Source organism: Barbus barbus, assembly GCF_936440315.1.
Source record: "Barbus barbus genome assembly, chromosome: 39".
Lineage (NCBI taxonomy): Eukaryota > Metazoa > Chordata > Actinopteri > Cypriniformes > Cyprinidae > Barbus > Barbus barbus.
This window is the reverse complement of record NC_136717.1, coordinates 14,093,750-15,077,723: the sequence shown is the minus strand read 5'-3', so window position 1 is coordinate 15,077,723 and position 983,974 is coordinate 14,093,750. Positions and strand designations below refer to the sequence as shown.

Genomic DNA, 983,974 nt, shown 5'->3' with positions numbered 1-983,974 from the left:
GATAGTGAACTGTAGATCGGACGATCTGTGAGTGAGTGGCGCGTGGCTTTATAGGTGGCTTGATTGGAGATCGGCAGGTGCTGAGGGTTAGAACACAGGTGATTATGATCTTGGGGAGGTGGTGACTGATGACTGTGGTGACTGAGGTGACTGAGACTCACTGACAGTCTTGTCAAGTCACGATTATTTATATAGCGCTTTTTGCAATACAGATTGTGTCAAAGCACCTGTACAGTATTAAACAGGAAAATAGTGTGTTGAAGGAACCAAAACTCCATCATTCTCCTCTGGCCAGACGAAACCAGCAGTTTAATTAATCTCATCTGGACTTATCTGGTTCCTGTGTTCTTGTGGTGATGGCTGTCTAGGTGCTAAGATCTTTGCTGGGGATCAGTCTCTGGTGCTCATCTGGTTGTCATGGTCTCCACTAACATTCAGGGTTGTAGTGGTCGTCTCTAGGTGCTAATCCACCATTTGATCTAGATACAGACTGGATCTGGGTGGCTACGGTGACCTTGGAATAAGAATGTAACAAGTGCATTCGGTGTTATGGGAAGTGTTCCTGGTTCGGTTGACCTAATTAAAGCAGCCTAACAAGTCTTTGAGGCAAAAACTGAGGGAATAGGTTGTAGCTTAGATATATTTTTGAGATGGAAAAATGCAGTTTTACAAATGCTAGAAACGTGGCTTTCGAAGGAAAGACTGCTATTAAACAGCACACCTAGGTTCCTAACTGATGGCGAAGAATTGAAAAGCAGCCATCAAGTGTTAGACAGTGTTCTAGGTTATTACATGTGGAGGTTTTTGGTCTGATAATTAACACCTGTTTTATCAGAATTTAACAGTAAGAAATTACTAGTCATCCAGTTTTTTTATATCAACTATGCATTCCGTTATTTTTTCAAATTGGTATGCTTTGTTGGGCAGCAAAGAAATATAGAGCTGAGTATCATCAGTATAACAGTGACGGCTAACACCATGTTTCCTGATGATATCTCCCAAGCGTAACATGTAAAGCGTGAAAAGCAATGGTCCTAGTACTGAGCTTTGAGGTACTCCATATACTGCATTTTTGATTGGTATATGATACCTCATCATTCACTGCTACGTTTTTTTTACGCTGCTACGCTGTTTATACAAACTGAAATTATTAACAACAAACCAAAATATTTTCTGTGGTAACTAACTGCATTCCACAAATACTGCCCATAGAGGTCAAGTTGAATTTACCCAGAGCATCCCTTTAACTTTTAAATCTAATAACACAGAAATGTTATTGCTCTTTTCCTGCTTAGATTTGGTTTAAGGGGAAGGGTGCGAAACCACCACTGCCCAGTCACACATGAACACTCACCCTCAGACAATCAGGGATCAGAAGGGATGATTTGAGTGACAGGAGAAAGTGATGGCAGTGTGCTGAGAAAACACCTTTGTGTTTGCTCAAGAGAGGATGGAGGGACGTCCCCGGCCACCAAGCCACGTTCAGCAGCCCACGTCCCTTCTCCACTGGGCTCGTCAGGTAGCCGTCACGCTGAGCGCACTCTAATGCCCAGGGGAGTGTTACGTCACTCCTTCTGCTGATTATTACTCAGACTGACCACAAAAGTGCTGCTGGTTCCTGTCAACATTCATGCCCTGAGGCTAGTAAACCCTGTATCTTATCTCTCTTTCTGTCTCATGCCTGCACCAACGTTGTTACTTTCAAACTGTCAGACGGATCACAACTGAATAGAACAAGGTCTGGAGATTTAAGTTTTTTAACTCAACATGCTTTGTTAAAAATGCAATGCTTTCACTGACTTTGGTTAAGCTAGCCACAGATTGAAAGCCAAATTAAACATGTATTACGATTTCTGATTGTTATATTGAATTTCTATGACAGTTTAGTCAACAAGAAGTTCATATTAAGTACTTTGTGACACAGTACATTTACATTTAGTCATTTAATTGTATCTTACAAATGAGGACAATGGAAGCAATCAAAATCAACAAAAGAGAAGTGCTATAACAAGTCTCAGTTAGCTTAACGCAGTAAACATAGCAAGTTTTTTTTTTTAATTATATAATAAATAAAAAGAAAACAGATAGAATAGAAAAAGAATAGAGCAAGCTAGTGTTAGACTTGGACACCTCACCTCTCCAAGATACCTTGAAGGACCTATCTGAGAGGTAAGACTCAAACCACTGGAGTGCAGTTCCTGAGATGCCCTTTGCCAATAGGGTTGACATGAGGATCTGGTGGTTAACCGTGTCAAAAGCAGAAGACAGATCCAGCAAGATAAGTATTGAAGATTTGAAATCCGCTCTTGCCAGTCTTAGGGCTTCAACAACTGAGAGCAAGACAGTCTCGGTTGAATGTCCACTTCTGAAACCAGACTGTTTGCTGTCGAGGAGGTTGTTCTGTGTGAGACTTGGTTGATCACAGCTCTTTCAAGTGTTTTTGCAATGATGTAATGTATGACAATACAGTATTGTCAGTTACCAATGAAAATAGTTCTAGACCAAACAAAAGCAGAACACTTTTATGTCTCAGAGTAGCTGTAGTGTTTCATTCCTCATTGAATCAGTTTTTTTGTGATTCAATCAGTGACTGTGGCTGAATTCAGAATAACGTACTAGCATAATCTTGGTATTTCTTCCATATCGTTATGTAGTAAAAGTATGCTAGTATGCGCTTCCGAATTCAGCTAGTCAATTCTTTCGGTGATGAATAAATTAGTGTTTTTAAATAAATCATATGATTGGATCAATGGCTCACTTAAAAAGAGTGTGGCTGAATTGGAAGAGCATACTAGCATACTTATATTGTTATTGGTTATAGTAAGATAAGTATGCTATTTCGAATTCTGCAAGTCACTTGTTTTGCTGATGAATGAATTAGTGATTTTAAATCAATCAGTTGAGTGAATTAGAAGACTGGCTGAGTTCTGAATAACACAATAAATAAATTATTTGTCACATACACAATTATACAGGGTATAACCAGCAGTGAAATGTAGGTGTACAAAATAACATATATAACACACTGCTCTTGCTATTTCTCATGAGATTGGTATGCTATTCCGAATTCAGCAAGACACTTGTTTCATTGATGAATGAATTAGTATTTTTAAATGAATCCACTGAGTGAATCAACAACTCACTTAAAAAAGACTATAGGTGTATCCCAATTTGCAAACTTATGCACTATTCTATTCTATTTTTAGTACAAACAGTGATTAGTGTGTTTACACTGAAAATTCCAAAAAGAAATGGGCACTTCAACTGCCCAGATGATGCACTTAATTAACTGAAAAAAATGAATAGTGGAATGTTGGACACTTCATACACCCAACACTCCATTGTTGGAGTACATAATGCATAATGTAAGTGCATAGTGTGTAGTGTGTCATTTGTGGCTGAATTCTGATTTACACACTACACTTGCGATTTCTCATAGTAAGATTAGTATGCTATTCCCAATTCTGAAAGTCACTTTTGGTTGATTAATGAATTAGTTTTTTTGTTTGTTTGGTTGGTTGTTTGTTTGTTAGTTTTTTTTGCAAAAAAAAAAAAAAAATATATATATATAATAATAATAATAATAATAGTAAAAATTATAATAAAATAATAATTAAATAACTCTCTTTATAGAGAATGAATCAGTTGAGTGAATGATTAAATGACTCACTCGTAAAGAGACACTTGTTTAATTCCCGAATTAATTAATTCACTTACCTGTACTGATGTAACCTGCAGAAAGAGGCAATGAAAAATTCAATGAATGCACAGACCGACAACCTGTCTGAAATAAATACAGACAACCAGAGTGACACAAACAGTGAAACGGACTGTATATCAGCAAAGAAATTGAGAACTTGTACTAACTGTTGCTTCACTGTGTTTACACAGTAGAGCTGAAGTGGGTGGCACAAGTATTACAGACAACTAAATAGAGCACTGGAAATAAAATAACATATAATATTACTGTTTACTGTTGTTATTTATTGAAGAAAAACTTTAGATAAATATATTATGAACATGTTTTGACCATTTTCCTTTGATTTCCCCTGTTCGATATAAGCTTTGCCCAACAACATGTTGTCATGTATCATGCTATTGCAGAAAAACACTTGTGTCTGCAAGGAAAATGTGCTGGATTTATTTCCTCCTGAAAGTTTTGTTCATCTTAATTAGCATTCCTTCTCTTCCTCTCTTCTGCATGGCCTCTGGGTGAGCGTGATCCTGGGAGAGAGGCTGTCAGGGCCACGTGTAGTGGGGGGCACCGCGCTGGGTGTAAAATTTGATTAAGCGGTGGGCAGGCGTGTCCGAGCGTGGCTGTTGTGTGGACCAGCTCGCGCGGCTGTGGGTTCCCAGCGTGCCGTTTGGAGGTTAAGTGCCGCAGAAAAGACTCTCATTATCCCGAGTGAGAACTGCCCATGTGGCTGCCCGCTCAACCCCCCGCTCTCTCTCTGTTTCCTTCTCTCCACGTCCCTCTCTGTCACTCCCTCACTCATTCATCCTTCCTTCTCGAGCTGCGACGCTGAAAGCCTCCAAAACGTTTCATTCACTCTCCCTTGACCCCCTTTCGGCTCCCCTCTCCTCCGTTGTCTCTCTCTAGTCTTTATGTGTAAGAAAAGAGCTCATACAATAGTAGAGGAAGGGCCAGTGCAGATTCTTCAGCTCCCCTGTGGACTCTGAGCCGAAGGCTGTGAGACAATCCACATGTGGAGCATATGCACAGGAGTTGTTCCTCATCCATCAGTCAAAACAGAGTTCACTTTAATTCTCTCAGTCCCTCTCATAGTCTTCCTCTCATTAAAGTGAGTTATGAATGCACAGATCTATTGTGTCCCTTATTAAGACACTGTTACTGTTATGAATGCATAGATTTACTGTCCCTTATTAAGACAATCTCACTGTTACTGTTGATTTTACTTAGAATTTGTTAGGTTTGTTCAAATCCCTAACCTTAAAGGGAAAGTTCACCCAAAAAAGGTAAAAATCTGCCATCATTTACTCACCCTCAATTTGTTCCAAACCTTTTTTTTTATTCTTTTAGGCACAAGAGAATATATTCTGAAAAATATTAGTAGCCAAATAGTTGACAGTAGCCAATGACTTTCATAGTTTTTTTTTTTTTTGTCTACTATGGAAGTCAATGGCTACCGTCAACTGTTTAGTTACCAGCTTTCTTGAAAATATATTCTTTGTGTTCAACACAAGAAAGAATTGCATACAGGTTTGGAACAACTTGAGGGTGATTAAATAATGACAGATTTTTCATTTTTGGGTGAACTATCCCTTCAGTATTACACTTTTGCACTTATGTACATTAATATTATATCAAATAGCAGAAAATTTTGCTATAACCTTTAATGCTTTTCTGAGTGATTAGAGATACAGTTTTAGAATTCTTTGATTTACAGAAAGTTCACAGTAATTATTTCAAACTGACATTTTTGGAACAATGTAAACATCTTTACTGTAACTTTTGATCAATTTAATACATCCTTGCTGAATGCAAATATATATATAAAAAAAACATCACTTTTGAACAGTAGTGTTTTGTCATGTAACATGACCTTTACCTTTGTCATGTATATCAGTTTATCTTTTCCGTTTATGTTACAGTTTATGGGTTTCTTTTGCCTCATATAACAGTCAGTGACAGTGCACTAATTTTCCATTGAAATACACATACTGAGCTATAAATAAATTAATGAAATTTTACATTGAAATATGTAAATGTTGAATGTTCAGGAACTGAATCTAAGCTTATAGTCACTAGCAATAAATAAACGTAATGAATAAATAAATGAATGTAAGCATTTGATATACTAGGCCAATTTATTTAGGCTTTTCTAGAAAGAAAAAAAAAGCTGCATACACTGACTCGGGGATAGATTTCCATTTCAGGTGTATTTAAAGCCTGTTGTCACGAATCCGGTTTGTGGTCTTCCGTCCACTCGCCATCAGAGGTCGCTCTTCCATCATATTGACTCTCACACCATACAGACTGTTACATATTACCCTGGACTGCATTTCATTGCACTAGGTACACACAGCTGTCTCAATCACACGCTCACACCTGAGAACTATAACACAATCACACACCCTACATAAACCATGGACTTCCTTTCACAGATCACCGAGTATTGTTCTGCGTTTAGCACTCTCCAAGTGTTCGCTGCCTCACTGAGCCATTCTGTGTTTATGTTTAGCTCCAAGTATTATTCTGAATTTATCATTCTCCTAGTGATAGCTGTTTTACTGAGCCATTCTGTGTTTGTTGAGTTCCAGTATTGTCTAGCGTTTATCGCTCTCCTAGTGATAGCTACATTACGGAGCCCTTCCGTGTTGTCTAAGTTTAGTTTATTTTGTTTATAGCCTCGTTTTCTGATTCCTGCCTGTATATCTTGGATTAAACCTTGTCTCTCCATTTGGACTCTGTTTACACCTTGTTTTGATTATTGTTCAGGTTATCGGACTAACCCTCTTCTCAAGCCCTCTGGATATCGTTTGCCAAAGACCCACGCTTGCGCTAGGATTACTCTGTGTCTTGCCCATGTCATACTTGTTTGCTGTTGTTCGACCCTGCTTGAGTTTATGACCACGTCTCTGAATAAAAGCCTTGCAAATGGATCCACATGTCTCATTCACCCCGTTACACCTGTAAAACTGGTTTTATCTTCTAATGTACTGCACTGTCATTGAGAGTAAAGCTTCAATTCAGCGCACCAATGACAATTCATTTCATTTAACTTTGCGGTTCAGATCATTAGAAGGGGGATTTTTTCTAAAGCAATGCTTAAATGTCACAGAGCACATCTGCTAGGGCCAAGAACTTGTGAGAACAGATCCTCTGTGTTGGACCTTCATTGCTGTTCTCAATGCTGTTGTACATTCAGACGCCTCAACTATAGACACGCGATTGTCTGTCATTAATGACTTTTGATTACACTGAACCCGAAAGTATACAGTATTTAATGGAAAAATAAGTGTCGCATTGACTGCATGTAACAGCTGGGCCTTGAGCTGAAAACACTGAAGTGGCCAGATAAGGATTCAGGGAACATAGTCTCTCAAAGAAAAGCATATTGCTGGAGTTTTATTAAAGGGCTGCCCTTTAAAGCCAGTTTGAAGCTGGGAAGTTGCTTTGTTCAGTTTCTGGCTTGTGAAAATGTCTTTAAGGCATTTGTGTGATGCATATGGGGCACATCTTGCCTGAATATTCAGTACTTCTGAAAGCAGGTAATCTGGTCTAGAGTGCTCCTACAGGAAAGTACAAAAGACAGGCATTAACTGTAACGCTTGCTGAGACATGGAAACATTAAACAAGCAATAATGAAATCTAGATATAAATGTATAAAAAAAATTCAAGTCAGTTCCCACATGGGACTAAAGGAATTGTTCACGCAAAAATAAAAATTCACTGAAAACTTACTTCAGATGAGTTTGTTCGTCATTAGAACAGATTTAGATAAATTTAGTATTACATCACTTTACCAATGGATACTCTGCAGTGAATGGGTGCCGGCAGAATGAGAGTTGAAAATAGCTGATAAAAACATCACAATAATCCACAAATAATCCACACAGCTCCAGTCCATCATTTAATGTCTTGAGAAGCAAAAAACTGATTGTAAGAAAGGCGTCATTAAGGCATTTTCTTACATCACTTCTTGCCAAAATACATGTCTATAATAATGCTTTCTTCAGTGAAAAATACACCCAGTCCTCTAACATTAAAATCCACCGACATTTTTGTTTAGAACTGTTTTAGACTGTTTTGCTGCTTGATCTGTTTGTATTTCTCTACCGATTAAGACAAGACTTGTTTTTCTTTCTTTTTTTTTCTCACAAATCTGTTCCATTAAAGAAACAAACTCATCTTCATCTTGGATGGCCTGAGAGTGAGGAAGTTTTAAGTGAATTTTCATTTTTGAGTCAAATGTTTCTTTAGTAATCTACATTTTTGTGTAAATGGTACAGGGAGAGGAAATATCCTAGTAAAAGGAGGGCTGGCAGGAAGACTTATTTTAAAGAGGAGACATTTTTCTCAGGGTCTGTGGATCAGGATAGGCATTTGAAATTATTTATTGGTTTTAGAGCAGCCTCTTGTGGAGATTGATATCATTGCAGCTAAATACATTTTCAGCAATATATACTTGAGAGGATTAAGTGTATACAACTATTATACTGTAGTCCAAACAAGTGAAGAAAATTATGGATAGTATAGTTAGAAAATATGGCACCAGCAGTCCTGCAGCACTATAACATAGACGGAATGGAAGATCGACAGATGATTTCATTGTGTTGTTAGTAAAGTAAACCACATTGGCATGACTTAATTACAGTTTTTGTCACTTGCTTTAGCTCATTTTTCAAACAGTTTAAGCATTATGTAAATTGTTTTATGGGACACTTTTCATGTCTACAAAATGCATTAATTCCCCCAAAACATTTAATTCATGCATTTTTCTTTGTCATTGTTCATTACACACATTTCATTTTTGTTTTATTTATTTTTTTCTTGACACTGACTGCTTACTATACTATAGAAAACAGTTTTGTCTAGCTGAATGCTATTGTATAAGCTTTTTGATACAGATTTCAACAGTAGGATAAAAGTTTAATGTGATAAATTATTTGTAATGTATACAGAACATTTATTTTTGTAGCATTGTTTTACATATACTGTAAATAGAAATTAACATTTGCATATATGTCTGACAGATTTTGATAACTGAATGAATGATTTTGCATGTGATGGCAATGCTTAAAAGTAATTAAGATTGCATTTGGTTACTGTGCAAATTGTAGTTACTGTTTTGTATGCATGTGCCAAAACATATGAACTTTGCTTAAATGAATAACAAATTCAAATCTGGGGTGAACAAGAAACTAATTGTTTAGAGATCTGAAGCTATTGATTAAATAATAATAATAATAAAAAGCTATTGAGAAAAACTTATATTCACCCACTTACCTTAACTGCATGCAGGTACAGGTTGTGTTTTTGGTTCAGATACAACTAAATGGAGCAAGTTAATATTTTTAACTTGACATTTAAAAATTAGCATGACTTTCATGTAAAAAGGCTGTATTTGCGATTGTATACACACTGACATCGTTGTAAAACTAAATAAATAAACTAGTGAGCATGTAATAAATGTTTTCAAGAATTTATTGTCTACTGTCCAAGTCATTCACAAAGCAATATACCGACTTTTATTTTGAAAAATGAAAATCCACTTCCTGGTCTCCTATGTTTAACAGTACCGACGGTGTGAATAGTTTCTAAAATGCATTACTTCAAACCAATGTACTAACGTTACCCACAGTAAATATTCCTTGAAACGCATAAATGATTACATGTAGCCGTAGTTAATCAGTATTTGTGACAGGACTACAGGAGGATAATTTTTCTGTTGCTCAGGACTCTTGTCTCGTCTGGACGCTTGTATTTCCAGTCCCGTGATTGGTCAATTTCCCGGTTAATGGTCGCGTGGGGCAACGAGGACTTCATCTGGTGCAAACAAGAGAAAGTGAAAAGACTTATGATCAATCAGGGGTGAGTTACCAGAAATGCGTTTCCATACACATGGTGTGTTATTCATAAGTGTTGAAAGTGACTCACGACGCGCTTTTGATGCTTGAGTCGTTCAGACACATGGCATATGTGTATTCCATTTCTTGTGTCTATTATTTATTGCAACTCTTAAAGTAAGTTACATGACTCAGTACAAACTTGTCGTAATAAAGATAGTCTGTGCATGAAAATGGCTGGCTGGTCTCATTGCCTTCAGTCTTAATGGGTAGTGTATTGATAAAAGATACTATACTGTTGAAATAATGCATCTACTATTACAAAATAATTTTAGTTTTAGTCTTATTTTCCAGAAAAATATACCTGAACCTCTTTAAAATGCTTTTAAACTAGAATGACACTTTTCCTGTGAATAAAAATAAACTTGATTCAATACATAATCTCTCAAATCTTCTTTATTTATATATTTTTCCTTACAACGAAAGCAAAAATACTGATTTACTGTCTCCAACAGTCATCCTCATCTGTGATCTTGAAGAACCGCATAAAATGGCAAATAATCTTGGTGAGTGTCTCTTTGTTTTTCCGACATTCATTATATTCACTCTTGTTATTATACACACTTGGTTATTTGTAATGTATTATTATATAATATATTTTGAAAGTGAGAAGTATGCATTTGAGGGGATGAATTAGACTGGAAGGATGTTTCCTAATGCTCCCTTGAGCACATACTGGTGTGACTTTCATCATTGCATCTCTCTGTGAAGCTTGGCTCATTAGAGATGCAGAGGTGAGAGACACAGGGAATTATACAGCAGTGGAACCTTGAATCTCAAGGGAATACTGTTAAGGGCTTGTGTGTGTTTTGTAGAAAATGAGTGCATGGAAAGGCTACATGCTCTCTAATAAATGCGCACAGGCTTTTAGTTAGAGAGTGAGACTCAAGAAAGTTCTGTTCTTCGCAGATGATGCTCAAGCAGAACTGGATTCGGTGGAGGCAGAGTTGGAGATGGTGGAACTGCAGATCTCTGAGCTGCTGGAGAAACAGACGAAGCTGAACTCCAGGAAAAACAAACTCCTGCAGATCCTGGAAGGAGCCTGCAGCTCGGCCCAGCCCTCTGGATCCAGCAAACCTCCCAAACCATCATTCAGCAAACAGGACCTACAGCACTATGAGGAGTCAGGTATCACTCACAGCTAAAATAACTAGTATAGTGCTGTTCGCAAAGCATTTTGTTTCAAAGCAGCTTTGAACCAAAGGTGATTGTAGCAAAGAAGAAGCTTTTGAGGTGAATGAGGGTCAAAACCTCTGGAATTAATTCAGCATTGGCACATTAATACGATCAGACAATAAAGACATTTATAATGTTACAAAGTATTTTTGTTTCAAATAAATGCTGTTCTTTTGAACCTTCTTTTTATTAAAGAACACAAGAAGAATTATCTCAGTTTCCACAAGAAAACCTTGTTTTCAACACTGATAATAAGAAATGTTTCTTGAGCAGCAAATCAGCATATTGGAATGATTTCTGAAGGATCATTTGACACTGAAGACTGGAGTAATGGCTAATTTTAAAATATTTAAATTGTAGTAATAATTCACAATATTACGTTTTTTTATTATGTTTTTGAACATAAAACCATGGTGAGCATACAATAAGAGACTTCTTTCAAAAACATTAAAAAAAATCTTCAACTCTAAATTTTTGAGCAGTCTAGCCACCATAGTATTAATTGTAGTGAGTAATTTTTTTTTGTTGCTTTGTCACCAGATTTCTCATGGTCTAAAGAAGTTCAGTCGAAGCTGTGTAGCGTGTTCCAGCTCTCCAAATTTCGTCCCCTGCAACGGGCAGCCATAAATCTCAGCATGTCAGGGAAAGACCTTTTCCTGGTAATGCCCACTGGACGAGGAAAAAGCCTGTGTTACCAACTGCCAGCCCTCTGCTCTAAGGGTACATGCTCGCACACACATATTTTAATGAAGAATGATTTTGAGTACTCTAATGTGAATTCCTGTGCATGTCTTTGTATGGTTGCATTTATCAGGTTTTACATTGGTTATCGCCCCATTGGTGTCTCTAATGGAGGATCAGCTGATGTATCTGAAGTCCGTTAATGTCCCGGCAGTAACACTCAATGCCTCCAGTACAAAGGTACAGTATGACAGATGTACTGGACAGATTTGAGTCACATATGATGCTGATGTTTATGTTCATCTGCAGGAGGACTCGAAGCAGATCTTGGCAGGGATGATCGATAAAAACAGCCCCTTCAAGTTGCTCTATGTAACCCCGGAGAAAATAGCCAAGAGCAAACTACTGATGTCCAAACTCGAAAAGGCCTACAACATGGGTCTATTGGCACGCATCGCCGTTGATGAAGTTCACTGCTGCAGTCAGTGGGGGCATGACTTCAGGCCAGGTGAGATTCTGTTTCACCCAAACGGAGTAAAAATCATGTCCCATGATTGAATTTGTCATTTATTCCTTTTTTTTAGATTACAAGCTCCTAGGTATCCTAAAGCGCCAGTTCTCCAAAGTCCCATTGGTCGGACTGACTGCCACAGCAACCAGCAACGTTCTTAAAGATTGCCAGAAGATTCTGTGTGTTCAAGAACCCATCACTCTGACAGCACCGTTCAACAGACCAAACCTTTACTATGAGGTATGCTTATCAATTATTCAGCTCAAATCTCTGCTAGAAAAGTGCACAATAAGCCAAACAGATCAGAATAATTTGTCATCTCACTTCTACAGGTTCGTTTTAAAGATAACGAAGACTGTACCGACCAAATTGCACAACTGATTAGAGAAAGATACAAAAACCAATCAGGTAAATCATTTTAATTGCTAAAGGAGTAAATTTCCCTTCACCCCAAGAACGATAACTATAAAGATTTAATAATTGTTCTATTCCTGTGAGAATAGGGATGTCCACAGATATATTGATAAACACACAGAGGAGCAATATCATTGGAATCACTTTCTGACTGACTTTTTCCAGCTGATGAACAATGAAAATCAGACTGCCAATCAGAATGCAATAAACTTTAAAGAGCTTGAGCATTTAAAGTGGTAGACAACAAAACAGCAGCGTGTGGCCGTAATATTGATGTTTATACAGTTATTGTTCTTGGAGTGAATGGGTCTTTATGCTGTCCAAATGTTACAAATTATTCAGTATTTATTTGAAAACCACTTAATCAAAATGCACAATATATGTTATATTTGTAGGAATCGTGTATGTGTTCTCCCAGAAGGATGCAGAAGTTGTGGCTACAGACCTGCAGAAGAGAAACATTCTTGCTCAACCATACCACGCCAACATGGAGCCTTCAGACAAGTCTCTGGTGCATCAGCGGTGGTCCTCCAAGAAGATCCAGGTTGCACCTGCAGAGCTACTGTTGTTGTGGCCTGTTTTTGTAATTGCCCTCCTGTAATGTAATGTTTGTGTTTGTGTAGGTGGTCGTTGCCACTGTGGCTTTTGGGATGGGCATTGACAAGGCAGATGTGCGATTTGTTATCCATCACACCATCAGCAAATCTATCGAAAATTACTATCAGGAGAGTGGACGTGCAGGTAGGCAACAATTCATCCACGCATGTTTTATTTTATTTTTGTCATTTTTGGAGATCACATTTTTTAATATAAAGGTCATAATTTGGTGTCAGACTTCTCCGATTATTTTGCCCTTTTAAACCCCGCCCCTATCTTGCATTCAGATCAGCCTCCATCCAGTCAACAACTGATGGATAGAACAAGCCCTACATATTAAGACAAAATTCAATAATCTGTTTTACTCTGATACAATATGCTGATATAATCTGTTTTACTTTGATATATGCTGCAATGCGGAAGGAAATATTTCCATTAACATGAAATCCAAAAGTAATGTTTGTACTTTATTCATTAATTAATCATTAATTTTATTTGTATTCCAGGACGGGATGATGGCTCAGCAGACTGTATTGTATTCTTCAGGTTTGCTGACATCTTCAGAATAAGCACAATGGTGGTGATGGAGAACACTGGGCAGCAGAAGCTACAGAATATGGTGGCATATTGCCAAAATGTGGACCGGTGAGTCAAAATACACAGAATATGCAGGATACTACTGTTGTGTTGGTTTCTGAAATGAGGGCCTTTTCTGCCTCACATACTAAGCAATTTTACATGTAATCTGTCAACTTGTCATGAGACTGGCTAGACTGCAAATCAGTGCTAAAGTCCAGACTTTATACATTACTTCATCTTCATGTGGCTTGTTGGTTATATGATTGTTTATTTTAGGGTTGTATATTTATAAGATATGACTCTCGTGTATAATATAGGTGTCGTCGTGCTATGATGGCCATTCATTTTGATGAAGTTTGGAATGATGAAGAGTGCAACCAAATGTGTGATGTTTGTCGGCATGGCAACGGTAAGAGTCTCTCACATTCCTTTTTACAAAGCTAACTCTACCAGTTTTTGTCAATCGGGTGAATTATTAAATGGTTTGATTTATTTATTTACTTTTTCAGACTACATCACAATGGACATCACCAAACATGCTCAAGATGTTGTTACAATAGTAGAAATGGCCAGCTCTATGGATGAAAAGTTGACCCCTCTGAAAGTCTGTGATGCTTGGTTGGGAAAAGGGCCTGCTAAGCATCGCAAAACGATAAAGGTCACGTCACTATCACGCTTGGAAGTGGAGTCCATTATCATCCACCTTTTGTTGCATGGCTACTTCAGGTATTTTCAGACCGGTTTGATGGCTTAAGTAGAACTAGATAAGCTACTTTGCCTTTGTAATTTTGTTCTTTAACTCTGTTCTCTTTCATTTACAAGTGAGGACTTTAGCTTCACTCCCTACACAACCCACTTCTACTTGAAGCTGGGCCGTAAGGCAGCTCTCCTGAAGATTGGCAATCACTCCATCACTATGAAGATGAGGAGGAGAGTGATGTCGCACGCTACTGTAAGACAATCAATAAACTCAGCAGATGTTTTCATATTTCATGCGCAAGCAGTCCTGTTTTTTCATTGATTCTAGCAAATTTCTAGATTTTTCTTAATGGTTGTATGAGTGCCAATACTTTCCTGAACTTTTTTCAATAGTGACAATCGGCCAGATTCAATAGAAAAAATCCTCCTCTGATTTTTTTCTTTGTTACAGTTATGCTACTTGGTAATACAAATATTTATTGTGTTTGCTCAGTTTTAACTGAACATTTCTTTAATTCAGTGTTGTGTATCAAATTTAAGAGTATATGTATTGAATCTGGCCTTTGGTCTCTGTTCTGTAGTATTTGCTGATCTTTTGTGTTTATCTGTTTATTATCTTTATCTTCCAGTCTTATTGTGTTTCAGGTAGATGCCATCAGTGTTTGAGGGCTGCAACACAGTTCACTTAGTTAAATTGCTTTTAGTATCTAGTAACTAACACATTCATAGTGTTTGCTTGATTTGATTTCCAACACTGCAATTTTAACACCAACCTACTGTAAAAAAAATAGTTTGTGCAGTTAAATCAAGGAAATCTTTTCCACACAATGAGGTACTGTTTTTACACTATTAGTTACAATTTATTTATTTTAGACCTATACTTATATTCTAAGCTTCTATGATTAGAAAAACTTGAGAAGGCAGAGAAATCAGAGAAAATCACTCCAAAAGAATATTGTCTCAAAAAAGGGAGGGATTTCAGTGTGGCCCAGTTGATGCAAAACCAAACTGAACTTCCTTTCAGTTTAAATGGCTCACAGATGATGCATTTATCACCCTTTAAACAACCCCGTCCCAGCAGTCAAGGTGGAATTGGATCAGCTACAAACAGCGGCCCTCTGTGTACAACATGCAGTGCATGCCTTTTTCCTATCATTAGTACCTTTTCTGTTGGAGGTGTCACTTCAGCTACATGATCCCTCATTGAACATGCAGTAACCCCTTGTATCTCTTGTGTTCCTACAGTTTCTAGTGCCAACCTATTCAAATGACTTTTTTATAGTGCCCATCGACAGGTAAAGAGCTGTTGTGCCACCCCACAGGTAAAGAAAGTGTCAGAAAGTGCTGGGGAGAAAAGTAGTGCCAAAGTAGAAGGAAAAAGACCGGCTGACAGTGACGACAAAAAATCAGTGGCCAAGAAAGTCAAGACTCTTCCCTAGTTCGTAAGGAAAAGAATCAAAAAGTACAGTTGATTTATTCCATATTCACAAAACAAAAGCATGTAGACATTGCCTAAGAAACATTCAAGAATTTAATGAGGGGAAACGTCTACCACTTTGTCTTTTTTTTTTCTTGCTTGTGCTCATGCTTATGATAGTCACCTATTTTATTTATTGCATCAAACCTCACATATTATTTCTTGGCTATGAAATATAATTTGTCTATTCCATGGTGTTTTGATTTGCATGTTGTGTTGTAGACAAAATGAACATTACAGTACAAACTAAGTATCTTTAGGAGACAGTTCACCCAAAAAATGAAACTTTTCATCATTTACGCACCCTTAAGTTGTTCCAAACCTGTATGACTTTCTCTCTCCTGCTGAACACAAATAAAGATATTTTAAAGAATGTTGGAAACCAAACAGTTAATGGTGAATATTGACTTCCATACTGAAAAAAAAAAACACTTTGGAAGTTGATGGCTACTACCATTGTTTGGTTACCAGCATTCTGCAAAATATCTTTGTTTGTGTTAAGCAGAAGAAAGAAAGTCATACAGGTTTGGGACAAGTGGAGGGTGAGTATATAATGACAGAATTTTCATTTTTGGGTGAACTGTCCCTTTAATTCTTTGCATGGATCATTAACCCCCTCTCTAGTTCTGCATTTCTCTTAAAGACAGCTCTACTAGTAATAAAAACTAGTAATTTCTTTTTTTTTTTTCTAAGGATGACACACAAGAGGACATTGAGACAGCCTTGATTGACATGTCCAACATGGCCATTCAGAAGCATAACAAATCTAAAATCCATAAGAATCACCAAAACATAGAGAAGAGACTAGCTCAAAACCACATTGAAAGTCTTGCTTCGGAAGCAAGTGAGTATGTAAAGCCAACCTCAGTATTTGAGGTTGATGTCGAGGTCAATCTTGTAGAAGAACATAATAGTGAAAGTGAAGAAGAAACAGGTCTTAAAAACTCTCCTGAACCGCAATCTTCACCGAAAAGGAGGCAAAAACAACCGTTAACTCAGAACTGCGCTGCTAATGCTGACCAGGTGAAGGTGGATCTGGTTAGCGCTCCTTCTGAGCTCTCTATCATCTCTGCAGCTGCTGTGGAGGAGCTACATCATCTGCGCAGTTACTATAGCAAACAGTTAAGACGGATCAACTACATTTCCCATGAGCGCTTGCAAAGCTCCCAGCCTGGGATGCTGACCTGTATGAGAGAGCCCTTCAAAAGCCTCAGTTTCCCATCGAGGACAACCATAGCCAGAGGTGCCAGGAATTTATGGACTCGTGTTAGTATGAGGAGGAAGCTCATACAGTGAATTATGTTCCCTTTCTGATTTCTGTTGCGTAAGCCTGCTTTTTTTTGTAGTTTGAAGATGTAAATAATCTTTTAGGGAAATAAACTTTAGTTGATTTTGACAAACACTTTTAGTCGTGTTATTTAAGTCATTGTAGATGAAAAAACAGCCAATTGTAACTGCTATGGTGATAATTACAGAGACTAAACTTACTCTCTAAAAGGTGATGATTACAATTCTACCCTTATAATTCACATACTTCAAAGAACCATGGTTGGTTGCTGGATTTAATTTCATTAAACTTGATTGCTTAGGATTTTAGAAACAATGTTGCAGTAATGAAATAAAATAATCTGTAAGTATAGGTACCTTTTTGTAAAAATATTAATATATATTAATAATCTATATTTTTGTTAGTCAGTTAATTTTTTTTTATTTAGCCAGTAATCACTTTGGTAATGTTGGGAACATGGGAAAATAGTACATTTATATTACAAACCTTTCTTAAATGTCACTCATTGTCTATTATTTTTGACATAGTATATTCAGATACACATGTACAACTCGCCAAAAGAAAATCAGTGACTGGAAAATATAGAAAATATTTTAAACAAATAATTTTTTTGTTACTTAGTTGTGACCAATTTTTGTCAGTAATGCATTAATAGCAATGAGGCGCTCAGTGGCTGTTATGCCACTTGAGGTCTAATGCAGTGAAAGAGGTTTTGAGATGCCATTTACTTCAATTATTGTGAGTAAATGTTAATGAAATTGCACATTTTTGAACATGAACTACTGTTCAAGTTTTGGGATTGGTAAAAGTTCCAGTGTTTGAAAGAATTCCAAAGCTTAGCATAAGTTATTTAATCAAAGATACAATAAAACAGTAATAATGTGAAATATTGTTATTTAAAATTGCTATTAACATTTTTTTCAGCAGCCATTATTACACCAGTCTTCAGTGTCACATGATCCTTCAGAAGTCATTAAAATATGCATATTTACTATTATCATCAATGTTGAAAACATCTCTGCTTTTTTTTTCAGGATTCTCTGGTAAATAGAAAGTTCAAACGGACAACATTTATTTGAAATATAAATAATTTATAAGATTATAGACCGTCACATTTTTGTCAATTATTTAATGCATCCTTGTTGAATAAAAATCTGTATTTATTTACTTATTTTATTTTACTGACTCAAACATTTGAACGGTACGGTAATATACGTTTACAGCATAAGGGTCAGGGCACAGACACTGACTTTTATTTTGAAACGAAGCCCGGTCATGTGCATTTGTTTGTACTGAATGGGAGGTGTAGCTTCACTGCTGTTTAATCAATTTTAATCGTTAGTCTACAGTGTGTAGAGCTGAGAGGCCATGCGCTCGGTCAGTTATGTGCAGCGCGTGAGTTTAGACTTCACAGGAACAATCTTTCCTCACGCCATCTGTCTTGGAGATGCAGATAACGACTCAGTAAGTTCCTTTGTGTGTGTGTGACAGATGACTCTGTTTATCATCATACTGTAATTACCAGGTGTCTGTCAACTAACTACTAGTAGCCTACATTTTTGTGCATGAAGTTAGTCATGTTTTTTTTTCTTCTGCAGTTGAATGAGCTGGTGGTGGGAGACAGTAGTGGGAAGCTGTACATTTATAAAAATGATGACCGGAAGCCCTGGATCACGCGGACATGTGTGGGCATGGTGAGCAGCATGACCTTTAAGTTGGGAATTTATGAATAATGAACAATGTCATGATTTGATTGTAACAATTAACGTTTTTTTTCCTAGTTAACATGCGTAGGAGTGGGAGATGTTTGCAACAAAGGAAGGGTAAGATTCTCTTACTCAATTTTTACCTTTACAAAAAATAAATAAATACTGTATTAATGTTACTGAATACTGTATTAATACTGGGAGATAGTCCCAGATCGACTGAAACCTTAGCTTTTTTGTGCACAGTTACAGTTTTGTTAGTACACTTTTATGTTTGGTTTATTGCTTTATTGTGAACCTTCAGTAATATTTTAGAAATATAATTGTTTTTTATTGTTATTATTTATTTATTTAATTAAGGCTTTTCTTCATTGACTTAGTCATCCGATCTCATTCAGTAAGGGAATGAGACCCATAGATACTAATACTATTACTGTTAATATCTTATATATTATATTATTACTGTTATATATCCTAATATCCTAAATCTGTGGTATGATTGACTGTATATAATTCACACACACAAAAAAATATATATTAATTTATATAATTGATGAATATAATTATCAATATTTATTTGTTTATTGACGTGACCCTCTAGATTCACCATTCATAATGCCACTAAATTCAGAAAATGCCATGGTACATTTTTGTTAGTGTTCTTTTGGTTTAGCTGGGGGGAAAAAAAGTCACATTTGTAACCTGCCTTTCTGTGTGGCAGAACTTTGTCGTGGCGGTAGGTGCGGAGGGCTGGTTTCACCTGTTTGATATCAGTGCCGCTGCAGCCAAATCAGACTCCTCAAGTCAGCAGGACGGCTCGATCGGGGATGAGCAGAAGCCCAGTTACACCCAGCACATCCCTGCCAATACCAAAGTGATGCTCATCAGTGATATTGGTGAGGAGTTTGCGTATGACATTCTCAAATATTTCTAAACCTTTTTAATTCATGCAAATATTGAAGTGTTTGTGCACTTATAAGACGGAGACGGGCGCTGCGAGCTTGTCGTTGGCTACACAGACCGGGTGGTGCGGGCGTTCAGGTGGGAGGAACCCTCTGATGCTTCAGATTTGAGCTCTGGTCAGCTGGTCTTACTGAAGAAATGGCTTCTGGAGGGTCAGGTACTGAGGCATCTAGAGGCATCAAACATAATGTCAACATGAAGTCAAATGATTACAGCCTTTTTATGCGCTTTGACCAGGTTGACAGTCTCTCGGTTAATCCAAGTCCAGAAGGTCTACCTGAACTAATGGTGTCTCAGCCCGGCTGTGGCTATGCGATTCTGATGTGCTCTTGGACACAAGAGGGCGCCACAGGACCCGGGGATGAAAGCACAGCAACTCCTAGCAGGTGAGAAAATCACAATGAGGATTAATGTTATAGCTGTGCTAAATAATTCAGAGCAGAACTGGCTTTTGGAATAATTCAGTTTGTGTATGTGTAAACAGGGAGGGTCCTTCCAGAGACGTCGTCCTTCATCTTACCACTGGACGCATCCATAACAAGAATGTGTCCACTCATTTGATAGGCAGCATTCGCAGAGGTACTGAGAAAGCGTGCTGTCACACCTTTAGATTGCATACAACACATGCAGCACGCATATCCTTAAAAACTTTGCAGCTGGCAGAATAAAGTATGCAGATTAAATAAGATTCAGTCAGTAGTAGTTCAGATGTTTACTTGCTTCGCCAACATATTCACTGGCTCACCACAGAAATAAACATATCAAGACTGTCATGAATAGGGATTCACAGCATATTGGTACCATGTTGGTTATTGAAATCCTTTCATTTTTTTAATCCGTTTAATTTTATTAGTCATTATTTGATGTGTAATTGTTCATGCTAATTTACCTCTTTTGGATTAACTTTGCTGACATCTTACAGTTAACACTTAATTTTATCTTGAAAAATCTTTAGATTTTTTCTTTAGAAAATCTCAAAATGAATATCCATTTTTCATTCTGTACGTAATGCGATACCTAAATTAAAAAAATGTCTACTGTATGTGTGTGTGTGTGTGTATATATATATATATATATATATATATATATATATATATATTTGTATGTATATATAATACAGTATAAACCATAATATAAACACAATATACATATCATGTAAACAGACTTTTAATTATAATTTTAATTACATTAAATCATTTTATAAATAATTAAGATTTTTGCAATTTTATATCTAACTAAATAAATGTCAAAATATATAATTATTTCGTTTATATTTTAATCAAATGTTAAAATGAAATTGTGTATGTAATGTATTTAAATTAAGATGTATTTTATTTTAATATTGGTCCATGGCTAATCACAAATAATTTTTCAGCAAACCTTATAGAAGATCTTGTTTTTGTTTTCTGTAGGTTCTAAGGATGATTCATCTAAAGGTGGCTTGTTCGCTCTTTGCACTCTAGACGGTGAGCCCAGATATTAGTCCACCACCTCATGTCAAGGGTTATTTGGTGTGGGGAGGACATGAGCCCAGTGTGACAGACCAAAGCGCATGCAGTGGTTTTCCACAGGAGAGTTTTTGGTCACTCTGGGCTCAGGTGTGTATGAAGATTGGCTTTTTACTCTAAAAGTGTAGGCTTGTTCTTCACGTCTTTCTCCTTGGACACTCAGTTACAAAGGACAAATTCAACCCTAGTGTTTTTTTTGTTTGGACAGCAGTGGATTGATTTTATCGATTGGTTAGCTGTTGTTGTTTTTCATTAGCTGTTGTGGTTGTTTTTCTTTGAACGGTGGTGTTTCAGGAACGCTGAAGCTCATGGACAGCTCTGAGAAGCTCTTGTGGTCTGTGCAGGTGGATCACCAGCTTTTTGCCCTCCAGAAGCTGGATGTCACTGTAAGTGTGATAATGGCACCAAAAACTATTTAAGTCAATGTTAAATACACTTAAAATATCTTATATTATTGCATTAAATACAAAAATTTTCATCAGCAAAGAAATGATGCTAGAGCTTTTCTATGTACATGTAAAACCTGCTTTACCTGATGTGTTTTTGTGCATTTATTCAGGGTGATGGGAGAGAGGAAGTGGTGGCCTGTGCTTGGGATGGCCAAACTTACATCATCGATCATGCACGTATGGTGGTCCGCTTCCAGTTTGATGAAAATGTGAACGCATTCTGTGCTGGTGAGCTTCTCTCGTAGTCTTTATCAGGTTGAATCTTACCATATCCGTCAGCATTTTGTGATCATACTCGCCTTTAAACTTGGAAAAAAAGATAATAATTGAGCTCCGAATCAGCATAAAATGATTTCTAAATGATCATGTGACACTGAAGACTGGAGAAATGGCTGCTGAATATTACACAAGAATAAATTACACTTTAAAATATTCAAATATCAAAAACATTTATGCTAAATTGTAGTAATATTTTAAAATACCTCTGTTTTACTGTATTTTCAGTCAAATATAAATGAGACGTCTTTCAAAAATATTAAAAAAAGTATTCATTTTAAACTTAACAATCATAAAAATTGCATTACATTAATCTTTTCTAAAAAAAAAACTAAGCGTATTTGTGAATGTACTTATATGAATGTGAGCACTTAAATGTAATGAATATATTTCTATAAAAAAGTTTCTTTAAAAACTGCATAATGTGAGAGAGACTGTTTTTCTCTTAATATAAATATGTTGTTAAAGAACCGTCATATCACTTTATTTCTGTACCTCTCTCTTTCACTTCTGCTTGCACCTTCCTGTTCTTTTTATAACCTTTTCCCCTCTCTCTTTTTCTCATTGTGGTGCACATCGGTGATGTATTGAAATTGTTGCCTTAAGAGGATTAAATTGATGGAGAGATGTTGCACACAAAAGCATCATGACTTGCATTCAGGTTGACATTGAAAGGCACTGACTCATGTACAACAAAGCCTCACACAGTACTATAATGTTTATCAGCTCATACACCTGTGTCTTCATTGTCGTGTTGTCGTGAAAATGCAAAAAGCAAATGTGGAGGCAGTGTGCGGTCATTAAAATTCAGCCCCAGTCTCAGTGAGTCTGCTGTATGATGGGAATGTCGAGGAGAGGTGCTGTGCTTTCACGCAAGGTCTCTCTGGAGAAAAACACATTCTAATGCTAAACAGATCAGACGCCGTGGGAAACGTTACATGGCCTTGTCCATACAACCCTAGTGAATTCCCGATTGGTAATTTCCATTTAGAAGTGTAAACAAAATGCAGCTTATCAGCTTGAAACGTGTTGGTTGATGTTTTTATATTAGCAAGTATAGTAAACAGAGTATTTGCATAAATTTACATATTTGATACTTTGGTTTTTGTCCAATTTATACATTAAGCAACAGGTGTTAACTCAATTGGCTATCAATGTCTACCACATGACCATGTTCATGTTATATTGATGTATCTTGGTGGTTTTTAAACCATAAAACTGATTTCTGGTAACCTTTACATTTATTTTCTTACGCTTACATGTAGGTAGTAAAGAACAAGGATACATTTTGTTAAATATTTATTATTTTATTTTATTTTGAATGTGAAATATTAAAAACAAATCTCTCTCTCTCTCTATCTATCTAAAACTAATGTTTTAATAATTGTTACTATAATTGTGTAGTTTAGCATTACTGAAATTCTGTATTGACCAATTGCAATCCAAGACTGGAGATGTCTGTATTATAAAATCAATTATACTGAAATGCATAATTATTTGCTATTATTGTCTTAATCCTTGTTATGTTATTTACTGGTTGATACCGGATATTTAACATTATTATAATAAATGTAATTTAATTTAATTAATATTATTTACAATAAAACATTATATAAAATATAATATGTTAACATTTAATTGTATTATTAATTATATTACTTAATTTATTAAGTTATTTAAACACTGTTAGTTTATATTTTTGACGTGTAGTAATATAGGGCCATATTTACTAACTGCTTGCATCAGAGCAAACCCTGGAGTTAAAAAGCTTTCTTTACTAGTTTTAGTATGCAGTAAAAAAATAGGAATGAAAAGACATGGACATGGTTATTTTTGCAACTGACATTATATTTCATATGCATTTGTAGGAGTTTCCTTTTCAGACACAATATTTATGGGAGGAGAGCATTTAAATAAATCAGTGTTATATACAGAGGTTTTTGGTAGTCAATTTACTGACATTTGCGCCATTTATTTAACACCTAAAAAAGCTTGTCTTAACTGATTTTACGCTCAACATGAATGCGATAGTTGCTAATTTGGTTTTGGTAGATTATGTTGGTCATTATGGAAATGTTCTGGCTGCGTCTGCGTTCTTTAATTTGTGAATCGTCAGTAGATCACCTGTAGAACTTTCCACTCCTATTGCCACTTTTATGGGATTTTGACTCTCATTTATTCTAGTCTTTAATGTAATATGTTGTCTTTATCATGCTTTAATTATTCTCCATTAGGCCAGTATGCATGTAAAGATGGGAGGAACAGCCCCTGCCTGGTCTACGTGAGCTTTAACCACAAGATCTACGTGTACTGGAGGGTGGAGCTGGAGAGGATGGAGCCCACCAACCTGCTGAGTGTGCTGGAAGAGAGACCCGAGTATCCAGACCTGCTTCACAGACTGGGAGTGGGTGAGTGGTCGTCTGTCTGTGTGTGATTGTTTGTAGAGCTCAACATTGCTCACAATAACCATCTGGAGGAGCCGGGGAAAGAATAGGATGTATAAGCGAAATCAAGTTTCTGAGTACATTTATAATTGTACAAAATCAAAACTGTGAGTAGTAAATACACATCTACAAAGCGAATGCCATTATATAGTTTTGAAACGCATGCAATTTAGTGTTGAAACTATGACTGGTTAAGAGAGATGATATTATGAATCAATACTAATTTTGCTTTGAACTCTAGTCTAGAATTTTACTATATAAAATGGCAACCTGGCATACGAAAAGATCTCTGGTGTAAAAATAACCTGGCACAGATATCGTTCTTCTGAAAGTCTTTAAGTGCGAATTCCACCCCAGAGGCTTAAGAGACACTTGAACTCGTGTTCTTGTGCCACATCATTTCAATTTCTTGAGACGCGGCATAATTCGTCTTCGTATTTGAAAGCATTTGACTGGGCCAAAGGGGGTCAGGTCATTTTGCTCACTCAGACTCCTGCCACATGCACAGTTGTTAATGAAAAGCCAGCTTGACTTCCTGGGGCCACTGTTAATTATTCATCTTCTGCTCCCACAACGTGATTTTCAAAGCGTGATTAGCTTACCATGCCACGGGACGCAGCCGCTCTGAACGCCAGCAGGTGAGAGGAATCACGAAAGATGGAGCGGTATAGTTGGTAGACAATTCGTGATGATTGTAGGATAAATTAGGTGGAGATTCATGCCAAACAAGGCACATAAGGTCAAAGTGTTTACCAATAAATGAGTAATATGAATTTTTTTTCTATCCTTTTTTTTTATTTATTCTGTTATTTATACTTGTAGTTCATTTTGGAATGTTTAACAGATGTGTTTTTCTGTTCAAGACATCTTTTATTTCTAGATTAATTACTGACTTTTTGATTCCCATCAGTGAACATTTAAAAATTATGGGTTTATCACATATTAAGTAGTAGTAAATTGAAGTTAGTTTTAGTTGAATTTTACTGAATCTGTAAAATAACTATTTTATGCAAATGTATTCAAAGGGATATTTTAAAAAGGAGGCATGAATTAGTATTAAGGCTTTTTGGAGCTCTGATTAATGTTCCTCGTGGCATTTCCAAAATCTCTTGATGAGTCTAAAATGGATTCTGACAAAAAAAAGGGCTCAGTTCGTGCCCATTTTTTGAATCTATAATTAATTTACGCAGTGCTTTCAGCACATTTCTATTCATAACACACCCACATACACACACATGCTGGCTTGAAATATGCTTTTGTTTGTTTCTACACCATCTTCAGTGTTTTGCATCCTGCAGCAAAGCTGAGAATCATCACCAAATGGGCATAAAAACTCTGGGCGTGTGTGTTTGTGCACCTTACAGATATCAGTGATACAGTAGCGGTTCGGAAACTCCTTGGAGACGTGCTCTACGGGAACATAGCGAAAGACGACACCGAATGAATCACGACTCATGAACACGACTCTTCATTTCTGTAAATAGACTTTTAATAAAAGTACATCAGGATATTTCCTCTGTCTGTAATTTGCTAATATTGCTTTTCAGATCCTTCATTTGTCCTTTGATCAGGAGGTTGTACTGAAATTGGTGGAATGCATGCAGTCTATCTTCATAATTCCTCACAAAATAATTATTGTTATACAGTATGTTACATTACATTAATGGTAAGCTGATTTGTATAAAAATCCCATTATAAATGTATAATATTTACATATATTGATTTAAAATCAGAAAGTTATATAATTAAGTTGTATAACTATTATAAAAAATATTACTTTTTATATTAATAATTCCCCCATTAATTTCCATACCCCCATATAATACATACATTACATAATACAAGTATTATTAAATGTAAATAATATATATATATACATATTTTTTATTTTTACCACATCTCTAATATAATTTCCTTATAAATTGTTATTCTTTTGTAATATGCAAAAGGAAGTGACATCATTATGATGGTAAAACAACAGCACAAACATCTGCATTAGCAATCTTTGTTGTTTTGTGTTCATTTGGTTTACTTAATTTTAAAACATTCTCTACATTTAATAAGATTACAGAAAGCAATGTTATATAATAAACATTTTTAAAAAGATGCTCAAAAATAGCACAAGGAACTTTAAGTTGACATTCTGACGCAAGCGAGTTCCCTCACTGGCCAATGTCTAACTTTAGCTCTTTATTTTTAGGTTCCACCCTGTTAAATTTCTTGTCATTTTGTAAATAAATAATAAAGTTGGAATGTCTGACCAGACTGTTTCTGAAAGTCTGTTGAAGTCTTTCAAAAGGTACTGTGTAATAGAAGAGATTTATATAGTTTCAGTTTTATAAGTATTGATTATTACTGAGCAACGTGTAACTCCAGTTGATGAGTAATAGCCAGGAATCGAGCAGTAGGCCTATGCTTTCCAGGGAAAGACTGGAAACCTTGTGTCTGTAGTGTAGGAGAAGCCCAGGGGGTGGATTCAGTGTCCCACCACCTGCTCTGATCTTGTGGAGCTTCATGCATTATGAAGATACTTTGCTTTAGGGAGTAGAGGAAGACACATTGATTTCAGCTTTTTGTGTTTGTGTGTGTTTACTTCAGGGCAGGAACAATGTTGGGCTCAGGTGTCATCATGCATTTATGGGGTTTCTTGCTGCTGAGGAGGAAGGACAGGTTGAAGCGTATGTCTGTGTCTGTATATTCAGTTGCACTGAAACATTGTCAGTCCCATGTGTGTCTGCCCTTGAGGCGTATCTGCAGTTCACCGCACAACACTGGGGATTCATGAGCTCTCCAGACACAGCTTATGTACTTCACTGAACACAAACATGACTTTACCCTTTCTAGAGTTTACACACTGGCGGTCAACAACTGAGAATCTTGTGAAAGCGAATTAAACTGATTATTAAAGACTGGAAACTATAAACTTAATGTGTTTATTGGGATTTTACCGTTAGGATTTCTCCAATGGTTATTGACAAAAACATCGCCAACAATTGTCAGTATACCCTACAACAATCTCTCAACACTAAATAAATTAAAAGAAATTATAAGTGTTTTATCATTATAATTGATTATATTTAATAATAATATACAAAATTAGTAAAAAAAAAAAAATTTAAGTGAACAGTTTTTTATTATTTTATAATTTTCATTATTTTTTATTATTACTACTTAGGTTTAATTTACTTTTTTCAGTTTTAGTAATTTTAGTCTTTCGACTTTAACATCACTTATTTCGGTTAGTTGCCAAGTCAACATGTATAATTTTCATTCAAGATTTAAGTTTAAAGTATTTATATTTTATTTTATTTCAGCTTTATTTCAATTGCTGAAAATGATTTTTAATAACAACAACATTTGTCTTGTGATTTCAAAATGGCTGTCCCCATAAGGCGACCCACTCCATGTAAAATAAAACATGATGTTTATGGTTTTAAACAATGTTTTTCGAAAAGTACTATTCATTTTTCTATATGAAACTTTTTTAGTAAGGAAGAAATTAATCTATCTAAAGATACTAAGTGTCTATTACTGTTAATCTATTCTGAGAAATATGATAGCAGTTCAGGGACAGGAATTTAGTTTGATCTCTCGGCCACCTAAAAAAGCCATGCACAAAATTATTTTCCCTTAAAAGCGCAGAGTAGGGAAAAGACTCGAATGGTCAGCACCCGTCAAAGCTACTTCCTGTTTTACCATATATGGGCACAGTAGCATCAGAGAAACCTACTTCTCAGGGTCACACTGTGAATTTAGTGGCATTATGTGACGTGGAGTCTGTGGTGGCTTTGGCTTGTGTTATTGATAGTTTTTAGCATGGAAACTGTCATCTTAAATTCTAAATGGGAGGTGTGTTTGATTAATTCCGTGCGATTTGAACTCACTGCCCAGCTGTAAGAAAACATTGGGTAAAAAAACTAGCTGATGTAGAGCCAGCAGATAGCTAACCCTGGGAACAGACCACCCATGGGATTCTCCTCTGCCAAAATATGAAAGTTGGTTGTGCTTGTTTGTGCTGCAGGCTTCAGCAGGGTGTCTGTGTGTGTGTCTGAGTTTATTAGAGGTTTGAGGTGTTAGTGATTGTGTATTTGCGCAAAGAAAAGCAAAGAATTCCTGTCATTTACACTGAGAATCCTTTATACCGGGTGTGTCTCAATCCCAAGTGCACTTCCCAGGGAGTCGAACTTTTCTAGGACTGTTCCGCTGTCAAAATAATTCCAGTGCAGTAAAACATTCCCCATAACTTCCCAGAATGCACAGTTCAAACCAGCGATCATCTGCCAAATGCTATATTTACGGATATGTGCCAGGAAAAATGTTGTCATTGAATTAAGCCATTGGCTTAATCAACTGTTAATGGGTGCTTTATTCAATGTCAAGTAAATAAAAGTTGTTCAAGTAAATAACACGATAGTGAAATTAAAATAAAACATTATTAAATACATTTACAAACTTATTTATTTTTTTGTTAGCTTTGATTTTCCTGGCTAACCGCTAAGCCTATAGCATATGCAAATGTTTAAATTAACCTGTTAGCTTAGCCTATACACTTTACAAGTTTTTTTAGCTTAGCTAGACCCCTCACAAACGTTCAAATTAACATTTTAGCTTAGCCTATACCTTATGTAATTGGTCAGCTTAGCCTATAGTGCTCTTTGCAGATACTGAATTTAGACACTTAGCTGTGCCCTCAGACTATTGTTCAAATTAGCATTTTAGCTTAGACAATAAATAGATAAACGAGTCTGTTAGCTTGGCCTATAAATGTTGAAATTAGACTGTTGGCATACATTACGGAAATGTTGGGACGTTTTTTAAATTGTAATAAAATGAAAACTAAAAGACTTTCAAATCACATGAGCCAATATTTTATTCACAATAGAACATAGATAACATAACAAATGTTTAAACAGAGAAAATTTACACTTTTATCCACTAAATGAGCTCATTTCTAATTTGAAGCTTGCTACAGGTCTCAAAAAAGCTAGCACGGGGGCAACAAAGGGCTGAAAAAGCAAGACATTTTGAAAAGATTCAGCTGGGAGAACATCTAACTAATTAAGTTAATTGACACCTGGGCCCGTATTCCTAAAGATTCTTAGAATCCTTTTAGAGAGCTCCTAATTTAGCTTAAAAATTTCTAACTAGGAGTTTTATCTTAAAAGTGATTCAGGACCAATCTGAGAGCAACTAGCTCTAAGCGAGGAAAAGACAAAAAAACTTTTATCTTAGTGAGGAGGTGGGGCTGAACCCGTTGCTAGCTATGACACATTCTTTTGATGACTGTGATTGGTTTGTTGTCAAGAAGGAAATAAAAGAGTGCTTTTAAGAGTAGGGTATATTATAAGCCTTCACTTTGAAATTACTGGCATAATTTTCTGTTTTACCGTACTCGCTCACTCTCTCTCACACACACACACTCACACATTTTGTATGTATATATATTCTTTATTTTTTATTTACCATGCTGTCATACCGTATTTTATAGGAAATTAACAGAGACATAGCCAAATAAGTGCTGTAACAGACCCAAATCATCACTGCTGCATAGTTGCATTTTTCCATTTGCCAAATATGTTAATGTAGTGATTACTTCCATTTCTGGCCCTATGGCATTTCAGCGCGGTGTCTGAGATGTTAGCGTGTCTCTAATAAGATCGGTCAGAAACATGATCCCTGCACAATCTAATGTGTAGCGTCTTATTAACTGTTATGCATTGTGTGCAACACATTTCTTCTCCCTCTTCATGTTTTGTCCATTTTCTCTGCTGCTAAAGAAACTCTTAAGCCCCTTAAAAGTCCTCGTCCGTACGCCTAACAATTTTGGACCTTAAGACCTCTTTTAAGGGTTAAGATGCTTTCTGAATGACTTTTTTTTTACTAGGATCTTTTCTTTAATTTTAAGAGGAAACACCCACATTTCTAAGAATTTTCTTAGAATTTTGTTACTAGGAGCAACTCTTAGCACTAAGATTTTCATGAATACGGGCCCAGGTCTGTAACATAAAGGGGATGTCTTAGAGAGGCTGAGTCTCTCAGAAGAAAAGATGGGCCCAGGAATACTTCCAGAAACCACTGTCGGTAAAGATAATCTGCTGTGCCATCTGCAGATGCCAACTAAAGCTCAATCATGCAAAAAGGACACCATATGTGAACATGGTTCAGAAGTGCCATCTTGTCCTGTGGGCCAAGGCTCATTTAAAGTGTTCTATGGTCAGACGAGACCAAATTTGACATTCTTGTTGGAAATCACGGACACCGTGTCCTCCGGGTTAAAGAGGAGGGAGACCTTCCAGCGTGTCATCAGCTTTCAGTTCAAAAGCCAGCATCTCTGATGGTATGGGGGTGTATAAGTGCATACGGGATTGGCAGCTTGCATGTTTTGGAAGGCACTATGAATGCTGAAAGGTATATAAAGGTTTTAGAGCAACATATGCTCCCCTCCAGACGACGTGTATTTCAGCAGGACAATGTAAAACCACATACTGCAGCTATTACAACAGCATGGCTTCGTAGTAGAAGAGTCTGGGTGATGAATTGGCCTGCCTGCAGTCCAGATCTTTCACCTGTAGAGAACACTGGCCCATCATTATACGAAAAATACTTCAAAGACGACCACAAACTCTTCAGCAGCTAGAAACCTATATCAGGCAAGAATGGGACCAAATTCCAACACCAAAACTCCAGAAACTCATAACCTCATAACCTCGAATGCCCAGACCTCTTCAAACTGTTTTGAAAAGAAGAGGAGATGCTACACCGTGGTAAACATGCCCCAGTCCCAACTATTTTGAGACCTGTATCAGCAATTGTAAAACTTCAAAAAAGTTTAAACATTTGTTATGTTATCTAAGCTCTATTGTGAATAAAACACTGGCTCATGTGGTTTGAAAGCCTTTTAGTTTAAATTTTATTCAAATTTAAAAAAAATGTCCCAACATTTCCAAATGCTCAAATTAGCATGTTAGTTTAGCCTATACCCTACACAAATGTTCAATTATTATTTTGATGTGTTACACATTTTTGTTTGACGGGTCTAACAAAATTCTGGAAGATCAAATTATGTTGCGGTGTTTAAATGTCGCTATGTATTCTTATGTAGTTTGACACATTCACAACATACGCAACTAAAAAAACGAATTAGCCTATAATTAATGTCTTTATGTGACAAAGTATAATAATATTGGCTAATACCGATAAGCTCAACGTCATATTTACTTTCAGAAAAAAAAGGTACAAAAGCTGTCACTTGTGCTGTACCTTTTTAAAATTTAAACTTCTGAACCTTATTTACCCCTAAATGGTGCATAATGATACTTTCATTATCTTCATTACCTCCACAAGGTTCATATTAGTACCTAAAGTGTAAATATTAATACCTAAATAGAGCATATTAGTACCTTTTGAAAGGTGCTGCCCTAATAATATATTTTGTACCATTTTTTTTTTTCTGAAAATGTAGTCAAAACCCCTCAGACTATGCCAGACGCTGTTCTTTTGAAGTGTTTTTGTGTGAATTCCACCACAGAGGCTCAAGAGACTCTTGTGCCACGTAGCTACACATCATTTCAATTTTTCTGGGCACAGCACAATTTGCTTTCATTTCAAAACCGTTTGAGTGGGCCAAAAGAGGTCAGAGAAGATTACTTTGTGAAGATAAAATGAATGCACATGGGGAATCTCCTGGAAAAGAGTTAAAAAAGTGGTGTGCTGTCTTCGTACTGGTCTCCAGAATGGTGTGGCAGATTTGGTTAAAGCTAGACGGATTAGTCCAGGGTTGTCAGCTGAATTGGAGACTATGGCAACTGACAGCCAGGAGCTGTGCTCTCCAGAGGCTCGCTGGCTTATTTGCACATAATACAAGGACTTGTGATGGTGCGAGTGTGTCTTCATGTGTTTGTGTTCATGCTGATGCTGTTTGTAATACATCAAGGTTAATTGCATCAATGAACGTCTCCTGACTGTGGTGCTTGAATGTGACTCATGTTATGTAATTGATTGTACATAATTTAAATTTTGCTGGGTCTTATGACTCGGCATACACATGCTCATTTATCATGGTTTAGTCTTGTTGAAATCTAATGAGGAATGCAAATGGGTCTTTAATTTTTGGGTTTATATTGCCAATGTAGAATTAACTGAAAGTGTGTATACACTACTGTTTGAAAATCCTTTCATTCAGCAAGGGCATTTGAATTGATCAAAAATGACATTTAAAGACATTTAAAATGTTACAAAATATTTGTAACATTAAAATCAATCTCAAATTCTACTCTAGTCATCATGGTTTCCATAAAAAAATATTGGTAACACTTTAGTATAGGGGCCAATTCTCACTATTAACTAGTTGCTTATTAGCGTGCCTATTATGGCTGTTTATTAGTATTATAAAGCACATATTCTACATGACCATATTCTACATCCTAATCCTACCCAATACCTAAATGAACAACTACCTTACTATTAATAAGCAACAAATTAAGAATTTACTGAGGCAAAAGTTGTAGTTAATGGTTTGTTAATAGCGAGAATTAGACCTTAAAATAAAGTGTGACCAAAATATTAAGCAGCACAACTGTTTTAAACATGGATAATAATAAGACATTTTCTTGAGCACCAAATCAGCATATTGGACTGATTTCTGAAGGATCATGTAAAGTCTGGAGTAAAAAGACTGGAATTATCAAATTATGAACTCTGAATTAGACAAATAGTAACCCATTATCTTAAAACCATTCTACTTATAATTGTGAGGTCATAGTCACAAGGTTTGCTCTATTTTATAGGTATTCTGAAGCTTTGTGTGAGGAGCAGACAGACATTTCAGTGAAAAAACCCCAGCTTACTCACTTATTGTTACTTCTGCTGCATCTCTCAAATCAAATTATGCTTAAATCAAGCTTATACCTCAAGTTGGACATCAGTATCATAATTCAACATCAAACAAATATCATTGGGTTGTGATACTATACAGTATGATGCTTATACAGTATTTGATTTGAGAGCTGCAGAAGAGGTGAAGTTTATTGGTTCAAATGAAGCAAGCACTTATTAAAACATGTTACTTGCTCCTCCTGTGCTGTTCTTGTTATTAACCTCATAATATCTACCCAGAAAAATTAAGCCAGATAACCCAGGATTATGTTAATCAAGTGCGAAAAGTCCAAATGTATGTCATGAAAGATTATGCCTCTCCAAATCCCTGTAACTAATGCCAGTGTCTGTCTTCCTCCCTTGCATCCGTGCGAGACAGAGAGGGATTCCAGCCCGTTGATTGACAGCGAGGCGGCATCTTCAAGATGCTCCACACGCCAGCCTCTTCGTTCTCTGTTTCCTGCCATTTTCTTAATGGACACTTAACTCCTCTAGCGCTGGTCCTAATAGTCCCTCATTCTATCATTTCATCAGCCCCCTCAGAGGCGCTCCTGTCGATGGAAACACAAATGGCAGTTTTAATAAGCCCCTATGTTTATCCCGCTAGCAGCGGGGTTGCTGTTTAATGCGTTCCTCCATCGCTTGTGCCGTTAGAGGTGCAAAGCTCATTAGATCTCGATATTAAACACCGCTGTGGTCCTTCCGCTGTGATTCTCTGAAAAGTCCAAGCTCTTAGCTGTGTTCATTACGGACAGGAAGATGTCCTTTCCTTCTTTATTCCTCCTTCGCTTCATGTTGGACTTGCAAATCTGGGCCCGTATTCATGAAAATCTTAGTGCTAAGAGTCGCTCCTAGTAACAAAATTCTAAGAAAATTCTTAGAAATGTGGGTGTTTCCTCTTAAAATTAAAGAAAAGATCTTAGTAAAGAAAAAAGTCATTCCGAATGCATCTTAACCTTTAAAAGAGGTCTTAAGGTCTAAAATTGTTAGGAGTACGGACGAGGACTTTTAAGGGGCTTAAGAGTTTCTTTAGCAGCAGAGAAAATGGACAAAACATGAAGAGGGAGAAGAAATGTGTTGCACACAATGCATGACAGTGAGTTAATAAGATGCCACACATTAGATCGTGCAGGGATCATGTTTGTGACCGATCTTATTTGAGACACGCTAACATCTCCAACACCACGCAGAAATGCCATAGGGCCAGAAATCACTACATTAACATATTTGGCAACTGGAAAAATGCAACTATGCAGCAGCGATGATTTGGGTCTGTACCTGACAGCACTTTCAGAACCTTATTGAGTCGCTGTTCATTTCCTATAAAATACGTTAAGTATGACAGCATGGTAAATAAAAAATAAAGAATATATATACATATATAATGTGTGTGTGAGAGAGAGAGAAAGAGAGAGAGAGAGAGAGAGTACGGTAAAACAGGAAAAATTACAAGTGAAGGCTTATAATAAACCCTACTCTTAAAAGCGCTCTTTTATTTCCTTCTTCGACAACAAACCAATCTTCAAAAGACTGTGTCATAGCTAGCAAAGGGGTCAGTCCCGCCTCCTTACTAAGATAAAAGTTTTAGTCTTTTCCTCGCTCAGAGTTGCTCTCAGATTGGTCCTGAATCACTTTTAAGCTAAGACTCCTAGTTAGAAATTTTTAAGCTAAATTAGGAGCTCTCTAAAAGGATTCTTAGAATCTTTAGGAATACGGGCCCAGGTGTCCAGCATGCCGTGTATGTGAGTCTTTGCTTCTAATCAATGCTTCTCTTTCCACCTGCACACTCGAGGCGGTTTTTTTCCCGATCCCTGTGGGGAGAGCTCGGCAAGGGGACGGATATATCACAACGCCTTTGAAGGTGGATGGGATTGGTGTCGAGAAGGGGCTGGCAGACTGCCCACGCACTGTTCTGTTTTTTTCTGTGGTTTTCTATCAAGCTTGACCCCTGACCCCACCTGTGTACTGTGAGGAAGCTTATTCCCTACCTCTTAGTCTCATACATCTGCTGCATTCCATAGGGAATTTCCTGTTCACATTTTAAATAACAGCCATACAAAAAGTATCTTATCTATCTGTTGAGTCAGTGAATAAATCAGCATGTTACTAAAGTTTGATTCCTTTTAGGGTAGTACACAAGAATTTTGGCTTCTATGTAATATTTATTTATCAATGTACATACAGTATATAAATTAAACTACTATTTTCAAATTAATTATATTTATATTATTATTAAAATATATGTATATTTCGCAGTTGTATTGTGATTCTAGAACCAATAGTGAACTCTATGCATGTTACTAGTTTGATTGTATGTAGTGTGTGTGTGTGTGTGTGTGTGTGTGTATAGTGTATATATTGATGTACACATATTGTGTGTGTGTGTGTATGTATATATTTACATGTATATGTATATATATATAATATATTTCTAATAACATATTTTTAAATATTATAATATATTAATGCAGTAGTGATTATATATACTAAACTATAATAAAATTAAATATATATTATTTACTACAAACACACACATATTTATATATATATATATATATATATATACACACACACACAAACATGTATAAGTGAATAAATAATGTTAATTTAATCATTATATTTTAAGTAGATTGTGTTATAGTTGTATAAGGATAACCAGTACTAAATTTTATGCATGTTAGCGTGTTACATTTATTTTGACTCTTATGCAAACATTATTATAGGCAATATATAAGTTTGCATAAACACCGATACTCTTTGTTGTAAATTTTGCAAGCATGTCAGTTCCTACAACTACATGTCAGAGGTTACACTGCTGTTCTGTAAATCTGCGGCTTTTTAGTGCGCATGTACGATAAGACGTGTCTTTTAAAACTGTGACAGGATGTGGCATGTTCACGGAGTCAGAAGAAAACGCCACAGGCCCCCCCGTTGCACAGTGGGTTATAAAGCAGCAGAGCCCATCTCTGTGTGAGCACAGCCTGAATCATAAAAACAAAAAGCATTCTGTTCTCTTCTGTGGCACTTATACATCACTACTGTCTTGTTGTGCTGTAGCAAATGTGCTCATAAAGTGATTTGATTTTGAATTTCATCCTGTTTCTCCACAAAAAGGCATTTAGTAGACATATATCTGAATGAAACAAATTTTCGGCGTAAAATAATATATGGATGGATGCAAGTGTAACATGGATGCTGTGACACCATTGGGTGTGTATTTTACCCGTCCTGTATGGCTTGTTACATTATAGCAGAAAAAATCTTTCGGTTAGAACGTATTTAAGGTTTAATATAGAATTATGAAGAGTGAAATAATGAGGTTTTACTGTGGCCAGTACTTCGTAAAGCATGTAAATTTTTATTATAATATAATTTCAACATCATTTTATATATTTTATGATATATATATATATATATATATATATATATATATATATATATATATATATATACATATATATATACATATATAAAGAGATAGATATGTTAATTTTATTAAGAAAACAATATATATTTAATGTAAATGTCTAAATATTATATATTAGAGTATCGTTCCATTGCTTTTTAAAATAATTTTATGTTTTTTTTAGACTGATAAATAGAGCAATTTTGGGCTATGTTCTCAGTCTTCATGCTGGTTGGAAGAGGAGCAGCCTACCCTCAGCAGTGGGTCAATGATGTCATCCCATGTGGCTCTGTATGGTTGTGGGAACATCGTTTCCCTCCATCATCAGATGAAAGAAGCTTAAAATAGCTCGTTTACTGCCCTGGGCAAACCAACATTACAGCCACGAGAACTTCTGCGTGGAACCTTCAAGTGCAAAATTGAGGAACAGCACTGTGTTTTCACTGTTTTTGCTAGCGCAAGTGCATTAAGGACAACCAGAGACCTTCATAGCCAGAATACATATTTATTTTGTTTAGGCAGAGAAAATACTGTTCAGAGAAAAGGAAACGAAAAAAAAACCCCACCAAAAATAAACTCTTTTTCGTACAGTTGGCCCTCACACAGCGTAGAAAGAAAGAGAACATAAAATGAGCAAATATATGGATGTCCTTCACTGAAAGGTCATCCATAGTGTTAAAAGGCCAGATGATTAGGGTAATTGAGCATTGTGCCAACAATTTAATTATCCGCACCGTTTAGGGTGAGTTTGTTTGGGACATAGATGCCCTCTAGGTCATCAGCTGGCATTTTAGTGGGAGCTTTTGGCTGTAGTAAGACAGTCATAGTTGTGCTTCATGAGCAAACAAACAGAACAAGAAGCAAAGTGTGGGCGGTGGAGAAAATGCCTCTGGTTATGAGGACAGACTGAGCAACAACAGAACAGGGTTTCTAAACTGGGCTCTAGATGAAGAGAATTCAACCATTCTAAAAGAAAACACTTGTAGGTGACAATTGTTCCATTTACTCAGTCCTACACACCAAAAACAGAAAAATACAAGGGGGAAGTCTATAAAATCATGCAGATGAAGTGTTTTGGTTGGTTTGGGGTTCATTGAGTGAGATTGCGGCCCAAGGGCTCAATTAACATTTGATTGGGTTGGCTGAAGTCCTTCTTATCATCTAAGGGCAGAGTTGACTTTCTAAAGGGAAATGAGGTTTGAAAACAGTCTTTGTTAGTAAAAGGCAGTTTCGGGTGAGAGATTTCTAGCTAAATTTGAGGTTTTTGCGAAAGAAACTTTCTGATTAGTTTTTTTTGTTTGTTTTTTTGAGACATTTAAAAGTATAAAATCAGGTTGGGTGATTGTTTAGGAAACACTCTGTTACATTAATGTATAAGAATATAATTTACTTTGATTGTAATTAAAATCACCAGTTAGAGAATATTACTCATCAATCTTCAAACAGTTCAATTTCTTAAGAATTAGCTGTGTACCCCATTTTTCATTTCGATGAAGGCAATTTTAAAATGTCAGAACACAATCTTCCTCCTCCTGAGCTTTATTACATTTAATTAAAACTATTTCAGCACAGCATATAATAATATAAAATCATAGTTGGCAGATTTCTGTAATAGCACAGAAACAAACAACGAAGAATAAAGAAGGAAAGATGAGAGAGGAGAGGCCTTTCTATGTTGATCTGGCACAAGGGAACACTACAGTCCAGATGCAGGCATCCTTCTGGCGACTTCCTCTCTGATTACATGGTATGGTTATGGCGGCTGTTGGGCACATAGGTCCGAGGTCACATGTTTTTGTTGTTGTCATGGTGATGGCACTGGCTGCAAGCAGGTGGATCCAGGAAGGGAAGCTCCTGCTCTGTGCTGTGGAGCCGGAGCACTCTGGAGTTTAGATCCACACAGCACTGCAACAGAGAGCGGATCACTGCATCACATCCAGTGTATTATTTGAGTTATTATATCTATCTGTCTGTCTGTCTATCCATCCGTTCATCCGTCCGTCCGTCTATCTATCTGTCTGTCTGTCTGTCTGTCTGTCTGTCTATCTTTCATTCTATCGTTCTATCTGTTGTTGGTTCTAAGGTTTTATCATTTGATTGTTCTGTCGTTCTCTTAATACTGTCTATCATTCACTCTGTCTGTATCTGCCCTAGCAACCACTTACACCTTAGCAGTCACTTAGAAATACCCTAACAACCAACATCTTAGTAACTGCCAATCACCCAGTTAGAACACCCACGCAACTGCCTAGCAACCTTGTGAATCTCTCTCTCTCTCTTTGTCTGTCTGCCGGATCTGCATAAATTTCAAGCTATAATCTTTCAAGCTTTCAAAACTATTGTAAACTTGTAAACATCAAAGTTGGCCTAGATGAACTCTCTGTTTTAAGATTTTTGATAAGAATGCGCAAGGATGTTTCAAGACACCGTAACTACGGCAACACTGGAACTGAGAACAGTGGCTGTGTAAATTCAATTTTGATTTATTTGATAACATTTTTCACAGTCTCTCTTCTCTGAATCTGATCACAGTTGAACCAAACCTGTATATCACAGGACAGATCATAGTCTAAACGCCTGATTTCAGCCACAGCTTAGTTCTGACAAAGTGTAATTACTTTATTGTGCCATTGTAGAACAAAATGTCGAAACATGTTATTCTGTTTATTAGCTCTACATAGGCCTGCACTAGTTTCATGGATCCTTGCATACATTATCTTTTCTTCTGACAAGAATAGTAATTTGCATATACTTGTACAGATACTATCCTCGCACTTTCATTCTCTCTCTCATACCCTCACTCTATCATACTTTTAAAAGGATTTTCTCTTCTTTTAATAGCATTTAGCTTCCTCCTCATAACTCATGTAAACCTCAAAGGGGAATTTTCCCCTCTGGCATTTGAAATAATCTCAAACCACATTCAGAGCTGATTCAATATTTAGATATACAGTATGCTCAAAAAAATCACTCCCCCATCATGTACAAACCCACTTAGTGTCAGAAACCATCTAACATAGCCTCGGAACTTCTTTGCTGCTTGTTTCATAATTCGATGTCTATAATGGCTTCAGCTTTGATTTACTGATAAAACTGATACTTTGAATGCACGTCAAGTCACTTTTGATAATGATCACAATCATATAAGTCACTTTTGAACAAGTCATTTTGCTAATTGATGTAAATATCTTTGAAACTGGCAATTAAAGTATGATTATAAATTAGTCAATTACACTATGAATATAAAAATGTAATTTGCATTTATTAAGTCTTAATTTATATGTATATTTTATGTAATCTAGATCAGGGGTTTTCAGACTGCGGGCAAAGGAAAAAGTTGAAAAATGTATTAAATAACAAAACCTTAATATTTATTATTGTCAATTATTATTCATTAATAACAAAATATGTTTAAAATGTAAAAAATTTGACGTTTTTATTCTGCTTTGAAAGACTGTTTGAAAATCATAGTTTATGCCACTCTTAACCAATATGAGAGGGTGAATATTTCACACATATTTGTAATATGTATTTATATTTTAATATATATATATGCACTCTAAAAAATGCTGGGTTAAATACAACCCATTGCTGGGTAAATATTGGACAGAACACATGCCGAGTTGTTTTCAACCAACAGTTGGGTTAAATGTTTAACCCAACCTTCTGGGCAGTAACCCAACTGCCGGGTCTAAACAACCCAATTGCTGGGTTGTCCATATTTTAAAATAAAATATTGTCCAAAATCCATATTTTACTCAGCGTTGGGTTGCATTTAACCCAGCATTTTTTAGAGTGTACTGTAAAATTTTAATGTACATTTTACAGTATAAAATTGTTCTTATACATGAAAATATACTCAAGGGAACCATCACATTTTCAAGATTCAGTGGCATTAAAAGTTTAAAAACATCTGATCTAGATTACCAACACAATTTGAAGCAAGTGGTTTTCAAAAAGACTTTTATCCATGCATTTTAACCTCAAACTGAAAAAGCTAAACTTTCAAAAGCCAAAGACTAGAAACCATGCATTACAAGACTCTGAAAATGAGGTTAATAAATGCAGGACTTACTTTGAGTTCCAGCAGAGTCTGTAGACCCAAACACACCTCAAATGTGGCATCCTCTGTGAACAGACAAGAAATGAGACTCGAAATGTGGCAGACAAAGAGAATATGAATCCCTTATCTAATTAGTAGAGCACATGAGAAGGCTTGATTAAAAAACCATCATTAGTAGCTTTATAATATATCTGTATGCAATGCATGCAGGAAACATGGGCGGCACTGTGCCCAGGTCATGTACTCTTCTGTTTTGAAATTCCTCTCTGTTGCCCACGTTTCTTTGTCCAAGTATTCCCAGTCTGCTGTCTGAATTGGGAAAGGTCAGTGGCTCAGTCTGAAAGCTGAATGCAAATACAAGCTGAAGAAATGTATATGAATAACTCATTTTGCACTCTCATAAGACTTTTCTGTTTGCATTGAACTTATATTTAGACATGACTGGTTGAAACCGGTTCTGTGAGTACCGAACTCTTAGAAGAATGTCCTGGATCTCTCTCAGCTAATCTATGAAACATGGTGTAATCATTGTATGTGTATGTTGTTTTGAACAGTTTTTTAAAAGCAATAGGCAGTGCATTTTCAGAAGTGACTGGAGAAACTTTGAAGCCTGACCTATGACCTGGGCAGTGCATTGCACTCTTTCTCTGCCCAACTGCAGGTGCAGGGACTTCACTGTCTCCACTGTCGAATCACTGTCATGAGGTTTGTCTTCTAGGTTGGTTTTCAATCTGCAGAAAATACAAGTGCTTAAGATGAGCATTGATTTGAAATAGAAATCTTTTGTAACATTACAATATTAATAATAGTAGTAATTATAAATGTTTCTCTTGAGGACCAAATGAGCACATTAGAATGATTTCTGAAGGATCATGTGACACTGAATACACAATTTTACAATATATTCCAATATAAAAGAGTTATTTTAAATCATAAAAATATGTACCAATATTACTGTCTTTACTGCATTTTTCATAAAATAAATGAACCCATGGTGAGCATAAGAGACTTTTTAATTAAATAAAGATCAAGTTCATTATTTTTTTTTTAGTTTCTTCAGTTGATTTCAGTAATTATGGATAAAAAAATGTTTACAGATAACTGTTTCACTAAAACAAATTACTTAAATGGATAATGACTGGTGGGTTTTCACTGCAAAACAACAAAAATAACCATTTCTGAGCAAATTCAGTCATTTTGGGCTACAGAATTTTGAAAACTGTTTATCGTGTGTGTGGAATACACATACCCAAGTCGTCTGCAACATGTTTTAGAGATGTGGTTGTATTGGCACCCTGTGTTTATGGATAACACCACCTCTGCATCTCCGCACTGCAAAATAAACATTTGGTCTTTACTCGGATGAATTCCCTGATTAAATCTTTTTCACCTTATTATGCCTTTTCCACACCTTTCATGTGACAGGAATTTTAAATAGCAGACCACATTATCAGGCACAGTCTGCCAACTAGTTTCACACAGATGCCAAGTTGAGACTACAGTATTTTGAAGCACAGATATAAGCTTTTGGCCTTTTAAATAGATAGTGCGAGGTTTTGTTTTTGTATTGTCTGACAGTATCAGTAATTGATAGTTTAATACCGTCTGAGGATAATAGTTCTGGTTAATAATGGGCTGTCACTGTCAAAGGTACTCCTGACGTTTCGCTTCAGTGAGTCGTTTTATTCTCAGTCTGTCCTTTCACCTGAAATTCCATCAGTGCTTGCAGAATTCAGAGCTCGTCAGATGAATAATGACCCTGTGCTTTTGCAGCATTGGCTCTTTGGAAGCTCTGAGTGCCTGTTCATGCTGCTTGCTTGACATTTATGTGTAAATAATTTGTTCGGTATTAGCAGAATCCGTGTATTTTTAACTCATTAGCCATCAGCTTGTCTTCTGATGGATCCTGTCACATGTTTTGGGTCATACCACATTAGCAATTGTGTAAACAGTGACAGCAGTGAATAACTGACTCCAGCTATTAATATGTGCTATTTGTGACATTTTTTGTCGTAGATCAGCAAAAATTGAGGAAAACAAAAAATGGTATTGTTTGTTTGATTTTTATTGAGGCTTTTCTTACTTCCTATGAGCAAAAATGCACATTTATAAAAAAAAACACCTAAAGTTGTGTCAACGCTGTTACAATCTTAATTGCACGTAAAATTATGTACAATTAAACATACAATATTTAATAATGTAATAATTGTAATAATAATGACATCCTTTCAAGTAAATGTGCCCTTGATAAATATGGCCATTTACAAAAATATTTAATCTGGATCTGGAATTAAGTATTTCTGAGAGTTGTGTAATTATAATAATGATAATACTGTCAAGTGTTGGTTTCAGTTTAGTTCCTGTTTGTCCTTATTTGGTCGGTTTCCTGTCATTAGCTAATTATCGTTTATTCCATTCATCTGTATTCTATTAATCATCTTGTTTGTTGCTTTATTCCAGTCCCTTTATAAGTCCTCAGTTCTCCCTTAGTCTTTGTCTTGGTTTATAATGTGTTTATAATGGTCAATGGGTGTTGAAGCCTATTAAATACTCCTTTACGTCTACTCCTGTCTCCGTGCGATTTTCCACAACCACATACCGTTACAAATAAAATGTATTTAATACGTTTAATATATAATAAATAATACATAATACATTGCATAATAATAATAGTAACCACAAACAACAAGAACAACAATAATAATCAGTGTAAGTATTAATATTAGTATATTTCAGTATAAATATTTTACATTTAATTAGTGTCATGGGAGCCTGGAAGGGAGCCTCAGCTGAGATATTTTGAGGGATTTGGAACCTGTTTGTGGCATATGGTCTCTCAGCATGCATGAGGACTTAAAGACAATATGGCTCCACCTACACACAGCTAAAGCGCTGTCAAGCTTTGGTTTTGCTCTTTGCCTGTTTTCTAACGACATATTTAATGAGTGAGGGATGAGGTCTGAGAGCTTTGTTGCAGCCTCTTTGAGTTTCCTGTCACTCAAGGTGAGCCGTCACCCCCGCAACTTTCCTACCACATAAAGGGTGGGACCAGAGCGTCAGTCTGTCAGCGAGCAAACGTGGAGGACCGTTAAGCCCCTCTCACACATTGTTCCGGCCCCACTAGTATGTTCCACACACACTTGCACAGACACGCAGGTTTCCTTGCATTATTCACACTTGTTTCTTCCTCTGCTAGGTTTTAGTGCTCTGTTGCAAGTGTTATTGTTGCAGTGCAAGACACCTAGAATGAAATGCGTCCACATAAGCACATTGAGGTAGCAAAGCGCCATATGATACAAACTCTCAGACAAATCTCTGTCAGGTTCATTCTAGCTGTGACTGTGTAAGTCTTCATTACTTTCTCAGTGTCTTCTTTCCCTGCACCTTGTGGTAAGGATATAAAAGTGATAGAAAAAAATGACAATGCAAGATGTAGATGAGTTTGCTTCATGGGACCAGATTTAGAGAAATTTAGCATTACATAACTTGTTCACCAAAAAGTCATCTGCAGTGAATGGGTGCCGTCAGAATGACAGTTCTGACAGCAATTATCCACACAACTCCAGTCCATCAATAAACATCTCGTGAAGTGAAAAGCTGCATGTTTGTAACAAACAAATCCATCAAGACATTTTTTAAGTTTGAACTGTTGCTTCCAGCTAAAATGTCCTAATATTGCTTTATCCGGTGAAAAAGCCATCTTGTCAAGCACTGCTTACAAGCGAAAAACAGTTCTAAACAAATATGTCAGTGGGTTTTGATGTGAGAGGACAGACGTTTTCACTGGAGGAAGCGTGTTTTTATGGATTATGGACTGGTAATTTGGACTGAAGCAACAGTTTAAAGTTAAATGCCTTAATAATGCAATTGTGCCTTAAAAACACGCAGATTTTTGCTTCACAAGATGTTAATTAATGGACTGGAGTTGAGTTAATTACTTGTGAATTATTGTGGTGTTTTTATTATCTGTTTGGACTCTCATTCTGACGGCACCCATTCACTGCAGAGGATCCATTGGTGAACAATGACACATTTGTAACATTAATGATATCTGTTCCAATGATACTCTTTAACATGGCCTGAGGTTAAGTACATTTTCATTTTTGGGTGAACTATTCCTTTAAGTAAAGAAATGTGTTTCTGTAATGTATTTTATTATTTTTTTCCAGAATAAATATGAAATAAGAAATGTGAAATGGAGCAAAACTCCTAGCTGACACTGTAAAAACAGTTGAACTCAGTGAGATATTCCTTTTATGAGTTGTCTTATGTCTTTATTTGATTGCCGCTATTACATATCTGTGTATATGGGTGCAGTGGTGCGTGTGCGATACATTTATAATGATGGCAGCTCTGCGTGGAGCAAAATCATGCATGACTTCGCTGCCTCAAAGTGAAACTTATCTTTCCAGAAGAGGAGGCATGAACCACTACGGTGGATTTGCTATGTAAAACGCTGCCCCACTTAACTGGGTCTTCATTATTGTAGCTTTAATTAGATTCTAATGGTTTCCTTCCATCTTTCAGCTCACCTATGATAACACGACTGCATGTGTATTCCAGAACATTCAGTTCATTTGAAATTCAGATGACAATTTTTCATTCATGTAACTAAAATCTGAGTCTTTTCACACAGCTTTTACTTCATTATGGCAAAATATTTGTTGTATGGTAGCATTGTTTCCAGCAGTAGCTTTCTTTTGTAGTTGTGCTAGTTTAATGTCTCTAGTATCTCTTTATAGTCTCTTTCTTTTCACATAATAATTGTATAATACTATTCTTATACTCGTCACCAAACACCAATAACTTGTACATAAGGGTACTGTCATTTTAGACACGTCCAAAACTGTTGCAACAGAGATGGAAATACAATTTTTAAATACATGAATTATGTTTCCATCTTTGTTTCCACAGTTTTGTTAGTGCCTTTTTCTGTTCTAAAGAAGGGGGTGTCCCGACACTTTTGTCCTTATAGTGTCTATACAAGTCATTGGTGTTTGGTGATGAGTGTTTGGCTCAAGGTCTGCATATAAAGTCACACCAGAGGAGTTCAGCTGGGATCAGGACTTGGCTTTCTGCAGACCAGTCAAGTTCTTCCACACTGACTGAATCAATCATGTCTTTTTGAACCGTGCCTTATACACAGAGGCACTGACATGTTAGAATAGAAAAGGGTCCTGTCCAAACTGTTGCTATAAAATTAGAAGCACACAATTCTCTAGAATATCATTATATGCTTTAACATTAAGATTTGTACTCATAGAAATTACTAAAGTAGTCAAACATGTTCATTAGCAGGGGGTGACCCAATACTTTTGGCAATATAGTGTACATTACATTTATACCACTTGAAGTGTTAAAAACTGTATTTGTAGTTGTAGAAATTAACATTAACCTAGGTTAATTTATGCTGTAAAACTGTTTACTTTTCATTCATGTTACCCAAGGTATTAACTCATGTTAATGAATTGAATCTTAATTTCAAATCAATTAATTAAAAAAAACAACTTATTTTAAGTTAAATAAACTACAGTCAGCTGGCCATAATCACAAATTAAATTCTGCTAACGATGCATTTTGCCTTCATTATTAACTTGCTGTGAGCTGGACAAGGTAACATTGCATCACATCAGGTAACAGATTTTCTCGATTGCCTAATTTGAGATCAGTGTTCAGTTGATTTGTCTGCTTGTTCTTGAATTGTCAGCTGACATGAGTAGGCTGAGGAAATTAGCTGCTGTTTGGTTCACACCCAACCCTGTGGTTTAATCTACTTTAATTTAGGGTCTATTTTTACCGCACTCAATCAATGCATGAATGGAGAGTGATGGAGACGTGTCTCGCAAGATGGGTTATTTTGAAGATGTTCAGTCTGCTCTAATTAAACAGAGAAAGCTAGAAATGGATGGTTCTGGAAAACCTTGAAATATCAGGCATATTTTAAATTGTTATTTCCAGGCCTAAAGTAATGATTTGAAAAAATAATCATTAAAAAATTTTTTCGTAACCTTGAACATTTGGAGAAGTCATGGAATTTAAAAGAATTGAACAATTGAAAGGTTTTTTAGCTATTTAAAAAAAAAAAAACATTTGTTCAGGAACCTCAAACTAATGGAGAAGTACAAAAAAAAACATTTAATAAAAAAAATCTATTTCAGTAACTTTGAACAGCTGGAGAAGTCATTGGAATTAATTATCCAGTCTTATTCCTCTCAAATACCATTCAAAAGTTTGGGGTCAATAGTAATTTTAATGTTTTTTATTTAGCAAGGGCACCATAAATTGAAGAAATGTGACAGTAAAGACATTCGCAATGTTTCAAAAGATTTCTGTTTTAAATAAATGCTGTTCTTTTGAACTTTCTATTCATCAAATAAATCTGAGAAATATATGTGGCCCTGGACCACAAAACCAGTCATAAGTGTCAATTTTTCAAAATACATAATCTGAAAGCTGAATAGATAAGCTTTCCATTGATGTATGGTTTGTTAGGATTGGACAATATTTGGCTGAGATACAACTATTTGAAAATCTGTAATGAGAGGGTGCAAAAAAATTTTATTAAAAATATTGACTTTAAAGTTGTCCAAATTAAGTTTTTAGCAATGATTATTACTAATCAAAAATGAAGTTTTGATATATTTACAGTAGGAAATTTATAAAATATCTTCATGGAACATGATCTTTATTTAATATCCTAATGATTTTTGGCATAAAAGAAAAATCTATAATTTTAACCCATACAATGTATTTTTGGCTATTGCTACAAATATACCCCAGCGACTTAAGACTGGTTTTGTGCTCCAGGGTCACATATATTGTGGTTTCCACAGATATATTAAGCAGCACAATTGTTTTCAACTTTGATTATAAAATTGTATTTATTTACTTATTTATTTATTTAGAGCTGCAAATCAACATATTAGAATGATTTCTAAAGGATAATGTGACATTGAAGACTGGAGTAATGACTGTTGAAAATTCAGTTTTGCATCACAGGAATAAATAATTTTACAATAATTTCAATTTTAAAATAAAAAAAATAATATTACATTTTACAATATATTCAAATAGTACACAGCTATTTTAAATTGTAAAAAAAAAAAAAAATTTGACTGATATGTCTGATTTTACTGTATTTTTGATCAAATGAATGCCTCGATGAGCATAAGAGACTTCTTATAATATCTTATCAACCCGGACTTTTGAATGTTCCTTGTGTCTTATGTTAAAGCTGCTGAAGCTTTGAAAATGATAGGTCAGCTCGATGTTATATCACCATACAATGAGTCACTTGCACCCCTGTTACATCATCTGTATTGTAAACTTGGCATGAGGTGCTTCACTGATTTGGGCTTTTTAGATGCATACTGGCCCCTCTAAAACCCTCTCAAACCCGAGCATCGAGAACAATCGGCTGCGATGAAAATAAAACCATGAGTCATAGGGAGCCAGAGCTTGCATTTTGCCATTATGGCAAGCTGTTATAGCTTCTATTATGGGCACAGACAGCCGAGAAAGGCTGAAAAGAGCTCAGCTCATCAGTGTGAATGCCTACCTTACACTGGACCACTAGAGCTGAGAGGGAGGATGCTCTCTCATCCTCTTTGAGGACTTTCTTCCTCTCCTCTTCCATTTTATTTTTCTGCTTGGACTCTGTCTTTCCACCTGCATCGCTGCTGTCCCCTTCATCTTCCTCATCCTCATCCTCATCAGACCTCAGGCTCTTCTCGCTCTCCTCTGGAGACTCCCTCTCCTCTGTGGAGTCATCCACCGTGCTCTCGCTCCTCTCCTCTGGCTCGCCGCTCTCTTTGCTGTCTGCCAGGGGTGAGCGAGCATGAGATGGGATGTCCCGGGCCTCTCCACGCAAACGTGGAATGTTGCCCTCCAGGAGACGGCGCTGAACGATGTTGTGGGGTTGCTGTATGGGGCACAGCACAGAATAGGAAATGATGTCAGTCATTGCCATGGCTGTGTTTGAAATAGCATAATACTATAATACTGCATTTTGTATGTTTTTGACAGTATGCTGATTTTTTGTACACATGGAGAACCTGGATTTTCTGCTACATTTGACAAATATTGTACCCCACAATGCAATGCACTAGACTTCAAATTAAACAAAAGTAATGTCAATCATTTTTTTTTTCCACTCATTATTTGACACCAAGGTGGATGTAATGCAAAAAATTATTGTGCTTATTTATTTATTCATTTATTGCATCCAATCTACGTTGGTGTCAAATATTGATTAAATTAAATTAACAATTTAAATTATTAGAATATTTTTAAAGAATGTATAAAAATATAATAAAAGATTATCATTTAAAAATAAAAATATAACAAATATATTAGAAACTATTTTAATATTTAAATAAATGTTAGTAAATTAATCAATTGTGATAAATAACAAATAAAATGTAAAATATGCACAGTATAATTATTAAATTAAGTTTTAATATTAAATTAAATTAAAATATAGAATATGTATAATATTAAATTAAAGTATAGTGTGCACAGTAAAAATATTAAATTAAATTTTAATATTAAATAATAAATTAAAATATAGAATATGTACAATATAAGTAAAATAAAAAAATATAGAATATGCACAATATAAATATTCAATAATGAAATGAAATTAAAATATGGTATGTGTGCAATATAAAATAAAAATATTACATTAAAATATAAAATATCTCAATATAAAGATTACATTAGGTTTTAATATTAAATTAAATATTAAAATAAATTGTTGTCTTTTGAAAACAACCCATGGTTTTTGTATTTTTTTTTTCCTGTCAATAAATCTATTGGGGGAAAATATTTCTAATTCATAAGAAAGCAATTTTTATCAAGGATCACTAGGCATTATAAGTAAGTACCAGTGGAGCAATTTTGTCGAATATTATTTGGCTGAGCACTTTAAAGATTCATTTTAATTGTTTTTTCCTGTTACATTGCTGCAGTTTGGAGGCCTGTGGGAAATAAAACGAGTTCATGGATGTTTTATCAGTCAGATTTTCATTATTGCGGAGTTAGGCAGTAAACAAGTGAAGTAAACAGAGAGTCATTGAGTGCTGAAGTTAACTCCATTAACAATCATGACGGCGCCAGAATGACTCCCATCACTTTAATTACTGCTCAGATCTGTGTCTGCTTTGGCCAAGAACATTGTTCATTCCCGAAAGACATCATTAACTTCCAGCTTGTTTCCTAAAGGGGAAAGTCAACCTTCTTCGAACAATTGTGCAATTTTATTCAAGTCTCCTTTGACAGACATATTTTATAAATGCCAGTGTAACACTAAAAGTAAACTACTCAAATAAAAATTTCTCATAACTTTCTTTGGTTTCTGATGCAGGTGATGTGGAGAAGAAAAATTAATGCCTTTTATTCAATTTTTTTTTTGGCCTTGTGATGTTGGTGATTCTATTATTCTGCTATATTTCTCTTGGCTGGGTAACATAATATCGCACTCGGATGGCCGTTAGTAAAGTGGGTTAGTGTGGGTAAACAGAGAAGCTGAAAGGTAAATGAAAAGGTAAATGCCAGCGTCAGCGCTGTTGCTCTGCTGTTGGTTGGTTTGTATTGATCTGCTCTCAATTAAGCCTGTGTTGAGTGAGAACACAGGTGAAGTGAGACTTGTGTAAGATGCCAGAACAACTCTAAATTTACTTACATGCACAGTAAGATCTGGATAATGGACAAAAAATATATGTTGAGTTTTAGGCTGTGCTAAAACTGGCCGTATGACCTCAATCCTAAAAAGTACACTGTATAGGACACTGACCTGATAGTTAACCATAATCAGTGTAAGATCATGCATGTCTAAAAGTGAAACAATGCCATTGTTTGATCACAGCACAATACAACAGTGCATGTTGGGTATGACGCAACACTTTTAGCCTAAAAAAACATCCGCTCTGCATCATTTTCTGAACTGTGACAACATCGGCCATCTTACACAGAGTTTGTCTTTGACCTAAATTGGTCTTATTTTATTTTATTTTAGTAATTAATGTTAAAAACTAGTGGAAAAAACTGGCATCATCTAGAAAGATGCTTTATTCATGAAAATAATCTTATGAAATTTGTAGATCTCTTTTGGAATATCAGCTGTAATCACTTTCACTTATTCTTCCATAGTCTAACTTGCATGTTTATGTTAAGGAAGAGACTACAAAATACTTTCCCCAATAATAAATTATTTCAAGTAGACCCAATGCTACTCAATATGATCCACTATGTTTGTTTGTCAGCTGCATGTCGTTAGCTAATTTCCCCTTGTAACCATCAGGGTTATTGTGCTTTAATGAACATCATTACAACACTCTTCTTTTTAATGAGGTATGTGTCCATGCATCTGTACGTGTGTAAATACACAGTCAGGATCATTCATATTCAGTGTGGTTGGGAGGGAGGGATATTGCAAAAGTGGAAGGTTAATGGAGAAGTGAGGATGGATGGATGATGGAAGCTATTGAGTGTTTCTGACCTCAGGACTCTTCTGATTCATCCTTACATCTGAGAATGAGCATTATGGAAAGTCCACCTTTCTTTGCTATGTATTATTTGTGGAAAACTAGTGTCACTAATCACCATAATTAGCCATAAATGGATTTTATGTTATTTTATTGAAAAGAATAATGTTGAATGTTAGTGTCACTGAATATCATTAAAGGATTTTATTTTATTTATAAGACAAGAGGGTTGAGACAAGAGTATTATGGAAGGTCCACCATTATTTGCTATGTATATATATGTATCTTTTGATCTCAAGAGAGTGCTAACTACGGCTACTCACAAATCAGGGAACCAGCTGGACCTTATTTACACACGGCACTGCTCCACTGATCATGTGCTGGTTACTCCACTGCACACCTCAGATCACTTCCTCCTTACTCTTAACCTCAACATGATTCCTGACACATCACATATCCCTCCACATGTCAATTTTCGACGTAACTTGCGTTCACTCTCACCCTCCCTGCTATCTGCTATGGTTTCATCTTCGCTTCCTCCCCCTAAACAGTTATCCTCTCTTGATGCTAACAGTGCTACTGATACTTTCTGTTCCACTCTGACGTCTTGTTTAGATACTTTCTGCCCCTTTTCATCCAAGCCAGCCCGTAGTACCCCTTCTGCCCCTTGGCTATCTGATGTTCTCCAAAAACATCGTTCTAAACTCAGGGCTGCAGAAAGGGTATGGCGCAAATCACAAAATCCTTCTGACCTTAATTTATATCGATCACTCCTCTCTGACTTCTCTGCTAATGTTTCCACTGCTAAAAGGACATACTATCATGACAAAATTAACAACTCACCTAACTCTCGCATGCTATTTAAAACATTTTCCTCCCTCCTTTGTCCTCCTCCTCCCCCTCCTTCATCATCTCTAACAGCTGATGACTTTGCCACATTCTTCATTAATAAAATTACAAACCTCACTGCACAATTTTCCACACCACAATCTATCAAGCATATCTTACCAGCAAACATACACTCGTTCACATCCTTCTCTCCACTCTCTGAGGCAGAAGTCTCTAAACTCATCCTTTCCAGTCATCCTACTACCTGTCCGCTTGATCCTATTCCATCTCATCTCCTTCAAGCCATTTCACCTGCAGTCGTACCTGCACTCACTCACATCGTTAACACATCCCTTCACACTGGAATTTTCCCCTCTGCATTTAAACAGGCTCGTATAACTCCACTTCTTAAAAAACCCACTCTTAACCCAACTCTTTTTGGGAACTATAGACCGGTTTCCCTTCTTCCTTTCATTGCAAAAACACTTGAACGAGTTGTGTTCAACCAAGTCTCTGTCTTTCTCACACAGAACAACCTCCTGGACAGTAACCAATCTGGCTTCAGAAGTGGACATTCGACCGAAACTGCCTTGCTTTCTGTTGTTGAAGCCCTAAGACTTGCAAGAGCGGCTGACAAATCTTCATTACTCATCTTGCTAGATTTGTCTGCTGCTTTTGATACAGTCAACCATCAGATCCTCTTGTCATCCCTATTGAGAAAGGGCTTCTCAGGAACCGCACTCCAGTGGTTTGAGTCTTACCTCTCTGATAGGTCCTTCAAAGTATCTTGGAGAGGTGAGGTATCCAAGTCGCAACATCTAGCTACTGGGGTGCCTCAGGGCTCAGTTCTTGGACCACTTCTCTTCTCTGTCTACATGGCATCACTAGGTTCTGTCATTCAGAAACATGGCTTTTCATATCACTGCTATGCTGATGACACTCAACTCTACCTCTCATTCCATCCTGATGATCCGACGATAGCTACTCGCATCTCTGCGTGTCTAACAGACATTTCTTGCTGGATGATGGACCATCACCTTCAACTTAACCTAGCTAAGACAGAACTGCTTGTAATTTCAGCTAACCCATCGCTTCATCACAATCTCAGCTTCCAGTTAGGCTCATCTACCATAACTCCTTCAAAAACAGCCAGAAACCTTGGAGTTGTGATTGATGATAAGCTGAATTTCTCAGACCACATTGTTAAAACTGCCCGGTCCTGCAGATTTGCATTATATAATATTAAGAAGATCAGGCCCTTTCTCTCGGAACATGCAACACAACTCCTTGTTCAGGCTCTTGTTCTGTCCAGACTTGACTATTGCAATGCTCTCTTGGCAGGTCTTCCAACCAATTCTATTAAACCTCTACAATTAATCCAAAATGCCGCTGCAAGATTAATCTTTAATGAGCCGAAAAGAACGCACGTCACGCCTCTGTTCATCAATTTGCACTGGCTACCAATAGCTGCTCGCATTAAATTCAAGGCATTAATGTTTGCCTACAGAACCACCACTGGCTCTGCACCCCTTTACCTAAATTCTTTACTTCAGACTTTTGTGCCCTCTAGAAGCTTGCGTTCTTCAAGTGAACAACGAATTATTGTACCATCCCAAAGACACAGAAAAACACTTTCAAGGACTTTTTCATTAACTGTTCCCATCTGGTGGAATGACCTGCCCAACTCGATCCGAGCAGCCGAATCCTTACCCATCTTCAAGAAACGGCTAAAAGCTCATCTGTTTCATCTTTACTTGACCCTCTAACTCTAGCACTATCTATTCTAATTGTATTTTATCTATGTCTTTTTATTAAAAATAACAATAATAATAATAATTATCTGTACTGCGTTAGGCTAACCAAGACTTGTAATAGCACTTGCACGTTGTTGCTCTTTTGTTGGTTTTGATTGCTTCTTATGTCCTCATTTGTAAGTCGCTTTGGATAAAAGCGTCTGCTAAATGACTAAATAAATAAATAAATAAATATATATATATATATTACAGTTTTTCTTTCCCCATTGAAAAGATTAATGTTAATAATTGCACTGAACCTTTTCAGTTTATTTTGTTTTGTTTTATTTATTTATTTCCTTATTGGCTTCCCCCTTTTAAAACATATAAATAAAGTAAGCTACAAATAAAAATTGTATTTATTCATTGCATCCTAAGTCTTACAACTACAGTACAAATATACTGATTAAGGCAACAATTGTTCATTGTGTACATGTAAGGTGAATTCAAATAAAACAGCTTCAGTCTGGTTTTATATATCTGGTAAATATATATATTTAAATACCAGACTGAAGCTGTTTTATTTGAATATGCCTTACATGCAAACAATATATATATATATTTATTACCCATGTTTCTCTGTATCTGGGTTGACTCACAGAACGGACGAGATTGATTTTGACAGGATTGATCATAGCATTATGTTCCTCTGTCTCTTTTGCCCTATTTCCTTTGAGAGCTGACTGTCACTATAGCCACTGAGTCATGGTGCCTTGATAAAGCCATGCTCTTGTGTTCTTCTGGTTTTAGATTTGAAACGATCGGTGACCTTGTGCATCAGATTATATAAAGTCATTGACACACCAGATAAAAAAAAAATTAAATAAAAACAAATCTGGACATAGAAATGGCCACCTTTCTTAAAAAGACTCCTATTATACAGTCAAGGTAAAACAGTCATGTAAGGGTGACATAATACAGTAATGAAACATTACGCTTACAAGAAATTTTGCAACTGCAAAAACTGCATGTAACTGCATTATTCTTATATAAAGCCTTCTTAATTTTAAAGTCAAATATGCAATGGACAAATTATGATCATATGCAAATCTCCCCTCTAAATCTATTCAGTCCCACTACAAGAAGTATTTAAAAATCCATTTTAACTTCTGGATGCTGCGAGGGCTTGTATGAATGATTCATGATTCATTTGTGTAGGTCTGTGAATTAGATGCACATTATTTCTAATTCAGGGGCGATTGTCATGCCTGGTCTGAATGAGGAAAATCTCTGCCCGACCCGTTAGATCTGAACATTGTATTTTTAGAAAGCATGTTTGGCCTAGAACAGCATGTCCAAAACCACTGTGCTGTTGAATTGTGTGTAAATAGAGGTCTGTGGCTATTAAGGGTTGAAATGACTGGGGTTAGCAGCATGGGTCATGGGGCATTGCATTGTGTCCTTTTCACAGCATTTGTGTTCCGTAAGTTTATATTGTTGCCTCTAAATGAGCCTTTGTGGGCCAGTTAGATTTGTTCAGGTAATATTCCTTGAGTTTAGTCACCTTTGAGAGAACCATATTAATGGGTGAATCTCACAAAACCTGTCTTTTATATTTTACTGTTAAATACTTTTACTGTATAAAAGAAATAAGCAATTGTTGCATTGAAAACATTTAAACTTATATTAAGTGCAATGCAGAGGATATTTTGAAAAAAAAAAAATTGTCCATACACTGAAATTCAGTGAGGTCTATTGTAGTTTTGGTCTCCATTGACATTCATTGTATGGTCAAAAACAAAGAAAGTCAAGGTATACAGGTTTGGAATGACATGAGGATGAATAAATGATGACAGAATCCTCACCGAGAATTGTAGGAAATACTAAAAAGTATATTACACTAGTTAATCATTTTAATATTATTCATTATATTTATTCATATTCATTATAACCATTATGCATTTGTTTTTGTGATAGAATATGTATTGATATTACCTGAATCAATTAAATATTTTGGCAATAAAAAAGGTTCTATATAGATGGCTACTTCTTTTGATTGAATGCTTACAAAAAGTTCTATTATGGAAATTAATGAGGGAAATGAAGCAAATAATTGAATCCTTTATGGTTTTATAGAATATTGTCATCAAAGAACGTAATGAAGATATAGACTCCAGTGTAATGAGAACAAATGTAATTGTCATGTAAAAAAATAAAAAACAGAACAGCCTTATTTATTTTATTATTATTATTTTTTTTATGCTGTTTATTTTCTGATTTCTGGGGTGAAATGTGACCTGGGCATGACTTAGGCCTTTGCCCAAAAAGAGCTTTCTCTCTTTCTTTCTCTTTGTGTGATTATCAGCTAATAGCTAATTATCAGATGGCAACAGGCTCCTCTTTCTCGTTCAGAGTCCTGACCTGCCTAATGGCTGCTCTCCCCTTCTGATCTCCCACCCCAGCACCAGACCTCCTCTGACACACACAACATGCACAGCCAGCTGCTCTCTCTCTCTCTCTGTTTGTCTTAACCCTTTCCCTTGCCTTCCCTTCTGTGAAGCTATTGTACAGCTGTTTATTTCCCCCCCCTGACACAGGTAGTATTTTTAGCATCTCTCCTGAAGGAACATTTTGTATCTCAGCTTCTGTCAATCCCCAAGAGATGGAGAAGAGGGATGGAGGTGAGAAAAAAAGGCTCAGCCATTCATCAAATAACCCTAATAATTAGTGTTAATGTTTCTCATTAGCAAAACAGGAGGCCTCCAAGGGGTTATAGTTGGGACACAAAGCTCTCATTACTCAATTTTACACTGTTTTGTTTTTGTATCAATAGTAGGTAAGGGATAATGCTTGACAACATAGCAGATTACGTTGTTGGTGTTTTTTTTGCAATGTTGAACGGATAACTGTACATTTTCTGGCTTATTACATGGCTTCTTACCAAATTAATAAATAAAATAGTAATTTTTTAGGTCATTATACAAAAATACTTGACTGTAAATTGTTGCATTTGACCAATCAGAATCAAGTACTCTAGAGCACTGTGTAATTAAAGATAATAATTAACTTGATTAGCAAGTGCACTAGACATTGTACTTCATAATAGCTTGGAGCAGTGGTACTGCCCATTGCTAAATCCTCAGATTCATAGTAAAATAAATCAGATTTTACCTGAGTTATGAATGTAAGAATCTATGAATGTATGAATCTTTCTACTGAGCTGTTCTCATGGGATACATGCAGAAATGTACCATAACAAGTATGCAATGAGCGACTGATGATGCAATGACTCACTTTTTTCTTTTTTGTGAATCACAAACATTCAGCATGAGCAGTATTGCCTGATTCGCAAACTAATGACTCTTAGGAGCTGATTCTTTTTTTGTGAATCAAAAACATTCTGTATGACCAGTTTAGTCTGGTTCCCAAACTAATACCTCTTAGGAGCTGATTCTTTTTTGTGAATCAGAAATATTTAATGTGATCAGTCTAGTCTGATTCCCAAACTAATGACTCATATGAGCTGATTCTTTTCAATGAATCATAAGCATTCAGCGTGACTAGTTTAGTCTGGTTCCCAAACAAATATCTCTTAGGAGATGGTTTATTTTAGTGAATCAAAAGCATTCAACATAACCAGTTTAATTTGATTGCCGAACTAGTGACTCTTAGGAGCCAGTTCCTTATAGTGAATCACAACACTGCACGACCAGTGTAGCCTGATTCACAAATTACTCTCATAAGCTGATTCTTTTAATGAATGCTTTAAAAAGATGAGTTACCATTTTTTTTATCTGTCTGATGATGAACACTAAACTGGATCATACAGTGGCTTATTGAATCAACATCTGTCTCACTATGTTGTTTTAAGCAATGTCCGTTTTGTGTCATTTTGTATCATTGCTGATACACATTTAACATTTGAATCTTTTTTACATTTATTTTCTCTAATTATTGTAGGAATATATATAGATTCTACAGAAAACACTGGCATGTAGTAGGCATGCATCCTGTGAGTCACATGCTAAAACTCTTTTACACACATTCAGTCATTGTCTGCCCACATGATTTCTTTGAATGGTGAGAAATGTGCAGCCTTGGACTAATTCGACAGATAGCAGCAGCATAAACAGCGCACAGTTTTTCAGTGCATTAGGAACCAGTGTAAGGAAGATCTCTCTTTTTCACTCCATCCACATCTCCTGCGCATGAGTGCCGATCTGAGTGTGCCCTTTTCATGCTCACTGCTTTGCTCTCTGCGTTCACGGCAAGAGAGAACAAGGGAGTAGAGAGAGAGAAGAAGGGGTTGCAAAAGGCCTAAGGGCCAAAGAGCTGAAAAACAAACCTAACGTTACATAACGAGAACTATTTCACGTGAGAGCAGCAAACCAGGGGGACTTGAGTACACTTCTACTATCTTTGCCCTCGCATGTTCACACACTTCATAATTTCATTAGTAATTTTATAGGATATGACTCTTTAAAACTGACTCAATGGCAGTTGCTTGGGTGGCACAGGTCTGTGCCAGCCAAGCAACTGCCATTGAGATAAATGGCTATGAAATGGCATCCTACAGGTATATAGACCTCCTTGATTTGGACTCTTTTGGTTATAGAAATGCTATTGAAATGCTGTGGAAATCTTTTCACATGCAATACATACAATTATACTAATTGGACTTTGTTTGTGAGGTGGTTCAAGCTTTCTCCAAACTTCTCTGTTTTTCGCACCCTGCGCTTCATCTATCTAAACACATACTGTAGGACATAATCTTCATTTTGCCCTTAAGAGGTACACAGCCCACTGTAGAGTGCAACAAGGCAGTACCATCTGTCTAACTGTCAGTAGGTATTTGTCTGCCCATCTCGCCACGGCAGGACAAGCGTGACATATCTGTGCCATCAGAGAGCGTCAAGATCGAATCTAGTGAATAATTGCTTATGACAGCTTCACAAAGCAGGCAAGAGACAGTGAAAGAGAATTGTTTCATTGTTGTTGTTGCTGCGGTTTTTTGATGTAATACAAGCCAGATGGTGATTTGAAAAACAGCTGCAAGAACAGTAACATGAAACAGAGTATCATATTCCTTGAGAAACATTGAACATTTAAATTGGTTTGTTAAGACAAACCATTCCACTGCCTGTGACAGCCAGTTATCTTTAGCTCACACTTTTTAAAGGTTCTGGCATCGTAAGCTGTGCACACAAGCTTCAGCTCTTCCCTGCTGTGCACGGAGATCATTTAAATGCATTCTCTAATCATAGGCACACATATAAACACACGCATGCGCACTAATATTCTGAAGGTTTCTTAGAGTGTGCCCTGGGGGTTTGGGTATGTGCCATCTAATCAGAGTAGTGGCTAGAGGTGACAGCGGGACAGTTATTATACTGAAGAGACAGAAAAAGTACAATTCAATGACTGTTAATGAGGGAGAGGATATCAGTAATTGAACAGAACATTTGCTCTTGGTTTATTATTGGTACATTGTTAGGAAGTAAAAATTGACTTGCTTACATTGTGGAGACTTTGTGGTTCTGCTGAGACTTAGTAAAGGGACTAACATGGAAAAGGGTGTTTTTAAGTATTAGGATTAGGGGTAAGATATTATAATTATCTTGCCATGAGGTAAACCATTATGTGTGTCCACCCATATTTCTCTCTAAGCTTCTGATGTTGATGACTTAAAGTATGTGGGGAAAAAGCTAGAGAGCTTAAGCTGTGAGAAATCTTCTGTGGAAATACGTGGCTCTTATTAATTCATGAGAGGATTAATTTGTGCACCGCTACGGAGATTTCAACTCCATAGCTGCGCAGAAGCTCATAGAGGCTATATATTATTATTGCTCTGCCTTGCTTATGTAACCTCAACAAAACAAGTTTGGGGTTTTTTTTTAGGAAAAAAGTACAAAAGTCAATAATGTCTAGATAACATTTTATTATTAATTATAACAATTAGTTCTAGCCCCCAATCAGTATGCATTAGCAGTGGTCATTGTCAGTGACTTTTTCTGCAGGCTAAATTGTTACACCAGTAGGTGGCGATAAGTTTAATCCTTCCCTGCATCCAAATATGTATACTATAGAGTAGTCGAAAACAGTTTGACCGAATATGTAGTGTTTTTAAATCAGTTGGCGAAAAGTACCCAGATGACCTACTGCTTCTAGGGAGATTCTGAAGTGCGCCTGATAATGGACACTTTACTATCCCATGAGGCCATAAAAGAGGAGTTGTGAATGACAGTGAAGCAATGCTAATTATGCTGTAGTCTCATGGCAATAACAACATGGCGGATCTAGTATGTTTGGATTTTATTCATACTACACCCTCTCAGTAATATATGCAACCGGGTTGGGACATTATTTAAAATTTGAATAAAATGAAAAGTAAAAGAATTTCAAATCTTAATATTTTATTCACAATAGAACATAGATAACATAACAAATGTTTAAACTGAGAAATTTTACAATTTTATACACAAAATGAGCTCATTTCAAATTTGATGCCTGCTGCAGGTCTCAAAATAGTTGTTGCATCTCCTGTTCTTTTCAAAGCAGTTTGAAGACGTCTGGGCATCAAGTTTATGAGTTTCTAGAGTTTTGGTGCTGGAATTTGGTCACATTCTTGCCTCATATAGGTTTCCAGCTGCTCAAGAGTTCGAGGTCGTCTTTGATGTATTTTTCATTTAATAATGTGCCAAATGTTCTCTATAGGTGAATAGATCTGGACTGCAGGCAAACCAATTCAGCACCCAGACTCTTCTAAGCCATGCTGTTGTTATAGCTGCAGTATGTGGTTTTGCATTGTCCTGCTGAAATACACAAGGCCTTCCCTGAAATAGACGTCATCTGGACCTTATAAACCTTTATATACGTTTCAGCATTCATAGTCCCTTCCAAAACATGCAAGCTGCCCATACCGTATGCACTTTTGCACCCCTATACATCAGAGATGTTGGCTTTTGAACTGAACGCTGATAACACGCTGGAAGATTTGACGTTGAGGAACGTTGTTTTTAAAGTATTGCACAATCTTTTTACGCACTCTTTCACAGATTGGAGAGCCTCTGCCCATCTTTACTTCTGAGGGACTCTGCCTCTCTAAGACATCTCTTTTATGTTACAGACCTGATGTCAGTTAACTTAATTAGTTGCTAGATGTTCTCCCAGCTGAATCTTTTCAAAATTTCTTGCTTTTTCAGCCCTTTGTTGCCCCTGTGCCAACTTTTCTGAGACCTGGAGCAGGCATCAAATTTGAAATGAGCTCATTTAGTGGATAAAATTGTAAATTTTCTCCGTTTAAACAGTTATGTTATCTGTGTTCTATTATGAATAAAATTTTGGCTGAATAAAATATAAAAAATGCTGATTCAAGTCATTGAATTATTCAACCAGCTGTTCGATTTGTTTAAAACAGTGATTTATTCAGGAACAGAGCACTGATATGTACGACAGACAGCTTTGTTTGGCAAAATTTTCATTCACAGAGCAAAAATACAGAAGTGGACATATTATGTAAATGTAAATAACTCGATATTAACTTTTTGTTTAATGAACTGTACATAAAAGTAATGCCACCCTTACAGTTGTGTTGTTGGTCTAAGTATAAGCACAGTTGTTATTCCTTGCAACCTCCTGCATATTTCTGAATCACATTCATAACAGCACATCTGTAACATTACTTATTTATATATTGTAACCAGTTACATATGTGATCATATATTTTTCATTATTTTTAGAATAAACATATACATAAATAAAATGTTTCATCTCAGGTGACCAAAGGGTCCACCTAATAGAAACAGGTTACACTCAGAAGGATCAAACTTGTGGTTTTCAACATCACAACATCCTCATAAAGAGACAAATTAATCACTTAATGTCACATAAAAATGTCAAAAGGTTTTTCAAAGCGGTAGATTTATGGTGTAGTAATTATATTAATTATCTTGAGTCAAGTGCAAAAGAAGTCAATGGGAGGTCCTCAGACTCCTCACCATCATATAAACCATGACATGTGTGTACGTGTGTGTTAAAGTGTGTGATTCTCATCTAGCAGCATGGAGGGGAAGCTGAATACCGGATCTACTGATGTGTCAGAAACATTCACTGCCGTGCCTGGAGCACTAAATAATGCATCGTGAATCCATTGCGTGATGGGATGCAGAAACATTTGAAACTGCTTACTGATTTGCATATATGTAAAACTGCAAGCATGCATCCTTTCGCGTATTCACAGTAAATTCATAACTGCCTCAACCATTTTATGGTTAAGCAAAACAGCCACTCACCAGGTCTTTGGAGGTTCCCATTCTCTTCAGCCCATCCAGAGGCAGAAGATCTGCGGAGTCCTTGTGCATGAACTGGGTGGCCTGTTTCAGTCTCCTCTGCTGGTGCATGATGGCTTTGTCCCTCATTTCTAATTCCTTCTTGCCCTCACTCATGGTTTTGTTGGCTAAAATGCTAAATAAACAGAGCTACCCACTAAAACGGGATCTACTAAAGCTTATTGTGGCACTGCACTGACGGGTGACAGCCAGTAAGACTGTGACCCTGATACACAGCAAGTCAACCTTGTACACACTCCCCCTAAAGCACACACACGTGAACGCATGCAGGCGTTCAGTTGAGGGATCAAAAATTGCCAATTTCCCTCTGGATTGCAACTTCTAACCAACCATAAATTGGAATTACTCCGCTTAAGTCCCTTATTAGCTTGTAATCTCTCCTGTAGCAGGTGATCCTGATAATCTTCTCCTGTCGATTGACAGCTGTCAGTCCAGTGCAGTGATTGGCGTGGTTGTCATGGTAAAGAGCGTGTGATTGTTGAGAGCTTTGGTCCGTCTGCGTCCCAGAGATGTTCACTCTGTCCTTGCAGTGCTGCAGAGGCGAACTGTCCTCCCCTGTTTCCCTCTCGTTCTCTATCTCTCCTCCCCTCCTCTCTCTATCTCCACCTCCCCCTTTCTTTCTCCACCTACCTCTCTTTCGCACTCTTTTGCTCTGTTCCATGTGTCTCTCTTCATCTTGCTCTCTATATCATATATTTTCAAAGTGACTTCTTTCAGTAAGTAACATTAATTAGCTTGGAATGATTAAGCCTCCTTTGAAATACTGTGTTTAGCCTTCAACTTTGGTCTTCTCATTCTAACTCACAAGTGTGGCACAATTGTAATAGAATTTTTTTAGTTGTAAACCTACTCAGAGTGCAAAAATAGTTTTATATATAGGTATCCAAAATAGGCTGCATTGATTTGATTGATACAGTAAAAAAATAAATGATATGTTGTGTTCGGAAAATAACTGTTTTCTATTTTAATACATTTTAAAGTGTAATTTATTTTTATGATGGTAAAGCTGATTTTTCAGTTGACACTTTACTATCAGTATATATATTACACACCTTTAATCCACCAGTTAATTAATTGTTAAGTTGGTTAAATACAGTAGCAAAATATCTTTACTGTCAATTTGAGTGTATATATTACAGACCTTTTCCACTATTTATTTATTTATTTTCAAAAGTACTTAAAATACAGTAGCACAAAATATCTTTACTATCACTTTTGAGTATATATTACAAACCTTTAGTCCACCATTTATTGATCGATTGATTGATGATCGATCGATCGATTCATTTATATTTAAAAATACTGTAGCAAAATGTCTTTACTGTCAATTTTGAGTGTATGTGTTACAGACCTTTTCCACTATGCATGAATTTATTTTTAAAAATACAGTAGCACATTATTGCACATTATTAAAGTTAGTGGCAACCAAAAGATCACACTTTGAATCACAGTGATGTGTGTGTATATATATATATATATATATATATATATATAGATGTGTGTGTGTGTGTGTGTGTGTGTGTGTGTGTGTGTGTGTGTGTGTTGAGGTATTGTGTGTGTGTGTACAGCTGTATAAAGCTACATTGAGAGTTGCGAGGCCCATCATTAAATCAGAGCAGATGTGACTTGTTAAATCAGTCATTGAGGTAGAACAAGCTGTTTCTGCTGCATTTCTTCCAGCTTGAGACCTGTGATCCATCAGAGAGTCAGCGCTCTACAGCAGTGACACATTAAAGGCAACGCTAGGCTCATTTCTTGGGTTCTGATTTGCTAGAGATGCTATCAGTGGGCCACATGGTGTACAAGAGAAAATCAGTAAAAGAGACACTCCCCTCACTCAACCCCCAATTCCCAACCAGAACAAATCATGCTGCTGGCTATTTGAAAAGAGGTCACTGTAATAACAGAAGAATCACTACTCTTTGCAGCCTGTGCTTTATCTGGGTGCTCGATATATATTGTGCATGTTTTTGATGTGTTTTTATTGGTATTTATATTCTTAATGGTTTTAATACGTAAATACTCTATTCTTCTGCATGTGCATTTGCAATGAATAACAGAGCTGTGTGTGTGCATGTGTGGTGAAAATATATATTGTGTGTTAAGTTAAGTTGCAGCGCCTCCAAGTGGCTGTATTATTATTACACAGATGTAAGGACAATCGGGATCGAGGCTGTTTTGGTAGAACAGATGATTTTGATATTTTGCCTCCAAGTAATGTAGAAACACTAATTTATGACTAATAAATTGACTAATTAAGTAATGACTAATTTATAAAATTAAAGTAAACATCATGATGTCACGATTTGACCTGAAAATAAAAATAAAATAACATATTTTGCTTATAGAAAATGTAGCCACCCCACACCCTCCCCAAATCTAATTTAAGGCAAAAATACTTGATATATACACACACTTTAGTTTGAGGACCATTTCTCACTATTAACTAACTATACTAATTTTGCCTCAATACTAATTAATATACTAATTTTTACTCCTAATTTCCTGCTTATTAATAGTTAGCAAGATAGTTGTTAAGGTTGGGTGTGGGGCAGGATTTAGGGATCTAAAATGTGGTCATGAACCATAAGGTATTAATATGTGCTTTATGAGTACTAATAAACAGCCAATGTGTTCGTAATATACATGCTAATAAACAACAAGTTAATAGTAGGAATTGGTCCCTAAATTAAAGTTGTTACCTTAACTTTTTTTATTTTATATTTTGTTTATAGGAAACAATATTTCTTGTGATTTGAAATAGAAGTCAGAAGTATATATATATATATATATATATATATATATATATATATATATATGTATGAAGAAGCTTATAATATAATATAATACAACATATAAGTGTATAGTTTGTGTGTGTGTGTGTGTGTGTGTGTGTATACACAACATATACAACATTTGCATTACATTGAACGTCACAGTTAAAAAAAAAAATCATTGTCCTAAAAATAAGCTACATATTCATTTGGCAAAAATCTTACATTATTTCTTAGAATTACTATTTTCTATACATTTCACAGTGTAATATGACCTAAATATTTCTGATATGTACTAATAAACTTTTGAGGCAACCTATTTGATCTATGCTGAATTCCTTAAGGGATTGGTACTGGCAATAGACAGAACAACCACTTTATAATGTATGTAATTAATTATATAATTTATTCATTTCTCTTCAGTTGGCTTTAGTCATCAGTATGCAGTAAAAGTCCAAAGCATTCTGAGAGAACAGTCAATAATTTTTTTTCATAGAACTCTGCTGATGCTTTTCGAGTCGGTCGTCATAGAAACAAATTTGCATATGCAGAAACAAATTTGTATACGTTCAAATCAAATTATCTGCTGTATGCCTGTAAAACATGGATGAAATGTTCTTCTAAATCAGGTAAGAATCTCTTAGTTTAATTTGATTCAATTCTATTTTATTAAAAATTATTTATAAAAGCATTTATATCATAAGCTGCATTTTTAATATCCGATCATCTGAATCTTGTTGCCACTTACTAGTTTAAAAATGTATTTCTATCAGTATGTTTGATAACTAATTTGTCACACTTAACCAGCAAATCACTGGCCATCCACTGTCCCACCATCGTGGCTTGTCTTTGCTGGGACATCTGCTCAACTTTAAGACCCAGTGACCAGAGTCATCCCAGGACATACACATGCTATGAGACACAGGATAGAATCTACAGTGCAGATGCCAAGACAATGAATGAAGGACAGAAAGTGGACAACGGTCTGATTCAAAGGCAATGAGTTCGTCCGATGCATCTCACCCATTTGCTGCAACAATGACACAGCTGATCTTATAGGACGCTGCAGTATGTCTATGGACAGCCGATTATGCATTGACTTCCTCTGTGAGGACAGAATGACAGAAGGTGACAGTTTGACATCTGCCTAATGCATAAAGGTAAAACAGAGACACAAAAAGAAATAAATAATATAAAGCCTTTTATTTGCTTCCCTGAACATTTTTTTTAACTTACTCCTTTACACTTTCAAGGCAACTTGGGAATGCTCAACAAAACCATCCATTTTGGCTCGACGTATGAAAAATAATCAAAACGTTATAGAAGCAAAAGTAAATGGAACACAAGTATAAAGTACTTAACACTTAAAATAAAATGAATCTCCTTTTCTTTCAAAATAACATCTCAACAGATTATCTCACTCAACTTAATGCAAAAAAACAAAAAACATCACAGCGGTTAGGTCAGGCGCTTATATTTGTGCTTCATTTGTGCAGCACATTTTAAGACACTTCTCCAGATATACAGTATTTGTAATAAAATAATTCAACTAAAGCTGTGTCTCATTTAGAAGACTGCGTCCTCCGGAGGTCGAATCCTCTGGAGGGTGCATCCTCTGTAGGATGCGTAACGTATACGAAGTGTCCTCAACCTACAATTAAACGAGACGGCCTTCATAGGACAGGCGGAAAAGGAAACAGGAAATATCACGTTGATTTGCCAACACATTTAGAGCATCGTTGCCATATATCTATGATCATTGCGCTCTCAAACTACTTAAATGATGGAAAATTATTTCTAAATTTGGAAGTAATTTGAGAAAGAAAGAAAAAAATGTTTTATTTTGCTCAATCAGGAGCTGCAGCGTACATACAACAGACATCTGTTAGAGGAAAAAAAGGAGGATATTAAGAACAAAAGTTTTGTACGTTTTTACTGGAGGCACTTTAAGTTAAGTTGAAAACAGCATATCTCCGCTTGTGTGTACATCGGCCGGCAACGCAATGAATTGTGGGTTATCTGTAGCAGCGAAGGAGACACCTGATGCATCCTCCGCATTCGCATACTTGCTTTTCTGAAATGAGACAGCCTCGATGACGTATGCACCCTTCGAATGAGACCTTTGGAGGACGCAGCCTTCTAAATGAGACAGCTTTTGACTGTTGAACGTGTAATTAAGTCAAAAATCAACGACTTTTTCAGGCACAGATAATCACATTTTCAACAATCACCATTTAGTCTGGCACATTGGATCTTAAAGGCACAGTTCACCCAAAAATGCTAACACTGGGAGTATTTACTCACCCTAATGTTTTTGCTTTCATTCCACTGCAAAACACTTATGTTTAGGGTTTTGTCCATTTAACGGACGTCACTGTGGTCCAAAATACCATTAGACCCAACTGACTTTTAATTTTATGGACAAAAAATGGGTGAGACATTTACACCGATTTGGAATGACATTAATGTGAGTAAATGATAACAGAATTTTCATTTTTGAGTGAACTCAAAGTCTCTTTAATGTCTTTAATTACCCTTCATGTTAAGTTGTTTAATCAGCATATACAAGTTTAGTGTTTTCATTTCATCTGCAGGCTTTATAAATCTGAAGCCTTCACTTGTGCATCTGTATATTAGTAGTAGTAAATCTTGTCATGTAATATATCTTTAAGGTACTGTTCATGCATTGGCATTAGAAGATTCTGTGCAGGCTGAAAACGTTTGGTGCATCTCTTGTAGTGTTCTTTCTCTCTGCCAAGTTAAATAAAATTATACATATATATTAAAACAACCTTTGAGTACCTCAACAGACCTTCTGATGGAGATATTAAAGGAATAATTAACCGAAAAATGAAAATTTGCTGAAAATGTACTCACCCTCAGGTCATCCAAGATGTAAATGAATTTGTTTCTTCATCAGAACAGATTTGGAAAAATTTTGCATTGCATCACTTGCTCACCAATGGATCCTCTGCAGTGAATGGGTGCCGTCAGAATGAAACTGATAAAAGCATCACAGCAACCTATGTGACTCCAGTCCATCAACCAACATCTTGTAAAGTGAAAAAAAGCTGTTTGTAATGAACAAATCTATCAAGACGTTTTTAACTACAAACTGTTGCTTCTAGCTAAAGATGAGTAGTCTATCTATAATATTGCTTTCTCCAGTGAAAAAGCCATCTTGTCTGAATCAGATCAAGCACTGTTTACAAGTCTAAAACAGTTCTAAACAAATATGTTTTGATGTGAGAGGGCAAGAGGGAATTAACTTTTTCACTGGAATAAGTGATTTGGATTATGGACCTTATAATGTTCTTTGTTTATTACAAACACAAAGCTTTTAGCTTCACAAGATGTTAATTGATGGACTGGAGGCGTGTGAACTACTTGTGGATTCCTGTGATGTTTTTATCAGCTGTTTGGACTCTCATTCTGACGGCATCTATTCACTGCAGAGGATCCACTGGTGACCAAGAAATGTAATGCTGAATAAATTCCTCTGAATCTGTTCTGATAAAGAAATAAACTCATGGGAATCTTGATTGGCCTGAGGGTGAGTGAATTTTAAGCAAACTTTCATTTTTGGGTGAACTATTCCTTTCAATATTGAGGCTTTTTGACTTCTGATTTTAATGATCAAAGTCAAACTGTTGACCTGAAGTAATTTTCTTACCTACATGTTGTTTCAAACCTATGTGACTTTTTCCTTCCATGAAAAATGTTTCAGACACTCTCTTAAGTCACACAGTTTGAGGGGAGTAAATAATGACCAAATAAATTTTTTTTGGCTATATTATTCCTTTAATGTCTCCTGCAGGTTCTTTTTGTTGGTTGATCAATCCGATCTGGTAAAGCATTGTGGTAAACCTCTAGCAAACGTGCCACTTCTGACCTGGCTGGGCTCGCTACAACAAAATCTGTGTTCCCCAGCAGTCTGCAGTCTTCTCTAGATGCCCAGAGCTTGAACAATGTGGCTCACAGGACATTGGGTAGGTAGAGAGAGCAAAGCAGCATGTTCTGTCCCAGAGCAGGAAAACGTCTGAAAGCCTCCCAGGCATCTGAGAAAATGTTGTACTTGAGGAAGACACGGTGCTCCAGGCTGGTGGGCAGGCTGACATCTCTGCTCATAATGTAGATGCCGTCGTTGTGCAGTGTGCAGGTGAGGTTTAAGCCAGACTTTGACGTGTTTTCCTTAAGTTGCAACCATTCTCCCGTCTGCACGTTGTAGGACTGTACCGTCAGCATGTCCTCCGTCTGACTGAGTCTCCGCCGCCCCATTTCTGCAGGTTCTAGCTCATGCGTGTAGCCACCCACCAGGTAGATGGTGTCCTCCACTGAGAGCATCTGCTGCTTGCGCACATGAGCCGAACAGGAACGGAACACGGACCATGTGTCTGAGGTGGGGCAGTAGCGCAGTACATTGGTGTTCCTATCTGTCAAACATTAGGAGAAAAACACTGATGATTCAATCATAAAAGATCATTTTAATGTAGTAATTTAAAGTCGGAATGAAATGGAAATTGCAGTTGCTTTTCTTCCCAACTAAGATGTATATACAGCATCTGAAAGTAACAGCTTCTCAAATGTAGGACCAGATTTTGTTCATCAAGAACTGATTGAATCGTTGTTGTTTGCTAATGGTTGTGATCTCACGTGAGTGACAGGTTGATGGAAACAAGGGATTATTGTCCAACAAAAATTACATCCTTTATAATAAGCGTAGTATTCCATAACAAATAAAAATAGTAATTTTTAAGTTTTTTGGTGCAATATTTAAGACGTTTTCACTGTCAGACGCACAATATACTGGTACCATAAGGCTATTTAACAGTTATTTGTCATAATTAATAGTTATATTATCTTTCCCCTGGTTTCACAGACAAGCCTTAAAGGACAAGTCCCAGTCTAAAATGTAAGTCTGAACTGTTTCAACTGAAAGTAACTTGCATTGACTGATCTTAAAATATATCAGGGCCTTTTTTTTCTTTCTCAAGATGCACACCAGTAATGTTTTTTTCTAAGGCACGTTTATAAAAATTACTTAAATGTCCTAATTGCACTATGGCCTAATCCTGGATTAGTCTAAACCCAGTCTGTGAAACCAGGCCTTTGAGTGTTAGATGATGGCAAAAATGATCAAAAAGTAAAAATAGGGGAAATGAGAAAGCACAATAAAATATATTTGACATTGGCCAATGCTGTTAAATTGAATAATAATCATTTAATATCATTTATTATCATTTTGCTGCTACCTTTACCGTAATCTAATACTCACTTAAAGGTAATTTTAATTTTATACCTTTACTAAAATTATGGCAAATAGCGAAAAAAAAATTTTGTTATGATCACTAACTGATAAATGACCGTGTAGTTATAGCATTATAATATACTATATATATATATATATATATATAGTATATTTTATATATTTATAATGCACGATACATAAATGGATATTCATTTTGTGATTTGATAAAGATTATAATTAATGTTGTATTATAAAGTGGAAAATGTAATCTAAATGTTAGAATATCTTAAATAAGAGGATCAGATATCCTATGCTAGTTGATGCAGAAAAATAGGAGAAAAAAAATCTAGTTTAAAAATAAGAGAAACGGGGAAAAAAGTTTCACAACTAAGGTAAGTAAAGACAAGCATTTTTCCTTTGGAAAAAACACAGAGATGAATTAAAGGGATCTTCCTTTGTGTTCGGCAGAACAAAGAAATTCATACAGGTTTGGAACTACTTGAGGGTGAGTAAATGATGACAGAATTTTCATTTTTGGGTTTACAATCCCTTTAACTACAATAAGACCAAGAACATCAAGGTGTGTGTGTGTGTGTGTGTGTGTGTGTGTGTGTGTGTGAGAGAATGAACCCATCTCTCAGTAAAACACACCTCTAGAGGTATAACCGCCCATGACGTAGATCATGCCCTGACACTCACAGGCAGAGAACTCAGCGAGAGGATCTGGCAGAGATGCCACACACGTCCACCAGTCCTGCTCTGGACTATAACACTCCACCGTACTCAGACAGTGACCTCCAACCGCATACAGCTTCCCACTCACGGCCAGGAGCTTGAAGTTGGATCTGGACACAGAAAGAGCACTTGCGGATCCCTTGCACTGGACAAACCACAACAAATGGACAGATCAAGAGTGAACTGTACCTCTTCTGGTTCAAAGGTGCCACATGGTTCCACTCATTCTTGCAGGGGTTGTAGCAGTGGGCCATCGAGATCTCCTGACTTGTCATTCTGTATCCACCAACAATGAACAAGTAGTTGTCCAGCACAGCAGATCCGTATCCTCGGACATTGATCATATCCTGTGGAAGATTGTTGGCTAGAGGTTTCCAGCGTTGTTCTAACTCATTATACCTCAACATAGACCAAGGCTCGTCCTGATTTGCCAGGTCCAGACAGGTGTCAGTGAAATCTCCTATTGCAACTAAAGTGGCCGTGCCTTTCATGCGCATATCTCGAATCTGATCCCGCAGAGGAGCTGGCAACATCCTGAACTCCGGCCTGCGCAGCATGGGATGATAATAGCAGCTCATGAATTTCAAACAAGCTTTTCTGAGATCATGCATCCCGTAGACTTCAGAAAGCTTGAAGAGCTCGACGCAGTTCTCCTGCTTGATTTCAGACAGCAGCAGCTTTAAAATGGAAGTGACCTGCAGGAAGGATGCGGTTTCGATCAGGTCCTCCAGAGTCTCGTTGGCCACCTGAACTTTGGAGGTGTTGATGAACTCCAGCACCAGCTCCAGCCCCGGCGCGCTCAATCCCCGCAGCTGCACCGAGTCCTCCGCAGACTCGCGCATCCCGGAGCTGTACAGCGCGCGGAAGTAATCGCTCTTCTCGATCAGTTTGCTTTTACTCACGTTGTACGTTTTGTCATCCATCACGATCTCGATGATCTGCTCGGGGGATGTCATATCTGCCGTTCTGGGATCAGAGGTTGTTCAGCTGCGATCCTCCGATGCCAAAGCCTATATATGGAAATGTCCAGCGCATTCAGCTCATGTGCATGCATATGTTTCATAAACAAGCACGTCATTTGCAAATAAGATCTGCGTTGCAGACGCAAACAAACGGTTGGTCTACATACACTAAAGGAATAGTGATTTATGAATTAATCTGTCTGTTTAAGATATATTGAACTTGGCAGGTTTATACAGTCAGATAATTTGTATTTGCTATCCATTTACACTTATTTAAACGCAGCTCTTATAGAAAACGTTGTTGTAGTTTAAATAATACGGCAGTTTATTTTCGTTTATTACATTCTGCACTTCGGTTTTCAAATGTAAATCACTTCCTGTTTTGGTCTTGTGTTGCGTCCTGCTCGCCCCAGTTTTGCGCAGTGGTATGTGTTTTAATATATATGAAAATGTTAGATTAACGCGTTAGAAGAACATAATTTAGGTTGTTTTGTTATATGCATTATAACCGTTTAATTTAACGGATAATATTAAACTATAAAGTGATAATCGCTGGCGCTGATATTGCGAATAACGTGCGCATACTTGAGGCGTTTAATACGCTTTTACTGTGCCAGCTTTGTATTTCCTCCGGAGAGAAACTTGATGCTGGTTCAGGTTTGTAATTTATTATCGCGTTTATAAATTCTATACTTTATATATTATAGTTGCTCAAATGTATTTAATAATTTATAGCACCAAAAAAACGTAAAGTTTCACCTTAAGGCGTATATCTCATAAATAGGCGGCCGAAATCGTTTACTCTCTTTTCTGACAGGGTTTATTTTGTCGACGCACACAGTTTAACGCCAATGCCCAGACACAAGAGACATTCATTTTAAGACTCTTTAAGAACATTTATATATTATTCGGTATGGGAGATAAGCCTTTACGAGTGTAAGTGTTGCTTTTGGATTAAAAAGGGGCATATATGAATGTTAGTTGGCTCGTTACCTATGGTAATCCGTGATTTACTGTGAAAATAAACAGAATAGATAGAAGCGTGCGTGTAAAAGACTCACGTGTTTTTGTGTGCCCACGCTGTTTTTATATTTCATTCCCTCTCAGACTCGCATGTGGTGACGTTGAAGGAAGAATAAATGCTTTGTTCAACCGGGTGAACGCCATTCAGAAAAAGAGCGGGCAATTTGATGTGAGTCTGCACGTGTATCCCTTATTTTAAAGCCATAAGCAGTAGAGAGAGTTATGGGTTTAACTTGATAATGTTGTTTTTCAGTTGCTGCTGTGTGTTGGTGAATTTTTTGGAAATTCTTCTGAGGCTGAAGCAGAATGGGAAGCATATAAATCTGGTGCCAAAAAGGGTAAGGTTTCCTTTTAGGGTTGAATATAATTTTTTAAATCACACCAAGCACTATACTGAATTAATTAGTGTTCTTTCTAACCCCCCCAGCACCCATTCACACATACATTCTCGGCGCAGCCAGCCAAGAGACTGTGAAGTATTCCCCAAACTCTGATGGCTGCGAGTTGGCAGAAAACGTCACATGTTTGGGTAAGATTGATCTATTACCTTCCATAAGTCGAAGACATGTATTTGCAATTTTGTGTTGGCTTGTAGTGTGTAAATGTATGTCTATTGTGAGGCTCCAAGTTGCTTTTTTCCTTATATGTATGGAAAAAAGCAACTTTTATTTATTTATTCAACTTATCTTCTTTCTTTGTGGTTCTGGTAGATGTTCTTGATTGCAAATAATTGAAAATTAATTTTAAAAACATGGATTCATAACAGGCCTGCGTCTTGATTCAAAAAATGCACAGATTCAAAAAATGTCTAACCAATATGATAATGCTAAAGTCAAAAACATAAGTTTTGCAAGCTTTAATGCACTTATAAAAATACAAAATCAGACAAAATTTACACTCCAAATGTAACATTTAACTTACAGTTTGTAAAGGAGTGAAAAAAGTTCAAATATTCCATTGAGTGCATTCAACTTTACATAAGTTTATAAATGTACAAGCTTTTTTCACAAAATCTGTACTTTTATGTCATTGTTTTGATGCAGTAAAACACTCACAGATGCAACTAAAACATCTGGGCAATATTTGCATTTTCTTCTGTCATTGGCCAAAATTCTAACCTTGAACTCATGAGTAGGCATAACATATTGTCTTGTGAATCAATCATAATTTTAAAAATCTTTGTGGACGTGGTTCTGGTGATTAAGGGATAACACAAAACTACTTCACCTTGCAAACGGTGGTCAAAAGCAAAAATGATATGAAATGCATATCATATTTTGTGAGAATGTGTGACATGCTAGAGCAGTGGTTTTCAAACCTGTCCTGCAAGCACTCCTGCCCTGCACATTTTGTATGTTTCCCTTATGTGTCTGATAAGGGAAACATACAAAATGTGCAGGGCAGGAGTGCTTGCAGGACAGGTTTGAAAACCGCTGCTCTAGCATGTCACACGTTCTCACAAAATATGATATGCATTTCATATCATTTTTGCTTTTGACCAAACAGGCAATATTTTTACAGTCAGCATCCCAAAATTAGTAAGAAATAAGTATTGGATTTCATTTAGCAAATATTGTGCAGGGTTGTGTAATGCTTAAATGAAACTCTCAATTTGAGTTAAACAAGTATGCTATTTAACAAAAAATTGTACAGGTAGAAGAGGCATTTTCACAGGGGCATCGGGGCTTCAGATCGCTTATGTCAGTGGCAGAGAAGCTCAACAGGAGCCTGCTCCCTCACACTGCTTCACCTCTAAAGACACCTCTGCCCTGGTGGCCCCACTGCTGTCTAACTCCAAATTCCGAGGAGTGGACATTCTCCTGACCTCGCAGTGGCCTCGAGGCGTATGGCAGTATGGAAACAGTCCCGTCAGTGCTTTGTTGTGCTCCTTTAACACATTTGGATCAGTTTTGCTGGTATTTCCTGAATGTGTGCTCAAGGGTCTTTTACTTTTTTGCCCTTTTGTAGGAAACCGATACAAAGTTTTGTGGGGTTTCGTCCATCGCAGAGCTCGCTGACAAGCTGAAGCCCCGCTACCATTTTGCGGGACTGGAAGCGGTACATTATGAGAGGCTGCCCTACAGGTGTGGCATTACAGCATTAGGATATGTTTTGCTTTTCAGATGATAATTGTTTTATAAAATGTGTATGAATTTGCAGGAATCATGTGGTCCTTCAAGAGAATGCTCAGCATGTCAGTAGATTCATCGCTCTGGCTGCTGTCAACAATCCTGCCAAAAAGAAGGTGCGTGTGTTTTATTGTTGTTGGTTTTTGTTTTGGAGGGGGTAAAGTTTTGCTAATTTTGTTGTTGTAATTTTGTGCTTTTGTCATTTTTTATTAGTTTTGGTTGTATTAAATGTATATTTTTAACTTTTTAATTTTAGAAGTTCATTTCAGTTAGTTACTGAATTTTATTTCAGCTCTATTTCAAATAATAGAAATGGATTTTTAAAAGTTTAACAATAACAACATTGCTTAAAGTTAATATTTAAAGACAGCACTTAATTAACACCAAGTATAATGTTTAGATAAATGTCCATATTTCATACTGCATGTAATATTATGATAGCTGAATTCACTTGTAGCCTTCATTTTAGGTTTTAGTGTTTAATTTTAAAATTTTATAGAATTTTAATATTAGCCTTAACATGAAACTAATTACTAGAGAGACTTTGAGTTTGTGGTTTAACTGTAAAGTTGATCTTCTCTTATAGTATTTGTATGCATTCAACATTGTCCCAATGAAAAACATGGACCCTGCCGAGTTAGTCAAGCAGCCTCAGGACGTCACAGAAAATCCCTACCTGAAACCTATGAAAAATGGGAAGAAAGAAAAACCGCCACCCTCTATGACAGGAGCAGAGGTTTGTGTGTACAGTTTTTACTTACATATAGTTAATATGCAGGTATAGTTTGGGGTTATATATGTATGTATGTATGCATGTGTGTGTGTATATGTATGTGTATATGTGTATATATATATATGTATATGTATGTATATGTGTTTTTGAAAGAAATCTCTTGCATTTACCAAAGCTGTATTTATTTGATCTAAAATAGACATTTTGTGAAAAAATTATTAGAATTTAAAATAACTGTTTTCTATTAGAATATATTTAAAAATGTAATTTATTCCTGTGATGGCATTCCATGGCACTCCAGTCTTCAGTGTCACATTATCCTTCACAAATCATTCTAATATGCTGATTTGCTGCTCAAAAAACATTTATTATCAGTTTTTGTGGAAAATCATGATGCGCTTTTTCAGGAATTTTTTTGATGACTATAAAGTTCAAAAGAACAGTATGTATGGCGCTAATAGCCTCGTGGGCAGCGCACCAACATATAGTGCTGTTGCACTTCAGGCGTCCCAAGTTCGAGTCTCTGCTTGTGGACCTTTCCCGATCCCGTCTCCCCTTTTTCTCTCCCACTTTGCATCCTATCTCATATACTGTCATAATAAAAAGGCAAATATTCCAAAAATAAATCTTAAAAAAAAGAACTGTGTATTTGAATGGAAATCTTTTGTAACATTATTATTGTCTATACTGTTACTTTTAAATAATTAAATGCATCCTTGCTTTCTTTAAAAAAAAAAGAAGGCTCTTATTGACCCCAAATTTTGGAACGGTAGTGTACCTTATTTCAGTGAAAAGATCATTTGAACTTCTCCTTTTTGTTCAGGAGGAACCAGTATCCCAGTTCTTTTTTGATCTGGGCCAGAATAAACCACAGCACCAGCAGCATCACGGCAGGAAGAGGCAAACAGACGGAGACAGACCTAATTATCCCAAACAGCCCCGAAAACCCCGTGAGTCCATTCACCTGCATTCTTTCCACTGGTCTAATGGATCAAACTGGACTGTTTTATTACCTTATGTAGAAATATTCAGCAGAACTTATTTCAAGCCTTGTTTTCTTCTCTCACTACAGCACAGCCCACTGGACCCTGTTGGTTCTGCCTTGCAAGTCCAGAAGTTGAGAAGCACTTGGTCATAAGCATCGGAACACATGTGAGTCCACAAAATCTGTATTCTGTAGCTCAGTGTTACTTTAAAATATGTCAACTGATAAGTTATTGGTCAAGTATTGACACATCATCTGTTGTTTTTCCATTATGCTTTAACATAATCTGTTTCCAGTGTTACATGGCTCTCGCTAAAGGTGGTCTCACTCCCGACCATGTTCTCCTGCTGCCCATTGGACATTACCAGTCAGTGGTGGATTTGGCATCAGAGGTGGTTGAAGAGATGGAGAAATACAAGAGTTCCATCAAGAAATTCTGTAAAAGCAGAGGCCAACGGTGCATCCTGTTTGAGAGGAACTACCGCAGCCAGCACCTTCAACTACAGGTCCATTCAAAATTTTATCTCATTCATAATGCGATTGTGGTGTCTGCCTGAATGGACTGATCTGTACAGATCCCAGGTCAGTCTAAGCAGCACCACATATATGAAAAAGAAAGTCTGGTAAACTGATAGCAGCGTGGAGAGTGTGAGAGACGCCCAGCCCTCCACCAATCACAGACTTCAACATAATTTCATCAGTTTAAGTCTGAGCAGATAGACAATCTGTCTGTGCTGAGGAATAACCATTTCTGAGGGACGTGTTCCCAGTGATGACCAAATACATGATTTCCCAAAGACCTCGTTATGAGAAAGCAACATAACGGGTTTAACGGAAACTTCATTTCTCGTCCTCAGGTAGTGCCGGTGGCCATGGAGAAGTGCAGTACAGAAGACATCAAGGAGGCGTTCATGACACAAGCTGAAGAGCAGCAGATGGAACTGATGGAGATTCCAGCTCATACAGACCTCAAACAGGTACACGACATATGTGTCCTTCTCAGACTGAACACGCAAAAACTTTGTCAGCTGTGGTTGAGTACACTTTTTCTTTTTTTTTTTTTTAACTGTTAATTAGTTATCGTTCATTACTTAAAATGTAATCAAATATTTTTTAATTGTATGTACTTGTTCACTCAGTTTAGTTTATTCTTGTGGTCTAAACTGTGAAAACGCATCCAAAATTTACAAGGCACCTTGAAATCATATCTGAATGTAATCTAAAATAGAATTTAACAATTAAATACGTTTTAAATGTTTTGAGAGGATTTCAAGCATTTTTTTTTCATTTTTGTGCTTTGGGTTTGTGCACTGTTGTTGAGTGCTGTCAGATTACACTCATTTTCACTCTCTCTGATATACTGATCTGTAACATTATCTATGAAGTGAATGAGAAAGGAAGTCATGAGGAGACCAAGAGGATCTGTTTTGCACTGTGACAAACTCTAATATCCCCCATTACAGATTGCTCCACCAGGAACGCCCTACTTTTATGTGGAGCTGGATACAGGCGATAAGCTGTTTTATCGCATCAAGAAAAATTTCCCTTTGCAGTTTGGCAGGTAAATGTTACGCAGACAGTTCTTCACCATGAGTTATAAATATTTGAAAGTTTATGACCTGCCTTTAAAAACCTGCTTTGCATAAGTGCCTATACATTCTGTGTATATGTGTGTGGCCTCAGGGAAGTGTTAGCGAGCGAGGCGCTGTTGAACATCCCCATGCGTGCCGACTGGAGAGAGTGTAAATGTACAAAAGAGGAGGAAGAGGATCAGGCCAAACAAGTGCGCTCTGACTTTGGGCCCTTCGACTTCGCACTCGATGACTGAGCAACATTTCAGATACATCTGACTTGATCCCTTCATGTTAATGAACTCAATCAGTGTGTCAACTGCTTATTTTTTATCATTTTATGCTTTTTAAATTTTGCACCATATACATTTTCCTCTTCCTTTCATTTGCAAACAGTTAGGAAATGGCTGTTGTCACAGTGGTCTTTCAAAAGATAACTTTTTTGGTGATGTATCTCATCTGTTATGTACAATTAAGTGTGGAATTTTGTTGTAACTCCTAATTAAAGTCATTTTTTCAGATTTGTAAAATCTGCATTTCTCTTGTGTAGTAATAGTGTGGTGTCCTTTTGAGACTTTACTGATGTTTGTACTATTGTGATTAAGTACACAAACAACCGTGTCCTCTCATTGCCTACAAAAGAAGACGCTTATGAAACAAAATAGTTATGGAAGTTAGCAATGAATTATGGAATGTTGAATTGTTTATAATACTATAAATATTAAAGCAATATTTATTACTTTACTTTAAAGAAAGCAGAAATAACCCAAGTGTCATTATTTGCTTACAAATAAAATAAAAACGTTAAAAATCAAGTTATGACCATTACAAGGTAGTGCCTTTATAGCGGCAGTTACATCGTTTTAGTAAATAATTATAAATAGTAAGAATTATGTGTAACCTAACTACTCACGTGATATTTATAAATGTTACTAAAATTAATTATAAAATTAGTCTTTCAGCATTTGCTCGAATACTAAGTTGAATTTTCGTTGTTTTATGACAACGTCATAAAACAAAAAACATTTTTCGTATTTACTTCCACCTTTTATAAGAAAACGTGGAAGTAAATACTTTTATTGTTTTTTATTTATTCACATCACAAAATATGTAAAACACTGTTTAAATACTTATAAATATAATAAAATGACCTGTACTTAAAATACACAAAATGTATTTACATTTCAAATAAACGACTCTATTTTGAGGGGTCGGGGACTTTTATGTTCAGAACGCGGAAGTGCTGCAGGAGGCACAGAAGTCACGTGAGGAGTTATTTTCAACTATGCAGTTGTTGAACAGTCCTGACCATTTTAGCACATTTAAAGCATAGAAATCTGTGTATCTGTGACAGTTAAAACACAAGCGAGTTGTTGACATGGATGAGGACGGATTGCCCATCGTGGGATCAGGAGTAGATCTTACAAAGGTTAGTTCAACATTACAACATCAGCTGCTGCTCACATGATCGTCTCACATTCTAGATAACAGTGACCATTATACTTTCTTTCTTAAGGTTCCAGCCATACAACAGCGAAGAATCATAGCTTTCCTCAACCAGTTCATCGTCCACACCGTCAGGTTCCTGAACCGCTTTTCCACAGTATGTGAGGAGGTATGTTCACATGTCAACTCATCATTCCCCTCTTTACCTTCACTTATACACAGTGCCCTCCAAAAGTATTGGAACAGTAAAGTCAAAATTGCTCTGTTGGCTGTGGAGTAAAGACATTTACAAATATGATTAAAAGATGAATATGAGACAAAACTACAGAATGTCACATTTTATTATAAGCCGTTTCAACACATACATGTTTTAGCAGCTAAGAAGAACAGCACTTTTAGAGTTTCATCCCACTATCTGATGTGAGCATAAGTATTGGGACAGTTCCCTCACAGGTCTTTCTAAGTGATCTGCTGTGTCCTGTTGCATTCATTCTTCAGATATTAAAAGCAGGGAATGTGTCGTATCAGTTATATCCATTACTTCTGTATTCTGAATCTTGCATTCGATGATGACACACACAAACCAGGATGAAGATGAAGGAGCTGACTTTGAGAGAAAAGCAAGCAATTTGGATCCTAAAAGAAAAGAGGAAGTCAATTAGAGCTATAGCAAAAATAAAGGGCATGGAGAAATCAAGAGTTTGGAAACCACCAGCAACCAACAACGACCTGATCAGCCGAGAAAACAACAGTAGTTGATGACAGACAAATCATAAAAGCTGTGAAAATGAACCCTAAAAGACGTGTCTGTAAAATCACCAACAACTTCCAGAAAGCTGGGGTGATGCTCTGACAATCTACTGTCCTCAGGAGACTTTGACACAGAATTACAGATGCTACACAGCAAGATGCAAACCTCTGACCAGCACCAAAAATAAAAAGGCAAGATTAGAGTTTGCAAAAAAGCACAAAGGTGAGCCAGAAGAGTTCTGGAACTGTGTTTATGGACCGATGTGACAAAGATGAACCTTTATCTAAGTGAAGGGAAAGCAAAAATGTGGTGAAAAAGAGGTAACTGCAAAAGATCCCAAGCATACAGCCTCATCTGTAAAGCATGGTGGAGGTGGTGTCATGGCATGGGCATGCATGGCTGCCTCTGGAACAGGCCCTCTCAACTTTACTGATGACTTAATGTATGATGACAGCAGCCGAATGAATTTGGAAGGGTACAAAACCAACCAATATTCAAGAGAATGCCACCAGATTCATTGGGAAGTGCTTCATATTGCATCAGGACAATGATCCAAAACACCCTGCCAGTTCAGTCAAGGAATTTATAAGGGCAAAGAAATGGAAAGTCTTATATTGCCCAAGTCAATCTCCAGATTTAAATCTGATTTAGCATGAATTTCACCATCTGATGAGGAGAGTAAAGGCAGAAACCCCCCAAAACAAGCAACAATTGGGATCGGCTGCATTAAAGGCTGGGAAAAGTATTTCAAAGGATGAGACCAAGAGTCTGGTGATGTCTATGGGTCACAGACTCACTGCTGTGATTGTGCGCAAGGGATCTGCAACTAAATAATAGCTTTTCATCTTTTATATCTGCCTTATGTTCAACTGTCCCAATACTTATGCTCACATCAGATGGGGGATGAACTCTAAAAGTGCTGAACTTCTTAGCTGCTAAAACATCTGTGTGTTGAATCACCCAATAATAAAATGTGACATTCTGTAGTTTTGTCTCGTATTCATCTTTTAATCATATTTGTAAATGTCTTGACTCTACAGCCAACAGAGCAATTTTGACTTTACTGTTCCAATACTTTTGGAGGGCACTGTATTTCTTGAAAGTGTCAATGACCTGAAGATATTTTTTTCTTCTTCAGAAACTAGCAACAGTATCATTACGGATTCAACAGATTGAGACCACACTAAGCATTTTGGAAGCAAAGGTAAATCAAGGCAGGGGTTTTCAGACTAGGGACCACAGTGGAGTGCTAGGGGATCAGTTTGAGAAAAAGTGTAAAAATAATAATTATTTAATTAATAAAAAGGAGTAGGTCATATTTAAAAAAAAAAAATGCAGTATTATAATAAAAAGTAGAAAAAAAATGTAACAAAGTAACTCAATGGAAACCACTATTTTAGGCTTATCCTGGTTGATTTTGAATTTGCAGTTAGCTTCTATTCCTGGTTTGGAAGATGTCACAGTGGATGGCGTGCGATCATCTACAGAGACAAACGGCCCTGCTGTGGCTGGCAGTCATGCCACGGGCCCCTCTTTGGGTCCCCCTGTTGAGGTAACAGTTATTCTGCGATATCATTGTCATAATTCATTTATCCCACTGCGTTTTGAGGTATTTATAACCGTAATGGTAATTCTTTGGTATTAATACACAGTCTTTGTCCATTCAGGCATCTCAACAAGCACAAGTGGCCCCCCAGGAGCCGAAAGCAGAGGCCCCAGCGGAAAATGTGATGACTGTAGCCAAGGACCCGCGATATGCCAGATACCTGAAAATGGTGCAAGTGGTATGTGTGTTTTAGCATTATATCTGCAAATTTTCATTATATCACATGCTCACCTATGGATCCTCTGCAGTGAATGGGTGCCGTCAGAATGAGAGTCCAGTTAATAAAAACATCACAGTAATCCACAAATAACTCCAGTTCATCAGTTAATGTCTTGTGAAGCGAAAAGAGCATGTTTGTAATAAACACAGTCATTACTAAGGTATTTTAACTTTAATCCATTGCTTCTGGGAAAAATACTAGTCTATAAATTATAATAATGATACCTGCATTACTTAAAAAGTACTTGTGGATTATTGTGACATTTTTATCGGTTGTTTGGACTGTCATTCTGACGGCACCCATGCACTGCAGCATCCACTGGTTAGCAAGTCACATAACGCTAAATTTCTCCAAATCTGTTTTGATTAATAAATAAACTCAACTTCATCTCGTCATCGTGGATGTAAAGTTTCAGCAAATTTCCATTTTTGGGTGAACATCTTCCTTTCAAATTAAATCATAACCTGAGTTTCATCATTAACAAACTCAAATATTGTCTAGACATGACTAACTAAAGGAAGTTTATGTATATGCCAATATTTTGCTCTTTCGTACAGGGTGTTCCAGTCATGGCCATTAAAAATAAGATGGTAATGGAGGGTTTGGACCCCGGTTTGCTAGAGTAAGTGTAAACGACAGTAAAAATATGATGCACTATTTATGCATGTGTATTGTCACTATATGTGTGACAATGCAGTGTTTATATTGTAGCTAATAGATTTATTGCATTTCCCTTTAGTACCCCTGATGCACCTGTTCCAGATGGAGGTAAAAAAGGATTGGAAGAGCAAGATGATGACAGCTCAGGCAGCGAATCATCTTTCAGCGACTAATCAGCTCCACCCCTCACGGATAATGAGCAATTTGTTGGACTTGTTGAGCCTTGCTCATCTCAAAGGAGGGTAAATGCACTTGAATGTCCTTACAGAGGACAGAGACGACTTAGTGATGGCACTAAGTTTGTTTTAGATCTCAGAGATGGCATACTTGACATCTATAGTGGTGGTTTCTGAGGGCACTTGCTCACTAGGTGAGATCGCTAATGATTGTGATGATAATTGGTCCATTTAAGTCTGTTTAAGTGCTACTTTCATGTGAATTATGAATCTCTCATCTCTTGCCTGACATGTACATGTTAAATGCGTAGTATGTACATCTAATAACAATACAAAGAGTGTTTTTATGAAGTAGACAAAAGCAGCCTTGTAAATCTATTAGTCAAATGAATAACCGGGATTAATCACATCCAAAATAAAAGTTTTTGTTCACGTAATATATGTGTGTACTGTGTATATTTATGTATATATAAATGCACACACATGCATGTATATATTTAAGAAAAAGGTTAAGTATATATATTTATATATTATATCAATTATATGAATATTTTCATATGAAATATTTTCAAAATATATGCTGTATGTGTGTGTATTTATATATACATTATAAATATACACATGTAAACAAAAACTTTTATTTTGGATGTGATTAATCGCAATTAATCATTTGACAGCACTAATATCTATTCATAAATTGAATGTAGCGGAGTAATTTTTTTTTTTTTTTTTGTAAATTTAACTTGCAACAACCTTAAAACTGACTTTGAATCACAGTAATATGAATAACAACAATGACTTGTGTTTTAATAATGCTTATTGTGTTGCACAGTAATTACAGATTTGCTTATATTGTCTTTTCCAAATCTTACTACTTGTTATTAAAAGTTGTTCTATCTGACTTCAGTGAAATGAAGTTACTTTAAAACCATTTACTACCATTCAAAGTTTGGGATTGGTAAGATTTTTATTTTATTTTTGAAAGAAGTCTCTTATGCTCATCAAGGCTGCATTTATTTGGTCAAAAAATACAGTAAAACCAGTAATATTGTGAAATTTACATTTATGCATTTAGCAAATGCTTTTATCCAAAGCGACTTACATTGCATTCAAGTTACAGTTTATACATTTTTATCAGCTCTTGCTTTCCCTGGGAATCGAACCCATGATCTTAGCGGTTGCTAGTGCCATGCTCTACTATTTGGTAGTGTATGCTGCTATTCTTATCATTACAAATATTCAAGCAATCCTTTTTCTTTAGTCATGCACATCATCATCATTTGTTTTTATTTCACAATTACAAAGTCAGACACACATTGTGCAAGCATGGACTTTTTTCACATTCCACTTCATAAAGTGCAAGATTAAAACACACCTGTTGCTCACTTTCAGCTGCACTGAATTTTCAGAATGATTATGGAGTAAAACAACAAGGCAAGAAGTTCAAACTATAACCGAAGCAAAGATTGATTGACATTAATGCGAATAAGAATTTGCTCAACTATTCTGTCTTGGCTGATCATAAATACTTTCTAAAATAAGAATCAATATGAAGCAGCTTTATGAATTGTTTGGCATCAAGTGGTTATATTACATTTCAAGTACATCTTTATGCCCTTTTTCTAGAACAAAATACAAGCTACAAAAATATACACTGCCAATGATTACACTGTACTTTAGCAGATCTTTCAACATGAAAAAAGGTAGTAAGTTGTATAAAAATACAATTCTATTAAAAATGCACAATAACAGTGAAACATACTGTAACGGTATGATGTCATAGTCATGAATACTCCATTAAATTAACAGTCAGTTTCAGAGTGAATTGCTGTAAAAAGAAATAAAAGAAAAGTTAATATGATCTTGGAGGCACTAAAAAGAATCTGAATTAATATAATACTGATTTGGAACAATGTGAAAAAAGCTGGGGGTCAGTATTTATTTATTTATTTTAATGTTTTTGAAAGAAGTCTATTTGGCTTACCAGGGTTGTGTTTATGTGATACAGTAAAATTGAAAATATTCTAAAATGGAATTTATTCCTGTGATGGCAAAGCTGAATTTTCAGCAGCCATTACTCCAGTCTTCAATGTCTCATGATCCTTTGGAAATCTTTCAATATTTTTTGATAAATAGAAAGTTTAAAATAGCTGGGTTTTTTTTACATTATATATGTATTTACTGTCACTTTTGATTAGTTGATTAGTATCACTTTCGATTATTTAATTAAAAATTACTGACCCCAAACTTTTGAATAATAGTGTTAGTCTAATTTTATATACTCACCTGGAACTCTCTGATGTATGTTAAAAAGAAGAAGACAAAACTGAAAGTAGTGATCCATTCACACGCGACACTCACTTTATGAAATGTGTAGTCCTTCAGAAGCAGGAAAACAACTTTAAACATTCAGCAATACATTTGTGCTTCAATTTAAGTACTGGAATGTGGTTAGTGACATGAACTGTACCTTATCGTTGGTGTCCCAGTGAAGTTTGCTTGTTCCGACAGGAATTGCACAAAAAATTGCTGGAAGGAGGCGTTAAAGACAATCTGTTTGATCTGAAATATAAACAGTACACGTCTTTACATGCAAAGCCAGCACGCTGTGATCACAATACTGGATTCGAATGACCAGCCATGTAAGCAGATGCAAATTTACACTAGCAAAACTACGTTCTGAAGGTCAACCAATGGCACATATAGTACCGCTGAGAAAGGATACTGGGTATTACAGCTAGAGCAGCCAGTCCAGCGAAGAACACACGGAAACGGCAAATGGACTTAGAGCATCCATAAGGATGACCTCGGTACGATATCACGCTCTGGATGACAGCGTATATAACCCCAGATAAGAAAAATAGTAAAGCGCCGAAATCATGGACTGGCATCACCGTCGTCTCCTAGAACACAACAACACACATGAGCGCCATTAAAGAGAGAGTTATCATTTACTCCCCTCATTTCCTTCCAGACCTGTATGACTTTCTTTCTTCTGTGAAGCACGAGGAGATATTTTGTTTTCATCTGTTTAATGAAAGTCAGTGGGGTCCAAAGCAGTTTAGAATCTCAACGACTTTCATTATATGGATAAAAACACACTAGGACATTTTTTGAAATATCTTTTTTTGGAATGTTGTTTGGAAAGACAAAGGTAAGTAGACTGAGTAAAAAAAAGAAAAAAAGAGTAAACATTTCTTGGTTGAACTAGATATACCTGAAATGTAGCCACCAAACACATGCCGACACAAGAGACGATGCCAAATGCAAAAGCAACCTTGTTCAGACAAGGGGACACGGCGCCGGGTCTCTCATAGACTCTCTCCACAAATTTATATTCAGCATACATAGTAGCAAAGGCTGGAAAACAGTTGATTTTACTGATTAAAACTGCAGTGGAAATTGATGTGCAATACAGTAAAGAATATTCACTTATGCATTTAAACAGAATTCAATTACTTTATGCAGGATAATGCACTGAAAATATAGGTAAAAAATGAATGCAATAGAGTTGCCATGATGGTTGTTGCACTGATAACCTGTGATTTGGCATTAAGTTTCATTTCTGCAGTTTTTTGAGGTTTTAGTTGTGGTGCTGTATTATAACACTGGACTCCAGCTGTGTCACGGATGGGAAAAAATATGTTTTCGTTTTCAGCAGAAAGAGAAGTGAGACCCGAATGAGTGCTATTCCATTGTTACTAAAAAAAAAGTACACTCGAGACATTCCCACTGCTTTCCTCTCACATGTCAAAACCAAGCCGTTTGCGGCTGACTGCAAATTGTGCAATTTCCCATCGGTTTTGATACACAGAAAGTCTAACTGTAAGGAGTTTCCTGAAGCTGCTGGTGGGGAATTTGCACTCTCTGAAATATGAGCTGGAAATCAAATCAAATTAAACTGAAATCAAATGACTGATTGTTAGTCATACCTGCAAAGGCAGTGATTGTCGACATGAATCCAAACACACAGCTCTCAGGTGGAGTGGCCCCTGTATCGCTTTTCAGAGACATTCACAGAAATAATAATAAAAAAAGAACATTCATATTTGTGAAGCAATTCAGAAACATTTAATCATAAACTTGCAATATTTTATATTTAAAACACACACACACACACAAGTTCCACAGTTTACTTGACACTTAATAAAAGTGAAGCCTCGCCCATTACAATACATTAATATGACTTTGACTTAAAAATATTTATTATTAATTAGTATTGGGTGTTATCATGGTTATGTATATATAAAGAATGTAATATAATATAATGTGTGCATATTAAATAGTGTATAATATATATTATACACCATTTAATATGCACACATTACATTCTAGAGTTTGACCTGTTTTCTGCTCTGAATACTGATTTTGAACTCGAGCCAACATTCAACTTATGAGTAGAAAACGAAACTAAACGAACTTTGTTCAGATTCTTAAATCTAGCAGCTGTATATACATACCCGGTTAAACCTAGCCTTTTTTTTTTTTACTATATTATAACTTTATAAGCTATTTCTGGTTTATGTTATTTTAAGAGTTGTGAATTCGTATAGTCCAGATGTGTAGCCAAACTAAAATGCTCAAGATAAAAAGACGAGTGACATACCTAATATAAGGAAGGATAACATCAACATCTCGTCGAAATAATGCGATGATGTAAGATATTATGAAGGTGCTCGATGACCAGATGACCAGAAAAGAAGGTAAAAAGCACATTCCTTGCATGAACCAAAACATCTCTCCTGAGGGCTTGGTGTAATCGGTGCATCACCATTCACCGAGACTAAAGCAAAGTGGACAGCAGAGGTCAGACAAAGAGACACGGACACTTCACTGAACACATACCGTATGACCTATGAACAATAACTCGACGTTTATAACTGTATCTATAGTATCACGTGTTCACTGGGAATCTTTCTCTTCCTCATTGTTTTACCCATAGATTACCACCAGCACATGTGAACAGTGAACAACTCACAGAGCAGTTCTTTCTTTCTTTTTTTCTTTTTTCTTTCTTTCTTTCACTACATAATTACATTTTAGAGAAATCTCTCTGTTCACTTTACTTTATTATTTTTTTTACATGCATGTAAAAAACACTTTGTCATGATGGCCAAAGTAATGAATTGTATTTTGATGGGACCACTACATGCAACATATTGACTATGAGAAACTTTGCAAGTATATGTCAACTTATTCTAACCTTAAAGCTAGCTGAGAGTTAGTAGACATGTAGTTACACATTTACTTATATTTAGTAGAATGTCTAAAGTGGACTATCGAAATAAAGTATAACCACATTTGATAATATTTTATGTAATTATTTATAATGAAATGTAAATATAGGCCTATTATTTTCATTCATAAAGTGATCGTCCTCCTAATCAATAGAGGGCGGCAGCGAGTCTGTTATGTCCATAGATCCACACGAACTGAGCGTCGTCTCATCACCTGATCACTACCAATGAGGAACAACAGCGTTTGATTGTTGAGCATGCGATCATGTGACGGTATGTTTTAGTGTAATGAAGCTATTTTTAATTTCACCGAAGGAAACATGTGTCCTCGTTAAGTGTTTATGGAGGAAGAGATGTTGATGGCCGGGGAGAGTCATGTTGATCATTAATTCGGTGTTTAAACTGCTGCAGCGGCAGACATACACCTGTCTGTCTCATCGCTATGGACTGTACCTGTGCTTCGGAGGACTAGTCCTCATGATAGTGTCTGCTTTTCAGTTTGGGGAGGTATGTACACTAACTAGGGTAACATTCAGAAGTATACTGTCTTCATAAGATTCGCATTCAGGCCATGCATGTATCCTCTTATCTTTGCATACTGTATCAGTCACTGATTACTGATTAAAGCTGCTTGTGCAATCTGACTCTGACTTGTTACATAGTGGCTGCAAATCAAACTAAGACACTTTTAGATAGGGTTTGGTGTTGTGTATTAACTGGCTGGGTTTGTTTTGTTTGGTCTGCAGGTTGTGTTAGAGTGGAGTCGAGATCAGTACCATGTTTTGTTTGATTCCTACAGAGATAATGTTGCAGGAAAGTCCTTTCAGACCAGGTGAGCAATGGATCAATGAAGCCAGCTTCATTCGTGCACAGTAATAAAGTCCTGTGTTAACTGATCACTCTTTAAGGGGCGCAGTTATCTCATGCATATTTTCTGAGAATGACTCAAATTCAGCTGATTATGTTAGTCTGTCATTACTGTGATATGTTTTTTTTAAATGCATGATTTAAAAAAAATACATATTTTCATAAATATGTTCCTGGAATCACGTACCTACCTTGGTTCATCTGCTTGTATAATTCCAGGCTTTGCCTACCGATGCCCATTGATGTGGTTTACACCTGGGTAAACGGCACAGACATGGACCTGCTGAAGGATCTTCATTCTGTGAGACAGCACCTGGAAGAAGAACAGAAGGCCTTGAGGTACCCCACCCATAAAACACACACTATTAGTGTAGTATTTATTTATCCTCATCCGAGGAGACACTGGGATTGAGGAGAAATTGATGGTACTTGTTTAACCGCTTGAAAGGAAAATAAATCATAATGTGTCCTTTTTTTACTTTAAAACAGTATGATTACTATAACTGCTACTACTGATTTATTTTGGTATTTTATTCAAAACAATGTATTTTGAATTACACATGGTTCACAGTATCCTACATGGTGGGAATATGATGGAATCTATTTAACCATTTGATTAATGGGTTAATAAATCAAGGAAAAGCTAGGAATAAAGGAAATAAAACCATTTTTTTTACTTTAGAAAATGATTACTACTATTATTCATTTATTTTATTATTTTAATTTTATTTTATTAAAAACAATGTATTTTGAATTACACATTGTTTACAACATTCTGAATGGTGGGGATTTGATTGTATTTATTTAACCATTTGATTAATAAATCTTAAAAGAAATAAAAATAATAATGTTTGTTGTTTCTTTATAACATAATTATTGTTATTACCATTACTATTATTATACATTTATTTTATTATTTTTATTTTATTCAAAACATAATTTGAATTACGCATAGTTTTAAACATTCTGCATGGCAATATATTATTGAATAATAAAGCAAACAATATATAATGTTTCTTTTTACTTTAGATCAGGATTAATATTATCATCATCATCATCATCATTATTATTATTATTATTATTATTATTTCTACTACTACTATCACCACCACCACTACTAATCATAATACTGTATTCATGTATTTTATTTTGTTCAAAACAATATATTTTGAGTGACATGCTTTGCCACATTCTGCATGCTGTTAATTTGATGGTATTAATTTAATTGTTTGATAAATTGATTATTAAATCATATATTATTCCTTTCTTCTCGAACAGGATTGCTACCAACACAAATTTATTTTATTAAATATGTTTTGTTTTTTTATTCAAAACAACATATTTTTGATTGCACACCTGTCTATTGCAAAAAAGATTGTAAATATTGAATTTTGAGTAAGGGTCAAAGTTTTAACATCTCGTGTCCACTGTATCCACATCCATCCAAAGCTAATCAAATAAAAATGCAGATGTAATATTTGTATGTGCAGTTTCTATTCAGTCTATTCTGTCCTGTATGTTTGGTATGATGGGACACACCCATGTTTATTTGGCAGAGCCGACAGTACAGTTTAAAAGTGTTTTATGTGCTGTTTTTTAGGGAGCGTCTTGGAAAAAATGCATCTGAAATAACTGAAGCTCCTAAGGGAAGGTGAGTGTTTTAAATAAGTAGAATTAAGCCAAAGTTAATTTCATTCTTATCCTATTCATGTGTCTGCAGGACATGAAGCTAACTAAATATTGTGCGGTTTATACATTTCCTGTTTCATAGCAACCACTGCCTTTGTCACAGCCACAGTTGTTTTTTATGCCACCAGAGCTTTCCTGTGTCAAAAGCAACTGCTGCACTACAGAATAATAGTGTGAATGGCTGTATCTCTCATAAAGATTAGCTCTAGATCAGAGCTTTAATTCAGTCTGTGTGCCCTGTGATAGGCCAGAATGTCTGCTGTCCCACTGCATCATGGGTCCTGTGCTGGTGCTGGATCCATCCCTTCCTGCCAACATCACATTGAAGGAGCTGCCAACACTTTCAGCAGCATTCTCCACTGCTAAACAACTCTTACAGGTGGCCAAACCTCTCCACCCCTCCTCAAGCGTGTCTGTTCTTCTCTTCCACTCCCACAGTGAAGGTACAATTATGACCTACTTCTCACTATAATAGAGTATGACTCTACATACTTTACAGAGTAGACTCGCATGCTGTCTCACACTAAACGAAAGTTGTGAATAAAAATATAACTTTATATAATATAAATTTATAAATGGTAAATATATTATACATATAAGCAATCTCTTAAGAATGACACACATTCAACATTTATATACTTCAACATTTATTGTCCATTAACAGGGCCAAAATTGATTCAGTGTTAGTCTAACATTAGTTTTATGTCCTGCTACAGCTGAAAAAGCCCATACAGATGCTTTGAAGGAAGCATTGGCGCACTCCATCAGCAGAGGTTATCTGGTGAGAAAAATAACTGCTGTACTAACACTTATTGACTAATTCTGCTTCCCATGTCACTCTGAGAGCGTTAGAAATTCCAGCTTGCTTCTTAACAGAACGACACTCGGGACATTTGAAATTCCAGCTTCACCAAAATGTGGATATATATGACATCACAGAAACTTAGAGAACAAAAAGTTTGTACAAAAAGTACTACAACTAAAACTGAAGTAAACATTTAATTTAATTAAAGCTAATAGCTAAGAAAAAAAACTAATAAAAATGATAAAATCACTTAACAAAATATTAAATATGCAAATAAAAGGTATTATATTAATAATTATATATATATATATATATATATATATATATATATATATATACTACAAAAGTATATAAATAATTCTAAAAGTACACTGATTTTGATAATCAAATAATTGCCATGTCACCTTCTAAAAAGTGGGCACATGAGAAGAAATATCCCACACAAAGTCATTCACCGAAAAGGGAACTTTTTTTGTTGTTGTGATGTCTGCTGTATGATATCTACAGTAAAGCTTTAACCAATAAGAGGAACTTTGTTTTTTTTACAACTTCCTTTTGATGAATGTTTTATTAGCATTCCTGAGCCTGTTCCTGGCAACCCACATCACTGTACATTTTGTAGGTGACCATTATTTGACACTCACATGTTATTAATAATGGATTACATCATATTTCTGTGAAACGCAAAGTTTTCTGTTTTAAAACAAATCCTTGTGAAACTCAAGTGTATATTTCTGTGACAGACGACTGATAAAGAGGCTCCGGGGCTGGTCCGCATGCAAACTCTGGCCTATTTGAGCGGGTTCCCAGCGTCACTGAAGGAAACTGAGCACCTCAGGGTCAAACTACCAGCTGTGGTGACCAGTAAAATCAAACAGGTAAAACCTCTCAAATAAGGCAATCAGTAGAATGCAGTGCTAGAAATGATCACAAGATGGCACACAAGATCCGTTAGAAAGACAGCTGTCTGCGTATTTCCAGTTTGAGTCTTGCAGAGAACTTTTTAAGGCCTTAATCCATCAACAATCCCAATGAAGTTACTATATTTGTCTTATTGAACTATTACTTGCTGTTGAGCTGCATAACCGTTGGCCATCCATTGATCTATAAAATAATAATCAGTGTTTTGTGTGTTGTGGATCTCAGTGTTTATCTCATTGGTTAGGGCAATGTTTGGGCTCCGTCCTGCTGTCTGCGGTCATGTGATAAGAGCTCAGGGTATTACAGTGACACTTGAGCGGCCTGATGGAGGGGTTAACAGTACAAAAACTGTTTGAAATGGCCTGGCGCCAGCCTGCGCTTGGAGAAGGCATCAGGGTTTAGATAACCTTCTATCTCTACCTCTCTTCTATTTCCCCGCAGAGCTCTGTATATCTCACAATACTTTATTTGTTTGCTTTGTACTTGCTTGCTTTTGTTTATTTTTGCTTTAGTTTGTTTCTTTTCTTTTTGCTTTAATTAGTTTCTTTCTCTCTTACGTTCTTGATTGCTTTTGTTTGTCTTTGCTTGTTTTTGTTCTTCCTTGATTTTGTTTGTATGTGCTGTTGTTTGTTCTTGTGTTCATTCTTGGTTAGTTTGCTTTCATTTATTCTTGACTGCATATGGTTGTTCTTGCTTTTTTGTTTCTTTTGTTTGATTTTGCTTGATTTCAGTCACTTTTGTTTGCGTTCATTCGTTCTTGCTTTTGTTCAGCTTTGCTTGTTTCAGTTTGTTTTTTTTATTTGTTTTTATCTTGCTTTGTGTGTGTGTGTGTTCTTGGCTTATTTAGTTTTGCTTGATTTTATAAATTTTTCATTCTTTTTGCTTGCTTTTGTATTTGTTTTCTTTTTCACTTGCATACCTTCTTATCTTAAACTTTTTTTGTCCTATTCCCTCCATCTAACAGAAATTTCCACAGCTCCACAACTTTCGTTTCATGTCTTGTTCTGCTCATTATTGTATTCCTATCGGAACGATGGGGAGTCTTTTTGTAGGGTTTTTTTCTTTTTGTATTGTATGTGTCTACAATCCAAATGTGGGTCACATCAGGTAATATAGCAAAGGATGACGCTGAGGAACAGATAAAGAAAGAGAGTGAGCGAGCGAGAAGTTGAGTGTTGAGAGATGACTAGTATTTATAGTGCGTGTTAGCATGTTTGCAATGTTGATGAAAGCTCTCCCTTGACCTCTGTCCAATGCACTCACTGTTACACAAGAAATACTGCCAGTGAAGTGTGTGTGTGGGCAATCTACTTAGTTATAGGTTGGGAACAAATTTGTCACCAGAAGTAAACTAAATCTAGCAAATTGTCCTCTTGGGGATGTCCTCAATTGGAAAATCTATTCATAAATAATGTCTTGGTTATAAATACGCTGAATTTTTTTTGGTTCAGAATAGTTTGTTGTAATAAAATATTAACTAATTAAGCTTAAACCATTGATTTAGCCTGTTGTCTATATTGTACATAAAATATGCACCTATAAACACAAACACTCCCCCTTAACTATTTGGGTTCTGCAGGTTGTTTTTTCTTAATGTGAGGATGGCAGTGTCACTACACTTCTGAAGGCCTTTTCATTCAGGCAAAGCACTGATGGCGTTCCTGGAAACAGATTTTCTGTGTAAATGCTATTGATAGATAACTATTTTGACTCTCTGCAGTCTTCTTTTGGCATTAACTGGAGGAATGGGAACGGTAACAATGAAGAACCTCTGCTTGTAAACAGCATTGTGACAAGTGCTAAAACTTGTTTTGAGGGAAACCTGATCGTACAAGCAAACTCATCATCCCATGAGTTTGGCTGCATGCTGGCAGTCACATGGCTGTGGTGTGTCTCTAGAACCTAATAGAGGAAGTTAGAAATGATGGGAAAATTAGCTTCATCCAAAAGAGTAAAAGTAGTTCTGTGCGATTTACTACGTGTCTATTACTACTGTAGGTTTCGCAGTGGCTTGGGAATTATTTGAAAAGGGCACAAATTGTCGGGCTGTGATGAGCAGCAACTCAAAAATAAAAAAGCAAATAAGCAGCTTTGCTTATTGTTGAGTGACCATTTGTATATGTGTATATCTCAGTTGCAGCTGTACTCGGAGGCCAGTATTGCTCTTCTCCACCTAAACACAGCGCAGGATTTTACTGACCTCACCCAGCAGGCCAAGAAGAACCTGACGTTGGAAGGAAAAGATCTCACAGTCAGTCCAGCGTACCTGTTCTGGGACCTTAGCGCTATCTCACAGGTACACAGTTTACAGCAGTTTCACACACAGGTGGAAACTAAGCCAATGTGTGCTTGATAAGTGATCACTTAACTAAAAAAATGAATAAATAACTTCATAATAAACGGTCTTCCTCTTTTTTAGTCTAAACAGGATGAGGATGTTTCTGCCAGCCGCTTTGAAGACAATGAGGAGCTGCGTTATTCACTGCGTTCTATTGAAAAATATGCACCATGGGTGCGGCATATCTTTATCGTAACCAACGGACAGATACCGTCTTGGCTAAACCTAGATAACCCACGTGTTTCAGTGGTTACTCACCAGGTGAATGATGCTTCTAAATGATCTCCTTGTTTATTAGTGTGTGCTGTAATGCATTCTATGGGTGTATTTATGTAAACCCTACAGTAATTGACAAAGTCTTCTGTGTCTTGTTGACGTTTGTGTTTGCCTCTCAGGACGTTTTTCAGAACCAAACCCACCTGCCTACATTCAGTTCTCCTGCCATAGAGACCCACATTCACCGAATCCCAGGACTCTCTCAAAAGTTCATCTACCTCAATGATGATGTCATGTTCGGGAAGGATGTGTGGCCTGATGACTTCTACAGCCACTCTAAAGGTCAAAAGGTCAGAAAGACTGCCTATCTGTATCTGTAAGAAAGACTGTTTATTTGAACCGCATGTCTAACAGTGTATGCACATCTGAAGTTTTGCATACATACAAAAGATCTATGAGTACATACACTACTGTTCAAAACATTTGGGTTCTTTTTAAAGAAATTATTACTGTTATTCAAAAGACCCAGTAAAGACCCTTTACATTGTTAGAGATTTCTATTTCAAATATATGTTCTTTAGAACTTTTTATTCATAAAAGGGAATAAATCCTGAAACAAATATATCATGGTTTTCACAAAAAGCAGCACAACTGTTTTCAACATTAATAATAATTAGAAATGTTTCTTGAGTAGCAAATGAGCTTATTAGAATGATTTCTGAAGGATTATGTGATTCTAAAGACTGGACTAATGCTGCTGAAAATTCAGCTTTGCATCACAGGAATAAATTAACATTGTAACATATTATTAAAATAGAGACCAGTTTTGTTTTTGCAGTATTTTTGAGCAAAAGAATTTCAAAAATCGAAACTTTTGAATGGATGTGATTTATATTATTGAACGAATAATCTTTCCATTACATTACATTGCCTTGATAATCACCTCAGATGTTTTCTCTGTTCACAGGTGTATCTCACCTGGCCTGTACCAAACTGTGCTGAAGGCTGCCCAGGATCCTGGATCAAAGACGGCTACTGTGACAAGGCCTGCAACAACTCTGCATGTGATTGGGATGGAGGAGACTGTCAAGGTACTTTGACACCGTCATTTCACCCCAGAATTAAAATTGTTAATATTCATTCACCCTCACGTTTACTTTCATGAACCAATTGCATGTTTCTGATCCCATCTTTATATCTGTTTCAAAATTTCTTGATTTTTCCTTGCAGGCACTGCAGGCAGCAGTCGTTTTGGAGGAGTGGGCGGTGCTGTGATTGGAGGTGGGCAACCTTGGCAGTTCGGAGGTGGTCTTGGAGGATTGGGAAGCGTGTCCTTCTGTAACCAAGGCTGCGCTAACTCTTGGTTGGCTGATAAATTCTGTGACCAGGCGTGCAACGTTCTTGCATGTGGGTTTGATGTTGGTGACTGCGGACAAGGTGAGTTGAGTATTGAGACAAGGTGAGTATTCTAATATAATATAATATGAATAGAACTATCAAAGGTGTAGAATTTAGTTCAAACTTACCCATTGGTCCAATTCATTTTTAATATTAAAAAAGTGATGTGGTGTCATTAAGAAGACTCCCCACTTTAGATGACATGAAATTGCTGCCAAACAAATTTAATGGGCTGTTTTATGTTCCCACCACTGTCAATATCAAAGCCACATCCCTGATCACAACAAATTGAACTAAGTTAAATGAATAAAAGACAGATACGGTGTATTTTTTAACTGTTCTATGTATGTGGCAGACTTCTTTTGTGAGCCTTTAATGCTGAACTCAATGTTTCCTGGCCCCCTGGTTGAGAACCACTTGAGTATTTCTTATTAAGTCTAGTAGTAATTGATTGAACTAATTTTCTGTTTGTTTGTACATTTATAAGATCATTTCAACCAATTGCACCGTGTCATCCTTCGGCGAAACAAAACGCTTTACACTCTGCCTCAGGGAGAGCTCCGACCATATTTTAGCTTCTCAGGCCTGGCCAGCCGCGTGTCCGAGGCACAGGTCTCTGATAACCCAGTGCTCCGTCACACTTCTGTCGCCAACAAATGGAAGACCATCCACCTGCTGCTGCTGCCCGGACACAATGCCACTCGGATCCACTACAACATCACCTTTCAGGGTGCCAACAACCACGACTTCACCATGACTTTCTCCATAGAAGTGGATACCCGAGAGCTGCCTAAATCAAACGTATCTGATCCGGCACAGGAGAAAGACGGGGAGCCCAAACCGACCCTGTTGACCCCAGAACCAGTGATCATGTTTGAAAATGTTCCCAAAGAAAAACAAGGCCCAAGAGTTAGAGAGAATGCCCACGGCGGTGTAGAGATAGTACAGGTTCCTGCGTTAAATGAATCTCTTTTGCCTGAGGAAGTGAAGCTTGAGTTACAGAAGCTGAACGAGAAGCTAATATTAGGTGACATTACTATTAAAGGCTTTAATTTGACCAAAGCAGTGCTGCTGGGCCCGTACAAAGACAAAGCTAACCTTTTACTAAACAATAAAGACCAGGACATACAAGCAAAACACTCAAATGAAGACCAGAAGCCTCCTGTAATCAGCCAACACCAGGCGGAAAGAGGAGTGAGGGTGAAACGAGCAAATGAAGATGAGGAAAGAAGCAAAAACTCTAAATTGGAACCAGGTGTTGCTCCGTCTCTTGTCCCAATCCAGATTGATGGTGTTACACCGAAGGCTCCTTCAAGATTGTTTGGCATAGAGAAGCCCCTCGCATCTAAGCTTCACAGCACCCTGATGGGGAACATGTCTAAGGAGAGAGATTCAGAAAATGAAGCCCACCTCCGCGGGCGGCCAGTGGGTCGTAAACTCCAGTATTACACTTCCAGCTTGGACCGGGGTTTCCTTCCATGGGAGAAGAGGAAGTTCTTTCTGGATCTGCTGGAGGTAAGACATGGTTCTACAACTTTTTTTTAAACTGAAGGCCTCACAAACATATACACTCACGCAGCAGGTATAAAAGTGTACACACCCCTGTTAAAATAGCAGTTTTTGAGTAAAAAAAAAAAAAAAAAAAGTGATTAAGTAAATTTCCGCCTTTAATGTAATATTTGTAACCAAAACATTAATGCTCTTTAATTTAAAAATAAAATAACTAGTAACGGTAATTTATTCCAAAAAGTTAATATTTATATTTATAAAGTTAATATTTCTAATAAATATTAATATAAATGTTAAAGTTAGTTAGTTAGTTGGGGTGGCACGGTACATGTATTCGTACCGAATCATCACGGTACGGACATCTCGGTTCGGTGCATGAGGCCTTACGACGAATACAGGCAATTCACCCCCAATCCAGCAGGGGCGCCCGCAGTAATGCAACGCTGTTTGATAACCGCCAGCAGAAGAGCAGCGAATGCCATGAGTTGCACACTTGAAAACAAAGCCCAATTCTGACTTGATTCTTGCAATTCCAAGTTATATCCGACACATCTGGCTTTTTTCCCCCTCAGAATGGACAAACTCGCTATTGTTGAGTTAAATCGAGTTATAAAGTCCGAAATACGAAATAGAAAGTTGAATTTGGTAGGAAAAAAAGTCTCAAAAAAGAATTGAGACAAAATAGGTAACGTTAAAAGTAAAATGTTATAGGTTTAAATAGTATTTCATGCTGTAACTGTAGGGCAAATATAATATATTTCCTATGAACAGTATATGTGAATATTATGTAGACCAATTTTTTAAATCAAATTTATTCTTTAAAAGTAGAGTAATCATAGCAGGTTTCATTCATTAGTTTGTCCGTTTAAACGTCTGCGTTTAGCTTCAAATGGCGTTTTTGACGACAGTGTTCTATAAAAATTATTTGCATTCCGATTCTGACAAACAAAGGCACAACAGTACATTTTATCTCTTATTCCGTGGATTTTTCCCATTTCACTCCGCTTGTTACCGTGTGTTTCTGCCACTACAATGCGCGCACAGCTGCGAGTGACGGAACTGTGACGTCTACATGAAATTGGTCTATACGTGTGACATGTCTTGGGTATTCTATAGTCTTTGACAAAGCCCCCTAGACAGTGACCACCTGCTGATTCTGAATGCGTCTCTCACATTGACTGACAAAGGAGTATACTTTAAAGGCTTGTGCACTCAACTGTTTGCAAAATGGGTCTTTGAGCTCGTGTATCCTACCTCTCTCATTCGTCACAAATCCAGATATTCCATAATATTTCCATATTAGCCTTTGTACTTCAGTCGCGTTCCAATGGTGACCGATGCGGGCGCCCTGATGTTTGGCTCACTGTGTTTCATTTTGATAAAGTACCAACTGCGCTGTCAAGTTAGCAATGCTGGAACTGATGTGTGTGTGTTTGTGTGTGTGCACGATCAGTCCGGCGCGATCACTGCAACTGTTTCCTTATACCAGCAGAATCAACTTTAAACACTTATTGTCTTAATAATCATTGGATAAAGGTCTGCTTTTATTTGTGTACACTCACAATGAAAACAAAACAGATTTTTATATATATATATATATAACGTAATAATATTTAGTATTTTTACATCTAGATGGAAAAAATAGTAATTTGCACTACTGTCTGTTCGAAATAAATGAAAAGAAACTGAGCATAGTACATTTCTTTTTTTTTTTCTGTTGTACCGAAATCGTATCGAACAGTGACCCCTGAACCGAGGTACGTACCGAACCGTGACATCTGTGTACCGTGCCTCCCCTAATCGATAGATAGCTATTATTTTTTGTTATATAAATAGATAAAACAGATAAATATACAGATTAATAGATAAATAAATAAATATTTTTATTATTATACTTGATTATTAATATCATCCTGCAGTCCCATTGGACGTTTTCTGTGGCCCCCTTGTGAGTCCTGGCCTCCTGGTGGGGGACCACTGTTCTAAAGTAAACAAAAAGCCAATTAGTTCTTGTATCTGAAAGGCAGGACTTCTTGCTGCCACATTGAGTATTGCGTTCATTGATCTTTGTACCTTTTTTGTGCATCACAGGAAGAGGAGCGTCTACAGAGTGAACTGCAGTATGCAGCGGACGGGGCGGCCACTAGACGCAGGTTGCGGGACACTTTTGCTGATTCACTCCGCCATGTCAACAGGCTCTTGAATGCTCAGTTTGGCTTCACATCCCGCAAAGTGCCCGCCCACATGCCTCACATGATTGACAGACTCATCATGCAGGAACTACAGGACACGTAAGAATCCCAACACATACACACAGACTTGTGTATCAATTCAGTGTTAGTCTATGAAAAGTTTGGCCACTGAAATTCAGATGTCTTCAAAAGTTCCTTGAGTGTGACCGTAAATGAATGCATCTTTTTTTTTTTTTTCTTGATATCTTGCTCCTTCAGCTTCCCTCAGGAGTTTGATAAGACTTCGTCCCACCGTGTGCGTCACTCAGAGGACATGCAGTTTGCCTTTTCTTATTTCTACTTCTTGATGAGTGCAGTGCAGCAGCTCAATATATCTGAAGTGTTTGACGAAATTGACACCGACCATTCTGGCTTGCTGTCTGATCGTGAGATTCGCACGTTGGCCACACGTATCCATGAACTCCCCTTAAGCCTTCAGGTACACACCAAATGACATGATTTTTACATTAGAAAAAAATTATAATTTTAAATTTAATTTAAAATGTAGTATTTTAATATAGTATTTTTTTAAATGTAAATTTGTTATTTAAATATAGTAGTAAATATAATTTATTTTAATTTGAAATTCAGTATAATTTAATTTAAAATGTAGTTACATTTAATTTTATATAGTTAATATAATTGAATTTAATATGTACTCTAAATTGTTTGAATTTAAAAGGTGGTTTATTTTCATTTGAAATACAGTCAAATATATTTTAATTTAATGAAGCCTAATTTATTTTTAAATTTGTCTAATTTATTTCCTTTTAAAAATGCTATTTAAAAGATTTTCAAGTAAATTGTGATTTTAATACATTTATATTAAATATGTTTAAAGACGTTTTTGTTTCAAAATTAAACACTTAACAATAAAGCAGGAGAGTCAAATATGTACACAACAGAACTTCAGGAAGTGGTTTTGAGAAGTGAACACAAGGCATGTATAGCTATTTTTTTGTCACCACATGATTGTCTGTCTTACCCATGTGTTGAGGAAAGGCACATCTGTTTATTTGACTCTAAACAGGATTTGACCAGTCTGGAGCAGATGCTAATAAACTGCTCAAAGATTCTTCCATCCAACCTTACGCAACTCCATACAGCCAGCCCCACCCAGGAGGCCTATTACGACCCCAGCATGGTGAGAGCCACTGTTCACAGTCTTAATAAATATTCCAACACAAGTATACAAGTCAAATATTAAGACCGTAATATCTCACAAAACATTTAAGTAATCAGCACTGTAGTAATCTTTTAAGCTCAAAAGGGAATTGTATATAAATAATTATGATTAATTACAGTTATTTATATCGGCTGACAGTAATAACTGTAGCATAAATAAATTGCTATCAACTAATCTGTTCGTCCAGCGAACATTCAGTGTAAGTTCATATCAACTCTAAGAAAGGATATTTTCTTGGCCACAGAAAATGCTTTCCTAAGTATTAATGCATTAGAGCATGTAGTAAGGATCAGAAATCGTAAAGGGACATTAATATGCAAGGCAGAATCAGAAACTCATGTAATTTGTGCACAAGAGTTTTATTAACTAAACACTAACTTAAACTAGTCTAACAAACAAACAAACAGGCAATCACTCATACATGGGGAAAGGGCAAAGTGGATGAATGAAGCCATTAGCGAAACCAGAGAATGCAGTTATGAAAAGAGTCAGTTAACCACCTGATTAAAACCATCAGCACCATTTATAACGGGGTCTATAACTTATACTAAACCTCTGTTTCGTTTAGTTTATGTAGAATACTAGCATTGCCTTGTGTGTCCGGATGCAGTCTCGGATGAAAGCTCTGATGGTTTGAATGTTTAGTGGTGTTGGAGTTCTTAAAGTTCTTCCGGGTTTAAAGGGTGATGAACTCCAAAAGATGTTTTTCTGGCTCGGTGGTAATTGGGAGTTTCTTCCCAGGTAGAAAGGGAAAAAGATCTAAGAAAGAGATCTGCTGAGATCCGAGGATCCTTGGTTGAATGGAAAGTCAAGGCTGCAAGGCCTGGCACAAAACTTAAGGGTCCAGAAAAGTCCTAGCTCTGAAATCCTCATCTTCTCAGAATCTAAAAGATCTGCAGACTGCAGGGGCGTCACTTACGTGAGAGCTTTATCTGTTATAGAGGTCACACCTCTGGGGAGTCAAAGAGCCTATGGTGACTTGATCTTTTGGAGGGAAAGTTTACGACTCTTTCTCTCCATGCATGGTCATTTGCATATGAACTGGATTGGAAGTTGATATACAAACTATTAAAGATTCTTAGAACACTTATATGTTGCATAGGTATCGAGATATAATATACACTCTCAATTAGATCATCCGAAGACAAATTGATAGAGACCAAACATGGTATAAGTCAGGTAAAATTAACTAGTGTTCTATCATAAGCATGCATAAAACAGAATACAATACACAAGATCATATACAAGAACAGTAATAATATACACAATGACCTAAAGATATGTGTGTTCATTCAAAGAAAGTTTTTTTTTCTATGAATTATTTAGAGAAGAGTCCATTTTTATGGCATAATGTCTTGTAGTATTGTACCATTGGCAAAGTCTTGTATTATCAGCTCTTCTGTCTGTGTATTTGTTGGTACTGTTAATAAAATCTGTTTTGATGTTCCTGTTCCTGCAGCCACCTGTCACAAAAGGTTTAGTAATCCACTGCAAACCCATCACAGAGAGGATCCACAAAGCCTTCAAAGACCAGAATAAATACAAGTAGGATTTTCATTACCACTTCAGCTGGAGCTCTTCAGCATCTCTTATGAGACCGGGTTAGTTATCCAGGCTCTTGTTCTTTTCAGATTTGAAATTATGGGCGAGGAAGAGATCGCCTTTAAGATGATACGGACCAACGTCTCCCATGTGGTGGGGCAGCTCGATGACATCAGGAAGAACCCTAGGTTCGTTCAGGGGCTTTTGTTCCTGTTTTTTGCACAATTTGGGAAGCCTAATCTCACTAAACCCCCCCCCCCCCCCCTTTTTGGCCTACAGGAAGTTTATCTGCCTGAATGACAATATTGACCACAGCCATAAGGACGCCAGCACAGTCAAAGCTGTACTGAGGGACTTCTATGAGTCAATGTTCCCGTTGCCCTCTCAGTTTGAGCTGCCCAGGGAATACCGAAACCGTTTCCTCCACATGACAGAGCTGCAGGAGTGGTAAGAATTTAGTCACTAACAATCATACAGTGCATGTTTGTGTAAAAGACAGAAACTTAACTGAGCATTTAACAAAGACGAGTCAAACAGGTCTGTGTACATACCCCAGGGTTCATTACTGAATCTGACGTATGAACAGAGCAGATCAGAACAGACCAAGGCTGGTAGGAGTAGTTTAGTGAAACCCTCAACAGAAAGAGCTTTAATAGTTGAATTTGAAACTGTAATGGACCTAATCGACATGAAAAATAAAGAACCCTTGTGTTGTTCCAAACCTGCATGTCTTCCAGTGGAACAAAAAAAGGATAATTTTTAAGCAGTGTTGTTATTGTTAATAGAAGCTATTAAAAACATGTTCATTAATTGAAATAAAACTGAAATAAATTAAATCTTAGATGAAGAACTTAAACTCAATGAAAATCAGAAATGTAATGGCAACTAACAAATATGTTGAACTACTAAAATTTCCAAAGCCAAAACGGAAATAAAAAAATAAAATAGAAATATTTAAATATTTCAAAAAATATTATTTTTAAATTACAAAAACGTAAATTAAAATAAATTTTAAACTGAAAGTATACAAATTAAAACTATTTCAAAATAATAAATAATACTAGAACTTTACTAGAACTTTCAAGCCTCAAAAATACTGATTGAACTAAATTGATTTAAATAATTAAAAGTGCTCACATATGTACACGATGTACTCAACAAGCTTATGAAGCCTCAATGAGGGTGCAAAAATGCCACAAAAGTACTCCATATGATTTATTCACTATAATTCAGATGTCATGTAAAAGCTTTGTGTAAAGAACAAACAAAAGTTTCAGTCTTTAAGCCTTTTTAAGTTTCACTTATTGCATGAAAAAAGCAGCCGGCACATTGTTCATGGAAGTAAGCCATCTGGGAAAGTCATATGGGTTTGGAACAACATGAGGGCGAGTAAATTGAACTACTGATTGATTCAGCCATCATTTTGAGTAAACTTTAAACTTTCAAATGGCAGTGTTTAAACCTGATGAGATTTATAATGTCTCCACAACTTTTCAGATCGTTAGTCCCTGAGTATAATGGTTTATTGGTGTAGAGATATATTTGGTTTCGTTGTAATGAGTTTCACAAGTCTGTTTACATTTAGCTGTGTGAAGTTGTGTGTGATTTATAGCCTGTTTCTGTTGCTTTCCTCCTGTGAATACTGGTAAACATTCCTTCCTGTCATCGCTGTGTGAAGTTGGGTGATAGCTGTCAACACAGTCTGGAATTCTGGGAATGGGGAGGTGGTTGAAGAAGGGTTTATGTATCTGTCGCTCCTTTTGGAGGGTTACAGGCTGGAAATTATGACTAGTGCATTTGCCATTCATGCTCAACCAGCCAGAGCGGCTCTCTGTTACACCCAGATGCACCGAGGGACAGGGTGTTATTTTGGGCACTGCCAGGCTTGAGCAGCCCCTTAGGCTTATTTTAAGAGCTCCGTGTCTGCAGATTGGCCGGTGACAAAAGGGTAACGGACCGTGTTCCTCACAGATGATGATGTCACCTTGTCACCCTCTCACCTCCGACAGCCTGCTGCATGACATCAGGACTTGAATCACTGTGAACTGTCAATCACAGTTTTGATAACACTTGCCAGATTCAAAACGGTATATTTAAGACAGCATCACCATTCCTGCCCTTGTACGCTGACAGCAGTGAATGAGCTCACCGTTGTGCGGGCATGTTTTTAATGATCTATTATATAATTAATCTTGTCTATCCATCTATCTGTCCATCTATCCTATTTAATTTATTTAATGTATTTATTTTATTTATATTTTCCTTTTTAACTAAATTTAGTTTAACTTGTCCACCAAACCAAAGTCATAAAATGTATGAGTGCAGAGCTGCATGTCAAGGTCAATATTTATGTACCAGATAATTTGATATGAAATCTGATCATTTGATAGGGATATTTATGAATGTAAAAATTGTTTAAAAATGTTTTACCTTCAAAATAGATTTTAGAATAGAAAATAGATTTTAGAATTTAAATAAAATTGATTTACCTTGGAAAAAATATTATTAAATATTAATATAATAATAATATTATTATTATTATTATATGAAAATCATATGTATTATTGTTTTTTAAATAATGAACAATGATTGGGGTCTGTACACTGTATTAAAGGTGCTACTTTTTATTTAATAGTTGACTTTTTTTTGTCAGGACTCGTTACAGTTCAAATGTTCTGAAATGGTTTTTGTTTTGATTTTGAATATTTCTTATTTAATATTATTTTATATTGATACTTTTATTCAGCAGTGCTGCATAAAATTGATCATGAAAAAGATTACAAAACATTACTTTAAAAGAAAAGCTTAAGCAACTAATAATAGTTTTACAAAAAATATTAAGTGACTGTTTTCAACATTGATGATGATAATAATAAGAAGAAATGTTTCTTGAAATGTTTCTCACAATATAACTGGTTTTACTGTCATTTTTAACAAATAAAGACCGCCTTGGTGAGCATAAATGACTTAAAAATAAAACCTTTGCCCCCAAACTGTTGCACAGTAGTGCATATTTTAGTATACATTATATTATATTATATATATTTGACATTGACTCTTGTATTTCTACAAGGCTTTGCAGTTTCCTTCACTTTTGGAGTTTCACAGCAATGAGTTCTATACTTGGAGATCTATTCAAAATGTTCTGTTCACTCTGGAGCAGCAGGAAAACAAAATGACAACCATTCAAAAATTGTTGTGCACACTGATGAAATGCATATTTTAGCTACAGTGCTATCAATGTATAATGATCCAGGTTGTGTAGTTATAGCATCTACCATGTAACAGGCTAACCAGAGTTAATCTTCTGTTTCACAGGCGAATATACAGGGACAAGCTGAAGTTCTGGACCCACTGTGTGCTGGTGACGTTAGTCGTCTTCACTGTCATGTCGTTCTTTGCAGAGCAGGTCAGTTAGTTTCAGCTTACATCTCCTTCGTTTCACTTTGTCTCACACACACACACAAACACACTGATTCCAGTGGAGTCTGGTTAGTCTCATTACCTTCAGCAATTAATATATCAAATTTTACCCAGCAAAAATATCATCCTGATGATTGATCATGCAGACAGCTATTAGCTATACAGCACACTATTAATTGCGTGGTCAGGTTTCTGTTTTTTGGAGAGGTTAATGGTCACGGTGACCTTTTAAAAGACCCGTGTGTCTTCATCTGTCCTTAGTGACAGAACAGTAATGTGAACACTCACCAGAAGTACAAATATGGTGATGATACAATATCAGTGGGCGCTTCCTCTGCTGCCGTACATGCATGTAGATGCATTTCATGTCTGGCTGCATCCTCATCTCGGGCAGACTAGCACATTAACAGGCTTAATTACGATCTTCAGAACAGATTTACAGCCTCCTCATTAACTCATGTAGCCACATTCCGTTTCTCTTGATGGAATTCCTGCTGATATGCAGCACTCATTTTTCTCATTATGTTTTTAATGTAGTGTATTATTATTATTAGTTAGGGGTTCTGAAGTGCCACTTAAAATACAATGAAACTAATCATTAATATATTAATTTAAAAATATGTTTGTTATATATTATAAATTGTTTATAATGTGACGAGTCGGCTGCCTCCCCCCTTATTGTCATCACCACCCCGTCCCGTATTCGCCGCCCTTCACCAGGCTCCCGACGGGAGTGGGTGTGTGAGAGAGGAGGGGCGCTGAAACAGCCAGGGCTGGCGGCGTGTGATGAGGCGCACCTGATGTGAATAGGGCCTCATCACCGCCGCCGTTTAAATGCCGAGCGCGCCTCTCCTCGGGAGACCGGTCTCTTCCCCGTGCATGCACGCTGGTGTCCTCGTGGGTCCAGGAAGGGAGCGTCGAGTAGGAAGACTGCCGCACCCGTTAGACGGCCGACGGGCCTGGATGCCGGGCCGTCGAGTCCCCCAGAAGCTCCGGGGGCTTAGGAGAAGGACGTCGCCACTGAAGGAAGATTTTTATTTTTTATTTTTAAAAAGCATTGCTCCATGAGAGGTGGGGGAGGGGAATCAGTTCACTGATGCATGTTTCTTTGTCAAACTTTTCTGAATCAATTATCAAAAGAAAAAAAATGTAGTGAATTTATAAAGATTAATTAGAATCACAGTTACTGTCTGAATCTAAACTGAATACTGAATAAACTTTATTCTAGAATTAGTCTTTATGGTATAGTCTTGTTGATCTTGTTTCTATATTGTATGTGTATCACGTGTCTGTCAGAAGTTGTCCAGCAGCATTCATAACAGGTTTGGTTGACACTCCTTCCTCTTCCTTTTCTTTCTGTCCCTCAGCTGATCATGTTGAAACGACGGCTTTTTCCCAGACGCAAGGTCAGCAAAGATGCAAACCCCGAGCGGGTATGAGGTTATTCCTCTTTCAGAGGTTGTGTTGTGTGAATATGAAGTGCCACAGCTGTACTTCTGTTAATGCGGTCAGATAAAATTGCCCATTTGGAGGTGACTGGATGAAGTTGATGAGGAAACTTCGAAGTGCAGGCCTCCTCCACAAAGGGGCATTAGTGAGACACACTGCGGCCCTTGAGGCAAGCGATTTTCTCTCGGCCTGCGATCACACTCCAGGTTGTGCATTAAATGTGAACTGAACTCAATGGCCCAAATTGAGTGTGTTGGCATATTACCTTACATGTTTGAATTGTATTCATTTGAATTTTAATTTATAAGGGAATGTCAAGGGTAAGGGTTGTTCTTCTTTCTCTTGCCCTCTTTGTCCTGTCTTTCCTTGCAGTGCCTTTCTTTTCCACATGAATGAAAGCAGTGGATTCTGATGCACGGCTGGAACTCTTGGCCTTGCGATTGACTTTTTGCATTTGTCTTAATCTGTCTCTCACTCTTGCTTATTCCAAAGTGGCACAAAATGTCCAGGAGCATATTTAAAACCAAATAGCAATCCTGATACTTGGAAATTTGGGCTAGGATCATCAAAAATGAGCCATTTCCTTCTCTTTCTCTTTTTAACTGCATGTTGTTTTTGCTTGAAGTCCTTCACGTGATTGTCTCTTAGTGGGACATTAAATACTGACTTTGTCTGAAATTCAGATGCCACCACCTGTGGCCCTGGTGTGTATTAATTAACTCCTCACCTTCACTTGTCTTTTAAAGGGAATCATTTTTTGGTTTGCTCAAACAATACAACTACTGACCACGAACCTTTGCATAATGCTGTTCTGGGAGGAATTTCCCTGTTTACTTTTATTTATCATGTTAGAAAAGACATAATTGTAATGTACAAGCATATCTTTGTTTTATTTTGAAAATGTATGTGGCTAAAATCTGTCAAAATACAGTTAATAGTTACTTTAAATTACACTGACAGTTTACCAGTTTTGTGTTCATTGTAAATTCAACCAGGTGCCAAATTTGATAATGAAATAAGAACATAATCTGAACGCCCAAGTGTAATGAAACAGCCAAATATGTTAATTAAAAATCGTTCATGACTGAATTGATATGCCTTGTTGTTTTGAAATGTCATTGACTGGGTTAATATTTATTGGTCAAGCAAATGTAGCTGTTCCTGTTGAGTCACATTCTTTGCTGTTAGGTGTCATTGATTCTTGCTTCCAGAAGGAGGAAATGTAGCTAATATCGTAGAAAGACCCCAAAACACGGAAAGAAATGGGTTTTAGACTGTGCTCTATTCAAATCACACAAAATGTATTGTTTTTATTAGCCCTTTGGGAAGAGATGATTCTAAGCAGGCAGAGAGTGCATCATAAGATCCCCCCCCCCCCCAAATCCCTCAAAACAAAGCTAAAGGCAATGCCCAAAAACTGTTTGTGCTCAGTTCAAGGTGACTTGGGAGGAGGTGGAGAGATGAGTCTGTTTTCAGCACACAGCCACAATCCTTGACAATTAAGTTCTTTCAATTATTATTTTGTTTTTAAACAGGCTTGACTTGATTTCACACTAAATTGTGTCAGATTATTAAAATAAATACACTGTAATCACTGGACAATCACAAAAGGTTTGCATAAAGCTACAATGGCTGTTTGGGCAGTTTTCTTTTATAAAGTGTCACATGATCTACAAATAGCTGCTTTTTTTATCAACATTAAAAATTCTGAATGGTATAAAAGATTCTGTGGTGTAAACTATTTTTGGCAGTTTGGAGACTACATCAGGCTGAGAAATATGTTTGTAATGCTTTCTTTTGTTGTATGTATCAAGACTAGACATATAAAAATGGGCCTAAATTAAATAATATATATTAAGATGTAGAAAATGGACTTGGTTTTAAAAAAACAGCAACTGATGCCCAAACTGCAGTTGTAGCTTTCCTTTTTTGTTAAAAATTGACAAACATGATCAACCCCAAAAAACAAAGTACATATCTACTCACTGTGATAAATACTGTTGTGAAACAAACATGTTCCCTCCATTATTGTTTGATTCTTTTGCTCATCTCTATCTTTTACCGAATTGAGGAAATTATTCTATGCAAACATTTTTGGCCGATTCAAATTAAACGCTTGATTTTCCCACCAATGTTCCTTCTTTATCCATTGAAAAAAATAATAATACTAAGTATCTCTAATGTGCTCCTGCACAGAATTAACCATTTCAAGGCAAGGGCCGCTCTCCGGCCCCCAAGGCCACATTTTGTACATTTGTTTTCATCCAGTGATATATTCTAGTGTACAGTAGTTTGGTTAGAAAACAATATGAGCTGGTCTAGTCAAACCTGGCAAAACGTTCAGTTCTGTTAGTCTGTAATGGTCACACTGTCAAGGCCGTTGCGGTTTTGGTTGGTGGGGCTCTCCTGCTCTAGTTTGAGAAACGGGACAATGTCTTCATCCTTAGATCCCGCTTCCTCCTCCCGCCGGGCAAATTGTCAGTCTCTATGCGCGTGGCCCTGCGGGGTGATACTAAAAACCCGGATTCGCAGGTGGGAGGCGATTTGCAGGCACAGGCCTGTGCAGTAACGCAGCAGATCCACCAGGGACAGCACCTAAACATCGGGTTACAGAAGAGACCGCCTTGTTTAGTTTTGACTCCGAAAACAATTTGCTATGTGGTGCATTTGAAAACACAGTGGTTTGACCCACTAATGGTTATGGCTCACCATGGCAATCCAAAGCACGATGTGTTCATCAATGTAGCTGTTGAAATACTGATTCAGAAAGAGGAGTCCAGGACCAATAAAGGCTGTGTCAGGCAGATGAAGCTCACTCTTGGTCATGTGGGCCACCTGTAGAAGAAAGCATACCTGATACATTTTGGATAACTGTTTATGGAAACGATGAAACTCATGATTGCAAGGGGCAAATAACAAATTTAACTTGTCATATAGGCATCAGCAGCACTCACCACCAGCTTATTCGAGATCTTGGCGATCACCATGCCAAATGTAAGGATGTAAAGGCAAGGATGGTGCTCGAAAACCTGACTGGAGGACTTTTTAAAGATGATGAAGGCCAGAGAGAGGACGAGACCGATGTGTAGACCAGGAGACAATACACTGGTGTCCTGAGGGAGACATGTGCACTGTTACTCTATCACCCTAAAGACACCATCTTTAACTTTGCCTTAAATTAAATCTGGTAACTGAGCTACCATAAGCAGAAGTGTGCCAAAAATGTGACTGCAATAGCAACAAAAACAACTACTTTGAAGACTTCACTGCTGGAAAGCACTTACTGCAACGGTTGAGCCGTTTTTGCCCACACCACCGTTCAGGATGACGTAGAAGTAGTTATAGGTTGAATACAGAAAGCCACCAATAATGCCGAGAATTGGAAAGGTTTGCAAATTCACACCAAGAACAGGGACCTAGGTGAAAGAATGAGAAATCAGCATCTTTAATATGAGAATAGCTGTTATTTTGTGTCTCATGTGAGCAGGGGTGCTGGGAAGAGGCGAGGCTGAAGCTCTGAGCATTCTTTTTAAAATGGGGAGAGGTTAGAAAAGATTCATGAGCGTGTTGACATCTGCCTTTTTTATTTTGCCATGTCTATGGGTGACTGGTAGCCATAGTAGCAGTTTTTACCTATATTTACCTTTTCAGTCTGTTTGTCCTCAGAGAGGAGGCAGAGAGCAAAAGACAAGGTCTACTTAAAGAACACACTCAGAAATGGGGCTCTTGTCATGATTCACAGTTTTAGAGGATTTGAAAGTTTTCTTTTTTTTAATAAAACGTATGAAGTCTGTAGAACCCCTTTAAAAGACTTTTCTGACACTGTGTTTACACTGGAAGTGCCGACTGCATGTCACATCGCAACTGAGGTTATTATATTTATATATAACATTAGAATGTTTTTATTGTGAATAAACATGCAAAACCCCCAAAGATTAAAAAGATGTTATATTTACTCAAATGTATTATGTTAGTATTGTGAATAAACATAAATAAACAAAAATATTAATAAAAATGTGATATCTTCGCTGAAATGTATAATTATTTTTATTATGAAAAACGTAAATAAAATTAATATAAGATGTGATATATTTACTTTAATATATTAATATTATTTTCTTATTCTATTAATATATAATATTTACTTTAATATATATTAATATACTGCATGCATAATTATTATGCAAGTCAATAATATTCTGATCATATTTGTTTAATAAAAAGATGTGAAATCATGAGGAAAAAGAATTACAATATGTATTGATGATTGTATTGACAGCCCTAGTGTGCACATGAATTAAAGCAAAATTTTGATTGATTGATTTTTAATTAGTAGGCCAGCAACATCACAAGCTGCCTTTGATATAACAGTCACAAGTTATTTAAATATATATATAAAATAAAATAACAGTCAGTTCATACAATATGATACTTGTAATTAAAACCATATCTCTGCATCAAGTCAAAAACAGACAGTGTCCATCATTTGAAAGCACTTTGTGATTGGCCACAATGGACTCTTCCAGTGTAGACCGCTTCAGTGATTTATAATGGGAGTGAATTTATAAACGTGAACGAGAAAGAGGCTCAGTGTGATGCTAAAAAAGGTGAATGACATACCGTAGTCTCCCAAAGACTCACTCCTCCAAATGCTGTCATCAAATACATGATTATAATAGCAATCTGGACTTCTGTCACGTCAACCCTTCAGAAAACATTCGAAAATACAATACAGTTTAAAAAAGAATCACACAAACAGGTTCAGTAAATTCAGTCGAATGAGCCGTAAATGCACTCACAATCCAAAGCGGAGTGTCCCAGACACGTATGTCTGCCAGTGCGCACAGAAAAACATGAACATCCCCACGTAGCCACAAAAAAACATCCAGTTAGGGTAAACGCCGATCCCACAGGATATACACGTTCCCACGGCAACAAACACTAAGAGAGCAATCCAATTAGAGTGTTGTTAATACATACTATAAGTACAGATGTTAATAACGGCTTAACTGCTAATCAATAAAAGTATTAGCCAGTGTCCAATAAAAAAAAACTTAAATATAATTATTGTAAATATATAAAAACTAGTTGTTGTTTTTTTTAACTGATTTTGAATGGTAGGGAGTTGCTAGGTGGTTGTTTACTAGTCTGAAACAAAAGACGCTTATTACAATCACTAACTGTACGTGTTAAACAATATTAATGATGCTTAACGAACACACTACTAAATATTACTCATAACTAAATGGCGAAAGGTTGTCTAGCTGGTTATACCTGTAGAAACGGCGTCACAGCCATGGTCAAAGAGCTCCCCAAGAGCTGAGCTGCTATTGGTCCGCCTGGCCTGCTTTCCATCAATGGCGTCCAGTGATTGGTAGATGAAGAGACCTAAGGCGCTGAGAAAGAAGGCCCAACCTGGAGCCTGGAGAAAGTAGATTTGAAAGAAAACATAAAGACCAGGACACTGACCAAGACTAATTTAATAAGACCTGGGGCCGGTTGCATAAACTGTTTAGACTAGTCTTAAAAAGTCAGTCACCTAATTTTTTCTCTTCAAGACTGGTCATAACTTTTTTAATTCAGTTATGAAAAGGTAGATTGTTCTTATTTGTATTGAAAAAGTAAGACTGATTACCCCTTGGCAAATGCCAGTTGGTCGTCTTGTTTGACTGGGCTCAAAGTCAATGAGGCATGAAACAAAACCTTAGACTAAACTTTGACCTCTAACTGTAGATATGGATGGCTTGTTTTTTTTTTGTGTGAGACCGAAAGGAAAACTTATCAAGGTTCACAAATATGGACACAAAGGAGCCGTTTTATCTCCTTTCCTTTAATAGATATGGTTATCACTGCTATTTTGCCATAATTTTGTTTGCTTTAGAGAGGCAATTTTGGAAAGAAGCACTTCAGCCATACATATTATTCAAAGGTAACTAAGCAGAGTGAGAATCAAATAATGTGAAAGGAAGGAAAATGCACAGTAGCTACAAATGTGAAATGATTTAACTCCTTCGAGGAGTCTGGTGTAATTGTCTGCTCTAGATTGTTGCGTCCTTTGTATTAATGCTCAGTTTTTGCCTTCTAATCTTCTAATTTTCATTGAAAACCTCTAAGACACTTAAATTAAACTGGAAATATAACATTTGGTATGTTAACAGAAGTGTTATAGAGTAACAGATATAATAATAAGTGTTAAAAGATGACCCTGAATAAATAATATAACATTGTGGACTGTTGTAAAATGACTTGTAATTTTGGATAAAGATAATGAGAAAACAATGTATAAATTGTTTTATCAAGGGCAACGTGTCTGTGTGTGTGTGTGTGTGTGTGTGTGTAATAGTTTGATTTGGGCAAAAGTCCATGTGGCCTAGTAGGTCGATTTCCCAGAGAGACTACATGTAGGCCATCTGGTTTCACTGCACATTCACAAAACAGAATAAGCCCCTTGTGTGTTTGTGTTGTTACTTCAGTATTTTTCATTCAAAAAACTACAAAAGGCCTTTAATATATCAAATACTCTCACTGTTAAGTCTGCTTTTTGTTAGGAGAAGAGAGCAGAACACACAATTACTATCAGGCCTATGCAGTTAAATGTCATGATTAATGACATGTACAGTATAATTTATATTATATAGATATTGATGCTCGATACCAAGTGATCATTTGCATTATACTGTTAGTTACTGAAGAGGATGCTCTATAATTGGTTGTCAGATAAAATGTGGGCCTAAACAAGAAGTATGTTATGGAAGAGCCAATATATATTTTTTAATATAACTCAGATTGTATTTGTCTGAAAGAAGAAAGTCGCCTAGGATGGCTTGAGGGTGAGTAAATCCTCTGATTTGATTCTTAGCACAGTTGTGACTACCCACGGCCTTGTGCTGTTATTCAATACAGCAGCACTCTTCATGCAAATATTACTTAATTGTAATTACGTTATAATAATATTTTGTAATAACTGTATTATTACTATGGCTGCGTGACCTATTCAAGCCTCTCTGGGTCAAAGTTCACTCAAAACAACCTTTATCTGTGTTCCAGCCTGGCAACAGGTGGGTTAAAGTTGTGCATTCAGCAGCAATCTCCAGAACTGCATAGCAATAAACAGAGGAATCTGGACTTTGTCAGTGGACTATAGTCTGTGACTCTGGAAATATGACACGGGGTATGTCCACACACACCGTGACATGGGGTCACAGTGCAGCCCGGAATCAAATAGAGCGGGTCAATAGCTAAAATAACAAATAGTAATCTGCATGGTCTGCGCAGTCAATAAATCTGATAAAGCAGTGTGTCATAATACATTGTTGTCGTAACGTGAATCAATAAACCAATGCACTACAAGAAACAGTGAGCAGAAATGCACAAAGATGAAGCCACGAAACGTTACTTGAGTGTATTTACAGCCTTTGTTCAGCACCACCGAAGGTAACGAGGTTCGAAATGTGAATGTTTATTTTTAAAACTGACGTGGCAGGGCATTTAAATAGAACAAAACACGTCACGCTGTCACTCAAAGTTCCACTGGCGTCTGAACTCACCTCCTCCGTGGCGGTGGGGCTGTAATACACGAGAATGACCGTCGTTAGTATGTTAATAAGGAGTCCAGTGATGGTCAGCGTGTTCGGCGCGACCCACGTCGGGATCTGCTGGACCAGCCAGTTCCAGTATATCTGACAGGGCGGCTCGAAGAGAGAGCGACCGGCCGCGCTGTACTTGTGTTCCTCCAGGCGCTTGAGCTGGACAGCTGACAGCGGCTCCGGACAAGCGCACTGAGACATTATGATCGCTCTTTTAGCAGGGTTAATGCAATGCTTTGGTCCGAATTCCCAGGTGTCCACTTAGAAAAAGGCATTAGAATGCGGCGGTTACGTGTGGAGAGTCATTTTTGATGTGCGGAACCGACGGTCTCCTCTGTTCCTAATAGTTGAGAGCAGATAAACGGAAAGGCGCAGGAAACTGCGGTCCGGAAGAGGAAGACGCAACCGGGAAATTTGAACGAGTGCTATACCGCGGCCGACCACCAGGGACTTCCTGGGGCCGGTTGCATAAACTGCATAGACTAGTCTTAAAAAGTTATTTTCATCTATTTATTTTTTCTTCAAGACCTGTCATAAGTTTTTTTTAATTCAGTTACACAAATATAAATTGGTCTAATTTGAATATGAATAGTAAGACTGATTGTCTATTGCTAGTTGGCGAAATTAGTTCTTTACATAGTGACTATGTTCATGCAACCGGCCCCAGATGTTGATGTTGTGATTTACATTACTGAAAGTCTAGATATTGTTAACTAAAACTAAAGCTATTGAAAAACGTTTTCGGTAGTTGAAATAAAGCTAAAATAAAATATTAAATTAAATTAGATGAAAAGTCTAAAGACAAAAACGAAAAGGAGAAATTTTGCATTTATCAACTTACTGAAAAATGTTGAATTAGTTTGGAAATGTTTCTATTTAGCTTTAATATATTAAAAACCCTAATTCTAATAACAAAAAAACATGAAATATACAAATAATATAACCCTTTAATGTATAATGTGTCATTTGGGACACAATGTCTATTTGAAATGCTGTACAATTTGTGCACTAATATTTATATCTAACTCAACTTGCGTTTCCTAATGGAAATTCCAGTGCTTGCAAGGCCGCAAAAAAAATAGGATTTAGTTTTTATTAAAATATATTTAGAAATTATTTAAACATAAATATAGACGGAGATGGAAATGCAGTATGCAAACATCTTTTGTGCCCAAAAAACAGTGTTGCCCAATCATGCCGTCTTCATCAAAATAATATAGGCCTAAAACAAAAAAAGAAACCATTGTTTTTCGTACAGAGACATTTATTGAACTGTCATGCTAAAATGAACATTGGCTTGTACTATCAAGTATCCTTAGACAAATGCAACATTTTCTGTAACCTTCAGATCTCGTCTCATGTCTGATGATAGTTGCACAGTATTGATATTGCATATCTAAGTGGATTTCAGCACATTCATTAAACAATGAAGGAAAGGGGTTGTGGAAACTCGGGGAAATCAAACAAGAAAAGAAAATAAAGACAGAAACAGCAAAACCCAGACTTGTGTTCATTTCGGACCACCCTTGTCTCCCAAACCCAGAAAAACGTAAATGAACCACATTACCATATCTGTAACTGACTGCTCTAGATTTTCCACAATAAAATGTCTATTTGTGATATATTTTGAAGCAACCGTCCAGTTTACTGAAGTCATGCATTTGAGTTCCAGTGGCATTTCTTAAAACACAGCTTTACATGATCGCAGTGACAGATGCAGAGTTTTCTAGAACTATAGATCCATGTCTGAACACAGCATACCATGCCAAAGTTTAGACACATGTGCCATTATTTGTAGTAGTGACAGGGATTTCTGGGTAATCATTGGGTGAGTCAGCCCTCAGATGGATCCCTTCTTCTCTGACTCTGACTTCTCAGAGGTCTTAGACTCGGTCATGTACTTATCAATGAGGTGTAAGGGAACGCCTCGCTTCATCAGCTCAAAGAATGTAAAACCTCCTGAAAAAGGGGAAAGATAGACTGTCAGAGTGGTGACACTGAAAACAATGACATTTTGAAATATGTATTTGTTCTTCATTACATATAGCAGCCTTGAAAGTATTTGGACATGTAAGCCACATTTAAAAATGTCTAAATGTCTTTGCACTATATAACAAAATATCACCTAGTTATAGAAAAGACAACACACTTTTCAAGCAGAACATTTCACAAAAAGGTTTATTTAAAAAAAAAAAAAAAAAAATAGATAGATAAACTAGCATTCGCCAAGACACCTGTGTGAACTTGAGGAGAACTGACTTCAAACATCCAACAGAAAAAAAAAGCCCAAACATAATTTGTTTGAAGATCACTGCCCTTGTGAAAAAGAACATTATTTTTAGCATACTAAAAATAAATTAATATACTTTCAAATAATATATCTCAGTGTAAACTGAATGCAATGTGTTCTGGTATTCTGACATTTAATTACATGTTACTTGCATTAAATTAAAATGTATAATAGTAAATATGTAAATTAAATGCAATTAGTTGAACTTAGTTGTGCTCTTTTGACTCACTTTGGTAGACTTAAGTACATCTTTATATATAATTTCATAATTACATCTGTTGTCTTTTAAATATAGTAAAAGTGTATCTCTGAATGTACTGACAAAATATTATTTTATGCCATTTCTATTGAAACGTATGAATTTAAATATATTTGTAAATATACACATTTGTGAAGCTGCAATTTAGTACATTTAAAATATATTAACTTTAAATGTAATATTGAATAATGCACAACAGTAAAAATCATAACCAAATAGTTTGAAAATACACTTGAAAATAAGTGTACCTCTTCAAAGCACAACATATGATTATTAAAACATAATGATTAAAATCTACTTTAAAGTAAAATATTTAATTACAAATTGCACAGTTTAAAAACTTTACTTGTGTTAAGAAACACTCTCTTTAATTACACTTAAGTGGGCTTTTATTTCATTATTATATGATCTATAAGTATTTTTTAACATATACTTTTAAGATTAAAAGTACAGTACAAGCACACAGTCAATACTATTAAGTAAACTAATTTTTTACAAGGGTTGGTTTGATATTTTCTAATATAAAGACATTCAAGATTTTAAGTATGAATTAAGTGTCCAAAAAACTTTTAGGCCACTATATACAGAGAGAAGAGGTAGAGACGGACAAAAAGTGTGGAAAAGAGGAGAAGGAGAACATTGAAATCAGGACAGGAATTTGTCAGTGTTCGGCAGGTGCAGCACAAATGTTGAGGCAGTGAGTACAATCATCTCTGCAAGCTTTTGCAGCTATTGAGGCGCTCATAACTCATTTAATCATTGCATGTCTTGTCATTTCTTGCTGTAGCACGTTGAGCTGCATGGAGATTTTGTTGTATGTGCTCTAAATTAGACTGCATTATGCAGTATGACCACCGCTATAAATATACAAAGCATATGTTCACAGTGGAAGCATTTGCAGAAATAAATAATACATCAGAGTTGAGTGTTTCTTGAGCAGGGATGCTAGTCTTGACTTTGTTTTGAATCTGACTGCTTGGCCTCAAAGGAAAGAGATACCACATCCTATTTTGTGGTAGTTTTTTCTAAAATTGCTAGGTTTTAACTTCAGCAAGTTTACACTCTGGTTTAACCATGCATTAAAATATCTTTCATGCTTCCTTGACGTACAGAGCGCAACACTTTTTTTTTTTTTCACCTACACCAAGATTTATGGTTTTAAAACATCAAAATAATGCTAGTAAATGAAAATAAAAAGTCCTTTTGTGGTATAGTATATATGTCATTGCATGCAAATTATGTTTGGGGGGACAAACACGTAAAGTAGCACATCATAAAGTAGCATTTCCAGTGTAAAAATGGCTGCAAGCCAAGCATAGAGCTTCCATTCTGGAGAAGAAAGAGTCTCAATTAGATGCTGTTGAGAAAAAGTAACAAAGTAATTTAGCACATATTCATAATTAGTTTTTGTAAAGAGTAGCGCAATATTGTAACATTCCCCATTACTGGTTGACTTTGTCAAAAGCATGCACAGTATAAATTCTGTATGGATAAAGCAGTTAAACTGGTTTTTGGAGTTGTTGTAGAATCCTGTAAAACATTCTCGAGTCAGAAATATAATATTCTTTAATATATAGGGCATTACACAGCAGCAAAGAGCAAAAGCAGGATTACTGGCAACCAAGGGATGCAGAATGAATGAAAAATAAGCTTCATATGTCCGAAACCATATGAAAGCTTACCTTGAATGAGAACAACACAGTAACTATTCCTGAGTGATGACTGGGGGAGAAAAGAAAATACGGATTAAACCCAAAGTTTACATGAGGGAGTTATATGTGCCTCAGGGTACATCTCTGACTTAGTCATTATAGATTTAACATGAAGGAGTTAAAGGACATACCACAGTCTACCGAGAGGGAAACACAGCAATATGGCAATGACAGAGTATGAAAACATGTCAGCACATGATACAAAATGCAAACATTGGCATGTAATCAGAGATTTTATCAGGTCCAGGATTTTTCTGTGACTGCGTGTTTCTGCAGCCTGTTGCATTATGGGATGTGTGGTCCAGTGGCAGTAATGAGATGAAATTGCTGTGGATTTGCTGCATGCTGTTGCAAATTCTCAACAACATACTGAAATGGTCATATTTTGTTGAGAGAGGTCTTGCAAAAAGATCATGGCTGCACACAATATACAAATGTGGCTGGAGATGGAAAAAAAAGAAGATATTTTTATCTGTTTTATGTAAATGTATCTACTGTATTTATCTTACATTTTTATTTTTAATAAAAATAATAATATTAAAAGGTAGAGAGCAATAGCTTCAAATGTAAATGGCATTAACATGGCATTTATTTTATTTATAGTTTTTTTTATTAATATTATTTTTTATTAAATCAGCCTGATATGATTTAATAAAATATGACAATGTTAAGTTATCTTTAGCCTTTTTATGGTAAGATTTTATTCTCATTAATCCTCAAAATCTAAATTATTGTGAGTAATGTGTTAATTAAATGTTAATAAGATTGTAATAATATAATAATATATTTTAATATTATTAATGAATTACTTAATTATTTATATTGTTTAATTGCCATGCTAGCATATTTGTCTATTGCAGAAAAGAAAAGAGTCTTGCCATAATAAAAGGCTGTTTGTTGTAGAAACTAAATATGACAAAAAGCTGCACAGTACCACTATACAAAGTGCAGATATTGACCAAAAAGAATAATACTGTACATAAGATAAATATATATGAAAGGAATAGATAAAGAGTACTTAATCTTTTAACAAATGGCTTCCACGCTATACTCACCCAGGAAATCCACAGAAGACATTGAGAATGTTCATATTACCATTTAAAAAATAATAATAATAAACAACAACAATCTTGTGCATATTAATTGGTTGGTTAGCAGTGAATACAGTGTGTAGGTCAGAAAGATTCAAGATTCAAGATTTTATTTGTCACATACACAATTATACAGGGTATAACCTGAAAGGAACTCTTGACAGGCTATTCCTCTTCAAATCAAGTATAATATGCTGTAATGAAGCAGTTAATTAGCCATACAGTACATCCTCATAAAGCAGTGATCTTAGGACGCTGTTTCCACATCTGAGGTGCAAGATCAGGGGTGCCCAATCCTGTTTCTGGAGATTTGCCTTCCTAAAAAGTTCATCTCCAACCCAGATCAAACACAGTTGAAGCTGCTAACTACTATCCTCAGAAGCACTTGATAATTAAAAACAGGTGGGTTTGATCAGGGTTGGATCTGAACTCTGCAGATAGGTAGGTACCCCTGCTAGATGATCATTTTAATGCACAGACTAACCTTTGATCTCTAGTTTGCAGTCCACCTGAGCCTCTCCGAGGTCATTGACAGCCTTGCAGGTGTAAACACCGCCGTCAAACGGGCTGGGCTTGCGGATCTCAAGTGTACACACACCCTGGTTGCTGAACATGCGGTAACGTGGGTCGTCAATGATGGGAATCTTGTTTTTCATCCATATTACTTTAGGCTGTGAGCAGTAATGGAATAAAGTGTGAGAACACGGTAAACAACAGATAACATTACTGGTGAAGAGGAACCAAAGCAACATCAGTCCATCAAGCACGTTGAGTGAAAGCTGCTGCTCTTCTCACATGTGGCTGCAGTAGAGTCTTGAGTGACAGAAAGACAATATGCTCAAAGATTATAACAAGCAGGTGCTGTTAAGCTCATTGGGACACTCGCAGGTCAGGCCACAAAAAGCTAAATACAGGTGTAATACAAAGCCATGAGCACATGATTGGAGCCCAGCAGAATCAAAGACTTTCTCAGAACTTGAAAGAAAGAGAGCGATATGCATCAGAACCTTGTGTCAGCCAATAAGTTTTCATGGGATCACTGACATTCATGCATATTTTTTTTCAATACATGTCATTTTTAGTCCCTTTTATTAGTCCCACTTCATATAACTTAGCAAGGATTGAGTTTCTTTGACCCTGTTTATATCTGGTATCAACATCTGTTTCAGTGAAAAGCACTAAATATAGATTTAAACAACATCTAAAATGTTTTGTGATCTGATTACTCAAATTATATTCAGAGGTTGTCAGAAACTCATGTGACCATGTTGCATTTGAATGCTAATGAATACATCCTAATGTGTCCGTGAAAGATTGAGTACTCATATGTAAATCAACGTTTAGCTAAATATAAGGGTTTTAAACTTTGCAGTTAAAATGCAGCTTAAATTACTGGACCAAGTATTCCTTAATATCTTCATTATAATTGTTTTATTTATTTATTATTTATCTATTATTATTTTATTTTAACATTATTCATATTGTTATTTTACTTGATTTCCTTTTTTCTTTCTGTCTATGTGTGTAGCACGGAATAGTATTGTTTGCTTGTTCTGTTTAACTTTGAAAAATCCTTAAAGTATTTTTAAAATGCAGCTTAAGTAGAAATAAACAAACAATAAAAAAAATTGATGTTTCATTTATACAAAGACTTATGCAATATTCACTAGCACGGATCATTTGCTTTGAAAAAAGACTTTATTTTAAGAAATGAATGCTTTTATTTAGCAAGGACACATTAAGTTGATCAAACAGGCTATATTTAGCCATTTTTTGTGCTTTATAAAATGATGGTAAGTGATCAGGTGTAAACAGGGCATTCCTGTCTTGTGATCTAAATTGAAGGGTGCTTGAATAATTGAATAAACATGCAACATGGACTTTCCTGTCAGAGCAGGTGTCAGAAAAAATCATGAGGCAAAGGAACACATTTGAAGTAGCTTTCTAGTGGAGTGTCCTGTCAGCCACCTACCCGAGGATTGGCGCGCACGCTGCAGTTCAGGGTGGCGTTGTACCCAGCGATGGCGAAGGTGTTGATAAGCGGCTGAGTGAAAGTGGGCGGCTCGGTGAAGTCACGGTCATTATACTCTGGGATTTTCAGTTGCAAGCCTGATTGAGAGTGAAAGTGAGAGGAAGAGGAGGAGGAGGAAGAGTGAGAGGGGAAGGGAGAGTGGGACTTTGCATGATGCGAGCCGTGAGCTGTATCATGGGGGAATTTCCCTTATGTGATGAGGAAGAGACAACATTTATCATCAGCATTGGCAAAGCATGACACACACAGTCTGTTAAAGATATAATCTGCTCTTGGTTCTTGTCTCTCCAGTAATTTGTGGCAAATAAACAAATCTTTGTGTTTGTAGCTTATAGGGAGAGTCTATGTAGACATACCAGGCAAAAGTATCAAATTTGTGAAGTTACTACGAATTGCAGATCATACCTGTTAACCTTCGCCCCCATTTGGGGCCTCACAGGTGAAAATAACCTACCTAAATTAAAATGGTAACAGTTCGTGACAATGTGTGCTACACAAACAAATTAGGTATCTTTGGAAAGAAGACACTCTGGGCTTTACTATCTATCATCCAGAGTTGATAATGTTCAAAAAGATAAAAAGTTATAGACACTGACGTGCCTTGAAAAATATTTTTTCCACACTGAATGTTTTTTTATTTCATATACAAATACATGAAATAAGTCCTGGAGCAATCCAGAAAAGTAATGGATCGAAAGCCACGCGTCTCATGAGTTCATATTTCAAATTTGAAGAAGATACCATGAAAAATGAGATTCCTGCAATATTTTTTCTGAAACTATTTATAGTCCCCCCCCCCCCCCCCCCCGTTTGAGGAAAAATAACCACCAAATGGATTGCAGAATTATACAAACTATTTTAGTCATTATACATATTCCTGCATAGTTTTTCAACTATAAAATAATAGACAGATTTATTTGAGCACTAAAAAATACAAAAATAATTATTTGAGTAATAAAAAAGGAAAAAAAATTGAAAAAAATTGCTTTGTATATAGTATGTATACTGAAGTATTCTGATTGCCAGACATGAAGTGATATTGGCAGACATGGTCATACAGTCAGTAATCACACGCTGATGTGCGTCCATTCAGATGATAATCATACAGATGGGCCATATAATCAATAATAGCTGATGAATCACAATGATAGCCGTCATAGAGTCAGTAAACACACGCTGATGTGCTTCCATTCAGATGATAATCATACAGATGGGCCATATAATCAATAATAGCTGATGAATCACAATGATAGCCATCATAGAGTCGGTAATAAACACGCTGATGTTCGTCCATACATATTATAATCATGCAGATACGGCCACATTCCCCACACAATACACACACACACATATAAAAAATGTAGAAGAAAAAAAAAACTGTTTTTTATGGATCAAGCAGATTGCTAAGTTACGCCCCGCTCAGATGACAGCAGCGTCATAGCGTGCGTCACGGCTGGCAGGAGGGAGCGCCAAATTCAAATAAACTATATTCCGCTTTTTTGAGACACTTTTTTTCCGTGGACGGTCTCATTCTGTTTGTAAAACTGTATCCTACAACACCGTGTTGTTTTTTTTACCACCAAGACGCTGTTTTTGAGTGTAATTTACGCGAACAATAACTCTCCGGAAGAAATGAAATGTAAACAAAGGAATATTCATCCTTATTACAACGTTATTGTTTCGTTGGACTAAAAGTGCTCGCTGGGATGTTGTTCTGTGGACCCTTACCTCTCTAACTAAACTGGGATTTCAGCAGTGGACGCGTTTGTGGCTCGTTATTACAATGATAAAGGTACGTACGGCTTTTTTATTCTGCCTGTTTTGATTTGTAGCAAATACATTCCTTATAAGCTTTCCATCGAAAAACGGTGATCTGTCGTCGATGCTTGAGGCTTAGACCTTCAGAATGATATATAGTTTGCCAAGATTAATGATATTCTTTCACGTTAAATTCATTCATAAACATTAAACTAGTGGGGGAAAAAACGCGTCAGTGCGCCGTCGCTCTGGTAAACGTTAACAGGTGCATTCCTGTAAAGCCTTTAAAGGTCCCTTGAGTCAAAACTCAGACTTTACACCAGCGGTGCGCAATCCTGCTCAAACTCCAAACCTTGATTAGCCTTGTTTAGTTGATATGCAAACTCTGCAGGAATGTGTACTAATTTCAATAAAGTACATAAGACTAGAATTAGTGTTTTTACCTTTATTTATAAACTATTATAGTTTTTATAAAAAAATATATATATTTTTTTATTTCATATTTAGTTAAATTTTATATCATGTCTGCTTCATTTCAATTAAAAAAAAAGTTTTTTAATAGCTTTATTAACAATAACAACACTTGTCAAAAATCATAGTTATGTTAAAACATTTCTAATATTTCTGTCGGATTCTGAAGTGTGCATTTGTGCTAAGAAGCCAATATTCCCCACCATTAAGTGAGGATTTAAGGCTGTGAATTTAGCTATTGCTTTCATATAAGTGGTATGCAGCAAAGATCTTGTCCTTCTAAATATTCAAACAATGTACTTTCCCGTCAACATACATGCTTTTAGTGTGTATTATACATATTCATATTGGGACAGAGCCTTCATTTTAAGGAGCAAGACTGAACAACCCTTCTTTGCACCATTTCCAGGGACATGCATTTCAATTAAACCCTGACTAAATATATAAAGACACACCAAGCAGGATGTTGATTACTAAATTAGTGTTAATTAGGACAACAGCCCTCAGGTACAAAGGCTGTAAATGTCCCTGTGATTTCTCAGATTATAAAAAAAACATAATGCAGTTTCACATCATCCAGGCCTAAATTAGTACTAAAAAGCAAATTTGTCAGGCTTAAGAACACTGTTATAAGCGATTTCTGCACCAGTAGAGAAAGCACCACTAGAAAAATAAGGATTGTTTTCGTTTCCATTCATTCTTTTAGTATATAGTTTTATCCAGATCAGCTTAAGGTGCATTTAAGGTTTATTTTATTTTGTTTTGACATTGTGAACACCGTACCAGCTACACAGGAATGCAGAAACACTCCCTCCAGTAGTCCCGAAAGACGGCAAGTTTTCTGATTGGCTAAAATGTACAGATTCTATTTTGCTGTTTACTGTGCTGTGACATAGTTTAATTCTCAGGACACCAGGACATTTTATAAGTGGTATTCCATTAAAAACAAAACCCAAACCAAAATCACTTACTGCAGCATTGAAAAGGATTTAGACAAGCAGTTAATTTACAAAGGGTTAGAGCGGAGCAGAGCCTTACCTTCTTTCACGATCAGAGCACTGTCTTTAGTGGCAGTGGCACTTTCACTTAAGCCCACCATGTTCTCTGAGTAGATCCTGAAGAAATACTCATTACCCACCACCAGATCTGAGATTGTGATGCAGGTACGATGGTAGTGCTCTATACATGTGTACCACTCCTGTGACACACACACACATACACACATACAAATATACTAATCAGACTTATAGGTAAACCATATAGTAAAATCACTACTACATTACGAAAAAGTTACATTATTGGAAAAACAGCAGAATATATATGTTAAATATGAGTATCATGGCGGTTTTTTCAGACCATTGTCTTTTTATCAGCTTTCTGGATGGTGTAGCCTATAATAGGTGCATTGCCGTTGTCCTTGGGTGGGTTCCAGTCCAGTGCTACATTATTCCCCCAGACCTCTTCGATCTTTACAGCCTGTGGTGGGCCTGGAAGATCTGGGACAAGCAGCAAAAGAAAATGTTCAACGGTGCTTCGATGGAGAACATGGTGGACTTAGGTTAGCTTTACATCATGTATTTCTTAGAATTATATTTTAAATATCACATATTTCTTATTAATACTTTAGCATTGTTAGCAATATATCTAGCATTAGCACAATATATTTAACATTTAGCAGTGTTGGTATTGTTAACTAAAACTTACATTGTTTCATGATTGAAATTAATCTTGAAACACTATTCAAAAAATATTATATAAATATTAATATATATAAATATCAGATGTTTGTTAAATAAACTATACGTCACCTTGACAATGAACTTAAAATAAGTTTAATTTGAAATACTAAAATTACTTCAAAAACTGAAATAAAAATGCATTTCTTTAAAATTTTATAATAAAAATTAAAATGACAAGCATATAACAAAATTACTAAAACTTAAATAAAAATAAAAATGACTATGAGACTTATGAGGACTTATGTGTTTTTTATGCATTTTTCTTAACTAACCGACTATCTGGATGTCCAGCGTGGCCGTGTCGATATGATTCTCCACTTGTACACTCAGTTCGTATTTTCCAGAGTGTTTGCGCTCAGCTTTGCGGATGAACATGATGCTGTCACAATCTGAGTTGCGAATGCTGATGGTTGGTTCAATCGGCTGACCCTCCTTCAACCAATTGACTTTTGGCCTTGGTTTACCCTAAAAAGACAGAAAAATATTTTGAAGTTTTCTTTTGTGACCCAGAGAATTTGTTCAAGGGTTTGTCATCATGATCTGTTGGCTCACCACAAATGGCACAACGAGGTTGACGACTTCGCCAACCTTTCGAATGTACATCTGCTTTAAGTGTCGAGGTATGCGAATCTTAGGAGGCTCTGCCAAACAAACAAGAGTGCATGACCAGAACCAGCTTAAAACATCTATCTGTATAACCATAAATAATTGTTATTTCTCAATTATATATGCTATTAGTTTAAATCCACTGTGAAATGTGGCAGCAGGCTCTCACCGATAACCTCTTTGACTAGTATGGAGTGTTGGGTTGTGCGTGGTGGACTGGCCCCAGCAGCATTTATGGCCTTGACACGCACCAAGATCTTGGCCTCCACTGGCAGATCGGTTATAGTGTACCTCGTTTTTTCAATCAGTTCTTTATTAGCAAGTATCCATTCATCAGCTGTCAAATAGAGTATTGCACAAGCACAAAAACGCATGAATACCCACCAGAGAACAACTTATGCAAAGCATACAGTATATGTTTGTAGACTTACTTCCTTCAATGCAGTATTCAACTTGGTAGCCATCAAGTCCTGCGGCACCGATGGTGTCTGGGGGTCTCCACTTCATGGTCACGGTGGTATCTGTGACGTCATCCACCACCAGCATTGTAGGTTCACTGGTCACAGCTAGTGAACGCATTAAATGAAGGTAGTGATTAGTGTGGCTGAATATTTTGTCATATTTTCAGTTCATTTTCTAATCATAATTTTTTTTTTTATTGTAAAACAACTAGTGTAAAAAATGTTTAAATGCATCCTTAGATATGAAGAATTTTATATTTTAATTTTTCCCTATTTACTTTTGATAAATGTTGTAAGTCTTAATTTTTTTCAGTTAATATTCTTGGCATAATTTGTTCTACAATAATACGTGTAAAATATATTTTTCAAATGTATCCTTAGAGACATGATTTATATTATTTAAATTTTTTTATCCATTTTTATTCAGATTAATTTCACAAGTGTCTCTAAATGTTTTTAGCCAATATTTTTGCAGATTTTTTTCCTGAACTGAAATATATTTTTTTCTCAAATTCAGCCTTAGATGCTTAATTTCTTTCTACATTTTTATTTTTAATAATTAGTTTTACTGTATTTAGACAATATCTTTGCATAATCTAAAATCTTAAAAATATATATTTCAAATGTATCATTACATTAATATTTTCAGTTTTTTTCTAAATTTTGTTAATTAAAGGGGTCATATGATGTTGCTAAAAAGAACATTATTTTGTATATTTGGTGTAATACAATGTGTTTATGTGGTTTAATGTTCAAAAAACACATTATTTTCCACATACTGTACATTATTGTTGCTCCTCTAAGCCCCGTCTTTCTGAAACACTTCGATTTTTACAAAGCTCATAGTTTTGAGAAGCAAGGCGTGCTCTGATTGGCCAGCTATCCAGTCCGTTGTGATTGGCCGAATACCTCAGGCGTGAGACGGAAATGTTACGCCCCTCACCGTATTGTGATGCCGTTTCAGGGGGCGCGACCAAACAAAAACAATAAAACCCATTACAAACGAGGCATTTGTTGCATCCAGTGGGGACATAATTACATGGACATAACCACATACACATTACCATGTCTGCATTTGTGATCCGAGAAACGACAAACAACAAGCACTACTAGGGCTGGGCGATATGGCTGAAAACTGTATCACGATATCAGTGTTTCATATCGGTCGATATCGATAATTATTATTATTTTTTTTTAAGGTGGTACATCAAGTTCGTGGTATTACCAGTCTTGGCGGGGACGACGGTCTTGAATAATTTGCAGACGACATTTGGTCTGACTACGGTCAGACTTATAATATCCAAAAAACTGCCATACTGGTGAGCTGACTTTCTCTTTTATTTACAATTTCCTCACATTTTTTATTGATATCGTTCACGTGTCTATCGCGATACATATTGTTATCGTTTTATCGCCCAGCCCTAAGCACTACTCTACACTGCTGAAAACTCGCGTTTGAATCGTCAGTGGCAGAAATGTACTTACAGGCTGTGAGCCAGAAGTGCCAGACTGTCCTTTCAAAGTTGGAATTGCCCCACTTTATAGAAACAGCCTTTGTGCGAGCCAACGTTGTAGCTTCCAAGTTCATATTTGGGTTGAACTGTTCTGGAACAGTGTTGTAAATACAACTTAATCACTGATTTCTAGTTGTGTCCTCTTTTGGAAGCCCAAACAAAGTAGTTTCACAAGGAGAAACAGCGTCTCCAGGACAAGGTGCCAGCGGCAGCAACAACACTACAGCAAGAATAATAGTTCCGCCTTCTTTCATTGCGTATATATTTGGGCGGTGTTATGAAAATCTCCCCACATCGTGATGTAGACATGTGGGGGCGTGTTTGAACAAGCCGTTTTAGGGGGGCGTGACAGAGTTTTAACTTTTATAAAGAATATCTCTTTGGTTTTGAGACTTTAATCTTTGCAACTTCAGGGATCTTATCTATGTACAATCAGCTTGTAACACTCCAAAAAGAAAAGAAAACTTGAAATAGCATCTTATGACCCCTTTAAATCTTGATTCCCACATTCAAGAGTCTTGCATAAACTCTCAAGACATTGTTTAAATGCATCCTTAGATGTTAATTCTTGTTTTTTCATCTCTGTTTATATGAATGAACAAGTGTAATAATAAGTGTTACTGAATGTTTACAGCCAATATTTTCTCAAAAGTGTTTAATACACTCTGAAGAATCTATAAAATCTATACGTTACACTATTGCCACTGTGACCCTACATTATTTCAAATCAAGCTTTAGATCTTTCTGGTTGAAGGAACTATTTATCCAATTTATAATTTCATCTTGTTCTTTATTTGTTCATTATTTACTAATATTACACATTTTTTCCCCCTGAAACACAAAAATGTTTTTTGAAGGATTTTAGTGACTATTCCTTTAATCCATACAATGATGGCCACACATGTGTACCCCCGAACACAAAACACACGTGAGAGAAGATCTCTCATATCTCACTGGTATGTCATGAATTTCACAAGGGTTTCTCATTAGTCTGATTTCTCACGCAACTCTTCATGTCTAAGCTGTGACTGAAGCAGAGACTGCGTCTGATCTCATAACATTATAATCCACAGATGGTTTGGCAGCCATTATAACGTCGTACTCCGTATCTTCTAAATCTCAGGCCTGTCCTGTGGAGGTCACAGACCGAATGTTTTGGATGCTGGTGTGAGCACATCAACACCTGTTGCATAGGAACTCGAAAGGGAACGGCAAAGCTCTGATGTCTCTGCAGTGTCTTTGTCTCTCTTAATGGGATATGCGTAAATGATCATGCTATGTGTTATGTTACATAATAGACTCAGGGCTCATGATATAACTGATTTGAAGAGACACAAAATCCCATTGATAATTCAGATGGGCCACTGGTGTACTCACCCAGGGGAATGAAAGGTTTGGAGGGTTCACTGGGTTTGGAGACGCCGATAGCGTTAACTGCAAAGATTCGCACCTCGTATGGCACACCTTCAATCATCTTTTTTGGCATGAAGGTGGTCTCTTTGCAAAGGTCGAAGTTCAGCCTCATCCATCGAGAGCTCTGTTTCTTCTTTCGCTCAATGAAGTATCCTGTGTTATGTCAACAAAATGTGATTTATCACAATGTGATCGATGATTCCAAAGTTGTTGTTTTATTATTTAATAAATTTAATTACATTTTTCAAAAGTGACAGACTTTTGTTACAAAAGATTTATTTTTCAAATAAATGCTGTTCTTTTAAACTTCCTATTTTTCAAAGAATCCAGAAAAAAATGTCCACAAAAATATTATGCTGCACATCCGTTTTTTAACAATAATAAAAAGAAAGGTTTCTTGAACACCTACCATATTAGACTGATTTCTGAAGGATCATGTGACACTGGAGTAATGACTGCTAAAATTTCAGCTTTGTCATCACAGTAATAAATTATATTTTAAAACATATCAAGATAGAAAACAGTCATTTTATATGTAATAATATTTCACAGTATTATGGTTTTCACCAAAAAAAAAAAAAAGTCTTAAACAGTCATTTGAAAAAAACTCAAAACCTCAAATTAGCAGGCTTCTAAAATATCAATAGTATGCATTTTTTTAATGCACAGGAAGTTGGTTTACCAAGGATGGGGGAACCACCATCATAGCGTGGCGGCTCCCATGTCATAGTGCACCAGTCTCCACCCACATCAGTAACCACAGGAGCCTCAGGGGGATCTGGGATATCTAGATAAAACAAAATATGGTACGATTTACAGTGCCATCACCTAAACAAACATTGTTTTTTCAAGGTAAATTGTCTTACCTACAACTTTGATTTTAACACTAGCTGTGTCCTCTCCAGCTTCGTTCTGAAGGACGATCTTGTAGTTTCCGGTATCTTCTCTTTCTGCGATATCAATAGTGAGGCAGGTGTGGTCTGCAAATGTCTCTGCACGAACCCGATTTCCTGAGTCAAGGATGACCTGAAACAACCCATGAGCCCAAGTGTTATATATTTGTATTTTTTCTTCAGTCGTCGTTTTTGTACTCCCCTCTACTCACCCGTTCTCCCTTCATCCATACGACTCTCGGTGCCGGTTCTCCACTAATAGGGATCTCCAGACGGAGTTTGTTTCCAGCCACAATGGTCACCGTGTTGTCCTGGACATCCAGTGCCTCTAAATGCACCCTGGGAGGATCTGCAGAGTTGATCCAAATGGCATTCTTTCAGAGAGCTTATTAGCATAAATATGATATGCATTAGAGAACTTTTGGATTGGTGCTGTACCTATAATGTGCACTTTGGCAGACAGCGTCTGTGTGTATCCCTCAGGAACAAAGGTATAATCGCCGGCATCCTGAATAGTGGAGCTCTCAATGTCAAGGCTGTGATTCCTGTAAGTTGAAAGGAAAGCAAAAAAGGAAAAAGAAATCTATGGAAGCCCATTTCCACCACAGAATTAAAAAAAAGTAATTGTGTCTTTTATTATCTCACAAATTTTCTCACAACTTATATATTACAAATCTGACTTTTTTCCTCACAATTCTGGGTTGCAGGAAGTAAAATTCAGAGAACTCCAATTGATGAGATATATATATATATATATATATATATATATATATATATATATATATATATATATATATATGGTAGCCAGGTAATGCACAACACAATGAAATCTCCACAAGACAACAAATAGGACTAATTTCATTGTGTTGTCTAATTTCACTGTGTTGTGGCTTGTTTCAGTTGTGCTGTGCTAATTTCTTGGTATTGCAGCTTGTTTCCATTGTATTGTGCTAATTCTGTTGTACTGCACTAATTTCGTTGTGTTACGGCTTGTTTTCGTTGTCTTGTGCTAATTTCATTGTTGTACGAATTTCTTTGTGTTGTGTCTTGTTTCCATTGTGTTGTGCTAATTTCTTTGTGTTGCGGCTTGTTTCCGTTGTGTTGCGCTAATTTCGTTGTGTTGTGGCCTGCTAATTTCATTGTGTTACAGCTTGTTTCCATTGTGTTGTGCTAATTTCTTTGTGTTGCGGCTTGTTTCCGTTGTGTTGCGCTAATTTCGTTGTGTTGTGGCTTGCTAATTTCATTGTGTTACAGCTTGTTTCCATTGTGTTGTGCTAATTTCTTTGTGTTGCGGCTTGTTTCCGTTGTGTTGCTCTAATTTCGTTGTGTTGTGGCTTGCTAATTTCATTGTGTTACAGCTTGTTTCCATTGTGTTGTGCTAATTTCTTTGTGTTGCGACTTGTTTCCGTTGTGTTGCGCTAATTTCGTTGTGTTGTGGCTTGCTAATTTCATTGTGTTACAGCTTGTTTCCATTGTATTGTGCTAATTTCTTTCTGTTGCGGCTTGTTTCCGTTGTGTTGTGCTAATTTCTTTTTGTTGCGGCTTGTTTCCATTGTGTTGCGCTAAGTTCTTTGTGTTCTGGCTTGCTAATTTCATTGTGTTACAGCTTGTTTCCATTGTGTTGTGTTGTGTTAATTTCTTTCTGTTGCGGCTTGTTTCCTTTGTGTTGTGCTAATTTCTTTGTTGCGACTTGTTTCCGTTGTGTTGCGCTAATTTCGTTGTGTTGTGGCTTGCTAATTTCATTGTGTTACAGCTTGTTTCCATTGTGTTGTGCTAATTTCTTTCTGTTGCGGCTTGTTTCCGTTGTGTTGCGCTAATTTAGTTGTGTTGTGGCTTGCTAATTTCATTGTGTTACAGCTTGTTTCCATTGTGTTGTGCTAATTTCTTTGTGTTGCGGCTTGTTTCCGTTGTGTTGCGCTAATTTCGTTGTGTTGTGGCTTGCTAATTTCATCGTGTTACAGCTTATTTCCATTGTGTTGTGCTAATTTCTTTGTGTTGCGACTTGTTTCCGTTGTGTTGCGCTAATTTCGTTGTGTTGTGGCTTGCTAATTTCATTGTGTTACAGCTTGCTTCCATTGTGTTGTGCTAATTTCTTTGTGTTGCGGCTTGTTTCCATTGTGTTGCACTAATTTTTTTGTGTTGTGGCTTGCTAATTTCATTGTGTTACAGCTTGTTTCCATTGTGTTGTGCTAATTTCTTTCTGTTGCGGCTTGTTTCCGTTGTGTTGTGCTAATTTCTTTGTGTTGCGGCTTGTTACCGTTGTGTTGTGCTAATTTTATTGTGTTACAGCTTGTTTCCATTGTGTTTTGCTAATTTCTTTGTGTTGCAGCTTGTTTCCGTTGTGTTGCGCTAATTTCGTTGTGTTGTGGCTTGCTAATTTCATTGTGTTACAGCTTGTTTCCATTGTGTTGTGCTAATTTCTTTGTGTTGCGGCTTGTTTCCGTTGTGTTGCGCTAATTTCGTTGTGTTGTGGCTTGCTAATTTCATCGTGTTACAGCTTATTTCCATTGTGTTGTGCTAATTTCTTTGTGTTGCGACTTGTTTCCGTTGTGTTGCGCTAATTTCGTTGTGTTGTGGCTTGCTAATTTCATCGTGTTACAGCTTGTTTCCATTGTGTTGTGCTAATTTCATTGCGTTACAGCTTGTTTCCATTGTGTTTTGCTAATTTCTTTGTGTTGCAGCTTGTTTCCGTTGTGTTGCGCTAATTTCGTTGTGTTGTGGCTTGCTAATTTCATTGTGTTACAGCTTGTTTCCGTTGTGTTGTGCTAATTTCATTGCGTTACAGCTTGTTTCCATTGTGTTTTGCTAATTTCTTTGTGTTGCGACTTGTTTCCGTTGTGTTGCGCTAATTTCGTTGTGTTGTGGCTTGCTAATTTCATCGTGTTACAGCTTGTTTCCATTGTGTTGTGCTAATTTCATTGCGTTACAGCTTGTTTCCATTGTGTTTTGCTAATTTCTTTGTGTTGCAGCTTGTTTCCGTTGTGTTGCGCTAATTTCGTTGTGTTGTGGCTTGCTAATTTCATTGTGTTACAGCTTGCTTCCATTGTATTGTGCTAATTTCATTGCGTTACAGCTTGTTTCCATTGTGTTTTGCTAATTTCTTTGTGTTGCAGCTTGTTTCCGTTGTGTTGCGCTAATTTCGTTGTGTTGTGGCTTGCTAATTTCATTGTGTTACAGCTTGTTTCCGTTGTGTTGCGCTAATTTCGTTGTGTTGTGGCTTGCTAATTTCATTGTGTTACAGCTTGTTTCCATTGTGTTGTGCTAATTTCTTTCTGTTGCGGCTTGTTTCCGTTGTGTTGCGCTAATTTCGTTGTGTTGTGGCTTGCTAATTTCATTGTGTTACAGCTTGTTTCCATTGTGTTTTGCTAATTTCTTTGTGTTGCGGCTTGTTTCCGTTGTGTTGCGCTAATTTCGTTGTGTTGTGGCTTGCTAATTTCATCGTGTTACAGCTTGTTTCCATTGTGTTGTGCTAATTTCTTTGTGCTGCGGCTTGTTTCCGTTGTGTTGCGCTAATTTTGTTGTGTTGTGGTTTGCTAATTTCATTGTGTTACAGCTTGTTTCCATTGTGTTGTGCTAATTTCTTTGTGTTGCGGCTTGTTTCCGTTGTGTTGCGCTAATTTCGTTGTGTTGTGGCTTGCTAATTTCATTGTGTTACAGCTTGTTTCCATTGTGTTGTGCTAATTTCTTTGTGTTGCGGCTTGTTTCCATTGTGTTGCGCTAATTTCTTTGTGTTGTGGCTTGCTAATTTCATTGTGTTACAGCTTGTTTCCATTGTGTTGTGCTAATTTCTTTCTGTTGCGGCTTGTTTCCGTTGTGTTGTGCTAATTTCTTTGTGTTGCGGCTTGTTTCCGTTGTGTTGTGCTAATTTCATTGTGTTACAGCTTGTTTCCATTGTGTTTTGCTAATTTCTTTGTGTTGCAGCTTGTTTCCGTTGTGTTGCGCTAATTTCGTTGTGTTGTGGCTTGCTAATTTCATTGTGTTACAGCTTGTTTCCATTGTGTTTTGCTAATTTCTTTGTGTTGCAGCTTGTTTCCGTTGTGTTGCGCTAATTTCGTTGTGTTGTGGCTTGCTAATTTCATCGTGTTACAGCTTGTTTCCATTGTGTTGTGCTAATTTCTTTGTGCTGCGGCTTGTTTCCGTTGTGTTGCGCTAATTTCGTTGTGTTGTGGCTTGCTAATTTCATTGTGTTACAGCTTGTTTCCATTGTGTTGTGCTAATTTCTTTGTGTTGCGACTTGTTTCCGTTGTGTTGCGCTAATTTCGTTGTGTTGTGGCTTGCTAATTTCATTGTGTTACAGCTTGTTTCCATTGTGTTGTGCTAATTTCTTTGTGTTGTGACTTGTTTCCGTTGTGTTGTGGAGATTTCGTTGTGTTGTACACTACTGGGCCACTGTGATATAAACTCACAATTGTGAGAAAAAATTCAAAATTGTGAGAGAAAAAGTTTAGCGAATTAATTTAGGCAAATTTTGAATTTAGGGGAAAAATGGCAAACCTGAGATATAAACCTGAGTTTATATATCGCAATTCTACGTTCCGTTGTTTAGGAATTAGGAGAAACAACAGTAAAATTAATTTATTAACAATAATATTAATGTCAATTCTGGTCATTTTATATTATATTATTATCATAATTATATCAAGTATAATTATTATTATTATATAATTTATATATAATGGAATTTGAAGTTGAGAACCACTGTTAATTACATTCTTGGGCCAGGAACAAACCAACTTAAGGTATGGTTTTTAGAATATGATGGTTGATTGTCCATCTAGTGACCAGTACTTTTATACATGGTATATATTTTTATAGTTTTAGTTACATTTTATATATATATTTATGTGTAGTGTACTATATAAGTCGATGAGCGGATGTGATTGCGATTAGTTTAATATTGAATGAGTAAACTGGTGTACTTGGTTCTGTGTATAATGCTGAGGCGTTCGCTAGGCTGGATGAGCTGGCCGTTCTTGTACCAGCGGCCCGGGACGTTTCCAGGGTAAATCTCACAGTTCAATTTAAGAGGCTGACCCAACAACACTGTCACACTCTGTAGATCCATTAAAATCTTCAGAGGCTTCACTGAATCATCCAGTGGAAGGTAACAGGAAACAAAAGAAAAAGACAAAAATTAATAAACAGGAGAGTACGGGTGAAATAAAGATGTTTTGGTTTTTGATTCAAATAGCTTTAGAAAGTTCCTTAAGGCAAATAGCAATATTATCATACAATCAACTTGAACGTGAGCTTCAGTGGTGCCCCCGGTGGCCATCAGGGAGTAGGTGCCAGTGTCGTCCTTTGTGGCATCGTCAATGATCAGCCAGTGTTTGGTCCCCTCGCTTTTCACACGGTACCGTGAGCGCACCCCTGTGGGGACCTCCACCCCATTCTTCATCCTGTACCAGGCAGTCAGCAAAGAGGTGATGTCATTTTGCTTTGCTTGTTTAACACAAAAAATTGGGTATTATACACCTAAAATCTCCATTGCACATACCATTTAACTTTGGCTCCTTCCTCAGACACTTCACACTCCAGTTCAATTCTCTCGTTCACTGTGGTTTTTACAGGCTCCAGCTTTTTCAATATATTCACAGGCAGTTCTACATGGGAGGACCAATGGGAGTACGTCATCAAATCATTGGCAGACAGTGTTCAGGAAAGATGTTATAAATCAATCAGCATTTATCAGTTCTGTCACTTTTTGACCTTTATGAAATCATAGGCTGGTCGAGTGGACGCACCTTTCACAAACAGTTCAGTGGTGCACTTCTCTTCTCCTGCAGTGACTGAGTAGGCAGCATCATCGTTTGTCTGACAGTTGCTAATAACCATTATCCGCTGAGTGCCTTTGTGCTCAAAGATATACCTGCACAATCAATTCATTAGTTACTGGAAGTTAAGAGGCTGTTTTTACTTCACATCCCATCCATCCATCCATCTTTCTTTCTTTCTTTTTTTCTTTCTCTATTGATTATATTATTTATTCATTCATTTATTAGTTTTTGTATTGTCTTTATTTTTGATTGCTTTATTTCATTCATTCTTACATTCTTTACTTTATTGATTGCTTTAATTCACTCTGTCTTTCTTTTCTTTTCTGTCTTTAATTCAGTCAGTCATTCTTTTGTTTATTAATTGATTTAATTGATTTATTCTGTCTTTTACTCATTCTTTCATTCAGTCTTATTCATTGATTGCTTTCTTTCTTTCTTTCTTTCTTTCTTTCTTTCTTTCTTTCTTTCTTTCTTTCTTTCTTTCTTTTACTTATTCTGTTGAATTCCACAATTAAAAATCTAAGTTAGAAAAGAGAGAACAGAAGTAATGTATATTGTACAAAAGTTAATTCTGGTCCTTTATTGATCTGATTGTACTTTGCTCATAAATACACAAAACTTGACCTTGCTTTGGATTGTTTTGGAAATTTCTTCATTGGCAGAGAAAATGTAGACAAAATAACTGGCCATATTGTATCTAAGTTGTGTGTGTGTGCTGATATTCAGTACAATAACATTCTTGCTTTTGTGATTGCTGGATATCTTATAGTTTGTTATTCCATTCAACATATGTAATATATTATACTGTACATACAATATGGCACTAAAAGCATCTGAATAGACCTATACAGCAGAAATGTGCTTACTCCTTTGGTTCAGATATACAAGACAGTCCTGAGGACTGGCTGACTTACTTCCTATTACTTTATGGTGAACAGAGGAGCCAGAACAGCCGGAGCACAGGATGGAGAAGGTGGAAGTGGAGGTTATGGCAGACAGGTGGAATCACCATTGCATAACAGACAGAAAGGATAGATAGACATCATGCCTAGATCAAACAGGGCTGGAAGAGCTATTAGTGTTACAGTTACTGTTTATATAGAGAGGGAGAGAGAGAGAGAGAGAGAGAGTAAAATTGGAAGAAGATAAAGAGAGAGTCCTCCAAAAAGCAGGGAACACTGGGATAGACATCATTGAAGATAAGCGACCAGAAAACTGCACCGACCACCCAAATGGCTTTAATTTAGTTGCTCTGAGTTTGAAGAATCATTGAGGAAGTGGGTTGAAATATGCTTTTCTTTCATTTTCAAATAACTTAGTTACAAATCATTGTCTCTTACAATTATTGATAAATTAAGTAACATGAATACTGTTATAGAAACTATACACTTGTGTTCATTTACTCCTTAGCATTAAATGTTATGTTTAATTTTTTGTAGCACTTTAATACACATTATTACAAAATATTTTGTAATATTTAGTAAATGTTATTTATTACAAAGCTACAAATGATTAAAAAACAATATTTTGGTGTAAAGTTTATTTTGTCTTATATTTATTATGCCAAATAGCGGAGGAGTGACTACACTCTAAAAAATGCTAGATAAAATATGGACAAACCCAGCGACTGGGTTGTTTTCAACCAACAGTTTGTCCATATTTTACCCAGTGCTGGGTTGTATTTAACCCAGCATTTTTTAGTGTATTTGTGCTATATTACCATAACATATTTCTCCAGAGCATTAGAGGTAAATATATACATTTAATGTACACCTTTCAGGTAGCTTTCACAACTCTATTAAAGTCCTGTGAGGGTGTTGGTGCCTTTTTCCTGTACAGTTTTCTGTTGTTAATTACTCACTGTACACTACATTTAAAACTTCAAATGTAGCTCAAGAGCTTCACATTGGCCTTCAATCACATAACGTCCTTTAAACATTTCTGGAAGTTATCATATGGCACAGATTAATGTTTAAAGAACGTTGTGTGTTTGCCGGGTATGAAATGCTGATGGTTCACTTGTGTGTGCAGCAAGTGCGTTTGCTGCAAACAGAGTCATTTCTGAATCCCCTGTGACCAGCAAGCCAAAGAACACAATAAATGAAGGGTTTAAGCAGGTTGGTGTATACAGAGGGTTTCACATGAGTGTGTTTCTGAATGTAGTTGTAAAAATTAGCATGTAAGAATAGGAGGTGACATACTTTGGAGTAGGGCGGATCTCTTGTCCATTCTTGTACCATTTTAACTCCACGGTCGGGTCAGCAAGGTCCACAACTAACCGGATTTTTCCGCCTTTGTCTACCTGATATGCAGGATCCAGTCTTTTGGCAAATGCTGCAGTGGAGAGTTAAAGGAACAGTTTACTCAAAAATTAAAAATGACCGATAATGCACCCTCAGGTCATCAAAGATCTAGATTACGTCATCATTCATTAGAACAGATTCGGAGAAATTTAGCATTACATCACTTGCTCACAAATGGATCCGCTGCAGTGAATGGGTGCCGTCAGAAGGAGAGTCCAAACAACTGATAAAAACATCACAAGTAAATCACACGACTCCAGTCCATCAATTAATGCCATGATGTTTCTTAGAAGCACACAGCTTTTCACTTCACAAGATGTTAAATGATGGACTGGCATCTACATATTTATTGTTATGTTATTATTAGTTGTTTGGACTCTCATTCTGACGGCACCCATTCACTGCAGAGTCTTCCAAATCTGCTATGATAATTTAAAGAAAAAAAAAAAAAAAACTACATCCTAGGATGACCTGAGAGTGATTTTAAGCAAATTTTTTAGTGCCAATGAATTTGACATTTTACATGTGAACTGAACGCTGCACATTTATCAAGCAAAATAAACATAATAGAGTTTAAATCAGCACCTTCACTCTTTTTCTCTTCCTTTTTGGTTTTCTTCAGTCTTTTCAGCAGGCCTCTGAGATCGGTGATGCCATACGTAAAAGCAATCTTCTCATATTCATCAGGTCGGGCATTTTTCAAAATCTCCCACACATCCACCTCAGGAACTTCCTCTTGCTTGTGCTCCCTGACATCACAGAGCAGTAAGACAGTAAGAGGTCAGAGGTCATGGCTAGGACTCTTCAACATGTGTTGAGGAACCAGATCGTTATGTAGGAATGTTCATAGTCTTTAATATGAGAAGAGAATGATGAATGTTCCAGTGTTGTCTTCCTTATTTCTAGTTCCTCAAGACATGTCACACAAAGAGATGGGCTGGATAACCTCCTATGTTACGGTAACCTGTTACATGGAGAGATGCCTCTCTAGTTTTTAGCTACACAGGTGTTGACATGATCAAGGAAGGGATGGTTCTGTGTTTATGACTGGGGTCATAAACTATGAGTGTTTATTTCAATTTCTCTATGATTGGAAAGGATAAGTTCAGTAAAAAGGGGAGAATATTGTGTTATCGTGGTTAACACATAATCGTGCTCATGATGGATCAACAGGCTAAAATCATTTACTAAAAGCGAAGTGTGACATTTGTTTGAGTGTATTATAATGTCATTTATATTAGGAAGATTTATAATTACGGCTGTCAATGTAAAATTACTTTAGTGCAGGTCTCAAAATGTGTTTTAAAGGTTTAAGTGTTTAAGTAACTTATCGTGGCATAAAAATGAACAAAGGAAATACATCAACAATAAAATCATGTGGAAAGTACATAATTAAGTATTACATAAATATTTAGTTTTATTGTTGATGTTCCTCATTTATATATAAATATACCAACAATAATAACACAGACAAAACATAATTATGGATGGATGGATGGATAATTAGATTTTGATCGACAGCTTTAATTTCAATTCTTCATTCATTTATAGTATTCTGTTGACTCTGTCCTATAGCTAAAAACTGTACCCATCTCTTTGCAGGAATCCTATCTAAACACGAGGCAATGTAGTTGTTTTCTTTAATATTAGTGTTAGAAGTCAGGGTTTATTATTAGCAGTGAATATTGTTGTTGTTATACATGATCACAGTCGTTAATGATCAGGGTGTGAGATGGTTAAATTAGTCATCATCAGTTTTTATCATTCAGCCCTCTTCTTACACAGACATTTCCCTGAATGTCTGGAGGTAACATTATTATTTTCACGTTTTAATGTGCGTTTCAAATCTGTAGTTGTTCAGGCAAGTATTAAAAACACTGAAAGTTTGCAGTTGCAGTTGTGTGCCTTGTTTCTCGAGTATAAATCAAGATTCCATTAACAAAAGTAGTGATAACACTATTTCACAGCTTCATGTAGAAGTGCTCCATCAACAACTCGTAAATGAGTGGAAAACATTCCCTTTCCATCAAGTTCTGATCTTTAAAGGGTTGTTTCCATCATTTCTGAGCGTTGCTGAATCTTTTATGAATGCTGTCTTTAAATAAAGTGTTACCGGACTACAGTAGGCCAACACTCTTGCTTATACAGTTCCTGTTCAGGTCATGCTTGGGAAGCTAAAGGATTATAACACTTACCAGTGATAACGTCTAATCGATTAATTACCTACGATACTAACCTGCCTTGTCTGAAAGCGTAGGGAAGAAAAAAAGAGACAAGCCAAGATAATTTTCTCACTTTTCTTTTTTCCCATTATGCAGGAGTTTAACTTCTGCTATTAGCTAACAACAGAACACTAAAGCAAATCCTCAAGGAAAAAAAAAGATGCTTCTAGAGGCAAAACTAAAAAAAAAAAAAGGATGTGTAAATGAAGATACTGTGTGTGAATCAAGTATTTCATTGATGTTGGCAACAAAATACTAGTGTTTGCATTGATGCACTTTTATTTATATGCCAAAATGGGTATTCATGATAATAATGGCACATAAATTTTGTTTTCCACATTAAAGAATAGCTAAATATTTTAACATAAACCAATCATTACTTTAAGAGTGTAAAAAGATACTGTTGGATTGTAGCAACAGTGTAAAAGAAAGTATGAAGAAAAAGACCCCCCGTCAGGGCTTAAGAAAAAAAAAGTAAGAATTGGTCCCATTGGAGGACCAGACTGGAGTTCTCACCTATGTTTGAGAAGCCCACTAAAGTCAAGCTCGCCTGCATCGTCTTGGCCTTCACTGCTGTTGTTCACAAGAGATTAATGGAAAGTGAATCAGACAAGTCACAAACATCAGAATCAAACAATGCTAAAAGAACAACGCAAGAGCCTGCAATCTCTGCATCCGAACGAATGTAGGATTGAGGTGTACACAAGAACCTTTCGCTTCGCGACCGAGTGCGAAAGCACTGGCGTTGGGCGAACTGATTTGTGCACAAGCTACCAAGGGTGATCCTAGTGGTCTCATGACTGATTCTCCCAACGGTACTTTGGGAGAACAGTATGAGCTTGGATAGTTTGCGTTGCTTTCTGACACATTGTTGGGGTGGAAGTTCCCAGTGCAAGCGTTGGCCTTTTGAACAGTTCAACACATTGGTTTGGTCGACGGGTGGATTTGATGATAAATATTTTTGACATAATGGTTAACTGAGAAATTTCTGGTTACCCAGTCCTTCAACAAACCATGTATATGTACATCGCTTTGTTGAGGATTACTGGAACAGAAGTCCTGGTTTAATTGAGTAAACATTTACAGAGAAGATTTTAATGCAACGTTTATGCTGAAAATGAATAAAATATCAGCATAAATGTTCCATTGAATTATTTATGTTACATATTATTTATTTTTAATCCTGAATGATATTGTATCTCATTTAATTGATGTATTTCTAATATAAATGAATCAAATATCATTATATATGCTAGATCACTGATAAATTTAAACTGTTTGTTTGCTGTGGAAAAAATTATAAACTTCTTAATAAAACCCAGAATTTAAAAATGATCTAATAGCATACAGTAACATTATCATTTTTATTATTGATTTCATTACTAAAAACACTTTTCTTTATTCTGAACATTGCTCTACATTTCTCCTTATAAAAATCTTTTTCAGGGAGGATGTTCCCTCTTTACCTTCTTTTGAAAGCTGAGCGGATGTCAATGCTTTGGGAACTGTCTGAGACTTCTGAGGAAAAATAACAAAAAAACACAGCAAAGAGATTAAAATGAACACTACCGTTCAAAAGTTTGAGTTTAGTGTGTTTTTTTTTTGTTTTTGACTGTTTATGCTCACCAAGACTGCATGTATTTGATTATAAAATAGAGCAAAAAAGACAGTTGTCACGTGTCGGTTTCCTTTCAGTTCTGTTTTGCCCTTATTTGGTAGTTCCTGTCCTTGTTTAGTTAATGATTCATCCTATTCACCTGTCTTGTGTTAATTATCTCGTTTACTCCTTTGTTCCTGTTCCTTTACAGTATAAGCATTCAGTTTTGAGTCTCAAAACTAAAGTTATGTTTATGCTGTTATTTCTGTTAATACGTTTGCATGATTAAAAGAACCTGTTTATCCTGAATCCCTCGTCTTCCTGCCTCTTACGATCAGCATCGCATAACAACAGTAATGTTGTGAAATATTATTATAAATAGCTGTTTTCTATTTGAATATATTTTTAAAGTGTAATTTATTCCTGTGATGCAAAACTGATTTTCAGCAGTCGTTACTTCAGTCTTCAGTGTCACACGATCCTTCAGAGATCATTCTAATACGCTGATGCTGTATGTTTGAAATCTTTTGTAACATTATAATATTAGGTTTTATTAGATTTAAAATCATGTATTTGAACGGTAGTATTGGTGTCTTTGATTATGTGTCTGTCGTGTTGAATCAGAAAACAAACCTTTGACCTCCAGGTCAAAAGAGCAGCTATCAAATTTGTCTTTGTAGTTGACCTCACATCTGTAATTCCCTGCATAGTTCTCCTTCGCCTTTATAATGTGCATCTCAAAGGTGTGAATCTACAGCAGAGGGAAACCAATGCCAAATATTGCTAGAAGAATAGGAAAGTTATGCAAATGCTTCTTCCCAATACATTGTTTGAGTAGGATCACCTTGGTAAAGCGATCGAAAGATTCTTTAAGCTGCAGATGCTTCCCAGTCTTGCTAGCCAGATCCATCCACTTGCCCTTGAACCACTTAATGGTTGGTTTACGAAGCAAGTCTTTGGCCTCCACCTTAGCAACGAAGGTGATGTCTCCACCTTTCAAACAACAATAGATGGTTTTGTTGAATAAATGTTGTGAGATCTAAAAGATGTGCATAAGAGCCTGAGATAAAAGCTGCAAATACTGACCTACATTGATGGAAGCACTCTGAGGCTTTTCAATCAACAGAATTGAGAGCGGCAGAGTATCAATCTGTTTGTCGATCTCCTCGGGAGCCTGGCCGTCCCCCAGAGACCACACTGGCCAATTAGGAGAAAGAACACACTTACCGCATTCGTACATTTTTGGTTACTTTATAATAACTTTCATTTTTATTAGCATATTATAATAGGCAATTACAGTTAGTGCACAGTCAAATATTAATATATCTATATTTCTGAATATATTCATATGCATCAAATTTCTTAATGAAAGTTATTATAAAATATTTGAAATCCATATAGCTTTGACTGGCACGCACACACACAAGTACTCAACAAACACACAGTGACACATCGTCACCACACATTGCTGCCACAAAGCAACATGGAAAGCATAAAGACACTGAACAATGACCTTTAAGAGGGAAAAGAGAGAATGGGTTAACATGTAAATATATATTGTGTAGCAAAATCATTTCGGAAGATATTCAGATTGCTCAATGAGATTTCACAGATGTTTTTAGTCAATGATCAATGATGAGATTAAATCTTTACCGAATAATATTATGACCTGTGCCATTCATTTTCCCATGGAGTGTGAAGATGATCTCCAAAACCCCTCAAGTTTCTTTCAAAATGGGGGTTGGGATTATTACACCGCTCTGGCCAAATGTACCCATGTGCCGGTATCATTTGGCTGTCCATTGTGGGAAAATTAGGCACTAGAAAGCATCTTACTACTAAACATATTTTTATTGCAGCCTGTGTTTCTGGCTTCTAGGGATCAGTTAAAGCATCTACAGTAGTTTTAGAATTACCTGAGTCTTTTCTCCCCCTGGTTGACTCAGGGTCGCTATCATCTAAACAGAGACAGAGAGAAATTTACAGCATATTATAAGAAATATTACTGTAAAGTCCATTGCGGCCAGCACACCATAACACACAATGGCACACAATTCCACATATAAAACGTGAACAGAAGGCAGGAACAGATTGTTAATGGCACTCTATTTAGGGAAATATGACACAATGGTTGCATCGTTCCATACATGTTCAATTGTCTTATCAGGAAACATTGTGCTTAGAATATTTGTGTATTTACATACAACTGTCAGCCTAATTTTTTATTACTTAAAATATAAAAGCTGTCTTTCTTTAAAATGATTAAAATATGATAAATGAATGTTATAATATTCTAACAACTATTATAATGTTTTTGCAATGCTTATGTCATAATGTTTTGTTTTTTTAATGGTGAAATAAAAGATGGAATTAGCTATAATTTATGTGTTGGAGAGTGTTACACTGGAAGTAAATGTAAATTCAAAGGGCAAGGCTCTACTGTAAATAACTGTATTAGTCTTCAACCTGTTTGCTCAAATTAATATTCGCATATAATCTAAAAATAACATATCTCTGGGTAGAAAGTAATAGGGGGCATTAATTAGTGAAAGACTCTTACTAGGAAGGTCAATAGAAAGTTTCTTGGGAGTGCTGCCATCCTCTGTGAAAGAAAACAAAATATTATTTATTATGAGTATGTGTTTTAGCCAAGTGAAGGGCTGCTTATTGACCTAAAACTATGTAATGATGAAAAGTTCAATTTTAATAATATGCTGCATATTTTGACCGAGCTTTTTTTAATTAATGAATTTTCTTCCTTTATGAATTCCCTTTTTTTCCTTAACTTTGCATGTTTTTTACTTTAAATTTGCAATACATATAAAACATTGTATTATATGCAAAAACATGAATTATGCATTTCTGTACAAGCATTGTGTATAAATACTGTATACACATCAGATGTCTTCTGCATCTCTTCCTTTATATAGATATGATCATATATTATATAAAGGGTCTAAATGCTTGTAGGAATCAGGCAAAAATCACAAACGTGAAGTGCATGTGTTTTTGCACATATGTTCCTTTGCGAGTTTCATCTAGAGCTGTAAATATTAAGTTTTAGTCCAATCTTTAGCTGGTTTTATTCTTAAATTCTAAAGTATTTGCATTTTGAATTTCAAAAGCTCACCTGGCATTTTTATTGCAACAACATTAGTAAAGAAGTGTAAACAGTGATTTGATGAGGATGGGTCGTCATGGTTACCAACCTGCTGGAGGTGGAGGTGATGGAGTGCTGGCGGTGACATCATCATCTTTATCTGAAATAAAGGTGTGATTGACACATACACCAACCTATCACTGACCTCCATTTCCAGCCGTAGACCAAAGACAGCATGCATACATGAACTTTAAATTCAACATGAACCCGCTTACAAGTAAAAGATGTAAAGCTGGGAATGTGTCTTGGACAAGCATGACAGGAATGGTATGTGACTTTGTTCTGGCTGTGTATGCGTGTGTGAGGATAAGAGTGTGTTTTGCAAGAAAGAAGCGATATGTGTACAACCACAAGCTTATCTGATGGCCCGCCAGGCCATGAAGCAACACACATGTGGATGGAAGGAAGTGTGAGGTTTTATTTTGACTTGCCGGTGAAACCCATGAGCATTTTGCAATACACAGAGAAAATCTATGCTTTAATTACTGCAGAAGATTCGTTGTTTTACTACAGGAACAGATTCAGCAATGCGGCCTGAATCTCCACACAAAACACACACTGACTGAAATACTTCTCTGTCCTCCGTTGTCATACAATACCTTTTAAAGGAGTAGCTTTTGTATCAGCAGACTTCTTCAGTGAAGGTACTGATCAGTATAAATTCAAATGTTAGTGGACACAAATACAAATAGTCTATGTATAAACTAGATTACAGCATCTTAGTGGACTTTTCTTACTCTTTTAGACTTGCTGTGGGATTTACTGTACATCACACACATGCATGCTCGATATCTTACAGGCACTGTCAGTACAGAGCTTTAAAGACCACAAAAGTGGAATTAAATGTAACATTTGCATTATAAACGAGAATTTCTTTTGAAGGACTTTCCTGCAGGTTAAAGTGAAAGAGACCTTTGAGCCTTTGGATGGTAGTGAGAGATTTGTTAGAAACACCAGGGTCAACACGTGTGGTGCCGATGAAACATTACAGATCTGTAGATCAGATCAGGGATGTTAGACGGTTAACGTTGGACATCCCTGATGGGTTCAACAAAACTAAATATGATGGAAACTACTGGTTATTAATGCTTCTGTTGATATCAGTGATTATTAAAGTTTTGGCTCCACATCTACTTGACCCAAACTGTAAACAACTTGCAGTGTTGAGGAGAAAGTAAATCAACATAGCGGATTTCAGTTGTTTTTTTTACCAGCTAGAATTGATGTAGTGTAAAGAAAAGAAGAAAAATACTGTTACTGTTGTTTCTGTATGATTTGTAATTGTAAATATGTTTTACTCAAGAATGAAGACTTAAAAAAAATGTAATAAGGTCATATTACATTCGTCACAGTATTAAGGTCAAACGACCAGATGAATGCCTCGCATCTCATCTCAATAGCCTCCCTGTTTTTACATGTAAAATATTAGCTGAATGCAAACTGTGCTGTGTGTGTGTGTGTGTGTGTGTGTGTGTGTGTGTTGCATTCATGCCAATAGTGATCAATATAAAGTCCACTGTAAAAAAAATAACTGAATGCTGAAATGCTGCTTTCTTTATTTAATTATTGTATCGTTTTCATTTTTTTAGTTCATTTAAATATGCTTTAATATATCTTCTAAAGTTGTCACTTTTTATGTAGCTTGTAGCTTTGCAAACTAGTTTCAAAGTAGCTTCCCAACACTGACAAGTTGTTATTGGGGTTTTATTCTTTGCAATACTCACCGGGAACTTTAGAGGTGCCGGGCTTCTCTTCTTTTACCTCAGTCACCTGGACATGCTTCTTAGCCTGTGTTGGCTTAGGTTCACTGTGCCCGTTCTCTACAGGCTCTGTCACTATTGGCTGTGGGTCTGTGACCTCACCCTCTACTGGCTCTATTTCAGTCACCACAATTACTACAGGCTGTGGCTGAGGGGTCTCTGCAGCAGGCATGGGCACGGCTGCCTCTGGTTCTGTCACAGTCACTATGGCCTCTTTGGTTGCCACTTTAGCCTCTGTACAGCAAACACAGCCAGGCTAGAGCAGCAAGACTTCAGGGAGCCACCTTCATCTCAAATGTTTACACATGCACACACTCACATAGATATAAAGTGACTAAACTGGTCAAATATGTGCATTACAAATATTAGCAAAACTGGCATATGTGGTTTGATATAAATATTTATTTAGATTTCATGGCATTTTTCAAGTCAATTTGAATATGGTCCATTGTTCAAAACAGCTCTAGTCACTGTACATCTATGAAACTGTAAATCCCAAAAGAAGCAAAGTACAGCAGGCTCTGCAAGCATCTACTTGTGGAGAATTAAAAATAATTTAAGATTATTCTCATGTACAAAATGTCTACAGATGTTTGAAGGATATTTTAAATATAAAATAATATATAAATGTTAATATATTATTGATCTGCGTATTTGTACTCAATAACTAGTAAATAATGAGAACGCATTATTCTCATGCATAAATTGAATATGGGTTATGTATAGTGTATATTATATTTATTTTAAAATATTTATATTAATAGTAAAAATGATAATATAACAAATATTCATATTAAAATATTACACATTTAACAGTTTTTCTAAAATATCCATATAATTGTACACAACAACTACAGTCAATGATGAGAATGAATTATTATTATATATTATATTTAAAATACATACTAATAAAAATATATAATATAGTGTAGTATAATATAATATATGTATTTATATATTATTGTATATATATTTTTATTAAAGTATATATTTTAATATTTTAATATTGTGTATAAATACTATAAATTGAAATCTATATTTTTACTATAGTCAATAATTAAAATTTCTCTTGCACAAAAGGTTTATAGATGTTCTAAGTTTAGTCTATATTTATTTAAAATATATATTAAAATATACTTTAAAATAAAATATAGAATATTAGTATAAATATACATTTAAATGTTTAAATATCCATATAATTGTACATAACCACAGCATGAATTTTGCATTTCTACTGACTGTCAGCTTGATTTTGAAAGCTCAGTAAACAGTTGATGACTGCACAGGTGTCTTTCTGTGGGTGTCCTTTGCTTCTTTTCATATACTATACCTTCACATCAAACTTCTCCACAGACTGCTGTGCATTTGCACAACAAAATACGGCCATCCATAAACCAGAATATGGTATTAGTACTGACGCAGGTGTGGGCCATTCATTTGTGTATGTGCGCGTGAACCTTTATAAGCCCATAATAAGGTGTGTGTGTGTACTGTAGCTTGTACACTTGTAGTTTGTGTGCTGATTTACCTGAACTGTTGTGATCACAAAGTGATAATTTGGTGGAAATCACAGTGGAACAAACACAAACACTCTCACACACGTGAGGTAAGAGTGCCGTGGGTGAAACTGAGAAGCGAAAGAAACCAAAGGGAGGGGAAACACATGGTTGAACACCTACCTTTAGGGGGCATCACAACTGAATTCTCAGATGGGGCGTCACCAGAGTCTGGGGCAACATTCTCTGAGTATGTGACAGACATAGCGGAGGAATGCAAGTGCCTCTTTCAAAGCATGAAGCGTCAGCAACACATACAGACGCACATATATGCTGAAGGACAGGAGACGATACAATATACACACTCGCATTTATATACAGACATATATCACTCACTCACACTCACACACACACAATGGGCCTCGTTCATAAAACACAAGCAAAAGAACCTTCTGCTTGTCTTTCATGAAAGATGTCCGCTGTCAGGACAGAAGAAAATGGAGAACTCCCCAAAACATTGAAAGAAAATGAAATGATCTCTGCAGCGTGAAATGGACATCATTCAACATTTTTTGTATATATAAATTATTTAGGCTGTTTCTTTCTATCACTGGCTGTACATTGAACTAGTACTATGTCCAAACGCTATCCATGTATGGGAAACCATACTTGTACAAGCCAGAAGCTCTACAAATAATGGCTCTGGAGCAAAAAATCATTCTAGAACCTCAAATGAGAAGTGTAAATATATTATCAGCGTGCTGTTAACACGGGCCTTATCCTAAATGTCATCTGAATCAACAACCCATGATCAGCTGGGCAGAATACAGGGATTCAGACCATCTGGCTGATATATGAAAACTCATCTGGTGAGTAGCCTACTTCACATTTGTGCTCACTATGTTTGCACACAGTACTGTGCGTTTATTGGCTTTACCGAATGTGTATACTTTGTTGCTTAAAGCGGAAATTGTGTCATACAAAACATGACAACATCAATACTTCCAGACACACTTATGCACTCACAGAACTCATTCAACTGGTGGTTTATTTGTGTCAGGCCAGTTTATTAGATCTTTGTTGTTGCAAATTAAGCAGTTATTTTTTGTATTATGGCCTACTTTAATTTTACTGTTGCCCATAGCAACATAACATCGCTACTTAAACTGCAAATTCGCACAGAATTGTAAATGCCCCTTGATGACTTGAGTAGGCCTATAAAATTAAATGGTAAGAATAAAGGCGCGGTTTACTTTTACTTCCCATTCTGTGAATTTTCGTTTGCAAAAAATCCGGTTAATTCAATAAGTAAGCTCTGGAATTTCACTAGAGGCCGAAAGATTTCTCCATGCAGATTTCGCAACGTGTTCAGATTGTTTACATGGGTTTACTACATCGAACAACAGAAAACTGCTTGGTTTGACTGTTTCTGTTTAATAAACTGTGCTACTTTATTTAAAGTTTTGGAATGACAGATGATCAGTGTTAACCATGGCAACATTACCTTCTTTTTTCATACCATTAAGAGTCATTTAAAACACAGCAAGAACAGCTAATTATTGCCATGTTGTGACTCAAAACCCATAGACTACTAAAATGCTATTGGATTACTCGTTATATTAATATGGTAAGAATATATGGATAGACGTCTAGAAAAGGTGCTCCCATTTAAAGCAAAAAAAAAAGTCATTTGGCCCAGATGAGAGTGAAAATTGGAAAATTTAGCCTATAAACATATAGGCTCCACTTCGCGTCGTGCCTAACAACGCCCTTCAGCCGTGATGTATTCATGATACAGCATGGCCTCTCGTACCTTATTGCTTACATATAGAATAGATTGCTGCTATTTATTGTTATATGTTGTAATGAACATACGAATGTTTTATTATTAAAAGCGGAAGCTAATATAATGCCACATGTACAGTATATTAATCTGATAATTTTATTAAAAGGCTTCAGTAACTGGCTGACTGTTTTCATCAGACCACGTTTAAAGATGTTTTTCCCCTTCCCAACCAGTGAGTCACAATTAACATTGTCCATTCACTCGTAAAAAAAAAACAAACTGATCCAGGATTAAGTTTATCTGAAGAAATTCACCACTCACCTTCAGGTTGGCCATCATCTGTCAGGAAAGAAGAAAAATAGCTGCATGAAGTTTCCTATTTTTTGGATAAGGAGGCTTTAAATTGTCTAAAATATTAGTGTGGCCCCCAAAACTAACAAAGTTGCTTGTGCTGTCTTTCTTTATATAAATGCCACTTGGTTTAATATTTTGTTATCTAATATAATGGCATTTTAACTCTGGATACTTTTTTAGGCCACTGTATAATTTGTATATAGAATGAGGAGTGCAGCTTTGTCTGTCTTTAAAGCATTCATTTAAAAAAATTAAACTCGGTGTAAGTGTGTAGTATTGTGTTAGTTGCGGTGCACATGTCTAGACATATAGCAAACAGTTTAAAGAGGCACGTTGACACAGCGTTACAGTAAACCCAGACCCAGCAGAGCATGATGAAAGTGCTCTTACAGACCCTAATGTGATTAGAGGAGTTAAACAAAAATCCTAACAAGATCAATGAGGGCATGCATTACTAAGCATGACAGTTCTAAAAAAAAAAAAAAACCAGCTGTTGTATTTATAGATTACCATAGCATGGGCACCTGACTCTTTTTATAGAGGGCAAAGCTTTAAATTAACTTATCTCATCTTTGATTTTACTTAGAAAACCCTGATGCTAAATTTATACCCAAACAGAAAACATGAGGTCATGTGATGGGAAACCTGAACATATTGAGATATATTTAACATCTGCTAGAGAGGTTTCTGCTAGAGAGCAATAATTGAAATCGAGTATAGAAATCGAGTATTTGGAGTATCCTGCTTCTCAGATCTACACCATTTAAAAGATTAGGGTCAGTAAGTTTTTTTTTTTTTTTTTTTTTTTTTTTTTTTTTTTTTAAGAAATTCATACTTTTATTCATGAAGGGATCCATTAAATTGATCAAGTGACAGTAAAGCCATTTATAATGTTACAAATAGCTGTGTGCTCATCCAATAATCCTGCAGAAATGATTTCCCCTAAATATATTAAGCAGCACAGCTGTTTTTAACACTGATAATAATGAAAGAAATAGTTCTTGAGCAGCAAATCAGCATATTAAATCATGTGACACTGAAAACTGGTGTAATGGCTGCTGGAAATTCAGCTTTACCATCATATGAATAAATTACATTTTAAAATATATTCAGATAGAAAAGTTATTTTAAATTGTAATAATATTTCACAATAATACTGTTTTTACTGTATTTTTGAGACTTATGTTGAAAACATTTAAAAAAATCTTACCAACCCCAAATGGCGATGTATCTCCTGTAATCTCACATGTCTTTCCTTTAGAGTTTCAAAAGAGATCTTAACTATGTCTCAAACTGTGCTTGGAAATCTGCTTCCAAATTATGGGTTTATACTGTATTTATGTCTGTATACCTGTAGACCTTCTAGGTGAGGTTTAGGAGAAACATATGAGACCATGATGAAGTTGGACCATTACTGAGATCTCCATTAGGTCTCTTACAGAGCAACCTCTGAGCAACAAAACTTTCTCCACTCTATACATGATGTAAATGTCAGCAGCTTTGTCTCGGCAACCCGCTTCTGTTGCCTTGGCACGGGCTGTGAATTCTGTGAGGATGCCAGCTTAGGCTGAACATGGCACAGAAGGATCTCTGTGAAGCGTTCTGAGCGTGACCGCTTCATTCCTGCCCCCTGCTGTCAGGAGCGCATGTGAGGAGGGCCAATGCGAACACCTGTGCGCTTCTCTTTGTTTAGTCTCTTGATATTTTTGACATCTCTCAGCTTTCAGCTCCTTCGTTTTGTTTGCTGTCTCTGTCAGTCCATCTCTCCTTCACTGGGTGTTTTCTACAGTTCATTATCACTCACTATAGCCTCTGTTCTGTGTGTTCTGTAGCTTCATCCTGTCTTATGTTGCGTAATTTCCTTGGTCATCATTATATATAAAACTCCTCAAAAGTCTTGTCAAAATGCATGATATTTTATAATGATAATGAATCAAACGTGAAATTGCTTGAATTTATGAGACTTGGGATAAAATTATATGAGACCTTCAGCAATGTAAAAAATAAATAAATAAATTAGTCGATCTCCTCATCTGATTTTGATCACTAAAAATTATAACATTTGTAATAATAATAATATTAAGTCTTTGCATATGAATTAGTCTTTTGAGACACCTATTTTTTAAATTAATTTTTAATTAATAATAATTTATCTCTCTTTTTTATCTTAAGAAAAATTCAATAATAATTATAATAATAATAAATAAATCTTGATGGAATTAGTCTTTTAAGACACCTAATGTTATTTTTTTCTCTCTTTTTTGTTGTTTTGTCAATCCCATGAGAAAAGCACTACATTAATGTAACTAATAATTATTATTAATATTAATCAGTCAATTAATCATTAATCTTTTTTGCCTAAATTAGCCTTTTGAGACCGCTAATCTTTTTTTATCTCTCTCTTTTTCTATCTTGTGGCTGTTGTTAGAAAATAATTAATAATAGCAATAATAATAATAATTAAAAATCAAGATGTGTTTACCTGTTAATTAGTCTTTTCAGAAACCTGATCTTATTTTTTCTCTCTCTTCTTTTGTCTTGTGCATGATGCCTCCCCAAAGATCACGTCTTTTGAATCCCTCAGCTCAGATTTGGCAATGACGTGGGTCCTTCCACCCATTAAAGAGCCATTTATGTCACGGCTGAGCTGGCTGGTGTGGCATTCTGCCTGTTTCGAGATCCCCCTGGCTCATCCAGCAATAACGACAATTTTGAAAGATATTGTTTTACCCTCGCAGCGCAGCACAACAGTATGCAGGTATGTTCAGCTGTCCTTACTGCTGCCGTGAGGACAGACAGGCTCATGTTGACCCACTACACAACAACCGTCGTTACTAGCCGGCCCTCCAGCTTAATATAGATAGAATTCAAACTCAATTATTAAAGAACTTTTTCAGTTACATGCTTTTTGTCTGACAAGTGAATGCACTGCAGCTAAAATTTTATTGTCACAACCAACACAGACTAAAAAAGATTCATAATAGGTTCATAAAGATTGACAAAAACGTGTATGAGAGCGTGGATACAGCTTTAAGTTTGAGAATCAATCTTTTATAATTGTAAAACTGTAAAAAACAAAGTACTATTGTACGTGGAAGTCGTGCAAACTTTGCTGGTACTGAGAACATCAGGCATCAGAGAGCAGATGACAGCATGAGTGTTTTATTTCTCTTGCTGTTGATTTATGAGTGATCTGACATGAAGGAACGGCACTTTGACTTCTTTGACTGAGAAAAGAAGTCAACACTCACACAAGTAAAAGTTGCCAGTTGGCTGGTAGCTGTATAAGGAACCGCAACATAATATGATAAAGTAACTGAAGTGCATAATTAAAACGTATGACATACAGACCTTCTACAAATAAAACATATGAAAAATGTTTTGTAGAATATAATGCCATTTTCTCCAAACTATCATGGCAACACATAAGCGAAATATTTCTTACATTATAACCACTATAATAACAATAAAACAGCGTCTATATATATACAAACAAACCTAAAAAGTTTAAATTTTATATGCTTAATAAAGCATAATAACTATATCTCTACCTCTAACTCAATTTTAATATAAAGCAATGCATAATTCATAATTGCAAATAAATGTATTTATTTATTCATAATGGTTTGTGAATGGAGCAAATTTAGCTTCATTCACAAACCATTATGAATAAATAAATATATAAATAAATTAATTTGCAGTTTACTTCTTTGGAAACCATTAGCTGGTGAAAAGTTAATTTTGGGTGCTGGAAGTAAATTTTGGCCACCCCTTGTAATGTAGGGTGGGTTTGACCATAGGGATTCTTTGACCTTTGACCTTATCTGTAAGTCAGTAGTCAAAGGCCAGCTAATTATCATGATATGGCTCCAGAGATAAACTTTCACTGACTTGACACATCAAAAGTTTGTTTCCTTCCATTGTTGTTTTCCTGAGGGATGCTATTTGTGATGCTGGCCTATGTGGATATAGGTCATAACCTCCATCCTTTGATATTATTTATCGCAGAGATCAAAGTTCAAACAAACAAGGGCTCAGGATTCTCAGCATGATAGAGACATAAAGTCACTGGATGAAAGATAGGAGTAACAGAGAGAAGAGAGAGAGTGAGAGAGAGAGAGCGAGAGAGCAGTGGGGATTAAAAGTCTGCTCATTCTGAACTATTCCAGGGGTCTGGAATCCAGTTCCCTGGGGTCCAGCCCTGTTCATACCTCATCCAGCCTTTTAAAGCCTGGAGTCAACGCTCCACGGCAACCCCAACCGCCCCCCCCCCCCCCCCCCCCCACTCAGCTGTTCCCCCAAATTTATGAGAACAATCTTTTTTTTTTTTCAACTAGACATGGTCACAAAGTCTAATACTCACTCTCTCAAGGTTATTCATGGAAGGCACCTATTGTATATGGAACCCATTGTAATTAAACATTACAGTTGGCATGTCAACTCAAACTAAGTTTTCATCTTTTAGAGCAACCAATTGTTTGTTACTTAAGAAAGGACAGTTGCACTGCAGAATCATTTGTCTTGTTTTCTGAAAAACAAATTTAATAAAGTATTTTTCTCTCACCACATTGGCAAATTGTTAATATTTTTTTTGTTTTAAACATCAATCATCTTGATGAATTTCATAAGAATTATGCTTAAAATGTCAAATAAAATCTTAATGTCTTATCCAGGTTTGTTTTCAGGTAAATTTATGTTGTTTCAAAGATGTATTTCACCAAAAAAAGAAAATTCTGTAACATAAAAGATGATATTTTAAGTTTTTTTAATTGTCCATACAATGGAATTCAATGAGCACCAAAACTGATTCGATACCAATATTCTTCAAAACTCATACAGGTTTGCAACGACATGAGAGTGAGAAAATTATGACAGAATTATTATTTTTAGGTGAACTAACGTTAAAGAATGTTTAGACGTATTCACTGGAAAACAAGACAAAATACAGAGTAATACAAATATTTTATGTATGTTTTCTTGATAGACAGATGGTTTCAGTCATCATATGCATCTTTTCATTCATTTTTCAACCCACAAAAAACATCATGATCAACCAGATGGCAATTGCAACGGGTGTTGGGCGCATCTGCAAACCCTGTACTGAAATTGATCGCGCCACCTGCCTGTTTATGACCATGTTTATCATCTCCCAAATCCCCCACATTCTGCATCATAATCCCCATTGTCCAGAAGTGGACGGATCCCATCCTGTGTGGATATGTTTAGAGGCCGATATTAAAATATGAGTCATCCTCGGAGGAAAGCCATAGCCTGACCAAAATTAAAATTTAAATGTCACTGGTGCTTGTCACGAATGATAAAATCTCACAGCTGATCTGCTTTCATGACTCTCCAGTAAATTAAAGCCAGTCTTTTCCATATAATAATAATAATAATAATAATGCAATGTAAGTCAAAGAGCAAACACAATACCGCATCCTCATATTTCTCCATCCATCCATTAGGCGGTGGAAGCTAATATCTATATCATCACCCCTGAAATATTTGTCCATCTGAAGGCGTAGCATCCCCACCGGGCCATCAGCATTGCATCATCCATCAGAAATGCCTCTGGCACCACAGTAAAGCTGGGCTCCATGGCTTGAAACCCAGAGCCGAGTAAGTCAGCACCATTCCATACCCAGAATCCCGTATAGCTCAGCTGACTCTGCGCTCCTAATCACCTTGACTATGCACCATCCATCATAGCAACGGGCATGACAATAGTTGCTTTTTATAAAGTTGCCTGGATCACCTCATCATCCAGCACATTGTGAATTCCAAAGTCGCTCCTGATCATCCCTGAACTTTTTATGTCTGCTTGAGTCATTTTGTCCTTCTCATGACTGTAGGGATGATGCAAACATCTTCACCTGCTTCTATTTCTACCAACCACCTTGACCTAACATTAGGTTATGTTTTATGTTGTATAAACTGTCAATTTCATCTCGTGCATTTTTTGCTTTCTTTCTATAATGCAGCATTGTATACTGTGTAGGTTTGCCTCATGCAGTTGAGAAAACTCTGCAAGGTGAAGTTAGTCCTTGTCGGTTCAAGCCTATTCGGTTAAAAAACATAATTCAAATTCAGATTAGAATGAAAAAAAGGTGAAACAAACCAGCAAAACAGAGCGGCTAATTTGTAATCAGGATGTTTGTTAGTAATGCTGAGGTGATATCACTGATAATGTTGTTGTATATCTTGATTTGGTCAAATTTGCCATCCTAAAAATTTCTCTACCTTTTGTTCCTTGATCAACAGATTCCCCATCAGACTATGTGTGGCATAATGATGGACAGGATTGCTTCTCACCTTTCTTTGTGGGCTCAGGCATGTTGAGCCGTTCTCCGGTGGACCAGGCACCAGTTGAAGGGGTTCAGAGGTGAGTCTGGGCTGCCCAGTGTGTGTGGCAAGGGGTGTCCTTTAGCCAAGGGTTGTTATGATAGAGAAACGGTGGTGAGGAAAGTTGCACCAGAGAGTTTAGAAGTCAGTGAGGATGAGGGCAATGCAGGAACGTGAAGGAGAAAGTAACAGATATGGGGATGATGAATAAATGGGGTTTATATAGCGCTCATCTTAGCCACTCCTCTCTGTGTTTGATAATAGAGCCCAAAAAACCTCCCTAACATCTCCCTCCCCTTTGCTCCTTAAATCCTGGGATTAGATGTGACTCGCTGTGCCCTGTCTCCTCACCAGCTGGAGTCAGACAGCGAGAGGGGCTTTGGATAACATTGCACTGCAGAAAAAAAGAAGGTATTTCTGTTGACAAGGCAGGCATTTCTTTGAATATATCAAAAAACTTCTGCAGAATATTTTTATGCAGAATGCTCGACCCTTCAATCATTGTAACATATATATATATAAAAATGTGGAACATTTGAAATGTGCTTGTCTTTCATAAATTATAAAAATATAGTATAATAGTAAAATATATTAATAAAATGTAATAGAATATAAAAATGTATGGATAAAAAATGTGTACATTTGACAATTTATATATTTTATAATTCATCAAAATATAATGTAATGATAAAACAAATAAAAATCAATAATAATAATAATAATAATAAAATGTATAGAAATGTATACAGTGTATATATCTTTCTATAATTTATAATAATTATATTATATTATATTTATAATATGTAACCCTGGACCACAAAACCAGTCATAAGGGTACATGTTTATAATGTATATTTATACATCATCTGAAAGTAATAAAGAAGTTTTCCATTGATGTATGGTTTGTTAGGATAGGACAATATTTGGCTGAGATACAACTATCTGGAATCGGAGGGTGCAAAAAAAAAATCGAAATATTGAGAAAATCACCTTTAAAGTTGTCTAAATGAAGTTCTTAGCAATGCATATTACTAATCCAAAAATTAAGTTTTGATATAATTATGGTAGGAAATTTACAAAGTATCTTCTTGGAACATGATCTTTACTTAATATCCTAATGATTTTTGGCATAAAAGAAAAATCGATAATTTTGACCCATATAACGTTTTGTTGGCTGTTGCTACAAATATACCCCAGCGACTTAAGACTGGTTTTGTGGTCCAGGGTCACATATAATATAATAATAATAATAATAAAAAATACAAAAATAATTTTTTTAATGTAATTTTTTTTCATAAAACATTTTAAATAATATACTACATATTTATCTATATGTGTAAATATATGTACATATTCAAACTTTAATACTTGATCTTTATTCCTGCCAATGAGGTGTTTGTAATGAAGATACGACCCTGCCAGTCAGTGATTGATGTGACAATGTGACCGATTTACTATAAAGCTTGGCAAGGCCCATGTCAAGGGCATTCACTATAGGCTGAATGAAAGAGGTATTAGAAGGTGATGTTGTCATCTAGGGGTTCCCAGTGTCTAAGCTCCACCCTTTCGCTAGAAAGACTCTGGGTGATATTTAGGGCTTAGTGAGAAAAATAGGAAACATTTACTTCACCTTTCAGCCAAGAGCCAGAGATCATTTTGCTCTAATGTGGATGAGGGCCAAGGGCGGTGATCTGAACAACCAGGGCTATAAATTCTGTTAAGATGCCTGAGCAATGCTTTTATACTCTATAATTAGAATGCCAACCTGAACTCTGACATTTGACATAACTAGCATGGAAAGACGGTGGAAACATGGGATTGTTGCCATTGTCAAGACTCTTATTATCCTGTTAACACTTTAATTCTCATTATAAATCAGGCCCTGCTTCTTGCAGACATAACAGCAATTTACACAGTGAGGTTTAATAGTGAGCAATTACATGTCATTTATGATCATATATCTCAAATAAGAAAGAACAATTTTAAATCCATTTGTTTGAAACTAACATAGAGGTCAATGACATGATGCACATTTTTTATTACATAATTTATTACATAATTTCATAAAATACATTTTTAATCAGAAATACATAAGTCATACTGAGTTTTTCCTTTTTTTTTCTGTCCCAATATTGTAATAGGGGGGGTTGAGTCTGGATTTAAATGTGGCTAATGTTTTAGCACATCTGATCTCTTCTGGAAGCTGATTCCAACTGCAGGCAGCATAATAGCTAAAAGCAGACTCCCCTTGTTTTGTGTGAACCCTTGGTATTTCTAACTGACTCAATCCTAATGATCTGAGTGGTCTGTTTGGTTTATATTCATGATTTATAAATGAGTAACAGTACTTTAAAATCAATCCCAAATGTAACTGGAAGCCAGTGTAAGGACCTGAGGACTGGTGTGATATGCTCTGATTTTCTGGTTCTTGTCAGAATCCTAGCAGCAGCATTCTGGATGAACTGCAGCTCTTTAATGGTCTTCTTTGGAAGGAGACCATTACAATTGTCCACCCTGCTGGTGATAAAGGCATGAACAAGTTTCCCCAAGTCTTGACTGGAAACAAAACATCTAATTCTTGCAATGTTTTTGAGATGATAGTATGCTGATTTAGTTACTGCTTTGACATGACTTCTAAAACTAAGGTCTGTCTCCAGAATCACTCCAAGATTTCTGACTTGATTTTTAGTTGTTTGACCCCTAGAGTCAAGGTATGCATTCACCTTGAAAACTTCATCTTTGTTTCCAAATGCAATGAATTCAGTTTTCTCCTTGTTTAACTAAAGAATGTTTTGGCACATCCAACTGTTAATTTCATTAATGCATTGGCAGAGGGAGTCAATGGGACTGTAGTCATTTGGAGATGAGGCTAAATCTGGGTATCATCAGCATAGCTGTGATAGGCAATTTGGTTCTTCCTCATTATCTGACTTAGTGGACTGGGAGCATATGCAGGCTAAACAGGAGCGGTGCAAAAATTGAGCCTTGTGGGACTCTGCATGTCATAGACGTCCACTTAGACTTATGCTCTCCTATACTCACAAAATAACCTCTCCCTAAGTATCTCTCAGGTCTAAGTATGACCTGAACCATTTGAGTACCATCCCAGAAAGCCCAACACAGTTTTCTAGTCTCTCTAGAAGTATGTTATGATCTACAGTGTCAAACGCAGCACTAAGATCTAGTAGTACCAGCACTGATATTTTGTCAGAATCAGAATTAAAGCGAATACCATTTATTATCTTAATGAGTGCTGTCTCTGTGCTGTGATGCGCTCGGAAACCAGATTGAAAATTGTCCAGGTATGCATTTGAGTTTAAGTAGTTGTTCAGCTGATTAAAAACAACCTTTTCAATAATCTTGCCTATAAAAGGAATATTTGATATTGGTCTATAGATGCTCAATATGGTGTTATCAAGATTGCTCTTTTTCAGAAGGGGCTTAACAACTGCAGTTTTCAGGGATTTCAGGGAACGGCTTGGGATCGTTTTTAAAAAAGGACTCGTTTCAATGATTCAGAGTCGACTCTTTCTTTTGAGAGACTAACACGGTGCACTTTCAGATTTTACATTAAAAACTGAACATTAATGTGTAATGTATGTCAAGGTGTAATAAAAATATCTATTTACTTAATGGTTACAACACATGACAGTTGACCCAATGTCTGTGAACTTTTAGTTGAACTGCAGACATGACTATGCCAGAGATTGAAAATGTCAGCCTCTCTGAGGGTCATATGAATGACGTTAAGTAATATTATATGGTTCTAATGCTCCTGTAACATTTATTACATATTAATCCAGGACTCTTCTTAATTTCATGCTGCTGTTCTGAAACACTCTGACAGGAATTAGTCAGCAGTCATTAAATCCGTAGCTGAGCAAAATTAATTTGAAATTGCTTTTTTAGTTGGCAGTGTGTGATGTACAGTAAGTACGTTATGAATGACATGCCATACTCTTGCATAACTAACCATCTTGACTGAAAGTGGATTTTAAAGGGATAATTCACCCAAAATTCTAATTGTGTTATACTCACCCTCAGCCTGTTCCAAACCTATGTGAGTTTCTTTCTTCTGTTGAACATAAAATAAGATATTTTTGAAGAATGTTTCGAACCAAACAGTTAACCGAATCAATGGCTACCGTCAACTGTTTGGCGGAAACTAACACAGGTTTGCAACAACTTAAAGTGCCCCTATTATGAATTTTTGAAAATGACCTTTCATGCAATGTGTAACACATCTCTAAGTGAATGAAAGCATCCTGCAAAGTTTAAATCTGAAAGTGCACCATGTATAAAGTTATTGTCTCTCTTAAGAAAGAGTCGACTCTGAATCACTGAAACGAGTCGTTTTTAAAACAAATCCCAAGCCATTATATGCTGACTTCAACATGAAACATTAGCATATTGCCCACTTGTTGGTCTTTTCAAGTTGGTCTGAATTAAAATGCAAATTCATTCTTTGCCACTAGGTGCCACTTTTGGAGCAGTAAAAATAGCGGTTTCCCCAGTAACGCTGTACACAAAGCAGCACTGCATTCACAAACGCTGCATTACAGGCATGATGAAATGAAAATGAGACCAATCGGACCAAATCACCGCAGATTAGCGTTACGCAAAGGAGGGGTTTGGAAAAATGAATCGTTGAGCAAATTTTTTTTGAGTCGTTGAGCAAGTAAGGTCAAAATAAATGCATATTATAAGACAATGAAAGTGTTTTTGACCTTGCATGCATGTCAACCTGTTGTTGGGGACTCCCAAAACCAAAATATGAACCTTTCATTACCCATAATACGGGCACTTTAAGTGTGATTAAGTGATAACGGAATTTAAATTTTTCCCTAATGTTTTTTGGCCTTTATTGGTATTGGAACCTCCAAACGAGGGCCCATTTATTACCCTGTGTGTATGGCTCTAAAGGCAGGGTGCTGGGGAACTATCATGTGGGCCTGCCACAATGAACACAAAAACATTTGGACCATGGGGATTTAGCTCTCATGGTCACCATAAAAAGCTCAGGCTAGAGAGTCAGAGTGGCACCTGCCTGCACTAATGCAGATACACACACACACACGGGAACCTAAACAAAGAAGAATCGATATCCCCTCAGAATTTCAACATCTCATTAAGATTCAGTGCGTTCAGTAGAATGGAGCTTCTCCTCGCAGAGCAGGCAGTGCTTTAGATGTAGTGATCTAGCATGGAAAGCATGAATACTCGCTGCAGAAATAGATTCCATTGCTCCCTGTGAATAAAACTCTGTGGGACTATAAAGGGAGAGAAAAGCCATCTCTGAATTGCACAATACCATGTGTGAGGAGCACCCTGTGGCCAGTCAGTCAGTCAGAGAGACCAAACCAAGAATCTGTCTTTTAGTAGAGTGTTTTTGATAGCTCTGGGTCCAACTTCAGTATCCACAATGATGCCAGTTCACAAATCGACCTCAACAGCTGCTTACAGTGGCCCCAAAAAGCATTCAAACACTTAAGCCATGCTTAAAAATGAATGCAATGTATTGCAGCATGTAACAAAATCTCAAAGCAAGTGGCATTTATTGTAAAGAAAGACAGCACATGCACATTTAGCGTTTCACGAAAAGAAGTTTGTTTGGTTCTAAATGGTAAAATAATTGTGCTCAAAATGTTTGGCTTCATGCATTCACTAAAATATACTAATTGCAAAAATGGATCAGAAAAGTGAAGCAATTTCTGAGAAAAGCAAAGCAGAATTTGTTTGTGGATGTCATTTGATTTGAGATTTTGATATGCCATTCAATGCCAATTATGCATTTTAACCATTATCCAGGTTTCCAAATACATTTTGTGAGTAAAACTAGAATTAAATCTTTAATTGAAAATTACAAATGTTGCATTGGCAACTAACTGAAATAAAACAAGTTGAAGTACTAAAAATAATAAAACTAAAAATATAAATTAAAGCTAAATAGACAAAAAAAATTTGACTTACATAAATTAATTACATAAAATTGCATCAAACTAAAACAGAAAAAACCTAAAAATATAAAAATAGAAGTTAATTCAAATAATGATAAATACTATAATAGTATATAAATAATACTAAAACATTGATTTGCACTTTAACTCTGTAAAGACAAAAAGAAAATAGAGATGTTAGAAATCACAATCCAATTTGTAATGTTCAACATCAGCTTTTTGCTGTTAAGTTGTTAACAATTATGTTGTTGTCCAGTAAAACAAGAAAGAAAAAAAAAAAGAAAAACTGTAACGAACAACAATCAGCAAGTGACAAAATCAAAATGAAAGCAGTGTAGCAGCTTTGCCACCTACTGGGAACAAATGAGCAGTGCGGGAAGAAGATATTTAGTCTGTTTTTATTTGTTTTGGCTCTTTTCAAATGCCAGCTAAAAAAACTGATAAAGAAATTGAAAAAAAATATATAAAGAGTTAAGTATATACGAATGTTTATTTTTATAAAAGACATGTTTTTAAAAGATATGCTTTTTTAAATGCATCACAATATGCAAAGGACAGCAAAAAAGTAAATTATTTTGGTAAGATTCTGCTATACAAAACACCACGGTTCATCACCTTCCTTGAGCAAGAAAAAATAAAAACTAATTTTACCCTCCTCCTGTTACCAAGGCAATTAAGATATCACGAGAGTAACAATTAATGACCGTAACACACTTGAGACAATCATTCAGCTCTCATTTCGATCCACATGCTGCTTCTTTACACCATGTTGGCTCTGTAAAGTAGATAGGGTTACTAAACTAAACTGATAAGTCAGTTTCTTTTTCACTTTAATGATCTCCCCCGAGCGGGCGTAATTTCGCAGGGCACGGGACATTTTCTGGTAGGTCATGGGCATCCGGTTGCCCTTCCTCTGGCCCCATAGCTCAGCCACGCGCTCCTTGTGCCTGGCAGAAAAGCGGAAGACGCCTGCCGAAGCCGGCACCCAGGACACACAGTGGGCCATGCCTGGGTCCTCCAGCATCTCGAACAGGAAGTGGAAAAGACGTAGCTTTTTCCCTGCAATCATAGAGATGACTGCGGTCAACGTTCAAGTGTGTGAGTTTGTGCATGAAGGGGATTGGCAAAGACCTATGGAAACTATTTCCCATAAAAACAGGCTTGTATTATGATAGGCATAATTAAGATAAGCATCTCTAAAACATCAATGGTGTCCAAGAGCAGAGAAAATGAGGGAGAACTGAGATTCTATTTGGCAGTTATGGGTAGGACGGGCCGCTCCCGTGCTGCAGTTCCTCTAGGTTATTCCTCACCTTCGAGATAGCATCAAAATAAACCACAAAAGCAGAACTGACCTTTCTCAGCAGGTGTAATGCTGGGCAATGATTCGGCACACTTTTCAGGTGTTGCATTCAGAGTTAAAGGTCTCTCTGGTCCGTTTAGGGCGTTTAACACTTGCCCGTCGGGTGCATTGTGAAGGACCGCTGACTGATCGACGGCGTTGCTGTTGCAATTCATTCCACAGTCTGTATATGAGCCAGATCCGTTTGCTTTGGTCAGAGATCCCATGACCTATTCATTTGACAAAAGAACTTGGTTTTAAAATGGAAAAGAACTGGTGCAAAAATGACACAAAGTGTTGAACTGAATGGTTTACCTGCTGAGCTGTAGGTGCAGGAGGCTGCAGCTGGGACTTTTCTCCTTCTAACACATTGTTAAAATATTCTCCAGCAGGTAGCTTCTCTCCAGATTTGTCCACATCTTCACTGGTAGACATGACAGAAAGATCCCTTGCTGCCAGTGATTACAAAACCAGTTTAGTGATGATACACAGACTGATCATAGGGTCCACACACTATTCCCTTGTAAAAAAAAAAAAAAGAAAAAAAAAAAGTAGTGCACAGAAGTATGCATACTTTTTAAAAAAGAGTACTGGTTATTAATAATATACTTTAAAGGAAAAAGTGTGAGCTGAAAGTACGTTTTCAGACACTCAATTGCATGTTGCATTTAAATTAAACTGTATTATCATTTAAATCAATTTAAAATGCAATGAACCAAACTTTAGAGTGATTTTTGACCCACTTAAGTACATTTTTATTTGTTAATTTATAATATAATTTCGTAATTATATTATATAATTCTATTGTCTTTTTGAAATGTTTTCTTAAAAGTGTACTGACCAGCATTTATAGTCAGCTAAAATATATGTTAATGTAAGTTCTATTGAAACTTGTATATGCCATGTATTAAAATACATTTGTAATGAGGAAGCTAAATGTATATCGAATAACACACTGCAGTAACAAAATGAAATCAAGTACTTGTGCTTTAGTATGTTAGTCAACACACCAAAATACGTGTGCTTATATACTTTTAAGATTTGAACAAGTATACACTACACAACAAGTGCACATTCAATACAATGCAGCACTCCTGATTTTGGGTTGACTTTCATTGCACTGACAAAAAGAGTTGGGAAAACAAAACTGTGTCCCACAGAAGAAATAAAATTATAGTTTTGAAAAGACATGAAGGTGCATTGAAAAAAAAGTTGTAGGATATACTCACAAATTATACAAAGTATATCACAAATTATACAAAGTATATCACAAATTATACATTATATAAATTCACAAATTATACAAAGTAACACATGACATTTGGATGTAGAAAAATAATTCTATATATATATATATATATATATATATATATATATATATATATATATATATATATATATATATATATATATATATATATATATTACGAGTAAATGATGACAGAATGTTCAATCTTTTTAAGCTTCCTTCTTACTGTTCCATAGGGCTTTTCTTCGAGATTCCTGTCTGTAATGCTCCTCAAGAAATTCCAGAATCACCTCCAAATCAGTCTGATATTCCTGCGGACTGTTCTGGTAAGAAACAACTATTTTTAACTTGTACACAACAGTGGCCACTAATATAATGACACTGATACATTTTGAATTGTCCAAATATGTTTTGGGGCCACTGTAGGATAAAAACAACATAACATAACAAAACTGTAAAATTGATCAGTTCTTACCATGTCAGTGTTACGAATGTGATCCTTACTCTAGGTATAGCTGTTTCAAGTGTCGTTGTATTAATGAATAGCCAATAATTTAAGAAAAGAACAATTTGTTACTATTAGTGTGTTTTCCACAAAACTCTGTCTCGTTGAAAAGGTGCAGATGTCTTTTTATCAATAGCAAGGGGCTGTGGGAGTGAACAGACCTTTCTCAAATGATCTACAATGTACATAAATAACCAGCTATTTTTTGACCCAAAACCACAGTTTCTGTCGGCCCAAACATACACACCCTGATCTCGGTCTAACACACATCTCTAGCGTCCACCTTTATGGAACCAGTAACCACATCCTTTTCACTCTTACAGATAACAACCACAGCCACCTAACAATGACACGCAGGCTCCGCATAAAAAACACATTCATTTGTGCTCAAGTGATCACAAACTTTGGAATGCTGAAAAATAAAAATATGAAAAGCAACATAGATGAGAGAAATACAATGTTTAAAACTTCAGTCATAAAAGAGGACAATTGTTATGAGACCAGTGTTTATTGTCCAGTATGAAAATTATACAGCAGCACTACATTAGTGTTTGATTGCTATCTTACAAAGAGGAAGGTGATTTGAGATCGGTTTGTAATATGACACAGAAAGCAGTCACAAACAATCTTCTCTCTGTGAAATTAGATAAGCTTGGCCCAATGCATTTGCAAAGAAATCAGCGCCAAAGTTTATACAGTGGCTTCAAGCGTATGTGTTTTACAGTGGACAGTTTAACAAACAAATTCATTGGGATTTTCAAGACAGGACACTTTATTTGAGTGATAAAACAAATGATCTTAAATAAACAAGTTGAGAAGAGTAGATAAATATGAAAACAGACTGTTATAGAAATAAACAGTAGAGCGATCCCAAAAAGTATACGGATATAAGACATTTGCTTAATAATAATGTTATAGAATTGCATACAAAATATACAAATATTTTAATTATTTAAAAACTTTTTATGAAATGTTTTGCTTTAAAAAAAAAAGCTCGCTCTGCTGTCATTTTAAAAGAAATGTTAGTTGGTTTGATATTTTTTAATGCAATAATTAATATATTTTGAGTGTCCAAATATTACTTTACATATGTTCAAAAGTTTGGGGTCCAATTTTTTGAAAGAAGTCTCTTATGCTCATCAAGGTTGTATTTATTTGATAAAAAAAAAACAAAAAAAAAAACAGTAATATTGTAAAATATTATTTACATTTAAAAAAACTGTTTTCTGTTTTAATATATTTTCAAATGTAATTTATCCATGCAATGTCAATGCTAAATTTTAGCAGGACTTTCTTAAAAATGATTATATATTTGATATAGAAATCTTTTGTAAAATTATGAAAGTCTTTGCTGCCACTTTTGATCAATTTAATGCATTCTCGCTGATAAAAGTATTAATTTCATTCAGAAACCAGTATAACATCCTATTTACATGCATTTTACTTTCTCAAGATTTATTTGAAAGAATCTCCCTTGTAAAAGACAGAAATTTCAGAATTCATGGCATGACAGGAGTGGGCTTTTTTGAGAATCACTGAGTTGACACACCAATTTTGGGGTCCTCATGCATTGTCAGAACAGTAGCAAGATCGTAGTCGCCCTGGTAAGAGTATTGGCCGTACCAGTAATGGCAGTCCGGGAGAGGAGAGCTGTAGTAGACGTGCTCCGCAGATCCTTGCTGATGAAGTGCCATGTCTCTGGACGAAGGGCCCGTGCTGTAGCCTGACAGTGAGCTCAATCGCTGCAGTATAGCTGGGTTAAACTGATAGGTGAGCTTGCGACGCACTTTCACAATCTCACCCGTGCGGCTGTAGTTGCGGAGAGCGCGTGCCATTTTCTGGTAGGTCATGGTCTTGCGGTTGCCCTTGCGCTGACCCCAGCATTCGGCCAGTTTTTCTTTATTTTTTGAGATGAAGTGGAAGATGCCGCTCCCTCGGTCCGTCCATTGGATGGAGTCGCCCATGTTGTCGTCGTGAAGAGCCTCGTGCAAATATTCATATAAGCGTAACTTCTTACGACCTAAAGAGGAAGAGGAATACACCATGCATTCAGCACTTCTGTATTATGAAGGACTCGACTTTGTTGAAAACTGTGAACCGTGAAAATCCTGTACAGTCAGTTTTAGGAGTATATTAATTATTATTTCTGAAAAGCATTTAAGTGATTTTACTTATGCAGTACCTTTTGTGGTTAGAGAGAAAAATCCAAAACATTCTTTTAACGTTAGCACATACTTTCCCACATATTGAATTATTACATTTTCAAACACACAGAAAACAAATTATGTTGTACCTTTTCCGTGGCGCTGTGGTAAATTTGAGTAAAAAGCTGAAGGCTCAGTAGAACACAATGGCCCCAGAGACACATCTGGCACGATGTGAGACCATGACTGCAGATACAGAGAGACAAAACTTGAGTAAAAGCATCGCAGTATAACCATTGAAACAATTCAAGTGACAAATTAAATGAGTTGTAAACCTACTGAGGATTCATTCCAGTCATACATCGGTCCTGGAGGCTCAAAATGAGGTGTGAACTGATAGTATGAGATGGCATGCCTCACAGAGGACTGCTGACTTTCCAAATTCTCATAGTATTTATTTTCTGAAAGAGACAGATAGAAGAGAATGAATAATAATAATGATGATAATTTATACTTAATAGTATTGCATAGTATATTTAATTTTTTTCTACATTTATATTAATATTTTATATTATGGTACCATTGTCACATTGTCGTATCTGAGAGTGACGCTGAATTACATCAATGGCATCCTGAAAATCTTGATTGATGTCATTTTCAAGTGATCCCTGTAAGAAAGCAAGAAAACATATATATATATATATTTGTGAAATAATGACTGTATTAGAGCTCTGTCTTGTTTCTCGTCAGAATCTTATAAATGTAGAATGTTTATTAAATATGTGCCTGGTTTCTAATAAATAAATAATCAAATAAACCACACATATAATATAATATGTTATAATTTAATATGATATACATTTCTGAAACAATGAATGGTTTATCAAGTTTCAAATAATCGAGCAAACAAATACTACATAAAACATTGCGTAAAAAGACTGGTACATGTTTGAGTCAAAAAAACTCACCATTCTGGCCTTGGAAAACCTAACTCTGCATCTATGTAGAGCTCGAATGTGTTCAACTGGATATGTCCTCTATGTCTCAGTGATTATATGTGGACAGATATATTGTGGAACGACTACTGTTTTACCGTCCAACTAAGCAATGTGGCCTGTTTTATACATGGGTCCATTTAAATGTGCCACGTCAACATAACATGGATCAGTCAATGATACTCTACTTCTCTTTTTGGAAATGAAAACCAGGTAGGACTCATAGTCACTCTATTCTATAATCTCCATATCTCCATCCATGAAAAAAGATAGACAGCGGGAAAGAGAGAGAGAGAGAGGGACTAACCACTAGTTTATCCAGGATTCCTTCTCCTTTGTGAAAACATTTGCATTTCTGGTCAGAAGCTGTCAACGGCACTTTAGTTTATTGGTCCTGTAAAAATATGTTGAAAAGCACCAAACAATAACTGATCTGATAATCACAGCAAGAGAAAAAGCTGCAGAATGCTGGGAAATTTTGTCTAAGGTGGGATGTTTCAAAAAACAAGTGTGACAGAAACCTTTTTCTTATTATTATTTTCATGTTCCTTTCATGCTTATCTAAAAAATGGCACCAATTCAAGGCTGTTTCATTTATTTTAGCCAGATTCTGTGAGTGTGAATAAGTATTTCCAAAAATTCTGTAAATTCTGTAATGCATCTTTAATGCATTTTATTCCTTTTTGCCATGTATTGTTGTTCTAAGCTCATAAAACATCAGTTAAAAAGAATCACCTTCTCATGACACAAGTTTTAAATATCAACTGACTGGCTCCCGTAGTTCCCCTTTCAGGTGTGCAGAGAATGAAAGCAAAGAGGCTTACTGATAAAAGAACCAGGTACGTTTTATGAGACCTCAGCACTTCATTCGACTGAGATTACTGCTGAGTTCTGGCAAATAATCAATATGCTAGAAATTGTTCGCTGTTGGGTGGAACTTTATGGCCCCAAACTGTGCAAACAACTAATCTCTTTGAAAATAGATAATAAGTTATACTGGCAAAATGGCAAATGATTTCTGTGGTCATTTATATCAATATATGCTGTTATTTTTGTTGTATCGGTACACTTAACATTCATTGAAACTGTCAAGATAAATGTCTTGCATTTGATTATATAAGGAATACTTTTGTCTCTTTTTAGTATGGTTTATGAATAACAAAAATTAACACTTGTCAAGCATCAAAAGTGAGTAAGAATGGGCTTTGGCAGGTATGTTTTGCTTAATGAACAATTCAAACAATATACAAATCATCTACTAAGATCTGTCACAACTTGCACGTCTTCTAACAACTTTGTCCTGGCACATAAATCAATACGCTATGTGCGCTGGTGGGTGGAAATGTATGGCTCCAAACCGTGTAAACATCTAATCTCACTGACAATAGTTAATCAGCTATATTTTGAATCATCTGGCAAATGATTTCTGCTGTCATTTGTGTCAACAGGCTGTTATGATTCACTGAAGCTGTCAAGATGAAAGTCTTGTAAATGTCAGTAAAAATCTGACAACTTTTTGTGGTAACTTTATTAGGGACTGTAATAATACATGGTTTAAATCAAAATGTACTGTATGATTTATAGTCAGACTTCCATGAATTAAAATGAAAAATGTTCTGACAATGCATGAGGACCCCAAAATTGGTGTCAACTCAGTGATTCTCAAAAAAGCCAAAAAATACTTTACATTCAGAGGTTTGGGGTCAGAAGATTGTTCATGATATTGAAATAAATCTTTTAAGCTCACCAAGCCTGCAGGACCTAGTGAAAAATAAATATAGTAAAATGTAATAAAAATACATTTATTTCATGCTAAGTATACTACAAATACATTTACACATTAATGTACTTAATAAAATAGTATACTATACTGTTATACTTAAAGTCTGCTAAATTGGAACAACTAATTTTGTACTTAATGCACTTTGGTGGAAGAAGTGCTGAAGCAACTAAAGATACGCTGAAGTATATTTGATTGTGCAAAAGTGGAACTATTATACTTTACTTTATATATTATAGTATACTTTAAATATCTTGCATTTAAAGACTGATATTATTCAAAGATCATACAATCCTCATCAGTAGTGACATTAAAACACATTTTGATTTAATATTAAGAAATGTGCATTGTGCACAAGTAGTGCTCCAAATAAACTTATTTTCATATCAAAAATGACTTCTCAAGTGATATGGCAGTAAATATGTTTATAGATGTGAACTATACTTTGTATGAAATAAATGTATTTTAAATGTAATTCTTTTTTACTAGGGGGTATTTGATCCAACATACAGTAAAAACAGTAATATTGTAAATTATTATTGCAACATAAAATAACTTTTCTATTTATTTTAAAATGTAATTTATTCCTGTGATGGCAAAGCTGAATTTTCAGCTTCATTTCTTATGATTGACAATTTTTCGTAAACATACTAAACAGTTGGACTGTTTCATATTTTTATGAAAACCACAACACATTTTTTCATGAATTCTTGATGAATAGTTTTAAAAAGCAACTTTTTTTTTTTTAATGTTATACATGTATTTACTGTCACTTTTGACCAATTTAATGTACCGTTGGTGAATAAAACTATTAATTTGTTATTAAAACTATTAAAATAAATCTTACTGACCCCAAATGTATCAATGAAATTTTACACACACACACACACACACACAAGGGCATAAGGAAACACAGGGAGCACGTGGAAACACAAGACACAGGGAAACAAAGTCTGACACACACACACGCACACACACACACAAGGGCATAAGGAAACACAGGGAGCACGTGGAAACACAAGACACAGGGAAACAAAGTCTGACACACACACACGCACACACACACACACACACTACCATTCAAAAGTTTTGTAAAAGTTTTGGGTTGGTAAGATTTTTCGTAATGTAATATATAATGCAAAATAGTTTCATTGTTGGGAAATATTCTCAAGAAACTTATGTTTGTACACTCCACATACCTGTTTATGTTTTTCTAACTTTTTGTTTTCCTCTGTTGACAGGGTTTAACTGTTCTGCAACATCTGTGGCAAACCTTGGAATTGTTTCCTGTCTGCTGTGGATGATAAAATGTGGCAAACTGTGCTTGAAGGATATGAAAACTCACAAGGTAATTACATTTGCACTTTAATCTTCAGCATTAAAAAAAACCTGTTTAGCAGTACAAATGTTAAATATGTAAATTATAAATGAATGATTAACTCTGAGGTTATATTAAAACAATCTGTATGGCCTTTAAATAAGCCATGTTTTGAATCTGTCTTTAAATGTTTGTGTACATTTTTCCATTGGTTTATGAATTTATGTATGCATTTCACGCTTGCCAAAGTATTTACATTTTCTGCTGAAGCAGTAGCGAGGGCTTTATCTTTTCAAACAAAGAGCTGCTTTCCTTCCCCTTCTCTTCAACCCCTATTCAAAAGGACCATTAATACCAAACCCAATGAGGGAAGGGCAGTATAACCACAACATAGCTCCTATTCAACTTCTTTATTTACTGGCACTCAATCAAAATAAGTTCCCAAAGTGCCTGCACAGTAAACAGATCACTTAAGCTGTCTGATGAAGTTAACCTCTATAACGTGGCTTACTGATTCTGGGTAAGAAAACAATACTGCTGTAATTGTTGTTGTTAGGCCTAGCTTGAGTCCTTTGTATATTAAATAACAGAGCTTTATGGCAAAGCATTTGTGGTTAGAGAAGGTTAACAGCAGGCCCAAACCTTAACTTTTGTTGCTTTGATTGCAAAAGCAAATAATTTGTATTCCTTTTAACCTTAAGAACAGCTAAAACATTTTTTATTTCCTTGTTTGTTTTGATTATAAATGCAAAAGAGTTGCATTACTTTCAAACATAAGGGCAGCTAAAACATTTATTTATTTATTTAATATTTATTTGCCTGTTTTGATTGTAAAAGAAACTTCTGTTCAAACTTAAGAGCAGCTAAAATGTTTTTGTTTGTTTGGTCAGCTGTTTTCTATTTGTTTGTTTGTTTGTTTTACAAAAACAAAGATTTGTATTCATTTCAACCTTAAGGGCAGCTAACATTTGAATTAATTATGCTTGTTTTGTTTTGTTTTGTTTGAGTGTTTGGATCACAATAGCAATACATTTTTATTCCTTTTAAGACAAGTTATTTATTTATTTATTATTAATTACTTTATTTATTTGCTTACTTTTAAACCAAATTGTAAAACAAATGCAATAAACCACATTTTAAAATGTTTGCATGCAACTGTCACATAATTCCATAACTGGAACACACCCAGTTGTCTGAGAATATTTTTTATGGTTTTTTCCAGTTCCTGATTTTTGGATGGATTTCATGAGAGTAAACAAAGTATTTAATTTTATATACCCTGGTCCCTTGACCTAAACAGCATACTATGATGTCATAGTCAGTGAAGGGTATGTGTATATCTCTGCATTTAGATAAATAGGCATCTTCCTATCATCACATACTGCCTTACTCAGATTTCAGGCACATCCTTAACCCTTGTGCACCCTTATGGACATTTTTGTCCATTTTAGTTTTTTTTTTTTTTTTTTATATACTTTTGCCTGTGTTAATGCTAACTGCATAAATTTTTGGCTCAGGTGTGTATTTTTATTGGGATTTTAATATTCCACCCTCATTTCCTTTAATAAATCTATTTTACACCAGGTACAAAAAAAGTGAAACACTCAGCACCTTTTGGACAAAAATATCCCCATTGAAACCCATTAAAACTGCTATTTTTAACCGCAGTGCCGTTTAACTGTAAAATGATGCATTTTTTGTTAATGGGCTTTCATTCTGTTGGTGAGGCTTCAAAATTTATTTATTTTTACAATTATTTACCAGATGGTGTCATTTTTGTCAGGTTTGGTCTATAAAGGGTCTATAAAGCAAATACACTTTATTCTTGTTTTCTGCTTCTGCATATTATAGAGCCAATTGGATAAATAATGCAGCTATAATTGTGTGGGTGTGTTGGTATAGATGTCAGAGTGTGGTTTGTATGTGTGTCATAAAAAAATTGTGTGTTTGTAATATTTGAGAAATAAAACTCTACTGTAAATCACAAATCCAAGCAGTGTGTGCACCAGTGGAGTTTTGTTGGCATCTAATGGGGAAAAGTTGGTACTGCGCCCAAACAAAATCTTACTGAAAGCTCATTTGGAACACAACTTGTTTAGATTTATGGCTTTGATTTTTTTTTAGCAGGTTTAGAGTTCAGCATGTAACATAAAATATATCTTTTATATAAAATATTGTTCATAAAATTAAACTTCAATAACTTTTTTTTTGGTTTCATTTTTTTTTTTTTTTTTTTTTACTTCAGTGATAATCTGCCATGAGTCTTCTTTAAAATGAGACCAAACTTAACTCTGTGCTCCCAAGTTTAAAATTTGTATGAACTAGGTACACAAAATAGTTACACTCAGTGCCTTTTGGATAAAAAATGTCCCCATTGAAACCCATTAAAACCACTATTTTTAATCGCGGTGCCGTTTAACTGAAAAATTATGCCATTTTTGTTAATAGGCTTTCATTCCGTTGGCAAGGCTTCAAAATTACATTTTTTACCAGATTTTTTCAGGTTTGGTCTATAAAGGGTCTATAAAGTAAATACTTGCTTTATTCCTGTTATAGAGCCAGTTGGATAAATAATGCAGCTATAATTGTGTGGTTGTGTTGGTATGGATGTCTGAGTGTGGTTTGTATGTGTCATAAAATAAATTGTGTGTATGTGCATGTGTGTTCTTGTAAAATTTGATAGAGAGAAACTCTACTGCAAATCACAAATCCAAGCAGTGTGTGCACCAGCAGAGTTTTGTTGGCATCTAATAGGGAAAATTTGATACTGCGCCCGAACGAAATTTTACTGAAAGCTCATTTTTTGAGATGTCATCCTCAAATTTGGAACTTGTTTAGATTTATGGCTTTGATTTTCTAGCAGGTTTAGAGTTCAACATGTTTCATGTATAAAATTATCATAAAATAAAAAATAAAATATTGTTCATAAATCATTTTCATAAACTTTTTAAACTATTTTTACTACTTTAATCTGCCATGGGTCTTCTTTAAAATGAGACCAATGAGTCTGCTCCCAAGCTTCCAATTTTTATGACGTTTTTTTGACATGGACATTTTTGTCCACTATGGACCTAAGTGTAACTTTTTTTTATTGATAAAAAATGTTTTTTGATCATTAAATTGTTCTGAAACATTCTTTGGGTTGATATGAATATTAGTTTATGATGGAATCAGCTGCTCTGTTCCATGTTTTTCATTCCCAAGCATGTGCTTGCTTATATAAAAAAAAAAAAAAAAGTTTTCAATACAAAACATGAACACCATTAGCTTTCCATTATGTTCGAAAATAGCAAATATATAAGGTTATTAATTCTGCTTTTCATTCTGACTGTACACAAAGCTTCAACATGAGGTACTTGTTTATTGGCACAGAAATAGGAGTATTCAGATTAAACTAACTGACAAAAGTGTCTTGCTATAGATCAAATCTTTGGAGAGCCAAATAAATATATTCACATTTACAGAACCACAGGGAGTGTACAATATATATATTTCAATAGTTATTCAAACAAAAAGTATGATTATACATGGTTTTTTGTACAAGTGCCTCAGGTAATTGCTCAAAACATTCCATTCACATGGAAATTTAACATGATACAAAACCTGAAACAAAATAGTAACCGTTTTTAGCACGACACTTCATTTGATCATATACATATTTTTGTTTTCCTCAGGAAAGCCCTACAGCTAACAGGATCCCCCAACAGCAAGATCTTGATCATTATTGCACATGTGAGGGAATTCCCCTTCAAAAGAGCCACTTGCTTTGGTATCATGTTAACCGAGATGGAAGATATTCAAATTCTGTTAAATGCTTGTTAAGGACATGACAGCAAACAACATAAAAAGGTAATTAAATGACATTGTGCAAAATCAAGCAAACCAAACTTTTACACGCTTTCAGGACTTTTTAACTTCTAAACCACTTTAAATGTCTTCTAGTGATCACTGACATGTCTTAAACAGGTTCAAGGCTCTTTCAAAATAACCTTTATGATAAACACTTATGATAAATGCAATTATGTGTTTTAAAGGCATCGGATGTAAACAAATGCGGAAGCCCTTTACCCTAAAAATTAAATGTGCTTTTAAGGACCCTAAATCTTGACTTCATAACAAATGATAGATAGCTTAAGAGCTGATAAATAATGAACAATTAAAGTGCTATTTCAACCCCCCCCCCATATTGGCTACATATTCTTTTTTCTGGCCAAAATATATTTCAGATATATTTAAAATATATGCTAAGAATTGTATATGTTTACAAGCCTCGGGAAATGTTATTATAAAATGTAAATACATTAAATTATTATAAAATGTAAATACATTTATAAATTAATAAAATGTACTTCAAGGGCAAGAAAATACATTTCTAACTTTAAAATAGATTTTGAGTAAATGCAAAATATTTTTGTTTTTTATATATATTTAGAACAATGCAAGTAAATGAATTTAGACTCTATATATATATATAAATATAAATAAAGTGGCCAAAAATATATGATGAAATAGTTAACTATAACTATTATAACATTATTAATATGTTGTAAATGGTGAATTTTGTATAAAGTCAGACTTAGGATCCTTAAACTGAGGATGTTATGCCCAAAAATAAGTGATTCTTGCAGACGATTTTATAGAGGTCATCAGAACTGATCCAAAAACACAAAGAAAAGCAAAACAGAATTAAATTACAGTTTCAGTCAACACACCTATTAACTCAAGAGCAGTCTGTGTATGTTGTAACCATGTTGCCCCTTCGCTGTGTGACAGTCCTACACTGCTGCCTTGTGGAACTGTGAAACTGGCTTTGAGTCCGAGTCTGGTGTCCATTAAAAGAGAACATCCTCTCCATATCCTCAAACACATCATCGAATATGTCACCACCAAAAGAGTGCTGAAAGTGCCTCCTGTGCCTGCTGTGTGCTTCTTTGTGCGCCTGAAAGTGCCTCTCGAAATGTCTTTTATTATGCATATGAGGATTGTGTCCAAACTTGTCAGAGTCTTTGAATATATCATCGAAGTTGAAGCTAAAATGTTGATGGAAGTGGTCACCGCCTCCTCTCGGGCTCTCTCTGGAGAACGGACTGCTCCTCATCTGATCGTACTCCTTTCTCCGATTGTCATCTGATAATGTTTCATATGCTGGGAATCAAAAATACATAGCCTTAATAACTGATCAACACATAAAATGTTCAGAAGGGTGTGTCGTGTGTTGTTTTACACAGGTATGCTGACTCACCCTCTGCGATCTCTCTGAACTTTGCCTCTGCGTCAGGGCTTTTGTTTTTATCAGGGTGATACCTCATGGCTAATTTATGGAAAGCCTTTTTGATCTGCCGGTCAGATGCATCTTTGGGCACACCCAGGATCTCGTAGTAGTCTTTTTCGGCCAGAATGAACTCTGTGATGAGCAGAATGCTCACAGCCAAAGTGAACACTGACTGAGCTGTTGCCATGTCTGTGGTCAGAGCTGGTAACAGGAAACAAGAGGCGAGATCACAGTTCATTTGTTGCTTTTGTGTCATGAGGAGCATTTCAGAGTAATAATAATAGTAACATTTTAATCAGCATAAATTATATAATGTGTAGTCCATCTGCATTTACTTTTATGGCATGTAAACGTTTTAACTTTTAATCAACATAAAGGCAGGCAATAAAATAAATGGTACCATAACGTACAAAAAACTTTATCATTCTAATTTATTATTTGTTTGACGGTAATGAGAATATGTGCCACAATTAATCCTAAAATTTGCTTGTGAGGTTGACGTGCCTAAAAAGAGATGCAGGTATATTTTAAATAGTTGTCAACTATAACTAATAATAAAAAAGAGCATCGTTTTCTTAAAGCAAAATATGATTTCCTATTTCTTTTGTTTTATGATCTGGACATGTTCTTGACAGCTTCAAACTGAGTTATTTAAACATTATCCTCAATACATGCGACAGAACAGAGTGATTCTCTAACATATCTAAACAGCTATATGTATCAGATATTATTTGTAAAACATTTTAGACAGGGTAAAAGTGCTGGTGTTTACTTACCCGCTGCTTGTTTCCGTCGCAAAGTTACATCAAACGCAGAACAGCTGATCGTTTTTCTGAACGCTGTTACAGCGCTAAAGTTACTGCTCCACGACTCGCAACGTGATTGGCTGATTCCCGCGATGAATGACTACGAGCGTTTTGATTGGTCCACATCGGGGAGCATATGGTACGCTTGCCAGAACGTTACTTCCTGTTTCTGTAGCGGGAATGAGCTGTCATTCTTTTGAAGGACCGCAGTCAAGGTGTTTTTATCCGTAAGACATCATTATACCTGTTTTAAAAGTATATGCGTCTGAAATATAAGATTTTCTTAAAGTACATCCGGTTTAAAGTTATAACATAAGGAGTTTGTATGTTAATTTGTGTTAATTTTGTTCATTTAAGATAATGTAACATTTACATTTTGGCCAATAATTATGGTTATTTACAACAAGCAATGCATCCTATTTCTCAAAGTGGGGTCTCAGACAGACAAGGTTCCTTGAAGATAGTAAATCCAAGAAAATTCCTTGAATTATCAAAAATCTCACTTTTCCAGTTGGCTGGGTTCTGGAAACATTTTTCACATTCTTTTGTTTTCTTTCTTTCTTTTTTCATTGATAAAATTAAATAAAATAGTAAAACAATAATAAAATAAAATAAAAAAAACTTTCTTTTAAAATATTAGAAAACCACAGAAACCAGACTGTGTATGTTTTTAAAGATGGACATGAATTACTCATCCTGGGTTTTTGTAAACCTGCTTCATGAGGGACCTGCTGGGGGTTTGAGAGTTAATGAAAAGCTAATAATTAAATAATAAAAATGTAAAAATAAATTAAATCATTTTAAAATACAAAACTATTTTAAAAACAAAACACATTTTAGGTGTTGACCTGCATGTCAAGTGACCATTAACCTTCATCAGATAAATGTCAGTATGCGAATAGGTTCTTAAATTATTGAAATATTTACTATTAATTGTGACCCTGGACCACAAAACCAGTCATAAGTGTAAATTTTTCCAAATTGATTTTGAATTTGAGAGATTTATACATCTTTGAATACATAAGCTTTCCATTGATGTATGGTTTGTTAGGATAGGACAATATTTGGCTGATACATTTGAAAATCTGGAATCTGAGGGTGCAAAAAAATATAAATATTGAGAAAATCGCCTTTAAAGTTGTCCAAATGAAGTCCTTAGCAATGCATATTAAATATCTTACCTCACAGAGGTTCAGACAAAAAAGTATGTCAATCCAAATAAAATTAGCAGTGGTGCAGTACAAAGCTTTTAAATATAGATATAGTGAGCTAAATGAGATATGAATTAACTCTAAACACACTTGTTTTTCCATTCATAAGCGTAGGTTAAAGCTTTTTATTTTAGTACCTGTCAGTAACACTTTATATTTATTGTTTTTGTGTTGTGGCTTTGCAGAAGTGCGAGGATATGAAATGGATTTAATAAGACCCGTCTTTTTTTCCATACATGCATGGCCACATGGTGTCAGTGTGGCAGAGGTCACCTCATTGTTAAAGGTGATGTTCATTCACAGACTGGCAGAGAGTGCTTCAAAATAATTATTCGTTCGGTATGACTTTGACCTACAGTAAATAACAGGGTTTGGAACGGTAATAAACAGCACAAGCCTTGAGGGAGAATTATTGATGGAGCAAAAGATCAGTGCCTTAAAAACAGCTAATAGTGCATTACAAACAAAATAGACTCATTGAAACATTTCAAGTGGCCCTCTAAAAACTGTTTATTGAAGAGAAACAGTACAATTTTATTGATCAGCATAACTCTTAAGTATTAAGTGCACTGTTCTTTGGATGTATATGGACTTTTGTCATGCTTGGGAGGTCAGACCGTATCGTTTTTTTTGTGTTCTATGATGCTGGTCTATTCAATTTTAAAATAAATCTGCTGTTTTTGTAATATTTTCCAATCTAATGATCTTATTGCTCATATTTTTCAGAGGCCATTTCCTAAATGACGTAATATACACCGTATCAAATTTGATAAGGGGCATAAAATGCTGTCATAAAAAACTTTTGCCTTCCCTCCTGCCCTTCGGCAACAATGGTCTCCACCATTTTTTATCAGCCTCTAAATGCTCTAATTTCATTTCCCAACAGCTACCTTGGATACAGTTGCCTTAGGCTTCCATTTTGCCTCAAATCCAAACAAAGTTTGTGTAGTGAAAAGGCAAACCAATTATGTTGTGTCATTCGGCAATTCCATAAAGGTTAGATGCTCTTTACTATTGTAACTCAAGCACATTAACCAAGACCCTTTTGTGAGTTAATTTACTTAATTGTTTTTCATATGAAGAATGAAGTCTTTTTTTTTTTTTTTGGTGCATAAATGAGATTTAATTTTTTTAACATGCTACAAGTGCGCAATTATGGCCTAGCTAAATAAATAAATATATAAATAATACATATTTTGAGAATAATTAAACCCATATCAGACTCCTCATACAAAAAGATGAACTGATTTTAATCTACAAATGTGTGAGGAACTATATTCAGGTGCATTAAATATTCAATATTGCTCTATTATTTATGGGAACAGAGGGAATAGCTGATTGCTGAAAATTTTGACTGATGATTGTGTGAATCCTGTTTTTTTAGTAAAGGAACATTCTCTTTTCATTTCACTTTATTTAAGGAATTTCAAAATGTGTGAAGGCATTCTCTACACAGTTACTTTGACAGAAAACAGGCTTTGCAATACAAAGACATTTGTGTGTGTGAAAGTACGAGAGCAACACTGTGACTATGAAAACCGTCACACATCATTTTAATCCTATAGAACTTTTTATACACAGGCTCTTTTGTATTCTCATTTAAATGAGGAAAGGAAAATAACGTTACTTTAATCACATTAAATGGATTGCAATTTACATAAGTCACGTAAACAATTCACAGTGCTTTATAAATGAAACAAAAGACAGTATGTAATAGAAAAATGTGAACACCTGACCAGCTAATCAAAGATCTCTCTCTATATTTATACTATGACAATCACATCTGCAGCTCATTTTTGTGCTAAATATCTATATTCTATACTGGAAAATATTTATAATTATACCTTGACTTTCTTTAAATAAGAGCCATTATTCTTGATACAAGACTTTATGATGGTAATGAGTCACTTAGTGTAGAATGGCCGGTTCTTTACCTGTAAATCACAGGGGATATTACCACACAAAGCCGAGGTGCCATTACTCATATCATCTGTCAGAAACTCCAAGGAAACCTCAGTCTACGAACATCTACAGTTTAGCACATGCACATGCAACAATTCAAAGGAAACAGATCTCCTTCAATTTATTTATACAAGTATTATATTTCTTATTTTAATAGGAACAAATGGCCCTGCCAAATTATCCAGCAGCTTTCCATAGCCAAAATCTCTTCACTTGTTAGAAAAGGCTTGAAAATTGGGTGTATAATGATTTGCTTAGACCATGTCTTCAGCAGCAGGAACGGTGGGTGATCAGTGTCCATGAGGTTCTAGCTGTAGTACAGGTAGATCCATGGGTTTGTGCAGCTGTTAAGACTGGCGAGGAGCATGATAGTGACAAACACTGGCCCTGTAGAACAGTTACGAGACTAAATTAAGAATCACACACAAAATAACAAATTGCATATATATAGGATGTGTTCAGACTTGGAACCGATTGTGTGCTCTGTGCAAAAATATTGCCTGTGTGCACCATCTGGTGTCAAAACATGATTCAGTTTAATCTGATCAGCTCTTATGTTGGCTACTAACTAATGAATGGTTTTTACTAATGCCTATGTATCTGCTAGATCTGCAGCTGAGCGGAGATGGACTATTCTCACAACAGAAAATGGTTGTGAGTAATCATATATACATGATGACTTATACACATTAATGGGCCTTCAGTCACATCTGTTATCATAAGAGATAAATATTGCCTACCACACTGTAACCATGTATGGAGACATACATTTTTACTTTTTGTTATTTGATATTGTTTTATTCATCAATGCCTAAAAAAAATTATTATATAAAAAATGTATATATGCAAAAAGATTTATGGACAAACTGATGACAAAACCTGCGATGTGAAAAAACCTGTCATTAAAAAAGAGTTTCTTATTAAAAATAACTTTTATGCATTTAAACATAGAAATGTTTTAGAAAAATAATGGAGGGACATGTGTATAAATATTTACAAAAATAATATTGAAAATATTTAGTAATCTTTTATGATAAACTTTCAAATAAATATTTAAGATTCTAGTTGGTTCACATAATTACTCAATAACTTGTACGGAACAATGTTTTACTAAGTCAAATATAAATGCCAAACAGAAGCATATCAGGCTTTTGAACAGCAACTTTGACAAACCTTGCGTTGGCGCACTGTTTGGACTCCAAGCTGACCAGAGCTGGACCACGAAGAACGGGCTCCAGCAGAGGGTGTACACCAGGATGATAATAAAAGTCATTTTGACAGTCTTCAGCATTGCGCTTGATATCCCTTTAGAGCTGGAGCACCCATCACCTATGCTGCTCTGCAAGGCTTTCATCTTCATGTTGAAATAGATCCCTGTGCAAATCTTTATCTGACAATACATCAAGATTACGGCCGGCAGAGCAAACACGGACAGAGTGATCCACGTTATGTATATTCTGCCTCCCCAGGGCTCAATAAACGTCGCCCAGCAGTCGAAAACATTCTTCTCAACTTCTTGGAGAGAGAAGATGAACATCTGCGGAGCGCTGAACACCAGGGAGATGAGCCATGCTGCGCTTATGGCAACATATCTGCGGAAAGACCCTCTAAAGAACGACACCATGGGTTTGCAGACCGCGTGATAACGATCTATGGTCATGGCCACGATCATGTACGTGGACACGAACATCCCGACCACTTGAAGATACTTAACCGCTTTGCACACCAGATCGGAGCCTTTGAACCGGTGCGTAATCTCCATGGATAACTGCGGCAGGACTTGGAAGAAAGCGACCACCAGGTCAGCCAGGCACAGGTGCAGAAGAAACAGCTGAGTTCGAGTTCGTCTTTTCCGTCTTTTCCAAAGGGCATGGAGGAGGAACAAATTGCTAAATGTTGCCAGCACGAAAATGCACCCAAGAACTGCAGCTTTCACGAGCGCAAAGTGTCCCTCGGATAAACCAAACGCTTCCTGCTCACTGGAGCAATTACCGCTGCTGCAATTAAGGTTATCAGCCATTGTACAATAAATCCCACCTTAGAAAGTGAATGTGACCGTTTAGTGTGTTATGTTAGAAGGTGTTTGACCGCTGCACTTCAGCGCTTACGCACACGGCACGGTGAGCTATGGCGCAAATTGGTGCTGAGGACTCCAACGTGACTACCGGTAAGCTACCTGTGTTCACGCACGTCAGGCATTCAGTCATATATTCAATTACGCGCTGAACAAACACTTGACATAATTTTTCTGCAGTTGCTCATTAATATTTTTGAGGTCAATCGCAACCTGACATCACCAAATTAGCCTTGTGATTTAATTCCCATAAGGGTTTAAGCATTTAAATATAATCTATGATTTAGATCTTATTAACCATGAAAAGTGACAAAAGAGTGCTGCAGTGTGCTTAATTATCTATAAAATGACTTTCAACTGCATTTTCTATTTATATAATGCATATTAAGATGAATTTGTTTCTTCATCAGAACAGATTTGCAGAAAACTTTAACATTTAACTTTAAAATCTAACTTCTGGCCAAAATAAATCCACTTGCTCACTATTGGATCCTCTGCAGTGAATGGGTGCCGTCAGAATGAGTCCAAACAGGTGCTTTATCTGTGATATTTCTCTCCCAATTCAGATGAGAAGACATTAATTGATGTACTGGAGTGGTGTGGATTATTGTGATGTTTTTATCAGCTGTTTGGACTCTCATTTTGATGGCACCCATTCACTTCAGAGGATCCATTGCTGACAAAATTATGTGATGCTATTTCTCCAAATCTGTTCTGATGAAGAAACAAACTGATGTTTGGTGAACTATTCCTTACAGAGAGACTGTTTGTATCTTTAAAATGCATTTTGTGTTGCATTACAGGACTATTTAAGTCAACAGCAAACATTATATATTAAAAAATATAGCCTATTACCAGCCCCACTGAATGAATTATGTCAGCTTTTTAATTCCTTTTAACCTATCCTGCAAAAACATCCATCATATACTGTAAAGTGTGTGAGAGACATCCAAATAACCAAACCTTCAAATATGGTTGTATTTCTAACAGTAAAGTTCATGTTGAAATGGCATATTCTAAATAATAAATTATAGCATATTTCAGATTTAATTAAGCAGACCATTGTGGTGTCCCTGAAGTAAAGTCAAGCTTTTGATCAGCATTCTTTTATGATTTGTGTGTGTGTGTGTGTGTGTGTGCATGCATGTGTGTTTTAGATTAAAAACACTGGTAATGAATTGACTTTCATATTTGATGATGCTTTGACTAAACGAGCTTGATTTATTTGCTATATATCGTTTCAAGCATTTTTTTTTTACTTTACTACAGCAGCAAAGACTTGTAATAAAGCTGATACAATGCACAAATATACTCTATTCAAGTGTATAGTCGTATTATTGTGTTTTGTACTTTTGTATTTTATTGTAGACAAAACATCTCTAGCACAAGCATCAAAACTATTTAAATATTTTTACAGATTTCACCTAAGCACCATAAAATAATAAATTATTTGATCAAACACTATAAACTTTGACCAATTAAAAACAAAAGAACAATTAATATTAACATTTATAATATTACCAATAACAATTAACAAGGTAGGCTAATTAATGCATTTTACAGGGCACTATAAAGGCACACAATGGAAATAATTGTAAAAAGTTTGAAAGACTAAATTAGAAATCTTAATAAAAACAGATTTGGTTATAGGGCATAATCTCTTTTTATGAATTGAATATTTACCATGCAATATAAAAATAATAGCCTACCATAGGCCTCCATAAATATAGAATTTAATGTTCTTATTATTTATTTACACTACATAATGATATATCGCGTAAATTATAGTTGTATTGTCTTGTGAAAAAAAACCGTTGTTTAAAGTTATTTCTGAAGGGACTGCATGCGTTTATTATTTTTTTTATTTTTAATGGACTTGGGGTTATCTGCCTAGTTACAACTCTGCATTACCTCAGCGTGTCACGTGACTACATGGCGTTTCTCTATTGGTCAGCACCGTACCGGGGACGTTGTTTGTGTTAAAAAGCAGGAAGCGCACACTTTAGTTTTTTTTTTATTATTAACTGGGTTTCTTTGGGCTATCATACTGAACGTCATTTGTCTCTGTTTAGCAGGAAGTGTTATCTCATGTCTTTCTATTTTTTTCTCTATTTCATTCTCGAATATCTGTAAGTATCACCATACCTTTTAAAATTCATTTAAATTTGAACTGATCAGAAGTCAGTTATTAGCACTCAGGTTACTATAACGTTAGGCTGATTAACCACACCTGAGTCTGTAAATGAAGTGTGTCTTCTTCCTAGTCGTCCGAGTAGTTGCTCCGCTGGACTAATATAAGGTTAATTATGTGTTTTGGACGCGTGCGCTTGTTGGCATGAATTATTCACATTTTTTATTTTTTACATAGAGAGAGATCGTTTTTCTTCTTATTCAGTGACATGACCAAAACTAGACTTTATTAACAAAAATACAGATGTGGATATGCTGTTATATAAATAAAAAGTCTAGTTTTGGTTTAAGAGCACTTGTTAAACAGGTATGCTACTGGTATTGTTCATAATCTTGTGACCTGTTATGGGTTAACTTGTATGTGATATGTTTGATAAGACCTGTTATGCACTACCAGTTAAAAAGTTCAGACTGAATTTGTTGATAATGGTTTGAAGGAGGATGTTTGTTAGGCTAATATTAAAATCCCTGTAGTCTATGTAGCTTAGAATTTGTAGCTATGACTGAATTTACCATACAACAAGGCCTGAAGTTGCATATTTTTAATGAAGTAATAATAGTCCAAATATCACGGACAAAATATATGATTATTAAAAGGTTGGTTCATTAATTCGTTCTTGTGGCATCTTTCCGCTGGATGATGTAACGCTACTGAATATTGTTGAGCAACACTGCTGCTCAGCCGTTAGTATTTAAGAGTATTAATTAGTAACAGCATTTATTAATAGCACATTAATTATTATTATTATTATAAAACCGTTAGTTTAATAAAATTCATCCTTCTGCTAGAGGATGTAGTACGTGGCCTGTAATTGCAACTGTTACCATTTAGTGGATTTTATGTGCTGACCAATCAGCAGCCAGGATCGGGACTATAACGTTTAAAATCAATAAAGAGCAGGTTGTTGCCTAAAATATTAATTTCCAAATAAACCATAGGTACATGTGCGACTTTTGTTTGACCTGAGGCAGCGTTACATTATTCTCCCACCCCAATGGCCTGTTCACACCAAGAATGTTAACTATAAAGATAATTATATTAGTGTCCACACTAATGCACAGTAACGGTTTTTATAAGAACATGCTGCATTTGTTTTTTTTTTTCCTTCCACAAACCGTTACACTTCCACAAATCGCTCTGAAAATGGTTCCAACTATATTGTTTCTGTTCTCGTTACAGTTGTAGTGTGGGCTTCTCTGTTCTCATTAAATTAGAACAATTATTGAAACTTGGTGTGAACAGACCTCAAGTCTAAAGTTAGGATGTGAAAAATGAAATGTTGTAAATAAGACTCTAACAGAATTTACCATGGTTACTAAACTAGTAGTTGTTAGGAGTTTAATTTTTCTGAATTATGGCCCCAGCTTTAGTAGTTAAAATGCTTAATTTGTATGTGTTTTCCCACATAGTTCAATGTATCCAGTCCTGTTGCACTAAGTAACCATCAGTTAAGTGCAGTGTTCCTCAGAAGAGCACCGCTGCTTATGCAGAGATGGAGGAACGCGCTCGTAGCTGCCTGCTGCGCTCCAAAACCACTCTGGAGCAGGACATCAAAGCCTCCTACTTGATGGACCACATGGTCAGCGACGGCGTCCTGACGAATGATGAAGAATCAAGGGTGCTTAGCAAGGTTTGTTGTGGTGTTTAAACATGTTCAATTTTAAAAAGTGAATGTAAGTCAAGTTTACCTTTTTCTTGCTTGTCCAGCCTAATAGAAGAGAGCAGGCCACAGCCCTGCTAGAGGTGCTATTGAGGAAAGACAACAGGGCCTACATCTCCTTCTACAATGCGCTGATCAGGGAGAGTTATGGCGATCTGGCCAACCTCCTTCATAATGACCTGCCGCTCCTCAGCCCTGAGGGAGAGAGGAGCTTTGCTGATGGAGTGTCTCCCTCTGGTAACCACTTGGACATGTATGAACTTGTTTTTGAAGAAGGTTGGTATGAGATGCTGGAGTTTTTGTTTTTTTATTCTAGTCCAGGCGATTCTAAGTGAAGGTGGCGTGCCTCAGAGACCTGTGGTGTTTGTGAGCCGACCTGCTCTGCTCAACCTGATCCGGGAGAAGCTGTACCGACTGCAGAATACGCCGGGCTGGGTCACTGTGTTTGGCATGGCAGGCTCAGGGAAGTCTGTGATGGCTGCCGAGGCTGTTCGAGACCATGCCCTCATTAAGGGTAATGACTTTAGGATTTTGTGATTTTATTAAAGAAGGCTTATATATTTTTAAATGTTAAGCTTTCTAATTTATTTTGTTTGGGTGTTTTGTGTATTGTTTTGTGCATTTTATTTGAATTATTTATTGATTCTGTCTTTTTGTTTTTTGTTCATGTTTTTGATTTTATTTTTTTTACATTTGTTTTAGCATATTTTTTATTTTAAATTAGTTTTTTTTTGTTTATTTGCTTTTTCTATTGTGAATCGTTAATATATTCTACACTGAGTGAAAATCAAAAAGAAAAATAATGGAGGACAAATTATTTCAATTAAAAGTAAATAAAGGTATGTTTTAAGAGTTTATTTTCTAAGAGACTACAGGGCTTATAATTTATTTATTTTTCTCTCTGTTGCTCAGAGTGTTTTCCAGGTGGTGTTCACTGGCTTTCTGTTGGCCAATGTGAGCGGGCAGACCTGTTGGTAAGGATGCAGTCTTTATGTTTCCGTTTGGAGCAGGGTCAAAGTTCAGAAACCAGTCAGCGGCCACCCTGCTCCATTGAGGAGGCCAAAGAGCGCCTACGGTTCCTAATGCTGCGCAGGTTCCCCAGGTAAGAGCTGGAAGGATATGGTATTAGTTCACTTTATTTACTCAGAACATCAGCCCCTTTCTCTTATGTTCATCCATCAGGTGCCTGCTTATTCTGGACGATGTTTGGGATAGCTCTACTCTCAGGTCCTTTGATATCCAGTGCAGAGTTCTTCTGACGACTCGCAATCGAAGTCTGGCTGACTCCGTAAGTGGTGAGTAGTTCATCTTAGTTTGCAATGCATAGCTGGATTCTGGGCCAACTACACCGAGTGGATATTCTATAAAAAGGTTCTAGGTTAGTCCGTGTCTAGGTAGATCTTGTGCCTGCTTGCGTCTGAAATTTGAAAAAAAAAATCCAAGGCAAATCCTGAACTAAATGAAATTACATAAAACTCTGATAATGAAGAGCAGCTGGTCTTGGAGATGAGCTATTTTCAGCTGAGGTTATGAGAGAAATGTTCCTTTGTCTATATTGTTGTGGTTATCTTGCATAATTCATTTAACATCCTAATTTCATTCAAAAGTAAGGGTTCATGTTTGTGTGTGTGCTTCTCTCTCTTTGTGTGTAGGTACAAGCTTTGAAGTGCCTGTTGAGAGTGGTCTAGATGAGGAGAAAGCCCTGGAAATTCTTGCTTTGTATGTTAACGGGAAACCACAGAAACTTCCAGAACAGGCCCGCAGCATTGTGAGCGAATGTAAAGGTACGAATCAATCTTTATGCAAAACTGAACCTGAACCTCTAGGTGCTGGGTCACGTTTGATAATTTTTTAAAGACAGCATTTTGAATAGCAACAGAGTAATAGTACTTAATACTATGGTTATAGTAATGAAGTATAATTAGTTTAGTCCTTTACACACCTGACCATTGTAAACTCTTTTTATGTTAGGTTCTCCTCTGGTTGTTTCTCTCATTGGAGCTTTATTAAGAGAGTTCCCTGACCGCTGGAGCTACTACCTGCGACAGCTTCAGAAGAAGCAGTTCAAGCGGATCCGCAAGTCATCGTCCTATGACTATGAAGCTCTGGACCAGGCCATGGATGCCAGCCTGCAGGTTTTGGAGCCCGGACACCGAGATCTGTACAGAGACCTGAGCATCATGCAGAAAGATGTCAAAGTGCCTGCTAAGGTCAGGCTTAAAATCTGTTGCCAACTACTAAAGGAGTGCTAGATACAGAATCAATGCCATTAAAATGCTTTGTTATATTGTACTTGCAAATTTGACATAAGGATGGATTTTTTTTAACTTTTTGTTGTTGGATTTTATTTGTTTTCTGTCATGTAGGTTCTGTCGGTGCTGTGGGATCTGGAGTTGGAGGAAGTGGAGGACGTCCTACAGGAGTTTGTGAATAAATCTCTGCTGTTTCGAGACTGTAACAAGCGACCATACCACTATTACCTTCATGATCTGCAGCTGGACTTTCTCATCGAACAGAATCGTGATCAAATTGCTGTGAGTTATGTTGCATGTCTTTTCATGAGAGACCACCAGAGAGGAAAGTCTGAATTGTCATGTTTCCTGTAGGAACTGCATAAAAAGTTGGTCCGTCAATACCAGCAGGTCTATAATGAAAGGCCACCCAGCTCTGGAGAAATAGACTGTTCGTATTGGTACCGCTTCCTCCCGTACCACATGGCTAAAGCAGGTCTGTCTAAGGTAATGTTACAGTATGGCCTAACATATCTTATGTATAATCTTCTAATTATTACTGGTACATCATGAACATTCAGTTCTCTCATTTCAGGAGCTTTATTCACTGATGTTTTCCTTGGACTGGGTCAAAGAGAAAGCTCAGTTTATGGGATCCGCCCATCTTATCAACGACTTTGTAGAATATGGTGAAACACTAGACAAAGAGGTATTTATACTGTTAAATTTGAATTTCTATTGATATTCCTTACAATTCAATGTCTTAATCAGTTTAGACTGCTCAAATAAAGTATTTACATGAAATTGGCACAGAATGCAGTTTGTATTAACAGGCCAGATTGGCAAAAGTCACTATTTGATTGTTGTGCCTCAGTCTGGACACCCATACATATGATACAAATTTGATAATGGCTTGTTTTTAAAAGGGTTTGTGTAATTTAATTTGTAATTTTTTAAATATATGTATTTTAAATTAAAGTGGTGCATTTCAAATGTTCTAAAATTCTAAAAGTTAACTTAAAACTAAGAAACTTTTGCACTTAACTTTTTGCAAAATCTTTTAATTAGCAAAACCATATGAAAGCAATAGAACATTTAGAATTATTACGTGAACATTTTATGGCTAATAAAATCAGTTGTGATCTTAGCCACAATAACACACCTCCTCCTGTTCTGTTTAATGATAAATTGTGGCGTTTTCACACAGAACAGTGAGGTGAGACTGCAGTTTCAGGAGTTCCTGTCTTTAAACGGACATCATTTGGAGCAGAGGCCGTTTCCTGACGTAGTGCAGTTGGCTCTGTCTCAGCCCGTGTGTTCAGAGGTTTACAGACAGGCCTTGATGCAGGCGCAGAAGGCGGCCAGCAGAGAGCAGCTCTATCTGGACTGGATGTATGCATCTCTCACTGCCTCACAGTAACTTTCATGTAGTAGATCAGATTGAAAACAGATTGATTTTGCTTAAAAGCGTGTTTTGACTTTTTAGGAACAAAAATAATAAGGACAGTTTGTCTCTGCTGGTCATGCATCCTCACCAGGGGTCTGTCTACTATGCTTGCTTCTCTAAAGATGGGAGTAAAATCGCCTCTTGTGGGGCCAACAAGGCGCTGCGGGTAAATATCCATGTGTCTTGCTGTTTGTCTTGACGCTGTGTTCAGTATTATGTGATGGCCAAATTTGTCTTTTTGTACTCAACAGGTGTTTAAAACAACCTCTGGAGAGAAACTTCTGGAGCTTCAGGCTCATGACGAAGACATTCTGTGCTGTGCCTTTTCTCCAGATGACCGTTACATTGCAACCTGCTCCAGTGACAGGAAGGTTAAGGTTAGCCCACTTTATTTGTTGGTCAGAATCTTTCTGTAGGGGAATAGTTTGCTCCAGGTTTTAAATATTCAGCCTCATACTCTTACAAATGTGTAAACCGTTTCTTTTCCTTTTTGTTGCTTAACAGACTTCAGACTCTGTACTGTTATCATGTGGTAAAGTTCTGTTAACATTGATCAAAAATCTGTCAGGAGGATGAAGTTTGTTTTGTGTGTTGTAGTTGTGGAGTGTTGAGCGAGGTACTCTTATCAGAGAGTTTGGGGAGGAACACGAGGAGCAAATAAACCACTGCCAGTTCACCAATACAGGCCGACGTGTTCTGCTGGCCACCTGCTCAAACGATAAAGTCACCAACACTAAGGTGAGATGCTTTTAGTGTTTGAAGTTTTACTTTTTAAAATGTTAGTTTTTTTTTTTGTAATGTACAGTAGGATAGTAGTTTTTTTTTAGTTCTTGAGTTTTTTTTTTTTTTTTTTACTTTTAGAATTTTTAGAATTCTTCATTATTTACTGTTTTTGATTTTTTTTCCCCCTTAATGTTTATACTTCTGAAGTTTTAGATTTTTTGTTAGACTTTTTAGTAGTTTTATAATTTTGTTAGAATTTTTAGTATTATAATTTAGTAGTATTGTAATTTACTGTTTGATTTAGAATTGTTTATATTTTTGCTATTTCAGGAGTTTTTTAATACTAGAATTTTATTCATTCATTACATTAAGTACGTTGTTGTATGAGTACTTGGTAAGTATATTCTAATGAACTGATTTTGTGTAACACTTGGCATCTTCCTTTTGAGTCACGATTTGCTGAATAAGTTACCAAGTTATTTCTTTAGCCACTCCAGTGAAGCATTTTCTCAGAATGATTCAGACTGATAACTTTAAAATTCTTTAATAAAATTAGCTTAAAGGAATGGCCAGTGCATAACGGTGCAGAAAGCAGGTGTGTAGTAGTGGCGCTCTGAGTTTGATAATTAAATCTCATCTGCACTTTTTTTTTTTTTTCCTGCACCCTCCATTTCCTCTTTCCACACTTAGAGGCAGATTTGGTGAACATGAGTAATGAGAATGACAGCTGGTAGGACGCTCGCTCAGAACAGCAGAGGAGGGGAACGGGGCAGCCGTGCAATTTTACAGCTTGTGAAATTAGCAGAGAATTGTGGGAGATCTGTAGGAGTGTGACAGCAGGAGTTTGAAGGTGCGAAAATGGAGAGTGAGTGAGCACGGGTGTCAAAAACGTAATGAGAGCACCCCCCCGGTGGAGGCGTGAGCACAAAAGGGGCATTTCGTGGAATATCTAGGCATGAGGAGTGAAAGAAACACCCTGAAATGAGATTTGGAGAATGTAACCGCAGATGTGTTGAACACAATACGTTTCCTGCAGACTAAATATGTTCTTCTCTTATATAGGCTGTCCTGTTCAATAGACCCTGACAGAGTGATCAAGACCCCTACACAAAGCATACTTTGTCCCTTTCCTCTATTCATCTTACCTTTTTGCCATCTTTCACTTCTTTCCATCTCTTTCTTGCAGCTATGGAACCCCAACAAGCCGAGCTCTCAGAACACTATGTTTGGACACATGGACCCTGTCAATCACTGTTGCTTTTCTCCCAGCGACACCTACCTCGCCACTTCATCCAGTGACGGCACCTTGAAGGTTGCTTAACCGTTTCTTTGTTTTTATTTATTGGCTGCCTGTTTTACTTCCATTAAATAAGCAAGCAAATTAATAATCAAATACAATATATATGCATGTTTTTAATATTTTAATTTTAATGCATTTTTTTTTATCGAATTAAATATTACTTATATTCTATAGAATATAAAAACAACTTAATCTACATCCTCCCATTTTCACATTTATAAGTGTCAAACTGCTGGATCATCTTTGTTCAGTACAGGTGTTCTCTTATGTTTCTTGCACTGTTGTCTTTTGTATCTGTCAGCTGTTTGAGGTGTCATCTGCGAACGAGTGGAAATCAATTGATGTCAATAGTTTTTTCCCAGAGAGTGACGATGAAATAAAAGCCATCGTGAAATGCAGCACTTGGTCGGCCGATGGCTCACGGATCATTTGTGCTGCCAGAAACGCTGTGTTTGTAAGTGATTTTGTGAGTAGTGTTGTGAAATGAGAGGAGTTGGCATCGCCACTCAATATTTTTGATTTGGTGCCTGTAACAGCTTTATATATATATATATATATATATATTAATTTGATTCACATCAGTCACACAAACACTTAAATTTAACAGGCATAATCTTATGATAATGTACTTTAATGCACCAATTCAAATAATAGCATTCATAAAACGCAAATTCCTCTATCAGTTATCTACTGAAGTTGTTGGAAGATTTTTTTGTATATTGTCTGTATTGTATGCATGTAGGTGTTTGATGTGAAGACGTCAGACATGCTGTTGGAGATGAAGACGAGTCGTCTGAGCACAGTGCAATACTGCCATGCGTGTCCCAACAGCAGTCTGCTGGCCGTTGCACTCTCTCATTACACTGTAGAGGTACAACACAAAGTGAAAATATATTTGAATTATTCTGTAGATATAATTTCCAAACACATTTTGCCTCTTCACTTAACTCTAGGTTAGCAATTTTGTTTCCATATGATGGTTTTGTGACCAAAAGACTGAATTTTTTAATATTCAGTTGAAATCTACTTAAACTCTTAGACGTTGCATCTGCTGTAACCCCTTAGTTGTGTTTTAGTTTGACCAAGCAACGTCGAAGTGTTGTGAGAGGTTTGTGAGGTGTATGTGTGTGTATATATATATATATATATATATATATATGTATATGTACAGTAATATTGTGAAATTTAGTAACTTTTCCTATTTTAAATGTTACTTACTACTCTGACAGCTGATTTTTTTTTTTTTTTTTAATGTAGAAACCATGATAACAGGTTTCTTTGAATGGAAAGTTCAAAATAAATGCTAAATTATTAGTTCAGTAAATTAGTCCTAGTAGTTCAAAAGTATTAAATTTATTTGAAAATCATTTGTAATTTCTTAAGTGTCAGTTGATCAATTTAATGCATCATTGCTGAATGTAGGAATATTAGTTTGACCCCAAACATTTGAACAGAAGTGTAGAAAACATGGAATATGGTAATCTTGATTTGTTAATGCTGGGGTTTTTATTTATTTATTTTAAGTTGTGGAACTTTGAGACCAGTAAAAAGAGAGCCGAATGCAATGGTCACCTGAGCTGGGTTCACTGTGTCCAGTTTTCACCCGATGGCTCACTCCTGTTGTCCTCCTCTGATGATCAGACCATCAGGGTAAGCTAGCTTTGGTCGGTCGCTCTCTTCCTGTAGCGTGACAGTTTTTTTTTTTGCAGTTATTGTTTGTACAGTATTGACTGTATTTATCACAACAAGTGTTAACGCTTGTCTAGCTGTGGGAGACGGATCGGGTTCACACCTCCTCTGCTGCGGCTCTGAAGAGGGATTCTGATGTTCTCTTCTCCCACAGTGACATTACAATAGTGGCACCAGACAGCAGAAATAGATTACAGGTACGGTCCACCAGAGACCTGCGTATCTACTGTTAGCTTGCTGCTGTTTTTTTGGTTGATTGCATGTACAATATATGACATCTAACTCTGCAATCAGGTACGGACTGGATCGGCAGGTGATGTTCTGTTCGAGAGCGAAGAGTTGCCATCCAGGATTCGCTGTACTTGCATCAGCAGAAATGCTTCGTTTGTGGCCCTGGGAACTGAGGACGGAACTGCACAGGTATTTCAGCTCACCTGTGGGTTATTATCATCATCGCCAATGCTCTCTTCCTAATTCTCTACTCAATTTCTTGGGTTTTTGGATGAGCATGCAAAGCACTCTGGGTAAAAATAGCCTTCAGGATGCTTGTGGGTGTTTTGACTCTCCTCCAGCAATGAGATTTGCCATGGCTGTCAACTGCACTCAGCCCTCTAATCTCTCGCCCTTCCTTTCCCAAACCAGTCCCTTCCCTTCTCTTCCTACTGAATGTCGTCGTGCTGGAGGCGAGCGTTGTCCTCCTGTGTTGCACAGTGTGTACTGTAGTGTAATAGATGTGACTGGTGCATCGGGGACAGCGGGGACGCCTAGAGGTAATAGCTGACTGATAAAATAAGCAGTGTTCTCTCAATCTTACGTTACACATGTTTACTGCCAAACAGCCATTTATTTAGATTGCTCCTCTCCATCTCTGCCTGATTGTGTGTTCACCTGAAAGAGAGCTGGACAGATGGATTTAGAAAAGCAGTAAAATGAATTTAAAATGAAAAACTTTAAAGAATGTACCTGGTTTAGTACAAATGAAGTCACTATGACATACTGTTTACCACGGACAATTACAACACACTTTTTTTATATATGTATTTTGTTAGTGTTTTTGTTGTTGTTTTTTTGTTACATTTTACTTTTAAACTATTTTTTAAACTAATGGAACTATTTTAGTGGTAATTGTGGGGTTGATAGAGCTGGCCATTTTATCTTAACTTTAAAATGTTTGATGTAAGGTTTTATAGTTATTTGTAGCTTTTTTTTATGTAAGGCTCTCCTTCGTCTGCAGTAATGTTGGTAACATTATGAAACACCAGAGGGCACCAAATCGTTACTGGACTGTGCAGAACATGGCATATGTGAACAGCTCACTACTAAAGCAATTGTCTTTCAGTAAATGCAGTTAGTCTGTAATGGTGGGTTTCTTGCATCTCACAACCTGAAGCTGATTTTCACTGCATTTGATCATGGGCATGCAAGACCAGAACACCAGCTCCGTAAGCAAAAATACATCAATATTTTTGAGGGCCGATAGTCAGTCTGGCATTTCTGAATGCCAGACACAGAGGGGCAAACTAACCCATCTTTAAGTGTGCACTTTCTTAATCGCATTTACATGATGTATTGCTGCTGAAGTTTGAGATTACAGCTGAATATGAGTGTCATTAGTAGTTCAGGCCTATATAGTTATAAGGTTATTTATATCTATATATTCGAGTCTTTTAGATAATGCTTTCATTACTTAGTTTTTATGTCAGTGTCAAGTAGTTGTGTAAAGGTTTGCTGAGCATTTTGCAGTCACATTATCTTTTTCTTATTTGGTCACAATATTTATTTTCTCACTTTTTAAAAGGTTAATTTTTTTCTCTCTAAATTTCAGTAGTGCTATGCAAAATAACTGTACACAATTAAGTAAATGCAAATAAAATGAAAAGTTGCAGTTGCATTTGAACAAAGTTTTACATTGTCTGTCTGTCTGTCTGTCTGTCTGTCTGTCTGTCTGAAGGTGTTGGAGGTTCCATCTGGAAAAACATCACCGACTCTCACTGGTCACACTAGGACTGTTCACCACTGTCAGTTCACTGATGATGGTGAAACCCTCATCACATCCTCAGAAGACACCACTGTCCGGGTAATTGACTGTTTCTCTTAGCAAAGATGTGGTCTATTATGTTCAGTTCTTTAGTCAAATACAAATAAATTTCAGTTATCACGTTTTTTTAACATAATTAACCAAACATTCATGTTTATGTAAAAGCTTATGTGGAATCATACTCGCACTTTTTTTTTTTTTTCTTCTCCTGGAAGTTTGGTCTGTACCTCATGCAGAATTATTCTTTCAGTGAGGACAAATTACTGTTTTTGTGTTAGAATGTGGGGATATTACATTATTTTTTTTTAAATAACCTTATGTGCATTATTTTCTGGCTGTGAGGAGAGTTGAATGACAAGTCTACCAATTTGCAGTTTAGTAATTATGCCACATGCTCACAAACTTCTGCTGCAGCTGTTGTGTTAGTTTGAGGAGTTTTAGGCATTGGGTCATTACAGGGCTCATTGATTCATTGTGTCGTTGATGACAAGCTGAGGATGTATGTGTGGGGGGGGGGGGGGCTGTTTAGTAATTGATAGTTGTGAGCTGCTGCATGGACATTAATATTCTGTAAGAATGGATAGTAGCCCGTAGTACTAAGAAAGTTTATCACTTCGAACCAAAATCAATACTTCAATGCTATATGCTTGGCAAGATTTCAGTAGATTGGCTCAGTTTCAGTAGACCTTAAATGTCAATGTTAACCTTTGAGAGGATGAGCATTGTCTTTGTCTGCAGGTGTGGAAGTGGAGGACAGGTGAGTGTGTGGTGCTGGAGGGCCATAAGGAGCCAGTCAGGAAGTTTCACCTGTTGAACAACTCTACTTCCTCTCACCTGTTCTCTTGGTCGTTTGATGGCACTGTTAAGGTAAACAGAACCTCTGCTAATTTCTCTGTGTTTGCCAATGAATAAATCCAACTAAAGCGCACAGAGTATGAAAGATGACGTGTAGACCCCATTTAACTCTTTTCTATAGACTGCATTGCTTTCGGTGCAAAACATGGTTATCAAGACCAAATTGTGGACTGAAAGCAGTCAATCATGATAAATAGGTGATGCATGAGCTTAATCACTTGCAAACAGCTTTTTTAGGATCTCATCAGCAGTAGTCGTTACACTTCACCCCAGTTGTAATCGGAGCTTCTGTGGGAAAGACTGTTTACATGGTCCACAACTTCCTGCCACTTTCCACAAATAGGGTACAAAAATCTGCCAGAACCATTTAAATTTGGTCTATAAAAAGAGGTGCATGGCCTCGATTCAAAGTCTCAGTGAATTATAAAAGCTTTTTTATTTTCTGTTCCATTTGTATGAGGTCTAAATAGTTTGAAATAGATTTTAGGTATTTGTGTAATTATCTTGGAATAGAAAAAGAATGGAAAAAAATGAATAAAATTACTGTTTTTAAAACTGACTACACCTAACTGGTTAACAGGAGGGCAAATTTAGTATGAATTAGGCTTTAACTTTGTAGGATCTAGATTTTTTTTTTATTATTATTTTTACTACGATAAAGGACTAAGTAAAATTCTTTTTTATTATATATATATATATATATATAGAATTATATATGAATGCGGCTTTTTTTTGTAGTCATCTGAGGTGAGAGGCCAAAATATGTACTTGAATGTTTAAAACTATAGCAACCTTTCATATCAGAGTTCCCTTGTTTTTTGTTTAGGTACATTTATAATTGTCATGCATTTCAATTTTCAAAGTTTTAATTATTTAAATCATGTCGTGGTACACTGAAGTGTATTATATTAATGCAATGCTCCTTCCATTTTCAGAAAAGCAGTCTGTTTCTCTTTGCAGGTCTGGGATCTGAACAGAGGTCAGATGCTGCAAGACCTTGAGTGTCATAAGGGTGCTGTCCTGTCATGTGACGTGTCCTCTGACGGATATCTCTTTGCCACCACATCAGCCGATAGGACTGCTAAGGTCAGAGAATAGGCACAGATTCATACATCAGATCAGTGTCAGCGGACAAGATATTGTTCGCACTAAAATCTCAGAGCTTTGGCCGCCTCTGTGTTTAGATTCTGGACTCTGACTGTGTGAACACCTGCTCCCGTTACACTGTTAGGACTGTGCTAGGTGACTATCTGGAGTATCTTTACTGAGCCCTGGGTGCTTGCCTTAATGATGGCATTGTACAGCCAAATTCTGACTAATTAACTTTGCGTGAGCGCAGTACAAAAGCTCACAGATACACGTACACACACGCATGACGTCCTCTGTTTGTGGTATCAGAGGTCAGAGTCCATTCTGCTCATCTGAGAGCGTAATGAGATGAAGTTCTCTCGCTCCATATGACACCGCCTATACCAGAAGAGCTTTCTAATGAGATGCCATGTTCACGTCTGTCTGCCAGAACTTCTCACTGATGAGAGAGAGAGGACGGCAAAGTGAATTTGGAGAGCTGATCAGAAAAATCATTCATGCCAAATGGACCCGCCACAAATAATGACTAACTGACTAAAATTAGAGATGGAAAAACAAATTTCAAGCAGCAGTTTGGATTATTTGCTCAGCTTTGTTCTGATTCCATTTATTAGATTAACAATTTCACAAAGAGATCTATTAAAAGTGACATTAGAGCTCTTCAAAATATTTTATAGCACAAAATAGCAATGTTATTAGATTTGCTCTTGTTCAGTTCATGCAGTAAAATGGCTGCTGATTTTGTTCCCTAAGGTGTGGAGCAGTACCCCGTGGGAGATGACTTTTTTGCTGAAGGGACACAAGGACTGCGTCCGTAGCTGCCGTTTTTCTTGGGACAACAAGCGACTTGCGACAGGTGACGACAATGGAGAAATCAGGGTAAGTATAATCTTAAGCTGCTTCAAACTGTGAATCATCTGTTAAAAGCAGTGAAGATCTGAATGTGGCCTTGATCAAGCTTCAGAAAGATTTTGGTATGCTGAGGATTTTTGATATTTGTGACCCCATTCCTATTTTATTATTACTTTTTTCTTTTTTTATTTAAACCAAGAAGCCATTAATGATGCCGAATTAAAGTACTCTCAGATCTTTTTGTAAAAAGAAGAAAAAAACCCCAACAACTTACAATCCGTTTGTTCCTGGTAGTTGTGCTTCCCAGTCACTTTTTTTTGACAGCTGTGTTGGCAGCAGTTCTACATATTAACTGCACACTTTTTTTTTTTAATTCTACACATTATAGGTGACAATAGTTTCTCTAATTAAATAATCACACACATACGGTTGTAAAGAAATTGTAATGGCAAAGGTAATCTACAATGGTGAATTTTGGATAATTGTAAATGTGAGCAGACATTATGGCCACATTGAGAGCAAATAGAGATGTTAAGAAAAGTGATGTAGGAACAAATACATCTTGAAACCTCAAAACTCAGCTTACCATCTGTCAGTTTTGCCAAGCCTTCTTTCGAGTTTTTCTTGCGGTGAGACAGGCCCAGTGCTCAGAACTGTAAAGAAAAAATCTACCTCATCAATTAAAGATGCATTTCGCAAAGAGAGAAAGTGAGAGAAAACCACAAAAAGAGGGAAATGCTGTGAAGTTATAATTCATGGCCTATGGTGCTTTTTCCGAAGCTCACGTCTGTTTAACACGCCTTACTGCCACGGAGAAATGGCAAGTGCAAAACACACACATCACATATCTGTAAATCTGGCTTTAGTGCTGTAAATAAGGATATATATATTGGTATTTGGTGTGTTTTAGCTTCTCACAAGTGATTTCTGATTGTTACAAGAAGCACCGATGCATTATAAATACACTTTTGTGAAATCTACGTTGTGTTGTATGCGTTTTGATAACCCATTACTTTTGTAACAATGTTGTATTGTTTTGTGTATCTGAAGCTGTGGAGCATGCTGGATGGAGCTCTTCTGAAGATCTGTTCATGGAACACTAAGGACTCCATGGACTCTTTCCATGGTGGATGGGTGACTGACCTGCACTTCTCCCCTGATAACAGAGTACTGGTCTCTACGGGCGGATACATCAAGGTACACAGATTATACAGATGACATCACTGTATACAGGCAAACGCTTAGTGGCGCACCGTGGAGAAGAGCTGTTTTTTTTTTAATTAGTTTAACCTGAGAATGCTGCATGTGCAGTTATGATTTAGAGCTGGGGAAAACACTTAACACCCAAGAGTGTCTGAGATTAGGAATAATTTACAGCATTAGCAGCTATTTCATAAATTAATACATTTATACAAATTAAAATAAACAGTTAATTATTAAATTAGAAAATTATTTCCATTTATTATTATAATTTTTTTAATAATCATAATTATAGTAATTCTCCATTGCCCTGCATTCTTTGAGGCGTTGTGCAGTTCTGCAAAAGCGCAAACAAGATGAAGTCTCGCCAGTCTCTTGTTTGTGATGTCATGACCATTTCATCTGTATTATCATGCAGACGTTTGTCCGATCGCTCATGTCACAGAGAAACATTATCATGTCAGGAACGGAGCGAGACTAACTTCCATCAACACTGTCAGCCATTATCCATCACGCATTGAGACTTCTTTATTAATATACTCGGAGCCATCTGTACATTGTGTAAGTGTCACAAGCGTAATGATGCTTCATCACACATCAATCTGTCAGTTTATCAAATGCATCTGCATCAGGCTGACCCTCCGCTCGAGCGCGTGAGCGACGGATCCGTCGGAGGCCCGATAATAAGCTCTGATTGATTGCCGGCTGTCCTCACACTCAGGATCCCGCTGTCTGTAATATCAAATGATAAATTAATCAGCGTACACGTTGGTGCCAAACCTCTCCATCAGACCGAACCAAACCTGCCGTAAATCTGCTACGACCACACAAAGGAAGGAGGTGTGCGAGACGTGAGTTGTCACGCTGCGCTTCCTGCACTTCTGTTGTGATTTGAGAATTTATGTCGCTTGTAGGATCCGGTTATATATCGGAGCAGATGTTGTGTGAAGTCAGTTTTTTTCCATTGCAATAGTTGATCCTGTGAAGGATCCCTGGGTATTTAATTTCCTGGCCATGTTGTCTCTTGCTTTTATTGTGATTATAGACAAACACTGACATTTTCAAAGCAAAATTATGGTCCTAGCCGTGACCTAGCAGTTTGCTCATTGAGTCGCGGTGATTGTGTAGCAGCACAAGTTTGAATTCAGCCTGCGACATTATATCCTGTTTTCACCATCTTCTCCTCCATCACAAATCGTGTTAATAAAATGATCAAAAGACCCCAAAAAGATTGAAAAGAATAGCACAGTAATGAAATGAAGCTGAATTTTGTCAGGTGTCATAATGCAAAGGGACAGCAGCCTCGTTTGCTCCATTAAACACTCAGTGTAGCTTATTCAGACAGCAGAAACAGTCTAGTATATATTGCCATGCTTGAGCTTGTTCAGCACGGCAGCTCTCTGCGTTCACTTTGAGGTGATCTGCCTCTCAGGCACATCTGCGTCTTTTGATGTCTGCCTTCTGCAGTTTGTCAACAACATGTTTCTATTTGTATCGAGCCGTCAGCGACACTTGTTCTTTGACACCATTTGCAGTTCAGTCCATCGGAGTACAAAAACAACCGAGTTGACTGGCCTGCCGCCATCCACGTTTAATCTCACGGTAACAGATCTTAGTTCATCAAGAGTCAGACGGCGAGTCTGGGATTCATTAGTAATAGCATTAGTAAATGCTTGCAGATTCAGTCATTCTGACTCAAACTCATTTGTGAGGCATGCGTATAGTTTGACTTTTGCTTATTAGCTGGATCAGACTTAATTTTTATTAAAGTGTTTTTCATGATGGAGTTCAGGGAAACTGCCAAGTAGTACAGCAATGAGTTATTTAATGCCATTTAAAAGTCAGATTTTCACTACATGAATTTTATGACCAAATTAATTTCATTGATTTTTGATATTGTAGTATGTATAGAATTTGTACTCTGATCAAAACTTTTTTTTAACTTTTGTCTTCAGTGTTTTTTTTGGACAATGAATCACACAAAATGGGTTTAGGGAGGTGGTAAGAGTTTGTAACCATAACTGTACAAAAGTGTTCTAAAAGTATTTGCTTGTTGATCAGCACTTCCTGCAGACTAGGATGTCTTAACGCCATATAAATATATATTATTATTATTTAATATTTTTTTTATTTTATGGAATCCAAAAAAACTCCCATACTGGTGAGCAAACTTATTTTGGGTGCAGTAAGAGCATCAATCGCTTTACCTTCAAGATTTTTATTTGTCACATACACAATTATAGACCAATATTAAGAAAAATAAAAGTAGAAAAAAATAAAAAGAATAAAATATAAATGTGCAGGTCAGTATGTTGTTGACATGCATAGTAATATAACAGGAATGTGCAAAAAAGTTGTACAGGGTATTTAAATAGCAGCATATGAGGTAGAAAAAATTATGAATAGCTTATTGATATATTGATATTTACATGGAGTCAAGTGATGTTATGACACAGAGTTAGAGTTTAGGAGCCTGATGGCCTGGGGAAGAAGCTCCTCCTAAGTCTCTCAGTTTTTGCCATCAGGCTACGGAAGCGCTTACCAGATGGAAGCAATGTGAATAGACGGTTACCAGGGTGATTTGAGTCCTTGATTATTTTAACAGCTCTATTTTTGCAGCGTTTGAGGTAGAGGTGAGGTGTTTACAGTCCTGATTGGAGCTGTTTCCATACCACACTGAGATGCACTGAGTCAATACACTTTCTATGGTCCCTGAATAGAAAGTTTTCAGGACTTTAGTCTGTCTTCTCTGACGTTGTGTAATTTTGAGACAAGTTGTTTAGGTGCAATAACGGCACCTATGTTGAAGCGTCAACCAGATAATTACTGGAGCTGTTTGCACTATTATTGTAGGTGTAGTATTAAAGGGGTAGTTAATGAAAATTGTCATTACTCACCCTCCTGTAGTTCCAACCCCGTAAGACCTTCATTCATCTTTGGAACACAAATTAAGATATTTTTTGATGAAATTCAAGAGCTTTCTCACCCTGTATAGACAACAATGCAACTGACACCTTGAAGGCCCAGAAAGGTAGTAAAGACATTGTGAAAGTAGTTCATGTGACGTTAGTGGTTCAACTGTAGTGTTATGAAGCTACGAGAACATTTTGAGTTCAAAGAAAACAAAAATAATGACTTTACTCAATTTCTTGTTCCGTGTCAGTGTTTGAGGTGCACTGACGACAGTGCCACGCATGCGTTATTTTTGTCGTCTTTGTGCACAAAAAGCATTCTCATAGCTATTTTAATGATGTCCTTGCTACCTTTCTGGGCCTTGAAAGTGTCAGTTGTGTTGCTGTATTTGCAGGGTCATAAAGCTCTCAGATTTCATCAAATACCTTGATTTGTGTTCCGAAGATTAACGAAGGTCTAATGGGTTTGGAACGACATGAGGGTGAGTAATGACAGAATTAAAATTTTGGGTAAACCATCTCTTAAAAACAACATTTTCATTTAAGCATCACTTTTCTCATCGATACCTGTCGACATCCCTAACTGAAATGGAAAACAATATTAATCTGTTATTATAGGAGCATTCTGTCCTTTTGTCTCTGTCTGTCCTCGTCTCCAGTCCAACCCAGTTTTATTTGCAAAGGACAAATCAGCAGGACATCTGTCTTTTCATACCGTTTCCTTGTCTGTTTTCCTTCAGCTTTGTTTTGTCTCATTTGTCAGGATGTCTGAAGCCTGCATCAGGCTATCGTGTCACCTTTTGTATTTATTTTAAATCAAGGCAACATTTGGATGGCATGCAGCAAACATGCATGAAGAATGGTGCTACTGTATGAGTCTAAGTAATTTTGCCCTTCACTCTGAGAGGTAAATGTTTTGTGTGCTTGAGTGATTTATAAAGGCTGCTTTCAGTTTAGCTTTCACTCATAAAAGACAAATGGTTGTTGTAGCTCTGTGCTCGAGTGACAAAGCGTTCCTCCGTGTGAAACCGAAATATTTCCTGGAGGAGAGGAGAAACGGATGAGGAGGTCAGCCAGGATATTACACCTTTAGTGAGGAAGAGGCTCACGCACATTAAATCACACCGCCCAACTCATTTTCGTTCTCACACGTACAGTGTTGTTTGTCCTCTGGAGGATTTGGCTGCTGGGAGCCTCGTAGTAATTCACACACGTCAGCTCCGGGGCATCCAGACCTTCACCTCTACCAGACAGAACGTTTATATCACTGCAGTTTATTGCTCCGAGTCCCACCACAGCGTTCACCTGCAAATAAGAGAGTCTGTATTTCCTTTGTTTCTGCTGTCGAACAACAGTGAGAAAAAAGCTGTTTGATTTGCAGCAGTAACAACTCTTTACCCAACGGTACAAACAGAGTTTCACAATTCCTCTGAGGTGTCTGGATGCGTATGTGAGATGGGCTTGTTCTCGTCCCGCTGTCACAACTGTCGTTTCTACACAACGTTCACACCCATCTTGACGGTCATTAGACAAAGAGTGACTGGAAGAGGAAATGAAGGGAAAAACCAGGGTAGATTATGAGACGATAGGTTTTTGTTGTGGAATATGCAAGAAGTAGTTGATTAACTCAGCTGAATTGAATACTAATGCGCACAGAGTTGTCAGTGATGTAGAGTTGATTTTATTTAGTGTTATTTTGCAATAAAATGGTTTGGAGACAATTAGTTTAAATGTACAGTTTATTGTAAGTAGTAGAAGCAGTTTGTCACTGATTAAAGGTCCTTGCACACGGAGTCTGAAATTTTCGTGTGCGCTTTTTCCTTTTTTTTTTTAATCTTTGTCATCCTTTCCTATCAAAATGCTTGTTACGGATGCGAAAATGCAGAAAATCCAACCTGATCCAATTTTTTCTTTCATGATGGAGGAAAGTTTTGGAGGCAGTCTGTTAACATGATTGACAACGTGAGGTTGTATTTTATTTTTTAAACGTGCAAAAAGTTTTGCAGAGAATTTGGCACTCGGTGTGCAAAGACCTTAACTTGTATAATATTTATGTAAAGGTAGGACTGTTCAATTTTTAATGCACTTTGCAATGCGAAATGGATAGAAAAATCTGTTTAGAATGTTTAATCCAAATTAAAGTTAGACAACTTGTTTGTAGGTAAACAAGCATTTCTTTTTAAAGCTTTTTTGTCTGCCACTTCTGGTTGTAGCCTTTATTTAATAGTTTCTGAGAGAATTCACTCAATCCATTTGTTTCTCTTTTCTTTGTTTGCCAGCGGCAGAACAAGCACTTGTACTGCAGGAAAGCTTGACACAGATTGTGTCACTCGAAGGCTCTGCTTTCTTAATTTCTCTTGCGCACCCGTAGCGCAGCGACGGGAATGGCCGCATTGCCCAACTATCAATTGCCTTTCTATCCTGTGGCTCGTACATTACATTCCAAGCCTTTTGAAACCGTATGACAGGCTTGTGAGTAACAGACCAAAATAGTAACTTAAACGGTTCAAGCGACGTTTAGCCAAGTAGACTTTTCATCTTTTGATGATCGGCCCCTTTAACTTGCTATTAAAATATAGTCTCGTACCCCTCCAGTCTTATACTTGATGAATTGTCCTGCATTTCAGTTTGTCCAGAGGGGAGATGTTAAATGCCTTTTTGTCAGACATCGGCCATTGAGAGGACAGCCTTGAGTGTAGATGTCTTTTATGTGCTCACAGCACCTCATAAACTTCCAAAAGTTTGCAAACGCCACAAGTTACGATTTTCACTGCCCGTAATGACTCAGCTTTGACTTTATCTGGTTGAAAGCGATCTGAACGTTTAGCTCAGGGCGGGGGGCAGACACGCACGCTGGTGCCTGACTCGGTCCTGACTCCTGGCAGATGACCCGTCAGAACGGGTTCACACAGGAAAGATGCTACTGAGGGCTGGCAGCACAGCGCACACCCCCGTTCCTCTCGGAGTGGAGGATTCCTGCATTAGGGCAGTCGTAGCCTAATGGATATAGAGTTGGACTTGTAACCCGAAGGTCGTGGGTTCGAGTCTCAGGTTCGGCAGGGATTGTAGGTGGGGGAGTGAATAACCAACACTCTCTCCATCCTCAATATCATGACTGAGGTGAGACCCTTGAGCAAGGCACCAAACCCCCAACTGCTCCCTGGGCGCCGCAGCATTGGCTGCCCATTGCTTCCGGGTGTGTGTACACTTGGATGGGTTAAATGCAGAGCACAAATTCGGAGTATGGGTCACCATACTTGGCCACACACCACTTCCCTTTCCCCTTTTTTCCTCTGCTCACCGCAGACAATGGAAAGAGCGAGAACAAAGTACAAAGAAAGAGATAAAGAGATTGTAGGAAAGCAAGAAAAGGGATTGTGCGCGCATTAATATTTCAGCCTTTGGTGTCTTAAATGAATAATTTAGCTTTGAAGTCTTGAGGTGGGTTCCCCTTCTTCTCCTTGTTTTCCCCATGCTCCTGTGGAAGTGTAGTTAGACAAGGTATATGGGGTTATCGTTATGTAATATGGCCTGGCCAAGTGCTTATTTTACTGCAGGCCAGAGAAGCATGATTTAAAAAGTCTATTTTGAGTTGTATGTCACAGCATCCATTTTTGACTCTCCCAGATATTTCCATGTGACGCTGCAGAGGTGACACTAAATAAAGACTGCGCAAACTGCCGTTACAATTGTAGATTTTAGATTACAAAAGAGAATAGAAACGGAAGCGTTCCCTGGTTTGGAATATCTGGTTTCAAATTGAAATTTCACTTTTAAAGTCAAATTGTGTTTTTGACAGTAGCAGCTGTAGACTGGCCAACCCAATCACCGTACAGCGTCGTTGGCAGTCAACAACCCCAAATATTCAGGGGGTGAGAGTGAAGAAATAACGGCCACTGCAGCCACTACCTCTATACCCTCGGGCGTCGCTCAACTTCACAGCGCCCCCGAGGTCAGAGGATGACAGCTGACCCTTGATCTTCTGACCTGAACCGTCCCCATCTGCTTGTGTGTGTGGAAATGTGATGTCTCGGGAGGAGATCTCCAATTCTTGACAAAATTGTCCCTTTTTTTCCTGTCTTATTCATGCAGCACACTCTCCTTAAACCCTTTCCCTCACTCTGCTGACTAAGACACTGAGGTCCAGTCTCTTGTTCAGGTTTATTTTTTTTTTAATTTGTTTGTTTTCAAGAACCTTGCAGAAACGAGTGTAGTCTGCTTTGGCTGCATGCAAATGTTTTTTTAATTGCGTTGCATTTAATGTGCATGTGTTTGGAGACGAGTAGAGTGGACGAAGCAGAGCAAGGTCAGGTGTGTGTTTCCAGACTGCACTGTGCTGTCCATTGTGTGTAACAGACATGGCTTTAGCCTGGTGAATAATTTGAGGACTTTTCTTTACTAGTGCCATTTTTTTACCCTGGTTGCATAACAGCACTTCTTAGCCTGAATGTGCAGATATTTTATGTGCCCTATGAATTTAGTTTTTTTTGTTTGTGGTGCCAGAATGTGAAGTTTGTGTTTTGAAAATGCTTTCTCTCCATCTGCTGTCGCGTTTGGGCCTGTTGCCTTTATGCTGATGTAGGGACACTGAGTCTCAATGCAAGCATACAGCAGAAATGTCCTATTTATCCATGCAATGCTATTTTAAGTGATTCCGACTTGCACTAGCACTAAAATATCAGTGTGTTTGATTTGGCAGATGTGGCGTTTAGACGTACGAGTCCAAAGTTTGTTTCCTTGACACAGGGCTACTTTCTTAACTTTTGAAAAAATAGAGCACGCGTTCTTCCAGCGGAAAGAATAAATCTGTGTTAAATCCTTTTTGGACAGAATTAGTTTTCCACGAGGAGCTCAGGTGATTTTTGTCTTAATCCCGTCCGAAAGAACTACAACTGCGTTTACAAATGTAATCTTGAGTAATTTTCCTACTGGCAGTCTACGTGTTGCTTGCTGTCACACAAGCTCCTTTTTGTAAGTAGTTAAAGCCAAGTGGTGTCAAATTGTCTAGTACAAAAGCGATCCCATCTGCAAACGTTTCGCTTTACGTTGAATCACACCCATTGAGGGCGGGAAACGGATGTTCCAAACAGTGTTAATGTCGTTGACGAAGACGACAACGAAAAATATTCGTCAACGAACCTTTTTTCTGTGACTAAGACGCAGGGCTTGAAAACGAAAAAAAATGTCAATCGGTTCACTCTGAGCAGAATCGATATTGTAACGTTTCCGTTCCTGCGTTCCTCTGTATTATTTCCATTCCGAAACCGGTTTGAGTAGAAAAAATAACGGTCAATACCGTTATTTTTAAAATTGTCTTTGCCTATAATAATAAAGTACTGTGTTTTCTTTACACAAAAAGAAAAATAAATAAATAAAAAAATACAGAAAGAGATGGTATCTTAACCCGCTGCGCTAATAGGCTATACAGCATCATCTTTTCTAGATTTTTACATTTCTAAATGTAGGCTACTAAAGACATTGCTTTAAAGACATTAAAGAATTTTTTAAAGATGTTTGCTGCAAATTGTAAAAAAAAAACAAAAAAACGCTACTTGTATAAAATGTTTTGAGGGGGAAAAAAAACAAAGGCTAAGCCTGCATTTTATTAGCCTATTATTCAGAAATGATGTAGGCTAAAATGCCGGTAAATCAAAAATGTTTACAAACATTATAAACACTAGGGATGTGCGCTACGACTAATTTGACTGTCGTTTAAACGTAAGTTTTGTATCCGACTAGTCGACTTGTCTAAAAGCTAGAAACCCCCAAAAAATGGCAAAAAAAAGTGCGTGTGTCTATATAACAGCCTACACTTGAAATACTTAAATCTTTGAATCACACTGTCAAATCCCTCAATTAATTCTGCTAAAAATAGGTCATGATTATGCTTGCCTCGCGTTATCATCATTTAATATTAGGCGGTCGTTAAACAGAAAAAAATAAAGAGCATACACTCAACAGATCCCTGCACGGCCCTCAAATTTAGGCCCTGTCCCGGCCCTGGCCCGAGACGCTAGCCTATATCTGAGTTTGTGCGGAGAGTGGAAGCTAAAGCGCGCTCTGCAGGACATGGAGGCACCAGCAAACACTTGCATTGCTTTCAGTGGAAACAAATTAAAATAGCCTACGCCGTCATTTTTTGTTTGTTTGATAAAGGTAAGAATAATACATCATTCCGACCTGTAAAGGGTCTACTTGTATTTGTGCGTACTCACAATACCAACAAAAGGTAGTTCTTTTATAAAACAAAGAAAACAAACATGATGTGCTTTCTGCCGTCTCGTCTTGAGCGCTTCATAAAAATGAACCGAAGCTGAGCGAATACATGCCTCACAGACATGATAAATATATCTATAGAAAGCTTTAAATTATCACTTAACGAAATAAAAAATTGAAAACAAACTCTTTTATTATAATCTTAATCATAATCAATAAAGATGCATTTCTCTCTAAAGGCGCGTCTAATGAGGAGACGGCGAGTCAGGATCAGCAACTTCATCCTTGCGACACGGACTCAGAAAACATTAGTTTATTAGTAAATAGTTCAAATATCTCCTTACTATTTCCCGCAGACACATTCATGGTTATGTTTGCTGGGGTTTTGCAGCAAGCTTTAGTCTATTGCGTGCATTTGAACGCAGAACTATTCAGCTGCGCTGAAGTCACCTGCTGCTGCTGCGGGGCACTAAACACCATGGAGCTGCTCTCAGTCGTGTGGTCTCCTGTTGTTTCCACCAGCGCGGTGATTTTTTTTTTCATCACTAATCGATAGATGTCTACAATATAAAAATAATTTTGCAGGGCTCTAACACTCAACATAAACCGGTGCATAGCTTATTTATTCAGATCGGCTGGAGCAATGCAGAAATGGAAAATCAATCAATAGACAGAATTCTTAATTTTCATATAAAGTTAGCCAACATATAAAAACAAAAGTAAAAAAAAAATAGGAACGTTTATCAAGGAATAGCATTAAAATGGCTTTAAAAAATTTACTTCATGTTGGCTATATTGTCTAAAAACAAAAGAATGCTAGTTTTACTTACTCGGAGCATGCACATTTGTTAACGTGGTCTGGCGAAAGACTGGACTAGACGATTCTGCACTTGAGAAAAAAAAAAAACTCGCTCGGAACTGAAGTCACAGGCACGCAGAGAGTTTCGAAAAGAGCCTGGAAATCCCGCAGCACCACCGAAGTGGGTCTTCGTTTAGAAGAATAGATCGCGTGCATGGGATCACGGACCGCAGCGACGTATGAAAGATTGACATTGCTGGCTTTGGCTAGCCTCCAAGCTAACGCATAGGTCTTTCGTGTGGTCATTCTAAGCTCGCCGCAACTGACGTGAAGACAAGGCATGAGAGGTCTGAGGTAAAAATGTAGTTTCTGCCCAGATGTGCTTTTAAAAATATTTAAATATTTTGATATGTATTCTTTTTCAAAAGTTTTATTTTAACTTGTTTAAAAATGTAACGTTAAAATGATGGTAATTTGAATGATAAAATGTTTTTTTGGGGGGTTTTTTTTCTCTCGTGTAATCGACTATTGTTTTCAGTGTCGACTATTAGGAGCTGTACCGTTTAGTCGACTAGACCCGCACATCCCTAACAAACACAGTAATTAGTTTCTCTCCACAACAAATCCTCTAAACTTAAGGATAGCCTATAGGCCAGGGGTTCTCAAAGTCTACATTCAAAGGTCCAAATCTGAATTTTCATCAGTGTCAAAGGTCCGGAACAATTGGTTATTACAAAACGTGTTTTTAATAAACATACATAACATATAACAAACAAACACTAATTTAAAAAAAAAAAAAAGGTTCCCTTTGCATTCAAAATACTTTAACAAGTGCAAAAGTGGTAAAACTATTTAAGTGTCAGCAGTAGAAGTCGACCTATAATGTTTTTTCTCTGGCCAATGCCGATATTTAGAAATCAGGGCAGCCTATGGCCAATATATGATGCTGATTTTTGGGCCGATTTTCTCTTTTTTTCCCTTTATATCAAAAGAGAGTTTGCGTAAATGGTTATTGCAGGGCACAAGATAGTAATAGTAGTAGTAGTAGCCTAATTCATAGTAATAATACATGGCTCAAAACTTAAGCACCTCCTCAAAACAGTTCTGAAGCATGCTTTTTTGTTTATGTTTGCTGACAGACACCAGTGTTTCCCGCAGACTAGCAAATGCAAGTTGATTCTCTGCCAGCAGGAGGCGCTGTTGGAGCGTGATATATAGCTGTTTCCCCGGTAACGACTGTAATCAAATAAGCGCTACTTTATCAGCCATTACAGGAAAGACCAAATGAAAATTGACATCAAAGCTTTTCTGAAGAAAACGGACGGTTCTTTTAAAAGATACATTCATATAAAAACACCCGCGCAGCATTTTATTCAATGAAGTATAAGCCTTTTGGAAAATCTATTTGTAGCGGTCAGTTTTGATATTGTGACAAGCCGCCACAAATAAATGTATACACTGGGCACTGCTATAAGACAAATTGCCATAATATAAGAGATAGCAAAAAAAAATTAAAATATTAGCGGTGAAATGTCGCCCGATTATGTCAAACGTCATACGCTCACTGGATGTCATGATGACAACAAATGTTATGAAGGAAAAGTTTCAATATCTCGCCTGCAATTTCGGACCTTCTCCAAAAAGACATAAAAAAATAAGAATAAATAAACAAATGATTTACAAGTTTAACGTGCGTTTATCAAAGTAGGATAATTAGTGTTCTTGAAATATGAAATAGAAGCGGGTCCGGATTAAATTCCCTCCGGGTCCGGACTTTGAGAAGCACTGCTATAGGCTATAAAAACGTCATTCCAAAAACAAATTAAAGGTGAAACTGATGCCTACCACTCGGCACGAATCCAAATGTTTACATATTCTCGACGTTTAGCCTACTAAAATATTATTTATTTGCTTTTACTTTCATCGAAGCACTGCTGGTGTGTAAGATCTGTTGAATCCATCTTACACTGACTGACGTCGGATAAACGCTAACGCCGGTGTTCTGACGATTTGTGCTACCCTGTCAGATTTTCCATTTAAAACAGATGGTAGCAGAATTCATTGCCATTGCGACTAGGGTTCACAGCTGAGCACGGGCGGGCATTTCACTCGCTGGATGCGTCAGCATTACATTTGTATAGTCTGTACTACTTGAATTCGTGATTGGTTGACAGCAAATTTAAAATATTAAATGGAACGATAAAATAACGTTATTAACCGGTTAATGGCCATTTCAAATTTTCGATTCTGTTTGGAACTATAAAATTTGATTTAGTTTCTGTTTCCGGTTCTGTTCCAGTCAAAATTTTTTTTGTTTTCGTTCCTTGAACCGGTTCAGAGCCCTGCTAAGACGAGACGTTGACAAGCTAAAACTAATATCTGATGATAAAAACTATGACGAAATTTATGCGCGTCTTCATTAAGACGAGACGGGACTAAAATGTTATTTGAGGACTACCGGACATTCAAAATACATCCTATAGGCTAAGTTAACTGTCTTGTCTTTCAAAATGTGCATCTCTGTCATTGGATAAGGTGCGTTTGCATGGCAGCCGCAGTGGACGGATAGGCTACCAAAACGCGAACTAGCGATCTGAAACAATGGCCTCAGCACCCGAAGGGTTAGGGAGTGGGTGACCAGACGTCCCGTTTTTCCCGGGAGTCACAATTCATTGTCGATTAACTTAAAGTTAGTGAAGGTGCGATAGGCGGAAACGCGCTGATAGAAGTGCTCTCTCTCGCGCACGCTCCACTTCTTCAGTTCTCATACAGCGCGCGATCAGTTCGCAGTGTTCAAATACACACACAGCTGCCCAAATGTCTCTCATGTAGAGCATCTCACAGAAATACAGTCCGTTATGGTTTAAAGGATTAGTTCACTTTTAAAAAAACTTTTGCTGATAATTTACTCACCCCCATGTCATCCAAGATGTCCACGTCTTTCTTTCTTCAGTCGAAAAGAAATTAAGGTTTTTGATGAAAACATTTCTCAATATAATGGACTTCATTGGGACCCAAACGGTTCAAGGTCCAAATGACAGTTTCAGTGCAGCTTCAAAGGGCTTTAAACGACACCAGACGATGAATAAGAGTCTTATCTAGCGAAACGATCGGTCATTTCAAAAATAAATAAAAAAGTTTAAGTTTTATAAGCACAAATGCTCGCCTTGCTCTGTTCTGTGATGCGCGTTCGTGACGTCACGTAATACGCAATTACGTGGAAAAGGTCACGGTTGACTTAGGCGGAAGTACCGAGTCAGTAGGCTTTTTAATATTAAAACACCCAGGATACGCACACGAAATGGGCATTTTAAACGATAAACTGACACAAAGACATTTGAATATGTGTATATGGTCCTCCTTCCGCACATTTGTAAACACTGACTCGGTACTTCCGCCTAAGTCAACCGTGACCTTTTCCACGTCATTACGTGACGTCACGAATGCGCATCACAGAACAGAGCAAGGCGAGCATTTGTGCTTATAAAACTTAAACTTTTTTATTTATTTTTGAAATGACCGATCGTTTCGCTAGATAAGACCCTTATTCATCGTCTGGTATCGTTTAAAGCCCTTTGAAGCTGCACTGAAACGGTCATTTGGACCTTGAACCGTTTGGGTCCCAATGAAGTCCATTATATTGAGAAATGTTTTCATCAAAAACCGTAATTTCTTTTCGACTGAAGAAAGAAAGACATGGACATCTTGGATGACATGGGGGTGAGTAAATTATCAGCAAAAGTTTTTTTAAAAGTGAACTAATCCTTTAAGTGAGCTTAAACAGGTGGGTGAAAACTGAATGTATGTCAGTAGGCTATTACATACATACCTTCCGTCTTAAATGGACAGCGTTCCTAATTATCTGTCATAAATGTTAACCAACAAAAGATGTTAAATAAATGTATACTTAAGTAAACCTACTGTATCTGAAAATGAGTTTAATTTATATCTCTACCAAAAAATTAAAATGTATTCCAGTTTTTCCAAATTCAATCCTTGATTCAAATTTCTCATAACTAAGCTTAATTGATTTGGTCTAAAGAGAGAAGAATTAATGACTATTTTTGTTTGAATACTACATATAAAATAGCTACCAAAATAAATGTTGGTAACTGCAGTTTGACTAAAAGTTGACAAAAATACAATGACGTTTCGTCGACTAAAACTATGATGGACTCAAATGACTAAAATGTGACTAAGACTATTAAGCATTTTCGTCTCAAGATAAAGACTAAATCAAAAATGCCTGCCAAAATTAACACTGGTTCCAAACATATTAAGGTAAAAGTAATCAAGTGGGGTATGTATGAGCCTCCTGCATGGTAGGCTGTGATCTCTTAACACAATTCAATGAACGCTGTGCTGCCTACGTGGGCATGAACGAATGAGTTTGGTGTGACTGACTGGGTTTTTTAAACCAACCATATGCATGCGCAAACGGCTGGCTCACCCTTTAGTGCTGACTCTTTGTTATCATCTTGGGTTTTGGAGTGTAGAGGTAGAGCAGACTATCTTAGCTAAGAACGCAGGCTATCAAGGAATGGAAAAAGGTATTTTTCAGAAACCGTACGAGCGAAGCAATGTGCGGTATCTGCACAATGCAGTCTTGTGCCTCTGTTTGATACACCGGGCAGAAAAATCTGTCTCTGCTGGTGTGAGTTTTCAACACCCAGCCGCAAGTTGTGGAGAACGAGCTTGTTAAATGCAAACGAGACCCGTTAATTCACCGAAAGGGCCGACTGATTAACGAGTCTGTCAGGGGCCGTGTTTTTGCGCATCTGCACGCAGAGACCGTGAAAACAAGCACTGTGGTCGAAGGCATCTGTCGTCGCTGACGGTTTGGCCGATAGCTGCGTGGTGGCCTCATTTTCTCAGCGTGGCAAACTAACGACAATCACACCGCAACCCTCCGGCATTCGCACTCATTTGGAAGTTCTATTAATATGCGTTTGACATTTCCTTTGCTGCTTTTTCTGCGTTTCCGAGTAGCTGAAGGGAACCCGAGACCCTCAGGTGTCATTGTCTGCATTGTGTTGTTGAAAAAGCTGTAACTATTACAATGATACTAAGGTAATGTAGCTCATTGGAATTTTTTGGGTTTTTTTCACTGTTGCAGTGGTGGAGCGTGGAGACCGGAGAGGCCTTGCAGACATTCTACACGATGGGAGCCAATCTGAAGAAGCTCCATGTGTCAGCCGATTTCACCACGTTTGTCACCGTGGACAGCATTGGAATCCTTTACATTTTAAAGAAGGTGGAGGGAGGAAGACATTAGTGTGCTCGGGTGTGTTAGAGCAAAACTGCTGCAAAGTGAATGTCGTGAATCAGATGTGTGACTTGTGCCTCCCTTTTTATGTGTAAGAAAAAAAAAAAAAAAGAATGGAGAGAGATATACGTTGTTACTAGTCTCCACCAGGAAAAAAAAAAACAGCCCTACCTGTAAACTAGTGCTTGTCAATTCCAGTCGTGGGGGGCCCTGCTCTGCACATGTAGCTCGTCTCCATTACAGACCTGATTGAGGTGATGTGCTCATTACTCAAGGTCATGGATCTGTGTTGTAATGAGCAGATGATCTAAATGGGGTGTGTGAAAAGGGGGATGAGCAAAGTGTGCACAGGCCCCCAGGACTGGAATTAACGAGCACTAGTTTACAGGTAGGGCTTTTTTTTTCTTTTTTTTCCTGGTGGAGGCTAGTAACGACTTATATATTATACTGTGTTTGATTGAATAAAATTTTTTGTTTTTTTCCTGTAATAAGAGCTCTACAACCCCTGCTTTTCTGTGTGCTTTTGAAAGGGAAAACGCATACAATGCTATGCTCACATTCAGCCCACACACAAGCATGTGCTCTTTTCACATTACAAAAACTACAATACTGCATGGTCCGCTCAGTCAGGCATACACTGCAGCCCCAACTGCTACTTTATTCTTGACCTGCCTGACATATGAGCCAGCCATCTCTGATGCAGAGCTGACACTTATTGCTACATGCCACCCCTCTTTTACTATGTGTGCGCCAGAACTTATGGATCGCTACTGTGATAAGCCTATGCCTCATAATGACTACCGCTCATTTTGGTACATTGTGATCAAGTCTGGGTTTACGTAGAACAGGCAATACATTAGCCTGCCAACACACCTACGTGCCTGCTGTCGCCGTCATGTCCCAGGAGCGCCTTTACTAGACGCGCCCATCGGACAAGAACTTTCTCACTCGCCACAACAAGCCACTATCCCGCATCACAGTAGACCAGGGGTCACCGATCCTGTTCCTAGAGAACCACCTTCCTGCACAATTCACTTCTAACTGGGAAACGTAACGCAAGGGTGCCCAATTAAAGGATTAGTTCACTTTTAAAAAAACTTTTGCTGATAATTTACTCACCCCCATGTCATCCAAGATGTCCATGTCTTTCTTTCTTCAGTCGAAAAGAAATTAAGGTTTTTGATGAAAACATTTCTCCATATAATGAACTTCAATGGGGCCCAAACGGTTCAAGGTCCAAATGACAGTTTCAGTGCAGCTTCAAAGGGCTTTAAACGATACCAGACGATGAATAAGGGTCTTATCTAGCGAAACAATCGGTCATTTCAAAAATAAATAAAAAAGTTTAAGTTTTATAAGCACAAATGCTCGCCTTGCTCTGTTCTGTGATGCGCATTCGTGACATCACGTAATGACGTTGAAAAGGTCACGGTTGACTTAGGCGGAAGTACCGAGTCAGTGTTTACAAATGTGCGGAAGGAGGACCATATACACATATTCAAATGTCTTTGTGTCAGTTTATCGTTTAAAATGCCCATTTCGTGTGCGTATCCTGGGTGTTTTAATATTAAAAAGCCTACTGACTCGGTACTTCCGCCTAAGTCAACCGTGACCTTTTCCGCGTAATTGCGTATTACGTGACGTCACGAATGCGCATCACAGAACAGAGCACGGCGAGCATTTGTGCTTATAAAACTTAAACTTTTTTATTTATTTTTGAAATAACCGATCGTTTCGCTAGATAAGACCCTTATTCATCGTCTGGTATCGTTTAAAGCCCTTTGAAGCTGCACTGAAACTGTCATTTTGACCTTGAACTGTTTGGGTCCCAATGAAGTCCATTATATTGAGAAATGTTTTCATCAAAAACCTTAATTTCTTTTCGACTGAAGAAAGAAAGACATGGACATCTTGGATGACATGGGGGTGAGTAAATTATCAGCAAAAGTTTTTTTAAAAGTGAACTAATCCTTTAACAGGCCAGGTCAGCCTTGCAATTGGAGCACACATTCCATCGCCCGATCCAGCTCAGATGCGGTATGAACAAGACTTCCCTCCTTACATTTTCAGCTCTCCCTTTCTGCTGAAATGCTGTTAGAGGTTCAGTGAAAACGCTCCTATTCCTCTAAACTGTTACATAACCCATCACAGCATCCCCAGGCTGATGCCACCTACGGTCAAAGTCGTCTTTGTTGTGCCCTTTTGCAGATGTAACGCAACTAATTCTTGGAATAGGGCAGCTGCTTTTCTGCTCTATCCTTTTTCTTACCGTGTATTGATTGCAGAGGAAAAACTGGTAAAAATTCTCAACATGATTCTGAAAGACAACAATGATCATAAATCCTAAAAATCGGACAAGTCATGAACATACATACAAAAAGCACTGTGTAAGTGCAAGACACTTTTACATACTCAAACCCTCTTAACTGTATGCAAAGCACATAATCGGTACCCGCCATTCTCATCCCACTACTCACTGGACGCTCTGTTCGTATGAGGCTAGTCGTCTCTGACTCGTGTGCGCCTGCATCATCTGTCTTCTGCCCCTGCTCCCCGAACCTTGGCCTGAGAATGGTTCCTGTCAGCTGCTCTCGCTGTTGGTGCCGACTTTATTGCTCGCTCTCGTCAGGTCAGGTGGCTCGGAGCCAACTGCACACATATGAATAGCAGAGAACAAGAATGTCTATTGTTATATAGCAGAATAGCAGAGAACAAGACAACGGACACCAAAGCCACAGGTCAGCGTGCCGTTGGTCTTTCCTGCCGCATCCCTCTCGGCGTGGCGGCGTACACCGCTGTGACGGGTGCTCGTGGAACTTTGGATGTGATGCCTCTCCTGAACGCCATCCTAGTCCTGCTGCGAGCAAAGCTAACTTGTGGAGGAAATACATGCCATGTTTGTTGTTACAAAAATACTTTACCCGAAACCCAAAAAATCCCATTCTCTGTTATTCGCCCCAAATGACTGACTTTCTTCTCAAGGACACAAAAGAACCACCTTGAGCAGGGATGGCCCTCTCCGGTCCTGGAGTGGTCTGTCCAACTTTGGAACTACATTCAACGTCTTCTAAAGCCAATTGTTTTGTGTTGGCAACACAACAACACCACAGTAGCAGCTTACAACTCAATTCCACACATTGCAATTGTATGACCGTTTTGCTACTTTTTCACACCTCTACAGTGCAAAATGCTGTACTGGTGTTACACTAAGTGTAAACCTTTTACTGAACTTTTTCTCCCTCGCACAAAACTCCACAACGTGTAGATTGTTCTTGGAATGGCTAATTTACCCACGCAACTTCATAAAGTGACAGTAAATGTAACTACACCTTAAACCAGAGGATTTCCAGCCAACTTTAACTCCACACCTAATTAAGCACACCACAACCAGCTAATCGAGGGCCGCTCCCAAAATTACATACTGCCCTACTATATAGGAGACCAATTCACAGTATTTACAAAACATGAAGCAAATAAAGTACTCGGAAGACTACTTCCATGCAGCAACATTCTTCAGCGTGCGTCCAATGGACATTTTACTATCCAGTGATGCCACAGGAGATGAGTTGCGAATGGCGTCAAAGCAACGCAACAAACAGGTACAGGTCAAGGTGACAAATTTAGTATGTCAACATTTGTACTACGGACATTCGTACTATGCGCAGCATAGTTTCTCAAGGACAAGAACAAACAGTTGCAAAGTAACTGCTTATTCAAAACGAGTGGCTATTTTTGGGGACAGCCTCTGTCTTCAGGATAACTACCAAACAGGTCACTTGGAGCTAAAATCTGTGGGAAAGCGGCCCTCCAGGAGCTGGATTGGACACCCCTGGTCTAAGATGAACATTACACGAGGCCTGATTTTGGGGGAAAAAAGTCTCTAACCTGGAATCTTTTGATGGCAGGCAAACTTGTTTGTGCAAGTGTGTGGAAAAAGGTGGCTGTTTAACCACCAATTGTCAGGAAAACACGACTCTCGCAAGCGACCCGCTAGTGCGCCACAGTGCAATGTGGTCTTACAGATAAACATTTGAGGACTTGGTCTAAATGTGCTTGTCCTTACGCTGATAGTAACCATCTGCATACCGTTTTGTAACATTACTATCTGTTCCTGAGATTGGGTGTACTTTTTGCAAATGTAGTGTAACAAAATGGGAACTTGCCAATATAACCACATTTACCGTTAAGCATGCAGTCATACCACGCTCGTCTGCCACAAAAGTTCAACCTAAACGAGGATGTGTGACATTGCTTCTTAAGCTAAAACTTTGCCCCCTCTCGAAACGCATCTGGTCTCGTTGACAGATGAATGTGGATCGTCGGCAGGTGTAATTTCTCTTTCGCCTTTCCCATCATTGACTGCAGGGGAGGTGAAGCCCTAAACAGGCTCGTGGCCAGTGTTGCCATGGCAGCTGGCTTTAGGATGCTGGGCATCCTCCCAAAAATGTCCTTTAGTCTCACCTCCGACAGTGGTGGTGGGGTACTCGATGAGTTTGACCCCGCAATAATAACACTTATCTTCGCATCTGAACTTTGGGGGCGCACGTTAACGTTTTCAAAGGTAATAATGGGTCAATGGAACCGTGGGATCGGGTTCAAAATATACAAAAACAACCCTTACGTCAACATTTTCCACTGCCTACAGACACTGTGGTTATGAAAATTATTGTCTGTTTTATCTTTTAATGGGACAACTTAGAGCTACAGCATGTAACTTTTTTTGGGGTTAAAATTACACTTCAAAAAAGAATTTGCAGCATTGGGTCTGATTTTGCAGAAAATTTACATTATTTGGCTGTTTGACATCACTCGTGTTTGCATGCTTCACATTCGTAAATGGCATTTGTACAAATGTGGGGCATTTGTATCTTATTCTTACAACAGTTGCTTAGAAGTTAAACTTGTCATCTCATTGGCTGCTTTTAAATGGCAAAATTCTAAACTGCAATTGTGGTTCACATCTGGGGAAATCACCGGTTGCCGAAACTAAAACATCTCAAACTGCGGAGAGTCTGCGCTCAAAAAGAGAACGTTTCAAAAGTCTGTGGTAAAACAAGAGTGAATGCTGAGTAACTTGCGATTTTGTTTCAAACAGACATGGCTGACTCTGCATACCCTTACAAGAACCTTTATATCGTCTGTCTTCACATTAGTATGGCAAGCTTTGAATAAGAGTCTGAGGTTTAGATTTAGGTCTTGCATCATCTGGAAATAGTTTCTTAAAGGATTCAAACGTATTCAAAAATCCAAATGCATACGTTTACAAGCTAATTTCACTTCATTATTTTATTTTTAAAGGGATAGTTCACCCAAAAATTCTGTCATTGATTACTCGCTCTCATGTCGTTCCAAACCCGTAAGACCTTCGTTTACCTTCAGAACACATTTTAAGATGTTTTTGATTAAATCCAAGATCTCTCAAACCCTCCATAGACGGCAACACAACTGCAATGTTTCCAGGTCAACAACGTAGCAAGGACATCGGTAAAATAGTCCACATGACATCAGGGGTTCAACCGCAATTTTACAAAGCTACGAGAACACTTTTTTGTGTGCAAAGAAAACAAAAATAATGACTAGTCAACAATTCTTCTCCACCTCTTCCAGTCTGCAGCGGTGCACCGCCATTGTGGAAAGAGTATCAGGACACATGCACTTGCTTCCGCTTCATGTAAACCACATGGATTTAATAAAAAATAAAATCACAATTTTTGTTCCGAAGATGAACAAAGTTCTTTCGGGCTTGTAACGACATGAGGGTGAATAATTAATGACAGAATTTGTCATTTTTGGGTGAACTAACCCTTTAAGCAAACGTTAAATCTTTCAAAACAAATTCCTACCGAGATGTTGCACTCGTATCTCAATCACTGCTAAAATTTCCTATTACGGTGACAACAGATATCACACAAATTGAAGGGTGCTCATTCCTGCTCTTGTATATTGCACTTTTGATCCTGAAGTCTCTGCTGAAGCCCAAGTGCTCAGTTACCTAGGAGAGTTTATTTAGAGATGCGGCTAAACTTCAGCTTCTTTTCGAGCACAGTCGCAACATAATAAACAGTGTTTCTGGCAAGGAAATACATTAAAACGACAAAACTAGAGTAGGCCTACATAGTATCAGTGTTTTATGAGTAGCTCATTACTTACCTTACATTTGCATTATCTTTAGCATATTTTTACACACAGACCTACCTTCTTTGTGCAGTACCTGTATGATCAAGTCAACGTGAAATCAAGCAAATCAATTTTACAGTCTTAATACGCATGCTTGGTCATACTGTGAATGTGAAAATCAAATTCTTAGCAAAATAAGCAAATAAATGACATACAGGGATTTTCAAGCCGCAAACAAGTTACAAAATACAGACAAAATAAAATCTCTATAGCAACTTTAGTTAGAAACTTTGGTAACACTTTAGTTTAGGGACCAATTCTCACTTGCTCATTAGCATGCATATTACTAGCGTACTGGCCAATTATTTTTCTACATGACCATACCTAAACTTAATAACTTACTATTAATAAACAGCAAATTAGGAATTTAATGAGGCAACGGTCATAGTTAATAGTGAGAATTAGTCCCCAAACTAATGCGTGACCTAAACCTTTTACAAAAAGTTTCACTATTCAATGTAAAAAAAAAAAAAATTATATACAGATCTGATTTCATTCAGAAACAGAAAACCGGCATCCTAAAAACCCACTGCCAACTCCAAAGGGAACCCCAACATCGAACATGTTGGTTAGCAATCACAGTTGTTTATCGCAGGACTAAACAATGTTATTGTTACAACTAAGGCAAAATGTTCACTGAATAAAATGGTAATAAGTGCATAAATAGTTGAAGAAATAGGCTGCTACTTGTTAGATCAGGACTGTAGCCGCCACACCGAGCGGGTCGCTTCCCGCCACTGCGTATTCAGATTAGCTGCCGATGTAACTTAAAACTGAAACGATCCTAAACGTCAATATTTGCTGACATTGTTAGGTAAGTACGCTTTGTTCTTTTTGGTAGAGATGATAAATGCATGGTGAGGGCTGTTTTTGTTCCCTACAGCTTGATTTTGTGTGTTCCTAAAGCTCTGGCCCAGTTCTCGCTTATATTCTCAGCCCTCCCGCGTCTCTCTTTGTTCTTTTTATATCAACATGACTGAACTGGTTGAACGATCGTAAGCCTCCTTTATTTTGATATCGCGGCAGAAATCTTTTTGGCACATTCTGTAAGTGTTAATTAATTTATCTGTAAGATAATTACATAAATGGTTATCCCCTGATGCTTAATTTAGTCAAAGGCTTCGGGATACGCGCTATCTGGGACGTAAGACTACAGTTATCTCATTATCTCTCATTCTATCTTTGTTGTGAGAACATGATGAAATAGAAAGTCACGGATATTTGATAAAAGGTTATGTCAGTCGGATAGTCTCACCTCACAAACGTATCTTTCTGATGTAAACCGCCCTTGAAATGTTGTCCGATTTATAAGGCTCGGCGAGAAAGATGCTGTAAACATTTTACAGATTGGGAAATAAAACGCGCCGCAGGTCAACCCGAGGCTATAAATGTCTGGTGGATGTACATATCATAGTAAAGCTTTACGAACTTCTCTATTGTTTTATTTAAGGTATATAAAAACTTTAAAATAAGTAATCCATCAATGTAACAAGCAGCTTTTCAGTCTACGATTTAGGTTGTAGTACCTGAATGTCCTTCAATTAGCGTGCCGTGAGCGTTACGGTGTTCTGTCGATTTGTGCTACCTTGTCAGATTTTGCCACCTCCCATTAAGAGTAGGTAGTACAATTCGACAACCAAAAATGCTACCTGTCAAATTATGGATTATTAAAGTCTACACCTACCCCAACCCCAAATCTACCCTTACAGTAACGCCAATACAGTAATCGTTTGTTGTTCAGGGTTGTGGCTAGAACTCATACAGCTATGGCCAGAAACCAACAATAAATACATTTTTCTACCAATTAGATTGTTTTCTTAACATATACACCTACCCCTTACAGTAAAATACTGTAAATAGCAAATACAGTAATTATCGTTGTTCAGCGTGAGAAAAATTATGCAATATTGATGTGCGCATCAATCAGCAAGCCCTGGTAGGACAATTGACGGGTAGGATAAAATGTCAGAGCACCGGTTCGTTAGGTGCTGGTTGTTCTGAGTCATTTTCTTACACTAGCTGTGTAGTTTTCCTCCATCTATAACTGCAACGTAACAGAGTAGTGTTAAGCAACCTATCAAGAGAAAGAAACGAGCTCCATGGAAACAGAGTGCTCAAGAAGTGAACCGTATGTCACGCCACCTGAGGGGGATATTATCCTGAAACGCACGTCCTTATCAGAACACATCTTTTAACATGATCTCTGGCTTTACAGAATCGTAATATGTTGTAGCTCCCCAGAGGCCACTAATAAGTACATACACAAACAACACAAAGAATCTTTAGATATAGACACAGAGCGACAGAACATCAGGTAGATAGAACAGAACAATAGACAAAATAGATATATAGACAGGTGTTATGCTTTCTGTATACACCAACCAATTTTATAAAAAAACAACTGTGGGGTCTGCCTTGAATCTTCTGTTAAGACACAAGTCTGCCAATATACAGAGTACGTTAAACTCCACACGTAAAACCACAGTAAATACAGAGAGAAAAGAAAGGAATACGGCTCACAGAAGGAACAATGGTTCTACAATTTGGATTTATTCCATGTGCTTTGCAAGAATATAAATAAAGACCAAACTTACAAAATCTGTGTGCTGGAAGCCCAAGCCTATCTACACATATGTTAGTCAGCAATGATGTCACAAATCCACCTGTTGCTCATACCATTGTTTTGTTTTAATGTGTCGCACTTTGACCTGCCAAATTTGGTACCTTGCATACCAATGCAATTTATTGGATTTTTTTTCTGTCATTCTTTATACATGTTTTTTTAATTACATATATGAACGAGTCAACAAAATATTTATTTACAGAACTGTGGCAAAATTCTACAGTGACAATGAGTGAAAATAAGACATCTGTTTTTATACTTTAATTTGAAACGCATGTGGACGTTCGCACGCTCTCCGTAGTACTAGAATAATATTTTTTTGTTTTCTCGGATGGCTGCGTATTTGAGCTCGACGCGTCATATAAAAATATTGTAACGTTAAGACGACATCAGACGAGAATTGCACGATAAGAATAATAATTAGAATAATTGTAAATATTACAGTAATGGTAATAGTTCTCTATTAAACAGTAAAATTTCTTGCCAATATATGAATATTAATCTGCATGGCATCGCCAATTATGTCAACAACCGCTCCGTAATGATTTTGGCATGAGACGTGTCCATTTCGTGGTTGTCCAGTGCAATGAGTCCATTCACATTGTGCATATTCATATTTTTAGATCAATAACCACAAACAAATGAAATAAAGAAAAGAAGAAACAAAGAAAAGAAGAAAAAGAAAACGGAAAAGAAAAAGAATACAGCAATTCATGTAAATGTCCATTTTTATCCCAGTCCAGACATGCCATGGTATTTTGGACTAGATATTCAGTGAAAAGTCAGTGTAGTCCGTCCGAGTCGCCGCAGCGACAGTCTTTCCCAAGTCCGTCTCTCGCGCGACAAAGTCTCGTGTTGGCCGCCGTCCTTCGGAACATGATTCAAATCTTGAAAAGTGTACATTCCAATTCCACAAATTCCACAGTCTCCTCCTATTGTTTTTTTATGCAGTGTGTGTGCGAGTGCATGCGAGTGTTTCGTTAAAAGGCCACGGGTCCATGTCAGCGGTCCTTGTACGCGTCCTTGTGCGAATCCTTACACGTTCGATACGAGAGGCTCCGGTGACGCTTTTAGGTTCCGTATTTGCGGTCCGTTTTTGCAATGCGTGTGAGAGTGAGGGTCCATGTTAGGGGCAGGCTACATTCTCTGAATTCCACTGTAATAGACATGGGCGTCCGCCATTGCCCTGTGAATGAAATCACATCACTTATCCAAAGTGTCCATCAAAAAAAAGCCCCCCCTTCTCCAGTTCACATGGACTGCATGCTTTCCATCAACTACACTGCATGTCTCAGGACTGGCTCAGGTTTTCGTTCATAGGCAAAACCAAAAAGGGAAAGAAAGAAAATACGACGGAAAAAATTTTCGGAAAGTAAGGAACGCACGATTCAAGAGACAATTTTTGGCGAGCGTCTCATCGTAAAGCAAGCCTTCGTTAAATGCTATCTGACAAACTTCTCCGTCCACAATTTAGTTTTATGCTTTGACTGACTAAAACAAGCTTGTAAACTGTGTGCTGTTTGAGAAAAAACAAAACATTCTCCCCTAAATAAGGGAATTTAAATCACAGCAGACTTATTTTTTTTTTCTCTCTGACAAGCGCTGGTACTAAAAATTAAAACTTCACTACGAGACGAAAGAAACAACACAAGCAAAATATCCTTCGTGTGAAGTCCAATCTCTGCTTCTATGCCAGCCGTTTCGGATGCCCCACCTCGCAAAAATCTCTCCATTTCCCTCCCACCTTGCTAACCCTACGCTGTCTAGTCAGAAAGCAAGCAAGCAAGCAAATTCCCACTCTAAAAACAACATGTGTTTATAAGGCTTGTAGCAGCATTACGGTTTTAAGTTGTCATTCAAGCAGTCGAGGTCGGCGGTGGGGAAAGGCTGAAGTGGCACTTCCCAAAGAAGCCGAGGAAAGAATAGCGAGGAACGGAGGGAAGGAGAAATCAAAAGAGGAGAGGGGGAAAAACTGAATGAAAAACAACCGCTTGCAACACTTTTTTTTGTGTTTTGGAGGAGGATCGGCAGCGTGGCGGCACTGAGGGCTGAGCGGGACCTTCCCGTATCGTGCTGCGGCCAGAGAGGTGGGGGTGGGGGTGGGGGGCGAGTGAGATCAAGAGATAGAGAGAGAGAGAGAGAGAGAGAAAGGCAAAAGATCGAAGGAGAGAAAAGACAGCGGCAGCGTCATCATGCAGAAGCCACGGTAAACGGGCGGGCTTGGCCGGGCGGAGAGACGCGGGCTTGTCACAGGTCACTGGGCCCGTGGCTCCGTGGGGGGCCTCTAGAGGGCGCTCTCTGTAAGGCACACACACAGGAGTGGACAGTATTTTGGGTGTATATTAGAAAATAGTGGTCTCATACTTGGTGTTGGCTCCTCTTTTGGCTTCCTGTCCTGGCTCGACTATCCAGGGGACGTTGGCATGCCCCTTTTGATCCATTGAGGGCTGCTCCATCTGGGGTGCACAAAGGATAAAGAAAGTGAGTCAGGATGCGCTAATAATTTAGGGGGTTTAAGGCGGTCACGCTAGATCTTGCGTTCCGCTCGTTTTTGTTCGTATGCACAGAATTTGCCTTTTTTTGTACTAAAGTTTGACAACAGGATGTCACAATTTAACTTCCTGACTAAGAATCAATCATGGGTGTAATTCAATTACCACAAATTGAAATGAATATTATCATGGTAGCACTTGATTCAAGGTTCAACTAGTTGGCATCAGTTAAACAACAGTCAACTATTTTTTAGGTTGATGGTTTATGTTTATTTTATTTGTTAATTCATGTTCATTGAAAATACATCGGCTACAACTAATTAAAAGTTAAAATACAAAACATGTAGAAATGAGCATAAACATTAATAAATGCTGTAAAATTAATAATAATAATAATAAATAACATACCAGTAATAAAATCATATGCAAAATTATTATTAGTAGTAGTATTAACTGCATTATTTATGAACAACAGAAGCCCTAAAGTATATCACATTCTGTTACTTCTATTTATTCACTTATTCATTAATTCATGTTCACTTATAATAATTCAACTAATTTATGTATACAAAACATGTAAAAATTATCATCTTAATAAACAATTACTGTAAGTTCAAGTTCAACACAATGTTAAGTTAAAAGTGTTTTATTAATTAAATATTATTGAATATTACTTATGAAAACAGAAGAACGTCATATTTTGTAATTCAAATATGGAATATGAAATCATTTGCATGCTTAAGTCTAGTGTGACCACCTCTTAAGTCAGAGAGAGAGAGAGAGAGAGGTGTAAGGTGATTGGTTAACCACATGGACTGTCACACCAACACAAAAACAGTGAATTAAATCCACATTACATAATTCTTATTTTTAAACCATCAAATTCTGTTATATTAAGTATCAGTGACATAATATCCATCTTGCAGATCTGCTGTGGTCAAAACTACCCTACGACTAGTACATCTTTATCAACCAATCAAAACACTGTTCCTTGTTGCCACGGCAGCTCAGCCTTGCTCCACATAAAGCTGAGCTATAGATGGCTCGGAACGAGCGCACGCACTCACAAACGCAGAGTCGTTTACGTCTGCTGTTAGCTTGTCTTGAGTTCTTTATCAGGTTTTTCCATATGCAGCTGTATGAATATTAAATAACATAATCCTCGCTCTGCACACACACACACACACTACTCCCACACCAACTTCATTCTTCATATCCAAATGCTTTAAAAAAGGAAACAGACGCTAATCTTACGCAATAAACCTCTAATATGAGGCATCGACCTGAAAAGGAGCTTAATGGTTTGTTAACACAGCTCAGGGAATGGTGAGTTGGTGTATTGGATAACCAATCTTAAAATAATTCTAGCCGCGTTTAGTCAGCTGATGTTCAGGACGGACAGACCATCACAGGACGACAGGAAAGAAGGATTCAGATGAAGAGGAGATGAACGAACAAAACAAAGAAAGTCAAATAATGAAATGAAATCAGTTAAAGGAATATTCTGGGTTAGAGAAAAGCCCTACAGTCGATTACCGCAGAAAATTATTTTCTAAAAGACAATTATGTATTTAATGTGGGGCAATTTTACAGCCATTTCTGTCCTCCCCCAAAACTAAGGAATGAGTTACAATTATGTTCTCTAACTTTATTTAACCTCGACTTTTCCTTACCTCTTTCCCCCACCAGCAGTTTTGAAAAAAGTTGCCAGGCACCACCAGCATTTTTTTTTTTTCATCCTTTTCACTAAAATTTCATGGACCCCAGAATATTTTCATGCATGAATATCTAAACATGCAATGCATCAAAATGATCCAAAAATCCATTTTATTCTAGCTTCAAGCACTTGAATGTAGGGAATTAAAAAAAAAAAAAAGCAACATTTTGAGCAAAAAAATAGTTTTTAATCAAAGACTACATCTTGTTGATCGCATTCATTTCCAAATCCATCTGCTTGTATATGAGATCACTAGTTTCTGCGTCTACCTCGCCTGTGCTTTTGATCGGGAGATTCTGGACTCATTCAGGACATGAGTTATAGCACCCCCTAGCACGGTGAAAACATGGAAACCCGGAAAATTATGTGTTTGGCAGGGAGAGAGTTCAAAATTAAGCGCAAAATAAAAAAAGACAAAGAAAAATGACAAAACAAACGAAAACATTAGGGCTGTCAATTTAACATTAGTGTAAATAATAAATAATTAAATAAATAATAAATACATATTCACAACTTTAAGTAACCGCCCTAAAAATAAAAATAAAAAGGGGGAAAAAGAAATCAAGGAAAGGGAAATGTAAGAAGACCTGAAATTGAACTTTGTGTGGATGATGGAGTCGTGAGGTAGGAGGAAGAGGAGAAGGATGAAGAGGAGGCCTGTGTGGGGTGAAAATATGCCCCAGGGACCAGCGGCTAGAGGGGGGCATGACCTAGAGGCGGAACAAAGAGGTCACAGAGGTCAAAGCTAGGGAAGGTCAACACGCACGCATGTATATAGGTAATTCTTTAATTAGAGGATTTTTTCTTTAAAATTATAGACTTAAAAGACAACTGGCAGGATCTCACTGTTTTGGGCCTGCCCCCAACCCAGACTTCTAGACTAAACTACCTATAGTAGATAGTAATCCAGGTGTTAAAAATGGTTAAAAACTGCCATTCAGTTTTCTCTTATGTGAACTTTAATTTTTTAAGTCCATTTAATGTACTTACAAACGTAAAAATACCTACAAAGTTAAGGCAGCAAGTGAACTTAAGTACTTATGTTGAAATAGGTGTAATAAGGATTTATTTTTGTCGATATAGTTATATTTAGAGTATTTATCTGTTCAAGTTTAATGCTGTCCCCCGAATAGAGATTTTCATTCATCTCAAAAGTCATTCAGCTTTTTTCAGAGCCAGAAAAATGTCTAAATTATAATATTGGATAGTTATATATTTTTTAAAAATACTGCCTGTTTAACTAGCTTCAATATATTTAGTGGTACTTTCTGTTAGTACTGTGTCATGTAACTACTTCAAAAGGCTTGACTCTAGTATAATCACTTTAAATTGAGCATCATGTAGTTAACTTGCCCAATGCTGTGAAACATCGGAAAAAAATACATATACAGCGTATTTTTTATTTGAATATATATATATTTTAGTTTTTCAAATAGTAAAAAGTCCTTAATTGAAGAGTCACCCATATGCATTCAAACGCAGGAGTGGACACACGGAAATGAATAGAACAGGAGGAAAAAAAGAGAGGGAAGGAATCTGTTCTAATGGAGCAACACAGTGTATCGTGTCCATATGGAGAGGAGGTACCTCCACATAATGAACAATTTCTCCTACACAAGGGAAAAATCAATATCCGAGTACACCACACACAGTCACAGAGGATGCTGTTAGTGTTCAGGGTAACAGCACGCGCGCACACACACACACTCAGACCAACAATGGGCCTTATTCACAAAAAATGAGCAGAGCAAATGTGTGTAAATCATTCATAAATCCATTCTTACATAAACTGTCACATCAGCAGTATTCAGACGGGATTAGTTTTCTGAAAGCCTTTCGAGTTATAATTATGAACACAGGATGTCTGTGATTTCCGGTACTGATTTAAACGGGATTGGGATGTCTGTAGCTGTTAGCTCAGGGTGCATATAATCCGGATGTGGGCAATATGCAAGGTCATGTGCATGACTGTGATGTGATACATTTTTCTACGCATTGTAATAATATATATATACATATATATTAAGTGATTACAAAAAGGAATTAATATGAAGATCCTCTTTTTGTTTCAGATGAGATGCCAATAGTACCACAGGACTACAGGATTGGAAAATGTTGTAAACCGGATTTGAACCTACAAAGCCCATTTCAGCCACAACTCTCATTGCTACACCAAGGTTCCATTTAAAGTGCCAAATTGGCCCAGTATTTGCACAGAGATATACTCCAACATAGACGCACATTTTATGTGGCCTTTAAAACTGACAGTGAAACGTCTCAAAGTAGGGTCATTTCTGCAAGCTGGACTCAATAATGCAACTGTTTATTTTCAACCAGGCATCCGTCATTTCTCTCCTGCACGTAATCCAAGTCCAACAGGCAGGGTGTGTTTTATTTTTATGATTCTGGGCCTCTTCCAGAGAGTGGTAATATCCCTGTTGGTGGCAGGGGGGAAGCGAGGCACTGTGCCCGTTCTAGGGGTACTAGGACGAGGGCAGATGGAGAGGAAGGATGCCCCGGAGGAAGCGACTTGCTGGAGCTTCATGCAAACGGCTCTCATCAATCTCTTTCATCCTTAAACGCACTGAAGGGAGAGGAGATGGAGTGTGCTGTTTACAGATCAAACACTCACCTCTCTGTCTCTCAGGACAGGCTGCGACGTGCTGGTGTGCGTGCAAACAAACTTTCGCTGAGGGGAAGCAAATACTGCCGAACATACATTTCTCAATATTGATTTTAAATATATTGGCATGCACGCCTCTAAAAAGATGATTGCATGAATGTCAAAATCAATAAATGGCTTATAAATTCAAGTTCATCTGTGCTGCTTTTAATTAATAAACTCATTTTAGGTTGAGGGCCAGATCGGATACCACATTTTTAGGCCTTCAGATAAGAGGAAATACTAATCAAATTACAGCATTGACAAGAAAAGCGCCCTCTAAAACAATAAAAACACAGTTAGGCCTAAAAGAATTTAAATGACAGCAATTAATAAATTAACAAACATTATGAGATTCTAAGTTGTGAACTATAATGTGCAACACAACAATTTTAAGTATTTATCAATCATGGTGTTGTTAATTTTTATATTGTATCATTGAGGTACTATTATTAATATTCTGAATTAGTGTTCATTTTTTTGTTTTCATTTTAATTTTACTTAATGTTTTAGTAATTTTTTTTATATGGGTATACAGTTTTTAGTACTTTTTATTTCAATTTAATTATTCTAGTGAAACTAAATGAAAATGAGAAAGGTTGTTTCTTTAAAGTCTTTTCAACATTGATAATAATAAGAAATCAGCATAGTTCAATGATTTTGTTGTTAATAACAGTTTAACTTTTGACACACAGCGGATCAACATCAGGTTTAAATCAAAACACTAAATCAAAATTAAATTCTGCTCACAGCTCAAATCAAAGGCTTTGTTTCCCATGATGCATCACTCAGCTTGAGCACACACAGATAGTGTTGAAGGTGTGCAGGCAGCAGTGTAGGTATACATATGTGCAGATGGATGAGGTGAGACAGGCTGAGGTTAGAGGCTCAAGTCAGTGCTTTTGTGTGTTTGTGCGTGTGTTAGTGCTGAAAGTCACTCACAGATTTGCGTATGTTGACGCGAGGTTTAGGGACAGGTTTGGAGGGTTTGCTGTCGAAGCTCTCTGGCAGAGTGGACGACCCGTGGCCGCTCTTTCTGGCCTGGAGGGCCAACTGATACGCCACCTCAAACGCCTGGCCCAATGTCAGGATAATCTCATAGGCCAGATTCTATATGAAAACACACAGAGATGATCAGAGACGCTCTTTCAAAAATCAACTCACAAGTCACACTTGTGGGGGATCTACGCTGTTACAAATCAGTTGAGAAAATGACGGAAATGCCTTCAAGAGTTCAATTTAGTGCTACTACATTTGGCAGCATTTTACTGGTTTTCTTCCATAATTTCAGAGCTTAGTGATTTTTAAATGATTAAAAACATGCTTTAAGCATATTATAAATTATTCATGTGTTGTGACTAGCTGACGCAGAGACAGCTCTGTGGTGTTACTGTGACAGACGGTAACACAGAAGACATCAAGCATACTTAACCGACAATTTTAAATAAATACAATGCCACCAAAGCTATTTAAGAAAATGTGTAGTTTGTACTTAAAATGACTTGCATAGGTTCTATAAAATGTGACATGTCAGACCTACCAAGTGATTTCACACATACATCTATACATATATATACATACACACACATATATATATAGTTTTGACTATTTTGGACTTAATTAATTTGGTCACATTAATTTGATATTATTGACTAAACTAATACTGATCTTAAAGTAGTAATCAAATATATCTTCATTAATATTTTAATAATTTTATTTTTAAAATGTAATATTCCATTTTTTGCAACACTTGCAACTGTGCTTTTTTGTCTCATTTTCATTTATGCTTCTTCAGGAAGTTCATAAGTGCATTTCTTGATGATGTGTTACTAACCACATCAAAAGCTGTAAACACATGGCAGTAATGATGGCTGGATTTCAGGTCCTTGGTGATGTACGCAAACGTGGACAGATCTTCGGGGTCCTGCGCGGCACACGAGATATTCCTGATCTCATGCTCAGCTATAATGTTCTACACATCAGACAGGAAAAAAAGAGGGAAAGAAAATCAGCATTTAGTCATCAATAATATTGTTCTTTTCTACATTTCTAGTAGTAGTAGTATATTTTTATTTAATGCCATGTCAGTATCTTAGGCTATTTTCATGGCAAAAATGATACCACCCCCCCCCCAGAAAAACAAGTATAACAAATACAATAAAATATACATTTCTAACATAGACTGTCAATATAATGTGATTTATATATATAAAAAAAAAAAAATAACAGGCCAACTGAATACAATGGGGGAAAAAACAATAGATTGACTTAATAGATAATAGCACATCTTGTAATATCTATTCAGTGCTTCTTCAGAATTATCTAATGTCCTTTAATGACATGCAATTTATTGTGATTTCTTAATTCAGCTGCATTTTAATTGATTGACAGCCCTAATTTCAGTCTTATTAAGGGAAATGAAAGTTACTATTACAATCTAAGTATAAATTAAAACTTAAAATAGATGAGTACCTTGTTGGTGGCATCAATAAACTTGACACCCTTATAGGAGACAGACAGTACTATGGTGGGGATCTTTTTCATCTGTTCTGTAGACTTCTTACAGAGAGGATGAGAAGAAGAGAGATCAGCAGACAGTCTTACTCCGACATTCACATTCATGAGGCCCCATCACACACTGACTGAGATCTGCTTAATACAAACTCAAACACACACTAAATTATTTACACATAATGTCATTCAGTCCCCTGCAATAACCCAGATATTGTGCCATCTCATGAGACAAACAAAAAAGGGTCAAAATAACATTGTGCGCTGTTTAAAGTGTGGCCTTATTGGGTTTGAAAGTTACTTGTTGTCATATACCACAAATAAAGATGCTTATACAAAGTGGTTTTAGCTGGTCTCCCGGTCTGCTGTTTAGCTGGCAGGCCAATGGGAGACAATCTGTTAAGTGCAAAACCAGCAAACCAGGTTGGAAGACCACCTCAGGCTGCAGGGGCATAAATGACATGCGGCCGAGGATGATGATGAACTGCAGAGAATCAGAATTAATTTTCATATCTTCCTAAGTTGTCATATCAGTTGTCAGAGTGGAATATATATTCATCTGGACCTCATTTCCCCCCTCGCTCTCTCTCTGTCAGCGGTTTCCTGTGCATCGGCGGGTCTCTACTGTTCTGTACCTGTCAAAATATACTGCTTAAAACAAAGAGCGAGAGACGGCGGACCTAAATTTACACCCTCTGAATGTATTAATGTGTTTGTGTAGAAGCGAGGGGCGGCAGGTCTCAAACTCTCTCGGTCTCATCAGAATTGAGAGAGATGGAAAACAGATGGTGTTTTACATGCATACAAAAACAGTGCGGCCGAACTGTCCTGCCATGTTGAATAATCTCACGAGAACGGACTGCCAGGGGGCGTTGAGCTAAGAGAAGATGTATTCTGAGGTAAAGCAAGGTCACTGCATTCATATGCTGTGGGAAGTAGGTTATTTATTGCGATTATGAGAAGAGTCGTAATTGGCCTTAATATTATTTCCCTTCACATCGCCTTGCGTGCATGTTAATCGCTAGTACACCGTGTTCTCACGTAGTCTTTTGAGAACAGAGAAATTTCCTGTTTTCTCAATGACTGTGTGTCATAGTGACCTAAGGGCAGCAGGAGCATGACTAGACAGATCGTTTAGTGGTTGCCATGGCGACACAACTCTTACCCTCATTTTTGCACAGGCGTCATGCGTGGACTCTGTACCGCGCAACTCCTTCACCAATATAGAGCCCAGATACTGCAGAACAAACACACACAATCAGAAAGTGAGAAACATTCATTTTTATTTAAAACAAAAATAGATAAAAAGTAGACTTAACATACTATCATGTAACTATTATTATTATTTTGAACGATTTTAATATTTTATTATAAATAAAAAAAATAATTATTAATATAAACATTTCTTATTATTTTAATGCATTTATTATTACTATTGTTAAATTTATATTCTATATTTTTATATTATGTATTTTTAAAAACTACACATTTTTATTTATAAAGTATGGCTTTTCACAAAAGCTAGTTTATAATATATATAAAAAAGTTACATACTGTACAACTTTACTACTATTTTGATTATAAATATTAAATTATTGATTATTATAAGTAATAAAGTAAATAAAAAACTAAAAGCTCACTCTATATTAATTTATAAATGAGAAATTTTAATACTATATAAATTTGTTACAATTTCAAATATTATTAGTATATTCATTATATATTTAAAATTAAGTATTAAAAAATAGACATTTATATCTTTTTTATTTTTATTACAAAATTAACTTTAGTTTTACACAAGCTTGTCCATGTAAACGAGCTCTTTTATAATTGGCTAACTTATTTGCACGTAAAACTAGAAACAATTGTAAATGTAACTGGTCATTTATTTTACCACCTTCCCTTGCTTTTAAACACACGATTGGGGAACTGGAGATTTACATGTCTCTTTTATTTTAAAGGAGCAACAAAATTCTGATTTTAAGGTGTTTCTTTCCCAATGGTAGGTGTGCACAGATTGTCCATCATTGCGAGTACAACTGTCAGCTAAATCAATAACTGAATGGAAATGCAGTCGTGTACAATGACGTGTGTAGGGAGAGATTGGTCGGAAAGAGCTTGGTTAGTGCTATGATCTGGTGAAGTGTTACGCTGCACTGCTGGGTATCGGACAAGGACAACCTTGAGAGCCAGCGGGCTGTGTTTCACATGAAAGCAATCTGGCATTTACCATCAAGACACGTGACAGTATTTTGTAAAGCACTGAGTGTAAAACCCAGACAGTCAGATATATGAGATCCTCAATTACTTTTGTTTTTGTAGTTTAATTTAAGCATACAATTTCTCTGTATCTGAAATTCTTAATTATTTATTACATTTAATGTTTTAAATATTTACATTTATCATTTGAATAATTTTTATTTCATTTTATTTTAATATTTTTAATTATTTTAATCCATTTTATTTTGTAATGTTTCATTTCATTTTTTATTATATTTTTAGATTTAATGTATTTGATCATTTAATAAATGAATAGCAGTTTTAAATAAAAGAATAATAATTGTGGTGTTCATCATGCTTGTCAGGGAAATGTCTCATGACTGACTTAGAGTCCCATGAGAATCAGGAACATCACTGTTTAAGTGAAATATCAATTGATTTTGCAACATATTTTACTTCTAGCAGAATAAGCATTGATCCACAGAACTGTCCGTTCCTTGACAGCTTAACGCTGGGAATAAACTCTTGACCTTTGGCCTCTGCGGGTCAGTCACACTTGCACGCAAGGATTCTGTTCATAAACTCCATCAGTGTTTTTGGCACAGGAGAATAAGCCAATCAAATTTACACGGCTGTTGCTAGGAAACAGAGTGGGTTTATGTAAGCTAATACTAGAGATGCTCGGGCCCAGTGAGAGCTGAAAGAAGCTGTATTGATTGAAGGTTAAAACACCATTATTCACCACTGAATAACTAAAGGACTCGCAGATAGCTTTTACGGCCAAATCCACATCTATATTCTTTGTACGCTCGCATCGAAAGTGTTTTTTTTGGTTCCTTGAGTTTTTTTTTTTAAATCTGAGAAACATTCATCATTTCTAACACCCACACTTACATATGCTTCATAGTCACATGACTGGAATATAAGCTTCTCTGGATGGTGCTGCCAGTACTGCACCGGCGTTGATGACGTCGCCTCGTTTGGAGGCCGTAACGTGATTGGCTCGCACCATTCCCCTTGCTGAAAAGAAGGGTAGAGGAAAAACAAAATAATTAAATTAAGGTCCAGAGTTTAGGTTGCAATAAAAAAACTGATGGTATTATTTATTTTTTTAATACTTTATCACTTAATCAGGTACATCTATGATAATCATAGGGTACGTTTACACATCACCTTTTTGAACTAAAACGGAAAACTTTTAATGCTTTAAAGCCCTGTTCACACCAAGCACGATAACAATTAAGATAACGATGAAGATTTAGTTCTAAAAATCGTTCTCAGTATTAAAGAATAGCAGAGTCCACACCACAACTATAACGATAAAGGCACAGAGAAACGATATAGTTGGAATCACTTTCAGAAAGATTTTTTTTCCGGCTGATAAACGATACAAACATTTACAGCCAATCAGAATCCATCCTACAATAACGAGCTCAGACACGAATGCGCTTAGAATAAACGGACAATATCGTTTGCCGGTGTGGACGCTGATATCGTTATCTTTATAGTTATTGTTCTTGGTGTGAATGGGGCTTTATGGCAGTTCATTTACGTGACAGTGGCGTTTTAGGGGCCTGAAAAGGCGAACTTCAGAAAACGAGTTTCAAAATGCACGTTTTTGGAAACTATAACATTATCATCTCTGTGTACAACTACAAAAAATCTGAATTTGTGAAAATGGTACATTTTATGTATTCAATCTATAGGTATGTAGTGTTTCTTTACAAAGTGACATTGTCATTTACTGGCGTGGCATGCATAATACAGCATTTTTAGTAATTTTCGCGAATCTGTGTAAAAGGGGATAATTTTAACAAAGCTGACGTCTGTATTGCGTAACTTTGGAAAAACTTTGCATATGCACCGATATGAAAATTTTGGGCTGCAATCAAAATTTCTGGACGCACTTGGGCAAAAACCAAATATGCGTTTTAATAATTATTTATTATTTTATTAAATATTATAAAATAATTTTGTAAGACTTTCAATTTAACTCAATTTTAATTATACTGATTTAAAAAATAACAAAAGCCAATAAAATAACTCACACACAATGCACATTCAGTATATCGTTATTGTGTAAATGTACCCATAGTTTTCTACCTTTCTTCCTCCAAGGTTTTTCAATTTTTTCAACTTCAAAATTTGATATTTAATTCATTGTTACTTGCTATTTCTTTGTGTGAAATTTACTAGCAATTTCTGAGTGAAAATTGTTTCTTTTTTTCAGTTGCTAAGCAGTTCAATTCAGCTTTTTGTAATCGGTCTAAAGCCTTTTCGCCCCTCTTTCTCTCTTTGTCTCTCTCTCTCCCTCTGTGATGATATATGGAGCCACAGGGCAGGAAAAACTGATACAGTGCAAAAGAGGAAGAGGACGTAAGGGTTTATGTCACCTTTTGTCATTACGTTTTGTGCAATAACTCATTCTATTCACAATCACTGCAAAACACAAAGGCGCACACGTCACTGATAAGCTCACAATGAGAGATCACAGCCATAACACATTAACAATCGCTAACGCGCACACACGTTAACACGCCTCGACGCTGATTTATTGAGATGCTATCAGGACATAAAGGTGCATGAAGCACAGTTGATCACACCAAAGCAGGAGGACAGGGGAGAGTAGTGCACTTGACGCAAGTGCACTAACTCACCATACTGACTTGTGCCATCTGTCTCTCTAGTTTAGAGCGCGGCACGTCCTCAAAGTAGTTGTCATTGCGTCTGCGTCTGGCGTCGGCCTGCATGATGAGGTGCTGGACGTCCAGGGAGCCGGCGTTGGGGTAGGCCTGACTCAGAGACGGGGACAGCTGAGGTGGAGTGTGGTTCCCGGTGGGCTCCTGCGGAAAAGTTTTTGGGTGGTTAGTAGAGCAACTGCCTTTGAGATGAATGGGAATGCTAACGGATATCTTTCTCGAGGGATTTTCTTATTGGAGGTCTAGCTGTGTGCCTGTTTTTGCTTTGTGTTTGAATTAGTTATATGGCCCACTGTTTCTACATCAGACTGCCCTCGTCCTTTGATTAAGAAGGAATATAAGCTGTGGCCCTGATAACTCTGATTTCTGATGCTCTGGACTGGCTTTTGTATCGATTGGACTCCTGGAAAAGAGGCCTTGCAGTTTGAGAGCAGCTGTCTGATCCAGCCTGGAAGATCAAGTTAAATCCCTGGAGCGGCTCAGGGCATAAGACTGCCATCGGATAAGACCGAATCGCACAGAAAGTGAGCACATACATGCACAGGATATATTATGGGTGACATTTGGGATGAGCATTACATTTATTGTTGCTAGGAGAGTAAAAACATAGACATAGTGTGAGGGGAGATTTTGTTGGAGAAAGAGGAGGATTTGTACTCACCCTTAGGGAGATGGCCCGTGGTGGTTTCTGTGGAGGGTCTTCGTGCAGTCGATCTCCAAGTGAAGCAAGTATTCTTTTCCTGTGGCCGATCAAATTAATTTTAAGAACCTGAAAGATAGAAAGAGACAAGAAAAGTGAGTGTTGTGTATTTATTCCTGTGTGTTTAGTCCTCTACAATTTGGGGCAAATTCCCTAAACAGTTTTGTCACTTTTGTGCAGAGTATTACAGCGCAAAAAACTTCTCTCAAAATAAATCAAATCAAATAAAAAGCTTTAATAAAATGTAATTTGTTCCAGCACATAATAATAATAGTAGAAGAATTAACAACAACGATAATAATAATTAAAGATTTAAAATAAAATACAATGAATAAATGAATGTTTTTATAAATTTTAATAAAATTTTAATTGCTCCTGTGCTGAATAATAATAATAATAAGAAGAAGAAGAACAAGAAGGAAAGAAAGTCAATCCATGTTTTATTAAATTTTAATAAAAATGTAACATTAATATAGGGATCATTATATTGGAAAATGCTAACTCATTTGGTTTGCAATGAATTTTGCTGACTTTCAACATGTACTCTGGCGTATTTCACTTTAATAATTTTAATTAGCTCACTGCAAATATGCCGCCTTTCCATAAATCCTTCAGTGAATCGGGTGCTAAAACCACACAGACATCATGTGCAAATAAATCATGCTGCCGTTTTATATTTTATGTGTCTGTTCTATGGAACTTCGGTTTTTTTTCTGTCCACAGGAGCTTTTGTTTTACTGTCTGAGGTTCATCAGGGGTGTAATAACAGTAAAAGATGGTCACTAAAGAAACCCGGTCAATCTGATGAAACTTAAAGAACACACACACGGAAAGAGACCACAAGCACAAAAAGATCAATAACATCTATAAGACTCCTCCTTTTTCATTCTGCCCCATTTCTTTCTCTCTCTCACACACACACACACACATACTGTATAAATACTGCAACCTCGAACAGGGAATTACTCCACCCAATTAATGAGCATACATAAACACTGTTCTGTCACTCATTTGAGCCATTACTGTAAACCAGGTTGCACAGAGGCATCAAATGCATGTTAAAAAGCTGCTTTAGTCACAACACACATGGTAGCTTCTCATTGGCCGCATCATTCCTGTCCCTATAGCAACAATCTTTTCTAGCTTCATTTATAATGATCATCACTATTTTATCCTGGAAAATAAAATCAATGGGAGGCTATTTCCTTTCAGCACAAATCATGGTTTTCAATTACAACATAGTGTCCGGAACTGACAAACCAATGCTGAGATTATGACCTGCAGATTAAGGAGAAGGACTCTTCCATGACCTTCCCAATTTATGACTACTGGAGGAAGATTTTCGACAATAATTTTGACACTAATCTACCTACATATTGGTAAATGAATGGACTGAATTAATTCAGACTAATTTGTGTTTTTTAATGATTCATGGGGGGGGGCAATTTATTTAGCCAATTAAATATTTTAGAGCAGATGCTATTATTGTCATTATTACTATAAATTAAACATTTTCTGCATTTTAATTGAATTAAAAATTTATTTACTTAACTTTTCCAGACCTAAGAAAGACAATTTTTAAATTTTCCTGATTGATTTGGAGACTTACAAAAATAAAAAAAAAAGCAGTCGAACATACTGAACATTAACTCATTCCTGTGTGAAGGTGTGTGAAAGAACAATATATATTTAGTTTCACAGTTACCAACTGGGAACACCTTCACTTCCCCAAGTACCAAAACCATACCTTGCCAATCTAATATAATACCAGAAACAAAAAGTACCTAATCCAAGAAAAGAAAAACAAATGTTTGTAGGCTAAACAGATGTTCATACTGGCTAAAATGCTTCCATCTTCATGGACAGTACTGCTTACAGGAACCACACATTTGACTGCTTTGGGTTAATGATCCCCTGTGTTTCTCTTTAAAGCGCCTCATGTCTAAAATCGATTTGTGTTAAGGAGGTTTAGGATTGTGTGCACCAGAGGCTCATTAACCCCGTTTAAACCCTCTGGAGATGCCACAAACAAGCCAGTCTGAAGCAGCCAGCAGCCGCTCTCCCTCAGGCCCACGCTGGCCAGATTACAGGTGGTTAGGGCAACAGAGGCTGGAACTGGATGGAAAACCCTTCAGGACTGCAGTGTACTGAAATTAGACAGTCTGCTTGAGATCATTTGCCAGTTTGGGAGTTTAAACCACACAAAATGTGATTTCAACGTGCCTGGAGGTTTCACATTAGAAATGAAGAACACAAACACACAGCTATGCTTGTCTGAAGTAGTCAGACTTACGTTTTTGACTATGAACATTAAGTCTGCTCCACTTTGTAGGTTATTCTGGCCAAGGCTATTCCTGCTCAGTTCTTAGTAGGGTTGGCCGATATACAGTAAAAATCTAAAATATATGTTTTCTATCTATCTATCCATCCATCCATCCATCCATCCATCCATCCATCCATCCATCTATCTATCTGTATATTTACTTTTCCACACCATTGAATACACATATTCATATGCATTTAGTCTGAAATACTAGAAAACTAAAAATAAATAATACAGTCAGTACCATATAGATTATCTGTGAATATGTGAGTTTTATTTATATTTCTGTGTTTTTGGGGGGTGGGGGATTTGCGTTGACAAATAGCCTACTATATATTTAATTGTGAATGCTCATTTCCCCTTTTTATAATTTAGATTACCTTTCCATTTAACACTTTAAATTAAAGACTAAGTAAAGCCAGCAGTAAAGCCAGCCAATCAGATTGAGGCTTGCAAACTTAAGAATGCTCATGCTGTTCTTGCAGCCAGTATGAATCAGTAGGTCTTTAAATCTGAATACAGATATGCAGATGCTAATATGAGCTATTTATATTCCCGCTTGCATGCCATTGCAGCAGGAAATGGACAAACAAAAGGAGAGAAAACAGGAGGAAATGAACAAAGAGAGGATGCTGAGTGTGTAAGGTTCAGCTTTGCCGTACTGCATGACGGTAAAAAGCAGAGGAGATTGAATTTAATTTAAATGCAAATGTGTAGAGCGGGCTGCAGTGGAGATGCAACGTGCCATGGAGAAATACTCTACAGACTGGACGACAGCGCAAATGGCTCTATCAAACGAACGGCGCTCGGATGATACGCATAAGCTTCGCATTACACATGCAGCAGGGGTGATAAAGAGAAGCAGCCATGTGTTTTAATCACTGCGACTGCTCGCGAACATAACTGCACCGCCGGGTACAGTATGCTGACTGCAGTGTAAGAGCACCAGAGCTGCATCCTAATTCTCATTCTAACTGTACTGTACGTAAGATTAGGATTCATAGTGCACTAAAAATAGTACGGCAAAGTGCCTGGATGGTATTTCTGGTAGATTTTCAGGCATTTGGGAATTATTTTGGCGAATATTGACTAAAATCTCATTGAAAAAGAAGATTCTCTTTCGACTTTTCCAGTAACCGTTCTTTTTCGGTAACAGTAACAGTGTCTGAATCTAAAAATAAAGATCCCACTCCTGCATAAAACCTGAGCAAAATGAGCAAAAATCTGCTCTAACTGTTCATCAAACCACTATTGCACAATCTGTTGCATTCAATTCAATTTAAACTAATTTGTTAACTTGCATGTTTGAGGTCTAGTGATTACAAAGGTATTTCATTAGCTAGATGCTAATGCTACATACAAATGCAAATGGTACACGAAAAAGAGCTAGGTGGTATAAATGTGTGGTGGCACACTATTAAAAAATGTTTTTGAAATAAACTGAAATAAAGCTGAAATTAAAAAATAAATATTAAACAAAAAATTTAACAGTAAAAATTTAACTACTAAATTTACAAAAAATTCAGCTAAAAACTATGAAAAAGTTAATAAACTAATAACATAATGATAAAAGCACTCTATATAATTACTAAATCAAAACCAAGTTATTTTCGTAAACGAAAACTAAAACGAAAATGATTGATGAAAAAACAATTTCGTAAACTGAAATAAAATAAAAATGTCCAAATATTTGAAAAACTAAAACGAAACGAAACTAACAACAGTTATTGAAAAACTAACTGAAATAAAATAATAATTAACAAAAATAAATAATCGTTTTCGTAATCATTACGTTCTCACCCCTTGGCTGAAAAATATATGAGCTGTGTGGCGGTTTAGGGAAATACCTGTAAATGGCGCATCTCTGACGGAGAGACGCAAAGCGGTTTAAAGCAGAGTCCTGCAGTCCTGCACGGGTAAACGTGCACCAGCAGTACTTAACACAACACCCGACCCGTTATCCGTCAGCAGCACTCATTTATTTCTGTAGCCTACCAGACCAGAACCGTTTGACATAAAGACAGAGAGTCCGACCCGAACCGGACCCGCATTAATCTACAACATCAGGAAGGAAAACTTATTTTCTCATCTAACACAAGCAATCAAACCAACATTAGGCAAGTTGGTGTTTTGAAGAATAACAGACACGCAACATAATTAACAGAAAAAAAGATGAGAACGCACCTTTCTGTAAACAATACAGAACTATCCCTAGCATTTTGTGATCACTGCCAAACTTTCGAACAAATAAATATGCATAGGCTAAATCACATCCTACACACGCTTATAATTCTTCATAAATAAAGAAAATAACATATTCAAATGTGAGCCTTTAAATAGGCCTACGATTGCCGTTATTATTGAATTTCATTAGTCCCACACAGTTATGATTTATGTGCGGATGTTCACGGAAAAGTGCGCAAGACAAGACAGTTACAATATCATGATTATGGTTAAATAAGAAAAAAAAAAGAACCAAATTAGGCTAAGTTTATTTTCATATTAAATATCTCAACACACCATTAGATATGACATTAAGCGCAACTTGTGTAGATTTATGTAGTAAAAAGGCTTACTTCCTTTGGTGTATATTTCTATACTTTTACCATCTATCAATCTCAGCATGGGTTCATTTTGTCGCTAAACGATTTCCTCACTAAGGTTAAATTAAGTTTTTGAAAACGATATTGAAAACGATATTAAAATAAAACGAATTTAAAAATTCAAAACTATAATAACCTTGATCGAAACAAAAATTAAAAATAAAATTAAAACTGAACATTTAAAAATGAAAAGTTATTTAATAATAATAATAATAAATACTATAATAGTATATACATTTTTTTGTGATAGTTTTGTTGTAATATGTTCTTTCTACAATTTGCCTACCAATAAAATGCTAGGGGCCGGATTGAATAAACAGGGCAAATTAGCGCAAGAGCACAATTCCAAAACAGTGCCGACGGGCGTGGATATTTCTGCAGGTGATTTTCTGACAACGCGCAAATTCAATAACACCGATGCAACATCTCATTTACATATTGACCAACGCAATATACCAAGCGCAGAGCAAATTAGCGTAGTCGCAAATAATCAGATCCGATGCTCAGCAGGTGCGGGTGATCTACTTATGACACAGAAACAATAGTTTAAGACATTATTTTTTGGATGTTAAATAATAGCGCAAACACCAGTAATTTGACGAGCGCAAACGTTAGTAAATCTCGTTGCGTGATTCTTATTAATACTCTCCTCCCATAAATTTTGCGTCTGAAAGGGAAACTCCTACAAATGCATATTCAATAAGGTCAGGCGCAAAAATAACTGTGTACACACCTTGTCAGCGCTAATTCACTGCGCATCTTTAGTAAATCCTGACAATACTATTTTAATGCCAAAAGAGGGTTTGCGCTGGTGCAAGCTGTTAGTAAATCTGGCCCTAAGAATAAAAACTGCAATTCTCCTGTGAAAGACAGTCCACTTTCTTTTATGTAAAGCACTTTGAATTACCACTGTGTATGAAATGTGCTATATAAATAAACTTGCCTTGCCTTGCCTAAAGGGCAAAAAATGAAAGCTGTTAGTTTGTAAACTCTGATTGATAAACACCCAACTGCATTAGAGGACAATAAAGTGCAACTGAAGTTATCTGACAGCACACTGCTGACCTTTCAAATCCAAAAAATTAATTTGCGACAAATTAATGCAGTCAAATTAGAGTGTTTATCTGCCAGGCTATTTGACACCTAATCAGGCAGATCCTCATTGTGCATTCATTGGACAAAGAAAATCAGGGAGTGTGTGAAAGATTTGGGTGCTCTGTAAAAAGAGAACAGCACAAACCAGAGACCATTGACATTTTAACACAATAATTGAAGTGGTGTTAAAAACATTCAGCCGTTTCTTGTGTAATGGAGTCTTTTGAAGTCTCTTCTTTTCTGTGGGTGTAATTGCTGCAGTGTTGGATGTAAAATGACAGTTAATCCCATTAGATTAGAGAAAGTGAGCAGGAAGCAGGTCTGAAGAGGGATTAACCTCAGCGGTCCAGTGGCAGGAGTGTAATCTCCACACCAGACGCGCACATGGACATACTTTAAGGGACCGATACACACACACACACACTTTTTTTTCTATACCAGTTTAATATGCAGGGACAACTATACATATAGCAGTTCATTCCCCTAAACCATTTCTCACTTCCCCAGATAGCTTGACAAAGCAACTTTGGCTCAACCAATGGCTTGAGTTTGGGGGCGGGACTCTCTGTTTATTGACCGATGGAAGATGGAGGGAGTATTTGGGAAACCTGTTTGACACATTGATTATTTCTCTGAGAGCTGGTTTTACAGGGGTTATGGACACATTTCCATACATCAGGCCAAAAGACCTGCTGGCCACTCAAATAAACCCACTAAACACCAGCTTGGCCAGGCAAAGAGACAGATGCTGATTGGATCTTAAAACAATTAAACCCAACTAACTAAGACCTACAAATGACCCTAGGCTGGTTTAAACCAACCATTTTCAAGCAGGGTTATAATAATGAATAAAAAATAAATAACAAAAACTTTTCTAAAATACTGCAAATTGTTAAAGCAATTTAATGTTGGTTAACATGCAAACCCCAAAATCCCAGTCGATAGTGGTTGTCGCTTTTTTTTTTTTTTTTTTTTACACGGCCCTTAAAATAAATAGACCAAACAACTACTTTGGAAAGTCCAAGTTGTCCTTGGAGTTTTGGTTGGAGTGTTTAATGTTGAAGTTTCTGTGCATCTGATTAAATCTTGATTAATTTATTCATTTTTAATTGTGTAGATGAACAAAGAGAATTTTCATAACTATAATAGATTTCAAATTCTGCTTCATATTGGTGTTGAATGAAGAGGTTTTATGCTCTTTTGCCCAAGCCCTTGACTGCAGCGTCTGCACACATCCACTTATTTTCCACTTATTTTCTTTTATAATGTTCACTTTTCACAATCTATAATCCAATTAAGTCCCGCCTTCATTTTTTTGCCTTTTGACCATCCCAATTCACTCGGAAATACATAATCTAAGTAATATGGGTTTGCGAATGCCATCTGAAGACTGTAAAACGAAAGGTTAAAACTCCATACGTAAAATGTCTTCATAGAAATCAAGCTCCTCTTAAAAGGTCAGGTCAGGCCAGAGCAATACTTTTCAGCCACATAACTCTCTATGATCTCATGCTTGAGGCACCAGCAGACAGAAGTAATAGATCTCAGAATGAGCTGTGGTATGGATGAGCAGTTCCTCCTAATTGAGGAAGCGGAGGCGCAGAGGCCTGTCTGATGAGGAGGATGTGAATACAGTACTGTTCGTGCTTACAGCAGCATTCGTGCATTGGATTTTAATGACCAGGGAAACACAAAGTCCCTCTTTTATTCACACGCTCACTCTGTTTTCTCCTCTTTTTACCTCCATCCCACAATGCAACACTCTATGGCCCAGCAAATATTTCGCTAGTAACCAAGATCACCATCTGACCATTATATCATTAAATTCAAGATCATTAAATAATGTCAACTAGTTAATTTGTACTTTTTTTTGCGCTTTTAGTTTAAATATATTTTAAAGAGGGGAGAGAAGCAACGTCTCTGAGAGGGGTTTAGCATGCTAATGTCTAACATACTAATGGTGCATTCACAACCAATACCAACCACAACCAGTGATGCAGACTAGTTTATTTCCCCCTATTTTTGTTTTAGTTTTAATATTTTTAGAATGACTTCTTAAAGAAACACAACTTCTCTGAGAGGGTTTTAGCAGGCTAACATGCCAACAGTGTATTCAAAACCAATGCCAACCACAACCAGTGATGCAGACTAGTTTATTTCCCCCTATTTTTCTTTTAGTTTTTAGCATCACTACTTTAAAGAGGATGAATTAATCAACAACTTCATGATTAATCAATCATGAACTTTTTTAAGAAAGTGTCAAGTTACAAATGTTTCCTTTTTAAAACGTAACTTCTACGTATGTTCGATTGCAATCTGCTGCCTTCTTCCTTAAGACTGACTGGTCAGAAAATCAACCCACTGACTACTCAATTATGAAAAAAAGTCACTTTGCACCTACCATCCCCATTTCTTCTATTCTCTTTCTCTGAAGGGTAACATGCGAAGCACATTGATTGGCTAATGAGCTGTAAAGCTTACACGACTGGTCGAATGACCTTTAAGCACACAAAAACTAGCCGTGAGCACTTTGGTTTCTTCTGCTTGACGTTACCCTTGCAATCTCTGTCAGTAACTCAATATTTTTTTTTTCATATGGAATAAAATCTTTTCCGTGAAATGCTAAATACCATGTGGCGTGTCTGCCTTGCCACAGCGGACGGAATGTAGAGAGCCAATCACCGCAGACATAACAGGTTTTTACTGCCAGGATTAGGATTACTGCCAACACAACCCACACAGTGAACGTAATGAGGTCTAGTATATGTGCGTGTACAATGTGTCCACAAATCTTCCTGATCTCTTGCGTTCTGGGGATACTTTATCGGTCTACACGGATTTTCTTGGAACAGCACTAATTTGTTCATTTTTCATTACTAGTATTGGTGGTTTTCAGGTTGCTAAGGGACGTCGGTCCAGTGGCTGATGCGGATTGGTGTCCAGTCAACAGCTAGCCACCTCAGGAGCTAAACCCAGTCCAGCCATAGCAGGTACAATTCAAACAACCCCAAGGCCACCATTGTCAACTCGCCGTTATCCATCTCAGATCCATTTATAACCAGCGCCTCCCAACCAGGGGACAACTGGAAATGAACCAGAGCCTGCCAGTTACCTAGCAACTATGGAGCGAGTGCTGGTGCTATGCGTAAAAAATCCAGCAGGCCTCTGAGGCAATGTAAAGGAGGATATACAGCAGTGCACCGGACCAATGCTGTGAGGTTTGACTGTGAGTGAGGACGTGATTAGCCAATGAGGGGACACGTCATATTTCTGCCTTTACCAGTGATAATAAGGGATTGCAGCGGCGTGAATCCTGCTCTATGCGGGGATCAGAAGCAATCAAGAGAAAAAGTCAGCCTCCAATACAAAGACGAGGAGAAAAAAAAGATGACAGTTTCTCTCGTTTCTCTTTCAATTTCTACACGCGCTCTCACTCTTTCTCTCACACACTCCTACTCATTCTTGCACACAAACCCACAGACATGCCAGACCAAGAATAAAACTGGAACAAAAACAAACAAAAAATCATGCAGTATGGAACATTTAGTGAGAACAATGTGATTTGACTGAACAGTAAAAGTGTGCAAAATTACATAGTCAAAATTGATTAGTCGGTGGGTTGTGTGAACAAAATAGTCAACTTATCACCTGTTAGGAAACAAACAGGCAGACTCGATCACATACACTTCTTATATAAGGTGCAATCTTGCTTTAAAAGAAATTATAGATATGACAAATTACAAACTATATATATATATATATATATATATATATATATATATATATATATATATATATATATATATATATATATATATATATATATATATATTATTTATATATTTATGTTATATACTCACTACCTTTAAAAAGTTCGTAATCAGACAAACTGCATTTATTTTATTAAAAATACAGACAAAATTAGATTTTTGCCATTTAAAATAATCATTTTCTAATTTAATATATTTAAAATGTAATTTATTCCTATGATGCAAAGCTGAATACTCCAGTCTTCATTGTCACATGATCCTTCAGAAATTATTCTAATACGCTGATTTGCTGCTCATTTCTTCTTATTTTCAATGTTGAAAACAGTTGTGCTGTTTAATATTTCTGGGAAGACGTGATATTTTTTTTTTCAGGATTCTTTGATGAACAAAGTTCACAAAAAAAAAAAAACTCACCCCAAACTGTAACAGTACTGTATATAAGTTTGATATATTTCTTGGACAACCGTCATGAGCCATCTCCACTAAATAGGCCACTAAACTTTCCATATAAATGAATAAGAAATGCAATTCTTTAATCCAATATATTTCAAATCACTAAAGCATGCATGCAACGCATAGTACATCAAATCCATTCCAAAGTAATCTCATAAAGTGATCATCTGAAATAGGCTTGCTTCTGGTATTAAGAATCTAGTTTAAGTCAGCACTCGCCGCTGTCGACAGTGCCATAAGGACCAACAGCAGGCAGATCAACGGCATTAGACCGGCAGCACTGTCACATCCCGCACAGTACCAGGCCGCTGATTGGATCCAAGCTTCAAAACGCCACAGGATAAAACAGCAGAGGGCCCAGAAGTGTCCTCACATGACGCCTGCACCCTACACAGAACGATAGATCTTGCTTTTATGTAAGTGAAAAGTCTTAACTGCACAAAGTCTTATGCTGGAGTGGCTCGAAAATGCCAATGTCTGTGACAGTGAACAGAATAATACAAGTGAGACATGACTACTGTACCCTGTTAATGTGTTGTAAAATCACTAGCTAAGACGACAGGAGATTTACGCTCAACTGACTGATGTCAGGTCTGATATGACTGTAGTGTTGAAGGATCTGATCTGTGCAGATGCTGCAGTCAAGGGCTGCATGTGTAAAAGAGCATAAAACCTCTTCATTCAAAACCAATATGAAGCAGAATTTGAAATCTATTTTAGTTGCACAATATGGGACGTTTCTGAGTGATTTCAAGTTGACTTAAAATTCTCTTTGTTCATCTACACAATTAAAAATGAATAAATTAATCAAGATTTAATCAGCTGCACAGAAACTTCAACATTAAACACTCCAACCAAAACTCCAAGGACAACTTGGACTTTCCAAAGTAGTTGTTTGGTCTATTTATTTTAAGGACTGTGTATTCCTCCTTACAAACTGCAGATTTGATGCTTCAGATTTAATAAACTTCAGTGCAGTGCTGTAAGAAAGCAAAATAACTTGCTCTCTGGCTGGACTGTGCAGACATAGCTGAATAATTGATCAAAAGATAAATGCAATATAGGTTGCTGTAAATACACACACACAAACAGGCAAAAATGGAATATAAGCTCAGTATTTGACACTGGAAGTGCAACTGCGAAGACGCCACAGCCAATTCACAGCCAATCAGAACATATTTGATATTTCACAGTTATATAACGCAAGATTACGCACCAATGAGATTTCACAAGACATTTCTGTGAATATAAAAACCATTAAATGAACTTTTTTCTCCTTATTTTGACTTTGTCTTTACAGCACTGGATACTAGCTAGTGAAGGGTTAGGTACTTAGCCAATCAGCTTAGGTCACGATGCCAATGTCATTTATCTGTAGCTAAAATAAATAAATAAGCAATTTTAAAAAGTCACAAATTCTAGTCGACGAGTCTGTATTACAGACATGATCGTAACTTGGTTTATATTCACCTATCAGTTGTAGTTGGTGTAAAAAAAAAAATTTAAACTATTCTAGAATTTACCTGAATCTGTAAGTGTGCATTTTCAGGCCACACTGCAGTGCTGTACCCTCAAGACTCATTATTGCTAATTGGTGTAAGGTGTGCGAAACTAGAGCATCAGCAAACAACTTTCTTCATTCCACTGACGGGAAAACCATCTGGAACTGTAGTGAACTACATAAAAGCCCCACCCTGGTAAAAACCGGCCCCAAAAAAAAAATCCCAAATATCTAGCCTCCGGCAAAGTTAAGGAAGAAAGAAAAGCTCTGTGAGAACATTTTGGCGCACCCTCCGAGACTTCAAAGCTTATTGGCAGCTTTATTTGTGCTATGAGAAAGCTTACACCTCAAGCCCCATCCACATGTGGACGGCGTAGCTGTGAGATTACATCTAATACACCAGGGCTGATCCGTAGCACAGTGGGTCCCACTTTCATTATGTAACACCGCCTCACTGCTGTTCCCTTCTGATCCTCCGTGACTCTTTCACTGCTGACTGCAGAACTAAACTAATGCAGCCTAACGGAGACGTCTGCCTGCCTCTTCATCCCAAGGCATAGTCATCCTCACCGCTGTGCCATCTACAGATTACCTGAGCTGTGACGTTAACACTTCGGCCTTAGAAAGTCCTAGAGGCAAGCATACACGTGAACACAATGACGAGGAATGTATGATGCATTATAGGGTAACAATTATATGAATGTATCACAGAAAGTGTATATAAGTTCTATAAAGTAACCATTATTGTTGTTCATAATTTTTTAGGCATGCACTGTGTGTGTGTGTGTGTGTGTGTGTGCGTGTGCGCATTTCAATACAAAATACATAAACTATATTTAGAGCTTTTTTTTAAAATAAAATAAAAATATTTTTAAATAAATACCTACACATATATAATTTATAAAATAACATAAATATAAAATAAATGTATTTATACATAAATCACAATAAACAAAAAATTAAAATATAATACAATAACATTATTAAACAAATAATATACATTAAGTGTATATACATATATAATTTATAAAATAATATAAAATACATTTATTTATAAATAAACAAAATATTTATTTACAAAATAAATCATAAGAAAAACAAAAATGCATGAAATATATGAAATACGGATATTCTTAAGTTTTGCAAATATTACATTAATTTATAGTCATTTTAAAGATTAACTAAAAAATTAGCATGCACAATAAAATATTCAATACTGTTTGATGAAAAAAATTAAATGTGAAAAATAAAACAAAAACTAATATCGGCCGATAACTGTCACTGTATGGTTTCGATATAATACAACTCTAAATATTTTTTTCCTTGACTATTTTATTTTAATTGTTGCTTCAGTGTGACAAATTATTATTTTATTTTTTTTACAATACAAATATTCCATGTAGCTCAATTCATATGTGCTCATTAAAAACTGCATGAACGATAATTCCAAAAACAATTCTCCTGGGAAACCGACATGTCCTGCGGTATGAAAAGCAATGTTCTGTCCAAAACTATTTGAAATGTCAACCTACCACATACACAAACTCAAACTAAGGCATACACCACTGCATGTTCACATACGCACATCACATGAACCGAGCAGCGTATATTCAAGCGCGATGCGTAAAATCACCAAAGTAATAAAGAAACTACAGTTTGGTGCACAGTAGCTGGGGATGACAGATCACTCACTGACACATAAAAGACACATAAAAGCAACAGCAAATGTTTAGCTGAAAAAGCAGGTGAAAAAGCAGGAAACAGCGGCTGGTACTGCAGCAAGTGGAGAACAAAAGCTTTAACAGTGCATTAATCTAAAAAAACAACTAGAGGCAGCACAATCCCTTCTAATCCACCTTTTGCTCCACTCTTCCTTTAGTGCCAGCGACTTACCCCGAGTTTGGCCGCTCATCCGCACAGTCAAGTCCTCCGCCCCCAAACATCCAAGAGCCCTTGCGAGGGTCCTGACCTCCTTTGACAAGCCACCTCAACTCTCTGGCTCATCTACAGAGCATAAAAGCTCAAACCTACATGCATATTTCTACAAGAATAAAGGATTTTTTTTCACTCTCCAGTCTCCTCAAGCTATCAAACGGCAGAGGTTTGTACTCCAGCAGCTGCGCTCTGTGTCTGAACACGTCACCCTCCTCCTCTCGCTCCTCGTTTGCGCTCTCTGCCTGGTTACTATGGATACCCTGCTCCCATCCAGCGAGGAGCCGCTGCGTTCGCGTGCCGTAGCGGGAGTGCAGCGCAGGTGACCGTTTCCTCGACTCGTGAAACAGCGCTAGTGCGAGACGGGAGACTGAACGTCCTTAACTCACTCTCTGCTTTCTCCGCCTCACTCTCTCGTATCTGTTTCCCCTCCCTCTCTCTCTCTCTTTCCTTCTCTCTCTCTCCGAAGCTTCATTGTTTAACGTGAGATCCGGAGCTCAGCTGCCACACACTGCAGTGAGATCGCGATACATTCATCCTGGTCTCATTTGTACCTTGTTTAAAACATCTTAAGCCCGGCTGACAACGTTTCAGAGTTGGCTGTTGTTAAACATGACTGTTGTTAAACATGACTGTCATCCAACAAACACCAACAGGATTAACAAACTGATCCAGCGTTGAAGTTGTTGTTTGTTGGGGCAGCGGGAAATAGCCTTAATTCAATTGGCTTATGGTCTGTCTTACACCTTAAGGCTGGTAGTGATATACCAACAGGACAGTTATGGCTTTCGACATTCAAAATATACACGATATACATGTATGTACATATACTGTAGGTTATATAAAGACACCTGACAGAAATAGATACTGCAGCAGCGCTCCTTACTTGACTCACTAGCACAAAAAAAAATTTGCATCAAAATGTGCTTTCACAATGTTTCTGTACCTATTGGTTATCGGCAAATAATTAGAGTTTTGTGTCATTATCTATTGGTATCAATCAACCAATATTTAATAGCTAATGCTTATACTCATTTTCCACTATTTTATCAAGATCTCTTTGCTTAGAATACCTCTAATGCTTAAAGTTAATCATTAACACCAAGTCAAAGTTAATCTTTACCAAATTTTAATTGACTTCATTGTTTCTATGCTATATATTGTAAAGTTGTGATGGCTACATTTACTTGGAGCATTTAAAACAATTCAGTTTTTTTTTGGACAAAATAAATGTTTATATTGGATATTTACTGGTTATTGGCCAAAATATTATTGATATAGTACATCAGCTTGAAGCATGCTGAATTTTTACCCAAGATTCAAGGCATCTGCCAAAAGTGTGAACAAATTAATATTCATCTTTTGTTTCATTACAGGCTGTGAGAGTGTATGCACAAATTATGTACCTACGCATGTGTGGCAAATATATACTACCATTCAAACGTTTTGGACAGATAATATTTTTTTATTTTGAAAGAAATGAAGACTATCAAAGAATTTCTACAACAATATTAAGCAGCACAATTGTTTTCAACACTGATTATAAAAATAAATATTTCTTGAGTACAAAATTAGCATTTCACAAAGATTTCTGAAGGATCATGTGACCCTAAGGACTGGAGTAACGGCTGCTGACAATTCAACACTGCTATCATAGGAATAAATTATATTTTAAAATATATCCAAATAGAAAACTGATATTTTAAACTGTAATAATATTTTAGAATATTAAAAATTTTTACTATATTTTTGATCAAGTAAATACAACTTTGGTGAGCATAAGAGACTTCTTTCAAAATCCTACCAACCTCAAACTTTTGAACAGTAGTATAAAACAAAGTCACCCAGTCATTATCACAAAATAAATCAGTTTATAAATCAAAAGCAGTTTTAAAGCAAAACAGATACACTTATTACATGGCTAAAAAAACAAACAAAAAAAAACGGTTGTCTTGGACAATGGTCAATTATACAGTTCGGTGATCATTACACAAAAATATCTGACCGCAAAATCACCAATCAGAATCCAGTATTCCACTGAGCCGTGTAATAAATACATTTTACTGTTTGAAACCCAAGCCTCCTCCATGAACGTCACGCTTAATCTATTTTTATGAGGGTGCTTGGTGGCCGTCCTTAAGAAACAGGCCTCTCACGGGCCGCTGGGGCGTAAGGGGCCACTGGATCATCTTGATACCCCTCAGCAGGATCTGTAGTGGGGGAATAATCTCAGCTCCCCCTCCACTGCGAGAACGACACTCACATGGTCACAGGCCAAAAATGTGTGTCAGTATGCGTCAATTCAATGCATGAACCCACAGGCCTACCCACCCACATGCATAAACACACACACACACACACACACACACACACACACACTTACATATACAGAACAGCCCTCAATGTGTCTTTTGATATTAAAGCAAATGTTTTATCATCGTTGAGGTGTGAGGGAGTGTAATACAGGTGCCAAAAGGAAAGAACAGATAGACAGAAAAAAAAAAAAAACCGGGGAGACCGTGTGTGTGTGTGTTTGATGGGCCTGCTGTGTTAACGAAGGCAGTAGCCATCTGCTAGTGTAAGAAAAGACAATTTGCAATCTGTGCGTTTGGAGAGGTGACAGGAAGTAACGGGAAGTAATGAAAACAGGAATGCAACACAAAGGACAAGGAAACGCATTACAACACACACACAAGAGTCTGCGAATCGTAAGTGTCGGACCACGCACACTTAAAGGATACATGCCCTTACACACTTACTCACACACAAACACAAACACGTCATTTTTGAATCATTCGTACTTCACGCAAGCTGTCACTATGGTAACTACCGCCAGCAGTCATGGCAACTGGGTAACAGTTGTCAAAAAACCGAGCTAAACTATTATTACGAGCTAAATGACTTCTGACCGCCTACCAACACGGCCCAAGCACGGCAAACATAAACCAGCGGCTGCCGAGAAACACAACTTGGCACAGCATGTGACAAGTAAGAGCAAGCGCTATTTAAATACATTAAATGCAATGGTAACAAACAGAGCTGCGCTAAAAATACAGACCGTACAAGTCGTAAAATTAAATTTTAAGCACTTTATGTATTTCTTTCTTGTATCCAAAAGCATTCACGTAAACTAATGGAGACTGGCCTTATTCAAGGTCCAACAGAAAACCACCGCGGCTCAAACCAGACATTTTTTGGATTAAAACAAAAACAACCAAAATCACTTTATCGTAATATGAGCGTGCTTTAAAAAGCCACAGAAAAAGCTATGAGCAGCCAAATGATCCATTTGGTTTTAAAACTATTCCAGACTGGTTTGGACACAGTTCGTTTGGAGCTTAAGCTCATGATGTTCAATCTACATCTAAGTGATAAAGTCATTAAAAAACAATTAATATGAAATAATGAATGTAACGTATGAATATGGATGTGAGAAAAGTAAAATCAATATTTTAATATTAATCAATTAAATATAATAAAAAAACTAATATTTATTTAAAAAAAATGTATATAGTTCGATAGATATGCATTACATAGACTGCTGTTCAAAAGTTTGGGATCAGTAAGATTTTTTATGTTAATGAGTCTCTTATGTTAATCAAGGCTGTTTTTATTTGATCAAAATACAAAAAAACCCCAGTAATATTCTGAAATATTATTGCAATTTCTAACATTGGTTTCATATTTTAATATACTTTAAAATATAATTTATTTATGTGATGCAGCGCTGAATTTTCATCAGCCACTCCAGTCTTCAGTGTAACATGATCCTTCAGAAATTATTCTAATATGCTGATTTATTAGTGTTGAAACTATTGTTTTTTCCTTTGATTCTTTGATGAATAAAAAGTTGACAAGAACAGCATTTATTCAAAATAGAAATCTTTTTTTAACAATATAAGTCTTTACTATCACTTTTTATCCATTGAACACATCCACACTGAATAAAAGTATTAATTTCTTAATAAAAAAAATCTGACCGTAAAACTTTTGAATAGTAGTGTATTTTGGAACACAAAAATACTGTTCTTTTTAATTTTTTATTTATCAAAGAATCCTGAAAAACGTATTGCGGGTCCGAAAAAATATTAAGCAGCTCTGTTTCCAACATTGATTATAAATCAGCATATTAGAATGATTTCTGAAGGATCATTTGGCACTGAAGACTGGAGTAATGATCCTGAAAATCAGCTTTGCTTCACAGGAATAAATTATATTTTAAAGTATATTACAATAGATTATGTTATTTTAAATTGCAATAATATTTCAGAATATTCTGTATTTTGGATCAAATATATACATCCTTCATGAGCATAAGATACTTCTTTAAAAACATATATACATATATAAATTGAACATAATGAATCTATTAAAATCAGCAGATTAAAGTATTATTGCAAAAAGAAAATCCATTCACAAGTCCATTTTCATGAAAGATTTTTTTACAGTGATGGTCATGTTTGTATGTGTGTGAGAGAGCAATCACTGAGCTGCTTGGGAATGCAGACATGTTGAGCCCTGTTATGAATATTATCAGATGAATGCCTGTGGTAACCCTGAGGCCGGACACACTCACTAATGTGCTGTATACACACTCATATACAGGCTCTTACATGCATGGAATGACACTGTTGAGACATACAAGAAACATACAAACACGAAAGCTTTGACGACTGACATCAGCTGCCTTTCTTTAAAGAGGCTGTTTGCTTTACGTCAATGTCTCTGCTTGCTCACACTCTCCTTTGGGAGGCAAGACCTGTCAGAACTGTTCAAAATCAAAATACGGTCTTAATTATGTCATTTCTTAATATTCACAATGAAACTAGCGCTACTCAGAAGTCACCAGCCTGTTTTTCCAAATTTCTGAAATGTAAACTGAGAAAAACAATTAATTGTCATTTCTACCAGCTGAAAGCTAATGCAATTCATGCCAGGTCCATGTAAAAATAAATGTGTGCTTAGAAAAGGAAAACAGGGCTGAAAGTGACATTACACTGTTTACATAGATGTAATATTATATAATGTGTCCCACATAGCTTGCAAATCCAACTTACAACACATAGATACTTTTACTGTTATCATATATTTATATACTTAATACATAGTATATTTATGTATAATATTATCAATATCTTGGCAAAGCAAACCTTCTTTATCACACCGGTGTTTTATTTTAAATAGAACATCTTGAAATAGTTAACTGGCAAAAAAAAAAAAAGAGTGATGGAGCCACCTAGTGAACAGAAGGTGTATTACAGCTTGAGAAACAGCTGCAAACATTCATGACATCCATAAAGTTGAATAAAGAACAGGCCGAGAAGTGGGATTTTGGAATAAAATGAATAATGGACTGGTTTCAGTCGATCCAATTGCGAATTCAAAATTTGTTCTCTATGAATAGAATCAAGCAAACAGCAGTGACATATGAGACAGTAAGCAAATAAATATATAGTGATATGACAAATACCGTAATATTAGATATACAGTATAGTGACATTATATATAGACACTTAGTACATTCAAAAGTTTGGGGTTAGTAAAATTTTTCTAAAGAAATTGAACACTTTTATTCAGCAAGGTTGCATTAAATTGTTCAAAAGTTACAGCAAGGACATTATAACGTTACAAAAGATTTTTATTTTAAAGAAATGCTATTCTTTTGAACTTTCTATTCATCAAAGAATCCTGAAAAAATCTAAAATATTAAGTATCACAACTGTTTTCAACACTGGTGATGATGAATGTTTCACAAGCAAAAAGAAATTAGCATATTAGAAAGATCTGAAGGTTAGCGTGACACCAAGGACTGAAAATTCAGCTTTGCCATTAAAGGAATAAATAACATTTTAAAATATATTAAAACAGCTATTTTAAATTGCAAGAATATTCCATTATATTCCTGTTTTCTTTTCAATTGAATGCAGCCTTGGATACTTCTTTTTAAAAAACTTATTAGGTGCATAATTTGGTATAAAATGAACGTTGACCTTACTAAGCCACAGTGTGCTTGTGTAATTGTGTTTGTGAACAGCAATAACACACATCTAGTCACTGTCTTGTCCAGCAGCCCTGGCATCTGTTGCCCTGAGCGTTTATGAGCTGATTTAATCTGGCTCCCTCCACAGATGCTATCGCTTCCATTGCCCTCTTTCTCTCTTCTCCCCTGCCTCTCTTCACACTGTCGCTTCTCAATCTCTGGACCAAACTGCTACTGCTGTGCTATCGGTCACCATGTTTCATTTCAAGGATGACATTCTCTAGGAAAACTGAAAACAAGGCAGTATTCTGTCCTGTCTCCCTCAGTGGCTTTCTCTCCCTTCCTCCTCTTGGCTTCAGACGAGGGCACTGCTGTGTGCTACACTGCATAAAGTGTCTTCTCTTTCACTCTGAGAGTCTCTCTCAGTCTCATTTACAGCAGAGAGTTCAGGACAGCGACCCGGGAGACAGAGGCGCTCTGTGATCTGTCTGAAGCGAGGCTCATTAGGGGAAGTTCAGAATGTCCCATTCCGTGAACAACTCAACCACTCTCTCACACACACACACACACAAATAAGATCCTTCTCTGCATATCCACCTGCTTTTCGCTCTTTTCAGATAGTCTGAGCTTGTGTTAAAGGGATAGTTTTTCACACAATAATAAATGTTTTGTCTTAATTTACTCACCCACATGGCATTGTAAACCTGTATGACTTAATTAGGACATTTTGAAGAACATGCTTCCATTTAAGTGAATAGGGTTGCAGGCTATTTAAAAGTATCGTCCATATGAATAATGTGCTATATCAAGTCTTTTGAAGGTAGATTTTTGTGAGGAACAGACCATAATTTATTCATCAAAAATGTTTCTTTTACTTGCATTCATAGCTTTGACATAAATATGATCAGTGACTAATTGCATGTGGAAAACTGTGCTATCTTAGTATTATTTACTTACTATTATAGTATTTATTTTGTTGTTGATTTAAAGTTTCATTTAAATGTGCTTTTGTTATTTTTATTAGTTTTTTTAAAATATATATTTAGTTAGATTTAATTTATTTTTATTTCAGTTTTAGTAATTTTACTACTTGGACTAAATTTTTTACTTAATATTTATATGTGATCCTGGACCACAAAACCAGTAGCATGGGTATACTTGTAGCAAATAGCCAACAATACATTGTATGGGTCTGAAATATCGATTTTTCCTTTATGCCAAAAATCATTAGGATATTAAGCAAAGATCATGTTCCAAGAAGATATTTTGTAAATTTTCTACCTTAAGTATATTCAAACCTAATTTTTTAATCATAATTCGCATTGCTAAGAACTTCATTTGGACAACTTTAAAGGCAATTTTCTCAATATTTAGATTTTTTTGCACCATCAGATTCCAGATGATCAAATAGCTGTATCTCGGCCAAATATTGTCCGATCCTAACAAACCATACATCAATGGAAATCTTATTTATCTCAATTTAAAAAAAAATAATACTTATGACTGTATTTGTGGTCCAGGGTCACATTTGTACAATAAAAAAAAAAAAAAAACAGTATTTGTAGCCAAGTTGTAAGTTTTACTGATTTTATTATGTGCTTTTGTCATTTTTATTATTTTTTCTTTTTAATATTTATATTATATAGAGAAAAAATGACATTTATACAGAAACAATAAGAGAGACCGCACCGGTGTGAGCTTCGACCCCAGAGGGTTAATGAAGATAATTCTTTATAGTTTTAAATAACACTGGTGGAAATGCAAATGAGATAGAGTTTATAATCACACAAATTTATCATATGGCTTCAGAACACTTGGAATAGAGAGTACCATTCTTTTTTTTTTTTTTTGGAGCTTGACAGCTGCAGTTTCCATCAGTGTCCATTATATGGAAGAGCAGCATGAACATTCATCTAAATTTCTCTTTTTGCATTCCACAGACAAAACAAACAGGATTTGAACAACAGGGTGAGGAAATTATTTCTGAATGAACTTTCTTTAAAGTCGGTACTTATTCACCATACAACAGCCATAAAATGGAAAACTTCCTATATATGTACAGTGGTGTAAAGCAAACATTCTGCTAACATCAGTGTTAATAAAGTTGTGTGTATTAATTAAACACTGAGCCTGAGGGAATGACAATGTTAACAAAACACACATGCATACTGTGGTAGTGTGTTTCACCACAGCCACATAGTCACAGCTGCAAACACAAACAATCAGAATTCCTCCAACAACGTTTTGCTAAATGTATTCATTCAAAACTATAAAACACTAATGGTAATTACTCTGGCTCCCTCTTGTGGCCAAACCATGTGTCTATTCGAACTGCAGCATTCCAGTTACTTTCCACAGCGAGTAGGTGTGTGTGTGTGTCTATTTTTTTCGAGAGCTAAAGAAATCACATCCCACATTATTATATAATCTGCTCATTCCTTTTCTGTGATTCTCTTTCTCTCCCTCGGCTGAAAGTGAGTGAAATTAGCATACGTGAGGCTGTAATTAGTCATTTAACACCATATCTGTTAAAGCAACACATCACATGATCTCACTGTCATCAAACATCCCATTTATCTTAATCAAACATGGGAAAAAATCCATCAAGCATTCACTATTTCTGTTTAACCACATGGGCTGCAGGAATAACTACTGAATTACAGGTAAAGATGCCTTTATTTAGCTGATAAAGACTTGAGAGCTCAATCGGTTGCATTAATAACAGTGTGCGGATATTTACTGTTAAAATATTTTCCAAATATGCAGGCTACACTATAAAATCTCAAAAACAGATCAAGTTTTCCGGACATTTCTTCTGTTCAGTGTCATACCAGAGATGCTACTATTATATCTGTGGTTTCGCTGCAGTCGAAAGCAAGACAGATTGGACAGGACTGTTTATCAAACAAACAATTACAGGCAAGATTCAGAGCCAACCCAAACTCTATTACCACAAATCGGCCAATAGGATGTCAGAATGATTCAGGATGATGTCTCAACCTCTGGTTGTCATTTCAAAGATCCTCTAGCAAATCTTGTTAATAAAAGACAGCTTCATTCCAACAGAACTAACACAACAAATATATATATATATATATATATATATATATATATATATATATATATATATATATATACACACACACACACACACACACACACACACACACATATATATATATATATGTGTGTGTTTAAATAATTTTACACTGAAAAAGAGTGATTTATAGCCAATAAAATATTATTATATTACATTATATTATAGTATAGTATCAATACATTTGTTTAATATTTATTCACAATTTACATGATTTTTCCCCCATTTTTATTTTATTTCCCTAATATTTTCAGGTTTCCCTTGACTGTGGCCCTTACAATTCAAACACAAATGAATCTTTTAGAACTCAATTTCAACAGAACTTCAGAAGACAGGAAGTGAGGTAAGCGGGACTTACATTAATGAGCTCGATCTCCCAGATCTTCTTGACCAACTCCATGGAGGTGTAGCCGTTGATGAGGAAAGACTTGGTATAGTCTCCCAGCTCCAGAGACTCCAGCCATTCTGCCACTGAGGTGGGGTTATTTCCATCGTAACCAATGGGCCGCACCTTAAACATAGAAACAACTGTGAAACTACCACATCAGTAACAAATCCGGAGGCTGGACACAGTTTGGGTTATAAATAAAGAGGTCTAGCAACAGGAAATATTGTTATTCTGTGCTGGAAACACCTGCTTTGACTCCTAGCATGCATTTCCATTCTGGTCCACGTTGATTTGACACTGGTCTAGCTGATAAATAGGGGACAGATAGGCTAACAAAACAAAATTGTGTGTTTTATTCCTAGTGAATCGTTCCCATATTTACTGATAAAAGTACATATATTGAACGCACGGGCCTTGGATAAAAGCATCTGCTAAATGCATAAATGTAAACGCAGACAGAGAGAGGCTATCAGCTAAAACGGAGTTCGAAAGCGCTGACTGCAGATGAAAAGTTGAGTTTTTATAGTGAGCCCTCATATCTCTCTCTCACACACATACCATTTCATGTCCTTAATCTTAAAATCAACTTCTTTTTAAAGCAATAATTTCATTTTTAACCTAAAAATGAAAGTTCTGTCATCCTCTACTTTTCCATATAATGTAACTTAATGGGCATCCGGTCCGTTGAGCTCCAAAAATGACAATAAAAGCAGCATAAAAGTGGAAAATTATAGTGAAAAGTGACTTTTGAAAAAGTCTAATTGGATCTTTTCTTCCCAAAAAGCTATTACATGGCTTCAGAAGACGTTTACTGGTGTTTTTTTGGAGCCTAAATTCACATTCACTTTTCTAATAAGAGCAACAAGAACATTCTATTCTTCAAAGTATTTTTTTTGAGTTCCACAAAAAAATAAGTCATACAGGTTTTTAACAATTGAGGATGAGTAAATAATGACAGAATTGTTATTTTTGTCTGAAATATCCCTTTAAACTCACCCCTTTCGGCTCATGTTTGAGGTTTTCACATCTGTTTGAATAAAAGCAGGTTTGCACATTAGTGTGTGTGTGTACAAGTGTGTCCTTTCTATCTTATCACAACACAACCATTCCCCTCTGCGGTGTCCTTTCAGAGATTGTGAAGGAGAAAGGGAGTGCAAGGTTGTTTGGGACACAAGTGAGATTTATTTGATGTCGGGTCTCCTGCACACACACACACACACACTCAATTCCAGAAGCTTTGCTGGATTACTCTAGAGAGGGTCTTAAATGGACTATTCTTGGGGGAGGGTGCACCCTGGAAAGTGTGTGTGCTAAATGTGGATACCATGAAACCTCATTTAGTAATGAAATCCATGACACACGTATCACATGCGTAATTTCAATGATCAGCACGTGTTTGGTAAGGCTACATTTCATTACAGTGCTCTTCAGTTCAGTGTCTTTGTGTCACTGAAGTCAGTGATGCTCCCATCAGGATTGCCTGACCGTAACTTATCAACCTTTTATGAGTGAGCCATTACATTTGCAATAACCGAGAAGTGAAGCCTGAGTATATCATCTTTAGAGCTTCACAGGCACTGGTTACTATTTCCTGTCGCTCAAAATGAGTCATTGTTTTTCATGGAAAAAAAGAAAATCCTGAGGGAATGATTTTTGGAATTTGCTTCCAAACACATTGTTAGCTGATATTTTTGGAGATGCACCCTGTGGGAGCCTTAGGACGTCCCCGATGTATGTACTCACCCTGGGCAACAGGCGAATAGCCTGAAGTAGTCGCTGTCTGTGGGCAGAGTTTAAAATCCCGATCTCTAGCAGGTCCTGGTCCTCCACGACATTACTACCCTACAGTAAAAAAAAAAAAAAAAAAAAAAGTTAAAAATCAAATCATTGTACTACTATAAAGGTTCAACAATAACATCTGTTTAAATAGTAGCAAAACATACAAATAATAATAATAATAATAATAATTTGGACTACTTTGTAATTAGGTTTACTGTAACAATGACACCTGTTGAAGTAGAAATAACAGAATCAAATAAATAAATAATGATAATAATAATACTGCCCAGCAAAAAATAAATAATAAAATTAAAAATCTTTAATTAAAATATGTGTAATAATTTGGACTACTTTGGAATTAGGTTCACTGTAACAATGACACCTGTTGAAGTAGTAACAACATCAAATAAACTGTTATAATTATTATGATGCTTGGACAGAATCCATCTAGTTTACATGGACACATAATAAATAAGGCATAAGAGACTATTTTCTCTAATTAAAAAAATTGCCCTCTTCAGATTCCACGAGCACCCAATCAGGAGATCCACAAGCCCATCAAACATTATTCAAATCAACAATCCACAACTTGATGTGCACAGGTGCAAAGAACACATGCTGTCTCTCTCTCTCTCGCACACACACACACACACACACACACACACACACACACACGTGTGCATACACACAAAGCACTATTAAGCAACTGCTGTTTCATGCTGGTTTTCCCCTTTAATGACCTTTCAGTTACTCCAATCAGACCAATCAACCTCCTATCCAACAGGGCTAGAGATCTGAAAAAACACTCCTAACACACACATGCGGCTTTCCTCTTAGGATTAATATGATCTCATTTCCACCATGTGATTCCCCTATCTACCAAAACACAAAACACACATGCACAAACAAAGATACACATGGAAACATAAGGTGAATGAAAACATGCTGACAGACAATGCACTCTGTGATGTGTCTATCACTCCACAAAGCTGGATAACCTTGATGATCCCACCTAAGTATAATATATAGCTGATGAAATCACTTCTGAGCACCAGCATCTGCTCCATTCACAGCACCACAATCCAGACCAGAATACTGGCATGCCGAGAGTTAGATTGATTGCAGGTGTCCCAAGACATTACTAATCAGTCACAGCACAGACCTGCTGGAATCACACTGCTTGCTGCACACTGCATACTGCCTGCTATTTTTTTAATAGCACAATATGAATTATGCAAAGATAAACGTTTGTAAGGGTATTATACTTCATTGCTGTCATATTACACTGCATGTTTAATTCAGCAAGCGGCATTAAGTTATCATCATGGAAATTAATACACATTTAATCCAAGCTTGTGTAAAAACGTCTGAACTCTTAGCAGTTTGGTCAAATAATGGGTCAGGAAAAATATGTTTGAAATTACAGTTGATAATTCCAGTTTTGTAATACAAAGGTCAAGTTGAGTCTATTGCAATTTGAATATTTCATACTCTGCAAATTCTTCTTTTTTTTGGCAAATGCATTAGACAGCATTCGATGCATAATGACAATTTGGAAGCTTTGCACGTTATACATACTGCATACAGCAGAAATAGCATGAGCAGTGTAGTACAGAGAATTCATTTATGCATTTATATGTAAAAGTGCACCAAACATAATACCATTTCTGATTAAATGTGTTTAACATTATGAAATGTATTTAAATCAATGCAATCTTTCACTGTTTAGCCCTAAAAAAAGGAAATAATCTGCATTCTTGTGAGTAACTGTCTGAATGCAGATGTGCTGAACATTATTAGTAAACCTCAAAAATAGTTGTGTACACAATTCAATGTTTAAGGGATAGTTAACCCAATAAATAGTCATCATTTACTCACCATCATTACTCACACTCATTTTGTGCAACGTGTGTTATATCTTTTATCTTTTATTATCAAAATGCTAATTACTACAAAATAATACTACAGTGTGAATGTTGTATCATTCAAAGAGTGTGAAGGTGAAAGATATAACAGCTCATGAACCAATAGCATCTCAAACCCTCATAGCAAGTTCAGAGTAAGATAAATGACCGGCACCACGACGCTAAATTGTTCGTCTCAAAACTCCCCGAAGTCCTGAAGTGAGGTACTGCTATCATCTCTCCAGCACTTAACTCGCTCTCAGGAAATGCTGTTGCCTGGCTCTTTCAGACTGAATGCACTGTTTAAATTTGAACTTTTAAAATGACACATGGTTACAACTAAATGTTTCAGGCCACTGCCGTATTCACGCTCTTCCTAATACCAAGGGAACAAGCGACTACACACTGCAGTCTGTCTTATATATCAACTTTATCTGAAGAAAAAGAGAAGCAATAGCATTCGAGAAGAGAAACTTTGCAAGCCCAACACATCAGAAGGAAGCAGCAGACCTCCATCTAATATTAATTGTATCTGAAGGCCTTTCAGAAGCTCCATCCTACAGAGACCAGAGAAAAAGGGAATGTGTGCCTTTGTGGTTCATCCAGATGTCCCATTCATCCGGAGGAGATACTTCTGCTAGAGGCATAAAATTACATAGTAATGAACTGCTGACTGGACTAAAACACTTAAAGGTGATGGGTGCAATTTTTTGCATTTTAAAACACTTATCCAAGTTTAATGTGCAGAGACAACACTGACTCAACCAATGGCGTGAGTTCGGGGCGGGATTATGTTTGACTGACCAATAGCAGATGTAGCAAGTGATCGGGTAGTTTATTTGTCATTTTGTTCTGTAAAAAAAGACTGAAAAGGGATCGAGGTGACAACACTAATACCTTTAAACTTCGATGACTGCATTGGGAAATTTTTAGGCTTCATTAACACGTTTTCCACAGTATCACATGGTCAGTAAGATTTTTTTAATGTTTTTAAAAGAAGTCTCATGTTCATCAAGACGGCCTTTATTTGATCAAAAATAAAACACTAATATTGTGAAATAATTATTATAATTATTAAAACAAAAATAATGGCTTTCCATTTTAATGTATCTTAAAATGCAATTTATTCCTGTGATGGCAATGCTGAAGCAGTCCAATCTTCAGTATCACACAATCCTTCAGAAATCATTCCAAGATGCTGATCTGGTGCTCGACATTTCTCATTATCAATGTTGAAAACAGTTGTGCATGATACTTTTGTTTCAAGATTGTATGATGAATAGAAAGTTCAAAAGAACAGCATTTATAAAAAAAAAAAAAAAAAAAAGATCTGCCCCAACTGCCCTGTGAAGGAGCCTTTATGTGCAGTTTATATGCCCCTAAAATTCTAAATACTGGGGCCAAAGCGCCTCTGTATGAGATTTTGTCTCATATTTATATCATATTAGCTAAGCAATATCACACGAGCAATGAGTGCAATATCACACATGCGCCATTTTTGTCCCAAGTAGCATGAGTGCAAATGTGATAATACTGTTATATTTTAGACACAATATTGTCTGTTTTTTTGTGTTTTGCCAACACAAATATTACCCATATTAGCCACAGCAGAACTGTTGTGCATCTCCGAGCAACACACAATTTCTGAATGAATCCGCTTTTTGAATAAATCAGGTGAACCAATGAATCATAAAGACAGAATTTACTTAATTCCTGATTAATTCAGCCATCTGAACAATCAAATGAATGACTCAATGACTCAACTGGAAGTTTCAGTTTCTTATTTATAAGCATCATTTAATTACAAAATAATTTTATATATACACGTTAATTAAAAAAAATATGAAAATAACTAATAAAAAAAACAAAGCGATAGTTCACCCAAAAAAAAAAAAAAAAAAAAAAAAAATGTATCTAAAGCTACTTTTATATCTATTTCATGCTTTTCTCATGTAATACAAAAATGGCTTTAAATGATCTTTTGTGGGTAATTTCTCAGCCAAATTAAATTTGTGATTAATAGGTGATTAATTTGAATAATTTATCATTAATCAACACATTGTGTAATTAATTAGATTAAAAAATTTAATCAACATACGGCCCTAATTTACTTTTACTTTTACTTTTACTTTTGTCATTTAGCAGACGCTTTTGTCCAAAGCGACTTACAAATAAGAAAAAGTAACTAAAACTAAAAAGTTACAACTCTATAAATACTATCTACCCACATATTTAAGAAAATAAAGAAATTAAATAAAATTAACACATGCATATAACAACAACATTTCAATAATAAACATATCAATGAAAAAATTAAATAAAAAGCTACTACTATCCCTTGCCGGTGTCCCTGCCCGGTGGAGTCGCACGGTAGAGTCGATGGTCTTTACACTCTTTGGTCTTCACACTAAGAGGGCTTCACACGACGACTGCCGCGACCGCTGCCGCGGTATAATAACCTTTATTATACCAAACCAACAAATGATCATTTCAATTCAGCTGGACCCACTTTCCTGTTTATCAACTACAAATGGCCAAGCAAGTGCACACACTGACAAGATACACGATACAGTACGAGACCAAACGCGATTTCAGCAACTCTCATCCTAGTAAACAAAATAAGCGTTTCCTAGCAACGGCAAATGCGCTAAACACTGAGACAAGTAAATACACTTACGAGCTGATTTTAAACTTCCGCTGATAGACTGCTTCTCTTAAAGACCACTTCATTACACTGCCTTCTGCTGGCGCTTGAACCCACTTTCCTGTTTATCAACTACAAATGGCCAAGCAAGTGCACACACTGACAAGATACACGATACAGTACGAGACCAAACGCGATTTCAGCAACTCTCATCCTAGTAAACCTAGTAAATTAATTTCATAATGTAAATGTCTTAACTGTAATGTTTGACGAATTTAATGCATCATTGCTGAATAAAACTATTAAAAATGTGGATGGCAGTGTATAAACAGTATCCCCCGGTTTCACAAACAAGACTTAGGCCTGATCCCAGACTAATATGTAAATCTGAGCTGTTTCAACTTAAAGAAACTTGCACTAACTGATCTTAAAATATGTCAGTGCCTTTGTTTTGTCACAAGATACACATCAGTATTGTTTTTTTCAAAGGCATGTTTATGAAAAGTACTTAAATGTCCTAACTGAACTATTGCCTAATCCTGGTTTACCCTAAGCCTTGTTTGTGAAAGCAGGCCTATATATGTTATTAATAAGCCTTACTTCAAAGTCTGAAAAATGTGCATTATAGCTCAATATAAAAAAAGCATATCTGGCTAATGTGAGGTTTTAAAACACAATCATGTGTAGCTTAAGCCTATACAAAAGCTATTTATTCAATTAAACATCATTATATCGCAATGTTTGCACCTGTACAGGCGAGGTTGGCCAGAAAGCCCTTATATGGAGATGGTTAGGCTTGTATTATACTAATATCTAAACGCAGGCACACACATTCCTGCCTTTAGAATAACTGGGATTCATCAATATTATAACCAAAAAATTGTTATGCTAATGCACCTGTCGTGAATCCAGCAGAACTTTTAGCATGAAAACAATGTAGAACTGTGAGCAATTATTAATTAATGAGAACCAACGTGAGCATGTTTATAAATAGAGTTTTGATTGTCATACCTATTGGATAAGGTCACGTTCAGTATTTTGTATTGCTAGCAGGTAAAGCTCTCAATGCCGGCACTACGAATGGGTGCTGACAAATCAACACTGGCTTCGGGAGGTTTTTAACACCCTATTAAAAAAAATGTTCTGCGGGGAAACAGCATAATCCATTTCCTTGACAACAGTTGGGAAGGAAACACAGATTTCATAAAAATTCTATAGCTAAAATACTCTGTACTCTATTCTTTTCTCTCTGCTGTTGCCTCGGCAACCACAGGAATGGATGCAGGTCAGAGCTGGGGGAGGGTGATCAGCATGAGCAACTAAACACTCGCAAAACGACTCATTACACACACAAACGTATGCATGAGCATCCGATTCAGTCACACAATGTATAGGATTTAGTCGCAGCTCCATTACCCATCAGCTCAGTGCAATTTATGGCTGCATGTGGACTACAGCTCACATGAGTCTGTGGCTCACCTGTAAACGTCACCTGCTTTAGTAACTAAATCTGCACTATGACAGTCATTTAGAATAAATGCGTCCTTCTGAAAAGCGACAGATAGTTTAAGCAAAGCAGCAGTAGTTGTGAAATCAAGTCTTTTGGTAGAGCCACAGTCTGAAACAAATAAATTTGAAGTCTAAAAGCGTAGAGCTATACACAATGCAAGAGAACAAACAGATTGCTTTGAGTCGCTGTATCTACTCAAAGACATTGTTCTAGAAGCTTGCAGGGTGAAACAAGTGATCTTAAAAGTACATTAACAATAGCAATTTCACTTAGGAGTTTCTGAATATTGTACACTTAATCAGTATGTGTGTCTTGTATTCAAATCTTAGACCTAATTAATTGACTTAAAGGAATAATTGTTCATACAAAAATGAAAAATTTGTCATCATTTACTCACCCTCATGTTGTTCCAAACCTGTATGAGTTTCTTTCTTATGTTTTACACAAAAGAAGATATTTTGAAGAATTTTGTTGGTCCCCATTGAGTTCCATAATAGAGAAAGAAATACTATGGAAGTCAGTGGGAACCATCAACTGTTTGAATACCAGCATTCTTCAAAATATCTTCTTTTATGTTCAAAATAAGAAAGAAATTCATACAGGTTTGGAATGATAAACCTAAATGATGACAATTTTTGTTTTTGGGTGAACTATCCCTTTAATTCCAGACATATTCTTGAAAATTAGGTTTTTCTTACTCCTCAGGCAATTTTTTCCCACTAAATTCTATTAGATTTGCACTTAAAACAAGTAAAACAATTTGCCAAAGGAGTATAAAATATTCAGAACATATCTTAATATCAACAATAAATAATGCAAGTTTGTGGGCGGGTAGCACACAACATCAGAACTCCGATAACAGTTACGACGCATGCGCTGATTTGTGACTGCGTGTTTTGAGTTTGAGCTCCATCAAGTTGATTCTTTATCGTCTATTTTCTATCTTAAAAACAATTTTATACACTATCATTTTCGTTTCTATAATGTGTGAATATATCCCCTATAGCATTATAAAACAAAACCAATCAGAGTGCCTTGTTATCAGTAGTTTTATTTTGATTTCTCGAGTCTGCTATTAGCTTATAGCCCGTTAGCATCGGCAGCGTGGCTGCCGCTAAACTCGCTTAGATTGCTAATACTCTATTCACATACATTACCATTGTTTCACTGTTACTTGCTTAAATGGCGGATTTGTGTCTACCTTTGAGTGCAGGTGAGGACACATTCGAGCTGCATTCGGTGCAGCTGGAGCTGGAGGCCGTGGAGAAGCAGATCCGCGACCTGGTGGAGAAGCAGGCCCAGCTGAGAGAGCAGAGAGCGCTGGAAACATCCCAGGCTGACGCTCACAAGTCCGGGGTAAGTATACAGCACGCTGCTAACACTCCCACCACCTCCACTCCGTGTGTTTCTCTGCACAGACCCTGTGCACCTAGGACGCGATCTTCCCAGATGTCCTTCACTCTGGCGCCGGGACGCCACGGACCCTGGGTGCACCAGCAGCGGAAGACGCGAGCCAGGCTCCGGGCGACGACCTCTCTGCCTCCAGTCTTCGAGATCTCCACCCGGAACCGCTCCGCTCCCCTCCGCAAGACGGAACGCAAAGCTGTGATCGTCGGAGACTCCATCGTCCAGCACGTCCGTGCTACGTTAGCTGAAGGTAAAGTGCACACTCACTGTTTCCCCGGTGCTCATGTTCTCGATGTTTCTGCGCAGATTCCCGCGATCCTGAAGGGCGACGAGAGCATCGGTGATGTCGTGCTGCATGCGGGGGTTAACGACACCAAGCTGCGGCAGACGGAGACACTGAAGAGGGACTTCAGCACATCATCCGCGACGACGATCATCGTGTCAGGACCGCTTCCCACGCATCGACGAGGACACGAAAGGTTCAGTAGACTTTTTGCTTTAAACGAATGGTTATTGTCATGGTGTAAAGAACAGAAACTGCTCTTTGTTAATAATTGGAATCTTTTCTGGGAGCGTCCTAGGCTTTTCCGTGCTGATGGCCTGCACCCCAGCATCGTGATCATGGTTAAACCAGAAAAACGCAAAATAAATGAACAAAAACTATTTTTAAAGCTTGGGCTCCTAAACATTAGATCCCTCGCACCCAAAGCAGTTATTGTAAATTAAATGATCACAGATAATAATTTTTATGTATTCTGCCTGACTGAAACCTGGCTTAAACCAAATGAATATTTTGGTCTAAATGAGTCTACTCCACCAAACTACTGTTATAAACATGAGCTTCGTCAGACTGGTCGTGGCGGCAGTGTTGCAACAATATATAGAGATATTCTCAATGTTACTCAGAAAACAGGATACAGGAGGTTTAACTCATTTGAAATACTTCTGCTTAATGTTACACTGTTAAATATGCAAAAGAAATCTCTCCTGTCTCTTGCTCTGGCTACTGTGTATACACCGCCAGGGCCATATGCAGATTTCCTAAAATAATTTGCAGATTTCCTCTCAGATCTATTGGTCAATGTTGATAAAGTGCAAATTTTGTCGGAGATTTTAACATTCATGTTGATAATACAAATGATGCGTTAGGACTTGCGTTTACTGACCTAATAAACTCTTTTGGAGTCAAGCAAAATGTCACCGGGCCCACTCATTGTTTTAATCATACGCTAGATTTAATTATATCGCATGGAATTGATCTTACCGATATAGATACCGTACCTCAAAGTGATGATGTTACTGATCATTTCCTTGTATCGTGCATGCTGCCTATTACTGATATTAGTTATATGGCTCCGCGTTATCGTCCGGGCAGAACTATTGTTCCAGCCACCAAAGACAGATTCACAAATAACCTGCCTGATTCATCTCAACTGCTCTGTGTACCCATAAATTCACATGAACTAGACGAAATGACTAGCGACATGGGCACTATCTTCTCTAATACATTAGAAGCTGTTGCCCCCCTCAAATTGAAAAAGGTTAGAGAAAAACGTACTGTGCCATGGTACAACAGTTATACCCATTCTCTCAAGAAAGAAACTCGTAATCTTGAGCGCAAATTGAGAAAAACTAACTTAGAAGTTTTTAGAATTGCGTTGAAAAACAGTATGTCCAGCTATAGACAGGCTCTAAAAGCTGCCAGGGCAGAGCATATCTGCAAAATCATAGATAATAAGCAAAACAATCCAAGGTTCTTATTTCGCACAGTGGCTAGATTAACAAATAAACACGCCACCCAATCTAAATATTCCCTCACAATTTAATAGTAATGACTTTATGAATTTCTTTACTGATAAAATAGATAACATCAGAAATACAATATCAAATGTAGATTCTACTGCGTCTAGTATTTCAGCTTCATTCATCGCACCCAAAGAAAAACTGCAGTGCTTTACAACTATAAGACAGGAAGAGCTAAATAAATTTATCAGTGCATCTAAACCAACAACGTGTTTATTAGATCCTGTACCCACTAAACTATTCAAAGAGTTGTTACCTGTAGCAGAAGAACCGCTTCTTAATATTATTAACTCATCGTTATCTTTAGGTCACGTCCCAAAACCATTCAAGCTGGCGGTTATTAAGCCTCTTATTAAGAAACCACAACTAGATTCTAATGAACTGGCAAATTACAGACCCATTTCAAATCTTCCGTTTATGTCTAAAATTTTAGAAAAAGTTGTGTCTGCTCAGTTGTGTTCCTACTTGCAAAAAAAATGATCTCTATGAAGAATTTCAGTCAGGTTTCAGGCCTCACCATAGCACAGAAACTGCACTTGTTAAAATTACAAAAGACTTGCTTCTTGCTTCAGACCAAGGCTGCATCTCATTGCTAGTATTACTTGATCTTAGTGCTGCGTTCGACACTATAGACCATGCCACACTCATAGATCGATTACAAAACTATACTGGTGTTCAAGGGCAGGCTTTAAGATGGTTTAGATCCTACCTGTCCGATCGCTACCACTTTGTTCATTTAAATGGGGAGTCATCTCAATTATCACCAGTAAAGTATGGAGTACCACAAGGATCTGTCCTAGGTCCTCTGCTATTTTCAATATACATGTTGCCCCTTGGTAATATTATTAGAAAATACGGGATTAGTTTTCATTGTTATGCTGATGATATTCAACTATATATCTCAACAAGACCAGATGAAACTTCTCAACTATCTAAGCTAATAGATTGTGTAAAAATGTAAAAGATTAGATGACCAATAATTTCCTCCTATTAAATTCAGATAAGACAGAGATATTACTTATTGGACCAAAAAAACAGTACACAGAATCTCTTGGATTACAATTTGCAACTAGACGGATGTACTGTTACGTCCTCTAAAGTCAAAAATCTGGGTGTTATATTAGACAGCAACTTGCCCTTTGAAAATCATATTTCCCATGTTACAAAAACAGCATTCTTCCATCTTAGAAACATTGCCAAGCTTCAAAACATGCTACCTGTTTCTGATGCAGAAAAGCTAGTTCATGGATTCATGACTTCTAGACTGGACTATTGTAATGCACTGCTAGGTGGTTGTCCAGCATCTTCAATAAACAAGCTACAGATAGTCCAAAATGCAGCGACTAGAGTTCTTACCAGGTCAAAAAAGTATGATCATATTACCCCAATTTTACAGTCTCTGCACTGGCTACCTATTAAGTTCCGTATCATTTACAAAATATTATTACTTGCCTATAAGGCCCTAAATGGTTTAGCTCCTGCGTACCTAACTCGTTTTCTACCACGCTACAATCCAACCCGCTCCCTAAAGTCGCAAAACTCTGGACTTTTGGTAGTACCTAGGATAGCAAAGTCCACTAAAGGAGGTAGAGCTTTTTCACATTTGGCTCCCAAACTCTGGAATAGCCTTCCTGATAACGTTCAGGGTTCATACCCACTCTCTCTGTTTAAATCTAGATTAAAGACACATCTCTTTAGCTTGGAATGTGGTAGAAATGTAGGAGAGACCTGCCTTTTTGATTTAATCCTCATTTTTCATGATGTTTATGTTTAGGGTAGTTTAGGTAAGGTTGGTTGTATTTATTTTTTCTTTTCTTTGTGGTAGGTTATTTATATTGCCGTTTTATTTGATTAGATTGGGTTTTGTTTGTTATTTTGGCTTTGGGTCTCTCTGACGAAAAATGCCACTTCATTAATTAATTTTATATTTAATTGTATTGCTTTAATGATTTTCTGGTTGGGTTGTGGGTCTCTTTGGGAGATCCACTAATTATTGGTGTTTCTTATCTTCTTTTGTAATCCATAATAAATTTACTTTATAATTTATTGTGATTTGTTCGGGTTCTTTTTGATCTGACGGCCTGCTGGAAGTCTTTTTGTTTTTTTTGTTTTTTTATTTATTGCGTCTCACCCCTAGCGGACGTAATACAAGCATTCACATAATGCATTTTATAATCTTATACTGCAGTTATATCTGATCAAATGTACATTATTATTATTCTTTAGCTTGGGTTGAACAAATCATTTTTGCTTAGATGGAACAGCAGCTAAACTAATTATGTCTCTATTTGTTTCTCTGTTTCTGCCACAGGATTAACATCCCGTGGTAACTAGGAATTACAGAAGCTTCAGTCTGGATCCAAACCTTAAAAGATCTGAGATGACCGAACACCTGAGAAAAGATAATGCCAACCCCTCAGAGGACCTCAGAGGATGCCAACGCTCAGACAACATACAGAATTACCAAATATTGCCATAAGTTAAATATATTAAGGTTCTGCAATATATAAATATATTGTGGAAACTTAATTTCCTGTAGAGCTGCTTTGCAACGATTTGTATCGTAAAAAGCGCTATACAAATAAACTTGAACTTGAAGTTTGACTCATTTATGTGGGTTTAAGCACATTTAGACATTTCTACTACAAAAAGACGTACTGTTTGTTTTACACTGACCACTGTGTGTGCATAGAAAATTAGTTAATGGGTCACTCATGACAACTTTTGTGGTTTTCAGTGCACTTTCAGTTCATTGCACTAAGCTGTGGAAAAACAGCATAGGCTGATCAACAACAGTTTCTTAACAAGCAATATTTCCTTGGCCAACCAGCAACACCATGCTTGTTGACCAGCTAAAGCAGTTAAATACACTATTCTGATCCATCAGTTATACCAGCACTAACAACACCTGAGCCTAGTATGATTTTTCCAATTCTGCTTTCTGAGCTACATTTCAATCAAAACTGTGATCGCTCTGCAGAAGGATTTACTGGTAATCATAAAGCATTGATCGACTCTTCCCGGAAACAACTTCTTCCAACTTGCTCCTTCATCTCTACAGGTGCTCCTAAACAACTATGATTGCTTTGGTAGTTGAAGATGGATTGCCTTGACACTTTCTCCCCCAAACACACAACACAAACCAGGCAAACGCATTCATGCATTTGAACACGCCCACGGTGGAGGACATGTTTTCTGCATTGTCAGAGGAGTGACGTTGACCACGTGTTGGAATGCAATGTATCAATGAGTACCCATGCAGCACTGCACAAACAAAGGTAATCATGAAACAAATAATATGCAATTTATATATATAATTTGAAATGTATTTCAATTTCTATCATATATTCTTTATTTCTATAATATATTTTTGTTTCAATTTCTATTTTCCTATAATTTAGCTCTGTTACAGAACACAGTTACTAAAACTTCTATAATCTTCTAAACTAGACATGTTAGATCAAATATTTATAATGAAAATGTATAATGAACTGAATCTCTTTCCAAAGTTCCCAAAGTGCTGATATGGCAGTACAGATAGGAAACATACAGGCCAGGCAATGCTCGCATGTGAAACGTCACAATATTCAAGGAAATATCATAGTGTGATGTAACAGGAGACCAACAGATTAAGATACTGCACAACTCACATAATCACAGAACAGCTCACCTGAGAACACAAACACTCAAGTACACATGCAAACCCACACCACCCACAACAAGTAACTGATGATGAAAGAAAAAGAAAAAAAACACTCAGAAAACTGGCTGCAGGGAAAGACAGAGATGGAAGTGTGAAGGAGACACTCACCATAAACTGAACGTTGTCGAAGCCATTAGACAGCAGGTGGTTTTCGTACTGCACGAGACCGATGTTGTCCAGCCACTGTCCCACGGACTGGACGGGGCAGCGGGGGCCTATTAAGGGGTGCAGAGGGAGGCGTTTGAGAAGTGAGTAGCCATCCACTCGGTAGCAGCGACAGTCCGGCTGCGAGAGCTGGCACTGCCACATCATGTTCCGTGCAAAGTGACTGTCAAACGAACCCGCCATGCTCAGCAAGCCACGGAGAGCGCGAGTGGAAACGGTAGAGGCAGAAAGAGCGAGAAAATAGAGGTAGGAAAGTGATTTCAAGGAACAGAAGAAACTAATGTTCAGAAAACAGTTGAGAAAGAGAGGAAAATTTAGAAGAAGAGGGTCCTCTCAGGAGAGTGAGCGTTAGGGTCCATGCTGGTGGAGAAGTACGCTGGCTGTGGAGGTAGACATGCTGAAGGCTCCAAATTACATCCACAAGAGAGGCGAGAGAGATGCGGATTACCAACGCTGTGCTGCTAAACCTGTGTCTCAACGTGTGGAGAGTGCAGGCATGTGCGTGTGTGCGTGTTTGCGCGTGCGGGAGGAAACGAGCGAGCGTGCACGAAAGAGGATAGGAATGACAGTGTGCAGCTTGCTTGGTAGATTTCTGTTTCTCCAGCACTCCCACACTCATTTGTATGCCTCTGCATCCTGTGCCACTGTGCACTCTCTCTCTCCCTCCCTCTCGGTCTCTCATTCTCCCTCCCTTCTTTCCACTAGCTGTACCTCACATTGCCGATAATAGCCATCAGATAAACCCCAGCCTCTTTGTCTGAGTGCAGAAGCTGCTGTTGCTCCCTCCCACACGTACACACACACTCTGTGGGCGTCTGTGAGCACTGGTGGAATGGCAACACAAATGGGCTTTCTGTGGACAGAAAAATGAAGGACCACTGCAGATGAGAGGAGAGGCAAAAGTATAGGAGAAGCGAGGAAAGGAGACGAGACAGGAGAAGGGGAGACGAAAGAAGAGGTGAAAGGAGAGAACGGGAGGGTAAAGATGAGAGGAGACGAAACAATAAGATGCAACATGAAAGGTGACAATTGAGGTGGTGAGCGGAGAAACAAAGAGAGAGGAGAGGCAAAGTGGAGGTGGTGAAAGTAGGGATAACAGGCAAAAGGTGAGACGACAGGTGAGGAGAGATGTGGGAAGGATGCAGGGATGAAAGGAGAGAAGGTGAAATGATAGGGGGCAAGAGTAGAGGACAGAAAAAGTGAGAGATGAAGCAAAGGATAGGAGGCAAGAGGAACGCAAAATCAGACGGTGCAAATGAGAGGAGAGAATGGGGGAGGTTTGAGTAGAGGCAAATAGTGCAAGGGACAGGAAAGGAGGCAAGAAAAGATGAGAGGAGAGGGAACAGGAAGAAGTGAAATATGCCTGTATAACTTGTTCGCTGTTTATTGCTTTGGCAACATTGTGCTATTCCGCAGTCATGCCAATAAAGCTCATTTGAATTGAATTGAGAGGAGAGGAGAGGAGAGGAGAGGAGAGGAGAGGAGAGGAGAGGAGAGGAGAGGAGAGGAGAGGCAAAAAAGGGAGAGGAGGCAGGAGAAGAGTCAAAAGGAAAGTGGGTAAAAGTAGAGTAGGAGAAAAGAAAGCATTAGAAGAGGCAAAATAAGGTCAAAGGAGAATAGAGGAGGCAACAGGAGACAAAATGAGAGCCAAAAGGAGAGGAGAAAAGGAGGTGAGAAGAGAAGAGAGGAAGGGATGGGAGAAACAAGAGAAGTGGCAAAGGGAGAGGGGAGAGGAGGCAAGAGAAGATCGAAAAATACAGGATGTGAGATGACCGAATGAGAGGAGGCAACAGGAGGCATGAGAAGATCCAAAATGGGAGGAGAGAGGACAGGAGATGAGCAGAGAAGAGATGAGGTGAGAGGACAGGCAATAGAAGACAATGTTATTGTCTTCATTATTAGCTCTAGCGATTTGATTTTCACTATTGATCATCACTGAGAGAATCTTAGTACACTGATCTCCAGTCAATGAGATGTTCCTTTCGCTCCCACTGCGAACAAAAAACTGTCCCAAGACCAGTGCTTAGAGTCTAAACTGTCCATCCACTTCCTGTCCCCCTGCTCTCATTACGACTACAGGAAGAGCACAGTGACGAGAGGAGAACGCACGGTAACCATGGTTACATCTCAAAAAGATCCCCGTCTATGAGCGGGTCTTTGACACTACTGAAGGAAACCCTCCAGTCTCACAGTGCTGCACACTTCACAGCCGTTAGTTAATATTCATATCATGCCATGAGTTCCCTATAGTTATGGATATATGTTAAACGTAGTGGGATGACTGACTATATGCATCAACACCACACACACAGAGACACAAACCTGAGTAATCCTCCGTAATCCCCTCCAACTCTGTGCCAATTCCAGCACCTATGGAGCTCATAATCTTGTCAATCTGTGGAGAGGAAAAGAGCAAGATGAATTGCATGTTTGCATAACGAAAGGCCCTCATCCCTATTTTTATGTCCTTATTCCATGGCATTTCCCCACAGGCTTCTCCTCATTGCTCTTTTCCCACAAACCCACTTTCAGTTTTTCTTAAATGTCAGTAATTGCGCTCCAAAACCGCTTAATTGTTTGCTAAAAGCTGGGGGAGGAATGGGAATTTTGGGAAGGCAATTTATCATGATCAGCTTCGTTTGAGAACATGTCAGTTTGGAGAGAGCTGGGAGAGTGTTCCTGTATGTCTCCTCATTAAAATGACAGTGATGTTCAGAGTGAAGAAAGTGTCGTTTCACATCCGTAAAGCTGAACACCTGCCTTCAAAGAACAGCCCTTCGCTGTCTCCCAGCGGACCGTGTTTTTCCTCCAAAGAGAAAGCCGCTCTGAAGCCCCAGATGAACGGATACAGAACTCTCCCCTCTGATCAGTTATTTCTAATATATTCTCTTCTGAAGACCTGACAGCCGGGTGAGGCTGGGAAAGAAAATGCTGTGACATTAAATTTATTGAGTGTGGAGATTTAGATGTCATTCAAAGCGGGAAGCCTCTGTGTATCTAAACAGAAGCGCTGACCTGAAAGAGATTTAACTCTAAAGAAGAATTCAAAGAAGAGGAGGAAATTTGAGACTGTCAGTTGAGTTGAGGCAGACATAAAATCTCTTTTATCATCTGTGCTTTGTTCCTTTTGATCTCTAATAAAATGTAACTATAAGATAAATCTCTCAAGACACCTAAGATGTTCGGGTCAGACTCTTGACATTATTGTAATGATAATTGACCCTTTGAGGGAGTTTGATTGATAGGTGATCTGACCAATCATAACGCAGACTCTGCCATTTTTGTCCGACAAACAAACCGGACAGGAGAGTAGAGTAATTTGAACTTGAAAAATGGTGTGTATTGACGCCTTTCTGGGGTTGAAACAAGATTTCTTCTGATGTTCATTCATGTTTATTTCATGCTATGACTATTAAAGAGGAAGAGATGATCGGTTGATATGCAGTTTGAACTGAGGCACTACACATTAAAGAGTCACAAAACTGTATTTATTGTTTGAATGTCTCAAAAAAAATTATAATAAAAAAAAGACAAAATTTGAAAGCTGAGACTTTTATACCTAAAGTAACCTGCTCTGTCTTGTCTTTCGGTGTTGTCAGTTGCCTCTTTGCTCGGCGATGTATTTTTCACTGCGCGAGAACATGATGTGTGGCGTGAGAGCGGCACGGCTTGTCAGACATTGCGGTAACGGAGGGGGCGGGTCTTTGCGAAGAGTCAATTAAGCACATTATCCACACAAATATCTCTACTGTAAAAAAATTAAATAAAATGTAATATGGAAAAAAATAAAACAAGATTTGTAATTAAATTATCATTTAAAAAACATTTATTCAATATTTTTATGACGTTAAATCTAATGACAATCAAAAAACAAACTAATTCTTTTAAAAAAAGTTAAGTCTAGACACATTATGATAATGAGAATTTTGGATTAAATGTGCTTAATTGTCATGAAAATAAGTAATTAAATACTGTTTTCTTTTTGCAAACAATAGCTTCTTATTTATTATTTTAATTATGACCTAGACATGTTTTTGTTTTGATTTATCAGTTCACTCAGTATAATTAGGATGTCATTATTCAAAGGCACTTCCTCTATTAATTGACTGATTGCTTGACTTTTAATATGCCACATTACCCTGGATAAAAGCTGCTATAGTGAAAAACAGATCACCGTCAGTGCAAAAGACAAGAGAAAATCGTGTCCCGCGCCCATCATAATGCATATTTAATATAATAAAGAAACGCATTAAAAATCATTTAGCTGCCATGACAACATTATTGAATAATTTAGGCTTCCTGGCGAAAGGGTATGATTTTGCATCACACATCAAAAACATACGCTGAGCCCAAAAGAAAACCTTTCAAGCCAGTCAGCTTGGTTACTTCAAGCTAAGTGAATTAATTAAGTGGAAATGATTCTGCAATTAGCTGGTAATTAAAATGTTATTACCTCTTCCCACTCTGCCGTAAAGGAGGGGGTTCTCTCTAGTCTGTTGGGGCTGCTTTTACCAGGGCTGTTCTGCCCCCTGGAACTCCACTGCTCCTCTTCGATGGGAGACACGGCCACCAAGTTTGAGTCTGATTTGGAGAAATTTCTGGACAGCTGAAGGTCCAAAACGTTTTTGGGTATAGACCTCATCCTCCCAAGAGTGCAGGCTCTTTCCTCGTAGCCGGTATTGCTGCTTGCTGGGCTAGAGCCGCCTGTGCTTTTGCTCCGGACCTCCCCGTTCCTCACATGCACCCCGGTGGTCTTGTCGCCTGATTTGCTGAGAGTTAACGGGCCTTGGTTGACCCGGGTGTGAAAAATCGTCCTGTAGACTATCTGCGGTTTGGCTTCTTTCTGGGTCTTCAGGGCAGACGCCTCGCTGCCGGTGCGAGGAAACGGGGGCGAGTACTCAGGAGCTCTGAGAAAATTTCCATGCCTGAGCGGAGGCTCAGGAACACTGAACTTTCGCACTTTGCTGTAGAGTTGATAAGGGTTGTCAGGGGATTCGCAGGCAGGAGACGAGCCATGGAGGAGGCCGGCGAATTGCTCGGGAATGTGGCTGTTTCTCCGGTCGTCTCGCTCTATGCACTCCTTCTGGTGTGCCGCCTCATCTGCAAGGGGAAAAAAAGAAGTGTAGGAATCAGTAAAATCAGATTCACACACATGAATAACAGCATAAACAAACCATCTACAACATGATAAACCCAGAAGAAACACTGAGTCTTTTTGAGTGCCTGGAGTGTCCCCCTTTACACAAAAAAGATACAAATGTGTCCTCGCTCTGTACTCCATACACCGGAGTACTTGAACTAGTGTTGTGTATGTATATATGTCATTCGGTTGACTAGCTGTGTTGAGACAAGCACCAAATGAACGCCTGATGCTGGGGGCAAGCCAGTCTGTTCACTGGGGTGAGAGAGACCCTGTTCTTGTCCTCCTCTTGTTTCCTACGGCCCACCAAGAACTGTCTCTTGCACTGCCTCATGTAAAGAAGCCCAAGACCCCTTCACTAAAGAGCTCTTAAAAGCATCAGTCTTCAGGCAGTGTGTGATCTGTAGTGTAACTGAGGACAGATCTCAGTTCATGGAGGTCACTGGGTTTATTCAGGTCTTGATTAAGATGAGCAGTGTCTATATTTATTATTACAACGGCTATGATGTTTGGATATGGTGTTTGATTATATTTATTTGGTGGTGTTTGATGATGTATGATGTTTGGCTATGATGGATGGAACGGCTATGATGTTTAAATTCCAGTTGGGGCGTCTGCATTCACCAAGATGTAGGTGTTCTTCCAGTTTCTCAGAAAACAAATTTATTCTGTGCAGTCATGAGCATATGCGGTTTTGGAGGTTGTTTTTGCTTTCAAAAAAGTAAATGAATAACAATAATTGCTAGATTTTTAGATACTTTAGATTTTTTTTCAGAAGAAAATATGAATTGTCCTTGCAAGTGGTCGGAACAGTCGCCACCTCAATGCAAAAGTGTTTTGGGTGGATGCTTACAGTACATACTGTTTCATGTTATCGTGTTATTATATTAAAATTAGGGGTGTAGCCATACACATTTGTACTGAACCGTTCGGTACGAGGCCTTCGGTTCGGTAGGCATTACAAACCGAACGATTTGATTTGTTGGACTAATCCTATTACATTTAAAAATAAAACAGTTTTTTAAGTGTGTGAAATATAATGTTCTCATTGCCACTGCCCTCAACAAGGCAGGCCAAACAATGTAACAGGCAATGTGCTGTCTTCCAGGGCACGCACTGCGAAAGGCCCGCGATAACCTCCCCTTGCTGGGTTGCGTTGAAAGACGATGATCTTGTATTGACGATAGCCAGAGATATTGTCAAAAACATAATTTGTTGGCAATATTAAGATATTTGCCATTTCCAATTAATGTAGGCCTGTTACATTCCTATTTTTATTAAGCCTTTTATTGTTATTATGAAGTTACTTTTAATATTATATTAAAATTACAATTAATTTGCCCTGCAATAATTACCAAATAACTGACGTGCTGCGAGGATAACAAAAGATTAGGCTATAGCCTATATTTAGTCTACAATTAAAATATTAACACATCCGTCATCAGTGAAAATCAATGAAATAAAAGCTTTTATTTGAAGCACCGACTTTCAAAAACAACCTGTTTAACACGAAATAGGTTTCTTCTCTTTAGGAAATAAATGAAAACAGTGAGCTATATAGGCTACCGTTATCAACATATGTGGAAGTAGATTCATCTTTCGTCATCTCTGAGAAAATATTTCGGCACGTCAGATGCCGAAAGCTCCGTCATTACTCCATCATATTTACTTTCATTTAAGATGTTCACCGGCATAACTCTTGAACATCACCAGACAGTCACATGAGTTGCCTTTTATCTCCTTGCACATAAAGCAGAATAATCAACTAAACGAAATGTTCTGCTACAGGCCAAAATAACCACCAGAATTGAGGAATCTGAAAGGAACACAGAGAAAGCTGCTATTTTTATTTTGCATCAAAAAAAGCGTTGATCTTGCATAAAGCTCACAGCACAAATCAACAAGACTAAATGAAGAGCGAGCAGATTCAGCTTTGATGAATAACTAAAACAGCTCTCAAAATGCATTTCTAGTCTCGTCCCAACTCCACACATCCCCAAAAAGGCTCTGAATGAGTGTTTTAAACCTCATTAAAACGTGCGCCTATAAGCAACACACTCATGGCATGTAATATAAATCACAGGAACACATCCACATACTACATCGCCTCTCTCATATCTGGCGTATTAAGTGAAAAGGCAGCATCCCGAGTGATAAATACGGGTGTGGACGGTGGAAGACATGCAATGCTTAAAAGGTTTTTGATGTGTACACCGGATTGGACTCCAGCAGTCAGATTTACTGAATGCGGAGAAACATGACGCTAAACAGGATATCAGTATCTATAACACTCGGAGGGAGACATCAGAGCTCCCTCATACGGTCCTTTCCTAACGCTCGTGTAAACAGCATTTTCAACCGATAAAGATCAAATTACACTCCTGCAGGCAGAGGAAGAGCAAAACAGGTGGAGACAACAAGTGACTGAGTAAATCTCACACACAAACAAAATCAGTTTAAAGGGAGAGGTCACCACAAAACACACTTTTGAAAGCTACAGTTCCATAATAGCATGGAAAAGAGTGACTGCTACATTTAAAAAATGTCATCTTTTATGTGACATGGAAGAAAGTAAGTCATACAGGTTTGGAGCGATATTAGGGTGACTGAAACAATCCTTTAAAACAAAGTCCCAGATTAGCTTATGACCCTGAAGAGAGAGGATAATGTGTACAAAAGGGCCCATGTCAGTTTTGATCAACTAGAGCGAAAGGACCGCAAGTTAAACGCCATGATGAGTTAATCTATTGAGAGAGAGACAGAAACAACATGAGCTATCAAAACAGTAGTAAAGGTCACTGCCATCTCAGACAAAACAGCGGTTGGCATACAAAACACAGAGAGGCCTTGACCGTCAACTGCGAGAAGCCAAATACAAACACACTGCAGGAAAAACTCACACTGAAAAGGATCAAAAGAAAAAAAAAAGGTCTGTCTGACTACAGACATTGTGTTTACATTGCAAGAAAGTGTCATGGCTCAACTGTTCCAATCTCATTTCCGCTATTTTTCCATTACAACTTCCTCCGCCCTCTTTACCACATAATAAAGATGCAAATGAGCCTCCCAAAATGGACAGTATCATAATACTGATTCTGAAATAGGTCTAATATCAGTGTAAATAGTTTAAGATCATACAGTTTTTGATCAAATAAAAGACTTGAAATGAAAACAAACTCAAGGACCTAAATAAGAGCATACAGTGAAGTTGCATGTTAAAGAAAAAATGAGTGTGTTCACCAGACTCACAGCAAGGCAGAAGTGGATAACCATCTACAGTATAGAAACCACTCAGCACACCTACACAGCCATAATGGAAAGTTCACTTCAGTTTCTGGGAAACAGATAAAATAAAATGCACAACTTATGGGTAATATAAAGGCACGAGTGCTCCGAGATCTTTGCCATTACTGAGAGAGATGTGTCACAAAACTACGAGAGGTATCAGGGGAAAGAGATTGTTTTGTGTGTGTGTGTGTGTGTGTGTGTGGGGGGGGGGTGGTGTTTAAGGTTTTCTGAGAAATCGAATCTGCGCAGTTATTTTTGAAAATGTCGGAAGTGCTTTGAGATCTGAGATTGGAAATTTCTTAATAAAATAAAAACATGAAATGACATAAAATGAAGTAAAATGAAATTAAATTAAACAAAAACTAGATTATCTATATAACATAATATAGAATTAAATGAACCAAAATTAGCATTGATGTATTTTAGTGTTTCCCCCTCTATTGTTTCTAATATCTGTCATTTTTTCCACATTCCTCTCAGGTCAGATCTACATCTGCAACCGCAACAGGTGACATCCGGTAGTCATAGAAACAGCACAGTGGCTTCCTAAAATCATGGGCTCAAAGCTCTTGGCCTTCAGAAGGGGAGAGGAAACAGAGAAAGTAAGACAGACAGACAGATACGATCTACTGCAGATTGACTACGGCGCCATCTGAACTGACCCACAGGGCAAAGAATCAGAGAGATCTCAGCAGAAATGCTCAAGTCTTATCTGAGCACAGCAGAGAGTGCATCAAAAGCTCACGCAGGGTACAAAAGGCTGATCCGGGGTCAGCGGGAGGAAATCTATCCCGCAGCACAGCGTCTGAACTCTTCCCACGTAATTAGATCGCTTGGGTTACTTGTCGTAATTTATGAAGACACATACGAGACGCTGGAGCTTTGAGGCGAAAACAGTGGGGCAGAGATCATGCCCTGATAAAAACAAATCCATCCTGTTCAATTTGATGGACTGACAGGCCATGTATTCAACAAAGCGAGCAGAGAACAGATGCAAAAAGCAATTGAATAACAGCTGTGGCAAATTTCTCAGGTTTAAAAGGATTTTTGCACAAAAAATTAAAACTGTGTCACAATTTACATGTTCCAAACTTCAAAAGATACATCATTTTATACATATTATATAGCCTCTGATGAAAAGATTGAAATAATATATTAATACCATAAAGTCAACTGTATCATATTTGATACAGATTTCCTGTGATCAGAACTTTGCTGAAAACTCTGTTGTAGGTTTACTTCAGTATCCATACATTATTTTTTTTTATTAAAAATAATGTTAAAATGTATCATATATGATACAACAGGAGAAACGATTGTTTATTCATCTCTCAATTATCATTGTATTACATTGCATTACCCAACCAAAAAGTACAGAGTTTTAATCCTAAAATTACTATAAACATTTAAATATCATCTTACTAAGACCTATTATTGGGAGATATAGAGTGACAACTGATATTTATATGCAATTTTATGTAAATAGTCTGCTATCCTGTTAAAGATAAAGATCTCATTTATTCACATTATTATTGTGTCAAATTATTATATAAATATCAGAAAATTACGTATCTTTGCTCAGTTTGGGCCTTTGAAATTATGGGGCAGTATTAAGGTGTTTTCTTTGTATGAGCACCATAGTCTCCTATATCATACTATATGAGCCATAAAATTCTTGTGCATCAAATATGACAACATGCATGCAAATTTTTGTTTAAAGGTTCAATAAACAAATCCAAAAAAAGGACTATTATTTCATGTAAGGCTTTACAAGGTTAAATCTCATTTGCACTTGCACATATTCAAACTTGGCACATCAAGAATGACTTGAACAAGAATGATACATCCTATTTAACATACTTAAACCCAAATGAGATTTGAGAGAGATTTTCAGAATATAGAGCTCAAGTCATATATGGACCACTTCCTGTTTTGAAAGCATAGTAAATGAGGACTGAAGTTTGATTTCAGGTGACTAGACGGCTGGGGTGTAAGAGTAACTTACGGGGGTCTTGTTGAGATGATGGGCTTACGCTGCTGTATTTCTGACTCACTAGTGCGAAGAGCTTCTCCAGAACATGCAGTAAACAGCAGGGAGGAGAACATCAGCCAGAGCAAGTGATATAACAGGAGCTGCAGTGCATGCTGGGCTGCCAGTGAAAAGCAAATCTGAAGCCCGATAGGGGTTAAATTAAAAAGAGTGGATATTCCTAAAAAAAGTTGTGAATCTCCCCTCCCCCCATTAAACATTTCCATGGAGAACAATCCATGGCTAAAAATACCACATGCTGCAATAAAGCTACACCACCTACCTCCTTCTTGAAAACCTCTATCACACTCGTTTTTACCTTTGCAGGACGGGTATGAAGCAGCAAAACAGCCAGCAGAACTTTCCAGGAGAAAGATCTTGTGAGGAATGAGGCTCTCACCTCTGAGGTCACACTCTCACACCTTCGTTTACATGTAGCTTTTCATTCTCAAAGATCTGATAGGGCCACTGTTGTACCACAAAACATTCCAGTGATGTTTTTGAGCACACACACTCACACACGCTCATCTGTGCACATACTCGATCACACTGTCATGTCTTGTCATGTCACAGCTTTGGAGAGAAACTGAAAGATAAGTATTCTGCACATATGTATTTGTGAGCTGACATATGTGAACTTGTGGCTCACTGTGTGTTGAAGTTATCTGTCTATTTAGATTAGTCTGAAATTCATAATCAGGGTGGGGTTGTAGACGCAGGAGGAAGTAATGGTGGAGAACAGTTGAAAAAGAGCAGAATGGGCTGAGCCTCTTACACACACACACACACACACACACACACTCTGAGCTGATGGCTGTCTTTGCAGTGGATTAAAGGCCACATGTTTAATTGCTTGTTAACAAATGTTTACTGCGCCGTATTGAACTGCACCCATTTCCTGCCAAAAATAGGGCCAGAGATCCTGCCAGACCTACAGCAGCTCACAGAGAGAGAAAGAGAGAAAAAATTTTCTGTACCCATGCTTTTTACATTTAATAATATATGACTGTAATATTCTAATAGTGCAGAGAAAAATCTTCGCAGTGCTTGCTAAGGCAAACATCAATATTACTATTGCTCATACTTAGGGTCTGGTCTGCAGGATACAGTAATTAAATAAAATCTGATTTTTTTAAAATTAAAGATTTTTTTTACTATAATTATTCAGCAAGCACACAAAAATTTGACCAAAAGTAAAAAAAAATAATAATAATTCAAATCCTGTTCATCAATACTAAGCAGCACAACTGTTTTTCAAATTTTGATAATATGAAGTGTTTCTTGAGGACCAAATCAGCTTATTAGAATGCTTTCTGAAGGATCATGTGATCCTGAAGAGTGGAGTAATGATGCTGAAAATTCAGCTTTGCCATCACAGGAATAAATTACTGTACATTTTAAAATATTTCACAATATATTACTGTTTTTCTGTGTTTTGGATCAAATAAATGCATCCCTAGTAACAGTGAGACTTCTTTCAAATGCATTAAAAAATCATATAACAGTATATTGGGGGACAGACAGGAGTACTCTAAGTTGGGTGAGAGGCGAGAGGATCAAAGTAAAATAAACATTTAAAAATTAAAAATTAAGAAAAAAGAAGAAAAAAAAGATACAAAGAATTGATCAGACTTGTGATTTTCACCTGGCAGATCATGAAAAGGGTGAAAAATGTAACAAATTCCATAGAGACATTGAAGGAGGGACATATAGAGACTAGAATATCACAGGGAATTTGGGCTCTTTTGATTTGGGACAGTAAGTAAAGTCCTAGCAATCGCATAGCATCGTTCTAAAAAACACCAAAACACATCGCAACCAACCAATAAATCAATCACCGTGAAGAGTCAAAACATTCCTTTCCTCAATGTACTGCAGTGTACTTAAAATTTGAGCTTTGTTCATATCACTAACACAATAGTATGAGCAATAGTAATAGTGATGCCTTATCAAACATCTCAACTCAAGCATTCAGCATAAAATCCCAATAGCCAAAAAACTTGTAGTGACATTAACATAAATTAGCACAAAAAATGAGCTTGTGTAGCCTACAGACAGTCATAAAGCAGGCGTGTACAAGTGAGAGCGCTACATCGGCAGGGGTAAGTTAGGTTATGCTTGCAAGCAAGGGTTCAGGATCACGTCTGGTACAATCTTGTTTCATTTTCTGTGCTGTTCGTCTTTGACTCACTCAGATATTAAAAGCCACAGAACAATATCAGAGCTGTCAATCACTGAACATTTTAAAGGGCCTGCTGCCCAACGTCTACATGCACATGGATTCAAATCAGTCTATGAGTCTGTCAGTCTCTCAGTTCTCATGGGCGGCACCGGCAACCATATACTATTCAATATACCCTTTCTTATACGGAATTGCCATGTATCTCTCCCTATATGCCCACAGGAATCATAAACAATTATGAAATATTGAATTCACTGTAGCTTTCCCACTTGTCTCTAACTGCAGATCTCCCAGGCAACCAGCATCGACAAGTGCTGTGGGGTCTGCATGCTGTCAGAAGAGTGATGTTAGATTGGTGTTACATTAGAAACCAGAACTGTTCAGATGGTACGTGTGTGTTTGTGTGAGTGGTGTGTGTTTATACAGTTGTAACTGCACATATATTTGTACGTGTGTTTATGGGTGGACAATAAAAACATACATTTTTATCTAACCCCTCAACAAACAAGACTGTGATCTCTGAATCCCTGTGGGTGGCTGCACTACAGAGAAAACACACACACACACACACATATCCTCTAATCAAACTCTCTTTAATGGAATGATGGTGTTTAATTATGCCACAGAGCCCCGTTAGCACACTGAGTCATAAAGATGAGTAGAGCGCACAATAATGCTTGCATGAGTGCATGGGCACACACCAAAAACACTCCATTAATACGGTGACCAGCATAAGTGGCCAAGAGGTCAGTTTATAGTTCTTAGATGTTTGAAGAACTCTATGAGGCAGTACAGAAGAAGACAGGAAGACACTCTGGACAGTCCACCTTTCAATTATGAGAGACAGTCAACTCATATAGGCAATATCTATTCTTATTCTAGATTAGTGGACCAATAATTCTTTTTAAATAAAATGTATTTTGGGACATGATTTATTGATGATTAGAGGAAAATTATCAACAAAGTGGGATCTAAAATTCTGCGCTCAAACTGAAACTAGGAAATTTTGTCAAAGTTTTAGGATTTAAAATAATAATAATAATAATGATGATAATAAAGAAATAAAATAAATACATATAATAATAACAATAACAATAATATTTAAAAAAGGGCTGACAACATACAGAAGAAATATTTAAGATTCTGCACTATTTATATAGAACCAATTAAATGTCCACTACCTTTCAAAAGTTTTGTGTTGGTAAAACGCTTTAAAGTTTTTGAAGAAGTCTCTTTTGATCACCAAGGCTAAACGTATTTGATTAAGAAGTAAAAACAGTGATATTGTGATATTATTACAATTGAAATGAAATGTTTTCTATTGCGATATATTTTAAAATGTAATTTATTCCTGTGATGGTAAAGCTGAATTTTCAGCAGCCATTACTCCAGTCGTCTGTGTCACATAATTCTTCAGAAATCAAGAAATAATGTTGAAATAATAATATTTTTGTTGAAACCGTGATACATTTTTTCTGGATTCTTTGATGAACAGAAATGTCAAAAGAACAGCATTTATTTGACTTTTTTTGTAACAATTCACAAGCCTTTACTGACACTTAATGAATTAATGCAAAATCAGTAATCAGTAAAAACATAAAATGTGGTAACACTTTAGCATAGGGACCAATTCTCACTATTAACTAGTTGCTTATTAGCATGCCTATTATTAACATATTGGCTGTTTATTAGTATTTATAATGCACATATTCTGCATGACCATATTCTACATCCCTAAACTCTGACCTAAGCTCTGACTTTTCAATTTTACATTTACAATGTAACTCAATTTCTTTTGCTTATAATTTAAATATTATAAATTCTTATTAAAAACGCATATACTGTATATATATACTGTATATATATATATATATATATATATATATATATATATATATATATATATATATATATAGCCGTCAATTTAAGAAATTTCATTGCTTCTCCATTCAAGTAGATGTGCTTTCTTGTCTGGAAATAGCTGCCCAAGGGCGTTACCAAGATGCCTACAGACTAGACTGATGCTGCCATTAAGTGATGAATGAAGTAAGTCAGAATGGTCGTATTTACTGGTTGAATGCACAAGAACGCCACCACAATGTTGTAATTGCCTGTGGGAAACCCAGTATTTTCTTTAAGCCCTTAAGTTCAGAGTTGGGGAACTCATTTAAAAAATCATTGTTGAAGCTACTGTAATTGTTACTGTATTATAAGTTACAACTAATTTACTTTAGTAGTTTGTACTCATTCATTCAGTCACTGCACAATCTGCAAAAACGTCCAAAAAAATTGCAAAATGCATCAAGTGTATTCCAATCAGAAGAATTTATTTCTAAAGTCATAAGTAGAAGCTTGCAAAGAAAATCAACTATTAAATATTAGAACTATTCTAATATTGAATTCTGCCATCACCGATGAAATCACTGCTTAACTTTTCAGTTGGGTGGGGGTTAAGGATGCAGGTTATTATGCCTGGGACCAAAAAGAGAACAACTTGACTGTCTCTCACAGCTGAAAGACCTCTGTGTTTCGCAGTGCTGCAATCTCACTCATATCTCTCCACAGTTACAAAACGCCACATCAATAACGCTTGCACCAAGCGCAACTGGATAAAAATACACCACTTTTGGTAACCCAAAGCGATGAGAACTTGTCTCTCCATCTCTCTCGCACCTACTGTAGGGAAACGACAGAACTTCATTTCATTACCTATGAAGGCATGGCATCAAAGAAACTACAATGCGCTCCTCACTCAACACTAGTTGCCAAGGCAACAATACAATGGACCTTATAAAGCTAATAAATAGTGAGGAGGAGGAAGATGGAAAAAAAAAGAAGATGGGGTGAACGAAAGCATGAAAATGTGAGATCTATTCCTGGAGCTGCAGAGAGAGGACTTCAATGCCTTTACTGTGATTTTGCTCTGATCCGCGACTTCAATCGCAACAGCGCTTGGAATTCATGTCTTGGACTCTCAGAGGAGATGCTAACATGTGATTCCTGTGATGGCCCTTTTTTGTCTTCGTATGCCAGCAGAATTAAATAAAAGTACCGAGTCGACTGAACGTACTCTGAGATCTCAGTGCTGATAACCCAAAAATCTGCTTCTGTTCAAGGCAAAGAATTTCAGAACTTAACGTCACCGGATGAAACAAGCTCAAAAACCCCATGAAACGCCACCATTACAAAGTCCTGCGATGGTGGGACACAGGACACGTTTATTAGGGCAGACCGTCAGGGAGCCGCCATCAAAGAGAAGAGCAGAGGACCCCTCCATTTGAAAAGCCCCCTGTTAGACTGGAGAGTGACTGAGATGAAAAGGCCCTTTTCACAGTAGAGACCTGGCAAACAGAGATATAAACTCCCCTGTAGCGCCAAAAGGGTTTTGTGTGCTGCAGCGACATTTCCTTCGCTATCTATCACCGTTTGCCTTCTTTAAGAGATCGCTTGTCTTGTACAGAGGGAATGGTGTGTAATGTGGCCAGGGAGAGTCGTGTAACTCACAGGCCAAATGAGGCTTTGGTTAAAAGGTTGCCAGGTCCTCCTGTGACACCCGTTGGGATCTATACGAGTGACTGAGTTTAATAAATGGTTGAAAAGTTTGACAGCTTAGCCCAACAGCAAAATTCTAAATTAACTTTTTGCCACACCTGTCAATGGGGAGTGAATTTACCAGCAATAAATCTTTCTTTCCAGCCATGAAAAGCACTGTGCAAAATAATAAAATAAAATAAAAATTGGGGCCAGAACTAAATACATATTTTCTACCAGCCATAAAAAGTACTGTGCATTATTTTGTGAATTTTACATTTTACAATATATATATATATATATATATATATATACACAAACAATATACTGTATATATACCTGAATTGTTATTTAACTAATTTTTCCTTGCATATTAGTGACAAATAGTGCTAACTGTGTAACTGCAGAGAAGTAACTGTATCTGTCGCAAAAACGTAAAGACACATCATTATTTTGTTTCTCATATCAATTTATTTAACGAGAGTTATTTCACATCTGGAGGAAAAATAACATATTTAGTCCTCCATGATAAACTACTACTGGAAAAAGCTGGTCAAATCACAAATAAGTGTTTTATTTACTTGCCAACTACAACTTTAACTAAAAAGTGGTGGGTGTTAATTTTGGATGCTGCCTGACTGAATGAGCAAAGTAAAAATGGGGGGAAAAAACTTTTAACAAAGGTAGATATTGCAACATCCCCCACTGTTACTGACCGTATCTAAACTGAAAACAGCAAACTTGGCAAAAGTGAATAAGCAGTAACTCTTCTAATTAGATTCTCTCTCTCCCTCCTTGCTACTTTTCCCCATTTTCTCTGAACACATGCGCCAGGGGATCAGGGTGCCAGACAAGCACGTGCACAGCATTAGTACAAACCAACAAAGTACACCAGCATCACCATGACTACCCCACCTTAGCACCAGGAATGACATCGCCATGGAAACAGCATCAACTGCCCACTCGGCCAGCAGTGCCGTAGGTGGATGCTGAGGAAATGACAGGCAGGAAGTGGCGGCCTTGGCAGTGAAACCGCCCGTGCCAAAACACTGACGTCTGCTGAAATGGTGCGTTTGCAGCAGCCCTCTCTGTGTGCAACAATTCAGACCGAGGACATTCCCACATGCCGGTTTCATACAGTGCCGAGTAGCTGAGCGGCACTTTAAAACGCCGTTCAAGCCATTAAAAGGTGGTTTGATGAGTAATTTAGTCACACTTTTACACTAGCGCTGCTCAAAGCAGTGGGAATCACTCTGTTGTTGGCACAAGCACTCTGAGCCAATCAAGAGAGAGGCCTCCTGCTGAAATTAAAATGTCTATATGAGAAACGTAAGGGGGGGTCAGGTTGTTTTATCCAGCTTGTGATCTCATTGGCTGAAATGCCAATAGAAACAGTATCCCTGTGAACAGACAGCGAATGTATCCCAAAGCTTCCATTATTTGTTCACTCAGACACTTTTACACCTCCATATTCTTACTGCATGTCAGCAGTTTTCTCAAATCATGTCTTTTTTATTTGCCGTAAGGGATTATATTTGAGAAATCTTGTCCTCTAGACAACAAGAGGAAATTAAATGCTAAAGAAAGTCGTACCAGTGAGGCCGTAGTCTTCGGCGGATCCGATGGAGCAGTTGGCGGGGCTGATGGGGGGGCTGGTGCTGAAACTGGCGTAGCCAAGTGATGAACTGACCTCTGAAGGATCACCGCTGTGGTTCTGCAGGGGTTTCTGGACGTCCTGGGAGGAGGACAGTGAGGTCCGTTGCTTTGGCTATGACAGGAAAGAGTGTAATGTTAGCATCAGTCACTTAAAGAGGAGATTTTTATAAGCCTATTTTATATTAGCCGAGTCTCCTGCAACAGATCCTTATGTAATTCTATCTAAATTGTAATGTAGAATTTACACTTCAATAAAATGAATAAACTGAAGGCCTTTTGTGAGGCAACGTAGCCCACGTGGAAAGCAATGATGTGCAACATAACCAATTACTGGCTGCTGGAGTCACTAGAAAAGAGTGGTATCACATTTCTGGACTGTGAAAATGAACGACAATGCATTAATGTGCAGAAAATTAAGAGTGGCAGACTGAGGGTGGTCATGTTTCACTGAGCAATGTTCATGTTTAAGATTCACCAGAATTTTATCAAACTTGTTTTTAAACAAAAGTAAAATGGAAACCCATATCTAACTTAGGTAGGTAAGTGTGATAAAGTTTAAAATATATAAATTCACACTATGAGATATAAAGTCACATTGTGATATTTGAGATGTGATATTGCAGTTATTAGTAATAGTTGCAATTGAGAGATATAGCATCACATTTTGAGGTACAGAAAGTCTAAATTACGAGAAAGTGTCAAAAAAGTGAGAAATATGAAGTTAAATTGTAAGAGCTAAATTCACAATTTCGAGAAACAGTCGCAAATTGTGAGAAAGTCACAAATAAAAATAAAGTCAAATTTGTAAGATACAAAATTGAAGTTAGGTGTAAAGAAGTTGCATTAATAAGAAATAGGCGCAATTATATTATATAGCATTTATATTTATATTAATTATATTAATAATTAATTATATAGCATTTTGCAGTATAAAGTTGCAATTAAAATATATAGTCACATTTATGACATATAAATTCGAAACTGCGAAATATAAAGACAAATTGCGAGATATAAATTCACAATTATGAGAAATAGTTACAATTGTAAGAAAGTAGCATTCATGAAAAATAGTTGCCATTGTGAGAGTCACAGTTACGTAATATAGTCGCAATAAAACAAATTGCGAGTCATAATTATGGGAAGCAAAGTGAAAACTTGTTTTAATTAATTAATTTATTTTTTAGTTTTGTTTATTTATTTGCTAAAAATGAGTTTTCATAAATGACTTGAAAATCATAGGAACCTCTTTTTTTGCGCATGGTGCCCAAACAAAACTCACAGCAACAATGCAAAAATGAGGTGAATTTGTTGCTACACAGTTGCTAAGGTGTTCTTTCTGGTAGATAGAATTTTGCTGTGCACATGCTAGATGACCTGCATAGTAGATTACTGGCTCAAATCAATAGATCCCACCTTCAAGTTTGAATGATATTCTGAGGCATTCCTTCACTAACAATCTCTGCAAAGACATCCCAACAAAAATCCAATGCACTATGCAACAGAGTTTGTCTGCAGGAGAGAAGAAAGTTTTCAAAAAGCCTGAAAGTAGGAGGTGGAATGGATGTGAGATACATATTGCTCAGCGAGAGGGAGAGACAGAGTGAGACAGGGAGAGAAAACAACAAAAAGAGATGACTAGAGTGTAGAGTCAAGCAGTTGTGTAACCACAGGAAGCCTTACATAAGCATCATCTTCACTTCCTGTTACATCACAGGTGTCCAAAATGCCAAATTAATTCATTTGCATGAGAAAAATGTCTCTGATTTAAGTGACTTCATTTCACACACGCACGCACTTGGCAGAAACCTGGCACCACTTGAAAACACAGATGAAATAAAGAATACTAAAACACTGAAAGGAGAAAATCTGAGAGAAATTGAAAAAGATGGTTTTGGAGAAAAAGCAAAGAAGACTGAAGTAAAAAAAGAGGGTGAAAGCAGGTATAACTGTTGTCTATGCTCTATACAAAAAACAACTTTTCATATGTAATAAATCAGTTTAAATCAAAAGCTCTTTCCCGTACATGCTTCATCCACCCTTAAATCAAGTTTCTTTCTTCTGTTTATGTCTAATAATGTATAATACGACTGCTGCTTACCTCTTACGGCCTCTGGCCAATTTATAACTTATCACCTCCCTAACAGCCGTTTCCTTTGACAATTTGACAATTTTCAAAGATGTTTTTGGCCTCATGCTCACTCAGACTAGCTCAGTATACAAAATGGATATAAGATCATATTTAGACAAAGTTTCTTAACATACTATTATACTTAGTTTCTTCTTTGTTTATTTATTAATTTTGTTTAGCATTTGCTCCCTCTGCTTGTATTCTGCTCTCCTGTTTGTGTAACTTTTTCTATTTATTTTCTGTTTGATCCTTATCTGTTTGTATTTGCCAATTTTATGCAAAGTATATAAATAATAATAAAAATAATACAAAAATAATAATCATTATTAGTAGTGTTAGTATTAGCATACTGTTGGTTGGTTGGCGTTTTAAAGCAACTACCAACTTCCTTTGCTATTTTCATGTGGAAATATTATAAAAAGATCCATTTAAAACCTTTATCGGTTTGCTTTAGATAAAAACTCTATAATGGATTCAAGGTTGACTCTGCTTAAAATTTAAGAATACTATAATTTCCTTAGAGAGCGTAAACCAGCACAGTTTAATAAAATACGTGTAAGAAATACTGCACTGGAGGATCTTCATTTAATATTAAGAATCGTGTATGATTCTGGAACGTCCTATTCTGCATTGTATATATATCCGATCCCAGCGATTACTGAAAATACCAATGCTATTATTATTATACCAAGCAGATATTTGACCTGTTTTTGATTTCATGTATACTTTATTTAGAAACCTTACTCACTATTACTGCTTTTCAATGCAGACTTTTCAAAAACTCTGCAGCACTTAATTGCCCTTTTCTGATGGAAAATAGGTGAAAAAGACAGTTAAGCAAATGTGTTGTTTGACTATTCACATCTGCCACAGTTTTGCCCAAAATCAGCAAATTTTCATTTTGTTGTCAAACACACCTTAGTGTCAGGAACCGCTGCTAATGAACTTGTTACTCACACACTGACAGTCTCACACCATGAACTCCTAATGAGTCTGTCATGGCTGACTGTAGTTAAATTAAAAACAAAACATACCTGTTCATCAAACACACCCACTGTCTCCTCTAATAATGTTGTACAGCAGTCTCTCTCTCTCACACACACACACACACTATCACACACTCACCCTTTCCCCGAAATGAAGATCAGATAGGAGGAACAGGATGCACACCTGCTTCACTTACATACACATGCACGTGTGTGGTTGTGCGTTAGCTCACTAATACTACCTTGATTATGCTGGCCCATTATTCGGAGAGCGAGTGCAGAGTGAGAAATTGTGCACTAATTTATGGATGGTAATTATGATAATTATTCAGTGGGCTCTGGGATCGTGGGGCAATAAATGCCACTAACGTGACTGTTTCACCTCCCAGTGGGGCATTCAGCACATTCAGGAATGCAGTACTGTCAATGCATATGCAGATCACATTCAGCTCAAACCTCAGAGCGAGAATTTATAATTCCGGAGATTCATTCAGCGCTGATTTTATATGCTCATCTGGTTTGGGAAATACAATCACACTGAGTGACACAGACTATTGATCTACGAGGATCTCAGAGTGACTCTCATGACACTTGTCAAGAACGTGTTCAAATCCAATGCTCATTACCATAATGTGCAACACAAATATAATGGTTAAACTTTATTTTGATAGTCCACTTTAGACATTCTATTAACTATAAGTAACTTTGCAGTTACATATCAACTAATTCTCACTAATTTGCTACTACAAGTCTAGTAACTCTCAGAGTAGACTGTTAGGTAAGGTTTAGGGTTAGTAGACATATAGACATAAGCTGACATATAAGTTTCTCATAGTCAGTATGTTGTATGTTGTGGACCCATCACAACAAAGTATTGAGAACTTGGGAATTTAGAATTTATAAAATGTGTGTAATTTTCATAACACGAAAATGACAAAATAAAACAATGAAAATGTATTTATTATATAAAAAAAAATTGCCTGAAATTTGACAAACAATTTGACTAAAAAGACTGCACATTCACAAAATATGAAAAACACCTTGGTCATATTTCATAATCTCTGAGACACTATAACTTTGTATATGCTTTGTATTAAGATCTGTTTCTGGAGATCCAATCAGAAGCTTTTACTTTTACAGCGATAAAGTCATCTTACAATTAGGGGTGTGCATATGACGATTTTTGATCGTGGACGATAAAAATGTCTCCACGATCTGCTTTTGAAGAAATATCGTAGTATCGTGCTACAGCGCACATTATTTTAAATACAGTTCTGGTGCCTCCGTCTCTATTTACTGTACAACAGGACATATAGCAGTAGAGTTACTCTGACAGGACACTGCACTTATTCGCGATCGCATAAGTACATTATTTGCATACAAGCCTTGCTGGTTAAATGTTTCATTCGCGCGCTGGTCTGACATGCGCTTTTTCTGAGCGCATACACCTGAAGCACGCGCACTAAAAAGCCTGTCTAACAGCGCCTGATTACTCAACTAACTTATCTTTTGTGCTAATACTTTCAAAACACACAAGGTTTACATACAGACTCAGTTGGTTATCTCTAAAATGAAAGTAAATAGTTAAGAGAGAAACGGATGCGTGCCTGTATATTAGATGCGTGCAGGTCTTAAAGAGACAGGACACTAAACATGCTGTCGACTGTCATTAAAGGGATAGTTCACCCTAAAATTAAATTTCTGTCATTATTTACTCACTCACATGTTGTCCCAAACCTCTATTAATTTCTTGTGCTGAACCCAAAATAAGATATTTTGAAGAATGAGGGTAACCAAACAGTTGCTGGTCCACATTGACTTTGATAGGAAAGAAAAATCCTATGGAAGTCACTGAGGACCAGCAACTGTTTGGTTTTCCACCTTCTTCAAAATAGCATTTATGTTCAGCAGAAGAAAGAAACTCATTCAGGTTTAAAACAACTTTTGAGTAAATGATGGTATAAAAATAAAACATTATGACAGAATTGACAGACAGATGACAGAATACTTATTTTGGGGGGAACTATTCATTTAACGTTAACAAAACAACAAAACGCAAAGAGAAAAATCACTCACTTTTCTTGACTGAAAAACTTTAATACAGTTGCTTTAGGAATCAGTCTATCTAGTGTTTTATTTTTATATTTGTTCATTCAATTTCATTGAATGCTCTGCTAAATACACCTATTGTACCTGAAAATAAAGCACTGCTTGTTTTATTTTTATGTGTATTTGTAATGTGTATCTTTGTTCTTATTTTTTAATAAGAAAGATAAAATAATGACAAAGATTTTTATCTTCGCCCACTTTGGCCTAAATATCTGCCATATTTTTTGTTACCTTGAAAGGCTGTGTCTTTCTAGTTTGGCTGTAATGCTCAGACAACTTGTAAAACCAAAATAGTAAAACTAACATGACAAAGAATCGTGATAAAATCGTGAATCGTGATAATTCTAAAAAAAATTGTGATATGATATTTTTCCCATATCGCCCACCCCTACTTACAATGTTATAAGAGAACTGGTGTTCTTTACAAATCTATGTTCTCTTTTGCACACTAGCTGATCCACTGAGGGTGTAGATGTGAATTTGAAAGGGCACCAATAATTCATATGAAACATAGCCGTTTTCAAGGCTGGTTATAATACTGAGTGCCGTAAGCAGTTTATTCATCCAGATAAAGATACAGATTGAGGTGTTGAACAACCTTGATGCATAGAGCAACACTTTATCAACATTCCTCTTGCTCGCCCTCCTTCTCACACTCACACACTTTCACTCACTTCAATACAACTGCCATCTCCATGACAACGGAGGCAAAGCTGCAAGAACAGGAGCACCGCAATAACAACAACATTACCAAATACATGTTGCTAAAAAAAGGCAACAGGAACACACTCAGCAAAGGAGGAGGGGCTGCTGTTCATTACAAAATGAGACACCTCAGAGCAACCCGACAAGCAACTGCAGGATTTTACAACACCTGTTATCCTTAAATGATCCTGAAAGAAGCAAAACCAGAAGAAATCATGGGAAATTAATGGAAAAGTTCAACCAAAATTACCTGAACCTCTACAACAAAATGTTCATGCTGCTGCATCTTTTTTTAAATACAACAAAAAGTCTTCTGGACATTTTGATGTTTTTGAAAAAAGCTGCATTTATTTAATTTAAAAAAATAGTAAAAACTGTAATATTGTGAAATTGTATTACAATTTAAAATAACTATTTTTATATTTGAGGTCAGTAAGATTTTTAAAAATTCTCTTATGTTCACCAAGGCTGCATTTATTTGATCAAAAAATACAGTTAAAACAGTAATATTGTAAAATATTACTACAGTTGAAAAAAACTGTTTTCCTTTTTATATATTTTAAAATGCAATTTATGATGCAAAGCTGACTTTTCAGCATTTGCTTTAATATGCTAGTTTGGTCCTCAAGACATTTCTTATTATACAGTTGTGCTGTGCAATATTTTTGTGAAAACATTGATACATTTTTATCAGGAATATCTGATGAATAGAAAATTCTAAAGAACAACGTTCCATCTTTACAGTCACTTTTCAATCAATCAATTTAATGCATCCTTGATAAATAAAAAACATGAATTAATATTCAAAAAAGCTTAACGTTTCAGATCACCATTCACTTTAATTGTACTAAAAAGGGCAGCATGAACATTCTGCTAAACATCTTTTAGGTAAATGGTAAATGCTCAAGAAAGAAAAGTAAAGGAGAGTTATGAAGCTTGTGCTTCACGCTGTGTTTGTTTGTATCACACACAAAGAATTACATGATATTAGCATCATTAGCATGACAAACTCGAAACTCAAGGGGCCGAGGGCATGAAATATGCAATCTGCATCATTTCGCTCGTCACCATTTCATCAGCAGTGTTACAGTTTAATCGTCAAAGTGGTTCTCAACTTCCAGCTGGGCGCATGAAATGATCTTTTATTCCTGAATTGCTATTAAAGAGAAAATGCTGAATATGTTATGACCACAGAGCTTTGAGAGCCTATGGGAAGATTTCAACAGAAGACACATAACACAAGGTCACTGGTGAGTGTGTGGGGGCTACACGTTTAGTTCGTTCACAGTGCAAACACACACACATTTGTTCACACCACCAATTAAACACTTCTTAATCTAAATTCTCTGTTTCTCACAAGTACACACCCACACACACTTTAAAAGGTCGATAAAAGCTGAAAAGGACACATCATAATGTCACGACCCTCTTCAACCATCCGTTCCAGTGGTTGCTTTCACAGCTCCTCTAACACACTGTCATCAAATTTCAATTCTGAATTTTAATTTCACAACAGTTGTGAGGGAGAACTAGCAGGTCGGTGGCTGGAAGAGTCCTCTGTACTATGTGAATTATGCCCAATGGCTGCGCTTCACATCAAGAGGCATTTTGACAGCTTTGAGTATCTCTCTCTCTCTCATCAGAGGCTGATATACTCTCTTCTAAAAGACTGATGTCTTCTACCGCATTCGTAATGCCTGTCATTAAAATAGACAAAAGCTATGTAGATGCGAACGCTGTCAGTTGTAAGTCTTTGAAAATGACGCATATTTCAAACGCAGCCTGAACTTCTTTTAGATCAGAGACTTGATTTTGCATAATTGAGTGTGCATAATTTTTCTACAACTGAGTGTTCATAAATTGTGTTAATAAATTTACACAACCACTGCAAAATCTGTATATTTATTTTAAAAAATAGGAAGGGTCATATAGATAGATATATATGTTTTCTCTTTCTTATCTCCATCAGCCAAGAGAAACACAGGGAACATCATTCTCCAACATCTTGCACTGTCAGAAAGGGCAGCGAGATTATCAGAACCACTTACAGCTAAATTAATCACACACACACACACACACACACAAAGCACCTAAAGATGTGTACCTGTGATCTTGTTAAAAACAGATGTGGAAGATAAAGAAAAGGACTTCTTGAGGTCATTTAACAGGTTCTTTTTCTGTTTTCGGATCTGAATATCAGAGATATTTGTTATCAAAATCAGTTCAGCCAAATGCCACTAAATGTACATTGAAGTTGACTGAATAGGCTTAAACCAGTTATGACAGGTTTATATTTTGTTTCTCTTTCCTGCAACCTGAGTGAGAAAGCACACACTTGAGAATAAAGTCATGCAGTCTTTCAGCTTAGCTGTATCACAGTGGTTGTGTTTATATATGTGTGTGTGTGTGTGTGTGTGTGTGTGTGTGTGTGTGTGGTGATAAAGCATCAAGAGGTTTAGCTGTCCCCACTAAAGCTCAAGAGCTTCTACTGTCCACATTCAAGCACACAAAAGAACACATTTCACTGTGTCCTGCTTTTCTACAAAAGGTTAATTACATTTTTAACAAATTTAATTACGCACTGTCCTCTGCCAGGCAGATGCAGATCATGAATCAATTCTTGACCAGAAAGCCTTGTTAAACAGAGATTAAATCAGGTAAAACAATTGTTGCAGTGTCCGAAAACACATTTTCAATTAATACACTACAGCTCTCCAAGACCTACTGTTGTAAGCTGCCTGCTGTCTGTCCTTCTAAGGCAGCATCTTAACCAAAGTGGAACCTCATAAGTGATCCACATTCAAAATGCTCTGTATCTTAATGCTTAAAAGGGGATTGTTGCAAATTCTACTGGGATCAAATAATTCCAATCAACATGTTAACTAACCAAAATCCTAATAATATGCATAAACTACATAGCAGATACAAATATTCAGTTATATGATTTCGTTTTGGATAAAATTGATTAAATCTTGTATTTTGTATTGATCACTAAGGGCTAGTTTTAGTAAACAGGCAAATTAGCGCAAGAGCGCAATTCCAAAACAGCGCTGATGGGCGTGGTAATTTCTGCGGGTGATTTACTGACAACGCGCAAATGCAAGAACACAGACGCAACATCTCATTTACATATCAACAAACGCAATATACCAAGCGCAGCGCAAATTAGCACAGACACAAATAAATAATAAGAACTAAAGAAGCCACAGTACAATGAAAAGAACCGGAGGCCAAAAAATTAAGGGTTGCAAGAAGTTTTGATAGACCTGGTATTGCGTGACTCCTAATTGAGGGTTCCAAGTGGTCTTTTATTTCCTGAAGCAAATTAAAAATAACATGGCAAACTATACATTCGTGTTTTTCTTGCATTCCAATAAATGAATACATGTGGAAAAAATCCTCTCCCTTCTACCACACGCTCTCTCTTCTCTGTGGTGCCTCCTCCTGGCAACAATAATTGCAGCCATTTCAAGCGCAAAATATAAGACATGCCTTTTTTGGGCGTTAAATAATGGCGCAAACACCAGTAATTTGACGAGTGCAAACATTAGTAATTAGTATCTTGTTGCATGATTCATTTGAATACTCTCCTCCCATAAATCTTGCGTCTAAATGGGAAACTTCTACAAATGCATATTCAACAAGGTCAGGCGCAAAAATATCTGTATCCACGCCTTTTCAACACTAATTCGTCACTGCGCGTCTTTAGTAAAACCTGACAGTATCATTTTAACGCTAAAATATGGTTTGCGTTGGCGCAAGCTGTTAGTAAAACTGGCCCTAAGTGTGTTTCAGTGCTTTCTGGGAGAGTCTTCATCACAAAGGTTTCTTGATTGTGCCTTAGATTTTGACTAAAAGAATGCATCATAATTTTGCAGTCATTAGGTAGGCAGCTCCATCATTTTTAGAATAGAGCTTTTATCTGCAGAATAGAACAGCCTGTGCTGCCTAAAACATCTATCTAGGATGATCACTATGTTGGAACAGACTTTATATGTGTAATTACAATAGAATAGAATAGAATAGAATGTCTATTTGTCCTATGAATGCGTGCCAATAAAAAAATCACTGCCTAATATGCTGCCTAAAAATGTTGTCTAGGTGGGCAGCTCACTAGATTGTGGAAAATAACTTGTGAATAGAATAGAATAGAATAGAATAGAATAGAATATATTTGTGTTATGACTGTGTTTCTATGCAGCTCACTAGATTTTGGAACAGAACTCGTGTATGCAATAGAATAGAACAGAACAGAACAGAGCAGAACAGAATAGAATAGAAAATCTATTTGTCATATGACTGCATGTCTAGGCTATCTATGCAGGCAACTATAGGTTTTATATATGTAATGGAGAGTAAAGTAGAATAGAATAGAATGTCTATTTGTCGTATGACTGCATGCTTATGTTGTCTAAAAATGCTGTCTATGTAGGCAACTCACTAGGCTTTTTTAATAGAACTTATATACAGTAGGTAACAGAATAGAATAGAATAGAATAGAATAGTTGCCACATTATTCTGGCTAGTTTATTTTTTCAAGCAACTTGCAGTATACAAAGTCACAATAGGAGCAGCAGAATTTTAAATTAAAGTGAAGATCTCCCTGTAGTAACCTGGGGTTAGGTTTCTTGCTAAATGAGGACAGCTCAATGACCAACCCTTTCAGGGTTTGAACCTACAACTTTTCAGTTACAAGCTCAGGCTATTAACCCCTGGGTGATTTCTCTTTATGAACAGACACTTCATCAATGGTGCCTTATGTTGAGATTTAAATGCAGCTAGAGGCAAATGATCCCTCATCAGTCTATTCCTTTCTCCCAAGGGAACCAGGGGCACACCTGGATGGGCCGTAGAGCTTATGATTAACAGACGTGACTAGACTCCTCTCCACTTGTGCATAGAGCAAATGAGGAGCTCAATTGGCCCATCAGTGTGCCGGAGCCCTCGTCAGTTCTGATGGAAGCCCACTTTAGTGATCATGAGTGCTGTGTGATGATTTAGCTACCACTAATATAGACTTGCTGTGTCATGCATGCAGAGTTTTGATGCATGTGCAACATTTTTTATAACCCATATTTATTGGAAATCAAATTTCATTTGGTACATTTGCGTACATAGCTTGGTGGCGGGTTCTATTTTGCGATAATGACCATCTGGTTCTAAATTAGCATTATTTTGAAGTTTTTTCGCAGAAAAGATAAAGATAAATAAAAAGGCATAAAATAAGTAAGAGAGAGTCACATGTGACTTGTTCACCACCAGTTGAAGATAGACTGCACTTAGCACCACTAAAGCACAGTTTGAAATGAAGAAAAAAAATGAAATCAATCTTTAGTAAAGTGCACTGCACACGTCATGAGCCCGACTGGAGCATTGTGGAGTTTGTTGTTGAAGATAGTGGGGAAGAATGTGCACAGTTGTGTCTCTTTCTAATCCTGCGGGCACTCAGCATGCAGACAACACAGCCCGAAAGAGGGCCAGCGCAGATAAACGAGGGATTGTGGTTGACTGAAAAGAGGACAAACATGACTCTGATAGGAAGCACTGAGCACTCTGACGGGGATGAAAAAGGGCCCATTCACACTCTTCTAAGAGAATAATAAGTCACAAACACAGAGCAGGAAACCAACAGAGAGAAAGAGACTTTGCAGAAAAGAGACAGCATCATACACAGTGGCCTCAAATAGATAACCTAAGCCACAGTTTCAAACATATGAATATCACGTGCATTAAATATAAAATATCTAACCAAGTGGTAACTGTAAACAAATGATGCTGAAGCTTTTCTCTGAAGTCATTTGACTATTCTGAGCCACATTATCTGGTCCCAATTGGTATTATTTATTCAATAACCACCTGCAATCCAGTTTAATCAGGCCCTATCTGCACTGATATAGCACTAGATAGAGCCTAATTTGCAAAGGTCAGCGCAACTCTCATAAACGTGCCACTATTACCACACACAGAAAACAGGCAGTAAACAGAATTGGGTTAATTTAAAAAAAGATGTTTAGGAACATTTTATAGCAATCCTATAAAATTATATATCCATTTCATTTCTTTTATGCTCATGAATTGTGGCATATTGTTAGTGAATAATCTTCTAAACACTGAAAAAAAGCTATTGCAGGATGAATTTTCAATTAGACTTTGCTTGCATATTTCAGAAATAATTACAAATAAACTGCAAGTAAATTGCAAGTAAAACATTGAATTAAACGTGAAGTTTTAGAGTAGAAAAAAACATTTTACATTGTACATTTTGTAATTTAGAATTATAAATAACAATTAATATTAATAGAATTGTTTTATTTACAACTTTACAATGTACGTTTTGTAATGTATAATTAATTTAGATTTATAATAATTAATAATGAATATAATATATTATTAATATTCATTTATTTGGATGCGTTTTTAATTGTCCAGGCACTTTTTGGGAACACTAAAGCTTGATCTTACTATACTGTAAGTGATGCTAATCAAATAAAAACCCTCAAGTTTGAAGAAAGAGTGAAAATGAGGACGGCTTGGGACAATTGCATATCAAAGCATGAAGAGAATCCGCCCGTCGGGCATGTGCATATTTATAATAGCCGTATAATTAAGATGAAGAATGCTCAGTATCTAAGCGTAGATGTAAGACAGTACTGCTCTTGTGTGTGTGTGTATCTATGACTCCCACACACAGATGCTGCGATAGTTACTGCCAGACTATGTTTTATCTAAAAGAGCACCATTAACCTTGAGAGCAGAACAACATAATAGACTATGTGTGCACGTGTGTCCCTGCGTGTGCGCGCTTGTGTACCTGGGGGCGGATAACTCTCTCGATGTTCCTCAGGGCTGTATCAGGTGAAGGAGGCGAGCAGTCAGGAGTCAGGCCTGTAGAGTCGTCACCATGGTTACCTCGCTCAGCATCACTGACCGACACATGTGAGAAGTGGCCTTCAGTGAGACAAAAAAACAGAGCGATTGAGCTACACTGAAATTAAAACCACATGATTCATACATTAAAAACAATGAGCCTGAAGTGACTTCTAGGACAAAATTAGGCAGACAAATGTATTACAGCCATTGATTTTAAAGTCACTGGCCAGAAGTGCTACTTATGGGAAGCAAAAGGGCTTTTGGAAAGAAACTAAATGATGCAGAAGTTGAATGAACGCACTTCCAGCATTAGCTGGAAAAGTCTCCGAAGGGGACCTTCAACACTAATGAAATGGCAGAACACTGAGCATTTAACGCAGAGCCTTTGCACCATTACCTTTAACACTCTGAAATCCAGTGTGTGACACACAGAGGTGAAAGGTTTTATTAATATGTGAGCTTTTGTCAGTGTCAGTTAACATAGAAAATAATTTCAACTCATCTTAGTTTGTAAAATCAATCAAAATGTTTGTTGCTCTTACATTGTTATCTATGTGTGGTCCATAAGGTCAGTTTATACTGATGAGAAAAATCTAACTGGGTAAATGTGCATGCACAGACTGAAGACAAGGTAGACAGATGAAGTTCCAATGTGAGTATTTAATAAGAATCCACATAGAAGAAAGCAGCAAACACAAGAATCACCATCAGATACCAATAAACTCCAACCAACACAACAGACTCCATCAGATACCAATAAACTCCAACCAACACAACAGACTCCATCAGATACCAATAAACTCCAACCAACACAACAGACTCCATCAGATACCAATAAACTCCAACCAACACAACAAACTGCATCAGATACCAATAAACTCCAACCAACACAACAGACTCCATCAGATACCAATAAACTCCAACCAACACAACAGACTCCATCAGATACCAATAAACTCCAACCAACACAACAGACTCCATCAGATACCAATAAACTCCAACCAACACAACAGACTCCATCAGATACCAATAAACTCCAACCAACACAACAAACTGCATCAGATACCAATAAACTCCAACCAACACAACAGACTCCATCAGATACCAATAAACTCCAACCAACACAACAAACTCCATCAGATACCAATAAACTCCAACCAACACAACAGACTCCATCAGATACCAATAAACTCCAACCAACACAACAAACTGCATCAGATACCAATAAACTCCAACCAACACAACAGACTCCATCAGATACCAATAAACTCCAACCAACACAACAAACTGCATCAGATACCAATAAACTCCAACCAACACAACAAACTGCATCAGATACCAATAAACTCCAACACAACAAACTCCATCAGATACCAATAAACTCCAACCAACACCAACAAACTCCATCAGATAGAAATAAACTTCAACACAACAAACTCCATCAGATACCAATAAACTCCAACCAACACCAACAAACTCCATCAGATAGAAATAAACTCCAACACAACAAACTCCATCAGATACCAATAAAATCCAACCAACACAACAAACTCCATCAGATACCAATAAACCACAACCAACACCAACAAACTCCATCAGATAGAAATAAACTCCAACACAACAAACTCCATCAGATACCAATAAACTCCAACCAACACCAACAAACTTCATCATATAGAAATAAACTCCAACACAACAAACTCCATCAGATACCAATAAAATCCAACCAACACAACAAACTCCATCAGATACCAATAAACCACAACCAACACCAACAAACTCCATCATATAGAAATAAACTCCAACACAACAAACTCCATCAGATACCAATAAACTCCAACCAACACCAACAAACTCCATCAGATACCAATAAAATCCATCTAACACCAACAAACTCCATCAGATACCAATAAACCACAACCAACACCAACAAACTCCATCAGATAGCAATAAAATCCATCCAACACCAACAAACTCCATCAGATAGCAATAAAATCCATCCAACACCAACAAACTCCATTAGATAGCAATAAAATCCATCCAACACCGACAAACTCCAACCAACACCAAAAAATACCAACAAACTCTACCCAACAAAACCAAACACCAACAAGCTCCAACAAACACCAAACTCAGCCATATAGGTAAATAATGATTACAATTTTGGTTAACTGAATTACCTTACAAATACCATGAAGCATGACTATTGCAAACATTGAGCTCAATGGTTACCATCTGACACCATTACTGTATCATGGTACCACTATTGTACTTTTTAAGGGAAGCATGCATTGTACAATGTCATAACTTCTGTTGCATTGTTCTCAATCCTATGAGAAAAATCTATTACCAGTATAGTTATAATTAACAATGTTAGTAATAAGATCTCATCCCTCAGATCAGTTTGTATATGTGCGTTTTGGTTTCAAGACACAATCTGAAAATAGCACGTGTACTGTATATACATTCACACACACTGCAGTGTAGGAGTGGGATCACATTATCGTCTGAGCAGATTTCCCTAGAGTGGGATCACTCTCTGTGAATGAGGGATGAAACAGAGGAAAAGAGAAAGAAAGAGAGTAGAACGAGGTGAAGGTTGGGTTACATCTGACTCCTCCACCAAATTACTGAGAAAAACCTTTCCATCAATCACACACAGCTCATACTGTGTGAAAGCCATGCTGTTCAGAAACGGTAACTTCATCCCTGTAGGTGCAATCTCTGTTTCTCCAGTCCTGCATGAAGGAATGCAGAAAACAGTATGGCATGATTATGTTAGCTCTAAATGAGTGACTACCAAGTGAGTCAATAAGCCCTACAGCATGCATGCAGCTGCATTCATTTATTCAACACCCTCCTCATTTTCCTTTCCTTCTGTTTTCAAATCAGTTGATTGCCAACTAAAAGGCAGGAGATGAGCAACAAGATTTGCCATAGTCAAAACACTAGAGACTTAAAGCAAAAAGTATCATTTTCCCCTGTATTCCACCGTAACAGTAAACAAGCAGGTAATTAGGCAATAAAACACATCAAATCCAAGCATGCACATATGTTTACTTAGGGACACAACAGTCCCCGAAAGCAATCCTAATCTAACAGAACAAAATAGAAAAAAATTATTTATATTCATTTCATCACCTTTATCATCAGGGTCAATGCAACCTTGTATAATTTTCTTCTATTGAACACAAAAGGAACATTTTTAATATTCCATGTAGAATCAGAGCTTTCCAGATTCAAAAATGATCAAAAAGCACCATAAATATATTATAAAAATTGTTCAAATTATAGATTGGTACCTCAATACTATGGTGCTATGTGGCAACAAACTGAAATTTAAGTCATTATTCACTGAACATCTTCCTCTCCGGTGAGTTGGAAAAGATTATTGATTCTGTGAGTCAGTGAAGTCAAGATCAATCGGGTTGAGAGTGAAATCAGACCATTCACTGTTAAAAAAAAGGCTGCTGCAATTAGTTATAAGAACTTCTCATTTGTTGAGATAATTTAAGTTTCCAACTTAAGTAACCGAAAAGGTAAAATTTTAAATCACTTACTTAAAACACATTATTATTTATTTTAATGTCCAGTGTTATGGATGCCCGTTTCCGCCACTGAATAAAAAATTTAAATAGGTAACTGAGTTTTTATCTCGCAATTCTGACTTCATAACTCAATTGCCAGTTTATATCTCAATTCTGTGAAAAAAGTCAGAATTGCGAGTTTATTTCTCACAATTCTGACTTTATAACTGCAATTGCGAGATGTAAACTCTCAATTGTGAGAAAAAAAGCCAGAATTGTGAGCCCCCAGGAGAACTCCAGGAGAGCTCCAGTATTTCTTTCCCTTGAAGACCTTATATATAGTGCACAAATTATATGAACCACTTTCGTAATGCATTTAGCAGATTTTTTTCAACCTTTTGGAGAGGTGATATTTTAGTATTATTTAAATATTATTATAGTACTTATTTTATTTATTAATATTTTAATTTTATTTGTTTTTGTATGTATTCTATTTAGCTTTGATTTACTTTTATAGCAGTTTTAGTCATTTTAGTACATTTCTAATTTTCGTTCTTTAAGTTTTTAATCTAAAATTTATATTTTTTTACAGCTTTATATAAATTACCAAAAAACATTTTATTTTAGCAACATTGTTCTGGAGTTTGGCAGTCCCAGTCCCTATTCACTTCCATTAAACTGAAAAAAGCCATGATATTCTTCAAAATTCCGCGTTATGTTGAAAGGAACAATGTATATATTTAGGTTTCATGCATATTCAGAACAACCTAAGGGTGGGTAAATAAGACGTACTTACAACTAGCTTTATATAAAAACAATAGATGACTATGGTATGTCCTCATTTAGTTAGCTAGGTAAATGCATGTCTGGGAAAGACAATAACAGAAACCATCGGCGTTAAAGCCATTTAAACGGGCCTTGGGTAATCATAGATCATGCTATTTCATGGTGTTTTTTCCTGTCTTCGCACACATTTGAAACCTTAGCATGTTTCACAATAAACCCACCACTGTGGCTCAGCGATAATACACACTCTTTTTTGAATATTTCACACTTCACCTCACTCATACGCAAGTACTTTAACCAACATATGTCAGCCTTATAGACTGACACTGAAATTATATGATAAAATTATATTCTGTATTCATGGTGAACGCTGAGCAGACTAATGAATTACAGAAATGCCATTAAGTCAGTTGGGTCCACACGGACACACGGCTCATTTCTTCCCTTCAAACACCAGTGTCATGAATACTGACGAGCTCGGTTCCTCTAGTATGCAAATGATGGTGGAATATTCATGAACCACTAAACTAAACTGAGCGGCGTTAATAATTGAAACAAAATGGCAGACTCGATTGTCGCTTGCACACATGCTTATATTTGTACTTTCTTTATTAACGCCTGTCAGAGTCCCATTTAAAAAAATGTTCGCGGTGGATCAAAAAACCTGTCCTCGCTGGGGGGGATCGTACGAGTGCATGTGAGAAAGAGAGATCCTAACGGAGCTGGTGGGAAAGAGTGTGACTGTCAAAACTGCTCTCAGCTGTTTTTGCGATAACAGCGGGCGGATCTGTAACTGCGGTAGGAAGCTCAGTGGGGCTTGACCCTGTTGGTAATGGGCAGGAAGCCGGGGATGAACTCGACTTGTGTTTTACTCTTTCAGCCATTAGCCATTAACCTTTCTGAGCTGCAGTACTGAGGGAGAAATGAGGCATGTAGGAGCCATGGGAACACCAAGACTCTTCAGACAATGATACTGAAAGATTAGCAGGCCATTACTCCAGCTGCACAGAAATATAGATATCCAAACATATTATTATGTGCAGTTTTGGTGGTACAACTACCAAATTTAATGATGCAACTGCCTGAGATTCTTGTACTATATTGTACATTTTAGACTGATGGATTTACTGAATGACACCCTGCCTGGACTCGGTACTTCCAGTGAATCTAGAAGAAAAAAAATAAAACAATAATTCAATACATTTTGTATTTATATTGAATAAAGTAATATATATAAATTGAATTTGTTGAATTTATTTATATTGTATTTAAGCCCATGTCTTCACCCCACCACATTGGTCAAAGCATTTTTGATTAACTAAATTAAATTAAAATAATGTTGAATTAAATATTATGATATACATATATACACATATACATATATCAATTGATTAAAGAATTAAAGAACGATTAAATAATTAATATATATGTCAATTGATTAAAGAAAATAATTGATAGCACATTTTTTCTGAAATTAATCACAAATAATCCCACCTAACATTACTGTTTTTAAATATACTTTTATATTGCAATAATTTCACAATCTACAAATTAATGTAGACAATCACATACTGTAAAGACAGCATGTTTTTAATATGTTTTATAATGGTATCTTTTTTATTACTGAAGGCAAGTATGACTGATACCGATACTATGCTTCTATGAAATAGTTTTACCCCTCATATTTAACCATTGACTACATCCATTCAACACCACAGTATAACTGAGAGCTATCAATTACATTTATTATACTTTAAAAACAACAACTTCAAATTTAAGTGAACTTAAAACAATCTTCATATAAACCCATTGTAATAAATGTCACATTTACTTGTGCCCTTCAACAAGTAGAAAATATACATAAATTGAATAAAGTTACCAAATACTAAATTCTAAATTAAATATAGATGAATCCTTTAATTTACAAAAGTTATTGATCGCCTCTTTTTCTTTTGTTCTTTGCTTAAAAGACATCACAACAGCTGGTTATTATCTTATTTTGGCTGCTTTAAGAGCTCACCCAGCCATATCAAAGTACTGAAACAAAAATTATTCTTTATATTCATGCCCATTTTGTCTTCTTTCACACCACCATAATTTCACAATTGATTTTGTACATATTTTGATAAACACTTGAAAGAAAAACAGACATATGATTTGCTGAGGTATGTTAATGTTGGATAAGAGTGGACTGGAGACAGCTAAACTACTGTAATCTGAGGCCACATACTGGAAAAAAGTCTTACATTAGGCTCATCACATGAGCACGACTTGCTCATTTAAGTAAAAAAAAAAAGAGGAAGAAGACAAGGAGGGGACAGACAGAAGATAGGGACACAGAAGAGATAAATAAACAGGAAAAGACACACCAAAGCAGATGTAACGGAACTTATGCTGAGCCACGTCTTGATTCTTTCCACCTAAATCCTGTTTTTGACAAGCTGTCACTTAATAAATCCTCAGCAAATCCTACACAGTCAGTCTGATCTTAACACAATATTGTTGCAAAACCTGGGTGGAAATGGTTACCTAGACGACACCTAAAAGACAACAGCCGGTTAACTAGTTTCCCACCTTGTTTCCTGTTGCCTGTTGAGTTTAAAAGTTAGCTTTCATGATCATCTTCCATGATCTTTTCATTTTAAACACATATTGCTTTAGTCTTACCAAACATTGCACAATCTCTTTGTTGGTTGCAAGTCATTATTTACCAGTCATGGTTAACATTCTTGCATAGACTCACACAGGATATGGCCAAGAGAGGTGAACTATGAGCACAAATTTCTGTTTCTCTTATTACTTGTACATTCAACTGTGACAGAAATGAGAAAAACTGCAAACTTCGCCTTTAGACAACATGAAATCAAAATGCACCCTAAGAAATTTGTCCTTGGACACCATGAATTCATTCAACCCAACACAGTGATTATCCTGTCATAACGGTGATGTTCAAGCATCTCTGTTTATTCTTGGATGTACCGGTGCGAGTGTTTTGATTGGTCCTGTGCTTTCCTGCAGTGTTGACTATAATCAGGCAGAGAAAAGAGTCCTGCAAGCTGTGATTCCATGCTTGTGGAGATATCGAGAAGCCAAAAATAGAGCTGGTCAAAATCCACAAATGTTCACTCAAACATCCGCACAAGCACCAACAGAGGGTTACAGTACAGTAGCACAGGAAATAGTTTCATAAAACACACACACACACACAGATGAAGTGAAGTCCCGCAGGACTGTGCTGCTACATTAATAGAGTAGTCTGCGAGATAAACAGCGACTGCATCAGGTGTGAATCACTGGCCTACAGGCAACACGGCTCACTGTCTCCATGACAACTTGCAGGTGACTCACCAACCTCTCTGGGTAAGGCTAAAGCTGTTTCCACGACAACCCTAACCCTTACTGCAGGAATGATGCCAGAGGAAAGAACTGCGGCATCCCAGCACTACACTCATCTTCCTAAACACTACCACAAGAGGAGGAGGGGGGTGCCATGGGGCCCAATGTTCTTATTGGTCTAAAAATAAAGCATGGACAGCTGTTTTGTGAAGTATTTATAATATGCTAGAATATCCCCAGTAAAAAAGTAACATATTTAAAATACATTTATTTCATAATAAGTATATTTCAAAACTATTAACACACTGACATATCGCTTGAGACTTACTGATATAAAAATTATAATTAAACTTTATTTGAAGTACTACTTGTGCACAATGTATATTTCTTAATATTAAGCCTAAATGTGTTTTAATGTCACCATTGATGAGGACTGTATGATCTTTGAACAATAACGGTCTTTAAATGCAAGATATTTAGAGTATACATCTGTCACGGTTTGGTTTCAGTTTAGTTCCTGTTTGTCCTTATTTGGTCGGTTTCCTGTCATTAGTTAATCATCGTTTATTCCTTTCACCTGTCTAGTATTAATCATCTTGTTTCCTCATTAGTTTGTGTTCCTTATAAGCCTTGAGTTCTGTAGAAGTCTTAGTCGTGTCTTTAAGTTATGTTTATGCGGTTATCTCTGTTGTGGAATACGTTCGTACTATTAAACAACCTTATTACTCTGAATCCTTCATCTTCCTGCCTCCTACTGCAGCAACACGTAACAACATCTTTAGCCCAATCAAATATACTTCAGTATACCTTTAGTTGAACTTCAGCACTACTACAGCGTAATTAAACAACATTAAATACAAAATTAGTTGTTCCAGTTTAGCAGACTTTAAGTATACCAATTTAGTATACTAATAGTACAACTGCAGGCTATTTTTAAGTTCATAAATATGTAAATGTATTTGTAGTATACTTAACATGAAATAAATGTATTGCAAATACATTTTAGTATATTTATTTTTCACTAGGGATAAGTTATAATACAGGGGTGTCCAACTCAGTTCCTGGAGGGCCACCGTTCACTGTCCAAACACAATTAAATACACCTGAACCTACTAAAGATGGTCTTCAGGATTACTGTAAACCTCCAGGCAGGTGTTTCAGAGCTGGTTGGAGCTACACGTGATAAAATATAATAATAAATGGTTTGTGAAGCATTTATACATATTTAGAATAAGAATCATTATTATTATTATTGTATCCATTGTCAAATTAGTAGATTGTGAGAAGTGCAAAAATTATTCATAAATATTTATACATTATTTTTTATTATAATTATAAATTATGTTGGTTATCATTCTTATTCTTCTTATTATTATTAATAACAATAATACTAAGAAGAAGAATGCTATTATTATTAGCCGTAGTAATAGTAGTAGTAACTTCCACTTTGACAATCCAATCAATTCCCAAATAATACAATAAAGTCCTGCCCATTTTCTGTTATTTAATATTTAGTTTGTCCTGGAAATACCTCCTATAATGAAATAAAAATGCACTGATAATGACGTTTTATATTTACTGAATGGTGCTGAATTTACTGAGGTGCATGAAGTATCTTTTTTTTTTTTTCATTTTAGTTTTCATTGATTTTCATTTAGTTTTCATTTATTTTATTAGTTTTCATTGATTTGAAGTTACTAACCGTTGCGAGGACAGGCGTTGTGGAGGTGGATGTCCAGAGAGCTGGGTTTGCGTGTGACAGCTGTAGCCACTGACTCGTAAGGGTTGTCCTCCTCCTCTGGTAAAAACACATCCAGTGATGGAGAATGGGCAATTTCAGCACATCGCTTGTCCTGCACACAAACAACATAACACAAACCAGAGTCTTTAGACAGACAGATAGTCAAAAGATGGATGGATAGATAGAATTAAAAACATTACACATCAACTATAAAAAGGCACCAAGTTTTTTCTTGTGTGAAAAAAAACACTCAGCATCCAATTGAGAGCTTCTCTCAATGAAGATCGACCGTTCTATCTCACGCGCCAAATGACAGAGATAAACATCCACCCATGACACCCTGCTCCATCATCTTCAATGAAACATTGCCATCACCTCCTGCTGCCTGTTTGTCTTCATGGGTGCAACACAGCAGGCGTGTGAGGGCAACCATCCCTCAAAGTAAACACAGCACAGGCCAAGCTGCCCCCATTGTCATCGTACTTATTTCCCATGAACCCCATCGATTTCTTCTCAGATGACTATTACTCTACCTGTCAGTCCCAAATGCTGCATCACCCAGCAAGCATTAGACACATCCATCATGCGCCGGGTACAGGGGCAGAGCGATTTATCACATGGGATTGAAAGAAAGACCTTTGTCTCTTTCTCTGTTTCTCTTTTGAGTTGTCTACAATACAGCCGATCAGTTAATTCCATACAGACACTCAAGATCAGGTCTTGGTTAAGAGTAAATTAAACACTCACTCTCCATACACACTCAGATGCAAGTGGTTTAAAACACATATAAACGTGGTTCAGCATGTATTAGTGTAGGCATGTTTATTCATAAACACAAAGCTAATTAGCGTCCAATTAGGTTGTGTGAAAAAAAGGAAGTTTATAGTAGTAAGCAGGATTGGCGTTTGCCCGTGCAAAAGTTGCCTCCAAGACATACATTGTTGTAGGCAGCTGCCAGGGCATTGCTAGATATTTGCGATAGTGTTGATCGTCATTACTACAGCATTACTAGGGTGTCTACTGTGGTTTGTAGGTAGTTCCTATCGACCGGATTTTGCAATTTCTGGTTGATTGCTAGAGTGTTGTTAGGTGATTGTATCAGAATCGGAATAAGCTTTATTGGCCAAGTATGTTAACATACAAGGAATTTGTTGTAGTGACAGAAGCTACACAGTGCAACAGAAAGACAGCAACAGGACAGGACACAGATAATAAAAGAATAATATACAAATATCCAAATAGGCAATGTACAAAGCAGCAAAAACACAATATATAATATAGACAACTATGTATGTACAGGTGAAGTATGTACAAATTAGAAATGAGAAAATAAAAATAAAATAAGTGAGTGTGGTGATTGGATAATGTATTATAGTTGTGTGTTCCATGTTTATTGTTGAGTGTTCATGAGATGGATTGCCCGAGGGAAGAAACTGTTCCTGTGTCTGGTCGTTCTGGTGCTCAGAGCTCTGTAGTGTCGACCAGACGGTAACAGTTTAAAGAGGGAGTGTGCTGGATGTGAGGGTCCAGAGTGATTTTACCAGCCCTTTTGCTCACTCTGGATAAGTACAGCTCTTGGAGAGTGGGGAGGGTTGTACCAATGATTCGCTCAGCAGTACGGACTACCCTCCGTAGTCTTCTGAGGTCAGATATGGTAGCTGAGCTGAACCAGACAGTTATTGAAGTGCAGAGGATGGATTCAATGATGGAGGAGTAGAACTGTTTCAGCAGCTCTTGTGGCAGGTTGAACTTCCTCAGCTGGCGAAGAAAGTACAACCTCTGCTGGGCCTTTCTGACAATGGAGTCTATGTGAATATCCCACTTCAGGTCCTGAGAGATGGTGGTGCCCAAGAATCTGAATAACTCCACTGCAGTCACAGTGCTGTTCATGATGGTGAGTGGGGGGAGATCAGGGGGGTTTCTCCTGAAGTCAATGATCATCTCAACAGTTTTGAGCGTGCTAAGCTCCAGGTTGTTAAGACTGCACCAGACAGCCAGCTCCTTAACCTCCTGTCTGTAAACAGACTCGTCACCGTCCTTGATGAGGCCGATCAGTGTGGTGTCGTCTGCAAACTTCAGGAGCTTGACAGAGGGGTCTTTAGATGTGCAGTTGTTGGTGTAGAGGGAGAAGAGCAGTGGGGAGAGTACGCAGCCCTGAGGAGCTCCAGTGCTGATGGTACGAGTGCTGGATGTGAATTTACCAAGCTTTACTAACTGCTGTCTGTCTGTCAGGAAGCTGTTGATCCACTGACAGACAGAGGTGGGGATGGAGAGCTGGGTTACTTTATTCTGAAGGGTGTCCGTGATGATGGTGTTAAAAGCGGAGCTGAAATCCACAAACAGGATCCTCACATAAGTCCCTGGTCTGTCCAGATGCTTCAGGATGAAGTGCAGTCCCATGTTGACTGCATCATCCACAGACCTGTTTGCTCTGTAGGCAAACTGCAGGGTGTCAAGTGATGTCCTTCAGATAAGCCAAAACCAGTCTTTCAAATAATTTCATGGCTACAGACGTTAGAGCCACAGGTCTGTAGTTATTAAGTCCAGTAATTTTGGGTTTCTTTGGGACGGGGATGATGGTGGAGCGTTGCGCTTGAGGGGACGTCACACAGCTCCAGTGCTCTGTTGAAGATCTGTGTGAAGATGGGGGCCAGTTGGTCAGCACAGATTTTTAGGCAGGCTGGTGACACACCGTCTGGGCCTGGTGCTTTCCTTCTTTTGTTCTTTCTGAAGACCTGGCAGACATCATCTTCGCTGATTTGAATTGTAGGTGTGGGGGAGAGGAGGGTTGCTGGAGGTGTTAATGGTTGTGTGGAGAGGTGTTCAGGGCGGATGTGGGGTGATTTTTCAAAACGACAATAAAACTCGTTAAAGTCGTCTTCCAGTTGTTGATTCTCCAGAGTGCTGGGGGATGGTGTCTTGTAACTGGTGGTATCTTTCATACCTTTCCACACTGAAGCAGGATCACTGGAAGATAATTTTTTCCTGAGCTTGTCAGAATAATTCCTCTTTGCCACTCTGATCTCATTTTCCAATGTGTATTTGGCCTGTTTGTACAAGACTTTATCCCCCTTTCTGTAAGCATCTTCTTTGGCCTGACGGAGCTGTCTGAGTTTTGCAGTGAACCATGGTTTGTCATTGTTGTAGATTAGATGAGTCCTTTTAGGAATGCACATATCCTCACAGAAACTGATATAAGATGTTACAGTCTCTGTGAGCTCATCCAGATCGATGGCAGCGGCTTCAAAAACAGACCAATCAGTGAGAGAGAAACAGGCTTGTAGATCCTGCTCTGTTTCATTAGTCCATCTTTTAACAGATCTTAATATAGGTTTTGCTGATTTAAGTTTCTGCCTGTAGGTCGGAATAAGTGGTGTTGTAAGTGGTGCTTGCCCATGCAAAGGTTGTCTCCATGATGCTAGATTGTTGTGGGTAGTTGCTAGGGCATTGCTAGGGTGTTTGTTGTGGTCTTTGTGTTAAGTGTCTTCATTGTGTTCACAAGGATATTATTGCTAAGTGGGTACTAAGGCATTGCTAGATGATTGTGAGTGGTGTTTGCCTATGCAGAAGTAATCTTTATAATGAAATGGTTATTTTTATGGGTGGTTGCCAGGGTGTTCTCTGTGGCTACTGGTTTACAACAAGTTTTTTTTTTATGTTTTCTGAAGAAATTTTGAGTGGCGTTTGGAAAGGTCACTTCCACGATGTTAGGGTATTCTGGGTGGTTGCTAGGTGGTTGATTACAGGCCAAAGTCAAAAAATCCACCCACAAGTGAGAAGTTACATGCTGAAGTTTAAAACTTAGGGTTAGGAATGTGCCTTCAGATCTTTATCTCATCTTCCATTGCCCCTTTCAATGTAAACTATCTGCGCATTTCTGCTCTTCTAACAACCCCTCTAATGATGGTTTTCCCCTCTCTCTTAATTTGTGAAGGCACACTGAACGAAGCTCGTCAGGAAGAACAGAATCCCTCCAGAGAGCCACACAGAGAAATCAACAGACAGAATATTAGAGAGGTGAGAAAGAGAGAAAGACAGAGAGAGATCAAAGCCGCATTCACAAGAACTTACTTTTGGACTTTATGTGTCAGTTTTAATAGTGTGGTGGGGCAGGAGAGAGGAGTCGGGCACACACCGAGGAAAATACTTAGAGAGCAGGAAGGAGGGGAAATGGTCAGCCTTTGAATCAGTGGTTTCCTGCATTGTACGCTAGCATGCACACGCTTACACAGGAAACTACCCACTGGCCACATAGAATGAGAAAAAACTACAGTAAAGTTATGGCTGACGATTCTCAAGTTACAGCTGGTGAAATAATATGACTATCAAATAACCCGGAAGTCAACTTTTAGCATTTTTAGAATTGGAAAAATTAAATAAATAATTAATAAATAACGAGAATGCTTGTAATAACAATAAACAATATGATAATCTTAATAAAATAAAATATATATTAAAATGATAATTAATTTTGATAATTATGTTTATACTCATTTAAAAAACAATAATACTATTTGTCAAAGTTTTAGGCCTCTTCTACAGACAATGTTGACAATGTTATAATTAAGCTCATACACACACAAAGCATAGACTTCACACTTAGAATAAAATAGACCAGTACCTGTTTATCTCTTGCAGATCCGGGTTTTCTTCACAGTAACTGTAAAAATTTCAACCCTTCGGCGTACAAACAAAATAACCCCGCAGCGCCTGACTGTCCGAGGACACTACAACTCTTGTTCTCTCTCTCTGACAGCAGAGACAGGAACTTAATTTTTTTTTTCTCTGAAAAGGAAGACTACAAAACAAACAGAAGCGGTTCAGGTCAGTAATTAGCGTGCTGATGCAGGGCTGCAGTTGCACTCTGATCCAAATAGGAAATCTGCCTGGACGGCCCTCAGTCCCGTCTGTAATCTTCAGGCGCACGTGACTGGGGCCTGACAGGCTTTACAGTCGGCGTAACTCCTGTCTTCCTCCCTTTCTTGTTTTCTTCTTTAATTAGCTATTTTTGCTTTATTCCCTTTGGTTTTCTTCACATTTATTCAGAGTTCTGTCACTGCTGTTTCTCAGTTGATACAGTATCTGATCTGAATGGCCACTGTCATTTCCTGTGCTGTTCTAATCTGAGCTCTGCATATTTTGGAGGAGGACCCCACAGCATAAAAGGCCCTCGGAGACCTTCTCAGAACAGATAGAGGGATTGATATAAAGCGAGAGAGAGAAGATAAGTTTGGTCATGTGCTTCAGAGGAGGGCTTTGCATGCAGAGATGATACCGGTGGGGGGAAGGAAGTCACAAAAGTTCACTGATACAGACGAGCCTCCGGCTTACACAATTTTGTTGCAATATGCTTCACAGCGAGGCTTCATTATAAACCGAACAAACAATAAGCGGGAAAATGAAGGAACTACAAATAAATAACATCAGCAAGATAAAGTAGCCTGTTCGAGACAGCCATTTTCTCACTAAAAACTTCCAGCCAAAATAATCAATCTCACTCTGCCTGATATATAACAGTGCGCGAGATGATAGAAAGAGGGAGAAAACAGAGTTAGTGAAAGAGAATGCAGGAAGAAAAGAGAAAATTAGCAGACGGACATGGAAATCCATTATGACTTTCATTAAAATGGTTGACTTCTGTTATTCTCTTCTCCTAATAAACACCTTTACACATTTAGCACCTGCCCCCGATGTAACTATGAACTATGATATGCTTTCCCACAGCACACCAGCTCAATCCACAGGGATGAGAAAACACAGAAGGGTGCATCCGCAGGTCAAAGCCCAAATACTTAAGAGGACTACCGGTTTTGAAGTCTTGTTTAGTCAGTGAATGCTAACAACTAGGATCCAAAATTAACCTGCCACATTAAGAAATAAATCTGAAAAAAAAGAACAATTCCACAGTATACTTGTGACTATTGTGTTACAGCATTGTACATTAGCCAGTCTATTTGTCACAAGACCCATCAAAACAGCAAGACCAGTCATTATTTTGTTCCTTATGTTTTTGTTTTTCAAAAGACAATGTTTTGAGTCCACTTGAGTATCACTGTTTTATCACATTTCCTACTGAAACAGGAAATCTGGCAAGACATAATTGAAGGGGTTAAAAACAGGCAATGAGACTTAGGTACATTAATTTTAAAAAGCAAACTATAGATGGATTAAAAGCTAACAGACATAAAATAAAATAGCCATACTGATTTCTTCAAATCAGGCATAGACTATATTACTTTATTTTTATTTTAAAAGGGACAATGCACATTGGGTGCAAAAGGTGCCAGATTTAGATTTAGATTTAATTCACATCTGCAGTCCCTGGCAGGTTGATGGTGAGAACCAAAGTCCACAAACACACAGAAAACATAAAAGCTAAAAGCCAAAATTTTGATTTCATGGAGTCTGTAAGGGCTAAAGCAAAAAAAAAAAAAAAAAAAAAAGCTAACGCTTTTTACCTATATTTAGTGTCTGATATATTAATTTTGCTAACATGATCAACAAAATATAAAAATAAAAATACACAATGTTTTCCCACTTGCTAATCACTACAACTAGAGAGCCTCTGATTGGACCAAAATCTGTTTAGTGCAGGGTGAGTCATCAGTAGTTTCATTCTGTTTTCTTACATGAGAGTGAGGACAGAGTGACAGATAATCTAAAAAAGCCAGACAAGTAGGAAAAACTCAGCTAGTTAACCAAACACACTCACAAAGGGCCAGTAGGGAGACTGGAGGCATTCTGAGCTTTGAGTCCTCATGAGAACTTTCTTATGCAGGACAAGCTGTCATCATTTTATCACGCACAGCCTGCAAGAAGTTATAATTCATTAGCTGCCCTAATTATCTCTCATCACCTAGGAGGAAGCGCGGAAACCTTCTCGGTAGATGAAGCCACCGCTGGGGTTCTGAGATTTTAAACATGAGTCACGGATATACAAAAGAGATTATGCCACACTGTGGGAGAGGAAGAGGAGGAGGATGAAGATTAAAACAAATATGACAGAGGAAACATTTAATGCAATCACTCGAAGGAGCCCGCTGCTTTGGAATAACTAGTCATGGCTTTCCTTTATATTATCACAGTGCCCGTGTGAATAATCCAAGCTCTCAACAACGATGGCGATTCAGAGACGACATCAAAGCACAACAACAGTGGAAGCAATCATGGTGGTCGTTTATACAATTTTAATGCCACACACTAAATTGGTTTCAAGAGCACAACTGCACAAACAAAAGCATTCACTTGGTGGTAAATAACTTTTATTGCTCAAATCACTCTTACAACTTTATATTTGTATAACTCATCCATTAATAAAAAGTGAAAGTGACGTAACATATGGCCAAGTATGGTGACCCATACTCAGAATTCATGCTCTGCATTTAACCCATCCAAAGTGCACACACAAAGCAGTGAACACACACCCGGAGCAGTGGGCAGCCATTTATGCTGCGGCGCCCGGGGAGCAGTTGGGGGTTCGGTGCCTTGCTCAAGGGCACCTCAGTCGTGGTATTGAGGGTGGAGAGAGCGCTGGACATTCACTCCCCCCCCCTACAATCCCTGCCGGCCTGAGACTCAAACCCACAACCTTTGGATTACAAGTCAGACTATCTAACCATTAGGCCACGACTTCCCAAAGACGTTCATATTGAATCCAGCTTTGTGAAGGCTGTATATTTATATGCAGTATAACCCGTCCTCACTCCATCTCCTCCATTTGGCTCTAAACAGCTCATAAAATACAAGCAGTCGTTTAGGATTCTTATCCCGGCACTGAGTGATCTATTAAACACAGCGAGCAGCGGACCGGCTCGGCTCCTAAATCACACTGGGCAGTCAGTGAGAGCCAGGGACATACGTTTACTCTAATACAAACTCACACACACATATAAAGCCATTCTGTTCGATTAAAACGGACAATACGCATGAAAAACTTCACTTCCCGGAGCTCTTAATTAGCTATACTTAGTGGCTTTTGTAAAAGCACAAAGTCATTGAGCTGGACAAGACCAATGAAATTACTCCTGTAAAAGCAATGAAATGCAGTAATTTAGGTGTAATAGAGATGTTTTATGCAAACTGAGGATAACAGTAGATAAAATTATTAGGATAACAAGCAACCGGAATTCCAGATCCGTTGGAATAGTGATGGCAGTCATTAGTGCTATGGTTTTACTGATCTGTTTTTGTAGCATTTTATATACATTACTGTTCAAAAGTTTGTGGCTGATAAAAATGTTAATGTTTTTAAAAGAAGGTTCTTTTGCTCACCAAGCCTGCATATATCTGCTCAATAATACAGTCATATTGTGATTATTATTACAATATACATATGTGATATATTAAGCAAAAATACCTATTGTGATGTGTCTTAAGTTTAACTTTCAGATTTAATCAGACTTAACTATTGTCTGTAAAAGATACTAACTACATGAAGAAAGAATGCAATATTTATATTAGTATTGCATGATATTTATTGTCATATCTATGCCTAAAGAGTCAACACATCCATAGCACATATACCTGTATATATTGTAGTCCCAACCTAAAACAGCTCTTTTCCGGGTTGCCAAAACAATCCAGAAGTGTCACCGCAGAGTGTTTGTTTGTAAACAGTAATTTCATCTGCAGAGAAAACCACTGCAAAGCAGATGCTACTGATGGGAGTGCTTACTCTGATCTGGAATCACAAGACGTTTTCGGCATAAACATTAAAAGCATGTTTGCTGACTGCAGCATTGGGAATAAGAGGCAGAAAAAAAAAAAAGAAAAAAAAACAGTACAAACCGATGAAAAACAAACACAGGCCCGATTTTGCATACGCAAATACATGACATAACAGCAAAAGACGAATGGTGAAAGCAAGAATGGATAGAAAAATAAAAAAAGGGAGGCAGAGGAATGCTGGAGAACAGCTTGAATGAGAAAGCAGAGGCCGATAGCCAGTTTCTCTCTCTCTATCTCTGGATGTTTTCTCTGGATGTTATTGCGCAGTGCTGTGACGCACCTGTTTTGATGGAGACTCAGATCTGTCAATTGGGAAGTGGGTGGATATCCCACGCCTTGCACTTTATGAATTCTGTGTCTCCTAGCAACTACGAGAACCCCTCGGAATCCGCGTGCATCTCTCTCCCTGCGGAGGAGAACCAGTGACGGAGTTCAGGACTGGTTTGTGGGTGCAGAAATATGACTCGCAGTCCAAGGAACCCCAGCTCTTCCTGGAGCTGAAGTCTCCCCTACCTCAGCCTATGCCTGTTTCCATGGTAGCGGGAGGTCTCCTCACATGGCGCAGGTGGGCGGATCAGCGTGTGACACGATTACGCTTCCTGTGGGATAATTAGACTTCCTGTCTGAGCGACGGGAATCCCTCTTGCTCATCCTGGCATTATGAAAGCCAAACCCTCAATCCAACCATCAATATTTCCTTATCCATCCATACCCAGAATTAAAGATTAAAAGTAAATTTTTTTTAGATGCCCAGGAAGTCTTTGAAGACCTTCACGGTTAGTTGGCTAAAGTTTCCATAGCAACATGATACTTCATACAATGAACGTACCTGTTTTATCTTGCATTTGGCCGTGAGAACGAGCATAAATATTAAAATAAACAAGTTAAAAAGCTTTGATGAGTGAAATAATAGGAAGAGTATGGCATTAACCAATTAATTAATTTGTCGTAAAATATTTTAAAATGAATAGAAAACAGAAATAAAGTTTGCATTCTATATATTTATGCAGTGCCTTGCAAAAGTACCATTCATACCCCATTAACAAACAACTGTGAAGGCACTATATATATATATGGCTGGCGGCGTGTGATGAGGCGCACCTGATCAGAATAGAGCCTCATCACCGCCGCTGTTTAAATGCCGAGCACGCCTCTCCTCGAGAGACCGGAAGAGAGCGTCGAGGAAGGATCGCGTTCCACACCCACAAGACGGCTGACGGGCCAGGATGACGGGCTGTATAACCCCCGGAAGCGCCGCGGGCCAAAGAAGGCCGAAGCCGCTAAAAGAAGCCGCCGCCCCTCGTGCCCCGGTCCCGATAGGGGAGCGCGTGCGACCACCGGACTCCGCCCCTTACCTGCACCCTTCCTTTCAGAACACTGCCCTCCTTCACAAACCCCGCAGCATGACAAGGACACCAGACCCCCGTTTATTTTTGGACACTTTAACCCCCTTTGGACACTTTATTTTATTATTTTGTTTAATAAAAGCCTCTCCGAGGCCTGACGCCACACCCACTGTGTCTGTCGTTTGCTCTTCCCACCACAACATATATATATATATATATATATATATATAGATATACATATACACACACACACATATGTATGTGTATAAATATGTATTATATAATTGATATATACAGTATTACATAATCATGTCATTTATATGTATAAAAAATATAAAAATCTATTTATATAGATAAATACCAAGTATTATAAAAATTTGTATAATTTTTAATACTTGGTTATTTTGTGTACTTTATGCATACAAAATACAGAAATTGCAGAAAATGCAGAAAAATCTACTAAAAATAAAAATAAATTAGGAATGAATCACAAAGTGTACAAATAACCCGAATTAAACAAACAATATCGCTAAATAAACAATTAGAACTAACAATGAATAAAATATCACATTATTTTCATATGAAATAAATAAATACATTTTATAAATTAATTGACTGGTTTCTGTATTATTATTATTACATTTTAATAGCTACAATATTTACAAATTCTTTATCCACTAAGGGGTCCATAGCTGCATTATAAGGATGGGAAGTGTGAGTGTGTGTGTGTGTGTGTACCTGAGAAAAGCCCAGGTTTCTGCAGCCGTTGCAGGGAGTGAGTGCCTCCCACAGGCCTGATGGTCCGCAACTCTTTTCCTCCTCTTCCATCGCTGGGGGCAATGGGGGAGTGGGCCGCTACAGCCGGGTGGAGAGAGATATACAGTTGCATACAGTTAAGAGTAGTACACACAGACTGAAGTACAGATGCAGATCGAGAACATAACTGGATGTTCCTTAAGTAAATAGGAACGGTACTGTACAAAAGTGAACTTAATTTAATTGGACTTTTGAAAAGCATCTGTTTCACTCTACAGTCCAACATGAACACTTGCTTTGCTTGTCTGTGACTTTTGGACAGTGTTTTTGTGACTTTTTAGAGGAATCGCAATGTGATTCATGGCTTAAATATGTGCTGATAATAGTCTGACTCTCCCATTCCGTCTGATTCTTTTGCTGAAAATTAGAGTTTTGTAGCTGCAGAACTCCATGTAGAAACACGTTGTAGTGTTGAGACAGTGTAAACTGAAATATATGACCATATACAAGTAGCACAAATACAATGTGTATTTAATTTATGATACTAGTATGTGAAACAATGATCGTTTGCTGCAAATATCTAAATAATTACTCAGACATCTGCAAAAAATATGTCATTATTAATTAGATAATAAAAAAACACTTTTGTGACTGGCAGGTAAAATGTATAGCCAGTAATTGTTCCCAAAATCCTTTTACAGACCTTGCAAACAACTCCAACCCCATTCGGTCAAGTCTTAGGGGTTTTTGACATGTGACTGGAATCGAACGGAACGGCTCAGAAGAGTGTTTGTGTGCGTGCGTGTCTTTGCTTGGTTATCTGGGCTCTGCAGAATTTGATTGATTGACCCGAATCCACATTTAATTGTATTGATCAAACAAACGCAGCAGAGTAAACTGTGATCCAGTGGTCACTGTGACAGCAAACCATGACACCTTCAGCAATTCTATCCATTACATAATGTTGAATTCACAAGCCAGCAATGTGACCAAAAATATGAATTACGTCAGTGATTAAATCAGGGGCTGTTTTAGTGCTATAAATATGTATTTTTGAGATTATATAAATTGAAGGGATACCCCTGCAATGCACACAGTGTTTAGTTCTGCCCTCTGCTGGTCACAGTGAGATACTGCATCAACAGTGAAATACTCATTACTCAAAGCTCATTAGGACCTCTTGATACCGATCGTCTGATGTCAATTTCATTTTCTTGGAGAACAGAAACATTTTTGCTATTTTAAAGGGGCATAATCTGATGAAACATTGCTTTAACTGCATAAAAACTGTCCAAAATCAGCAAAAAAGCCATTTACGGTAATGCATTTGCTTCTCAATGCACACCTTGTTTATTCGAGTGAGAGTGCCGTTCCGTTCTTCGTCAGACAGCCGCCCACTGCTGAAGCTCTCCATGGACTGAGAGTGAGAAGAGATGGTCTGACACAGCTCCTCAAAGGAGCAATCCTTATCACGGCAGATCTTTATTTCATTCAGCAACTTGGACAACTCCCCCGTTACTGCGTCATCTACAAAGGGAAGGAGAAAAAGGGAGAGAGAGCAAACCATGAATTTAAATGATAGAATAATGAGTTTATGGTAAAACATCGAAGAGCTGAAAAAATGAAAGAAAAATTCTCCTTCTTATTAATGGATAGCAGTATAGTACATCTCAGCCTGCCGCAGTGTGAAAGACTTGAATCTGTGTAATGTGGCGATCTTCATCCCTAATACTTATTTTATTCATTTTCCCTCTAAATTACTAAATTCAAATGATATATTTTTACATTTACTATTTAAATTTTTTATAAAAACATTTTCACTTAATTTATTTTATATATTATATCCCCATAAAATTATGCAATACAACTGTACAGTTTTTGTCAAATCAAACAAGCACAATATTATTCAATAAAATTGAGGTTTTATGTAACTATGGACATATCATTACACCAAAAGCACGTCAAAATTCTCTACAAGAGACTCTACTCTTGTCTGTTTTTCAATATTTAATGAACAATGGGACAAATGCTTGTTTTCTGGCATGGGCACAGTGTGCTGATGTGTACTGACTCTCAGATTCACCTGTGATCATTACCAAAATGCTGCCCCAGCTGGAATGAAAGACGCACATCCAGCAGTACACAGACCACAAAGGGACCAAATGAAAGTGGACTGCACTGCAACATCTGGCCACTAGGAGCGCTGCTGACTGCAATTTCTTTATAATGAACATTCACTAATCAAAACATATAGTCTTTTGTCACTATTTGTTTTGTGTTATGAAAAAAAAAAATAGATTTATTTTTAAATTAAGAACAGGATGATGAATGGATTATGTGATTTATGTGTTCAAACATTGGATTAAACCGTAAAACCTTTGCCAGAGGAAGACAAAGCAGCTGTAATACTATAACCTGACCACTGGGTGTCGTACTGCACAGTAAAATATATGAAACATGGCAGAACTCATTCTTTTTGAGAGAATGAGCATGTTTACTGTTGTTCTAAATTACATTTAGGCATTAAAATATCATATTTATATATGTTAAATGCAATTATTCTGTGATGATTTTATTTGAATGCATTAAGAATTTAGATTTCATACAAATATATTCACACATACTTTTATGCCGTAGAGACGGGGAGGGCACAGGTGAGGGTATTGATGTGCGTGGTGTCGGTATTGGACGTTGACGGGCAAAATCTTTGTGGAAATTCCCTTTGTCACAATCCGACATCATATAATCTAGAGAGATACAGATAAATTAATTTACAGAACACCAACAAACACAACCATAAAAATACACTGGAGATGTATCATATTTGAAAAGCAAATTTCTAAAACCACTTATTTCCTAACTTAAGATCAAACTTTGATGAAAAACCTATTGCATGCCTCTTGTCATCTGATTACTAGTTTATAATTTTTCAAATGTCTCCTGATTGTGGTACACAAATTTAGATTTTTACAAAGTAAACATCAGAATAACTTTTATTCTGTTAATAATATTTCAAGAAAGACATTTGCTGGACTGAAGAAACGTAGGTTTATTTGATTATCCATACATCTTTTTTAGAAAAATCGGTAACACTTTAGTATAGGGACCAATTATCACTATTAACTTATTAGCACTTATTAGCATGCCTATTATTAACGTATTGGCTGTTTATTAGTACTTATTAAGCACATATTCTGCATGACCATATTCTACATTCGTAATCCTACCCAATGCCTAAAATTAACAGCTACCTTACTAACTATTAATAAGGAGCAAATTAGGAGTTAATGTTTGTTTGTTTTTTAAGAGCGAGAACTTGCCCTTAAAATAAATATTTGGCAATATAAATATTAACAACTGCAACAAACTGTATTTTTTTTGCTCATATTTTAGACTAAAACTGAGATGTTTTTTCACTCCTTGAGTTTAAGTTCCATGTTCTCCTATTATATACTTAACGGGCTATAAAAGGCGGATGTATCAAATATGAAACTCAACAAAAAACACATATGCAAACTTTGTTGTTCAATTAAAAAAAATACAAAATTCTGATCATTTCATATGTCAGGTTTTACACAGGGTTAAAGAAAAGCACTTTAAGTTGGTGAAAACCAAAATGTGGCATCTGTAATTGAAGCTCTAAACAACTATAGGCTGCACAAGCCACATGGTAAACTTGTAAACAATAGTTTCTGAGTCCCATTTCTGAGTCCCGTCAAAGACTGAAGATTATAAAACCACAGCAAGCTTGAGTCTGAAATTCCTATCACGCTGGGGATTCTGGTTCATTGCCCACACAGAAGCAGGGAAGAGAACTGTAATGTTGCCTCTGTCCTGTAGGATGGCGGGTGATTTAGACTTCGCATGTGTCAAAAAGAAACATTTTCGAGCAGTACGGCATTTCACAACCCTCAGAAATGTAGAACCCTTGACATTAAGTGGATGAAAACAAGAGAGCTAAATTGAATTTAATTTCAAAACCAGATAACCACATCATATTCTTTTATGAGGGTGTGTTTTTGAAAACAGAGATGGAACATTGGATTCAAACACCCAACGTCTTCTGTGCTGTACGATGAACTCTGCTGGAAAGAATAAGTTTAGTTGAATCAGTACATGAAGGAAGACAAACAAACTTTAGAATCATCGAGAAGGAAGATGGCGGCGCGATCGATCGCTGCGGCTGCTCCGGGTCCCAAAGACGGTGCTTTTATGTCGTTTAATGTCGTCTGTTCGTCTCCAAATAGTGTCAGTTTACCGCTAACTCTTAAGGAAATCACCCCAGAATACATCTATGATCGCCAAAGTCTTTTGGATATCAGCAACGCTTACGTACACCAACTCTCGCCGGCGGCTACTGAGAAGCTACGAGGCCTCTGTTTACTGCTGGAGCCGGACCTCGAGACCGCGGCCTCGCCTACTGACGCTACCCGCACAAGGCAGCGTCGCAAGCGGTGTGAGAGAGGACGGAAACGCGGTAAGCGCGGAGGTATACGAGCTAGGCTAAGAGCTAACCCCTCAAGACCAGCTCTTCCAACACTCATGCTCTCAAACGTCCGCTCTCTGGAAAACAAACTGGACTTAATTCAACTCAGTCGATCTACACAGCATGAGGCAAGGGACTGTTGCGTGTTTGTTTTCACCGAAACATGGCTAAACGACAACATCCCGGACTCCGCCATTCAACTGCACGGGCTTTCCAACTTCCGAGCGGACAGAGATTCATCACTGTCTGGTAAGACACGCGGAGGTGGCTTATGTGTTTATATCAACAAAGACTGGTGTAACAATGCTGCGGTATTATCAAAACACTGTTCATCGCTGGTGGAGTTTATGGTTGTGAAGTGTCGACCGTTCTATCTGCCGCGGGAGTTCACGGCCATTGTTATCGTTGCGGTCTACATCCCCCCGTGTGCAAACGCTAAGGACGCGCTTCGTGAACTGTATAGCGCCATCAGTGAACAACAAACAAATAACCCCGACGGCTTTTTCATCATAGCCGGTGACTTCAACCACGCAAACTTAAAGACAGTTTTGCCAAAGTTCTACCAACATGTGAACTTTGCAACAAGGGGAAACAACACACTGGACTTTGTTTACACAACAGTTAAGGACTCTTACAAGGCTGAACCCCGCCCCCACCTCGGGTACTCAGACCACATCACTGTTATGCTAATCCCAGCATATAGACCACTTCTCAAACTCACCAAACCGGTTGAAAAGCAGATCACAGTATGGCCAGACAATGCCACCTCAGCACTGCAGGACTGCTTCCAGGACACAGACTGGAATATGTTTAAAGAGGCAGCCACCTACAACAACCACACAGACCTGAATGAGTACACTGAAACTGTGACTGCTTACATCAAAAAGTGCACTGATGATGTGACAGTCACCAAAACCATCACCACACGTGCAAACCAGAAGCCATGGATGACAGCAGAGGTTCGTGGGCTGCTAAAGACCAGAGATGAAGCATTCAGATCAGGAGATAAAGCAGCCCTCAAAACAGCAAGAGCCAATCTGTCCTGTGGCATCAAAAAAGCAAAACGGTCATATGCCCAAAAAATCAACAACCACTTCACAGACAGCAGAGACACACGGAGCCTGTGGCAAGCCATTCAGACCATCACTGACTACAAGCCCCCGCCACAGGCCTGTGATGAGGACACATCCCTCCCCGATGCACTCAACCACTTTTATTCACGGTTTGAAATGCAGAATGACACACCTGCACAAAAACTGCCCACACCTCCCAACGACCGGGCGCTCTGTCTGTCCCCAGCCGACGTAAGGAAGACCCTATCTAGGATTAACCCACGCAAGGCTGCGGGTCCTGACAACATACCTGGCCGTGTTCTGAGAGACTGTGCTGCACAGCTGACAGATGTCCTAACAGATATCTTCAACACCTCGCTGAGTCAGGCAGTCGTCCCCACGTGTTTCAAATCCACAACAATCATACCGGTACCAAAGAAATCACCTGTGTCCTGTCTCAATGACTACCGTCCCATAGCACTGACTCCAATCATGATGAAGTGCTTTGAGAAGCTAGTCATGCATAACATCAAAACCAGCCTCCCCAACACACTTGACCCGCTCCAGTTTGCATACCGTCCAAACCGCTCTACGGACGATGCAATTTCCTCCACCCTCCACCTGGCTCTTACCCACCTAGAAAATAAAGACTCCTATGTTAGAATGCTGTTCATTGACTTCAGCTCGGCATTCAACACAATAATCCCACAACAGCTCATAAATAAGCTAAACCTGCTGGGCCTTAACAATTCCCTCTGTAACTGGATCCTGGACTTTCTAACTGGAAGACCTCAGTCAGTCCGTGTCGGCAACAACACCTCGAGCACTACAACACTGAACACAGGTGCCCCACAAGGCTGTGTGCTCAGCCCGCTGCTCTTCACACTGCTGACCCACGACTGCACTGCCAAGTTCAGCTCCAACCACATCATCAAGTTTGCTGATGACACAACAGTGGTAGGTCTCATCAGCAACAACGATGAAACGCACTACAGAGAGGAAGTGGCACAGCTGGCTGAATGGTGTGGCACAAACAACCTGTCCCTCAATGTGGAGAAGACAAAGGAGGTTGTGATGGACTTCAGGAGAAACTCCGTTGACCACCCCCCACTGACCATCGACAGCTCGACTGTGGAGAGAGTCAGCAGCACTAAATTCCTGGGGGTGCACATCACAGAGGATCTCACCTGGACCACCAACACCATGTCACTCTCCAAAAAGGCACAACAGCGCCTACACTTTCTCCGCCGGCTGAAAAGAGCAAGTCTCCCTCCACCTATCCTCACCACATTCTACAGAGGCACCATTGAGAGTGTGCTGACCAGCTGCATCACTGTCTGGTACGGGAACTGCAGTGCTGCTGACCGCAAGACCCTCCAGCGGACAGTGAACACAGCTGCAAAGATCATCGGTGCCCCTCTCCCCTCCATCCTGGACATCTTCCTTACACGATGCTCCAGCAAAACCAACAGCATCGTGAAGGACTCCACCCATCCCTCCCACAGTCTCTTCCAGCTCCTACCATCAGGAAGACGGTACCGGAGCATCAGAGCCCGCTCCGCCAGACTGCTCAACAGCTTTTTCCCCCAGGCTGTGAGAGCCCTGAACTCAAACCACCCCGCCCCCCTCTGAAACCTCATGCAAACCCCTACCTCCTGAACATGGACCACCCCCCACCCCAAACCTTACCACACCAAAGAAAAACTGTATGGAACTTTTATATATTTTTTTATTTATTTTATTCTTATTTTTCTTTACACTATGGACACTCTCCTCTATGTGCACTATGGACACTTTACACTATGGACACTCACACTTTACACTATGTGCACTATGGACACTTACACTTTACACTATGTGCACTATGGACACTCACACTCTACACTAGGTGCACTATGGACACTTACACACACTGCTGCGTGTGCACAATCTCACAAAAAACTCAGCAATATATGTATGTTATGTTTACATGCTCTTGCACTACAAATCATCCTGCACTGTTCCCCAACCAGCTGCTGACTCAAATGTCTCTCTTTGCACATGTACAGTTTGTATTTTTCGTCTTCTATTTTTTAGTTTGTATAGGATAATATTTATGTGAAGCATTCGTATAGTTATATTTTTTATCCTTTATTCTTTTAGTTTGTATAGGGTAAATACTTATATATAGTATACTTATAGTTAAATCTGTTAGTAGTGTATAGGTTTATAGTGTTTTTTCTTACTTCATTGTTGTATGTCTGTATTTATGTAGCACCGTGGTCCTGCGAGACACGACATTTCGTTCCACTGCATGTCCCCACATGTAGCGGAATGACAATAAAGCTCAACTTGAACTTGAACTTGAACTAGATGTTATAATGCTGAAAATGGCAATGTAGTAATAATATGTGTATAACAATGTAATAAACGTAATTTCTAAACTGCATGTAGTCAAGTCATTGTGAACCTAAGATGGCGGCGCACGCAGTCGCAGCAGCTTCTCTCTCTCCCGACAAACCGGTGTTTTCATGTTTTTTGTCTTGTAAGTCGCAATGTTTTTGCACATCTTCGTCTCGTCTACCTGTGTTTAAGCGCGCATACAGTCGTGAGTTTCTGCTCGATGTCGGCAGAACCACATTTTTAGAGTTAAACTCCGCGCACGCTGAAGAGCTGCGGGACCTCGGTCTGCTCCGAAGGCCTTCTCCATCACCGACCCCCACTACTGCATCTCGCCCACAGCGGAGGAGCTACAAGCGGCGTGAGAGGAAGCAGAAGAGGGGTAAGCGCGGAGGTATCCGAGCTAGGCTAGCGGCCAACCCACACAAGCCAGCTATCCCCACCATCGTACTGGCGAACGTACGCTCTTTGGACAATAAACTGGACTACATCCGACTACTCCGCTCTACTCAGAGGACTGTAAGAGACTGTTGTGTTTTTGTGTTTACGGAAACATGGCTTAACAACAGCGTACCGGACTGTGCCATACAGCTCAACCAGCTAACATGCTATTGAGCTGACAGAGCTCTCGTCGAGGGAGGTAAGATCCGCGGCGGCGGGCTTTGTGTTTACATCAATGATGCGTGGTGTCGCGACGCTGTTGTGGTCTGCAAACACTGCTCACCCCTGGTGGAGTTTATGATTATTAAGTGCCGGCCGTTCTATCTACCGAGGGAATATACAGCCATACTGCTCGTTGCTGTATACATCCCTCCCAGCTCCAACAACAACATCAGGAGTGAGGCGCTAAATGAACTGTACCAGCACACCAGTGAGCAGCAGACAGCCCACCCAGATGCCTTTCTTATCTTGGCTGGGGATTTCAATCACGCAGACTTAAAGAGTGTGTTCCCAAAAATTCACCAACACATAGACTTTCCAACAAGGGGAAAAAACACTCTGGACTTTGTTTACACCACCCAGAGAGGAGCTTACAAGGCCCTCCCCCTCCCCCACCTCGGAGCCTCAGACCACATCACTGTCATGCTAATGCCTGCATACAGACCGCTCGTTAAAGTCACCAAACCAGTTCACAAACAGATTCAAGTGTGGCCGGAAGGGTCGTCAGAGGCACTCCAAGACTGCTTTGACACCACTGACTGGAATATGTTTAAACAGGCTGCCACATACAACAATACTACAGACCTCCAAGAGTACTCAGAGACTGTTACTGCCTACATCTCCAAGTGCATTGATGATGTAACGGTCACAAAGTCCATCACTGTCCGGGCTAACCAGAAGCCGTGGATGACAGGGGAGGTCTACAGACTTCTGAAGGCTCGGAACGCTGCCTTTAGAGCTGGAGATGAGGAGGGCCTGAAGACAGCTAGGGCCAACCTATCCCGCGGCATCAAAGAGGCCAAGAGACAGTACTCCAGGAGGATAGCCCATCGTTTCAGTGACAGCAGAGACACGCGGAGCCTGTGGCAGGGGATACAGATCATTACGGATTACAAGCCCCCACCACAGACCTGTGACAACACCATCCCCCTGCTGAACGAGCTGAATGCCTTCTTTGCTCGCTTTGAGGCACAAAACAGCACCACTGCACAGAAGACTCCACCTCCTCCCGGTGACCAGGTGATGACGCTGTCCCCGGACAGTGTGAGGAGATCCCTCAGCAGGATCAATGCACGCAAAGCTCCGGGTCCTGACAACATTCCTGGGTGTGTACTGAGAGACTGTGCAGTGGAACTCACTGAAGTCTTCACAGACATCTTCAACATCTCACTAAATCAGGCTGTTGTCCCCACATGCTTCAAAGCTACCACCATCATTCCAGTCCCTAAGAAGTCATCTCCATCCTGCTTCAATGACTACCGTCCAATAGCACTCACTCCCATCCTCATGAAGTGCTTTGAACAGCTAGTCTTGCACCACATCAAGTCTGTCCTCCCCCCCTCACTGGACCCCTTCCAGTTTGCATATAGGTCCAACCGCTCGACCGATGATGCCGTCACCACTGCCCTCCACCCAGCCCTCACACATCTGGAGAAAAAAGACTCATATGTCAGGATGCTGTTCATAGACTTCAGTTCAGCATTCAACACAATCATCCCTCAACAGCTCACTCACAAACTGGACCAGCTGGGGCTCAATACCTCTCTGTGCAACTGGCTGTTGGACTTCCTGACCGGGAGACCTCAAGCAGTACGGGTCGGCAGTAACACATCCAGCACCATCACACTGAACACTGGGGCCCCCCAAGGATGTGTGCTGAGCCCCCTCCTCTTCACTCTGCTGACCCACGACTGCACACCATCACACAACTCCAACATTTTAATTAAGTTTGCGGATGACACGACTGTGGTGGGTCTCATCAGCAACAGAGATGAGACAAACTACAGGAGCGAGGTGAGCCGCCTGGCCGGGTGGTGCAGTGACAACAATCTCTCTCTGAATGTGAAGAAGACGAAGGAGATTGTTGTTGACTTCAGGAGAGTACACACTCAGCATGCCCCTCTGACCATCAACGGTGCGACTGTGGAGAGAGTGAGCAGCACCAAGTTCCTGGGTGTGCACATCACAGAGGACCTCTCCTGGACTAACAACACTGTAGCACTGGCCAAGAAAGCACAGCAGCGTCTCTACTTCCTCCGCAAACTCAAAAGAGCCAGAGCCCCGACCCCCATCATGTGCACCTTCTACAGAGGCACCATCGAGAGCATCCTAACCAGCTGCATCACTGTGTGGTATGGCGCTTGCAACGCATCCTGCCGCAAGTCACTTCAACGAATGGTGAGAGCAGCTGAGAAGATCGTTGGTGTCTCTCTCCCCTCCCTCCAGGACATCTACAGCACCCGTCTCACCCGCAAAGCCCTCCGCATTGCAGGCGATCCCACCCACCCGACACAGCTTCTTCAGTCTGCTGCCATCAGGGAGGAGACTGCGGAGTCTCCAGGCAAGGACCAGCAGACTGAAGGACAGCTTCATACATCAGGCTGTCAGGAAGCTGAACTCCCTCCCGTCCTTGCCCCCCCTCCCTCTTTCACCCCCATTTAACACAGCAACACACTAGGAACTCTGACTCTGTGACACCCCCCCCCACCGACCAACAAACTGTGACCGGCACCTGTCACTTGTGCAGCATTGGCTGATCACTACCTATCCAACATTGACTGCAAATTACCTCTTCGGATAGTCTGACAAAAAGCTATCCGAACTTGTCACTTTAACAGACTGATCAGCTCTTCTTGCACTACACTCATAACAAAACAAAACAAAACAAATCTGCACAGTTTTGTTTTTGTACATTCAACTGGTTTGCACTCCATCTATTCTGCCATGTGCCTTATGCACTTTATCTATCTCTCTTTTTTTATTTTCTACAATGTCCTCAGACTGATAAGCTCTTTTGCACTACAAATATATCTACACAGTGTTGTTTCTATTTAACTGGTTTTGCACTCTACCTGCCATGCGCCTTATGCCACTTATCGATCTAATTCTTATTTTTTTTCTACAATATCCTCATTTGTATATTTGTATAGTTGTATGTACATATGTTTAAACTGTATTTATCTGTATCTGAACGTGTTTAATATTAACTGTATGCACCAAGGGTCTGAGAGTAATGCAATTTCAATTCTCTGTATGTATGTGCTGTACATGTGGAAGAATTGACAATAAAGCTGACTTGACTTGACTTGACTAAGGGCTTTATTTGCTTTAAAAAAAAAACAAGTTTAAATGTGTGCATGTCTAGGAAATACTTTACCTTGTATGAGAGAAGCAATTTGTTGTGATTTCTGCGACGGATGTTCTCTTAGAATGTCTAGAGCAGCTCTTCCTTGGCAATCTCTGATGTTGGCATCAATCCCTGAGGAAAAAAAAGTTTGGATTTTTAATTTTAGATTATTTTTAATTAGACATAAAAATTCATGAATGTTTTGAATTTGCATGTTGTATATTTTGTATAATAATATTTCATTATTTTATTCCTGATAATGCAACACCACAAAACCAACCACTACATCTGCCTATAATGACACAAAACACTTTATCTGAACATTTCTAATTCATTTTGATTTATTGTTAAAAACAAAAAAAGAATAAAACGGGACAAAGTTTAATTTTTTTTTTTTAAATAATCAAAATTATAAATAAAATACTCAAATTTAATTTCAATCAATATTGAATGCTCTGAATTGAATTAATATTCCACTGTGTTCTATAATATTTTATTTATTAATACCAACACAAAAAATGCATCAAAAATAAAACAGCTGAAACAAATTTTAAACATAGTTTCTGTCTTCTGGAAATTATATAATAGAACAATCAAGGGTGACACCTTCCCACAAACCCTCAAAAACATGACAAAACACAAAACTAAACATTGTTCCCAGAATAAAACTTTCCATAACAATAAAACCACAACAGAACAATCACATCACCCTTTCCCTATGACAGGAAGCTTCCAAATCTCAAATTCCTGTTCCACAGCTGGAACCGACAGGGAAGCTGTTAGGCCACAGGTCACACAAGTAGTTTAAACAAACCATGGCCATGCAACATCCTCATCCTAACCCCCCACACACACATGCACTTCTGTAAGACATACCTGAGTCGAGCAGTAGCTGAACTACATCCATCTTTCCGAAGAGAGCGGCTTCGTGGAGAGCACTCCCTTTCTCCGTCTAGAGAGAGAATGATTTTAAGTCAATATTTTAAGCTTAATGCCTCACATAAAGAAGTAAATGGCAGCTATACACTATGGCATCTTTACTACTGCAGCCCTCGCAGTCTATCAGCCATCTACTGGGGCGACTGGCAGTGTGTTTTATATCATGCTCACTGTGAAGTACTTAACTACACCCAATTTAGCTCTGGAAACATTTATTCAGTGTACTACAATTAACGGCAATAGCACTGTGAATTTATGAGGCTGACTGACGGCAGCTTGAAAGAGGGAAAGAAACGGGCAAATGAGACCGATCGGAAGTCGAGACAGATCGTGAGAGAGCTTCTTGCACAGTTGAGCGTGGTCATTTTAATAGGCCACCGGGAGACCGCATACGATACCCAATCAAATCGTCAGCCTTCATTAGTCCAGAGGAATGAGTGCAGAGCCGGCACTTGCTCTTCTCCCTGAACTACTGGATCTGTGTGATGATGCAATACACATTAAACAAGAACTACAGGGACTTACTACTGTGATACTTAATCCTGCATTGTCATATCGCTGCAAAAATAGCACTTACACTACAGTCTGGGAGAGCCAAAACTACCTCAGTGCAAAAGTTTGAGACACTGTTTTTGTCTGGCAATGGTGACACAGCATTAATCTGGCTCCTGGACAACAGAGACTCTCCAGAGTGCTGAGTTTATGTCTGTGTAACATTGCCAGGCATTCTTACATTCTGTTTGTGGTTTTTTAAGTAAATGTACACACTGAATTTCTTCTGTTTTTTTCTGATTCTGAACCAATGTCTTTGGCTACTGTATAGCTTCTCTGTTTATCACCAATGGAACTGTGGGTGCTTACACACTAGAAAAATGTTTGGCAGGTAGGAATGCACTTCTGCTTTGATGGTACAAAAAAACAAAAACATTTTTTAATCTGAAATCAAGTGAGAACAGCACATTTCTGAAATTGAACAACTTTTGGGAAGTTCTCATTGATCAACAAATGTCTACACCAAAGAGTTTTCACACCCCCATGCAATTTTTTATCTATACTGTACGTCCTAGTGACGCATCATTCCTACTGAAATCCTTTTGAGGCACCACACCATGCCTCGTTAGAAAACACCAGTGCACACTGGACGTATTGCGTTCAGTTCAAGGCAGCTGTCCAAAACAGTGAATCTTATCACCAAATAGGCAAAAATTAACCTCAAGAATGAACAAAGAATAAATTATGAGTTTGAAGTAAAAAAAAAAAAACAGGCATTATGTATACTTTAACAATGATTTAGGGCAAACATAATGGATTTTAATGAAGAACTATCCCTTTAAGATAAAAGAAGTTTGAATTTTTAAAAATGTATCTCAAGACCATGTTTTATTTTCCAAATAAACCACCCTGCACATCATGTGTTTATACGCAGTAACTTGTTCTGTACGTGTGGCCTTAAGAGGATAAAAATATTCCAACATTTCTGTTCCGTTCAGATGCAGCTTATCATAATGTTCTTGAACACAAGAATACACCCTGTGAACACCCCGCAAGTCTGACAGTTATCAGAGAGAAGTTGAGAGAAAATAAATAAATAAATGAGGCATACACCTACATGAAGTTTGCAATAAGAAAAGTGTGTAGTCAGTGCTGGTACACTGTCAGAAAAATTATGTGGAAAGACTGTACCTTAAGGAACGTTTTTGGGCCATTTTAACACGTGGGATTATATTAGTCACTTAGGTTAAAGGCCATGTTTCAGGGTTCTAAATTTCTTTTTAATGTATGTACTCTCAACCCTAAATGCAGAGCATCTAAGGATACAAAAGTAAAGCTTACATAAAGTTGTACCTTCAATGTCTATAAGACACACATGCAAAATGAGATCTCGTTTCCTCTGTGATTACTTACTCAGAGAAAGCACACTCTCTAAGACCAAACATAGTTGCAGGTAAGATATTAATCCTTCACCCTGAGGTTAAACTCCAGTCCAGATCACTGAATGGTCCAGAATGACTAAAAAGAGTTGAACAAGGTGACGACTGCAGAGCACACTGTTCTCCTGATATGTTTAACTCGGAGTTCTGTACTGTTTAGGATGAGCAGCGGGTGCGCCCACAATGGGACGGGAAGTGGGACCCCCCTCCTCATTGGATGAGGACCACTTCCTGTCGAGTTTCCCATGGCAATTAGCTATTGATGTCACCAGGAGGAGGAAATCGATTCACTCTCACTGTGCTTCCAGGAATTGAGAAGCAGAGAGCAGATTGCCTTCATCTCTTTTTCTTGCTGTTCTACTGCAACTGAATGTTCTTGTAAGTTAAGCATTGACAGAGTGTCTTTCTCAGAGCAGGAAAGAAGATGGAAGACTAGAGAGATGCATCGCAAAAGATACATTTACTTTAGATGAAATATTCTAACAGTAAAGTCATGTGATTCGACATTCCATACCACATTCTTGGGAATAAATTCTGTCTTTTTTTTTCCATTGGTGCAAAATTCAGCTTATCATAACTATATATTGAATATAAATAAACAAAATTGTTCTCATTCACAGTCGGCAGACCAACTGGAACACTTCTGGTTAGGGCACTTTGTCGCATTGTAACTATATAGGGTTTAAAATATGTGTGTGTTCAAATAATACCGTATCTCTCTTAGAGCCAGAGGATGGGGAATCCATGCTTTCTGAGATCAAAGCTTCCTCTGATCATTCTCTCTCACACACAGAACCATTCAAACGCAGACAATCCTCCAGCATTCCATCACACACACACACACACACAATGCCTAAAAAGACAGTGTCCATACAAACAGCTTTATAGGCTGACATATAAGACAAATACATTCCATACTAACAAAAAAACAACCAAAGCTTTGAAGCTATATTAGTGAGGATTTATCACTAATATAACAGCTTTCATACTTAGATTATGATACATACTATACACTACTCCAATGTCTAATGACATTGTTGAGTGTAAAAAGCAGAAGACTAAAGGAAATCGTTTTAAAAACTTAACTAGTTTTGATATGTGGTTATTAAAGGGTTCTGTGTGAAATTTACAGGGCTGTGTATCGACAATGTGACGATATGCAACACGATACAGAGGCCACAATACGATACGTATCTATTACCCCTTCAATAAAATATTCTTTACATTGCTGGTAAGTTATCAATAAACAAATTAAAACACTCTCTACATATAAGAAAAAAAAATTTAATTAGAAGCGTTCTAATCTAATGTGCTGTCTTCACTGAGACACAACGCTGCCCCACAATTTGTATCAATAAAATAGCTTCACCACTTAAGAGCTATTATATTTCTCAGCAATGCATTGATAACATCACTGTTTTCAAAGTAATTAAACTCACAGTTTCACTGTTAATAGTGAAAAATGGTGGCACAGATGGAGGTAATTCATATACACACACACACACTCTCTCTCACTCCCGGGCCTATGAATGAACACAGACTAGATTTATTATACTTTTCTGTGAATGGAATATCAAACTGGAGATCGCAAAAATGCAAGCTTTCTGGTGTTTTCAGAAAGTCATCGCTTTTTCCCAGAGTGGAGGCAGAGTATTTGCACATGGTTGCCAAGTTGAGAAAAATAATAAAATCTCTTATATTTCAGCATATATTTCCGTATTGCACTAATGTAATGCTCTGATTGGGGATTACGTCTCTTGATATCAGGCAACCCAATTACATTCGACCGGCGAGCCAAATCAAACCGTTTTAGCCTATATATTATATTCTATTTATTAATTTTGGAAACCTTGCTTTTCACTTTTCCACTTTGTTTTTGACATTTCTCTTGTATTCAAATTAAGCACGACCCACTAACGCACACATGCTCAAACCATGTTAATGCAGGCCCTTACATTAAGTCACATGAGAACTAAACTAAAAATCCATTTCCACACAAACAGCATTTTAGTTTGACAACCACATCCCATATAACAAGAACACAGACCCAAAACTTACATTAATGAGGACCTCTCATACACAGAATATTTTTTTCATACTAACACAACATTTACTATTCTCTATGCCTAATCCTAATCCATTTTTCATTTATTTTCCCATTTATATTTTTAGCTACGAATTGTTTTTGTTTTGCTTTTTTTCAATTGCGGACGTCCCCAGATTTACCAAAATGTTTCCAAAGGGAAGGTTTGTACGATTTAGGTCACTTCTTGGTACAAAATTTGTCCCTAAAGTATAACAAAGTAAACACACACTAGGTTAGCCTGAGGAAACCCTGGACTGAGAACAGAGTGTTCCTCTACTGCGTTTCACTTACTCTCACAGCTAGATTAATTATTCATCCATTTGAGCCCTTAAACCATTCACTCTCTCTCTCTCTCTCTCTCTCTCGGAGCGTGACAACTGAGATCTAGAGCGAAAAGGGTGCGTGTAAAGTGTGTGGAGTTCTAGAAGAAGATGATATCGTGCCCACACACACTGACCTGTGTGTTAACGTCCATGTCGGCCTCCAGCAGCACTCGAACGGTGGTGTGATGGCCATTTCGTGCGGCCAGATGTAGAGGTGTGTGCTTGCGTATATTGCAGCTCATGAGGTTGGGGTGGGCGGTCAGTAGCATTCGGACCACCTGTAGGCGGCCGTACAGGGCAGCCAGGTCCAGCGGTGTTTCTCCTCGACTGTTCCTCATGCTGGGGTCTGTCAGCTCCTGCAGCAAAACACGGACCACCTCGGAGTGACCGTACTGAGCCGCACAATGCAGAGCCGTCTCCTTTTCATGGTTCTACATCAGACAGAGAGAGACAGAGTGTTACTGTAACAGCACTGTAAAGAAATTCCCTCTGAAGCATACATTATCAAAACATGAGATGCAAAATAACCATGACAACTTCCAGTCAATCACTTACTGCCCTAAATAAGTCCCATAATGCATTGCAACTGCCCTGAGGCTACTGTCAGGTTGTTTTTACACACAAGACGATATGCAGCAGCACACCCTGATCGGATCTCTCCATTACATGAATGAAATTCAATGCTATTTAACGATAAGACAAATCAAACACAGCTGGTTAAAACTGATAACGAAAAATCACTTCAAGGTGAATGCATTTGCAGATTCATGAACTTACTTCGAATACTTACTTACTGTTAAAAAAGCATGTTTTATATAATATGAATATGGATAGTGTGAATGACATACTACATCCGCCATATTGTTACTATCACCTGACCTATCAGCATCAGTTGCATTGCTTCACTGACATTCATAAATCCTCTTCCATAGTCTCATGGGACAGTAAAGTGTCCTTCAAATGCGCAATTCATAATTACAGCGGAAGTAGTTGGTCATACACATACTTTTTGGCTACTGTCATATGAATACTAAGAATTCTGACATACTACTCTTTTGCCGTGATGTTTTTCACATACTATATATTTAGGAAAGTATTTGATTTCAGACGCAGCGGTGATGTCGTTCCTGCTTGTGTGCCAAAGTCCTCTGAAAGCACAGAGTGGTAAATATTAATATCATAAGCATGTGACTAGTCGACTAATAGCTTAAATGAATGACTAATAATGGTCGACTAGGAAAGTCTTAAGTCAGAGGCAGCCCTAGTGTTTTTACTGACCGAAATATAAAGAAATACTCTCCTTTATCGTCTTTTCATTTTCATTGACTGCCAAGACTTCCAAGTCTGATTGTTTATAAATGTAAGCACAACCCTCCCTCCAGGTGGTGTGGGATGAGTTAGCGGTTTGTTAAACCAGGTAATGAGAATAACACCTAACAAATGAAACTGGAACTGTGCATTGACAAACAGGCCATAAGCCAAAGATAACTCAACAGCGCCCTCTATTGCCACAACTGCACACCGCACTCATTATCTGGACTGTGTGTGTGTGTGTGTGTATGTGTGTGGGGGTGTGTGTTTAGAGGGGTGCTCTAACAAACCCATGCGAGTGAAAAATTTGTGGTTTTATCTGTGGTATGAAGACAGAAGGAGCATTCGTGCAGGTCTGTCAATAAACAAGAGAACTGCAGAGAGTGGCCGCTTTAACTGCAATGACTTATTTCAAGCAAATGGGTTTCTTAATTAGCCAGACATGATTGAAAATGATGATAAGAGACTTCCAGTCCCTGAAGCACAAAGAAACAGACCTGATACTGCCGACATATCTCACGCTCTCTCTATCGCTCTCTCATACTCTATGCCCTGCCTTTCTTTCTTTAATCTCCTTTTTTCAGCCTTGAACACCAAACAAACACACACACACACACAAAGAGTAATTTCCTGCATCTATGAACGCAGCCTCCATCGTGTATCTGTATGTTGGCCAGACAGTGCAATATCCAGAGAGACAGCAGGCCGCTTTCCCACTTCATACTGTTCACGCCCTATCCAAAACGGGCTGTCATGATAAAACAACAGAAGAAGCAGCGTTCGCATTCAATCAATGAAATGACACATAATAGCGATGGCGTATCTAGAGCTATCAGCACTTTAAACGACACAAAACAAATAATTAAAGTATAAAATAGAAAAACAGACACAACAACAGTGCTTTGTTCACAGATGAGGACCTCGTGAGTCTCATCTCTTAGTGGAGCACTAAAGCAGATGTACAGACAGACAGTACGGCCCACGGGAGCATAGAGGAGGTGTGGAGGAGCACATTAATCTAGTCTATCCTGTACAATCCAGTGCAGTTTAATGTGGATTCGGTCTTTGAGCCAATATTGTAGAATTAAAGGAATATTCTGGGTTCAATACAAGCTAAGCTCAATAGAGAATAGAGCATATAATGCTGATTGACGCAAAATAAAATAAAATAAAAAAAAGACATCCATCATTTTCTTAAAAAAATTAAAATAGAGGTTACAGTAAGGCACTTAGGATCCTATTTACATAGGATTTAAAAGCCAAAATGTGAAGCTTATAATTCTAACTTTTTTTTTCTGTCAAAACTTGTGTATTATTTGAGCTATAAAGGTGTTCAAATAAACATTCTTACTGCCATTTTAAGGTTTTAGGGACTATAGCAATACGGTGTAATGAAAAAAAGTTGTAAAACAGGATATAAAGTAACAGAAAATGACTAAGCAATTTTTTCAAACCTGAAATCATTTTAACATGAGTACTGTTTACATCTTGTTGCTTTATGACTAATATAGTATCTAAATGTTAACTTCTATTGAAATTGGCCCAAATTTTTGCATTTTTCAAAGAAAAGAAGAGACAAATAAATATCACTTTCTTGCGATAATCAACATTGTATTTCTTTATATAAGCCACCATGCCATTCCAAACACAGGAAACTAGGTACAAAGGTGACCATCGTACTATGAAACACATGGTTCAACTTATTCTCACACATATGCTTGTTTGGCTAACGCAGGAAGTGACCTCATACTACTGACCTGTGCTAAAGAGAGCTGGGTGAGAGTGTTAACACGGCGGATCTGACACCGGGACTCACAAACACATCTGGCTAATTAATGAGTGAGTGAGTGAGTGAGTGAGTGAGTGAGTGAGTGAGTGAGTGAGTGAGTGAGTGAGTGAGTGAGCGAAGAGAGAGAGAGAGAGAGAGAGAGAGAGAGAGAGAGAGAGAGAGAGAGAGAGAGAGAGAGAGAGAGAGAGAGAGAGAGAGAGAGAGAGAGAAAGAGAAAGAAATAGAGGAATTGAGAGGGCCGTCTCTTGTGGGCTCAGAGGAGCTGGAGTCAGAGAAAATGGTGTAACCTTTCGTCCTCCCAACCAGAAAACAAAACATTCCAGAGTGACGCACAAAACTAGCCATTTTCTCACACTCCCGTTCTCTCTGAAACACATAGAGACTTCTTCCACTAAGGATATGTCCATATGCTCAAACATACACGCTAGCTATTTAAACACTTCCTATTGGATTTTAACATAAAACTATTTAGTATTTTTTAATATATTACACGACTGTTTAAAAGTTTGGGGTCAATAAGAATTTTTTAATACTTTTATTCAGCAAGGATGCATTAAATTGATCAAAAATGACAGTAAAGACACGTGTTCCAAAAATTCTATTTCAAGCAAAAGCTGTTCTTTTGAACTTTCTATTTATCAAAGAATGCTGAACAAATGGTTTCCACAGAAATATTAAGCAGCACAACTGTTTTCAACATTCATAATAATAAGAAATATGTTTCTTGAGCAGAAAATCAACATATTAGAATGATTTCTGAAGCATCATGTGATACTGAAGACAGGAGTAGTGATGCTGAAAATTCAGCTTTGCCATCACAGGAATCAATTACATCTTATATATATATAGAAAACAGTTATTTTAATATGTTCTAATATTTTACAAAATTACTATTTTTACTACATTTTCATCAGATATTTGCAGATTTAGTGAGCATAAGAGAAAGAATTATTAATAAGCCAAAACCTTTAATATAAAATTGATCTAACTGCTACAGAATATCCATACCCTAATTTAAGTTATTTTTCTAAATACGGACATCCCTAAATGTCCCAAAGGAAGGTTTCATCAGATTTGGCTCACCTCTGTGGACAGATTTGTCCCCAAAGTATAGTTAACACACAGTCACACAGAGGCCTTTCTCATTCCATTTTATTAGAGTCGAGCAGCTTTTGGCTCTCTGTAATTGGTTAATAACTCCAACATCATTCTACAAATGGACACCAACAGCTTCTTTATACATATTTGAACAAAACAAAAATCGGTCTAGTGCACTTATTAACATATAAATTTATCTTTTGTGTTTGAAGAGACAAAGAAATTGGCACTTGGAGAGACATGACAGTGAGTAAATGCTGACAGAACTTTCATTTTTGGGTGAACTGTCCTAGTTCACTCAGCTGAGTAATATAAGTAAGTACTCTTCAAATAAATTAGCAGAGACTTCCCTTAATATACGGTCATATGCTGTAAAATGGGCCTGTCACAGGCTGTCATGTTCTTTTCTGAGAAGATGCAGATCGCTGAGTGACAAATCACCTGCAGGTACGTCTGACGCGGACCTTCAATATGAACACGGCAGAAATGCGCTGAGCATTCAGATTGACTTTATGTCCTTTCAGATGAAAGAATATAGACACACACACACCAAAATCTTCCAATACAGCACACAAATTCACAAAACTCGACATTCCTTATTGGAAGGTTTACAACCCTTTTGTGTGTTTGTGTCAGCATAAAAACACTAGCTTGAAATGATGGGGCTATAAACAGTCTCTATATAGCAGTGCTGAAATAATAGCATACCCCCTGACACGAAATATATGAATATTATATTCGGATATGAGTAATGTCCAAGTCATAAAGAGCTTAGCATCCCACACTGCAGTGTAATATACGCCATAAAGTCCGTGCCACCGGCTGTGTGTGTCCAGGTATATGTATCATCACTATTGCATCGCTTATAGCTCGTAAAGTGCTGCACATATCCGTTTAGAGAAAAGGATGTAAAACTGAGTGAAAGTAACATTTTTTAATCAGTCTAGATTATGCAGCATTCATAAATGACTTGAGAAAGCCCAATCCAGTTCCTAAAATTTTGTTGAATTCAACATTTTGAGCCAATTCCAATCAACTTGAAAACTCAAAAACAGGCCCTAATCATTATTAACAGACTGACAGTGTAAATGAATGCCGTACACTGTCTTTGTCTCTCCAAAACGCACTCATGCCAGCGGCGAAGGTCTATCCATCAAGCTGATGGTTTAGTGAGTTGAGGAGGGCTGAAGATTGGACGTAATTGTTTCTCTGGCTGGTGTGGTCATTAAGAGCGAGGCAGATGGCAGGAGAGAGAGCAGCACTCTTACCTGCACTGAGACAGCATTTTAACTGCAGGTAAATACAGGCCTTTCACAGAGCTGCTCTGATTCTGCTCAACAAACCCTCCATCAGCCCATCAACACGCTGAGATGCGAGGAACAGGTCTGAAACTTTTAAAAACCTGTCAAAAGTGTGTATGTGTGTGCCTGGTTGAATACATGGGGACTGTGTACAGGTGTTTTAAGTGTTTGTAAATGTGTACTATTAGCAGCAGACTAGTGTAAAGACTCATTAGCGCTCAATACTAGTGCTTGTTATTGCTCAGATTTGAACAAACCGCTAAGTATTAAAATTCAGCTCATTCTCCACCATTTCAAACATGGATGATACCATAACTTCAGGCAGTTTGTTGAGGAAAAGGTATGCAATTACTTTTGTACCATTTTACAATTTTTTGCAATTAATTTCGTGCCAGATGTACCAGTTTTATCTAGGGCCCTGTAATTGCAGAAAATGCAGATGGAATTGCGGAATCCAGTCATAAAAATTGAATTTCCTAGGCTATAAAGCTGAATGTCATGAAATTTTTTAAAGTTTGGATGAAAAAATCAAAAGTAGATCAGTACACTTCAATCAAATTGTGATATGGACTAGTATCTGTAAAAAAGACTCTTTAAATATGAATCCTGCACGTTCTGCATGTCTCTGTGTGTAGGAATGGGGCAGACGCGCGGTTTCGTTTACTACACACATACTGAAGCGCACGTGATGCTTGAGATGTTTCCAGCATCTGCCTTCTCACTAAATGAGGACTTAAATACATGAACAACATCCCCAGAACTAGGGATGCTTGATTATGACAAAAATCATAATCACAATTGTTTTGGACAATATTGTAATCACGATTACTTAACACGATTATGAGTGGGCCATATGACCAAAACTTTATATGAATGATTTATTTAAAGGTAGTGATGTATATCAAATATATATTTTCTTTAAATAATGTTGGGCAATTAGGCTTGTTTATTGATTAATAAATTTAAATTTAACCATTAAAAAAGAAACCTGAAAAAAAAAAAGTAATCTAGAAAAATTTAAACAACAAAAAAAATTAATTTGGAAAAAAAATAAAATGGAATTTTGGAAAAAATTTAATGAATTTCATAGGGCCCTATTCATCTGCCACATGATAAAATGTGTGAAAATAACCCATTGACTTACAGTGACGAAGAAACCCAAGTCACACCTAAAAAACTGTTTTTACAGATTTCACGGTGGCCATGTAAGCAACCTCCTAACAACCACACAAAATTCCTTAGCAACCGCCTAGCTGACAATCACTCACAAGAAAATTCAGTTCACCCATTGTCCGCCTAAGGCCCAAAACAAATCTTACCTTATCTAATATGTCAGTTAATGTTAGTTGATGCATTGACCAACATTACCTAACTAATGGGAGCTTATGGTAAAGTATTAGCATAAATTACTTGAAGTATTTTGTCCAACCTTACTTATGCATTACTACAATTAATGTCTTTTAAATCATTACATATGAATCTATCACCAAAGCTACAGATTGTACAATTAAACATTTCTCATTTGATGGGTTTTTTGTTAGCTTACATTTTGCTTAACATACCGCAAGCAAAATGTAACTCTACACAAATAAATTGCCCAATTTGTATTCACAGTGATTACGAAAAAGATTAAGATTATAAAGATTACAAAGACAAACATCTTTTTCTCTGGATTTATTTGCAGTTCACCACAGGACTAGTGATGTGTATTAAAGTCAATTTAGATTTTTGTAACTGACTTACATTATATTGGCAAAGTTAGCATGCTATGCAAAAGTTATGCTAAGATAGTACACTGAGGGGTAAACAGTACATTTGCTGTAAGGATGGGAGTGTGTACCTGCTCATTAACTCTGCTGTGGGATGGCCCGTGGTGGATCAGTATCTGGACTATGTCCACGTCACCTCTCCATGCAGCCAGATGCAGAGGAAAACAGCCCTTACTGTCTGCCACATTAGTAGAGGCTTCAAACTGTAACAACTTCAACACCACGTCCCTGAGAGAAAGACAAATAAGACAGATTTCATGTAATTGCATGGGCGATTTTCATTCTTAAACACCAAAAATCCAATAAACCTTCTATGGTACTATTTAACTTCATGAAGCTTTTTGCAGGCACAAAATGAACAGGGTAATTGTGCTCTAATCATAATACATAATTCAAGTTACATGAAATCCCTCTCCTACTCTGGCCTCTTTCTTACGACAAACGTTTAAACCACCCAAACACCCTGAGATATTCTAATTCCATCCTGCTTTAAAAAAATCAGATTAATCTGACACCGCCTCATCCCATAAACCCCTCATTAGTCGAATACAACTCCACCCACCTCATATACCTCACACTAATCTGTCTGAATCCAGATTCACAACCCCGCCCTAATCTGACATCACAGCCTTCTGATTCTTATGTATGTGAGCTGGATTACAAACATCTATAAACGTCTAAGTAATCCTGACGTCTAGCGCTTTCATTTTTAAATCTATAACACCCTGTTAGGAGGAACTGAGATGTTCGGGTGTGAAAGTGTGAGAAAGCATAATCTCATTCATTTTAAATCAGCTATTAACTTTTCAAGAACCTGTAAATGAATGGTAGAATATGAGTGTTACCTGTGTCCGTTCAGAGACGCGTGGTGCAGAGGTGTATATCCTGAGCCGTCAGCACAGTTCACATTGACGCCTCTCCACATACTGCAGAGGAGAAGAACATCAATCAGTACAGCTCAGTAAAAAAGACATCAGTACAAAACTACTAAACACCTACAACAAAATCAAATACAGAGTTATTTCTACACAGAACTGATACAGCAGAGTTTGAGCAAACCACACTCATGCCAAGAATGCTATGGGACTCTGTTTCTCACGATCTCCACAGGACCTTAAATGCTGCTTAGAGAACACACACACATACACATTTACCTTAATATCTAAATAAAGAAATACCACAGATCAAGCGCTTCCACACTTATTGTTGCTGAAGAATCCCTTTGTAATTAAAACTGTCTTCGCTTTGTCTGTGATGGCAGAAAAACATCATTCATTTTCCAGTAAATCATTTTTGAAAAACGTCATTTATTCTCCAATTCTCCAATACAGAAATAACATGGTTCACACTCTGAGAATGTGTTTCAAGATTGGTGATTTAACACTTTTATATAATTTCTCTCTACTTCACACACACGTTAATGCCTGAAAACAGTTGCAGCTGAAGTCCTTAACTAGAACATGAGCAGTCAATAGCACTGATGTCTAGAATGATAAGGAGGCTCACCCCAGACAGACATGAGGAGGACATAGAGACCATGACCTACGATATGACTCACAACATGACTGACCAATCACAGGACAACAGGAAACACACACAGAGAGAGTGTCCCATGCTGCCATAAATAGACATTCCAATGGTCTGCAGAAACAACATTAGACAGGGAGCATGAGAAAACTTCTTAATCTAGTTCAGAGAGCAATGGCTGGGAGTGTGTGAGACTATGAAAGAGACCAGAGCTATCGGGACCTTTAAAGGAATATTTTGTGTTTGATATAACTCAACCAAACATAGAAAAATATTAGTTTTTCACTAAATTCTACTTATTAATCAATAATGCATGTTACAAATATCATAAATTATTAATTCATGAATATATGAGTTGGGGGAGGGGACAGGGGTGTCAGACCACGTGACATTTTACAATCTGAACTAACCTTGCCATGGCATTTTTTTTTTAAAAACTGTAGTGATCCTCACTATATGACCTGATTTCAGCCTTTTTTTTGGGGGGGGGTTAAAAAATCTCATTAAGCAGTGAAGCAGTTATGTTAAATATTAAATTTTTCTTACACATAATAAAAGAAGATTAGCATTGGTACAAAAAAAAATTCAAAAGTCTGTTTTGCACATCAAAATTGCATTTATTCCAGTAAAATACAGTAAAAATAGTTATAAACTTTTTAAGTTTTGATAAGGTTTTCTTTTCAGGAATGTTTGATCAAGACAATTGTTTGATATTTTTGACTTTATGAAAAAAGTAATAAATAAACATTCTTGGTCCATTACTGCAAGTGTGATTTTGGTTTGTTTTTATCAATTAAATGACGAGTCAAAATATTTTCTGGTATTTGACAGAAGCAGCCATTAGATCTGAACTTACACCTATCCCAAAACATTCATTAAACATCAAGAATACAAAGCAAGCACTTAAGCACAGACACCATCAAACATCATTTACACTCAACCTGCAAGGCTGTCAATTTAACGATAAGTGAAAACCCTGTTTCATCCTAACAGGCTGTATTTAGTCCACACACACCAGATGAGCTCCTCGCTTACTCTCAGATATCAAGCATTTTAGTATTTGTTTGTCACTAATGTGTCTCTGAAAGACCGTTGTGCACCCATACATCTCAAAGGAACAACAGAGAAGGCTCAAATTGAGTTAGTTAACAGCATTAGATCGAGCTCCAAAACAAGGCCGATCCTCAACAGATTAGGCAGCTATGCAGAGTATTTCCTCCACATACTGAGCATCAACTACGTCAAATGTTAATTCCATTCGCATTCAGCAGAGGTCATGGTCTGCAAGAGTGCGACTGTGATGTGGTTGGATGAGCGTCTCACATTGATCATTCTGGTAGGATTGAGATAAAAGTATAATATTGTGACAAACAGGAATAAAATCTGAGCATCAGCTCAGAGTGAGGGAAAGCCCTGCCTTTGCTGTGAGTGTATGACTCATCCTGTGTGTGGAGAGCACCGGGGTGCTGCACTGCATACAGTATATCAGTATTACCCAACCTGCCACACACACACACACACACACACACAGACGCTCACACACACACTCACAGCAGCGCAGAACTAATTGGCACGGCTACACACTCTGGAATCTTGAGTAGTTGGAAGCGCATGAGGGAGGGCTACTGAAGAGGAGGATATGAATAGACGTGGAGAACGAAAAAGAGAGAGAGATGCTCAAATAAACTCCAACTGAGCACTGACGATTGCTTTCTAGACTATGGAATTATTTTTGTGTCTTTATTATTCAAACAAAAATTCTGTATTTGAGAGCAAAACTAATTATTTTGTAATTAAAAATTAAAAGTTTGCAAAAAAAAGTCTTCTTAAGGTTCAAAATTAAAGTAATTGAAGGAAAAATAATTTGCAGTGCGTGTAAATCTTTAAAAAATATATATTTTTCTTCGTGCACTTTAAAAACTTTTCATCACTAATCCACAAATGTTGCTCTCTTTCCTGACTTCTTTTTTTGCGGGTCTAAAACTTTTGTTTGCGAGTTGAAAAGTTTTGCTTGCGATTCAAGCTGTGTGTCAGTGGGCGGTCTCTACGCACCAGGATGAAAGGCCCGTTTCTATTGGCCACTCTCGATTGAAGTGACAGGTTGACCACGCCCACTACGCTTTCACGCCACTGACGCCAGTCTGACAGAAGAGCAGCAATGGCTAGCAACCGCTCCTTTACTGGGTAAGTTAACTAATTTAACATCTTAAATTCAGTGACTAGTGAACTGAATTATTCTCTCTTCTCATGCTCCCCCACCTAAATACATAACGTTAGCTAAGCTTGTCTGTAGTTGGTGATGGCCAATAGAAAAGGGCCTTTCATCCTGGTGCGTAGAGACCGCCCACTGACACACAGCTTGACTCGCAAGCAAAACTTTTCAACTTTTGCAAATTATTTTGTTTTCAATTACTTTAATTTTGAACCTTAAGAAGACTTTTTTTGCAAACTTTTATTTTTTAATTGCAAAATAATTAGTTTTGCTCTCAAATACAGAATTTTTGTTTGAATAATAAAGACACAAAAATAATTCCATACTAGACACACTGTCACAAAAACAAACTTAAAATATCTCACACTAACAAACCATGATAAAACGCTACGCATTAGGCTATTTTACACAAAAAAAGCTAGATTCATACACTACTGTTAAAAGTTAGTTTTATTATTTTTGTGAAAGTCGTCAAAGCAGTCATGCTCAAAGCAGTAGTTGTAGTAGTATAGCAAAATATTACAATAAAAAAAATATTTTAAAATGTATTTTGTGAGGACAAATTACATCCTATAATCCCACTTTTTTATATACTTATTTTCTTGGTGCACAAGAAACATTTCTTATTATTATCAAAGTTGAATTACATGTTGATTGATTACGTTGACACAGTGAATGTCATATAATTCCCAATATTAGGAAAAAGTGATTGAAACTGAAAAGAGTGTACTCTTTGTATGACATAACAAGCATGTTACTTCCTAAACGACAATCACATTTTAACATTCAAACTGAAATGCATTTCAGATTTAAAACCAAATCTGGGTAACGATTGTAAACTGGATCCCATGTGGTTTTTTGCTGTCACAGATTTGATGTACTATACTCTGTGTACTACACACAATGTTTGTATCTTGTGCATGAAGTGGAAGAGAGCAGCAGCATCTCGAACCGAATAAGCAACATTTTCCAGTTAGCCTCATTAGCATATTTACCCTCTACTCTTCTACTATGAACTGAAAGCTACGAATGTTGAGTGCATTAAGTGTTTAACATTCAAAATTTTAATGTGTCATCTGGATACACACAGTGCACTAAACCTGTTTTTTTAGTGTTAACAGTGTTCACACTACTAGGCAAAAAATGGTGATGAAAAGTGCAGATAAATCACACAATTTGCTTATCAACACTGACCGTGACAGTGCAGGACATGTTTAGGCAGTCACATTTACCATTGTTTAAATTTGTACCAAATGTTTGCCAACAAATTTGGTCATTTTAACAGAAATGCACACAATTGTGAAATTCACAAAAGATTTTCCCACACAGATTTTGCAACAGGTTCAAGTTGGACACTGAAATTTTCCTCACTGACCAACAGAAAGCTGCTTGGTTTGAAAGTGACTTCATACAGCAACACTTTTTGCAATACTCTTTTTTTTTTTTTTTGCCAAAAATACTGCCAAAATGTGACTGACCTTTCTGTGCCAAAAGTTTAAAGGAAAACTTCACCCCAAAATGACAATTCTGTTAGCATTTACTTGCCCCTAAGTTGTTCAGAGGAGGCCAGCAACTGTTTAGTTACCAACATCTTTCAAAATATCTCCTTTTAATGTTCAACAAATGAAAGAAATTCCTACATGTTTAGAACTTGATGAGTAAATGATAAAACAATTGTCATTTTGGGGTGAACTTTGCCTTTAATACTTACAGTAGTAACAGACATGCTTGCTTTAAAACACACACACGCCCTCTATTGTGGAAGGTCAAACCAAAACGTCAGGATCCTGCATTCTGATTGGTCGATGGGCCCATATTGTTTGAAGTGCCTCAATCAGATTGTGCATCAGATTGATTGGCAGGGTCTACTGATTCCCCTCTCCTTTCATTTCCACTGGAGGATAATTAAAACCAGACACAAGCAATCAATAACCGCACCGTACCCCGAGGGCACAGGAAATGCACTGATGTCATTGATTCTCCCATGAGCCCTCTGAGCATTATTGGGCGTGTGTGGCGTCCTTATGAGATGTCACAGACAACACACTCGACAAAGTCTGGCACGGCTCAGCTTTGGTGTTAATTACACTTCGTCAGATCTTTCACATCTACCTGCAGTCTGTTTCGTAACAAGCATCCATTTTTCACTACAATCTGATAACAGAAAATCGTTTTGATTAATGCTGGAGCAATTTGTTGTTACATACATCAGTGCGGGAAACCTGACACGAGCGCAGCTAATACATCAGCCCACGAGGAAAGTTTCTATGTCTGTGAATGTGAATGTGATAAACAGATTTTGTATATGAAGTGCTGCCAAACGATCCGCAGAAGCTGAATTTAGATTTTAACAAGCTGCTCTCCACGTAAGCAAAGCTTAATCGGAAAGCCCTACACAAGAGAACAGTATGAATCCCTCAGGCCTACCACAGACTTAATCTCTTCTTGAAGGACAAACAATGACTAAATGATACATAAGCGAGCGTATAGTAGGAACACAAGTGTATGTGTGTGTGCTTGTGATGTCTGTGTTACAGGCCATTTGAGTGTGGAGTGCTGTATTTTCTGTGGTTACTTCCTACAGTAGTTCTCGCCAATGTTTGACCGCTGTTATCCCACAATGCATGCTGCCTCCTTGACCAGCAAGTCACAAATGTGCTTTACTTTGAACCACATTATGTGTTTACATTACCTCTGTAGCAAGTAAGCCCTGCTGTCTAGCATCACTCTAAGATAAAAAGGTACAAAAGCTGTCACTGAGGCGATACCCATTCAAAAGGTATAGATTTGTACCTTATTTACCCCTAAAGAGTGCATATAAGTACGTTAAAATTATGTAATGGCAACTAAAGTGTACATTTTAGTACTTTAATGTTAAGTGTTTGTAAAGGTACAAACACTTAAAAAGGTGACAGCTTTTGTACCTTTTTTTTTTCCTGAGGGTATATATTTTCACTCAAAGTCGCTAATTATTCCTAAGCTAACTATGTGATACTCGAATAAATATAAAACTACATTCATACACACATATATTAAGTTACATACTGTATATTAGGTTAATAAGCAAGTTTTCATACTATTAAACAATGTTTTTACAACTGGAGTTGATACTCAAGTACAAAAACACAGTACTTTACAGAACAGAGAATGTGAAGTTGACATCACACCATGTTGCATTCTGGGTAACTGTTTTATTAGGAGGATCGTGCTGCCTTTCTGTTAGTGGGTTTAAGGAAGTGCTTTGCTTTTCTGTCATGATTGTGAAAAATGTTGCCCTTCCTGCTATATTTAGAATTGCCTTAGGAACATGCATCATTGTTCAGGGAGAAAACTAGACAATATAATAGTTTTTTCACCTTTTCGACGTGTAAAAACAGGAAGGGAAGCAAGCTCAGGTGACGAAGATGCTGGATAGCAAATCTATTAATAATATCGCTGACTGAACCTCTCAATAACAATCACATTGCTGAGTGTTTCAGAACATTTTGCATTTCGTTCGGTTTAATAATTAACATTACCTTTGCGAGTATTCACAGTTTGTCGGCTTGTGAATTAGCAAAACTGTTTACAAGCTTCCAGGGATTTGATTTTGGTTGCTGTGTGTTGAAATAAAGAAAAAACAGTGTGTCATGTCATGTAACCCACAATCTCTATTTCCCCCCTGTGGCCATGGGAAAGTGAATATGACATAAATATGACAACAAAACAACTTCAGTTACATTTAAACTTTTACAACTGAGAAATGGATCGAAATGGATTCTGTGTGACCTTTGTAGCAGCAGCGAGCACCCAGCTCTCTTCCCATACCATGAAGAATGTGCATATTTTATTTCAAGGCAAAAACAAAACAAAAGGAAAGCAGATATCACTATTAATTTCAGTATTTTCTTAGTAGCAGAGGGCGATCCTCTGAAGATGGAGTGCAACACGGTGTGATGTAGCTTCATAGACAATTTTTCAACATTTATTTGTATTAAAAGCTAAAATGTTAGAATTAGAGTTGCTAAGCAACACTTTTTTACTCTTAATAATTACAAAAATACATAAACATGTATTTGGTTAAACAGATTTTCTGTCATTAGATTCAAATATTTCTGGGGAATAAAATTATCATGATTTCCACAAATATTATAAGCAGCACAGCTGTTTCCAACATTCATAATAAGAAATGTTTCTTGAGCACCAAATCAGGATATTAGAATGATTTCTAAAAAATCAAGTGACACTGAAGTGGAGTAACAAGTACTGAAAATTAATATTAACACATGAATAAATTACACTTTAAAATGTATTTAAATAAAAAAAATTATATTACTATATTTTTGTTCAAATAAATAGAGCCTAAAGAGGCTTCTTTCAAATACATAAAAAAAAATAACCTTTTGAGCAGTAGTGTACATTTTTTCATATAAAATTTCATTTTTCACTGGTTCTAATGCACAATCGAATCTACACAAAGGATGGATGAGACACTGGATTTTGGCAGCATAATTATGTTGTCCATCTTTTGGAATGGCTTTTGTCATTGGAAGTATGCCAGTGATGCCTTAAAAGGCAGCCTAATGAGGCAGCTTACTAAATTTCAGAGTAGATCTTCAGTGTTTTTGCACTGTGGTTCTTTAAAAAGCCTAAGTGATAAGCAAGCTTACATTTACAGCCTAATTTAAAATCACCAGCATAAACATACAGCAGAAACACAGTTTGTTGATGCACTGAACTGTAGTGGACAGGACAGATGATTAAACTCCAGAGTCTTAATCCGAATTTAGCTTTGATCTACTGGAGAAGAAAGTGTGGGGAGAAGAACCTGGTCTGACCACACCAGGCACTTGTGAGCCTGACCTGACCTTATCTATTGATTACTGATCTCAGAGATGAAGAGAACATGCTCTCCTCTACTTTTGGTCTTAGTGTCCACCCTCCCGAGGATCAAACGGATGGTTCTCCAGGGCATCAGTGGGGTCAGTCATCCTTCACCTCACTGTAGTTACGTACAGTAACCTGGAGACTGATTACTGAGAGTGATCCGGCTCATCATTCAGTCACAGACGGTGATGTGCTGACATCCTGTCTGCTTAACAACGAGCTTATCTGAGCAATTACAGGCCACAAGATGATACACAAACATAAAACAGGCGCACACAAACATGCCTATAAATGGACTCTGTTATGCTGTTGCATTTCTAAAACAAGCTTTACTTCTCTAAACACCTGTAAACATGCATGGGAACTTCTTTTGTGTATGTATACCAGTGGGGATTTCTTTAAGACTGCAAGGGAAACTCGGCTTCCCCTATAATGTCAAAAAATTAATGGTCAAATATGTACTATTGTGTTAACATTTTATTGATTAAAAATGCGTTAGAACACGTTCATCTCGAAGACTTCGTTCAGAATCAGCTACATATAGCAGGTGACTCGATTTCCTTCTCATATATTCCCGTAGCGTCTAAGTGTATTTCCCTGTTGAAGCCCAGCGTCCGTTGACTTCTATGGGGCTGCTTTGAACAGTTGTTTTCAGTGCTTCGAAACTAGACGGGGCTGGACTCCGGGCTTCTGCGTGATGATTGGAGGGTCTATCGAAAGACTGCATCTCCTTTTGATTGACAGCGATTTTGTCCTATAAGAAGTCATTGAAGCTATTCGAGCTCAGTCCCATAGCAGATTTTTGCAAGTGTAGTCGAAAACTCCTGCAACCTATTTCTTGGTATTTGCTTGGCGAAATTGCCAGTTTTCATCATAACAGGAGAAAGCTGTGTGATTACTTGGTGTTCCTTAACCCACTGGTTTCGCTTTTTCTTTGATGCGAAACTAACTAAAATACTCCACGAGTTTTGATGCTGTTCTTCTGAACTTTCTATTCATAAAAAAAAGAAAAACAAACTTCTTAGCTCTTTTCAACAACAATAATAATAAGAATAATATTTTTTTTTTCAGCAAATCAGAATAGAATGATTTCTGAAGGATCATGTGACTGGAGTAATGATGCTAAAAAGACAGTTTTGATTGTTCCTAATAAAATGTTTAACTGCACTCACAAGTGAATCTCAAGTTATTTTGTGTGATAGCTAAATATATACTTAAACTACAAAAAAAAAAAAAAATATATTTTGTCCTCATATTCCTTCTTGTAACTCTTCCCTCTCAGTCACATACTTGACTAAATGGCTCATTATGAAGCTCATTGTGCAGGCCTGTCTTCTCAGGTGTGAATGTGAAGGTTGACACCTTCTCGCATAGACCCTTTTTACTCAAAAAGTGTCTTAGGAAATTTAAATCAATATATTGTTTTCTGTGAGCAAATAAACAAGATGATTTTCACGTTATTTTGAAGCAAAAATTCTAGGCTACAAGATCCAGTTCTCAGAAGTCTTCTGAACAAATGTTCTGTATGTGTTTTATGGCCTTATTTTAGTGACGTCAAAAATTTAGTTTTTCACTAACCACACATAAACGTTGCTTTCTCGAAAACAAAATCAAGTACATAAGTGCTGCTAACACTGGTCAAGTCACTGGAAAAGACGCCTAGTTGGTACGACAGGGTCACAGAGCATTTTCATGAAAAAGAATGTAGGGCAGAATTTACGTATAAATAAATGGACAATTTGTATGATGTAGGCCGAAAATGAGCTTCCCCTCTTTGAAAGACCAGCAGCCGCCACTGATGTATACATATAGAAAACAAGTATCTTACACCTGTGTCATTCACTATGGTAACCAGCTGACAGCAGAGACATGATAGTGTCTTACCAATATAACAAACAGCCGACATGAATACATGATGTTACACTGTCTAGGACTGGAGACTGTCACAGACATAAAACATCTCCCCACGCACAGGAAAATGTGTCAAAATGAGCCATCTAGCTCATTCTGTATTGATATTATCTATTCCAGAAAATCAACATGGCTGTGAATCGGAAGCCGAGTGACAACATGCTGATATTCGGTGAAAAAACAGCACGGTTGAGCGTGTTTTGTTGCCTTTATACAGCAGTACAATTAACAATAAGTTTTTATTGAGAAACTTACATTTTAGGCACAATATTGCCTGTTGTTTTGTCTGTTTTTGCTGCACCGACGCAAAGAGCTCCAAACGCAGCCGCAGAAGAATCGAAGCAAGTCTCCGAACAACTCAGTATGGAGTTCAGTTCATGAATCAGCGTTCGGAGAATCGGTTGAATAAATGATTCAGTGACTCAATGAAATGCAAACTTGCCCTGCGTCCCAATGTGCATACTATTCACCCTATCTGCCCTAAATAGTATTGAAAATTACTAAGATCACATGGAATTTAGGATGGATATTGTGCACATTGGGACGCAGGCTTGTTTAATTCCAGAATGAATCAGCGTTTTTGAACGAATCTTTTAAATGAATGCTTCAGTGACTAATTTGTTTCGTTCCTGAATGAATCAAACCCTGCGTCCCAATGTGCATACTATCCACCCTATCTGCCCTAAATAGTATTGGAAATTACTACTATCACATAGAATTAAGGATGGATAGTATGCACATTGTTACGCAGGCTTAGTTTTTGAACGAATCGTTTGAATGAATGATTCAATGAGTCACTCGTAAGGGAAAGTTTCTTTACTGAATGAATCAGATTCAATGACTCACTCATAGACTCAAGACTTGCCGCCACCTACTGGCGTGATGTAACCTGTTACAAGAGTAACTGAAAAATATATTAGCCTATAAAATATTAATGTACAGTATTTATATATGTTCTATATACATTCTTATTATTTTTAATTTTCCAAAGCAAGCATTACTAATGTTCATATAACTCTGTCTCTGGCATTCTGTTTGTGCAACAGATATGATAGGCCCACCTAAACTTAAGCAACTTTTGTTACCTCAAATACATCTATCTATCTATCTATCTATCTATCTATCTATCTATCTATCTATCTATCTATCTATCTATCTATCTATCTATCTATCTATCTATCTATCTATCTATCTATCTATCTATCTATCTATCTGTCTGTCACATTTTGTATAAAACAATAATGCCAATAAAAAGCTTTGACATTAAAATGGCAAACAGAGAGAGAAAGAGCAAGAGACGCCCATCTGGGATGACAGATCATCATGTGACTTGCTCTGCCAAATGGGTCGAGTGTGAAGTTGTTTACACACAGCTGGGTGCAATTAACTCCCCACAAGAAAGTATTTTAAACACTAGTAGACTGTTTGGCCTTCTACTCTATCAAAATAGCTCACCCATAAAAACTCTCCCACTAGAGCCAGACTTTCTGATGCTCACATTCTCACAAACAGAAAATAACAGGAAAGGGACTAAACACCAAAGAGAAGACAGAAGGAGACCACCTATTCTGATTAAAATGATCAAAAGGGAAATCTGCATGAGTACATGAACCTTGTTAGAATTCATTGCTTCTCTTTTTCTGTCAGTGATAAAAACTAAGCAGGAGATGACAGGTGCTGTGCGCGCCTCAAGCGGATATCTGTCACCGCTCCACTTTAATGTTAAACATCGCGAAATAGGATTTTCCTCTCTGGCTCTTTTGATCTAGCCGCTTATAAATGCAGTATGTGTCTCAGATTCACATGCCCTCTTCCTATGGAAAAAATCAAATACATATGAAGGTGTAATAAAGAGGGTGTGTCTCAATCTGTTCCTTAGGTTACTAGTACAGGCTGTTAAAATCATACTAGTGCACTTAAATGTTCACTTCTGTAATTTATTGTTATTATTTGTATTATTATTACATTTCAGTTACTCTTTAATTTATATTTTAAATTAACTATATTATATTTTAATGTCTTTTATTTATATATTTTAATTGTCTTGCATCCCATGCTTCAAAGAAAATAATATTGGAAGTGTTTAAGTATTACGCAGGAATTACAATATGTTATGTTATGCAATTGTATTATATTACATTATATTATACATTCATTTGTTTATTTAAATACATTTATGTGATATTATAAATATGTATACACACACACAGTAGATTAACAGCAAATAATAACATAATACAGTTCATTATACAAATATATTTGACAGAAGAATGTCACAATATTTAATATAACATATTTAATTAATTTATTAATTATTTTTTTATTCCAAAAATGCATGTTTTATTGTAGGGTTTGTCTATAATTAGCTTTATATAAAAAACAATAGAAATCTAAGATACCCATTTAGAGTTTGTGTGTGTGTGTGTGTGTGTAATCATTGCAGAATTATGTGTTTATTTATTTTTTATATATATTTTTTAAAATGTCTGAATGTTTTTATACATTTTTTTTTTGCAAATTAACTGGATAAATGACATGCTTCATAATGGCACTTCATTTTTTAGCAGCTATAATGAAGATGCATGATGAATGTTTTTGATGAATACCAGTTTAATTTTAATGCATGACTTCATAAATCAACGTAAGTCGCCAACGTTTAGTACATCAATGCCATTATAGCACCCACATTCATGTTTACGATGTACCGATACACAACATGGAAACTGGAATAAGGCACACCCAGAATCTGTGAGAAGTCAACCAAAGTGCTAGGAAGGTTAGAGGTTGCTGACCACAATAGTCGCCCTGCGGTCGTCCTAAATTCCTCAGACAGTGCTCAAATGGTACGTTAACATGCGTGCTGAGACACATGAGTAAAGCCTTTCAGTCACAAACTGAGCAGAAGCACTGAGCTCTGATGGTTTAGAGGTGAAGAGAGATGTTTATGCCACAAACAAACACACAAATAGTACAGCGAGACAGCAGTGCATGCGCCCTTGTGTAAGGACATGATATGATGCATAAACAAATATCCAGAGGTTTGAATAGTGAGTGGTGAGTTGGCTGTATGTGTATAAACCATTGGGTTTTCTGTTGTATTATGAGTTCCAAATAGTGGGCGCGTGCTGTGATGATGGTAATTACAGATCTCTGCTCAGCTGCACCGCAAACACTGGGCTGATGTCACACTACAGTCCATCTGCGGTGTGCGTTAGACGAGTGTGATCACAGAACAATTCAACCGTTATCCACATATCAAAGTCCACACTGCCTAATGTATTATGCATCAGAATTGCTCAGAGTATCAGAGTACTTTTTTGTACTCTCATTTATCTCACATGATTAGTACCATTACAAGGATAGTTCACCTACAAATGAATGTTCTTATGAATATTCATTTACCCACCCTCATGTCATTCTAAACCCATGTGAGTCTCTTTCTACATTATGAACTCACATGAACTGCACTACTGACAGTCTAATTCATCACATGAAAGCAAACCTATACCCACTCAGGCAGCAAAGGCATTAAAGCACTGTGTCTAAGCTGTATCTCTGACAGTGAACAGCTCTTCATGTCCCAAAATGCACCAGTCCCCAAACTCCCACCGTCCACCAGACATCACTCAGAGTGAAAAAAAACTGAAAACTGAAAACATAAAAAAAAAAAACCTGTACTTCACTGTACTCTGCCCATACTGTATATAAGCATATTTTGGCAAACAAATTAAATAAAAAACTTTATATATACAATGCCCTCCCAAAGTATCGGCACAGTAAAGACAAAATTGCTCTGTTGGCTGTGGAGTCAAGACATTTACAAATATGATTAAAAGATGAATATGAGACAAAACTACAGAATGTCACATTTTATTATTAGCCGTTTCAACACATACATGTTTTACCAAATAAAAAGAACAGCACTTTTAGAGTTCATCCCACTCATTGATGTGAGCATAAGTATTGGGACAGTTGCCTCACAGGTCTTTCTAAGTGATCAGATGTGTCCTGTTGCATGTGTCCTGTGATAGACATCACCAGACTCTTGGTCTCATCCTTTGAAATACTTTTCCCAGCCTTTAATGCAGCCAATTCCAATTGTTGCTTGTTTTGGGGAGTTTCTGCCTTTACTCTCCTCTTCAGCTGGTGAAATTCATGTTCAATCAGATTTAAATCTGGAGATTGACTTGGGCAATCTAAGACTTTCCATTTCTTTGCCCTTATAAATTCCTTGACTGAACTGGCAGGGTGTTTTGGGTCATTGTCCTGATGCAATATGAAGCACTTCCCAATGAATCTGGTGGGTTTTTTTGAATATTGGTAGGCAAAATGGTTTTGCACCGTTCCAAATTCATTCTGCTGCTGTCATCATATATTAAGTCATCAGTAAAGTTGAGAGGGCCTGTTCCAGAGACAGTCATGCATGCCCATGCCATGACACCACCTCCACCATGCTTTACAGATGAGGCTGTATGCTTGGGATCATTTGCAGTTCCCTTTTTTTCATTTTTGCTTTCCCATCACTTAGATAAAGGTTCATCTTTGTCTCATCGGTCCATAAACACAGTTCCAAAACTCTTCTGGCTCACCTTTGTGCTTTTTTGCAAACTCTAATCTTGCCTTTCCATTTTTGGTGCTGGTCAGAGGTTTGCTGTGTAACATCTGTAATTCTGTCAAAGTCTCCTGAGGACAGTAGATTGTCAGAGCATCACCCCAGCTTTCTGGAAGTTGTTGGTGATTTTACAGACATGTCTTTTAGGGTTCATTTTCACAGCTTTTATGATTTGTCTGTCATCAACTACTGTTGTTTTCTCGGCTGATCAGGTCGTTGTTGGTTGCTGCTGTCGCTGGTGTTGTATATTTGGTTGCATTGTTATTTAACTACAGCACCCAGAATGCACTGTTACTTTCCGGAAATGTTCTGGTTGAAGTTGGTATATAAAAAAACGAAGTAAACATAGCAGTTGAGCAAGCTAACTTGTGTGTCATCTTATTCTTATTGCAACGTTCATTTCTTTCACAAAGACACGACAAAGTGGCGACGAGAACTCAAGCACTCATGCGTGTGTTATGAGAACGAGGGAAAAAAGCGGTTTTGTGTGAAACGAGAGAAAATACGAGCCGGCTGCTTTTTCACGTCTGGTAAAGGGGGAGGACAGACAACGATTCAGATAAGTGACTAAATTGATTGTTAACGACTGGAAACGGAACAAAATGGCATCAGTTTTCGGCTGTATGGGGCCGTTTGATGAAAGCAGTGAGCAGTGGAGTTCTTATACAGAACGTTTTGAGTACTTTGTGGAAGCAAATAATATTGATCAAGATAAAATGGTACCCACATTTTTAAGTGTGATGGGTCCAAAGACATTCACGCTGCTGCGTAACCTCCTACAACCAGAGAAACCGGGAGAGAAAACGTATGAGCAAATAGTGAATACTCTCAAAGCTCATTTCTCTCCAAAGCCATTAGTAATTGCAGAGAGATTTCGGTTTCACCGACGAAATCAACTAGAAGGAGAAACTGTCACAATGTTTGTGGCAGTGCTAAAAAAATTAGCTGAACATTGCGAATTTGGTGATACACTGAATGACACACTTCGGGACAGATTAGTGTGCGGACTTCGCTGTGAGGGAATTCAGAAAAGACTATTAACTGAGAGCAACATAACACTACAAAGAGCAATAGAACTGAGCGTGGCTATGGAATTAGCTGCTAAGGAAGCTCAGCAACTGAGCTCAAACAGCAAAGTGTATAAAATGGACACTGAAACACAAATGGAAAATAAAGGCCCATGTTTTCGCTGTGGCAAGACTGGGCACTCACATGCCACATGCTGGTTTAAGGACGTGGAGTGCCACAGTTGTAAAAAGAAAGGACACATAGAGCGTGCATGTAGAAATAAAGCAGAAAAAGGGAAAATGCAGCAGAAAACAACATTCAGAAGGAAACAAAAGAAACAAGTATTCACAGTTGACCAAGAGTACAAGAGGGGTACAGACACATCGGATGATGAACTTCCTTTGCATGTGCTTACTGTGGCAGGGGAAACAAAGTCATACAAAGTCACAGCGCTGCTGGAAGGACAGCCAGTGAAGATGGAGATTGACACTGGTGCTGCGGTGTCGCTTGTGTCGGATGTGGTATACAGCAAAATACTGAGCCACCTGCCACTTAAACCACCCGATGTGACCCTTAAAACGTACACTGGCGAATCAGTGACCATGAAAGGGCTCCTCCAGGTAACCGTTGAACTAAACAAACAAACAAAAAAATTGCCATTGTATGTGGTTTCAGGTGATTACCCCTCACTGATGGGACGTTCCTGGCTAGAGAAACTGCAGGTGAACTGGCAGGCCTTACACATGATGACATCACAAAAACTGGATTTAGAGGGTGTCCTTCGGAAACATAGCGACATTTTCAAAAAGGAGTTAGGCAGCATGGAAGGGATCAATGTAAAATTGACTGTTGAGCCGGAATGCCAGCCAAAATTCTTAAAGTCCCGACCTTTGCCATATGCACTCAAACCCCAAGTTGAGGCAAGCTTAAATGAACTTGTGAAGGAGGGTGTGCTGGAACCAGTCAGTGTAAGCAAGTGGGCAACACCTATTGTTCCAGTTTTAAAGAAAGATGGTGGCATAAGAATTTGCGGGGATTTTAAAGTCACGGTGAACCCAGTGTTGTTTGCAGAACAATACCCCTTACCCCTCATAAATGACCTCTTTGCAGGACTGACCGGAGGACAGAAATTCAGTAAAATTGATCTCAACCAAGCATATCTGCAAATGCATGTGGAGGAACAGTCAAGAGAACTACTGACCATCAACACACACAAGGGCCTATTTCGGTATAAGCGTTTACCATTTGGAATCACTTCGGCTCCGTCCCTGTTTCAGCGAGCGATGGACCAGATCCTGGCGGGCCTTCCAGGAGTAGTATGTTACTTAGATGACATTCTTGTGACTGGAAATGACGATGAATCACACCTGCAGCACCTGGACGCTACCCTCAAGAGACTGAAAGAGTACGGATTGAGAGTACGGAGGGACAAATGTGAATTTTTCCAGCCTGCAGTTGAGTACCTGGGCCACGTTATCGATGCCTCTGGTCTGCATACGTCCCCAGCTAAGGTTAAGGCCATAGTGGATGCTCCAACGCCCAAAAATGTCAGCCAGCTGCGTTCTTTCCTCGGTTTGCTTAATTATTACGGGCGGTTTATTCCAAACATCGCTACTTTGCTGAAACCTCTACACAAATTGTTGTGTCATGAGAAAAGCTGGAGGTGGACTACTGAATGTCAGGAGACATTCAACAGAGCGAAAGAGACTCTGTTAACGTCAAAAGCCCTCACCCATTTTGATCCTTCCCTTCCAATTCAGCTGGCCTGCGACGCTTCTCCATATGGTGTGGGAGCTGTTTTGTCCCACATCATGCCGAATGGTCAAGAGAAGCCGATCGCATTCGCTTCGAGAAGCCTGAACAAAGCCGAAGCAAATTATGCTCAGATTGAACGTGAAGCATTGAGCATTGTGTTTGGAGTGCGTAAGTTTTACCAGTATATTTTCGGAAGGAAGTTTACACTTCTGACCGATCATCGCCCGCTGACTGCGATTTTTGGCCCTCACCATGGCATTCCCTCTCTGGCTGCAAGTAGGATGCAAAGATGGGCTTTGTTATTATCTGCTCACACCTATGACATCAAATACCGGAAGTCAGAATCGCATGGAAACGCAGACGGACTGTCCAGATTGCCTCTTGCTGACCAAGTAAAAGCGACAAAAGCAGCTGAAATTTTCTATTTCAGTCAAGTGGAAAGGACCCCAGTAACAGCTGCACAAGTGCGCAAGGGAACACGAAATGACCCTGTCCTGTCTAAGGTCATGGATATCATCATGTCAGGAAAAGGTGAGAACCATGACCTAGAGCTCAAACCATACCTCACTCGACGTCATGAACTTTCGGTGCAGACAGGGTGTTTGTTGTGGGGAAGGAGAGTGATCATTCCACCAGCGTTGCGCAAATCAGTGCTGAAACAGCTGCATGCGGGACACTGTGGAATGGTCCGCATGAAAGAGATTGCCAGGAGCTACTTTTGGTGGCCAGGAGTGGACGGACAAATTGAAGAGAAGGCAAGAACATGTACGTCATGTCAAAGCATACGCAACGTACCACAACTGGCACCGCTACACCCATGGGAATATCCAGAGAAACCGTGGCATCGCATTCATGCTGATTTTGCAGGTCCAGTCGAGGACAAAATGTTGCTGGTCGTCATTGATGCACACAGTAAGTGGCCTGAAGTGGCCATCATGAAATCTACTTCAGCAGAAAAGACAATTGAGAAGTTGGGAGAAATTTTCAGTAGATTTGGACCACCAGTGCAGTTTGTCTCAGACAATGGACCCCAATTTATTTCGCATGAGATGGGCACATTTCTACTTGCAAATGGAGTGCAACATATCAAGTCATCACCCTACCATCCTGCAACAAATGGGCTAGCAGAAAGGTTCGTTCAGACCATGAAACATGCTTTGAAAGCTTCGATTGGACAAGGCACCTTTCATCAACGCCTTCATGACTTCTTGCTGTCCTATCGCAGTACTGCGCATGCAACTACCAAAGTGTCACCAGCTTATTTGTTGTTCAATCGGGAGCTCAGGACAAGTTTTGAGCTACTTAAACCAGCAACCCTCAAGGAAACTGTCCTACAACAACAAGAAAATCAGGTACAGCGACGGAAACTGCGAGCCAAAGACAGAACCTTCTTGACAGGCTCATCAGTGCTGGCCCGGAACTATGGCACCGGTCCGAAATGGGTTCCAGCTACTGTGGAGACCCAGACAGGTCCCGTGTCCTACAGAGTTAAAACTGCTGGGAATCTTCTATGGAGGCGACATACTGATCAGTTGCTGAGCGGAGTCAGTACATTCACTGACCTTCCTGAAGGTATCGACGATCATGATCAAGAAGGTGCCAACTCACCAGCTTCTGTGACCGTCCCTACCGAGCCTGGTGAGACCCCAAATTCCCCATCTACTAAAGAATTGTCATCCCCGGATGTTTCGACAGAAAATGGAAATCAAGTAGGCCGCCGATATCCAATGAGGGAGCGGCGTCAACCTCAACGGTTTCTGGATTATACTTAGTTAGGGGCTACCCTTATTGCATCGGGGCAGAATAATCCCCTAAGGGTAAGCTAGGGTATGAGGTAGTCCACCCTCATTCCCAGGGAATTAGTTGTGTTAATTTACCAAGGACATTTAACAAGGAAAACTGAATGTTCTGAGAATTTCTATATATATAAAAAAAAAATTTAAAAAAAAGTTCATAGAATGTTAAGGTGAAACTGTATGTTATACATTCATTCTGCATGGTGCTAGTTCAAAGTTACTAAGCTGACCTTAAAAGTAAGGGGGGAGGAGATGTTGTATATTTGGTTGCATTGTTATTTAACTACAGCACCCAGAATGCACTGTTACTTTCCGGAAATGTTCTGGTTGAAGTTGGTATATAAAAAAACGAAGTAAACATAGCAGTTGAGCAAGCTAACTTGTGTGTCATCTTATTCTTATTGCAACGTTCATTTCTTTCACAAAGACACGACAGCTGGTGGTTTCCAAACTCTTGATTTCTCCATGCCCTTTATTTTTGCTATAGTTCTAATTGACTTCCTCTTTTCTTTTAGCATCCAAATTGCTTGCTTTTCTCTCAAAGTCAGCTCTCTCATCTTCATCCTGGTTTGTGTGTGTCATCATCGATTGCAGGATTCAGAATGCAGTAAGTAATGGATATAACTGATACAATATATTCCCTGCTTTTAATATCTGAAGAATTAATGCAACAGGACACAGCTGATCAGTTAGAAAGACCTGTGAGGGAACTGTTTCAATACTTATGCTCACATCAGATAGAGGGATGAAACTCTAAAAGTGCTGTTCTTTTTATTTGGTAAAACATGTATGTGTTGAAACGGCTAATAATAAAATGTGACATTCTGTAGTTTTGTCTCATATTCATCTTTTAATCATATTTGTAAATGTCTTGACTCCACGGCCAACAGAGCAATTTTGACTTTACTGTTACAATACTTATGGAGAGCACTGTACATGCAAATATACATACTTTTTTTCATAATATATACTGTATATGTGTGTATTTATATATACATAATAAATATACACAGTACACAGACATATTATGTAAACAAAAACTTTTATTTTGGATGCGATTAATCGTGATTAATCATTTGACAGCACTATTTAAATATACATTTTATTAGCGATTATTATATTATACAAATACACTTATTTGTTTATTTTATATTTAAATACATTTATTTGATATAAATATGTTTACACAAAGTAGATTAACTGAAAATAATCAAATAATTCAGGTCATTATTCAAATACATTTGACAGCAGAATGTCACAATATTTAGTATTACATATTTAATTAATTTATTCTAAATATGCACATTTTATAGTGCCTTTTTACCCCTATTCGATACATATTATAATCAGAATCAGAAAGAGCTTTATTGCCAAGTGTGCTTACACACACACAAGGAATTTGTCTTGGTGACAGAAGCTTCCAGTGAACAGACAGGATGACAAGTGACAAGACACAGATAACGAAATAAACAAGTGATTAAAAATAAATGTGTGAAACACAATACATATTGACAAGAAGTCAATAGACAATAATTTAATGTAGAGGTATGCTATATACAAATTATGCAAGAGAATTTGGATAGATGTTAAATCAATAACATGTATAATAAATATAGGAATGGATATTGGGTATTGCACATGTTTTATTGCACAGAGGGGAGACAATTAACTGTTCGTGAGGTGGATGGTCTGAGAGAAGAACCTTTTCTTTTGTCTGGCTGTTTTGGTGCTCAGTGCTCTGTTGTCTCGACCGGACAGCAACAGTTCGAAGAGGAAGTGTGCTGGGTGTGAGGTACCTTTGAGAAGTAATACGTACTCTTTAGGTACAAATATGTACTTAATGGGGTAAAAAAAGGTACAAATATGTCCTTTTGGGTACCCCAAAAGATACGATTCTGGCTCCTTTTTTTCTGTGTGTAGCAATTATAATAAGCTTTATATAAAAACAATAGAAGTCTAGGGTCCCCCATTTAGTGTGTGTGTGTGTGTGTGTGTGTGCGTGCGTGTGTGTGTGTAGTCAGTGCAGAATTATCTTTACTCAAAAGATAAGAAAAACGTACAAGCGGAAATTCTGAGAGAATAATTGAACATTTCTCCAGGTGAATTTGCTGATGTATGCAGACACTGTCATTCTCTATCTTATTCTCTGTTCTCACTAAATTATCTTCACATTAAGTGCAAGAACAACCCTAATTTATCTACAGAAGAGTTAGTCACTCTAAAGATTGAAGAAGAGAGGGTTAGAGAGAATGAATTCCTCAAAAATTTCTCAATGACCACCCACAACCATACATCCCCACTGTCAGTCTGTTGCAATATTGTTTTCAGTGTAAAAGCAGATGACAGACAGGCCCATGCTTAAACAATAGATACGGTAATGACAGACAGGCACTTTTATAATAGGAAATCTCAGACAGACAGACGTTTTCGTGACAGATAGACACTTCAGTGACAGACAGATGCTTTCTCTGCGGTGACAGACATCACATGGGCATCTTCTACGCTTGCTGCAATGACCGAAGAGCATGTTATCGCAACACAGCAGACATACTGAGAGAGAGAGAATGAGAGAAACATGTCAGCTAGCTTTAAGATGGAAATATGAAAGTAAAATTTTTAAAAAAAAAAAAAAAATAAAAATAAAAAATAAAATTAAGAGTGGAAAAAGCATTAACTATTCAAAAATAATATTACGGTAAAGTGGGCTATATAATCAGATGAATGAGAAGAGTCTCAACTGAACAGCTTTTCAATTCTCTTCCCACAATCATTAGACTTAAAAATAAGTACTGTGGTGTACCTAATTTTAAAATAAACATTTAATTTAAATGAAAAGTGTCAAACAAAATGTCATAATAATTTCGGTATATGATGTCTTATTGGTATTTTATTTTTATTTTGTCTGTATGTATATACAGTTTTCATAATGTAAACTGTAATCATTAATGGACTACAAATTGTAAGTAATCTACCCATCTCTCTCTCTCTCTGTGTGTGTGTGTATGTGTGTGTGTGTGTGCATATATATATATTAGTGGCGTCAAGATTAGCGTGTTAACGCAGGCGATTCTTTTTTTCAGATTAACGTGTTAAAAATATTTAACGCAATTAATGCAGGGGCGGGGCTAAGGTTGGCCACCCCATTCACAACTGCTGCCTCTGTCTCTTTTTTCTTGAAAAAAATTGCATTTATTTAGATGCAGAACTACATCCATGCAATGTCGCATGAACAAAAGAAAAAATAGGAAATCAGTAACTTTTATAGCTTTCAGGGCTTCATCTATATTAAATTTAGAATTTAGTGTTTGGTAACTATTCATTTTCTGTATATTTCTGCTGAAGGGCATGTAATTTATTATAATGGGTTCGTTTGAAGATTGTTTTAAGTTCACTTAAATTAGAAATTAAGTCTAAAAATGTTCAAATTGATAGCTCTCAATTATACTGTAATGCTGAATGGCTACAGTCAATGGTTAAATATTCAGGGGAAAAAAAACTATTTTATAGAGGCATTAGTATTATATCAGTGATGCTGGCCTTCAATCACAAAAAAAGATGCCATTAAAGAAATATAAAAAATATACTGTCTTTATGTTGTTTGTACGTTGTACATTTGAAGATTGAATGTGAAATTATTGCAATATAAAACTATATTTAAAAACTTTAAGGTTAGGTGGGATTAATCACGATTAATCGCAATTCATTTAAAAAAAAAAATGCAATTAATTAGTTAATTTTTTTAATCAATTGACAACACTAATATATATACATGTATATAGTTAGTAACGTAATCTAGGTTACTAATTTTAGGTAAAGTATTCTGACTACTTTTAGATTACTTTTAGATTACTTTTTTATCTAAGGTGTTTTTAAACTTAACAAATTGATATAAAAAGCAAAGACAAAAACAATATATTCCATTTTTTTATATCAACGTCATAAAATGCTTTAAATATTATATTACACAATTTTCCCATAATGGGGTTAATGCAACAACTGTAGTTGGTCTATCAGTTTATAAAAATACTAATGATCAATAAAATCATAAAAACAGTAAAAACTGATTTTTTAAAATTTGTTTACCTGCATTTTACACTGTAAAAAAAAAGTTAAGCCAGCTTAAAAGTTTAAGGCAACCAGCTTCAGCAGATTTTTGAGTTTTCTCAACTTACGTTTTTAGGAAATTTCTCAACTTTTTGTTGTATAAACTTAAACCAAGACGTTGAGAGAACTCAAAAATCTGCTGAAGCTGGTTGCCTTAAACGTTTAAGTTTGCCCACCTTTCTTTTTTTGTTTACAGTGTAGTGTGACCATTAAGTGACACTGAACTGTAAACATGGAAATGTGATGTTAAATGTATAAACTTCTTCAGATATTTCAAGCAAATATTTCATGTCAAAGGGGTTTGACTGACAAAAACGTTTGGGAATCCTTGCATTACATGAGCAAACATTAAAAAACAAGCAAAACAACACATCCAAACTCTTTCAGGTTTGAAAAAAATTTGTCCAGAGCTCAAGAATCAACAATTACTGAAGGTCGATGGATATTATGAAGGTAATGTTTCACAGCTCACCAGCGTTTAGTAGCTCAATTATTTGTTTCATACATCTTCTAATTGCTTGAGAGGTGCTTTTTTGGTTTGTAAATGAATTTACATGACATTCACATGACCATTTAGATTGTGGATATAGTCAAAGCTAAATGGTATGACACACAGCAGGATTAAACTTTGTTTAATATTATTGTGAGATGCTTGGAAATGTCAAGGATTTATGTAGTCAGTTTAATTGTAATCAATTCTGTGTTTATAACGTACAAGTGAATGTGTTTACGAATGTATTTATGATATGATTATATCAGTGTCAAAGACGAATTTCTGCTCTGTAACAATAACGTTAAACTAAAAAACTAAACTCAAAAATCCTAGTGTCCATTTGCATTTAGCCACATTTAGAGCAATTAGATGTAAAGTAAATGTCCATTTGCATTAGTGGATTCACTGAGTGAGAAAATCTCTCATTTATCTCTCCCACTAACACACTACAACTAAATTACATCTTTAAACACACCACTGCCAAACCAATAGCATAATTTGCTTGTTCCTGAGGGACTGCAGGAAATATTAGCATACTAGCGCTGGAGAAACACCTCAAAATAAACACTTCCCCTACGCATGCACCCTTGAGTCAAGGCCCTTGTGGCTTTACGAGTAATTACTGTATGCTGCAGTTTCGTTTCCAAGTGTGTATTGCAGAGTGGTTTAAAACGTACAAAATACACACATACACAGAGCAAACAAACATACACAAGCTCTAATTACATCTATATTAGCAAGCCATTAGCCTGGACAGTAATGCTGCCCTAATGAACTCTGTGCCCACACACACACACACACACACACACACAAGCACAGAAAGGCCATGTGATGAGTCAATTTGTGGCGAGGGATTCATGAAAGCAAACCCTGCTGAGATGCCAAGAAAGACCACTAATACAGACTAAACAGATAAACTAAAACACTCTCGGATGTGAATGACACCTCGAATCATGTGACTTTTGCCTGGCGAGTGATAAAACTGCTGGCTGCTTGGAAATGAATCTGTAGTGGTGAGGAATGGACTGTCACACCTGCACTAGTGCACTGTTATATTAGAATCACAAACACATGCAGATACCCGTGTAATCACGCTTTCCTCGTCACTGTCAGCGCTTTGATAGATTTTCCACAGCTCCTTTCAATCATGACGGTAAAAGCACACACGCCAAAATCCCATTTTTCCTTTCATCTGCTGCTCAAGACTATACAGGCTGATCTGGGGTCTGCGGGGTTCATGCTCTCTTCTTGTTTGAGGTCACAGGTGAGTGTAATCAGTCTGTTCTGGGATCAGTCACATTCAATCTAGAGCTTTTAGCTCATGTTTGGAGGTACTGAAGTCATCTATGTGCTAGAGAACTCATAAAAGTTGACAAACATACTTTTATATGATTTATGCATTTAAAAGGATAGCTCACCCAAAAATGAAAATTGTGTCATTAATTACTCATCCTCATGTCATTCCAAACCCGTAAAAGCTTTGTTCATTTTCTGAACACAAATTAAGATATTTTTGATGAAATCCGAGAGCTTTCTAACTCTGGATAGACAGCAATGCAACTGACACGCTCAAGGCCCAGAAAGGTAGTAAGGAAATTTTAGTATTATTTCTATACTATTATAGTATTTTTTTTATATTTTGAATTTGTATTTATTTTAATATATTCATTTTTATTTTAGTTTGTCTTAGTAATTTTATTTGCTTTGTTGGTCATTTTTATTAGTTTTTGTCATTATTTTTATTAGATTATTAGTTTTTATTAGTTTTTCATATTTTATATTGTTTTTTAGTTTTAGATTTAGTCATTTTAGTACTTCAACTTATTTTTCTAATTTTTCTCAACATTTTTTCATTTTAGTTTTTTTAGATTAATATTTATATTTTATTCCAGCTTCATATCAGATGATGGAAATGATTTTTATTAGTTTTACTATTAGTTAACAATAACAACATTAAAAACAGAGTAAAAAAATGATTGATTACTCATTCAGCGTTACAAATTTTGTCTAATCATGCTCTAGAATGTCCCTCCCTCTACTGTCACTTACTTTTAGATATAAATTGCCTATTATTTTTAGATGTAGAGCTTTGTTTTACAATAAAGATATTAATATATTAGACACACACACACTTTGTGTGTATTTCTGAGGGTACTCTCATGATTCAGTTCCTCTCACTGTAATTTCAATCCTCCCCAGTGAAATGCTCAAATTTCTTGGTCCTCTTTTATGAGAATACAAGCAGCATTCATGTTGATGTCATTCTTTCCACAGCCAATCAATGACTTTATTATTTGTTTTGGAGACCTATTTGTTGCTATTAAAAATATCGTAGGACTTCTTGCTTATGACGTAGCCATGGCTTAGCAGTTATATGCTCCGGCACGATGAGACATGGTGCTGACTGCTTACAGGGTCGGTACAAAATTGAATTTGGCTAATAATTCAGACCCTCTATTCTCCATCATTTTCTGTGCTATCTTTAACCGTATGCCTATAAATAAACATGGTAGGAAGGCCAAAAAAGGATTAGTTGCTAATTTAGCCAGTTGTTTTCCCATGATTATTAATTGAATTACACAGAATAAATATGATGGGACTGTGTGGCCTCAAAAACTATTAAAGACAGACACATACTTAATGCTAAAACAGATGTATAAAATAAAATTAAATAAAATTAAATTAAATAAATATATTATTTAAAAAAAACATTACAGGTACATGATACTGTGTTCATTCTGCAAGGACTGTATGAACTTGAGGACAACTACATTCGTTCACTTGAAATCACCTTGAAAACAGATTAAAGTAATTGCAAAATAATGACTCAGAAAAGTGAAGAGAAAAGCTCTAGCATCATTTGTTCATGGATCCCACTTGGTTTAAAATTCAATCAAGTATGGCTCAAGTATCCAAATTCTTGAATACACAGAGCAAAAACTTGTCCAGACGCAGAACGTCCCCAGAGCATGATCGATTGTGCATGCTGTGAAAGAACAGCATTATATCACTGTGAATAAGTGCGAGGAGCAGGGTGAAGGACGCCTCACTCACATAGTCACAAAATTCAAATGCATAGAACATAAGTAAACGCAAATCTCAGCTGCATAAACTCACAGATTATTGTGAATGTGCTGGATGGTGGGGGTTGGTCATTTAGTTGATAGGCATTGCAGGGTCTCGTAATAAAAAAGTTTCCCATGCTATTTACAGCCTTTCCAGGCAGTCCAGAAGGAGTGCTCCCAAAACACACACACTCCCTCACGGAAGACAAAAAAGTATTTTTCCACAGCAAGAGATTTTTAACCAGTGTTATACAGTTTACTGTATTATACTGTCATATTTATTCATTTTTTTAAAAAATTGCTTTTTAAAAACATTTTTTATATTTTATATTTATTTATATTTAGTCATTGTTTGTAAATATTTCTGTTTTTTATTTGTATTAAAAATACGAATTTCTAGTTGTAGTAATTTTTTTTGTAATTTTACTACATTAACTGAAACTTGTTCATTTCAATTTCTAATTTTCATTTAATTTTTTGTTATTTTCAGTTTTACACCTAATATTTATTTTTTTATTTAATTTCACCTTTATTTCAGTTACTGAAAACAATTTTAATATTTTTAGTTAACAACACACTGCTTTTTATCACATGACTTAAAATATAATAGAAACATGCAAGGTCATCTATCAGTTCTATCAGTAAAATCTCCACCTAGAGGAGTTTCTGCTTATTCAATAAATCCAGCTGTTCCCACCCTGATACACCTTCATTGCAACACAAATCTGCTCTAAAGGAACAAACTCACTCATTCTTTTGTTTTCTCACACACCCTCAAATATGCTTTAGACCAGCTGAGGAGGAGAATAATTAGGATATTAGAGCCATGTTTGGCTTTTCATTAGTTCCCAAATAACCTTACACAAGGCCCAAATGACAGGAAAGAACAAGAACAAACAAACAAAAGAAGGCAGACTACACCTTGCAGTCAAATCTTTGTTTGAGTGACCCAACATGGATCCAACTTGTGCTTCAACCAATGTTCAAACAACAAATAGAGTGTATATTTATGCTGAAAAGGCCACAACCAGTCCTCTGATGTTTGCGTGTTTAACCATAAGGACTAACTAAAATGGGGAACAGCATTTAGGATGGCCAACCAGCAATACACACATGAATTAACTGCTGCTATTAGCACACGCCCACATGAACACACACAGACAGTCTGAGGCTGGTGTACTGTAGTTTTAGTACCGATGCAATATGATGGTATCATGAGGTTAAGTGAGTGTTTCACAGAGCCATTTGCAGCTCTACTTTACGGGGCCTTTTACTGCTTCAGGCCTGCGGGAAAACAGGCACTCAAACGCTGCAACAGAAACGACACTCATGTGACACTCGCACACGTTTAACTCTGAATTTCACAATGACTCATCATTTAAATGAATACAGCGCACACTATAGCTGAGTTGTGTGTCCATTATGCAGTGCCAGGTGAGTGACAGCTAAAAGGGTCAGTGGGTTTAATTAAAGACTGGATGAACAGACCAGCTTAGGAGGAGGAAACCAAAAAGTGGTCTTAATCATCACTGTCTTCTACTTTCTAAGAACTCCACATTCTTGCTTAAAAAATCTCTATAGTCAGACACACTAAGGTCAAAAAACACACTAAGTTTGGGGTCAGTAAAGTTTTTTTGTTTCTTTGTTCCTTGAACTAACGACTTTTATTGAGCAAGGACGTAATAATTGATCAAAAATTACAGTAAAGATATTTATAAATAAAAACATTTTATTTTTTCAAATAAATGCTGTTCATATGAACTTTCTATGTATTACTAATTCCAGTAAAAAAAACTGTTTCCCCCAAAAAAATATTAAGCAGCAAAACTGTTTTCAACATTGATAAATTAAGAAATAATCATTTTTAAAAAAGTGTCATGTGACACTGAAGACTGGTGTAATGGCTGCTGAAAATTTAGCTTTTCCATCATAGGAGTAAATTACGTTTTAAAATATATTCAAATAGAAATCAGTTGTTTTAACTGTATTTTTGATCACATAAATGCAGCCTTGGCGAGCATAAAAAACTTCTTTATAAAACATAAAGATCAAAGGACTCAATCTACCTAGCAGTGCAACATGTAAACACAAAACTGCTTTTGTAAACAGCATGTTAGGGTTTCTGTTGTATCTAAATCTAAAAAGAAGATGAAAACTGTTTATTTAAAACATTTTTGTAAATAAAATACCACTGAACAAAAACAACTAAGACAAAAAGAATGCAAAAACTGTTTGAAAAACAAACAAATACTGAACATAAAAATAAAACAAATACTGAGTAGATTAAGGAAGATGTTAATAAAAATGGGTGATTATGGGCCCCTGTGGTAGAGTAAGGGACACTTGACATACTCTGATGACACTGATGGAAAGATAGGCTCACTTGATGTGTTTTGTTTTGAGGAGTGGCCATTTGATTAATAATGACGAAACAATGCATGTAAATTTAGGGGCCCGTGAGCATGGTTGGGACCCATTGTTACATATTGGCTTCCAATGCAAACAGGGGCCACTGTATTGCTCTAAATGGTTTTACTGACATTAATGGAAGGGGTCTTTATTCAAATGGTAGGGGCAGGGTCTCATTTTTTGGGACCCTAGGGAGTCAGAAACCCCGCTATGTGTCAGTAAGTACAACCTACACAAGTACGACTTCAAAATTCATAATGCAATGCAAATAAAAACTGCATTCTCAGCTTTACCACAAGGGGTGCAAGTGATAATTCACAACATTTTTTTTACTTTACATATATCACTTTACTGCTTTCAGTCCTGGAGTACCAACTGTCCAACTTTGAGGGTGTCTCTATCACCCCCTTGAGTTTAGTTGTTTATTAGCAACAATGCAAGGACGAATGTACAATATAAGGTATTGCAAGCTTGCATACATGCGTTATCTTTCTTTCCTAAGAATAACAGTGAAGATGATGACAAAAGCTTTCTAGCTTTCCAGAGGAACAATGGCTCAACTGATTTATCGAATGTATTCCATTGTTTCTTCACTCTGTAGTGGTCTCTTTATACTTGTGGAGACGTCTGTGAATGAGTTTTTGAGGAGCATAAGAAGTATTGATGAAACGTCCCGATCGTTCCCATCACATATACTAACAGCCACATATTTCAATAGCTCATTCACCTCCCTTAATCAAGCATACATCAGACAGATAGAGAGGGAGAGAGAGATAGAGAAAGAGAGGAAGATAGAGGGATTGGCTCCAAGCCTAGAGGAAAATCCATACCACTCTGTTATTGGGCATATAATTGGTTTCCTCTCTCTCTTGCTCGCTCTCACTCTCTCTCTCAACCCATCCCCCGATTTAGGTAGGGTGTACACTTCTAGGATTTCATATCACAACAGTAAGTGAATTTGTGAATACATGTACCTGTGCGTACATGTGCTGGAGTGTTTGTCGACATTTTACAATTTATTTCAGGCCCTTTATAGGGGCCATAAAATACATGCTACACTCGCAACCTCTGCACACAAAAATGGCCATGTCATGGTTATGAATTAACATTCTAAAACATTAGCCAATCATAAAAGGGGTCATTTACATATACGAGTCTTAAAGGTACAGAAGCAAAAAAAAAAAAAAAAACATTTACAGTTTTTCTCAGTCGCTTTGGTACATTTCTCAGATCAGAATTGAAATTCTCAAAACGACCTGTTCAATCTTCACATCATTGCGTCACTTGTGCACATCAAAAAAGCAGTTTCTCATTTCTTTGAACAAATTGCAAATGCTTTGGTACATCCATGCAAATGATTATGTACAATTCTCTGCTGTTTCCTACATTGTTAACTGCTTATGTCATGTTGCTCAAAATGTATTATATAGATCTCTGTGCTATTGTCTTACCCCTCAAAACATCTAGTCATTAGTTCATCGTCATTAAAGTCATTAAATGCAAAATGGTTGATCTAGTTGTCATAAACTGTCAAGCATATTTTCTACACATCTCTATTAGACTTTTTGTAAATTTGCCATGAATTGTGCAAGTGAATCTTGACTCTCACTAATGAAGAGAATATAGATCAACCAATTATAAACCAATTCTCTGAAATAGCTCAAAGGTGCATTTCATGACCCTTCAATTGGAAAGCATATATAGACAGAGGACAACACAAAATTTACAAATTCTGACGATGGATGAACATCCAGAAAATGATCAGGGACAACAGCCGAGAGGAAGAAGAGGAGTAAGGATGCATGGAAGTGTACAGAGGCACAACAGAGGAAGAGGAAGAAGAGGCCAAGGACAGAGGTGCATATCAGATTAAATAATGTTGTCAATCATGGCCTTACAATGGCTGAAGGGTGCAGCTAAAAATTGGGAGATCGACCATATCCTCAATTCAAACATTTTGAAACAGTCTCTTTCAATCAATATCCCACATTCAGTAATGTGTAAATTTGTACTTTTGAAAGGAAATATGGCATACATAAGAAGTGCAACCTTCTGCATTTCAGTACAGTAACTGTCATCTGTAGCCATATGTTTACATCAGAACATCCCTCCAGTGTACACTGTTATATTGACAACATGACTAAGCAATTTGACTGTCTTATCCGTACACAATGACACAAGGACTTGTCATTCTGATGGCACTGACATGTTCATTGACACAGATATTTATTTTTGAGAGATGAACTAAGTATTTTGAGCAAGAAACTGGCTTTTGCAGGTAATCCATGGTGTTTTGCTATTTGTACGAGTTGTTTTGAGAAATGCACTTACTGTTATGCAAATGTCAAGGATGATTTGAGAAATATACCAAAGCGACTGAGAAAAACTGTAATTTGTAAGCTCACAGAGAGGATAGGAAATAGTGAGGTAAAATTTATGTCACATTAGTGAAATTTTTGTGACATTTCTCAGGCAAATAGGGTCGATAGTGTAGCGATGTATATGAAGCACAGGTTACACTGAATTCACTTTCAAACTAAATTACTTTAGTTAGTCAGTGTGCCATATCCATGTGACCAACTTGAACAGGTTATGAAATCTGCACGGGGAAATTGTTTGCCATCACATGGAAATCGCAGTTGTGTTGATTCCTATCAAAATGTCTGGATTTTGCCCACAAAATTAACTGAGCAATGGTAAATGTGACTGCACAGTAACATTGCAGGTAGAGACATGCTCCCGTCATGCATTCACATCCTTTTCTTTGGACCTTTGACCTCTGGGTGAGCTCAAAGATGCTAACAAACCAATTTCTTGTCAATCAAGTGAAATAAAAATGATCACATGAATTACATGATATGTCAATGAATTGATCAAATGAATCAAATACATCAATATTTGCAGAGAAAAGTCCACAAATAAAACATTATTGTGGATAAATGAATTAATAAACATTACAGAAAGTGGCTTTAGATGTTAATACTGCATATTGTAAGAATAAACCACCCATCTTGTTCGCTCATACATTCAAAAATACATCACTTAAAACTTGAAATTTTAGTTGTTCATTCCACGTCAAAATATGATTCCAGCAGCAGTGATTGCTCTCACACAAGAGCGGGTTTTGCCCAGAGGGCTCTCTTAGCGAAGCGTATGTGTGTCTGAGCTTTAGTCTGACAGAGGAGCTCCCAGCTAAATCATCCAGAATCCTGTCTGGGAATACTCTTTCAGAGCATACGCCTCTCTTTTACAAAGACACTCACGCCCTACACTTCCAGCTGTGCCCTATTTCAGGGATCAGAGCTCTGGCGAACTGAGTCAGCAAAGGTTGCCTTCCTCTCAACCACACACAAAGAGAAAAACACAGCTAGTCCTCTCTATTGGTGGGTCACGACCCAAAAATGGACTAGATGCCTGTTCAGATCTCAGGAGAAAATAACAAAGCTAAAAACACATAATAAAATGCAACTGACCACATAATTGTGCCTATATGGAGAATATTACTGGACCTATTTAAGATTAAGGTAACATTAGGAAATTAATATTGTATTAAAATATTAATATTTATTAATATTATCTATAATAAATACATAAATATTACAGAAATAATACATTTCAGAGAGGCACCACTGATCTACAATAAATATAGAGATTAGTGGGATGTGCCAATTTTAAAATTCTGAAATTTTAAATGATTATTGATGATATATTCATCAATAATCATTTAAATTCATCACTTTTACATGGTGTTTGCACATAAATGTGTCTTAGCAGTGCGTGGACAGAACCACCATTCACTCTTTTTTTTAATGCTCAGAAAACCTAAACAGTCACAATTATAAAGTCGTTTTGACTTTAACGACCGCTGATAGACTGTCCTGTATTAATATATTTGCGCCCTCAGTCAGTTGTACGCTATCTACCATTTTCTCTGCATTCAAGCAGCTGTAGCGACAACAATCTCTCGTAAGCACTGCATGTATTTTGTAGTTGGTTGTAAAAGTGAACATAACTGTCTTCATTTTCATGAAGGATGCAGTGGATTAGTTTTGTTTTTGATGATAACGCACCACCGAATATACAAAAAATGCAAGAGAGTGGTGGAGTGAGCAGTAACTCATTAGCATTTAAAGATACACAGGTCGCTGTGAGCAGAGCAGTTTTTGACTAGGTAAAAAGGGTGTTGCTTTACACGACCATTAAAGAATTTTAATCAAAGTAGGCCTATGTTGCAGACATTTCATGAAGACCCTAAAGAATCATACCAGCTTGTGGAAAATGGGCACCGATTTCCCCTTCAAAGGATTTTTTGTACGTTAAACAAATTTGGTGCTGTTTTCAGTCTCCACTTGATGTTCAATGTAAATTCTGGGTTTTAAAGCAAAACATCTAAGATCCACTTAGCTAGACAGACAGAGACAGAGTGAGATGGAGTTCCTTTGCTTGTCTCGTTCCTCCCTCTTTCCTCTCTCTTTCTTTCAGCTGTGATGTTTGTGTGATGAAAACAGATTGCGCAGAATAAGGCACACACTGAGGTTTGTGGGAACTTTATTTCTCTCTATCTCTCTCATGTAGTTTTTCTTGTTCAATATGCCACTAAACCTCTATGAAATTGCCCTTCAATGTGCTTAAAATTAATGGGGCCGAAAAAAATAAGAGCACTGAAAAATGAAATAGTGTTCATTTGTCATTGCGCTTTGAGGGCCATGAATATTTCACAATGTTTAAAGAGAGTCATTTCTCTTGTGCTACTCACATCTGAAGAAAACACAAGAAAACCAGGCGACTGTTTAAAAAAAAATCCTGATATGGATAACTAGTGGATAACTAATTTACTTGTCAAGAAGAGTCTCAAACAAAGCTGTCTCTCCTATAACCTGGGAAACGGTTTTATAAACTGTTATGGACAAGTTTTGACATGTTTAGAAAGAAAAAAGCAAACAGATGATACATGTAAAAAGACTACATAAACTTGTTGAATTAATAATGGAGCATAATGAGGTCACATGACATGGAGCATAGAACTATCACTGTCTTATTTCATACTGCATGCTGTTCACATACTATTTTTAGTAGACAGTCTGTTCAGCAAGCAGTAGACTGGCATTTTGTTTCGAACACAGCCAGAGATTTTGAGAGATTGTGTGTGTGTGACTGGTTAAGAATGGTTCATTTGTTTCAAATGGCCTGAGAGATTGGTCTTCTTTGCTCTATATGAGCCTATAGTGAATGAGAACAACACACACACTAATGGGTGAAGAAGGTGCACTAATGTGATATACTGTATACATGCATGTCCTATAGTTTATATTCTAAATGTGCATGTGCAATACTCACAGGTCAGTGGGTCAGAATTACTGTAAATCCTGTTCATTACAAGAGTAAATAATTATGATTTACTGGGATTGCAGCAAATAACCATAACCACAGTGACCAGCCATACAAGCCCATCAGTACTATACAACCCATAAACATTTCTGTAACAATCTGCCAAGGCAGTGTAAAAACAGAGGAGAACAGTCATATATCACTCTCTAACAGTTCTGAACACTCTCACAAATCACACAACATTCAGATTTTCCCATGAGACTCTGTTCCCCTATGGGTAATCACTGACAAATAACACCAGCACCAGCTATGACCTTGCAGTAAATGCCAGTCTCTAGATACGTACCCAAAAACAAACACAGACAAGTAAAGGCAGGAATTTAACCGGGTAATGAGTTATGAGTTATATTAATGAGTTAATGAACATGCAATCAAAGCAAAGACTCAAAGCTATTTTTTTTTTAAATGTCATGGTTTTATTTTTAGTAAGGAAATATTTAAAACTATATTGTGTTTTTTAGAAGACAAGTCAGGCTTAAGGAAGAAATGTACTAAAAAGACTTTCTCAAATCTGAGGAGTTTGAGAGTTTAAAGGTTCAATTGCCTTTAACACAATATAAAGAATACACAAGATCAGATGTCAAATACAATTTTTCACACATTTATTCTCAACACCTTGGGATGCTAGTTTGTGTAGAACATGTGCAAATGTGTGTGGCATGGGGAAATTCAATAGTGAGTCAGTGTATCAGTGGTCTGCTAAAAAACTAAATACATACAAAGAAATGTCCTGTGCTATTCTAGTCACTACTTCTGAAGCAATAACAAAATTTCCCATCACACCGATGAAAAAAGAGAGTTCTCATATAGGAAGAATTTGGGTGTACTAGCCTGAATTGTAATATAAACCAAACGGATGTTTTAATAAAAAATTAACATCCTGTGCTCTCTTTATAGAGTGATCATTATCAGCATGTGTGTGTGCGACTGTGCCAGGCCAGCTCATCTGGAAGGAAATAGCATCATGGGATATTGCGGTAACCCTGGCCTGTCATTTTACACACACAACACATCATCACTGTCACTAGGACATCCTTTGGCTGCGCACAAACACTGGACAATGATCAAGGCTGCATAATGTACACAGGACAGGCTCTGAAGCGGAGATACTTACATCCGTTTAAATATATGACTCTGCAACTTCCAGACCACATTTATACTGAGAGCATGACCAGCCATTAATGTTGTATTCAATGCTAATTGGGTTACACCAGTAAGCTGGTGTTAACTCAGCTTTAAGTGGATTTTACTCAGGGACTGGTACATTCTTCTGTCAGACTGACCAACTCACTTCATAAATAACACATGCAAAAAGGTTATTCTTACAAACACTGTCAAGAAATGCCTGGGTGTTATTTCACTCCAAAATAAAAAGAAAATTGTGTTTTGGATAAATAAATAGAAGAATATTCTGCATTCTGGCAGTGTATATATTCTTAATTATGGTATTATAATTGTGGTCATGATATTAGATTTAATAAATTAAATTTATATTGATTTTAATAAAATAAAATAAAAAATAAAACAAAACAAAAATTTTATATAAAAATAAAATAAAAAATAATATAACAAAATAATAAAATATAATAGTATTTTCATATAAATAAATGAATGCAAAATGAAATAATTATTAAAATTAAATAAATTAACAATATAAAATAAAAAATAATAAACAAGAATTGAATGTGTTAAAGTGCCCACTACAAAAATTTTGTTTTATATATTTAACAAAGCAAAATACATTTTTTGAATATTTAAATACCTCCTGGTTTGCAAACACTGTAATACAGTAATAAGAATGTGAATTTGGGGTACAGTATTCTTAATTGGCATGTAGCCTAAATAATTAACTTTATTGACCAGAAAAAAAATGCTTTATTTTCATTACACAAAATATATTAAATATACATTTTAATTTTGGGTATTTCTTCATTAGACTCACTCTGAAAAATCTTCCATGAACATGTGCGTGTATATATCAAGAAAATGGAAGGAAGTGTGATAGAGTGTGAAGGAGGAATAGAGTAATTGAGCTCTCTTGGCACCCGTTGTGTTTCTCTTTAGTTTGGCAGGCAGTGCTGACCAGGCCTCTAATGGGACTGTAAGCTGAGTCTTAGGTTCAATCAGGAGGGAGCGAGAGAGCGAAGCTGATCGATACTAGAGTGGAAGCCCTGCTACCAACAGCATAGATATCCCAACTGAAAAAAGAGAGCGAGGTAAGAAAGGAAGAGTGGAAAGAAGAGAGAGATTGAAAGATAAGATGGGGATTTGTAAAAGACAAGAACCAAAAAAGAGAAGAGGGACTTTCTCTATTCACACTTCTTGGCGCCTGGCTGAACAGCTAAATTTGACACATCTTGAGGGGTCTTGTAAAGTGGAAAGTGTCCACACACATATTTCTCCAGAGGGAGGGTCAAAGGTCAGTATTACTACTTTTGTGCTTCTTGTAAAACACCAAAACATCCTCACACAAATCCATGAGCTTGTTAATAAGATCCTGTGATTTGGGAATGTCAGAAATGCCAGGTATGTAGGTTACATTCTGTAGCATACAGAGGCATGCTGCCCACAAAAGGCTCTGGGTTGTTGATTTAAAAGCACACTGGTGTAGTATGAACTTGAAAGTATGGTTAAAAATGTAAATTTGTGAGGTTTGTGACACTTAAATCAGTCTAATTCTGAGTTGTTACATCTGGGCTTAAAGCAACACTGGTATTTTCTATCCAAATCTCCATGAAACCAGCTAATCCAGTGGTCATGTGTCCGATCATGTGATTGAGAACTTTCCAGGGAGAAGACGAGATATCTAAGCCCTAATACCAGAAGGATACTCGTCTAAACAGTGCCGTTATGGCCATTCATCAGCACAGAAAACGCTAGGTCATAAACTACTCTAAACTAAAGGATGAGGGCCTGAGAGGTTGATTTATGACAGCTTTTCAAACAAAAGGCAAGCATGCTCCGAGGAGTAGAACAATCACTGGCAGAAGCATTACACAGAGCCTAAGCTAATCAAAGGCCGCCCTAGCACAGATGGGTTCCCTCCACGGAGCAGTTAGCCTTAACACGCATTGCCACAGCTCGAGGAGAAAGTGCTAAACTGATCAGGGAACAGGAGGGATGCATGTTACATGTAACATGTTTTGTCCCATGCTAAGGACACAGTGTTTTGAATGATGGTTCCCATCATGCAGTGCTGTTATGAAGCTCTTTTAACCTGTGAAAAGGACTGAGACCGTAAATGATATTTGCAACAAATGTGTTAACAGAATAATGTGTTACATGTAACACTTGATACATCCCCTGCTGAAAAGTTTGTTTTGAATGATGGTCCCCATCATGCAATGCTATTATGAAAAGAATGTTAAGACTATGAAATGTGTTTTTAAAAGTGTAAATAAGATGCGTTACAGTACATGTAACACATGTTACGTCCTGTGCCGTCCTAAAAAGAGTGTGTTTAGGATAATGGCTCCCATCATGTAATGCATTTGTGAAGCTCTTTTTGAACATGTGAAAAGAGTTGATTGTGAATGATGTTAGTAACAATTGTGTTAATGAGATAATGTTATATGTAACACGTGTTACACTCCCTGCTAAAACCAGAGCATGTTTTGGAAGATGCTTCCCATCATGCAATACCGTTGTGCTTCTTAACCACTGACATAGGTAAACCAATTCCAACATGCAAGTTATCTAGCTTAACCATGTTTTGCTGGTGAACAGCATGGCTATTACTTATTTGTATTTATTTTTTACTAATGGACAAACACAATTGAATGAACATCCTTCAAGCAGTGCACATGAGCTTTCCCTTATCATATTAGTATTGAAGTAAATCGAGCTTGACAGTGAAGGAAAAACCTACAGCATCTTTCTAATCTGCTTCAAACACTGAAGAACCTTTCTAGCATGTTAATGCAACAAATAAACATGTTACTTTCCATGAAAAGTACCAATGTAGAATTACTCTACTTCAGACAGCACACCCACACTTCTTTCCCCTATTACCTGATGCGTACTGCATACAAAAATAGCAAGACCTTTCTGAAATTTACATGTCCTATACATTTATTCATGCACAATAGCAGACGTTTTTATCCAAAGCAACTTACAAATGAAGACTTGCAAATGAAGAGCTACACTCAAATGGGATTGCTTGGACAAATAACTTCCTGGATTCAAAATAGAAATATTTATCAGTACATGCAGTGTTATTATTTATATACTATTCATTTTTTAATACTACTTTTTTTTACAATTTCAATTTTAGTAAGTTTTAGTAAGTTGTTCTGTGCTTTTTTAATCTAATATTTCTATTTCATTTTTTTTCATTAGCTTTATTTCAGCTAAAGAAGTTTAATTTTATTTTAGATAACAATACCAACTTTGGTCCACTGGGAAACAAAATTGAAAATGAATGTTTTTGAGGTTGAACTAACAAGTGGATTTAAAAATAATATTTTTTTTTCTTTAATAAAAAAAAAAAACTCATGTTAACATATAGTGGTCATCTGTGCTGTTTGTACAAATCATTGCCAAAACTGTTGTGGCATTATTTGAGTGAGCTACTGTACCACATACTAGTCAATTACTGAGGTAAATTGAATTTCATATTTTCTCTAAACAACACATAAACTGAGTATAAAACATGGCTGGTTGCTTTACATGATGGTCACAAAGCATTTCATTTGTCTAAGTGGGCCATACTTATCCAAAATAAGCCACAAAGTAGACCATACTGATAATTTAAAGTCTGGCTCTGCGAGTCTAGTTTGCAATTGTCTGGTTCCCATGCTGAGTCACTGTGCAAAGTGAAACTTTCTTGGAAAGGGTCATTTTTTTACTCGCCGTCACATTGTGATTTATGCAGACTCACACGCAAGTGAACACTTAGAAGCAGACAGAATGTGTCTCAGACAAACCCACTCTTTGACACGCGCACACACAAACAGAACACACTCCATTCCCCACAAATCTGAACTTTGACCCCAATACGCCACCCCTTCCTCCCCTGTCCACTCGTCTCTTAATGGATGGTGATATATAAACGCCCTCCTCCCTCTTTCTCTCTATCTCAGAACACTCCTCCACACTAGCTGACGGCTGCGCTCCAGACCAGAAGGTTTGGTAGCGCTCCATGTTTTTAGTATGCGGCTCTGACAGTGAAGTGTGCATGACTATGTGTGGTGTGCTCAATGGCACTGCAGTCTGTGTTGCTCGGCGGTCTGTTTCTGTGCCTGATAAGACGGGGGATAATGGCGCTGAATGCTTATTTTGATAAACCGCAGGGACATGACGAATCTGTGACTGCCCTAGACCGGCCAAGATGGAAAACAGATGCTAACTGCTCTTTTCATATTATTAGTAGCAAGTATAGGATAAGTCACGATGGCTGACTTGTCATACAACAAATAACTGGTCAATTTGTTTTATATTTTAGTGTTGTAATTAGTGTTTTGTGCCTTAGCTGTTAGCCAGTTTGTATAGTAACTTTATATATTAATATTTATATAGCTAGTATGACTGACAGAAACTTTAGCTGTGTTCCAAAGTTAGTTAGCTGACTTGCTGTCTACATAGGGAGCAAAAATGGAGGGCCCACCCCTAACGAAAATTAACCATGGTTTTGCTACAAATAAAACCAAAAAATTACAGTTAAACCATGGTAACCACAAATTAACCATGGTTTTGATCCACTACCTATAGATTAACCATGGTATTTGTAGTAAAACTATGGTTATACAAAAAACATGGCAAAAAAACATGGTTACTACACATTTACTATACAGCCATGGTTAATTAGCATTAGTGTGTTAGCACATTGCTAAGCTAACAGTGCAATACCTCTATAATCACAATTAACTTTTTATAGTATTTTTTCAGTATTGAACAAAATATGAGAATTCAGTCAACATTTTTCTCACCTTATCTGCCATCTTGTATTTATATTTTCACTGAGATTGTGAAAAGTGCATTCTGGGATTGCCCTATCTGTGTAGAGTACATGCAGTGCTGCCTTAGAATCAAATAAGGTATCTTAAATGGCAACATAAATTAAGCTAACAGCCTTCACACCAGCAGTGTGTCTGCAAAGAATGATTGACATGCTGAATGACCAATCAAATTAGAGAACAAGGCAATCAGCAAAGTGACTGGCAGCCAAAAAGAGATCATCCCATCTTGTTTCCCATAACCAACATCATCATCAATATGTCCATGATGGTGAATCAATGCCAGTAATTGATGCTTTATGTATCTATGCTTTTAATAAGATTGCAAAAGAATGGGAAAAAATAACATTCAGGCCTAAAATACATCCAGCTACTGTCTCACAAGTCCAAATCATGACTCAGGCTCTTTAATAGAGAAACAAATGATCACTGCGCAATCTAGTTTATCATTATCATATTAAGCACCGAGCTTATGAATGTAGTATCATTTGAAGTCATGTTGAAATCAAGTGCTGTGCTGCCTAATGCAGCATTAACAGTGTGTCATTATTGATGGGTTAATCCATTAGCACTATGAGGGCACAAAACATTGATCGTAAAGCAGTGGGTCCTGTCCCACGTGCAACAGTGTATGTGTGTCAGAGGACAAAGCCACAAACCTATGTCATTGGAACATGCTTTATTTGTAAGCCTTTTACCTACATAGAAAATAGCAGCCCAGGGCTTTTCCAAACTCACTTGCCTTACAGGGATTTTGACAGTAGGATAGAATATTAAAACGACCTACAACTACTTTTGCCAAAACGGGGAGAATACAACAGAGCACACTGCATGGAATACTGTATCCCAACATGCAAAGCGCTCAACAATATGCTATTAAACTGAAGAGATACATCAGTGATTTTTGCCATATTAAGGTATTAATTTTCTACATTGTTTCTGAATAAAATATAAACTAAATAAAAACTAAAAACTGAAATCAGTGACTGTAAATGCTACAAGTGAATTGAGGCATCACAACATTATAATGTCCAGTATTAAAAATGGATATTAATTTTGAGATGTGTTAAAAATTATATTTAACAGCATTATGAAATCAGTGTTTTTAAAGATTGACTTCAAGTAATCGCTAGATGACAGCAAAGGTAATCTAAATGTATAACCAATGGGGGACTGATATACTGTTCATCCTTAAAAATTACTGTTTAAACTTACAATAGAGCACACTGCACAGAATACCGTATGCCACAATGCAATGCACTCAAAAAAGTTTTACGCTCACTTGAGGTGGTTTTTGACTTGTGTGAAAAATAGTTAATGCACACAATGGGAGATGAAAACACATTTGCCGACATAGCAAAACATTAAAATAATTCACTTCACATTTGGATGGAAACCCAGCTGCAGAAATAGAAGTCATTACAGCAGTGATTTAGAAGACATTTTGACACAAAATTGAATTAACATTGATAATAACTGGAGATATGCAGGCATTCAAATGGCCATTAACGATATGCCTATAATTATCATCATATTAAATAACTAAATTCGTAAGATACTGACTGAAATTCTTGATGTTCTGCTTGTTTTTGTGTTTTATTTTGATAGATAGATAGATAGATAGATAGATAGATAGATAGATAGATAGATAGATAGATAGATAGATAGATAGATAGATAGATAGATAGATAGATAGATAGATAGATAGATAGATAGATAGATAGATAGTACTGGAAGCTAGTTTCCCATTCTGAACATTCTAAACATGCTGACCATTCTACGATTCTTCAAGTGACATTTGACCTGTCATAGACCCGCCCTCATTTTCAGATAAGGCCATGTGAATCCTCCCTGGGCAATGCTTCCTCACTAACTGTGACGCTGCAGAGCTCACAGAGAGAAAAAGGCACAACTTCCAGCACTGTGGACAGATGGACAGAGCCAGACCCCCCACCATACTGCACGGTCCCATTCCTCCAGCCAACAGTCCTGACCCAATAAGAGAAAAATAGAAACACAACACACTTCCCGCCTTTCAACCACACAAACCTCAAGGATCGACCACAAAACAACAGAACAATGCCTTCTGTGCACTAAATTATAGGAGCGGTGAGATTCTGTCAGCCGTTACTGTTGGAAAAATGCCCTATTACCAGGCAGAGGGATCTTTTGTCCAGGCAGCACACACGCAGCATTGATTGTACTCGCTGTTTTAACCAGCGAGGTGGCTGATGTCTGAGCCGGGCGGCACACTTCTCTGCTCGATCAGCCTCTCACTCTCACAGATGCGAGCAGGCATGTCGTTCCCAGGTGCCCTTCCCCCCATCTCTGCCTGGCCATTCCCGAAGCATACGCTTCCTTCTCTCTGCTCCACACAGTTGTCACTTTACATACTAATGTGGAGATGAACATGTTCCTGAAATCATATACCTGAGAAATGCGAACACATGCGTGCACAGCTGATCAAACGTCCCACATCAATCATGCAGGGTGAACAGAGCAACACACACTAGGTACAGGAGAAATCGTTCTGTATTACGAACACTACAGAGTGCTAAAGTTTATTCTGAAGGAAAGATTTCTTCTTTTATGAGGCCTCATTAACTAATTAATTAGAATTAATTCCAAAGGAAATTTTATTGCTCAGAGGTTTCCTTAGCTGTCATAGCTGGAAATTGGCCAATATATTTAATCAATCAATCAATCAAAAAAAATATGGTTCTTTAAGTTTTTATTTTTAGCACTATAGAATTAAGCTACTCCTTTGTTCCCCATGATATTATTTTTTTATTTTATTTTTTTATTTTACATCACGTGAACTTTATGCTTTTGTATGGAAAATATTTCATTCATAAACATAATTGTTTAAGTCTCTCACTGTCTTAAACTCACTAATTTCATCCCTCTGATTTATTCAACAGCAAAAAACAAGATTTTTACTGCTTTATGAGTAAAATAAAATAAAATAAAGAAGAAGAAGAAGAAGATTTTTTCCCCCATATAATTAAAGTCAACTGGGGTTCAAAAATGGATCTTGAAACACACTGACTTTCATTGCATGGACAAAAAACTATTTTACTAAATATTTTCTTTTGTGTTCCACAGAATAATAAAAGTCAGGATTGGAATGACATGAAGGTAAATGATTGTATTTTTAATTTTTGAAAGAAATACCTTTATGTATCGATTTAGTCTCAGATGTTTCTTATAAAATGACTTAGGAGACATAAATGAGACAATCGTTGGCTGTCATTACATGGGGCCTGGGACAAAATTTTATGGGTGGGCTCCACCACCCTCCACCAGGCCAAACAAGCAGGACCATGGTGGGCCCCCCCTCATTGCGTTCCCATCTGATTCCCCGTTACACAGAGCTATGAAATGAATGTGGACAGTACTGTACAGCCCAGATCATTTGGTCTTGGAAGTATTTGATGAGAAATGCTTGAGTTAAAGGGACAGTTCATCTGAAAAATTACATTCAAAATGACAATTCAACATTACACACCCTGATATCTTTGCAAACCTGTATGACCTTCTTGGACACAAAAGATGATGTTTTTAAAAATGTTGGTAAATAAAAAACTTTGGTTCTCGTAGACAAGAACACTAGGACATGTCTCAAACTATCTTATGTTCCACAAAGAAAGTCAGTCATACAGGTTTGGAACGACATGAGGTTGGGTAAACAATGACAGAATTTTCATTTGTGAGTCAACTATCCCTATAATACCATAATCTCAGACTTCTGATTGCAGACTTTGGTGTCTTGGCAAGACACCAAAGCTCTCCTCTGCAACTCCAGAAGACACACATGTGAAATTTTCTCACAATGAGAGCATGTTAGGATGACAAACAACAGCACTGCTTGTAATTGACATTAATGCGCACACTTTAGGGACGAGTTGTGGATTTCTAAACCGCTTGAACTTGTTTCAGACAGATATGCAAATTTCACATCAAAGTTTGAGACGTGTAAAGCAAAAACACTGAGTTACAGACGTTGAAACTAAATGTGTCACAGCGGTCACCCCTATATATCCCGACACGCCATGCACCGTGCATGAGGGGCGCAGTGGGTCGGGGATGCCTAGAGTGGGTGTGTGTGATGTATTGCATTGCTCAAGCAACTGCAATCCCTCTGTCTCTATTGATATAAACAGCACGGAACCGGTGGACTCCCGGTAAAAGCCCTTTTATTTCGGACACACATATATAAACTTGTCCGCTACGGTCTGTTTTCATACCTGAGTAACCCAGGCAGTGGTATGGAGCCAGAGCCCGAGCCCAGCAATCCTTTCTTCCCACTCAACAGCTTCTCCACCAGCCCCACATTCCCGGTCCGCGCCGCTTCCAGCAGCTCCTGCTCCTTCCCCATCCCGGACACAAGTTTAATCCACGAGAACAAAAACAATACAGACTGAACCGCGAGGTTTCCTTTTAGGATTTCTGCGGCATGTTACCGACAAACAGACGCTCCGCCGCGCGCTGCTGTATGAATAAAGCCGCTAGTCCATACCGGAGCTCAATGATGGAATGATGCACCGGATATTTACTGTAACACGGTCCCGGTGCAGCTGTGCTGAACGGGAGGATGGTGGTCCTCCAGACCGGCCGGTTGCCTGGAGACGCCGGTTAAATCACACTCACCAGCCGCTCTCCAGTGCGCTCTCGGTCACCGAACACACGCTGTTTTCCGCGCGCGCGCGCTCGCTCTCTCTCTCTCTCTCGCTCTCTCTCTCTCCGTTTGTGTGTGTCGTTGTACTGACAGCAGGGCGGACCAGCATCAGTGTTTCTCTCTTTCTGTTCCTAAATGGCAATCTTTCGTTACGAGAGGAGAGAGTTGCTCCGGCTGGGCGTGGAGTCACGGATACCAAACACGGTTACTGTAACCTTGTTTTGATTTCATTGGCGCACGAGGAGAAGATATCGTATCATATTTTAAGACACGTTTACATCCTACTGTGGTGGAGAGATGGTAATATGGTACTCAATGTTTGCCATGTAAAAATTAATGTAAAAAATATCATGGCACAAAATTCATGGTAATTCATTCAGTATTTATTTATTTATTTGCTTGTTTAGAATATTACTAATTAATAATATTAATATTGATGATGAATCAGAATATAAACATGGAAAGAAAGTGAGCTTCAACATGTTTAATGGCCAAGATAAAGCCAATATTCCCGTTTTGCAAGAGGGGGAGAAAAATTGCTGGATTTAACAACATTTAACATTCCACTAACATTAATATTTGATTGGGGGGGGGCTTGTGTAGAACATACATACATAAAAACCCAGAGAATGTTACCCTAACATTTTGGGGAACTAAATAATAATGTCCTATAGTTTATTTTAGCCTTTGTTTTTTACAACCATACATAATATACCCAGAATGTTCTGAGAACAAAAATTTGGGTCATATAAAGAGCTTATTTTGAATATTCAGTTTTATTATTTTACCCATTAACCTGAACAAGGATGGCCCCATCCTGAATTTTACCAAATTTTACAAACATTACAAGATGTGCCATGTCAGTTCGTTGTGCTTTTTTCTATTGTCAAGGACAGGAATGAGGATTAATTACTGCTCAGAATTAAATGCAGCATAATAAATACAGAATATGCTCATAACAAGCATAAATGAATATTCTAAAATCTGTGGAGCATGATGTGCATGTAAACAGCCACTGACTGCATTTACATGCACAATAATATTCCTAGGTTATTCTGGTCATATTCTTATTTCATGTCATGTTTTCATTAACCAGATTTCAGTTTCATTTGCAGTGAAAAGCCTTATAAATAGCCTATAAAACTGGTCCCTTAATTTGGTAATGATTCAGTATCATCAAAACTCATGAAATCCCAATCTCATTCCATAATTTACATGGAACCACCACTGTACTTTTTTCTAAGAGATCATATTTTTTCTGTGCTATAATTTTGAAATATGAATGAACACAGATTGCAGATTTTCTCAGGTTTTGTTTACAACTTCACTAACAACTCCACTGCATTACTTCCTGTGCCGTTCAGCTGTGAAGTCTTGAAGAGATAATAAAACAGTGCTAAAGACTGGAGGAGGAACACAAGAAATGAAAGAGATGATCTGTTGGGGGTGTGTGTGTGTGTGTGTGTCTGTAAGAGAGAGAGAGAGGCAGCTGCAGGCCAACTGGGTGTTGGGCAGAGTCAATAGATTTCAGCTTTGCCAAGAGACAGAAACAACCGGATCTTATGAGGCAGTTGTGTGCAAGCTCTCTGCATTACTCACACAAAAACAAGCGGGTGTTCAGTGTCTATTTAGTTTCTAACTCCAGGAATAAACTCCGCCATAGAGCAGCAAACAGACCAGTATTCATCTGCCTTAATAGGCAATGCACAGAATGGGAGCACACTCACACACTTGTGGGCCTGACTTTACAATTCATGAGAGCACCACATGAGATTGAGGTTGTACGGAGGTGAAGCCAAACCAAACTGAGATTACACAGACTGAGACCTTTTTTTGGAAACCCAGGGAAAGATTTACCTTTTAAGTAGCACCTAGCAAAAGTGATTCATCCCCCCATAAGTCAAAAGTTCATGTAGAAAATGTCAAAACATTGTGGAAGTAAAAGCATGATGCACTGGACCAAGTGTTATGGATTGTGGAGTGGTATTTAGGCCAGAAGCAACAAGTTAAAGTTAAAATGCCTTATTGATGGATTTGTTTCTTACATACATGCAGGTTTTCACGTCACAATATGTTAATTGATGGACTGGAGTCATGTGGAGTACTTGTGAATTATTGTTATGTTTTTAGCTGATTGGACTCTCATTCTGACGGAACCCATTCACGGCAGAGGATCCATTGGTGAGCAAGTGATGCAATGCTACATTTCTCCAAATCTCTTCCCATGAAGAAACAAAATCCCTAAATCTTGGATGACCCAAGTTTGAGTAAATAAATTTGAGCAAATTTTAATTTTGGGATTTACAGAAACTACCAAACAGTTGCTGGTCCCCACTGACTTCCATATTTATTTCCATACTGTGGGAGTCAATGGGAACCATAAACTGTTTGGTTACCCACATTTTATAAAATATCTTCATTTATGTTTAACAGAACCAAGAAACTCAGTTTCTTCAGTATTATGACACATCAGAGTGAAACAGATAATGATCTTCCAATGTTGTTTCATAGGAAGACCAAGTTATGATATTTTAAGTAAAATAAATAAAATTCATGCCAACTTCATTGCTAGGTAAGCATCGAGTAAGAGCATATTTTTCAGCCCAACAGGATCTGACACATATGGATCACCATTTAATAACTAAAGTTTGTGTAACTAAATAAAAAAAGATCAGAGCTTATACTCATAATAAAACCTTTTAGATTTTATTTCCTCATTTTATTTCAGATGTCTCAGTACTTCAGCAGCTTCTGATGGACACAAGGAATAACAATTTCACAAGTGTGCTTAATTGAGCATCATTGTTCATCATTTGTGCTAAAGAGGTGGGCCTCCATCTATAATGGGCGTGTCTATTACATATTGAGGTGGGGCTAATGTGGCATAGGGGTGTGGCCTGGTACTACATAAGAAAACTTCTTGTTTCCTACAATCAGGTGCTTGCCATCCAGCTCTCCATGTTCAAGTCCTAACATCTGAAAAATGTTCTCCAGATGGAAGCTTGTGTTGTGAAGAGCATTGAAACATTCATTTAGAGAACAAAATGTGAGGGAAAAATCAAGCAGGACCTCTGGAGAAGGTGTGCAGTCACAGGCACTTGTAGAGGCCGCTGTAGAGAGAAAAACCAAGCCGGAAGAAAACAAAGGGAGGAGAGAGAGTGAAGCAAAACCAAGAAAACATTTGAATATTTTTTTCCATCATATTTCATCAGAAAAGAGGCCCTTCTCTGTTAAAGCATAAATAAGAAAAGCCAAAAACAAAAATTAACTAATACAAACCCTTAGATTTCATTCATCAGTTGAGTGGTTTTCACCCAACATCCATCCATGCGGTTTTTTTTGTTTTGTTTTTTTTTTGTGCATAAATGCTGGTAATCAGATCACCAATGTGACAAAGCATCAGTTAAACATTCCATGTTCAGAATGAATGCTATTTTAACAGAAACAACCTCTGCAAATCAATAATTAATCTCCTATTTTGACTGTTGCAGTGCAAACATTCACATAAAAAGACAAACATGGAATGACAATGTGTTTAGTTGCAAATACTGAACTAATATTAAAGTGTCGCACTGCAAAACACAAAATCTGTCCACATTGTAAGAGAAATCAAGTCGTGCAATGCAAATCCTGTAGTGTGTTCGTGAACATAAACATATTCCCATTTCAAGACGCTAACATAATGAAGGTAAATTCTGACTACACCAATTCAATCGCACTTAACAAAACATTCTTGTGTAATCACAATTACTATACATAATCACAAATTTATTCATCACTAATTTTTTTTTTTTGTTATTGTTAAACAAAAGAGTTTGAAACAGTGCAAATCATTTTTTTAAGACATTCCTCCAAAGATATGACATTCAACATCACACACCCTGACACTGTGTAAGACTGTCTTGGGGTTAAAGGTCAAGGGTGGAATGTGCTCCTACACTGCATACGAATGATTAGAAAGAGAGAGATAGTGAGCGAGAATGTAAGTTTATCACCCTTTTACACTTTCCCATGATAATTTAAAGGGGTGCTCGCTGACACGCAAATAAATGAAGTGAAAGAAATAATAAAAACAGAACGAGAGCAAACATCTGTGAAATTCCACAGGCTATCTGAAGAGTCTTTTCACTTGATTTTTTCTGATGCTAAAGCTTTGTGTGTATACTATAGTAAAGAACACTGTTCTTTAAGAGCAGATGCCACTGATTGCAAAGTCTGGATCCCGAGGTGAGATCACCGTCACGGCACACATACCATCCTCTTCTCGGCTGCAGAGTTGGGATTTTTTATGCTGCAGGGCCCCTCCAAGCACTCTGCTGCCCCCCTGTGGCAGGTGTCAGTCCTGTATGCACACACACATGCACTGCCACTAGCTGTTGCTGCCCCCGCTGGTGAGTTTGAGGGTCTTCATTTGATGCTGGAGAGAGTCTTTCTCCATCTGGGCTTCCGCTAGCGCCATCTTGGCTTTGGAGAGCTCCAGTTTCAAGCATTCATTCTCCTCCACGAGCAGCTGTGTGGACGGAAAAGATCATTAGCTTGGCACACAACGCGTTTATTGTTTATCAACCTGCTTTGCTTGAAAGATAATTGCCATTGTATAATTGATGTTAAAGGGGTCATATGTTTTATAACTTGACATTTTCCATGAGGTCCACTTACAAACATTGGTCAAGCTTTTTGCGCCAACAACTTCATAAAAATGTTTTAGTTATGACCATTTTCTATACACTTTCTTTGGCCCTCAGAATAAGGGGTTATCCAAGCTTTAAATGGCAAGGAAAGCCCCTTGTGTAGTCAATGCTTGTGTAAGCGGCCACATGAGGTGTTTTTTTGAGGTTATAGTACATTAAAGTATGATCATGTGACTTTTTACGTACTCCAGGCGACCTGTACATGTGAAAAAACGTTTCCGTTACAGTTTTGCAAAATATTCCTTTATCGAATTGCCTGAAAATTCAGTAAAAAGGTTTTTGCGATATATATGGGATTTTTTTGGAGAAATTGACGTGTTTCCATCGGGTGTATTTTCAATTCGCAAATTCAATTTTCACAATTGGATGGGTAATGGAAACGTGGCTATTGATGTGTAACAGCACGCAAGTGTTATAGGTTTCTGGCTTCAGATATTTTTGGACCGGGGAAGTTTGGAGTTGTAAAATTTTTTTTATAGTACAGTATGTTTTCACAGCACCTAGTTTTAACAAAATAGAAAGTTGAATTTTTCATAAGGATTCCTTTAAAGGGGTCATATGACCTTGCTAAAAAGAACATTATTTAGTGAATTTGGTGTAATGCAATGCGTTTATGTGGTTTAAGGTTCAAAAAACACATTATTTTCCACATACTATACATTATTGTTGCTCCTTTATGCGCCGCCTTTCTGAAACACGTCAATTTTTACAAAGCTCATCGTTCTGAGAAGCAAGGCATGCTCTGATTGGCCAGCTATCCAGTCCATTGTGATTGGACGAATACCTCAAGCGTGTGACGGAAATGTTACGCCCCTCACCGTATTGTGATGCCGTGTCCTGGCGCAACAATACAAAAACAATAAAACCCATTATAAATGAGGCATTTGTTGCAGTCAGTGGGGAAATAATTACTGATGATAATGGCTTATACTGCATTATTACACGTCGCGTTACATCGCTCCACGTAAACATTACCATGTCTGCATTTGTGATTGGAGAAACGGCAAACAGCAAGCGCTACTCTAGACTGCTCAAAACTCGCGTTTGAATAGTCAGTAGCAAATTCTTTAAATATGAAAACATACTTACAGGCTGCGAGTCAGAAGTGCCAGACTGTCCTTGCAAAGTTGGAATTGCCCCACTTTATAGAAACTGCCTTTGTGCACAGCTGGCATTGCAGGCTAATGTTACTCTCCCAGGTTCAGGAAATAGTCTTCCGTAAAATGCGCTGCACACACTCTAATATTTGGGTTGAACTGTTCTGGAACAGTGTTGTAAATACAACTTAACCACTGATTTCTAGTTGTGTCCTCTTTTGGAAGCCCAAACAAAGTACTTTCGCTTTCACAACGAAACACAGCGTCTCCAGGATATGGCGCCAGCGGCAGCAACAATACTACAGCGAGAATAATAGTTCCACCTTCTTTCATTGCGTATATATTTGGGCGGTGTTATGCAAATCTTCCCACACAGTGACGTAGACATGTGGGGGCGTGTTTAAATGAGCCATTTTAGGAGGGCGTGGACAAGCCTTAACTTTTATAAAGAATATCTCTTTGGGTTTGAGACTTTAGTCTTTGTAAGGGATCTTATCTATGCACGAACAGCTTGTAACACTCCAAAGGGAAAGGAAAACTTGAAATCGCATCATATGACCCCTTTAAAATTTAAATAAACCAAGTCACAAACAGCATTCTTGTATCTCCGTTAAAGGCTTACAAACAATCATGGGTATTTAGATCGCAAACTGAAACGTTCACATAAAGCTGCAATTTTACAGCATTATGTGGACGTACCCTGTGATGCATTACATCATGCAAAAATTTATTACATATCGCAATTTTTCCTTGTGTACCTGTTCTCTACTTGAGGGGGTGGGGCTTGTGGGTGACAGAGGTGCAGTCTGAGTGGCTTTCGGCTCACTGGCCACACCTACGGGAACTTCAGGGACAGAACTGAGCCTGCTGTCATTCACAGGCCCCGCCTTCTGAAGCTTTGAGTCCGCAGCACGCTCAGCTGTCCGAGGGGAGAGAGGGGGAGGGATGTGTTTAGTTCGTGCTTTCCTGAGGTTCAATCCTACTTCAAAATAATTCAAAATAGAGGCAAGCTTCAAAGTAAAAGAGAGAGTGCATGCATGTGCCAGAGGGAAGGGAAATTATGATATAAGAAACAATTATAATTTAGGAGAGAAGGAGGTAGCAGGAAGAGAAAAACAGGAAGTAAGGGACATGAATAACCTCCTCCGATGCTGAATGAGCCGTCATCTTGGCGATGAATAAGAAGATTATGAATATGCACGGCGATGGGCGTGGCCTTGGGCTCAGACGCATTGTCACGGGGACCATCATCCTGATTTAAACACATATACATGTATTAGTACATACATGCTGGTTCTGGTTAAATACGTGAGCTGTGTACAATCACGCATAGTATGTACCAAAACATTGCTACTGCTGATAACCATGATTTAAAAAAAATTAAATATCCATATCATGTTAATACTACATATACAATGGTTTCAGAAATAACCCAGCACCAGAAGCTACTGCTGTCACACAAAATCTTGTCAAGGACATGACACATGAAAGCAAGACCCACATCCAAAAAACTCCCGTCTTAAATGTGATTCATTGGCCAAAAATATGCCTAATGACTCAATGTACCTTCAAATTGACGTGTGTATCTTTGATGGTGATCTCCATGGGGAGAACCTGGGAGGCCGAGTCATCCTCCAGGAAGAGAGCGAGGTTTCGCAGCGATGCCATGAGGAAGTCGGCACTGAAGGCCTGTAGGTGGCACTGCAGGAAGCCGTTCTGTTCGGCCAGAGGAGAGTGAACCGCAGCTCCTGGGCCGCTTTCAAGCCTCACCTGCACCTCTGGATTTAATAACACTGTGCTGGGGTCCGACCCTGACCCAGAGCCTGGGAGAGCGAGAGATTGATAAATATCAGAAATTAAGTAATGTGCTAATATTTTCCCTAACAGACTTGTGCCATAAATGTTCTGTTGGTTTAAATATTCTTAGTTTGGATCCATGAAATGCTTTATTCACACTGACAGAAGTGTTCTTTAAATGAGATATACTGTAATTATGATTTCCGAGCACATGACCAAGCAAAGTCTTATTTACAAGTATTAAACTCAGAATTGTAGGTGATACACAAGCTGCTAATGTCATAAGGGGCGTGTATACTTGTCTACTAGTTACAAGGCTACTTGCCATAAACTAAGTCAATAACTAGACAAAATATTGATTTTACTGAGTTTAAATATTTTATTAGTTCACTAAACGCCATACTTCAATGAAGAGAAACGGTTCCTAGCAAGCGGCTTTAAGGGAAGATGAATGAATTAGTTCAAACAAAATCTACATTTAAATGAGAACGAAAAAAACAAAACTTATCCATACCTATTTATTATCTAATAATCGATTGTAATGTAAAAAACAATCATCCTGGCAAGAACAATACTGAAATAATAATACATTAGTGTTACTACTGAAGTCCTCCAATTTTATTTTCAATACAATCAATAACTATAACGGAGATGAAAGATGGCACCAGCTGCGTTTGGCTAAAATGAGAGGATAAGTCCATGGTGTGACATACAACAGACACGAAAGAAGCGCTGGCTTCAGATAGGAGTGGTCTCTTATACAGCTTTTCTAATGACAACAGTCTTAATCAGGGAATAACAGACTTCAGAATACTGCGACTGACCAATCAGAATCAATTATTTCAGACAGTGTCATAACAATGAATGACAAACTCAAAGATACAAGCTTATCAGCTGCACTTGAAGGCAGCAAGAAATTTTATGCCGATAGTAAGTGTTCCTGCTTCTGGATAGCCTAATGTATCACTGATTATTTACATGCCATTAAACTTTTTCAACTATAGGTCCTGTTGCTCTCATTAATAATGAATCATTCCAACCGCATATCACTGTCGGTATGAACGCCCCTTTATATTTTAGCATAGATGCCATTATACAAAGTACACATGATAGTAATGAAGATCCACATGATGAAAACACCATCTACTCCATGTTACTCCATGTTTCTCAATGCAACGCAATAAGCCTTGGAACTATGAGGCCACATGAATGTGTACACATTCATGCAGGAAACCAATGGATCACTAATGATTGGGGCCTGCTGCACAGGCTGTGGAACCAGACGGCAAAGCAGGACACGGGAGACAGCCACCGGTCTAAAAATAGACAAATCCAAAACATTGAAACCCTGCATTTAAATTATGCATTGAATCCAAAATGTCAGCGCAACAATGCCTGCGGTAATGAATAGAAATCTCATTGAAATTCATTGAAATTTCCTACAGCAGAGGGCAGAAAGGAGACATCAAATGATATCGGAGCTGCGCAGTTCAGCGGTCCCAGAGGGTCTCGTGGCAGAGGAGTCCACGGTATCTACTATACTTCACTGGCTGCCCTACATGTTCTTGCTTTCGAGAAGCGGCAGCTCTGAAACCGAGACTGCATTAACATCCTCACTTCCTCTGCCCAGAATAGAGAGAAAAACACCAAACGCAGATGCTGATTCAGCAGAACTGTTAAATAAGAGATATAACAGAGTAAAGAAATGGGGAGACAGAATAGGCGACCAAGATGGCTCCTTACAAAAGTACTGTGGCATTACAGTGCTAAGATGATTGTAGCAGATACTAACATAGTACGCCAGTATATACTGATGATAATCATATTTATACTCGGTGGTATTTGCAGTATTCCAAAGCACTTCAAGGAACATGCATGGTATTATCATGGTATATGTCCAAAAAAACTTAGTGCCTTGTGCTTTTGTAAATTCTAAGAGTTTAATACAAATTCTCTGCATAAAGAACTTGACTTTTTGAATATCTTTGAAAAATAGTTTTTACGAATTTCAACTTATGAATATTTATAATGTTTATTTGAATAATATTGGTCTTTGCCATTTTATCATTTAATTATAATAGAATAGAAGTGTTATGACTCAATTATAATCAATTAATTTGAATTAATTATCTTTAATACATGACAAACAACTTCTTATGCAGTGCATGTACATTATAATTGAAATATTGTAGAAATATTGTAGAAAAAGATAGGGGTGGCTCTAGACTTTTGTCCATGTGCATAAAGTTCAGTTTCAATTACTTGAAAGGACAGTTAAAGTGATAGTTCACCCAAAAATTAAAATTCATCCCTTCATGCTTCCAAACCAGCAAGACCTTCGTTCATCTTTGGAACACAAATAAAGATATTTTTGATGAAATCCAAGAGGTTTCTGACCCTGCATAAACAGCAACACAACTGGCATGTTCAAGGCCCAAAAACATAGTAAGGACATCATTAAAATATTCCACGTGACATCAGTGGTTCAACAGTAAAGTTATGAAGCTACAAGAATATTTTTTGCACAAAGAAAACCAAAATAATGACTTTATTCAACAATCTGTCAGTCTTTGATGCACATTCACGAGAGTATCACAACTTTCAAAATAAGTATTCTTGTAGCTTCGCAACATTGTGGTTGAACCACTGATGTCACATGGACTATTTTATCAACATCTTTACTACCTTTCTGGGACTTGAATCTGTCAGTTGCATTGCCGTCTATACAGGGTCAGAAAGCTCTCGGATTTCATCAGAAATATCTTAATTTGTCTTCCGAAAATGAACGAAGGTCTTACGGTTTGGAATGACACAAGGGTGAGTCATTAATGACAGAATTTTCATTTTTGGGTCAACTATTGCACTTCACACGTTCATCATCCTGTGTGAATATGATGGAGTTGGAAAGGCTCAGACCCCATTGCAAGGAGAAGTAGCGATCCGATCACTGGTATTCCTGTCATTTCTGACTGAACTTCTTGATTAACCCTTGAACAGTTGTGAATAATACAAGCAAACGCAGCACTTTCTCTCCCTAGTGAAGAAACAGAAGAAAAGCAAAAATACTGCAGGAGGAAAAAGTGAATAAGTGAGAATAACTGAAAATAGAGAACATGGGAGCAGATACAGAGAAACAGACTGAAAAACAGAGGCAAGCAGAATCAGTCAAGAGAAACTGAGCAGAGAAAAGCCTAGAGATTAATCCTTGGAGAGGAAAGAGGCAGTGCTCTGAAACAGCCCAGATAGATGAGAGTCTGTATGTGTGTGTTTGTGTGTGTACAAAGTCTCCTGAACCAGCAGTTCTGCTACTGCAGAACCCAGTGGTCTGTGACAGTAGAGAAACGACAACACAATACCAAAACAGTTATAGGAGAGAGAGAACGAGGAGGAGGAAAGCGAAGAGCAGGGACCAGTGAACGAGAAAAATGCTTCATTACAATTCACATAACAGCACACACAACCCTACCATACTGCTTCAAAACAACTCTTATTTACATACTCGTCCACCAACTGACTAAATGTTTTCAGCCAAGGTGCTTTAAAGAGGTTCATACCAGAAGCACAAATTTTTAGAAAGGTCTGTAGTGCATTGAAAGCACGTTGTGCTTATGCGTGGTGTTAGACTGTCAAACAGACAGTCAAATAAACTCTTTCCAATAAGCTGCTTCTCTAAAACATCCCTTTAAAACATTGCTACTAAAAGCACTTGAAGCTAAATTTGACATGTTTGTATTAAAAAAGCTTAAGCTTAATATGCAGTGGATGTGTAACAAATACAACACTCTCAATAATATGTAGGAGAATTATTGTTGGACTGAATTAAATTAATTAGTTAACACTAATCATGTTCACATTATTATAAATAATCAGTAAGACTCATTTTAGTGAGGGCTATGATAGTTTCCATCTATCATAGATGCTTTAGCTATTAGGCTATTAGCATCTTTCTCAGTTGACGAATACAATTTGCTTTCCACATTAAGGCTTCCTTGAGACTAATCAGTTGACCAAACCACCGACTCGTTGTTTATAAAAATCTATCAGTATGCTACCGTTCAAATGTTTGAGGTCGGTTCATTTTAGGTCAGTTGGTTTTATTTTTTTAAATTGATCAAATGTGACAGTAAAAACACTTACAATGTTAAAAACAGTAAATGTACAATAAAGGCTGTTCTATTGAATCGCTTGAAAAATCCTGAAACAAATGTATCATGGTTTGCACAAAAATATTAAGCAAATATTATGTTTTCAACACTGATAATAATAAAACAAATCTTCAATGAGCACCAAATTTCTGAAAGATCATGTGACACTGAAAACTGGAGTAATGGCTGTTGAAAATGTAGCTTTGCCATCACAGGAATAATTTTTAATATATATATATATATATATATATATATATATAAATAGAAAGAAAGAAAGAAAGAAAGAAAGAATAGAAAGCAGTCATTTTAAATTGTAATGATATTTCACAATATTACTATTTTACTGTATACTTTCGATTAAATGCTGTAGTTGCAGCCTAGGTGATCATAGGGAGACTTATTTAAAAGAAAACATACAGAACCCAAACTTTTGAACAGTAGTGTTCTCGCTAAACACAAAAAGTGCTGAAAGAGTGATCATAAAACACACAACTCAGACTCATGCAAACTCACAGACAGCATCTACACTCACAAACATGCGCACAAACACACACACAACGCAAACATATGAAGATACACACTTAAAGTACCTTCACCACTTTGAGCGACTGATGCTGTAGACACTAAACCTGAAGAAACGCAAACAGCAAGTATTTATCAGGTGTAACAGCAACACTTACACACACACACACGCACACACACACACACACACACACACACACAGCTGTCAATCAGTCTTACCTAGGCTGCGGTTGCTAAGATACTGCCGCAAACTGACATTGCCGAGCTGGTTGGGTCGGATCCGTCCTACCTCCAGAGCAACTGCTGTATCATCACCCTTCAGATCCAGAGAACAGCAGACCGAGTGAATCTTCAAAATCAGCACAGACACCTGCAAATGCATGTAAGGCAGATATTTTATACATAGATACTAATAGATCATCATCACATTGTTTTCTTTCAGGAGAAGAGAAAAAGTTAACATTCAGCAACCAAGTTGAGCATGATATAAAAAGGAGAATGAAAGAATAAAGAAAAAGAGTTTATTACCAGGTCTTTCGTGGGTTCATCTATGCTCTGTGAGGCAGCGCTGATGGCGTCAGGTGACTGGGCCTCATCTGCCTCCTGAGCTAGAGTCACATTAGTCCCTTCTGTGGAAATCTGTTCATTTAGACCCTCCTTAAAACCTGAGATTGATACGTCATCTGTAACAAAAAAAACATTTGCATATTATTTGATAAGAACAAGAGAGTGTAACAGTATATCCAGAGCCATATTGAGTAGCATAGCCCATCACATTTGGGCCTGATGTTTAGCCTGTACTAAATGGTAAATCTGAATGAATTTCTGGTTATCAAGATATTTTCAACATTGCTCCATCAATGGAACAGAAATAGCACAAAAAGATAGAAGATACAATACTGCTCTCTTGTGGTCATAAACCTAATACAGCGCTTGAATAAAAGAAAACCCACAAGTAGAATATGGTGTTCAGGAGTGCATGTACCTCTCTCAAGCAGGCTGTAGCTGTCACAATCCTCTAGTGAGTAACTGTCTATGGAGAGGTCATCCAGAGACTGTAGCGAAGGGCTTTTCTTCATGTTCTTATAGGCCACTGAGAAACTCGACTGCGACTTGCCCTGAATCAAACGACCACTGCAGAGTACATGCACAAAAAGTAGCAAACCGTGAGTATGAGAGTGGATGAGCATGTCAGTACCAACATAAATGATACGAAGAAGGAAAAAAACAACGGCAAAACATTTTTGTCAAAATCAAAACACCAGTCAGAGACAGAGTCGGCAAACTCTGCGCACGTCCACAGTCCTACACATAACACAACAAAGGACAAGCTAGTGTGAAATGATCACAATCACGATACCACAGTTTTTTCCACAAACATTCACACATACACAGATGGGCACAGAGTCCTAAAGAGGGTGTCTTACATGTTGGACATGGAATATAAGGAGGTAGACCTGCTGTGCGTGGAAGTTAAGAGGTCAGAGACCACTGATAAACTGCCTTTCCTTCGGAAGAGAGAAATTGAACAAACACACACACACCCAGAGGTCACATTCAGAGCAAGGAAGCAGTTGTGCCATATACACACACGCATACTCTCATAACATTCAATGCCATTATTTCTGCAACAATCCCATCTACATTCAGTTATAACATTGTCTCTTCTACACCCATTGGTGAAAAGTGCACCGCTTTGTGCCTCACAGGCTGATGAGGCCCTAATATTAACCTCATTGAAAACTGATAAGCCCATCAGGCCCAAAGCAGGACACCTAGCATACAGCAGATATTACATTTACTTCAGCATGGGCCCCGTCCCACTTGATGTGGACTTGCAGTCTTGTGGCCTTCATATTTGGATTTTCTGGATGTAATGTCTAGATCAGGGGTATAAAACTCTTGTTCTCAAGTTACACTTTCCTGCAGAACTTAGCTTCAACCTTAAAGGGATAATTCACCCAAAAATGAAAATTCTGTCATTACTTACTCATCCTCATGTAGTTCCAAACCCATAAGACCTTCATTCATCTTTGGAACACAAATTAAGATAGTTTTAATTAAATCTGAGAGCTTTCAGACCCTGCATAGACAGCAACGCAACTGACATGTTCAAGGCCAAGAAAGGTAGTAAGGACATCATTAAAATAATCACTGTGACATCAGTGGTTCAACAGAAATGTTATGAAGCTACGAGAATACTTTTTGTGCCAGAGAAAATTAAAATAATGACTTCATTCAACAATTTCTTCTCTTCCCTCTCAGTCTTTGACGCACTCTCATGACCGTCAGCAGCACGGCACACGTATGCATCGTGGTACTGTCGTGAATGTACGTCAAAAACTGACAAGAAAGAAAATAAATTCTTGACATTATTAATTCATTACTTTGTTTTCATTGCGCATAAAAGTATCCTCATGGCTTCATAACATTACGATTGAACCACTGATGTCACATGGACTATTTCAACAATGTCGGGGCCTTTTTGAGCCTTGAATGTATCAGTTGCATTGCTGTCTATAGAGGGTCAGAAAGCTCTTGGATTTCATCCAAAATACCTTAATTTGTGTTCTGAAGATGAACAAATGTCTTACAGCTTTGGGACAACATGAAGGTGAGTAATTAATGACAGAATTTTCATTTTTGTGTCAACTATCCCTTCAATCAAAAATGCCTGAAAAATCTAACCAAAGTCTTCAATATTACTTTTAAAAATTACAATAAAAGCTGGAGCTAAAGAAACACTGCAGGACAGTGGATCTTGAGGTGCAGTCTTGTCCACCCTTGGGCTGGATAGCAAGTCTCATGCTGTGCATTTGCTGCTACCAAGGGTGTATGTTTAAGGTTATGTTTAGTGAAGGGGTGTCCTGCTCCTGGAGGTATACCTTCCAGCAGAGTTTAGCTCCAACCTTTTTTAATACAAATGCCTCAATATTTCTAGTAATTCTAAAGAGCTTGATTAACTGATTGAGGTGTGTTTAAATAGGGTTGGGGCTAATTCTGCAAAAAGGTGTCCTTCCAGGTCTATACTGGGTTAGACCAAAGCTGCCCATCCCTGATTTAGTCCAAGGGTAGCCAACCCTGCTATAGAGGGCTATCTTCTTGCAGCATTTAGCTCCAACCCTAATCAAATAAACCTGAACCAGCTAGATATTCATCATGACTTGAACATTACAGGCCAGTGCCTGGGAGCAGGGTTGAAAAAGACGTTTGCAGCAGGGTAGCCCTCTAGGAGCAGGGTTGGATTTCCCTGTCTGTCTGGCCCACAAGACCTTATGTTGTCCCATTTGTACCAAAGTGTGTACTTTAAGGTGGACCACATAAGCTTCATAAGCTTATGTCAGCATTTGATACAGGCCTATGCAGCTCTACTTGCATCATCAATTTCCAAAAACAAAGCAGGAAAGATTGGATAGTTGTGTTCTAAATACACAAACACGGTAATACCTGGACATGGACTGAGGTAGTCTGCCTCCCTGACTCTTGTCGTTCCATTCCCTGGAGGAATTGTCAGACATGGGATCTACCACCATGGTTCCACTTTGTGAGGTTTCACTCTGCTGCCCTTTGGCTTCAGTTCTGTTGCCCTCCCCATTGGGAGATCCTTCTCTCAAGTCCTTCTTCTCCTCAGTCGGCACCCTCCCTCCAGATCCCACGCTACTCCTCTCATCCACAGATGCCTTTCTCAGAGCAGGAGATGAGGAAGGAAGGAGTGGAGATGCGTTGATGGCATGTGTCCCTGCACAAAGGAGCTGATCCACGTTTTGAGTTCCCTCTCCTGCAGCCGAGGGCCTCTCGTGCCCCTCGCTCACCTCACTCCCGGCTTCCAGAGTGGCCCTGCTTTCTGAAGGATACGAGTCCAGGGGGCTGGTGTTCAAATCTGGTTGAGGAATGGGCTTTAGGAGAAGTGCAACTTCTGCACTTTTCATAAGCATGCCCACGCAGGCACTGAAGGGTTGCGTGGGACCCTGGCGCTTGGAGCCGTACTGCTCCAGATCTTGCTGTAAAGTGCGCTGCAGAGATTTCACAGCATTTTGCAGTCTGAGCAGGAACACATACTGCCCATGGCTCACCTGAGCACTCAGGTGTTTCTGAACGTGCACTAGCACCTGCAAGTCTACTTCGCTGGACGAGGATGAAGAAGCAAGGGAAAGAGACGAAGAGGAGTCGCTGAATAGGCCATCCAGAGAGTGTGGTTTGTGGAGGCCATTGCTTGGCGTGTTGCTGGGAGATGCATCAGTGCTGTAGTACTCCTTTAGAAGCTTCTTCCTCTGCAGACGACTGACTATCTCCGCTGACTCACTGCGAGGCAACAGGCCTGACCCTACACCTGCTCTGAGCCTCTCGTGGTGCTGAGTGTATCGGGCGGGGTGGCATACCCAAAGTGTCAGAGGGAAGGAGTCCACGCAAGGTGTCGGACGACCTCGCCCACTGCGTGAGCCCTCATAGTCCACCCAGAACTGGGAAAAATGCACGGCCCACAAGTCAGTGGCTGCTGGTGTTTTGAGGGCATTGGTGGAGAGAGATGGTGGAGCAAGGCCCCTGTACACATCATGAACGCGTGTGTCCTGCTCATGAGCGTGCCACTGGAAGACAGAATGCAGCACAGAGAAGGAGTTTTGGGAATGAGGAAAAGAAGAACAGAGGGAGGTGAAGAAGGGTTGCTCCTGGAAGGCCAGCAAGAGGGCTTCCAGACTGGACCGAGTACATCCGGAAGAGTGACGTGTGTTAGTGGCTACCATCTCTGAGGTCTGCACTGAAACTGAGCGGGGTTGGTCAGGCTGAGTCTTCTCCTGGTCTGCAGGGATCACCAGCTACAAACATGCAAACATAGAGTTTTATATTAAACTATAATACAATAATTTTAAAGGTTCCTTAAATCCAGACCTCCAGGGCCACTGCCCTGCAGAGTTTAGCTTAAACCCTGATCAAACTCACTTGTAAGTTTCTAGTAATTTTGAAGACATACCTTGCTCAGGTGTTTTTTGGCTCGTTTCCACTGAGCGGTACGGTTCAGTACTGTACGGTGTGCAATTCTGTCTGTTTTCATTGTCAGAAGTTGTAAATGGTACCAAAATAGCAAACTGTACCGCATCACTTTTTGGGACCCTTCCGTTGGGGTACCTAGCACAGTGGTTCGGTACCTAAAGGGTGGAGCTAGACTCACTGCAGAATGCTGACTGGTTGACAGAGAATCGTCACTTGTGCGTGCTACAAGGGGAATGACAACACAAGGGGAATGAAGCGTCTCCTTCACTTGTTCCTCCATGCTGCGTATGCATGTTGGGCTTGTTTACATCAGAGTGCGTTAACAAAGAATTATAACAGTGTATTTTATAATTTTATATTTTCACACACATACACACAGAAATTGTTGCGCTTTTTTCTTTGCGCAAGAAAGACGTCGATCGCTACTTTCCGGCATTCACCACGTCTATCAAGTAAGGGTACTGTTGCCAGTGAAAACACAAGCCTGATCAAGGTGTATCGCCCTGAATCGTACCGTATTGTACTGTACTGTACTGTACTGACCCATACCGCTCAGTGGAAATGAGCCATTTGATTAGGGATGAAGCTAAACTGTGCAGTTTAAATCAATGTAAGTAAGAACTACCTTCAGCATGAGTCCGTCCACTCTGATATCTACATGTTCGTCAGGTTTCTGCGAGTCATTGAGTTTGTACAGCTCCATAAATTGTTCTAAGCTCTGACGAAGGTCCAGCGCAAACAGATTGAGCCAAACCAGACTGCGAGAGTCAAGCACCAGCTGTAGAGCGTTCAACTGCACATACAGGTTGGGACAAGGGACTGCAGAGAGAGAGTTTATTCATGTCAATTCATGGAATGCTTGAGTTGAACTTAGATATTAAGTGAATATTCTGATTTTGTCAGCATTTATGATGGAGGTTGTCACTTCTGTCTTACTAGGATAGTCTTTGCCATCCGGGAAGTAGTACTCTGTGAATTCAGCGTGGATAGCCGGCATCTCTTGGGGGAGGTAGAGGGATTTCTTATTGCAGGAGATCATGCTTTGAGGACTTGAGCGTGACTGGTCTGCTGTAGACACCTTCAACAAAGCAGAACAATCAACTTTTAAAGGGTGACTTATTAATAAAAAAATCATCACTCAGTCAATGATGACAGCACTGATGCATCTTGATGAAACATTTGAATTTTAAACGATTAAATATTGTATGTGTATTCTTCCATAAAAACCTGGTAGATGCTGAAATCTGCCATCCGTAGCACAATTGAGCTGGACATGAGTTGGGTTCTCGGTGCAGGTGGGGGCGAGAAGGAATTGCTGGAGCTGGTGGAGATCTTTCCTGTAGGAAACACATAAGCTCAGACATCACAAACATAGTGGACCATCTGCACAAACCGCAGCCATGTGTTTGTGAGGCACCTCAAACGCACACCAGAGAGGTACCTGTCTCCAGACACCAGCAGCAGTTGGCCGTGGGGGAGAGCGGCCACAAGCCATCTGGGCCTGAGTCCAGCTCCCTAACCATTATCCCTCCACCCTTCGCCTCTAAGACAATCGACTGATGGACTGGGGACACAGAACCCATTACGCAAAAAACCTCTCAAACTAGGACAGGTGTTAGCTGCTACCAGGACACGCTTAATGACCACAGCAAAACACATTCCAATGACTTCAAAATTAAATCCATAATCATAATATACTCTTAAACATTAGTTGTCCTATGCTACAGAGATAAAGACTGTAACACTTTATCTAAAGGCCCTTATACAAAGACTCTGCTATACTTTCAGAGGCCACATGGAAGACCTGTCGCTAGCCATAAACACAACTACAACTAGGGATGTGTATCATTAAGGTTTTAACGGTATTACTACTCTTACCGATACTGCTTATCGATCCGGTACTTTAACGGTATTCTTATCGGTACTTTTTGTTTTACTTTGTTTCTTTGTTCATATTCTTACAGTATCTTATCTTATGTATATAAAACACTAAAAATGCCTGCACTTCATCAATTTGTAAATGCACCAGTGTGCAGGTATTTTTAGTGTTTTATATACATAAGATAAGATACTGTAACAACATGAACAAAGAAACAAAGTAAAACAAACTGACAAATACAATAAAACAAACACACAAACGAAATGAAATAAACAGTGCTTTCATTTTTCCATGAAGGTCTACTAATATTAATGTTCAGGTAAGTAATAGTTACAAAAGTAATCAAATGTAAATGAGCACTGCATAGTTTTCACTGTATGTACTGATAGATTTATGTTTATTAAAGCTATAACGTTGTTCAGATTAAGAGCTGTGGGTGATTTTCTCTTTGCATTTTGTTCTTTGATTAACATTGATGGCTCAAGCTCCAGTCTGACACTTTAAGACAATATACTGACACGCATCGGATTTTCTCCCAACTGTTCTCGTCCACCTAAAACATAAAAGTGAAGACTCTCATAACCGGCCATTTTGACACATTGTGTGTGTATTTTTTGGCATATTTTTGTGTGTTATTTCGACGCGCCCGAAGCTCAAAGTGTACTTTGCTTGTCCGTTTTGGAGCACGCCGCCGCGCAGGCACACGCGCGCACACACATTTCAGCCTGGGGAACAGCAGATTGTACTTTCAACGTTTTACTATCAAATATGTCCTGCAATGTAGCAACAGTAAAGACGGCATTTTATAACAATCACTGATTGAGCTGATTCAGATGTTAAGTTTTGGTTCGGAGGAACGAATCCGCGCCGCTATGAAGGGAAGGGAGTTGTGCTAGAAGAAATGCAGCTATAATCCTTGGAAGCCAAAATCGAAAAAAAAAAAAAATACTTAGCTTAATATAACAGCCACAGGCCTTTGAATAGTTGGTTCTCTCTTCTATCATAATTAAACAGGACTTTCATGTTGCGTGTGCTGAAGCTCCTCCGCGTGAGCGCGATCTGGCTTCTGAATTGCGCATAGCAAAAATGCATCATAGACAAATGTTTGAATATTATTGCACATAAAAACAGCTGGCGACATTATATATATATATATATATAGAGAGAGAGAGCAACAATAAATGTATGTGTGTTTTCTTAATTTCTCCAATACCGACAGAAGTACCGATAACGTCAGAGCTTATCGATACTCCGGTCTTTCATAATTTAGCCCCGAGACCGATTTAATACCGAGTTTCGGTACCCATCTCTAACTACAACCCAAAACTAAGTAGTCAGTGTCATCTGAAAGTGTCTTTGTGAAGAGCTCTTAAAATAAAGTGTCACAAATTCTTGCTATATCAGATGTATGGATGAGCAGATATCCAGATCTATGAATCTATTAACAACAGCTGTCAATTAAATAACCAGTGTCCTATCACATTTGACCCAAAAATCCCCCCCAAAAATAAATGAACAAACAAATAAATTAATGAAACTGAATACTGATTGTATTATTTTCATGACATTTTACGCACTATTTCTCATTACCATAATGCATCCAGTTGTCTTTATGCATATTTTTTTATGTAAATGTACTGTAAAAATGAATGTTAGACATACATACATACACACATATGGGAAAATGGGTTTTAATAGTCAATAATGTAAGAAGTTCTGATTTATTTCTTTTGATTTTGGGGTCAAATATGATCCAGACATGTTCTCGATAGGTTGCATGAAATTCATCCATTTCAGTTACAATGAGATTAAATCAGCCAATCAAGGTATTAACGGGCAGGATGTTCTCACCGTGCTGAGGGGAGATCTGGTTCTGGCCACTGACTGCATTTTTGAGCATTTCCACATTAGACTTAAACTCGTCCAGGAGAGAACGGGCCCAGGTCTCACGAGACTTTGTGGCCTCGCCATAATGCATCCAGTGCATACAGGTCTCACCTGAGAGAGAGAAAGAATGATGTTTTCATAATCTGAACATCTTCCTGTTTAACAGGTTATTACAGTAAGCATCTAATGTGTTTGAGGAGTTTACCAGCTTTGTGGTAGGGATAATAATCTACGCTGATAGAGCTGAAGGACAACTGCATTGCACCACCATCTAATCTCTTATTAATTCCTGCAGAGTGAAAAAGACATATTTCAGCTTAACATGGAACTCTGTAACACACTTTGGTGTTAACTAGGGATGCATCGATCCGATACTCAGGATCAGTATCGGCTCCGATACGGTCATTTTCTGCGGATCGGGTATCGGTCAGACGAGACCGATCCAAATCCGATATTGTGTGTATAATATTCTGTTATTGTTGAGCCTCACGAAAGGCACAAAAACATTATAAAGCATTATATTTCAAGTGTTCTGAAGCTGTTCCATAGTTTAATCTGAGGTACAGATGAATATTTATCTTCTCTCCGCCGCGGCTGTCTGTCGTCCTCCATTCAGCAATCAAACTGCGTGTCGCGTTCAGTTACTACAGTCAAACTACAGTACAGGTTTAAAACTGTTAAAAGAAAAGGCTTAATAAACTTACACACAGATTTAATACACTACGCATCAATATTTCTTCCCTTTGTACTTTGAACGTTTCTATGTGGCTGCGCGCTGTGACTCCGTGTCGCTTCAAGCGCATCATTCTGCGCACGGGATGCGAATAAGCGCTTTCTGCTGCTCTATATCGGAGCCTTACATACTATAACACTTTTGCGCAATGAAAGATTATTAACAGTCTTTCTTGTTCTGTCCTATCTATCATATGTTGCTGCCTTCATTACTGTGCTATAGATTTAAAAGAAATGTCTTTTAATTTTATAGTAGCCTATATATTTATATATAAATGTATTTGCTTGTTTTTTTCATGACTGTATTTTACAACAATTCAAAGAGCAATGTGTATAATTTCACCAGATTTAGTCCTACACTTATTCACTTTTAATTGTAAATAAAAATGTTTCACTGGGTTTTATAAAATTATTGTGCACCCATGATTTTTCTAGAGTATCTTTTGCTGTATTATAAACCAAGATTATAATAGTATTTTTGTCATAGATTATGATTATATATTTTTTCAATTGCTATTTTTCATTAAAATTATGTTATCTAGTAGATTGTGTTTAACACACAAAAGAGTAACACACACAGACACACAGAAGTATAGATTCTACATCGTTTAAAAAAAACTGCACTGGTATCGTATTGGATCGGTATCGGCAGATACTCAGAATTTTCCGGATCGGATCGGTTCTGAAAAAATGGTATCGTTGCATCCCTAGTGTTAACAGTATTAAGTGTGCATATGTGGTACCTCTGTCCTTGGCATTGGTGTCGTCGCAGATATGCAGGTCTAGATGTGTGATTTGGAGGTGGTGTGAAGTCTCACGAACATCATAGGAGTTAAACAGCCGTTCCATAGAAGCGCTCTGATCTGCTGTGGCTGAAGCCTGCTGTGTGCGCACCTGCTGGGCTGAGGGGGGTGCCGGTGTTACCTAAAAACACAAGAAATTTGACACATCACCAATGTAAAATCTAAGACTAAAATGTACAACCAGTAGGGGGCACCAAAATACACTTTTTAGAATAGAAAGCAAAATTTAAAAAAGAGGTAGTCTGAAACAGGTGGTGTGGCTGATTAGTGAAGGAGACGAGGAAGTGGCATGAAACACACCTGTGTGGTGTCGGGGGCCATGCTCTTCCTCTGAGCAGCTGATTTCTCCATGGCTTCACTAAGAGATTTAGCATACTGCAACATGGCCTTGAGCTGAGAGTCCGTCAGCACCCACAGCAGGTCGTCCAGGATCAGAATCAGCTTTGATGCAATAACATTACAGTCTTTCATCTGGAAAAAGCATGGACATACAGCCGTGAGGCACATACTGTGGGATCTCACACAAGTAATCATATTAATCATTAGTAATGTTTTTTTATTAAAAGAAGTCTCTTTAGCTTGCCAAGACTGTTATTGCAATTTTAAATAACTGTTTTACATTTCAATACATTTTAAAATATAATTTATTCCTGTGATGGCAAAGGCGAATACTAGTCTTCAGTGTCACATGATCCTTCAAAAATCATTATATCCTGATTTGGTGCTCAAGAAACATTATTACCAAAGCGGAAAACAATTGTGCTGCTTAATATTTTTGTGGAAACCGTGATGCATTTTATTTTCAGGATTTTATTTTCAGGACGTTCAGAAGAACAGCATTTATTTACTGTAAAAAAAAGTTCTGACATCATCTAGTCTTTACTGACAGTTAATAATCAATACAAAAATAATTCTGTTTAAAAAAAGAGACTTTTGAACAATTGTATTTATGCTGCGTATATTACATTGTTGTATGTCTGTATTATATTGTTGAATATCTTAATATTTGGTTTTTGGTTTAATGACGCCAGCATTCAAGCTTTAGCCTATATTGTTTAGTTTTATTTTTATTTTTATTTTATTTTTTAACACAGTTTAAAATCTTCAGTTCTCCTCTTACTGTTACATCATGATGTTTTATTGACTTTTTTTAAACAATTTTTTCCAGGTTTATAAAGGAATTCAAAACCCAGATTTTTCAATATGCTCCCAACTGCATTTCATTTGATCTTACATAATTTGAACATACTAAATGTTCAAAAAAAATAAAATAAAATAAAAACCCACTAATCAGCTGCCAATATTCAGACTTCCAACAGAGAAATGTATCCCGGCTGCCCGCAGAGCTCAGAGCTGATCCGCAGAAGAATGAGTGCTACACACACTCTCAAAAATACACACGCTAGTACAGTGTCATTAAAAAATTGACCGTTTGGATCTAATTTTGAAAGGAGCATGTGTGCATCCTTACCCTCCTCTTTAAAGCGACTCTGATCTTTGACTGGTTGGTGATGAGGCGTATGGGGGCGCTGACGACCTCATGTTCTGTGTTCTGGATGGCATCCGCTTCAATCCTGATCATCTGCCAGCTCACTTCCTTAAATGTTAGGATCTAAAACAAATCATGGTGTTAAAATATAAACGCATACTTCATATACTCCACAACACCATAGGTATCTGTTGTCACCTCTCCACGTGTGGGGTCCAGGATGCGTGTGTATCGGAGGTCACCGGTGGCCCAGCTGGTGTTAACGCTGTAGACCTGGAGCTGCGAGAGCTCGAAGGAGGCGTTAAAGGCTTTGGCGCTGATGCGGATAACTATGGAGTTCACAGAGAGAGAGATGCCCTCCACAACCTTCTCCGCAAAACCATATTCACTGGCAAAGAGAAAATAAGATTATAAATAAACATATAATATTATGCTTGTGAGCAAGTTTTACACTATGACAAGTTTTCACCAAAAAAAACTATATCTAGCTCTCACAACAAACAAACAAAGACAAATACAAAAAGGAATAATCTTTTCCATGGCTTTTCAAGGCACATTTTATATACCTCCAGGTTTTCCATGACAGAAGGAACCATCAAAAACAGAAAGCAGCAGAGGAGAGATACAAATCAAGGCAGATAAAGCTTATCAACTGAAACTGACCTTTGACCCGAGGCTGTTGCAATGGGTGATGGGCCGTTGGGAGGGCGAGGCTCGTCACAGGTGCTCATCTCCATGATGACTTTATCCAAAGACTGAAAGACATGATTTACAGTTGCAATAATTAAGCGGCAGAAAATGTCTTTTATGCCTTTTAATCAAAGAAGTGCCTCGAACAAAACAACAACAAAAAAACAACAAACACGACAAAGACAAAAAAAGAAAACCAGAACAGCATAAAACAAAAAAGCAAAACCAGCGAAACAAAAACAAATCAACATAAAACAAAAGCGAAAAGCAGCAAAAAAACAAACAACAAAACGACATGGCAAAACAAAAAAACAGCGAAACAAAAGAACAAAAACAAAACAACATTACAAAAATAAAAACAGCAAAAGAAATCAACATAAAACTAAAAATTTAATTCAATTGAAAATTAAATTAAATAATAAAGACAAAATATTTTTAATAAAGTGTTATTACCAGAGTGATTGGATGAGTCTTCAGCTTGGTCCATGGGATCTAGCACACACACAAAGGAAAAATATGTTTATAATATATGCAACATTGTCCTTCATAATTAAAGCACACAGCCGGTAATTAGGCACTGTTTGCAGTACCTTTGCCAAGACATGATGCATGTACTCATGTCTGTGTTGGTGTGTGTTAATAATACTGCTGTAATTTTCTGCATAAAACAAAGTTTAAAGATTGGCCTTATTGTATTCCTTTTATGGTTATATTTGTGACAGCCAAACACTCTCAGACATCTAGTGAAACATGTCAAAAATCAACTTGAGGATATTTCAAAGGCTCATAAATCTCGTCCTTCAAATCTAATAATCTCTACCAGTTTGCTGAGTATGAATGCCACTGCATCAATGAAAGGCCCTCACTAATTTAACTTCTTAGGTGTGTGTGTGTGTGCATGTGTGTGTGTGTGTGTGTGTGTGTGTGTGTGCGTGAGAAAGAGAGAGGGAGCAGTTTTTTCCAGTGTGCGTCAGTGAGCATCCACAAGCACCTGGAGCACAGCCAGAGGCAGAAACATGTATGTTATGTTCCTCTTAAAAAGAGTCAGAAAGGGACAAGAAACACACATGCACTCATTTCTAAAGAGAAGAATATAAAAAAAGCTGTATTTCATTTCCTTTGCACCCTGAATATGGATGTGAAAGTAGAGAGTTAAAAAGCTGCAGCATGAATATTAGGCATTGAAATGTACTAAAACTGATGTTAGGAGATCTTAGGGAGGAATAATAAAGGAAAAGACTAATAGAGGTAAAGGAATAGGAAAAGAAGCATTTCAAAGGCTAGATCTATTGGTGAGGTTCATCATAGACACCATCTCTGTCAGTCATTATACAGGTGTGAGCTTCATTTAACCAATCAGATTGCTGCACAAGACCCTGACTGACCCTCAGAACAGCTGCGGCTATCGTATTTTATCAATACACACAATGACATCCATTGAGGTTTCATTAAACAACTACGTGGCAGAGCATGTCTAGACAAGAATGAAGGAACGGCCAATAATGGTTGTGGAAAACTGCAGCAGACTACTAGATAATTGATGCCAGAGTGAAGGATGGAAAGGTCTGCTGGGGCCAGAAAGAGGAAGAGAGAAAGGAAAAGCTCAAGTAGAAGTAGAAAGTAAAACTACAAGATCAGCCTGTCTTGGTTTAGCTCTATAGACTGAAATAACAGAACAGGGAAATGATGTGGTATTTGTTCCTGTAACTAAAACATCATCTATAACGTCAGGTTTTAATTACTACAATGCTTCCTGCAACTGTCGAGTCATTGTTATTACAATACTGAGCCATTCAAAGTAACATTGTGTCTTAGCTCTATTGAGGGCTGTCATAGATTTGCTGTAGAGATTGCAGAGCTCAGTCACTGTCTTTCCTCACCACAAACATGCTGTCTGGTTTCCTAATGTTATCATATGTGGTGCAAGACTTTGCTTAGAGTGTATTGCAGTGGTGATGTTAAAATATGTACGTATAAATATGATTAAAGCCGCTGTATAATATTGTTTCAAGAAAAAATATTATGACTATTATTAATAGCTATAATAATAATAAATAATACAAATAATAAATAAACAGTAATAATAATAATAGTTATTATTATTTATCATCATTCTTGTTTTTATTACTACTGCTATTATTATTAATACTAACAGCAATATGTTCAAATGCGACTTCAAAAGACTCTGCTTATGTGTATTGCAGTGATGTTAAAATATGTACTTTTAAATATGAAAGCCTGTGTATAATATTGTGTCAAGGACAAAAATAGTATTACTAGTATTAATAACCATAATAAATAATAATAAAATAAATAAATAATAAAAGTAATAAAAACAACAACAGTAATAATAACAATAATTTTTATTTTATGATTATGATGATTCTTCTTCTTCTTCTTATTATTATTATCACCATCATTGTTTTTAATACTACTACTGCTTTTAATACTAACAGCAATACTATAAAATGTGACTTCAAAAAACTCTTGGAAAATGGTAAAACTCTTGGTAAAATATGTACTTATAAATATAAAATAATAATTATTATTATTATTATTGTTATCATTATTGTTTTTATCACTACTACTGCTTCTACTACTATTATTAATACTAACAGCAATAATAATCACAAATTACTAATTACATTATTATTATTATTTTAGTAATAATTAAAATGATATCTTCAAATGAAGGCTTCTGTAAAGGTAAAATATTTTAAATATATTTATTTTAAATAATAAAAAAAAAACTGAAAATTAAAATAAAGCATTTTAAACACAAGTGAATTTACTTAGACAACATTATAATTTACTTTATGAATGTTCACTTTGAGAATTGCAAAAGATTACATGTAATGTAAACAACTTATTATCTTTAAGTGAGTATTACACGACGACAATATTATCCTATACAATGAAATCTCTAATAACTCTCTATGCAGTCTAATAACTGAGTACAAGTCTAGAGAGTTGAGCTTAATTATCTTCCCAGCTGATTCTACAATACTGGTTTCAGAGGGACTCATGGTGATGACGTCATCAACAAGCAGGGGCGTCTCTTACCCGGATGGCGGCCTTGTTGCAGAAGACTTTATTAATGGCGAGCCAGGTGGGCAGATCCAACATGTTCTGCAAAACCTCCTCATCCAGCTCCAGGTTAGTAAGCTGGCCCTCCCCTTTCAGAGTGCTCAGATTAATCTTATCTGGGGAGAGGTTCTTAGCAAACCTGCAGAACAGAGAAAGAGAGAGAGAGGAGGGAGGCAAAAAAAAGCACATTGCAGTTTTTCATTATGGTTTAATGGCTCTTTCTCTTGACTGTAATTATAGCTTTACAAGCAAGCAGACCGGTGAGCTGTGCTGTTACCACCACCGCTTGAGAGGTGTGAGTTTGTGTGTGTGTGTGTGTGTGAGAAATGTTTCAGATATGCTTATTAAGTTCAATAATGGGTGATTAAAGACATTACTGGCTAGAAAAAGCTCTTTTCACTGAATTAAACACACACACACTTTTCATTTTCAATGGATAGTCACAATGTGCTCAACATTAATACAGCCTTATATAATTTGAACAAATTATGAAAATGTTAAAATAATATAATGCTAGCATTTTACTATAGGGACCAATCCTCACTATTAACTAGTTGCTTATTAGCATGCCTATTATTAACATATTGTCTGTTTATTAGTATTTATAAAGCACATATTCTGCATTGCATATTCTACATCCCTAATCCTATACCTGTACTTAACAACTACCTTAATAACTGTTAATAAACAGCAAATTAGGAGTTTGAGGCAAAAGACATCAGTTAATGGTTTGTTAATAGCAAGAATTAGACCAATATTATAAAGTGTGACCAATATTATTAGTTTAATTATTAAAATAATCAATATTTTAATCAATATGACTAGACTACTTTAATATAACTATTATTATTATTTTTGCAGAGTAATATTTCCTAAAAGAGCTTAAACCAGCACAATATAATAAAATATGTTTAAGAAACACTGGACTCTGCATGGATCTTCAATTAATATTAAGAATGTGTGTGTGATTCTGGAATGTCCTGCTTTTAAAAATATTTTGACAAAAGAAATTAAAAACAAAACACTACAAAAAAAACCATTTAAAATGAATTTACTGGAAGTCATTAATTTTTAATGGAGAGTTATAGATTCAACTTGAACGGTGTACTGTAGGCTGTGTGAAATTATTTGGTCTGATTTCATCCTAAACACATGCTGCTTCTGTAGAATAGACGGATAATGTATAAGGAATCAGAAATTATTATTTACGTCATTTAACACTGTAGCCTCAAGCAATCCAGAACTATTGCTGGTCATTTGTCTTACACTGGAAGCTATTCATTCATTATTCATTCATCCAGTCATCCCATCATGGTCCTTTAGCGGAGGATAAATGCTCCCACTGTTGTGCTCATTTATTGGAGATGTAAAAAATGATCTCATGGGTAAAAATGCGACCCCACAAACACTTAAAAACAAATATGACTGCCAACGGGGGAAAGTTGTTACATTTGTATTTGGAGGTCACAGACAGGCCATGTTTTTCATCTATGCACTGCCGATAAATTCTATCAACAATGAAATAAATATATTTGACGTGTTCTATGATGTTCTTCACACATGTAGCCACCCTGAAGATCTAAATGCACATCGGTTTCAGTGACCCAGGGAATCTGAGGAGAGCTCACACAGAGGTCATGGCCTTCTGTTTCTAAGCGCATTGATTTTTCAGTTAATGTTTAAGAGTGTTCCCGCAAGTGCAATGTTCTCCGCACGGCTCTCAGCACCGGGTTGATATCAGAACTCATTTGTTATCATTTCCTTCAGCTGTTTTCGCTCGCCGGGCTAATGACACAAAAAGGTCAGGGTGTGGAAAAACCAGTCACTCAAAGCCAATGATGTGGCCAAGGTCAATGCTAGTCTGGGCAAAAAATGTTTTTGTGTGTCATGAATAGCTTGATGTTGGATGGCCTGTTCAGTTGACCTTCAGCCCAGTTTAAACACACTATCACACAAAGTCGCAGTTTAACAGCAGCGAACAGTTCTCTCTGACACAGATTAAACCAAAATCTAGACTAAAAAGGATTGCTCCTTTGAGAGTCACCGTTAACTGTGTAATTAGGTCCCAGACTAGGTGTAATCTGCATTTGAGAGAACACCCTTAGATGACCGGTTAATCCTGTTTCACAACTATCTCACTCTAACTGAATCAAATAAAGAGCTCTATATAGAGAACTACAAGTGGATTATTAAAGCCTAATTACTGAGGGACAAAACACCATTAACCACTTCAATAACTTCAAAGCTTCAGATACAGAGGCAACAAGTTTAAAAGCTGCACTGAGGTAAACCACTGGCCTGGAAACCTAGAAACTACTGTACTTTAGCTCATGTAGGTAAAGTTAGAAGAGATAACAAAAGTTTCCAAAGACTGAATAAGGATGAAAGTGGCACTCACCGTGGCACTCACTTTCCTATGAGTCTCTTTTAATAATCCTTGGACCTGTATCATAGAACAAGCATACCAAATAAGACAGGTTTATTTCAGTTAGTCTGACTTATTGTCAGTTGATTTGGTTCAAAACAAGTCAGACTAACTGAAATAAACCTGGTTTATTGGGTCTTTTTTTTTTTTAACGGAACAGGCCCCAGCTTAATGGAATAAGAAAAAAAAAAAAAAGAGAAAAAAAAAAAAGTAATTAAAATAATAATGTAATTATTATATTATTGTTATATTATAAATAATTAAATAAACAAAGGTCTGTTATAAATAGAATTAATAAATTAAATTAAATATAATAATAAAATAAAACAATACAATTTGAAACAAATTGTAAAAATTAATTGAAAGTAAATAAAAAAAATAGAATTAATAAATTCAATTATATGTACTTAAATTCAGTTCAATTTAAAAGAATGAATAAAAAGATTAAATAAAATTTAACATAATATAACAAAATCATATTAAAAATATAATAATAATAATTATTATTATTATTATATATACAGACATATAGTATATATTTTGAAATTATTTACATATATTAACATACATATATTTATATTCATATAATTTATATCATATAAATATATAAATGTAACATTTTTCTTATGGCTGTGTATTTATATAGACATAATAAATACACACAGTTCACACACACATATACAATGTAAACAAAACTTATTTTGGATGCAGATATTTTATGGATATCATTAATCTGTTTTGTGATTTCTTTTTGTATTGAATGATGGAAGTGTGGAGGAAGCAGCAAAAAAAAAAAAAAAAAAAAAAATTGAATGGTGATGAGGCAGACAAATTTCCTTTATTCTGAGCCTCCACAGAACTGTGGTGAGAATTATTAAACCGCCGCTGTGCAACGAGCCATGCGTGGGCTTGTTCATCACTCTGTGTGTGAGAAACAAAACCAAACTTGAGACAGAGAGTGTGAAAACTTCCATAGACACGCCAGTTCAAAACGAAATGTGAATAGTCTGGCCTCCGCATTACGTAGCCATGCTCTGCAAACAGTTAAATATTCATTCAGACATGGCCTACCTTCATTCTCTGATATCAGATATCAGGTCAGTCCTAAGAATGCTCCATCACTACAGCGAAGAGATCGGACAGATGCCAGCCAGGTGACATCATGTATAGGCTCAAATTTAACTACACCTGGATCATCTATTAGCAAAACTGAGGTAAATACAACTTTATTTGGTTCTAATAGACTATATTTGCTTTTAAAAATTATTTCAGTGTTGAAGAAGGTCAGGTACAAATTACAAGTTTATTTCTACAACTGCATGATGTAAACCAAAATGCCATTGAAAAATGATAACCAGCCTCCTACAAAACGAGCAGTGTTTTAACAGTCAACACAATCTGTCCCAGTGATACCAGCACTGTTGAACTGATATGAGGGCGGTGTTTGGCCTAACAGCACAAGACCACACTGTCATTGCACAGACACCAATTCATACCAACATCTATCACATAACATTCACATAGCTCCAGAGAATGAACTCACACATTAGAACATGTATGCAGGATCTGAATTAATGGGTTTCATTTTGCTGTGCACATTTAAATATCGCTACATGTGTTAAAAAAAAAAATATTTTAACTTCAAACCTTTGCTTCCGGTTAAAATACAAGTCCTCTATCCATAATATTGCTTTCTCCAGTGAAAAGGTTGAATCAGGTGAGAAATATGCACAGATCAAGCACTGTTTACAAGTGAAAACAGTCCAAAACAGTTCTGAACAAATATGTCGGTGGATTTTGATGAGAGAGGACAAGTGATGGACATCTTCACCATTATGGACTGCAATTTTGGCCAGAAGAAATTTTAAGTTAAGAGGCCTTAGTGATGAATTAGTTTTTTGCTTCTCAAGATGTTAATTGATGGACTGTATGTGGATTACTTGTGGGTTATTGTGATGTTTTTATCAGCTGTTTGGACTCTCATTCTGGCGGCACCCATTCACTGCAGAGGATCCACTGGTGATCAAGTGATGTAATGCTAAATTTCTCCAAATCTGTTCCAGATTGAAGAAAAGTAACTCATCTACATGGCCTGTAGGTGAGCAAATTACCACTTTTGGTTGAACTTTTCCTTTAACATGTGGATGAGGCACATTCAAAATTACTGTAAATAGGTATAAACTACATGAACTGAACATTTTTAAATTCTGATCAGAATGTAACTGGTCTATTTTAAATTGCTACGATTTCATAAAGTCACTTAAATTGTGCTATATTCACCATACAGCAATTAAGGGCGTTTAATCACTGTAATACATGGCCTCAAGTGACATATTGATCTTATGAAATGGCAGAAACAGCAATAAAATTGAAAAGACCAATACTGAATTATTAATCACTAAAATACTGTCAAGAAATTAGACATCGAGTTAAGACAAGATACAGTGTCTTCTTGTGAGAAAAAGATTCACTACTGTGTAGGCACTTTTGAAACACGATATTCAGAAAGGAAAACTCAACGCCTGCACTCATTGGTTGAAACTTATTAATTAACCTTGATAATGTCACTTGAAATTGAACGTTGTTTGAAAGGTCAAGCGTTTAGATGATAGATTACAAAAACAAACATTTTTGTTCTCTTTTGGAATACTGTGCACTGATATGCAAAATATAACCAGAAAAATGTATTTGAAAAAGTACATTATTTTTAACATATCAAGTAAAAAAAACTTGTCATAATATAATAGCAACCATAATAGCAGCTTGTATCTCTGCACTCACTGGATGAATTTCAAAGTGTGGTCATCTCTTGAATGAGATGCTTGAAGGAGATTATGCTCCAGTTATGGTGATTTACTAATCTAATGCTTTACGCCAAGGACACAGAAGGAGAGCTCTGAATAGCCCAAATGCAGCAGTTATTCATAGGATGCCAGACGCCCTCATAGACCCTCTGCAAATGTCACAACGATACACACAAACACAAGAGCCACGAGAGAGAGTATTCGGCCTCATAGAGCCGTCCTGAAATCTCCTGAGCATCTACAACATATCTCAGCACAAGGTTTTAGACTAGCCCCAATCAATAGAGGCTCGTGGACAAATTCTGGGCGAGAAAAGAAATTAGCGTCCAATGGGAGTCATTAGAAAACAACAGCTGAGGGACAGAACCTGAAGAAGGTCGTCATGGCGATAACATCAGCAATAGCAAGGATAAACAGCAAAGAAGTGGTAAAAGAGAACAGACGGTTACTTCACTTAGGGTGTTTCCTGCAGACAGAAGGAATTATTGCTTTTTTATGACCTACAAGCACTGATCAACCCAAGATATGGAACAGAACTAAATCGATTGCTATTTAAACAAAGACCTAGGCTTATGCCCAATAAATCATTTCATTAACTTCTCAGAGGACATAACATAGCATATTTGTGATTCATTTGGGTATATACAAGTTATAATGTTCACTGTAAAAAATTGACCTCTCTGCTAATACTGTAAATTATATAAGGCAGTGTTTCAGACTAATTCAAACCATTAACTTAGCTTTCTGAACTATTAATTAAAAGAAACAACTCCTAGGAATCAGTCGCTGTATGAGTTTGATTACCTGAAAAGAGACAGTTTATAAGATTCATTTGTTTATAAATCAGACCAAACTGATTGCGTTTTATGTTTGTTTTGCATGCAACCTTATTTTAGTATTATTTACATTCTATTACAGTATTAATTACCATTTTGAATGACTTTTTAAAACATATTTCCAGTTTCAATTTTTATTTTAGTAACTTTATGTGCTTTTGACATTTGAATTAGGGCCTAGTTTTTTTTTTATATATTTCTATTTAATCTTAATTTATGTTATTTCCGTTTTAGCTTTAGTAATTTTAAAGTGCCCCTATTATGGATTTTTGAAAATGACCTATTATGCAGTCAGTGTAACACAGCTCTAAGTGAATGAAAACATCCTGGAAAGTTTTAAATCTGAAAGTGCACCGTGTATAGAGTTATTGTCTCTCAAAATAAAGAGTCAACTCTGAATCATTGAAACGAGTCGTTTTTAAAATGAATCCAAAGCCGTTTCATGTTGACGTCAACATGTTGCGCGAGCAGACCTGGTCTGAATGAAAATGCAAATTCAATCTTTGCCACTAGGTGTAAAAATAGCGGTTTCCTCCATAACGGCTGTACACAAAACAGCACTGCACTCACAAACGCTGCTTTATCAGGCATTACAGGCATGACGAAATGAAAATGAAATCTGCCAATCACCGCAGACTCAGGTCACGCAAAGGAGGTGTATGGAAAAATGAATCGTTGAGCGAATCGTTTGGGAGTCAAAACGTTTGAACGCAGTTGCGCTATATGTTGACGCACTAACCTCAAGGCTATTGGCGCTGACAGCTTTAGTAATTTTTGTACTTCAACTTAAATATATTTTATTTCAGCTAGCTGCCAAAGCAACTTTTGTAATTCTCGTTTAAGTTTTTAATCTTTTATTCATATATCATTTGAGTTTTAAATCATTTCATGAAAACAATTTTAAAAGGTTTTAGTTAATTCTGAAGAAAGATTTATTTTATTGCACCGTATTCAATACAGTCTATGATGCAAAATCAGCCTAATTACATTGGCTCTTCTTAAGGCTGACTAGTTGTTCAACACATTCGACATTTGACAACCCACCAACTCCCCAACAATTTTGAAAATATGTAGGCCTAGACTTGCATTTCCTTATAAGACTGTGAAGCTAAACACCTAAGTCTAACTACCAAAGGGTGAATCAAGGGGAAAGTACACAAGCATTTTCTCGAGTGCGCAGGTAGATCAACTTCCTTTCGGCTAAATGATGATCAAGGCTGAAAAAATCCAATGAGGTGCTTTAAGTTTCACTTCAGTTCACGTGAAAGCTCAGATTCGTTATGTGGAACAAACCCTGTGTCCTGATTCTGTTCTGAGTCCCGGCGTAACAGGAAGAGACTGCTCTCGACATAACTGACCAAAAGCTGCTAAAGTGCCACATGTTGCTTGTCAATTATCTTGCAATCCAGCTGATCAATGCTAAAACGCAGTCACCGTTAGTGACAGCTGCTGTAGAAAATGCACCTGTTCAATTATGTCAGACAGACCACTACATTTTTTCTTTGTAAATATTGATTTTCTACACATTCTTCCACTTTCAAACACTTTTGGCAATGAAATGGTGAATGGTGACTAAAGCTGTCAGGAAAAAAAATACTGACTTCAATTTCAATCTATTCCTCACAGAGACATCTTGCATGGCTTTAGAAAACCTAGAATATGACATTGGACTTTTAAAATACTTTTAAGGTTTTTTTTTTAACCTTTTGAAGCTTGACTGTCCCTGGTTCCCGTTCAGTTCAATTATATAGAACAGAGAAGTTTTTTGGGTCTTTTTTTTTTTTTTTTTTTTTCACTTTTTGAAGCTTGACTGTCCCTGGTTCCCGTTCACTTCAATTATATAGAACAGAGAAGCTCTTTTGGGTCATATAGGTTTAGAACAACATGATGGAAAGTAAATGATAACATTACTGAATGAACTATTCCTTTAGATAAACCCTAATCTCAATTATTACGGAATATGGAAATATTTTCTCATTTTGGCTTGGAGTTCATGATGCAGTATCCAGAAAACTAGTTATAAAAGGGTAAATACAGCCTCATTGACCACCGCAAGAGTTTCTACCCTGATTTTACAACAATTAGCCATGAACACACACTAACAGACAGACAGGTCTGCATTATATGATTTATCCTCTAAAATGGGGGCCAGAGACTAGAAATACAGGCCAAGCATGTTTCATTCCTTTGACAACTGCCTACAGACGATTTTCACTAAATCAGATAAAACAACAAAACTATACAAGAAAGATTATTATATGTTTAAATATAGTTCAAATTTAAATACTATATATTTAGGTAATATAATATAATATAAAGCTCTATATTCAAAATAGCTTCACTGCTTTAATTAGAACCACATTTTATGTAGCACTAAGGTGGTGCACAAAGACTGGTGGGTAAATTTCCCTTTCCACTTCTTGTGAAGTGCTATGTTGACTTGTTGCCCATGCTGTTTTACACTCTCTATGGTTTGAAATCGAATGCAAGATAGCCGCATACCCTCTTAAGTCCACTTTGTATCAGGCGATTGGAAATTACCCAAAATGTTTGATAAGCTATAACAACAAATATGAGACGTTTACAGATTGAAAAAGTGCCAGCGCAAGAGGAAAACTTGATTTTGTGGAGGTCAAAGTCTGGGTAAAAGTCCCTCAGTGGTAAATTCAACACAACGTCATAAACAATAAGTCAAGGTCCACAGAGTGCACAATCCATTTTTAGGGGGCCTTGAGTGCCACTATTCCTTTAGAAAATGCAGTGCGCGCAACCAACACCAACCCGAAGGGCACTGTCTAAAGTTATGACCCTTATGAGACGCCATCCCACACCATCTTTATTTTATCACGCTGACTGGTCGACTTCTTGGACCTGAGCTACTGCTTATCAAATGAGGAACACCATGAGACACATTTCACCATTTTACCAAATGGCCTCTTTTGTCATTTTGAATGAATAGGTGTAGCATTTCATCTGGATGCGCTCCACTGAGGGAATAAATAATGCAGGTAGGTCTCAAGAGCTGACACAACAATGGCACACAATAGTGAAACCATTTGGCACAATGTGCACTCGGCTGTAAAGGCAAAACATTGTTTTTGTTGAACCCAGGCCGTATCCTTACAATCCACCCAGTTTTAATTCAAGTTTCCACAACAAACTTTACAGAAATGAACTGATGTGACTCCTCCAACCTGCTAAATTGCAGAGTACTCCATCTACAGGGCTGACAGTTCAAACAACAAATATATATGATATATAGCTGATGAATGGTAAAACCATAGGCAACCAATCATAATCTATCCAAATTTGACAGGCTCAAGTATTTAAAGCAGCAGATGATAAAACTGCAGTGGGCACTTAATAAAATAAAATAAACAGAAAGTTACCATGTATTGGTGTGCATGCTAATATAGTTATCTTTCCCACAGATTTCAAAAGAACTGGAATGCTTGACATTCATAAAGTTCTACATATCTCCTGAACATCCATGTCTTGTGTATTAAAGGAGGTCCCATGTTGATTTAGAGGCCAAGTTTTTCAAAGTATCTTCCATTTGTGAAAGCCACACAAATTTGGAACAACATGGTAAATGTAAAATATCCAAATGAGTAAATATCTATTGAATGGCTGATTTCCATCTTTAAATACTTTAGCCAATTTGATTATTCAGATCTCTAATCTCTTGAACCATGCTTAAATCCAATATATCCAAAATAAATCTGAGATTAGCATAAAAAAAGTCAAATTCTGTCTATCTGGGCCTGGTGAAATGAAATCACCATAGACACACAAGGGGACAATATTATGATTTAAAGTTGTGATGAAACTTAAATAGCGACAGATTTTTTCTTCTGTGTTTAGATGTACATCCAAGTATAATGACATATCAGAAAATTAAAAATGTAGGGCGGGTCTAAGCATTGGTTGCTAATGGAGGCAGATTAATGTGAGTTTGCAGCGAATACGTTTAAGACTGGAGAAGTCCTGCATACATCAACAGAGAAAAGTCTAATTTTTCACCTGGGAGATCCGGTTATGACATTTTAAATTAAAAATGAAAAAGAAAAAAAAAAAACGCATGGATGAATCATTCACACTAAAATCTAAAACATACATGTGGAAAACAGATTTTATTTTTACATGCCAACTTCAGACTCTAAACCTTTCATTTATGTCCCATAATCATATTAATTTGTATAAATTCTTAGTTCACATGGCATCCTACTAGACTATTTGTTGATTAACTGACCTTTAAGTGTCAACCAGATACACCACAGGGCTAGAAATGGGGTCAGTCAGTCATGCAATGTCATGAATCCACTTAAATCTGACCAAGGCTCGAACCTGTCTGAATGCGATGAGGGGTGGTTTCCCAGGCAGAGGAAATCTAAAAAAAAAAAAGATCCCAAGCCACGAAGCACCCTCTCTATCACACTGACCCTCAAAAAACAACATTAAGATGAGAGCAGAAAGACTCGTTTGGCTGGAGACAAGACACCCAACGCGTGTTTTGACATCAACCCAGTGCAACAGCATTTTGTCTGGCAAGCTGTCAAACCCCAGTTACGACCCATCGGCATGTGTCATCCAGCACAGCCACATCAGCAGGACTCATCTCAGCCTTTAAAACACGATTCGTGTTAATCGAGCATCGAAATGTATGTAAAGCCCGTCAGGAAGGGCTCAGCTCTGACCTGGAGAGATGTTTAAGGATCTGTTTCTTGATCAATCCAGCCATGACCGGTCTCTCAACAATCACTTATCCAAGGACGGGCGGCAGATTTTGGAAGCTGTACATTGTAGGTTTCCTCCGGTCAACCGGAGTGTCTTCTTCTGAATAATGAAGCGTCGTAATGGGAGAATATAAACATGACTCGTAGAGGCGTCCGTCTCTACCGCTTCACCGTCGGGTCCATGTTGAATGCGCAGTGACGCGTCGGTGGACGAACGCGCATGCGCAGGAGCACCCATGAAAATGAGGCTCGCCCAAATCCCTTCAGCCAATCGGATTCTGCCTTGAAATTTACGTCACACCATGTCATTGCGGTTGTTATAGATATATGCGCATATAATAAAAAATACATAAATTTTAGAATGATATAGAATGTATATTTTTGGTATTATATTCAAAGTATAGAATTGTATAGAATTTCTTAATTATTTTCTTATGGAAATTTATTGTAAGCTATCCCCTGTAGTTTCCCCCTTTTTCCTGTTTGTTCCTTTGATGCTAATATGAATGTAACTGATCTTTGTGTTACTGTTCTTATGCAATAAAAAGAAAGAAAAAAAGGAGTATATATTTAGTAAAGGTTAACTACTTTTTACATTAAAAGATATTGTTGTGCATTATGAAAACAAAATTAACAAAGGTCTTGAATACATTGTCAATTTATTTTTATTGCTGGCAAAATGTTATATACATAAGCAAAAGTGTTTAAATTCATCCCCATTGTTTATGGTGTTTGTTGGTTTATTATATAATTTGATTGTTTTGTGTCATCTTTGAAATTGAAAAAAAAAAAGTTTGTTTAAAATATTACAATATTATTTTAGGATAACCTGTTACCATTTACACTATTATTTTATGCTATGCTTTGTTGTTTATGCCTTTAGTTAAAAAAGAAAGAAAGAAATATAGCCTATACATATTGATTAAAAAATATTATTTAATTTAATATTGTTCTGAGCAATAATATTTGACTAATTATGTACATCATATTTATAAAGTTACCCATAAAATCAAAAGTTATGCATTAAATATAAAAATGTATTATTATTATGGAATATGGAATTATTATGGAGTGTATTGTTTGTTTATTTGTTCAACTAGATATGGTATATGATGTGTTTCATATTAATAAATATAATTTTAGCCATTTTATAGTTTATAGTTTGAATTAAAAATGTTGTTGAAGTCTATTTTCCTATATTGAATAAACACTGATCAAAATGGTACAATTATAATTAATCTATTTATTATTGATTGGACATATTCATAAACTGAAATGGGCAAATAGTAAACCTAACATCCGTCAATGTATCCTAAGTGATACATTAGATTTAAAAAAAAAATTAAATTAAAGGAAAGGAAAAAAAAACTACAATCAAAATTATACTGTTTCTATATACTTTCAATTATTTCCTTTAACATTTAAAAATATATTGGCAATTACACCCATTATTTTTTGTTTGGCATTTTTCTGAATGTTACTCCTTATGGATAATGTAATTCATTAATACATCTTTTCTGTCCTGAAAAAAAGTCCTTGTTGTCTAGTTGGTCTCGAAATCGAGTAATAACTAGTATAACCAATAGAGGGCGACAAAGGAACACAGATTAACGGTGACCACACTGTTAGAAGCATCTCTTTACATAAAACTGCACACATTTTATTAGTATAGTGCAGACCTGTACAATGCTTGACCTGGCAGATTAATGCAATAGAGGCAAATTAAAAAATAATATCTGATTTAGAAAGCAGAAAAATCTAATTAAACCATATACATCAACAAGTTTTGCATTGCATTACAAAGTCATGGGTTTGAGATACATTGTATAGACAGGTCAGTGTTAGTCCAATATATGCTCAACAACGAGCTCCTCTCAAACTCTAAAATTCATCAATATAAATTACATTCACTTGGTCTCTACAATGTCCAACAAACAGAAGTGAATCTGTCTTCTCTAATATATGGCTGATAATGCTGAGAGTCTTTATGATGGAGATGCACCCAGTTTAATGACTACCTTAAAAAACAAAACAAAATGCAGTGTAAATACCCATATGAATAACAAGGTCAGAAATTTCAACTCCAAGCACCTCGCTTCATGTTTTCAAAAAGCTCCTTGACGTTTTGCATGTCCTCTTTCAACCTATCGGGGGCGTCTGTCTGTTCCAGCTTCTGAGAAACCTGTAGAGGCAGAGTATTAAAAAAGAAAAGTCATGCTGTTGTATAATTACTTTGCTAAATCGGAATACTTCATCATTCCTGACCACACAACTTTCAGATGATTTCTAGGGGAATACACAGTATCAAATCCCCTTTCAAAACAGGTTTTGAACAGCCTGAACTAAAACAGGATGTGAAAGTGTTTCATTAAAGTGGCAAAATAGGTTTCCTTTACAGAATTTCTGTGGCTTTGATGTGCCTGAAAATCCTGTGAAAATGTTCTGTGAAACTGCCACAAATGCACGAAAGAGTAGATGTGAGATGATAATGCAAGATTCGTACCTCGCTGAAGTAGCAGAGCATGAATTTACAGAGTTCTCGCAGAGCTGCAGATTCATTGAACTCATTTTGATGTTTCTGATGAAGAAGGGGAATTAACATTTAGGTAATTAGCGTTACAATCATCTTCCTATCAATACAGTTTCTTTCATTTCTAGGTAGTGTTTGGCATATTGTACCTTTGACTCCCCTTGAAGAAATATTTTCAACTCTTGGCTGCCAACTGAAGACTGGTCCTTCACTAACTTGTAGTAAGACTTCACTTCCTGTTTGTACTGAGGGATGTCTTTGCCATAGAGTAGCTTATTGGTTGGTGAATGCTGTAGGAGAAAAAGAGAGTCAGTAATCTCTGTCATATTCTCAGCTCTCCATGTTAGGTTTCAGTGGTTACCTTGTCCAGGTGTAGCTCGGCTAGCGAGAAGGAGTCCATGAAGGCCTGAGCGATGACGGACAGACAGCCGTCCAGGTGAGGCGTCTTTTCCATGTCGCTGAACACAAAGTCAGGGTTCTTCAGGATGTTCACCCAGAAACGAAGCGGAAGGCTGATAAGGAGGTTTGAAAATATATGCATGAACATATAAATGTTAATAAATCTTGTGCAGCTGCTGCTGGTGGAGCTGTGCAAAGTGTACTTCAATAATAGTGTGTTGTCCATCACCTGTTTGTTTTCCAGATGTGGAGAACATCAGGATCTGAGATTTTTTTTCTCTCTGCTTGTGCGTCCAGGAAGTCGAAAAAGTACTTGATGGCCAGTGGGGCCCTGCTGTTAGGAAATCCCCAGATACTCCTGAACAGATTCTCCACAAAAGAATGGACTGCTACCTGGTGGACACAATGAGCACATTTTTCATATATATAACGTGTACACACTATGGATGGATAGATCTATTCGTTCTGTTCTATTCGCCGGAGGAGTTCTGCTTGTTCATTCTCGTGAGTGTCTACATTCCACCGCAAGCGCACGTGAGCACAGCTTTAAAGAAACTCGCTAATATGATCACAGACCCGGACTGTTTTAATAATTCTCAGGGACTTTAATAAAGCAAATCTCTCCCGTGAACTGCCAAAATACAGACAGCATGTTACATGTCCCACCAGAGACAGTAATATATTGGATCACTGTTACACAACAATAAAGGACGCATATCACTCGGTTCCACGAGCAGCTTTAGGACTCTCTGATCACTGTTTGATTCATCTTATTCCAACCTACAGGCAGAAACTTAAATCTGCAAAGCCTGTATTAAGATCTGTTAAAAGATGGACTAATGAAACAGAGCGGGATCTACAAGCCTGTTTCTCTCTCACTGATTGGTCTGTTTTTGAAGCCGCTGCCATCGATCTGGATGAGTTCACAGAGACTGTAACATCTTATATCAGTTTCTGTGAGGATATGTGCATTCCTAAAAGGACTCATCTAATCTACAACAATGACAAACCATGGTTCACTGCAAAACTCAGACAGCTCCGTCAGGCCAAAGAAGATGCTTACAGAAAGGGGGATAAAGTCTTGTACAAACAGGCCAAATACACATTGGAAAATGAGATCAGAGTGGCAAAGAGGAATTATTCTGACAAGCTCAGGAAAAAATTATCTTCCAGTGATCCTGCTTCAGTGTGGAAAGGTATGAAAGATACCACCAGTTACAAGACACCATCCCCCAGCACTCTGGAGAATCAACAACTGGCAGACGACTTTAACAAGTTTTATTGTCGTTTTGAAAAATCACCCCACATCCGCCCTGAACACCTCTCCACACAACCATTAACACCTCCAGCAACCCTCCTCTCCCCCACACCTACAATTCAAATCAGTAAAGTTGATGTGTGCCAGGTCTTCAGAAAGAACAAAAGAAGGAAAGCACCAGGCCCAGACGGTGTATCACCAGCCTGTCTGAAATCCTGTGCTGACCAGCTGGCCCCCATCTTCACACAGATCTTCAACAGATCACTGGAGCTGTGTGAAGTCCCCTCAAGCTTCAAACGCTCCACCATCATCCCCGTCCCAAAGAAACCCAAAATTACTGGACTTAATAACTACAGACCTGTGGCTCTAACGTCTGTAGCCATGAAATTATTTGAAAGACTGGTTTTGGCTTATCTGAAGGACATCACTGGACCCTTACTGGACCCCCTGCAGTTTGCCTACAGAGCAAACAGGTCTGTGGATGATGCAGTCAATATGGGACTGAACTTTATCCTGCAGCATCTGGACAGACCAGGGACTTATGTGAGCATCCTGTTTGTGATTTCAGCTCCGCTTTTAACACCATCATCACGGAAACCCTTCAGAATAAATTAACCCAGCTCTCCGTCCCCACCTCTGTCTGTCAGTGGATAAACAGCTTCCTGACAGACAGACAGCATTTTATTTATTTTATATTTATTTTCTCATTTCTAATTTGCACATATTTGACCTGTACATACATAGTTGTCTATATTATGCATTGCCTATTTGGATATTTGCATATTATTCTTTTATTATATGTGTCCTGTCCTGTTGCTGTCTTTGTGTTGCACTGTTGCACATCTATCTATCTATCTATCTATCTATCTATCTATCTATCTATCTATCTATCTATCTATCTATCTATCTATCTATCTATCTATCTATCTATCTATCTATCTATCTATCTATCTATCTATCTATCTATCTATCTATCTATATATCTATCTATCTATCTATCTATCTATCTATCTATCTATCTATCTCTGCATCTGTCTATACAATATACAGTATATAATAAAAATGTTTCTGTGTGTCAATTATTCTCACCTTGGTGGAGAGCAGCTTGGTGAGGTACATCTCTTTGAACTTTAGTGCTTTTTTCTCTGGATGTTTGCTCAGGTCTGTGTCAATATCTGGATCGACCTAGACCAATCAAAAAGTCCAGTTACTATGTGCATTTAAAATGTCTTTCATAAGTTATTTTCCAGCAATGTCTTCTTATATATACTGACAGTGGTTCTAATAGCAATGTTTAAGGTTATTATGCCTCATTATAAGCAGAGGCAAAATGCTTGGTGTATCTTTCAACAACATCAACAACAAAAAGATTAGGTTCAGATTTACTTAAAACGTTGCTTCCTTTCATTTAAACAGGAAGAAGGCAAAACCGAAAGTATCACACACCCACATTCACTTCACTGCAGTGTTTGAATGCAATAGCATCTTGATATAACATATGAAACACAACACAGTCACTTGACAGATCATTAGGTGTGTCAGTGCAATGAGAAGGACACACCAAAACAAACACTTTACAGAAGTATACATGTCCTATGGCAACTCACCAGATGGAAGTACTTGACAGCAAAGTTCTCATCATCTGTGAAACAAAACACCATAATGATGAGTATATAGGCAAGCAATGTCAAGCTGATACTGGCCCTGTGGCCCAACAATCATTATTGTTGTGCTTTATGCAGGAGATAGGATGTGTTATAGTACTGAATCTCTGCTGTGGTTACAGTGAGTTTGAGTGGAACTTAAAATGGCCACATGTCAGCATAATGCAGTTGTGCTCCAACATATACTATAAACAGACATGCAAACATAACTGGATGTGAACAATGCCTGTGTTTAAACATACATTTTGACATCTTGGACCTTGTCTGACATTAAACAACATTATTACACTACAAACAGATCATTGATCACTAATATACACTCAAACTTAAATGTTGGGGATTCATTTATATTCATATTTTAATGTACAACAATCACTGATCTCTTAAATATTATAAAAACTATTATAAAATGTAAATATATAACTTCATGAAAGTTATAAAAGGCTACCAGAAACTGTCTGTGGTACATATACAGGAAAAGAGACTCCACCGACAGATATAATGCGCGGTATAAAGAGACAAAGGCAACAAATACCACCACTTCCTTTACACAAGAACAAATTTAATCCTTGTGCTTCAGTGTGAGAAGTTTGCCTTAGAATCTGAAGTTCAGCTTGACAAGTTCAACAGAAGGGATATTTCACCCAAAAATGGTAATATTCTAATTATCTACTCATCATCAAGTCATTTCAAACCCATATGACTTTATTTCATGTGTGCAAAACTAAAAGGGATTTTTATCAGACTGTTAATGCTGCTCTCTTTCGTATAAAGAAATTAGATGGGGAACCAGTGTCTGTCAATCTCCAAGAAGCACTATAAAGCATCATAAAAGCTCTATATTTATATATCTGATGTCATGGGACAGCTTGTGTGAGGAATACACTGAAATTTCAGACTTTCGCAATGTTTCTTTATATCTCTGGCCACCATTCCTTTTTATTGTATTGAAAATTAAGCTTGGACATAAACTACTTCTTATATGTTACAAGGAGATAAAAAGGCCTACAGGTTTTGAAAAAGATGAGGGCGAGTAAATGATGACAGAATTGTCATATTTTGGCTGAACTTTCTCTTTATTTGAATTTCTCTCAGCTGATGTAATGGTGTACAGAACACATCTGGTTGCACTGTTATGAAGAAAATATTTTTTTCAGAACACTTTGTGTTGCAATGTAATACTGAATGTTTTGTAGAGGGGATGGGGTGTTTGTAAAGCTACAATATTGAGGTGAGTGTAGTGAACTAGCGTGGGTTGTCAGTTATACAGGAATTAACACTCAGAATGCAAACCTATTTTAAGTACAATAATAAAGTAGCAACAACTGCAACAGCAAAATAAACCACCCAAAATGTATTGATTGTGATACTGGGCATGGCATTGTATCAGTTGGTGGATGATGGGGGGAATGTGACTCACCCTTTACACTGCTCTGAGACCTCAATGGTGCATGTACTTTTGTTGTGATAACTTTAATGCATGCTCCATCTCCAACCTGGATTGAAATACATAATTAAAAACAAACCCTGGAAAAGTTGAGAAAATGACTACTGTGGTGCAGTAGTCTATGGGTGTATTATAGGTTTGCACAACAGTTGAGCATAATCTGGGTTTATTTGGCCTTGTGATACAAGCTTTGCAAGTGAAAGGTCAATCTCAATACTGTACCTTGAATAAAGCCAACAGAGAACATAAAAATACTGAGCAAAACAGTAAGACAAACTTCTTTTGTAGTCGTTTATCTGTTAAATTTCTATTCACACAGGACTATTGTTTTATTTTATAGAGATATGAACTATAGTTTCGAAAATGTGATTGGTCATTCCGTTTTGTCACTGTTTTTACGGTGTTGCTATGTGGCTGCTGGGGTGTTCTGAGTGGTTTCTTAACGGTCCACTGAAGTGCCTTAAAACGTGCAGCACTACTCAATGGGTTGATGCAATTTAAACTGAAACAGGAAACCCCTTTTTTAAAATAGCCAGTGGCATTTCATTTATATCACAGCTCAGCCAGAGCCATTGGTTATAAGCTGGTTAAGTTGACATCCACAGTGTAATAACTCCTTTAGATACAATATGAAACTGATATTAAAGACAAAACATGATTGCAATGATGTTATAGATGTGTAGTTTAGTTAGAAAATTGTGTCATTTATGTTGGTGCATGGCACCGGTGTCATCTCTTCTACTCGTCAATGCTGTTTTCTAAGTTTGTCTAATCGTTTCGCCTCCTGATCTCATTCATGTCACTTAAAATATAGCATTTTGTTTAAAATACAAATGTCTGATATGTTTTCTGGTCTGTGCTGGCTTGCGCATATGATCCGCTCTGTGCTATCGTGTGTCTCTGCGCCAGAGCTGTCTCTGTGACACAACGCGAAACCAGACTTTATTTGCTCCAATGGAAAGCAAACTTACACTGTCTGAATCAATCCCTAACCACTATATAGCACTGTCCATGCCATTCACCATATAGAAAATAGTCATTCTGTTAACAAGTGGCCAATTTCAACAGCATCTTCAGCATTTATACTGATGCCTCAGTTTCTATAAAGAATTTGACTGGACAGAAAATCTGATGATTTTCGTTGATCATATGTTGATTGTATGTTGAGCATATTGGCGGAAGTGAGAGACTGTAAATTTTTCATAGTTTTGGCTCACACTAGCATAAGGCTAACATATTCATGCTAAAAGCCAAAAATTAATTTGATGGAGACTTTAATAGCTTAACGATAATGACAACTATAAACTTCTAATTCTATGAGAACAGTGGATTCCATGTCACAACTATAACAATAACAACACAGATGAAAGATATCATTGGAATCACTTTCAGAACAACTTTTTCCAGTTGATTAATGATCAGCCAATCAGAATGCAATAAGGTGTTTCTAAAGGGGTCCTGTACTGCCTTTGTTTTTATTTTGTACTTTTCTCTGAGGTACACTTCTAAAGTTATCAAGATTTGTACATAAAAAAATATCATAATTTAGAAGTAATAGCCTATTTTCTGTCCTGTTATGACCCCTCCCTTATCGGAATGAATAGGCGTGGCAGATTGTAGACTTGGAAGTAAACACCCACTGCTATGATTGACTTACAGTACATTATTTACCTACTACATGTGCAAATCAGTGGGCGGGGCTAAACAGGCAGTGATATCTAAGCAGGCATTGATCTTCTTCTGCGGAGGAGGTGTTTAGCCACACTATTATGTCATAAAGTGGCACATTCCACAAGCTGTCGTTTTGGCAGATTGGTTTCAATATTAGATGTTTTTAGACTAACAAAAAAGTTTTGAGTTCTGAAACTTTCTGGATGTTTTTATAGTACCGTGACCTCTTATATGTGACCCTGGACCACAAAAGCAGTCTTAAGTTGCACATGTATATTTGTAGCAATAGCCAACAATACATGGTATTGGTAAAAAAAAAAATAATATTTTATGTCAAAAATCATTAGGATATTAAGTAAAGATCATGTTCCGTTTTGTTACTTTTGTTATGGCTCTCCTGTAAAGTTGGTGAAATGTCACTTAACGTCTTTCTGGTTCTCATCCCTCGATATGGCCCATGTGGGATTTTTGTTTTATCGGTTGTCTGTTTGCTTAGAATATAGTCCACTTCTCAAAAAATATGTTTACAGCATTTTTTGTGCTCGTGCACTCACCTGATAATGTTTTAGAGTGTTCAACATGGTAACGTGCCCCCGAATCTCTGAGGACTCGTCAACTTCCTGTAGCATGACAAACCTTCCTTCCTTTTCATATTCTGTGAGTGCACAACATAAAACAGAGAATATAAACAGGAATTAGTTTGGCAGATATTGCAACTGGCAACCTGAAATTGTGTGTTAACAACAGACGTACGCTCTATAGGGAAGTTTTATGAAATATTATGATCATCAACAGTGAGAGAGTGAAAAACAGAGAATCTACTAACCGATTTCTACATCCCTGACCTGCTGGAAGGGAAAGCCAAACTTGCGCTGGAAGGTCTGTAAGATTTTCTCCTTGACCTGTTGTATTGTGTCACAGGTCAGTGCGTTGACCTCTAAGGGTTCACTGACCTCTCCTCCAGTCCCCACAGCAAACACAACCTTCAGTTTCTACAGGGGGTGAAAACATAAACCAAACAATTTAATGACTACTGATTTTATATGTGGCACATAATATATCTATAATGTTTTTTTTTGTTCGTTTTTTTATGAGAAGATGCATGGAGAAGCAAACAGTTTAAGGAACAAAATAAAAATATGACCTGTAATCTTCTTCAGAAAACACTGAATGTTCAATTTCAGAGATAACTTAAAAAAAAAAAGTTGCTGCTATTACGATGGAATTTAAAAAAAAATTATTCCACTCATAATGTCTTTCATATCACTGGGGCTGTTCATACAGACAATATTTAATAAACCAGTAAAAGAAAACATTATGTATAGACCATTTTCTTATACACTTTTTTATTTTTTACTGTCAGATAGATCAAAACATTTTAAACTGTCAAACAAATTATCTATATGATATGATAATATTTTATTTAGTTTATTTGCAAAAACATATAACTTTTTTTTTTTCAAAATCATGTTTTTTATTGTTATCATGTTTTTATTGTGTTTTATTGTGTTAGTTAGCTGTATTTTTTAGTTAACCTAATCAAAATAACCTAACTGCAGTTTGATTGAGATTAATTGGAATGCACAATACAAAAAAAAAAAATTATTGATGAAAATTGTTTATAGTTATCTGTTTTTGCAAATGAACTCTTCATATGTAACAATGAGTCAGACTTGTAAAAATGCTGTATCGACTTAAATATCTTAGAATGGTAGTTTTAAAAAATACACAATTGCATAAGACTATGCAGTTTAAACACTTCTTGTGTTTTTGTGACTGTAATTTCCTGTAAAGCAGCAGAATACAGTTTTGTATAAGGGTACAGTCATTTTAGACACTTTCAAAACTGTTGCAACAGAGATGGAAATACAGTTTTTAAATACGTGAATTATGCTTCCATCTTTGTTGCCACAGTTTTGGAAGTGCCTTCTTCTGTTCTAAAGAAGGGGGTGTCCCAACACTTTTGTCCTTATAGTGTCTATACAAGTCATTGGTGTTTGGTGATGAGTTTTTGGCTCAAGGTCTGCATATAAAGTCACACCAGAGGAGTTCAGCTGGGATCAGGACTTGGCTTTCTGCAGATCAGTCAAGTTCTTCCACACTGACTGAATCAATCATGTCTTTTTGAACCGTGCCTTATACACAGAGGCACTGTCATGTTAGAATAGAAAAGGGTCCTGTCCAAACTGTTGCTATAAAATTAGAAGCACACAATTCTCTAGAATATCATTATATGCTTTAACATTAAGATTTGTTCTCATGGAAATTACTAAAGTAGTCAAACCTGTTCATTAGAAGGGGGTGACCCAATACTTTTGGCAATATAGTGTACCTTCCTTTGGAGAAATGGCATTTACTGGCTTGTCAATACAGGTACAGTCCAGTTTTGTGAGAGGAAGGCTTGTGCAAGACTGATATCATTGCAGAAAGCAGAATGCAGAAGCACAACGGTCGCACCAGTCTGACTGTGAAAGCCTGCTGGTGATTTTGGGGGGGAAGATGGCCTTGTCACATGATTCTGTCCACAAACTATCATTAATCTTTCCTGTTTTCTTGTTCACACAATTGTGTTTATGAGCAAAAAAACAACCATCCAACCACATTCAATACGAGAATTGCACATCAGGAAGAAATCAGGAACAAAAAATTATGGGAAACAAAACAATTATAAACGTAATTCTCTATGGCCCAGCATTAAAGGTTACATTAGTTCACGCAAAAATGAAAATTCTGTCATCATTTGCCCACTCTCAATTTGTTCCAAATCAATTTCTTTCTTCTGACTAATAGAAAAGAAGATCATTTGAAACATGTGGGTAATCAACCAGTTTCTGCCCCACATAGACTTCAATATTTTTTTTCCATACTATGGAATTCAATGGGGACCAGCAACCTTTTGGTTACCAACATTCTTCAAAATATCTTTGTTGATGTTCCACAGAGGAAATAATTCAAACACATTTGAAACAACTATTAGTGCAAAAAAACGCAACAGTCAGAAAATGTTGCTTGAAGAACTTGTGCAAGAAATGTTGTGCAACGAAGCTACAGGATGACTTTCTGTGGTTTAAGAATGGACATGATGGTAACAGAAAAAGCAGAAGCTTATGAGCATCTAATGCAAGAGGTTTAAAATGTACACAGCTCATCAGAGTGTTCTGTATCAAATGTCACGGTTTTAACAAAGAAATATAATCACAGGAATAAATTATATTTTAAAATATATTTTAAATTTTACTATGTTTAGATCAAATAAATGCAACCTTAGGGAGCATAAGACACTCAATTCAAAAACAATTAAAAAATTGCAACTTTTGAACGGTTTGTGTGGTAAGGGAAATATTTGGTGTTTTTGATTAAAATGGGGAATTTTATCAAATGTGAATGTGGCTTGCAAATTACAGAAAAGCATTTCTAAAGTTAATACTTTCCATAACTGCTTGTTTTTGCAAACACTTCCTCATTGCATAAAAGAGACAGTAAAAGAGGAAAAACTGACCAAGGCCTCAAAGTCCTGTGCTTGGCAGAGAAGCCAGTCCTCGCTAAGAGTGTACAGAGCTTTCTCTGTCACCGAATCCACCGGCCCTTTCGAGATTTGCTGAGTCAGAGCTGACACCAACAGGAAGAGAGGCTGTCCTACTGATTCCTATGGAGGAAACATATGCATTCTTGAGTAGTTGAAGAGAATATGTGCTTTCTAAATCCCTAACAGAGTGGATGTATGGACAGACCCTGAGGAAGCCGTACAGACAGATGGACATCCAGTTGGTAAGAAGCTTCTCAACTATGGACTCTGTGCGGCGCAGGAGAAGTTTGGGATTTGCATTGCTGGACTGGTCCATCAGACTCTGCAGAAGGTCCTCCATGACCTCTGTGAAATAAACCAGGTCTCCATGGAGGGCCAGAGTCAACAGAGATGCCACTTTACATCTAAGAGGAAGAGGAACAGACAGAGAGATAAAAAGATAGGAACAAAAACACAAGTTAGACAGAACAGAAGAAATATGAGTATGCAAATAGTGTTACTGGCAGTTACGCATCTGTTTGCAAACAGAAACCAAGCACGGCTTCATTCATTCATTAATTTTGTATAATATGTACAGTATGTTGCAATTTCTTGTATTATGTTCATTTTATTTTATTTTTGAAGATTGATGCTTTGAAAAATACTTCTATACTTTTTATTGGTTTATTTTCTTCATTTAATTCATTTAGTTTTATTATTAATTAGGAATGCATATACTGGTATCGGTATCGGCCCGATACTGAGCTCATGTCCTCGTACTCGTAAAAACACTCCGATACCAAAGACCGATACCCCGTGACGTCATCGACAGAACTTTCAGTGCACAGAGGCTCCGGCAACAGCGACAGAATGTCAGGCTCAGCGGTGTGGAAATATTTCAACATTAATGCAAAAAATGTCTGTGGGAGAGACAGCCACACCTGAGACACATGCTGCACCAGCTGACAAAAGGTCTCACAGCGACAAGCCACGTAGCAGTCTGGACAGTGTTTTTGAAGAAATTGCAGATGAATGTGCATCTGCATCTGAGAGCAGAGCTCCAGCATCCACCACCATACAGCTGGAAGCATACCTTGGAGAGACCACTGTGCGTCATTCAGAGAAACCCTTCATGTACTGGGCAGTTAATAATCTGCGATTTCCTGCTCTGGCTCAAATGGCACAAAAATATCTTTCAGCCCCATGCAGCAGTGTGGAAAGTGAAAGACTCTTCAGCTCAGTGTCACACATTCTGACTGACAACAGAAGCAGGCTTGTAGCTGAACATGCAGAGATGCTTCTGTTCCTTAAAAAAAACTGCCACTTACTTTTGAAAAATAATGTGAACTGATTGACGGCTTTTTGTAATTTTCATCTTGCAAAAATTATTGCAGAAGTAAAAACATGCTGTATAAATGCTCTAATGAACATCCTTAACTAATGGCTTATGAGCACTTAGACTTACAATTATTGTGTTGCTCACAATGGTTAGACAGTTCACTGTTATATTTCACCGTGAACATTGCTACACAGTGTTATGTTATAAACATTTGTTCAGTGAAATTAGTTTGTAGATTTTTGACAACTTTGTGACAGGTTGATAAATCAATGTTTTTTTTATATATTATTGTTATTATTATTATTAATAATAATATTATTTTATTATGACCTTGGTTTGGTTATGGAAGTTATTAGATACTGTGAAAATTGTTTGTACTTTCACAACCTTGTGACAAGCAGAATTTTTGAATTACAGTTGTTTATAATTACAGAGAAGCTGTCCTTAAAATTATTAGTCTCACTGTGTCATTACTTGGAAAACTGGCACATAACAAAAATCAGGTATCGGTATCAGTATCGGCGAGTACCAGGAAAGAAATATCGGTGCTCGTACTCGGTCTTTAAAAAATGGTATCGGTGCATCCCTATTATTAATCTTTTTTTATTACTTAGAATTTGATCATCTATAACATTTAATACTTTTTTTTAATTTAAGACATTTTTATTATATTTTTATATTACTTCTTATTTTCTTGCCCTTGCAATGCTTACTATTGTTGTTTAATCTTTAATCTAAATGATTGTGGGGTTTCATGGAATATTTGTCTTCATGAATAAGAGATAAGAGGGAATGTCTCCATGTCAAGGTTTTTTGAGATGTCGTTCTGAAGCAGTTTGATATAACAATTGTTGGATTTGTGCTGCTCAGATGAAGTCTGGGCATTAAAATATCTTCTAACGGGATCTAGGTAAGAGACTGAATGCATTATTCCTGTGAGGAGATTCAATCTAACACCATCAAACTAATACAGTACTTCGAATATAAAACTAAATTTATTAAGTACATGATCAAACACATATCTGTGTTTCAGTGTGGAGGTAATTTTAAGGGCAGACACTTTTGAGTCCCCTAGAAGAGGAAGATCTGCTATTCTTAAAAAAAAAGCACAAAATATTATCTGTTTACACTTCTAAACAACAGGCATCAAGCCAAGGTCTCAAAATTACTGTGACCAGGTTCATCAAGTCATCTTCAAACAGAGGTGAGAATATGTTCAAAGTGTCTTCTTCCTCTTTTGTAACTCGCTTTGGATAAAAGTGTCTTCTAAATGCATACATTTAAATGCCTTTGACTCACTTGTCTTTTATGCTGAAGTTTTTCTGTTGCTCTAATGCATGAACGAAACAACTGAGAAACTGCTTATCTCTGATCAGCGCAGCAAAGGCCTGACATTTCTCATCTACAGTTGGCTTCTCAGAGTCCTAACCATAAAAAATACAGATAAAACATTTAGTTTTGTACAATGTGATATATACTACTAAAGACACTGCAGCTTCTTACCTGCCCAATGTCTCTGATCATGACTGCTGCCAGAGGACCAGCCTAGAGAAAATGAGAAAATATATATTAAACAAACAAACACATATAGCAACTCTACAAGAAAAAAGGGAATTTAAGAGAGATAAAAGTATTAAACCTCAGGAAAGAAGATTTTTGAGGCAAAGTGTTTGTAATCCAGGAAGGGTATGGCTCCAACATTATCAATTAAATCAGATTTTTCTGTTTGCAAGTCAACAAAGCCTGTCCAAACAAACAAACAAACAAACAAACATAAATGCATAGTGAAATCACACACAACAAGACAGGAAATATTTCTAAAGTATGGGTATAATATGAACATTTAAGGGAGTAATGACATTTTCATGTTCACAGCAGCATGTTTGCCTGCAAACATTTACATAACCTGCATATCCTGTGGTGGTTATGTAGTTACTTACAAGCTCAAAAGAAAAAAAAACCCCAGTCTCCATGACATTCTGGACCCTAATATTGCTTGTGATCCTTGTTCAGTGTAAGTAAGTTTTTAAAAATGTTTTATTGACTGCCATGCATATTGCTTAGAAAAGTAGTTGCATGATTTGAGGCTTTATTTGTGTCCTGTGCACAAATGTGCAGGAGGAGTTAAACACCAAAGTTGAATATTTAGGGTTAGTTTGTGTTTGTAACTCTAACCTTCAGTATGTGGTATAACCTTCTAACCTTCAATACCACAAAGACCAGTATTTCAAAGATGACCAACCTTGTCGTATGTCCCTTCTGATGTTGCTTTCCAGCATTTCCAGTTGTTTGTTCATTCTCTCATTCATTTGTCTCTGGCTCTTACGGTGAATAATGAACCCAACTAGACAGAGGAGCAAACACATTCATACCTGCAGGACGATTGTGAAAATATGTGATGTAAATCTGAAATCACTTACCAGCAGCACCCAGAATTATGAGCAGAATCAATGCAGCAAGGATGAGTAAATATATTAAATGACCTTGAGGCTCAAGGTTTTTAGAAAATTCCCCAATATTTATCTGAAAATTATAGTAAAAGATAGAAGATTTTGTATGTAAGATATATAATTGTAGTAAATAATTTACAATAATTAATTAAAACAATTTGCCTAAAGAAATGAATATTTGAACTCACAATGAGTGAGTCCACTGCATTCACGGCTCCTGATTTAATCTTACAGATGACGGCATTGGACTCAATCTTCTCCAGAACACACTGATACTGCTCATCTCCCTGTAGACCTGTCACAATCACCTCACTGATACTCAAGTTCAAATCATCCTTCATTTTCTGAGAAACAGAGAGTGTGGGATGGTTTGTAAGTTGTAAGTTTCACAAGCTGATGTGCAGACACATAGTAAATTTACTGAGAGTTTTTAAGACCAGGGGCCACAATGCATGCCAAAAATGCAGACAGTAGACTAAAGTTAAACTCACTGTATCATTAAACTCACCTTAATGTTCACCTGTACATCATTTGCCACATGTAAGGTGGTGAATCCAGTGAATTCTGGATCAGGCTTGTACGACAAATCCCCACAGTCCACAGTGGTGTTCCCAACATTCAACAACAAGCTAAACTGACTACTGCCATCATAGGGGGTTGAGTTAAACCACATGTCCTGAGAAAGAGAGACAATGAAAATATGATGCTAATACATGTGACATTTAAAGCTGCATGTAAGCTGTGAATACAATTAAAGTCTTCAGTCATTAATAAAATTCTGACAGAGACAAGCTTATATTTACTTTCATGTTAACTGACAATCAATATTAAAATGATTAAAATCTAAATTTAATTATTATTAAATATTAAAATTCTATAAAATTAAGTTTAAAATGAATTAAAAATAATAATAAAAACCTCCAACCAATTGCTTGCAATGTTTAGGCATCATAACAGTTTGAGGTCAGTAAGGTGATGGATGTTTGAAGACTAGACTTAAATAGCTGACCTCTATGTATCAGATAAAGTTCTGTGAGCAACTGCACGCGTAATAAACACATCTTACCCCTGAGCTTGTGTTGTATTGTGTTTTCAGCACTTTATTAGAGGGATGGGCAGTGACTGACTCCACTAATTCCAGATTGCTGCCCTGAACATAAATCTTCCTTCCACCGCTAAATGAAGAGATTAAAACAACTTCAGCCAGTAATACATGATAATACATTTATTCATCTATTTACTTTTTATTTATTTATTTACATTTGAATTCCCCCACTTATTTTTGCATATGTTGCTTTTGCATGCACACACAGACACATAATGCCATGCATTCCTACAAACAATGGACATGAAACCCACCAGAAATATTAAGAAAAGCCAGGCAGTCAGAAAGCAGGTTGCTCTTACTAAACCTCTAACAGTTTAAGCAAGACTAAACTGCAGATTTCAGAAACATGACAAAACATGCAGGAAATGACCTAATGATTCTCATTTCTGCTTTCATTTTTTCCTGTCTCACATATGTTTTTCCATCTGTTCTAAAAGTATCTCTGCAGATCATTGCAAATCTTATTTTTCCACATTAACAGTACTCTTGAAAATTTCATGATTAAAATGTTCTGTATGACATTAGATTTGCTAATTAAAATGTGCAGTAGACATCTTAAGGTGTTGATGAGGTGTGGAAGCTGTCTGACCTGCTCCAGGTGACTGTGGGCTGTATTCCTATGCAGCTGGGCTGAGAACTGTAAGTGATGGTGCTGTTACCATGACAACGGTCGTCAGGAGTAACAACACACACTTTCACTGTTCCTTTAGTTGCACTGGGAGGAATGTGGAACCTTAAAGTGTCACTGGAGCGATCCAGCACTGGAGATCTGAAGAGAAACATTCATGTCCAGATATACAGTATCATTTATCTGAATCTACACACATTCATATATACCACTAAACAAACACACAGTCTCACTCTTTAGGAATGCACTCCAGATCCCCTCGAATACGGATTTTAGTGACAGATTCCAGGTTCCTTCCTCTTAGTAAAACATTGTTTCTGCCATTGAAAGAAGCCTTGCTCGGCTCCAGAGACAGAATCTCTGGCTCCTACAGGATACCAAAGGTTGCACCCAGTTACAAAACAAAACAAAGTCATAATGTAAAGTCATATTGTTTGAAATAGTTACATACAGAAAAAAACAATATCCCTATTTTGTAAAGTTGGGCACATAATCAGTATGACACTTACATCATAGCCCATCTCAGAGAGTAGATGTTTACATGCATCCTAAAGAGTAGAGAAAGAGCAGTTCATGTACTTCCTGAGTTCCCATCAGTCAATGATAATTTAGCTATCAACAATGATTTAATATGAATTTATTAAGGTATGCTATTTCCCAATACATGTATACTGAATCACTGGATTATAGGTTACACATCATCTCACCTGTATGTTTAACTGTGGTCCAGGTCCATGTGTCCAGTCACAACGCTGGGAAGAAGAGGACCAGTGACACCCAGACGAGATACACTGAACACACCTGCATTTAATTCATATTTGTAATATTTTATTAAATAAAAGTTCAAAGAAGTCTTCCAAAATTATTTTAGACTGTGATTTTCTCACTGTGCATAAGATGCATTTGGTGAATTTTCTGTGATACTGGAGCAGTTCCTCAGCGTCAGCATCTCTGTGATCTTCTGATCCTCAATAGTAACTGTAGCAGAAACTTTTAAACCTGAACAGATGTTTATGATTATAAATAATCAGATTCCGACTACATAAACGCACTGTATGTTAGTAAATATACAACTTCTTTGAAGGAAAACCAACCTCTAGTGTAGAGCATCTGGTCAGAAAAACTACAGGAGCAGTTTGGGAAAACTGCAGGTGAACCAGACCCGTCACACAGGTTTACACTCTCTTTAGAGAAGGTGCATGAGAAAGCAGGATTTCTTGGGCTCTCCAGACTCAAGGAAAGATGTAGAGTAATCTGTGTAGGAGAGGGCAATGGCTGGTAAAGAGTAGTCTAGTTAGTAAATATTTTCCAAATTATAATTGAAAAAATTGTTTTAGATATTGATGTCTACCTTTCTAGAGGAATTCTCTGTCATCTGAAAAGAAAACAGCTTTGTCTGAAGAGAGTTTTTTGGGATGGACACCCATGAAGTGTCTGAGCATTCATCTTGAGTAGAACATCTAGATAAAAACAGCATCAACCAATACATAACTACAGAATTGTTTGCACACTGCTCATCATGTCCATATATATGATAAGAAGTTAATATGCTGTTCTACAATTCGGCACATTAATTGTAAATGTAGCCCGCAGTAGATATCGTGTGTGAAGTGATAAAGGCAGGCTGACCTGTGTGTGTTCAGACACCAGCCGCAGACAGGATCCAGGGAAGCTCTGCAGGCTTTCAGAGTGCTGTAATTACCACACTGAACAATGGACACTCTTCTTAACTACATCAAAAAAACATGAGCAGAAAGAGACAAGTATGATGATTCGATCTAACACACAGTAAAGGATACTGCCTGATTTACTTAGTTTAATTTAGTGGTTCTTGAACTGTGGGGCATGGGAGAATTGCCTTTTCTGGCGGATAAAAACTATTAGGCAAACTATTCCTTTCATGTTGCTTCTGAAAAGCATTATCACTTTTTACTTATTTATTTTAGAACACTGTAAAATAATTTTTGTGTAATTAAAATGTTATATACAGAAACTTCATTATTTTCAAGATTTTTTTACTACACTAGTACTATATATACTATATTTTCATTGTTTGTAAACTGCACATTTTTAACCTCACCTGTTTCTTCAGAACAATGTAGATATGCTTGAAATCTACTGGATCAAAATGCATTCTGGGAAGCACTGCTCGTTCATCATCAGATTTGAACAGCACTATTGGACAGCCTGGTGTGAATTTCTCATCCAACACTAGCTAAAGAAACAAACAGAAATACAAATCATGAATTATGACTGCAGTTGAAAAGCAGAATAAAAAAAATAAAAAGAGTTTAGAGCTATATGTGGGAATGGAAATGGTGGTCATGTGTTTAAAAATAAAAACTCAGAAAAAAAGAATAGTGAAAATAAAGCACATGTGTATGAGAGAGAGGTGACGGAGACCTTTATGAGTTGTCCATCACTGGTTCCTATGAACAGCACAATCCAGGGTCCATTTCTATCTGCTGCCACTGCTGATATTGAGCTGTACTTGAACACCACAGAGAGCGGCTGAAGTTCACTACCTCTCTGAAACACAAACAACATAATTCAACTTTATATGATTGTAGTGAATAGTACAACTATGTTTATCAACATCAATAATGTGAAATACTTTTCTTTTTTTCCTTTTTTTAACGTGTATGAATGCAATTTCCAACCTCAGATCCACATGGTTTTTCCCCATTAGCGCAGAAGCCCTTCACTTGTCCTTGAACGTTACTGATGTCGTACAGAGCCAGCGCGCTGTTCTCCGGATCCTGCTGATTCTGCGCACTGAACGCACCTGCCCAAATAACACCGTTCACTGAGGGAATAACGGTGGAGGCGACGAGCACTGGACGAACTTTATCACTGCAGCATCTTATGGTTGCAGCCTGTAGAGATTTGATAATATCTGCCTTTTTCCCTTTAGAGCTGTTCATACACAGGACGAGCACTTTCCTCTCAGAGTCAGTCTTTGCGTTGAGAAATAAATAGGATTCTGAGGGCGAAACTCTCTGGAATCCATCAACAAACTCCACATCTCTCACTGTGCTCTGAATGAAGGCCTCTGATGATTCTGCTGTTCTTGAGAAAATCCCTCCTGATTGATTTTGTAAAGTGCTCAGCAAGCTAACAACAGAATACCTGCTATCCTGAGGTTTTGCATCCTCATCCTTTTTCCCAACCAAAAGGTACCTACCGCTTATGAAGGCAACAGATTTTCCATTTTGTCGCAGTCCTGCCAGTATATTACTTTCATAGTAAATACTGTTTGTAATGTCATTTATATCAAGAACTTCACAATATCCATCTTCAAAAGTCCCACACGTTATCAGGGTGCCGTTGGTGTCAAAAGGCACCAGAATGTTGACTCTGCTATGGTGAGTAGCATTAGTGATGTCTTTCCTCTTCTCCTCATACAGATCGTGTCTCATCTGATGTAGTCGATGTTCAGTAAGAACAAATAACTTACTGTTACCAACTACAAAATCCTTGATGTCTCCATCAAAGTTCACCACATCACCGCAAATGCAGTATTTCAAAAGTACAAGTATTCCCAGTAAGTATCCTCTCATCCTGCATGTGATGAGCAGCTGAAGTTTAGAGATCTTGTTGCAGCGATCAGCTGCGCTCAGACGCGTCCACTCGTGAAGTGGATGGAAGTGAAAGCAGCGGCTCTGAGGATGCAGATGACTTCCGCGCAACACACCAACAAATCTGTTGCCCTGATTGCAACATTTAGACGTTTTGAAAGTTATACCATTTAATGATGAAAAACATTTTATGATCAAACACAAAAGAAAATACGAGTCAGGAACAAGTCTGTACTCTTTTGGATTCATTTTACTGACAAACTTTATATTTAATAGTTCTAATTTTGTGAAGTTCTGTAGTTCATTAGTTACTGCTGCACCCTTGTGGTACATAAACAGCTTCATATTAGAAAATAATAAAATACACAAAAATATAATTTTTTGCCATCTAGATGTAGTTTGATATTTGATGAGCTTTAGTGAAACTTTTTATCTGTTTATTTCTATTTTCTATCTAATTAGCTTCAGTGAACTAGCATCATTGTTAATTAGAGATTAACATAATTTGGACATCATTTCTGTTGACATTGGTGCACCATAACATACAAAAAAATTTTAAAAAGACTTGTCGCTGTCACGACACAGGCTAGGAGACACAGAGGAATGTGGTCAAACGACGTTCTTTATTTAAGGAACTGAGGAGAGAAACCAGGAGGATTGCATGAGTGAAGCCCAACGTGACTAGGTGCTGATGGCTGGCCTTGCCATGACTGAATGACGGGCTGGGATCGCTAGCAGGAATCCGGGGAGCAATGGAAAGCAGGAACGGTGGAGAACAGGATCTGTGGAGAAACGGGAACTCTGAGGTAAGGAAACACACAGGTAGGTATATAGGTCTGGCTTGGTTCTAGGTGTGAAGTAGACCGGACGAGGAAGGAGTGTGGAGAGTGAGTAGATATGGTGGAGGTTGGCTGGCTGCAGCAGGTGTGGGGAATCAGAATGCAGGTGACTGTGATCTTGTAAACGAGGGTGGTGATGACTGCAGTGACTGTGGTGACAGAGACTCGCTGACATTACCTCCCCCTACCGGAAGGTGCGTCCCGCACCGTAACAGTCACATCTGGGAGGGGGGGTGTGCGCCCTGGAGGCCCGTGCAGGGCAGGGACACAGGGGAAGCCTCCAGGGCGGATCCAGGGACTCGGGAGACCATGGCAGATCAGGAGACTCAGGGAGCCATGGCGGGACTGGAGACTTGGGAGGCCATGGCAGGACAGGAGACTCAAGAGGCCATGGCGGGACTCGGATCTGTGGGCTTGGATGGCCATGGCGGATCTGTGGGCTTGGACGGCCATGGCGGATCTATTTTTTCGGAGGGCTTACACGAAGAACCATAGTGGCCATCCCCCTGGCCACTAGGGTTATCCCAGACAGGGATATATAGCCCAACCTCAAAACAGGGTGGTGATGACTGCAGTGACTGTGGTGACAGAGACTCGCTGACAGTCGCCATACAGGTTTGAATATTGTATTTATAAGCCACAGAAACAGACACAGAAAAACCCCATTAATAGAGGATTAATAGCGTAGCCTACTAATCAATGACCAGAGTTAACTGATATTTATGAATAGTAACATTTAGATTTATATAAAGTCTGTTAGATGTTTTATTTATAAAACAGTAGCTTTGGCAATAAGTATCTAAAATGAAAGTGAAAGATTTAGAAATTTTAAGGTATTAAAATATCACCAAATGATAACGTATATTATGGGCAATAATTTAGCTTATAATATTAGTTATATTACCATAAACATTTAAATAATAGTACGTCCCAAAACTGGTATACTTTATTTTTATGCACTGTAAACTGTTGTGATTTTTACTGAAACCCCTCATCTTGCCAATTGTAACAAATGCATGTAATCTCTTTAACTTAAATTAAAAGTTATTTCAATGAAAGAAACTGTATTGTTAGCTGTACATGACAAGTCAACATAATGCACTCCCCAACTGATAAACACAATGCAAGATGTCCCCTTATGTATATTTGACATCAGCGACTGAAGGACAGGGTAACAGTAATGCCGGTGATTATGAGTGCAATTATTTTTTTACACAGCTTATACTGATTATTATTAGTCATGTGAGCTTATGGAAGACTGGAAAATGCACTGAAAATTCTTGTTCAGTTTACTTCATTAAAATGAGCTAAAATCACACAGTTACATTTTATCACAACTTTATCATGTTCAGTCTGTCACGGTTCAGGGTGCCTTCTCGGCTCCTCGTGCTGTCTGTGTTGTCCTGTCATGTTCGGTGGCTCGTGGTCTGGGCAATCAGTGCTGATCGTGCAGCGAGAGGGCACGGATCATGAGCTGACTCTCCCCCACCTGTCGCTCATTCCCCCACTCCCACATATGTCCCTGTTTTTCCGTTCCTCGTTGTGAGTAGATTGTTTTGTCCTTGCTCGTGTTGTGTTTGAGAATCTCACTTCTCTACTTCTGACCCTCTGTTCCCTTCTGCTACAGGACTCGAGATCCAGCAGGTTGTGTGGTCCACAGACGCTGCCAGCCAGCTCTGGATTCTCATCTTCCTTAAGCCGCTGTTATATATTGTTTATGTTATTTTGTGTTTTGGTGGCGAAAATAAAAGTTTCTCCTGCTCTACTCTGCATCTGAGTCCTACATCACTCATACCGTGACAGAGTCCACTTAAAATGTAAAACTGGATGTATACTAAATTGATTTGTGTTTGGATTACATGAATCATTTGGATTTTTAGTTCCCGCAGCATGCTTTCCATAAAGATTGAATTGGGAGAGTAAAAGTTAAAATTAAGTTTTAGGCCTATGTGTTTTTAAGTTAAGGGGAAAAAACTGATAATGTTTAATGCTCAGCTACAGCATGTTGGACATTTAAAAGATTTCCTGTTGTTGGTGTTTTTGTGGTTAGCATTGTTTTAAAAACTCTCAAAAGAAAAGGTTCAAGAGCTGTCACTGGGGATTTACCCTTTCAAAATGTACACGTTTGTACCTTATTTACCCCTAAAGGGTACATATTGGTACCTTAGAGGTATGAATTAGTACTTAAAGTATACATATTAGTACAGACATGGTACATATTAGAACTTTTTGAAAGGGTACAAAGCTTTTGTACCTATTTTTCTAAGAGTGAAGAGCTTGTGGTTTGGTTGTGCGATAGTTATAGAGTTATGGTGCTTCATGCATCATTCAAAACTCAGATTTATTGCAGTTCAGTGACAATTTATTTGCATTTGTATGGTGACGTGTTCTTTTAGATACCAATATTAACTTTTAACTAACTCTGTTTTAAAATTAATTGATTTTGAGACTGCAACTTTGGAGGCCCCTCCTCCAAAGGACACTCAGATGTGCAAGCCAACCACAAACTGAGCACAAGCTCCTCTCTTCACCACAAATCATAACCAAAAGACAGACATATAGCTGCATATACCCAAATTTTGTTTTCTAATTTTATCATAACATTTTCAAGTAAAAAAAAAAAAAACATATTAGGGCATTAGCCTACATACTGTATGTAAGGCACTGGGAAAAGTTTAATAAAACACAAACATTGTACTGGTTTTAATGGTTGCTTTACAAACTTAATAAATCTCTATCTTAACCTCACTGGTTAATTTAGAATGTTTAAGTTTGGCTTTAAATACGTAGGTGACTCCAAAACAGTTTTATTTTTTTTTACATGCACACATACACTTTAGAACACTTTGAGTAAAGGTCAACACAATAACCATAGCAGCCAACAATTTTTTTCTCTGTAGTTTTTAGACTCCACCCCCCACCCCCACCCCCCTCTTCTCACTCTGCTGCTTTCACTTCAATCCACTTTATGAGTGGATGCATCTGAGTGCAGTTGATCGGAACTTCAGCTGCTCATCACATGCAGGATGAGAAGATACTTACTTGGAATTCTAGTACTTCTTAAATACTGCATTTGCGGTGATGTGGTGAACTTTGATGGAGTCATCAAGGATTGTGTAGTTGGTAACAGTAAGTTATTTGTTCTTACTGAACATCGACTACATCAGATGAGACACGATCTGCATGAGGAGAAGAGGAAAGACATCACTAATGCTACTCACCATAACAGAGTCAACATTCTGGTGCCTTTTGACACCAACGGCACCCTGATAACGTGTGGGACTTTAGAAGATGGATATTGTGAAGTTCTTGATATAAATGACATTACAAATAGTATTTACTATGAAAGTAATATACTGGCAGGACTGCGACAGGATGAGACATCTGTTGCTTTCATAGCCGGTAGGTACCTTTTGGTTGGAAAAATGGATGAAGATGCAAAACCTCAAGATTCTCTGTTTTCTGTTGTTAGCTTGTGGAGCACCTCAGAATCTCAACCAGGAGGGATTTTCTCAAGAATAGCAGAAGCATCAGAGGACTTCATTCAGAGCACAGTGAGAGATGTGGAGTTTGTTGATGGATTCCAGAGAGTTTCGCCCTCAGAATCCTATTTATTTCTCAACACAAAGAAGGACTACGAGAAGAAAGTGCTCGTCCTGTGGATGAACAGCTCTAAAGGAAAAAAGTCAGATATTATCAAATCTCTACAGGCTGCAACCATAAGATGCTGCAGTGATAAAGTTCGTCCAGTGCTCGTCGCCTCCACCGTTATTCCCTCAGTGAACGGTGTTATTTGGGCAGGTGCGTTCAGTGCGCAGAATCAGCAGGATCCGGAGAACAGCGCGCTGGCTCTGTACGACATCAGTAACGTTCAAGGACAAGTGAAGGGCTTCTGCGCTAATGGAGAAAAGCCATGTGGATCTGAGGTCGGAAATTGCATTCATACACGTTTAAAATAAAAAAAAGTATTTCACCTTATTGATGTTGCATGATAAACATAGTTGTACTATTCACTACAATCATATAAAGTTGAATTATGTTGTTTGTGTTTCAGAGAGGTAGTGAACTTCAGCCGCTCTCTGTGGTGTTCAAGTACAGCTCAATATCAGCAGTGGCAGCAGTTAGAAATGGATCCTGGATTGTGCTGTTCATAGGAACCAGTGATGGACAACTCATAAAGGTCTCCTTCATCTGTCTGTCAAAAATGCATTTACTTTCACTAGTCTCATTGAGTTTTAATTTCTAAATACCTGCACAATATTTCCATTTACACATGCAGCTCTAAGCTGTTCCATGTTTAGCTGTGCATTTAAACTACTTTTGTTCGGTTTGATTTCTTTAGCTAGTGCTGGATGAGAAATTCACACCAGGCTGTCCAACAGTGCTGTACAAATCTGATGATGAACGAGCAGTTCTTCCCAGAATGCACTTTGATCCAGTAGATTTCAAACATATCTACATTGTTCTGAAGAAACAGGTGAGATTTAAAAAGGTCATTAAAAAGTGAGACTCAATTTGGAAAATAATTTAGCCACAGGGATTCAGGGGACATGTCTGGCTGTTTATTAGTACTTATAATAAAGCACATTTTAAAGCATTATTCTACATGACATTTTTCTAGATCTCTTAACCCTACTCCATGCCTAAACATAACTACTACAAACAACTACCTTACTATTAATAAGCAGCAAATTGAAGGAGCTTAGAGAAAACTTTCATAATGAACATGTTCACTAATCTAAAATATTACCACGTAACATCATTCCCTGCACGTTTTCACTGGATAAATTTGTTATTATGTGCAAATGTTTATGTATAAATCTAGATTTAAAATTCATTAATGCATTCATTTCACGGTGGCTATCTGGTGGAAAGAAATATATCAAATCAAATGTGATACCGTGGGTTAAGCACTAGATGCATGTTTAGCCCTATAAACAGACACCATTGTGCAATCCCTAGTTGCTGAGAAAAAGCAATTTCAGACATATTTACATACTTTAATTAGGTTTAGCATTGAAAATATGGCTAGAGATAATTAAAATGTACTTTTATCAAAGTTTAGATTTTTTATGTTTTTGAGTCTTCTGGTTCAACTAACTGGTAAACAGTGTCAAACACAGCCTTTGATCTCACTTTGTCTAAAAATTAATTTTATATCACTCTGTCTAAAAACTGATATTTTGTTCTTTTGGCTGCAAACCAGAAACCATAAAGAAAATGTTATAAAGAGCTTGATATAAAAAACATCACTCAAACCTAAATGACACTAATAACACAATGTTATTGTGCTACTGATCCAGTATAAGGTCTCCTTACCATGACATGTTTGTCAGTTCAGTTGAATTATATACACGCATCTTTTTGTAATAACATTTTCATTTTTGTAACATTTTTATTTCTTACTTAAACCTGTAGAATAGAATAGAATAGAATAGAATAGAAACGTGCATTAGAGTAGAAATTCTCTCCCCCTAACTTATAAAATAATGGCTACACCCTGATCACAGCACACAAATAAATATTCAAATGAATATAGTTGTCCACTTTGTGTGTTAGGATATTACACTCAATTGGACAGTTTTGGAAAGAATGCTTAAAATATTGCAGAAATTAATATTAAATATTAATATTATCAAAAAGGAAAAGCTGGCATGGCAGAATGAGTCTAGACGTGTCTTCTGCTCATATTTTATGTTTATGTTATGATGCAGTTAAGAAGAGTGTCCATAGTTCAGTGTGCTACATACAGCACTCTGAAAGCCTGCAGAGCTGCTCTGGATCCTGTTTGCGGCTGGTGTCTGAACACACACAGGTCAGCCTGCCTTTATCAAGTGTGATTTTTCACACATTAGACATGATGTCTGCTTTAGGCTGCAGTGTGCAAACAGTTCTGTAGTGATATTTTGGTTGATGCTATTTTTATCTAGATGTTCTACTCAAGATGAATGCTCAGACACTTCATGGGTGTCCATCCCAAAAAACTCTCTTCAGACAAAGCTGTTTTCTTTTCAGATGGCAAAGAATTCTACTATAAAGGTCATATAGACATCAATGTCTAAAAGTATTTTCTTAATTATCATTTAGAAAATATTTACAAGACTACTATTTACCTGCCATTGCCCTCTCTTCTGTACAGATTACTCTACATCTTTCCTTGAGTCTGGAGAGCACAGGAAATCCTGCTTTCTCATGCACCTTCACTAAAGAGAGTGTAAAGCTGTGTGACGGGTCTGGTTCGCCTGCAGTTTTCCCAAACTGCTCCTGTAGTTTTTCTGACCAGATGCTCTACACTAGAAGTTGGTCCTCCTTCAAAGAACTTGTACATGTGCTATTATGCTATTAGTTTATGTAGTCAGAATATGATTATTTATAATCGTAAAAAATTGTTGGTAATCTGTTCAGGTTTAAAAGTTTCTGCTACAGTTACTATTGAGGATCAGAAGATCACAGAGATGCTGACGCTGAGAAACTGTTCCAGTATCACAGAAAATTCTTCTTACACACAGTGAGAAAATTAAACGCAGTGAGAAAATATCACAATGCAGAAATGATAACACAGAGCTTATCATCTTCATATGTGTATTTATGCAGGTGTGTTCAGTGTGTCTCATCTGGGTGTCACTGGTCCTCTTCCTCTCAGCGTTGTGAATGGACACGTGAGCCGCAGTTACACATACAGGTGAGACAATGAGACAAAAACCTACAATTCAGTGCTTCAGTATATGTGTATTGGTAAACTGCACAATTTTCATAAAGAGTTAAGATGATATTAATGCATTGTTGGTAGCTGAAATATTGCGTTGGCTGAAGTGAATTCAGTAAATAAATACATAACTCAGAGTTCTCTCTCTTTCTGTCTTTTTTAGGATGCATGTAAATATCTACTCTTTGAGATGGTAAGAACGATTTGCTTGTAAACTTCATATAAAACAATAGTTGTTTTCTCATATATATCATATCAGCAACAGATGTGTCACAATCACCTTACTTTTTAAATGATGTATACAGTATATTATTCATGAGTAATTACAATTATATTTTATTAATGTATATTTATAATTACATGTTATTATTATTAAGTTACTTTTAAAGTCTATTTTTCATCAAAAATACTGCGGTCATATGGAGTTGATATGGATTTTGTGCTGGTTTATTGTGTTTCCTTAATGAGTCAATTTTTTTGTGTTTTGTTGAAGCCGGAGATTCTCTCTCTGGAGCCGAGCAAGGCTTCTTTCCATGGCAGAAACAATGTTTTACTAAGAGGAAGGAACCTGGAATCTGTCACTAAAATCCGTATTCGAGGGGATCTGGAGTGCATTCCTAAAGAGTGAGACTGTGTGTTTGTTTAGTGGTATATATGAATGTGTGTAGATTCAGATAAATGATACTGTATATCTGGACATGAATGTTTCTCTTCAGATCTCCAGTGCTGGATCGCTCCAGTGACACTTTAAGGTTCCACATTCCTCCCAGTGCAACTAAAGGAACAGTGAAAGTGTGTGTTGTTACTCCTGACGACCGTTGTCATGGTAACAGCACCATCACTTACAGTTCTCAGCCCAGCTGCACAGGAATACAGCCCACAGTCAGCTGGAGCAGGTCAGACCATTTCAGACCAACTTTCATGCTCATGGTAGTCATAAAACTTGCAAGAACATTATTTGCATGGAAAAAATAAAATTGGCAAAATAATGCTCTGCAGACATACCATTAGAACAGACAAGAAACAGTTTGATGGCAAGTCCATTACATGGCTGACTAGTCTTTCTTAAAGTTTAGTAAGAGCAAACTGCTTCCTGACAGCCAGAACATTGTTAATACTTCTGGCAGGTTTCACTTTCACTGGTTGCGGAAGTGTTGTATTGTTAGACTATGAAACTCACATACACTAAGGTGAGTAGTTGGAATTAAAGCTTTAATACTGTGCTTTAATATTGCTTCATTTCATGAATTACTGGCTGAAATGGTTTTCAATCTCTTCATGCAGTGGTGGAAGGAAGATTCAAGTTCAGGGCAGCAATATGGAATTAGTAGAATCAGTTACTGTCCTTCCCTCTAATAAAGTGCTGAAAACACAATTTAACACAAGCTCAGGGGTAAGATGCATTTATTACTTTTGCTGTATTGGACACAGATGTCAGCTATTACTTTTGCTGTATTGGACACAGATGTCAGCTATTTATAACTTGATTTTTTTTTATTAGTTTTGAGTTGTCAGGATGGATTTTGTGGAAAACTGCATACTTTATATACGCTGTTTATCCACTGGTGTCATACCATGCACTTTTTCAGTAACGTTACACAAATAAAAGTACCTCCAGCTGTGGGTAGTGTGAAGCTGAAATTTTGTGGTCACAATAAACAAGAAAAAATGGATCATTCAAGACATCAAACGTCCCACGAACCACTGGTTGTAAAAACAAGACAATGTTGTTAATTTGTTCATCCGCACAACCAAAGCATGCAGTTATATATTTTTTAAAGGAGTCCTATTATGCTCTTTTACAAAGTCTTGATACTGTTTTGGGGTGTACTAGAACATGCTCTCATGCTTGGTGGTTCGAAAATCGAATTATTTTTCACATAATTTACATTATTACAATACCTTTCTCCCCAGCCTGACACAAACGACTCAATTAGTTCAGTGGACTTTGAGTGGACTTGGAGTGGACTTTGAGATCTGAACTTTGTAGATCGTTTTATGCCCAAACATACACAATACACACTGACTAAAATTCAAAAAGTGAAAAAGCATAATAGGACCCCTTTAACCACTACATAGTGTAGCTTTAAAGAAAATTTGATTCCTCATGTCATAATGCCTTTAATATTTTTATTTAAAGCTTCACATGTATTAGAATCATATGTTCATTGTCTCTCTTTCTCAGGATGTGTGGTTTCACTCCCACTCTTATGATGGCAGTGGTCAGTTTAGATTGTTGTTAAATGTTCAGAACTCTGCGGTGGACTGTTTGGGTTATTTCTCCTACAAGCCTGATCCAGAATTCACTGAATTCACCACTTTACAGGTGGCCAACGATCTACAGGTGAACATTCAGGTGAAAAACCTCTTTAGACGAGCAAGATCTGCCCCTTAGAATTAGATCTGGCAACTGTGCATTAATGGGACTAATTATTCTTTTGGGTCTCTGTTTCTCAGAAAAAGGCAGATGTGCTGAATTTGAGTATGAATGAGGTGACTGTGACGGGTCTACAGGGAGATCAGCAGTATCAGTGTGTTCTGGAGAAGATTGAGTCCTATTCTGTTATCTGTAAGATTAAAGGAGAATCAGGAGCCGTCACTGCAGTGGACTCACTCACTGTAAGTCTGTTTTTTGATACTGTTAATTCTTTGGTAAATCTATAGATTATATGGAATTTCATAATTTGACTTGATAATACTGCAGTGTTAAGTTTAATGTAAATCATAAATTTACAAAGTTAATATTTACATTAAGAAAAGAATCTACTTTCATTGTCATTTCAGATCACGGTTGGGAATTATGTTCTTGGGATGAGTGGTACAAAGTATCTGTTCTGCCTCAGTCCACAGAATATAACTGGCCGTGTATATGGAGGAGCAATGGAAACATAAATGATTCTCAGCATCTTCCAGACTGAAAAACTATGATTTTCTATTCCAACTACTAGAGAGTTCTAGAAATTTTAGATCTAGGTTTTTATGCAATTATACATTTGGGCACGTGTTTTTTTTTTCTGTTGCATTTTCTTTACACTATATAATTAGTATTTTAATTAACAGTTCAGCTTTAATTAACATATGTATTAGGTTATGATCTCTTACTCACTGTTTCAGACACATGCAAACATACAAACTTTCTACTAAAAAATATGACAATGTTTACATTTACAATGAGTCAGCAGCACAAGAGATCACCAGTCAAACATCTCCAGAGTCATTCTGTGGATGATCAGCAGGTGGCGCTGTCTACTCATTTATTATAGACCGCACAAACAATCAAGGTTCCTACAGAGGACAGGTCTGTTATTAATACTGCAGTACAATTATTTTGTTGTCAAAGACTTTGGTTATAATTTTTTTCCACTGTACACCTATACGATTATATTTTCCTGTTATTAATCTGATAACTGTTATCCATATACTGCATTAAACAGCATATTTATTAATAAAAATGGCTAATATACAGTATATCTAATCTATGGTCTGGTCTGTATTTAAATGGACAACCACACATAAACACATAAGATTCTCTCACAAACATGCTTCTTAGTTCTGCAAGTCATTAGAGCACACATTTCAGAGCACACCTCACAATGTGTGCTGCATTATTAATCAGAAAGCCTAAATTTTAATATGGCTAAACTCCTGTTCAGATTATTACTGTAGTTACATGACTATTAGCCCCTTCAAGCACAGAATTCCATGTAAAGGCATAAATAGTATTAAACATCAAAATATTAATGAGCAATCTATGGCTCGAGATCCATTTTGTGTTTATTTTTTAATATAATAAATGTTACCTCACATACAGAAATGTGTGCAAAAATGGACCTACTTCAGCAGTGAAACAACATCTACACCAAAAGCTCCTGTGGGCTAGGCTTAGACTATATCAGCTTCTACAAAACTGACTAACTAGCCTACCTCAAAATTTCACAAAATGGAAATATTCTGAAAATGTGAATAAAAGAAATTAGGGGCAGAACCTGCCCTAAATCTAACAATGGCACATGATTAATTTGATGTTAGACATTATTCTGCTATTATTCAGTTAATCTGAAACGGCTTCAAAGAACTAAATTCACCTTGATTGTTCTGGCAGAAAGGCTCTGCACTGATGATAGAGCCCACACATACACAGAGATGCACACTAATACAGTTAAAGCTCATGCTTTGAGACACAATCCATCAGACAGTGATAAAGTATGGAAAGACGGTTGCAAAACTGGTTGGCACAGGCTACTCTCTGTGTCTGCGAAGCAAATTATTTTTGCATATATACTTACAGGTAATAGGCTTTGTGATGTAGGCAGTAGGGTTTTTTTCTGCAGAATTATTCTCTGTACTTCGTAGACCTCTTCCCTCATCTCAACAGATTTGTTGGTGTGTCGCGCGGAAGTCATCTGCGGATTTTATTTTTATCCACTTCACGAGTGGACGCGTCTGAGCGCAGCTGATCACTGCAACAAGATCTCTAAACTTCAGCTGCTCATCACATGCAGGATGAGAGGATACTTACTGGGAATACTTGTACTTTTGAAATACTGCATTTGCGGTGATGTGGTGAACTTTGATGGAGACATCAAGGATTTTGTAGTTGGTAACAGTAAGTTATTTGTTCTTACTGAACATCGACTACATCAGATGAGACACGATCTGCATGAGGAGAAGAGGAAAGACATCACTAATGCTACTCACCATAACAGAGTCAACATTCTGGTGCCTTTTGACACCAACGGCACCCTGATAACGTGTGGGACTTTTGAAGATGGATATTGTGAAGTTCTTGATATAAATGACATTACAAACAGTATTTACAATGAAACTACTTTATTGGTAGGACCGCGACAAAATGGAAAATCTGTTGCCTTCATAAGCGGTAGGTACCTTTTGGTTGGGAAAAAGGATGAGGATGCAAAAGCTCAGGATAACAGGTATTCTGTTGTTAGCTTGCTGAGCACTTTACAAAATCAATCAGGAGGGATTTTCTCAAGAACAGCAGAATCATCAGAGGCCTTCATTCAGAGCACAGTGAGAGATGTGGAGTTTGTTGATGGATTCCAGAGAGTTTCGCCCTCAGAATCCTATTTATTTCTCAACGCAAAGACTGACTCTGAGAGGAAAGTGCTCGTCCTGTGGATGAACAGCTCTAAAGGGAAAAAGTCGGATATTATCAAATCTCTACAGGCTGCAACGATACGATGCTGCAGTGATAAAGTTCGTCCAGTGCTCGTCGCCTCCACCGTTATTCCCTCAGTGAACGGTGTTATTTGGGCAGGTGCGTTCAGTGCGCAGAATCAGCAGGATCCGGAGAACAGCGCTCTGGCTCTGTACGACATCAGCAACGTTCAAGGACAAGTGAAGGGCTTCTGCGCTAATGGAGAAAAGCCATGTGGATCTGAGGTCGGAAATTGCATTCATACACGTAAAAAAAAAAAAAAGTATTTCACCTTATTGATGTTGCATGATAAACATAGTTGTACTATTCACTACAATCATATAAAGTTGAATTATGTTGTTTGTGTTTCAGAGAGGTAGTGAACTTCAGCCGCTCTCTGTGTTGTTCAAGTACAGCTCAATATCAGCAGTGGCAGCAGATAGAAATGGATCCTGGATTGTGCTGTTCATAGGAACCAGTGATGGACAACTCATAAAGGTCTCCTTCACCTCTCTCTCATACACAAATACCTTTGTTTTCACTAGACTCAGTCATTTCTGAATAGCCTACCTAACAACCACGTTCACTAGCTCTAAGTCAGGGGTACTGAAGTTCAGAGGCCAAGTGGGCCGCATTTAAATTACATAGGATGTGAAGGGCCACAAATTACAATTTGCACCATCAGACTTTATTAAAGACAATATTTGCAGATTTACTGATTTATAAATAGCCTACAGTTTATTACTTATCTAAGTCTTGCTTGTCCTTGTCCTATTTAAAATGAGACTGAGCATGAATATATATATATATAGCTATATATATATATATATATATATATTTATTTATTTTTAATCTGGAACAAAAAATTGGATTAAATGATTGTTTTGCTATATTGAACAGAGTATTAAACTCAAAATGCTAAAACTAAAAACATTCTTGTGCAAACATAGTTCACAAAGTACTTTAGAAAGAAGTATTTTTCATATTTATATTAACTAGGCTATATTATCAATATTTTATTTTTAAAATAGATATCAATATTCTCCCACCATGATTGTGAAAAATAGACAACTAAACAAAATAACATATAATTTACTAGAGTTTCTAGAAAAAATTGCTGCTGTCTATTTTAAAATGCAATATTCATCGAATTGTTGAAAAAAAAGGCTGACATATGAATCCTGTCATTTATGAAGAAGATTGCGTGGGTGATTCAGTATACGACAGTAAACATACGACGCGACAATATATGGTTGAACCGTGTTCTTCAAGCCATCTCTGGTATTTTCATAATAAAGTATATTTATAATCCAATGATAATCGACATTGCCTTTACCGTATAAAATATATTATCTGCCTCATTCTGTGACAAAAACCGCACATCAGCTCACAACAAGAAGTTATTTCAAACACTCGACTGCTGTTGTGGAGTAAAATCATGTCCTCATGTTGTTGGACAACGCTTCTCTTTTAAGTTAGTTGGTGGTTAGTTACAGCGCTTGCAGAGATCGAACAGCTTTTACTACTGCGATTATATAGGCTACATTTAATTAAAAATGACGCGGGCCGCCTGTTGAGTTCCCCTGCTCTAAGTGTTATGTTGTTTGATTCTGCATTTGAAATGCTACAGCGGCCATAATTTATCTTTTGTATTTCTGTTCTATTTGATTTCTTTAGCTAGAGTTGGATGAGAAATTCACACCAGGCTGTCCAACAGTGCTGTACAAATCTGATGATGAACAAGCAGTGCTTCCCAGAATGCCCTTTGATCCAGTAGATTTCAAACATATCTACATTGCTCTGAAGAAACAGGTGAGATTTAAAACTGTCAACATGGAAAATATTTTTTAATTGCTTACTCCCTAAAAGTTGTACAAGAGGACAACTCAGTGAAACCATTTATTCATACAACAAATCTTCAGACTAATTTTGCAAAACGGCAAGCACATCATGTAATTTACACTTAATTTAAAATTGTAAAACAAACTTTTTACAGAATACTATAGATCTTGTGTTTAATTTGGGAAACAAATAAAAAAATGCCATCCTTATTTACTGAATACCTATGATCATGTGTGAAAATATGTATTCATCATATGTTCGCTTAGAATATTAAATATTTACTCAGGTCAAGTCACTTTATTTCTACACTTTCAGAAAAAAAGGTTCAAAAGCAGTCACTGTGGCGATACCTTTTCAAATGGTACATTTATATCTTTTAGGTATCTTTAAGTTACCAATATGAACAATTATCAGGTGTACCTATTGAAAAGTGACAGCTTTTGTACCTTTTTTGCTGAAAGTGTGTAACGATTCCTACAATAGAGATTGTTTCAAAGCAGCAGAAACAAATTCAAATTGACAAACTCCTGTGTGTTCCACTGCACACTGAACAAGCAAAAGACACAAGATAGTATCATATCCGTCTGCTCGTCTTGTATATGGCTAATCATTTGATGTTTGTGTGTAGAGTTACTGTGCTAAAACAATTTTTGTTAAAACAATTTTGAAAGAATTATTCCCTTTTGCAAGAGAGTATAATGTTTTGCATGTTCTGTGCATTTTGTGGTTTTGTGTGTAGAGTTCAGAGAAAGTAATTTTTTTCTTTCTGCTCATGTTTTTGATGTAGTTAAGAAGAGTGTCTGTGGTTCCATGTGCTAAATACAGCACTCTGAAAGACTGCAGAGCTGCTCTGGATCCTCTCTGTGGCTGGTGTGTGAACACACTGAGGTCAGATTGATATCTGTTGCAAGTAAAAAAGAATTTAATGTGCTAGCCAGTTTTTAAAAAAATCGATAACCATCCTTGCATGACAACCCTAAATGATATATTTCTGCTTGTCTAGATGCTCCACCCAAGATGAATGTTCGAAATCGTCATGGGTGTTCACCCCAAAAGACTCCCTTCAGGAACTACTGGTTTCTTTTCAGGTTTGGGCAGAGAAACCTTTCAGCAAGGTATTGTAATATTAGCTTCAAATAAAAATATCTTCAATGCACTGAAAACACATCTGCAATTTCTATTGACCAGTCAATGCCCACTCCTACAGATTACTCTACATCTTTCCTTGAGTCTGGAGAGCACAGAAAATCCCACCTTCTCATGCACCTTCACCACAGGAAGTGTGAAGCTGTGTGACGGGTCTGATCTGGATGCAGTTTTCCCAAACTGCTACTGTAGTTTTTCTAACCAGCTACTATCTATTGGAGGTTGGTTCTCTATCAGTGCAGTGGATTGGTGTTGTGTGCTTTGTATTCAATGTGCACACGTACCACACTTAAAGCAAGATTTTATTGTCCTCAGTACAATCCAGCCACTTTATTTTCCCTGGCTATCTAAATATATTTACAAATATGATATGTGTGCATTGATGGCTATCGATTTCATTTATAAATATCTTACTGTTGCATCAAAAGCACCTATAGTCTTTAAATGCATGCAGCTGACATGCATAACAGCAGCATTTGAATGGAAAAAGAGCACAGTTTTACAAGCCTCTGACACCACAGCACATATTTAAACAGACAGAGCAGAGTTTGCCATGGCATTAATAGACAGAGAAACATCATCAGCTGACAAAACGGTCATTTTCTCATACTGTATGCGTTCAAACTACTAATAAGCCCAAATTCTGAAACAGAAACAACGTCAGAAGCATCTTACCTGGGCTAAAGAGAAAAAGAACTGGACTGATGCTCAGTGGCCCAAAGTCCTCTTTTCAGATGAAAGTAAATTTTGCATTTCATTTGGAAATCAAGGTCCCAGAGTCTGGAGGAAGAGTGGAGAGGCACAGAATCCATGTTACTTGAAGTCCAGTGTGAAGTTTCCACAGTCAGTGATGATTTGGGCTGCCATGTCATCTGCTGGTGTTGGTCCACTGTGTTTTCTGAAGTCCACAGTCAACGCAGCCATCTACCAGGAAATTTTAGAGCACTTCATACTTCCTTCTGCTTACAAACTTTATGGAGATACTGATTTGATTTGTACCTTTGGCCCACACTGCCAAAGGTACCAAAAGCTGGCTCAATGACCATGGTGTTACTGTGCTTGATTGGCCAGCACACTCGCCTGACCTGAACCCCATAGAGAATCTATGGGGTATCGTCAAGAGGAAGATGAGAGACACCAGACTCAACAATGCAGATGATCTGAAGGCCGCTATCAAAGCAACCTGGGCTTCCATTACACCTGAGCAGTGCCACAGGCTGATTGCCTCCATGCCACGCCGCATTGATGCAGTAATTCATGCAAAAGGAGGCCCAACCAAGTATTGAGTGCATAGAAATGAACATACTTTTCAGAAGCCTGACATTTCTGTATAAAATATCCTTTCTTTATTGATCTTATGTAATATTCAAATTTTCTGAGACGCTGAATTTTGGGTTTTCATTATCTGTAAGCCATAATCATCCAAATTTCAAGAAATAAAGGCTTGAAATATTTCACTCTACGTGTAATGAATCTATATAATATATTGGGTTTCACTTTCTGAAATGAGTGACAAAAATATTGACCCATTTCATGATATTCGATTTTTTTTCCGATGTACCTGTACTCCCTAAAAAAATCAAGCAGTGACTCCCAAAATCTATAAGATTTCTTGAAAAAACTAGCTTAAAGTCACTTATACTGTAAGTGAACTTGACAACTCTGCTGCTATTATCTTAAAAATAATAGGAAGCAAACGAGTACAAGCGAATACTAAATAGCAGGAATAAAGTGTAAATACCCAACAGAGAACTCATAAATCAGCAATACATTACTTATGATGACAACATACTGTATATGTAACTTCCATCTAATTGAACTACTGATCAGTAATGCACAACTGAGGTTTTACCTTTGACATTTAGGACTATGATTTCTCACACAGGGACTAGTAACATTGATTCAATAATATGAGTGTGTCTGTATGTTGTAGGGAGGAAATTATTTATAAATTATGTGACCACAGAGCATGTCTACAAAACTGTTATTTCCTTTCAATCTCTCAGCAATCGTAACCATGGTAGTAAACGTCATGACACATCATAAAAGTTTTCTTTTTTTTTTCATTCTCCTAAAGCGAAATCTAAGCAAAATAAATTAGGCAAATTTGAACTAATAGAATATAGCTGTATGCAATGTAAGCCACATTGGAAGTCTGCTAAATGCAAAAATGCATCAATGTGAGAAATCCTGATAAGACTGTCTGGGTTTATTTTGTACTAATGACTATTTGTATCCAGAAAGCCATGTAATAAACTTTTTAAAAATCATTACTTTTTTATAATCCATTCAGGTTTAAACATCTCAGCTGAAGTGGCTGTTGGGGATCAGAAAATCACAGAGAGGCTGGTGCTGAAAGACTGCCTGAATATCAAAGATAATTCACCAAGTGCTTCTTATACACAGTAAGAAATGCAGAGCCTAAAAGTAAATAAATTATTAATTAAAAAAATTCCATGAAGTGGTTTAACACATTTCAGGTGTGTGTTGGCATCACAACGTAACATTAAATATATGCAGGTGCGTTCGTTGTATCTCAGCTGGGTGTCACTGGTCCTCTTCCTCTCAGCGTTGTGAATGGGCACATGAACGTGGACCAAAGTTAAACATACAGGTGAGACAAGGTGTAACCTACAATCCACTAATTCAGTATATGTGTACTGGGAAATAGTATAACCTTCATAAAGTGTAAAGAGATATACTTTTTAATCTCATAAAGAGATTAATTTATTGTTGATATCTAAAATATCATTGCACTGGCTGAAGAAAACTTAGGAAGTAAACAAACCACTCTTTCTCCTCTCTTTAGGATGCATGTAATGATGTGCTCTATGAGACGAAATATGAAGTAAGTGTCATACCGAGTACTGAGGATTTTACCAAAGGAAGTACAAAAGGTCATTTTAAATGTACGTTTAAATTTTTTTCGCTGCATCTTACATATTCACCAATTGGTATCCTGTAGGAACCGGAAATTCTCTCTCTGGAGCCGAGCAAGGCTTCTTTCCATGGCAGAAACAATGTTTTACTAAGAGGAAGGAACCTGGAATCTGTCACTAAAATCCGTGTTCAAGGGGATCTGGAGTGCATTCCTAAAGAGTGAGACTGTGTGTTTGTTTAGTGGTATATATGAATGTGTGTAGATTCAGATAAATGATACTGTATATCTGGACATGAATGTTTCTCTTCAGATCTCCAGTGCTGGATCGCTCCAGTGACACTTTAAGGTTCCACATTCCTCCCAGTGCAACTAAAGGAACAGTGAAAGTGTGTGTTGTTACTCCTGACGACCGTTGTCATGGTAACAGCATCATCACTTACAGTTCTCAGCCCAGCTGCACAGGAATACAGCCCACAGTCACCTGGAGTAGGTCAGACAGCTTCCACACACATACATGTGCTTTTCTATCATTGTTGGGACTTTTTATTGACAGTTTTTTTCATGATGGTTTTTGTTAATCAGATATATATAGATTTTCATTAAGACATTTGTAGTATGATTAATAAGTAAACATTTTTTACTATCCTGTCTCCAAAATGTACAATTTAAATTTCATTTAAATATTGCATATTATTTCATATATTACTTATTATATAATATCTGACTTATTATTATTTATAATATTATTACTATTATTTATTTACATATATTATTTTATACCATATATTACTGATTTGGCTCCTCCCTGATTCTGATGTCTGCTTTTTGATTAAATTGTCTAAAATGTCTCTTCAGTGGTGGAAGGAAGATTCATGTTCAGGGGAGCAATCTGGAAGTTGTGGAGTCAGTTATTATCCGCCCCTTTGATAAAGTGCTGAAAACACAATACAATACAAGCTCAGGGGTAAGATGTGTGCTTATTACTTCTACATTAGGCTAAAAATGAGCTTTACCCGAAAAGGGATCCAGTGTAGCAGCTAACAGCACTGATTCTGACATATGGACATCAACAGTCAAACAGCCCACTTTCAGATGAGTTCTAGTTTGGCATATTGTTTAATTACTTTGCTAGTATAATTTTTAAATGTACTTCATTGACTGTTGGTGCTTAATAATTCCAACAAGACATTGTTTATTCTTTTCACAGATTACATGTAGCTTCACTCTGTACATGTCACACAATATATTAGTTATATTATCATTGTCTCTCTTTCTCAGGACATGTGGTTTCATTCCCACCCTTATGATGGTGGAGGTCAGTTTAGATTGTTGTTGAATGTTGGGAACACCACTGTGGACTGTGGGTATTTGTCGTATGAGTATGATCCAGAATTCTCTGGATTCACCACCTTACAGGTGGCCAGTGATCTACAGGTGAACATTAAGGTGAGTTTAACATTAGTGTACAGTCTGCATGCGTGGGTATTAAAAAATCTCAGTAAATATTATTATTTTGAGCAGTCAGGGTTTCTGACCATCAGCATGTGAAACTTACAACCTCCAAACCATGCCACACTCTCTGCTTCTCAGAAAACATTAGATATGTTGAATTTGAGAATAAGCGAGGTGACGGTGACGGGTCTACAGGGAGATCAGCAGTATCCGTGTGTTCTGGAGAAGATTGAGTCCAATGCTGTTATCTGTAAGATTAAAGGAGAATCAGGAGCCATCATTGCAGTGGACTCACTCACTGTAAGTTTTCTTGTAAGTAATCTTGGTCATCTTTATGAGATGTTTTATGAGTAGAACATTTCTTTTATTGTCATTTCAGATCAACATTGGGGAATTTTCTATCTTCCTAAGTGGAGAAAGACCACCATATTTGCCAATTTTTTTAATAGTATTTTTTTTTATATTCTTTTTTCTTCTCTTTTACATTTTGCTATTAATTTTTCTGTTCAATGGCCACTGCAACGGCCACTGGTGAATACAAAAAATAATTAAATAAACGTTTTTGCATGATAATTTCAAAGGCCTATTCAGATTATTACTGGTAGTGTGATGGTCTGGGGCTGTTTTGCTGCTTCAGGACCTGGAAGACTTGCTGTGATAAATGGAACCATGAATTCTGCTGTCTACCAAAAAATCCTGAAGGACAATGTCCGGCCATCTGTTCGTGACCTCAAGCTGAATCGAACTTGGTTTCTGCAGCAGGACAATGATCCAAAACACACCAGCAAATCCACCTCTGAATGGCTGAAGAAAAACAAAATGAAGACTTTGGAGTGGCCTAGTCAAGTCCTGACCTGAATCCTATTGAGATGCTGTGGCATTAAAAAGGCGGTTCATGCTCGAAATCCCTCCAATGTGGCTGAATTCCAACAATTCTGCCAAGATGAGTGGGCCAAAATTCCTCCACAGCGCTGTAACAGACTCATTGCAGTTGTTGCTGCTAAGGGTGGCCCAACCAGTTATTAGGTTTAGGGGGCAAGCACTTTTTCACACAGGGCCATGTGGGTTTGGATTTAGTTTTCCCTTCATAATAAAAAACTTCGTTCAAAAACCGTATGTTGTGTTTACTTGTGTTATCTTTGATTAATATTTAAATTTGTTTGATGATCTGAAACATTAAAGTGTGACAAACATGCAAAAAAATCAGGAAGGGGGCCAACACTTTTTCACACCACTGGGACTGTCCTTCACCATTATGGAGAGTGTCACGACACATGCACGTGCTGCTGCTGAGGTAGAACTCGCAGTACTCCCCATAATGGATGGAACGAGGAGGAGACAAATTATTATAAAATGATTGTGAAAGTTATTTTTGTTTTCTTTGGACACAACAAGTATTCTCGTAGCTTCATAAAACTACATTTGAACCACTGATGTCACATGTCTATGCAGAGTCAGAAAGCTCTCGGTGTTCATCAGAAATATCTTAATTTTTGTTCCGAAGATGAATGAAAGACTTACGGGTTTGGACTGACATGAGGGTGAGTAATTAATGACAGAATTTTCATTTTTGGGTGCGAGTGCAAAAATAAATAAAATAAAACATATTCTAAACTGTCCTTATTCATATACACTTTAATAAACCAATAATAATGTTTTTATTATTATATTCTTTTGCAATAATTTTTGCAATAGGACAGTATAGACTTACAAGAAGCAAAGTGGTAGAGAGAGACTTGAACTCAAGTTGCCTGAAGCACAATTGTGGTACATGCTAGCATGATGTCCACAAGGCCATAGGCTTCAACTATAATGCTTTTTTTTATGATTTTTGAGCTGTCAAGATGGATTTTTGACTGATTTTTTTTTTCATGGGTGCCACGTCATGCTATTCCTGTACACAGAGAAAAGTAGCTGTGGCTGTAGGTAGTGTGAAGCTGAAATTTTGTTGTCACAACCAACAAGAAAAAAATTATCATGGATCATTCAAAAAGTCAAAACCTATGGTGAATAAAGACAATTTGATTTAATTGTTCATCTGTGTAGACAAGCAGAGCTGAAGCACAACAATAGCATGCAGTTTTATTTCTTAACAACTACATTGTGAAAATTTGATTCCTTATATCATGACTGCTTTTAATAATTATATTTAAAGCTTCACATGTTTTAGAGTCATAATTTCATTGTCTCTCTTTCTCAGGATGTATGGTTTCAGTCACCTCCTTATGACGGCCGTGGTCTGTTTATATTGGTGTTAAATGTTGGGAATGCCACTGAGGACGATAGGTATTTGTTCTTTGAGTCTGATCCAAAATTCACTTGATTCATGGTAAACAATCTACGGGTGAACATTCAGGTAAAAAAAAACAAAAACAAAACTACTTTAATGAGCAAGATCTGCCCCTCAGAATTTGAGCTGGCAACTGTGGACTAATTATTCTTGTGGATCTCTCTTTCTCAAAAAGAAGTAAACTCAGGAACTGGAGGAAGCTCGGAAATGGTTTGCGGGAATCAAGCGGATTCTGGAGAAGACTCTGGGTCTAGAATGGACTCGGGAGCAGATTCAATGTCTAAACCCATCTTTGTACAATGCTCAGGAGCTGAAGCCATGACTAGACTAAGGTCAGGGGCTAGAGCGAACAATGAACTTTGTTCCGAGGCTGAAGCAGACACAAGACTGAGATCAGGAGTGGAAACGGACATTAGGCTGTGGTCAGGGGCTGGAATCATCTCTAAGCTAGAGAGCGCTGAGACTGCGTGGCTTGAGAGTGCTGAGGCTGTGTGGCTTGGGAGTGCTGAGACTACGTGGCTTGAGAGCGCTGAGGCTGTGTGGCTTGGGAGCGCTGAGGCTGTGTGGCTTGAGAGCGCTGAGACTGCATGGTTTGGGAGCACTGATGCTGCGTCGTTTGGGAGAACTGAGACTGCGTGGCTTGGGAGTGCTGAGGCTGTGTGGCTTGAGAGCGCTGAGGTTGTGTGGCTTGAGAGCGCTGAGACTGCGTGGCTTGGGAGCGCTGAGGCTGTGTGGCTTGAGAGCGCTGAGACTGCGTGGCTTGAGAGCACTGAGACTGCGTGGCTTGAGAGCGCTGAGACTGCGTGGCTTGAGAGCACTGAGGCTGTGTGGCTTGAGAGCGCTGAGACTGCATGGCTTGGGAGCACTGAGACTGGGTCGCTAGTGAGTGTAGAGTCTGCATTGCTTGGGAGCGTAGAGTTCCAGCGGTGGATCCTCCAAGTTGGATGCCAGTCTCGAATGCCTTGGGACTGATTTTGTGTTTCCAGACATGGTAGACATGACAGGACGAGACTCTGTAATGGCGGCCATTCTGTGGAAAGTCTCTGGGCTAGCAGCCATTTTGCATACAGTCTGTGAGCTGGCACCAATTTTGTGAACAGCCTCTGCGTTGGCAGCCATCTTGTGGAGAGACTCCGGTGAAGCAGCCATCTTGGGAAGAGACTATAGGTTGACGGCTGTCTTGGGAAGAGACTGTGAGCTGATGGCAATCTTGGGAAGAGACTGTGAGTACATGCCCATGTTGTGAAGAGGCTCTGGTGTGGAGATAACCAGGCTGGAAGGTTCTGAGAGTACACGACTAGCAACCATTAGAATGGGACATGCTGGTGATCAAGGTGGGTCAAGTTCTGTGGCCAATGAAACTTGGTGCATTGTTTCAAACACAATCCTCCACCTCTCCCACAGTGAAGGAGGAACCAAATGACAACAGAGCATAGTCCAAAAACTCCTCGAGGACCAACACAAGTGAGAACAGATTTCAATGATTCATTCAGTCCATAAAAGACAAAAAAACAATCGCATAGTCCGGGAGATCAGAGAAATATGCAATGTCCAAAAATTCTTTGATGTGGTCCTCGAGGGAATGCGTTCCCTGTCGGAGGCCAATTAACCTTTTTACTGGGTCCTTGTCTGGACTGGGTTGCTCAGTAAAGCCGCTGGATCTGGGTATGACTGAGTATTTTGTAAAGTGGTGAAGTGACAATAGAGTTGACGATCCAAGTGCAAGGCTTTATTATGAGCATAGTCAGAACAGGTGTGGTGAACAATAGCAAATAACAATGGCCGAGGCAAGGCAAAAGTGTAATCCAGAAAACAGGTAGTGGTCAGGGCAGGCAGCAAACAATCAGTAACAAGGAAAACAAGGCAAAAACGCAGACAAGGCAAGAAAACAAAGAACTAGGAAATCACAGGGAAACACTGAAACCAGGAAAACAATGGAAGGCTAAACAATGCTCAGCAACATGTGTCTGTGAGTGTGAATATTTTATAGACCCCCTGATTGATAATGGGAAGAGTCTGTAATTGGTTCCTAGGCAGGGGATTCTGGGAAATGCAGTCCGGGGTGGAGTAGCAAAGGAGTTAAATGAAGTGCCCTCTAGAGGAGCTCATAGGCACTCCAGCTAGAGATTTTGACAATAATAATTTTATGGTAATTAATTTATCTAGATATAACATCAACAATTAATCAACACTCCCTCTAATGCTGTTGTGTGCCTTTGGATATGTGCACAATAGTGTAAAAATTGTCACAACATTAATAACTACTGCAAATATAACAAGTGGTTTCTTTTTAAACTGAAACAGTTCAGAACATAATGATGCAAACTTTAAAAATGAGGGAAATCCAAATTCTGCTATAAAGCAGTTGTGGAAAAACAATAGTGTCATTATTCAGCTCAGTTCAATAAATGTGTAAAGTTCAATTCAGCAATAAGCAGCTCTACTTAAGACAGTAGTGTCATTATTCAGTTCGATGTTGATTCAGTTCAGTTCAATAACAGTGTTGATGTTGCAAAATTCATCAGTTATGAACAAATTTAATTCAGCTCTAAGTCAGCTGAGTCATCATTCAGCTCAATTCAGTTCAAGTTTTGTTCTCATCCGATAGTGTCAGTGCAATCGATAATATTGTTGCATATTAAAGGGTTAGTTCACCCCCAAATTAAAATTCTGTCATTAATTACTCTCGGATACGTTGTTTTCGTTCAAATCAAAGCGCAAACAACATAGAAAACATGTCCGCATGACGCAGCTTACCGATCTCCTTGCTACGTTTCTGGACCTTGATCATGGTAATTACATTGCTGTCTATGGGAGGGTCAGAGAGCTCTCGATATTTGTGTTCTGAAGATGAACAGAGGTCTTATGGGGTTAGAACGACATGAGGGTGAGTAATTAATGACAGCATTTTAATTTTTGGGTGAACTATCCCTTTAAGGGTCTTCTAGAGATAACTCAAGTAACACACAGTAGCTGGTCAGAAAAACTACAGTAGCAGTCATGGGAAAAACTGCAGCAGAATCAGACCCATGACACAGGTTAATAGTCCGTGAGGTGAAGGTACATGAGGTAAAACTCCAAACCTAAAGCGTAAAACTTCAATTGTGAATTGTCAGTTGTGCAATTAGTCAAGTCAAGTCAAGGCACCTTTATTTATATAGCGCTTTTAACTATGTAAATTGTGTCAAAGCAACTGCACAATATCCAAAAAAAAAAGGAAATAATGTGTCAATAGTGTAAAATGAAAAAAAAAAAAAAATTGCAATCAGGTCGACGATATCGCTGGAAATGAATTGTCCCCAACTAAGCAAGCCAGAGGCGACAGTGGCAAGGAACCAAAACTCCATCAGAGACAGAATGGAGAAAAAAACCTTGGGAGAAACCAGGCTCAGTCGGGGGCCAGTTCTCCTCTGGCCAAACGAACCAGCAGTTCAATTCCAACTGCAGCAAAGTCAGATTGTAAGGTCTCAACTGGTTCCAGAGGTCATTTGGTAATTCTGTACGTTGTCTGAGCGTTGGCATCCTCCGAAATCCTCTGAGGGGTTGGCATTATCTTTTCTCAGGTGTTCGGTCATCTCAGATCATTTAAGGGTTGGATCCAGACTGAAGCTTCTGTCATTCCTAGTTACCACGGGATGTTAATCCCGTGGCAGAAACAGAGACAAATAGAGACATAATTAGCGTAGCTGCTGTTCCATCTATGCAAAAAATGATTTGTTCAACCCAAGCTAAAGAATAATAATAATGTACATTTGATCAGATATACTACAGTACAAGATTATAAGATGCATTATGTGAATGCTTGGCTAAAGAGATGTGTCTTTAATCTAGATTTAAACGTAGAGAGTGTGTCTGAACCCCGAACGTTATCAGGAAGGCTATTCCAAAGTTTAGGAGCCAAATGTAAAAAAAAAAAAAAAAAAAGCTCTACCTCCTTTAGTGGACTTTGCTATCCTAGGTACTACCAAAAGTCCAGAGTTTTGCGACCTTAGGAAGTGGGTTGGATTGTAGCGTGGTAGAAGATGAGTTAGGTACGCAGGAGCTAAACCATTTAGGGCCTTATAGGCAAGTAATAATATTTTGTAAATGATACGGAACTGAATAGGTAGCCAGTGCAGAGACTGTAAAATTGGGGTAATATGATCATATTTTCTTGACCTGGTAAGAACTCTAGCCGCTGCATTTTGGACTATCTGTAGCTTGTTTATTGAAGATGCAGGACAACCAGCTAGCAGTGCATTATAATAGTCCAGTCTAGAGGTCATGAATGCATGAACTAGCTTTTCTGCATCAGAAACAGGTAGCATGTTTCGAAGCTTGGCAATGTTTCTAAGATGGAAGAATGCTGTTTTTGTAACATGGGGAATATGATTTTTAAAGGACAAGTTGTGGTCTAATATAACACCCAGATTTTTGACTTTAGAGGATGTGACGGCGCATCCGTCTAGTTGCAAATTGTAATCCAAGAGATTCTGTGTATTGTTTTTTGGTCCAATAAATAATATCTCTGTCTTATCTGAATTTAATAGGAGGAAATTATTGGTCATCCAATCTTTTACATTTTTTACACAATCTATTAGCTTAGTTTAGAAGTTTCATCTGGTTTTGTTGAGATATATAGTTGAGTATCATCAGCATAACAATGAAAACTAATCCCGTATTTTCTAATAATATTACCAAGAGGCAACATGTATATTGAAAATAAAAGAGGACCTAGGACTGATCCTTGTGGTACTCCATACTTTACTTGTGATAACTGTGATGACTCTCCATTTAAATGAACAAAGTGGTAGCGATCGGACAGGTATGATTTAAACCACCTTAAAGCCTGCCCTTGAATAGCAATATGGTTTTGTAGTCGATCTGAGTATATCATGGTCTATAGTGTCGAACGCAGCACTAAGGTCAAGTAATACTAGCAATGAGATGCAGCCTTGGTCTGAAGCAAGAAGAAAGTCATTTGTAATTTTAACAAGTGCAGTTTCTGTACTATGGTGAGGCCTGAAACCTGACTGAAATTCTTCATAGAGATCATTTTTTTGCAAGAAGGAGCACAATTGAGCAGACACAACTTTTTCTAAAATTTTTGACATAAACGGAAGATTTGAAATGGGTCTGTAATTTGCCAGTTCATTAGAATCTAGTCAAGTTCAAGTTCAAGTTGAGCTTTATTGTCATTCCGCTACATGTGGGGACATATAGTGGAACGAAATGTCGTGTCTCACAGGACCACGGTGCTACATAAATACAGACATACAACAATGAAGTAAAAAACACTATAAACCTATACACTACTAACCTACTGACAGATTTAACTATAAGTATACTATAAGTATTTACCCTATACAAACTAAAAGAATAAAGGATAAAAAATACAACTATACGAATGCTTCACATAAATATTACCCTATACAAACTAAAAAATAGAAGATAAAAAATACAAACTATACGAATGCTTCACAAATACTGTACATGTGCAAAGAGAGACATTTGAGTCAGCAGCTGGTTGGGGAACAGTGCAGGATGATTTGTAGTGCATGAGCATGTAAACATACATATATTGCTGAGTCTTTTGTGAGATTGTGCACACGCAGCAGTGTGTGTAAGTGTCCATAGTGCACATAGTGTAAAGTTGTGGTTTACACAACTAGTTGTGGTTTATTTAGCTCTTCCTGTCCTATAGTTGTAAAGCACTGCAGTTTTTCTTTGGGTGAGATGAATGAAGCTGAAATACTGGACGCAGTAGAATTTACATTTGCTATTTTATTTCTGATGTTATCTATTTTATCAGTAAAGAAATTCATAAAGTCATTACTATTAAACTGTGAGGGAATATTTAGATCGGGTGGTGTCTGTTTATTTGTTAATCTAGCCACTGTGCTAAATAAGAACCTTGGATTGTTTTGGTTATTATGTATGATTTTGCAGATATGCTCTGCCCTGGCAGCTTTTAGAGCCTGTCTATAGCTGGACATACTGTTTTTCCACGCAGTTCTAAAAACTTCCAGTTTAGTTTTTCTCCATTTGCGCTCAAGATTACGAGTTTCTTTCTTGAGAGAATGGGTATAACTGTTGTACCATGGCACAGTACGGTTTTCTCTAACCTTTTTCAATTTTAGGGGGGCAACAGCTTCTAATGTATTAGAGAAGATGTTGCTAGTTATTTCTTCTAGTTCATGTGTATTTATGGGTACACAGAGCAGTTGAGATAAATCAGGCAGGTTATTTGTGAATCTGTCTTTGGTGGCTGGAACAATAGTTCTGCCCGGATGATAACGCGGAGCCATATAATTAATATCAGTAATACGCAGCATGCACGATACAAGGAAATAATCAGTAACATCATCACTTTGAGGTACGATATCTATATCGGTAAGATCAATTCCATGCGATATAATTAAATCTAGCGTATGATTAAAACGATGAGTGGGCCCGGTGACGTTTTGCTTGACTCCAAAAGAGTTTATTAGGTCAGTAAACGCAAGTCCTAGCGCATCATTTGTATTATCTACGTGAATGTTAAAATCTCCGACAATTAGCAGTTTATCAACACTAACCAATAGATCTGAGAGGAAATCTGCAAATTCTTTTAGGAAATCTGTATATGGCCCTGGCGGTCTATACACAGTAGCCAGAGCAAGAGACAGGAGAGATTTATTTTGCATATCTAACAGTGTAACATTAAGCAGAAGTATTTCGAATGAGTTAAACCTCCTGTATCCTGTTTTCTGAGTAACATTGAGAATATCACTATATATTGTTGCCACACCGCCGCCACGACCAGTCTGACGGGGCTCATGTTTATAACAGTAGCTTGGTGGTGTAGACTCATTTAGACCAAAATATTCATTTGGTTTCAGCCAGGTTTCAGTCAGGCAGAGTACATCAAAATTATTATCTGTGATCATTTCATTTACAATAACTGCTTTGGGTGCGAGTGATCTAATATTTAGGAGCCCAAGCTTCAAAAATTGTTTTTGTTCATTTATTTTGTGTTTTTCTGGTTTAATCACGGTCAGATTTTTTCTAGACCCTGCATTAAATTTATATTTTGACCTCGCTATTCGGGCAGTTGAGGAAATTCAGGGTCTCACCAGCAATCCTGAAAACTTTCTATTCAGGGACCATAGAAAGTGGATTGACTCTCAGTGCATCTCAGTGTGGTATGGAAACAGCTCCAATCAGGACTGCAAAGCACTACAGAGAGTTGTGCGCTTAGCTGAGCGCATCTCAGGGTCTGCTCTCCCCTCTCTGCAGGACATCTACCTCAAACGCTGCAAAAATAGAGCTGTTAAAATCTTCAAGGACTCAAATCACCCTGCTAACCGACTATTCACTCTGCTTCCATCTGGTAAGCGCTTCCGTAGCCTGATGGCAAAAACTGAGAGACTTAGGAGGAGCTTCTTCCCCCAGGCCATCAGGCTCCTAAACTCTAACTCTGTATCATAACATCACATGACTCCATGTATATACCACTATATCAATAGCTATTCATAATTTTTCTCTACCTCATATTGCTGCTATTTAAATACCCTGGACAACTTTTTGCACATTCTTTTTGCACATTCCTCTTAGTACTATTTAAGTCAACAACATACTGACCTGTACTGACCTGCACATTTATATTTATATTTTTTTATCTTTTATTTTATTTTATTCCTCTTATTTTTTCTACTTTTCTTTTTCTTAATATTTGTATTCTATATAATTGCACTGTCCTTGGAGCGGACCTGACCTACATTTCACTGCTGGTTATACCCTGTATAATTGTGTATGTGACAAATAAAAATCTTGAATCTTGAATCTTGAAGTACCAGATCGAGTGGTACTTCAATATAGGTACTACCTAGTACACGAGAGGTACTACCTCCCCCCAAAAAAATAATTGGGGGAAGTAGTAGGGCTCCTGCCGAAGAGGTAAGTGACCGGGTTGACTTGTTTGGTTATGGTGAAGGGGCCAACAAATCTGGGACTTAGTTTCTTGCAGGGTAGGCGCATCCTGATGTCCCTGGTTGACAGCCAGACCTTCTGTCCAGGTTGGTACTGGGGAGCTTCAGATCTTCAAAGGTCAGCTATTATCTTGCGCCTACGCACTGCTCGCTGAATATGGTGATGAGCATCGTCCCAGACCCTCTCGCTCTGTAGGAACCAGTAGTCTACTGATGGTACATCCGACGGTTCCCCAGGCCAGAGGAACAGGGGTGGCTGGTAACCGAGTACGCACTGGAACGAAGTCATACCGGTGGCAGGTTGGCGCAGGGAGTTTTGGGCGTACTCGGCCCAGCCAATGATCTGGTTCCAAGAGTCACGGTGGCCATGGCAGAAGGTTCGAAGGAATCGTCCTACTTCCTGGATCTTTCTTTCTGTCTGCCCGTTTGTCTGGGGTGGTATCCCGAGGACAGACTGATGGTCACACCTAGAAGTTTGAAGGAGGCATTCCATACCTGTGATATAAATTGTGGTCCACGATCAGAGACGATATCCTCTGGGATGCCATAATATCGTATGATGTGGTTGAACATCAATTCCGTGGTCTCCATTGCTGTGGGCAAGTCTTTGAGGGGAAGAAGATGACATGACTTAAAAAATCGATCAACGACCACAAGGATGCATGTGTTACCATCGGATGCAGGTAGGTCAGTGACGAAATCGACTCCTAGGTGTGACCAGGGCCAGTTGGGAACGGGCAGAGGAAGTAGCTTGCCTGCTGGCAAGTGGCGTGGACTCTTGGACATGGCACAATCTACACAGCCTTGGACGAACCTTCTTACACCTCTAGCAATATTGGGCCACCAGAAAGGATCTCTTAGCAGCGAGAGGGTATTGTTGGCCCCTGGGTGGCCAGTGCCCAGAGATGCATGAATTGACTGAATGAGAGATGTACGTTGAGTCCTGGGTACATATTGCAATCCGGGTGGACAGCCCGGCGGAGTGTCCGTGGAAGCATTGGAGGAGGTGAACGGACTAGAGTTCCACTGAAAGGGACTTACGATGATTTTCTTGGGGAGGATGCTTTCTGGTTCTTCACTGATTTCTCATGGAGGCGAGACAGAGCGTCGGCTTTCACATTCTTGGGACCAGGTTGATAGGAAATCGTGAAGTTAAAGCGTGTGAAAAAGAGGGCCCATTGGGCTTGGCGAGGGTTAAGTCTCTTGGTTTCTCTCAGATATTGCTAATTCTTATGATCAGTAAGGAGAGTGAAAAGATGTTGCGCACCCTCCAACCAATGCCTCCACTCTTCTAGGGCCAGCTTGATCCATTTGCAAGGCTTTATTAGAAAACATGGTCGTAATACAGGCAGGGTCAATAGGAGCAAACAGGTATGGCATAGGCGAGACACAAGAGCAATCCTAGAGCAAGCGTGGGTCGACAATCGGCAAACAGTATCCAAACAGGGCAAGGCAGAGAGAATAATCCAGGAACACGGGCAGGAATCAAAACACAGAAAATCAAACTAGATATACTGGGAACGCTCTGTAAGGTAGCAAGGCTAAACAATACTCGGCAGTGACACAGAGAAAGTGCAAGGCTTAAAAGTGCGTGTGATTGGGTGATGGTGATTGTGAGATGGTTCTCAGGTGCAAGCGTGATCAGTGTGAACAGCTGTGTGTCGTCAGTGCAATGTATAATGGGAAATGGAGTCCAATGTGCTGTGTAGTGTGAAAGTCCATGTGGTAAGCAGGTGACCTCTGGTGGTGAACAAATGGAAGTTGCATGGACCAGATTCGTGACAGGTAGCGATGTTCGGCCATGCTCCGGGAGTAGATGAGGATGTCATCTATGTAGACCAGCACGAACACATGCAGACCAGAATATGATATGTATCACATCATGTAATGCCTTACACTTGAAGAACCCTAATTTTCATCAAACATAGAATGCTTTCCACTTTTTTGCTATGTGAAATGGTATTTCCTGCCTATGCAAGTGTTTAATGGATTAACAACCACATTTCTCCAATATTCATAGTGGTTGCTGTGCACAGAGTTGTAATATTTTTTTAATGCCATTACTGTGACAAGTTTTCATTCTGTACATACAGAAACACGCAAAAATAAACAAGCTGAGAAACTACATCTTACTTCCTGTTTGCAACTATTTCAGTGCCATAAACAACAATCGCAATTAATTAATCTACACTTCAGAGGCTATAAACGAAAACAAAATGACGAGTGATGACCACACAAATACACAAAGACACACTATTACAATTACAGCTCGTGCTTTCAGACACAATCCATCAGAGAGTGATAAAAATAAAAGATTGGAGAGACTGCTATTTATAGCTATATATTTTTGCCATGTGTTGCATGTACTGAAAAGTTAAAATAGTAATTTTCATAGTAATTACTTTTGCTTTATAAAACAGGGTCAACAATTAAAGAAGTAGTAGTATGTCCCAGAACTATTGGCCTAATTTGTTTTTAACATATACAGATGTATGCTTTTTCCCTTGTCTGCAAAGTGAGTTATACAAGATGGGTGACAGGTTTTGTGATATTTGCATCAGGACAAAAACTAATATGAATATTATTATTAAAAATGTTGATCTTTTACTTCGTAAAAATCTCCTTTCCCTTGATGTCATAAGTTACATTTTAAAACGATTAAGCATATTTTTTCATTTAATTTAGTGTCTTTTATGAGTATTTTTATTTATTTATTTTTAACGTTCACTCAAGTAACTGTATAGAAAGTTTGTCTTCGTTTTATAAATCAAAATGTCTCTGTTGTTGCTAGATCTCCGCCTTCATCTCACAGAGCTACTTCACATCCACCCACTTCACGCTTACACTCATCTGAGCGCTGCTGATCTCTGTGACAAGATCTCCTCATCAAATACACTAGTAGGCCTATCCAACTGCTCATTTACTTATTAAATAAGATGGGAAGATACTTACTTGGAATACTTGTACTTTTGAAATACTGCATTTGCGGTGATGTGGTGAACTTTGATGGAGACATCAAGGATTGTGTAGTTGGTAACAGTAAGTTATTTGTTCTTACTGAACATCGACTACATCAGATGAGACACGATCTGCATGAGGAGAAGAGGAAAGACATCACTAATGCTACTCACCATAACAGAGTCAACATTCTGGTGCCTTTTGACACCAACGGCACCCTGATAACGTGTGGGACTTATTGTGAAGTTCTTGATATAAATGATATTACAAACAGTATTTACTATGAAACTACTTTATTTGTAGGACTGCGACAAAATGAGAAATCTGTTGCCTTCATAAGCGGTAGGTACCTTTTGGTTGGGAAAAAGGATGATGATGCAAAAGCTCAGGATAACAGGTATTCTGTTGTTAGCTTGCTGAGCACTTTACATGATCAACCTGGAGGAATTTTCTCAAGAACAGCAGAATCATCAGAGGCCTTCATTCAGAGCACAGTGAGAGATGTGGAGTTTGTTGATGGATTCCAGAGAGTTTCGCCCTCAGAATCCTATTTATTTCTCAACGCAAAGACTGACTCTGAGAGGAAAGTGCTCGTCCTGTGTATGAACAGCTCTAAAGGGAAAAAGTCAGATATTATCAAATCTCTACAGGCTGCAACGATACGATGCTGCAGTGATAAAGTTCGTCCAGTGCTCGTCGCCTCCACCGTTATTCCCTCAGTGAACGGTGTTATTTGGGCAGGTGCGTTCAGTGCGCAGAATCAGCAGGATCCGGAGAACAGCGCTCTGGCTCTGTACGACATCAGCAACGTTCAAGGACAAGTGAAGGGCTTCTGCGCTAATGGAGAAAAACCATGTGGATCTGAGGTGAGAAATTGCATTCATACATGCTTTTAAAAAAGGAGAACAGTATTTTACCTTGTTGAGACATTGATAAGATTTGTAATAGAATGTTGCAAGATAAAACATTTATTTTTTATTCACTCTTTAAATAAAAGTTGCTTATGTAAAGTTGTATTATGTTGTTTGTGTTTCAGAGAGGTAGTGAACTTCAGCCGCTCTCTGTGGTGTTCAAGTACAGCTCAATATCAGCAGTGGCAGCAGTTAGAAATGGATTCTGGATTGTGCTGTTCATAGGAACCAGTGATGGACAACTCATAAAGGTCTGCCTCGTATTCTATTTTTCACTAGTTTCTTAAATGTTATCATCTCTAGTTAAAAAACTAGAGGGTATAAGTAGGTTGCATTGCACCTGTGAATTTGTGGGGCTTGTTAAAATTATAAGGCTTATGGATCATGAAGTATTGTTAAACACAGTAAGCATCTTTAATGGCCACACAAATATTTTCTCTGACTTATTTTCTGCATTTCCACGTTTGTGGAATTTGTGAATAATATGTAGTTGATAGCCCAGCAATGAACAGCGAAATTAATCAGTTGCATGAATAAAGCACCACAGTCATATAATGATTTGGCTAAAGTTTGGATAATGCTGTTGTTTATATTTTTAGCTGATGTTGGATGAGAAATTCACACCAGGCTGTCCAACAGTGTTGTATAAATCTGATGATGACCGCGCAGTGCTTCCCAGAATGCAGTTTGATCCAGTAGATACCAAACATATCTACATTGCTCTGAAGAAACAGGTGAGATTTACAAATGTACAGTCAATAAAAAGTGTCAACACTTTATTTTAAATTACTTGGTATGCTTACTCACTAAAAGTTGTACTTGAGGCACATTCAGTGAAATCATTCATTTACATACTGAATCTTCAGACCACGTTTGAAAAACCTTTCACCCTTGCATTTCTGTTTCAGGTCATTTGTAAATATATTTTGAATATTAATACAGGTCAAGTCACCTTTATTTCTACACTCTCCGAAAAAAAGGTACAAAAGCGGTCACTGTGGCAGTACCTTTTTAAAAGGTACAATTATACCTTTTATACTTTTAAATATGGACATTTTAAGTACAAAGGTGTACCTATTGAAAAGTGACAGCTTTTGTACCTTTTTTGCTGAAAGTGTGTAACGATTCCTACAATAGAGATTGTTTCAAAGCAGCAGAAACAAATTCAAATTGACAAACTCCTGTGCGCTCCACTGCACACTGAACAAGCAAAACACACAAGATAGTATCATATCCGTCTGCTCGTCTTGTATATGGCTAATCATTTGATGTTTGTGTGTAGAGTTACTGTGCTAAAAAAAATTATGAGTTTAAATAGTTTTAAAGAAGTATTTGCTTTTGCAAGAGAGTTGAATTTAAGAGAGAATTTTTTTATTTAAAGTAAATTTCTTTATGCTTGAAGCATAACAGCCTACTATCAACCTGCATTTTCACAATTATTAACAGTTATCATAAGTCTAATATGCAATGAATATATTAAAAAATCTGAGTGCTTTTCTTTCTTTCTTTCTTTCTTTCTTTGTAAATGTGTGCACCATAGCTTGTTATATTACCCTGGCATTTAATGATTCTATACTGTAACATTGATGCAATGTGTTTTAATAGAGCTGCAGAAGGAATGACTGTAATTTTGACATCTTTTTTTCTGACTGATTTCTCTGTTTTTTTGTTAAATTTTCCTTATTTTGAAAAGTCATGCAAACTTTTTTTTTTTTCTGCTCATGTTTTTGATGTAGTTAAGAAGAGTGTCTGTGGTTCCATGTGCTAAATACAGCACTCTGAAAGACTGCAGAGCTGCTCTGGATCCTCTCTGTGGCTGGTGTGTGAACACACTGAGGTCAGATTGATATCTGTTGCAAGTAAAAAAGAATTTAATGTGCTAGCCAGTTTAAAAAAAAAATTGATAACCATCCTTGCATGACAACCCTAAATGATATATTTCTGCTTGTCTAGATGCTCCACCCAAGATGAATGTTCGAAATCTTCATGGGTGTTCACCCCAAAAGACTCCCTTCAGGAACTACTGGTTTCTTTTCAGGTTTGGGCAGAGAAACCTTCCAGCAAGGTATTGTAATATTAGCTTCAAATAAAAATATCTTCAATGCACTGAAAACACATCTGCAATTTCTATTGACCAGTCAATGCCCACTCCTACAGATTACTCTACATCTTTCCTTGAGTCTGGAGAGCACAGAAAATCCCACCTTCTCATGCACCTTCACCACAGGAAGTGTGAAGCTGTGTGACGGGTCTGATCTGGATGCAGTTTTCCCAAACTGCTACTGTAGTTTTTCTGACCAGCTACTATCTATTGGAGGTTGGTTCTCTATCAGTGCAGTGTATTGTTGCGTGCTTAAAGCACACTAAAAGCAAGATTTTACTGTCCTCAGTATACTCCAGCCACTATATTGTCTATATTTTATTGAGAAATTTCTTACCGTCATTAAATGCAGCTATAGTATGCATGCAGCTGATATGCATAACAGCAGCATTTCAATGGAAAAAGAGCACAGTCTTACATAGCTCTCACACCACATGCATAATTAAACAGACAGAGCAGGGTCTGCCATGGCATTAATATACAGAGAAACATCATTAGACGATAAAGCAGTCATTCACTACTAACAAGGCCAAATTCCGTAAATAAGCCCTAAAAAATGCCAACAGTAATTCCCAAAATCTAAGACTCTTGAAGAATCATTTGTTTAAGTCAATGTATAAGTGAACGGCAACTCTGATGCTGTTACATTAAAAATAATGCTAAGGAAATTAGCTCAAGCAATTGCTAAATAGCAGGAAGAAAGTGTAAATCCCCAACATAGAACTCATAAATAAAACATAACTTATGATGACAACAAAAGTTTTTGCCTATAATTTCACACTTACACAAGGGGACTAGTAACATTGATTCAATAATATGAGTGTGTCTGTATGTTGTAGGGAGGAAATTATTTATAAATTCTGTGACCGCAGAGCATATCTACAAATCTTAGTGTTATTTCCTTTCACTCTCTCAGCAACCGTAACCATGGTAGTAAACCTCATGACACATCTGAAACCAATTAATTTTAGAGTAAAGTTTCTCATAAGCTGAGAAACCTTTTTTTTTTTCCAAGTATCTCCTAAAAAGAAATACAAGCAAAATAAAGGAGACTAGCTGTATGCCATGCAAGCCACTTTGAATGTTTGCTAAATGCATAAATGCAGTATCAATGTGAGAAGTCCTGATCAGCCTGTCTGGTCTATTCTGCAGTATTGACTATCTGCATCCAGAAAACGTTTTAAAAAATGTTGTTATCTTTTTGATAATCCATTCAGGTTTAAACATCTCAGCTGAAGTGGCTGTTGGGAATCAGAAAATCACAGAGAGGCTGGTGCTGAAAGACTGCCTGAATATCAAAGATAATTCACCAAGTGTTTCTTATACACAGTAAGAAATGCAGAGCCTAAAAGTGTTTCAAAATAAATTATAAATTTTAAAAATGCCATGTATGGGTTTAACACATTTCAGGTGTGTGTTGGCATCACAACGTAACATTAAATATATGCAGGTGCGTTCGTTGTATCTCAGCTGGGTGTCACTGGTCCTCTTCCTCTCAGCGTTGTGAATGGGCACATGAACGTGGACCAAAGTTAAACATACAGGTGAGACAAGGTGTAACCTACAATCCACTAATTCAGTATATGCTTACTGGGAAATAGCATGAACTTCATAAAGATTCAAGATGTTTAATTTATTGTTGATATCTAAATTATCTTTGCACTGGCTGAAGAAAACTTAGGAAGTAAACAAACCACTCTGTCTTTCTCCTCTCTTTAGGATGCATGTAAGGATGTGCTCTATGAGACGAAATATAAAGTAAGTGTCATTCCCGAGTACTGAGGATTTTTTTTTTTTATGAGGACCAAAGGTTATGTTAAATGCCCTTTTAAATACATTTTTGCTGCATCTTACATATTCACCAATTGGTATCCTGTAGGAACCGGAAATTCTCTCTCTGGAGCCGAGCAAGGCTTCTTTCAATGGCAGAAACAATGTTTCACTAAGAGGAAGGAACCTGGAATCTGTCACTAAAATCCGTGTTCAAGGGGATCTGGAGTGCATTCCTAAAGAGTGAGACTGTGTGTTTGTTTAGAATGTGTGTAGATTCAGATAAATGATACTGTATCTGGACATGAATGTTTCTCTTCAGATCTCCAGTGCTGGATCGCTCCAGTGACACTTTAAGGTTCCACATTCCTCCCAGTGCAACTAAAGGAACAGTGAAAGTGTGTGTTGTTACTCCTGACGACCGTTGTCATGGTAACAGCATCTTCACTTACAGTTCTCAGCCCAGCTGCACAGGAATACAGCCCACAGTCACCTGGAGCAGGTCAGACAGCTTCCACACACATACATGTGCTTTTTATTGACAGATTCTTTCATTATTATTTTTGTAATTCAGATATTATATATTATTTTATACCATATATTACTGATTTGGCTCCTGCCTGATTCTGATGTCTACTTTTTGATAAAATTTTCTTAAATGTCTCTTCAGTGGTGGAAGGAAGATTCATGTTCAGGGCAGCAATCTGGAAGTTGTGGAATCAGTTACTGTCAAATCCAGTTATAGTTACTATAATCTGAAAACACAATACAACAGAAGCTCAGGGGTAAGATGTGTGCTTATTACTCCTGCATTAGGCTAAAAATTAGCTTTACCCTAAAGAGGATCCAGTCTAGCAGTCTATAGCACTGTATCTGATTATGGACATCAACAGTCAAACAGCCCACATTCACGAGTTCTAGTTTGACCGATTGTTTAATTACTTTACTAGTATAATTGTTAAATGTACTTCATTGAATATCAATATTTATTAATTCAAACATCACATGTAATCTGTGAATAGATTACATGTAATGTTTGAATTAATAAATATTGACAGTCAATGAAGTACATTTAACAATTATACTTTTATAACAAGTAACAATTATAGCTTCACTCTTTACAAGTCACATGTATTAGTTATATTTTCTCTTTCTCAGGACGTGTGGTTTCACTCCCCCAAATGCAGTTATTATGATAAATGTGGTTCTTTAAGCTTGCCTGTGGGGAACTCCACTGTGGACTGTGGGTATTTGTCCTATGAGTATGATCCAGGATTCATTGGATTCACCACCTTACAGGTGGCCAGTGATCTACAGGTGAACATTAAGGTGAGTTTAACATCAGTGTACTGTCTGCATGTAGTGGCATATATAGGTATTAAAAAAAAAGGTATTAAAAAAAAAATCAGTAGGCCTAAATATTATTATTGTGAGCAGTCAGGGTTTCTACACATCCGTATGTAAAACTCACAACCTCCGAACAACCCACACTCACTGTTTCTCAGAAAAGGGCAGATATGCTGAATCTGAATATGAATGAGGTGACTGTGACGGGTCTACAGGGAGATCGGCAGTATCAGTGTGTTCTGGAGAAGATTGAGTCCTATTCTGTTCTCTGTGAGATTAAAGGAGAATCGGGAGCCATCCCAACAGTGGACAAACTCAATGTAAGTGTGTTTTGATATGTATGGTAAATGTAATGCTGTCTCTCAGTAGATTATGGGAGGGAGAATCTCTACACTGTTAAGTTTATTATAAATCTTTGTCAACTTTGAGATATTTTATGAGTAGGACATTTCTTTCCTTGTCATTTCAGATCAGTGTTGGGGATTTTTATATGATCCTAAGTGGAGAAAGACCAAAGTATTTGCATTTTTTTTCTATTGCATTTTCTTTAATATTCTTATTCTTTTTTCTTATCTTTTGTAATTTGTTATTTATTTTACGGATGTAATATAATACCTAATCTGTTCTCCAGACAGCAGGTGGCGCCTTATACTTACAGATTATCATATGCTGCAAAAACTTAGCCATTTAATGCTCTTATAGAGGACTGGTCTATTATTTATCACTGTAGTACAATTATTTTGCATTAGAAGTCTTTGATTGTATCTTTTTCACTGTTCTCTTATCAACCTAATATTTTGATGTTATCAGTATACTTGTAAAACAAAGTATAATTAAATAAAAAAAATTCATGATCATTACAGAGACATATTCAGAGTATTACTATAGATACATGATTTAACTCAGCTATTAACCCTTTCAGGCATATCATTTTATTTAGACATCACTGGCATGAATTGGTAATACGTTTTATTATCAAAATAACTCCTAAATGCAATATAAATATACTTTATATCTAAATATCTGAATATAATACAGAAAACTCAGCATAAAATGTTAAGATTTTATAGTTGTGCAATTATTGTGGTACATTTTCATTCTGTAACATGTAAGGCTGTGTGCAAAAATAGACCTAGTTCAGAAAAAAAAAAACACTACATCTCCACCAAAAGCTTGTGTGTGCTATATTTACCAGTGCCTACACAACAATCAAAATTTCACAAAATGGAAATATTCCTTCTGAAAGGGTGATAAAAGAAAACCAAATGAGAGGCAGAGCAAAGAAAAACACCAAAACCTAATACCTGCTCTGAATGTAATATGGAACATTATTCTGCTTAATAGAGTCACTGAAAATTACCTTGGAAAAGAAGAACTGCTTCAAAGAACTCAATTTACCATAATTATTCTAGCAGAAAAGCATCACTAGTGCACTGATGATAGAGCCCACAAATACACAAAGAGACACACTCATGCAATTACAGCTCATGCTTGAGACACAATCCATCAGACAGTGATAAAAATAAAGTTATGGAGAGACTGTTATCACTATAGCAACAAGACGAGCCGCATTCCTGAGTTCTTTGCTTGTGAAAGGATCAATAGCACATTACCTACTCCTTCTAACGTTCCAGGAAACCTGAAGTATTTTCCAATAGACAGAACCACTTCTTCTTAATTATGTATTTTTGCAAGTCTGAGGGGGTACATTTTTATTTCACCCTTAGATTCTATTAAGATTTTTGTTTTAAAATAAATCTCTTATGCTCACCAAGGCTGCATTTATTTGATTAAAAACAGTAGTTTTAAAATGTAATTTATTCCTGTGATGGCATTTTCAGCAGTCATTACACGAGTCTTCAGTGTCACATGATCCTTCAGAAAATTATTATTGGTGCTCAGTTATTAATAATGGTTATTATTATTATCAATGTTGAAAACAGTTTTTGCTCTTTAATATTTTTGTGCAATTTTCTTTCAGAAATCTTTAAAGAATTGAAGGTTCAATAAACAGCCTTTATTTGAAATCGAAATCTTCTGTAACATTGTCATATTTGATCTTGCGGAATAAAAGCATTCATTTCTTTCTCTCATTTAAATCTTACTTACCCCCAACTCTTGAATGGTGGTTAATCACAGTTCTAAAAAATATATTAAGCAGCACATCCATTTTACCCATTTATAATAAGAATATTTTTCTTCAGCTCCAAATCAACATTTTGGAATGATTTCCAAAAAATCATGTGACACTGGAGACTGGAGTAATGGCTGTTGAAAATTCAGCTTTTTCATGCCAGGAACTTTAAAGCTTTTAAATAGAACGTTTAAATAGAAAACATAAGAGACTTCTTTCAAAAACAGTAAAAAAATAAATGAATTAATTAAAAATTAAATATTCAGTCTTTTTACTGGTGGTATATATATATATATATATATATGATTACATGAATTTACTGATTCAGCTTTCACATCAGCAAAAGCAACGCATCGGTTGGTAAGCCCTTCAAGGAACTCGAGCATCATTCACAGAAAAATCACTGCGCTCACACACACATAAACACTCCCCTCGATCACAGCAGAGAAAGAAGCAGTCCTGAACTCCCAGAAATGAACCCTGCTGAGGCTTTTGGGAAAAGGGCATCTGCTTCCAATAAGCCCCGGTTAATACTTGTTATCTGCACATTCAGGGGTATATGGAGATTTCTCAGAATCCTCATCTGAAGCTCCCCTCACAGACACAGAACTACAAGCGGTCACCACGTCCCTGAGGAGACCCCAAGAGATTTATGTGCAGGAATAAATAGAAATATGGAAGCATTTATGAAACTGAAAAATAATTATGGAATGAGCGTGAATATGTTTTATAAGCCTAACAGAGGCATAGGACAAGGTGTTCTGTGGAAGGACTGTGCATGTTTTAATGAGCTTGTTTACCAAGAAGGAGATTTTATTAAAGTAATAATACTATTTTTAATACTAAACCTATCATCATGAAGAATTTCCGTTTCACCTCTAGTGTTTTTATACTGAGCAAATACTATTTTTTATTTCTTATTTTTGAAGCTGTCATATTGTGAATATTTTGCATTTTTATTTGTTTATTATTTTGCAAATGCGTTTTGTGTTTTCCACATGGGAACTCAACACAATATAGGTGATTTCTGAAGGGACATTTGGTCCCCATAATAAGCAAAACCTGACATAAACACACATCTCACTTCTCAATTCACGTCTCCTTTTTGTGTATGTGTGTGTTTGTGTTAGAGAGAGAGAGAGAACTGAAACAAACTGAACAGTTCACACAGGCGGCCTATTCAACCTCTGGCTAACATGACAGGTGACAGCTCTGTGCAAAGGTATTCTGTTCAACTCTTTATAACGCCCTTAAACTATCTGTGAGCAAACATTCTTGGAATTAAATGGTTCATTAGATATTTAAAAACTTCTTGTCAAGTCATTTGAAACACAAAACTTCGACTGAATGATACTGCAGTGCTTCTGTTAGGCTCAGTTCAATGTTTAGAGACAATTCCCTCAGCCTGACTAAATACAAGTGCCAAAAGCATGTAAAGACAGTAATCAGAGAGAGACCAAACTGCAAGGCAAACAAACTGGCTTCCCCAACACTAATTTAGACTCAATAAATCTCATGTGACAAGGTGAGCTGAAGCGAAAGACTGAAAGAGAGTGAGAAACACAGACAGAAAGAGACAGTGGATCAGTTAAAACACTGACAAAAATGTGACATAACAACAAGTGTATAAAATGTTATGAATGAGAAAAAAAATACTTCACAGTAATTAGCAATTTGATCATTATTACAATCTCTTTCCATAAATATATACATAAAATGTAATCTATGCCATTAATGAGAAAAACATTTCAAATTAACAAGTTTAACATTCTTAGTTAAAATATATACATAAAATAAAATAAATTAATGTATGATTCATGATAACATTCAAAAATATTCAAATTCATGATAACATTCAATAATTCATGCTCTAGCCATAAATGAGAAGAAAACAATGCTTAACATTAATGAAAAATTTGATAATTCTTTAGTCTCTTTTAATAAATATATGCATACAGTATAACACAATAAAATAATTAATTCATGCTCTAGCCATGTTTCATTTATGCTCTAGCCATAGAAAATAAATGTTTCACACTAAGTAACAATTTGATAATTATTACAGTATATTAAATATATAGAAAAAGTATAAAATCTGCCCTAGTCATGAATGTGGAAAAACTGATGCTTTACCTTAATTATCAATTTGATAAGTATTATTATAGTCACTTTCATGAAAATAACAATAAAACAAAATAAAATCAGTTTAGGTACCTTATTTCACATCCATTAAAATTAATAAATGATTTTGAACCGTTGCCAATCTAATTTATGCCATTTATTGTAATTTGGGGCATGGTGAGAGATCTTTTCTGAGAAATCACTTGATTGAAATGAGCAGACATTCTCATTCAAGCGTTATCTGTATTCAAGTATCATGTGCAATGCATGTTGGAAGTCTTAGGAAAATGTTATCAATATGGTAATAATACAGATAATAATGTAATGATACCTTAGTACTGTCCCTGAGTTAGCAAGCATTTTGATAGACAGAAGAAGGGAGGGAGGGAGGGAGGGAGAGAGAGAGAGAGAGAGAGTATGCATCAGAAGGGAGAGAGAGAGAAAGAGGGAGAGAGAGAAAGAGGGAGAGAGAGAGAGAGAGAGAAAGAGAGAGAGAGAGAGTATGCATCAGAAGGGGAGGAGCTGCTGATGGGTGATCCTACTTGTCTGGCGTTCTGCCATTTCATTCTAATCACCACTTCCTAGAAATCCATTTCCTGGTGCGAGTAATTCTGGGAAGCCTGCTGTACTGTAGGTAATCCCAGAGAAATTCCTCTCATCTCCTTAGACCATGAAAGGAGACACTCTCCTGCCCTCACTCAGTATGCACATCAAGGTTGTGTGTCCCCACTTTTCAAAACGCTTATAAATCATACAGAGTGACTATTTTTTGGGGGGGTAGAAATGCACAGTCTCCTGTGAGGGCTAAGTTTAGGTGTAGGGTTGGTGCGGGGCAATAGCACATACAGTTTGTACAGTATAAAAACCATTGCACCTATGGGATGTCCCCACTTTTCACAAAAACTAGTGTGTGTGTGTGTGTGTGTGTGTGCATCATGAGGGAAAAGACAAATGATTTTCAAATGATTTTCAAATGATTCATTATGCTCCATCTACATTTCAATTGAGCACAATGATGCTGAGAGAAAAAGAATAAGAAAGAGAAAAATGAGAACGACAAAAGCTAAATCTAGCCGCATGACAACCAAACCTATTAGTGTGATGGAAACTGACTAACGGACAGGTTTAGAGAAACAGTTCACCTAAAATTACTTTTTTGTTTTTTTAAAGGAGCACAAAAGGAGATATTTTGAATAAATGTGCTAGTTGCTCTTTTCCAGTGATCTTCAAAAGGAATGCAAAAGCACTTTAAATGTATCATAAATATGAGCTCTTTTCTAAGCCTTCTTAAGTCATATGATAGTTTTGATTGAAAAGCAGATTGAAATTTCACAGTTCACACTGGTTTTGTGAATCAAATTAGCTGATTCATTAAAACGATTTGACTGAAAAGAATGACTTGTTCACAAATTTGGAATTGCTGCTGCTCTCATGAATACTGTCATTAAATTATGACCCAAAGCTATCATGTTGACTACTTTACAATGTTTTATAGTGTTTTTTTCAATCCTTTTTTTAAATTTTGAATAATGTGTTCATCACTCTTTTTCATTTAATTACAGTAAACAGGGACTGGAGCTTTCAAACTTAAAAAAGGATGCAAAAGCAGCGTAAAATCACCATAAATAATATTCATGAGTTGCAGTCCAAGCCTTCTGAAGTCATATGATAGTAAATCAATCAAGAGTTCTTGAAATTTGTGAACAAATTAACATCAGTTTTGTGAATCATATCTATCGATTAATTTCAAAGATTTTAGTCAAAAGAATGATTTGTTTACAAATTGCCATTCTTCCATGAATATTTTCAGTGAATAATGGCCCAAAACTAGTGTGCTGACTATTTTCATGATGCTTTTATGATGCCTTTGTGGCCATTCTGAAGCTGGAAACCCCATTGTAACTGCAAGAAAAAAGCAACAGAGAGAGTTATGCTGGTTAAGGCAGTGTGTTAAAGGTGTTATGTAAGTCTGTCTGTTCACACTCCAACCTCCACTCCGTGTTCACTCTTTCACACACTCCGTTTCTGCTCCTTTAGTTAAAAATAGCTGCTAAAGGTTAACTGGCGTGCATTATCATCGAGCCCAGTGCTGACCCACCGGTCAGCAGAATCAATGCAGTGTTGTTGCCTTCATCTCATATGCCATGAGCCATGTGGATCTGCTCGCGTCGGCATAAATGTGTGGCTCAGGCCAGGCTCACAGAAATCTGTTTCTGGACATATGGTGCTTTATTATCAGCTTGTGTTTGTGTGTGTGTTGCATGTCTGAACAAACAGGTGTGGGAACACAGTGTCCAGTTGTGCTGCACTTAGTATACTGAGATCAAGGAAAATTTAATAAACAACTGTCAATCACAGAACGCACAAACAGATAAAAAGATAGTTCTAGAGCTGCTTGACAGCAATGAGATTAAATAGCAATAATATGATACATATGATTTATCCTATCTGGGTTTTTTTTTTTATCTTTATCTTATTTAAAGCATGAATTAGCTTCTTTTAAGGTTTTTATAACTTCTGGACAGTAGTTTATATATTACATACATATATATATATATATATATATATATATATATATATATATATATATATATATATATATATCTTCATATATATTTCCGATTTCATATATATGTATGAAGTGTAATATATATGCAACATGGCATATCTGTAGCATTCAAATACTTGGATCAACAAGATTGGAGCTGCTGTAAAACATGATTTACTATGTTGGATTACAGTATCCAAACAGCCATAATTGTAGGCCACTCTATAGACAAACAAAGAAATAGGCAAGATATGGAGAGACACCTCTTAGCCATGTCATTTGGGGGCAAGTTAGTGGCTAAACACACACACATTCACACAATAACCAGAGATGTTATGGCTTTGGAACACAGTCTCACGGAATACACATCGTTCCCTAGACACAAACACCCAGAGCTCACAGTGGCCACATTGACCCCTACCGTAAATGCTAAGTGTCTCTCTCTCACAAATACACACACAAAGGATATGAACGTCGAGACCCCACCCGCTTATTACTGTGCAAGCAAAAACAACCACAGTTTAAGAATAACAGGACGTGAATTGAAGGGAGTAATCAGAATCTGTGAACACGACTGTAAGGAAACAAAGGAGGTTCCACTGTCTGGACCAACACAGGAAAAATACATTTATTGAATTTATATATATAAAAATTCAAACATACAGAATGAGGGAAAATAAAAAATGTATTACATTTTTATTACATAAAAAATAAAATTTACAATGCAGCTGACAATGTTTTTCATTTCATTGTATATTTGTTTGTTTGTTTTGTGAGCACAGCATATTACAAATATGTTTTTTGAATCATAAATGTCATGATGTTTTCTTGGACATTAAAATATTTGACAACATATATAACTACTCTGCCAATATTGGTAGGCAAGATGATTTTGTACCCTTCCAAATTCATTCTGCTGCTGTCATCATATATTAAGTCATCAGTAAAGTTGAGAGGGCCTGTTCCAGAGACAGCCATGCATGCCCATGCCATGACACCACCTCCACCATGCTTTACAGATGAGGCTGTATGCTTGGGATCATTTTTGTTTTCCCATCACTTAGATAAAGGTTCATCTTTGTCTCATCGGTCCATAAACACAGTTCCAAAAACTGGCTACACCTACAGGAGTAATGCTCACAGTATGATGAGATGTGAGAGGAGAGGAAAAGGCCACTGATTCATAACATGCTTACAAAATGCATAGTTTAGCATTGCATCTATTGTATATAAGTAGCGTGGTATGCATTTCTGAGAAACATCTCTGTCCTGTTATAGGTTCAAAACAATGCCTATACAACGCTCACCGCTTATGTACAAATCTCAAGAGGATTATTTTCGTTGTTTAACATGCCACACATGGCATAACAGCTGATTGCATAATACATTACAATCCCAGTGATTGTTTATCACTTTATTTAGCATATAGCGTATCTATACTGTATTGTATGTTAGGGAAGTCCTGGTCTGTTGTATTGATATTTTAGCTCTGATAATGATTAGGAATTTTTGTCGATTCACAAAATAGATCACAACTGACACAAATGACCCTTATGATTCAATCTGGTAGAAACACAACATTTTTCCTATTTTCTAACGACAGACATATACACGTCCACTGTGTCTCCACATCTTCCAATCAGATTGCCTTCTTTTACCACACAATCTCACAAACACACAAAATCCCCCTTTACCAGAGCGTTATATGTCATTGAAACTGACATCTGGGCAAACACTGTGTGGCCTGAAACGCTACACTGCCGAACACAGGGGTGAGCTCATTTCCACAGTAATGCACAGAGTCAGATGACTGGGGAACGGCAGGCTAAAACTAAAGCTCAGATACAACTCTTTGTTCTTGCATTCATTCACTGCAGCTGTTAGTCTAGCTTTAAGGCTATACGATGTAACAGAGCAGCATAATGTTGGATAAACTGTGTCTGATCTCAGTGGCAGCCAGAAAGATTATAAGTAGCAGTGACATTGTTCTGTTGTTCTGTCCATTTAAAAAAAAATACAGTGGTATCAGTGTTAATACCATAGCGTTTTCATACATACAGTACAATGATGGGCTATTTGATATATTTATCTGCTACTCCAGTGTAGACGCGACTTCAAATAAATACCTACATGTCCAGAGAACTTACTTTTTTTAGGATATAAATGGGGAAGATACCCACCTTAAGAACAATGTAGATTTACTTTTAAGTTGTAACATACATACGTTTAGCATGTGCAGGGTGATGAAACATCAGTTGTTACTATAGGAAATAAATAGAAACATTTGCTAATGTAGTTGTTATAGCACAAAATATAAAATATTAAAAGAGGGGTAAGATGGCCCCTACCTGGCCTAGATAAACTTTTATGGAATGTATAAATTACTCTTATTACACCATTTCTAGATTTTTAAAGTGACATTAGTGTAAAATACTAGATCAGATATTGTATTTAAAAATTTATGTTAACAATTTAGTTGAATAATTTAATAACTGATGACAGAAAAGCAGATTCCCAGTAAATGAGATTCATCTGCACTGTAAAAAAAAAGAAAGAGTTGAGAAAACTTAAAAGTTTAAGGCAATCAGCTTCAGCAGATTTTTGAGTTTTCTCAGCTTGTTGTTTTCAGTTTATAGACCAAAAGGTTCTTACTCAAAAATCTCTTACAAAAACAAGTTGAGAAAACATATTGCCTTAAACTTTTAAGTTTTCTCAATTTTTTTATTTTTTACAGTGTGGAAGGTTAAATTATTCTATGACCACTGGCATATTTACATATTTAACGGCCCATATTTGAATTGAAGATATATCATAATAGCAACACTGTGAATGCAAATCTAATGATTTCACTAAATTAACCTATAGGTTTTAATGAAAGTGAAGATGTCTGAAATGTACAACTAATTTGTGACCCTGGACCACAAAACCAGTCATAAGTAGCACGGGTATATTTGTAGCAATAGCCAAAAATACATTGTATGGGTCAAAATTATAGATTTTTCTTGTATGCCAAAAATCATTAGGATATTAAATAAAGATCATGTTCCATGAATATATTTAGTAAATTTCTTACCGTAAATATATCAAAACTTCTTTTTTGATTAGTAATAGGCATCGCTAAGAACTTCATTTGGACAACTTTAAAGTAAAATAAAAACTATAACTTTTACTCCACAAACATTACTGTGTCCACAAATCCATCATTAACAAATAGAAACAAAAACATTCAACAATACAATGTCATAGATCATTACTTTCCGGAGATGCAAAATTAGATAAATTAACTGCAATACAGTTTTGACTGACTACATTTAATAAATGTTGATATTCAGGTGAAATCAAAAATACTGTAGCCATTCATCAAAAGTGCTTAAATGGGATTGTGTGCCATCTACGGCCAAGAAAAAAAAAATATATAGGCTACTGATCTAATAGGCTAATATCTGCAGTAGGCCTAAGTGTATTAACAATTATTGAATTTACTTTATTTTACTGACATTTTCAGGACTCACAACGGTATTGTTGGCAAGCCTGAACTGTGTAAATGTAACCGTAAATGTAACCGTACTAGACAATGGTCACGTAATGCAAAGCTAGAGTCACGTCTCGTGTGTTTCATGTGTGTTTTGGTAACTCACAGAGACAGAGATATACACTGTGTGTCATCCGAAGAAGGTTCTTCTAGATGCAGTTGCTGTCTTCCAGAGAAGCTGCCCCATCGGTCCAAATGCTGCACTTTAAAGCTGCTGTCTGTTAATTAAGATTTGTTATGGACGTTACGGTCAATTAGCTATATTTACTTTGTTGACACTATGGTCACAAGTAATTTTCACACCTAATGTAAAAATAAAACGGTACATCGTTTAGTAGGCCAAGTGGTTTGAATACTGTAGCCTACCTATTTGCTGTTGAATAAACAGAACAGTTTGCATTGTTCAAGTTGGAATGAATGACTCTTTTGAATCAGTGTTTTTTCCCTAATTAATCGATTAAATTTGCCTAAAAAAAGTCGACGAGCAACGAGTGAAATACGACGATGTCACGGTCTCTTGCGCCCTTTGAAAAATACTCTTAATCATATCTCAAATATTGATAAATGCAAAATGTAAAAACACACAATCCTACAAAACCTGCAGTTGTTGCTGTTCTTTTAATTAAGTAGCCTATCCAGGCTACAGTAAGGCAGTGGTACGAAAAGTGTGATGTGAATTAAGCATTGCTAATTTTATGTGGATAAGCAAGAGACACTTTTGGGGTAACCACATTAATCACACATCATTTATGGCTCAGGTGATGGGCTCAAAATTTCCAGTGTTCCAAAGATGGTAAATTTCACATACTTCCATCATCATCCACTGAGATGAATAACAGAAGGCTTTCTCAAGGTAGCCTATGGAAACCCAGAAAAACTGCAAGGTGATTGATATTATGGTGACCCATAATATCTTAGAACAAGTTAGGCATATCTGAAAAATAAACATCAGCTAAACTGAACATTTTGCATTAAACCTGGTAGAAGAGTCTGATGCTTTTCTCATGTTATGGGAACACAGTGTTAATCCATTACAAAGAGACAAGACTTCTTCAGAAGGTCACTTGAGGATGCTATAGACTGTGACCCAGACAACAGAAGAGAGACTTTGGCCTTTATCATTCATCTTTATGCTTCATTCATGAATAGACCATTAAGCCATACAAACACAGGATCAGGAAACGATAAGAGAGGTATCCGGATTTGAAGGTGTGGAGCAGTGATGGTTTGCTCTGATAAAGTCTCCCCTGTGCATTTACTGTATAGTTGACTAGAGAAGGATGATGCACAGGTTTAAATGTTCTTCCTGACCTCTTAATTTCACTATTATCTCACATTTAATTTACTGCTGAAGTCTCTGACCTCTGGTGCCTTCACTAAGTGCTCAATCTTTCCTTTACGTACAACCTTCAGCACTTCCACATATTCAATTTCAAACATTCAAGTCAAGGGCTTTGTGAATGACTAAATACTGCTTTCTAGAACCTGTGAAAGGAGCAGTGTTTTTATCTTGTGTTGATGTATTTTCTATTGAAACAAGAAGTTTGGGTCGGGTATAGAAGCTCCTCTTTTAAGTAGTCTATAGCCTTTAGTTTACATCACAGATGTAAACCATGATTGTGAACCCTCAGAGACAACTGGTATTAAGGGGAAGGATGTTGTCATTCAGAAGGGTATTTGATTAGACAAAAATATATATGTGTCCCATCATCAATGCTTATTTTTACCAAAAGAGAAATGTATATCTGCTAAAAGTAAATTTGGTCAGCTTTTATGTTGTATAGAAGCCTGTTTTCACATCACGGTAAATAAATACACTTTTGCAGCTTCATCTTACAAATTATCTTGTTATTATTTCTTGTATATTTGCAATTTTATATCTTGTAATTGGGACTTTATATCACGCAGATTAATTTTTTTCTCATAACTGCAACCTTAAATCTCAGAATGTAACTTTATATCTCATAACTGTTCTTTATATCTCATTCCTTATATATCACAGGTGCGGCTCAGAAAATTAGAATATGGTGAAAAAGTTCATTTTTTCTCGTAACTTATTTCACAAAGTGAAATAAGTTTTTTTTTGTTTTAATTTTGATTATTAGAGCTTACAGCTAATGAAAGTCAAAAATCAGTATCTCAAAATATTAGAATATTTAAATTTGAGTTTCAATAAATGACCATTGTCGTGGAAATTCCACCTACCTGTACATTTCATTGACTTCACCACTGACAATTCGAACAACCTCCAGTTGTCAATAATAAAATACAATACTACAGTTCCAATACAGTACTACAGTACCTTCGAGGTAATTGGATAGGAAAATGTGCACAAGCAACAGGGATGACCGCAAGCTTGAGAATACTGTCAAGCAAAGCCGATTCAAACACTTGGGAGAGCTTCACAAGGAGTGGACTGAAGCTGGAGTCAGTGCATCAAGAGCCACCACGCTCAGACATCTTCAGGAAAAGGGCTACCAAGCCACTTCTGAAACAGAAACATCATCAGAAGCATCTTACATGGGCTAAGGAGAAAAAGAACTGGACTGTTGCTCAGTGGTCCAAAGTCCTCTTTTCAGATAAAAGTAAATTTTGCTTTTCATTTGGAAATCAAGGTCTGGAGTCTGGAGGAAGAGTGGAGAGGCACAGAATCCAAGCTACTTGAAGTCCAGGGTGAAGTTTCCGAAGTCAGTGATGATTTGGGGTGCTGTGACATCTGCTGGTGTTGGTCCATTGTGTTTTATCAAGTCCAAAGCAAAGCCGTCTATCAGGAGATTTTAGAGCACTTTATGCTTCCATCTGCTGACAAGCTTTATGGAGATGCTGATTTCCTTTTCCAGCAGGACTTTAGCACCTGCCCACAGTGCCAAAACCACTTCCAAGTGCTTTGCTGACCATGTGAAGTGAGTGAAGAGACATTCAGCCAATGGTGACCCATACTCGGAATTCGTGCTCTGCATTTAACCCATCCAACGTGCACACACACAGCAGTGAACACACACACACCGTGAACACACACCCGGAGCAGTGGGCAGCCATTTTATGCTGCGGCGCCCGGGGAGCAGTTTGGGGTTCGGTGCCTTGCTGGGTATTGAGGGTGGAGAGAGCGCTGGACATTCACTCCCCCCACCTACAATTCCTGCCGGCCGGGGACTCGAACCCGCAACCTTTGGATTACAAGTCCGACTCTCTAACCATTAGGCCACGACTTCCCCATGATATTACTGTGCTTGATTGATATGGAATCTATGGGATATTTTCAAGAGAAAGATGAGAAACAGTCAATCCAACAATCCAGACGAGCTGAAGGCTCAATAGTGCCTCAGCAGTGCCACAGGCTGATCGCTTCCATGCCACACCTCACTGATGCTGGAGTTTGTGCTAACGGAGCCCCGACCAAGTATTGAGTGCATAAATGAACATACTTTAAAGAACTTGAACTTTTCTGTTTTGCAAATCCTTTATTTGATTGATCTTAGGAAATATTCTAATATTTTGAGATACTGGATTTTTGACTTTCATGAGCTGTGAACTCTAATCATCAAAGTTAAAACAAAAAAACTTTTGAAATGTTTTACTTTACATGTAATGAATCTAAAATATTTAAAAGTTTCACTTTTTGAAATAACTTACAAGAAAAACTTTTTCACCATATTCTAATTTTTTGAGATGCACCTGTTTGTCTCACAAAGGGACTATAAATTGCCAATGTGACTTTGATTCTTGTATAGCCTATGTGAGACTTTATATCTCACAACTGCAACTATACAGTGGGGAAAAAATTATTTGATCCCCCTGCTGATTTTGTACGTTTGCCCACTAACAAAGAAATGGTCAGTCTATAATTTTAATGGTAGGTTTATTTGAACAGTGAGAGACAGAATAACAACAAAAAAAATCCAGAAAAATGCATTTCAAAAAAGTTATAAATTGATTTGCATTTTAATGAGTGAAATAAGTATTTGAGCCCCTATCAATCAGCAGGATTTCTGGGTCCGAAGGTGTCATTATACAGGTAAGGAGCTGAGATTAGGAGCACTCCCTTGAGTGCTCCTAATCTCAGCTCCTTACCTGTATAATGACACCTAATCTCAGTTTGTTACCTGTATAAAAGACACCTGTCCACAGAAGCAATCAATCAAACAGATTCCAAACTCTCCAATATGGCCAATACCAAAGAGCTGTCCAAGGATGTCAGGGACAAGATTGTAGACCTACACAAGGCTGGAATGGGCTACAACACCATCGCCAAGCAGCTTGGTGAGAAGGTGACAACAGTTGGTGCGATTATTCTCCTCTGTCTGGGGCTCCATGCAAGATCTCACCTCGTGGAGTTTCAATGATCATGAGAATAGTGAGGAATGCACAGTTGCAAATTGTTCTTGTAATTTAAACTACAGTGTCCCAAGTAACTTTATATTTAACAATTACGACTAAGTTTTTCATAATTGCAATTTGACAGTATCTCACAAAGTAACTTTACATCGCACGATTGACAATCTCACAAATATGCCTTTGTTTCTCATAACTGCAACTTTATATTTCACAAAATTATAACTCAGTTGTAACTTTTATGACTTTTGTCACTATTGATATCTTTACAGTACATTTTACAAGTGACTTTATATCTTGTACTTGAAACTGCAACTTTATGTCTCAAAAGTGTGACTTTTCACTTTTTACTGCATCTATATACTGTATTCAAACTTTATCTCACAATGTTTTATTACCCTTCTCTGTAGCTCAAACAATAGAACATGGCACTATAAAGCCAAGGTCATGAATTTGATTCCCAGGGAATGCAGAAACTGATAAACAGTCTACCCTGAATGCAGTGAAAGTTGCTTTGCATAAAATCGTCTGCCAAATGCATAAATGTTCTGTAAATACAGACAGCAATGGACTTCCTTAAAGCATATATATGACCTCAAGGCTAAATAACATGCACTACACCTTTTCACTCACTGCTGTTTTGAGGGATTTCACATTTTTTCTTTCATAAAGCTACTACCTTGATTACCACACACACACACACACATCTTGTTCCAGCAGGTAAAGAAAACACCAGGACCTGGTAGATAATTACAGCTAATTATCACTCATGTCACAAAATGAGTTAAACTGCTAACATTATTCAAATCAAACTGAATGCAGGATAAAGATAATTGCATTTTATGTCATAACTCAGCATCAGGAAAAAAACATCCCTGTCTTAGCCTTCCTATCCAGACATCCATTTGCAGAAACCAAAAGAGGAACAGATAAGCAGACCAACCTATCAAGAACCAACAGGGTATAGAATGCCACACCATCCAAAACCGGTTTCCACGGCAACCTGAGCCGAAAAGCCCGCCACAGCATTTACAGCAACCCTCAAGTATATATTTCCTCCAGAGTTCAGGGAAGGCGGGTGACCACTGCTATAATTCAATGCAGTAAGACATATCGCTCGCTGAAGAGCTGCTTTAACGCTTTGCCTTCGGCCACCTTTAAATCTAGAACAAACACACTGTAAGCCCATGGAGACTATCTTTTATCTGCAGAGGAGATGCTTTTACAGGCACTGGTGCGTTTCTTGCCACCACACGTGAATTTTCTGAACCACTGAACCGCACACACATCACTTTATATGATTTCAACCGTCCCAACTGAAGGCTGTGATTACAATACCCTGCACATTTCTGAGAATCACCGGAACAAAAACGTACGCTAAGCTGAATTTCAAACGCTTCCCTGGAATTAGGGAACTGAGAGGACAGAGGGCCTGTGTCAGACAGCTCTGTGTTTGTGCACATTTAGCGAGACAATAGTCAGTTATTCAGAAAAGAAAAATGCCACAGGGGACGTATGTAGATTACTTTATCAATGTTTCTCATCAGAAGATGAACATTCATCACAAACCATCAGTTTAATACCACAAAAATCGTCTGTAATTTCTTAGACATGACATTATTAGATCACCTCAGGGACAATGGGGCTGTTGATGGCCATTTATATTTAACTTGGTAAGTCAATTATACATCAATGTAAACTCTTTCACGCTCAGATTCTAGAAAAGCATTCAAAGTCTCATAACGTGGCATCTGGGAGACAAAGCTGAAAACAAAAACGTGACAATAACAAACGCAGAGGGAGTGGGTACTCACAGGAGAAACTGACTGGTACAAATGTTTACAAATGATGGCATGCATTACACACACACACACACACACACACAAATGCTCTCTGATTAATAAGTGAGAGATTAGGAAATGACCTGTGTCATATTACAAACACCTGATCTGTAAATATTGATTACGCTTTGAGTAAACAGCACTGAATAAAAACAGCAAGTGACAGATGGAGAGAGAAAAAAATAATAGAGAGCAGACCAGATGTAGTAACCTGAGATTATACTGAAAACAGTATCTCAACAAACATGTGTCATACAAAATGTCATTTTTTTTTTTCTTCAAATGTTTCAATTCTTGTATATAATTATTATACATGCAGTTGAGCTAGTAATAACTTTTACTTAAATATAAGTGAACTGGGTCACACTTTATTTTAACAAACCATTAACTCCCACTTTTGCCCTCATAAACTCCTAATTTGCTGCTTATTAATAGGTAGTTATTAAATTTAGGTATTGGGTAGGAGGACTAGGGATGCAGAATATGGTCATGCAGAATATGTGCTTTCTAAGTACTAATAAACAGACAATATGCATGCAAAAATAGTGAGAATTGGTCCCTATACTAAAGTGTTACCGTGAATAGCATAGAAGTAGTGTTTTAAAAGTATGAAAAAAGAATCGGTAACCAGTCCGAGAACATAAATCCCATGTGGGCGTATCAGAGTGTTATTACTGGGTGGAATCAGTGGGCAGAACAGCTTGTTTATGAATGAGAAATGAAACGCATGACCCCACTAAGAACGTCACATTATCAGCAAGCAGCTGGTAAATAGTTTCAAATAAAGATTGCAGAAAGTGTCTTAACTCATCTCACCTCATCAAGGACACACATTATCTGGGACAGGAAACAGTGTTTACCAAAACATTATAAAACAGTGTTTTTCTCATAAATAAACATAAAATTATTGTACAACTGCATAAAATGTTTTTCTTAATTCACCATTGGTGGTAGCAAGGCAATATCTGCATTACAAAAATAGGTATAAACTGTATTTAAGGGTAATTTCTGTGCCAAATCAAACAAAAAAGGACAAATTAAAGGGCAATACAAAAGATATTTCGGAAACATAATTAAGAAAAATTATTTTAATATTAAAAGGCATATATATAAATGACATGATCATGTTTCATATTTTTTCTAGCCATATTAGAAGCATGATGGAGTTTCAGTACAGTCCTGCAACAAAATACAAAAAGTCACGCAAGGACACTGTCTGTTTCTCTTCCTCCGGTGTCTGTCATGTGTTTTCCACAGCTCAAGAGCAGTATGAAGTCCAGAAAAACACGACTTGTTATGTCACACAAACACCTGTTGGAGGACAGATGGCGGGATGTCTGCGGCCTGCAGGCTCTGGAGCAGTCGCCGCACTGTGGCTTCTCTTCCATTCCTCTGCATCCACATCACCAGCCCAGCGAGCACCTGACTCTGAACCGCAAGGGGGTGGTCGGCGCAGCAACGGTACAGATCCGCAGAGGACAGGCCCAGGTCCAGCAGTACAGACTTCCACTCTGAACTGAGATGAGCGGCCAAGCGGTTCAGATGCTGCGTGGTTGGAACAGTCGGAAGGATGTGGTCAGGAACACCACACTGATCTGAAAACAAAGAAACAACGTATGATTTTAGAAGTACTGTAAGTCGTTACACAAGCACAACTCATTGAAATAATTACAGGACAAAACCAAACAACAAATACTGTAAGGAAATTGACCCTTCGCAGGGAGTTTGATTGACAGGCGATCTGACCAATCATAATGCCGAATCTGCCATTTTTGTCCAACAAACAAACCAGACAGGAGAGTAGATTAACATCAGTGGACTTGAACTTGAAAAATAGCGTGTATTGACATCTTTCCGTAGTTGAAACAAAACACCTTCTGATGTTCATTCATGTTTATTTTGTGCTATAACTGTAACAAGTGGCACGTGAACTGAGCCGCTACAGCGATCTGTCACGACACATTAAAGAGCCACAAAACAGCATTTATTGTTTTCTCTTTGCTCCACGCTGTATTTTTCACTGCGTGAGAACATGATGTGTGGCGTGAGAGCGGTATGGCTTGTCAGACATAGCAACAGTAATGAAGAGGGGCAGGTCTTTGCGAAGGTTCATTTGGGATTATTTGCATTCAGAACTGGTTCAATTGTTCGTAACCGGATGATTTCTGTGATGTTCAGTTCTGTTAAGGGTTCTTTAACATTTCCTTGTGTGTTGTCCTTTTTGTTTGCATGCAACAACTAACATGTCCAATTCTGAAACAAATGGTTCTTTTTAACTACAAGACAAGGATTGCATTTATTTAGATGCAGAATGTCTTTAGGACCACATGAAACAAGAGGTTTTCAGATGTGCATTCCAACTTCACCTCAGCGCCAGGCACTAGTCAAACGAGCGTGGAAACAGTACAGGTGATGAATCAGCTTCAGTAGAACATCAATGAACTGCGTTCAATTGTAATCAGTGAACAACAGTAATGTATCAGTGATACTCGCCTTCAGTCATAAAAATGGCATTAAACAAATATTAAAAATATACTGTCTTTATGTTGTTTCTATATTAATTTGAAGATTGCATGTGAAATTATTGCAATATAAAAACATACTTAAAAACTTTGATGTTAGATGGGATTAATTGTGATTTTATACAGTACACAGTATATATATAGAGCCACATATATATATATATATATATATATATATATATATATATATATATATATATATATATATATATATATATGCTGTTTTTGCTATTATATTTCAAATTGTTTTGGCTGAATCAGAACTATCAAATTTACACTGAATAAAATAAATGAAATAAACACTGAAAACAAAAGAATGCAAGTACAGCATGTTTTATTCATATATGCTTTGCTGTTATAATGCACTAAACAGCTTGAGATGACAAGCCATGCATGTGTAATTCTGACCTCAATAACAGAAGTTTGAGGGGGTCAGGGGATAAAAAAAGTAACATCTCTAATATGATGTAAGCATATTTATTTGAATAAAACATGCTCCATGCACTTGAGTGGAGCAGATAAAACTGATGAATAAAATGTAACATCAAATGTGACATCAACATCCAATCTTTCTGTCCCTGTGCAATAAAGATACGTCATTGTTTTCGTCCCAAGAGAATAGAGATGTTTTATTTGAGCAGTGGGGATGAATGGAGCAAAGGTCGGTTTGAGAGTTTGTTTTAGTGTTCCCAAATTCTTCACAAAATCAAGGACATCCATTGATTTCTGTCATCAAGAGACAGGAGTGGCCACACCAGGCCATGAGAATAACAACTCTCTATCCCTACGGCAGGACATTTTAATAACTTGTGAGCAGAATCTAACACTTTTGCCATGAACATTTCATTTCATTTCCTATAATCTTCTATAAAGGATTCAGATTGTTCAGAAACACATTTAAAAACAGTCATTATTTTTGCAATTACACTTGGTGACACTAAAAGGTGCAGAAATTGCCCACTTCAGCTTTAAGGGAGCAGAAAAGATTCAATTCAGTTCCTTTTCACTGTTACAAGAGCTCAAAACACCAAATGCAGTAATTCTCCACCATGGATTTGGACACTTAGCGGTAGTTCTTCACAGCTTTAAAGCTTCTAGATCCCTGAGACAAAGATTAATGTGTTGAGGTTGCCCAACCACCAGCAATAAACACCACAAAGAGGATTTCACACAGCAAGTGCTGGTTTAGTAAACAGGGGAGAGCTGGTAAAGATCCAACAGAGCCATAATATGTCTGTGGCAATACTTTATCTGATTAATGCAACACGGTGGTGGAGGTACACAAAGGAAAAGCGGAAAAAAGACAGTCAGAGACAAAGAGAATAAAGATAAAGTGCAGAAAAAACATTGGGAGTGAGCACAGAAAAATGGTAAAAATCAATCCATAATAGTGGTCAAAAAAAGGCCAGTGATTGTTTTAATGTTTTGTATTAAAATAAATGTTTTTAAATATTAATATTGTAATAATATTATTACATTCATGTTATTATTACATAAAAATATAAAATATGAATACTATTTTTGATATTAGCATAAATTCATTTAAATATATTCTTAAATATAAAAATAAAATAAACAATAAAAAAATCTTACAAATATTTAAGTACACATTGTCATATGAACAGTTAGTAGTAATGATAGTGAATCAACAGAAATTTAAAAAATGCTTAATTCTGACAAGGAAATGACAAATTTCACAGATTTCATCTTGCTGTTCAATAAGTTTATTAACCACTCTGATGGATTCATTTAGTTAATTCAGTAAAGGGATACTTTAGATGGATAGTTTCTGACTCATAAAACTTCCGTGGTCACATTCTGTGTTTGTTTTTGTGTACAGTTGTGCCTTTGTACTCAATATATTCGCAGGCATATTTATGACCCGTTTAATTTATTTTGCTGACAAAAATGTCTGATACTATACGGGTATTTCAGTGACATTTTGAGAATCAACCTGATGATTAAAATGGTTAAAAAAAAATGCAAAACACAAGTCAGTTATGTTACGACAAACTAATGTAAAATGTGTATAGCAATCACGATTAAAGTTGATGAAAACAAGGAAGAAAAAATTTGGTAAAGTAAAGGTGTTTTACTTGAATTTTTAATAAATCAAAATGAATCTTAAATGGATAAAAAAATATAGTATAGGAAGAAAGAACAAAAACAGAGAAAGAGGGGGTGCTCTGCAAAGAACATTGCCTGGGTTTCGGCGAAATGCTTAACTTTTCTCAGAATTGTTTCTTTTTTATAGGATGGAGCATTCCAGCTTCAATTTCCATGCGTACATGTGGACACTTAACTCCAGATTGCTGGAGGGAACAGATTGTGCACTTTAAGAACGTAAAGTATGCAGAAGCCTTGATCTGAGGGGACAGCTACAGTACCTTAGTCTTAAGAGGCCGTAAGGAGACACGTGTAGCTCTGATGTACAATATATAGCCTATCCATCACGCTTTTGTTATAAGAAGTGTCCGTGAGTTCATTCATAACAGCAGAAAGTGTTTACATAATTAATTAAACATCCCTGTGAGAGGATCCAGTAAATTTGAAGGACTAGGAATATGTTTTTTTTTAAAAGGCAATAAAAATACCGACGTAAGCCAGCATGCATGTGTGTGTGAGTTTGAATTTGCTAAAACAGGTCACTCTGTCTCTCTAGGGAAAGTAAATTCGTTAATTTTGGGCAGGGTGATAGTGAACCGCTCACACACAGGCTCTAGGGAACAGCAAGCTGTGTCGTATCTCTGGAAAATTCCAGGAAATCTCACAATAAACCCTGCTTTTCAACAAGCGTGACGTCGCAGGACCGGGCTTGTTTATGTGAAGTTAAAAAGAGGGAAAGTCACAGGCGTATATAAATATACACCATAATATACAATATAAACCAGAGAATTTCACATCTAACCTCACATAAACCTGCAGGATACCATCACAATGTGACATTAATGTTCCTGTTTCCTCTTGAAGAGAGATGGAGACCGTTAAGGAGGGTTCACTGAGGACATTTAGGCTCAATACAGGTGCTTGTGAAGATTGATCATGATGACACAGAACAAACATGATCAAGCTAACAAGCCACAAATGACTTCAAATTAGCCTCAAATTAAATATAAGCACAATTTCTGATCCTTAAAATTGATTTTTTTAAATTAAAACGGCCTGACTTTGGTGGTTTGATGTGATTGACTTCCTCTGACATTGTACATTTCATACATTCAAATGTACATCTACAGAAAAAAAGAATGGAATGAATAAGTTTACGCATGAAAATACATCCTTTGTGGAAATACACACTGGCACAAGGACTATCAGACCAGAGCTATTAATGTGAATTAAAAACATGATAAACTTGTTATTTTTTTAAATAATTGTAATTAAAACAATTAATACTAAAAATAAAAAACATATCAATGTACATAATATATTATATAAAATATAATTGTGTGTGTGTGTGTGTGTGTGTGTATATACATACATGTAAACACACACACACACACATACATATAAATTCTATTTTATATATATTTTATTTATACAGAATGTATTAAATTTTATATCATTATTATTATTTTATATATTAAAAATATTACAATACTTTACAAAAGTAATAATTGATTATGTTTTTGGTCGGCTCTGGCCTGACAACTTTGTTGTCAGTAATCAGGGCTGTGTTTCCCAAAAGCATCGTAAGCCTAAATTGATCGTAGATCCATTGTATTTAGGATTACGATGCTTAAATTGGGAAATACAGCCCAGTATCCCTTCCACAAAGAATAGATTATCTTGGGTAAAATTACATGTTTGCCATTTATAACTTAGGTTATTATTTACCTTTTTTAAGCAAGTAAAAAAATAATAATTAAAAACTAAAAAACTAAATTGTATTGTGTTTTGTATCGTATTTCTCAGTAAAAATATAAGCAGGGAAAGTACAAATCTGAACTGACTGGGCCAGCATAAAAGCACTTACTGTGGTTTGTTAATTTTCAGATGACTGACACAATCAGTCGACGTCATTAATCCAACTCCATATAAATCAGAATGGCAGCAATGCATGCAGACACAAAATCTCTCTGTTGTTGAGCTATAAAGATTTGTCTAGAAAAGCAACTTGAGACGGTTGGTTTGTGTTATGAAGTGGCTCAAAATGTTCTATGGAGCATAAATCTAAGACCTATTAATTGTCCTTAATAGACCCCATGTGTAAACCTTGGCTTTGGGCACATGAACAAAAAACAATCTTGTGTGGCTAAATTGGCTCTGGACGCTCAACATCTGATCTCGATAAACCTCCCAATCATCTCCAAACTGCACCAATATGAGCGTGTCATCTCTGTTCGTCAATACAAAACATTCCTAACAGACGCAGCACATCAAGGAGTCAGTCCGAGTGTAGAGTCCATCTGGAACAGCCGAGCGCTGCAGCCCGCTTCCACATTCTGACAGGAAGACTCTCCTCAAGCCAACGTTCCTGGAAATCAGACTGTACTAGAGATGGGTGGAGGGAACGGAGGAGGAGAGTCAATGTGATGTTCCAACAAAAACAAGTGAACAGCACTGTGCTGGCTTGTTTCAAAAGCAAATTATTAAAAGTGCCTTCCTGCGTTCGTCTGTGGGTAGAGGCAGAGAGGTGACAAGTCGGACGAGGAAAAGAGTCCGGCTTAGCCGACACTAATGTGATTGTTACTAGGAACAATCTTGCTTGCTATTATAAATTACCTTGCTTATACGTTTTATATGCGTCAAGCGTTCGGTTAAGCATGTTTTCCTACAATAAAATGACCCACTCGTTGAATCTCTTTTTTTGCTATGTAGCTGACCTGATCCGTTCAGTTAGCTCACTGTAATTATATCAAAAATGGCTTTGAAAAACCAAGATCTTAGAGATCGATCCCGCATGTTACGATGGCTTTACTGTTACCACATCCTAGAATGATGCTGATGAAAATGGTGTAGCTTTATATACATAAGAAATTAGAAATTAATACTTTTATCACAAATTATATTGCCATCACAAGAATGAATTAAATCTTAAATTCATTCAAAGAGAAAACTTTATTTTACACTGTTATCATTTTCACAATATTATTGTTTTTACTGTATTTGTAATCAAATAAATGTAGCCTTGGTGAGCATAAGAGACTTCTATCAAAAACATAAAAATACTTAAAGACCTTAAAGTTTAGAATGTTGTTAGTGTATATTAAGAGTTGGAACCATTCAGGGGTTCTAAAAATATATATAGTACATCATGTACAACTTTTTTTTGTACTTTTTGGAGCTTGACATTGCCTACTCACTATGAACTCAGGATCTCTTAAAGGGATATTCCACCCAAAAATGAAAATTCTGTCATTAATTAACCCATTTTGTTCCAAACCCGTAAGACCTTTGTACATCTTCAAAAGCAATTTAAGAGCTTTCTGACCTCGCAGCTACGCAACTAACACTTTCAAGGCCCATAAAGATAGTCTGACGTAGAAGAGAAGAGATTGTTTTTGTTTTCTTTGCTAACAAAATTATTCTCGTAGCTGCATAAAATTATGGCTGAACCACTGAAGTCACATGAGCTATTTTATCGATATCCTTACTACTGGGCCTTGAATGTGTTGCGTTGCTGTCTGTGCAGGGTCAGAAAGCTCTTGGATTTCATCAAAATAAGATGACTGATTTGTTTTTGTTTTTTTTGGGGGGGGGGGGGGGGGGCTGAACCTTTAATTCTTAAAAATAAAAAAAATTGTGTCCACTTAAGAATAAAAAAGGTTTGAAACGACAGATTTTTCATTTTGGTTGTACTCTATATGTCCGTCCAGCAGCCATATTGTAAAAAAACAAAATTCTGTGCTTCTGTTATACAGAAACAGGACTGTATGTGAATGTTTTACCATATGTATGCCATATGCCGTCTGGATATCTACTTTAGCTCTCAAACTTTTTTATAGTCTTTGTGGGCGACACTGGCATACACTGTAAAAGTAAACACATACAGAACGGTGGAAAAGCTCTTGATATGAATCGGCAGCTGCTGGGTATTACAGAGGGTGAATAACAACGTATAAGGAATTGACCTGAAGATATAAAACACACGCAAATGCAGCTGTGCAAAAAACAGATACTACAGTCATCATAGTCTGATGACTGGTAGCACCAGTCTGTTGGACACATGTTACTGATCATGTAGAGCAGTGTTTGTCATCTTCCTAGACATTCTGTTCTTATTGGAATGCAAAAACAATGCTAAATGAAAACAATGAAAAAGTAACTAAGTTTGAAAAACTAGTGTAGCATATGGTCTTGCAGAATGTGCTTTATAAGTAATAATAAACAGCCAATATATTAATAGGCCTGCTAATAAGCAACTAGTTAACAGTGAGAATTAGTCCCCATACTAAAGAGTTACCATTAGTTAATTAATACATTTCCATTTTTGAAAGTAAAAAAACAAAACAACTACAAAAATATGGCCTTTTGTCTGATCAAGGTCTCATACAAGCCAATTTGGAAAAGAAAGCTCCCAGAATGACACACAACTGCACTAACACGCAGTCACCAAGGGTTCTGAGCATGCTAACTTCTGCTATAATGGAAGCTAGTTGTGATAAATTTGTCTGGAGGCCTGCCACAGAACATTTAGCCTTGTAAACAACTTAAAATTCAAAACCTTACAGCATCAGGTACGATAATTCCCAGAACCTGTAAGTGAAGGCTTAAGGAACCATTTGCATAATGTTCCTTAAAGCGAGCATCTCATAAAAACATGCAAATACACATGACTCGCAGGTGTGCAAATGTACTTTAAAACGAGAATATTGTGTCCCCACCTGACTGATCTCGGTTTAAAAGTAGGCAATAAGATCATAAGGATGGTGCTTTGTTAAATTCAACCAGAACATGCATCTCATTTATTAATGTGTCCGTGACACTGCAGATTCAGAGCCTGTCACAACGAAAGCGAGTTGAAGGAAAAACACGTTCCCATGCCAACAGAATGACATCATTGGTGTGAAGATCCAAATTCATAGTGACATGAATATTAATAATATGAGCAGTGGATGACAATAAAAGCAGGAAAGGAAGAACAAAGCACCACAACCCTTTGTGTCCCTGAACAACCCCTGACGACTCAAACCTATTAAGCTAAGAAGAGCTTAAAACTAAAGCGAGTACTTAAGTGTGAAGAATGCTTGCTCAGAGTAGCGCTCGTCCTCGACTTCCAAGAAATCTGCAAGCACACTTCTTTTTTTTCCTCCGTTTCTTTTATGCTTTCTTTCTAACCCCACCCCATCCCCCAATTTATTACCAACTGAACCACAGTAAGTCAATAAAATCTTCAGCTCAGTAACTGGAGACAGGAGGGAGAGGGAGAGCAGCCAACAAACGGCTTTGATTATATTTTTCCTAGAAAGGAGGATGCTCAGCGAGAGTGCTGGGCCGCAGCGCTAGTGCCAGGAATTAATGCAGCTTTCATGGAAAACCAGGGCAGCGCACCAAGCCGACCTGGCCTTGAGAGACTCAAAACACAACTTCAGCTCTTGTTTTTTTTCTTTTTATACCTCGCTCTCCTTCTGTTTTTCTTTTTATGTCTTGTTTTTCTAGGAGGGAAGGGGTTGGGTTTTTTCAAAGGTGTTCTGGGGTTCGGTTAACTGACTAAAAAGGGGGATGCGGAGTGGATGTTAGCACGGGAAATCAACAGAAAGCAGATAATAAGCCGTCTTTTAGCAAAACGGCAGCTGAAATATACGTGGTGCATGCAGAGAATTTCTTTGTTTTTAAAAACGTCTGAAACCAGACTGGTGTGGATGTAAATAAGGCATTTCACAGACTGTAAATTGGCAAAAACATTAGTTTTCAAATCATATCAATTTGCTATGCTTTAAATGAATTTGCTGTAGGTTCTCTGCTAGAATTAGTAACAGAGGGTTTAGTGTTAGGGATTAGAGCAAGGGCAATTAAAGCACTTGTTATTTAACACTCCGGTCAGAAACGGGAGACGTAATTGCTTGACCTCTAGCTTTCATAACCTCATCTCAATTAAAAAATGAATAGTCTCATTATGAGACAGAGAGTGAAATCAGGTGAAACTGGGAGGGAATACGAGGGAACAGAAAGACATCTAACAACAAAATGCTTTTTTAGCGCAACTGGTGCCTTGAAATGGCTTAGAATAATGTTGTTTATTTTTCATATTTTATTCGTATATTATTATTTATATATAGTATTTTTATTAAAAGCTATACAATACAACTATAACAATATTAATATCTATTCTATTTTATTCAAATAAAATTTTATTTTTATATTATATATATTTATTTTCTTCACACATGTGAGACATGCCTGCCTCAGTGTCTGGAGACATTTGTCCAAACAAAATATTTTTGTCCAAATTTTTGTTGTGTAGGTTTACGTAGCAACCTTACAGTCATGGCCAGAAATATCGGCACCCTTGGTAAATATGATCAAAGAAGGCTGTGAATATTAATCTGCATTGTTATATATATTTTTTTTAAATCTGAAAAACCTAACCTTTCATTGGATAATAAGAATTTAAAATGGGGGGAAATATAAATAAATGTTTTTCTCAAAAACATGTTGGACACACAATTATTGGCACCCCTAGAAATTCTTATGAGTAAACATCTCTGAAGTATATTCCAATTCATATTCAACATTTAGAGGACTCCAGGGTGATTATGAACATGAAATTATCCACCCATGGCTTCCTGTTTCACAGAAATATAAATAGGAGGGAAAACAAAGCCCAAATTCCCTTAATCATCCATCACAATGAGAAAAACCAAAGAATATATTTCTGATGTGCAGCAAAAGATAACTGAGCTTCGCAAATTAGTGGTTTTAAGAAAAGAGCTAGAGCAGGGAAAATTCCCATTTCCACTATCAGGGCAATAATTAAGAACTTCCAATCAACATAAAATGTTATGAAACTGCCTGGAAGAGGACGTGTGTCTATATCGTCCTAATGCACGGCGAGGAGAAGAGTTTGAGTGGCTAAAGACTCTCCTCGCTCATCCAAAAACAAACTCCAGCATATTCAGATATCAGACACGACTGGAACTTCAAATGGGACTGGCTTCTATGGTCAGATGAAACTAAAAAATTAGTTTTTTAGCACTCAAGATGGGTTTGGTGAACACAAGGATAAAAAGCACCCCATGTGTACAATGAAATATACTGCTGTATTTTTGATGTTGTGGGCCTATATTTCTGCTGGAGGTCCTGGACATCTTGTTTAGACATATGGCATCATGGATTCTATCAAATACCAACAGATAAAAAATCAATAAGTGACTGACTCTGTTAGAAATCTTATAATGGGCCATGTTTGGATCTTCCAACCGGACAATAATCCAAACACAAAAATTGGTCACTGAGCACAAAACCAAACTTCTGCTATAGCCTTTCTAGTCCTCTGACCTGAACCCTGTAGAAAATGAGTGAGGTGAACTAATGTAAGCTATTTTCTGTGAATATGTGAGACTTCATTAAGAGCTAAAGTGTAGATAAATAACTAGAAGATGCAGTGCAGTAGACTATATGGTAAAACAATATGCACTACAAATTCATGTTTTTATGATTACGACAATAAAATAATGTGATAACAAATAATAGTTTGCAATAGCAAGAAAAAAAACAAGACACTGGAAGCCTTGCACATTTACAGTAAGTTACAAATGGCCACACACACTCTTATGTAAACAATAAGGTTCACACATGTTTGTGTGTGTGTGTGCACCTGGTATTTTCTATGTCATGTCCCCTCAAGTATAGTAAAACCAGTCAAATTTAAAACAAGCTTATAAATTAGACAGAATAGGCTATTCTTTTCTGAAAATCTACCAATGCAGAAAGTTTTGTGTGAGGGAAAATTAAGTTTGCACAAAATATAAAAACAAGTATGCCTATGGTATGCAGCTCTCAAACTATAGCCAGGTAACTTACACCCACGCAGGACTCACCTGTGAAGGACGGAGGAGGAGGAGACTCGTTGTCTTCAGCATACAGTCGCAGTAATTTGTCTTTAATCCAGGGGAAATCTTTCTCTAAAGACTGAATAAAGTGATGGAAGGCGTGCGAACCCCGAGTGGGCAGAATATCCAGCAGCTTTAGCGTTTTTTTCCTATTAGACGACTCAGACTGAATCTCCTCTAAATGACTCTCCGTTAAGATCTCCTCCTGAAATAAATACTGTATGATCATGTCGTCCACTAAAAGCTCCTCGGCCAGAAAAAGCCGCTGCGATCGGAGCAGTTTTTTGTGTTTTGGGTCCATATTTGAACCCGATGACCCAGTAAAAAGCAGTCTATGACTGAACTCTGAACTACTACAGTAGCCGGGAAAATGTCGGCGAATTCTTCCTTAACCTAACAATAATTGTTAGTAAATGCACATAAAGGGGTGTTTGTGAATATATCACATGAATATCATAAGTTTGCGCTGTTGTGTGTAATACATTGTGAGTTACACATGACTTTTCCGCGTAATGTCGCATTTATTTCTACCGGCTGGAAACGAGGAGCAGGAGGAACTAATATTTGGCATCATTGTTCCCGCATTTGTTTAATGTATGTAAGTAAATTGGGTAATTTAGGCTAATCATTATACAGAAATAATGATCCCAAATAAAATTACCCTGAGAAATTGTATTATAACCTTACCTAACATAACATAACACAGCTGTTTTTATCCCTTTTATTCAGGCACAGAGACACCCATCCAGAATATAAAGCTGGATTTTCTAGGTAGGCATTCAAATATTAACAAGCGTTCTGTATTATTAATGCAACACTTATAAATCTTTAGAATGTGTTATGTCTTTACTTTCAAATACATATATAGTTTATTGTGGTGCCAAAAAACTCTGAGCAACTCTGATATTTTAGTTTAAACTGTAGTTACCACAACAACGTTTGTGAAGGATTACAATTACAATCCTTTTTTTCTGTCTCTCTTTCTCTCTCTTCTGATCACATGATGTAGAGCGAGAGATATTATTGAGTGATGCTCTTGTTTTTCCAGTTTGTCCTGTGATGACTCTTACAAAAACATTGTATATAAAGCTGCCTATTGCTGACATTGTCCCCTGATTAGGAAAGTTCTGTATATATTTTCTTGTCCTCATGACGTTCGGTTAAACCACTTGTTTGAAACGCTAAGCTTTCTTTTGCCCTTAAAGTGGCTTTAGTGTTTCAAACACTGGTTATGATTTTGTAGAGCAACAGTTGTTCCAGGAAGAGCGGATTATTTAAATATCATGACATTTATGAGCTGCAAGAAGTTGGATGTATCTATGTAAATCCCCCTTGGTATTATATGTATAATCCTGAGGGTCTATACCAGCGCTGCACCCCGTGTCCTCACACAAATAATGCCCTGTGTGTTCAATTCATTACATTTATATCTTTTTACAACCATACATAAGGCCTGCTTTATCAACAAGCATGCTTTACACTAAGCCTTTTAAAATCTGTTAGAAGGGATTTTCCCTTCAGAGAATACATTATTTTTGAGGCTTAAGGACTTAAATAAGAAGCATCTACCGGGCCGAATAAGGACATGGATATTTGTGTAAAACTGTACTGTACAGTCACTACATGTTTCAAACATTTTCAATTTTAAGTTATTAATCTTATCCATTTAATCTAACGTTTTATCTTTCTGATGTTAATAATCTATTTCATATTATCATCTATAGCTCTGAAAGCTCCATATGTTGTTTCTGAACATGGCACTGCACCTGCTTCAAATTTGAATGAACAGTTTGTTATTATCATCATCTGGTCTAGATAATGGCATAATGAAACAAAAGGTGTCACATGCACTTTAGCGAAGCGTGCTTTGCATTGCAAATTTGAGCTGAAGTAGTCCTTTGAATTGTTTTGTGCATGTGATATGAGGTGAGATTTCATTAGCCCTCGCCCATGAACTGACCTTTTAAATCCTGTTTACTTGACCGCATGAGCTGTTAAGACGTTCACCAAACCAGTGTCAGATATTATGGATATTAAAACACATTAATAAAATATAAATGATAAATTATGCTAACTGTAATGTGTCATTGGCCCTATATGATCACAGACCAAAATAACTAATACTGCTTCCCTTAAAAACTATATTATATTCCATATTGCTTGGAAGCTTTCTTGTGAAACTGCATCCAACTTTAATTTCATGTGGTGTCTTCAGAAGTAATATATTAAAAACATAATAATAAAATATAAATATGAAAATACATTAACTGTATCATCATCATTGGTCTTATTAATTATCACAAACATAAAAATTATATTGCAATTTATGAAACTTGCCATGGTAACAATAAGGTTAAAATATCAGATAAATTTTGTCAAAAGATGTCAAAATATCATAGATAAAATTACTTTCTTATGTATTATGTATTCTAGGTTACACATTATAGTATATAAATTATACTATAATTTAGGTACGACATTTAAAAAAACGAAGTCCTGCAAGGAGTCATTAAAGTACACACACACACACACACACACACACACACACACATATATATATATATATATATATATATATATATGTGTGTGTGTGTGTGTGTGTGTGTGCATACTTTAATGACTCCTTGCAGGACTTTTTTTATATGTATAGGATGTCAAGTTTTTTGGTGTAACTTTAACATTAAGTGTCTTGTATAGTAATTCAAGTAATTTGGATAGGATGACGCTGTTCTTCTAACATGCTGAAGCCAACACTTAAATGTGTTTGTGACTGCAGAAACTGTGACGGTGCACTCGTGGGGTCAATTACATCCAATTTCCATGTAAAATCCAGTGAAGTTTAGATTACCTGGAAAACAGTGCTATCTCCACGTTATCTTTGACTAAACAACTCTTTTGTGCTGTGACAAGGAGAACTCTTGCTTTTAGCAGCTCTTTCTTGGGAACGGTGTCAATATTTAACAGAGAAATAGTCACTTTCTTGTGCTGATCGGCTAGTCGGTTGCCTCTCAAGGAAACGTCTGCAAATATACAGCCTTTGTACATACAGTTCACTCTAAAAATCCCTGGAAAATGACTCAAATTGTTACTCAGAATTTCCATGCTTTGGTGCAAGCTAAGAAAAAAAAAACATGGAGGGGACAAGAAAAGCTGTAGAAATGGAAAATGGACCGAGGTATTGTTGTACACAACAAAAATACTTGGAAATTCAATATTATGAAGTGCTAGCATACATGAAACCATGCAAAATTCTTGCAAACACTGTTTGATGGATTAAAAAGTGAATCTTCTAAACAACCAAACCAAAGATTTCCATACAAACACCAAATAAACTTGGATTATCTGTAAACTCCATTTAGGAAGTGGGTTTACTAAAGGTTTGAAATGTTGCCAGGTTGTGGGTGTGTGACCTTGATGATGGGTGTTATTATCTGTTCTGCACATGATTGGCTCATTTAGGGGCAGGAATAAAATAAAACAGTAGTTGTAGAAAACAAACATTGTGGACAATTATTATTTTTTTTTTTTTTTTACTTTTTGCACTAAAATGAAATCATATTTCATAAGTCCTCTATCAGACATTACCAAAAACATACACAGAACAGGAATTAAATATATGCTTGCTTTTATTTCTCACTCTTTGGGAGACAATCCATTCACCCTTGATGCAGCACAATGCTGTAAAATGATATTAGTGGAATTTTGTAGTGGCAAAGAGATCTTATCAGACTTATTACCATAGATATACCATGTCCTCAAGGAAGACAACGAATAATATTGACAATAGTATACTGGATCTTAGAGATGTTGGCATAATTACCTTTTATGCTGATCTGAGATCAGCCTCCCAATGATTTAAGAATTTCTGTTAGATTGGTTTATTAAATTAAGTCACATTAAATAAGGAACTTCTTAATTTAAAAATAATGGCAAAATCAAGCCACCAATCTGTAATCATTTTTAGCGCAATGCATTTAAGATAATACTATTCGAATGCTTTAACTGAAAGACTAAGCATAGAGAGAAAATGCATGAATTTAGCACCCAAGCACAACGGTGAATAGAATACATTGAGCGACCCATTCTGGAAGGGATAAAATTATGTATGTTTCATTAACCCAAAATAGAAAGGAGGTCAGATTAGTGAGGAAGGTAATCCTATTTTCCTTATAATCGCTCCACAAATAGCAGTGAGGAGAGAATAAAAAGCTTCTGACCTCACCGAGTACGTCTTTTTTTTTTTTTTTTTGGTCTGTGTCAAAAATTACAATTTAGTATAGAATGAAATATTCTCCAAATACGGCCAATCAGCATGCAGGTTTATCATGACGCCCTCCTGAGGTAGGGTTAACACAGGCCAATACTTCTTGACCATATGCAACAGCGGAAACAAACCATGCTGCTAAATTACCTCTTGTTTCAAAATGTGCAATAAAATACTAAGTCGGTGGTATATTTTATTTGCAAAGTACGCACCCTTAAATGTTGGGGAATGGCGAGGACTTGTTTAAGCAAGTTTGAGCTTTTAAATGAAAAGGTTTCTTTATATATATACACTGCCATTCAAAATTGAGTATGTTAGGGGTCAGTATGTTTTTTTCCAATATTTTTGAAAGTCTCTTATGCTCTTGTGATAAGGTGAATTTTCAGCAGCCATTTCTCCAGTCTTCAGTGTCACATAATCCTCCGGAAATCACTGTGCTGCTTAAAATGTTTGATGAAACTGCGCTACATTTTTTTTTCAGGATTCTTCAAAGTTCAAAAGAACAGAATTTAGCTGTAACGGAAATTTACTGACACATTAGTTCAATTCAATGTGTCCTTGCTGAATTAAAGTATTAAAAAATCTAACCCCAAACTTTCAAATGGTAGTGTATATGTTTTATACATTTTTTGTTTCAAATTGACTTTAAAAGGGCTATTTTTTCATATATTTTTTCAGTAGGTATTATGCTATCATGATGACATTGGGATATACAGTATATCATATCGCAAGGTACTTGCCAGTTCTCAGCAGTTCCTTGGGCAACCATGACATCAAATGATCATCTATGACTACAGTACAAAAATATAACATGAATAATGAGCAAATAAAACATAGTCAAAAAGCATACAGTTTCAATTTCCCATGTCTCAAACATAGGATGCAGAACATCTCAGACACCTGCAGCAATAAAAGCATAGCTCCACCAAAAATGAAAATTCTGTCATCCTTTACTCGTGTTACCCTCATGTTGTTCCAAACTCATATGGTTGGCTTCCTTCTGTGGAACATAAAAGAAAATAGCTCAAACATCAGTTAACATCCCAATGAGGTTTGACATCAGTGGATGTTTGTGGCACCATAGTTAATGTGGTCTGCGTTTGTGTGCTTTGATCAGTGATTGGAGAGTAAATAATCCTTATTTAGTATATGCCAGATGAGTTGTATGGATTTATTTCATGTTAAAAATAAGGACTCTTTTTGTATGGTTTCACAAAGAACCTTTAACATCCATGGAACCTTTTCAGTTCTTTGTAGTGGAAAAGGGATCTTTAGATTATTAATATGAAAAAAACTGTTCTTTGAAAGGTTCTTTGGGGAGCCCAAAATGGTTCCTTTATGGAATCCCTGCAAAACTCCTTTTGGAACTTTTGACTTCAATATATGGACAAAGACAGCTACAGGATTCTTCAAAATATCTTATTTTATGTTCTACAGAATAAAGAGCATCGAGTTTAAGGTTGAGCTATTCATTTTTGTTTGAACTCTTTAAAAGAAACCCATGGTCACACCGTGAGGCGTCCTGTATATCAGATATACAGTATACCAGCATATCACAGGTAGAAATCCACAGGTGTCAGTGCAGGCTAATGCTCCTCACAGATACTGCTCACTCACGCATTAAAAACTGACTGTAGAATATCTACAGGCCGTAAACTTGTTAAGTGCGCAATGAAGGACACTTAACGCTGTTACGATATTAATGGGATAGTTCAGCCAGAAATTTACATTCTGTCATTATTTACTCACCAAATCTGGAAATGGAATATGTTTTGAAAAATGCTGATACAATGAAATTCAATGAGTACAGTGTTCTTTTGGACCCCATTGACTTTCATTATATGGACAAATTGGAATATCTTCTCTTGTGTTCCACAGAAGAAAGAAAGAATGTCAAACAAGTTTGGAACATCATGAGGGTGAGCAATTCATGGCAGATTTTTAGTTTTTGGGTGAACTATCACTTTAAAGTAGTCCTTGGGCACAAGATGAGGGATCCCGCAGACAAATGATCCTAGACGGGACATCAGCACCCCATTATCACTGGGTCTATGATCCATAGAACCTCAGCACTTATGGTCATCATTGTCCATCTGGTTCTATACATTATAAGTGTAGTCTGTCAGGTAATCCTTCAGCCGGTTCGGCAAAGGCAGTTCTTGTACCCGCCGTGTGGTTTTGTTGATGGCAATACGACACAGATGCTGTAGAGTCGGTGTGGCTGTGTACACCGGAGTCATGAGCAGCAGCTGCACAGTGCCATTGGATGGGGCGAGAGGCGTAGTCCTGCCCTTAGAAGACGTCCGGGACAGCTGCACATAGTGCTCCACGAGATGGACGACGCTGTCGAACTGCTTGAGTTTGGGTTTGATCAGCACCACAGAGTCCAGCTTGAACTTTCCGTCCTTGTATTCAATTCGCAGGTTGGTGGGTCCTGCAGATGTCATGGCAGAGATGGTGAAGAGATAGTCCCTCTGAGAGCTGTCTCGGACCAGAAACGTCCCCTCCGACGTGTCCTGCAGGATCTCCTTGGCTTCATTGGCTGTAAGGCTGCCCCAATACCAGCCTGCTTCCAAGAAAAGAAGACACAGAGATGGTCATACGTATCCTCTTCCACAGTATCTGTTTCAGTCGCTTGCTTGTGTAACATGAGACCCATAACGTGTCCCTTTAAAGACACGCTCACACGCATCACAGTTACAGTCATATCCTGGCTATCTGGCTGTTGTTTTATCAGGCGTTTCACTGCAGCAATTTTGGCTTTTCAGAAGAGGATGCAATGCGTCTTTCAACCTCTCAACTCTGCCCTGATTTAAAGAGCTCATTCACATCTGATAATGCAGCAGAAACCAAGCACCTCCGAAATGAGCTGTTAAATGAACGTTAATTGAAAACATTATGACAACTGTGGCGTAGCAAGACTAAACAAGACGGCAGAAATGTAAACATAAATTACATATTTTTCCGGAAAAACTGAACTAGAGCATCTTACATTTTTGATGGCAGTTGCTTGACAGATGTTCCCAAAAGCTGCTCACATTGTTTTTCTCAGCAACAAACAAACCTAAAAATGGATCTGGCTGCAGCATCATAATGTTGTGTTTCTCTTTTGTACAGTCAGTGCAGTGCTGGGCTAAATTTGCTCATGCACTTTATACCAGAAAGGGATGTGACAGAGACGCAAACCATTGAGGACAAATGTTCCAGCCAGACCAGGAAATATAACAAAAGTTTCATAGACATGATAATTTCACTCTTTTGTTGCACAAAAAGCAAACAAAAAATATAAACAGTAAAAGCTTTTTCAGGAAATTCACATAGTTCCTACTTAAATTCACTTGCATACTTCATATCAGGGTCAGAAACGGGGACTTGTTGGACAAAAGCCACAGAACGCAAAAAAAAAAAAAAAAAAAAAGTAATTGCAATGTCTGCTATAGTTCTCAATATTCTTTTCTAGTTGAGGTTGAATTAATTTTAAATACACTTCATACATAATATCTAATTATTCGGATTAATTCATGTATTCAATTCAGATAATGTCATACACCAATGAAAAACTGTATAATTTAATCTATACATGGTGAAAATTGCCCCTGAATGTATAAATTAATTACTGGATTTACTACGTTTTTGTTGACTTTCACTTCTCTGATATTTTCATTATTATCTTCTGCTCAAACAACAGCCCAGAAACAACACACCAGATGCAAAGCATGTCACACAATTGACTAAAAACATTAACAGCAGTCCTGAAACAACATTTTCAACTATTTAACATTCATAAAATCAAATCATATCTGCTTTGAATATATCAACAAACTCATGCCAAAGGTATGATATAGTGTAGACCTGCTGCTAGTTTGATTTATGAGATTAAAGTACACTTAAAACGACCTTTAAACATTTTATTGAAATTTTATATAGAAGGTTAATCTTTTTAAAATCGACTGTTATCACCTTTAACATCAAATTTGACGCATTATGATCATTCTTTTTAAATATATGAGTCACTGCCTGTGGCTGCGTTGCATACAACATTAATTCAGTGAGTGTTACAGGAGCAAATGAAGTGAGTATGTAAGTAAAACGAGCAGTTTACCAGTGTTTTTAAGGTCTCTCATGGCAGTGGCGATGCGACTCTGCTCGGACTCCGCGACTTGGGTTTCTGTTTGCGATCTCCTTTCATTCTCGATGCTTTCCGTGGAGTCGGATGAGTGACAGGTCATTGGAGAAAGGCGTTCTGCATCCAGTCAATGTCTATAATTATCCTTCAAAGACGACTAACTCTTACAATCGACCAAAACATGTGAGAAGTCATTTTGTTTGGTTGCGCCGATCTGAAAATACAAACATAATTTTTAACCCCACGTTTTGTTTGACGCTTTTTGTGTTCTTTTTTTCAATGCTGACATAATATTTCCATATTTGCCTGCTGCAAATTTGTTGATGTTTAAAAACTACAGTGTATCCATAAAACTGTGTTAATTGATGTCAAGTACAAGGAGTGCTGGTGCTACAATCTTCCTGAGTCTAAGACTAGAAAACGTTGACATGCATGCATTTATGCATTTATGGTAATCAAATTTACTTCTTCAAAATAATTATGTCATCCCACGTCACCCTCATTTCATTTTAAACATTTAAGTCAATAAGGCCACCGTATAGGAAAGGTTAAAAGCGTTTAAAATAACATAAAACAAGACAAATGCATGAAACAGCTAAACGAAATAGTGTGTGTTAGTTGCGCACTCACACAATTGTGGTAAGCGTATAGCAACACTGTCCTGTTTTGTTCAATATTTGTGTCTCCAGCAGAATAGAAAATGTTACAGCCCTTCCCGTCTACTCAGACATGGCATTTATAGTTTTCTTAACACGTAAATGAAAAGCTTGTGAACGTTATATAGCTATCACACTAAACAATAATGATACCTGTTCTGTCGTTTAACATTCATGATCAGAAATTGAGTTGAGACAGATATGAAATCATTACCTTACCTTAAAATTGGTTTGTCCTGCAAATCCTTAATATTTTGACAGTCTTCTGTCACCTCAGGAGGGTGGTCCTCGCATATGATAGTCATTTCACCCCTGTAGCTCATTTCTAACTGGTTATTTGAAATACTCTCATAAAGTGATAAATTAAAGTGGCCATGTCGTGTTAATCTCTACTGAATAATCCAAAGGTGTTCAGAAAAACTAATTTCTGTTGTTGTTGTTTTTAATTGGATAAAAGAGCGAAATGACAATCTTCATAAGCTTCATTAACATTAAAAACGTCTGTATTCTGTGTGAATGGCTCATTGCGCACGTGCATGAAGAATAAAAACAAAGGCTGCCTTTGAGAGACGCCAAAATACGCAGAACTGCCTTTACTAGGAAACTGCAAAGATAGTGTGACATATAAGATAAACGAGTGCATTTTCTCCTGAACGTGTAAATGCAGATACTTTTAATCTAAATGCACTAATCATATGATGTAGCTGCTATTCTGAGGCATAATGAATCTGAGGAAATAAAGCAGAATATATTTCGAACATAAACTTAAGCCTGAAAGGCGACAGTCGGAGAAAGCGCACAGCACTTACCTTTTGTCTAAGTGAAAGCAGTAAGCAATCAAGTCCAACGCGTTTCACGTTACAGACGTTCAATGGCACCATGGTTTAGATCCATCATTTATTATTAATGGGAAACACTGATCGGCTCACTGTCAAACGACCAGCACCCCCTGATGCTCAGCAGATCGGGATGCGTTTTTTCGTGTATTTGCATTGATTCTTTCCGGAGCGACACTCCACAAAAGGCGACACTATATGTCTCGCGCTGTCTGCAAGCGCACCGCGCGCACCGCGCGTCCAGACGCGTTCCAACGCGCGCCAAGCGAGCAGGACACATATAATTACTTTATACAGCCGTTTAGTGATATTCCAACGAATCTTTTTCTCTCTCTGTGTGTGTGTGTGTGTGTGTATGTGTGTGTGCGCTCGTAGTTAACTACTTAATCCTCATTTAAAAAGACTGGTATACAAAAGACTAATTTCCAGGAACTTTCCAGGAATCGTATCACGTGGTCAGATGTGCGAGCGCTCTCTTAAGGTCGTGCCAATTGGCTATTTTGTTGTTGTTTATTTGTTTTTGTTGAGATCTGCCAGACACATGTTTATATCACAATCCAAGCTGTATGTAATTATAATTTTATTATATTTAATATTTATTTTTGTTTGTTTTTACATGGAGGTTTTTCTTGTAAGGATGTTTTCATTAGAAGACTAATTTAAATATTTATTTTTATTTTATTTTTTTACATAAAGGCCTAATATCACAACCAGCAATGAAATGCAAGGGACAGACGAAATATAGTGCAATATGTTCAATATAGCACATTCCAAATCTATTTTATTGTTTATTATTCGTTTATGTTGTATTTCTGTAATAAAATGTTTATTTCTTTATAAAACATCTGTGATGGCCATGTTTTTATTTAGAATCTGTTACAGAATCTGTACAGGTTTTAAAGAAATTTACAGTTGTTGCTTTTTGAGATATGTGTGTTACAGAACTCCTCTTAGCCACAGTCACAACATGACAAGTGCTACCTTAAACTAGGAATTTATTGCCTACATATGACAATTTTGGCATTAGTGTTTGTGTAAAAACCCCATATTCACAATAAACTACCTATGACAGACAGACAGACAGACAGACAGACAGACAGATAGATAGATGGATAGATAGATAGATAGATAGATAGATAGATAGATAGATAGATAGATAGATAGATAGATAGATAGATAGATAGATAGATAGATAGATAGATAGATAGATAGATAGATAGATAGATAGATAGATCCTTATATATATTCTTGTATAAAGACAACATTAAAGGGCTAGTTCACCCTAAAATGAAAATTCTGTCATCATTTACTCACCTTCATGTTGTTCCAAACCTGTGTTAGTTTCTTTTTTCTGTTGAACACAAAAGAAGATATTTTAAATGTTGGTAACCAAACAGTTGACAGTAGCCATTGACTTCCATTGTATGTATTTCTATATGGAAGTCAATGGCTACTTTCAACTGCTTGCTATCTATTTAACACAGTGCTCAGAGCGGACTGTAAGTGCTCTGATGCCTTAGATGACCTTGCTCACACTCTTATGAAGACAGTTGGTATGCTTGTTAGTTTTAAGGACAGGTCATGTTACTTGTGTTTGTAAACCAATTAGTTGCTTTAAAACAAATAAAAGTGTGGTTCAGCATCCTCTTCTTTAGATAAAATTAGAAGGAAGCTCTTGGCAGATTAGCCTCAGATGACACATGGGCCTGTGTCCTCAAGTGGGTTCAGTCATTATCGATGTGTGCTTGCCACTAATTTCAATTTAAAGTAGTACATAACGCTTATATGTCAAAAGTCAAATGAGCCCAAATTTACCTATATATGCGTAATAGCTGTCAATGTGCTAAGGGTTCACTATTCAAATGTTCTGGACTATTGGCGGTCTGTATTTAAGCCTCTTTCAGCAGTTCTCCAGTGCAGGTTACCAGATCCTCTTGTAGCAATTAATGTTTCCCCATGCAGAAGACTCACCATCAATGGGTAAAGTCCCATAAATTATCACCATCAATGGGTAAAGTCCCATAAATTATTACCATCAATGGGTAAAGTCCCATAAATTATTACCATCAATGGGTAAAGTCTTTGCTTTTTCTTACTTGTTGGAATGCAGAGAAATACTACTAAAGTGGAAGGAGGCTGTTCCACCGGCAGCACTTTATTTTACAGTATGTGTACTTCCCTGGTATACATGGTAAATATCTTGTACCTACAGGCAAATGAGTGGTAACACAAGGTACTTACCTGAGGTGTATGTACATGGTAACAAATAAGAAACACGGCTGTACTTAACAGTCGTACATGCATGGTAATTAGTTTGTACATACAGACAAGTGTAGGTATGAACGGTCACTTACAGGTGGTGCCTGTACAAGGTAATTAATCAAATACTTTACTGTACTTACTAATGTATATACATGGTAAATATGTAGCACTTATGGACAAGTGGGTACAAACAGGCAGGTCCTTACAGTATCCGTATATGGTAACTAATAAGATACAGTATCCGTATATGGTAACTGCTGCCGTTCCACCCATTTACATCCAGTGGATCAGAGATCTTGCCTCCACCTTGCAAAGATCAGGTAGACTACTTATAAAGAGGATCTGAAAAAGATCTGGCACCCCTTTATTAATTATTTAGATTGTTCTAAATCATGCACTATTATTGACTAAATATTCCTGTGTAGCCCTAAATGGATGTAAAACCAGTTTATTTGTTTATTTATTAGCCTGTATACATGTACATAACTGAGTGTATGTGTGCATATATTTATATACATTCATATTTTCAATTACCAATTATTATTTTTTTACTGTAATCGTTCGCCTTTATCTTGGTTATACATCTCTGGGGTTGTTGCCTTATAGCGACCTCTTTTGGATGTTGTAAAGTTTACGTTAGTTTTCCCGCAAGATAAATAAATAAATAAATTATTGTGAAGTGCAAAGAATTGTTACTGTTGTTTTATTTATAACTTTTTGAAACAAATAAATAAAAATTTTTACTTATATTTTCGTTAAATTGTTTGACCACATTTTCTCCCTCTGTATGTTTTTTTACTATGCAATATATATAAAATAAAGCATATCTGTGGTCTTCATGGCGGATCAGAAGCTCCTCCTCCAGGCCGGCAGAGGGCAGCGCTTCACTCGCTGACCAGTGACTCCGATGTGACGTAACGCACGCGGCAAAAACAAAAATGACGTACGCGCGGGATTTCCCCAAAGACTAGATTTATTTTTTGCTTTTTGAGACAGGAGCTGCAAGAGATTATTTTTTTATCCAGCAACCGTTTCTTATTCGCATACTAAAGGTGAGTATATTGGTATTTAAGTTATATTTGACCGTCGCGCTGGAGCTTCAGTGCTGTGAAGCTGTTATTGTTGTTTAGCTGGTTTAAATTAAATATAGCTTACAGTTTAACAGTGCTTCCGACTTGTTACAAAAACCACTTTACATTTAATGGTGATATTCAGGTCTATTTATTATGCGTGTAGTTACTAGACAGCTAGCAAATCTCCTGTTTACACGTAACTTACTGTGATTCAGTAACAGCGGAATAATCGCTTCTTTCAGATGTATCTGGGTTTTGTTTTTGTGTTTTGACTGTACAGTACAGTACCGTAATAAAACAGAGCTTATAGATCAATCAAATACAACATGCAGCTTTTTTTCCTTTTCTAAATGAAGAGGTCTTGTTTTAGCTAAATCATTCTTGATATATTTGGTGGATGGTAGTTAATTAGACGTGTTAATTATAAATTATCTGAAATATTGTTTGCAGGGTATTTTGGAAATACATGGTCATGGATTCTGCAGAGACGAGATATGGCCATCTGCTGCAGCCCCTGCGAGACCTCACCAAGAACTGGGACATTGACCTGGCCAGCCAGCTTGGAGAGTATCTTGAAGAGGTGAGAAAACAGACTGATCAAGAATCAACTTCATTTATTTAGGTAAAGCTTCATTTTCTAGCCTAAGTATCATATTGTTGATGTTGTCTGTGTTGACAGCTGGACCAGATGACCATTTCATTTGATGGTGGGAAAACCATGATGAACTTTGCAGAGGCTGCACTTTTAATCCAAGGATCAACATGCATCTATGGCAGAAAGGTAAATTATTTGATGTTTAATGTGTATGTTACAGTGATTAATTTCACTGAAATATAAATTTAGTGATTTTCAATAAAGTAAAAATTATCTCCTCTACCTTTGAAGTACATTGTCATTTATTTTTTATTTATTTTAGTTAGTTATTTTAATAAAGTTTTTATGTGTATCAGAAAGATTATTTTAGTGTTTACTCCCCCCCCCCCCCCCCCCCAAATTAAAGGAATAGTTCACCCAAAAAAAATAAAAATTCTTAACATTTACACACCCTCAGGCCATCCAAGGTGTAGGTGAGTTTATTTCTTCATTGGAACAGATCATTACATTACTTGCTCACCAATGGATCCTCTGCAGTGAATGGCTGCCGTCAGAATGAGAGTCCAAGCAGCTCATAAAACCATCACAATAATCCACAAGTAATTAGTAATTCACATGATTCCAGTCCATCAGTTTACATCTTCAGATTCAAAAAGATGCATGTTTGTACATTATATTGTTTTCTCCAGTAAAAAAAGTCATCTCGTCTGAATCAGGAGAGATGTATGCACAGAGCAAGCGACTTTCTCACTGGAGGTGGCATTATTTTATTATTGCATTGGCATTATTTTATTATTTCTCACTGGAGGTGGCATTATTTAGTCTTGTATTTTGGCCTGGTATTAAAACGCATTAATGATGGATTTGTTTCTAACAAACACACAACTTTTCACGTCAGTAGGCATTTATTGATGGACTGAAGTTGTGTGAATTACTTGTGGATTATTGTGATGCTTTTATCAGCTGTTTGGACTCTCATTCTGACGGCACCCATTCACTGCTGAGTATCCACTGGTGAGCAAGTGATGTCATGCTAAATTTCTCCAAATCTGCTAGAAGAAGAAATAAAATCACCTACATCTTGAATAGCCTGAAGGTAAGCAAAATTTTATTTTTGTGTGAACTAATCCTTTAATATGTCACAAACTTAAATTTATGATGGCAAAAGACTTTTTCTTTACAAAATTATCTGTTTTGAATTTTTAGGTAGAGCTCCTTCACACTCTGGTGTTTCAAACATTAGATTACATCTCTAACAAAAACAAGAAGTAAGTGTTATTGTTCTGGATCTTTATATTCTGTTGAATCGGAGGGTGGGTTTGTTGTCATGCTGTTTGTCTTTGTTTCAACAGACGTGACAAACAAGGTTCTTCTTCAGATGGTAACCAAGAAAAAGACCCTTCAGGCAATGAAGGAGATGATTGTGAGGTGCGTAAATCAGCAATAATACTTATTAATTCAAACAAAAAAAATATAAAGTTTATATATATCTGTGTGAATAATTGAGTATTTTTGATGCAGTTTGATGAGATTGAGCAGGATGAAAACGTCAACTCTCAGAATATAACGATGAAAGATCCAACAGAGGTGAGTTGGTTTTCATTTCAGAAGTTTTTATTTCTACAACTCAATGTGTATACTGGACATCCATACTATTCAGTGTCTGTGTCTTTGACTGGGAAAAACTGCGAAAAATTATAAAAAATGAAAAATTGTGATATTGACTAATATTAAAAAAAAAAAAAATCTATAAATGTTCTGCAGATTAAGTTGTTGCATAGCACGTGAGTTTTGGTTTGTCGTTTTGTTTTGTTTTTCAATGGGGACTAATTCTTTGATATTCTTTTTTAGCCAGTGAAGATTATCCGTCTCCCTCCTGAATCTCTCATTCCTGTAGAATCACTTGAGAAACAGAAATACCCCCTTCTCAGGTAAAGACACTGACCCACGCAAACAAAGAAAATGTTTGCACACTGTTTAAATTGTCTAAACAAGTGACTCATTTGCTGGGAATTAAGTTCATACTCAGAAAGAACTAAAAATGCTTTACCAAAATGTTTAAATGTTATCCTCTAGCCTCAAAGGGGAGCTTCTTGGCAGCTGTAAGGATTTTCGAATGAATCATTTCACCATGGACGAATCGGGATTGATGCGTCTGGGCTCTTCCTACACTCACTTCCTCAAGGAGGTCGCAGAAATCCAGCACAACTTCTCTGTACATGAGCCTGCGCCCTTAGACAATGGTGAGGACACATACTTCTTGTGTGCAAATCTCTACAGATATTTTGCATTTATTACATTATTATTAATTTTTGTTTTTTTATGTTTCAGTAGTGTCTAAAGGTTTGAGATCAGATGATTAGAACTTATTAAAAAGTCACTTTATTTTCATCAAAGAATCCTGAAATAAATATATTACAGTTTTCTTAAAAAATATGAATTGGCACAACTGTTTTCAACATAAAAATAAGAAATGATTATTTTGTACCAAATCAGCATATTAGTATGATTTCTTAAGGATCATGTGACACTGAAGACTGGAGTAAACGCTGCTGAAAATTCAGCTTTTCTATCACAGAAATAAATTACATTAAAATAGAAAACCCTTCTTTTAAGTTGTAATTTTATTTCATAGTAAATATTATATAAATATAATATTTACTATATTATAATATTTATAATATTTTTTCTGTAGTTTTAATCAAATAAATGCTGCCTTTGTGAGCCTGAGAGACGTCTTTCACATTTTAAAAACTCTTACTGACCCCAAATTAAACCTGAACCTTATTTCTATTTCAAGATTAATACATTACCACATTGATCTATTTTGTTTTTGTCTTATCATTGTTATGTGGTGTCCAGATGGTGTAGCTGAGATTAATGGTGGAGAAGATGAAGAAGATGGTGGCGCAGAGGTTCTTCCTCCACTGGAAGATCATGGGATGGAGGTGGAGTCTGAAGAATGGGTGGAAAGACATCAGGTACCAAAACAGTTTGTGTGATTTAAATATTGATATATTTAATTTGATAGATCTGATGAATATAATTATTAAAGTTTTCCCTTTTTTAATTGTTCTAGGCCCCTAGTGAGGGGAGGATGTTAAGACCGAGACCTGCAGTGCAGCCAATTCCAGAGGAACCCAAGCAGCTCAAGGTATAGAGCGATGCAATGACACAAAATATAAATTTTTTCTTCACACTTACACTAAATCAGTCAAGTAAACTCATTCACATGTAGTACATGTTAAAATGTCAATATGATCTTGGTATGTTATGTTGCTTTCTGTAATACATGTTGCATTATCATGTCCTTGTGAAAGTAGTCAATTGCATGTGCATATATCCAGGAAATTGTGGACCCTTGGAAATGGCATGATTCATATGCTGCATTTGGGGAGGACAAGCCTCTCAAAACAGGTGTGTGCTCAATCTAATGTTCTTCTGTGTGTCTTGATGTTTTTCCATTAAAATAACTAATTTATAATGGCTTCTTGCTGTTGGACTTTTATTTTCTTCTCTGCTCTCTAGGGAAGTGTTATAAAGTGCCAGCTGGTCTTGAAGAGTCTGGAAAGAGGAAGAGGAAGGGTCCTTCAAAACTTCAGGACTTTGGGAGCTGGTACTCTAAAGCCTGTAAGTTGTTATCAGGCTGTTGTTTGAAAAGGAATGTATGGCATTACTGTTTGGATGAATTAGAGTTGTTTTTTTCTTTTACAGTTGAGACTGCCGATCGCAAGCTTAAGAATGGACCTACTTATCCTGGTAATGCTTTCAGACCTTGTGCTATATAAAATAAATTTTCTCTAAAACGGTGTTGAAATTTATACAAATAATGTTTTTTTTTCTAACTGTAGACCTTAATTACATCTTTGTGAGTAAAATGGGTCAGCGTCTGAAAGCACAGAAGCAGATTCTCAGGAAAAGGGTAAGAACAAATTTAAATTACTTTTCTATTTATCTACTTGTTTTCTTTTTATTTATAATAAAAAAGCCTTGCTACACGTACTGCGTTAGGCTAACCGAGACTTGTCACAGCATTTACATATTATTGCTCTTTTGTTGGTTTTGATTGGTTCTGTTGTCCTCATTTGTAAGTCGCTTCGGATGAAAGCGTCTGCTAGATGACTGAATGTAAATGTAGTATCAAGTGACTGAAGACTGGTGTGATAAAATTTAGGCTTTACCATTATAGGAAAAAACAATTGTTTTAAACTGTGATCAAATTTCACAATATTACTGTATTTACTATATTTTCTATATCAAATAAATGCCTTGCTGAGCATAAGAGACTTCTTTCAAAAACATAAATCTAACTGACCCTAAACTTTGAACAGTAGTGTATTTGTGATGTGTCATGTAATCTGGGGTATTTTCTGTTTTAGGGTGTTTTTGTCTCCGATGAGGAGTTAAAGAAAACTTACTTGGAACCAGAGAATATTGAGGACCAGGTCGAGGTTGTCCGGCATCCAGACGAAGAGGGTGAGATGCACACACTAAAAATGATCCAGCCCTAGATTTTTCTCCTACACCATAAATTGGCATTATTTGCCTAGAACCATTGATTAAAATGCAGCAAACATAAACATTTTGTGGTTATTCCCTCAATTTTATTCAGGTGAGGACTTTTCAGATGAGGAACATGACAACTTGGTAGATGATCTTGAACCTGCGGAGCACCTTGGTGAACAGGAGCAAATTTTCCATGACTTGCATATGAGCCGGATGAGTTATGAAGATCTGGTCAAGAAGAGTGTGGTAAGAAAGCTTAAGATCGATTTCCAGGAAAATAATGATTCATGAATTGGACAGTGGTAGTTTATTCTTTCTGATTTTTGTCTGTATGTAGGACCTGTTTCTGGTGAACTCTCAGAAGTATGCGCAGGAGACTGCATTGTCTCGAAGAGTCAAAGAGTGGGAGGATGGAATCAACCCTCATCTTGCTGCTCAGGTAATGTGGGATGATTGCAAGGTTTCTGTAAGCGATTCTAATGTTTCTAAAAATGTTCAGCATAAAAAATAAATAAATGTTGAGCAGAGGTGGGTAGTAACAAGTTACATTTACTTCGTTACATTCACTTGAGTAAATTGTTTGGGTAACTAATACTTTTAGAGTATATTTAAAAATGGGTACTTTTACTCGTACTCAAGTTCATTTTTAGTGAAAAAACGGTACTTTTACTTAGTTACTGTGGGCGACGCTCCTCTCGTTACTTTATCTTATTGCAATACGTAATAATAAAGTTAAAAATGCTTCAGTTTATTCCAAACGCGCCGTCTACTTTTCTCTGGGCAATGAACGATGCCCATTCGCAAATGATTCATTCTTTTGAGTCAATTCTGTTCGAAGGCTCGAACAAACCTGTTGGCAAACCAGTGAATCGGTTCGTGAATCAGTTTGAATGATTCGTTCAGTGTCGTCTGAAGCGGTTCTCTCTCAGATAACAGAAAGTTTAAGAACATCAAGAGCGATGAAGACGTGGCTTTGGATCTACAGTCAGTTGAAAGCAAATCTGCAAAGGCTACGGTTTGCTAGCTATGAAGATCTTTATTAGATGAACAGTGCTGTCGGTTCCACAGGTATAGATTCGATTGCACTGACTACACGATACCACTATGACATTACCAATTAGTTATAAATGCACCTTATACATTAAATACAATCCGGAATTAATTAATTAAATAAGCTGTCACAGAGTATGAAATGAACACCCGCCAAACCCGCGTTAGTTCCAGTAGGAATGCCTTTGCTTAGACACAATTAATATTGATATTTTCACAATATTTACGCTTGCAGAAATAAAGGCCACATTTGTTTACATTTTGCGGAAACAGACGGAAGAAGATCCGTCATATGCATTTATTTCGTTATGTTCAGATGTTCTGTAGCGGTCTTGTGAGGAGATTTCTGTCTTCTCCGTATCAGAGGTTATATACATATATAAATAATACATAATAATTCATTAATAACAATTAATATACTTTAAAATATAATTTAATTCAGTGATGCAAATCTGAATCTTTATCAGCTGTTACTCCAGTTTTCAGAGTCATATGATCCTTCAGCAATCATTCTAATATATTGATTTATTATCAGTGTTGTTGAAAAAAACAGCATATGCTAGTTAGGTATGTTATGAAGCTGGGATGCTGGTTTATGCTGGTCATGTGCTGGTCTTAAGCTCAAACCAGCATCCCATGCTTCAAAACATACCTATACCAGCATATGCTGGTTTTTTCAACAGGGATTTGCAGTTTTTTTTTGGAACATGTGACATTTTGTTAAGGATTTTTTTTTATGAATAGAAGGTTAAAAGAACAGCATTGATAATAAATCAACATATTGGAATGATTTCTGAAGGATTATGTGACACTGAAGATGGCGTAACGGCTAATAAAAATTAAGATTTGCATCACTGAAATAAATTACATTAAAAAAATATATATTTTGAACGGCAGTGTGTATGTATATATATATGTGCGTGTGTGTGTGTGTGTAAATTGTATCTAAATATCTATCTATATATCTAAATAAAAATAGACTATATTCAGTATATGATCCAAAGTAACTAGTAACTAACTACTTGAGTAGTTTTTTTTTATCCGATACTTTTTTACTCTTACTCAAGTAACTATTCAGACTATTACTTTTACTTTTACTTGAGTAAATATTTCTACAAGTACTTTTACTTTTGTAGTTTTTGGCTACTCTACCCACCTCTGATGTTGAGAAATATATAGGTTGAAGTTTAACTCCATTAAATGAGTGTCTTACATTTTGTGTACAGGAGACCCGTCCAACTTTTGACATCCATGAGTATGGAGACAGAATTGTCCAATCACTCTGTAGCGTGGGTGTGAAAAAATCATTTGCCTTCATCGTCAAAGGCAAGGAGAACACAGAAGCCTGCAGATACATGCTTGCTGCGCTACAGCTGGTGGGTATAAAAAGCAATGACTGCCGGTACTATTTACCTGAGGCTGAGAGTCTAGTTATACATTACCAGTAAGATTGTTTGTGCCATTTTGAGCAACTTCTATTTCTTTGACTGAGATTTGTATCGATATTTGTGACATTTAAGTTAAAACATAACCTTTTAAAACAAAAATGTCACCTGATGCTACTTTTGTGTTACAGGCTAATGATTACACAGTGGAGATTGACAAGAGAGATGGGCTTGAAGAGAGCGTAGATACTATGGAGCTCACGTTGCTTACTACAGAGAGGGCTCATGAACGTCTCAAAACCTACAACGCACCCTCTGCTACAGATATTCCTTGACTTTGTATTTTTGTTTATTGCTTATTATCTCTTACCTTTGGCCCCAAGCAGAAACTATTTATCACCGACAATGTCAAAGAGATCAAATCCACACAAAGAATTTCTATGCTTTTCTATTCTAGGTCTTTTTTTTGTCTGGTAATTCCTGTATTCTGATATCCAGCACTGTACTTAAGATTTCAGTTTGGCCTTTAAATATGCTTGGATGAATCGGAGTCTTGAGATGAAGAAATAACAGGTGTTTGAGACCGGCTTTGCATTTTAAGAAGCTAATATGTCACATTTCATCAGCTAAAATTGTGATAAAAGTCTGTAAAATGGTTAAAAAGGTCTGTTTCTATGCATTCTTTGAAATTTGGACTTTTTTCCCCATTTTCATCTCTTAAGTAAACTGCATGTCTGTACAGTTTCTAAACCAATTTTATAGAATTATAGGCGACAAAAATAAAATAAAAAACAGTGCTGTACTATTTAAAAAGTCATTTTGTGTGTGATGCGAGTAAATAGCAGGTGCAACTAACATTTAGTAGGAGTAAGGTATATGAGAACTGTTTCTGGATTTTTTTTGTGAATTATAGTTTAGATCAATAAAAGTTTTTATATGTACTATAATTATATGTACTGTAGTTTTAATCAACTGCACAACCTGAGTTTAAATCAGAAAAAGAACATTCCCTCTACCAATCTTTTTTTTTTAAATCTTTATATGCTATTATAGCATTTATTAATGTTTTATATTTTTTATAGATTTTTCCTTTTCATTTTAGTAATTTTATATGCCTGTCGCTAAAATATTTCTCTGTAGTTTTAATTTGTTTTTATTTCAGTTTCAATTTAGTCATTTTAATACTTTATTTGTCAACATTTCCAATTTGTCAAGTTTAAGATTTTCCATATATTTATTTTATTTCAGCCTTATTTCAGATACCAAAAAAAAGATAAGTTTATTTTTACTTTATTAACAATGCTGTTATTTATGCACGAGGAACTAGGATATAGCTGATACAGCTTTATTGTGCAAACATTCCCCCCCCCATTTAGATTAATCTGGAAATAATTTAACATAGTTTTTCATGTGATTACGTATACTCTCTGCAATCTGTACATCGTTTTTCATTCTATTGTAGTAGTCCAGAAAGAGTCCGTCTGGGTTAACTAGGTAGATGATGATGGTGTGGTCCACAATATAATCTCCATCCTCATCTTTAGGCCCAGCACTGGCGTAGACCCTATAATCCCGTCCTGCTTGCTTCACTTCCTCCGCAGTACCCGTCAATCCAATCAGCCGGGGGTGAAAATCTTTCACGTACTTTGCCATAGCAGCCACATCATCTCTCTCAGGGTCAACGGTGATAAATAATGGCTGGACAGGGGGCAGGCTGGGGTCTTTATCAAGAATACTCACCACACTGGTCATTTTATCCAGCTCGTCTGGGCAGATATCCGGGCAGTGGGTGAAGCCAAAATATAAGAGCACCCAATGGCCCAGGAAATCATGCTTGGTCCTTCGCTGTCCTGTGTGATCCAACAGACTGAAGTCTCCTTGTCCAACAGCCACTTTTCTCAACTGCTCCAGTCTTTGCATCTGGATCTTCTTTTGTTTCTCCTGAAAAACATACCACCAGGTACCAATAATACCACCTCCAAAAAGCAGTGTCACCACCAAGCGTGTACGCAGTTTGATCCCTGCTGATGAGCCTGGGTTTGGCGTTTTAGAGGAGTCTTGAGAGTAAAAAGCTCTTTGTTCTCCAAGTAACCATGGTAGACGGCAGTGTGGTGGAAAACTTTGAGCTGATGTTCTAATATGGGACATATGTATCTTTTTGAGAGATCTGCATGAGGGGAATGTGGCTTTTGGGATACGACGTGAAAGGTTATTTGTTTCTCTCGTTGTTGACCGTAGGATGCTCCATGACGTCACATGCCAGTCCAGTCCTCTGAGGCAGCCGTGTCTCAACATCCTCAGAATAACTGATGAAGACAAAAAATAATGGAGTGAGCTGAGCAATCAAGTTCAAACTATAGTCTGAATCAAGGTTTTGAAACCTGGAGATCTGTCTTCCTACAGACGGACATATTTTCATTTACAAGTGAACAGACCTTGATAATCTTGTTCATCTGGTGTGTTTATTCAGGGTTTGAGTTTAACTCTGCAGGCAGATCTCCAGAAACAGGATCACAATTGGTTTCACAAATTATATTCATAATAAATTATACAGATCTACAACAGAAGAATATTTGAAAACATAAATCGTTACTTTATAAATATTCAATATATAATCATCGATATATAAATAACATCATAACACTATAAAGTCCTTTGTTTCTGATCCTGTTAATTTAGCCTTGATTGTTTTGATTTTTGTTATTTTGAAAACAAATAAATTAAGGCATGGGACACTATATATACATGCATTCCATCCCATAGTATGCAATAGCCTTCTATGGCAGGTAAATGACAATATTAGCAAAGCTAGCCCCTTGAAAATATGTCTGATTATAACACTATCTTTGGTTGGTGCAAATACAGCATTTGTAATATGAACACAAAATTACAGTTAAAACACGTTTAAATGTTACTAACCCTGAGGTTACAGTCGTCTGTCCTTCTCGATATAAACTTGAGCTCCACATGTACCATGTACAACAGTCAGGTGGTGTCAAGCTTGAGTTTCGAGGTCGCAGATTCATCGTGTCGACTTGTCGTGACTATAAATAATATAATTATAAATGACATATGATTTTTTCAGCATTTTATATTACTAAGTATTATACATTACTACGTACTATGTATCAATATTTGCTGCTATACACATTTTGCGGTAGATTCGTCATTACTGAATGGCCAGTAGATGGCAGGTTGGTGGAAATCTGTCAAATTGGCGCAGTTTAAAGCTGTCCGTTTTCATTTATTATTTTTTGGGAAATGGTATTGCATATAATTATGCTTTACGCCCAACGCCCAAGAAAAAAATAAATAAATAAATAAAACAAGCAAAAAATAAAACTCTGTTCATGTTCATGATATGTGTGATAAAGCCATTTTTGATTAAAGTGCATTTCAATGTATTAAAAAAAAAAAAAGGAAGAAGAAAAAGAAGATTGACATGGGACACACGCACGCGCACGGTCGTGCCCCAAAAAGAGTGCGCGCGTCATATCCATAACAACGGAGTCAAAACACAAAGTGCCTTTCACGCGCTGCTTGAAACATGGACCCTGCACCAGCAACATACTACGGACCCCTGGATAAAAACAACCCCGTTCTGTTAGCTTTTCAAAGTGACCTAAAAGAGTTTAAAGCGTATATAAAGAAGCTTTCAGGCTCACCGAACTACGACTCCCGATCCTACTCTAGAGGGTAAGAGATAAACAGAAAAAGGCTAAAAACTAAAATATTTTGTAGTGCTTTGTTTTTATATTACTTTATTGAATTTTAAGTATACTGAATTAATATACAAAACATTTGTGTTAACTGACAGGTCCATTAAACTGTTTGAAACATGGAACAAATATAAATCTCGCCTTCCTCCCTCTTATTTCGAAGAGCACCTGTTGCAAACAGCAGATTTCCTCATTAACTCCAAGGTAAATAAAACTGTATCTTACCCTTTTTTAACCACAGTTATAGATTACCAGTTGGTTATACCAAATATATTTTGCTAATGCACTCAATCTTCATCCATTGATATATGTGACCATGGACCACAAAATCAGTCATAAGTGTAATTTATTTTTAAATATATATAATAATAAATAAGCTATGGTTTGTTAGGATAGGACAATATATGGCTGAGACACAACTATTTCAATATATGGAATCTGAGGATGCCAAAAAATCTAAATACTGAGGAAATCGCCTTTAAATTTGTCCAAATGAAGTTCTTTGCATTGCATATTACTAATCAAAAGTTAAGTTTTGATATATTTATGGTAAGAAATTTACAAGATATCTTCATGGAACATGATCTTTACCTAATATCCTAATGATTTTTGACATAAAAGAAAAATAGATCATTTTGACCTATACAATTTATTGTTGGCTATTGCTACAAATATACCCGTGCTACTTATGACTGGTTTTGTGGTCCATGGTCACATATAATCACATGTCCTTTATATAAATATTTTTCATCATGTCCTATAAGCTTTACAGGCTTGCTCTCTGGCAAGGGTACAGACTCTATCTGCAGCAGTTTTGCACACTAAGCATAGAAAGCATACGAGACGTGGAGCACTTCAAGCAGTCTTTCTTCTCAGACGGCTTTGATTCAAAAAGAGCCCGACTTACGGTTAGGGATCCTGCCTGAAGTGCATGTATCATTTTTGGTTCCAATATCACTTTTAATGACCTTTGAACTATGTATGTGTAGTTCCGTGCTCTTCAGGGAGAATGCCAATGCATCTTCTATTTGGAGAAAGAGAGAGGTGCACTGACAGACAAGAGTGGGGTTCAAAAGCTGCTGAGCATCCTGGGATTTGTGCGCATTCTCATGCAGGCTGTTCTGCCTGATGAAAGTTTATGCTGGATCCTCTATAATGGTACCTTCAGTAAGACCTCTGGATGTAGTATATTACACTGACAATAAATTGTGACTGTGACTGTTACTTGTTTTCCATATTTCCTCAGGCTCATTACACATGTACAACATATGCAGATTCCTGATGTCAGCAGGCCATGCTTCACAGGTTTGCAAAAACATGCCTTTATCTATGATGCTTTGTAACATTTTTCAGAATAAACAATACTGTTGTAACGGTTCGTGGTTGTAGGGAAAAGGAGCGCTCGACGAAGAATAACAAAAGAGATATTTATTTAGCATCAACTCACATTTACCATATGTTAACTTAAGATCAGACAAACACAAAGGCAGAACTGAGGACTTATAAAGGGGCTGGAACAAACGAGAAAACAAGATAATTGAATCAAACACAGGTGATGCATATAACTAATTAACAGAACTAGGTCAGAAACTAAAACAGGAAGAACCAAATAAGGACAAAAAGGAAACTAAACAAACAGTTCTGTTACAGATATCGCCCCCTCCCGGAAGGTACGTCCCGCACCGTAACAGTAACATCGGGGAGGGGGGGCGGGCGTCCTGGAGGCTGGAGCAGGACCAGGATAGAACAGGGAAGCCTCCAGGACGGATCAGGAGCCTTGGGAGACCATGTCAGGACTGGAGATTCGGGAGGCCATGGCAGATCTGGAGACTCGGGAATCCATGGTGGATCCGGAGCCTTAGGAGGCCATGGCAGGACTGGAGATTCGGGAGACCATGGCGGATCTGGAGACTCGGGAGTCCATGGCGGATCAGGGGCCTTGGAAGGCCATGATGGATCAGGGTCCTCGGGCGACCATGGTGGATCTGGGTCCTCGGGCGGCCTTGGCGGATCGGGGTCCTCGGGCGGCCTTGGTGGATCGGGGTCCTCGGACGGCCATGGCGGATCGGGGTCCTCGGGAGGCCATGATGGATCTGGGTCCTTTGTGGCCTTGGCCTTTGGCCTGGCCACACAAACTGCGGCAATATGGCCCCCCCCCAAAATTTCTTTGGGAAAGTTCCCCTCTGGGGGCCACATTGGAGGAGCGGGTTCTTGGGGGCGCTCTGGAGGAGCGGGCGCTTGGGGGCGCTCTGGAGGAGCGGGCTCTTGGGGGCGCTCTGGAGGAGCGGGCTCTTGGGGGCGCTCTGGAGGAGCGGGCGCTTGAGGGCGCTCGGGAGGAGCGGGCGCTGGAGGGCGCTCTGGAGGAGCGGGCGCTGGAGGGCGCTCTGGAGGAGCGGGCGCTGGAGGGCGCTCTGGAGGAGCGGGCGCTTGGGGGCGCTCTGGGGGAGCGGACTCTTGGGGGCGCTCTGGAGGAGCGGACTCTTGGGGGCGCTCTGGAGGAGCGGACTCTTGGGGGCGCTCTGGAGGAGCGGACTCTTGGGGGCGCTCGGGAGGAGCGGACTCTTGGGGGCGCTCGGGAGGAGTGGGCACTTGGGGGTGCTCTGGAGGCGCGGAGCTGGACGGGACCAGCGTAGATGCAGGAGGGCGCTCTTGCAGCGCAGACACTTGAGGGCGCTCTTGCGGCGCAGACACTTGAGGGCGCACGGGAGGCGCGAAGCTGGATAGAACCAGCGGAGACGAAGGAGAGCTGGACGGGACCAGCGGAGACGCAGGAGGGCGCTCTTGCAGCGCGGACACTTGGGGCCGCTCTGGCAGCGCGGACACTTGGGGGCGCTCTTGCTGCGCGGATTCAAAGGGGCGCTCTTGTAGTGCGGACACTAGAGGGCGCTCTTGCAGCGCGGACATTAGAGGGCGCTCTTGCAGCGCGGACATTAGAGGGCGCTCTTGCAGCGCGGACATTAGAGGGCGCTCTTGCAGCGCGGACGGGACCAGCGGGAACTCAGGTGGGCCGGACGGGACCAGCGGGAACTCAGGTGGGCCGGACGGGACCAGCGGGAACTCAGGTGGGCTGGACGGGATCCTCATCGCCGTGAATGGCGTAACGTTCATCGCCTCTTCAATAGGCGGAATTAACATTGTTGCGGACGGCAGAATTTTCCTCGCAGCGGACGGCGGATTAGTTCCGACTCGGGCCCGGATACTTCCCAGACACTGGAAAAATCCCCATTCTCCAACATAATCTTGTCGTGTCTGGGAGGTCCATAGGATAGAGGTAACTGGTCCCGAGCCGGAACAGATGGAGGATGGCTGCATCGTGCAGGTCCACTGCCGCTGCGAGCTTGCAGAACTCCTCAGCATAACCATAGAATGAGGGGTTCTGCTGAATTAAAGAAATAAAACGGTCGACGAACTGCATCCTAGCAGGCGTCGGCTGCGTCTTCAGTTTCGGTCTGATCTTCTGTAACGGTTCGTGGTTGTAGGGAAAAGGAGCGCTCGACGAAGAATAACAAAAGAGATATTTATTTAGCATCAACTCACATTTACCATATGTTAACTTAAGAGCAGACAAACACAAAGGCAGAACTGAGGACTTATAAAGGGGCTGGAACAAACGAGAAAACAAGATAATTGAATCAAACACAGGTGATGCATATAACTAATTAACAGAACTAGGTCAGAAACTAAAACAGGAAGAACCAAATAAGGACAAAAAGGAAACTAAACAAACAGTTCTGTTACAACTGTTCACTACTGGGGTCAGTATATTTTTTTAACTCATCAAAAGTGACAGTTAAGATTTTCACATTGTTACAAAAAACAAAAAGATTTCAAATAAATTCTGTTCTATTTATAAGAGAATCCTGAAAAAAAATCTCCTCAAAAATACTAAGCAGCACAACTGTTTTCAACATTGATAATACAATGTTCCCCTTCAATTCGGTCACTCTACATTGCTATGGGAAATACCTTTTCCTCGAATACTACTGAAGCCTTATTGAATCACGACAGTGAAACTAGCCAATGGCATTCAAGCGCGCGAAATATGAGCGGGAATCCCACCCTATATAAGGCAGTGCTTGTACGTCATTCATTCAGAATCTTTTCCTTCAGCCAGCCTTCTACTAAAAGCAAGAAATCTATCATCGCTTGGGGGGTCAGATTGCCCCCACTGCGGAGATATGAGTCTCCGGACTCTCAGGCTCCGTTTGGCCATTGTCCAAGGCGATGAACTCGCCCAACTAGCTCTGCCGCACTCTTCCTCTGCAGCCTCTTTCGAGCCAAGGAGGAAAGTGCCACGAGTTTCTGATGCGGATCTGTCAGGATCAGGTGACGAGCCTGCACCAGCTCAGTGCCCACACGCTCCTCACCCCACCGCTACAGCAGGCCCCCTCGGAGCGTTCACGGAGCGCTTCGTTGAAGCGCAGAAGCAGTCGAAGGCCATTAGCCACTTCCTGCCAAAGTGCGCCGATGCGAAACCTCCTGCACGTTCCCGCTCCTCTTCAGTGCAGTGCGCGGGAAGACCGCATGCCTCTTCTGCTGCTCTTCGGCGCGAACATGAGCCGGCGGTGAGGTCAAGACAACCGTGGCCGAAGCGCCATCAGGGCTCGAAGGGCCAGAGACCCCGCCCTGACAGAAATGGCGGCCCACCGGCACTGGAATCAAAACCGCGTTCCTGATGCTTTCTCTCAGAGGAGGAAAGCTGCACCCAGCGCCGAAGACGAGCCACTGAAGAAGTCCCCCTTCCTGTTGCGGGTGGCGAGAGCAACTGTCATGTTTGTGTTTTGATTGTTCCACTATGCAGTACAATAAAGGCGAAAAAAATCCAAAACTCAGGGCAATTTTCCTCCTCTCACTCCCCTCTCCCCCATCACTCACACACTTTCAATGGTGTGTTAATGTCCACTGTACGGGAGCAATACCTCAGTTCTGCGGAATGCCTCAGTTCTGCGGAATGCCTCAGATACACAATCTTCTCGCAAAGCGCACTGTGGAGGCAGTACCCCTCATAGACCGCAAGAGCGACTTCTACAGTCGTTATTTTCTGGTGCCAAAGAAAGACGGCAGACTCCGCCCAATCTTGGACCTGAGACAGCTGAATTGCGCGCATTCAAAGTTATTATGCTGAGATAAATCCTCTCACATATCAGGTCGAGAGATTGGTTCCATGATTTAGAGGATGCTTATTTTCACATTCACACACAGAACGCATGGCGCACGGGCAACTTGCGCATCAAAGTGACGCACAACTGTTTGCATATGCTGACCCCTTGGCGCAATATAACTCTGTATCGCCGGGGTGTTCGTATTGGCCAAGTGATCAGGAGAAAGAATGTTATGACAGATGCATCGAGCACGGGCTGAGGAGCCGTGTGCGATGGCAGACCAGCCTTCGGGACATGGTCAGAAATGGAGAAGTCATGGCACATAAACTGTCTGGAGCTCCGTGCTGTAGACCTAGCGCTCGAGTGCTTTCTCCCAGACATTCTTCACCGTCACATTCTCATCAGGATGGACAGCATGACAGTGGTAGCGTTTATAAATCACTAAGGTGGTGCGAATTCGCGACCACTGCTGTGGCTGGCGAGAGACCTTCTGTGGGCAGATCGACACCTCCTCTCCATCCAGGCAGTACATGTCCCCGGACGCCTGAACTATGGTGCTGACTTACTGTCGAGGGGCAGAGTAATCCACGGGGAGTGGAGATTACACCCTCTGACAGTCAAAATGATTTGGAGTGTATTCGGCAGGGTGGAGGTGGATCTCTTCGCATCAGCGGAGAACACTCACTGCCCGCTGTTTTATTCACTGACACACTCTCCCCTGGGAGTGGATGCACTAGCTCACAGCTGGCCGAAAATACGCAAGTATGCCTTTCCTCTAGTGAAACTTCTGCCTTGCGTGCTTTGCAAAATCAGAGAGGAAAAGGAATCTGTTCTGTTAGTGGCACCAAAATGGCCCAATCAGCCGTGGTTCCCAGAACTGGTGGAGCTGCTGGTAGCCCCCCGTGGACTATCCCATTGAAGAGAGACCTCCTCTCTCAAGCACAAGGAACGATATGGCACCCAAATCCGGAGTCATGGAGCCTTCATGTCTGGCCGCTCAACAGAGCTTGCCAGTAACAAATGCACTTCCTCAGCTTCCATCTCTGAGGCTAGGGCTCCTTCCACGAGGCGTCATTACACACATAAATGGAGAGTTTTTTCAAGTTGGTGCATATTGCGGGGCGAAGACCCAATCAACTGCCCAATACTGCCTTCCTCCAAGAGCGATTTGATAGTGGTCGTATGCCATCCACATTGAAAGTGTATATGGCCGCTATAACAGCCTTTCACGTGCACGTCGAAAATCGCCCGATCGACAGAAGTGACCTGATCATACGATTTTTAAAAGGAGCAGGAAGGCTGATCCCTCCTCGCCCTTCTACTCAACCCACTTGGGACTTGGCGCTTGTGCTTGACCCTCTTACGGGACCCCCGTTCGAGTCCATACAATCAGTGAGCTTGTGAGCGCTCTCTCTCAAGACAGCGCTCCTGCTCGTGTTGGCCTCTGTTAAGCGAGTTGGAGACCTGCAGGCGCTTTCAATTGACGACTCGTGTATTGAATTCGGGCCAGGTGATTGCAGATGTAACCGGTTCTACTTCGCCTCGCTCCGAGCGGGATTCGAACCGCGGTCTCCGGCGCGGGAGGCGGGCGCTCTAACGAGGAGGCTAAAGGCCACGGCCTCTAGCGTCAGTTGCTAGAGCGCCACTTCTTTGAGATCAAGGGAGTGAGGTTTACACGCACCAGCACACTTGCCTGCGTCTGTTACACAGACTCACCTTGAAGCCTATAAAAGGATATGTGCCTAAAGTGCTTTCGACTCCATTTAAAGCGCAGGTCATAACACTATCTGCTTTCCGCCCCGAAACACAGACCGGGATAGAGCCGCTTAATACACTTCTGCTGTGCCCTGTACGTGCGGTGCGTATTTAAATCGAGCACTCTAAACAGGTCAGACTCTCGGAGCAGCTATTTGTATGTTTTGGTGGACGCACAAAAGGACTGCCTGTGTCCAAGCAAAGGCTGTCACACTCTAAGGGTGCGGAATGTCCGATAGGGGTTCGGGCCCACTCAACCTGTGGACTCGCGTCATCCTGGGCCTGGGCAAATGGCATGTCTATTCACGACATTTGTATGGAGGCAGGTTGGTCGTCACCCAGCACTTTCGCGAGGTTTTATAACCTAGATGTGATGTCGCTTGCCTCGCATGTGCTGTCAGTGCGAGCAGCGCACGCGCCTATTCAGCCTCAGCTATGACCTGAGATGTGTGTCAGTGGTTTCAACTAGGTTGTATACACCCTGTATTGATGCACCACCAATCCAATGCTGTCCCTAACAGTTTATCACAATGTTTTGATATAGTTCACCATGTCTTTTAGGACTTGATCACCATCATACTCTGCTTATTGAGCACCGCTACTGCCGTGCATCATAACACATGATTTCATTTGAATTAAACAATTTAAATTAATCTATATGTGAAAGCGCCAAAGCCGCCGCCATTTCACATTCTCTGTTTCACCAGAGTTAACTCCGCCCCTGGCATCGTGTAGTTGCCGTGACCCCCCTGACTTTTACATGGTTTTGACTAGGTCCTGTAGACCTGAGCTGTGTTTACCAACAGCGGCAAATATCACTTCCTTATATAGAGTGGGATTCCCGCTCATATTTCGCACACTTGAACGCCATTGGCCAGTTTCATTGGCGTGATTCAATAAGGCTTCAATAGTATTCGAGGAAAAGGTATTTCCCATAGCAATGTCTCGTTCCCTCATTTCGGGGAACCGAGGTTACGTGAGTAACCGAGAGCATTCCCTCATTTCGGGGGAACCGAGGTTACGTGAGTAACCGAGAGCGTTTCTCAAGCACCAGATCAAAATATTAGAATGATTTCTGAAGAATCTGAAACCTGTAGTAATGGCTGCTGAAAATTCAGTTTTGCCATGACAGGAATAAATTACATATTAATATCTATACAAATATAAAACAGTTATTTTAAATTACAATAATATTGTAGTGTTTTTGATCAAATAAATGCAGCCTTGGCGAGCATATGAAACTTATTTCGAAAAACATTTAAAAAAAAATCAAGCAACCCCAAACGTTTGAAAGTTAGTGTACTTTATTTTTATGTATCAGCTGTTATATTCCCATGTCCCTCTGCCTCAGGATGTTATACAATACAAATATACATAAATATAGAAAAACGTAAAAGAGGTGAAAAGAGTAAAAAAAAAACTGCAAATAACAATAATAATAGTAAATATGTTGGTAGATACATAAAACAACAATATACTTGCTTAAAATATAACTATCAACGTATTACATATATATGAATTAAATTCCTTCATGTTTGGAGCAAGTACTTGATATATTTATGTATTTATTTTACTGCTGTCAAACGATTAATTGCGATTAATCGCATCCAAAATAAAAGTTTTTGTTTACATAATTTATGTGTGTGTGTACTGTGTATATTTGTTATGTATATATAAATACACACTCATACAGTATATATTTTGAAAACATTTACATGTATTTAAATGTATATATTTATATAATTTAACATATTTTTCTTAAATATATACATGCATGTATGTATATTTATATATACATAATAAATATACACAGTACACACATATATTATGTAAACAAAAACTTTTAGTTTGGATGCGATTAATCGCGATGAATCATTTGACAGCACTAATTTATTTGTTTGTATTTTTCACAAAACATATCCATTTAGTATATTTTGAAGTCTTTTTATGTCTTTGTTCAGGTTTTAGAGTACTTACTATGGGCATGCACATGCCTAGAGACCTCTGTTCCTCTGTTGACTGCCAACTTCTTGCCATGGAGGGCCACACTTTACTGTGCTGTGTGCGAATGTTATTTTCATGACTGTGCTTCAGTTCAGGCAGAGGTGAGTTCACATAAAAAAAATCAACTTAGCTTTATTACTCAAGAGCCCATAGGCAATCTGTCCTTCTTGCCTCTTGTTGTGCAATACTGTAGGTGTTTGCTCGCCGAGCCCTTGGGAAGATCAGTGAACTGGCCAAGCTGGAGGAGATGACTGGCTCCCAAGTGTCATTGGAGACCCAACAAGCTTATAAGGAGGCCACAATAAAAGTGAGGAAATGCTGCCTGAATGAAACATGTTGTTGTTTTTATCATTCTTGTATTATAACTACCATATTTTATTACTGTTATTGTTCCATTAATGGAGAGAAGCTTGCAGTGATGGTGTTTAAGCGCTCGGTGTATGAGCCCCGAAGGAAACCGAAAGGCCTCTTTAGACCCAAACAGAAGAGCAATTTGAAAGAGCTACAGCTAGTGAGTATTCACTTTACTAATGTAGAATACTGCTTTTTCTTAGTTCTTCTGTAATATCTTTTTTTTACTCTTATTCTCCCCTTATATCTCTCGGTAGACCCCATGGCCTCGCACACCAACCGAGCGTATCCTGATGGAGATGTTCGAGGGCAATGCTGCTCGGTTTCTGGCAGTGCTGGAAGCTCTACAGGACAGCTCTATCAGGCCTCTGCAGACCGGCATGCCTGAAGAATTCGAGGTCCAGGATGTGGTGCTGGAGCTCATTTCGGCGGGGACTAGCTTGTTGTCTGGTACACTTTTTCGTCCTTTCTGCCTCAGTGCAACTAAATGTAACTTTTAAGGCTTGTTCACACTAAGGACGATAACTATAATGATCACAATAACTATACATTTTTAATAATCTTTCTAATTCTATGATAACAATGGAGTCCGCACCACAACTATAACAATAACAAAACAGATGAACAATAGCGTTGTTATTACTTTCAGAACATTTTTCCCAGCTGTTGAATTTAAAGGGATAGTTCACCCAAAAATGAAAATTCTGTTGTTAATTACTCACACTCATGTCGTTCCAAACCTAAGACCTTCGTTCATCTTCGGAACACAAATGAAGATATTTTTGATGGAATCTGAGAGCTCTCTGACCCTCCCATAGACAGCAAGGATCCTTACACGATCAAGGCTCAGAAACGTAGCAAGGACATTGTTAAAATAATCCACGTGACATCAGTGGTTCAACTGTAATTTTACAAAGCTACGAGAATACTTTTTGTGCGCAAAGAAAACAAAAAGAACTAATTTATTCAACCATTTGTCTCCTCCCCGTCGCCCTATAGTGCCATTTTGGAGAGTATCACATACATAAACAATGTATGCAAAGTATGTACGCAGATACGTTGTTTACATTCAGATCAAACTGTAAACAATGTAAACAGCGTATCCACGTACAGTGCTGCTGACACAGAACAGGATATGTTGTTTATGTATGCGAATACGTAGCTCCAAAACGGGGCTATAGGGTGACGGGAGGAGATGAATTGTTGAATAACGTCGTTATTTTTGTTTTCTTTGTGCATAAAGGTCTTACGGGTTTGGAACAACATGAGAGTGAGTAATTAATTAACAGAATTTTCATTTTTGGGTGAACTATCCCTTTAAAGGGGACCTATTATGCCCCTTTCTACAAGATTTAAAATAAGTCTCTCATGGCCCCAGAGTGTATATGTGACTTTTTAGCTCAGAATACCCCACAGATAAATTTTTATAGCTTGTTAAAATGCCCACTTTTAGGGTATGAGCCAAAATGCGCTGATTTTGAGTATGTTGCTTTAAATGCAAACGTGCTATTGCTCCCGGAGAAGAGGGCGGAGCTTCAAGAGCTCAAGCTCCGTATTAGCAGTGCTAGCCTTTACAATTAAACATTCCACTATTAGTACAAGCCTGTTATCTTTACAGAAAACGTACTCGGTTTCAAAGTCATCTGATTATACTGTGCATAATAAACTTGTGTTTATGAATTACACAGACGGGGAGCACGGTGGGATAAAAATAACAACATAGCTGGTGTCATGCTATCACAAACTTTATAAGTCCTACTTTTGATTATGAGCTCGACAACTTCAAGCGATCGACTCACATTGCTTTCATATGCAACTTTTAACTACCACATTCTTATTCACAATCATTCTGGTAGCACTTAAAGGCAGTATCGGTGAAAACAGGCAGAGACAATGATAGCTTTAGCAATGAACCTTACAGAGTGCCAAGAAGCTCTTTTAGAAAGGCAATTTGGAAAACAAACGCGTGATACTTACTTTTCCTGGAGCTGACGTTCGTGCACGAAGCGTTGGTATGGATTCCTAAACATTTAGGGGACTTTACCGATTTTTTCCGGCCACAAAACTGCAGTTTTTATGATGAATAGAACATTATTGTGGATTGGTGTCAAGCTAATAATTTTATTGTTGTAAACTGGACTTTAGGGCTTAAATATCCTTTCTTTTGCAGGTTTTGGTGATTCTGACCACACTTTTAATGAGAGCCTGCCTCCCTCTGTGAATGCAGTCACTTCTGCCTCCTCTCTCTTTGACACAGCTGTTGCTGGTGAGTGCTTGCATTTAACTTGCCATTTAATTTTTTCAATCTTATTTGTGTTAATGCGTTATATGTCACTCAGGGTCTTTGTTTTTTGTCTCTCAGCAAAGAGTAAGATTGCAGTAGATGCTGCGGTGAAGTTTGTGAAGCAGCTCTTCAGATATGAACAGTGGAGCATGTTCAGCTCGCTCTCTACGGCACTTATGTCAGCACTAGCTGTGAGTACATCTGTGATATGGCTTAAAATGTCAGCCAGACAGCTATCTTGTTCTTTTTTCTTGTACTGTCCACAGAACATGGAAGGCCACGCATTTAGGAAGTATGAGATGGAACTGAGGATTTTGGAAGCTGCGGAGCGTTTGATATCCACTCAAAGAGTTAAATTTATCATGAAAGATGCTGCTTTTGATGGTCAAGCCGGTACTAATCACATAATTTGATTCACTCATAGAAAAAGACAAGCAAATGATAAAAAAATGTAAACAAAGTTGACTCAGGATTTATTTATTTATATTTTTGGGCTTATGTAAAATTCTTAAACCCAAAATAAACATAATCCCTCTTTTATTGTTTTATTCCCTTACAGACAAGAACATTGTGGCAGCAATCATGACCGAAGAATTTTTCAATCTTATTCGGACACTTCATGCTTGTGTCTGCAGGACAGACAAGGTCAGGTCTTTCTCTCACACTCTCTGAATAGCTCATGGAGCTGTCATAGGTAACCTGACAATGTGTATGTTTGTCCAAATAGGATATCCAGCCAAATGCAGACTTGGTGTTGGACATTGTGCTCTTCTTTTGGGCTAAATGCAAAACTGTCTTTCAAAGAGCACAGTCGAGACACTATGAACCTGTGCGCTACCTGGGAAGGATAGCAAACCAAGACCAGGTCATTATTAAAAAAAAAAAACAATAAATCTAAAATGCTTATGATGAGAGTCTTTGTCAATTTTAAAAGCAGTCATGGAGGCGCTGCTTTATAATATTAGTTGCTGAAGTAAGTGTTTTTTTTTTTTGTGTTTTGTTTTATTCAATAGTGGGTGGAGACCCTCCTTTTGCTGTATGAAGTGGCCCATGAGCACCAGCTGGCTGAAGTGGACTTCTTACTAGTGACTGAAATGACTCTGAGACTAGCCATGGTGCTAGAAAGCAGTGCAGACGCCCCACCACAGTCTGGGAGAAAGACAGGTACCATGTGCCACAAAGATGAGATTTCACACAGCAACAGTCTATATACAGTCATTTAAACATATATTACAACAGAAAACAATTATTTTAAATTGTAATAATATTTCACAATATTACTGATTTTACTGTTTTTGAATCAAATTAATGCAGCTTTTGTGAACATAAGAAAACATTTAAAAAATCTTACCCATCCCAAACTTTTGAACTTCTTTGTGTTTTTCTTTCTGTAGCCACCACTGAAGATAGCAGCGAAGAGTCCATCCCTGTTAGAAAATCTGCAAGCTCCCTGTTTATGGTATGTTGTCCCATGAGTAGAAATATAAGATAAAACCCTACTGAAAGTTCATATTGTAGCATCGGGGAAGTTGTGGCTTATGGTTAGAGAGTCGGACTCGTAATCCAAAGGTTGCGGGTTCGAGTCTCGGGCCGGCAGGGATTGTAGGTGGGGGGAGTGAATGTACAGCGCTCTCTCCACCCTCAATACCACGACTGAGGTGCCCTTGAGCAAGGCACCGAACCCCCAACTGCTCCCCGGGCGCCGCAGCATAAGTGTGTTCTTGGTGTGTGTGTGTGTGTGTTCACTGCTGTGTGTGTGCACGTTGGATGGGTTAAATGCAGAGCATGAATTCCGAGTATGGGTCACCATACTTGGCAGTATGTCACTTCACTTCACTTCATAAACGGTTCAGTGGCATCAGATTCAACATTTAGAAGTAAAATTACCTTAGAATCTGAGGTGGCATTCAAACCAACAAAATCTAATGCAGTTTTATGGAATTGTGTCAGGGTTTAACCATAATAAAACTATATTTTTAACATGTGTGCAGAGGTCCAAAACTGAACAGCTGCAGACTGCGTTGGATGTGGTGGAAAGAGGTGTGGAATGTGTGTCCAGAGGAAGGGCCAGGTCACTTTATGGGGATTCTGCTGTCTTTGACGAGGTGTTCAAGCAGGCAAGAAGAACATACCATGTTTTACTTACGGCAGCACATGTTCTGTTACCTCCTGTTACTGTTGATACAATAAGCTTGCTTTATAAGATTATACATTTCTCTTAATCACAGAAGTTTTGTGACACTAAGAGTACCAAGAGCAACAGAATGCCAGAAAGCAGCAGTACCCCTGACCTTGCTGCCCTTTCCATGGATTTACACCTGGAATTGCTGGTCTTCCAGCACAGACTTGCTCTCAAATTATCTGATTCCTGGTCAGGTCAGAGAAACATGCAATCCTTCAACATATTAGTGAAACACATTTTTATGCATGTCACTGAATCTGTCATATTTGTTCTGCTCAGATGAGATGAGTTTGATGGAGTTTAAGAAGTCACATGCTATCCAAGCCTCAGAAACAAATAGACCTACAGGAGGTGAGTTTCAGAACAATGTAATATTAACATATCGGCACCAAAACAGATGTCTGTTTTACACAGATTCACTCTTTAACAGATTCTGCGGTACTTGAACAAATCAAAAAGAACAAGATCTCTAAGTGTGTTTTCCTAGCGCAGAAGGCCCTGTTGGCATTTAGGAAAAACCAGATGAGCCGAGAGACCAAGAAAATACTTGAGGTCAGTATTTCAATCGGTTTCACATCACATCAGCATAACGTGACGTAAACTCTGTTTTCATTTTTCCAGGAGGCCATAACGCTAATGGAGAAAGCTGAGCTTGAAGAGAGGAGGCTGGTTAGTTGTGCATATCCTTCAGAGAACAATTTAGGAATGGCAGAGAAGAGACAGCCACCACCAGCCCCAATACTCCTCTCACGCTCCAACTGGTCCATGACGTTCAAACCTGCATCATATGCCCTGGAGGAGGAGGTTGTCACATCTTCTCTATAAGCATCACTTTGATATCTGTTGATTGCCCTTTGAATTTATTCATTGATGTTCAGGTGTAAATGCTGAAGAACACAATTTACTATTATCCTGATCTAGGTTAGCTGGTACTGTATTTATGGAAGAGAGGCAGAGGGTGTCAACCTAAAAGTACGACTTAAAGACTGCTACTTGTGTGGCACTGGAGATATGGTAGGGTTAATGGTGTTTTGAAATATCAGATCATGAATTTACCTTACTTACATTTTTAATGTCTGTATTGTTTATTCATACTCAGTACCTGAAATGAAATTTGTGTCTCAACCAGATTCCTGCCAGAGGTGAACGTTTATTTCATGTAGACAGGTTGGAACCTAATAAGAAGTACATTTTTGCAGTGGCTGCTTTTAATGCTCGGGGCAAAATTGTGGGGGATGCCATTGGAGAGACCACCAGGCCTCTACTAGCCTCCCTGCCTCTACCATTACTAACAACCTGGGCCCACATAGCACAGGTAAATGGATCAAATGTTATTGTGTGCCACGCAAAATAACCATCCACTTAATGTTAGGTTTTATATTGTTTAGGTAGCTTATCAGACAGGACTCTACTCCCTTGCCAAAAGAGCTTGTAATGAACTTTGGAGCCACTTTACTCTTCCCCCAAACTCAAGTCCTGAGGGTCCAGAGACAGAACAAGAAGCCTGTCTTGAAAGACTGGCTCAAACAAGGTTTAATTCAATATAATGTAATATAATATAATATAATGTACTGTAAGATCATGTGTCTTATCTAATATCTGTTCTGACTGTTTGACATCTATTTTTATTTCATGTAGACTCCGCCCAGAGGCCATGCAGCTTTCTTCTCCTCTCCTCCAGCAGCTGTTTTTTTTCACCATCTTCATTCAGACAGATATTGACATTCAAGAGGGTGCACTATTCTGTGACAGTCTCTGTGATGGAGGGCCTTTGATCTGGGGCCAGGTTAGTGAACAAAGTGAATAAGATGAAATCAGCTTTATGGTGGGTTATATACTGTATTTAATCACAGCTCATGATAATATAGCCCAGTCTTTCTCAAGTAATTCATCCTTATAAAGCTGATCCAGCTGCACATCCATCACAGGAGGCCAGGCTTGCAGAGTGTGAACGGATGCTGGTGGCCACTGATCTTGCTCTGCACCTCAATGACAGCAGCGGTGCCCTGCAGGCTGTAGTGAGCTGTTACGGCCTTCTCACTCCGTTAATCTTCAACCAGATCTCTTCTGAGCCTGTCATAGAGGTGGCTACTTTCATAAATGTACTTGATAACAATAAAATATCAGGAGTTCCATAATTTCATGATTAAATCAGCTGTTTATATGAGGGCTTTGCCATAGCAAAGGTGACTTTAGATGCTTCAGTGCATCTGTGTGTTTCAGGTGCTGCTGAAGTGCTTTACGGTGCTGCTGGAGATTCCAGAAGTCCTCAAGCAGAAACGGACTGTTGCCACCACAGAGTCCCTGCAACACATGGTTGCCTGTATGACATATTATTTAGCCAAGGTATTAATTACATATACTGCTCACCTGTTAAGAAAGAATATGTAAGGAAGAAGTCTTTTGTATCATTCTAAATATCTTTACTGCCACTTTTGCTCAATTTAATGTGTGCTTGCTGAAGAAAAGTATACAAATTTTCTTCTCCAAAATAGGAAGAAAAAAAAAAGTATTGACCTCAAATTTTGATCCATTTCTGTGTGCTTTTAGAGCTTGAGCTCCAATCAGGAGAGTCGTATGGCATCATCTGTGTTTGAGCTGGGAATGAAGCTTCTTCAGGAGATCAATGAGCCCCCACAGCAACCTGCCAAAAAAACATCATCAGTGGAGCTGGACGGGGTGTGTGATGTCTGATTTGTCTTGTTTATCATAGAAGAGATATTTTAGAAATATGCTTTAAGAATATGCTTTAAGAAATATTAATGTCAGTGCATGTGTGTTCGATTTTCAGAAGAAGGCAGCTTCCATCCATGATGTGGGGCCAAGCAAGCTGCTAAATGTTTTAGAGGTCATTGTCATGAAAACCATGCATACAGAAACATTAGGGAACCATGATGTCACTTCCTGCAACAAAACAGGTCCTTCTTTTTTCTCATATCTTAATCAGGAAGCCAATGTTTAAACAAAAATATAGTAAACAATCAGTACAAAGTATATTGTATGGCCTTTGATGCAGGGTCTGATGAATGTGAGCTTACTGGACAGGAAGACCCAGTTGTACTCTACATGGTGATTGAAAACAGCCCCCTCGAGCATGCCTTTAAAGAGGGTATAACAAAAAAAAAACAAATATAGAAAAATCTGATTCACTGAATGTGGTATCATGTACTCATTTTGTGTATTTGCATGTGTGTGTGTGATTGATCTAGTGATGAAGTTCAAGCAGAAGTCTTGTTTTCTGGAGTTTGTTGCGCACTTGCTCCAGAAAGCCCTGCTAGAAGATGAGCTGGATCTTGTGTTGCAGTGGGAGCAGAACATCACAAACTGGCTTAGCAGGTGTGTTTTTGTGCAGTCCATGCTTGCAATGAGTGTGTAGGTGTTTGGAGTTACATTTCTTTGCTTTCTGTAATATTTCTAGACGTGATGAGGCTTTATTTGGGCTAAAGAAGAACTCAGGTCTACCAGGGGAGGAGTTTAAAGACTTCACAACCTCTGTGATTGAGTACAATACCAAAGTAAGCTTTTGTTTTGTAAAATGCGTTAACATATTGCAACACATTTTAACATATTTGCACAAATTAAATGCATGTTTTTTTTCAGTTTATAAATACTCTCTGAATCTATGTTTCAGAAACAAAAAGATGGCACATTTTGGGATGGCAAGAAGTTGCTACAGAAGAAAATTCTGATTGTATTCAAGAGCCAAAACTCTCAAAAGTAAAACAATATTAGCTTGCAAAATAGTGAAATATTCCATCTTTAAAATGTATTTTTAATATGCAGTCATGTATACTAACATTCAAAAGTTTGGATTCTGTAAGTTTTTTTTATGCTTTTGAAATGTATGCATTTATTTGATCAGAAATACTATAAAAACAGTAATATTGTGAAATATTATTATAATAAGAACTGTTTTCTATTTGAATATATTGTACATTTTAATTTATTCCTGTGATAGCACAGCTGAATTTTCACCAGCCATTACTCCAATCTCCAGTGTCACATGACCCTTTAGAAATAGTATTATAAAGTACTAATTTCTTTAAAAAAAAAAAAAGCTTACTGACCCCAAACTTTTGAACGGTAAAGTATGTGATTATATCTTTAAAACTTTATCTGTATTTGCTGTTGTGTCCCTCAGAGAGGTCAGAGCTGTGGACGTCCTGCTAAGTCAACTGGCTACTCTTATCAGAAGACATCAGCGCCGCTGGAAGCTGAGGAAGATGCGCTCTGAGGATTCACTGTGGCGTTGCCATGTCAATCTGAGTATGGCTTGTGCCCACCTAGGCCTGCTGAGGAGGAACCTGGGACCACCAAAGCTCTGGTACTCAGATCTATCAGCAAAACTGAAAACCGAATAATGCTAAATAATACATTGCGATGTCAGTTTGGGTCTTCAACCTCAAGCTTATCTTAATATCAAAACTTTTTTCTGTTGTGTTAATACCTTTTGATTATTATTTTCTCTGGACCTGTTGGATTGAAACTTGAGCTTTTTTCTATCCTTTCCAGTCTCAGCCATCTTTCGCAGTCTTTCTTTTCTCTGGCTCACTGTGGAATGCTGATTATGTGGAAGAATGTTCCACAGCACATTAGGCCACCTGAACTGACTCTTCCACATCCCAAAGCTGTACCCCGTCCTAGACGCAGTGCTCACAAAAAGGAAGTGAAGCACAAAGTTAAATATACTAATAAAGGTAGGTTAAAATCTCTTTAGGATGACAGCTCTACACTGTTGTGAGTTGTGACAGAATCGATACTGTTGTTCACTGTTGTCTCCAGCGTCACATGATCCTTCAGAAATCATTATAATATGCTGATTTTGTGCTTATGAAACATTTATAATTATTATCATTGTTGAAAGCAGTTTTTTTTAGGATTCTTACTGACCCCAACCTTTGAATGGTAGTGTAGATCGTTACATGTAGATGCAGTATATGATTGTCCTAATTTGCATTACATCCTCAGAAGAACCAAAGAGCAGTGACGAGGAGTTCAGCTCTGCAGAAAGTGACATTGAAGGTGAAGTGGACTTTGAGCACACCCATGACCCTAAAGCTGACGGCACTCCTGTTCATCAAACCACGTCTCAGTTACTGGACACACTTAACAAAGCCTCTGTACACATGCGCAGAGCTATGGTAAATGCGGTTTTATTTTAATAGCCCTAATTTGCCATGCCCTTTATCTTGTGAGCATCTCCCATTTTTTTCCACTAGGTGCTGGCACATCGCTGGGGTCACTGGACAACTTTACAATGGGCGTGTCAGACTCTCTGGGACCAGTTCAGCACATTGGCCCTGATGTTAGAGCGAACCCAAGGCCCTGATGCCAGTGCCAGGCGGCTGACGATAGAGCAGCTGTATACAGTGATCACTCCCCTACTAGCACTGGCCTCAGATCTTCTCATGAACATGATGGAGAAGCTGAAGGTTAATCCACATCACCTCTAGAGCAGTGGTTCTCAGTCTTATTGACTTGAAGGCTCACTGTCCAACACATTGTTCAAAGGCCCTCTAAATAATAAAAGTGGGGGAAAAATATGTTTTCAAATTTAATTTAATTTAATTATTTTTAAGATTTTGAGTTAGCTACTTAAAATGATTCATATGAATTATTTTATTAAATTAATTTAATTTACAGCTCTCTTAAAAGTTACTTGATAATGACTGGTCATTTGCACCATTCTGCAGTCAAATATTTTTATTTTTAAGATATCTTTCATATTTGTTTTCTTTTTATTCTGTAGCTGTGGAATGTTTATGATGATCAAGATGTAGAGCTTGAGGCCAGCCTGTACTTCTCTAGCCCAATGGATGACGGGACAGTTATAGATTTGCGCTGGCTGAGGACTCTGGTTCTGCACACATTAGAGCTTCTGTACTATCAGGCCAAGTGGGAGAATCTCGCCCGTCTTGCCATACTTTTCAATACATATACTCGGTATGCTGATATCTCACTGATGCTGGTGTAGCATTAATTTGTATACTTGCTGAAATTAAACAAGTAATCGAAATGTTCATGAATATAATTTATATCGCAAAAGTATAGCTATTGAAATGCAATGCATCATGGGTTTCAGGGAGCGTTACTCTCACATGGTAACACCTGTTCTGGTGCATGCGCAGAGGAGGTTGTTGGACAGGATCAGCTGTTTCGGGGGCCCTCCAGCCCCTCAACCTCACTTCACCTACACTGAGATGATCTCTGGAGAGAAGGTAGACAGAAATGATCACATACACACCATTTTGATTAACTTTGACAAGAGCTGCTTAAAATTATGAGTTCACAGCCTGTTCAGTGCTAACCTTTATAATGGATATTCCAGTTGTGCATCCATTAGAGTTGGAAAAAAGTCTACATTTTGTAACTGACGTTCATAGGTGACATGCAGGAATTATGCAAGCAGACAGTTACTGTTTCCCTGTGGAGGAGGCCAGATTATGATCACTGACCCAGAGCCCAAGAAACTTGCAGGTACAAAAAAAGGGTTGCCAAGTCCCATTTATTTTCTAATTAATTTACCATTTTGTGCATTTTGCATGTCATATTTGGATCATGTATAATGACCCAAATGTATAATGTATTTTTTAAAAAGACCATAATTAAGTCTTACGTGCATGCTTTATAATTTACTGCAGATGTGAAGAGAGCCATGTGTCTGGTGTGTGTACCGTTGGATGTAGAGGACACACTGCAGTGTTTCAGAGAGACTCTGGAGAAAAGACATCACACATTGCTGACCTTTCAGCACAGCCGAACTCTACTCCTGCTCCTACTGGCAGACACACAGCACTGTAAATCTTACACACAGCACAAGTTTGGGATCGGTACTTTTTTATCTTGAAAAAATGTAATTGTTATATTTAGCAAGAACACATTCAATTGATCAAAAGTGACAGTAAAGACATTTTTCATTTCTGTTCCTCAAAGAATCCTGAAAAAGTTAATCACGGTTTCCACAAAAATATTAAGCTAAATATTAACCAAATTGGCATATTATATTTTTGATCAAATCATCAGCCTTGGTGAGCATAAGAGACTTAAAAAAATAATCTTACAAACCCAAACTTATTTAATGAAACATATGTTAAATATAACAAAGCGCTTTGTTTTTAGGCCTTGTCCTGCCTCTGGAATTTCTAATAGTTTTTTTAGAATGGTAGTTTTCAATTTGTGAGCAAAAGAAGGTCTGTGGTGAACATAACTTGAAGAGAGTTTCATATTAAATTATACATAAATTAGAAAAAGTTAGAACCACAAACCTTATTTTACTTCTAAATTGAAAATTGCTATTTTGAAAACCATTTTAGGAACTCATGGCATTCAAAGTCTCGTCTGTGTTTTAGAGCTTCAAACTATAATATACAGGTTACAGCTATACATATAACTCTACTTTGTTTACACTTTCAATCACACCCTTTATATGTGGCCTCAGCGTATGTTGAAGTGCCATTCTCTAAAGAGAACAGCGGCATTCTGCAGGGAAAAGTGGAATTCAGCATGGCAGCCAGCACCCCGCTAGGCATCAGCCCTCTAGACCTGTCTGCAGAGGACTTCAGCTCTCTGGGCTCCATCTACAGCACCACCCTGCCTCTAACACAGCTCCAGACTGTTTTCTCTTCCTACAACAATTCTATTAGTGAGAACCAATCTGAACTTTGAGATCTTGCAAGCCAAATTTGTTCTAGAACATGCTTTTGCATTACAGATTTATGTTTTTTTGTTGTTGTTGTTTAATGCAGAATATCTTCAAGCAAATAAGTACAACTCCCTCCAGGTGCAAGCACTCCATGACCTTGGAAACCTGCATTTCTACAATGGAAATCGAAAGTATGATGTGTTCTTATTAAGTATGAAGTATGATTATTAATTAGAGAAGTTGTACTGTATATGTTTGCATTACCTTTTAGAAGTTAGTGGTTGCTAAGATTTTTTAATGTTTGTGAAAGAAGTCTCATATGCGCACCAAGGTTGCATTTATTTGATCAAAAATACCTTAAAATGAAGCAATATTGTGAAACTATCATTGCTCAACTAACTTTTCTATATGAATATATTTTAAAATGCCATGTATTTCTGTGATGACATTGTGTGTGATTTCAGAATTCTTTGATGCATAGAAAGTTCAAAAGAACAGCGTTTTTGTTTTATAGAAATCTTTTGTGACATTATACATTTCTGTACTGGTATTTTTGGTAAATTTAATGCATCCTTACCAAATAAAACTATTAATTTCTGTAAAAATAAATCTTACTGACCACAAACATTTGAACAGCAGTGTAGGTAATCAGATGTTTTGATTTCACACCATATAAGGGCAAAAAAGTATTTTTTATTAATATGTGTTTATGTTTGTGTCTAGATCTGCATACTCTTTCTGGAGAAAGGCTTTGGACTGTGCTCTGCAAAGCTCTGGAGTTCTGGACTCTTGGGATGGTGACTCTTGGGGCAGCAGCTCCTCTCAGGAAACCCTGCGGCATGCTGGGATATGGGGCTGTCTTCAGGGAGCTTTGCTTTCTGCCAAGATTGCACAGTAAGTGAGAAACCATAAGGTGAATTTGTGACTGTGCTTCATTACAGCTGTATGATTTCTCCTCTAATGACAGGCACATCCTGACTTCCAACATCGATCAGCGCACAAAGTGCTGCCTTCTCTCTGGCAAACTCTTCAAGGTGAGAATTGAGTCACTTTCATAGAGTTGAAAAAGTACTCTATTTTGAACTCAGCTAATGAGGAAATTATGACCAGCAGTACCCATGTCAACACTCAAGAGTTCAATAAGGTCATATGCTCCGCAGTGCCTACTGATGGCCTCTATGCCCCATCCGATGACGGACCTGTCCTACTCCATGTACTCTGTGGAGACGGAGCTAATCCCAGGTATTGACCTCTTCTCTGAACCGGATCGGGGGAATGTTGGCACCACTGTTGCCTGTTTGTCTTTTCTCTGCCACTGGCTGTATACTTCAGGACACCTTCTCAAGGTACCAGAGCAACACTCCTTGACGCTTAGTGTATATTAAGATGGTTACATTTGTGCATTTTACAGTTGATGTCTGATCCATCTTAATATTCAACACATCATACTGCTTATTTCAGGTTCTTCCTGTACTGGCTCTGTACCTGTATATTGCCAGAACAGTGTGTCGGGATCTACACCTCACTGTCACATGCAGAATACTGAAGGTTTGAAAGACGTTGTCTGTTTTTGTAAATCTTGTAAATCTATGTTTGATTGAATGTATTTGTCTATTTGAGTCTTATGGGTTTATATTAAGTTTGTTTGTGTATACAGGTAAAGGTATTGACAGAGTTGGGGGCCTTCAGTCAGGCGTTTAAAGAACTCAGCAGTCTCACATTTGGCAGGGAAATCCCTATACCTCATGCAGGTCATCACAGAGTGGAGAAGCCGTTTTGGGTAAAGCAGCATAAACAATAAAAAAAAAATACAGAGTTGACAAAGCAATGCATGCAATTATTTTCTTTACAGTAAAGTGTAGAGTTGATATGTTTCGGTAGCACCAAATCAGCATATTAGAAAGATTTCTGAAGTATCATGTGACACTGAAGACTGGAGTAATAGCTGCTAAAAAAAATTCACATTGACTCCCACAGGCCAAGGAAATATTTAATGAAGGGAAACCGCTGTTGGATCCTACTAATCTTCAAGTAAGTTTACCTGTTTTTACACATGTACATGAAGTCATTGACAACATGCTGTACTGTCTGTAAAAAGCATAATGCTTTGTGTGATCTTTTTCTCAGGTTATGGAGGAAGTGGTTAATAGGAGGCCATGTAAAGACATTGTGGCTCTTTATGGCTCAAAATTGACCAGGCAGCTCCTGATGGCCAGAGTTCATCTCATCTTGGCTGTATGTAGCACTATACATGACCTGCCTGAGCCACCGACAGCAGGTATCATTTCAGTTCTATCTTATTATGGACAATTACAGATTATAAATCTCCATAACACATTACTGAATTATTTTCTTTAACACACAGAGTTATCCGAATCTCAGGAGAAATGCTCCAGCACTTCCTGTTTGCCTGATGTCTCCAGCTTTGACGAGTCCAAGGGTCTCCAGCTCAGTGCCAGGAAACTCACATTAGGAGAAGTCAAGGTGCTCCATTTTACCGTGAAAGCTGTCCAACTTTTATTTCTGTTAAATTGTTCTTCCAGATCTAGGCCTATAAAAGCGTTTTAACATTATTAGACCCTATAGCATTAATAGCTGTAAAGTATAAAGTTATAAACAAAAATATAAATGCATCTACCGAATGCCAAGAACATTAAGGACAAAGTGAACATAATGTCTCTTTATTGCCCCTTTCAGGCCATACTTTTAAAAGAAGCACATGCTCTGGTTAGTCCAGAGCTCTTCACCCCACATCCTCTGAGCACCAATCCTGAAGAAATGGAGCTGGCAGTGGAGATCAGACTGTTAATGTCTAATATCAACATGCAACAGGGCAGAATGTCTGCCAGGTAGTACAGAAACTTAAATCATGAGGACAAATGCATGATTGTGAAGTTGTGTGGATGTCTATATGAACACTACTGTTACAAAGCTTGGGATCAGTGTGATTTTTATTCAGCAAGGATGCATTCATTTTTTCAGAAATTATGAGTAAAGACTTGTTCCAAATAAATACTGTTCTTTTACACTTTAAATTTACTGAAGAATCCTGAAAAAGTTTTATCACGATTTCTACAAAACTGTGAAGCAGTAGGAGTTATGGCAGCTAAAAATTCAGCTTTGCCATCACAGAAATAAATTACACATTAAAATAGAAAGCAGTTATTTTAAATTGTAATAATATTCATCAATATTACTTTGTTTTTGATCAAATAAATGCAGTCTTGGTGGGCGTATGAGCATATGAAACTTTCAAAAATGTTAAAAAAACACAACTTTTTTATGGTATTGTTTGTTCCTGGGGATGCATGCTTGTCTTTGTTTGAATCCATTGTAAATCTAAACATCTTTCCTCTCTATTGTAGTGCAGATCTGTCAGTGTCTGCTTTGAGGCTCCTCCAGAGGTCTCCTGTGTTTCAAAGTGATTTCCGCCCACAGCCTCCTCACGAACCACCCTCCTCTGCTCTCAGACGACCCAGAGCCAAAGCACATCAGGTAATAATCAACACTGAGCGTAGCGTTAGTTCTGGCAGGTCACGTTAGTCAAGCTCGCGTCAACTGACTCTCAGCTGATCCCCATCTACCTATAGGAATACGACACCTATCTAAGCATCCATATATAAGGTCCCCAATATTATCAGCAGTTCCCTCTCATAGGTCACTTCAATGCTGCGGTGACGTCACCGTATGAGAACACCCTTTGGTGTGATGAATGTCTGAAGCCCTGTACCATCCCGCCAATCCTATTGGCCAAATAGCGCTTGGAACCGCCTTAAATATGCGTAAGCATAGTATACCTGCGTGCCGCGCGCTATTTCACTCATATTTCATTTCCTTCAGGAAAGCGAAAGCGAATTTTTCTGTGCCCTTGAAAGCATCCCACGTTCTCAGCGATATTTTACTTCTCGAGCAGTGTTTAACTCCTCTTCGTGGACGTGATGAGTCATCGGAGATGTAAGGATCCGTGTACCAGGTTTATCACAGCGGGGGACACTCATGACAGGTGCGTTGTGTGCCTGGGCCTGCATCACGTGCAGGCGGCGCTTAGCGGCCTGTCGACATGTTCCCACTGTGACGGCCTGCAACTGAAAGTTCTGCGCTCGAAGGTAGAAATTTCCTCCAAGGTCGCCCCCGCGTCCAACCCCCGCCGTGTCGCTTCTGCGGTTGCCAAGGCGCTGCACGAGGCGATGGCTTGGGGCGACGTGTGCGACCCGGACCGTGAGGACAGCGATGCGCTGGAGTTATCTCTAGCTCGCTCGCTCTCCCCCAATCAAGTGCAAGAGGTTAGCGAAAACTTTGTGGAGCCCGTCGTTTTCGCTGACAAGGATCTACGGAGGCCTACGGTGCAATCTCCTTTGGCTGCGGGCTGTATGACGACGACGTTTTGTCCACCGCGGCCTCAGACTTACTGGCCGACACATGCGGATCTCTCCCTCTTGGCGGACAGGAGAGACGCAGCTCCCCGTCCTACAGTGAGCTGTTGGACGTAGTCACTCGCGCGGTGGATAAGCTGGGGCTGGATTGTGAGGCGGACGTGGCCCAGGCCCAGTCCCAATCTAAGTTGGACGACCGTTTTTTAACTAGTCGTGCACCTGCTCAGCCCCGTAAACCGCTCCCCTTCTTCCTGGACCTCCACCAGGAGGTTTCGAGGTCCTGGAAGCAACTGTTTTCAGCGAGCGTCACAAACGCCGCAGCCGCGTATTTCGCCACCATTACTGACATGGCGGGCCATGGTTATACAACGATGCCGCCGGTGGAAGAGACTTTGGCTGAACATCTCGCGCCGAAGTCGGCCGCGGCTTGGAAGTCTCACCCCCTCCTCCCGTTGAAGCCGTGTCGAGTCACATCTTGCCTCGTCGGGAAATCTTACTCGGCTGTAGGTCAGGCGCAAAGCTATTGAAGGAGCTCGACGAGGGAGAAGGCATCACACTGGAGGCTGTGAAGGAACTGCGGCGGGCTACGGATTTGGCACTACGTGCCACCAAGCACACCGCTTGAGCAGTCGGCCGTTCGAAGGCGGGGATGGTGATGGTTGAGCGCCACCTGTGGCTCAACCTCACTGACATAAAGGAAAAGGACAAGTCTTTTCTTATGGATGCCCCGATCTCCAAGTCGCTTTCTGCCAGCTGATTCCGCGCAGGCCTAGGGAAATAGAGCGACGTTAGACGCTGATGGCGCACTCGCGCTTGTCGTCTTCACACCGCCAATGGGGTGCCCCACGAGAAGAGCCATCACCTATGGCACCCCCTTGTAAGGATTGGGGTCCTAGGGCTTATCCACTGGCTCGCCAACGCCAGCGGAAAAGACTAGACCTGAGCTCGATGGCGAAAACCTCTAGTCCTCAGGCTCCTAATAGCAGTTCCTGATCATTCTGCTGTTCGTCGGGGACTGTGCCCTCCCCTAGAGAGCGCTGTTGGACCGCTAAAGCTTATCCAACCCTCTCACTGCAGTCCCCAGGCTCAAACATTGACTGTCTCGCTGCAGAACGCGCCTTGAGCAACATTAGAGCGAGCCACCACTCCGAGCACCCCCTCAGACAATCTGCGCGCTTCAGCCTTCAGGGTTCGAGGGACGGCCCAAGAGTCTGGCAAGGATGGCCTGTTTATGACGGCCCACAAAGGTTGGGAACATGCTTAAGCTACCTGGTCGTTATTGGGAACATGCTTGTTCCGGAGCAATCCAGCACGTCACCTGTAGGAGAAAAAAAAACAATCCGTGGCGACGGTTTTGCAATCCGTCCACTCCGTTAATAAACCGTACTCACAAATTCTTAAACCGTTCCGTCGGTTTAACAAATCGTGCCCACGGATTAATAAACTGTACCCACGAATTTCCAATCTGTGCGCTCAGATTTTGTAAACCGTACCCTCGGTTTTTGAATCCGTACCCACAAATTCATAATCCGTGCACACGCTTTCGCAATCCGTTCCCGCGGGTTTGAGAAACGGATCGCCCCTCACAGTCTCCCCTGAGGATGATCTCGCCAGATCCACTCCAGACCCAGAGCCCAGCCCACCATCTCCCCGCGGTGCGGAGCACCAGCCCGACCCCACCGATGACGGAGAGCCATTTCCCACCGCGATCTGCGAGCCAGCGCGAAGTCGAGCGACTGAGCGGATGATCGCCCCGGAAGTTAAGCCCAACCCGTCAGACCAGGTGCGAGAGCCGGCGTCAGTGCCCATCACGAGGGAGCAAGCCGTGGACGGTGTGAGCACGGAGTGGAGCTCCGCCCCCTGCACCGCAGCTGAGGGTGAGCTGAAGATAAATCTGGGACTGCTGGACAGAGAGGGGGCGTCCGATCGCCCAGTGCCCGCTCCTCGAAAATGCCCTCCTGTGCCTGCTCCTCGCAAGTGCCCTCCAGTGTCTCCGCTGGTTCCGTCCAGCTCTCCTGCGTCTCCGCTGGTTCCGTCCAGCTCCGCTCCTCCAGAGCGCCCTCTAGTGCCCACTCCTCCAGAATGCCCTCCTGTGCCCGCACCTCCAAAATGCCCACCCTCCCACCCTCTCCTGCCTCCTCCACCGCTGTCGTCTGGCAGCCCCCCCCCCCCGCTCACCTGCTGGTCCCGTCCAGCTCTCCTGCGTCTCCGCTGGTTCCGTCCAGCTCCGCTCCTCCAGAGCGCCCTCAAGTGCCCGCTGCTCCAGAATGCCCTCCTGTGCCCACACCTCGAAAATTATGATTATGAATTCATGAGCACGGTTTATAAATTGAGGGGACGGATTGCAAAACAATTCTTTACAAAACAATTCTCAATTTTTCTCTCCTACAGGTGACGTGCCAGGCTCCGTAGGAACATGCTTGTTCATAAAGCTGTAGTTCAATTGGAAACATGTTTTTTGATGTTTAGGTGTCCGTATAGTGATATTAAAATATGTGTTCTGAGTTTGTCACACAACAGATGTGTTATTAACCACCAGCCAAATTTGAATGATAAAAAACCCTGCCAAGTAACTAAAATAAGTTATCAAAATCTTTGAGAAATAAGCAGGACTCTGCTCTCAAACGCTGGGGGCGTGTCCGCTGTCGGCGCTGAAACCACGCCCACTCGCGGGAAAGCGGTCGTCTCTCTCAACTGTCAAATACGCTATAACTTGAATGGATGCTACTGATACTACCTCTATTAGCTTAATTGGATTTATACAGCCATACATGTTTGAGCGTGCAAGTTCGTTATTTAATTGTAGACGCGTGTCAGCCCTGCAGTGAGTTGAAAACCTCCTAGTCGTCAAGGCCATAGATATATGGTCAAGGCGAGCGCGGCTCATGGTTGCTTAGCAACGGCAAACACCACGAGAGCGCGAGCTCCGGTGCACTTTGAAAGAAGAGAAAGCGGTACAGCTGTATTCTGCCACATATTGATGTCTCTGGGCTAAGAACAAGGTGTCCATGCACCCTAGAACCGTCCCTGCCTAGAATCTGTATATCTAACATCACAGACATTCAAAACGACAAAGTAAACTAAGAACTTGACCTCTCAACATAGTGTCAAAAAAATCCTGAACACAGAAATGGTGAAAAACTGTTTAACGGTTTAACTACACAATTCAGTACTACATAGAGTCTTTGTAATGTGTTTAAGCAATACATTTCGAACATTTGTAATGTGTTTAAAGTGAAAGTGAAGTGACATACAGCCAAGTATGGTGACCCATACTCTGCATTTTAACCCATCCAAAGGGCACACACACAGCAGTGAACACACACACACCGTGAACACACGCCCGGAGCAGTGGGCTGCCATTTATGCAGTTGGGGGTTCGGTGCCTTGCTCAAGGGCACCTCAGCCGTGGTATTGAGGGTATTGGCAACATTCATTAGGCCATCTGTTGATCGCAACATGCTTGTTGCTACAGGTTATGTGGGTTTTGCAGAATATTTGTTTTGGTATTGTTAAGGGCAACATTCTTGTTGCTAAAGGCTTTGACATTTTGCTATCAGTTTGTGTTGGGGGATATCAGCATATGGTTTTGTTTTGGGGGGTTATTGCTGCGCTCCCTGCTCTCATCCATGCTAGGCTGCATGGATGCGCAGGGAGTTCTTGCCCAGAACAGAGCCATTCCGCCAATCCAAACTATATGCTAATTGTCAATCATCTTTGACGATAGTGGTCCTGACAGAACTCTGATTTACTTCAGATCTTGCGTCAGTTTCATTAGGTTTTTATATTTCTGTCTTTTTTTCTGCAGACAAGCTCCCGGGACACAAAGTCTGTTCTCGATCTCCATAGCGGAGATGTTCCAGAAGAAGTGGAAGCAAGAGAACGCATGGATCTATTTTTCTGGCTGCGCTGTAGGCTGGCGGTAGTTCGCTCCCTCGTTGGCCATATCCCTGGAACTGCAATCTGCTCTGGTTAGCTTCTTTGCAAAGTTTAATGTGGTGTAAATGTTGCTGGATGTAACTGGTATTTTTTGACCACTTGCGCATGTTTGTGCAGGTGCGGACAGCAGTGCAGAGGCGCTTCGACTGCTGAAAGAGGGTCTGGAGGAGGCCGAGGCCTGGGGAGACCCTGACTCTAAAGCCCTGCTGCTCCTACAAGGTGTCCAACTCAACACACACCGTGGCAGACCCAGAGAAGACAGTACGTCCATGCTACAGGTCAGTAGTTTGTTATGACAGTTGATTTTGATTTAGTGTATTTGACTGTTTCTGTTGGGTGATGACATGTGTGTCTGTTTAGGATATTGTGAGCTTGTTATCTGGGCGCAGTGCTCTATCTCTGCGCTCTCAAATGACTCTAGCTGAGGCTGTGTTACTTCTTAGTGAGCTGAGAGGAACAGGAAGCCAGACTCTTCACCTGCTCACACAAAAACTACTGCAGCAACAGGTTTTGGATATTATCATGGTCAAAATGTTTGTTGAAGCATGAAACAAGTAGATATTCATGTGAACTTGACCTTTGTTGTTATCTAAAATGTGTTAAGACATTAAAGATCTGATAAAGATGTATAGCTCCCAGATCAGGTCATTTTGAACATATGCGAACAACAATATAAAATTTATGTTTTACATTTTTATAGTGATAATATTGTTTTTTGTTTTCAGCTCTGTGCCTTTGGAGAGTCCATAGGTCTCAAAAAGGTAGGCGAGGTGGAACTACTAGCTGGCCTAAAGAATATTTACCTTCCACAGCTTCCCCTGCTGGCAAAGACAACCATGCGGATTGGTATGACAAGAGCAAAAAGGCAGAACTGTATAGATATTCCTCTAACATTCTGATTAGGGGTTTGTTCTAAACATAACTCGGATAATTCAGCTGCTTAGAAACTTTGTTTTGTAAATAGCCGTGGTTGTGCTGTTTGTTTTGTTTGTGTTATATTTTGTTTGTTTCATTTATTTATTTATTTATTTTTTTGGGGGGTTTGTTTTAGATTAATGCATGGAATTCTCCTATTGACTTACACTGAAATAATATTCAGAATTGAAAATGTTTTTCTTATATCTTTATTACATCATTTTGCACACTGAGTTGTCATTGGTCTTGTCTTACATTTATTTAAGCATTTCATCTACACAGAATCAAATGTCAAACCAAAACAATTCTTTTGCTAAGCCATGGCTATTTCTTTCTAAAAATGGCTCAAGCAGATGCTGTTATGATGAATATTGATTCTGTCTGTTCTAGGTCACTCTTTGGCATTGCAGGCTTTGTCAAGTTCCTCTGAGGGAGGTGAGGAACCCTGGAGGCCCTTATTATCTGCTCAGGAAGTTCTGCAGTGTGCGCTCAGCATCTCTCAGGCCTCTGCCAACAGAGACCACCAGCTGGAGGCTGATATCCTCTACTGCTCAGGTGACCAATAGGGAGTGATCTTTACATCTAGAGTCTTGTCTTGTGAACCAGTACTAACTGTAGATAGTCGATCATTTGTGTTTGCAGGAATGATGGGCAGACATCTCATTTACATGAAAAAATCTGATCCCCAGAAAGTCATAGAGGCCTTTTTTGGCTGTTTAACCACATTTAATCATACTCTTAGCCAAAGCTTGCGGTAAGTAAGTTGTTTTATTAAAGTTCTGCTCTAATTCTGTTCAAACATGACTCACATTTTTATGCATGTGTGTATTTCAGGTTGACACATAGTTGTTACCTGGATATGGCATTGATATACTTGCAAGAGTGTGAGCAGATTATCTCACCCCCTGAAAATCCAACACCTCCAGCACCTGACGAGACCAAAAAGGTGCTATGAAATGTGACAGAATTTGAGAATAACAGTAGAGTACTTCTGTAATATTTATGCATATTTATGTGTTGTTTCCTTAGGAAACACTCAGAGAGACCTGCCTTCTGCTCTGCTGGATTTGTTTGAGGATAGCTTTAAAGGTCTGTATGGACATCATCCACACATCTGTATGAAGTGTGTTCAATATAAATGATTTATCCTTGTTTTATCCTTTTGTTTTCTAGATATCCGAAGTTATTGGCAAATGTGGCCATTTGCACAGATTCACTGGAGTTACTGAAGGCCCTGTACCCCTGTCCTTAATAAAAGCCCTGCCTGACTTTGCATTGAATGATCTCTTCCACCCCTGTGGTAAACTTTAACCCAGAATCACTGCACAGTGCACACATTGCAAAAATTCTGTATTTATTTTTGCATTAGACATAGGATTTAAAGTCTTGTATTGGATTCAAATTGGTGTTATTTTAAATCAATTTAATGCATCTTTGCTGAATAAAGGTATTATTTCTAAATATGTACATGTGCTGATCGCATTGGCAGGGGGGCTAGAAAATGCAGAGGACTGTATCACCAGTCCTGAGGCATTCATGAATGCCGAGCATGAGATAAACAGCAGCAAATGCTCTGAGCTGACCTGGGTTCATATGTCCCGCTACTACATGCACTTAATCAACCTGCTACAGGTCTCTTCACAATCAGGTACGGCACAAGTAACTATTAAACTAGGGTTTTTTTATTCAGTTCATTCAACAATTAATAAATCTAAAATCTGAAAACCTTTGTACTTCGTATATGTTTTTATGTAATGATGATTTAATTGGCTGTTATTCAGGAGCAGTGCAGGGTGTTGATGGGCTGTTGTCCATGTCTGGTGATCCTAAACTTGCTCTCAGACTCTCCCAGTTACACACCTTCTTTAGCCATCACCAACCCTCTTACAGAGAGCATTGGGCCATTCCTGAGCCCCCTGCAGCTGTAATACTGAGGCATCAGAGAATACAGGTTTCTATTCACACATGCATTACCTTATCACCAAATGATAATAAAAAAAAGAAAATCATTATTGTTGTCTCTCTCCTAACTCCTGCCAGCATGACCAGCTGTTGTCAGATCTTTACCCCTGGGCCAGCACTGACATGCAGGAACTGAGCATCCAGTGGTACAGACCCATGTCAAAGGACCACACGGTAATCAGACCTTCGAATTTTTTCAAATTATGTGAATTAGGTATCTGTCCTTTATTTAAATTAAATGGTTCTCTCTAAAATAAATATCGGTTCCTGAGCAGAGTTGTATTTGATCTCTTCAGATTCTGCTTCTCTTTGGTGTAAATAATGTTCCTCTATCAGCAATGAGCACTATTGCAGATGCAGTGGCAGCACTACAGGCTGGACAGAGAGCGATCTGTTTGGACAGGTACATTTTATGTTTATCTATCCAAAGACGAACCTTATTTTGTGTTGGATACACATTCACTGTTTTTACAGAGTACATTATTGTCAGCAAGGGGACTGTGGTTTAGATTTACCCCTCTCTTTTTGTCTGTTTGATTTAAGTGGTAGTTAATTGAGTTTTGTTTACTCTCATTGCTCCATCCAGGCTGAAAGCTGTTCATGCATTGCTGAACACAGCATGTGTAGAGGTTGATGGGCATGTTTCACAATCCCCCAGCTCAGCCTCCTCCTTCAGCCCAAAACAAGAAAAGGAACAGAACAGAACGGCTACGTCCACCCCTCACCTACAGGTGTCTCTGAGTCCTAAATCACCATGTTGTACTTTGCACTAACCCTAAACGTAGAGCACACTGAATTTACTGCTCTTTGTCATTCATCTACAATGGTTTCTTCTAGAAAATGCTTTTGGAGAAAACTACACACATCTGCTCTGAGATCAGGAATTTACTGAAGTCTGATTTCAATTTGGCACCCATCACAGAGGTAAAGTGTTTTCTAAATAGTGTTTAATTTATATACTATTATAGTATTTAACATTTTTCATTTTAGTTTCATTTTATGTGCTTTCTTATTCAGTTTTTTTTATACATTTCTATTTAGCTTGAATTTATTTTTACTTCAGTTTTAGTAATTTAAAACTTCAATTTAAACATTTAGTTAGATACCAAGGCAACATTTCTAATGATTAAAGTTGTTTAGGTTTAAGTTTTTCATCTAATATTAATATTTCATTTTATTTTCAACTAAAACATTTTAATAACAACACAGATTCTAAACATGTATTTATGATTGAAAAAAAACCTCCTGACAGATGGGTGTATGATTTTGTCACAAATATGTGATTGTACCCATGCAGATGCCCTTTGACCCAAGCATGCAGACTCTTCTGAATCTGGAACGCTGCTTTAATCCTGCAACAGGTGGCACATTGAAAGATACAGCCCTCATAACATGGCTCCTCTCTCTTCTGAGATAAAAACCCACAGCCTTGATCTGCTCTAGATTGATGAGATAAAACAAAATACCCCAACTACACATATTTAATGTTATAAAAAAATTTAATGTTTTATTTAACACCAAATAAAGAGGACAGCACTAAAACATGGAATAATTTATTTGTTTCTGCTGAATGTTAGCAAAAGCTTTTATTTTACATCAACACACTCCTCATAATTCCCTTCCCTTCAGTTCACTTTAAATAATGTAGCTCAGCTGATGTTGATATTTCATTCAGTCATATGAAATATAACAGGTGTTTTAGTGCTTGTTATTGGTTTGTTAGTGCTGCTTTGGGTGATTTATGATTGGTTGAGCCAGGCTGAACGGAGGTTGAGAAGGATCTGCACGTCACTGGGGGCCAGCTTATAGACTCCCAGCTCATTGAGCGCTGATTCTGGACTGGGCTGCTGATGTTTCAGAAGACCATCATCTTCCTCTGACTGCTTCAACACATCACACAACAGCAGCGCCGGCCCAACCTTAAGAGTTAGGATGAGACAGGCCTCCTTCACACTGAGACGAGGAAACAGAAATTAGAATCAGGTTTTTCTAAATATTAGCTCTGATTAAATACACTTACTGTTTGAAGAAGTTTTCAGGTCTCTTGCAGTAGTGTCCAAACAGAGGGAAGAGGTTTCTGGTCATATCGTATTGAAGCTGTGCCGCCCCGCCTTCATTGAAATGGTTATACAGGATCAGCTAAGAGCGAGAGCAAAAAAAACAGATCAACAACACACTCTCCAACAAACTACTACATGCAGACTTCAAATACAGCTAATCCTAACTAAAATATGAAAGGTTTTTCTTTTTTAAATATGCCTCTTTGTTTAACCATTCTACAATTTTAAGTTTGATTTTGAGGCTTTTAAAGATACACTTCCGTTAAAAAGTTTGGGGTCTGTAAGATTTTTTTTTTTTTTTTTTTAAGAAATTCATACTTTTATTCAACAAGGAAACTTTTGATCATATAAAAGCAGCCTTGTTGAGTATAGGAGACTACTTTCAAAAACATTTTAAAAATCGTACCGAACCAGCATTAGCTAATCCACATTAACTTATAATAAATTAAGGTTTAACAGCGAAAAAGTTGAAGCAAGAGACTGACGTCTTCGTAGATTAAGCTGTCGAGCCTCTCGGCGAGGCCCTGCCAGAACATCTGAAACAGAGGAAGACACAGCATCTGCTGCAGCTGGAGCAGGTGATCCCTCAGACAAAGCATCATGGGACATGCAGAGCTGGATAATGACATAGTGGCTTGGTCGCTCTGTGAGGGCAAGGAGATCCACCTGAAATAGATCAGATTCACTTCAGACACTTGCACTTCAAAACCTGGTACAGAAAGAGCCCTGAAATAATTCTACTATGCCCCCAGCTACCCAGAGATCACTGCTCAGATTGAAACCATCCTAACTAATTTTCTAGTTTCTTAATTTCGGTTAACTAAAGAGCCATTTAGCAGCTCTTGAGGCCTAAAACTAAACATGGACAAAACACACATCCTCATAAGGCATCTATTAAATTTACTGTTACCACAACTGTTTTTAAGCTATTCCCACCCGTACCTGTCCTTGCAGTATGGCTGTGCCTTCTCTTTGACGTCTCTCATGACTGCATCCAGTAATCGTCCCAGCATGTCTCCTCGTAACCTTTCCAGGAGGGCCAACAGGGCCTCAAACAAAGATTGTTCCATAGAGGCCAGACGCCCTGTCTCCATGGCCCCAAGAGGACCTAGGATCTCCTCGCCAACTGATACTACAGCCTGCTGCAACTGTAAGAAGAACTGAGAGAAAACAAAAGGAAAGTTTTGTGCATGTATGTGCTTCTGTTCTCAATCAAGACTTTGAAAAAATATTTTATAATTTGATTTATTAATGGATCAAGGATGAATAAGAGGGTACAAAACAAAAATAAGGAATAATCTTTAAAAAAAGTCTTAGAAATGTACTATTTGTATTCATGTAGGTTTAATACTTCTATTTATTTTTATAATTTTAAAGAAATTACATTTAATAATGCTAAAAAAAAAAAAAGTAGTTTAATGTGGTTTAACCATTATAATAAGTCATATTTAGCTCACACGTTGAATACATGTGAACGTACAGTGTACACTACTTTTTAAAAATATTTTTCAAAAAAATTTTAATTAAAAAAATTATATATATAGTTATATTTGATTATTAATATAAAAATTTTAAGTAGTCGCATCACATGGCATTGTACAACCGGAACTAAACTTTCCTTTCCTGTCATAAAAAGGTCAAAATATCTGATATTTTAAGATACTTACTGACTTGGGAAATTTGGTGGACAAGACTTCTTCAAATATTAATAAGCAGCAATTTTTTTTGTCCCTCATTACCCTCATAAAGGGGTGTCCAATCCTGCTCCTGGAAGGCCAGTATCCTGCAGTTTTTAGTTCAAACCAGCTCCAACACGCTTGGAAGTTTCTAGTGAATCTGAAGACCTTGATTATTTTGGTTCAGGTGTGTTTAATAAGTGTTGGAGCTAAACTCTACAGGACAGTGACCCTCCAGGAACAGATTTAGACACACTTGCCCTCATACAAATTCCTGTTAGCCTCAGTGTGACTCAAAAACACTTACAACATTGTCCCCCCAGTCACTAAGAACAGTGGAGATGTAGTTGGCAGCATTGAGGATGGCGCAGTAGCGAGGGCTCAGCGGCTGTCGGGACTCCTCTTTCATGACCTGCGTGAGGCGGATACGGAAATCATCCACCAGCTCCTTCTGCAAAGCCAGGAAACTGAGCTGAGCCCGCGGACATGGCAGAGAGCGGTATCGTTCTAAGAGACGGATGGCGGAGAGATTTAGAAACAAGTTTTAACCTTAAGAATCAAAAATGAGGATGATTTTTTTATTATTGATACCTGTGATGACCAGCAGAAGGGTCATGAAGGTCTCAGCACAATCTGGTGCTTTGAGCTCATCCATATCAGTGATGTCTTTGTACTGAGAGCTCCAGGCTCCCTCTGCAGACAGCATAGTGTCCACTTTTTCAACAGCCACTAGAGAGCAACATACAAAATTTAATTTATCGTAGAAACTGAAAATTTGACATTCAAATTCGTAGCATTTACACTCACTCTTTCTCTCCACACTGAGCCATTTCTGGAGCAAGGTCTCCTCCAGTAGTATGTGCAAGATGCCAGGGTAGGCTCGCGGGTAACTGTGGGTGCTGCGGAGCTCTTTTTCGAACTGCAGAACCTCGTCCACTAGGTGGCAGAAGAGAGCATCGTCGTAGAGCAATCGAGGAGCATCATGGGCGAGCTTCTCCTGCGCCAGAGTCAAGAGTCCTCTGCACAGCTCCACCTGGAGGACAGATTGATAAGATTTTAAGGCTTACAGATGGCTTTGATGCACTAAAACGGAATTAGCTACAGATCTTCTCGTTCACATTGTGATGTACATTTAAGTGAAAAGTAATATAGAAAAAAAATGGTTCTATCAATAGGTTGTTGACTGGATAGAGGCTGAGCTTGCATTAAATTGTAAGAAAGGGATGGGGATTTGAGAAATCTGCCGCACGTCACCAAAGAGAAAACAGTTGCTTTCCTGGAAGACTGAGTTATGAAATTCTGATTTAAAAAGTACAAGGTGAAATTTAAAAAAATCAATAATATGCATTTAGAAAATAGAATTTAACCAATGCAATGATGAACATACCCTTGCATTAACTTTGGCTCCAGCACGATCCAATATAGGCTGAATCTTCTCGTCCATAAAGTTGGAGCTGTTTCCCATCCAAATGAGGACTTGGGTCAAATACCACTCTGGCTGTAAAGGTGAAAAATTTAAGTTAATATCATATCATTGATGTACATATGATAATTTATCAGTAGTTTGCCTACTCACACAAATGTGTAATTGCTAACCTTATTTAAGTTGTTGGTCTGTCGGTTTCCAGTGAAGTGATATCTGAACCTCTTACTGAGGGGAAGCAGCATGATCTGAATGGGCAATGAGAGTGGAGGAGTCTGGGACTGCCCAGGACGAGACGGTGTTTCTTTCTTCTCTGATATAAGATCATCGCTTCAACACCTATTAAGGAAAATTACCAGCTTTGCACATAAAAAAAGAGAAATAAACAAATAAAATAATTAATAACCTAAATAAATGTAAAAAAATAAATAAATAAATAAAATAGTTGGTCTGAATAGCATCTTGTGCAGTTTATCATACACTTTAAGAAAATAAATAAATAACAATAATATAGTTGGTCTTAACAGCATCTGGTGTAGTTTGTCTTGCACTTTAAGCAAATCATTGTGACCCCAGACCAAAGAATCCAGTAGAGTTTATTAAGAAAATGAATCTGTATTTAATAACTAAAAAAAAATAAAAAATACTTTATAAAATAATTAGTCCTAACAGCCTCTGGTGTAGTTTCTCACACCTTAAGAAAAATCTTTGTATAAAAAAAATGACCAGCGTTGTCTTTAAAAACATAATAATAAATAATTATAAAATAATCAATAATACTCCAAATAAAATAGAACAGCATCTCATGTAGTTTGTCTCACACTTTAAAGGATTAGTTCACCCAAAAATGAAAATTCTGTCATTAATTACTCACCCTCATGGCATTGCAAATCCCACGTGATCTTCAATCGTCTTGGACACAAAAATGTAAGATATTTTTGATGAAATCCAAGAACTTTCTGGCCCTGTATAGACAGCAATGCAACTGACATGTTCAAGGCCCAGAAAGATAGTAAGAACATTGTTAAAATAGTCCATGTGCTATACTCTCATGAAGGCAACACAGAAGAGAAGAAATTGTTGAATAAAGTCATTATTTTTGTTTGTTTTTTGCACACACAAAGTTTTCTCGTAGCTTCATAACATTGCGGTTGAACCACTGATGTCACAGGGACTATTTTAACGATGTCCTTACTACCTTTCTGGGCCTTGAATGTATCAGTTGCATTGCTGTCTATGCAGGGTCTGAAAGCTCCTGGATTTTTATTAAAAATATCTTAATTTGTGTTACGAAGATGAACGAAGATCTTGCGGGTTTGGAACGACATGAGGGTGAGTAATTAATGACAGAATTTTTATTTTGGGTGAACTAAGGATATTGTTGTGACCCCAAATCAATCAAACCCTTCTGATATGGACACTGAAACAATCCAGTATTGAGTGTATTGAGAAAATGAATCTATATTAAAGTGGATTTAATTCCAGAAGATTAAGGATACGAGGTCTGGAGAGAGACAAGTTGGGAGACCAGTAGATCCAGCTGGCTGTTGAGCTCCTGTGCGTTGGCCGGGGGAGAGAGGGTCTGTGTTGGGGGCGAGATGAACGGCCAGTGGAACTGCGTCAGGACTTCCTCAAAATCACTGAAACAGAACCAAACATTTAGCGTGAACTTTTAAATATTTATACATTTAAACATACAATTCTAAATAAGTCTAATACCTGGCCAGTTTGTCTTTAAGGATCTTGTGCCAAAAGCGAAGTGTTTCTCTGAGGAAAGCCTGCAAGTGGCTACAGCCTGACTCCCTCAAACCCATATCCAGAGAGGCCATCCTGTCTATTGCACCAACCGCATCCCACACGCTATTGGTCATCAGATACTGCTGGATGCTGTCACTAATGCAACACAAAAGAAATGAAGTGGAAGTGAACCCAGTGTAAAACCTTCAGTGCCCTCCAAAATAGCTGGACACACAGTTTAGAGTTTAACCCTTACCTGAGCTCCTCAATACGAGCCAGATATTGAAGGTACTTCATATGCCTCTCCAATGTGTCTAGCTGACCCAAGACCTGCCCGATGCTGTCGGCCCAGACCTGTGCACCCTGCAGATGCTGCTGCAAAGTGTTGGACAAAAGTCTCTCCTTCTCCACTAAAGACTCCAGCTTCACTCGAGACTCCTCTGCCACGGACAGAGCAGCCGATACGCGCAACGGCACTGAAGAGGACACAGTCAGCACCTGCATGCAAACAAAATTGCTGGTTTACAAATAAATACAAGTATTCCTAAAATAAGTAAATACACAAAAATCTGAATTTCTATAATTTTAGAAATAACACCAAAATAATTAAGAAAGGAGCTATAAATATATAAAACAAAAATACTAAATGCATAAATTCTACATATAAGGGTCGAAGAGGAAAAGGGGTTTTCAGGCATCAAAACGGCTTTCATTTGATCTGTACATAATATTATTTTGTTTAATATTTGTTTTAGCATAAAAAATGACTATCATACATTTTTACCATGATTTACAGCAGACACTCACTAAAATGTCATTCAGTGTAAAAACTGTACCGTGCAGCCCCCAAAAACTAATTAATTTTAATTTTAAATCTTTACCAGTCTTTACCACTATCCTTCAACCTGCTAGAATTTTTAAATAAATTAAAATTTAATCAAATTTAGAATTATTTTATATATTTTATTAAGTACAGGTCAGAATAAGTATGGGTTTCATTTCTACATAAATATCTATCTGAATTGACGATGGAACATAATTTCACCAATATACTGACATTTTATTTTCACAAAAGTTATTTAAATCATTAAAGTAGATAATTCCCTTGCATTTAATATGCTTTCAGCGTATGCAAAATCACTTTTGTATAATTAATTTCATGCAGTCACAAATAACAGAAATACTAAATAAATAAATAGTCAAGTTTGTCTACATTTTAAGCCAATCGAAATACATAAATAATAAAATGGCTTAGCTCTTTTTTTATTCTTTACAACAGGAGTTGTAAAGCAGTTCTAACGGAGTCTGTGTGACTTTATTTACCTGCTCCTCCAGCTGCTTGTTCTCTAATGTCAATTTCTCTAAAAGCCCTGAAACCTTCTTTAGCGACTTAAGATCGCCACCTATCTCTTTCTGAACAAGTGCAACTACACCAGCTGTAAAGCTTCCATCCTCTGAAGGATATTCAGAGTTACTGCTGTCTGTTCGTTGTAGATGAGAAGGAAGCTCCTTGTTGTGCTCCATCATGAGCGCTGCCATGTTGCTCGACACGTCATCAGTGGATTTTGTCCGCTGCTCCCTCTAGAGGCAGAAAGCACTCAAACATGTATTTTGTTTTATAACTTTATATATTTTTTTAAATATTGTACCTCAGCTAAAATTATAACAAAAATGCCTTTTCATACTTTTCATGGACAGAAACTAGGGCTACCAATAAGCGTTAATCACATTATTATGATAATAATCAGGATAAAATAACGAATCGTGGTTAAAATCGTGATTTTAAGACGCTGTACACTTTTTAGAGAAAAAAGCAGCAAAGCTGTTCTTACTCTGCATTCGACAGAAGTAGACCTTTACATATACGCCTCTATTTAACATATATAATATTTAATTTATTAAATCATTCAAACGCAACGTAATTGACTTTAAATCATTGTAACAATTTTTAAAATGTAAAAATTTAAACGGTTAAAAAAAAAAGTTTGGCTCATGAATATTAATATGCGTGATTACGTAACTCACACAGGCACGTAATCAAAACCGTTTGCGTAATCTAATTAACATTCATGAGCTCAATCTTCGACGACGTTGTTTGTAGCGTTTCCAGTTTATCTTTCTGGAAGGCATGGATAAATCAAATATATACGTTAATTCATAACAAAACGACATGTATGCGTTTAGAAACAAGTTTATACTAACGTATCACTATATAACAAAAATGTAAGACAACGTAGACGCAACAGCTTTAAGACTCAACTCATCAAACAGATGGAAACAATGGAAAAAGAGCAGTTGATACGTCCGTTTTTAGTAAACAACCGTCAAATTTAAATATCGCGGAATAGGTGCCTCTGTATTTACATTTTAATCGAAAAGTGTCTAACCATTTGCCAAACGTATGCTTTTTTTGTGCGTTCCTGCATTGATAACATTAGTTTTGGCTTGCGTGCAGCAACGGAGACACAACTGTAAAAGCAGTTATACAGCATTTCATGTCATTTCCTAGTATTGTGGTCGTGCAAAAGACATAAATCGCCCAAAAATGTTATTTCTTGGCTCATTTAGTGCCTGCAGGCCTCTGTGATGCACTCCTCTGGTTTGAGGTTTCCTGACATGACTGACAGGGCTCTGCTTGCCTTGGATGGCAGAGAGGACATAAGTTGTTAAGGATCTTGAGGTTTGAGAGTGTTTGCCAATTCTGGTCAATTCTGGCCTGAGCAGCAGCTGTATGAAGTTTCTTAAACTGGCACGTTACACCAGTCCAGATTAGCATGGCAGTCAGCATCACACAGTGCCTTCAAGTTTACATATAGCACCCTGAAAACCGGACCCCTTCTTGTGTAACAGTACCCAGATGAATACTGGTGAGTCTGTGTGTTTTGGGCTTTATTTAAAAAAAAAAAAACAAAGAAACAAACAAAAAAAAAAAAAATTATACACATTTATACATATAATTTTACAAATAATAATATTATCTGTAATACTGCACATATAAAATTGTGATAAAATATGAATTATTGCAATAAAAAGTGTTTTTTAACAAGTTAGACATATTTAATTATTTATAATATTAATAATAAAATTAAATTGTGTTATTGTGTTTTTAAATAATTATATTTTAATTAAAAATTTTAAATATGTATGTTTTAAAATATAAGTAATGTTTATATGTGCATCTAGTGTATATATTCACATGTGTATATTTAAAATACTTAAATATTTATTAAAAATAAATAAATATATGTATTATTTATTTTAATATTTAATAATTGTATTTATTTAATTTTGTAGAGTTTATTTTTTTTTGAACAGTCACTGTATATTACAAAAAGCTTTGTGAAACATATTCTCTTTCCCTGAAAAGCCTATTGATAAGTCTATTCCTATTTTAACTACGCACAATTGCGTGGTTTATTCAATTCAGCTTGTTGTTTTCTTACTAGGTCATGACCTACCAGTTGAAGCACTAGCACCCTAAAGGCATTTGTAACATATTTGCATTTTCAAGCTGTCAGAAGAAAATGAAAAATGAGTCAGCCAAGTGTACCACAGCCAGACAGTGTTATCGTCTGGGGAGGGGGTGATTGAGAACTTTGTCCCGGGACCGTTGATGAGCATAGCCTACTCATTTGGCCCCAGGGGAGAGGCAGCCCACCCATCAAATTTTGGTTCCAGGCCCTGAGCATTTTAGCGATGACAACGGCAGGGTGACAACCTTGAGCTCCCAGTCTGAGTCAGAGAGTGAAGCCAGGCAGTGCTGACAGCCCAGGAAAATATGACTAGGGAGACGTAACCGTTTAGGGAAGCTTTTGCACCATCCCAACCAACTCAGCTTCTTTTGTACAGTTCATACCAAAGACCTAAAACAAAATTTACGTATTTAGTTCTAAGTGACCCCCCCCCCCCCCCCCCCCCCCCCCCCCCGCAAAAAAACAAGACTAAAGTTGTTACTGCAATGGATGCTATCTGATGTAAAAAAATGTGGTTGGCCAAGATTCAGAGTTACCTGAGGGTGATATATCACTATGTCTTTCACCATCCTTGTTGCTGAAACAAGATGATTGATCTCACTGTGAGAAAAAGGTCTAACAGTCTTTTATTGTTATGTTTTTGTCATGTGTACCCATGGATACATATCTCATGATTTTTTTTTTTTAAACAGGTCCAGTATGCATGATATGGATCCATATGCACAATCATAAGGTACAGTAATCTCTCTCACTATAGGACAAAGGTCATGTTACTACAAACATCCAGCAGCACTCCATAATCCCACATTACAGTCTGTCTGTGAAGTATCAAGAGTCCTTCTGAATGCTTCAAAGTGGCAGTGGGTGACCAGTGAAGTTATTGCTATTCAAAACAGAACTGGGAGCATGTTTTTCCCACATTCCTCACCCAGCTGTTTGCGTGTGAATAGAGGGGCTGCACAAGTTTGCGTGAGAGATTGTGTGTGTGTGTGTGTGAGTGTGAGTGAATGCCCTTGTGTGTCTGTTTTCCTGTGTCAGTTTCGCATGCAAATGCCACTGATTTAAGAACATTTTAAGTTCTGTAATATCTCAATCAATTTTTAACCCTCAGAGAGATCAAATAATGTAGAATGTATCAAATAATGTCAGTGCAATCAAATAATGCCTATTTTCACTAAATATAGCTCACACTCTGAAATATATTATAGTAACAATATAGAAAAACGTCTCATTTATACAACTTTTTTTGGAGAGGGGGATTTTGCAATAAATAATTTATATAATAATATAACTATTATTATATGTGCACTTTGCAATTAAATAATACTATTAAATATGATTTAATTAGTAATTGTAATAATTGTATCACACTCTGAAATAGATTATAGAAATAAGAATAATGTCCTTAAATATAGGAATATTGTTTCTCATTCATGTTAGTTTTTTTTTTTTGGGGGGGGGGGGGGATGTAAATACGTAATGTAAAGATTCATCATTATGTGCACTTTGCAATGAAATAATATTAATATTATTTAAATAGTAAGTGTAATAAGTAATTTTTGGTGCAATTAATTTTCAATAAATATGGGTTGTAATTAGATACATTATATACGTTACATACGAAAAAATAATATATATATGTATATATATATGTATATGTGTATATATATATATATGTGTATATATATATATATATGTGTATATGTGTATATATATGTATATGTGTATATATATGTGTGTGTATATATATATATATGTATATGTGTGTGTGTGTGTGTGTGTGTATGTATGTATATTTGTAACATTTTTTGCAGGAATGTAGGGCTCAAACACCATGTCTACACAGGACATCACTGTTGTTGCTTGTGACATGTAAGCTGTAAACGGTGAACGTGACAAAGCACCTGTTGCAAACAATTTGTGTCAGTACATCAAATAGAACGAAGCAAAAACAAAAAATGTACAGTACTTGTACTCTTAAAGGGATAGTTCATCCAAAAATGAAAATTACCCCATGATTTATCCTCAGGACATTTTTTTTAATATAACTCTGATTGTATTTGTCTGAAGGAAGAAAGTTATATACATCTAGGAAGGCTTGAGGGTGAGTAAATCATGATGTAATGTTAATTTTTAGGTGAACTATCACCTTAATTATAACTAGCGATGTTTTGCAACATTGAAGACTCATTATTCTTCACAAATTTACTGCAAAATATGCTTTAAAACCAATTACTAAAAACACTATCAATCTGAATGTCTCTGAGGATTGAGAAGTAATGGGGTCGTTATTCCTGGTATGTTTGTGTATGTGCAGGGGTATCGTGTGTGTGTGACTGGAGAATTCACTTTTGGGGGCAACAGTCACACTGAACGGTGTTATGAGTTAGAGGCACTCCTGTGGACAGGTCAAAAGAAGACTGTAAAGATCTCTAATAATGTGGCCCTTTGAACTAGTAGTGCTCCTTTGACATTCCTCTTTAGTTAATAAACAGGCCAACAAATCATCATGAAAGCCGAAACGTCACAAAATCAACAGTAAACCTTTTTTTGGTAAAGCCTTTATTGTTGGAAAAAGCCACTTTTTATTGGCTTGAATCACAAAGGTTATGATGCCTCCTTTGTTTGTGGCTGTTTTAATGAATGTATAAATGGAATTTCTATACGAGTTTAAGCTACTCTTCTGAGTACAAAGTAATCAGTTAGCCCTTGGTTGGTGACGAGGTATTCGGCATGTATGTGTGTGTGTGTGTGTGTGTTTGTGTTTGTGTGTGTGTGTGTGTGTGTGTGTGTGTGTGAAGACCAGCCCGTTTCTCTCCTCCTGCTCCCGGGAGCTTGTTTTCCCAGATTTGGGAGTTGCAGGTGCAGCGTCCAGCTGCAGCTCTGCTGCGCACGCCAACAGCATGAATCATTTTCCCTCCTTTCAGAGCAGTGAAATCAAAGTTTGTGGGCTGCTTTCAGATAGGGAGAGTAGGGCAGTGAAAATCAAGCTCTTACAGTTGAGTTCACAGTCGAGTTCACTTGATTGTTTTTCTTGTATTGGCTCATCTTGGGCCGTCACTGTTGTCATATTGTCCATGTGCATGGAGGCACACAGGCCCAGAGAGAAACAGAGAGGGACCACACATGGAGAGCGAAGCCCCAGAGAGTATCAGGCCTGTGTGGAGTGCTTTTATATCACATTTGCTGTCATCTAACAAACCTTAAGTTACTCTTTACACATTACACTTTTCATTTTAATCTTCACTCAGAAATAAAGGCACAAATACTGTCACTGGGGCGGGTCCTTTTCATAAGGTACACTTTTGTACCTATGAGGTTCTAATATATACACTTTAAGTACTAATATGTTCTTTACGGTACCAAAATGGACTCTTTAGGTACAAACATGTACCTTTTGAAAAGGTACCGTCCCAGTGACAGCTTTTGTACCTTTATTTCTGAGAGTGTTCAATGAATCTCACATTGAATTTCTATTCATTATACTGTGCATTATACTGTTGTGATGCCTAAATTCACCAAGTTTTTATATATTTTTTCATGTTTTTAATTTTGTGATTTATTAAGACAAAGTTGTTGTTGTTGTTGTTAATAGTTATAATAATAATAATGAAAATTATTTATATAAACCCTTAATACTGTCTATAGTTATTGGTTATGATCCCAAATGTGAAAATAATTATCAGCTTTTTTGCATTGAAATTTAATTTCTGTTAATTACCATTAATTTATTTGTGTAAACTTTTAAATAAGGGTAAAATACTAAGGCACACCTTGTCATGTTAACGTCAAGTTCAACCAGTGGTGTAAGTTTGGAGTGTGGGATTTCCTATTTTTCCAAACAATATGAAACATTTTTTTCAACTTTGTATGGTTTTTGTTGTATGGTTTACACACTGTAACTTTAATATGTAGCTGTAAAACTTAAGGCCCATCTGTATCATACACATTCATTGTGCTTCATGGGAGTCTTCTAGGATTATTTATAGTCGAGTGAATAAGACAGACCTGTGAAATCACTCCCAGCCTCTCTGATTGCTTTACAATGTCTGAAACCTTATAAAGCTCTGTGAGTGACAATTGCAGTCATTTATAATGCCCATATGTTTCTCTCTTCTCAATTATGAATGAAATGGTTTTTGACCCACAGTGCAATGCTTTTACCATCAGACAGGTTAACTGCAGTGATGTCTGGCACTCGAGTTTGGAGTTATTTCAATAAAGTGCTTGAGACAACAAAAGGATGACTGAATGACTGAATCAAAGAAGGCTGTAAATATTTGTGACACACCACCAGACTACGTGGCACCTGGTGATGCCTGATAAGCCATTGCAAGTTGATGTTAACTCTAATAATCTCATTTTAAGCAGCACTTAATCAGCTCCATTCGTCACTCGTTATCTTTTAAATGTAAGATTAGCAGTCCTTATCCAGGCTTATTAACTTTTGTGTTTATGTTTGCACTTTACGTCTCTCTCTTCAAATGGCCTCATCGGCTCGTGCTGCTCAAGACGTCCTAGGACAACAGCACTCTAAAGAACGTGTGGCTGTCTGTCATCAGTCATCATACACTGCCATTTCAGACCTGTTTCTCAGCATGCTGTTTGTCTTCCTTTTAATAACCCTACACACGCCGACGTAAGATGTGCTTACCTTGAGTCTGCTGCGTGTTGTCTGCTGGCGTCCCACACCCACCAGCCAATCAGATGTGTTTTTCCAAACCATGATAAAACAGTAATACACCAGAACTGTTTACAGTTATTTCTGTAGCCGAGGGACCTTTGGCACAGTAATGTACCTTAAAATCTCCCACTTGCTTCCTTTAAAGTTAAACAAATCCCTTTTTGTGAGAAAAATTTGCTTGTACCAAATGTATTTCTGTGGTGTTTGAAGGTATAACAGCTAATTTCTCTTACATTTGGTTTCCAGAGCTGCAAATGAAGCCACAACAACATCTCTAATCGCCGTCACCTGTGAATTCTGGGGCTGATGAAAGAAAGCAAACTTACCCTTGTAAGCTGGAAGAGAGTCTGGTAGGCATAGCCATTGCTTTGATGCATTAGGTTCGGTATAAGGCTGTCAACTGGTGAGTCACAGTTCAACAGCTGCTGCTTGTAATGTCTGACACAATATATAAATATTGATGTAAATTAAATAATATAAATTTTAGCATATAGATTATGTACATTAGTTATCCGATTCTATTAAAAGTGAAAGTTTTAAATAGTTTTAAAACAAATATCAAGAGATTCATTTCAAAAGATCAGATTTAGTAGTAATAAAATATAGTTAATATATAGCATATTTATATAATAAAATATATTTTAATATATTATTTATATCGGTAACATTTAATACTTAACTACTTTTTTAAATAAATATGTATACATTACCGTTCAAAGTTTTGGGGTTGGTGTTTTCTTTTTTTATATATTTGAAAAAAATTTTTTTATATATATGTATATATATATATATATATATATATATATATATATATATATATATATATATATATATATATATATATATAAAAAAATAATTTTTGAAAGAATCATGTGACACTGAAGACTGGAGTAGTGGCTGCTGAAAATTCGGCTTTGCCACCACAGGAATAAATTACATTTTAAAACATATATATATATATATGTTTTAAAATGTAATTTATACCTGTGGTGGCAAAGCCTTCCTGTGGTGGCAAAGCCGAATTTTCAGCAGCCACTACTCCAGTCTTCAGTGTCACATGATTCTTCAGAAATCTTTCTAATATGCTGATTTGGTGCTCTAGAAACATTTCTTATTATCATTTTTGGAAACAAGTGGAAACATTTTTGTGGAAGCCCTTTTTAAGATTCTGTCTTGAATAGAAAATTCAAAAGAACAGCATTTATTTGAAGTAGAAATCTTGTGTAAGAGTACAATTTTAGCAATTTATTGCCTTCGTACCCAAACAAACAAAAATCTTACTGACCCCAAACTTTTAAACAGTAATGTAGTCTGTGTGCAGTGGTACTCCAAATGGTCAAATAAAAGCTCAATTAGTGTAAAGTTAATGCATGTTAGTAGAGTTTGATCTGCGTAACCACTTGAGAAGGAAATGTGACATGTAGAATTTGATGACCATGCACAGCAGTTTTATCAAGGTCAGCATCTAGGAATCTCATCCACCACAGTGTTTTGTAATCATAATCTGTTATGAGACAGTTAATTAAATGCATGCCAGTGTGACACGCAAGGATGGGTTTTTTACTCCTGTAGTAATAACTAGCTAAACTAAAGAGAAAGGAGACGTCTGAGGAACATTTTCCAAAGTGAATTATGAAGGTAATGAAAGTGTTTCTCTCCTTAGTACAGTATCTGGTGAAATAATGCAGTTATAACCCATGGGTGATGTCATGCAGACAAATGTTTCGTATATTGAAAATCCATCAGTCCTGTGAAAAACAGGAAAAAAGAAAGAAAGAAAATAGTGTGCGTTCAATATATTTTTGCTTATAGGATTTGACAGGTTTGAGGCGAGGAGAACGAGAGGAGGAGGACTAAAAAAAGTTGGCAGGGAAGGACCGCGAGCGCGTGGCAAAAAGATTCAAGTGCAACCGAGGCGGGTGAAGGGCTGATAATGGGGGGAGCTTGAACAAGAGCTGCTTTTTCATTTAACCCCTGCCTACCTCTTTACTTTGCTTTGATTCAAGGAAATTCTAGGTTTTGGAACAAAGACTTTGAAGGTTAAAGATGATAAATGCTTTGGTTGGATGTCATGCTCAGGCTATAATTTCATCTTTGGCTGGCAGGTGATTTGTAGGTCTGCATGAATTTTATGTCTTAGTATTGGTTTGTCCCTTTTTTCAAAGCCCTTGAAAAATCCTGATGATTTTGTTCTCCTGTATGATTTGAGATGATCTGGGAGAACATGATCTTAAGTTTGGAAGCAAAACCTTTGACCAACTGTACAAACTGACCACTGTTATTATGGTTTTTATTTCATGTCATAACATTTCTTTGTTTTGGAATTTTTCAAAATGCAAAAACCTTATTTATTTCCAGATTTAAATTCAATTTTGAATCCCAGACATTGCCTCAGTTTATATATATATATATATATATATATGTCAGTTTTTAAAAGTCCATCTTGGATTTTCGTGATCTGTTGTGGGAGCAGATGCTGACTGTACTGCCTGACCTGTAGAATAAGAAAAATGTATCAGACAGACATTTTGTAAACTGTCTCTCTGGTTTGCTGATGTTTTGAATGGAGACCACAGGTGTTGTCTGCTAACTGGGTCGGTCATGAGGAGCTTTAGTTAGATGGGAAGTGATGTGACACCAAGATGAACTGCAAATTGACTCCTTATAGTCAGTCCAAAATTATCCTTTCTTTTTCATTCCCTCAAGGGAAACAGACCATGCACATCCGTCAAAATCACATATTCCTACCATGAGAATTTCAGTTTTGGAAATCCAGCTCATCAGCCAAGCCAAGTAAAGTCTAGGTTAGGAAGACAAAATCATATTGACTGATTCTGGCATGGGTCCATTTTTCTGCTTTTACTGTGGATTGGCTCCTGAGAGTGAGAGTGGATGGGTTTACTATAAGCCATTTTTGTGGAACTGTGAAGGACGTTTTGACTGTTAAGTCAAACATATGAAATTTCAGATAATGGTCATTTGTTGGTGTTCTGAGATTCCTTTACATGTGGAGGGCAGGCCTTAGTTTACCTGTTGAACCTGGTTGGTTAAACACTTTACCACTCTTAAAGTATATCCAGATTTAATTTTTTTTTCTCCCTATTGCAGTTAATGCACATTTGAAGAGCATAACATCATTTAATAGTTGGGTCATTGACATAAAATGTCAAGTACAACCTTAAAATATTTGTGGTGATGAGAGAATGTGCTTGAGAAATCAATCTAAATATTAAACACTGGCCACAAATTATTGGTTACTTTCTAAATAATAAAAGTATAGCACATCTACTAATAATTCTATATAAATTAGTTTTTACTAATGCAAATATGTTAGAAACGATGTATCATAATGCAAAAGACAACTTGTATGCGATGCACACAAGTCAATCAGCCTCTTTATGACATAGGTTAGATCAGGATATAAAATGTCATATGGTGCAACCACTCCAATTCTTCTTTTTTTGTTGTTTTGTTAATTTATACAAACAAATAAAAATATTTCTATATTTGATCTACCTTGAAAATATATTTTAAAACTTTCTGGAAAATAATTAAGATGAAACAGCTTATTACTTTTTACTTGATGGTTTCACAATAAACAATTTTCACAATTGAATGAATTCCGAATTGTCATGAAAATTGTGTTTTTAAGCTATTCTTAACCATATGGAACCAACATTAACATAAATTACATTGCTTAAGCTTGTCATGTTTTTTTTTACTTTGTTTATCTTGGACTCTCTTATTTGTCACTGACCCAATTATCAATGCTCCCCTTTCAAATGAAACTGCATTAGGGAAGTATATTTAAGCTCCCTGTTCTGTCAGAACATTGCATGTTGGCATCAGATGTTTATTAGGCTGCAGGGAGTATAAAGCCTTCCTTTTTATTGCATTTCTTTTATTTAACACATTTCATAATATTTTGCACTCACCGTAAAATCTTTGAAAGGCTCGTTGGGATGCAGTCTCTAACTTGGAAGCAGGATACTATTTATTCAGTATGTAAATGATGTAACAGTGAAAAAAGCATTCTCTCATTGCATATATATATATCTCCATGCCTCTCTCAACTGTCCATTTATAATCTTGAGTGGCTCGCTAAGGAATAACAAATTGGAAACATGAAGGAGAACGTTTACCATACTAAATAACACCAAGGTCAATTTAGTGAACATTAGATTTGTTTTTCTTAGTGTTTGGAGGGAAAGACTGAAATGGAGAGGACTGCATTTCATCCTGCTGTGCTCTTCATCTTGTGTTACATAGATTCAGACAAAAAAGCAGGCTTTTTTTTGGCCGAATCAAAGAGGGCCGCGGGACTCAAAACATCACTATGAAAATACATGACAGAGGATGAAACCTAATTCTGTTCTAGGCCCTCAGTCTAAATCAGCTTTAGTTATGGAGAGGGCTAGCAGGGAGCTTTGGTTCCACAGTTCACGCCAGGCCTCTCGACATGCAAGCTCCTGAGGAGCGTTTGCCAGTGTCCTCGTCTGAACTAGCCTGCTGATTGATTTGCACCGAGCTTCCAGCCTGCCCTCTCTCCAGCCTCAGCAGGTGGTGAGTGTTTGTGACTTGAACCAGGGAGCTCTCAGGGTACATTCATTTCTTTAAAATATCATTGATAAAAATGGTTGAATAGCTCCAATAGCATCCAACCTCATTTGTTTTACACATATAGTCATAATATCATTCTGGAAAAATAATCTGTAGCTGTGAAAACAGATGTAGGAAATTATTGTTTGTAACCGCAGATATAAAAAAAAAATATATATATATATATATATAATAATATATATATATAATAATAATAATAATAATTCAGCATTTCAGCATTTACTAATGCACTAATTACTAAATTTCAGTATTTACTAATGCATTATTAAAATCACAAGTTGTTAACATTGGTTAATGCACTGTGAGCTAACAATGAATGATGGTAATGAATGTATTGTTAAACTAACATTAACAAAGATGAATAAATACTGTAATAAATGTATTGTTCATTGTTTGCTCATGTTAGTTAATACATTAATGTTAACAAATGACACCTTATTGTAAAGTGTACAATATATAATTACTCTTAAAAATAAATGTTCCAAAAGGGGGGGGGAGTGGCATTGTAGTGATGCCATAGAAGAACCATTTTTGGTTCCTCAAAGAACCTTTCAGTGGAAAGTTCTTAAATCAATTCTTAGTATGTAGAACATTTTAAAAACCTAAAGAACTTTTTCCACTGTAAAGAACCTTGAAATGTTCTATGTATGTTAAAGGATCTTCATGGAACCATCAGTGCCAATGAAGAACCTTTATTTTTTGGAGTGACAGTAAAGGGTTCTTTTAAGAACTGTTCACTGAAAGGTTCTTTGGGGAATCCAAAATGATTTTTCTATGGCTTCACCATGAAAACCCCCTTTTTGGAAACTATTTCTTTAAGAGTGTTGGGTGAACTATACTTTTAAAAAAGCTAAATATCATTAGCACCACTGACTGACAACATCCGAGTCGCCAATAGTTCACATACCGCTTTTTGTAGTTGCGACAAGATATTTAGGCTGATTTATGCACTTGATTGTTCTTGTCTTGGAGAATTTATCATCTGAAGATGCGGAAAACTCATGAATATTTCCAGCACTCTGGAATGCTAATAGTCTTCAGACTTCATAACGAGCGAGAGCAAAATCATTTATTTGCAAACTTCAGAGCAGATGCACCTGCGCAGTGTGTTTTTTGGAGGGATTCCTAGAGGGTGAAGCATCAGGCTGTTGGAACGTTTCGTGGTTTCGGGAAGCTGCGCATCAGAGGCCCGTGGAGGGAGGTGTGATTTTTTTTTTAAAAGTTGCCTCTTTCATTCAGAAAAATGTCCGGCGGCTGGCCAGGTTCAAACACTTGTACAAACACACCATCTCCTTCGCTCGTTTCCAGCTCTGTCAGGCCTTCCCACTGGTTTCAGTTTCCACTGAAGAAGCCCAGTCACATCGAGAGTGTCTCTTGACACTGGTATTTGTCTAGTAGCCTATTTGTTTAGTCTAGTCAAGGAACTGCTTTGTTGCCAGTTGCTAGGATCGTGATTGTGCCGTAACTAAGCTGCGATCTCAGGGGCGTGCGTGCGCACCTTGGTGTGAGGTAGTGACTTTATGGCCGGGTGTGTTTTGTATGACTGACTTGGAAGCAGACCTCAACAGCCCTCACACCTGTTGCTGCTGTTTTACTGCCATTTAAATCCAGCTGTGCGTTTTAAGGGTAATTACAACTAACAGGTACCCTCTCCAAACCGTGACTCGAACCTCGTGGCATTAGCACAGAACCGCACACAACCTGACAGGCGTCCAATTAAACTAAGCTGTTTTCCACAGAAACTGCTTCTGTGTAATATCAGCGAAACAAATACGGTCTGGCTCTTAACGAAGAGAAGGTGAATCCAAAAGTGCGGATTTGATGAAATGCTTAAAAGTACTGGGCCAAGCTTGTCACTTTTGTGAGTTTTGTGATTGCCACAAGGGAGCGCTTATGCTACACAGAATCATCTGATATGATTCACTAAAACGCATGCATGGTTTGATCCACTTTAAACTCTGTGTTTTTTAAATAATCTGAGGTATTTTTATGTGGCCCAAATGACAAGTAAAACTTTGCAAAAGACACCAGTAAATGTTGGGATGCTTTAGGAAGAGTTGGCATACACCATCATATTTGCAGTTTTATGCACTAATAGTATGTGTGTGTGTGTGAGATGAAAATATTATATGAAAAGTGCTGTGTGGAATGGTTGCAGTTTTACTTTTATTATATATTAATATGCTGCAACCATAAGCAGGGTGAGATTGGTGCCTCACCTCTTTTGGGAAGGGTGGTGTCATCTGTAGTGAAGGGGTGTAGCATGTTTCTCTTGTGGGAACTGTGTGAGTGTTTGGTACTTTCGAACATCTGTGAGCAGTGGACTGCCTTGTCTTTTAGTGGGCCTGCCATATCTGACCTTTGACCTGTAGACAACCATTAAGATACACAGCTGTGGAGAACACACCTACAGACGACACAACCCATATCTCGTAAAAAATTTATAAATAAATAGATAGATAAATAAATAAATAAACTTTTCCATAACATTTTCCATAAAAATACAATAGGGAGCAAAAGTCTCAGACTATAGTTATTTTTCATTTAAACCAGAAAAAAAATAGTTTTTGGTTTTTCTGATATTCTAAAATTCAAATAAATATTTTTTTCAAATTATTATTTTTCTTTCTTTTTTGTTTTCTTTGTCCGTACAGTGAAAATCAATTTCTTCATTTAGCAAACCATTTTATTCAAACTGAGAAATACAGAAGTTAATGGGGTCAAATTGTTTCACTATTTTAATTTAAAGGTATAATCTTTTGTATTTTGGTTTAACTTCTTCACCAAACATTTTTCATAAAAATACAATAGGGAGCAAAAATCCTGACATTTAAACCCAAAAAAAAGTTAGGTTTTCCCATTATTCTTTAAATTCAAATAAATATATATTTTTTTTAAAAATCAACTTTTTTTAATGTAAATTATTATGGTAATTTGTAATCAATTTTAATCATTAGGAAATTGCAAAATACCACAGAAGCTTTTTTTTCTATTGGTCTCAAGTCTTTTGGGACCATTGTATACATTTTTGTCATCAAGCTACTTATTTTTGGTCCATGTGTCTATGCAATAGTAAAATTACCTAAAGCATTTCATTTTAGTGATGTGTTGCAAATATAGAAGCTGTAAGTTTTTGACTTCTTTAAAGTACTTTATAATGTAGTGATTCATGTGCATAGAGAACAGTTATTTAGCACTAGCTGCAGTTAGTGTGGTCACTGAGTTTTGCCACATGAGCAGAATATGAGCAAAAATATTGATAAACCGCATATATTTCGCAGCAGTTATTCTGCACACTTGTTTTTCGCACTATAAATAAAAGAGACAGAACTCTAATTTGAATTCTTCTGACATCTAAATCTCTGCTATCTGCTAAACACATTTGACTGGGCATGTATAATGGGCCCTTACTGGCCGGTGAAGCGGGACAGACTTAGTCAAAGTTACTCCCTTAACTCGAAAACACCCCCTCCCCCACCAGACGAACATCACCACAGTGCCTGCGCAGAATCAGAGCTCTTTAATCGGTCTAATTATTCAGTTTTCTCATAGAATGGCTCTTGACCTGCTTGGAACAGATTCTGTCTGGGTTTTCAATTGAATTGGCCACGCTGGACTGAATTGGCTTTGAGCAAGAGATGCAGGAAACATAAAGGGCCTATCCTCTGAATATTCCTGCGACTCACTGAGCCACTCTGTGCAGACAGAGAGCTCTCAAAGTGCTGCCTAAAACATCCCACTCCTGTTATGACATTTACGCTAATGAGAGGAGATAAAGCTATGAATTACGCCTCCTCCAAGCCTCTTGTAGTATGCTGAATGCAAAAGGAAGAAAGAAAATTTGCCAAAGTAAGCATGAAATAGTTTTTTTTTAAAAACCGGGAATGGCACAGATTAAAAATGACCTCTGAATATATTTACAATCCGATTTTAAGGATGATTACATACTTAAATTACACACAACTTAAAAGAGGTGGGTTTTTTTGTACATATCCCGGTAATTACACAACTATGCAATAAGGTATGCTTATAAAGGCAATGAATACGATATATGCATTGAAAATAAAAGCAGAATCTGTTTCTGTCCGAGTGGATTTTAAAATAAACTGCTTCTTGAAAAGTAATGTCCTGGAACAACTTTTTTTAGCCTCCCTTTCATTTTACATTAACATAGCACAGAACATTTCACCCCACTAATGTAGCACAGTAGGTGGGGCAGCAACAGATATCATAGGTGTATGAGATTTAAGATAACGCTTTTTTTCTGCCAGGGGAGCACCTCAGCTCATTTAGCGTGTGCACACTGGCTAAACTTTAAACAGGAACGTATAGGAGTCTGCGATTTAACACCACTTTGATCTTCAAAGAAAAACACAGGATTTGCGTGCATTGAACCTGGCTTTAAGGAATCTATTGTTTCAGACCAAGTCTTATTATTGGCATTTATTATACGGGTCTGTGACATCCGCTCTCTGTGGCCACATTCATTAACAGTGTTTTGGTGTCTCGTTTCACGCGTCTCTCTGCGAATGGGCAAAACAGGAAATGAACTCTGTGAAATAGGTCAAATTGAAGTTCCTGTTTCACCTCACTCAGCTCTGTCTGGTTTGTGTTTGCTACTCAGGGGCCAATGAAATGCCCAAGTGAAGCTTTAATGTTCTGCATGAGAATTAAATTATATCTGCTATACCTTTAAGTAAACACAGAGCAGACTTCGTTAAAAGCTAGTTCACCAAGAAAATAAATATTGTCATCATTTACTCATCCACATGTCATTTCAAACAAGTTTGCATTTCTCTTTTGATGATATTTTGGAAAATACTTGTGTTTTAGTACATACTATGAACCATAAAAGGTTCCCCCATGCATTGAGCATCATTTAGTGGACAAAACACATTCTTCAAAATGAAAAGAATGCTCAGATGAAAGGTAGCAGGTTTAGCATGACATGAGTGTGAGAAAATGTTGACAGAATTTATATTTTAAATTGAACTTCCCCTTTGAAAGCACTTTAGTTTTTAGGTGGTGCCAACGTGACCTATAAATCGGTGCATTATATACATGGTTTCACTTCTTTTTGTATGCCATTTGACTTGAATAGCAAAACCTGTTTACTAATCTGAGGATTAAAACTAATTTGGATCATGCACAAGGAAGCGCTTTTTTAACGCAAGCAGGTTGACGTTCTTCCCCTGACAGCAAGGCCTTTGTTAAACACTCTGGACTTGTGGTTAAAAAGTGTGTGATGACCTTGTAACCTCTTCCCAGATAAACAGAAGATGACTTCTTTATACACATGCCAGTATTCCTTAGAGTAAAATCTGCTAGGCGACACTACATGTTGCCTAATCCGAATTTGTGCATATGATCTCATGAAAAGGCTGTAAATACGCACACCTACACAACAGACACGTGTACCATAAAAAGTAAACATACCGGCTAGGAGTGAGACACACCCATGCACACTTGTGGCCTAACGTGCAGCAGACACAAATTACGTGGAGAACAGTAGGCTTCATGTGTATTGGTACAAAAAGGGGTGTTTGCTGAGTGATCGTGTTTGTTTGGGGAAGTGTGGTTGGTGCAGTATAGTTGACCTAGATATAGTTTTGAACGTGCAACCGTGTCTGTTCCTCCCCCCAGTTGAGCTCTGCAGGTGCTGCGAGTCAGAGTCTTTGGCTGGATGTGCTCCAACTCTGTGACTTGGAAAGAGACTCTTAGGTCTCGGTGTAGAGGGGGCATTAAATGTTTGATCACGGTGCTAACAGCCTGCTCAAGTATCTGAGTGGTCTCTGTGGTTATTCAAATGTTTCCATGGTTACTTCTCACCCAATTGGATGACTTTGAATCCACTCTGACCCTCTGAGCTGTGGGCTGAAGGTTCCTGTTTGCAGAGCAGGCTTGATTCCTACCCCCTGGGGCAGAAGTGTTCGCCTGTGGCCTTAGATCGGTTATTTAGTGCAGTTTTAACCCTCCTCCTGCACCCATTTTAATTAAAGCATTTGTCAACAGAACAATAAAACTTGTTCTCTATTGTTTGTTAGGCAGCTGAAGATCCAGCATGGGGAGATTATGAGGTCTGTTTAAGTTCATTCCAGCACCTATAACATTTTATTTGGAGACTAAATAAGCTAGGCTAATGTTCCTGTAAACATCTCTCTGAACTTTTCCTCTGAAGTGCCATGCCCCATATCACCCATTGATTCGATATCAGTAGTTGTCAAAACGACTGAATCAAAACCAAAACGTAACACTCCCACGGTCATCTGACTTCACATCTGTTGTGTCTGATTAAAACGCAGCGCCTTTGATCAGTTGTTTACGACAGACTTGAAAGAGACTGCAGAGCAAGGGGAAAAGGAACAACTCTCAAATTCAGCCTGAAACTGATTCAAAGTACACACAGATCAGAGGACGAAAAAAGGCAGTACAGCAGCTCCCAATTTAATAAACACTGTTAGGTCTGAATTGAGGCTTCTCTGACAAATATTGTCTTTGGAAGAGCTCCAGCTATTTTCCTTAGATCAATCCATGCCAAATGAAAACTCCTCCAGCCCAGAGTATTCTCTAGAGCCCTGAGTGTTGTTATGGAAAGTGGTGTGGGGAAGAATGCCCTCGCCGTACCCTGTTGAGGTGGATACTATAATTAATTTTCTGCAAAACCAGCATTAAAAGACAGAAAAAAAGAACACTTTGTTTGACAGGGATTTAAACTTCTTGAGCCAACTTGTAAACAGAAACAGAGCCCGCTGCCTGGATTTCTCTGTCATGGAAACTCAACCTGCTTGTCAACCCTCTAGTGTCGCTAAATAGTTATTAGAATAAATGTGCGTGTTATTGCAGTGATAATATCGACAGTGGTTGTTTATTTCTTTAGGCCTTTTGTCCTTCAATCCAGCCAAGAAATATAATTCTGATATCAGGAGCGCTTTTAAAAATCTGGTTTTGATCAGAAAGGCATGTAATAACTGAGTTTTTGGGATTAGATTAGATTGGTGGTAAATTTTTCTATAAAGTTTTGTTTTCCTCTGTTTGGCCTATGCCCTTTGATAAGGGTGAAGTAGATGTGCTTTCTACTAAGCAAATGTAGCATGTGCAATGCCATCATATTTGGGTGTTTAGCATCACAAAACACGTAATTTACTAACTCAAGCATAGCATGCCTTTCTGCATGCTCCATGTTTGTGCAGCTGCCTGCAAGACAAAGGACGATGGAAAAAGTGCATTCGTTTCAATTTTCATGTCTGTGCCATCTGGTAGCTGAGGTGAGGTTCTGGTTTATGGGTAGCCTCATGCACCATTTAGGGGCTCTTTGGAAGAGAAGAGGAGGAAGAGAGCATGCATCAGTGAAAGGACCATGTCCACCCTGCCTTTAACTCGGTCATTACCAACATATGGCTGGTAGCTGTTTTCACCGCTCTGTGTCCACATGCTCCCTGCCATCTATTATGAATGCAGCTATTATGAGTGATTGTGAAGGCCAGACAACCCAGCTGGAGCTAGACTGTCGTTCAAGATCTGTAATTTATTGGCTTGAAAATCCTGCAGTTAATTCCACTGGATGAGAATTTTGGAATGTTTGGATGGGCAAACAGATCCACTGGGTGGGAATGAAGAGCATTTTTGGTTCAGTGGACCTGATGATCCACTTGCAAACTTTATCTCAAGTTTAACCTGATGTAGAATGCAAACCACCACTCATCCAATCATCTTGAGATATCCTGTTGCTGAATTTTGGCATTTAAAATTGTGATAAGAGCATGGACTCTGCTGTCCCAGTCCACTGCTGGACAGTTAAATGTGGTCTTACTTTATATTCTTGTATTTTAGATGAACCAGACATTCACAAGACCTTAGTGACCCAGCTTTATTCATGCAGCTATCATAGCAAGACAACCTTCATCCCCAAAACTAACCAAATTTTCCCTCACAGATTCAGCCACCTTCTATAAGGTAAAAAGAAATGCTTGAAGAAAAGAGCTTGCCAAACTTTGGTGGATCTAGCAGGCTAAGCGATACAATGTGATCCATCTATCCATCCATTTGTCAGTCCATCAAAGCAGGATGTTATAGAGAAGATGCACCGAGCTTCTTGACAATATCCCCAAGACAAACCTAATTTCCGCTCATTGAATCAGCCATCTTCACTAAAGTAGTTAAATTTGATCTAACCTTCCATCCATCCATCCATCAATCTATCAAAGCAGGATGTTAAGCAGAAGAACCCCTTGTGCTTTATGACGACATCCTTAAAACAAATGTAGTTTTCAAGCAACATTTTTAGCCGTCTGCAGGTAATACGAGAAAAAAGGAGCTTGACGACTTTTGGTGGATCTAGCAGGCCTCAGACTTGACCTTACACCAGACCAATGTAAGATGATAAATGGGCAGTAGGAACAGGACAATACAAAAGTCTTCTGCTCGGATGCAAGAACTCCTTGATGATAATGAAAACAGGAACCAGTATTCACAAAGATCTCAGATCTGCTGGGTTCCTTTGTGCAGAAACATTGAACTCCAACATGCCTGTAATGTGAATGTCAGCTGTAGGATTGTAGAATGAAAAGATAACAGTAATATTGTACAATGTGAAAGCATCTGTCATGTCAGTCTGAGCAAAATAAATGAATTTGAGGTTTTGCTTGGAACATGGCAATTAATGGAGATGGGAGAATGAAGTTGGGAGAAAAAGTGGGAGTGCAAAAGCATCTGTCCTGAGGTCTTGTGGTAAACCATTCCACACCAGCACTCAACAGCACTCTGGCTGCTGGGCTGGACAATAGAAGATCGTGTTACAAGCCAAGCTTGATGCTCATGAAATCTTTAGCTGAGGCTGCTGTAGTGCACGCAAACCACGTGTTTCAGAGTTTATTAATAAATCAGTTTCTTGCCATGATGGGTGTCGTGGCTAGTTTGTAAGGGTGTTTACACCTTCTCATAAACCGCAGCATCACTCATTGCCTCACAAGCACATCGTAAGTTTAACAACTGGTTGAGTAAGGTGTAAAGAGCTGAACAGAAAAAGCAGGATTTTCAGTTTTCCTTTACTCTCAGCTGGATTCCCCACCCACAGTTTGACCTAACCTCTCTTGAGTCAAGTCTTCCATTGTATAGAAGCTGGATTTAGGATTGAAACATCAGAATGAGAATTAATGTGCTCGTTAAAAGAACCTTGGCCCTGTGTGCACTAGTCCATAGACCAAGTCCCTGCTCTCTAAAAAAGGGAGGTGTTTTTGTTTGTTGACAGTACAGTGTTTGACTCAGTGTTGTTCTAGAAGAAAGTCAAGACGTGTTTCCATCTATGAACCAATTTTTCTCTTTCAGAAAGTGTCAGTTTATAGTGCAACATAAAAAACATTGACTGCTCGATTGTATTTTTGTAGTTCTGCTAAAATGGTCCAGTGTCTCATTTCAACACTAAGTTTACAAGGAGAGAAAAGGGTTAAGGCCTCTGAATGTAAAAACACACATGGCTTTCATCAAGCCATTAGAGATTTGTAGAGGTGGTGAGATTAAATCTGGAACTTGTGATATTGCTTGCAGAAAAAAATCACTTGACCTGTTGTGGTTTGTCATGCAGATACACTTTGAGGTCTAGCAGTAATATTGCCACCTTGCCTTGCCAATGCCTGATCAACAGCCTTGTGAACACATTTCAAAACGAAAGCAGTGAATAGAGTAGAGTGTGGATTTGCCATCTTTCATATGTTTGAGAAAGATGTTCTCAGGGTGCTTGTTGACAGAACGTTGAGAGTGAAGGATATGCTTGCTTTCTCCGTTACACCTGCTTGGCGCATTTGCTGCAATTTCATGTAATTTTATGTACTTTGCATTGAGTCATTTCTCTCAGTTAAGTCCTTTTGAAGGGGCTCTGTTTGTTTAAGACTTTAGTGTGTATTAAAGGGAGCATTTAACATTTTTACATGCTACTACAACAAATTAAGGTAATTACTTAACAAAAATGGCCAGGCTCAATTCCAAATGATAGGCATGCTATAGTTATTTTTGTTTTGTTACCCACCATGGGTTTGCAATGCTCGGAAAACATACACGCCCACTCAGGGCATGTCTGAACTTGTTGTGATACTAGTTTCATCCAGGCAGGCAGGAGGGGGCAGTGTTGACTCTCTGGCCCTCTGAGCTCAGTTGGAGATGACAAAGTTAGCTGGGGTGGAGTTATATCTCAAGATATGCGGAGTTTCCCCGTGCAGCTTTGCATGTCTGTCATTGACCAGTCTATAAGAGGAAAAAAAAATCTATCCCTTAAGGATTTAAAAAACAAAATCACCATTACCAAGGGTTTGTTGCACTCAGCTCTTGTTTAACAGAAGATTGCACTGACACCTGGTTCGCTGTCATAAGCTCTTTGCCATGAGCCCTTATGCCTGTGTGTGTGTGTTTCTTTGTGCTCATGCAGAGAGATAAAGTGATGTGTTTTGTTCAGCTTAGTTTGAAATGAGGGATGAATCTCAGTCATCCACAGCACCACTTGTAGTTTGATTGGCATGCTAAAAGCCCAGTAATGGAAATGATCATCTTTAGTAACATGGGGGCTCCACTCAATGGACCAAATGGTTGTTGGTTTGAATCCCAGGTAGGATAATAAAATATTTGGCCTTTAGGCAAGGCAGCTGCAGGTACTAGTTGGTGTCCTTTGATAAATACTTGCATTTTTGTATTTTTCTGAAGTAGTAGTAGTAGTTTTTTCCTCATTGTGAATGAGAGGGAATTAAATGAGCTTTATTGCCAGGTATGTTTACACATACGAGGAATTTGTTATAGTGACAGAAGCTCCACAGTGCAACAGAATGACAGTGACAGGACTGGACACAGATAAAAGAAAAGTACAAAATAGCAAAAACACAATATATAATATAGACAATTATGTATGTACAGGTATGATATGTGCAAATTTGAAATGTAAATAAGTATGTTTGATGAATAGATAATGTATAATAGTGTTTATTGTCAAGTGTTCATGAGATAGATTGCCTGAGGGAAGAAACTGTTCCTGTGCCTGGCTGTTCTGGTGCTCAGAGCTCTAAAGCGTCGCCCAGATGGCAACAGTCCAAAGAGGGAGTGTGCTGGGTGTGAGGGGTCCAGAGTGATTTTGCCAGCCCTTTTGCTCACTCTGGATGAGTACAGTTCTTGGAGAGTGGGAAGGGTTGTACCAATTATTCGGGATGATGTGGGTGTTTGCCAGGGCATATTCTGTTGCTGTGTGCTGTGCTATTTAGAATGCTAATATGGGGTTGCCAGGGTTGTACAAAATTGAATTGGCTACAGTCAGGAAGACTGTACAGACAGGAAGTTCATTTTTATTAATATGACAAAATATATGAACTAAATACACGTTTCTGTCATTCTGTTGCTTTATCCATTGAGTTGTTGTTTTCCTTGCAAACCTGTACACTTTTAAAACTCAAAGCTTGCAAACATTTTTGTAATCAATGATTTAAGCAGACATTCAAAATTTAGCTTGACAAAATTTGCCTTCTAGTTCAATGAGCAGTTTTTTTTTTTTTTTTTTGCTTAATATCTTTATTTATTTGAATTGAAGTAATGTTTACTTGCTTGTATTCAAATTAAAGTTGTAATTCTAGCCAGTTTACTACTTCAGTTCAAATTCAGTTCAGATTTTGGAACTGAATTGGGTTTTAAGAGACATTCAATTTAATTCTGTATGACACACAACCTTGGTGGTTGCTACAGTAGGTGTTTTTTACCTCAAGATTAGATTAGATTAGATTAGATTCAACTTTATTGTCATTGCACATGTAAGGTACAAGGCAACGAAATGCAGTTAGCATCTAACCAGAAGTGCAATAAGCAGAGGTACAGGATATACAGTGCCTACAATGTTACATATGTACAGAAATATACAGATAAGGCAGTAGTACTATGGACATAATTTACAAGTTTTTAAATACTATCAGTATGATATACAGATGGGTGATATGAACATACTATACAGATGGGTTGTGCAGTAAATGTATGTACACTATGAGCAAAAACTATGAAAATAATTACAAATGGATATGAATAAGCTATAAATTAAGATATATAAACACTAGTGCAATGAACATTGAAAGTGCATAGAAATAAAAATTTACAGTACGTAGTACTCAGTGTAGATTGGTTGTTTTTTTGTTTCGTTTTTTTAATCGATTTAATGCCAAGCCACATGATTTGAGGTAAAATTTGAGGTAAAATTCATGTGTGTTACATTGAGGCTGGTTCAAATTCCAAACCATTTGTACATATTGAACAATAGTATATGTTCACCTTATTGAGCATCACTAATGATGAAGACCCACACAAAGTGCTTAACCAACGGCTAAAGTTTAATAAAAAATTTAGGAAAAATGCAAAGCTTGTACATGGTCACTGTTTATTTATCTCTATTTATTTTATAATACTGCGTAGGCTTATCTCATGGGGAAGACATAAGTGGCCCATGATCCCACACAAAAAGTTCCAAGGCGAGACAAGACAGAAAAAAGAAGAACGTGTTTGAAAGAAAGGGAGACCAGTGGCCCACCCATGAAAAGATGTCCCCAGAGCCCAGTATAGGAAAATTACAGTGTGTGAGACTGGCACTGTGGGGCCCAAGAGGTGGGCAGATGTAGTGTTTTGTGGGTGAGACGGTCCCATAGTCTCTTTACCACTGTTAAACTGTCAGACCAGGGCTGTCTAGCCGCCTCTGTGGCCTTTTGCCAGACTCTGACACACATCGGATTAAAGAATGGATTCATTTAGTGTGTCACTGGTCATGCTTTTCCATGCCCTCAGATTTATCCTCGCATGTATTGAGCATGTACCAAAAGGGAAAAATGTGCGTTTACAAGCCTCAACGTGTGAGTTATGGACTGGGCTGCATCAGGCTGGTTCTCCATGCAAACTGCAGCACCAATGTTTCCCCTCACAGGGATTTTAGATCCCCATCCCAGAATCCCTTCACCTAATCATTTCATGGAGTTTTTACTCTTGTCATTTGTGTTTCACACTGATGGAGTGTTTTTATGGAACGCATATTTATGAATCAGATGCGGTATGATATTATCCATGACTTTGTTTAATGTCGAAGTGTAATTTTTCAACCAAGGGAGGGAGAGACAACCCAGAGCTCTCTCTGCTGCTGCTTGGCTTCCTTCATATTAATACTAGAGGGGTAATCCAAGAGGTTTCAAAAAATAAAGAGGTGGAAAAGGCTTTAACGTGCCATGTAAACTTTGCAGAGAAGGAATTGAGTAATTATGTCTGTTCTCCTGCCGTTTTTCTGTTTATAACTGAGAGGAAACCAAAAGCTTAGCCCTAATTGTGCGGTTAGTTTATTTTATTTGTGTTACTATACTGCTCTTTCATGTTTCCGATTAGCTTCACTCTCTCTCTCGGTCTCTCTCCCAACACGCCACTTTTCTTAATATTTGCACATTTTGCTTCTAGCAAAAAGAGACGCTTCTTGGCTTCCATTACGGTATTTTGATGTTTAAAAGGAATAATGAAAAGCACTAGAAGGGCCTCTCCCTCCATAAATTCAGCATGGGATCCGTATGTTATGTCAGCATCACACTCTCCGCTCTATATTGTTTTTGACTGCGCTCCAGAGTGCTTCAGAACCCACGGCCCGGGGCTCCTGCTGTGTTCTTGACGAATTAGACAGAAATGTGGCGTGATGTAGCTCAAGGTCTGGGTCGTGCTGACACACTCACCTGCACGGACTCCTTTTCACTGTGCCGTAATGGTGTGAGGCTTCAGGTAGCTGATGGATGCTGGGTGGATCCTACTTTTATATGGAGGGATTTTGGTGAAGCCATTAAGATGACTTTTTATTACCAAATGGACTTGATGAGAGACTAAATTTGGGCATGACTAAGTTGACGCATCGCTGAGCCCTGCCTTAAAATTGAACTGTCCTATGTTTAAATTTAATTGCCCAGAAATTTTCCAAACATTGAGTAAAATGCTGTTGCCAAGGCACTTGCACTCCTGTTTAACTGTCTTAACCCTCATGCACAAACAAAGGACATAGTTGAGTCAATAGTGAGAGTTCATAGTGAGTTTCTGTTTCTATACAATAATGTTATCTCTTTTCAGAATTCAGGTTCACAGTTTCCATTTATATTTTTTGCTATACAATTTCTTTAAAGAAACTGCCAGATAAGAATGTTTTGCAATGCAACACTACATTCCAACAAAAACATTTTAGTTTTAACCAATTTATGAGCAAATTGTCTTGAAAATTAGTCTTCACAGAGAGCTCCAGTTTCTTCCTATGCGATATTATGTCAGGCAGTGTTAATTTTGGCAGGCATTTTTGATTTAGTCTTAGTCTTTATCTTGAGACGAAAATGCTTGATAGTCTTAGTCACATTTTAGTCATTTGAGTCTATCATAGTTTTAGTCGACTAAAAGTCATTGCATTTGTCAACTTTTAGTCATTACTTTTAGTCAAACTGCAGTTACCAACATTTATTTTGGTAGCTATTTTATATGTAGTATTCAAACAAAAATAGTCATTAATTCTTCTCTCTTTAGATCAAATCAATTAAGCTTAGTTATGAGAAATTTGAATCAAGGATTGAATTTGGAAAAACTGGAATACATTTTCATTTTTTGGTAGAGATATAAATTAAACTCATTTTTCAGATACAGTAGGTTTACTTAAGTATACATTTATTTAACATCTTTTGTTGGTTAACATTTATGACAGATAATTAGGAATGCTGTCCATTTAAGCGGAAGGTATGTATGTAATAACCTACTGACATTCAGTTTTCACTCACCTGTTTAAGCTCACTTAAACCATAACGGACTGTATTTCCGTGAGATACTCTACATGAGAGATATTTGGACTGCTGTGTGTGTATTTGAGCACTGAGAACTGATCGCGCGCTGTATGAGAACTGAAGAAGTGGAGCGTGCGCGAGAGAGAGCACTTCTATCAGCGCGTTTCCGCCTATCGCACCTTCACTAACTTTAAGTTAATCGACAATGAATTGTGACTCCTGGGAAAAACGGGACGTCTGGTCACCCACTCCCTAACCCTTCGGGTGCTGAGGCCATTGTTTGATCGCTAGTTCGCATTTTGGTAGCCTATCCGTCCACTGCGGCTGCCATACTGAGACTAGATATGCAAACGCACCTGATCCAATGACAGAGGCGCACATTTTGAAAGACAAGACAGTTAATTTAGCCTATAGGATGTATTTTGAATGTCTGGTAGTCCTCAAATAACACTTTAGTCCCGTCTCGTCTTGTTAACGAAGACGCGCATAAATTTCGTCGTAGTTTTTATCATCAGATATTAGTTTTAGCTCGTCAACGTCTCGTCTTAGTCACAGAAAAAAGGTTTGTTTTTCGTCGTCGTCTTCGTCAACGAAATTAACACTGATGTCAGGCATGTGAGAGAGTGTCTGAGTGCATGCTGAGAGCCAAGACAGGACAGCAGTGGTATCCCACAATTCAGTGTGATGGCCACTGTGATTTTCCTCCCTGTATAAGTGTTTGCCTCTGTATCTAGCTTTGCAGTCACTGCTTACACAGATTACAAAATATTAGATCAAATAGTGTGTAAAGTAGGGCTGGGCGATATGGCTGAAAACTGTATCACGATATCAGTGTTTCATATCGGTCGATATCGATAATTATTGATATTTTTTTTAAGGTGGTACATCAAGTTCGTGGTATTACCAGTCTTGGCGGGGACGACGGTCTTGCATAATTTGCAGACGACATTTGGTCTGACTACGGTCAGACTTATAATATCCAAAAAACTGCCATACTGGCGAGCTGACTTTCTCTTTTATTTATAATTTCCTCGCTCGCTGCGGCACTCATTTTCTGCTTATGAAGAGGAATCCAGCAGACCAGCCAGGTCTGGCTGCAGACGTGCACTCTCAGCCGCGCGTGCGGACTTAGACACGAGAAAACGATATGGCGCAACCAAACATGATACTGTTACATGATTGGCTGTTAGCGTGTCACTCCCTATGTTGCTAGATTACCAGAGAGCGAGTGCCTTTGTTAATGCAACCAAACTTGCTTCGCAACCTTTGTTTTCTTCCGACGAAGAATAAAAAATATCGAACACATTTTTTATTGATATCGTTCATGTGTCTATTGCGATACATATCATTATCGTTTTATCGCCCAGCCCTAGTGTAAAGCATTCTTTTTTTAAACAAAACCATCAGTGTTCTCCAAGATGCCACTGATATATACATGAGTTGTTGTGGTGGAGTCAGGGATCAGTTTTGGTTGCCTGTCGGGCAATTTGAGCGCTGGTTTTCGTTGCAGTGTGCCTCAGTGGAGCGTGAATCACTTGCACTGAGTCAGCAGCAGACCTGTCTGCTGAGGAAAGTAAGCAGCTCAAGTTTCTTACTGCCTCTGTCTCTGTTTTGCTTATTTTTTCACACTGTCTGTCCTTTTCTCACATACGCATCCCAAAGTGTCAGAGTGGACGTGTGAAATATTGGTTACATTTCTGCTTTTAGCAGTCGCTTTCATCCAAAAAGATTTAGAAAATAGGAGCAAAAGCAATGCGTTAAAAGGCCAACAGTATTCATAAAGTGTAATTTCAGGTTTTTTAGATTAGGAAGCAAGGAACATTAAAGTAGGAAGCAAGATTTTTGAAATACAGTCATTGTCATAATTATTCAACCCCTATTCAAGTCACTTATTTGTATGGTGTGGTACAAAACTGTATTAAAACACAATTAAGCCTTCAGAGACTATAACAAAACTGAATAAGCTTGAGCTGTTACATATGCATATACTTAGGCCATGCATGTGCAAAAGTTAATTAGCAAATATGGCCAAGTCAAAAGAGCTCTCAATAAAGCTATAGAGATTTAATGAGTATAAAAATGTATTGTTTTATTACCTGTGGCTACAAGAAGATTTCCAAAACGTTAAAAGTTTCTAGAGACAAGGCACTTCTAGAAACAATGTGTTTTACCAAAAAACCTTTTAGGGCGTTGAAGAAAAGGGAGGGAGGGGAAGTGGTGTGTGGCCAAGTATGGTGACCCATACTCGGAATTTGTGCTCTGCATTTAACCCATCCAAGTGTACACACAGTAGTGAACATACACCCGGAGCAGTGGGCAGCCAATGCTGCGGCGCCCAGGGAGCAGTTGGGGGTTCGGTGCCTTGCTCAAGGGTCTCACCTCAGTCGTGGTATTGAGGATGGAGAGAGTGTTGGTTATTCACTCCCCCACCTACAATCCCTGCCAGACCTGAGACTCGGACCCACGACCTTCGGGTTACAAATCCAACTCTCTATCCATTAGGCCACGACTGCCCCGAAAAGGCACAATATCATCAAGGGAATAAAATGTTTGATCAGAGTAGCTGAGAAAAACCCTCAATTTACTGCCAAAGACTTGCAAAATGACCCAATGAAAGGAGGAAAAAAATATTTCAATAAAGAGTATAAAAACATTAGACAAGCATGGCCTTGATGTCAGGACACCTCGATGAATGTCACTCTTGACCAAGAAGAACACAAAAGGCCAACTTGAATATGCTAAAATGAATTTGAATAGACTTTTTGAGTTCTGAAACAATGTTTTATGGAGTGATGTGACCAAACTGGAACTTTTTGGACTCGTGGATCAGCATCTTTTGTCTAGTGCAAAAAGGGCAAAGCATATGAGGAGAAGAACACCATATCCATGGTCAACCATGGAAGTGGAACAGTCTGTTATGGGTGTGCTTTGCTGTTTCGGGAAGAGGAAATTTTGACTGTATGAAGGACATCATGGATTCTTTAAAAAATCTGGTCATTTTGGTTTATGATGATTATGATGCCTTTGGACCTTCCTGCAGGTCAGCCATCCCAAAGTATACATCCAAATCTAACAAAGTTGGTTCAGGGATCGGTTGTATAATGTTCTTGAATGGCCTGTTCAGTCTTCAGATTCAAATCTCATTGAAAATATTTGGTGGAATTTGAAGAAAGCAGTGGCAATGTGAAAACCAATGATCATTAGTGATCTGGAAGCTTTTTCAAGTGAGGAATCAACTTTCATCAACTTTACTTTCTCAAAATCTCTCAAATGTGCATTAATAAACTCTCTTTAGTAGTTTACTGATGCCTTTGTTGAATTGATTTCATAAAATTAGATTCACAGCAGCAAAATATATTGCAGATCATTGAAAATTTTGAATGAATGAATGAGGCATTTATAATTAATTATAATTAATTTATAATTAATTTGATTACAACTGTATATATAAAAATAGTTAATAATAATAATAATATTATTAAATTAAATTATAATAGTTTTATTTGTATATTTGACAACACTTCACACACAACTTGTTTCTTATATTTTTATTTTGGTGGTTAAATGTGAATAATATTCCACACATGGGTCTGAGTTTTGGAAAAGAACAGCACTTTAGACATCCTATATGCAATTCAGATGGTACATTTTCCACTGGGGGGGGGGGGGGGGGGCTGTTAGAGGATGCACTCTTGTGATGTCACTTACATCACAAGAGGAGCAGATTATTGTAGTTTGATTGAATCTATGTATTATGTTGCATTTCTTTATAAAGTTAGACTATATAAAGCCATCTGGCAGGTAGTTCTGTTTTGTTTACATGCCAATCCCAATGTTTTACTTTGGGTTTTGCACATAGTGAGTCTTAATTTTGGGCCCTGTGAGAAAGTTCAAAAGTGAGAAAGTGAGTCATAGCTTGTTTCACCATATTTTTTTGTGTGTTTCTGTATCTGATTGTTTGTTGGTTTGTCCGACAGTGGGTGTGGAGACACAAATGCTCTACAGATGTGGACTGCCTCTCTACCTCTTTGTAAAAAAAATATATGTTTTTTTTTTTTTGTAATTTTTCTGGCTCTTCCCCCTCCCTCTCATTCCTCCACTACTGTTGGGCATTTCTCAACTGAAAGATCACAATACATGGAAAGAGGACATACTTCCCTTTGCTGTTAGTCATTAATGTCCTGCTTTGAAGTCGTCTCCGGGCTGGTTCAAACGAGTACGGCACTGTCTCTTGTGTACTAGGATCAAGGCAGTCGGATCAGAGCAGTCTTTCACCATGTCCCCGAACATAAAAAACAAATGTGGCTGAGGGTGAATGAAATAAGAGGAGAGCTTAAGTGCAAACACACGCTCGCGCAGCTTTGCGATGCTCAGGATGTCTGAGAGAAGGGCACATGCCAGAGCTCAGGAGGTCACTGCTATGCCACATTTGAGCATCTGTTTAATACGTTCCTCACAGTTACTGCTGTTCTCTCAGTTGTACTTGGGAAAGAAAGTTTACTCTCTCAAGTACAGAAACAGTCTAGATGAACTACATTTACACTACACCTACATTTCACTGCTGGTTATACCCTGTATAATTGTGTATGTGACAAATAAAAATCTTGAATAAAATCTTGAAATCATGCATTGAAGAGCTCAGGTGGGATTAGTTGCCATCAATTTGATAGAGAGATGTTTTCCCTGAGGCCCACTTATAATAAACAGTCATTTAGTTTATCATGACAAATTTTTAGAACAGCCTTTTTTGCCACTGTACCTTTTTAAATATTTCACTCCAGCTTTTGTATTGATTTCAGATGACTTGACTTCACTTGACAGGTTCATAAAACAATCCCAGCTTAAATGTGTTGCTCAAACGGTCAAGACTGAAATGATTAGGGAGATTGTTAACATTGAACTTTACCTGCTCTTTTCTGATGTTCAAATCCTTCAGAATGATGTGCAGAGCTGTCGGTCTGTCATTATTCATGTTGCTCATGTCTTAAATTTTGGGCTTTTCATCATACAAAGCTATTGTATGACTTCAGAAGACTGGCAATATATTGCACAAGTCATATGGACTACTTTTATGGTGTTTTTGCACCTTTTTTCAAACTTGTAATTGCATGAAAAAGAGTGACCAGTACTTAAAGTATAGCAGAAGTAGTGACGGATCTTTTCTTCCATAGTCTGGATTATAGAAAAAGACAAAAATGTATGTTGGGGACTTGGTTCAGTTCAAAGGAATGGAGTTTAAGCAGACTAAATGAGAAATCTGGCATATGACACCTGAGATAAATTTGACATTTTACTGAAGATTGAGTTATGACATTTTGATTTAAACATGACAAGATCCAAAAAAAAAAAAATACTTTAATCCAACTTTAAACATTTCCTTTTGTGTATTAACTAAAAAGAGATCAGGGAGTTTGTTAATATTCTAACAACGAGCCTTTCATAAGAATGTGCAGAGTTGTAGGTGCTACACATAATTAGGAATAGCATAAGTTTCAGTAGACTCTTTAAATTTGTTGTTCTGAGATTTAGGAAATAATCTACAATATCCTACTTCCTCATCACCTCACTTTGACTGAGCAGACCAAGTTTCTCAGCATACAGTGGGCGTTGTTGATCTAAATGTGTACAGTCATGCATTTTTGTATGAGTCAATGGGTCATATTTGGCGGTTTGTTTCAATAAATTATCTTTTTTTGGAGGAATTGTTGAGTTCTAAAAGTTACGGTGTATTTTTATTATTCCGCCTCTTTAATATGTCAGATTCTTAAGTTATTAAAACAAAAATTGTGGTGCACTAATACATGGCATCTGGGGCTCACAAATTTCTTATTGATCTGTAATTGTTACTTTCACGCTGAAGAAGTGTAAATATCAGAAAATCTGATGAAAGCCTTTTTGACTTAGGGCATGATTTATATGGAACATGCAGGGGTTGACTCCGAGTACAGCAAACATTGTTTAATTGATGTGTTTTGGTGAGGATAAATTTAGTCTTAAACATCTCAGAGCGAGCCAGGAGGCTCATAAAGGCCTACCGCCACTTGCTGCCTGCACTACGCCCTAGATACAGTAGATTTACATCTGTGGTATAAAAAGTACTGAGAAGATATCTACATTGTGCCTTTTGAGGGTTTTGGCAGTGATTTTGTCTTGGTTTTGAAGCTTTTTGGCTCATGTTTCTGTCATACCCTTGCTATTTTGATGCATGTCCTTCTGTCCCGTTACAATAAACATTCTCCATTTCCATTTAGCATTCGTCTACTTCATATGCACTTGTCCCTCTGACACTAAACATTGTGGTCTCTGAGGAATGTGCAGTGGAATTTTTATGGAATGCTTTGGTGACATCATGCTGCTGTTATCCGGTGACCTCAGAAGGACATTTTTAATAAATAGTTTAAGCATCTAGAATCTTTTGAAGTCAGAGAAGATGCAAAAGGCCACATGCATGACATGTACAATATTTGCAGCGTCTTTGAAGAAAGCAAGCAAGCGTCTATAATCTTTGTGACCAAAAGGCATGTTTAGATGACAAAAGCTCTCATGGAGACATATTTTCACTGATTGTCCGACTGTTCAGCCTTTGTCAGCTTTCTTGCATTTGTTGGGCATATATCATTGCCCACATCAGATACACAATGACATCTAGCAATGTCTATTTGTTTTTTTTAAAAACCAGCCTCTTTTAGTGTTTAGTCACAGCAACATGTTACACATTAGTGATTTGTAAAACTACAGATTTTTAAGGTTTACTTGTTGCTGGGGTGCCTGAAGTACTAGTATTGCTGTGTTTTTAGCTGGTGTTACATAAGACTTGTTTTTGCATTTAAACACAACTAGATGGAATGTAATGCTAATTGTTAAATGTAATGAACTAGTCAACTTCCCATGGACTTGTTTATTGTTGTGTGACAATGGATGCGTCATTCATCCACATACTGTAGTTCTACATAGTAGGTGGCAGCATAAATGAATTTAAATCACTTGACAGACTCCATTTGAAAAATGCTTTCCCAGGACATGGGAGGAGAGAACAAGCGCATTCAGGAAACTTATTGTAGTCTAGAACGGCAGCAAACTATTCATTAATCTCACTGGCATTTCAACTACATGCCTGCACGTTGATCGCATCCTTCTTGGCTCTACATGGGAATGTCTAGTCAACACTTCCGTTTGACCTAATAACCCAATCTTGACTGAAGGAGGGGAGAGACGGAGATGAAGTAAAAGAGAGTGTGAGAGGTATAAAATAAACATCCCTCTCATTCTCTTCCTGTCTCGCTGAGAGAGGTGGGTTGTGAGACAGGCCCTGAGGTGATCTTGTGGCTTTAATATTCTCCTCTCATGAAGCCGATGTCTGCGTGCCTCTTCTGTCTCGTCTCTGGAATCCAATTTTCTTCTGCCAGTCTTTGTATGACTCAAGTTATGACAACAATGTGCATAGGATATGATCTGGATTAAGAAATACTTCAGTAAAAAATTATATTATAGAAATAAAGGTAACATTGTACAACCCGAATTCCATAAATGTTGGGACGTTTTTTAAATTTGAATAAAATGAAAACATTCCAATATTTGTTTCACAATAGAACATAGGTAACATAACAAATGTTTAAACTGAGAAATTTTACAATTTTATGCACAAAACAAGCTCATTTTAAATTTGATGGCTGCTACAGTTCTAGTAGAAAATAGTTGGGACGGATGCATGTTTACCATGGTGTAGTCCTCTTCTTTTCAAAACAGTTTGAAGACATCTGGGCATCGAGGTAATGAGTTTCTGGATTTTTGGTGCTGGAATTTCGTCCCATTCTTGCCTGATATAGGTTTCCAGCTGCTGAAGAGTTCGTGGTTCGTGATGCGCCAAATGTACTCTATATGAAAAGGCCAGTTCAGCACCCAGACTTTTCTACTACGAAGCCATGCTGTTGTAATAGCTGCAGTATGTGGTTTTGCCTCCCTCCTCTTTAGCCCGGAGGACACAGCATCCGTGATTTCCAACAAGAATGTCAAATTTGGACTCGTCTGACCATAGAACAATTTTCCACTTTGAAACGGTCCATTTTAAATGTGCCTTGGCACACAGGACACAGGACGGCACTTCTGGACCATGTTCACATATGGCTTCATTTTGCATGATAGAGTTTTAATTGGCTTCTGCAGATAGCACAGCGGATTGTGTTTACCGACAGTGGTTTCTGGAAGTATTCCTGATCCTATTTAGTAATGTCAATGACAGAATCATGCTGATGAGTGATGCGGTGTCGTCTGAGGGCCCGAAGACCACTGGCATCCAACAAAGGTCTTTGGCCTTGTCCCTTACGCACAGAGATTTCTCCAGTTTCTCTGAATCTCTTGATGATGTTATGCACTGTAGATGATGAGATTTTGCAAAGCCTTTGCAATTTGATGTTGAGGAACATTGTTTTTAAAGTATTCCAAAATCTTTTTACGCACTCTTTCACAGATTGGAGAGCCTCTGCCCATCTTTACTTCTGAGAGACTCTGCCTCTCTAATTGTGCTTTTCCACTCTATGGTACGGCACGGTTCAGTAAAGCTCACTTTTGGGGGGTTTTCCACTGGGTACAGTACTTGGTACCTGGTACATTTTTTAGTACCACCCCGGCAGAGGTTCCAAGCAAACCGTACCGTTACCAAAACGTGATGCGTAAACTATGATCACTGATCACTGATTGACCGGAGAAAATCGTCACTGCCTGCGTCATTGAATTTGCGGCATGAGACACAGAACAGACCCGCTAGATTTAAATCGGCACAGTCAGCGAAGGATTGAACGTAACTGTTTTGAATGAGCATACCTTTCTTTTAACAACCAAAAAAAATGTCTGTTTCTTTGTCTGTTGAAGAAGTACAGACTGTTCTCTCGTTGATAGCCAAGGAGCAGATACAGCGAGAGAGTGATGGAGTGATGCGGAATTAAAACGTTTTTCAGGAGTCACGGAAGTAGAGGTGGCGCAACTATAACGACATGTGAATAATCCCACCCACTCTAAAGCGGTACTAAATTGCAATGGAAACGCAAACCGAGCCGAACTGAGCCATGCCGTGCTGTTCTGAACCGTGCCGAGCCAAGTCGTACCACGCAGTGGAAAAGCACCATAAGACATCCCTTTTATAGCTAATCATGTTACAGACCTGATCTCAATTAGTTTTATTAGTTGCTAGTTGTTCTCCCAGCTGAATCTTTTCAAAATGTCTTACTTTTTCAGCCCTTTGTTGCCCTCATGCCAACTTTTTTGAGACCTGTAGCAGGCATCGAATTTGAAATGAGCCCATTTAGAGCTGATTCTCCGTTTAAACATTTGTTATCTATGTTCTATTGTGAATAAAATATTGGCTCATGTGATTTGAAAGTCTTTTAGTTTTAATTTTATTCAAATTTAAAAAATGTCCCAACATTTCTGGAATTCAGGTTGTAGTATAGGGACTAGGGATGCACGATATTTATCGGACAGCTAAATTATTGACCGATATGAGAGAAAATGACGTCATTTTTATTTCTCCGATAAATAAATTAAATCCGATAACTAGATCCGATAAAGTATGCTTGCTGGTAAATCAATCAATCGGTCTGATTTATCTGAGATTCATCTTCTTTCCGAGTGCAAGTGATTGCAGCTTTAAACTGCAGTGACTCTCAGCATGTGTTGTGATCATTACGTCATCATTTGCGAACATGTCTTCTTGCGACTTGCGAACATATATATACATATAAAATGAAAGAATAAAAAAATAGTTAAAATACTAAAGGAAAAAAGTAATGCCAAAATTTACTTAATTGCAGTTTTTGTGCTCCATACATAGTAGTATTTGTTACTGCCTTTGATTTGTGCTGATTTTAGAAGGGAAATTACCATATTACAGTAATAAGAATAACAATTGGGAAATGGAAATTGCAGAAAACATTAAACATAATGTTTTAAAACAATGTTGTCAAACATTTAGACATATTGTAATAATGAAATTGTGAAATGTTTTACTGTAATGAAATGAAACCAAAAAATATTTGTATCTATTGGTTTTTAAATGAAATATGACTAGATCATAATACTGTTAGACTTGCACTGAAGTAAAGAAACATCCACTCATGGACGACATGTTTGATTGTAAAGTGTGGATCAATTAAAGACATCTGACTTTGCATGCAGGAGCAAGAGCCTCGGCCTACCCACAGGATATGAGCAAATGAACCACAAGCATAATCTTTTAGCTCACAAATTACAGCAGCCAGATTCAGGACACAGCAAGTTCAGATGAATTGTGTGTAATGTGTAGGGGGAAAAAAATCACCAGCCCATTGAGCAATAGAACTGGGAGAAAGTTTACAATAAGCATAGTGCTGCATGTGTGAGGAATGCCTCTTTGTGCATGTCAGACAGATAGAGACATAGTGTTAATTTACAAGTGTGTGTGTGTGTGTAAATTAGATAGCACATGCACAGTTTTTTTGTGACCTCATCAGTACTCCCCCTCTGTGCCCATACAGGTCCATTTCTGGCCAAACGTATGTTAACAATGTCGAGAAATGGCACGATTTGATAGCATATTTGATTAGGAGCCAACAGTATCTCCCTCCCACTCCCGCTCATGTTTGCTGGACTTGGCAAGCGTAGTAAGCCACGAGAGTTACACATTAACCCCTGCGGGATCCATGACCTAATCAGAGGACAAACTCAGCACCAAAGCAGCCACATAGCGCATCCCGCTCGCAGCCACGCTGTCTGACTAAGACCCCGTATCCTCAACAATGCTTCTTTATGGACGATCATAAATAAAGCCGGTTGATTTAGGCCGTGTGCGTTTTTTTTCACAGCCTAAATCAACTGCTCCGAGGCAAATGCATGGAGGGACTTTTGGCAGACTGAAGGCTTTATGCTTCAGCGGTTTTTATTCCAGTTCAAACCTGAATGAAAAAGTTATGAGTGTGAAGGAAGCAAGACTGGGTGAGATGAGAATAGCACAGTTTGATCAAGGTTTATGTGCATTTTTCAAATGTGCTGTCACATTACCCGAGGTGGCATTGACAAGTTAGGCAAAAACAGACGATGGGAATCTTTGCAGGGACTTACAATAAGGACTTTGCCTGCTGGCCCAGTGTCGAAATGTGTGTGCATATTTGTCAGGAAAATGTCTTTATCACTTTAATTTTTCATAAATTAACATGCATTTTGGAATAACCTAAAATATACATGTACAACAATAAATTCATAAAGACTATTTTACTGCACTGCCTGTTTTTATGATTTTTCAGGGTTAATTTGTCATGCAGTGGTTTTCTTTTAGAAAAAATATTTTTAAAGATTTTTAGACAAGTCTTCCAGTAAAAAATAACAATTTTAAATTAAAACCAGTACACTACTAAAATTACTTCTGGAATTCTTTATTGTAATTTTCAACCAGTCACTCTTAAAATTTCAACAAAACCATTACATTAACCAGCTAGATATTGATACTTTTATGACTTTGCAATAACAATGCTCAGTACATCAAATTATGCAAAGCATAAAAAGACATATTCATGATCAGAGAATATAAAACACAGTCACAATGGAGCACTGGGTTGATGGTGCAAGTGAAACATACTTTTCTGGCCCCAGGCTGCCATACTCTGCTTATTCAAATCACTGTGAGATGATCTGTGCAATCTTGAAACTTTTGTTTTCATTTTAGTTTTAGTAATCAGCAGGAAAAAAAAGATCTGTGTCAAGTGCCATCATAAACACGTGAGCTATTGTGGTTTATGATGTTGTACTAGTCAGCAAAATTTGTGTGTGCTGCACCTTGCCTTGTATTTTTTATTAGCCACATTAGCCCAAAGTCCTGTGGAAAACATGAATGATGTGAATGCACTGGGAAAAGGGGAACTCCAAGATGAGTTAGAGAACTTAAAGTATCAATCATGAATAGGATATGGCATAGGTGACACGACATGGTGGTCAATGAGTCATTGCCTGTCATACTGCAGATGTGATCTTGAATGGTTGTTTTCACTGTGGCTCATTTTTTATTTTTCACTTAAACCAAACAAAGCTAAATTGTGAACACACCACATGTTAATGTGCAAGCTTGCACTTGGTAGATTTTTTAGATCAAACTGATGGTGGACACACCAGACTAATTTTTAGAAAACAAACCAATTCATAAGCACAGATGGTATCTCTTGGGTCCTCTCCTAAAGCCCAGTGTTCTCCATTACACATTTTTATGTTGCATAATTGAAAACATCAGAGAAAAACCTTTTAACTGGTCTCATAATGAGCAAAATATCCATTTATTGTTTCATTGTCCACTTAAGAACTAAAACATAAGTTTGCATTGTTTTATTCTGCAGAATTTGCGCTTTTGTCTTAATATTGGCAATGATTGTGGCTGCAGTGAATTGCTAGTTCAAGAAAGGTCATTTAATCTGGAATCATATGAATCAGCCTTTACTAATCTGAAGGCATTAATAGACAATTTGAAGTTGCATGTACTACACCTTTTTTTCCACTCAGTATAGATGCCGTTGCGCTAAGCCGGAAAACTCATTGTGCTAAAGAAGTTCTAGTTAGGGTAGGCGATTTTGTAGATGTTCACAATAGCAAGCTAGCTGGGAAAGCATAAGATCCCACTCTCCCTGCAAATCACTCTCCAAAGCCACGCCTCCTCCAAAACACATGAACATGCTCAGGCAGACCAGAGGCTAACCAGCGACACAATGAGAGACGGTGTTGGTGGAGGGTTGAATGCAATGCTGAGTGTCTCATTCACCGGTGGCAAAACATTACAGTACAAAGTATATAATATTACAATAATAACACCTTCCAACACCTTCCATTCTCACTCGGCCTGCAGTAGCGTAATAGACCATGCTGATGACATTTCTGGCCTTGGACCACAAAACCACTCATAAGGGTCAATTTTGTGAAATTGATATTTATACATCATCTGAAAGCTGAATAAATAAGCTAGGTTAGGATAATAGGATAGGATAGGATAATATTTGGCTGAGATACAACTATTTGAAAATCTGGAATCTGATGGTGCAAAAAAAATCTAAATGTTGAGAAAATTGCCTTTAAAGTTGTCCAAATGAAGTTCTTAGCAATGCATATTACTAATCAAAAATAAAGTTTTGATATATTTATGGTAGGAAATTTACTAAATATCTTCATAGAACATGATCTTTACTTAATATCCTAATGATTTTTGGCATAAAAGAAAAATGGATAATTTTGACCCATAGTGTAATGTTGGCTATTGCTAAAAATATACCCGTGGTACTTATGACGGGTTTTGTGGGGTCCAGGGTCACATTTAATGTCTGCACGAACAGGGTGCATGGAGGTTTGCAAATATCATAGCCCTCGTACCGAGGGATATGATTGGACAAACATTTTTGTTGTCCTACGCCTTCCACAGACAATATACATACATTTAGATCACTTATCTTAGTGATTGCTATTGAGATCTAAAGAGAATTTTAACCAGCATAACAATTTTTTTTTTTTTAACCAAATCACCTACCCTGCCTTTAAAAAGTCAAATAAACACACATGCACAGTTTAGTTCTTCTGAACCATTTGGCTTTCCATCATTTTTGTCTTCAAAATTCTACAACTGACAGTTAAGAGCAGAAAAAAAGCATGTGTCGTGGGTGTGTTCTGATAGACCTGCTGTTAGCAGTCTCTAGTCATCAGGTAATAAGTTATCATCTTTTTCGCTTCCTGTTGGGTCTCACTTTGAACTTCCTGTATGAAGTGAACGTAAGGGCTTACTGCTTTTCTTTGCATCAGTGGACTTTAACTCTTCTCACGAGTTTCATCTCGATATGACTAGTGTTTGACTTCAAATTGACTTCTTGAGCCATCTAGATCTTTTATGGATGCATGAAAGTCATGGGAGACAGTAGTTAAAAAGCCATGGAAGTTATCAAAAGTTACAACAAAGATGCCTGTAAGATGACCCAAGATTAAAAAAAAAAAAATGCATGGCTTTGACATCTAGGAACTGAGACTTGTTGCCATGAGACAGTAGTGAGGCCTTTCACAGGGTTGTCCATTTTTAAATAAACGGAGCCCATCTGAAACCAGTAGCTGTGTCTCTACAGGACTGCGAAATGGAGCCTCATGTCTCTGACTTGACCACAAAGCCTAACCACCGCCCGTGCAGGATGACGCTGCCTCATGCTGCAACAACAATTAACTCCACTGAGCAGTGCATAAAAAGAACAAAACGAGCAAAATGGGCTTTATTTTCACAGATTGTGTTACAAAACAGTTGCAAAGGTTGATGGAAAAGTCACAATGGCTTCTTCTGTAGAGGAAACCTCAAATGGTCTGTAGGTTATGCGAACATTTATTGTGCATTCATCTCAAATTATGGGTAATTTAATTTCTGTGAATATCTTTTACAACCATTTGTAGTCATAATTGTGTGGATGAGTGTGAAGTAGCAAGTAACAACAAATACAGTCATGCCAAGATGAATTTTAAGAAAATACTTCAGACTGTGCTCTGACTTATTTCCTATATGCATGTATGTTTATACACTACCATTGAAGAGTTTGGGGTTGGTAAGATTTTTCATGTTTTTGAAAGAAGTGTCTTCTGGTCGCCAAGGCTGGATTTATTTTATCAAGAATACAGTAAAAAAATGACATTTTAAAAATGTATTTCTATAATAGCAAAGTTGAATTTTAAGCATCGTTACTCCATTCCTCAGAGTCACATGATCCTTTGGAATTCACTTTAATATGCTGATTTGGTGCTGTAGAAACATTTTTAATCATCAATGTTTAAAATTGTTGTGCTGCTAAATTTACTTATTTTTCTTTTCCAGGATTTTTGGATGAATTGAAAGTTAAAAAGAACAGAATTGAATTAAAATGGAAGTCTTTTGTAACAAATATATTTACTGTCAATTTTGATCAGTATAATTCATATTTGTTGAACAAAAGTATTATTATATATTTTTTTTCATCTTACTGAACCTAAACTTTTTTCCTTATTTATTTATTTGGCCAATAGGTTTTAGGTTTCATCAGAGGCATGATTTGTTGCTTATTAGTTTGTGATTGGTACTGTATTAGATATCCAAACTGACAGACATGGAATTAAAGCCACACAACTCTCATTGAATTTAAATGTGGTCTTAGAAATAATCAATTTTTATTCTGTATTTTCCCTTGATGGGTGTGGAATCAGCTGATTCACTTCCTGCTTCCCCCTCCATCTTTGATACGGACTGCTTTAGTCACGGGCCACCAACTTTCGGACCCGTTTCGCACAACTTAACTGTTTACCTTTTCTGTTTTGATTGGGACTCCGCATAGAATGACATCACCTGCCAAACACAGATTCTGACATCCTGAACTCTCAAAGAACGGAGGAGTTTGCACTACCACAGTATATTTACAGGGAGATGAGTTCATCGCTTTCCCTGTAATTGTTTGGAAACAGGAGTAGCCCTGCTGTCCACTTTGTGGCTTTGGTTACGTTTCAGGGAGGGCCTTTGTGAAGAATTTGCACAGTTCTGTTTGTGTTTAGGTGTGTGTGTGTGTATAGTCAGCATGCGAAAGGGCGTGTGAGATTTAGAAATGTGTTGTGTAGATGTGCTTTACGTGACGAATGGGCGAGAGCGAAAGCTGTCATCAGCTCCGAGCGACTCCACCAGTCGACTCACGTGCACAGGCTGTGCCATTCTGACCATTAGACGGTGACTAAACTCTCTTGTTGAAAATCCAACGCACTTTCCCGCTCACACCCTGCCATAAGTTTCTGTCCAACTGACCAACATTATAAAGAAACAGCAGCGTTCTCACAGACGCTGGGCAAAGTCACTCATTTCTGCCCTACATTTGTTCACTCTGCACCTCTGTTGAACCTAGTTGGTATATAGGCACTGTTCCAACTTCTGATAGAAGCAAGCTGTCAGCTGCCAGTAGAAAATTACCCATGCATTTATGGCTTAACTGCGTCCGAGGCATGCTTGTTTATTTTATTTTGCATAGCTGCAAATCATTAACTCACTGTGGCAAAAGATTTAATTTGTGTCATTAAACGTGTACTGACAAATTAATTTGATTTAATTTTAAAAATATCTAAACATCCTTAAAGTAAAATTATGAAGTATGAAAGAAGTTTTATGGCCAATAAGATTTTTTGAATGTTTTTGAAGGAAGCCTTATGCTCACCAAAGCTGCATTTATTTAATCAAACACAGTGAAATTGAGAGAAAAAAAAGTGAAATATTATTGCAATTTAAAAAAACTGTTTTCTATTTTAATATATTTTAAAATGTTAGCTGAATTTTCAGCAGCCATTTCTCCAGTCTTGAGTGTCGCATGATCCTTCAGAAATCATTCTGATATGCTGATTTAGTGCTCAAGAAACATTGGTGAAAATCATTGTGCTGCATTATATTTTGACGAAAACTATTATACAATAGACATTTGATGAACAAAGTTTTAAAAGAACAGAATTCATTTGATTTCTTTCATGTCATTACTTTCACTTTTGATAAATGTAATACATTAGGCATTTCTTACCTCATTGGCAAATATTTTTTGTTCCTAATTTAAGCATATATTTTGCACATTTTTTTTTTTTTATTATTAAAATCAAATTATTTATCTAATATGTTGTCTTGTTTTAAGGATATTAAGATTTTCTGCAGGAATTTTTTTTAAGTTAAGATATAAATGTTTTATCTTTTTTTTTTTTTATTTCACTATGGTACACATTTTATTTATTTATTTTTATTTTTCATAGTTGGTGACTGATACCAGAGATACCCTGATTTGTTGTTACTATAGCTTCATTGTTTTGTGAGCACTATAAAAGCAACTCCTTGCAATGCTCTTTGCACACAATTTTACAGTGAGAATTTTCCCTAAATTGTAAATAAAAGATCCTGGGAGTAAAAATAGGCGTAATATATTACTATTATTTCCACTATTATAGTATTAGAAAGATTAAAACGAGTTGACCTTTGTACCACGGCAATTATTGAGCATTTAGAAAATGGACACTCATCATCTGGAAAAGGTGAGCCTCACCTCTAACGATTTCATTTGAAGGAATGAGGAATTAAAGAGATAAAGGAGGGTGTGGGAAATGCCAGATCACCTTCATTATGTGTCCCTGCAGACTGTCTCTAATGGTAGATAAAGGCATCTGAAGCAGAAGGTAGAACCTCAATTTAGCACGTCACCGGGCTGGAAAGTCCAGTTGAGCAAGTCATTCAATTAACTAAAAAACAGTGAAGGCAACGCCCAGAGAACGCACCGTGCCAAGAGCACAGCCCAATTGCTCATTCATTTTGTAGCATTATGGGACTGGAAAGATTTGTTTTTGAGGAATCAATGCTTTTTTTGCACACAAAGAAAACCTGAATCTATCAGGTGCTTCAAGTGTCTCCTGTCTGTCTGTAATTCATTACTTTCATTTTCTTGTGCTGATAGAATTAAAGCAGAACTGAAACGTGAAATTCCAAAGAGGTGAAACTCATTTGTGGCAAGCAAATAAAGTTACTTTATAGTCCTTTATCTAATCACGGTTTCTGCACTTATGTATGTAATTAAGTTTTAAGCATCGGTTTTATCAGCTATAGTTATGATAGCATAACAGCAAGGACGCCACTAAAGTTTAGTTTCGCTTCTGATATCACGTGACATTTGTGTAAAAATGGCCACATGCTCCAAATACTGACCTTAGATTGATCATCTGTAAGACACTGAGAAAAACTTCAAAGCCCCTCAAGCTCCCTGACAGAACTCTTGATTTCTCTTTTCACATACTTTTTTTGTGCATATTTGTACCATGAAAACTTGGCGTCCAGCCCTGCTACGCTGTGTGCTAAGATCATTTGGGGTAAAGCAACTTGCTTCATGTTCGGTACCGAATGAAGGGATTGCCTGCTGCACGCTCGGCCTACACTTTCCCCCCTCTTTAATCAGGCATTACGTAGTGCCATAGTGTGGTCTGTGGTTCCAGCTCAGATTTTAAGCCTAAACTATTCTGTGGAAATAAAACACCCGGATTTGCCAGTGCTAAATATGTCTGGAAATAACCAAGACTGGCTGAAAATAGAGTGGCTAGGGTATCATTATCATTTATAAAGAATAAATCTATCATCTGATACCATCTGAAAACAGGCAGCGTTTTAGGGGTTCCAGTGACTTGCAGTGGTGTAATTGCAGCGTGAGCAGTGCTTCTGAATGAGCTGTCAGCTATTTTCAGCACTTAGGCCATGTGTTACTTTTAAGCGCTCTCTGGTTCTACTTTTAACTGATGTTTTGCAAGTGTTTTTTTTTCTGATTTCCTTACACATGCTTTTAATATCTTGCTATTATGTCTATCTTTTTCTTTACATATACCAGTTCAGGAACCTTAACTCAAACAAAAATGGACATTTATTTACCTACGTATTGTAACAAACCTTTATCTAGAAGCACAAATTTTAACACAAAAACAGAATTTTTTTATGAATATATCGGTTGCTGTTTTCTGTGTGGTTACAGTGAATGGGGAAGGAGGTTTTCTAACTTCACATGACTTTTGCAAAAGTGGTTCAAGTTAATCAAGACACAAAAGCGGTGTTTGCAGTGTATTCTTCATTTGTTACTTCAGATGTTCTTCAAAAACCTGTAGGAAAGCCACCTGTGTTTACATGACCACATAAGACTCATTGTCTGGCAGAAACCCAGATGTGCTAAAGTGTCTTCTCTTAATCCTTGAAACTGTGCAATGAAAACATTGTTCATTTTTTTCATGATGTTTAAGAATGCATGTAAAATAAACCCTTCAATAAACCATTTTCCTTAGTGCAGAGTAAACTTCGTCAGTGAGTTGAACTTGAGAATTGGTCTGACTCATGAACAAATCATTTACACAGGTTTTGTGAACTACAGCAACCATTTCTTCGAAAAGATCTTCAATTCATTCAGGACTCATAAACTCAAGATTGTTCATGTGAAGATTTTTACTAAATAATGACCCAAATTTCCATCCGTTCCACACATAAAGCTATCATATAGCTTCAGATGACGAAAGAGCTTTTGAAGCGTGTGATTTAAACTTGAGTCAGATCAGTCTGATTCATGAACAAATCATTCAGATCTTCAGTACAGTAATATTAACTTAATAGCTGTGGATTATAGTAGACCTTGAGTGTGTGAAATTTTATTGGACACCACAACAAACTGGATGGTGTGAAGTTCTAGTGCTTCAGTTTTCAATAAATAATAAACCAATTACTTGTATAGCTGCTCTACATTTTTGTTTCCTTTTTGATGTTTGAAAGCTTCCCTGTTTGTGTTCCCACGAATGTCACTCATTCATATGGGTTTGGTACAACATGCGAGTGAGTAAATGATGACTAGAGGCAGCATTTGTGACATCTTTGGGCGGTTATCCGTCTTTTGTGCTTTGAGTAACAGGATTAACGAGTCCTCTTCTCTGAATTTCAAATCTGGAATGGTTGCCATGGCATCTTGATGCCCAGTCAACAAACATAGTAGCCAATTTAGCCATTCCCCTTTTCTCATCTTTCTTTTTATTTATTTTTTTCTTTTCTCCACCCTCCTCTAATGGCACCCTTGAGAAGATGGACACCCATAAAGGTCTTCCATGCAGTCAATTATCTTCAGAATCAAGGCACTGTGAAATGAGAGAGAAGTAAGACTGTCACTGGATCTCAGGTCATTATGCGATGTCCTCGCTGTCACATTTAAGTCATACGTGGACTTCTGATGTTCACCACCCACTTCATAAGACTGCTTTTTGGTTTGAGGGCTGGAACATTAATGACTCATCGTTAGAAAAATCATGTAGGACTGTCTCTGTATTTAGACAGTATGGCTGTAGGTTAGACATGAAATTCAACTATCATCTTATGTACTACCAGTACTATGTTGTTAATATAACCTGGTAAAGTCCCCAGACCCCAATCGGATCTTGAGTTTTGTGGATTTTAGTCCGTAAGCTTCAAAAATATATCTTTTAGCTATCTGCACATTTAAAATGTACAGTCTAGAATAAGACTGTCCTGTCCTCATATCACCCTCTTCGGATTAGAAATGGGAAGCAGTAAATTGTAGTTTGTGGCCATGGCATAAACTAAAGTGTTGCCTAAAAGGAACGAGTCTGTGTAGTAAGGCACTACAGTAGTAGAAAAATAAATCCAAGGATAGGACTATATACACCTTTACTGCATTCAACATTGAAAATAATTGCAAAAGATGATGCATTCCAAAATACAGTGCAATCTGCAGTAATCATATTTTACCCAGTATTTAAGTGTGCTATACATTTATGCATTTTATTGTCATGCCATTACTTTAGCAACATGCAAATAACCAACTGTACTAGTGCAACAGCCGGTTTCTTGAAGTTCTTGAAATCCCATTGATTGACTGATTTTGAGCGATAATTTACAAACCTTTAAAGACAGACCCTACTGTCAGCTGTGAGGTTCTATAATCAGCCCGTGTTATTTCAGCTTATTTTTTAAAACTGCCATGTGCAACAGACAAATTGCTTGTGAAAAACAACATTACCCATGATTCTGACAAGAAATCCCCAATTAAAGAATCATGCCAAAAGAACACTTTAGGGAAATGTGCATATTTTGCAATTAATTTGAATCTTTAAATCAGCAGTTTTATATTTCTCCATTGTTTTTTGCAATGCTCCATGGGATTGTATTACTTTCCCTCATTAAAACTGTTAAGTACACAGTCTTTTTGAATACTTTTTGCTTCAGATCAAAGTTTGCAATGTTGAGATTCACCTCCAAGCTGGGTGATTTTGTTCATGGCTTATAACTCTTAAAGCCTTTTTTTTTAAATTCCTATGGGGAAAATAAATGGGAAAAATATTTCGGAAACCAAGGCTGTTAAAAAGTTGCACTCTATTGAAAGCTATTTGTGTGGTGTGTGGAGTTGTTGCATATGTAGAACGTTCCAAAATGCTGCCTATGTAGACAGCGAGGCAGCTCTCAAGACTTTGGAGCAGAGCTTATATTTTTCAGTGGTGAAGCAGCAGATAAAAGCCTAGTACTTAATATATGGTTTACCTCACAAACTTTGGCTGTGCACAGAGACTTGCCCCCATTTGCTCCGCACCGCTCTCAAGAGCAGTAATCCTATCTGGGCCTCTGGTCTCCCGTTGTCTGTTTGCACGCAGAGCGAGCCTGTATCTGCTAAATTCACTTCCCCTAGTTTGGGGAAAAGTCAGACTCCTCCAGTCAGCATTGCATGACTCCTAAGGTTTACTGTCTGTTATTTGCCTGGTTTAATGCAGGTGTGTGCTCCAAGTATAATCATAAAATCATTTAGAGTCTCCTCTATGTCTGCAACCTTGGCCCAGACGGACGAGTGTCACGATGATAACAGTCAGTAAATATTTTGTCAGTTGTAAACTGGAATCAAGCAGTTTTTCTGTTAATGGGTGCTATCCCCATTAACATGAACATATTAAATACGATAGGGAAAACCTTTTTTTTTTCTTTGGGGCTGTAGGGGTGGGGGGAAACATTCTGGATCGATCCACTAATATTTATTATTAATAATTCTGTTGAATGAACGCATGTGCAGGACACGTGTAGAGTCCTGTAACTGTAGCTGTACATTAGTGCAATATGCAATCTGCAGAGGAAAATGCACCATAAAAAGATTACACTGCTTACACTGTGCAAACAATCAAACTCAGGAGCTTTCAGAAGCATTTACCAGGCAAGGACAGAAAGCTTTATTTTCTTTATTTATCTTAAAGACAACATCCAACCCACGTTCTGCATCAAAGTATAATCAAAGGGTATTTACACAGGGATCACAATGTAATACAGACTCAAAAGTTGATCATTTCCTCGCACGTCTACCAAAAAACAAGACATGCTTGGCTTTTTCTGTCATGTGCGTGAGTATTGGCTAATTCAAGTTTTATCACTTGCTCAAACTGTCAGTGAACTGGCATGAGGCCAGTGTTTTATACATCTATATGCCATTAATGTGCTGTTCAAGTGATAAGGATTTTATGGCTACCCTGTGTGGAATGTACCCACTACAGGAAACATCCTGGTCCTTTGCCCAGTTTCTGTTCCAGTTACCACATGTCAGCATAAGTATTATTTGCTTCTAGATATTATGAGATCTAATCTCTGTCACGTATAATGGATCTGAGCAAGCATTCATGTTTGAAAAGGATCTCTTCAGAGAGACTTTTTTGAAGCTGGTATTCTTCATAATAAGTATGCTGAAAGAATGAAATGCTTTTATACGAATACTGTTTTACAGTATTATCAGTCTGACGTGAGTCAAATAGATCCCATATCACTACAAGCACATCAGATGTGATTGGGTAACAGTTTATTTTACAGTTTTCATGCTACATATACAGGTGCATCTCAGAAAATTTGAATGGTGAAAAAGTTCATTTTTTCTTGTAACTTATTTCAAAAAGTGAAACTTTCATATATTTTAGATTCATTACATGTAAAGTAAACACTTCAAAAGTTGTTTTGTTTGAATTTTGATGAATAGAGCTTACAGCTCATGAAAGTCAATAATCAGTATCTCAAAATATTAGAATATTTACATTTGAGTTTCAATAAATGACCATCCATACAGTATAAATTCTGGTTATCTCTTGTTCTTTGAAACCACAATAATGGGGAACACTGCTGACTTGGCAATGGTCCAGAAGACGATCATTGACAACCTCCACAAAGAGGGTAAGTTACAGAAGGTCATTACTGAAAGGGGTGGCTGTTCAAGGAGTGCTGTATCAAAGCATATTAAATGCAAAGTTGACTGGAAGGAGGAAATTGGGTAGGAAAATGTGCACAAGCAACAGCGATGACCGCAAGCTTGAGAATACCGCCATGCAAAGCCGATTCAAACACTTGGGAGAGCTTCACAAAGAGTGCATTGAAGCTGGACTCAGTGCATCAAGAGTCAGTCACCACGCTCAAATGTCTTCAGGAAAAGGGCTACCAAGCCACTTCTGAAACAGAAACATTGTCTAAGGAGCTAAGGAGAAAAAGAATTGGACTGTTGCTCAGTGGTCCAAAGTCCTCTTTTCAGATGAAAGTAAATTTTGCTTTTCATTTGGAAATCAAGGTCTGGAGTCTTGAGGAAGACTTCAGAGGAACAGAATCCAAGCTGCTTGAAGTCCAGGGTGAAGTTTCCAAATTCAGTGATGATTTGGGGTGCTGTGACATCTGCTGGTGTTGGTCCATTATGCTTTAAGTCCAAAGTCAATGCAGCCGTCTACCAGGAGATTTTAGAGCACTTTATGCTTCCATCTGCTGACAAGCTTTATGGAGATGCGGATTTCCTTTTCCAGCAGGACTTTAGCACCTGCCCACAGTGCCAAAACCACTTCCAAGAGCTTTGCTGACCATGATATTACTGTGCTTGATTGGCCAACCAACATGCCTGACCTGAACCCAATATGGAATCTATAGGATATTTTCAAGAGAAAGATGAGAAACAGTTAATCCAACAATCCAGACGAGCTGAAGGCTCAATAGTGCCTCAGCAGTGCCACAGGCTGATCGCTTCCATGCCACACCTCACTGATGCTGGAGTTTGTGCTAAAGGAGCCCCGACCAAGTATTGAGTGCATAAATGAACATACTTTAAAGAACTTGAACTTTTCTGTTTTGCAAATCCTTTTTTTGATTGATCTTAGGAAATTTTTTATTTTATATTTTGAGATACTGGATTTTTGACTTTCATGAGCTGTGAACTTTGATCATCAAAGTTAAAACAAAAAAACTTTTGAAATGTAAAGTAAAACGTAATGAATCTAAAATATATGAAAGTTTCACTTTTTTAAATAAGTTACAAGAAAAAATGAACTTTTTCACCATATTCAAATTTTCTGAGATGCACCTGTATTACATAGGGCTGTCAGTTTAAGGTGTTACACCAGAGCTCATGGCGTAAGGTGCTAAAAAACAGCGAGACCTGACACCGTAGCCATTGTCTCTGTTGTATTAGTGTTGCTAATGTAAAGGTCTGTGTGCATCACAACTTTTTTGGAGTACCAGACGGATTTGAAGAAGCCAAATGTTTGTTCTGAAGCGTGGCGGAAGCTTGAGGAAGAAGGAACAGTGGAATCAAAAAGCATTACCGCAGGCTGTGTACCTACAGTAAATCACTTTACTACCTCAGTGACAGTGCACGCTTTGCACCAGACTTCTCTCTGTGAACACCTACACACTTTTCTCACGCAGCAACTGTGCAGCTATGCAGCTATGTTTTTGTTCTTTTTTTTTTTTTAGTAGGAAATGCACCTTACATGTGAAAAGCACAATCACATGAGATGTACCTCTTGCACCCAAACACAAGGGTAATAAAAAAAAGATGTTTGGCAATGAGATGGCTAGAAAACCGGAACTAGAAAGCTAAAAAAAAAAAAAAAAACGTTTAGAAAGCTAACCATAATGTTGCTGTTAAAATGCTAGCAAAAGAAGAGCAGTAGAGCAGCAGGACCAAGTAATAAAAGTAGAGCCTTGTTTTTATATCTGACAGCAATGATTTTATGCTTAATATTATACCATAGTATTGAAAATGTCAGTCACTGTGCAAATAATAATAAAAAAAAAAAGTTTTACACACAATAGATCATGCAATTTACAGCTTTTATATTGCATCTATACATAAACTGTAGGTTTTAACCTCCTAGATTCTATATCCGTGATGGAATATGCCATTGGTTCTTGGTGGTCTTGTTACCAAAAGTGACAAATGTGTGTATAGTCAAAATTGCACATATGAGAGAAAGGAAGTTTTCTTTGAATAGCAACTTACAGTCCGTTTGGTTGCTTCAGATTTGGAATAGGTTATGAGTAAAACACATTTTTTATTATACGAACACAATTTATACGAAAAAAAAGGAGCATGAACATCCTGCTTAACATCTCCTTTTTGTGACTATTTTTGTTTTTGGGTGAATTAATCCTTGAAGAAAGAGATCCTGAAGCATTTTAGACTCATTCTGGTCTCAGCATCTAAAATTTAGATACTAGGAAATTTCTTTAGAGGAAAGGGAGAAAAACAGCAAAATAAAACACCCCCTCCCTGCCATTTTACTCATTGTTTTTCCCTCTTTGTTTTTCTCTCTCTGCTTGTATCTCTCGTCACGTGAGGCTTCAGTCAGCCTGCTGTAACACAGCTTAATTGAATTAGTGGGAGTTTATAAGATGCTCTTGAGCCCTCTGAAAGAGACCCTCCATAAACAGGAACGCTGCCCTTTCATCTGATGCTTTTTTGGAATATTCTTGTCCCCCATATCGCCCCGGGCTTTGGCCGGACCCTCAGCATAGAGTCTGCTGCCTGTCTCTAATTTAGCTCTCCAAAAACCAGGGATAAAGCCAAGAGCAGCCAGAGTCAGCTGTACGGGGAATGCAAATTCATCTGTTCGACTCAACACAATCCAGATATCGAAAGGAGACCGGGCTTTGGTTTTGACGGTTTGGTTTGGAGAGCTCTGCGGCGTGTTTGGCACCAAAGGGCCACATCCCTGCTGACACAGAGAAAACCATGGCCATAAAATCAAAGCAGCCAAACAGGCCCTCTTCTGTTGTGTTTTGAAATGTTGTGTGATTTATTTTTCTTTGTAAGCAAGGCCTCTTTACTCCCTGCTTGTCTTTCACCCCGCCTACATCGCTCCAGTTATGTTTGTTTGCTTGGCGCCCTCCCTATGAAGTCTTTTCAGCTGGTGTATTTTTGGGTTTCAAGCTCTGTTGGATTTTATTTTCAGAGGGTAAATGGGACATTTTTAGCTCCTCCCGCTCACAGTGCAACTTTAGATACAGCTTAGACCGGACAAGAGGTCGAGAGTAGAATAGTATCCATTCAAGGATTGTAGATCCGACTGCTCTGGTATGATCTTTAGGGGATATTGCTCTGCGTAGTAAAAGACAGTTTAATTAGATTTGCCCTGTAGGTATAATCACCCAGCTACTCTTTGTTGAGGCAGCACCCTTTAGTATAGTAAGCGACCATAATCGTTTTTGAACAAGGAGGTTCTTAGTTCTTGGACGCATTCTGTATTTTTCCACTCTAGATCCTCAAGTGAACCCAGTGAGAGTAAAAGGGAAACGTGTTATCATATTGCATCTGCTGACATAAAACTGCACCTAGTAAATCTGGAGGAGAGATACATATTTGATGAAATCCCTTTTTTCCTCCACTGTTGCACTTAATACTGTACGTAAGATAAAAATGTCAGTCTTGACAAATAGTACCAGCAGTAATGGCCATTACTTTATTTGCCACTGGTCACATGACAAAGCTGAGCTACAGTAGCCTTCCCTGAGTCCGAATATGTAATGGTCATTACTTTATTTGCCACTGGTCACATGACAGAGCTGAGCTACAGTAGCCTTCCCTGAGTCCGAATATGTAATGGTCATTACTTTATTTGCCACTGGTCACATGACAGAGCTGAGCTACAGTAGCCTTCCCTGAGTCAGAATATGTCAACTTGCCTACAGTAAGCAGTATATTAAAAATCCTCGTATTCATAAGATGAAAAGCTCCCAGATGAACTAGCCTACAACCTCTGTTGAATTTTTTTACTACCCCATGAGGCCATGGGAGAGGAGTTGTGAATGGCAATTAAATGACAGCATGACAGATTTTGTTTCGTTTCGTTCGGGTTTAATTCATAGTAGACATATTTATACTATTTAGGACATATGTTTTAATGTTTATGAAGTTTGTTCCTTGTTGCTCAGACTGTGTGCAATTTTGCACGCACCTATAATCTGTTATATAGTCTATTATTATATAGTCAATTCTAGTCTATTAAGACTTCTCAAAAAATAGAATTGGTACAATTTCAGTTGGTCTAAAGCGTCATGATATTTGAAAAAAACGGAGTTATTACTTTAGGCTGACTGAAATCAAACTTTTAATGTATATGCAGCTTTCGCGCACATTTATTAAACTGGCAATACATTTTGGCTTATTTGGTCATGCTTTCAAAAGCCAATAAGGTTAAAGGGCCGTTACTTCTGTGTACCACATTTTAAATGTTTAAATGCATTCCTCCAGATTTCACTCGAAAAATCAATGTATAATAAGAAAAAAAGTGCATAAGCCATCTGGCCTGGTTGTAACCATCCATAGCAACCCTTCGGTGATTTATGGCTTTACACAAGAATGAGAAACAGTCACTGAATCAACAAGTTGTTATGTTGACTCCATAAACACGTCATTGATTGAGAAGTGAATTCGGTTGCAGAATGCGGTTGTCACTCCTGTAAATAACCAACTTTGTGTTTACAGGATGCAGTTAAGCACTCAGAAGAAGAGTGACAACCGTATTTATCAGAAGTGAATAAAGTACATGGACTGTTGCACTTCAGTTGCACTTTCACTCTGTGGTATTTCAGCTCAGAAACAAGCAGCAAAGAAATTTGCATCGTCATGAAAATGTAGGATGAAGTATAATGATTTGATGAAAGTCTGATTTACACCAGCGCTTGGAAATGTTCCCTTTGGCTTTTAGAAGTAGAGAAAAACATTTGCAATTTTCTCTGGTGTGAAACATCCAAAGGAAACAATGGCCTCCCTAGGCGACAAGCCTCTTCAAAGGTCATGTGGTTCACCTCAAACTGCGACAGGATGAGAGGCTAAGGTAATTGGCCGTCCATCACCCAGTCTTTCTGCCACAGTCTCTCTGAACAAGTGCAAACATGTCCGTAAACAAAGGCAACAAAGCCCAGACTTGTCCAGCGTAGAGACCCTGGAGAGTTGATTGATCGCCTTCCTGTTGTTGTGTTTTTATGTGGTGTTTGTAATTATTTGTATCACCGATCGTCGGATCCAGTGTCACGATTTTGCGGTTCCAAATGATAATGATATTTAATTCGTAACCATAACAGTGGAGATTAGATGTATCTGATTAAGCCTCCATGTGTTTCCTGAGGTCGAAATTCAGTTAAGTCAGAGAGAAACAAGATTTAAAGAAGGAACGACTCGTATTGAGAGAATTGGAGAGCGAGGTGAACTTCATTCTTTCATTCGATACGCTCAAAGTTTTTCTTGTGCCGGAGTTTGATTTGAGGTTGTTGGCGTTTAGCCTGAGGGGATTTTTTCCTCTTCCTCTCTCTTTCTCCCTCTTTCTTTCATAATGAGTTTGCTTCTCTATTCGATGCCAAGACATTCCACAAGCTGGTAGTATTTTTGTTCCTTTGGCAGCTAACCCCATGTTCTTCCACGCAATGAAAAGGGAGACTGTGGTTTCATATATCTGGTCTCTATTCAGGTACATTCATCTATTTACTCAGCCAGGCCGCAGAGAACAAAAACCACCACCTCTATTTGCTATGTGAATCCTGCGCTCAAGCCATGAATGACATTAGCTGCACCACCCTGAGCTGAACCGTAATTACGACTTGATATCGCCCCAGCCCGCAGATAAGGTAGATTTCAGAGTGGAATGCCTTCGTCATTCTGACAGATGCTACGGTTGCGGATCTCCTCTCGTATGGTCTGATATTCCAAGGATGTTGTCAGGAATACAGTGCCCTGCACTTCCAAAAGAGGGCAGCACTCTGCACTGGAGATCCATCACAGCATCCGCTCAGGTCAAGAAATGTGAGAAAACACTTCTGACTTGAGTGCTTTGATGTTTGAAATCAGTAGGGTAAATTCCTGCACGCTATGTAAAACAAAAATGAATTGATTAATGTGCCCAAATGCACTGAAAGTGTTTTCAAGAAGCAATCTCAAAGTCAATGTATCTATGAATCATGCAAAACTCATTGCTGCAATGTTAATTTTTAAATGTTGTTATAAGGGTGTTGCAATGTGATTGCTAGGGTGTCTTGGGTGGTTGCTAGTTTGTTAGTCTTCAATCTAGTTCTTTATTGGCATCAATGGAAACTTTTGATTGCACAGGAGGTTCTTTATAGTGGAAAAAGTGGATTTCTGATTTGTAAAATGTTCTTTAAACTAAGAAAGCATGGTTCTATTAAGAACATTTCTGCTAAAATGGATCTTCTACATTTCTGTGAGAACATACTTTTGGAATGTTTATTTTTAAAATTGTACCCCCATTTATTTTTAAAATCACTTAATGAAGTACATTTTTGAATTATCTTTCATGACTTTTTCTTGTTGGATTTTTAGTAAAGTGGCAGTCGTCCTGGTAAGTTGCAGTTTTGGTTTCTGGAAATGCAAATATTTCCATTTCCAGAGTGAAAATGTATTTAGAAAGCCTTGAAGACATTTGAAGTTAAACACACCACACCCAAGCCTGCAGGCCTGTTGTTATATGTCATTATCATGATATAGACTATAAAATGTCAAAGGTAATTTTGTTTGGCCCGTATTTGAGGATCCACTATGCCTGAACACAAATTCTCTCTCTCTTCTTCAAATAAGTTTAGTAGTAAATATGGTAGAGCAGGTCTAGTCAGTCTGATATGATGTCTTCCCATTAATATGCCGTGCACGTGTGCCGTACACAAGCGCGTCTTTCCCAACACTGTTATTAGTGCCCTCTAAACATTTTCCACATCAAAGGTGAAATGACAGTCAAAATTGCACAGGTATTTTAGCGATTTTTAGATTGAGAGAGAAATGTTACCAGTACATAGTGCCTTTATTCATTTTGAATGAATACGCTATGATGTTCTTGATTTTTTATTTTTTTATTGTAGTTCTTATGGCCTGTGTATTTTATTAAAATAACTAAAAAGTTTAAACAATGTTTTTGTACCCACATTAAACAATTTAAATAAATTTACTTTTAAAATATGTAAAGAGCAATGATATGTGGTCATCCAAAAATTGGCAAATTGATTACTAAGGCTTATTTTTAGTGTATGCTTTAATGTATTGATGTGCTTTAACTTTTAGACAAATCCTCTCTGGGCAGTTGTGTCTTAATATTTTAAAGCAGCTAGGTTTGCAAACGGATGTTTGCTCACTTTTTTTCAAGCATTTCGTGCCATGAGTACCTCGTAATTGACATAATGCCACAAATGATGTAGATTGTTTAATTTGTATTCAAAACATTACTTTATAACTGTGTGTGTTGAGTTAAAAATGGTGCTATTGGTGTCAAGTGAACCTGTAACCTGGCTAATTATATAAAACTTCTTTGAGACCTAATAGTCTGCCAGTTGTTCAGACAACGGTCTTACTTGCTAACTTTGAAAATGTGTAGTTTTGCACATTCATAGACAGTGATGATCCTTCCCATTTTTATCATTCAGAGACGACTGGCTGCCATGGGCCGTTGCACAGTGCTGGGTGTGACATTTGAGCTGTGGTTAAGCAGTGAGACAGACATCAGTGGTTTCTGTTATATGTAGGTGTTCGCCAGGCTTTGCAGACTTTGTCTGTGGCTGCCGTAGGCGAAGGCCTTCTGTGGTGGGAGATGTGTCTGCATTTTAAAAGACTCCCTGTGTGTTTGTGCAGCAAGCAGAGTAATCAGATAACCCAAGGCAAAATTGTTCTTTTTATGCCAATCTGGAGCCAAATAGTCCTACTCTTTTCCCAATCTGACGTTGTGCTTTAAAGGGAGCAGTTATCTTCAAACAAGATTTGAAGGTACAGGCAGCAGACTGAGTGGCTTCTGAGATGGGGGTCAATTCTAAACTAGAAGTTGAATCAGCAAACATAAATAAAGAGTTAAATAGTTTTACATTACTCATACCATTTCAAATCCATCAAAACACAAAGAATAAAAAAGTGGTGACTAGAGACAGTCAAGCTTAAAAATGCACCATAAAAATAGTTCAATGGAATTATTATTCAGTAAAAACTCCTTTGCCATTGCTCTGAATTCTTATTTATGCTCTTATTTATGCAATTTTAAATATGAGAACCAAATAAATTTTACATTAATACTAGACTCAAAGTGGCACGTTTGAATTTGAATATATGCAGATATGACAGCTGTAGCAGTATAGAGAAAATTGTTAGTGAGTATTGACTTACGTTTTCAGGTCACTTTTGTTCATTTTTTGGGAGCTTGACAGCTGCCATTCACTTACATTGTATGTAAAATAGTAGCATGGACATTTTACTAAACATCACCAAAGTTAAAAAACAAAAAAAAAACGGTTTGGAACGACATCGGTGTAAGTAAATGATTTTCTTTTTTGGGTGAACTATTCATTCTACGTTTCTCTTTACTCCTACTTGTGGCATTTTACAGAGCTAGCATTCAGCGTTTCAGTTCACCCTGCGTAGGAGGTTGCAGTAAAGTGTTAAGTTAATTAGCACATGTGCCATTCAAACTAGAATGTGAGTCTTGAGCTGCTGAACTTGAGTTATTTGAAATTTCATGACGGAGCAAAAGACCCAAAGTTTTCCTAATGCTTCTAATTTGAGCACAGCACATTAATTTGAGTGTCAGTGTAAGATGTAGGATGGCTAAACTAGATTTCACGCAAGAGTACGAAGCACTGATTAGAGTGTGTCATCAGGCGCTTGCGTTTGTTAGTGACCTCTGATGTGGGTGTAGAGATCTGAGCCTGCAATAAAATACTACTTTATTTAACCCCTACACTTTTTCTTTTGATATGAATCAACTTCCCTTGAGTAGATTAAAATACTCACTCAGCCATTTAGTCTTCCGACAGATACAGTCATTCTGAAATCCCATATTTGTTAAATACTAGTGAAATTACAAGTCAGCTGACCTGGCCTCTCATGTGAGAGCTTTCTCACTTTGTCAGCTTTTAAAGAAATTGACAACAAAATTTTGGAAGAAATAGTACAGCACCTTAAATCTTCAACCTGCTATCTTGACACACTTCCCACATCCTTTTTCAAAAATGTGCTTAACTGTTTAGAAGCTGATCTCTTAGAAGTGGTGAACGCCTCACTTCTTTCTGGGACTTTTCCAAACTCCCTTAAAACTGCAGTTGTTAAGCCCCTTCTGAAAAAGCGCAATCTTGATAACACCATGTTGAGCAACTATAGACCCATATCAAATCTTCCTTTCATAGGTAAGATTATTGAAAAGGTAGTTTTTAATCAGCTGAACAACTACTTAAACTCAAATGGATACCTGGACAATTTTCAATCTGGTTTCCGAGCACATCACAGCACAGAGACAGCACTCATTAAGATAATAAATGATATTCGCGTCAATTCTGATTCTGGCAAAATATCAGTGCTGGTACTACTAGATCTTAGTGCTGCGTTTGACACTGTCGATCATAACATACTTCTAGAGAGACTGGAAAACTGGGTCGGGCTTTCTGGGATGGCACTCAAATGGTTCAGGTCATACTTAGAAGGGAGAGGTTATTATGTGAGTATAGGAGAGCATAAGTCTAAGTGGACGGCCATGACATGTGGAGTCCCACAAGGCTCAATTCTTGCACCGCTCTTGTTTAACCTGTATATGCTCCCACTAAGTCAGATAATGAGGAAGAACCAAATTGCCTATCACAGCTATGCTGATGATACCCAGATTTACCTAGCCTTATCTCCAAATGACTACAGCCCCATTGACTCCCTCTGCCAATGCATTGATGAAATTAACAGTTGGATGTGCCAGAACTTTCTTCAGTTAAACAAGGAGAAAACTGAAATCATTGCATTTGGAAAGAAAGATGAAGTTCTCAAGGTGAATGCATACCTTGACTCTAGGGGTCAAACAACTAAAAATCAAGTCAGAAATCTTGGGGTGATTCTAGAGACAGACCTTAGTTTCAGTAGTCATGTCAAAGCAGTAACTAAATCAGCATACTATCATCTCAAACATATTGCAAGAATTAGATGTTTTGTTTCCAATCAAGACTTGGAGAAACTTGTTCATGCCTTTATCACCAGCAGGGTGGATTACTGTAATGGTCTCCTTACCGGCCTTCCCAAGAAGACCATTAGACAACTGCAGCTCATCCAGAACGCTGCTGCCAGGATTCTGACTAGAACCAGAAAATCTGAGCATATCACACCAGTCCTCAGGTCCTTACACTGGCTTCCAGTTACATTTAGGATTTTAGAAAGCGAGATGGAGCTGAAAGTTGTGTGTACACTGTAAAAAAAAATCTGTCAAATTCACGGTAAAATACTGGCAGCTGTGGTTGCCAGAATTCTACCGTATAAAATACAGTAGCAACGTTTTAGGTTTTACGGTTTTAACTTAAATTTACAGTTAAATACCGTAATTTCTTTAACTGATATAATCTTAATATACCAACCTATTAAAGTACTGAAATCTGTTTTGTTCTTTTGAAATACACTGATAACCACCAAATGCAGGTGATGATGAGAAAGTCACATGATGAGCCAAAGCCCATCACAAGCAACTTTTAAACAATAGCATTTACAGAAGGTGCAGATGCAGTGTCATTCACACAAGCACTAAACACCATCATGGTGAGCCTCCTTAAAATGAAATATGCTATAAACATTAATTTAACAACATTAGATGTAACATACAACCCTAATAAACATAACTGATAAGAAAAAACTAAGAAGAAACATAGTTATTTCAAAGAAAAAACGTCAAATTCAAACAGAATTTGAAATGGAACGCAGGGAATTCTGGGAACATCAGTTTACGGTTTTTCCCTGTAAATTTTACAGGAAGTTTCCGTTAACCATGTAACAGGTTTTTACCGTAGCATTTTCACAGTTTTTTACCGTTAAATCACGATCATTTTTTACAGTGTATAAATTACCTGCGTGAGTTTGATTACTTCTTAAAACAGTGATTTTTATCCCCTCGTTGCTAAGAAATATAATGTAGCGATTCAGTATCGAAGCTATTTTATTAATAAAAGTCGTGCAGTAGAGTTGACAGTTTCTGTGCTCCTGAATGTTTCTGTGTGCGCACTGCATAATCTCTGTTCTCTGTATGAGAGTGACTTGTGTGTGTGTGTGTGTGTGTGTGTGTGGACGTGCTTCAATGCATCACATAAATAGGCCTAGAATAGAATGGCTATTGAACTAACTTGAACCTGTGCTTTCAATGGTTTTATTACACAGCTGATATTCTGATATTGCGACTCGCTGTCTCGTTTCATACAAACACAGTTGCTGCCATTCAGAATGGAGTATTCAGTCAGACCATGGGATAATATTATAGAATTCTTTAGAAAAACAATAATCACTGAAACTGAACAATGAAATGCAGCTTATTGTGAATTTGTTTTAAAAGGAACACAGAAACATTTTACAACTGTCACTATCTTATTTGAGTAAAAAGGAAGTTGCATGAACTTTATAAATAATGTTCCCTTTTCATTTTAAACTTAACTGAAATGTGTTGTTAATGCTCTGCAAATGTCTTGACCGATGACATGATCAGGGATTGCCGGCTTTCCTCACCCCCTTTCCCTGTCCACTTTATCATCCAAATTTTCCAGACTCCAGCATCCAACTGCTGCACTCAAGCTGCGGTCTTTTGAAGTTGTAGTGTGAACAACAAAGTGTCTGGGATCACTTCAGTGCTGCAGAGGACCAAAAAAAGAACTGGGTTCTCTTTTGATTTCACTATACGTAAACTGAGGTCACTTTCAGCTGGTTCTCTTTCTGGTTCACTTAGGGTGTTTTCACACTTGAGTCTTCTTTAAAAGAACCGAACCCAGACCCCTTTAAATGGACCAAGAGGTGGACCAAGTGAAAAAGGTCCCTTTCTTTATATTCACACTGTTGCTGTTCCTGAAAGAGGACTTAGATCCTTTTTTGGTCCACTTAAGCAGTAATGGTGTCTCAGACCTCTTTGTGTTCAGACTGTTGCTTTTTGGATCTAATCCAGTTCAGTGTTTGATGGCTGACATTATGGCCTCCAAAATTGTAATCTAATCTAACCATTAGGCCACGACTTCCCCAAAAAGTTTAGTTTTTTAGTGGGGGAGGGCAATGTCAATGGTAACATATTAAACTGTAAAATGATTATAAAAATCATGATTTACAGTTCAGATAGGCCTACAGGTTTTCAAAAAAATATTAAAGAAATAATCAAATTATAAACTTCACATTTCAGCCTTTAAACTATTTTTAAGAAAAGAGTCAAAAGTATCAATTATTATTTTAATGGTTTAATGGCTGGTTTAATCAGTTATTTTATTAAACCAGAAGGGCTGATTAAAAATGCAAAATCATTTTCCGCCAGCAGGTGGCGCTTTCAGAACGTCATAAATATAAGTTTGGCAGTACACAAAGCAGCATCCAATGAAATTGGTAATAGCCTTTTTAATTTTAATAATCACATTAAGCTGTATGGCAATTTGTGTCTTTCTGTCCCCATTGTACTTTTTATGGCCTTAGATTTGATACAATTAAATTTAAGACTTTTCAAGGACCCCGCAGAAAAGGCATTGACGTTGAGATAGAAAAAAATAATAAACTGGACAAATAAAAGAAAATATAATAAACTGCTTTAAATTTTTCAGGTACAATATAGGTATCCTTAAAAGCAGCGTTTAAGTAAGAAATGTAGTAATCAAATGAAAAAAATTAAGTGCATATTATTAATTGTATAAATAACATAGATTCTACCGATTCTCATATTAGGCTGCTGTACTAGAACTACAGTAATGTACAGATCAGTATATTGATACACAAGCGATTACTTTCCCAGATGTTTACATTCGATTGAGAAAAAAAAAAAAACTTAGGCGCTAAAGAGAGTGTAGTTAGTGGAGTTGTAGCCCCCGAAAGGATGTTCCCACTCGTAAAACCCTAAACTGGCAAGGCACACAGCCGCATCACTCTTACACAGCCTGAAAGCAGATGAAATTAAAATAAACGAGTGTATGTTGTGAGCGAATAATTTGTAGAGATCTACCAGAGGAAGCTGCTATTATGAACAACTGATTTGTACGGAGACATCTAATGACCAAACAACATCAGGATTCACGAATGGAAAAATCAAGCGAGCCCGGGCCATTTTGTGTTCACAATGCATGTTTTTAGCGAACCGTACCTTTAACCGAAAGCCAACCGTACTCAGACCACCTGCCGAGGCGGTCTCGGTTCGGTTCGCTTCTGAGGGGTCTGAGATCGTTTGGAGTGTTCACATATGGGCCAAAAATCATGTGAACTGTGCTCAGACCCCTGAAAAGGACCAAGTGTGAAAACACCCTTATAGATTATCTTTATCAGTTAACTTCTATAAACTAATTTAAATCAACATTTGTTGTGACCATCCTTTGCATTTAAAACAGATTTTGCCCTAGGTGTACTTGAGCGTAGTTTTTCAGGTAGCTTTGCAGGTAGGTCTCTTGAAGCATTTTGGAGATGTTGCCACAGTTCTTCTGGATTCAGTCTGTCTCAGTTTGTTCTGTTTCTTCATGTTACTCCAGACAGACGGGATGATGATGAGATCAGATCTCTGTGTGGAGCACTGGCTGTTGTCAGACTCCTTGTGCAAACAAAAATCTCACTGAATTATTACAATTAATGGCAAAATGAATGTTTGGAAATGTAAACTGATATTTCCTTCTGACACACTACAGCAAAAGATAGAACTAACTGACTAAAACCATTTTTTAGCTGGTGAAAATTCTAGTGTTCTGATCATTTTGGCCACCACTGTACCTGCGTGAGTATATATGAGTGTACACACACATATTTCTGTTAAAAGAGTCAGTACTTATTATGTTTTCTCGGTTACATCCTTTTTTGCCTGTAAAAAGATAGGATTAGATAAAAGAAATGAAAGGCAGTTGATCAGTACAGATAAAGAGTGAATGCACAAGGGAGGGGAAAATTTGGTTGACCCAACGAGTACAACACTGAGCAAACCAAAAACACACATGCATGTGAAGTTCACAGCACGACGTTGAGCTTTGAGAGCCAGAACACAAAAAAAAAAAAACCCGCTGGCAAAGGTGACTGTTTACATCCTTCTTTTGGACACATTTTGGGCCAACTGAATATCCGCCAGAGGTTGTTTCTCTGCTTGGCCGACACAGGTTTCTAGTTGAGCAGAGGACAGCCAAGACACATGACTGCTGGGCAAAGAGAGGCCGAGAAACGAAAAAAAAAAGCACACTGAGGCTCATAAAACTCACTCAAATTAATAACAATGCGAAACAGATGGTACGTAGCATTTCCAAAATAAGATTGAGATTCACAAAGGTTTCATTCCCAACGGGAAGGCCAAATATGAGGTCATGTGCGGAGCTGTGCAAAATATCTATTAATAGGGCCAGCTGTAAACATTTTCTGATTTTACGATCCTTCTCCTCTCATTATCTGCAAGGTTGTTAAATTAGCCTTCAGCTAATTTTGTCCTGGAAATGTGGTGTTAGTTTGACAGGGCTGGAGGGAAATTTGGCCGCTCCACACCTTATTGTTGCAGGCGTTGAGATCTGAGATTGCGGCTCTGCACATATCTAAGAGCTGATCTCAGAGAGCAGGACTCTGTAATTACTCGCGAGCGAGCGAATGCAGCATGTGTAAATAGAAGGTGGTGAAGACAAGAGCGAACCACCACTCAATCGTCAGCAGCCTACGGTACGCGAGGTCATCTCTGGCATTCGTTTGTTTTGTTCCGTGATATCATCCTCTCCTTTATGAGGTGCAGGGAGATGCACAACTCAAGGTCAGAAGTTGAGTGTAGCTGACCATCTCTGCCAGCTGTACGCCTGCCTATAGTTGTTCTGTACCTTAAAACCGGTTGAATCATTGTAGTAATAAATATAAATGACACCCAAAAAGTATTTGGACACTTGAGAAATAATTAAAAATATGTATCAAATATAGCACAAGCACACTTTTCCGTCACAAAATTAAGTTTATTAGGTTTTAAAATATGAAGCAATTGATAGATTGTTGAAAATGAAGACAAAAAGTCTTGGACACTTTCTAGTTGTCAAATGTTGTGAAACGTATTCATATGTTAACATGATGAACTACACCACGAGGACACCTGTGGAAACTGATTTCATACATCCATGAAAAATGATCAATTTATTCAAAATAATAAAAAATGTAGCTAAGAAAATGTGTATGTGTGTATATATATATATATATATATATATATATATATATATATATATATATATATATATATATATATATATATATATATATATATATATATATATATATATATATATATATATATATATATATAATTTCAGTACTTGGGATATTTAATTTATGCAGTCAAGCTTCTTTGCAGTGAAGCTGTCAAGTGTTGCCTTGGCTGACATCTCGAATGTGAAGGGCGTAAAGAAAAATTGGAAAAGTGAAGTGCGAGGCTCTAGCATAATTTGGTATGCAATGCCATTTAATTTTTACTTTTTTAATTATTATTTTTTAATTTTGTTTTAATGTGACTGTGCACATTGCTTCATTATTCATTGTCCAAATACTTTTTGGGGCCCCCATGTATATAATAATAATAATAATAATAATAATAATAGTAATAATAATATGAAGTTATATATTGTTAATGCCTTCTAATAACATTTAATTTTTTATATCTAATTTTCTTTTTCTTCCAGCCAAGCTGTATTACACAAGTGTTGCCATGGCTGACATCGGAAATGTGAACGAGGTAAAGAAAAATCCCCTTTTCTTGTGGAAATGCAAGTAAATGAATAATTTAAAAATATTTATTTTCAAATCTAATTTTATATTAAAAACCAAATTTGTATCAAGTTACCGCATAGGCCAAGCAAGGGCGTTGTCACTGGTGGTTTACAGCTGCACAAATGTGAAGCCCTCTGCTGTTTTTGTATTATAATTACTGATTTCATCAGCCTGCTATTAGTGTTTACCAAGGCTCACGTCATGGCAGGCTGCCAGTTCAAGAAGCTGCGCATTGCTTAATCGCTTATTGACCGGAGGAGTACAAACCAATTAGGTCTTCTCAGAAAGAGGTTTTGAGCATATTGATTCATCTGATGAAGGGGTGTGTTGTGTCAGTAATAGTGCTTTTCTCACTGATTTGACCACAAGCCTGTTTGATTTTTCGTGGAAAGATGTTTGTGTAAAAAACAAAAGAAAAAAATCACGTATAATATGAATGGTTTTCTTTAGTGTAAGAAGCCGTGCGGGTATCAATGATTTCCACTCTACAAAGCATTTTATTATAAATCTTAAGGGTGATTATTTTATATTTTGAGACTTTATTATTGTTTTTATTATTATTTTCACTTTTTATTATAATAAATCATGAAAACTGTAAAATAACAAGGAAGTTAGGGAAGTCATGGAAAAATGTAGTAACACAAAATGCTCGACACACTCTCTTCATTCATTCACATCCTGGGATATTTATTGTAGGAGTTCTTCTGTATGCCGGACACTCCAATGTTTTCCTTAACTGTCTGATCCAAGACTTAATAAAAATAGTAATAAATGAATAAATATAAATAAATGTATATTTTTAGGAATTTATCTTTTTCTATAAAAGGCTTATCAGATCTTGTGTACCAAATGAAGTGAAGTGTGTAAAAATACATCACTTGCAGTGTATAAGGGATGTAGTTACATAGTAGGCTAATAATTTTTTTTTTAGTCCAATTGGTTCAAAACTGATTATTCTTAAATTTTAATATTTGATTTTTCTCTAGACTAAGATTCCAGAAATTGCTAAAGCTGTTAGATACACAAGTGAACACATTAAACGACAGTAGCATCCAATAAACGGGACGACAAGGATGTTATGACAATTTGTGTATTTTACTATTTATTGTAACACCTTACACATTTTATTTTATTATTTACATTATTTAATTGGATTATAGGCCTAATTTTCTCTGCTGCCCCTTACATTTCTGCTGTCATTAATTGTTTTTATGTAACTTTTCTAACGTTTTTATATAACTTGCAGTTTATATAACTCTTCCACGGTTTAAATGTCACATATAAGGTCTGGCGACATGCCCAGCCACAGCTAGCCTGCCCTATATGTAGCTATATGACCCAGTAACATTTTCACGCACGTCACCGGCGTGTCGTAATGTTAAAAATGCTTTAAAGTAAAAACGGAGTTATTGTTGAGAAAATAATTTCTCGTTCGCTCGTGTAAAATACGACCGCTGTGTGTTTCGTCGTCTTCTATGCAGCCGTGATATTTGAGCAGCAGGAGGACGGGGCTTTAGAAAGATCCTTGCGATTTAACCCTCGGGCCAAACTCACCTCTCCCTTCCCTTTCGCAAACATCAGCAGAAATATCAGTCTGACCAATGGCTCTTATTCTGGGTTGTGCTTCACGAGCAGAACACTCTGTACAAACACACTCTTACTCCAGCCTCAGCGCGCGCAAAGCCACTCTCAGTGGCTACAGTAAGTGGTGTGTTTTTCTTAATAGTTGTCTGATTGGACAAACCGTATGTCAGTATCCCCCCCCCCCCCCCCCCACCCCGCTCGGGACGTGTCCTTGTTTTTTTTCTGAATTGAAGCAGGGAGCTCCGCAGGTCGTGTGTTAGAAACGCAGCAGCTTTACGCACAAACTTGTTGCACGTTGAGTTCTAGGTAACCAAACGGTGCGCAAGCTGTAAAAATTCACCGAAAATACCCTGTATATTACAAGGATAATGTACGAGCAGAATAAGTTCAACGTGACCACGTACGTTATCTGTAATCGCGATAAATATTTGAGGGTGTGTGTCTTTTTGCAAGTCAACACGCGCGACCAAACACTTTAAAGTCAAACAGCGTTTCGATTTGACAGCGTGTTTTGAGTAATACAGTTGGAACCATTGTGTTTATTAATATATTAAAACAAAACATACTGGGGTCAGTTGTAGTATTTAGCAGTGCCAAGGTTTTTTTATGTTTTGTTTTATTTTTTAAAAGCGTCAGATTGAAATTCAACACAGAGCTTCTTTGCTATTTACATTTAATATGAAATATTACATGTAACATATTATTTGAAGTCAATCTAAAAGTCGATCTGAAATGTGGCAACAGTTTAATAGCAGGTTAATATATCACATGTATTACACTACATAAGAAAATCCATTTTTAAAAGCGTGTTTGTCCTGCCTTGTTCAATATCACTAAATAAAATAAAAGTGGGTGCAGTTTAAATAGAATAATTGTGCATTTGTGTACAGGTGCTTGTGTGGGTTGTAAAAAAAAAAAGGCACACTAAACACTAAATTCCATAGGTTTCATTCTGCCACATACCAGTTTAGCACCAGAGAGTGATGTATTTATCATTTCTTTTATGATTTGTTTTAAAGGTATTTAGGTTTTTAGCACAGCTTAAGGTCAGTTTGAGGCTTTTTCTAATGCAGGGTGTGAGAAGTGTATTTAAGTTTCCCCTAAGAGTGTGTTTTCATTCCGAATTTTTTCCTGCACAATATAATGAAAAGGAGTCATGTGAAGGTGTTCATGTCATTATGGTTTAATCATCTCATTTATAAAGCAGTACACAATCCACATCAAATTTTTAATAGGCTCAGCTTGCAACCTTGCACAAATTTGTGGAGGGAAAAAAAACTATAAAAAGAAGTACATACAGAAAATGCACAAATGCCACTTTGGATAGTCATAAACAACAAAAAGCTTGACAAATAAGTTAGTATAATTTCCTCAGTGTTTTTTTTTCTCTTTTTTTCTCTTCTGTACACACAGGTACACTTCAATGTTTTACACACGTGCAGTGTAACGTCTTAATTTAATATTTTGACGGTTTTTACTTTCTTTTTATTTTTTTATCATAGCGCCATGTCATGTATAACACGAAAGCCAAATATATTGTAGCAAAGAAGTGGCTTCATGGACTAACATTGTTCTTAATTGTATGGCCCAGTGTTAAAGAAAAAAAAAGAAATACATATTTATATGTACATTATGCTACACAGCAATGAATAGAAGAAAAAAAAAAACAATTGACAAAAAACAAAAATAAGAAAATCAATTGGTCACTACAGTTGCACTTTTCTTTTTCTTTTTTAAATGTGTACTCAGTAGGATTTGTAGTTCATGTGAATTTGCATCTTTATGGCAAAAAAAACTGAAATAATTTAGAAAAAAATTAAGAAAAAATTTAATTAGTGGAATAACCCGGGGATATAACAATACTGTAAAAAAGTATGAAAACCTTAATACCACACTAGGAGTCACAGTCCCTTCAGAGAAGAACACCCCATGCCCAACGTGTTGTAATTTTGGCTGCTAAAATCATAAGTACCAATAAACATGAACAGTATTAATGCAAACATCAAATCATTTTAATTTAGCAAGATCACAGAGGGTGAAAAAAGTCTGCTTTTCAAACAGTGACATTTGTGCAACTTAAAAAAAAATAACCAAGGTTGTGCTGCTGCTGTTGAGCACAATACTGATACACATGAAGGTGTATTTCTGACTGTTAACATCCTGATCCAGCCAAAACTGAGACAATGGGGTTGTTAAACCTAATTAAAGGGAAATGGTGTGTGTGTGTGTGTGGGAGAGTCTGTGTGTGTCTGTGTTATATTTACTTTAAAAGGGTTCATTTTGAGGAGACGTTTTGAAAACTGCACAGCAATTCTTCAAGTCAAACGCACTCCATTTATAAATGATTTTTTATCTTAATATTACATTGAAATGTGCTACATATAAAATGAAATTATATACATAGGTAGTAAAAGAACAAACGAAACTCCAATTGCACACTGCTACATTGTCTGCTTTTGAGGCAAATATATTCTGTGAGTGCCAAAACTTTAGTGTAAAAATTCAGTGCTTATACAGCCTCTCCAAGGCTCGATTTGTAATTTTCAACCGCTGTCCCTGTTTACATCATAAAGCTCTTGAAGTATTTGATGGAGAAAATAGTCTTCTTCATCTATCTCTGCAGGGAACAAGGGGGAGGAAAAGTTGATTAGCAAAGGAAATAAGTTGAACGCGCTTGCAAACACTTCACAATGACACAATGCATGAAATAAACGACACAGAAAAATAAAACAAACGGCCATCTCCAAGGCGCGTTTAAAACAGGAGCGATAGCGCGCGATAGCGCGAATGAAAAGCGAGGAATTTTGCGCGCAAGTATAAGTCTGCATTGTGAACCCAGACCCCCTCCTCCTCCCACGCGCACACCCTACATGAGACCTGCTGACGTGTTACTACAATGTTATGTATTTGGGTCCCGTTTGACTCGACTGTCACTCCCGCGGTGACAGAATGTCAAAACGAGCGTTTGTTTTAAAAGACCAAACCAAACGCTTTCTACACTGCGAACGCGTGGACGAGCACGCGTCAAGGAACGAACATTCTTTAACGTTTTAGCGTACAACAATAAAACCGAGAGAACAATAATATATATATAATAACAAAAGCTATATTAAACGCGATCTTTTTAGCATTAAAGTAACACGCGTTTACATGAATGCATAAAATAAGTCATGCACCAGACGGCGCGCACAAAACTCACCTTGTTTACGTTTTGGGATCCGACTTGCTGGGCGCGTGCGAACTCGTCTCTGGACAGCAGTTCGCCTCGGTCGCTTGGACGTTGGCTCTTTTACTTTGGCAAGGAAGATCTATCGAAAGAATTTAGATGGTGTTAGAAAAGCGACTTCATTTGCGAGCAAGTCCGCGAAAGCAAGCAGTTTCAGCATTACGCACGGTCGGGAGGGCAAACTGTTTGTCCCCCGATATCTGCGCGCAAATAACGCAAGAGCACCGAGACTCCCAAAACATTTACCCTGATCCTCTGTCGACGGTCTTTTTCTCGGCGTGGTCAGCGCCGTTCGGCAATCCGAGCGACTCCCGTGCTCCGCGTTGTCAGAGTCCCCCTGTGCGCTCGTTGTCAACAAATAGTCGTGGTTCCCGTTATGATCCACTGTCCCGGTCGAGGTATCCTGTTTTGCGTGAGGCTCTCTGGTGTAAAACTCCGGAACCTCTTTCGCGTCCACCCCCTGCCACTCGTAGTCGCCAGGCGCGAGCGGCTCGTTTTTGGCGAAGTCGTAATTCCATTTTTCCTTGGACGCTTTCTCCATCTCCAGCATTTGCTCCTTGACGTCCCTCGCGAACTCTTCGCGATCCACGGAGCCGAAGAGGCTTCTGCAGACCGGCGGCCTGGCGTGATCCGCCTGCCTCGCGTCCACCCTCTCCAGCGGCGGGCTTCCATTGGAGACGCGCACTTTTGACATCTTGCACGTGAAAGTTCGTCCCGAGAATCGCAGTCGCAATCGAGCCAGACGCGGTCTAACTAAGAGCGATCCTTCTTCCCGAGAGAGCCGAGCGAGACGCAGAGCGCACGCATAACAAACGCGCGAATGCGTGCGGAAAGGTGAAGGCGCGTGAAAAACAAGTCATGAAAACAGCGCGCGACTCCGATGCCGTCTCGTAGTAATTCCGAAGAAAAACAGACGAGTCATTCGGGTAGGCGAGCACCCAATATGGCGATCGCAAGTAAACTGGCAGTGGAAAAAAAGATTGACAGCGAAGGCTATTTAAACAGAAGACGCTTCTCATTGGCCGGTGGAGCGCGGGGCCCGCCCATCAGTGAAAAACGATACAAATACTAGAGACTCGGGCTTCCCGCAGTCCCGTGTTGCCAGGTCCGCTTATTCTAAGCCAGCGACACTCGTTTATGTGCGATTTGGTGTAAAAGTTGTGATACGGCAGCTGTCGTGACTGGGGCCCTCGAGATGATCTAAAAATGAGACAACACAGTCATTAAAATGAGTGAAAGGAAGAAAAAAAGCGAGGAAACAATTCAGTTCTTTGTTATTTGAGCTTAATCTCTTAACTATTGTTTCTTTTGAGGAAGAAACCATTCTTTGAAGAAGGTGGCTTAATGTTAAAAGCGTGATTTGTAGACCAGCAAAACCACGGAAATGATTGAAATGTTAAAATGTTGTAGACATTTCTTTGAGGAAATCTTTTAAATATGCAAATTTTCAAGCTGTAAAATATTTCAGACGTCAGAGAGAGCTTTATTGCCAAGTATGTTTGCGCACAGGGAATTTGTTTTAAGGTCACAAGCTCCCAGTATACAGAGACAACAGCACAGGTATAATAAAAATAAGATGTGAATAAAATACACGTGTATATATAAATAAAAATAAAATAAATTGTACAGATGTGCTATAAATAGAATATAAGATGTAGGGATGTACTAGAATGTAGGGTGGTAAAAATATATATATATATTTTTTTTATTGCATGAAGGGGAAAACATTTACCTGTTTGTGAGGTAGATTGCCTGGGGAAAGAAAGAAGGAAGCTAAGTTTGTGAACTTTTAAGTTGAGTAAATCCAGGAAATCATTGGCCCTTAGATTACAATATGGTTTGAAACAAATTAAATAAGGGCTGTATGGCTTTTATGGAAAGCGAGGGCCTTGGAGTGAAAAAGGTTGCAAATGTTTGGGTAAAGTTTTTTCTAAGTATGAAACATTGTTGATGATCTGGCAACACAGTAGCAGATTAAAATTGTGGTTTGCCAATTGTCTAAATCGGCAACAATAAATGTCATCAAGGTGTTAAAAAGATTACAGCCAAACTTTATAATGCGTGTGTGACCATGTCATAAATCTGGTCTGATGGGAACACTGTGTGATTTGTTATCTCTCTGCCAAGCCTGAGGTCATAGTTGGCAGGCAGCTTATCTGTGGCAGACTTTTGCATTACCAGTAATAAGTAGCTGAAATGTTCCAGCTCTGTGGAAATCACAGGCCTATATGTTCACTGCATTTTCAAAATGTGACATGATGCACTGGTCTACATAAATCAGTGTGTATTTTAGATGAGTGAATTGATAACTTGAGCTAAATGCATAGAACCACAGCAGTATCGTGAAGTCAACTTTGGGTTCTAGATGCCAAAAAGAGTAGCACATTGCCATCTAGTGGGTTGTGTACTAGTCTCCATTGGAGGGCAACCATGAATGGTTAAGTCATTTTTAGCCAGCCCTTCCTTAAAAGTGCATAACCGCTGCTGGTCATTGTCTTGGAGGCCGGGGGGGGGACCACAGTCATGGTCCCCCTTCTTCAGGTGCTGTCATCACTCATGTCTCTCACTGCTTTGGTTGCCATTCCACATGCTCCTCCATCTGGTCCAGTCTCCAGCAATGTCAATGCTCCATCGCTGGTCCTGTCAGCCAAGTATTCCACTCTGGTTCCATCTCCAGTCTGCTCCACCCTTGGTTGGGTCCAGTCCTCCACCCACTGCAGTTGATTAATTGTGAAGCTCTGGCTGGATTTGAACCAGGGATTTCTGACATTGTCTGCCAGTGCTCAGACCGCTGAGCCACAGATCTCCAAGGGTGTATGTGCTGGAACTTATACTTCACTACTTAGCTGTGGTTTTTGCAACAAAGTCAGGTTCAACTCAGGGCCGGAAGAATCGAGAAAGCGGCAGGTCTGGTGGTGTAGCTGTAGCAGTAGCATTTGCATGCTCACAACAGGCGTGCACTCCAACAACCGGTTTGAGACTCACCTACATCAGACATCAAATAAATCACAACCAATGACACAAACATACGCATCGTTTATTTTAAAGTTTCTACATGCAACACAAGGCATTTATCACTATCATAAAACTCATCACAGTAAATGATATGATTTTAATCAAAACATGTTCTGCTGCCTCCAGTTGCGCAAGACATAGAAATACAAAAAAAAAAGGTTAATATTGTGTGTCTGCCCAGATGGCTCACTAGCGTCCTCACTAAATCATTCCAGCATCATGAAGAGGACGTCTTCTGGACACTCTTTTTCCTCAGCACCTCGTTCTGAACCTCTTCTGGAAACTGCTGAAGGTGATCAGGGCAAACTAAAGCGCTTGGTGTAGAATAGACTGCAGTCCTGTCAGAAAAAACAAACACAAGCTTATTGATATGTTGACACTGATTTCAATAAATATATATATATCATAATGATCCTGCTGTATTGTTCTTCACTACATACCAGCATAAAAATATTGTTTAATCTATATCTTTACATTTTTCAACAAAGGAAGCGATGGAAGATTTTTATACATTATTTCTTTCACTGATTCATTCAAAAAGGAGGGAAACCAATAGCCTATTGGAGAGCTGTGGTTTTTTATTTTATCATCAAAGCTACACGTACCGTTCCCCCACACACCGACTTACTGCACAGACAGCACTTGGATCCTAAAACCAGAAACTTTTCTCTCTCTGGGCTGAAGGGATCCTTCATGCCGTAACATTCCTCCAAGAGCCTGCAGGACAAACGACAAAGCACATCACTGACAACACATGCAATTATTCAACAACGTGCCATTGATTAGATATTTAAATCAAAGTAGAGTGTTAAATGGCCTACTACAAACATACCAATGAGCTTTTAGCTCAGAAATCAGAAACCTACATGACCTTTCTGTGTCTGTTGTGATAAGCACTGATTTCAGGAAACACATTTTACAGATCAGGACATTGAAATACTGCAAATTGTTAGACGACAACAAGGGACAAAACAGCACAACTTTACAAAGATGATTTCATCTAAATAAACGGTATATTAAACGCAAGTGTCTGCTTTAATGTTTCAAATAACATTTGGGAAAATAAAATGGGTGAAATAACGCTCTATTGTCATTTGGCATATCAGCTGTTTAGGTTCAAATTAAACGGCATACTTATTCTAACCTCTACTTATTAAAATATATAAATGCAAAGTGAACACTACATATATATTTTTTTTAATTATTCAAATCGTCTTGCTGACAAATGAGTAAAATCTAGAGGTTTGAAGGATAGTGGCTGATAAAATACACTCTTTAAACGTCTAATGATTCTTGTACTAAATATGCTTAATTTTTTATATTTATTATATGCTTACAATATATTTCTAATATTGTTTCACTGAATGTTCAATTTGGTGTCCCCTGTAAATCACAGTAAAATTGTATGATTATATATATGAATGAATGAATTTTATTATTGTGTCATGTCCAAATAGGACCACTTCAAATTATAACATTCACTTCCTGTAGATGGTAACATACTTCACAGTAGGTTAACACATGCATAAATAAATAAAGAGGTACATAAAAGTGAAAAAAATAAAATAAAGAATTACAGATTTAGTGTTTCACCTAAATGTACTTTTTGTTCTCTTTGCCCAGGCTTTTTCTAGATAATCAGCAAGGGCGAATACCTTATAATCAAAAAACCACTTTAGTCTATCCGCATCATTCAACCACATCAAATCTGTAGTTTTACACTTTTTAAACAACTTCAGCTGCATCTCATGGTATAAAGGGCAGTAAAACACAAAATGAAACTCATTCTCTATATCAATATTACAATAATGACAGATTCTTTCTTCCTCTGGCACTCCCCTATAACGTCCTGTTTCCAGGTGCAGGGGCAAAACTCCAGAACGGAGCTGAGCGCACAATGATCTCTGTTTTTTTGATATGGGAGCACATACATATTTTTCATTTCCAAAACAACTCTTTATTATTCTATATGTTCTTAATTTTGGTTTAAGGAATATATCTTGTGACCATTTACTTTTATGTGTATCTAATAAAACTTCCTTTGCAGCAAGTATATATACTATGTTTATATTTTGAAAAAGGTCAGGAGCTCCAATTTGTGTAAATATGTCCTGTACTTCACATGCCCATGCACCCTTTACAAACACGTCCCAGTTAAATATTTTCTTAGCAACTCTGTTCTCAGGCATTTTCACCAATCTATTCCATAAAGCCATCATACTACCTTTCCACCTTACTTCGCTTGGTTCCCAACCCATATCTCCCGTTATTGCTAAGATTGGAGTAAATTTGTGGACTCCTAGGAAATAACGTATTGCTCTATTTTGTACCATCTCTCCTCTCACTTTTATTTTTGAGCCCCATATTCCTGCCATATAGTCCATGACAGGACAAACACAGGCCTGAAATAATTTGGAATAGGTAGCATATCCCAAGTTTCCCAACTGTTTCGTTTTTGCTATTACACCCCCAAGCGCTCTACTAGCAGATTCGGCCAATGTGCATATACCATGCTTGTAATTCAAATACTCGTCCAAAATAAAGCCCAGATATTTATAATGTTCAACATAATCCAACTTGTGGCCCCAAAAATAAAACTGAAACTTGCTTCTTCTATGCTCAGATTTTCTAAAATGCATAATCTGTGTTTTACTATGGTTGACTCTAAGTCTCCACTTCCCACACCATTTTTCGGCACACTTTAACATCTTCTGAAGATGTTCTTCATTTTCCGCCACCAAGACTATGTCATCTGCATAAAGTAGTATGTCTAGTGTGTTATCCCCATCATAATTTATACCCAGACCAAGAGCTTTTATTTCCTGTGCCAAATTATTAATAAATATGGCAAACAGGGTAGGGGAGAGACAGTCCCCCTGTGGTGTAGGGAACCACTCTGAATAATACTCATTAACTTTAACACAAACTTGAGGGTCTTTATACAATGATTGTAAGGCCCAGTAAAACCTTCCCTCTAGCCCTACTCCCGAAAGACAATAAAATAATAAATCTCTGTTTACAGAGTCAAAAGCTTTTTGAAAATCAATGTAACAAACAAATGATGGTTTGTCTTGCATTAATCTATTTCTAACTACAGTAGTGATAGAAAATACATGATCCACACAGGCTCTTGCCTTTCTGAAACCGTTCTGCTCCTCTACTAAACGATCATTTTCTTCTAGGTAGGCCATGAGCCTGTTATTAAGAATAGATGTATATAATTTGTATGTTGTACTCAATAAGCTAATTCCCCGGTAATTAGCTGGTACTCTGGGGTCATTTTTTATAGATTTCGGTATTGGACTAATAATAGACTTGTACCACATAGAGGGAATGAGCCCATTTTCAAAACAAAATTTGAATAAGATAGAAAGGAGATCTTTAAATAACGGACATTTCAGTATTTCATTTGTCAACATATCAATACCAGAAGCCTTTCCCACTTTCAGGGCATCAATAGCTTTCTGCACCTCCTCCTCATTAATATCTGCATTTAGCACATTTTCATGATCAGAGGGGTGAGATGCTTCTCTTTCTAACTTGCAATTAAGAAGACAGATTTCATTTAGAAAAACTGAATCAAAACAATCCATTTCTTGGTTACCCGAAAATAAATCTGAAAAACACTTTTCCCATTCCTGCAATACCTGTGAGACATCTGAGACTATTCGACCCTTATTATCATATATTTCAAATGGTATTTTATTATATCTTTTGGGCCCGAGTTTTCTAATCTGATCCCAAAATCGTTGCGGATTGGTAGCATGCATATCCTCTAGTTGTAAAATACAACCCTTATTATACTGTCTTTTAAAATATCTTAACCTTTTGTCAAACTGATTTTGTCTCAATTTAAATTCCGCTCTGCATTGTTGTTTTAGTTCTTTTCCACCTTTACATTTCAGATAAATATGCTCTGCTTTACGCATTAACTTCCACACATTTTTAAGCTCTTCATTCCAGAAAGGTTTATTTAACCTGTGAATTTTGTGAGATGACTTTGGTCTTATTTCTACTCCTCCTAATTCATCATACAACAAATGACATACCCTACTATACCAATTATCTATGACATCTTGTTCGTTTTGTGCTACTTGCAATTTATCAACTAGTTCCATTATACCTTTAATTAATTTCTCTGAGGGTTGTTTTAGGTCATGCCTACCTAACTTGCAGGTAGACCTTTTATAAGCCTCGTTATTTACTGACTCCTGATTGATCTCATCTGTATTAAAACCAGTTTGTTGCCGTACACTTAATTCAAGTAATAATAATGAATGATCTGGAACATGACACCTGTCACTGATCAGGTCGTAACATTGACAGTCTGAGATGAGTTGGGATGGAGATATAACTTTAAAATCAAGACAGGTTTCAAGACAATCAAAGGGTATAACTATATAGTCTACAACCGCCTTCCCTTTGGTTGAAATAGAATATATATATATATATAGTATGAACAGAGCTGGGTAGTAACTGATTACATATTTAAATCAATGTGATAAACGAGTTAAATCTAAAGGTAATCTGATTACATTACCTAAAATGTATAATGTAACGGACTACAATTTTTGTCATGTAATCTGGAATCAGTAACGGATTACAATTTGTAAGTAATCTACCCAGCTCTGATTATGAAGCTACGATCAAGATCAAAATCCCTATTGCATGGCTCTCCAATAGGCTATTGATTCTCCTCCTTTTTGAATGATCAAAATTCCCATTGCTTAATAAAAAAAATCATCATGCACGTAATGAAGTGGATTATTTACTCTCGACCTTTACCAAATGTCACCCAAGTTATTCTGACAGAGCACGATTTTACAGCGTGTCGTTTTCCCATTTTTACTGTACAAATATTACGATTGGTCACATTATGTCCACATGGGCTATTCGTTTATCATTTACTCACCCTAATGTTGCAAACCTGTGTAACTGGAACACAAAATACTATATTTTGAGGAATGTTGATAACAAACAGTCTTGGTTACCACTGATTTACGTTATATGAGATGGACAGAATTTCGGTTCTTGTGGTAACGTTAAGTCCTTGCTTGTCATTTTGCAGTTTGGCAGCCCGATTCAGAAATATGCCAGGAATGTAATGTTCTTCCTAGCATATGAAGACCGCGCGCTATTTGTACTTACACTATTGCTCTGGTGTTTGGCGGCTTCTGGCCGAAGAGGCTGTAGGGACTGGACAGTTCACACAGCTCGCAGGTGAAGCGGATCCTTCGTTCAAATCCATTAGGTAACCGTGCGACACAACCGCTACGTCCCATTCAAACGCATCCTAACTGTTTGTTTTGAGTGAGCAAGCGACCTGAGAGCGCGCCATGCTGCTGCGACGTCACGACGGTGCGTCGAGGAGGACAGTCTCGGCGTTTCCGTTTTACACTTTACGCTTGCAGTACATCTGACTGGACAGAGGATGGCGCCAGAAACAAAACACGACAACGCTGCTCATTTCAGGTTGTTTAGAAACATTTTTCATCTACATTAGATTTCATTTCAAACTACAAACACCATTTGAGATCAGTCATTAATTACTCACCAAAAGCCACAACTAAAGATGAAATGATTCATTAAAAACTGCAACAATCTACAACGCACTTTCTGATCAAGTCTTATGGATTGTCAATTAGTAGATTTTGCTCAAAATGCCACGAAAATTAATTTTCCTTGAAAACAAAAAACATCAAACAATTTACCAATCAAATACAGATAATAAGTCAGAACGCATAACACATTTGTACAATAAAATTACAGTTGGAGTGCTATACAGTATACAATAATATTTTTTACAAAGAAAAATAGATCTTACAAATCATGTTCAATGTACAAGCATTTCATATGAGGTAACAATCTGATTTATATGTCTCTTTCTCTCTAAACATTTCATTCTAGCATTAAAACATGAAAAATCACCCTTTATTCAGGATAGTCAACTCTATATATTTTCCAGGTCCTCAATCTTGACTGCTGGTGCTTATTTGGCAGAGCGAGGTCAACCGCTCGTTAGCCACGCCCCCGGTAATCTCCAAAGCCCCGCCCTTCAAAAAACATAGATGGAGAGCAGCAGCGCGTCATCTCTGTGTGGCCACATTTGTCAAAAACAATACAAGCCAACTATGCTCTCGCACTATAAACAAATGCTAAATATGGCACTTTAATGGTCTACTGCCAGTTTACAGTGAGCCAAGGCATATATTTTGAGTGTCATCTATTTACTGCACCTGTAATCCACTTTTTGGCAAATTTACAAAAGCATCTATCGCACTTTTCGACGGGACTATAGGGAATGACCTTATAAAGGTCTGTGGCCTATTAAAGGTTAGTGCTCTATTTTTCAGCCTAGAATTACACTGGCTTTAACCTATAATGTCCCGGCAGTGCTTGATCCGACAGCAGGTGCGCACCGTAAAGATGTTCCCACCGGGCTTTTTCCCCCCTCTTTCCTGTATCTCCTGTCCCGAATTCAGAGGGATCTCTCGAGTATGCTGAGAACGGTGACGTTTCATAGTCAGTACATGTCCCTGTAGATCTCCTGCAGAAGCGGGTGGAGTGAAGCGTCCTCGGTCTTGTTGATCTCCTGGACCAGCTCCGCATGCTCCGTCACCAGCTGCCGCAGGTCGGCCAGTTTCTGCAGCAGTTTGGGAAAGAGCAAGGCGTTGTCGGGGTGGTTGGACAACAGGTGGAGCTGCAGGGCGTAGACGATGCTCTCCTGGATGCGCTCGATCTGCGGCACGTCGCTCAGTCCTGGACGGTCTGTCGGTGGCGATCCAGAGCGAGAGGAAAAGACACGTAAGAAACTTGAAATGATTCATGCCATTCTTTTCACTTAAATTATTCATTTGTGACCCTGGACCACAAAACCAGTCAAAAGGGTCAATTTTTTGAAATTGAGATTCATACATCATATGAAAGCTGAATAAATAAGCTTTCCACTGATGTATGGTTTGTTAGATATGACTATTTGAAAATCTGGAATCTGAGGGTGCAAAAAAAAATCTAAATATTGAGAAAATCACCTTTAAAGTTGTCCAAATGTCCTTAGCAATGCGTATTACTAATCAAAAATTAAGTTTGAATATATTTACTGTTGGAAATTTACAAAATATCTTCATGAAACATGATCTTTACTTAATATCCTAGTGATTTTTGGCATAAAAGAAATTTCAATCTGTGCTACTTATGACTGGTTTGTGGTCCAGGGTCACATTTTATTATTAATACCAAACTTTTCAAATAAAGGACTTTCCTGTTCAATTGCCATGGTGTCAACATTTGTATTAAATATCATGATGTCACTGCACGACACATTTTGAGTAGTAGACTGTACAGTGAGTCCATGGATTATGTATTTTTAGTTTTTGCTAACGCTGTGTCTCCTTAGCATATATAGGTTGTAAGAAAACAGAGCAGCTCTCCAGGAAGCTGCAGTTTGTGGAAGCATTTGCTCTCGGGTCTCTGCCGTACGGCAGCAGTTCCTCGGGCTGCTGCTGGAACCGGCAGGAGAGGAAACTGGTTATTTTCGCTAGCCCTCAAGAGTTCACAATCTCCATCTCACTCCGACCATTATTATATCATGCCTTTCAAAAGCTCCTGGCTGCGGGACTCCAGAGGTGACATAAAAACAACCTGAACCACAAATAACCTTAGAGTTCAGCAAAGGAGATGACATTAAAGGGTTAGTTCACCCAAAATGAAAATTCTGTCATTAATTACTCACCCTCATGTCGTTCCAAACCGTAAGACCTTCGTTCATCTTTGGAATACAAATCAAGATATTTTTGATGAATTCCGGGAGCTTTCTGACCCTCCATAGACAGAAAAGCAACCAACACGTTCAAGGCCCAGACAGGTATTAAAGAAATTGTTAAAATAGTCCATGTTACATCAGTGGTTCAACCTTTTTATTTTATGAAGCTAGGAGAATAAGTTGTGGGCGAAAAAAAAGACTTTATTCAACAATTTTTTTCTCTTCTCTTCTTTGCGCACAAAAAGTATTCTTGTAGCTTCATAAAATTATGGTTGAACCACTGATGTCACATGGACTATTTTATCAATGTTCGTTTAGTTGCGTTGCTGTCTATGGAGGGTCAGAATTTAAATTTTTAGGGTGAACTATCCCTTTAATATGGAGTGAAACAAGAGTACTTCAGGTTAAATAAAATATGTACATTTGTATGCATGTATTTATTTATACTTTTAAAGCACAATTACTGTAGTAGTCTAATGGTCCTTTAAATTTGCATTCAAAAATAGGGGGTCTCCAAACATTGATGGAAAAGACCCTAAATATAACCTTAAATATAAATACCCATTTCAGACTAGTAGTAATTGTAAAAAACAGAATGAGATTTTTTCACTGTACTTGTAAGTCAAAGCAATTTAATCAAGCAATTTAAAATATTCCTTTAGTTTTTTTCTGCCTACTATTACATTAATGATAATAGATATATGAACATAGCATTTATCTGTGCATAAATAAATAAATACATTAATTACTTTCCCCATACTTAACAAGATATACTGTATGTTAAATACTTAATTTAAAATAAAGATTGACAAGCCCTAACAATTGATATTTGGTCAAATATTGTTCTTCTTTAGCACCCCTGTATGACCCCCGGCCCCCAGTTTCAACACCCCGGCTCTAGTTGGAGTATAACGTGTAACCGCATTACATATCAATTTCATGTCAAGTATTTCATTCCTGAGTAAAGCCAATTTTCAAAAGCTGCTAGTCACTGTTAAGTAGCGTTTCATTTAGAAAATGCTTTCCAAATGTTTCCAAGACCGCCTCTATTTCACTTCCCATGCTCTTTCTGCATCTCACCTCCGCAGCAGATGATGGCGGCCACGAACAGCGCCAGGTCGCTGTCGTCGAGCCCTAGGACGTTGAACCTCATGGCGAACTGAAATTTCGGCTCCATCATGTCGCTGAAGGGCTTGCGCAGGCTCTTCAGAAATTCGCGGGTGATGAAGCCTCCGCCGTGAGCCACCAGCAGCCCGTCTTTGTTCATGCAGGAGGCCAGCAGGGCAAAGAGCGCCTCGTACACACCGTACTTCAGCAGAGTCACCTGGTCGTTGAGGTCCAGGGTGGCGAAGCCAGGCACGGCCTTGGCAAACTCCGTCACCTCCGTGACCGTTGACACGGAGGCGTACTGGCAGAACAGGAAGATCCGAGCCTCCACTTCTCTCTCCCGCAGAGTGGAGACGTCTCCGGATGCCACATTGCCCAGCAGCTGGGTGAGTAGTTTCCGCTCAGCGTGCTGGAGAGTGTCCATATCGTGGATGACGAAGGGCTTCCATGAAGGATGGAGAGAGGACAGTCAGAGAACAGGTGTGCGTTCAGACCGTGCAACTCAAAGTGTGCTGAATAGCTTGTGCAATCAGTGCTCATTGTTTTCTTCATTAGCAATTGACACCCTGTCACTCAGTGCTGGGGAAGCTACTTTGAAGCCACAGCTTGCCAAGCTACTTCATTTAAAGTCATTAAAATACAGTCATTAACTATTTCTGACACTAGTACACTACCAGTCAAATGTTTTTGAACCGCAAGATTTTTAATGTTTTTTAAAAATAAGTCTCTTCTACTCACCAAGCCTGCATTTATTTGATACAAAGTTTAGCAAAAACAGTAAAATTTTTACTATTTAAAATGACTTTTCTATTTGAATCTATTCAAAAATTTAATTTATTCCTGTGATTTTAAAGCTGAATTTTTAGCATCATTACAGCTAACAAGAATTTTTTCAGGTTTCTTTGAGGAATAGAAAGTTAAAAAAAATAGTTTAAAATGTTATAAAAGCTTAATATTTCAGATAAATGCTGATCTTTGGATCGCTCTATGCATAAAAGAATCCTGAAAAAATGTACTTAACCGTTTTAGATATTGATAATAATAATAATTATAATAATAATAATAAAAGTTTCTTAAACAGCAAATCAGCATATTAGAATGATTTCTGAAGGATCGTGTGATACTGACTGGAATAGACTGGAATAATGATGCTAAAAATGTAGCTTTGATCACAGGAATAAATTACATTTTAAATATATTACACAATCACAATATTACTGCTTTTGCTGTATTTTGGATCAAATGAATGCAGGCTTAGTGAGCAGAAGAGAACACTGAAACTAACTTAAAGGGGTAATTCAGCCCAAAATAAAACATTCTGTCATCATGTACTCGCCCTCATGCAGCTTCAAACATGTATGAATTTCTTTCTTCTGCTGAACACATTTTAATGAATGCTGATACCTGTATTCACATACTGTAGTTTCCTTTGAATAGACAAAAAATACATTGGAATTCAACAAGAACCAAAACTGTTTAGTTAGCAAAATTCTTCAAAATATATTTTTTACGGTCTGCAGAAAAAAGAAAACCATACAGGTTTGGAGCGCATGTGTTGTAAAAATGACTGAAATTACAACAAATTTGAATTCAAATTTCAAGGGGTACTTCATGTAATTATTTTAGGTCAAAGGGGGTTCAACTGACAAAATATTTGGGAACTCTCTGCTATAATGGACAGTGTTTAAATATTGCATCATTTTGCTTAGCTTTAAAGTTGCATGAGCAATACAACATAAATGACGAGTGAGTGATTCCTCAACACAGCAGTTGCTCACCGGAGTGCTGGTCTTGCCTGTGAGAAACACGCGTGCTTTGGCTTTGTTCATGTGGAAGTGTTTGAGGTAGGCTTCATGCATCTGTCTGGCCAGACTCTTCGTGTCCGGCTGCAGGGACTCGTGCTGCTCTTTCCCGCTGACGTCCTGCTCTGCTTTCAGCCTCTGCTTCTCAGATTGGGGTATCCGCCCAAAACGGATAGCTGTAAGACCCCCCCACACACAGAGTATCAATGAAACCAAATGCAAGCTCATGATTGCTGCCACATACAATGTACAAACAAAACAAACACATACTGTATACTGTATTTGTTTTACAAAATGTTCATACTAGGGCTGATAAAAAAAAAAAAAACAGAAATCAATAAATATATTTTTTTAAAAAATTCTCTGCATTTTCTTCTTCTCGTTTCCTTACTAATCTAGTTTTCTAATAAACCCGACATTGTATATTATGATTATTGTTGGCTTTATAAAGAAGTGCTTTTGTTCTTCTTTTGTGCTGTTCTTTGAATAAAAGCATCCGCTAAATGTTATGTGAAATGTTACATTAAATAAATAATTACTTAATATTACTTAAATAATTGAATGAATTAATTCAATGTTTGTTTTATTTCCACATCATTGACTAACAGTCTACAGTCTGCTGTGTTGCAATTGCATTGTCAATCTGTCTGAGAAAAACGTAATACTGCAGATAAAATACGAGAATGCGAAAAACAAACACTTTTTAACTGCTGGTCTGTGTGCAGATCCACAATCTAATTGCGCGGATTATAAAAAAATCCCCAAAACTCAAATTTGGGTCAGGAGGCACTGATTGCATTTATTTGGTTGCTTTATTTATTTTAATAATTAATCACAGTACATTAACGTATTGAATCGTCAGCCCCAGTTTATACACAAACCAACAGTAGTAGAACTTTAGGTCAACACACTGCTGCCACTTCATCAGTACTGGGACAAAGGGCAGATGACGGTGGGGTTGGGGGGAGTTGGATGGCGTGATATGATACAGATCTGCCTCTGAAGGGATTGTGCTAACAGAGGCACATGACATTAGCCCATTAACAGAAAAAGCTATCCTCGGTTTGGGACAAAGTCTCGTGAGAGAACAGGACGGCGTATCTTCCATGTCGCCTGGTTCATCTCCGGTCATGCCGCTTCTGACAGCACTTGGAAGGTGTGGATTTGTGCTACATTATGATGTCGAAGCTAAGAGTGTGTAAAGGTTGTTGTTCTCTGTTTTGATTCTAATCTAATTGTCCTGACCTTTAATTAGAGAACTAAATAACTACATGTTACAAATTATTATTGTCATAAAACGGAACGCCATCTTGATTTCAGATTTTAAAATTAAAGCTCTTAAATCATCAAGCCATAAATTGATTCTGTTTAATCTAAATCATAGAGATATGCTCTTTGTGAAGCTCTTACCGTTGTGAGACATGCCCACTGCAAGGCACTTGCGAAAACGGCAGTATTGACATTTGTTGCGGTTTTTTTTCTGGATCTTGCAGTTGCGTTCGCACTTGTCGTACTCCAATTTGAGTCGAATGGTTCTCCTGAAGAACCCCTGTGGAAAATTCATGAAAAAAAAACACATGTAATGCAAACTGACACTGAATACATTATGTCAATGCCTTCAAATTCAAGATACATTTACTTGAGAAGTAAAACGTCACAAAATAAGAAGTCTTGTTTGGTGAGAAAGTTTGGTGGCAGTTTATAATTAAAACAAGAACAAATATCTGCCAATGGGCTCATCAAAAAAAATCAAGTCACTGGGGAAACTAGTTTTCATAGCCCATTGACTAATATTTGTTCAAGTATAAACTCACTTAATTTAGTTTAATTTCTCAGAAAACAAGACTCCATTTAAGGATGTTTAGATTTTTGTACTGGAAAACAGACAAAAATACTGAGGAAAATTCTTTGCAGTGCGTGCAACATTTAAGACTTTAAAACCTTTTAGGCTTTAATTTGTGGAAGGGTGAATTAAGACTGTTTGGTCAGACTTTATATGATACCAAATAGTATGTCAAATGTCAACTTGTTCTTGCACCGCTTTGTAATATATATGTTTACATTTTGAACTGGTTGTATAAGAACTTTAGCCCCTAATTTCCAATACAGAGCAGAACCTCACAAGACGGTAATCAAATGACCTTGATAAACCAAACGCTAATTGCACATGTGATAAGAAGGCTGATTCACAAGATAACAATATTTATTTCTCAAGAACATAGCGTATCTATGAAGAAACACAGATGTACAGCTAAGCTCAATGTAGCTTGCACAAAAGTGTTACAACTTATAGAAGCATTTCCATGCTGGGTTAATAAATGATAATAAATTAAAGAAATTATGCCTTTTGAGAAATGTTCTTCAGAGAAGTGTACTTACAGTCTTCAAAGCTAAAGAGAATCATGCATAACCTGATGCTAAACACTTTGTCAAAAATCAGTTGCTGAGGTCTTGCGTAGGATGATTATTGCTGTTTACCATTCAGATAAAATCAAATAAAAAAGCAAGAATGATAACGTTGGTGCAGTGAATGAAGGGCTATCAGAGCTTTGAAGAGTCTTCCCACACATCTTCATCAGAATAGACACTGTGGACGGGTCCTGGTATGTGTAGCAAGGGTCATGGTTACAGCACAAACATTGTCCCTCCAGGCGAATTATTTAACTGGGAAAAGAGGAACACGTGCCTGACAATGGAAACAGGTATCAGGCGAGAGCTCGGTCTCATGACAGACTGTCACGGATTGCTCCCAGCGCTAAAAACAGAAGCGATGACGCATCTCTATGCACCGAACATACCATACGATAAAACCGGACCGAGGAAATGGCTCATCACAGTACAGCCAGCCCCTAAATAACAACCAAGGACAGACACACCTTCCACCCCACCAATGCATTATTTCCTACTGCTCTCAAAAGCTTTAGGAAGTGAAGTTAAAAATATATTTGCTAGCTGCAAATGACTCATTTATTCTTCCAGATTTATCTCGAAAGAAAACATAAAAATAAATGTTAAAACTGTCACGTGGAATTGCTTTTTAAAAGCAAATTACTAAACAGCTAGGTGGCACTTTAAAATAAGCTTCTACAAATTAACATTAGTTAACACATTAGTTCGCTAGAAATAACAATGAGCAATTTTGCCGCATTTTTTAAATCTTGGTTATTGGTAATTTCTCCATATACTAATAGAGTGCTGCATATTTACAGGCCAACCAGCAGACCAACAAAAGTTTATGATTCTTAAACATTTTGTTAATCTTCACAAGCTTTAAAAAATAATAATTATATATATATATTAGTATACAAGTTAATATACAAGTTAGTATAAATTCTGACAACTAAACACAATTGCCAGAAGAAACAAGTTAGGCTAGTAAGTGACTATGAAAAACGCGCTGGGTAAATAAGCTCAGACTGTTAATTTGCATACCTACACTGTTGACAGCTATTAATGCACTCAACTCAAGTTTAGCATGGTAATATACATGGCAATGTTAATGTGTTTGGTTTTGGTTTTGGCGGAATAGATGTGCTATGCTGCTGCGACAGAGCAAGTATCGAGACTTGCTACTGCTAATACATCCACAGACATGCTGTTATGAGCATGTAAGAAACACTTCTGCTGCACAAATAAAACGTATAAAATATACCGTATATACCATACATGAAATCACCCCGTAGAAGAGCTATACAGGTGGAGCTGGGGAAGGTGGAGGGTTTCTGAAGGGCGCTGCAACTGCTATAGCAAGCACTAGCCAAGTATCTGAAAGCTGAGCAGCAAGCTCATTGGCTGCTGATGTGAAAAGAAACCAATTGTCCGCTCAATGTCAATTATGTCAGATTTAGATGGCCTGCGCCATCTAGAGTTTCATGAAAGAATTGTGGATTGGTGTGTAAAATTTCCATTTTAACAGAAAACATAAACCTAGGGTTTAAACCATTCTTCTCCCCCGAGTAATGTCTTCTGCCTACTTTAGAGTACCCAAGAATGTATTTGATGCAATCAGCATTGTTTACATTCGGGGGGAAAGCGCGCGCATGATCAAAGGCTGCGTAATAAGCGTTGTTTACTCTTAGGGGAAAGTGTGCGTATGCATTGTGATACTTTCTAAAATGGCGGACGACGTAACTCGGGGGAGAAGAATGGTTGAGTAAATTGTTATTTTTGTTTTCTTTGCGCAAAAAAAAAAAGTATTCTCATAGCGTCGTGTTTTACCGATGTATTTACTACGTTTCTGGACCTGGGAACATTTCAGTTGCGTTGCTGTCTATGGAGATTTTGATTTCATCTAAATTATCTTAATTTGTGTTACGAAGATGAACGAAGGTCTTATGGGTTTGGAACAACATGAGGGTGAGTAATTAATAACATAATTTTCATTTTGGTGTGAACTAACCCTTTAATGGGTCACACTATGTTCAGGGTTAGCACCAAACCAAATCTCTGAAAAACTGTTGCATGAATTTAACATCACCGCCACTAAACCTCCAAGAAATACCTCTTTTTTATTTGTTTTAATGTACAAACTGGAAAGTTTAAATTAGAACAGATAGCAAGAGTTACATTTAGCCACTTGTTGGCAACTGCCTTTTACAAGACATGTAAAAGCTTAATAAAATCACGAGTGGGGTATTATTGATATATTTCATACTGAATACAACAAGAAAAAATATCCAGAGTTTGTTTTATTTAAAAAAAATTAAACCAAGGTTTTACATGGCCCATTACATGGTACACAAAAAAACAACATGAGCACCCATAACCAAAGATGGCGGATTTTAAACTGCGTACTTATGGAAGCATCCTCCGTCAGCCAAGAGATAGCTGTTAAGATGAATGGTTTTTCTAGATGTTTTCTCAGAATACATTTAATGTGTAATAGATCCTTTTTAGACCAATGAAAGTTAAATGTGGGCAGGGCTACAGAGCACAATGCCCAAAAAAAAAAAAAAAAAAAGTGAGACAAACAAAACGTCCCATCCTTGTCGCAGATTTACATGCGAGTATCGCTTTTAGTGCTTGTTATTTTGTGATATCATTCCTAGTTAGGACACTGTGTAAATGTCAAACTATATAATTAACTAACATGAAATTTAGTTAAACTAGAGGCGCGTGAAGCTCAAAACCAGTGACCTGAACTGAATAAGGAACTAAGTCGGTCCACACCGATACTGATAGTGTTCCTTTAAATTCTTGGAAATAGTTTTTAATTAGCATTTAATTTTGAAATGAGCTTAACTATAACTAGCAACTAAAACAAATTATTTATAAAGCATATTTTAATTGGTCTCACCAAAGTACAATGTGAAAGAGTGGTAAACCGCATCGGCAATAAACCTTGTTGTAATTTGTCCTGGCTTAATTGCACCCTAAGGGGTGCCAACGGTCAAAGTCTGCTCTTGCTGGAGAAAAACACATGGCAATAACTGGGCTGGTAGTAGTTAAGTTTAAAGGAACGAGAATGGCCGTGACCCAGACTCAAGTCAGCTGGGGTGTGTTGTGTGCAGTTCTACTGATGAATTTGACATGCACCGCATGAAGCAACAGTTCTTGTACACGCTTCACCACACATGTACGAAGGGAGAACAAGCCTCGGGGGAACTCTCAGTCTTTTTGCAAAAGCAGCTATGAAAATTCTACAGAAGCTCATGTGCTTTCTGTTGACCCTGGTGTGTACGCTCAAGTGTTTTCTGTCCTGGATAGGTTTATGGTTATGAAAGTGTAACAGTGTCTGCACTAATGCCAAGCAGGAAAAAGTTGAGGGCGTTTTGGTATTGACTCATGTGAGAATTTTCCACTGTGCGCATTGCATGCATGCTTACCTTGCACCCTTCGCAGGCGTGCACTCCGTAGTGGAAACCAGAGGCCCGGTCAGCGCAGACGCGACACTCGAGGGCCAGAGAACCAGAGGAGTTCTCATCCTGAACCGTGCTGGACGCAAACACTTCTGAGGATGGACTAGATGCTGGTGTTAAGACATCTACAAGACAAACACACCCATGGGCATATGTATATTACTACACTGACCCAACTTATTTTTTTAAATGACTATTTTGGTAATACTTTAATATAGGGACCAATTCTCACTATTAACTAGTTGTTTATTAGCATGCCTATTATTAACGTATTGGCTGTTTATTAGTACGTGTAAAGCACATATTCTGCATGACCATATTCTACATCCCTAATTCTACCCAATACCTAAACTTAACTACCTTACTATTAAACAGCAAATTATGAGTTTATTGAGGCAAAAGTCATAGCTAATGGTTTGTTAATGGTGAGAATTGGACCTTAAAATAGTGTGACCATTATTATTATTTTGTATGCAACATGAAAAAATAACATACAGTTTTTAAAAGGCACAAATGTCATATTACACATTGTATAATATAATGTAATATACATAATTTGAAGAACTAATTTTAAGCTAAAACTGACAAGTGTGTCCAAACTTGTTTATATGCCATGGAATGAATGCAAATGAAAGTAATGGTTTAATTCTTTACCTTTACAGTGTTAATTTACGTTTTTTAAGAGGCCTGATTGGTTAGGACTGTGTGTGTCCGTATGCTCTACCTAAGCCAGTTGAGCTGTCTGCTGCTGAGTTGTTGCTCTGGTAGTCCAGCACGTGAAGGGAGTTGAAGGTATCGTCACTGAGGGACTGTGAGATATCCTCCAGCACCTCCATGTCACCAATGAGCTCTCCACACAGAGGGCTGTCCAGAATTGGATCGCCCAGCGGGGACAAGGGACTGTACAGGCTCGGCATGTCTACCATGGCGCTTGACCACGGCAAGCTTTGAATCATTCATCAGTCTGCAAAGACAAATCAATTGCAAGAAAAGAAGACCGAGTGAAGAAAATGTTTCATATCTTTTAAAACGCCGCAAGACACAATACACAGATTACACTGGGTTTAAATGCAGACACACAAAAAAAAAACATTTTTTTGACGTTTGTGAGAATAAAAACAATGGTTCATTTTTTTTAAAGACTTGTTGTTTTCCCATTATTATTATTAGATTTGTATAATTTATTATTATTATCATTTTACATAGTTTTGCATTGACTTTTTATCATGTACATTGAAATAAAAAAACATTTTATTATATAAAAAATATAGATTTTTTTATTTATATTAGTATGCTAAAATGACGCAAAATAGACCACTGTCATCAAAAATCCCTTTGCATATGTAAAGCTTCATAATTTTTATTTCAGACTAATGCCCTGATATCAATGCATTAAAATAAAGAAATAAAAGCAGTTATTTCATTTGATTATTATTTTAAAAGTAATTTATTTTAATTGTTATTTTTTTATTATTAATTTTATCATTTTAAACAGCACTGTTTGATTGTTATGATAAAAAAGCAGACTCAATATCTAGTTGGTATGCAAACTGCAGCCAGTGCTCTGTGAAACAGTGACTAGAAGAAGTTCCATTCAGAGCAACACTAAACAAGTGGCATAAGTAACATGTTGCCAAGGAAACCCAGGCACAGTTATGGCAGAATTTAATTTAGACATGAAGGGAGCGTTTCAAAGGCTTTGGCCTGTTTCATCACAGGAATGTGATCTCATTCGTCCTGCCATGTGAACTTAAAGAGACCGACCAAAGACCAAGTGCTCCATCGACTATGGTGATCTGAAGATTGGGTGTAAAAGATATGTCAGTGTAAAATCAAATTGGTTTAAATTTATACATGTTTCAAAGAAATTGTGAGTGGTGTTGTTATGCACCTGCTAAGTAGTTTCAAGGGATTGCAGGGCAGTTATTTTGTTGCGCTTCATTTGCTTGATATCACAGTATCGTTCACTCACACACTGCAGCCGGACAGTCCACGTGCAAGCAGGAGATAATAATCCTCTACAAAAGAATTAAGCACTCAAATGGATGCAGACACTCTCGAGGGAATTTTTATGGCAGCTCAAGGGGTCTTGTGGACAACGGTTCAAATGCCATTTCACTCAACCCTTTAATTTCTTACAGCAGTCACATGGAGAAGGCTAACCAATGCCAGACTCATCATTCAAAGCCCTTCTGCAACAGATCACTGTTTTTGGAGGAAACAACAATGCACTTTACCTTCAAGGGACAAACACAGCCAATCTAAAAGAAAAAAGAAAACACCTTCCCTCTGTTGCAGTACTGCCCATGCTAAAAAGCTGACAAAATCTGCACTAACATTGACTACTGACGGCAGACAAGATGTTCCTGCCGAATCCAGTCATAAATCAGCTCTTCTCTTGGCAGAGAATTCCAGTTTCCAGCTCTGTCTGCGAGGTGAAGCCATCCAGCTTTCTAAAGTTATACCTGATCTCTCTGCTCTGTAGATTCGGCTGAAGCAGAAAAGCTAGAATATACACACACACACACACACACACACAGTTGGGCAAAAAAGTATTTAGTCAGCCACCAATTGTGCAAGTTCTCCCACTTAAAAAGATGAGAGAGGCCTGTAATTTTCATCATAGGTACACTTCAACTATGAGAGACCGAATGGGGGGGGAAAGAATCCAGGAAATCACATTGTCTGATTTTTAAAGAATTTATTTGCAAATTATGGTGGAAAATAAGTATTTGGTCAATGACAAAAGTTCATCTCAATACTTTGTTATATACCCTTTGTTGGGAATGACAGAGGTCAAACGTTTTCTGTAAGTCTTCACAAGGTTTTCACACACTGTTGCTGGTATTTTGGCCCATTCCTCCATGCAGATCTCCTCTAGAGCAGTGATGTTTTGGGCCTGCCTTCGTTGCCCGGGCGGTGTGTTTGGGATCATTGTCATGCTGAAAGACCCAGCCACGTTTCATCTTCAATGCCCTTGCTGATGGAAGGAGGTTTTCACTCAAAATCTCACGATACATGGCCCCATTCATTCTTTCCTTTACACGGATCAGTCATCCTGGTCCCTTTGCAGAAAAACAGCCCCAAAGCATGATGTTTCCACCCCCATGCTTCACAGTAGGTATGGTGTTCTTTGGATGCAACTCAGCATTCTTTGTCCTCCAAACACGACGAGTTGAGTTTTTACCAAAAAGTTATATTTTGGTTTCATCTGACCATATGACATTCTCCCAATCCTCTTCTGGATCATCCAAATGCTCTCTAGCAAACTTCAGACGGGCCCGGACATGTACTGGCTTAAGCAGGGGGACACGTCTGGCTCTGCAGGATTTGAGTCCCTGACGGCGTAGTGTGTTACTGATGGTAGCCTTTGTTACTTTGGGCCCAGCTCTCTGCAGGTCATTCACTAGGTCCCCCCGTGTGGTTCTGGGATTTTTGCTCCCCGTTCTTGTGATCATTTTGACCCCACGGGGTGAGATCTTGCGTGGAGCCCCAGATCGAGGGAGATTATCAGTGGTCTTGTATGTCTTCCATTTTCTAATAATTGCTCCCACAGTTGATTTCTTCACACCAAGCTGCTTGCCTATTGCAGATTCAGTCTTCCCAGCCTGGTGCAGGTCTACAATTTTGTTTCTGGTGTCCTTCGACAGCTCTTTGGTCTTGGCCATAGTGGAGTTTGGAGTGTGACTGTTTGAGGTTGTGGACAGGTGTCTTTTATACTGATAACGAGTTCAAACAGGTGCCATTAATACAGGTAACGAGTGGAGGACAGAGGAGCCTCTTAAAGAAGAAGTTACAGGTCTGTGAGAGCCAGAAATCTTGCTTGTTTGTAGGTGACCAAATACTTATTTTACAGAGGAATTTACCAATTAATTCATTAAAAATCCTACAATGTGATTTCCTGGATTCTTTCCTCCCCATTCTGTCTCTCATAGTTGAAGTGTACCTATGATGAAAATTACAGGCCTCTCTCATCTTTTTAAGTGGGAGAACTTGCACAATTGGTGGCTGACTAAATACTTTTGCCCAACTGTATGTATATGTTATGTATTTCTCATACTGGCTACAGAAGATTATATATTGTATATTATTTAAGACACTACAAAAACAAACAAACAAATAAATAAAAATAAATAAACCTTTAATCCTTTTTTGGGTTTTGTTGTCCAGTTAAAATATATAAAGATGTTTAAAATGCACTTGTTTAACAAAACTCATGCTTACACAAATATTTGATAAAAACGATCAATATTTTATGAAAATATGTATACACATTTTATCTTTATATCTTATGCAGCTGTCTCAAATAAATTTATTTGAACTTTTATTTAAATATACAATTTACTTAAATATACTTTTCATTTCTTTTCATGTATTTTGATTTATTAATATGTATGTAAATAATTATACAAATACTTCAAATGTACTTTTATTTATTTAAATGTATTTTTAGTACAAACAAGACTTTTTTTTATTGACTGCTTCATTTATTTCTTTTTGCAGTGCAAGAAGCCAGCCATTGATAGTAAACAAGATTACTCGTGTACCATGCGTTTGAATGAGGCTACATTTGTGTACCTACAGTAATTGTGTATTAGGGTGCGAGACCGCGAGCGACAAGCTGAAGCTACTATATTTATTCAGTGTAAACCCAGACACTCACATGGGCACACATACGCATGACTTGAGCCTCATGACAACGAGCGAGAGCCAAGCGAAGTGTAGGATAGATGCCAGTTTCTGCTGTAATGGAAATGTGCCCATGGAGACCGGCTGAGCCATTAACCAGCAAAACCAAACCTCACAGATGCTTCCAAACTACAATCAATTCTACACAAATATCTCAACGGATGCATAAGGTTCAACACTTCCTTGTTCATAACAGATGTTACATCAATTGATTAGCACAGATTACAAAACAAGAGTCGAACAATAACACATATGAATGCACAAGAGGAATCCTCAATGGGTCCTATTAAACAAACAGAACAAGATGGCTGTGCAAAAATTTATATTTTGTCTTATTTTGCTGTAAAAAAAAAAATTAGTCAAAATATCCTTAAAACAAGATAAATCTGCATATGGTATCAAAATAACAAAACATAAAAACTGATAAAATTCTCAATCAAAATATATATATGCCATTTAGCTTGTCAAGTAAATTTGTTTTAATTAAGTTTAGAAATTTTTCCTGCAAAACTGCTTGGTAATAAAATGATTTTTGCAGTGCAAGGTTTGCGTGTTTCTCATTCTGGCTAGAGAAGGACACACACGCTCACAGCCTACGTGCTGAAGAGGAGGAGGCCTGTTGTGGAGGGTCACAGCTGACAGGACTTAAGGAAGCCAATACAGGCTGATTTACCCCCCCCCCCCCCCCCCCCCCCCTCCCCCCTCCCCTCCCCTCCCTCCTAGTTGATCTTTACTGACTGTCTGGTTTGACCGTGTAGTAACAATACTGCAGTCTCTGGGGGTAGTTTAGATGCACAAGAAGGCAATGAATGTCAACGTACTTAAGCCTATCCCAAAAACTTAGTAGTGTTTTACAGACAGGCCTTATTGATCATTTTTTATTATTGATGTATTCCCCATCATTACTTCAGAACCAGCCTTGGACTCGCTGCGCAAGACAACAGACGTAAAGCAAACACATCTGTGTAGAAATTTCCACTGCATCAGCCAACTACCAATGACCAAGCAGAATCTCTACCCACCGGATAGAAACAACACAACTGAAGTATAAAGATTAATCCGTGACCACAGACCATGTGTGAGTTTGTTTTTGAAAGAAATATTGATTCAGCGCATGATAAAATGCACGTCTTCCTAGCAGCATGTACAACGGATAAATCTCTCCAGTTTGGATGTAGGTCAAGACTACTTGGCAAAAATAAAGCCAAGTCTATTTGCTCAGTGTTGGTGAAAGGTCAATGACATGGCTTTTTTCTTTCTTTTTTTTTTTTGGATCTACTGATTACTCAAGATGCATTAAAATTCATTAAAAACTTAAACACAACTTTTCTGTGATAAGCATGTTTTTAATTTCTGAATTAAAATTCATTTTAATATTTTTGGTGGGCAAAAAGTATAATCACTTGTCCTGATATCACAAATAAGAAATAAATCTTTATGAAAATAACTTAAATTCTTAAAAAATATTCTTTGCCACTATTTATTACTATAAACTAATGAATTATTTATTAAATAATAAAAAATATTATTGTTGTTGTTGTTATGATTATTATTTTAAGTATTATTTCTTAGATAAAATATTTAGTAATTATAATTTTGTCTCTAAGTTAAAGTCTAATGATGCAACTGACATGCAAAAACATGCAGACAATAAATGATCATTCAGAAAGGACCCCATAAGACCCTCACGACTGAGTGTCAAAGTCAACAAGTCTCTTAAAATGACAATCTGACAAAGTTTGTTCAGGTTGTAATATGTAACTCCAAAAAACGTAATTATGTTTATGAATTAATAATAATAACAACTTCACCTTTCAAAAACCTTTTTGAAAATAATGATCAAAATGTATACACTCTCATTCATAAAGTGTAAGGGAATTACTTTTCTTAAAATTTCAAAAAAGTTTTTCAAAACGTAAATAAAAACGTCTTTAAACTAAAAGTTTAAAATCTCTCGTTTGCCATTGATTAAAATATAGGTACAACAAAGCAGCACAAAAACAATTTGTGTCAAGACATATCCTTGCACAAAAGAGAACTACTTCGCTTTTCACAATGGCTGTGAGGCCTTTGCTTAAAGCGGACAGCACAATTACAAACCGGGTTCGAATCATCACCTAAGCGCAGAGCAAAGCAGAATGAAATCAGTGCTTACCAGATCACGATTCACGGTTCTGCTCTACCAGCTGCCAATAAATACACGCACCCCCTCCAGGGCCAAAGTCCGAATCCGCACACACACACCCTGCATGCCTGCTTCTCTCCGTTTGGCCGGCGTTACACCAACAAATGGACACCGCAGCGAGCTGAACGCAGCAGATAAGAGACCCTTAATATCTGGATGGATGCATTTATGGACTATGAAATGCAAACATGGGGCAATTGAAGCAGGTGCATCCATGTAGGCCAGATGTTTCTCTATCATTTAACCTGCTGATACAGTCATGGACAAAAGTCTGTGTATGTGTTATGACAAATTAAATATGGCAATCACTCCATAAATCTGCATTAATATAATCTTATAGATTATATATGATAATCAAAAGTGTTTCACAAAGCCAATAGGGTGATAGAAACAGAGATAAGATTATGAAACAGGCTATAAAATTACTTAATTTTAAGGGCGCTACTTTCAAATATGCCTGAAAGTGTATTAGGGCTCCTGCATACACACTATATTATGAATCAGATTTCTAAGATGCATCTAATGACTAAAGTAAAATGATCACATTATATAAAATATAATTTAACTTTTTGTAAACTGACAAAGCTCAAAGCTCATCTCGAATGAGACTCTCAGAGCCCACACAATGACGTCAGGCACTAGGAAGATGACACGGGGCACTAAGACGTGTGACCCTTTTAGCATGTTACGTAACAGGACCGAATGGACAAGCCCATGTGGCCCTGTAGTCACTGATATGTGGGCTACAAGCTGTGCTAAACGCAGCCGGTTTCTCATTTAGTTTCAGAGAATGTCAATGTCCAGGAACTGAAAATATTACATTAAGGACATTAGACAGTTATTAATGAATGAATTCTTCAAGATGAGGGACAGTGAGCAAGTGGGCCTAATTTATGTAAAAGATTTTAAGAAGGGGGTCACTGCATATTCATTTCTAGAAATAAAATACACAGCAACTGAAATAAAACAAGATATATAAGTTCAACAACTTATTACTTAAAAACTTCTTGAAATCTATATAGACATTTAAAAGCGAATTAAAATTACAAACAACAAAATTTTACTAAACATGAACTAAAATTAAAAAGTAAAGTCGTGACGTATTGTCAAGTATGGTGACCCATACTCGAAATTGATGCTCTGCGTTTAACCCATCCAAGTGTGCACACACACAGCAGTGAGTAGTGAACACACACACACACACACACACACACACACACACACACACACACCCGGAGCAGTGGGCAGCCATTTATGCTGCGGCGCCCGGGGAGCAGTTGGGGGTTCGGTGCCTTGCTCAAGGGCACCTCAGTCGTGGTATTGAGGGTGGAGAGAGCGCTGGACATTCACTCCCCCCACCTACAAAACCTTTCGATTACGAGTCCAATTCTCTAACCATTAGGCCACGACTTCCCCGCATTAAATCAACTGTCAATCAACTGTTTTTTTTTTTTATCTCGTTTATTACACAATATTGGCCAATTTGGCAGAGACATTACCCACAAAAGATAATTTAAGCTATTATGAGAAAAGAATGAAATACATATTTTAAAAAAGTAGCTTTAGACAGTTTTGTTGCCCCTATATCTTTTTCCTTCTTAATTTTGGGGTGAGATATTACTTTATTTTTTTTTATTATTAAAGTGGATTTTTCAGGGGTTTTTTTAATCAATTATGTAAATATGATTTTTTTTTTTTTTTTTTATTGTTTTTATTGAAATGAGAATTTAAGTAAGAAACTAAAACTGCCAGTAGGTGGCAGTAAATGTCTTAAGTCGTTTATTCATTTGATTCGTTGAAACGGCTGATTCATTCAGGAATTAAGTAAATGCTCTCTTTATGAAAGGGTCATTAAATAATTGGTTCACCCAACTAGTTCAAATTTTGAAAATGTGTGTTGCTTGGAGAAGCACAACAGTTCTACTGTGGCTTTAATAGGTAATATTTTTGCTACTAAAAACAGACAATATTGTGTCTAAAATATAACACAGTTATATTTAGTTATAAGTTATTTTTTATTTAAATGTTGTATAAAATCAATATCACATTTGGCCTCGTGCTATCTGGGACAAAACAGCACTCGTGTGATATTGCTTAACTGCATCATAAAAACAAGAACTCATACATGGGCAGTGAATTTTAGGGGCATATAACTGCATTCTATAGGCTCCTTCATGCTTGCCCTGCATCATGTTCTTCACCATATATATATATATATATATATTCATATAATATGACTACAAACTATAATAGTATACCAATGATACTAAAATAACACAGCTGCACAAGTCAGATGACTTAATACAAAAACTCAAATTTTCTAGTCAAGTGTACCGTGGAACTGACATATTCCTTGTAAAATTCTTTAAATTTACAAACCGTAATTGAAAATGAAGATAATATTTTTATAGCAAACATTAAATTTGACTTGTGAATATTAGATTAAATGCAATATCTAAAAGTACTTTAATGCTCTTGCTCCTTAAATGCTTACAAAGGTTAACCAAGGTAACTTGCAACTACTTGTGAATATTTTCGACGGCGATATGAATATTTTCGAAGTGTGAGACTCATCTGTTCATTCATAGTTAACATTAGAATTTTGAATTCATAGGCCTAGATAAAATTTAATTCCATTTATTATTCTGTTCTAAATGGAATTCTAAACAAAAGAATTCAGCTCATCATTTTAAACTGTGTTTAACTATTACAAGAGTATTTTTTTTTTAATTAAAACTTAAAAAATGATACACGAGTGCCCATGATTTATGTTAGTTAACATTACATTAACGTCAGTGGGCAACGTTAGTTGACACTGTGGAAAAAAATATAGAGAGATTTTTTTAAAAAAACTAATAAAGATACTTAATATAATATCACTATAACAACGTAATTACTAACTAACCAAGCCAATGACTTAAAGTAAGCGTTTACCACAGACGCTGTAAAGTTTCGCTTTGGTTGCAGCAAGAGTTTAAATCTTGATAAACTATAGCAAACGCATGCAAGTTACTATTCTTTACAGAGTATGTGATAAGACTCTCGCTGTGAAAATAGCACATACATGTGTTCTTATGTGAATGTTTACTTTGCTCCAGTTAAAAGCCTACGATTACAGTAATTACGGCCATAAAACCGGATAAAACATGATCATAATGTTACACAAGCGCTTTGTTTACAAGAGCTGCGCGTCTACCTCCCAATCCCAGGCCGCCATGCAAGCAGGAATAAAACACACGGGCTCTGTGACACTGCCAACACTCAGCTCGGTGGTGCGAGGGAGGCTGTAGTACTCCTCAAACGTCCTATTTAAAATTCACCGCAATCACTGCTGTCAAACCCGCTCTGACAGCAATCGAGCTCTCTCGTTCCGGAAGCGACAGCTCACACCTCCTGACACACCTATGGATTCGGCCAATCGGCGCAGGCTTTTAGAAGGAAAGACACGCCCACTGATTTAAGGCGTTGCTGGGCAACAGATCTCATTGTGATGATGATGATAGTATTATTTTATGGGCCTGAATGATATCTCGCCATATTACTTAATATAAGTCATTATAAAATAATGAATATTACGCATGTTGTCTTAAAGACTGTTTAGTTACCTATTCATATAGCGACCTATGTCACAATAACGCTCCTTTGCTGCCACCTACTGGTAATATTCTGAAATGAATCAATGTTATCGTGTAGATTTGAAGATACCCTCCTCCCAACCCTCACGCAAGAGACCTCCAAAAAGAAAAATCAGATATATTTTTCCAAGTATATTATGCTGCAAAATAACATTGTAACTGTATTGGACATTATAACATAAGTCTATTTTAATGGTTACTATGCACCTTCATTTAAATGAATCATTTGGTACAATGCACTTATTGTGTACATACATGTTTTTACATTGTACACACACACACATATAATATACATTTCTGTAATTAATTTGTTACAAATTAGTTACAAACTACACTGTTGTCTGTTGTCATAAATACTATTTTTAGCATTTATTTATTTTTACATTTTTCTCTAAACCGCTGGCCTAATGCCACTGTAAGATAAAACGGCCAAATTTAGTAATGTATTTATTCATTTGTTAACATTTTTAATCCATTTGTAGGTAATTTTATGCATTATAATCCGCACTGATATTGCAGTTTTATTGTATAGTGGCTTATTAATTTAATGGCGTCTTTGAGTAAAAAACAAACAAAAAAAGAAGCTCTTGAGGACTGAAAAGGAAAAGCTGGTGTGGTCTCAAGGGAATAATATTAAACCCTTATCCTCTGTGGATTACTGTAATGTGCATAACAAAGTAGTTTAGTAAGACTAACGGTGCTGCACTCCCCCAGACACAATAAGAATGCATAACACCTGTTTCCAAAGAAACAAAACTTTTTCAAGGTGACATGGCCGTCACATTCTGTCCACCCTTGCTGCTATTTCTCTCCTGTGAGTGCCAGTCTAGGGGCGCTCCTGTGGAGATCTGCCAGCCAGTGCCCATAAATTGTGCAGCAGTGAAAGGTCAGCCTGCCTACAGCCCTGTAGTTGTTAACATCATCTAATGGCCGTCTGGAGCCATGGCCATGTTTTATTTACAATACAAGCTACCCTGGCAGAAGCACTCTGTCTTCCTCTGCACTGCATCTTTAATAACAAACAAGCGAAATAGCACAAGGCCGTATAGTTTCCTCACATCCGTATGAAGGAAATACTCTTCATTTAATGTGGATCTGTCACTGAATGATGGGATTTGTAATCTTAAAGGGAAATATTACTCAAAAATAAAACTTGTCATTTCACCTTCATGTCATTGCGAAGGCATACAATTTTCTTCTAAAGAACACAAAAGAGAAATCTGGAAGAATATTCTGGCCACTCTATCAGAATTTTCATTTTTGAGTGAACTATTCCTTCCTCTTTTATTACCAGATTATTTTGCCTTTATACATTATGAACGTCAATATGCTTGAGGCAAAGAATAAAAAAAAAAAACAGGCAATCTTTGAAATATCAAACTGTTTTATTCCCGTTTAAAGTATTACACACCTGTGCTGTACGTAATCCTCATGCAGCTATAAATGGCATGGCATTAGAATCTTGGGTAAAACATTTAAGAAAAGCAAAAGGAAATCACTCTTCAAAGAGTGGATGAACTGTGTCTGGTGATGTTTTGCTGCCCTTCAGGGAAGGCAGTAGGTTGTATAGTTATCTCCTGATGGGGCAAAAACACAACCCTGAAACCACACAACCTACTACCTCACCCTGTACGAACATCATTGCTGAATATTCCACAACAAAACGACACATTTTTACCTTTTGAATTCTAATCAATAATGCAGTATATACTATGTATGCCTTTTTATATTAGTATATATATATATATTTATATAGAAATTGTTTTGAAGTTTTGCCGTTCTTGTTAGCTTTGAACCCACCTACATGCTTCTGTATTCCTTAATTTAGTCTTTTGTTTCTTCCACAAATATTGACAAGCTTCACTACATTGATTTTTGTCCAATCAAAATCAGTCATGACTGTGATGTAACTGAAGGGATAAGCCCTTAAATATGCCCCACTCAGACCTTCTGTTTCAGAAGGAAATATGCCAACACAAGAAAGAAAAGAGATTTCAAGAGATTTCAGAATGAATCATGTTAAAATCTGTCATTTTTTTAAATTGCCATATTGTTATCGTCACGCTCTGCGTATACTGTCCTCTTTATGGATTCATGTGAATGCTTGACCAACATGTGATGCAGCAAAATCAAAGCTGCATTAATACATTTCTAATACAAATTTCAGAAGTGTTTTTTTGGTAACGCTGACAGTATGGCATGAACCATGTTTTTAAATTCTTTTATTGTAAATATGAGATAAACATTTAAATCTGCATCAAGCATTTCTTAGATAAACACGTTAATGCTGGAACCTGGAAATGTGTTATTTCTTCTTTCCTGTGGACATCCTCCATGTTCTGAAGCGATGGCACTACGGTCACTTCGGGAAAGACAGTAAGTTGTATAGTTATCTGACAGCAAGGGTTAAACCCTCAAACTATACAACCTACTACCTCACCCCAAACGACAGTCTTTCTCTTCCTCTTCCTGCAACAGCAGCTTCCATTTCCTGTTTTACCTTCTCTAACAAAATGCCTAATGACTGCACAGTATCTAACAAATCACATGACAGTAACTGACAGCATTAGGTATCACAGATACCTAAAATGTGAAATGAAGTGTAAATATGTGGGCTAAAACTGTTTTTCATACAACACTCTTTGCTGCGCACCAAATAGAGCCCCCTATCACCTCTATCACCGAAAAGTCTCAGTCAGGGATCCTTCAAAATCATCAAGGTCACCAACATGAAAAAGGTAGACAGTCACCTTCTGGGTTTGCCATCTGTGAAAGAATGAGAGAGAGAGGATTATTGAGGCACGAAATTCACACACTCAAGTTAGTACATCAGTTCCATGTCCTGTTTGACTTGTGTCATCTGTTGTGCTGTATGTCTGTATACTGTTGACCCTGAGAGTATACAGGGGTGCATGAGCGGACTAGGACGGGGGTGTGTGTGGTCAGAGCGGGAGGGTTCAGCGTGAGTGAGTAAGGCTGTGGGCAGCAGTGTGGTTTACCTCAGACAAGGAGGAGGCACACACACACACACACACACACACACTGCTGACTCACACAGGCCACCAACCTCACAGGGGTGAGTGGTTACACACACATTTTTTTCAGGTTAAGAAGATATTAAGATAAAACATTTTAAGATATTTGTTGCCCTTGTTATAAGCATAAACTACATTTGAAATTAAAAAATATTTGCTAAGAAATTTGTCAATAAGAAAAATAGTAATTGTAATATATTTATTACATGGTAACACACACACACACACACATACATATATATATATATATATATATATATATATATAAAATGATTAAGTAGATTTTTTTGCAGTGTTTGATTTATTTAGTTATTTTTAATCTAGAAACAAAGTTTTAGGATAATTAAAATTCCAAACAAAAGAAAAAATAAAGCGTAAAATAAAGAGATAATATTGAAAAAAATCTGTTTGTTTGCGACAATAATTGCATGATTCTTGGTATAGACAATCGTATTTTCTTTCGATTAAAACTCTAGATGCACTTTAGATCATCTCAAGTGCTGCTGTCATTAAACCAAAAGGTGGACAAACCAAATACTAAAACAATTTGATATTAACATCAAATTTCTCAACTTTTTACCCAAAGTATGATAATTGTGTTAACATGACAATATATTTTTTAATGTGACATTTTCTATTAAATAAAACGTAATAATAAAAGCATTTTTACTAGTGTCCTCTGATTACCTCAAACATTTCTAACACATCACACTTCAGTCACTACTTTCACTCAGTTTCAATCAATCCATTAAAACTGTTGTTATTCTGAAACTACATACACGGAGTCGATTTCTGAACACTGTTTCCTAAAAGCAATGATTTATTAAGTGGCTTCAAATATATTTCTCTAAACCACCCAAGCAATTTGCACTCATTTGATTACTAACGTCTTAAGAAACATTGCTACTGATAAAAGCAGTCAGGTTGTAGTTTACATTAGTGGTGAAACAAACCATAGATCGTTACGCTCTTGAAATACTGGAACTTTTAAGAGCTGGTGGAGTAGCCAACATCCATAAGGTGGCGCTGATGCCATATTCCCTCAGGTTTTCACCATTCAGTGACAATAGGCCCGAAAGGCTGCTAAACATAGCGATTCTTATTTCCTTTAATCATTGTTTGACTTTCAGGTCTACAGCTAATTAACACTTTGTTTATATCCCTATTTTTGCAGTGTCAATACTGCAGGTACAAACAAGTTATATGACAAAGAAACCTGTCGCACGGTCTTTGAAGCAACTTTTTGTGTTGCATGATTTAAGGGCTGTTGATTGACAGAATAAAGCTCTGGCTGTTTTATCGCTCCCAAAGCAAAGCCATCTTCTGTGTTTGTAATATATGTTTGTTCAAACAAATGTGAAAATGTAAAAAAAAAAAAAATGTGACTTGCCGGAGGGGGAGAGATATCCCAGACTGATTACAACAGAGCATGAATACAATGTCTGTAATGGACTTTGAGCTTGAACTTTAAACCGCAGATTACACAAGTGTTCGGTAACATAATATTATTCTGCTTTGTCTGGGCAGGCCATGGCTCCTTGTATTTATTTTGTTGCGTTTATGAAAAATTGAGGTAAACATTTTGTTCTGATAGAAAAAACTAAATGCAGTGAATATAAATTTTAGTGAGACAAAAAGCACACACCAACACAATCACACAAGTCTTTGCAAAATTGCAAGTGGCTCTTGGTCTCAAGACTTGCCCATGACATCATCTTAGTGTTGAACAATTACTCAGCTCTACCCCACCTGTCAATCATATCTGGCTCCAATTGTGTCCATGGGAAACAACTTAGTTGAGAACTGCTATCCCCAAATGACCCCACAGTCCTCCACTCCTTTCCCTTTTCACTTCACTATAGAGTCTATAGGAGTGTATTGGCTTAGGACCTTTATTATAAAGAAATGTAGAAAAACATGCCTGTCTACTTCTGCCATCATAAGCAATTACTAAAAACATGTGCAGTGGATAAAAAAGTTCACAATAGTTTATTTAGAGTTATGTATACAAATTCATTTAAAAAAAAAATTGTATTACGCTGCTTTATTTTTATTTTTTTTACTATGTAATGTGTAAATTCTCTACACATTGCTGTGAGTCTGCCATAACATACAAACATTAATGAATGAAATACAAATCTAAAATATGAAAAACATCCAAAAAAGGATCAATTTAACTTTCATCTATTTTCGTTTTAAAATCGAATAGACCAAACGGTAACAAAAATATGAGCAATACTGACAACGATATTTCTAATATTTAGAAGACGTTTGTGTGCATGAAAATCATAAAAACATAAGTACCTCATCATAACCAACAATCACTCCTTCACACACTTCTTTGTAACTCCTTCAAACGCTAATCTAAATCTCTAAAATACGGTAAGAACCTTTTAAATAATTAGCGTTATTTAGTTTAATCCTGATATTAAAGTATAATCGTTTTCAGATTAAGCTGACTAATGATAATAAAACACTAATGTTCTCTGAGAAAAAAACACATGGTTAAATTGTTAAAAGATTTTAAAATACTGAAGACAAACACCGATATGCGAAGGGACTGTCAGCTTTTCTGCTGTTATCCTCAGGATACTGAAAATAACATAAACCATTCGCTCCTGAGGAGAAAACAAATTTATATCTGCTTGATAAAAACAGAAAATGTCCAAAAGAGTACACAAACATAATTTATATTTTATCTATCTATAATTGTATTTGCCTCCCAACTTCTACCAAAACAAAAAAAAAGAAGAAAAAAAGAGATGTGCGATTTAACACACATTCATACTGCATTTTGACCATTGCACAATTTGAAATATTTAAAAATACACAAACTAATATTCAACAAATAACATAACCTGACTTGAGACATCTCACAATAATATATATGTAAAGTAATTCATGAATTAATTTCATAAGTATTGCCTTTTTAGTGCAAATCATGTTAAGCTGTTCAGCTGCAATTCCATACAGCCATCAGAAAAAAAAAACATCAATTTATACATTAAACTGAAAATTAAAATGACTTGAAACATTAAAAAAAAAACATGCGCAAATATTTAAGTGACATTCATTATAATCAATGAGGTTTTTAATTGTTTTGATCGCTTTGTCACATCCTTCGTTAAATTCCACCCTTGGAACTTCATCCGAAATGAACTAATTATCAATTCACAGTGTGTAGCTGTTAAAATACACCTCGAAACAGAATGAAGGAGACATCTTTAGTCTAGACTGTGTGTGTGTGAGAGTACACAAGTATCTTTTGAAAAGGGTGAGGGTGGGGGTGGGGGGTCTACACCCTTAACTATTACAGACACACACACTGAGGCGTGGGAACTCTATTCAGGGCTGAATCAGAGGTCTACTATGGAGCACATGGCTGCAAGTGTGTCTGGGTGTGTGTGAGAGAGTGTGTGTACGTCTGTACGTGACAGCGAGGGCGGGTGTCTCAGTTAGTGCACACATGCTCACTGCTTTTCGGCATGTCTGGGAAAGCCTCGCCACAGTTTGACACACATGCAATTCTATTTTCATGACAAAATTTAAGAAAAAAAATCCCAGAAAACCTTATCCTTAAAACGGTAAATTTCAGTTCATTTTTAAGAATAAATATTGCATCTAAATTTACGAAGTAAGCTAGTGAGCATTTGTGTCAAAACCATACAAAAAAAAGAAAAGAAAACTCTTTGGTACAAATGCGCAAAAGGGGTACATTTATCCTGAAAATCTCCGTTCCTATTCCAACCCCCCTCTTCGTTCTTTAGATGATGCCACCTGCTCTGTTCTTTACACTATACATCATCTCTGGAACACTCCATTCACAACCAAAAAAGGGGTGGGGGAGGGCACTGCCAACCAACGTGCATTTTCTGTGCCAACGCACTTCATCAGCACTGCCTCTGGTGTTCTCACTTGTACTACTAAACAGCCTGCTATGAGCCAAAATCATTCGTTTGAATGAAGAAACACAACTGTTTACCTTTATGTCTGTAAACTCTACATGATATGAACTGATCGAACACAATGCTATTTTATGTAAATGGTTCTTGAATATCACACAAGGGTCAGCTGGTAAACTCTGATTCGGTAAATGCGATTTTACCTGTAAATTATTTACTTTTAAGAAGGCCATAAGAGGGTTTTTACGTGTGTGTGAGAGAGAGGCAGTGTGTGTGTGTGTGTGTGTGTGAGTGTGAGAGACAGAAAAAAGAACACTGGGGTAGTATTTATTTTCTAAAAAACTAAAATTTCTAAAGACATCTTTACGTAATATGTATTTCTTAAATAAAAGCCTTAAAATACTACATAAATCATTCAGATTGAGCAAATGCCTTCTTTATAAATACAACTAATATGTATATTCATAGGTTAAAATTTGTATAAATAGCAGAAATTGTTCTCTGATGATTTCAAATGAAATACGGTCATGTTCGATAAATTTAAATGTGTATCATTTAAACAATGATATATTTAAGCCAAAATTACATGAATTTGAGTTGAATTTTACATTTACATCAAAACTATCGAAATAAAGCAACCAAAAAATAAACAACTCTAATTGAAACATTTACATAATTAACACAAAGTACTGTCATGTGTATTCGAGTTTTAACGGCATAACTGTGCAAACTAACCTCTGACGTGGCATTTAATTTAAAACACGATTTAAAACTCTCACTCCCAAAAAGAATACCTCTTCTCACTCACAAAAACATTAACCCCAAAACTATGCACTGTGGAAAGTCGACTTCCTCACTACAGAGGCACATCATATTTGTTGGGCGCTGATATGAACTGCCTTTACATACCCCCTACGCCATTTTCTTCAGGAATCGTACAGTTTATAAAATGTTTTTTTTTTCGTATAAACAATAAAACCATATCAGGAATATTTCACACACATTCTAAAAGACACAAAAATAGAAATACAAGAAAACAAGAAATACATCAGAGAAACAAAAAACTAACTAAATATGTCCAAATACTACATAAAACTCAAATATTCGCAACTTACCGGATAGCACTGACATGTGCCTGTAGATAGAAACATTCCAGGACAAGTGCTGAAGGCCTTTTCTACTCACTTCACCAGCCCTGTGTTGAAGGAGAGTGAGAGAGACAGAGAGAGGAGAAGAAGAGACAGTGAGCTTTTCACAGCAGGCACAAGGACTGAAGGAGGTAGGCCAAGGGGCCAAGCCAATCCTCCCACCCCAGCAGCGTGTCCCCAGCGCTGGGCTACCCGTCTGCCTGCGGTCCCCTGGTCCGGGACGACCGGGCCCTGGCCACAATAGCAACCTGAGAGACGCATGTGTCGGCACCATCTTGCAGTTAACAAGTCTTTGAATGAGGAATGTTAGCAAACAGACAAACAGAATGTCTGCTGCATGTTAATGTCCCAGCCAGTCCGATCGCAGCGTTGGCCCAGGCGTATGAATAATTCAGGAGCTTGAAAACACTCCCCTTTTCACCCCCACCCCCCATGACTGAAATGCCTTCAGTGGCTGAAGAGCGCCAGAGGAGTGAGAGACTCTTGTGAGAGAGATAGAGAAGAAAAGTATTTCAAATCTTAGCTTGAAACATTTCTATTCAGCCGAATGCGCAGAATCGCATGTGCACACGGTCGCCACAAACTTCTTGCGTTTCATCGTGCAACATATTTCTTTCTTACGATCGAGGCATCTTTCACTCATTGCCTTTTTATGTCTTTTGTTTGGAATTGGCACCTGTCCCAGAAAAAGCTCCAACACCGCACCACCCTCCCCGCTCTCCTTTCAGAGAGAGAGAAAGAGAGAGAGAGAGAAAGCAGAACTGCATGTGTGTGTATGAGAGAGGGAGGGCAAAATAGAGAGAGAGAGAGAGAGAGAGAGAAAGAGGGTGGCGCTAAAGTGATAGAAATCCAGGCACCTCCCTTCTCCGAGACACGCAACAAGCAGGGAGAATACAGCCATTTTCAAAGCTCAGCAACGGAAAGGATCCGTTAACCCCTGGCGAGGATGAGAAATGCCACACACCTCCGGCTGCCGTAAATGCTCCGATCAAAAGCGTCTCGAGGTGATGAAAATGCAGAAGAACACCGACGAGGTTTAGAGAAGTGGTGGAAAAGACGCGCTGGAAGAACTGAAGTGGCAGAGAAGCAGCTTGAGCCAATCGGTTGTGCTACAGGGTTAAAATCCTGTGAGTAGCAGAAATCCCTCCTTCTCTTGGCACAGACTGGGTGAAGGGGAGGAGACTGAACTGTGGAAACAGCGGTAGAGGCTTTTTTTTTTATTCTATCTGCACAGAGAGAGAGAGAGAGAGAAAGGGAGGTAATGAGGAGAGGAGAGGAGAGGAGAAGAGAGGAGAGGAGAGGAGAGGAGAGGAGAGGGAAAACTGAAGTGGAGGGAAAAAAGTTGATGATGAAACCGAGAGGCAGTGGAGTACGTGAGCAATCTTTCTTTTTTTTTTTGAATCACCGCTCCAGCCAGTGAGCGAGAGCTTGAGTAGGGAGGGAGGGCTGAAGAGAGGAGGTAAGCGTGACACAGACTCCGGTTCACACGGAGAGTGCACACAAACATACGCTCATACCTGTTATGAACCATTCAAACACAATTTACCAAACGTGCAGGCGCTCCGCCGCCAAGACCAAACTCGATCCTTGAAGCTGTCCTCCAGCTCGAAAGCAGTGAATAACTATACATGCAATCACAAACGAGAAACCGTTAAAAGCGTCAGCAGTTCAAAGATGACCATACTGTGATGGAGGGTTCGGGGAAAAGTGGTGCGTGCAAATGTTGGGGTGTCTTTGTACATCCCACTGACCCGAGAAGCATCAGACGTATGGGTTGAGACGGCCTGGAGGTGAAACATCTGTCGCAATTTGCAGGGAGATTTCATCTGCAGTGACCGCACACACACACACACACGTTCACTTACACACACACACTGCAGCCATGGCCTACCTGAGAATCCGCCTGGTGCAGGAATAATTAGCAGAGCACACCGCCAATCAAGTTTTTCGATCGTTTGGGGTGCACCTCCGTCTCGCCTCCCATTTGAACCAGAATTCTATAACTTGTAAGACAGTCCGGTGCAAAAAACAGACTCAAGATTTTGTTATTCTGTGGTTTATTTCACCAACAATCCTTTGTGCGGCTATTACGCGCTCTTGTAAACATGCTAGTACTGTCGAGTGCAAAACTTTTTTTGTGGTTAATCAATGCAGCATTTAAATACAAGTTCAAACAGATGATCTCTCTATTGTGAACAAGCCCAAAGAGAAAGCAAAAACACATACCAAAACATGCTAGTGTGGGGCCTGTGCCTGCTTCTGTTCTTCGGACTGTATCACGAACCTTTTCTGCGTTTAGCGAACTAAAGAGTTGATAAAAGCATGCTCGTCGACCAGCAAACATAGCTGCATAGAGGGTGCTGCTGCTCATCAGGCTGTCACACGCAGATCCTCACACACACACACTGACGTGGAGGAGGGACCGAAAGCACCGGTCCGCCCAGATTTCCTTGCCTCGTTCTCGGCCTCCTCTTTCTGGCTCCCTCATGGCACCGACCTCTCATTACACACACACACACACACTCTCACACACACACACATACTTAGTTCCTACATACCGCACACCACACCCACGATTCAACACCAAACCTGAGTCGCACCCGTATAAAACCGTTACAGCTAAATCAAATTCCAAGTGCTCACCCCTTTTTTTTCGAGTCTGATTCCCTAATGGCAACAGGTCGCGCTCTGGCACAAGGTATGACGCGCCCACGTCACATTGCGCCACGTCTGTCGGCCAATCACGAAGGCGGCGCACCTCACACGAGAAAAATTGCGCTTCTCATTTTCTTATAACACATTATCTGCTTTATTTCTCATTCTCTGTTGCTGATTCTCAGGCGTTCGTTTTCTTGCTTGTTTACTATAGGACTTGCGAGCAGGGAGTCGGGACTTGGCGCACATGTTGTGTTGTACATTGCATTAAAGTTCATTTGAGGATACAATTTTGGTTTTGGGTTGGCTGCCAACTCCCAAACAGTGAGCTGTTCTGTAAGGCCCCATCCTTCACAAGGCTCAGAGACTATGATCAAATGCCAATCAAAACAAACTCTTTATGGTACTTTTCGAGGCTCAACCTCAGAGCACTTTAATGCACCATTGCTGAGATCATTTTAAAAAGACTCTTGTGTGATTTGAAAAGAGTGTATGTGTTCTGTTGTTAGAGTTACCAAAGAGCGATAACAGCTATAGTGAGTCTTCACAAGGCTAAAATGCACAGCGGGCTGGTCACTTTTTCCACATTTAATAAGTGCATCCAACGCGATTTATAGATATATAACAAAAAACGTTAGCCTATCTTTTGACATTACATCGATTGAATATCAAAACTGAAGCAAAGAGAACAAAACGGTCTCCAAACATTACTTCCTGTGTCAAAAAATACCTTACTAAATACTAAAATGCACATTTTAACCCTATCAGATCTAAATGTACGATTGAAGAGGATGTCAAAAGCACAAACTAAAATAATGAATTAAACATTAACAAACCATCACAGATCCTAATAACTGTCTGTAGAACCTTTAGAGTATATTTTCTTTTCCTCCCAAATGAACATCAGGGTTTCCAGCACAATCAACTAGAACAACTTAAAAAAGCATCCTAAGGAATTTGCAGCCATGTGTTGCACATGCACATCACTGAGATGCCATTTCCCCCCCATAATTATGCTTTTGTGGAGAGGGAAATGAGTAAAAACTAATAACATGAGCTTCTTTTACCTGCAATTTTTCATCAGTGAAGAGAAAAAAAACAAACAAATAAACAGACAAAAACAACAGTGTCTCAATATAGAAGCAAAACATTAATTAAAACACAACAAGACAAGCCTGGTACAGATTAAAGAAGCGAGAGGCATTTCAATCCTAGTTGGTGGCCTAGTTCATCAAATGAGAGTTGAAGTTCCACAGAAAAAGCAACATGTTTAAGATCTGAAATGTACACTTTTGTAATCTTTCACAAAAGATCTTTTACATACAGTATATAGAGAGAAAAATGTATATTCAATAAAAACATGCCCACATACCCATGACCAAATGGATTTGTGAAGGCACAGTGTATGTGTATTAGATATTTAAGCCAATTAAGCAGTATTTTACACAACATGACAGAAAACAAAACAGCTGGGAAATGATCAACACAATAGCAAGATCTGATTGGCCAAACATTTTTTTTTGCTTGGGACACATAGGAAACGTCATATTTTTAGACAACCCTTTTCCTCCGGCGCAGAGGTAGCAGTGAGCTTGCAGCGGTGGTGGTCTCTCCTGGGCCCCCGTGGGCACGTGTCTACAGGACTCCTCAATTACAGAGGTGAAATCTGAGGTCAGCCTCTGTAGAGAGAGGAACAAAGGGCATGACCCACAGGTCAGAAGTGCTAAACTGGGAGCAGGATGGTCCCCATTGAGAGGGAGGGTGCTGTTTGCTTTGTGTAGGTAAAGAGTACTAAAACACAGACAAACAGAGATTAAGAGGTGAGCCTCTTAGGACTGTCACTCAGAGGGCCCCTCCATCAACTCCGATTAACTCCCTTGACCTCTGCCTGCAGTCAGAAGACGCTTAATGACCCTTACGGCTTGCCGCGCCACTGACAGAAACATGAGCGCAGCACTGGTAACTGATTGACACCAACTGACAATAATGATAATTATAATAATAATGTATTCATTTAAACGATTTATTCATTTAAAGACAAAATTCTGCATAAGTTTCGAATAGTCTATAAAGAATTGTACTAGTTGTTTTATTATATTTTAAGAATTAAAAGTAGCAAATAAACAACTTAAAAGTTATTATATTTTCAACTATTTAATAAGATATAAATAAAATAAATGACAATGAAATAAAAAAAGATGACTACCTTGACTCTTCACTGATACTGTCTGAAATGAAAGTGTTTCAAACTATAACACACTAATAATAATGATAAAAAAAATCCTGTGACTTTTAAATGAGAGTTATGATGGATTACATTAAAGAAATAAAAACAGAAAATTTACTACATGTTTTAACTGATTCTGTGGGTGTGAATCAATTTTTACCACAAACTTGGAAGATGCCATAATTACACACACACACACACACACACCTTGTTCTGGCTCTTGAGAAAATTTGCCATGTGAAATACATTTATGTTTCCTGTTGTCCTTGTCCTGTCAGTTAATATGAGGGCAACTGTTTTTCTCTTAGTAGTAAAAGACTAGATGACATTTATTAATCATAAGCCCAAGCTACTGGTATGGTATTATTTAAGAACTTCCCATCCCTGCCCTACCACTGCAAACTAAAGCATTTGAAAGAATCTGCAATTCTACAGAAAAAAATAAAATGATGTTTCAAAACAGCTTTTTATAGAGCAGTAATAGTACCATCATTTCAGCAACACTGAAGCAACAATATCACACAAGGTAAAAATGATTTTGTGTCCATAAAGAAAAAAAGTTCAAGAGCTCAATAATTCCAGATGAAATCAGTAAGGATTAGCGTCAATGTTTCGGATCTATCGGGATACGACTGCATAATTTCGCAAGGGTGGGGCAGCTGTGCTGCAGTACAGTAAAGGTCTGAAATCACAAAATGGAGGACAGTTAGACAACATGGCGGTCACCTCTGATAAGAGCATGCGCCTATGTCCACGCAGGCAGGATGAGGCTCCCTGCGTGTAATTTTGCAGATATCTGAATTATGAATAAAACAATCATATTTTGGTCTAACAAGTCTTGATATTTAGTAACGAAAGAAACTGTGCAGTGTGATTGTTACGACTCTGCAAAACAGTAGGCATAACCTTGAACGTGTGTGTTCAGAGTGCCAAGCCATTACATCGACGGTCAGCACTGCTTAAAAAAAGGCTGCAAGGAAGAATATTTTTTAAACAAATAAATAAATATATAGTAAAAACAAAAAAAATCTAAGTAAATGTCAGGGAAAAAAAAGCATTGGTCTGATCTGGGTTTGCATGCAAGTTGCTTTCTACACGGTGTGATCTTCTATCTGACCACTATTAAGATGACAATCACAAATCATTAAAAGATCACGACTGTGCAGAAGAAAGGTATGAACCATATATTTATTTTGAGAGATGTTAAAAAGAATGCGACATTAATATTAGATGATTTGTGAGACCACATTTTTAACGCATTTATAGAAATACATTTTTTTAAATGCTATGATGTGAAAATTATTTTATAATACTAAATTCTGCAAACAACTGCTTTGTAGTAGCAATAAAATAAAATGGTTGTTCCCGTAATTTTAATTTATGGGATTTATTTATTTTGGTTATTTATTGCAGATACATTTACTGTAATTTAGTAGTGTAAACACTGTTGTTTATAAGACAATACAAATGAATAAAATAAGTAAAAGGCACATTAGGCATTGCAAACAGAGATGCAAACCGACCACAATATGACAAGGGCTGAATGTCATTTCAATGTGCATAATCAAAAATGGAAATGTCACAATTGTTTTTAACATATGTTAAAAAAAATAGCATAAGTGGTATTTTATATTTATTATTATTAACATAAAAAGAAAAAACATCTTCAGTTTCCAAACAAAGAAACAGGACGAAATAAATCTATTGAGAACAAAAAGTGTCTGATGCAGTGTAATTTAACTTTCTGTCAAAAGAAAAAAGGAACGACAATATAGATTTCACCCACTTCTTCTACGTTTCACCTTCAGACAGAAAGATATAAAGATTGTACAATTTATGTTCTCATTTAAAAAGTTTAACAAACCACCTGAACTTCATTTGTCCTCCTTTTTCTTTTTCCGGCAGTGGAGATCCAACAAAGCCAGAAGTTTGTTCCTATTAGCAATTTATATTAATTTAAAAAAAAGAAAGTCTTTAAAATTTTCCTAACACACTTCTGAATTAGAACAATGGATACTCTGAAAAATGGGTTTAATACAGTGAAAAATATGACTGAATGGCTCTTCTGTCTCTTATTTGGCAAAAACAAGAGATTTCAGCAATGTATATTTTATTCTAAATCACTGTGTACTCGGGTTGTGGAATTCAGGTTTAAACAGGAATAATACAAGAATAATTCTATTTAAATGCTCTTTTTCTTCTTAAACTTTCCTTACATACTATTTTTATATATAAATTTTATTATGTGTTGATTTCTTCATTAAATGGCATTGCAATATTAAAAAATAATCTTTATTCTAATGAATAGTAATAAATATAAAAGCATGGTTATAAAATCTGTTAATACATATCTGAAAGTCACATTACATACTTTTATTTTTCGTCTTTTTATTCTTTATTTTTTTAAATCAGTGCAATAACATCTGTTGGGATTTTTGAAATTTACACTTACATGATATAGTTACTAAACTACTGAGCTTGGCAGTTTTTAAGAAATAAGGAATTTTTTAGATCACACTTAAGTACTGTTATGTGTTACTTCTGCAAAAAAGTCAAACAGTACTACAGTAACATTAATTAGGATAGAGTTGATCATGGAGGTCTCAATTTAATGGTTAAAAAGAAATTCATTTAACAAGCGATTTTTTTTTTACTTCACTTGTGAATTTATCTGTATCTGACAGCTGGAAATACAATGAAACATTTTAAAAGCTACTTTACTTTAAAAGTAACTCACCTTAAAAAATTCAATCGTGTTGGGAAAAAGGGCCGAAAAAAAAAAAAGGATCAGCAGGACAGACTTTCTCCGTGTCCACTTCACAAGAGCTCACTTGCAAGGCCGCTAACTGCCGCATGCTCCAATCTCCAGAACTTTCTGCTGAGCACTTTGTGTTTGGAGAGAGGAGCAGGATTCGGTGGCACTTTGATTAACTCTGAAACTACCACAAACTATTAGACCATTTCAAAATAAAAACATAAGCTAAAAAGCACAATTGAAAATTAACAGGTGCACTATTTTTGAGAAGACATACGCAGCTCACAGAACCAAATATATCACTTCAAGCTGTAGGGGAAAGGGCATAAACCAAAAAAGTCATTATTCTAACAAATGACTAGCAAATATTTAACCACAAATGAACTCCAGCCCTCGGGTATACCAAAATGTGAGATTCTAAATAAGTTTTAAACGGTGTTAAATTATAAATGACTTCTGATGCATTCAAACATTTTAAGAGAGGGAAAGCTGTTTGAAGCTACATACAATAAACCTTCAATCTTTAAACTGCATGCTCAAATTAATTGCTATGTCCGTATCCAAATATTTCCCCAGCACGCAGCGCAGGCATCATTCAGTGCCGTTTACTCCCCCCTAAATAACCTCTGATGCATGTTAACTCTCATCTCCACTAAAAACGGCCTGTCCATTCTGGTTTGCTTCTAATAATACATTTTAACACCCCAGTCCTTCTTTATTTTCCTGAGTGCTGGAGAGCTGTGTGTGTGTGTGTGTACGAGGGGAATGGGGACAGTTCTGGCTCTTAAAAGCCAGCACAGACTGCTTTTGCATGTGCCACGTCACTTTGCCTCAGAGTGGACGAGACCTCCAGGATTTGCCCCAGCTGAGCCTTCTACACCAAGTCAACCCTCTTACCCCACAACCGTCAACGACCGGAGCATGGGATGTGCCGGATGATGCTCTGATATCATCACACCCTCTGGATAATGAAATTCTTCACATAAATGTAGGGCTGGGCGATATGGCCTAAGAAAAACGTCCCCAATTTTTTATTTTTTACAAAAAATCCGATTTACGATTTAAATCTATTTTTTTCTCCCTACTTAAGATCAATCTGCCGATGACAAAGAAATTGTTTTAACTTCATTTTGTTTTGATTTTCCCTTCTGGGACTTGATCTGGATTTTCCCCTTGGGGTTAAAGTGCAATTAGAAACAAGCCAAAAAGACAAGATGGCAGGCCCTGCAACATAACATAAAACATAAAATTATGTGACCCTTTTTGATAAGTTTTCTTTAAACATAAATTTAACATATTGCTATTCAGTAGATAGGAGATAGTTCTGATAAAGTGCAAACAAAACATTCAACAGCATTAAATATCAGTGACTGTTGGTTGTTTTTTGGCGGGACGATGACGAATGGTTTGCAGATCCTCATCACCACTGACAAACATCTGATCTTGTAAAATGTGTGTTAAGTACTGCTGCTCCATAGTATAAACAGTACATGCCATCGCGAATCTCGAAAGTGAAAGTGAAACTAAAAAGCTATCGTGCATTCAAAAGCAGTTTCAATGCCAGGCGCAATCCCTGATGCCCGCAATTTTATATACAATTACCCAATGATAAAACAGTGAGAGAAAGTATTGAAATAAATATTTTCCTCCCATCTCGTATTTATTCCCTTTAAGGAGTTCCATAGTACACGTAATTTTCTTTAAATTGGGGGGGTCACGAGCGTAGCACATGCGCACTGAAGTTAACAGTAATCAGTTTTTCCACATGGTGGCAACACTGTTCCGGGCCGTTGTTTCACAGTTGAAAACGAACCTAAAAGACAGACATCAAAATAGCTGAGACTACAACAATAGACGCTCACATTGACAAGCGCTTGTGAGCGAGAGGGTATGAGACAGCTCAGCTTTGGTTTAAAAGATTTAAAAAATATTTGTTATCAGTCATGACTTAACGGGGAAAAATAGAGCAGACACTGAACATGGTTGAAGCGTTCTAGAGAGCGTGCGCCGACCGCTTCAAATGAAGTATACTTTGAAAGGCTGCACGTTTGACTGCACGCATACGCTAGCGTACGCATACAAAAACGAAGTAACGTTAGGCCTTTAACATCATGATGTCTATCTATCAGCCATTGGCGATGGACGGTAGCATCGTTTATCGGCCAAACCCTATATGGTAAACGCGTGGAGGGAGGGCTGAGCTCATTTGGAATTACGGGAGCCCAGAAGGGAGCGTCGGCGTATGTTAAAGAGAAAAACGATTTTCATTCAAACAAATCGATGTAAACTACACATTCGAGTTAATCGATAAAATCGATTTATCGCCCAGCCCTACATAAATGTTTGGGTTTTTTTACTGCTGATTTACTCTCTATATTAAATAAAGAGATAAGTGAAGCATGGTTTTAATAATGGCAAGACCATGAAACAAACTTTCCAGTGTAATTTGTTTTTTTAATTGAGCTCAGCTTCAGACTAAATATAGTCACTATGTAGTTGTTAAATTTTAGAGCATACTCACATCATCTGCGCCAGACTAGCATTTGTAGATGATCTTAGTTATATACATTTTAGTTTTTTGTAATTAATACAGCATAAAAAAAATCCCTTATAATCTATAATTTCTCAATCATTCCTGAAGGACCATGAAACGATGGCCTAGAGGTCAGCTTGCTCTCTTGGGAATGACAATCTCTGCCTAGGTCATCATCGCAAGTCTATAATAACATCCAATTTTTAGTAGAACCACACGGAATGTGGCACTTGTCATTGCTGGCGTTCAAGGACGTTATCCTGGTTAAAATTCATTTTAAAAGGATGATTATAGGTCAGTGCAGGCTCATTATCGCAAACGTATTATCTTGTCATGGTTTTTCTTATTATTTTTTGTTCCATTAATTGTCTGCGCGTGAGTGTTCTCCCGATGGGAATCCCAACCTTTAATAGGCTGAGGTGAACATGGTGCAATATCGGCCCGGTGGCTGCAAGGCAACGTCTGCCGTCATCGCTCCAGTTCCAAGGCCTGAGTCGACTGAGGCCCAACAGACACGCATGCTCAAGTGCCACACGCTCTGCTCGTCATCTACCGACAGCATTAAAGGGTGTGGAATTTTCAAATCATAATTATATAGCAAATGGCGAACAGAGTGAGTTACGCTGCACTGGAACGTTACCTGATCTATAGCTAAGAATTGTGTTATCCTTATATAATGAAACTCTAATGAGACAAATTCACTTAAATTAGATTTGGAATGGAATAAGATAAGATTTTATTGTCCCCAGAAGGAAAATACAAGTCTTTTAAAGTTTATTTATTAATTTTGCTATAAAGTTTTATGGGTGTGAGCTTCTAAGACTGAAAGTCACTGTCCATTTCATCCATGGGGGTTTCTCCACTCAGCCCGGTAGAGTTTGGTGTGGTTGGGGGTGAGGGGCTATAGATGCCAGCGGTCATGAGCGTGCATGCTATAACAAAAGCAGTCTTTATGTAGCATGCATGCTGATCCAGCAGCCCACATTTTGTGCTGCAATTCACACGTCCAGCTCAGAGGGGACAATAACAGGCCACAAGAGAGATGCAGAGATTGACTACTGCCTTCCTGCGGCCACACTAAAAACATTGTCAAAAGTGCAAATGCACGCACTATAAAAATGTCAGAAAAGCTAACAGTGCTAATAGACATTCTCTTATGTGGTTAATCTAAATAAAGTATTACTTACTATTGCTTAATATGACTGATTATATTAGACAAAACTAATAAAATAAGACCAAATCAATTGCCTATTTTCACTTTTTACAGTGCATGATATATCAGATGGTCATGAGTGCTATCCAAGACTGAAATGGAAACATTTTGTTAAAACATTAGCTTCTGACTAAAAATAAGTCAATAAATAAATACAAGTATTTAAAAAATTGCAGCGTAATGTCTCTGATAAAGACAAAAAGTAGGCTATGGCACTGTTGCTCTACCAGAGGACTTCATATTTAAAGCACATTTGAGCTACACATGCTCATGATGATACAGCATTACTGCAATTTTTACTATGCAAGACACCTGTATCTAAAAAAAAAAAATATATATAGACCAACATGAAATTCTTTCCAAAGCAGTATGTTGTAAACTAGGTTCAAACAGTAATATTATTAACATTTTTAAGTTATTTGTTTTAGAGCTTGGCCATTCTGCTGTAAATAACTCAATGTAAATTACCCAGAAAAAAAGAAACTTAAATGACATTACACTGAACAAATAATGACAGAATTGTAAATTTTATGTGAACTATTTCTTTAATTCAACTGAAGGAATGCAACTAAACTTGTACTTGTTATAAATAAAAACATGCATTTACACAAAAACTGTAATTCTTAAAATGCCCCCCCCCAACTAAAAAAAACTAGGAGCTTGTGACACGTGAGAAACTATTGTCATGTGTAAACATCTTTCTCTGTATGTGCGCATGTACAGTGGTGTAAAAAAGTGTTGGCCCCCTTCCTGATAATTTAGGAATTAGGATTTAGGAAATAGGCATGTTTGTCACACTTTAATGTTTCAGATCATCAAACAAATTTAAATATTAACCAAAGATAACACAAGTAAACACAACATGCAGTTTTTAAATGAAGTTTTTTTTATTATGAAGGGAAAACAAAATCCAAACCCACATGGCCCTGTGTGAAAAAGCGCTTGCCCCCTAAACCTAATAACTGGTTGGGCCACCCTTAGCAGCAGCAACTGCAATCTGCTTCAGCTTGAGGTCACGAACAGATGGCCGGACATTGTCCTTCAGGATTTTTTGGTAGACAGCTGAATTCATGGTTCCATTTATCACCGCAAGTCTTCCAGGTCCTGAAGCAGCAAAACAGCCCCAGACCATCACACTACCACCACCATATTTTACTGTTGGTATGATGTTCTTTTTCTGAAATGCTGTGTTACTTTTACACCAGATGTAATGGGACACACACCTTCCAAAAAGTTCAACTTTTGTCTCATCAGTCCACAGCGTATTTTCTCAAAAGTCTTGGGGATCATCGAGATGTTTTCTGGCAAAACTGAGACGAGCCTTTATGTTCTTTTTGCTCAGCAGCGGTTTTCGTCTTGGAACTCTGCCATGCAGGCCATTTTTGCCCAGTCTCTTTCTTATGGTGGGGTCATGAACACTGACTTTAACTGAGGCAAGTGAGGCTTGCAGTACTTTAGATGTTGTTGTGGGGTCTTTTGTGACCTCTTGGATGAGTCGTCGCTGCACTCTTGGGGTAATTTTGGTCGGCCGGCCACTCCTGGGCAGGTTCACCACTGTTCCATGTTTTCGTCATTTGTGGATAATAGCTCTCACTGTGGTTCGCTGGAGTCCCAAAGCTTTAGAAATGGCTTTATAACCTTTTCCAGACTGATAGATCTCAATTACTTTCTTTCTCATTTGTTCCTGAATTTCTTTGGATCTCAACATGATGTATAGCTTTTGAGGATCTTTTGATCTACTTCACTTTGTCAGACAGGTCCTATTTAAGTGATTTCTTGATTGCGAACAGGTGTGGCAGTAATCAGGCATGGGTGTGGCTAGAGAAACTGAACTCAGATGTGATAAATCACAGTTATGTTTTAACAGGGGGGAGGGGGGCAAACACTTTTTCACACAGGGCCATGTGGGTTTGGATTTTGTTTTCCCTTCATAAAAAAAAAACCCTTAATTGAAAAACTGCATGTTGTGTTTACTTGTGTTATCTTTGATTAATATTTAAATTTGTTTGATGATCTGAAACATTAAAGTGTGACAAACATGCAATAAAATAAAAAAATCAGGAAGGGGGCCAACACTTTTTCATACCACTGTATGCACAAGTGTGCCATATGGAAAGTACAAAGTTAAAGCTCTGAGGATTGGGCCATGAGCTCACTCTAGGATTAATTATGAAGACCTGGGACTTCTGGTTCTGTCTATGTGTACGTGTCTAAGAAGCTATGTGTCAGCACTGCAGCCATTCAAACTGCTTACAAACAACAGTCCTGAATGGGCTCCATTTAATCAGGTATGCTCTGTGTTCTTCTGCCTCAGTGTGCAGATCTACAGACACACGCATGCACGACCATGCACGGGCTAAATAAGCATGTTCGAGTGTGATAATCAAATTATTGTTGGTGTTTGCTTGAGAGTTACCAGGGGCCTCTCTTCAATCTTATTCCCAGTTTAGAATTAATCACTCACCAGACATCTGAGGTGTTGCTACGCACACACGCATGCACACACTTACACACACACACACACACATGCACAAACACATTCCCAGGGAGACGGGCAAAGTTTATCATGACAACCAAGGAAGGGCAAAAGAAGGTTGAGAGACAGGAGAGAAAGGAGAATAAGAGGAGAGAGGGTTCCTCGGCATGTTAGCTTGGTCTCTATTGACCTGTAAACCTTTGTGACTGGAACAAATGCAAATGGCGCTGACTTGCACACACAAAATACTAAAGGGCTATTCAAATGAGCCTCTGCCAACAATACAACATTGGCCTACCCATGGAGCAGCCCTCGTCTGGAGCTGGGCCTTCAAACTCAACACTAACAACAGTCTAATGAAAAACAAAACAGGTCTATGAGAGTTTCAGTGGATGTTTGTTTAAAAAACATTCGGCATTTTTGATTTTTTCTGCATTTATTGTTCATGTCACGATTCTCATTAAAGAATTAAACAAACTCAAGCCAATGGTCAAGTCAAAGTTGCTGTGTCGGGGTGTTCAAACAAAGAACAATGTTTTAATAGCGTCACAGAGCCAAAATCTACACTTTTTGGGGAAATCTACAATTTGTTTTCTTATAGTGTCAGAATATTGCCACATCTAAGTAAACACAGCTTTAAACATGGTTTTGCTTCTCAGTTCTTAAAAAAAGATTAATTGACAGCTATTTCTAAATTTTTTGTTGTGAATGCAGAAAAGGCAATCCATCATAGAATAACAAACGGAACTGCTTAAGGTAGACACAATAGTCACTTGAATGTGGCAAGGGAGGATCTTTACCAATAAAGAGCTGGAAAGAGCTTTATTCCACCGGATGGGCAGATTCTTGTCAGCTCTTGTCAGGAGATGTCACAATCAACAGAGTTTTAAAGACAAAAAATAGAAAGTTTCACTACTGCACTACTACTGCAGAACCTGAATAAAAATTACATTACTTCGCAACAAACAAAAACTCTTTGCTCTTGAAAAAGAGAAACCTATAAGCAAAGGAAGTGTGATATGTAAGACAAATGCCGCTGTGACAAACAACATCCCTCATTTGTCATTATAACTAGCGAGAAGGTGGAAGACGATGCATGAACAAGTTCTACAGGTCATATAATGTCAGTCAAATAAAAACCACATTAGTCATAGTCTGACGGTGAGGTAAATAATTTTAAAACACCATTAGGCACAAGCAGCTCACTTGCTGATAAATGCCTGTGCGACTTCTGAGATTTATTACATGCCAAACAAAAAGTTTATGTAATAACATTTTATGCATGGCTATGATCTCTAACAATGAAATAACTCAAGGACACTGCTCCGCTGAAGCTGGATGATTTTATTACTACGCAAGATAATGCCACGAATTCTGACTCTCATTATCATTATGCAAACTAAAGTCCTACTTTGGTCTATGTCAGTGAAAATACGTGATTTGCTGTAGTTGGGAAGAAGTTAGGATGTAACGATGGCTAAATTGGAAGCTTTTGCTATGATATGAAATTGATTTTGATTCCATTAACCCGCACCTACAGAGAGCAGATGGAGTAGCTCACAGTCATACAGATAGGGTACTTATGTTACAGCTGGACGGAGCAGAAGAGAACATGCATTTTTCAAAGTTGCAATATTTTTTAACTTGACACAGTGTCTTAAAACATGGCACCTGTGGTGCAAGATGCTGAAAAAACAGCGTGATATGACAAAACAGCCAAAACAGTTGTCTGTCTGCATGTGTTAATATAAAGCGTACAGAGCAGTCTGCTCTCTATATCGCGCCGTTTTGTTTATCACACAGACTGAAGCGCGCGTGATGCTCGTGGTGATTTCAGCGTTTGCCGTCTCACTAAATGAGGACATAAACGCATGAACAACATCTCCAGGATTGCTCTGAGAGTCCCTTCATGAGCATTTTACCATTTGATTTGAGTAAAAATAGCGTCATATCAATTACACACAGAACTGTAAAGGTATTTACGGCAACCCGTCAAATTAAAAGTTCGGTTTAACGTGGAAGACACTGCGGCCGAAATATATTACTATCGTTCAGCAGACAGTACATACTGCTACTATAGGCTACTATTAAAATTATTAAAACTTTTATTTTTTTTAAAGTAATGATCACACAACATTTCTTCCATGTTTTAATTTTAATAGTAAACACCCTTTGTTTGCCTAAATAAATAAATAAACTTTGATTTTCAATAATTTAAAGATAAAATAAATTATTTTTGAACGATGAACGATACCCAGCCCTAACTGTAGGTGATTTTCATTTAATTTGTTTACGGAATATTTTTACGGAAACAAAAATATAATTATAATGTATTATATTAAAAATATATATTTATGCATAAAATGTGCATGTATCTATTCAAAAATTAAAATAGAATGTATTTGAATTAGTCTTCACTTGGTGGCTTTTTCAGCAAATATTGATAAATGCCATAATTTAAGTTAATTCTACCTATTAATTATATTATTAATTACTGATTAAATCAACTATATACATGTACTGTATTTGTAACAATTCTTATGTGTTATATAAATGCATTTATTGTGCAGCTACTTAAGGCGAGACACGGCAGGCAAAAACATCGTTTTTTTTTTATTGGTCAATTTTGAGATTTTTGGATATTTGTCTTCAATAACATGTCTTCTTTCAGACTTGTGGTGAAAAAAAGTCCGAAATACACATTTAGGTCTTTATTTTACTGCACTTTGTCTGTTTGCGTCTGTAGATTTCTCATAAATTCAACAAAAGTTGGCGTTCTAAATCAACATGCTGCTCCGCGATCTCTGCCTGTACACAGTCATCACGTATACTGCTGGAAAGCTCTCTCTCTTCTGTACAATGCTGTCGGATCCAAATATGGTCATTTCCTTTTTATCAGCAACCAATCGTGAAAGTAAAAGAGGGGATTTAACTCTAAATGCGCAATCTCATTGGCTGAAGACAATTTCTGACAACGTGATTCGTTCAGAATCGTCACATGACATGGTATGCGTTGACGCTTCCTTGTTTGGTTAAGCTTTCCGCGGGATCTTTTGAGTGAATTAATGAAAATGACTTCGCGTCAATCATCGAAAAGAGTACAGCAGTTGTCACTTGCAAGGGGGAAAAGGAAAATTAGTGATGGATTACCCAGTGAAATGCCCTCGGGAAGCGCATCTGAACGTAAGCTGTCGATGGGAGGTTTAGAATTTCTAATGTCAGAAATAGCCCAATACGTGTGGCTGTTACCACCTTCTAACATAACATTACTGTAACAATAGTTGTTTTTATGGATGAAATTATTTATTTATTTATAAGATTTATAAGAATAGAATAAAGTGCCATCTCATTCATTATGTTGTGTTGTGGTGGTCAGTTTTACTTTTACAGTACAGATTTCTGTGTGCTGTATCTATAAAAACAAAACAAATGAACAGTTATTGATATAATACACATTTCATTTTAGCGGCAGAAATTGAGAGAGGTCTTGAGTCACTTCACAGGACCAGGGAGCAGGTCAGGCAGGAATATGCAGATATTGATGCAGATGTGGCAGAGTTGCTGAGAGAGGATGCAGATGCGGTGATAGATATCAGTGTGTCTTTTGATGGCACTTGGCAGAAAAGAGGGTTCACATCACACTATGGGATCGGGGTGTGCATCGATATTTTTACGGGACTGGTGATCGACTTTGAGGTTCTATCCTCCTATTGCCATGCTTGTGCCCTTTAAGAAGCTGCCAGGCATGAGGGAAAGATTACAGATGAGGAAATTGACAGCTGGAGAGAAACGCATGACTGTGCACAAAATTTTAGGGGCTCAAGCAAGGCTATGGAGCAGGAGGCAGCGAAGAGGATGTGGGCCAGGTCTGTGAGTCGCCACCAGCTGAGATACATTCAGATGCTGTCAGATGGGGACAGTGCTGCATTCAGGGAGGTGGTATCCCTCAACCCATACCCTGGGCATGAGGTAGTAAAATTAGAATGCATCAACCATGCCCATAAGCGTATGGGCACAGCACTACGAAAATTAAGTGCTGAACGCAAATTGGGGGGGGAGGGTCTGGGAAAATTAACGGCCAAAAAATTTAAAACATTACAAAATTATTGCAGGGGGGCAATTTTAAATAACCAGGGTTCCATAGAGAAAATGAAAAATGAGATCTGGGCTGGTCTCCTCCATAGCATGTCCTGTGACGAAGTCCCCTTGCACACCAGGTGCTACCTGTCCTGGTGTTGGTATAGGAGAGCGGAGGAAAATGGAGAAACTCCAGAGAGCCACAGGCTCCATGCAGGAAACTTTTTGTCTCGGGAGGTGGGCCAGAAGCTGATACCTGTATACCACCGCATGTCAAGTGACAGCCTGCTGCAGCGCATGCAGCATGGTGGCACTCAAAATGCGAATGAGTGCCTCAACTCCGTCATTTGGGCCCGCTGTCCAAAAACAGTGTTTGTAGGTAAGAGTAGAGTTGAGGCAGCTGCAAGTATGGCCATTTCAACTTTTAAGACTCTGAGCACAGCTAAAAAGCTGAAAAGGCATCAGCAAGAGAGGGGTGAGGGGCCTACATATGGTGCAGGCATGGAGAGCTAGGCTTTCAACCCTCATGGGTGACCTTTGTGTTCCGATGGACATAGATGACTAGATTTGCAGTTCTGATGATAAGTTTGTGTCTGTATTTGTGCTTCTCTGTGGTTAGTTGAAGGTCTTATTTGGCAATGTTGTTTTATTCAGTTGTCATTGTTCATGGTCTACATTGTTATAAACATTTACTTGGCCAGTTGTTTTGCTTGTTAGCAATGTTTTCATATAAAAATGTGTGGATTTTTACAATATAAATCTTTAAAGCCCGTTTTCTCAAAATGACTTTTCTCTCATACTCCAAGTCCGAAATCTCCACTTCAGTAGCACCTATATACACCAAACTTTCCAGTCTTGTACCTAGTTATATTATGAAGACAATTACAGAGGGATTTGTAAATATATTATTCCTAGCCTGATTTATATAACATTTTATTCCAAAAAACATGGCGAAAATACATTTTTTAAGGCTATTGACAGTATATTCTGATTTACAGGATAACAAAAGTAGATATCCATAAATCCCTCTGTAATTTTTTTCCCATCTAATATGTGAACACAATGAAAAAATAATTTTGAACCTGGCTTTATCCAATTCTGAGATTTCGTTTTTTAAAATATATGCAAATTAGTGCATATTTAATTAGATAATGCCTAATTTGCATATTTAAACATAAATTTACAGAAACTTTGTAATACATTTTTTTCTCATCTTAATGTAGGTAATCAACTGGGAAAGTGTCATGGTGATATCTGCTAGTTAAAAATTTTACCCTATTCACCTGTAGTGTCTCGCCTTAAATAAATAAATGGACATGAAATATTGATTTGAGTTTAATTAATTTCATTATGTGAGACTGCAAAGAAATACGACACATGAAACTAGCACATTTGTGTAGGAAATTGTTTGGACGGGTCAATTACTGTATACAGTTTAGCGGCCATTATCCAAAAAAAAAGATTCATGAATCAAATAATCCTAAAAGTATTCCACCATGTGGATATTCTGTTTATCACTATTTATCTGTTAATGTGTCACTCAAAGAAAACTCTGTAGTCTGTACAGACGGAAAAAGGACTGCAAAGACTGGGATGAAACCAGGCATGACAGTGTCACACTGGTCATGGTTATGCCACACATTAAAAAAAAAAGGATGCTTTTTCTTTAAGCTTGTGTAAACATGAGACTCTTTGCTAGAGAGACGAGAAACATTTCTGCAAAAATCACATTAAGTACTAACAGAGGGAGCATCAGAACACACAAGAAAACATCTGCATGTCACCTGCAAACGGCACATGGCCTGAGAGTATATCCACACTGCAGGAGACAAGCAAATTGGTCTAATGTGTGAAAGAGACCATTAGATGATTGAGTTATAAAGACAGTGCATCTTCATAAACCAGCTGTTTCAAGTGTCATCCTCCTCTCTCTTTTTCTCCACTGCACAATACATGCACTGGGGATTGAAACATGTGAAGCAAACCTCCTAATACTTATCTGATTGCTTACAAAGTTTGATAGCATTGAGTCTGGAGTAAATAAAATTATTTGGGAGATACTGGGATGTTTTGTAAAAGGAAAAGATCAGAAAGACAGAATGTTTTTGTTCATGTCATGCTAATTTCACGCACTTGGAAATCCATGTAAAATCCAACATGTCTACCTACACAGTGATGAACATATTTAGAGAAAGACAGCCACAAAGAAGCCAAAAACCAACCCTGCAGATCAGACAACAACTTCACCGCTATGATAAATCATGTTTGATCAGTGTGGTTATGAACACAGGCACGTTGAAGTGATCATTTTCAGACAATATGGATACTGCGAACCTTTCATCCCAAATCTGCCTCTAATTTCAGTCAAACTGATGCAATGGGAGACTAACAGGTCAATCCTCATCATTTTTCTGCTCTGCCCACCATAGATATAAGCTCTCAAAGACGTGCCCTAGATTTGAACAACCCCACTGTCTGATGAAAGTTTTGATCTGCGTATGATGTTCTGAACATGTAATCAAGTATCAGAACATTTAGGATTATGCAATACGTATCATGTACATTCTAATTTGGAAAGGACATGTCTAGAGTACCTGATACCTTCTTACTTCACTAAACGATCAACATGAAACGTTCACAGAAGATGAATAGAGAGGACTCCCACACAGAATTCATATTTCAAAGAGACCACACGAATACTGCAAGCCTGCAGACTGGCTGCAGCGTGCATTCAAGACGATGATTATACGAAATCTTTAAATACTGTAAAATAATTATTATTGTAAAAGAAACTTTTTGAACCTGTTTTTTTTAAACATTTAATTAAAATTTAAATGTGTGTACATCCAGAATGCTTCCAATGCAACAAAACAGTTAGGGAAAATATGTCTATTTTTAAGCCACTTTGGATAAAATCATGTGATAAATTAATGTAAATGAAAAAAAATTGTGAATTTGATAAAAATGTATTTAATTAATGCTAAATATGAGTTCCTTTACAAAACTGGCTTGTTGTGGCATGGAGTGGCACTGCAAATGTGTGTTGTTTGTCACTTTAGTGTCAATTTTTTTTCTCACCTGCATAGTCCTGCAACACACATGTCTGTCGTCCAAAGCCCCCAAACCTGTGAACAACAAAGCATAGCCTATGAGCGTTCACTAAAATTCAATGAAATGCACAAACACTGTAATTCATTTTTAAAACTGTCCATAAGCTCATCTGTGCTGTGCATATGAATCCAAAACTGTCGTGAACAGCGCAGCATTTTCATGGGTCACGACCCTGCTCAGTTGAGCCTGGAATGTAAAACCGAACCAGAGGAAGCAGAAAAGAGCCCTGCAGGGGATTGTTTCATTTGCTCGCAGGATTCATTAAGTCATTTTTGACTCAGGATCTCAGCTTCTGCTCACTGTAAGCCCAAAAAAATAGATGTTTTCTTGGCAGGAGCAAAAAAACCTAAGTTCAGCCAAAACAGACAATACAGCAGTATAAGGAGCTAAAACACATGCCAGATTGCAGAAGGGCGATTCAGAACTGAGGCCCTGGCTTTCTCCCCCTCTCTAGAATGATCCACAGTGGAAAGAAAAGCCTTCTCCCTGTCCTCAAATGAACTCAAACATGAGCTTCCTGTTAGACCCTGGGAGGAAACACCCAGCACAGCAACCTCACACTAACAGAGGAAGGCCTTCACTGCCGAATTCTTCTCTGCCTGCGAAATTAGGTCAAGCACTTAAGAGCTCCACGCTCATACCCACAAGTTCCCTCTCTGAAACGAACGCGCACACACGCCGACATACATAAATCACACGCACAGCCTCAGTTCCCCCGTGCACATGCGCACACAAAATGCGTCACCTGACATCTCCCTGCATGACAGGTAAAACACAATCCCATGACTGCAGAATGTGTGTCAGTCTGACTGTCCTCTGCTGCACTCGGAATCTGAGCAGCTTAGGCACATCCCCCTGTGCTCTATAATGTTCCCGACTCCTGTCGGACACGCATTGCTCTAACGGCTCTTCCTCACATCTGTGCAACCTTTTAGTGCCAGCTTCAGACAGGCTACAGGCTAAAGGCTCAGGACACGCCCCTGACCTCAGCTGACACTACAGGCCACTCAAATCATCCGGCCGCTTGTATCTGAGAGCCACACAAAAGCGAGGATTGATTGTGTGAATGTGTCAGGTTAGGCGAGGCGCCTTCCCCTCCCTGTGGGGATTGCATTTTAAATTTCAAATGATGTATGCTTTTTTCGAAGGGTTAACTGAGGTAAACCGTTTTGGATGCAGGCCAGCGACGAGACAGATGTATTTATGACTCTGTCGGCGCAAAGAGCGCGTAGGATTGTTCGCCTCTTTGTAATCTTGAAGGGCTTGGTTGGCTTTGTTCAATTATCTGGTGATTTTCAAAGCGTTTTAGCAAAAGATGGCGGTAACGAGCCGTCATCATTATCAAATCGTTTCGAAAGGCCAAGCGAAACACTCAGATTACAGTACTGAGTCCAGGTCATGTTGACACATTACATGTTTGGCCTTCTGTCTCTGCTGAAATGCAGCAAGAGAAAAAGGAGAGAGTGCACTGAAGAACTTGAGGCCGAGCACAAAAGCAGAGGAGGGATGGAGCAAAAAAAAGGCTGAGAGAAAAAGAATATGACAATACCATACGCCAAATTTCTGTCATCTGTTGCAGCGAATTTGGGGAGACATTCCTGTGGGATTGACAGTTTGGCGTGGCTGTAGCACCAGGGGCCAGTCATGGAAAGACACTTCCAGCGTGCACACACACTTTGCAAACTCCGCAAGACCTATGGAATGCGATCTGGCCTCGGTTGTGCGCTCTCAGCATCGGCCTGGCCTGAGCCTTCCTGCCTTGGGTTACGTAGCTCTGTGTTCGACGGCGGTTTGGTTATTTCCTCGACAGGAGATGTAAATGAAAAGATATTTTTGGCAAGGTAACTCCAGTGCTGAGTGACAACATTAAGACAAGTGGAAAAAGATTGCTGAAATGACGGATGACCTTTTTCTTTTCTTTCTTTTATAGTTGTTTTGAAGCACTGACATCATCTGCATTCTGAATGTCTCCTCCTCTCTCAGAAGGTATATGGCTAGAAAAGAGACTGTGGAAAAAATAAAAACATACAGGCCCTTCAAAATAATGAATGCTGTTGTTTACAGTGAGCGTTGGGTCACATTAAGAGGCACGCATATGTAAAACCTCAGTAATACCTAAAACATCTCCATGCTTTAAAAAAAAATTAGATTTTCTGCTTAGTTTTAGAGGCTATTTCTATTTATTCAAAATGCAAACAAGCAACGATAAGGACAACTAAAGCACATCTGAATTTCTCTAATGCACTTGGTCTGCCAAAATTACCACTGACAACAAATTCAAAACACGTATTACAAATGGAGGAATAAATCTGGTGGTGATAAAATTGAGCTTTAAAAATATATTTAAAGTTGTTTATGTTTCTACTGAGTAAAAAAAAAAAAGTTTGTGCCTATTTCAGTTTAGCAACTGATTCACAGAAGGAAATTAGAGCACAAGCAGGCCATAATAACCTGGGTTGGTAATCGCATAATCAGCATAACAAATCTCAAAGGATGTTAGTTAACATGTTATAGCATATGTGTGTAACACACAGAGTGGTTAACAACCAGAAGCCTCACAGACACATAATGAGATGCACAAATCAATGCACTTTCAAATCTAATAATAATAATACATTACAAAACACATATGCACAATAAAGCATTGTGCGCGCATGAAACTGTAGTTTACATTATTCAATAGGCTTCATTATTCAACATCTCTCTGATGTACTTGCACAAAACAGTTCACAGATATCAATAATCTCACTTTTGGCATATAACAGCAGATTTTTATCACATTCAAATATTTTTGCTTACTCTGAAAAGAAAAAGAAAATCAAGATAAAATCGTACCAGATAAAAGGTGGACGAACATTCCATCTCTGGGTTGAGTCCGAAAGAGATTTTCGCCATTTCAAGCCCCACTGCAACACAGACACACACAGCCTAACGTTTCAGAATAAGATCCATTCTCACTGGCTGTAAAAACAAACAAAAAACATCTACAACAATAGCAATATGCATTTAGAGAAATAAAACCTTGTAAAATAACTTGTATTGTATTTTTCGATAACTGCATTATCATCAACTCTAAAAGGGGCATATTGTCTGAGGACTTTGTTTATGCCTGATACAAGTCAAGGAAGCCAACTGAGATATTAGAGCATGAATTTTCAGTACAAAGGGGTCGTAGAATATTTTATTTTAGTAATAATAATATCAGTTGAGATTTATTTATTAATTTCACTATGTTGCATGACACACTGTCGACAACCTCAGCCCAGTTTGATATAGACTAGACTGAAATAGGTCTGTAAAAAATACATAAGTCTGGCAGGAATATTTTAGTGAGCAACCCCATTTATGAAATACACATACTAGATATATTTTTTCTTTTAAATGAGAAGACCAGAGCAGTCTCATGGTGCCTTCAATAACAGAGAAGAATCTAATGTTACTCAAACCCAAATAAGAGAGCAGCACGGTCCATTATTTGAAAAGCGTGAACAAAACCGTCTGGCCATGAGAAACGGACCTCTTTTCTATCTCTAATGTGTCTATAACTCCATTATTCTCCTCGACATGCACTAATAAAATATGAGTTAACGTTATTCCTCGTTTAATTCATTCGAGTGCGTGCTCGACATATATTTTACATTTGATGCCAGGAAAATAAACTGTGAAAACTAGGCTACAGTTCAATAATGCCCCATACGATTGGCGCATGTAAGTTAACTTAAGTTAATCAAGCGTAACCGCGAAATAAAAACAATAAACAAAAAAAACGACCGACGGTACCAACTAAAACATGATTAAACTTACATTATTTACGTTACCCCAGTGTTTCATCCGCTTCTTAGCTTCATCTGAATCATTCGTGCTCCTTTAGCTGTCGTTAGAAACGGCCAGCGGCAAAACAAACAAACAAAAGAAACTTGACGGGAGTCGTTCGGTAAACCACGACGACCGTTTTTATTATTCAAGTTCAGGCTGAGATTTCCTGTCGTGCGTACACTTTAACGAGGTTAACACACGACCGTTAATACAGTCGGTCTGCGAGTAAACTATCAAAACCTTCTCATCTAAGAGTTTTCTACACCAAAAAAACAAACAAATCTGACGACACACTGCGTCTATTAAGGGTAACGTTAGTTTGGTTATTTGTAATAATCAAGAAGAGATGTTCATCCTCCCAACAGCCACCGGACAGCCTCACGCTACCGTGAACTAGATCACACAAGTTCAACTAAGGTGACACACACACACACACACACACACACACACACGAGAGCGCGCGCACCGACCGTTACACAAGAGCCAGACAGCAGCCGCTGACCTATCTAATATCAGCACAAAATAACACGGTTTACTCTTATTCACATTGGATATATAACGGTGGTGGCTGTGTGGGCTTTTTGTTTTTTTTTAATTCACGGGCCCGTCGTGCTCGACCCGTTCTGCAGATTAACAGCTCGATGAGTCCGTTTTCAAACCGACGACAAATCTGAGGTAAAATAAATAAATAAATAAAAGTTTCAATTTAAGAAGTTTGTAATGGTTGATATCAGAAAAAGAAACGCCGTAGCTAAATAAAACTAAATTAAATAGAAACGTGGTTTGATAACATCATTGTTTGATTTCATTATTTATTTATTTTTAATAAGGAAGAGGGTGTTAGGAATTATATTTGCTCATTTGCTGATTCCTGAAATAATGCATACTAACTGTTGCCTTCCCTATTTACGTAGTATTAATAAAATATTTTAAGTAAGTTACCATTTAGTATAAATGTGAAATATATATGAAATATAAAGTTTTTCATAAATGTTTGTAGATATCCCGGGTCTTGTAATCGGTCGTTTAACCCATTTAATCCCAACATTTTCCCAGCTGAGTGAGCACAAGTATTTTACTTCTTGGATAGTACAATGAAATAAACTTAATGCCTTTTCTAAAAAAAAAAAGAAGAAGAAAAATGAAATAATTTTACACGCTGGTTATACGTGTAAACAGCTGCTCAAACAGACGCAACAGAATGTTACAGAAATAAAGTAAGATCATTTACTTATTTACTTTTACTGTCAGGCACTGTGGGAATATTAACATCATAATTTTTTTTTTGGCTTTTACTTTGTTTCATTTAATGGGACAATATTGAATGTGAACCAGTTACTTATTAAAAATGTGACCACTGATATGTTTACATGTTTATCATCATGATTTTTATGAGACATTTATATGAGAATAATAGACCCTTTAAATATTATATGTATCAATTATGGTAGCTGTATCTGTATTACGACATATTTTATAGAGCCTTAACATCATCTTTCAGAAGGGCAAACTGGCATTAAATAGCTTCAGTCATGCAGTTACACAAACTATATTAAAATACACTTTCATTCATAGTTAAAAAAAAAAAAAACTTTCTGTCACAGAGCATTACATGGGTTAGGTGAGAAGGACTTCATGCTATCATGTGATGTTAAACCTGTGTGTGTGTGTGTGTGTGTGTGCTATCAAAGGCATTTTGAAGGGCATTTTTATCAGGTTTTGGCTAACAATATGTGATGTGAGTCATGCATTCTCTCATTCATTATTTAAGGATGTCTTGACATACTAAATTGCAACTTGAATATTATGAATTTGTGTCTGGATGTTCAGTATAATTACAGAGCTTGTTAAACATAAAAAACTTTAACTTACAATACTGTAAACTCTGTTAAGAAAAAAAAAACTTTAGAACAAAAGTCAATCAAAATTCTAATTTACCCCTATTATTGGCTCTCAGAGACCATTAGTGTGATTTTTTTCCTGCTTCAGGGCTCCTTTAAGTCAAGTCTGCTGAATTTCTAAACACACTCTAAACCTACTCATATGAACATATTTTACAAAGCCACTTAAAACAGGCAGAGTACTGTTTTATCTGTCAGGTAGGCTACAGATAGAAGTTTTGTTTCAAACAAGGCAATATTTCTCCAATAAAATGTGCATAAACTAAAATAAAATATAAAATAATATCTAAAAACCTCACTCTGTGTTATTAAAGAAGAAAAGGAAATCAGGCAAAAGCTTTGATCACACCACCTTTTAGTTATTATTCCTTTTTATATATAGAAATGTAGGCAAAAAAGGATAGGGCTGACATAAATAACATCAGTGCATCTGGGCTCAAAAATCAAGATATAAATACTGAAGTCATTGCTTCATTCTCTGCCGGTGGTTAAAGTAGAAGTAGAGGAACACACTCGATGAACCCAGGTTTATCCATACACACGCAGCTAATCAGATTAAAGGGCCAAATTGTGTCCTATGTGTGAACGCGCGTGTTTATGTCCGACACAAAGCGGCCTCGTGAGAATTAACATGAGATGGTGGCAAGCAGATTATAACGAAAGGGTTGTTGAGTTCACATGGCATCACATGTTTGCATGAAACATATTCTTGTCTCCAGCATTACATGACTCTCATATTAAATAAATAAATATATGCAAGAAAAAAGGGCAGATATTAATGCCACCAAGTTCTTAAAATTTGTCAACCAGAAAGTCAAGGAGAGATTTGGTTATATGACATTTAATAGACGATTTTAAGGATTTGTGCTGGTTAGAAATTGCTTTCTCAGGCAACCGATTAGCTTGAAAATATCTGGCCGGAACGCTTTTAGGTCAAACAATTCAAAATGACTACACTAGCATTTATAAGTTAAAGATGGTGAAATCTCACACCAAATAGAGTTATCATGTAACAAATCGCATGCGATCGTCTGACGCATGTCAATCACAGTGAAACGCAGCGAGAGGCCCACTCGATGTAGAGACATCGCTCCTGCAGTGCACCGGCTGCACCTTTTGTCTTTCAGCTCATCACAAATTCAGACCCGGCATCACTTGCATACTAAACAACCCCAAATGCTTCAGTCATACACAAGTCAGCTCAAGAGAAGCCTGCTGCTAATTATTTTTTGTGCCCGACTGAAATGTGGCACTATTCAATAGAACTAAAGGGCGTAATGATCTTCAGCGGCGTTTAATGCAGAACTTTCTCCACGCCTCGCACCGCCAGTGTGTAAGTGTGTGAGTGTACAGAGCATTGAGCCCTGGGCTGTGCTAATTTGCAATCAGACTCTCTCTTTGAGTTCTGTCTGTATGCCCCCAGACAGTGTAAATGGCAGCTGAGACAAAGCTCCCATTCTCTCCGTGCAGGCCCTCATAGTTTTATTTCAGGCCAGTGCTCTCAGACAGAGGGCATTCTGGGAAAGCCAAGAGATGGCAGTGGCAAAGGGGGCGGGACGCTGAAAGAGAGTGCGAGAGAGAAAGGCACGCTGCAACGGCCCCCTACCTCCCTCTACGACCGGCGTCCATGGACACGCTGCAGTACCACACCCACAACACTTGCACTCTGCCAGTGTCTCGCCGTTACGAGAACAAACATCAGTTTCATTTCATAGTTCCAGAATTACATCACGATTATTCAAAGACTAAATAAGGAGAAAAAGGATGTCATTGCCACTGAATTAAACATCTAACCTAAACTAGAACTGTCTTTTTATCATGATTACTGCAATCATGCCATTGCCTTGAATACAAACTTCTTTGATTGTTGATAAACTTTTTCTTTTTTGTTATATCTATTTATTTGTCTAATGTTCATATGATTCTACTTAGAATTTTTATCTATCTATATTTAGAAAAGGTCACTAAGTTTTAAAAAACTTAAGTTTTTTTTTTTTTATTCCTGTCTATTCAGTAAGGATATACAGTCATTGTGCAGTAATGATGTCATCACCTTGCATACAAAATCCCTTCTATGATTGTTAAAATTCCATTGTTAACTATTTATATACTGTATTTATTAACTTTGACTGTTTTGTCTAAGTTTTCTTTTAAGAAATGATTTCTATTTCACAAGGATTCATTAAAGTCATTTAAAGTGACAGTAAACATGTTTATAATGTTACAAAATATTTCAAATAAATGTTTTTTTTCAATCAAACAATTCTGAAAAAAAGTATTTCACTTTACAAAATATTAAGCAGCACAACTGTTTTCAACATTGACAATAATAAGGAATGTTTCTTGACCACAAAATCAGCATATTAGATTGATTTCTGAAGGATCATGTGACACTGAAGAGTGGAGTAATTATTACAGAAACAAACAACATTTTAATACTAAAAAAATAACAATATTTCATAATATTGAAGTTTTACTGCGGCCTTGTGGAGCATGAGACAAAAACATTACAAACTCTTACCAACCCCAAACTTTTAAATACTAATGTACATACTGAGTAAAGAGGGAGTATTAAATTGTTGCTGAGTCATGGATTTTGGAACAAAAACACATGCCTGGGGTTTCAGTAATGCAAGTCTATTATATGAGATATCTTTACTGTGATTTCAAGAGCCAAGACAATGCCTGTCACAGCCCCGCAACCCAAGGCTACAAGTAAATGATTACCGAGAAGCGAGCCGTGTCCTCAGAAAGGGGTCACGAGCTTGAGGCAACGAGAGAACGATAAAACCCAGAGCACAACTATGACTTTATCACAAGACCAGATAACATCCATATTCTCCATATCCTCAATGCTGACACCTATTTCTTCAAAGTAAATTTAAAGTAAGAGCCCAAAGTGAAAAATCTGACTACTGGCTCCACATGGTCTCTTTGTCTGAGGTGAAGTGAAAAACGGTGAGCCCAGTTAAGGCCGACAGCTGTGTGTATCAGTTTACATTAAGAGTGATTTCTTCTGGTGTTGGCGCTTTGATATGCTGTCGGTTCAGCTCTTCACACGTATGGAATCCCTTTGGCTCAACATCGTTCAAAAGATGTTTCTTTTACAACTGCTTATTCTGGACATAAAGCAATATAATCACATGAATTAGCTCATATTTGCATCATCTTGGTCCGATTCCCAGAAACAGATTAACCTTAGTCCAATACTAAACTGCATTATCAACAGTGATTCTCCATAGAAAATCCCTTTTATTCTGAGATTTGGCTTAATCTGTGCCCGAGAAGTCACACATTTAAGACATATATCACTACACTGTGAGCTCTGAGGCTCTGAAAGCAAGGCATTTCTTCCTTTGAAGGATTTATTTACATGTGCTCGATTGCCCTAGAGACCTTCGTTTCAAACCCAAATGTGGATTAAATTTGGTTAAAATATTAAGGTGGTAGCAGGTTCTCACAATCAGCCTGACAGCAGGTCTTTGGCTCCAATATTAATACTACGCAATTCTCAGAATGACGGAAATACACTACAGACTTTTTCGCCAGCGAAATCACTTGTAATTACGAAATGGAAAAAACCAAATGGGTTAAAAAGTTCAGTGAGAAAAAGGTGATATTGGCGTAAATGGCACACAACATGGTGTGATTGACCTTGACCAACTGTGACCTTGGTGTAACCCTGCCTGGAAAGCCTTGCACTGGCAGTGGTGTAGTGAAGTTACTGTGTGTGCTGCCCCATCTCTCTCTGGCTCCACATGATGACAAACAGCTATTGTAACGGCATACCGCAAGAACAATTGTCTTCTTATGCCTCTCACAGAGAGTCAGAAGACAGTGGCAAAAGTTTAACATTGCAGCCACAATTAAATCAGAAACCTTTCGCTCAGTGGCCCGTTATAGTGAGACAGGGTTTTGTGTAAGGTGGCTGGTTGTGGTGGCAGGGTACTGAAAGGTAAAAGGCCCTAGAGATTACCTTTTTCGACAATAGGGGCCTTTAGTGTTTAGTCTCAAGTGGAGACCTTGAACTCCTGAAAACAATGGAGGTCAGCAATCAAAAAGGGGTTAAAATCCCACCATTTGGATGCTCCAAATCAGCATAAACCAACTTGGAAACGAATGTCTAATTTGGTCTTTTCAACAGGAATGACTGAGAATTTACACTACAGAGCAGAGAATTGAGTGCACTTTGCTATTGCTCCTCCCCATACACTCTCTCTCTCACACACACACACACACACTAAATGACATCACCACACATCTGTTGTCCCAACAGGCATTCATCACATGGGCACCAAAACGACAAGCTTCTCTTTTTTTTACCCATCTTACAGTCTTTCCATCCCTCTCTCTCATTCTCTGCACTGACCTGTGGCTTTTCTCTACCTCATCCTCTATTCACACATTGTGGAATTGGGAAAGAACTTTCATTAGAAGTCAATTAGCCATTTAGGTGACCCTTCAGTCCACCCGTGTGATTACACACAGACCCCATCAACCAGGTCAGCTGTAATACAGTGAGGCTGTTGTTAAAAAAATAAATAAACTAAAAAAAGACAAAAAAGATTGACTCACAGGAAAAATCCAATCTTCCGTCTCTTTTTCTCTGGACCTCTTGTTCTCTCCAAAGTATTTTAATTGTCTCACATTTTTCACTTTTTCCTTGTTGTTGTGAATAACAATAACACCCAGTCTAGAAAAATCCCAAGATCAAACAGCTAGTGCCCTTTGACCCTCAAACCAGAGGTCCCTGTAATATTTTAAACATTACATTTATATGCATCACTACCAAAAAAATGTCCTGATACATTATTCATAGCTACCATCTTTTCAAATAATACTATCCTACACCATCTTTTGCTAAATGTAATAATCTCAAGTGAGATCTAAAAATGTAACCACATCAAATGATCTTGGCACAATGAAATCTGAACAATGAATGCTGTTTGAATGCAATGTGATTTTTCTAACCTCGTATTCTAAAAAATGGCGGGCTTTGGGTCCGAGCAAGGCAGTCTTGGTTCAGCTTTAATCGACAGTGGATAAGTTTATACTTCTGAGGGCGGGATACAAGATGGCGGGAGCAGTGAGGTGCAGTTCTCATTTGGGGCGGCAGTACATTTCTTCATCTTTTGCGATTTGGCAATCAAGTAGAGCCCCCTTGTGGACATTCATCAAAACTGCTCTGACCACAGGATGTATGCTAAATCTGAGTTTACTTTGATGCAGGGACAGACAGAGTGAATATCCTTACACCAGTGATTGGAGGAAGTCTGGTCTGAAAACTGGTATGAGGGGATCATTCTGTGGAGCTCTGCCTCCCTCTACTGGTATGTTTCATTATTGCGCTTTCAAGTATCCTCACTACTATAAAGTTAGGTCTTTTAAATTAAAGTTTTCCAAGCAAATGCATTTTTTTTTATGTATGCTTGTAATATAATATAATATAAGCAATTGGTACAATTTGGGGATTTTTATAAAATACATAATGTAAAAAAGAACGCAGTTTATTTTTTATTTATTAATGAAAGAAACTCAATATGTTGACAGTTGGTAAGTATCAAACCACACTGTCACTACTCCAGCTGTTTCTGCATCTGTTTGTGGGTAGACATACCAGCATCTGGTTTATGTTTTGAGTGAGAAAGAACAATAAAAAAAGAATACATTCTGGAATAACTTATAGGAAATTGTGATTTACACAGACATTTATAAGCAACACATTAATGAAAGTATGCAGTTTTCTTCTTTTGCGTGCATCAATTTTTTTTTAAATGGACTGTAATTGGGAAGACGTCTCTAAAACATTTCCGTACACGTTTACAATTTTCTTTTGTCAGTTCTGAGGATTTAGCCAAGCATCATAAACATGTGACCAAATTCAACTGTGATAGAGCATCATGTGGTCAAAATCGACTGTGATTTACCAACTTGTTGATCACACGCACTTGGACTGTGTCACTGTGCAAGAGAGAAAAAAAAATGCAGAAAGTAATTGCAGATGAAGAACTGAAACCAGCAGCCCCGAAGGGAGGTGGAGTATATTGATGTCCACTTTCCATTCCTTGCACTACAGAACAAGAGTGCCAAACAAGCCTTTTCCGTCTCAGCTGGCATTTTTTAAAGGGCTCTCGAGCAAACGGGTCACTGACAAAATGCAATGAGACAATGATATTCCCCCAAGACGAGGAAAATTGTCCTCTTTTCCACTACAATCTTGATGAAGTAAATGAAAAGAAACAGATTCCATTGTGTAACCTTCCAAACTATGAGAGCACAGCTAAAGTGCAGTTTTGGCTAGAAAGCTCTGTGGTCAAAAACACTAACAAAAGCATCAGAGGGGGTGTTTTTTTCTTCTTCTTTCTTTTCCCTTTTTTTGTTCCTCCCTTCCATTCTCTTTGAATACCATCCATAATTTTCTTTTGGCTGAAAATTTTTATAGGAACATGGTCTTTATCTACAAGTGGGCTGGAACATGGGGTCGAATAGAAGATTTCAATTATATCTGCCATTCTTTTGGCTTGTGCATGTATATAACAGAAAAAAATAAAAATAAAAACTCAATACATCATCAAGAAAGAGGATGTTTCAAGTGCACATTGTGCTACTCATAAGTCATAAATAATCGAAGGGAGTTATATTCTTATAATGCATCATCTCCAACATCGACTTTGCTTCATCAAACACCATGTCAAGCGCGATGGTTGGCTAAGCTGGAGGACATACCTAAAGAAACACACATAACAAGGTCTTGCAAATAATCGAAAAGGTCAACTGCAACCATTGTGCTCCCCAACAGCACTGTTCATTTCAGGACTGAAATGCATAGTGACAGTAATGGATGCCAGATTAATAACATGAATCCAATACCAAACTATATAACATTCTGGTTTGAGTTTCCATCGCTTTAGCAAAACCTGAGATCTGCTGCAACCATCAAATACAAACAGAAGCAGAAACTCTGAATAGGCAGTGCACTTTGATCTCTGCACTAGCGAAAGACAGAGGCTCATAAACATGTCCACCCTTTGAAGCTTATGAAAATTGCACAGCTAATTCCCCACCTTCTATCCTGTGCAACCTTCTCTGCCTTAGAGCAAACAAGCTTTTGTTTGCACAGAGCATCTTTACAAGAGACAGTAAATCTGTTTGCTTTCCTTCATCAATCAGCCCCCATCACCCAGCAACATTTGACTTGATGTTTTCCATTATGAGCAAGCACATTTGTTGTTTTTACATGCCTTCTCTAGGAATTGATTTTATTTTTTATTTTTAGCACATGACTGATTACATGTACATCGACTTATTGGGCTGTTTGTGACATGAGAGAAGTCGCACTTTTACCAATTGCCACTAGCAGGAGCAAGTTTTCATTCAGAAGAATGGTGGATGGATAGGAAATTAAATATTTTTGAATGGATAACGAGTTTCTGTTGTTTGCATGCTCTGATCATCTGGTTGTAGGTTTGATTGTTGAAAGTTGCACTGTGTACATTGCATATGATAAAAGAAACAATGGCACTAAGTTATTTAATAATTTCATAATGCAGTTATTTAATGGGTAGTTCACCCAAAAATGAAATCTCTTTCATAATTCACTTTATATAGTTCCATACCAGTATGACGTTCTTTGTTCTGTGGAACGCAAAATAAAACTTTAAAGTTGCTTGAACTTAACTGACTTTAAAATGTCTTATTTTGCTGGTAAACCACCAACAACGATCCAACTAAACTACCTAATGAGCAGCTAAAACCAGCTAGAAACCACGTTAGTCGTCTTAAAATTGATTTTCCAGAACAGTCTGTAACTTGCCACATTATTGCTTAGTTGTATAAGCCTACAGCCTACAAAATATTCAATTACTTTTAGGAGAGTCGAGGTTTAAAGGTAATTTCTTGTCAGTAGATTTCGCCTCGCGCACTACGTCTGATTTGGCGCCACAAGGACAAGAACATCGCTTTTTAGCGAACTTTTTAAACAAAACACAGCATTGATATACATGAGTCAGGTAAATGTGAAATAAAGCAATAAATAAACACATACTTGTAGGCTACTTATTAGCACGTTTTGTTGACATACAGCGATTTTGTACTTGTAATACATGTAACAAGAATCGATCTATACGTTTGAATGTAGAATTGAGAAGGTTCAAACCTTAATTAGGGGGCTCAGACCTCCCCAAACCCCTCATAATTCGCATAGCTCCGATTGATGACCCATGCCTGCCATCTACAGCGATGAGAGAAGCTGCATGCATCATTTACTGAAATGATAGTAGTCTGCCAAAGCAGAACACTTTATGACTGTGCTTTCACTTTTTGTGTCTTACAAAAAGTAAACAGAAGCGGTTTCGATCCAGATTCATATCTCATCAATCTCTCTGACATTGAGCGCAATATATCACAAATAGGCGGAGATGTCACTCAACCGTGCCCGTAAAGGTGGGCGGACTAGAGTGTCCAAAATCCCCCCCCCCCCCCCAACACGAAACCCAAAATCCCTAAAATCAGCCGTCAGCCCGCGGCGGGGAGCAGACTCTGAATTAGCCTGTATCGCGCAGGAGATGACGGATCGGACAGCTCACCGAGCAGCAGCGTGACTTCAGAAGTTCGCCATGCGCAGCATCTCATCCTGCGGTGCACTGCTGTCAGTCTACTACCCCCAGATCTTCCTCATCCTCACCAGCGGCAGCTACCTGTAGGTTTGAACTACTGCTTTCATTTTTATTCTAACATTTAATATCCTGTCGACGTTTTTGGCACAACAGTCAAGCGCAATTCATGTTAAATTAAAGGGATTATGGTTATTGCACTGCAAGATTTGAATGGTTTTTGAGAATGCAAACAAATCATTATTTCCGCAGATGTTGGAAATGCCTTTTAGTGCACCTGCTGTGTTACACGATGTGCTTTAATTGTGTGCTTTAATTAAGAAGCAAATGCTGAATTGCGCGTGACAATATAAGGAGCCATTCAGCATATATACTTAAAATGTTTTATTTAAAAAAAAGACAATAATGTATCAGAATCCATTCACTGTAAAATTTGTACTAATTTAAGTAATAATTAAAATTGTGCAGTAAAAGATGTGAATTAACTGCAAGTGTAATTAACACACAATATAATTTACTGTAAAATTGTAGTTTTCGAAAGTAAACAATATTAATTACCATACTTATCTCCTAACAAAATCTATTACATTCAACACAACATTACATGTTCTTTTACTTTAAAACGTTGAAGTTAATTAAATAAAGTATGGCTAAGTGTATATAGTAAATTCCCACAAATGTTAATATCTTAAATAGTTATGTTTATTGGTTTTGGTAACAGTTATGCACAGTATGGTTGATTAGTTCATGTTTATTGCATTTTAAGTGTCCTGTGTTGCACTGATGGTGTTTTTTTGTTTTTGTGTGGATAACACTACATGTGCAATGCAGGTTTATTAGCTATTGCTGGTGAGAAGGCACATTTTGATGAATTTTAAGTCATTATCTGCCTTTACCACCTGCATTATTACGGCGTTTAATAGTAGCCTATATTTTGAGTTACAAAACAGATTTTAGTAGTTAGCATATCAGTTAGTTACACAATAATATACAGGCAGCAAAACACCTCCCAAAACAGTATTTTTACGGTGAAGTTCTTACTGCAAGTACTTATTAAAATGAGCAGATTTCCAGTTATATAACATTCATACCACCCAGTTATAGGCTAAACTTGTCATGCCTGTACAAACCAGTTCATTCAGTCAAAATTGATGAGATTACCTTTCATTCATTTGCTGTTAGAGTGTGAGGATAATGTTTTACTAGTTACAACATCATGTTCTGATCTCAAATGTTTATAATTGGAAAACTGCATTTGAAAAAAAAAAACGGAGGGAGAGATGTGCAAGATGTGGCTGGAAAAGAGTGAATCTTTTATTTGCACTAAAGTTCAGACTGTGGAGAAATTACTCAGCCACACATTTCAAACATACGTGTAGACCATAAATTTACTTTAAATAGATTCTGGTCAGAAGTGGTCAGCATTATTTAAAGCTTTGACTTGGAGTTTGTCAAATTTACATTTTGTTCTCTGATTCGTAGCTCATTTGGTAGCCTGTAGAGTAGACTATTTAAAATGTTCTTCATGGATTTTCCTCAGACCAGACCATTTAAAAAAAATCCTTTTAAAGTTACCCTGTATTCAGATGCTATTAAATAGCATTCGTGTTACAAGAACAAGAATGCTAAGCTGTTATTGTGACTGATGAATGGACACTCTAGTTTTGGTAGCTCCTCTCAAGCCTGGCTTTCTTGGCTCAAATGTGTTTATTCCAAATCTGTATCAGGACATTTGTTGTAATGCTCTAAAATAGGATTTCATCTTGCAATCATTAGTACCAACATCCCCCACTGTGTCAGGAATAGTTTAATCCATTAAAATAGCTCAATATTTTTCTGGATCGTGTTATCTAAGTTGTTAGTCAATAGACTAACACTGGGGTTCACTTTGTTTAAGAACAGCAGAACAGACGGCTTGATTTACAAGAATAACCCACATTTGTGTGTGGTTTCACTTTATGGGCTATATATTCTGTGATCATGTGGTTTTTGTCTGTAGAATAGTTTACGGTTAGCCTTCTGATTTGTTTAGACATTATTTGGGAACCCATTGCATTTTAAATCAAGTTCAGTTCCACGCTAGCCTGTAAAAGCCTTGATTCATGAACTTTGAGTTGTTTGTTGTTCTGTTTTAAATGAGTCATGAGACGCTCTTAAATTCTTTCATTATAGTTAAGACAATCCTTTAAATGTTTCCTGTAGTGTATTGAAAAAGATGGAAATGTCTGTGAGGAAACCGTCTGGCAGAGTGCAGTTAAATCATCAGGGTATTTGAAGGGTTTATACAAACCTTTTAGAAGCACTATAAATATATCTTCTAAAACACTAAGCATCTTAAACAGTTGCAGTCCACTAACCAAGAAAATGAAGTGCTGAAGAGATTTCAGATGAGAATTCTGTCATTTACTCAGTCTCATGTTATTCTTTCTTCTGGAAAACACAAAAGATGATATTTTAAAGAATGTTCTAACTGCTTTTGTTCATGCAGTAAAAGTCAATGGGGTCCAAAACAGCACTGGACCCCACTGAGTTTTTAGTTATACAGGTTTGCAATAACATGAGTTGAGTAAATGATGACAGAATTTCCATTTTTGGGTGAACTGTCCCCATTTCTTGAATACCTGGTCTACATCAGCTGCTGACATGAGTGTATTTGGTCTCCTCCAAAGGGCTTTGTCTTCAGTCGTGGCTTTGGGCGCAAACATCATCTGCAACAAGATCCCCGGCCTGGCCCCACGACAGCGCGCCATCTGCCAGAGCCGCCCAGATGCCATCATCATCATTGGGGAGGGCGCTCAGCTGGGCATCAACGAGTGCCAGTATCAGTTTCGCTACGGACGATGGAACTGCTCTGCCCTTGGCGAGAGGACCGTCTTTGGGCAAGAGCTGAGAGTAGGTCAGTAGGTGCAGCCCCGTGAGCTGTGCTTGTGTGTGTGTAAGTGTTGCTTTGGCTGCGATTTGTTTCTGTTGGAGTGTGGCTCTGCGAAACAAGTAAGACGACAAGAGGTTAAAGTGGACGCAATCTGTCCACAATTACTTTAAAAAAATCTTTCAACGAAACATTTGCACAGTTACAAACACACACAAATGGCATCGGCGACTTTGTGAGATCCCCAACCAGGAGAGCACACAGTAATAGGGTTTTTTAATATAGCACTCCGATATAAATTGCCTTTCAGTCAGAAATGTTTTGTTACAGTCAGGGTGCGGTGCGAGGCTGTGTTTAATTCAATGGTCCTGGTAACAATCACTCTTTTGGGGGTTGGTTGGCTCTACACAACATAATCTTATTTCTTTTGTTCAAGGAAATGTATGTTTCTCGGCTGTGGCGCACTCTATCCTTGCATATATATGGGTCCTAATGTCTATGAAGCTTTTTATGTTCTGTTGTGCAAACTGCTTGTGTGAGAGAAAGAAAAGCCATTGTATTGTTAAACTGTAGCAAAAAAGTTGAGTTTCATATTGCAATAACTAGGAATGGATGGAATCTACAGACCATTTACTCAATTTCTGCACCAATTTTAATAATAAAAAACTGAGTGTGCTATACTTTTATTGGTAGCTAAAAGCATAAACAAATTAACTAAAATATTTAACAAACAAACATATAAAAAGCATGACACACTATACCTACAGCAGAGAAAATCTTCTAAAATGCTTTGCTTTTTATCTAATTTCATAATTCTCAAAATTGAATTTTCGAATGGGCATTTTAGGATTAACCGTAGGTTATTTAATAGCCATTGTGAACTTTACTGAAAGGCCAATGGGTTTTCCCACAAAATCGGTAAGAATAACAGTAGTTAAAATGCACTAGTGGATCCAGGCACGCATTACTTGTCAAATTAAACAAAGACTTTGTAGCATTCAAATGTCTTGGCTTAAGGGAAATATCTTGTGCTCAGTCAAACCTGATGATTAGTTATAGGACTTCGGCTTTAGCTATGAGAAAAACCACAATGCTAATGGTCTTTTCCATTTTGCAGGATGGAGAGGGTAACCACTGTTGCCTTTACAAGATTCACTGCCAGCATATCTTCATGAGGGATATTATCCTAAAAAAGAAAACAACAGCAATTTCATATTTATTTCCTGCTTATACTATAAGCGCAAATCAGTGTATACTAAAATATTGCGGTATTATTGGCAGACCTTTATGATTAATCTTCATCTAAAGTCTGGGAACAAGATCTGACTATAATTGCAAATGTGATAACCAGAGTTCCAACTCTTCACAAGAGGGGGTGGGGGGTAATAAATAAATAAATAATAAGAGAGCAATAAGAAAAATGGAAATATAATGAAAATAATTGAAAAATATTTAAATTTTAAAAAATAATTATGTTTTAAGAAAGGTTTTACACAAAACACAAAAAGATCAATGTGAAGCCAATGTGAAGCTACAAACCTAAACCGTTCAGAAATCCATTTAGCATAGAACGATTCATTCCTCCATATCGGAAAACCCAATGCAACAGTTTGTTTTTAATTAAAAGAGAAACTATTGCATTCGGTCGTTAATTAATGCATTAATATAGAGATCTTTGTAGCGGTCAGTCCATTCTTGCTAACCTCTTTTCATAAAGGGCGACCAGCAGGGGTCAGTTTAGTCTCCTTGCATCAATCTTGAGATCAAGAGTGTTCTGTCCTGGAGATTTACCTCCCTGCAGAGTTTAGTTCCATCACAGATCAAACAAACATGAACCAGTTAACCATTTCTTAAAAAATTACAGTCAAGTGTGTTTTTGCTGCTTCACATTGGAAGTTAGACCCTGCTAGTAAATGGAGTTGCTACAGGGTTGAGTGGGATGCACTCACTGGCATGGACTTTGGGACGTCAATGGTGTCAAATCATCTCAGAGGTTCTACTCTCTTCTTCCTAGGTAGCAAGGAGGCTGCATTTACCTACGCCGTCACAGCAGCCGGTGTTGCTCATGCTGTGACAGCAGCCTGCAGTCAGGGCAACCTGAGCCACTGCGGCTGTGACAGAGAAAAGCAGGGCTATCACGACCAGGAGGAGGGCTGGAAATGGGGCGGCTGCTCGGCAGACGTCAAATACGGAGTGGAGTTCTCCAGACGCTTTGTGGACGCCCGAGAGATTAAAAAAAATGCAAGGAGACTAATGAACCTGCACAATAACGAAGCAGGAAGAAAGGTATGGAAGAAAAGTTGTATAGAGTAATATACATATACAGTATCTCACAGAAGTGAGAACACCCCTCACATTTTTGTAAATATTTTATTATATCTTTTCATGTGACAACACTGAAGAAATGACACTTTGCTACAATGTAAAGTAGCGAGTGTACAGCTTGTATAACAGTGTAAGTTTGCTGTCCCCTCAAAATAACTCAACACACAGCCATTAATGTCAAAACCGCTGGCCACAAAAGTCTGTACACCCCTAAGTGAAAATGTCCAAATTGGGCCCAATTAGCCATTTTCTCTCCCGGTGTCATGCGACTCGTTAGGCAAGGCAAGGCAAGGCAAGGCAAGTTTATTTATATAGCACATTTCATACACAGTGGTAATTCAAAGTGCTTTACATAAAAGAAAGTGAAATAGACATTAAAATCAATAAAAACATGGAAATAAGAATAATAAAAACAAGGAATTTTAAAATGATATAGAAAATGATTTAAAATAAATTTAAAGAAAATGATTATACATAAAATATATTGCAGTCAGTTCGGACATATAGCACAGTGCTCATTCAAATGCACAGTTAAACAGATGAGTTTTGAGTCTTGATTTAAATGTGGCTAATGTTTTAGCACATCTGATCTCTTCTGGAAGCTGGTTCCAACTGCGGGCCGCATAATAGCTAAACGCAGACTCCCCTTGTTTTGTGTGAACCCTTGGTGTTTCTAACTGACTCGATCCTAATGATCTGAGTGGTCTGTTTGGTTTATATTCAGTGAGCATATCAGCAATATATTTAGGTCCTAGGCCATTGAGTGACTTATAAACGAGTAAAAGTACTTTAAAATCAATCCTAAATGTAACTGGAAGCCAGTGTAAGGACCTGAGGACTGGTGTGATATGCTCAGATTTTCTGGTTCTAGTCAGAATCCTGGCAGCAGTATTCTGGATGAGCTGCAGTTGTCTAATGGTCTTCTTGGGAAGGCCGGTGAGGAGACCATTACAGTAATCCACCCTGCTAGTGATAAAGGCATGAACAAGTTTCTCCAAGTCTTGATTGGAAACAAAACATCTAATTCTTGCAATATTTTTGAGATGATAGTATGCTGATTTAGTTATTGCTTTGACATGACTACTGAAACTAAGGTCTGTCTCCAGAATCACCCCAAGATTTCTGACTTGATTTTTCGTTGTTTGACCCCTAGAGTCAAGGTATGCATTCACCTTGAGAACTTCATCTTTGTTTCCAAATGCAATGATTTCAGTTTTCTCCTTGTTTAACTGAAGAAAGTTCTGGCACATCCAACTGTTAATTTCATCAATGCATTGGCAGAGGGAGTCAATGGGGCTGTAGTCATTTGGAGATAAGGCTAGGTAAATCTGGGTATCATCAGCATAGCTGTGATAGGCAATTTGGTTCTTCCTCATTATCTGACTTAGTGGGAGCATATACAGGTTAAACAAGAGCGGTGCAAGAATTGAGCCTTGTGGGACTCCACATGTCATGGCCGTCCACTTAGACTTATGCTCTCCTATACTCACATAATAACCTCTCCCTTCTAAGTATGACCTGAACCATTTGAGTGCCATCCCAGAAAGCCCGACGCAGTTTTCCAGTCTCTCTAAAAGTATGTTAAGTGTTACAAGGTCTCAAGTGTGAATGGGGAGCAGGTGTGTTAAATTTGGTGTTATCGCTCTCATTCTCTCATACTGGTCACTGGAAGTTCAACATGGCACCTCATGGTAAAGAACTCTCTGAGGATCTGAAAAAAAGAATTGTTGCTCTACATAAAGATGGTGTAGGCTATAAGAAGATTGCCAAGACCCTGAAACTGAGCTGCAGCACGGTGGCCAAGACCATACAGCAGTTTAACAGGACAGGCTCCACTCAGAACAGGCCACGATATGGTCGGCCAAAGAAGTTGAGTGCACGTGCTCAGCGTCATATCCAGAGGTTGCGTTTGGGAAATAGACGTATGAGTGCTGCCAGCATTGCTGCAGAGGTTGAAGGGGTGGGGGGTCAACCTGTCATTGCTCAGACCATACGCCGCACACTGCATCAAATTGGTCTGCATGGCTGTTGTCCCAGAAGGAAGCCTCTTCTAAAGATGATGCACAAGAAAGCCCGCAAAGAGTTTGCTGAAGACAAGCAGACTAAGGACATGGATTACTGGAACCATGTCCTGTGGTCTGACGAGAGCAAGATAAACTTATTTGGTTCAGATGGTGTCAAGCATGTGTGGCGGCAACCAGGTGAGGAGTGCAAAGTCAAGTGTGTCTTGCCTACAGTCAAGCATGGTGGTGAGAGTGTCATGGTCTGGGGCTGCATGAGTGCTACCGGTACTGGGGAGCAACAGTTCATTGAGGGAACCATGAATGCCAACATGTACTGCAGAGACTGGGACGCAGGGCAGTATTCCAACATGATAACGACCCCAAACAACAACAACAACAACAACAACCTTTATTTATAAAGCACATTTAACACAATAAAAATTGATCCAAAGTGCTGTACATAGTGCATAGCAGGACTACACTATAAAAAACAACAATTACAAATTTCCAAAAGCTAAGGAATAAAAATGTGTTTTCAGAGTAGATTTAAAAATGTCCAATGAAGAAGCAGACCTCACATGATAAGGAAGAGCATTCCAAAGCTTAGGCCCAGCCACAGAAAAGGCCCGATCACCCTTTAATTTGTAGCGACTTCGTGACACATTTAAAAGCAAGTGATCTGAAGATCTGAGTGCCCTAGCAGGACAATATGGCACAATAAGATCACAGATATACCTTGGTGCACAGCCAGACAACGCCTTATAAACAAACATAAGAATCTTAAAATCAACTCGAAACTTAATGGGAAGCCAGTGAAGGGATGCCAAAACAGGATAAATATGATCCCTCTTTTTAGACCCAGTCAACAGTCTTGCAGCTGCATTTTGCACAATTTGTAATCGAGATAGTGAAGATTGAGGAAGACCACAATAAAGAGAGTTGCAATAATCTAATCGTGATGTTACAAATGCATGAATTGCAACTTCTAAATCTTTGCTTGAAAGAAGGTTCTTCAACTTTGCAATAGATCTTAAATGGAAAAAGCTTCCTCTAATAACCGCACTAATTTGTTTATCAAAGAATAGTGAAAAGTCAAAGATCACTCCAAGGTTTTTGATTTGTTTGCATACATTCGTTGAGAGAGGACCTAACTGGGCTTTCAAAGCAGGAGAGAAATCTGCCGGACAACCCAGAATTAAAACCTCTGTTTTATCCTCATTTAGCTGCAGAAAATTATTTGTCATCCACCTCTTGATATCATCTACACATTCCAATAACACATCAAATGGAGCAGTGGTGTCAAGCCTTACTGGGAGGTAAAGCTGAGAATCATCTGCATAACAGTGATATGAAATGTTGTACTTTTGAAAAATGAGGGCCAAGGGGAGCATATAGAGGGAAAACAATAAAGATCCCAAAATAGATCCCTGGGGCACACCAAACAAAACAGGCGCAGATGGCGAGGAACAATTTCCTAAATTTACAGAAAAAGTCCTCTTTTCGAGGTAGGAAGCAAACCACTTTAGTACAGTGCCCTTGACACCTACCATATATTCTAGCCTTTCAAGAAGAATGTTGTGGTCAATGGTATCAAATGCAGCGCTCAGGTCTAACAAAACCAGCACAACACAAGAGCCTGAATCTAGAGCAAGCAAGATATCATTTGTAACCCTCAACAGAGCTGACTCAGTACTATGTAACGATCTAAAGCCAGACTGGAACGTGTCCAAAATATTAAAAGAATTCAAATAAAACTGGAGCTGTGAGAAAACTACTTTCTCTAAAAGTTTAGAGATAAAAGGCAGTTTAGAGATCGGTCGATAGTTACTGCACATTTCTGGATCAAGTTGAGGTTTTTTCAACATAGGTTCCACAATTGCATGTTTAAAACTAGCTGGAACGACACCTTTGGCTAGAGAGCTGTTTATAATAGCGGTTACCATATGACTAATGGTAGAGAAAACATCCTTAAAAAGACGAGCCGGGATAATATCTAACTTAGAACCTGAACACTTCATAGTAGAGATAATATCAGCTAGCTGAGTTGGAGAGACAGGTTTAAAGTTAGACAGACAACTCATAGGACAGGGCAGTTGCAAGTGACATGGTTCAGATGGAACAATGGAGCTTCTAATATCAGCAATTTTTTGAGTAAAATGTTTTAAAAAATCTTCACAAAGCTCAATAGAGGCCTCAGATAAAATATTCGTGGTCGGGTTTAGAATAGAGTCAATCGTATCAAACAGGACTTTTGGTCGCTTAGCGTTGTCAGAAATTAATTGAGAAAAGAAATTTGATTTTGCCTGTTTTACTGCCGTTTGATAGTTGAACAGACTTGATTTTAAAATGTCAAATGAAATCTGTAGCCTATCTTTTTTCCACTTTCGCTCCGCTTTTCGACACTCTTGTCTGAAAGCGCGGGTGTCATCATTTAACCACGGCTGGCCAGCAACCTTCATCTTTTTACGCTTAAGCGGAGCAACAGCGTCCATAGATATAGAGGATGCTTTATAAAATATCTCAGTCAAGCATTCAGTATCCGTTTCATTCAGAAAATTATTATTAAAATGTGAAGAAAAATGTTCAGAAAACAAATTTGCAGTATTTGAGTGAATAGCTCGAGAGAGAAATGAAGGCTGAGGGCAAATAGAAGACGGGAGAAAGCACTCAGATTCAAACAAAATAGGATAATGGTCAGACAAACACGCATCAATAACCTCCAGTTTTGAAATCAAAAAGCCACGAGACAGAACCAAATCTAGTGTGTGACCCAGATTATGAGTTGGACCACATACAGATTGTACAAAGTTCAAAGACTCTAAAATAGTTACAAATTCTTTGACCAACGTTTTAGAAGGGCAGCAGAGATGAATGTTAAAATCCCCAAGAATCAATAGTCTATCAGCCCGAGTCACCAGATCAGAGAGAAAATCAGAAAATTGTTGCATAAAATCCTTATTGTATTTAGGGGGTCTGTAAATCAGAGCACATAGCATAGGACCATTTAAATCAACCTTCAGTAACTGGACTTCAAAGCTAGAAAAGGTGTCCGTAGGTACAGGCTTACATTTGAAACAGTTTTTAAAAATTGTTGCAACTCCACCACCATGTCCAGAGGCCCGTGGAGAACTGAGAAAAGCACAGTCAGGAGGCGCAATCTCGGCAAGAGGCATCAAGTCACCCTGTTTTAACCAGGTCTCAGTCACAAATAAAAAGTCTAGGAAGTGAGATGTAAACAAGTCATTTAAAATAAAAGATTTGTTCGATATTGACCTTGCATTCACTAAGGCCATCTTTACAGTAGCAGGGCAAACAGACTGCCGAGATCTGAGAGGCGCGTGTTTGAGCAAACTAATGTTTTCAAGATTGACACTCTGACTCTTACCATTTGATCTAATGGAAGAGCGGCGATGTGGCGACCAGATGACCGGGATGGGATAATTATCCTGAGACACAGTCGAAGTCCTCACAAGGGGGTCACGGCGAGATCCACGATGGATGTACCTGTGGCAGCGTGTAATTCCCAATGCGGCGCAGCGGTTGTAAGTTCCGCCGGAGAGACGGCAGAACGAATTTAGTCTCTGTAAATCCACCGAAGAGTATTTAAGCACCATATTTGGAGAATTATCCACACCGGGAACGACAAAGAGACTCCACTTTGAAGAACAAACAGTAGAACTCCAGCACACCAGTGTGCAAATGATATAACACCACATTTCAATCTGGATTCACTCCTCCACGTTCAAGTTCACCAAACGGATCTCAATAGATCCACGCATTCAGATCCTCCGACTCATTCAACCATGAAAGTACCCAACAATAATCAGGTGAGATCTCCTCGATCAAAGGGCATAAAATATCCTCAAAATTAGGCTTAATTTTAGATAAAAATAATATAATAAAATACCGGAGAGCAGCGGCAGCCAAACACACCTCCAAGACGACCACTGCCTTGCTAAAGAAGCTGAGGGTAAAGGTGATGGACTGGCCAAGCATGTCTCTCCAGACCTAAACCCTATTGAGCATCTGTGGGGCATCCTCAAACGGAAGGTGGAGGAGCGCAAGGTCTCTAACATCCACCAGCTCTGTGATGTCGTCATGGAGGAGTGGAAGAGGACTCCAGTGGCAACCTGTGAAGCTCTGGTGAACTCCATGCCTAAGAGGGTTAAGGCAGTGCTGGAAAATAATGGTGGCCACACAAAATATTGACACTTTGGGCCCAATTTGGACATTTCTACTTAGGGGTGTGCTCACTTTTGTGGCCAACAGTTTAGGCATTAATGGCTGTGTGTTGAGTTATTTTGAGTGGACAGCAAATTTACACTGTCATACAAGCTGTACACTCACTACTTTATATTGTAGCAAAGTGTCATTTCTTCAGTGTTGTCACATGAAAAGATATAATAAAATATTTACAAAACTTTGAGGGGTGTACTCACTTCTGCGAGATACTGTAGGTGCATTTTAAAAAAAAGTCAATATCGAGAAAAAGTTCTCTTTTTTTGTTACTTATTTCAAAAAGTGAAACTTTCATATATTCTACATTCATTACATGTAAAGTAAAATAGTTCAAAAGTTTGTTTTAATTTTGATGATTAGAGCTTACAGCTCATGCAAGTCAAAAGTATCTCAAAATATTAGAATATTTACATTTCACTAATTGTTTCAATTTCATTGAATGACCATGCCTACAGTATAAGTTCCGGGTATCTTTTGTTCTTTGAAACCACAATAATGGGGAAGACTGCTGACTTGGCAATGGTCCAGAAGACGATCACTGACACCCACCACAAAGAGGGTAAGTTACAGAAGGTCATTACTGAAAGGGGAGGCTGTTCACAGAGTGCTGTATCAAAGCATACTAAATGTAAAGTTGACTGGAAGGAAGAAATTGGGTAGGAAAAGGTGCACAAGCAACAGGGATGACCGCAAGCTTGAGAATACTGTCAAGCAAAGCCGATTCAAACACTTGTGAGAGCTTCACAGAAGTGGACTGAAGCTTGAGTAAGTGCATCAAGAGTCACCACGCTCAGACGTCTTCAGGAAATGGGTTACCAAGCCACTTCTGAAACATACCACGTCAGAAGCATCTTACATGGGCTAAGGAGAAAAAGACCTGGACTGTTGCTCAGTGGTTCAAAGTCCTCTTTTCAGATAAAAGTAAATTTTGCATTTCACTTGGAAATCAAGGTCTGGAGTCTGGAGGAAGATTGGAGAGGCACAGAATCCAAGCTGCTTGAAGTCCAGTGTGAAGTTTCTGAAGTCAGTGATGATTTGGGGTGCCGTGACGTCTGCTGGTGTTGGTCCATTGTGTTTTATCAAGTGCAAAGTCAATGCAGCTGTCTACCAGGAGATTTGAGCACTTTATGCTTCCATCTGCTGACAAGCTTTATGGAGATGCTGATTTCCTTTTCCAGCAGGACTTTAGCACCTGCCCACAGTGCCAAAACCACTTCCAAGTGGTTTGCTGACCATGATATTACTGTGCTTAATTGGCCAGCCAACATGCCTGATCTGAACCCAATATGGAATCTATGGGATATTTTCAAGAGAAAGATGAGAAACAGTGGATCTAACAATCCAGACGAGCTGAAGGCTCAATAGTGCCTCAGCAGTGCCACAGGCTGATCGCTTCCACGCCTCACTGATGCTTGAATTTGTGCTAAAGGAGCCCCGACCAAGTATTGAGTGCATAAATGAACACACTTTAAAGAAGAACTTTTCAGTTTTGTAAATCCTTTTTTTTTTTATTGCTCTTAGGAAATATTCAAAAATTTTGAGATACTGGATTTTTGACTTTCATGATCTGTAAACTCTAATCTTCAAAATTAAAACAAAAAAGAACTTTTGAAATGTTTTATTTTACATGCAATGAATCTAGAATACATGAACATTTCACTTTTTTAAACAAGTTACAAAATATAATGAACTTTTTCATATTCAATTTTTTGAGATGCACCTGCATATATACAAAATTCATGCAGCAAAGAATTACCATGTTTCCATGTGATTTAGTTCATAGAACCCATGATTTGTAATACACTGCTTTTAAACAGAGGGATTAAAGACTTGAGGGGCAAACACATAGGAACATTACTACTGAATCTCAAATCCTTCTCACTGAAGGGGAATATTAACATTTAACTAAACGGGTAAATGTCAACTATCACGTACCGCTGTCTGTTGAACATATCAGTAACACATCAAACAGCCAAATAGTTCTGCTTTTAACTCAAATGTAACCATATACATAAATGGGGACTTGAGAATTATGGACATTTCTTTCGTTCTTTGATGTGGCCCTTCGGAAGGTAGAGAAAATTACAGGGTATGATTTGGCTAAAACATATTTTTTCCTCTTAGTTTTGACAGATATCTGGCATTGCACACTGAAACATTGCTCAGGACGTATTGAATAATGGGTTTTGGTTCAAATTGCTGAAAACAGTCAAAATAAAATGTCAAGAATTTCCCTTACCCGTCAGCTGCATGAATTCACTCGCACCACAGCTTCAGAGGCCTCTGATGAAGTCATGCCCATTGTAAAATACTATGCGAGTATTACTAGGAAATAAAAACCAGATAAACCACATTTTTTAAAAATGTGAAATATAATATCTTTCAGGATTGTTACAACATACATGCATACATACATACACACACATAGCATGATGTTTTAGTAAAAGTCTGAGCATTGCAAATAAATAAAATGTAGTTTAAAAATGTTACCAATATAATACATTTTTAATTGATGTCTGAATTTTGTAAACATAAAATGTAATAAAGCAATATAACTTGCTTACAATTTATCTTTATATTTTAAGTTGTAAAATATTTTACATTTATAATTATAATTACACATATTATAATTACATTACAAAATTACAAATAAAAGTACTAAAACAATGTATATATTTATTTAATTTTATAAGTCAATATATTAGTGCTGGGTAACGATTAATCACACTTAATTGCATCCAAAATAAATGTTTTTGTTTATATAATATGTGTGTGTGTTCTGTGTATATTTATTATGTATATATAAAGACACACACATACAGTATATATTTTGAAAATATTTACATGTATTCACACATGTATATATATATATATATATTCATATAATTTATATTATACATAAATATTTTTTAAATAAACATAACATTTTTCTTAAATATATATATATATGCATGTGTGTATTTATATATACATAAATATACACCAGTACACACACATATATTATATACACAAAATCTTATTTTGTATGCGATTAATCGTGATTATTCGTTGCCCAGCACTACAATACATACATTACCTTTCATTTCCAAAACAAAGCACAATCATTTGGTGACACTGGGTTTTTCTCTACTGTTGCAGGTTCTAGAGGAACGGATGAAGCTGGAGTGTAAATGTCATGGTGTCTCCGGCTCATGTACCACAAAAACCTGTTGGACGACTCTGCCGAAATTCCGAGAGATCGGCTACGTCCTTAAAGAGCGTTATGCCACTGCGGTCGAGGTGGAGGCCGTGAGAGCCACGCGTTTTCGGCAGCCATCTTTCCTGCGTCTCAAGCAGTCCCGTGGGTACATAAAGCCCACCGACACAGACTTGGTTTACTTGGAGCGCTCGCCCAACTATTGTGAGGAGGATGCTGCGACAGGGAGCGCGGGAACGAGAGGGCGGCTGTGTAACCACACATCCCCTCACACGGATGGCTGCAACCTGATGTGCTGCGGCCGGGGCCACAACACCCATCAGTACACACGCGTGTGGCAGTGCAACTGCAAGTTCCAGTGGTGCTGCTTCGTCAAATGTAACACCTGCAGTGAAAAGATGGAGGTGTTTACCTGTAAATGAGCAAGTGGTAGAGTTAAAAGGACAAGAAAGAAAGGCGAGAAGCCAATGGAAAGAAACAAAGTGTTTGAAACAGAAATGCAAGTGGCTTTGTTTTGCACATCAGGCAGTCTTTATGCAAGAAAGCCCCGCTGAAGGAGACTGGGATGAATAATGAAGATGCCAGAACTTCAGAGGAAAACGCACTGACCTCAGACCGACTTTTTGTGAATTCATGCAAACATATGAACGCTACATTTGTAGATCTCAGATTCTCACAGACTTGAGAAAGGTCAGATGGGGCCTGTCCTGAGGACCACATATTGACTCAATACTCCTATTGGACAGTCTAAACTGCCCACAAAAGTGATCTTTTTCAAATTAAGGCAAGAAGAACTTGTAAAATGTCCCACCAGCTGAGCCCCAATGGGAGTTCAAGAGGAGAAATGTGCTGCAACTTTGCAACTCTGGAAACGCTGGAAAGCTTCAGACACACTGTATCTGTTTGAACACTGAAAAACATGACCTTTTTTCCTTTTCTTTGGAGAAAAAGTCTGAATATGTTCATATTGTACATTTCTCATAATGGTACGCAGAAGTATGAACTTCTAATATCATTGCTACTGATCTGTTGCTTCCAAAACTCAACCCCAAACAGTATAGGACATTGCGTATGTAAAAGGAGCTTATTTAGCAGTTTTTTTATGAGGAGAGAAGCTTCTTTAGTCATCTAAAGACTTGGCCATGTATGCTGCAATGCTCTAAACATGAGTGTGTAAATGTGTGGGAACGAAAGAGAGCGAGAGCTTTTACATACTTAACAGAAATGTGACCCACCACCGTTTGAGTGACCAAACCATTCCCACGAATGCCAGAGACATGGGATTCCACATCACTGCTCCAGCGTGCACAACACAAGGTCTAGTTATATTCCGCCTGAGCCAATGAACCATACAGCTATGGGTCTGAAAACGGTTAAAAGGTCACTGGAAATATTTTGAGTAGCAGTTTTTTAAAATCTAAATTGTTTATACGAGTTATATGGCTGGTAAATTTGTTAAAATATATTTTTTTATGTAGAGAATATGGCACTTTATGTCAGGTATATTCAGAGTAATTATTGATACTGTTTTCTTCGTCATGTTTTTATTTTCTACAATTTTTGTCCCGGTTTAATTATGTAAGCTTTTTTTTTTTTTTTTAAATGACTTTTCCTGAATTCAAGTTTGATATGAAACCATCTCATCTTTTCGTTGCCTGGATGTATTTATACTTTTTTGGCAAAGATTTACAGTAAAATCGCTAGATAAATAAATGAATCAAACAGTTTGGATCAAATACATCAAACTGTGGTCATTTGAATTCATCTGATTACAAAGCAAAATGATGCCATGTTGTTAAACGCACATCGACATCTCGGAAAGTTCCCAGAAGCACCGAGCGGCTCATAGTTGTGGTTATAGATACTGCGAAACGCTGATCTCGGAGTGACACAGAGCTGTTCCCGCCTGGGTTTGAATAGGCATCTGACCTGGCTCATTCATTCACCCGCCGTATGCTCTCTGCCCCTCTGGTCTTTTTCCTGTGGGTGAAAAGCATTGCAGGCAGCCACCGAAGCAGAAGTAAACTGGACCTGTTTTGTTAGCCGTCTGAACTGCTGGGTACCGGAACCGCGTAAGCTCCCAACACTATACCCCGGATTGAGAGAAAAGTCAACCCTGATTGTTTCGCACAAACATTTTGTCATTAAAAAATATGAGGCAGAAAAAACAGGGTGTGGTGGGGAGAGCAGAGGCCTGCACAGAGGGGTATTAATGCTACGGGGGTGTGTGTGTATGTGTGGACCACTCAGCTCATTCCAGAATGGGACGGGGCGAGATGTGATTCTTAAAGCCAATACTTCTGGTCTGATTCACATAGGAAAAAAACTAAGGGCAGAACTAGATGATCACGAGAGCAAAAATGTGGTGTGGGATAGACAGAGGGAGAGAAAGACCTGATGACTGATTTCTGGTCTGTATGAGAGATTGCTTTTATAATTAGGCTGGACAGTACACAATCACGATCAACAAGAATCTAGGGACACTCTTCCTAAAATAGAAAATCAGCTTATATTGTAAAGAAAATATGTTTTTTACAAAATTAATTTATCTGATTTATCATCATGAAAATATTTACTTTGTATCAAGTTAATGGTGTAGGTTTTCCACTCGATATTAAATTATAAGAGAATTTAGTATGTACGACAGCAAAGGCTTTTACATTGATACCAAAAAAAAAAATACTCGTGTAACGAATTCTTTTATTTATTTTGAACTTTCTATTCATCAAAGAATCCTGAAAAAAATATGCATATCAGTTTCCACAAAAATATTAAGCAGCTCAGCTTTTGATAATAATAATAATAATAATAAGAATGAGCACCAAATCAGCATATTAGAATGATTTCTGAAGGATTATGTGACACTGAAGACTGGAGTAATGATGCTGTAAATTCAGCTTTGCCATCGCAAGAATAAATTACATTTTAATACATATTAAAATAGAAAGCAGTTATTTTAAATTGCAATAATATTTCAACATATTACTGTTTTAATAAATGTAGCCTTAGTGACTGGTCTCAAAAACATTCAAACTGAACCCAAACTTTTAAATAGTTATGCATACTTTTAAAATAAATGTTCTAATTTTCAAAACAATCTAGCTGTTTTGAACACTTTTCAGTATTGCGTGATATCGGTAAGTGTAGTTTGTCAAAGCTTGTTGCCTGTAATGGGCTCTGCGATTGTGCTGGCTTCAGACACACACAAAACATGAGTGTGGAATCACTGTATTGGTGTAAAATAAATGTAAAAAAAATGGGATATTACAGAATGTACACACAGGTAATTGCGTTATGTTATTTTATTATAACAAATGCACTATATTAAAAGTTAGATAGACAGCCCTATCATACAGCAATCCCCATCTACCAAGCTACATGGGAAGTCTGTTGAAATAATAGGGGAATTGTTGTAAACAAACCCGATTTAAAGCACAAAATCTTAAGTCAGCTTTCAAAAAGAAGGATCCGAGTCTCACGGCTATTCAGAGATGAACTTTACGTGTACAGATCAAGAAGCGGCCTGGTCTCTATAAAATGCACTGAATTGGGGATTAACCTCTACTCCCTGTTGGTCACCAGAGTCTCTTTAGTGGCTGAAAAGCCAGGAAGACACGGTTCTCCTTGTTTCATAGGATTTGAATCCCACTTTGGGGGGGGTTGGAATCAAAGACTAAATGCATCACAGACATCAGCATGAGTCCTCTCAGATAAGCTTCTCTGATTGATTTCCTCTTGTGTGGAGAACACAAAGCCCAGACCACCCCCTTGTGCTGCAAACTACTGATTGGATATTTAATGACCCTAGTGTGTTGTGGGCGTTTTAAGCCATCTCCAGAGTGTAATATAGCATGGTAAAGGGGTGTGGGGATGGGCATCCCAGTATAGCGGTCTCCCAGCTCTACTTAATCAACTATGGGTCCTTCTTTAGGGGCCTGAGCAGTAGACTGCCATCCCTTTCTTCCACTCTGAAGCCCATTTCTCTGAGCATCGTGTCATCTGCTGCACCTTGTCTCCGAAGACCTTGTATCAGCTTCTGATTCTCTAGGTTGTGTTCCAGAATGTTCCAGATGACAAACACAGTCCACTGGCTTATGACTGGAAAAAATATTAAGGAAAGTCATTGTTTTGCTATGTGGTTGTCAGGGTGTTCTTGTTGGTTTAATGCCAAAAAAGCACACCATAAAGTCTCCATGTTATTCTGGTCTCTATATATGGTTAAGGAACTACCTTCAACAGGATTTTGCAAATTTTATCATCCATCAGGATGCAAATTAAATCAGTCAAAGTACTTAGGGCATGGATGCACAATATATTGGTAGATCAGTATATCATATAATAGTTTTTTGCCCAAAATTTTGCCCATACCAGAAGTGAAGCTAGCAACACCAGGTCCAGCAGCCATGCTAAACAGTAAGCAACAACGACAACTTCCTGAAACGGTCAGGAAACAGTGTTCGGGAGGACACAAGCTCAGCTTAGCAGCTCATCCCCTAGTGAAAGAGCAGCTGGCGCTGTGCCCTGCTCTCTCTAATATAGACCGGCAGTGGTCGTTAGAGAATGAAAGCGTTTTTTTTTTTAAACAACAGTGCCAGCATCAGTCAAGGATCCTTTGGAAACACAGCTGCAATACATCAGATTGTCGTGTTATCAATGAACCGTTTCATATGGAACAGAGTTGGCAGGATGCAGGTCAACACTATAAAAATACAAAATGTCACTTCATTTTATTCAAGTGGTGATTTTCCACCCAGGATTTCAATCAAGTTTTCCAGAAAGTGTTGCACATCTATAAAACTGATTTCTGTCAACACCACAAAATTACTCGTATATGTAATACCTACATTTAGCTTCATAAACTATTATGACTAGATTTTTCACACAAGGAGACTGGTGAGTGAGGATTGCAAAATGTTCGTGAGTCAGCCCAACAGTTCCACCTCTCTACAGGGGACGTTGCTAGGTGGAGGGACATGAAACCATTGGGCAAGACGCTGGCTTTGCTCTAATAACATCTCAACTGCATTTCCAACTCTGAACAAGCCACCAATCATTCAAACATCAAACACTGCGGTACAACTTCCATTAGTAATGGAATTTAAGGGGCTATTACAATGCTATTCACACTTTAGATAGTAATATCTTTGCATTTTTTGTGGCGGTTTTCACAAAATCAGAAAACCCTCATTAAATACACCACAAAAACACAGAGTGAATGGAGTCACGACCAAGGATACATGGGTTGTTGCTGTCGATGCTGCAGTTGTCCAGAATGAGAGCTATACCGTCCAGTTCTCTTACCTATAGGAGACAAATGGAAAAAAACAAGGAAAATGGTCTTTAACAGGGACATCATGAGCCAGACTGGTCAGAAAACAATTACTTTCCATGGAGGAAAGTCCATGCGGTTGAGCTCTGGTTTGGCGCAGTCATACGAGTTTGCGCTGGTTTTCATCACATGCAGTCTCTAACTATGCCATACATTACCCTGAGTATGTAAAGTAACCCAAGAGCTACAGCGGTTGCCCTTTAACCACCCTGGTTCCTTTAAAAAAAAAAAAAGGAATAAGAAAGAGCCCTGATTTTTCTGAAATTTTCTGCTGCTAATGACTAGCATGGCGTTTGATTGAGAAAGTAGTGCTAGCAATAAAACGAAGGGAAACTTATGTAACCGTACGCTTCGGCCACAAAATTAGTTTTGTTTGGCTATCCTCAGATGTAGTGGACTACTGCAGAGGCAGCATTTTAAGGCATCAGCACTTCTGATCCTACACTTAACTGTATAGCCACCTAAGATACTTTCTTGCTGCAAAGAAAACACTGAAAAAAATCCAAAACAACAGACAAGGTGAGACAAATATATTTTGAGAAACATATATTGCATTAAAAACAGCAAAGTGAAATAAAAACAGTTCAGTTTAAAGTTAATATTTTTATAATAGTAATACAGTGCCCTCCATAGGTATTGGAACAGTAAAGACAAAATTGCTCTGTTGGCTGTGGAGTCAAGACATTTACAAATATGATTAAAAGATGAATATGAGACAAAACTACAGAATGTCACATTTTATTATTGGGTGATTCAACACATACATGTTTTACCAGCTAAGAAGTTCAGAGTCACCTATCCAAGTGCGCGCACACACACACAGCAGCGAGTATTGAACACACACACACACACAGCAGCGAGTAGTGAACACACACACACACACACACACACACATAGCAGTGAGTAGTGAATACACACACCTGGAGCACCGGTCATTCACTCCCCCTACATACAATCACCATTAGGCCACGACTGTCCCCAGAAATAAATATATAATAACTACATGTTAATGTTCTATTCAAGTTAATATTAAGTGATCTATATTTTAGACAGAATATTGTCATTATGGACTGTTTTGATGTATTTCACCAAACATTGCGTCTTGGTCAACATGGTGCTGTTTTCTGAATTATTCAGTACTTTTGAATGAATCAAGTGAGTCAGTGACTCAATTCAAGCCATTCATAAAGAGAGTTAAATCTTAAACTGCATACTAGTATACTACTCTTACTGTTTATCTTTCTATGGCATAAATATCAAGAATAGTATGCTAGTACGTGGCTCACAAATCAAGTCACTTGCTTCATTCTTGAAGGAATCAGCAATGAATGCAACGGTTGAATTAGTAAATTAATGATTCACTTATTAAGACAGAGATTTTTGCCATCCATTGGTTTTAGTATAGGTATTACTTTCATTGTTCTATATTTAGTCTATTTACATTTAAAAAACTAATCTAATATGCAGTTGTAACTGCAATGTAAATGCATTCATGCTGTCTCTGAGCTGCATTACACAGTCTGTGTAAATACAGTACATCTAAATGCCACTTCAGGTGCAGTATCAGTGCCACTTCTGCAGTGCAGAGATGGATTTTGTTGTTATCGATTTCATTTGATTGGTATCAGCCCTATAAAGTCTTATTATTTACATGCATTTACATTTATTCGTTTAGCAGATGCTTTTATCCAAAGCAACTTACAATTGTGGAATACATCAAGTGATGTTTTGGGTTTTTTTTGTGATGAAAAGAGACGAGTTTTCAGCTGTCGCTTGAAAATTATCAATGAATCAGCATTCTGGATAGAGGTTGGAAGATGACCAGGACTGAGCCAGGACCGGTGGACAAAAATGGTCTGGAAAGTGATTTTGTGCCTCTCTGTGATGGTAGCACGAGGCGTCGCTCACTTGCGGTTCTCAGACTTCTGGAGTGGATGTAGATTCGTAATAGTGAGTGGAAGTAGGCGGGTGCTGAGCCTGTGGCTGTTCTATATGCAAGCATCGGTGTCTTGAACTTGCTGCAAGCCATAACAGGGTAGCCAGTGCAAAGAGATAAAGAGAAGTGTAACATGGGCTCTTTTGGGCTCGTTGAAGACCAGTCGTGCTGCTGCATTCTGAATCATTTGTAGAGGTTTGATTGTCAAGTCAAGTCACTATTATTTGTATAGCGCTTTTAACAATGGAAATTGTGTCAAAGCAGCTTTACATCAGCATGATATAAAGCTGGGTGGCTTTATATCAGCTTTACAGTATTTAGACGGGGAAATATTTTGTCGAAATAGTATCATTCTCCTATGGCCAGACAAAATCACCAGTTTAAATCTAGGCTAAAGCAGAGTCAGATTGTGCAAAGGACTCATCTGGTTCTGGTTAAACCATTCAGAGAGACTCACTTTTAGAGTTTCATCCCTCTATCTGATGTGAGCATAAGTATTGGAACAGTTCCCTCACAGGTCTTTCTAAGTGATCAGCTGTGTCCTGTTGCATTAATTCTTCAGATATTAAAAGCAGGGAATGTGTCGTATCAGTTATATCCATTACTTCTGCGTTCTGAATCTTGAATGCAGAAGTAATGACAAGTTCACCGACAAGCTACGCAATATCGCGTTCATTATCAAAGGCAATATATCTTTGATAATGAACGATTTACCGCTAATCACGGAACCGGCTTTACTGACGAGATGAGCATGCATATCGCATGAGATATATCTCCCAGCCCTAATACCAATATTCAAGAAAATGCCACCAGATTCATTGGGAGGTGCTTCATATTGCATCAGGACAATGACCCAAAACACCCTGCCTGCTCAGTCAAGGAATTTATAAAGGCAAAGAAATAGAAAGTCTTAGATTGCCCAAGTCAATCTCCAAATTTAAATCCAAATTAACTTGAATTTCACCAGCTGATGAGTAAAGGCAGAAACTCCCCAAAACAAGCAACAATTGGAATTGGCTGCATTAAAGGCTGGGAAAAGTATTTCAAAGGATGAGAGTCTGGTGATGTCTATGGGTCATAAACTCACTGCTGTGATTGTGCGCAAGGGATCTGCAACTAAATAATAGTTTTTAATCTTTTATATCTGCCTTATGTTCAACTGTTCCAATACTTATGCTTACATCAATGAGTGGGATGAACTCTAAAAGTGCTGTTCTTTTTATTTGGTAAAACATGTATGTGCTGAAATGACTAATAATAAAATGTGACATTCTGTAGTTTTGTCTCATATTCATCTTTTAATCATATTTGCAAATGTCTTGACTCCACAGCCAACAGAGCAATTTTGTCTTCACTGTTCCAATACTTATGGAGGGCACTGTATATTTGTGTTTAAACTATTGTTATGCTTATTTGAGTAAGCTATTAGCAGTGGCAACATAACACTAAACTCTGTTGAAATCAATTTTCGGTAGCCTCTTTAGTTTGTTTTGTGCGAGAAGTGCTATTGTGTGGTGCTGTTTTTATGTAGAGCTATCCAAATTAGTAATTTAAGAGGTGGCCTAGAGACGCAGAATTTTAAAAGTTAACCACGTTTTAACTCACGCGTGAGACGCAAGCACAACTATCAAAACTCCCGTTTGGTTTACATAGAAAAGTAATGGAAAAGCAGTGCAGTGGAATACAAAAATGCATTCTGAGCAAACGGCCCATTAGAAAGCAGCAACGGGAGCAGTGCGCTCACAAGGTTTTGGAACAAGGTTTTTGGTCAAAACGTGAGGGTGCAGGCTTTGGGAGACTTGCTATTGTTTTTTGACCTTTGACCGCTCAGTTGTGTGCCTTGACCCTATTTAAGAAGGCCGGTACTATAGGTTCTCCTCTGTGCTGATTGAAGGGGACAGACCTGAAAGCCTGAAAACCCCTCCATCACAGGAGGCTGCTTACAAGAGAATTCATTAAAAAGAAAAAAAAGTAGAAAGGGAACAAAGTGGGAAAATATCTGGGGAAGAAATGAGATGATACAAGCATGAAATTCAGAATGGTTCTCGAGTCTTTATCTACCAGTGTTAATCCCCTGATTAGTTTTCAAGGAGGGAGCTTCCACAAACAAAAAGCCCAGGCCTGATTTGACGGACAGAGAGAAAGCCTCTAAACCACAGTATTGTTAATGCGTTTACCACGACTGGGTTGCGCCGTCCGTCGATCAGTACATTACTGGAGTTGGCTGCAAACTCTATGGTGTTAGTTTCATCATTCACTGCCAACACATTCCTTCACATTCCAACAAGTCATAGAAATCGCAGGAGAGGAAGTTTAAAGATGATTTCCAAGAATTTTGCTAACTACTTCCTTCCCTTGGCAATCACACTGACTATTTCTGTTTTTCTTACCCATCAATCAGTTCTCTTTTATTGATGAATTTCAAGGTGCAGTCATGCGAAGCTACATATTTTCTCAAATATCATACATTTTTACCATGATCTCCCAAAAAATATTGTCAGGCATATTTAGAAGAAAAGATTAGATTACTTAAAAAAAAAATAAAAAAAATAGAAAACTCTACTCAGAAACCAATTAAAAAACTAAAACTAATTGTAATTTTGAATCTTTGCCCATCTTTGTCACTATCCTTCAAACCACTAGGTTTTACCCATTTGTCAGCAAGAATTGTTCAATCCATACACACACACACACACACACATGTATATATATATATATATATATATATATAAAAATAAGCATGTTGTTTCATTTTTGCAAAGGTATATCTGTTATGCTGAATGACAATAGAACATTTGAAACATTACAGCAGACACTTGCATTTAATATCCTTTCTATACATGTATACAAAATCAATCTGGAAATTTAATTTGATGCAGACAACTAAAGACATATTGTCTTTGACCCATATATAGTATATGGGGTCTGTTTTGAAAATATGTTGTTTTGCACATCCCTAAAACGTGACTGCATCTTTCATATCTGCAAAATCTCATATTTACACACACACACACACACACACTCTCACACATACAAAAACTTCTAGGAGCTACTGTGTGCAGTACCTTGTCCTGATTGACAATGTGGCCATGACAGGTTCCCAATGAGTCGAATGAGATGAGCTTTGAAACTGAGGGCAGGATGGGTGTCGGCGCCCCCTGGCCTTGTCAAGGAGAAATCGTGAGCTGCGGTGAATACATTTTTATTGGTTTTGCCCAGTAAGTGGACCTCTTTCAAGAGATCTGGAGGTGACAAAGAATTTTCACATTACATACAAGATGAGAGTGAGAAATACATGCCATGTTTAATGTGTGACATCACAGCCGGAGATGACAGGAGAGTCTGGGAAGAAATAAGATTGTGTTTGTCTGCAGTGAGCTGTAACCTGTCAGAGGTTTCGGTTTCAAAGAGCACCCTACTGAAACAGCTGCTTTGCGTTTTAAATAGAAAAGGTGAGAAAGAGCATATAAGGGTGTGTGATTTGATTTTTCAGTTTAGCAGACAGTATGAGGGATGGCAAGCTCAGCCCCATGTTTTTAAGACAAGATGCTTTTTACAGTGATTATGCAGTTGTACCAAAACAAATATTTTGCATTTTCAATCATGGCAAAGACTTGATAATTTCCTATGGTTTTTGTGTATTCTCATTAAGAATGCATTAGGATTTTTATCTCCAACAAAAGCAAAAGCATTACGCCACATATCTCCACATTTACCGACTGTTGAGCTCAACAGGTCAGAGTGATCCTGCAGGGCCATGAACTCCTTGTAATCAGAGGTCATTTCACAAAGGATGTCCAAAAGCCTGATGACAACCATAGCTTCCTACAAGTGTACAACAATACCAGGCTTAGAACATCTTCTATAACATGTACAGTAACTTTAAGGTCAGAGCGAATTTTTAAATGATCTTGAAAGAAGTGTCTTTCAAAGGCTGCTCATCAAGGCTGCATTTGTTTGAATATATTATAAAATGTAATTTATTCCTATATTTGCAAAGCTGAAGCTTTTTCAGCATCCATTACGCCAATCTTTAGTGTCACATGATACTCCAGAAATCACTATAATATGCTGATTTGATGCTCAAGAAAGTATTACCAGTAGTTTCTTAATGTCCAATATCAAGAGACACTAATATTGCCCACTATACCGTATTATCCCAATATTCTGTTTATGGCTATTGCAGACTAACATGAAGAGGTGCATTATGAGCACCGCAGATAAAGCTGACCTGGTCATCTGATGATTCGGAGCTCAGAGTGAGAACAGCTCTGCAGTGATCAGTGAAGCAGGAAGCCAGGAACTGAGCTGTGCTCAGAGGCATTAAACAGTTCTCCTCCTCAACGACACCAAGCTGTGCTAATATCAGCTCCAACAGTGTGAGCCTGTTAGTATACAATTACATTCACAAAATAATGTATATCAAAACATGCTATATAATTTAGAAAGATACATTTATTCCTATGGCCCCTGTTAGTGATGCTCAGGCTCTGTTCCAAATCCTAGTGAGCTGTCTTAATGTCTACACAGAGAATTACCTTTTAAGGAAGCATCCTAACCAAAATGGAACTTCATTGGCCCAGACAGAATTATTTAATTTGAATATTTTGGATAGGCAATAAAGCACTGAAAGGCATAAGTACAAAAGTACAGTGAAAAATGTGTTTATTTTATTATATTATGCTAAGTGACTATTTTAATATTTTATAGAATCCATCCACCATCTTGGACACATTTCTTTACTCAAATGGCTTATCTATGAATGTTACCTTAGATTTTTAGGTATTTTAAAATTTATTTAAAAATGCCTACTATTTGGAAAAACAAATGATGCCTAAAAATGCTGTCTAGTTAGGCAGCTCACTATTTGGGTAACATTTTACAATAAGGTCCCATTTATTTACCATTAGGTAATGGAATATTTAACAGTAATGACCAATATAATCTTTAAGCATTTATTAATCTTTTTAAACATTGATTCATATACATTTTCAGATTGAAATCGAGATTACCATTACCTAAAATGAATAAATGGCATAAAATATTGTGCATTGTTAGTCTGTTGAATAACGTAGTTAACTAATGTTAACAAATAAAACCTCATTGTAAAGTGTTACCAGAATTTGTAACAGAGCCTTAAATAAACACTGAATCAAATCATCAAAAAAGTCAAAACTCAGTATAGTAATGTATTAACCTAGATGTAAGTACATCTCATCTTCGTGCAACTGATTTAAAATAATTGAGAGTTTTTACCGTTCCTCATTGGTCATTTCGGTATACATTTTCCTAACGAGCTTTGACGACTTGAGAAAGTGTTGTGTGACAATAAAGACCCTATAATAAAAAGTGGGGTATAAAATAGGCCAAAAAAACAGATGTGCTTGTTTTGTTTGTTTCAATTAAAACACAAAGCTTACGTCCAATCCACTTCAGGCAACGTCCTGCACAAGTCCATGATCTTCAGGGACTATTTAAGCTGCTGTGTGTCTTTAACTAGCTGCTCTGTCTTGTGCTCATCCAGACAAGTGTGGATCACCATACATATGTATGAAACAGCTTTCTCATCTGCAAGCTCCAAAAGGTCACTTGAAAGAGACAGAAGTGGTTACAAAACCACACCAGTAGAGGGATTTACAAATCAGTAGCATTTTACAAAATGAAGACCGAACACATTTTTGACTGGCATCGTAAGAAATGCACCATTGATGCCTAACCATAAATTCACTCACCAGAAGATGTGCGGGAAACCAAGCTCCCAGATGTCATCTTTGCAGAGCTGGTTTCCAACAGCAATGTTACCAAGAAACTAAATCCCACACCGACGTGCTGCCAAAGGAGAGAGTCATACATTTATTTATCTACCCGTTACTCTCCATAGAGCTGAAACACTTGAAACTCACCATCATAAATGTCATTTGAACCTCCTGATGCAATTTTAAGGAGTCTGGCCAAAATCTCAAAAGATAGCTTGATAGAGCCTAGATCTCTGTGAAGATATAAGCGCTTTAGTTTTTCTGGTTTATAAAGCTCACAGATCACAGTCATATTCATATAATAATAATGATTATGATGTTAATCATAATGAGGAATGCTAGGGGGGACAAAAGTATGAGAAATACTAGGGGGGACAAAAAATCACAGTTATGACATAAAAAAGAAGGAAATGTGTTTGCACTTTATTTTAAATGACATGCATTTATATGTATTTACATTACACATTTACAAAAGTACTAGGAAATATATGGTAACTACATGAGTTAAGGTTCAGTTTAGGGTCAAGTTCAGGGATAGCACCTTAAAATTACCCAGTTATTACAATTATTATAATAAGTATAGTATGTACATAATATGTACATGCAGAAAAGGACTGAATAATAAAGCTATACCTAAAAAAAATGTATGAGTCTGCATTATTTCTAGGCTACTAATCACAAAAGTTATACACAAACTTCAGTGCTGCTGTCATTAAATGGGGAACATAATATACTTATACATTAAATGTTTATTTAATATAATCATAGATACAACAATATTACATAACATATTAAGGCATTACATTTGCTACAATTTCAACATTTTACTCACATATTTATGCCAAAGATATACTTTGAAATTATACACGCTATAATTAAAAATGCAAACTTGAGGCATTTGTATTAGTAATCTCAAACTTTCTGGACACTGAACACTACCACTACCTACAGCTCTGAGGTGAGTTTAAGGCATAGATGCTTCTTCTTGTGAATCCATCCTCTCAATCAAATGCTCAACATCCATAGAAAGTCTTGAAAACACTGCAAAGAGGTTTCCAAGAGCCTCCCTGTCAACACTGGCTCTGAAACAAAACAGAAACAAACTGTCAGTCTATTTTCAATTAGATTAATATGTATGGCAGTTCATACATTCTGACATTTTCTTCAACAATTAATGTGTGTCAGAAAATTGGTTCATGTGAAAGTGCACAGCATTCAGAAATTAATATATGTGATTATTAAAACGCTAAAAATTGCATTAAACAGCTCTTTAACCTGTATCGAAATATGTAACATACTCTGCTGATACATACTGTACATTTAAACACACATATTTCTGTTCATTTTTTAAAGTGGAAAATGTGTAGTACCTGAACTGCTCATCGCGTAAAGCTTTCGTGACAGTTTGCAAAGTTGTGAGATGCGTGTTTGTAAGTTTTTCTGTGGCTATTTGACAGAGCGCGCAGTTCATGTTCTGCATGCTGTCATCACTGGAGGCTGCCATCAACGCGCGAGAACAAAAACAGACCTTTATTTCCGCCTGCCTGCTGGACTGGATTTCAAAATAAAAGCCCGTGAACTTGAATTTACGTGAGCGTTTTAATAAATGCAATCTAATTCTTTAAAAAAAAAATATATATAAATATTTTTTGAATTCTTTAAATATAAATTTTATTTGATACTGGTAATGATTATATTTTTTGTTTATTATTTAAAGTCTATAAAGTATATTTGAAAGACACAATGTGCTTCTTAATTTTGTGACCCTCTTAAATCGGAGCTATTTTCTTAATATAAACATGTAATAACCGTGGTAATTACAATTTATTAATAAAATAATTTTTTTGCCACAATTCGCTGAATATTAATTGAATAGATTTCAATTGTTACACACAGTCAAGGAGGTCAAGACCTGGGTGGAACAGGCGAAAATCACCCTCCATTGAATACATTATAATCACTCTGCTAAGGAACAGCACAAATAGTAACCATGGCATTATACAACGAATCCAAAGTCACATCCATTTATTTTTGAGTTTTGATTATATGCCATCGCTTGTGTGACACTGGGAAACACTCTGCGAAGGTTACATTGATTAAATCTGATCTTGAGAGGACAGGCTGAATGTTTCTGATAATGCCTAAACTATATTACATGATGTAACTTTCTTACTGTTCCCATTCAAGGATGAAATCATCTAGACCATTATAAGCAAGGCCATCTGACACCCATTCATCTGAATCAAACGTTTTTCATAAACAAGATGTGGGGACAAGTGCTCCAGCTGAAACAACAAAAGGCCTTAGTTCCCCTTTGAATCCTCAGAAGTGCCAGAATATTTTGGGTCATTGGCTTTCCATTCTGCGGTTCATCTCGTGTTTTTTCTGGCCAGGGAAATGCACTGAAGGAAGTTGGTCTTGCATGAAGAATATAATTACAGGTGGTTTTGTATCAGACATATATCCTCGGGTTAAGGGTGGACCCGCCGCTAATACATAAATGGGGTAGTGCCGCTACCAGACCCTAAAACAGTGTCGTCGATCATGAGAGACAGAAGCCAACTGAAAGCATCTACTGTGCTTAATAGCTTACAGGGCCAGCCGAAAATGTTCTGCTCCACCACTCCAAATGTATCTGGTGTCCTTGACCAGATAAACATGTGCTAAATCAATGATCACTCTGCACGGCAGCTAAACGCTTGCAGAAATACTATAGAAGTTGGGATGTGTGTTGCTCTAATATGGTTCTCATAAAACATGGTAAGCAGCTGAGTGCAGAGAAGTATTGCTTTCACAATGACAAACTTGCAGGAGACACTTTATAATATATCCTGCCATGGTTTCACTCCAGAAGAAGGCTCATTCTACAATTGTTTCAATATCGAAAGTGTTGGATAGAAAATATTGTGGACATTATTGTCTGGAACAGGACATAAAGTGTCATTAAATGTTACCAAAGCGCAACATGACGGCACCAGCACTTTAACGCAATTGAAGCTTTGGGTTTAACGTCAATCCGCTTCTAATTGCACAATAAAAAATTTCATTTGAAACCATTTTTTCTCAAATTTTTGTCTGACATATTTGACTGACAGGAGTTCCTTGTAGTATCTGTAACAAATCTATTTACTTTGAGAAGCATTTTTGACCTATTGCCACCACCAAGATCTGCTGTCTCAACAAAATCATCAAAACGTCCACGTTTCTGGGATTTAATGTACAGTACGATAGTGAGTGATGCTTGTGAATGCAATTCCACCCGTATATTCTAGATGCACTTTATTAATCTTATTGCGAGTTATTCTTTTTTTTATTTAGACCCCTGAAAATTCTTCTGTTTCTTTTTTTTTTTTTGGCCCCTGAAATACTGTCAATGATGACATGTTGACCATTACAAGGTGATGGACGCATTTACATGTCTGGAGCTATAGATATGTATAGTAGATCCACATTTGGCTGCTCCGCCATATCGGAACAGTCAAAGTGTCATCCATCACTCATGGTAAAAATCAGTGTTTTCCACAATGCTATAACACTGCACAGTCTCGGGTTGTAAAAATCGCCAAGATTTAAATTCTCAGAGTATGATAACATTTCACAGGTTAACCTAATATTACAGGTTTTAGGACTATGGCAACTTTTTGATGTTGTGTTAGCTAATGCCTACGTCTTGTTGTATTGTGTTAGTTTAGCAAAATCATCACCTGAAGTCAATTTTAGATGTATATATTTATACATTTAACTTGCTCTCGAGTATTCACAGACAGGCCTTTGACCATTGCATATAGCAGATGGCTTGCATATAGTGGCCAAAACAGCCACTAATAAGGCATCTACATATACATATCTTTGTGCGAAACGACAGACACTTTACTGTGAAGCATGCTGGATTTCTCCAGTCACTTATTCCATTTAACCCCCACCCCTTTCTTACAAATGACTCTGAGTTGTATTTAGATCCGCCTCTATCCAATCAACAACTGATGGTTAGAACCAATCAATTTCACTCTGATATACATCACAACAGGGAAAATTAAATTACAGCTGAAGGGTATTTACATTTCAGTTATTGAAATACACATAATATCTAGATTAAATTATTAAAAGGCATACGGATACAATTATTAGTACAGAAGTAGTGAAACAAGGGTTTAAGTCTCACATATCTTTCCTCATCTCTGGACCTGACAATTCCTCTCATCACAACCTCAAATCTCTAGGCCCACCGGTACAAACCCTCCAAACCAAAAGGGGAAAAGATCTGTATCTGGAAAAATCATGGCCACAACTTCTTTTTTTTTTTTTTTTTTACAAAGATCATTTACAGTCAGTCTGTTGATGACCACCCAAAACTAACAGAGAGAACCATTATTCATTCTCAACAGAAGCCTCAAAGCCACAAACTCATCTGTATTTTCTTGCTGGCCTCCATGGATATATAAATAGATTTCATGATTCCTTTCACTTTTTAGCACAAAATGGGGGTGTCCTAATTGTTTCGACTTCATCAGTCAAGTTAAAAACATGATTAGCAAAATAAAAAGTACGTTGATTGGATTATCCAAATGACTTTTCGAAACCTGCCTCCTGATCCATAGGGTTGGGGGGGCGGAAAAGTGTCGAAAAAAGTAGATATATGTGCATGTGCGGTTGGTTTTGGTCTTGGTTAATGTGAAACTGCAGCCCAGACCAAGCACCCCTTCTACTGACCAAACAAAGAATTACACATCGTAACAAACACAAAATGAACTGTGAAACAAGTGCATTATCTGAAGCAGTGGGTTCTTGAAGTGGAGGCTGGAGCAAACCTCTAAGATGAACTAAAATGATTTGTACAAGACAAAAAAACACATTAAAATACGCTAAAACAACTAATGATCAAAATATAAGCTGACATCATATTTCTCAGTTTCATTTGTTGCCTCAACAAATTGCCTTGATGAAGTTGACAGGTTATGCCATGTTCTAAAATATTTTTATTGCTATTAGTAGATAAAAACTAGAAAAGTGATGTTAATTCATTTGTCATGTAAATGCTGGAAAACATTCAGATAATGAATGCTAAGACTTTGGAATTTTAATGATTATTAATATTAATATATTGCCACTCCTAGTTTCTGTATACACTAAAGTCTTCATTACAACAGAAGCACCAGAAATATCTTGAGGGGTCTTTAAATATTTTCTTTGCCAATGTGGAAACTTGAAATGGAGAACCATTTATTTAAAGAGTTAAAGCATCTGTTTGACTACTGCCATCAAACAGTAAAACGCCTCCTGAATTTTTACTATTCATTTTGTGCATATTACATAATAAAAAGCTGATTGCCATGTACATAAATAATAAAATAAGACTTCACACTTCGACCTGCAGCCAAACGTAAACACACACAGCAAACCAGCTGTACAAAACACGTATAATCTAATCTATTATAGATATACAGATTTAGGAACCCTGTTCTTCCTCTTCTTGTGTTGGTGATGGGTTGTAAACATTTCCTTTTTCTGAGCTGATGCCTGTTTGAACCTTAGCAATGAACTCTGTGCTGATGAGGGCCTGGCCCTGTCTGGGGCAGGTGGGCTTTACTGGCAGATGCTCAACTTTGTCTGTAAATGAGCAGACAAGTAAAAAACAATGATTATAAAAGCCATTTATGAATGTGTAGATTCCATATTCACATGACAGTCGAAAACTACTTGGATAATAAAGAAATCTGTGACTGACATTGCGTCTTACCTCCTGGTGTGATGGGCTTCATGAGTCGGTTAAGCTGAATTTTCCAGTGTTTCAGCATCTGAGTTGTAGCAGCTTGATTCAAAAATTCTCTCTGTATAGAAATATATAGAATATGGCATGGGGTCAAAAGTATGATCACTTCAAAGTAATAGGGCATGCTTTGAGGCATGCTTTTGAGGCCCTTTTTTGTTAGTCCCACACTTTTCTAGTCTCTCACCTCTGTATTATGCTGACTGCTCTCCTCTGGTTGCTGGATGTTGGGTGGTGTTGCAGTGGAAGTCGATTCATGGACAGGTACTTCCTTTTACAATAAAAGGTGTTTGTTAATGAACTACTAAACAAGATGTAATTAGAACAGGGGTGGTCCAGCTAAGCAGTGCTTGTGTTAAATGTTCATGACTATGTGATCTACGCAAGCACATGGACTTCAGTCAATTATGAAAAAAGACATTTACATGAAGAAATTGTAAAGATACAGTAGCAAAACAGTTTAAAGCAATAATTCACCCAAAAGTAAACCCTTGGTCCAAATCTCATTCACACTCCATTTTCAAACTTGTTGTGATGTGATGCAGTGTGTTATGAAAAAAAAAAGCAAAGATGCATTAAATTGATCATTAGTGATGGCAAAGACCTCATTTTACAAAAATAAATTTCCACAAAAATATTAGCAGCACAAGTGTTTTCAACAGCTATAATAATAATACATGTTTCTTGAGCACCAAATCAACATATTAGAATGATTTCTGAAGGATTATGTGAACTGCTGCTTCTGCTGAAAATCCAGCTGTCATCACAGGAATAAACTATATTTTAAAATATAACAGAATTGTACTGTATTATCAATATTACTTAAAAATATCAAATATAACTGTACTCTATTTTTGATCATATAAATGCAGTCTTGGTGAGGATAAGAGACTTTCAAAAATCTCAAACATGTTTAAATGTAAGGTGGGTCACAATCAAGGGCAAAAGTGATTTTTTAAATACTTTTCCAGTATATGTGATGACAAAGGTATTATTTCTGCTTGAACTAATCATTCAGCTTAAATTGTACTAAACCCAGAATATTATTTTAAATCAGTACTACAGGTCAGCTCACAGGTCTTGATGGACACATTTTGTTTGACTGGAGACATTGTGTCCAAACAGAACCATTAATTCTACTAATGTGGACAAAAATCAGCAGACAGCCTCTTGATTATTTACATTAGCACTGACAGTTAATGCTAACCCGACATCATTTAGACAGAGGCTATATCCCAAAGTACACCTCATTCAATATTGCCTACATTACTCTACTAATGTAGTCCACTTGACTTGAAGGAGTGAATGAAGCTGTCTGCAATAATCATCTTTTTTTTCAACCTGATAGAGAGGGTTGTTGAGTTCAAGAAGCTCTCTGACAGTAATGACCTTTGATTTACTGCTAAGAGTCCAAGATGACAATAATAGTGTAAAAAATGTAAATTATGAATGATTTGCTAATATAATATTAAATGCCACAAAAAAAGCTAAATGTATTTAAGCAACCCTATAAAACATCCTCTCCCTTTACTATCTTTATTTCTCCACACATTTGTCTCTCACCTCTGTTTTATGTTGACTGATCTCTTCTGTTTGCTGACTGATGGGAGGTGTTGTGTTGGAAGAGTCTTCCGGACTCCTCACAGCAAGGGTTTCCAGCTGACTTTGATGGAGGAGAAGCTCTGCAAGTTTCCTCTGCTCCTCTGCAAGTTGTCTGTATAATGAAAGAAATGATAGTGTCCTTGTGTGTTGGCAAAGGTGTGAATAAAATTTACTAATATGAAATTTGCTGTACCTCTCCAGTTCCTGTCGGATTCCGTCTTCTTCTAAACGGGCGTGAATCTGAGCATTGAGCGCCTCCTCCAGTTTAACTTGTGTGAGCTCTAATTCATGGATCCTTTTCTTCTGCTGCTGTACCTCCTTCTCCATTGTAGTCAACACAGCTGTCATCTTCTCTTTGGCCTACATAATTAGCAACTTAATTAATATTGTTTCTAATGCTCTAACACTACAATGTCCCATATTAAGGACTAATATTTATATCGTTCAAACGTTTGGGGTCAGTAATAATATTTAACAATATTGTTGTAGTTTTAATAAAATGAATGCAGCCCTAGTGAGACTATTAAAAAAAATCATCGCTAGCCATTATTTTTAATCAAAGGAGACGTATGCATGTATTTTTAAGCAGCGTGGACAGTTGCTTCTGGAACATTTCTGCAACGTGTCATCGCACAAAAGATCCTGTGACATTTATGCACATCAGGTGACCTGAAAATGTGAAGAAAAAAAAAACTGCTTCTCATGCAAGCTTAAAAATGTATTTGCGATATATAGGAGTTTTCGTGAAATTGACATGTTTCCACTATCCATATTTTCAAATCACAATTCAAATCGTAATGGAAACTCGGCTAGTGTCATTTAACTGCTTTATTCAAAGTACTAAAATGCTGTTTTAAGTAAATGGATTTGTCGTAGTAATGCAAGTGCATAAATGTGTTAAAATGTGTTTAAGTGGGTGTAGTGTGAAAACACATTTTAAGGAAACAAAGATAAAAAGATAAAAAAAACGTTTCTCTCTGTCTCACCTCTTTAGCTTCTTCAAGCTGTCTCTCCAGATCTCTCTGTATTGCCTGCTGTTTCTCTCGCTCCTGCTTCTCTTCCTCTTTACGCTTCGCTTCCGCCTCTCTCTGTTTCTGGGGGACAAACAAAAACACATGCTCAGAATTAAGACAAAATAAAATTAAACTTTTTACTGAATACTGCACAGTGCATACCCTATATTACCAACTACTTTTTCAAAATAATATGTGAAACAGAACACATTACATAACCACAAACATATAAAACAGTAGCATGGCCATGGTTTATGATTGTCATGTGGCATGTTTATTATGAGACTGCTGTTCAGTTATGAATACGGTTTTGTATTTTGTATATTTTATCCTATTTTGTATAAAAACTCTTAATGTTAAAAGCATATATTGAGTCAAGAAAAAGATCATGCATTTACTTTAGGTTCATACATCTGATTGGAAATGGAAAGTTAAGTTTGATTCAAAGGCCCTCTAATGACCAAAGCTGCTTGTTTTTAAACTTTCTTTTTAACTAAAATATAGTAGACTTATTTTACATGGTTAATTAACTATATTATGATATGATACACTAAAATCAGAATTAAAGGGGACATCGGATGCCCATTTTCCACAAGTTGGTATGATTCTTCAGGGTCTTCACATACTGTAACATACTTTGGTTAAAATTCTTCATTAGTCATGTAAAGCAACACTCGTTTTACCCTGTCAAAAACAGCTCTGCTCACAGCGAACTGTTTCGGTGCATGTCTCCCTTCTCTTTCATGAGGCGTGAAGACACATGAATATATCTGTATATGGCTCAGAGGTGGTCTTATTCAAATTGCTAGCTATCTACATAGAAACCAGCTGCAAATTGAAACAGCTCACTGGATGACAGTTTCAGACTCAGACAGCCCTTAACTAATTGGCTGTGTTTTCTTTTCAGCTTTTCTGAGCTGGCAGACACGCCAGAAACCTACCTAAATGCAAAAAAGGGAAAATTTCATCTGATATCCCCTTTAATACATCACAATTTCATGCAACTGCTTTATTCAAAGTGCTGTTTTCAGTCATCGAATTTGTCAGGGTAATCCAAGTGCATGAATGTGTTAAAAAATGTGTTTTAAGAAACGGATGTGGTGTGACGACACATTTTAATGAAACAGAATGGTTAGAAAAATCTGTTGTAATTTTGACAAGGCTACTTGTTTTCAAACATTTTTTACTGATTACTTTTTAATGTAATGTTTTCATTTAAATACTTGCATTAATTTAAAGCTGCAGTCTGTAACTTTTGGTGCTCTAGTGGTTAATAAACAGAACTGCGTGCGTGTTGCAGAAGAACACTGTAGCCGGAGCTACTTCTCTCTGTTCATGTCTATGACGAATCAAGCAGGTACCGGGCTACTCCGCAGCGGTACCTACCCGAACCAGTCTAAATAGTCTGAATATAAACACTTATTATAGGTGTACCGTAGTGATTCAAATCAAGCCAAAAACACCGTTTGGAAAATGGATTCATGGTGTACTCGCTTATTATATAAATTTTGTACATTTTGAACACAAAAAAAAAAGTTACGGACTGCAGCTTTAAATAGTCAACCTTCAGCCCTCTTAGAAGTTTGCTGAGGCCCCTTGGTTGAAAACCACTATATTATATACTGCACATTTGAGAAAATGATAAAAATTTGCATAATGTGCACAGTACACAAACTGTATACTGTAAGATTAAAACAGTAGTATGCTATGTCGAACATTTCCCTTTTTGTCCTGTTCCCCATCAGTTACTTGAATGATGCTTTCGATGTGTTGCTCCAAGCTCTCCGTCTCTCCCTGCTGCTCTGGAGCAGAGTGCTGCGGCGCCTCAACTCCAGTGGATTCACTGTGGCTGCTCTGGTTGCTCTGGCTTCTCTGAAGGGTTTCTCTCTGCTTGCGTCTGCTCAATTTCAGCTCCTGATGGAGAGAGCTCTTCCCCTCAGCCCTCAATCGCAATGTTGTCTGCATGGCTACAAAACAAGACGAGACGAGACCATTCAAGAAACTAGGACACTTTGACAAGAAAGTAGCAGTGTTATTAGTATGTGTGGCCCTTACCTTGTATCCAGTCTATTCTCTGCTTCACGTTTGAGGCACTCATCTCATAGGTCCTGACGGGAGTCTTCACACAGAACAGGCAGCGTCGCCCTTCTTTATCGGGGAGATTCTGAGTGTAATGATGAGAAATGAGAACGTTATGAGGCCTAATGAATTGATGGTATTTATTTTACAGCAGAATACAGTTATTGCTGATCAACCTCCACCACACTGCTCTCCTCCAGCAGGATCTCTCCTTTTTTTTCCTTCAGGTCCTCGTTGACATAGTATGTCACACTACCGGGCTTCAAGACAAACCAGCGTTCCTGCCAGTTCCTGCGAACATGCCCCTTCTTTAACAGGTAGCCCTGATGGATAAAGTAAATAGGACACAGATAGAATGGGACTAAAAAACATTGTAAATGATTAAGTGAGTGACATGCCATCTGTTACACAATGCAGGAAGGACTATTCTGCTAAGAATCAAATATTAGGCTGATGTTAAGTGCAAGTAATATGTAGTGTCGGTTGAGTTGCAGATTATTTGGATTCCCATGAGCTCACACATAATGCAGCATCAACCTAGTGCACTTCCCGCAAAGCATCAGTCACCTTCTTGATAATGTTGTGGTACATCTCCATGAAAACATCGTCCACAGCGAGACTGAAGACCTCCTTACTCTCAACATGCAAAAGCTGGCCAGCACTCAAATGCTCCAGGAACTCCCACACTGACATGCCGTCCTGAAGAGCGGTATTCTGGGACAAAAGTTCCTCCAGTAACGTCCCATCCCACTCCAGGCTCATTGCACTGGAGATTTTCTTTAGCAGGTACTCTAACTAAATTAATAGAAGCAAAAGAGCATCCATTACTTCGGGTTGGCACATTGGCATCTGCAACATATGAGCTGTTAGAGCAAGTGCATAGGTAAAATGTTTAAATCTAGTCTATTTTAAGATACTTGGTGATGAATCTCACAAAAAACTATTATTATTATTATTAAATTACCATTACTCCCACTAATAAAATAAAATACAATTTAAATTTAAAATAAAATGAATTAAAATGAAATGTATTTAAATTTGATCGTATTACTAGAGATAGGAAATGTGTTTAAGGAAAAACACATTTTATTTGTTAAAATGTAACACATTTATATGATAAATATGTTTTTATCATGAGATTCCCCCTTACAAAGTGATCATAAAACTTATTTTCAAGGGGCTTCATTTGTTAAACAAATTGAGGGCAAGATGAGAGAATACAAATTACAAAAACAAGAAATGCAAGTTACAACATCTTAGATAAAAACGCACTTTTGACAAGTGTTATCATCAGGAAATCACCCTATCTATATGAAGTTCCATTCCTTCTCACTTCCTTCCTTACAACAAAAAAGCAACACCATTCTGTAGCTTCAGACCACTTCAGCTTTGTCTAAATAACCAACTTTTAGATTATCACATTTACAGCCTTGCTTTAAGTGTCAACTCTCACTTAAGCATCATAAAACAGCTTTCTTCACAAAATAAAGAACAGACTGAACTTATTAGTGTGGACTCTAACCAACAGTGTGGAAGTCTAACCAGCATTAGATGGTGTCCAGTCTCTGAATGCTTTAGTCTAATAATGTTTACCTTTATATACATAGTTTTAGGAGATTTACATATTTACATTTTTTATTTTCAGCCAGAGTCTGGTTATATTGCATCATTTCAGCTATGGTTATTTGCAACTATGACTTATCTCTGCATCTGCCCCTCTTTCTCTTTCTCACTCACCTCCGGCTGAATGATGACTAATGGGTAACTGTCTTCAGAGAGCAGGTTGAACAGACAGAAGAGTCTGAAGCAGTCTTTCTGTGAACACAGGCCCTGCTGAATGCTGGGTTTGCAGTTCTTCTTTGATGTCAAAGTCCAGCACAGTTCATCAAAGGTTTCCTTACTGAACGTCCCCTCTGTGGCCTGTAAATGAACACAACACTATTGACAGCCAAGAAATCATCTCTGTTTTCAGTCTATGGCCTTGTGGGGAAAACAAAAGCAGAAATATTAAAAATATATATATACTGTACTTTAAGGGAACATTTGCATGCTTTTTGATGCTTAAAAGCTCAATTCATTGTAATTGCTTGGAAAAGAGCGACTAGAACATTCTTCAAACTTTCTCAGTTTGTGTTTCATGGTAGAAAGATAGTTATATGGATTTGGAACGACTTGAGGGTGAGTAAGCCCTTGTGAAAAAGAAGCATGCTTAATTATATTGAATGTGCACTTGTAGTGTAATTTAAATCTTAAAATTATAACTGTACTTGCATATAATATAATATTAAATGATGACAGAGAGTTGCCAGACCTTTGCCAGAATGTATTTGTTGAGGTAGGGCATGTAGCCCTGGTTGGACACTGGCCCATTGTTATTGTCCTTAAAGTGCTCCTCTAACGCCACAGGATCATGAGGAATATTCAGCACCGAATAGAGATTATGTGAGAGAACCTAGTGGAGAAACACACGTTGTATGTTTTACATTTTGGTAGCTGCAATGACAGATAATCAAGACCACACACAAGATGTCAGAAAGCAACCTAAGAGTGTTAGATATAACTGAGCTACCGTGACCCCAGGAGGATGTACACTCTTAAAAAATTCAATAACAAAATTAATTTATTTTGAAGGCGGCATAAGCACATATTTAAAGCTAAAAAGTTTGTAAATGATACAATCGGCAGATGTACTGTTTCTGGTCAAAAAATTGTAGAACATAATGCATATTCAATGTTAAATTGTGGTAACTATGCTAGGATATCAGTGTGAACTGGAGGGGAACTGACTTCATCTAGAACCCTGCTGGGTAGAAGTAATTGCAAAAATGGCTGAGAAAAGTGAAGTTAGCTCTTTGAAAAGGCCTGACCTGCTGTCATTTAGTCTACAGCTGTGAAAAATAGGATTTAAAAGCCATTTTAAAGGGACGTTGCGCTGATATCATGAGACATACAATCAGCAGAATGCAATCAGACATACAATTCAATAATAGTTTTTACACACAAAAATTTGCAGGCAATTGCAAAAACGCTTTGTGTAAGATCTAACAAGTATGGACGCATGCCTGTTTATGCTGAAACTGTAAGCAAAGAGCCGACCTGGGACATGTTTAAACATGAGAAAGACTGTCAAAGCTGTCCGCATGCTGACTGTGTCTTTTGGTATTTACTGCCAAGCTCATCAACAAGTGATGCTTTTACATTCCCCCAATATTCACTAAACAAATAGCACAGAAAAACAAGCTTGAAGACTATCTTGAGATATTGAGTTATTACTGCATCAGTGTGTGTGTGTGTGTGTGTACTCAACCATATTTTGGTGATAAATAACTACCAAAAGTGAGCTAAATCTGTGTATAATGTGTTAAATTGTATAAATGCTGTATTTAGTTTCTCTTGGGTTTGGGGTGTGAATCAGGGTTATGTTATAGTATTTTATAACTAGTTCAGTATGAAAACAATATATATCTATGGAATGTCCCCAGTTAGATAACGTGTGTGTGTGTGCGTTTGAGTGTGTGTGTGTGTGTGTGTGTGTGTGCGTGCGTTTGATACAGCATGACTATTTGGACTTTTGCTCCCTTCTTTGCAACAGTATCAATCTCTTGATAATAAAACATCACATTTACCCATCGAGAATGTAGAAAACATTATTACACTGTACATATAAAGTACAAAAGTAACCAAATTAGTGTATAGTTAAAGAAAACGGCACTTGAACACACTGAAACACGTCAAGTTAAAGATACACAGGTGGTCTGACCTTTAGTTGCGACTTGGACACTTTTCCGCTCTGCTCTACATCAAGAGACGTGAACGCGTACCAGATGGACTTCAGCAGCTCGCTTTGTAGATCCATGCCGCCAGTAATGACACGTCCTGCTTACATTCTGAGACAGATACCGCTTCACATTGCGGAACTGAGATGCTGATTGTGCCTAAAAACCTTGCGAGCTGCCTAACTAGGCAGCATTGTGGGTAACACTGGCGTATGCAACGTATTGCGCATCGTAAACGCGTTCCAAGCAGAGTTTTACCGCAACTAGAAACGCGTCTGTGATGCCCGTAATACTGTCTAGGTAGGCTGTTCGTTAGATTTTGAGACACAACCTGAGTACCGAATAAAATGCACCAGCTGGGAGGGGACAGTTAGTGCTGGTCAACCTCATTTTAGAACGCGAGTAATGTAGAGGAATAAATAAGGTCATGTTATTACGCGACAACGTGTCATTTAAACTAAAGAACCACAATCAACAAAACTTCTCAATTCTTATGAAGTAGGCTTTTGTTTAGAAGGCAATGAAATTACAACTTCAATAAGCGTATCTATTAATTGATAATGGCTACAAATTACACTGTATGACAAAGATACAAAAAATAGAAAAATAGAAATGATTTTACCTGAACGAGCAGTTCAGTGGAAGAAAGAACTGGAACATTTTATTAAAACGAGATGAACGAATTGCAATCACAGTAAAATAACGTAATTAAAACTATGAAATTATTTAGGCTATTGTTTTCTCTTTTTTTCTATTGCTTCATGAAAGTCAAAACAGAGTGATAAAATATGATAGCAGTTGTCGTGTGTAGCAAAAACGTTTATGACTCTTACACTGCGACATATCTTAGTAAATTTGTAGACACAATTTTTGTTTCAGCGTTGTTCAACGAATCAACTGAATGATTCAATGCTTGTGGCATAACGCTGTAACTTTGCACAAGGATTGTATAATGATATTTTTCTCCAAAAATACAAAATCTTGCAGGAGTCGTTGTTTTTTTTTTTTTTTTTTGTAGTGCAGCATGTGAGTGAGGTTAACTAAGTGAGGTTAAGTATTCTGTGGGCGTGAAAGCACTTCTATCTCTGGTCAAGGTTCACTCAAGCAGCTCAGGTGGGAGTGAATCTGCTAGTACTGCATGTTTGTTCAGTCTTACAAAGCTACTTTAAGAAGTCAGAGTTCTTAAACTGTAGTCTGCAATATTGGCTTAATCATCTTCATTTCTAAATATTCAGATACTAATCTTGACTCATGGTCATCTAACATGATAAAAGCAGCAAAAGTACATTAAAAGACCACAAAAGGGAAAATTTCCAAGTCCATCTAAACAATAATACATGAAGTAAGTTATAAGTGCACCTCTTGAGTTTTTTCTTCCTCAAGACTATCTTGGCCAGTACATAAGAGGAAACCAACATAAGAGAGGTGTAAAAATAAAAATGTCAGAAACTTCCTCCAAGTCTAAAGTTATAATATCAGGTGACATCAGATACAACAGTGCTTGAACTATAACGTTTTAATGCCAAATGTCACTTTCAAATAGCATACAGTTAATTGACTTTGACTAAATATTTATTGCAGAGCAGTTACATACAGTTCATCACATACAGTTAATATTTCGTGCACCGTAAATGCATTCCAAGCAAAGCCAGAGCTATGAGGACTGGAAACCTGTCTGTGATGCCCAAAATGCTGTCTAGGTAGACAGCCTGTTAGATTTTGAGACACAACCTGAGTACTGAGTAAAATGCACCAGCTGGGAGGGGACCGTTACTGCTGGTGAACATAAATCCTCAGTTTAGACTGCAAGTAATGTGGAAGAATAAATAACGCCAGTGTTATAACATCAGGTGACCGTAGATACAACAGTCCTTGAACTATCATGTTGTAATGCCAAATGTCACATTCAAATCACATGCAGTTACCTGAATAACCTGACTAATTATTTCTTGCAGAGCTCTGATATACATTATATCATTTAATACACAAACCCCAGAATGACAGCTGACAGCTGGACTCCAGGTTCAGTATAAGTAGCTAAGTTGTTCAGTATAAATGTCAAAAGTCACATTCAAATAATGGACAATGAAGATTATAAGAACATCTGTGTATAGATGTTATACTTTAAGATCTGTGTATAGGTGATGATAGTGTACACTTGTTATATGTTATAGAATTATATTTATATAATAATATTAATCTATTTTATTTGTGTGTGTGTGTAATGTGTGTAATGTAATAAAACACACACACACACAAATACATACATAAATATATATATATGGGTCAATATCACCATAGAGTGCCTTTCGACCCTCACAATACTCAAAAAATTTTGTTTTAATTTCCCATTCGCTTAATGTCATATAATAAATAGTAGACATTACTATAGAAAGATATTAGCTGAGCTCCACACATTTTTTTTTTAGGTAATTATGGGCCATTATTCGAAGCATAAACCATAAGATATGTCCACCATGTTATGGACATACAGTGGTGTGAAAAAGTGTTGGCCCCCTTCCTGATTTTTTTTTTTGCATGTTTGTCACACTTTAATGTTTCAGATCATCAAACAAATTGAAATATTAATCAAAGGTAACACAAGTAAACACAACATGCAGTTTTTAAATGAAGTTTTTTATTATGAAGGGAAAACAAAATCCAAACCCACATGGCCCTGTGTGAAAAAGTGCTTGCCCCCTAAACCTAATAACTGGTTGGGCCACCCTTAGCAGCAGCAACTGCAATCAAGCGTTTGCGATAACTTGCAATGAGTCTGTTACAGTGCTGTGGAGGAATTCAGCCACATTGGAGGGTTTTCGAGCATGAACCACCTTTTTAAGGTCATGCCACAGCATCTCAATAGGATTCAGGTCAGGACTTTGACTAGGCCACTCCAAAGTCTTCATTTTGTTTTTCTTCAGCCATTCAGAGGTGGATTTGCTGGTGTGTTTTGGATCATTGTCCTGCTGCAGAACCCAAGTTCGCTTCAGCTTGAGGTCACGAACAGATGGCCGGACATTGTCCTTCAGGATTTTTTGGTAGACAGCTGAATTCATGGTTCCATTTATCACAGCAAGTCTTCCAGGTCCTGAAGCAGCAAAACAGCCCCAGACCATCACACTACCACCACCATATTTTACTGTTGGTATGATGTTCTTTTTCTGAAATGCTGTGTTACTTTTACACCAGATGTAATGGGACACACACCTTCCAAAAAGTTCAACTTTTGTCTCGTCAGTCCACAGAGTATTTTCTCAAAAGTCTTGGGGATCATCGAGATGTTTTCTGGCAAAACTGAGACGAGCCTTTATGTTCTTTTTGCTCAGCAGCGGTTTTCGTCTTGGAACTCTGCCATGCAGGCCATTTTTGCCCAGTCTCTTTCTTATGGTGGGGTCATGAACACTGACCTTAACTGAGGCAAGTGAGGCCTGCAGTACTTTAGATGTTGTTGTGGGCTCTTTTGTGACCTCTTGGATGAGTTGTCGCTGCGCTCTTGGGGTAATTTTGGTCAGCCGGCCACTCCTGGGCAGGTTCACCACTGTTCCATGTTTTCGTCATTTGTGGATAATAGCTCTCACTGTGATTCGCTGGAGTCCCAAAGCTTTAGAAATGGCTTTATAACCTTTTCCAGACTGCATTTATTTCCAGATCTCAATTACTTTCTCATTTGTTCCTGAATTTCTTTGTCTCTCAACATGATGTGTAGCTTTTGAGGATCTTTTGGTCTACTTCACTTTGTCAGGCAGGTCCTATTTAAGTGATTTCTTGATTGCGAACAGGTGTGGCAGTAATCAGGCCTGGGTGTGGCTAGAGAAACTGAACTCAGGTGTGATAAACCACAGTTATGTTTTAAGGGGGGGGGTTCACTTTTTCACACAGGGCCATGTGGGTTTGGATTTTGTTTTCCCTTCATTTAAAAACTGCATGTTGTGTTTACTTGTGTTATCTTTGATTAATATTTAAATTTGTTTGATGATCTGAAACATTAAAGTGTGACAAACATGCAATAAAATAAAAAATCAGGAAGGGGGCCAACACTTTTTCACACCACTGTAAATACGTTTTCATTGCAAAATTAGGATGCAAATTATATTTTCTTAAAGGTATAAAGTCCCTTTCCTAAATAGGGTTATTTGTTTGCTTTCAAATCATAAATAAAAGATTTTATGTAAAACGTGTTTTTAAAATACACACATGTATTTTATCTTATTTGGAGAAAACTGTGATATTTGGATGCAGTTTTTTGTTTGCATGTTATTGCCCCCACACCTAGCTATTGAACACACTGGATTATATAGGTATGATTGAATTATTATTTAAAATATTATTGAAAAATATCAAGACGACGGGGTGGACCAGCACATGATGGTGTGGACACATAACGCAGAACACACAAATCATGACAAAATATGAAAATGAAACATTTATTCAGCTTCTAAAAAAAAAAGATATATAATAATAAATAATATAATTACATCCTCAATCACATTGATATACCGCCCCCTCCCCATTCATTTTCATTCAGTGGACGTTTTGAGCTTCAATTAGCATATTAGCTTACAACAAACTGTGACTAGCAAAATATTTAGTCTGGTTGTTGAAGAGAATTTGGTATATTTAAACTTACATATTTTGAAAATCCTGTATTCTAATCACTTCTGGTATATTTTATGCCGACAGGGTGAACATGTTAAACTTGGGAAAAGCAAGTAACCAAACTCATACGAAGAAAATTTGTCAATTGAAAAGTCACCAATTTATTCACCTAAGCGGTTGAAATTCCTGCCACTGAAGAGACAAAAAAATCTGTGGTCCTGATGTCACTAAAGGGGATTTTCTTAAATGGGCAGATTTCCCAATACGACAGGGTGGACATCCATTCAAGGGACATGGAAAAACTCTTCTTCTTTCATTAAATATAAATATTGTGTTTATTACCAAATGATCAATACACTCAAATTGAGTTTAACAAAAAAATAAACGAAATATTAATAGAGAACAACATTTTTTAATTTTATGATTTGACTGTATTCTGCTCTCATTCAAATTTAATGAGCAATGCATGGGATCCTCTTACACAAAAGTAAAAAAAAAAAAATCTAGAAAATGTATCTAAAGAGCCAAGTAACGCTTTTGTTATGAATATAAAAACTTAGCCTAATATAACACACCCTTTCATATACATTTTTACGTTATCATGGCAAATGAGTTATGTACAGGACACCATATACAGTTGCATGCGAAAGTTTGGGAACCCCTTGCAGAATTTGTGAAAATTTGAATAATTTTAACAAAATAAGAGAGATCATACAAAATGCATGTTATTTTTATTTAGTGCTGTCCTGAGTAAGATATTTTCCATAAAAGATGTTTACATATAGTCCACAAGACAAAAAAAATTGCTGAAATTATTAAAATAACCACATTCAAAAGTTTGGGAACCCTTGGTTCTTAATACTGTGTGTGGTTACCTGGATGATCTACAACTGTGTTTTTGTGTTGTGATGGTTGTTCATGAGTCCCTTGTTTGTTCTGAACAGTTAAACTGAGCACTGTTCTTCAGAAAAATCCTCTAGGTCCTGCAGAATCTTCAATTTTCCAGCATCTTTTGCATATTTGAACCCTTTCCAGCAGTGACTGTATGATTTTGAGATCCACCTTTTCACACTGAGGATGATTGAGGGACTCAAACACAACAATTAAAAAAGGTTCAAACATTCACTGATGCTCCAGAAGGAAACACGATGCATTAAGAGCCGGGGGTGAAAACTTTTTGAATTTGAAGATCAAGGTAAATTGTACTTAATTTGTCTTCCAGGAAACATGCAAATAGCTTCTGTTGCTTCCGAAGGGCAGTACTAAATGGAAAAAAAATTCTACAAAATAAGAAAAATTTTGACATCTTCATTCTGTTCAAAAGTTTTCGCCCCCGGCTCTTAATCCAGGTAACCACACACAGTATTAAGAACCAGGGGTTCCCAAACTTTTGAATGGGGTTATTTTAATAATTTCAGCACTTTTTTTGTCTTGTGGACTACATGTAAACATCTTTTATTGAAAATATCTTACTCAGGACAGTACTAAATAAAAAATATCATGCATTTTGCATGATCTCTCTTATTTTGTTAAAATTATTCACATTTTCACAGATTCTGCAAGGGTTTCCCAAACATTTGCATGCAACTGTATATACTGTACACATGGCAGCAACTCAATGCATTTAGGCATCTAGATGTGGTGAAGACGACTTGCTGAAGTTCAAACCGAGCATCAGAATAGGGAAGAAAGGGGATTTAAGTGACTTTGAAAGTAGAATGGTTGTTGGTGCCAGACAGGCTGGTCTGAGTTTTTCAAAAACTGCTGATCTACTGGGATTTTCACACACAACCATCTCTAGGGTTTACAGAGAATGGTCCGAAAAAGAGAAAATATCCAGAGCGGCAGTTCTGTGGACGAAAATGCCTTGTTGATGTCAGAGAAGAATAGGCAGACTGGTTAGAGATGATAGAAAGGCAACAGTAACTCAAATAACCACTCGTTACAACCAAGGTATGCAGAATACCATCTCTGAACGCACAACACGTCGAACCCTGAAGCAGATGGGCTACAGCAGCAGAAGACCACACCGGGTGCTGCTCCTGTCAGCTAAGAACAGGAAATGGAGGCTACAATTCGCACAGGCCCACCAAAATTGGACAATAGAAGATGGAAAAATGTTGCCTGTCTGATGAGTCTTGATTTCTGCTGCAACATTCAGATGGTAGGGTCAGAATTTGGCATAAAGAACATGAAAGCATGGATCCATCCTGCCTTGTCTCAACGGTTCAGGCTGGTGGTGGTGGTGGAATGGTGTGGGGGATATTTTCTTGGCACACTTTGGGCCCCTTAGTACCAGTTGTACCAATTGAGCATCGTTTAAACGCTACAGCCTACTTGAGTATTGTTGCTGACCATGTCCATCCCTTTATGACTAAAGGGACATTTGAACACTTCAACATTTGAAGTGGATCCAAACCTTTCATCGTCTTCTTAAAACCAAAAAGTGTTCTTTTCTTAGGACAAGACAACTTTGATGAACTTTTTTGATTTTATATATATATATATATATATATATATATATATATATATATATATATATATATATATATATACACTGCCCGTTCAAAAAAAAAAAAAGTCAGCACCTGGATTTAACTAAGCAAATAATTACAAAAAGTAAATAATTACTGCATGGATGATTATGTTATGTTCTCAGAGAATGAGGTCACCTGACTACCTGAATATACTGAATGACCAGGTTATTCCATATATGTATATATATATATATATATACATACATATATATATATATATATATATATATACATACATATATATATATATATATATATATACATACATATATATATATATATATATATACATACATATATATATATATATATATATATATATATATATATATATATATATATATATATATATATATATATATATATATATATATATATATATATATATATACATATACACACACACATATACATATACACTTATACATACATATACATATACATATATATATATATATATATATATATATATATATATATATGGACATTATAATAATATAATATAAAGATATATTTAATACACAAACCCCTGACTGAGTAAAAGTGAAGCTCATTCGACAGCATTTGTGGCATTATGTTGGTTCCCACAAAATTATTTTCCACTTCCTCCTTTTTGTTATAAAAAGGCATAAATCTTGGTTGCGTCGTGCATAGATCATATCGTTCTTTCTTGAGTGTTCAGTCACACCTGCACTGATCAGCATGTACATATGTACCCCCCCCCCCCACACACACACACATAAAAACAACACAGTCCGCCTTTGACACATCACAGACCCCCCTCACTCCCTTTCTATCACAAACACAGACACACACGCTTTCCAGCAAGATTGGGAGGGACAGTCACCCTTGGCAGGATGCATGCTGTGGGCCTCTGATGTAATTCCCTCATGCTTCCTGTTGGTGCTTAACCCTGATACACCTCCCACATCCCAACGCTGCTCATAAATAAAAAAGATTCTGGCCCCATTAAGAGAGTCTGACTTCATAGACATGGACAAAATGTGCCTTTAAGTGGACGTCTGGCATGGATACACCCCGTTCTTGTGGAACTTCACTCTGACAAACTTAAAACCTAGCAGGTAAGGCTTAATAATCAACTTATACAAATAGACAAGAAATTAATTTATTAAAATACACTTGAATAAATGCAGGACTTCAGTTAACATCAGTGCCGTCTGATATTATAGTGAAAATTATTTGGAATAAGTGGTTTCAAGATAAGGTTTTCCATTGTGTTTGTACTTATGGTTCTCAAATGAGTGGTAGACACAAACCTCCTTATTCAGAGAGGGAGATTGGATCCCCTCCCAACTTTTGGAAGGGTTTCTGATGTCAATAGGTTCAGTGATCTTAGTGCAGACCTGGAAGAGCTGGTCTATTGAACAGGGAGTATACAGCCAGAGAAAAGGAGAAGGGCTCTTTTGGTCTGTACGATCAGATTGTTCTGACACAGGGGAGGCGAGACCCTCCAAGTGTTCGCTTATCTAGCCATCCTAGGAAAAGAAAATTAAACGTTGACAGGAGGTAGTATTTACAGTCAGACTGATCTATGTATAATATGATGTGTACTTAGATTTTCATTGGCAGCAGCAAATTGAAATTAATCTGAAAACTAATCAATCTGCTTTTCTTTTTTCTAACAGAGGAGATACAACACAAGCAGATTTTCACAGACAAACAAATCAGGCAATATGATGGATGAGTGTTTTCATGAAAATGATTACCACGTGTCACGACGTATTTACTCAAACCGGGTCTTTGACCAGGTTCATGAGAGCCAAGCCCAAGAGATCCAGAGTTTACGAGAACGACTGAGCAGAGCCTGCGGGTGAGTACATGAGAAGCATTTGATGTCATACCATCTAGTGTTTTCATCCTCATATTCATTCATATAAAATTAATTCTCCACAGATATACTGATAAATGGGCTGTTCAGAAGATAAAGGGGCTTCTGCCAATTCTGGATTGGCTCCCTAAATACCCAGTCAAGCAATGGTTACCCGGTGATGTCATTTCTGGGGTCACCACAGGACTAGTATGCTGTTTACAAGGTAAGATGCAATCTGTGAACAAAACCCAACAGTTTAGTATCAGCATGATGTATTTTCAACGTCATTATTTCAATTTGTTGTACAGGTGTGGCTTATGCATTGCTGGCTTCTGTAGCACCAGTCTATGGACTCTACTCTGCATTTTTTCCTATTCTTACATACTTTGTGCTGGGCACATCCAGACACATCTCTGTGGGTAGGTCTTTGGCTTTATTAATAAATCCGTTAAAAAACCCTTTAAAAAGATGTGAGTCTACAGAACTGCTTACTTCACGCATACTACTTACTATTTGTGACCCTGGACCACAAAACCATTTTTTCGAAATTGAGATTTATATATTATCTGAAAGCTGAATAAATAATTTTTCCATTGATGTATGGTTTGTTATGATAGGACAATATTTGGCCGAGATACAACTATTTAAATGTCTGGGATCTGAGGGTGCAAAAAAATCTAAATATTGAGAAAATCACCTTTAAAGTTGTCCAAATTAAGTTCTTAGCAATGCATATTACTAATCAAAAATGAGGGGGGGGGGGGGGGGGGGGGGGCGTGCGACCTCTGACATATATAGCAATTGTAAGTCGCTTTGGATAAAAGCGTCAGCTAAATGAATAAATGTAAAAATTAAGTTTTGATATATTTACGGTAAGAAATTTACAAAATATATACATCATGGAACATTATCTCTACTTAATAAACAAAAAAAAAATCTATAATTTTGACCCATACAATGTATTTTTGGCTATTGCTACAAATATACCCCAGCGACTTAAGACTGGTTTTGTGGTCCAGGTTCACATTTTATGTGAAACAGCATGCAATATACAGCATGTAATGGTAAATGCATGTTTTGTTCCATAAAAATGGCATGCAGTTATGATCTTGTAAATATATATGGTTATTTTGTCATTTAATCCAATTTTATGAGGAAAATGTCTTGTTTGAAATGCAATAAAATAATGATTCAAGAAAAAGAAAGTGATATTACTTTGGGTTTATTCATATGCATACAGTATTATATGCTTTTTGTAGTGTTGTATACAAATATAGTACTCTGTGCAATTAATTTATGCATATAGAAAATGTCTAAATATTGAATAAATGTGCAATGCTTTCTTCTCCTTTTATTTGTCTCTATATCTCATTTAGGTCCATTCCCTGTCACCTGTCTGATGGTGGGCTCTGTAGTTTTAACCTTAGCTCCTGATGAGCATTTTCTGCGTCCAGTGAACATCACAGGTGTGAATGAGACAGTGGCAGATGAAAGGTTAATGGAGGTTGATGTAGAGGCAAGAGAGGCCCAGAGAATCCTAGTGGCTTGTACCATGACGGTGTTGGTTGGATTATTCCAGGTAAAGTCAAAACATTCACAATTAAAACCTGTGATAAAGATAAAATAAACAAGTAACACATTTTGTGATTGTAGTATTCCATGTTGGAAAAAAAAAGCATTACTTGCAGGTTTATTTTTTGTCAATCAGCAGTGCATTGCTGCAACTCATTTGTTTTACTTAATCTCAGGTGGCTATGGGGCTGATGCAGGTGGGCTTTCTGGTCAGGTATCTCTCAGATCCACTAGTAGGCGGGTTCACCACTGCAGCTGCCTTTCATGTCTTCATATCTCAGATTAAAACCATTGTGTCTATTCCTATACACAACCATAATGGATTCTTCTCCTTTGCTTATGTGAGTCTCTTATATCATTAACAGCTTTACAAAGACACATATCGCAGCCTAAAGAACTTTCTGTAAATTGTAATGTGGGTGTATGTGTTTCTGTGCGTTTTAATAATTATACAAGTGGTCTCAAAATGTTAGACCCTACTATATAGGCTGATACCACTAGTAAAGGGGGGTGACTAAAACAAATAATATAATTTATTTTTATTTTTATTAGTGTGTTTTTCTTAAATGTAATAAGTACACTTTTAATGCATTTTTTTATATTATTATTATTATTATTATTATTCATTTTTCTTTTCCACATCTAGACTCTTATTGATGTAGGTAGGAACATCAACCAAACAAACACTGCGGACCTGATTGCTGGATTATTAACAATCTGCATTGTTATGGCTGTGAAAGAGATCAACACAAAATTTAATCATAAAATCCCAGTGGCGATTCCCATAGAAGTGATTGTGGTATGTACAGTTTTCCCACAATTCTACCATACAAACTAAAAAAAAAAAAAACTAAGCATGTAGGCCTCTGACACTGACATGATTTTTTAAAATGATGACTGTTGTTACCTTTCACTCTTTCGAATTGATAGACAGTGATAGCTTCTGCAATCTCTCATGTGATGGACCTACACTCCCAGTACGGCGCCAGCATTGTCCACAACCTCCCCAGGGGGTAAGAGCACTTCCTGTGGCATTTCCTGCTTCCTGATGAGGGCTGGGTGCACATTCAGTCACTTTATATTGACATACTGTCATTATTGTCCCTGTAATGATTTTCAACAGAAATGTTATCTTTAGAACAATGACACTGACAGACAGTTTGAAATCCTTGTGCAATAATAACATAAAATAGTGTTATGACAAAATCAATAGCAGCATACTACATCACACAACAGCATAAAACATTCACAGTACAACTAGTGTACAAAACTGGCATGTGAACCTGTAATAACTACATGTCTGCTTGTGTTTCCACAGGTTTGCACCACCACAAACACCAAATATAGCACTTATCGGGAATATTTTGGGCTCTAGTTTTTCCACAGCAGTGGTTGGTTATGCAGTAGCAGTCTCAGTGGCAAAAGTCTACGCAGCAAAAAATGATTACACAGTCGACGGCAACCAGGTATACAAAAATACTGTGTTAATGTGTCTGACACTGCAATTAGGCTAAATTAGCATAGTAAAATGGTTTTTGCTGAACACACTGCATTTTGTGCTTTGTAGGTGGCAAAACCAGCTTTAGTCCTTTTTTTTTGCAAGAAATGTGGGCACTATTAACAAGTACTGAGGGAAGAGAAAAGGCAAGGGTGCATATTTTAGTATAAAGTATTTTTTAAGTACAATAATGGTCAGATCAACACTCTCCCACTGATGAAAAAATTACAGTAACATGAGGAAGAGCCAGAAAGAACTAGATGACCTTTTAAGGTCACTCTCACCTGCCAGAACATTAAAAAATCGAGTTTGCAATAGCAGCTGTTATCTTTTCTAAACTAGGTGGTGCAGCATAGAGTTTTAGGGCACAGCAACAGTTTTGTTTTGTTAACAAAAAAAAAAAATGCTTAAATCTCTGCGTATGGTTTTGTTCAAAATGTATGTGCATACTGATTTGTGATTGGTCTTTTAAGGTCAATATTTTTTACCTGCCAGCACGGAATGAATCGGAGTTTGTAACAGCAACTATTCTTTTTCTAAACCAGACAGTAGAGAGCTTTAGGGCACAGCTACATTTGTTTCATTTTGTTTTGTTCAATTTCTCATTTTATTTAGTTTCTTGTTTGGTTTCACATTTCGAGTTTTGTTTTGTTTTAGTTCTCATTTCGTTTTGCGTTATGTTTAATTTTTGTTTCGTTTTGTTGTTGGTTTCACTTTGCTTTGCTTTGTTTTATTTTGTTAGCACAGCTACATTTGTTTTATCTTGTTTGGTTTAGTTTAGTTTCTTGTTTCATTCACGTTTCATGTTTTGTTTCATTTCACATTTCGTTTTCATTTGTTTTGCTTTGCTTTGCTTTGTTTTGTTATCACTTTAAACAAAACAAATCCTTGAAGATTCTAAAATTTATTTACATACTGATTTACGATTGGTTTTAAGGTCACTTTCACCTCAAAAACCAAATTAATGTGTGTTTACAACAGGAGCTGGTATCATTAAATATATACATTATATAAACCATGCAGTGCATCATGCAGTGTAGTTTTAGGGTACAGCTACATTTGTTTTGAGAGCAGATCAAAATATATTTGCATACTGATTTGTGATTGGTCTTTAAAGCTAGGATTAGTTTTATTCAGTGGATACCAAAAAGTGCATTGCTGGTGTTTAATTGAGACTTTTAAAGGCAACTTTCACCTGCCAAAACAGAACGAGTTTGAGTTCACAGCAGCAGCTGATATAATTTCTAAACCAAGCAGAGCAGCTTAGAGCTTTAGGACACAGCTATTCGTTTTGTTTTGTTAGCACTGTAATTTGTTTTTATACTGATTTGTTATTGGTATTAAATTCTATTTTTTGGTTGATTTGTTTACAATAAAGAGTCACGACTGCATTGCTGGTGATTAATTGATACAGATTGATTATAAACTGCCTGAACTGGTTTACTACACATTTATTCCCATTAGGAGCTGATAGCTTTTGGCATCAGCAATATTTTTGGAGGATGTTTCTCAAGCTTTGTGGCCAGCACTGCATTGTCACGGACAGCAGTACAGGAAAGCACAGGGGGGAAAAGTCAGGTAAAATGCACATGCTCTACCTCCAGCACTTTTACAAGTGTGTGTGTGTGTGTGTGTGTGTGTAAATGCAACGCTTCCTGTTTAACTGTTTGCTCCTCTCACTATTGCAGGTTGCTGGTATCATCTCAGCATTCATGGTGATGATAGTGATTTTGGCCCTTGGCCCATTTCTTCAGCCTTTGCAGAAGGTGTGGTGGAGGAGCCTAATGTTTTAATGGAGAACATTCATCATTTGACAACATTCAACATTCATCTTTCACTATCAAAAATTAATTCTCAAATACTTGCAATATTCTTCAAGCAACTCATGATGCCATCCCTCTCTGTCCCACAGTCAGTGCTGGCTGGTATTGTTATAGCCAACCTGAAGGGCATGTTCATGCAGATCTCTGAAGTGCCTGTACTCTGGAAACAGAACAGAACAGACTGTGTAAGTAACGTCACAAGACTGATAAATGAGCAGAATGAGATGATTACTGGCAGAAAAAGTCAAAAAATGAGACAAAGCTTTTTGAAACATCAGATATGTAAAGTATAACAAGATTGGGGCAGTCGTGGCCTAATGGATAGAGTTGGACTTATAACCCAAAGGTTGTGGGTTTGAGTCTCAGGTCTGGCAGGGATTGTAGGTGGGGGAGTGAATAACCAACACTCTCTCCACCCTCAATACCACGACTGAGCTCTGGGTGTATGTTCACTACTGTGTGTACACTTGGATGGGTTAAATGCAGAGCACAAATTCCGAGTATGGGTCACCATACTTGGCCACACACCACTTCCCTTTATACAAGTATAACAAGTTTCTGTAAAACAATCCTTTTTTGAGGTCATTATAACATTAATTAGTGTTCTTTTTACCTCAAGCAAATGGAATCATGTGAATCATTTGATTTGCATAAAAATTAGATTACACTCGTTTGACATGAGTGCATATGAATCCTTATACTTTTGCAGCTCATCTGGATAGCTACGTGCCTGGCATCCATTGTGCTGGGTTTAGATGTGGGTCTGCTGGCTGGTCTGGTATTTGAGATGGGCACAGTAGTGGTCAGAACACAATTGTAAGTAGCACAGTTGTAAAGATTTTAAAGTGTGCTTGAGTGTAAAGTACACAAAACTGATTTTTTTTGTTTTTTTATTATTAATTTATTTAATTTGTTTTAGTAAGGTTTTTGTATATTTGTTGAGAAATGACAACTGCTTGTTAATCTGAATTAGTGCAGCTTTATATTTATGATATAACTATGAGTGTAAATATTGTCAATAATAAGAGGATCATATTATTAATATTTAACAGAATTCCGATGAGTATAAAAGAATAAGCACTGTTAAACACAAATTAGACAATGTAAATTAATTGTGAAACATAAATCATAGTGAACTATGTTGTGAAGATTAAACCCTTATTTCATTCAGCCCTTCTTGTGCCACCCTTGGAAATGTTCCAAATACTGATATCTACAAAAACATGAAGGACTACAAAAATGTAAGATGCACATTTTCATGCTGTCAATAAACAGTTACTTGCCACAACATATGTAAAAATATATACAAACATTATACATGTTTTAAACTAACATGGTATTTCCCAAAATTTTCAGATTGATGAAATTCCTGGAGTAAAGATCTTCAAGTGCAACTCACCCATTTACTTTGCAAATATTGATTACTTCAAAGAGAAGTTGAGAGAAGAGGTGAGTTTACTGTAATTCTAAATTCTGAAAAGATAAACTATATGATTTGATTTGGTTTGAAAAAAAAAAACAGTGTGCTTATTCTTACAGGTGGGGTTTGATGCAGTGCGGGTTTTCAAGAAAAGAAATAAAGCTTTGAAGAAGATTCACAAACTTATTAAAAAAGGAAAACTACAAGCTACAGAGGTACATCATGCACAACAGAGTCTGACAAAGTATTTGTAAATCACAAACATTTGAAACTTTTTGGAATGCTTCCAAGAAAATGTATTTTGATCACCAACCTGAGTTTATGACACCACATTCTGGCCTTTCCCATATCTGTTGTCCTTCACAGAATGGTTTGGTGCCAGTGGCCTCATTGGGAGTAGAAAACCAAGCGTTTGAAAAAGAGCAGAGTCCTGAGCTGGAGGAGGGGGTGTCTCAGGCAGACTCAGAGGTGAAGGTTCAGGTAGACTGGACGTCTGAGCTGCCTGTCAGCGTGTCAGTACCCAGGGTCCATATTCACAGCCTCGTGGTGGACTTTTCTGCCGTCTCATTCCTGGACGTGGTAGCAGCCAAGTCCCTCAAACTGGTGCGTCTATTGCTTTATCTTTATTGCTCTTTACTGAGTCATTGTTCCATTGCAATAATGTATAACCACAACATGATGGTGACCTTCATGTTGTTTCAAACCTGTATGACTTTCTGTCTTCCACAGAACACAAAAAAATATATTTTGAAAAAGCCTGTGTTTTATTGTCCATACAATGAAAGTCAACGGAGCCCAGTGTTGTTTTGAACCCCAATGACTTTCATTGTATTGTCTTCAAAATATCTTCTTGTGTGTTTCAAATAAGAAAGGTTTGGAATGATGTGGAGCAAAACCAAGTAGTAGCTAATTCATCATTTCTCATCTTCACAGATGGTGAAGGAATTCATAAGAATTGGGGTCAGCGTCTACATCACAGGCTGTGATGGTAAGGCCTGACTCTTTAACAGTATATTGCAAGAAGCTGTTGCTTCAAACTCCAGCCTGATAATGGCAGGTTAGGACACGGTGAATAACCTAAAGGGTCCTTGTGTCACAGGTGAGCTTGTCAGGAGAATGGAGGCCCTGTCCTTCTTTGATGAGGAGGTTACTAGAGACATTCTCTTTCTCTCCGTCCATGATGCCATTCTATTCATCCAGCTGGAAAATTCCACTGGAAATGATGAGGATCCATTAGCTGAGAAGGTAAAATTAACATTTTAAACTTGAGGGGTGACTGAATAGTAACAGAATAGTTTGTGATCACACTTTTGGCAAAAAGGGCATGGTGAATACATTACCTGTGTTTATGTTGTAGATCTTCTACATGCCAACAGTTCCATGTGTCAGCTGACCCTTCGCAAAGACCCACCCCCCTTCATTACTGTTGCTATGTCTGACAAGCCATTCTGCTCTCACACCACACTTTCTCACATGGCGAAAAATACATCTTGGACCAAAGAAATTCAAACAATAAAGACTTGTTTTTGTGGCAGATGTATGGCAGATTTGGCTTTATGATTAGTCAGATCACCTGTCAATCAAACTCCCAGCGAAGGGTCAACTGTCTCATAATAAAGCTGCTCAATGAAAACATAAATTTAGAGGTGACTGATACATTTCTAGCTGGTTTATTGAGCCTGATAATCTGGGTGACTATAAATCCTGATAATCAAAGATACAAGATATAATAAAAGGAATGTTTTGGCACAAGCTGATATTGCTCAATGAGGAAAAAAATTACTCATGGAAAAAAAACAAATGGCTACTAGTTAACATGGCCAGTTGTAACATGATGCAATGCAACAGATGTCATGGATTTTGTTCAGAATGGAATACTATTGTACTGCATACTGTGCAGTGTACAGGGTGATTTCACATAAATTAGTCCGCCTTCTAACATTCAGCAGCTAGTAATAAATTATTCAAAAGTTTGGGGTCATTAAGATTTTTTTTTTGCAAGAAATTAATACTTTTATTCAAAAAAGATGCATTGAATTGATCAAAAATGACAGTAAAGCTATTTGTAAAGATTTGTAGGGTCTATTAAAAAATTAGAAAAACAAAAAAAATTGAAAAAAGCTTTCCACAAAAATATCAAGGAGCAATGTTGATAATACACTGATACTAATAAATGTTTCTAGAGCACCAAATCAACATATTAGAATGATTTCTGAAGGATCACGTGACACTGAAGACTGGAGTAATGATGCTGAAAATTCAGCTTTTATATTAAAATGACTGTTTTTACTGTCTTTTTGACCAAATGCACATAGCCTTAGTAAACCTAAGAGACTTCCAAAACATTTTAAAAAAATACATTTTACCGACTCCAAACCTTTGAACAGTATTGAACATTTGAAACATGACACCTGTAGCATTCTGTGCATATAGAAATCTCCCGGTACTTTAGTATGGCAGTCTAAATACACTGATTAATAAATTATATATATATATATATATATATATATATATATATATATATATATAAAATATTCTCTGTGCTTAGTTTTCACAGTTGCAAGATGACAAAGAGCAACTTCCTTTTACTGAAGATGAGGACCTGATTGAGAACTATGATATCCAGCACTTGGTGAGCATCCCGCATCTTTTTATTTTATAGCTTTAGTTATATAATTTTTTCAAATAACTCAAATCAACAACCCACCAAACAAGTATTTCTCTTTCATGTCTAGGCTATTTATGAACTTTCAAACTGAGGAAACACTCCCTTTGTTAGGAATCACTGGGAAAGACAGTCATCGTCTTCCAATTCATTTGCTGATAGTGGGTCAGGAGACATCCTGGGAAGACTGAGCTAACAAAGACTTCAACATCTGAACTAGAAAAATAACACCAACTGCAATATTTAAAAAGCAAGTGGCGTTTTGATTTTTACAGCCTCATTTTTGAGGCAAATACAAGACAACAAATGCCAGTCAGCACAATACAGGATGTGGAGGCCTGCCTGGTTCATCAATATTGAGGCCCGTTTTGATAGACAAACACAATCTGTGTTTAAGAATTGTTCACCAAAAGTCTTATAGAAGAGGAACATTTGATATATGGAAATAAATCACCTGAGAAAAAGTAGTAATAAATTGCAACGTGTCTCTGTGTTTCATTGTTTCATCAGTCGGCTGACCCTGATTTGTTGTCAGATTTGTTGTCACTATAGTCAGAAACTAAAAAAATGTCTGTTATCGATTTTTTTGTGACTCATTATGAGTGAGTCAAGTACAATTAACAGAACACCACTAACTTCCTGTGTTGATGTATTTCCTATTACAACAGGAAATTGGGGTGGAGCACATCAAAGGGCTTATTACTTTTTAAAAGAGCCAATAGTCTTTCATTTATAAAATTGTGTAAATCATAATCTGCTGTTGCAAGTCAGAGGCAGGTGGTATTAGGGGTGTGGCATTTTTATTTTATAGACGATCTGATTGGTCAAAAATTTCTAGTGCAAGATCCGTCATTAATTTCTGTCCATTTTCCTGAAAAAAGAAAGACTAATGTTTAAACATCCAAAGTGAATTTTATCAGCATTTAGGAGCAAATGACCTCAAAGCAAACAGACTTGGACTAAATGCCACAAGCTCAATTTTGATAAATAATGTTAAACATGAAGAAATTTGACCTATATATACTACCATCTTCTATTTTCCACACACATACACAGAGGGAAAATTACAAGCTCAACAAAAAAGCACTTGTTTAATTTCTGTTGTCATTCTTGTGTTGCTCTATTTGGAGGCCTTTTGTGTACTTAAAACATTTAGTAACAGTAACTGAGCACATTAAACACACAAGAGTATGTGTGCCTGATACAAACACACAAAAATCCCTGACTACTCACTGACTGACTGACCCTGACTTTCTAAGGTACGTTGTTTTCTTTGCTTTTCTGTGATCTTTAGGATTACATTTACATTTAGTCATTTAGCAGACGCTTTTATCCAAAGCGATTTACAAATGAGGACAATAGAAGCAATCAGTATTAGTATTAGTGTCAGTGCAACTCAGTGACGGCTCCAGGATTTTTTGTTGGGGGTGCTAAAGGGGGCTTAACAGTTCAGAGGAGGTGCTAAAAAACTAATTAAATTGAGAGAAAGTAATGAACGCCTAAACTTTAGCTATCAGTTTTTTATATACAGCAACTTCAAAAAAAGATTTAGCAGATTAAGAAGCAGATTTTAGAAGATTTATCTGGATTATAGCATTTCCAATTAATGTAGGCCTGTTACATTCTTCTTATTATTAGGCCTATTATTATTATTAGATTACTTTTATTAATAAATTACATGAAACTATTGCCCCGCAATAATTTCATAGCGCATCACCGCATGATAAAATAGGTTATTAGCTTACTCCTCATTGAAAATGTTTTTAAAAATATTTTTTTAAAACAGGTCTATTAATTCATACAATGAATTATAGGCCTATAATTAAAATTATTAACACTGCAGTCATCAATGAGAATTCAGAGCAGCTTTATTTGAGGCACTGGTTTTCAAAAACCTGTTTAACGCAAAATACGTTTCTTCTCATGTTTTTCACTATACGAGCCACAAAAGAAATATTAAGGGAATAATTTAAGACAGTTATATACCGTTATTAGCTGTTACGGTTCTGTGGTTGTAGACAAAGAGCGCGTGACAAAGGAGTAATTAAACAGGAATCTTTTAATAAGCTTCAACACACTAACACCATTAGACAACATTAAGCTGAGACAAAGACTAGGGGAGAACTCAGGACTTTTAAAGGGACCAACCAAACGAGGAAACAAGATAATTAATATAACACAGGTGAACTGAATGAACAGTGATTAAACTAATGACAGGAAAAAAACAAATAAGGGCAAAACAGAACTAAAAAGAAACCGACACGGGACATTAGCATGTTAAAGTAGATTTGTCTCTCACTGTGTCAGAGGAATATGCGCCGTTAATGCAGCAATACCCGGCAGCTTTTTTGTTTTACTTTCACATTCTCTATAGTGAATTGACGTTCACCGTCTTGTGTAAATTTTGCGTGTTGCTTGCTTGAGTTGCTTGACCCCTCCCCTATAATATCAATTGTTTATAGGCCACATATTAGGCACTTTTTTAAGGTTTTTAAAGTTTATTTTTCAATGTTAATGAGAGTGACGCCGAGAGTTAAAAAACAGGAAAATCATTTGGAAATCCTTGGGGGGCTGTGCCGGGGCTAAGAAAATTTCTGATGGGGCTATAGCCCCGTCAAGCCCCGCCCTAGCGCCGCCACTGCAACTTAACACGAGAATGCACAGTAAGAAATGAACAGAGGGTAACACGTGATTTAGGCTTAAACCAGAACAGCAGGTCACTTATATGTCAATGACACATCTTTCCTAATAAATGTATGACTAATTAAATGTTAATGTTGTAATATGTGTCGGGATGACATCAGTGAAAGTGAAAATTGATTAATTACTGAGGTGAGGACTGACATCTTATCTGCAAAGATCACACAGTCATCATCTGATTATTATTATTATAGCTCTGGGTGTAAAGTCTATGCTGTAAAGTCTATGATATCTAGTGTACTGATCTATAATTTTTCTCCTCAGTGATGACGTGTGTGTCTAATGCATTATTATATTCACCTGTATTACACACTGCCATTCAAAAGCTTGGGGTCAGTATGATTTTTTTTTTAAAGAAATTAATACTTTTATTCCACAAAGCTGTATTAAATTGATTAAAAGAAAAAAAAAACTGAAAATATATTTATAATGTATAATAAATTCCTTTGAACCTTATATTAATCAAAGAATCCAGAAAAAAAAATATTCCAGAAAATATTAACCATTTTCAAGACCGTTTTCCTATTAGGTATTAATCACATTTGATATATATATTCAAATCATATTCTAATTGAAATAATAATTCACAATATTACTGTTTTACTGTATTTTTTATTAAATAAATGCAGCCTTGGTGAGCATGAGAGACTTCTTTCTATAACATCTTATCCCAAACATTTGAACAGTAGTGTATATTGCAGTATAAAATGAAATAGCATTTATATTAGTTATTTTTCCTGTTTTACTGCTTGCAGGGTCAAACAAACATATCAATATAGATCACCATGCTGGAATATAACCTAAGATATCAAGCGCATCCTTTCTCTCATATCATGTTACTGATAAAGAGCAGTTGTACTTCATCTCATCTATGCAGTTATCTAGTATTTACATTGTCATCTCTCAGAGTAACAGAGACATCTCCAACCTCTTATATCAAAGAGCTGAAGAAAACAGAAGCATAAACTAATTTGATGATAAAAGCTGCAGGTTCAAATGAAAGCGAAAGGCTGGATATACTCATTCAGAAATTTGATTAAAGGACATGATGACTAAATGTTTACTTTTGGAGGCAACAGAAAAACAAAAAAACAATGCAAACAGCAAAACACAACTATTACATACGAAACAAGGTTAAGCATTTATAAATGTATTATGTAAACTATTTTGAGCAATTTCAATTTGTTTATTAATGTAAAACATACTGATAACCATACAGGTTAATTTTACTTTTATTAACATTAACAGCAAAAGCATACTTATTTCATTATGTAAAAAGTACATTATAAAAGGAATTTATGCTTATACTTATATTGTCTTTTAAATCTTATATATGTGACTGACTGTTAACAATGTAACTTATTAATCGATGCATTTTTATTGAAATCACTAATATTTTTACAGTGTATGCTAACACACAAACACACCCGCATCAAAAATGTCTGAATAACAAAAAAATAGCCCAGTGATTAACATATGAATGTGACATTACGAATCATACACAGTTGAGGATTTGTAAGTAAATGACAAGAATTTCTGAAAGGATGACAGTCATCTTTGCGCAATGTCTTCCAGAGAATCACATGCGAATGAACTTCAAACGATCTCCATTTGTAAGGGTCTCTCACAATTGCAATGAATTGCAAATTTCTGGCATAATTTCCTAATTGTCACAGATCGGCCAGGCTCAATCGCCAGTCAACCACAGCGCACTCCCTCACCTGAATTCTAATCACCTGCACCTGCACGTCATCAATGGCAATCATCCCGCACTCCTCAAATACTCACACCTCACAACACTCCAGTGTCCGGTCTCATTCCTAAGAAGAGGACTACTGTAGCTATCATATCTCCATGCTTGATACTTACCGTCTTGTTTACTTACCTGCCTAATCCACTGTGTTGGTGAGGTGTGCAGTTACTCCTGTTCCGTGTCTCCTGTTTGGAAAAAGATATTCAAGTTACCATCCCTCCTGAACACCGAAGAATCCTTGTATCATCACTTACCTGATTCATTCCACCACCTCAAGTCTGTCAATAAAACCCGTTCACATTACGTCACTCAGTCTGTGTCCTACTTCTGTAACAGAAGACCGGACCTACACCGAATAGACAGACTATGAGCACACCGGATCCATTCCACCGTGATCTCCAGTCCCATGGCCAAACCAGCGCCCTTTTTATTACAATGTTCCCTAGCCATCGAGATGCAGCCGCACTTGTACCCCACAGAAATGTCAAAGATCGCTTTTATCATTTCTCTCCTAAAGGGAAAGGCCTTACAGTGGGCAGAAACCTTCTGGGCTCAGGGGGGTCCAGCAACTCAATCTTTCGATGATTTTGTAAATCATTTTCGGGAAGTATTTGGCAGACCCGCCTATGACACAACCATAAGTGAAAAGCTGTATCATTTACGTCAAGGCTCTCTGTCTATTAATGATTATGCTCTCCAGTTTCGCACCCTAGCAGCAGCCAGCGGATGAAACGAGCGATCTCTATTGACAGCCTATCGTCAGGGGTTGGAACCCAAACTTCGGCTACAGCTGGCCGCCTATGACGACATTTGTGGACTTGAGAGCCTGATACAGCTTTCCATCCGATGCGCATCACGTATGAAATATTGTCTTGAGGAACAAGCTTTAACCCCCGGTTGCAATTCACTCCTCCGCCACCCACTCAGCCAATACCCTCCAGAACCAGCCAGCGAACCCATGCAGATCGATCATGCTCGTCTGCCCATCCAGGAATGTCAGAGACAGATCTCACTCGGATTATGCCTATACTGCGGTGAAAAAGGACACTTCAGGGCAGCATGCCCCGTGATACCGGGTGAGCCAGTGCCCCGTGGGAAAATTGACCCACTCTCAATCCCCGAGCAGAAGGCCATGGAGGAGTACATTGAGGAGGCACTCAAGCAAGGTTACATTTGCCCCTCCACATCCCCTGCTGCTTCGAGCTTCTTCTTCATGGCCAAGAAGGATGGTGGATTACGACCTTGCATAGATTACCGAGCCCTGAACAACATAACGGTTAAATTACGTTATCCCCTTCCTCTCGTCCCAGCAGCGCTTGAACATCTTCGCGGAGCCGCCGTATTTTCCAAGTTGGACCTCCGCAGCACCTACAACCTCATCACAATACGTGAGGGGGACGAGTGGAAAACGGCTTTCGTGACCCCTACTGGCCACTATGCATACATAGTCATGCCCTATGGTCTTGTCAACGCCCCCTCCGTATTCCAAGACTTTATTGCATTAGGTGCTCCGGGAGTTTCTCCACAAGTTTGTGCTGGTCTACATTGATGATATTCTCATCTACTCCTGGAGCATGACCGAACATCGTCGCCAAGTTGCGGAGGTCCTGACACGCCTGAGAGACTTCCACCTGTTCCTCAAGGCAGAGAAGTGTACGTTCCATCAGTCCTCAGTGCAGTTTTTAGGATACAACATTGATAGTGGTGGCATCCGGATGGACGAGGGGAAGGTGGAGGCCATTCGAGGATGGCCCACTCCTGGCACCATTAAGGAACTGCAACAGTTCCTGGGGTTTGCCAACTTTTACCTCCGCTTTATCCACGAGTACAGCACCATCACAAGCCCTTTGACCAACTTGCTTCGCAAAAAACCCAAATCACTCGTCTGGAACCCCGCTGCCACCGAAGCCTTCAAGCGTCTCAAGGAGGCCTTTACGAACGCTCCAGTACTCGTGCATCCTGACCCCAGTGAATCGTTCATTGTGGAAGTTGACGCATCCACCTCAGGAGTTGGTGCCATCCTTACTCAGCAGCAGGGGACACCATCTAAACTCCATCCACGTGCCTTCTTTTCCTGCAAACTCAGCCCGGCGGAGAGAAACTACGATATAGGTAATCGCCATCAAGCTGGCCCTTGAAGAGTGGAGGCATTGGTTGGAGGGTGCGCAACATCCGTTTACAGTCCTTACTGATCATAAGAATCTCCAGTATCTGAAGGAAGCCAAGAGACTTAACCCTCATCAAGCCCGATGGGCTCTCTTTTTCACACGCTTCAATTTCACCATTTCCTATCGACCTGGTCCCAAGAATGTTAAAGCTGACGCTCTGTCTCAACTCCATGACTCTAAAGAGGAAATTGAAGAAGAACCAGAACCCATCCTACCCGAAAAGGTCATAGTAAGCCCCATTCAGTGGAATTCCAGCCCGTTCACTTCCTCCAATGCTTCCACGGCCACTCCGCCGGGCTGTCCACCCGGTTTGCAGTATATCCCCAAGGTTCAACGCACTCCTCTCATCCTGTCTGTACATACATCTCTAGGCACTGGCCACCCAGGGGCCAACAACACCCTCTCGCTGCTGAAAGATCGCTTCTGGTGGCCCAATATGGCTCGGGATGTAAGAAGATTCGTCCAGGGCTATGCAGAGTGTGCAATGTCCAAAAGCCCACGCCACCTGCCAGCGGGTAAGTTGCTTCCTCTGCCTGTTCCAAATCGGCCCTGGTCACACCTAGGAGTAGACTTTGTCACCGATCTGCCTGCCTCTGACGGTAATACGTGTATCCTGGTGATCATTGATCGATTTTCTAAATCATATCGTCTTCTTCCTCTCAAGGGCCTACCCACAGCCATGGAAACCGCTGAACTGATGTTCAACCACATCTTTAGATATTACGCAATTCCAGAGGATATCATCTCAGACCGCAGACCTCAATTCGTTTCACGAGTATGGAAGGCCTTCTTCAACCTCCTAGGTGTGACCATCAGTCTGTCCTCTGGTTACCATCCCCAGACGAACGGGCAGACTGAATGAAAAATACAGGTTGGACAATTCCTTCGAACCTTCTGCCACGGCCACCAGGACTCTTGGAACCAATTCATTGGCTGGGCCGAGTACGCCCAAAACTCCCTGCGCCAACCTGCCACCGGTTTGACTCCGTTCCAGTGCGTACTCGGTTACCAGCCACCCATGTTCCCCTGGTCGGATGTTCCATCAGTGGACTACTTTTTCCCAGAGAGCGAGAGGGTCTGGGACGCCACTCACCATCATCTGCAGCAAGCAGTGCGTAGGCGCAGAATGACAGCCGACCTTCGACGTTCCGAAGCTGCCCAGTACCAACCTGGACAGAAGGTCTGGCTGTCCACCAGAGACATCAGGATGCGCCTACCCTGCAGAAAATTAAGTCCCAGATTTGTTGGTCCCTTCACCGTCATCTCCTCCATGACGGTGAAGGGACCAACTCCTCCATCTCCTCCATTGATGGAGGAGCCCCCTCTCCCATTAATCCTGGAGGACGGCGCCATCTATCAGGTCAAGGAGATCTTGGACTCCCGACGCCGTGGTGGTCATCTGGAGTACCTTGTGGACTGGGAGGGATACGGCCCTGAGGAGAGACCTTGGGTCCCCAGAGACGATGTATTAGATCCAGCCTTACTCGAGTAGTTCCATGCCAGTCATCCTGATTCTCCTGCACCCAGAGGAAGATGTAGACCACCACGACGTCGGGGTCCTCGGCCCTCAGGAGTGGGCCGTGGAGAGGGGGGTAATGTCACAGATCGGCCAGGCTCAATCACCAGTCAATCACAGCGCACTCCCTCACCTGAATTCTAATCACCTGCACCTGCACGTCATCAATGGCAATCATCCCGCACTCCTCAAATACTCACACCTCACAACACTCCAGTCTCTGGTCTCATTCCTACGAAGAGGACTACTATAGCTATCATATCTCTATGCTTGATACTTACCGTCTTGTTTACTTACCTGCTGTGTTCCATCCCAAGTGTGTCTTCCAGCGATCCCAAGTCTGTCAGCTCCCGAGTCTCGTCCTGATCCACTGTGTTGGTGAGGTGTGCAGTTACTCCTGTTCCGTGTCTCCTGTTTGGAAAAAGATATTCAATTTACTATCCCTCCTGAACACCGAAGAATCCTTGTATCATCACTTACCTGATTCATTCCACCACCTCAAGTCTGTCAATAAAATCCGTTCACATTACATCATTCAGTCTGTGTCCTACTTCTGTAACACTAATACTTCATAAGGGGTTCAGATTAGGCAACAGGAAGTTTGGTTGTACAAATTGTACTTATCAGGTGTACTGTATGTAACTTGGATAAAAAGCATCTGCTAAATAACTGCTTACTAAAAATATTTGTATTATTATGAGCCAAGCTACCTAACAACCTTACTCAATACACAATACAGAACGTTCCTTATCGCTTTTGTAAAAGTTAATGATGCAAACTTTTATTAAAGCACAAACTCATTAAGCATCAGGATATGACATGTAAATAATAACAGAACGTCATACTGTAGATGCAGCACACACAGTAAATAGGTAAAGAGGAGTTTCACATCATAAATGATAATATACATCGATTAACTTAGAACAACTGAAATGCTGTTCTGACCGATCAGCATCATGAACTGGAACTAATATCAATAAAAAGCTGTAATATCCAAATTTTTTTATTTTTTATTTAACTTTTTTTTTTGACACAATGAAAAAAAAAAAAAACTAAATCCAAACTAATAGGTTTCCCACATTATGTCTGTAATTTCTAAAGATTTTGCCTTATGAAGTATGAGAGGATTAAAGCAAGCAATCGATAAGCGGTTGGCTTTTGCCAAGTTTTTATCAGACAGAACAATGGTCATGGATAAGGCGGAGATGCTGCTGGCAATGTAAAGAAGGTATCTTGATAACTGTTAATAATTACAGACATGATAAGTTTAACTATTTATAAAAAGACATGCTCTTAAAGATCTCAGACCACTGAAACTTTTGAAGCAGAACAGGGACAGCAAATTGGAACTATTTGATACCTCACTGAACAGGTAGGATTACCATATTGCAAAAATACACTGCCGTTTAAAATTTACGGGTTGGTAAGATTTAAAATAAGTGCATTAGTGTGTTTTCTTTGTTTTAAATATTCTTTAAAATGTAATTTATTCCTGTGATGAGCTAACTTTTCAGCAGCCATTACTCCAGTTTTCATTGTCACATGTTCCTTCGGAAATTATTATTATTTAGTGCTAAAAAAAATTATTATTATCAGTGTTGAAAAGTTGTGCAGTTAAATATTTTTGTAGAAACTATGATACATTTGTTTTCAGGATTCATGAATGAATAGAAAGTAAAAAAAGAGCATTTATTTGAATTAAAAATATATATTTTTTGTGACCATGTAAATTTCTTTGTCACTTTTGATAAATGTAATGTATCCACGCTGAATTAAAATATTAATTTCTTTTAAAAAATGGAATTGTTGTATATATATGAATTCAAATCCATTCAATTGGATCAAAACCATTCCATGGATTAAACTAAAAAGCAAAACAAAATCAGAAATCTGATTTAAAAATGCAAAACCTATATTTGATGTAAACAAAAAGATAAAGCTAAATGCTCAATTTTAAACCTTCAAAGGATGTTGGTATTACAGATTAAAAACAATAAGACTGAATATTATTTGGAGCTGCTGACCACATACTATAGATCACGAAAACATAACTGCTGACAAAATCAAGAATATTTTCATATACAAGGAGACAAGAATTTTAAATTATGGAATATCCCATGGGAACATCTACTGTATCTTAGAGATATCAGGCTAAATGTGCAGGTAGACACACACATACTATCATACACTCATCACGACAGACATGTGAACTCACACTGTGTAGTCGCATGATGTTTACTCATAGTGCATTTGAGTAAACACCAAAATTGAGTAAACACCTCCAACTTACACAACATTTCTAAGATTATCAATATAAATACAAATGCAACAGATCCATCTTGACAGTTGCCAAAGTTGGAGCAGATATTCAAGAATTCAATTTATTTGGTTACCTCACATAGATCAAAAGGGCGCAAAATGCTCCGACCCTCAACACAGAGGTATTCAGTGACCAGACCACTTTACTCAGAAGACAACTTTGAAGACGAACATGCAAAAGTCTATCGGAAACACAAGAGACTGCGGGACCATTTTATACAGTACTTCACGTAAGCCTGATTTATTAAGCAGTGCAGGGAAATTTGTAATAATTAGAGGCAAGAAATTATTTTATGTGTTTATTTTAATATTTTATTATAACTCAAATCTAATAATAATAAATGTTATCTTATCATTACTACTGTAATGTTTATATATATATATATATATATATAAAATAAAATTGAATAGAAATACACTATGACAAAAGCAGATATAGTTACTTTTTAGTGAGTAATAACACTTTATTTGAGAAAAAATGTCTCTAAAATCTTTTTCTTAATAAACTGAATTTATTATTTATTATTTGTTTGCTAGTTGTACTTCCGAACGTGCAAAGAATGCTGCTGTTTCTCTGCTGCCTATCATTGGATGGATGAAAATCTACTCAATCAAAGACTGGCTGTTGAATGACATTGTGTCCGGCGTCAGCACTGGATTGGTTGCTGTACTACAAGGTAAAATCATATTAAGCTCTTAGTGAAAGTTACTCAACAGGAACATTCACAATATAAGCTCAACTGTTGAAATAGATTCATGATATTAGATTAAATATGATATCGGGCTGTAAGAATGTTACACTACAGGAATGACTGTTTATCTTTATGAACTGAGCTCTGTGACTGATGTGAGTATCTACACAGTTTTTATGAGATAACTGATATGACGAAGTGTGTCAAAATAAGTGAAAAGTGATAAACATGTCACCAGAAGATAGTCCAGAAATGCAGTACATATTGAGCAAAGGAAGCATTTAAGATTAAGAAGTTGGCTGAAAATATATATAAAAGGTACATTTTTAGTAACGAGCCTGAAGTTTCCAAACTTTCAAACAAAAACAGGAACAATTTTTGCTGATGTCTTCCATATAATTGTCATTTGTGATGGCCCTGAGTGAAATTGAAAATAGTGAATGGGGTGTTGATAAAGGGAATAGTAATTGAATAAGGGCATCTTCAGATCAGATGAGGATTATTTAGCTATGCTACCAGGGGCTAGTTAATAATTATCACCATTTTCCCCTCAGGACTAGCCTTTAGTTTGCTGGCATCCATCTCTACCTGGTATGGACTGTATGCTGCTTTTTTTCCAGTCATCATGTATTTTTTCCTGGGCACCTCACGACATATTTCTGTAGGTGAGTGCACTTGTGAACAGATCATGCGAATGAGGCAAACAATATGGTGTCATTGACACACTAGGACTGTCTAGCTGTTGCAAAACCCTTCTGAATATAAAACTATAATGCCATTAACGTTTATTGTGCCTGAAGTAGCCTCTAATTTAGATCTGGCACAGTTGATCTCAATTAAAATACCTCACGGCCATAACGTACTTGGCCAGCTTTTTCTACAGCTTCTGCAGCTTCGTTTGTATTTGTCAAATTTATGTTTTAATACCTTATTAAAATTAAAAACGACAACAACAGTACCATAATATTTCATAGGTTCAAATTACAGAAAATACAACACTAATAAACAATATTTATTTTGCACATAAATAATATGTATATATGTATGTGTAAAATAAAATGTTTTATTATATATTACTGCACATTATTATTATTATTACTACAACGGATCATCCTCGGACCATCCTCGTCCAGCTATTTTATACCAAGTGCAGCTTTTGATTGAAATCTCCAATTATGCAATTATTATAAGATTCAAATGAGAGAAAACGACAACAATACTAACAAATTATGCTTCATAGGTTCAAATAATAATATTATTATTATGTGTTATATATAATGTATATGTAATATTTTATATTATTTCATAAGGTGGAGATGAATCAGATGCCAAAAATATACAATTATTTCTGCTTGTTTATCATGACGTGATCTACTGTAAATCTACTCACCATTAGTGTTGTTCTTCACACCAGGATCTTTCCCTGTAGTGAGTCTCATGGTGGGGGCCGTAGTGACCAGACTGGTGCCCGATGAGGGTCTTCCTGCCAACATCACTGCTTTTGAGGGCCTGACGAAAGATGAGCAGAGAATATTAGTGTCTGCCTCCCTCACTTTCCTAGTGGGTCTATTCCAGGTATATCAACCATCCTCTCATTATAAAACTTAAAAAACAATGATTGTTTTCAATCACACCAATGATTATCTTCGTTCTATTTGTTTCCAGCTTGGTATGGGGCTGCTGCAGGTGGGATTTATTGTCATGTACCTGTCGGATACTCTGATATCAGGATTCACCACTGCAGCTGCTGTTCACATCCTGATTTCACAGCTCAAGTTTGTACTAGGACTGACTGTGCCGGGTTTCAGTGGACCACTGTCTCTTATATATGTAGGACAGAAGACATTTTTCTTGCTCCTTGTGGCCATGATAATTTTGCTTAATTATTAGCTTGATTATTTCTCCACTTTGAAAATTATAAAATTTGTGTAAAAAAAAAAAGTGTATTTTCGTCCATAAGTAAACAAACAAAAAAAAAGTAAAAAAATAGCTGAAACAATATGAATGAATGAATGATGCATTTATATAGCGCTTTATTGTGTATTGCTGTACACCCAAAGCGCTTTACAATCATGTGGGGGGGTCTCTCTATCTAACTCACAAACCCACAGCTTGCATTAAACATAAGCAATATATTGAGTTCAAGAGCGTTTGTAGTATTACTACTTCTAGCATTATTTGTTTGAATGTAAATGCCCTGTACAACAATCAGTTTTTTTGGTTTCTCTGCAGACTCTTAAGAGTGTATTTACCCAGATCACCTCCACTAATATTCATGATCTGGTGACTTCAATTATTGTGATGGTGATTGTGTTGGGCGTAAAGGAGATCAACGACAGATTTAAATCAAAGTTACCAGTGCCAATCCCCATAGAAGTCATTATGGTGAGTTGAGTGAACCCATTTCTGTACCTATATAACCTTTACCTTTTCTGTAATCATGACATTTAGAAAGGTTATTCATCTTTATGACATAAGGTTTATCAACCAATATTGATTTTTCAAACTATCATGCCAAGCACTTTATTTGTTCAAGTGCATATGATTTTGAAATCCTTGTCTCATCTTATCTTTTGTGTTCAAATCAAGTTTTAAATGTCAAAATCATTCAAATTACACTTACCAACAGACCGTAATAGCATGTGGCGTCTCCTACGCATTCAACTTCAGCGAAAATCACAGAGTGGATGTGGTGGGGACAATTCCAAACACGTAAGCATCACAATCTTCATAATATTTTTAAAACAGTACTTATTAGACTGTAATTTAATGAATCAATGAAATATGTTTTGCATTCAAATTTGGAGTGTAACATGCTGAAGGGTGCCTCTATCCATACAGTATATATTCATTCATTTTTCAGGAAGAGAAAGACTATACATTTTAAATGCATATACCTACTAAAAGATCATCTTATCAAATTTAGATACTTTCAAAGAGTCTGTAAATAGAAAAAAAAGAAAAAAAAACAATTATGATTTTATAGGGTTCTAAAGCTATAGCTGTTACACAGTAACAAAAACAAATTCATATGCTTTAGAGCACAAAGCTAACTGAAGAGAACTGTAGGTGGCATAAAAAATAAACACATTTTCATCTGTCCAGGTTTGAGTCCCCAATCGCTCCGAGCCTGCAGGTTTTCCAGATGACAGCAGTGGAGGCTTTCCCAATAGCTATAGTGGGATTTGCCGTGGCTTTTGCAGTAGCTAAAGTCTATTCTGTAAAGCACGACTACATTATAGATGGAAATCAAGTAAGTCCTGAATAATATTCCATTTAAAGTGCAAAAAACAACAGTCTGTGGAAGAACATCTGCAATGACACACATAATCACGCAGGAACTCATTGCCTTTGGGGCAAGCAACATCTTTGGAGGAGCGTTCAAGTCTCTGGCAGCCAGCACGGCTCTCTCCAGAAGTGCAGTTCAAGAAAGCACCGGAGGAAAAACACAGGTAAACAGCTCAAACTGTTTGCAAGCTTTCCATCTTGGCTGGAACACAAAAATATGATTTTGCATTGATTTTAGATGTTGTATCGATTTGGGAATTTGTTTTCCAGCAACAGAAAAATACTGGCCTCTAGTGTTCCAAGAGTTTAGACATGTTGTAAATAATACAACAAACAGAATGGTGCCGTAAATATAACATCATATTCCTTCTCATAAACTTCAAAGTTATGTCAAAATACTTGTTCTTTTCAACCGTTCAAAACGGTCATTAAGATTTTTTTATGTTTTTGAAAGTATTTTATGCTCACCAGCGATGCATTTATTTGATCAAAAATGAAAGTAAATGAATATTATTTGAATACTGTGTATTGTTTTCTATTTGCCTATAGTCTATAGTTCCTCAGACTATTTTTAAACTGTAATTCATTTCTGTAGTGAATTTTCAGCTTCTTCAGTGTCACATGATCCTTAAGGAATCAATCAAATATGCTGATTTGAGAAGCCATGATAAAACAAAGTTAATGAATTGAAAGTTTAAAAGAGCAACATTTATTTGAAACAGAAATCCTTTATAACATTACACATTTCTTCAATTCTACTTTTGATCAATTGAATGCATCCTTGCTAAAGAAAATAATTAATTTCTTTTCTTTTTTTTAATTACTTTTCAGATAGCTGGTTTAATCTCTGCCATTATTGTGCTGGTGGTAATCTTGGGGATAGGGTTTCTGTTGGAACCTCTACCAAAGGTAGGAATCATATTCAAAGTGTAAATCCTTTAAACATAAATATTGGCTTTAATAACAGAAAAAAGTTGTTGTGATTTGAGGTAAATATGGAGTTGTGTGATTGTAGTCAGTGCTGGGAGCAGTGGTAATCGTGAACCTGAAGGGGATGTTGATGCAGGTGGTTACAGTCCCTTACCTGTGGAAGAAAGACCGTCCTGACTGCGTAAGAGCCTTTGACTTCTCCATCTGAATGCAAAGAAGGGATTTTAGGAAAAGTGTTTTAATGTGTATTACATTGAATTTGATATCTCAAATAATTTACCTGTTTACCTGTTACGCTGATTTCTGTGCAATGTCCCCGACTGTCTCTTTTTTCTTCTCCAGATTGTTTGGGTGGGGACCTGTCTGGCAGCTATATTCTTGGGGCTGGACTTAGGACTTGCTGTTGGTCTTGGCCTGGAGCTCCTCACTGTGGTCTTCAGGGCTCAGTTGTAAGTGCTGACAGATCTAATTAACTAGATGAAAAACAAAATAAAATAAAATGGGAGCTAATTTGAATATTGTATAGATATTTACTGCTTTAAAGATATTGTGATTTAGGCAAAGAAACAACTTTTATATATCTATTCTTGTTTATTATCAATTCTGTCTTTGTTCTATAATAATCAATTTATCTTTTCTGATCTTCAGTCCACGCTGCTGTGTCCTGGCTAATATCTCAGGGACAGATATCTACAGAGATCGCAAGGACTACGTCAATGTACGTGTACTACAAACATATTCATATTCGTCAACATAATCATTGTGTTAATTCTATTCTAAGCTATTACTTGGTAACATGATAGACCAATATAAGGACAGTTTAAAGCGATGTGAAAAAAAGCAGATGGCCGAAAGACACAAAAGTTTGCCTTGGCTTCATTTTCTGAATCTCCTACAGATCTATGAGCCAGAGGGAGTGAAGATTTTCAGAATCCCATCTCCCATTTTCTTCGCAAATATCGATTTCTTCAGAGACAAACTGAAGGATGCTGTGAGTGCAGTAGTTTCAGTGTGATAATTCTGCCTTCAGATGACATTAGCACCTGACATAATAACAATCTAACCTGTTCAATTTGTGGCAGGTGGGCTTTAATCCTCTGACAATCCTGAGGAAGAGGAATAAGGCAGTGAAGAAGATTAAGAAAATGATAAAGAAAGGGGAGCTGACCTTAAAATCTGTAAGTCTTTAAGTTTTATATCATGATACCAACAAACTCAAGGACTTTTAAATAAATGTTATCTAATGTAGTTGTATTGTATCCAATGCTTTGATACCTACATCTTAGATATCTAAATGATACCTAAATTTACTTTCGTTCGGATATAGGATGGACTACAGGCCATGTGCTCAATGCCCATTGAAGAGTCAGAGGATGAAAGCAACATGGAGGATCTAGACAAGCCCACAGACTATTCAGATCTTCCAATCCAGGTGAACTGGAATGCAGAACTTCCTGCCAACATCCAAGTTCCTCCTGTGAACATCCAGTTTGATCCTGGACTTCTCTGCGGTCTCGTTTCTGGATATATCTGCACTCAAGGGTCTTAAAGCGGTATGGCAGTTGTGTTTATTCTGAAAACAAAGTGCACATTTAATAACTTTTGCTAATCAAAGCATGCAATTCTAGTTTAATCATTTAAAAAACATCTCTAGTGAAAATAATCACTTTGTTTACAGGCCTTAAAGGAATTTATACTCGTCAGTGTTGATGTTTACATAGTAGGCTGTGACCGTAAGTACTTTTTTCCTTTCAGATTGCAGGTGTATTTGTAGTGTATTTTACAATGTTTTCCCCCTTATCTACAATACCACGGCTATTATAACATACGTAATAATAAAACTGTGGAGTAACTCTCACCTTTGACATACGGTTTCCAGCGTACATCATAGAGAAGCTGAGGAGCTGTACATTTTTTGATGATGAAATCAAGACATCTATCTTCTTTTTGACCATCCATGATGCAATGCTCTTCATTCACGAGTCGCATCCACCGAAGACTGTGAGCGACAAGGTGAACAAAACAGTTTGGAGCTTGTACAATCTTGATTTGTTCATTCAAAGATTTTGTTGCATTTATTTTAAAAAATGCATAATTATTAATGTGCATTGATTTGAACTTATGTAAACAGGTCTCAGGAAGTTTTCAATATCAACACATTAACAGCGACAGCACATCCAATGGGTTGAAAATCCAAGCAGTGGAAGTAAGTGACCCAGCAAGCACTTGGGATTAAACCTATTAAAATATTAAATAATATTATGAATAAAAGCAATAGTGCATCATAATTTCTATTCAAGAGAGAAGTTCTCAGTTGGGTTAATCTGCTTTATTTTCTGCAGGACATGAAAATGGAAGTAGAAACAGACACCAAACCAGAGACAAGGTTTTGAAGTGAACCAACTTGAAACGTTCACTGTGTAGTACTTTCAAATCTGTGTCTATAATAATTAATTTGATTTAGCATGAAGCAGTTTGTATTCCGTGTACTGAGCTGCATGCTGAATGAGTTTGAGCTTGAGATTGTCAATGTGTCATGTCACTAAATTATTGGATTTGTGGTGAACAAATGCTCTTATCAGTTCAATATAAGTGCCTTTTGTATATTTACATTATTTTCCTTTTTGAATAGTATGTATTTTTGTGTGTACTATTTTTATTCTAAAATAAAAAAAGAATGTTTTCTAAAATATACACTGTCCTTCCTGATTTGAGACAAAATTCTTTTCAAGTATACAAATAAAGACACGTGCAGATCTAATTATTTTACTTTTACTGCAGTAGTAATTCCTAGGTGTTAATGATTAACTATCTGTACAAGAAAGCAATTTATGGTTGAGGAAATAAAGAGGGAAAGATAAAAAACTATTTCTCCTTAAAATTTTAAAGAAAAAATTATTTTATAGCTACTAAAGATGACGTCCTCAAATATGAAAACAGTAAAGTCACAGTGTATCAGGGCAGAAATGTTATTTATTTATTACTAATATTATTCATATTTTTTATTTCTTGTACATTAAAGACTAAGACTAGTTAAATCAACTGATGCAACTAAGTTCAATCTCATTATTATACCAGTATTAAGTAATAAGGAGCACTCACCATAAAGGACTTTAGTGCTTGAAATATATGACATACTGCATAAAAAAGAAAGAAAGAAAAAAAGATTACTTATCAAAATTTAAGACGTGACATTCTTTCTGGTACCGGAACAACATCATATTAACCAATCAGATTTTAGTTTTAGGTTTACGGTTTAGAGCTTGGCTTGTCACGGTTTGCAAACAGAACCCAAATGTAGACAGCCAGGGGAGCTTAAATAAGGATATGTATTAACAAAAGCAAGGACAAATTCAAAAACTGAATTAAACAAAATCCAGATAACAGTCAAACATGGTGAGATAACAAAAGACCCATGATGGGGAAAATAAAACAAAACAGAATAGAGCTGAGCAGAGCAAATACGCAGAAAGAAATAACTTGACTCAACTGACAACAACAGGAAAACAATGAACGACAATGCATCACACAGGACAGAAAACACAAGAGGAATAAACAAGGAGGGTAACGAGGCAGACACAAGTACAGCAACTGAACCAATAACCAGATAACAAGAAGTGCAGGGTCAAGACAATAGACAGGAGAGCACATGGCATAAACAAACACAGGACAAGCCATGTGCTCAAACAAGGACACAGGAGACCTCTGGTGGCCATCTATGACACACCATTTGATGACAATGACAGGCTCAGCCTGAACAACATCATAGCTTAATCTCAGATTGTTGGTTAGCGTATGTTATTATTGTTATTATGGCTGGACGTCTAAGTGGTGCCCGCAGAACAACAGGTTTCAATTGGATGCATTTAAGAGATGGTCTTCGTCCCTCCTGGGGTGGTGCTGCTCTTCTCTCTAGAAATACGGCACATAGTCTTTTAAGTCTTAATTAACAAAGTCTTAATTGTTGGTGATTTTAATATCCATGTTGATAATGAAAAAGATATATTGGGATCAGCATTTATAGACATGTCCATTGGAGTTAGACAACAAATGTCAGGGCCTACTCATTATAATCATACTTTAGATTTAATACTGATTCTGTCAACTCTGCACTGGCTAACTATTGAACATCAAGTACATTTCAAAATCTTGTTAATTACTTATAAAGCCCTGAATGGTTTAGCTCCTCAATACTTGAGTGAGTTCATATCGCATTATAGTCCCTCACGTCCACTGCAATTTCAAAATTCTGGCCTTTTGACAATACCTAGAATATCAAAATCAACTGCGGGTGGCACATCTTCCTATTTAGCTCCCAAACTCTGGAACAATTTACCTAGCATTGTCTGGGAGGCAGACACACTCTGCCAGTTTAAATCTAGATTAAAGACTCTTTAACCTAGCATACACATAACACTCTATCGCATTTCTAAAATTCGAAACTGTTAAATGATTGTTAGGCTGCATCAATTAGGTGAACCGTGAACACTTCCCATGACACCCGATGTACTTGCTACATCGTAAGAAGAATGGCATCTATGCTAATATTAGTCTCCTTAATTTTAATTCCGTGGTCACCGTAGCCATCCGCATCCAGTCCGTATCCAGATCATATGGTGAATCAGCACTGAGAGACAATCTCTACAGCCCTGAATGTCAGTGGAGACCGTGTCAAATAGATGCACCCCAGAAACAGATGCTCTACGAAGATCTCGTCACCTCGATGACCATCAGCACAAGAACACGGGAACCAGACAAGTCCTCCGCACAATCTGACCTGTGTTGCAGCCTGGAATTAAACAACGCCATGCTGGTTTCCTCTGTCCAGAGGAGGACTGGCCCCCCACTGAGCCTGATTTCTCCCATGGTTTTTTCTCCGTTTCTGTCACTGATGGAGTTTTGGTTTCTTGCCACTGTCACCTTTGGCTTGCTTAGTTGGTGACGCTTGACTGATTACACAGACATTATTGGAAGACAGCTGAACTGGATGATGACATTACTGAAACATCAATGAACTGAGTTTAGCTGGGAAAATAGCTCTTTGTTATTGTCCATTTGTGTTATTGACAAACTATTTTCAGGTTTGACACTGTAAAGCTGCTTTGACACAATCAGTATTGTATAAAGAGCTATATAAATAAAGGTGATTTATTGTTATGTTATGCTATGTATGCTATGTTATATTGAAATGTGGTTCCTGGACAAACACAGGAACAAGGAAAAAGTTAAATTTGGTTACATTTTCATTCCAGTCAACACAATTGAAGATGCCTGAATTATAAGAGAGGAAAGAGAAACACATGTAAAAAGAATAGATTATTTCACAATATATGTGGTGCGATTGTTGATTTAGTAACTCAGCCAACAGTTTGTATAGAAGTGTTAAATCAGTCTCAATGAGTGATTACAAAATCTGACAAAAGGAAATAACGTATCAGGGAAACGTACATCGACCTTTGGACCGCAGTTTATATGAATTGGTCATAAAATTAGGTCTTATATTTAATTAAATAACAATACACGCTGCAAAAACAAATCACACAATAACTAATGGAATGCATAGTTGAGATAAAAAAACTGGATGACTTGTAATTTCCTCCTCTGGCATTTATTAAAATACCTAGAATATCAAAATCAACTGCAGGCAGCAGATCCTTTATTTAGCGCTCAAACTCTGGAATCTACCAGGCATTGTTCGGGAGGCAGATACACAGTCAGTTTAAATCTAGATTAACTGCTAACTGTTCGTCACTGTAAAGCTGCTTTGACAAATCAGTATTGTATAAAGCGCTATATAAATCAAGGTGACTTGACAAACAATGGTCTGTTTTAATGACGACACTCTTTTAATAAAAAAGAAACACTCACAGTGCAAAATGGAAAAAGTATGTGAATAAGCAAAATAGTTGTTAAAAATAGTGTGAAGAGACTAACTTGCTAACCTAGAGTACAAACAATGAGAAAAGATTGAAAGTGTAGGTTAGAGTCACTGCTCTATAAAAAACACAAATTATGAGTTAACCATTCACAAGGAGCTTTCCCTGATATGGACCACTCCTCATAAAAAAAAAGCTTAAACTGATTACAAAAGCATCTCTGAATCTGTGATGTTCATTAGTCTAAATGAAGGAAGTTAATCACTGTGACTTGTACGCGATAATTCATAACAAATCCACGAGGGATCACAGATTTTCCTGCAGCTCTTTTTTGTTTCCTTCTCTAAAACGCATGTAAATAAGGAAGAATGACTCAAAAAAAAAAAAAACATATTGTGATAAAATCCGTCAATGATTAAAGCTAACAAAAGGCATATCATAATGCCTGTGATAAGACTAATGACAACACACTCATCAGACAAACCAGACTATATAAAGCACTCAAGATGCATCTGAAAACTAACTAACCAAAATGCAGCCCTTCGGCAGACACTATGTGGTGGTAAGACCTCTGTTTTCAGAGGACTCCTTCGCAGAGCAGCACGAGAGGATCAACAGGAATCGCAAAACTCCGCGGCATCATCTAAAAGACTGCTTCACGTAAGAATATATAATTCACAAGAATTCATATAGTACTCACTGTAAGCCTTTGCTTGCCTTATGTCTTCTGTAATACTTGTAAAACAGCAGGTCCTTTAAGTTGAAATATGGAATCATAAGCACATCTAAAGTAGTGATATTATTGAGATAATGTGTGAACATGGCTAAATGATGCAACAAGAAGCTTGAGGAAATTGTGTTTATATTGTTTGCACTGTAGTTGTGATACAAATCGTGCAAAGAATGCAGCTCTTTCCCTTCTACCAATCATTGGATGGATGAAGAACTACAACATCAAAGAATGGCTGCTGGGTGACATTGTTTCAGGCATCAGCACTGGGCTAGTGGCAGTGCTACAAGGTATCATGTTTGTAAACACTGTAATACAGAAATACATTCTAAAAAGGAACATTTTTTTCACCACCTCACTGGATTACTTTGTATCAGGACTTGCATTCTCTTTGCTGGCCTCTTTACCACCGGGATATGGACTGTACACTGCATTCTTCCCTGCAATAATCTACTTCTTTTTGGGAACCTCCAGACACCTGTCAGTAGGTGCGTGATATGTATACATTTACAGGGCACACCATAATTTGTTTTTCAAAGTGTTAAGTAATACAATGATTATTGGAGTAAGCTGTACAAGAAATTTCGTAAACGTAGTTATTTATGTAAATATTACTAGCAATTTTTGAGTGAAAACTGCTTCTACACATTTTTTTATTTTATTTATATGTGCACAACATCACAGTAGGCTAATTAATTAAAAAAGTGATGGTTTGTGCACAAGTGAATGACATTGGACTGTGTTGTAGGGGCCTTTCCTATTCTGAGTCTAATGGTGGGCGCTGTTGTCACCCGACTGGTGCCTGATGGGGGGCCACCAGCTAACATCACTGGATTTGAAGGATTGAGCATGGAACAACAGAGAGTTCTAGTTGCTTCCTCGGTTACTTTTGTCATGGGAGCATTTCAGGTACAAAAAAAATAACATTTTGTTTAACACCAAAACATGAAATAGCAGAACAAATGTAACAACAACAACAATATTAATAATAATAATTTATTATTATTATTATTATCATTACTACTACTATTATTATTGATATTATTATTATTATAATATACAATAATCATACAATTTTCTTTTGATTTTGGGATGAAATATAAGCAGAACTTGTTCATTACAGATTTCTTTAGATTTACTCTCATAAACAATAAATGTAATCATATATAAAATGGCGTCTTATTTTGAACATGTGGAATCTCTGTTTTCAGCTCATAATGGGGCTGCTGCAGGTGGGCTTCATTGTCATGTATCTGTCAGAGACTCTGGTGTCAGGATTCACCACTGCAGCTGCTGTTCATATTTTAGTATCCCAGCTCAGGTTTGTGTTGGGATTGGACTTTCCTGGTATAAACGGGCCACTCGCCATTGTATATGTGAGTTCAAGTTTTTTGTTTTTAATGTACTAGCAATGTAGACATTTTATTACATAGCTCTATATGATTTTTTGTGAATATATCAAACATTTGGTATTTGATTTCAGACTCTGGAGAATGTTTTTAGAGAAATCGCTAACACGAATGTGGCCGACCTGGTGACATCTATTGTGATCATGGCGCTGGTGCTTATTGTGAAGGAGATCAATGACAGATTCAAGTCGAAACTACCTGTGCCTATACCTGTAGAAGTCATCGTGGTAGGTATAATTACTGAATATGACCACATTAGCACAAAATATATAACTTCTTTATCAAACTTCACCACTTTATGTAAATCTATCCAACAGACTGTTATCGCTTGTGGGGTCTCTTACGCATTCAACTTCGAAAAGCGATTTAATGTGGTCGTGGTTGGGGAGATGGTAGACGGGTAAGAATCTAAAAATATATGTCATCTACAATACTGAAAACATAAAAAGTCATGTAATGTGTATATTCAGTGGGAGGAGATATATCTATAATAATTAATATTATGTAATAATATAATATAATATGTGTTTAAATACTTTACATGTTCAGTTTATATAAGACCTACTGAAACATAGCGGGGTTGAAAACTATATTAATTGAAGATTAAATAATAAAAACAAAACTAAAATCAATAATTATTATATTATATTATATATTGAAGCCTCAATTCCTAGATGGAAATCACCATCTAATATAACATCTCTCTTTCTTAGATATGAATCACCAATTGCTCCAAATCTGGAGGTCATCAAGGAGAGTGCAGTAGAGGCATTTCCTATGGCCATAGTGGGATTTGCTGTGGCTTTCTCAGTAGCTAAAGTCTACTCTGTCAAACATGACTACACGATCGATGGGAATCAGGTCAGCTGAGGCTCTATTCACTACAAACAATGCAAAATCTGAGGTGTGATGTATATCTCAATTGGTATTTTGGACATGTTTTATACACTCACCTGTATGTAACAGGAGCTCCTTGCTTTCGGGGTGAGCAACATATTTGGGGCATCCTTCCGATCATTTGCTGCCAGCACAGCCCTTTCTAGAACCGCCATACAAGAAAGCACAGGAGGGAAGACGCAGGTAAAACTCACACTATTCTTTGAGCCGAAACCATCCATTTACTGCCTACAAGAAAACAAAGAATGAATGGTTAATGTTTGTTTTATAACATTTGTAGATAGCTGGAGTTCTTTCAGCCATGATGGTACTGATTGTGATTGTAGCAGTAGGATTTCTACTTGAGCCGTTGCCCAGGGTGAGAATTTTATATACATAGTATGCAAACTGCATGAAGTGCTGTCATTCAGAGCTGAACTCCACAGTTCGCTGAACTGTCACAGTACTAGTCACAATAGTGTAGTTGAGTCAATATAATGAGTTTTATGCTTTTTTTCAGTCTGTTCTGGGAGCTTTGGTCATTGTTAATCTGAAAGGCATGCTGATGCAGTTCCGAGAGCTGCCGTTCTTATGGAAGAATGACCGAACTGATTTTGTGAGTTTCTGTTTTCTTTACCACCAATTATTTTGTGAATGATCTTTGATTATTTGATCATCTAGAAGCAGTTTTAAAATCTTAATTAACAATGCATACAGCTAGAACAAAGCTGAGTCTTCAAGATCAGAAGTTCAAGTCCACGTGTCTGTTTTTTGTAGGTGACCTGGGTAGTGACCTTCTTGGCTTCTATTTTCCTGGGGCTGGATTTGGGGTTGGCTGTGGGTCTCGGGGCAGAATTGTTGACTGTGGTCTGCAGGACTCAATTGTGAGTATGGATTCATGACATCTACAAATGAATCATAACACATCCAGAATATTGTTGAATATTCTGTGTTGAATTTTTAATGACATATAGTGTTGAATTTTTAATGACCTTGCATGATAATATTTTGTATACTGCAGCCCACGCTGTTCCCTCCTGGCCAATATTACAGGAACTGACATCTACAGGGATCGCAAAGACTACAGCTCTGTGAGTGCTGATCTCATTTTTCCTTCCTGCAGAATAGTTGTTTTCAACCAGGGGGCCTCAGCAAATTTCCAAGTAGGCAACAGGGTAACTTAAAACCATTTAATTTAAATAAAATGCTGATGTAAGATGTAAACTGCTTTGTGTGTGTGTGTGTGTGTGTGTGTATATATATATATATATATATATATATATATATATATAGATATATATACATACATACACACACACACACACACACACACACACATATATATACACCTAATATATATATATATATATATATATATATATATATATATATATATATATATATATATATATATATATATATATATATATGTATGTATCATTACATGATACATATTTCTATTATACGTATCATAATATATATGTCATAATTACAGAAGAAACAGGGGCCTTTGAATACTTTGGCTGACAATGGGGTCAAAGTTTGAGTCAAAGTGTTGAAAACCACTGCTCTAGATTCTTTTAATTTGTACAAGTACCCAGAAATCTGGTTTTGATGTGATTTTGTTCCATTTTAGATTTACGAACCTGATGGAATTAAAATATTCAAAATTCCCTCACCCATCTTCTTTGCTAATATTGATTTCTTCAGAGACAAACTGGTCCAAGCAGTAAGTTTATTTTTATTTTCAAGATATGTATAGAAACATATGTATACACATATAACATATCTCCAGACTAAATATTTTTATTTTTTTTTCTAGGTGGGTTTTAGTCCCCTAAAAGTGTTGAAGAAAAGGAGCAAAGCTCTGCGAAAGATCAGAAAAATGTTGTGTAATGGGGAACTGGAGGTTTCAGATGTACGTCCTTACCATTGATATGATTTATCAATGATGTTTTGTACTTTTATGTTTTTATTTATTTTTAATGTTTTGATTTGACAGGATAATGAGGGACACTACCCCACTTCCCATACATTTGTTTATTTGTTTGGTTAATGTTTTATTTTATTTATTATTTTTTTATGGATTAGTTGGACAAAATAATGAAGGGCACTGTGCATATTGTTTGTTTACTTGTTTTATTTTTATTTTATTTATATATATATACTTTTTTTACATTAATTGGTTCCTATAAAATTCTAATAATTGTTTTATAGTCTTAGTGACTTTACTATCTAATATATATATATATATATATATATATATATATATATATATATATATATACACACACATACATATGGCAACAATATTTAACCTATCCTTATACTTTATTTATCTAGAGAGGCCTTAAGTTGAGACAACCATCAACTGATACATCAGAGGACAACAACAACAGCGTGGAGGGTCTGGACCAGCCCATTGATTTCTCTGGCATTCCAATCCAGGTGAACTGGAACACAGAACTGCCTGCCAACATCTCTGTCCCTCCTGTGAACATCCACAGTTTGGTCCTAGACTTCTCTGCGGTCTCATTCCTCGATATATCTGCTCTCAAGGGTCTTAAAGCGGTAAAATAGCTTACTATGAGATACAGCATACTGTATATTTCCACTGGATCTGGTTTCCTTGAGGTCTAGCCTAATTATACTTTTGTTTTTCTTATAGACCCTGAAAGAGTTTTTACGAATCGAGGTTGATGTCTACATAGTTTCGTGTGATGGTAAAACAATCTCCTACAGATTTTACTTAACACAAACCATTTTATTTCAAAACCTCTTCATTAAAACAACTCTGGTCTCATTACAGTGTACATCATGGAGAAACTTCATCAATGTTCATTTTTTGATGATGAGATTAAAACGTCCATCTTTTACCCCACACTACATGATGCCATGTTGCACATTCTGGAGATGTATCCAGACCAAGGAGAACTAGAAAAGGTATTCACTTTAATTCAATATTGTGATCATATTTTATATTTGACTTACAACAACCATCAGCTGTCAAGGTTCTAAGCAATCCATGCTGATCTCTGTCTATCTGTGTTGTGATGTTTGCAGGATATAGACATAAACTACGAAGTCATTCAGAGAGACAGTTTAACTGTGTGAGGAACAGAAGATTGTGAGCTAAAAATGGATTGCAACACTGTCACAACACATTATGTAGGCCTACATTTCATTCATTTCTGGCCAGTGGCTGTTTTGAGAAAAATGCACTATTTTAGTTTACAGCAACATGAATGCATTGTTTCCATGTTTACTGGTGATTTAGTGGCCTAGTAAATTATTTGATGTTGTTTGTGGTTTAGTGGACAAACTGTCACAAGGGCCGAGCAGAAGCATTACAAATGTAAATGGTTGAGACCAGTGGCCTAGCCTCAGATTTCCGATTGCTTAAAAAAAACTTTTAAGCCTTTCTCACACTTCCGCGTTCGACAAGTGCAAGATTCAAATAGTAGCGCGGGGCCGTTCATAGCAACCTAGACCCGTGCTCTCCATGAAGACGCCGAAGTTTCAGCAAAGGATAAATAGCCTATACTGTGAACATGAATGGAATGTTAATCACACTAAATATAATGAAAAATTAAACAAAATACTATTTAAAAATAAAATTAAATCAGTCCGAGTATTCCAGTTCCTGGCAGTAACTTGAGCCGCGTGCTCGTATAAACCAGGCTTTATGCAGTATAAGCGCGCTGTTATTCAGCTTCCACACGCATCACAAACACTTGTAAATGCACACATTTAATATTGACATGTAATATAGAGCGGCCACCCCCATTTACCTTGCAAACAAGGTCCTACTTCATCCTTCTGTTATGACAGTCATCTAGTACCGCACGTGTTCCTGCTCAGAGAGCAAAGTCTACCTGTACAGGTGACTTCCAGTTCTTTATTCTCCGCTGTCCTGTAAATGTTTCCACCTTGATGTGTGGAGACAAGGAAAACAATGTAAAAATGCGGAAACTGTAAAGTATTGTTTAGCACACAAAAGGTTTTCCAGGGCTGCGGATGGGTTTCTGAAGCCGGTTCCAGTCTTGACGAGCGTGACGCGATACAATAGTAAATATAGTAGGCCTACGCTAGTTTCAATTTACTTATTTTATTTTTCGGATTTATAAATCAAATGTCTGCTCGTTTCCTGTGGAGTTCACGCCATCCCAACCAAAATGTATGCTACTGTGTCTATGTTACTTATTAGATTTGTACATTTATTTATGTTGGATTATAATTATTTTGTTGAATAATTCATAACCAGTTTCCTCTGTGTGGAAAGTTTTGGTAAGACCAACTTGTCAATATTAGATTTATGTATGCATTAATGTATGTTATTTACTGTAGGCTACTGTGTATTTTTATGTATTTTGAAACAACAAAACAATCCAAACATGTAACTATGGTGATTTTATAATGCATTTATCTATAAAACAAATTTAATAGAATAAAACTAAATTAACTACATATTACCTGCCTTTTATTATATATATATATATATATATATATATATATATATATATATATATATATATATATATATATATATATGCAGTGCACGCCCTCCAAAAGTATTGGAACAGTAAAGTCAAAATTGCTCTGTTGACTGTGGAGTCAAGACATTTACAAATATGATTAAAAGATGAATATGAGACAAAAGTACAGAATGTCACATTTTATTATTGGGTGATTTCAACACATAGATGTTTTACCAGCTAAGACGTGCAGCACTTTTAGAGTTTCATCCCTCTTATCTGATGTGAGCATAAGTATTGGAACAGTTCCCTCACAGGTCTTTCTAAGTGATCAGCTGTGTCCTGTTGCATTAATTCTTCAGATATTAAAAGCAGGGATTATAATATTATATTATAACTGTCATATCAGTTATATCCATTACTTCTGCATTCTGAATCTTGCATTCGATGATGACACACACAAACCAGGATGAAGATGAGGGAGGTGACTTTGAGAGAAAAGCAAGCAATTTGGATGCTAAAAGAAAAGAGGAAGTCAATTAGAGCTATAGCAAAAATAAAGGGCATGGAGAAATCAAGAGTTTGGAAACCACCAGCAACCAACAACGACCTGATCAGCCGAGAAAACAACAGTAGTTGATGACAGACAAATCATAAAAGCTGTAAAAATGAACCCTAAAAGACATGTCTGTAAAATCACCAACAACTTCCAGAAAGCTGGGGTGATGCTCTGACAATCTACTGTCCTCAGGAGACTTTGACACAGAATTACAGATGCTACACAGCAAGATGCAAACCTCTGACCAGCACCAAAAATAGAAAGGCAAGATTAGAGTTTGCAAAAAAGCACAAAGGTGAGCCAGAAGAGTTTTGGAACTGTGTTTATGGACCGATGAGACAAAGATGAACCTTTATTTAAGTGATGGGAAAGCAAAAATGTAGAGAAAAAAAGGGAACTGCAAATGATCCCAAGCATACAGCCTCATCTGTAAACATGGTGGAGGTGGTGTCATGGCATGGGCATGCATGGCTGCCTCTGGAACAGGCCCTCTCAACTTTACTGATGACTTAATGTATGATGACAGCAGCAGAATGAATTTGGAAGGGTAAAAAACCATCTTGCCTACCAATATTCAAGAAAATGCCACCAGATTCATTGGGAAGTGCTTCATATTGGATCAGGACAATGATCCAAAACACCCTGCCAGTTCAGTCAAGGAATTTATAAGGGCAAAGAAATGGAAAGTCTTAGATTGCCCAAGTCAATCTCCAGATTTAAATCCAGTTGAACATGAATTTCACCAGCTGAAGAGGAGAGGAAAGGCAGAAACTCCCCAAAACAAGCAACAATTGGGATTGGCTGCATTAAAGTCTGGGAAAAGTATTTCAAAGGATGAGACCAAGAGTCTGGTGATGTCTATGGGTCACAGACTCACTGCTGTGATTGTGCACAAGGGATCTGCAACTAAATAATAGCTTTTAATCTTTTATATCTGCCTTATGTTCAACTGTCCCAATACTTATGCTCACATCAATGAGTGGGATGAACTCTAAAAGTGCTGTTCTTTTTATTTGGTAAAACATGTATGTGTTGAAACGACTAATAATAAAATATGACATTCTGTAGTTTTGTCTCATATTCATCTTTTAATCATATTTGCAAATGTCTGGACTCCACAGCCAACAGAGCAATTTAGTCTTTACTGTTCCAATACCTATGGAGGGCACTGTATAAATGGTATATTTAAATGGCGAATATGTAGAGTATTATCATGAGACAAGGTTTTTACAAAAACTGCAAAGCCTATTAAGTCTGGAAAAGCAATACATTTTAGACATAATTACCAATGATAAAAATACATGACAGATACTCATGATGTTATATGTTTGTGTGCATGTGTATAACATTATTTAAAACAGTTTTCATCCAAACTTTCAGAACCCCTCAAAAATAAAGTCTTAATCTTTTTGTTAGATGTTAATATAAAACGTAAAATTTAAGACACTATATGAGATACTAGATAAAAAATGCAATAAAAACACATTTAATTTGTACATTTAATTTTGATAACATTCAAGAAACAACACATTCAATCAACAAAAGCCCCTAAAATGCAGCATGTATGGGCAGAATTATTAAAAAGAAAATGTTTGAATATCTGACGACAAGATTTAAAACACCATTCAGTACTGATCTTTACTATACAGTTTATAGTTTCAGACTATAAAATATCCATTCGAATCCCTGCCAGGTTTACATACCAAATCACTTTATTTAGCAACAACAACAACAACAAAAAAAAACACGTTATTACTGGTAATACGGTCTGTAGCGGCCCTGATCGGGGTGATGCGGCCCTGGCATCTGTCCCTGTGGAGGGGGACCCTGCATTCGAGGAGGAGGACCCCTGGGCGCCGGCCACATTCCAGGACTCAAGCCTCCGGGCTGGTTGAACGGTGGGCTGAGTGTGCTCTTGTCCTCGGGAAACTGGGGGTTGTAATGGTGTGGAGGCGGGGCACTGACAGGGGGACCTCCATGCTGAGGGGGTGGCCCTGGAGGAGGATGGTTCATAAACGGGGGCATCTGACCAATGAGGTGTCCGGGAGGCGGGGTGATGGGAGGGGGAACGGATGACAACGGCGGAGGGGCCTGATTGAAAACCATGTGAGGCGTGTTTGAGCCCTGTCCCGGGTGCGGAATGGAATGACTGATGGGGGGAGGGGGGTGGCGGGGGGCCGTAGTGCTGCTGAGGTGGCGCCATCATGTGATGCGGATGGGTCACAACGGGCTGACCTGGATAGTCTCCGGGATGATGGTGAGGGGGCGGAGCATTGCCGGGCTGGGGGAGGGGGTCGCGGGATGGTCCAGAGCTTGCGGAATCGTCCTGGATGGGAACCGTGATGAGGTTGCTGTGCTTCCGTGTGGTGACGGTCGAAATTCGGAAGGTCTCCTGAGCGAGAGAGCGTGATGGTCCCATGTCTCCGGGCGTTTGGCCTTGCGGAGGTCGGAGGTCATCGTGGGAGGCAGAGGGAGGCTGGCTGTAGGGGTCATGTCCTGGATGAGCCAGAGGAGGAGGGATAAGCACATGGGGCTTGGGCAGGTGAGGTGGGGGCACACGGAAGCGGTCGGACACCTCCGAGGCGGGAGGAAGGTGGAGAGAATCAGAGCGGCTGCTGGAGCTCTTGCCGGACCGCATGTGCCGGTGGTTGATGTGAGCCTGCAGGTCTCTCTGGGACAGATAGGTCCGTTTGCAACCCTGAACGATACTACACATGTAGAGAGAGCCACGCTGGCACTGTTCAATCCGCTGGACCAGGTCTGTACAGCTGTACATGTTTAGGCTGGGAACAGAGAGGACATGTAGAAGCAACATCAGTAAAACACTGCATATTAGTACAAACTAGGGCTCGACAATATATTAAATATTTACTGTGTAATCAAGCCGTAACAATGATTCAGCATTTTTATTGCAGTATGACACAAAAATGAGTGGTATTTTATGGTATTTCAGTTTTGAGTACAAAATATATGTAGGCAAATATTACTTTGGATTAATATGCATTGTTATATTGGTGCATGTAAGTGACAATTACTATAATTTAAATATAATGTTCATTGTGGAAGACATTGCTTTATTATTTTAACTAGATTTCAACTTTATTCTGCAATTTATTACTTGCATAAAACATTTTGAATTTGCTTGGGTTAAAAACCTTATTGTAGAAAATTGTTCAATTTATATTAATCATTCTATCCCTCTATATATAAAAATATTAAAAAGCTTTAAAGAATTAGCTATACTACCATTTTTTTTATAAGTATGCTCACTAAGGCTGCATTTATTTGATCAAAAATACAGTAAAAGCCATCATAGTGAAAAATTACAATTTAAAAAAATTACTTTCTATTTTAATATATTTTAAAAGGGTCATATGATGCAATTTCAAGTTTTCCTTTCTCTTTAGAGTGTTACAAGCTGTTTGTGCATAGATATCATCCCTGAAATTCCAACTTTGCAAGGAAAGTCTGGCGCTTCTGACTCATAGCCTGTAAGTACATTTTCTTATTTAAAGAATTTGCCGCTGACGATTCAAACGCGAGTTTTGAGCAGTGTAGAGTAGCTCGTTGTTTGTCGTTTCTCTGATCACAAATGCAGACATGATAATGTTTACGTGGCACGATGCAAGGCGACATATAAAAAGACAGTATATAAGTCATTATAATCAGAAATTTTGTCCCCACTTGATGCATCAAATTCCTCGTTTATAATGGGTTTCATTGTTTTTGTCTCATCGCGCTGGGACACGGCATCACAACATGGTAAGGGGCGTAACATTTCCAATCTCACGCTTGAGGTATTCGGCCAATCACAATGCACTGGAAAGCTGGCTAATCATCGTTTCAGAAAGGCGGGGCATAGAGGAGCAACAATAATGTACAGTATGTGGAAAATTACGTGTTTTTTGAACCTTAAACCGCATAAACACATTGCATTACACCAAATACACAAAATAATGTTCTTTTTAGCAATGTCATATGACCCCTATAAATTGTCATTTATTCCTATGTTGGCAAAGCTGAATTTTCAGAAACCATTACTGGAGTATTCAGTCTTCTAAAAAGTTGATTTGGTGCTCAACAAACATTTCTTATCAGTTTTGAAAACAGTTGTGCTGCAGAATTCTTTGATCAATAGAAAGTTAAAAAGTGCAGCACTTATTTGAAATAGAAATCTTCTGTAATATTTTAAACGTCTTTAGTGTCACTTTTGATAAATTAAATTGCATCCTTGCTGAATAAAAGCATTAATTTCAATAAAGAACATCTCATCTCCAAAAATGTGAATAGTAGTGTGTATCACCCAGCCATATATCTGCATGAAGCATTCTCTATTATAGTACAGAAATTTTGTAAAAGTTTGAATTTTAGAGGCAAAAACTGCTCATTTTTCTTACCCTGGACACATCTTATCACCCTTCCTTTCATGATGTAATGCACACTCATAGCAGAAAACATGCTTACATGGGATCTGCAAAGAAATGAATAAATTAAGTCATGGCATTATTAATTCATGTCACTAATAAGCTGTGACTTGCAGATTGTAAGCATTCATTATACGCGTCAACTATTCTCACCATACGGCCGTATGTCTTAACTGGCAGTCCACATTTGTCACAGAAATGAACAGGTGTCTCATCCTTTTCACCGATCAAATTTAGCTAGAAACCAAGAGCGAGAGAGAGAGAGAGAAGGAGTGTTCACAACACTTTAAACGCGAGCATCTGAGAGGTGGGTAAAGTACTCTTATACAAGGCAGCCTTTACCTTGAAATCCCAGTACAGCTGCTGTGGGAATCGACGCTGACTCGCAAAAGCGTCTCCAGATTTCACGCCACAATCAAATCTGTCCTCCTTCTTGAAGTTAAACCCTTCTAACAGAAACACAGATCAGAAAACAAGCCCCATTTACAGTGCATCATATCATCTAATCATATACTTGTGAAAAATGCAATACATGAACTAATTGAAATGAAAAATATAGACACGATACCTTCTTCTGCAGAACGGGCTTTGGACGGTAACCGTCCCGCTGGTCTTTGGGGTCGAGGGGCAGGTTTATTCCTGGCCTGTTTGGGAAGAAGTTTGATTGGGATCCTCCTCCTGACATCAGGACCACCTAACGGCCCGTCCGTACCCTGCATATCATTGTCTGCATGGAAAAATGGACAAGTTAATAGTTTATTTTGACCTTCATTAGGTATTAATACAGAATCAGTGAACGTTTTGATTATTAAACTGGAGTGACGTTAAGAGTTATATAAAAAATATCTCCTTGCAGCCTGTTTTGATTCATGGCCATTATACTTACATAAACGATAAAAGATTTATGCTTACATAAGACTTGATTTTAATGTGAGGTTGATACTGATATGAATGTGAACGATCTCATGTAAGCAGTAAAGCAGCATGGCAACAGGCAAAATACAGATAATTATGTTATATTTATCAACCCCGAAGAATGTACGCTTTAACATATTTATGTTTTTATTTACAATATGCCGAAGACTTTCTTTAGAGATTTAATAAACTGGATCTAATGGACTCAGGAAGATTAACGCCACATTGACATAGAGGCCATAACCGATAGTAGGAAAATGTCTTTAACTAGGCACATTCACAACATAGCTCGATTACCTATATGCAAACATGTCTAAAATCCCGGTGCAGATATGTTGCGGTTACAAGAAACATGTTTTGGGTAAAATAAACCTGCGAATGAACACTATAAATTTCCCTCCTTACCACTATGGTCCATTACGGTGTGAAGCCACTGCTCAACTGCACTTCCGGTGTGACATTTCAAAACAAAAGCCTCCAATTGTTTTCATAACAAATGTTGTCAAGATCACGAAAGGAAACAAATAAATATTTTTAAATAATTAGGTTCATAATCATAAGTGTGAATACATTTTTAATGGATGCACTGGAGCAGACAATGAAGGAAAACCAAGCATACATGTGAACTTAACTTTTTCAATACGGGTTAAAAATCCTCCCAGGATGCACCTCATTAAGGTAATATTTTTATGTAATTCATATACTTTTGTAGATAAAATACTATTATTCTAAAATGAGGAAAATAATGGTAGCATAAAAAATGAGTAGGCCTATGTGTGTCAAAACCATTTAGTGGTTTCTTTAAATGTACATTTACACGCAACAGTCTGCCATTTTACACACACACGTACAGTAAATATATTTACAAACACTTTATAGTGAGACACAACATGAAAATAAGAAATGTATTTATCAGCAAATCAGCCAGGTGGCGTTGTGAGCATTAAGGTCCACTGGCAGCAAAGTGGCAGGGTTTCAAAGCAAAAGCCATAAAACAAGTTAACTGGCCTGCACTTGAATAAATAAATCATAAGTACAACACTGGTCATTACTGAGCACACATATAGAAAGTAGGTTTTGAAATGCAAGAAAGGTCCAGATCCTCTATGTCTGCTTTTTGGTCCAACAGACTGAATAAAAACAGGAGCTCCTGCATCTAAATGGTTCAGATCTGTGTTTAGTGAATGAATGTAGTGATATCAGACCCTTTAGTGTCCTCTACTGACCAGAAATGACAGTGACACCCATAGCTGCTTCCTGAGTGTAAAGCTGCAGGTGATCACTGTACTGAGACACATCACAGGAAGAGACCAAGATTAAAGGACGCTGCTGTAAGTCTGAGAAAATAGTTATTATTCGTTTTATATTACAAATAATACTAACAACAAATCTTCCTCATATTAACATTATATCTTGAAATGTTGCAGGGCGGCGTCCATTTTAATCTACAAACAAGGTATGATCTTGCTTTTGTTTTCCATTATGCACCTGTCCTTTGTTATCAAGACAAATGGGAACATGTAGACTGCTGACAGTAAATAAGTGAATGGTGAAACTTACCATTAAAAACATATAAATATTAAAAATATATCTTTAAAATATTCAGCAGCATGCCTGAGGATACAAACTAGTACTTTGTAGTTATCTAAAAATTTACTTTTATTTAAATAAAAAAAGTTTTACTATTTAAGTTCATATTAAGTGGTAAAGAAAGCTTTTACAAATGTAAAAATCAGAAATTAAGATTATTTTTATTGTTTTCCTGGTCTCACAATGGTGACCGAGGTCTCCAAAAAATTCTGCGTCACAGTTTATTTTGACATAACAGTCTGTATTATTACACAAAAAACATTATTCACACTCCGTTTTAGGTTTTATGTCGATAAACAATGTACCTGTTAAAAAAATATGGAGTTTGTTCGGCTTGGAGTAGTTTGGCTGATTTGAATGAGCATTTGCATCAAACCTGATGTTTTCAACAGTCACATGAAGGAGAATGAAAACATGTTTGTTTTTCTTCAACTAAACCCTCATAAATTATAAATGTGTTGATTATTTATACTATAAATAATCAAAATGTATTTTAATCACATGCTCTTCCATAACGTCAAAAAGCGAAAGTAAGGCCAAAGGCGAGGACTGAGTCAGCTTTATGGTGCTTTGTGAACTGCGTCCTTCCATCTTTTTATTACCACAGAGACCAGAGTCCTCTAGCATTGCAGGAAGTTGTGTTTATGGCTGCAGGTGTTTTTCGAAACTTGATTGTATGGGCAATGATGTCATGTTCTATGGCAACAACAGAAAAAGACACACCCAGTGTCCTCAGGTCACATGGCCTGTGTGTTTACAGAGTGATAGTAGTTCGTTGAAAGCAATAGCTACAGGATCAGGTCACGTGAGACCACAAAGGGCAGGACGCAATAAAGTCCTCTTCCTCCACACAAACAAAATAAAGAACCGCAGCAGAGAAAGGAAATAGAACACTGAGTTTAGGCAAATGTATGGTTATATGTGATGCAAGAGACAGCTGAATTAGTTTCATAAACATGATCGCACACCTTTCAGAACACAATGGTGGAAGAAACGAAACAGCGAAAAAATACCACATCCCTCCAGGCTGGACCTGGACCACTGGTAGACCACAACACTCGCTATAACATCAATATGAGGTAATTATTTGTTCAGAAATGTTACAATGTAAAATACAATACAGTATTTTACACACAAGTCTTTTTTGGTCTGAATAGCAGAGTTTCTCAGCGTATTGGACGACAGCTGGCTCTGATAGGGGACGAATTGGACTACAAATGGCGTGAACATCTGCCCCTCCAATGGCAGCCCCTGAATTTTGGGATTTATCCTTATGTCCTAACCAGGAGAGCATTCTCTGGGTGAGTTGAGAGCATTTAATATTTTTCAAATGAAGATACTGAAGAATATGAAAGAATTAATGAAACCGTCTTGAGCAGGATCTTCAACAATGTCTGGGGGTCCAAAATTATGCCAATGTTGAGGACATCCTGGCTGGTTCCACAACTTCAAAATGGCTGTCAGGAGGCCAAGAAGTGGGCAGCCTTGGTATGGACAATATTTATTTTGTGTCTGTAAATATATATGAATCTTGGGTAAAGAAGTCTCAAATGCTCACTTAATATTTTTGTGGAAACCACAACATATTTCTTCTTTAGAATTCTTTAATGAATAGAAAGTTCCAAAGAACAGCATTGATTTGAAATAGAATATTATTTTAAATGACTCTACTGTGACTTTTAATCAATTTAATACGTCCTTGCTAAATAAAAGTATTAATTTCTTTCAAAAACTGAAAGAACTTTTGAACATTAAAGTCAGTATTTGAGGGTTCCCAGTTTTGAATGTATTTCTAGAATTCTTCTGTACATTTTTAGGGATTTTTTAAATTAATAATTGCACAAAAGCACAATTTCTAGCCACATACATACTGCAGAGCTATGAATATTAAATTGTATTTACAACAGAAATTTAGGATTTTGTTCATGTCAATGCATTTCTTCAGGCTTAAAAAAATGACAATAAGAAAAAACTTGATATTTTCAGGTCAGGTTTGACAGTGGCAACCCTGGTATTTAAGTGAATCTTTGGTATAAACTAACTTTACTTATATTTTTTGTGATCTTTTCTCAGGTATTCAACTTGCATGTTTCTGACTGGTCTCGCAGGACCACATGTATACTTGCATCTGCTTTACTTCTGGTCACTGTGTCTATCTTCCTTATAACTTGGAATGAATATGAAGGCTGAATGTGACATTGAGGGGGTCAAGAGCTGGTCTTTGGCTCAAATGTTAACCAAGGCTGATTTATTTTATTTTTTTTAATATATGTGCAGGATTTTTCAAGTCAAAGGTTTTTTGTGTGCGTGTGTGTGTTTTGGGTCTATTGCTGGATAATTGGGCCAATTAATTGTTACCTCTTCCTCTAAAATAATTTCTGCACTACTAAAGGAAGCTGGACTTTCCAAACCAACAACCGCAATAAAATTTAAAAAAAGAAAACAACGTGTTTGGCTTTTTTGCATTTATCTGAATGAAGAAAACCAAATGTAACATGTTTTACTACACATCAGTCCTATGGCAATACAACATCTACATGCGTATAGTTCTTAAAGGCTTTCATGTTGCACTTCTGTAGCGTTGAGCCCAACTGTCTACCGGGTCCCACCTCATAGGTTTGAGGAAACTCCTGCCCCTGGGCTCTTTCATAAATCTCATGCAGCGTCTGCTCCCATTTCACCGGAGACACCAGCTGTTTGGCCAGCTGATTACGTACATGCATGTCATGCATGTAGCGCTTGCTGTCCACATTGGAATGCACAGAGATCTCTGGCCGCCGTACCTCTATCTTTCTGAGGACGTCTCTTAGAGGCTCGACCGCTGGCTCCATCAATGCGGTGTGAAAGGCTCCGCTAACCGGCAGTAGTCGGGTTCTCATGAAGTTCAGCTCTCTGGAATGGTTTTGAAGGAAATCCAAAGCCTGTGCGAGAGAGTGATTGTTAAAAGCACAGCAGGGCTTAACAGTCAGGACTTCAAAACATAAAATCAAAGCATACTTTTCCAAAGCACATTTCTGGCCTTTTTGTAAATGATTTGGCAAAGTTCAATTGCTAAAACAATACACCTAAAATATTTCTCATGAACAAAGCTCTTTGCATCGATTCCAAATAATGGATCTTACCTCTTTGTGGCCAGCTATTACTCTGCCATCTGGAAAAAGGTAGTTGGCAATGGCACACACAGGCTCTTGGATACCGAGAGACGAACAGTGCTCCCTAGCTTGGACGCAGGCGTATTTGAAGTTGGCTTGAGGTCGACCAATCACAGACAACATGCCACTAGATACAAGGTCAGAGGCCTTCTGCATTGCCTCTGCCCTCACCTTTACTGCAAACAAAGCTGTGAGCAGAAAACAGGACCATTATAATAAATAAACATGGGTGAATCTTCAATATGAAAAAATATGAAAAACAATATTTTGCATACAAAAAAAAGACAGAATTTTGTTTAAGATTTTGTGGAATGTGAACGTGTCCTATGTGACACAGCAAAAATGTAGGGAAAAAAACAACAACACAAATAACATGAGAAAAACGTATCTTCATTCTTAGAGTTACAAATAGCATGAGAGAGGTTTACGTTCAATGTGTTATATATATATATATATATATATATATATATATATATATATATATATATATATATAATTTTGGTTAAGGTTTTAGCCATTTTGTTATGTGCTTTTATCATTTTGATTCTTTTTTAATTGTGTCTTAGTTTTAGTAATTTTAGCATTCCAACTTATTTTACTTCAGTTAGCTGCCAAGGCAACATTTTCATTCAAGCTTTTAAGCATAAGTTTGTCATCTAATATTTATGTTTTATGTCAGCTTTACTTCAATTAACAAAAACGACTTTGTAATATTCTGTTCTAGAGTTTAGTTAACAATAACACTAAAATATCTGGACTAATTATGGGAATGTAGGGGTAAAATGTGCTTAGTTGTCATAATACAAATAAATTGGTATTTCTTTTACCTTCATGCAAAACACATTTTATAAAATGTACAAAAAAAAAAAAACTAAAAAAAAAATACTTAATGGAAATATATAATTTCTTTAGATTTTTGGGGATAAATGTGATCTGGATGTTTCACACTTGTAAAAATACAATTAAAATAGTTAATTTTGTATGTTTAATAAGGTTTACCTTCAGCAAAGTTCATTGCACCAGAGAAGACCAAAGCAGCAAATTCACCAACACTGAAACCTGCTGCACTCACACAGCTCTCAATAGCCTATAGATGGGGTCAATGAGTTTGACATTATTATTGACCAGGGCAATATTATCATACATGCATGACACTGCAAATCCTAATCGATTAGCTGTCGACTGATCTTGTGGATAACTTACAGCAGGATTTTCATGGTTCAGTCTTTCCACGGCAGCCAGTGAGCAGACAAACACAGCTGGCTGGCAATGAACAGTCTTCATTAGATCTTTCTCAGGTCCATTTAAGCACAGAGACAGCAGGTCATAGCCAAGCACCTTCTCAGCTACAGCAAACATCTCTTTGACACTTCCATACTTCAAGAGTCCTTTTCCCATACCGACAAACTGACTGCCCTGGCCAGGGAACAGAAGTACAGACGCTCTCCCCGGAGCTCTGCGTGTTCTCCTGGGCTTCTCCTCAGTGCTGGGCTGACTGTCTTCAGAGGAGATGGGAACACCTGACAGTCTTCTGCAATGGTAGACAGCCGCCTTATTCCGACACAGACGAACTCTACTACAACACCTGAAAGCCACGCTGAGATTCATGATTGAAATTAAATTCAGCACATATTTTTCAGAAGACCCTCGCAAACGGAGGTCAAATGCAAACTGCTCTTGTTTTGAAGCCTCACAGAAAGATAGCACGCACTTATATCACACGAACTGTAGAGTATTTATACTATATCATGCTTATTACATTAAATCAACGTTTAGAAAGTCAAAATCCTTATTACTAAACTTCAGCAGCATTCTCGTGTTTCCCACGTCATGTGTATATTCTTCTTTTTGTATATCGGATGTAGTCTGGAAAACTACAACACAGCGCCATCTCGTGTACTGGAGGTCATATTCTACGTTTATATTTTTATCAAATATAACATTTAATATTAAAATGTGGAAATATTTTAATATATTTTAAAAAATGAGGTCGTTGCTAGGTGTCAGGAAATAATTTGCCACATGCAAAAGTTTATTTTTTATTTTTTACATTATCTGTTTGACAAAATAATGGTTTGATATTACATTGGCCGGTTATATTTTATATTTATGCAGTTTTGTGGAATTTATGGCGATTTATTGTTTAAATTTGATTGAAAAGTAATTAGTCTAAAATAAAATATTTAATGTGACAACTAAATTGTCGAATTATATAATTGTAAATTATATTTCAAGCCAATAATTTTAAATGGTTTGTCTGTCTGTCTACAGGTGCTGGTCATAAAATTAGAATATCATGAAAAAGTGGATTTATTTCAGTAATACCATTCAAAAAGTGAAACTTGTATATTAGATTCATTCATTACACACAGACTGATATATTTCAAATGTTTATTGCCTTTCATTTTGATGATTATAACTGACGACTAATGAAAGTCCCAAATTCAGTATCTCAGAAAATTAGAATATCAATTAAGACCAATGCAAAAAAAAAAAAAAAATGTTTTTAGAAATGTTGGCCAACTGAAAAGTATGAACATGAAAAGTATGAGCATGTACAGCACTCAATATTTAGTTGGGGCTCCTTTGGCCTGGATTACTGCAGCAATGCGGCGTGGCATGGAGTCGATCAGTCTGTGGCACTGCTCAGGTGTTATGAGAGCCCATGTTGCTCTGATAGTGGCCTTCAGCTCTTCTGAATTGTTGGGTCTGGCGTATTGCATCTTCCTCTTCACAATACCCCATAGGTTTTCTATGGGGTTAAGGTCAGGCGAGTTTGCTGGCCAATCAAGAACAGGGATACCATGGTCCTTAAACCAGTACTAGTAGCTTTGGCAGTGTGTGCAGGTGCCAAGTCCTGTTGGAAAATGAAATCTGCATCTCCATAAAGTTGGTCAGCAGCAGGAAGGATGAAGTGCTCTAAAACTTCCTGGTAGACGGCTGCGTTGACCTTGGAGCTGAGAAAACACAATGGACCAACACCAGCAGATGACATGGCACCCCAAACCATCAATGACTGTGGAAACTTTACACTGGACCTCAAGCAACGTGGATTATGTGCCTCTCCTCTCTTCCTCCAGACTCTGGGACCTTGATTTCCAAAGGAAATGCAAAATTTACTTTCATCAGAGAACATAACTTTGGACCACTCAGCAGCAGTCCAGTCAAGATGCTTCTGACGCTGTCTCTTGTTCAAGAGTGTCTTGACACAAGGAATGCGACAGCTGAAACCCATGTCTTGCATACGTCTATGTGTGGTGGTTCTTGAAGCACTGACTCCAGCTGCAGTCCACTCTTTGTGAATCTCCCCCACATTTTTGAATGGGTTTTGTTTCACAATCCTCTCCAGGATGCGGTTATCCCTATTGCTATACACTTTTTTCTACCACATCTTGTCCTTCCCTTCGCCTCTTTATTAATGTGCTTGGACACAGAGCTCTGTGAACAGCCAGCCTCTTTAGCAATGACCTTTTGTGTCTTGCCCTCCTTGTGCAAGGTGTCAATGGTCGTCTTTTGGACAACTGTCAAGTCAGCAGTCTTCCCCATGATTGTGTAGCCTACAGAACTAGACTGAGAGACCATTTAAAGCAGGGATGTCAAACTCAGTTCATGGAGAGCCGCAGCCCTGCACAGCTTAGTTCCAACCCTGCACCAACACACAAACCAAGTAGTTTTCAAATAAGCCTGAAGGACATGATTAGCTGGATCAGGTGTGTTTAATTAGGGTTGGAGCTAAACTCTGCAGGGCTGTGGCCCTCCAGGAATTGAGTTTGACACCCCTGATTTAAAGGCTTTTGCAGGTGTTTTGCGTTAATTAGCTGATTAGAGTGTGGCACCAGGTGTCTTCAATATTGAACATTTTCACAATATTCTAATTTTCTGAGATACTGAATTTGGGACTTTCATTAGTTGTCAGTTATAATCATCAAAATTAAAGGAAATAAACATTTGAAATATATCAGTCTGTGTGTAATGAATGAATCTAATATACAAGTTTAACTTTTTGAATGGTACTACTGAAATAAATCAACTTTTTCATGATATTCTAATTTTATGACCAGCACCTGTATATCTATCCATCTATGTACATTTGTCTCACAACTAATCTTGTGCCATGTAGGCTACATAATGTTTTTATTTTGAATTGATTGTAATGTGTTAGTGACATGCTACGAAATGGTGTATTCTGAAGTGATGCAAGGTCTGAAATCACAGACGGCATCTGAACATATCATCAGTGGATAAAGCACTTAAGTACATATATCAAGACCATATGCAGAAAAGTATATTGCCAAAATCCATCCATTATGTTTCTGGGAAGTGAAAGATGACAGTCATCCTGTTCCTATTCCTTCTAGTTCATGCAGCAAATACCAGACTTCATTTTTCTCCATTTTCTGATTCAGTCTTTATCAGATACTAATACTTTTCAGCAAACGTGCCATCATGGTAGAGAGTAACTTGAACGGTTTTGATTTTTATTGGACTGACAGAAAATGCTGAAACAATACACAAAACATTCAAGTGGCAAAAACTGGCTTCTTGGGAGCCCTTGCATGGCAATCCAATTTATTAAACTACAGATGCTCGGTTATACAAAATTGCACCACTTTTAATTAAGGCGTTTAAGTCGACACTTGGACACCCACCCTCGACCCACCAGAAGCAGACGAGGTTTCATTTTAAATACTGCGCCCCTGTCTCAGCCCTGGTCCTCACATGAAGTTTTTATTTTCTTCAGGGTTTTTTTTCCCCCTCATATCCTAAAAAGCATCAAGGCATTTGCTTGCAGTACAACACACGACTCGTAATGTTAACCTGTGTCCTCTGCTGCTCGGACACTCCCTAGGAGTCATGTTCTTCACTTTACACAGTGCAAATCCTCAAAGCATTCATAAACAATTCATTACGTGTACATACCGCATGCTGCACCCTTTAAAGAGTCACTTCGCTGTTTGAAGAGAGCAGTATGGAATGCTACAACTGCGCATTCGGCTCTTATACAAAGACTCTTTATGATTGCACTTGATGTACAATTAATTCTTTTACATTTTTTAATCAATTCTTCCCCTTTTTTCTCACTTAACACAAAGTCCCCACACCCCCACATTCAGTTAATTCAACAGTAACGAAGACAGAAAACAGGGCAAATTATTACAAAGTCGAAACAGTCACTAACAGACATCTTTTCCTCATTCTTTACTGACAGGATCCAATATTTGGTTTTCATATCCTCAGTTTACACCAGATGCATCCGCAAGCAAGGGGAGAAGGGCAATGTTTGAGTATAGTTTGTTGTACATTTAGTTTTTCCTGTGTATTACAACCCCCAATTCTTTCAAATATAAACTGTATTTATGTCCTACCTTTGATCAGGATCAGCTTTGTCAAGAGGGATTTGACTACGTATTATGAGACCATCCAAAAGATGAGCTTCAGACAGATACTAAAACTAAACTGTCAAACCCCTTTTTTAATACCCCTTTTCGAAAAAAGCCTGCTGTACAAAGTTCTTTGTAAACAAAACAAAGAAACCCGGCATGGCGTGAGATGGTATGAGATGGACCTAAGATCATGGAAATGAATCCTCAGGAAAAAAAAAAGAAGAAAAAAAGAGACGACACAAAAAGGTCTTAACACGTATTTGAAGGCAACATCTGAGGCTAAGGACAATGATAGTGACAGAAAAAAAATTATATTTTTGAACTTTTTACATGTACATCACTGTATCCACAGACTTTCCTAAGGTAAAACTCATCAATAGCTGTTGTGAATATAACATCTCCATAGAGCAAAAATCTAGTAATTTTATAAAAGAGGAAAAAGGCAGAAGAAATCATGTTTAGAATAAAAGCAAAACAAAGTTACAAAATAGTCATAAAAAAAAAAAAAGAAAAAAAAAAAAAAGAGAAAAGTTAGCTGTAAGAATGGTTTATATAGGAGCTCTTTGGACTTCCTCTCCTCTCTGGCTAAAATAGTGGTGCTTATAAATATCATTGTAATTGCCATGGCAACGTGCACAGCCTGGTTAGACATTCCCTCCTTACATTTACAACGGTGGCTGTCTTCGTTAGCAATAACACTGCATGTAGGCTCTGTATTTTTTAAAATTCTTTTTGTCTAGCTCTGTATTCATTTAATTGTTTTATTCAGTTGCATACAGTTAGAATATATATTCATATATTTATATGTAAAAATCTCTTTCTCGCGACACAGGAAAGTGATGGTTATCTATGTGCAAAAAACGGTCATGGTACTGTAGCCTTGAATCCATTGGTTGATTGTTGGTTGGTTGGTTTGTTAAAGGGGCATCACCACATAGGAAAGTCCATTCGATGTTAGGTTTTAGTAACGTCGGAATGCTGGCACTGCTGAAAGACAGCAGTAAATCAGACCTGCAGGAAGACAGGAAGAAAAAAAAGAGAGTGGAATAAAAGTGCAATTACTTATAGATCTAAACAGAACCCATTTTTCAATGGTTTCTATAACCTAAATCTTAAACCTCAATCATTTCTGCTTAGCCAAACATAATTGAGATCCTACCTGGCTCAGAGCAAAAGAACAGCTATATATTAGAGCAGCTGGCAGGTGGACTTTTTGCGTGCCTTTCCAGGTACTGGAGTTTTCCTGTTGATTTGCCGGACCAGGTCATAGAAGATCTGTATAGAAACACACACAAAAAGCATTTCTCAGTGAATACATAGATGCGCCATCAAACTAGATGCGTTTGTCTCAGAATTCAGAATAGTCAACCTATACTTTAAACGGTCACTTCAGCTCCAAAACTGTTTTGTAGAGTGAACTTGATATTTGCGATTCAATTCATATTATGCAAAGAAGTTTTTACCGTTTAAATAATAATTTATATAATAAAAACAAAAAATAGAAAAGGTCGAAGCACCAAACACTCATCCAAAAGGCCAGTATAGGCCAATAATATAAGATGCGTAGATCCAAAAAATACAAAGGTATAAAGATGGAGATCTGCACTCTTGGGTTAAATTTGGATGAGTGCGGATCTTCTTCATCTTATAAAAATAAAAACAAAACAAAACAAAAAACAAACAAAGCATAAAACAAAGAACCAAACCAAAAAAACTTATGTAAATAAATTTTATAATTTATAAAATAAAAACAAAGCAAAACAAAAACAAAGTCAAACAAGCACAAAATAAAAACAAAGCCAAATAAAACAAAAACAGAACAAAACAAGGAACAAAAAAACCCCCCCCAAAAAAAAAAAAAAAAAAAAAAAAAAAAAAGATGGCTGTCATGCATTTGTTAACTCATAAATGTTACATTCCTGAAGTAAAACACAAACAGCTATCATGTGGACTAAGTTTTTATCTGCAGCTTTTCTGTTGTAATAACTTTCAGACACACATTTATTCATTATATTTCATGAATAATAAAGAGCACCCCAAAGGGCTCAGTTACTAGGGCAACCATCTGATAAGACTGTTTTATTGCTCAAAAGTATGTGAGAACGGACCCTTCTGAAACCCACGCAATGCCCATACAAACAAAATGTTCCTCCTTGTCACTCATAGACAAACCTTTCAACAGATAAACATTGTGTATGATTTTAACTATCTTGTATAGTTTCTCTTACATTGTATTTTGTTTTATGCATGCTTTATGAGTGAAGTACTAGTTAATGTAACCCCACCTATATCGTGTCTCCTACCAAATTAATGCTCATTTGATGATGCACACGTTGGTGTACACCACCTTCCCATAGAACGCCAGATGTGTGTGTGTAATTTAATCAAAGTATAGACTGCCAGAGCCATTAGAACCATGCTCTCAGACAAAGGGTCATAAAACCCCCCAATATTTCCAGCCTCCCGCTTGGAAATTCACCCTTTCTCATTGGTCAAGCCCATCCTGAAAGGTGTGACTCTTCCCTGACTTTAAAGGGCTCACGCACAGGTCCGCCTCTCTTCTGCTAAATCTCCCAATTGCTGCCGGTGTGGTTGGACTCACGGAGAGCCTGAGAGCCCGGCAGGCCCCAACATTAGAGCCGTGTGCTATCTCCCTAGCCTGTGGAGATGGCTCTTGACCACAAAGAGTCAGACTAACACCACTGGAGTTCGTCTTCACTCAACCCTGGAATTCACCATCATGGAAATGCCCTTGATCAGACATTTCTCTCTCCCTGCTCCTGGTAGCCTCTGCATCTTCATCTCCGGATTGCGGCCTGCAGTTCCACTGCAGCCCACAGGGCCAGTAGGCCCCATTTTACATCCAACCATGTGCTTATCTAGGAGAGAGAGGACTCTCTCAACCACCACAGAGTCAAGAACAACCTCGGAGTTTCAAGAAATTGCAACTCCGGCCATCGAATGGAACCATCCAGACTTTCTTCAGAGGCTTCACGAGAGTCTCGTTCCAAAGTCAAATGCAAGTATCGTTCCTTTCACCACACAGGTTTGTTGTAAGCTATAGTATACTGTGCTTTGAATTAGAGAATGATGGTTCTTTCAGATGGTCAACTCAGCCTCATTCCCCCTGTTTCTGTCCGGTTTCATTCATTCAATCTCACTTACCCTTCCCATGTACCACGTATGCGTGATTTTGTGAGTGAGTGTGTGTGTATATACAGTTGGGCAAAAAAGTATTTAGTTAGCCACCAATTGGTGGCTGACTAAATACTTTTTTGCCCAACTGTATGTATGTGTGTGTGTGTGTGTGTTTGTTTAGTTATACGTTTGTGATTTGGTTAATAAAACTTTATGCACAATATATATGAGTATTGGTTTCTGATTCCCTGCTTGCAACAAAGATTTTGATCTCGTTACATGCTCTGAGTAGTACAGTACCTTAAAAAAGGGGATTTCCCTTACCCTGGAAATGAAGATTTCTTTGAATTCATAATTAATCATGAGCGTTCGCTAGACGGCCTGGTCAATTGATTGTACTGTAAATTCTGCTTTATCAAGCTAATTCTATTAACTCATCCAAATATTATAATTAATTATAACGAGTTATGATTAATTATTAATATTCCCCTTGAGCTAAGATTACTACACAAAGTTAACTTTACACAAAGTTTATTTGCATGTCTAATGATGTGTAGAATCTGTATGTTGTCTGCTTTGTGGCAATAAGATCAGATTTATAGCGCAACCACAAAACCAAGTGTTTTTAAAATGTGGCATTTACAAACGAATGTAATATCTTCTTGGCTCCCGAAATGGGTCAAGTACTACTGCTCTTGCCTGAAACAGAGAGAAATCACTCAGCTGGAGGTGTGGACACTTCCCCACACAGATGTTTGCAGCTCCCAGAGGGGAAAACCAGCTCCTGCATCATCAATCAGTTCCACACAACATCTGCAGCTTTTACACAATGACCAAAGATAAGCTACTGTAGCAGACAGAAACACAATTGCATGTTTGCTAGCTACAGACGTTAAACAACACTGGTAATATAGCAGGATTTGTAATAAGATCTCTGCCACCATGTGTTGTGTAGAGAGGCAGATTTGGGATGTGAGTTGAGAAGGATAAGCTCATAATCCATTATTTTCTATACATAACAACAGATGATCTCAGTTACGCCAGATAAACAGATGCAGAGGTACAGGATGCACCTTACTAAAAGGTTTTGACAACACAAAACAACAAACTTGTGCAGAATAACAGAGCAAATGGACTTGCCTAAACCCCTTCAAATCAATAAATGGCTTTTTTTCCCTTTCATTCATTGAATGGAAAGCTGATAAACAAAAAGATACAGATGCAATTCAAAGTCAGAGAGAAAGAGAGAGAGAGAGACTTTCTAATCCTGTAATTTCCTGTCTAACTGGATTGTGGCATGGTGTCGCCCGTAAAAACTCACTTTTATACAATTAACTCAAAAATATATATTTTTTTTGTTGAAAATGTATTTTGATCCACCAACGAAAGTTGTTTCAAACAAAGCAGCATCAACCATTGTTAAACAACAACCCGTCTGGAATACGCTAAAGAAATTAATTTTTTATAAAATATTTTTTATATTGATGACTAAAAAGATAGTAATGCAAATCAGTTATTTTGAACTAAAATTTTTACAGATGTGTCGTTTCCTTCTGGTTTTAACTCAATACAGATTATCAATGGATTTTTAGTCATTTTGGGCTTCAAAAATGAGAAAAAGCGCCTGTTGGAACTTGTGACAGAAGAAACACGAAAGCTTGTGAAAAGTAAATCGGTCTGGCTGCATTAACTGAAAGTGATGAATCACTTCGACTGTGGTCACTCGCAACTGAAGTTCCTCATTATCTTATTGAGAGAGCTCCAACCAAAGATCCATTAAATCGGTATCTGGATTTCGCTTACGGGAGAGTCTGAGACTTTAATGATGATGCAGGTCTGTGCTTTGACACAAGTAAATGAATAATCCTGGAGCAACGCCCAAGCAGGATAAAAAAAAAAAGCTGGAGACTTCAAATCATCACCTTCTGCCCTCCAGTAACCTCTCATAAACTACAGAACTGACTCCAGCATAGGGGTTTCATATAACTCTGTGTTCACTCGGTTCTCCTTACACACTGCTATAACCAACTGGATTTTTTAACTGACTCAACTCAAAGCAGCTCTATGTCATGTAGGCAGAGTCGTGTTGCTCACAAAAGGACGCTCTGTGTCCGAGCGTTGCAGCTGACTGCCTGCTTTGCTAATGTGTGACTACACTTTCATGGAGAGATATCACTAGCTGACAATGAAACTGTTCTGAGACCTCAGCAGAGAAGAGCAGCTCCATGGTGATGCCAGAACAGGCATGTCAGAAGACAACCGAACTGAAAAGACTGGGGAAAAGATCATGCCCATACACAGACTACTGAATGAAGCTTTACCTAAGAAACACTTTTAGATTCACCTCAATTCTCAGATTTAAATATTTCAAATATTACGACAACAGTACTGGAAAAGCTTGTATATGAGTATTCTGTGGTAAACAGTTTACAGTAAGAAAAACAGATCTGTGTGTTCTATAAAAATAAACTAAAATATAAAACACCCTGCATTACATTACACTATAATTATAAATTATATTTAATTTTAAAAGATTTTAATTTAAAATAATAATTTTTTTTTATACAAATGTTATTGTTGTACATAAATTATTTGATATTTAGTATTAAAAACTGCCCCTGCTGGTAGAAGGCATTCCATGTAAAAAACAAAAAGTAATTTTTGAAGTTTCACAAACAAAGCTTGAAGTATGTTTTACATGAAAGTTCAAACTGTTCAAAAATTCCCATTCAAAATGTCACGTTTAATTCAATGTGTTGCCATTTCTTTGTGATTGATCGTGAAATTTCCAGGAATTTGTTTCTACACCATTTTTATTTCAGCTACACCATTTACAAACATTTTCTACTGGCATCAGTTAAAAAGTAGCCAAGTATACAAACCATTAACTACCACATTTGCCTCAATAAACTCCTAATTTGCTGCTTATTGGGATGTAGAATATGTGCTTTATAAATGCTAATAAACAGCCAATATGTTAATAATATGCATGCTAATAAGCAACTAGTTAAATGTGTGAATTGGTCCCTATACTAAAGTGTTACCATGTATTCTAATAAATAAATCCTTGAATAAGGTCTTACATGGTAAAAACACAGTTTTAACATTAAATATGGGACTTTTTGTAACATAATGTGTCAAAAGAGGCCTTATTTTCCATTTGTAAGTCATTCTCACCTCATTGACGTTAATCTTGGACTTTGCAGAGGACTCCAGGAAAGCACAGCTGTTCCACTGACGGGCGAGATTCTGGCCCTGTTCCTTCCCGACCACCCTCTCGTCTTCCAGATCACACTTATTACCCACCAGGATCATTGGAACCTAAAAAGAAACACTTCGACTGAGTTTTCAGATTGAAATGAGTCATTTAATGATCAAGAAATCAAGTGATAATACAATGGTTGAGGGATTAGAACAAAAAAGTTGATGTCTTTTTGAGAAGAAATGACAATTAATTTGCATTTACAGCACACATTACTGAGCAGTAATAAAGTAACTGATAAGATTATAATAGAAAAAAAACAGCAGTTAAAATATAAGTTTACATGGTCATCATTTCCAACTTCTCTATTTGTTTTTTCGGAGCTATTTAGAGGCATTAGCAGAAACTGTGTTGCTATATTAGCAGAAATCATTCTTAAGGGGCCACAGTTTGCAACAGCTGTTGTAATTTCTTAATTGAAAAAGATACTGCAAAAAAAGATAGCCGAAACCCCTTTGGTCATTTCGAGGCTTTAGATGCATTCATATTTGCATACAACACCACAAACGCAGCTAAAAACTCCCACACAACTCTGTTGTTCAACCGAGAGAGTCCAAATATAATAGCAGAAGTGAAACTATGAGACAAAGCATTTACATTTGATTTCAGCAGATACTTTCAAAGCAACAAGAAACTTGACATATTGCGTAAATGATAAATACAAAAAAACAAAAGCAAGTAGAATTAATAACTGAAACGTCCTGTGTTAAATCAGCTGAGCAGAGGAAGTGGACCGAAATAGCGCAGGTCAACTGAGGTCGCCACACTATCATCTTTCTCAGAAACCGTTTAGAATGAGTTCTTACACACACACACACACACTCACACGGATTTATTTCCTCCTAACAAACTTGGCTGCAATTCAATCCAAGCATAGTCCGACATTGTGACAAAAAACACTATATATTAATTAACGTTCACACAGTTATTTTTGCAACAGGAAGTCAATCATTTTCGTTGAAGGTTGTTGATTCTTAGCGAGTCTGATTCAAGCAATCTTTTAAAAATGTAGTGGCAGTGTACTATTTGCAGACATGTTAGTTTCGCAAAAAAACAAAAAAAAAAACCCAAAACAAAACATTATCATTATGCCTATTAGCAATCTCCATTGATAACATTTCCAGAATTGCGATAAACCGGAAAGCAATCAAAATAAACATTAAATAAACTCAGCTACCAAGTTTTTTGCTTGCCTAACCAGAACTGTTAAACAGAGAGAGGTGGACAAGAAAGGAAAATCTCTGTTCTTATGTCAACAAAGACGAGTCTCTTCACAGCCGAAAGGTCACCCTTATTTACGATGGCAAGCGTGAGGGCTCAGTGTGGGTGTGAAAAAGCAGATACTGGTACTGAAACTATCAAACCACAGGGTGAGATGAAAGCTAAAGGCATGGAAGCAGACACTGACGTTGAGTTTCTGGAGATGAAATGGAGTGCTGGACAAGACTCACATCATCTGTGTCTTTGACCCGCAGAATCTGTTCTCTCAAGTCCTGCAGGTCGTTGAAGGTGGACTGTGCTGTTATGGAGTATACTAGTGCAAAGCCCTGGCCGTTCTTCATGTACAGGTCCCTCATGGCTGTGAATTGTTCCTGAGTGGGAGAGAAAGAGGTGGTGAAGTGAGGAAGAGAAGAGATCAGATAGTGTATGCAGGAGGTACTGACAGACAAAATAAAAAAAAATAAAAAAAATCTCTAAAACACATTCATAGTGACAACAGACCACATTTTTAAGTAACACTGTCCAAATATGAAATAACCCATACGATACCAACATATTGTACAAAAACTACTTGTTTATTGTAGAAGCAATGTAAAAAAAATTAAATAAAATAAGCACAAACATGATGAGACTTTAAATGGTCATCTGATATCTGATTTAATAAATAATACGTTTGTAAGGTAAATGTGTTCCATTGGCATTTAACTTGGAAACACCAGATGGAGCTTCTATTCAAAAGTTTGAGGTCACATTTACTTTGTTTTCAATTCATATTTGTATTCAGCAAAGACATTTATAATATTATAAAATATTTCCTTTTCAAACAGATACAGTTCTTTTGAAATTTCTATTTATCAAAATGTTTCCACAAAAACATTAAAGCAGCACAACTGTTTTCAATATTGATAAAGATAATAAATAGTACTAGCAACAAATCAGCATAATAGAATGATTTCTGAAGGATCATGTGACACTGAAGACTGGCTGCTGAAAATTCAGCTTTGCCGTCACAGGAATAAATTGCATATATTAAGGGTAAAAAAAACAACAACTAATAGATATCATCATACTTATTCAGTTGACTGATTACATTAATAATGACAAATATTTTTTAAATGTTAAATAAATAAGTTTTATAAAATGTTGTTTAAATGTGCAAATGAGGTAATATATAATGAAATATCCACTAATTAACATACATTTCTAGAACAAAAATCTTACCATTGGATAAAGCCAGGTTGAAAATGATTGTTTCATTTTACAGAGGTGATACTGGATCTCTTTTTTTAATCGCTCCATAAATACCAAAATACTGTCAACAACCAGGGGGAAAATACATTTTCCCCATTTTTAAGGATTAAAATGTTGTATAAAACCAGGCAAATTACACATGAACAACCCCCTCGGTAAAAACCTTCAGAATACAGATAGGAATAAAACTAAAGTTTGGTGAATTTCAGTATTACTGAAGCAGAGATATTTGGCTTAGCACAAGAAAATAAAGTCTCATTTTGAGAAAATGGCCTTTCAAAGATATGTATTGTAATTGACATCTACAGACACAAACAGATAAGTGCTATGAAAGAAACACTTAAAAATGTATTTGTCTGAAAAACTACCAAAATCTCAACATTGAACTGTGCATGTAAAATCAGCGTTTTTGCCTGTAGTGTCTCACCTTCAAATATAAAAAGTGTTCTTTAAAATTGCAATATTTCACATTATTAAAAACTTTTTTTAGTACACTGTGGTTCTGAATGAACTCTGATAGCTCAGATGAATATGAAGTGACCTGATAAGGTTAATAAGGCCAGAGGCACATCAATAGCTCCACAACTTTGTTTCCTCTGGGTCCGTGTGCTGAAGGTTGTCAGAGCTTCTAAAACCCATGGAGAATGAAGATGGTTGTCAAAGGTAACATGTAATATGTCTAGTAAAGGAAGGCTATGGAGGAGAATAATGATTTTTCTCTCCAGAGGACACAACAGTGTCTCATTAAATGTTCGAGTGAGTGGGCATGAGCTCAGGATTTGTGGGGGAGAACCACACAAACAAACTCAAAAGAATTGTATAGACTTTCCTTCCTCCATGAAGATATTTTAAGAATGTTTTTATCATTTTTGGAGCTCGATAACTGCTGGCTATAATTTACTTTCATTCCAAGGAAAAGAGCAGCATAAACAATCATCAAAAAGTCTTTTGTGTTCCAAGTCATATAGGCTCAGAACAAGATGAAGGTGAGGAAATGATGCGAGAATGTTCATTTTAACTATGCCTTTAATAGCCGCCCGTAATACTCGTGTATGCCATTTGCAGACTGACTTTAAATGTTATTGTTTAAAGTTTGTAGTTTATAGTCATTCTGTTCACAAGTCATTGACTTTGTGGTTTCAACTCACCCAATTTCAATGAAGATTATGTTTTGGAGTCTCCTTTTTTGCAACTAGCACTAGATTGAATAATACTTTGACCATTTCAGAGCTAGCGCCAGTCCTACTGTACAAAAACTGTAGCCAATTTGTAGTTCACATCTCTGACAGGAATATTCTCAGCTTCTTTGGCTCGGTTTCATTTGACTGTGGCTCCATTCTGGGGCAGAGAGCCCAAGGACAACATTCACCATCTGTCACCACAACTCAGAGTTGTAAAACAGGGGCTTGCAGAACTGGAAAATGTCTTTATCCCCCATAGGGGCCGAAATCGCTCTCTAACCTCCTGCGACTGTATGAGACGACGATGACCACAAGGATGCACATGTACACACTTATCACTTAACTTATAGTAGGGGGAGAACGGAGGCAGATTTAACACATTTAGTTGTGCTACAGTCAATCAGCTCCAGCTCTCAGCTCACAAAGGTGATTTGCATTGTGAGAAAATTTCAACAACAACAAAATCTGATTTAGAAATGTTTTTTAATGCCTGATTTGTTTCTTTTAAGGTTTTAATCCCATTGATTTCAAACCATCCATTTAATCTCCAGGTTGTTTGTTAAAAGTTAACACGGATGACTAACTATACACCGATACTGGCAGCTACCAAACAAGATTTTATCTTGGCTGTGACGTCAAAGAACATTTAAACACCAGTCGCATGTAACAGTATGACTGAACTGAAAAACCATTAACTCTTTAAAATAAGATACATGCAAGTTATTAAACAAAGTTCTGATCACAAACTGTCTTACCGTTCCGGCAGTATCCAGAATTTCCAACATACACTGTTGTCCATCCACCTCCACTTGCTGCAAAGACACAGAAAACAAACAAAAATAAAAAATCAACATGGCATCAAAAAAAACAACCTTTATGAGGGATTATTACACACAAATACTATGACACTTTCAGATTGCAACAACATTACACATTGTGACTTCATTTAAATAATCAAAACAGTTATATCTGCTTTCATGTACATATTTTTCCTGATCCGATTTAAATCTACAGTAGTTGTAAAAATAATGGTTATCCAGTTTGTAAACAGTGGGACCCACTAACTATTTGGACATTTAAGCAACATTTAAAAATGTAAATACATAAATTAGATTAATTGAAACGTGTTTGTGTTTCAAATTGTAAAACAATATTTAATAGTTATTTTTTTCTAATTTAAGACAAAAGTCACTTTCTGGTTGAGAAATCTGTTCATAGTTTTGTAGGTTTGTAGTTGAACCGACTTCACATATCCACTATGGTTTAAATTATTTATAACACTGTGTTGCTATTTTATCATTGAATGTAATAAAATTCATATTTTAAGTGAAATTCAATATTAAGTGCAACTTAAGCATTTAAAAATGATCAAATATATTTAGTGCCTCTGTATGAGGAATAAAATCTGCACTAATAAAATGTTGTACTGTACGTCAACAGAGCCTCGCCTACAGGAAGTGCCCATGGGACAGCAGCGTAAGCAACAGCGAGGAAGGGAGGTGCTGGTCAAGATGGGACTTCCTTTTACTGTTTGAGTGAAGGTTCATTTTTAGACACAGCCTTTGTCTCAAGGCCTTGGACAGAGGCCATTAAAATATAAACATCATCGAACATAGCAGTCTGAGCGCAGGGTCGATGAGACATCCCACAAATACACACACAGCGTTTTCTTTGACGTGTTACTAGGGCGGGACGGTGTACGTCATGTAGAAATGTGTCAACTGATTATTGTCATGATATACCCGCACTGCAATTGAAAAAATCTGACATAAGCTGAAATTTATATTATAGACAGCAAACTGTGTCACAGATGGGCATTTCATGTTCGTTGAATATAGAGAGCTTCATCGATTATAACGGGAGCCATTTGGTCTTCATGCAAAGCGCTGCACCATTTGGTTCTGGTGTAACTGTAGGTTGTTTAAAAATTTAGGACATAAATAGAGAATTTTACTTTATATATTGGTTATTACACATTTGTGGCTGATCCAATGACATTTTTTGTCTTTTGTTATTAACTCAAGTGTCATAATTTAAATGGAAACCTTCAGGTATAGCCACATTTAATGTTCTGCAAATTTTTGTGGGTGAAAAAGTATCCCATATGGATTCCTACTAAAATGACTTTTTTCACCCACAAAAATAGGGAATTTCACGTGAGGGTGAAAGATTCTCCCATGTAGGTTTCGCAATTGGCTTAAATTGTCAATGGATCGTAATGGACAATGGATCTTTTTTTTCTCAGAAATTCAATAGCGTGACCGCACCTAGATATAAAGTCACATAGTAGAGTATAATGTCACAATTGCAAGAAATAAAGTAGCAATTGTGGGATATAAAATTACTTTATTTGAAACTGAGACATATTCAGAAATATTAAATCCCACTGTTGTAACAGAAAACATTTGCATATTGTGAGAAGACATTAAATTAAACATTTATCGAACACGCACATACATACACACACACACATATACATACACACACACACACACACACACACACACACATATACACAGACAGACTATATTTGGATAAGTACATTTCACGTGTTACTCCACAGAATGTGCTGGGTTGGGAAAACAATAAATTGGGTTTTGAGTCTGGAAAGAATTAAAAAGACATTGGTTTGACAACTTATGCACAATAAAAATGATGCAGAACTTGCCTTTCTGTATGAGTCTTCTATTGTGGGGTCATACTTTTCCACAAAGATCCCTTGGACAAACTGAACAGTCTGGAGAGCGAGAGAGAAGGAAGGGAAAGACAAAGAGAAAAAGACATGTCCATTAAATGTTACGATACTCAAACATGAACATGTTGACACAGTGCAAAATGACTTTCACTTCCAGTGGATGACGGGGAATTCCATTTTAAACACTCCTAGATCTAGAGGTTTTTCGCAACTGCTTATGACACAAACTGCAGGTCATTATCACTCTCCTTGCCCAAAAAACCACGTAGGTGCTCATACGAAAAGGCCAATGGCCACTTCAGACAGAAAAAGACCAGAGTGAAACCTGCACTCGCTGGTCAAGGATCACAAAGCATTCCGATGTTGCTGGGATACCAGTTACCTAGCAATTAACTACCGCCGTAAATATAGAAAGATTTATAGATGACAGCCAGAGGTTGGAAGTAAATAGCAGGGGGTTGAAGAACAATCGTGTTGAAATAAAGGACCAAATTAAAGGCGATCGGCTCTGCAGTGACTTCACAGGAAGTGTAGGGGTGGCGGGGAATATGAAAATCATGTGATGCTGCCCACAGGTGCGGGGGCTTCAGGGCCTCCATAGCTCGGGTGACCTTTGATCATCCTCTTTGATTCTCACTTCACCAGCCTAGATTCATTAATGAGAGCTCTGTTTGGACAGGCATAAACAACAGAAAACCATTAAGATGCTGATCGACTGTGGGAGGAAGACAACAGCCTGATGGGAGGGAGAGGAAGAAACTGAGCAAAGGCAGTGATGTCAGTCAAGAGGTACGAGTGATCTCATTGTATGAGCGCTTGTCACATACAGCAGGCTTTGTCCTGGTGAACGAGAGATCATTTGTTTACCTAATGCCTTAGTGTGAATAAAAAGAATCAAGCTAAATAAACAAGAGCCTTGATGAGTGAAGAAATGATCATGAATTTAGATTAGTGCCTGTGTGCTGTGAAATCACAGGCAGCTAATGCTGTCTTTTGTAAAATTAGTTGAGATGAGACTAGTTAATAGAAAAGATTAGAGAGGATCTTAAAAGGATAGTTCATCCATAATGCATATTCTGTCAAGACGTTCATTTTGTGTGCATGTGTGTCTGGATCTATCGATTCACTGCAAAAATAAGTAAAGATAAATTAATCAATTTAAGTGAAATAAAATGTAGTGGTTAAGTTTAGGGATTAGGGGTGTAGAATATGGTCATGCAGAAAATGTGCTAATAAGTATTAATAAACAGTCAATATGTTAATAATAGGCATGCTAATAAGCTACTAGTTAGTGAAAATTGGTATATACTAAAGTGTTACCTCTTACATCCTAATAACTACCTTACTAACTACTAATAAGCAGCAAATTAGTTTGTTGTTTGGTAAAAGTTGTAGTTAATGGTTTGTTAATGGCAAGAATTTTACCTTAAAATAAAAGTGCGACAAATAAATGCATGTTACATAAATGCATACATAATAAAAACACATATACATACAATGACTTGAATAAATCTTTTACAGGATGAGAATGCTTTTAATTCCTGAATTTTTATTGGGGGGGGGGGGGGGGGGGGGTAAATATTAATAAAAAGCTGACAACTGTTCTTATGATGGAAATACCATTAAAACACCATTCATTTATATTTTCACTGACAATAAAACATTTCATTGCAACATCAAGGTCATGTAGTGCAACCAACATGCAGACACATGCATGAAAAAAAAAAACTTAGCAGGAAATTAAATCATACAGAAGACCCCTGAATGGCCTCAAAACTTTTTTTAAACAAGGAAATTATACTTCCAGTTGTAAAATAGCAAGTGGTATGACAATGAACAATTGAATGAATGTAAAAAGTATACATATAAAAATTTAAAATACTTTTCACATTTTAAAAAGTAGTGAAAAAAAGGAAATGGTAACAATTTTCATGTTTGTATGAATTACAGAGCACGCATGTCTCCGCAGTGAATGGGATAGAGAGATGTCTGCATGTGGAAACACACCTTCTCTTTACTCAAGAGTACGTCGCTTCACTAGTTCTCTGCTTAGCTATAAAACCACAAAGAATGTTTTTTTGCAAACTGAGGATGCAATCTGAGAATTCAGTTGGTTGGCAGTTCTGATATCTCTGCATATGCAGTGAACCATCTCCTGCTATTCCTGTTGCCCCCACACACTTCATTGGCCCTATGCATCTCAAGGCTGTTGCTGGGCTGCATTGTGCATATGTGCCTGTTTCAGAAGAGGGTTAGGGCTTGAAGTCAGCAGTGAGGATGCCCGGGGGTTTGTGAGTGGCCCTGGAGAGATGATGTGTGCCGATGCAGCGGTGTTGAACTGCTTGAGACAGACCAGACCATGTGCACGAGTGTCAGCTGGCACATATGTTCCGAACATCTTTTGTCCTGCAGCTCTGTTCCTTATTCTCTCTGGCTGGTTTACACTAGTGCCTCTCTAATGCACACACACTTTCTGGCTCCGTTCCTTACAGTAGCTCTGAACTACAACCTACTCCACACACACACAGTAAGGCGGCTAAAAATAATCCATATATGGGAAGAGAGATGTGGAAACAAGGCATGTAAATTCAATGGAGGCCACTGATTACAATGTTCCAACAAAGAGCAGTGAGGATGTGTGAAGGAGAGGAGTGTGTCTGTGTGTGTGCGCATGCATTGCTCTGCTCTCAGCGATTAGATCAAATGCACACAGGCACGCTCAGCATGCTGATATCCCAGCAGCCACTTCAAGTGAAAGCAACAAATATTGTGGAGATGATGGGTATCAAAGGATTAGTAAAGGTATTTATATTAAAAAAGCTCTTCTGTTACAATTAATAAACAGAAAGGGTTTGTTATTGCATTACAATATTCATTTGGGTATTGCCGTTAAGTCCTTGAAAAAGTACAGGACATTTTATTATCTTGCAAGAAAAAGAGGGTAGATAGATAGATAGATAGATCTATCTATCTATCTATCTATCTATCTATCTATCTATCTATCTATCTATCTATCTATCTATCTATCTATCTATCTATCTATCTATCTATCTATCTATCTATCTATAATTTATGTGTAAACACTCAGACTGCATATTGTTTAATAATTACAGTTCAACTAATTATTATTATTACAAGGAAAACAATCCTTTTACACGGTCATTGTCCAAGGAAATTATTAAAAATATTACCTGGAAATATTTACTTAAATTACTTTCTAGTCACTTTTAAGGTCCTTAAATTTTCGTATGCGTTTTTTCTTTTCGTATTCGTCATCCATCCAAATTTTTTTATGACGGATGAAAGTTTCGGAGGCAGTGTGCAAATGTGATTGACACAACGTGAGGTTGTATTTATTTTTTACCATGAGAAAAATTTGGATGAAACTTTTGAACTCAGTGTGCAATGACCTTTAGAGTAACGTTAGATACATAAACATAACATTAAGGACACTTTCAATTTAATTCAAATCTATTTGTAAAACCAACTTAAAATTGTATTGTTAAAAATAATAGTTAAATGCACTACCTTCCAGTAAGATTTTGTTGCTGTTGTTTGTTTTTGTAGTTTTTTCACTCATTTATTTGATCAAAAACAAAGTAAAAACAGACATATTGTGAAATATCATTAGAATTTAAACAACTCTTTTCTATTTTAATATATTTTAAAATGGAATTAATTCCTGTGATGTCAAAACTGAATTTTCAGCATCATTACTCCATTAGTCTTCAGTGACACATGATCCTTCAGTAATTATTCTGATTTGGTGATCAAAGTTCAATAGAACTATTTTGCACCATTATATGTCTTTACTATCATTTTTGATCAATTTAATGAACATTTTTTCTTTTCTCTCAAATTATCCATGGACCGCCTAGCACCCACTTGCGGCTCCCTGAACTCTCGAACTGAGATTCGAGAGCTATGGTGGAAGGTGAAAGGTGGCTTTTGTTTTTAGGCTATGCGTGAGCAACAACACATTAGCATGTGCAGCCTCCCTCATCAGGCACACAGAAGTCAGCAGCACAATGGGCATCTGAGTGGATCCGCTCCTGCCTGCAGGCAGATGGGCTCTCTGTGTTAGCTCTGGCAATCCATCATTACAGCTCAAGCTGACCCTGTTGCTCCTGTCCGACTCTATGTACTCCCCCGGACTACTGCAACTCATCTGACAGATAAACTAACAGGGTGTTGCCTGGTAATGCGACAGTTCCTCAAAACAGTCAGATCGAGTCAATGTTTGTGAACAGCCCAACTCGTTTTTAATTTGAATTGCTGTAGTCAAGGTTGCAGTGCAAGCATGAACACACAAACTCATGAGTGATCTCTGAACTAGACCACAGAAATCAAAGTCCATGGTGAATCCATGCTATCGAGCCATATGCCAACCCTGCTACTTATCATATAGCTACTAACGACTCACCACAGTGCGGTTTCTTACTGTGCCGTAGCTGTGTAAATTGAAACATACGCACAAGTGCTGAGCTAAATCACACTAATGGCTACTCATTTCCATTGCAGAACTATTCAAATCAGCAAAGTATTGTTCTGGAAGTAAATGTCATATTTAAATGTCCATTCATTTGAAATTCAAAAATGGAAAAAAATGCAAAAATGTTTAAAATGCAAGTGTCAAGTTCTTAAAAAAAATTCTATTCACGTTAGTTCATATACTATACCATTTAAATGTTTAATTAACACTTATTTAGGAAGCATGCATAAAATTGATCAAAAGGGCAAGTAAAGATATTTGTAATGGTACAAAAGATGGCAATTTCAAACAAATTATATTCTTTTGAACTTTATATTTATCAAGCAATCTGAAAATAAAACGTATCAAAGTTTCCACAAAAATATTAAGCAGCACAACTGTTTTCAAAATTTATAAAAATATAATAATAATTATTGAGCAAAAAAATCTGCATATTAGAACTGAAGGATAATGTAACATTGATGACTGGAGTAATGACTGCTGAAAATTCACCTTTTCCATCACAGGAAAGAATTATATAAAATTTATTAAAAAAAAAAAAAAGTTATTTTAAACTGTAATAATATTTCAGAGCATTGCTGTTTTTGCTTTTAAATGATAGTGTAATTTTAAAAAAAAAAATTCTATATAAATATTCTATATAAATTATATAGAAATTTATATATTCTATATAAATTTCTATATAATTTCTAATAAAAAAATACAATTTCTAATAAAACAATTGACATAAGCTATTCATGTATTTATATTTTCTTACTATGGAAAGTAATTTGAAAAAAATATCAAAATGAATTTTAAATAAAAAAAATACAAAAATAAAATAAAAACAGATAAGATGTATTTAAGTTACCAAAAGTAAAATTAAATTTTTGAATAAATTGATAGAAAAGGTTTCCTAAACACTTCCACATCTGCCATTGGTTGGCCCAACAGGAAGTCCCACCTCAAACTCACAGCACTGGTTGAGCCAGTGTTGCTGTGTACATCTGGGGGCCGTTTCATAAAACAAATTTTCCAAATAAGCCAGGTTTATTTAAGTTAGTCTGACTTATTGTCATTTGAATTGGTTCAAAATAAGTCAGACTAACTGAAATAAGCCCGGCTTATTTGGTAAACTTGTTTTATGAAACATCCCTCCGGTCAAACTAACTCAAACAAATGTTTTGCTATATTGTTTTGATGTAATGCCAGTGCATACAACATAAGTGTTGATTCCTGAAAAAAAGAAAAAAGCTTTAAAAAAAAAAAGACAAACTGATTTTAACACAGAAGGTACTGTTGTTTACAAGACAATTATTTAATTCATTACTGCAAGTCCTGTATTTGTCTTTTCGGCAGATTTGTGGGGCCACTTATAAAGTGGGTAGCCATTGTTACAGTCTATACAGCTGCATTACAGGACACCAGGCTGACCCCACACAATAATGATCTGATTTTACAGACCTGTCTCATTCCCCATGTCTGCATGGAGCAGGACAGGAGCTTAATGTGAATGCATTTACAACACGATTAACTCTGCATGGCCATTTCATCCAGACCCATCCATAGTGCTCCAATTAGAGTTAATGGACAATAAAAGTCTATGTGCTTTATACTGAAAGAGGTCTACGCTGAGAGGGAAGAGGATGGAGGTGGACGGTTCTCACACCCTGTGGCACACATACAGCCAATGGGTTCTTTGTTGAGCCCTGAGGTGAGTGAGTCAGGCCATTGTGACTGCTCTCCAATGGGTGAGCCATTTGAGTTCATTGGGATGGAACAAACTAGGTCAAAGTGGTGTCAGCGGGATGTACGGTATTACATGTGGAGTACTAGCATGCTAATGAGCTAAGGAAGCAAACAGTGACCTCAGTGATAAGAGATAATTCATGAGGAAACTGCTCTGTTTTTAAACTTAAGGCTAAATGTGGAAATTTAAAGCTAATGGCATGCAGCAGAAATTTTCCACAGGGCTTTGTCGTTCTGACCCACTGAATTTTAGAAGAAGAGCTGCCGAACTACTTGTGGTTTCGCAATGCTATTCTGACATACATTATGCTGACTGAATAGCAAATGCCAACACACTGAGGCAAAGCCATTTTGCTGTATCAGTGACTCAGCTATGTGATGTTTGAGTGGTTCAGAAAGGGTACCGCAACCGACTACAGGCCAGTGTGGTTCTCACAACCTTTATTGACCTGATTAGGGACAGAAATTCTCCAGAGACACTACATGGATGGAAGGAGCAGCGCAGAAGCTCTTTCAGATGGGGAAACCAGTTTCTCTACAGTTAGACGATGTATGTTTTTTTCCTGGATGTAATTTGTTATATATGTTGAGGGGGACTCCTAAAATGGACATGCCATAAAGGGCAAGACAAATTCATAATGTTTAAAGGGATGTAAGAGTTGTTCTCATGTCATTCCAAAATTATATTACTTTATTTCTGTAGAATACAAAGGTAGATATTTTGAAGAATGTTTTAATTGTTACAATAAAAGTTGAAAAAACCCACCAAGACATTCTTTTTATGAACTTTACCAAATTTTTATGTTTGGAATGATCACAGAACTTTCAGGTGAACTGTTCTTTGAATGTCTAAACCTAGATGTTCACTACACTATTATCTTGGCTAAAATACTTTGCTTTAACATTAACTTTACGTGGTACTCTCATGAACGTGTCAAAGTCTGACACAGAAGAGAAGAAATTGTGGGAAAAAAAGTCGCTTTTTTTTCTCTTTGCGCACAAAAAGTATTCTCGTAGCTTCATAAAATTAAGGTTGAACCTTGTCACATGGACTATTATAACGATGTCCTTACTACCTTTTTGGGCCTTGAACATCTCAGTTGCAATTTGTGTTCTGAAGATGAACAAAGGTCTTACAGGTTTGGAACGACATGAGGGTGAGTAATTAAATGACAGAGTTTGAATTTTTGGGTGAACTATCCCTTTAATATTGCAACATCCCTGGACTGAATCACTGGAATTTGAGATGTTTGTTGATGAATTGGCATCACTTGTCCATCACAAGGAAACACCTCAGCAAGCACCACTTAATAGTTGTGGTCTAGAACTAGACTGTAAGATGTTTACGAAAGATAAACAAATATGAAAATTGTTGTGTTTATGTAGAAAAGAAAACCACATGAAAAAGAGATAAAGGAAGGAGGCAGGGTTGTTTGGCAGCTACTTACCAGCGCAGACTTGCCGACACCTCCTGATCCGAGGACTACTAACTTGTATTCACGCATTGTGCAGTGTGTCCGTTAACTACCTATAGAAGCAAGAGAAAAAAGAAGGTAAGTCTCCAGAATTTCATACAAGTAGCTAAGCTACTCGAAGAAAAATCAATACTGTTTTATTCATCGACTTTCTATTAAACTTTGAACACAAAACGTTCATGAAAAGTACACCGTAGCACTTCAATGCATAACCTGAAGCTGAGAGCTGTAGTCAATCAAGCAACAAAAGGGATTTAGACCTGTGGTCAGCCCTCAAGTTCAGAGCTATCAGAAGGCCGCCAGGGTCAAATTGCTATAAAGCAGAGTATCTAATCTGAACTGCACCTGCAAGACTCCTGCCCACTCATTAATTAGAATGTAAAGTTTCCTTTGACATCACAATTATGCGTCAACTTCAGCTTTTGCAGCTCAAAAAGATCAATCAATCATCTGACACGTAAGGGTGCATTGCCCACGGTGTTTGGTTTGAGGTCGTGTAGCTGTGCACTCATGCCATTTCCTTCTTTGCAGGAAGAGAGTGGAACAAGAGCTGTGTGGTGGGGTTGACATAGATCTCAGATAAACGACACACATCATGTGCATACACACACATAGACAGATGTAAACTGCTCCACACCCGGTCTCTTGAGTCTTTCAGTCTCTCTCACTCCTCATGTAACACTTAGAGTAATAAAACTACTTACAGACATACACAGTATACAGTATGAATGTGTATTGGCTTGGGTCAGAAAAGCACTTTATGTGCATAAAAAGTTATGAATGCATGGTCCATGCACTGCAAGTGTACTTTGCAAAAACTTTACATGAACTCGTACTGTTGGGGTCGTAACAAACTAAACCAGCAAATTCATTAGTTGATTCCCCCAAAAGCATAAACACATGCACTATCAAAACATTTTTTGTTTGTAATTCCTGACCTGCCAGACATAGCAACAACCAAAGGCATCGCTTTGGGGCAGAGTTACCAACCAATGGCGGGCGGTTTTAAAAATTAGTTGGAAAAAGTTTTTTTTTTTTGCAGTTTTGTTTGGTGATGCTAGCGGTGCAACACACTTTAGCTTTATGTGTTATTTGCATAGCTAGCTATTAACCTGTTTATAACTAGTTTGCCTCATGAGAATCTCTTCAAAGTATTTTTGATCTGGAAAAAAATGACAGTTTTGAAAACATTCACTGTAGCGCCACTTGTGGCAACCATGAGAAAGCAACATATTGTGTACTTTCACTACAGTAAGTCCAAGTACATCAATTCAGTCCGACACATTTCGGAACACAACAGCACACAAAATCGAATCTGCATTTTTGGGTTCACCTGACCTCTTTAGTTTTTTAGGGGGTGTTCACATAAGACCCATGCACCCAAAAATAGTTAACTGATCATGGGACACATTAATAAAACATTGCTCATAAAACAGTCTGAAATATATATGTATATACATGCATATAGGGCTACATTATTTGCATTATTAAAAAAAAAAATACCTAGGTTAACCTCACTAATTGACTAGTCAGTTGTCGGATGACTGGTCAACCATCAAGATTTTGTTGACATACTTGAGTCATAAATAGGTGTTAAAAATACAAACATCTGTCCCTTTCATTTCCCTCATTTCACCCAGGCTTGACCACAGAGCAATGAGTTTACAGGGGAAAACAGGAGGCCCATATCAGATCCAACACACTGGGTGTGTGGACACTTTAGTGGACATGACGGCTCAATCTGGAGCCAGGCTGACTGTGAGACCACGCTCCGATAGAAGAGATTACCACTTACTCACATCTAATGGAATAGACACAAGGGTATCTGAGACTGAGAACTGCCCCATCCCACTGCACTCCCTGTCAGCAACAGATCAGTGCAAGCAACTCCGTGCTGATGAACAAATCCTCCGCTGTCATTGAACACTCCGCTTTCCATTTACATTGGCAAAGTACAGAGGGAACGGGAGACGGAACAGGAGGGAGAGAAAAATTGTGTGGAAAACAAAATTAGTGAGAAATGAGAGGGTTAGATAGTAAGACTCTATCAAATGGGAATAAATGGAAAACATCTTTTAGACGGACGTATCAGTGTATGAGGTGTCAGTCGAGAGTGCATTCAGCACAGATGTGCGAAAGCAAATATAAAGGTGAATGTAACATCTGAAGACCTAATCCTTCTTCACATATGGTTCAAATAAACTATTAGTGACTCCCACAGTTGGTAGTCGAAGTAAGACCAACAAAGCCTTGAAGTAGCAGAAACAACAGCGGCTGTTTGAGTCAAATTGATTGTATCTATATACATCTTGACAACAGAGTGAATTAGTCTACTTAGAGAGACTGCACGTTTTGTCAGGGAAAAGTCTGATAAGATCTTCACATATGCATTCCACACATGCTTTTGGTTGTCAATGAAGCCCTCAGGCACCAGGGATTTACAGGCTTACATCACAGAAGCAGGGGAATCAGGGTTTGTGGGAAGGAGACATCGCTGTGAAATCACCATTATTGCAGCATTCAAGGCCATTCTAGATTGGTAACAGGTGTGAGGGATTAAATGTGTGTGTGCGCACATATGTCTGCAGAAGTATCAAATTTCTTTACAAACCCACAGTATTTTATTTAACACATGAAGACACAAGATAGTTTCCTTGCAGCTGCTATTCTTCGATATTAACCAATAAATTTGACGACAAATGATCTTTTAGTCTGAGTCTACAAAATTTTTGGCCTCTTTTTAACATCTGCCAGGTGAAAAAAAAAAAAAAAAAAAAGCTTCACACTCCAGTAGGTGGTGGTAATCTGGTCATTTTAATAGCGGTTAGCAAAGTACATTTCTGCTACCTGCTGGACTGGAGGAAAATTTGAGATCACTTATTGTTTTCAATGTGACATCAGTGGATTAACCATAATTTTTTGAAGCTACGAGAATACTTGGTGCGCAAAGAAAACAAAAAATGACTTAATTCAACAATTTCTCCTCGTACGGGTCTGTCTTTAACACGTGTTCACGAGATTACTTAATCTCTTAATTTGTGTTATGAAGATAAACAAAGGTCTTACAGGTTTGGAACGACATGAGGGTCAGTAATTAACGACCGAATTTTCATTTTTGGGTGAACTTTCCCTTTAAATGATCTTATTTTGTGTTCAATAGAGGAAGATGAGTTTGGAACGACATGGAGGGTAAAGCCCTTTCCGCACCAAACACAATAACTATATGATGTTTATTAATGAAAACTATAACTAATTAAAAAAAAAAAGTTTTAATAATCTTATTAATTCTATGAGAACAGAAAAGTCCACACCACAACTATAATGAAACAGAGTAACGATATTTATGGAATCACCTTCAGAACAACATTTTGATAAAAACATTGACAGTCAATCAGAATCGAGACTGAGAATAAAAAAAGTTATCATCCATTTGTATGAACACTAATATGGTTATTACAGCTAATTGAGTTATTATATATTATCATTATATTATATTATTATTATTATTATTATTATTATTATTTATATATATATATATATATATATATATATATATATATATATATATATATATATATATATATATATATATATATATATATATATATATATATATATATATATATATATATATATATATATATATATATATATATATATATATATATATATACACACACACACACACACAATTCTGGGTGTGACTTTTTTGGGTTAACAATTCTGTCAGTCTTGACAGATTATTAGCAAAGAATAGTGCTCGAACAGATAAGAAAGGGAAAAACCTAATGGCATGGTATTATTCGTACGACATTTACCTGCAGCAATGATATTACAGCTTGAGTCATAAACTGCAATACATTACTCAGGAAACGGTAATGCCGTGATAATGCCATCTCTCACACAAACAGTGCATCACACAAACATTGTGGGCTGGGCTGCTGAGGCCTGTGGTCAGTGTCACAATGACTATGGAAGTTCAGGGTGTGTAAATGAGCAGTTTTCGATTGTCATATTTAAGCAAGAGCGTGGTACACATGAAAGGGTGGATTATGACAGGAAATCGTACTTGATTTCTCAAGCCATGCTCATTTGACACACCACACCTCTTCTGGGCTATAAAGTCAAGTGATGACAAGCTCAGCTCAAAATATCTCTGAGACTCAGAGGAAGACACAGGGTTGAACCAAATGAGTGACTTCAATCTTCTGTATGAGTGACTAAGTGGAAGACATGCGACGTGACCCAAACTCTCCCTGACCTCTGAACCACCCAAATCAAATACGTGTCAGTCAGAAAGCCTTGAAGTAATCCTAAATCTGTTCTAAAGGGAATCTCCACAAGATTTGAGAGCGTTTTTTTAGCACACCTTGTTGAGAAATGAACAGGCACATTGCACTGCACAAGCCATCGTGCCTGTGAAGTGATCTCTCTCCTACAAAGCTTCCCCTCTAGTAATTAACCAAGCAAGATCCCATGACGCTGTGTAAGAGGATTTTCGCAGTGATGAAGTATCCAAAATACAGTGAGCAGACGCTTCGGATCTTCCTCTCAAGGATGACTAAGGTCTGGAGTTTCAGCATGCTAATGACCTAAATAACAAGATAGGAGAAAATACTCTTTTGGTGACAACTTTAAAAGGAAAAAGTTCTTAAAAAGGACTTTATTCGTGTCTAAAAATGCTAAAGAGTTTTTTTAAATGTTAGGATTATGATATTAAACTTATATTAACTAAAGAACAATAGGAGACATTTAGGCTAGGTAAACAAGTGTATGTGAGAGTCTGTAAGTGTGAGGAAGTTCAAAGCCATATGTAAATGTGTTTATCCGTGTGGTTTGACAGTATTTCTCTGTGTGTTATGTTTACGCCCAAGTTAAGTGTGTTTAAGTGGGCCACCTACTCATACTTAAGCTAAGACCTGGTTTCATGACAAACAAAGTTTGAAATCGTCATCATTCATCTTTGAGACACAAATATTTGTAATGTAACCTAAGAGTTTTCTCTCCCTCCGTTGAAAGTCTATGCAACAAAACCCATTAAGACACAAGGTCTGCTCATCATATAAAGCGATTGATTAAAATTAAATTTGTTCAAAAGAACAAAAGCCTAATAGAACAATATGCACATATAACAGGTATCATATCCCAATACTAGTTTTTCTTAGCCTAACACCCATCCCATTTCAAGTTAATCTTCAAAAACCAACTTATTTAATAACATTAAAAAAAATTCCAAATGAATATTCCTTTTTTAAATACTGTACATTGGATATTGTGATGCCTGAATTCACTTGCAGCATTTTTTTTGTTATATATTTTAGATTTTTGAATGTTCATATTTAAATGTAGACCAAGTTGTGTCAAATTTGAATATTGATCATTTATCAGACCACAATATAAAACGTATGAAAATATTTTGGGGTAAAATTACCTGCTCCGACACTACGAGACTAACCGAACAGCCTAGACAAGAAAAATCTAAATACATCAAGGACACGGCTTACAATATCTTCCAACAGGTTATTTCTACCTAATTGAAAAGTAAAAAATAAAATAAAAAATGGCATGTCTCAGTAGTTGGGCCTTTTTGTATTTCTGAAATGTTTCCTTTCAGTTTTTGATTTCCCAGCACTTGACGGATATAGAGAAATCAGGAGCAGAACAGAAGGAAGTGCTCTCAAAGCCTTCAAAAGAGGCCCAGTGAAGCCACTTATCATTTGGGCACCTGTCAACCACAGTCAAAAGCTGAGAAAATATCATAAGGCAGAGCCTGAAATGAGGAAGAGAAAGGTCTTACAGTCCCAACAATCTTTCCACCCATGTTTTGGCAAACTGTTCCTTCTGTCTGACTGTATTACACAGATCGACGGTGGAGGAAGAGCAGCACTCAGGCTAATGGCTGAGCAGGCTCTATTTGCTCAGCCTCAGGTTGTCCTCAAAAAAAGGTCAAGAGGTTGAGAGAGAGACTCAGCAGCACCACGGTGAAAGTGATTCAGTGGTGAGTGGTTTTGCCTCTAAGACCCTCAAACATGGTGTTGAGCTACTTAAAACCATTAAAAGGGCTTTGAGGATAAGCGCAGCCTTCGATTTAGACTCACACACAAGCCTGATAAAGAAAAGGGTCCCAACACATATGTGAAACCTGGTCTCAAGTCACAACTTAAATAAAAATAGATGTGGGTCAACCGACACAAGGGACACAATGATTCAGGTCTCATCCAGCTGGAAAGCAGCATGTCATACTGTATTCTGAAGCGTATAATAGTGCACTTAATCAATATTACAATTATGGCTTCCACAAGGAAAATGAGTTTTAGCAATCATTTAGATCAACACCAAAAGGCATACAAAACAGAAGTAGTCACATGTCATAAAAAATTATAAAACTATTTATATATATTTTTGAAACTTGCAGTGACTTTTATTGATTATAATAGGACAGAATCATCAAATAAATTACTAAAAATATCAAAAATGATTTTTATTATTTTAGTTTTTATTTACAATGGGACAGAATCATGTGCAACGGAACAAATCAACAGTCTTGCTCTGAACTTGTCGGCTGCCCGTCAGGGCCAGATTCAGCTAATCACTGGAGACTGTGCTGGAAAGGGCTGTATCAGCGCTACAACATGCTGCTGTAGGCTTCTTCTAAAACTGGCACACAAACCTACTGGCAGCAGAGCACAAGAGGTTTATAAACCAGAGCACAGGCTGTCTGAAAGGGTGTGAAGTGCACAACAGCAGGGGAAAAAAAAAAAAAAAAAAAGTGTTAAATGGAAGAGTGATACTTAAAATTTGCTGGTTAGGTCTTGTGGCCATTACAGATGTTCTTCATAAAGGAATAGTTTAGAAAAAATATGACTACAATGAAGTTCTGTCATACTCATGCTATTCCAAACCTTTATGCTGTTATAATTTCCATGGAACAGAATAAAAAAAAGATTTTACATACAAGCTTTACATAAATTTAGTTTCTCTCCATTACAGTAATCCATATAACTGGCATATACAAAAAAAACAAAACAAAGAAAAATAAAATTCAAAACCTGCCTTTATGTGAGGATCAAGCATCAAAATGCACAACTACAAACAAAATCTGGTAAAGACAAATAAGCTGATAACAGTTATGGCTGATAAACGGCCAGTGTTAATTCCATACTATTTCACTATGTCCTCTAAATAAACTAAGAACAACAGACTTTCAAAGAATATGTTGAAGTGAGTGTACATGACAGATAATCTGCAATAAATATGGCATTTTAATCATTGACATGGTACAGATATTGTGCATTTGTTGGCTGATGGCCTGTGGTCAATAGGGATTTTCATTAAATGGAAATAAATTATATATATATATATATATATATATATATATATATATATATATATATATATATATATATATATATATATATATATATATATATATATATATATATATATATATATATATATATATATATATACACACACATATATATATATATATATATATATATGAATCTGCTTTAAAAACCATCAGCCTTTGGGATAAGAGCAACATAAATGTGAGTAAATATTGAGTAATACTTTTTGAGTGAACTATCCTTTTGAGAAAGACCTGACATGTCAAACTCACATGACAATGTATCATCTGCTCAAGTGTTCAGCATGAAGTCCCAAGATAAACATAACACAACATAAGACATCAAACGCTCAGGAAGTGCAAAGAGTACATGGAGCAGATTACGATCCAAAAATGAATAACCAACACTGTAAAAAGAGAAGAATGAGTTTATCTCCATTCGAAAGATGGTGGCCCAGAGGCAAGCTTAGGTGTAAACACAAACTGACAGGCTATAGACACTGGGAGTCAGCGTGAATGAAACATCTTTCCTGGGCCACGAGGAGCAGACAGTAAGAGTCATTTTGAGAGCGAAGCAGCAGAGATGGTTGTGAATGTGAAGCAGAACAGTGCTGGGGTGGGGGTGGGAGAGGTAGATGGTCTGAGTTCTCGCATTTCAAAACTCAAAAGACTTCATCTTAGCCAAATTCATTTCGGCATGTGAGCGCTGGAAAAAGTCTGCGTTAGCCAGCTGTAATATCTGTGACGTTCATGAGTTCGGGCTCTGGCAGACGACTGGAGAGACGGAAGCGTTTGCCGTTGGCGCACAGTGCTACAAGTGCTAAAACGACAATCTCGCTAATAGTCGACAAGCATCAGTAGTGCTGGATTTGACAATAAGACACAGTTTCAACAGAACTAATGGTTAAACCAGAGTTTAACGATAAGCTATGCTGTCACAACCAACAACAAGCTACAAGACTACTGCTGCCTTGATGTCATGTTGGCATGATTCTATTTACTACATGAGCGCAAACAAAAAATATAATTACCAGTAGGAAAGTGAAAGTCTGGGCTTGAGTAAGAATCATGGCACAAGCAAACTGATATTGGTTGTAATATGTTATAACAGTGAATATTCAGTCCACAGTTTTGATAAGAAGTTTGTGTTTTGTTGATAAAGAACAACCATAAAGCATGCTGAAAAATCTGCAACCAAACTACATCTCCCATTATTTTCTTTGGCTGCCCGGAATGATAAAAATAACAAAGCATCAAATTCTTCTTCATTTAGTCGCAATAACTTCAAAAAATTTGGAAAAAAGAGAGAAAGAGAGAAATACTTGGTTTGTTTTTGAAAGATGTTTTTATTCTCACGAAGGCTGCATTTATTTTGATCAAAAATAGAGGGAAAAATATAAAATTGTGAAATATTATTACATTTTAAAATAATTCTATATTACTATTTTAATGTATTTTAAAATGTCATTTATTCCTGTGATGGCAAAGCTGAAAATTCAGCAGCCATTACTCCAGTCTTCAGTGTCACATGATCCTTCAGAGATCGTTTTAGTTATGCTGATTTGGTGCTTATTTAATTACGATTATTAAAGTTATTATTATATATGCAACTTTACTTAGCCCCACCCACTGAGAAATCCCATTGGTCCAAATCCCTGCCCTACATAGCTGTATATCAATCATCAAATATGTTCCAAGTTCCAGTGACTTTTTTGCTTTCGCAGTATTTCGCTTTCAGTGTAGTATGAAATGTGTCATGTTGCACCTTGTGAGGAACATGACGTTACAGATTTTCAATACAAGTATGAAATATTCTAAGCTACATTGCAATGTCTCGTGATGTTGCTAAACAGATTTCCATTTGTGAAAAGCATTGCCTGACATTTGACATTTGTTACACAATGCGGAGTGATGCAGCAGCCTTTGCATAGCAGTGTGAGGAAGCAGACATGCAAACACACACGGTGACTCACTGCACAAGCCTGAAAATCACCACAGTTTGGGACCCGAGTGGAAATGAGGTATCGGGAAATCTCAGGTTCATTGTGACAGACCACACAACACAAAACAGATTTATATCAGCTCCGCCGTTCCATTTTTGTCCGACTTCTCCACGTTTCTTTTGGGTTCAGAGGTAGCAATTAGTCAAAGTGAATCCCCACTGGGAGCGGAGATACACGAGAGGCATCTCCATGGCCAAGTTGCACGTGAACAAAGACCCCCTTCTGTGCCATCCGGAGCCATTAACCCTCTCGCCCGCTCTCGTAAAGGGTTACAGAACGCCCATTTAATGAAAGTCGGGTGGGCCCAGTCCCAGCTGTTAAATTAACACAGCTGCTTCACCCCAGGTGCGATGGCACTGCCTCTAGAGTGCCCTAGAAATCACAGTCATCAGGCAGAAAGTGGCGGCACATAATGTCATGTAACATGCTTTTGAAAGCCACTGATAAGAAAAGGAAGTAGAAAGTGACATCACAGTGCCAAAAAAGAAAGAGGGGGTGTTGGCAGCAGTGCAGGTACGCTCCATTCCACGAAATGTTTCCAATTAACAAATTATCTCCACTTCACAGCACAAACCAATCTCATTTAAGTGTACAGGCTTTCTATGAAGGGAGCACACTGGTGTCATCACACTTTAAGGCTAGAAATTTTAGGAATCTTTAAGCAAGTATTAAAAAAATTGTGAATATTCGACCAACACATTGCAGGCTTGTGGGCCTGTTGTCCATAACAGGGTCATTAACAAATATGAGTGCCCATGTTCTTAGAAATGCACTTTTTGTATTCATATTGTTACATATCGTTTTAACCTATTGTTAAAATACTATTGTAAATAATAAATTAAAATTTAATGAATGAATTAACAATTAATTGAAAATGAACAAATTTAATGATTTAAAAATACAAAATTTTTTAAAAAAAGTACAATTAAATTATTTTTTTTTTTCTTAGACCTTCAATACATGTGTACATACATAATTAAAAAAACTGCAGATCAAAAATTTGGGGTCACTTTTTTTTTTTTCTAAAGAAATTAATAGTGGGAGAGAGAGCGACAAGATCGGGCGCTATATATCAGAGTGCTGCCTGTCGTGCCAATTAGTTACAGTTTTCAAAAGATGTCCTCCTTTTAATAAAGCTTTTTTCTTCTTTATAATATCAGCAGTAGTAACTGAGCATGCATAACTCAAATCATTTGCGTTCACATACTTTCAGAGAGTTTGTTTCGAGCCAATTAGGACGTTTTACAAACAGCCTTCACATGACAAGTCCAGGGCCATACAGACTCTCAGAACACCTTTGGTTTGGATCATGAGTCTAAATGCAGCGCAATCCAATGTGAAAGGCAAAGGTTGAACAGAATCAAGCAAATGACTTGCCTTGTACTTTCTCCATTAAAGGCAAGAATCCAGGGTTGTGACTATCGCCTAAAAAGGCCATTCTCTGATTTGTGGTTCTGCGAGGACAGCGGTCATGACCTCCACGGTCCCCGCTGGTGCTTTTAAAATGCAACATCAACTGAACACTTTGGAACTAAATGGTAGATGGGTGTCAGAGTGAGATATTGCACTCTGCTTATTCAGACAGAAACAGATGGTCCAATGCTTTGGGGTTTAGGGGAGTTTCGATGACCTGCGGCCCCATCGACCCATCAACCCATTCCCAGGACTTACCTCAACCTCTCACCCATCATTTGCCATTTCTCTGTGAGACACGATCAGGACACAGAGATACTGGCATGATTCCCGAGCACGAGAGAAGAAGAGGAGGGGGAACACACAGTATCCATAAATCATACGCAGAGACAAGAAGATCTCTGACAGGCGCAAGACTAATCTATGACTCACAAATACTAAAACTCAAGAAGGGAGGATAATTTAATCCATTCAGCATGTGCATTTAAATGCCAATATTTCATACAAGTGCATAGAGAGTGTGATGCTGTACTTTTTGTTGCTAGTAGTAGTTTTTAATTGACGGCTCTTTTAGGGTCATGTATATATTTTGTATAGTGTATTTTTTTAGTGCTGACAAACAATTAATTGCAATTAAAATCGCATCCAAAAGAAAAAATTTTGTTTACATAATGTGTGTGTACTGTGTATATTTATTATGTATATATAAATACAAACAAATGCATGTATACATTTAAGATAGATATTTTACGTTTATATATTTTATATACTAATATATGATATAATTGATATGAATATAAATATATACATGTAAATATTTTCAAAATATATGTTATGTGTGTATCTATATACATAATTAAATATACACAGTACACACACATTATGTAAACAAAAACTTTTATTTTGGATGCGGTTAATCGCGATTAATCGTTTGGCAACTAGTATTTTTGTCCGGATCTATTCAACTGTTCAAAAATCTGACTCATAAATTTAATTACTTACTACTGATCTCTTATGAAGCACATGTTTATAATTTCCGAATCAAAATTAATTATAATATTTTTGGGGGTGCAAATTCTAAGTTGTCAGGGTGGACATCTGTCCTTGTATCATAAGAAAAAAAAACACTGAATCGATAAATTCTGGAAAATAATTATCTTTTCTTACTGAGCAGTTGTTCCTGGAAAATAGTTAAAAAGTAATATTTTAAAAGAAAGAAAAAGGGGAAAAAAAAACATGTCTGTTAAAACAGTCATTTGGTGCAATCAATATGTTGTAAACTAAAATTGTTTTGGTTAATTTTGGTAAATTTGGTTAATAAGGCTGAAATAAATTAGAATTAGAAATTATCTTTATGATAAGGCAGTGTTAGTTGAAGTTGTAAAATGTCTTGCGGTACGTTCAGCTTGAACTGTACCTTCAACAGTCTGTGCTGGAGAACTCTCATCGGAACTGAATGACTTGTATTTGCTTTATTGATGCAAATCGCTGTCAGTACAAATGCCCCAACCACTTCCCAGACTGCGTTCTTGGATAATCTTTCTGATGGCTGAGAATTACTCCAAACATTCTAACAGGTTTAAGGCAACAACAATTCATTGCTTGCGGATACCAGCAGATGACTGAACAAACAATGTTTGCCCAATGGCAAAATCATTCCCTGCGTGTCAGGACACATGCAGTGCGCTGCTTCAGATTTCTAATAACGTCACGTGTTCAGCTCTGGAGAAACTTACTACCAAAAAGACACATACTGAGTCATGGAAAGAAACTGCTTTCAGTTTGACTGGATCTGATGTTAAATTACCATAAAATAAGCACTTCACAGAAATGAACGTTTCCCAGGAGACATAAGGTCTAGTATTCCGCTTATACCTGCAATAAGTCAGCTATCATGGGGGTTTCTCCATCAAAATTCAATGACTTCGCAGGGTTTCTGGCCACAAGATGATTTGGGGTCAAAGGTCATTGCTCTGTCATTACTCAGATGGCATTTGTGAACATGGGTAATGTCAAAAAGCACACCTCTGATGGGAGAATAATCCATTATAGCCAAATAAAATCCCACACACATTAACCCAAATGAACCTGAACCACAGAGCAATGAATCCTATCAGCTTAAGTGTGATTAATTGATGCAATACACACAGATGAGAGAGGCCACTATATGAGAACAAGACTTGCTGGCAACAATAAATGCCTAATTTATTGTCCAACGCATGCTTGTGTGTTCCAATTAAGGCTGGGCAATATATAAACATTTACGATACATAGGCTATCAAAAAAAAGAAGAAAAAAAGATTTTGGTTTCTGACATACAAGTAAACAACATCATGAATACATGATTTAGACAGCATCTCTAATGTGGATAACTGATGTAGAAAAAAATAGTGAGTTGGGAAGTTAGATTCATTTACACATCACTTTTTCCAGACCGTCCATTTCAATTAACTGATGTAATGATTAATTTGCGTCATTGCTCAGAAATGTTCATAAAAAAAAAATACCATACATGGACTTCTATTTAATTGTGTTCATTTAGAGGAAAACAAAGTAGAAAATATCCCAGTTTAACCAAATGCAAGCAGAAGAATTGTCTGCATAAATCATACATAAAAACATTACATAAACTGACATATTTAATTTAATAAATTTATATAAGAATTCATGAACATTTTCTTTTTTTTTGGCTTATGTTTCATGAAAAAGGCCCAGTGGCTGTTTGGCCAGAATAGTAATTTATATTATTGAAGAAAAAATAAAAACACAGTAATTAACATCTTTTCCGATCAAATACACCATTGTTCAAAATGAGTTTGGGGCCCATTACATTTTTTTTATGTTTTTGAATCATGGTTTGCATCAGTGTAAATAGTATAGTAAAAACTGCAATATTGTGAAATATTACAATTTAAAATAACTGTTTTCTATATTTTAATATGCAATTAATTCCTGTGATTTCCAGCAGCCTTTACTCCAGATTTCAGATTCACATAATCCTTCAAAAAAATATTCTAACATGCTGATTTGGTGCTCAAGAGAGAGACATTTGAACAAACCTTTGAAAAGTAGTATACATAAATAATGAGATATAATGAACATTTAAATATAAATTCATATTACATATCGGCAAAAGGCTGTAACAAAAGACGAAAATGTTTTTACCCAGCCCAAGTTGCAACAGCAGCAATATTCAGCTGGTGTTTAATAAGATCCATGACCTCAAGGGTGACTGTGAAATCCACAAAAGCTACTTTTAGCTTCTTTAAAAGAAGCAGAATTAAAGAAAACCACTGAGCTAGATCTCCTTCAAACTTTGAAAGATAACAAGCTATTAGCACACTCTCTGCACTTCATTATGAAATGTGTTTCTGATAGATATCGGCCGCACGGTTGAAACCTCCCACACAAGAATGTCACAGCATTCACACAAAGCACAGACAAACAAGCTAATGATGCCTACTGCACAAATCCCATTCCTGGAGAAAAGCGTGAGCCCTTTACAACTGCATAGACTGACAGTTAACAAGACACAGTCCAGATTCAGCTGATTATAGTCACTCTCCAATCCAGTGCAACGCGAGCAGAGTTAAATCAAAGCAGGCCAGGCAGGGCAGAACAATGCCTGAGAAGCTGCATTTCTCTCTCCTCTCCGTTGCATGTGGAATGTGCTTGTTTACACAGGCCGCTCGGCCAATCCGCTATCTTGTATCAAACGGACCCTGAGCCCAAAGAGGAAGACCAGAGGGAATGGAATTGTGCTCTGTGTAATTCCACATCGGAATGTAGAGCAGGGGCGCATCTCTTTTATCCCGGGCTGGAACTCCACGAGCAGTGATTCAGATAGAGGCCCAGCGAGACCCCCGGGAGGACCCCCTCCAAACGTGAGCCTGGGCGTTGCCGGTTCTGGCCTGAGGAAGCACTGAAACGCTTGACAATGTTCTGGCTATTTTTCCGTCACACCAGAAATAACATCAATGCATATACAGAGTGTTTGAACTGGAAAGGACTAGACTGTGAAACATTTCTATAGCTAAAGTATGCAACTCCAGTTGGGAAAACGGATAAAAATACAAGTTCCTCTTGAGAATGAGCGTTCCAGAGAGTAAAAAAAGCGAGAAAGAGATTTAAAAAAAAAGGAGTACCATTGTTGGATTAAACCTTTCAATTCAGCATTATGAGGTCATTCTAAGGGTGGATGAACTGCGTGTCTGTCAGTAAAGTCATCCTTCACTCAGCTATCCATGAATTCATCCACAATTTAATGCAGAAATGAACTCCAGAAACATTTGCAACTGTCAGGATTGTTTTGATGTACTAAAATATACACATTAAAAACATCTATGTCACTTTAAGATAAAAACAATTTTCAACAACAGATATAACAGAAGCGATAGATCCAACAGAAGTAAATTATAGAACTAAAAACCCGTGAAGATTCTTTAAAAGCACCGCTAATAACTGCAGAAGTCAGCATGAAATGGAAATCCCCCTATTTATCTGTTAAATGCATCTCATTGATCTTACTGTGAACATCTACCCAGGTTTTCTTTTTTCAGCTTGTAATCAAAAACAATTACATTTTGTAATTAAATCAAAATGTCTTAACTATCTTCCACGACAGACTTCTCCAATCATTTAGTCAGCTTAAATTCCACCCATATCTTACAATCAGTGACAAGCTTGCATTAATATCTGCCTCCATCCAATCAATAACCGCTGGATAAAACCGTTTTACTCACAACATGGAAGAACAGATATGTTGCTAGTTCCATTACATCACAACTTTAAAATGTGGCAAACTCTCCAGGTTACTGATTAAGTCTACTACCAGAACAAAATCGGAAATAGAACAGACATCCTATTAACGTTTAAGCCTAACTAAAATCACACCTCTCAACAATGTATTAAAGTATAACCATTTTTAGTGCCCCAAACAGCTGAGTTTATTCCCCTTGTCACATGTTTTTACAGATTTTAGTGTTATAACAGATAAGCACAGATAAGCAAGTAACAGAATATCTGAACTTTCTCATCTGCTCCAGGGATGTTCATGTCTCTACACGCTCTCTAGAGAGAAGATGCTTTACACTCACACTGGATAGAGAGACTGAAGTGCTGCCACAGCTGACTTACATGCAGTCATCAGCAAGCCAATGCTCACCACTAACAAGTCTGGGCATTGACAGTAAAGCAGAGTACCTATTAGTGGAACAACTCTACAATAAAGCTGCAGTGCTCCTTGCATTCTTGGAGAGATCAAGACAATCACTAATGATTGCTGTATAAATTATTCAAAAACAAAAAAAGTGACATAGCAAAGATGCATTATTTTAAATGTCAAGTGCATTAATTAGAGCTATCAATCGATTCAAATAATTATTAATTCATTTTTTAGGGTTAATGCATTAAAGAAAATTGTGTGTGTGATTATTGCGTTTGGCAGATTATATAGCCTAAATTGATTTCTAAATATTTATGTAAATAAATGGTTTTATTCTACTCCTTCCATGTCCAAATGTAGTCAATATCGAAGTAAATGAAATTTTAAAAAATAAAAACAAATTGTGTTTCTCAAAATGCATAGGACATTCACTAAACTTTTTACAAATCTGCATTAATAAATGTATTTAAATAATAAAATACGCACGCATTATGTACTTCATAGTCTTACCTACATAAGATGTTTTTGGCACTGACCTGTTGCTCCAGTGTGTCCTTACTTATACTAATAAACTTTTCTGCTCTTTTTAGAAATAACACAGAATAGAACAAAACAAGTATAACGCCAAAGTGAATTAACGCATTCAATAGTAAACAACATGTGGGTCAACTTGGGCTTCCCCAAAACAAGAAGATTGTTTAGTGAGACTACATTCAAGATAACGCAACGTGCATCGGTTCATTTTTGTGCTGAGAAACTTGCACATTACATGTCAGGCCCCTTCTTTAAGCCCCTAACCAAAAGCATGGGGTTGCCAGATGTGGGACACACGTCGTATACAACCACTACAGCATTTGCTCTTACACTCCTGACGGCCACATGCAGGAGAAGAAAAAGAAGGTAGTGGTTTGGCGTAAGAAACTAAATGCACACATATACACAATCAACAGAGGGCAGGGAAAGTAGCAGCTGGTCTGAGGTCGATTTAAGGGCTTCATCTGAGCCTGACAGGAAAAGTTGCACTGCACATTTTTTGACATGGATGAGGGGTGCCAGGAAGCGCTTGCGGGTTGTGATTAGGCAGCAGGCCCTTCCATCTCCCAGGCCTCCCTGCAGCGACGGAAACCAGATAGCTGTGCCTAATAAACCACAAGCTGCGCCCTCTCAGAATCAAGGGGTGGCCCCATGCAACCGCTGTCTTGTGTCTTTATAAGGAAACTCACAGTCACTGATGTGTGATGTCAGCAGTCCAAATCCAAAGCACACATCAGATAATGCATCTGCAAACAACAGCCAGCTTTTATGGTTCATCTCCATGCTGGGCTCCAAACTATTTTAGAGAAGCATTAGAGAAACTGAGTTGCCCAGTAAGCTTGATTGTGCATTAAAAAGGTCACATTCTACACTTAGCATTACTTGTTCCCTGAAGTCCACTTATAAATGTTAGTCGAGGTTTCTGAGACCAATAACAGCATTCATTTAGTTTTACCTGATCATTTTAAACCCTCTCTGACCCTGTTTTGAATAATACCCTTAAGAAATCAATATGCAAACGACCATACCATTCACTTTGGAACTCCACATACTTCAGGTATTGTTAATTAAAGAGATCATTTGCTGAATACAAGACAAGATAAATTATAAGTAAAATGAATTTATATATATATATATATATATATATATATATATATATATATGTGTGTGTGTGTGTGTGTGTGTGTATATAACACATACATACACATATATATATATATATATACAGTCCCCTCCAAAAGTATTGGAACAGTAAAGTCAAAATTGCTCTGTTGGCTGTGGAGTCAAGACATTTGCAAATATGATTAAAAGTTGAATATGAGACAAAACTACAGAATGTCACATTTTATTATTGGGTGATTCAACACATAGATGTGCTGAGCTTCTTAGCTGGTTAGTAAAGAAACTGGCATAGTAGCGAAAGGAGTGGGGGATTTAGGTTGTGGTTATTGTGTTTATTTTTTCCCATTCCAGACTGCAAGAGCAGATCTATGAGTCCTTACCTCACCAACAGCTCCTGGCAGCAGGCCAGGCTGTCTAACACACTGACCTAAAGAGTGTGTGACTGATGACAGGGGACACGAGAGGAGGAGAAAGAGGGAGACAATGTGTGGTGAAGAATAAACAGGGAACACTAGCACATTATTTCTCTGCAGCGGTCTGTTCTTTTTTTTTTATCTTTCTGACATACGTCTGACATAGCAGAGCATGTGCATGCACGACTCCTGCAGGTGATGTCATCCGAGGGGACATGACCGCACATGAGACAGGAGCTGATTCACTGCCAGAATCTCTAGGTTCTTTGCGTAAGGAAGCTCTCGTGAGTACTGATCACTCATCTGCTCTCGGCTCTGGAACCCTGAAACCTGAATCCGCTCAGAAATGAGATGAACTCGGTAAGTGGATATGCTCCTGGTGGACTGGCATGCTCTACAAAACCCAGCCATCATGAGAAGAGCATAACAGCAACACAAATGATGCAAGATGGTGTATATGCTGCGTGTTTGTGGATGAGGGAGAAAGACATTAACGACTTTTTAATGTCAGTACTTAAATTAGTCTCTTTACGTTTCAAATGAAATGCTCAGGCTAATGGATGCTTCATACATTAGCTTGCATTTCACGCAACATTTCTCCCTTTAATTTTTTTCTTAAAGAGACAGTTCACTCCAAAATGAACATCCCTCATGTTGTAAAAACCTGTGTGACTTTCTTCCTGAAAAACATGGCTTTTTTACGACACAGCACTCTAAAAACAAAATGTAGTTCTTAAACTAAGGCCAATTTTAAAATAAATAAATAATAAAAAAATTATCCTGCAAAAATGTGTTGTGTGAATTTAGGTCAAGGAAAATGACTAAACTATATGCCGTTAGGCACTGAAAATCTCCAAATCTCCAAAAGTTGCACCATATATTACATAAATGATACCAAAAGCTGTTAGTGGTTGTGTATCATGATAGGCTAGTCTGCAAATGTGCAAGTACATTAGATTGGGGAAGGCAAAAAATGTGGTCTTTTATTCACCAAAAGCTATCATACAGGGACCGATGAAGACTTCATTTGAATCACCTTTTTTGGTTCACATTCTAATAAACATCTCCTTTTTGTGCTTCACAGTAAAAAGTCAGCCATGCAGGTTTGGCACAACAGAAAGGCGAGTAAATAATGACAATATTTATTTTTGGGTGAACTAAATTCTTTTAAATCCTTCCGAGCATCCCAGCAACAAACCATGGGATGTTTATTAAAATTTAATCTGTATTTTAGCAGACTAGTATCACAGAGTCCCCAGACACAGTTTAAGATATCTGTCAGACATCTAAGTGCTTGTAGCTAAATCAAGTACTGGGACGAGGCTTATAAATCACGCCATTTTACTTTCAGTTCCCTCTCTAGAGAAACTGTGTTAACTGCTTAAACCATCAGCACATACTGCTGGTAAACTGCAATGCCTCACAAAAGCACAGGGAAATGAACAAAGTCTCCATAAATAAACACAGCAGCTGTGATGAGGATGTGTTATATTAAGGATCTAGACCCACAACAACCTATGAACACGCCCACCTTGTCTCATGACACAGACCACACCCACCCAATAGCAGACCCCTCAGGCCCCACCTCCATCTCATAACCCAGACCACGCCCACCCCATTTCAGTTGACTGACATTCTTCAGTGACATTTCCCTCCACTCTGATTAAGTGAACACCCACTGTGCCAGATGATGAAAAGATACTGTCCAAGGCAGACGAAGAGGATTGAACTTTAATTCTACCCTGTCTGCCTGTTCCAGGGGGGGGGGGGGGGGGGGGGGACAAGAAATAATGCTGAAGAACTTTAAGAGTGCCTCGAGGTAGAGCACTTGACCTAAGAATCAAAAAAATTATCTTGTCATAAATCCAGACTACCTAAAATACTGAAATAAATCAGTAAACAAAGTGAAATGTCCAGTTAGTGGCACTAAAACCACATTCAGTTTTATCTAAAACAGATGACAGCGACTCTCCCAATGTTTTATTAGCCTACACTGGTCGTTTTACTTATCGCAAAATGTCCGGTCAATGGTGCTAAAATGTTACAAGCCGTTTGAGAATAATGCACCGCATACACTAAGCCCTGCCCTAAAAAGATGTGAACAAAAGTGTGACAAACACATTTGCTAAAGCAGCCATGCCATTTTTGCAACTCAGTGCTCTTTTAGCATTAGACTTATGTTTTAGTGGACTCATACCCATGCGTAATGCTGTACCAGGTGAGCTATTGAGCAAGTTTACCACATCAGAAAACCATACATATGGATCTAGTTATGTGATGCAAACATCAAAATGTATTATTTTACAAATCATGCACTATGGTAAAACTGTTTAAGTCATAACATAATTTAACAGGCTAAATAAGTCCTTATTAATAAATAATCTGCCACTGTAATCATATTTTGCGTGAAAAGGAGTAATAGTTGGTGGTGTCTTAACCTCAAAAGTGTTAATTTCAGCTGAAAATGCAGTGAACTGTACATAATAAGTATGCAATAAAGTAGGTAGAGGCACATTTTTCCAATGTGCGCATGTTGAATATATTGGCACCCAAAACATTTTTCTACATGACTTTGAGAATGTTTGAAAAATCAAACGTGATAAACTGGAAAAAAAGAAAGATAAACCTTACTGGGAATTTATGGGGATTTCCACACTCAACTTGTGGAGAGTAGGGATGCAACGATACCATTTTTTCAGAACCGATCCGATCCTGAAAATTCTGAGTATCTGCCGATACCGATCCAATCCGATACCAGCGCAGTTGTTTTTAAATCAATGTAGAATTTCTATACTTCTGTGTGTGTTACTCTTTTGTGTGTTAAACACAATCTACTACATATAGATAACATAATTTTAATGAAAAATAACAAATGAAAAAATATATAATCATAATCTATGACAAAAATATGATTATAAACTTGGTTATAATTCAGCAAAAGATACTCTAGAAAAATCATGGGTGCACAATAATTTTATAAAACCTAGTGAAACGTTTTTATTTACAATTAAAAGTGAACAAGTGTAGGACTAAATCTGGTGAAATTATACACATTGCTCTTTGAATTGTACTATAAAATTAAAAGACATTTCTTTTAAATCTATAGCACAGTAATGAAGGCAGCAACATATGATAGATAGGACAGAACAAGAAAGACTGTTAATAATCTTTCATTGCGCAAAAGTGTTATAGTATGTAAGGCTCCGATATAGAGCAGCAGAAAGCGCTTATTCGCATCCCGTGCGCAGAATGATGCGCTTGAAGCGACACGGAGTCACAGCGCGCAGCTCTCTGAGTCCACATAGAAACGTTCAAAGTACAAAGGGAAGAAATATTGATGCGTAGTGTATTAAATCTGTGTGTAAGTTTATTAAGCCTTTTCTTTTAACAGTTTTAAACCTGTACTGTAGTTTGACTGTAGTAACTGAACGCGACACACAGTTTGATTGCTGAATGGAGGACGACAGACAGCCGCGGCGGAGAGAAGATAAACATTCATCTGTACCTCAGATTAAACTATGGAACAGCTTCAGAACACTTGAAATATAGTGCACAAAAACTTTATGGTGCTTTATAATGTTTTTGTGCCTTTCGTGGGGCTCAACAATAACAGAATATTATACACACAATATCGGATTTGGATCAGTCTCGTCTGACCGAGAAAAGCATGTTCCAGAAGTTCCTAAAAACAACCTAATCAATTATGCGCCACTAACAATGAGCTACTGATGATTCAGTGTCCAGCAACCAATCAGAATTGGAGTCTGGTTTGAGGGAGGAGCTACAGAACTCCACGTGATACTAGGTGGAAATACACCTAATCATGGTCAACTAGGGATGGGTACCGAAACTCGGTATTAAAATCGGTCTCGGGGCTAAATTATGAAAGACCGGAGTATCGATAAGCTCTGACGTTATTGGTACTTCTGTCGGTATTGGAGAAATTAAGAAAACACACATACATTTATTGTTGCTCTCTCTCTCATATATATATATATATATATATATATATATATATATATATATATATATATATATATATATATGTCGCCAGCTGTTTTTATGTGCAATAATATTCAAACATTTGTCTATGATGCATTTTTGCTATGCGCAATTCAGAAGCCAGATCGCGCTCACGCGGAGGAGCTTCAGCACACACAACATGAAAGTCCTGTTTAATTATGATAGAAGAGAGAACCAACTATTCAAACATCTGCTCACACTTTAGGCCTGTGGCTGTTATATTAAGCTAAGTATTTATTTATTTTTTCGATTTTGACTTCCAAGGATTATAGCCGCATTTCTTCCACAACTCCCTTCCCTTCATAGCGGCGCGGATTCGTTCCTCCGAACCAAAACTTAACATCTGAATCAGCTCAATCAGTGATTGTTATAAAATGCCGTCTTTACTGTTGCTACATTGCAGGACATATTTGATAGTAAAACGTTGAAAGTACAATCTGCTGTTCCCCAGGCTGAAATGTGTGTGCGCGCGTGTGCCTGCGCGGCGGCGTGCTCCAAAACGGACAAGCAAAGTACACTTTGAGCTTCGGGCGCGTCGAAATAACACACAAAAATATGCCAACAAATACACACACAATGTGTCAAAATGGCCGGTTACGAGAGTCTTCACTTTTATGTTTTAAGTGGACGAGAACAGTTGGGAGAAAATCCGATGCGTGTCAGTATATTGTCTTAAAGTGTCAGACTGGAGCTTGAGCCATCAATGTTAATCAAAGAACAAAATGCAAAGAGAAAATCACCCACAGCTCTTAATCTGAACAACGTTATAGCTTTAATAAACATAAATCTATCAGTACATACAGTGAAAACTATGCAGTGCTCATTTACATTTGATTACTTTTGTAACTATTACTTACCTGAACATTAATATTAGTAGACCTTCATGGGAAAATGAAAGCACTGTTTATTTCATTTCGTTTGTGTGTTTGTTTTATTGTATTTGTCAGTTTGTTTTACTTTGTTTCTTTGTTCATGTTGTTACTGTATCTTATCTTATGTATATAAAACACTAAAAATACCTGCACACTGGTGCATTTACAAATTGATGAAGTGCAGGCATTTTTAGTGTTTTATATACATAAGATAAGATACTGTAAGAATATGAACAAAGAAACAAAGTAAAACAAAAAGTACCGATAAGAATACCGTTAAAGTACCGGATCGATAAGCAGTATCGGTAAGAGTAGTAATACCGTTAAAACCTTAATGATACCCATCCCTATGGTCAACACAGATCTGTGGTAAAAGGAAACTACCAATCAGATTAATACGGAAATGTAGAGTCTACAGTACACTATGCTCATTAAAGTGTTGAGTAATCAAATGAATTAACTGAAAAATTACACCTTTTGAGACAAACCAAAATCCACATCAGCTGCGGGTGCATTCTGAAAAGTGTGTGGAACTCATAAGCCTGACTCATGAATATTAATTAGCTGATTTAACATTCACCAATAGTATTTAAAGACAAGTCCACACTAGCCATAGTAGGCAACTTCTAAATAGCATCGTTTCATTAGGCCAGCTACAATTTGTTTGTCAAATGATGGTCAAAACGTTTCAAATACAATTGTAGTAAAAATAATATATTTGAAAGGGCAGAGGAAAATATAAGTGTTCCGTCCAGTTTTAATGGATGTTATGCCCTGACACATCAGTAAAAATCCACACCCCGGGGGAAATCCCTCAGCAAAAAGGAGTGTTGTGTAAGCTATTCCATACAAATGTGCAGTAATAAACAGCAATCATTAAGCTAATTATGGTCAAAATGTAGGTCCAAATCAATTACATTTATGGTCCCAGGAAGATGGATAATTAAACTATAATTGCTTTCTGTTTGAATATATCAAGCTAAGAAAAACTATGTTTATAGCAAACAAAGTCATTCAGTCAATTCCAGTGCAAATGGAATTAGGAGGACAGCAGAGGGAAGACAGTCGGCCTGCCGGGATTGCTCGTGCCTGCTGGTGCCTGGCGGCTTTCTTTTCTCGGAGCTGAACAGACTGCTGGGATCTGCAGGGGTGGTTAGCTTTGCCATTCCGAGGAGCGTGGAGAGAAGCACCACGTTCTCCCACGGGATTCATCGGAGGGAGTCTGAACATGTCACTCCATAGAAAAGTCAACTGATATTTCGACAAGAGAGGCAAGCGGGAGGTAAAACGCAGCGTGTGGCATCGTACAAATAGACGTATACTCATATGCAAATATACGTAAGTGCATACGCACATCCCGGGAGAGATGAACGCGATGCTCATTGGAGCTGGAAAAAATGCATCTTAAAACATAAAAGAGATTGGCGTTCAAAAGATGTGCAAATTCGCAAACAGAGAGACTCATATACACATGAATGGGTCACGTACATGCAGATGATACATGAGAGCTCTACAGCAGCACACTAAACAGTCCCTGAGTCTATCTGAAGATGTTGGGATTAAATTAAAATCCACAGAGCCGTTTAAGGACGTCTGTTTAGAGAGCCACACAAAACAACAACTGGCCTGAGCTGACAGCCACAAATCAGAGCAGCAGACTGGATTAACCAAATAACAAATCTACAAGTGTATGGCTTCAAAAAGATATCTATAATCAAGGCCACATTTGAATGAGAACTGCTGCTGTAATGTTGCAATAAGCAACCAAGGCTCAACATTAAAGACTTTTTCTTGCCAACGCAAAAAAAGTGCGCATTTCACACAATTATATACAATTTATAAACAAAAATATGAAAATAATTTTAAAATATTTATTAAACATAAGTCATAATCATTATTATTATTACATAAAACAATACAAAAAATAAAAAAATTGTTTATTTTATCTAAATATATATTTTTCCATATTTTATGCAATATGTAAAAATATTTTTTATATTAAAATGTAAATTATAAAAAGTATTTAAAACTGAACTAAAATTAAATTAAATTTTGTAATCCACTTGGGAACATGAGAAACTCCAACTGAACGTTTATGGATGTTACGTTTTATCTCAGAGTTTTGTGACAAAGTATTTTTTTTTTTTTTTTTTTTAGTTTAAACTTGCTAAAACTAATCTTTTATAATCTCTAAAACATTTCTCAATATCCTGCATTTTGATCTTCTCTACCTGCTTTTTAAAAGTGAAGTGAGATCATTTCTGCACCAATAGCTTCTCTGAAAAAAAATAAAAAAAATAAAAATTTGCTGCCACTTCCGTGTTCTTCACTAATGGTATCATGTATCTATGACCGGAATGCTTTAATTTACTCTATTAAAAGGGTTGTAGAACTACATGAAGACTCTATTAAACCTTCAACATGGGGATTCTTCAACCCCTTCCTTATCACATTTAAAACTTCCCACAATCTATTACTTTAATGAGGTTGAGTATACATGGCTCTACGAGTCTCTACCATGACCTGTAACCCCATAAACACAGGAGGCCCAAAGCCTCACCTCTGACTTAGCTCCGGTCTCCTTCTCACGTGTAAAGCCACCCTAAACCGCCATAAATGCTAAGAAACCAGTCTATATCCACTGTGATTAAAGGGTCCTTGGAATCCTATAAGCTGGGCTTTGTGTGCCAGGTTCCATCAAAAGTGTTTCCCATGTCCCTGAAGAAAAGCGCCAAAACGAAACACATCAGGCGATCATACGGCCTGTGTTATCTTTTTCTCGGCAGTGGGCTCCTTTGAGCAAAATCTCTTCACTACGGTGCCATACATAAAACAAGCTCTTGAAGCTTTCCAGTAGGAGTAACTTCTCTCAGTAAGTGGTAACACACAAACGTAATGCGTATTTTGATGTCTGTTTAAACTTTTAGGCTAACTTGAAGCATTTCTAGAAAAATGTGCCGCAGCTACTAATGATTAATCAGCCAATATTTTGTAACCAACACTGTGATGCTATTTTTCAACACACATATATATACACATATAATATACATATAATATATATATATATATATATATATATATATATATATATATATATATATATATATATATATATATATATATATATATATATATATATACACACATTTTTTTTTGTGAATTTTAAGTAAAACATTGCGTGACAAGAGTTCCTTTCAACTGTATTGTGTATATATCTGCATTATATCCGTCACTTTTAACATCGGTATTGGCATCAGTTATTGGAAAGACGTACTGTATGTTGTCGACCTGTTGTAAATACTTTGGTTATAAAATAAAGATACACAATATATCAGAATCATATTGTTTACTGGATGATATTCAAGATTTTATCATTGATTTTAGTTTGTATTTATCTATTTATTTTTTACATTAAGTAGACTGATATCCAATATTTTGAACCGATATATACAGGTGCATCGTGAAAAAATGTGTTCGTTTTTTTTGTAACGTCAAAATGTGAAACTTTTATATATTCTAGATTCATTCATGTCTGGTATAAAAATTAAAATTAAATTATTTTATCGGCAAATCAGTTTTGAAAATGACCGATAACCATAAAAATGACTAATATCAGCGCCGATAATCGTCGCCCCCCAATCTATTATCTGCCAGGATTTTAATATTTTAATATACAACATGGACATTCACTTTTCTTTATAAAGATGTGATCTTTATGAAAGTGACAACCACAGGAAGTCTCGTGCCCATTTAACAGGCTATGCCAAGTTTATGAAAGATAAATTAATGTTTAATGGCATTTAGAACAAGTCAGTAAAAACGGCCACAAGTATATCCACCATGAAGTGAAGCATCCCCATGCAGAATTGTACCCCAGTAGAGCTGTGGCGGGTAAGGCTACACGTGAGAGATAAGCCAGACTTGGCTAAACTCTGAGCCGAAGGTGCTGTTGCAGTCAGGATGGAGCCAATAACCAGCCAGCAAAGTTATTAGCACCTAAGCTAGCAGCCGGCTACGGATGTGCTATCATAGCTCTGGCAAATTTAGCATGGCAAACTCGTAGCCTGCAGTAAATCTGTGTCAAAGCAACACAGTGTAGTGGTAATGACTACATAAACTGGTCTCTTGTCTGTAATTAACACAAACCACAGCAGGGCTGAAAACAAACGCCATATTTGTTGTGTTTTTAACACGGCTTTTTTCTAAGTCAAATCTGGATGAAACCATGTAATCATCTCTAGGAACAAGCACAAGGCCATTACATCAGAGACAGACTGAAATATAAGATATAATGACAGCAGTCTGGCTCACTGTTTGCCATTAATTGTTTTCAACTGGTTCAAAAGAAATCTAATTGTGTCAAAAGATCTATCATAACTTACACTTACTAACACACAAAAGGCTTGATCGGAGCTACAGCAGCATTAAAAACCAACTTGAAAATATTCAGTGGCCCACGTAACAGATAGAAAAGGCTTTTGTTTTGGTAAATGATGCAGTTTTAACTGGCCCTGTCAAAATCTGTGTTGAAGCCCAACATGTTATTTGCAAGTCAATCAACTCACCTAGGTTACAGGTTGTCAAGGACAATGAGTGAAAACAAACATGGAGTAGCAATCACGGTTTCACAATGAGACGTTTCCTTCTGATGCAACAAATTGGTGGGGGCTCTGCTGAGAAAGCATCTAAAATGATTTACCAAAGTGAACATTTGCTCTTTTTCCTCACATCCTCTCAACCAGTGTGGTCTCAATTTCTGTTTGCAAAAACAGAAAATTTAAATTCTGTCACCAATTACTCACCCTCATGTCATTTCAAAACCTATTTTCTTTCTTTCATTGACCAAAAAAAAAAAAAAAGAGAGATGTTAGGCAGGATGTTCATGCTGCTCTTTTCCGTTTCATAACTGTGAATAGTGACCAAGCATCAAAAATGACAAAAAAGCACCATGAAAGTATCAAAACAATAGTTCATACCCAAAATAAAGGATCTAAAAGGGGGGTTAAGCAGCGAAGAAGCATTTTTGGTTCCCCAAAGAACCATTAAGTAAACATTTTCACTCTAAGGCCCGGTTTACACTAGTGCGTTTTAACTTTAAAAAGGCGTTTTAGAATGAAAAAGATCCTCGTCTAAACTGGCTTTTCAGAAACTATCTCCATCTCCACTACACAACCGAAAACGCATGTCACATGACCCTTCATGCAGGTTCAAACATAGATTTGTATAGGTAGATTCCCTATTATTTAGATGGCAGACGCATCTACGTGCTTGGAGCTGTCGAATGGGGAATCTACTGATACATATCTATGGGCAGCAAAGGTAAAGGCTAGAATGGCTTTGTATGGCACTACTGGGCATGCGCACATCAGTACAGCATCATTTGTGTCACACTGTACAACAATAATTACTATTTTTTCATTCTTGTAAGGGGTAGGTGTAGGCACTAATAAAACAAATAGGTAGAAAATTCATTTCATTGGTCATTTCCGGTCGGAGCTATCCTTTCTAGACACAACTGGCAGCAACGGCACAGTTTTCAAAAGTCTCTGTTTTGGTCCGTTTACACTGAAACGCAACCCCAGAGTTTTCAAACTAAAACGGGGTCTGCAGCGTTTTCAAAAGTCTCCATTTTTGACCTCGAAAACGCCAGAGTAGTGTAAATGATAGGTGTAACCGTAGCAAAAGTTGTGGGTTTTAAAACAAAAACGCAATAGAGTAAATGGGGCCTTAAAAATCCATTTGTGGATTCAAAATGTTCCATGGATGGTTAAAGGTTCTTCATGGAACCATAGATGCCATTAAAATAATATTTTTGACCTTTATGCTCCACACACTGGTAGACTTTATAGCTCTCAAATCTCATTTATGCAGTTTGAACAAACACACATTCAATATTTATTCAACATTCAGCCTGGTGCGATGTTACTTTTCTCTCATTTTTGAAGTTTGACCAATTTGTTCACCATTCACTTTCACTGTATGCAAAAGAACAGCATGAACATTCTGCAAAGCATCTCCTTTTGTGTTTCACAGAAGAAAGTCATACAGGTTTGTGTGACTAACTGCAAACTGTTCCTTTAAAATGTAAACTCAAAAACATCTGCACTGGCATTTACATTGAGGTACAATTTTATCCCCACTTGTGATGTAGTTACTAGGGATGCATCGATCCAATACTCAGGATCGGTATCGGCTCCGATACGGTCATTTTCTGCGGATCGGGTATCGGTCAGACGAGACCGATCCAAATCCGATATTGTGCGTATACTATTCTGTTATTGTTGAGCCCCACGAAAGGCACAAAAACAAAGCACCATAAAGTTTTCGTGCACTATATTTCAAGTGTTCTGAAGCTGTTCCATAGTTTAATCTGAGGTACAGATGAATGTTTAAGTCTTTAAATTCCGCTCCATTCAGCAATCAAACTGCGTGTCGCGTTCGGTTACTACAGTCACACTCTCTTCAAGAGCGCACAGTTACTGAGGTTTAAAACTGTTAAAAGAAAAGGCTTAATAAACTTACACACAGATTTAATACACTACGCATCAATATTTCTTCCCTTTGTACTTTGAACGTTTCTATGTGGACTCAGAGAGCTGCGCGCTGTGACTCCGTGTTGCTTCAAGCGCATCATTCTGCGCACGGGATGCGAATAAGCGCTTTCTGCTGCTCTATATCGGAGCCTTACATACTATAACACTTTTGCGCAATGAAAGATTATTAACAGTCTTTCTTGTTCTGTCCTATCTATCATATGTTGCTGCCTTCATTACTGTGCTATAGATTTAAAGAAATGTCTTTTAATTATATAGTAGCCTATATATTTATATATAAATGTATTTGTTTGTTTCATGACTGTATTTTACAACAGTTCAAAGAGCAATGTGTATAATTTCACCAGATTTAGTCCAACACTTATTCACTTTTAATTGTAAATAAAAATGTTTCACTAGGTTTTATAAAATTATTGTGCACCCATGATTTTTCTAGAGTATCTTTTGCTGTATTATAAACCAAGTTTATAATAGTATTTTTTATATAGATTATGATTATATATTTTTTCAATTGCTATTTTTCATTAAAATGATGTTATCTATATGTAGTAGATTGTGTTTAACACACAAGAGTAACACACACAGACACACAGAAGTATAGAAATTCTACATTGATTTAAAAACAACTGCGCTGGTATCGGATTGGATCGGTATCGGCAGATACTCAGAATTTTCAGGATCGGATCGGTATCGTTGCATCCCTAGTAGTTACACTAAACTACAAGGCAACAATTACGAACACTGGCTCAAAGGGCAGGGGTGTCAAACATCATAATCATAATCACATAATAAACAACACCATAAATACCCTTATCAAAACAATGTCACTAAGACGAAGGAAATAGCACAATTTCTATTGCTAGAACCAGTAAGCTGCTTAGAGACTGGAAAACAACAAGTCGGGAGGCAGATTATGGAAGGAAAAGGAGCAACGGGAGACGAGATCAATGAGAACTCAGCCCAACCTCTAGTGTCAAATGTCAACACATGGCAGGGCATCTGACGTCTGACTGACTACAGCATATAGACCCCAGGGATGCGTTTACACACACACACACACACTTCTCTGCAGACAAATGAGCAATGCTGCTTCATGAACTTGTTGCTCAAACCATTTTATTGTGTATTTCTAAATCAGATCTCAGCCTAATAGAAGGTGTCATCATAAAGGCTGGGTAGTAGATCTAATATTTATGTGCAAAATAAAAATAAAATAACATTGTGAACATATGGATGATTTCACTATGCTTTTTCCAATTTATATTTATTTTTTAGGCTAATTCTGCCCGTCTGGCGTCAATCCTGAATAAAGCACTTAGACATAAGACATTTTGATAATCAATTCAGTGAGTTTTTTTTCTCAAAATGTAGTACTCCTTTAAAGTGCCATGAAATGTATAGAGCCATTTCAGAGACAATATGTACATAAAACCATATCTAGATTTTCTTTTTTAAAATCAATATTACAAATTTCATCCAGCCCTTAAAAAGCCTTTAAATATAATACTCTCCTGTTCAAAAGTTTGGGATCAGTAATATGTTTTTTTTTTTAATGAGAAGTCTCTTACACTGCCTCATTTATTTAACAATCATATTGTGAGATATTATTACAATTTAAAATACATCTTTACTATCTTAAAATTTTAAAATGTAATTTCCTGTAATTTTCAGAAGCCATTACTCAAGTCTTCAGCGTCACATTACTGTTCTCCTTAATATTTTTGTGGAAATCATGATACATTTTTTTGTCAGGATTCTTTGATAAAGAACAGTATTTATTTGAAAAATAAATCTTGTATAACATTATTAATGTCTTCACTGTCTTCAGAGGCAAACTGATACTTTATCAATACAGTGCAGCCTTGTTGGAAAAAAAGCAGCATTTTCTTTCAAGAAATAACAAATATATATTACTGACAACATTTTTCAACATCAGTGTACATATATAAAGCATCAACAAATATCTGTACTTCAATTTGATCATAAGTGCCATTCAACTGTCTATTTCTGGATCACAGACTCAGAAAAGGAACCAATCTTGCAAGTCACAAATAGCTGCCACAGTCATCAGTCATGGCTTACATGCTTAAATGAGGACAATGATGTGTGGGAATAGATGGAGGAATTGCTTTGTGATTAGCGTTAGAAAACGTGAGCGTCAAGCTGAGCTACACCACATTAGCTCAGTAACCATTGGTAACAACTTGAGTCAATTCGGATTTCTTACACTGAAACCCAGTTGATCTCTGTTAAAAACAAAGTATATTTACAGTATCAAACCCACAGCTATCTTTACACTCACTTAGTCTCGCACAACAATCACATGATTTAAAAGGAGGAAGGAAGGCGTGACAGGGCCACCAGGTTTCATGAGGCCCTTTGGCCTAAAGAGGAAGTGGTCCAATTTGCTGAGGGACGCCAACAGCCTTCTTTTCCCCACACTGTCATGCTCTTCCTCTCCAGAGCATCTCCTTTCCTTTCTGCTCAGTTAGTTCCTCTAAAAGTCTCAAACAGTTACCGACAGCTGGCAGTTAATGTTTTGTCATCTCGTTACCCACTGGCTTCAAAACGCTATTCCGTTTCCTAGCCAAATGTCAAAGCCTTGGTGGGAAACCACAGCGCTTACTAATGTCATAGCTGTTCTCAATACTCAATATTCAAAATCAGGGGCTCAAGAGGTAAAATGTAAGGATCTGAAATTGAAAGACCCACAATCAACCATATATATACACCAGTTACAGACCCATAATATAGTGACACTAGAAGAATACCGAGCGTAATTCTGACTAGCAGGCTGGTTATTTTGACACGGCCCTCCAGAGGAATCAGTCCCGACAGCTGTATTAGCACTGCCATTTAGAAAGTCAAAGAGATATTTGCTTCCCTGACAGACCCGGTGTTTGTTTGAATACGGTTTGACTCCCACAAGAACGCTGCTGGGAAGTTCTGATACAGCTCAAAGCAAGAACCACACTGTCACCCGCAACAATCGCAACTATAATTATACAAAACAACTAGGCACTACACGAAAGCAATACCTGAAATCGACACATCATAGCAGACGTGCCTCTAAATTTAGACGTTTCTTCCAGGACCCAACCCAGATTTTTAAAAGATGTTCAAACGGTGGGCGGCTGTCTTTGAAAGGAAGTCCACATCTCTTCATTTTGTTATTTTCAACAGAGCCTACAGACCAGCATTCCTCTGTGCCCAAGAGGACACACTATCACGGGGATTTCCTTCCTCTTGCTCTAGGAGGGACAGGATTGGGGTCAGACCCCACTAGAGTGAGGGCGTCCCGACCCAACACTCCAAAAAAGATCTGTGCTAAGCACTGGTATGGTAACAAGCTTGGCATCTCAATTCGAGAATTTGGACATGTACACATGAATAAATTACACTTTTTCTTTTTTTTTTTTACTGAAACTTGATGACATGGGTAAACAGGACACGCACAAAAAAGAAGCAAAAACAAAGCTATGACTGCGTAACCTCATTTCACACAAAGTTAGTGAACTGAGAAGAGTTTTGACACAGGAAATGTAAGGGTGTACATACACTTATCTGCCTTTGGCAGTGACAGATATATTGCTGCCTGCTTTTCCGTGATTGGGAATGACAAGTGTTTGCTCAAGACCCCATCAGAAACAGGAAACAGTGTTCACTCGATAGGTGGTTGCACAAGTTGTCAGATATTGCAGCAAACATAAACCTATACAAATTCCACAAAGCCTAAATGAAGTTTTGAACCATTTTACACTGGAAAGGTGGCACAAAAGCTCCATGTATTCCACAAATAAAGGTGTATTTACACAACTGAGTAAATTAAAATAATGCAAATGTTATAATAATGCTAGGAAATTCTGAATATAGAAATATAATGTGAAATTACAAATAACAAACTATGAAAATGTTAATTCATAATATATGCTTAAATGTGCAGTCACATCGGCTAGTTTTTCAGCAAAATTTCAAAGGCAAATAAAAAAGGTTCATCATCAATAGCACAGCCATTTATGAAGCAGAGCTCACATTTAAGTCACTGTCGCACCAAGCAGTTTTCTGTTGGTGACTGTGGCCAATTTATGTGACCAAATTAAACATGAGTGAAATCTGCATCGGAAACACTTCGCCACCACACAAAACTCCCAATCATGCGAATTCCCATTGAAACTAGATTTCGTCCATAAAAACTGCAGACAAATGGTAAATGTGACCGCACCTTAAGGCTGCACTGATGCTGCATTTCATTCCCACAAAGGCAAAGCAGAATCAGATACTATGTGCTTAAGGTGAATCTGGCATATTTTAGTAGTTATTTATGTGACATGGCATTTCTACACAGACTTTATAGCAGACGCAAAGCCACCTCGGAGCAGGTTGTGTAGAGACACCTTTGGAGAAAGGCTGTTATAATTTGACAAGAGTCCCGTCATTAAAGATCAAGCCATTAAAATTGCATGGACTTCAGCCTCATATCCCTTCTCAGAGGACAATATTCAAAATGTCAAATCCAACTAGGAGTCTATAAGGGCCCTGTGATGTCTTCTGGTCTATGAAGTGGAATGCAACATGAGTTTTTAAAAAATATATATAATTATTTCCTTAACCCTGAAAAGCATGAGTACAAAGTATTCCTACGTGATCTGACAGTCACTCCACCGTGAAAGAAAAACGAGTCTCGTTTTCTCCAATTCGCCTTGAATGAACTAGTCATCTCCCTCGACTGAGAAACAGAACAGAACTAGGCGGGGCCGGTAATCAGTCAAATCTAGAAGGAAAGACTGCGTTAGAGGCGCTAAATGTGCCTTTTCTCACAATGCCTGACACTCCTTATCCATCTCTTTACGTAAACAGTGTCGAAAAATGCAGCTTTGACGGTTAGAAGCCGGTAATCTGGGCTTCGTTAAACTACTCATTCGTACAACTTTTCCATTTCCGCTATAACTTCCACAGTGCCGTGGGCATGAGACAACAAAAAACGCCATTCTTCAGGCAACACAACGCCGCAAAGCTCGCGCGCTTCTACACAAAGTTCCCAGCGATCATTCTCGCCATAAAGCCGAGTATGGTAAATCTAAGGAGTTGAATTGTTTCACTCCAGCTCCGCCATATTCTAGACATCTGAGCTGCTCTTCCGCAAACCCTGTGCCGGTCTGCTTTGCAAGTATTGTAACATTCCGCCGTTCAGCCGCTACAATGTATCAATCAAACTGTGACATCATAATCCCCTCACAGTTCCCGCGCAATACACGCGCCGTTAAAACTGTAATGCCACAGAATCTCGCGCAAATGCGATACTTACAGCAATCCGCTACAGCTCCAGCCAGTCCGTCCGCCTGCGCCTGTGAAAGAGCTGCTCGCCTCTGGAAGGGAGGGTGGGTGAGGTTTAGAGTCGAGCATGACGTTACAGCCTCGGTTTCAGCACCGTACGCTCCTGAGCTCTGCCTACAATTGAGCGTAACGGGAAACGGAGAACACGGTTTTCTCTATGGTACGCAATATAATATCAACGAGGAAAAAATTGTGATATTTTTCCTGCTTAAAATTGGACACTATAACAATAAACATTCATTAATTTTTTTTTTACGTGTGTTGCCTCAAGGCAACATTGTACCACAACGGACAAATTTAAACATTTGACATTTTCATGCTTAAAAAATAAATATATTTATTATATATTTTATTATATATTTGTTAACATCATTTTCTTTAACCAAATACTTGAACAGTTAGTTTTATCTAGTTTTCAATGTATTGCATATCTCATATTTAATAAAATGCAATTTCATATCCAGCTGTTGGTCTCAGGCAACATTGTACCATCGTGGATCACAGGTATAACCAAACCATCATATCAGTTATCGTATCAAAACATTACAGAGTTGTTTAAAGGTAAAAAAAATCAAAATCAGCATAAACTTATCCTAATATGCAGCTTATCCTTACAAGCATGCACATACACACACAAGCACATGCATGTAAAATCTCCTTCCTCACTAATGACACCTCACTGCTTGTGAAAGCGATTCCTCTCAACAGAAAAATCATGATATAAAGTATCTGAATTGCTATTTTTACAAATGCATTGCAAAATTTAGCAAAAATACAAATACATTTAGATAATTCTAACTCTTTTCCTTACAAATATAATGTACTTGTATTCCAACTTAGCAGGCCAACATGGCCCCATGTGATTCCATTATGGTACAATGTTGCCTTGAGGCAACATGAAGTTTTTTTGTAATTTCCTAAAATACATTTGACGATATATAATGTAAAGTTTTTGAAAATACTTCTTTACTTACCAATAAAGGTGACTCAGATTTTTTTGTAGGCATTTATATGTATGAAAATTGATAATAAATGCACTTTTCATTGGAGAAACTATAGGGAGTCATGTGCACATGTCCTGAAATTGGAAGCAAAATGGACTGTGGGTCATGTGATCATTTTCCTTGATTAGTGTTTGCGTTCTACTACTCTGAGATAGCATTTATTAATTAAATGGGTGTCTCATTTTATTAAAAAACCCTAAAATAAAGCATGTTACTGATTTTAAATGTAATTATTACTCACTTTCCTTTATATTTAAATATGTGAATTTTATATTATATATATATACACACATACACATACACTGAACAAAATTATAAATACAACTTTTGTTTTTGCCCCTATTTTTCATGAGCTGAACTTTCTATGTACACAAAAGGCCCATTTCTCTCAAATATTGTTCACAAATCTGTCTAAATCTGTGTTAGTGAGCACTTCTCCTTTGCCGAGATAATCCATCCACCTCACAGGTGTGGCATATCAAGATGCTGATTAGATAGCATGATTATTGCACAGGTGTGCCTTAGGCTGGCCACAATAAAAGGCCACTTTAAAATGTGCAGTTTTACTGTATTGGGTGGTCCGAAAACCAGTCAGTATCTGGTGTGACCACCATTTTCCTCACGCAGTACAACACATCTCCTTCGCAGAGAGTTGATCAGGTTGTCCACTCCTCTTCAATGGCTGTGCGAAGTTGCTGGATATTGGCAGGAACTGGAACACGCTGTCGTATACACTGATCCAGAGCATCCCAAACATCCTCAATGGGTGACATGTCCTGTGAGTATGCTGGCCATGCAAGAACTGGGATGTTTTCAGCTTCCAAGAATTGTATACAGATCCTTGCAACATGGGGCCATGCATTATCATGCTGCAACATGAGGTGATGGTCGTGGATGAATGGCACAACAATGGGCCTCAGGATCTCGTCACGGTATCTCTGTGCATTCAAAATACCATCAATAAAATGCACCCGCATTCGTTGTCCATAACATACGCCTGCCCATACCATAACCCCACTGCCACCATGGGCCACTCGATCCACAACGTTGACATCAGCAAACCGCTCACCCACACGACGCCATACACGCTGTGTTTGTTGGATGTACTGCCAAATTCTCTGAAATGCCTTTGGAGACGGTTTATGGTAGAAATATGAACATTCAATTCACAGGCAACAGCTCTGGTGGACATTCCTGCAGTCCACCAGAGAGAAATAGACCTTTTGTGTACATAGAAAAAGTCTTAGATCTTTGAGTTCAGCTCATGAAAAATGGGGGCAAAAGCAGAAGTGTTGCGTTTATAATTTTGTTCAGTGTGTGTATATATATATATTTAGTGCCGTCAAACAGTTAATCACATCCAAAATAATGTTCTTGTTTACTTGTGTACGTACTCTGTATATTTTTTGTTTATATAAATACACATGCATGTATATATTTAAGAAAAATGTTTATAGATAAAATATTTATATATATATATATATAATATAAATTATATGACTATAAATTTATACATGTAAATATTTTCAAAATATATATTATATGTCTGTGTATTTATATATACATAGATATATTTTACAAAATGAAATGTGTATATATATATATATATATATATATATATATATAAATAAAATAGTGCTACTACTATGTCCTGGCAGGGTGAGAATTAATATATTTTAATTAATATATTTATATATTTCTGTAAATAATATTTTAATTATTTACAGAAAATGTTATTTTCTAAAATTATGCAATATCAACGGCAATGTTTTCTTTCAGTGAATGCAAGATTACCATTTCTAAAATTTACTTGACAATTTTTGTATCTGACAGGTTGTCCCGTACTGAATGAAAGGGATGAGAAAACATATTTCGTGACAAAGATTATAACGGATTCGAAGTATTGCACCCAAATACAGAAACATCTATATTCGAACTACTATTTAGTCAATGTTTCTACATGTTTATGCAATATTTTGTCCATGATCATCCAAAAATAAACCACACTGAATTAAGTCCAACAGAAGAACAGATCCTTTTGCTAGTGTTTCTACATATTTATGCAATACTTTAATAGTTGTTTGATTGTGACCATCCAAAAACAACCTTAAATCACACTGAATTGAGTCGTGGCTCTTTTCAACATTTTTCGTGGTGCAGGCTATATTTCAATGGCATCATTCTAGTCCCAGTATGGCATGAATGGTCTCCTATTCTCCCAAGCAGTAACTCTCATCCGTCAGAGGCTGACTCTGCCACTCTGGGGGAAAATTCCTCAGCGCCAGTCAAATGGCTCATTGAGAGCAACTAGGAGAAGCCAGGAATGCCAAGTATGCTCTCTGGCATCAGGAATGCAGGCCCACTCCCTGCTGTGGACTAGCATCCCCTCCCCTCTGCCGGCAGTCATGTGGCCCTGAGCTACATGAGGGCTGACATGTCTTCTATCGGTGGGGTCCTTAGATGCGGATCAGTGACCAGAGTGTGGTTTTGCTGGTCTCACTAAATGAGGCAAGTGAGAGACAAGACAACATTAGTATGTCGCCGCTATATGAGCATTTGGCTTGGTGAACGGGATAACTTCATATGAGACTGAACCACTGAGCTGAATAGAGAAAAGAGGAATCAGATGTATAAATTTGCTTTCAGAACTGTGAAAGTCTGGTGTTGAGGCAAATACACTTTAGTCAGAGTAGACAGCATATTTAATGTAACACAAAGGAAAATGAGGCTGTGAAGGATAGTGTTACAATCTGTTGTACTATTGAGGAAAAATATTCAAGGGGGAAAAAAAGTGACCACAGCTTCATTTTTATTCAGGTTAAATTAAATAAAAATTAAAATAAATTATTGTAAGCCTATAATAATAACTACATGAAAATTCTAAAAATAATACTGGCAAATTATTACAAAATTTACTTAACCCAAAAATTGTTTTATTTATTTGGGTGCAATGTGACAAAACCTACATAATTAGTGTGCAATTCCAGTAAACGCAGAAATAAATAGGGAAAAGAGGAACGTGAGCTATATATTTGCATTCAAACCGGTAAAGGTCTGTAAAAATTTAGTCAAATGTCAGCATTTAAAATATGTATGCCTCATTTATCAGAAATTTTGAACATCCAAACTACTTAGCAGATGCAGAAATGAACATGTTGGATAGATAAACATCATAAAAATGCTCAAATCCTTGTTTTTATGCAAATTTAAAATGGACTAGATAATCACAGTTTTTACAAAGTGTGATTTGTTATAGGAAAACTAATAGGAAAATAATAAGCATAATTGCACCAACACAAGCTGTATGTTTATTGTATAATAATTACGTAATCTTTTTTTTTTTTTTTTTTTTACGGAGCTGCTCTATTCGTATTTTGAACCATGTATTTTATTGCATTTATACTGCACCTTATTCTCAAACGTCAGGGCACAAAGCCAGAAGAGGAAGCCACTACATGAGTCTGATTGTCAATATGCATGAATAGTTCAGTCCGGTTTTTGTAATATGTATATTGTGTAATTTTCCATCTTGTTGGGTGGAGCCAAAAACAAATTTCCATCTGAGTAGACAATAAAGATAATCTTTTCCCAAACAACTACTTACAGACCATATCGTTTTACTGCATATGGCTATATATTAAAGTAATAACACAATAACTGTGCAGTATTGAGATGACCAGCCCCTGTAGGAGAAACTACTACTTCTAATAGCATCTAGAGGAACTCCTATCTGTGAGGGTGGGTGGAAACTATTCTTAGCTTCATTTTCCGGTTAGGGTGGATGTTCAAAGTTTCTCTATAACAATTACAAGCTATTAGATTCTTTGTTGTCGTCGTTTAAGTGCTACATACGCAAAACACAGGAGAGTATCACGGCGTGAGAGTATTCACACTGAAGCTTCAGAGAAGTTTATACTCAGTTGTGTGTGCATGCATTTCTCTTCACGTCTTCTCCATGAGAGAGCGCTATTGCTCCATAGAACCTACAGTCACAACTAATATGCCAATAATAAATAATAAAGCCAACATTACAAATTAGGAAGTTTATAATACCCAGTAAAAGCTGTCTGTTAGCATTCCCATTCAAAAGTATATGGCCTGCACACTTTTAAAAATTAAGTCTCCATAAGGGGGTTTAAGCGGTGATGCCATAGAAACATTTTGGGCACCCCACAGAACATTTCATTGAATAATTTTTAAAAGAACCTTTTTTCTTGATGTGTAAAACAACAAATAAACATTTGTTTCACTATAAGGAACCTTTTGAGTAACAGAAAGGTACCATGGACATTAAAGGTTTTTCATGGAACCAGAGTTGCCAAAAAAAAAAAAAGAGCCTTTATTTTAAAGAGTGCATGTTGCCATATTTAGTTACGTGATATTTTCTTTATATTATATTTTTCCACTAAAATTTTGGAGGGTTTTGAGTGATTAATATTTTAACCAGACTTTTTTCCTTTGGATAGTACCTTAAATGAGAAAATGCACAAATATGATGTCAACAATCCTGGTTGGAGGAGTTATCACAGGAACAAGATGTTCATCATCTCTTCCTTATGCCATGACTCAGCTTGTGTGAACTAAAAAGTCACTAGGTTAATGGGAACATCCTAACAAAATATGAAATACTAGTATTGATGACAAGTCTAACTAAACACAGAGAAAGCTGTATGGATAAAAATCACATTGTGATATTCAAGTACAAGAAAAAAAATGAAAACAGCCATTTCCATTAAAAAAAACTAAACTTTTTTCTCTGTGGGGTTGTGGCTTTTATGGAAAGGCTTGGCTTGATCATATTGCTCAATAACAATCATCTACGTCAAGGTTCTTTTTAAAAGCTGCCAATATGCAACTTCAGCTTTGCAAAGACATGTCACTATCTGTGGAAGAATGTCTTGGTAAAGAGGAATGGATTTACATGGAAAATCAGGACAATAACTAACCTTTTACCTGATTAACAATCACGCCAACCATATACCAATCTCACTGACGATTTTTCCACCTAGTCAGCTTGTATTGAGATAAACATACCCCTATAAAAGTGTTTCACCTGCCATTTTGTCTAGTTTTAAAACAATTATGGTCACAAACTAAAAAAAAAAAAAAAAAAAAGTTGAAAAAAATGTGTTATGATTAAGTAGTCAGACAAAACTAGCAAACATGTAATGCATAAAACCATGCTGGTGATATATACAGTGCAAATATATATTTGTATTCAGTTTAATGTAGAACAGTGAGTTTTAGTAACATTTTTGCCTGGCTGATATTTCAGACCCCCTTTACCCAAACAAATGTTTGCTGCCTAATGTCACAGTTTTTTATGCTGAACACAGCATGTTACACAAATCTGTAACATTGTGAGCTATTATTGTCTTCATATAAAAAGGAACAAACATTACAAAAAGAGTTTTGACCATTGGGGGATTTCAATATTGAGTTCAGCAGTCCAGCACATTCATGTAGCATGTTTGCAGGATTTTTAAGCTTTCACTCTCCCGAAGATTTATTCTACTCTTCATATAAAGTCAGACAAGTTTTGAAGAAACCAGAATAACAAAGCAAAAAAAGGTAATGAGTGTGAAGAGTTGGTATCTCATATGGCTGTAGAGTGACTGGCCATTATTGATGTTCTTCATGTCTGACACACAGTAGTGTAACGGAGGAAATAATTCCACAGCAGGCTTTAGTAGGTCAGTAACATTAACCCACCGATTATTTCTCCTATAGTGCAATTAAAGACTCGCCACCGATGGCAGTGGAGAAGATCACCTCGGCCCGTTGCGCTTGGTGTTGTCGGCAGAAGCAGCAGCAGTCTGTGATGGAGACACGGTGGGAAGCTTCTCTATCCAGCTGTCGTCTGCCAAGTCTGGTCCTTGAGGATACATCAGACCTCCGACAGAATCAACCAACCCAAACAGAGCCATCAGAAAGGAAAACGCGGTTCCGATGAAACAGATTTTCAGAAAGCCGAGTTCAGCCATGTTTCGCTGCGGATCCAGGACTGCCCTTTCTAAAACAACGAAAGCACACACGAGCCACGCTTCCATCAATACCGGAAGTTATTAATACATATTTGCTTAAGAATATAATTATTTATATTTATAATGTAAACTTGGTGTTTTATCAATTTTGCAAGGAAACTGCGTTTGCTGAATAAGGGAAACTAATGCTTCCTTAATGTTGCTTTGAGAAGCAAGATAAAATGCCCCAAATACAACCCAAAATAACTGACAAAACACCCATGGCAAAAGTTAAAATGTTAGTCTTACCAGGATGGACGATGGTCTTGCTTGTGTGGGAATTTATTACATCTGTGTCAGACTCTGTGCCGCTTTGCCTTTTCATGTCATGACATCACATAAAATCCCTTTGTGAAGGAGTTTCGAGGAAATTCCCAAGCAGTTCTAGCGCGATGTGAAAGAATCGTTCTTTTGAGGTGAATCACTTCAATGAGACACTTGAAGCGATTCACAACGAATCGGTCTACGCGGTTTTCGAATTAAAAGGTTACGTATTAGCCTACTTAAAGCGCTAAAAGTTACATTAATAGCCCAAAAATCAAAAAATTAATAGCAAAAGAAATTAACAGTAAATGTGTACGATGACTGTTTTATGAGCGGGGACACATACAATTACAACAAGCTTCCCTGTAAAAACATAAGTAACACCTATATATGGCTTTATTGAAATTTGTTAGAGCTTGTAAGCAAGACGCACGGACGTAATTGCGTCAGAACGTAAAAGGGTCACTGAATTGTTTTTTTCAAACCGGTTCTTTGAAACAGTTCAAAAGAACCGATTCGATGAAATTAATCAGACTGCCCATCGGTAATTCCCGATCTGTTGCCATTTTAAATCTATACATGATAAAATCAACACAAATGACTAACTCGTTTTATTAAAATCAGTCAGTGGTTAATGGTTAACTTATTTTGTTCGTTCCAGTGAAACAGGATGTTCTTAGCGAGTCTTTTTCTTTTCTTTGCGAGTAGAAAGTAGCAATGAAAGTGCGTGAATTAAAAGTGACTTAAACGTGTTGTATTCAATAATAGCTTTCTTTTACACTAATTTGTAATATGATATTAACAGTTGGTGACCTTCAAAAAGTCAACAATTCAAACGTTTAGGTAATTGAATCAAATTGTAGGCCAATAATATGGACAATTGCGCAATGGAGGGGTTATTAAATACACAGTCAACATCTAAAGTGGATCAAAACCTTTCAAAGTTGTCCTAAAACCAAAATGCGCTCTTGTCTTAGGACAACTTTGATGCACTTTTTTGATCAACTTCAAATGTCGACTACTAGTCTGTAATGTTATCATATTGGCCTACGCATATTTTATTTATACTGCTTTATATACAGTAAATACACAAATCTGTACACAAATCTGTTCCAGATGTATACCACATTATACATTTTTCTTTAGTCTCATTTAATTGTTCTTCTGTTATCATGTCATGCATACATCAAGAGCTCCTAAATAAACCACACATTCCTTGTGTGTTTGCACACACTTGGCGAATATAGTTTCTGATGAAGACTGATAAGCTCCTCTTGCACTATATGTATACATGTATATATACATACACATATAGTGCAAGAGGAGCTTATCAGTCTTCATCAGAAACTATATTCGCCAAGTGTGTGCAAAGTGGATAAGACTAAGCAAGAGAATATATATATATACACACACACACACATACATCTGCACAGTTGGTTTTATTTAACTGGTTTGCACTCTATCTGCCATGTGCCTTATGCCACTTTATCTCTTTATTATTCTACAATGTCCTCATTTGTATAGTTGTATGTACACATGTTTAAACTGTATTTATCTGTATTTGAACGTCTACTGTCAGTGTCTTAAATGTTAACTGTATGCACCAAGGGTCTGAGAGTAACGTAATTTCAATTCTCTGTATGTATGTGCTGTACATGTGGAAGAATTGACAAAGCAGACTTGACTTGAGGATGTAAAAATGGTCTATGCTGCTCTCTTCTGGTCGACAAAGAAATGGATGATATCGAAATTACCATAAATGATCGATAGGGGGAGCAGAAACCATGTACAAAGACAACATGTAAATACAGTTTATGAACACAGTGAATGAATAGTGTCATAGTATATACAGTGCTATGCTTATACATTGGTACACAGCAAGTTGTCATAAGAGGTGCAATGCACTACATTATAATGTATCCTACTCTGCATGCAGTGCATTAAATCAGGAAAGCTTTGCTTAAGCTGTCATTTCTCTTAAAAAGTAAAACTGAAATCAGCTGCTCACCTGACGAGGGTCACACAGAGACTAATTCCTGTACTAATGCACTGAATTGCTGCACACACAGGCAGCAGAGGGTCCAGAGAGGACCTCTGTGTCATGTGCTTAACTCGGTCACACCGTTTAGTGAAGGGGACTCCCCACAAAATGTGCATGAGATTCATTGTCATGGTAACCACATGAGAAGAGAGATGTTAGATTCACCAGACAGAATATATTTTACCCAACCACACAGATAAATTATTTTTTTCTTTGTCAGGTTTAGCATGTGTGGTTTTGAAGACTACTGTTTTTCCATAAGGTCTAAGAGGATTTTAGCTTAAGCTACTGTCTCCCAGCAGCAACCACCTGTTTTTGCTTAATGTGAAATATACAGGAAAAGAAAGCCTTCAGTTCAGTTATAGGGCACAAAGCACTTATCAGCAATTCGATGACAATTTGTTTTGACACTTAATCTGTGGCCTTACCATTGTGAGGCATGCTTATTAATAGAGACTTATTAATCTTGATCGTTCATAAATAAACCCCTAACCCTAAATATTCTGCATGTGCATATAGACATGAAGGATACTTCAAAATAAGTTGTTAACCAATTGGAGGATTTTTGTTTGGCAGATAAAAAAAAAAAAAAAAAAAAAAAAAAAAAAAAAAAAAAGACTAAGCAAGAGAATATCATAAGACACTTGGGGTGGGCTCCTTTAACTTTGGTAAATAACTGCCTCCTAGCAAACAATTAACATTTTAAATGTTTGTTTTATTTATTTTTGCTTTCATTTATTTGCCTGTATGGTTTTGTCCGTTTATCCATTTCTATTTTGTCCTTTGATTGTTCATATCTGTTTTATCTGCTCATCTAGTTTGTTCTGTTTTTGCTTGATTAATTCGTTTATCTAGTTTGTTTTGTGTAGCGGTTTTATAGATTGTTTGCTTGTTTAACCTCATTTGTTTGCTTGTTTCATCGCCTATTTCTGGTTGTTTCATATGTTTTGAGTTTGTTTGGTTTGCTTGCTTCATCTTGTTTGTTTTATGCCTTCTATGCTAGCAGCTGTTGGCCCCATGCACACATTTATACACAACGTCTGAGTCAGTGAAGTGCCTTTTTTCTTCTTAATGGTCCCCAGGTCTAATTCCCCAATCCTCTTTGTGTGAGTGACATGTGCTCTTGACAGAACCACAGCTAAAGCCACAAAGAGAGAGAGCGCGAGCGCAAAACAGTCCTTTCTATCTCCTCACTGTCCCAGTATGTAACTCCCTCAGGCTTGAACATTCTCTTACTATCTCTAGTTTGTCAATCCCTCGTTCTCAGTCCTCCTATTATACCAGAGCTTTCACACGCAGGGGGCCAGTGGGATTCAGAGGTGGGAATATCTCCACGGCGACACCTTGGTCTCCATGTGAGCAGGTGCGTATGGATCCACAGTTCCTGGGAACTCACTCACCCTGGCTATATGAGCTCAGTCAAAGCAAAGCTTTTCGCTCACCTCGTCAAACACAAACAACCACAGGATTCTGGAGAAATTAAACCTCTTAACTCTGGATTTACAGCTAGATAGATCACTTTACCCTTCGTAGTCATATACTCATTTTCATTCCATTCTGGAATCTGAATCTTGGATACATAATTGTGCCATTTTGAACAGGATTCAGAGACCATCATTTGAATTTGCACAAGACTGGCTTGGACTGGTTGGATTTGTTTTGGAAATGAACAGTGCACAGACTATATCCCTAAACAGGACGGAGATGGAGGAGATTCCAGTAGACTTCCAAGAACAGGAGATGAACCACGAGATGGTGAATAACACTGAATGTTCTCCCAATGGCTTCCCAGGGGTTCCTCATCTGCACAGACACGAGTCTGCAGCCCAGCGCTACACAGCAACACGCTTACAAGCAGGTTTTCCAGACAGGTGAGTCGAAGCTCACAAAGTCACAGAAATGTTATTGGTTTTTGATAATCGAGATTGGAGCATCACATATTCTTCTGAGACTGTTTCTTTTCTTAAATGCATTCAACTTGGAATATAAATCCCCTCTTGTCATGCTATAATTAAATGTAAGACTTGTTCTAATCTCTAATCTTCAAGACCATCAAGATTAGGGGTTAAATAGCCTTGAATAATTGAAGGGCTTAAAATCTGATGCAGGGTCAACAAAAGTTGACATTTAAAAGAGCTATTCTGGGCATAGAAGATCAGGTCTTCTCCAGCTATTCAGTGGAGTGTGAAGTCCAGACAAAGTCCAAATGGGTCAGAATTACTGAAATAGCTGCCGGTCCAGGAAGATATTCTGACCCACATGTCCACTGACCCACATATAGTGTGGTACATAACCACTTCACCAGCCTGTTGTGATGGGAGAAGACAAGGGTCAGGGCTTTTAACGGCTGTTGCCTCTGACACACACACACACGCTACTATTCTTAGTAAACAGAGCCATGCTTATTGTCTGTACTACTTTTATACAAACTCACTTGTCTAAATGCATGCTACAAACCCACATGTACTTCTCACCCCACTAGTCCAAAAGCTCCCTGGGCAATCATGGGATAGGTGCTCACATTAACATTGACACTGACAATTTTGCCTGGGGGTGTCAGACTTAAAGTAAAAGATTAAGCCTTTGGTTGCTTTCATGAAAAACATCATAATTTGAGTTGTTGAATGGCATGCCAACAAATTTGGAGTACAAATTGCTGTTTTATGGTTGGCTACCCATGTAAATCAATGGAATGCAAAGCAAAGCACACCAGACTTGACCACGAGTTGCATTATAGTGCTATAACTCTTGTTTTTACAAGGTGCTACATTGCAATATCTAAACAAATGGAAGAGAATATGGATTGAGGAAATTAACATGATATTAACAAAAACAAATGGATGGCCGAAGATGCTACTAATTCTATAACATTACAACTGTATTTTTTCTTTTTTTTGTGCACATTAAAAGAACTTAAATTAAAATTAGTTTGGGCTTTCGTGTGGGCAAAGTGCTGGCCAGTCAATGGAGAGGATTTGTAATTTGCTTAAGCGGTGTCATCCTTCAGCAATTGACATCAGGTAATTGGTTATGGCTGACTTTTAAATCTAGCAGTGGTGCTACACAATTACCAGAGACACCATGTGTCCTGTCTCTGGTTATAACATTACGGAATTGGGTTATTGGCTTATTTTGCATTTATTCCAAACTTCACGAGAAAGAACTTTAGAGAATATTATCCAAAAATTGAGGATTCCTTCAATATGCTTAAAAATACATCAAAAATTTTATTAATTTGGACAAAGGCTTGAATACAAATTTATGATAAAGAGGTTTTAAATGAGAAATGAGGTATAACAGATTATAAAAGAAAGTCTAATTAAAACTCTGATAATGCTCACAAAATTAATGTGGTTAAAAAGTAATTTGTTGTCAGTGTGGCCTAACCAACATTTACATGTGACACCCCCACACCAGACCCTCACTTTTTTACCTTCCAGCGAGAATACAAAAGTTTTGATATTTACGTGTACTCAAGAAAAGCGTTTTACAGTTTATTACATCGAATGCATCTAAAAATAGTCTATATGAATGCAAATATTCAATTTCAATAAATTGCCACATACATTTTAAACCATATCGAAAGGATTTCACCATTTTAATGTCTCGGGCACTCTTATTTAATGACTCTGACCCATACACAATGTATAAATATAGATCATGAATATACGCACTAATGTGGCGGTAATGAAAGAGTTAACCACGCAGTCACCACGTGGATGTGGAGCTATTGAGGATATGACGCGTGCTCTCTGTGTCTGCCTCGCTTTCTACATAAAGCCAGACTCGTCACAAAACCCGAATTCAAACGAGACCCTCCGAAGGATCCGGACAATAGTGCGTATAGATGAACTAACCGGGTTTAGATAACCCATTCTCCTATAGAGAGCGGTAAACTGGGGTTTCACATCTGACGCGCTTCAGCTCCAGATACCCGCGTGCTCATCTACAGAAAAGGTTTGAATTTATATTTACTCAGGTATCATGTTAAATATGCTTATTTTAGTAATGCGTTACAGGAGGAGCACTAACAAAGAAAATCTTCTCCAGATTTGATTTCGATAGAGACCCCGGGTTTCCCTGACTTACATTTTTTAATGTTACGTTACATATTCTAGGTCACCAGGCCAGTAGTGCGAGTCTGTAGATTAACTCACTGCGTTCAAAGAGTAATGCACGAATTAGCAAATACAATATTTCTGTCAGTATACGCCTGTCTGTGTGCGTGTCAACATATGTTAGTTTATTTTTATATCGTGCTTGTAGGTGGAACGATGTTAGTTGGTCACGGCGCTGTAAGTTACATTATTGCAGCACCAGGACGCGTGTAACGTGCGTGTTGGTTATCAATTGACTGTTTACACGTCGTGAAACCTAAACGCCTTGCTCCCAAAAGTCCACGCGTCTCGACATGTGGTTTAACACATCTACGTGGCTTCCTGTTAACGTCAGACTTAAATGAAAGGGCTTTTTACTAAATAAAAGAGATGAGAAATGCGTTTCCTTAAATACAATTTCCTCCAAATCAGAAAAAAGAAGAGTGCTAGGACTTCAAATTAACTAAAGTTTAGATTGGCATTAATACGCAGAGACCGATATTTGGCTAATTTTAAATAGTGGCTGATTTCCATCCGCACGGAGTACATTTAAAAACAACTGCATATCAGCTGAAACTCGGTCACTTAGATTATCTACCTCAGCCCAAATCAATAAAAACAGTCTATAAAATCAGCCACATTAAAATTAAATATCTTCACATTTTTGGCATCAGCCAGACTCAGTAAAACAATGGCAAACTCATTGGCACAAAGTCCATAAAACATCACAATCAAACAGAATGGCCAAATATAAGCAGACATCTATTAAAATCGAATTCATATTCTATTTAAAAAGTTCCAAAAATCTACCAGTAACATAGTCCAAGATTTCCAGACGTGCTTCCTGAAGAGTTGATCTCCAACACATTTCTCTGGTGGTTTGTAGTAATTCCAAACATCTTGATTGATTAGTGATTTCAGGTGTGTTTGTTTAGGTTTGGAGCTGAACTCTGCAGGAAGGTGGCCCTCCTGTGGCATGATTGGACATCATTGGCCGAGTAGTCAATGGATAATTTTATTTTTAGTGAATTTTGAGTAAATATAAGATGCTTAATTTGCTGTTGCTGTCCCTGCTCTCAGGTTATCATTTTTGTGTATTGACTGACAACTACTAATATTGTTTGTTTTGATTATCTGATTGGTGGCGCTTTCTTTGCAGAATCAGGGGTAATGTAGTTTTCACCCAGGAAAACTACAACTACACAGCTCTTTTAAAGATCACTGTTAAACATGATAATAATAATAAGGGTTATTGTTATAGTGTAATTATACATTTAAGTGCTGAGTAATATTAATTAACTACATGCACTTACTATATGGCTAGGTTTAGGATTAGGGTTTGGCTTAGTGCATGCAGTTATGCATAATTAATTGTTATTGTATTAGTAAGTACATGTAACGTGTAACAAGGACTAGGGATGCAACGATACCATTTTTTCAGAACCGATCCCGATACCGAAAATTCTGAGTATCTGCCGATACCGATCCAATCTGATACCAGCGCAGTTTTTTAAATCTATGTAGCCTACAATTTCTATACTTCTCTGTGTTGACCTGATTGTCACTCTTTTGTGTGTTAAACACAATCTACATATAGTCTAGATAACTTCATTTTAATGAAAAATAACAAATTAAAAACATATATAATCATAATCTATGACAAAAATATTATTATAAACTAGGTTAGTTGATAATTCAGCAGCAAAAGATACTCTAGAAAAATCATGGGTGCACAATAATTTTATAAAACCTAATGAAACTTATTTTCAAATAAAAGTGAATAAGTGTAGGACTAAATCTGGTAAATTGGTACACATTGCTCTTTGTATTGTTGTAAAATACATTCATGAAAAAACAAGCAAATATATTTACATTTAGTCATTTAGCAGACGCTTTTATCCAAAGGGATAAAAATGAGGACATTAGAAGCATTTATACATAAATATATAGGCCTACTATAAAACTAAAAGACATTTCTTTTAAATCTATAGCACAGTAATGAAGGCAGCAACATATGATAGATAGGACAGAACAAGAAAGACTTGTAGGTGTAGGTGTGTAATCGTCTTTCATTGCACTAAAGTATTATAATTATTATTAATTACCAAAATAAGTTGAAATAATGCAAACTGGTGGCTTCAACAAAAGCATATTGTTTAATAACTTTGGAGCTCATAGTAGGTATGTCTTTAAGTGATTGTTTAAAATAAATTCCCCTATGGAAAAAATGAATGGGATTTTTACATTTAGTGGATGTTCAGAAAAGATGAGAAATTTAAATGGAAATTCTATTTAGACTATAAACAGAATTCCAATATGAAAACAGAGATAGTTGGACTTTGCTCAAAAGCGAAGTTGCAGATTAGCTCTGACGAGAACTGTGCTATTTACAGGTTGTGTTTGTGTATTTCTCTTTCCAGTATGGCAGACTATCTAATAAGTGGAGGAACGGGCTATATTCCCGATGACGGACTGTCTGCCCAGCAGCTCTTTTCAGTTGGCGATGGTCTCACCTACAAGTAAGTGCTTTTCATTGGGTTCCTCTCCGTGCAGTGATACTCTGTGTGTATGTAATGGGCATCCACATTACAGATCAGAACAGCAGTCTGTCCGAGACGGACTCACGGCGGAAGAGCTTTGCTCTATGGGCGACGGTATGACTTACAAGTGAGTAATATGGCCCTTTATTTAAGACATCATCTTCTAGTGAGCTCAATAAGAGACACAAGCATTCCAGCTGTATACATTCTGGATGGTGTCTGTTTAGGGTCCTTGCTGTTGGGAGACAATCAAAAGATTCTGCTTTCAATCGCTGGCGGGGAGGATTTCAATCGTAATCTGTGCCACATGCTATATTATCTTGGTTGAGCCAGGATATATAATTATGTATATGTAATAATTTGCATGATTGATTTACACTCGAATCAAGCTCAAATCAAAGGGGTTTCTTAAAGGGATATTTCAGTAAAATATTAAAATGGTCAGCATTTACTCAACGGGCTTACTTTCTTTTTTTGGAACACAACAGAAGATATTTTGAAGAAATATCTTTCACTTTACAGCAACCAAAAATTGTATATATATATATATATATATATATATATATATATATATATATATATATAATTAAAGAAAGAAAGTCATACAGGTTTGGAATGGCATGAGGGAGAGTAAATGTTGACAGTTAAGTGTGTCATGTTTGACAATGCATATACAGTGCCCTCCAGAAGTATTGGAACAGTAAAGACAAAATTGCTCTGTTGGCTGTGGAGTCAAGACATTTACAAATATGATTAAAAGATGAATATGAGACAAAACTACAGAATGTCACATTTTATTATTAGCCGTTTCAACACATACATGTTTTACCAGCTAAGAAGTTCAGCACTTTTAGAGTTTCATCCCCCTATCTGATGTGAGCATAAGTATTGAAACAGTTCCCTCACAGGTCTTTCTAAGTGATCAGCGTTGCATTAATTCTTCAGATATTAAAAGCAGGAAATGTGTTGTATCAGTTATATCCATTACTTCTGCGTTCTGAATCTTGCATTCGATGTTGACACACACAAACTAGGATGAAGAGGAGGGAGCAGACTTTGAGAGAAAAGCAAGCAATTTGGATGCTAAAAGAAAAGAGGAAGTCAATTCGAGCACTGGCGAAAACTAAGGGCATGGAGAAATCAAGAGTTTGGAAACCACCAGCAACCAACAACTACCTGATCTGCTGAGAACAGTAGTTGATGACAGACAAATTATAAAAGCTGTAAAAATGAACCCTAAAAGACATGTCTGTAAAATCACCAACAACTTCCAGAAAGCTGGGGTGATGCTCTGACAATCTACTGTCCTCAGGAGACTTTGACACAGAATTACAGATGCTACACAGCAAGATGCAAACCTCTGACCAGCACCAAAAATAGAAAGGCAAGATTAGAGTTTGCAAAAAAGCACAAAGGTGAGCCAGAAGAGTTTTGGAACTGTGTTTATGGACCGATGAGACAAAGATGAACATCTATCTAAGTGATGGGAAAGCAAAAATGTGGAGAAAAAAAGGGAACTGCAAATGATCCCAAGCATACAGCCTCATCTGTAAAGCATGGTGGAGGTGGTGTCATGGCATGGGCATGCATGGCTGTCTCTGGATCAGGCCCTCTCAACTTAATGTATGATGACAGTATCAGAATGAATTTGGAAGGGTACAAAACCATCTTGCCTACCAATATTCAAGACAATGCCACCAGATTCATTGGGAAGTGCTTCATATTGGATCAGGACAATGATCCAAAACACCCTGCCAGTTCAGTCAAGGAATTTATAAGGGCAAAGAAATGGAAAGTCTTAGATTGCCCAAGTCAATCTCCATATTTAAATCCGATTGAACATGAATTTCACCAGCTGATGAGTAAAGGCAGAAACTGAAAAGGCTGTCTATGGGTCACAGACTCACTGCTGTGATTGTGCACAAGGGATCTGCAACTAAATAATAGCTTTTAATCTTTTATATCTGCCTTATGTTCAACTGTTCCAATACTTATGCTCACATCAATGAGTGGGATCAACTCTAAAAGTGCTGTTCTTTTTATTTGGTAAAACATGTATGTGTTGAAACGACTAATAATAAAATATGACATTCTGTAGTTTTGGCTCATATTAATCTTTTAATCGTATTTGCAAATGTCTGGACTCCACAGCCAACAGAGCAATTTTGTCTTTACTGTTCCAATACTTATGGAGGGCAGTGTATATGTCTTCATTCTGTTTATCCATAATGCATTGTAATGGCAGAATGTAAGGAGTCAAACTTATGGTCTGATGGGTGACATTAGGACATGTTGAGTTCACGAACAGTCTTGCCTTTAAGATTGAGATTACAAGGGTAAAGGTCCAGCTGTATAACTGTCTTATCTGTAATGAAAAGCGTGTAGGGATGCATTGTGGGCCGCATGACTATCCTCACGCTGGCGTCATGTGAGGGAGGGAGGGGGGGTCGAGAACTCAACAGAACTCAAACAGAGATCGAGAAAACACTTATGTCTGAAACCTTCCATAAATCTGACACAGGTGTGTATGTGTTGAATTGATTTGTGTAATGCACATGCAAAAGTGTATCTGAATAGTTTTTCTTTGTATGGCATATGACACATGAGGCTCAGACCTCTGTTGTACTGATGTGAGATGTCTCACCCCTGTACTACTTTGCAAGCTTGCTGTATGTTTTTTTGGAAGATTATTTTATCAGAGAGATAAAAGAGATTTCTATGTCTCCATAAATATTCAAGCAAATTCCTCCATTTATAACATTAGCTGACTTGGCTAGGCCATGTCAGTGTTTTTTGCCATTTTAAAATGCACATAATCTGGAATTGATCTGTTTATTCAAACTACATTAAAATGTTGCAATTTGCACCATTTTGATCTTTATCACATCTGATTTAAAAACCTATTTCTCACTTTTTTTGGGCTTTTGTTACATAGTTTACACTTTATTACACACTTTATTTTGGGGTGATCTGTCCCTTTAAGAATGCACAGATATTAAAATGTATTATTCTCAAGTTATTAACAGTATCAACATATATTTTTTCTAAATAAATAAAAAACCTATACTCTTAAAACTAAAAATCATTTTAAATTTGCAAACTGAAAAGTAATTCATCCCATTGTTGAATTTTAAGTTGACACGGATGGAGCTATTATTTCCTATTGGTGTATTTTGATGTTAAAGATATTCTTTATGAATCAACCCCTCTTTCAAACTTAAAAACCTCACATTTCCACCCACTGGCTAACCCGTCTGCCTCCTATTCTTCATTGAATCTTGCTCAAGAATACAATCAATTGAAATGAAATTGCAGAACTTAAATTTTTGTAGGCTTTTTTTAGTCTGTGAAAGAAAATGTTTGTTTGAGTGTTACCCTGTAGCTTTTTTTCCGAACAGTGAATGAATCCAAGTAAGTGAGGTAGAATGGCTTCACTAATGTTTTTCAATTAAAAAACACGAGTTATGCAGTGGATTAGTTAGATGTAATTTCTCTACAAAGTATGGATAAGGAGATACTGCACTCAAACTGAAACTTCTCATTGAAACCATATAGATGAACAATTAGGATGCAGTTGGAAATTCAATTAAAAGCAACATTTGTAAATGTAGGTTTTAGTGGATCGCCATGTTACCTGGATTTGTTCAGAGCTGGTTGCAAAAAAAGCTGTGGTCAGCGAATCTGTGGTGATATTGGGCACCGTGTTCGTCTGCATATTTGGAAGTAGTCTGGCTTTCAGTCTGTACTGTCTTTGAGTCTACTGAAGTTTACAGTCTGAGTCATCTAAAACTGAGACTCGTTGTTCCACCAGAGAGACTGCAGAGCTGAAAGTCAGCAGTGAGTTCATTAACTGATTATTGCAGATGCTAATATGTACATTTAAGACATTTAGGTACGTAAACGGAAAGTAACAAGGCAACACTACTTAATCACAACCATTCAGAACATATCTGATGGTTAGTATGAAGTTATGCAGAGCAGGATTCTGAACCAATCAGATTTCATTGTGGGTGGGGCCATCGCATTCACTGGAAAAAATGTCCATTCATCATGGCTTATTGAGACAATCTCATTTACATGGATAAGAACTTTTATTGCTTGATGCCACTTCACTTTTAGAAGTATGTGGTGTAACAACTATTGCTTCCTGCAATATTCCTCCCAGTCAAAACAATTCTTGAATTTGACCTAAAGATCTAGACTCTAGCTCGTTTAATCAGGGCAACTGTCTGTTTTGCCCTCATTTATTTGGGCTTTTTCTGATGTTCACATCCAGTGTTGTTGATGTTTAGGGGTGTGTGGTCAGCTCAGCTCATGTGGGCGCAGAGGAACCCCGCCCTGTTCCAGCCGACACAAACTCCTTATTTAGCCCACCACACGAGGAGAAAATATGTTTATGTCCTTCAAGTTGCCTCTGTCTCTCCCTTTATTTTTACGTATACATAACCTATTCAGAAAGAATCCATCTAATTTTCTCCTTCCCCACTGGGTTTTGGCACTCATCTGCCAAGCAGTTACCTTTTGTCTGCATGAGGAGCTTTTTTTCTCTCTCATATTGCTAGTATTTATGTCATCTGGTCAAGCAAGTCGGCAGGATTTATATAGCATGTATCGGTGGATTTCAGTAGGCCGGTGAAGGTTGGTTTCATGCAAATGAGAACATGTCAGAATGTGCCTGGGCCTCAGACGTTCCTCAAGCTCACCTCAAAAACCACACTTATTTTAGAGCTTCTCGTGATTTAAGGTGTCATAAATCCAGCAGTCAGCATCAGGTTTTCATTCTGCTTGAATGTTTATCTGAAGCATAACTACCGCCTCCTCTCCCTAAAAAATATGGAAGTTTTGCAACATTTTACTCATGTCTTTGCATCTTTGTATCTATTTAAATGATAAAAATGGACAAAATTAACCTTAACCTTAAGTAGTGAAATTTATACTTTTATGAAAAAGTACTTTTATGAAGTACTTAGTATTAGTACATAGTAATTTGAACTACTTACAGTATTACTATTTATAATAAGACATCTTGAGCAGTAAATCAGCATATTAGAATGATTTCTGAAGGATCATGTGACACTGAAAACTGGTGTAATGATGCTGAAAATTCAGTTTTGTTTCTCTTGCAGGAGAATGATTGTTTTCTCTCTCTGTCTCTCATTTGCAGTGACTTCCTGATCTTGCCTGGCTTCATTGACTTCACCTCCGATGAAGTGGTGAGTCGTCTGCCTTGTATCCTCCACTCTTTCATTCACTCATTCGGTTTGTTTTCACAATGACGTGCTGGTTTAAACAACCCGTCTGTTTTCTCTGCACTCACTATTTTTAGCTAAATGGCTGTCTCCTTGGTTTCATTGCTCACGGGCTTTATTGCTCTTTTCTTTTCTTCATCATCACAACACATCTTCTCTAGATTTTGTTTTAATAGAAAAGGCAAAAATCATTGATATGTTTTACTTTTTTATTTTCTTTAATAATGTAACTTAATATAAAAAGTGCCTGTTTTTAATTCTATCCAATATCTGTACCACCATTACACAAGTTACTTTCCAACAATTAAAATAAAACACTGTGGTAAAAATGGCTTAATTACTAAAAACTTATATTTAGTGTCACAAATTTTGCATGTTACCACAGGGATTTTCCTTAATTGTGAAAAGTAGCAGTTCACTTTTTGTGACCTTATTGGACTTCTGTGATACTTAATTCAGCAGTTTTATATTTGCATCAAATTACTCATAAACCAGCTGCTTTTTCTCCCCTTAATTTGAATTGTGTTCTATTTTGTGAACAATGTCCACAATCCACTTGCACACATTAAAATCTAACGAACTTTGAACATTCTACTCTATTATCTTTTGGCACCTTGGCACCTAGTAGGGCTTTAAAATCCTTGTATTTAAAAGTATAGTATAATAATGAGTTAAATAAGGTCAAAGCTCAAAACACAAAACAAAGGCGAGTGTGATCAGTATTGAAACCGAAACTCCTGTTTGGGTTTGTGTAGGCTGGTTTAATAACCGCTTTAATGTCTGTGTCTGACTTTTCTCTGAGACTTCACGAGCTGGCTTTCACTGATTCTTAGATTTGGGAAGTTTCCCACTATGGTGTCAGTTTTCCCATGAGGCCGCTCTTCCCCACCGGTGTGAATGCAACAGCGTATTTTGGGAACTAAGCTGTTGGTACCGACAAGGCGAAGGTTGCGAAGGGAATGTTTGTGAGCTTATCTGATCTGTGTTAGAGGAATACTTCTCAGTGTGGTGTACAAATGAAGGTCACGGCCTTCACTGTCACCCTCTCCTAACCACTTCCACCCACCCATTTTTTTTATTTTGATCTACATGCACTTGTAGTGCGTGTTTAGTGCATGTAAAACTTTTAGTGCATGTTAGGGCTGGGCGATATGAGCAAAAATTCATATCTCTGTATTTTTTGGCTGATTTGCGGTATACAGTGTATACCTCGGTATTTATACACTTTTGTATTTGGATTAAACAGATAAAGTGAATGTAACCATGGGCATATATTATGTTAAAAAAGGGTTAAAATCACATTACATTCTAACATAACATTGCAATCTAAAAACAAAAATAATGCTTTTAAAGCAGAAGTCAAATTTAAATATTTCCATGGCTTTCTAACATTTACAGATGGAGAATTTACCTGTGTAATGTAAGTTATTGTATCGTATCGCTTATCGTACAAACTCGATATACCTCCCAGCCCTACCACACGTGTAGGCTTATATGTGGTATTCTTTACAATTAGTTCTTTGACCTTATCGTTTAAAAGTTTAGGGTTAGTAAGTATTTTTCAGTTTATCTGAAGGAAGTCTCTTCTCTTATGCTTAACAAGGCTGCATATTTTTTTAATCAAATAAACTGTAATATTGTGAAATATTATTATAATTTAAAATAATTGTTTTCTATTTTAATACATTTTAAATTGTAATTTATTTCTGATGGCAAAGCTGAATTTTCAGCATCCAGTACTCCAGTTTTCAGTGTCACATGATCCTTCAGATGTCATTTTAATGTGCTGATTTGCTGTTCAATAAACTTTTTTTCTTATTATTAAAGTTTGCTTTGTACGTTGCTTAATATTTTTGTGGAATCTGTGATGCGTTTTTTTTCAGGATTCTTTAATGAATTCAAAGTGCAAAAGAACAGCATTTATGTTAAAATAAAAAATCTTTTGTAATATTATGTGTCTTTACTGTCACTTTTGATCAATCGAACATGTCCTTGCTGAATACATATATTCAATCTTTCCTCAGACTTTTGAACAGTAGTGTTTTTTTAATACAAATGTTAACACTAGGCATAATATTCCTGTTAATATGATAGGTACAGCAGTTATTGATACTCTTCTGCCTCTATTGGCCAGACAAGGAACTACATAGTCAAAATACACTCACTTTTGTCCTGAAGTTAAGGAAGAGCTCACAATTGTTTTATTGACAGAAATAACTTTTAATCATTTCTATGATATTCTATGTAGGACCTGACCTCCGCTTTGACCAAGAAAATCACACTGAAGACCCCACTCATCTCCTCTCCTATGGATACTGTTACTGAATCCTCAATGGCCATTGCCATGGCAGTGAGTACCTGTTAAATCCCTTTTTTTTTTCTTTTTTTTTTTTTTATTAGACTCAACATCTGTCAATAATTAATATGAATGTTTCTGACTTGTTGCTCAGCTGATGGGAGGAATTGGCATCATTCACCATAATTGCACACCAGAGTTTCAGGCCAACGAGGTGCGCAAAGTGAAGGTAAGACTGCGTCACCTTTCATAAATGCTTAATGTAAGGTCTTCTGTGAGTGTGTGTGTGTGTGTGTGTTTGTACCTGTTAATATTTGATGTCAAGGTCTCTGTGTATGTGCCTGCAGAGGTTTGAACAAGGTTTCATCACTGATCCAGTGGTCCTGAGTCCTCGTCACACTGTAGGCGATGTACTTGAAGCAAAAGTTCGACACGGATTCTCTGGAATCCCCATAACTGAGACGGGCAAGATGGGCAGCAAATTGGTCGGCATCGTCACATCACGGGACATTGATTTTCTGTCTGAGAAAGATAATAACAAACCCTTAGAGGAGGTAAGACTGCCTGTGTGATCTTGAGTATCTTAACTATTGTTCAAAAGTTTGTGGTCCGTAACGTTTTAAAAGAATGGTCCTCTTCGGTCTTATGATTATAAAAAAAAATATTGTTTAAATTAGTGCTGTCAAACGATTAATCGCATCCAAAATAAATGTTTTTGTTTACATAATAACTGTGTGTGTTCTGTGTATATTTATTATTTATATATATGTGTATATATATATATATATATATATATATATATATATATATATATATATATATATACGCACAAAATATGTTATGTTTATATATTAAATATATTTATATATAATATAAATTAAATTAATATAAATATGCATGTAAATATTTTCAAAATATATACAAGTGTTTATTTATATATACATAATAAATATATACAGTACACACACATATATTATGTAAACAAAAACTTTTACTTTGAATGCAATTAGTTGCAATTAATTGTTTGACAGCACTCATTTAAATGTAATTTATTCCTGTAGTGGTAAAGATGAATTCAGCAGTCATTACTCCAGTCTTCAGTTGTCACACGATCCTTTAGAAATCATTCTAATATGCTGATTTACTGTCTTATTATTAATGTTGAAAATATTTGTTTAAATAGTGATTTGAAATGGAAATCTTTTACATTATTACATACGGTTTACATAATGTATTATTTACATTATTAAATACTGTCCCTTTTGATCAATTTAATTCATCCTTGCTGGATGAAGAAAAAAAACGTGCTGTACCCTTATGGCTGTTCATCTGTAATTGTTTTCCAGGCCATGACTAAAAGAGAGGATCTTGTAGTCGCTCCTGCTGGTGTTACACTAAAAGAAGCCAATGACATCCTGCAACGCAGCAAAAAAGGTGAGAACACCAAAACACAGACTACAGTCATCAGGTCTAATTGGACAATCACAGCCATTTTAACTGAATATCAAATTCTTTTAGTTTGTACTTTTAGCACTTCAGTCCCCTTTCAGCCACAGAAAACAATATAAAATACAGTGTTTAGCCATTTTAAAAGGTCTCAATATGTTATACTTATTTACTCGACAGGTAAACTGCCCATCGTGAATGACAAGGATGAACTGGTGGCCATAATAGCCCGCACAGACCTGAAGAAGAACAGGGACTATCCTCTGGCCTCCAAAGACTCCCGCAAACAGCTGCTGTGTGGCGCTGCCATCGGCACCCGTGAAGACGATAAATACCGTCTGGACCTGCTCGTGCAGTCTGGGGTGGATGTAGTGGTTTTGGTAGGTCAAAGCCACTGCGGTTGTTCTAAAGTAAATGTCAGTCTTTCAGTCATTGGTTTTGAAAACTGAAACAAAAACAGATGCTGCCTTTTGCTTGAGGGAGCTTATCTCCAAAATCAGTTTCATGTAGGCCTATATTCAAAACTGTCAGACCCTATTTTGGTGTTTCTATTAAAGGTGAAGTGTGAGGTAAGTCCCACTAGCATCACCAATATTGAGGTTTATATTTGTTTTTCAGGATTCATCACAAGGCAATTCCGTATACCAGATTAATATGATCCATTACATTAAGCAGAAGTACCCAGATCTGCAGGTTGTGGGAGGGAATGGTAAATATGGATTGAAATACTATCATGAGCAAATACTTCACAGTTGCTCACTCTTGTTCTCCGACCTCAGTCTCTGTCTCTCTCTGTAGTGGTTACAGCTGCTCAAGCGAAGAACCTGATCGACGCAGGGGTGGATGCGTTGAGAGTGGGAATGGGCTGTGGTTCTATCTGCATCACACAGGAAGGTTGGGACTCAATCTCACACACATGCAATCAACAAAGTATCCATATATTACCAGGGATGCAAACTGGCAAACCCTCAGGGTGTTATGAGAGCATAAGTTTTAAAATATCAGGTTTAAAATGTGGATTTACAGTCGATTTAAGCATAAGGATATAAAAGAAATCACCCTAGACGCAGTTATTTAAAAAAATAAATAAATAAAAAGTCGTCATTTTTATTATCATTCTTAATGTTATTTTTTTCGTATTGTTTAATAGTATTGATATATTTTTTTTATTAAATTACACAAATATTACAATAGTAATAATACTATTTTACTATACAAGTAGTAATAATAATAATTATTATATATATAATGTTATTTAATAATACCGTAATAGTCATTTTACTGAACAGAAGTAAAATTGCAATTCTAATATTCAGACAAAAGCACTCAAATTAACTATTTTGGATTCAAAATGGTGATTTTTTTTTTTGCCAAAAGGTGGCAAGTTTGCATCCCTGCACAGTATGCAGTTATGTACTCCCTGTTATATGTTGCACTATTCCTTTCACGTGTTAACCAATCATTAAGCCTAGTGTGTGTCCATTTCTGATCCCTGTAGTCATGGCATGTGGACGGCCTCAGGGCACCTCCGTGTACAAGGTGGCAGAGTACGCTCGGAGGTTTGGGGTACCAGTCATCGCAGATGGGGGCATCCAGACGGTCGGCCATGTGGTGAAGGCACTGTCTCTGGGGGCATCGACAGGTGATTGTTGTTATAGTGCACTTGTAACAATTTAAGAAATGAAATTAATGTCTGTTTACATGAAACGAGTGCTTTCTGTCTGCAGTTATGATGGGATCTCTGCTGGCCGCCACCACAGAAGCTCCAGGCGAGTATTTTTTTTCTGATGGTGTGCGACTGAAGAAATACAGAGGCATGGGCTCACTAGATGCCATGGAGAAAAACGCCAGCAGCCAGAAACGATACTTCAGGTACATGTACTACACAGATAAATTATTCAGCAGTTGGAAGCCAATTGCTATGTTCAGAATTAAATTCTTACTGAATAGTGTGCCGCATACACTGTATTCTTAAAGAATAGTATGTGACCTAGTATGCGGTATATAATAATATATTATCATCACGTGACCTCATTTTCTTTGCTGATTGGCTGTCTTGGCAGTGAGGGCGATATGGTGAAGGTGGCTCAGGGAGTGTCGGGCTCAGTGCAGGACAAAGGCTCCATCCATAAATTTGTCCCATACCTCATCGCTGGAATCCAACATGGCTGCCAAGACATTGGTGCAAAAAGCCTCTCTGTGCTTCGGTAAGTATGTGTCTGTGTTTTATTGCGCATTCGGTGTGTTTAAACCCCATGAAAATTCCTACACTGTTTTTGTGTGCTCATTCAGGTCCATGATGTATTCTGGAGAGCTGAAGTTCGAGAAGCGGACCATGTCTGCTCAGGTGGAGGGTGGCGTTCATGGACTTCATTCGTGAGTCACTAGAGGGCGCTAATGCTCAACACTACCCAGAGCGAGGATGGGTTTCACTATATCAAACTATTGTCTTTTGTCTCCACAGTTATGAGAAACGTCTTTACTAATGGATCGGGCAGAACACGGATGGGAAACAGCGACCAAACACCTCAGACAAATCCTAGAACTTACCCCATCCTGCTAGAACCTGTTCTCCACTCTTCACCGTTCCTCTGGCACAATCACAACAGTGATATGGAGAAGAGAAGTATTAAATGAGTTTGAGAGCAGGACCGCAAACTAATTCAGTCCCCCAAAACATGGCAGTTGCACTCAAGGGAGTATCAGGGTTACCAAATAGCTGCTTGTTTGTGTGTTTTTGCAGTTGTGTTTATGAGCAGACTGGCAGAAACAAGGCAGGATTTGCAGCGAATATTCTTGAAAGCCTTTTTTCCTCCCAAACTGATTCTTGCAACCATGGTTTCTGTCTTTAATATTTTTAAAAGGCAGCATCAGTGTCTAAATCATTAAGCAGAAGGAATATCACAGGAATACATTGAGCAGGAATATCCACCTGCAAAATGATTGCTGCCTTCAAACCAAGTTCTCCAGCTATACTTGAGGCAATCTTTTCTGTAGTAGATTTCTGAAGATGCTATGAGATATATTTTTATTTTAGAAGGCAGAGGTACATAGCAAATTAATGTCAATTTTGTGATAGTTAAATGTCTATTGTATTATCGGTGGGTCGGTTTTCTCTACGTCCACCATCCCGTGTCCTGCAACTGTGGGTACGATTCATACTGAAAATAATCCTACAAAAACTGATATCTGTAGATATACGTAGTTGCTTTGAGTGTCATGCTAATGTGTCTGGATTGTATTTTTGACCAAAAAGCTGGAACTTATACTGAAGAGTTTGATGATTATCAAGGTCAATTATGGCTGACTTTTAATACAGTCTTTGAGGAATTTCATAGAAGAATAGTAATTATAGGATCTGGGTTAATGCAGTTGCGACTTGAGTGATGTACAGGTATGAAGAGTTTTCATGTGCATGCTGCAGTGTTCTTTTTTTATATTATTTACATAACTGCCAAGTGCATTTTTTGTTAACTTGACTATTTAATCTTCTAAGCCAAATAAATGCTGTGAGTATCCTGGTCTTCTCTCAGGATATGTTTGTCCCCTACGGCTTTGCGAGTTGGGTGGACCAGTGACATGCCTAGAATTGTGTAATAAATGAAGGACACATCTGTCTTAATCCAAAACATACCACTCATGCTTGCCAGATCCCGTGGCTTCATATATCTATCACTGCCAAATGAAGCATGTCAACCATATGAATTTAAATGTGTTTTTGTAGTCCATTTTCAGTACGATTTGTTTAGCTTTTTGCAATTTCTGCTAGAGGTTTTTTATTTTATATCTCAGCATTAAATATGTGGACGATTATTCAAGCTGTACAAGATTCTAACAGTATAACGATGTACAAAGACACACTTTGCATCCTTTACATCAACTGGATGTTGTTTGTTAGTGTGTTGCTTTTCCCACAGTCACAGTCTCTGACAACTCGAGAGCCAAGTTTGTTTACCGCAGTGTACTCAACTGAGGTTGCATATCCTATTCAATATTGTTTAAAAAAGAAATAAAAGTACTTAATCTGTTACTTAGTTTTGTTTGTTTTGTGTGCAAAATATTTGTGCATGAGACAAATTTCAGTTTTCAATATATTTATTGTAAATCTCCAACAGCCTCTAATGACAAACATTAGATGTATCAGCAGTTTCTCACACGTTTTCAGAACATGCATGCTATAAAATGTACAAAGTAATTTTTCTTTATTTTAATATGTATTGAGTAACAGTGTATAGAGTTTTTGAAACGTGACATAAGACCTGGCAGATAAATAAATTATTAATTGTAGTTATATACCAAATATACACTATGAAAAGGGAAGAAAATGGTAGGCTATAGTTCAGTTTGTTAAGTGCTACAGAATGACTGAACTTTAGCTATCAGCAGAGTGTGCTGCAAGAATACTGGCATCCTTCTTTTTGTCTTAAGAGAAGTCCCCCCCCCCCCCCCCCCTCCCTCCCCCCACGAGTTGATAAAGCTGTTAGGCTTTTCAACAACATAATGCATTGTAGCAAAAAACAACAGGTACTTGAAGTTAACTGTGCAACTAAAGACCAGAAGCACAATTAACTTTTCTAAAGGTTTACAAAATTGGATTGGCAGGTTATACTGTACTGTATTTAATTTGAAACTATTTTCAGATGCTGTGTTGTCTAGTATTTGTTTAACGGTATGGTTATCAGTAGTTTGCACTCTCACAGTATTAATCATATAGACCAAAAAGTGATTTTGTACAAATTCATACAAACGTTACTGTTAGCATAATAAAGTTTGAGACAAATGTTTTACAATTACAAATTTATCAATCATCAAAGAACTTTTGTACAAAATCTTCTGCCAATTGTTGGCACTTCTTAAACCTTTACAAGGATATTGACTTCAGAATCCATTCTCTTTGGAGAACTTACCTGACAGAAGCAAACCAACCCTTATAAAATGAAACATTTGGCACAAAACATTTTCCTGTATGTCTACACAGAGCAAATGTGTTTTGACACCCTGGCAAACAGACTCACCGAATCACCTGATCTGTCCATTACCTGCTCATCATATCTCTAAAACTCTTTTGGTTCCTTCATATTACATCGTTTTGTCTGAAAGTAGAGGTCTCCCCCTAGAGGTCAATAGTCTCACTGCAGATGCTCAGAGCATCAATCTGTCTGCACACACTGATAAATTCTTCTTGAACAGATTGGTCAAACTCTGACTGCTGGTCTATACTCTCCTCTGACTTTAATGTTCTGTAGGGTCTCTGTAAGCTTCCCCTTTGGTGGCCAGAGCTGGCAGTGTGGCTGGAACCCCCACTGAGGGTAGATGGTGGTGGATGGTGTCCTTCCGGACTAGAGCACAAAACCAAAGAAGAGCCACCCAGAGACTGTCTGTAGAGGGAACAGGAGCTGGAGCTGCCTCTCCAGCGCTCGGGAGATGAGCAGGAAGTTGAAGATGACAGTGAGGGAGAAGGGGATGGAGGAAAACCTAATGACGGACCATCTGGTTGGGCTTGAGAAGCAAGGGGAACTTGGGGTAGCACTTCCACACATGAAGATGTTCGGTATAGGCCTGGATCAGGAGTAAGGGTGTCTCTCAAGGTTTGGGCACCGCTGGAATTGGTCTCTCTACCATTCAGTGAGCGGTCGCTAGAGGTGAAGGGTCGTAAGGGACTGAAGAGACTCATGGGAAATAGGGATTCACTAAACAGTGCTTCATCAATGCTTCGACGCAGATTTATGGGTGAAGGAGGGCGCAGGTCCGCTGTGGAGTCGCTGGTACAGGATGAACCCACAGAAGGGGCACCAGTGTTGGGTTGAGTGTTGGGCAAGTCCAGGTCAAGGTCACGATAGGCTAATGCCCGGTTGCTGTGGTATAAAAGGTCAAGGCCATTCAAGCTGCTGAGACGGTCGTCCACCAGTGTGTACAAGGGTAGGCACTCTGTCTCTCCATGCCCAATTGGATCACAAATGGCCAGCTTCTCCTGGTGAGACAGAGTCCACTGGTAGCTCCCAGGAATGATAGGTGACTTTGCTGCAAGGAGTTCTGTCCAGCAACTTCCTGGTTGGGGAAGGTGATCAGAACAGTAAACTGGTTGAGCAACTACCAGAACCAGTGTGAGGCAAATCACTGCTTCACAAACTCGGCAGCTGAACTGAAAAGTCCACCACGGCCAAGGCCGAAAGGACTCAGCACTTCCAGCAATTCCGAGAGCGTGCAGCATGGCATAGAGTTGCAGCCCTGCACAAGCCAGAGAGAAGAAGGCACAAAGTAGCACTGCGGCTGCTGCCCTGTCCCAATCTCGGCTCTCTGCAAACGGGCAACGGTTGTAGCGTTCAGCTGGTGTTGGTGATGTGTTGTTCAGATGATAAATATGCTTGGAGTCAGCACGAACATAGCAGTAGAACACAAAATATGCAGCTGATAAGAAAGTCGCCAGAGCCACAAAGGCACCTCTAGAGATCAAGGACAGAAACAGGTAGACTTGCTGGTCAACATGGAGTAATGCAACAGGTCCAAAAGCAGCAGCAAAGTGCAGAAACACCAAGCAAGCCAGGAAACAAGGTCTCTGAAAGGCAGAATAGGACAGCTGCATACGAGAGCGCATTGACAGGAGCAGGAATACTAGGCCAAAGGCCGCAGTCATGCAGGGAAATGGTGCCTCGTAAAGTAACAGTGAAGCCTCTGTAGATGCCATACGGTCCTGGTATCCGTATGCATCGTACACTAGGGCAAAGGCCCTAGTGCAGCCAGCGGCCACCAGGCAGAGACTAACTAGAGCGAAGTAGCCACAGCCTGATGGGTACTGTATGGGCAGGCACAGCAGGTTCAGGGTGGAAGCCAAAGCGACTAGACAGAACACAGTGCCCAGGCCATAGATGTGTGCTTCCCACGCTGAACCCCATGTAGCCAGGGCACTGTTCCAATCAGAATATAGTGCCACAAACATAGGTGGGGCTGGAAATGGGTTGGGACTTTGCGAGAGGTTGGTGGAGAGGGTGGTTGTGCTGTCATTTTTGCTGCTGTTGCTCAGGACAGTGGTGGTGGTGGGCCAAGTGTCACTAGAACTGCAGATTCCAGAGCGTTCTGCATTGCAGTCAGGGAGTGCAGATTCTTGGGTAAGATCTGTCAGCCAGTCTTCAGATGTAGCGCTGGCCATTTCTAAAAGGAAGAACAAACACATTGCATTATTAGTACAGAAGACATGTGTGAATATGTACTACAGATACTAATTCTCAGGAGACTGAGAATATATAATATAATATATATAAGGGCCCTATTTTTGATGACTTTTCTTAGAATGTATACAAAATGGATATTCCAGAACAGACAACCAAGGCAGTCATTACTGTCACCAACTTCTGGCAACCTATGATTTGTTTTTTCTGTGATAGACATCACCACTAGAGGGCATTTTTGAGGTGTCTGCCCAGCTGAGCATGTTTCACAGTGGAAAACCAATGGTTTAGATGTGGAGATTCCTAAATTTGGGAAATGTCTAGTGTTTTAAACCTACTAAAATTAAAAGCTCTCAATATATGTCATGTCTAACAGGGGGAGAAAACGTTGGTGAACATTATTTGTCCAAATAGCAGGGATTGGTGGACTGCCATGAAAGGCAGAGATACAACATCTGTTGATTCTGTATAAATGTAATTGTGATTGTATTGTTTGATTCGCAGATTGCTCTGGGAGGAGGCTGCTGTTTTAGATTTTGGATTCTGTGGCTTGGCTCTGGTGCGGAGGAGTGTTACATACATTAGAGTTTCTTAGCCTAACAGAGTTAGAACAGCATGTGAAGTTCCATGTGACAGCCATCTCCAAATCTGGAAATGCTTCCCAAATATTTTATTTGGAAGTGATGTATAAGCAATCCAAAAGCAAGTCCTCAGATGAACTAACATCACCGTAGAGCATGTACACGTTATGAAAACCCACACAGGTTTGTTTATGGCATCTAATGTGCCACTGTAAAATGTGATAAGACATTCAAAATATGTAAATCCCCCTGCACTAGAATGATTGCCCTGCTGTGCATGTGCAACTGATGTGCAAATCCATATGAGATGGATGATATTAGCTTCCACAGCCATATCAGTCCTGTGCATAACAGCGTGGAGATGTACGTCAGCTCTTCACAGACTGACACATCTAATTACACCCTTTACAGAGCAGATCAGAGCCATAACTCATCTTAGCTCGCACAATAGGGCTTTCTAAAAATGCCGGTGAGTTTACTGAAGCCTTGAGACAGAAATCATGGAGCATTATGGGCCAACAAAGACTAACAAAGATTAGCTGATGCCAACTTTTACAGTGTCTCAATGTAGACATTTTTCAAAACAAATCAACAAATTTCCAGTCCCCATCCCTGTTTCCAATTTATCTTTGTTATATTCACAAATATGAACTGATGAAAACAAATGATGTTTTGCCCATTCCTTTTAGATACATTTCTGAATGCATATTTCTGTATATTTATATGAATTTATATATTAAAATGGATTCGATTAAATGGCTCTCTCATCTCACAATGTTATATCACAGGCATATTTTTCTCACTGTTTAAGTGTGATGTAAATCCACCTCCACATTGTGAATGGTGAATACATCATGCCTGAATGTTGTTGAGTGCTGGTAAGACCCTGCTTCATTTTGGGTTGCTTCTGTATTCTTTTATATGTTGTATAGTGACAGACAATTTCCTGTTACACCCAGAGCCAAATTAACTTTGTTTATGACCTTCCTCCTTTTAAAAAAGCAGAGGCCAACGTAGAATCATGGGTCTCTCCCAAAGGTGGGTCTGGTATTTTTTGCGCTGGTTTCTGCATTTTTGGCTGATGACCACCACTATAGCTAAATATACTCAGCGTGCCCAGTCAGTGGTGAGTACTGGCTTCTATTTTAATGTCAATGTGTGTTTTTTGGGGTTTTTTTTGATGGTGGGAGTAGATAATCAAACCTAGTTGCTCTTGATTAATGGTAGCGTGTGTGTGACAGCCACACACTGCTCATTAGATACTTCACTTTAATCAACTCTACCACAACACTAACCACCAAGCAGTGTTCATTAGATCTATAGCTTGACATCAAGATGGCTGTTTATCCACTACGTTAAATATAGGTTACAGCTGACTCCTGGCTCACTGGAATACACTGACCTGATTTCTTTTCAATAAAACTGTCTGAATGAATGTTCAGCTCTTATTTTCTTTACTCCTTTTTGTTGTTAATCCCTGAAAAAAATCCATTCTTGATATGCTTTATTCAAGAAGAATGAGCAGAATGAATTTCTGTGTAAATCCTATAAAAGTATTCATATGTAAATTGCTGATTTCAATGCGACATGTACGTACAAAAAGGATTTGAAAATGATTTATACAGAAATTTGTTCTGGATGTGTTTTAATGAATAAAATGAATTTAACATGTTGCTTTGGCTGTATTCTTAAAGATGAATTAAACGGCTTTAATTCAGTCTCCTCTTTTGCTGTTTGTGTTTCCCTGTCTTCATATATGAATGTGCTAATCTTAAAATGTTTTTGTGTCATTCTTTCTGCGTAAAAAAAAAAGAAATACACTAAAGTTTGACAGAAAGGAGGCATTATGTTGATCAAAAGTGACAGTAAAGACTGTTCATTTAGAGTTTCACAAAGTAGTTACACAAAGGTTTCCCCAAAAACAAGTTTTAAACGTAACTATAATAATAAATGTTTCTTGAGCACTAAATCAGCAAATGAATGATTTTTGAAGGATCATGTGACATTGAAGACTGGAGTAATGGAAGCTGAAAATTCATCTTCGCCACTGCAGGAATGAATTACATAACAGTTATTTCAACTCAGTCCAATCCAGTGTTTGCACAAGAATGTACAACTTGTGTTTAAAATCTTAAAAATAAGATTCCTGATTTAGGAAATAGGAGATATTTTTGTTGACTGGCTAAATGGATATTTTTTGTGCTTGTTGAGATAAGAATTCCTCATATTTATACCACACAAAACTGCTTCAGAATTATTAAAGACCGAACAAGACCAATTAAAGATGGTCAGTAAAGACTGAACAAGAACAATACGCAAAAATGTAAAAAATTCTGTCACAAATGCCCTGTTTAAAAGATCAGCATACCAGCTAGAAGAAACCAGTTTATACCAGCATGGAAATTAATGCTGGACTCAGCAGGGTAATCTCTTGCTTTCTAGATGCTATCAAATACCAATAAGTCAAATGAGCTCTAGATGGCATGATATCCAGCTTTAGAAAGTGTTCAGCTGTCTTGATGAGAATAATTAGTGTTTGATTAACTAAAGGCTGTGAGCAGAGTGTCACTCTGACATGAGATATGAGAAAGTGTATGGTAGGCAGACACAGGAAGAGGGTGGCGAGAAGGCCGGGCACTGATAAGAGGGATTGTTGTGGCAGGAGCTTCACACGTCCTCCCTCTTCATTTCCTTTTGCTTGCTTGTGCCCTCCACCCTCATGGGTGTGGAAAATATGACTAGTTTCTGGATGCGAGCCAATGTTTCAATCCATGAATCAATCAAATCTCAATGACCCTGATCCCTGCACACACTGGATGACACTCTATTTGTGAAACTGTGTGCACATCTATCAAAACAAAATACCTCTAGAGAACACAGACATGTAAACATAGCAGGAATTAACATCATAATCCCATGGGGTTTCCATAATGTTATTGTTATGGCCATGCATTGTAATGGTACTGGATGGAAGTTTAAGAGGAGGGGGACAGGAAGCAGACCAAAGACAAACAACTCCACTGATCCACATGGGGTTAATGGATATTCCTTTCAAATGATAGGTAGGGTCAGTTATTAATGGTGCCACCCTGGGTGAGTCTATACAGACATTTTGGGTTAAACATTTTTGCCCACAAAGTCTGTTCAGACATGTTGTCACTCAATTAAATAGCTTTAATTTCATGGTTACATTTTATTTTAAGGTCCAGTTCTCGCTATAAACAAGCCATTAACTACTACTTTTGCCTCAATAAACTCCTAATCTGCTACTTATTAGTTAGTAAGGTGGTTGTTAAATTGGGCAGGATTAGGGTTGTAGAATATGGTCACATACTGTATGTAGAATATGTGTTTTACAAGTACTAATAAACAGCCAATATGTTAATAGGCTATTAACAAACAATTAACTATGTCTGCTGAACTATGCTGATCGAATCACCCAAGACGGAGGTTTAAAGAGGTTCTGAGAGTTTTCCAGGTTGTCAGAATGTGAACTAGCAACAAGTATTTTAGGATTAGGAATTTGGACATGACTCCCTGATCCGATAATAACAACACCCTCTGCTTAATTATGGAATACAGTGCAGTGATTTCATTACAAGTACTCATTCAGATTTCATCTATCCTGCCTCACTTTCAATTTCTGCTCTCTCTAATAATTGATGAGTGGACAGCAGGGTAGGATGATCCCATTCATATTGATGAGGCCTGGGTATGCTGACTTAAAGAAGAGGGCAGTGAAGGAGAAATGAAGGAGACATGAAGACTTCCTTCCCACAGGACATTCAATTTTCGGGTGAGGTGAATGTGTGTGCTAGATTTCGAAACCTTTTGCATCTTGAATTTGAGATACGGCAGCTGCAGTTTTGTGGGTTGGATCTCTGTATGCAGTTTACTTTACGAGACAGCCCATTAACACATAGATATTCTCGCAACCTGGTTCTTGGATCGTTGTGGCACATTTTGTCCATCTATTAATGGAATTTAGGTTATCCCATTGAATGCAGCAGGACGAAAGTAGGTTAGGTGCCACAGAAGAGAAGCTGGGTCTAAGATGTACCTCATGATCAACAGGGAAGGTGACGTAAAATGGCACACTTAACACCATATGTTGATAGATCTGATCTACTGAGACATGTTACGTAACTCAACTCTTGGGCATTTTAGTGGTCGGCTTGTTTGTAGGAGGTGCCAAATATGAGATAAAAGTGCTCGTTTCTCCTCCCTCTGGAAGCAATTACTGGCAGGTAACAGACGGTTGGACGTGGTGCACTCGGCCATACCATACCAACTGATATCTTCCTCCAAATCATGTGGAGGAGGAGGAAGAGTTTGACTTAAATTTTTTCAATGAAGGAAACAAGACAAGTTGGCTCACTTGTTACTATGTTTGGGAAACATATAACATCTTTCCAGCTGATGTGTGTATTATGTAATGTTAAAATACTTTCTCCTAACCCAGTATAATGTTCAGAAACAAGTAAGCAATTTCAAGGTTGATTCCTTTAAAAAATGTATCAAAACTTTATCTTTTTGTTTGGACATCCCAGCCAATCAGACACAGCTACACAGGCTCCATAATGTTTGTTTTGAGGCAGGACTATCTGTTTGTTCAACCAATGGAGAGCTGGTATGACATTCTTAAAGGGATATTTTACACAAAATCTACCTATCCTCATGCTGCTCCAAAGAAATAGGACTTATTCAAACTCCAAAACCAGAAATTTCACAGAATTTACCTTTTTTATATACAATATATTAGAGCTTTGAATATCCAAAAATGGTCCAAAAACATACCATAAATGTCATCCATATGCACTATATTCCAACTCTTCTGAAGTCATATGCTGGTTTTGTGTGAGAAGGACCAAATTATAACTTTATTTATGGCAGTTCATGAGTTAAGTAGTGTCAGATTTGTGAACGAATTGTTCTTTTGAATCAGATCTTTTGGGTTAATTGGCTGATCCAGTGAAGTCACAAATGAAAAGATTCACAAATTAAACTGCTCTGGTTCTTGAGACTCAATGGGCCTGCTCCAATACCCACACTTGCGGTCTTTGTACTTGAGCACTTGTCTGCTTTCCTGTATTTGGCTGGCTCAAGTGTTCAGGTGGGCATTTACTTTTGTGGACTGATACTTTTGTGATAAAATACATGTTTGGAATGACATGAAGTTGGGTAAACTATGACAATTTTTCATTTTGTGTGAACTATTCCTGTAACAAATTAGTCTGGGTGGCTAGAATGTAGTTTACTCAGGTCGAAAGTTTCTCCATTATACTTGCATTTTGAAAACTGGTTCATGTCCCAAGATGAAAATCAGAGTATAATTATCACAGGTGTAATTACATAAAGGCGTGTATTGCATCAGACCGTTTTAATTACCTGTGTTCCTGAGAGTCGTCGCGCTAGCTGATGTTGTCAGTTCATCCTGTCGCTCTTGTGTTGTCAGATCAGCACTCCTCCCCGTTTCCTTATCGCCTTTCTCCCATGGAAAGCCTGCTGGGAAAACAGAGCACACAAGTCTGAGAATGTGGTGCTGAATGAAAGTTATGACTAAAAGAATGGAGAAACAGGAACATTTTCTAACCTAGTTATGTCAAACAGATTTCTGCAGTATTCCGGGCCAGGATTCAATGGCACTGGATTTGGCATCTCATTGTTTAATTACAGTAACTTGCCTTCCTGTTTGAATATGCGCAGCCCACTCTACAGCGACTGAGCTTCATTACGGATCAGAAACGAAAACCTTATCTTTGTGACGAAGCAGGATTATCGGACTAATCCGAAGCTAAACTTTCCTATGAGAAAAAGCTACGAACAGGTTGTGTGTGGCTGTGTAAAACTCACACATACCTTACTAGGACTGAAAAGAGTCCTGACACAATGGGGCCAGAGTGTTTAATATCTGGTCACTGGTCAATGCATCCCAGAGATCCAACTCAAATAGCTTGTCCTATTAAGCACCACAAATCAAGCTTCCGTGTTTGTTACTGTCTTTATTAATTACGGACTTTACAGACTTAATAGACTTTATTCTTTAGGGAATATTTACGTTCCCAAATGTTTAACTATGCAGATGTTTGGGCATACGTGTGTATGGATGTGTAGCGTCAATGTGCCCAAATAAGTGTGCAGACCTGTGTGTACTTTAGGCTGAGAGTAAAAATCTTTCATTGCTTAGACACAAACATAACCTTTAGGGTGACTTGAAGACTGTTTGTGTGTCTACATTAACTCCTTGTGGTAACTGCTTAAGACCTATGATGTTCTTTTTTGTATATTGTCAGGATGCACGTTTCAAGTCTGATCACAGCAGATCTTCGTTCTGGTGCTGATACTGTCTCTCATTAGCATGAATAATGAGCTCTGCACCAAACCAAGCAGAGAGCCTACAAAAGGACAGTGTGTGTGTGTGTGTGTGTGATTGTGCACAGCTCTACTCATCCTCTCTTGGCAGTGGTTCACTCATGCTAAACCATCAAGCATCACTTGGCCACCACTTGATTCCATGATTCTCTGTAAGAGAAAATCTAGATGGATCTGTCTTTCTGTCTGCCTATCCCTCCATCTGTCTAATCCATCTATATCTCTCTTTATCCATATATTAACATATTTACATATCTATCTAATCCATCTACTGTATATCCATTTATCTATCATCTATATATTCATCCATCTCCATCCATCAACCCACATCTGATCCATCAATATCTTTCCATCAATCTATCTATATATTTATCTGTTTCTCTATATCTACTGTATCCATCCATCCATCCATCCATCCATCCATCCATCCAACAAACTTCCCATACTTGTAATGAGAAGTGCTTAAAGGAATAGTTCACCCAAAAACGAAAATTTTGTCATTACTCACCCTCATGTTCTTCCAAACCTGTATAAGTTTCTTTCTTACGTTGAACACAAAATAAGATATTTTGAAGAATTTTGAAGAATCAAATGGTTGTTGGTCCCCATTGACTTCCATTATAGGGAAATAAATACTATGGAAGTCAATGGGGACCATCAACTGTTTGATTACCATCCTTCTAAGAAAGAAACTCATACAGGTTTGAAATGACATAACAAAATTTAAATTTTGGGGTGAACTATCCCTTTAACAAAAGAGCTTCTTGTGGTTTTTTATCAACGCAAAAGAAATTCAGCCAACCATAAATATTAGTATTATAAGTTTATAGTTGTTTAGATGTTTTATTTTATTTTATAGTGATATATTTTAATAGTATTTTTTTCTCTTTTGCGTCTATAACAATAACAGCAACAATAATAACAACAGTTAGATATTATTTTTAATTATAGCCATTTTGATATCACACAATTTTGGCCAAATCGTGCAAGTCTACAAGCAATCCTGGATTCGCAATATGAATTTTTAAAAGAAAAATTGTATTTTATTTTTATATTCATCTATCCATCTACATATCCATTTATTTCTATGTATCTATGCATTCCCCCAACACTAGCCTTGTACTGAATTACTCTTCGCTGTCTCTTGATTCTGACCATTAAACCAGCTGTGTTCAAATGAAGCGTCAAACGTCCCCATCACTCTCCGTCAGAACCACCCAGATCACCAGCCCTCATTAGATGATGAGAAATGTTCTCTCAGAGCTAGTTATTCATCTAAGCAACATTCTTTACCTTCATCTTCCTGCCTTGTTCTCTTCTACCCCTCCTCCTCCTCTCTCCCTGGTCAGCATTAATAAAGAGGGAATTAGATCAGAATTTGTAATTTTGACCCCTGCACAGTGTGACATAAATCATTTAATCTCCCTCATGGGGCTGAATGTGTGTGTGTTAGTGTGTGAGATTATGAACACATTGCAGTATGTTCAGATAAAAAAGGTCAGTCTGAATTTCATTTAAAAAGGATTTTTAGGCTAAAAAACATTACCAAATTTCCTTCTATTTGGATTCAGTGAAGTCACACATAATCTCCACACAGGCAGTAATGATTTGGTTAGTCTAGACGCATTGAGAGAGCCTAATCATAGGATTGACCTTCTACGAAATGACAGTGAGGTAAATACTTTGTGTATTGTTTGTGAGTGTGTGTATGTTCTAGTGACAGCCTGCACATGCCTCTGTCCTCAGTTTACCCAAAACACACCATCAACAGTATACTACATAGCACTTTTCAGCAGTGTTGCCATGACAACAATCCCATTGTAACCAGCCTGAGAGCAGTAACCTTGACAACCGTTTAGTTTATGATCTAGCATATTAACAACCCTAGAATTCAGTGGTATTTCATCTTAAAGAAAATAAATATAGAATTTGCAAAGTGAAGATTTTGTATTATTTTCATTACAATTAAACGTTTTCCAACCTAATTCTCAATGTCGTATGAGAAACTCATTTTTCATAACTATAATTCTATGATTGTCTGGAAAATGTTTATTTTAATTCACATAAATATAGTTCACTAAATAATTGTACTTTAGGAATACTGTAGTAATAAGAATGAGATTTCTCCACAATATGAGTGTTAAAACAAATATGTATTTTATAGGTTTTATTTTATTTTATTTTTCTTTTGATTTTAGTGTGATATATGATCAGGGTTTCCAAGTCCACAGAAATGCACTATTTAATTTTTTTTTCTTGCAGTATAAAGGTTTGCCATATTGAATAAGTTGTATTTGAAACATTTATATTGAAATATTTTACCCATTTTTATCTATCAATGATAAAACTGTGCTAGATGATGGATTTTGTATGAGTGGGATACTGGTAGGGAGGCTTTATGAAAACAGACTGTGTTAATGATACAGTTATTTTTATTTTGTATAATGCATAACAGTAACTGTAAAGCATGTATTTTAAGAATTGAAGTGGGATATTTGGGGTTTGATTGGGATAAGGTTATTTTTGATTGGCCTTTAGACTAGTTTTGTTTAAAGCATGACCTGGCAACCCTGCATATGACCCAGACAGTGTCTGAGAGATTCAGGCTTATTTCCCTTTCCAGTCTATCACACATTCCTTTCTTTCCTGTTTAATGCTCTCCTCTTTCCCAGTCTCCCTTCCTCCTCTCAGTTACAGTGTGGTAATTGACCTTGCTCTCAGCTCCGGCGTGTTTTTGAGGTGGGGGATAAGCAATTTGTGGCTGCCTGCACCTCCAGAAGACAAGGTGACCCAAACATTAGTCAATAATTTGCTGTTTCACACACCCACACCAACATACTGTACCCACAAATGCAGAGGCAGTGTAACATGCTCTTTAGCGTACGAGCAATGTTTCTGTAGTGCCTTCTAGAGGTGCAGGGAGCATATGTAAAATCCTATTTGATCTATCATTTGCTAAATTGACACTGTTTATATAGCGCCACAATACTAAATTGTCGTTAATTTTTGGAAATTGGGTTGTAGAATCACTTATGTGACTCATTTGCATCTGTCATATGTTTACTGATTGGCTTAAAAAAATATTTCTTCTGTGGAATATAAATATATATATATGTATATATATTTTGAAGTATGTTGGAAAAAAATACTATGGAAGTCGATGAGGACCAGCAACTATTTGATTACCAGCGTTCTTTAAAATATCTTATTTGATGTTCCACAGTGGAAAGAAACTCATACAGGTTTGGAACATGAATGATAATATAATTTTCATATTTGGCTGAACTACACCTTTAAGAGATATATCTTGTTCTTAAAGGAATAGTTCACCCAAAAATTCTAATAATTCTGTCATTTACTCAACCTCATGTCGTTCCAGACCTGTATCTATCAGACATGGGTTTCTTTTTTTCTGTGGAACACAAAAGATAATATTCTGACTCCCCATATCTCTTTCTGAAAATATCTCTTTCGATGCATTTCCTTTCTCCATCATCTAAAAAAAGATTCTATGAGTTCGAAAGGAAAGGAAAAGAGAAGGACATGGAAAAACACGTCTCTGGGAGCCAGGAGAGGTTGAAAGAAAACATAAGACTGAAGGGCTAAATGAGACTTATTGCTGGAAAAAAAGAGAGATGCCCAGTAAACGTCAGGAGAGGCCTATTACTGCGAGAGAGGATGGATAGAGCAAATTGAGAAAAGGAGACTAAATGTTGAGAGAGGCATGCTCAGCATCCATGAACAGGCAGTGCGGAAAAACATCGTCCCTGAGGATTCACTGGCTCTGCTGACTCTGCCATTGGCATACTGATCACATACCACCCAACTGGCTGCTTCTCCAGTGCAAATCCCGTGCTTACTGTACACATACACACCTGTCTTACCGCTCCCTTAGCTCTAGATATCAAACAGAGCCATGTCAATACTGGTTAGCATGCTTGGCCACCTCACATACACCATATCTAGGTGTCTGGCACACTTTTTTCACAGATATCTGGAGAGTCTTAGTTTATGATCACTTCAAGGAGGTCTGTATTGATTCGTCTGGATCGTATCATGAGCTTAGGTCTAGATCTTCTTTTTAATGACTAAAGTATAGTCAGTGCTGGCCTTGGTTCAAAATATTGCAAGCCTTTGCAAAAAGGTGACCCTCCAGTGGATTATACAGACCAAATTTGACTTTAAATTATGCCAGTGTTCGTAATGGAAATAATGCTCATTATAATAATAAATATTTCAAATAATAAACATTTAAAAGAGTAGTATACTACAGTACATTGTTGTCATTGCTGACTTCATAACTTTAGGTTTGGTCAGACATAAATATGTAAATAACTACATTTGGATTGTTAAAGCAGTGTTCTATAAAAATATTAAGCAGACCGTGCACATAAGCCAAGAATAAGATGACAGCTAATATTACAGTACTTGTAGTTGATCAAGTGGAGAATTATTGGATGCAGTATACAGTAAATGTAGCAGGTAACTTACTGGTACTCCATACCTATCATGTGCATACTGTACATATTGTACAATGTAGATTTATTTAGTTTTAGTTTAAATTATCATTATTATTTTTATGACAATTAGACATTTTTTCCCCTTAAATTGTCATTACTGTAATGCACAATACAAATCTAATTTTCATTACTGTAACAACGATTGTCTTTTTATTAAAATCTGCATAAATTAAATTCAGTAAAACAATCCTCTATTATATTTAGTAGGAACTGTACTTTACAAATTTACTTTGTAAATTAAATATTTTTTCTGCATTATGGTTATGAGAATGAGATTTATTTGCACTATATAGTAATCTTTTTTCACACAAAATCAAATTTGTCTTGACAAACTGTAGTAGTACGAGTATTATGATATTCTAAATATAAACTATGTTTCCTTGCCAGGAACAAAGCTCACAGACGAACTACATAAACAGACATCAGCCATCATGGGGCGGTTCCTCCTCTTACTATCAAATGAAACTCATTCTTTTCACTAATTATTGACAACAGTTTGCATATTTTAGGGACTCTGAAGCTATTAATCAATTCATCAGCCTCATTGATTCCACTGCTAACCCTTGACTGGTAATCAATAAGGCTCTGAAATTCATTAAACACGCATTTTCACCTTAAATAAAGGTATAACAAAAGAACAAATTTAATATACCCATGCCAGCTAAGGAGGGGTCGAATTGTGTCAATTTTTGGTTATCTTAGATCATATGCTTGGGTTGGAAATGAAAAGACAGGGAGGGGTTGACTTACCTCCTGCTGGCAGGGAGGGAGTAGGATCTGAGCCAACACTTTGCACTCTTCCCCATTCTGATGAGCCTGTGGTCTGCTCTATCCATATAAATTCATCCAGAGCCTTGTCAGTGGTTTTAAAAGGTGTCCATTCTGGTTTCGAGGGCAAGTTTGTTGTCCTCAATGTGTTTTGTCCAGTGCTGATAGTGGTCAAAGGTTCGGTGGATACTTCTGGTTCTGCTGGTGTGATAAAATGTGTGGTTTGAAACAAAGGTATCGTTAGTTGTGACGTTGTTGCCTGAGTGTCTATGGGTACGGTTTGGTCACTGTAAGGGTTCATGGTTTCCGTCATCAGTCTCAGTGCTGTAGTTTGCATGATGCTAGTATTCTGAGCAGTGGATACAGTGTATGTTTGTGTCGTTATGTCTGACATTGTTGACTGAGTGTCTGTGGGGACAGTTTGTTCAGTGTAAGGGTTCATGGTTACCATAATCGGTCTCAATGTTGTAGTGTGTGTGGTGCTGGTACTCTGAGCCGTGGATACAGTGTATGTTTGTGTTTCTGGTTTAGATATCGTCGTTTGTGGGGTTTTCGCTGTGCTTTGGCCATTATTGGGGGGCCAGAGATCAAGATCATAGCTTTGATTAGGAGGTTCTGGTGTATCTATTTGTGGTTTGTTCCTGAGTAAGTCAATTATCGGCAGTTTAGTTGATTTTAAAGGCAGAAGGGCACCTATCTGGACAGTGCTGCTTTGAAGTTCCTCAAACGAGGTTGTGGTCGGCTGGTATTTTGGGCTCAAGTTCTTCGAAGACAGAATATAGTCTTGCGTGGTTGCTTCCGGGAAAGTTGTGCTCACCTTTGTCGTAGCAGACCCTTTTGTGTCACCGAATAAAAAATTTGATCCAAAACCAAAAAATGGAAGGTTAGATTTCAATGTTTTAAAGTTGGGCATGCCCCATCCTTTGGAGCCTGCCTTGGTCTGGGTCATTGGCTTTGGCCCATACTCGCTGAAAAACCCACTGACAGAGCTGAAGAGAGAGAAGACCACAAGAGTCCCACGCAGAAGAAGCATTCTGTCCCTCTAATGTCGTCACGGGCCACTGCTCACATGGTGTCTGAATTATCGAGGAACGCCCACCAGATGCACCAGGCTTCTGCTGCAAATAACCTAGAGATGCAAAAAGCATTGATATCTTGTCAGTTCACTTCAAGTAAGTTATATTATAGATCTTTTGCCATTTACACCTGTATGAGGACCCGTTTAAGTTTAATGCTCTGAGTTTATACCAAACTCGCATCTTCTTGTGGCCTCAACTCTCCATTGACAGAGCAATTATTGGAGCAGGGCTCTTGAAGAATACTAATGGGAGACTAGAGGTCGCTTTGTGGCGGTGTATGTATATATGGGGGTGGTGTAGTAGGACGTATAGAGGCCCGGTTTCTTTGTGGAGCTGTGGGCTAATTTTGGAGTATAAAGTTGATGGCCTGTAGCCTCAGTGAGAGGAGTTGAATTTGATGGAATTTGTCTCAGAGTGAGACTTGGACTCTTTTTTTCTTTCTTCGCCACCCCCGCATCCCTCTTTCTCGCTCTCTCTCTCTCTCTCTCTCTCTCTCTCTCTCTCTCTCGCTCACTTTCTCTCCCCCTCACGAAATTGATTTGTTCTCGAAACTGCAAGAAACTCTCTACTCTCCCACTGGGAATAACATCAGTTGTTTTTGGTCAGTAAATAGTGGGATAAGTATTTTGAAATTCTTTTATTTCATTTCTTTCTGTAACCCCATTGTGTCTCATCCGTCTCTCAATGCCATCTGTATCGCAGAAATGGCCTCCCTCAAGAGTCTTTTTAAAGACCTCACAGTTTAATGAGGTTTGCTTACTAGATTAAACCAACTAACTGGCTCTGGACAAATGGGTTTAAAAAAGATTTATGGATCTCAGATTTGTCTTTGTGAGAAAATCCAAACATCGGCCACAATCTAAAGATGTTTTGAAGTCTCTTCAAAGCTGCATTTATTTGATTAAAAATACAGCAAAACATTATTACAAAATTATTACAATTTTAACTAGCTTGTATATTTGACTGTATTTTAAAATGTTATTTATTCTTGTGATGAATTTTCAGTAGCCATTACTCCAGAGTTTTTGCATGATCCTTCAGAAATCACTCTAGTATGCTGATTTGGTGCTCAAGAAACATTTCTTACTATTACCAATGTTATTACCTCGCTATTAAAGACCGCATTATTACAGGCCAGATTAATCAGAATATTTATCAGATGCTAGATACTTTGCTTTCCCAGTCCCTGCGTTTTTCTTACACACCTTCTGAAATGTTTTAAGAACAGTTTTGTCTGTGCTAAATGCCTCAGTAAATCAGACCCCACAGGAGCTTGTTAAAAAGCATCACAAACGCTGCTGTGTGCATGTGTCAGAGTCGGTGCCAAACAGGAAACATAAATGACTGTATAGCACTGAGCTTTACTGTTAGACCCCCTCTTTTCTTCTTTCCCTGTCTCTATACATTTCTCTCTCTCTCCATTCCCTCTTTCATTGTCATTTTGTTCTACCGTGCGTGGCAAAGAAAGGGCCTTCCAGAGCAGGATGTAATCACTCAAGCATAAAAAGGGAAAAAGCCAGTGCTCAAGAGCTTCTCCTGATTTAACATCACACATCTATACCTCGCCTGAAATCCCTCCCTTGTTGCATTTTTTTTTTATATTTGGGAAGTGATCCTTCACCATAGAGCGTCTGTAACAATCCCCCCATTAAAACTTAATTCTTACACTCATAATCATCCAAACTGTCACAATTGTCATTTTTACTCTAATTCAGTGGTTCTCAAATGGTTTTGTTTCAAGATCCAGATTTTGCATTAGTTATCCAGTAGAGGTCCAACGATCATACAAAATCTATTTTGAAATATGGTTTTATACTTTCAGCAGCCTGTTTATGTTGGCATCTGCTTCATTTCTTTCACTAAGCGACAGATTAATTTTATTTGTCAAAATACAGATTGCAGTTGGATGTGCAACAGATTTGACTTCGTGAGAAGAATCAGCCATGACATTTGTGATCATTTATGGATTATTGGTTAAAAGTTAATATGCATCTGACTGATTCATTCAAAGAAGTTTAATAGCTGCTGTGAAAACAGCAAATTTACAGACACAAACACATTACATAAAGTTATGTAAAGAGATTAAAAAGTGGTGTATTTTGTGGACACTGCCATTCAAAAGTCTGGGGTCAGTAAGATTTTTTTTTTTTTAAAGATGACTTTTATGCTCACCAAAGCTGGAAACCTTTGGATATGGAAAGATTTTCCTCTCTCTTTTAAATGCTTGTAGGATTAGTCATTTTGCTTTCATACCTATATACAATTGTAATTTTATAATGTCTTTCAGCATTGTTTTTTTTTTCTAGCTGCCCACAACCTTGTCTGGACCCACCAGTTGAGAACCACAGCCATCACCATCTTTTCAAAACTGAATTTTTGATCCAACGCATTACTTAACCAATGAGAGGCAAAAAAGTGATTCCACTTAATCATATGAGAGAGGACCTGAATGAACTCATCAGGGAACTGAGACAAGGTTGTAAGATCAGAATTAGGGTCAAAATGTCCTTCTCTCAAATATATGTGTTTAAATCACATCACAGCACAGAGACAGCACTCATTAAGATAATAAATGATATTCGCTTCAATTCTGATTCTGGCAAAATATCAGTGCTGGTACTACTAGATCTTAGTGCTGCGTTTGACACTGTTGATTATAACATACTTCTAGAGAGACTGGAAAACTGGGTCGGGCTTTCTGGGATGGCACTCAAATGGTTCAGGTCATACTTAGAAGGGAGAGGTTATTATGTGAGTATAGGAGAGCATAAGTCTAAGTGGACGGCCATGACATGTGGAGTCCCACAAGGCTCAATTCTTGCACCGCTCTTGTTTAGCCTGTATATGCTCCTACTAAGTCAGATAATGAGGAAGAACCAAATTGCCTATCACAGCTATGCTGATGATACCCAGATTTACCTAGCCTTATCTCCAAATGACTACAGCCCCATTGACTCCCTCTGCCAATGCATTGATGAAATTAACAGTTGGATGTGCCAGAACTTTCTTCAGTTAAACAAGGAGAAAACTGAAGTCATTGCATTTGGAAACAAAGATGAAGTTCTCAAGGTGAATGCATACCTTGACTCTAGGGGTCAAACAACTAAAAATCAAGTCAGAAATCTTGGGGTGATTCTGGAGACAGACCTTAGTTTCAGTAGTCATGTCAAAGCAGTAACTAAATCAGCATACTATCATCTCAAAAACATTGCAAGAATTAGATGTTTTGTTTCCAGTCAAGACTTGGAGAAACTTGTTCATGCCTTTATCACCAGCAGGGTGGATTACTGTAATGGTCTCCTCACCGGCCTTCCCAAGAAGACCATTAGACAACTGCAGCTCATCCAGAATGCTGCTGCCAGGATTCTGACTAGAAGCAGAAAATCTGAGCATATCACACCAGTCCTCAGCTCCTTACACTGGCTTCCAGTGATTTGATTTTAAAAGTACTTTTACTTGTTTATAAGTCACTCAATGGCCCAGGACCTAAATATATTGCTGATATGCTCACTGAATATAAACCGAACAGACCACTCAGATCATTAGGATCGAGTCAGTTAGAAATACCAAGGGTTCACACAAAACAAGGGGAGTCTGCTTTTAGCTATTATGCGGCCCGCAGTTGGAACCAGCTTCCAGAAGAGATCAGATGTGCTAAAACATTAGCCACATTTAAATCAAGACTCAAAACTCATCTGTTTAACTGTGCATTTGTTGAATGTGCACTGTGCTATATGTCCGAACTGACTGCAATGAATTTTAAGTATAATCATTTTCTTTAAATTTATTTTAAATCAATTTCTATATCATTTTAAAATTCCTTGTTTTTATTGATTTTTAATGTCTATTTCACTTTCTTTTATGTAAAGCACTTTGAATTACCACTGTGTATGAAATGTGCTATATAAATAAACTTGACTTGCCTTGCCTAAAGTAGGTATAGCGCTGAGGACCCTCTTTAAGTGGTGACGGAATGACCCATCATGATATCAATTATTTTAACAGGCCTCTAGACATGCATGACGGCTGTGGGAATCATTGGTTCACGCCTTTATGAAATCAAATGATTTATTCACCAAGCCTTTCAAGGTTCTTATCCTATAGACAAGATGGGGGAGGGGATATTTATGACCTGCAGCCATAAAAATCACGGGAGTTTTCTTTTAAACACAGTCTAAAGGTTTTTAGAGACACCGAAAGCCATTAGACTAATCTTAACCTCAAATTAACCCAACCATGAACCAGAGCAATAATGGTCTGGTGTATCAACATCCAAACACAGCTTAGTCCTAAACAAAGAATATTTAGAGTGGTTCACCAAAAAACACAGAACTAGAAATCAGACTTAATCCTAGGCTACAAAGAATTAATTAGCATGTTTTAGAGATATTTTTAAAGATGTTTTTGCTAACATTTGTGTACTGTGGTTGAAAAACATTGCAATGTCAATAAAACCACACCAACAACCACCAACAACCATCAGTAGTTGTATGCTAGGTTTATTAGATACATTTATCTACATTATTATTAATTCACATAAAAATACTTCATTTTATGAAAATTAGTAGTTTTGGTGTCATATGGAGCATTCATTAAACTGTAACATGCACAGTAGTCAACTGGACACAATAACATCAACCCTAGGGCAATGTCCAGTTTTACAGAACCCCCTAAATCACCTCAATCGATTGGTTTGATGGAGCGTTGAATGTGTTGTTGTTTTACACAATGTTTCTCCCCCCATTCCCTCACACTGTGAAACACTGGGCTCAATACTGTTGACTCCATGTACACAATAATTTTCCACATCAATGGCTCTCTGCGTCCTCATGGTTGTCAGTTGCCACAATGTTCATTAACAGTATGTTATCATGTTGCAGGCAATCCATTTATGTTTAGCCTGTATGTGCATGGAAATTGATGAATTATATGTCCTGATTATAGTTGTTTGCTCCCAGCCATCAACCATCAATGCTGGGTGTTTCATTGAATCCCCTGCTAGCAGTATCAGTATACACACTCTAAATACTCATAAACTTGATATCTGATATGTCCATCAGTCAAATTCTTTAAGATGTTTTTAAAGATGTCAAAGAACCTGTTGACATTCATGATTTTTTTTACCAATTTCACTGTAATTTCAAAATGTTGCAAATGTTTTTCACCATTTTCTGTCTTGGCACACGCACAGTGCTGTTGCTCAGAAGAAGTCAATTACACTTGCCTGTGAAAACATGATAAATGACCTGTCACGATAATGTCTTTTCTTTTAAAGCATCCAGATCACCTGATTATCTCAAAACGCACAGGCTGCTACGCCGGCTGCCTTCGCCATGGTTACCAGAGGAGCAGAATGCGTCTGAAACACAGAGCTTTTCCCACACTGCACATATGTGAATGTGTGAAGAGGTCTGAGAAGGTACACATCCATCCGTTTATCACAATCAAGAGCACGAGCCGTGGTTATCAATCAAATACAGATGTTTATGGACCTTACTGAGATTGTCACATACATACAGTATACCTAAATCAAGAGATTCAGGCATCTGCAGTGAGGCTGTAGCTTCTACAATGAAACATTTCTGGAGCGATGAAGGACAGAAGGAGAAACTTACCTTTCTCCCGGTGGAAGAGAGCAAACAGAGAATCCAGAAGAGCCACCAGCACTCCACTGCAGGAGAGCGAGATCTGTCTCTCTGTGCGTGTGGGAGAGAAATCGTTTTTGGTCGCACACTCTCTCTCCCTCCCTCTCTCTCTCTCCTCCCCTCTCCCGCTGCATCAGTAGTCTAGTGTAGGATTCAGATGCACAATATCTGGTCACAGCTCGCTGAGCAGATTGTTAGAGAGCAGAGAGCAAGCATCATACAGCAGGCAACCATCAAAGAATTAAGGATCCTTCACAGATGAAAAACACACATACAGTGAATACATATGCACACATGCACACTGGAATATACCATTACCAACATTTATTTTTTTCTCAGAATTTTTAAATGAGCTTTCTTGGAAGTGCATAAATAGTTATGTGCAATTATTTCTTGTTGTCTTATTTAACATTGGGTCATACAAACTACATGCATAAGTAAGAAAATTAGTAAGAAAATGCTTAAATACTGTAATATTTAAAATGTAATATTTATTTAAAATACATTTTATACATTTAAAAATACAGTTTTAATTGTAACTTAAATATAGTAGTTTTTTAATAAATTATCAACATTTCTTTTAATTATCTGTGACCCTGGACCACAAAACCAGTCATAAGTAGCACCGGTATATCTGAAGCAATAGCCAAAAATACATTGTATGGGTCAAAATTATCGATTTGTCTTTTATGCCCAAAATCATTAGGAGTAAGTAAAGATCATATTCCATGAAGATATTTTGTAAATTTCCTACTGTAAATATAACAAAACTTATTTTTTGAATATGCATTGCTAATGACTTTAATGACAACTTTAAAGGCGCTTTACTCAATATTTTGACTTTTTTGAAAGTAGATTCCATGTAGTGTATCAATTAGGGAATAAAAACCTGCATGTACAATTACACAAGGATTAGAAATAGAATTTATACAAGAGTTAGAAATTTGAATATTTAATAACAATAATATTTTAATAAAATGTATACACTTTAAATAAATTAATATTGTTTTGATAAATTAGAAACTTAAATACATACACATGAATTATAAACTTTATTTTTTTTATTTAGACAGTGTGTTAAATACCCTAACCATGTAAAGAAACTCTATCTGTGACAATCATAACAAAATGTTACATCAAACTTCAGCCCACAAACATTAGCATGTCATGCTTTTGAGTTGACTTTTGCCACACTTCAGCTTTTTGTCAATGGAACGGCTTATCTCTGATGCCAATCAGAGATAGCCAATAATAATCCATTCTCAATGTTCCTCCTGGGAGAGAGTATATTCTGGGATATGAATTCACTAAATTTAGAAACAATCAGAATTGTCCCATCCCAAGGAAACATAATTTCCTGATTGAAATCCCAACTTTGTCCAATTGAATGGAACCAGTGAGTCTGAATGGCAGTTTGACCTTTCATACAGTATGCACACACGCACATTCTACTATTTTTTTTTACCATTTAACTTTTGCTCCAGATCAGTACTGTGCATCTCATGAGAGCAGGGGTAATGTTTTTGAAATCAGAATGTTTTAAGGTGAAGTGCAGAGCTTTACTGAGATTTGGGGAACATTTAGGCTAACTAGCTGTTTTGTTGATCATCAACAGTCCACGATAAACTATAGTGTTCAGGAAATTATTATGAGGAAGACTACAGTTAAATTTTTTTTTAAGATTTTAAGAATTTTAAGAATTTTGAATAAAATCTCATTTTCTCATACATTGAAAGTCAGGGTTCCAAGTGTAGTCTGGACTGCAACATTATTCAAAATATCGTTTTATGTGTGTGTTCTATAGAAAAAAGAAAGCCAAAAAGGTTTGGAACAACCTGAGAGCGTGAAAGTCAGATTGAGGGTTTTGGGTTCAAGTAGTACATAATCTACACAAAACATTGAAAAGTACATCCCCTTGATGTAATGACATCACATTCTGACTGTGGGCAAAAACATTGTTGTTTCAAAAGGCCATGTGTTATTAATACATAGCAATGTAATCTCTGTCTTCCTGGTTTTCTATAAAAAGTTCAACAATTGTATTATAAGACACTTGCCAGAAGCAAGACACCACTGTCCACTTTTCATATTGCTGCAAAAAGCCACTTGCTCTGGAGGCCTCCTCAAAGAAAATCAATTTTTAAAATGAGATAAACCCATAACCCTACTGCACAGATGAAAAATGTGTAGTCATTAAGCACAGCTCAGCAAACAGAGGCTCACTCAACGCCTACATTTATAGAAGAAAAAAAAATGTTCTTTTACGGCATCTATTTTCTTCCACCAATGCATGGTTAAATATTTGATTACAGTTTTAATGGTTGTATTACATCAAATATCACATCTCCATGTACTAGGATGGTACATTAGCCTGTGCTCAGACTCCATATTGTTGTCTGACTGCTCGAGCTGCTCACTGAATAGACTATATAAGTTGGGCAGGGTCCCCCTCCTGACCCTGTGTGCTTAATGTTCACCCACCCCCAGCATCCGGAGGAGCTCACAAAGGCTGCCCCTGATAGAGATAAGTACCTTTGTCTCTAGAGAACAATGAATCCTAACGGTCTGCATTAACAAAGCTAAAAGACACAACTTTACTTTAATGAGCAGTTTTCATTCCTTGGCCATCCAGCTAACGGATGGATGTGGATGTATGAAATTATCGGACACACAACTAGATATATTTCTCTTCCAAATACCTACATTGTAAATAGTGGTAAACTGTAATTTTTACCTTCTAAGTGATTTACATCATAGTTTTGTTGGTAAAAATGTTGGCTGCATCCAAATATGCATTTACAAGGTAAAAAACAGTATGAAAAGAGATGTACGAATTCTCAGTAATCATGGACACTTTACTATACACATGACAATGGCAATGTGATGAATGTAGTATGTCTGGATTACATTCATTGTATACAGAACATCCTTTTTTAATAGTCGTGCAGTACTTATTTAAAAGAAGTACCTTCAGAGAATATGCGATTTCAGATGGAGCCTTTCACTCTGATGCTGTCTTAAAGATTTCCTGGAAAGCTCCTACTTCAAAGTCAGACAAGTCTGAAAAATACAAGTTTTAAAATAAAAATGTGATAAAAAATACTGTCACTTTTGCACGGCATCACACAAAAACATTTATGCATAAAAGTAAAACAGCCCAGACAATTTAAAGACCCTTGACTTGGCTGCGTACACATTTAATTCAGAACTAAAAAGTATTTATAAAATATTGAAAAGTATATAAATAAAACGGTATAATTAAAAATGTTCATGAATATGTGTGCACTGCCTAGGAACTGTCTGTGACTTCAAGTCCTCCTGGGAAGTTCATATATTTATGAACTGTAATGTCATCCTTACGGTGTCAGATGCATTAAAATCACTTCAAAAAATCAAAAATCACTTCTTTTGGTTAATTACAAAAAACACAGTAAGATTTTTTTTAAACTCTACTTCTACCAAGTTATGCACAAAGAATGTGCATCAAGTGAGTTTTTGCTATATGTTTTTAATAACGGAGTCACTGTAAACTCAATCACTATACATTCTTTTGTAATTGTACAAAACTATCATATTTTGTACTAGCAACAAGGTTCATTTTATTGTAAAGGAAAAATATACAAATTTCAACTACAGATCACATCTGTAGTTCCATCACAGATCCATCACATCTGCCTGTTTTCTCACTGACATGCCCCCATCTTGGGAACTCAGGATTTAAAGAAATCTATAAAGATTGTAATTCCAAATTTGTGCTGTCCATGTGTGCTCAGGTTGTAAATACAATCTTTTTAACATGACTTAAAGGGATAGTTCATCCAAAAATAAAAATTTTGTCATCATTTAAATTTTCATTTTTGGGTGAACTAGCTATCCCTTAAACGCACCATGTGTTGCTAGCTCAACATGCCAACATCAAACTGTTCCTAATTCAGAAACACTAACTACATACATTTCAAATCAGTCACTTTTGAGGATGTGTGACTGCCTATGTAGGCAGTAATAACGTATGCAAATGTTTCTGTAAGCAATCATGCAAACTGAAACAGCACCTGGCTGTCATATGCAGTGAACATTAATTTATCAGAGTGCAGATAAATGGAGATTTCCTATGGGACTTCAAAGCAGATGCTCACGAACACACAAAGATGCCAGTTCACAACAAGAATCAATATAGCAGCATTGTGTGTGTTGTTGCTTCATCTTTTTCTATTAATTTAGCTGACCCATGCAAGCTTGGAGGAAACTTGTCAAAGGGTAAAAAAAAGACAGACTTTTTTCTCACAGCTGAACCCCCCCCCACCCCCCTCAGAATCGCAAGATATGAAGTCAGAATTGTGAGAATTGACAGTTCAAAATTTCACAACTGCTAAAAAAAAGTAAGAATTGTCTTTATTTTTTATACTGCGGCAGAAAAAACAAAACAATTGTGAGACACAAACTCAGAATTGCAATAAAAACTGAGTTTATATCCCACAGCTCTGACTTTTTTCTTGCAGTTGTGAGTTTGCATCTTGCAATTCTGAGAAAACTTAAATATAAACTGTTAGTTAGTCCACACATGGGCCTATTTGAAGGAGGCGAATGCTAGCGTGTGTGGGCGCTTCAGCAAGTGCATGCATACATGATTAACGACTATGTAGGCGTAATTCTTTTCACATCTGTTTTAAAAGTTTTCCTTTTGAAGTTATATGGTATATATGGCCTATACGCTTCTTTTACATTAAGCCTGTACTACTGGGTGGATGTTGCATTAAATGCGCTTCTAGTGACCTAAGCACAACTGACACACACACTGGGAACAGCAAAGAAGTCATATGCCAATAAGAGTTCATTGAGCGTGTTGAAAACAGAGAATAAGAGGGCCACGGGAGAGTGTAACACATTGGGTTCTGATCAGTAGCGGATGCTGGCACGCAGGCAGATTATACCGGATCAATGTGCACATGTTTAATGCATCAAGCCCTGTTTACCCAGGGGGCAAAACACATAGTGCAATTATCCTGAACTTGTACTGGTACAATGCAAAAATAGAGCCAAAGCTGCATGGGTGAGAAGAGAAAAAGAGGAAGACACAAAAAGGAAACTGAACCTTGCACAGAGGAAGTCTCGCTGGCCCCAACTCTGAACAATGCTTACCTACTGAGAAACAATAGAGAGGGAGGGTCTACTGGACACAATATGCCCACACTAGCCACCCAGTCTTTTTTTTTTTTTTTTTTTTTTTTTACAGTTTTAATGATATTTTATCTTTTAAATGGTTATTTTTTTTAAGAGTGACACTCGTACACAGACCATGACAGACATACTGGCAGTGAGATAAAATAACAAAGACACAATTTTAGCTACATTAGAATAAAAATATACCACGCAATAAAAAAATCTGATAACTCAACTGATATGAGTGAGACAAAGTTTTTCATGTTAAGTATAAGAATGAATGTACAACTATTAAAAAAAACACTGAAGCGCAAATGTGAGCTATTGCTGCCACCTTGTGGAACAGAATGAAAACTTGATTTGACAGCTTCAAGTTTGTTTTATTTTTAACAGTAAAAAGCTTGCAGAACAGTGTGAGATGTGAAATCAGTGACTTCATAGTCAATATTTTCAGTTGTTGCCAACTTTCCACAATATAGGCCTATTCATAACTTTTTCAAATGCATAAGTCAATAAAGAGACACGTTTAAACTACTGTAAATATTCTTTTAATTGTGAAGCTGTCACAACTTTTTTTCAACTGTGATGTTTACTACATATTTATGTACAAGTGAATTCTAGTAGGCTATTGTTGTTGAGTGTGGCGCGTGCAGTATCCATCTGCTGAACATGCACGTGCATGTACATTGGTTTAAAAAAACCCCGTTGGTCTTGTAAATCATCTTGCTTCGTCGAAAATAGTATATGTTAGTTATTTAAATGTTATTAAGCCTGCACTCAAATGCCTTCGAGTAGCTATAAATATGTAAATTAGCAGAATAATGTGTTTATTACTAAATGTTCTGAAAGTTCAACTAAAAACAAAAACCCTGTCAGGAACGCGACATTCATAGGACAATTTGATATGTTGTCGCTTGATTCTCACTCAAATAAGAGGAAAGTAAGTGCTGAAAACGGCGACATTTAGATGAAAAATTGGATCACCTTCGTGTACCTGAGCAGTTTCGATACCTGCCCAAACGACTGCAGACTAAACCTGCCGTGTGTGGAAAGTCAAGTCTTGGACATCTCCGCAGCACAGACTGCTGCCGGTAAGTGTTACTGCACTTTATCAGTGTTTAACAAGCAGAAGTGTAGCTAAAACTGTTACATACAGCTCAGCTGAGAACAAGCTCAAGAATTAGTTATATGAAGACACCTTCGTTTGTCAAAATATAGGTTAATAATTATAAGCGAATCAGACACGCTGACAGTGTTGTGTGCAATTCTTTGAATTCGCTTTTGAAAAATTCAGAGCGGATCTTTAATAATTGGCGTTATTTAATCCACCTGTAGGTAATAACCATCATCAGACTGACACATGACAATTGGAAATATCAAATTGAAATTTGAAACAATAGCTTTTGTCATTTTTGGGATTTGTAGTTGTATATATATATATATATATATATATATATATATATATATATATATATATGTGTGTATATATGTATATATATGTGTATGTATGTATGTATGTATGTATGTACGTGTTGTTTTATTGCATCTTTGTATCTTGACCTATGAAATCCATCTTTTAAATAACAAGAAAACAAATCATTTCGGTGCATTTGATTTATCTGTAGATTTAAAATTCTTAATAGACACCACAGGTCAATAGGGTAATGATTTTTACAGATATCAGCATACCCCATGTTGATTATTCACAGAACATTAGTGCGATTGTTTCTGTTACAATTTTTCTGAAATGCTATATTTAAATATGCAAATGAGACATTATATAATTATATATTAAGTCATTATGCATAAATGTTTTGAACAGAAATCTGCAAAAAGCCAGGTTTAAAATTATTGATTTATTTTGTCAATATAGGCCTTTGGATATCTCTGTTTATTTGAAAATATTGTCAAGAACAAAAAACAAAAAACAAACAACAACAACAACAAAAATCGCCATATATGAGCAAACCCTTCTGTATAAAATAAATAAATAAAAAATTCTGTGGAAAAAGTTTGGTGTAATTGCTACTGAAGAGGAGATTTACGGTAAAAAAAAAACACCTTAAAAAGATATGTATTGCAATTAAAATCTACAGACACAAATAAAACAATAATAAAACAAATACTTAAATTTTGATATTTAGTCTGAAAGTTATGGAAGCAAGATATGAAAAAGTATGAAAAAGCATGAAAAAGCAATGATGTTTCCTGTAGTGTCTTGCCTTAAAATTCTCAGCCAGTGTAATCACCAGTTTCTAGACAAATAGTGTATTTTGAAAGTCCTGGGGCCAGCTGCATAAGTCACCGTAAAGAAGTGGGTTGACTAACTAGCAGGTAATCAGTTTTACTTTTTTGGATTCAAATTAGACCAATCTGTATTTTTGTGTACCTGACTGTAAAAAGTTATGACCAGTCTAAATTAGATGACTAATTTTTTAAGACCAGTCTAAGCAGTTTATGCAACCGGCCGCCTGATGCTACTATAACATGTCTTCACAATTAAGAACTAAAACATTTGATTGACTTTAAACAAAATTACAAAAATAAATATGTGCATTTGCTGTGGAAAAATAAAAATAGTTTTCACTCATGCAGTGCCTTTTTAAAATAATACAAGAATTGGGCTTGTTTAAAGAGAAATCCATTAAAATTATCTCTCTCTCTCTTCTACATATTAAAAAAGTATGAAAAGGTTATGTAGAGGGTTTTTGTAAAGATAATTTATTGCCTGAAAAATTCTTTAAAAAATCCAAGTGCATACCATTGCAGTCATTCTGCATTCACATATTAAATAACACAATAAACAACCACAGGCAAGTTCCAATTTCTCAGTGCTCTATTATAATAAAAAACATCATCATGTGCTAAAATATTACAATTTAGCGTAGAAAATAGAAAGTTGTAGTGTAAAAGACAGCACTAACTTAAACTGAAAAATTCAAGAGAACTAATCAAGTGTAAAAAGTTAAATAATTTAGAGAACTAGTCCTTGCATGTGCATTTTTGAGAGTGATGCATAGAAGTATAGAAGCATGGCTTACACATTTCAGAATATAAACGTCTGAGGCACATCCGTATCTTTGCACCATTTTAGTTTGTCCATATTCAGGCAGAGCTTCTCAAGGTACCTCTGGAGCTCCAGGAGGTACAGGTAGTTGGAGGTGACAGGGAAGACTGTTTCATCTTTGTGCACTGGGGTCTCAGGGTTGGGCAGGGGGCATCCCTGTGAAATGGCCAGTCTCTCCAGTGTTCTTAGGAGAGTTTCCAAGTCCACTTGGACCTGCTGTAAGTGCAGGGCTGGAGGCACCCGCAGCCTCAGCTGAAGGTAGCTCAAGTGAACAAAGACAGAAGTGAGACCATCAATGGGAGTGTCGATGTCAGTTCCAAAATCAATCTCTGGAGACATATGGAAGTGCTGTGGAGAAATGGGCTGAATTTACAAAAAAGTTTGTCTTCTTCCATAGTTTAATGTCCAATTCAAGTCAAACTCTTAAATATCATGTGCAAAAATGTAAATAAATCATTTAAAATGAATTAAATTAATCATTTAAATAAATATATTTAAAATATATTATATGTCTTATTCATAGTTATGTATAATAAATTTAAGTAATTTTCTTGTACTTGTCCAGTAGTGCACAGTTTGCCACTTTGCAAGTAAGTTTCTTTGTCCACAAAAGACAGTTACAAAGTTAGTTTGTAGTCATATGCTATCAAAATGAAGTTGAGCTCAATTCCTAAAATTAAATAATGTTGCATTCAAAATGATCTTTTCAAATAATATACTAATGAATCTAAGAATTTACATTTACCTGTGCTACATAAGATCAGTCTTTTTTTTACATTAATTGAACAAAATAAATAAATAAACAAATAAAAATAAAAAGCTTATTAGGATTATAGTTCACCTAAAGTCACAACTGTCGTTACTCACCCTCATGTCATTCCAAACTTGTCATTCTTAAACTTTCTTCTGTTTCTTCTGTGGAGCACGAGAAATTTGAATCAAAGTCGATTGGACTTCAACATGCTTAAAAAAAAAATATTTTGTGTTCCACAGTAGAAAGTCAGTCATATAGGTTTGGGATGACATGAGGGTAAATGACATTACCTTACCTTGATTTAATAACATTTACCTCATCCTTGATTTTTTTCATTCTGGTGATGATAGTTCGGGCCATGATTCGGATCCTCTCCTCTGTAGCTGTGGGTCGGCTGACACTAACAGCTCCCAGGGCTGTTATTAAGAAGCAAAAGATCAGGGAAGACTGCATCTTTCTGCAAAGAAACAAATTATATTATCATATGTCTCGTATTTAGTTGTGTGCAGTATTAGATTAGCATTAGATTACCTCAAAATCTTCCACTTTACACATACAATAAATAAATAAATAAAATACAGTTAACCTGTTGAGTACAATATGAATAATGAATTAAGCTACAACAAAAAATAATAATTTTATTAGTCTCATTGATATAAAGGTGATATTGTGATGTTTTGTGTCCATGTGGACAATAGTGTCTGTGCAAATGAATGAGTGAGTACTTACCTCTGGTGTGTTGATGTGCATATTGAGAAACTCAAGGAGGAATCTCCCTTTTATAGTGGCTGATTGACTCATTGCCCCAGTGAATCACCCTGCGCCGGTCTAGTCTGGCTCGCCCTTGTCGTCCACTATAGGATTAAAGCCTGTTGAAGACCCCTTCCACATGTTCTAGTCCAAGACACCGGGGCTCCAGGTAAGGATACTTCCAGTTAAGCTGTGGTTAATTCATCTTGATAAATGACAATTGAGCCCCATGCTTTTCTCTTTTTTATGGCTATACAGTTTATAAACAGACTTTTGTTTTTGTTTTTGATATTGATATGCATGCAATACATTTTAGAAATGTATGGGTCTTAAATTACATTTAGACAAGTTTTACAAGTGTTTGTTCTAAGCTCAACACACAAACACACACACACACACACACACACACACACACACACACACACAAATTGTTTCAATTTATATTTCAAGTCTTGTTCACTGAAACCTCAAGTTTTCACTCAAATATTTGTCTTGTAAGTTACATGTAGGCAGCCAACAAAATGTTCTAACAGTAACTTCAGTACCATAAAGTATGAGTAAAGTCATATATAGAGAACCAAACATGTTCAGCATTCATTTGTAAAACAATTTCATGGAAAGACTATATTTAATATTATTGTCTTTGTAATGGACTGTCCTACTTGAAATATACCTTATGATATGGAAGACATTTTAGCGTGGAAACAGTCAACAAATGTTGTATTGATATTCTATATTCACTAAATTCCATTTATTTGTAAAGTGATCCTAAGTAGGATAGTGTTACAAAACACTTTTTCTATAAAAGGTCCTACAGTTATACAAGTGGGGGAAAGGAACTAAAAGGACAAATTACAAAAACTGCAAATTTAAGTTAATATTAACTGCTTATGAAATATTGATAGACTTTAGAATATATTTTAAGTCACTAAATTATTCACTGTAGATAAAATGATGTTTGATAATGACCACACATGAGATAAATTGAAAAGCAAGGAAAAATCTCTCATCTTATATCTCTTGGTATTTCTGTTAAAAGGCCTAGTTAAAACATGCAGGACTGTACTTCAAATGCAGTGCTTGAGGAAAAACTAGGCCTTGTGACTTTCTTTTGTTGTAAACATGAACAGTAAAAAAAGGCTGCATCTGAAAACTTAAGCAGCTGACTTGTTGCCTCGCTGCCTTAGCAGTCAATGATAGCATTTGCACATGAGGGTACATCCTGAAACTAATTTCAGACAGGCTTTTGAGACAGTGTAATAGTCTAATGATCTACAGCGCACTCGAGATAGCTCTCATGATAATTAAGCCAATATTTAATTAGTACAATACTAATTTCTTACTAGAAATGAAATCAGAAGTTGCAAATATTGTTAAATGTAAAATTACCACCCGCCATAACTTTGATATGCCATTTTAATTTTATTGTTACAAAATTGAACGCAAAGGATCTATGCAGACTTCAAAAATTAGATGAACGTATCTGAGAAGATAATTAGGATGTGAGTATTGTTCCTACATTCAGACACATAAAATATAGTCAAAATAGATTCAGATAATTACACAAAGTGAAGATAATATTGCATTACAAATTAAAACTGCAACTTAGTTGCCACACTGTTGCCTGTTAAATGTATGCATGCTTTTACATTTATGCGCTGTTTGTGACTCTATATCATTTCATACATACTTCAGGACTTAGTTAAAAATGATTGGATTTTATTACTCAGTGAGTCTTATGCATCACTAAATATGAGCTAGCATTATTGCTTAGGGTCTCATGGCCAGTAGAGAAGTTTATTATTAATACTATTTATTGTTCATTTTTGATTTGATGCAAAAATCTTTGAAGAAAAAAAAGAGACAAAAATCTTTTGGGTACAGGCAAAACCTGACACAGCACTTTATGGATTATCTGGATGAAACTGGTTTGCAGGCTGGAATATTCTTACATTCCTTGAGTTCTCTGAACTGTGTGTTAATGCTTATGCGTGTTTCCTGTCTCTCATATGTGTGTGAATACTTTTACTTGTGTGTGTGTGTGTGTGAATGAGTGTATGCGTGTCTGTGATGTAATTCCCTAAGGCTTTCAGTGTTAGTTCTTGGAAAGTACGTGCTTTGGGTTTCATTTCTTTCACATTTATTGCTATGAATGTTGGTTGAAAGTTGTCACGTTTTTTTCTAGGGATGAGCACAGACTATATGGTAGACATTTACAACTCAATACTGTTAGTTGCAATATTAAATTTGAGAAAAAAGGTGATATGTGCTGTTAGTCACAGATTTCAGTTTTGCATGATACAGAATAATGAATATGCTGTATTTGGTATGCAACATACCCAGCAGTTTTTATGTAACAGTATTATAATCCCAAATTATGTAGTACTTCAATTGGGTTGTTAGTGTAAAAGTAGGTTAAGAAGAAAATTGGAGTTCTGACAGAATTAAACGTGAAGTAAACTTGTTTACATTAATAATCCAGTGAAACTTCTAGACGAGCACAGTTCATTTTTTCAAAATATATGTATATTTTTTTATTTAAAATATTTACTTTTACTTTTTTTTTGATTCATTGTAATAAAAAAATTCTACTTGATTCTATGGGGTTTTAATTATGAGAGCAATGTGATTCTAGTTGGGACCCAATGTGATTTAGCTGATCATCTTCCATGGAAAGCACTGACTTGACAGTTTTTTTTTTTTGCCAAACAAAAGGCTTTGGGTCATTTCCAGCACTGTTACCGTAAACCTGAATTGGTTTTGTTCGTTGCAATATGCACTTTTTCTCTTTTCAGATTTTTTCTGTGAGTGATATTTAGGGATAAAATGTTTCTTAATTATGTTTTGACTTTTTTGTCTTTTTTACGCGAACAAAAATAGGTTTGATAGGATTTTATAGGTTAATGCTAATTCAAGTTTTAAACACAAACATATAGGCTCACTCACTCATACTCATGCATAAATGCATGTCATGTGCTTTTAGAGTCTGTGTGTGATAATGAGGATTTGAAATCCGGCTCTGACCTTTTGTTTTCATTTACTGGTATCCAGTTGGCTTTATGGGATCCCTTTATACTCTCAGACTCTTTGTCAGTTTGATCACACATTTATTCACGCTACATTGAGATCCAGTAATGTGTAAGAGATGGAAGCAACGAATGTGATACACTTTTTTTGGACCTAAAGTACAAATGTTGGGTGTATTTGTACAGACTTATATTTGTGCAGTCAACAAATTCTCATGGTCTTAAAATTTTTTGATGAGCACACAAATGTAGACAAATAAGATTTTTTTAATTCTTAAATGCATAAGTAAAAGGAAAAGCAGGCCACACATTATGATTTTTATTTATTTATTTAGATGATTATTTACTTACTACATAATTCCCTTCTACTCCACTTATTTCATAGTTAATTCTGTTATTCTAAAATAGGGAAAATTGATGTGGATGTTGATGTGGATTTAATTTCGCCTGGTGGAGTATGTGTAACAATATTTAATTTGGCTGACAACTGACAACATTGAATGATGGATGGTAATAAAGTGCTCTTCCCATAAACTGACTCTCTTTGTACTTTTGTGATGCATATTTACTTCCTGTCCTTTTTCCCAATTTACTGTCAGAGGTTAGAGTTTAATCCCAGATATCCAATCTGACTGAAGTTCAGGAGACACAGATTTATAGTATCATTCATAAAATCCTGAGGATTTTAATCATCTGTCACAGTTTCCTTTGGTCATCATTACTGTGCAAATAACCCTTCAGAGCATGAGCCAGCAAAAACAGTGGGGAAAACAGCCATTTCCTGTATTTAATAGTCTGTTAGATATGCTTTAATGAGATGAATATAAAGAAAAGGGAATCATTAGAAAGTTATTCTCATAAAATTCACAGATGCGTGCTTCCTCCTCCTCAAGTGTTTTTGTAAACCAGAAATGTTCATTATGTCATTACAGAAAAATGGTGACACAATTTTATATTTGGTTTTCCATAAATCATGTGGTCTTGTGGAGCATGTGATTTTGTTTCTTTAGTTTGAGAGTCTGTCTAGGGGTTTGGTCTGATTTTGGATACGGGTTTCCTGTTACTCCCACTTTGTTCAGGATTTCCATCTGTTTATGATTAAGTGGTATAGACACAGATAAATATTTCTCTGTTATTTCCATGTGTGCAAATCTGTGGCTTCATCCCACACTGATCTTTTAGACTGGGTTACAGCCTGCTTTCGTCCCAACCCAACTTGCAAAACTGACGTACTGCTGGGGGAGGGTAGTGAAGGAGGGTCCTATCTGGAAATCATGTGCTGCATGATGAAGGCAGGATATGTAAAGATATCCAAATATGGACACCTATGGGTGCACGGAGAACGCAACCTGTAATTAATAAACACTTAATGACACTTTTATGACAAGTTAGAAATACAGGTGGTTACACACTTTTTACTGCAACTGTGTCTTTGACAGGTTTTATTTATGGCTATATTGTATGAGTTTATTATTATTATTATTATTTTCTGTAGATATGGAACTGAGCCTTGAGAGAAATATAAAAAATGTTATACAAGTAATACGTAATTATACTAATACGCATTATGCATCATCCACACTGAACAACACACTGAGAAACATTTTTTTTAACTCAGAAATTGATAGTAAATATCTCAAACAAATTCAAAGAAATAGCAAGTAACAATTAATTAAACATGAATTTTTGAAGAAAAATTTAAATAGGTTAAAAAAAATACTACTTATAAATTTACTTTAATAATCTTTGTTTTATTTACAGCTAAATATTTTTTTTTTACAGTGTTGGCTCATTTTAAAACACTGTTTTGATAGGCAAAACCTCACTGTTTAATGAGAAGTGGAAAGCTTTCAGTTGATGAAAATGGCCAGAAAGCTCTGTGTTTGCCTCACTCTTGTTGTCTCTTTCTTTTGGACTGTGCTCGTGAGTGCACTGCTCAGTTTGACCTGTAGGAGGCTTCACTGAGTCAGCGTTCAAAAACAAGAGAGAAACCAGAAGATCAGGGTGAACATGAGGAGGGGAAAATACCAGAATAGACAGAAAGGACATTCCCTCTTCAAAAAGAAAATGTAGATTAGACTGAATTGTCCAACATGTACTAAACGTCTCTCCAGTTTTGTTCATACACTTCTCTGGAAAAACAAAAGGGTTCAAAACTTGTCACCCTTTCACAAGGTACTAATAGTTTGGGTACAGATATGCACTTTTAAAATACTAATGTGTGCTATTTAGGGTTAAATAAGGTACAAAGATGTAACCTTTAGCTTTTTTTATCTTATGGTATCACCCAAATTACAGCTGAGAGTGTAAGAAGGTGAGGATATAAGAAGACTTATATAATAAGTGCAAAAGCCTAAATGAGTGGTTATCATTCCGGTTTGCAACCTTTACATCATTCTGTTGTTGTCCCATTTTAACATTTGAGATTGATTTGCTTCTTGTCTGAAGTATTTAGTGCCAGATTTACAGACTCCTCTCCCTACAGACCTCTCCCAGCACTCTCTTGCATCTTATTTGGCTGTGCTCAAATCATTTTAAAAACCTGCACAATTATTTTAGAAAATGCTAAAAAATGCTCTCAGATCACAGTTGACAGCTACTTTCTTTAAACTCATAGTTTTTGTGCATACAAAGTCATTCATTTTTTCAGGACTCTTGAATAAAGGGTGTCTTGCCATTAATTTGCATTTATACATTTAGCAGTTCTTTCCTCCCAAATTATTTACAAAAAAGAAAACAATGATGTAATTTACAAAAAAGAAAAAAAATGATGTAACATCTGGCCAGATATAAGCACACGTATTAATAGTGATTTATTTCTATAAAGAACTAGTATTATAGTAACATAACATCTCTCATGAATGGTTTTTAAAAAAACATTTTTTTAAATTTAATATCAGAATTTCTCTTTGAAATATAGTACTTGACACAGTGAGGTCCATGCAGCTTGAGAGAGATACGGATGCAGAAGATTCACATAACATTAAAAGTACACCAAACAATAAATGTTTTAATTAAAGTTGTTTACATTGTTTAACAAAATATTGTTAATAAGAAATAATTAAATTGAATTGAAACCTTTATTTGCAAAATATGAACAAACATATACAGTAGTGATTTCATTAGGTCCGTTACAACACGGAGACCCAAAAAGTGGCTCCACAACAGTACGTCCTATGCTGATGACATCGGCAGAGAACTACTCCATTTCCCAAGGCCAAATGGTGACACAAATTGTGTGCCATGTTTTTGGATCATAATTCAAAGGGACTAACCCTGTCTCCAATATGAGAGTCACATTGTCATTAGTACAGGAGGGATTATGCATTTATTTAAAAACGAGAGAGAGAGGGACAGGAAATACTTTGAATAATCAGATTACATGCTCTAAGCTATCAATTTGATGTAATGTTATAAACTTTGTCTTTATGAGTTAGGCTTCTCTGATTCCGCTTTACTGCTAAACATCTGATACATTGATATTTATTGAATATTAATTTGGGTGAACCTTATTTATACTTAATGCATAATTTATACCTTTTTTATATTTATCTGTCAAGCATATGGTATCTCTTTTTTGTAAAGTGCATGATCTCCTAGAGAAGAGCGGAGACAACGGAAAGGCCTACGGACAGTAGAGTCACATGACCAAAGCACTCAGCTGGTGTCCTGTTGAATGGGCAGGAAGTTATGGGGATAAATGCTCTGGGCGAGAAAAAACAATAGCAAGATGCCCATGGACCTGGATGAATACCCAACTCTCATATCTTACGGCTGTCATAGGCACCAAAAGGGAGAATGGTTGCCATTTATATACAGTCTTTATGACCTATTTAAGCTAAATCTATGTTTCTTTTCAGTACATTTCTGTATTGTATTATATAATGCATTAAAAATATCACAGTCTATCGGGTTGACTGAAACTGACTTAAAAAAAAAAAAAGTTTATGTAATAGAATAAAATTTAGTGGGAAGAAGAAAGCTAATGGACAATGTGATAATTTCTACTTCTATATTTCTTTATCCTTGAGAACTGACAAAATTAATTTAAAAAACACTAAACACTTTATATTTATATTTATATTCTCAAAGGTTTTATGGGCTGACACTTTTTTTTTTTTGCATAGACCAACAAACACATAAATGCAACCGCATATATTAATGAATAGACTGTTGCATGTTTAAGCAAATACTGCAGTATTATAATATAAATCAATATTGATGGAATGGTACATTAATTTTATTACACTTTTTGTAATACAATTTTTTAGATGGACCCCTCCCCCACTTTTTTATTTATTTTACACTTCATTTACCACAGGTATGAAATTCAAAACTGACATTTTAGTCAATCTACATTTTGAACGTTTAATGTTATTGCCACCATTTATAAATGTAAGAAAGGCTCTAGAAAATTATTAATATTTCATACAAAATATTAAAACTAAACTGCTGTGAAATTATGTAAAGAAAAAAAACTGGGAACACTTTTTTAAAGGTGTCCTTGTTACACGATACATGTACTTACTATTATAATAACAATAACTCATGCATAATTACATGCAAGTAACCTTAAGCCAAACCCTAATCCTAACCCTAACCATATAGTAAGTACATGTAGTTAATTCATATTACTCAGTACTTACACTGTATAATTACACTGCAACAAGGACACCATAAAATAAAGCGTAACCTAAACTTTTTTATCATAAAACATTTTTCACAAACAATTCTAGGCATCCCTATGATTCCTTTATGCAAAATCTCTCCATATCCTACAGATTCAGATTACAATTATTATATATTAAAATAATCTAATTAAGCAGTATAAGTTATCCAGGCCAACAAGTAAAAGTTATGATCTGGTTGCTTTCAGATTGAGGTTGCTAAGTGCATTGTCACGGTTCATCTTGTGCGTCACACATGTGGTGAGGGCCGTGCCTTAATTCCTGCACTGGTGTAAATGTAGGTTTTGTTTCTGTTCTTCTTCACCTACTGTGTTTTTAGTTGATTTGAGACAGGATTTTAGTTTAATTTTAGACATAGGAAGTCAAATTCTATTCAAATGTAAAAGGTTTGTAAATTTTCCACACAATGTGTGTTGCTGGATCTATACAAAATGCGGTACTGTGAGGTTTATGGCTGTTTTAGGAACCCGTCAGGTTAATTTGCTATTAAACATAAATACTTAGATCACCAAACTGTTTGTTTAACCAAACGAAAAACAAAAACATAACATGTATGAGTGTGCTATGCAAAAGAACACTTTTCTTTTTGGCAGTCTGGGTTTTGATGGAGATTTTGAGAGCTTGATATGTCTGTTAAGATGTTATGGTCCTCTGCAGATACTTTTTGGGGTAAGGGCTTCCTGGCTACTGGTTCAAGGAACAGCAAGCCCAGACCGCAAAAAGACCTGAAAAGGACAAGACAGGGACCTGGAAATCAGCTTCATGTATCTGAACAGAGAAAGGGAGAGAGGGAAAGAGAATGAATTGTGAATGTCAGCCTTCTTTCATTAAGAAAATATTTCTTTAGGAAAACATATGAACACACACATTTATCTGTCCAAGACATGTCCAACCAAACCAGGAAAGGCCTTAATTGAAACTACTGCAATTACACAGTGTAAATGATTAAATTACACAGAACGAGCATCATTACTTGACGGCTTTTTGTGTTCTCTGATTGTGGCGCAAGAGCTCTCTCCTGCGAAAATTGACAATATTTTTTTGTTTCTATGCATCTATTGTTGCGTTTATGACGTGCAGCCTAAACTTAACGCGTCACGGGTTAGTCCACTTAAACCGGCTACACACATCGTTCTCGCGCAAAAGTGTGAGAAACCAATTACTGTAGCCCATAAGCGTCACTGTTATTTTCGCATTTGCACAAGTTCAAATATAATGTCACCTGCCAAAATGCACCCCGAGACCGTCAGGTGCCGGATGTGAAACGCCCTTTAATCCGATCCTTTAACAGCATTGTGTTCTGCGTCTTATTTGTTACCCTGGCCAAAGATGGTTGGGGTCCAGCGGAGTAGATGACGTAGGCATCAGTAAGGCTTACCTCACTAAATGCGTCATATGTGTAAAAGTGTCGCCCTCCCATGCGCGCTCTCCTCCCTTTTCCGATCGCGACGATTCATTTAACGACTTTAGCGGGGTTTTGTCTCCCAAATCAACTACCAAAATCTAATAGGCCTTTATCTAAGACATACAATTATTTTTATCCCATATATGTCTCCATGTTCACATATATTGTGTCTTGTGTGTAAATGACCATCACTGAAAGATAAAATACTACATGGAGAAACGCATAGACACGTACTGGAAGCGCTGATGTGGTGTACTCGGGTTGATTGAAGGAGGCGTGTTAATTAAACGGGTGCTGTCCGTTGTGCTGAACGGGCTGCTGTCCACGGTGCTGAAACCCACCCGCCGCGGTGAACGCCCTGTGCTGCACACACCCACAGTTTGTGGAAGAGATGGAGAAAGAAGGGGGTTTCGTCACACCGATGATGGTGCCTGTAATCTGGAACATAAAATTTAATTTATTCAAATATGAATATTAAAATCACTTTTTTGATAGGGTGTCCCTTTCAAGATCCCCTTTCTCCTCTTCTTTGAGTGTAGTTTCTTTAGGGGTGTGTGCATGTGTGTAATATTCTCTTTTATTGCGAGGGTGTTTGCTTCCCACGAATATTTGTAAAAAGGTGTCAATGGTTACATTTAGTCCAGTGTGTTGCACAAAATAGGAACGTTAATAATACAATCCTTGTAGTACTTGTTGCTAATGCTTTTGCGCTACCCCGGTATAGTATTGGACATAAATCGTGTTTATGGAAGTAGATACGGCTGTCTAATTATTGCAATTCTATTCATGCCACTGGCCCACATCTTTAGCTGTCTTAAGCACTTATGAATCGGACGGGTAACATATTGTGCGTTTGCATCGTATTTTCCAGTCATACTCGTAGGCGCCTGTTCCACACCATGAAGTTAAAGCCAAATATTCAGTCACGAGTCAACATTTGAAAAACACAATTAAATATTTAAAGTAATTTTAGATGATTCCTAACAAGAATAAGCCAGCACTACGAAATGATATACGTTTCAGCAGTTGTAATGGCTCTAAATGGGTTTTATAAGCGCGCAAAGGGACGCAGGGCGAAGCACGCGCGTAATAGCTCATTTATAGGCGCTTATAACCGCTGCTCACCTACCCGCTCCATGCAGACCATCTGAAACAGGGTGTTTTCTCCATGTCTTGAGTTCACAGATGAAGACAGAACATGAATCAGACTGTCTGTCAGAAAGTCAGAACTACATTACTAATGCTTCTACCAAGCTCCATTAAAGGGACGAGACAAGACAACGCGGATCCGTGAGCGTTAAAAGAAAATACATGTCAGACTTACCGTGCAAGCGACGCTTCAAGGAAGAGGCGATCTTTTCTTTCCCCCATTTGCTTTTTATAATAAAAATTCCAATCAATTCGAATGTGCTGCTCTCGTATTGACCTTCACTGTTTTTAAATGACTCTCTGGTGTTTTTAGTACATTTTAAACTAATCCATTTGGTCCTTTCCGCGTTTCTGGAAAATACTGCAAAATCTAATGGAAGCGCTCAATTCCTCCAGTCTGCTGTTGACCTGCATTGACGTCATTGCGTCATTAGGTTTCCCCTGGAAACACAGGCGTTCCAAAAATAGTAACACATTAATTCAACTCTGGCTGAGGGTTGGCGCGAGCGACTATTTGTATCAATCCGTAATATTCTGATTCGCACCCTCCCTCCTACACTGTCTTCTTTTTATTATTCTTCCTCCTCTTTTTCTTCTTCCTCCTTTTCTTCTACAGAGCGTTAAAGCTTTCAGGGACGAGTGGCGCACGAGCAGGCACGACTTTAAGACTATTTTAAGGAGCAGGCAAGGTTACATAAATATCAAAGTGAGGGACAGAGCAGAGGAGAGGGTTTGTTTTATTCCCGCCCGCAATCAAAAAATGGTAGTAAGAGCAGAAACAGCGCCACGAGGACAAAAATAGAAAGTGCCGAGCGCGAGCAGTCATCTGTCTAGAGAGCTCGTGAGTGTTTAGTGGGGAGAAAGCTTACAAAACAGAAACAAAGGAAATAATGGTTCTGACTCAGTATCTTATGTACTGAACTGTTACATGTAAATTCATCAAAGGCATTTTTTTTCGCAAACATCCACTTGATATTGAAATATGTATTGGGTTTGCAATGGTTTCATTACCATTACCAATGGTTTGATAACCATTACATCCTTTTTCATATCCGCAACCATCGTCGACTGAGTGCTCTATAGAGAGAACGCAGCCATTCACTTACTCCCTATTCATTCACTCGTTCATTCATTTATTCATTTAGACAACTGCTCCATTGTAACGCATAGGCTATCTGATGTTATAGTATTCACATAAAATCAGATATAAAATCCGTGACTGAAACGCAGTAGGCTGCACGTGAGCGCTGCGTTCTGCCCATCAACCATGTGCCCCGCGCACGAAGCATTAATTCATTAATGAAATGCATCGGCCACTCCCTTTATGAAATGATATGCTTCGCTGTATATACGTGTTGATGCTGACAGAAGCTAATGCCCGTGAGCGTAAGCGGCAATAAAATAGCGAGGAGATGCAGAGCTGCACAGGCGCCGTAAGTCTTTATGGTCCGGGTCACTGCTCACGACTACAGAAAAGACTCAAAAACGAGTCTGATTGTCTGTATTGAGTGTGTGTGGCTGTGGACTAATTTATTAGATGGAAAAACTGAAGAAGAAAAAAATAATTCATTCATTCAATGCAAAGTGAAACATAAAAACTAGATTTGATTGAAATTGAGTTCTGTGGACATCAACAGTTTGTAATAATGTGAATGGCTGCTCTTACATGAGGGGCTGGATGTAGAAGGGACATCTGATCAAATGAGTGTGAAGGGTCGTGAGGTGGAGAAGGATTTTGAGTGCTGGTAACTGCAGGGAAGGCTTCATGAGAGGAGCTGTGGCATTTTGTATGAGCGAGAAGAATCTTCTCTATCTCAGGTCCTTGTGGTGCATCAAATAGTATTGTTGGAAAATGTGATTGTGTTTATTTTGGGGAAGGAGAACCAAAATCTGTCGCGTGATATCCTTTCCTGAGTTACTCAGCATGGTAATTGTTTAAATGAAGTCAAATGTACCTGTATAGTGATTTTAACATAGTTTCAAAGCAGCTTTACAGAAAATCTTGATGTTATAATATCTCAATATCTTCATGCCTTATAGTGACTTTTAACAGATTAGAACTGGCCATAATATAGTTTCATTTTTCATTTTACTCTCTTATGATTCTGTTGTAATCATTACAAGTGTTTTCCAGCTTTTTTTTTTTACTCTGTATGCATTTTTTTAGGCAAAGATGTCTATGGCATATTCATTTATATTGTTATAAATGATGCAGGTGCAGAAAAGCTCATGTTTATTAGGTGTAATTTTATATGCAGTTGCTCTGCTAACAGATTTAGTTGGTTAAAGGAAGATTTTTCTGTTTTATATACAGTAAAATGGCTCTGGGAAAAAGTATTAGGATATTTGAGATACAATTTGTAATCTGTGCAATGATGCATTTAAAAAAAAAAGGAAATATAGCACAAGTACACTTTAATTTTTTTTTTTTTTTGTAAATTATAAACCAATAGATATAATGTTCAAAATTATTATTATTATTATTATTGTGCTTTTTATTTGTTAAATTATTTGTATTGATGTTTTTTATCTCAAGAATCAAAGGTTAAACCCAAATTTCTCTAGCAACCTAGTACAGTCTCTTTACTAAGAGTTTGCTAAATTACGCTCACGTAACAAACATATTGTGCACTGCAGTATACTGTGCAATATCATTTCCATTCTTTATCACCAACCATGTACATTCAGGCCTATATGTGAGCATCAGCTTTATTTATTTATTTAAGTTTTCATATTTTCCTTTTCCATTAAAAATCAAACATCAGCTCATCGTCAAACTCTCAGGGGTTCTCTCGCTTTAGCAGAGACTCTACTCTTTCCATGACAGCAGTGGCAGCATGTTTCTTCTCTTTTAACTGTTGATGCCATCTACTGGTAAAAGAGAACAACTGCAGATGTAGACAACTGCAAAGAACTGCCCAAAAGAGCATGTCTAAAACAAACTCTTTTAAAATGTGATTCAGAATAAATGACAGACTTCCTCTAATTTCAGTTTAGAAAGTTTTGATTGGTGTTAGTCAATAAAATCTGCACAATTCTAGTGAATCTGCTTAAAATATCCAATAGTTTGACCCTTTTGCATTGAATCCACTCTAAGTTACTTAACTATGGTTGTTTATTAAGCAACTTTGACAAATTGTTAATATCTTTTAAAGTAAAGTCTTAATCAGTTTCATGTGCTTGTGTTCCCATCTCTGACAAATTTGAACTTCTTGACGAATTTGAATGTTTGTTTGCTCAACAATAGGACATTCATTGAATTTAACGGAATAGCTCTCCCCAAAAACCTGTATGACTGACTTGTTTCTGTGGAACACAAAAGATGTTTATCAGAATGTCCAAGCTGTTCTTTTCTGTTCAGTGAGAGCAAACTGCGACCAAGACTGCAAGATACTCATGGGCAGATTTTGACTAAAATTCAGTCCTCACTCAATTAGGCTTTAGAAGGCTTGGAATATAGACTACTTTTATGCTGCTTTCTTGGAGCTTGCCATCACCCAGTCCTCATTCACTTTCAGTGTATAGAAGAAAGCTGTTTAGGAATTCTACTCAGAAAGAAGGACTTAGGGGGTTCGGATAACATGAGGCTGAGTAAAGGATGACAGAGCATTCATTTCTCATTATTTGGTATCTACTGTATTATTTAAGTGTCATTTCAACTTCAAATTTCAGATGTTGTCTGCTGTCTTTGTTCATTTATGTTGGGTACTAAAGTTAGAGATTGATCATGTCTATTCTATTCACAGTATCTTCTGCTGCTTTTAGATACACTTTTTGTTTAGCAAGTTTGAAGCTGAAACCCAACTTGATCACCATGCAAAGGCAAAAGTTAGCAACTACACATTTAGTCAAAATTCACTTATGAGTGAAATCTGGTTTTTTAGACTGTGGTTTGAGGTTTGACAGGTTTGGATTAACTGCTCAGAATTAAAGAAAATGGACATGAAATTATGAAAATTCACATCAATTCAATAAAAAAGTAATCTTGTTCAGTACTTTATATTATATTATATTATAATATGTTTATGGAATTAATAATAATACTTAAAAGATTTTTTAAAATTTTAATATTAACAATTTAGATGAACTTCTTTACTCGTCTTAAAGAGAATTTTCTTTTATACTGGTCCTAGATCAGTAAGAACATTAACAATGCATGTGCATGAAAAGAAAAGGGGTGGATCACCTATTCCCCCATTTACCAATATGTTCATTGTGTTCAATGTTTAAAGGGGAACTAAGGATAAATTAAGTTCAAAGGAGTTAGTTTTAGTTTTAGTATGTTATGCCTATTTGGCAATGCTACAAGACTTAATTAGTCAGAGCCAGTTCTGGGCTGAACTCCAGTTGAATTTGGTCAAAATTTTATATTCATCCAATAAATGCATTTAAATTAGGGTCACATGGAATGTAACTGTTCTGCATCTATTAAGAGTTCTTATGAAAATTTACATACTTTTAAAAAAAGAATGAAAAAAGTGTGAATCTTCCATTAAAACAGAAACTCTCTTCAGTGAAATCTCCAACAGTCAGATGTTTTTTGAACACCAGGGGGCAGAAGAGGTCATTAAGCAATGAGAATGCTGTTTTTTCACTGTTCAAGCCAACTTAAGTTTTCTCTTGACCGACCCTGCACTTTTTCTGCTTCAGTGCATGAAGGCATCAGTGTGCATGTGTGAGAGAAAGCTACACAACTGCACATGCAACTCTTTTTAACAGCATATTTTGCAAATCAATAAACAAATACACACTTAAAATGTGTTTACACACAATTTGCTAATTTATTATCAATACAATGAATAGTTTGTTGTATGCAAGTATGTATATCTCTCTTTTCCACCTACTTTGCTGTTGTTAGTTGCTTTTGTAATACTGCCTATTATTTATGTTGCCATTTAAACAAAGGCCATTCATGTTTAGAGAAATTCAAGAAACTGTACAAACAGTTTTAAAGAAAAAAAAAAAAGATTGCATTAGGGTTTGAGTGGGACTTATCAAAAACCTCTGTAGAAAAACATTCAAAGATGCTTAATGGAAACAGAAAAAGCAAGTGAATGAGAGAGAATGATATATGGGTTTGAAAGAGAGCATTAGAAGAAAAAAGAGTAAAGACAGAAAATAGAGAGAGTGAGGCTGCAAGCTTATCAAAGTTCTGTTATTGTAGTGTTCCTCGGCTCTTAGATCAGAAGCAGCCTAATGATCCTGCTGACCTTCAGAGGAGATCAGAATGCTTACGAGGCAGAACAGCATCTTCAAGGTCTGCTTTGGCCTCTCTTTTATCATTAATTAATTCATGTTAATTGCTGGATTAGAGAGAAAAGGTCTCGAAGATCCAAAGACCGCAGAGCATCTGCCCTTGACACGACATGGAGGGGAAAGGTGAAGCAGTGTGATCAGGATTGTATGCTTCTGATACAGACGCTTTATACCCCTTTACAACATTATGCAATCAAGATTTTTATATTTAAATTAGCATAAACTAAAGGCAATACTAACAAATACTAACACATTCTGCATGGATGCTTTAATTAAAAAGCATTAAATATAATCTCTTCCTCTTATTTTTTCTAGCATTACGGTCATGAAAATGTTCTGGTTTGGGAAAATTTGCTTAATTATCATGAAAATATTATAATTGAGTCGTCTGGCTTCAAAATATTATAATTCTTTTAACAATTCTTTTGTCATGAAATGTGATGCAGGCATGTTTTTGACAAGTGGGATTCACTTAAAAAGCGTAATACTGTAGATTATTGATTATTTTGTAAAAATGGCAAAAAGAAAGTGGTTTAGCATTGATCCAGAGTAATAGTATTGTTTGGTGTCATTATAAATGTATTACATTCAGAAATTATTCAGTCCAACACAGTTTACAAATGCCTCATTATTTAGTGCACGCAGCTTTACTCGAATGCAATATTGATTACCCAGCATGTGTGTTACAGAACCTCATCCTTGCCTACGTACAGTAATCCTCCAGGGTTCTCCGTGCACAGCTGAACACTCGGTGTGCGAGTCAAGTCAACCCTGTGTAACACACACTCTGCCCTGAGTAACACACCCGCTATGCGAGACTTGACTTGACATATTTGGGGGTTGCAGCAGCAAAGAATTTGTGTGTGTGTGTATTCATGAATCTCTGCAAGTCTGGGCATTTGTGATGCACTCGGTGGGTTTATCATGTGTATACGTGTGCACGTACAAAGGAGACAGAGGGAGTCTATGATCTGAGCTTGCAGGTTGAAGTGTGAGAGTGTGTGTGATGGAGAGGGAGATTGTTTTAGACAGGTATTAAAGTGTAATAGGTTACGTCACGTCGCCTGCTCTGTCTCCTGCTGTTAGTGTCAGCGTTCAGCTTTGCCCTCTTCGGTAGCGGTCGTGGCTGGCTACCCCGTCTCCCCTGCGGGGCTTCTGAAAAAGTGCACATCTAAAGGAAATGTCAGCGTGTCCTGACTGCCACTCCAAACAGAACAAGCCTTCTCCTCCTTTGCACCTATACAACACCAGCTCTCTCTTTTTGCATATTACCTACATTTATGGCTCCCCAGATCTTCCCAAATTTTACAGGCCTCTGTCCAAGCTGTTGGCCTGATGTACAGCTCATCTGTATTTTCTCTGCAGTGATGCAGTGAGCCGTTATGCGCATTTACAAGCTTGCGTTTGGATGTGTGCAGCCCACAATACTTCATTAATTCAATCTAAATGGGTTTGTCTCCTTTAATCTCATAGTATGACTTTTGATGATTATAAATTCTTTTCATCATTTCCTCACTGCTGCATTCCAGATCTCTCCATTAGTGTGCACAAGGCGTCTCTCTGAGAGAACCTGTCAATCAGTTGCTCCTGTGATCATTTCTGCCTGGCTGGTGGAAGCTGGGTGGCAGATCTGAAAACAATATTAAAGACCTATATAACAACGAGAATTGTCATATTCCATATTCTTAGTGATGCCTTCTGTATTCTAATAATTACTTTTGTATACTGGCACAGCACAAAGCCCTTTTTGTCATGTTACAACAATGGAATTCCATAATAACAACTAATATGACACTCTTCCAAATCTGCTTTTCACATACTGAAGAAAAAAAAGGAGTACACTGCAAAAATGATTTCTTTTAAAGGTTGTAGATTAAGATAATTGGAGTCAGTTTAACCAAAAATACTATTTATAAAATTTCACATTTAATTTAATTCAATGTGTTACTTGTCATAGGTTTGTAATTGTTTGTTGAATTTATCAGTAGTTTCCGAGAAAGTATAAGATTTACTATAAAATAATTTTTACTCAGAAATGTACAACAGACCAGCAAGTAACATTGGAACTATCTATTCTTTCATTATTTATTTTTTTATGATATTTATTAATTCATTCATTTTTTAAATAGGTCTGCAGAGGTGCTCAGGTCTACTCTGATTTATCCTTCCTGCAGCGTTTAAATCCAGCTATAATCAAACATGTCTGAAACAGCTAATCAGTGTCTTTGGGTTCACTTGTAAATTACCGCCAGGTGTGTTGAGTGACGTTAGGACTAAACATTACTGCAGTTGATTTTAAAGAGCAGGATCCCTGCATTAGACTTTGCAAACTTATGATTTCAAACTTAGTCTTACTCTTAACCAGGTGCAATATGATGAAACTGCCTTTAGCCATCTGCATCAAACTGAAGACTCTGATGGACAACCTCTATGTGTGCACCTTTTTACTGAAACACTTAAGCTCTCTGCTGTCCCCTGTGGTCAGTGAATGAATGAAGTCCAGTGGTTCCATTACAGTGCGGTACAAGGTCACTTTCTGAAACCTTCACATTTCCTGTCCCTTAGTGCTCAAGTTAATTCCAAACCTTCACCTGAACAGCAAAATCCATTGCAATTTTCAAAAAACGGCCGAAGAAACCTTTTTCAAGGAGTACTGGTATTGTTTTGTCACCATGGCTTGCATAAATTAAATAGTTAACCCAAAAATGAAAATTTGCTGAAAATGTACTCAACTAAGACTATCCAATATCAGAACAGATTTGGAGAAATTTTGCATTGTATCACTTTCTCACCAATGAAGTGAATGGGTGCTGAATCCAAACAGCTGATAAAAACATCAAATAAAACCCTAACCCTAATAATGCCTCCTCCAGTGAAAACATGCCCTGTTGTCCTCTCACATCAAAATCCACCGACATAGTTGTTTAGAACTGTTTTGGATTGTTTTCACTTGTAAACAGTGCTTGATCTGTGCTTATTTCTCTCGTAATTCAGATGAGATGACTTTTTCACAGGTGAAAGCAACATTATGGATAGAGAACTCATTTTAGCAATGATTTGAGGTTAAAAAATCTTTTACTACAAACACGCAGCTTTTCACGTCACACTATGCTAACCGATGGATTGAAGTTGTGTGGATTGCTTGTGGATTATTCCGATGCCTTTATCAGCTGTTTGGACTCTCATTCTGACGGCACCCACTGCAGAGTATCCACTGGTGAGCAAGTGATGTATTGCTACATTTCTACATTTTCCAAATCTGTTCTGATGAAGAAACAAATTCATAAATCTAAAATAGCCTGAGGGTGAGAAAATTGTCTGTAAATCATATTTTTTGGGTGAAATATTCATTTAGTTTTTAATTCAACTTTTTAAATCAGCCAACTGAATAAATGTAAATTTATGGAGAATCCCAATTTCAATATGGACAGAAAATGTACCTGTCACTAGAATCTTGTTCCATCACACCTTATTAGGACACAATATTAGTTTGGGTGGGAGATTTAGGATTAAACAAAAGATTTTACATTTTGACGTGAGTAGTTTGAGATTAAATCTAGTCCAGTAATGGATATTTTACATAAAAGGTTCAGAACAGATTTTTTAAAAACACATTTAGATGCTAACCATGAAAAGCCTCTGCCCACATTGCTTCATTCATATTTATGACTCTGTAGCGTATGAACCGTATCTGTCCTCTTCAAGACCTCAGGCATTAGTTGTTTATACAGTGAAGATATGCTAGATGCTTAAAATGCTGAAAAGTCCAAAAATTCTTCAGATTGTAACATGAACCAGAATAAAACCTTCAGTGCTCAGATCATAGATTTAGTGTACTTTAATGATGCTATTAGCTAATTTTTGCCATTAAAAGTCTTAAATATGACTCCCCTCTTCATGTAAAGTTTGTAATCATTCTCAAGGGGCAACACCTGATGACCATTTGCTACATTTTGTATTTAACGTAGTACTCCATTTATGTTATTTGTAGCTATATTTAGACTGATGACTGATCAGTTGCAGTAAATTGACAGACTAATGTGTTATAGCTAAAATCTTCTCACATTTCTGTAAAACCATTTATGTAAATCATATGACCATGATATGATAATATACAATGACAAACTGGTCATATTTTGAGGAATGGTGTAGCTGTGTTAAATTGTGGGCGGAATAAAATATTTACAAGATATTTATTACTGCTAATTCCTGAACAGTCAAGACACACACATTCATTTCAATCTATATGCAAACAGTAAACACATAAGCGCCTGTCCCCGTTTCAATGGCAACCCACAATGTCACAGTCCGTGGTCTCTGCAGTGGGTCCATTTCTGAAGTCTGAAGTCAGCCTCTCCCCCATCTCTCTCTCTCACTCTCATGTTCACCTTCTCTCTTCACTTTGTTTTTCTGTAGCTGAGCCAGGATCCTTCACATTGCATTTTTCTCGACTTTCTAAAGAGGTTTTCTTTCTCTTGGGTTTTTAGATGTGTGCTGTTCATTTTCCTCTCCCTCCCTTTCTCTCTCCCTCACTCTTCCACTCTCTTCAGCTGTAAGCATAAATATTTTGGGCCTTTGCAGTCAGATATAATGTTAGACTGTCAGCTGAATCATTTCGATGCTAATTTTCTTGGCATCTGTGATAAATAAATTCTCTGTGGCAAACACATTGTCATCAGCTTTTGAGGATTGTAATCCCCCCCCCCCCCCCAATCATTCACTAAAGCACCAGGATCTGAGCAAACCACTTGATAAACACACACACACTATTTGAGGGATAAACAGAAGTGCGGTCGACACCAATGTGTTCACACACTCACGCAGGCAGAAAGCTCTGATTTTAATTCACGTTACGTAAGATGGATATCCGTACACTTGTGCACTTGCCAGATTTTTACCCTTTTTTATGCAGTTATTTTTTATTCATGTATTCAGAGATGAAGAGACTCTAAAGCGCTATGCAGTCCTAATGTAAAGCACAGGGTCCCACAGACATAAGCTCACACACACACAGTGCATTAAACTCTCTTCTTTTGCAGGCTACAGCTTTTTGTTTTTCGATTACAGCTCAAGTAATTCGGTTCAGTTAAGAACGCTACGGCAAAGATAACCCACTGATCTGCAAAATTCAAGATAGTGGCCTCGTTGTCAAAAAGTCTCAGCACGTAACTGCTATTCCTGTAGAGACAGAGTCATCGGTCCATATCACACGGCCACAGCCTTGAACTTCTGGGTGAATTCTGCCGCATACACATTAAACAAACACCTGCTCACGTGCTCTCTGGTGTGATGTGCACACACTCTGCTTGTACATACTGTCACCTTGGCCAATGTGTCTGCGTGTGTGTTTCTGTACTGTACATGTGCGCCTGCTGCTTAGACATGTGAAATTTGCCTGTGCATGGAGGTCAGTTCCAGTGGTCAGGCGGGTGTTGTGTAAACCCTCCGGGTCAGTGCAGCTCTAATGCTGACCAGATGATGGCAGATACACAGGGGAGAAAGACCAAGGCTTCTGGCTCCACTTCTCATGCACTGAGTGCTCGATTTGGCTTTATGAGACCTCCATGAGGCCAACACAAAAAGGGAATTCAAAGACTTTAAATTCAAAAATGAGAAGGGAATAAAAAAATGAAAGGATTGCAGTGGACTGCAGCAAAAAGGAGGCTGGGTAACCGAAATGAAATAAAAAAAATAAATCACCATTAAATTTCCTGGTAACCGTATGCATTAGTCATCCTATAAAATAACAGAAATATTATATGTGTAATTAATCTAAAAATTATGAGGGGATCTTGCAGCACTACTGCAGGGGGTCTGCCAATAATTGTTTGATCTCTGAAACATAACTAAAGCATGTACTTAGTGTAAACATAGCATTATTGTCCATTGGTGTGCATGCTAATATAGTTATATAATCATTATAGATATTGTTATCATTCCTGTGTGAATGGAGCTTTAAAATGCTTGTTTTTATTCACAGAGAAAGCTGTTAACACAACTTACAAATAGCTATTAACATAACACAAAGCTGTTGTATGGCTTCAGAATAAAGCACTATTTAAAAGTTTGGTGTTGGTAATATATTTGGAATGTTTTTGAAAGGAGTCTCTTATACTCACTAAGGCTACATTTATTTGATTAATTAAATGCAATAAAAACAGTAATATTGTGAAATATTATTGTGATTTAAAGTAAATGTTTATAATGTTATTTATTCTTGTGATGGCAAAGCTGTTTTATTTCAGCAGCTGTTACTTTATTTCTGTTTAATATGTTTCCCCATTATAAAAGAACAGCATATATTTGAAATATAAATATTTTGTTACAATATATCACTTTACGGTCACTTTTGATAAATTTATTGTATCCTAGCTGCATAATAAAATTAATTTCTAGAAAATAAAATATATATATATATATACTGACCCCTAAACAGCAGTGTAAGTGGAGTGTGATGTGCACTTTTTATTGACTTGTGGTGTTTTTCTAAATTTCCCCTTTTGTGTTTTCCTTGAAAAAATCATATGGTTTTGGGATGACATAAGGGTGAGTAAAATAACAACAGAATTGTGACTTTGAGGTGGTTCCTTTAAGAAACAAACACACAACACCTAAAAAGTTTCTCCAGCATGTGCCTCATCACAGCCTCTAATTTGTTTCTCAATATGAATGAATTAAAGCCTTGTTTAGTTGTGTCGAGTGGAGTTAATATGTGATGAGCTCAGACTGCCTTGATTTAATTGAAAGTTTTTGACAGGGTTTTTTGGAAACAGCTGTCTGTTTTTTTTCTGCTCCTTGCCGTCTGGCTTTGTCAGAATTTATCTGTGGAGCAGTTTTGCCCACGTCCTCTAATCCCTAAATGTGGTTACATTGTTGAGTGCTCTCTTTTGCCTTCCCCCTCTATATTTGTGTACAAGTGTGTGTTTGTGCGAGCTCTTAGCGTTGTTCTGCTTGTCTAAGCCAGTGTGAAGCTGCAGGATGTAACCGCTGGCCAGAAAACTGCTGCAGGCTTTCAGTGTCACACCACATCAGTGTCAGAGAGAGAAAATTTCTCTCTCACACACAAATACACACACTTATCTCTGTGTTTGCTGACTACGATCTTAGTTTTGGAGCTACCATATAATAAGTGAAATATGGAAATCTCTCTGTTGCAGTGTCCACATTTACGGCTTGTCCTCCAGTGGCCAGTTACATAAACATAGCCACTTTAAGACTGTGTCTTAAGAACAAGCCTTGATCAACTATAGTTTTTCTTTTTGTATTCAAATTAGAAGCTATTTTTTTTGTAACTGATTAAAAAATAAAGAAGAAATTTAGTTCACTAAATTAGCAGGTCTGTGATGTTGGGTATGGGTATGTCTATTAAAGAGATAATTCACCCAAAATTGAATGTTGTTCTGCACCATTTGACAACAAGAGAGATTTTGAAGTGTATCTATGCCACTATTTTCAATGTAATAAAACTAAAAAGAGGACTGGGACTGTTAAGCTCCAAAATGACAAAACATCTCCACAAAATATCAAACCACATGACTCACCCACAATAAGTCTTATGAAGTCATACAATAGTTTTACGTGAAAAACAAATAGATTTTTTTTTGTTGCTATTCACTGATAATCTTCATCAACCTCTGAAATATTCAATAAAAAGAGAGCTAATTGGATCCAGTTTATTCAGACAGGCTTTGTGAATTGAATTATTAGACTCATTGAAAAGATCTGACTAAAAGGAATGATTCATTCAAGTGCATGGCAATATTTCCAGTGCATAATGACTTTTAATATAGACTTTTAATATAGTGCACAAGGGATACAAATAAGTTTTATGGTGTTTCTGAAGTTTTAAAGGTACCAATATTGCACGGAAAAGATTTCTCTAAATTTCTCTTTGTTCCAAAAAAAGAAAGTCATGCATGTTTGGAACATCAGGGTGAGTTTTGGGTGAACTATTTAATAAACAAGAATCAGCAAAAGCAGCAGAGTCAAACAGTTTGATGAAATGATGTGCAGTTTGATTCAATCGCACTATTTTTATCAGACACTTATACAACTCAGCGAAGGGGTAGGGGTAGGAAAGTGCTGACTCCAGACTTGGAGCTACGCAGTGATTTCTGTGTGAAAAATGGGTTTAATGAGCCACTTTAACTGTGCACATTATCAGCCTGAGAGAATCTGCAGTCCTACACTTGCCTTTTCAAAAAACACCACAAAAAGAGGAATAGATTAATTTAGGGACTGCATTAATTTAGGAATAGAAAAGAAGTAAAAGAGGAATAAAAGAGACGGGGCAAGGAATAAATGAGAGGCAAAATGAAAGAGATGAAATCCAGCGAAAGGCTGATTTTTTTCTTAATCCCACAGTTATTGGCCTCTGGATGTCTGCTCTGATCCGGGGATCCCTTTAGTGGCCCCTTTGATCCGTGGTCCCAGACAGACTGTGAGTGCGTTCCATGGTCGTTTGGGTTTTTACCTGTCGGCACAAGCGGGATGAGTGAATAGCTCATCAAATGCGTGACCGCAGGCTCCTGATTACAGAAGCAGATGGGTGATGTGGAAGCGCCGTTCACGTACACATGTGCGAGTTTGCCGCTGTGATCCCGACGGGAGGCCCACGATTCAGCTGGCCGAGGATGAGGATTACCATCACACACAGCAGCTAAATCACAACTTTTCCCTGTTCAAATGATAGAGCTCCCTGTTCCTCTTCAGGAACTCGAGCTGCATCCAGAGACGCTTTGGGGAATGCCTTCATCGTGACCAGCTCTGAATACAAATGAAATCTGTCCAATCGATGGGCGGGACGTCACGGGCGAGGTGACATAATGACCAGCTGGCATAAAAGCACGTGCGGTGAAACCGGCGTCAGCTTTTTTCTTTCAGCTAGTGCCCTGTATCTCCGTGAGTATTTAGAGTTATCTGTCTGTTACTAACATGGAAGCAATGCACAATACGGGCGGTGTGTTCCTCCCTACAAATGTTTTTTGTGTGCGGGGGATAAGACTTGCTTGGGAGCAAGACATACGGAGGCGGCTCTCGAGGGGGCTGATTGAAAATATTCTCGGCCCGCCTCGTCATCCCCTCATTCGATTACTACGGTAATATGATGGGGACGAGTGAGCATGGTTACAGAGCGATGCCGCGTGTGGAACAGATGCTTGCGAGCTATCTGTTCCCTGACGCTGCGTCGTCTCTGAAGGCAAGGGGTACGCGGCAACAGGTTATGTCTGCACACCATGGTGGTGTTGCGGGCATACCAGGCTGACCTGCTGAAGGAGTTGGATGAGGGCGCGGGATTTAGTGCGGCGGACATTCGTGAACTCTGCAAAACCGCTGATTTGTCTCTCCGCGCCACCAAGGAGACCGCCCGTGCCATCGGGCGATCTATGGCAGCCCTGGTGGCGGCGGAGAGGCATCTTTGGTTGACCCTTCTGGACGCCCCACTTCGCCTTCTGGCCTTTTTGGTGACGCTGTTGATTCCGTTGTCGACAGGCACCGGGAGGCAGGCAGCGGCATTCCAGCGGTTTCTCCCTCGCCACTCTCTAGCTCACGGGGCTGCTGGGCGAGAGCAGCCCCTGCCGCGTGCTGGCTCCTCGTATAGGCAAGCTCGCCTCCACGGGAGCGGGGTCGGGGCGGTAAGAAGGGTGCGTGGTCAAAGACCTCCCAGCCAATCGGCCAAGAAGCCCTGATGTAAGTGGACCAGGGCTTATGAGGGTAGGCCCGCTGGGGTAGAGCAACGAACACCGCAGCGTACGGTGCTCGTCCTGCCCCAGTGTCCTCATATGGTGTTCCAGGGCGCAGCGGTCTCCAGCGAGCACACATCTCAGTCTCTTCCGCCCGGAACTGTAGTGGAGCTGAGATGCTCGCCACCCCTTCGGGGGTCTCTAGAGCAGCTCTGGAGTGTGCCGTTCCAGGGCACCGAACTAGCCGCTCTGATTACACCAGAGGCCAGTCTCGAGAGACTGGTTCCCTTAGTAGACTATTTTGCAGCGTGGAACTACTGCCAAATGTGTCTCAGTGGGTCCTGCGCACTGTAGAGAGAGGCTACAGAATCCAGTTCGGTTCTCGTCCGCCTCAATTCAACGGGGTGAATTCCACGTTAGTGGGCCCCGAGCAGGCTCTGGTAATGGAACAAGAGGTAGATACTCTCTTAAGGTAGGAGGCCATAGAGGTGGTTCCTCCTCATGAAGAAAGTCCGGGTTCTACAGCCGGTACTTCATAGTTCCAAGGAGGATGGAGGATTGTGTCCCATTTTAGATCTGCATCAATTGAGCCGCTCAGTCAGCTGACTGAAGTTCAAGATGCTTAGGTTAGTGTCTCAGATCAAGTCTGAGGACTGGTTTGTCATGTAGATCTAAAAGACGCATACTTCCACGTCTCCATCCTTCCCACTGACAGGAAGTTCCTGAGGTTTGCTTTCGTGGGCAAAGCTTACCAATATCGGGTACTTCCCTTCGGCCTAGCACTCTCGCCCCGCACTTTTACAAGTGCGTGGACGCCGGTGTTTCATCTCAGTGTTAGTTCGCACCGACAACACATCGGTGGTCTCTTATATCAACCACCAAGGAGGTCTGCGGTCGCGCCCCCTG

The 983,974-nt window shown here is 37.4% G+C and overlaps 40 protein-coding genes, 1 long non-coding RNA gene and 5 pseudogenes across 74 annotated transcripts; 18 read left to right on the top strand and 28 right to left on the bottom strand.

The window, feature by feature from the left end:
* The first annotated feature begins 9,240 nt into the window (after positions 1–9,240).
* Positions 9,241–17,122, top strand: LOC306858355 (ATP-dependent DNA helicase Q1-like). The gene is made up of 16 exons (XM_079398859.1): positions 9,241–9,556; positions 10,047–10,097; positions 10,501–10,719; positions 11,308–11,487; positions 11,582–11,688; positions 11,758–11,956; positions 12,033–12,199; positions 12,292–12,367; positions 12,769–12,917; positions 12,997–13,114; positions 13,477–13,615; positions 13,867–13,958; positions 14,059–14,275; positions 14,372–14,501; positions 15,571–15,710; positions 16,419–17,122. Exons 2-15 carry the CDS (start codon positions 10,082–10,084, stop codon positions 15,685–15,687), a joined length of 1,926 nt encoding a protein of 641 aa, XP_079254985.1. The 5' UTR covers positions 9,241–9,556; positions 10,047–10,081; the 3' UTR covers positions 15,688–15,710; positions 16,419–17,122.
* LOC306858356 (uncharacterized protein) lies at positions 16,422–17,021 on the top strand (the record flags this gene model as incomplete). The annotated part of the gene is made up of 1 exon (XM_079398860.1): positions 16,422–17,021. Exon 1 carries the CDS (start codon positions 16,458–16,460, stop codon positions 17,019–17,021), a length of 564 nt encoding a protein of 187 aa, XP_079254986.1. The 5' UTR covers positions 16,422–16,457.
* A 1,166-nt stretch (positions 17,123–18,288) lies between the features above and the next one.
* On the top strand, positions 18,289–27,279 carry itfg2 (integrin alpha FG-GAP repeat containing 2). Of its 2 annotated transcripts, XM_079399036.1 has the most exons (13): positions 18,289–18,477; positions 18,612–18,707; positions 18,795–18,836; positions 19,441–19,615; positions 19,700–19,839; positions 19,920–20,068; positions 20,167–20,261; positions 21,095–21,148; positions 21,485–21,576; positions 21,750–21,867; positions 24,150–24,323; positions 25,724–25,835; positions 26,958–27,279. In XM_079399036.1, exons 1-12 carry the CDS (start codon positions 18,382–18,384, stop codon positions 25,801–25,803), a joined length of 1,311 nt encoding a protein of 436 aa, XP_079255162.1. In that variant the 5' UTR covers positions 18,289–18,381; the 3' UTR covers positions 25,804–25,835; positions 26,958–27,279. The 2 variants fall into 2 exon arrangements, with proteins under 2 accessions (XP_079255162.1, XP_079255161.1); XM_079399035.1 differs by lacking the exon at positions 26,958–27,279 and having other exon boundaries at positions 25,724–26,025.
* A 9,849-nt stretch (positions 27,280–37,128) lies between these two features.
* Positions 37,129–62,670, bottom strand: nrip2 (nuclear receptor interacting protein 2). The gene is made up of 6 exons (XM_079399168.1): positions 62,039–62,670; positions 48,261–48,623; positions 41,952–42,034; positions 41,318–41,433; positions 40,715–40,767; positions 37,129–38,544 (listed from the first exon to the last, which is right to left on the bottom strand). Exons 1-6 carry the CDS (start codon positions 62,189–62,191, stop codon positions 38,425–38,427), a joined length of 888 nt encoding a protein of 295 aa, XP_079255294.1. The 5' UTR covers positions 62,192–62,670; the 3' UTR covers positions 37,129–38,424.
* A 3,384-nt stretch (positions 62,671–66,054) lies between these two features.
* On the bottom strand, positions 66,055–72,193 carry klhl42 (kelch-like family, member 42). Its single transcript, XM_079399799.1, has 3 exons — positions 71,042–72,193; positions 70,769–70,962; positions 66,055–69,302 (listed from the first exon to the last, which is right to left on the bottom strand). The coding sequence occupies exons 1-3, from the start codon at positions 71,806–71,808 to the stop codon at positions 68,845–68,847; spliced, it is 1,419 nt and encodes a 472-aa protein (XP_079255925.1). The 5' UTR covers positions 71,809–72,193; the 3' UTR covers positions 66,055–68,844.
* Positions 72,194–72,466: 273 nt separating this feature from the next.
* On the top strand, positions 72,467–78,998 carry LOC306858980 (CWF19-like protein 1). Its single transcript, XM_079399798.1, has 14 exons — positions 72,467–72,750; positions 72,922–73,006; positions 73,091–73,175; positions 73,265–73,366; positions 74,491–74,705; positions 74,806–74,921; positions 74,998–75,082; positions 75,553–75,702; positions 76,523–76,649; positions 76,772–76,851; positions 76,981–77,190; positions 77,542–77,661; positions 78,148–78,245; positions 78,368–78,998. The coding sequence occupies exons 1-14, from the start codon at positions 72,728–72,730 to the stop codon at positions 78,510–78,512; spliced, it is 1,641 nt and encodes a 546-aa protein (XP_079255924.1). The 5' UTR covers positions 72,467–72,727; the 3' UTR covers positions 78,513–78,998.
* A 486-nt stretch (positions 78,999–79,484) lies between these two features.
* Positions 79,485–83,549, top strand: washc3 (WASH complex subunit 3). Its single transcript, XM_079399303.1, has 7 exons — positions 79,485–79,684; positions 79,772–79,870; positions 81,591–81,656; positions 81,882–82,004; positions 82,120–82,236; positions 82,836–82,900; positions 83,018–83,549. The coding sequence occupies exons 1-7, from the start codon at positions 79,634–79,636 to the stop codon at positions 83,109–83,111; spliced, it is 615 nt and encodes a 204-aa protein (XP_079255429.1). The 5' UTR covers positions 79,485–79,633; the 3' UTR covers positions 83,112–83,549.
* A 516-nt stretch (positions 83,550–84,065) lies between these two features.
* Positions 84,066–87,888, bottom strand: LOC306858671 (DNA damage-regulated autophagy modulator protein 1-like; annotated as a pseudogene). Its single transcript, XR_013786027.1, has 7 exons — positions 87,721–87,888; positions 87,047–87,114; positions 86,332–86,474; positions 85,840–86,017; positions 85,585–85,643; positions 85,401–85,493; positions 84,066–84,942 (listed from the first exon to the last, which is right to left on the bottom strand). The product of XR_013786027.1 is annotated as a DNA damage-regulated autophagy modulator protein 1-like (transcript).
* Positions 87,542–109,303, top strand: LOC306858668 (N-acetylglucosamine-1-phosphotransferase subunits alpha/beta-like). 2 transcript variants are annotated; one of them, XM_079399301.1, is made up of 22 exons: positions 87,542–88,624; positions 88,763–88,858; positions 89,098–89,183; positions 89,438–89,557; positions 90,819–90,869; positions 91,154–91,350; positions 91,624–91,688; positions 92,456–92,590; positions 94,768–94,929; positions 95,053–95,232; positions 95,367–95,537; positions 96,155–96,278; positions 96,418–96,624; positions 97,073–98,100; positions 100,186–100,385; positions 100,545–100,764; positions 101,356–101,469; positions 102,971–103,056; positions 103,143–103,241; positions 103,333–103,500; positions 106,372–106,462; positions 107,844–109,303. In XM_079399301.1, exons 2-22 carry the CDS (start codon positions 88,829–88,831, stop codon positions 107,913–107,915), a joined length of 3,606 nt encoding a protein of 1,201 aa, XP_079255427.1. In that variant the 5' UTR covers positions 87,542–88,624; positions 88,763–88,828; the 3' UTR covers positions 107,916–109,303. The 2 variants fall into 2 exon arrangements, with proteins under 2 accessions (XP_079255427.1, XP_079255426.1); XM_079399300.1 differs by having other exon boundaries at positions 88,564–88,858.
* Positions 108,724–115,914, bottom strand: chpt1 (choline phosphotransferase 1). Its single transcript, XM_079399302.1, has 8 exons — positions 115,473–115,914; positions 113,200–113,347; positions 112,725–112,866; positions 112,546–112,630; positions 111,210–111,341; positions 110,880–111,038; positions 110,635–110,760; positions 108,724–110,520 (listed from the first exon to the last, which is right to left on the bottom strand). Exons 1-8 carry the CDS (start codon positions 115,710–115,712, stop codon positions 110,404–110,406), a joined length of 1,149 nt encoding a protein of 382 aa, XP_079255428.1. The 5' UTR covers positions 115,713–115,914; the 3' UTR covers positions 108,724–110,403.
* An 848-nt stretch (positions 115,915–116,762) lies between these two features.
* On the bottom strand, positions 116,763–158,743 carry LOC306858666 (myosin-binding protein C, slow-type-like). Of its 2 annotated transcripts, XM_079399298.1 has the most exons (27): positions 158,503–158,743; positions 144,736–144,846; positions 144,494–144,642; positions 144,283–144,400; positions 143,519–143,570; positions 142,569–142,625; positions 140,416–140,579; positions 139,729–139,861; positions 137,495–137,619; positions 137,248–137,353; positions 136,983–137,149; positions 136,670–136,835; positions 132,189–132,295; positions 131,963–132,099; positions 131,724–131,883; positions 131,540–131,644; positions 130,822–131,010; positions 127,901–128,035; positions 127,639–127,806; positions 127,416–127,504; positions 127,136–127,328; positions 126,481–126,620; positions 126,163–126,322; positions 122,836–122,972; positions 121,348–121,534; positions 119,743–119,782; positions 116,763–117,470 (listed from the first exon to the last, which is right to left on the bottom strand). In XM_079399298.1, the coding sequence occupies exons 1-26, from the start codon at positions 158,537–158,539 to the stop codon at positions 119,766–119,768; spliced, it is 3,309 nt and encodes a 1,102-aa protein (XP_079255424.1). In that variant the 5' UTR covers positions 158,540–158,743; the 3' UTR covers positions 116,763–117,470; positions 119,743–119,765. The 2 variants fall into 2 exon arrangements, with proteins under 2 accessions (XP_079255424.1, XP_079255423.1); XM_079399297.1 differs by lacking the exon at positions 119,743–119,782 and having other exon boundaries at positions 122,836–123,083; positions 158,503–158,616.
* Positions 158,744–164,913: 6,170 nt separating this feature from the next.
* spi2 (Spi-2 proto-oncogene) lies at positions 164,914–167,707 on the bottom strand. Its single transcript, XM_079399299.1, has 5 exons — positions 167,571–167,707; positions 167,322–167,418; positions 166,162–166,298; positions 165,860–166,076; positions 164,914–165,563 (listed from the first exon to the last, which is right to left on the bottom strand). Exons 1-5 carry the CDS (start codon positions 167,571–167,573, stop codon positions 165,232–165,234), a joined length of 786 nt encoding a protein of 261 aa, XP_079255425.1. The 5' UTR covers positions 167,574–167,707; the 3' UTR covers positions 164,914–165,231.
* A 387-nt stretch (positions 167,708–168,094) lies between these two features.
* Positions 168,095–170,871, bottom strand: LOC306858368 (transcription factor Spi-C-like). The gene is made up of 5 exons (XM_079398877.1): positions 170,713–170,871; positions 170,325–170,412; positions 170,084–170,205; positions 169,894–169,990; positions 168,095–169,620 (listed from the first exon to the last, which is right to left on the bottom strand). Exons 1-5 carry the CDS (start codon positions 170,713–170,715, stop codon positions 169,133–169,135), a joined length of 798 nt encoding a protein of 265 aa, XP_079255003.1. The 5' UTR covers positions 170,716–170,871; the 3' UTR covers positions 168,095–169,132.
* A 6,640-nt stretch (positions 170,872–177,511) lies between these two features.
* On the top strand, positions 177,512–218,115 carry LOC306858459 (apoptotic protease-activating factor 1-like). Of its 5 annotated transcripts, none has more exons than XM_079399022.1 (27): positions 177,512–177,686; positions 188,763–188,983; positions 189,061–189,250; positions 189,330–189,527; positions 189,926–190,115; positions 190,196–190,308; positions 190,666–190,797; positions 190,985–191,223; positions 191,380–191,547; positions 191,620–191,751; positions 191,840–191,953; positions 192,452–192,636; positions 192,731–192,857; positions 192,943–193,068; positions 193,289–193,429; positions 194,601–194,726; positions 195,016–195,168; positions 195,457–195,585; positions 196,239–196,364; positions 196,481–196,600; positions 196,698–196,823; positions 198,355–198,480; positions 199,180–199,308; positions 200,257–200,382; positions 201,139–201,264; positions 202,288–202,434; positions 217,481–217,775. In XM_079399022.1, exons 2-27 carry the CDS (start codon positions 188,846–188,848, stop codon positions 217,637–217,639), a joined length of 3,786 nt encoding a protein of 1,261 aa, XP_079255148.1. In that variant the 5' UTR covers positions 177,512–177,686; positions 188,763–188,845; the 3' UTR covers positions 217,640–217,775. The 5 variants fall into 5 exon arrangements, 4 of the variants coding, with proteins under 4 accessions (XP_079255148.1, XP_079255145.1, XP_079255146.1 ...); XM_079399019.1 differs by lacking the exon at positions 177,512–177,686 and adding an exon at positions 187,139–187,291 and having other exon boundaries at positions 217,481–218,115; XR_013783211.1 differs by lacking the exon at positions 177,512–177,686 and adding an exon at positions 187,160–187,291 and having other exon boundaries at positions 199,180–199,198; positions 217,481–217,723.
* Positions 178,400–179,946, bottom strand: dnajb9b (DnaJ heat shock protein family (Hsp40) member B9b). The gene is made up of 3 exons (XM_079399023.1): positions 179,886–179,946; positions 179,080–179,310; positions 178,400–178,982 (listed from the first exon to the last, which is right to left on the bottom strand). Exons 2-3 carry the CDS (start codon positions 179,294–179,296, stop codon positions 178,558–178,560), a joined length of 642 nt encoding a protein of 213 aa, XP_079255149.1. The 5' UTR covers positions 179,297–179,310; positions 179,886–179,946; the 3' UTR covers positions 178,400–178,557.
* Positions 183,396–185,108, bottom strand: avpr2l (arginine vasopressin receptor 2, like; the record flags this gene model as incomplete). Its single annotated transcript, XM_079398629.1, has 2 exons — positions 183,396–183,475; positions 184,262–185,108. The coding sequence occupies 2 exons, from the start codon at positions 185,106–185,108 to the stop codon at positions 183,396–183,398; spliced, it is 927 nt and encodes a 308-aa protein (XP_079254755.1).
* Positions 218,116–226,168: 8,053 nt separating the features above from the next.
* On the bottom strand, positions 226,169–400,500 carry LOC306858741 (ankyrin repeat and sterile alpha motif domain-containing protein 1B). 6 transcript variants are annotated; one of them, XM_079399426.1, is made up of 26 exons: positions 399,930–400,500; positions 355,428–355,508; positions 354,654–354,810; positions 347,449–347,745; positions 342,912–342,987; positions 342,066–342,167; positions 332,956–333,078; positions 331,677–331,858; positions 330,314–330,430; positions 319,464–319,614; positions 310,054–310,190; positions 297,252–297,426; positions 283,942–284,588; positions 281,811–281,883; positions 279,432–279,538; positions 266,317–266,415; positions 264,544–264,696; positions 241,393–241,500; positions 240,690–240,875; positions 238,927–239,052; positions 236,978–237,049; positions 235,774–235,860; positions 235,136–235,273; positions 234,244–234,411; positions 228,795–228,886; positions 226,169–227,616 (listed from the first exon to the last, which is right to left on the bottom strand). In XM_079399426.1, exons 1-26 carry the CDS (start codon positions 400,058–400,060, stop codon positions 227,568–227,570), a joined length of 3,834 nt encoding a protein of 1,277 aa, XP_079255552.1. In that variant the 5' UTR covers positions 400,061–400,500; the 3' UTR covers positions 226,169–227,567. The 6 variants fall into 6 exon arrangements, with proteins under 6 accessions (XP_079255552.1, XP_079255553.1, XP_079255554.1 ...); XM_079399427.1 differs by having other exon boundaries at positions 235,774–235,857; XM_079399428.1 differs by lacking the exons at positions 330,314–330,430; positions 331,677–331,858; positions 332,956–333,078; ... (4 more) ...; positions 355,428–355,508; positions 399,930–400,500 and adding an exon at positions 324,124–324,697.
* Positions 400,501–403,040: 2,540 nt separating this feature from the next.
* bltp3b (bridge-like lipid transfer protein family member 3B) lies at positions 403,041–439,177 on the bottom strand. Its single transcript, XM_079399875.1, has 21 exons — positions 438,931–439,177; positions 428,145–428,307; positions 425,535–425,573; positions 425,055–425,146; positions 424,590–424,779; positions 424,374–424,514; positions 423,203–423,373; positions 422,843–423,023; positions 421,573–421,656; positions 421,332–421,478; positions 418,829–418,938; positions 418,538–418,679; positions 418,227–418,420; positions 416,060–417,426; positions 413,598–413,746; positions 413,141–413,295; positions 412,832–412,982; positions 407,715–407,971; positions 407,289–407,400; positions 406,907–407,067; positions 403,041–404,870 (listed from the first exon to the last, which is right to left on the bottom strand). The coding sequence occupies exons 1-21, from the start codon at positions 438,972–438,974 to the stop codon at positions 404,730–404,732; spliced, it is 4,191 nt and encodes a 1,396-aa protein (XP_079256001.1). The 5' UTR covers positions 438,975–439,177; the 3' UTR covers positions 403,041–404,729.
* Positions 439,178–440,192: 1,015 nt separating this feature from the next.
* LOC306859066 (plexin-C1-like) lies at positions 440,193–460,615 on the bottom strand. 2 transcript variants are annotated; one of them, XM_079399873.1, is made up of 31 exons: positions 459,629–460,615; positions 459,372–459,497; positions 459,049–459,183; positions 458,598–458,698; positions 458,320–458,428; positions 458,063–458,243; positions 457,856–457,967; positions 457,676–457,769; positions 457,478–457,516; positions 457,202–457,335; positions 456,930–457,109; positions 456,299–456,407; positions 455,741–455,908; positions 455,421–455,576; positions 455,203–455,305; positions 455,025–455,126; positions 454,422–454,525; positions 454,286–454,327; positions 454,082–454,206; positions 451,670–451,868; positions 451,438–451,584; positions 448,765–448,930; positions 448,493–448,593; positions 446,241–446,316; positions 444,764–444,798; positions 444,246–444,341; positions 442,128–442,291; positions 441,861–442,011; positions 441,649–441,789; positions 441,473–441,547; positions 440,193–441,151 (listed from the first exon to the last, which is right to left on the bottom strand). In XM_079399873.1, exons 1-31 carry the CDS (start codon positions 460,526–460,528, stop codon positions 441,047–441,049), a joined length of 4,476 nt encoding a protein of 1,491 aa, XP_079255999.1. In that variant the 5' UTR covers positions 460,529–460,615; the 3' UTR covers positions 440,193–441,046. The 2 variants fall into 2 exon arrangements, with proteins under 2 accessions (XP_079255999.1, XP_079256000.1); XM_079399874.1 differs by having other exon boundaries at positions 458,063–458,222; positions 459,629–460,601.
* A 3,641-nt stretch (positions 460,616–464,256) lies between these two features.
* On the top strand, positions 464,257–471,564 carry LOC306858244 (plexin-C1-like; the record flags this gene model as incomplete). Of its 2 annotated transcripts, XM_079398676.1 has the most annotated exons (15): positions 464,257–465,311; positions 465,440–465,565; positions 465,728–465,862; positions 467,100–467,200; positions 467,316–467,424; positions 467,525–467,684; positions 467,791–467,893; positions 467,980–468,067; positions 468,255–468,284; positions 468,585–468,715; positions 468,808–468,987; positions 469,376–469,484; positions 470,277–470,447; positions 470,549–470,710; positions 470,876–471,564. In XM_079398676.1, the coding sequence occupies 15 exons, from the start codon at positions 464,412–464,414 to the stop codon at positions 470,981–470,983; spliced, it is 2,613 nt and encodes an 870-aa protein (XP_079254802.1). In that variant the 3' UTR covers positions 470,984–471,564. The 2 variants fall into 2 exon arrangements, with proteins under 2 accessions (XP_079254802.1, XP_079254803.1); XM_079398677.1 differs by lacking the exons at positions 467,100–467,200; positions 467,316–467,424 and having other exon boundaries at positions 464,412–465,311.
* A 1,030-nt stretch (positions 471,565–472,594) lies between these two features.
* LOC306859004 (plexin-C1-like) lies at positions 472,595–482,893 on the top strand (the record flags this gene model as incomplete). Its single annotated transcript, XM_079399817.1, has 15 exons — positions 472,595–473,494; positions 473,628–473,747; positions 474,927–475,061; positions 475,879–475,979; positions 476,095–476,206; positions 476,299–476,458; positions 478,531–478,642; positions 478,758–478,851; positions 479,047–479,085; positions 479,203–479,336; positions 479,429–479,608; positions 479,974–480,082; positions 480,397–480,564; positions 480,709–480,870; positions 482,771–482,893. The coding sequence occupies 15 exons, from the start codon at positions 472,595–472,597 to the stop codon at positions 482,891–482,893; spliced, it is 2,649 nt and encodes an 882-aa protein (XP_079255943.1).
* Positions 482,894–493,653: 10,760 nt separating this feature from the next.
* Positions 493,654–500,757, top strand: LOC306858453 (plexin-C1-like). Its single transcript, XM_079399011.1, has 15 exons — positions 493,654–494,633; positions 494,804–494,929; positions 495,278–495,412; positions 496,415–496,515; positions 496,632–496,743; positions 496,836–496,995; positions 497,997–498,108; positions 498,230–498,323; positions 498,499–498,537; positions 498,659–498,792; positions 498,872–499,051; positions 499,220–499,334; positions 499,708–499,878; positions 500,055–500,216; positions 500,366–500,757. The coding sequence occupies exons 1-15, from the start codon at positions 493,746–493,748 to the stop codon at positions 500,501–500,503; spliced, it is 2,667 nt and encodes an 888-aa protein (XP_079255137.1). The 5' UTR covers positions 493,654–493,745; the 3' UTR covers positions 500,504–500,757.
* Positions 500,758–516,073: 15,316 nt separating this feature from the next.
* cradd (CARD and death domain containing adaptor protein) lies at positions 516,074–529,447 on the bottom strand. Its single transcript, XM_079399365.1, has 2 exons — positions 528,907–529,447; positions 516,074–517,999 (listed from the first exon to the last, which is right to left on the bottom strand). Exons 1-2 carry the CDS (start codon positions 529,217–529,219, stop codon positions 517,704–517,706), a joined length of 609 nt encoding a protein of 202 aa, XP_079255491.1. The 5' UTR covers positions 529,220–529,447; the 3' UTR covers positions 516,074–517,703.
* Positions 529,448–532,528: 3,081 nt separating this feature from the next.
* LOC306858706 (suppressor of cytokine signaling 2-like) lies at positions 532,529–539,220 on the bottom strand. 5 transcript variants are annotated; one of them, XR_013783222.1, is made up of 4 exons: positions 538,774–539,220; positions 537,285–537,522; positions 533,807–535,748; positions 532,530–533,474 (listed from the first exon to the last, which is right to left on the bottom strand). XR_013783222.1 is itself a non-coding variant. In XM_079399368.1 (4 exons), exons 3-4 carry the CDS (start codon positions 537,409–537,411, stop codon positions 535,282–535,284), a joined length of 594 nt encoding a protein of 197 aa, XP_079255494.1. In that variant the 5' UTR covers positions 537,412–537,522; positions 538,184–538,692; positions 538,774–539,190; the 3' UTR covers positions 532,530–535,281. The 5 variants fall into 5 exon arrangements, 3 of the variants coding, with proteins under 3 accessions (XP_079255493.1, XP_079255494.1, XP_079255492.1); XR_013783223.1 differs by having other exon boundaries at positions 538,184–538,782; XM_079399368.1 differs by adding an exon at positions 538,184–538,692 and having other exon boundaries at positions 532,530–535,748; positions 538,774–539,190.
* A 2,742-nt stretch (positions 539,221–541,962) lies between these two features.
* LOC306858351 (condensin-2 complex subunit H2) lies at positions 541,963–550,486 on the top strand. 3 transcript variants are annotated; one of them, XM_079398854.1, is made up of 20 exons: positions 541,963–542,114; positions 542,586–542,715; positions 542,815–542,916; positions 543,694–543,826; positions 543,937–543,998; positions 544,083–544,158; positions 544,252–544,317; positions 544,582–544,661; positions 544,807–544,973; positions 545,593–545,711; positions 545,810–545,884; positions 546,078–546,147; positions 546,259–546,360; positions 546,445–546,489; positions 546,582–546,652; positions 547,110–547,206; positions 547,343–547,482; positions 547,574–547,675; positions 549,513–549,662; positions 549,863–550,486. In XM_079398854.1, the coding sequence occupies exons 4-20, from the start codon at positions 543,761–543,763 to the stop codon at positions 550,004–550,006; spliced, it is 1,632 nt and encodes a 543-aa protein (XP_079254980.1). In that variant the 5' UTR covers positions 541,963–542,114; positions 542,586–542,715; positions 542,815–542,916; positions 543,694–543,760; the 3' UTR covers positions 550,007–550,486. The 3 variants fall into 3 exon arrangements, with proteins under 3 accessions (XP_079254980.1, XP_079254978.1, XP_079254979.1); XM_079398852.1 differs by lacking the exon at positions 543,694–543,826; XM_079398853.1 differs by lacking the exons at positions 541,963–542,114; positions 543,694–543,826 and adding an exon at positions 542,148–542,266.
* Positions 550,487–550,771: 285 nt separating this feature from the next.
* LOC306858352 (protein SCO2 homolog, mitochondrial-like) lies at positions 550,772–552,668 on the bottom strand. Of its 2 annotated transcripts, XM_079398856.1 has the most exons (3): positions 552,591–552,668; positions 552,107–552,227; positions 550,778–551,977 (listed from the first exon to the last, which is right to left on the bottom strand). In XM_079398856.1, exon 3 carries the CDS (start codon positions 551,964–551,966, stop codon positions 551,049–551,051), a length of 918 nt encoding a protein of 305 aa, XP_079254982.1. In that variant the 5' UTR covers positions 551,967–551,977; positions 552,107–552,227; positions 552,591–552,668; the 3' UTR covers positions 550,778–551,048. The 2 variants fall into 2 exon arrangements, with proteins under 2 accessions (XP_079254981.1, XP_079254982.1); XM_079398855.1 differs by lacking the exon at positions 552,107–552,227 and having other exon boundaries at positions 550,772–551,977.
* Positions 552,669–553,202: 534 nt separating this feature from the next.
* On the top strand, positions 553,203–587,446 carry cfap54 (cilia and flagella associated 54). Its single transcript, XM_079399816.1, has 69 exons — positions 553,203–553,367; positions 553,489–553,594; positions 554,155–554,298; positions 554,380–554,548; positions 554,637–554,695; positions 562,209–562,352; positions 562,445–562,558; positions 562,661–562,762; positions 562,860–563,052; positions 564,773–564,868; positions 564,965–565,077; positions 565,153–565,279; positions 565,446–565,531; positions 565,614–565,751; positions 565,900–566,050; positions 566,281–566,345; positions 566,878–567,003; positions 567,115–567,262; positions 567,348–567,419; positions 567,499–567,620; positions 567,690–567,872; positions 567,990–568,082; positions 568,198–568,383; positions 568,457–568,599; positions 568,707–568,854; positions 568,997–569,152; positions 569,292–569,414; positions 569,619–569,747; positions 569,860–569,986; positions 570,085–570,177; positions 570,278–570,404; positions 570,487–570,583; positions 570,700–570,785; positions 571,210–571,392; positions 571,581–571,765; positions 572,037–572,209; positions 572,288–572,500; positions 572,818–573,011; positions 573,151–573,286; positions 573,452–573,545; positions 573,710–573,865; positions 574,507–574,710; positions 574,814–574,901; positions 575,434–575,604; positions 575,678–575,744; positions 575,871–576,056; positions 576,172–576,258; positions 576,368–576,490; positions 576,688–576,741; positions 576,838–576,988; positions 577,076–577,194; positions 577,408–577,559; positions 578,076–578,205; positions 582,892–583,054; positions 583,140–583,300; positions 583,383–583,529; positions 583,748–583,868; positions 584,328–584,492; positions 584,580–584,691; positions 584,772–584,883; positions 584,967–585,026; positions 585,111–585,237; positions 585,427–585,585; positions 585,719–585,888; positions 585,978–586,073; positions 586,196–586,302; positions 586,486–586,630; positions 586,737–586,823; positions 587,197–587,446. The coding sequence occupies exons 1-69, from the start codon at positions 553,219–553,221 to the stop codon at positions 587,314–587,316; spliced, it is 9,033 nt and encodes a 3,010-aa protein (XP_079255942.1). The 5' UTR covers positions 553,203–553,218; the 3' UTR covers positions 587,317–587,446.
* LOC306858300 (RAD50-interacting protein 1-like) lies at positions 587,382–594,349 on the bottom strand. The gene is made up of 13 exons (XM_079398753.1): positions 594,119–594,349; positions 593,052–593,293; positions 592,778–592,951; positions 592,558–592,698; positions 591,232–591,388; positions 591,023–591,133; positions 590,443–590,668; positions 590,227–590,364; positions 589,943–590,142; positions 588,902–589,119; positions 588,445–588,625; positions 587,920–588,038; positions 587,382–587,852 (listed from the first exon to the last, which is right to left on the bottom strand). Exons 1-13 carry the CDS (start codon positions 594,332–594,334, stop codon positions 587,639–587,641), a joined length of 2,337 nt encoding a protein of 778 aa, XP_079254879.1. The 5' UTR covers positions 594,335–594,349; the 3' UTR covers positions 587,382–587,638.
* Positions 594,350–661,645: 67,296 nt separating this feature from the next.
* Positions 661,646–664,680, bottom strand: LOC306858737 (cyclin-dependent kinase inhibitor 1B-like). Its single transcript, XM_079399418.1, has 3 exons — positions 663,958–664,680; positions 663,685–663,793; positions 661,646–663,102 (listed from the first exon to the last, which is right to left on the bottom strand). The coding sequence occupies exons 1-2, from the start codon at positions 664,403–664,405 to the stop codon at positions 663,690–663,692; spliced, it is 552 nt and encodes a 183-aa protein (XP_079255544.1). The 5' UTR covers positions 664,406–664,680; the 3' UTR covers positions 661,646–663,102; positions 663,685–663,689.
* A 2,158-nt stretch (positions 664,681–666,838) lies between these two features.
* Positions 666,839–671,974, bottom strand: LOC306858736 (cysteine-rich DPF motif domain-containing protein 1-like; annotated as a pseudogene). Its single transcript, XR_013786016.1, has 3 exons — positions 671,875–671,974; positions 667,332–667,443; positions 666,839–667,064 (listed from the first exon to the last, which is right to left on the bottom strand). The product of XR_013786016.1 is annotated as a cysteine-rich DPF motif domain-containing protein 1-like (transcript).
* A 214-nt stretch (positions 671,975–672,188) lies between these two features.
* LOC306858735 (peroxisome proliferator-activated receptor alpha-like) lies at positions 672,189–693,510 on the bottom strand. 2 transcript variants are annotated; one of them, XM_079399416.1, is made up of 7 exons: positions 693,326–693,510; positions 683,980–684,219; positions 683,223–683,380; positions 678,808–678,946; positions 677,374–677,573; positions 675,569–676,037; positions 672,189–673,494 (listed from the first exon to the last, which is right to left on the bottom strand). In XM_079399416.1, exons 2-7 carry the CDS (start codon positions 684,209–684,211, stop codon positions 673,250–673,252), a joined length of 1,443 nt encoding a protein of 480 aa, XP_079255542.1. In that variant the 5' UTR covers positions 684,212–684,219; positions 693,326–693,510; the 3' UTR covers positions 672,189–673,249. The 2 variants fall into 2 exon arrangements, with proteins under 2 accessions (XP_079255542.1, XP_079255543.1); XM_079399417.1 differs by lacking the exon at positions 693,326–693,510 and adding an exon at positions 690,100–690,202.
* Positions 693,511–703,247: 9,737 nt separating this feature from the next.
* LOC306858734 lies at positions 703,248–727,361 on the bottom strand. Its single transcript, XR_013783227.1, has 5 exons — positions 726,701–727,361; positions 725,732–725,802; positions 724,803–724,902; positions 722,864–722,910; positions 703,248–706,183 (listed from the first exon to the last, which is right to left on the bottom strand). It is a non-coding gene; the product is annotated as an uncharacterized lncRNA (long non-coding RNA).
* A 9,867-nt stretch (positions 727,362–737,228) lies between these two features.
* Positions 737,229–752,279, top strand: LOC306858778 (protein Wnt-7b-like; the record flags this gene model as incomplete). Its single annotated transcript, XM_079399499.1, has 4 exons — positions 737,229–737,311; positions 739,895–740,125; positions 742,113–742,380; positions 751,800–752,279. The coding sequence occupies 4 exons, from the start codon at positions 737,229–737,231 to the stop codon at positions 752,277–752,279; spliced, it is 1,062 nt and encodes a 353-aa protein (XP_079255625.1).
* A 1,189-nt stretch (positions 752,280–753,468) lies between these two features.
* LOC306859002 (ataxin-10-like) lies at positions 753,469–765,170 on the bottom strand (annotated as a pseudogene). The gene is made up of 9 exons: positions 765,026–765,170; positions 764,855–764,951; positions 764,543–764,710; positions 764,379–764,459; positions 763,354–763,507; positions 762,839–762,947; positions 762,188–762,364; positions 757,095–757,158; positions 753,469–755,955 (listed from the first exon to the last, which is right to left on the bottom strand). The product of its transcript is annotated as an ataxin-10-like (transcript).
* A 3,426-nt stretch (positions 765,171–768,596) lies between these two features.
* Positions 768,597–779,250, bottom strand: LOC306859083 (differentially expressed in FDCP 6 homolog). The gene is made up of 13 exons (XM_079399901.1): positions 779,100–779,250; positions 777,651–777,791; positions 777,077–777,259; positions 775,907–776,134; positions 775,516–775,662; positions 775,316–775,424; positions 775,010–775,227; positions 773,234–773,341; positions 772,441–772,607; positions 772,209–772,359; positions 770,833–770,916; positions 770,616–770,706; positions 768,597–770,485 (listed from the first exon to the last, which is right to left on the bottom strand). The coding sequence occupies exons 1-13, from the start codon at positions 779,193–779,195 to the stop codon at positions 770,325–770,327; spliced, it is 1,884 nt and encodes a 627-aa protein (XP_079256027.1). The 5' UTR covers positions 779,196–779,250; the 3' UTR covers positions 768,597–770,324.
* An 8,695-nt stretch (positions 779,251–787,945) lies between these two features.
* Positions 787,946–797,529, top strand: LOC306859001 (pendrin-like; the record flags this gene model as incomplete). Its single annotated transcript, XM_079399815.1, has 20 exons — positions 787,946–788,082; positions 788,166–788,305; positions 788,391–788,501; positions 789,459–789,661; positions 789,831–789,995; positions 790,301–790,453; positions 790,585–790,667; positions 790,973–791,120; positions 792,617–792,730; positions 792,841–792,918; positions 793,065–793,160; positions 793,685–793,791; positions 794,147–794,216; positions 794,332–794,424; positions 794,515–794,610; positions 794,762–794,998; positions 795,329–795,383; positions 795,495–795,640; positions 796,944–797,027; positions 797,131–797,529. The coding sequence occupies 20 exons, from the start codon at positions 787,946–787,948 to the stop codon at positions 797,152–797,154; spliced, it is 2,340 nt and encodes a 779-aa protein (XP_079255941.1). The 3' UTR covers positions 797,155–797,529.
* A 10,086-nt stretch (positions 797,530–807,615) lies between these two features.
* LOC306859000 (chloride anion exchanger-like) lies at positions 807,616–814,662 on the top strand (annotated as a pseudogene). The gene is made up of 19 exons: positions 807,616–807,746; positions 808,054–808,193; positions 808,763–808,873; positions 809,623–809,783; positions 809,874–810,038; positions 810,441–810,593; positions 810,838–810,920; positions 811,314–811,461; positions 811,547–811,660; positions 812,328–812,405; positions 812,512–812,607; positions 812,769–812,875; positions 813,075–813,144; positions 813,325–813,417; positions 813,509–813,604; positions 813,754–813,979; positions 814,105–814,159; positions 814,306–814,439; positions 814,558–814,662. The product of its transcript is annotated as a chloride anion exchanger-like (transcript).
* A 4,172-nt stretch (positions 814,663–818,834) lies between these two features.
* LOC306858291 (chloride anion exchanger-like) lies at positions 818,835–824,431 on the top strand (the record flags this gene model as incomplete). The annotated part of the gene is made up of 19 exons (XM_079398739.1): positions 818,835–818,962; positions 819,147–819,322; positions 819,410–819,520; positions 819,781–819,941; positions 820,244–820,408; positions 820,516–820,668; positions 820,759–820,841; positions 821,155–821,302; positions 821,408–821,521; positions 821,619–821,696; positions 821,838–821,933; positions 822,095–822,201; positions 822,339–822,408; positions 822,954–823,046; positions 823,140–823,235; positions 823,661–823,888; positions 823,986–824,040; positions 824,127–824,260; positions 824,381–824,431. 19 exons carry the CDS (start codon positions 818,835–818,837, stop codon positions 824,429–824,431), a joined length of 2,247 nt encoding a protein of 748 aa, XP_079254865.1.
* Positions 824,432–827,961: 3,530 nt separating this feature from the next.
* Positions 827,962–832,134, bottom strand: LOC306858821 (E3 ubiquitin-protein ligase Hakai-like; annotated as a pseudogene). Its single transcript, XR_013786005.1, has 6 exons — positions 832,096–832,134; positions 831,344–831,502; positions 831,118–831,224; positions 830,929–831,012; positions 830,749–830,822; positions 827,962–829,134 (listed from the first exon to the last, which is right to left on the bottom strand). The product of XR_013786005.1 is annotated as an E3 ubiquitin-protein ligase Hakai-like (transcript).
* Positions 832,135–832,942: 808 nt separating this feature from the next.
* bik (BCL2 interacting killer) lies at positions 832,943–835,711 on the top strand. Of its 4 annotated transcripts, none has more exons than XM_079399576.1 (6): positions 832,943–833,021; positions 833,118–833,146; positions 834,256–834,359; positions 834,438–834,581; positions 834,660–834,768; positions 835,354–835,711. In XM_079399576.1, the coding sequence occupies exons 3-6, from the start codon at positions 834,262–834,264 to the stop codon at positions 835,468–835,470; spliced, it is 468 nt and encodes a 155-aa protein (XP_079255702.1). In that variant the 5' UTR covers positions 832,943–833,021; positions 833,118–833,146; positions 834,256–834,261; the 3' UTR covers positions 835,471–835,711. The 4 variants fall into 4 exon arrangements, with proteins under 4 accessions (XP_079255702.1, XP_079255704.1, XP_079255703.1 ...); XM_079399578.1 differs by having other exon boundaries at positions 834,441–834,581; positions 835,354–835,487; XM_079399577.1 differs by lacking the exons at positions 832,943–833,021; positions 833,118–833,146 and having other exon boundaries at positions 834,037–834,359; positions 834,441–834,581; positions 835,354–835,487.
* On the bottom strand, positions 835,504–838,300 carry LOC306858822 (malonyl-CoA-acyl carrier protein transacylase, mitochondrial-like). Its single transcript, XM_079399574.1, has 4 exons — positions 837,636–838,300; positions 837,432–837,519; positions 836,403–836,620; positions 835,504–836,201 (listed from the first exon to the last, which is right to left on the bottom strand). The coding sequence occupies exons 1-4, from the start codon at positions 838,038–838,040 to the stop codon at positions 835,797–835,799; spliced, it is 1,116 nt and encodes a 371-aa protein (XP_079255700.1). The 5' UTR covers positions 838,041–838,300; the 3' UTR covers positions 835,504–835,796.
* A 2,593-nt stretch (positions 838,301–840,893) lies between these two features.
* LOC306858820 (ras-related protein Rap-1b) lies at positions 840,894–897,088 on the bottom strand. Of its 2 annotated transcripts, none has more exons than XM_079399573.1 (8): positions 897,011–897,088; positions 862,233–862,312; positions 854,534–854,606; positions 852,625–852,677; positions 849,668–849,808; positions 848,132–848,275; positions 842,976–843,091; positions 840,894–842,827 (listed from the first exon to the last, which is right to left on the bottom strand). In XM_079399573.1, the coding sequence occupies exons 2-7, from the start codon at positions 862,287–862,289 to the stop codon at positions 843,005–843,007; spliced, it is 555 nt and encodes a 184-aa protein (XP_079255699.1). In that variant the 5' UTR covers positions 862,290–862,312; positions 897,011–897,088; the 3' UTR covers positions 840,894–842,827; positions 842,976–843,004. The 2 variants fall into 2 exon arrangements, with proteins under 2 accessions (XP_079255699.1, XP_079255698.1); XM_079399572.1 differs by having other exon boundaries at positions 852,625–852,681; positions 854,538–854,606.
* Positions 897,089–900,093: 3,005 nt separating this feature from the next.
* On the bottom strand, positions 900,094–904,423 carry LOC306858298 (uncharacterized protein). The gene is made up of 3 exons (XM_079398751.1): positions 904,316–904,423; positions 903,816–904,056; positions 900,094–900,542 (listed from the first exon to the last, which is right to left on the bottom strand). The coding sequence occupies exons 1-3, from the start codon at positions 904,389–904,391 to the stop codon at positions 900,500–900,502; spliced, it is 360 nt and encodes a 119-aa protein (XP_079254877.1). The 5' UTR covers positions 904,392–904,423; the 3' UTR covers positions 900,094–900,499.
* A 5,654-nt stretch (positions 904,424–910,077) lies between these two features.
* On the top strand, positions 910,078–926,296 carry LOC306858195 (inosine-5'-monophosphate dehydrogenase 1b). Of its 2 annotated transcripts, XM_079398617.1 has the most exons (16): positions 910,085–910,328; positions 912,889–912,987; positions 913,061–913,135; positions 918,173–918,221; positions 920,506–920,607; positions 920,708–920,782; positions 920,901–921,107; positions 921,900–921,987; positions 922,180–922,379; positions 922,618–922,708; positions 922,798–922,893; positions 923,498–923,641; positions 923,727–923,871; positions 924,063–924,206; positions 924,292–924,375; positions 924,464–926,028. In XM_079398617.1, the coding sequence occupies exons 2-16, from the start codon at positions 912,890–912,892 to the stop codon at positions 924,483–924,485; spliced, it is 1,620 nt and encodes a 539-aa protein (XP_079254743.1). In that variant the 5' UTR covers positions 910,085–910,328; position 912,889; the 3' UTR covers positions 924,486–926,028. The 2 variants fall into 2 exon arrangements, with proteins under 2 accessions (XP_079254744.1, XP_079254743.1); XM_079398618.1 differs by lacking the exon at positions 913,061–913,135 and having other exon boundaries at positions 910,078–910,328; positions 924,464–926,296.
* On the bottom strand, positions 926,087–948,185 carry LOC306858194 (proline-rich transmembrane protein 4-like). Of its 2 annotated transcripts, none has more exons than XM_079398616.1 (4): positions 948,101–948,185; positions 941,389–942,535; positions 935,135–935,248; positions 926,087–929,148 (listed from the first exon to the last, which is right to left on the bottom strand). In XM_079398616.1, the coding sequence occupies exons 2-4, from the start codon at positions 942,437–942,439 to the stop codon at positions 927,113–927,115; spliced, it is 3,201 nt and encodes a 1,066-aa protein (XP_079254742.1). In that variant the 5' UTR covers positions 942,440–942,535; positions 948,101–948,185; the 3' UTR covers positions 926,087–927,112. The 2 variants fall into 2 exon arrangements, with proteins under 2 accessions (XP_079254742.1, XP_079254741.1); XM_079398615.1 differs by having other exon boundaries at positions 926,285–929,148; positions 935,135–935,251; positions 948,101–948,182.
* An 8,151-nt stretch (positions 948,186–956,336) lies between these two features.
* Positions 956,337–957,564, bottom strand: LOC306858999 (leptin-B-like; the record flags this gene model as incomplete). The annotated part of the gene is made up of 2 exons (XM_079399814.1): positions 956,337–956,705; positions 957,427–957,564. The coding sequence occupies 2 exons, from the start codon at positions 957,562–957,564 to the stop codon at positions 956,337–956,339; spliced, it is 507 nt and encodes a 168-aa protein (XP_079255940.1).
* Between the last annotated feature and the right edge of the window lie 26,410 nt (positions 957,565–983,974).

Coding starts and splice junctions, on each gene's coding strand:
- LOC306858355 (XM_079398859.1), top strand. Junction 12,918..12,996: donor GGTCCTCCAAGAAGATCCAG/GTTGCACCTGCA, acceptor GTGTTTGTGTAG/GTGGTCGTTGCCACTGTGGC. Junction 13,959..14,058: donor TGTTTGTCGGCATGGCAACG/GTAAGAGTCTCT, acceptor TTACTTTTTCAG/ACTACATCACAATGGACATC.
- itfg2 (XM_079399036.1), top strand. CDS start 18,382: ATGCGCTCGGTCAGTTATGTGCAGCGCGTGAGTTTAGACTTCACAGGA. Junction 18,837..19,440: donor ATGTTTGCAACAAAGGAAGG/GTAAGATTCTCT, acceptor TCTGTGTGGCAG/AACTTTGTCGTGGCGGTAGG. Junction 20,069..20,166: donor AGCACAGCAACTCCTAGCAG/GTGAGAAAATCA, acceptor ATGTGTAAACAG/GGAGGGTCCTTCCAGAGACG.
- nrip2 (XM_079399168.1), bottom strand. CDS start 62,191: ATGAGTGAGGGCAAGAAGGAATTAGAAATGAGGGACAAAGCCATCATG. Junction 42,035..48,260: donor CTCTAGTGGTCCAGTGTAAG/GTAGGCATTCAC, acceptor TTTATTTTGCAG/TGCGGAGATGCAGAGGTGGT. Junction 41,434..41,951: donor ACATGTTGCAGACGACTTGG/GTATGTGTATTC, acceptor TATTTTCTGCAG/ATTGAAAACCAACCTAGAAG.
- klhl42 (XM_079399799.1), bottom strand. CDS start 71,808: ATGACATCCCCCGAGCAGATCATCGAGATCGTGATGGATGACAAAACG. Junction 70,963..71,041: donor GCACCTTTGAACCAGAAGAG/GTACAGTTCACT, acceptor TTCTGTGTCCAG/ATCCAACTTCAAGCTCCTGG. Junction 69,303..70,768: donor GGGCGGTTATACCTCTAGAG/GTGTGTTTTACT, acceptor AATGTTTGACAG/ATAGGAACACCAATGTACTG.
- LOC306858980 (XM_079399798.1), top strand. CDS start 72,728: ATGGGAGATAAGCCTTTACGAGT. Junction 73,367..74,490: donor AGAAAACGTCACATGTTTGG/GTAAGATTGATC, acceptor AAAATTGTACAG/GTAGAAGAGGCATTTTCACA. Junction 76,650..76,771: donor CAAACAGCCCCGAAAACCCC/GTGAGTCCATTC, acceptor CTCTCACTACAG/CACAGCCCACTGGACCCTGT.
- washc3 (XM_079399303.1), top strand. CDS start 79,634: ATGGATGAGGACGGATTGCCCATCGTGGGATCAGGAGTAGATCTTACA. Junction 82,237..82,835: donor ACCTGAAAATGGTGCAAGTG/GTATGTGTGTTT, acceptor TCTTTCGTACAG/GGTGTTCCAGTCATGGCCAT. Junction 82,901..83,017: donor TTGGACCCCGGTTTGCTAGA/GTAAGTGTAAAC, acceptor ATTTCCCTTTAG/TACCCCTGATGCACCTGTTC.
- LOC306858668 (XM_079399300.1), top strand. CDS start 88,727: ATGTTGATCATTAATTCGGTGTTTAAACTGCTGCAGCGGCAGACATAC. Junction 89,184..89,437: donor GGAAAGTCCTTTCAGACCAG/GTGAGCAATGGA, acceptor GTATAATTCCAG/GCTTTGCCTACCGATGCCCA. Junction 92,591..94,767: donor TGACCAGTAAAATCAAACAG/GTAAAACCTCTC, acceptor TGTATATCTCAG/TTGCAGCTGTACTCGGAGGC.
- chpt1 (XM_079399302.1), bottom strand. CDS start 115,712: ATGTCTCAGTGCGCTTGTCCGGAGCCGCTGTCAGCTGTCCAGCTCAAG. Junction 112,867..113,199: donor CTGTGACGCCGTTTCTACAG/GTATAACCAGCT, acceptor TTGCTCTCTTAG/TGTTTGTTGCCGTGGGAACG. Junction 110,521..110,634: donor TCGTGCTTTGGATTGCCATG/GTGAGCCATAAC, acceptor CCCGATGTTTAG/GTGCTGTCCCTGGTGGATCT.
- LOC306858666 (XM_079399297.1), bottom strand. CDS start 158,539: ATGCCTGAGCCCACAAAGAAAGGTGAGAAGCAATCCT. Junction 131,011..131,539: donor TGGTGGTTCCCCCATCCTTG/GTAAACCAACTT, acceptor GACATAACACAG/GATACTTCATTGAGCGAAAG. Junction 126,621..127,135: donor GCTGGACATCCAGATAGTCG/GTTAGTTAAGAA, acceptor TGCTTGTCCCAG/ATCTTCCAGGCCCACCACAG.
- spi2 (XM_079399299.1), bottom strand. Junction 166,299..167,321: donor AAGAAAAGCCCTATGGAACA/GTAAGAAGGAAG, acceptor AATCACTGGCAG/CAAGGGATCTTTCTGTCATG. Junction 165,564..165,859: donor CATTACACCTGCTGAGAAAG/GTCAGTTCTGCT, acceptor CTATGATTGCAG/GGAAAAAGCTACGTCTTTTC.
- LOC306858368 (XM_079398877.1), bottom strand. Junction 170,206..170,324: donor GATACGACAATGTGACAATG/GTACCATAATAT, acceptor TGTCTCTTTCAG/AAAATAAATACTATGAGAAT. Junction 169,991..170,083: donor ATGACTGGAATGAATCCTCA/GTAGGTTTACAA, acceptor CTGTATCTGCAG/TCATGGTCTCACATCGTGCC.
- dnajb9b (XM_079399023.1), bottom strand. CDS start 179,296: ATGGCAACAGCTCAGTCAGTGTTCACTTTGGCTGTGAGCATTCTGCTC. Junction 178,983..179,079: donor GTTCAGAGAGATCGCAGAGG/GTGAGTCAGCAT, acceptor TTTGATTCCCAG/CATATGAAACATTATCAGAT.
- LOC306858459 (XM_079399019.1), top strand. CDS start 188,846: ATGGAGGAACGCGCTCGTAGCTGCCTGCTGCGCTCCAAAACCACTCTG. Junction 190,309..190,665: donor TCTGGCTGACTCCGTAAGTG/GTGAGTAGTTCA, acceptor CTTTGTGTGTAG/GTACAAGCTTTGAAGTGCCT. Junction 192,858..192,942: donor GGGCCAACAAGGCGCTGCGG/GTAAATATCCAT, acceptor TGTACTCAACAG/GTGTTTAAAACAACCTCTGG.
- LOC306858741 (XM_079399426.1), bottom strand. CDS start 400,060: ATGGGGAAGGAGCAGGAGCTGCTGGAAGCGGCGCGGACCGGGAATGTG. Junction 240,876..241,392: donor CACGGGCCATCTCCCTAAGG/GTGAGTACAAAT, acceptor ACTTTTCCGCAG/GAGCCCACCGGGAACCACAC. Junction 228,887..234,243: donor GCGTCAACATACGCAAATCT/GTGAGTGACTTT, acceptor TGTGCACCCCAG/ATGGAGCAGCCCTCAATGGA.
- bltp3b (XM_079399875.1), bottom strand. CDS start 438,974: ATGGCTGGATTGATCAAGAAACAGATCCTTAAACATCTCTCCAG. Junction 423,024..423,202: donor TGGCCCCCGACACCACACAG/GTGTGTTTCATG, acceptor TTGTGTTTTTAG/GTAACACCGGCACCCCCCTC. Junction 407,068..407,288: donor CTCATTCAGCATCGGAGGAG/GTTATTCATGTC, acceptor CCCCTCGGACAG/CTGAGCGTGCTGCGGACTCA.
- LOC306859066 (XM_079399873.1), bottom strand. CDS start 460,528: ATGAGAGGATACTTACTGGGAATACTTGTACTTTTGAAATACTGCATT. Junction 459,498..459,628: donor AAAAACCATGTGGATCTGAG/GTTGGAAATTGC, acceptor TTTGTGTTTCAG/AGAGGTAGTGAACTTCAGCC. Junction 454,207..454,285: donor TGATCAGAGACATTGGGCAG/GTAAGAAGCTGC, acceptor TTTTATGGTTAG/GACTCTGAGAAGCCAACTGT.
- LOC306858453 (XM_079399011.1), top strand. CDS start 493,746: ATGGGAAGATACTTACTTGGAATACTTGTACTTTTGAAATACTGCATT. Junction 494,634..494,803: donor AAAAACCATGTGGATCTGAG/GTGAGAAATTGC, acceptor TTTGTGTTTCAG/AGAGGTAGTGAACTTCAGCC. Junction 499,335..499,707: donor AATACAACAGAAGCTCAGGG/GTAAGATGTGTG, acceptor TCTCTTTCTCAG/GACGTGTGGTTTCACTCCCC.
- cradd (XM_079399365.1), bottom strand. CDS start 529,219: ATGGACCCAAAACACAAAAAACTGCTCCGATCGCAGCGGCTTTTTCTG. Junction 518,000..528,906: donor TCCTCCTCCGTCCTTCACAG/GTGAGTCCTGCG, acceptor CTTTGTTTTCAG/ATCAGTGTGGTGTTCCTGAC.
- LOC306858706 (XM_079399366.1), bottom strand. CDS start 537,411: ATGACCTGTCACTCATCCGACTCCACGGAAAGCATCGAGAATGAAAGG. Junction 535,752..537,284: donor GAGAGACCTTAAAAACACTG/GTAAACTGCTCG, acceptor TTTTCTTGGAAG/CAGGCTGGTATTGGGGCAGC.
- LOC306858351 (XM_079398852.1), top strand. CDS start 542,602: ATGGTCATGGATTCTGCAGAGACGAGATATGGCCATCTGCTGCAGCCC. Junction 542,716..542,814: donor TTGGAGAGTATCTTGAAGAG/GTGAGAAAACAG, acceptor CTGTGTTGACAG/CTGGACCAGATGACCATTTC. Junction 549,663..549,862: donor TGCTTGCTGCGCTACAGCTG/GTGGGTATAAAA, acceptor TTTGTGTTACAG/GCTAATGATTACACAGTGGA.
- LOC306858352 (XM_079398855.1), bottom strand. CDS start 551,966: ATGTTGAGACACGGCTGCCTCAGAGGACTGGACTGGCATGTGACGTCA.
- cfap54 (XM_079399816.1), top strand. CDS start 553,219: ATGGACCCTGCACCAGCAACATACTACGGACCCCTGGATAAAAACAAC. Junction 572,210..572,287: donor TACACATGCGCAGAGCTATG/GTAAATGCGGTT, acceptor TTTTTCCACTAG/GTGCTGGCACATCGCTGGGG. Junction 583,530..583,747: donor AAAAACTACTGCAGCAACAG/GTTTTGGATATT, acceptor TTTTGTTTTCAG/CTCTGTGCCTTTGGAGAGTC.
- LOC306858300 (XM_079398753.1), bottom strand. CDS start 594,334: ATGGCAGCGCTCATGATGGAGCACAACAAGGAGCTTCCTTCTCATCTA. Junction 591,134..591,231: donor AGACCAACAACTTAAATAAG/GTTAGCAATTAC, acceptor TCACCTTTACAG/CCAGAGTGGTATTTGACCCA. Junction 587,853..587,919: donor CCTGAAAACTTCTTCAAACA/GTAAGTGTATTT, acceptor TCCTCGTCTCAG/TGTGAAGGAGGCCTGTCTCA.
- LOC306858737 (XM_079399418.1), bottom strand. CDS start 664,405: ATGTCAAAAGTGCGCGTCTCCAATGGAAGCCCGCCGCTGGAGAGGGTG. Junction 663,794..663,957: donor ACCGTCGACAGAGGATCAGG/GTAAATGTTTTG, acceptor TTCTTTCGATAG/ATCTTCCTTGCCAAAGTAAA.
- LOC306858735 (XM_079399416.1), bottom strand. CDS start 684,211: ATGATTCAAAGCTTGCCGTGGTCAAGCGCCATGGTAGACATGCCGAGC. Junction 683,381..683,979: donor AGACAGCTCAACTGGCTTAG/GTAGAGCATACG, acceptor TTTGTCTTGTAG/ATGTCTTAACACCAGCATCT. Junction 676,038..677,373: donor CAGGCAAGACCAGCACTCCG/GTGAGCAACTGC, acceptor CCTTCATGGAAG/CCCTTCGTCATCCACGATAT.
- LOC306859083 (XM_079399901.1), bottom strand. CDS start 779,195: ATGGATCTACAAAGCGAGCTGCTGAAGTCCATCTGGTACGCGTTCACG. Junction 777,792..779,099: donor TGTCCAAGTCGCAACTAAAG/GTCAGACCACCT, acceptor TTTCTCCACTAG/GTTCTCTCACATAATCTCTA. Junction 775,425..775,515: donor AGGAGAGCAGTGTGGTGGAG/GTTGATCAGCAA, acceptor CATTACACTCAG/AATCTCCCCGATAAAGAAGG.
- bik (XM_079399576.1), top strand. CDS start 834,262: ATGGTGGAAGAAACGAAACAGCGAAAAAATACCACATCCCTCCAGGCT. Junction 834,360..834,437: donor CGCTATAACATCAATATGAG/GTAATTATTTGT, acceptor TGGTCTGAATAG/CAGAGTTTCTCAGCGTATTG. Junction 834,582..834,659: donor ACCAGGAGAGCATTCTCTGG/GTGAGTTGAGAG, acceptor CGTCTTGAGCAG/GATCTTCAACAATGTCTGGG.
- LOC306858822 (XM_079399574.1), bottom strand. CDS start 838,040: ATGAATCTCAGCGTGGCTTTCAGGTGTTGTAGTAGAGTTCGTCTGTGT. Junction 836,621..837,431: donor TGCAATGAACTTTGCTGAAG/GTAAACCTTATT, acceptor TTCTGCTCACAG/CTTTGTTTGCAGTAAAGGTG. Junction 836,202..836,402: donor TAATAGCTGGCCACAAAGAG/GTAAGATCCATT, acceptor TCTCTCGCACAG/GCTTTGGATTTCCTTCAAAA.
- LOC306858820 (XM_079399573.1), bottom strand. CDS start 862,289: ATGCGTGAATACAAGTTAGTAGTCCTCGGATCAGGAGGTGTCGGCAAG. Junction 852,678..854,533: donor AGACTCATACAGAAAGGCAA/GTTCTGCATCAT, acceptor CTTTGCAGCAAG/TGGAGGTGGATGGACAACAG. Junction 843,092..848,131: donor CCAAGATTAACGTCAATGAG/GTGAGAATGACT, acceptor GTTTCTATACAG/ATCTTCTATGACCTGGTCCG.
- LOC306858298 (XM_079398751.1), bottom strand. CDS start 904,391: ATGAAAAGGCAAAGCGGCACAGAGTCTGACACAGATGTAATAAATTCC. Junction 904,057..904,315: donor CAAGACCATCGTCCATCCTG/GTAAGACTAACA, acceptor TCGTTGTTTTAG/AAAGGGCAGTCCTGGATCCG. Junction 900,543..903,815: donor ACCAAGCGCAACGGGCCGAG/GTGATCTTCTCC, acceptor TGCCTCATTTAG/TGAGACCAGCAAAACCACAC.
- LOC306858195 (XM_079398617.1), top strand. CDS start 912,890: ATGGCAGACTATCTAATAAGTGGAGGAACGGGCTATATTCCCGATGAC. Junction 920,608..920,707: donor CAATGGCCATTGCCATGGCA/GTGAGTACCTGT, acceptor CTTGTTGCTCAG/CTGATGGGAGGAATTGGCAT. Junction 922,709..922,797: donor GCAGGTTGTGGGAGGGAATG/GTAAATATGGAT, acceptor CTCTCTCTGTAG/TGGTTACAGCTGCTCAAGCG.
- LOC306858194 (XM_079398615.1), bottom strand. CDS start 942,439: ATGCTTCTTCTGCGTGGGACTCTTGTGGTCTTCTCTCTCTTCAGCTCT. Junction 935,252..941,388: donor TCCCTCCCTGCCAGCAGGAG/GTAAGTCAACCC, acceptor CTGTTTTCCCAG/CAGGCTTTCCATGGGAGAAA. Junction 929,149..935,134: donor GACGACTCTCAGGAACACAG/GTAATTAAAACG, acceptor TCTTCCTTTTAG/AAATGGCCAGCGCTACATCT.